The sequence below is a fragment of the Chelonus insularis genome, unplaced genomic scaffold (assembly GCF_013357705.1).
Source record: "Chelonus insularis isolate UGA/USDA-ARS -01 unplaced genomic scaffold, ASM1335770v1 contig_146_pilon, whole genome shotgun sequence".
NCBI classification, from domain to species: domain Eukaryota; kingdom Metazoa; phylum Arthropoda; class Insecta; order Hymenoptera; family Braconidae; genus Chelonus; species Chelonus insularis.
Window position 1 is genome coordinate 21,304 of NW_023276387.1, and position 1,062,008 is coordinate 1,083,311.

General features: G+C 31.2%; 86 protein-coding genes, 10 long non-coding RNA genes and 3 other non-coding genes across 199 annotated transcripts; 49 read left to right on the forward strand and 50 right to left on the reverse strand.

The window, feature by feature from the left end:
* The first annotated feature begins 17,136 nt into the window (after positions 1–17,136).
* On the forward strand, positions 17,137–19,999 carry LOC118075143 (protein escargot-like). The gene is made up of 2 exons (XM_035096827.1): positions 17,137–17,501; positions 17,612–19,999. The coding sequence occupies exons 1-2, from the start codon at positions 17,384–17,386 to the stop codon at positions 18,910–18,912; spliced, it is 1,419 nt and encodes a 472-aa protein (XP_034952718.1). The 5' UTR covers positions 17,137–17,383; the 3' UTR covers positions 18,913–19,999.
* Positions 20,000–29,916: 9,917 nt separating this feature from the next.
* On the reverse strand, positions 29,917–33,762 carry LOC118075145 (uncharacterized). 2 transcript variants are annotated; one of them, XR_004691275.1, is made up of 3 exons: positions 31,578–33,762; positions 30,622–31,048; positions 29,917–30,468 (listed from the first exon to the last, which is right to left on the reverse strand). It is a non-coding gene; the product is annotated as an uncharacterized lncRNA (long non-coding RNA). The 2 variants fall into 2 exon arrangements; XR_004691274.1 differs by having other exon boundaries at positions 30,608–31,048.
* A 434-nt stretch (positions 33,763–34,196) lies between these two features.
* On the reverse strand, positions 34,197–66,182 carry LOC118075147 (uncharacterized). The gene is made up of 3 exons (XR_004691276.1): positions 66,067–66,182; positions 49,368–49,593; positions 34,197–36,063 (listed from the first exon to the last, which is right to left on the reverse strand). It is a non-coding gene; the product is annotated as an uncharacterized lncRNA (long non-coding RNA).
* Positions 66,183–67,328: 1,146 nt separating this feature from the next.
* Positions 67,329–67,952, forward strand: LOC118075144 (serine protease inhibitor swm-1-like). 2 transcript variants are annotated; one of them, XM_035096828.1, is made up of 3 exons: positions 67,329–67,487; positions 67,552–67,691; positions 67,784–67,952. In XM_035096828.1, exons 1-3 carry the CDS (start codon positions 67,433–67,435, stop codon positions 67,880–67,882), a joined length of 294 nt encoding a protein of 97 aa, XP_034952719.1. In that variant the 5' UTR covers positions 67,329–67,432; the 3' UTR covers positions 67,883–67,952. The 2 variants fall into 2 exon arrangements, with proteins under 2 accessions (XP_034952719.1, XP_034952720.1); XM_035096829.1 differs by having other exon boundaries at positions 67,555–67,691.
* A 477-nt stretch (positions 67,953–68,429) lies between these two features.
* Positions 68,430–69,054, forward strand: LOC118063681 (serine protease inhibitor swm-1-like). Its single transcript, XM_035077785.1, has 3 exons — positions 68,430–68,564; positions 68,649–68,785; positions 68,864–69,054. The coding sequence occupies exons 1-3, from the start codon at positions 68,513–68,515 to the stop codon at positions 68,969–68,971; spliced, it is 297 nt and encodes a 98-aa protein (XP_034933676.1). The 5' UTR covers positions 68,430–68,512; the 3' UTR covers positions 68,972–69,054.
* Positions 69,055–69,532: 478 nt separating this feature from the next.
* Positions 69,533–70,116, forward strand: LOC118063708 (chymotrypsin inhibitor-like). The gene is made up of 2 exons (XM_035077832.1): positions 69,533–69,675; positions 69,778–70,116. The coding sequence occupies exons 1-2, from the start codon at positions 69,621–69,623 to the stop codon at positions 70,008–70,010; spliced, it is 288 nt and encodes a 95-aa protein (XP_034933723.1). The 5' UTR covers positions 69,533–69,620; the 3' UTR covers positions 70,011–70,116.
* Positions 70,117–70,709: 593 nt separating this feature from the next.
* Positions 70,710–72,871, forward strand: LOC118063694 (uncharacterized). The gene is made up of 7 exons (XM_035077797.1): positions 70,710–70,844; positions 70,959–71,098; positions 71,177–71,272; positions 71,716–71,938; positions 72,014–72,147; positions 72,320–72,538; positions 72,642–72,871. Exons 1-7 carry the CDS (start codon positions 70,790–70,792, stop codon positions 72,765–72,767), a joined length of 993 nt encoding a protein of 330 aa, XP_034933688.1. The 5' UTR covers positions 70,710–70,789; the 3' UTR covers positions 72,768–72,871.
* Positions 72,872–78,261: 5,390 nt separating this feature from the next.
* Positions 78,262–78,334, forward strand: TRNAA-AGC (transfer RNA alanine (anticodon AGC)). The gene has a single exon. It is a non-coding gene; the product is annotated as a tRNA-Ala (tRNA).
* A 33,773-nt stretch (positions 78,335–112,107) lies between these two features.
* LOC118063731 (uncharacterized) lies at positions 112,108–115,376 on the reverse strand. The gene is made up of 3 exons (XR_004689958.1): positions 114,253–115,376; positions 113,696–113,951; positions 112,108–112,245 (listed from the first exon to the last, which is right to left on the reverse strand). It is a non-coding gene; the product is annotated as an uncharacterized lncRNA (long non-coding RNA).
* A 4,797-nt stretch (positions 115,377–120,173) lies between these two features.
* On the reverse strand, positions 120,174–120,892 carry LOC118063730 (Cytochrome c oxidase subunit 7B). The gene is made up of 3 exons (XM_035077857.1): positions 120,694–120,892; positions 120,418–120,581; positions 120,174–120,338 (listed from the first exon to the last, which is right to left on the reverse strand). The coding sequence occupies exons 1-3, from the start codon at positions 120,737–120,739 to the stop codon at positions 120,258–120,260; spliced, it is 291 nt and encodes a 96-aa protein (XP_034933748.1). The 5' UTR covers positions 120,740–120,892; the 3' UTR covers positions 120,174–120,257.
* A 158-nt stretch (positions 120,893–121,050) lies between these two features.
* Positions 121,051–124,565, reverse strand: Clbn (Nuclear export mediator factor NEMF homolog Clbn). The gene is made up of 2 exons (XM_035077784.1): positions 124,415–124,565; positions 121,051–124,243 (listed from the first exon to the last, which is right to left on the reverse strand). The coding sequence occupies exons 1-2, from the start codon at positions 124,468–124,470 to the stop codon at positions 121,153–121,155; spliced, it is 3,147 nt and encodes a 1,048-aa protein (XP_034933675.1). The 5' UTR covers positions 124,471–124,565; the 3' UTR covers positions 121,051–121,152.
* Positions 124,566–124,809: 244 nt separating this feature from the next.
* On the reverse strand, positions 124,810–125,755 carry RpS16 (ribosomal protein S16). Its single transcript, XM_035077756.1, has 5 exons — positions 125,684–125,755; positions 125,558–125,602; positions 125,301–125,432; positions 125,100–125,214; positions 124,810–125,013 (listed from the first exon to the last, which is right to left on the reverse strand). The coding sequence occupies exons 1-5, from the start codon at positions 125,690–125,692 to the stop codon at positions 124,868–124,870; spliced, it is 447 nt and encodes a 148-aa protein (XP_034933647.1). The 5' UTR covers positions 125,693–125,755; the 3' UTR covers positions 124,810–124,867.
* Positions 125,756–125,952: 197 nt separating this feature from the next.
* On the forward strand, positions 125,953–128,338 carry Dbp73D (putative ATP-dependent RNA helicase Dbp73D). The gene is made up of 6 exons (XM_035077760.1): positions 125,953–126,016; positions 126,081–126,700; positions 126,775–126,987; positions 127,066–127,276; positions 127,349–127,798; positions 127,914–128,338. Exons 1-6 carry the CDS (start codon positions 125,994–125,996, stop codon positions 128,293–128,295), a joined length of 1,899 nt encoding a protein of 632 aa, XP_034933651.1. The 5' UTR covers positions 125,953–125,993; the 3' UTR covers positions 128,296–128,338.
* Positions 128,339–129,673: 1,335 nt separating this feature from the next.
* DIP-lambda (Dpr-interacting protein lambda) lies at positions 129,674–163,487 on the reverse strand. Its single transcript, XM_035077777.1, has 9 exons — positions 163,343–163,487; positions 134,981–135,067; positions 132,456–132,571; positions 132,192–132,377; positions 131,687–131,876; positions 131,429–131,560; positions 131,242–131,361; positions 130,795–130,968; positions 129,674–130,335 (listed from the first exon to the last, which is right to left on the reverse strand). Exons 2-9 carry the CDS (start codon positions 135,033–135,035, stop codon positions 129,995–129,997), a joined length of 1,314 nt encoding a protein of 437 aa, XP_034933668.1. The 5' UTR covers positions 135,036–135,067; positions 163,343–163,487; the 3' UTR covers positions 129,674–129,994.
* A 15,686-nt stretch (positions 163,488–179,173) lies between these two features.
* On the reverse strand, positions 179,174–181,195 carry LOC118063671 (uncharacterized). The gene has a single exon (XM_035077773.1). It carries the CDS (start codon positions 181,184–181,186, stop codon positions 179,174–179,176), a length of 2,013 nt encoding a protein of 670 aa, XP_034933664.1. The 5' UTR covers positions 181,187–181,195.
* Positions 181,196–181,413: 218 nt separating this feature from the next.
* MED20 (Mediator complex subunit 20) lies at positions 181,414–208,353 on the forward strand. The gene is made up of 5 exons (XM_035077770.1): positions 181,414–181,527; positions 181,735–181,877; positions 207,208–207,467; positions 207,914–208,024; positions 208,161–208,353. Exons 1-5 carry the CDS (start codon positions 181,514–181,516, stop codon positions 208,251–208,253), a joined length of 621 nt encoding a protein of 206 aa, XP_034933661.1. The 5' UTR covers positions 181,414–181,513; the 3' UTR covers positions 208,254–208,353.
* LOC118063668 (facilitated trehalose transporter Tret1-like) lies at positions 184,788–202,060 on the reverse strand. 2 transcript variants are annotated; one of them, XM_035077768.1, is made up of 8 exons: positions 201,930–202,060; positions 188,303–188,398; positions 187,740–187,870; positions 187,419–187,665; positions 187,064–187,348; positions 186,734–186,986; positions 186,316–186,653; positions 184,788–186,168 (listed from the first exon to the last, which is right to left on the reverse strand). In XM_035077768.1, exons 1-8 carry the CDS (start codon positions 201,951–201,953, stop codon positions 186,031–186,033), a joined length of 1,512 nt encoding a protein of 503 aa, XP_034933659.1. In that variant the 5' UTR covers positions 201,954–202,060; the 3' UTR covers positions 184,788–186,030. The 2 variants fall into 2 exon arrangements, with proteins under 2 accessions (XP_034933659.1, XP_034933660.1); XM_035077769.1 differs by lacking the exon at positions 201,930–202,060 and adding an exon at positions 193,951–194,360.
* A 442-nt stretch (positions 208,354–208,795) lies between the features above and the next one.
* Trmt112 (tRNA methyltransferase subunit 11-2) lies at positions 208,796–209,890 on the reverse strand. 2 transcript variants are annotated; one of them, XM_035077772.1, is made up of 4 exons: positions 209,669–209,890; positions 209,337–209,464; positions 209,142–209,243; positions 208,796–209,074 (listed from the first exon to the last, which is right to left on the reverse strand). In XM_035077772.1, the coding sequence occupies exons 2-4, from the start codon at positions 209,412–209,414 to the stop codon at positions 208,880–208,882; spliced, it is 375 nt and encodes a 124-aa protein (XP_034933663.1). In that variant the 5' UTR covers positions 209,415–209,464; positions 209,669–209,890; the 3' UTR covers positions 208,796–208,879. The 2 variants fall into 2 exon arrangements, with proteins under 2 accessions (XP_034933663.1, XP_034933662.1); XM_035077771.1 differs by having other exon boundaries at positions 209,337–209,470; positions 209,549–209,889.
* A 280-nt stretch (positions 209,891–210,170) lies between these two features.
* Positions 210,171–211,861, forward strand: LOC118075170 (retinol dehydrogenase 13-like). The gene is made up of 6 exons (XM_035096887.1): positions 210,171–210,438; positions 210,542–210,725; positions 210,799–210,907; positions 210,981–211,295; positions 211,377–211,584; positions 211,658–211,861. The coding sequence occupies exons 1-6, from the start codon at positions 210,359–210,361 to the stop codon at positions 211,758–211,760; spliced, it is 999 nt and encodes a 332-aa protein (XP_034952778.1). The 5' UTR covers positions 210,171–210,358; the 3' UTR covers positions 211,761–211,861.
* A 424-nt stretch (positions 211,862–212,285) lies between these two features.
* On the forward strand, positions 212,286–213,356 carry LOC118063667 (peptidyl-prolyl cis-trans isomerase FKBP4-like). The gene is made up of 2 exons (XM_035077766.1): positions 212,286–212,342; positions 212,416–213,356. The coding sequence occupies exon 2, from the start codon at positions 212,449–212,451 to the stop codon at positions 213,313–213,315; it is 867 nt and encodes a 288-aa protein (XP_034933657.1). The 5' UTR covers positions 212,286–212,342; positions 212,416–212,448; the 3' UTR covers positions 213,316–213,356.
* Positions 213,357–213,620: 264 nt separating this feature from the next.
* Positions 213,621–221,648, reverse strand: atl (atlastin GTPase). Of its 6 annotated transcripts, none has more exons than XR_004691272.1 (8): positions 218,510–218,752; positions 218,269–218,343; positions 216,972–217,237; positions 215,903–216,904; positions 215,547–215,761; positions 215,388–215,454; positions 214,773–215,209; positions 214,514–214,652 (listed from the first exon to the last, which is right to left on the reverse strand). XR_004691272.1 is itself a non-coding variant. In XM_035096823.1 (7 exons), the coding sequence occupies exons 1-7, from the start codon at positions 218,643–218,645 to the stop codon at positions 214,524–214,526; spliced, it is 1,890 nt and encodes a 629-aa protein (XP_034952714.1). In that variant the 5' UTR covers positions 218,646–218,748; the 3' UTR covers positions 213,621–214,523. The 6 variants fall into 6 exon arrangements, 4 of the variants coding, with proteins under 4 accessions (XP_034952714.1, XP_034952715.1, XP_034952716.1 ...); XR_004691273.1 differs by having other exon boundaries at positions 214,527–214,652; positions 214,800–215,209; XM_035096823.1 differs by lacking the exon at positions 214,773–215,209 and having other exon boundaries at positions 213,621–214,652; positions 218,510–218,748.
* LOC118075140 (uncharacterized) lies at positions 219,369–369,287 on the forward strand. Of its 10 annotated transcripts, none has more exons than XM_035096814.1 (22): positions 219,395–219,439; positions 222,843–223,049; positions 245,465–245,522; positions 253,501–253,605; positions 284,022–284,188; positions 289,598–289,660; positions 312,673–312,931; positions 323,279–323,416; positions 334,878–334,987; positions 337,796–337,914; positions 340,528–340,831; positions 346,769–347,044; positions 360,263–360,535; positions 361,926–362,040; positions 362,974–363,245; positions 363,312–363,593; positions 363,660–365,196; positions 365,270–365,373; positions 365,527–365,916; positions 366,024–366,107; positions 366,531–366,697; positions 368,368–369,287. In XM_035096814.1, the coding sequence occupies exons 5-22, from the start codon at positions 284,138–284,140 to the stop codon at positions 368,636–368,638; spliced, it is 4,815 nt and encodes a 1,604-aa protein (XP_034952705.1). In that variant the 5' UTR covers positions 219,395–219,439; positions 222,843–223,049; positions 245,465–245,522; positions 253,501–253,605; positions 284,022–284,137; the 3' UTR covers positions 368,639–369,287. The 10 variants fall into 10 exon arrangements, with proteins under 10 accessions (XP_034952706.1, XP_034952705.1, XP_034952704.1 ...); XM_035096813.1 differs by lacking the exon at positions 219,395–219,439 and adding an exon at positions 221,666–221,807; XM_035096812.1 differs by lacking the exon at positions 219,395–219,439 and adding an exon at positions 222,144–222,420.
* Positions 369,288–379,477: 10,190 nt separating this feature from the next.
* LOC118063729 (TBC1 domain family member 20) lies at positions 379,478–381,666 on the forward strand. The gene is made up of 6 exons (XM_035077855.1): positions 379,478–379,617; positions 379,686–380,264; positions 380,351–380,597; positions 380,666–380,869; positions 380,948–381,167; positions 381,234–381,666. Exons 2-6 carry the CDS (start codon positions 379,964–379,966, stop codon positions 381,537–381,539), a joined length of 1,278 nt encoding a protein of 425 aa, XP_034933746.1. The 5' UTR covers positions 379,478–379,617; positions 379,686–379,963; the 3' UTR covers positions 381,540–381,666.
* Positions 381,667–382,107: 441 nt separating this feature from the next.
* On the reverse strand, positions 382,108–398,249 carry LOC118075154 (uncharacterized). 2 transcript variants are annotated; one of them, XM_035096850.1, is made up of 5 exons: positions 398,137–398,249; positions 393,209–393,295; positions 387,261–389,065; positions 386,990–387,179; positions 382,108–384,037 (listed from the first exon to the last, which is right to left on the reverse strand). In XM_035096850.1, the coding sequence occupies exons 3-4, from the start codon at positions 388,994–388,996 to the stop codon at positions 386,993–386,995; spliced, it is 1,923 nt and encodes a 640-aa protein (XP_034952741.1). In that variant the 5' UTR covers positions 388,997–389,065; positions 393,209–393,295; positions 398,137–398,249; the 3' UTR covers positions 382,108–384,037; positions 386,990–386,992. The 2 variants fall into 2 exon arrangements, with proteins under 2 accessions (XP_034952741.1, XP_034952742.1); XM_035096851.1 differs by lacking the exon at positions 382,108–384,037 and adding an exon at positions 385,824–386,806.
* Positions 398,250–398,832: 583 nt separating this feature from the next.
* Positions 398,833–400,743, reverse strand: SerRS (Seryl-tRNA synthetase). The gene is made up of 3 exons (XM_035077811.1): positions 400,163–400,743; positions 399,325–400,085; positions 398,833–399,230 (listed from the first exon to the last, which is right to left on the reverse strand). The coding sequence occupies exons 1-3, from the start codon at positions 400,622–400,624 to the stop codon at positions 398,942–398,944; spliced, it is 1,512 nt and encodes a 503-aa protein (XP_034933702.1). The 5' UTR covers positions 400,625–400,743; the 3' UTR covers positions 398,833–398,941.
* A 210-nt stretch (positions 400,744–400,953) lies between these two features.
* LOC118063755 (uncharacterized) lies at positions 400,954–404,681 on the forward strand. Its single transcript, XM_035077910.1, has 13 exons — positions 400,954–401,023; positions 401,086–401,219; positions 401,289–401,451; positions 401,544–401,653; positions 401,707–401,994; positions 402,049–402,180; positions 402,243–402,477; positions 402,552–402,709; positions 402,780–402,907; positions 402,977–403,253; positions 403,310–403,889; positions 404,268–404,372; positions 404,437–404,681. Exons 1-13 carry the CDS (start codon positions 400,954–400,956, stop codon positions 404,679–404,681), a joined length of 2,625 nt encoding a protein of 874 aa, XP_034933801.1.
* Positions 404,682–405,444: 763 nt separating this feature from the next.
* LOC118063756 (acidic mammalian chitinase-like) lies at positions 405,445–407,095 on the reverse strand. The gene is made up of 4 exons (XM_035077911.1): positions 407,032–407,095; positions 406,310–406,968; positions 405,947–406,239; positions 405,445–405,880 (listed from the first exon to the last, which is right to left on the reverse strand). Exons 1-4 carry the CDS (start codon positions 407,093–407,095, stop codon positions 405,445–405,447), a joined length of 1,452 nt encoding a protein of 483 aa, XP_034933802.1.
* A 361-nt stretch (positions 407,096–407,456) lies between these two features.
* On the forward strand, positions 407,457–409,050 carry LOC118063757 (uncharacterized). Its single transcript, XM_035077912.1, has 3 exons — positions 407,457–407,460; positions 407,601–408,005; positions 408,065–409,050. Exons 1-3 carry the CDS (start codon positions 407,457–407,459, stop codon positions 408,820–408,822), a joined length of 1,167 nt encoding a protein of 388 aa, XP_034933803.1. The 3' UTR covers positions 408,823–409,050.
* Positions 409,051–410,256: 1,206 nt separating this feature from the next.
* LOC118063675 (zinc finger protein 430-like) lies at positions 410,257–414,389 on the forward strand. The gene is made up of 6 exons (XM_035077776.1): positions 410,257–410,653; positions 410,738–410,879; positions 411,170–411,325; positions 412,257–412,514; positions 412,601–412,770; positions 413,972–414,389. Exons 1-6 carry the CDS (start codon positions 410,432–410,434, stop codon positions 414,176–414,178), a joined length of 1,155 nt encoding a protein of 384 aa, XP_034933667.1. The 5' UTR covers positions 410,257–410,431; the 3' UTR covers positions 414,179–414,389.
* A 545-nt stretch (positions 414,390–414,934) lies between these two features.
* Positions 414,935–422,566, reverse strand: Dpp10 (Dipeptidyl peptidase 10). Its single transcript, XM_035077872.1, has 12 exons — positions 422,298–422,566; positions 420,775–420,936; positions 420,487–420,639; positions 419,565–419,692; positions 419,238–419,449; positions 418,841–419,108; positions 418,382–418,735; positions 417,992–418,305; positions 416,508–416,671; positions 416,292–416,434; positions 415,860–416,215; positions 414,935–415,388 (listed from the first exon to the last, which is right to left on the reverse strand). Exons 1-12 carry the CDS (start codon positions 422,328–422,330, stop codon positions 415,033–415,035), a joined length of 2,643 nt encoding a protein of 880 aa, XP_034933763.1. The 5' UTR covers positions 422,331–422,566; the 3' UTR covers positions 414,935–415,032.
* A 160-nt stretch (positions 422,567–422,726) lies between these two features.
* LOC118063737 (uncharacterized) lies at positions 422,727–424,303 on the reverse strand. Of its 2 annotated transcripts, none has more exons than XR_004689959.1 (3): positions 423,905–424,303; positions 423,602–423,805; positions 422,727–423,482 (listed from the first exon to the last, which is right to left on the reverse strand). It is a non-coding gene; the product is annotated as an uncharacterized lncRNA (long non-coding RNA). The 2 variants fall into 2 exon arrangements; XR_004689960.1 differs by having other exon boundaries at positions 423,901–424,303.
* A 2,201-nt stretch (positions 424,304–426,504) lies between these two features.
* On the forward strand, positions 426,505–467,356 carry tou (toutatis). 13 transcript variants are annotated; one of them, XM_035077862.1, is made up of 26 exons: positions 426,505–426,675; positions 428,953–429,174; positions 438,982–439,064; positions 446,377–446,433; positions 447,406–447,558; positions 451,927–452,160; positions 452,259–452,447; positions 452,537–452,723; positions 452,830–452,853; positions 452,992–453,253; positions 453,328–453,580; positions 453,809–454,194; positions 454,364–454,678; positions 454,759–455,036; positions 455,116–455,197; positions 456,409–456,861; positions 459,319–459,384; positions 459,827–459,871; positions 460,491–460,544; positions 461,478–463,996; positions 464,070–464,304; positions 464,400–464,521; positions 464,600–464,741; positions 464,809–464,945; positions 465,843–466,130; positions 466,671–467,356. In XM_035077862.1, exons 5-26 carry the CDS (start codon positions 447,414–447,416, stop codon positions 466,849–466,851), a joined length of 6,597 nt encoding a protein of 2,198 aa, XP_034933753.1. In that variant the 5' UTR covers positions 426,505–426,675; positions 428,953–429,174; positions 438,982–439,064; positions 446,377–446,433; positions 447,406–447,413; the 3' UTR covers positions 466,852–467,356. The 13 variants fall into 13 exon arrangements, with proteins under 13 accessions (XP_034933753.1, XP_034933752.1, XP_034933750.1 ...); XM_035077861.1 differs by having other exon boundaries at positions 452,259–452,441; positions 453,328–453,586; XM_035077859.1 differs by having other exon boundaries at positions 428,900–429,174; positions 453,328–453,586; positions 466,671–467,355.
* A 3,143-nt stretch (positions 467,357–470,499) lies between these two features.
* LOC118063734 (dnaJ homolog subfamily C member 17) lies at positions 470,500–472,109 on the reverse strand. The gene is made up of 5 exons (XM_035077873.1): positions 471,911–472,109; positions 471,673–471,801; positions 471,233–471,598; positions 470,989–471,139; positions 470,500–470,911 (listed from the first exon to the last, which is right to left on the reverse strand). Exons 1-5 carry the CDS (start codon positions 471,983–471,985, stop codon positions 470,526–470,528), a joined length of 1,107 nt encoding a protein of 368 aa, XP_034933764.1. The 5' UTR covers positions 471,986–472,109; the 3' UTR covers positions 470,500–470,525.
* Positions 472,054–473,060, forward strand: APC10 (anaphase-promoting complex subunit 10). Of its 3 annotated transcripts, none has more exons than XM_035077874.1 (3): positions 472,054–472,262; positions 472,380–472,635; positions 472,709–473,060. In XM_035077874.1, the coding sequence occupies exons 1-3, from the start codon at positions 472,250–472,252 to the stop codon at positions 472,998–473,000; spliced, it is 561 nt and encodes a 186-aa protein (XP_034933765.1). In that variant the 5' UTR covers positions 472,054–472,249; the 3' UTR covers positions 473,001–473,060. The 3 variants fall into 3 exon arrangements, with proteins under 3 accessions (XP_034933765.1, XP_034933766.1, XP_034933767.1); XM_035077875.1 differs by having other exon boundaries at positions 472,404–472,635; XM_035077876.1 differs by having other exon boundaries at positions 472,413–472,635.
* A 103-nt stretch (positions 473,061–473,163) lies between these two features.
* LOC118063673 (uncharacterized protein F58A4.6) lies at positions 473,164–474,431 on the forward strand. The gene is made up of 3 exons (XM_035077775.1): positions 473,164–473,819; positions 473,901–474,015; positions 474,104–474,431. The coding sequence occupies exons 1-3, from the start codon at positions 473,440–473,442 to the stop codon at positions 474,371–474,373; spliced, it is 765 nt and encodes a 254-aa protein (XP_034933666.1). The 5' UTR covers positions 473,164–473,439; the 3' UTR covers positions 474,374–474,431.
* A 142-nt stretch (positions 474,432–474,573) lies between these two features.
* LOC118063679 (bleomycin hydrolase) lies at positions 474,574–476,984 on the reverse strand. Its single transcript, XM_035077783.1, has 4 exons — positions 476,819–476,984; positions 475,924–476,234; positions 475,032–475,859; positions 474,574–474,957 (listed from the first exon to the last, which is right to left on the reverse strand). Exons 1-4 carry the CDS (start codon positions 476,826–476,828, stop codon positions 474,742–474,744), a joined length of 1,365 nt encoding a protein of 454 aa, XP_034933674.1. The 5' UTR covers positions 476,829–476,984; the 3' UTR covers positions 474,574–474,741.
* Positions 476,985–477,035: 51 nt separating this feature from the next.
* LOC118063678 (caspase-8) lies at positions 477,036–479,233 on the forward strand. Of its 3 annotated transcripts, none has more exons than XM_035077780.1 (6): positions 477,036–477,188; positions 477,396–477,995; positions 478,063–478,280; positions 478,321–478,531; positions 478,598–478,858; positions 478,939–479,233. In XM_035077780.1, the coding sequence occupies exons 2-6, from the start codon at positions 477,443–477,445 to the stop codon at positions 479,139–479,141; spliced, it is 1,446 nt and encodes a 481-aa protein (XP_034933671.1). In that variant the 5' UTR covers positions 477,036–477,188; positions 477,396–477,442; the 3' UTR covers positions 479,142–479,233. The 3 variants fall into 3 exon arrangements, with proteins under 3 accessions (XP_034933671.1, XP_034933673.1, XP_034933672.1); XM_035077782.1 differs by having other exon boundaries at positions 477,037–477,188; positions 478,342–478,531; XM_035077781.1 differs by lacking the exon at positions 477,036–477,188 and adding an exon at positions 477,268–477,314.
* Positions 479,234–479,485: 252 nt separating this feature from the next.
* LOC118075155 (nicalin) lies at positions 479,486–482,501 on the reverse strand. The gene is made up of 5 exons (XM_035096852.1): positions 482,055–482,501; positions 481,563–481,750; positions 481,152–481,496; positions 480,854–481,063; positions 479,486–480,670 (listed from the first exon to the last, which is right to left on the reverse strand). Exons 1-5 carry the CDS (start codon positions 482,227–482,229, stop codon positions 479,903–479,905), a joined length of 1,686 nt encoding a protein of 561 aa, XP_034952743.1. The 5' UTR covers positions 482,230–482,501; the 3' UTR covers positions 479,486–479,902.
* A 26-nt stretch (positions 482,502–482,527) lies between these two features.
* On the forward strand, positions 482,528–485,103 carry POLDIP2 (DNA polymerase delta interacting protein 2). Of its 2 annotated transcripts, XR_004691278.1 has the most exons (7): positions 482,528–482,960; positions 483,063–483,218; positions 483,284–483,380; positions 483,448–483,789; positions 483,851–484,056; positions 484,149–484,455; positions 484,554–485,103. XR_004691278.1 is itself a non-coding variant. In XM_035096855.1 (6 exons), exons 1-6 carry the CDS (start codon positions 482,866–482,868, stop codon positions 484,258–484,260), a joined length of 1,008 nt encoding a protein of 335 aa, XP_034952746.1. In that variant the 5' UTR covers positions 482,528–482,865; the 3' UTR covers positions 484,261–484,508. The 2 variants fall into 2 exon arrangements, 1 of the variants encoding a protein (XP_034952746.1); XM_035096855.1 differs by lacking the exon at positions 484,554–485,103 and having other exon boundaries at positions 484,149–484,508.
* A 122-nt stretch (positions 485,104–485,225) lies between these two features.
* LOC118075156 (acid phosphatase type 7) lies at positions 485,226–487,742 on the reverse strand. Of its 2 annotated transcripts, none has more exons than XM_035096854.1 (8): positions 487,516–487,742; positions 487,215–487,359; positions 486,919–487,113; positions 486,395–486,719; positions 486,142–486,324; positions 485,852–486,071; positions 485,582–485,776; positions 485,226–485,520 (listed from the first exon to the last, which is right to left on the reverse strand). In XM_035096854.1, the coding sequence occupies exons 2-8, from the start codon at positions 487,309–487,311 to the stop codon at positions 485,437–485,439; spliced, it is 1,299 nt and encodes a 432-aa protein (XP_034952745.1). In that variant the 5' UTR covers positions 487,312–487,359; positions 487,516–487,742; the 3' UTR covers positions 485,226–485,436. The 2 variants fall into 2 exon arrangements, with proteins under 2 accessions (XP_034952745.1, XP_034952744.1); XM_035096853.1 differs by having other exon boundaries at positions 487,556–487,741.
* Positions 487,743–487,831: 89 nt separating this feature from the next.
* sdt (stardust) lies at positions 487,832–505,135 on the forward strand. 5 transcript variants are annotated; one of them, XM_035096830.1, is made up of 18 exons: positions 487,832–487,956; positions 488,071–489,416; positions 489,878–489,990; positions 490,082–490,139; positions 491,949–492,009; positions 492,178–492,259; positions 492,384–492,475; positions 492,571–492,715; positions 492,822–493,009; positions 497,980–500,044; positions 500,315–500,512; positions 500,675–500,912; positions 501,131–501,685; positions 502,356–502,570; positions 502,692–502,894; positions 502,965–503,137; positions 503,223–503,387; positions 503,478–505,135. In XM_035096830.1, exons 2-18 carry the CDS (start codon positions 489,353–489,355, stop codon positions 503,966–503,968), a joined length of 5,106 nt encoding a protein of 1,701 aa, XP_034952721.1. In that variant the 5' UTR covers positions 487,832–487,956; positions 488,071–489,352; the 3' UTR covers positions 503,969–505,135. The 5 variants fall into 5 exon arrangements, with proteins under 5 accessions (XP_034952721.1, XP_034952723.1, XP_034952722.1 ...); XM_035096832.1 differs by having other exon boundaries at positions 497,980–499,504; XM_035096831.1 differs by having other exon boundaries at positions 491,952–492,009.
* Positions 505,136–505,425: 290 nt separating this feature from the next.
* LOC118075152 (cytochrome B5-like protein) lies at positions 505,426–507,998 on the reverse strand. Of its 2 annotated transcripts, XM_035096849.1 has the most exons (3): positions 507,596–507,998; positions 506,601–507,519; positions 505,426–506,171 (listed from the first exon to the last, which is right to left on the reverse strand). In XM_035096849.1, the coding sequence occupies exon 3, from the start codon at positions 506,135–506,137 to the stop codon at positions 505,652–505,654; it is 486 nt and encodes a 161-aa protein (XP_034952740.1). In that variant the 5' UTR covers positions 506,138–506,171; positions 506,601–507,519; positions 507,596–507,998; the 3' UTR covers positions 505,426–505,651. The 2 variants fall into 2 exon arrangements, with proteins under 2 accessions (XP_034952740.1, XP_034952737.1); XM_035096846.1 differs by lacking the exons at positions 506,601–507,519; positions 507,596–507,998 and adding an exon at positions 506,401–506,467.
* Positions 507,972–521,872, forward strand: jp (junctophilin). 9 transcript variants are annotated; one of them, XM_035096839.1, is made up of 13 exons: positions 507,972–508,331; positions 509,772–510,712; positions 510,930–511,329; positions 512,643–512,854; positions 514,572–514,864; positions 514,951–515,118; positions 515,191–516,282; positions 516,396–516,473; positions 516,751–516,980; positions 517,055–517,177; positions 517,296–517,554; positions 521,043–521,252; positions 521,667–521,872. In XM_035096839.1, the coding sequence occupies exons 3-13, from the start codon at positions 511,028–511,030 to the stop codon at positions 521,751–521,753; spliced, it is 3,054 nt and encodes a 1,017-aa protein (XP_034952730.1). In that variant the 5' UTR covers positions 507,972–508,331; positions 509,772–510,712; positions 510,930–511,027; the 3' UTR covers positions 521,754–521,872. The 9 variants fall into 9 exon arrangements, with proteins under 9 accessions (XP_034952730.1, XP_034952728.1, XP_034952729.1 ...); XM_035096837.1 differs by having other exon boundaries at positions 509,772–511,329; XM_035096838.1 differs by lacking the exon at positions 509,772–510,712.
* Positions 521,873–525,016: 3,144 nt separating this feature from the next.
* Positions 525,017–526,810, reverse strand: LOC118075153 (uncharacterized). The gene is made up of 3 exons (XR_004691277.1): positions 526,743–526,810; positions 526,469–526,563; positions 525,017–526,001 (listed from the first exon to the last, which is right to left on the reverse strand). It is a non-coding gene; the product is annotated as an uncharacterized lncRNA (long non-coding RNA).
* Positions 526,811–527,412: 602 nt separating this feature from the next.
* Positions 527,413–537,169, forward strand: LOC118075149 (RB1-inducible coiled-coil protein 1). The gene is made up of 8 exons (XM_035096836.1): positions 527,413–528,934; positions 530,340–530,548; positions 531,650–532,869; positions 533,012–533,229; positions 533,308–533,422; positions 534,818–535,564; positions 535,643–536,767; positions 536,851–537,169. The coding sequence occupies exons 1-8, from the start codon at positions 528,867–528,869 to the stop codon at positions 536,962–536,964; spliced, it is 3,816 nt and encodes a 1,271-aa protein (XP_034952727.1). The 5' UTR covers positions 527,413–528,866; the 3' UTR covers positions 536,965–537,169.
* A 4,581-nt stretch (positions 537,170–541,750) lies between these two features.
* LOC118063760 (meiotic recombination protein SPO11) lies at positions 541,751–571,032 on the forward strand. The gene is made up of 6 exons (XM_035077913.1): positions 541,751–541,767; positions 558,327–558,400; positions 569,584–569,639; positions 569,745–570,172; positions 570,258–570,627; positions 570,702–571,032. The coding sequence occupies exons 2-6, from the start codon at positions 558,341–558,343 to the stop codon at positions 571,030–571,032; spliced, it is 1,245 nt and encodes a 414-aa protein (XP_034933804.1). The 5' UTR covers positions 541,751–541,767; positions 558,327–558,340.
* On the reverse strand, positions 541,994–547,058 carry gcm (glial cells missing). Of its 3 annotated transcripts, XM_035077891.1 has the most exons (7): positions 546,592–547,058; positions 544,804–544,906; positions 543,991–544,221; positions 543,536–543,805; positions 543,354–543,450; positions 542,341–543,276; positions 541,994–542,283 (listed from the first exon to the last, which is right to left on the reverse strand). In XM_035077891.1, the coding sequence occupies exons 1-7, from the start codon at positions 546,600–546,602 to the stop codon at positions 542,186–542,188; spliced, it is 1,746 nt and encodes a 581-aa protein (XP_034933782.1). In that variant the 5' UTR covers positions 546,603–547,058; the 3' UTR covers positions 541,994–542,185. The 3 variants fall into 3 exon arrangements, with proteins under 3 accessions (XP_034933782.1, XP_034933781.1, XP_034933784.1); XM_035077890.1 differs by having other exon boundaries at positions 541,994–543,276; XM_035077893.1 differs by lacking the exons at positions 544,804–544,906; positions 546,592–547,058 and adding an exon at positions 544,292–544,420 and having other exon boundaries at positions 541,994–543,276.
* TRNAI-AAU (transfer RNA isoleucine (anticodon AAU)) lies at positions 555,837–555,910 on the forward strand. Its single transcript has one exon. It is a non-coding gene; the product is annotated as a tRNA-Ile (tRNA).
* Positions 571,033–572,298: 1,266 nt separating the features above from the next.
* LOC118063739 (NACHT domain- and WD repeat-containing protein 1) lies at positions 572,299–579,468 on the reverse strand. Its single transcript, XM_035077882.1, has 9 exons — positions 579,089–579,468; positions 577,773–577,852; positions 577,575–577,697; positions 577,287–577,429; positions 576,737–576,897; positions 574,755–576,671; positions 572,758–574,659; positions 572,408–572,677; positions 572,299–572,329 (listed from the first exon to the last, which is right to left on the reverse strand). Exons 1-9 carry the CDS (start codon positions 579,195–579,197, stop codon positions 572,316–572,318), a joined length of 4,719 nt encoding a protein of 1,572 aa, XP_034933773.1. The 5' UTR covers positions 579,198–579,468; the 3' UTR covers positions 572,299–572,315.
* Positions 579,469–587,672: 8,204 nt separating this feature from the next.
* Sec24AB (Protein transport protein Sec24AB) lies at positions 587,673–594,034 on the reverse strand. The gene is made up of 15 exons (XM_035077883.1): positions 593,870–594,034; positions 593,327–593,480; positions 592,192–593,177; positions 591,745–592,025; positions 591,395–591,497; positions 591,091–591,327; positions 590,779–591,010; positions 590,404–590,561; positions 590,099–590,324; positions 589,708–590,037; positions 589,512–589,622; positions 589,247–589,419; positions 588,834–589,169; positions 588,648–588,751; positions 587,673–588,542 (listed from the first exon to the last, which is right to left on the reverse strand). Exons 2-15 carry the CDS (start codon positions 593,466–593,468, stop codon positions 588,431–588,433), a joined length of 3,531 nt encoding a protein of 1,176 aa, XP_034933774.1. The 5' UTR covers positions 593,469–593,480; positions 593,870–594,034; the 3' UTR covers positions 587,673–588,430.
* A 3,105-nt stretch (positions 594,035–597,139) lies between these two features.
* On the reverse strand, positions 597,140–683,079 carry Sox102F (transcription factor Sox102F). 6 transcript variants are annotated; one of them, XM_035077889.1, is made up of 9 exons: positions 682,154–683,079; positions 667,142–667,235; positions 615,737–616,570; positions 613,436–613,655; positions 599,670–599,954; positions 599,223–599,595; positions 598,955–599,155; positions 598,693–598,893; positions 597,140–598,613 (listed from the first exon to the last, which is right to left on the reverse strand). In XM_035077889.1, exons 3-9 carry the CDS (start codon positions 616,561–616,563, stop codon positions 598,129–598,131), a joined length of 2,592 nt encoding a protein of 863 aa, XP_034933780.1. In that variant the 5' UTR covers positions 616,564–616,570; positions 667,142–667,235; positions 682,154–683,079; the 3' UTR covers positions 597,140–598,128. The 6 variants fall into 6 exon arrangements, with proteins under 6 accessions (XP_034933780.1, XP_034933777.1, XP_034933778.1 ...); XM_035077886.1 differs by lacking the exons at positions 667,142–667,235; positions 682,154–683,079 and adding an exon at positions 627,113–627,532 and having other exon boundaries at positions 613,436–613,652; XM_035077887.1 differs by lacking the exons at positions 667,142–667,235; positions 682,154–683,079 and adding an exon at positions 627,113–627,532 and having other exon boundaries at positions 598,955–599,140.
* A 47,200-nt stretch (positions 683,080–730,279) lies between these two features.
* On the reverse strand, positions 730,280–732,213 carry LOC118063761 (potassium/sodium hyperpolarization-activated cyclic nucleotide-gated channel 1-like). Its single transcript, XM_035077914.1, has 4 exons — positions 732,157–732,213; positions 731,817–732,049; positions 731,577–731,741; positions 730,280–731,497 (listed from the first exon to the last, which is right to left on the reverse strand). Exons 1-4 carry the CDS (start codon positions 732,211–732,213, stop codon positions 730,315–730,317), a joined length of 1,638 nt encoding a protein of 545 aa, XP_034933805.1. The 3' UTR covers positions 730,280–730,314.
* A 107-nt stretch (positions 732,214–732,320) lies between these two features.
* LOC118063705 (zinc finger protein 2-like) lies at positions 732,321–734,455 on the forward strand. The gene is made up of 3 exons (XM_035077828.1): positions 732,321–732,608; positions 732,780–733,010; positions 733,082–734,455. The coding sequence occupies exons 2-3, from the start codon at positions 732,780–732,782 to the stop codon at positions 733,976–733,978; spliced, it is 1,128 nt and encodes a 375-aa protein (XP_034933719.1). The 5' UTR covers positions 732,321–732,608; the 3' UTR covers positions 733,979–734,455.
* Positions 734,456–736,492: 2,037 nt separating this feature from the next.
* Positions 736,493–742,298, forward strand: LOC118063703 (monocarboxylate transporter 9-like). Its single transcript, XM_035077822.1, has 5 exons — positions 736,493–736,785; positions 739,426–739,745; positions 739,978–740,104; positions 740,240–740,419; positions 740,547–742,298. Exons 2-5 carry the CDS (start codon positions 739,532–739,534, stop codon positions 741,877–741,879), a joined length of 1,854 nt encoding a protein of 617 aa, XP_034933713.1. The 5' UTR covers positions 736,493–736,785; positions 739,426–739,531; the 3' UTR covers positions 741,880–742,298.
* Positions 742,299–742,926: 628 nt separating this feature from the next.
* Positions 742,927–746,779, reverse strand: RSG7 (Regulator of G-protein signaling 7). 4 transcript variants are annotated; one of them, XM_035077827.1, is made up of 13 exons: positions 746,273–746,779; positions 745,494–745,756; positions 745,235–745,382; positions 744,798–744,953; positions 744,497–744,720; positions 744,370–744,438; positions 744,206–744,303; positions 744,016–744,129; positions 743,829–743,954; positions 743,551–743,737; positions 743,301–743,393; positions 743,063–743,195; positions 742,927–742,989 (listed from the first exon to the last, which is right to left on the reverse strand). In XM_035077827.1, the coding sequence occupies exons 2-12, from the start codon at positions 745,725–745,727 to the stop codon at positions 743,127–743,129; spliced, it is 1,518 nt and encodes a 505-aa protein (XP_034933718.1). In that variant the 5' UTR covers positions 745,728–745,756; positions 746,273–746,779; the 3' UTR covers positions 742,927–742,989; positions 743,063–743,126. The 4 variants fall into 4 exon arrangements, with proteins under 4 accessions (XP_034933718.1, XP_034933715.1, XP_034933714.1 ...); XM_035077824.1 differs by having other exon boundaries at positions 744,206–744,438; positions 745,993–746,779; XM_035077823.1 differs by having other exon boundaries at positions 744,206–744,438; positions 746,273–746,778.
* An 822-nt stretch (positions 746,780–747,601) lies between these two features.
* LOC118063698 (protein phosphatase 1 regulatory subunit 37) lies at positions 747,602–752,807 on the reverse strand. The gene is made up of 5 exons (XM_035077812.1): positions 751,753–752,807; positions 751,297–751,394; positions 750,166–751,176; positions 748,053–749,716; positions 747,602–747,744 (listed from the first exon to the last, which is right to left on the reverse strand). The coding sequence occupies exons 1-4, from the start codon at positions 752,156–752,158 to the stop codon at positions 748,058–748,060; spliced, it is 3,174 nt and encodes a 1,057-aa protein (XP_034933703.1). The 5' UTR covers positions 752,159–752,807; the 3' UTR covers positions 747,602–747,744; positions 748,053–748,057.
* A 3,863-nt stretch (positions 752,808–756,670) lies between these two features.
* Positions 756,671–782,139, reverse strand: Nadsyn (NAD synthetase). Of its 4 annotated transcripts, none has more exons than XR_004689954.1 (10): positions 781,566–782,139; positions 776,767–776,994; positions 776,299–776,554; positions 775,783–776,216; positions 775,345–775,703; positions 774,963–775,267; positions 774,275–774,886; positions 773,880–773,967; positions 765,291–765,569; positions 756,671–756,868 (listed from the first exon to the last, which is right to left on the reverse strand). XR_004689954.1 is itself a non-coding variant. In XM_035077820.1 (10 exons), exons 3-10 carry the CDS (start codon positions 776,910–776,912, stop codon positions 773,728–773,730), a joined length of 2,226 nt encoding a protein of 741 aa, XP_034933711.1. In that variant the 5' UTR covers positions 776,913–776,994; positions 781,115–781,342; positions 781,566–782,139; the 3' UTR covers positions 773,713–773,727. The 4 variants fall into 4 exon arrangements, 3 of the variants coding, with proteins under 3 accessions (XP_034933711.1, XP_034933710.1, XP_034933712.1); XM_035077820.1 differs by lacking the exons at positions 756,671–756,868; positions 765,291–765,569 and adding exons at positions 773,713–773,753; positions 781,115–781,342; XM_035077819.1 differs by lacking the exons at positions 756,671–756,868; positions 765,291–765,569 and adding an exon at positions 773,713–773,753.
* ovo (transcriptional regulator ovo) lies at positions 766,689–772,489 on the forward strand. Of its 4 annotated transcripts, XM_035077815.1 has the most exons (7): positions 766,689–767,353; positions 768,160–769,863; positions 769,925–770,166; positions 770,449–770,583; positions 770,730–771,029; positions 771,445–771,603; positions 771,967–772,489. In XM_035077815.1, exons 1-7 carry the CDS (start codon positions 767,203–767,205, stop codon positions 771,973–771,975), a joined length of 2,700 nt encoding a protein of 899 aa, XP_034933706.1. In that variant the 5' UTR covers positions 766,689–767,202; the 3' UTR covers positions 771,976–772,489. The 4 variants fall into 4 exon arrangements, with proteins under 4 accessions (XP_034933706.1, XP_034933705.1, XP_034933709.1 ...); XM_035077814.1 differs by lacking the exon at positions 771,967–772,489 and having other exon boundaries at positions 771,445–771,725; XM_035077818.1 differs by lacking the exon at positions 771,967–772,489 and having other exon boundaries at positions 769,925–770,088; positions 771,445–771,725.
* Nna1 (Nna1 carboxypeptidase) lies at positions 777,016–781,464 on the forward strand. The gene is made up of 13 exons (XM_035077813.1): positions 777,016–777,278; positions 777,708–777,871; positions 777,958–778,110; positions 778,184–778,608; positions 778,672–778,780; positions 778,842–779,087; positions 779,198–779,530; positions 779,600–779,827; positions 779,905–779,996; positions 780,090–780,294; positions 780,358–780,617; positions 780,682–780,864; positions 780,933–781,464. The coding sequence occupies exons 1-13, from the start codon at positions 777,209–777,211 to the stop codon at positions 781,438–781,440; spliced, it is 2,976 nt and encodes a 991-aa protein (XP_034933704.1). The 5' UTR covers positions 777,016–777,208; the 3' UTR covers positions 781,441–781,464.
* Positions 782,140–785,743: 3,604 nt separating the features above from the next.
* On the reverse strand, positions 785,744–789,448 carry LOC118063762 (uncharacterized). The gene is made up of 12 exons (XM_035077915.1): positions 788,658–789,448; positions 788,491–788,584; positions 788,296–788,425; positions 788,125–788,217; positions 787,958–788,054; positions 787,771–787,882; positions 787,581–787,704; positions 787,328–787,500; positions 787,193–787,233; positions 786,995–787,121; positions 786,780–786,920; positions 785,744–786,719 (listed from the first exon to the last, which is right to left on the reverse strand). The coding sequence occupies exons 1-12, from the start codon at positions 788,776–788,778 to the stop codon at positions 785,744–785,746; spliced, it is 2,229 nt and encodes a 742-aa protein (XP_034933806.1). The 5' UTR covers positions 788,779–789,448.
* A 735-nt stretch (positions 789,449–790,183) lies between these two features.
* On the forward strand, positions 790,184–792,242 carry LOC118063715 (WD repeat-containing protein 61). The gene is made up of 8 exons (XM_035077842.1): positions 790,184–790,424; positions 790,538–790,650; positions 790,744–790,913; positions 790,983–791,221; positions 791,295–791,388; positions 791,469–791,562; positions 791,637–791,808; positions 792,125–792,242. Exons 1-8 carry the CDS (start codon positions 790,422–790,424, stop codon positions 792,215–792,217), a joined length of 978 nt encoding a protein of 325 aa, XP_034933733.1. The 5' UTR covers positions 790,184–790,421; the 3' UTR covers positions 792,218–792,242.
* Positions 792,243–793,181: 939 nt separating this feature from the next.
* On the reverse strand, positions 793,182–800,468 carry LOC118063711 (uncharacterized). 2 transcript variants are annotated; one of them, XM_035077836.1, is made up of 4 exons: positions 800,192–800,468; positions 799,620–799,805; positions 797,176–799,534; positions 793,182–797,118 (listed from the first exon to the last, which is right to left on the reverse strand). In XM_035077836.1, the coding sequence occupies exons 1-4, from the start codon at positions 800,240–800,242 to the stop codon at positions 793,469–793,471; spliced, it is 6,246 nt and encodes a 2,081-aa protein (XP_034933727.1). In that variant the 5' UTR covers positions 800,243–800,468; the 3' UTR covers positions 793,182–793,468. The 2 variants fall into 2 exon arrangements, with proteins under 2 accessions (XP_034933727.1, XP_034933726.1); XM_035077835.1 differs by having other exon boundaries at positions 793,185–799,534; positions 800,192–800,467.
* A 256-nt stretch (positions 800,469–800,724) lies between these two features.
* On the forward strand, positions 800,725–802,253 carry LOC118063713 (E3 ubiquitin-protein ligase TRAIP-like). Its single transcript, XM_035077840.1, has 6 exons — positions 800,725–800,920; positions 801,027–801,401; positions 801,475–801,576; positions 801,651–801,743; positions 801,812–802,043; positions 802,125–802,253. Exons 1-6 carry the CDS (start codon positions 800,808–800,810, stop codon positions 802,227–802,229), a joined length of 1,020 nt encoding a protein of 339 aa, XP_034933731.1. The 5' UTR covers positions 800,725–800,807; the 3' UTR covers positions 802,230–802,253.
* Positions 802,079–807,537, reverse strand: LOC118063712 (nose resistant to fluoxetine protein 6-like). 2 transcript variants are annotated; one of them, XM_035077837.1, is made up of 12 exons: positions 807,244–807,537; positions 806,985–807,167; positions 806,642–806,877; positions 806,359–806,570; positions 806,220–806,296; positions 805,940–806,139; positions 805,453–805,613; positions 804,943–805,111; positions 804,683–804,876; positions 804,258–804,387; positions 804,002–804,191; positions 802,079–803,935 (listed from the first exon to the last, which is right to left on the reverse strand). In XM_035077837.1, exons 1-12 carry the CDS (start codon positions 807,440–807,442, stop codon positions 802,389–802,391), a joined length of 3,498 nt encoding a protein of 1,165 aa, XP_034933728.1. In that variant the 5' UTR covers positions 807,443–807,537; the 3' UTR covers positions 802,079–802,388. The 2 variants fall into 2 exon arrangements, with proteins under 2 accessions (XP_034933728.1, XP_034933729.1); XM_035077838.1 differs by lacking the exon at positions 807,244–807,537 and having other exon boundaries at positions 806,642–806,890; positions 806,985–807,116.
* Positions 807,538–807,637: 100 nt separating this feature from the next.
* Positions 807,638–808,413, reverse strand: LOC118063716 (pheromone-processing carboxypeptidase KEX1-like). The gene has a single exon (XM_035077843.1). The coding sequence runs from the start codon at positions 808,389–808,391 to the stop codon at positions 807,657–807,659; it is 735 nt and encodes a 244-aa protein (XP_034933734.1). The 5' UTR covers positions 808,392–808,413; the 3' UTR covers positions 807,638–807,656.
* An 853-nt stretch (positions 808,414–809,266) lies between these two features.
* Positions 809,267–810,672, reverse strand: LOC118063714 (uncharacterized). The gene has a single exon (NM_001414617.1). The coding sequence runs from the start codon at positions 810,284–810,286 to the stop codon at positions 809,300–809,302; it is 987 nt and encodes a 328-aa protein (NP_001401546.1). The 5' UTR covers positions 810,287–810,672; the 3' UTR covers positions 809,267–809,299.
* Positions 810,673–810,957: 285 nt separating this feature from the next.
* Positions 810,958–816,415, reverse strand: LOC118063656 (putative metabolite transport protein HI_1104). Its single transcript, XM_035077753.1, has 10 exons — positions 816,214–816,415; positions 813,773–813,888; positions 813,529–813,652; positions 813,251–813,403; positions 813,069–813,179; positions 812,383–812,545; positions 812,064–812,268; positions 811,699–811,977; positions 811,426–811,623; positions 810,958–811,355 (listed from the first exon to the last, which is right to left on the reverse strand). The coding sequence occupies exons 2-10, from the start codon at positions 813,876–813,878 to the stop codon at positions 811,177–811,179; spliced, it is 1,518 nt and encodes a 505-aa protein (XP_034933644.1). The 5' UTR covers positions 813,879–813,888; positions 816,214–816,415; the 3' UTR covers positions 810,958–811,176.
* A 993-nt stretch (positions 816,416–817,408) lies between these two features.
* LOC118063663 (UNC93-like protein) lies at positions 817,409–821,288 on the forward strand. 3 transcript variants are annotated; one of them, XM_035077761.1, is made up of 7 exons: positions 817,409–817,615; positions 817,705–817,859; positions 817,943–818,248; positions 818,308–818,938; positions 819,069–819,593; positions 819,717–819,854; positions 819,945–821,288. In XM_035077761.1, exons 3-7 carry the CDS (start codon positions 818,060–818,062, stop codon positions 820,163–820,165), a joined length of 1,704 nt encoding a protein of 567 aa, XP_034933652.1. In that variant the 5' UTR covers positions 817,409–817,615; positions 817,705–817,859; positions 817,943–818,059; the 3' UTR covers positions 820,166–821,288. The 3 variants fall into 3 exon arrangements, with proteins under 3 accessions (XP_034933652.1, XP_034933653.1, XP_034933654.1); XM_035077762.1 differs by having other exon boundaries at positions 817,409–817,859; XM_035077763.1 differs by lacking the exon at positions 819,717–819,854.
* A 129-nt stretch (positions 821,289–821,417) lies between these two features.
* Positions 821,418–825,314, reverse strand: slgA (proline dehydrogenase slgA). 2 transcript variants are annotated; one of them, XM_035077834.1, is made up of 11 exons: positions 825,104–825,314; positions 823,739–823,947; positions 823,419–823,600; positions 823,284–823,348; positions 823,025–823,209; positions 822,774–822,948; positions 822,596–822,706; positions 822,325–822,456; positions 822,005–822,204; positions 821,836–821,924; positions 821,418–821,743 (listed from the first exon to the last, which is right to left on the reverse strand). In XM_035077834.1, exons 1-11 carry the CDS (start codon positions 825,113–825,115, stop codon positions 821,538–821,540), a joined length of 1,566 nt encoding a protein of 521 aa, XP_034933725.1. In that variant the 5' UTR covers positions 825,116–825,314; the 3' UTR covers positions 821,418–821,537. The 2 variants fall into 2 exon arrangements, with proteins under 2 accessions (XP_034933725.1, XP_034933724.1); XM_035077833.1 differs by lacking the exon at positions 825,104–825,314 and adding an exon at positions 824,625–825,063.
* A 375-nt stretch (positions 825,315–825,689) lies between these two features.
* On the reverse strand, positions 825,690–827,422 carry LOC118063672 (5'-deoxynucleotidase HDDC2). Its single transcript, XM_035077774.1, has 4 exons — positions 826,978–827,422; positions 826,590–826,714; positions 826,344–826,512; positions 825,690–826,040 (listed from the first exon to the last, which is right to left on the reverse strand). The coding sequence occupies exons 1-4, from the start codon at positions 827,026–827,028 to the stop codon at positions 825,798–825,800; spliced, it is 588 nt and encodes a 195-aa protein (XP_034933665.1). The 5' UTR covers positions 827,029–827,422; the 3' UTR covers positions 825,690–825,797.
* A 180-nt stretch (positions 827,423–827,602) lies between these two features.
* Positions 827,603–832,446, reverse strand: wgn (wengen). The gene is made up of 6 exons (XM_035077853.1): positions 832,276–832,446; positions 831,707–832,162; positions 830,566–831,018; positions 830,312–830,477; positions 828,996–829,124; positions 827,603–828,130 (listed from the first exon to the last, which is right to left on the reverse strand). The coding sequence occupies exons 3-6, from the start codon at positions 831,013–831,015 to the stop codon at positions 827,949–827,951; spliced, it is 927 nt and encodes a 308-aa protein (XP_034933744.1). The 5' UTR covers positions 831,016–831,018; positions 831,707–832,162; positions 832,276–832,446; the 3' UTR covers positions 827,603–827,948.
* A 669-nt stretch (positions 832,447–833,115) lies between these two features.
* Positions 833,116–834,686, forward strand: LOC118063728 (E3 ubiquitin-protein ligase TRAIP-like). The gene is made up of 5 exons (XM_035077854.1): positions 833,116–833,319; positions 833,431–833,802; positions 833,877–833,999; positions 834,087–834,179; positions 834,248–834,686. The coding sequence occupies exons 1-5, from the start codon at positions 833,207–833,209 to the stop codon at positions 834,384–834,386; spliced, it is 840 nt and encodes a 279-aa protein (XP_034933745.1). The 5' UTR covers positions 833,116–833,206; the 3' UTR covers positions 834,387–834,686.
* A 315-nt stretch (positions 834,687–835,001) lies between these two features.
* Positions 835,002–838,653, forward strand: LOC118063659 (putative ankyrin repeat protein RF_0381). The gene is made up of 2 exons (XM_035077757.1): positions 835,002–838,261; positions 838,524–838,653. The coding sequence occupies exon 1, from the start codon at positions 835,220–835,222 to the stop codon at positions 837,905–837,907; it is 2,688 nt and encodes an 895-aa protein (XP_034933648.1). The 5' UTR covers positions 835,002–835,219; the 3' UTR covers positions 837,908–838,261; positions 838,524–838,653.
* On the forward strand, positions 838,546–839,916 carry stas (Transmembrane protein stas). The gene is made up of 3 exons (XM_035077758.1): positions 838,546–838,676; positions 838,993–839,113; positions 839,246–839,916. Exons 1-3 carry the CDS (start codon positions 838,646–838,648, stop codon positions 839,880–839,882), a joined length of 789 nt encoding a protein of 262 aa, XP_034933649.1. The 5' UTR covers positions 838,546–838,645; the 3' UTR covers positions 839,883–839,916.
* A 137-nt stretch (positions 839,917–840,053) lies between these two features.
* On the forward strand, positions 840,054–842,291 carry LOC118063661 (transmembrane protein 272-like). Its single transcript, XM_035077759.1, has 4 exons — positions 840,054–840,844; positions 840,918–841,028; positions 841,103–841,366; positions 841,453–842,291. Exons 1-4 carry the CDS (start codon positions 840,637–840,639, stop codon positions 841,656–841,658), a joined length of 789 nt encoding a protein of 262 aa, XP_034933650.1. The 5' UTR covers positions 840,054–840,636; the 3' UTR covers positions 841,659–842,291.
* Positions 842,292–842,755: 464 nt separating this feature from the next.
* Positions 842,756–848,462, forward strand: Edem2 (ER degradation enhancer, mannosidase alpha-like 2). Its single transcript, XM_035077895.1, has 9 exons — positions 842,756–844,248; positions 845,145–845,302; positions 845,392–845,841; positions 846,103–846,264; positions 846,336–846,434; positions 846,508–846,825; positions 846,918–847,131; positions 847,225–847,337; positions 847,583–848,462. The coding sequence occupies exons 1-9, from the start codon at positions 843,351–843,353 to the stop codon at positions 848,267–848,269; spliced, it is 3,099 nt and encodes a 1,032-aa protein (XP_034933786.1). The 5' UTR covers positions 842,756–843,350; the 3' UTR covers positions 848,270–848,462.
* A 79-nt stretch (positions 848,463–848,541) lies between these two features.
* Positions 848,542–888,153, forward strand: LOC118063746 (uncharacterized). Of its 4 annotated transcripts, XM_035077896.1 has the most exons (8): positions 848,542–848,602; positions 849,192–849,373; positions 852,066–852,145; positions 854,080–854,082; positions 878,366–878,664; positions 885,656–885,762; positions 885,853–886,180; positions 886,539–888,153. In XM_035077896.1, the coding sequence occupies exons 5-8, from the start codon at positions 878,632–878,634 to the stop codon at positions 886,770–886,772; spliced, it is 702 nt and encodes a 233-aa protein (XP_034933787.1). In that variant the 5' UTR covers positions 848,542–848,602; positions 849,192–849,373; positions 852,066–852,145; positions 854,080–854,082; positions 878,366–878,631; the 3' UTR covers positions 886,773–888,153. The 4 variants fall into 4 exon arrangements, with proteins under 4 accessions (XP_034933787.1, XP_034933789.1, XP_034933788.1 ...); XM_035077898.1 differs by lacking the exons at positions 848,542–848,602; positions 849,192–849,373 and adding an exon at positions 850,018–850,037; XM_035077897.1 differs by lacking the exons at positions 848,542–848,602; positions 849,192–849,373; positions 852,066–852,145; positions 854,080–854,082 and adding an exon at positions 854,998–856,855.
* Positions 888,154–888,197: 44 nt separating this feature from the next.
* LOC118063763 (uncharacterized) lies at positions 888,198–889,236 on the reverse strand. Its single transcript, XM_035077917.1, has one exon. It carries the CDS (start codon positions 889,017–889,019, stop codon positions 888,198–888,200), a length of 822 nt encoding a protein of 273 aa, XP_034933808.1. The 5' UTR covers positions 889,020–889,236.
* Positions 889,237–890,117: 881 nt separating this feature from the next.
* LOC118063744 (uncharacterized) lies at positions 890,118–893,684 on the forward strand. Its single transcript, XM_035077894.1, has 2 exons — positions 890,118–890,267; positions 890,342–893,684. Exons 1-2 carry the CDS (start codon positions 890,199–890,201, stop codon positions 893,612–893,614), a joined length of 3,342 nt encoding a protein of 1,113 aa, XP_034933785.1. The 5' UTR covers positions 890,118–890,198; the 3' UTR covers positions 893,615–893,684.
* A 1,627-nt stretch (positions 893,685–895,311) lies between these two features.
* On the reverse strand, positions 895,312–897,989 carry LOC118075136 (3-hydroxyisobutyrate dehydrogenase, mitochondrial). Of its 2 annotated transcripts, none has more exons than XM_035096809.1 (9): positions 897,946–897,989; positions 897,274–897,476; positions 897,039–897,179; positions 896,900–896,979; positions 896,585–896,763; positions 896,133–896,254; positions 895,812–896,022; positions 895,604–895,730; positions 895,312–895,521 (listed from the first exon to the last, which is right to left on the reverse strand). In XM_035096809.1, exons 3-9 carry the CDS (start codon positions 897,097–897,099, stop codon positions 895,336–895,338), a joined length of 966 nt encoding a protein of 321 aa, XP_034952700.1. In that variant the 5' UTR covers positions 897,100–897,179; positions 897,274–897,476; positions 897,946–897,989; the 3' UTR covers positions 895,312–895,335. The 2 variants fall into 2 exon arrangements, with proteins under 2 accessions (XP_034952700.1, XP_034952699.1); XM_035096808.1 differs by having other exon boundaries at positions 897,888–897,988.
* A 138-nt stretch (positions 897,990–898,127) lies between these two features.
* Positions 898,128–902,899, forward strand: LOC118075135 (uncharacterized). Its single transcript, XM_035096807.1, has 12 exons — positions 898,128–898,392; positions 898,520–898,664; positions 899,234–899,416; positions 899,542–899,696; positions 899,998–900,094; positions 900,218–900,281; positions 900,355–900,595; positions 900,656–900,839; positions 900,941–901,031; positions 901,089–901,244; positions 901,311–901,394; positions 901,833–902,899. Exons 1-12 carry the CDS (start codon positions 898,128–898,130, stop codon positions 902,205–902,207), a joined length of 2,040 nt encoding a protein of 679 aa, XP_034952698.1. The 3' UTR covers positions 902,208–902,899.
* Positions 902,169–902,727, reverse strand: LOC118075138 (flexible cuticle protein 12-like). The gene is made up of 2 exons (XM_035096810.1): positions 902,638–902,727; positions 902,169–902,549 (listed from the first exon to the last, which is right to left on the reverse strand). The coding sequence occupies exons 1-2, from the start codon at positions 902,644–902,646 to the stop codon at positions 902,229–902,231; spliced, it is 330 nt and encodes a 109-aa protein (XP_034952701.1). The 5' UTR covers positions 902,647–902,727; the 3' UTR covers positions 902,169–902,228.
* A 2,605-nt stretch (positions 902,900–905,504) lies between the features above and the next one.
* Positions 905,505–906,478, forward strand: LOC118075139 (endocuticle structural protein SgAbd-6-like). The gene is made up of 2 exons (XM_035096811.1): positions 905,505–905,656; positions 906,037–906,478. The coding sequence occupies exons 1-2, from the start codon at positions 905,645–905,647 to the stop codon at positions 906,331–906,333; spliced, it is 309 nt and encodes a 102-aa protein (XP_034952702.1). The 5' UTR covers positions 905,505–905,644; the 3' UTR covers positions 906,334–906,478.
* A 344-nt stretch (positions 906,479–906,822) lies between these two features.
* LOC118075133 (anillin-like) lies at positions 906,823–911,834 on the reverse strand. Of its 4 annotated transcripts, none has more exons than XM_035096804.1 (10): positions 911,422–911,834; positions 911,189–911,315; positions 910,922–911,119; positions 910,662–910,840; positions 910,394–910,585; positions 909,560–910,022; positions 909,203–909,477; positions 907,360–909,118; positions 907,148–907,292; positions 906,823–907,067 (listed from the first exon to the last, which is right to left on the reverse strand). In XM_035096804.1, the coding sequence occupies exons 1-10, from the start codon at positions 911,437–911,439 to the stop codon at positions 906,959–906,961; spliced, it is 3,465 nt and encodes a 1,154-aa protein (XP_034952695.1). In that variant the 5' UTR covers positions 911,440–911,834; the 3' UTR covers positions 906,823–906,958. The 4 variants fall into 4 exon arrangements, with proteins under 4 accessions (XP_034952695.1, XP_034952697.1, XP_034952696.1 ...); XM_035096806.1 differs by having other exon boundaries at positions 909,560–909,720; positions 909,808–910,022; positions 910,922–911,315; XM_035096805.1 differs by having other exon boundaries at positions 909,560–909,953; positions 910,922–911,315.
* A 375-nt stretch (positions 911,835–912,209) lies between these two features.
* Positions 912,210–912,295, reverse strand: TRNAG-CCC (transfer RNA glycine (anticodon CCC)). Its single transcript is given in 2 exon segments — positions 912,210–912,244; positions 912,260–912,295. It is a non-coding gene; the product is annotated as a tRNA-Gly (tRNA).
* Positions 912,296–912,407: 112 nt separating this feature from the next.
* Positions 912,408–914,589, forward strand: LOC118063657 (uncharacterized). Its single transcript, XM_035077754.1, has 4 exons — positions 912,408–912,895; positions 912,977–913,414; positions 913,505–913,610; positions 913,670–914,589. Exons 1-4 carry the CDS (start codon positions 912,716–912,718, stop codon positions 914,095–914,097), a joined length of 1,152 nt encoding a protein of 383 aa, XP_034933645.1. The 5' UTR covers positions 912,408–912,715; the 3' UTR covers positions 914,098–914,589.
* Positions 914,590–914,656: 67 nt separating this feature from the next.
* ninaC (STKc_myosinIII_N_like and MYSc_Myo21 domain-containing protein ninaC) lies at positions 914,657–927,930 on the reverse strand. 12 transcript variants are annotated; one of them, XM_035077799.1, is made up of 23 exons: positions 927,821–927,930; positions 924,739–925,052; positions 924,098–924,279; positions 923,744–923,848; positions 920,455–920,846; positions 920,287–920,377; positions 920,093–920,188; positions 919,836–920,018; positions 919,570–919,758; positions 919,200–919,399; positions 918,800–919,137; positions 918,520–918,730; positions 918,299–918,440; positions 917,740–918,195; positions 917,382–917,671; positions 917,018–917,274; positions 916,884–916,961; positions 916,431–916,609; positions 916,165–916,376; positions 915,998–916,092; positions 915,602–915,926; positions 915,426–915,516; positions 914,657–915,267 (listed from the first exon to the last, which is right to left on the reverse strand). In XM_035077799.1, exons 2-23 carry the CDS (start codon positions 925,022–925,024, stop codon positions 914,785–914,787), a joined length of 4,881 nt encoding a protein of 1,626 aa, XP_034933690.1. In that variant the 5' UTR covers positions 925,025–925,052; positions 927,821–927,930; the 3' UTR covers positions 914,657–914,784. The 12 variants fall into 12 exon arrangements, with proteins under 12 accessions (XP_034933690.1, XP_034933691.1, XP_034933695.1 ...); XM_035077800.1 differs by lacking the exon at positions 927,821–927,930 and adding an exon at positions 926,562–926,627; XM_035077804.1 differs by lacking the exon at positions 927,821–927,930 and adding an exon at positions 925,999–926,475 and having other exon boundaries at positions 915,602–915,800.
* Positions 926,951–929,571, forward strand: LOC118063696 (uncharacterized). The gene is made up of 4 exons (XR_004689953.1): positions 926,951–927,759; positions 927,823–927,951; positions 928,319–928,377; positions 928,665–929,571. It is a non-coding gene; the product is annotated as an uncharacterized lncRNA (long non-coding RNA).
* Positions 929,572–929,956: 385 nt separating this feature from the next.
* On the reverse strand, positions 929,957–940,744 carry LOC118063687 (protein Wnt-10a-like). The gene is made up of 4 exons (XM_035077791.1): positions 940,581–940,744; positions 936,981–937,234; positions 933,115–933,398; positions 929,957–931,591 (listed from the first exon to the last, which is right to left on the reverse strand). Exons 1-4 carry the CDS (start codon positions 940,682–940,684, stop codon positions 931,046–931,048), a joined length of 1,188 nt encoding a protein of 395 aa, XP_034933682.1. The 5' UTR covers positions 940,685–940,744; the 3' UTR covers positions 929,957–931,045.
* LOC118063688 (uncharacterized) lies at positions 932,522–940,046 on the forward strand. Of its 5 annotated transcripts, none has more exons than XR_004689948.1 (10): positions 932,522–932,844; positions 932,980–933,049; positions 933,118–933,914; positions 934,046–934,353; positions 934,459–934,573; positions 934,988–936,020; positions 937,017–937,386; positions 937,465–937,696; positions 937,810–937,985; positions 938,055–938,425. It is a non-coding gene; the product is annotated as an uncharacterized lncRNA (long non-coding RNA). The 5 variants fall into 5 exon arrangements; XR_004689945.1 differs by having other exon boundaries at positions 934,988–935,173; positions 935,408–936,020; positions 937,017–937,696; XR_004689946.1 differs by lacking the exon at positions 938,055–938,425 and adding an exon at positions 939,872–940,046 and having other exon boundaries at positions 937,017–937,696.
* A 4,261-nt stretch (positions 940,745–945,005) lies between the features above and the next one.
* On the reverse strand, positions 945,006–947,730 carry LOC118063691 (uncharacterized). The gene is made up of 3 exons (XR_004689951.1): positions 947,308–947,730; positions 947,028–947,206; positions 945,006–946,960 (listed from the first exon to the last, which is right to left on the reverse strand). It is a non-coding gene; the product is annotated as an uncharacterized lncRNA (long non-coding RNA).
* LOC118063690 (uncharacterized) lies at positions 947,368–951,477 on the forward strand. 2 transcript variants are annotated; one of them, XR_004689949.1, is made up of 5 exons: positions 947,368–948,278; positions 948,407–948,572; positions 949,997–950,201; positions 950,392–950,910; positions 950,979–951,477. It is a non-coding gene; the product is annotated as an uncharacterized lncRNA (long non-coding RNA). The 2 variants fall into 2 exon arrangements; XR_004689950.1 differs by having other exon boundaries at positions 950,392–950,499.
* A 1,091-nt stretch (positions 951,478–952,568) lies between these two features.
* Positions 952,569–954,498, forward strand: LOC118063692 (uncharacterized). The gene is made up of 3 exons (XR_004689952.1): positions 952,569–952,859; positions 952,923–953,723; positions 954,241–954,498. It is a non-coding gene; the product is annotated as an uncharacterized lncRNA (long non-coding RNA).
* A 31,728-nt stretch (positions 954,499–986,226) lies between these two features.
* Positions 986,227–993,312, reverse strand: wg (wingless). Of its 2 annotated transcripts, none has more exons than XM_035077929.1 (4): positions 993,183–993,312; positions 992,310–992,572; positions 988,098–988,372; positions 986,227–987,706 (listed from the first exon to the last, which is right to left on the reverse strand). In XM_035077929.1, exons 1-4 carry the CDS (start codon positions 993,281–993,283, stop codon positions 987,152–987,154), a joined length of 1,194 nt encoding a protein of 397 aa, XP_034933820.1. In that variant the 5' UTR covers positions 993,284–993,312; the 3' UTR covers positions 986,227–987,151. The 2 variants fall into 2 exon arrangements, with proteins under 2 accessions (XP_034933820.1, XP_034933821.1); XM_035077930.1 differs by lacking the exon at positions 993,183–993,312 and adding an exon at positions 992,676–992,765.
* Positions 993,313–993,630: 318 nt separating this feature from the next.
* LOC118063770 (microtubule-associated protein futsch) lies at positions 993,631–1,021,638 on the forward strand. 4 transcript variants are annotated; one of them, XM_035077925.1, is made up of 13 exons: positions 993,631–993,761; positions 996,183–996,327; positions 999,120–999,226; positions 999,314–999,434; positions 999,941–1,000,095; positions 1,000,277–1,001,345; positions 1,001,455–1,001,492; positions 1,002,115–1,002,354; positions 1,003,245–1,003,343; positions 1,003,436–1,003,608; positions 1,004,306–1,004,463; positions 1,004,552–1,019,922; positions 1,020,041–1,021,638. In XM_035077925.1, exons 8-13 carry the CDS (start codon positions 1,002,117–1,002,119, stop codon positions 1,020,208–1,020,210), a joined length of 16,209 nt encoding a protein of 5,402 aa, XP_034933816.1. In that variant the 5' UTR covers positions 993,631–993,761; positions 996,183–996,327; positions 999,120–999,226; positions 999,314–999,434; positions 999,941–1,000,095; positions 1,000,277–1,001,345; positions 1,001,455–1,001,492; positions 1,002,115–1,002,116; the 3' UTR covers positions 1,020,211–1,021,638. The 4 variants fall into 4 exon arrangements, with proteins under 4 accessions (XP_034933816.1, XP_034933818.1, XP_034933817.1 ...); XM_035077927.1 differs by lacking the exons at positions 993,631–993,761; positions 1,001,455–1,001,492 and adding an exon at positions 995,121–995,279; XM_035077926.1 differs by lacking the exons at positions 993,631–993,761; positions 1,001,455–1,001,492 and adding an exon at positions 995,738–996,040.
* Positions 1,021,639–1,022,999: 1,361 nt separating this feature from the next.
* On the reverse strand, positions 1,023,000–1,026,690 carry CycB3 (cyclin B3). 2 transcript variants are annotated; one of them, XM_035077699.1, is made up of 8 exons: positions 1,026,518–1,026,690; positions 1,025,661–1,025,942; positions 1,025,199–1,025,522; positions 1,024,691–1,025,128; positions 1,024,463–1,024,618; positions 1,024,002–1,024,282; positions 1,023,813–1,023,912; positions 1,023,000–1,023,380 (listed from the first exon to the last, which is right to left on the reverse strand). In XM_035077699.1, the coding sequence occupies exons 2-7, from the start codon at positions 1,025,880–1,025,882 to the stop codon at positions 1,023,861–1,023,863; spliced, it is 1,473 nt and encodes a 490-aa protein (XP_034933590.1). In that variant the 5' UTR covers positions 1,025,883–1,025,942; positions 1,026,518–1,026,690; the 3' UTR covers positions 1,023,000–1,023,380; positions 1,023,813–1,023,860. The 2 variants fall into 2 exon arrangements, with proteins under 2 accessions (XP_034933590.1, XP_034933589.1); XM_035077698.1 differs by lacking the exon at positions 1,023,000–1,023,380 and having other exon boundaries at positions 1,023,529–1,023,912.
* A 468-nt stretch (positions 1,026,691–1,027,158) lies between these two features.
* On the forward strand, positions 1,027,159–1,034,921 carry Past1 (putative achaete scute target 1). The gene is made up of 15 exons (XM_035077918.1): positions 1,027,159–1,027,520; positions 1,027,678–1,027,704; positions 1,027,787–1,027,952; positions 1,028,019–1,028,114; positions 1,028,195–1,028,434; positions 1,028,501–1,028,683; positions 1,028,752–1,028,875; positions 1,029,163–1,029,386; positions 1,029,453–1,029,594; positions 1,030,214–1,030,412; positions 1,030,528–1,031,117; positions 1,032,652–1,033,146; positions 1,033,238–1,033,993; positions 1,034,379–1,034,549; positions 1,034,628–1,034,921. The coding sequence occupies exons 3-15, from the start codon at positions 1,027,791–1,027,793 to the stop codon at positions 1,034,843–1,034,845; spliced, it is 3,600 nt and encodes a 1,199-aa protein (XP_034933809.1). The 5' UTR covers positions 1,027,159–1,027,520; positions 1,027,678–1,027,704; positions 1,027,787–1,027,790; the 3' UTR covers positions 1,034,846–1,034,921.
* A 1,144-nt stretch (positions 1,034,922–1,036,065) lies between these two features.
* LOC118063626 (EARP-interacting protein homolog) lies at positions 1,036,066–1,038,105 on the reverse strand. The gene is made up of 6 exons (XM_035077723.1): positions 1,037,798–1,038,105; positions 1,037,248–1,037,473; positions 1,036,954–1,037,174; positions 1,036,688–1,036,869; positions 1,036,335–1,036,625; positions 1,036,066–1,036,272 (listed from the first exon to the last, which is right to left on the reverse strand). The coding sequence occupies exons 1-6, from the start codon at positions 1,037,837–1,037,839 to the stop codon at positions 1,036,110–1,036,112; spliced, it is 1,125 nt and encodes a 374-aa protein (XP_034933614.1). The 5' UTR covers positions 1,037,840–1,038,105; the 3' UTR covers positions 1,036,066–1,036,109.
* A 172-nt stretch (positions 1,038,106–1,038,277) lies between these two features.
* Positions 1,038,278–1,045,534, forward strand: LOC118063605 (uncharacterized). The gene is made up of 8 exons (XM_035077679.1): positions 1,038,278–1,038,613; positions 1,041,751–1,042,033; positions 1,042,758–1,043,006; positions 1,043,074–1,043,366; positions 1,043,484–1,043,788; positions 1,043,873–1,044,056; positions 1,044,282–1,044,460; positions 1,044,539–1,045,534. The coding sequence occupies exons 2-8, from the start codon at positions 1,041,880–1,041,882 to the stop codon at positions 1,044,993–1,044,995; spliced, it is 1,821 nt and encodes a 606-aa protein (XP_034933570.1). The 5' UTR covers positions 1,038,278–1,038,613; positions 1,041,751–1,041,879; the 3' UTR covers positions 1,044,996–1,045,534.
* Positions 1,045,535–1,062,008: the final 16,474 nt, after the last annotated feature.

Below are 1,062,008 nucleotides of genomic sequence, written 5' to 3' on the forward strand. Positions count from 1 at the left end.
GTGACGGATACGACTTATATCTTTTCGAGGGTATGCATTTAGGAGGAGGGACTGACGATATAAGTTATTATATTAGCATTGTGTGTAAAGTTTTCATGGTTAGTATTAACTATGAATATTCCTCCACCGACATGTGTGACTTGGATCCAGGTGTCAATTTATGCTTCAAATGTTTGATTATCAAACATGGATAATTGATGGGGATTTTAAATTTTAAAGGTCTAAGATTTCATAATTGAATCAATTTTTTGAGTTTTTTTTGTTTTGAAAAATGATATTTTATTCAGTCATGAAGCTGATTCTAAAGTTTATTTTTCGATCATGAATAATTTGAGATGTTAATAATGCTGAAGCTAAAGTAGCTTTGAAGTTTTGAAAATTATTGTTGGCGTAAAGTTCTTAATTCTTCAGATATTCTAAATTTTTCCTAGTTTTCAAATTACTGGGAAATTATTTAAATATTTAATTAACCTTCTATTTCAGCAGTCACATCATTACCTAGTCCAACTACCCATATAAAATGATTTTCAGCATGATTTTGAATCTTACAATCAGTTGATTATATCCCTAACAGTAACCACTCATCTCCGACTAGCTCTTCACATCAATTTTCATCGACCCATCTAGTGTCAACTTCCACCCCGTTTTCATATACCCGTTTGACCATGACGATATATCAAATCCAGCTTGCATCTTTCACCAGTGGCACGCGTACATTTCAAGTTCCGTGCAGGCATAGTCTATGAATTATAGTGGGGGTAAAGACACGCGCCCTTTCCTACTTGCGTTGCTGCTTTAGATCGCTTCTTTTCATTCCCAAGCACACATGTCTATACCCTCCCCCCCCTGTCTCCTGTCCCGTTCCACTTCTCTAAAATTCCCTTCCGATAGTTACAGCAACCCCTCAGTTGTTGTTGGTGACCGTTGAGATTTAAGAATGACTAGGGGTGCAGGGCCCGGTGATGTTGGTCTAAGCCAAGTAGATTTTTGTATCCTGCAGGGAAAGAAAAAAGCAAAGGACTGCTGTGTACTGTATACGTATTATTACTTTGCATAACGTTTTCGTTCAATTAAGTTGGTACATTTGTTGTTACACTTTTTTTTCTTTATGCATTAATTAGAGTATAGGCTTTTCATCGGTAAGAATTCTTTGAAAAGGTTGCAATATCAGCCTAAACTGTTTCACATCATCCTTCGGAAGACTAAGTATAAGTTGGTAGAATTTATTTTATCAATTAAATCAATTTTATTAAATAAATCTTTAGTGAAAGATACGCTGAATGTTGAAGTTTCGATGTTGTTACAGTTCCATCCTATTTTAATCTAGAACTAAATTTTTGATAATTAAAGTAGCTTATTACTATTCAAGATCACACCTTGGATGATGTTAAACACTGGTTTAGAAAGGTTTCAAGTATGTTAGTTTATCGGTAACAATTCAAACTCTAGAGCTGAAAAACTTAGGGCTTAATCTGATATCCAATGTAATGAATAATATTATTCTGACTAAAAAAAAATTTTCAGAATGACTTGACAAGATCTATGTTATACTTAAATTAGGCTTATGTAATGAAACCGAGATAATGAAGTTTGTTTGTCTACCTGCTGGTGGAACCAAGGAGAACCATTTGCTGTGGTTGATCCCCAACAGCTTGTTGACCAGTTTTACTTAATAACCGTATAGGTTTGCTGAAAATAAGGGTCTACAGCCGAGTAACCGGTCCAAGGTCTTAGACTTAATCTTTACCAGAATCAATTACATCTAAAAATAACCTACATCAGTTTCTTGATTTAATCATTAATTTATCAATTCAACACCTCTTAGTATTTTAGACAAATTCTTGCTTCCAAGTCTGATTAAAAATTCTTAGATGGTTCGCCAATGGGAAACCAAAGGCTAAAATCAGTGGACCATAGCTCATTATTTATTATGTAGGCTCTCCCTTAGTAAAGAACAAAAGCGCTAGGGGATAGATCTGCTTTAAATACAAGCATAACCTGAAGAATGCTTCTCGGATGTCTGGATCCGGTTGGTCACTTCCGGCACGCGTTAAGACACGTGTCTGAAAGCGTGTGGCATTAATCCCCCTTACTATAGGACTTGAGGAAGCTCATTTGAACAACGCCACCCTCTAACCCTCTTCAATGTATTTTCTTAACCAACAAAAACCATCTAATGGACTTGAGAGCTTCTGCATTATGCACGAAAAAGCCTGTCTTATTTGGTGCTGCCAATTAATAATTAGAGAGGTCATATTAAATAAATGTTTATTAAATGTTTTTTTTCCTAAAAGGTGTCATTACTATTGAGTAGCAGGAATAAAAAATACTTTAAGTTTGGAGTACATATTGTTAGGAGTTTGTTCATTATTTAAGATAGTTGGTTTGACTTTTAATTGTTATAACTTCAATGGAAATGATGAAAAATTGATAAATCAAAGTACATCTTTAAGCAAAGATTTTTTTCTTTTCAATGATATTCTTGGATTTAAATGTTTATCGCCTTAAAAAAAAAAAACATTTAAGTATCGCAGTAAATGGACCTTTTTTGGAAAAATACTGAAAATCGATACTTGATATTTATTAATTTTTTCCAAGCAATGGATAAAAGATTTATAAGAACATTAATGAATACAAAAGACTTTGAAGTTGAAAATGAACTTTAGTTTTTAAAAATTGAATAATTTTTTATTGAGATATGATTTTTTGAAAAACAAATAGACATTCAGAAAGATCATAATTTTTTATCATTAGTATTTAGATTAGATAAAGAGGATAATAAATTTTTTAATTTAGTTCTATTACACGTTTGTATCATATTGAATATGTTGAATAACCATAAACGGTAGTTAGTGAAAATATCTATGCAAATTTACTGTAGGGTTGCCAAACTAGAACACTTTTATAAGAGTAACAATCACGCAACTTTTCATCTCACTTATATACATGCATCTGCTCTGCATACACATCTGCAGACAGATGTGTACGTTTATGTACAGAGTAGACTTTGATGTCTGCTTCAGAAAATCGTCCAACTACATCCGCTCAACATCGAATCCGGAAATGAAATTCAAAGCACCCTCTTTCACCATCTTTCCCTTTTTGCCTTCTCGAGTAGACTTCTTTGCATGAATGTCATATCTTTTGGTATCTCTTTATGTCCCAACAATTGAAATTAAATGACTGCATGTGTTAGAATCGAATTTAGTGTACAATAAAAAAAATCATCATAATAAAAATTGACTACTTTAGAGACTCTAAAGACGTCAGCAACTGCAGCGGATGAAGTTACGGATTTTTTTTTTTTTTTGACCTTTTTTATATTTATCAAAGGCAACTCCTACTGAGATTTAATTCGTCTCAAGTGCAGTTCGTTGGAGTTGTGTGCTACACCCTCTTTTCGATGTAATGAATCAACATCTGGATGCAGGAAATCACGTCAAAGAATCCGATATCCGGCGAAAGTACGTTGAAGTTTTTAGTTAAGAAGGCGTTAAAGACAAACAATGAAAATTTCCAACGTTCTTTTAATAATTTTTTACCATCGATAGGATGTTACCAAATATCTTGCATTACAGTGTTTTGAAAACTACAAATCGTGAGCTTTATCATAAACATGGACGAATTAACGACGGTTAATTATTTTAACGGAGACCGCTAGTTGAATAAATGAAGAACAAATTATTTTAGATGAAAAAAAAGTTAATTTATTTATCATCAATTGAATGAAGGAAAATATTTATAAAAATTTTTATAGGCTTTAAAAAAACTATAAAAAAGAGATTAAAGTTATATAACAGTGAGGAAGCTAAGAAAAGATAGCTCAGCAAGCATCCAAGTGTGGTACGTGCCGTTTATACTAGAGAAAAGAAATAATAATCATCCCTCACATTTCCCTCTGTTCTTCACACATATATATCTTTACAACTCCAACACCCTAGTGTACACACATACACATAAGCCGTGAAAAAAGAGAAATGGGATAGGACTTTTCTGAGAAAGTAGGTCCAAAATCAATCTCTGAACAGGCAGATGCAAAATGATTGAATCAATGGCGCGATATGAGCTCCACCTGTCTACATAGAGGACCTCTTGCGTCTCAAAAACATTGTAAGGCACGGGACCTCGAAAGAATCATTTTGTATACAAGCGTCCCTTGATTTTTCGTGATTCTATTTTCTTACATAGAATGGAGTAGCATTAAGTTGGTTCAGGTTGAGAATTTAAGATACGCGTCACCTCGACTGTAAGTATGCTGCTTTTCGTGTGACAAAAGAAGTCCCTGCTTCTTTGTCGGCTCCTCCGACAGAGTTCTTTGTCAGGTTTTTCTATTCAGCTCTCGTCATTCATAAACAGAAGCCGGCCTAGACTTGCAGCAAGTGTGCAGGAACGCGCCTTACGTAAAAATCTTGCACAAGTGCACATATTTGAGAATGTGTGAGTTTTTAAATTGAAAAAATCCGTTTTATCCACAAAGAAATCATCTTCTTTAATGTCTACAACCTTTCAACAGATTTCTTTTACATTCAATTCTCTTTTTATCCAATGGATCTTCTCTTCAAGATCCAACTTTTGTAAATGGATTTTTTCTATTGATTTAAAATTAATTTTCAGTTAGAATTTGTCAGTACTCTGATTTCTAAATTATCGAATACTCCGATGAATCTAGAAATCATAACAATTTTTTGGTGATTACATTATATAGAGGAGAGAAAGAACAATCTGAAGGAGTATGATATGTCACAATTTCATTAACAAGAACTCAAGAAAAAAATTATAGAAAAATATGAAAGATCTAGAAGTGTGGTAGAAAGCTTGACTGTTTAATATATATTTAATAATGCATTAAGTTGCTAAAATCTGCAGCTGAGAAAAAGATGCATTTGATAACGATTTTTAGGTGCGATTCAACGGCTAAACTTGGTAAAAATCGATAGAATTATTTATTAAATTGGCAGGTGACAAAATAGAGATACTGTTGTGAGTATCTTGACGTAAATATTAGATTTTAAAATATCAGAGCACCTTGTGACATAAGTAAATATATAGAGCGTTGTGGGAAAGCAAATTATTTATTTTGAAGATATCCTAGAATTTTTCTGTATTAAAAACATTTAAGTATTGAAGTTAAAGATTTTTTCATGCCTTTTTTTTTAAAAAATATATATATTACTAATAAAAATCATCGAAATAAATTTTTTTTTTTTAATATTTACCAAGGCTTTCAATAATTTATTCTGGCTATAAATAGTTGATTCGACATTGTAGAAAAACTTAATACAGTGTATTTCACTCAGTAATTTATCTTTAATTATTAAAAAAATTATTTGTGGCTCAGAAGTTTGAATTATTAAGAAAAAGTTTTTTTTTTAAAGCAAATAATTTTTTCTGTTGATATATAAATGTTAAAGGAATTATCAGCATTGTATTATCGATGATATGTTGTACAAAAATACTACTGTCCCACGAAATGAATAAAGATGGCCTTTGTGAATAAATTCAATATCATAAATCGACCACGACAGAAAAAAGAGATGTTCTAAATCAACTGATTATTCTGAAAAAGAAAAAAAAATATAAATAAATAATTCCATCTCACTGAAATCCAATTTTTTAATTAATTTACATTGTTTTCAATCCTCAAGAACTTTACTAAATCATTAAATACGTAATAAAATCGTTGAGAAAAAGAAATGAAAGAAACAAGTATTCTAAAAAATCTATCCTAAAATGAAGCAAACATCTGCAGATAGTTTTAAATCAAAATTAAACAGCGGCAAATGAGCTTTGAACTATCGACTATGAGGCACGTGTGAAACCCTTGAAATTTCGGTTAATAGGTGCCAATTATCATATCTGCTTTTCAGAAACACTATTACGACGGATTATTGACGAAAGGTCAAAGGCTGTAGCCTGAGGCATCTTAGTAGATTTCTCTTTTTTTTCTCGGTTAACATAATTATTAAATTCGCTGATTGATTTACGCTTTTACCGATTTTATTTCCTTTTCAGTTTATTAATTTATGTAATGAGCATTGAAGTAAATCACTAGACCAATCAGTTGATGCTTCATTTATTATTGAAAGTAATTGCTGATCACCTGCTTTACAGCTGTCAGACCAGATTCATCATCATCTTTGATCAATTGATAAACTGATTAAATATTTGATGCCAATGCGTCATCAATTTAGGTTGATAAATATGTATTAAACACCTTCGGATACTCCAATATGTTTGGAAAAATTTATTTCGATATCTTTTAACAGCAAAATTAATTTAAATTTTTTCAAAATGTCATCTTGAGTGTAATGAAAATAATTTATTAGTAAGCATGAGATAAAGAAAAGCCAGGATATAGTTGATAAGAGGGAAATAAATCTACCGGAAGTTTCTTTTATTTTTTTTTTTACTTGAATGGTATCAAGGTATGTCTATGTTGTGCTTGAAGCTTGCAGCAGATGTTATCCAAGTATTCACCCGCTCAGAAAAACACATGCTTATTGCCATGTGGCCCAGCTATCACACCAACCAATGTTGTCTATCAACATGTTTAACATAGATCGTTCATTTTTAATTAGAATCTTTAATGAATTCTTCGCTGAGTCTTTTTTATCTCTAAACTGCAAATTGGATAGTGAAATAAAGTCATTATTAATCAACAAACAGAAATTATCAGTTACTGCATTTATTTGTAATTTTAGAAAAAAATTATCAATCAATAAAGTATTTTGTAATTTTATAAATCAAAATACAAATCAATTTATCAATTAATAATTTTGAATAATAATATATAAATAAAAATGGCAATGCTAATCTCTAAAATAAACAAAGGTTATTCGATAATTATTTTTGTAATGAGGTAGTAGTTCGGTAGTTCTATATTGTTATGAAATATTTTAATAACAAAACGTCATCAGCTTATACTTTATCGTTACTATTGTTTATAAGATGAAAAAAAAATTTCAAATAAGAAACTCCTACGTCGTTCAACGTCTACTAATCGATATTTACCTTGATATCGAAATCACTTCCGGTGATGTTTCGTATCTGAGAAAACATTGAAAAATAATAAACGATTCATTGTTTGTTCAGTCAAAAGTCCGACCTGTCGCATAGCAAAATTTTTGTTCAGTTCTTATCAAAGACATCATTTTTTTTTCTATCATCAGACATAACAAGTCTAAAATATTTATCACATCTTGGTCAAACTGTGAAGCATTTTCCTTGAGGTTATCACTATCATATGACTTTATCATTTATTTACGGATTAGTCAGTATTTTGAAAGCCAATAGTGATTAGAAAATCTCCTTATGGATGTCACGTTTTTGTTCTCTAGGAAATTTTTTAAGGAAAATAGCTGGGTATATTAAACAGATCCTACTTTATCTGTGGTAATCTTTTCTGAATATACTAACGTCACTCACAATGTGTTTATACGTGACTTTTAAACAATTTTTATCAGTAAATCTAACGAGATAAATAATTTTTAAACGAGCTCAAGAGAAAATTGGTGATGTGATTTAAGGACTTGTTTACCTTTGGAATTATTTTACTTCAGTTTTCCAACCGAGAAAAATTTTTAATTTATCCGCATTCTTAAAATTAAAATTCTATTCTTATCAGCACATACACTAAATTTAAATCAAAAAATCATTTGTTAATTTATCAGTAAATATTGAATAAAGAAAATAGTATGATAAATGTATTATTAAATTTATTTAAAAAATTAAAAAAAAATGAAGGATATCTAGGATTCAAAATAAACGGTACCACACTTGGTTGAATAGAAAATAATCGAGTTGGAGGCACATGAACGTATGAAAGCCAGCATATATGTTTCTAAGCATTCTAATACCAGGTATTCATCATCATCTTTACCTTTTATTAGCGAGAATTCACTAATATAACTCACATAACGAACACAATAATAATAACAATACACAGTATGTATATCATAGCTGCCACTGTGACGTAGGATAAAAGGTACGTGTGATTATGATCCTTACAGATAAATTATTTTTTATTTTACTCCACATAATGAGACTTAAATATCTACAATAATATTACTTGGAGTCACGGACAAACGATTCTTAATTGAACATTAGATGCTTCAGAAGATTATTCGATGCCGAATTCACCTCTTCTGAAAGTCTAGGACAATTAATTGTTAAAAACAAATTTATTTATCGAAAAAAAATTTTTTCAAGCTTAGTCGAGCTTAGAAGTCGATTTTAATTTATTGATTAATAATTAGGTAAAGAAAAAATTGATTAAAATTTTTAGATAAATGAAATATCATTGATTTCATTTTCCTGTTAGACTCCTTTTCTACATGTAGAGTTGAGTAATAGTGAAAAAAGAGGGGAAAACTCTTGAATAGGAATCATCGTGTGTGTCTCAAGCTGTAGCTTAAGCACGTCAACACTGTAGGTATCAGACTATCGAACAATCACGAAGAAACGATCACGCAGGACGTGAGAGAAGCAGAAAAAGTGGCATCTGCTTTCACGTGAGTGCTGCGGGGGTCAAGCCAGGTGCTGATTTTACTCATGAAACCGCTGTCTTGTTATATATGCCATTAAATCGATACTAATCGATCGAAAGGTGTCATTAACGAAGTTGAAACTTGTAAGCTACACTTGATGATCATACTTTTTTCACATCAATTTGATAACATTTGTAGTAATCACGTCTTTGAAAATTTAATTTCTCATTTTTCTTATGTCTAGATATTCTATTGATGTTTTTTTTTTCGTGGTAATGATGGTTCATTAGTGTAAGAGTGATGGAAGTCAATGAGTAGAATATTTTATATCTTATAAAGGTAAATAGAATACTTTAGTAGAGTTTTTGGCTTTTTTGAAAATAAAATAAATTTTCTCCATCCTTAAAATTCGATAAATCGTATATCCTATAAACGTCTTAATGCTTAGAAATGCGAAATCAAGTCAAGAATTTCAAAAATCCATTTTCTCACCCCTAAAATGGGGTAAAACTGTTACTGTGCATAAAAATTTTTTTAAAAATATTTTCAAATATTGAGGATGAAGAAAAAAGGTCCGAGATGAATTTTAAGTTTTCTATAATGTTAAGTGTTAATCGTATCATAAATAAAATCTAGTAGCAATAACAATTTCCAATCAATTTACGTTATCAAAACATGCTCATTAATTATCTTATCGAAATAATTAAAACTTATTCATTACCTCGTCTATTTAGTGCTCGAATTCCGTAATAATTATCTACAGGCAATTACCAAAAATACTTAAAAATGTACAATAATTTTTTTATTTCACCAACTAACCACCCAAACATAGTAAAAAAATTCGATAAAAAATATATTTAATAATCAGTCGAATGCGCGAGAAACTAAAATCTACCAGGGAAATCTAGTTAGTAATCAAACAAGATAGATGATTGGGTGTATATAGTACATAATACATCTAAATGATATATATATATCATATACTTATTGAACAAGAAACACATGTGGATTAAATCAATGCAAAAAAATTCGGTGAAATCCACTTGGTTATACAGAGCCGCAAGAATCAGTCATGCGTGATCGACTGGATCAATCGCGTGTATCTCGATCAATCGTCCAATCTATAAGTGCGACCGTACAATTATCGCCGCTATGTGTATTATAATATCTTTGCACGGCATTATGCCGCATGAGTGTATTAATATTTATATATATATATATATATATATATATATCTATATATATATACAAAGAGATCGCGATGACCGATTACACGGCGCCCGCAATCGCGGCCACACATTTGCTGATATATTATAAACGATCTACTCATACGTTGACTCATATCGGGGATTAGGTCATATACGTGTTAATGCATTTTAAAGACTTCCAGGACTGATTAAATTTTTTTGCTCACTGTCTCTCGAGCTTTTTAACCTCCGAAACCGAATAATTAATATTCTTTAAACATAAAAATCATATCATTATCGTTGATTCGTTATAATAAGATTATAACTTTTTTTTACAATAGTAAAATTAATAGAAACAATTTTTGACTTAATAACAATATTCTTGAATGAAAAGAAATCATTTTTTATTAAGGATATTTTTATTTAACAAAAGACCCACTATAAGAGAAGCATAATTTCAATTTGTGCCAATTCTCTTAGTAATATTAATTAATTATTTACAAAGAAAAATTTAATTATTCAATTAATAATATGAATCACCGATTGTATTTAAAAAATCATTTTTATTCGAATTATTTTATTTTTTATTGTCGATAATAAATAGAATTTTTCTGTTTATCTGTTTATTTATTAATGATAATTAATTATTTCTCTAGAAATTGATAATAATTATTGAATAATAAAACCATTTTTTGTAATGATCCTAAATGGCTGTTTAAAAACAAGTTTTGATCTAGAATGTGTGAAAAAGGTCTCCACCAGAAAGACAATAAGGTACTAATTATGTTTAATAATAATAAGCATTACAATAAAGGTTATAAGTTAAAAAGAAAAATCATATAGGATATAGATAGACAGATTAAAGCAATATCAAATGAGCTAAATTTCTAATATATAATTATACGTATGTCCATGTACCTATTTTTATAATCCAGGTATATTTATGTATGCGTTATAACATTGATGCATGTGTTTTTATGTTAACATTTAACATATATGAGAACAATTCAGAGGCTGTATGTAGATCGTGGGCGCTGCGGCGCGTGCTGGTGATTGCTACTCGCGATTCTCTAATCAAGTAATCATTTTCTTACACCGAGTACTATTAGGGTCACACTTTCTCCAACTACACAAGACAATGGTCCACTCATATAACTTTATACACATATTCAACTTATTCTACGTTACTATTAACTAACTGATTTATTCCAATTTTAACTTGTAAATAAATCAACCCAACCCATCAAGAACACTCTTATTTTTCATTCAATTTTTTTTTTTTTTTTTATAACCAAGATTTACACTTGAAGATTTTTATTTTATACACTTATTTAATCATACTGTTTTATTCTTTCTTTACTTTTAGAACTGGCCATTTCTTAAATATTTTATTTTGTCTATCTGATGTGTGAAAGAATCGTATTTTTTAATGGCATTGAATAATTGTTTGTTTTTTCGTTGGAGTAAAAAAAGTATATTCAATAAATAACCCTGATATGTAAACAAGATTAATTGATCTTACTTTCTCTACAATGCATTTCCCATTATCTACAGATCGTTAGCTCGTTAGTTCAATTTATTTCGTTAAGTCATCGAATTTTTTTTGAGTGTTTCAATACAACTCACCTGTTTGTACCATAAATATTCACGTCCAATTTCGGTGTGATTTTATCAGTTGATCATCTAGCGTAGGAATAACTTTTTTATTTCATGCATCAATATAATACACAATAAATAACATTTATTATTTAATATTTTCTGTAGCTGCCAATTCCATAGCTCGTAAATAATTTTAAATAAACAATAAATATTAAATAATTTAATTTAATGCAGTGCAATATAAGTTCAATTACTGTATAAATTACTAGAAGCTAAAAATATTTAAATAATATGAGCTTGAATAAGCGGTTAAACGACAATAGAAAATAAAGTTGGAGCTTTCACTTTATGGAGTAGGATGGAATTTCATTCTAGAGAAATTGTTTGGGGCACGAGCTATATGCGAATGGACATCAGCTGTTCTAGAATAGTATACAGAGGGATCCAGGTCTAATCTATAACGGTTATGTCGAGAGATAGAAATAAAAGGAATGTACCTACCACCATAGACCCTAGACGGGGGTATTTTTGGACTTGGGATCACCTGCTCTGATGGATCTAAGCATCCGACCCCCGATAGAGGTCTCATGACCTTATGTGGGGTGAAGGAAAATCATCCATGGACTGAACCGATCAGCCATATGTTTATTATTCCTAGAACATGAATATTTTTAATGTCGTAGCATTGTTTTGAGGTTGAGGAGTCGTAAGAGGGTTTAAGAGAGTTGGTGAAGATGAGAGGAAACTGGGTTGCGAGTGGATTTTTTTTTTCTGGAAGACTTCGCTTGGAACGAAGATCAAATAATTTTTTCTGATGTATTCTAGACCTTTTCAATAACAAAGAAATGTCATAAGTTTATCTGTAATGTTTTTTTTTAATGTCTTAAATGCTTTGGGAGCGTTATTAAATTTTTTTGAGTCCATTACATGTCATTGTTTTGTTCTCAACTGACTCTTCCTTCTAAAAAAAATTCTAAAATAATCTTTCAAGTATAAAAATTGATATATAAATAATTTTGGCCAAAATGGGACTTATAGATCGTATGAAAAGTAACAAGTTTGTGCAAGTAGAGAACAGGTATAACGGAATTGTGGTAGATTATGATAAAGATAAAATAATATTTTTCTCGGGTCGTTCACCTGCAAATTGGCGGGAAAACTGGAGTTTTGGGGGGTCGTTGGATTTGACTTAGGTTGAAGGGTGCATAAGCAAGGAAGGAGAATGAACGGAAAAGAACGACATAAAAAAAATAGAAAGAGGAAGAGGAGGGAAGTTGTCACCCTTCACAAAGATGAATATTTTGTAGTGTGTATACAATAAGACATCTGCTCATCTGCAGCTTCAATCTCTAGACAGATGATTGGATATTTTTTCTTCCTGCTTCTCGACTTCGATTCGTTATCAATAAAACCACATAAGAAATCTTGGAAAAAAATTTTTTTCAATAAAATAATTCTTGGAACAAACGAGCTTCCATTTACTTAAACTCCTGAAAAACAAAGTCTCAATTTTCTTGTTCTTTGAAAATTTTTTTCAGAGCTTTGGAAAATGATCAAAAAATTTTATTGGAGTGTTCCGAAAATGAGAGAATTAAAGCTTTAATCTGAGCCCCAATTCATTGATATTAAATAAATTCAAAAAAAATTACAGCATGCTGAAAATAATCTAAATTTTTAAAAATTTCTTCAAGATTTGTTAAAAAATAAAATTAGTTGACAAACATGAACTGTAATAAATATTCATGATTAATAACATGTATTTACATAGAAATATGATAATGTTATTAAAACAATAAAATGTATGAGTCAAGTGTTTATTAAAGAGATTCTTTCTGCGCCAACATCTCAGAAAAAACGATGATGAAATAATTGTATTAAGTGTCACTAAACAAGCAGACTACTAGACAATTGCTGATGCCTGCACTTAAATATAAAATTTCAAGTTTAAAATTCTGATGCTATTGTCAAGTTCTTTGACACTATCAGTGTTTCTCTACCTCACTAATACTCTCGGCATTGTCCTGAGCTTCATCATCTAGAAATTAAGAATGAATCATTGAAAAAATCACCAATTTTTATTTACTTTACTAAAATTCTTGTGTTACTTAGCTGGTAAAAATTTACTGTCAGATGGTGATGTCGAAAGAAAGAGAAGCCGGTAAATAAAAGAACTGGCAGCGAAAAGGGCGCAGATTATGTTAGTCACAAAGGAAACGAAATGAAGAAGTAAACAAAGATAAAGACGAAGATATGTTACGGTTAATATAACAGCCATGGATAGACTAGTCAGAAAGGATTCTTGTCCTTAAATGTGCCTGATTCAGAAGAGAAAGTAGGGATGAAAAGTAACAAAGAATTTATTTTTACCTGAAAAGAAAATGTTATTAATTATTTTTGCTGAGTAATGATGATGACTGAGAGGTTCGTATTTCGGAGCAGGAAGATGAGTAAATAGTATCGATAAAAGTGAAAAATAAAATTCAGTGATAGTCTCAAGTGGTAGATCAATATTAGGAAAATGTTATTTTAGGAGAGAAAAAATCATAGATAATTTTTTAAAGAGCATTGAATTTTTTTGAGAATCCCCGAGTGTTTAAATCTTTCTTTACCAAATCAAATTATTTTAGTTGAAAAAATATTGCAAGTAAGCTAGCAAAGAAAAGGCTAATTAAAAGTAATGTAATGGCGGTTTTTTCTAGGATAAGGAGGTCCAATAAATTAGTTTCGTATAAATTTATTATTAAACACTTTAAATTGATGAGAAGAATAAAATTAAAATTTTTAGAAGCGTAAAAAAATATTCGACAAACAGCATTAAAACGTTGACTTCCTGGAACATGAGGTCTAAAGTGCTAGAAATTATGGAGATATTTCAGTGTGTAATTATGAGATTACATACTATCGACAAGATTTATATATATAAAGAAATGGTTATATTGAGGTGTATGTATTTCAATGGCAACATTTTCGTCGTTGATCTTGAGACTCACCGGTAGTTGGCCCCATCGGAAGGAAGCTGGTTTATTTTTTGTGCTGCAATACATGGTGTGAGGTAGAAATAAGGGAGACATGAGCTAAAGAGAGGGAAAGGCCGTAGCCTCACCTTTCGAAACACCTGGCTATTACCGCTGGATATATTATACTACCATATGTGCCAAGCATAAGGTTTGGCCCCACTGGGACTAGTCATGGACCCATTTTTGGGGGCTCTTGATGCCTCTTCATCTGTATAAGCAGCCGAGCATGTGCGCCGACTCCTGTTTGATACTACGAGCGACGGAATGGGAGAGATGAAAAAGGAAAAATCGATGTAATGAAAGTGAAAAAAAAACTGTCTCTTTTTTAAAGAGTAAATTAGATACAATTATCCTTACAATGATAATGAACTATCTAACGTTAATTAGAAAAAATTGAAATGTTGTAATTTTGATTATATTTCTCAATTAAGTATTGTTTGAAAATTATCTTAGAAATTTTTTAAAATCTCTTAGATGCTAAAAAAAATATTTTAATATTCGAATCGACTTATCTCAGTGCAAAATGGTCGAATCAAGGTGCGTCTAGGCTTATTTTAAAGCTTGATTTATTTACTTGAATAAGAATATTTCATAATAATAATTCAATCATCCCTTGTTACGCGAAAAAAAATTAAGAGAGTGGACTTTTGATAAAATCATTGCACCTTTCTGCTACTTTCTAATTTGAAAAGAAAATGTTATGATGTTATCGTTTAAAAAGAATATTTAGTGATTGATTGGCCGTCTTACTACTTTCAAAATTCAGTAAATAAAACAATAAATTATTCAAATCTGTACTTCAAGTAATAAACCCCTCGGTGTAATTTACCAACAGACAAGTACAAACCTGTGCTCCCGGTTTTTCCAGTGCACATTCTCATATATTGGCTGTGAGGCGACTTTATACCAACAAAATTTCAGTCGTTTCTCACCCTCATTTTCTTCTTATTGAATTTTTTACCCTTTTGCACCTTGTTCACGAAAAGAATGTCAGTAATATCATAACAAAAAGACACCAGGCAAGTACCTTTATATTTTTAATACCAACTCTTCTTCTTTACGCACAAGTAAAGTATACTATTTCTCTCGTATTTTTTCTTATTCTTTATAATCTCCACGACGTTGTGGTACCAGAGTCCATTGTTTGAGATTTTTACCAGGTATCAAACGAGTCTAAGGGTTTATACCAGTTTTTAATGCATTATATAAGCGACAGGTAACCCTTTTAGATTTTATTTGTTGGCTTATATTTAACGGCAGGTCGTTGAAAATTTTGTTGATGAAGAGGCCGTGGTCCGTTGAATATATTTGCTACCTGCTGTAACACCTTGGGATTCCGTTATAAACAATTTATGATTTTTTATTTATCCTTTTCATAATTTTCAACGACATATAACATTGTTATCCAGAAATATTATAAATAAACTTTAATTTTCCAACATTTAATTATAAATTAAAAAAGATTCTTAAATAGTTTTTAATTCGAAGAAAAAGTAATATCTTCAATTGCAATTGTTAATTTATATTCCGCAAATAAAATGAATTGATTTATTAAAAGATAATTTTTGTATCTTCCGTTAACAAAGGGTATATGTGTCGTAATGCTTCTCCTCTTTATATACCGACCACACTCTGATTGGTTGTCCACCTAAATACGTCGATATCCATAACTTTTTCTATCTTCCATTTACCATAATGAATCACAATGTATACATTTCTGTCTAGTACACAGCACCGAGGACTCTTAAAGAGCCCCCTCTCTACAAACCACCTACCTTTTCATTAATGTGTTCTCCCACCCTACACCAGCCAGCTCAATTCACCCCTCTAGTATTACCGTCTGTGTAACGGTCATGTCGCGTGCCATGGCATCGCCCACGCGACGTGCTCAATATTCACACATACACACCATCGTGATATATACCCTCAAGCCTGTAAATGTTTATATTTATCATAAGATCTGCTTATTAAAGTTAAATTGACAATCGTGTTATTCAGATTTGTGCTTTCAACTTACGTAGCTTTATTGCAATCATGCGATGATAATGATGAGGATACATGACAAAAGATGGTCTTCCCAACGATTAAAATACTACCAAATGTTTACGATAATTAGATGAAAGTATCTAGAAATAAATCCACTTGGACTGAATTAAAAAATGGCGCGTAGAAATAGAAGATGTGTATAGATCGAAAATGTAATAATTCTATCAGAAAGATCGTCTTATGAGCGATTTAAACAAATGACTTGGGAAGGATTTACGGCAATTAGTACGTTAGAAACGAGCCTTCAAAGTTTCTAAAAAAACTTTCGCTGTTTAACAAATATTTTGGAACGGATATATATTTACACATGCACATATATCCTGGAGTTATATCTTGAACAAATCTACATTTACTAATACATATAAAAAGTGTGTCTACTCGAGTCGAAGAAACGAGTACGACAAGTATAGTGCACGGATTGTATCGCATCGGAACAAAGGGAGAGAGAAGAGAAAATCCAGCATCTGCTGATGGTCCAGACTCTGACGACGACACAAGCGGAACAATCATAAGACTCACATAAGAAACCAGGTAGAGAAGAGAAAGAAAGCGAAATATGTGTATTGAGGGAGGGGGATATAAACTTACTACGGGAAACAGATGTGAGGTTGACGATTGGTTGGCGGCCCGCGACAATGTCTCCCCCCATTGGCGAACAGTGCAAGGCCCATGGGCCTACATTGCCTGCATTGGTTATAGCGCACGTGCGATGAGCACCTGCACAGTAGAGGGGATAGGGGACGGTGCTTATTTAAGTCCCGACAGCTCCCCCATCTAGTCAATTTCTGGCCTGCAGCCGAGTCGTATACATCGCTCGGGCCTTTCTTCCTTGTCTCCTATTCATTCGCCGTGAGTGCGCTCAAGCAATCGTCACATTTCATCTATTAATGTTTTGTGTATTTAAGTGCCTGTGAATTCAATCACGATATTTCATCGAATTCTTTCTGTGAAGAGTGTTGTTGTTGATCTCCCCACACTTGGATTACCGGGAGACAACTCATTTTTGTACAACAATTGATATTTTTTTAATTTTTTGGACTCATTGAAAATGCTCGTTGACGAAATGCCTCGTAGTTTTGTCAAGAAGAATAATAGTTACAGTCATTGTCCGCTAAAAAAGCGGCCAGTGCATGTCTTGTATGAAGACTCTTCTGAATCTGTCAAAGGTAAGCATCTTTTATCTAGTTGAATGTTAAAAATAGTCAAAAAGTTGAGAGTTTGATGGTAATTATGAGTTGAGTAGTTATTTGAATCATTAATTTCTACTATATATAAGATGAAATCATTGATGTGGTGACTGATGACATCCCAGAGCCAGAAAACCTGAGTACCAAACCAGAAGACTTGAGCAGAACATCTGAGAAATATCGTTCAACAAAATCAATATCACGATCTCCATCACCAAGGACGATAAGACAACAATCAAGTTCTCCAGTTCGATTGATTCCAGTCCATCCGACACCACATCAACATTTATACCCATCAAAGCCAATCACTCCACCAGTAGGAATTGCTCCAATCCATCCAATCATCAAAAAAGAAAGGATTGAAGTCATCCAACACGACGGTGGTGCACCAGTTCATTTTCTTGCCAGCAAACCACCACTTGAATCATTAAATTTAAACACACCAGTTGAACCTGTGGCTCATTATGCCACACCAGCATGGGCAAGAGCAGCACCACTTTACCCACCACACTACTTACCGTATTCTCCGGCCTACAGATTCCAACATTCCAGTGAACTTTATCCATCATATCCCTTGCCATCATATCCACACTCATCGCCAGAACATGCATCAGTGTCATCACCACCTCCACCACCACCAACTTTGACTTGTTCAACGATTCAACGACCAATTGCCAGATCTTTTTGGGCCAACTCAAGTCCAGAGCATTGTACCTTATCTCCAACGTCTTCATTAGGATATGGACCTCTCAGATCACCACCTCCAGTTACCCCAGAAGATTTATCATCACCTGGAAGTGACAGTGGTCGATCGTCGGCAGGCAGTACATCAGCAGGATCCACTATTCTAATGAAAATAGAAACCAACACTTCAGTTATGAGCACCCCAACATCTTCCACATCATCTCCTTCAACGGCAACATCTCCAAGGTATTCATGCCCAGATTGTGGCAAGTCTTATTCAACATACAGTGGTCTTTCCAAACACCAACAGTTCCACTGTTCAGTTAACTCTGAAGGTCAGGCTAAAAAATCCTTCTCTTGTAAATATTGCGAAAAGATTTACGTCAGCCTTGGAGCTCTCAAGATGCATATTAGGACTCACACACTACCGTGCAAGTGTCATCTCTGTGGAAAAGCTTTCTCCAGACCTTGGCTTCTACAAGGCCACATTAGAACACACACGGGAGAGAAACCCTTCAGCTGTCAACATTGTAATCGAGCTTTCGCTGATCGATCTAATCTTCGTGCTCACTTGCAAACTCATAGTGATGTAAAGAAATATTCGTGCAGCTCCTGTAGCAAAACCTTCAGCAGAATGTCTCTGTTGACCAAACATCAAGAAGGTGGATGTCCTGGTATGGCTGTTTCTATGAGCTACAGTTGTTAGTGCAGCAGTTCATTATCATCGTGAGTGCCTTATTACCAGCTTCTCATAAGCAAGAAGAGACAACAGACTGTTTTTAAGTACAAAAATGCGCGTGTGTTGATTTTAATTGTGAAATATTTTTTCCTTTTTTAAAATCAAACCTTTGCTTGGTGGAATTTTCAAAGAATTGTGTGCTATTTTTTTTTCCGAGGAAAATTAGTTTTTCACATGTTTCGTACCTCTGTAGGAAGCTAGAAAAGTAAATTACTGATCTAATAATGGACCCAATGTCAAATCAGAAATAGTAGACTTGTTATGTTTCCTACGAGAGTATTTAATCTTATACTTGCGTACTATCAATTTTCCCTGCCTTATTTTTATTTTCTCAGTGTATTTTAATGTCAATCGGAAGGTGACGCTTGATGCGATCCCGTGAACTGTCGTGCCATTTAATGTATTCGTCAATTTTTTCACTTTTTTATCTTTTATATATTTATCGAAAAATTGTCATTCTTTCGCTAATTGTTTTTCTAACCGTAATTTATCTTTAATTGATAATATAATTTGTAAATATTTCCTTTAACGATAACTATTTAAGTATTAACAATAGTAAACACAGTTCAAAAACAGTCTGAAAGTTAAAATTATTTTAACTCTGATTTTCTAGAAATTAAAATCAAAAATCGATTGAAATGAAATTAGAAAGAACAGAATAAGTATTTGAATAAAATCAGGAATTTTCTATTCGTCCATTTGTATTTTTTTTTTTTTTTTACTGTTAATTAATAGATTTAATAAAAAAAAACCTAGTCATTGTAAAATATAGTAAAAATGCTAGCGTGTGTGGTGTGTTGTGTACGCGCGATTTAAAAGTATTTTAACTTTAAAGCAGACAATAATAACAAATATTATTGATAGGAAAAATGTTGAAAAAAACATGATAAAAATAAATGATTAATATATTATTTAATATGCGCGACTCAGGGCGAGTACCACTGTATGTGTATATTTTTGACTTCAATAATTATGTGAGGTATAATATATAAGATTTTGTATAGAAATTTTTTAATATTATTATGAACAAAAAATGGTATGATATAGAAATATATATGAAAATATTTTATATAAAAACAATAAATGATTTTAAATGAAACTAATTATTGATCTCCTTTTATTCATAAATCCTTAACAATATTACTTGTTATTGTTATCATTCCAAGTTGTTTAATTTAAAAATAAATAAATAATAATTTTATTATTATATATAAATTTAATAATTGAAAGATAAATCAGAATAATTTACCAAATCTTGAATTAATTGTGAAATATTATTTAAAAAGTATTAAAAGAAGGAAAAAAATGGTTGGTTTTCTATCAGGTGTAAAATCACATCGAGCCCTCAGTAGCATATTCAAGCGATAAAGAGCATCCGCCTCTCAACAACAGCTTGTTTGAGATGAGCCGTGACTGATCATCATGAGATACTTCGATCGCTGGTCACGTCAATGTGTTCTAAAAAGTTAAGTGCTTCAAGACACACCTTATTTATTATAATGATTATCATTTGCAAATATTGAATCGATTTCTGACGTAATAAAAAAAAAACTCCTCAATCATTTTCGTTAATCACTGCTATTGTACTACTTACTCTATTACACCTTTATCCAATCATCTCTATATTTATAATTTTTTTATTTTTTAGACAATTAAAGTATTGGAATAATCTTATAATGAAAAAATTCAGATTTTTTATTATAAATGAACTTGATCATAGACTCATATCAATTGAATAATTAAAGAACAAACTTAATAATTATTATTTACTTTGAGAAATGTTTCTTACTATTATTCAATGTTTAATAGTTGTTTATTACTCATTACTATTAACATTTATTTATTATTATTCATGAGATTAATGAAATTATTAGCAATGAATTAAATTAAAAGCAATTAATTCGATTAATTAATTACCATGAGTTAAAAATAAACACGATTTACTGCAGAATAGTTATTTTAATTTTCTTCTGTTGGAAAAAAAGAAGGAAAAAAATCTATATAAACTAAACAATTTCTATATTTAAATGTGTAGCAAGCAAGTGTTGAGTATAACTAATTGCAAAAAGACTCAGTCGTTGATTGAATGAACCTACCGGTCAGTCTATTCACTATAAACGACAGGTGGGTTTGTCGCTTCAACGACGACAATTTCATACAGCAGTTTATCTTGACTGAGACTCTCAATGCAATATTCTAGTCTTGGTGTAGTCTGGCAACGTAGTAAGTATGTACCCAAGGTAACAAGAGAAAAAGACAGAACACAAGTCTTTTTTCTTATATGAGCTATGGGCAAACCTTAAACACTCACTATCTCTCTCTAATGCTTTCATAAATGCAGAAACCAGGCGTGATCGAACAGGTGCGTTTTCTTCTATTCTTTATAAAAACCATATTCTTCTTGACATTTTTCTGAGTATACTAAGCACAAAGGTGACAAAGACTCCACAGTTTGCAATATAAAAATTCTTTAGTGAAAAATAATATACATCAAAATATACCGGAAGGAGCAAGAAGAATTCTCACAAAAACACGTTTTACAATTCTTGGATTTTTTTTCAGTTTTTTTGAGATTTAATGCATTAACTAACTGCACTTGTTGCCTTACATTTTATTCTCATCGTTTAATTGATAAAAACTGCCCTGAAAAATAACTTAACCTGATTTATTTCAAGTTCATTTTGAAGTTGACATTTCAAACTTTCATTCCAAAAAAATTAATTTTCAAAATAAAAAAAGGCTAGATAAATTTAATTATCTATTCATGATACTCCACAGCATAAGTTAAAAGCACGGACAAATAAATATTTCTAGCTTTTAAAAATAATTCTTATGAAAAAATTTAAAAAAAACGCCTCCTTAACCGATTTAATCTTAAATAATTCAGAGATTAAATGATATAAAAAATAAAGAAATTAACGTCAAGACAATATGATAATGAATCCGAGTGAAAGGATGAGTCTCAATGAATATGTTTATAATAATAAATGTTACACCTGAGTTCGTAGAAATATCGTCAATGCAATAAAGTGTAGGTGTCATTACAGACTTTGAGTGCGGTCTGGAGTAGACGACAATCGGTTAACGGCTGCCCAGTGAATATGTGAATATATATACTGGGTCTCAAGAAACTAACTCTTGCGGTTATTCGTATACCATCATCATCATCATCATCATCATCAGTATGTTGGTGGTCTTCGTCCCCAAGTGCATCTCTGCCACGCTCTACAGATCGTCGATCTCGATCTTGGCACGTTTGCACTTACGACTTGCAATTTAACGGCCAAGCCAATCATGTGACACTCGTCGACACTTCTGAATAACTATTTCAACTATTAAAACCAGTCACGGGCACGATAGGAGAACTTACTCTGTTGATCATCTTCCAGAGTCATTTCGAAAGGCTTTTAATGTGGTTTTATCCTTATTTTCTGATGGAAATTAATTTTTTTAATAGTTTCACCTGATTCCGTATTTTTAATAATGGCAAATAATTGGCTAAGAAATTAAAAGCTTTCAATTTTTAAGTTCGATCTCTCATCCTCTTCTTTTTAAAACCTAGAAATGCCGAATCAGATCGGAGCTTTAAAAAATTAATTTTTGTACCCTTAAAAAAGGATAAAATTCGTAAATAGCAAATTTTTTTATCTTTCAACCCTCATATCTCAGCAACCTTGGTTTCGTGACATTATCTGTCGATCATTCATGTTACTAGGAATACTTAATACATAAATCTCCTCTTAGCTAAAATGGAATTTTTTAAACCCCCTAAAAAATTAATATTAACATTATCAAATTAAGAAACTCTGTCTACGATGATTTTACAAAAGTTTTAAAGGAGCCTCGTTATTTTTCATTTATTCTGCACAAATATATTAACATCGTAGAATTTTTCAACCACCTGATATCCACATGTTACTACGTGAGTATATGTCAAACAGTGTGGGAAAATGATTCCAACACAAATGTCATTCTCGAAAAATCTGTATTTTGTTAAAGTAAAATTCTCGCTTTGATCTTTGGAGGTCAGCAGGTTTCTACAGATTTTTTTGTCTATTACCACCATCAAATACTTGCTAGAAAAAAATATCCCTGATGTTATCTATGATATCACACACGTAAGATCAACAACAATCGAGATCGCCAGTTGATTAAAATTCACTATCATCTTAATTGCTGTTTTAAAAAACTGCAACAAGCCCAGGTCTGCTACTGATGCGATTCTTGACAAGATCACTGCACTAAACAATCACCGTGACTCGTCTTTAATTATCAATCAGTTGGATCTCGAAAGCTAGGGTGCATGCTACACCATACTACTCTCCATAACACCAACTCTAGTCTATAAGAGGTTTGTCCAACATTTTTTTTTTATCTTTAGTAAAATAGTTGCTGAAAAAAGCTCTGGCTCTCCACAGAGGTGAAAAGAAGTGACAATGGCCCTCGAGGAGCATTTTAAAATTATTTGTAAATTATAAATGAAGGCATTTTAGTTTTCTCTCCTTAATACAACCTATGGTTGATCTATATTACGCGTCATACACAATTTAATGTCACAAAGTGAGAACCGAGATCACAGAAAGCGCACTTTACACGTACCTTACACGCTCGACACTCTAAGGACCACCTACACGCCTGAACACGCCACACCTCGGATAATAATGCGATGCGAATCAAAGCGGTGCTTTTGCTAATTCCCACCTGATGACCGGTTGTCATTTATAAGCAGAAACATTGCGAAAAAGTTTGTAAAAAAATGGATTCTGTATTCTTAAAACATTTTTTTTTTTCAATCTGATGGTCAGGATTGTGGTTTTAGAGCTTTGAAAAACTTCATGGCTTGATTTTAATCAACAACATAATTTTAAAGCTGTTCATTTGTATGAGAAATATTTTCCCATCCAAGTATTCACATTCTCACGCATTAGCACGTTCAAAAATACTCCATATGTCCAGCAGATTTTTTCTTGCATTTTTATCACACTTGTGTACTCGTCTTGCATATCGTAGGCCTTGAATTAGCAAGATTGCACATAAATCCCATCAATTCTGTACACTTCTGGCCAACATGTGGAGCTGCTGGTCACATCCTGCACCTTCAAAATTCCCTGGCTCTAGGTAGAAAGGTACACTACTACAATACAACATCATAAACTTTTGTTTTCTCACCAAATCTACTGGTACCGAATTCTAAATAATACTGAAGGTGTTTTCCACATGTTGACCTTTTCTGTATTAATCTTAAAATAATTTCAAGACGAAAATCAATGAATGATGATATTTCGGAATACGATAAAAATGTACAGAGAATGTATTGAAAGTGATATTATCATGCATAATTCAACGTATTGATAAGTAAAGTTGATATGAAAGCTTGCAAATTTCCCTAAAAGCATATCCAAAGTCATTATGAGAATCATTAACTCACACCGCACGAAAAGTAGGCATTTATTCCTGTATAAATGGCGATTTTTGCGCGCTGATAAATACATAGTCTGGCCAATTTAGATACTGAGTACAAGACTTACAGCTCTGTGCTGATTTAAGTACCCATAGGCACTAATGTCCTTGATATAAGTGCATTTTTTTCACGAAAGTCGTGTGTGTACTTATTTTTCTTTGATCCACTCACATTTTCCCCCTTTTTTTTTAACTAACTCTACGTGAGAGAAATAAATTTTATCTTTTACTTTTTACCTCAGAAAAAATCAATCAAAGCTATCACCAATTTATCAACATTTTCCGACATAACTTTTAGAAAATTATTCTTAGAATTTTTTCTGAAAATTTATCTTAAAGATGATATTTTGACCTTTAATTATATATTTTTTTAAAAATTTTGTCATCATTCCTCACAGAGATATGCTCGTTCGAAGTTAGCACTATCTTCTGAGCTTTGACAGCTCAATAACTCAGGTTTGTGTTGGTACAAAATTTTTTTTTTTTAAAAAACATACCTAGAGTTTTTGTAGTAATTTTGTTGTGCCATTTTAGGGTATTTGTAAATAGCAAAGGTAAAAAATAAAACGTTTCGGAGATGGAAGGATTTTTTGTAAGCGATTGAATGCAAAATTGTGCTGTTAAGGCGATGTGAGTAGTATCCAGAGATAACCCTCTCTTTTCAATGACAATACGTGTCGACGATTGGCCGATGACTGACGTTACGCGCCTGCGTGATCACCAGACGAAAGATTGCGCGCATTTAGGAAACGCCCAAATGTATGATTATTCTGCTAATTATGTGATTCCTCATGTCGTTATTCAAAACACGGAATCCCGAGATAATTTGTTGTCTGGGTTGGAGAAGAAATTGATAATAATTTAAGAAAGTCCTGAAAATAATCAGAAGGATTATTAATTGAAAAAAAAAAATTAATGAGGAAATGATGAGATGCTAGAAGAATGAGAAACTTGAATCGATGAATGAATCAGTTTGAAGCTGACCAAACTTTATAGGCAGCCTTTGAGAAGTCACAGAGATGCTGTGTGGTCCGGTCGTGACCGCGAACCTGTTATATCGAGCTAGATTGTATAAAGGCGAGGTGTTAGTTGTATGTCGAATTGTTGTTCAAGAAGTTTTTTAGAAATAAATTATTTATTTGCGATGAAATTTTTTTCACAGATATTCTTTGCATTGGTTTTATCATTAACTAAATGGATGACCTTTTTTTGGGAATATTTTACAAAACATTCAGTTAAAATCAAATAATCTTTCGAAACTGATTAAAAACGAGAGAAATTAAACTTTAAGATGCCCTTTGAGTTTTTAAAATCGATTCATAATTACAAGAGATATAATTTTTTAAAGATGTGAATTCTAATTGAATATTTTAATAAATTTTTAAAAATTCTCTCACCTTTATCATCGTATTTTTGAATTTTTTTAAGGCCACCAACACGTGATAACAAAATTTTATTATAGTGTTTTAAAAACGAGAGAATTAAAGCTATAAAATAAGCTATTTTTTACAAACATCAAATGATAATTATAAAAGATATGATTTTTTAAAGAAAAGAAAAGAGATTGAGGCTATCAGTGATGGAAAGAAATATTAAACTGCAGTTTTATCAACAATCAGCAATTCTTACTATTTTCTTTATGTAAGTAAGAGTGAGAGAATCTTTCCTACAAGAAAGTCAATATCAGTTAGTGACACATGTCGATGAAATCCGTGAGAAACTGGGTCTTACAGTGAAGTATCCCGAGGCATCGTGTAGGCGCAGCAGCACGACGCTATGGAATCGTGTTGATTTTGTATGCGCACTCTTGTTATAGGACAATGCCTGTGATTCTAGTGCATCTAACCATACTCATTCTTGCTACTAAAAATGTCAAAAAAAAATCAATTTTCAAGCTCAACAACACATTTCTTTTAATCGTAATGATTATTCGCTGCGCAATATATGACAGCGTACTGTGTATAAATATGAGAGTAAAGTACTAGAGTTACGTTGATAGTAAGGGAGTGGATTTCTTCCTTAGTACCCGAGGCACTGGCGATCTACATCGGTAGTGATCTACCGATCTCATCGGTATAAACTCGCACAGGTCGTGATCTGCCTTTAGGCAAAAGTGTGCAATCGTCCGGAAGAGAAATATAAAACGAGGTATGATCATTTAACATCGGAGATTATTATTACATTCTCTTCCTTCTACGTTATTTTCGTTCATTACATTACTCATTATTAATCATAATTATAATTATTATTCCCTCTTCCACTTTGTTTAAACAATCAAATATTTTTATTAATTTTTTTCACGATTAAGGAAATTATATTTTTTATCAATAACTAGAATAACTAGAGATATGGAATTTTAAAATTAAAAGTAAATATTGGCATTTTTTAAAAATTATTTTTCGTGTGTTTATCATTTTTTTTATTAACAAAAGAAAATTTATTAGACAATTCAGCAATAAATAGTGATGATTAATGACGTTTTAATAATTACTTGGCAACTTATTAGTCTGTAAGGAAATTTTATATCCAATCGTCACTGATATTATAAACGATTATTTCGTCTTGTTTTCATTTACATCATCCAGTGTTTTTGTATACGCCCGCGCATGCAAAAAAAAAAACAAATAAATAACTAAAATAAAAGTGATGCAAGGGAATTCAAGTACCGGTGGAACGACCCATGAGTATAAAAGATCGAAGAGGCGTCGAAGTTTGATCTCGCTCCAACGAAAAGAATCTCTCGGGCATTTAACTTGAGATTTTAAAACGTGATCCATCGATTTCAACGATTTTTATCGCTATCTTCTGCGAAAATTGTTTGACCGTGAATTTTTAAATTATATAGTTGAAAGGAACAAAATTGAAAATAAAAAGCTGTAAAATGAAGGAAGGGGTTAAAGGTGTCAATTATTCAATTTTAATTGAATAAAACATATTGGGGATGTTTTATGGCGGCTAATTTACAAGAATTTTTTTGATTTCTTTATTTATTAATAATTAAATATTTTGCCTGATGAGCGGTGAAAAAAAGGAATGAGAGGGATTGGAAAAAAAGGGAAGAGACTAAGAGAAAACAGAGTACAATAACGGTACTGGTTCTTAAACGCTACGTTATTCAGTCAAATGAAATCCTCGTGACCCTCTCAGGTCCCGTATTCTTCGCTTTATCCCTCTGTATAATTTTTCCCTTTCTTTTTAACTGTCTCTTATGTCTTGTTTCTTAAACTTTTTCTTTTTTCTCTCACTTTTTCTGTCTCTCATCTTTCACTTGCCTCATGGCATTACAATTGCTAATTTTTCACTGTGGTTGCAATGAGCTATTTCATTTTCGACCATCGTAAAAGCCAATTAATGACCTCGATGAATGACACTAAAGAAAATTTGTCTAATGAACAATTTTATTTCATGATACGCAAGCATTCTAAATTGAAAAATAGTTTTTTATTTATTTATTTTTTTTTTTAATTAATGATAAATAGTAAATAAATTTTTAACTAAAAAAGATTTGTTTTAAGTGTGCGTCGTCTGGCTGGCGTAATGCAGTTAAAGAAAGGGTTAATAAGACTTCATAAAAAAATATTTGAAGCAGTAAAAAATGAAGAATTCAATAAAAATTGACGATCACTCAAGCATATACCCGAAAATCAATAACTGAGAAAAATTAACACAAATCCCCAATTCCATAATTCATCCTCAGAAGCGTAGTCGTCGAGTTCGGAACATTCTGGCGTTGTTATAATATCAACATTATTACCACAGTCCAACCCTCGTACGGCTTGCGGCCACATTATGGGTGGCCACACTGTAATTTGGCAGCAATATAAAGCCGTTCGCGTCGCCTGAGCATGCGTGTAAGAGCATCGCGGGTGCGCATTTATACCGTCAGATATTTATGCGTGTGATTTTGCTGGTAAAGCACCTTCATAACAGCAATATAGTGTTCATCTTAAAACAGCAAATGCAAGTATTACCGTCTGAAAAATCCCTAAATTATACATAAGTAAACCACCTGATTTATGGTCGACGCTCTTCGTAATGATGATCATAATAATAACTAAATATTGTTATGGATCGGTTGTCTATACATTTTATTTATGTGCGCACATCTATTCTGTTAGGGAGAGGTGTCGTTAGACAGTCGTTTAGGTAATAAAAATTATTCGTAAAAGTACCAAGACTTTTATGGAGAAAGTTGCTTTGAGTCCCATCTAGTTGTAATTATTTCAGAATTTTTAAAAATTTATATCTCTATAAAAAATCGGCCGATTGAGTTGATGTATTGTTTATTTAAAAGCTCTGACTTTTTAGTTTTTAAAAAGCTCTAATAAAAGCTGATTATCATATGACTATGGTAGAGAAAATTATTTTATCTCTACTAAAACATCTGTGAAAAATTTTCAAAGCAAGGCCATCATTTCTTGATTTTGTAAGAGTTGCTCTTGAAGAAGAAGTGTAAAAAAAAGATTAAACTTGAGAATAATTCCGAAAAAGAATTAAAAAATCACCCAAGGGACGATTTAGCGGTAAATCATGTAGCCTTTTATGTTGTTGCCGACCAATGATATTTTCTCGAGTGCTGTCTTTTCTCTAGAGTGCAAGGAGTGAATGTATGCCGGACAAACTCATATGTGGACGAATGCGGATTGACGGGCCACCTTGTCGTTAAACGTCGCGTAACCGCATTACATGAGAGACTACGCGAGTCAAGGGTCTGGTTAATTTTTATTGGGCATAAATTTGCCAAAATATTCTTGGCCGACATGAATGGCCTGCAGTAACTCTGACTATTCGTTTGTTCATATTATTTTTTATCTTTTCATTTCAACATATTCAAATAATTCCCTTTTAAATATTTAACAAACGACAGATACATAAAAAAAAAATTGAAGTGCAAGAAAAAATGTAAATATCATTTAAAATGGGACATTATAATGTCTTGATTAAATTAAATATTTTTTTCATTATTTTTGCAAGCACAAAAAGGAAATTAAAAAAAGATTACGGCAGTTCTGTAGACAACTACCACCCGGTTGAGACACCGCGGTCTTATCTGCCGCAAGAATCAACGTGCAAGACTCGAGTATCGCCACGAGAAAACTGGAATCAAGTAATTTGAGAACACTCAGCTTTTGTCGTGTGCTTATTTGATCGTCTTATCTTGATATAACTGTCAATTTAAAAGCTTTTCCTGTTATTTATTTATTATTTTCAACTTTTTTAAATGTCTGCCACCGTCCAAATATTCGTTATCACTCTTCCTCGCCTTTTGAAAATTTTTATACACTGAAGGAAATTTATTGTTGCAGAAATATTTAATAATTGTTTATAATAAATACATTAAATAAAACCCATTATTAAGGTAGACTTTTTTAAATAATAAATAAATATATCAATCTCGATACACGTTGGTTAAAAAATAATGTAAATAAATTTAATAAAAGAAAAACAAGTCAAGAAGTGAATTTCAATTTTCATTTATTTTTCTCGTGAAAAAAATGAATTTCCTGCACATGTTTATTCAAACGTATTTATAAACACTAAATAATCTGAGATAAGACTGTTGAGTTCCAGTCAGATGAAGACGGTCGCGTAAAAATAAGTAAAGAAGGATATGACGTATAACACTAACGATGATGGTTGAGTTTAAAAAGTAAAGAGAGCCGGGTCCATGTTCAGTTAACGTTTTATCGGCGCCGATGGCGATAAAGTCCTTAAGGGGCGTCCCCTGCTCGTGTCGCTTATCGACGACGTAGGTCCCGACAGACGTATATCCCTCTACTCAGGCTTCTATGTACTTCATATTATGTATTCAAATATCTTAATAGCCGATGCACTTCATCGATCTCATATTTTTTCTTCCTCCTCTTACACCTCTTTTTATTTTGTTGCTATTTTAATCACTTCTTGCTTCTTTACTTTCCTCTTGCCACCTTCATTTTATATTACCACAGTTTGTTGTATTCGTATTTTTAAGTCATTTTACAAACAATTGGATATAATTTTATTGATAAAAAATAGGTATAATAGTGTATTAAATAAATAATGACCTCCCTTGAAGATTATCTGAAAAAGAAACGTAACTTAATAAGAAAAATAAATAACATAAAATGTTAGACTTAAATTTTTATGTAAAGATAGTAAGAATTAGCATGAAAACAAGCGTCTGGTGGACATATGGCTGGAAATTTACTTAAGAACTTACCGGGATTACAGTACCTGTTTATTATACCAGTTGACTAGTAGAGCCAATGTGTTACATATGGAACACACTTGGTCAAGTTCTGAGTCTGGTAATCGTCGTACCTGCACCTGCATTAATGAAGCCAAAATCTCCTAACAGCTCTCATCCTCTTGTTCAACTGTAAAATCATTTGCCACCAGGCACATCTTGGTCTTCCATAAACAACATTGCATCAGAAATAAATAATCCAAGTAATCAGTTTTGAAAATATTTTATTAGATTAACTTGCGATAGATAAGAACTGATTACGATGATGATTCAAGAGAAATTGATGGTATCTGAGAAGAAAGTTTACGTCACTTGATGATTTATCTACATCTGGTGTTATCAATTGTCACACGTACTAGCCATATGGACGTACAATAACTCTTGATGGTGAAGTTTATACTTGGGACACGTTTTCTGTAAGTTCAAGGAATTGTTGGGTACTTATCGTCGTTTTACATCATTTGCATTTTTCATGCATGCATTCAGAGGAGAGTGGAATTATTTAAACAATGGTTTTGTCATGTCAGCTAGTGGGAAAATTGGCTTTATCAACCTTTTTTTATTATGAAATCTAATAAACTTGATTTAAAACTACTTACGTGCTCTATAACAATAATAAAGAGCTTCTTACATATTAGAATGACTTAATTAAATTTACTATTGAATTATTTTCAGTCTTAGATTTATAGATTGAAGAATAATAAGTGGTTTATTGATTAAATGTAATCAATTCTAAAAGTCAATCTTCGATTTGAAGCTAAGCTGGTTTTCAACATTCTGAAGTAAAACATGACTGATTTGAAAGCTCGAATTCATTGAAAATCAAAGAAAAAAATATTTCTGTGACACTTTTTCAATTTTTTTCCTATTAAAAACCCCATTGAGTTGATATTAAAAGCATCTTGATAAATATCTTCCTGTTAAAAATTCTCTTCTTACTTACTTTGTCTCCATATTTTTTCATCGAAGTATCTTCTTTATACTCAATACACCCCTATAGCACCAAGCGATATAACGAATATATTCTGATGTCTCAAAAAAATCGATCATTCTTCCTGCTCCTATTCTCTAGCTTCTATTCAAAAATTCACTTGCAGTTCTGCTGTCAATCGATTGTCTAGTGTCTCTTAGGAGTTTCAAATAACGTCGATCAATACTTCCTAGTCATTGTGTTGAGGAAAGTGACATTGATATTTACCTGAGAATTTAAGAACGAGCTGAATGACCAGAGGAAAATCCCGACAGTATTTTGGGAAAGTTTGAAATGTTCGGTCAATTGTTGGTAGTTGTATGAGAACGAGAGGTCATTAAGGTTCAAGCGTTGGTCAGCAGAGTAATAAAGAACCTGTAATACCATACTATGCCACCAGCAACCCGCATTAGACTTGACATGGAAAAATTGGAAAACACTGTATTGAAAAAAGGATCATAGCATGATGTTCTATTTAGTTGGTCCTAAATAGCTTTTCAAAAGGTGAGAATCATTAAGATAACTACTTATACTGTTGGTCGTTGGGTTTAAATGGTCATGAATACCTTAGAATCAGTCTTTGACAATGAGTGTGGTTCATGGAAGATAATTAGCTGATTTATAATACTATCTTTCTCGATATAAATTTTTGATGGTTAACTAGTTTTACTTTTCATTACAGTAGTTTAGCTAGATGATCTAAATTCAACAAGATTATTAAATAACACATTTATCTTTACTATCTAGTTCTATTTAACAATATTTTACTCCTGTTGTAAGTAGGAAACTGTGTAACGTTTCTAGAACCCGACAATGAAACCATTTTTTCCTAAAAATTTCTGCCTTATCAAAGCAAAGTTTTTATTCTAGTCTCTAAGAACCAAGTCATCATTAATCAACATATAAAAAACTCGTAATAGTAATATTATTAAATGACTTTTAATAATATTTCAAAATATTTTATAGTTACAGAAATTATTTGAGTGAGTAAAACAAAAATTATTTGCATCAAGAAATTACCAATATCCCTAAACATTTGCCATTACCATGAAAAGACGTATACATTCGTTAGCTCAGAAAGAGTCTATTAGCTATTATTTTTCTATATTCGCCCTAAATGCATAATTCTTGTAGAAAGACTATGAATAGCTTTCGTCTGGTACCTGTAGGTCTTAGTAATTGACGAATATAACAAGAATAGTCCAGCATCTACACTTAGTTGTTGTTATATTCATGCTATACCTCACGATTCTCCAAGCGTTGAATATGCAAAAGCTATGGCAAAACCACTTGTTGGAATTTCCCCTAAGCTATCTTAAGGTCTGTAGTTGTATCGGGGTTGAAACTCTCAACTACCCCAATAAATGTTCCTCAACGTTTTCCCTTGGCCTCTTTGTTTAGTGAGACTACCATCAGGTTACTATAGTGCATTATATTATTGTGCTATGACTATAACAACATCCAGTTCTCACGGCAGCCCTCACGGGAAACAGACACAGCAATTATGTGTATAGATTGTACCCAAGTGTGGTATCGTGTGACCAAAGTCACATTCGAACTTGTTTCTATGTAGATAGAGAGGAGTGATGAAGTGAAATTTCACTTTCAGAGTCAATATTTGGAGTTTAAAGTAAAATATGAAAGATTTTGATCGCTTCTACTCTTCCATAAATTCTCCAAAAGATTTTAGCCATCATTTTCTCATGAACTCGAGCATCAATAAATATTTACCAATTTTTACAGTCTTCTGTGATATTTAATCAAATTAAAACAAGAGTCGAAAATACTTTTAAACACTTTTTCGTAAAGCTTTTTTTCTAAAAAAAAAAAACTTCAACCTTCGAAACAATTTTCCTTTCCAATACAAAGAAAAAAATATTTCAACATTATCTTTAATTCAGCTTTTTATCTCTCCTTTATTTCTAGAAATCATATTTCCTATATTATATTCGATCTGTAGTGGTTCTTATCTCACTACTCTGAATCTTCGATCGGAATCGATAATCCTTAGATCTCGAGTTCACGACCTGAATAATAACACAATATATATTTGTGTAATATAGTGAAGCAGTGCAGTGCAGTGGCCAGGAGATGAATATCTCAGATTCTACCTTTTCTTGCATTATGTTATCTACCGATATATACATTATATACTACATACTTTATAAGTATATATATATGTATTTAAATTTTTTCACTGGCTCAGTGTGCATGCGCTTGTTTCCAGAGGAATCCCTTGGGGTCAAATCAGATACGATGCATTGTAAGCCCCTCACTAAAATAATATATATGAGTATATTATTTAGTAAGAGCTGCACTGCTTGCATCAAATACTCATTCGGGAATACCTTTACTTCATTGAGCTCAGAAAATTTGACTTGATTGGACCATTTACGATTTATTTCTTCTGATGCTTCATACAAGCCAACTCCAAACTATCATTTTCTCTGCCTAATTAAATATACTTTTTTTTTGTAACATTAGGCCTTCTAATTTTTTGATTTTATCATACACATTAAAAATGAGTTGCTGGTACTTTTTTTTTTTTAATGAAGAGTTCTTTAAAATTGGAGATTAATAATTCAAGCTGTAGAACTTCTGGTGTAATTCTTCAATACTTTATCAATGAATATTTTATTGTTGATAGTAGTTGATAATTAAGGCTGTTCAGGGTTTCTATGACAGCTAAGTGAGCAACTTTTGAATTTAAAGGTATAGCACTGAGTCGATATTATGAAAAATGGTCAGAAAGATTTGATTATTTCACTGACAAACTCGTCGATAACGACACGACAAGCAACAAGTTTGGTGCATGTCCTTATAAACGTCATGGCGATATGCAGGATAAACCGGTGCTGTTATTCCAAGACACCCCATATTTTTACTTGTGCCCCCCTGGGCGCGTGATCGTGCGAGTTACGTCGCAGTGTACGCGATGCTTTCTGCGATTCATGACGCGAATGGCGCCGACCCCGCGCCCACGATTTATCGTCATACCACGAAACACTTTACCCCTTACCATCAAACATATTCTTTTCTTCTTTATATTATTCATGTTATTTTCTCTCCAAGTCCTACTCACGCATGTGTATATTGTATATTGTATAATTCGGTGACACGGGAATCGGATAAGTCTGACATATCTGCCGCCATGAGATCGATGGACGTCCTCGATTTCTTCGACCTGCTGGACCCTCCGAGAGATCATTGTGCAACAAGATATGTTCAATATCTTTCTTTTTACTTCACGAATGTATTCGTTTCTTTTCTTCAGTATTTTGCACAGCTTCACATTGCCCTGATTATTATATTAATTCCTTTTTTTAAATTCGTACAACATTATTGAATTTTTATCATTCATCAAGTTCTAGTGGTTAGTAACGTATCATTAGAATTTTTGAAGAAAATGGCCAAATTTCAATTTGACTTTAAATAAAATCAATGTTTAAAGTAATAAATAGTCTAATAACTAGTACTAGACATACCAATTGTCAGTAAGTAAGACTAATTTATCACCAACCTTGTTAAATTGAGAACAAAGTAAAGTTTGAGATCCAAGTCATTACCTGAAGCAAATTTTAGGTCGCTTAACTTGCATTAACATAATGAGCCCGAGTAAGCAAGGTTCAGCTACCTGTATGGCTCTTAGGAGTCAAAAGAGTCTAGTTGGCATATCTTAGTGTTAATTATGTTACGACTATTTATTTTTGGAAATTCTCAAGGAATTTGAATAGATTTACTGCCACTGTAATTACGCATTAAAGAATGCTTATTTACATTGTATTCAACAATTCAATTGCTACTTTTTCGATGAGTTTCAATAGAGTCTAGAGTATATATAATCTTCAGTCTATTTTTCTGAGAAGTTAAGGTGTTTATGGTGTACTTGTGTATTTCCAAAAAAAATTTATTTAGTCATTGATGTAAATTATGATGATAGCTTGACATGTCACTTTGGTAAGACGATAATTCAATTGTTTTTGTGTCAAGTCATTGGAAAGACAGTAAGTAATAAAGTACTGGTAAAAAATTGAATTGAGAAAAGAAAGTGTTGGTAAATAAATATTTAGCAAATGTGCAGTTCCTTTTGAAATAAACCAATGAAGTTGACGGATGTATTCGATGCATTTCAAACAGTATTTTGATGTTTAAATAATTTTCGTTGTGTTTATAATAACTGTTGAAACTAGGCTGTGAAGTGGACAGTCATTTCCTCTACACCACCTTACATTGCTGCACCCCTGTAATGCTGTTGCTTCCGGGTGAGTGTTAACATAGAATGAGTGCATGTAAGGATACACTTAAAGTGTTCTGTATAAAGTCTATTATAAATTGTACTGTAAAAACCCTAGGGGATAACTCGTGTGTGTTGGAATTAAGTATATCTTATCCAAATTCTCTCAGCCGTAACCCACACGTGATATGATTATGGTCAGTTCCGTAGCAGGTGATCTACTTCCTGAAAACAAAACAAAACTGAGTTTTGTGGTTATTATTAACCGTAGGGAAAATTGTTTTTTAATTATTTAAATATTTCTTTAACGAATTATATATGTTTTTCTAGAGCTTATGAACTCTATTCAGTTAAAATAATTTTTTATTCATAATTACATCCAGGAGTTAGACTTAATTTAGCTTGTTGTTACTTGGAATACTGTTTTTTTCTCATCGAAAATTTAATCTAGAAGTAATTATTGAGTCTAGAAAGAATTATTTGACTGGTTGATTATTTTTTGTATCAAATTTCCCTTATTGTTGTTGATGATATTATTGATTTAAAATATTTATTTCTGCCATCAATGACCCTATAGTTTCCAAAGTAAGATTAAAAAAAAATTATCTGTAACTTTCAGAAGCCCTCAATCAGCTAAAAACAATCCGATAATCACTCATAATTGTGAATCACTGATAACTGTGGATTTTGCGGTGTCCTATTGCGCCACTAATGATTACAAACTCCATCATCGCTGGTGCATCACCAATAATTTAATGAATTTTCTCTTATTTTGCAACTCTTGCTAATTCTACAGTGATATTTGCCTTAAATCCATCCACATTCGTCCCATGAATCATCACAAAAAAAATTTCAAGAAACTAAAAATGAAGTAGCTAGAGAGAAAGTGATTGTGATCGAAATAATCTAGTGTATTGGTAATATGAATAATTAATAAGCAAAAAGATATTTTTAATTCTCTAGCGAATTTCACAGGTCGATTCACCTCGACGTTAGCCTGCGGTTGTGTACGCTTAGAGCAAGTAATCACGAGAAGAGCAACAAGATGCTTACGTCAGTTCAATCGTGACGAGCTCCACCCTGCGTTACCGGGCACTCGATTTGTTCGTACTGCCATTATTACCCTATTAAATCTTGCATAACAGTAACAGTGAGCCAAGTAAATTATTACACGTTGCTATCAGATTAGAAAAAGGAAGGGTTAAATATACTGTCAAGGGAAATTTGCTTATGACGGTGATGAACTAGAGAGATGTGTGCTGATTAGTATGTTTTTAATAATACTTCAATATTGAGGTCACTCTTAATTACTTTTCAGCATAATTTTATTGATGGAAGTGAACGATATTGGCGTATTTAAGGTGTAACGATTTGTATACTTTTTTCCTAAATTCCTAAATAGTCATTGAATCATCCAGACATACGTACGTACGTACGAATTTCAATAATTCAAAAATTAATTCTATTACAATAAGTTTTTATTGGAAATTCAATAAAGTTTTATTGATAAAAAAAATGAAAATAATTTTTTTCTTGGCCAATAATTATCCAAATTAATCCACAAGATAGTGAGTGTGAACAAAGAGGTATTTTTCGAAAACCTGACGTTACAAATATATATTTTTTTATCTGTGCAATCACGTCTTAAAAAGGTGGTACTCGTTTTTACACCGTCACTCCATTCACAGGACAATTATCCAGGCAAAGCGTGGCGAAAGTTAGTGCCCAATAGGCGTCCCGAATCTAGTGACAGGTTTCATTGTTGTTGGACTCGTGTAACATCTTTTAAATGCGTCCAAACACACCAACTTTTCAGTGTCTTTTTTGTTGTGTTCATTGCGATGATTCGAGTTGCAAAGAATAAGAACGAGGCGTGTTATAGACCCCGCGGAAGAGTCGATACAAATCGATTATCTTTGGAGACTCAGTTTCGCTCGGTTGGATACTGAAAAGAAGACAATTCGTTCTTATATAGTTCCGTTGACCTCAACAACCGCATGTCTTTTGGCTTATGCTTGGCCTGCTTTTTTTTATTTCACCATTATTTCAAGTATCTACATCTCAATTTCATTCATTTATTGATTCTCTTGAAAATTATTTTGGAATATCAGTAAACATCCTGATATCATTTTCATGCTTACCTTTATTCTATAAAAAAAACTTGAAGAAAAATTATTATTGTCTTCTTGGGTTGTTTGATATGATGCAATTCTATTAGGTAAATAACAAAATCTGGCTGTTCTCAAGCTCAAAGAATTGTTTTTTTCTAAATAGAAGAATTCTCTTACATATTGAGTCGCGCGCGTGACACTCGGCGGTCCTACAGGACGAATAAGGAGGAAAAGGCGCCACACGACCTCGCGCAATGCCGACTGGTCAGGTAATTTGTTCAAGATGGGTCATTACTGGACAGCTCGTGAGCTCTTGCAAGCGTGCACGTTAAACTCTTTCTTTCTTCTTTATTCTTATATCTTGGACTCATCGTCTTGTGTTGTCGTGGCGCCGGGAGGGACGTCAAGAGAAAGCGCAAGGCCCGTTGACCTCACAATGAACCTTGGCTGTCAAAATAACCGCATGCTCCAGGGCTTTGGGAATTCTCCGAAAATATTTTTCAAACTATCCATGTATTTTATATATACACATAACGATTTTTATACATACACATTTATGCGTGTACCATATATCGCGCGACGTAAATCAAATTACCTTGAGCAGTTTTAATTAATTCGCTGTGATCCCGGAAATTCAATCAGCTTGCCATGTTCTACAGACTACGGTTTAATTAATCAATTTGCATCCAGACATTTTTCGACAGTGAAACAGTACGACTGTCTTATTTTTTATTTTTTCTTTTACTTTAATTATAATTTTTTTTTTTTTTACTTTTCCTTGCTAAATTCACCCACGCTAGACTCTTGGCGTATTCTCGTGACTTTTAAAAGTTTTCATTGAAAAAAAAAATTCAAGTGTTTAGTAATAAGAAATTTAAAGTATTTAGTTTTTAAACACTTGGATATTTAGTAATTTATTTTGGCAGTGTAGTCTTTAAATTAACATTCCTCATAACTAGTAATAAAAAACACATTGGCCCTAATTATGGTCACAACATTTATTCCGGGATCCATATTTCGGTCATAAATGTGCCACGATTAAAATAAATGAGCAAAAAGCAGCTCACTAGAAATTCTGTTTGCGACTTTAATAGTAAAATATACGAATAATTATTTTCGGATAATATAAAATTTGCAATCAAGTGGATTATTGAGAGGATATAAAATGATACCGTAGATTATCATCATTTCTTTTTATCACCTGGAGATATAATCAAAAAATAAATAGAGACTGAGATTTCGTGTCGTTGGATATATACTCGCGCTGTGTTTCGATGGGATCATCAGACGCCCACGCAAGCATGCAGAGCACTCGAGAGGATTACAGGTGCGGCAACCAGTATCTCCGGATACAAAACTCGCGTGCTTTTCAGCTCTTTTAGTCAAGTATATATATTTATTCGTAATGTTTATTTCGACCTCGTCCCTGATAAAAATTGTTTACAGATATTTTTGAAATCCGGTGCACAAATTAATTATACTTAACTGTAAGCATAATAAATATTTTCTACTTTTACTTTTATTAATTAAACATCAGTTTTGTTTATTTATATCTACCTATTAGCATTTCAGTTTTCAGTTTCGATTATTTTTGCTCTATTTTTTTTAATTATTCACATCGTAAACTCATCATTATGCTTGTAATTTATTTTTCCAATTTTAAATGTTCATGAATAAATGTATTCTTTTATTTATTCATAATTATTACTTACTACTAGTAAATATTCTTTAATTATTAAAATTTTGCTGAAAAAAATTTATTTGAATGCTGAAAAAAATAACTGATGAGCTTTGTTGAATAAATAAGTTATTTATTATTCAATGAAGTAATTGGGATTAAAATTAGGTGATTATTTAGATTTAATATATAAATTATTATAAAATTAAATTTTATTACGGGTTAAAAATCTAACATTGAATAAACCCACCCACCTGAAGCTCATTAGAGAGGCTGACATCATTATTTCTCACAATTTATGGACCGTTCTTATACAAATCTCCAGTGTATTTTTTTCTCTCGTGTACATTAAGCATTTTCTTATTCTATCACATCCACTTGTGGCTGTTATTCACCGCTAGTCAGGATTTTACGCGTTTCGTGAATATCGACATGCACGCGAAGCGAAACCACTTATTGCTAAAAAATATTGCAGCGTGTGAGATGCAGAAAACGACGTATATGTTAGCAGAGCAATTACTGCCTTATAAATTTAACCCTCTAACATCTTCCTTTAAGTAAATTATTGTTTAATTAACTCTATATATAATACAATTTTCACTTTGGATATAAATAAGCCACTGCTCTTTGCATAAATTAAAACCACATTTTTATTTTAATATCACTAATTTTTAAAAAATTATTATTATTATTTAAATAAAAAAACTTTTCGAGGCTTTTCTTCATGATAACTGTTTATGAATTTTTTTCAAGTCTTTGTTGTTGTTTCAAAAAACTTTTAGTGAAGAATTTAAGATGAGTAATTGCAAAATCTATAAGACATTGTTTTTTACTTTTCATTTTTATCATAAATTTGAGCATAATAATTTTTTAAACAAAATCGCAATGAAAAGTTTGACGAAATGCGTTACTCTAAATGCATGTATGAAGTAAATTTATTCATACCACATGAAAATTTTTTCGTGTACTACACATGTAGTAAATGTTGCGAAAAAAATAAGCAAAAAGTGAATATTTTTATCGTGAGTACATAATTTTATAAGCTTCTTTCGTTGTCTGTCTCCTTGCATGCCATTACTCGAGAGTAGGTGGGATAATGGCAGGCATAAATTAAAATTTCGTTTGCGATAGTATTTAAGTATATATACTTTTATGCATGCACATGTATATGCATGTCTATACAGCAAACAGGTGACTTACGACCTGGAATTAAGTAATTCGTGATAGATTACTCGAATGTAACACGAGTTTATTACACGCCAAAAGTCAATTTAAAACAAAAAAAAATCTATTATTAGCCGAAAAATGGCTCTGATTTACTTCATAAAGTAAAAAAACACACCTCAGGCGTTTAAAAATGTTGAAAAAGATATTATTAAATAAACAAAAGATTGATAAATAAATGAAAAATATGCTGACCTACCGATTGATTTTGAAATAAAATCCATGACAAAATGAAAAATTATTCAATATTTAAATGACAGTTTAATATATTTATATACATATTTATTTGTACATACATGTATAGGAATAAGTATATACAATTCGACGCGACGGTTTATGGAAATTTAGTATGGAACGAGTCCTCAATACACAATGATCTGATGGGTCGATTGATACAATCGGTCTATGTCAACCGGCACCTGTACAAGAGAGGGAAAAAAAGTAGTAAAGTTCAGTGGCCGCGAGCATCTTTAAAATATATGGAAAAATTGCTTGATTCCTGATAAGCTTAGGTCATACAAGAGGGTTACACATGAATTTTTATTTATTTTCTTGTTATGTTAATCGATCGATTTTAAATCCGAGACCGTTTGTTGTAGTGAATACATTTTTTTTTTCTAACTTATTTCTTTTGTTTGGGGTCTCATCATAATACTATTATTTACCTTTAAAAAAAAATTTAACTTACCACAATATTTTCCTTTTTAAATTAATAAAGTTTTTTGAGAAAAAATAATGCACCTATGAGGACATCAATTGATTAAGCAGTTTATAAATAATCGTTGAATGATTGAAAATGATTCAATTTTAATCATTTGGGATTGATTTTAAAGCTCTATTTTGAATATATACTGTTGAAAAAGTATTGCCACAACTCAAATTTTAAAAATAAAAATTTAAAAAGAAGGGGTAAAAATCAATAAAAATAATACCTTTACGGTTAACCTTAAAAAAATAAATTTTTTCGATAAAATTTAGGGATATCTTTCGAAAGCTCACATTTTGAGCTTTAAAATGCTTCTTTAAAAACCTAATTACGATTATTATTTACAAAGATATAATTTTTTAAAAAAAAAGCTTTACTTTTAATTGTTACCTATCAACTATAAAAATTCTATTACGTAAATAATTTTTTTTTTTATTATAACCGTTATATATTTTTTATATACAATAAAACATTTGTCGCTCTGAATAACTCAACGAAGTACGTGAAATCATTAATATAGTAATAATAGTAACAGTAATAAGTAATTCCCACAGATCGAAGCGTGTGAAAAGTACTGAAGAAACTGGATAGTCTACAAATATCTGTTTATTTATAATTATAATTATAGTGAAATAAAAATCCAAATAGCCAGTGATCTTTAGTAATTTAAAAAAATTGAAAATAAATTACATCAGCTAAAGTATGTATTAATAAATAGATTAATATGATTTAAATTATTTTCATTTAATTCTTATTAATTAATAATTAATATTTCATAAAATTCAATTATTTTATCTATCGCTCATTCATTACACGTTATATCACTATTATTACTAACTTAGTTTCAATTTATATTTTACTAAAAATTTATCAACAATAAAAAATTATTAAATAAGGTTGAATTAATGAATTTTAAAATAAATATTGGCTTGATTGTTGACAACGATCATTGTGAATTATAAACTTGTTAAACAGCAAGTGCGAGAATTTATTTCGTGTTAAATAATATATTTTTTCATAATTTTACACATGAATAATTCTGTGTGCATATAAAAGACGAGGCAGTCGAACGACGACGTCTTGGTGGATCTCGTTGTACATCCTCCTCGTCCTTCGACATCCCAGCGTGGATCGCGTGGTCGTCCAGTGGCATGGTCATGCAAATCCTTCGAGGTGTGCCGGCCAAGACGCGAATAAACCTGTCTTGCTGTCAGGCTTTCGAAAAAGTTAAAACCATGAGCGAGGGAGAGAGAAAGAGAGATAGAAAACTAAATCTCTGTCGCGTCTCTGATATTCTGGCTTCCCTTTTATATTTTACATTCATTCGTATGATATCCTTGTAGTTTGGTACACGCACCTTGGTGTTATTTTTAAAAAAATTAATCACCATTTACACCACTAGTCTCTTTATTAAATTCTATCTCTTTCCTTTCCTCTACGTTGGCAATGACAAGAAATCTCTAGAAGAATATTGTTTACGTTGAGGATGGTTCTGTATTTAATCAAGTTCAACGTGTGTTATAAAATTGAAAAATAACATCTGCCCTTATGCTAAGAGCGGAAATAGTGCGGGGCTGCACCAGCAGTTTCCGCTATCAAGTGTCAATTTACAAGTCTTTAGAGTTTAAATACACTTGCCTCTGAGTGCTCTGCATACTTTAAATATATTTCCTTCTCTGAATAAGGCTTTAATATTTCCTTTCGCATACCGAAATAAAGAAAAATAAATTCAGCCGTATTATCCAGCAATAAAAGCATAAATGATAAATATGTTCTGAATCAAAGCTTGTGTATTTGATCAAATGTCAACTTTAATCACAAGTATTAAGCATTATAAAATAAATTTGATTTTTTTTAGCAAGAGACGAAGGAGATATTGATCAAGCATCTAGTGACATGTCTAGAGCAGTAGAGGAAGTGCTTGAGAAACATTAAATCATGTTTCGAAGATAGTTAGATGCTATTACAGAGTCTAAGAGGCATAGTTGAAGATCAGAATGCATCAGTGCCGATAAGGATAATCGAACGTTGACAAAGGATCCTATCTGTAATCGGTTCGAAACGCACTGCATGCCGCATACCAAAACAACTGCATAAATGCATTCGCATACTTGGCTACCTGCTTCAGTTTGGTTCTTGGTGGGCTGATAAATATTGCTCCAGTCCTTTATCTCGTGTAAACAAGGTAGAGTTACAATTAAAAAATTCTTTCTGTTATAAATAACACTTGGTGATATTGAAACTCATCCTTTATTATTGTAATCAATTTTTTTCAGTCTTTCAGGTGATTATATTTATTGATAAACAGAGAAAGAAATTTCGTTCTTTGGAGATGCATCAAGGGTTTAGGAAGAAAAAATTTGTCGTGGTTAGAAATGTGCGGAACTTCATCATCTACACCTGGGAGACTCTTTTTACTATCAAGTGGAAGACTACCAAATGGAAATAAACTAAAAAATATCACAAGAAGTACAGTAAACAACTACATGTGTACTCTAATTTCATCCTCACGCGACTTGTCGTGTTCTGTATATTATTTTTCTTGCATCAAAAGTTAGTATAACATTCTAATTATTTGTTCATTAAATCTTTATTCAACTAGACTTAATAACAACAGTAATGTTCATAAAGAATACATTTTTTTTAGCAAAAAAAAGTTGGAGAACGATACTAAATGAATAATAATCAGTATGTCAAAGATCCTTCTATTATACCAAAGATACACACAGAGAAATATTTTCATGACACAAAATGCACTTGAGACTGATAAATGGTAAAGAGACGGAATGAGACAGAGATGCAGTAGAGATAAAATAATACGCCGATGGTTCTGTAATCAATTTTTCTCCAGGTGCAATGCAGGAGTCTCGTCAACTTCCTCTCCCATACTGTGCATTAACGACAGTGTCGATGAATTGGTCCCGAGCTGTATTTTATTGCTCGAAAGAACATCTAGACAGACATAAGTAAACATTTTATGTTAAATAAATTATTTATTTCAAATAATTAAACAGTTTAAAAATGAATAATTTTTCATTTTACTTTCATTATCATCATTATCAGCTAATTTCTAATACTATTTCATAAGTTTTATAGCTGCAGGATGTAGAATGTCTTGGAACAATGACCAAAAAAAAAGAAAGATCAAATTTTCCTAGTGACTGTACAAGTTAAATAATGATCTCATTTATTTTTAATCTAATTTTTGAGGGCAATGAGAAGCCTTACATATAAGATAGATCCAAAGCGACAATGTTACAGGGTTCGCTGGCCGATTACGTCTGGAATCATTCAGGTGGCTAGGTGAGTTGATGAAAGAGAGATAGATAGAGAGAAAGAGAGAGAGAGAGAGAGAAAGAGATCAACAAGCTGGGATGGGCCGCAGTCACGTGTATATAAGTGACGCAGTTTTACCTTAGAACCAAGTGTTCCATGTTGACAAGCTGGACAATCAACGTGCGGTACTGTGGCAGACGTACGGAACTGGATGTGGAAAAAGTTCACAAGCCACTAGACGTCAACCGTCATAACGTGTTTGCGTTTTACTCCATACTCATTCATTCAGGCCGCCCAACTTGAAATTTATTCCCGTCAGATCCTGCTAGAATATAGTGAACTAGCTGTTAGGTATTCTATGTCAATCAATTCGTATTTTATTAATATATCGACAGTATTGATAGAAAAATTACTGCACTTTTTTTTCAATAAATTGAAATTTAATAATTTTTATCCAACTAATGATAGGCAGTCGTTGTTAGAACGTTTTTTTTCATCATGATAGTACAGTGGGTATATTTATAAGTTAATTTTGCCAGCACGCGTAGGCTGTACATACATTAAGTGTCTTTTATTCCTATACAGATTTTAAATGAAGTTAATGACGTTGATGATCTTTGCGAAAAGCTCGAGAGATCAGTCTTTCTATACTATTTTGTCTGTAATGAAAAGGCACAATTATAAGTCTCGTCAGTTATAATTGTCCATTCAATGTGTTTTGTTGTCTACACATTATTTTTTTCCTGTTAAAATTGGATAAGTTATTTTATCCTTGTATGATCCATGAAAATGAAATAAAGATTGACGATTAATCACTCGGAAACTTAGGCGACACGTGTTCATATACATCTAGGATTAACTAAAGGACTGTGAATAGCACTACGAAAGTGGCACTTTCATTAGATTAATTATGACTTATTAACTCATGTCTTATCCATCAGATAAAAAAGATTTTTAACCAAGTTATGAGATGTAGATTGAAGATGTTAAAAAGAGTAAGTGTAACATTAAACTTATCTTAAGAATTTTGTTGCTCTGAATTGAAATCAAACTCCATCATGATTGTTCCTAATCTTCAGGTCTATTCAAATGAATCACAAAAAAAGGTTAACGTTTTTGAAAACTCACTGAAGGGACGTAAAAATGATAACCTGTTGAAACATAAATTGGTAAAAATTGATATTTGATTAGGTCAAGGCAACATGTCTAGACTCTAGACTCATAGTTAAGTACAGGTGAGTGAAAGAATGAACCTTCTATTCCAGTTTATTAGTAGGTATACACCACAGTTAAATCGATATACATATATATATATATATATATATATTTATATTAAAAACAACATGAAACTGGTCTGAGAAATGCTTGCATCATGATCATCCAGACACTCTCCTTGTAACTTGAAATCATATCGTCCTTTCCCTCCGGTGTGAAAAAGTATATACCGATGCGCATAACAAATCGATAATCTTCACCTTGGATCCTTATCCCGATTTTCCTCGCACTTTGCGCGTATTATTGAGTCATGTAATCGTATTATTCAATGCTAGAGGATCAGGGTATGTCTCTTCTGCACTCTAAATCTCATTATTTCGTACCAGTAGTGGACTATTGATTATCATTACCATCCTTATGGAAATTTTTTTACAGTTATTGACTTTAATTTCTTCCTCACCAAGTGAATGATCTTCATCATTACCCTGCATCTATTCATTTCCATTAATAAAATTATTTGTTAATACAAGAGCATAAAATAGTCAAAGTATCAAATTCTAAAAGTGCTTCTGACGAGCACTGGAGATATAATTTCTCGTAGGATATTTTTTTGAAAGGTATGTTTTCAAATGACGTTGTTAAGTGATGTAAAGTTGCTTTCAAATCGTCAGAATCAAGATTGAATAATATCCACAATTAATCTTAGGAGATCAATTGAAAAAGGTGGAAGTTAAAATAGTTAAAAGTCATCGAGAAGGCGAAGCAATGTGAGAGGAAAAAGTGTACTACTCTCTACTACACACTCGACATCGAGAAGCTATTTCAACTTATTAACTTTTTGATCATCTCATCACCAAAAAGGTTATTTCTTCCATCAATCTTCTTTACTATTATCTATCACACCACGTTACATTGTCTGCATATCAGTAAATAGTTAATGTGACGTCATATTTCTCGACAACCCGTTAGTAAATATTTTTTTTCATAAACGAATCATCCTGATGTTGACCCGGCAGCAAGATTTAGCACCTTATTTGCTTTTATTTCAACTTTTTGATCAATTTCTCGTGGTTCAGCTCCGACCCTTCCTTCATATCTCAGCCAGAGCGTGTCTTGTTTCTCAAGGATTTTAGCCGATGGCGACGTGACACTGTTATACCCGATGCGGTTGGAGAGGAGGAAATATACACGGTATCTGAATATGCTCAGTAATGTTGCCTCTGTTCCCTTACAGGAATCCATTACGCGTACCAGTCTACCACGAATAAATTTCCATAATATTTGGCAGGTTGACACGCCTCGCAAACGAATGCTGACCCTCTTGCTCTTTTATTTAGTCAGCTTTAATTTTTACTTCATTATCATCCTCTGTTAGATTAATATTATCATTATAATTATAATTACAGTGTCGAAAGTCTTGGATAAAAATGTTCGAGGGCTCATGAGAAACTTATTCATGGAGATAAATAAATTGGAATGCAGTCATTTATATTGTACATAAATTGCTAAAATGGGATGACTTTGGTGGGGTATCAATGGCTCAGTTGAAAAATGTTTAGGTTATCAAGCTCATCACTCTTTTAATGTCGAAGTTGAAGTCCTAAGTAAGATCAAATGCGGTGGGAAGTTTGTTATAATTTTTCTTGATGATTTAAACTCTTATCAATCAATTGATCAGTTACTTTATAGTATCATAGTGAGCTACAATGATTTTTCTCTAGCTATATTCTACAAAGTGTCATATCATCAATACAAAATAGAAAACAAATGAATGAAATAATCATTTCGATACGATAACATCTAATTTATCACCTTAATACAAGATGTCAGTCAGGTTATTCAAACACTTTATCTTATTCTTCTTCATTTCAACATAAAGACCTGTGGAGATCGAAATTTGGCTGACTTTGAAAGCTCATAGCTCATGGTCAAACATCATCTTGAAATTACCACTGGAATGTAATCATCATGAAAACAACATGTTTTTCTCTTTTTTAAGTTTATTTTTTTTTCTTAGCATGTTTGCTGATGAAATTCTTTTATTTTCGATTTGAAACTTTGGAATCGGTCGTTTTCTCATCTTCAAGATGCAGTCGTCTTTGTTGTATTTTTATCACTTCTAATATCCTTGCAATGTTACAAGTTATGACGTAGTTATCAGAAATTCTTATAGAGGAATAAAATTCTTGGTGAATGTATTTGTGGAGAATTAAAAGTAAAAATTATTCTTCGTGGTAAAATTGTGTAAATTATTTAAAAGAAACTTGTTGTTTTGCAAATACTAAAAATGACTGTTGAGCTATGTAATTATTTACTGGAATATATGCGTGCTAAAATCAGGTAAAACGCCTATGCTTCACTCATTATGATTCATTATTAGGTCTTTTGTGAACTGCAATCCGGTTCTGTTGTGAGCTACTCTGTCCCTTTTTCTGTAGCCGCTAGGCGCGGTCAGACACCTGTAGAGCGGGTGGGCAGCAACGAAAATTAAAGAATAAAAATGATGAAATAAAACGTCCTCTTATGGTCGTTGTTCGGTTTTTGCCTGAGTCGCGTCTGCAGTCTCTCTACTTGGAGTGCGGAGGTGGAGACGAAGATGTGCCGACGAGAGTTTCGGAGAATCAGCGAGAGAGAACCAGCCAAAGAGGACTGGAAACGGGCCCCAAGGGTCTATATACTTCTACACATAGTGTGGGTGAACACTCGCTGAGGTCAATCGAGTTCAACTTCAGACCACACTTTTGTCTCCAGTTATTTCTTTCGTCTATTTTTTCTCAATTATTTGAATATTTTTACATCAATCTGTCCTATATCTATTCTATTTTCATAAAATAATCTACCAACTAATTCCATAATTTATTTCTTCCTAGAAATAATGGAAGAGAAAACTGTTTTACCTCATCAAGTGATGTTGAACGATTTTCCTATCATAAAAAAGCTCTGTATCCTGGTAAAAAATGATCCAATTTTCATCACCCATAGCTCATTTTAAAGCTTAAGATCTCTACTTTAATGTCTTTATAGTAAAAAAAAAAATGTAATCTCTGCACCCTAAATAAATTAAATAATTTTTTTTTATTTTCATGATTTCAAAGTGAAGATTATGAGCTTTAAAATAAGTTATGATTAATGAAGATTCAATGATTTTTCACGGAGCTGCAATTTCTCAAAGATAAACTGGATAAAGAAACCTTCTCTACCGAAGAATCTTATTTTTAAGTTCATTTAAAACGATTTATCGACACTAATAAATAGGCAAAGAGTATAAGCAAACTATGAAAAAGTAAAAACAAATAAATAATTGACATTAATGACTCACCAGTTAGATGATGAGGCTCGTTAAATCCCAGTTGAAGAGCGCTAACTCTGGCCCAATTAGCATACAGCAGCGTAGATACATGGAGAATACACCTGCTACTGCTTCACTCAAGTCTCTGTTAAGCTGGCGTTAACCAACAGCAGGTGCTTCACCTGTTCTCTCTTCGCTCCAACGGATATGTATAACATATCGTCACCATATTATCCTATACCTTGATGTGCTTCATCTGGAATCAAATTATTTTGACTACTTGCAAGATCAATGAGTCCACCATTTCATGAATTCTTCAATCTTGTCAAAAAACAATTAAATTTAGCCTAAAGTCGCATTATTTATGTAGTATAAAAAATAATGCTGGTTAATTCGTTAAAGAGATATTATCGAGTACGAATTAGCCACAGGATACGGAATATGAAATTAGGTAAACCTTATATTCTTCTACACAAGATGTTAAGAGGCTCGAGGACGCGAATATAACGAGGGCACAAATCAAAAGAACAGGACTCTCTTCTTTCAAGTATATATGGAAGAGTAAGAGAGAGATTATTTGCCTCTTGGCGAATGGGACTTGCGCGTCCTTCGGTTGGTTAACTGGCCGACAACAAATTGGCATGGATTCTGTAGAGTATATATCGCCAAGAATTGATCGCCAGAGGCCGCTTAGCGATATATGTGCAACTTGAGAGCTGATTTCTGAACTGAAAAATCATTATATAAACGCGGATATGTGCGTCCTCAAGGTCATCCTTCTTTTTCATCCCACTTCTACTCCGTCTTCAACATCACCCATTTGTTTTATGATAGTATAATTCATTGGTTCAACACAGAATCCGTGTTTGAAGTGAGAGTTTTATTTTATTAAACCAAATTCTAGTGTGTCTGTTGGTGAAAGAGGGTGAGATCATTAAAAATATATCTCTCTAACGTTAATGTATCGTTATGTGGTCACCCTATATAAGGTCATTTGTCCAGCACAAAGATAGCGCAACAGCACCGGATTTGGTAGCTAGACTACTGATGGCGAACCGATTTCATTGCGCACCTGTGCACTGTCGTGGGAGAACACGAGACTGAGAAGGAGAATACTAATGCAGTAAAAGGGGTGAATGCGAGACGAAACGAGATTCATTCGCTTGGAGAGAAAATAATGTAAATGGTGTACTGCTGGCTGTTGTTGTTACAAAAATAATCTGGAAAAAATATTAATACCAACCAGCGACATATTTATTGTTCACATAAGAATACATAAGGTATTATAGTTGATGCTGTGAGTTATATACGTATATAGAGAGAATTGTTTCTATTCAATCGGCTTGGATTATACAACAGTACGCAAGTCATTCGGTGAGTAAGAATGTTGAATAAATTTTTAAAAATTTCGGAAATAGACAATGGAATGAAAATAAGGAACACTGTGATACTCATAGATATCAATGAGACACTGATGGAGTAATTTGCTCAATAAAATCATTTTTAAACCAACTTCTACTCCGATATTATTTTTCAATATAATATTTATAAAAAAAAAAATACTATATAAAGTTATTTTATATTTATCGAATATTATCATAGGAATGATCATTTAATTAATTAAAACGATTAACAATAACTTTCTGCAAAATTTTAAGAAAAACTCATAAAAATGATAATTAAATTATTTAAACAAAAAAAAAAAAAAGATGCGGTTTAATTAATGTTGCATAATAAACACATTCCACTCAGATTTGTTTCTCTAAAAAATAAAATATCAAATAAAATTAAAAATGAATTTAATAAAACATTATGTAATGAATATTTCAAGGATCAAAGATTTGATATGAATTAATTATTTACATTAAATAAAAATGTAAAATGGAATTTTTTTTGGTGTAAACAGTGATTTTGTTGAATGAGAAATAAAAGAAAAAAATCCTAAAATAGCCGATTGATCGATGGGTTACATTTTAAATGTCAGATGATTATTATTCGTATATCTACCGACATATATATAGATCCAAGCTAATTCTTACAACGATTTCTTAAATCGAATAGTGAGAGCACTTATGGCAAGTTGAGAAATTGCATGTTTCGCGGTGTGGGAGGCCAAACACGAGACAGGATGCCGCTGTGAATTCCTTCGATTATTCCTTTCGCTACCGTATATTCACTTGTGTGTGTGTGTGTGTGTGTGTGTGTGTGTGTTAGCATGTAATTCCTGTATTGTATACTTTTTAGAATGTGCATTTTAGAATTATCTAATATTGTAAATCTCGACTTAAGTCTTTGGACTTTTCTGGATAATTTTGGATTACAAAGAAAGAAAATTTTGAATAGTTAAAAAAATAACTGGCGTTTCATTCGCACATATGTAATGCAATAATTTTAGCTCGGTTATCTACAGGTTTCAAAGGTTAGAATGTCATTTTTTCGAATTTATACTGTACAAATGAAACCACGAGATATGACATTTTTATGCATATTTAATATTGTGATAATAAATAGGGCACAATAACAGCGGTAACTTTTAACATTCACGATAACGACTTGACTTAATTTATTGAATTTATTCACCGTTTTTTTACCTAATGGTGATTAAGTTTGTTGCTTTGTTTCACTAATTTCTCTCTCGATAATAATTAATCGAATCTTTTATCTCAAAAAAAAACTCAATAAAGAAAGAATTCATCTCTATAAAAAAAAAAAATCTTTATCTTAGATCTTTCATAATTGTTTCTAAAGATTTTGAAGCTTTAATTTTTGAAAATCTATAGCACTAGAGAACGAAAATGAAGTCGTCTACAAAATCCAATCGTTAGTACACTTGAATAAAATTTTTATTTTCATACAAATCGACAAGAAGCAAACTATAGATCTTCCTTTGTGTACCTTGGAACACATGCTTTTATAGGAAAGTATATATTGTAGCATACATCTTTTCATTTCTCGTGACGGTTACTCTATGTCGAACGATCCAGAGTAGCAACCCGCGACCGATCGGTTGCTTACGATACAACTAGCATTCGATCCAGAAACGAGCAATTATCGTGAGAGGCGAGGCGCCAAAGTCGTGAGTCAGTTGTTAAGTGATTCCGATAACCTCTCAATCGTCTTGCGAGACCTGAAATAACGACAACCAGGGATAGAGGACAAAGATGGAGACCAAAAGAATTGATTACGTTGATCGGTATGGACTTAAGAGACCGAGATAAAAATACAGCAAATTCCCTGATGCGCCGTGGAATAATTAACTAAAGATCTTCAGGTCTATGCCGTACTTTGCTTTCTTAATGGTTCCTCTTCCTTTCGGCGTTTCGTAGGACACGACTTACCGATCTTTACCTCAGTACCGGTCTCAAAAAATTTTTCAATTTATATTTCAAGTATTCTATTCTGATATTTAATTATTTATTGTAAATTAAATGTTTAAAATTCCTTTTTGAGAGAAAAAAATGACGCAAGTGTGTTGTATATATTATATTCAACGGATGTAATGATCAAGTACCGATAATATATAGATTTCTGATAAGAATCGACAGCACGCGTGTGCCTGACGTTTAAAAATTTCTTCCACCTACGACAAGTTTACATCCCACGTGTATATGTGCATATCTTTACATCCTCTGTCTGACAAAACATCAAGTACTGCTACACCATACAGTCTACCACACAAAACACACATCTTTAATTTTCTTCAATGCATCAAACACACTACGACATTTTTCACTTCTCGATGTGAATATTTTTTTTGTTTATTTTTATGAACCAAAGTAAAGATAAAAAATTACCAACGATTGTCATAGATTTCACTGGTATATCGATTTCTCCTTTCTGCAGTTTCAAAAGAATTTTTATCGAGGGAAAAATGTGTGATATCCAATAAGGTGTTGGTACTGTCAACGCCTGAACACGAAATGTAATTTGCAGAAAAAAAAATTATGACATACACATTGGATGTATAAAGCTCTGAAGAAAACGGGAATGACAATAAAGAGAGAAAAAAATATTTTGTTTTGCACGAGTGAATCCAGATGGTCATAAAAAATCGCCCGCAGCTCATAAAGTAGCGTTAGATTTTTATCTCGCACGAGCGCCGAACGTCTTGGCGCTTATATCCGACCAATGTTACATTATTTAAATACTCGCTGTGCAGTGGCTATGTACTAACACTGTATATACATAACTGATACTCGACCAAAAAATACCTGGCACTAAAATATTATTTTTTGTTTTTTAATAAATTTTCACTGTGCTCCGGAAATTATCTAAACTTCTAAATTCAACTGTCTGAATCTTATTTTTCTCTGTTTTAGAAAATAGGCATTATGTTTAGACTCAAATCACCAAAACTTTACTTACCCAGTGCATTATGATTATTATCTTAAGAAAGAAAAAATGAAATGAAATGTGTGTGCACCTTCTTACAAGAATAATATATAAAATAAAATAATTTATGTACTTAACGGCAAATGGTTTTTTCTTTTACACCTAAAGCTCCGCAAACTACCCAGGGATCGCGAAAGATCGATAAAAATACGAAATTCTTGCTCAATCTGATGAAAAGCTGACGTAGAGATTTATCGAGCCCGTTGTGGTGGTCAAGAGAATCTGCTTGCTCTCTCGCGACGACATAAAGTCAATTGAAATTCTCGTGGGGATCGAGGATCTAGCTCGTTCTTGGTTGCACGAGGTCAACGATGAAAAATACCAGTATATGTACTCGTGCTTTAACGTGATAATTTCGCATACCAACACCTGCCGGCCCTGGCTCTTTTGCATCTATATATCTATACATATATGCACTATTATAACGTCTAGGAGATGGAGAGAGTCTTGGCATGCTTTGCGGATTGTATCAGACATTATCGTACACAAGGTTCATTTATTCTGTGCTCCTTATATATAGATATATTTGTTCAAAGTTATATATATATATACATATATATGCATAAGCGTCTATACATCTATCATATCACATTATATTCTTAGAAAAATTTTGTTATCTCGCACTGCGATTAATTTCCTGTGTTATTTGTGTTACGTAAATTTTTTAAAATATTTTTTTAGACATAATATTGTTAAGATATTATTGAATTGAGATTAATTTTAATCATTACAACTTTTCAATCACTTCCCTTCGTGATGCAATCTTTCTTCATACATGAAAAAATCATTTAATTGATGTAGTGAATTTATTTATCGTTAAATAAAAGTTTTGAGAGCATTTGAGTTAATCGTAATACTGTATAAATAGTCAAGCATAATAATAATAATCGGGGCTAAGGCTAAAAAATCGGTGTATTCAGTCATATATAATAGAAAAATAGCAGGTAGATATCCAATTCCCATCAAATATAGAGTTAGAGATGTATGAATAGTCTTCACCTTACGCTTTCGATATACTTGGAGATGGAATATAATATAAAAAATTTAGAAAGGATCAATATAAAGGATACACATGCTATGCTCAAAAATAGCTTAATGTATGCAAAAAGCATGAAGATGTTCCGGGATCATATTTTTCCCAAGACACCTGAATATAAGTGATTTACCAACTAAGTAAGCTTCTCAAATTTCTTTTTGTGTACTTCCGCTATTTAATGTTCAGAAAAGAGGATCGTTCAATTTTTTTTTTTTTTTTAATGAAAAAATCAATTATTTGAAAAATTTCATAATAAAATATTTTTATAAAATTTTTTCTGGAAAAAAATGTTTGAATCTTTATAAACCATAGCTTATTTCAAAGTTTGCGATTCATAGTTTAATATACTTATATTCAGAAAAATTTAATCTTGACTCACTTTCTCTGAACAAAATTCTAAAGAGAGGTCTAGCTTTGTAGCTATCAACGAAAAATCAGACGACTCCGATATCTTTTGATTTTAATTTTTCTCATAGAAGTTTGGGTTTGATAAAATTTTTTAAACATCATAATATTAAGGTAGAGAACTCTACCTTTCCAAATGAGCTATAATTAATTAAGATTCGCAGATTTTTCACAAAGATACAACTTTATGAACCGAATCTCAATTTCTCAATCTCACGAATCAGTCTCTTGACAGAATATTTGAAGTAAAAATGAGCAATTTGACTAAATAAAAAATAAATATAAAGAGCAAAGCAGAAGAAAGACTCTTTCAAGATCACTAACATGAGATTAAACCCTAGCATTACCTCTTTATTACATCAGCATCGATTTGCCTGTAGTTAGCAGAATGTTAAAAAAAAATGATCAGTGTTTTGTTATTGCAATGAAATTTTATTACAATAGCTATGATGGTTATGCTATTTAGAACTGGTATACATACACAAGTAGAAAAGAGAGAATTGCTTTCACAGAACCTCGTGAGAACTAGAGAGACATTGTGGGCGCGGGAGAGATGGTGCTGCTGTCGTGTCAGGTTAAATGTATTATATGTATAGGCGCCACATGGTTCTAAAGGAAAGTTGTCTCGTGATCCTAATCGACTCGGAGGAAATCCTTGGAGCCGATTATTAACGATTATACCCAGCTAGTAATTATAAGATTGTGATCTTATGCTCTGGAATGTTTAGTACACTTGAATTATTTTCTTTGCGTGATTAAACCATTTGGATTGCTTAAATCAGACTCTTTTTTTTTTCCTCTTTACGACATTAAAATCATCCATTCATTATCGACAATTCATTAAAATCTTTTAAATAATGATAATAAAAACAATCATTAGCATAATTTTTTTGTGATAAAATTAAAAAGATATTTTCCATTTCCGTGGGAAGTGACATATCAAGAGTTGCACTTATTATATGTGAAAGTAAGAGAAGAAGACGAAGGCAACTGGATTAGTTACTTTCTGGCGTATAACAGGTCGACATCGACCCACGTTTCTTAGTTCATCTCAACGCCCCTCATGCGACGATTTCACCTTTCGATCTATTAGGGCTAGAATAGCAGATATACATGTGGCATATTACACGTGTGGGAATTTAATATATGAACTTGTATTCGGATTAGAATGTATGATTTTTATGGTAAAAATACCGATAGATAAAGCGGTATAGTTTATTCGTACTTTTTAAATTGCCGCAAGTGTGGTTTTATAGGCACGCAGGTGGTCTTAGGCATTATCTTTTGAATCACATTGACGGGCAATAAAACAATTTATAAAATTACGTTTTAATTCACTTGATCATGTTGCAAACACTTATTGGACTTTAGAAAAATTCAAAACATTTTTACTTTTATACCACTATATTTATTCCTTGCCATTAAAAATTTTTAAAATCGATTTAGTAATATCAGATGGTTCTTTATTTAGTTTTATTTGGCCTTTGCCGTGGTTTATGTACTTCTATTTAATTATGAGCAAAAAATACGTTTAACGTATGTGGATATTGGATGGATATTTAAATTTGTTCAGTAACCGCCGGAAGGTCTTGGGAAACTTTGAAAAGGGTGGCAGGTGTTATGATTCATGAGAGCGTCTCCATGGGAGTTCGGATGCTGAGAAACTTCTATTCGATGTAATGTAGAGTGGAAGGCAACGGGTCCATGTTAGGATGAAAGTGAGGGTTACTTGAGGAAATAATAAAATGATGGACCACACTAGAATTATTTTTATACTGGTCACTCTCTGACGGTGCATGGGAAAAATTACATTGCCGTTATGCTTTGGACTGAAACACCTGTTTATGCAATTCTTCTAAATAATTTTCTTTTTTTTTTTAATCTTTACCCATTAAGTCTAAAAAAATCGATCCTTTAATTAATGTAAAATATTTTTCATTTTTGAACCTCATTAGAAATAAATAAAAATTGAGTTCGGCCACATCGTTTGGTTTTTTCTCTCTTTTTGTTATAAATAATATAAAGTTGTTTATACTTTTCCAATTTTTCATAAATATTTTGATTTTCAAAATTGCACGAATATACGATTTATCATTATTCTTTGTTCATATTTGAAAACAATAGAAACAAAGTGAATGTAATTTATGATAATAATTAATCGCTTTTCTAAAATCCATAATTTACATCCTATTAATCACAATCTTCTTAACGTATTTAATTAATCTCGATCTTGAATTGTCGAATGGGAATACGATAAGTAGCATGATGACGATAGAAGTAGTTAATCCAAAAAATTAATTCTTTCATAGCACCAGGTGACGATCGTGCTTATAACACATCTTCCCAAGTACATTAATTCGTGGCAGCTCCTAGAATATGTACCTGTTACTTTTTTATTCTTTAGATTCTCTGTCTTCCCATCCTTCTTTTCATTTTGTAAATCCATCGTATGGGACACGATTTTACCGTGTAATTCTGTACACATAATAAAACAAACGTGACGATGACTAATAATCATTTCCGGCGGGACAGACAATAAAATATTTATTTATCGCGAAATGTATATTTTTTTCTCCCTATTTCAGGATATTTTTTTTGTTCAGATTAAATTGAAATGATGCTGAAAAATTGATGGAAATTTTTAGTAGCAACATCGTGATAAACAAATTATCAGGTTATATTCATCTAGACTTTCTCTTTTATTCAATCTAAGTCTTTGTATTGTAAAATGATTAACAATAAATGATAACTAATGACATTCAGAAGCTCAATTCAATATGCGCATTACGATTCAATCATAAAATAAATCAAATCACTCAAAGTATACTACCGATAATCATGTTTTCATGTGCCTAATCCTTCTCAGGACATTTATTGCACGTATTTAGATTTTTATTATTGTTAATAACACTCAATATTTACTATAATACATTATTTATTAATTTTTACGAGCTTTTTTATTGTTGAGCATTCAATTGCTTCCCATATATCGAACAGAAACCTTTTAAATTTTTTTCTCATTTATTTAAACCATAAAAAAATTTGATAAAATATTTTTACAGATGGAAATATTTTTTGTTAAAATTAAAAGTACAAATGATAGAGAAAAGTTTATCTTGATGTGAATGTTAATATAATGTGATGATAAATATATACTTAAAACGAACTTATATGTAATGACGGTAGTGTAAATTTGATGAGAATGTGATAAGATGAGGATATATATGCCAATGATAGTCTAAGAATCAGTAGCATATTGTGGAAAATTTGTTTCCGGGCAGGTACAGGACTCATGACCCCAGGCAGATGAGTTGCTGTCCCGGTCTGTAATCTCATCTAACAGAGACCACTGAATCGCTTGATAATCTCGACTTGGTACTCTGCTCAAAGCATCAGAATATATCAACTAGACTCCTATAAATCATGCTTTAATAAAATTACACCTGATTATTACAAGAAAATGATCTTTTTATATTTAACTCACTCTCTATTTCTTTCTTCTAATTATAATTTTTTGGAATTATTATTTATTTTCCGAGCTTTTATCAATTTAACATTCTTGATATTAATTAACTTCTAAGCATGATATTTCAATGAAAATAGTCATTACTATCAAGTGTAAATAAAATTTTCTAGTATAAATTGTTTAAAGTATATTTTAGAAATTATTTAATAAAAACCTCAAGAAAAATTTCCAGGTTACGAAATACTAGTAAGATGGTAACTTATTTAACAGTTAATTGTTTGTTTATAAAAAAATTAATTTGTTTGTTTATCGGCCGATGACAAAGAAAAATAGACTTGATTTATTTATTCAATAGTTGAGCTCGACAAAAGATTCTTATTTATATCTTCACGCATACATTATGTGCTCTATACACATTCTAGGATGTTCTGTCATTCATAAAATATGACAATATGTGTTATAAAAGTTTTTTCTTATGGTAAACATGCAATTGTGTTGCTTGAGTAACAGAAACCGAGATTTCGTCCAAGAACGTGATATGGAATCTATCATTAATTTAATAAGTTACAAGTGTTACATAATGCGAATAGAATTTTTTATCAGCCTATATTACCATAAAATTCAATAGAGTTTTTTTCTATTTAACAATTTCTACGTTTCAAAAGCTTTCTTTCATCTTTAAATGTTTAATAAAAAATATTTCAATTTATTTAAAGTCGTATGAAATTTTCAAATAATTATTCCTCGTGAAAGCAGTGTTTTTTAAAAGATGCTTCAATTTTGTAAATATGGATGGGAATTATTTTAAACAGTTGATAGAATATGAAAAATAAATATGGTCTGTCTTTGGTATGCATTTAACTATTAAAGAGTGAATGGGTGAAAAAAAAAAGAGAAGAATTCTTTTGAGTCTTTTGCCTAATTTAACGGGTATGTGCTATAGAAGAAATTTATTTCTTTACAGTTGATCAACATCAAAGATTGCAATGCCGCACCTGTAGGCATTGCAAAGAAATTTTTGAAACCTTGCATAAAAAAACTGGACGAATGACGTTTATTTATTGGTCTAGTTTATTGTTGATTGATACAGTCTCTGCCAAAACCCTTTCTCCAGCTAAACAAACTTCAATAAGACTAAGATATGGAGATATTTACATCAATAAAACTGATGAATATAAAGTCAAATTAATTGGGAAAGCTGATGATTAGAATTCCATTTGAAGGATAGGGTGATTCGGAGGATTGATATTACAATGAATTTCATTCGGAGATAATGGAAAAAAATTAAAGAAAACTGGTCAGAAATGAAATAAAGGATAAAAATAAGTGAAAAATATCAGTGAGGGTGATTGACCCGGAGAAATTTCTCAGGATTCAATGTAATAATATATTGTATGGGAAATTCGCGTAAAGGGGTACAAGTATAAGTGAGAAAACGCCGCATAAAGTATCGAGAATCCCATGGGCAGAGTCAGGATAATCTCATCCTTGCTCACGGCGTGGCAAGTATGGTAAATTCCTCTCTTAATACTAATAGTCGTTATTATTCTGACGCCTATGGACGAACGTTTGACCCGGCGAACGTATGCTGGGCGTTCACGACTTTTAGTCATATGTTTCTAAATTCTTACTCAAGACCATTCAATACTTGAAAAATTTTTAATTTAATTTTTTACGGTAATTTATCGAAAATTACCCAAGTACGTGAACCCCCAAAACGTTTCTTTACTTTTAGTTTTTTTTGGTTCATTTCAATTATTCAGAGCTTATTTTAAAACTTAACATACTAGTTTTCAGTCAAATTTTTTTGAAGACGATATTTATTTGCAAAATTCTAGAAAAAATTTAAAAATCCTTAAACAATTATTAAACCTAGAGGTCTAGGGTGGTTTCCCTCTGTTTTTATTCTTCTTTCAAACCAGTGAATATTGATAAAAAATTATTATTATGAGGACTAAAAAGTAGAGGTTTCCAGCTTTTAAAATAAGGCTAGAATGAGCAAAACTTGTTGGGTTCTTCTCGCGATATTAAACTTCTTAGTATGTTGATAAATAACAATAATTTCTCAAGGTAAAATAGAAATTACATAATAAAATAATACCAACTAAGGAACATAAAATAACTATGATCAAAAGTGATAAAAATGCACGTAACCGTTACAATTTTCACACAAAATAGAAAAATATTTTCCCGAATCGATAATATGATGTATTGGTTGAAAATAAGTATTACGAAACAAATTGGTTGATGATATCCTACTTACAGTATGACCGTAATTAGACGTTGCGCCGAGATAATAATAATCGGCGTGTATTTATATTTCCGAATATCAACAAGGCTTGGGACCCGTAAAACAATATAGCAGAGTTTAGGTTAAGTATTACGAAATCGAGTGGCTGATGATCGTTAGGAGGATATTTCGCAGGAAGATCGTTAAGCAGCTTGGGTCGATGTTAGTGAGGTGCATGGCGTATGCACAACCACTCAGGTGTGACGGAATGCATACTAACGGAGGGCATAGGCTAACGACTACTATGCTGCCTCTTGTAATTGTTCAAAAGGGAGATCTCTTACCGATCTTCTAACTATTTCAAACTTAAACATCGGGGGTTAATTTGCCTGCATAATACCTGTTGGTTCATTTAAACAATGCATAATAAATCTTTTTTAACTGTACCACAAGATTTTTTTTATTACTCCTGAACAGATCGTAATGCCCAAATATTTCATCAATTTTATAATGACCCATTGAAATTTTCAAGGTATTTAGTGGCCTTTGTTGTCAAACTGTTCTTTTTTTTCTTTTTTGACTCCATCAGTGTTGTGTAATGAGCTTTAACTTTTCTAGGAGTTTGTTTGTTAATAATATTTTATTTATTACAACAATAGAAAAAAATTTTTTTTTAATTGCTCGGTGATCATTACACTAAATTGATTATGAAATTCTATTACTTTGATTTAATTTCGAAAGTAGAGGGGAGACATTAGAGGTAATGGACTGATAATAACTGATGATTGACGTCAATAATCAAGCATTTAACTTGCAGAAAAATTTGACAATTTAAATATATTTATATGAGATAAACAATAATCAAAATTTCTTGTTACTTTCAAAAGCATAAATAGTCGAATTATTTTTGATTGACTGCTAGAGGCTATTTACTTAAATCTATGTCAATAACTGCAGTTTAAACTCTAAATTATGATGAAAACAAAGGCATGTAAAAGTCATACATTTCAAATAGCAATAACTCACGAGTACACATCGGAGGGAATCCCCTAGTCGTGGTTAGTCTTTTATGCAAAGTCAAGCCAATATGGCGGGCGTGTCTAAGATGATTGAACGACCGAGTAACATTGCAGCGACTTGACGGACCGACCTCGTATATTTTGTATTCATAGAATCACTTGGGAACCATAAACTTCATTGCATTCATGACTTCAACATCAACTACAGCCGCTAGGCTTACTTATATCTACAGTTCTCGCGATTCTGAGGTTCTTTGAGAATTTCCTTCTCCTTTGTAAACTTTCTTCAGTGTACTATTTAATCTTCACATACACAAGTGCAATGCTACCGATCGATTTACCCTCTAGTCACTAAATTCCAGAAAATCTGCTTTGATTATACTTTGTGTGCGAGTAATTACGTGCTTGTCTCATTACTTTATGCCACTCGTACCATTATCTTGCATTTGCTCCAACAATGTTGTTAAAGGGTTGCATACACTCAACATTTTTTACAAAATCCTCTTCTCAAGAGTTATTATTTATTTTTCTGATTTTACCTTCAATTTAACTATGATTATATTTGATAAATATCAATAAAATATTTTTATAAATAATTTTATGCGATTAAACAATTTTACGTTGTTTATAACAATAGCAATTTACTATAAACAATAATAATATTTAATAAATTTTTTATCATTTTCTCTATTTTTGATACTTTTTTTTTTAACAACAAATATTGATGATATTTCATCAATATTTATTTAAAATAATTTTTTGGAAAGTAATGATGAACAAAATAGGAAGAGAAGACAATGCAGAAAAGTGCAAAAGGATAAATCTGTGAGAAATGTTTGCGGTACACCAATTGCATATGGTGTTCAGTTGATCAGTTAATTATGTAGTGATACTGTAATTCCTAATTGGCGTATAAAAAATTTTATTGCTCCGCTATCTTCGTCTAAAAACCATATAAGGTTAGACAGAGGAACAGGTCGAAGATCTTAGTCTTCCGCCGAGTGACCGAATGCACTTTCCCATCGTGAGCTGTGCTGCCGGCACGGTTTTGCATCACGATGCCCACTTATCGTCGTTACTACGCTACGGTAACTAATACGTGTGCCGCGGCCGTTATATCTCTTCAAGTTGCATGGATTGGTTAACGTCAGTATAACGGCGGCTTTCCGATAACACGGATGATGGGGCACGACATCATTTGATATATCTCTCCTATATATATTTCCACTTTTATTTTACACAAGTGTAGTAACCGATGATGTATATATTTTCACGTAGACTGCCGTTAAACCGAATTACAAATTACTTAATAAAAGTCATCATTAACCCAATGGATCTTTATACACACTTTTAGTCTATCAAATCCATACTTCTCCTCACTTTATTTCTAATTTATTTTTTGAAATAACGATTTTTGGACTAAGCTGATTCGAGATCTAGATTTCAAAAACAATGATTGATCAATATAATTTACAGATCGCTGATAACGAGATATGCAGATTCAAGACACAGGCGTATTATTGATGTTCGTTGGCGTAAAATCTGGGCGTGCTGCGTACGAAACCATTATTGGTTTAAGTTACGTTGTGATTTGTATGAAATTCGATCATCAGCCCACGCTAGAAAACCTCCATTGCCATCCATACAATAGGCTCACTTTGTTCACCTTATTGATAACAGTCGCTTCTTATTTATCATTTTTCACTGCTACATCTTTATTAAGACTTGGAATGATTATATTCTGAACCGACAACTTGAACTTTTTCGATCTTCATTAAAGAAATTTAGATTCCCTCATCAATAATCCAGGTCGTAATTTAAATCTAGTCCTATTCTAGAGTCTTGAACCTGTTCTACTTAATTTCGAAAATGTCTTTCTTAGTGTGGCATCTCTACCATCTAGACCAGAGCCATAGTAATAGAAGGATAGCAGTAGAGTAATCAGTAATTGCACAATCTTTTTCTCATAAAATTCTCAAAGGAAACAATTTCATGAAAACTAAAGATAAAAAGTTTTCAAGAAGGAAACTTAAAATGAAAATAGCTTTGGCATAACTAAAACATAAAACAAATAGACATTACAAGCAACAAAGGTGATCATGATAAAGTAGATAGTAAATATTCGGAACAGACTGGAGTATTGTAAATGATTATATATATATATATATATAGATTGTTGAAGCTTACTAACCCTATAAACGGTGTAGTTTTATGTTGACAACTGGTCAAGAGATAGAGCCCCACACAAGACGTAGACGTGTGCGAGAAATACTGGCGTTCTTGTACTCTCAAAAGCCTATTGGACCACCTTGGTATCCATGATAAACAGTCACGCGATATTCTCACCTCGCTCTTTACCCTCTGACCTTCTTATGTCGAGCTTTTGTCCTTAATTGAATATCATCTTTTGTCCCATATTGACATCTCTATTATAATCATTTTTCATGGAGTTAAATTTTCAACTGAAACTTATTTGAGTGGAGAAAAATAACTCAAGATGGAAAACAATAAATAATAGATTTAAATATTATTGGACAAAAAGTAACAAACGTTGGGATATAAAGTGTAAATATAGATATATTGAAGGAGTTGAAGGAATATAAGGCAGAATAAGGTTTCTATATAATGTCGAGAATAATGTTAAAACTTTCTACTATCAAATAGATTTATAGGCACCCAACAAGTCGTTTACCTATTATCCTAGAAGATTAAGTACGTTATTTGTGGTTTTTTACGACAAATGTCTTGGGCTTTGTTAAAAGAAGCTTAGTTTTTTACTAGATATCATAGTAACTTGACAAAGTCTAGTGGATATGATTACGGAAATTGTTGAAAAAAAAATTATTTTTTTAGTCCAAGCGGAAAGGAACTATTTTCTTAAAGATACACTTATTGGAATATAGGTGTCTTTAATCTTCATAAATCTCAGCTCATCATGAAATTTGAGATCTCTACTTTAATATCCTAATGCTAAAAAAATTTCGTTAATTTTGAATTTCTTACAAAAAAAAATAAGGATAAAAGCAATTATATCTCCAAGTCCATCAATCACTGACTGTCTTTAAAAAATTTTTCTTCATAATTTCTGACTTTTAAGTAACTCTAAAATTATTATTTTATGATAATAAAAAGCTTTTTATATATCCTTGGCTATTTAAATCAAAAATAGATTATTTCCGTGACAGGATAATGTTTTACTCAAATGATATTATTTTCCTGTATCGACTTGCATATCTATTTAGCGAGTACAAGTGCTTAGCAATTATACATGAAACATTTAATACTAAATCGTAATAATCAGAACGAATTATCAACAGTAATGTAGTTCAATTAATTAATAATAATAATGTTGTCCAATGGGGCAAAAAGAATATCCATTTAAAAAGCCATGAGAAATGGGAATAATCATCAGCTCTGTATCATTCGTAACGTATCGGATGATGATCTTATGTAGGAGACGATCACGAATCGAGTGTAAGTGTTGTACGAGTGTACATATATTACCTATAGCTTGCACATATCTACAGTGTAAGATCGCCGGGTGCGGAAGTCTTGTGCGAAGGAGCAAGAGATAAGAGTCAGGACGATCGTCTTAGCTTAACAGGAGTGAATGTCCGTGACGGCTGGCTGGTTTATCCGGATCGTCGTGATACCTAATCGCCTGCTATAGGTGCTCGACCAACTCCGACAGGTGACTTATCGCAGCAATTCAAAATGGCGACGCCTGGTAGAAAGACATAAATTACATCCATTTCTACCAATCGATCCGCAGCATCCCAACTAGTGCGTGCTTGATAATCATCGGAATAATAAAGATTCGCGTTAATAAAAATTTTACAATCATCTCTGTGTATTACAAGCGCGATACTCGACCAGTTGCTATTATAATTGACACGAGGATTTTTTTTAAAAAATAATTTGTTGTCTTCGTTAGCTATTTCGAGTGAGCTTGAGATGTTTTACTTATCAATGATCTTGTTCAAATCGTAAAATGAATTTTTAAAATATTAATCATTGGAGTGACGTCACCTAACGTGAATGACCTTTTTAAAATAAATTTAAACACCAAAAACAAAATTACAGTGTCCAATAACGTATTTGCTTTGGTGACTCTCCCTTTTTTTAATTACTAATTGACTGCATACATATTTTACATTCCTAGATAACTTCAGTAAACTCACCATCGATGAACGTGTGCCGGCGCGTGTCACCTGTCCTCATTCACGGTTGACTAAGACTACAGCTTATGTCGTTGGACGTTTGCTCCATAAACCCTGCACCCTCCACGGAGATATGGGCGAGTAACCTCTAGTCAAGGGACCTGCTGGACAGATATGCTTTTTAATATAATAAGGAACAAGTTTTACACTAAAATTAACCCCTAAGACTTTTTAATTTATTGCCTTAATTAGACCAAAAATTGTTTTTCTAACATGTTTATCACTCTAATATTTTTTTAATGTTAGTGGAAATATTTAATAATTAAAAAAATAAATATTTAGATTAAAAAAATTCTCACTAATTTTTTTTCATGCTCTTGGTCATCTAGGACATCAACTACTCTCAAAAATTGCTTGAAATAATTCTCCAAAAATTCTTATAAAGCTACAACCTTCAAAATCATTTTTTTGAGACTTGTTTGGGGTCTGAAATAACATTCTGAATGTGAATTAATTATAAAAAGTAACCGTTTGAGGCCAAGAAAGCGTGCAAAGGAAGTTACTCAACAGCCCCTTCAGTCTTGGGGGTTGCAGGTGTAGAAGCTCCTCGCGAGCGGATTCATGGTCGCGTGATTACCGGAGGTAAGTCTTCAGGGGTCATAAGAGGAATCCAAGTGACTGTTATTTATACTGTTGGACTAAAATACCAAGCAAACATTTATTTGCAGACACTTATCCAAGTGAAGACACGTGCCTCAACCTTGAAACTTTTTTTCCATTCTGGGGTTATTATCAGAGACTTTGGACAGCTCGACAACATGTGCTATGGAGACACGCTCTGATGATTATCCAAAAGCCACCCTGCAAATATAAGGAAGTCCAGCGTATCTTGGTGGCTGCAGGTGATATGCTGGTGGTCGAAACAGGTGATACTTCTCCACTTGATCCGCTTGCACGTTATATCAAGCCCCCTGTAACTTGACAAAAAAATCTAGAGCATATGGAATAATAGTAGCTAATAATACTGTTGATAACAAAAAAAATGTAATTCGATTTTTGTTCCTTATTTTTTTAATCAGGAAATAACTTGGAGATTGTGCTAAAATTGCTAGTAATTTATTTTATTATTATTTCTTACTTTATGTAAATTAATGTTTGAGGAAAATGCAATATTTATTTTATTTTTAAATAAATAAATAAATATGAGATAACTGTATCTTATCAACAAAAAAAGTCTTGCATATAACTTGGCCTGTTATTGCAGTTGAAAGAAATTTTTTACTGATAGCTTGTATAAATATTCCCGAGACATAATATAAACTGATTAGAAATTTTCTGTTGCTTATAAAAGTTGAATTTATTTCTACAAATTTAGTTAAAACCCAAAATGAACTCTAAAATTATTACCATCTCCATCGCCATCACTGCTATTATCATGATAGGTAATTGAATAAATATTTTTTTTATCTTCCAATAATCATTGAATGTATTTTAAATTATTTTCAGTAGCTCTAAAACCAGTACACAGCCAAGGATGTGCTGATGTAGAGTGCACTGGAGGGCCATACGACAAATGTTTTGAATGTGGAAGTGCATGTCCACTGACTTGTGACAATCCTAGCATGGAAGGCAAAGCTTGTATCATGGTAATCCACCATATGACACCTTTATATAATTTTTTTTATTATTATTTTATATATATTATAAATAAATTTATGTTTATTATGTAATTATTTAGGTTTGCATGCAGAACGTGTGCCAGTGTACTCAGGGAACTGTTCGTGGACCAAATGGCAAATGTATTGATGCTTCTGAATGTCCTGCAAAAAGTAGTTGAAAAAAAATAAACCAATTTATTAAATTTATATATACTGATTTATTGAATAAATAAAATAATTTTCTCAACATTTGCATGTTTAAAACAATTATTTCCTTAATAAAAATGATATCAGACTACAGTCGATTAATATTTTGATATGTCTATATGATTTGTGAACATTATTCATTTGCTATTGAATTTTTATTGCAACAAAAATTATTCCAATAATTTAAATCTTTGTTCGATAATGAAAAAAGTCGGAAAAAAAATTAATTACTCAACATTTCTATTTACTTTGTATATTATCGCCATTTATTTCATTGTTTTATTTGCTTCGATCAAATAATGACTCTTTACCTTGACTTCAACGTAATCCCAAGCTAAACGTCAAGTGCACATAGTCAAACAGGCGATCAGGCACAATCAGCCACTCACCGGATTAATAAATAAAACTGTTTGAAAAAATAAAGTAACATTCAATGCAAACAGAAAACTCAGTTACACCAATACGAATTACGGAAACAATTCCATCAAGTCTAGATATAAATATGAGAGTAAAGATCATCTGCGACATTTCATATTGAGATATTTTATCTCTGCTTACTTTAAAGATCATTAAATTCAAAAAATTTAATTAATTTTATTAACATGTCTGACTCATGGAAAATGTTGCTCTTTGCTTCAGCAGTTGTTCTTCTATGTAAGACTAATTTCTAAGTAATTCAGTAAATCTATTATAAATCAATAGTAATTATTAGAATAATTTTATTGGATTCTTGTGTAGTGTCTTTGGAGCAAGTCAATGGTCAAGGCAACTGTCGTAATGTCTTTTGTCGTGGTGGTCTATATGATAGATGCTTCGAATGTGGAAGTTATTGTCCCCCAACTTGTGAAAACCCTAGACCTCAGATATGTCCTCAGGTAAATTTCATTCATTCAATTATTACTGTGAATGATTGATGTATTTGGTTTTTCATTGTTTTAAATTGTTGTATACAGGCTTGCATCTTAAACGTATGCCAATGCACTGGAGGAACCGTTCGTGGACCTAATGGAAGATGTATTTGGCCTTCACAGTGTCCTCGTCGTTCACTATATTCTAAATAAATTAATTTTAATTTTATTTAATTTATTAGGTAACTAGTGTTAGTAATTATTATTAACTTATTAAATAAAGATTAAACTTATCGACATTTTTATTTTCATCATTTCTATCCACATTCTGATCTTTTCTTTTTTTGGTTTTTGTAAATACCACTGAATTCTTTATTAATCGTTTATCGATCATTTATTTATTTTAAAAATTTATTCATTCATTTATTTTTTATAAAAAAAATTTTCTTATGCACAATCATCAATGATTGGATGATTAATTGTATACACCGATCAATGAATATGACAAAAATCAATTGTACTAATATTTATAAAAACAACAGACCAAAAAAATCTAAACAGAAATTTTTCTTAATAAAAGTATTAGATTATCTCTTGATACGAGAATTTGTAAATAAATTAGTTTTTAATTTGTTATACTCATTGAAATTCCTGCTGATATCGTTAATATTTTTTTTACGAAATAATGAGGTAAATAAATAAAAAAAAATTTCTCTGAGAAACAATAATTATTTATAATCGAAATTTTCATAAGAAGAGATGTAAGATAATAAATAAACGTTTTCATAATATCAACATTGGTCAATCATTTTCATTAGGTATAAATAAGAGTGAAATTTAATGAAATGCAGAGTCCGCCAGTATGAATACTAAAACTATTGTCATTTTGTTCGCTATTACTGTCGTCGTCTTGGCGTGTAAGTAAATAACCTACTTATCTATATTAGTCAACTATTACTTTTTTTTATCACAAATATTTTTTACTTCATGATCTAATTATCAATCAATGAATTTTCTAGTGACGATTGACCAAGCCGAAGCTCAACGTGGTAGATGTCGTAGACGTTGTAGTGGTGGACCCCAGGATAGATGTGTAGCCTGTGGAAGCCGTTGCCCACCTACCTGCCGTAATCCTAGACCTAGATGCCGTTCAGGATGTATACACAATGTCTGCCAATGTGCACCCGGATGGGTTCGTGCTCCCGGCGGCCGTTGCGTTCGTCCTAACCAATGTCCAAGATCTCGGGGTTAGATATTATCACCCATTAACTTGATGAATTATAAAAATTATTATTTATCCTATAACCTTCAATCGACTGATCGATAGATAAATAATAAAATAAATTATTTAAGTAGTCTATTGTCGTTCTTTCATTCTTAATGAAGTTCTACCCAACTTTTTTTACATCAAGATCATCGTCCGATGCTCTAATATCCATTTTCAATCAAATCCAGGTGTCAAAGATTTATCAACGTTTCTCTGACAGCATTGAAAGTTCTTAGATGTTGCAATTCTAAAGATAAGACATTTTGATGTTGTTATTTTCATAATTTCTTCCAACATCTAGTCTTTTTTAGAATTTTTTTGCAGCAAGAGTGACATTCAATCAATAAAAAAAAATATGTATATTTCACTGGATGATAAATTGAAGACATCAACTAATGAACGTTGGGAAATTTATTTTTATTATTATTTAATGAACAAATAAACAAAAAAATCTGAATAGAAAGTTTATAACTACTCTAATGGATCTTTTGATGGAAAATTATATTAAAAAAATTTTTTTAAAATTAATACTTTTCCCTCAAAATAAATAAAGACAAAGATTATCTTTGAGTAACAACAATTATTACAAAGAGCTTGTATTGTTTTGAATTCATTCATGCTTTTCCAGATGGAATCTGTTTTCATATTTTTATAAAAAGAGATTCGAGACAGTAAATAAACCTTTTCATAAAATCAACACTGGTCAGTCATTCTTATGAAGCAGTAACATGAGTGAAGCTGAATGAAGTGCAAAGTTTTCCATCATGAATGCTAAGACTATTGTCATTTTGTTCACTATCACTATCATCGTCTTAATGTGTCAGTAATTACATACGAATTGAATCAATTCACCATCACGTTTCTATTACAAATAATTTTCTCAATCCACTATTCTTGAAAATAATGTCAAATATCTAATTATTAATTTCCTAGTGACAATCAACGAAGCCGAAGCTCAACGTGGAGGCAGATGTCGTAGACGTTGTACTGGTGGTCCTCGTGACAGATGTGTAGCCTGTGGAACTCGTTGCCCAGCTACTTGCCGTCGTCCGAACCCTGGACCATGTACAAAAGTAAGTAGAGTATTTTGATTTGAAAGTAAAAATCTTTCTCTGGCTGATAATTAATTATTCGATGTTGATTCATTACAGGATTGTGTTATTAATGTCTGCCAATGTCAACGTGGATGGGTTCGTGCTCCCAATGGCCGTTGTGTTCGTCCTAATCAATGTCTAAAATCTCAGGGTTAAATATTAACAGCCATTAACTTGATGACCTATACAAATTAATATTCTAATTTGTTTATTATTACTATTTATGTCTCATAAAATCCTTCTTTACTATTTAAAGATCATTTTCGGAAACCGTAATCCTACTGGTATTTAATTTGTCACAAATCAGTATCAATATTTTCCTTTCAGTTGATGTTTGGTAGAAAAAAAAGTGTTGCAAGATAAGAAATGATATGGCATGTTAAAGATAAATAATTATGAGCTCATAAACAATTTTTTTTAATGAAGCTTAATGAAAAATATGATAAATTATGCTATTGTTTCATTTCTTCCAATCAAATAATGGCTTGTCACCTTGACTTAAACATAATCCTAAGTTAAATATCAAGTTTGCTCAATCGAATGAACGATAACAATCAACCACTCATCGGATTAATAATAAATAAACAAATTGAAAAAATAAAATGACATTTAGCATAACAGAAATTTCAGAAACAATAATACAAAACATGGGAATGTTGCTCATAACTTTTGTATATAAATGCAAGAATCAAGATTATCTCCAGGAATACAGATACTTCTTACTCTTTGATCGGTTTATAATCAACGTGCATAAGTGCATCGAAATGGATACCAATCCAAATAAAGTTTTATTCTTTGTATCAGTGGCTGTGTTATTGTGTAAGATAATTATCAATAAATGAAAGGTTATGAAAAAAAATCAACAGATGAGTAATAAATTATTTCTTTTTGTAGTCACCTTTGATCAAGCCTTTGGACAAGTTTGCAATCCACCTTGCAGAGGTGGCCCCAGTGATCTTTGTTTAAGTTGCGCTAGCTACTGTCCCAAGACCTGTGCTCAACCACAGGGTCCAGATGCTTGCATTGCGGTAAATATTTATTCAAAAATCTACTCCATCTTGCAATTTAATTTTCATGATTTTTAAAGACTCTTTATTAACTCTCATGAAATCATGATAACACCAAGCTGACCAGTTCTGATATAGGAAGTTAATCTTCAATTTTATTTTATAATAAAAACATCTACTTACTCTTTCGTAGGCCTGCAGAGTCAATGCATGCGAGTGTGCACCAGGTTATGTCCGAGCTCCCAATGGAATGTGTATTAGACAATGGCAGTGTCCAAGGAATGAAACTGTTCATGTTCAGCCCTTGCGATGCAACCGTATCTGCTCTGGTGGACCCCATGATGTTTGCAAGCCATGTGGAACTCGATGTCCTCCAACTTGCGAGAATCCTGGACCTCGTGTTTGCACAAAGGTACACATCAACCTTCAACAAATAAAATTTTTTTTTGTTATTAATTATCATCATTGCCTTCTTAAAAAATTTTTTTATTAACTTTAATTTTATTTTTTTCTAGGATTGCGCAATAAATGTTTGTGAATGTCAAGAAGGATTTGTTCGAGCACCAAATGGACAGTGCATTCGACCAGAATTTTGCCCAAACCGACGTCCACCTCTCTGCTATGCTCGTGCAAAAAAATAACTAGTTAATGAATAATTTATTTATTTATTATTTATTTATTCAGAAGGAGTATTTAATTGAACATAGATCATTTTTGTATATTGAATTTCAATAAAAAAAACTACTAAAAATATATTAAACATTTATTTCTGCTCCATTTAATTACTCTAATTAACTCTCAAACTTTTATCACGTTGTGACATGATTTACGCTCTTTATCATTCCTTGTCAATGATTATTTTTACACTTGACTTACTGTGAAAATAAAATATAGAAAATTATTTAAAAATTTTCAGCATGATCAGCTTTCCAACGAAAAATTTTTGAACGAAACAATAAATTTATTTTTTCAAGAAAATTAATTTAAAATGATTCCTTAAATTAGGAAATTTTATTTCTTCATTTCAAATTGAATAATAACGCTGTTATTGATCATGTTGATAATGATTTAAGGTAAAGAAGGTCTCAGGCCTGATTAGAATTCCAGATAAAGTAAGAAAAGAATCCTTAACTAGTATGCAGTTGAAGTAACTTATATGAAGGAAAAACAAAACGAAGAAAATAAATAAAATAGGAAAAGAGAGAGAGAGAGTTTTATCGTCACGGTGGTCATAATATACACGCGTGTGTGTCGGCACGCGCTTGGCAGGTGTTTTTATTAGTAGTTGTCAGTGCTCCGCACTGCTACCCGCACGATTTCAAAGATAAAATGTGACGTACTATAATTATTGTAGTGTAGGCTGTTTGCAACATATGCAATCAACGGATTTTTATTGTCAACGTATTTTTTTTTAACAATATATATATTTCACTGTTCAACAAGTATTAAGAAAAAATTGATTATATGTTTCTTTCAAATATTGATCGACCTTATCTGCAAGTGTGTATTTCATTCAGTATCAATAAAGAACACATTTTATTTGAATTACAGTTAAACCTTTTTTTTCAATTTCGTAAAAAAAATTAAATTTATATCCATCGATTTGTTCAATTCGGATTCGAGAGTTTTCAATCATAAAAAAAACATTAAAAATTATTGAAGACTTTCTTTCGTCATTCATTAGCATTATGTAGAGATTTTAAAGTCGATTCTGATGTTCATAGTTTTAGCTCTGACTGTTTTTAGCAACAGACATAGATATTAAATTATAGTAATTGCACAAACTAACGTCAAATGTTTACAATATTGTACTTAGATAGTCGCGTGGCTGACACACGTTAAACCCTGTATTATTTTCCACCCTGGGCCTCTGTCCCTCATTCTCTCGCCAAGCCGGAAGTTACACCAGTGATAAAACTCAGAAACTCTTCCCCACATGTTAATTAACCTTCATCATAACACCTGGTACTTATTTTCCACCGTTTATAAAGTTGTAAAAATTAATAATCGCTTTGAAAAACTTACTTCTTTTCATTTTTTTCGTGAAAATGCGAGGAAATAAATAATTATTAGGCTCAAAAAAAAAATTTATTCCCCTCAAGTATTACTTCATTTGCATGCATTTAATTATTTCCTCTAAAAATTACTAGTTTTTAAAAAATTAATAACACTTTTTTCCCGACAATAAAAAAAAAAAAATTATTTTTATAATTTTAATAATAACGTCTGAATATTATATAAAAAATTGTAGTATTTGAGAATAATTTTTTATTGTTGTGGCAGGCTAATAAAAATGTTGGGAATTAATCGGCGAAAAATAATCCATTAAAGAATGAAAAAAGTACAATTTAAAAGATTAATATCCACGTCATGTTACTTGTTTTCTTTATGCATTTATTTTTCATTTATTCTTTTTTGTCTTCTCATTAATCTTATTATAAATTAACGGAACTTTTAATACAATCATAATTAGAAATAATGGATAACCCGGGTGGCACGACTTTTCGTTTTATTAGCAGATGCATAAATTTAACATTGGAGGAGTGTTGTAGACACGATCAACGTACAAGAGATATTATTCTCCACTACACCACGCACAATCCGGTCGATCAACGGTATCAAGTTTTGGCAAAAGGCCTCTAAGGCCAGGATACCCACCATATTATATATAAGACCTTCGACCATTCATAATCATTAGCGCTATGGTTCTGTCGACCATCGTGACTTATTATGTCACTTATATCCATTCGTTACAACTTTTATATACACACATGTACCCCTACATCGATATAAAAAATGATAAAAATTTTTTAACGAACAATCAAAATCCTTTTTTTTTTTTTTGCCTTTAGTCCATTTTTTATACTCTGCCCTTCCGCACTCTCTCCTCTCTCGAAAGTTTCAGTGATTAATTTTTTTTTTTTTTTAATCCATTTTTTCTTTGCCCGAATTCCTCTCATGTCTAAACAAACCATTTTCGATCATTTTATAATTTATAAATGGTTTTAAATAATTCTATCATGTAAAATACAATTACTAAAGACTGATTAGATCATGAATATTTGGCTAAAGGTCGTTAAAAAAAAGAATAAAATCGAATGACCAAAAGAACTTGACCGGATTATTAGGTATTGAATGAAATGTATTTTTACACATTTAGTTGGTCATGTTATTAAGCTCTGGTTTTCTTCTGTGCTCTTTTATTTAATATGTACGTATATCCCTCATAGTGAACGAACACTTAAGACCAAGCCTCCGTCTGACAAACCACATGCTCGCAAGGGAAATTAGCATACGACTGGAAATCGAACCAAGTAAAACTCGCGACGATGTCTCCATCGTTCGTGAAATGGATACCCGTTGTATCGTGTTCTCTTTTTAGGATTGGTTTATATGCACACAGTCGAGAACTTACAACCGGACTATGTACCTCAATCGTACAAAGTACTCACCCATGTAGGTGCAGTTTACGTCAGAACATTAAAACATTCAAATTTTATTTTACTTTTACAAATCCACATGAACATTCTTCAACCATTTATTCAGACTATTTTTCAAGAACCAACATTCTTTTGCAAAATAAAATTGTTCGGTGATTTTTTTTTTATTGATCACATAAATGTAGTATTGCTTGATAAAATTACATGAGTTTCGATCAATTTTTGCTCTTATTTTAATTATTTTTATTCATTTGAGACCTTGAGTCCAACAAAAAGGATGTATCTAATTATTAAAAATAATATTTTTTATTTCAAAATGTTTTTTTTTGCAATAAAATGTTGGAATTCAGTGTCATAATTAATAAAAAGATGCTTAAGGTGATTCAACAGTGGTGAAACCTATTCAATCTATCTGACTCTTAAACCGTTTAATATAAATTAATTATTATATTTATTAATATGTAATGAATTCGTAGAATTGACTGTGTAAGATGTCTCCAATAAAAGATTTTAAATATTTTCGGCAAAAATAAAATGATAAAAATGTTCTAGGATAATTTCTCTAGTGGTAATTCTCATGTTTAGCAATAAATCGACAGAAGAAAAATTAATGAAGTTGAAGAGAAATTAAAACAAGCGCCCCTACTTCCGGTTTCGAGTAGGTCGAGTCACCGTTACGGGTATCCCCTTACAAAGTAGCAGGCGTACCAACGTTAAATTGTAGGCGTATAAAAATCCTAAAGACATATAAAAGTGAAGACTTGACGATTATAAACAATAAACCATCGTGGTTGAAGGATATACATAAGATAAATGAATTTATGACTTAAATAAAAGAGTAAAAAAGCCATAAAATAATGCGGCAATAATTTTGAAAAAATATTTTGTCGAGTAAATTATTTTTTATTAACAATAATATTGAACTTAAAAAATAAAATTCACTGACTTATAAACGGCTGAAGCGATAACACGTGATCCCTTGACCTCACTTAGCAATAACTCAGTCAAGAAGGAAAGAAAAAAAAAAACAGACACAAAAGTTAACACTTTTATCTATTTTTGCTTAGCCACTTTTTTCGCGAGTTTCAAACTCTTTGCCAAGACAACGTAATTCGACATCAATATATCGATAAGTTAGCGAGCACATGGCAAAAAGCGCGGGATAAATATAAGAGTAAGAAATAAGTATGTACATATGTTTTTCTCGTGTCTCATATACCTTTCCAACTTATTCGCGTACTCTCGTTACGCGTTTATGCCTCCCTCGTGTGCTAAATAAGTTGAGCCGTTTGAGAAATAGCTTACGAGAGGTAAACCAGCTACAAAAAGGGATGAAACTCAAGTATATTTATTATCCTTGTATATATAAATACAACCAATCAGATAACATCTTTAGAGCGATAATAAGGTGAAAGCATCATTATTTTATTTTACTTTGATTTCATAATCTCCAATCATTTAATATTTTTTTCCTCTCATTTCAAATCAACAAACTGTAGGAAATTTTTAGAAAAATTTACACTAAACAGCAATATTTATTACGTTTTTTTTTTCTTTGTGTCGTAGTGAATAATAATCGGTTTTAAATTAAATAAAATTGTAAACGTGAATTGATTCTCACGATATAATTAATTCCTATTGTATATAAATGATGTGGCACGTCGAGGATTATTGCAAAAGTAAATAATCAGTACAGCATCGTAAAGCGATAAGATCATTGCAATTGATACAATTCGAATCTGTCGATTCAAATTAATCGTGTGAGCAACATCACGATACTCTAATTACAAATGCTCTTGTTAATTGATTATTATTCTTTAAAAAATACCCAGCAATTGACTTTAATCCACCTTAATGTCTCAATAACACCTCATGAAGAATCCAAACAATGTAAAAATTCAACCGATTACTTCATTAATTAATTGATTGATTCATTCACCAACAATTAAAACTAAATATTGTGATAATTATTTTTTGACCTCAAACAAAATTGGAATCGATGATTAATAAAATTATTGAAATAATAATAAAATGAAATTTGATTTGATTAAGGCGCTAATATTGAAATCGATCTCTTGGTATGTACTTTTGGCTGTTGCACCCGCACTCTTGCAGTGTGCCAAACAGGTTTGACGAGTTGGTGGTAGAACTACTATAAGGCCACGTGCTGCAACGCATTACTTATAATTCCATCAGCATTTCTCTCTCGTTCATTCACTCTTTCTTTTTCTTCAACATCCTCATCATTTTTTATTTTATTTTTATTCTTTTTCTATTTCTATTTATACCCCAAAATAAATACACACCCTAACATTCCAGTATTATCTAATTTTATGTCCCTTTATTTATCACTTGCTATGTCATTTTTATAGTCCGTCACTTGGCTGACTTATGCAGACACTTTTGACACTATTACTGCAAATATATTGATTTTATGATCTACGAAATTGGCAGGATGAATGAACTCTCTAGCAGACTGTGGATAAATAAATAAAGTTTGAAGTAAAGCTAGATAATGGGGTAAATATTTTCGATGGTAGACTTGGCTTTGAATGAGGTCAATATCGGTGAGTGATTGAGCCATAAAAAAGTGAAAAAGTGGTGTCGGGTGTGCGGAGCAATCGACCACCGGACAATTTATGATTAAATTAAATCTGATCCATTTGGATTAAACCGGTTAAAACTATTCTATCAAGGGGGCGTAGCTCAGATGGTAGAGCGCTCGCTTAGCATGCGAGAGGTACCGGGATCGATACCCGGCGCCTCCAACCGATTTTTTGATCGGTATCCAAAAAAATGATCAAATTTTCTTTTCTGTACTTTTAATGATTGAAAATTATTTTTTAATTAAGTTTTTAAATGTTCTATCTAAATTATAGATTTTCTTTTATCAGTTAAACAATAACGATTTAATCGACAGGTCTAGAGACTTTGATTTTTTTTTTATTTGATCTAGAATTATTATCACTGGATGATTGGTAGAATTTTAATTCTGAACATGAAATGAAGAAGAAGAAACGTGGAATTTTAACTTTAAGATGTTGCATTTGAAAAGCCAAAAAATACTGCAACATGACACCAAGTGTGTCATAGACCATCGGATTTGCATTACAGACATAATAATGTGCATTTTTTTCTGCACGACACTGCACGAGGCGTCCTGTCTGAAAACCGACGCGGAGAAAACGGTTTTCGGGTGGATCTCGTCCTCGAAAGCAATAAAGTGGGACCCAAGAGTGATTTACGGCCGCGGATGAATCATGCACGCCCGTAAGAAAGCACAGGACAGCCATGTGTCGATGCCGGAGATTACGAAGATCCGTGCCTGATACGAAACTGCTCAGGCTTCCTGTGTAGGTGTATGTGGGTGCACAGAGAGCTCAGAGTCCAAGCGAAGGTGGATCAGGAGGCCGTTTGTTCGTTGCTTTCATATATATATATATATATATTTTATTTCAATTTTTATTTTATCCTTTTTTTTTATTTTCTTATATCTCTGTACTGTCTTCTCTGCTTATTTCTTCTTTATTCTTCATTTTATATTTTATTCTTTTATACCTTTCCTCATACGCTATGGCAACAACTGGAGAAAGCAGCGTGTAAGAAACGTGAAAGCAGCTTGATATTCTTAAGAGAAACAAAGACTACTTCTTTCCTTCCACAGTCTAATGATCTTCGATCGCAGACAACAATCGATCTACGTCATACTTACATATATTTCCATCTTTCGCAATTAGTTTAATATATTAAATGCACCGTAATATGCTTCAAAATAATTATAAATTTCGTATTTATTGTTTTAAAGTTCGTTAAACTATAGAATTTTTAATTTTTGCTTCAAAAAAATTAATAAATATATTTTACCAATTTTAAGATCATAAAGTCACCATGAAAACACTTTTAAAAAGTCCTGAGTAATTATCTTTTTGATGATAAATATTTAACGAAACTATGATGACCTAGGATATCTCAAAGAAATTTTTTAAAGGAAAACAATGTGTCTTGAAAGCCAACAATTGTCAGAATAAATTAACAGATTGAAATTTTCGATAAAAGTGATTTCAAACACGAAAAAAAATTCTAATGACTTTTGAATGCTACTGTTAAGTGTCAATTTAAATTTTTAATTTCATCAATTCTTTTCTAGTAATGTAAGGCTGATGATATTCCAAAGATGTTATGTGACGATAGGTTAAGTTGGACTTAACATTTTAGATTAATTCAGGTCCCTTTTTTGTCACGATTTTTTACCTTTCCTTCGATTATCCGGCTTTTGAACTATAAGAAACGAACGTATTTATAAAAGATGCCTCTAATCTACGATCGATATCATAGTTCATCCGGAATCACGAGCACCGTCTAATTGTTGGATTATAATTACAAATTTGTTCTAAAGTTCGCTATTAAAATGTAAGTTTATTAAATTTAAATAATTCGACATAAAAGGAATATCAACAGTGGATTTTATTTTGATTACGCCAATGAAGTGCACGTAGAAGCGAGAGAAAGAAAGAGTCAACAACATGCGGGGGAGAATCGTACACATGTGGGTCCTAAGCCCTCTTGGTATACCCGGAAGAAGTGGTAGTCCCCAACCGACTTGACTTTCAAGGACTCGACGTTAGGTGTCGCAGTATTGATAAATCGAAACATGTGGTTTTGACATCCTACCCCCCTTTTTTATTTTTTCATTGTATCAGACATCAACATCCTTATTTTATCATTTCCATTTTTTTTTAGTTGAATAATTTTTCAATCAACAACTAAAATTTTTTTTCGATTTTATATAAAAAATAAAGACTCTCAGCTTTAAAAAAAAAAATATCTGTCACGACATCTTATGTAAGATCAACGACATAAAAAATAATAATCTTGGGAGGTAGCGCATGCAAGCTGAATGATTTTATGATAGTCCGTATTATTTCACATATGATGGTGTTTGCGTTGGATTATTCGATTTGATGGAGCTATTCTTATAGTCATGTAAAACATATGAGACATGGATAAGGAGAAAACAGACGTAAAAGTTGGTATTAGTGTGTGACACATATAACGACATAACACCAAATGGCAACGAGAACGTAAACTGCTGCGGATTATTGTCGTTTTATGTTCTCGCGTTGTGGATATGCTTATATTGTCCAGCACTTGCCTCGAAGGTGGTCTTATCTAAAGTAGATGCTTAGAATCCTTTAAAAACCAAATATGCATAGTGTATCTTTTCTTTAAAATTATATAAATGTATTTATTACTAAACATTTTTATCTTACTTTTTCACTCACTTATTATTCACACTTTATATTATTGTACAACATGGATTTTATGCTTTTTAAAATTTTGCAAATACAAAATCAATGTCTGAACAATTACAGTTGATTTCAAAATTATTTCAATATCCTTATAAAAATATTCAATACATTTTTATCCATAAAAAATTGGTTGAAAATTTTTAAATTCCCATTAGAACGATCTTGTGATAGAGTCGATTTTTGAAATTCATAATTTTTTCATTTTCTTTACATTTTAAGAAAGCAGCGTATTTTAAAGCATATTAGAATAATTAAATTAAATTTAAGAAAATGTCAATTAATGAATACAAGCGCAATAGAGCGATAAAAAGATAAGAAAAAATATTGATTTTAATGATGGAATATTTAATATATGCATGTTATATCAGGAATGGGTTCGATAAAGATATAGCTTCTACCTTGAAAGGCAGCCGATGTGGTTTCGTGCAACGAGTCACTTCTTTGTATACCATAACCACTGATATACTGGGAGAATACTAGTCAGGTAATCCTAAGAGTGGCCCTGAGGTCGAGTCTTAAAAGCTACAGCACGAATTACCTACTCTAACACGTTTCATAATCTTCCGCCATAATCATCACTGATTAAAACGTAACAATTAACTTGCTACGTCAAACCTTTAATTAAAAATTAATTATAACTTCAAATTATCCGTTTTTAATAGCTAATTATTATCTTTAATTCATTATTATGTCAAAAAAAAGGTATTAATAGTACCGTTTTTTGTTTTTGCTCCTCAACGATATAAATGAGTTCTAAAATTATTTTTTCAGTGGTTAAGTTATTTTTTAGGCAGAGAAAAAAATTATTCTAAAGAAAATATTAATCATTTGCAACAATAAGTCTTAAAAAATATTTAAAGTGCAATTTTGAAGCAGAAAATAAAAAATAGTGAGTGTTTTCATTAGCTGGTATTCTTTTGGCGTTGGTAAATAGCTATGCAAAACATTGCTCTGGAGTACGAGATTTATAGACCCATTCCTACATGAAGGAGAGAAGTCTTGTTCGGTTATTTTATCAAGTCGCGTTTTAATCGTGCGCGAGTTCTACCGGTCGAGTCTTCATCCCGAGCACGCGCTCGAGGCAACTAGAGTGTTGGCATGAAGAAAATTTTTCACACCTTGTGATAGGCAGAGATTGCTTGAGGATAGCATAGTGTACTTATGCGTAGGCGTTAGTGCGTTTTAGATGTATGTATATGTTTCAGTTCACGACGCCACTAAAGTTGCATTCTCGCGTAATCTGGGACTCTTTTCTTATTGTAAAGAACATCATACATATATATACTTGCATACTCATGAACACTCCACACACGACTTGGTCATAGATTGCTGCATGCTTCAGGAGTCGCAAACGGCATTATCTCTTCCTGTACCAAGAATATCGTAATCAAAAACCAACAATCTATCAAATTTTATTTCTCGATAATAAACTGCTTTTATGGCTCTTTTTTCCTCATACCTGTTAATGTTATCTTACTGAGTATTCATTCGAAGCTTCAATTTCATTTACACACGATCTAAGGTTTTTAAATACTAGTTATTTAATGTCAAAGTCACTTATTTTGAAGACATGCTTAGTTAAGTTATTTTTTCTTGCTTTTATCTCGTCAATTTCATTGAATTATTCATCTTATACTTTATTTTTAATATTTCCTACGTTACAAGTAAAATAATAATAAATTCTTTTTTATTTTTAAAAATATTATAACTTGAAAAAATCAATTGTCATCGATAAAATCAATTTCTACCTTTTTAATTATGCTTCACACTTCCATAAATATCTATTGATGCAATAAAAAAATTATTTTTGAGCATAACCGCTTCAAAATACTAATTTTTATGTTAAAGAATATTATTTAAACTTCAAAAAATGATTAAAAATTATTTCTCATTCCAATATTGATGTTGTTATTAACCTTGCATGATATTTTCGCTATTAATCGAATAACTGATTAAAAATATGACCAACCCCGTCTCGCAAACGGCAATAAGTGATGCCGCACTTACGCGTTGGATACCTTATTACAGTGCTTCAACTTACGAGCGTGAGGGCCACCCACGGCGCCATCTTATCCGCAATCTCAACCTAAGAGATCCAAGTGTTACGAGTCGGTACTCATCTTCTTCTGAACGAGAATTGCTTCCAAGTCGTACCGTGGTCGTCACTTCTCAAGTTCCATATCCTGTTCCCAAACAACAAGTACTTCAGCCATATAACCCTTCTTATCCACGTATTGTTTTCCTACACAACCAATCATTATCATCTCCCCTCCTACTAAAAGCAACATTACACACTTTTATTTTTCATCATTGGGTTTTTTTTTTTCAAAATTAATTATAACATTACCACTTCAACCCAAGAATTCCATTTCATTACTTCTTTTTAAATTGTTCTTTTTTCATCCAAAAATATTCATTGATATCATTAGTATCAGCAAAAAGAAAAATAAAGGCCAAACTGTGAATAAAAATGACAAAACTTGAAAAAAAGTCTCGACGAATGTTCAATTCCTTTTATTTCAGCTACCTGTCTTGAGATGTTTTTTTTATTTGGGTTCACACATCTCATGTGTTAGGAGAAACACGAAAGTAAGAGTAAAAAAAGAGTTGAGAAGAAGAAAAAAAAAATTGTAAATGTGAATAAATAAGAAATAAGAAGGAGAAACCCTTTTGCTAGATTACTTGATAACACACTTCTGCTCATTCATCAGACATTTGATAGTTAATTCATAAATAAGAGACATAAATATTAGTATGAAAATCCCCATTCATTTATTTTTTAATCTTCTTCGATTTACTTTTTCAATTTAATTCTAAATAATTTTCTAAATTATTTATTTTATGAATAACAAATGAAAGAATTGACAAAAATAATGTGAGAATCAACATATTGAGATGGTCTAGATAATTCAATTTATAGTGAAAATCATTTCATTTGAATAAATAATCATTGAATTTAATCAAAAGACAAATCTAAATAAAAGACGACACTGGGAAGTTAAAAAAATATGTTCTGGGTGAAATCACTAAGAGTAATACCTGCAACTGACTTTTATTAATATCATGAAACCCATTTCATCAAACTTAGGGTGACTATTCAACAGTAAAATTAAATAAAATGGCACTAAATTTTATCGAGCGTATTTAATATCCATCATATTTATCTCTGATTACTTCCCTTGCCCCTCTTAAAATCAATAGAAAAATTAATCATCATTCAACAAATGCTTTTATTTGTATAAAAAATTCCAGATATACATCCCCTTTAACAAAAATCGCTCAATGAAAATAAATTCCTAAAAGTGTTATGTAAAAAGATCAGAAAGAAGAGTAAATAAATCGAAGAATTTCCGCCCAAAAAATATTTAGAATATTTCATTGTGTGTGTGTGTGTGTTTTTTTTAAATATTTTAATATTTTTCCATCAATCCAAAGCCTTGGAGATAATTTTATGGTTATCTAGTAAACAAGAATGGTGAATATTGGATTCAAAAAATGCACAAGCAACAGAACAAAGCACCTTGCATTGTAGACTTGTCAAAGCTGCTAACCCAAGGCGACACACAAGTACAATATGAATCTGAAGCTTACCAGAACCATAAGGTGTCTCATTCGATGGTTATCGTAACGAGATTACTGTAGGCGTTGAGCCATCGACAAATGTAGCCTGCTGAGTTTACAATAAAGATTTAAAAACAGATCTTTTCTATTAGACATTCAGCTGTCACTAAATGCTATTTTATTTCTTTTGAAATATTTTTTTTTAGCCTGGCAAAACAATTGAGCATCTCAAAAGTGTCACCAGCCGATAAATAATGTTTCTTTATCAAACTTTTCTAATCCTGTATCACTTGGACCATTACCAGCTTTTCCAAACCAACTCTAGATCGTATCCAACACCTTTCAAAGTGAAAGTAATGATTAAAAATATTTTCTATCCATGTAAATAATTATTTAATTAAATTAAAAGGTGCAGATGATGAGTCAAATAATGATGATAACATTAGGAGCAGCAATTGCTGGGGGCAAATGCAACAATTTTCAAAAAAATAACTAATAGCAAATTTGTTGTAAATAATGAATGCGAAAACAGGCAATAATTCCAACAGTTGTTGAATGAATATTTATAGCAGTTAGTATCTACTGGTACACATCACATGTGATATGCAATAAAAAAAAAGGCAAACCCGCAAAAAGGGAATAAGGAATGCGATGAGCATGCATCACATATCACCAGTAGGTACATGTATGTGGTGTATATATCGTATTGTAACGAGCTGTCGTGTTATTCCATCACATGTGTGGTAATATGCATGGCACGTGCTGAAGAGACACAGAGGGGTTCGCCTGCTGGTGGTGAGAGGGTAGATAACCATCTCGAGTCATCTGGCTTGGGCAGAACGGCATCATTAAAACGTCACGTATTATAGCAGCTATACAGGGATGGGGCTGATTCATTCATTTAACTAATTGGAGGTCAACATGAACACCAATGGACTTTGCCCAAATTGTTTTTCGCTTTATTCATCTTTTTACATTCTCTCGTTATCAGCTATTGGGAATCAGTGATTTTAAAATGGGAGTAAAATTAGAAAACATCTTTGAAGAATTCATCAGAAGTTTTAGGAAGGATTGGTTGTTATAGAAACCGAGTGTTGCTCTCTGATTGATTAAATCGAGGAAGTCTAGTTAAGCAGAAAAATGCTGGCAATTTGTTAAGCATCTAGCGGTGAAAAAAGCGAGATATAATTTAACGGTTAAAAGCCAGAAGCAAAGATAGAGAACGAAATGTGCACGAAGAAGTCGTAGAGAGGACATAATCACATTTCATGTGCTCTCATCAAGGTGAAACGTGTCCAGCAAATGTCGAAGCAGGAAGCCATTTTCCAAAATGGTTGACCTGGTGAATGCTGTGGTGCTGGACACACAACCTCCCACCGTGTGGCTGTAACGAGGGCAGCATCTTTGGCCTCCGTCCACTGGAATCGTTAATTCTCACGGGATTTCTTGTGGCTGACAATACGGAGAACGCAGGTGGACGTGAGATTGAAGATAAAAGAGTGAAGAGAGTAAGAGAAGAGGTACAGAGGCACGACCTCTTCTGGTTCGTGGTCCGAAGCGACTCGAAACGAGGAACAAACGAGAGCGCACCTTAACTGGAACCTCGACTGACCCTTAGTCTCTATCTCTTTTGCTTGAAAAGCAGCTCTTGCTTGCCCGTATGGTGGACCAGAGTAAAACACGTGCTCTTTTGCTTCTCGATGCTCTGGTCCAGAGTCCACAGTCCCTCGATCGTGGCATACGGGACGAGACATTCGAGAGACGAGAGATACAGCTTCTCGGAATAGCAATGGAGAAGTAGGGGGCGCACGGCTCGTTCTACACGCCCGGTAACACGAAGAATAATTTGTGGATCGAGACACGAGCAAGCCGTGCCATAAGATTAGAACGTTTACGAGACACGCGGACTCGAGTAGAAGTAGTTGATACTCGCCCTCTTTCAACCACTACTCACTATTTTTTCCTCGTGAGCATTCAAATAGCTAATTAAAGCTCCTTGAATACGTTTTATTCTCAAACTCACTTCATTTTTTGATCCATTAAATAAATGCTTTCAGTAAATCACTCAATGCCATCAAAATATAAAATATTTTTCGATTCTAAACCATATAATAAACTTTTTTGATTATCAAATTTATAAGGATTCAATAAATATTTAATCTGATTGAATACCAGTCCTAAAAACACCTGCATTGCCTCTGGTAACAACATGATCCAATCCTGCTCCTTAAACTTATTTCCCTCATTATTGTTCTCAACTCCTTTTTCTTCTCTTTTTCACGTGACTTCCACTGACCTCTTTAGACTCGAAACAAAATTTTATTCCTCACATTTCAAATTAATTTGTAATATTTTTTGTCTCTTTAATATCAATAGACTGTGAATTTCACATAAAGCACTTGCGAGATTTCGCGTACAATCCAAGAAGGAGCAACCGCACCCATGTCCACGATAGCCTGTTAAACCCACTCCGCCCTCAGTGAGATACAATCGGCACAACAGAGAGAAGTTGAAAGAAGATGCCAGTTATTTATATTTTACATGCTCTTATATATGCCTATCTTTAAGCCATATTTACTCGTTTCTTCTTTCTCTTTCATTGTCTTGTATCAATCACTCCTTCTTTCATACAAAGTCCCTCATATTGTTTTGCTTTTTTCCTCCTTCTCTTCTTTTCTTTTTCGCCTTTGTTTTATTTTGTTATTGTACTTTTATTTTATTTATCTCCTGTGCACTTATTGCTGGACTTCTGCTGGCTTTACACAGTAGTATCTTACTCTTCAAGCCCTTACTCTCTCCAATAAGAATTACGCTCCCAGCTTTTACTTGGGATCGATTGAGATAGTGGCGTGCAGGAAGTCGCTCTCAATTTATGACACAGAGTCTTATTGGGCACGTGTGGGTCGTACTTACTCTCGGTATAAAGTTGTACAGTAGTACTATTTTTTATAGCACTTGTCTAAAATTATTTATTCTTTTTTCTTTAGCATAATTGTTATCCTTAATGTAATAACAGGATTGAGACTTCATTTGAGATCAGAGTAACGGTTTAATTTCTGGTAATTGTGTTGTTATCCTTCAGCCGGTGAATCAAGTGCTAGAAGTTGTCCCACTCACTGTGCGAAATGTTTAGGAACGAAATACAACGGTTCAATGTAGTAAATAGAAAGAGCTCCTGTATTTGAAATTGCTTAAAAGTATGCAAATAAATTCGCATGTAAACATGTGGTATAATATTTTGAATTGTAATTTGTAGCACGACTCATGGATGCTACCAAGTCTATTTTCAACGCTATAGGTGTGCGAGATGTATCTTTCTTCTTCATATATTCTGACCTTCGTTCAGAGACTTACACACCATCGATATCGGCTGAATCGTGACACATCGTGGCGCCCAACGTTTTATTCAAGACTACACGGACGTGTGCCACCGACTGAGTCACGTTTGACTTACAATTAGACCTACACACACGCTTTAGAAATCATTTTTTTTTACAGTTGCATTATTTTTCATCGATTCACATTAATACTGGGACAATGCAATGAAGCTTTCATTGAGAATTTCAGTTGCGAAAAATTTCTTTCAATTACCCAAGCAGGTCTCTCTTAGCTAAAAGTAAGTAAAAGCACCTTGAAGAATCTTGATAATAAATTTATAATAATTAAGTAGCACATGAGGGACAAAAAATGATAACCACCAGCTGATGGGGTAAATATGATCCAAATAGCATAAAACGATAAACAAACTCGTAATTCTTTTGGTGGTTTGAAGAAGTTTTATAAATACTAGTCTTTCGTGGCGAACTGATGGTTTTTATCGCGGTTGACACGCCTATAAAGATCTCATGAAGCACTACTACTCCATCGGGAAGCAAGTGAGCGGGTAACCAGCCATATGTGGCTCATGTCGCGGCATCTTTGTCGGCGCAGCCGGTTCTTCATCATCTTTTGCTGCTATGATAGTTGAAGAAGGAATAAAGCATCTTAGAGAAATATATAAGGCGCGGAAAGAGGGGAGGGAGGGGGACGAGAATCTACAAATGGCATCAAAAGAATTGAAAAATCATTTCTGATACTCAAACATTGTCATTAAATAAGAATAATCATGAAAATAATGATTTTTCATTGAATTCAGTGGAGATGAATTTTTAGAATATGAATAAAAATGAATTTTAATATCAGACGATTATGAAATAAAAAAAATCATTTTTTTTGTAATTACAAAGAATAATTCAGGGGTTTTATGTTTTATAATTGATGATATAAAATCTGTATGCATGTATATATAAGATTCTCGTCACTCCGCCTACGATTAAATAAACCGGCTACGAATATATAAGTCTGCAACAAAGAATGAACATTTATTTTTCATCCACCTACGTGAATCGTAAAAATAGATTTGCAGGTGGCGACAAAGACATATTAAAGTTGAGTTATTTAAAAAATAATCTACACAATGTCAATATATTTCATCCATTACGATTCAGAAGATTTCAAATGAAGAACAATCAATCCATAAATTTCGAAAAAAAAATGGAAAATCATTTGGAAAAATTTTGGAATAAAAAAAACAGGATGATGGAAAATTAACCAATCGAACACAAATGAAATAATCGCAATAATAAAATAATAATAATAATAATGGCATTAAACAATACCGGCGGTAGCCAGTAGAAATATCAAAGACAAAAGGGTACATAGATCACATATAGTGAATCATCGTACAAAAGCATTCTCGAAATGAGAAAGAAAGAAAGAGAGTGGAAGAAAGAGCGAGAGATCAGTCGCAGGTTGGCTGATCGGTTGCAGTCCTCCTTCACGACAACTAGGCGCACTTTCAGGGTGGTCCCATAGTATATAATATGGCGGCAGTGCACACCGGACAAACGGCGACACGGACAGCGTGCTTCGCATCATGCCCAACGTCATAACTACGTAACAAATGGCTGACAGATTAGAATTAGAAACGACTGTATATGTATATGTTGTCATATACAATATACAGAGGCCCCGGCGTATTTCATATGAAACTGGATCTCGACGCAGTGGTGCCAATTCCACCCACACAGGTGCTCCTACCATATCAATAAGTCAATCTATAGATGCTCGACAATCCACCGAAAATCAACTCTGTCAATACCTGATTAGTACACTAAAAAAAATATTTTCTCATCTTTACTGACTTGAATAAATTTTCAAGAGTATAAAAAATAAAAGCTACCCTTAATTGATTAAGTAGAAAGAAGTTGTAGATTAACAGTAAGAAATAACTAAGCTACTAGAGTTTGATATAAGATAATAGTTACTGTCATTACGCGGTCAAATAATCATGTGCAAAGGCAGAGAAGCGTGAAATAATTTGTTGGTTCAAATATATTTTATCAAGCACCCATTGCCAATCAAAAGCTTCCTTCAACTCTTATTCTGATGAGTAACTTTCCGGCTCGTGCTCGCCCGTCCGGTTCGCTCAGACACTTATATGAGACCTATATAGTGATTGCGAGAACATAGTGATTGTCTGATGGATGGTTAATGCACGCAATGATGACGTGAATGTAGGCACATATGGGCAAGTCAGGAAACGAGAGCACTCGAGGATGTCAGAGCTTCAAAGTCCTCTTTTATTAATAGGACACAATATCGAGAGTCTGTCACGCCGTTGTGGTCATCGACTGCACCCAATCTTTTCTACTTTTCTTATCTTCCACGCTCATCACACACTATAGTTTTCTTTTGCTTCGTACGATAGAGAGCTTTTTATTTTTATTACCAGCAACCATTATGTTTCCCTATTCAACTTATTTTAAGTAGTAAGTAATTTTCTTCTTTCACTTCTATTCATTGTTGTCAACTTGCAAAAAAGAGACAGAAATTATAAAAAACAAAATGGCCAAAAATAATAAATGTCTGTCATTAATTTAAAATCATTAATCCATATACCCAGAAGTTTCACTTCATACTAAATCGGTATATTGACATAGTACGCTTTGTCAAATTACCATTGAGCAATGAGAAATCAGCTGAAAAATAGCATGAATTATGGGTACATAATTGTTTATACTCTCATAGAAATAAAAGAGCTTATTATATAAATCCATAGTGGACTATAATGGACTTTCATTTGTGCTACAGACTAACGCGTCCGAAACTTTCATTTACGGTATGTCTATGTACATAAATGTCCGTCACTATTTTTTTTTCTTTAAATAATCAATCAAAGAAAACTGAAAAAAAATTCTGTTCAACATTTCAACGAGGAATAATAAATTTATTACATTCTTGTTTATTTATTTTTCAAATTCATCTCATAATTAATATTAATTGCATTCTTAAGCTTCTGGCCACGTAAATTATTTTTATTAAATCATTTGATATATAAATTAGAGGGATTGGCAGCCGCGATCGACTGATGGCGTGACTACTGATCGTATAGGGAAGATCCTGCCAATGCAGGATGCGATGCGTACGCATCCTGACTGCCTGCTGATCTTCAACTGCTTTTTGTAGCCACAATGTTCGTTTACGGTGATATAATAATTTAATTTTATCCGTTACATCCTACAATTTACAGATGAATAAATAAAAAATACACCAAATAACAACAAAAAGAGTTACATGTCCTCTGGAATTATTTTATCATACCTTCTTTTTAGTGATTCCAATTAAAATTTTAATTAAATTAATTCCTCAAGTGTTTAATTTAGTGGTAGAGTTGGTGTTAAAATTTTCTGAGCAATAAATAATCCATTAAATGATTTATTAAATGAATTCAACAATTTGTTTATTTATGTTAATTTTTTCAGTTGTTTATTACTATTTCATGGTACTTTTGCTAATATATCTGTCACACGAGTTGATACAATGACTGTCTCTTTCACTCGACAGTGATGAGAAAATTACTCCAAGTCGAACCGCAACGCCGGATCTAAGGAGAATTGTTGGCTCTCGTGGATAGTGTTGACATAAATCGTGCGAGTCGCAACCACTTGTGCATACTTATCGTATATACAATCGTATGGATATATTATTTTATTCTTTTACTAGTGTATTTCAACTATTAACTACATTCAGACAAAATCAATACTTTTTTTTTTCAGTTAACAAATCAGAAAATACATTGTCCTGTGACATTTTTATGACATTTGATTTTAATTAATTCATTGCTCTCATTGTAATAATTTTCTAATTAACAATTGTTTAATTACTTATTTGAAAAAACACCATCAATAATAATAAATTATTGTATATAAATTAATAATGAATATTGTCAATTCATTAAAATGATTTAATTTTTTTTTCAAAATGTTCGGATGTAATTACGAAAAAATAATAAATAAAGTAGACGAATAATAAACCATAGACAGTAATTATAAAGTCTCAAAAGTAGTTAATTTCATACTTGTTAATAAAATTTTATGCTTGTAAATAGATTATTATTTTTTCCGGCAAATTTTTGCCAATCACATATTTAATCTACAGCACTTAAACATGGCTGGACGACACAGGATAAAACTGAAATCATGTCTTATCAATGACCTGAGATTACCGGGATATATGGAGTGCCTTTAATCTATTTGTACGTCTGTATATAAGTAAATACATATAGGGGTTTATGCAGTTGTAGGTATGGATACGTTTGCTCTAGAATATAAATCAAGGTAGGTGGCGTCATACGATGCAAACTGGAGAGCATATGCTGGCGAAAAAAGTCGATCCTTGATACTGTCGCACGTCTATATAGAAACAAGTTCCCTAGTTAAAGTTTTATTAAATAGAGACTGGGTTTCTTCGCTCTCGTCAGCTGATTTAGCACCTAGCTATGCTTACCTTCAGTATATAAGAATGATAAGACATAAAGAAAAGCTGCTCCACGCAATTCTATATACCAAACTCTATCTAAACGTTCGTATGATTGCACGACATATTGGAGAAAAAGAATTGCAATCGATAAGATTCTACAACGATTGCATATCTAATTTATCCAATTAAATTTTGTGATTATTACGCATTAGATGCGTCTCTTCCACGCTTCAATGAAATGCTTTTCAAAAATATCCCAAGTCTCCTAAGATAATCATACAAATGTTAAGCTTCATTTCTATATAATTATATTTCAGCTTTCAGAATTTATATTTTGAGAAATAAATTTTATTCCAGCATTCTAAAGACTTCATCTTATAAATGATAGACAATCTGGAAAAATTCAATTATTGGTTTCAAAGCTAACTTCAATGATTCAATATTAAAGAAAGACTCATTAAAGACCGATAAACTGATATCATAAAAGTAATGTTGAACTTATTTTAATTTGGTTAAAAATTTTTCCAAGTTGAGGTCCTGTTTTACATGAACCTTACTGGTGAATAAACCAATTTTTTACGATACTTGCAAACCCAGATACTTGACCAATTTATAGTAAAACACCAGCATCTCATCGAAAAATAAATAAAAACGCAGTTGAGCGTGCGCGAAGCTTTGGCAAACACGAGCCAGTGGTAAAAAAATAGCGCCATAAAAATGGCAACTTTATTAAGGAAATTTAGCTGGTGAATGTTTGTTCAGAACTTCCTGGAACGGTGAAACACATTATACGGTCGACATTTGCGAGTACTTTATCGATTCTTTACCGATTTATCTTTTCCCACCTTGAATTTCTCTTTCTTCTTCTTCTTCTTCTTCTTCTTCGTCCTCTTCTTACTTTATAGTTTGCTCCCCCGCGTGATCGCACGACTCGCGCGCATTTACTCTCTGCTCTGGTGCCGCTACGGTCCAACCTCATGAATATTCAATAGACAAGTTGTCCGCGAAACGCTCGCGGCTCTCTGCGTGACGTATATCCTTGTTGATCATAAGTGGGTTTGTTTCACTGATTGTTGTCGCATCGATAGAGGAAGATTTTTTTTTTTTTTTACATTTATATACGCATATCCTCATACAGTCATCTTCAAAAATTTATCTTTATACCAACAAAGTTCAACAGAATTTTTTTTTTTTTCATGAATTCGAGAATTAATTTCTTTCAATTCGCCAACGAGTTGAATTTTAGATTATTGAAATATCTTTTATCATCACAAATAATTTTTTTTTACCTCAAAAAAATGTTTGTGATTGTTAGAAAAAGGGTGGTGACGAATTTTTAGCAGAGCTTCTACTTAAAATGGAAGAAAAAAAAATTTCCAAAGCTGATATGAAGAGTCTGGACAAGTTCATTCTTTCAGGCATCTGTTGGACGATAATGACTGTTCAAAGACAATAATAATCTCACGTATCGATCGATCGCAAATTAATCAAGCGAAGTAGAGTATAATATGGACCGAAGAATCAGTTGGATTGAAAGAGTCTATAACTCGATAGTGTTGGAATGCATTTTATTAAACTGGACTGCAAATTATAAAAGCCAAAGTGCCATGAGATATCTTGCTGGTATGCAAATGCATGGGATTCTTCTGTTGAATATGCATCGAGACCCCACTGAGGGATTTCAATGCTTATGTGTAGTGTACCAATGGATACAGTACTACACAAAAATATCTCAATAATTTTTCACATCAATAAAACTCTCAAATTTTGATCAACAGGGGTGCTGCTGCTTTTCAAAGTTTATTTTCTCTTCTCCTAATATTTTTAAACAGAAATTTTCACAGTGCATCAACTATCGCCAGGACCTTAATAATATTCTGGAAATGATTTAAAAACACGGAAAGTATAATTAAACGGATTATCTTTTTCTGGTGGGGATAGTTAGCTAAAAAAAAAGCTTTATCTATTACAGAATATGTTGGTATATGTCTGCACCTTGAATAAGAGCAAAACGAGACTTGGCGCCGTGCAGTAATCTGTCTTCTAGTGTGTGATAAATCAATCCTCCCTGTAGACGTACAGGACACAATCAACGAGAGCCTCTCGCGCCATGTATCCGTCCGGACATGGTACATTCATAGTTCGTGCTCACGCACACCCGCACATTTTAGATTTATCTATAGATACTGGAGCTCGTTGAGAAAAGCTAACATTTGTGTGTTATATCCGGTATATATAAGCATATTTATGTACATATGCAGGCATATACTGTTTATAAATATATTTTACAAATACAGGTAAAGATAAACTCAAGTGAGAGCATTCTGTCACCCTACAACACTACTAGTTGACACTTGACTTATTGACTCTACGTACCACGAGGCATATACCACCATCTCACATATTTCTCAATCTTTCATAAATCTACCCCACTTTATTTCAAATGAATAATAAAAATTTTTAATTTATAACAACAACATTTTTTGAGGAGGAGAAATAAATTTTATTATTCATTAATTGATTGCTTATTTTGAGGTTGATAATAAGTTGGAAATACACATGCACAACACGAAAGGAAAAAGCTAAAATTATTTATGCAACAATAATGAGATTGCAGCAATTTAAGTGGAATATAATGGGATAGAAACTTTCATCAAGTAATTTACCAACTTTCGTGAGTTGGAAATTGTGAATTTGTGACTGAGTTTTAGCTGACAATTGATTGATTGGTCCACTTAAAAATGAGCTGATGCTTATGCAATCCTAGAATTAATTTATATTTACAATTAATGATATCCCTTTAATTCAAGAATTTTAAAACCAAAATAATCGTTATAATTAAAGCTAATTTCCTGTAGATAATATTCAGAGCGGATGTAAAGTGGTTCATTAATAACAAAGTCATGACGATTGTTTATTAATAATGTATGAATAAATAATTTCAACAAATTAATTGATGATTGAAAAAGAGAAATGAGTTGACTTCAATAATAATGATTGTTATTTCATAGCAACAGTTTGTAACTGAATTTCACTTTTTTTTTCATATTTTAATGTCGTACAATTTATTTCGCCACTATTTCATAGCGAATACTGTTGACATCGATAAATCAGCGCTTATCACATTCCTTCATCGGCATTAATCACTATAATGATCCTGGCGTCGAGCCACCATCTGAGACAAGGATCCAAATACTGCCAGAGGCACTTGGTGGCACGTACGTCTGACAATCTCATGGCCATAAGTATGTAGTGGCAATCACACACGACATACTCACGCCCCTAGGTCAACAGATTCATTATCAAGTTGTTACCTACTGTCTACTACCTTTCCAAAATAAATGCGTGCCTGATTCGTCAAATATTCACGTCTCGTTGCCTTTTTGCAATGGGACCTGTTGTAAAGTTATTATTATCTTTTTGATAAAAACTTTGGTAAAAATAATTCTGAAGTTTCTTCTCAACAATTATACTTTCCTCATCAATATTTAGCTAAGTCTACTCCAAGATCAACTCAACAGCTAGCAGTAGAGTAAAAAATCTTTTTTTTTCATGCACTATTTTCTTTCCAACTGTATCTGTGTTTATTCTATCGAATAGAATATATTAACCCACGCTATGCATCGTATGAGGTTCTACAGATACCTCGTATCATTATTTGAGACGGTAGCACACGAATGAATCTGACTTGGGAGATAAAAAAGTCGAGAATGAGGAAGAAAGGAAACAAGTATGGATGCAAGTACATATATATATATATATATATATATATACATATATGTATACAAGTCTTAGCACAGAGACATACAGAACGGGAATATAAGGCAGAAGAAAATTACTAAAGCAGTAGGAGAAGATTGCTTTGAGTAATAAACCTTTTTAGTCTCGATATTAGCAAGATTAGTCTAATGAAAAAATTCTACTCACAAATGAGATTTTTTTTCCTTCATTAAATCCATTTGCTTAATTTTGATTATATTTATCTAACAAATTACTCCTTTTTCCAATAAAAAAAAATAACCTTTTTTACCCTAGAATCTCCAAAAATATTGAGACATCATTTTTTTTTTTTAATTTAACGTCAAGTAATATTGTGCAAAAAATTTATTTAGTTTATTACGTAAGTATAGGGTGTTATATAGGTGATATAAAAGAGAAAGAACAAAAGAGAGAAGGTGAAATTAAAGAGGCGGACAAGTTACACTTAAGACTTAACTATAAGCGTTCGTCAGAGGGCGTTTTTGTATTACATCCTCTTAATATTCACGTCGCAGTGTGAAGCTTTAAGACTTAATTGATTATTCACTTTAAGCATGAATATAAACTTGACTCAATTCACTCTGAATATGCAATTGTTTGCAATTTTAAATTAATATTAAATTGATGAATATTCCAAGTGGGAAATTGATTAAAATTTATCATAATCAAGTTACTAAAATATTTTATGGCAATATATTTTTTTTCGGAGAATTATTAATTTTTTCAAATTGAATGCAATCTTTCGTTATGATCTACTTTAATTAGTCTTCATTAAGCAGCAGTTTAATTATAATCGAGATAATGAACGAAATTTTCAGTTTATTCTGATTGTTAAGTAAGTAAGGTCATTGTATGAAACAGAGTTGATTTGAAAGTTTTCTTGCTAAATAGCAATTTTTCTGTGGTATGGTTACTATTATTATTTATTACATCAAGATGACTTGGAGGCAAGTCAAAGAATACGATCAAGAATTATATGATGTTACGAGCCATCTAACTCTTAAGTTGTCGGGACCCCCTTTGGGATATTTATAATCACAAGTTTAATTGTTGTACGTAGATCAAACGAGTCTCGTAAATTTGCTAGAAATCCTAGAGCACCTACACGTTCAGAGTAAATGGGTATAAAATTTTTTCTAAAAAAAAACATGGCTATCAAAATGAGAAGAATTTGATTTTAGTAAGTAAAATTTTGAATATATTAGATTATGATCATCAAAAGAGCAAATTCGAGCACAAAAAATGAACTTAAAGACTTTAAAGTCTGATTTAAGGTAACATTTTAGTGTTTATCCGTTCTAAGTGTGTTTCTGTGTACCAAGCACACTAACTTTCTTGGATATAAGAAGTTATGGCTCGCGTCAATTGATCCTCGCCTTTTTGCCACTGTGTATTTGTCCACGAATGGCGAAAATCTCGCAACCTGTTGTACTGTGTTTGCTCAAGTCTTTCCTCTTTTTCGACATCAATGATATGTCTGATGGTGAAAATGCGCACACGGAATTCCGCACTTAACTCTGGAATGCAAAGTTGATGTTAAACTCTGCCACTTTTTTTTTCATTTTGATATTTTTTTAACGGAATTTTTTATATTTCCATTTTTAGGGTATTATATGAGATGTGGAGTAAACGAAAAAGGCCATCCATCTATTAAAATATATCTAATGAGCAAGATAAAAATTTTTTCTCGCTTCAATTAGTTGATAAAAGACTTGAAGCCTGAAGGTGTCCATGGAGTGATTTATTTAAAACCTGATGTGAGCGTCTTTTTAGAATCAATTCTTAGTAGATAAGTGGCAGGCATTAATCTAATACAATTACTGGAAATGACGGTAAATTTACGAGCTAAAGAAAATGCCATTGATATTATTGAGTGAAAAAATGGAAAGATAGATAATCGTGAAGACCCTTAGGCTAATTTCCAGATCGTATGAGTGCAGGATATGATTGGCTAAAGGAGGATAATGCAAGGTGTTGAGGCAGGTCCAAGGGAAGAGGATGGTCCCAGCTAATGACCGTGGCGTGGGTGCGAATTAAACGAGCCGCCGCCGCCGTAGCCACTACAAAACGATGCCGACCGGTTCGATATGACTCGAGAATATTTTATGATCCTTATCCTAGACTCCAGACACTCCAGAAAGTCTAGAGCATCACATGCTTCAATAATTTTATCATAATTTTTAATCAACATTTTTACCATCAATTATACTCCTCACACTCTTTATTTATTTAAATTTAATTTAATCATTACTATTGTTATTATTGGGGGGAAAAAACGAAGACTGTTGTAGCAACGTGATCTCAAGAATTGAAAAATTTAATAAAACAAAGCTCATTCACCCTAGGTGATATAATTTAAATAATTTATGGAATAGAATTGCGACAGTTGATCGATATCGCATAAAAAAGGTGTTGGCATCATTGATATTTATAATAAGACGAGAAAAAAGTAACTATCATCAATGTGGGTCAATCCTCTTATCGATGAAAGCTGCAAATGCGCAGGCGGAATTCGGATGTCCCGTTATAATTCCATCGAATTGAAATTGACTCTTACCACAACAACCGAATGTCTGGGTCATTCAAATAGGTGTTCATAAATCATACAGTCAAAATGTCATTGTGACATTGATATTATAACACGAGAAATTGAATTTTTGCATGTAAATTTATCCTAGTAACGGTTGTAACTTGCCCACTTTAAATATAAATTTGAGTTCACTTTAGCATTATTATAAACTAAGCTAACTAATGAATAAAAGATCAAAAGGAATATGAAAATCGCAAGGTGTCTTCTACTACTGCTTTAAGTGTCATCCTTTTCACACCTGCAGCCCAAAACTGGTATGTTCTTCTTCCTTCAACTCACAGTGTATCAGTGGAGCCTAATTGAGTGTCCTCACTCTGGGTGTCCAATGTTGTCCGGCGTTGTCGCCGCTACCTGAGGACGTAGGCGACTCGATATGAGTTACGGGTCCGTCGTATTACACGCTGAGTCCAAGACATCTACTTTGGTGGTCCAGTCAGTCCACTTGGAGTCATCATCAGCCATTTATATATCACCACTACGTCATCTCCACCCTACCATCGACCTTTCATAATCCTGATTAAAATAATCCTACTTCTAATCAATCCACTTCCCAAACACACACTCTTTTATGTCATATTATTTAGACTCGTGTTGAAATGAATCTCATCATCATCACCACAACCGTTAAACACCACCAGACAGCTTCTTGATAAAAAATCAACCAAAAAAATACCTCAAGTTATGGGCTAGAATTTTACGATGCACGAAGTTCGTGTTTACGTTGTTCAAGCTGTCATGGCGTTTACGATCATAGGAGATAGACCTTTGAGCCATTTTTGCGACAACTAAACGTCACTGTGAGCCATTGACGATGAGACTCCTGAGAGTTACAAAGCGCCAGCTGAGACATTCAACAGTCCAGTGTGTGTCTAGTCTCTACACTCCTCGTTATCCAAAGCCTCTCGAATTTATCGTCATGCTTACATGAACGGTAAACTTACAAAGCCATGGGGACTTAATGATCTCACATGATCCTTTATTGTCTACACACGCATGACCATCACAAACTGACCTCAGTTAACGTATTCAACATCTTTAATTCTTCCTATCAGCCCACATAGAAAAAAATCACCAATCAACTGGACTATTTTTGTTATCAATATAAGTTGAATTGATAGGTTAAAAAAAAGAGATAATTATATAAAATAGCACAGATTCCAAAGACATTAGAGCATTGACTGTTCCTTAAATGGTAAATCCTACACATGAGCTGTGGAAGGACAAGGCCGAGAGGGTGGCCAGGCAAGGTATACACAATGCCTACGTCCGTCAAGACTGGATCCTCTTAATTAACTCTCTCTGCTCTTCTGCATGTCCTCACCACTTGGTCTTATTCTATCTCTTATAGAATAAGTGACTTTTCTTCCTTCTTGCATTGGCAAGATGCTGCTCTCCATCACATGTTTCCTGTCTTTTAGCGGTCTACTGTCACCATTACACGTGTATCCATTTATATTTCATTTTTATTTTTATTCCCTTAAGACTAAAGGTATAATCAAATCAACAAGTAATATTGTACGGCATTAGAAAAATGTGCAGCAAGATATTTTATTAAGACTCTAAAGAGATATCGTATTATCAAAATAAACGGATAATGTGTATGATATACTACAGTGAATCGAAACCGCCAGTGCAAAGACGCGCTCGAGAGAAGCTAAAGGTGGGTCCCGAGAAGATTGCTATGCTAATTCTGTTAATGTCGCATGAGTTATATCTTCAAGATACATATGAGTTCTTTCCGTAGGTGCGGGCGAACCTTCTCATATGATGTAGGCGTATATACATGCACCAAGAAGTAGTTCAAAAATGTTGCAGATTAAAAAAAATCTTTTTCAACTAATTTTAAAAATATTTTTACTAATGAACAACCATTTAAATAATTTCAAATGCAAAAATAGTTGGTAAGAATTTAAATCTACGTAATTTATTGATTGTCATCAACAGGAAACTCTTGATTTATTATAAGCAAGTTTTTATTTTTTCTTCAATCGTGAAGTTATTGAGTACTTTCTTGGATTAATATTAAGAATAATGTTAAAGGGCCGCTTTTCAACGTCATCAACGTGATATGAGGCGTGTCTAATTACACAACTGGTGCTTGAATCCAATCAAATCACCTTCCTGTCTCACCGATAATATGTACCGATCACTATTATCACAATTGTCCCACCAGAATCACCGTACCCTTCCTGTCAATCTTGATTATAATCAACCATCTAATAAATTATCAACACTAATATTTATTATTACCATGAATTTCTTTTTATTTTCCTTTAATTAATCACTAATAAGACGATTCATAAACAAACAAAGGATCATACAGAATTTTTGAAGAAATAATTGGTATCTTCATCTATAAATCCTGACAATTACTCCATAACGAAGCATTTAAATTACCTCTTTTCAAATAATGAATTTTTTTGTTGTATTTTGAATCCACCGTGCTATAAAGCTTCCAAAGCCTTTACGAGGATCTTAAAGCAACATTAATAATATTTTTAATTTGGTTAATTTGTGATTTAATGTCAAAATGGCGGATCGAACATGCCGACATGCGTCGGTGGATATCGAATGAATATTTAATCCCAATGTATGCGCATGCATATAATATCTATCGGTTATCCGGTAGTCGTAGAAATAGAACCAGTTTATCTACCGCAAATCCATGATGCCGATGATACTATAAATTGTGGGATTCGTTGTAAAGCGGCTAATTATTATACAGGAGATTTGTATAACCTGTTTTTGAAGCAATGTGTACCAATATAACATCTACACCAATAACTAACAAGTATTTTATATTCAAAATTACTATCAATTCTTTTTTAATTATTATCTTCTCTCATCATTCCTGAATCGATATTCACACATTCATTTTCATATTTTAATTAGCATTAATTATTTATCAAACATATGGTTTAGTCTTTAATGATTTGTCTAAAAGCATCAATCATTGGTTTTTTCAAAAGCAATCTTTTAGTTTGGTTGATCATTTCCACAAAGTCTTGAAACAAAGTCAATAATTTTGAAAATTAAAAACAATGATTGCACCTTAGAGATGGAATTTTTAGCGACTGATTGCCAAAGGTTATATGATAATTAACTAACGAGTTGTAACTGATTATACAGAGACCCAACCAAGACCTCTGGTACATAATTTGGTAATTTTTTTTCCCCCTGAACATTCGGATGAATATTCCCCGGAGGTTCTGTCACGTAGGTCACTTGCTTTACAAACTAACCCATGAGCTGTAGGCGATCGGCGACGGCTCGTTAGCTACCGACGCACCAGGGCGCACAAGTTGCATGTACGCAAACTCGTCCGGGTCTTGTGGAGCATCGAAGGAAACCCTCTGGGTGGTAGGCACGCTCCAGTAGTGGCCAGTAGTTGAGTAACGTGTGCTTAATAAATTTATGTTGACTCCAGACCGATAAATTCGTTCCAGCGATTAATTAAAAAATTAATTAATCGCCGGTTAGGTCGACACTATTAATTGGAATACTAATTGACTACTAGCAATTATTTATTATTGTTGATGATTAGCTTTTATTTTTAAGGAAAAAATTAAAAGATATTTTATTTAGCAAATGGCTTTCGGAAATATACGAAAGACTATGTTATAAAAATGTTAAGAAAGCTGCCCTCCAGTATTTAATTTGTCGGAAAAGAATATTTGAATAGTAACTAAAAAATAATCTCTTTTATTTTCATTAGAGCCGGATGTGTTTCATTCATAATCCAGTTTTATATGCGAAGTAGAGTGAATGTAACTGCATATATACACATATATTTATAATATGCCTGGCCGTGAACTAAACATAAATGGACAGGAAGTCGTTTGAGGGTTCAATGCTTAAAATTGGATTAAGACTCAGTGTATTCGCTATTGTGTAGACAGGCCCAAAGAAAACTGTCTCATTCTTCTTCCTTTGATCGATTTCTACCTGTCTCGGTGAGCTATTTTGATAATTCTTCAAGCTTCGCATTCGATAAGAATTACATTCAAGACATTTCCTGACTACCTAATGTGTACCGTAGACTACATATAAATAAATAAGTAAACAAACTGAATAAATCAAGTTAGCTAGACTTAACCAGAGATTATTTAACTTCAAACATAATGTGGTAGTATTTTAGAAGATCATACGTAGGCATTTGGAGTAAAGAAAAATGCTATACCATATAAAGTCAAATTTCGATTTGAAAAGAGCAATATTTACCCTGTGAAGAATGAACCTTTACAAAAGGTTTCAAGATAATTTGTTAAGAAGTTCTAAGTAATTAATTAAAGGCAGTGGGTAATGGCATTGAGTGTATAAATGAGTTCATTAATTATCAAGGTATGAAAGGAGGATCATATGAATTGAAAATTGAGGCAGTTATATAATCAGCAAGTCGATAGGTGTATCGACGATTGAAGATATCGTATCCCTGAAAAGATATATAAAGTATTGATGAGTTAATCAAGTTGTCAACTAATTAAATATTAATCTTGATTTACTCTCAATGCATTTGGTTTGATTACCAAAAGGTCAAACTGGAACTACTCAGGACTAAGACTAAGATGAGTTTACTGCAGTCTAACGTGTCTTGGTTGATCAGTTATCGTCAACTAATTAACACGACCCGGTAATGAAACCCACGTATGAGTCGCATACAAGAACCCAAGCTTTTTTATTTTTATTTTATTTCATTCTCTTTCGCGTCTTGCCCGTCGTTACATCGTCTCTTCTCTTAACCATAATCACGATACCCTGATAGGTATACCACCGGCTGCTCCAAGAGAGGCTCGCGCGGCGCCTAATTAGCAGTTTGCATTTATCTCACTCTCTTTCACTTTTTTATTTCTCTGCCAACTTTAGGACATTCATTTTATACTTTTTCTAGGAATTTTTATCTTTTTCCTATTTTCTAACCATTTTCATTTACTTCTCACTTTCGTTGACACTACTTGTACATTTGAAATGAACATGATAAATTTTTTAACATCAAAATTTCTCCAGCTATGAGTCTTCAAGTGTAGTTAAAAGGAACAGTAATCATATTGTGTGGTGAATAAAAAGGTTTTGATTTTTCCCACTAAGGTGAATATATAAATGGTGCGGTAAACTGCAGTAGGCTGATTATTACTATGTAAAGTAGTAAAAAAGAAGGTGCATTTATACATGTAGAGAGACATTGAGTGTCTTGAAGGTGCAGGATATAAAGAAAGCGGCGATTTTAAAGCACGGCATTAACAGTACGTGGGAGACACGCCCACTGACAACCTGCCCTGGCTAGCCCTGTTAGCAATTAACATTCGAGCGAGAGTATAGAGCCAGTTGAACGTTAATTAACGAAACGAAACTTATTCTTGAGTGGAAGAAAAGCACCCGTGAGACGAAAGAGACTATTTGCGACGACGTGGCGGTACCTTTCGTCTTCTAATAGCACACACGATGTATACAAACTATCTCGTGAATCCGCAATGTCTTTCTTATTTTTATGCATAAATCGAAAATGGGCATCGCAACGATGAGGCTAAATAATTAATGAGAAGTCGAACACAAAGTTCACTCGAGAAAATGAATAATTGAGATGCCTTCCAACTACTGTATCTCCATGAAAAATAGTCTAATCTTGATAAATCAAATCGTATTTTAAAGTTTATAAACTTTTCTTTAATAATATATTATCAAAAATTTTTACCTCACTCTAGGGTAACCTGAAGAATTTTTTTTAAATCAAGCAAATTTTTTTTTTCAAAACTTTCTTTCAAGGGATCACATTTTAACTTGCTATTTAATTTTTATTACAAAATAGTAAGGGTTGAAATTTTTTTTCATGAAATAATTCTAAAATTAGGATCAAGAGCTAAAAAATGAGCTTTGAATGACCAAGATTTTATCATTTTTTACCAAGATATGACACTTTGAAAAATTACCATAATTTCGGATCAAAAAATGTAATTTTTTTATTGACTTACCCTTTCTGACGCAGCGATTTGTCGACAATACAGCACCATGCTCCAACTGTAGTCCAAGTGTCCAAAAAGTCCCAACTCCTTGTTCAGTCATCAACTTATTATTGGATGCACCACAGGAGTTCCGGAAAAAAATTAAGTGAAGCAGCAAGTTTCTGAAAGATTAAAAATAAAACTTGTTATATCGATGTATCAGATGCAATGATATTAAGCTATAAGATGATATAACTTATGGGATTATCATCGATTAAGACACGTGCCACCCACCATGTCATTTTAATTTCCTTTTTCACAAATATCGACAGGTGCCGATAATAAGTTGTTCTTCCATTACTGCCCAAAAAAAATTGATAGCAATAAATTTAACACCTAAAAAGTCTATTGATTATTTATTAAAAAAAAAATAACAAACACGAAAATTAAATAAAATCTTCGATTTTTTGACTAAGAGTTTGAATTGAACAAAAAGAACCAAAGTCTAGACCTGAGGAAGTTCTTTATAATAAAAATAATTTTTGATACCTATAAGAATCAAAAAAGACATCATTCCATTTTTCAAAGATGCTTCTGTTGAATTGAACTTTTAATGTCATTGTTAGATGATTATATCATAGACTTGATTGTGGACTTTGATGTCTCGGTGTTCCAGGAAACACACTAGCAGGTTCACAGAATGCTTGGTGTCTGCATGTGTATATATACGTCCAGTTGAATACGAGTAAATGACCTGCATTCACCAGAGTCGCCCACGAGTTTCATTGAGAGCTACTATAAGATCCCGGGTGGCCAATACCTTTTTACACTTTTTTATATAACGTACGTCAGTAAATAATACTTGAAGACCATTCAACTCTGCTTTTCATCTTCACCAAATTCACGACATTTCAACTTTTTACATTTTTGTTTTATTGCAGTTGCTTGATCCTGATATGCATTCAAACGACTAAAATGATTGGTTATTTTTAGAAAAATTATTCTAATAAGTATTTATATATATATATATATATATATATATATGTATATATATATATCAGTTTCATTTCTAACGATTAAAATAATTTTCTAAATTACTATTTAATTTTCTAAAATTCCTTTAAGATTTAAATACTGGTGATTTAAATGAACCCTGTTCAGGATATTATAATGAATTGATAAAAAAATTTTTTTAAAGACATAAATAATAGTGACTAAACGTTTTAGAAAAACCGAAATATTAAAAAAACTTCAAAATATAACAGGTGGACCATGAGGCCCTGATGCGGGTGCATCCCCTATTCATTTTAATTCGACGATCCCTCAGTGGTCCATTATTATTCAAAAAGCCCAACGAATCCACCAACCAGCAAGAAATAATTCTGATCTATAATGGTATTAATAAACATGTGAAGATCGTTAACGTTTTGAGTTAATTTATTTTTTCCTTCACAAGTTAATGCAAGTGATGGAACTACATTTGGAGGTTTTACTTCTCTTAAGGGGGGCTGTATCATAGCTAGCACACGCCATGTGCTAGTCGACACCCCAAATGATGAATCGTAAACATGTGGCCACGCGCGTTGGTCTCCAGAGACAAATGAATATTTGATAGACAAAAGAGCTTCAATAGCAGCTTGAGTTATCGTCAAGATGATATTTTACCGAAAAATTTATTTTTTAACTCGAAATTGAGTTAAAGCTTAACCATGGCATTCAGAAAAATGATAAAAATTCAATATTCGATGATACTTGTTTGAATGTTATAAAAGAAACTTTTTTTCGGTAATCAATGATGTCTTATAGTAGATCATATTCTGAATGATCTCAAATACTGATTTTGAATGGTTTTATAATAATTTCCAACAGAGTTGGATAAAATTTTATAGAAGAGAAAGCTAATAGTTCTCAAAGAATGCCAAGTCATCGTTATCAGTCATTCGAAATGTAAAACCTTATTTCCCTAATAATGACATAATACATGTAATTTCTAACTAAAATTACAGGTATCATAAATAAATGCGTATGATGATCATTACATAGACACATTATTATTCCCCACACCTCTGGTGTTTTGTTTCGTGACTGGTCGACAGTTGGAGTTACAAATGAGATTGCGGCATCTACAAAGTTTGGAAAGTGAGCCAAGTGTTATGTGGGTGCGTAGGATTATTTTTCTCTTAGGTTACCACATGGAGCAATTAAAAATTAGATGGTCGGGCCATTTTGTGCCACGCGTTCCCCAAGGATCATTGTACCATATGGCTGAAGGGATGCAGAGATCTCTAAATGCACCAGCTACGTATCGTTTTTTTCTCAATTAGATACACTTTCAAATAAAAATAAAGCAATTTGTTACACACTGACACAGGTTTTTGTTTCTCCACAATAAAATTATTCCAATACCTGCAGAATTATTTTCAAGCAAAAACTTTTTCAGGTTTGAGAACTTTCTGTCTCACTAACTCAATGATAAACCTCTAAATATTCTCCAACTCCTCCACACCGAATAGATATACTTCACAATGATCTCCAATTCTGCATTATTCTGTACCAATTCAAAGTTTGCTTCAAAAAAAATTTGTTTTCACAATAAAATCATTCCAATGCCTGCCAGATAATTTTTAAACAACACTTTTTGTTAAAAAATACAAGAAAAATTTATTATGCATGAAAATTATGAGTAAAAAAAATTATTCAAAGTTCGTCAGATCTCAAATGCATTCCAATGATTTCCTGTTTTCCAAAAAAATCTAAATTAACAAGAAAGTCCTAAAAAACCTTTTATTTCTTAAATCCATTTAACAATTTTTCTAAAAATTTTACTACGAATGAAGATCCATACGATAACATGATTATCTTTCAATGTTCTTATCCTCTTTGTCATCCTGTTCTTTATCCTTACGTCACACACTTACTTGATAAAGGGTGAAAAAAAAATTACTTGATTTTTTTCTAAAAAAATTCCACCAATAAAACCAATAGACAACAAAAAAAACTTATATCAAGCAACATGTATATGTATTATATAAATAGTAATCCATTGATGCGTCGTTTCATTTTCTTCAGTCATGTCTTATACTCTCAAGAGATTTCTTTGTGTGCTGAATAATACTAGAGCACTGCAGGACATCGTCTACCATTCACAGCTTTCCCACAGACTTTTTTGAATCCAGGAAACCTTTTTTTTCTGGTTATTATTCTCGTTGAATTATTTCTTTCACCTTGTCTCTCCTTTTTTCACCATTTAACCTGCTGCTTGCTTAGGTAAACAGTCATTTCTTTACTTTGCATGGGAATTTATTTTCACCTTATAAATTTGACTAAAGTGTCCACTGAACCAAATATAAACTGACAATAACGTCAAGATGACTGAGATTTGACAGTCTTCTTTCTTTGCTACTATTTTTTATGTTATTATTACAGTTTCAAAATAGATTTGGTTTTTTGTAGATACTCTTTAACAGATTTCCAAATACCTGCTTATATTTTATCACTGTTATTAACTCGGTCGTTTTTAAAATTAATTTTTCATGAGCTTAAGAATTTTACTGATTCTTCGAAATATTTAATTTTAGATAATTTTTAAAAGGCTGTAGTTTCGTTAAAAATTATCATATTTTAATAAAATAAAACACATGTTTAAGCATGTTATTCTAGTTGAATAATAGATATTTAGAAAATACTTTAAATCTGAAATTTACTAGGACAAAACTTTTTTATGCCAACTGGAACTTTTAGACCTTGGTATTAAATTGAAACTATTTCTTTTGATTATAAAAAATTTTTTTTTATAATCAAAAGAAATAGTTTGTAATAATCTTTTCCCTGGTTAGACCTAGAAATAGAGATAACAAGTTTTAATTGGAGCTGTTTTTAACAAAGATTTCATCATTTTTCACCAAGATATGAAGTTTTAAAGATTATCAAGAAATTTGCAATTAAAAAACAATTTAGTCTAGACACAACTTAATTTCGGAATACATAAAGATTTGATGAGCAACTTTCATCCAAAACCTCAAATTAAATAACCATAAAACTAACAAACCTGATAATTCCATTTGTCAGCTGATAAAATTACAGAGGAAACATAAGAATAGTAGTTAACGGAAGAGGGTTGGACTAGGTTTGATGACAATGAATACTAAGATACCTGTGCTACATAATGATCGAATGTATAACAAAATGACACTATACAAGTATTTAGTTTTGGCAGGTATATTTCCTTTCTTTTCTGCAGGTCTCCCATGAGCAGATCAATGAAAAGAATCCAACTGGGATTCTGTAGAAAAATGTAAGGTGGCATTGATGGACCTCTTTGGTATGAATAGAAGAATGGCATGCGGATGAACAAGTGTATTTGATAATAATAGTCCACAAAAATTTCTGGAATGTCAATAATTTCTTTAATTTGTTGTTTTTTGATCACTCAAATTATTCTAAGACTAATCTTGTGGTTTTTAAACACAATTTAATATTTACCTTTAACCAAAAAGAATCCAAAGCCTCTCGGAGAATAGAAAAACTTTATGAGTTTGATTAAACTAATTAAATCTTATTAACAAAAATTTTTATCTAAAAAATAAATAACTTCTTTTTAAAGATCATACTCTGAGTGATTTCGAAAGGTTTTACAGCTATTTTAAGCAAAGTTATAAACCCACAAAGACGCCAGTAAAAGTCGAATTAAAAGAAAAATGTATCAGTGACATAAAATACGAAATCGCCTTATAAAAAATCGATATATTATAAAATCCTTTGAATAAATTTCTCTGAAATATCATTTCAACATTCACCAATGATTTTCCAAAAATACATACGATTTTCTCCCACATTTATTGTCGACACGTTTGAAATGATCCTCTTTTTTTATATTGTCATTCACTTTAATTCTTTCAGAATTGTGAGTCTGTGAAGTTTCACCGCCCAAGCCGCGGTTTGTATGTCAACGCGACAAGTTTCGCTTCACGCGGATTCGGGTCCTTTGTTGACTGCCTATAGACACCAGAAGGCAGCAAAGATCTGTCTAACGACAAGAAAGACAGAGAAGAGTAAAAGAGACGAATTACCTTGAACACCTGACTTTGGATACATTTGCCGGCTTATTTCGATGTTTTTTAAATATTTTTTATTTAAGAAAAAAAAAAATCCAACAAATAGAAATTCATGTGCAAAATAAATTATTCCAGTAGCCAAAACTGATAAATAAAAATCCAATTGCGCAAAATAATATTGAAAAATCAAACACCGTTCTAAACTTAATTCCATCATTGAAATTCCACTTGTGGAGATGATCCAGAGAAATCTTTAAAGTCGTCAAAGTTTTTTCCATCATAACTGTATGTATATTTGGTTAAAAACTATTTTTCCACGGTTATTCAGCACAAAAGGCCTTAGCTGAGCAGCACAGGGACAATGGCATAATGACACCTGATACTTTGGCAAGCATATCCGAGAAACGCGTGACCCGGAAACCGACCCTTGACCATTTTTAGCCATTGTCCAAGCGGGAGGAGTACACAGCTGAGATCTAGATACATCACCATGCGCTTGCATCTGTGGTTGTTTCTATGTTGGTGACGACGCACACGGACATCAAGAAGATTAGAGAGACGATCCCCGTGTCGTTCCTCGGCCACATTGGACCCAACTTGCGGACACTCGAGAGGTCAACTTGCTTTGGGGCATCGTGTGCATCGTGCACTCAACTCTTTCTCGCTTTCTCTATCTCCGTTTCTTCTACCCGGAAACGACAACCTACCGCTACGTTCTCTATCTTTTTATGCACTCATTTTATTAGGTAGTAATTAAGTTTCATGTTAAAAATCAGTCGTGCATTTTTTTCATCAATACTTAATGAATTTATTTACTTCGAAAGAAATCTTTGGAAGTGTAGAAATAATTTTGGAGTAAACTTGACTTCAGAATAGGGCTGAAAAAGTTACTCACTCTGTTATCAGTGTCTACATGATTTCCAACTCTTTCTCCATCAACATTCAGCATCCAATATGATTTCCAAACTCTCTACAGCTAGTGGTTAGATTCTAAAATGATCTCCAACTTCATAACAATCAACATTGAAACTCCGAAATGATCTTTAATTTTTCATGAACCCCTGAAAAAAAATCAATAAATAGCTTCTGAAAATATAAAAATATTACAATAATTTTGAAATAAAATTTACTTCAATTCATGGTTTGGAAAAGATGGTTATTACAACTGAAAAATGACGAATTTATTAAAGAGAATGGCGAAATAATTCCCTAATCGCAGAAGGATTAAAAGAAGCTAAAAATGTATAAGTAAAAGATCCAGGTTGTCTTAATGGCATAAAAGCCAGATATATGGGTGTAATCGAAACACTTGGACAATGGCTTTATATTGTCGTCCAAGTTGATGGCTTCGTCTTGTGCATGTTCAGATTTCTATATAGTTACTCTTTATCGAATGAATGAGACTATTATTTGCTTCTTATTTATATACCTCAAGACCTGATATCCTTGTATGCTTATCATTTCTCTTTTCATTTTTAAACATTTGTTTTCTCATTCATTCAATTTTCTCTTTTTTATTTCCTTTATTTTTGACCATTAAATGAAAAATCCGAATATCATTTGTTATATATCCACAAACATGCACTTAAAACAATACAATCAATGGTGAAGATTAAATTGATTTATTGTTTGATTTTGGGCTACTGGTGAAAATAAAAATAAATGTAAAAAAGACAAAGAACACAAAGAAGAGAAAAATTTCGAAAGCGATAATAGAGATGATGGCTTTGAATGCGACTGAAAGTAGCAGTAAAAGGTTGTGTGTGGGTTATTGTTGTACAATGTTGGCCTTACGATACTCTCGTCGCCTTCATCCAATTCCGATAAATCTTTCCTCAGTCCTGTTTTCATGCTGGTGTATCCGAGCATGCTGACTAAATCTTGAGGATACAAAGCATTTTATAAAGTGGGTGGAAACTTTTATAAAGTCACCTTTGAAAGTAAGAAAAAAAAAAAAATAAAATAAATACACACGTTTTTGTTGATTTATTTTATAAGTTGAAGAAGATTTTCATTTTTGAGTTTGTGAAAAGATGATCAATTCACTTGATGCTTTTGATAATAAATTGTGCATAAAAAAATCTGAAGAAAAAGTAAGAGCGGAATAACATCAAATGAAGGTAGCTTAATGAACGACAAAGGGATGAAAATAAATAAATTATATCATTCTAGAAGAAATTGGGCAGGTTGCTGCTGTTTCTGTTGTGAATAAAGAGAACATGCTGACGATTTTCTCACGTTTAGGATGACAAGATGTTCTTTTGTATGTCGGAGAATTATGGTCAATGTGTGGTCGAAATTTTGAGTTGGGTGATAAGAATCTGAAAAATTCAGTCAAAGTTTGAATGATCATAATGAACTGATGATTTATCATAAATATTTTTAACAAAGTTTCGGTGTGTCTAGACTAAAAAGAAAAATTATTTAAAACAAACGGTATTTATTGACTTTAGAACCATTCTATTTATCAAAATAACCTTATCCAATGTTTCAAAATTTATTAAATAATATAATAGAATAATTCAAAACTCACCCACTCTGCCTTCAACGTCTAGACGATCTCTAACATCTCCAACTCTTTTACAATTTGCACTCAATCCTTGAAATGGTCTCCATTTCCTTTGCAATCAGAATCCAAGTACTTCGAATGGTCTCTAACTCTTCATTAGTCTATAGAAAAACAGAAAAACCTGAGGTTAAAATTTTTGAAGCCCCTTAATAATGTATGGTGGTTAATGAAAGCCAAGATTAATTACACTTTAGGTAGTCAAGTAGAGGGAATCAGTAATAACAGTGAGAAATGATAATGACTTTGCAAAGTCTGATGATTGGAATTATTTTGAAGGGCAATGTGGCGTGAGAAACCGGGAAGAAAGATTGTTTAATATAACGACCAAAGCAGAGAGTAGAGATCGGCACAGGTGGAGGTCCATCGATCGCGATCGTCATGATCGAGAAAGAGTCTACGGGACATCCAGAGAGAATATAACGGTTCAATGACATCTCTCTAGGATCTCTTAACATTAATGGTGTGACCTGCAGATTGACCGGACGATCGAGAATTCTAACTAATCGATCGATCTATACCCACGTTATGATTAGGTACTTTTCAAACTTTTACTATTGTCTTTATTACTATAATCTAAATCGTTTACAGACTGACAATAATAAATCGGAAGATTGTACGACAATTTCAAATAAATATCTATCGATTTCTTTGTCATGGTTATCACTAGTAATAAAAATTTTGAGAAAAGGGAAAGGGTAATGTATACTTTGTAACTGAGTGAGAATGTATTGTTGTTTGACATGACATCGGGATAGTCTTGCACCCTCTAAAGGCGTTTAAATCATCCGGTAACAACACTCGGTATCGTTCTCGGTGACGATCGATCGCTCGATTTCGCATAAGCAGGCCAAGCCCTCAATCGTGAGAAGTTGAAAGTAGTTAAATGTATCGACATAACAACAATTAAGCGATTGGTTCTTTCATGTGTACGACCGGAAAAGATCAGTAAAGATCATTTTAGATTAATTAATTGTCTGAAACACATCCGGTTATAATTACTGAAGTTAATGAAAGACTGATGTATCAAATTTATTATTAACTCTCAGTCTGAAAGGGTTAACAAGGAATAAATTAAAAAACAATTGGCAATTTTTTGCGATTTAAAAAAAATTGGTAGAAAGTAAAAATCTTTTGTTTAAATCAAGATAAGTGTTGATAAACGTGGGCGCACATCTATACACATATGTATATCGAAATGTACATATTATAGTCTCGAATGCACCGTGGCCTCTCGACCCGTACGTGTGGTCCAGCCGACAATTCAAAAATGTCCCCCAGGCGACTCTCGATCGAGGTGGAAACGTCGTCGCTTAATACTTATTGTTTGACAACCACCATACGTATACATAATGAACCAATAAAATGATGTTGACATAACACATCTATTAAATAAATGATTTTAAAAAATAAATAATCGATAAAATGGTGAAATTTCAATTTAACTGCATCATTTTTCATTCTCATGAGTTGATAAATAATTTTAATATGATTAAATTCCACCTTGATTGTAATATAATGTCTATAACCGATATAATGCTAAAATATGCTCACTTGAGATCTGCAGAATCAGGGAAGAAATCAATGCCGCGTGTCTGGTGTAATCGACATCGCATAATGTGCGAGTTCAGTAGGCGGTATCGTAAATCATGTAACCTAATTCAATAAAGCAAATGGGGCGCCTTCTTCATGGCGACAGCAACTACATACGACTCGAAGAAATCGTGAATGTATCCATAACTCAGACTCAGGGATATTTCAGTGATTTTTTTTTTTCAGCATTTCTTGCAAAAAAATCGGCAATTGATACCTGAAACATAACAAAAAATAAATACCCACAAATTAGGACAAATTTGATCGATAAAAATGAGAATTTTTTTAAAGATATTTACAGAAAAATATATTAAATATTAAATATAAATATAAATTATTATAATGGTAAGAATATTATAATAAAATTTATTTATAGTATAAATTGAAGAAGATACAAATGAAAGGTAAAAGTGGATATTAATGACAATGTTGAAAAAATAACCGTTGGTTGGTGATATTATCGAATATATAAGTAGAAAGGGGATTAAAAAAAAAGAAGCGAAAAAAGTTATATTTACTTATTTGTGGGTTTTTAGTGGTTGTATATCCAGTTAACGCAGCATCATCTCATCAGCTGGACGACAACTTCAAGGAGTACAAGACTACCGAATTACTGACAGCAAAATAACAGAGTGAACCACGTAAGCACGGGCCCGCTGTCGGCAACTGTTTTGTTTTACTTTTTTCTCTTTCATCTTCGCATCTCAACTTTACTTCTTGTTCCACTTCCGTGCATGCAAGTAAAGTGCGCCGGCTGCTTGGAAGCACGTCTTGATATGGACACACTCTTATCTCCGACACTTGAGTAGTTGTACGTGTTATTTTTTTTATTCTCAGTCTCCTCGTATTTTTTATACAGCATTCTCAGCATATGCATAAAAATAGACAAATAAACAAATAAAGTTGAAAAAAAAATAATACTGATTTATCGGGGATTGATAATTTAGCATGAATGATCTTTTTAGTTGTAGATAGTTAAAAAAAAATTTTAATTCTATAAAAGAATAGACTCATAGACATGTTAGTTATGCTCGGTTTAATTCGATCCACGATCACGCCCTTATATTTCTCGATCTACATTATTGTGCACTGACTCTCGATCATGTGCTATCAGTATCGATCTTACTCATCTTGTATCCACCAGTAAGACTCTCGATTTACCGTGGCTTAGGATCGACGCGAGAAATTCATCGATCGCGAGACTGGGAATCGATCGATGCCCAAGGGTGGACGATGTCGGGATCTGCTCCGTTAGACGTTACAATAATTACGATCAAATGTATTTTCTCCAATAAAGATGGATAAGAATCTGTGCCACGGGTCACATTTGACAATATCTATAATTACTATCGATACATTGGCCATTTTTACATATTATTATAATTCATCTGGAGCAGGATATTTTTTCGTACTTTATTGAAAGGTCACTTGACAATTTACGATGAAAAAAACTTTCGAGATATCTTGGCTAAACGACGCAGGTATCCAATAAGACCAGGTGGTCTTGCTTTTAACGCTGACTAAGTGCAACATGACAACCTGCCATATCTCGTTTAATTCTCCCACCGATTCAATGATCATATCCTCGACACTGGACTAATAAATGTTTACCCACCACGTTTGGGTCACATACTCAACACCTTCTAGTATAGAATGCGCCTGAAACAACTCTCTCGACACTTGAGAATGTGTACATCGCAAATTTCAATTGTTCTTTTTTCGTGCCAGGTCTGTAAATGTCATCCAGTTATAATAAACATCGACTTGTCAACACAAAACATATAAGTTTCCATTTTCTCTCAACCATCATAAAATTTAAGCCCGTATATTTATACTCGTTGGAACATGTTCCATTTTATGGCTAGTGTGTTTGGACATTTAAACATTTTTTACATCGTAAAAATGGTTCCGATCAAATATTCGAGCATGAAAAAAAATATGCTGGAGATAAAAAGTGAGGTTGAGGTGTCGACTACATGAGTGGTTAGAATACAGGTTACAGGACGTAGAAAGGAATCTTCGAGGTATATCTCGAGCTAAGAAATAACCTGATGGCGTGTGCTATCATTGAGACACCTACGCTTACTACACGACGATGCAGGTGTGTCCTTCCAGCATCATTTTTTGTCTGCAGTCCAACGAAATGGCGTTCAAAATGGTGTTCGCGTTACAAGAGACATTGCCCAACAACAACAATATCTACTGCACTTTCTTCAACTGTTTATGGAAACACGAGAACTGTGCGAATAGTCGCAATCAAAAGGATAAAATAAGAGAACGTAAATCTACTAATTCATAGTATGATCACACCTGCACGATCTCCATGTATTTTCACTGATATTATTTATCAAATCATTCTAAATTGGATCAAGTATCTTTTAGCTAACCCGCACCTGACTAAATTGCATCATATCAACCTAAATGCCAAAAAAAGTTGGTGATAAATAACTGATTATCATTAGAATTACAATCATTTCATCAACAACTATGGTGATGACGAAAATTATTTCTTAAAATTCAATCATTTTCTGCTAATTTAAGTACAGAAGGTCTAGCAACAGGTCATAGTCGTATGATATGAGACTTAGTGGCGCTTGAAACTCCAAAGCAAGCATCTTGTTTGCTGCACAGGTCTCTTAGAGTTATAGTTATCGCACGGCTGGAGCATAAAAATGAAGCGATACAGCACGTTGGTAGTGTGCGAGTGTTTGGACTGGTCCTGGAGCGTATATGGAGACTGCAATACACTCTATTGCGTGGTAGATAGGTAGGCAGACAGAGCAGCAGGAGACGCAGCCAGCCAGGTAGTCTTGGTATGTACCAGACTGGTTGTATTCGCGGACAGGGTCGTAGCCAGAAGTTGATCCACGGTTATGGCTCTGCCGCGCTCTTGTTCGTCCGATCTTCCACCGATAACGCACGCTCCAACGCTCCTGCCTATATCTTTCGACAAAACTCAAGACCTCGCAGTCGGAATTGTTTTTCGATGTTCCTCTGGTCTTGAGGACCGGTAAAAATCACACAGCCACGCGGTGAAATTCTTCGAGATTTTATTTCAGTCTCATGTGATTATAAAATGCTTCCTTTTTGCTTTTAACAAAGTTTCTCTCTTTATTCCATTTTATTTTATTATCACGCAATTAATCAATGCAATTTTAAGTTCCTTTTTTTTTTACTCATAGAAAATTTAATATTTAATTAAAAATGAACTATCTTAACCTCCTACTAGGCAAATCATCAACTGCTTATTTTTCTTGAGCACTAAATTGATAAGAATGTTTTAATTTATTATTGAGAAATGAAGAATCATAAACAGTAGCATAAAGAGAGTACATGTGGAGGTAAAAAAAAAAAATATTTTACGATGAAAAGCAGTCATTTGTCGAAAGAGCGTAAAATGAAGATCGAACGACGTCACGTCATAGGACACCTGGTGGGAAGTCAGGGGAATTGGTCGATCGAACACGAGGAATCTCGATCGGTCGTATATACACCCGTCAGCAATATGAGCTCGTTGCTCGTAAAGAGGCATCGGTGACAACCGCTATGACGTTAAATTTACGAGCCTCTCAGGTCGAACCAGGGGTCGAATCGTGAAACGTATAGTTATGGACTTTGTCTCTATTTTTTTTCTCTTAAAAAAAAAAAGAAATATCAAAATAGATAAATAAGCCTGATAATCAATAATCAAGTCATCAAATAAACATTTTTTCGATTACTATTCAGGCTTATAACTTGACAACTAATTCGCAAATAAAGTTAACTAACCAATGTTTGGAATGGCTAAAAGCATAATCGTCAAATTGTAAATGTGCTTCATTCATTTTAATGATAAAGAGTAAAAAGGAAATGAGAAAAAGAAAAAAAAAACATGAAAAACATTATGACGATATATATATGTTTGAAGTTAAGTAGCCTCGTCAGTGGTTTTGTAATCATAATTCGTGTCAAGAAGTAGGGCTTACCCCAGATTTATGTTCATTATATAGCTTGTAACTTGATCCACGTCGTGTGCCAACGAAGCAGAGTATTTTATCAACCTACGAGCAGTCCACCGGGATTTCCTTTCTGTAACACTCGCAAGGGACATTGTCACTGTGATTTTCGCGTAGGAAGGCTGGCGCAGCGACAGAGGCGCCATGGAGTCGCGACAATTGCCCCGTTGTTACACGCTCCTCATGGTATCTAACAATTCTTCCGACATTTTTTTATGCTCCAGCTTGCGAAATAAACCGCCATTATGATAATGAATTTTTTCAGCTGCCAAGAATTACTTCTAATGTTCTATTCTCCTACAAAACAATCTCATGCCAACATTGTTCATCCCCTTCTCTACTTCTAGCTTTTGAAGAATAAATTTACCCCTTGAAATTTATTGATCATTATATCAGTGTTGCGTCAATTTCAAAAATATTTTTAGTGTTGGCTGTATTTGCCAAAACATCACATAATCATGGACTCTTCGCGGTATAAATTAAGATTATATTTGAAAAAAAATAAAAAAAACTAAAGCAAAATAAAATAAATTCGATCGTGATCTCCATAGTCACATAATCAAGATCATTGTACTCTCCACCGGTACCTTATAGTCGTTCAGATCTATTTCCGGGTCACGTCATGGCAGGTTGACGGCATTACCATATATACAATACACCGAATGATCATTTACTATTGTTCCATTTTTGATAAAGATCTCAGTTAAATTCTCGTTTAGAAATTGATTGGTCAGTTTTGAGACTGATTTGCCTTTCATCAGAGATAAATCTACTAAACACCCAGTCCATATGATATAATATCTATTGAATAATTTATTTTATGAATTTAATCGGATAAATAAAAGCCATGGAATATTTTTTTTCTTAAACTTTAAATAAATTAATTTGTTATAAAATATGTTTTATTTGATTCAATCAAGATTTATTTGTTTACTAATAAATAATTTGAAAAATCAGGTTGATTTTTTTGAATCAATCATGATTTTACTTAATAATTTTTCAATTTTATTATTCGTTGTTTATTTCTTATTCAATTGATGAAATAGTTTTTTCATTGAAAAATTTGAGTACAAGAACATTCCTATTGTAATTATGATCAATACCTTTCAATTATTTGAGTCTAAAAAGTTTGTAATAACGACCTCTATCGATAACAACATAAACTGCTCTGTTTTATAATTTTACCAGCCTCAAAAGGTAATCTAACTGATTACCGACAAATTAAGTTACCATGTAATCTAAAAAATTATTTAATCTATATGGAAAAAAAAAATTAAAAATTCATAAATTAGTAAAAAATATTTAAATATTGATAAATATTGTGACAGAGTAATATGATAATAGAAAATTTTTAAAAAATGACATGCAATTACGTTGTATTGTGATTGATCATATTTCTTACCTTATTATTTGCTCAACATTTTTGTGAATTCAAATAAAATTATTTACGATGAAAATTATAAAGTTCAATATTAGGCAGATAATTATTTATATCATAACAATTTTATATTGATAGATTAAAAATAAATTGACGATTTTTTATAGCAATATTGACGCAAGACTGCTCGAAGTGACGTCATTGATAATATACCCGATAATTTAACTATTTTTAAATAAATTCTGTTTCATGCAATAATTGGATAAAACTGAAGTTATATTACTTACATAGAGCTGCAAAAAAATGGAATAGAAAGGAATATTTTCTGTACAAGAGGTCAGGAATCGTATATTAGCCATCTTGTTAATGTTTGGTGTCGGCATCCCAAAAGTATGTTTGCTTCTTTTCTTTAGTTTCAAAGAAACATGAATTCGTAAACAATATTCAATTAAAGATAATAAACATTAAGGAGAATCTAAGGTTTATCATCATTTTATATATCGTGTCTTGCTTTCGCAATTGTCTCACAAAATTTAACAAATTTCTGAATCATTACAATTACATCCACTCCATTCGGCGTCATCCTTCGGTATATACATATGCGCGCAGTTGCTGCGCATATGTATGTATGCGCATGCTCAGTGGTTAAAACGCCACCTGTCGACCACCGGGAATACTATTTTATATGGCGCTCATTTGAAATAGTAAAAGAAAATTTTATTAAAAAAAAATCTCCTATTCAAAGATAATAACTTTTATGTAGTTTAGATAAAAAATTTGTCAAATAGATATTAAGGCTAATATTTTACAGTCGAAAAATGACTGTTTATTGTCAATAAATGCACATTACATTTCAACGGTACTCAAAATTTTTTAAAATATGCGTGATGATTTTATGTATTTTCATTAAATACCGTTATTATCCACTATAAATTAACGAAATAATATTTTTAATAAAAAAAAAAAAATACAATAAAAACAAGTAAAAATTACTTACTAGATAATTTATTTCATTAAACAGCTTCTTCCGGTCAATTTTTGTTTATACAATCAGCAAAAATCTATATATTATTCATTCTTATGATTTTATTGATTAAGGTGAATTGCAGAACAAGACTAAACTTAAACTGATGATATTAAGAAAGATGGTTTATTTCTTGCTGTAGTCGTTGTATGGAATATCGATATTTGGTGGTGAACTATTCATGTACAATGCTCCACTCATGTTTCCCTATAATAATCAATTATTTTATTATATTTAAACAATGATTATTCTGCAATAGTCGCTTAAGTGAAATAATGAAACTTACAAAAGTAATGGTTCCAGCAAGAAGAGCAATACCAATAACAAGTGCAGCGTTGTATGTTTTTTGATTTCTATTGTATTGTTCTTGCCAAGACCCTTGTGGAACTGGTAACTCATCCATCGTTGGAAACTTAAAAGGGACCTGCTCCTTGTGATATCCTCGAGCACCTGAATGATTATTTTAACATTTCATGTCATTGATATCACATAAAAATTTACAACATCAATCAATGTAATAGTTATATAATATTGTCTTGAGTTATTTCAATGTTAAACTTACTTTTTTGTACGACACGAGCAACTGGCCTTATCAATCGTCCTAGCATGATTAGAAGCTTTCAATAATTATTGAAGAAAATCGTTTATTTCCCGATATCCTTCTTTATGTAAGAAAAATTTAATTTTTACACTCCGATACTCAAAAAAACGTGTTTAGGTTACCGTGTGTTTCAGACCAGAAAGATCAATCAAGTGTTTGCAGCAGACACCGTACGCGGCAGCACAAAAGATATTTTAAATAAATCTAATAAATTATATAATTATTATATTTTATATTTATTTAAATGAACGTTGTGATTTTTTATCTCTGAAATTTTCTTCAAAAATATTAATGAAAGAACAGCCACAAAAATGCAGTATTTTTTTATTTATTTTAAATATTTTTAACTCTCCATTACTTATTACATAATAATAATATTTACATCTTTATAACTTTATTTCAATAAGTAATGCTATTAATTTAAGATTTAGACTTGGTAGCCGCAGGAGTGGTAATCTTAACTTTGCCAGGTATATTTCGGGCTACAGTTTCTTCTTTCACAGCTTTCAATAAATCTTTTTCTCTCTGAGTAATTATTTTATCTCTCAAGAAGGCATCTAATGCTGTTTTTGCTGCTTTACCTCGTCTTCCAGTCCCTGGAGTCAACTTGACTTTAAATTTATAGTTTAAAACAGCATTGTAGGGTGCAACGACTGGCACTGCAAACAACAATTCGTCTTCTTCAACCGGTTTCCCTGTCAACTGATTTAACATATCAACTTCTGGTGCTGGTCCTGGATCTGCATCATCATCAATATTTTCAACATTATTCGACTGTCTCTGAGTATCATACTGGTTTGAAATATTACGATTTTTCTTTCGAGCTTGATTAGTATGATCAGTCTTCTTATTTTTCTTCATCTTTCTTGCTTCCCTTGCAGGATTAGGTTTCATCATTTCCATAATTATTTGCCTATCTTCCTCATCTTGATCTTTGTATTTATTCATCATTTTTTTTTGCTTAGTTTTCTGACGTCTTTTCGTTCTTTCCGAGTTCCCTTTTGATTCTTGAGTCTTGAGCTGTTCTTCGATTGTTACAGAAACCTTACCTTGATTGGGTTTCTTCTTCAAACTAGGCTTTAATATCACTGGTTGATCATCACCTAAATAAATTATTTCCTCATCTGATTGGTGAATTTTCAGAGAGCTTTTAGGATCAACAGAAAACTTCATTTGAGCTCCTGAAAGATCCAATTTTATTTGGGTATCAGGAAATTTCACTTGATCTCCTTCTTCATCTGAACTACTCTTAGAATCTTCTTTATTATCATTGATATCATCAACTTTTTCATTTTCTTCAATTGCTTCTAACTTTCCTTCATTATCAGAATTATCAGAATCATCTTCTGGAACTTTTAATTCTTCTTCATCAGCACTTTCTTCTTTAAAAACATAAAATTTATCTTCCTCGAGGGTTTTAATTTTCCTCTCACTTTGGTGTCGTTCGATAGAACTCTCTTCTAGTCTGAACAAAAATCCTAAACCCATAACAAGCTGACAAGGTGGCAAATAATTTTTTCTCCCTCGTATCATGAATGATCCAGTCGTCAAGTACTCTCCAGTTGGTGCAGTTTTAGATACCTGATCGTGATGAACCCAGTAAGCTCTAGCGACTACTTTAGCATCCCAAGCAATACTATAGGCAACAGCCATGGTTCCAGCTTCGCTGAGACTTTTTGGAGGAACCGGATTTCCAGATGGATTTTTCAACACCACTGAACTTGCACCAGTTAAATCTGCATGAACATATAAATCACCCGGTCTTAAATATCTCTTGACAATCAATTCATTTTGCTGTTGATCTCTACCACCAATCACTAAATAATTTTCAGAAGTAATAAACCAGTAAAATTTCTCGAACCAATAAACCTTTCTAGCTTTATTAATGCTATGAATAGCTTGAACTTCTTTTAATGTCTGTTTAGTTTTTTTCTCAGCATTTTTTAGGGCTTTTTCATGAGACTCGATTGTCTTCTGATGCTTTTTAGCAGCTGACCGCTTCATGTTATAATATTTCGTAGCATTAGCAAAAGCAGTTAATTCTAAATCAATATCTACAATCATTGGTTTAAGCCTACCATCATCTTTATCATCAAGAGGTTCTTCAGGCATAAATACGTTTTTTTTGCCTTTCTTAAATACATTTTTTTGTATCTGATTATGACTCTTCAATTTATTATCATCTTTTTTTTTCTCATCATCATTTTTCTTTTGATAACTTATGGAAAACTGTGGAACATCTCGAATATTTTTTTTTGCATTATCTTTCTTATCAGCAATCACATTATCCTGATTTTCTTCATTATTTTCATCAGATGAGCATTCACTTACACTCTCATAAGGATCAGTGAGATAAAGTGAGATGTGATTAGTCTCGAATTTTAATTTTTTAATCGCCAGAGCGATCGGATCATTTCTCATTTGAGCTTCTTTTATCAATTCTTCAATTTCTGGCCAAGGCATTTGAGCAGCCAAAGCACTTTGAACCACTAAAATTGCATTATCAACTAATGCTTGATTTCTCGAAATTAATTCAGCTTTCTTTTTATCTTCTTCTTGAACCTTTCCTAAACCGGCTAACCGTTGATCATGATCCTTTCTCACATTCTCTAACTTCTTCAATGCTTCTCTCTCTTGTGCTAAAGCTTTGAAATCTAACTTCTGTCCTTCCATTGTTGAAAAATATTCATCAACTGCTGCATCAAAGTTATCAAATTCTTTATAGTGTTGATTCTTACATTGCTCGAGTAATTCAGGATGAAAACCAATATTTACCATCATAAACTCGTCTTTACCATCTTGACTAGGTTTAGATTCTTTTTTCTGAAAAATATATCCTTTGGACGGTCCTTTTTTTGCATCTTCTAGTATCTGATCTGCTAATTGTAATGCTGACCATAATTTGTCCATGTCTTCTTTAACATTAAATGTTTTTTCAATCTTACAGTTACTTGGAAAGCCAGATTTTAGTAATACATGGTCGATTAATGCTGATCCAAATTCTAAAAGAGGATTGAGAAATTTTTTTAACGATTCTCCAGACTTGGCTTCTGCTAATCGAGATTCAATAACTTTTCTTGGTGGCATTGTTGTCGTGTGAACACGATCCACAGGATATTTCTCTCGCACAGCAAGTCGTATCTTGTCTCCTTCAGTATGTGGTCGTAAAATATTTAAGATTGTTAATTGATAATCTGTTAATATAATATTTCCTCGATCATAAACTTCAAGAATTACATGGTAAGCAGCTTCATCAGAGCCAAATTTAAGATCCACCACTCTATCAGTTCCTATTTGAGTTAAAGATTCTAGTCGCTTGTTCTTTAAATGTTTTCGCATTTTCATTGAAAAACCTGACGGTGCTGTGTTCTTTGGCCATTCAAATGCTGTCGTATGCATGCGGTTTCCTGATTCTAAAAGTAAAATACATTTTTCTTCACTTCTTTGAAAACGAATTAAATAAGTACGATGATCAATGTCGTAGACTTGATTCACTCGCATTCCGATAAGCCTGTAAAATGAATAATTTTTCTAATTATTTTAGCAAATTTGTAGATAAATTCATATAAAAGGGTTAAATATTTTTATAAAAATTAATTTTATACACTTAACCTCAATGATTTTTTCTAACCACAAAATTAACATCTAACAATAATAATTCATATTTTATTATTTTGATTACCTTTGAAGCCCTGCGATGGAGCAAACGAGATCATAAGTATCGAATCTTGTCTTCATTGTAAATAATATGTTTTACAGTATTTGTTCTTTTGTGAAAAATATGATAAATCAGATTGATTTGGTTCGTCAATGTTACATTACTTAACGTAGAATTTTAGGTTAGAATCATGAGAGTAAACATCTTGATCATTAATTGAGGTTATGTTGACACAGGAAAAAGATCATAAAAATTCATATGATTTTTCAATTAACTCTATTCATTTAAATATAAATAAATTGCATTATATAACAAATAAATTTTTTGTAAGAAATTATTTGATAAACCTTAAATGCAAAAATGAATTATTAACAAAAAACTAATCCTTGGGAATATTTTTTTAGTAAATAGACAGGTGGTAATTTCTTTTTTCTTTTATTATTACATCATTACGCTTACACGTAAAACAAATAGTAATTAACGATAAGATTTCTGGTATCGTGCTCGAGCACCTGGACCACCGAATTTCTTGGGTTCACATCTTCTAGGATCAGCGACAAGTAGTGTACGATCATATTGAATCAAAATGTCTTTAACTTCTTTCTTGCTAGCTTCATCAACATCTGCAATAAATAAAAAAAATTTATACTCTATACATTCCAATTATTTATCTGTTACAAAACTGATTTAGTTCATTTGTTGGACTTACATTTTTGGTAATACGCTACTAAAGCTTTAGAGATAGCTTGTCTGATAGCATAAATTTGAGCTACGTGACCACCACCATTCACTCTTACTCTAATGTCAACACCAGAAAATTTTTCCTTAAAGAGAAGAGAACAATTGATTTTAGTCTATTAAAATAAATTTTTTTTAATTAGTTTAATTGTAACCATTTATATTTGAATACCTTTCCCAATAAAAGAATGGGTTCTTGAAGTTTATATTGAAGAACTCGGGGTTCAATCAACTCCAAGGGTCGTCCATTTACTCGTAGAATTCCACGACCACGTTTACAATATGCAACAGCTGTTGCACTTTTCTATAACAAAGAAAAAAAAAATTAATTAATTATTAAATAAATGTCACAATAATTGTTGTCGACATTTTAAAGGTTAGAATGACGCTTATGATTACTGATCACAACTTGACTGTTTGTTTACTTACTTTGCGTCCAAAAACTTGGACTGAATGGATCGGTTCTTTCTGTTTCTGTAATTAAATATCATATTTGTCATTATTATTGAGTATTACTTCAAAAAAATAGCTATGAAATAAAAGAAATATTCTTACTTTCTGCATTGTCGCGAGCACGTCGTGAAAAGGAAATCTTGAAAGGTTAGAAAGCGGAAGTATGGTGGTCAAATGAAGAACTAAAAATCAAATGACTAAAAGGTTCAACGAGTAACGTAGTACATTTTCCATAACCTCTTCATTCTAACGTTTTCAAAAATTGTATAATAAACACGTGTGTTTGTTTATAATTTTATATTTGACGAATTACTAAAATTTTGTACATAAACTAATATGTATAAATTGATATGTTGATAATAAATTCTTTTTACAAAAACAAATATTAAAATTGTGAATAAACGAATTAAAAATGGATTTATTTGTCATCAACAGGTAAATACACGGATAATTTCTTTGCTTTTAATATAAAATTATTTTCATTTAATTACTTTAATAGGTATAATGATAAAAAAGAATCTGATAAGCCACACAATCATTTATCAGAATTATTACAAAAAATAGAAGAGAGAAAAAAATTGAGAGAGCAAGGTGCCTTGAGTGAGGGTAAAAATTTTCAAAATAGTGAAGAAAATAATTTATTATTTACCAAATCTCATAGAAAAAGTAGGAAAAGGAAAAAGGAAAAAATTAATGTTGATGATGGTGAACAAACTGATAATAAACCGGAGGACGTATCCATTAATAATACCAATGACGATGTAAATGCCGAAAAGATTTCTATGACAGAGAAATCGGAGAAGTCAATTAATAAACAGTTAGAAAACTTTATGGTACTTGGCTCCACAAATCTACAGAAGAAAAGGCAAGTCAAAAGAGTATTGCCAGTTTGGTTAGCACGCCCTCAAATTATTTCATCAGATGTGAGTAGTGGTCCAAAGCTGAAAGAACTTAAAGGATTGTTAGATGATCAGCTGATTCAACTGTTGAAAGCCAATGGAATAAATAAATTATTTCCAGTGCAGGAAAAATTAATAAATTGGATGCAGAAGTGTAGTGAAGATCGAATGAAGGGTTGGTGGGTTAGAGACACATGTGTTTCTGCACCTACTGGCAGTGGTAGATATAAAATATTTATTTTAACTTTATTACTGAGAATTAAGAGTTAATTTGAACATTTTTTCATTCCTTAGGTAAGACTTTGGCATATGTGTTGCCAATTATTCAATACTTGAAGAACCAATTGACTCGTGAAATTCGATGCCTGATTGTTGTACCAGTCCAGGAACTTGCAGCTCAGATTTACAAAGTTTTAACGACTTACTCGACACAAAGTAATCTTAAAATTGGCTTAATTTCCGGTGCTTCAACTCTGGAAATTGAACAGAAAAATTTAATTAAAACAAGTAATATTAAATGATTATTATTTTTTTCAATAGGAGATATAGTTACTCTTAAATTCATAGATAAATAAATATTTACAGCTGAAAGAGGACAATTTATCAGTCGTGTGGACATTTTAGTAGCAACACCAGGACGGTTGATAGATCATATAGAAAGAACAAATGGATTTTCATTACAGAGTCTTGAATTTTTAGTTATCGATGAGGCTGACCGGGCAACTGATTGGCTTAAATTTATTCCAGAGTATCATCACACTCCCCCTTACCTTACAATAAAAAATCTCAACTCGCAGTGAGTCCTACTAATGTAAAAGTATTTTATTATTAATGAAATTGAATAAAAAATATTTTTTAATTATTTTAGTCCAATTAAACCAGCACAAAAGCTACTATTCAGCGCAACTTTATCACAAGATCCTGAAAAATTGAGTCGTCTGAGTTTATTCAATCCAATTTTATTCACTTCAGTATCGGGAACAAATCAAACTGATGAAGATATAGACTTGGATAATCAAATGAATAAATTCATTGGCAAATATACTAGTCCTAATGAACTGATAGAACGTGCTTATGAATCACCTCCTGAATATAAACCGATTGTCTTATATGAATTGATTAAACAATATCAAAAACCGACGGACAAAATTTTGATATTCACCAATTCTGGTGAATCTGCTCACAGATTAGCAATACTTTTAGCAAGTTTTCTAGAACAATTACAAATTAATTTTAACGTTAGTGAATTATCAGCACAGTTGATACCAAAACAACGTGCTCAGATATTGGAAAAATTTCGAGCTGGAGAAAGTAGAATGTGAGTATATTTTTGATTGAATTCTAAGAACCTTAAAAAAATTTTTTTTTCATACAATTAAGATTATAATAAGATAAAGTAGAACGTAATGAAATAAAAAAATTATCTATTTCAGATTAGTAAGTTCGGATGCTCTAGCGCGAGGATTAGATATCCACGACATAAAACTTGTGGTGTCTTATGATCTCCCAAAGTCCGTAAAAGGGTACATTCATCGAGTAGGTCGTACTGGTCGTGCAGGAGTGTCTGGAACAGCAATCTCGATTCTGACTCCCAACCAAATAGTCCCTTTCAATAGAATGCTGAGCTCAGCTCATAAAGTTGTTCCAACAATCGAACATTTAGAATCGGTAGAATCAATAGCTGAGAAGATAAATTATCAAAGTCACTTGGATAAACTTAAACGTACAATTGAAAGTGAACAAACAAAAGAATTGGAAAAAATAAGGCTTGGAAAACGACGTAAATTAAACAACAACAAAAGTAATAATAAATAAAATTATAATTTTGTTAACATCGATAGTAACATTTTATTGTCTTGATTATTAATTATCTGTTCATTAACGATGTAAATTATTCATTAATAATAATAATAATAATAATTATTATTATTATTATTATTCTTATAATTATATTTTATCGATTTACAATTTCATTAATCCTTAATGTCTTATTGTTAATTTACTTAATAGTAGTTTTATTAATATTATTGCTGTTGCAAAAACTTTACATTCATCAAATCTTTGTTGTAGATATTAATATTTTTTTTTTAAACAGTTCAAATACACTGAAAATATGTAATTCCGTCTAAAAACAATTGAATTACATTTCGTTGCATTAAAAGACATTTTTTTAGATAACTAAACACGGAAAAAATACTTTGTTTTTGCAAAATCTAGAATTTAAACACAACTTTTTCATGATAAGTTTTGTTCAAGAAAATTATTTACATTTATATTACTATAGTTTCAGTTAATTTCTTTTAATTATCATTCGTTAAATATATACATGTATATTAACCGTGGTCCTATATCATGTCTCGTTGCCACATATATCGTCTTCTTTATAATTCAAATAAATTACCTACTACATTTTCTATCCAATGCCTTCGACGTAACAACAAATTTTATTATCATTAATATTATTAAAGTCCAATTTATTTCCACAGTATCAATTATTCATACTATGTCTATACATTTTTTACTTTTCTTTAAATTTACAGTTTTCATTTTCCAATGTCACCTTATGAATACCCACCTTATTCATTATTTATTGTCTCAATTCCTTAAATTAATATTTTCATTATTAATAACATTATCATTATTATCATCATCGTTTCTAAATAATTATCAAATGTATTTTGACTATAAGTTACTGCACAAGAATATTTTAAATAATTTCTAGGCATTTTAGCTTTATGATTAATTCATTTTGGAATATTAATAAATATAAATTAGTTGAATGATAATGTTTTCGATAATAATAATAATAATTGATTAGTTTATAGACTAAATACTATATAATAAAGCGTATAGTTTTTGAAATATTTACAATATTCTATTAAATATTCTCCTGATAATTAAATTATTAGTACATATTATGAAATAATCTCTCAATAATCTGTAACTAAATTCTCATAAAATATAGGAAGACAATTCGCGTTATTAAATCCTCTTATCATAAATGAGTAAACTTTCAAAAATATCCAAAATAATAAGTAAAAAGAGATTAATTATTTTAATAAATTTTTTTTTTTCAATTTCTCTTGAATAGAAAATATTTTTTTTTTTTTTAATTTTTGTACTCATTTTCTCAACGAGTTTTCTTTTTATCGAATTAAAAGTCATTCGTTACAAATATATGGAAGACGAAAAATTAGATTTTTTTATTTGCAATGATCTCAATTTTAATTATTTAATAAATGCTTTATAGTGATGATTGGCGATAAATTAATATAAAATTTTATGTAATCTGGATATCATTAACTAAATTTCTACACCCGCAGCAAAACCCGCATATGCCTATCATTATACGCCTCTTTAATTATATATGTAGAGCTTTATATCGATCCACTGAATTAGCCTGCAGTCATTAACGTTATTATTATTATTTAGTAAAATAATAATTATCAAAAGAATTATTTTTCAGTGGTTATTTACAATGAAATCAACAACAATTGGTGTTTAGGTGAATTAATCAATAGTTGATTAATAATATCGTTAATAAAAGAAGCAATGTAGTTTCAATTGATGCATTTATCCTTTCACTTCTACCAACAAGAACTACCCAAGGTGGTGAAATTGATGGTAAAACTAACGGTCTTTCTGTTTTGTGCCCTTCTTGTGTACTTCCTCCCATCATCTGCGTTGTAACGAGATCATTAGCGCCTTCCAGGTTATTGTTGAATTCCGTATAACCATCATGTGGTCGTCGATTAATTGTGTTTATTTTCTTTTTTCCGTAAATTTTTTTCCGAACTTTTGCATCTGTGTTCCTTGATATTGGGCCTGGTGTTGTCTCTGTTACCAATTCAAGTTCTGAAAAAATTTATCCAATTAATTGTGTGAATAAATAGCATGAAATAAAAAAATTTTTTATAAACAATTTTTTCATTCTACTGTTTATGAAAACTGATAAAAACTCTTCGAAATATATTAAACTTAGGATCTATTTTCATTACAATATCACTTTGCTGATGAAATACACGTGATAAATGAAACTTTGCTATAACTCGTTTGAAGCAGAGAATAAATGACTCTATCAGAATTTTATTTTAATAACTTTTTCAAGTATTCATAAGTTTAAATTGCATTAAAATGTGTGGTAAATACATATATATGTGGAGGTACTGATTTCAATGTGCTTTATCGTCTCCACACGTCTCTTGCTGACTTGCTCACCTGTTGCTGCACCTGAATGCTCACTCCGCGTAATCCCTATCCTCTATCTCTACTCTGCACTAATAGCCTCAAGGGGGCAGATTAATTCATCGTTACCTTGCAATCGTACTGCCGCTTCTGCTCGTCCAAGAGCATTCACCGCTGCGCACGCGTAACTTCCAAAGTCTTTTTTTTCTAGATTGTGTATCGTTAAATTCATCTGCCATGAGTAGCCATCAGGTAACGCAGATTCTGACATGGTGTATTTTCCATTATGCATTAATTTCTCTCCTGTAAATTTAATTAATTCATAAAATTTTATAAAAAAACAATTAGTAAAAATAAATATTTAGTTTCATTACAATAAATTCGTTTTTTAGACTTCTTAGGGATATCATGTCTTCAACTTCTCTCAAACAATGATTATCCCATAAATAAAAAATTTATTCAATAAAACTGGATCAATTAACCAAGCCAATTAAATAAATTCTCTCTAATGTACATTTATGCATTTAAAATGTAGTATTATCAATTTTCTTTATTTCCATTGAAGAATGCACTAACCTTTATTATTGTACCAGGTATTCATGGCTCGTGGCGATGCCTCCACAATGCATTCAAGAGTCACGTTTCGATTCACTGGAGCTCCAACTAATTGATTAGTTACTTTAATTACCGGAAGAACTACAGTAAAAAGCAAAATGTTATTTTTTTCACAAAATTCTTCATTTTTTATTATAATAAGACTTACAATGGACTTGAACAGAGTATCGTTTGCTAATAGTTGGTGGGACTCCATTGCTAGCAATACACAAATAATTCCCCATTTCTTGTCTCAAAACTCCAGTCAAATTGAGCGTTTCACCATCAAAGTTCTTTACAGCTACCAAGTGAAACCAAGTTGTTATTGAATATGTATTATTAAAATAAGATAATTCTTCAGTAATGAATGAAGTTGATGAATAAATAGCTAGTGAGAATGAAATTAATGAAATGGAATAAAACTTACAGATCTTCTCTCTTCCTTCTTCCCGCAGAGTAATGTTTCGTCCATCTTCTCGTCTCCAAGTAACTGTAGGTTGTGGAATGCCCGTAGCCACACACCGCAACTTGATATTCCCTCGTTCTTGGGTCACGTAACCGTCAGTTGACTCGTCATCCATTATGTCCGGTGGTATTTGCACTACCATGTATCCCATCTTAGTGACAGACACATGTAAATTACTTTACAGTATTTTGATAAATTATTGATTTAAGAAATTTAGTTAATTTTTTATTTTCGATTCTAAATAAATTATTGATACCATTATTAGCATGTGAATCATTGATTTTTTTTCCAGCTAAATTATTTTTGTTTTTAATTTTCACATCTCTACTAGTTTTTGTTTTAATTTTTTGCAAGTGTTAATGGATTTAATGGAAAAATACTCTTCAAAGGTCAAAAAAGTCTAAAAAAAAAAACATAAACCTTTTTTGAAGTAAGGCTGAATAAATCAACCTAAATGAGCTCTTACTTGACTTCGCATTGGATCAGTGTTGACTTGACACATATAAGTTCCTGAATCATTCTTTTGAACATTCGAAATGTGAAGCTTCCATGTATCATGTCCATTATGTGTCACAGAGAGACGAGGATTATGAGTGACCATATGGGTATGAATGGCAAGAATTGCTCTTGAATCAGATTTAATCCAGGCCACCTAGGAATTCAACATACAAATATACTAACGAATCAAGCATAATTTAATTTCTGTCAGCAAGTTATTTTTATTACTCACCCTGAAATTATGTAAATGATTGACAACACAAGTGAAAGAGACGTCTCTGCCTTGGGTTACTGTGTGGTTCTCCAATGGAGCTAAAAACACTGGTAGGATTTCTGGCGTGATTTGACCTGGAACCAATGACAAAATATTTTAAATCAATTTAACAGTGAATCTTTCAATATATCATTAATTAACAAAATGATGTTAAGTAATAATTAAAATTTATTTCATTGAAGGGTTAATAAATATTTGATGTTTCCAGCTTATTTCTAAAATAACACTGATAATAGCTTGGAAAATAATAGAAACGAGAATGGTCACACATTGTAATAAACGACCAACGTTCGGATATGAATTTTCTACAGTCGTCGATCCAGCATGTTAGGAAGGAATATTGAAGAAAGCTGCTGAGTGTTAAGATTGAACGCAGAATATAGCACTTGAAAAAATAATAAATCCATAGCTTGACCCTCGACACCATCAAGAAATAAGTCTTGATGTATTTCAACGTCGTAAATATTTTTGTCGACATTTTGACGGCTAAAAGAGAGTGTATAAGAGAGTAAAAAGAAGAGCGATAAGAGCCACAGACGGTAGATGAAGCCCTGCCAAATTAGAATTCCACGCGTGCTTCTGGCCACGCTATATAAAAGCTCCATGAAAATGACATTTCCCACTTGAATTACTATTACAAGTCAAGAATTTTCCTCATTTTTATTTTTCCCTCAGTCACGACTCTCATTTCATTAACTAAATAAATAAAATTTTAAATAAATCCGACAGATTTTAATTAATTACTCAATTAAAGCAACATTATTGATGCTCATGACTGATCATTTTACAGTTTCTCTACTTGCTTCGACTATTTTATTGATATTTATATTTTTTTACAGTATTTTTTATGTTTGTAAGTACTTTTACATTACAACATGACTTTTCATAGATCCTCAAGTTTCATTAATCAATCAATTAAATTTCGAAACGAATAACAAAATCAAATTCATTCAATGTAGTGCATTAATAATTTTAATAACTTCACAGCTACTGCTGATGCTAAATGAAGTATTCCACTTACTAAAATTTATTTAAATAATTATATTCAACAATAAATTGCCATAGATGGACAATTTAAAATCTCTTGATAATAATAATTATTATTATTCCAAGAATTATAATACAAAGGGTTATTTATAGTTTCTATCTGCAACTTGAAATAACTTTCATAGTAAAATTTACATTTTCTATTATGATTTCCTTACCTTATTATTTTTATTTTATTTTCTTTGTTCTTATTTCTAACTTCTTTTCGTTTTATATTCAATGCACTCGACGTTCACTCGGTAGACATTCCAGAAATTCCTTCAAGATTGGAACGTTTGTACGGGACAGGTAGCAGGAATGTATCCGTAGATCTCACAGTACCAGCGCCAGCCTTAACTTTCATTTCTGAATAAAACTACTCAGATTCCATTTCACTCTACATGAATTTTCATTTTTACTTCCACCGTGTACAGCGCATGTATTGAAATTTTATCAAAAAAAATAAAAAAAATTTCCATTTATACTCTAATAAAAATTCGTTTTCTTTGCTGTTACACTTGTGTCTGACCGTAACATACTTTACTCCATTTTATTTAATTTTTCCCCTCTACTTTACACTTCTATTTTTCGATTTAAAATAGAAGTGCATTAATCAGAAAAATATAACGTTAAAATATCAGTCATATGATGGTGGTTATGAAACATAGAGGAATGTCAGATCCTTGGGGTTTAAGTGAATAAATAAATTTTGAAAGGTGGATTACTTTTTATCTTAAAATTATACCAGGTGTAGATTTTACATGTTGAATGTATGAAGATGGAGCGTGTATAATAAAATGCTAGTGCATATGCAGTGCGCTATACTGCAGTTTTCTTCGGTAAACCGTCGCAGAGGATTGTCCCACAATAGCTGAACAGAAGTAATACATCGTCGGACCCAAAGGGTTTATACAATCCCACTTAAACCCACCATGATTTAGTTTGGTGCCTTTAACATCTAGCACTGTATCTCCTCTCTACTACATTGATGCTCTAGTGTACCAACGAATTAGTCGTAGAGCTCCGCAAACTGATAGTTGTCATTAAAAAAGACATTTGTATTTATGTGTTTATTTAATGATTCTGAATTCAAAGTAGGTATTTTTTCGCTTAATTTAACTTTGTTGAAGACTATCTAGGACTATACCAAGTACTGAAGGAATTCACGTTCTCTGAATAATTTTTTAAAAATTTAATTACTTAAAAAATAAAAATAATGAATTTTTTTGATAGGTTCTAGTAAACCGATTTGATCTTTACTGTAGCTTACGAGATCGGAAATAAAGTCTTCTAAACGATCCAATTACTGTTTTTCACAAGACAAAATTATTTATCCGAAAAAGAATGAAATGAATCCAATGTAAGATAAATAGCATCTGATTATGAGCTTTTTAATTAAATTCCGAGACAAAAAAAAGAATAAAGAGTTGAAAACATATTTTTTTAATGTTACTTACACAAGTAGAGCTGACAGAACATAACAAGGACAAAAAATAATTCCAATGCCGCCATGGGATTGGTCCTTTAATCGGATAATAAAAAACCTGAAAGTAGAAAAGCATAAATTTAATCAGACATGAAATTCAGTTATATAGAATATGAAATATTTTTCCTTTTACTGTCTATGAATTGACGATGGAAAATAGAATTTTGAGCTTATAGCCATCAATCGATATAGTATAGAAAGTGTTATGGTTTGAAACGTGCTCCAGTCACTGTTCAGTGATTTTCTTGTGGAGTCTACTTATTTTTATACATACATACATCGTTTACTTCTCCATCTTTCTATATATTCACTCACTTGGCTGGCATATACCATAGAACACCATAAGTCATAACTTTCGTAGCATGAATGTATGCATGAGATAGTAACTTTATGCTTTATGCATCGAACGTGGACTGATAAGAACATAGGAAGTCATGGTAGTTTTACAGAAGGTCTTCCTCTATGTATATCTACTTTCTACTCTATTCTCCTCTCTCTTTTCATTGTTACTAATATATACATGACTGGATATACTGTATATACTAATTTGTTTCATGCTTATATTATACACATTACTCTTCCCTGCTTTGATAACATTTATACGTTGTTAATTATCTTTCTAACACAGGATAAATGTTATTTGGCCTTAGGAAAAATACTTTTATTTGTGCTCAAGTAATTGTCATACATTTTAAAATTATTACAACTTTATTTTTAGCTTTTAATCTACAAAGTGAAATAATAATAAATTAGATTTTTTATGGTGGCGTAAGTAGTTACGGGTTGCGAATTAGAGAATGGTAAAACACTTCTCAACAATTATCACCGGCCTTTTACAGATTCTTCAACACTATTCAATAATAGAAATGGTGGTTTAGGTAGGTCATGAATGGTTTGAAAAATTGTCTTTAAGAGAGATCTAATTAGAAGAGACGGAAATAATAAGTAGAAAAGTAATCTTCTACAATATCGCACTAATAAATAGAAAATCCTTATTCAAATCCAGATCCATAACAATAAATTTTTTGTTTTTTTTTTTTTCGAAAACAAAAACCAACTTTCTATCAAGCAGTTTTTGTCATATTTAAAAAAATTTACAATTAATTGCTAAAATAAAAATTTATTCTCCATTAAATGGATAGTTTCCTTTTCTGGTTAAATATATTTAAAAAAAAAAAAAAAATAATAAAATGAAGTTAATAATAAATTTTTGTTTTACTGGTGTTATATTACGATTTATGTCATCCACAGATGCATATCATTATATATTGGTTAATATTAAAGGATATTAAAATAATTGGTAAAATGTCATAATAACTGTGAAATGAGTGCTCGAAATATTTTAATTAATCTAATAAAATGCAAATATTACATTTAACAGAAAAAAATCTTATCATCCCTTCAATACCAAAATAAATTCATTCTCACAACATTCATGCGGTTAATGTTATTGATGAATAATTAAACAAATAATGAAATATAGAGGTAAACTTCGGTGGGCATTTGATGACATTAAAGATATGATGATGGGTCAAAGGGAATCAAAAAGATGGTGTAGGATATCAAACAACTATGGCTCTATTATGTTTATTGAACTATATAATCTATATTAGCTAATGGCTGGTAGCTATTGACTATTCGTAATAACATGTACGTTAAATCGCGTCTGTATTTCCGCGTGTACATCGTTTCCTCAGGGGTCACTCAGTATTATCAATAATGATCAATTGATCGACCGTAGAGATTACGTGAGGACGTTAATAGAGTTCCGGGTTTTCTCTTGAGTTGATGGACATGCAAAATTTTACATGTGACAATGTAATTGGCAATTATCCAACGAGTAGATTCACACAATATTAATTAAAAATAACTTTATTTCTTTTTCTTCAACTAACAATTATTTTAATTCATTAGAAACTTTTTTTACTCTATTTTCAAGTTTATTTCTAAATTTAGAAGGATAAAATGAAGACTAGAGTATTTTTTAGATTTTTCGAAAAAGGTTTAATGGGTAGGGTACGATTAAAGTCATTGATTGTGAACTAAAATCACTTCTCTCGTTTGAACCTCTCAAAAGTTTTAAGGGTTGGAGAAATGAAGGTTTCACACGGAGCTTTTTTGGCGGTTTCTAAGTGAGCTGCAAGATACATTTATATTTTAGTTATGAAAAAAAATTATTGTGCCTTAATAATGGCAAACAATTGTATAAACTTGTGTAAAATCAAACATTCTTTATTCTTTTAAACGCCCAGATAGAAATACTAAAAAATGAATAATCATTTTTCTTTCTTTATAAAATACAAAACATCCAGGAGTTGAAATTAAAAACATCTTGTCAACTTATCCAAGAACACTAGTGAGATCATGATTTCTTTCCGTTCTTTGATTTTTCTTCGCTCGCACAAAGAGACATAGTCTGACTCTTTGACTGAGGTCGAGATTGGAATTAGTGCGATTAAGACAAGAGAATAGACGGACGGGTCAGGACAGGATCAACCTCAAAGTAACTGGCAAGTAGGACGGCAAACTGACGTAACTGTATATCTCTTTCTCCTTCTCTCTCTCTCTCTCTCTCTCTCTCTCTCTCTCTCTCTCTCTGGGCAACGTTGTTGGAGACGTATAGCAGGGTGTTAGGACTGGAGCGTGTTGCTTGGGATTACGGAAATACGAGGGACTAGAAACCCCTACGTAGCCGGTACTCACTGATGCTGAGTTACGTGCAACCCTATATCCCCTGTACTAGAGCGACCTATTGGTACTACTGGAGCTCATAAATATACCTACCGCCTGCCAAATGTTTTTACGACATTTAATACTACTTTCTTAGCGTCAATTATGTTTATCCAGTGATATACGATTATAATTTTCTATTAAGAAAAGACATTAATCTATATTGCGGAATTGGCTTTTTATGTTTACTATTATAATCATTTCACATTATTCATCCTGTTGTGTTTCGTTTAATAAACAGATTAAATTTTTTTTATCATGATTAGTTGCTCTAGAATTAATTAGTTAAAGCCATGAACTCCAAGTTGAAAGACTCTCTGGCTTTTTATTAGTTTTATTTATTGTCCATTGAAAATTAATATTGGTAGAGTTATTATAGAAATGATACATTAACAAAATGATATTTATTAACAACTAAATATATTTGAAATAATCCATTTTTTTTAATAATTAAGGTTTTCTTCAATCACAGGTGATGATAATATTGATCATGATTGCTTGCAAAAATTATATAACATATAGAATAATGAAAAAAAAAGAAAAAAATGAGCGTGAGAATAGACGGTTTTGACAATGAAACCACTTATTATGCAAAGACCATGCTAACTCGTGATATTCTCTGCATAATTATTGGTATATACGGTTCTCCAGGGATGTCTTATATATAGTAGGAAAAGTAGCATGACTGGAATAGCCGATGTATTTTCTCTTCATGTCTTTCTCCTCTTTTCAATCTCATCCAACTCAACATTTACCCGGCCATTCATCGACTTTTTTATTCTTTTTAACCGTCGTCTCAAACTCAATTTTTTTCTTTTCATTTTATTTTTTTATTCCTTTTATTATTCATCGTGTCAGTGCTGCAATAACGATACATACAGTAAAAATAGGGATACATATTAATCTAGAAAAGCCAGACTACATATTAATATCAGAAAACCAAGCTAAAGAGCTAAATCCACAGTGGACATAAGTCTAACAGGAATATTTTGATGAAATGTTTATGTACACTACCATGTCGTACGACATTTTATTTCAAGTTTCTGTACACTTTGATAATGAAAACATATTATATATGCTACAACTCACATAGGAAATAAGATACAAAGTCATAGCTTTTGACATGTGAGCTTTTTTTTTTTAACTAAATCAATATCATATTACTCAGCTTACATTTATTTTTCATCCCAACTATTCTTTTTTCCATCTAAAATAAAAATAAAAAAGGTCTAGGAACTCAAATTCCAAGAAATTCCCTCATGCCTGACTTAAATTTGACTAAACTACTGGAAAATGAATTTTTCCCCTAGAAAAAAAAAAAAAAATTGTGTTTCACTGAAATATAAATTATGGTACTCTAATTAAATAATTTGGGTTCTAGAAGTATTTATTTGGGTTCATAAAAATGATTTATGAAGCAAGTTTGATGGAAATATATTTTTTTAATTCAAAGAAAAAGATTTATTTCAATTTTAGAGATTTTTTTTAAAAAGGATTGGTTATCAATGACGATTAAATAGTATTTCTAAACTCAGATAAAAGAGAATAAAAAAAAAAATTATCTGGAAGAGTCCAATAAAAACCCTATCTCAGGATACTTTTAATTTTAGCATAAACCACGGTTGAAAGACGCTTTTTAGACAAGTATTTTTACCTTGTTTCCGAATACTGTTTACTTGGATTCACTTCCATTCTAAAATAATCTCTCTTGTCTGGAGACTTCCCAATAGCGTCCATTAACGCCAGTAAATGTCGTGGAAATTCGGTTATAAAAGTAGACTCCTCTTGCTAAACTATAAGGATCTCACGAATAAAGGGAAAATTTATTGGAGGAAGAAAAAATTCAGCAGAGATTAAATTCATTTGAATAAAAATTTACGTAATTTCATTTGCAACAATGTTAACCACGTCAATAAAAAATATTTACAATCACAAATAATCAACTTTTAGGATAAAAATAAAATTTTTTTAATTTTTTTTTTTTCAAAAATAATAGATCAATCGGTTTCGAATAAAAAAAAATTAAATTACAAAGAAACAAGGGTATTGTTTGATAGAAACGTATTATATTGTGTATTCGATTGATTGATTGTTGATTTCCCTCTTGTAATATTATTGAATATTTTTGCGTAAATTCTTTAAATTCCAGATGACAAATAAAACCAGTGATTCGTGAATGAATCGTTCATTTTAGTGTACGACATGGAATATTGTTATACCATATTCCAATTAAAAGAATAAGAAACAATCATCCGTTCATAATTCTTCTATTCATGTATTTAACTGTTAATTAAATTACAATAAATACATATATCCACAAACACTGGACGAAAAAACAGCATTGACTCTTCTGTATTTCATCGACAGCAAATATTCATTTCAATCATTTTATTTTATTTTAGGGTAAAAAAACAAATACCCTAGAAATGAAAATAATATTTTTTTGCCCTTATTTCATAATTTTCTCCTCAAATGGAGTTTTAATTTAAACGAAAAGCATCGAAGATCTAATTTTTCCATAAAACCTTGACTGCACTTAAGTAAAAATACAATTCACGTATTAACACGATAAAAATAATTATGCTAAAAAATTTCATAACATACTTGGGCACAACAAAATGAAAGTTAAAAGAGCAATTACTTTATAACAGAAAATCTGAAGCCTATTAATCAAAGAGCTTTTGGAGCGCGTTAAAATGCCAAGATAACCCCAATAGAAACTTTATTTTCTCACCATGTGCTACAGCAGGACCACCAAGACAGGCATGTAGTATGCAGAAGGGTAGTGCAAAATATATTGAAGCGTAAGAGTGAGAAAGAAGCCACTATACATGGGGGATATATTGTTGGGAGGACGGTAAACTCATTACCCTGTACGCCCGTCGTGGGTTTAAGCAGTCGACAGGCAGATTTGGATGAGAAACGGTAGAGGAAAGGGGTAAAAGTAGATTCAAGCACACCCTCCAATATCTTGAGAGAGTAAAAGTCAAGTCTAATGTAGCGCGAGTAAGCGTCACTGATCGTTTCTACTTGCTATAACTCTGAGCTAATTTCGACATTCTCTTTATTATTATATATACTGCTTGTCTAAAATTGCTTTATTTTAAATATGCTTTATACTTATTCAAAGCAATATAAAGGAGAGGATAGTTGGATTTTTAAACTTTTTGGAGTCCAATTAATCATTATTCTTCGAAAAAGTTGTAAATGATTTTTTTATTCTAGAAATTCTTATTAATGAGGTTTTTATATAGAGTATTATCCATTCTGATTATATATAAAAAATATTAAAAATCATTAAATATCATATTAAAGCTCTTTTTAACCTTTTTTCAGCATTTTAAATTTTTCTTTTTGCCGAAAAAAATCATTCCAAATTCCTTATAATTGTCAGGCCTTGGCATTGTTTATTCCTCTCAATCGCTGTGTACAAGCGGCTAAAAAGCCGCAAAAAGAGTCTAAAAAAAGGAATGAGTAATAAAAAGTGTACCGACAATATATAAAATAATAAAAACTAACGAGAATAGGAATTTATAGCAGGACGACTTATAGACTTGATGATGTTCTGATTGTTGAAATGAGAATAAGCAGAGCGTGAGCTTATGTATATGCACATTGTGCGATCGTGCACTCCACTCGAATGCCAGTTGTGTATTACGGAAACGGGGAAGATGGGAAGGGTACGACGTTACTTTCGCGCGTAATGCACAGAGGTGCATTACTGCATTCGCATCGCCTGCATTTCCATCTGCTTAGCAGCAAAATCCGCTTTATGTTACGAGGGATAGAGTGCTGGCATCGCCTAATGATTGCGAGCTAGAGAAAGAGAAGGAAAACGAGAGAGAGAGACGCCAAGCAAACTGAATGGGGTTGGAAAAGAGAGAATAGAGAGAGCGCGAGGTTTATCGCGACCGCGGCTCCCAGATTTCCGGCTCATCCCTCTATACTAGCAGCCAGATCCCGGAGAGTTTGAGCCGAGTGCTTGGATTCTCTAGTTCTATTCCTTTACAGTCCTCTCTCCTCCTATATACCGCTATTTTATAACATATAGAGTTGAGAGAAAAAAGAAAAAAGATTCAAAGAAAAGAAAAAGAAGAAACAGCCTCCATGAGTCAAGTATCACTCGACTTGATATGCTCCAGATGCTAAACTTATACATATTCTTTGCCTCGTATTATCTGCCATTTATGGAAGAGGAAGGAGCCATTTTTACTATTTTATCACTTTGTTATCGAGTTTAGTCGAATTTTCAATGCTTCGTCAATGAACTATTGTTCTTAGAAATTTCATCATCTTTCGAGTTAATGGGTCTAGATGTTTTCAACAACACACTTGCTGTTGGCTAATTTGTTTATTGATTATCTCGTTGAATCATTGATAATTATTTTAAAAAATTTTTTCCAAGCAAATAAATAATTCTGTAATATACCCATTAGAAACTTGTTCGGTACCAGAAGTAACAATTGCATCCATTATTAATCACAACTGATTTAAATGAAGGGAGAAATCGAACAAAACGTTCATGTAAGGTACTGAAGCCATTTTTGTAAGGAAAAAAAGGAAGAAAATGTCGACCAATAAAAATGTAAAAGCAGTAAATTCATTTCTAAAGTGTAGCAAAAAGTCAGAAGTATTGGGAATATAGTAGACTATTTCATTCTGCGGAAGAGCGATGGAAGAGTGCATGGATGGCGTTTCTATCACGACGATCTGAACTTGCATCAGGCATACGTAAGTTCGTATGTGACGGTAAATTGAATTTTCTCGGATTGAATGTGGTAGTAGGGTAGAGAGATACGTACATATACGTATATTGAGAATTTAAAACAGACAGAGAAGCGTCAGAGAATGAAAAGAAAAAGGGAATATAAGAGTAGAACGGAATTCTCGAGCGTTTGTGCGCGCTGGTCCGAATCCATGACGATCTTTCAATCTTTTCTTCTTTTTCTCTTTTCTCCTTAACACATTCTGATATCACTAAAACATATATATATATATATATATGTATATATCCTTTCTCATTCGATCTCTCCCCATGAATTTGGATTTTTGGAGATGCATAATTCAATTTTTACCATTTTACCTTGTTTGATGATTTATTGGCTCAGTTTCAAATTTAATTATTTTTGAATCGTTGACGTGGGCGATGCAGAAATAAAGGGTTTCAACAAAGGTTGTGATCAGGCTATTGTTCAGATATTTTTGCACAGGAATGTGCACTTTTTTTGTTTTATAAAAAGAAAAATGGCCAGTAACTTGATTTTTCTAGTTTTATTATTTCTTAATTATTTTTTCAAACAATCCCAAAAAACTTTTCAGTTGAAAGAAAATGTTTTTTAACTTTTAAAGAATTTTTTGAATATTTAGTTAATTTTTTTCTTCTATTCGAGTCCTTATTACAGTCCAAAATTACAATATTTAACTTTCTTTTGATTCTGTTTCATCTATAAAATCCCTCTTCCAACCCCTGACAGTCAATATTTTTTAATTCATTATTTTCTAGAATATATATATATATATAGATTTGTAACCAATTTGTTTGACATTGAAAAATAGCAAAAAGGCAGATTAAATAAAAGAAGTGGAATAATTGAGGCAAAATCTTTCGACCAATTTGTTTGGTTCAGGAATTAATTCAAACTCTTTAACCGCTTTTGAGAGTTTGACCGAACGCGGTACGTTAAAACTTTATCACGTGCAATCAGGGACTTGAAGCTGGAATAAGGGTGAGAGAATAGTATAGTTGAATATACGTTTACTATTGGAGTCACGTTCGAATTTCCGGGAATTCCTTTGTAACGAGTATTCGTGAGATCGCCACGAGCCCAAGCGAAACGTTTAATCGCTATAAACAATCAGCGAGTTCTATCGGTTTGTATATACTAAAAGCGGCAATGCAGTCGAGATCTGTTTTACAGTGTATATATCTACATATACAGTATCTCTCTTTCTGTGCTCCTTTAGTATTTTCATAGCACAAAGACTCTATTTATGTCTTTTGTAATCCGTTTCATATCGTTTTGATTAAATATTTCACCCTCGTTGCCTATACACTCTCAGTCTTCATAATTAACATTGACTAAATTCATTTTTATTTAATTTCCTGCTTCAATTAATTTTTCATCCTCCAAATATTTCTCTTTAAAACTTCAACAACACTTGAAAGTTTTTTATTTTCACCACGGCCTTAAAAGGTTTATTCCTAATTTCTCCAATCAATTTTTTTGGGTTGAAATTCGTTTTCATGTAATTCCCTTCTCCAATGATTTTTTTCCAAATGAGAAAAAAAACACACTCTGAAGCTTGGATAAAAACTTAAAAAAATTTTTCACCACTCAAAAAAGCTCATTTTGAATCTTTTCAATCAGTTTTTTTTTTTTTTTCGTTCATTCAACACATGACATTTTTACTACTTAAGGTGGAACGGATTGAGGTAAATTTTTTTATTAAAAAAGAAATAATTTATTTAAAAGAATATGAAATAAAATAAACATTGAAACTAAAACGAATGAAAGCTGAATAAACATATATTTTATTTTTTTTGTAATTTGAAACTAGCGAATATCCTTCAATTTAAGACTTTCCTATATACTTTACGTGTGTATACTAGCCAGAGGCAACTGGAACCTTCCCTTGTAGCTGGAAAATGCTAAACTACAATGCCCTGGAACGTCCGGTATGCTGTAGGAATTGCTCGAAATTGCCACAGTCTGTTCATGTCATTCCTCGTCTTTCAGAGCAATTCTCTCTCTCCCTTCTCTCTCTTCTTTGCTTTCCTCTCATTCTCTCAAGCTCAACTCTACAACGTTAAAGCTTCTGACGATCTGTGTACCGAAATTTAGATTGATTGGAAATTTAGACTTTGTCAGGTCCTGGTACTTGGATAGTTGATCTCTAAATTTAGACAATTATGTACGTAACGTCTTGACTTGAAATTAAATTAAGGTTAATAATTTATTAAATACTAAAGACTGAAATTGAATTATTCCATTTATGTTGACTGTGATAACAGTTACGAGTGTCTGCAAGTGGAAAAATATTAGCTAAATTTTTTAATTAATTTTATTCTTATTTTAATGAGAAAATTAAAAAATTAGAGAAATCTTTGAAGAGTTACTTGATAAAAGATCACCTGATTTTTATTTTAATTTTTAATTTAGATATCAATAAAGCTAGGCACTCATCAATGGTTTTTCTTATTTGAATACTTTCTCTTTGGAAATTTTTCGGTATCATTCATTGCAAAAAAGAAAATGAATCAAAGCCTTATCTAGATCTCAATGTATCTCAATCAACATACTTGACTTTATTCGCTCGTAACTTTTAGAAAAACGATCCGATTCTGATGATCCAAAGTCCACTGCATAGCTTGAAGGCTTTCCCTCAACACACATTAATAAATTTGAAAATAAATAACATTTCAATTGCATTCAATTTTATAATCGTATGATAAATAGCAGTCAAAAAGCATTTGAATCGAATAACATTTTAAAGAGAATACTTCTAGTTTGAAATTGTTTTCAAAACAATTACTGTAACTTTAATGGAAATAATCACATCGTTATTTCAATTTCAAATAATTTTAAAAGACGAGAAATTCTAAATAGAATTTAACAAGGGTCAAAGAGCTTACAACTTGATTTATTCAATTTATTTATTTATTTTTTGTATTCCACTGTCTTTTACTGTAAAAACTTATATGCACTCAATTTACCCACATTCTAAAATACTTTAGAAGCTACGTAGCTTGGAACAATTTTCAATTGCCAATTGTAGGTTTTTCAATATTCCACAAACATTTTCGACACAAAAACACGCAAAATACCGCAGTAATAAAAAAAAACTGTAATTAAATGAAGAGAAAAAAAATTGTTAATGCATTCGTTTCATAAATAACCGGTCGACTAACATTCGAGTTGCTGAAATCAGCATTTTGTTGATAATGAGAATGCATTCTGATATTTATATTTATATAAACTGGGTTTGTTCATTTTTTGTAGCGAAAGAAAAGTTTGAATATATTAGGTGAATTTTTTCAAATACAAATGTTTCAAAGTATGAAACAAAAAAATTTTTTTTAAGCATCGTTGAATATAATTCTCTTCTGGGAATCGGTTAAATAAAGAGAGAGAAAGGAAGGAATCATAAATAGTCGGATAAGTAATCATGATAATAAATAATGATAATACAATCGGCATTGAAAATCGTATTCAATAAATCAGGTGTCAACATGTCCGTACGTAAAAGCTCGGAAATGATTTCTATGATGGTTATAAATTTCATTGTCTATGTTTTCTTGTGATATTCGTGCACATGTGTTGGTGGTGATGATCCACTAAATAAAATGTTTTTGTTATGAAAATAAATAATATTTATCCTCATATACATTAGATATCAAAGTGCTCAGTTTAATTCACTCAATCTACTTACATTCATGATAAACTACTGCTTGACTGAAGAAGCTCTGTGGACTTTTTTTTGTCACAATTGACGCTGCTTAAATTTATTTTCATTCTTCTATTGCTCCATGTATATATTTTGATGATTATTTTTTACAGCTGCTTTTAATATTATGGAGCTTCATGTAATATATTTTGTTCGAAAAAAAAAATTTAAACAGTAATGAAAATTTCGAGCTTTTCTATCTAGAAAGTATTTTGATTCTTGTCATGTGTAAAAAAGAAAATTCAGGGAAAAATAGAAGGAAGTATTGAAGAAAAAAAGACGAATTCTTTCTTCTATAATATTGAATTTTTTTACCTTTTTTCATCTTGTTTTTAGAAATGTATAAGTCTAGTTTTGGGTGAGTTTCCAGGAGTTCCGAAGGCCGTGGGAATAGTTCGATAGAAGTATCAGACTGAAATAGAGTGACAAACTCGATGGAAAAGTTGGGCAAAGTCAATTGCTGCTTTAACAAGGTTGCATGCGACTTTGAAGAAAGCATGATGTGCTATATACATATATGCCTGTGCACTCATCTTAAACAATAGACCGTGTCGGTATACATGAGTTACACAGTGCATAAAATTTTTTATCTACAAAGTCACGAAATAAACGAATAAATGAAAAAATCATAAACTATGTTACTTTAAAAAGCAGAATAATCATTTTTATATGTAAAAACAAAAGACAAAAATTCCCAGAAAATCATTAAAAAAATTTTGTATGAAAATGGGAAACAGACTAGACCTCTTTAAGAGGAAGAAATAATTTTCCCGCGAATCATTCCAGCGTAAAAAACATGTCCATATATATGGGAGAGTTAAAAATAATTTTACATTCACTTACAAACATCTGCCCGTTGTTTTAATATTTTTCGAAAAACAAATGGATTCGGGCGGAACTTTAGTTGCAGCGTCTGCAGTGACTGTATAACGGTAATGGGTTTAGAGTGTCGCGGCATCCCGAGTCTCTCAGCTTGCAAAGAGTTGCTTGCACAAGTGCCCAAGTATGTATAAGTATAGTGGCATCTGAATGCTATAGAAGATGAGGAGATTATTCGAGAAAAATGGTCCATGTACCTGAATCCATCCACAAGCTAAGCGAGTATTTTATTCATTAAAAATACTTGGCAATTCATTGCAGCGTCTTTTAATCAATTTTCCAAATATATTCTTTGAATTCAAATTTATTTTATTCATTCACCATACAATTTATGCATTTCATTTAATAAAATAAAATTAAATATCATTGTTAATGATCAATATTATTGTAACCTTAATTTATTATTTGAAATTTTTTTTTTCTTGAATTTGATGACAAGGAATTGAAAAAGACAATCTAAACTTTAAATTAAGTTCAGAGTGACTACTGTATGCCGATTATTACAAAATCTAGAGAAAAAATTATAACAGGCAAATTTGAATGTTTATTTCGATCAAAAAATTATACTTTCCAGTCTTTAAAACTTTTTTTCCACAACAATAAAAAATGGAAAATTGTATTTTAGAAGGATGTATTTTAAAACTAGAGAAAGCGAGCTTCAAAATGCGCTCAAGTTCATTAAAATTTGATTATTTGCAGTCGAGTTACAACTCTTTTGACAACAAGTAAATTGTTCAGACTCTTGAGATATGTTTATTGTCATTTTTAATTGTAAAGAAAAATAAAAAATTAAAATATTTTGTGATTATTTGATAATAATAGAGATAAATCTTTTGAATGACAGAATGATCGTTATAATATTTATAACAATAAAGTTGTCAGTTGGTGGAATTGACCTTCTAGTAGCGCATCACAAATGATCCTCAAGTGGATGTTATGAGTTATCTCGAACGTCTAGTTCCTCGAAAGTTCGTCTTAATCCAAATGTCTCAAGACTCACTATTCCAGTCTTGTCTTTTCTCCTGAGTATTAATTCCCGGTTGTCTAATCCGGTCGAGCAAATCTGCTGCGCGCTGGAGGATTGGTTAGATTCGCCTGAGTAAATCGTCTCGCTTATCAAACTTCCGGACTCCCTTACACTCCGACTCGGAAAGCACCTAAATGTTTCTCCTTATAAACCAGTGAATGACGATACGACCAACTTGTGTCGTTGCATTTGCATCTCCAAGTAACCGGACTTGTAGCTACGGTGAACACGATGCTCAGAAAATCACTGTTTAGAAATTTTACTGTCATTCTATTTGCTTACGTAATTGTTCTTAAAGAGACTTTCTTCTTTTTTACACTGAAAAACAATTTAAGAAATTGTTTTCAGGGCTTTTGTTACAGAATTTTTTAAAATGATTTATTCCAGAAATTTTTAAAAGGATTCTTCAGATGAATTTTGCCCATTTTATTCAGAACTTTTTAGGGACTCTTTTGCCTTAAAAAGAGAATAATTATTTATATGTAAACATTAACATTGAAGAAATAAAAAAATCTTTATAATCTGTCAGAATCTCAAGATTTTTTCATTTTCTGCTCCTTATCCATATTTTTGCTTATTTTATTTTTTTTTATTATCACTGATTTATTAACGTTTCTCTGGTGTTTCTTGTTTCATTCATCCTCGGGTACATTTTATCTTATAAACTTGCGTGATTAAAACAGCCAGTGGCCATAGAAAGAGGTGAAAGATTTTCGTAGAAACGAAATGCAACATTTAAAGATGAAGAGGATGGCACAAGAGACAATGGTTCCAGTCGTGATTGTGAGCTTGCTCTTGCCGACTACCGTGAGCTTAAATCAGGCGAAGTGAATGGAGACTACTATAGTGAAACGTTGGGGTGTAGAATAGATGCCAGTGCATGCCTGGCACAGGATGCTCATTAGGCATTGCCTCAGGTCTTCCTGAATCTTGGCTCTTCGTATCTTTTCTTCGTGCTCTTTCCGTTTTCTCTCACCTCATTCCCTTCATTTTCATCTCAATTACAACAGTTTTTTCCATGCTATCCACATGTATTTTTCACTCCTTTTCTCTCTATCTGATATTATTTTTGTTTATATTCTAAAATTATTTTTAGATGAATTCATCAACAATATTGTACTGGAGATAGTTTTATGATAGAGAAAAATTATTTTTAAATTTGACGGCTTGAGATTTATTATTCATCAACAAATACTTTTTTACCTAACAATCGATATTAGTTACAATAGTTAATCATGACCTTTAGAAAAAATTCACTCGAAAGCAAACAAATCAATCAATAATTCTCTTAAATTTACCATTTTTTGAAAAATACATTTTTTAAAATATTAATTATATAATTAATTTAATTTAAACTTGGATTTTTTATTCAAATAAACATAAAAAATGATTTGAAACTGAAAGAAATAATTTCCAAATGAGTATTGGGAAAATGATCATATAAGGGTATCTGCGAAGCTTTTACAGACGAAACGAAAAGGAAATGCAGTTATAATCAAATTTGATTGATATTAAAGTTGAACTGGAAGTAATTATATATAGCAAGGATGAAATGTGAAAGGAAATGTTATATAATAGTATGTTATCTTGACTAAACTGAGTTTATGCTTGGAAACAGGAGATGATTTCAATGATTCTGTGAGAGACATTACCATTGGCTTTACTTTGAAAGCACGCGCTGGCTCAATTCTAGTGCAGGATAGAGAAGAGAAGACTCAAGGATTCTCTACTGATAGTATATATAGTATATAGAGCATTGTAAGTAGTGAATGCTGCCCGTACGAGACCAGACAGTGGTCCAATCATTCCAGCATTGTTGAGCCGAGTAAACGAAGCCATTTATAGAGCTATACATTACGGATTATCGAACAATAATTCTAAAGGACACTCTCTGACCTCACCAAGAGCAACGTTGAAACGTTTCATACAAACTTTGGGTTTTTTTTTCTATTCCTATTATGCCAATATTAGAACTAGCTTGGAAGAATATCAATCATTTATTGAAAAAAACTTTCAATTAACATTAAATACTTACACATAATTATTTTTAACTTGAAACTCTTAAAATTATTTATTCATTCTCCACTTTTTATTTCTTTCCAGAAAATCCTTATATTGTTATTATCACAAAGGAAAAAATTAAATTTTTCTAATTGATATAAATGATTGTTAATGAAAAATTATTTATGTAAGGATCAATTTGATAATTTTTTGAGAATTAAAGTTTGTTACTTGGAACTTATTCAACCACTGTGTTCATCATAAATTGATGAATGGCACTCTTCTCTCTTCGAAAAAAAATTGAATTAATTATCAGAAGAGAGAAGGAAAACAATTGGAATTTCTATGGGTACGAAACGTGTCAACTTCTCTGACACTTGTTGCCGTTATGATGATAAATTTCAAAGATTCATAACGATATGGTATATATACATGCGGTATTTCTTTTCCCTAGGCTTCGTAACCTTTTATATTTATGCTTAATATTTTAATAGAACATACAGATATTAAATGGGTTGGTTGAAAAAAATTCATTAATTACTATAAAATATTTTAAAAATGATTAATTGATTTTAAATGAATTATTTTTTCAAATAAAAATATTTCAATAATTGCAAAAAAATTTTTAACGAAATTTAAATGAAAATAAACTTTTTTTTATCTCTATAAATTAATTTAATAACAAATAATTCAAAAAACAGCTTACGAAATAAATTGTATAAATTTTAAATCAATTAAATTAATGATTTTGAATATTTAATGAAATATTAAATTGAGATAAAAATAATTTTATCCTGTAAATTACAGTCATCCTTTTTCTGGTGGTACAAACATATTTTTTTGCAAATGAAATTCAGCTTTTCCATCGATCTCAAAATTATTAAAAAAATATTCACCAAAGATTTGAAAGGCAGCAAAGTTATTTCAATAAAGTAAAGCAAATACGAAATGGTTATATAGAAAAAATTTGATGAATGATTAGTTAAAAAAAAAAAAAATGCGGATAACAAATTGACAAGAGTGAAAAGAGTCTTTCATTGATTCTCAAGGTATATTATTGATTGAAAATAAGGAAAAAACAATAAAGAAAGAAACCCATTTAGTAAGAAATACCAGTGTAGAAATTGGGGAACAATGAAGAAGAAGGTTTGGATGAAAGTGAGGAGAGAATTCGATTTGGGTGAAATTTTACGATACTCGAACAAGTCTCAAGAAATGCGTCGATCGTTTTATTGAAACTGGCGTTATTCGTTGGATATATGTAGGTGCAATAGGTAGGCCACTCCTTATTCCACCTCTTTCTTGCCTTAAACTCACCTTCTTCCCCTCTCTTATTCTCTACTTCCAGTGTTTGCTTTTCTATACGATATCTTTTCTATTTCGCTACGTTGGCACATATATTTGGCTTTCCTTTAAGACGTTTATCCAACTTTCAACTGACCCTATAGGTACCCTCCAGCATTCGGCTTATAACCTTGCACACCCTCTAAGTCTTTTACTATTTTATGAACTCAGCTTATTCTTGAGTTTTTCTCTGTCACATTAACTCTCTGATACACACGTACTAACTATGAACAGTTGTTTGCTTTTTTATTCTACTCGTAGATCTTTATGTTTTTTCATTAAAGTTAACTATAAATTGGTTGATAATTCAAAATTGTCTTTATCGTGTAATTATTGAAATTTTTATTTAAATAATTTTTCAAAACTTGTTATGATGCAAAATAATTTTGGTACAATATTTTTAGAGGATGATATTTTTTTCAATAATGATACTATACTTTTATAAATTCTACGAAAAAATCGATTTAATCGCAGCCCACTGACTTCACTATCTTTTTTCAAGCTTTAAGAAGAATTATTTCCCTCTAGAGTATCGTTATGTTCTTTGTTCTTCTCAATTGAAATTTATTTATTCATCATTTTATACCATAAAGTAATACAAAAAGTCTATAACTTTTCAGGAAATTTGTAAAAAAATAAAAATTGAAAAATCGCTAATTATAAAATGTATCCCTTATTATCCTAAAGCATTTTTAGCTTCAAAACACTCAAAAAGCTCCAAACAAACCATCTCAACGACAGCTGAAAAATTTCTAGAGCCCTAAAAAGTCAAAGCGAATAACGTAACAAGTTGATTTATTTTTTGTTGATATTTATTTAACAACAACAACAACAACATAAAACATGACTCGTAAAAGAAAAGATAAAAATATGTCTCTACTGGATAAATTTCTTTTCTTCTTCCTGCTTGGCGATTCCGTAAAGCATTTGTCGAGTGAACTGAATCCCATTGCATCGGCTAATCTCTTTCTCGTCTGCGTTCTCTCTTGTTATCGTGTTTCATACGAATTAAATCCTTCTGTTCTGTTGTATAATACTCATAATCTGACGAGGTTTAAAGCGGAAAAAATATCCTATTACTGTACGCGACTATACCATCGTCCGTGTTTTCTCCTCATGTATCACTATACTTAGTTGTCTTATGTACACATATATTTACTACTTCTTTCAATATACAGACCATACTTTATATATAAGAGAATAAAACACAAATTCACTTTGCGTGCCATGTTCCACACGAGTGGACAAAAATCTATCCCTCTCTTTGTGACACAGCATATTCTTACACTTACATGTATATCAATGTGTGAGTGTATCCCTTTCGATTGTTTCTTCCCTCTCATTTTTTACTTTCCGTAATTGTTTGCTTCCATTACGTAACCATAAAAAAACTATTCCCTCAGTAGTAGAGATTAGCTTTGGCGAAATATACTGAAATGTTAGCTTTTTCATCAATTGAGTCATTTTAAAAAATTTTTAGTTTTTCTAATAATTGATGGATTTTGATTTACAAGATGACATCTTTAAAGCTCAGAGTTTCTAGTTTTTGAATCTGTTATCAAAGAATTTTTTTTTTTTACTTATTCTTTTGAAAAATATAAAGAATACAAGAACTAGTACTGTCTAGAACTTTTATTGGTGGTTTAAAGCTCTTCAAGGATAGACCTTTTTTCTTCCAAATTATTTATGGATTGAATTTTAAAGTTCAATTATTGAATTTGAGAATGCTCTTTGTAAAATTAAATTTCGACTATTTTTATCGGAGTTATGAGCCAAGAAAGCTGCTAAAGGCTTGTCTGGCCTAAAATCAATAAAACTACTGAAATTTTCGAAGAAAAAACAAAAAAATTTTTGTTCCTTTAACGTTGCAATGGAAATTCACTCCTGAAATAGTCTCAAACTTTTTTCCAACTGAAGATCTAAAATTACTTGATTATTTTCAAGTGGTACTGTAAAACTTTCCATTTTTCTCTTTCTACGTTGATGCCTGCAGTGAGAAAAAGCAATTTTCCACATAATTTTTCTTGAAAAATCAAGCGTTTCCATTTCAATAGATCGTATATAGACACTTGATATTACCACAAGACGGAAGTCTATTTGGCTGTGTGCTCAGAACGTGCTCACTAACTCCCATATTATTCAGGTGCAAAAGCGGGAGGAATAAAACGTTAAAAGAGTACAGAAAAAAAAATACAAGTAAAGGAGTAAAAAGAATGAGAGTTGCTCTATTGATATACGTAACTGCCAAACCTATCATGTAAGTCATGGACGATCCGAAAAATAAATAATAATAATAATAATAATAATAATAATAATAATAATAAAAACAACAAAAAAAATGCTGCATGGCCACGATGTGTAACCACTATTCGAGCCTGCACAGAAACATTTAGAATTGAGTCACGTAGCCATCAGATTTATTGTTATGCCACACTGTAGAGATAGTTTTCCATATAGCTCGCCAGAGAGCTTGTTGATAACTGATCTATAATGGAATATAACAGAATCTTTCTGGTATTCTAGTGAACACTAGAAAAAATATATTGCAGATTCAATTATGATTTCTAGATTGCAAGAATTATATTGCAGGGTTTTTTTTTTCTTAGATTTCTTACTGATTTGGACATTAGTCTATCATCTAAAGTTTTAAAACTGCTAAAAAAAATTTCTTTAACAGCATTAAAATATTTTTAACAATAAATGATTTTTTATCACTCAAGTACATTTATTAGTCTAGACCGTAGACTAGATTTGACTAAATCTCTGAAAAAAAAATTGAAAACATGAGGAAATTAAATGAAGAAAAACTGCATTCGGTTAAGGCTAAATAAATAATTCTTCAATAGAAATGATACCCATTGAAACGGAAGCGATTGTGAGATGATGAAGAGACAGTGGAGTCTTTTGTAATGCAGACAATGCGATTGGGATGTTGGGCCATACATATTCGAATAGATCGCGTGGACATTCGATTCCATGCGATTCATGAGTCATGACCATAGCTCGCATGAAATACCTGCATGATCCATCTCTACTTCCCGGTATAAAATGTCCTAGAATTTCGATGCCATGAGCACTCATGAAAACACACACATTTTCGTTGCATTCTTGTTAAATTAAAAGCTTATAAAAGCAAAAGAAAAAATCATTATAATCCACCAACAGAGAGTTTTTCCACGTGCGGTTAGCATAAATAAACGTTATAGAGTCTCTCCATAGCGTGAGAAAAAACTTAATCGAAAGATTAAGTGCATTGTATAATAAAGAAAAAATAAAATGCGAAAAATTTCAAGCACGTCTTGTACAAACTATTGTATATAAGCATGGTCAATTTAAAAACAGCAATAATTATGAATGCATGAGAGTAAAAAAATTTTTTTCCCCATTCAAAAGGCGTTTGAATACTGGAGAATTTTAATTAATTTTAAATTAAAATATTTTTTATAAATAAAATGAAATGATTATAAAAAATAGCTTTTGACGAAATGTGTGCTCAAAAACATATCGATATAAATCAATTGATACTAATGAATTTAAATTGATTTATTTTTTATGCTTTTAAACTTTTTTTCATTGATATAATAATTTGATGATAATCTATTTTTAGTGTCAGCTAGTGTAGAAAAATTTTGAAAGATTATTTTAAATAGAGTTGAAACAATTAATCTTGAAAAAATGAAACAAAAGTCTGAAAAAAGTCAACTTGAAATATCCACTTTAGTAATGATATACATATGGCACAAAATATATCTATGTGAGTGATAAATTGACAAAAGTAGCCAACAACAGCGGCCGTGAACTGGCGTCAATGATGCTTCGTGGGGAAATGACCGAAAGCCGCGAACGAGGATGAGAGAGTAAGCGATAGTTTGGCAATAGAGACGACAGGAAGTGGAGAAATCGACCAAGGGGTACAGTAGAGGACATCTCGAGTCCCTTGCTCTCCACCACTTCTGCTGTATGGACATCCCTACTGGTCGAATATATGCATATTCAGGACTTGTTATAGCAGCGATATGGCGAGGCACAACGTGCCATGACGCGTTCCTCACCGGAGATACGAGGGGATAGCTAGTGACGGACTGCCGGACATCCGACCTGTTACCCCCTGTCTCTTTATCCCCCTTGTCTCTGCTCCGTTTAACTCTCTCTCATACCCTCCTCAGCACCATTGCATCCTACCACCCCTCAATAACGCGCCCCTATCCTACTTTTTCTTTCTACTTCTTGAATTTTCTCAGAATTTTTTATTATGAGTCCTTCGTCCTTTTATTTGTTTTTCGGTTCACGTTGAATGGATTTTGATAGTTTTCAGGAACTAAGGTGTCTCCGATTGAGGAAGGGAGCTTTTTCTGAGAATTATTTTATATTTTCGGGGACAAACAAACAAGGATGAGAACACGAAGAATATTTTAATGTTTGAAGAAAAAACGATGGCTTTTAATTCAACTCGTTACCTTTAGAATGTTAAGAAGAAATAATTTTAGTAACTATAAAGACATTAATGATCTTAACTGTTGAGAAAATATTTTTAAGTAGAAATATACAATTTGTTCAGCCTTTTGATAATAGTTATTATGATAAAGCTTTTTCTGTTCCATGTCATAAAAAGAAATAATTTTATCCCAACTGTCCATAAAGTTAATTCAATAATTTGTCGAACAAGTGTCTTATTGACGTGCGTGAAAATAAGTTTAGCTTGGGAAATTTGTTGTTCGCAGCTAAAAGGGAAGTGTGCAGTGAGTGGAGTGTAGACGAGTGAATGAACGAAAAATTGAAGGGAAAAATGAAAACAAAGTGTCGGTAAAAATAAAAGAGAAGAATATAATATACAAGAAAGTGCACATGAGGAGAGTAAATAGAAAAAAAAAGGAGAAAGAATATAAAGAGAGGCAAGTATGGATGGTATAAATGGTTGGTGGTATGCAGTCGGTGTTGGTTGAATTTCCACCAAATGATTCATTTTATTTCACGGCAGGATGGACACGTCGGTCACAGAACTACGTTTTCTAGAAGGGTGGGCAAACGTGAGCTACGTCAGATACAACTATTGCCTTTAGACATATTCTATCGTTCGTATTCGTACAAGAGAAACGAAAGTTTGATTTACTAATAAATTGTTTCCGTCCTCCGAAAGAAAATTTTTTCACAGGCAATTAATGTTACAAGGTAAATATATAAGGCTCATAATCGTTTTCACTTCAATATTTCATCATTTTATTCCGCCATTCTCTTACAAATGATTTCCATTAAATATGTTTCACTATACCTTCACTGAATAAAAATTAATCATTCACTTTCTACTTAAAATACGATTAATAAATTCATCACATACCTGATTCGGACATCTATTTAAAATTGTTTCAATTTATTTAATCTTGATTCCAACAGTTTTGACTAAAAATAATCACTTTGCCTTCATACAATTCTTATTATCCAGGTCAACGTGCTATTTCATAGGATAAAGCAATGATTATCTACCACTTGTACATAAATAATTGTTGATAAAAAAAATTTTAGTTGATACTGTGAGCTTATTTTCATGAAAATAATAAATCGACATAAAGTGGAGCGTAATTTTTGTATCGAAGGTTGGATTTTTGTTGTTGAGGGATTGGCTACCCTCGAGAATTTCACCCGAGTTCTTGATGGGAATCTCTTTAGACTCATTTGGAGACTGATCCTATCAAAAGTTTCCGTATGTTTATAATCCAGTAATCAATTAGGTTCTTAGTACAATTAAAAACTTGACTAGACGCCGTTAGTTTGGCCGTAGATCTAAGATAGGTTTTCTCTTGCTCTCCAAAGATTTATTTTCAGCTTCATATATATATATAAGTTTCAACTTGATTTTGCGGCTCATGAAGCATCGAATTTTCTCCCAACTATACTTGACTTTTATCCACCACGCTTATCCCCACCTTTTAGCTACTCTTTCTTGCAAACTCACTCTTTTATTCCCTTCCTCATCTAGTCACGAACCAGCGAGCTCGACCATGCCCAATTTATTTGCCCTCGACGACGGATTAAGTGGCCAAGGCTCTTCTATTTACCCCAGCATAATATATCCGAGCCTTTCTTTCTCCCTTTTACCACAACCAAAAATACTCTACACACTTTTTTTTTTCTTTATTTTAAATTTTCTGTACTTTACAGGCTTGTTTTACTTTTTTCTTCATTTTTTGTTTCTCTTTTTTTGATTCCATTCCTTTTTTTCCTCTGGACTTTTGAGTTAGACAATCTCTCAAGGATACTGCCTTTGGGCTTTCTAATCTCACCAGAAGATTCTAGAAAGAGCAATGCCAGTCAGTCTGAAATGTTACCTACTCTTTACGTTTACCTCATCAGAAGCCACTTTTCTCTCTTTCTCTCTTTTTTCCAGACTATATAGATGAACTTTTACAAAAGACTCTGAAGAATGAGAAGACCAAAGAGTTCAATTGTGTGTCCTACAGAAATTTTTTTCGGATTTTGGTATATAGAAGAAATTAAAATTCGAGGGAAAAATTAAACGATTGTTCGGGTTATGCTCTAGGGTCATGGTCTTTGACAGTAGATTGAAAAAATTTTACTCTTTTCGTTTTTTAAGGGAAAAAAAGGAATTATCTTCTTCATTCGACGCAAAAAAGAACCTAATAACTCGAAAAGATGAACAATTTTTGTAGAGTTATTATGTCCAGTTTAAACAATTATTTTTTATATGTAAGAACTATTATCACCATTACCAATTAGAAATACTTTTAGTTTTCTACATATATCTTGATTTATCTGTATAATAATCAAATCTATTCTCGACATTTTTTTAGGAATTTTTTTATCAAATTATTGATAACAAGAAAAAGTAGGGTGGAGTACTTGTGTACCATTGTCGAAAAATTCCGTAATACGTCACATACAATGAATAGCATTTTGGGAAAAGGATTGACAACAACTGACACATGGAAGTGTGAATAAATTGATATGATTTATGTTCACTTTATGTATCTCGACTTTTTACTCAGCTGATCAATTTCTCGATATCTGACATTTTCTACTCGCCGTAGGATGTTATCCGCCGGAAATCGTGTTGAAGACATAGGAAAACGGCAGAAAGCTACAGAGGATATAAGCTGCAGAAGAAAGAGGAGAGAATGATTTTCAATATCTGAATATAGAGATTCTTCTTGCGGTTTTATATTCACACTACACAGCCATGTGATATGTATAAACGCATGTACATTGATTTTATATACATAACTAAATACACATACATATTCTCTTAAATTTTCCTTCATCTTCTTCAGTTTATTCAATTTATTTTTAGTTTTTATAAACAAAAGAGAATTTATTAAGTTTATTTTTCCAAAATTTTTCAATTTTTATTAAATTTTTTTGTTTCAAATTAAATATTTCAATGATTTGTAAAAAAAATTTCATAATCAATCTGATGAATTGTGCAGATAATTGTGAAATAAATCACTCTGTATATTAAAGTGAAATTTTTTTGAAAAAAGCTCCCAACAGTTAAAATAAAATTAAAAAATTCAATATATTTGGTTATTTTATTATTGTCTATTGAAAAACATTATCTGGCTTTTTTTGAAATAATTTTTCTCGCACGCAGATGATAAAAAATCCCTTATCACAACTTGAGATGAGCTTGTACTACTAGTAACTAAAGGTAAATGAAACTGGCACGTAGAAAAGGAGAAAGAGAGGGAAACAGCGAGAGGGAGGAAGATAAAGTGGGTTGAAAAAGTTCACGATGGCTTTTATGTTAGATAGAAAAAAAGTAAAACGCCTTTACGCAAGTTGTCCAACTTGGATGTGTTTTTTTTTTTCATTAATTTTTTTCTCATTTCATTAAATTACTAATTTTTTCTCACTCCCTAATTGTTATTATTACAGCTTATTAGTTTAGACATGAAAATTATAAAATATTTCGATTATATTTTTTTTCAGCCCTCTCCAAGCTCTTCATGAAATTCATTTTACATTTAAGCTCGAAGAATTATTGAATTTTATTGATTATCCTGAATAGTGGAAATTATTTTTAAAATAAATAAATCTCAGGAATGAATTTGAGTAGAGAATTGTATGTATCTGATGTCTTAATAACTAATACTGTCTGATGTAGTTTTCGAGTCATTCACAAAGCTCATATGTACACCACTCAGGGTTTTTAATGACTTAAAACAATAGAAAGAGACCACTTTATGCGCTTTGGCTCAACACATTAACATCCCAATATAGCTATGCTTTAACAATAAGACCAAGGATTTTTTTATTCAAGCCCCCTCATAAGGAGAAAGGGGGTAAGAACAAAGACGAAAGAATTTTTAATCCTCCCTCCAATCCTTTTTTCTGAAAAAATTATTTAAAAAACAATTCACAATCAGTATTCTATACAACGAATTATTACTCATAATCCGTCTAAGGTAACACAATTTTATTTTAAATACCAAAAAATAAAATAATTATCAAATTTATTAATAGACTTAATTGAATTTTAAAATTCCAACGAACAAAATACTGCAGCATCAAAGAGAGTCGACAAATAGATATGGTATGAATAAAAATTTCATAGCGTAATTTAATCAGTTTTGTAGTATTTTAAAAATTGTGTGTACCTGATAAAGCTTTTTTTGTCGAATAGTGAAATTTTATGGCTCGAGTTTAAATCGTTACTATTTAATTTTTTAGTAAATTATGATGAGAAGTGAATCAATAACGGAATTTAAAAAAAAATTTTTTTAAGTTTTAAAACGGTCATATGAATTTGTTATCAATTAATTTTTACACAAAAAATTGAAAAAAAATATATTCCAAATTGATGGAGGTCTTCGATTGTTTTAAAATGTTAAAATTATTCAAGAATAGTAAAGTAAAAAATTGTTTCGCTCTAATTATTATAATATTTCGACTCGTTTATGTAACAGAACAAAGAAAAATGATTTTCACCATTCAGACGAATAAAATAAAAAATAATGATTATTTCGATAATTTTACATCATTGTCATAAATGTTTCTAAATGTTTTCCTGGTGAGCTGAGAGTAGAGCAAAAGCAAAGAAATGGAAACAAAAAGAAGATAATGATCAAAACATTAAAAGCCTTGCTACACGTCTGATCCATTACAACATTCATTTTCATCAACAATCAACTGCGTGGAAAACTGAGATATCGTTGAGTACTAAATGATAGAGATTTTATTATATTAAATTTTATTTCGTCATTTTTTTCTTTTATTGTCGTAAAAAATATTTAAACTGGAATGTAATTGATGAGAGTAGATTTCGTTTGCATGTTTTTATAAAAGCGTTTAAATGAAAAAGAAAAAGAATATTATAACTTTATTGACAATAAAAAATTTGATTCTAGTAGACCCATCATTCTACATATTTGGTAAAATACTAGTGTATCGAAATAGTGATGGTTTATACAAATAGCTATTTTTAATACTTGAGGATATATTTTTTTGATACATCTCTGAAAGGTGCGAATAACGTTTATATATAAATATATTTCCGAAAGTTGTGTGTAGATTTGTGTGAATATGTTGGTGCGAGAGACCATAAATTTTGGGTTGGCGCGTATTTTGGCTGAAAACCTATCGTAATAAATATAAGCAGCTCGCCCAGTGCGTATATACCAAAACCCTGCACGCACGTTTATCCTCTAATGCAGTGTACTACAGTCTACATATGGAACAATTTATAACGTATTTTCCGTGTCTCTGTTAAAATGCTTATTATCAAGTTCGTTGGAAGAGAAAAACTCTTTTTTTTTTTTTTAATTAATATTTTCAAGACCTTAAAATAAATAATAAAAAAAACTTGTCTCATTAATATATAAAAGCTCGTAACCATTTTCTGTCTTTCATTGTTTTGAGCAGATCATTGCGAATCTTAAAAACACCAATACATCTGATTACGTTAAACAAAAGTACCTGAATAAAATTATCAAGTGAAAAAGAGAGAAACGAAAGGAATATTTTCTAAATAGTTTAATCGACTTTTCTCAATGACATAATTGTTTATCTCTAGCATATCGCCAAACAAAATCGTTGGACCATTTTAAATGAAATTTCATAGCATGGACACGCGCATGGTGCCAGCAACACGACAAGAACCCACGTAACATCTGCCGCTCGCATCGAGTTTTTGCAATAAAGCTCCATTTCATTTCTCTCATTCCTCTTTCACTCTCTCACTTATGAATCGCTAAAAAATCTAATAGAAAAAAAAAAAATTCTCTGATAAAATATCTCGGAGTCCTGTAAATAATTTAATATTGAAACCAAAAATTACGATGTTCAAGCATTTAAAATTAATCCTTCAATAATACTCTTGATGTAATGCTCGTTATCAAAATAGATGATCACTTATTATTGTTAAAACCATTTTGTGTACTGACGACTAAATTAGTAAATCTTCAAGTCTATTTAACATTTAACAAATGTTTTCAATCGATGAATCGAGATGAGTTAACAATGTTGTTTCTTTGAAATAAATTTAGTTATAATTTTTATAAAGTTAAATAGGAAATATTTCAAAATGAAAAACACTACATGTAAATGTGTGATGATAACTAATTGAATTTTGGATTACTAATGAAAATGAGTAATGTCGACTTAAATGATATAATTAATTTTTTTCATAGAATGTTTATAAATAAAATTTGTTTTGATTAGAGTGTTGGAAATCAAGATTATCTGCCCTTTCAAAATGCTAATATCTACTTATTTTCTATCGTTATTATCTTATCTGGAATAAATTTTCAAACAAAGAAAAAAAAAAACATGTGGGGAAATTATTTTGTTCGAGACAGATTTTTCCAATAATTTTTCTTAGAGAATATTTGCATCAAAAATTTGCAAATTTTCTTCTCGGTTTAATTCAAGTTTACATTTATTTTCATCGACTTCCAAAAATATAAATACTTTGAATAACATGATTGAAAAATCTCGTATAATAAAAAAAGCAAAGATAATTGAATGAATTTTTCAAATTGTTAAAAACTCAAACTGTTAAACAGCTATGAAATTAATTATCAACAGAATAATGTACATAAAGTGATCATAAAATATTGAGTGAAAGAAAAATAAATAAACTTTACAAAAAAAATGATAAACTGAAAATACAATATTTTTTATGCATATTTAACACAGATTACGAGAATTTCTGTGTGACTAAATTTATTAATAAATTACACAAAGCTATAAATTTATTACATGAGTGCGATATCAGTAAGTGAATTTCGACTGATTTTAATAAAGAGTTAAACAAAAAAAGCCAAAGCTGTTATAAAATGAAACTCATGTCATTTTGGAGAATAATTGAATAAATTCAGAAAGATTAGTTTGAGATTATCAACAGGTCCACGTGCAACTTATGTATTCATTGGCAGTCTTCCAAGCAATCATATTATATATGTATGTAATATCATCTTAAGACACCTAATATCGAATAACATTCACGTCTGATATTTCTTGAAATTTTTCACTCTTAATCCTCAGTCCAATTTTTATCATCGTATTTCTCTTTAACCTCTTCCATTATTTCCCAAGTTAATTGGATCACGTGTATAGAGGTAGATCTTGCCAACATTGTCATAAGTCTCTCGCAAGAAAGAGAAAAATTTATCTGCTTAAAAAATATTAATAGAGAAAATTGCAAAAAACAGGGGTTGAATGTTAAAAAAAGAATGATGTTGACAAAACACTTGATTGCACAATTATTTTTTTTCACATCAACAGGTCCTTTAAGACCAAGTCAACAATGACACTGGCAGTCTTCCAAACACTTCTCATCTATCACTTATTTATTTTCTCCCACAAAAAACCTTAATTTGATCGAAAAGCTCAAACAACTCCAAGTTCTTTTTCAGATCCTAAAAAAGCAAAGATAAATCCGGGATAAAATCTTACCTGCACTATGATATCCGAAATCGAAAGAATGTTGAAGAAATAAGGCCAGGGTGTAAGACTTTTACACTTTCATGACGACAACAATGAAGCAAACGGATTTAAATGACTTGAAGAACACACAATCACGGTTTGAATCGTGAGGGTGTCGCGGTGCGACTGTAGCACCAGAGGGTTGCGATGGTCTGCTTACCCGCTCTGAAACTTGAATCTCCCTCTCTCTCTCTCTCTCTCTCTTTCTCTCTCTTACACTTTGGTGAATCCCCTCTCAAATGGCTTTCCCACTCTCGCAAATCTCCCCCTACTGTTCGTATAGAATATCTCGCGCTTCCCGCGAAAGCTCCAGCCCTCAAGTCCTCTTTCTCTCTCGCTGCTTTAAACCTAGACGCTATTGAGGATTGCGTGGAGGATGTACAGATGTAGATGTATATGGACTTACCATCACCACCACCACCATCACTTATGCACGATAAGTTGGTGCACTTGAAGCTTCTCAGTATGTACGCACCAGGATCTTCCTGCTTATGACGTATACCAGTTGAGACGTGCACTTGTCTTGCTGAGGATCACTTGTAAGATGACTGGAATCATTGATCGTCTTATCAACGCCCTACCAATAAATGGGTTCAGCTTTGATCTGTTGTTATTATTCCCTTTGGTGGATTCATTCAGCAGAGCTGTACAGAGAAATGAATTTGAAATTAGAGCTTTTTTGCTATGATTATGGTAAACAGACAAAATTGTTTTTGCTGAAAAATAGTTTGGATGCAGTTATGTAAAGAAATATTGTGTTCTTATAATGTGAATATTGATTGATTTAAAAAATTAAATTGCTTCAGAAAAATAATCACCAGTTTTTTTTCTTTGCGATTTTAATGAAAATAAAAATTATCAGTTTTAATAACGTTCAGAGAGGTTTTAAAGTTAAAAAAATTAGTATTTGTTGAATATACTTTATATTATTTATTAATTGAAGTAGGGATGAAATTAGAACTAATAAGTTATAAAGACGGTCAGATCCTTGAAAATTTTCAATCTGATAAGAACGTCGTCTCAACCATCGGCAACCGGTTTATTAACTATGTGCGAAACTATTCGAGGAAATAGCAAACTTATTGAGATGTTTGTGGGCCCTTGTATACTCTTCTTAAAGCTTCTGAAGAAGATTATATTGCATCAGAGAAACGAGTATTAGCTATAACTCGTGGTAAGATATATTTTGGATACCTTAGCTGTGTACTTCATTAGATCATTCTCTTATTTTATTTTATTAAAAAAGAGTGATTATGTAACCAAGTATGAAATTTTTTTAAAACCCCATCTGTGGTTATAAATAAAAAACAATTTTAGTAGTAAATTAAAATAAGTGTGGAGAGAAGAAATAAAATAAAAAGAATAATTTAATAATCGATACATCAACTTAAGCAACGATTGATAACCCAGAGTCATATATAACTCAAGCATGTGGTAACTTCAATCAACATGAAAAATTCTTATATGAAAGAGTTTCAATGTTCGTTTATTGTTGAAAAGCCAATGTCTCGTTTTCTTGAAGATTCTTTGCGTCAGGTATAACACAACCGATATTGCGAAATACCTTCTGACAATTTCCCGTCATTTTATCCAATAGCTGCTTAACTGGTTTCGCTGGCTTTACTACGTGCTGTCTGATATTTCCTTCGTTTTCTCTTCTTTAAATTTTCCTTCTGCGGACTCGCTCGACCGTGTTTATTGTTACGAAAAAGGACTTTGATAAATATATACCACAAAGAAGATCCCGTGGAAAATACTAGTCCAAGTATTTGTCTTTCTGTTAACAAAAAGCCAACAGCACTTTGACAAACTCTCATGTTTTCGTTTGCTAACTTTTCTCCACAAAATATACTAAAAGTGTATTACATATAAGCACTGACGGTGCATATGTTATTCATCAAACAAATTACCATCTAGGTCTCTAGAGACATTTTAGCTTTTAGAAGTCATTATTTTATTTATAACTATATGTTAATTATTGAATTTTTTATTTAACTAACAACTCACTGTATAAGTTAGCAAGCAAGCATTGATTTCTAACTTACTGATGCATAAATTAATTCAAAAAGTTTCTAGCTTTACAAAAAATCACAAAAAATTTAATATTTTATAGATTAAATTGATTGTTTTATTTATTTATTTATTTATTAACAAAAAACGAAATAAATTTTTCTTTTAGTGGATGGAAAATATTCCTGATTATAAACGAGAAAACTCTATTGTTACCACAGTAATAAAATATTTCACTAGGGAAATTTGGTATCCACGATTTTTTTTTTCAAGATGAAGTACAAGAAAAAAGGCAAAATGAAATAATAATAATAATACGAAGAACACAATAGAGTAGTATTATTAGAAAATTTTAAATGACGTTTCAAATAAAAGCTCAGTAGATCTCTTTTGCAGCTCAACCAGCCATAACATTTTATTGTCAACTGATTAGTTTTGATGTTCCGGGTGAGATCTAGTCAGTCTCATGGCAATGGCATTAGCTATATGAGAGCAGCTGGTTCAACGATTAATGGAAAACTTAATTATTGGCCGTAGATCGGGGGATTTGTGAGCGAAGTAGTGTACGCATTCAGCAGGACATAGGATCCTATGGCTCCACTCAACGAAGCTCAACGGCGAGGATCGCGCGGTCGCGCGTATAGTAATAGAGAATGACCAGCGCGGGATGTACTTGACGTATTGCTCGAGTGATCGGATATCGATTAGGCCAATGGCTGGGGCGTATACTCATACCACGATCGGTCATAACTTGCACTCGATGCCGTTGCGTTAATTACCAAGACGACTGACGAGAATTCATTGATGCACCATCAGTCAATGACAGTAGGTTCAATTATATTGCCTGTACAGATATAGACGATCTTTCATGAAAAATTGGCTAAAGAAGCTGCACCAATGATTGCTCTTGATTTGAAATAGAAATACTTTTACCTGATCAAAAAGGTCCATTTCAACTGCTACCACAGCAATCAAGAGTAATCTATGATTTGGTTTTTTTTTTTTTCTTTAATTCAGCTAATTTATTAAGAAAAAAGTCATTATATTCCAATCTAGGAACACACTGTACAAGTAATTAGTCTAGGAAACAATCCCAATGCTCGTTGAAAGCCTCTGAAAAATAAATTCATTAGAAATTTTGCTCAGAAAAAAAAATTCAATAAATTCGAGGAGCTTAAAAAAAAAAAAATATTCTCGAAACAATAAACCAAAAAAAAGTGTAAATAATATAAACAAAAAATGATGAAAGACATTTAAAAAGTAATACATATTTTTCTATTATTTGTTGAAATTTATCCTTGCAATTCCTCTCCTAAAATCGTATCGAGACGAGAAAATACCATGGCGTCAAACAACCTCTGGTATCGGTAGAAGAAAAATGCGTTTTGCTTTTGTCGTGAGGAGTCTGTCAAGCCTTTATTTCAGGCTGTTTCCGATTGTATGAATGGTGCTGAGAATTCTCTTTTCAGCTTTTCCTCCCTCTACATTTCACCCTGCTCATGACAAGAGAAAGATATAACTATATAATATCTGGGATCGTTCGACACGACTTGTTCTCTATCTTTGTTCAACTTTTACACAGTGAAATATACACTCCAATCGTACACATAACACAGCATAAATATGTCACATGATAGTTTTGTGTCTATCGTTTTTTTCTAGTTCAAATGATAAGCCATATCATTCTGAATCCCCCAAATCTCAATGTTTATTTTTATTAGCGAATTTCGCATCTTCATTGTGACGGTAATATTGCCGAAATATACGCAATATGGTTTTATTTATTACTGTGAAGAGGTGAGAGGGGTAAAGTGGATCCTTTCAAGAGCATACTTGGGAAAGAGTATATTGAGTGAAACGCATTGATTGATCTCTCATCGACTGAAACCCATCTGACCTCGAGATATCGTCAAACACTAATCGTTGCGAATTTTAAGTTTCAAGTTATTTTTTCTGAAATCAATATTATAAAAATTATTTCTGTTACGTTTGTATAGCATTAACTCTTTTTAACCAAAAATATTATACATTAGTATGATATAAAGATATCCATTTACTCTGAAAAGTATTTTCATTCACATATGAGGAAAAAAAAAGTTCAATAAAAGAGTCTAAAAGAAAATCCAAGGATTGTTAAAACGCAAGTTTGGAGTAAAAGACTCAAAAAATGTGTGAAGGAAATGAATCGACCTTCAAAGAATAGTGCTCACGCGAAGTGAAGAAAATAGTTTAGTTGAATATATATATATATATATATATATATATATATATATGTATATGTAAGAGTATTTGATGGTATTACAGTAACTGAATGAAGGGCAACACTGATTGGCCCCCAGCTGGAGCAGCAGTAAACGTGTGTACATATACCAGTCAACATATACTTATATACAACTATATAGACTACGATAGCATAGACTGAGAAAGGTAAAGGGAATAGAAATGAGAGAACCAACATTCCCTTTTCCCTCAATCCTGTTAGAGTTTAAGCCCGATTTAATGGGGTGGAAACGCTCGGCTCGATCTAGTTGTATTCAATTATCCCTCCCCCTTTCTATACTCACCAGACATTTCTCTTACTTACACACATTCCCCTTTTCCAACTGTATTAAATATCTAAACGTATATACCCTAATTACTATTAAATCAATCGATTAATTTTTATTAAGCTCTTTAATCTCCCTAAAGTCATCATAATATTAATTATCAGCCTCTGATTGAAGAAATAATTTTTAGCAAACACCACTGCTGACTCAGTTAAAAGCTCAAAGCTCCTTTGACACAAATAAATCCGATTAATCTTGTAATGATCAAGAAATAGCAACTTCTTATTGTTTGTATTACAGGACAGGATGGAAGAGAAATCTTAATTTGAAGGAAGCGCGTCTTTGACGAGGGAAACTTTAAGGATTTACCGTACAACTGCGAACCACTGGCCTTAAAGAAGTCTCGTTATTATTAGAGATATATCCGGAGAGCGAAAACTAACTTCCGGGCGAAAGCTTATAGTTTGACGCCAAGTGTAGTCTGCTACTGTGTGCAGAAGTACCGAATAAAGCGGGGGTACCCTCAACAGTTCGGTCTACGACCGGCCATCTGAACTCCAACTTCTCTCGAAATTCTCGGCGTTTATTTGCGACCTGCTGGAAGTCATTACGACTGTAAACGTATCGAGCTTTACTTCGTTATGGAGAAATTTATATGACTAATTTATGTACATTAGCTTGATCATAACTTACAAATAATTTTCGCTGCTTCATTTCTTTAGCTCTAAAGCTATAATGGTTTAAATAATTCAAAATATGATAAAAGTAATAAGAAAATGACTTGAAGAAAGTAGGTAAGTAAGATTAAGATCTATAGCTTTGATCAGTGATTATTTATGATGTACTTAATACCTGATTTCAAAATTTTATGCAAATTAATGTCTAATTCGATAATCCTCAACAGCTGCTACTGCATATTGATTTTCGTCAAGTACTTATGAAAGGATTGTGTAACTTGTGGATTAAATACCTGGTAATGGTAAAATATATTCCAAAATACTCATGCTTTTTTTGTTAATCTTTATAAAAGATTTAACACAAGAAAATGATGTAAAATATTTTAAGAAGCTTCAATAGAGTAAGAAAGAAGTTATAGGGTTTCAATGTGCATCAAGTCTTGTCAAAACAATGTGTTGATAATATTATGTATATATAAATTGCCCTACGGCGATACTTTGTGTAGACCATCGTGTTTCGAATACCAAACATATTTACTCTATATTCTCAAAATATTTTTCTTCTAAAAATGCATCCAGGTTTATCAGAGGTATGGTGCAGGTATTGAATAGCATCAAGTTCATTTCAAAAACTTACATACTCACATGGTTGAGAATTAAAAAAAGTTGGCATGTGGAAATGCAGAATTAATAAAAAATATTTCTTTTTCAGAGATTGCCAATGCTTTTATAACTTTCTATAACCACCGAGAAGCAAACATTTAGAAAATTCCAATAAATAAGGCCCTAAAAAGTTAATAAGGACAAACTTTTTATTAATAAGCTCTCAAGAAAACTAAAAGTTAGGTTTTTTAGGGTCCAACTCCATCAAAATGTATTGAACAATAAAAACAATTTTATCATACATAAATTCGAATTCAATTAGTGAAAATAATCGATGTCAGTAAATAAATTAACTCTAGCAAAACCAAAGAGAATTATAATAACAAATTGAGTTTCACAATTAGCCTTTCAAATAGAAAAATAGCCTGAAAGAAGCCATAGTTGACGCATTAGCTTAAAAATGCACTTCCAACTGGTACCTGATAAAGTGATTAATGATGAATAAAAATCGAAAAGACTGCCAATTGGTCCTCGGGAATAGTTAAATAATTCGAGTCGTAGCAATTAGATTTGTCAAGTGGCGATCGTTGTGCAAATTAGATTAATAGCAGAGGTGTTGAAGTGCAAGGTAGGAAATGTCAGTTCACGGGTAGCCATTGAAACTCGATTGAATTTAAATTCCTCTAATAGCTAAAGTATGAAAGAGTCATTGGCTCTTGATTCATAAAATTCGATTATTTCGTAGTTATATGAGTATCCCGTACCATCTCCAACATGTCCATCATCAGGATGAAGATTTAAAAGAGTATTAAAGCCTCTTTTAAAGCTTAATAGTAATAATGTTTTCTTTTCATCAACTCCATTATATTTAACTAAATAAATTCATTTTTATGCTGAGACTAATTTTTTCTATCATAAAAATATGACAATAAATAAATAAATAAATAATAATGATAAAGGAAGCCATAGAATTTTTATGTAAGTATATATGTATATATGTATATACAGATAGATAGATGAAAGTGGAAGTTAAATGAATTAAAGCTTGAATTGGCTTTATAGAGAGCTTAGACTTGAGGATTGTGATAACATGTGACATTATCTTGAATTCACGAGACACACAGGTAGTCTGTTTACTTAAGATAATGGTTGTAGGAGTGACTGGTAGTGAGTCAGACAGAAGGAAAAGCTAAGGAAGAAGTAAAAGAGGAGCAAGTAACGAAAATGGAAGATGTTTCACGAGGTAGTGTAGAATCAAAAATGGTTGAAAGGGTGAAAAGAGAATGATAAAGAGGGAATGAGAAAAGAGGAAAGAGAGATTCGGTAAAGGAAGAGTAGATGAGGAAGTAGAACGTTGGGTTAGGTAGAAATACCATCATGTGGAGTGAGAAACTCTCTCTAGAATCTAAGGGGAGTGAGATTCTCTCTTGGTGCTACAAGAACTTCATTTTCCGAACCATTACGCCCCGTCCCACTACACCATGCTGGAAAACCCCTTTTGCCCCTTAAATTAATTTATATCGAAATTTCAAATGACACTCATCGGGCCGTGCAATAAATAGAGAGCGTGCTACGCTCTTTCTACCTTAATCGTCGACTCATTGCAACCCCTTTACTTCACCATTCTACTCAACTTTCCTCAATATTTATACTTATTCCCACCACCAATGAATTTTAGCATTATATTCTTGACAAAATAGAATTCCCTACACTTTATAATAATTACACTGACTTCCTCTAAATGTAGACAGTATACTTCATTTCATTCTCTCCAAGATTCACAATCATTCATCTTGAAAATTGATTAAATTTTTTAAAAAAATTTCTTCCTGATTTATTGTGTAAAGAATAAATTTCTGATGACAATTACATTTTATCTCTCTTATCAAAGTTAAAAAAAAATTTAGAATCGTTTGCAAATATCTCTTTCAAGTCTTTCCAGGTAAAAAATTTATTTACTTTTATATAAATGAATTTTAATAATAGATATAAAAAGTGATTTACTTGTTCTAGATAACGAAGTACTGCAACACAATATCTCTTTGACAGGACTAAAGCCCTACTCAGCAACTATTGAATGTTTTACGAAAAAAAAGAGCAAGAATTGAAACTAACGGAATTAAAAGATATTGTTGGACAGGATTTTCGACAAATGCATTTCATGAAATAACTTTAGAAAATAGTTTTAAATATCACAAGGATAGAAATATTTTTTAGTTTAAAATCTAGACAATAATAACAACAATTACAACAAGACAATGTCAAATGTGTGGCGAGTGGAGGTAAAGAGGTGACGTGAACAACATTATGCGGTAACAATTAATGTATGTATAGTAAATGTGAGTGCTGTTTATAAAGTATGCAGAGGAATTGTTTTGTATCGTAAAGAAGGGGATGCCACCGCTTACCACACTAGAGACACGTGCTGCATTTAGCAGCTGCAGAAAAATCTTAAGGATTATTTTTACCAACATTCTAGAAAAATTCATCACTTTCTTCAGCTATATTTGATTGAAATGTTATTTAATTTTTTTCTACTGGAATATTATTAAATAAAAGATACAAGTTGGAAAATATTAAACTAAATAAAGACCACAAAAAACTGTGTGAAGCAGATTGTAATTGAGCGTACACTAAAATTCAATTAAACATTTTTACTCAAGTTATCGAGCTTGGAAAGTCATAGAAGAATAATTAAATAATACTTGAAGTATTAGCATGATGAGAGATATCAACAGCATACGATTTATTGATATGTCTCTTTAGCAAGCTGAGTAACAAGTTTGATAACGATTGAGAAGCGTAGAGAACATGAGAGGAGGCAAATAAGTCAGCATTTCAACAGATGGACGGATATTGTGATCCTCACAGTGCAAGAAGCATCATGCTTTGCTTCCACTGGCTGCAGTATACCAACGCTCGCGGTGTGATATTACATAGGCAGCAAGCAGAGAACAAGTAAAGCGAGAGAAAACTGGGGTAGGATTCTTCGAAGGTTCAGAGAGACATCCAAATAGGATCTCTATCCTCACTCAGAGTTAATTGCCTCGCCAATGTAGGATTACTGGCATGTGCATGCGGGACTTGAAAACAGCTTTACTTAGCTAAACTCTTGTTCTATGTACTACTTGTACTAGTGTCATACAAGTAATCATCACTGCATCATAACTTTATTTTGTTCCAGCATGGACACTCGATCACCTTTTTCCAACAATCTGGAATAAAAATTCACAAATGAGTTTTTGATACTGAGATTATTCTTAAAAGTTTACCATTATTGAAGGTACTCATATCAATTTAAAGCATTATCTAATTTTGCACACTCTGTTGTAATAATTTCTGCAACTTTTTTGGATTATATTGGGACTAAACTCAAAACTAGATTGCAAACTTTATTAGGTGTAGGTCACGGAATTGCTGGAAAATTACTTCTTCCTCGTTTCTCCAAGTCCTTAAAATTGTTGAAACTTGAACAGTCAAGAAGTTAAGTGAGTTTTCATAAATGGCTACCTAGTTTTTTTGCCCTTACTATGATATTTTGTTACAATAGTTTAACATTGCTTTCATTTTATGCTCTTTGCTGTGACAGAATATTGGCATTATTTTTTACTTTATTTTCAATTCAATCATTTTTCTTATCCATTAGTGTCCAACTTAGGCTTAAAAATATTTCCTTTTTATTTTATTTAAATATTAATAGTTTTTTTTTCTTATGTTCCATTTAAGAAAAAAATTAAATATTATAAAAAATAAATCATTATTTTTTAAAGTTTTAAAAAAATAGACCCAAGTTCTAGATGGTCTTTTTTTTTATTCGGCAACAGTTTGAATGATTGGAGTGCATTTTACCGCGCGATCTTCAAAGCAAAATAACTTCTAAAATGTCTATAAAATGTATATTACATCATAAAAAGCAAAACGAAATTTTTCCAGGTTTTTTTTTAACGACATTAAACTATAAAATTCCAAGGTGTAGGTGTCGTGTAGTTTCAATCGCATGGAGGTTGGTTTAAAAATTGTCTTTTGCCGGTAGGATGGGCATTCTGTAAATTGGATCTATCAGGGCGTTCCGATGGTACTATATCATGCTGGGCGCAGGAAACTCGTCGGCAAGCAGCGGCTTCATCTTTCAACGTCAACGTATACTCGAGAGTTAGTGTACACAACATAAGACTCCAGTCTACTATCATCTACACATATATGTATACTTATATTATTGCTGCTACTCAGGCACACAGTGGTTATATTCGTGTTGTTCGTACACATATACATTGTAGTAACAGAGAGAATCGTCATCGTTCGATAGCCAATCTGCTCTTTTTCCGGGCTTCTTGGCAATCGTCGACTGATTAGCCACACTGGTTGATTCAATTTGATAAATCGAGACATTCATCCTACTAGAAATTCTATTATAAGCTGCTTTTCACAATAATACAATCATGATAATTATTTTTTTTACTGTAGTTAATTATGTTTTTATTATTATTCAACAAATTGTTAGTTCATTGCTGTCATGATAAGAAAGATGATTGATGATTTAAAGAATTAATAATTTGGCGATTAAGATTGGAAATAATTAATTTTTTTTTTGAAAAATGAGCTCTTTCAATATCACAAGATAAAGTAGAATAACCCGAAAGAGCAATACGATAATCATATACTGATATGGTGGTTTCTGGATTATGCTAATGGTCATTTCTTGCTGATGCGGATATGTCACGAGTCCAATCCGAATGATACGGGAGTTAATGATCAGCTGGTGGATTCTCTCGTGTCATGGATCACATATACACATATGCATGAATGCGCTTATTCGGAAATCACAATTCGGTCTGAACAATAGTTTGCATCAGACATCACGACAGTGTCAGTGTTAGTTCTCTAGTGGACGATTATAGGAATTTGCTATGTCCACAGAGTAATGCGGCGAATGGCAATTGCTTGATGCTAACGCGTACACTACTTGACTTTAGGTATTCAGGATTGTTAGAAATGACAATATCCTTTCGATTGGAATTCTAAATATCTATAGCATCGATACTACGTTAGCCTTGAATTATACCCATTTCTAATATTTCTGAAACGTCTAAATCATTTGTGAGAAGGAAATTTTTTTGTAAAAATATGAATCATTTTTTTTACCATTGGAAATTTCTATTAGATGACATGAATTCAAAACAAATTTACACCCTTGAATTATTAATCAAAAATATTTTTTCAAAAGAGGTTTTAGAGTGAATTAATGACTTGAAAATGTTTTAATAAATTTTTAAACGGCAAAAAAACTTGATAAATACTTTGATACTATTTTTAAGTATTTTTAATATTTATCTATTTATTAAATTTTCTTCTCAAAACCCAGAGGACAAAAGAATGAAATTAGCGTCCGTTTTTCTCATCCTTAACCTTTTCATAAAATACTATAATACAACCTACATCTCTCTAGTAATTTTCCCTAACCAACTTTAATTGTAACCAGTTATATAACTTTACGATAAGTCAACATTGACAAAGCTCAGGACAGAATAAAAGAGCTCAGGTTGGCTCTCAAGTATATATTTATAGCAATTCCATGTTTTCATTTCTAAAGAAATTTTTTTAAAAATTCTACCAACTTAATTGTACCGAAATTGACATTCAGAAAAGTCACATCATCTTGATTAATAAAATGAAAATAAATAAATACAAAAATATCTGCTTGAGAATATTCAATTTTTAAATAAATATTCTTGCAGAGTAATTCAATATAAATATTTCAAACCGTATGTAATATTAAATTTCACTGGATTTGATTGAGAGAGAAAGAGAAAGCTGGAGAATTTCTCAGTGGCCTAGAGCATGAAGCATCGGACAAGTTTAATATTACTATCAGAATACAGTCAGTGGTAGCCTGAGGGACAAGTTGTGGTGACTATAGAGATGTGAGAACTCTTGCGACTTAACTTTTGTCTTTCTCTCTTTAAGTTGTATCCTTTTCTCGTGAGCAAGGAAAACTTGATTAAGTCACTACTTGGCATATCTATACTATCAAGCTTCGGAAGTATCTTTGTTTCTTTCACTCTCTAAATTCGTATATCCAACGTGAAGTGGAACTACATCTTGATGTCATGTTTACAAGACAAACCGAAATCCATCTTTGTCTATACAACTGTTCTGAAACTTCCAAGTGTGGTTTTGGGATACCTATTTAGTAATAAAAGTTTTATTTTTGTTTCAAGAACAATTACCTTATTTTAATTTTATCATTGAACAAATTTTAAAATTCAATATCTCTAATAAAAATAATTGAATTTTGATCTATTAAAGTGTATTTTAACGCTCATTATCTCAGCTTTGGAAATTTTTGGTTGAAACAATTTTTATAATCTTTCGTTATTGCGTTAAAATTAAAAATAGAAGAAGATGATTCTTCAATCTTCTAAAAGATCAACAGCACTTTCTGGCTTAAAAAAATTATTAACGCAGTATCTAAGGGATGTACTTTAATGTTCGTCTTTTTTTCGATAAAAAGCCCACCAGTCATTGGAATTTACGTTGAAAATTAGGTCTTAACCAGGCTAAACAAATAGCTATAAGATGATTCTGAGGGAAGTCTAGGAGTTTAGTTCTATATTACTTGATAAAATTAAAGATGAAGTTGGAAATATAATTAAATTAAATAACTTAAATGGTAAAGTTTAATAATAAAATTAGCGTTGACTTAACGTTGTTAATTACTCGATGATTTCGAGAGCAAGAACAATTTTAAAAGTCAGAAATATTAAAAAATATTTCAAAAAAAAAGTTAAAATGTTTTTGATATTTTTTCTATCGATCGTTGTTGAAAGATGATGTAATAGAAATAGTTTGTCAGGATGCAGAGAAAAGAGAGCAGTTGTGTTTACCGAACTAAGTGACACTAATTGAAAGTTCAACGGTGGCATATCGATTTCGTGAAACCGGAACTTACAACGTTGTTGTTTACTATATATATATAAGTAATTATAGAATTGCATGGGTTTCATTAATAATAAATGTGATACATACTTGATAAAGGAATCCTTAAAGCTTCTATTTGTCAATTTTCAATTGATTATGAGAAATAAATAAACATTTTGTTGGTATTATTTAACCAAATATAAGTCCAAGTGAGCCAGCGAATATTATAATACTTTAGTACTCCAGCAGCAGAAGATGTAGGCAAGCTCAATATGTCGTATAATTTTCAGAGAAAATGGTGTAGTGTTTATAAATTATAACTGTATACAGTTTACTGCGTTCAAAGTATCCACCTGAAAAATAGTTTGAATGATCTCGTAAAAAATTTTATTTAATATTGTAGTAATTAAATTTTTTTTTAGATATTTTGATTAGCTAGCATCGACTATTGAAAAAAAATTTTCAAACAAAAGAAACACATTAAATTAATTACTGTAATTTCTACTTATAAATTTATTCTTTATCTGCTTTCCTTCCTAATCTTTATCATTATAACCATAATGTCATGAGAAATGAATTAATTAATATTAGAAAAATCAATAACTATTAAGCATCGTCAATGCGGAATAACTAAGCACATTGCGAGAATACTGAACTAACGGTAATGAACACATCATATCAGCCGTCAATTTAATGAGCCATAGTCGATCAACATTGAAATATGTTTCCTTGAATTCTTACCATTAAATTATCATTTTTTTCATGGATATTGATACATCTTCACGGTGAATTTAATCGCTAAATGTCTTTCTGTAAATCAAGGAGACAAAATGCACATGAATGAAAAGAGAGAACATGAAAAGGATAGGCTACTTCTCGTCGCTATGATTATTGTAATGAACATACATCTACTACCCGTATCCCATGGATACGTTACGTGCAGTAGACATCCGATGATGCATAGTTGCTGTTGACATGTCAGCACGTCAGCTTCGCATGGTCCACTCGAGTTTACTCTAGACCCCATTATCTACAAGCCAGAAACCAATTTGGTACAATAATTACTATTATATAGAACTGTCATGATGTTAATAATGCATTTATTATATTATAAAAACTATTTTTACCTTTATTAGGATCCTTAATTATTTCTACCATCACTAATCAATTGTAAATTAAAGATTATTACAGTTGTGTTTGTTTTCATACATGAATTCGAAAATTCTTGTTTAAATAAAAATAAATATATAATTAAATATTGAAAAGATAAAACTTTCTATTTTTAGAAAATTAATTGAACCATTTTTTTAATCAGTTTTAGCAAAAAAAAAAATAATATTTTCACAAATGATGTCGGATGAAAACAGATTATCTGATATCAAATATTTGATTGTTTAATTTATAAATTCATAGTACGAAATGTAATTATTGTAATAACAATAAATTAGTGATCGAAGTAGGTAGAACAGAAAATTTCCAACGTAAAACTCTACATTGGATGCATTTTTTGATTATAATTAGAAAAAATATTACATGAACGCCAATGTAATAGAAAACAATTGTAATGAATTTTTTTAAAGCAACTATTTGATTAATTTATAGATATTAAACTATTGAATGATGTAAATAAAAAATATATTTTTATTGTTGAAAAAAAAAAATTTTTTTCGCATTTAAAACTTTACGATAAAAATAAAGATGCTTGAAAAAAAAAATTAAATGTAAATATGAAACGTTTAAGATCGAGAATTGTCGACAGATATCAAGTAAAATATGAATGGTTTTCGTAATGATAATAAAATAATAAATTGATGGATTATGATGCATATTCTGTATGCAAGTAACAATGAAATTTAATATAAATCTATGGCTGGTTAAGGCGATGATGTAAGATTTTATACATATATATTCAAAGTAGCGTTGAAATTTGAAAAAGCTTAAAAACACTGAAGAAAATAAATGTTAAGCTTTAGAAAACAATTCGAGTTGCAAAATCTCCATCCAGTTTTTTGGAATTTACTATATACTCCAGATACTCACTCAAGTATTTCGGCTTTATTCAAGTACGTAAGCTAGTGCATACTCTTCCAACATTGTGCGAGTGATACGCGTTGCTTTCGAGCCTGTAAAACTTGCCATTATTCTATATGGATCATCCACTTGATACATTCATGAAAAATCCGATAATGAACATATCACAAAGATATCCGAGTTTATAAAATCGATAAACCATCAAGTCTTAATTGATTCAATAATTCATTAGTATTTATTTTTTTCTCTCTATCACACTTTAATAAAAAAAAATATATCAATTCATTTAAGAATTATCTGCTTTTAATGCATTATTCAATCAAAGATTTCCAAAATGTCAACACGCAGTGAATGTTCCATAAAGGATCCAGTGTTTCCTTTTCAATAAAAAAAATGTATTGTTTTATTTCAAAAGACAGGTAATTTTATTGTTTAATTATATATTTAGTATTTATTTTAGTTATCTCTCACAATTGATACATTGGAAAATCAATGATTAATCGCACTGGCGAATGGTATTACAACAAATCTGCACTTGAAATTTATGGTATTTGTCGATAGCGAGATTCCTTGGAGGAAAACTTTTACTTATGCTCAATATACAGAAGTTATCACGGTCTCCTCTAGTAATAGAACAATAATGCTATTGTCTAAGGTTCTATAATAGATGCATGCTTGTGCTTCCGTCATGCCAATGCTTTTATTATTAGTTGGTCGAACGAAGCATAGCAATGCTGTGGATAGGAATATTTAAGTACTCTTTTGGTTCTACTTTTATATACTATGCACTCAATCCATAAATCCATACATAATCTTAAATGTACTTACAAATATAAAATATTTTCATTTAAACGTAGTTATATTATCACAATTTAACTTAATTTTGTATTAAGAAAAAAGTTACCACTTATTTACTTTCCAATGTAAATAAACTTTTCAGTTTAAAAAAATAAATTTTCATCAATTTCTCAATCTAATTAGCTTAATTAATAAATGTATTTATTTATTTATTTAACTTAAATCCATTGGAAATAAAACTCAATGTCAGTGAAATCTTTTATTTCTGCTACTAAATACTGTATATAAACTAAAATACTTGTGAGAATAACTAAAACGTATGAAATAATGATATTTTCTTTAATAATAGCTGCTATTAGTCCAATACCACTAAGCCAATATGCTCTTTTAACCTTATCTATCAATTTCATACGACACATGTGATCATGTTCGTACAATTCTATATCATTTTCAGTAAATAAATGAACTTTTTCAATCTCGTCTTGATTATTTTCATAATAATGAGTGATTACTTCATGAGCATCTTTCTCCTCATCATGAATAATTATAGAACCTTCAGAATTGTAGTCTAATGCTGCCAAATATTCATTAATATATCTCCAAGAGTGTAGAGATATCTCTCCAACTTCTTCCTGTGTCAATAGCATTTGCACGAATATTTCAAATTTAATGACCGGTTCAGTCATGTTTAGCTGTTTTTTTAATGTATGTTCACTTGAAATAATTAAATTTTCTAAATAACCTTCTGGATATTTTTTGTTCAGGTTCAATGGATCCACGAAAGTTAAAATCATGTCCATCATCATAGTTAATACCAGGGCCCAATCAAACATTGCGGTCAATGGATTTAAAAGGAAAGCTATTCTAGAAGCAAACTCAAAACAAACTTTGGTAACAAGTGATGTTGATATATGTTCTATTGTTCCTTTTATTACTTCACCAAAGATGCTTGTCATCAGTTTGGTTTCCATAAATTGAGCAAATAATTTTGGACCTAATTCTTTGGTCATGTAAATCTCGAGTTTTTTGAGCATTTTGGCAAGAGATTGAGTACCAATGAAAATAGCTAAATCTCTGTACATATTTGGATCGAGAAACATTTTTGCAAAGTTCATGAAGATTTTAAGGAATGGGTCTTTTGCAATAGAAGAATCTGTTGGAATTTTTGCTTGCCTTCGGGTTCGATGACTTTTTATATTCTTGGTGAGTTTTTCAGTTTTTATTTCATGCCATTCGCCTACAGAGACTAGTGGCTTTTTTAGTGAATCTTCAATCGTTTTTAATTCCTCAAGTTTTTTTTCTCTGTTTAGTGGATGTTTTGGAGTATCCTCAGCTAAATTCATTTCAGGATCTGGACATTTGAAACTTAAATTAATATCATTGTACCAATCTCTAAGCTTCATCTTCTTTTTGGGATCTAGGGTAGGCACAGTTGGGAGATCAGCTGTTGGGGGCAAGTCATTCCAATTTCCATTTATTTGAGCACGATGTGCTGCTTTACAAAGCTTGATAATATATTCACCAACAATAGCATTGCCAATTATTTCGTACCAAGGAGTAGAGCAATTTTTCTTAACGTCATCAAATTTGTCAAAGAATGAATCACAATAAATTTTATTATACTCATAATTTAATCCAGATGTTGTAAGTGAACTTGGAGCAATAGATCGATTGAACCCAGCTGGTAAGTCATTAACACGATGTTCGTAAATTGTTTCTGACCGGAAGTAAGGGAATTCCATCCACTTTAACAATGCGGGATTGATTATAGTGCATTGGTTATTAAAATACCGTAATGGAAAGGAATGAACGTCCTTATCATTAGGACCCGTTCTTTCTTTTAAGTGATAACATGCAGGTTGACAGTGGACGTCATAATGAATCCCTGCTCTCTGTTCTCCTACTTTTCCTCCGTCACCAACTCGATAGTTGGCTGCTTCTTGATTCACCTCACAAATTCCATCGTTCTTAGGTATTCCGGTAAATTGATTACATGAAAGTTTACCTTCACATAATTTTTTAGTGATTTTAGTTTCTACAAAAATTGCTCGTGGTTTAAATTTTTCTGGATAATTGTAGTCAGATTTTGGATTAGCTCTTGATACTTTGTACTCTAACCATGAAGTTATATGAGGGAATTTATTAAACATTTTTTTTATATAAAGCAGCTTTATTCTTTGATTTGCATATTGTTGAGCATTACGGAGATCTTCTGATGTCGGCCTTGCCATAACTAGTTATTAAAAACTTCAATAACTAATGAAAATTAGAAAAATTAATTTTTTTGATTTGAAAAAGTTGATAATACAGTTTTTATGGTAATGAGCGATAATAATTGTTGTTAATAAATTGTTTTCTGTTGGTAAAAATAGTATTTGTTTTATTGACATAAGATAAGGAAATTGGACTGGTAATTAATTTTATGACCACTAGAGGCGGGATCAATTATTTAGAACTGTCACAAATGAAAATGGCGTCGTAAATAACTTTTACTTTCAAAGCATCGGCACTGTGATATATTTAAGTGGTATTTTTTCTGTTTTGAACACAAAATAATTATGGGTGTTACAGTGTGAGTATTTTTTATTAGTCGAATTTTATTAATAATAGTTCAATTTTCACGTAAAACGTGTACTATCACCGATATATTTCTCCGACTCTGATCACAGATCCTCGAGGTTACCGTCTCACGTGTTGTTTACATTTTTTATTAATAATATTATTGATTTGTTTTAATGAAAAATAACTTATGATATTAAATAATTTATTTAATTAATAGATTACAGCAATTTCCAATGATGGAAAAACGAACAGGACCACAAACGATAGATTTTTTAACCAAACGAGTCTTAGCACTTGGAGCTGTGCAAGTTGGGCAATTTTTAGTTGACTGTGAAACATTTACATCTGTCCCTCAACTTGGTAAGTCTTAAAACAATTTATTATTAAGAGTAATATCATAATTGAAATATTAGTTAACAGAGAATAAAAAAATTAGTAAAAACTATGAAATATTATTTGTAAAGTCGTCTTTATTGAATTGATTTGATATAATGAAATTCTATTTTCAATATAACGAAGACGCTTATTTAATAGAATGTATATAAGTATATAGAATCTATAAACATTTAACATTTTGATTTTAATAATTATTATTCACATAAAACTATTATTTACATGAGATAATTCGACTATTTCTATGAAATGTTTGATACGAATATAAGCATCTTTAGAAAACATTCATCCAGTAATTTACACACTGACAATTAAATTATATTCTTTTAACATATCTTGGTGTTGAACCTATCATCTTACTTCTAAATCAGTGAATACTACTTTGTGCTAAAAATTAATAAAAATATGTCAATATTAGTTAAATACTTATTATTGTAATTGTCATTGAGTAATTTTTTATTTGGTGTTACTTTTTGTATACATTATTTGTTCCATTATTACATAACAATACAGATTTATCATCTTTATCTTTTCATTTGGACCAGTTTGTATAAAGATATACATTTATGTATTTAAAGCTACCAATATGTCGAATCAGCGAAATATTATCTCTTAATAAGTATCAATTTTTTTACTATAAAAAAGCTTTTAAAAAAATGAATAAAAAAATGCACTGTTTCTTTTTATTTAATTTAGTATCATTATTTTAGTATAGAAATGGAAAATTTATAATTGAAGCACAAGTAAGATCACTATTACATTGTACTCTACGCCTCATTACAAAAATATTAAAACTAACAAGCAATGCTACTATATGTATTTATATATATTTTTATACAATATGTATTTACGTAAATTTATTTATTATTCATTCATAAATTTTATTTGTGGAAAATACCTTTTTTTTTTGCAATTTCGTAATGATTACTCGTTCAGAATATTTTTTCGTGTCAGCTATGACCAGCATATCACATTTTAAACACCACATTATAGTATCTATTGTTATTACTTCTAGAACACTAGAGTGAATAAAACTCTTAAATAGAGGAATATAAAAAAATTACTAAATCATTTATTAGCTTTTTAAAAGATTGAATACTTGATCAATTATTAGAATGATTTCTTATTGAAAATATATTGATCAGTGTACAATGTAATTCGTTTCTTCTATTTGTTTTTTATAATGTAGATATAGTTTACATAAATTCTCTGAGTTCTTTTATCAAATTAAGTTTAAAAATATTGAAATACATTTGGTAGTAATATAATTCATCATTAATTTTACATTATTGTCCGAATATTATTTAAATTTATTGATCGCTTTTTCTTATCATCATTATTCTCTTTCTAAATTTACTTGTCAATTAATTGAAATTAAACAATTGAACTCTTCAAATTTTTTTCGTCAAGAAATAATTATTAGTAGTATTTAAATCAATTTTAATGATAATTATAAGTACTAGGCTCTCAGTGATTGTTTGTGATATGATCACAAAAATGACCTAGAAATATTAATTCAATACAATTTTTTTGTTATCAATTCTCAAAAGTGCGACTGTAGATTGATTTTGTTATATGACTAGTAATTAATATGTTAATTAAATTTGGATAAATTTGAAAAATCATTTACAATTTTTTTTTATTTCGAGTGGAAAATTTTTTTTAATTACATCTATTTATATTAACAGAATTAAATTAATTTTCTCTTTTTTCGAAACATTGGACATTTAATTTTAAAAGAAAATGTCTTTTATTACTCATCACTATATAGAAAAAAATTTAATCATGCTGATCATTGATCATCATTAAAGATCACAGATGTGAATATGTTTAGCTCTATATTTAATTTTTTTTCTTTTTTAATGTAAAAAAAAATAAAATAAAAACCTCAAATATTAAGTAACTGAAGAAAATCTTTAATAAAAAAAAGGAAATAATGTATACAATAAAATAAATTAATTAAATCTATAAATATAATTAAAAAATGATATTATTTCATTTGAATGTATAATGCAATGATTAATAAAATACAATAATGGCAGTATAATCCAATAATTCTTAAATGTTAGTTGTCATATTTTCATAAATCATCGTTTATAAAACTCGATTATTTTTTCTATCATCCGTTTAAAATTAATTTGTTTAGGTAAACATTTAATTACTTTCTAGTAGATGAATTTCAAGGATGATGTTATTATTATATTTAATATATTGAATCTAATTTATACGGAATACAATATGATAATTATTTATCCGAAATTTATGTTTAATTTATTTATCTATGCTATCATTATTTATATATACAATTCAATGATATTGTCTTCTGTTTGTTATTTAAGTTATGCGGCTCGCATTGGTGAGCAGTTAAATATTTTATATACATCATTTTTCAATAATTGTTGTTATTTTTTCACTATTGAGTCCCATACATTATGCTTTATCAATTTTTTTAAATATCATTTTCATTTAAAAATTGAAACAAATTAATTATTCTAGACTATTACTAAAAAATCGATAATCTAAAAATTTCAAAAGAAGAAAAATACACAATTAATTTTCATTTAAAAAATTAATTTTTAAAAGTGATATGAAATTTTTTTTTATAATCTAATACGATTATTAGTATTAATGATCTCCAAACATTTTTTTTGTTTAATATTGTCAATATATATTTTTTTTTAGTATTTCTTGAGGAAGGCACGATGCATGGAAGTTCTGCCTTTTTTATAAGAATAAACAATAATTATTTTCGAAATGAATAACATACCTCACACGGAAAACAGACTCTGTCAAATTTTGCTTAATAATTCTTTAATTTTTACAACGTGACCTCAATAGAAAAAAGTGAAGGATTTCTAAGCAAAATTTCACAGTATCTTTTTTCCATGGATTTATTTGTCATTCAATGTATATTATCAAAATAATGTGGACGTAATTACGATGATGAGCATTTCATTTTCTATTGCAAACGACCAGCGTTTACTATTTGAAATATGTTTAAATGATAAATACATTTTATTCTGAATGTCCACGATGATACCGATGATGATAATGACGACGATGATGATGATGAATCGACAAAATAAATATAATTTTTCATTATTAGATTGATAAGACATCACAAATAGCATGTTTTATAATAAATTAGTGCCACTGTATCCCTACCATAAATTCGATATTCTCGTTCATAGTGAACTTTACCGGGCACGTATTTTTCTCGTGGCATTTTACGATCTAATCTTGATAAACTAGTGTAAAGTTTCAAATAATTATCATTTCTATTCTCTATACCTTCCTCATAGCTTCTTATGTAACGCTCAAATATAGATTGTTGACTGACTAAATCACTTGGTAGATGAAAAGTTGTGTCTCTTTCTAAAATTCTATCAATTTCTGCATCAGTAAGGTCATGTAAACTCTTTGGATATTTTCTTGAACTATTAATAGTTTCGTTAAAGTCATCAAAAAATTGAATATCAGAATTCCTTATTTTACTTTTTCGTGGTAAGCTTAAATACATTCGATCAGGATCAAAATTGTACATCTCAAATGGTTCCAATTCATTCCATCTTCTAGGTCGCTTCCATCTTAGTAAATCTTGATTATTGTCATCTCTTGAACAGTCTAAAGATATAGTCGTATAAGGATTCAAGTGATCCCTTTTTTTTTCCAAGCGCTTTTCTGTTAAAACGTTTCCATTAATAAAATTATCAATATTCGATTCTTGTAGTTGACCGTAGTCTTGATTATGATAAGAGTAATCTAAATTATTTAAATAAATATCGTTAGAAATTTGTTCGACGACTCTCTTGGGATAATTATTGTCTATATTTTCAGTTCGTTGGAATAAAAAACGATGTGACTGAATAAAGTTACCAATATAACGGCTAATTCGGCCAGTCTTTTCTACAATAATACCGCAATAATTTACAATCGATTTGGCATTTTTTCTCGGTTGGAGAACATCAGACAGTTGATTGTATAGCGGTTGATGTGATTGGAAAACCTTTGGATCTGCATAAAGTACACGAGGATCGTGTTGATTGGGATAAGCTCCACTTGGTAGTGGTTTGTTAGCTTTTTCTAAATTCGATAACCCTCCAGTGAGGGATGCCTTGTACTACCGGGCTTGAGCATATTCCGGATTCATTTCGTCTAGTTGTTTTCCTTTTGTTTCCGGAACGCAACATACGACAAAACATAAGCCACAAATAGCTATCGCTGCATAAAACCAAAAAGCTCCATGAAGTCCTAGTAACTGGAAAAAAGAGGGAAAAGCTTGAGGTATTTAATCGTTGAGATTTAGTCGATTTTATCAAGGCTACTTTTACTGACAATTAGTCATTTCGAGTTTGACAAAAAGGAAATTTTAATTTAAAATGTTAAAAAGTATTAAAAAAATTACCTGCTGGAAGTCCATAAAAAGTTTTATGCCTAAGAAAGCGCAGAAGTAGCTAAAACTGGTGCTGATACTCGACCCAAGACCACGATACTCAAGTGGGAAGAGCTCACCAATCAATAGCCACGAAATTGGCGATATGCCGAGCGCAAGGGCAGTGGTGAACACTAACACACACAATAAGGGAATCCAGTCGTGTTGACCCATTGATGTTGGATCCTCAAATATGTTCTGTGACATGGAATTATAATACGCGTAACTTCCGAATCCTGCTAATGCTAAAGACATGAAGACTGTACTGGCTATCAGTAACGGAAGTCTGCCAACTATGTCGATAAGAAACCCTAATGGAATAATATTTTTGATTACTGATATCAAATTATTTCATTAGAATATTAAATGAATTATTGGTTGGTTATTATACCTGATAACAATGAAGCAAGAAGTTGAACGAATCCAATAGCTATTGTGGCTCCATGTGGACTTATACCACCCAGTGTTTGACGAAATACAATAACAGCATAGTACGTAAAAGCATTAGCACCAGAAAATCGTTGAAAAAACATTAGTCCACAAGTGATGGCTATGGGCTTATAGAGTCGAGGTGTGAGCATGCTATTACGAAATGACAATTCATATTGTTTAGCTCTAGACGCTAAAATGTTGGTCTTGATAACCTGAATAATAGATAAAAAAAAGAATTACATGAATTGAACATACTTTCAACATAGTCAGAAAAAAAAAAAATAAATACTTGAAGTTCTTGACGAACATCAACGTGAGATCCTCGCAACCATTTAAGACTTCCACTGGCTTCTTCATCTTTGCCATTGAGCACGAGATATGATGGAGTTTCAGGAATAAATAGTGTTCCCATAAATAACATGGTTGGAGCAATAGCCACCACCATTGCACTTTCTCTCCAGTTAAGATAAGAGCCAGTGATATAAGAAAGCAAAACACCAAGATGACCAACTGCTTTTAGTATTGCTGATAGACAACCTCTTATTCCTGGCATGGATATTTCAGAAATGTAAACCTGCGAGAATGAATGAAATCCATTGGATTATTGATGTATGCCTTATTGAATTGCCGATTGATAAACCTACCTGAGCAACCATAGTGATGACTGCACAGCACAAGCCTCCAATAAAGCTTGTTGTGAAAACAAGCTCTACACACGGGGCAATCCCTGTAAGAATCCAAACTGCTGCCAGAGGTAAAGACGTTAGCCTCAGAGCCAGTCTCCTACCTCTTCGCATAATCCAATCTCCGATCATGGCGCCAAAGCCTGCGCCTAACATTGCAAGAGAAGCCACCCACGAAGCTTCTTGCTTAGTTGCTGAGAACGCCCACCTGATGAGATAATTCAATACTTATTTACTATCATTGTTGTCTTTATATTTAGCTTTGAATTAAAGCAAACGTACCAAGTGTCATTTCCAGTTGATTGATAGAGGTGTGGTTGATTATCTAAGATTGAGTCCACCGCTGGTGATGTGTATCCCTTTGCCAAACCGCATGATAATGTTCCCATTGACAATGCTAATGTTGCCAGTACCTATTTTAAATAGTCAAATTAATTCAATGTATTAACAAAATTAAAATGTCTAGCTTTTCCAATAGGAGAGTGATGAAGAAAAGTTTAAATATGATTGAATTCGATAGGAATTTTGTGGCTATTCGACAAACATCTATTGGCACAAGAAGAGAGTAAGAGAAAGATAACAAAGAAGAAAGGGAGAAAGGCAAAACTAGGCCACTTGGAATTTTCAAACTATATTCACTAGGTCTTTGCCCTATTTCTTAGGATAATAGATTTCCATGATAGTTGATTAGAAATTATATTAAAAATATTTTTTTATAAAACATAAATATTTTTATATATGCTAAAATATAATTCAATTTTAGCTTTGAAAATTTTTAACTATTTTAAATTTAAAAAAACATAGAATTAAAATGGCTTTTATCCTTGACAAAATTATCTTATTACCTGTGACAGATGCTGAGGTCTTGTGGCAGTTGATGTCATATGTACAACTGATGCTCGTGGCATTTTGTATCCGTTTTCTTCCGGTATAGTTGTTACCTAAAACAAGACAAAAGAAACTTTAACGATGCTGCTATCAAGCTCTATAAATGTTAGCTGTCTTGGGTGGGATTTTCTCAAAAGTCGTTAGAACATCCCTTGTACACGATAACGAGTCAGTTCCGTCTTTATTCTGGGGTGGGTGTTAAATGTTATTCTCATTAATTATTGTCTCAAAATACATTACGACTATTTATTAAACTATTAACATCATTTTCTATCAATCTTTGTCCATATTTTCTACCATCATTCTGCCCATAAATATCTCTTTTATTTAATCCTTTTGAAATCTGTTTTTCCATCTCGAGTAAGTGAATGGAATTTTATGGATGTGAGTAATTACATTAGAGTTGTTACCAATTATCCATTAGTCAAGTGTTACAAATGCCGTGCATTGAAAGTAAAGAATACCTTTAATATCAGATGTATCTTAGGATGTCTACACCGAGGCAATGATTCTAGCTAGTAGATAATTCTATATTATTACATGTGAGTGTAGTATGATAAATAAAAAAATTTTTTATTAAATTATTTCAATTAAATATTTCTAGAAAAAAATGACAAAGTAATACTTTGGAAAATAAAAAATGAATTATTGAGAGAAAAAAATGTTATCTCTTGAATCTGCAATTAACTTATTTTTTTTTCCACATCTTTCTCACCATTCAATATTAAAGACCGTCTCGTTAATCGAATCTTTTTATTAAATCTCAAAATTTAGCACCTCTTTTAAGATAATGAGAATAGTTAAAGTTGATTTGATCAACAAAAAAATATGTTAGGTTTTATCTTGTTATTAAAAATGAAACATTATCCATAAATAAAATTTGTTTATTGGTAATTTAATATTGAATAATTACAAAATAGTTAACTTAAATTTAGGTCAAATAGCTATGAATATCCTGCATCCAGCTGTCGTCGTTGGTCATTTGCAGTTCCGGGTGAATTCAGTGATATTCTTCCGGTGATCTTCATCATATATGAGCATCTGCTATAATTTTATCTCTTTCCCATTCTATTTTACGCCAATCATGTCATATCGTATCATTTCATATCATCCTCACCAGTAAAGAATAGAGCAAACTTATACTCGAGACAATTACAAATTTTAGTGAAGTGTTATTGAACCTAACAAATTATTTCTATATTGTTCATAAAACTGTCAGTGTTTAACAATAAAATTGAATTGCACAAATCCCATTCCTATATCTTACTTTTGAACTAACTCTTAGGTATTATTTCTGTTTGTTAATGTTTTTCTTATCGATCAAAATTTCAAATACATGATAAATTATTTTTTTTTTCTTTCATAAAAATCAAGATATCTTTACTTTATTTGAATCAAACTTTATAGTTTAATAATCGTCATTAAAATATTTTTAACTCATTAGCTTGTATATAACAATCAAATTCCTATTTCATTTAAGAGATGCTGGCCAGTAATTTCAGTCTTTCTCCTTTACTCTGCTTTTCCTTATTGAATTTTACCTTCTCCCTCGTTTTCTCGTATTTTAGATTCAAATACAGAGATTAAGGCCATTGGAAAAGTTTCCTCAATAACCCCATCATGAATACCATTTGCTACTAATATAACTTTTTATGCTTGTGTCATATTTTTCTTTTCAGTTTTTACATTGTGATCACTTAACTTTCAGCATTGTTTTTTCTTTTGATTGATTCATTGAACTTGTTGCTTTGTTCGATATTTGATTGTTTATTTAATGGTTTCATTAATTCAGCTGATTTCATTTTCAGCATCTTAATGGAAATAATTTTCTAGCTATTTTTTATATAATATCGTTATCATTGCTAGATTTTGTTATTTCATTGTTTTTTTTATAATGTTTTTATTAAGATTATTCATCGGAATTGTTAACAAAATTTTTTAAATAGTTAGTTATTTTATTTTGCATTTGAAAAACTGTTGAATTTTTATGATTTTTTTCTTGCCTACTTCCTAATATAAGTGTAGATATCAATGACTGCAGAGCACTCAATTTACCACAGCATGAGACTGGTATATCATACTCGAGATCGTTTGAATGAGTGCTCAATGCTCAGCTAATTAATACTGTCTCTGGATCTCATCTACTGTCATTGCTATCAAGCACTTTTGTTATGAAAACTTGTCTAATGAAGACTTATTTAAAATCATTGTCAGACATTCGGGGAAGCCAAGTCTCTAGTCTATTTGTATCAATTTTCAGTTGACCCTCTCGAATATGCTCATCTCTTTATTTCAACTTGAAATCTAGATTTCTTCCTTTTAAAGGGCCTCTTGTCTAAAATTTCCTCAATATTATAGAGAAATGGGAAATTATTTGATATCTTGCTAGGATGTTTGTTGACATTTTTGTTATTAAATATGTCTCTTTAATTAATTAATGACCGATGATTTATTTTCTACATCGTTTGTTGCACACTCGTTGGGACATGATTCAAGAGGACCGACTGAGAGTGCATGCATGTAAATCTAAATATATATCCCTTGATGTGACCAAGTTAATCCAGTTGTAGCTCCGGTTGTTGCTCACAAACCCCGACATGACGATTTGACTTGGCTAAACAGCGTCCATTTATTTTTGTATTTCATTCCCGACGATGATGTAGAATAATGATTAGTTCAAGAATACCCATCAACGTCAACGCTGACAAATAAATACATTTTATCATTATTTTTACACTACTAATCTTCATTAAAAATTGCCAGATCTTTAGTACACATTTAATGTTTATCAAAATTATATTTACCTCAATTGTTATTATGGATATTGTAACATATGCTCGGTCATTATTCTGTAATACATATCTTGATGTTGATTTAAATTTTGTGAGAGGTGGAAAAAGACTTGGAACTTGCAAGTCAACTAAATTGAAATACCAATCTAATCATTGACCGATGTGATAAGCAAAATGTTTTTCATGTAAAATTATTGGGAACCACTGATGCCTAGATATTGAACGCATTCTATGCTGTGAATTGAAGGTGCAACCCTTTCATTAGTGTGCAGGCCACGCGCTCTATTATACACGACAAAACATCTGATTCTATTGTCAACCAGTGAACAATAACACGACCTCGTGTCATGTGTTCTATATTTTCAATTATTATTCTTTGTATCCGTGAAATTGGCAAATTGTGCGATACTTGTAATAATATTTACTATTTCGTTTACTATTTTTTTTGCTTATAAATATCTATTGCTGCAATTTAAACAATAGAATATTTTTTAGCTAAAAGGGTACAAAGGTCAAAATTATGCAGTAGTAAGATCATGTCATGTTTGCAATGCTAAAATAGAATAAATTAAATATATTTTCTTTAAATAATATTTTTAGATTATAATCCTTTATTTTCTTTCATTACACAGTCCTTTCTCTTAGCGACGAAAAATCCTTGACTTTCAATTTTATTATTCCAATTGCCCTTCTAATACTAATCGATACTAATAGCACAGCTATTACTTCAAGTATTTATTATTTGCTATTTTTATTATTGATAATTAGTTCACAAAAAAATATTTAATGAATCAAATTAATGAACTTGATTTTTTGAAGTATCGATAACGTATTATTTAAATAGGGAAAAATTTTTTTTTCCAATTTAAACAATACCAATTCTCATCGCACGTTAATTAAGGAAGGAGAATGAGTGAATAGAAAATTGTAATGAAATTTTTTTATCTACTGAATGTATAGAAATATATTGTTTCTCACACAGTGGAATAAAAAATGAACACTATTGTTGTTAATGTGGACTGACAAATTTATAAATATTACTGATTAAAGCATAGAATCAACATAGCGGAATTAGGAGTGGTGGAGTTGAATATGCAAAAATTTTTTCGTTGCATTGTTTGCATTTTGTTATTTTGAAAGAAGAGAAAGAATACAAAGAAATATGAAAAATATAAACATCTATATATGTCTGTATACATGAACATGTAGAAAATAAAAATATACATAACTAAAGCGGATATAACACACTGAATTATACTGACACGTGTGTAGCATATTTTATTCTTTTTTATGATAAAAGTTTAGATATTTTTTGCCAGCTAAAATGGCATTAAAATGTTCTGAAAAATTCATTAGATTTTTAATTATTTTTTAACATGCCACTGGTGAATAATAGAAGAAGAATAAATTATCATTATGAGCTCAAGTATTTCTTCAATTTTTCCCTTTTTATTATTCTGTATTACGAAAATGATTTGAGATTAAAAAGAAGTTTCGAACTAATGATAGTAAATAGATTAAAAAAAAATAATTGTATTGAATAGTTGTGGGAATATTAATTACTTTTGATAGAAAGAATATTTTACTGACTGATGATAATGGATTCAATTGAAATAGATGATTGAAAAAAATGAATGAATAAAATAGCCTGAAATACTCAAGATTCTCAGGTAATGAAGATTATTATTCTCTTTCTATCTTCATAATATCCTGTAATCAATCCCGTTAACTTCACTCTCTTTATTTCCGTGAGCCAACGATTATCAACAACCTGAAATGCTGCTGCGACATATTACATGTCGTATTATGGCATTTTTATATTATTTTATTATAATACTGATATATTATTACTGCTTGTTAATTCTATAGATAATTGTATATCATTTTTTTCTCTTGTACCTAAAACATTTCTTCAATCTTTGGAAAACTTGATTTAGTACAGGTAAGAAGAATAGTGTACGTGACTGGGTGACAGGTTCAACTGTTCGGCAAAGTTTTGCTTTAAGAGGGAAATAGTTAAGATTGGAGAGACAATGTTTTTTTTTTTTTTTTAATTTTGGGGAAAAAAGGGATTTTTACGATTCTTTAGGTTAAAAATTGTAATGTAATATAAGTTAAAAGGGGATGTAACTGTTAATAGGATTTTTAAAAAATGGCTTAGGATAATTTAAGGTGAAAAACGTGGAGAGTACAGAGTAATGGTGGATTAAAGAATTTTTCTTCTACATTACTTACTTGACAAGAAAAATTTCAATCTGATTTTCTAAGAAAAAAAGTTAATACCGTGGCTGTGGCCAATAATCTTGACATTTTAAAATTATTTATTATTTTGAACAAAAAAGGTTTTATTCGAAAAAATTTCACATATTTAAAAGACAATTGAAAAATTGTTCATTATTTATTTGAGACTTTTTTTTAAAAAGTTTATTCGAAATTATAATAATTTTAACGAGTTTAAATTTGCAAACAGTTTACTATTAAATTTATGAAAATTAATTTCAAAAACAAGAAAATTAAAATGACAATTTTTTCCCTACCATGCTTATCTTAAATAATGCATCTTCCGTAACAGTGTTTACTCTTGCGTTAATTAATTTTATATCCAATAGAAATCATTTATCGAAACGTCACCGATAAAATACTTTTACTCTATTTATTACTCCAATCCTCAGACTGATTAATTATTTATCGATAGATTCACATAATTATTATTAATTGTCCGTAAACTCAGGGCGTCATCATTTTTTATTCAAAATGAAAAACTCAAACTATCTAAACAAGAATAATAAATAAACAAAGTAATAAATACACACCTTTCAACTGTTTTTTTACTCCAACAGTAAAGTTTTCTCTTTAATTATCTTTCAGAAGTTTTTCTCTCATTTTCATATCACATTCACGCAATTTCATGATTTGTAAATAAACTATTAGAACACACAAATGTAAAGTTAAGATTGATGATAAATTTTAAGATGAATTTATTAATGAATCGTATTATAAATAAGTGACTTAGCAGAAGGCATTGTAATCAATTGTCTTGATTAATAAAAATAAAATAATAAATGACTCGACATTAAGGGAGGATATTAATCTCTTATTTAATATGTTCTCTTGTTCGTTTGTCACTTGAAATGTCACTGGAATAAAATGAAAATGATCTAAAACTCAAACAGTTGGCCTGCACTAACAACTACTACTTGAAATACTGTTGACCAATGCGCCTCTAAACTCAGACTGACTCTCTTTCTGACTTGTGAAGTGATCATGGGTCTATACATACTCAATATCATCCGTCTCTTTCGTTCTTTATTGCTTCTCTCTCTTTCTCTTTTACTATAATACCACTACTTACGAACGCACGTGGACTCTCATTATACGCACGCGCACGTATGTATGTCTCCTTTTTTTATTTTAAATTCTTTTTAAACGTTATTGGATGAGACTTGATGGAAAAAAAAATTTTTGCTTTTTTTTATTATTATTATTTTGTTTAATTGCCTATCACACGCATTCAAATCATGCTTTTTTTTTAGATGTATTCATTATTTTGTACTTTTAAAGTTAAGATAATTTCTACTTTTTATTTTTCAAAATTACTTTGCTTTGAAAAATTGTAGAGTTTTTTTTTTTTATAACTATTACTTTATTTTTATTTAAAGTACAAAAATTTTATTATTCAGTAAAAACGAGAATTTAAATACGAAAACTGCCTTAGACAATAAAAAATGTTTGAGAAAAGTTTAGAAAAAATATATTATTAAATAAAGGTAGATACAATGTGTTGGAAAATATTTGAAAAATAATTTATTTTTGTGATAATAATGATATTTAAATGTAACATCATGTATTTAAACTGATACATATTTTAGTAAACCATTCAAATGTTCATAATAATGAGCCTGTGCGTGACCACGTAATTTGCAGGTGTTATTATTGGAGTGTCCATCGCGATTATAGAAGATATGCATGAAAAATACAGCATAAAAACCCGTGCTATTACACACATATTATTATTAAATTAAAATTTAAATATTTCGTCACAATAAATATGAAGAAAAATAAAGTCAAACTTTTCTTTTTAAATCTCATTCAACTCTAGAGTGTTTAGTATGTAATAAATGTGTTCATGTATTTTTACACTGTATATACACGCATTTACATACTACTAAAAACAGTTCTCACGTACTAGTTATTGTAAGTGATGACTTTGATGATTGAAGAGTCTTAAAATATTTCTTAGATGACAGAAAAAAATTTTTTGCAGCTTGAAAGTAATTTATCGAAGAAATAAAGTATTATTTAAAGCCCTACTTTCTTATTATTTAATTATTTTTTGTTATTATCAATTTATAGTAGCATTTGTTGATAGAGAAATCGTCAATGATATAGATAGATATAAGTTGGTAAAAAGAAAAATAACTATTTAAGGATAGAAGTAGGAAATTTTAGTGAATGTTTTGTATCATATAGTAGTTTGAAGAAGGATTTGAGCCTTTCTCTTTGAGACCTTCGAATATTCTGAGAAATATTAATTATTGATTAGTTCAAATTTGTAGATTATGAATTCACATTCATATTATATATGATACGATTATCTTTATCGTTTTGGTAAGAAAAAAAATTAAATTTCACCTCTGGTTTCTTCAATACATTTATTAAGTATTTTATTATAAAATAAAAACATATTCGTAGAGAATTTTTCGATTTTCAAGTGTCACCTGCAAATGGCATGTAAGAAAGCTGTCAAGAGATTAAAGCTGAATTGAGGGAGAGAAAAGGATATTGAGTGTATACGTATTTATATATAGATATGTAGTAGATTATACGAGAGAGATATTTATTTATTTGAAAACTAATATTTTACATAAGCTTTCAAATAAACACGTGCTTCTGATCGTCCACACGTATGAGGTACGCAAATAAGAGATATGATTTTTGCTTTAATATATATATTCCCTATTTTTTTCTTTATTCTTTGTTCTCTAGTCAATGCTTTCATTAACTTCCACTTTTCGTGCCTCCGTGACGTTGATGTAGATCCAGTAATTTGCGGCTACTTCTTTTGGTATCTTCTGGGAGGTCTTGATCCGATGTAGACCAATCATTGTGATTTTGCATTCATTCTTTTTTTTCTTCATTTTTTTTTTGAGAGAAACCTAGATTTGAGGTATTTTTTGAGAATTTTTAAATTACTACCAAAAATTATGATGCAGATTTTGGAGTTTTATGTTTTTATTTTAATTTTAATTTTTTCGTTAAATAATCAGAGGATTTTTCATATTCTATAGTTCTGATGAGTAAACTCTGCTTTATACAAGTTAAATAGAGATTTTCAGAAAAATATTTGCTCTAATTATATAATGGAAAAGTAAACTGTTTTCAGTAACCGAAAAAAAATTATTTAACTACTAAATTTTTCCAGATTAGAAGCAACTGAAATGAAAATTATATAATTATTTTCAATTGAAATATTTCTTGTGTTGAAGCTATTTGGATATACTATGTGTTTACTATATTAAATATTTGTAATTTTGTTTTGTTTATTTTCAAGTAGTCTTAATCAACAAGTTCTTGCGATAACACTTGAAGTAATTATCTGTCTATTTTTTCATTCAAGTTGAATTCCATGAATTAGTACTGCCATTGACCTCAATAAATTTATTTTAAAGCTTCTATGCTACGATTTCGTCAGTTATGTTGCATTCCAACTAGATTATATTTATTATAATATGATTTTTGAACACCAATCATAAGTAATGTTAAAATTACTTATTAAAAAAAAAAAAATAAGAAAATTTTTTCTTCTGATATACTTCAATAAACTTTCAGTCAGGCAAGTTTATTGGTTGTAATTTTGAGGGTAATATCGAAGAACTTCGAGGGTGGCCTGAGTAACTGAGTCGGTTGGTCCATCAAGGGCTTATTACTGGCGCTTGGACTTATGTTCAAGAAGTAAAAAAAAAAGTGGAACTTCACCATTTGTCTCGACTCTTTTGTCAACACATATGTACATGTTACCCTTTTACTTCAATTCAAATTCAGTTAAAAATAATTTCATCAATAAAAAAAAGTTTCTACATTGAAGAAAAAAGTACCCATGAAACTTGTCGAAAATTGAGCACTTAGAATGTTCGAGTAAATATTTTTTTCGTATTTCGGAGTAATTTAAAAAAAAATAAAAAGTTGAATAATAAATAAATAATAAATGTTGAAAAAATACATTTAGATATTTTTTTCGTAGAAATATTGACGAGAAATAATGATCGTCTTCTTATTCCAATAAGAGTTGAAACTTAAAAGTAAAGAAAACCAAGACTCGGTGGAATTTTCCCGTAAATTTATTGCTGTCAGCTAAACAAATATCCAGCAAAAGTTCTCAGTTCGCAGTAAGACAATAAATCATTTGAAATTTCTCACAGTTTTACCGTTGCCCTTTTAACTTTTATATCAGATGAAAATATTTTTAAATACACTCTTGTGCGTGAATTTTATCATAAAAGAGAAGAAAAGTTACATTGTATCTAAGAACAGACTAAAATAAAGGGCAAAATTGGCATATGCCGGACATTGAAAAATCTTTTTACTCCAAAAAGATCATTTCAAATAATAATAAAAAAAATGGCAAAAAATGATAGTTTTTGAGAACAATTGAGTGATTTATTTAAATATTATCTCGAATATTAGTTTTAAACACACATATTTTCATTCTAAATCATAAATAATATCAGCGTAATTTAATAATTGTTCGCCTAAAGGTAATCGCAGCCTGCCGCTAAGTCTAGATTGGTCAATTTGTTTAAAAGACTGCTTCTATGTTAGCTTTCTTTTTTTTTACATAAAATTGCTCTCATCATGATTACAATAAAGAATTTTTTAATTTTGAATCATGAAATGTATAAATTTTTTTTGATAATTTTTATGCTAATTTTAATTTTATAAAAATAATTTATTGCAAAGAAAAGATTATTCTTTTGGTAACGTAGAACATTTACTATATTTAGATCAATGGAATTTAATACGATAAATATACAAATAATCATTACATATATCCATTTACAATATTTGATTATCAGCTCACGTCATTCATGTCTTATCTTCGTGCTTACGAACCAATAAGTTAAAGACAAATCTAGGATACATATATAGATATAACAGTTAAGATTTGCTTTATCGAGTAGCATTCCTATGATTAACATATATCTAATATTATCATTTTGTCACTGAAGTAATAGAATAATATAATAATGCAGTGTATCAAGTTGATACGTACGTAATGAGTGTGAAATTCAAATTAGTACGGGAGAGATTTTTTTTTCGACAAGAGAATTATTTTTGTCATTTATATATAATAATAATAATAATAATAATAATAATAATAATAATAATAATAATAATAATAATAATAATAATAATAATAATAATAATAATAATAATAATAATAATAATATAAATAAACTCTTTTCACTGTTTCATCTTTAGAAATATGATATTATTTGTAAAGATTATGAAGTATAATTGGTATTGTTTACTGTTTAATTTTAATAAAAGTCATAGAAAAACTGTTTTCTTTCTAACAATAGAATATAAAAAAAGAGTTTTTAGTTGAGTATAAAAAATTTTTAAGACTCTCAGATTGACTGATCACGAGGAGTTCTGGGTTATGACCAGTAAACTTAACCCTTACAAGTTAGTAGAACAATCCGTTTATACGTATTACAATTATAAATATGACATTGGGTCATGTTATACTATCCAACTCATTGATATACCATCAGTTAACATATTGGTACATATGTAAATGTAAGACTGGTATGATGAAAGCATAACTATTACTGACACATATTGAAATAATTGAAGTGTAAGTATTCATGTGAGTGCAATCAAGCTGTAAACCCCTCTTCGATGTACTCAGAAATTAAACTGTAGCTATACCATATCTATAATTAATTACCACATGTATAATCTCAGTGATTTAATTCGTGTGTGAATATTTTGCTGCTTTATCACATATTGACCTCATATTTAATTTTTTTAACTATTCTAGAAATCTATATGTCTCGGATTATGTTTTTGACCACACACATTGCACTCTCTTTCGTTGTATTTAAGATTAAAAAATCATTTTATTTATGTTTTTAATATAGATGTATTCAAATGTATTTTTCTTTTTGAATGGAATGAAAATAAATAATTTAAATGAAATTAAATCCACATTAACTGATTTAATAAAACATTTAAAGCCAAACCAAAAAAAAAATCTGTATTTTTAGACTAATTTCCTGAGCGAGTTAGAATTATCTGTAATTACATGAAATCACCTAAAATTCAACAGTAAACCTCTTTTTGTGAACACAAATATCAATCCATTTAACGAGTTATTGGAATTTGATGACTATATAGGAAATAATAATAACAATAATTGGTGGATAACGAAAACGTCGTGGCTTCGGGGCAAAATAGAATATAACGCTTTCTGCGTGAAAGCTTTTCCGCAGGCAACTCAACGCGAAAAATATTAGTTTGCGTATAACTGTATGCAGAGAGTCTAGAGAGAGAGAGAGAGAGAGAGAGAGAGAGAAAGAATATTCACAGGGGTTGCAGATGTACGTGAGTATATAGATGTATATATACTGGTGGGAGGTCGGTAACGAGTTTGTGAGCTGAGGAGAGGGTGCAATTCGCTGCCAAAACCTGCGACCCAGATACCGATCGACCCACAGACACACACAAGCCTCAATTGCTCGACAGTAAAGTCGGTATTCCCTCTCTTTTGATGGATCCTCCCGACTTGTCTCAACCGTGCTCTCTCTCACTTTCTTTCGACTCTTAGATGTAAGACTAGATGTACTTAGTCTATGTAAACCAATTATTATACTGATATCATCACTATTATTCTCTCTGGTTGTGATACTTTTTTTTTATTTACTCTAGAAATGTTGTTTTTATTTTTTTTTAATTTTTTACATAAATGTTTATTTTTGCTGTTTGAACAGTGCATTTAATTTTTTAAATATACAAAAAAAAATATGATGGAAACGAAAATTGCTGAAGAAATTATTTATTAGTCTGAGAGAAGTTCATTTATTCTTTTATTTTTTGTAATATATTAAATACAGCTGTAGTTAAATTTGGGTGAATAAACTGATAGTTTTGTAATAAAACGATGATAAAAGAACTGAATATAATTTTTGCAAAAAATAATTATTATTAATATTAAAAATAAAAGATTTAAATTATCTAAACACTTTAATTTACAGAGTTATAAGCAAGTGAATAATCAAGTTTTATAATATTTTATTATTTGTTTATTGGATATTTTAAATAAAATAAAAAATGTAAAAAATAATGATAAAGTATTTCAAAATAATTGTTAACAATCAAAATAATGCACCAAAAGTGCACTGCTTGCAATTCTTATTCTCTTTATTCTCCAGTGATTCTTCACGTAGGCGTTTACATGTGCTTATATATTCTTTCTCTTTGTATTTTTATGTTAAGAATAATGTAAGACGTAATGTTTGTCAGTGAACGACCGTCTATCTGGTTTACGACCAGTGTCATATACTAACTTTTGAGACATAAACATAGACATTTTTATTCATTATAATTTTCTTCAAAATTATGTCATCATAATTTTATTCTTTATTGGAAAAGAAAAAAATTAAATAATTAAGTAGTGTACATATGACATTGATGGAAAGTAGGAAAATAGATTTGAATCCATTTGGTCAGTCAATCATCGTTATTTAGATTTTATCTTGACGTAGAACAAAGAGATATAAAAAGATGAGGAAAAAATTGAAATGTCATATCTTCATGTGGTCATGCAATTTCATTTTCGCTTTAGCTTCTACTTTTATATATTTAAATGCATCATCTTAAAACCGATTTAGAAATGAGTTTGTCAGTTTTAAGATGACAGCACTGTGCATTAAAAGCGTTTAACTTATTTTAATAGCATATTACATTGTATATATACATATATATATATTTTATTTTTTAAAGGTAAATTTTGATGCGAGGTCTTTCACTGTTATTTTAAATATTTTCCAAAGACAATTGATAATATAAAAATGGTAAATATTTTTATTGTAATTGTGGTGACGAATAGTATTGGAGTGAATTAAGTCATTACATCTTTAATGGCAGTTTATGTCGTATTATAGGTAAAGACTACATCAAGATAAGTATAATCAGGCTTATCTATTATCGATGGCTTTATTAGTAAACCTCTCAAGTCGTTTTTCGATACTTTAAACAATGGTAAAAATATTATTAAATTTATAATTTTAAAATAATAAATTTTAAATTCACGCCCAAGTAAAGGGGTGGCTTTGATACTGAACAGAGAATTGAAATTTTTTCAGTAAAGATAAAGAAGAAAAAAAAAATTTTTCAGTTGAGTCAGTGGAAGTATTTCATAATACAATTATCGGTGTAAATTCATTTGCTGTGACAGCAGCATAATTTAAGACAGAAACTACCTTCAATATTTTCCTTTCATAAAGTAAGATCATTTTTTTCTTTCATATTTTTATGCCCACCGACTACTGAAAGAGTTAAAAGAATTCAAAAAGATGATTTAACGTGTGTACGTTCATAGTCATTTGTTGGAGCTCGGTCAAAGGAAATTGTAAGAGTAGACTAATAGAGGGATGTCGTAAAAGCTTTTGAGCTTTAAAAAAAATATTTTCAATAAAATAAAATTATTTCATTGTCAGCTAGAAATTATTAGTTAAATTAATTACTATATCATTTAAATATTTAATTGATTAATTAAAAAAATACTTACGTAGTATTTGTGATGTACAGACATTCTCTCTGATGTTTAAGATGATATTTTGTTATAAATATTTTTGCTCAATAAATAATTTTTATTATTGTCAATTATTTTTATTGAAATAATTTTTTCAAAAATTTATCTTTTTCATTTTCTTTTTTTTGAGTTTTTTTTTCAGTCTTCTTGATTGAAAATATTATTGTCAAGCACATTTTTATTTCGTATTTTTTATTTAATAGATTAATGTTTATTTTTATTCTTCGAATGTAATAAAAAAATCCCTGGATGAATTCGTTGAGCATTTTTTTATCTGTGAGTAAATAGATAGTAAAAAAAAAAATAAAAGATTTAGAGTAAATATGTTTACGTTTAATTGTACTATTTTAAACCGATTAACATTGCGATTGAGATCATAAAAAGTATTTAAAGAAATCTTACTCAACAATAATACTTAGTTGGGTGTGTATGTAAGCTATGTTAGTAGTTTATATACACTAGACAACTGCCAGTTTCCATTATCCTTTAAATTCTTCTCGATATCAAGGTCTACATTATTTTCATTGATTTAATATTATTGTCATCAGCTTCGTTTTCATTATTATTATCATCATCACCATCATCATCATCATCATCATCATCATGCACTAAGAAAAATTTCCTAGAAGAATAAAAAAAAACTCTTTTTTTTGAAAATTATCTGCCTAAATGAGAGATCATTTCATCGAAGTTGTCCATTAAAAAAATTTTTTTCATCGAAACTATTTACAATAAAAATAAATAAACGATTCCATCTTGAAAAGAAAAAAATTTTGAATCTCAAACTCTTCAATTAAAGCAATTTTTAATTACTGAAAGTAGAAGAAAAAATTGATAAACGAACGGTGAAAATTAGAGATAAAAATTTTCTATTTAGGTTTTTGAAGAATTAGAAAAACTTTTAATTATTCTAAAAATACTTTTGAATATATTTAGAAGATTAAAAATGTATTCTGAGAAGACAATAAATAAAAAAAAAAATGACAAGCTGGTAACAACTATCGTAATTGTTTATTTAAGCATAAGTCTAACGAGAAAATAGCGTCACTGTGAATTTACGATTTGTGATTCTATGCTTGTACTAACGCGTTACACGCATTATTATTCATATGTCTGACCGGTAAATCGCATGCTCACTTTCTTATTGCAGACATCCGTAGTGTCCCGAGGATATAAATAAGTATATATAGTTTCAAGCGTGGGTTAGAATAATGCAACGATTGTAATACCAAATTCCAGAATCACGGTGACAGTTTAACATCATTTAATTTAACACTAAATATCATCATTTTTTTAAAATAATCACATTACTTTGGCTCCTTTTGTTTTTTATCCCATTCACTTAGATTGTCATATTTTAAATAATTTGTTTATCGATAAATGAAATAATTATTTTACGTTAAAGATGTTGACTTTCAATAAGAGGTATTTTTTTTATTTAAAAATCCTCTTGTCTGCATCAATGACTATCAGTCGATCGTTTTTATGCAGTATCTGAGACCCATTCATTTGTAAAAATCGCAGCATTCATGAAATTAAATTTTGTTGCTATGAGACTTGATTATTCTATCGAGAGTTTGATCTTGAATGTAGACCATTTTTTCTGGATTTTTCACTCTTTCACTAAAACACTGTGTAATACTCAAAATGAACGATCTCTTTTTTTGTACCAAAATAAATCTCTAGTTATCCCTTAAAATTTATCCATTTATCGACTCTCTCAAAGAAAATAAAAAGAAATAAATTATTCCCAACTCCATTTTTGCTAACTTCTTTATCTTTTACACATTTTAAATTCAATCATTTTGGTGCGATAAAATAATGAAGCCAAATAAAAATAATAAATAAATAATGACTATTAAATAGGTTATTAATATTGTAGAAAGTACATGTAAAATAAAAAGGGAATAATTTGAAATGATAAAAGAAGGTTTATTTGATATGGCTTAAAAGTGCATGAAGAAAAAAAGAAAGTGCAATAATCTCGGGGGGGGGGACGTTGGGGTCTCCCGATATTTAGTTTAGACCCCACGTTGAATCGCGAGCAACTGATACGACCCCGTGTATATCTCCTCGATGCTCCCGTTGGCTGGTAAGTGCGCGACACCCTGCGCAAAACTACCCCTTGCATCGTTCATTCTACCCCTCTACTTAGTCTCCATCAGTGTATATATATATTTATGTGTTATACATATATATATATATGTATATATAGTGTACGTTATAGGTATCAGGAAAATACTGTTAGATACTCTGCTCTTTCTAATAATTTATTCTGATATTGAATTTTATTTTAATATTTTAATCTTGCTATTCATAATGAGAATAGTTATTTTTACCGCACAAATGACAATTATTATTATTTAATATTCTTGGACTCTAGTATTGAATTGTTTAATTTGTTACAAGGTCTACATTTTTCGTTTTTGCTACTTTTTCATAAAAGTAAAATATTTAATTTTGCTTTCAAATTTAATAAAAGCACTTGTAACAGAATTTATTTACAAATGTATTTAGTGAATAGATTGGTACGAAACCGACGAGTTACTTGCTTGTAAAATACATATATCCTAGATAAATCAGCATCCCTAAGTTCATTTTTGACCGGAGATTAAAAAAAAATACCTCAATGATTTTTTTTTGATTCAAACTATTTAAAAGCTTTTAATTTCTTAAGAAATATTTTGTTCAAAATAATAAATATTGTTAAGCCTTTTAAAGTAAATATAAAAAAGGTGAAGTGAATGTAAAAAATATGAAAGTGAAATGAGGAAAGTTTAAAATTTTAAATTTAAAAAATGGAAAATTAAAACAGTTAAAACTTGGCGACAACTTCGTCGACTAATGCTAAAGTATCTAAACTAGTTATTCAATTTAATTGAAGGGAAAAATTATTTCATAATAGCTATCTTAATTAAACTTATTAGTTATATTCTGTTACGATTTTTTCCAAACAATTTAAGAACTAAAAACAAAAATGTATAAAATTTTTTTTATTCAAACTTTTAATTCTTCGTCACTTCTTTAAGCCTCCATCAAATGGAAAAGTTAAAATAATTCTCAACAGTACATCAAAATTCATTAAAATTATCTCTAATTATATTTCCTACAATTTTATCTCCGCCTAGAAAATTATTCCATTTATTTTTCATTATTATTTCGCTCATATTCTTCGGTTGAACCTTTTCATATCTCTTTTCGCGATCGATAATTTATAAAGAGTTGAATAAAAGAAAAAAATTGTAACTAGTAGAGATTGTCTTTTCAAAAAAATATTTAAAATAAAATCAGTTGAATTAAACTGCTAGAGACTATTTATTACTGCCGTCAAATTATTTCTAAATAGCTGAGAAATAGTTAAGGTGAATATCGATTATTGGAAATAATAACGTCAATGCTCCAACGGGAAGAGGTTACAGGTCGTTCGTCAATAATTGCAGTTGTACCATCACTGATAGCATTGGAGAAAGTGCACAGGCGCTATTGCCTTTTAGCGAACAAAATTCCCTTTTTCTTACTAAAAACTTTCTTTTGTCAATTCCTTTTTTAATCTACTCTTTAACTTGAATAAACTTCTCATTCCTTTATTTCATTATTTTTTCTATAAAAAAATAAATAATTTCTTAACGGATTCAATCTAAAATAATAATAGGAGAAGAATAGAAAATTTTTTTTTTTATTTTTCATCAACTCTAGGAAAAACATAAAAACTCCATAAAAAATATTACTTAGTTTAAAAATCATACATAATTTATTAGAGTATATTTATGTTGTCATTTGATAAAATAAGTAGTATCCGTATTTATTAAAAGAAAAAATAAGTTACTGAAAAAAAAATAAATAGCTAAGGTCATTGAGTGTTTCTATAAATATAAATAAAGAGCAACTGAAATTCAGTGAATTCGCAGACGTAAAGAATTCGCGCGAGTGGAATAGAAAAATATGTTAGACGACAGGCATCTCGTCTCGTCGATGTTTCGTTGACTAGGCTGGAAGTAAGTATAAGGGAAACAAAATATTTCCAGCTGGCACGTTCGATAACCCCGTGCACACTGAGTTCATTGGATTTCGTGCCCTTGACCTCCTGTACTATACATAATCGTCATTACTTCTATTAAAAATTACTCAATCAATATTTGTTTACATTATTAGATTATATATCAAAATAATTTATTAAGAATTGTTTTGTTTTCTTTTATGATGTTGTATTTAATAATCAAAACCAAGATCAATGCATTATCAGATATTATGTTGGACGGTAATGTGATTAAAAAATATAAATCCATAACTTAAATGACGCACGAGACGTTTAATTCGATACGGAGTAAACTGGACATATCACTAGAAGCACGTATCTTCGTCACGTGTACGACTTGTTCGTGCAGATAAACGTATAATTGCTTTGTTGTAATGCGAAATGGTTGTATATTCGCTTGGTGTTTGCGTTTCAAGTGAGAAAAACATTGGATGCGACAGTGCAACACTAACATCCAAATCCATCCGGCCTTGATTCATTCAATGCAGCTGACAATGCACCATTTTATTGCCAACATACATGCATATATCTATACATCATTGTTCAGAAAATTTTAGAGATCATTTCAGTATATTCTCCAATTTTTTGCTCACTTTTACATGTTGACTATTTTTGTTTTTTCGGGAATAAAATATTTTTCGAGCGGAAATTAAAGTAAAACTAATAAAATTTATCCATTGGCAGCATCATTGTGATATTTTACTATGTAATTAATGGAAAATTATGTGAGTAATAAATAAAAAGCTTCGAGACTGAAATTATCGAACATAAAACTGTCGAAAGATGTCGGCTTTGGTTAATAATTAAGAAATTTGTCATTTGAGGTAAAAGAAAAGAGGCTCTGAAGGGTTTATTACATGATCCAAGTGATTAATAATTCATACATCTGATTCGCACGCGTGGCGATACCCTAATATTATAGATAGTCGGGTGCTCTTTCGCTATATGAATATTCAACATAATTCACACGCTATTTCAACATTTCTCTCTCCTTCTCTTTCACCTTTATACATACATATACACCTTTTTTTCTCACTTCTATATTCATTATAGATCCTCTCACTAAATAATCAACTTTTACATATGAATTTCATGTGATAAAATTTCCTGTATAGTAGAGATTTAAATTGAACAATTATTGAAGAGAAAGATTTTTTGATCATCTTTTTTATAAATATAATTTGATAGAATTTAATAAATATTTCATTTTCGTTTTAGGGGTCCAGCGAACAGTTCACGTACTCCATAATTCAGAACAACCAGCATCAGTATTTGCTATTCTGGAGTCGGGAACCAAAGTAGTACCTCTCATCGCTGATGGATTGTTTGATTTACTAATGCTGAAGATCGCTTCTATTTATACAAGTAAAAAACAAACGAAAATTGAATCGAAAGGTCCGAGATTTGAAATTGGAGATTTTTGTGTTAAACTTGGAAGTGTTACCATGAGCCAGAATTTCAAAGGAGTTCTTGTTGAGGTACATAATATTTTTTTGTGTTTCAACTAGAATACGAAAAATAACTTAATTTCCATTAAAAATATTCAGAAACAGTAGCTAATGATTGATACAACCTATGACGAAGCAATTAAATTTATTAATAGAAATATCGGAAAAAGAAATTATTTCTTCAATGAAATAAAATAAAGAGTTGAAAGAACACATTATAATGACTAAAAAAAAATTTTATAGTATTTTTCCATTTTATTCATGATTTATTATTAAAGCCATCGAAGTAATTTAAACTTTGATTATTGCAAATCTAATCCTACATAGAAATAAGGTTTAATGAAAATTTATAGCAATGACAAGAATAATACTTAAAGAATAATTGAAGAGATCGAACTGGAAAAACGAGTCCCTATAGTCTGATTTAGTTGGCTGAACATGGACAATATGTTGTAAAACTGATGCTTTCTTTCTAGGTCGAGTACAGACCTTGCGTAGTACCGGGAAGTGCCTGGGAACTCATGAGAGAATTTCTTCAGGGATTCTTGGGATCAGCAGTGTCGAACCAGCCTCCACAGTATTTACAGGTAAATCTTTAATTAATTTCATTAATGATAATTAATAAAAAAAATAAGCCTTACAAGTTTTTTATGTATCTATTATTGAAAACTTTATGTTATTTTCGACTTTATGGTATTGATTAATTATTTTTTTTTTTTGTAGAATCGGATGAATGATATTTATCAACCCCTAGACACCATTCAACAATATTTGGAACATTTTGGGCAATACAGGAAAGCTACTGGTGTTATATAGAATAGAATAAAAAATTATACAATAATAAATTGTTAAACAGATCTCATAATATAATTGTATATGTTGAATTGAATAAAGAAGTTATTGATTGATAAATAAAGTAATAAATTAGCACTTTAGAATAGCGTTGATAACAACAATAAAAAATTGTTTTTTCGAAATATTTTTGTTCTATAAATAAAGAAATAAATGGAAATATTGAAATAAAAATGAGAAAAATTAAATATTCAATGCAAAATAGAAATACGTAATATAAATGTGGATGATAGAAACCAGGATTAAAGATATGTTTTGGACAGTCAGATATTAAGTAATGATTTAATTTAAATGATAGTGATAATTCCAAGATTAAAAATGATTCTATAATCAAACCAGAAAGTTCTTTCTATCTAAAGATGTCTCGCAAATTACGATGCGCATGACTACGACCGTTATCGGAAGAATACTAATAAGTTATGAAAAATTAAATATATCTTTACAAATGATTCTTAAGTTTATAGGGTAAAAATATCTTTTATCAATATGAAATAATATCTCTTTAATTTTATAATAAATTATTTTTTTAATTGTTGCTAATCTCTATAATTTAAAATTATTGTTAATATACAGAATATTTATCCGCTTGACTACGCCTCATCTTCATTACACAGCATGTTTGGAATGCCATCGTTAATGGGAAACTTACGTCCTGATTCAGGACAAAGCAGATCTCCGCTCATCACTTCCACTTCTAATAAAACATGATGGACTTTTTTGAGAAATTCTTCATTATTTTCAAAATCTTGAATCAATGATTCTGGTAAATCATTTACATGTCCTATCTATAAAGAGAAGTGTTTATAAGAATTATTATATATATATATATAAGAAAAGAATGAATTGACTTACACTATCAGCAGCTTTCCATAAAGTATTCCAGTCTAATTTCGGAATAATACGAGCAATAAATTCAGAACTGAAATCAACTTGTGACACCTTTACGTCTTTGGCCTGGTAGAAATTACAAAATAAAAAAAAAGTTTTCAATCCAACGTCACGTGTAACCATGTATAAATAATCTTTACAATTAAATTCAATGCTTACCACAATTCCCAGAGGATATCCTACATTAACTCCTTTCAAACATTTAGACGTCAGCATATTATGGGTTAATAGTTTCATATTTAAACAATTTTAAGGAAATAAATACGAACACAAAATCCAAATATCACCTATTTCTATAAGAGAATAACAAGATAGAGGTTATTTTTAAATAAATGTGATAAAAACAATATTACATCAAATTTTTCACTTACAATAGTCAGGTAAAATTAATTAATAATGATTATCTTCTTGGAGTAGTTAATTTTTGTAAAAATACAGAAAATTATTGAAACTTTAAATCAATCAAACAAAATATCTTTACTTGTACATACTGTAGCATACGGAAGCCCAGTCGGCTCACCTCCCTCTTAATGGAATGTGATGCCGTATTGTGGCACCACTTTTAACACAGGGTGTCCGATCACTTATATCGAAGCTGAATATATATTATGTAGAAAAAAAAAATAAAAACAATCTGATACGGGAACTTATATTCGCAAATTAATAGTTTTTGCGAAAAAAATTATTAAAGTTTGGTGGATTAATTCGCGTTTTAATGAAAATTATCGCCATTATGTATCGTCACGCTACCTACAATTGTGAATATTATTCTTTTTCTTATTATGTTAATTCATGAATTAATCATAATGAATTAACATAATAAAAACAACTAAACGTTATAAAAACAGTTTCAATAGTAGGATGCATTGCACATTACCTAAATACATTTTTAAATAATAAAATTTTCAAAAGTTTAATTTTAAAATTCATTATGAATTTGAATTCCGGAAGAATAATTTTCACAGTTGTAGGTGGCGTAACGATACCTAATGGCGATTATTTCCATTGAAACGCGAATTAATCCACCAAACTTTAATAATTTTTTTCGCAAAAACTATTAATTTGCGAATATAAGTTCCCATATCAGATCGTTTTTATTTTTTTTTTTACATAATATATATTCGGTTTTGCTATAAGTGATCGGACACTCTGTACATGTGAAATAATACGGATTTTTAATAATGAGAAAAATAAAAATTCCAACATGGATTTTTCTCGGCAGTGTTACTTGTACAGGGATTGGAGCAGCTTTTATATTTAGGTAAACTCTTTCATCATTTAATTAATATTTTGTTACAATTCAATATCTTTTTATTGTTAAATTATTAAACTTATAATTAAATTATTTTATTAAATTCATTCAGAGATAAATTAGGAGGTGGATCAGCAAGAGGATGCGACAAGTATGATGGCAAAGAAAAGCTGGAAGGCAAAGTTGTTATAGTTACTGGTGCAAATTCAGGAATTGGCAAAGAAGTTGTTCGTGATTTAGCTGAGAGACAAGCTAAAGTGGTAATGGCATGTAGAGACTTAATAAGTTGTGAAGAGGTAAAACATAATTACGCTAAAATTAATTTTTTTCATTAATAATCATAATTGTAACATCATAATTATTGCTAAGGCTCGTATGAAAATAGTACTTGAAACTGAAAATAAATATATTTATTGCCGCAAATGTGATTTATCATCACAAGCAAGTATCAGAGAGTTTGTCAACAAATTCAAATCCGGTAAGATAAATTTATTTTTGATCAATTCTTAATAAACTTTTGCGCTTATTGCTACGATTGATCATTTTTGTAGAACATAAACGATTAGATATCTTAATCAACAATGCTGGAATAATGAGGTGCCCTCTAAATGTCACCAAAGATGGAATTGAAACACAATTAGGTGTCAATCATATGGGTCATTTTTTACTCACCAATCTCTTGTTAGATCGTTTGAAACAATCAGCGCCAGCTAGAGTAATAAATGTTTCTAGTGCTGCCCATAAATCTGGAAAAATAAAAGTTGACGATCTGAACAGCGTAAATAGTTATGATCCTGCTGATGCTTATGCACAAAGTAAACTTGCTAATATTCTGTTCACAAGAGAATTAGCCAAGCGACTCGAAGGTATGCATTAAAATCAATTTGACAATAATTCAGCCATGACGAAGTTTTAAATAAATTTAATTATAAATTGTAATACTTTAGGAACTGGAGTGACAGTCAATGCAGTGCATCCAGGCGTTGTTGACACACAAATAACTCGACACATGGCATTTTCTAAAAGTAAACTAGCAAAACCATTCGTTAAACCATTTTTATGGCTTTTGACTAAGACTCCTGTTCAAGGCGCTCAACCGATATTGAAGCTAGCTTTAGATCCATCTCTGGAGAAAGTTACTGGAGCTTATTTTAGGTAAAGTTGATGATTGATATTGAAACATTATATCATAAAATTCGTTTATTTAATTAATTTTTTTTTTTAATAGTGAGTTTTCACAAACTGACCCATCCGAAGAAGCACAAAATGACGTTTTAGCTAAATGGCTTTGGGTTACCAGTGAAAAGTGGACCAAGCTTGAAGTAGGTTAATCGACGACACTTTGATATTATCACTAGATAATTTTTAAGTTATAATTTAAATATTTTGTGTTATTTCAAGAATAGTTAATAAAAAATGTTTCTTAATTAAATGATTAAATTAATTTATTGATTTATCAATCTGATATAAATTTTAATATTTTATTTGTAAAAAATTCTTGAATAAATATTATTGAATTCATGTACAATTTCTTAGCTGCATTATTGTCCAATGCATTAACAGTAGAATATGATATTTTACAATCACTAAAATGAAATACTTTTTATTTATTTTTAGATTTCTTAATATTAATTAATTCATTTATTCCTTATTTACCTACAATATTTTCTTGATTTATGATCCAGATTTTATCAAACTACTGTATAAAAAGTTTTTTAAGCTCTTCATGTAGGATTTTTTATCAATAACCATATCCAGGGTAAGATAATCAGTTTTATGAAGATGACTTTAAAATGAAAAGTGTCTCAAATATTATGTATTTATATGAATAATTCGAATTGCGCGCCAAACTAGGTCGAAAATTTAACGCGACCAATGAAGGGAAGGAAGATTTTCACGAAGGTTGTACACTAGTAAGTAACATGAAAAAAAATTTTTAATGGATTTTTTGACTACAACGAATAATTATTGTTATATATTTTACAGCTTTATGTAACATAAAAGTGTTCTACTTCAATAATGAATACAAAATATATTTCTACAGATGAATTAGTAAAAAAACGTGTGATTACTCATGGAAGCGTCTCGAATAAACCAGTAGAAGGTTCAAGAGTTCATTTATTTATTGAAGATCTCGATATTTCAAACAAAATTGATCTTAATGAATTTCATAGTGAAATATTGAATGGCAAGTCAAATGTGATAATTACTGTCGATGAAATTCTCTCAGAGATTGACCGACAAATTGAGAGAGCTATCAAATGGATGGGAGAAAATGAAACAGCCATCATAAACATTACCCTACCAAGTTTACTTCCGAAAATAGAAGAATGTAATGAGTCGATTCAATTTAAAGCAACTGTAATTAAACATGAACCTTTTAAGCCGATTTGGGAATGGACACCTGAAGAAAAATATGAAAGAGCAGCTAAATACAAAGAAATGGCAGTCGAACTTGTTCGTCAAAATAGAATTAAAGATGCTTTTAATAGATTTAGTAAAGCAGTCAAGATTATCATTTCCTTGGAACCTATTGATGATTTAGAACTGAATAGTACTTTGTATACAAATCTTTACAAATTACGGACTAGTATTTATAATAATATGGCAATATGTCAATTAAAGTTCAACAATTATGATCATACAATTAATTTATGTACAAAGGTTCTAAATCGAGACAAAAATAATGTTAAAGCTATGTATCGACGTGGATGTGCATTTGGAGGCAATAAAAATGTAGAACAGGCAATGAAAGATTTCGAGAGAATAGTTCATATTGAACCAACTAATTTTGCAGCAAGAGAAAAATTGAAAATTTACAGTGAATTATGGTCTGAGGCTAAAAAACGTAGTGATGAATTACTTAAGAAAATGTTTCCCATATAATTTTGTATTAATTTAAAATAAAAACAAAATAATTAAAATAATGGCTTGCTTACTTTACTAATATGATTACTCTCAAGTAATTGAATTACAACTACTATAAATAGAAAAATACGTATTTATTGCTATATACTCATATTTAAAGATATATTACTTACACCACAATGTTTCAGTTTCTATCATATTTTTAAATATAATTTTACTTATTTTATTTGTGTTTAAAAGTTGTTTACAGAACTATATTAAATAGTTTTTTTATTTTTATTTTTATATCAATCAACAGTACGTACAATAAATTTCTAAATATCTCGAGGAAAAGAAATTATTTGTAAAGATTATTATAATATAATTTATAAATAATTTTCTAATGTACAAGAAGATTTTTTTAAAATATAATAATGGCATCTGATTTACGTCAAAATATTTGTACAATAATGAACAAAATTATCTTTTTTATATGCATTATTAATAATATCATTAAATAAACAATTATGATTCTTAAATATTTTCAATCTTTTTCCCAATTAGTACATAATTTCAGCCAATTTTAACAATATTTCTGATGGATTATGAGCTATTGGCAAGACTTTGAACATTGATAAAAATAATGATGACATAATATGAGTAATTGTAAATATTATTTATTGTAACAAAAAAAAATCTTGCGTATGTTATTGAATCTATTAATATTTTTGTATTATTTTCATTATTGCAATCAATTTAAGTATGAAGATTTAATGATAATGAAAATTATTAAATGAATTCTGTGTTTATTACACAATCGTCGTACTAAAATTTTTATAAGATTTAGTATTTATTTAAAATTTTTAAGTACGAAAAAGAACAAAGCCCTTCGCAAGTTTTTTTCACGAATAAAAATATTGCTCTCATAAATTTTAATTTAACTAAGTGTCTTCTTTTATTGAATAAGATTCAAGTTATGAATTGTGTTCATGGAATAATAAATATATGCTCTAACATTGCTATTTGTTTCTCAATAAACAATACTTAGAAGTGTAAGAAATATAACATATACGTATTGTTTTATGTATAAATCAACGATAAATGATTTTATTATTGAAAGATAACAGTAAAAGAGTGAGACATATTTATTAGCCTCAGAAAAATTTTACTAAAAAATTTTATCACAAAACTCACGATTAAAAAAGTTTTTTTGATTCATAACTTAAATTATTAATGTAAAAAATTTACTACGATGTTTTAATCTTTCCATTAACAGCATCCATTGTCAGTGTTGAGTTAGTTGCCATCTCTGCAGCTTGTGCGACTGCTGCTGACACTGATTGTTCCACAAATTGTTGATAGATTGGTTTCAAAATCTGTAGAAAAACAATGTTAATGAAATAATATTTTTCTAATAATCACTAAGAATAAAATTTTTAAAAAGAAATTTTATTCTTAGTGTCTCCAAATATTACTACTTTAGAAATAATTCTCACTATGAATTTTTGCTCGAGCTAACATACATTAAAATTAAAGAATCAAGCGATATTTCTTGAAAACTAATCCTTGCTTGCGTCATCAATCAGATCCATACCTTAATTGTGCTGTAAATCCTCAAGCACTCGAGATATTGGCGCAGGATTAAATAAAGTAAAAAAATAATAACAGTTCTAGATAATATTTGATCAAACTAAGGTTATTAAAAAGAAATATTGAATGGTAGAATAAAACAGAAATGATTTATAAAGTAAAATCAATCAAAATGTAATAAAATATTATGTAAAATTAGGAATAAAGAAGCGTGAGATCAGATGTAACCATGTTTATGAAAGTGAGTGTAAACGACAGTGTAAGTAGGAACGGCTGCAAGTGTGAGGAAAAATGACAGGACAAGATATCGAATTTTATGAATGAGATGAGCGCATAGCCAGGCCTGTTGGAATAAAGAAAAAATACGAGGTATTAGTCGAGCTCTTGATATCCTACAGGTATTAGATATTTATCTTATTGAGGAATTAATATTTCTTATGATTATTGAATTTTTGATTAAAATACTTTCGGAGTATGGCATTAGTGCTGGGCTTTATTCGATAAATATCATCGAAACTTACATTCTCCCAAATTTGAGTTGCTAAATTGTCTATTTGTACTCCAATTTCTCGAAATTCTCCTTTGTATCTGTTTTCAAATCACATATAATAATTTAAATTAATGAAAAAAAGTTTTAAAGGATAATTTTTTAGCTAAAAGAAATTAAAAAAATACTTCACCTAATGTATGCCCAGAAAGCCAGGGTAAGAAGTGCAGAACCCATGATGATATTACAAATATTAGCTAATGCATAAAGTCCTATAAGACCAAAGAGACCGGAAAAGAGATACGTCGTAACAGCAATGACGAAAAACACAGCTGGAGTTCGTGCAGCTTTAAAAATATTTTTGCTTTCATTGTGTGCTTTAAATTGGAGAAAACTCTCATTCATATCCTGTAAAGAAGAAAAAAAATCAATTTAGTTGGTGAAAAATACTTGGAAGTTAAAACAAAACATATGTCTAGAAAAATTGATTAAATAAATTTTTAGACTTTCAAGTTCTAAAAATAACAAGTACAAATAATAATCTAATACCTTAATGAGTCTTTCCATATAAACTTGACTGAATTCGTCACCTCCCATTTTGCGTTTGTTGGTAAATTGGTGTAGTGCTTTGTCAACACAACGTTGATGTTCAGACTCTAGATGTGCAGTTGCTAAAAATGGTTTACTACCACCACAAACACATTCCATCATTTGTAGATACAGATCTTTAGCTTCCGCCACAGCGGACAAGTTATTGGCTTCTGCTGTAGCCACCAACATACTTTTTGGCTCTGGCAATTCATCCCCTTTGTAAATTCTAATGTAACTTTTAAAATACTCCAATAAATCACGTGCTCGTACTGTTTGGCCGTTTATTTTCTTTGTGACTAAATTTTCCGGCGCAAGAAGTGCAGGAATAAGATCTTTCAACTGTTGTTTGAACTCTCTTTCAATTTCTGACAAGCGGCCATCAAATTTGGGATTTGTAGCAATCCTTAAACCAGGATGTGGCATCAGGAAACATGATATATCAGAGAAACATGAGGTAATATGTTTTCGTAGACTTTGAAGCTCTGGATGTTGTCTATCTGAAATTTCTAGCCTTCTTTTAAGAATTTTTCGACCACCGTCAGCACCATATGGTGCTTCGTAAGGATAACTCCAATCTCTTACGAGAAATTGAAGACGTTGGAAAGGTACAGATCCAGATTTTTCTAACGCCAATCGACCGTATTCAGTAAAAAGCTGTAAATGTTGCAGATCATCTTCTTGAATATTTTGAGAAAGATTGTAAATTTGAACGGATGACAGCATGGTGCTTAAAGCAAACACTGTAGCACAATCTCTGACAGTTGATTGGCTGTCAAAAGCTCCTTGTGTATCCATTAGAATAATGGCAACCTTTTCTCCATTTGGCAAAGTACAGGGAAATACTTTAGACCACATGAGGATTCCTGTTGTATCTCTTTCGGATCCACCTCGCCACGAAAAGCCACTTAATGGTTCATTTTCATCTCCCAACCATAAATCATTTTTTTCTTCTTTTAAATACTGCAAGTTAATAATCATTTTAAATATTGTTAATTCAATTTTTGATATTAATGAATTATTTACTCACCCTGGATGCCATATAACGCAAGAAAAAATCCAAAAGGAAACTTTTGCCTTTTCTAAAAGCACCAGCTACTGATACAACAACAACACTACGATCTTTGACATCATCTTGAAGTAGAATCTCAGCTAAAGCATCTTCATCTAATTCAAAAGTATGGTCTGGATGAGCAACCACCACTTGTACTGGTCGTCCAGCATCTTTATCATCCGTCTTGGTGCTCTCATTGGCCGTAGAGAGTTTTTCTATCCTCTCTTTCCTTGGGCCATTATCTAAATAAAACACAGTTTCATTAATAAATTTATTTTACAAGGTAAAGAAAAGTGATGGCCGTTTTTTCTTTATTTCTGGTTGATCTTTGATCTTTTTTTCACTTCATTGATAAAAAAATACACACAGACTTTGAGCAAGAAATTTTCTTGTAGAGAATGAAAAAAATCAAAGACAGAGAAAGAATAAAGGTAAAATAAATTCAGAGTAATAAGCGCACTAAATGCTCGAGACTACTTACTCGACAGGTAGCCAATTATGAACTAGTTCGAGTAATAAAACGGTCTTGCATCCAATCAAAATCTCACGTTTAAACGAACGCTTGTTCAAAGATTCTTTTAACGATTATGCATTGAATACGTATCCAGAACTTTGTTCGTTATATTATTGTTATTATTAATTTTATTATTAGTATTTATCAACTTTAATATTCATGTCAACTTGAATAAAATTGTCTAAAAGATATTTCTCGATGATTCATAATATTAAAAATTTTTTATAAAATTGATTATTAATAAATAGGATATACTATAGCGTAAAAAAGTGGCGTAAAATTAAATGTTTTCGTTTAGAAACATAGGTAATTACGAACGTCATCAGAGTCACGTCACCACGATTACGTGAAGTTTGATAAAAAGTCGTGATTCACATAAATGTATCTAAAATTGTATGAAAAAATAGTCAATTGAAATTTATTCATGTCTACATCAAGTGTACAGTCATGCTAAACACTTTGTTGTTTATTTTTTCTCTTATTTTGACTTGATAGTAAAAGTGAAAAGTTAAAGAAAAAAAATCAGGGAAGAAATTGTGGAAGAATGCCAGAAAAAATTGGGTTTATCGTGCCAAAAAGTTGATCACTAAATAAAAGAGAAAAAGAGAGAAACGGTAAAACACATGGTAAACTCATGTGAAAATCAACTTGACGATTTTTGAACTTTTATTACAATGAATTTGTATCTTAGCCAACCGATTTCATCAACTTTCATATTTTTTAGAGTTGGAATGAACAAGACACATAAAATTGTCTCACCGATTTTTTTAATCCGATTCTGGTCTGGTAAACGATTTACATTTTCATCTAGATACGTCGTTGGGGGATTTGTTGCTGAAAACAATACATTTATTAACATTTTTTAAATAAACTAACATCAATTGTCGAGAATAGTCTAGGATTACTTGTCTAAGGGGGATATTTTAGGCACAGACAGTGATAAAAATAAGTAGAAACGATGATTATGAAGCAAAGAAAAATGTAAAAAGTATAAACACACCACGTGCTACCATTCCAAAGCCATCAGGAAGTCTTCGTTTTTTTTTCTCCGGTGGCACTGATTGACTAATACGTTTTCCGCGATTGGGCTCACTTCCTGGACTAACATACTTAAGAACTTTCTGTCTGTCGTTCATTTTTTTTCAGAAAATATTCACGACTGTGGTTAAATTCTAACTTGATTACATTTGTACACAAGACTGAGGATATTTCGAGCTACCAAGTTGGACTATGAGACGAGTATTAAGAGCTGGGAGATGATGATCAGTGCTAGCAATGTAGAGGTGACTAGAGAATTGGCAGCGACCCTGCACACATTGGCCTTGCAAGTTGGTGAAATGACTTGTAGTAATATAACTAATTATTAATATTAATTCTCATGCGAATTTATCAAAGAATTTTATAATTTTTTATATCATTTTTTTTTGCTGACCAATGTTGAAATCACTAACTGAACTTTTTGTTGGTGAATTATTGAAAATTACGTTGAAATCTTGTTAAAATTATAATACAATAATAAGATTATAAATGATTTTGAACAACTGAGTTCAAGACAAAAACCAAAAGGATTATTACGTTGAAAATTAAATTATAATATGACGTTATAAACCATGGACCAGACTTTAAACCAGCAATAGAAGATTGAAAACTACTTCAGTATATACAGACACATTAGAGGAAAGGAAAGATTTTCCTTTCGAGTCTTCAGATATATAACAAGAACTTGCTTGAATTTAATTCTTGCAAGATAAGAGGAATAAAGATAGAGAGGACGAGAATAAGAGAAAGAGAGAGTTAAGACTGTCTACACTCACTACCATCAGTAACTGAACACATTTTCTTTTATAGTCGAGTCTAGACTGAAAGCAGGTATAAGGGAATGAATCTACTCAAGAAGAAATCATCGTGTCTTACTTGAAGCTTCTTCTAGGTAAGTTAACGTAAAGAATTCGAATTTAGGTTGTCAAAGATGGTAAAGCATTTCTAGTAAATTCTATGACTACACTAATCCTCTTCATACTCTTTGAATTTATAAGTAAATGTGAATATAGTTGCTTCTGTTAGATAATTGTTTTTTTATAATTTATGTAATAATCAAGGTTGATGCAATGGAATTTCATTAGTTATTAACTATAAATATATTCAAATACTATTTATTTGATTAGGTAGTATTGTAATTAAAGGTTTGCGATTGATTGGCTTGGTTTTCATTTTAATGAATAATGCGAGTTTAATTAGTGCGATGCAATGGTGCATAGAATGAATATGTACTCGATGATAAAGGATCAAAGTAGAATGTAACCATCATCGTTTTCATCTATTTTGTCTCTGTATTGTGTACTCAAAAGCATTTTTCTTCCTTTATATGTACAGAGATAGACGTGTTATAAAAGGACATTTTTTATGTCTGTCATTTTTGAAAATACATTCATTGAAGAATAAATTCCGTATTTTTAGTCAAATCAACTATAGTAATTATATGAATAGCAATTTTTTTTGTTGTGAATATTTTTAAAAAATTTTACTACAAAATTCTGTCTCAGACTGATGAATGAGAATTTGAAAAATGATATTAATTAAATATTTTCATTATTTATCACATTTATATGCCTAATTTTTTAGCAACTAAATAAATGTTAAAGATTAAAAGAAACTAGACATTTGAGAATTGCATATAATATTAAACATAAAGCAAAGCGAGAGTAGAATCATTTTTTTCTGTTGCGTACTTTTAAATGAACAGCAAATATTCTTCCTTTGATATGTTTTTAATTTAAAAGATTAAATTAGATCTTGTCGAGAAAGAGCGAAATGAAATGCCCGACTGCTTGCCTACATAGTTCGTCATTCCTGGTTAAGTTTTCCACACTGTCTCTCTCTTACTCTTCTATCTCTTCTTTTTTATGTCTGTGTCCAACCCTCAGTGTACTCCCTCACTATTGCTTCTACCCTTACTAATTACCAGCCTGGATAAATCGCCTGCCTAGTCCCACACCCATTTTCTCTGTCTCTTTTTCTTTTTTTACTCTCCAATTCTACATGACCAATTTTGTTTCCCTCGTTTCTTCCCACAGGCAAATTTGTGTCACTAAAAAGAATTGTATTACAATAACTATCTACCTACATAATTTCACGCATTTCCACCGATAGATACATTTTTATCATTCATTAGAATCTTAAATTAAATTCTTTTCCTAACTCATATTTTCTGACCAATTTACCACTAATTGAAGCATTTAATTATTCTTTTTGATGATGGAAAAATGTATTAATTAGTAAACATATTAAAACATTAGTTAATAGTAGATTAACTAATTATTTATATTATTCCATTTGAATATTCCGCTTTATTCTAGCTTCAATTTCTGCCATATGATAGCAGCACCAACTAGTCAATGTAAATTCGATTATTTAACAATAATTTGTAGAACTAATAAATTTATTGAATCAATTGTGTGTTGGTATGTTTTAATTCAGTTAGAATATACACAATTTCTAATCATTTCAATAACAAAAATGATTTTTTTTTTTGGCTAACAAAAGGTCAAAATAATAAATCAATTATAGACTTAAGATTACTTGGCATTTTTTTCTTCATCAATATGTATTTTATTAATGACAATCTGAAGAATGTCAAGGCTAAGGAACAGATGTCAACTCTATTGAAACTAATTTAGAGAGTGAACTTGAATAAATTAATTAATAATACCTGAAAAAGTTATTCAAATAATTTTATTTCAATTGTCAACTAGATGTTGAGACATGAAATAATAATAAGATATATATTTTACAAATAAACAATTTAGTTGATATATTACCTTGATTGCTAGGAAAATCACGAGTCATAATCGTTAATAAATTTGTTGATTAGTTAAAGATGACGACGAGACCACTAGATACAATGACACCTGGTTCTACAGATGGTACTTATATGTAACACCATATAATTGAGTGGTTAGACGATTTGAAAAATATATTTGACCGTTAATTTTTTTAATTTTTTAAAAATTATATAATTATAATGAAATTCGTATAACACGAGATCTATGAGTGCAAAAAAACAATAACACGCGTGAACTTGTGCGCATAAAAATCACAGTAGTAGTCACAGTGTTTATGTTGTCTGACGTTCGCCATTTTGAAAGCTGGAGTCGCGCATTTCCGTTCAAGTGGCGACATCACGCAGAGTTTGCGCGAAACACAGAATGTGACGTCATTCCGGATAATGGCAGCTAAGGGAGAAGCTGTGTCGCGTGCGTGGTCGGGAAAAACGTCCAAACTTCTGTCTTATTATAAGGGTATAGAATAAGAACATTAAATAATTTTTCCTTATTTTTAATTAAACATTTTAATCTATAAAGTACTAGAAATTCCTTTGGAAATAATGAAATATGTTGAATTAGAGTTACCAGCGTCCTTTCACTGACGTATTTTTATGATTTTGCATGCCATCGTGATTATTAACTAGTAATTAATTAATTATCTTAATTCAAATAGCATATATATTAAAATTTATTAAACAAATGACTGTTTGAGTATATTGTTAGTTTTTAACTCATAAAATTGGAAAAAATCATGATGAGAGTATAGAGTAGATTTCGCGCGTGGGGACTAGTTTCCCGGCGCGGACATATTTGTTATGAAATGCGTAGTTGGACCACAGCTTCCCTACAATGGAATGTGGATGCTGTGTGCAGTGGTTAATGTCGTGTGCAAATTTTTGATTGTTAATTTGATATTGCGAGTGATATATTAAGTAAACTAATGACATCATTAAGTTCACTATATAATTGATTTTTTTTTATGATGTTATCACACTTATTGGTTTATTTAGCCTCAAAAATACGCGCGAAATATTCCTACGCTAGAACAAGTAAACAAATGTCAGAAATAGAGAGTAGGACAACTAATGTGAGTGAAAAAAATAGATAGATATTTATTTATCAAATAATACAATATTTATTTTATTCTTCCAAAACACTTTAGTATTCTTTTTATAGTAACGAATTCGTTTTCTTTGCTGTCAATTATTTCAATTCAACGATAATGATTAAAAAGTATTAATATATTTGTAAAAAGCACGTGATTTTTATTGATGTTTTTATATGTACCTTCGTATTTTAAAGCAATAAAATGATTATTTACATTAAATATTTATTAATGATAATTTGTAAAAATACATAATTAACAATTGTAATCCAATAATGATTTTCAAGTAATCTGAGATTATTTTAATTAAATAAGTGATAAATATTGATGAATAAATAATTTTTTTGTGTTATAAATTGATTATCAAAACTATTTAATTAATAATTGATTATTATTTATTAAAGGGATGTTAGTGAGTGCCTGAGAAATAGTGATTGTGGTAGGAAAAAAATAAGTAAAAGGAGCACGTTGTTAAAGAGGAATTTAAAGGGCTAAACCGGTATTCATGTTACGGAAGGATATATCCAGACATTTAAATTTTTAAATGGCCCGACCATCTGAGTCTTGAAGATCGTGCTTCACGCACTGGTCATAGAGTACACGTGTATCAGGTATATTTTTTTATCTCTTTTTTCTCTTTTTTTATTAAGACTGCATAAATTCTTCTAGTATTTTATTTATTTATTTATTTTTAGGTAAAACACAATTTTTTATTGTTGCTGTTAATTAAATGACTTGTGGTAGATGGCATTCAGACGAAATAACTTATATATCGTCAACTACTATATCGTGTAATTCACAAATTTTGGCAAATCTACTTAGTATTCATGTCCTCGTAAATGTAAAATGTGCCATCGTGTCTGGGGGTCGTTTGCGGACATCGTGTGTTGTTACACGGTGTTTTGGTAATTACTATGACGTCAGAGGTTGAGACATGTCCGTGCCAAATGCTGTGTCTAATGTAGTAGTTTTGCCAAAGTATCAGCTGCGATATCAATTTGTTCATTGCATCGTCCAGTAGTCTCTGTCTCTTTCACTTGCTCTTTCCATCCAATTAAGCAGAAGAAAGTGTCAGTACAGAGCTATAATTATAACCATCATAATAATTCAATGAGTTTTACTTAGATATTTTTTTTTACCTTTTCATAATCACAGCATCGATTAGAATATTTTATTGTCGGTAATTAATGCTGAATTACAGGTCGATTATTAATTTAATAAATTAAATAAGTTATTATTTGGGAACATTAAATTTTATAAATGTCACAGAAAAGTAGTTTATTATTAAAAATAGTATTTTTTCATTTTTAATCTAAATATTTCGTTTCAGAAAAAAAATTTGCTCCAATTACATTACATAATTTATTACAAATCTCAGTGTTACTTTCAAACGACAAAATTTCGTTATTATTTTTAATACATATAAAAAAAGAATCTTACCCAAGCATATTCGGAAATAATCACTCTTAATTATATGATTTTTGCAAACATTTTTCAACGAGAATCCGTAAAAAGCAATGAAATTATAAATTCGAATTCAATTGAATCCAATGGTATATTGAATATTTTATTATTTCCAATGAGAATTGATGATTTTTATTGCATGTAATATTCTATCAATTAAAAATATCCCAATTAAAAAGCTAAATTAATATTTTTAAAATTTTCGATCACGAGATTTAAATGAAATTTCACTCCAATCTATTTGCAACGTAAAATCATTTATAAGAGCGGATTAAATTCATTAAATAATCCTCCATAAAAATATCCTTGACGATGAAAAAAATTACTTTTACTCATTAACAAAAAAAAAACATTAGTTCTCCAAACAACAATTGGTTAACTGTGCTCACGAATTCAGTTGATAATCGAATAAGAGAATCATGGAGAAATTGGGGAAGAAGTGCAAGGGGGATAGGTCGCGTTGGCATCGCGAATACATAAATCTACCGGTGACCGCAGAATGCTAACTATATTGTTCGTGCAAACGGTCAGATAGCGACGAAGCGTGAGTACAATTGCACGCGGGTGCTATAGGGCTATATAAACCTGTGGGGACACTCTCGGATGGTACATACATACTTACATACATGTGGCTACGTATATATATATGTAAAGATATGTAAAGGTATTTGTGATAGTAAACGTGAATGTTAACATGAGAGACCTCCACCCCTGTATGCGTATTCAGGTCAGTTATCGCTTCCTGGAGTTAGAATATATAATTGCTTTGGCGAATAGACCTACCACTAGACACAAATCGGAAATACAAATGCATGCCGAATACTCAAACGTCATCTGTAATCGATAAAAGATGCTCTGCTAGTAGTTATAATAAATGTCTTCTTTCTACTGTTAATTTTTTTCTTATTAATATTTGTTATTAGTAGAAAATTTTTGTTTATTAAAAAAATAGTATGTAGAAAGTAGTATTTTATCGTTAATCGTTCTAGTCATTCGGTACATAACCATTTATTGTTGTGTAGTTCAGAGTACGTAATGTAGCATGATGTAAATTTATGATACATATTTTGTAAACCATGGCACTCTGCCAAATTTTCATTCAATGACACACTGTATGACGTTATCCCACCACAAGGATTATTAGACATTTAATATAATTGGTAGCTACTCTGTCGTGACGTTAAAAATGAATGAAATCAATCGCTTCATATTCACATGTTGGTTTCATTATTTTCTCCAATAACTGTCGACTGAAATTTGTTCAATTACTTTGGTTATACTCGTTGTCGACAATCATTTACTCGTAAGCTATAAGATATTTTATCTCCAAATTTATTATTTTAATCATTATTTTATTGTTATAATTTACTGCTTATCAATTTTCCTAAATAGTAATTCGAAAGTTAAATCATCAAAATAACAAACTTAAAATATTTTTATGATGAATAAATTGATTTTTGTTTGTAGAGAAAAAATATTTCATCGATATTATCAAAAAGAAACAATATAGAGTTTGTAAGTGACAAACAATTAGAATTGTTTTCCAGGTGAATATGTCGATATTGAATTATTTATTGTAGATATTGGTTCTCAATGTTTTTCACATAGCTGGAAATGCCATATCGCCTACAATATTTAAATGAATATTAGTGAGTCTCTAGAGACTGAATTAATAACAATCGGTCCGTGCACGGAACAAAACCGCAGCCGTAAAATAGTGTATACCCAGAGGTATAACACAAACTAACGGAATCGAAGCAAAAGTGCCAATGAATTGTAATTCATCATTAGTTACATTTGTAATTACTAATTGTTCTTTATCTGAATGTAATTTCTTTTATTTCAAAACCATTTTTTCTTTGTATAAAAATTATTTTACTCTAAAAGGCAACAATATTAGATATAAAATTTTTTATTATCCTCTGTACGGAATTAAACGTAATGGACGAACCACAAGACACACATCTCACCGTGTTCTCGCATAATTTATATGTCTGATGACGAATTGGGATGGTTACATATTTACGGATTACACGAAAGAGAGATTTAGAGCATGACCAAGCGTTGAGAGGTGAATCCTCGTATATTTATAGTGAAGCAGGTGTTTCTCTCTTCCTCTTTCTATCTACTCCATCTCTTTCAACTCTCTCAACCTCGTGCTTTTGATGTGTACATGCATATATACGTAAATTGGAATATATACACACATCTATAGAGGGTGAATTGCAATAATGCCGAATAAGTTTATTATGTAGAATGCCACATTGTATTTAGATAAGCTGAAATTGCGCTTGTTCATATTTTCTCATGAAAATAATTATATTTGAAATATTATCGTCAAAGAAATTCTATCATTATCATTATGCTGACGTAGAGTATTGATTTGTTTTTAATTCGAAAAAAAATCTCTTATAATTATTATTGCTTCAACGACAAATTGAAAATATTTTCTTCGTCATTTTTTTTCTTTTCTGGAGTAAAATTTATTTAGAACATAATGATTAATAATCTTTCATTTATTTCATTAAAACTCGGGGATTATTCAAAAAAAATAAAACTGAGGATTTTTCATTGTATTTTTTCCTTTATTCTTTAGCTACTAATAACATGGTAATAATTATAATAATAAAATCTTCTTTGTCTATTTAATAAATGACAAACAAGCTCGATAGAAGAGCTTTCACCAATTCTATTATGAAAAACTCAATAAAGCAATTGAGAATGGTGGTCCAAAACAAGTATTCTGTATTTGAGAAACTCACCCTTTGTATAAACGTCTATATATTTAAAAAAAGGAACGTAAAACGTAATTCGATATGCGATAGGCAGACTAGTAGGATATTACGAGAAGAAGACGGATGTTGTTGAGAACGCCATATCGGAGGTAATCCTTAAAGATAATGGCGTGCAATATATTTTTTTCTTTTATTTTTGCACCGTATCATCTCTCAAGAACGTTATGTGCACACTTATGTACACACAACTGCTGCAGTGTTACTGTTATACTGTTGATACTCTAGCAATTCTCTTTCATATCGTCATTTATATCTATCGTGGTGATAAAAAAATTGCTTGAAAAAAATTTTTTTAATACTTAATAGTAAATATTACGAGCTAATTTTCCTTTTTAACAAAAACAAGTTAATTAAATTAAATTTAAATAAATAGTTGTTGGGGAAAATTAATATTTCACAATTTTAGAAATATTTTTTACATGAGTTATATCTGAGTATCGGTGAGAGTTTATGGGGAAAGTGGGTGATCGTAAAATGTGAATCGAAAAGGATTTTGTAATGATGAGAGAATAAGAACGAAGTAATAAAATCTGTACACCTCTATTTGATATAGGAAACGATTTTATGGAGGTACAAGCAGAAGCTTTCGGCTGCTGTATCGAGCATATATTTACCTTTTTTGATTTGTGTAAAAATAAATAAATGGAAGTGTTAGAGTAAATCGATACGTAAAGGGCAGGTAGATGATAGAGATAAAGAAACGTTAAGGTAAAAATAGTAAGGTATTTATTTTCTTAGCACTAGTTGATTTTTTATCTAAAATCGTTATTCAGGTTTATTAATAAAATCACAATAAATTACTTAATTAGAACAAAAAAAAAAGTAAAGCTGAATGTATCAAAGTTGGTAAAATGCCATTATTTTTATCGAGCATTCTTTGAATGACATATATTCTTAAGAGTTGAATATCAATGAAGTCTAAAATAAATTCCAAGAATCATAATGAAATTAAGTGGATTATAACTCATCTCCATTAATATCAAAATGATTTATAGTAGTGGATAAATTATAGAGTTGGCGCGAGATAAAAGTTGATGAAATATTCAAAAATACAAAGACTGACATTTGATCAACATCAGCAACGATAGTTGCAAATTTTTTTGTTTAAATGTTAGCAAAGATATGTAGATACTTGGACAATACTCCAAATGTCGTAGCCAAATTCTATACGTCTCATTTTGCGAGGTGACAGCAAAAAAAAAGATGCAAGATATTGAAGAATGTATAATGGATAGTAATAGCAAGGGTATATATTAATTTAGGGAAAAAAATAAAAAAGAAATGTTTTAACATGGTTGCAAACGATGAAACAACGACAAGGTTGAACTTTTACAACGTTAAAAGTGTCATTGAAGAGGAAAAGATAGCATAGACGAAGGTAAAATTCAAGGAAAGTGAATCCTTCCTTAAGACTCTGTATTTCCTCGTCTCATTCTCTTTGCCTTAGTACACTACGTAGACTAACACCCTTGCTAGGATTATGGAAGTTTCCTTGCCGGCTGAGTAAAGGCTTAAAGACTACCTACACGTTCTCCTATTCTCTTCTTAAACTTTACTTCTATAGAATGTGCAAGTTCACACTTGTGAGAGTTTCGCGAATTTATATTTCCAACTTATACATTCTTTCATTTGTTTTCCAACTCAAACAGTCGAAATAATATTCTACACGTTACCAACTTGACAATTAGTAGAAATTATTTTTGTTTTGCACTCAAAATATAAAATTTTTATTTATTAACAAGCTTATCAATGTTGTTTATTATATAAAATTGATCTATATGTGATTGAGTCAGTTCACAACTTCTTATGAATTATCGAGCTTGTGTCAAATAAAAAAAATTTACACCAAGATACTAAATCGAGAGAAGCTTTAATATTTTTATTTATTATTGGCAATAGTTAATCTCCATCGGTTGGAATATTGTTTTTAGAACAATAAAAGAAATATAAAGCAAAAATAAAGCTTAGATGTACCTTAGTGTGTGTTTCCGGTAGTTGTTTCTACAGGCTGTTGCTATTGTACAAAATACGTAGATGATATAAAATGTGATGAAGAAATTGTGAGGGAGAAAAAACAAAAGATAGAGAGTAAGTTAGCTTTCAGGTCAATCGTTGACTGTTAAACGAGGCATCGGGGTGCTTGGTGCATACAAAAAGGGCTCTCAATCTTGCTCTTTACCAACATATTCAACTAGCTCTCTACGTACTCATACTATTATTGCCCGCTTCTTCGTCATAGCATTTTATCCAACGGGGATTAATTTCCTCGAGGTTTATGTGCACCGCACGCCATGAAAAACAGCTCGTAGGATAATTCCACAATCCTAGTTACCTCCTGAAAACGAATTTTCCACCAAGAAAAATAACCCACGAGATTCACGCGAACCTTTTTCTCTCTCTCTTTTTTTTTCTATTTTTCTTTCTTTCTCGTCACCCTGCTCATTTTCTTCCCTTCTTGCTCCCTATCTACCTTTCTCAACCGTCCTCGGATTACCCCAAACCACCACATACTGCGGGTTACATTCACCAAGTCTCATCGAGGATTATTAGCTACTGAAAGCGACGCAGAAAAATCGTACCACATTGCTACGTGAATCTACAACAATTAATTGTACGAACCCAATCGATACTGATGCTTATTCAACTTTGCTCAATCCAATCCATTTTTTTCCGAATATCAAACTCGCTAATCTTACAATTACTTCAATATTTTCTGCTCAACGATACTTGACATTCTTATCGGGACATTGCTTTTTTAGAAGCTTTAGAAACTCTGGTAATTTTCATAGAAACATTTCGGATATTTTTTTGCTAATTTTTTTACTTACAGAAATTATTTAAAAGCTCTATACTTTAGAACTGTGTTGATGATTTGAGTAAATTAATCTTTCGGTTCTTCTCGAGATAGGACTTGACGAATTTTAGTTTTTTTTTCCAAGTCGATCTTTCTGTCACTATTGCGTTCATTCTTTGTTGGTCTGTGGCTTCTTCGTAATCGCCACACGTCCGGAACTTGTAAGCGTCCGAACAAACCATCCAATTTTGAAGCGTACAAGAGCTTGATCTTTTTTCCTTGTCTTCCTGGTCTATTTCTTCCAACTTTTCTTCTTCCGATTCCCCTTTTCTCTCCGCTTCGATTGACCTTCGACCACGTTGCTACAGAAAATTCACTCGTAGAAGTCCAGGGATGGAGGTAGGAAACAAAATTGACACTACAAAGAAAAATGGAATTGGTAGAAAAATTTTATTATTTTTATCATCATCCATAAAATGAAAACTTTTGGATTAAACATTCTCGTAACATGGGTCTCGGATGGTTTTCCATGAACTTTATCCACTCTCTTGTGTGATGTACTTGTGCAATAGGTATGGATGTTAAACTTGCTGATGTTTGCGTTGGCGCAGATGACATCGGGCAGGTGTGCGTAGGTAGTTTCAAGCAGGATCGATCTAAAACCCAAGAGTAGGATATGGTGGAACAGGAGCGAATACTGGAGTACCATCGAACGCAAAATTGTGTATAGACAATGTAGTTGAATGTGTATACTTCTTCAAATCCATATATCAGTTTGTATTTTTAACCAAATTCCATTTTTTTAATTATTTAAATACTTTTTTACTTGGTTCAAAATTATTTTCATTATTTAGGAAATTTTTTTCATGATTTAAAAAAATAATAAATGAAAGAAATTTTATTTAATAATAACTGTGGAATTCCCAAAATGTTTGGCATCAACTTTATTGTACATTTCAATAGAATTTTTTTTTTCTTAAAAATATATCATTAGCATCAAACCTTGCTTATTAAATTCCTGATAATCTTTAGAGCAATAAGAGTCTCATCGGATAAAGCTTAAAGTGGAGAAGGTGGATCCAGTTACCAGTGGCACGCTTTATCTATTCCGTTAGCCTGTTAAGTAGATAACAGGGATGGCGAGACACAAGTGGACAGGTATACATAGTGGGTATTCTTGCACACGTACCAGTTGCACACATAACAACCGCGTAGAACAATTCCATCTAGAGTTTACGGCTAACAAGCATCCTCGTATCGCTATACATATATATGTATATATATATATTTACCCGTACATTGCCGTTATCCGGAATTATTGTTGTGGCGGTTCAACACCCGTTTCCACTGATCGCGGACTATTTATCATAGTCCGCATTATCCCCTTCAAACTTTACTGGGTTCTCTGTACAAAATACTGATAATATCGCAACGGTCTCCCCTCGTGAGTCGGAAAAAATTGAGATTGGTACATGAGATTGGATTTAGCAGGATTCGAAATAAATAATTGGTTGATTATTATTTATAAAAATGGAATAATAGAAAAAATGATCGATAGGGATTTTTTCGATGATTTAATATGTTTTTTACTGGTTAAAAAAAAAATATTACTTCAAAGCTTTGTTTGGATTTTATTTAAATCTATGTTCAAAGTTAATAAATATAAACCAGTACCAGTATCTAAATCACTTGATTAACTCGAGGGTAAAAAAATTTTTCTCTCGTTTATCCAATAAACGCAGCTATTCCTCTAGCTTTAGTCGAAAATTAAGACATACTTACCCTCTCGTACGATTGATAATAATTTTAAACAAGATCGTATATAAGGCTATAGTGCTTGGAGTTAATCTTTGTTAGTGCAGACAAAATTTGGCAAGCAGGTGCACAGTTCGTGCTTGGCCAAAACGCCCTGTTCGACCCTCATCTTCTACCTCTATATGTCTTCTCTCGATCTTCGTGACTCTCCCTCTTATCCCTTGGCTAGTATCTTTAGTGTACCAACTCCACCGGGGACTAAAGTTTAATCCTGGTTGCGTAAAAACTTTAACTAGAACAGAGATAATATCACGTGTCGGTTTGTATGCAAGGGTAAAGCAAGATATAATAACACTGAAAAGTGGAACGAAGGGTGCGTTGAGGACTCTGATGCGTGAAATTGCTGCGATACTTGTTATAGTCTTTATGGAGAAAAAGTTGTAATATTATGTTGATGAAAAAAGAAAACCAGAAGGTAAAAAAAAATGTTTGAGAAAAAAAAGTAGCATAAATTTGAATGGCAATTCAAACCCTCGAGACGGCTATTTCTTTTCTTCGTAAACTCACCCCCTTGGCTACTCATCGCTTGCCCTCCTTTCCCTTCTTTACTCTCTACTCGATATCGTCGTACCGAACATCGGATACAGCTGTTTCGTTGCTCTCGAGAGGCGTCGGGTAGTTTATGTGCCAGCATTAACATAGAAATCCAAGCGAGAAGAGCCTGAATGAAATACAAATCTCCAACCAACTCTTCTATTAACAGTAATATTCACAAACGTTGAAAATATATTTTACTCATGACTTTTAGCTCTCTGCATATTATATAAGAGTATTAAAAGTCAAATAAAAAATTGTCAACATTGTCGGGATAAATTGAGAATAAATTTTTGTTTGTGTTTTTACAGGTGTCTTCACAAAATACGTGAATGTTTATTGATTTTTTTAAAAATATTTCTATTTGTTGTTAGTCATTATTGATATCTCCGAAATAACCTATTAAACAACAATCCTGGATTTAATATACTTTTTTATAAAAAATATTTTTTCAATATTAGTAAATAAAAAAATAATATTTATAATATTAATGAATAAAATCATTAAAAGCATTATTGGCATCAGAGAAATTTTTTTAACAGAAAAAAAAATGAAAATTAAAATATAGGATAATTAAAAACAACCCTTTGCTTAATTCAAAATGGTCCTATTGTACAATCATAGGCATTTGTATGAGTTTAGTGGACTACCGCCAGCATATATCCGATAAAATCAGCGATCTCCCACCACTCTGCTATATAAGTTAATGGTGAATATTCGTACCAAGAGAGAATGCGTTTAATCGAATCGTAAATCTATTTTTCCAATGTGGATCGGATATACCTAAAATTGCATGGAAATGCAGATTTTATCTCAACTCTGTTTCTTGTCATTTTAAAATTTTCCATTATGCAGTTTCTTTTTATGATCACCATCTAAACAAAAAAGACTGACTTGAAATAAAAAAAAACTAATTTTAATAATGACGACAATAATATCAATAATACTCATAATATGTTGTAAAATAGTTGAGAATAAAAAAAATAGATGTATTTAGTTTTTTATTAGGATTTTAAACTGAATGTTAAAGAGGTTTTTTCATCAGGCTCGTTAATGTTAAAGAAAGAAACACTTAACTGGCATCAAGTTTTCTCAAGAAACTCGCTACGATAAAGGACAAAGATAGTGTGAGGGTTAAAAATAAAAGTAAAGAGCCGTTTATCGTTCCCGTAATCTTCGGACCACGGTGTGCTCTTTCCAGTGTGGATTCGAGATTTCAACGAAAATTTATCAGAGGCCAGTTGTAGAGCAGGTACGATCTTTTAGGAAAGCCGAAAGATGTAGTGAAAATGTTGAACAGAGAATGGACAAGGTGAACAGGGCTACTCGATGCTATAAAAAAGAGATAGGGAATCAAAGAAAGCGTCTAAACTTTTCCTTCTCTAAATATTACACAAAGTTTCTTCCAATTCTGCTTTGATAGAAATAATGGTTGTACTTCCTGTTTTGCATATCGAATATCGAAGCTTTTTATTGTATTTATGACTTTGAAAATTTTAATTATTTCTTTCTTGGCTTATTAATTTTTTTCATGATTTCTATATTTATCTAAATTTAATTCTTGTATACTACGTCTTGACATTTCATTAAACTGTATTCCTCAATTTTATATCTCTCTCCACGGAAATTTTTTTAACCGTAAAAAAATTTGCTGATAACAATAATTAACAGTACGCACATTTAAATACAAAGTAAGACACGGTTTATTACCTGCCTCATGTAATTTCATTTAATTTTCTTAACAACCACGATTTTTCTTGTTTCTCGGGTTTGTAGCTTGAAAATAGTGTCACCTCTCAACATTTTTATCGTCTCAAGTCTTTCCTGTGTACGTTAACTAATGAGTTAAGTACACGTTCAATTACTTAGCGCAAATAAGACTTGAATTTTTAATTTCGTTCATTTATTTATTCATTTTATGTGTCATTCAAAAAATTTCGAGTTCTTTGTTGTTCATTTTTATGATATAAACGTTTTTTCGTCAACAAGTTGATGTAGAAAATTAATCTTAATAGACAAATGATTTTGTAAAAAATTAATAATTATACTTGGTAAATTTCCATCTCACAGTGTTGCTTATTTAAAAAAATTTGTCAAACGTCTCTATAAAATATGTTGAAACTCATTGGTCACATATTTCAGTGACGATATCCATTATGTCATGATAATTATACGAACACATTACCACTCTTTAATTACTGTTGCCTTTTATTAATACATTAATACATAATAGGTGATAGTAATATAGGTATAAAAAAAACTTACATGTTAGAGAGAAGTGATGAATAAGGGTGAATAGTGGTGGATATACATTCAAACGGTAGTAAGGTCCGCCCATCTCGTTTATGCTGTCCTGCAGTTCTGACTCAGCGAAGAATATCGAGTTTTTCTTTTTTATTCTCATTCCACTAAAGAATAATATTCAAAAGTAGATGATGTTGTTTGTTTCGGATATAAGTGACACATTCATACATCTTAAAGAATTTTTGAACGTACAGTAGTAAAGAAAAAAATCTAGCAGTTAAAAGTAAGGGAAAAAAGCTCCTTGGTACAATTCGGCAATAATGGGAATAAAACAAGTAATATTGAGTAAAAGAGTAAAACAATAAAAGTAGAGAGATGAAAGCCTTTTGAATACATTGTCGATAGTTTAAGAAATAAGACTCGTTGAGTAGTGTGAGAAAACAATCGGAGATGAAATAAAATGGTGGAATATTGTTGCAAACAACAAGAAAAGCTTGTAATACAGTAGTTGGAGAAATTGAGACAGAAAAAGGAACTGAGTTGACATTAATTGGATCGTCTTGACAATTTTCACTTATATACTAACAATAAATATTTTTCTTCATTCATTATACTATTTTATCTTAATTTTTTTTCAAACAATAGACTATTCTTTAATATTACTCATGTGTTTTTTAGCCTCTGTTCGTGTTAAAATTTTTTGCTGTAGAAAAACCAATAAATTAAATATTAGATGTTACGATTATTGCATTGTTATCTGTTGAAGCTGTTAATTAGTAATTAATCAAATATTAAAAAATTATTGATTATTGAAAAATCGTTCAATTATTGGAAAGTCTATCGATTAGTCATCAGACAATTGTTTATTACAAAAACAAGAGAGTAGATTTGTAGAAGAAAAGTTTTATTTTTGTGTTTAAGTGTAGTTTAGGTGGTGATTAAGAATCGGTTACCATCAACAAGAAAATAAAGGAAACGGAAATAGTAGGAAAAACATAGTAAGATTACGATTACTTTTACAACTAAAAGTACTACGAGAAACATCAAGTGACAGGAAAGAGTATGGAGTCTTGGAAAAGGAGACAAAGGATTGAGAAGATGTCTTAAAAGACGTCTTAAGGGGACGTAGAGTGGCGTGAAAATAACCTGCAAAAAAACCGACAATATCTTTTATGAAAGATAATGTCATAAGAAATACCGTTGAATTTTTTCTCATTTTTTTTATTTGTTAATTGTTAGCACAGACTGATGGATAACGAAAATTTGATGTGTGTCGGCTTTGAATAATAATTTCTTTAAAAGTTATTAATTTTCATAACACAAAGGATGTCAATTAGTGGTAGAGCATAAGTGCATTATTAAGACAATACAATAGTATTTATAAGGATATTTGAAATGACGTTTTTTCTTTCGGTTGTCTTCTTATTATTCAGGAACATCTCGTACACATGCTTAGGCCATAATACCACGTAGGATCGTGCACTCTGACTGTCGTCCCTTTATCTCCTGTCTGTCCGGCTGTCTGTTGCCTGCCGTGCTCGGCTTTTACCAACCGCTACTACTTATATGTCTGACAACCTGCTTAGTCATACCACTAACAAGTGATCCTGTTTAAGCTTAAATATTGGATCGAGAGCCATCTCTGATATACTGATAATGAATAAGTTCCTTAATAAATAGAAATAGCTCAAACGTGTTTAAAGCATTGATTGGGAAGCTTTTTATAAATAAAATTATGAAAAAAAGATGTTTAAAAACAACGTAGATTTGAAATAAAAAATGTTTTTTCAAACTTGAAATTACTTTTACTGTCTTTTGTCTCTGTTTAGTCTATCTTATTGTAAGATTGATTTTGTTGTTTTAATTGAATAAAAACAACAAGGATCTTTTTAATTGAAACATCGGTATATTGATACATCTTTTTATAAATAGATAAACGATATTAAGTCTAAATGAATGAAAGTTATAGCTGAAAGATGATCAAAAGTGAAATAAAAAAAAAAAGAAAAAAAACGTGTTCAGAATTTTGATAACCTGAAACGCGTATTTTTACGATAAAATACGAATCCAGTTGTATGCCAGGTATAAATCAATTTCCTGGTCGGAAGCAAGAGAACTGCACCAGACAGTGGAATAGAAGTCGACGAGTTTTCGCTACGTGGATATTTTTCTCAGAGTCAATTTCCTTTTTGATTTCAATTGCAGAGCTTCTGATATCTTTTGTTTAAACAAAAATAACGATGGTATAAAATCTTTTTAATTCTAGAATCAGTTAAACAGGCCTGAAAGTATTTTGTTAGAGTAAATTCCAAAATCTTACCCACCTTTCGAATCCATCACTAAAATTATATCATTATTATATAAACTTTTTCAAGCTTTTTTGATAATTAATAAATCCACTAATTAATAATTATTCTCATTCATCAAGAAAACATCAAGGAATTCTTGTTTAGCAATATGATGATAAAACAAACAGGAAATCCATCTCTTTCAAAAATTTCACACTGAATTGCAATTAATTAAACTCTTGGCAAACATTGATAGAACATTTTATTATGCTGGCTGTTGATTCAGGATAAAGTGATGGAAAGGGATGAGAAGAGAGGCGGGATCTTGTTGGTCATGTCATTGTCTCTCAGATCCGCTTGGTGCTAGGCATTGTCAGCCCTTCCATTGTCCGTACAAATCCCTTCTATCTCTTTCTCTTGTCCGTTAGTCCCTTTTCTAATGTATCCAAATCTATTTGGACACATATCAAGCTCATTCTGGTGATCGATTGATGAAATAGTAAGAGATTTATGTTAATTGGTATGAAATCTTTAGGGTTCATTTATTGAGAAAGTTGGCGAATTATAATTTCATGTGGTGTGATGGGATGTTGCGAGAGATGTATTTAACGTAAACATTGAACAGTATGCACTAGGCAATATCGCATACGCACTCAATGCTTGTAGCGTAAACCAGTTTGGTTTACGCGCTCATCGAATGCATGACAACACCCAAACGTACCAACGTATACATCATCATGGCGTTGAATCGCGTAGCGAAAGCATGTTCGGTAAATAGCTTTATGCATCACATCAGGTATCCTTGCTTCAATGACGGCTTCTCGAATGTAGAATTAGGGTAACGCATCGATGATCGGTGCTCCCATTTTATCATGATTGGTTTTCACTGAAAACAGCTTTATCTTGATTATCATTACATTAGAGTATTTAAATATTTCGACTTTTATTTATTTATTGATTCTTTTTCGTTGTCACTTGATAAATAAACACATTTTGAGATTGATAATATTATGAGATTATTTTTATTAAAAGTAAAATATTTGTACGGTTTTAGATGATTTGAAAAAACATCTATCGAAAAATGAAATATTATTGGACGATATTTTTTGATTGATGAGAAAATTTTTTTTCTCTACTATACTTAAAAGAATTTTATGTATATTTTTATTTAGATAAAAAATAGTGATAAAATTTTTCATTTAATAATTTGATTTATTTACTTATTATTATTGGAATGTGGTTTTTATTTGAAATAAAATTGAAAAATTTTTCAATAATAAAAGTTATTTACGGAAATATTCACATGCAAATAAATCCCTCACAAAAAGAGAGATATTATGAAACCTCATTTTTACAAATAGATATTACAACCTATTAAAATTTGCGAATTTATTGAAGTACGCTTTTATTGAAATAAATTGGCAAACATTAATATAGAGCGCTGGAGGCTTTAGTAATGTATCAGTAGTAAAATACATTTAGATTAAAATGAAAAGTTTAATTGAGAATCAAACTCAATCAGTACAAACTCCCAATCCATATTTCCACTAATTACAGAGTTATTTCACTCTGATCGAGAGTAGGATAAATTTTTTTGTATTATGTAAAGCACGGCGGAATGAGTGGGAAAATTTTCAAGTATGCACATGAAAAGATGATAGATAGGTAAAAAGTTAAATGATTGAAATATTTTCCTCCACTAATTACACATGACCTTTGCAAAATTTGCTGGTCTATGTCGACGGAAATCACTGGTTTGTGGTAATCTCGGTGGCAGATTAAAAGGTAAAAAGATCGACGAGAAATGATTTTCTCTCTGTGTTGGGGCAGAGAAAACGTGCACATGTCAGTGAAGAAGGAATCTACCGCGCGTGCACCGTGTTATTGGCACAATCAGTTGGTGGCACGTTACAACTTTCAGAATTGATTATAACTTAAGAAAATGGCTACTGAATTATTGCTGACGTCATACCGCGAATTATAATCGTTAACAAAATTATCACGAGGGAGAAGAAGATCGTTGTCATTTATCAAATTGATTCACTTTATCCTGATTTTGCCAATAACATTTTTTCTCTACCAAAATGCAATTTTTCAAATTATTCAAAAAATCTTATAGTTACCACTACATAAAATAAATACACCTTTTCTATATACAGTGAAAATAATCACATTTAGTACCGGTATTAACACTTGAGATCTTCGTGATATGATACTTGTAAAGAAATAAAAAAAATACCGAAGCCATTTCTAGTGATTGATGTAATGAGTTTTTCTATGTTAGTAATCAAGTAGTATTAGTAGTGGGGTAGTTTTAATTGTTATTAAATATTTTCATAACATAACGATCTAAATGTTCGAATATTTTTAACACGATTCGACACAGCATGAGGACAACATATTCTATTAGAAAAAACTTTCATCACCATGTCACCAGTCTATGTTAATTTTTGTCCGGAAATGAACTTTTTTATCTCTCACACTTATTAAAAGAGCTTATTGATGAATAAAAAACTAAAGTGTATTCCGGCATTTTTGAATGCACTTTGCTCCCTTGTTTTCGGTTATGGACAATTAACAAATTGACAAAAAGAATTTAATTCTATGAAAAAAATGTTCTCATATTAGAATGGTATTCGTTTTTGACGGTCGTCAACAAAAAAAATTTGAGTCGACAATATTAAATGGAAATATGTTTAAAAAAACTTGCTACTGTTTTTAAACAATTAAATTCTATACATTGTCTAAATTAGAATAATTTTAATAAATCATTGTAGAGATTCTAATTGGAAAGTTAAAGCAATAAATTGATAACTGATTCTAAGAGCATTGATAGATAATATTTAATAATTGGTAGTAGCAAATCAATGACAAATTTTTACGAGAATAATTTAAGGGAATCTAAGCAACTGTAGACAAAGACATTGTAGTCTACCCCAAACACATATTTACTTCAGCCATCTTTCCAAAGACATTTTAAAGTATATACTAGTACCCACTTTCCTTTCACTTCTCCTCCTTTCAAGACCATCTGCCATGGGTTTACGACGAGCTTTAGATTATACGTCGCAGATAACGTGCGTCTTTATATTCTGCGCTAAAGTAACTCCTGTGTCATCTTAGAACGCTGAAAGAAAATAACATGCTTTTCTCTCCTAACTATCAAACTAAATTAGATCGAAATTTTGCATTTCCACTGAAATAAATGCCTCCCTTTTTGAGGGATAGAATAGAACATCAGTCAAGTATGGAACATGGCTTGGAACTTCATGATTCTTCTATCACCATCATCCCTCTCACAAATATTGGATTAGCCTTTGTGTGATTCTGTCCGCTTATCGATAAAGTAACAAACTTTTTTGGCTATTTTTACAAACTTTTATGACCTGTTAAAGAGCTCGAGATATCTTAATTAAATTTTCAACAATGAAAATATTTTTGAAAATTATTTTCCTTTAAAAAAATTGTTTATCTTTTTTACGTTCAATAATTTCTTTTAAAGAATCAAAAAATTATATATTAGGAAATGAGAAAACAAAAAAGAGAATATTATTGAAATTAGAATGAGTAATAATTCATGACGACTGTTAAAAAAGTCAGTCGAACATGGTATAAAAGTGAGCGGGGGTGTGAAGGGTAAGTTATTTGAAAGACTCAGATAAAAGATGGACGAGGGATAAATGGAGGAGCAAGAGAAAAGGGCGAGAATATAAGAAACAGGGGGCGTGGAAGAAGGAAAAAAGAAAACTCTGAATTGTTGGGGTTTGGCCCACATCCAATTTCGACTTCAGTTCAGTCACGAGATCGTGATGTATAGAATCGGAAGTAAAGCTCTGGCAAGAGTTTGTGCTACGTCTTCTGGGTAACTTTGAAAGGGGACAGCTTGAAAATGTACATTTTTCCTAAATTTAAGTTTCCAAAATAGCTTGATTTTTTATCTTTTTATTTTTATCAAGTATTGAGATGACATTTAAACGTTGATTTCATTCTTATGAATTACCATTAGATGTTAGTGGATATATAGTACAAACATCATCAGAGATTATCTTCAAAAGACTGTGCGTCGCCAGACTAATTGGACTGTCCAATGTGGCGAATGTTGCGTGTTGCAAACACCCAGAGAACAATCGATAATTCGAGTCGCGTCAGAGAAACGTTCATTTGTCCCGTCATTCAATGCTTGTCCGCTCTTTTTTAAGCATTTCAATCTAGTCATATGTGAATTAATAAAAAACGACAGTTTAAATGGATTTTACTTTTTACGAATAAATGTTTGTTAACAACTGTATTTTATTTAACAACGTTTACAATTCAACCACATTGTCAAAAGAATATTTTTTTTTTGTTATTATGAAAAAAAAGTACCTAGACATTAACTGGGTTTGAACAAAAATTTATCATCATATTTAGTTGTAATATTCAAAAACAAAAGCATCAATATTTCCTTTACCCAATTTTGTTGGTAGGAAAAAAAACATACTGAATTATTCTCAAAGCAGTTATTTTTTTTTCTAAAGTTCCACGCCACCACTTCAATGTTCTTTACGTGTAAAAAATTTTTATGTTAAGAAATATCGCAAAAATAAATCCATTTTCACATATTTAACCCAAATAAACCCTTGATATTAAAATATTTTTTTCTTCTATGAGCTGTATAACTTATTAATTGAATTTAAATATTTTCTTAAAATGAATTTTAGTTATAATTAATATTCTCAATTCTTGCAAGAGAACAATTTGAACTGAAATCGATATGTAGGCCAATTCAGAAGGTTTTTTTTCGATCTCTAAATGTGATTTTTGAACAAATAGTTAAAAAAATGGATCAGTAAAAAATAAAGACATGCATGAAATAGACTTGAGACGCAATTTTAGTGAGCATGTATGTAATGCGAATTCCACGCGGTGGCATCGGTGTGCTAAAATTGAAAAATTACATGAGGTGTAACAAAATGGCGACAAGAACCTTGTGCCAATTTTCTATAGGCCGTCACGAATTTCCCGGAAAGTAGAGAGGAAAATCGACGGAAGAGGTTCATGTTGAGTGAGGGGAACTGAGAGGCACGGAAAAGCGTCTATTATTCACACCGCGTCGACTGAGCGACGGACACGTAATTGTGAATATTTTTGCCACATCTGCGCTGTCGCTCAAGACGATGGCTTAGGTCCAATTGTTCTCTGTCGTTTTCACTTACGATCCTATACCGAATACGTATCAGATTTATTCAATTGCTCTAACAATAACTATTATCGTCGAGAATATTTTGCAATTCCGACAATTATGTCACTGATTTTTCCGAATATTTCACGACTGACTGATCAGCATTATTCGTTGATTCAAGCGAAGATAAAAAATATAATGTCAGGGATAGAAAATGATCGCAATGTCTAAAACTATTCCTTCAATAAATAAATCATTTGCAATTATCCAATTTTGTTTTTTTAACAATCTGCAAATTATTTGCAAATTATTTTCTGAAATTTTTTCATTTTTTAATCAAATAAACTCCAAACTTTTTGTTGATCTTATGTACAAAAAAAGCAAAAGGAATTGTATTCTGGTAAGTGAAATACGAGAAAAGTGATTAAGTAGAGCAGACCTGATAAGGTCAAAGGCTTTTTTTCTTTTCGTAATATCTCAAGTGGTTAATTTTTTCCCGGTTCTATCCTATAATGTTCTTATCACCCAGACAACGTGGCATTCTTTAAGTACTGTGGAAAATATTATTTTTATTTCCTCAGCTAAGTAAGTGGCAGTCGGATAGACATTTGAAAATATTCGTACCCAAGTGTTCAAAGACGCACTCGCAATTTGCCTGCGAAAAATTCCCCTGTCACACTTAATGATAATTTTTCTTCCTTTTGTATGTAAGTTTTTATTATACCCAGAGTGGAAATAAGTATGTTATTGCTTTGTGAGAATTTTATTCACTTCAATTAAAGCTCATTGTTATTTTCTTCATGCAATTGATTTATCACACGACTTAAGGAAATAATTCGGAAAAAAGACTTTGAGAATGAGGGTATAAATTCTTGGAAAGTTTTTTTTTCTTTCTTTAAAACAAGATGCGATCGAAAGAAGTAAAGAAAGACCAAAGATTAGAAATGAGATTTACGCAAACGAAATTCTTGAAAAGGTCACAAGGCTCGCGGCACTTCAACATTTTCTCTTCTCAAAACGGGAAACTTTTAACGATAAATCCCTAGTCACAAAGTACCTCTTGACTTGCCTCTGCACGTTGTTTTTTTTCCTCCTCCAGACTCAAGAAAAAGAAATGGAGCACATCTTGAAAATGGGGTATTATGTTGAAAACGTACAGTCTGATATGCATTCTTCAAAACAATTTCATTGATGATCCACTTCATAATTCCTTATATTCTTTTAATTACTTCAATGAATAATTTATGTATATAAACCACCTAAACTCTTACATGTAGTACTCATCAGAAGATTGATTAATTATTTGAATAGAAATTTACAAAAATCCTCTTTCTTAAGGAATAATAAAATTTTATAAATTTAATTTTAATGAACTTTTTTTCGTGTGAATTTTTTATTTAGTGGAAGAAGAAATCGACCGTTTTTCGATACCGTCGACTTATCAGCTCGTTGAGCAATCGATTGGTGGAAAAAAAAAACTTTTGAGATTTTCTGAAGATTTATTTCTCTCTGATACCTTTCCATTTGTCCATTCATTCATCCGTGGATGCGTTAGTACATCCGTTCATTCGTGCGTTCACTTGTTCATTCGTTTGTACGCACAAGCGTTCATTATATCTTGTAACAACAAATATTTGATCAAACAATAACTTCTAATAGGGAGGTTTGTCTGTAAAAAATGTAACGCAAAGTAGAAAATGCGGTTGATAGTCAAACGAGGCTCTAGTTAGCTAGAAGCAGGTGTAGCGTAAGGTAGTGCACGTTTCAGGCGTTGTGGGAGTTGGCTATTTACTGTATCCACGTTCTGAAGTACAGCTGCACTGTGCGATGGGTTGGAGGTGGCGTAGGTTGAGGATAAAGTAGGTAGGTCGGGGTCAGACGTTGGATACAACTAACGGAGACAAACTGTGTGTTTGCCCCTTCATTACCCCCGAGTAAATACCGACCGGTTTTAATTACAACTCCTCCTTCTAGCTCTTACTACCTTATTCCAACGAGAAGTCTATGTCTCTTACTGCTTGTTATTTACTTGTACGCTTCTGCGAGCGATCTAACTTTCTTGCTAGCGGTTTAACGGCCAGTTCAACCAGATCTTATGCTTCTTCTTCTTCTTCACTGGCAATGCCAGCCAATCGATAATAAAAGTGCTGATGAGTTTGAGTTTCAAGAGAGATTCTTTTTTTTTTACGCTGCAATCAAATATTCTGAAATATTTTTTCTTTGCTCTGCTAATTCCTTCGTTTTCAACTAATTTGGAGTAATGGTTAAGCTTTTAGTTGAGTAATTTAATGACTGAACTGTTTCAGAATCTTTTTAGATATTAATTAAGTAAAATTGGGTAATAAGTTTCATAAAGTAAATAGTAAATAAAATTTCTTTGATTTTTATTGATTATGGATCACATAAATATGTTGAATTGAAAAAAGAAGTATTTTTATTACAAATACGTTGATGATTAGTTCTATTTGTAACTGAAGCGTTTACTGAATGTAGTCGAGACAAAATTAATTAATAGGGTAGTTTTTGATGAAAGAAATCAAGTTTACAGATTTACAAATGGGGAAAAATTAAATGGAGAGGGATTACACGAGATGCAAATGTAAATTACCGGAGGTCGGTGAATCCGGACGTATTTTTGAGGACACGAGGATGAGTTGAAATGTGGAGAAAGAGAAGCTGGAAACATAGTGGGCCGTGTCGACGCCGTACACCCTCTGCAGCAGACATGTATTATTCAGACTGACACTAGTGCAAGCCGAGAATTCGTCCGATAGATGCTGTGTAGGAATAAAGATAAATAGTAGATCTCTATAGAAAGTTAACAAAAAACTATCAACCACAAGCACACGTGAATTTTCTGAAATAAAAAATCATTAAAATAAATTCATTAATTAATTTATATTTAGTATAGTACTTATTATGAAGCTCAATTTTTATTTCGTTTTTTTTTTTTTTTAATTCGAACACGAGAGTTTTAAGAGGACAAATATTAAGCTCAACAATGTCACCTTTTGAACACAAACTCATCAATAAAAAACATGGAGTTTTATTTATCCAAACAAAGTAGAAATTTATTTTGTTTGATAGCTTATGTATTGACAACAAGCTCTCGTGAATTTATTGTTGGGCAATGCTTTTCATTTTGTACCAAATGGAGTTTCGCTGAAATGACATTTCGTGGAAATTCGCAAGGCTAGCGCACTACGACATTTATCGTCTACGAATTGAGAGACAGAATGATACGAGAAGCGAATTGCAATAGTGAAACGGCCGGTAAAACGACGCTCTGTGTGCTACCAACGTCACTTGAATTGCTTCGAGCGCTTTGTAGCGAAATTGGGAACGCACTTTGTTCGAATCTCGCTTTCTCTTCTCCTCACTTGCTTCATCCCAATGCTTTTACTCTAGAATCATCGAGAAATATAGAGGAACGATATAAACACCAATGCCTGAGGACATTCTATGACATTTCGAAAATCCGGACCATTTTTTACTGTCGCAACCATTTGATTATTTCGTCTGAGCATCTTACACTTTTTTGCCACGATATTTGTTATCTTTCAATTACTTTTATTCAATTATTACTGCTTGATGAATTTTTTTTATTAAAAGAAATAAATTCTAATTTATTTTATTAAAAAGTATGTTATTTTATTGGAGATAATTAAAAATTCGGCATGAAGAATGTCGTTAGAGGGTAATAAATTTACTAAAATTGCCACAATAATATTGTAATACTAGTGTTATATTTACAATAAAAACATATGATAAATATTTCTTAATTATTTTTTTTTTCTGCAATACTATGTACATAAATACGATTTGGTATATGTATACCTGTGACTTGGGTAAACATGATATGAGTGTACATAAATGTACTTGATCTTGATGTATTGCCTCACATATCCATCTTCTTTCTTCTCTGTTACAGGTGTTGCTGCTTTTCATGTAAATTGATCTTCCTATATCAGCTGCACCTCCACTATCCTGTAAGTTTCAATTTTTATAAATATTAAATGTGAATGGCTACTTCAACGACTATTCACCATTCTAAAATAATTTCTCTATCAAAATTCTAGAGATATTTTTGCCTAAACAATCAATCGATGACTAGTTTTCATCTTAAAAATTAATTTTTTGATAAATATTTAATAATTTTTTAATTTTAAATTAAAATAAGTGTTTTATTTGTTTGTCAAAAGATGAAAATTAATTTCAATCAATAAAATAGAAAATGATGTTTAAAAAATTGCTTAGAAATACTTTAAGAATAAATACAAGAAGAAAAATGAAAAAAGTTTGAGTCATTCAAACGAGAAAGTGATATTTCACTTCCAACGCACGCTGCTGGGTTTAAAATTCCATAATAGGGTTAGCTAAAGCTATGAATAAATTTAGCGCGCTAGTGGGATTACCACTACTGTAATAATAACATGTGAATCGAAGTCTAACCTTCATCAGCATCATCCTAATACCTATACATTCTATATACTATCCATACAGAATAGAAGTGCGGTCATTGAACCAGTGTTTTCATTCGATTATCGTTTCATGTAAAAAATCGAATAAACAATAGTACTGAATTTTTCTCTCATAAATAGAAAAAAAAAAGTCTTAAGGCGTAAAGAAGCATCAATTATTGTTCCTATTTCAATAAAGGGGAAAGATATTATTCATCAGCATTTTAATTCACAACATTTGAGTATTTAATTTAAGTTGAATATTGTAAGAAACGATCATTCAGTTATCCCTAGTAGAGATCAGCAGCTCAGACTGGTCTGAAACAAAAAAATGAGTGCACGAGACGTGACCCCGAAGAGACTTCATAAATCTTTCGTCAATATCATCACCAACACGTGCACAGGAACGCTTCCGTTCTTTCCATTTTTTCCATTTTCCATCTTTCGTTCTTTTTACTTAGTTTTTTTTCAACATCACCTGATTGTTACTTTTATTTCTTACAAGGAAAAAAATATTTTTTAAAAAAGTTTTTATAAATTTTATCAATATAATTTATATGTATGATAGCTAAATGTGCTTTAGTTGAATCACCAAAAAATAAAATGATTGCAAATCTTTGGTGCCAAGCTGTCGTAGCTTCATTCCTTTCGGAAAAACTATAATTTTTTGATTTTACTTCTGAGTAAAAATGACTACTTAAACTGTCCTTGAAGTCAGATAATTGAGAACTTGATTATTTCCATTCCCTTGTAACATTCAACTATACTTCATGGTCAGACAAATTTGTATTTAACTAGATTATTGCAGTAGATTCCTTCTACAGACGTTACTACTGTAAGTTAACCAGGAAGAAAAAGCGAGTATTTCAATATTCAGACCACGGTACTAGCTCGAGGCAAAACAATTTGGCGGAAGGAGTAGAGAACAGCATCGGTCTTTCTATTCGTGCAATTCGCGGCTTCTCAGTTGCCTCACCACAACAATCCACCGTAGATATAACAGGAAGATAAACTTACTGGCAAGTAGTCTGCTTCCATGGATATATTTATCATTTCTATGTAAAATATCTTTTTGCATTCACCGAAAAATTATTTCAACATGTTTTTGATCTTCGTAATGAGACTAAAAATACATTTAGAGTGTGGTTAATAATTGAGTGGAGTTATTTTCCAAATTTGTTGCTTTGAAAATACTCTGAAATCATTAAGAAGCTCTTTTTTAAATATTGGAAGAATATTCTGAAATTTTCATCTACCAAACAATTAATGTTTTATTTAAAATAAAATTTAACAAAAAAGAAAAAGGATAATTTTGGTCTTATGAATTTAATATAATGAAATATTGGATTGCTTTCTCTCAATTCTTTAGCTTCCAGTGTAGGCGTAATGACATAATCTGTAGATGCAGGGAAATTTTTTAAAAATTTTCTCGTTGGTGGCAGATGTTTAACATGAAATGGGATTGGTCGGCAGTTAAAATACTGATGATAATCTAGGCTAATGGGTCCATGTTGTGTCTACATCACATGGGACGGGTTGTGCGACATTGTACGACTGAAGCGCGAACTGTTAAATGGCTAACGACTTGTCCTGATCGTCTAGACGTTAACGAGAAATTTCGAAAGCACGCGACGGATATAGTGCACCACTGAAGACAGGTGAGAGTGATTTACTGAATTGAAATACCGTAAAGTTAAGTAAGTCCATGAATTCTAAAATTAAGTATAACGACAGGTGTTACAAATTAAGATGCTTTTCTTATTTTTATTCTGTCCAATTAATTGTCAGGTTTCAGCCAAATTCATCAACTCAAGATACATGTCTCTTACAAACACAGATGCATGGAGAGCTTTAAAGTTTTTCAAGTTTTTTTTTTTTTTTTACGTTACCAATGGTTGGTTTAGAGGATCAGAATCAAGATCTACATTGGGCGGTCATTCGTGCGATAGTATCGTGTAGCCAATCATTGAAGGATCCTCCCATTCAATGTTTAATCGTCTCAGCATTCGAAAATTCTCATGAACCAATACCTGTTCATTCAATTAAAAATCCTCAGCAGTTTTTTTAACAGTCCAAATTCTCTGCGGAGAATTTTAAACTCTACATCTTTGTTGTTTTTTCGTCATCTCCCCGTCTCTCTTCCGCATTAATAAAAACTTAAATAATATTTTTTTCCATCCACATTCACTTGGAAACCTTAAAATATTTACTGAAGCAAAAATTGTTAGTCATCAATAACGAAAAAAATAATTGATACAAATTTTTAAATCAAATGTACAAAAAAAAAAACAAAATACTAAAAAGCTAGTAGTTTGTGAAATAGTTTTACAATTCATTAATTGCTCCCTTAAAACATTAAATAACAAGTTGTTTCCACGGTTCAATGAGTCCCGTAAAAGAATCATTGTCGTTTACATCATTAATGTAAGTTTGATTGCATACTGTGGTTGGATAGACGACCACGGATGGTTAGAAGACGTGAAGCAGCAAATTCTGAGCTTCGGAAACGAAAGGATTTTCTCGCAGATGTTACTACGCTACAGATGAGGGGGTACTTTACATATTTAATTGCACCAACCCTGGTGTTTTATCCATCAGGGAACTGTCGTGCTTGCTCTTCTTTCTCCTCAGAGCCAAATGCCCAGTACTTATTCAAGCTTTTTCTCTATTTTTCCATTTTTTATTCGTTTTATTTCACCTTCCTCCTCTCACTTATCTTCTTTGCTCTTTTCTTCTACTCTGTTACTTTCTCCCAAATGGATTGCGACGTTTTATATTCTATAGATAATTAAGCACAGCGTCAGAGCAATAAAATTACTCCCTGTCGTCATGATCATTTTTTCCTTTAGGTTTTATGGTTTCTATAAACCTACGTCAGATGTTAATAATTCTTCAACTTTTATCTTACCAAGTATTCTTTTTTATTTTTAAAGTTGCATCGTAACTTATTTTTTTTAATCATTAAAATTGATATTAATTCAATGACTTATTGTTGATGATGTGATATGCTTTTTTTAAATGTACCTACTTAATTTAATTATTCATTTTTTTATCTCAATGATTCGTTAGGATTTGCAAAGTAAGCACAAAGTGTACACGAGTTACCGTAAACTCGTGTCACGGACTACTGGCTGTCCGTCAATCTGTACATCACGAGAGGAAGGATAAAAAGAATAAGGAAGACAGAACGCTATATGCTATGCTTACGTCAGCGAAACGACTGAATTTCCCTCGCGAATACGATGCTTGAGCAATATCTCGAAGAATCGATTTTCCGCGTGTTACAGAGTTTTCCCATCGGAAAATCATACTCAAGACAGTTTACTTCATTTTTCTTACAATGACTTTTCAAATTCATCTTTCTCTTGGACATGAATTTTTCTGTTAATTATTTACGATTAATACTATCGATTTAAATATATATTTTCACTTAAATTTCCTCTTGAAATTTTTAATAAAACACAGTCAATGTTTTGTTCAAGCGTTACAATGATTTTCATGAGGGAATAAATTTCAAGGACAAATTTTAAAGTAGTCATTGATTGTAAACAATTGGTGGCGTGAGCGAAATGGGTGTAAAGTATACAGAAGTCGGAATAAATCTAGTATGGGACTGGTAGAAAATATCAAATACCTCGTGTACTCGAGGGAAAATGAGGTCAAGTTGATTTTATCCTCGACTGGACGCTGGGAGGTTCACGCTAGCATCGAACGCGTTCGATGGACGTAATTTATGGCCGATACATTTTCATTGGTTCTCTACGCGAATTGCGAGAGAGTTCGGATCCCCCTTTTTCCATACCCCAACCCTCACTGAATATCGAGCAAAAGCGCGATAACGAAAGAGAGATGTCCAGGACTCGGGTCGGAATCGTGTCCGGAATTTCCATGACCCCATCGAATGTTTCTCCTCTCTCTCTCTCTCTCTCTCTCTCTCTCTCTATCGCTGTTTTACGGCCGCTGTTGCCGCTCGACAGAACTTGGACACTGTGAAATCCGAACAAAATATTTATTACTATTATCCATGTTTTATATGTTTGATAAAAAATATGCTTGCTATGGATTTTTAGTTACAATTATAAATTTAGTTGGCTAGACAAAGGTAAAATAAAAAAGAAGAAAATTACTATTACTTCAAACCGAACTTGTTGAAAGAAAGAGATAAAGATATTGATAGATGTTAAATTATATTCAAGAAGAAAAGTCTTGGAGATGATTGACTATCGATCGAGAGCTTTCCAGGATCTCATTAGATTGAGAAGCGTTACTCTGAAGACGAGCTTCATCCGTAAGTCGATTGCTCAAGCTTGCGATTGAGGCGTGTAATGAGTTTTCGTGTGAAAGCGAGAGCTACAGAAAAACCGAGTCATTATGGTTAAATAAGTATTGATACAAGACATTTTCATATTATTTCTAAAGTAGTTTTCAAATGTTATTACATGAGAAGAATGTCACAGTAAACCTTTTTCATATTTTTCAAATTATCTAAAAGCACATCATTAGGATTGGAGTGTTTGAGATGGAAAAATCTATTTATTTAACGATCAAAATGATCTGTAAAACAAATTTTCATTAATCATTATCGACTATTGGTAACATAGTGTTGATGATTCAGATTCATTAAATTCGAAGGTTGCTTAAGCATTTTAGTAATAATCAAAATATTTATATAGCTAAAAGTAATTTTAAGTGCACTCTTAGGTTAGCCTACTATGTAGATAAGGTATAGGCAAAAGTTCTCTCAAACGTCTTGGGTCTTCTTGGCAAGAGGCTGAGGATTAGCTTGGTAGAAACTAGCTCGTAGAAACGGACTGATCTGAGTATCTGTTCTCTCTTTCTCTGGCATTCTCTCTCGCCCTTCATCCAGTTAGCATGACCTGTAACGTGCAAACGGGGTATTTGGTGTTGAGATTACCGGAACTCAAAGTTTGATTGGCTGGGTTAAGGTATCAAGTTTTGGGAGAAGCTCTAGACAACTCGGTCTGATCCTAACGGCATGTATTGGACGGCTTCCACCAATGAGTTCCAACATTGTCCTTCACACCATCTTGACTTCTGATGAAATTACCTTCCAACGAGTGAACAAGTTTCTCGTCAACATCCGGATTTTCTACGAAATTTTGAGTAAAATATCCAAGTTTATTTTTATATCTTAATACAAAAGTACAATGGAAATTACGTAGTTATGATTTACGTATGACAAATCGTTCCAGTTTGAGTACGGAATAATCTCGTAAGTTTATTTATCCAACTATAGGTGGATGTCGAAAACATTCCTAGTGCCGGAAATACTATAAAGTGTACGATCTACAGCTCTCATGATCCGCACTGGGAGAATAACACAAACGCAGTCGTAACATTTTATCGTACTGTCGACATCCCCTGTGGAAAAGTCATGGCTGCAAATCAAGACGTAACTCTTTTAATTACTCGGCTCTACTATTACTCAACTGTGTTCTCTTAGATTCACTCACTACAGACTGATATTTATGTACTCTATAATTGCCTTTGTATCATTATTTCACTAATTTTCATTTATTCATCAAAATTTAAAAGTATCAATTTAATAAATGAATCATATTTTTTATGTAAATTATCCTAAAATAATATCATACTGAGAAAATAGTTGACATTCTAATGATAAAGATAACAGTTAAAAATGGTTAAATTCAATGAATAATAATTGAAATCCTTACAGAATTTTTTTAACAGCTGAATAATTAAAACTAATGTCTGGGGATATAGTAAAGAGAGTGGCTGGTGATATTGTGCTTTCGCGAATGCTTAATAAAACTGTCTGAGACCTAATTGGCGGTTCGCCAGTTACCAAGGTCGTGAGCACAATGGCTCACGCGTTGTTTGGTAAAAGATGCAAGGAAGGTCCAAGGTACACGTTTCGCCTGGAGCATACTCTTCGTCTCACCCTCATCACTCCATTCTCTGCGCATCCGCATTCGGCAACATACATATGCAAATTTATTCGTAGCACATCAGTATGTGTCCTGGTACAGGTCATACACGTATAACATGAGGATGTATGTAGGCAGTGGAATAGCTGGCAGACAGAGATAGAGATCAAGCGAGAGACGTACCTTTGGTCGTCGTGTGCTAGCCGCTAGCGGAGAGGGTCATAAATTAAATGATGTAAATGCTCTGTCCACCCGCCGTCTGAACCACCGAGACAACCCTCCGATCTCCATCCCTTCTATTTGACTAACTCCTAACCCTTTTCATTCCTCCCTCGACCCTCTCATACTCTTGTTTCTCTGCCTTCTCTTGCTCAAGCTTCCACTTGTCCCCTAAACGACCAGCCCTGCACCTAACTAATTATAATTATCTACGAACCGTGCACTAACTCACTGAAACCTTTCTCTTCTAAATAATGATAATAAAAAGCAGAAACACCTACATTTGGCTGAGATTTTTAACTGTTTAATAAAAGAGTCCTTACTTGATGATGATTTCTAAATGAATTTTGCTTTCATTTCGAAACTCAAATGATTGTAATCTCATTAAAAAGTTTTGCTTGTCGATAAATCAATTAGGATATATAACTTTGAGATATAAGAAAAGTATATGCGAGTTATTTCTCGCTCTATCAGTACCTCTGTATCTCTACTAAATCATAACAATATTTGGTAGTGTTGCTTGTGGTGTAATGTGAGATAATGAGGCCTCGTGAAAACAGCACACGCTCATATTAATAATTCAGAGAAGCAATCTCTGATAATTTTCATCATCATTCTGAATGCTAGCAAGTAAGCAATTAATTCGAAAATGTGGCTGGGAAAATAAATAATGTTGATGTTTAATTTGCTATTGGAAATTTGAATTCAATTTCCATTTATTTTACTCTGTTCGATGATCAATGAATTTTACAATTTACTTAAAATTTCTTTATCGACTATTTTATTCATAAATTTTATTTCAAAAACATTCATTACAATAAAATAATATAGGAAAATTAACATTGTTAAAAGGACTATCGTTGAGAATATTATTAATGATTTTCTGGATTTTATGACTGAATTTGAAATTCACTTTTCCCGGATTAAATATGTAAAATAAAAAAGCTATTTACTATAAGCGGATTTAGGATACGAAAAAAAAAACATAAAAGGCTTTCAAAATTACTGACAACATTATGTTAATATTCTTTTACTGATTATGAAATCTATCATTGATTATTCGTTACATTAATTTTTTAAATTTATTTATATTTTAAAAAAACATTCATAACCTGCTTGCTAATAATAAATTAATAATTCATTCATATTCACTACAGCAAATATTTATAAAAAATTGAAACTACGTTATTTTATTTAAATTTATTTTTTTATATCAGTCAAATAATTTAATCAGTTTCTGATATTCCTGGTAATTCTCATGAAAATTTTAAAACTCATCTGTTATGCTTTGGAATATATTTATAAATTGAATAAAATTATTTAAAAAAGAGAAGCAAATATGTCAATGGCTAATGGAGATGATTTTTTTTTAATTTCAGAACGTGATGCTGATGATGAAAAAAAGAAGAATACATTGGATATGAATTCAAAAAGAGGAATACAAAGTCCAGAACAACTGCTGGACTTACTACTAGATAGCATAGGTAAGTACATTTTTCACGTCTTCTAAACATTACTTCATTTATCATTGTTGATACACATAATTCATTTTCTATTCAACTAGTTACATCTGTCAACTGTTTCTTCCCCAAAACCTGTCTATGATTCTATTTTTTTTCACATTTCAAGTGTCTTTTTTCTTGTAGCTTATTTCATATACCAGAAATTCACTCCCTAGTCCTTGTCTTGTCCGCACGTACTTAGGTCATAGTCTTGAGGATAGACTTGTCTCCTTTAGTTATCTGTACGCTATGAGGGTCAAAGACATCTGTATCTTTGTGAGTAGGAAAAAGATCTTGAGTTGGCAAAGTGCTGTGAGGTAAGGTGACAGTTAAAGAAGGCAATAATATCACCTTTCTCAGCTTGACATACCTTTTAATAGTAAAGTTGGAAACAATCAGAAAAGTATCCTGAAATCATCAGATGATTCTAAATATTTTTAATAAACCAATCACACGTTATTCCTGCTATGATTATTTTTTGGAATATTCGATTACTTTTCAGCTCATTTTAATATTTTTATTTATAATTTCAATGTTCATTTCAAAATGTTGATTATTTTTTTCCTCTTAATAGTCATATTAATTATTTAGAATTAATCTTAACAATGGCACAATTGACTATGTAGCTAGCAATCATCACCAATTTAACTTCTACTTTACCTTTTGTTCATAATTGCTTGCACCAAGTTCTATTCTTCCTAATAGTAAGTCGATAGAACAGTTGGACTTACAACGGTTGGTAAAGTATCTAGTATATTTTGAATGTCAATGTGAAATTTAGTAGATTTATTGAAAAGCATGGAATGGGAAACAATTCAGAAGCACGTACTTGAGTCAATGGGTTTTCGATCGACTGCTGCAGGAAGATCCTAAGGCCATATTGGTGGAGAACATTGTGCGCACAGGACTTGAGTAAACTCGCCAACAATTCGTGGAAATACGCGGGATGCATTATCTAAGTCCTAAATACCAGTTAGCCGTATACGCAGAATACTCAAGTGGTTCGATGAGAGTTAGCCGTGTCTACTCTCTATCCAGAACGTGATGCACTTGCTGGGCTTTTTTTCTTCAATCCAAGATCACTAGCAGCTTTTTTTTTATCCTGTATATACATTCAGCCATTTCTTGGCTACACCACCACTTGGAACAATGACGTACAAATGTATTTCTCGTGATAGCTTACGAAACGTGGTTGAAAATGCCAGAAAAGCAGAAAAGAAATAAGAAAAAGAGAAAAATAAATCACCAAGTACACTTGAATGTACTGAAAATATTATTCCCTGATTTCTTGTTATTCTTGTTCTATCCCGGCAACACTTTTTGGGTTAGGTGGTGATTTGCAGGATTTAAAAAAAAAGTAGGTTCAATTGGACTTTTATTTTAAATACCAAATGATGTTGGACTTTTTCCTGATGTTGAAATGATTATTTTTTTTTTCGAATTTCATTTGAATACTCGAAACATTTTAACTTTCCAGTATGAAGTTATTGTAATGGGTCCGATTTTGCGAAACCCAAATTTTGAAAAATTTTTACGCTTCAAGGTTTCCAGAGTCGAATACAATAATTTTTGAGTGGACTTCTGTGTATTTATTATCTTGAGAACAAAAGATGATATCGACGTGGGACCAATTTTATTCGATGCATAATTACGCCACTTACAACTGATTAGGATTTCAGCAAAATCAGTTTAGCTATTTTTGATGTGAAATTAGTATTATGGACCTTTTGTGTCGCACTCAGACCATTGGAGAGCACTGATATTTAATTATTATTTATACGATTAGAAATTTTCATGTATATTGATTTTAATCATTAACATATTACTGAAATCATTCAGTTATTTTAGAAAATTTTTTAACTAAAATCATGTGATTAAAAAAAAAATTTTATCTTCAACTTCGTTCATTAAAAAAATTTTTTTTTTTTGTTAAGATATAAAATTTGGTCACTTTGAACTTAGGTGGAGTCTTTAAAGTAGATCAAATGAGGTAGATTAATTTACTGGTCTGCTGAAGAATGATAAAAAATATGAACCATCATCATGATTCTCTCCTCCAGTTATTCATATTTGCCTCAGGGAGCTTAAGAGAGGCAACTTTGTTCATAAATTTTGTTAGATCTTTTTTGTATCTTAAAACCCTTTTTGATGATTACTAAGCCTGGCTGGTGAAGCTATTGGATTGGTGGTAGTGTAGGGAAGTCGAGCAGGAAAAGTGGGAAAGAGATCTTTGTCCCGGGTTGAGCCAGTGATAATGCTGGGGACATTGACATTGTGTAAAGTATTGAGGCGATATGGATTTGAAGTTTGGAGTACAATAGGTTGATGGTTTATCGTGCTTTTATCATTTGAGTTGAAAACCAACACTTTGGCCGTTATCGAATAACCAAATACTTGGCACTGATTCGAGCTAAAAGTGAATAAATCTTTCGAGGATTGATAGATTCAAGTTATAAACATTAGTCTCTAATGTTTATTAGAAAGTTGGCTTGAATCAGTTTCTTGATTTGTATTGTTTATCATTGAAATCGGTCATTGTTCTATCACAGATGACTATCGCTTTAATCTGCTAAAAGGAAACAGAAGATACAGATGAGCGGGTCGACAGCGAGACGTAGAAAAATCGTAGTTTCTTTGCTCAAAATGTTGGTCTGGGTTCTTACTCTTTCTTTCAAAGTATAAGGGCATTTGCAGAGGCAAGCTCTGAGAGCAAGGCGGAGACACTTAAAGGATTTACGGGTCTAAGAACTCAGGAGCGAAAGCGCCACGAAACTAAGTGCGCGCCGTACGAAAAGAGAGCAAAGCTGAAGCTAAGAAAGAAGGAAAGAAAAAGGAAGAGAAAAAGGTTCATGGCTAGAAACATTAACCCGTCGGTTCTTGAATCCACCCACAGAATCCGTTAAACCATTGGTTTGTCGATCTGACCCGATTCCAGGCGAAATAAGTTGCTTTCTCGATTCTTAAAGACCTTTCCTGGGAAATAAAATGCTTAGATATTAAATAATTGGCCAGTGCACTGAAAAACGGATTTATTTTGTAGCTATTACCTCTTTTATCCTTTTTTCCAATGAAATATCATTATTTAAAAAATTCAAAGATTTATCTATTTACCGTAAATAATTTATTAGTTATTTTTCCAATTTAATTATACAGAATGTTGTTGATATTTTAAACTAATTATTCCTTCCGTAAGATATTTATGTAATTGTTATTACTCTAACATTATGCCATATAGTTTTGTCTTATACAAAAATTCATTAGATTCTTGCTAACAAGATGATAAAAAAATCAATTAAGACATAAATAATTCAACAAATAGTGTCTTCATTAATTATGTTAATAAAGTCAATTTGTGAAATACTTGTTCTTTGTATCGACGAGAAAATTTAATACTGCTTAACACGAAGAAGTTTTTATTAAACAGCTTTTGGTGTAGGGAAAAAACTCTCTCTGTGATAAAGAGAAAGAGAAAGTAAGGAAGGAAAAATAGGAAATAACCAAGTAATTTTATCTAAAAGTAATTTTGTACACACACGACAAAGTTAGTACAGGTGGAAGAGAGCCCTCTGTAGGTTCAGAAAGTCCACGAGCTTTCGTAGTGATTGTAATATAGGTCAACGTTTGTACAGCCGCTTTAAGCTGGATTTACTGAAGAGCTTTCACCGTGCAATGCCAACCGAAGCAAACTAGGACGGCAAATACATTTTTTACTTTCGTCTCTCTCTCTCTTTTTTCTTCCATTTTCTTCTTTCTTTTAACACACCAATACCTTCATAGACCACACCAATATTCATATACAAGCACACTTGAAATCCAGTATGTTTGTAATCATAACTTGATCTTCCAGTTCAATAATTGGAACCAAAAAACTCCCAAAGATCTAATATAAAAAATATTTAGTTGTTATGATATGATGAGAGAGAAAGATGATGCTTTTGAAAATGGCGTAACGTTGCTTTTAAGTAGATACGTCCGCTGGTAACTAGACTGTAAATCTCCTTGAGAGTCCCACAAAGTGCAAACTCCATTTCGAATACGTCCTATTTACTATCGATTCTAAAACTTTGTGATTCACATCCGATTCAACCAACTATTCTTAACTTTTATAGCCACCAATTACTCATTTTTTCCATTATTTATCTTTCCACTATTCATCGTAGTAGATTAATAATTAACACAAGTAATTAAAAATATTTTGCTACAGGATAAAACTTGGACTTGTTTTAATAAATTAAATTGAAAAGAATAATTTATGAAAATTTAAAAGATTCAAATGAAGCATAAAAGATTTTTTTGTACTATTGTTTAATAATTCAAAGGTTGAAAAAAAATGTATACAAGTCTTATCGACTTTTCTCTACTACCGAAAACCTATAAAAAGTGTGTATTGGTAGTGAAAAATGGTATTCCAGATTCGACTCGAAATTTACGTGTAACCTGCATAGAAAAATGTAGTATGCAACAACCTATGTGTGTTGAGAAAAGCCAGGACATGGTGGTGTCGTTGCCAAGCATGAATGATGCATGAGCGTTTTCTTTGGACTTGGAATAAAAGTACATCGTTGGTAAATCGTCACGCTCTTATATTTAAACGACACTCGAGAATATTTTTTTAAACAGTACACTAAAGGACTTAAATAATATAAATACTGTAAAATGAAGAAAAAAAACTCAATAAAATGTCTAAGTAAATAAAATACTTGTACGCATTTCTAGTACGAATAATGCTTTACTCATTCAACGAAACTTGCATGAAAATACTTTTACTAGCCTCGAGCAAAGCTCATGTACCAGCACATACGTCATAAAGCACTGAATTATTTTCCACGACTCTCGGCCAGAAATTTACCAGACCAACTTTCACACTGAATACGCTAGGATACGCTCAACATACAGAAACTCTCAGCTTATATACTCGACCATTATCCTTTTTTTCTTATGTTAAGGATCATCTTATATTTTGCTTCCTTTAATAATATCAATAACATTAGTGAATGCACCTTTATCAATAGAGAAAAAAATTGTTTCAAGCTCAATTTGATGAAATACCTAATCAAAGTGCTATTACTTATTGAGAAAAATAAATCCAATGTCCTAAATATTCGGAGATGTATTAATAAAGCAAGTTTTGAAGGTTTAAATTGTTTGCATTATCCAGATTTCCTGAAATATTAGGCGTTATATTAAATTCTGCAAAAGTATTAGAGGGAGAGAAACAAGCTGGAGAATTTAGATAAACTTTAACTTATTTTCGGGTATTTTTTGTTTATCGATAACTTGTGATAACTATTATTCTAGTGATAATTTTATATGCAACTCCATAGTGATCATTGATGCGTTACTTGCGTCACAATATTGAGGGTGTAATTTCCGATGGGCATCGATGCAGTTGATGGTGAATACTAAAATATTCTTGACATCATTCGTTGTGTACTCCAGCGAGTTTTCTGCCTCACGAAACGCTCGAATAACGTACGCATGAGCATTTCCATCACTTCCCTTGTTCTATTTATTTTACACTACACTCAGTGCGTCCATTTTCATTCTCTAATTTTAATCCTCTCCGTGTTTCTTCCTCTATTTTTGAATAAATGAATTCTTTTTCAATCAACTAATTAATTTTTCCATTTTTCACTGTTCATAAAAAAAAAATCAATCTCCTTTTGATCTGTATATATTTGACGGTGAAAAGCAAAGGAAACAGCCATAAAATAACATGTTTTTCGTTTTACCATTATCATTGTGGGCAAAAAAAGAAGAAGAATATTCTCGAGCCACAAAAATGATTTACTTTTCTCGAAACTTTGAAACAAAGTTGAAGTGGCTTCTAAATTTTGTGGCGGAGAGAAGCCATATTATACTTCTCGCACATCGCCTAAAGCAGTCCGGCTTCTCAAGTATTCTCGTCATTCTCATTCAAAGTCCGTTCTGAGCCCCGTAGCGCGAACAAACCAGGAAAATTTTTCGCGGTCCTATTTCCGACAAGAATTTACATCCAACATTTTCTCCCCTTCATTTTGTCAGGAGAAACTACTTCAATCGTATACATAAGCAATACTTTTCACTAGAAAGTACATTATTCCATGACAAATTGGCCATTTGCTTATATTTTTATTCTACATTTTATCATTTTTAATTTTTGACATGAAATTGAAATGGCGTTAAGTCTACTTGCGTTAACAAGAATTCGAGTTTTCGATAAGTTAACTATTTCAACAAATACTTGATAACTGCTAAAATTCTAATAAAATATACAACAAATTAAGGGTACTCTTTATGAGTAGAGCAATAACATCATTTCATACTTATTGTTAAATTTTAATTGCGCGACTATTGTAGCAAATTTCTATCGCAGCATTTCGCTCTTTCAACGTTAATAACGACAAGGTAACTGTAAGAAGATTTCTCGTTGTACCGTCACTGGGACAATTGGAAAGCAAGCGGCAGAACAACGAGAAGGAGGAGCATACCAGTCTTGGCTTCATGGAAAATAAGAAGAATGTCCAGACAGCATTTTGGAGATACTTGTACTCATTCCTTTACTACCAACAGTTGTTGGTAGAGACACTGCAAGCGAATATAATTGCCCGTTCCGGATTTTATGGCAACGCTTGAATCTTTCTTCCCTTTTATTCCTTCTATCTCTGTTCTTTCCTATTGCTCCTCCTCGACAATTCACTCTTCCTACCCTAAACTTTTTACAGAATGTCATTGTGCCTGGCCATTGTCCGCAGAACACGATCACAATGCCTGTTTCATTCAACGCTGGACTGGCTAAACTCATCGTAAAAGTCCTCTCGTGCAATATTACATATATAATAGATATTTAATCTGTCAAATCATTATATCGACTCGATAGTGAGGTAATTGAAGAACATTTATATCAGGGAGAACTGTGATCTACGAGAATGTACGTAATTATTTCTGGTTTCAAAAAGGAGTTTTTTTTTTTTAGTAGTGTTTATTCTTTATAAATTTTTCTTTAGTTAAAAAAAAAAAAATTTATTACAAATAAGCGGATTTTTACTACATTTATTTTTAATATTATACAAAACTATATAAAATGATAGAAAAAATTCAAAGCCATAAAGTATAAAATTTTAAACGCGGTCGAATGTAAATCCGATCATTTTTTGTGCCAACAAATCTATAAAAAAATAATAAAAATTTTAAAGTTTATTTGGGTAATCTTTGAAATTTTTACCGAATAGTGTTTTTCGGCTATTAATCGTGTAGATAATTTATATTTAAAGGATTTTTTTGAAAAAACTTAAAAGATATATTATGTGGTATATTAAAGTCATTAATGTTGAAAAAGTTTTAATCCCTGTTACAAGTTGGACTCTTTATTCGACTGTGAAAAATACTTTTAACGCTAAAGTGAGCTTGTTTAGTGAGAGAAAAGTATTTGATTGAGTCAATTGAATCTTTTCTTCCAATTAAAAATTGCTTGAGAGAATATTCTTGTTATTAAATAGAACAAAGAATGATTTTTGTTCATTGCAATCATTTTTTTTTACATTAATTTCACTTTACTCATTATAACTAATAAGAATAATAATAATAATCATCATAATAATGTTCCAGGGATTTAATTTAAATAATAGCTTTTATAATATATTAAAAAAAAAAAGAGATCGTTTTTGACAAAGTTATAATCTGACGAGAGTGAAAAAGTGAGTGAAAAATCATAGACAATGAAAAATAGAAAAAATAGAAGTAGGAATAGCTGTACAATTTACATTCCAATTAAAACATTTCTCTGGCGCCTCTTGGAAGCGTAATAAAATCTTGGAAACAGAACGTGGCCACATAATGAGTAATTTACATAAGCCGCTTCGATTCGAGTTTAATAACCGAGCTGTCGCGGCGTAAACAAACTTTTTAATATCCCTTGGGGCTGGAGAGTTTTCGTACACTACTGGGCGTTAGCTCTAACAATATACTATGTCAGTGATTTCGATAATTCCCTGAGAATCGTGAAGAAATTTTTATACTTCAAGTAGTCATCACTACCAATAGTCAGACATACAATAAATTACATCAAATCATTTAGAGTTCAAATCATTATCAATAACTTGAATGTAAAACTTACTTATATATAGAAAATATATTTTGAATATGCGTTAGATTTTAAAAAAATTCAGAGACGTCGGAGAAAAATGATTTTTTTTTTATTACTTACAATCCGTTGTAAATCTTGGGGGATCGAGAAAAGAAAAATTTTTATTGCATGACAGACATTTTACTGACGTACGGGACGAGATTTTTATTACGATATTTTCATATTATAAGAAGCTTTGAATTCTTTCAATAGATGGCTGGGCATAAAATGAATATGCAAGTTCAATTATTAATAAATATAGTAACGAGGAAATAAATTTTATTGAATTAAATACATTCATTGTATTTAAATGTTTATAAAGTAATACTCGATACTGACCTTACATTTCTCTTTCTTTCTTTGTTCTCCTCTGTCTCACTCGGGAAATTCAAAACCATCGTAAATCATACACCACAGGCCATTAGGACTCCCATAATTTGCCGATATCTCGAGGACCGCTAGCTTATTATATCCTGCATATATAATCCAGCGAAGTGGGCACATCCGCTTGAATCATGGAATGAAGACGAGAGAATAGGCAACAGAGGAGATTAGTACAATGGTACTGAGGGTGTTAAGCAGTCGTGTTTACTAATAACTATCTACTTTATATTAATTTGAAATATCTTATATTTTTCACTTCAAGAGAGTTATGTTAAAGAAATCATTTATATTATTAATTGAATCACTGAATAAATATTTTGAAATATTTATTTCTGTAGCGGAGAATACAAACTTGAAATAAATTCACTTCTATTTCATTTCCAAGTAAATTAAAAACGGTTATGAAATGAAATTAATTTATTAATGTTTCAGAATAATATTAAGCAATGGTTTGAAATAATTTTCAACTGATAATTTATTTTATGGTTGTTGACAAGTAATTTTAATAAAAATAATTACAAAATTTTTCCAACTTTTATTATTTCAATTAAAGCTTATTTTTTACAAATAAAACTTCTAACTAACGATTATTCCCTTTGTTCGTCTAGCAGTAGCGGAAATAAAATAATTTTAGTATACATTGGAAATGGAGATTATTTTACATGGTGTATTTCCAAAAGTAACGGAGGTAGCTGTGGTTATGAATACATACACAGTGATGTAAAGACTACAAATGTATAGCGAATTATAACATAGCAAGCGCGTAAATGCCGTGGGGCATTGAATAAATTTTGGCCGTGGGGGCGAAAGCATATTTTGGCTTAACGTAGTTCTGCATTGGACGAATGAAGAGAAAAGAGCGATGATATTGAAGAAAGAGGGAAAAAAGTGGATGGGGAGAAGGGTTCATAGAAGCTGCGATGGAAGTGCCGGATGAAGAGATAGGGGAGAAGAGATGGAAACACTGTTTACCGATGGAGAAATTAAACCAAAGCTTGTGTCAATATCGCTTCAGCTTTCGCTACCACACACTCCCACATGTTCTGCTTTTACACCCTGCTTCTACCCTCGTCCGAACAAAACTTTTTTTTTTCGTCCCAATGATTTTATAAATCACTCTGACACTCATCAGGTTTATTTATAATTAATTATCAATAAACCAACAAATTAATACTTTTATTCGATTTATTGTTCATTATTTTGATTTATTCACACGTACCGAGATGTAAATAGTGATTAAAATTATTTATTTCTCTTTGAGACATTTCTTTTTAACAACTAACTCATGAATTACACTCGGGAGTCTTGAACTCTTGTCTATCGCATTGAAAATTCATCAAATAATATGGATAATATTTTCGGATGGTTTATAATTAATTCGACATTGAAGTCGAATTAGTGTGATTAATGACAAACAAAATAAAAATGATAAAACTGCTTTTCTTATCATCCTTAATTGACAAATAATAATAGTCAATTAAATTAGTGTAACTTTGTCAGTTTTATCCTGTATATAAAAGTTGGAAAATGATTAATTAAACATAATTAAAACCTCAACTTTAACCACACTGTAATCCGGTTCAACAAATTTAATTTTAGCATCCACTTAGTTTACCACTCTAGTCGCTGAAAATGAACGTAGATCCCGAGAATTTCGTACCCTATTCGCGATTATTTGCTTTCGTGGACACTAGAATTACATGTTCACATGTTTGATATAATCACGAATAGAACAAAGACAGAGAAGATGAGACGGAGAATTGGGATGGAAAAATAGTCGGTGTTTTAGTGAATATCCGAACAATGCGCGTGGGTAAATCCCGAACAGTAAAGCATCCTCGATAGGGAGTTAGCAAAATCTCCATCCTTGTCTCTCTTTCGATTCTAATATTTTCTGTTTTCAGCTTAATGTCGGACAGTAAGCGCAGCCGCGAGTACGAAATCCCTCGGTTGAGAGCGTCGCGCTCTCGCAGGATTACCTATCGCAGCATCAGGTCTCAATAGTCGATCGTTATCCTATAATTCGTCTTCCAAAATCCTCTTTCACAATCTCATATTCCTCATGCGACATCATATTTTTAATCAGCCGTGTATTAGTTATAATCAGTGTCCACTTCATCAACTCGTGTTGTATTTTTCTCTCGACTACTTCATCTTATGTCGGAAGAATGATGAGTCTACCGTTAAGGAACGTCGCTAACGCATTCCAGACGTCCCTAATGACAAACAATATTTGTCTTCTCCCCACAGTCTTTGTCTACCCTCGATCCCTTTCTCTCCCTTTATATCGTGCTAATAAAAAGACCTAGTATATATCTTGAGCTATGCCTCAAACCCTTAACAACACCCTTATTTCATTTTATTCCCTTGATGTTTCAAATTATTTTATACATTCTATTGATGATTTTCATATTGATTTCAACCATTCATCGTATTATCGCTTGCTCATAAATAATTACTACTCATTGTGAAATTAAACAAGAAAATGTCACAGTTTTTTGAAATATGAAAAACTATAACTCAATCACTTGGGGCCAAGTACAAAAGTGCTTAGAAGAAGCTGCGTACGTCGAATACTGGTGTTCATATTGTGTAGTCGAATATAGCATCATGGTTGAGTCGATAACGCGCAACTCTAGCTCATACTTCTCTGGTTAACATCAGCTTCTACTTCTCATTCCGCGATAAACTTGCACTCTAAACACATCTGATCTACTCTCAACTCTTATACAACCCCTCGTATTTTCTCTTGTATAATTATTATACACTCTTTCTTCTCAATATTAATAGACGAAATGAAACAAGTGTGATAAAAGTGAAAGATAAAAGACTCAATCGATAATAAAAATAACGTCGTCGGTAAAAAAATTTGGTCGGTAAAAAATTTGTAAACACAAACAACAACAAAAAAATAATCGATAAAATAGGAAAAAATCGATGAAAAAAAAAACACGTCGGTGATTAACAGGTTGCCAGTACCGATGTTGGTGAAATCTGACCACATTGAGCGGCTCGTCTCAATATCTCAAGGCTGATGGCGCTTCCTCTTCCAGTTGTTGGCGAACGCCACGATGGCTTGGTGAACGCGTGCGCGTGGCCACCCTCTCATGTCTGTTTGCTTCTCCTTGTTCATTCGTTCGCGCGTTACAAACGGTGCATGCCACGGCCTTGACGCGCTTCAGGCGGCGTCGATCGCGTGGCCCTTACCTGAGGGATCTAACGCCCAACCCCGTCATCATCAGTGCTTTGTCTCGAAGATGACGTGCAGTGAATTGATGTATAGAATATATTCATAATTAATTTCTATTTTTTAGTTTTATTTATTTATTTATTTTGTTGATACTCGTTATTCATTTAAATACTTGTAGAATGTGAGTGTATTTTTAAATCTAAGGTGAAATTGAATTAAAATGGTTAAGACTACTTTACATACACCTGACTTGACGTTATACCTTCAAGAAAGTTTCCAACATTTCTTTTATTTCAACTTTGCAACAACGAGTGTTGTTTATTATCAGTTTGTCGATTATTCCAATTGTGTGATTTTAGTTGATTCATGATCAAATTAATTGAAAAAACAATCATAGTTATTGACAAATACATGTATATATATATATATATACATAAATAAATATGTATATATATATATATATATATATATATATATATATATATATATATATGGATATTAATATTTATATCAATAATGAATAATCGTTATTATAATGAACGATTAAAACATTTTTCATGTTTAAATAAAAGTTTAAAAATTGATACATCGAACGGAAGAAAAGAAAGTGTTGTTGAAAAACTGATCTCTAGTCGTGATTTAATAATATGTTTCACAAACTTAGGTCATTAAAAAAACGGATATAAAGTGCGAATGTGTGCTCATATTTCATCGTAACTCAAATAATATTAAGTAACGGATAATAAATGAATTATATGAATAAATTGTTGATATAATCAATAGTTGATGCTAGAATTGTTTTCAAGATAAATGTGAATGTTAATAAACGTGAATAAAAAATGTGTGAATTTAACATATCAAAATTATTAAACGTGTGATATCGTGCCATTGATTGAATTAATTATTATTTTATTAAACTTGATATCCTCCGAATAAATAAGTTATTATTTGGAAAGCGACGTGTGAGCCTAAGCTTAGAAAAATTAGTGCGCCACGGGAGAATGAAGAGATCCTCTTCTTTCTTCATTTTAAGGTAAGCATTTGATACTTTTTTTCTTCATTTTTATTAGTGTCATCTGCTAACTCGTCAACTTTTCTTTATCCTTAACTTTCTTTTCAGTGCGATTACGTTGCCAAGAAAATCTCGTCGTCTTTGCTAAACAAAAAAAATTAAAAAAAAAATCTTATAACGACTCCAACGAGTTTATCTCGTTAACGAAACAACTCGACAAAGATGAAGAGATGTTCGATTTTCTTCTCCTTTTGTCTCTTCCGTGCATTACATTTTTATACAATTTTTTATTGTTATTTTACATTTATTTTATTTCGTATAATTTTTTGTTTTTTTTTTTTTATTATTCATTATTTCTTTTTTTCTTTTTTTTCGTCGTCTCGTATAGCGAATGAAGAACTCATTACTTTTTTCTTGATACCGGTATAGAGCACACCCGCAGCTGCGAAAGCGAGTTAACTTCGTAAAGGAAAATCGCGCGCACGTTACCATCGCACGTAATTACTTGGCATATACATATTTATCATAGCTTGTGTGTATATTCTTGATACAGTAATGGGTCGGTGTTACACAAACTCCTATTACGATCATCATACCTCTAGCTATGTGAACTCATTTTTATGCTTCCAATGATAATATTCTCTAAATCTCTTTATCGTTTATCTCTCCATGATAAACTTAATTTGAATGACCACTAAATATACATTACTTTTACCAGTACAAACAGTACGACAAAGAATAATAATTATCATTAATAAAAATTTTTTACAAGTTACAAAGCAGTAAATAATATGAGAAAAACTGAAGAATTTTACAAACAAAGAATCCGAAAATTATTGTAATTATTTTTATAATGTAATTTATTGAATAAAAATGATTCCGATTGATTTTCGATAACGAGATACAATGAAACACTTTTTTGTATTCCATAATTTAATGTTAAAACAGTAAAGAGCTTTCCAGAAAATAAAAAAGTCATTTTTAACATTTTATTTAGTGTGAAAAAGCAAAAAAATGATTAATGTAAGCAACGCAAATGATATATATATATAAATATAAAATATATACATGAGATATATAAATATAGGAGTAGCCTGAAGCCATTTCACGTACCGCGGGGTGTGTACTTCGTTAGAGAACTTATTTATTCGGGCGGTCGTTGCATATTCCGTGCGAGTACGCGGAGCGAGTATTCAGACGTGATTGAGAGAACGGAAACGATCGTCTGGGATGAAACGAGAAAGAGAGAAAAAGCAAAAGAAAACTACTCTACTACTACATTGGACGACAGATGTCTTTCCAATAAAACTTTTCGTCAATATTAACGAGACTACGTTGAGTCAAATGAAAAAGAGCATAGCTCTGACTATTCTTAGTTGTACGAAATAAATGTAAAGTTTAACTTTTAACTTAATATCTAACTTTTGTCATATTCACTATTTTATTTCCTATATTTTTTCATTGTATTTTGATCATTATTATTAATAGGATTACGTTCAGTACAATGGTATCATTATTTGTGAAAAATCAAAAATATCTATTTAATGACTTTTATTATTTATTAAATTTTGTTGTTTAAAGAAAGTTTATTAATAGCCATAAAATTTCCTTCTTATTATGGAAAGTAATTCTTAATTCAATAAACTATCGAATATTTAATGCATTTTATTGATAAATTATATAATCAGACTGATATTTCAACAATTTTTCATTTCTCCCCTGGCAAACAAGCATATTACATCGAATAGCGCTCGAATCTGTCGATAGATCAAAGCGAGATAAATCTCCCTTAGGCAATTCGTGCTTATAATTTACATCACGGTCCATCGAGACCTTTGAACCATTCAGCTCATACCCAATGCCTTGGGTCTTATTCAATCGATACATCTTTCGTGTTTTATTAAAATCTATTTTAGTATTTTATTTCTTCATTAACTCACAACTCATCAAATCATTCACTCGAACTTAACTATTTCAATAAAATTCTGTCTGATATTTTATCAGAAGAAATTATTTTTTGCCTGTTTTTTTTTTATTAATATTCAATATCGATAGAAGTAAACATGAAATTTGTTTTTATAAATTTCACAACAAAAATTGACGAATGGAGTCTCTCATGTTATGTTGATGTTAACCGTATAGACCTGAATAAAAATAAAACATTGAAAAGTTTTCTGAACAACCTGAAAAGTTGATGTTGACGAAACAAACAAGTAAGTTTAGATAATTTTTGTTGGTGATAGCTCATATACTCACCCAACTACCGGTTCTGTATATCGTTATTATATACTTGGATGTTGATAGATGCTTGATATTGAAACAAGAACATGCTGATCATCATAGCTATGCTTTCAACAAAAAAGCTCGCATATCGTTCAAGTTGATCGATTTCTTCTGTTTACTTTTCCAGTCTCGAGACCCCCTTCAACCAGTTGAGGTGTTGAATGTGACATTTTTTTTGTAAAGGGTAGTGTATATAGAGTGCAAATAATTGATCTCACCCTTCCCTTATAGTTAAAAAATCTTGCCGATAAAATTTTAGATTCATTTGTTCTAAAATTCATTTAAGCCATTTATGGTGTGTTATTTAATTTATCGTCAGAGAAAAGAATAAATAAAAGTATTTGTTTTATTAAAATTTAATTACTCTGTGGTCCTGTTATTAGTAAAAACTATTGGATCTCATGTACTCATCATCAGATAAAAACCAAACATATCTTTTTATAAAATATATTAAATATTAAAAGGAACAAAGTATTATTGGATTTTTTTTCCTTCGAGCTATAGTTTATACGAAAGCTCTTTAGACAGAAAGTTTTTTAACTAACAGCTTCAACTCTGAAACAAATCTTTGCATAATAATATTTAGTAGTTAAAATCATCATTCAAATGCTCTAGTAGAGAGATGTCGGCAATTTGGGTTCAGTGATAGCTGACAATTGTGATGCTGACCTCAAACGCCAACGACACTCAGTCTTCGGTGATCCACAATTGTTGCTGGCTCGACTGTTCTCGTTTCGAACCTCTTTCAAATTATCTGAAAGACTAACGAGTCTGCTTTACTCTTTATTTCATTACGTGAATACTCAAATACGATCATTTAAGTGATTACTCTGTTGAAAGTTGAGAATTTCATTACAAAAAAAAAAAAAATTTTTTTTCATCGTTCAAAAAAAGGAAAAAAAAAAAACTCCAATATGATGATAAAAAAAATATCGAAAACTATTTATTTAATTTTCAATTTCTTTTTGGATTTTATAATAAAAAAAACCTGTTGTGATAACGAGGCAAAGGAAATTCAACACATAATCTCCTATGGGTGTGTACATAGGGAGGAATAATACGAAGAGGAATGGTAAAAGCATAAGCTTAAAGCCTCCAGGGCGAGTATAAGTGAGATAGGATGTTGGACGAGAGGCTTGTAAAGCCTCCAGCGGTAATGCAAACTCTTGCCTACCTGTTCCGATTCCATTCGCAGGTAAAACCAAATTGAATGACTACCAATACTATATATACATATATTTATAGGATATTGTAGATACATAGCCACATATATACCAGAATAGAGTGCATCGATGGAAATGTTCTTCTCTTCCCCTCATGTCCCTTTCGCATCTCCGCAGTTGCATTGAACAAGTTTTATGTTTCATCGATATGACATTGATATTTCCAACGGCGTAATATTCAATGTTGTATCGAGATTCCGGAATCATTAGATAATTTTTTATAAACTTTTCTTTTTTAAAATTATCATTTATTTATTGGTCATATTGCTCTGATTCTTTTTTTATTTCTTCAAAACTGTCCAATATTTCAATCAATTTAAAATTAATTTATTTCACACAGGTGTCAAAAAAAAAATTAATTTTAACATTAAAAAAACAACAATGCTAGTTTAAAAATAATTTCATTCTTAATGATAATCATACAGATATTTTATTCGCACCACAGAGCCTTCATACTGATGTCTCCGTATGATGCCAGTGTGATTATGATTCAGACCGAATTTATTCTTGATGGATAATACAACTAAACAAATCATCACCCAATTGTACAAATCTCGTCGTAAATAATTACGATAATGGTTCAGATTCAATGATTGAAATTTCTTATTTTTATTCATCTAAAGTAGTATCTGGACTAGTTGAGATGGTCGCTTTGAAATCCAAGAGTAAACTGAAAGGAGCGCTATTTCTTAGAAAAGCTCTTTTACTATAAACCCAAGAGCCAGAGAGAGGTCGATCTTCCAGTCGATGTAGCACGACAAGAGACAAAGAAGTAGGAAGGGGAAAAAAGGAAGGAAAATGATGGTTTTTTTTTCCTTTCACCCTTGACCCAACGGGCTAAGAGATTTAGGTCTCGTTAGTTGAAATGGTTTTTTTTCTCTTCTTCCTCTCCTTTACAGTCGTAGTCCCCTTCATTCGCTCTGTCGCCCTTTTAATCTTGTGCCTTTCCGATCTTTACGCAATTACATCTCTAGATATTATGAAAAAAATCATTAAACACTCTCTTATTTCAATATTTATCGAGTAAATTGAATGTTTGAATAAAAAGAAGCTTTAGATGTATTGTGTTACTTAATAGAACATTTACATCGTCTTTTTACGTCTAATGTGTCACCTTATGTTGCTTGCACGTGGCAAACGGGCATAAAAGACTGAGTGGAGGTCGTCGGAAAAGGTGACAGTTGAGATGAGAGGAGTGTAAAGAGGCCGTGGAGTGTTTCACAAGTACAAGAGAGGATGAGAGAGGTAAAGTGAGGTATAACTCGTTGACGAGATTATAATCAGGGAGCGGGGATTAAAGCTAGAGCTGCTACAACGATACGCCTGAGACTGTATACTACTGGCTATAGATTCTACCTAAAATAGAAGAAGAAGAAGATGAAACTGAGAATAAAGGGAATTAAAAGAAGATGTTAGATCTTCTAATAGTGTCAACCCATCAGCCTTTGAGACCCTGAGCTTCCAAACATCCTTTTGTTAATATTCATTAACGGGCTGACTAGAAATAGACTTCTTCTCCTTTTACGAATTATCATCATTACTTGTTGAAAATATGATTATGATAATGAACTTTTATCATTCAATTTCTTTATTTTATTCCACTACTTTAACTATCTGTTAGGTATTTTAATAATAATGCTGATAATTTTTATGTTAATTGGAGTTATTGAAACAGATAAATTATTATACATTTGAAACACATAAGAAGATAAAAATTAAATTCGGAAATGAAATAGATTGAATTGAAAAAAAACAGGAATAAATAATGCAGCTATTATCCAAGAGAATTGTCAACGATAGTATTCCTAACCTTCACCCACTTATTTGCTCTTTATCAACTACAGTAACTTGTATTAATGCAAATATTCCCTTACTCTAAGGAAGACGATTACTTATTAATCATCTCCATACTTAATATTTAATTGTTGCTGTCCATGGCACTTACTAACTGATTCTATATTAGTAAAAGGTAGTTCTTAGTAGCTTGAGGCTACTTTATTTATTCAATTGTACACGAGTAAACTTTAAGGGAGTAAATTAGAGACACTGGTAAAAAATTGATTGCACTATTCTAGAATTGCTGGGATGCTGTCGCAAACATGCGTAAGCTTTGCATGTGCACAAGCACTACCTCGTAATTACAGAAACGTTCCGCTTCCGCGGTTACCACTATCTAATGTGTATTCTCCACTCCTTCTTCCACCCCACAAGCACTTGCACCTGGTGCTGCTGCTAGAGTATATCGAATTCACTTGCTGCTGGTAGTTTATCTTCTAGATAAATTATAACTCTTCTGTTACTCTCACCCTCACCAACTTATCCTACTTTTCTATATCTATATCTTTGTCGCTGTGTCGTTTCTATTGATATTTTTTTTATGTCAAAATAAAATAAGATGAGGTGAGTTAATCAATTTCAAACACACACGCGAATGACTCTTTGGGTTTTTAGTACTATTTTTTTTGCTGATTTTATTCATTAAAAAATTTCACTCAAAAAATAATCAGTTGATGAGTTGGGGTAAAAAGATATATTTAATAGAGAAAAAATTCTGTCGAGTAGGTTTCGCGTTAGATATAATTAATAAATGAATTTACTCAACATCAAGACAGAACATGCAACAGAAATACGTCTCTGGAATAGTACAATGCAGATGCAGAGATAGAACGAGGGTAAACGGTATGTGCACTATCGTGCCAGTTTCGTACGCAGAACGCAAACGTGCACTCAACGCAATTAACGTCGCGAGGTTAATTAATGGCAACTACTCACAAGGCGAAGAGAAAGCAGAGAGAACAAACGTTGGGATTGGAACCTGAGGAACGGATTTTGTAGAGTTGCTTTGTCTCACTATGAAAACAAGGTGAATCTAACGACCCGAGGATTTTATATTTATTTAAGTGATGTAATATAAAAAGACTTGTTTTCAAAAGGAAAATAAAATTTCTCCTTTCTGTTTAAATTGTTCTCTTATATGATTGACATTTAATAATAATTTACTTTTGACTATTTATCAAATAAAAAACATTACTTTTTTTATTTAATTCTCTTTTTTTCCCTTGATCATTAGGTCTAAAAATCAACGCAACAGTCTTGAAGTAATCATTTGTTCAAGTTGATCAGGTTGATAGTTTTATAATCATTGAGAGAATTGTAATGAAAAATGAAATAAATTGAATGAATCTAAACGATTTTCACCCCGTCATCATCAGATATATCGGCTAGTTCAACTGACGTATTTGATTGGTATGCCAGACCGACAGCGTTTGACTAATTAGAGAATGATCCGGCTGGTTGAATCGCCTGTGGTGGATTAGAGAAAGCCTTTGTTTCCCACCGACAAATTATAAGGCTGCCAACGTGGACGTACGGCCCCATGAATGAGGGTGCAACTGAGCGATCGGTAGGCGGGATGCTATGCTGGTACTGCATCAGGATGCAGAGTTGAGAGATGGTGAACAAAGTGGGATGTAACCACGCTACGACCGCGACTGAAATTAACGACAATTGGCGCGATTGAAACGTACTGTAAGCACAGACCTCGACGTTGATTTCCATTTATCGAACACTATTCTACATTGACACGTCTCTCGACTTGTACATTTTTTCTCAAAAATAGTTATCGGCCGATCAGATCGTCAAAAAAATAACCAAAACATTTTTCTGAATTTTCTAATCAACATTGGAGAACTTTCGCAATATTCTGATCATCAAAAAAAAAAAGAATTCTCACCAAAAAAAATTCTGATTAAAGTAAATTAGAGAATTGGAAATTGATTGATCTATTTGAATGTAAGGATAAAAATGGATAAGCAAGCTGAGAAATTTTTGAGTCTTCTCATGTAATAGGTCTACTTACACTTCTTTTTGTAGCACTCAAATATTTATTTTCATATTTTCATGAGTAAATTTATGTAGCTAAATTTTTTTCCGTGACTCTTACCGTATATGAGAGCCAGTAGGTGGTATACGGATAAAGTTTCCTGTCTCAAGAACTTTGTAAATTTGTTAAATTGCCAATTTACCTTAGAAACTGGTACGAGCTCTTTCCGTGCAAGCACTGCACCACCTCACATCACTACTCTTACTTCATTCTCGACTTGTAAGATTTTCTCATACTCTTCTCTTTCTCTCTATTTCTTCCTCTTGGTTCGCTTTTACTTCTAAATGTCCTGGACTTGCTTCAGAGCTTTGTCTTTTATCGGCAAATCCAAGGACTTTTAATCTTCATTTCCGTCCAATTACAGGTCGTGGAATTAATTATGAAATAGATTTGAGTAAGCTGCTTTTGGTCTTCGTTGTCTCTTCATCCCCTTCTCACTATTCTTTTTATCTTATTCTCGATAAAGTTTTGAAATTCATCACACTTTTTTTTTTCATTCTGACATGTCTCAATGTATCTTGCACCTCTACTTGCACACCTACAGCACCAAAATGACTTGAAATTTCATTAAATCTAGAAACTTTTTTATTAAATTTCGGCAAAGTTAGAGGAGCGATAAAATGTAAGTGAATTTTGATGACATAGTGTCACAGTGGGCAGCCACAGAAAATTTAGTTGTCCGGCTTTTATGCATCACGATCATGAAATTGAAATGGACCAGGTGATGTGGTGAGACAAAGAGAAAAATGGAGAATGAGAGAAAGATCTCTCGTTAGTAGATATCCATCAGATCATAGTCGAGTGGCCTAGTAAATTTGCAAATAGATACTGTTGCCATCAACCACACTAGAACACAGCTAACATATGAGTTGTTCGAGCGAAACGATTAGACCACGAGCTATTAATTGTAAATGTTTATTGATTACTTAAATTTGTCTTCTCAGAAATAAACATAATAGATATTATTATTATTATTATTATACGTCTAGAAGGAGAAAGTAATTGAAAAGTGTAAAGATGATTTTGAGAACATTTAAAGCTATTGCCACAAGGATTGACCGATAATTGATTTAGGCCAATAGTTAACTTTGTGAATTTATCGAACAGCCGATAATTTTAATTATAGGTCTTTGTAGTTACAACACTCAAGTCTTAACAAACTTATTTGTCTAAAAATACATTTTCTGAATAATTTCAAACTCAAGTTTCATTTTTAATTGATTTTATTTTTTACCAATATATCTAGCATAAATAATTTAATTAGAAAAACATTGAACAGAGTTTTAGACATTCGAGCATGAGATAAATCAAACATATAAATATACGTGAAACTAATACGCAGCATGAACAATTGTAAAGCAAGAGGCAGACAATAAAATACTCGCAAGCTCGAGGGATAGCCGGCAGTAATAGTCAAGTTACGGGCATTGTGTAAAGTTTCCTTGCACACTGGGGACTTTGTTGGTGGTTGTGATGCAAAAGGGAATGAGGGTAACACGAATTTTAGTGGTAGCTTCATACAGAAAGGGTGGAGAAGGGAATCAGTAGCCATGGCAGGTGAGAAATAGTCGATAGAGCAATAAAAGCAATACGAAGGCTACGTAGAGGTGGATGATGAAAACAGTAACGACGTCGGGGGCAGGCAAAGGGAACGTTTTAGATCCCAAAGGACCAAAAGCAGAGGTTGGGTGGTTACCAGAGAGGAAGAGAAAAGGGTTGGAAACGCGACCGGAAACGGAAGCTCCTGCAGGCGCCACCGGAAGTGACCTCGTAATTCTCGTTCCTCTTTTCGTCCATCCAACCATCAACGCTCTGAATTATAGGGACCGGCCTGTAAACCTTTTGTCCCTGCTTTTCCTGTCGACAATTCAAGTCCGCCATTTCTGTCTTCTTTTACCTTTAACGCTTAACTTTTTGCTCTTTCTATCTATACGACGTGAAACTAGAAATTTTAAACCCTTTCTCGCTTTAGCTCTGCTCCACCAAAAGCTTTGTTCTATCTTCTCTGTCCTTCTATTTCCACCAGCAACATCAACGAATTCTATTCACTTTGTTTTAATTAGTTTTACACAACAACTAAATCATCCACCATCTCTATTGACTTTTTACACTATTCATTTCATATTTATGAAATTTTTTTTGAGTACAAAGCTGACTTTTTTTTTCTCTTTATTGATTAATAATTTAATTTATTCAATAAGAAAGACCAGGTAATTTTTTTCTTGACAATTTTAAACATTCAATAAGTTCAAGCTGTCTTGATAATTTTTCTACTTTCGTCAATTAAAATCCATTATAATTTATATCGAAAAATTCATTCATTAGGTATAAGTTTTTTAAATCTTCTTTGCTTTCAATAATTAAAAGACAAGTTATTTACTAGAGTCCATCCATTTGAGTATCGAAGAAAAGTAATAATAACTTAATCTTCATGAAATAAATCTTATCACAAAGACTCTCTTTTATGATTCTAAATGATTGGATTGAAGATTTTTTTATTTTAAAATCTTGAAGAAAAATCTTAAAAAAAAAAAAATCAGTAATAAACCTCGACCGATTAAATGGTAATTATAATTAAAAGAGAAAAAGTCATTACTGGAGAATTATTCAGTGGAAAATGAGTCGGTAAATGCATTAATTAACAAAACTTTGAAGAATAAATAAATATCACGAGTTTACTAATTATACATTTAAATCCATTGATATTTTATTAATCTCATAATTTATCATAATGTTATTACATTTTTTCATTATGGTATTTTTCCATCTCCTCCTACTCTTGGACGAATGATCAGTTTAATAAATCAACAAACATGTCATATCCGTTGGGATACAGACAAAATGTACAATTCATCTATACATTTATGTCGACATAGAGGAAATTTTTTTGTATATACATACAACTATCTATGATACATATAAATATATATATATATATAGGTACTAGATTTAAATATATAAATAAAATGAAGAGGTAGGAAACTGAATTTGAATGCATTTAAAACCATCGATCGTTGGAATTGTGCGTGGAATTACGTTAATTGGACGTTGTCGATTGGTACACGAGACAGTTTTCTATATTGCTACTATATTACAGCAACCAGACACGCGTTTATTTTTATTGTATCAGGTTCCTAGTCACTTTCAATGCTTTTTTTCTTCTAAAAGCACTGCAATCAAATAAATAAATGCCAATAACATGTGTTTGATTCAAATAATTTCAGTTCTTCTATCATTAATTATTTGTCATTTCTATTTGTATCATTAATTTCACTTTATTTTGATGTTTATCTTTTCTACTAATTAATGATTAAAAAGAATTTATCTACATTGTAATAAAAGTAAAAAGGATTTCAAAGTAATTAGGAGAAAACCCGGAGCTTAATTTTCCAGAAATCGTTGGAATCTATTTGATGATGCTAGAGGAAAATCTCACGCATGAAAGTATGATTAATGTTGTACCAAGTGCAGCTCTAAATAGACTGATATAGAAATGAAACTGGACATGTAAGCCAAGCTAGGATATATTAACTCATCGTGGAAATCACGTACATGAGCAATCGTGTGTTTACACGCATAGAGTATGGGTCTAGTTCATCTCGAATCCTCTCTCGAGACTGCAGAATATGCTGGAGATGTTGGCTAATATGTGCCATAGAGATATGTATGGAAATGGGTATATATTGTTGCGAGAAGACACTGAAGTACGATTAATTTACGTGTACATGAAATCGATTGGCATCTAGGGAAATCTCAGTTTCAAATGCTTCATATGATTTATGGGGTTTCCATAATCACAATAAAATATGATAATGACATTTGAAAAAACGATAATCATTAAAAAAATAAATAGAAACATAATTAGCTGGTCAACTTTAGTGTACTAGAAATACCGATGGATTTCTAAAATTTTGAAAAGTTAGCGAGTTAGTTTGTGGTTGATAATGGATAGAAGAAATGGGAAGGTGAGTTTGGGTAACAAGGAAGAGGTAAGAAGAACGCCTGAGGGAAGTTATAGAAATAGAGGAGAACACCTTGGAGAAAAGACGAAAGTTTTGTTGGGTATCTTTTTCCTTTCTTTTACTTGAATTTTGCTTCCTCTTCTTGAGACCGCGAACGACGATTCTGGGTCTGACAGGAGCCGACTTTTAATTTTAATCATCGACCGGGGAATTATGAAAGTTTTCATTTGCTCGCGGACGATTTCAATTAAGAATTTGCCCTGGTTGCTCCTTTGGGAGAATAACGATTGGTCCGTGGTCATGAAGAGGTCAGGGAAAAAGTAGAGTGAAAAGAAATGGTCTAGAGAGTAAAGTAGATGTAGTAGGTGTTGGTAAATGAAAAATAAGACACTAGAAATGGAAAAAAAAAAGAAGAATAAGCATGGGTAAGATTTTTTCAATTAGCTACTCTTCTTCATTGTCTCTAGAGATTTTTGCAAAAAATTACAGCTTTTCATATCCTTTTTACCCTTTTGACCTCGACTGGTGATTCTATTGATTCTACTAAAAAGTGATCCAAATATACCGACCATCGACTGCTTGGTTCTTATTCTAGTGTGAATATTGCAAAAAATTGAAAAATGAAAAAAAAGCTCGTCACGGACGTAACGCTTGGTTGGATTCTCATGCGCGTCAGAAAGTTGGAAGCGTAAAGTTTGGTTCTCGTCAACGACTCCGACGAAGCGTGTAAAGTTTCCGCTGGATAACCGTTGACGTTCCACGCGGCTGAGGGAGTGGCGTCAGGTGCAACTGGAAACGAGAAATCGTCGGAGCGACGAACGATTCCGTGGTTCAAATCTCTCGTGCACCAACAAGCTGTCTCGTACCCACATCAATGATATCTATACCATCATATTCTATTTTGAGTGCTACTTGGGTCGTTAAAAATAGCCGCGATATAAAAATATCACTACTTTTAGGATAAGATTAATGACCGTGTGATGCAACCTCCTTCAATCGTCTTTTTTTTTGTTTTACTTTAAATAGAAAATAACTGTTTTTGAAGAAATGATGGGACTAACTGAGACATTTTAAATCTATTTTCAACTTTCTTTTCACACACCGCACTAATAGACTTACTCAATCTTCTCCAAAAAAAATTAAAAAATGTATTGATTTTTAAAAATAATTTATTCCAATAAGAAAAAAAAGAGAATTTTCTGGAGGCATAAAAAAATATTAGTGGCTAAAGATTGAAAGAAACAAAAAATAAATATTGAGCAGTAAAATAGTAATAGAAATGTCAGTGGAAGAACAAAGGACAAAGTTGGTAGGAAAATGTTTGCAACTCCGAACACTGTTCACTGATTGCATTTAATTACATGTGACCAACACCTATAGAGGTAGGACTGTTGGTAGCAGTTGGGGAATATTCAACTAACAGCTTCCTCTAGATATTTGTAGTAAAAGCTTCGTTGGTGTTGCAACAATTCAGTCAATATGATTGCAATATACATACAACGAGTGTGCTTTTGCTATAGGCAATCGTTGCAATAATAAAGGGCATGAAATACTATTTCAATTAATACATCTGATTCTGTCCTTCACCGATGCTAATCAAATTATCATCGATAACTCCTCATTTTAATTCGTTTGTGAATCAAGAAAAAATTTCTCCACAACAAGTTTCTCGTAATAGAAAAGCCAAGGGATCAATTCCATGATGTTATACGTTGTATTTTCTCAAATTGCTCCAGCAATGTATTTATATGGAATCCTAGATATGTTCAACGATGCGTATGGTTTTGCTATTCTACATTACTTCCATTTTATCATTGAACTTTGTCAACGTGCTTGGGAATTTATGTTATTCATGCGTTAGAATACAGATGGTAGGAAATTCACGCATTGATTTATGAGAAGTAAGGGTACTTGATGAATACTAATTAATAGTTTAATTTTTTTCCTTTCATCATCTAACAATGTACTCAATCTTAAAATACATTTTACAATCCCTGAAAATTCTTAGGGTTTAAATATTTTATTTATTTCCAATGAATAAATATCTTATACAATTAAAAAACAATGTTTTGATACAATTTGTATATAATTTTAATTATAGAATAAACTCGTGAAATATTTTGCTTCTAATGTATAAGATTCATTTGAGGCACTTGATGATTATTTTTTTTTTTCGAAGAAAAGAATACAAATAAAGTTTTTTGGAAGCAAATGAAAAATATCCAGTCAGCTGATAGTTGGAAATAAATTGTCCGACATTAGAGAGCAGTGATCGAGGCTATAATATACCTGGTAGATAAGTTACTACTTGGGACAGGCATTAATTTGGCTGAGTTGCCACAAGAGATGCTTGTGTGGCTGTAGACTTGCGACGTAGGATTTCTCCCAAGTGGCTACCAGAATCACCGTTAACGTATAGACGTCGTCTTCAGACCAATCGATTCTCCTCAGGAATATTGTCACAACTAATGATTGCCTTAAACTTATACCCAGAAATCTTTTAAAAAGTAATGGAAATTTTTTAATTAATTTTTTTTACATTTACATAACTTAAAACCTCAAAATATTAAAAATATGAAAACAACATTATCCAAATATATGTAAAAGCATTTATAATAATTAAATACTTTTCTGTCACTCTGTTTTGTCAGAACATGTAATCTTTTAAACTCTCTTGGATATTTATACAATGACGTGTTGTCAAGAGTATTCTGTTGGCCCCTGCATATACACACTTGTGCACAAATTCCATAGAAGGATATACACGAGGGTCGTAAATGGAATTAAAATCCAACAAGAACCAAGGGCCGATTAAAATGACGCCAGTACGAATGACACGTGATGGAGAGGAGGAAGAGACTTGACTTTGCGTGACTGAGAGAAACACTGAAGGGGTGCTGTTCTTTTTGGGATTTAAAAAAATCAATTTTCTTTATTCGTAATTCAAAAATCCATATCTCCACTATAACCAAGAAAAGCATAAGTATCTTCTTCATGATAAAAAATATTTGAGCTTTTTTTTATTATCAATTGGTGAGGGAAAAAAAAAATTTTCAAAAATACCTGTAGCTTCGTAAAAAATAGTATCATATCATCAACTAAGATTGTTGGATCGCCTTTAGCAACCTAAATATAAATCATGTAGGCAGGACAAGAAGAATAAAGACTATGAGGGGGTAGAGCAAACAGTAAAGTACTCTCTGAAAGATACATGCATTCATTAAAGTTTTCTGGGTCGTCATTTTCAAAAGGTGCTTTCTTAAACAATAAACACTATTGTTAAGAATAACTGTGGTGAAAATTTATTCATCATCTTTAGTAACATTCCATCTTCTAAAAAACAGAAGTAAATCAATTTTTATAATATGAAAATCAATATCTCATTCGTAAAAATAGGCGACAATGAAATGCTCATTAACAATAAGTTATTAAAAGACAAAACTGTATAAATGGAATAGCAAAATGACACTGAAGCACTGAAATGTAAGTTTAGATTAATTATTTAATAAAATTACGTTGGCAAAGAACAGTAAGTTGACGTAGTTATTACTTAATATAAATGAAGATAGTAGAAGCTTTTAGTATTAATTGCAATGAAATAAAAATGAATATTTATTGAAATTTCGTTGTTTTGTTGTTCATTGAGGTTTATTTACGTTTTATTCAAATGTTTAGTGTTTTACATCGACATTTAGACGCCATTGTAGACATCCAGAAATAGATTCTCGTCTTTCTCGTTTCTTTCTTTTACATCTGCCGTCATTCCAACGTTAGACTGTGTGCTATACAACCACTATACGAGAGGTGGTGGTACAGCAGACCAAAGAGGGTACCACAGGTGGTGGGTGTCTCAACGCCAAGCGACACTGTGACACGACAAATAACTACCACATCACACGCGGTCCGTACCAGACGCAGCCTCTTTTTCTTTTTAGTCTTTTTATTTTGTCAATGAGCGAGTGTTAATTTTTTTGTGGGGAAGTGTGTTGTCATCATGCGTCAGTTGATCTCCAAGTGATATTTGTATTTTAATATTTCACCCTCTGTCATTAACTGATTATTCATTGTTTAAATGATTAAAATCCTATCAAGTGGAGTGTCTGAGCAGCAAATCTACTAAAGTGATGTGCTGATGACAAGTGGAGAATGTGTTTAGCAGTGAGAGATCGGATGATAGTAGAGAAGTGAATAAAAATATCAAGTTTATTAATTAAAAGCATACTTCTTTTTGAATATAATTTTTTTGTTCATGTTGAAATAACTGTAGATCTGTGTAATTTTTATATCAAAACATGTAGCGAGGTGATAATGCGCAAAGGAAATGAATGTAAAAGCTGGGTTGTTTTATCTTTGAGACAGACGGCAGCACAAATATATCCAACAGCGGGGGAGGAAAGATGAAACGTAAGGAAGAATGTATACATATATAAATATACATTGGCTGCTATATAAATACATGATAGACGTTTTGAACATATACGTACAATAATGTGTAGTTGAAAAAGCATCTTGAAGATTTCTGGGATAATATTATCGTCTAGAGATGCTAGAACACATCGTGATAGCAGTAAAATATTTGAAATTAATTGACGACTCTAGAACGTTGAATAACATCATTAGTAACATGATAAAAAAATTAAATGGTGATGATAAATGGCAGAATGAGTGTATAGAAGTTGAGTGCATTTTTCTCACGATGGGAAACAATCTTTCCGGGAAATGACATTGAAGCTAAGAATGGCCTACCATTTTTCAGTCTCTTTTTCTTCATGAACCCTCTCTAAATTTCTTCCGGTATCGGAGTCTTCTCGAGAGATTCATTTCCGGGGTATACGTACCCGCCGGCTGTGCTTTTCTTCTTCTTTTTCTTCTTCATTTTTTCTCGAGTCGTTGCTCACAGCCTTGGCGTTTTAATATTCGCTAGAGGAATCACCACCCTCACTAGATTCGACAATATTGTGCCGTGGCGCGAGATACGACACTTCCATTGCTTTCACCAAAAACCTACTCTCCATAAATTCAAAAGAATCTCTAAATCATTTTTATAAATATATCAACTCCACAACTTTCATCCAATATGAAATTTCTATTTGCTTCCCGGTCGTTCAATGAAAATGCAATGGTTAAAATATTCCTCAACAATACAATTATTAAGATCAGAAAATCTCAATATTGTATATTTCTATACTTTATAGTTATTTTTTTCTGTTCCATTTTAATTTATCTTATGTGGCATGAAAAAAGAGAAAGATTGAAAATTCTTAAAATCAGATCAAAGTTGTATTGGTTGTTGTATCCAATTGTCGTTCAAATCATTCTAACTTTAAAATAAAAATTGATAGAGTCCCAAAATCATCGAAACAATTCAATATAAGGACAAACAACAATTATTTATCAGAGTAATCTTAGGTTAAATTTATCAAAAGCACAATAAACCAAACAAAGCACCAATGAGAGCAATAATTAGAGCAACAATGCAAAAAACAAAAGACAATACTGGAGAAATAAGAAGATGATTGTATGAAATGAAAGAGAGAGAGAAAGAAGGAATAAATGGGAAGTGGTGACTACTCCTAGGGGTATTTATACAGAAGCTGGAGTGTCGCCAAAAAGCTCGAAGAGACCCTATCTATCGTGGAAACATCGTACAGCTCTTCTTTCTCTCTCCTGGCACCAAACGAACGCGTAAGAGTACTTGACACCACATACACCTCCAGAGATGGTATATCCCCATTGGCTCTTGACAGCACATTCTCTCTAGTATTGGTCTTGATAGTCTTCTGAACCAGGATATCTCTTCAACTCATACACCAAGACATCGAGGTTTATTTGTCAAGCACTCTGAATCCCGGCAGAGGCCAAAATTGAAGAGCCTGCGGGTAATGGCCACGGTCACGGTGTCTCGCGTTCGACCACTCTGGTCACCTTCATCCCCTGCGGGTTCACCACGTGGACACCGACCCATCAGGACGTTACTAGACCGAGAATTCGTAGAATGCACTGAGTAGTGGTAAATTGCCAAATGAGCTTGACGCCAAGATGTAGGAATGTAAATTTGTGTTCTCTATTGCAGACAACCTTCAACTAAGCATTCAACTATTTTATCTTGTTTTCGCATCATTTTTCTTGAAGGCTATTTTTCTAGCGGCATATTTATGTAAGACAATGAAAGCGTCTATGATAAATATCAATTCTAAAAATAAATACTCTTTCATTTATTTTTATTACATTATTAGATTATATTTTGCCTTTTTTCTTAACTTTCTGGAAATTGATCAATTGATTTTAATTTAAATATTATTTGACATCAAATAATGATCCGTGTTCTACAATTTTGTTTTCTTTTTTTTGTTTCAGAAAAAAGTTGACTCATGTCAGAATGAATAAAAGTAATTTTATGATCACAAAGAAAAGGAGGTTATTGACAAAATGATCAACTACCAGCTTGGACCTGTCTCTCTGAATTTCGTTTGATGTTGAAACACTTTCAGCTGGTTACAGATGCGTTACGACATGCTTACACTGTGAGTCATCACTGAAAACATGTAGACTTATTGCGTAATTCAATATTAAGTTGAAAATTTTTATTTTTTTCTTCTTTTTGTAAAAATTTTTTTCTTATTTTTTTATCAATCTTTTTATATTAACAATTATAATATTAAAAATTTCATTTCATTTTTATCACTCAGTTATTAAGTTAAATATGAATCTAATGAGACTCGATTGAGGACGTTGAGCTTCTCATGTCTTTAAACACTCGGTTGATTCATTAATCTTGCGACTCAATAGATGAATGAATTTTCATATTCGTGCCAACGTTTGGATAGGTAGGAAAAGGAGTAAAGGGAAGAGTGTAGTAAAAAAAAGATGACGATGATAAAAAAAAAAACAAGTGTCAGAAAAGAATATAAAGAAAATTCTTCTGTGACCTCTGAGTTTCTCTTTCACTGCTATCTGAACCTCAGGCCCATTAATAATGTCGGAATACCGTTCTAAAATTTCTACGACGAAGATGAATTACGTTACCTCTTTCTCTTACTTTACGTTTTAATTCGCATTCTCTTGACTCTTGTGAGAGAGCTTTTATCTAACATTTTTCTTTTTCATTTCTCGTTTTTACTTCTTGTACGTCTACTCTTTTATTTCTTCTTTATAAGCTTACTATTTTCACTGTACCTACTCTCTCATTCTTTCATTCTATCTTCATTTTTTCATCTGCATCAACAAAAAATGTGGCATCTCAAAGAATTTGTCAAGTGACATTAAAACTATTTTTAAAAAACGTGGAGTCTAGTCGAAAGAATTTTTCTCTCCAAACATTAGATAATTATTATCTATACAATTTTTGTATTTTTATTGTAATTTCATCATTTATCCCAAAGTTTAACAGGACAACAAAAACATCAAATAATGATTTAGATACAGAATTTTTTTATTTTTTAAAATAAACAATGTAATTAAAAAATGATAAAATTAAAATATAATGAAAAATTCAATCTTCAAGTGATTAATTTGAATTTAATTTTACGTAATACTTAATAAAAATAAAGTGAAACAATTTTTTAAATCGAAACCAGACATGGTAAGTCATTGTGCATCGTGAATTATATAGCAGCAAGATTCGAAAAGCTCAGACTACTCACGTTTCACCACGACAATAGATAATCAATCACTCAATAGTTCTCTTATTCTGTTTCAACGCTCGTGACCAATTCTCGTTGCTCAGCTGACTACTGTACTGATGAATCACAATCAAATGAAATTTTCTCTTAATAAAAAACGGAATATATTGGATAAACAAAAATATCAAAAAACAAGTATAGGAGATAAAAGAAACAATAGTATAGGAGATAATTGATAAACGTTTATTAATTAACAATGAATCAACGAGTAACACTGGAACAATTATCAATTCGTCCCGTTAATTTTTATTTTCAATGATACTAAAATATTCATTCCTCTACTGAAAGAAGAGAAGATATATTATTAATCGTAATTCTTTACCTTCACCAATTTATGAACGTGTGATGAAAAAAAATAAATTAAAACCAATTAATTATTATAATTTGACAGTAATATTTTATTAAAAAAATACTTGGAGTAATCTAGAGTTGGAAATAATTAATAATGATTAAAAATGAAAGGATATTAATTAATGGAATAAGAGAATTGTAATAAACTAAAGACATAAATCCTATTTATTTAGAATAATCCTATTTGATATATCAGTCGTTAATTAGATTCACAGCTTTGGCCGACAACGAAATTCATTACTTGTCACCCAGAAGACAATGAGACCCGTCCAAGTTTCGCGTATTCTCCACTGAGCAGAGTGTTATTAACGTCTCGTCTCAGCTCCTCAGTTTTCATCATGAGCTTTCCAAGCCACATCTTGAAATTCCATATCTAGACTTTTCTCTCTTCTTTCAATCTTAATGAATAAATACCCAATTCCAATAGTTTCATGAATATTGTATTATTATTTTAAATTGTAAATGACTCATTTATAAAATTTTAGCTGTCAGAATATTTTTTCTTTTCCTCAACACATAAGTATCAGTATTGAAGCCTATCAACATTATAAAACTATTTTATGATGTTGAAAAACAGCTAAATGTTGTACTGAGTGCTTTTGTAGCAAAAAGAATAAATTAAAAGTATTTTTATCCATCATCTAAATCCATTTTAGACTTGTATAACTACACAGCTACACTCGTTTTCGACTCCAAGTTTGACACGAAAATTTATTCATGTATAACCGATTTGGCAACAGTTCAACGCAAAACCTTTGCCCATTCTATCTATTTATTTCTTCTTTCTTTTTCTCTCTCTCTCTCTCTTAGTCCAAGTTGTCCCTGAAGATTTCTTCCTATTCTTACTGATGGTACTAGTGCATCTGCCGTTTTTATTCTCTCAACTTTTGGCTTTTAGATGTTTTTTTTATTTTCTTAATGCTCATATTTCTCTACTCTTTTCATAACAATTATCTTCAATCAAAAGTTCATTTTTTTATAAGAATCAAATTTAGAGCTGTAAATGATCATGTTTATGCATCGGTATATTATCATTGCCTTAGATCCTTAAATTAGAATTTCAATTATTAAAAAGTCAGTAATCTATAAACAGAACAGATAAATACAGTTAAATTCATAACAACAAGTTAAAACAAAGATAAAGAATGAAAGTTAGACTGGTCTAGTGGTTGAATGTAGTCTAGTGGTTTCTACAACTACCAAGTGATCGATATTTCCTCTAGTGGTTTCCCTTCCTCGCTGGTCCAGTTTGGCTGAGAGAATATATAGCTTGTAACCAAGCTCACGGTGAATCTTACGATAGAAAGCTTTCGTAGGTGGAGCTTGTGACTCGTTTCATCCTCTTTGTGATGTAGATCATCACCACGGACTGAAAACTTTCGACCGTGGCTTTACGTTAACGACGCCAAGTTGTCCTCGAGGAAATCCGTTGAAACTTGAAATCAATATTCACAGACGAACAATGGAAATAGCGCGAAAACAAAGTGGAGAAAACGTAGCACATTTTGTTTCCTCCTTCAGAAGTTACTTTGACATTCAAATTCATTGAATCCTCACTATACACTACTTTCCTCTTCTGTTCTCAGTCAAATAAAAATGTAAAATGTTTTCCAAATATTTATTCACGGAAATTTGCTTGTTTATTGCTTTTTAGTTGCACCGAGTCAATAAAAGCTGAGGTATTTTCAATTAAACTTTACATATTCAAGAATTTCTTTTTTTCTTGCAAGCCTATAGTTGGCTTTAAATACTTTTTTTTCAGTAAATAATAAAATCCAGTTAGTTTGAATGCTGTGATGAATTATATTCATAATATTAAAAATGAATTTTGTGGAATTCAATCTCAGAAATGTATTTTCCCTTGGAAGAGATACTTGGGCGAAAAAAAAATTTAACTAAAGATAGAAAGAATTTTTTTACATTCCACGACATAATTAAAAATTTTGTATGCATTTTTTAAGAAATAATATTTAAAAGGAGAGTTTAAAACGTTTGCTCATTCATAAAAGTTCAATAATTTAGCTGGGTAAAGTCTAAATCTTTTTCTCTTTCTCTCTTTCTTTGAGTGTCATTAAAAAATCAAAAAAATATATTTTTCAATTGGAATATTTCCTACATCAAAATCAGAGATCAATTCATTAAATACCCCTCAGAATTAAATGCATGAAGCACACATAAGAGTGGATAGAAATTTCTATAAAACTTTACATATCCAAAGGGGGAAAAAGAGATAGAGAAATCTATGAGCCGGTTTTACTCATATCACAAATTCAAGCACAAATTGCTGGCAAGGTGATGTCGAATGAATGCGAAACGCTAGTCTTGGTTCGTTGGAATACCAAGTACACACAGTGAACCTAGAGAGCTGAAGAGGAGAAATGCGATAGAGGGTGCGGGTGGTGAGGGAAAAGGGACGGGACAAAGTAGAGACGGCGATTTAGCCGCGGGCGTACAACGTAACGCGAATTATGACTCTCACGTAATTTACGACCGAGATAGATACGCTCTTCGTCCCTCGTGGGATATATACGAATACGTGCGATATAGTCGGCAGAGATGTGTTCTATAACAGCCATGTTACTACACAGCAACAACGGAAAAACTTGAGATCGAGTGAGCTGTTGCTACAAACTCAGTCTCTGATCAAGTCACGTTTATGTGATTTGTATCAATCGTGACTTTAGCAACGACTCACGCTTACTTTCTTGTACATTCGTGCCATTATTACAGTGTTTAGTTAACTATCACCCCTTTGTCGTTACACTTCCAATTGTTGCTTTGTCTGTTATATTTCATTTCTATTGTAACATTTGTTAGTTTTCATTGAAAAATATCCATTATACTAATATTTTTGAGTTTAAAAAAAATTATACTCGTTAATAAAATGTATATGTAGCATACGTGTTGATTTTTCTAGTGAATACTTAATAATTTTTGTCATCATGCTCACAAATTAGTCCCCTGAGGCGAATTAAACTCAATTCCTATTTGATGATCAGAATCCAATTTTAAACGTTAACTTTTCGCCAATCCAGTCATTTATTAATAATATTTTCATGCTCTGTTCGTTATCGTAATTAAGATCAATTTAAAATTAACAAAAATAAAATGTAAAAAATTAGTGTGATTCTTTTGACAACTCAGGCCTTTAATTATTATTATTATCATCCAAATAAATTCAAAGATACTTTTTATCAGTTTAAAAAATTAAACATTAATAATGAATTGAGAGATCTTCTATTAAACTCAAGTAGCACATGTTCGATTTCCAGTATGTACATCTGTATAGTCTGAAATAATTAATGATTTAATTTGACGAAGCTGCTCAGAGGTTGATCCCATAAGAACATTTAGCTCATACAATTTTAATGAACAGAATCAGACAATAAAAAAAATCAACATGACATGAATTCTCTATTTTACTATCATACGCTGCAATACTGAAACTTGGAAATTAAAGGAAATGAACGGTTATTGCTTTTATGATCAGTTTGAATGATATCCAATTAATGATTACCGTTTTAGCTGATATGATTACGCTTCAACTTTTTAATTCTTTACATTCCATTCTCAGGAATTGGAATAATTTTATTAATGGGTGTACATCACTACACAAATAATTAAATCTTTTCTTCTAAAAGATTCATTTACAACAATTATCATTAGATAAGAATGACATTTATGTTTAATTAATTAGTGTATTTTGTTACCAACTGAATAAAAGATTTAAAAATATTAAAAAATGTATGAGAATATTTGCAAATATGTTCGTTCTTTATAGGAAAAGCTATTTTAATATATTATTATTATTACAAATAAAAATAGTTGTCTTAAATAATAATATTTGCAATTTATTTTTGCAAAGAAGTGACTAAAAAAAATAATGTTTTTTTTTTTCAGAGTGACAGCGGGCTAATGGACACAGATCCTGGTCGACTTGGCAGTATGACAGCCATTAATTCAGTGAGTACAAAAAAGTTAACTATTTAGTACATAACTATTTAATAAATTCAAAAAATTGAGTAATTTAAAAGTCATTTAGATCATCGTAACTTTAGTAAAAAAATGAAAATATCTAGGACTCAAATATCTCTTCCTACCCAATGTGGTTTTAATCTAATGAATTAGTTGGGTAATTTTTTTGCCTCCCCCCCCCTCATCTCTAGTGAGTGTTCATCATGTAATGTGTAACTCGATGGTCGTGTCATGAAATACGACTTCATACGCATTGCAAACTGCGCGGAGAGAATTTTTTCACTAAATGCAAGTGCAAAAATGACAAATTTCTATCAAATAGAAATATTTTTATTCCTAAATTTCAAAACGTGGTCTTGTCATTTTTGCACTTACATTCAGTGAAAAAATTCTTTTCGTGTGTCCTCAGCACAATTCTCGCATTTAACGTTTATTTATCGTCAATTCCCACATATTATTTGCTCTCTTTCACTCATTTTTTCGTTATCTGTAATCTTTAAAGTTCTGTTTTATCATCACATGTGCGCCAGCAGTTCCTTTTTTGTTTTTTTTCTGACGGTCGGAGAATTCTTTAAAATATTTACTGGAAAATTATCCAATTGTCAGTCGGAGCTGGAATAAATGAATGAATGTACGAAACGACCAGAAAAAAATTTCCGTTCAAGTGTGATGGAGAAATACATGACAATTAACGTTTGTAAAAATACATGGAATCTATAACGATTGAATTGAATTAATAACGAGTAAATATTTGCTCAGTGAATACATTATTAAATGTGAAGATTTAGTTGAATAATTAGTAAAAAATTTCTTGTCGAGAATAATACTGATTTTGCATATTTTCCAAGAATTACTTATACCCTGGTTTATTTTTTATTCATTTAATTATCAAAGTATTCAACCCCCACGAATCTACGTGTATAAAAATTCAAAACAATTGAATAGATTGCAAATATTTGAAAAGTACATTTTTATAGACATTATTAAATGCTAAAAATATGAATAAAAAAATTAATATATTTTTTAATGCTCAATTATTCCATTTTACGTAATTGTTAAATTCTTATTTGGACACATGATTAAAAGAAGTCCATTAAAAATATTTATTATCAATTAACAATCAACAATTATTGAAATACTTGTGATGAAATTAAATTTATTTATCAAACATTTAAAAGTACACAATATTGATTAAAAAATATCTAAATATACGAAAAAATGTATGATGAGGTGGCAGAGACGACATAAGTCACGGTTTATATTTACAAACGTTTGAGAATTAGAGATGGTTAAAGTTAAAGGAATCGTGGCTACGTCGAGACGTAGAGGAAGTGAAGACGACGAAAGTCGAGACTAAAAGTGCCGAAGAGAACTGATTTAAATAAAGCCTGCGTATGTGGGTCAGTCAGTGGTAGAGCAGTGTTACGCAAGCTCATGCAAGAGAGATGATACTACTTGTAAAACTTGCATCGTTTTTTCTTCACCACTTTTTTCTCACTTCTTTTACTCTATTTTTCATTTTATATGACTTTCGACCTCTTATCGACTAAACTACATTATCGCAATAATTATCATAAAACACTTTAAAGTAATTCCTCGATAATATTCTTTTTATCATAATTCCAGAAATTCCTTGATGATTTCGTTCTAGATTTCTATTTCTCAAGTGTAAATAACAAAAAAGGCAGCTGCGGTTAACTAAATGTTTCAAGAAAGTAAATATTGAACTTGAGAGGATCAAAGTTTGGAGGTAAATGAATCAGTTATGATTGCATTAGAGAGTTGAGGAGAACGGAAAAGAAATTTTACATTATCGACTTTTTTTTTAATGTTTCGTTCTTATAACACATTATTATATGAGGGCGAGTAAATGTAAACTCGTTAAATATTTCAAGCCCCAGCTCGTGCAACATCGAGTTTCACGATGCGTCTCCACGCTCTCTGGCTTCCGTTTAAAGATTTCCCTTTTTCAAGAGGTTTCTTGCAGCTTTATGAGGTGTCGAGGGGTAGTTGCTTGCTCGTAAATTCACTTGAGAATACGACCAGAGCGTCAATGTAATGGACTTGTAAATTATCTAAACACAATAAAAAATATTGTTTGCTTCTTATTACCAACAGAAGTGTGGAAATACTTTTCACGTAATCAGATTGTGTTTGTTTATTCGTCAGCTTATCTTGGACGATAAGAAAAAATTTCATTATCGTACTAATGTAACAGGAAAAGAGTTTTTAGACTACATGTAAAATTTTTTTTTTTGCGATAATTTTAATAAAGTTGTTACAACTTTATCTGTGAATAATATATTCACACACGTACTCCAATGACAGCTTGAGTCGCACCGTGAAATTCCAATTGAAACCAGTTGGTATATCAAAAGTAGTAAACTTTACTTACGTTAGGAGAATCGAACGATATTTTTGTCAAATTAGTAAAGGAATAAGTAAACAAATAAAAATGGGAATTATATCAAATGAAAAAGTGGCTAGGAAGTATCGAAATTCGATTTTAAAGGTTTTCTTGCATAGTTAATGGCTTTGTTTTGCAAATGAATTCCCAAAGTCGAAAGCTCTGGGATTAATGGAGCTTTTGCACGAATAGAACGACAAAGTCTCACTAAAACTTTTAGAACGCCTTAAGCTTTACCATTTAAAGCTATTTCAACACATTTTTTTTTTTTGAATTTCAACTCTTTATTCCAAACCGGTCTTATTCTTTTCATCTTAACGCGCGTCTTTAGCAAAAAGTTTTGTCTTAATTCTTAAATTATTCAAAGGATCTCGGACACAATAAAGTGAATCTCGTAATTCGATCATCACTTTTGAGTTCCTTATTATCTACTTTTTCATTCCATCTTGTCTTTCTGTTTCTCTTCATTTTTTTTCCATTAAACTTTCATTCTTTTTACCTTTTGCAGTCGAATGTTAATTTTTCTCTTACTCTGTCTCTTCAATTATCAACTCTCAAAATTTGTCTAAATTTATTTTTCGTTTTGTTTTTTTTTTTCTCGAATAAAATAATTAGTCCATTGTACAATATAATTTGTGTAAAATATTGATAAGATTTTACATTGAAAATCTCATAGATTACTTAGTAAATAAATAAATTTATCTGCACGTATGTAGATCAAAATTTCACATTTTATGTTTTTATATTTAAAGGAAAAAAAAATTCAAGCGACATAAAATTACTAGAGAAAATGCATATTAATCCAAAGTAAAGTTTTCTGAATCTATCTAATAATTTTTCTTTTTCTCTAATATCCATTTTGGAGCAGTATCCATTAAGCCGTTATTGAGTTATGAAAAAAGGGTGAAGAGAAAAGAGGAGATTTGAAAAAAAAAAAAAATACTATTATGTAGATCATTTAAATTCAATTTTTTATTCAAACTTATTTAAACATTAAAATTGTGAAAAAAGGGCCATTTTTAAGACGACTTTACATTAATTTCATTTATCATGGCATAATTCTTTACGATGATAATTAAAAATCAGGAGGAAAAAGAGAATATACAGATAAAAGCAAATTATTATTTTTTTTATATTTAAAAATGAAAAAAACAAAAAAGCATTCTCATGATAAAGTCTTGAAAAAGTAATAGAATATTGACTAGAAATATAAAAATGTAAGTATCTCGACATTGATAAATAAAATTTATACAACAATAATAGATAATAAATCCTTTAATGGAGCTTACTAAGAGCTATAAAACGCGAAAAGGTAAAAGGAAAAGACAATAAATGAGTGAGGGGCTCATAGTGAAAGGGAGATATGCAAACGGTAGTAAAGTCGAATGCTGAAGTTGCTGAATATGGCCTCATTCGATGAGTAAATGATTATTTCATGTCCAAAGAAACTACTGAATAGTTGATGAATGTGAACAAAAAAAAATAGCATCCAATGTTTATTAACAAATTAAAATGACAGATGCCTTGGCATAGATTTACATTTTACTATGCAACTGTTTTATCTTCTTTCACGCTTTTTGTCGTTTTACGTCGACATTGATAATTTATAGACATAAGAAATATATTTTTGGACGATTGAAGATGGCCTTGCACTGTCAATTCGATTACGTAATTTGAACACTTCTCTCTCGTATTCTTAGAAAAACTGTTAAAAATTTTTCATTACCTACTCAGCAATTGTCATCATAAAATAACTTTCTAAAAATGATTGATTTTTTGGTCATACTTATGATGATGATCCAAAGCAATAAAATATCTACCAGAAGTAGAATGGACCAAGATTTATTTAACATGTGTCAAATGTAGTGCGCTGGAAGTTCTAAACTATAAAAAGTCTTTCTTTAGTTGTCTTTAAACTATTTGGCATACCATTGCCCCAATTCCGTTCCAAATCTTAGATGCAAGTTTTTTCTTTTATTCTATTTGGTCTTTTGTCGCTTCGATTCAGGATCTGGGACGAGGTTTTATCGAAGAAATAGTGGATTACTTGAGTTGAAAATAGTATGGATAGAGTAGCTGAAAGATAAAAGGAACAGAATAGGAAAGATCTACTGGATAGTGATCGCAATTCTCTTTCTTTTGGGTCAGATGAATAATGTTCAACTTCATACTTTTGATAAGAGCGACAAACTTAACTGATTCTTCATACTCATTAATTGGGGTTTTTTTATTCTTATTGTCACGGATGTTGTTCAATAAGAATTCAATGGAGAATCATTTGAATTTTTGTCATTATATGAATTGACGATTATTTTAAAGTTAAATTAATTTTATTTCGCTTGTTTATTTATTGTTTTTTCAGTTACAACCACTCGAACATGAAAAACGTAATTTTATTATCTACCTCTTATCAAAATAAAAACAGAAATAGTTTCAAAAATTTATTTCTACTCCATTAATTCGCACTTTTCCCGCAGTTCGAATGTGTCCCGTTTGCGATATCCATCGAATCCAAAGGCCGTATCCGAGAGAGGATGACTCTACAGCTTTGTTACCCCTCTTTCTCCATTGCTCGTCGGTTCACCACCCTATGTTCCGAGTTAACGATCATTTCGTTCTTCTCTCTTTTTTTCTACCCACTCAGTTTCCTTTTTGCTCGTTTTTGCTCTCTATTTCGTTTCTGTTTTTTTTTTTTTCCAACGAGCTGTAACCTGAGCCCTTTTACAGAGCCTCGTAAAAACTGCCAGTATAAAGCAGCCCCTTCTGCTCTTGATTTTTTTATCGACGATCGCTGATTTTCACGTTTCACTTGTGATGTTGAGGTTTAAAATAATACTATAAATTTCTTCATTAAACCTTTGATACGTTGTTTTATACAAATTTTGGTAAAAACTTTATCGATTTTTAACAAAGTTTTTAATGAATCATTTTTAACATAATAAACATCAACTAATTACCAATGAATAGTAATTTGGAATATTTTTTATTGATAATAAATTAATGAATCAACAATTTTAATTAAAGCAAGCCGAAAATATATTAATAAGACGAAAGTAATTATTTATTGAAAATCTAAAAATAATTCCCTAACATTTCCAATGTCTTTAGCTGTCGAAAAATATTTTTCTCTTTTTCATTTTTTTTATTTTACTAATACATCACTTCCGAACGTTTTAAATATAATTCCCCCAAAGCTGCAGCTTAGACAGGTCGTAAGCTAATGGGTGTTTTCATTTCCAATAAACAAATTGTCACCTATTACATCATTAAACACCCCAACCATAAATTGCTTAATAATTATAGATAGAATATCTTACTAATTACAGGCTACCGGTATAACATTTAACTTATTTCTATAATTTATTTCATTTCAACTGTTTTTTTTTCCTTCTTTTCATAACAATTTTTTTTTATTTTCTACTATTTCGTAATATCCACTCTTTTTCTGCTGTTTACGACACGTCTGAATTTCCAACGTTTTCCATCAGACAGCTTGCAAACGTGACATGTAAACCACACTATAAAGTGTCGATTTCACATAAGAGAATATTTTATTAAAAAATTGAGAAAAATTTGTAATTGATGAGACATTGATTAAATAAATTCAATTAACTTAATGAATTAAATTTATTTGACACATTCAGATTATAATAATTCATTGAAGCTTTATATTTGAATGAAAGCTCAAGGCTAAAAAAAAAAACGAACATATTAAACGAAAAATTAATGTAATTAAAAGAGAGAAAAATATGATGACATAGTTAAGTAGGTGAGGAGTAGTCGAAACAGTTAAAAAAAGTATCAACGAAACTAAATGATCGATTTCTGTGGTCGATTAACTATAGCAGTACAAACTAAAGAGTGAGTAAAGTTAATTAGGATGAACGAGGTGGACGAGAGAAAGAGTATTATTGAGAATAAAAAAAATCGATGATCACCTGGTGGTCGAGATTGATTTCCTAGCGAGTCTGGTGGTAGCATTGCGGCCAATGGTCTTGGTGGAGTCGTTACGAAGCGAGAGAGATAGCTTTTTTCTGCATAGGGCTTTATTCCCGTTGGGAGACAAATGGAGGTTGAAGGTAGAACTAACGGGTATGGAGAGAAGGTGAGACGAAGAAGAGGGAAAAATGAGAAGAAAAGGGGTGGGTAACTCGCCTCGGTGGATTCTCGAGTCGGTATCGGTTTAATATAAAACGATTTTACGAGCCCGAATGAAAAGGCCATTAGTCGCTGTCGATGGAACTGCTGCAGGCGAAGAGAGAAAAAGAGAGGGAGGAAAGGAAAAATGAAAGACGATGAATAAAGAAAAGGACGAATACTTTAGGGATTTATTTCACACGAGTGAACACGAGATGAGTGGTTTGATCGACGTCGGTTCGTACTATTGCGAAATATATGGAATTGATATCTTGATACAAATTTGATTATATTGATTGAGAAGAAGCTTGCAATACGGAAAGATATTGCTCGAAATCAACCCAAGATAAAAAAATTTATCCATTAATTAATTTATTTATACTTGAAAATTAATTTAAATAAAATCCACGATTTCATCTTTTTTTTAAACAGATCTAAAAAAAAAAATGAAAATTTAAAGTTAATCAATATCTATATATTGTCTGCATTGTATTAAAAAAGAACACGTTTGCAATTTTATTTTAATGTAGATATTTCCAACTCCATTGGTCTTTTTTATTTCTCCATATTTTCCATATTTTTTCATTTGAGTTTCCATAATGATTTTTTATGACAAAATTTTCCAATATTTTAAGACCATTATGCGCATTCCGAGTAGCATATTCCATTAATAAAAATTTATTTAAATTTAATAGTATAAAAAAAAATAATGATTCGTTGAGATAAATCGTAGATAGACGATGGTTTGAGGTCAGGCCATCTATATGTTGAAGTTGAAATTTAAATTTAAATTTGGAAACCGTCGAAAAATGCGACTGAGGTCGTGGCACGAGCGGCAACCGTGACATAGCGGACAAACCGTTGCCGTAGAAAATCATAAAGTATGCAAAATCCAAATGCAAATGGTTCCCACAGTATGCATGAAAATGGGGAAAACGTATGAAATATTGGATATGAAATATGCGAAGCACCAAAACGAACGCTTGCACTATACCTGCAAGCACTATTTGTATTTTTACCTCTTTCCGACTATTTATTATTTATTTACATTATTTATTATAGCATAATATACACTAACAGCTACAAAATAAAAAAAAGCCATGTTTTCTGCTTTTTTTTCCATATATGTATATATATATATATAATTAACATCATTAGTAAAGAGCAAAGAATTATTTCAAAAAATTCTTCATCACCACTAAAAAAGTTTGTTGAAAAAAAAAAATTTATTCTGCTACAAATTAATCATCTTTTCTTTATAGTTCAAAAATTTATTCTATTAATTAAAATAATCAACCTTAAATTCAATTTATTGAAATCACTCATTTTTTTTCACATAAAATTTGTTGTTAAATGCCATGAAATATTTTTAATGAATATTCTAATATTAAGTATTAAAAAATGAACAATAATTATGAAAAAATACTTGTAAAAAATCAATTGAATAATTAATGAAGTATTAATTAATTATTTCCCCCGGGTGACTTGTTTGTGCACAATTATGCGACGTGTTGGAGGATACGAATCGATGCGAGCGCGTGTGCACGTCATTCTCACAATAGAAAGCATTGTTAGCGAAATTCCGAACACACGGTGACGACCGGACGAGCGGAACGAGGGTGACTTATCTCATCAGACTATCGTGCGCAACCGTGCGTCTCTAATACCGAATTAGAAACGTTCGTTCCAAGAGATTTAGAAAGAGAATAGAGAGAAGGTTATGATGATGATGATGATGATGATGAAGAAAAAGAAGATGGAGAGCAGCAGTAACATCCAAGCAGACCAATCAGTCTTTTTACTAAATCGACTTAAATCATTTTAATGTGTAAAGAAGATTTTGCAATTAATTTATGATTGAGAGAACCATTGGATAGTTTATTAGAATGAAAAAAAATATTAAAAATCATTTTATGATTGTTGGATGTAATAAATAACCTTTTAATCGAATCAGTCTATCGTTCAAAAAAATTCTAGCATTTTTTCATCAATCAGATGATATCATCATAATGATATAAAAAAATGATAATTTATCAAATATTAATAACAAAATAGATTATTGAAAAGAAATTTTTTTTAATGCATTTGCAATAAGCGGAACTCAATTTAAGTGCAATTTTCAAATAAAAGTAAATTAATTTCCTTCTTATTAATTTTATCAATAAAAAAAAAAATTCTGATCAAAGAAATGTCACTAATTTTTTTTATCCATCAACACAGAAATAAGCGATAAAAAGTACTAGAGATGGATAAACAAACTTTTCAATTCAAATTGAAATATTTGAACTGCAGAAGGCAGTAAAAAAAGTTGATATTGTCGTGTCTTAATTAAAGATAGCGATTGTAAAAATAAAGAAATAAAATGTGAGTGTCGTGTAAAAGTTTCTCAACATCGTCGCTCCTTTGATTTCCTTACACTTTCAAGCTTCCAGATCGTCCCTTTATTCTCTGCCAAAGTAAATAGAGCGTATTTCTTCTGGAGATGACAGGAAATTCAATAATCCTGGCAACGAGAAGAGGCTACAGCTACTGCAACAGCAGTACAACCTCCTTTTACTCTTATCGTTCAGACGCTTGAGTTGAAAACGTCCAACACTAGTCTATATAGCGAAGAAGCTTCTTTACGGTAATAAAACAAAATACATTGAAATAGAAATCGTGACAAAAAGTAAAGTTTTAGTCCCTCTTGAATATAGACTTTTGAAAGACTATTTTACATGCAAAACGAGAACATTGGACATTTGCGTATTCCCTGAAGAATCTACGTACCAACACAGAGGGTACTTTTCAACACCACAAAATGTACATCCTCTTGACTATAGTAAAAATCTCATACATCTAAAATTATTCCCCCGATCCTCTTGACTTTCAGCTACGACACTTTTCTCTCCTCCCTTCTTCTTCTCTAGTTTCCTTTTTTGTCTATTTCCTTTCGTCTCTTGGCACTCTATCTTTCTGGATGGCATAAAAAATCGAGTGCTTTTCACATCAGTCACAGCATTACGTACATATATGTGGCTCCCGATACATATCAAATATCTTTTTCGGTATTTGTTGGATTGGAATTACGAGAAATCCTCTGGGATTCACTACATCCGGTTTCTCTCTTAAGAATTAATTTCTCTTCAGTCAAGATATTTATTTTTCAGTCAATCAATAGAGTGATACCCAACTATTGTATCAACTTTGAAATATATGACTCTGATTAAGATATATATAAATTTATTATTTGTTATTAATATTATTTTAATTTAAAGATTAATATCTTTCCTACTTCTCTGCAACACAATTACGTATTTTATTTTACGAATTTTTTCCCAACTGTCCGTACCTCTGGGGTCCACGTCCCGCAGTGGCTATTCGTCAAACATCACACCAATACGATTTCTCCAAGTCGATTCATCTTGTTCGTATGGCGAAAGATCGATTCTCTCACAAAATATCCCATTTTTTTATTCTCACTACCGGAACACTATTTTTCTTTCAGTCTTAGCTTTTCTCTTTTACCCAACTTAGAAAAATATCCCGTGCTTCAACACTGACGCTTGCATTTTCCTACTGAATTTCAACGAATATCTTTCGTGAAATTTATTATTCACATTACGACAAAGTATAAATTGACTGGAGGTCGCTTATCAGGTTATTCCTTGATTATTGTACCCAAAATTTTCAAGTCAAAATAATTAATTAATCATTTTTCAATGATGAAATAAATATCTGAATGAGGATAGTGTACCTTTCTTCGACTAGATCACTTCAATAAAGAGAAGCATGCTTTCGTGGTGAATAATGACCAATAACAAGCAAAGGATTCTCTAGATTCCCGGAAATTAAATTCACATCAGTGATCCCTTTCTTCTCATCCCCTTTAACTCTACATGAGTATCACCCGCTACAATATTCGATCGTCTGGATAACAGGAATTTAGCTTCAGCTTACAGTTGAATGGATTACTTGTCATTAATATAGAAATTCCGCGACAAATTTATTCCGTTTGGCAATTCAGCAGCTGACAGCAGACACATCAACATGGACATATCACAAGCACTACTTTTGATTCCACCCACGTGTCAGCTGTCTCTCACATCAAAAACCTTTTCAGTTATTATTTTATTCAATCTTTTCTTTGGCATCGCCAAGTACACCAAAAAAATTAGTAGAGAAAAATAAATTCATACTAAAGGGAGGAGAGCAGAATAAGAATGACAATAAATAAATGTTGATTAGAAAAAAATTTGTTTTGGAATATTATTCCCTTTGCCAATTATACTTTGCTGGATACACTGGCCAACGAATTTTTGCCAAATATTGAATCATATTCAATAAATCTTCCACAATTGGAAGCAATAAAAATTATTTCGCATTTTAAATGATAATTGTTGATAATATGTTTGAAGGTAAACCAAAAATCAGCCACGCAAACTGTGTGATTTTTGGTAAAAAATAATCAAATGAAGGATCTGTCAACCCTACTCTCAGGGCAGCCATTAACTGAATGATGTATCCAGAGGGTTGGATTGAGATAGGAAAGCAAGTTTGGAATCTACACGAATTGATGAAAGTTGTCGGCACAAGAAGTAATGGAATGAGCCTGTGAGCAAGCGAAGGGACTTTCTGATAAGCCATCAGTTTAAAGTTACCAACCTGAAGTAGTCCAAGAAATTCGCGAATTCAGTTGGCAAGTAAAGATCCATAGAGAGCAAAGGGGAAGATGAGAAAGCTGGCAGTGTAGTAAGAGTCAGAGACAAGTTGGTGGATGCATATCACACTGAGAATCCAACAGAACTCGACGGAAACTCACCCCAAGCATACACGCTTCAAATAAATTCCTTTTACGTGTCCTGAATCCGCGACGTTTGGCCCGCGGCTGGATGATTTAACTAGTTCAGAGAGTAAAGGGGTAAAAGAAAAAAAATTTAACCATCTTTTTTCACTTATTCCTTTTTCTCTTTCTTCGCTAGCCCTTGCTACATCATGCTTCCTTACTTTCGATGCAGTTTAGCCAGCCAAGTCTCAGCAATAAGTTGAAGGCGATGGAAAGCATGCTAGATCGTTTCTCCAACTTCCAAATGCTCTACGAATCGCTGATCTCTACGCCGCAGTGAACATGCACCTAGTGCTATGCCAGGAATACCAACATCCTCTACATGTTGACCTGAAACTTGATGATTTTACTTCAAGTCTATTTCGATAGTAAATACTCTATCGTATAGATTAAATGACGAATCAATATTATCTAAAATTCATACCTTTTCTAATCAACATCTGCATATCAAGCTCTAAATTGGAGAGATGTTTAGATGGAAAATAGAAAAAGCTAGATATTCCTTGAAGTGAGATTTATTTGAGAAGGAATTTTTTAAGTCTAGTTTGATGTTTTTATCAATATGTGGAGAAATAGTAACATACTTTATATCATGAATTGATAATTGAAAATTACTTGGAGATATTTTTAGAATTATTTTAAATACACTAGAGTATATATCTACCTTAAATCTTGATATCCAGAGGCTTTTGCATAGAAATAAAAAATGAGGTCTTGCAAAGTCTAGCCAATAATTTTCATGGGACTCCAAAAGGATTTGCGATGCCACGAGTTGGAAAATGTGCGGTGCATGGGCTTTTCAGAAGTTCATGGAAACGGTCTATACGACTATACGATAGTAGAGACGAAATGTAATGGGAGAAAGGCTAGAGAGATTCTTACAGTTCGTTGATTTCTCGGCGGAGTCACCGTTACGCTTCGCAAGCCAAACCTCAAGTATTCCAGAAGTCTTCTGGACAAGACGGAAACTGGAGAAAATAAAAATCGACTAAAATACTTGAGCCAAATAAAACAATAAAATAAAATACAAAATACAAAAGAAAATTCTACAACTAAGTAAGAATAAGTTGTATTTATTTTTGACAATTCGAATTGGAACGGAACTAGAATTGATTCTTTCGAGTGATCACTTTTACGGCTTTTATTTTAGTTGTATCACGAGAAATATTTACTTGGACAGGAAGATTTTTTTTTTCTAATTTAGTCGTATCAAACAATAGAATAGTCGACGTCAGGACACGTAAGGAGCTTTTGTTTCAGCAAACTTACCACGTGCACTCAGTGCTTTTTGTCAAATCGCGCGAAAAGATAAAGTCTGCTACGTTGCTTGAATAGTGACGAGTATATACACCATACAGATATACACAAAAGATCCATTCTTATTTTTATTTTACTTCTTTTTAATTTCTTTTTCCACAATCTTTCCTTTCATATTTATACCAACCTACACTTTAATATAAAAGAGGTCATGAATGTCTCGAGATTCAAGTTTATTATTTTTTTACGGCCTACATTCTACTTTTATAAGGTGATGTACGTGATTCGCTTTGTCCTGAATTTCCGACGTGACTCGGAGTGCTAGTATATTCCAAAATAGTACAAACAGTTTGTTATCTATATGGCTTTTTCAATAAATTGACTCACAAAAGAGAAATTAAATATTTTTATGATGGTTTATTTTTCTTTAGATTGAGTATAGAATAGATATCGTTATGAGAAGCATTTTAACACTTTACTACATCATAAAATAAAATTGGAATAAGAAGAAAAGAGGAAAATACAGATCTCAAAGTTCGGCCAGATTAGATAGCTTCACTTCTATTCATTATTTCCAGTGAGAATATTTTCAATAAATTTTCTTAATAGAGAAAAATACCCCAAATATTCCATCATTATAAATTTTTGTTTTTTGATATTTGGTGGATTTGTTGACACTCCAATCATCTGAGCATGAGATTGAAAGTATGAAATAAGTTAGGAAGAAAAATACAAAGTGTGTACCTTGGGTGAACAAAAATATATAGGCTAGAAAACGTGATTCAAGAATCACTATAAATGGTAATGGAGATCGTTCTGTTCTATTCTTCCCTCCTCATTTTCACAGCAGACAGACAGAAGCCGAATAAATGGAAAATTCCCATTCGAAAAATAGCAACAAAAAAGAGAGAAATTTGTGGAAAGAAAGATTGCTTGAATGTAATATTTCTTTCAATGTAAATAAAAATCTAGACGTTAAAATTTGTATCTATTTTCTATCCTTTATATCACTCTTTTGCATTCTCTTCCAATCTTCAATATATATACTTTTTGTCAGTCGAATGAGTTGAATTTTGCGTCAAACGATTTGCAAGTCTTCTCCTCGCTTTGCTCCCTCTCTAGTTTTGCAACATACCTTGAAACTTATCCTTTCATTCTCCACGTCATCTTGACGATGGCGCATCAAGAAATTCTACAAGACATTTCCTTCATGTACATATGTACTTATATACTTATATACATACGAGTTTGATGCAACGTGAAATATTTTGGATTCTGTCAAGAGTAGTAACATAAGAAATGCACTTTTATGAAACTTAAAGCCGAATTTTATGTGAACGTTTTTTTTTTTATTTTTAGTGTAGATGTATCGAAAAAATATGAAAACGAATGACACACTTGAATTTATGAGAGGTATCGATTTTTTACATAAAATAGTTAAAACTGATTTTGTATAAATACAAATCATGTATCAGAGCTGAGTTTCACTGTGATACGGATAACTAGGTTTTTAGATTGCTGCGGTTTGAAAAAATGAGAATGAGAAAAAAAAATAAAATACAAAGATAAACGTTGTAAGATGATTTCATATAATAGTTAGAAATGGAATAGAATTATAAAAATTATGATAAATAAAATAAAAAATAATAATCTCTATCAATATAATAAAGTTCAGAGCAATCAGAAGTAAGACAAATATTATTTAAAATATATACATTTTTTGTTGAAATAATTCTTTCAAATAATTGTGGGATTGTTTTTAACCCATTTGAGGCACAACGTCCTAAATCTAAGCACCTGTCCATCAAGATTATCACAATATTAAACTTGAAAAATTCTATTGAACTGACTAATTATGCCTGACTAGATCATTATATATAATTAAAGTATTTTGTTGTGAAATTTTTTACGCTTCAAATTGCCAATAGTTACATTGAATACATGCACATGGACATAGAAATTAACTATCTTTAAACAAAAGTTTGAGTCACGACTACTTAGTGTATATTGCTAAAGTCATTAACATTCCGAAGTAAAGTTAGAAAAAAGGAAAAAGAGAAGAGGGAAAAAAAAGGAATGAGTTTGAACTACTGAAAAGAAAGTATATGCGTTCGATGTGGGCTCTTCAGAGCAACTGCTGGCTCGGCAAAACCTTCGAAAAGAGAAGCGAATAAGCTCAGACAGGGAAAAGAAAAGATGAAAAAAAAATATGAAAAAAAATGAGTAAGAGTTAAGGGAAATAAAAGAGGCAAAAAGAAAAGGAAAAATAGTTTGAGATTCTTCATCGAGGTAGATAATGCTTGTAACTTGTATCTGACTGTGGGCGGACATACAAGGGGTGTAACATCGTCCTATTCTATTCCCTCCTCTCGATTTATACTTAGTGTTCCGTACGAATAACCAGCTTTTGTTTGGCACACTGCGAGTGCCGGAAAACAAAAAGTCGAAAAACAAACGAAATAAAAAAATATTGTATTGTTTATTTTACAAGATGGTGGACTGTTTATATTTCAAAGAAATAAAGTTCGGTTCAAATTTTAAAAAAAATATTGATATTAACTTGAGACATTGCCTCTCATCAATGAAAAATTTACAATTTCCTGAATGAGCTCTTGAATGAAGGAGTGAAGGAATAGGAAAAGACATCGCATAACATGTTTTTGACAACGTAATAATAATACAATAAAAAATATTTCATCACTACTCAACAAAAAATATAGTAGCAATCCAATTTAGTTAACTTTGTGTCTCATATTTTATTTTTTATCATTATTCTCGTTTTTATTGTTTGTTATTTGTAAATAATCCAACAGCATAAATGCAATACCAAATATTTATTTTGACTGTATTTTTTTCACATCATCTCGAATTTTATTGTAATTTTTGTTATTCCAAAAATTACTCGCGGTGACATTGGATGAGTCATGTCACATTTATTTATGCAATATTTGTTATCAGTTGGCGAGATTCACGTGAGCTGGGCATACCTGGCAACATTTCTGATTGTTTGCCACGCCAGCTATTAAATCGCGTGCATCCGAGCGATAATCGTGGTCGTTTTGTCTGCATTGCATTATCAGATATTTTATCTTCCCCCTATAAACCACCTCACTTTTATGTGTTGGAAAAATTCGTGATTTTTATTATCAAGCTTCAGAAAATTGTTAAGAAGCGATTTATAATTACTCAAAGGGTATTGGCGCGCTGCACGTGCTTAACATCGTATTATATACGTGAATCAAAAAAAAAAAAATATTTTATTTTTAAATTAAAAATCTCTTCCGCCATTACTTCTAACAACTAATCAACACCCGAAGAAAACAATAACGGATATGACGACATTATGACGATAACCGGCCATGGCTTTTCCACGAGAGGATTTTTTCATTAACTATAGGACTAGAGAACTTTCTGTGATTGAAAAAAGTCTTTTTAGTAACAAATAAAAACTGAATATCTGATATTTACAATGATATTATATGTTGTTTCATGTAAACTTGCATATAATATCTTTCTAAATCTAATGCTCTTATCACTATTGTCTCTTGGGTTCAAAATAGTTCGAAGTAGTCATCATGTTCCATAATGCCGTCCACTAACGTCAGTAATTTAGCAGTGGCGTTAAATATTCCCAAGTGAATACGTTCTTGGTATGACTGATGCACAAGTGTGACTAATGTAAACTCCCTTCGGAGGGTTTCCCAATAGTTGAGATTCTACGTGACCTCAAATTTCCTCGAGCCTTCTGCTCATTAGCTAATGTGATTGCGAAATAATAACATCACTTATATTATTATAAAGGAAACAATAAAATAAATCTTGAATAAAATGTTTTTAATAATAAATTTATTAACTGAATATTGATCTTGAAATGAAAATATAATAATCTGTATTCGATGATGAAATGCCGAAAGTGGAATTTAATTTGTAATCTAAGCATAGAAAGTATTGTTGACAGTAGTAAAATTGGTAAATGGATTTAGCAGGTCATAGGCGGAAGGGGGAAGGATAGTATAAACGAAAGGAGAGAGGAGTGAAAAAGGGAGAGAAAGATTAGGGTTGAAAAGAGGCTCGTGGACTCGAGTGGCAAATATTAGTACGAAAACTGGCGCTGCGAGAGCTTGCAGAGTTGTGCGACGAAAGCTGCTTAAGCGGTCTCTCCTCTTTCTCCTTTTCATCTCGTACCATTTCTCCCAACCAACCCAACACCCATATACACACGCATACATACATACACTTATACCAACCCCTCAAACATAATTCCACTACGACCAAGTTGGAAGCGTACCTTGCGACGGTTTAAGCTCCAAACGGATCTGCGGGTGTGCTAGCGACCTTGGCCAGTGGAGGATTCGAGGGAGAAAAGTAGCAGAGACCGAGAATTTGTGGCCACGAGGGTAGATGGCTGGTTTGTAAGCACTTATGTACGTAATGTTCATTAGTGTGCATGTGTCAGACTTAATATATAGGTGGCCAGTTTACATATACATAGAGAAAGTCCAAAAGACCAAATCCTGATTGTATATAGTGTCGTCCATTCAAGTGCAAACTCATCCTGACGAAACTAAACGACGATTCCGACGAAATGCCAAGTAATTACCAACTAGCAGGAAGTGAAAAGTGTGTAGTCGACAGCACTACCTCGCGTTTGCTCGAAAACATTTTTATTTAATAGCTTTTAAGCACAATTCAAAAGCTTCTTGATGACTTATTCTATTCTCTGAAAATTCGATAAAATTTCCGAAAAATTAACGTACCTCGAAAATAATTGTATTTAGATGGATCCAAATGCATTCAAAAGATCATTTTCAAATGATGATAAATACAATTATGAATACTAGTCATTTTAAAGAACTTTTTTCTCAATTCAAAGCTTTTTTAATGTTTTTTAATGAATTATGATAGACATTCTCAGTATCACTCGGTTCAAAAAGTACCGCATCTGGCAGTTTTTCTACACTTCAACAACGAAACTTTCTTGGGCTTTTTCTCACGAGTCCTTCCGGTGCTTTTATAGTATATCCAACAGCATGTTTATTCAGAAGCCTCACGTACAAAAGATATTCCGTACAGAGGTTACGTGACGGTAAGGTCCGCCTTGGGAGGATGGTGTTGCAGCAGGCACCAACCATCGTTGGATAAAACGTTGGGAGGTACTGGTTGGCTGCTTCTCTAGCCTCTACTGCTTCCTACTGCTTTACGGAAGACGGAAGTAAGAAGGAAATGAAAAAGTTATGTTTCGTCACGGCCGTCACCGCCTGGCATTTTCATTTTTCGCATCGTGCTAAAGTGTGTGAGTGAGACACTTGTCTCAAAAATAAGCTGCCATGAGAGAAAGTAAGATAGAAATAGAATACGACAATAAATTCATCGTCGTGGCACTTGTGTTCAACTCGGCAATTTTCGCGTACCTCAAGAGAACATTGTTGGCAACGTAATACGAATTTTTATTACCATGTCCAACCGAAGAAATGTGACTACGCCAATTGGAAAAATTTTTATTTCTTTCGTGGACTGTTTTTCGTCATTATATTAATTTATTCTACTCAATAATCAATAAATAATAACACTAGTAGTTTTCTCATTTTATTACTACGGTTTGAGTATCTTTTGGTTGATTTATCCCTTACTACTTTTCTACCCTGGTGGAAGAAAAAAAAAATTCCTCGGGGGTTACCCAAAGCAAATTCAGCCTCACTTTTCTGTCTCTGGATATGTCGTATTTTCTAAAAATGTTTATCTGAAAAGTTTGTCGAGCTTTTTTTCCGTCAAATTCACCGTTAGCCTATCAGAGTGAAACCATTTCTTCAGACGTTTCAGTAGTAACCTGTAGTCCCCGAGGGAATTTTATTCTTCCCGTCCTGTATTCATAAAAATGGACATTTTTTTTTAAGACTTTTGAAAGATCGGTTGTCGAACCCAACGATTTGCTATCAAGTAATCTGATGAAATTATGTACCCGTACAATTTACAATATAATATCGTTTTTGCAAATAAAAAAAATTTTCAAACTTTTCAAGTGAAATTTACATTGCTTCTAGTTTGCTCTAATATCGTTCGGTATTCTCAATGTTGTCCAAATTTATCTGATGAAAATCTATCACTAGAACTTATGAATATTCAATTCAGAATAATTTGTAAAATTTCATCGTATTTATTTTACGGGTGTTTTAAGGAAAACAAATGTTTATAACCGTACAAGAACTAAAATGGCCACTTTTACTTGAAAATATTTCAAGGCGAAAGGAAAAATCTAACAACATTAAATGAACGTGTGCGCTGCCACTACGATGCTGTACAGACACGAGCAAAAAATAGATAGAGAAAAATAGATAGAGAAAAATAGATAAGAAAAAAAAAATTCTTAACAATATTTATTTATCATATCTTGATGCTCGAAAAAAATTTAATAATTTAATTTGAAAAAATCAAAATATTGCCAACTCAATTTCTTGAGATTCTTTTGGATATAAACTTTTTCTGACTTTTATGAGATCGCCGTGACATCTGAAAAATCATTGTAAACATTCATTGTTTAATTGATGTATTGATGAAAGTAGAACAGAGTTTTATTTTTTCAATTAATTAAAGAACAAAAAAGAAAAGCAAGAGAAAAACTACAACAAAGGATAGTAAAAAAAAAAAATTGATGAAAGGTGAACTCTGCGTGAGAGTTGTCTTGAAATATCGACAGCATTGCATTGTTGAACGAGCGTTGCGCATATTATTCTTGAAAGCCTGCGAGTCATTAAAGCGAATGTTTCGGAATAACGAAATAGCCTCGAACCCTCGTACAAAACGGACGAGCCGTAACACCAATGCCACAAGCGAACCATAAATTTTCAACGAGACACAACACATGAAAGAGTAAAAAAAAATGGAAAATAAAAGAAAAATAACTAGTAGAGTAAACAAAGAACACAATTGAGGACATATTTGCATTTTGGGTACCTGTCATTTACACACTTCGATTGCCAAATTTTATCTTAAAAAATAGTCGCTTGTGAAAATGACCAATGGGAATGGCTTTTGTTTGCTTTTTTATCTTCAATGTTTTGCAGAAAAAAAAAATGCTCCAATTTACAAAGTCAATTTGAAGCATCCTGACGACATTACTAATCTTTTTTACTTTTGTATCTAAACTGTCCTGATTAAAGGATATCAAAATCTATTTTAAGTAGCCTCGAAATTAAAAAATTATGAATTTAAAAAATACTTTAAACATTGTAAATAGATTTCTAGCAGAAAGTTTTTCAAATAATATAAGTAAATAGGTAAAAATATTGATTCCTAATTAACGTAATGAATAAAATATTTGTGAAGAAATAAATATTCATTTTATTTATTGATTGACTATTAACCATCAAAAAAATAGTGTTTTGGATAAAGTAAACAATTTAAAGTTATACGACAGTGTGACATAACTTAAAAGCATTTCTTCCGTATTTCCGGTTGTTTGTCGTTTCGAAAACTAAAGTTCCACGCCACTATAGATAATTTTTGGCGCCACATTGAGTGTTGGCATGAGTTACTCGTATTTTATACTAGTCGACTTTTCTCCACCGGATATTTTTGTCAACAAGATGATCGTAAAACAAGATGATATGTTTCAAAAGCTGCTGCACTCGAGTGTCATAATAAAAGGTACCAACATAAAACTCAAGGGACAAAAAATGAAGCTCTTTATTGATAATCAATATATCAATATAAACATGAATTGAGCAAATAAGTAATGCATTCTCTTGAAATCTCCCCTTTCATAAAAATAAGAAACTTGGTAATACTTTTCATCTTGGGTTACACTGTGTTTATAGCATCCTCTGGGAGATCTAGATCTCTCAGACTCCAAACAGTATTTGACTCTCTGTATGTCACGTTCGTAAATCGATCGCTCTACTTACGACGTTTACTTCAAGTCAACCCACGTCTCTTGCATCTAACAAAATTACTCTAAGAATTTCAACTCATAAAAAACGAGACATAAATGTCCAAATGAAAATGGACCTTTTTATTTTGTCCAAAAAACAACGAATAAATAACAGATGATCGTATCAGCAACTCATCAATCACAATTTTATTTTCATTGTCACAACCCTTGCAGGAAGTAAGACAGGTTTATTCTTGATTCAACATTAGATCAAGTTTCACCAAATTGTCCTAGAACAGGACAAGGAATAAACCCAAAAAAATTAAATAACTGTTTTGAAGTTTACATTTAATATTTAATTATAGTAAATTTAATTTTAAATCAACAAAATACATTTTTCAATTAATTCATATAAAAAACACTAGACTTCTTTGAAGTACGTTTTTATTCGTTTCGACTACTGTATGCTATTACAAAAAATATTTTACGTGAGAATTTGTCCAGTCTAAAATGTTAATAATTAATAACGAAAACAGCTTTCACCACAGGAGAGCAAGAATTAATCATCAATCATTTTTGTAAACGATAAAATTTGATAAAGACCAAAACTTTGTTGGAAAAGTTCTCATGTACTTTTTTATCCAGCTTTTTCTATTTATTTATTATTAGACATTTAAATATCATAGAAAGAGAAAAATTCTCAAAAAAATAGATCTTGGCGAAAGGCTCAAAAGAAGCAATTTGTGATCTGAGAAAGAATAAATTATGTTATATCAGTCTGCATTCATTTAAATATCTCGTGTATGCTTATATAATATAGTATATTTGCTTTTGTGTACTAGAGAGATGATATTAAGTTACATTAATGCATATCTAATGGGATAATAATCAATTTTAGTGGATATTTTTTATTACAACTCTTCAATTACAAATGAATATTTTTTAGGCAAATGGAGACTATCTAACAGTTGACTATCCATAAAGACGTATTTTTAATAAGGAAAAGAAATAATAATAAAGAAATAGGACGAGTTTTGTAAGAGCGGATGGTATGAAAGGATAAAACAAACGAAAGCCGCACCCTTGTCAGCTGCAAAATTCGCTCAAAATCTCACGGGGTTTGGCCCTCGGACTTGGCAGTTCGCACTGGGGTTGGATTAAATTCTCCAACGCATCCCCTTCCATCCCTCCTATAGTCTCTTCAATGATTCTTTCTTTCTCTCTTCATCAAAAGCTCACTCTCTGTATATTATTTCCTGTCTACTTTAATCCACCATCTTTCTTTACACGAAAAAATAATTTCAAACATTCATAAGACTGTAAAAAAAAAAGAAAATGAAAAAAAAAAGTAGAAAGAGAAATGATTGAAAAAGCTTTACATCATATTATTGTTTCAAATGCCATTCACGAGATGAATTGCGGTCACATAAATTGCACTATACGCATTTTGTCTTGTTCTCTCTCTTGCATCCGAACAACTCTTCATGCAATGCCAATATATACACGTCTATCGGTTGGCACATCGTTGTGGTCCGAACGAGTTTTTCAAACGTGGTCTTTCACCGTCAAGCCACTTGGAAATATTGTTTCAGGGACGTCCAATCAGTTTGAAAGCTCACTTAAATACATATTTCTACTTATGTAAATTTTGTTCGATATTCAAACTATATTTGAATATATCAATATACTTTGATGTTAGTTTTAAAATAAAATGTCTAAATATTATCAGTCATAACCATCATCAACCCTTATACTAGTCATAAAAATCGGTATTATTACTCTGAAAAAAAAAGAGTAAGTAATAAACAATGTTGAGCTATAGAGCAGTATTGAATTCTCTTTTAAATCTGGAACGAATAAACATATTGAATGAAATTTACTTTTATCCAACATGTAGTGAAACGACAATTGAGTGTGGTTGTGCCATGTTTAAAGAGCCATACGAAAATGACCATTAAAATAAATGACTCTCATTGCAGCAGCATAGACTACGTTACCTCTACTCCTCTGCCTCCTCTAGTGCCTCTCCCTCAGCTTGTAAATACGCGACGAGGAAATATTCAGCTGGACGAATCAATTTACGTAAATAATAGCCCAGTACGCGTGTTTGTATTACCGCTCCAAATACATCGTCCAAACATCCAACATGTCGCTCGGACACATATATCATTGCATTACTATCCATATTAAGCAAACATGTTCGTTACTATATTAATAAATATCTTAGTTAAAATACCGGTAAGCTAAACTTAATAAATAAGTTTTATTTATTTTATTTCTGTGAAAATGAACATTTTTTCGATTGTTATTTTAACGATGCCATTCCGTTTGTGTAGATACTAAGGAATATGGAATTTAATTAAATATCTTAAAAATAAATTGAAATAATTAAAACAAAAATTTTTCTCTTAAAATAATAAAAAAATTCAAAATAATAATAAATAATATGAATGATGATGGAAAGGATTAATTCAATAACATTGGGCATTTTTAAATGTTAACTTCAGGGTCCGGTCGGCGAAGTAGGAGGTGTAAGGCTGCCTCTGCAGTCGTTGCATGGATACGGATCTGTGTTCATGTATTCTGCATCAACGAGTCCCGGTGGTGCAAGTGGACAGAGTAGCGGAGGCGGAGGTCAAGTAACCCTCCGCCTCCGCGAACCTGAAGATATACCTGAGGAGGTGCTTGCACGTCTAGAAGACACAGCCACGCTTTCGATTTCCCTTCAAGGTGATGCTGTGCTTAGACTTGGTTCAGCTGAAACTGGTGAGTCTACTCATTATTTTCACCAATAAATAATATCATCGGTATGTTGAAAGAAATAAAAGAGAGGGTCTTAGAGCGATCCCTTAAACGATTCGGAATAATCTAGAGCTTGGAAATGGTGAGATGTTTTGTCGCGAGATAAAAAGACTTTTGGGATAAACCCAAGAAGTATAAAGGAGAAGAGGGCACTCCCGAATCAAAATGTCTTGTCGATGAGAGAAGGGGAGGGAGAAAGTAAATCAGAATCAACCAAGTGAATTCTTCCGGACGATTTATCGAGTCGTAGGAAAATCTGTTTATCTAGTGGCTTGTATGACGTAATAACAATAAATAACGCATTTTCATCAGTTTATCAAGTATAACACCCATATTTTTGAAATAATTATAATTATTTAGAGATTGAGGAAAATATAAAATTAAAGATCTGTTATTTTATCTGATTAGCCAATTAAATAACTAATTTGATAAAGATTAAAGCCGTAATTGATTCCAAACTTCTTTGAAAGTATAATTTTATTGAAACATTTATTTGTCATATTTTCAATCAGATTTTTTGTTTAAATATTCTTTGATATAATTTTCAAACTAAATCGCGTAAACGAAAACAATAGAGAAAAAAAGAAGAAAAATATTTTAGTAGACGAACAAAATGTTCATTGTTCAAAGGCTATGCGTAAATTCATAAAATTGAAATCTGTCAAACACGTTCATGTATTAAATTTTATACATTCAAATTCACTCACAGGAAATTTTTGAATAACCATCAAAATTTTCCAATTATAAAAGGGATCAGAATATACTAGAATAGTAGAGCCCAACATTGTTAGTATTCAAAAAAGCCGCAACAACAGAGAGAGGAAAGATAGTAACTTGATGCAAATTATCCCTCGGTATGGCTTTTCCAAGTGAATGTGTTGAAAAAGAGAGGTAGGAGGTAAATAGGGTGGTTTTCCATTCTTTCCCCATCATTTTAACTTCCAAATGATACGGGCTTTGTTAAATTTCCGATGTAAATACATCAATATATATATATATATATATATATATATATATATATATATATATATATATATATACATATACATAGATATAAATATATGAATACGCACATTCCTTTAAATAAAACTATGAGGGTTCAAATATGCTTTGAGGCAAAAACATCTGATAACCAAAAAAAATATACGGGTTAGAACATAAATTGATTAAGTAGCTATAAAAAATTCATTAAATATTATGTAATATTCAATAACATATTCCAAATTATCTCACTCTTATCCTTTTCAAATTCTTCTCTCATTTTTTTTCATCTGAAAAAATTTTCTTTTATAAATATCAACGACGGAAAGCTTTTATTCTCATTACAAATTTTTTTTATAATCAATTCTATTTAAAAATAAATCTTTTGAAAAGTAAACCATATATTATAATCAAGCTCGAGCTTTTGATCTTTTAAGCATCATCTAGGAAAAAAAAAATTTTCTGTGAATTTAATTGAAGCTCAGTGTCATTAAAAATCCAAAATGACTTGAAAGCACAAGATAATAACAATTTTATGCTCAAATATAGAGATATCAGAGTATTTTTCAGTGAAAAAGCGTAACCACAACATGTAGATTTTTACCTAAAAGTACTTTAGACAAAAAAATAGCTAGAAATGGATATAAAAAAAAAAAACAAAGACAAACAAAATCTCACGTAAGGTAACTCACAAACATATACACGACTACATCAAAAACAGTATATTCGAAACTTATCGTGGTAAGTTTGCTCGGAGAGCAATTCTCGTTATAAGTTGGACGCTCATGGGCGTGCTTAAAGCTGAAAAAGAGAGCGGAAAAACTTAAACTGTTCAAAAAGGCAAGAAATGGAAGTAGAAAGGGCATAAAATCTTAGCATTTCTATTGTGAAGAAAACAATTGTAGTCTCTCGATTTACAGTTGAAGATTTTTTCTATAAATATTAAAAGAGTTAAACTCCTACAATATGTAATTAACTAGTATTTTTGTTACATTATAACAACATTAGATCTCAATCCAAGAAAAGGAAAGAAGTTAATGAAGAGAAAAAATTTTATCGCAAAGATATTTAGCTCAAGGTATGAAATATATAAGAAATTAGCAATGATAAATCGATGAGAAAAATAATAGGTAAGATGATTAGAAATTTTTCCAAGTTAACAATCTTCTCAAGAGAAATCGAATACACGTACGACAGGTTGAAGCATTCGTTCGGTTTACGATGGATCTCGGCTGTGAAATCTTCCCCATTATCCTGGCGTCACGTATTTAAGACTCAGTTAAGGGACACGTAGAGGGGTAGTACGTGCACAAGTTCCCTAGGAGCATCAGAAAAAAAGTACGAACGTGAATTGAAGTCACGAGACTTGGTATGTTATAGTAGACTACAAGTCGAGATAAAGGAAAAGAAAAGCTCGAGAAGGAAAAAATCTCAAGCTTTTCTGCGTTCTGTCTGCTTCGTTAAAGCCGATTCAATTTTGACTCGAATCCCCCCATACTAGTCTCTAGAATCAAGTATATTATATGTTTTAACCTCTTGGAAGGAACTAAAGAACAAGGAAATTACACTTTTAAGATCTATATCTGGATCTTCAAATTCAAAAATCTAATTAATCCATCACTTATGGATAATAGCACAAAAAATCATCTAATTATTAGATTTTTAAATTTTTTCACATCGTCACTCACAACTATGAATAAATTAATAATTGGCTTTAGGTTCACATGAATTTAAAAAAAATCTTACATCTAGATAGAATCACTTTATTTTCAATTTTAAATAAATATTTATAAAAAATGTTTTGTTGAAGTTGATGAACAAAAGATGCTCATTTGTTCAAAACTCGTATCCAAAAGTACAATATTGTAGCACTGGTTTCAATAAATACAGTAATTCTAAATTGAATAATTTGTGGAGTTCATAAAAGCTTTGAAATCGTTGGAGGTTAGAGGAAAACCTCTGGATATCAATGAAATTCGAATATATAGGTCGTGGTGGTGAATTAACGTTGATTATATGTGCATAGACACTTACACACCTAGAGAGATACATATAATAAAATAAAGCGAAAGTGGGAGTGTGGTAGAAAGGCTGTAGGTCGGGAAATAATTAACGAAATGCATCGTTGGCCCAAGCGTTTGCCATAAATCCTCGTGTTTTCCGAACAGTCGTCGTGGCTGGCTCAGTAGGGGTATCCACGCGGGGGTTGAATTCATAATAGTGGCTCTGGTGGTGTGTGTAAGCGATGAAATGGGCAGGGGTGTTTGGTTACACTCTCGGGGGCCACCGAGTGCAAGAGTAAGAGAGAAGAATGAATAAACGTGAGACACATGAACGCGTTTGCACAATCGCTCTCAAACCTCCATCGCGTAGAAATTATTGTGATACTCCAGGAAGGAGTGTGCGGGGTGTGCGGCTTTGGTGCTACCGGCCACAGACGAAAGTACGTAAATTATGAATGCCGTTTGACTTTATGCCAACTACATCCCAACACACCCCTTTCACCCTTTAAACCACCTCTTCGCTGATCTAAACAGAAAATAAATTCTACTTCTATCTATTATTCCTCTTCTTTTCTATTTTATTCCCTCTTTAATTCACTTCGTATATTATTGTGCATTATTTTATCACAATAACATCATCAGGATATTCAATATCGAGTTATTTATTCTTTCACTTCTATTGAATAATTGCTTTCTTTCGTTCAAGATAAATTGGCTCAACTTTCTTCTATCATAAATTTCTAAAATAATAAAGGAATGCTAAACTACTTGCCATCAGCAGTATCATAACCTTCGATATATTTAAATTAATTAACAAAAAATACTATAACATTTTTTATCATCAATTAATCCGATTCCATCAACGGCTGACCACCATCACCAGCAATGACTACTCTTACGGTTATCCATCTATTTTTCAAAGACAAAAGACATTATTGTAGACCAGATTACGAAATTCCTCTTGAAAAGATCAAAGTATTCCTTCCTTAGCCCGTTGCATCTCCATACACTTTATCGTCCAGTCCAAGAGCTTGAAAAAAAATACTCCTTTGAAGGTTGGATGATAAAGGAGTCTCGCTTGACCCAGAGCTTACGATGATAGTAAACTAAGCAAAGCACTCTTAGTACCTTCTCTTCTACCCTTTATCTTCTCTATCTTGAGTTCACTGATGTCAAGAAAATTGCCATCCCACGATTCAGGATTACTATTCTCCATACTAATATAATGATAACCTGGAAGTGAATATAAGCTTGCACATCTCACCTGTTTTGTTGTTGGGTTAATGTAACCCATGGATATATTCACTTTAGTATATATCATTATCACTTTTATTCTGAATATAGTAGGCTATCTATGTCAGAGGCATCATGTATAGAAGCCTGGAATAGAATTTACCAGTTAAATTACAAAATCTATTTAACGTGATTCTCTTTAGAGTAATAAGGTTGTAAGTAAATATTTAATTTTTAAACAAAGCAATCAATCATTTTTCGAAGAAAAAAAAAATACACAAGTATAGTAAATAAAATTAAACTGTATTTTAAAGGTAATTAATTAAAGAATCAATATGACAAAGACAATTTATCAATCAAATAAAATAGATATTCTAACCAATTATTACTGAACAAGCAAATATAACCGTTAAATATTGGAATAGGACTTGGATCTAAATTTCGCAAGTTCATCATATACTCTAGTATCCAATATTGACTTGACACAAGATTAAGAACTAATACTTTCTAGCAAATTCAACTTCCAATAGTTGTTTCGACATTAAAATTCATTTGTAGATTATTCAAAATATTAATTAGTTTTTTTAGCTTGGAATCTTAATGATATAAAAACTGTGCCAGTGAATTTCGATAAAAGTTGATTTCGTATGTGCTGAAATGAATCCAATAGTTATAAGATGGACTATTCAGTAATCAGGTAACATAACCATTGGTACGTGACAACCACTCTTGTTCACAATCGATTGATGGTCAGTCACTAGATTTTCGATGCAGCGCTCCAAAATTTGATGTAAATAATCTATTGTATTACTATTTTAAACGCTCTATCGAAAGCCTCTTTCATTGATTAATCAAAAAAATTTATTAATTATTGTACAAATCAATATCTTATAAATAGCTAATTATACTAAGCTTATTATTATAATTATAGAGAGTGTTTATTCTTTTGTTTATTTATTAATTTTCTAACGATAAAGTATAAAATATCTTAACTAACAAAGCATAGTTGACATTATAAAAATAATAATTAGATTTCTTTTGCTTGAAAATAATTAATTAAATGAATAAATTTTAATGATAAAATTCAGCTGCATTATTTGCTGGTGATTGAAATTATTCATTACCATTAAATATAATTAGTTGAATGGCGATAAATGCGATTAAAGTGCAATTAAAGTAACAAACCTATAAGTTGGTTAGTTAGTTACTCGGCCCCTTCCTCGTTTTGTTACTGGAAGTTTCGCTGCAACTAAGCCGATTGCCAGTAGTTGCTATCGTTCTCGAGAAGCTTGAGAGTATATAGAAACAGTCGATTCTGGTGTAGATGCTAGTGGAGCTAAAGAGAATCAGTGAGACTGCAAGAACACCAGTATAGAAATAGAACAGACTACTAGAGGATCACTTGCTACCAAAGTTACTCGGATTGGTAATGCACTTGGACTTCTCAAATATGCCCAGATAATCCAATGAAACTTTTTATAGAATTTTCAATGACTTCTTTCCAAAAATTTATCTAAACTTTTTTCTATTAAATTGCCAACTTGGTAATCCATTGCTGTTATGTATAATGACAATAATGATAACAACAGCAACAATAATAACGATACAAGAAAAAACTTGATGGTATAAAGGACTTGTTCAAGGATGGAATTGCCATAGAACATTGGTGCAACGTCAGACAGAAGTACTTTCAGATAAGTTTAATCCACAAATAACGAGCTGTCGTAACTCTCAACCCTTCTCGGGGATTTTCTTCTAAAAACATCCTGCTTTCTCTTGAAAATTCTATTGTACCAGTTCGATTGTGCACAACAACTCCATATCATACAAATAAAAGGATCAATTAAAATACACTACTTTACTTCAAGATAATTGATCATCATCTCTACCAATTTTTTACTTTATTTATCTCATTTATCAACTTTGGTATAAGTTTTGAAATAATCAGTAATATTATGCCTGCTTAAATAGTGCTATGATTTATCAATAAATATTCTTAGTAACTCTAAAATATAATTTTATCAATGTGATACTCAAACAATATTTCAGAAAATCTTTAAAATATTTTCGAAATATACATAAAGGAGACAAGTTTTTAAAATAGATGATCTAAGCAAATAAAAAAATGATAAGGGATAAATCGAATGGAAGGGACAGAAGTGGAGAACAACGTATGTCTAGAGACAAACTAACCAAAACACACGCACGGTTGGTTTACCATCGATATGTCAACATGTCGGAAGCGTCACGAATCGAATGCATTTTACGGTTGCGTGACTACGAAAATTGGCTCGGGATTTGCCATAGAAATATGGTGTACCCAGGAAGGACACGAAAAATTCATATATATATATACACCAGAGTGTCTGCAAAGACTTTGAACACACACACGTACTAGAAATATAGATATAAATATATGTATTTATATACATACATAAATGTGCCAGAGGCAACTAGAGACCAGCAAGAAACACTCAAGTATCACACACAAGTCAATTTTTCTCGCATAGCAACGATCTAGAGCACAAGCCTAAAGTGATGTCAGCCATGTTTTCCAATTTCTATTAATTGATTGTTAAATTTTATCTTAAACTCAAAAGGAAAGTAAAAATGTTTGATTAAAGAAAAAAAAAAAATAACAAGTAAACTATAAAATGATATTTGAAGTGAAAATGAAAGTAACTCTAAAAAGTAAGACTCTGCAGCTAATCAAGTTTATAACCATCAACTAAGATCAAAAGAATTTTCCTAAAAGTTAACCCCATATTCCTCCTTCATTCAACTGTAGCTCGAGCTGACGATATGCAAATTATACGACGTTCTTGTATCTTTGCTATCGTAGTTTGCCGCGAGTGGTATTATGAAACTTAAGCCATAGAGCACAAGTGTCGCGTTACGAGTCCAACCTCACCCTCAATCCTCTTTGTCTCTCCTCTTTCATTCGTGTTCATGTCCATGGACCAATAACCCCACTACCTTTATCTTCTTGTGTCTTTATACTTCTCTTACAACTTGAAAATGTCTCTGAGAACCTGATGCTGTATCATCTCATTTCGTTTTAAATAAAAATCACACTTATATTGTTGAGATAAAAAGGTATTAAAGCTATTCAAGATGAGATTAATGAAATTCATTGGATATACTAACACTGCGTCGCACATTGTGTATACCAAGATAGGCTTGGTTATCAATTGTCGGGTCTTTTAATAATTGTACGCTTATAATTAATGTAGCCTAATTAAGTTGATGCAGTTCACAAACTGAGATCGTACGTGCAGTAGATTAGCACATTTGTGTTTTTATCTTTACGCCACGACCAAATTCAACACTAATGTTCTTCAAATGAATTCCTTACGAAAATTATCATGTTAACAAAATAATAATGTTTTATAAAATAATTTTACCTATTTCAGTTAAAATAGTTTTTTTTATCTTAGCTAATAAGGAAGATGTTAAATAAAAAATTAAAATGATTGTTAAAATATATGTATATAATAATTTTTCATCAACTTCACCACTAAATGCATCGTTCATTTACGCAAAGAAATACCGCTGTTTTATTCCCTATTATTTTTTTCCCCTTTTAAATTTTATCTCCATAGCACGTAAAGCAGCACCGCCTACCTCTTTTGCTTACCCAGCGGCAGCGTCGGCTTTTAATCAACCCTCGGTACCACGGTAATTGCTTAATACTATGGCGAGCTTTGTTCACCAAGAGCATCGTCAACGGGAGCGTCAGGGGGCTAATTCGAATTTAAAATTCCGGCACTTTTGCTCAATGCCATCGTCACCAACGTCCGCATATATCTACATATATATATATATATATATCCTCTACAATCATGTCTATCCTAACGTGCCGCCCATCACTACTGTTTTATTCATGCACTCTGCAATTTCCAGAGTTGCATGTGGATTATATTTCTGGTCCTATTATTCTCTTTTGTCATCATCCTGATACTCTTCGTTTTCTTAATCAAAGCATTGTTAATAATTGTTCTAATAACCATGATAAACATTTTGCAGAGAGTGCAGTTGTTGAAATAATTTTTTTTACAAGAATTAAATTATAAATTGGTCGAGAATGATTCATTAAAAATCATTTTTTGTCTTTTGATAAATAAATAAACAAAGTAGTATTGTAGTTTAATTATTCAGTCATTAAATTATTTTATTAAAAGGAAATTGTTGATTAAATAATATATCACTTTATTGAATAAATACTATTATATTTTAAAGACTTTGATACGTAAAGATATATTGAAATTGGAGATTTACAATATCGGATCTATTACAATAACTTTCATCCGGAAAGTTTAAATTTAGTTGAATTTTTTTTATTGATTTATTGTCTATGAAAAATCTTAAAAAAGGGCAGAAGAATTAAGAAAGATGAAAAAGTAAAATACCTGCGTGTTTGAATGGTGATAAGGCAGACGATATTCTCTAGTCAGCAATCGATATCAATTTAACTACCCTTCTATCCCTAGGTCCCCAAAGGGTGTGCGTCGGCTCTTCTGCCCATTTCCACCCCTTTTTCCTCATTCAATGTCCCCCTTAGGTACCAAACTCTCTCAACATCGTTGACCTATTCGAAACTCATCCATATACATTGGGAAAATTAATATCTCGAGCTTCATCGGGTTCGTTGCGCATTGAATAAACTAAGTGTAAAAAACGTGATGGTGCTGGTGATGTCTTGCTCTATATCTGATGTTCCTTTTACGTCCATTGGTCGTACTACTAGATTTTTATTTTTATTTAATTTTTTGCTCTTTTTATTCATTCATTTCTTCTTCAACACCAAGGAACTCGCTAAAATATATTCATAAAATTTCGTGAAATTCAGATAAGTGAATTCATTATTCAGATGTATTTATATTGTTATCTAGATTAAAAAAAAAAAAAGGTAGATTACAAATAAAAAAAAAATTATAATCTTTGTAACCTACGAATCATCGATGATTGAAATAAATAAATAACAAAAAAAAAAAAAAAAAAACAAATAATAATATTTAAATGAAATCAATCCCTAAACAAACAACCCTTGAATCTAATTCTGCTAGCTTCATGAGGTTTTTCTATTTAAAAAAATTTACAAATCATAAAAACATTTATTCTACTTTTTCGAGTTCTGCATTCAGGATTTGACTTTCAATAAAATAGACGAAATGGATATCACAATTAATAGGTAGTTTTTCAAGAATGAGGTATATAGCTCTTTCCTGATCAATATGACAATAAAACTGACAGTCTGGATCCATAAATTTATGTTGACTGATTAGATTTATAGGGCATTGGATATTTCCCTGACTACTGTAGTGGATATTTACACATCCAATGTGTAGCGGATGCGGACGAGCATTGAGTACCCATCAACTCCAAAGGCAGATGCATAATTCCAGAATATATCAATCGAGAGACTTGGATTTGAATCCTGCAGTGTCTAGCGTAAAGCAGAGCATTCAAATGGCCGATCATTACATATTCATGTCAACTCCACCCACTTAACTAGCGAGCTACTATAAACGATGCTGTGATTGCTGTCTATGCTGCAAACAGTCACAATTTTACATAAAAATTCATTCGCTGTAAAAATCTATCAAAGGTTCAATGAGTTAAGTCAACTTTATTCGTGTGTTTTCATGACAAAAGCTTTTTTATTTTCCGATGAACCAAAAAATTATCGTTTAACATAAAAATAATTGATTAATTAATATTTTCCAATGATCTAGAAGGCTGAAAAAAATTTTCTACAAGTTGACATTACCCTAGTAGATTGAATAAAAATGATAAAAAATATCAAATAATCGATAGTTGAGGAATTTACTTCATAAACCCTAAATTCTAAATTGCAATGTCCCTCGAATTTTAACGATCGATTTGCATTAAACTCTCGTTTATGTGTGGTCCAAGTACGATAACGAAAACGCCAAAAGGATGAAGCTTTGAAAATGGGCCGTTCAATAAAATTTATTGTGTTTTCAGTAAAAAAACTTTACCTTAAAAAGTACAAGATATACATATATTTATTTATCAATACGCTGGTCTTTAAATATATGACAGTAGTCTTATGGTGTTTGTCAACTTACAGGAAATAGCAATTTGGAATTGTTCGACAGTGAGAGTGGCCCGGACCTCACACTATCACCTCAGACATTTACGTCAACAGCGGAAGCCTTTATAAATGACAATAGCGACAGCCTTGGGGTTCCTGGTGACAACGACATGGGTAAGTCTTGCTATTTTTTTTTGTTTTCAACTAATCTTAGATCTTTTCTTTTCTATATGTCTTACTTTTTTGATCTTTTAACATCCAAGACTTTGATGAAAAGTCACTAAAGCTATTGATACATTCAAGAATGAACATTTTCTTTATTAATAAGAAAAATTTCATCAAATATTTAAAACTGATTGGCTGATGTTGTTAGTAGAGGTCAGAATGGACAAGAGTTTGAGCTTCAATTCGTGTACGTCAGTTATTTTACTTGATTTGGAAACCGTCGTTGTTTAATGTTGAAATAGCTAGCCAAGAGATCACTGTTCATGTCAACAAAAAAAGATACATTTTGTCCAATTCGAATACTGTACAAAACTTGCTGTCACTTTTTTCACTAAATCTTATCTAATATTACTTTTAGTCACGCCAACTTCTAGAATTCACTAGAATTGTTTTCCGATTTTCTCAATCTTTCCTAAATCTCTTCAATCTTTTCAATGCTTATAATCTATCACTGAATCTTGTGGACGATTTTTCAACTGCATTTAACCTAGTTTAAGTCAACAGAACTGAATGAAAAATAATCATAAAAATTTTTGAAACTGGTTGTAAAAATAAAAACATTTGTAACAGTTGAAAGTTTATTATTGAAGTAACTCTCCTACACAATCCTCATTTTTTTCCAATTTTATATAAAAAAAATAGATTTTTCTAACTTATTAGGATGTTTAAATCCTTTTTAAAGAATTTTATTCAGGGTAAATGTTGAAAAAAATTTCTCAGGTTGTTTTATTCATCAGCTCTAAAACTACGAAATTCTGTGATTGGTCATTCATCAAGACATTCATAGGAAACTTTGGATGACGAGAAAAACAGAATTCGATGGCAATTAGTTAAATTGATCTTGGTCTGACTAAAGAGAGATTTGATTCTAAAGATGAACAGACATGGTGGTCTAATCTACTAGTCCATAGACGAGGGAAAGAAAAAGCTTTTGGCCGGCGGGTGAATCCTTTAGAGAACATGTGGAAGCCATAGGTGAATTCATATTGCGCACGAGTCGACATTCGTCTGATGTTCGTCAGTGGCTCTCGTTGATGCTTACTGGTATGGTTACGAAGCGGTACTTGGTGAGGGATGTAAAGAGGGGAAGGGGGAAGATTCAACAAAATCGTATTACTAGTGCATTGTGGGAGTTGAATAGCCCGCATTAGAAGCAACGAGCTTCAACCATCATTCTATTCTGTTGCTTCTCTAGACTCTTTTACTCTTTTCCATTTTACTTTCTATCAAATTCTGTCCCTTTTACCACTCCGTTTACTAGTCATAGGTGAATTTCTTATGTATTTCGTAACCTTTTTTCCTTTTAATTTTATCAAGCTAAGTACTAGCATCTCTCAAAATGCCATTTAATTTAAAAGCGAAAGTTGACAAGTATCATTTGATTCATTTTCATGTATCTTCTAGAAGCTTGAAACTTGACTACAGGTAACCAAGGGTGACAATAGTACACTTCAACTTCGAGTAATTGCTTTAGCTCAAGAATGCAATATCATTTTGTCCTTACACCAATGGAATTTTTTTTATTCTGATTCTCTCTTATACTGCTAACAGTAGATCAGTAGCTTCGTCTACGTCTTCACTAACAATCTGTTTTCCTTGAGATGAAGATAAAATGAAGAAAAATCAAAGAGAAACGTGATCATCAAAGGCTTCTCCGTCAGCCTTTAGTTTCATCTAAAAATGTGTTCATTCATGAACTTTATTGAAAATTAATTTTTCTTAAATTAAAAATCAACTAAACAAATGGTTGTTCTCTTGACTAGTTTATTTAAAGAATTCAGCACAATTATGACATTATACAAAACTTTTTATGATTAATTAAATGATCGAAAAGTCACTTGAAACTCGATTGAGTCATAAAAGAGTGGGATTAATGCTGGCGTAATAGTAAATTTTCTCTAGGGAGCTCTTTTGGTAGTATTATGTAGGTGGGACTATACGACATTGAGTCGTATGTGAAGTACGTATAATCGGTTAGTGCAAATGTTAGCCATAGAAATTTAATCCACGAATGAGACAGTGTAACGGAAATAACGCTCACCGATTAGAACTACTCCATGAGTGGAAACAGTCGAGTGAGAATAGCCAAATAAAAATGTTGGAATGTAGCAATTTTCCTACAAACTTCTCACACCTTGTAACGGCTTTAAACTCGTCTACAGACACTCTTTTCCATCTCTATTTGCACACCTCTATACTTTAACGCCAATCTAATAAAAAATTAGATCTCTTTATTCAACGTTGTTATTAAATTGAAATACGTTTTTAATTTTTAAAAAGACTGTGTATCTCTGTTTAGATCTCAAAAAATTTAAATAATAACCCTAAATGTTCTTATGGACATGATTGAAATGAAAAAAAAAAGTGTAGCACATTTTTTACAACTTGGGACCTTTGACAGAGTATATCAGAATTTGATTTCTGCCGAAACAGTATCTCCGAATGCATAGCATGATAACGAACGTGTATCCTCAACGGCGATTCGAATTCAAGTGGAGTGATACGATGAAGCTGAATGGAAGTTATCGATGGCACGTGATGATGAGTTCGCAACAGCGTCTATCTGTATGTCGATCACGCGATCGCGTTTCAGCGATTCCCTTTGGTGCTCTTATTACAATCGATGCACCGTGTCGTGACTTCCTCTCTAGAGTCAGTTCCGTTCGTGCTAGTAATAGAGCACCAATGTGTCGATTCATACCTCGTACTGCATCCACTCTCCCCACATCATCACTACGATCATTTACTATCAAACAATGCCATTATTACATTCATAAACGACTTCTTCCCTTCAACAAAGTTCCATTGCATTTAATAATCCTGTCATCAACCACCCAGATAATTACTCAGGACTAATTATTTATGTTATTGACTACTTCTAGCATCATAAATTACGCTTCGTTAATTAATGAAGATTAATATTTTGTGATTGTTGGTTTAACACAAAACAGAATTTTTAGAAATTACATTCTTTTTAATCAATATTGATAAATAATCTATTAATTTATTTTTTGTTTTAAAATCTTTTTAGAATTATTATTTACTACCACCATCATCAACATTCAGCTGTTTCATTTTTATTTTACATAACAATTAAACATGCGAATAATATGTCGAAAAAAAAACAAAAACTCGACAAATTCATGACGGTGAAACTAGCGATTGTATTGGACTTTTCTTTTCTCTCCCGTCCCCTGTCAGGAGTGACAATTTATTTTCATCTTTCCCTTACGTAAGACGCACCTGGATAAAAATACTCGACATTCTTATTTGAGATTTATAACAATGTATAGTTTTACTGTGTCATAAAGTTGCCCTTAACCTGCCTATAAATTAAAAAGTCTTGAGAATTGCAATTATTTGATGGAAAAAGTTTAATAAAAAAATTTAAATTTAGTAAAATAAATGTACTTAAGAGAGTGGGGCCTTTTTATGGAAAGTAATGCATTCTTTGGACACCTGAACGTATTTAAAAAAATTTTTTTCATGTTAGAATAACACTAGAGAGTTTAAAAAAAACATTCCAAGTGAATTACACATTTTTATAAGCTTTCAAACAAACTGTTTGTAGACTGAAATTACAAAAAAAAAAAAAAATCAACATTTATAAATTTGACATGAAAACTATTTATTTTTTCTCTTGTGAATAAAAATTACATACATTCAACAGCAGAAATTGTTTTGCCTTTAATTAATTTATAATTAAATTGCTGTATCTGATAATATGATAAAATAGACTAACAAAAAGAGTAAAAAAAATTAATATTTTGTTATTATTGTTGCTGTTATTATTATTATAACGGATTTATGTATATTTGGTTCAAGTACTCGAATGCTTATTGTTTGTGTAAAAAAACTATATAATTCCCTTTCTCGGTGTTTCCTGGTCAGCAATAGCGAATGAGTGGTTGAAAGGAGAGAGCGAAAAGCTGCTAGAAGAGAACAGAGCAGTGGAGCATTCGCTTTCATCTGTTGCCTCAAAGTCGCATTCACTTTTTATTTGCTCGACTCATCATGCCAACCTCCATGAAAAGCTCGAGAACAAGAAAAAAATTGTGTACAGAAAATTTATCCGTTTCTATGTCAGTACAGCAATGGCTTTTGCTCCTCTTTTATCATTAATTAAATTTGGCTCTTTTTTATTTGCTGCATCTCCTGCTCAACCTTGATTAATCTTCATTTTTATAATTTATTTCTCTTCAGTCATTTTTATCAACAATCATTTTATTTCGAATATCACTAATAATGTTAAAATGAGACGAAAGAATTAATGATGAGAGAAATATATTTGTAATCTTTGGAAGAAATAAATATAAGAAGAAGAGTATCTTTATTATTTTGTCTTGAATAAGATGAAATCAAGTGGGCTGAAAAAGGTGGAAAGAAAGTTTCATGTTATTTCTTGGTTGGAAGACACTCCATATATCAATGACATTTGCACGAACGGCTGACCCAACGATGGACTACTCAACTTGAGAAAAACTATTTCTATACTGTCGGTCTCTCATGTCAAGTGTTGGCTTTCACCTTTGATATTTCTTTCCTCCTATTCAACATATTTTAAATATTTATTTTCTTATCAATATATTTTTTCCTTCTCTTTGAATGAATTATTTTAAAAAATTTTTGACATTTTTCATAACTAGCTCCAGAGGTTGGATTTTACATTTATTAATTTCTACTTGTAAAAGATATTTTGTTGTAAAATAATTTTGTTTCTCTGAATAATAAACATTTTTTTACATTAAAAAAAAAAGAAAAAAATTTTTCTTTATTCCGATTTTTTAAAATTTTTTAACATCAAGTGACCCTTATACAAACTTAGCTTCTTTTGATGCTATTTTAGTCATTTATTTACCACCACAATACACAGTCATCTATCCTCTGAATGCAACCCTTACAACAAAATTTCAAGGACTCTCGATGTGGGGTCGATCTATTTAACATTTTTTATCAATGTATTTCCTCAACACCACATTTATCTATTTTTTGAATTTATAATACAACTATAAATGAAATTATTGAATAGAAAAAAAATAAGAAAAAATATGTATGACTTAAAAGATGTATATTCTCTAACGGAAATGGTATCTCTTGTGGTTAAAATCGCTTGAAAGTATCTCGTAAATTTATCGGCAGGCTTAGAGAAAGATAGTCGTAAAAAAAGGTATAAGAATACAAACAGCGAGAAAAGGAAAAAAGGATAATCGAAGAATATACAAAAAATGGTAGCCTCGGTTCAGAGCAATTTATAATATTTATCGGTTATCTTCGATAATGGAATTTCGTTGGTGGCTGCGTATGCACCAAATACCTTAAGGCCTAAATCCTGTACAGCAGCATGACATATGACTGTTTGATGTAACTATACTCTCAAGCAAAGCTGCTTGGAAAAATTAAAAGACGATCCTGTGTTGGTAAATATTTTTTCAAGTTTTAGTTTTTACTCTGTCGTCATTTTCAATATTATGACTCGATATATTTGATCCAGAGATTGTTCTTGGTTGATATAAAATTCGTAGTAAAAATTCTTAAAAAAACTTGATTTAATTTAACGGTGTTAGAATTGATAAAAAGTCTTTATAATAATTTTTCAATAACTAGAAAAAAAGATATTTTTCTGGTAAATGAGTAGAAGCAGGAAGGGATTTAGAAGCGAAATTCTCGATAACCCAAGTTATTAAGTCATAAAGCGAGGAGTTAGTGTAGAGTTAGGGGCTGGAGGCTGCATCCACTTCTCCATTATCGCGAATTTACATGGCGGAATGGAGGATGAAAGGGGTTGAAGGTGGTGAGATGGCCCATCGACCGTAGAAGGCTCTTCCTCTTGGGATCTTTTCTCATCTCTCTAGGTCGTCGTTGTCGTCGTCTCTTTAGTCTTCTGTACTATTCCCCGAGATGCTGGCAATAAAGCCATGAGTCATAACGCATAATAGTTTAATTAAGAAGTTGTCGCGCGGTTTGACATCCGCGAGTAAGATAGACTTTTACGTTATGACTTCCGACATCGAAGAAATCAATTTGCCACGACGTAAAATACTCAATCACATAGAAAAGAAGGACTCAGTCATGGAGTAAAAGCTATGGTACTTGTCCTTATATTTTATTTTTATATATAAAAAGGGTAAAAAAGTGAGTATTAAAGAAAAAAGTTGATCGAACGTTGAAAAATTGAAAAAATCTCTCGATCACATCCGACTTTAGAGTAAAGCGCAAGTGAAATGACGTTTGAGAAGACGGAATTGAAATCCATTTATTTTAATACATGAAAATAATTTTTTATCGATTCACTCTGGATGCATTCTATACGTTTGAGAATGAATTTCTTTTGTTATATGTTTCTAAAATGGAAATGATGAGAATGAATGGCTTTCAAGTAAATAAATGGTGTTAAATAAAATTATACCCTACGCGATTTGCCAATAGGAAAATGTAAAATTTTTCAACTACTATTAAATACCCAGTCAGTCAGAATTAAAACCTCGAGGTTTACTACACCATAAAAAAAGTTGATCGGACCGTAATCAATCGGATTTTTTACAGTGTCCGATCTCAAACGCGTGTTCAACGATGCATCTTTTAATCCAATTCATTGGCAAAGAATAGCCGCTAGATACAAATTATCGCACTAAAAAAATTTCAACAAAAATAATTATACACTAATGAAGGAAAAAATATGCAAATAATTATCATTTCATGTTCTCAGTTACATCAGTGTAATAAATGAACACAGATTAATGGGGGGGGGGAGAGAGAACTAATTAATTAATTTCCAGATAAAATGCAGCCTGGATTTACATGAAAGTATTTCCCGTGCACCAGATAAAAATAGAGAAGAAAAAAAATGATTATAAATGTAGGATATATTTATTATTTTTAGCTTTGATATATAATTTTACGATGAAAATGTTCCAACTTTTATTATGCAAGTGAAAATATGTTGATTTTTTGTTCAATTTGTAAAAAATTTATCTAAAAGTAGAAGGAATAAATTAATTGCTAATAATACATAAAATTAAAATTTTCATCAAATGAAAAAACATCAAGTCTTGCCTCACAATATATTTTATTTTTTATTGAAAATATTTTTTACAGAATTTCAGAAAATTTAAAAAACAACCCGGAAAGATGAAATTCTACCTCTATATCCTCCAAGAGATTTTGAATTTAAGAAACATCATATTTTCTTGTTGTCTTTGCTTAATTTATTTATTATGTCATCCGTTAAATCTTTAATATCATCACAGATCAATACATTATCATATACATAAACAAGTATATTTATAGAACCATTTTATCTTAACGCATTTACGAGCAGCGTCAGGATATTGAGCACCAGTTTTACAATATGGACCATATTTTAGTCTTGGAATATTTCGACATCGTTTCGCTTACAATATTCATGAAAAAAAGCGACAGTGGTAGTAAGGAAGTAAAAAAAAAATATTAATACGTTTTGCAGGCCGCTTATGTCGATTTGCGCGTTCGGGTAAACTTCAGAGCTCTTATCGCATCAGTGCGAACGTGCCGGCGCATTATAGAAAGTTAGAATGTGTATAGGATGGCAAGACTGTGGCCATCAAAGCGAGAAGAAGCAATCGATACTCGATAACTCTTCTTGCTAGAATAGGTCGTCGGTGATCCACGAACAACGTAACACAATATCATACACCAAAAGAGAAGTCAGAGATCGAATTAAGAGACTTTACTTTCTTTACTCACAATCTTCCAACTACTACTGTTTGTGTATAATATGGATCAACTGTCATGCGATCAAAAGAAATCACTTCCTGGGCCACATCTCACTGTGTATACACACCAATAAACCTCAATATACCAATGTACATCTTCAATTGTTATATCTTCTATATGAGATTTTTGCTTCATTGGTTTTAGCCTTTCTTAGTTTTATTTGCTGTCTATCAGAAAAGGCTTCTCTAATCCTACAATCGAAATTATTTCATTCGTTATGGGAGAGTAAGAAATATTTTCATTATTTTTATTAATAAATTACTACCATTATTTTACTACAGTCTTATTAAATAATGATAATCTATTTAATAAATAATTGATTTATTAAAATACCAGAATGAATTTTCAAAAATGTAGAAAATGTGATGTAGAAAAGTTGACAATTTTCTTTATGTCAAATTTATTAGAAATCTCTAAAAGAAAATATTGCATGAAATTTTACGAGTTTCGTTTATTTAGAATTTATTGTAAAGATATTCTCATTTTAAATAAGATATCGAATTGAAATAAAAATAAAATGAAAATTTCTTGATTTTGTTTTTCAATCACTTGAAAAAACAATATTTCTCCTTCAATTCGATCTTTTCCAGTATTTTTCTTTACTTTTCTCTTTCTCTCTTTCTCGTTCTATGTAACTCGTTGGATTTTATAGATGGATTACAGAAGTTTACGTTCAACCAAGCTCAGGAGATAGGATTTTTATGGTATCTTTTTTTCTTCGTTTTCTCCTTACAGTTAGTACATTCGATTTACTTTGGCAGCTACCAACTCCTTAAGACACACAATTCAGTTGAATGAAAGTGTCCATTGCTATTTGCTTGAATATTTCTATTATCAAAACCACATAAATTAATCATTCAGTGTTCCTATTTCTTTTTTTCTTCCCTCTTTTCAAGGGACTTTGATGGCGAACTTGAGCAGAGTCTGCGTACCTAAAGTTTCAAGGCTTGGATTAACAAGTTTGTCCCGCAACCGAAATAGTTGCGAGATTTCACAATGATATAACGCCTCTATGTTAGGTAAGGAGCAAAGAGAGAGAAGAGTAATGTCGTGCCTCTCGATCGCGATAAGTTTAACTTCTTACCCTCTTCCGCTTCTCTCCTCTTGCTCTAATCTCTCGTACTTTCTTCAACCCTCCCATTTTGCACGTAGCACACTTTGGTCGATCCGATTGTCTATTATTCCCGTTCACAGAGATGCGAATGGCTAAACTAACTTGACGATGTTCTCAAACTACGTTCCAATGCAATTCACTCAAATTGCTCGTCGTCATCGACATGCAATATATAGTTATAATATCATATATAAGCTCAAAACCATCACTGGCATTTTTAAATTCATATTCTTTAGAATTGGTGTTAAACAACTGTTAAAAATTTATTTTTCTTTGTTCATGTTTTCTTAAAAATAATAAAATGGGGGATTATCCAAAGACTTCAGTTTTGAAAAAATTAACATAAATAAATTGTTAGAAATTGGAAAAAAATATAATTAAATTAATACTTGATATAAATCCAGAGAATAGATGAAACCACAATAGTTTACTTAGTTTTCCTATTTATGAACAGTTTCTCAAAAGTGTAACATTAGTCTTATTGGTAAAAAGTTGAATTCTAGTTTGAAATTAAATTCAACTCTGATGTAAACTAAAGCTGAAAAAAAATTGTGATGAGTGTAAAAAGATACATCGGCTCACTCAGAAAGTTTACGACTCTCGAAAGTCATTACTACCCCCCGCAGCACATCTTATTCTCCTTGAAAATACCCATGAGGGTGTTGAACGATCGATATCTTGACTCGTCTCGATTTTAACGGTAAAAAAATTTTTATCCCCCTCAATTTTTCTTACGACATAAGCTGGAAATAACTTGTGTTTCATCTTACGTTCTATAGTTATATGTATAAATAAATAAATATTATATACTACAAATAATATTATTATTATTATGATAGTATAGAAAGTAACTCAAGTTCAATGTAACAGAAATTATGATATTGCTTTTATGGTTCAAGGATTACTTGAACGATTAGAACAATTTCCAACTAAATTAGAAGCGTTTTTTTTTGCTACGTTAAAACTGAAAAAATTCATTTATATCGCAATTATTACTTTCTTCTTCGTCATGTGGTAGTTAATAAAATGCTTACCAAATGAATCACTTAAATCTGCTGAATTATATATAGAGTTAAATAATCTCTAAAAGACACTATTTTCTCACAACGCCAAGCTTAAAGTACACCACAATAATTTTTATTAAAAAAATACATTTAACGAATTATTGAGTGAATAGTTTAAAATGCTATTAGAATTTATCATTAATAAATGATTTTAATTATGTATGAACTCATCATTCAACAAAGTTTAATCCTTTGAAAGTTTCAAATAAAATGAAAGTTTAGATAATTTTTTTTTTATAAAAATACACTAGATGGTTAATAAAAATTTTACAACATCGATCCTACTGATTTTGTGGACAGTGTTAAAGTGAGAAAGTACATCGGTCATTTTTTTTCTTTTTTATTGACAAAAAATATTTTGTTCTTTAATATAAACTTTACGTGAGCTATTTTCCATTATCGTAAAATTTATGTTGCCAATTTCCAAGTTTTACGATTTTATGTAGGTATATAACGAATATATTTCAAGTGTTTGAGAGAATGTATCGATGACAAAGGGATTTTTCAATAAATTACAAAATAATAAAAAAATAAATTGTTAATAATAAAATGAATGATAGCATAAAAGAATGAAATATTAAAGTGGAATTTAATATGTTTTAGTCCTTCATTATATTCAATAACATTCTATGCAAAAATTTCATTTAATTCTCGCAAATTCAGAATAATTACAAAGCATGCAAGGAATTCATTGAATAATTTTCCAAATAATTTCAACCATGCTTGCTTTGATTTTCAATGTAATCATTCCTTTCAAATACCAGTACTAATTTATATTGCATATTTTTTTAAATTCTCTTCCTAATTTATTGTTTATAAATTAAATAAAACAAATCACTAGTAGTTAATGTCAATAAATAAAAATATAAAATAAAAATTCACTAAAGAATATGAATGAAAATACCAATCCAAGAGAAAAGTATGACTGAATGAGTCGCAGGTGTTGCACGACTGTGACTACGATTTACTGAGGCAAAGACAAACGATAGTAAAAGAAAACGCAAAAACTCAGTAGGAGAAAGAGAAAGAAACTAAAAAAAAAATAATAATAAAATTTATTTTCCAACTTATCACTTAGAACATTTTGTTACGGGATTAAACTTCCTATCCGACACTACGATTATTTCAGTATTTTCCTCTCAAAAGTTCCCAGTGGAGCTAAAATCTCTGCACCGTTCATTCATCCATGGATTTCTACTCTTCATGAGTCGTTAAATTGACGTCAGAGTCGATCGACCATTAGAAAGTCCCTCGACAGAGATGTAAAGAAAAACACTAGACCAAACGATCAATCTTCTGTACGTCAATACCCTCGGCCTACTCGTTTTCGTATCAGCTTAACGCAATTTACAAAAATAAAAAAGGAAATGGAAAAACCTAATAATAATCACGTTAAAAGCGTACGCTATTAAACTGTATCCATTTTACCAAGCTAAATATCGATATGAAAATAAACTTATTTTTTAATTCAAAATTTCAGGCAGCAGCGAAGAATCCAGAACAGGTCCAGGAGATCCAGGGAAGCTTGGAGTAAAGAAACCACGTCCTAAACCTTCATCCCCAAACCGCCAAGGACCTCAACAATGTCAGGTAATTAGAGTCAGCTATGAAACTTGATAAATTTAAAAGGCTTGTTATTCAAAACTTTGTACACAAAAGGTTGAATGATGATCGAGGATATGAACGATAAAGAGAATGACCTATTTCGTAGTGCACATATACATGTAAACAAGCCAAGTACGTCAAGTATACTCTGGCATGGAACACATTCCAGTAACTGCATACGTTTCCAAGTGAGACGAGAGCAGCTTTTATCGACTGTATGCTACTGGACATCAGTGCAATTAACGATGCTGATAAAATAGAATTTCCAACGTTTAGCTCGAGGGGAAGCTTTTTCTACGTTCAAAGTGCTATTTTTATTTTTGTTATTGCTAGTGCTGTTTTATGCTGAAAACGTTTAGCCATTAGGATTTTATTCTTTACTTCTCATTCAGAGTTGATGAATTCCATCAATATATATGAGTGTCATTTTTCACTAGTAAATTCATTAAACTATCGATCCAGAGCTTTCCTTGGACCATCATGAACTCTCCAACCATCAGTGTACCACAAACCGATAACACGTGGTTTGGTTGAAGATTGTTGAATATTCAGGTGGTCCTTGAATGTAACGTCCTAATATCTAGGAGGAGCTTGAGTTCTTGGTAATGTTAAACTGCTGTCTTGGTCATGGTTGATCGTGGCTCTCTAGTATCTCACTTAATCCTTGAGCTATAGCTTGTCTATCTTGAATCACTTCTGAACATGGAAGGAAGCAGGTTCCTTGTCTGGCCATAATTAAATGACGTGATGCACGACTAGTTGACGAGTAACGACCATGTATCAAGTTAGAAATAAATTGAACTCTAGGGCAAGACCACAAACTTGAGCAACAGCTCATCATGCTTTATTGTGATACGCATTTTATATCATGCTCATAATCAGAATCATGTTGTTATCAAAGCGATTGATAGAACTGCAATCACATTGAATATTCCCTTTTATAACAATGATTACACTGTAAATCGATTACTATAGATGAAGCTTTGATTCGAATCAAGCCTTTTGTCAACACGCTACGACTTGTAGAGAATATACCTTCTCCTATCTGTGCATCTCATCTCTGATAGCGTTCCAGCTCTAAGCATTGGCACAACCAACAGCTCGTTAAGTTAATTAATTGACCTGGCACGTCTATTTTGCTCATTGTACGTTCAATCGAATAGTTGTTGTTGCCTCGTTTTACTAATAAACATAAAGAGGCTAAGCTGAGATTCAATTTTATCAAAAATTCAATACTGAATGAATAACTAAACTTTAAATTAAATGATAACCATTTACTTTTAATTAAAAAAACAAAATCATTATCTTGATAACAAATTTTTACAACTACTCAGCAGGTTATGTTTTAGCTATCCATTTATTCATCCACTATCTGATAGCATCCATAGGTCATGTTAGTGAACAGCTCATTAAGTTAATTAACTAACCAAGCAACACTATTCAGTTAGGGTAGACAACTTGTAGTTAAAATTTTCTGTCTGATGGAGGTATGGACACTGACGTTAGTTCAAGTACCAAAAATACCACCATAAAGTCGTAGTGAGATAACAATAAATGAATAATAGTATTCTGTTAACGAAACATCGATACGAATAAGGAACTCACGTAGAGTTGGTGTACTTTGGCAAGGGCTTAGTCTTGTCTAGAGTTTGAAGTCGAAAGAGGGGATAGAGTAATGATGTTTGTTTAGCTCTCGAGTAGGGGATGAAGCTTCATCCAAGAGGATGAGATCGACGAGACGTAGGATGGGATGGGAATCGCAAAAGGACTCAGTAGAACCGGCTTTTGGTACCAAAACCGTGACGACTGAGATAGTAGTGGAGAATGTTGCTTACTCATCTTCTATGTCGTAAATTGAAACCCCTGTGCGTCGACGTTCGTACATCTGGAGCTCCTTACGAGTTAAGCTACGCAAATTAGATTTTCTGCTTAGAAGAGACGATGGTGGATGGAGAAGATGCTCGACGTCCCACGTGCACTGTAACACCCACGTCTGTCTGTTGCGTTGAATTTCTCAGGCTTCCCACTTTGACTATTTCAACTCCAGTCGTCATCCTCATGTCGTACCTCTTGGTTTGCATTTCTACCCAAGACGTCATCAGTTGAGGAAGCTTATGGAGACACTCACGGAAACACCAGCTTGAAAAGATAATAATAAAAATGCAGTTTATAAAAAATCAACTAATTACAAATTTTTTCCGGATAAAAATTCAAGCCAAGAGAAAGAGAGGTGTATCGTAAAAATAGTAAGAAAAAAGAGCAGAGTTGATAGAAGCATGGTCATACAGTGAGAAAGTTCATACGACTTAATCTCACACCCTTCATGTCTAGTGGGTTGAGGATAAGAGAGCTGAGGGAAATCGAAATTAATTTCCAATACACCTGCGTCGTTCTGGTGGATGGGAAAATGCAGGCGCGCGATTCCAAGCTCCATTATCGGAAAAGTCTTTCCACTTTTTCACGTTTCTCATGACCATTTCCATTTCCAACGTCGTCCGCACGTCACTGCACTCGAAATCGAAATCGATTTTGTTCAATGTCGCTCAACCGAGATTCGTGTGCTTATTCGCACCAATCGTTTACACCTTTGGACTTGCAAGAAAACTGTCATTTTCCCACTAAGATACTTTACATATCAATCATTATTCCGTCAATGACTTCCTATGTTTCATTCGTTCTGTATTTTAGTTTCATTTAAACGTATTTACATAATTTATTTTTGACTAATCAATAGACCAAACTAAATTCATAAAAAAGTATTTTTTATTATTTTAAGATTTGTTTATATTCCAGGTGTGTGGTAAAGTGTTTAACAACGCCTCAGCATTGACAAAGCACAAATTGACACACAGTGACGAGAGAAAGTATGTTTGTACGATGTGTGGAAAGGCATTCAAGCGGCAGGATCACTTGTAAGTAATTCAAATGACTCTATTATATTTATAAAGATAATTCAAACTTCACAATAATGAAAACGTGCGTCTTACTAATATAATAATTCGACATCTTGATTTTTGAAATTTATCCAACTTTAAAATAGTCATTTACTAAACTTTCCTCAGAAACAGATTCAACTGATACTTTTTGTTTTCATGCATTTGCTTCTTTCATATTAATTTCTGATTTTTTATTTGTTTTTGAATGAGTCTGCAGTAAAGTCAGTTGAGCGTGAGATGACGATTGAGGAAGTAGAGAGATAGTGAAAGAGAAAACAAAAATGCAAGAGAGGAAACAGCAGGTGGCAAATTCAGGAAAGCGTGCTCGGACAGAGAATTCAATTCTTTCAGCCAACGAGAAAAGGAAATAAAAACAAAATCGATAAAAGAGAAGGTTTCTGGCGCACTCTCAAGCTCTGTAGCTCAACCAGACGCAATGTATTTTTCTTCAAAGACGAATCTCTAAATCCTCCTCCTACCAGCCTATGTTTTTTTTTCTGTTCTATCTCTTTTATTTCTTTTCCTTTTTTTGGTCATCGAACACAGTACTTCGCCTCTAGAATTCCGGTTCATCCTTTGCTTGGACAGCATTTTTGCTATTTTATCCTTTTTCTTGATTCTTTTCTAAAGATCTATGTTTAGCTCTTTCTGTCTTGAGAGAACAAGAAAAGGAATCTAGAAAACATGAAAAATTTTTCATTATGTTCTGGCTCTAATCAAATATTTTGAAAATTCTTTAAACGATTTATCTTTAAATGGTATTTTGCTTTTGAATATTCACAAAATAGGCTACTTCAAATGATATGTTATGTTACAATTACATCAACAGTCAAACCTATTATTATTGAGTTATTATAAGACTCTAGTTGCAACAAAGTTAAAATTTATTCGCCTTGGAAGAAATAATCTATCTACTCTTAAATTTTAAGAGTAAAATATTTCAATGAAATTGAAAAAAAAATCATAATAATCATATAAATTTAATAAAAAAAATTCTCATTTACTTTAATTCATTTCTTTTTAACTTGTTCTCTAGTCTCTTCACAGCTGGATGACCATTGCAAACGTAATTCGCAAAAGAGGTTCATGTTCTTCTTATAGTCTACATAGCAATGTTAAAAAGTTAAGCAAATTAGCTTTTACAAATTAAAGCTATTTCCATAGAAACAGGAGAAAGGGATTAGTAGAGGGTTGAGACTTTATGGAGATATAGGAGAAGGGTGATTTTAGGGGAAGCCCATTGCTATCGGTAAAGACTATAAAACTACTAAAAAACCTTTTTACTCTTCCAGTCTTTTCTTTCTATTGCCTATACGAATCTGCCAATGTTGTTGAAATTTACTGGAAAGCAATATTCTACTGAGGTACGTGAGGGTGGATTTTCCGTTCACGGAATCTCCACCATTTTAATGACAGAATCAAGAAAAGGGGATCCATAAAGAAATCGAGTTTTTGGCCGATGCCTTCTGCTATTGTTCATTTCTGAAACTTATTAAATTTTTGAATAATTACATAAATTAATTCCTTTAATTATATTTATTCGTTTTCAATAATTACTTTCATAATTACAATAAAAAAAATAATACTAAACTACTTTACTTCAAATTAAAATTAAAATAATTTATAAATAATGAAGAAACGATTTTTGATTCGATTTTTGTTGAATTTCAATATTGTTTTAACTAAGAAATTATTTTTTTAAGAATATTTCTGAAATTTTGATAATAATCTTGATGAAATCCGATATGAAGCAAATTATATTGCTAATAGTATAAAAAGCTTTTATGGATAAAGTCTAAAGATCACAGTGTAATTTTATCAATAGTTGCAGTGATCTTGTCTTGATCCGGAAGTGGTTGAGGAAATTATCAGACTACTATAATTAGAGACAATGTCGTCGTTTCATCCCCAGTTTAATCCAAGAGAGCGATTTTACGAGGGCATGATTTCGTCGCAGATTCCTAGGGAATTAATGCAATTATAACCAAGTTACTGTCGCTTCTTCTAAAGTGAATGGGGAAGCGAAGAGGAGGTGAAAGGGGAGCGAGAGGGGACATCAAGAGACAAGCCAAGTAAAGTTGGCCCTGGGCAGGCGTGAAATTGCTCTGCCTACTTGTTGCTCCCTTCAGTGAATGACCCTATTTCCACGCATGAATCCTTGTCTTAATAAAAAAATAGGAAAGAATCAAAAATGTGGCAGATAGCTTTGATTATACTTTTTTCTTGGTAACACTTTTTTTGTCTCTAGTGATCTCTACACCTTAAAAGCACATTCACTTGTTGTCGACCCTAAGATAACAAAATTCTCACTCTCCTGCAATTTCTCTTCAGTAAAAAGCTCTACTCTAAAACCCTTAGATATTGCTTCCAGAGATATTGCAACGGTGCAACTACCTCAGCTTTTTTTCTCATAGATCCTCAGTGCTGATAGATATACAGTATTATTTCTTCACTATTTAGACAATTATATTTATTATTCAGTTTAGTTAAGATTAATTTATTAAAAATCTCAAATAACTTCTCAATCAACTTGAAAATTCACAATTGCTTTAAAATTAGTGATGATGTGTATGCTAATTTTTTTTGTAGGAATGGCCACATGTTAACGCATAGAAACAAAAAACCATTTGAATGCAAAGCAGAGGGATGTGGAAAGTCATACTGTGATGCACGAAGTTTGCGTAGACATACAGAAAATCATCACGCTGGTAGTAAAGTAAATGAGAGCGTGAGTCCAAGCAGTCCAACAACAGGACCGCATACACCCAACACCCCAGGCAGTAACCCAAGCACGCCAAGTACACCCGGAGCACAAGCCACACAAAACGGTCATGGACATACGGCCCTCAAGCAACTTCTCGCCACAGAACCCGCACAAACTCAACTGCACAAGGTGAGCTTTTACTGACTAAAACTTTATCAGCACTTCAAGTAAATCCTTGAAATTATTTCATTAATTTTTACTTATCATTGACTTCATCGACAATCATCACCCTTTCTTATTGAAAGGAGAAAAAAAAAATGAAACTCAAATTGAAAAATAGTGATGTTGAGTTGAGTTTAAAATACATTTTACTTCATGTAAATGTGTTGTACAAGCTTCGCGCCATGGATTATTGGAATAAACTACGCTAGCGAATGAATTCTACACAATCATTGTAGCATTCGCTTCCCTTCTATAAACTAAATTCTACGCAAATTGGTATATCCCAGCCACTTAGCCAGCATGGAAAATGGTTTGTAATGCAAACAAACACCACCGAGTTTACTAGTGTACCTGTATACTGCACCCTTCATTCTCTACAACGATATTCTATGTATATGTTACATTCTGAAGCTTTACTATTAGTAATTTACACGAATTCGAGTAAATACATACAGAGAATGAGTGCATAGATAGCTAATTTTCACTGTTATATCCTGTATGAGATCCACCCGATTCATGTATAGTCCATTATTAATCTCTCAACTTTAGATTATTATTATTATTTATTTATTACTTTTTTTTAGGAAATATTTTTGTTTAAAATAGCAATCTTTTAAATAAGTAAGCCATTACATTGACAAAAAATTCATAAAAAATTAATGTAAAAAATTTTTATAAAAGATAAGAAAGTGAATTACAATAAGATTTATTTGAAAAAGAAATTTCTTGTAAAAATAATGAAAGGTTTTTTGATAATTGATTTATTTATAGACTCCATTAAAAACCCTATTTTTCATAGTCTAAATATCATTATTTTACTCGCTTTTCTACGAATTTTTATTTTTACATAATTTTTCATCAAATTTACTCTTATTATTAAAAATGTAGATAAAATCCTTTAAAAGTTTTAAAGTTTAATTTCCAACTCAAAATGAAAACAGACTTTTTGCAAATCCTCAAGACTATTCGAATCCTCCATTATCTTTTCTACTCGTCTAATAAATTCATTTGATAGTCCTAACTTTTGATATTAACAAGATTAATATGGCATTGGAAATTGGTAAAATAAGTGAGATATGAAAGACATCGAGATAAGTACGGATTGGCAAAGATTGTAATATTTGATATGATATGAGGTTATTAATGATGTGATGAAGGATATTATAGAATTTTTCCATCTGGAAAAAAGCTTATATAAGAGCTAGATGCAATAAAAGTATGATCTTAGATTAGTTTGAAATCGACGACCAAATGCCCGTACGATTAACCCTCTAGTTCTCAAACTTTTTTTCCTCTACTTTGGTTTTCACATTTTATCCCTTCGAACACTTACCTCTCTACCTCACTGTCTATATTCTTCCTTCCATCACTTTTTTTTATCATCCTCACCAGAGATCACGTGTGCATTTTACTCTTGCTCGCGCGCTAAGGACCTCTGAAACTTATATTGAATCACGATAAATCTCTCCAAGCCATTCCAATATAAATTCCAGCACAAAATCAATTTTTATAAACTCTTAAATAAAAAACCCCTTCTTTAGGGTCTTTAATATATCAAGAGTTAAAAGAAGAAAAATATAATTTTTTTTCACTATCGAATAGCTTATTATAATTAGTATAAATATCTTAATGACCTAGCAGATATTTTAAAGATGAAGGGGGAACGTAAATTTAAGAATTAGAACTGAACCAACTGACTTTGCGCTAATTTGAAAAGTTTGTCCGCGTAAGCGTTAAATTAAAACTTTGCACTACCCTTGGAAACTCAGCATCAGAAAAATAAATTAATCACACCAACTTTTTCCTTCATTTCTTTGCTTCTTTCTAGACTTTCTCACGCTTACTTCCCTAATGACACCACACGAATTGACCACAGAATAAAAACTGACTTCAAGACAATTCCAGAGCCAGAAAAACAAATCCAAATATAAAGATTTAGTATAATAGTAATTCAATAATATCAGATATATTTATATTCTCAGAATGCTCAAAAACAATCAAACTTACAACTGATAAGGAAGTAAAAAAAAGTCATTGGTTACAATTGGGATGTACTGTTAACAAAATGAAATAAAATAAAGTCGTTAATCATTGAAGTATAAACTGGACGGATCGTTGAATGTGTGTTGGGCTATAAATGTTGATAAATGTGTTTATATGACATGAGAATAGAAAGCCATGGCGTTTAGGAAAGTCTATATGAGATGAAACGAGAGACATAATCTAACGTAAACGATTGGATGTTGGAATACGACAACAACGTAGTGCCTAGCACTCGATTCAACGCGTTCATTTGATATACAGCTAATTAGAGATCTGAATCTGAATGTGCTGGGTGTGCAATAGAGCTGCGACCTCACCAACCGACTGCAAGAGCATCCAGTACACTCAGTGAAAATCGGGGAATAGGATATAGAATGGTAGTAGAATAGAAGGTAGTAACGCGATAGGCTGCAGTCACACTAGGCATATATAAAATGGACACGGCAACTACTGGGTAGAGAATCGTATGAGAGATGGCATCGCTCGTTCGATCGCATAAAATACACCCGTCGTATGGGACACTCGCTAAGCCAATGCTGGGTCGTTCGAGCCTCGTTTCGCATTGTGTGTGCTATGGCCTCTAAAAAGTGCATTCGACCGTGTCTACGTTCACATTAACGATTTATCGATTTTCTGCTCATACTCGAATATAAATTCCATTGGCTTTGCTGAATATTTTCCCTAACAATAAAACGGCTTTTTCTACGCACAAATGAGTGTTTCAATTTTTATTAAATAAACTGGTCAACAAAACACTGCTATTTTACATCAACGGAACATTATTATTTTTATTTCCCGAATTTTTTTCATTTTTTTCTCTCTTTACCACAAGATTATTGATTTTCATCATTAAATATAATTTAGCATTATAGACATCGAGTAACTGTTGATTATTATCTCTAATATCACCATTTTTCACTTTTATCCGAGCTTATTTCATTTAAAAATCCATCATCAATAATATTAATGAAAATATTCACCATAAAAAGATCCATTCGACAATGATTCACAAGGTTGAAATCAATAATAATTTATCTCTTTAATTTTTTTAAATATGAAAAATAAATAAAGCATTGAAATTTATTTAATAAAAAATTTTCCACATTGCTTTATAATACTCTGAATTTTTTTATTTTCCTGTATATCCCATTGTTTGAATTTACCTCAACTTCCTCCATTGCTATGAATGGTAATGACGAGGATAATATGAATTGGGGATTCGCTTGTCTCTACACATTGCATTTAGTCATATATTCAAGTAGAATTTCTTCATGTTTCAAAGCGCTAATAAAGCCTCGCCCAAGGCTATTCCAATGGCGCAGTAGATGAGAGTTAGTTATGAGAATAACTTGGTGGTGGTCGAGAGACAAGTTTCTATAAGGGTTTATAGGTATATTGTGCTTGAACAACAATGTAACCATTTACCAGATTATGATTAATTATTATTGAAACAAATAAAAATGACAAAGAAATAAACAAGGCATTTATAACTCAATGTTTTATTATTTCCATATAAAAAAAAACCCATTTTTAAAATTTTTAACTTTTATAATTTTGTTCGAGCGGATAAGTAATAATTTTTATGTATTATCGATAGTTGTTAATGGGTTCCACAAGCAAGAATTCGCTCTTACTTCACACGGAAATATTTTATTGAAAAATCAAAAAATGACAAGTAGAAGAGTATCTCGCATTGATGTTTTCAATTAAAAAATTAAAGATTCTTGTATTTTGATTTCAAAGATATCGTTTTGTATATATAGATGCCTAAAAGTACAAAATCCAGTTAAACATCCAAAAAATTGATTTTAATTTTAATTAATCAATAAACAAAAAAAATTAGATTTAAAATTTTTATATGTCTCTAAAAAAATTATAGTGTATAAAATATAATTGTAATGGTTTAATAAACCTAAAAGTGAATTTTATAAAAATTAAGATAATCAATACAAACAAGAAGACCTTCTATAAACAAAAATTAAATTAATTAAGTTAGTTTGTGAAGAAAAAAAGTTGAATAAAGGAACGTAGGTGGTAAACTTCTTACCCCAGCTCTAATTCTTAGTCTCAGTCTTCATGGTTGTAAGGAAGGAGCCGTACTCTCATACTTTTAATTCGCTTAGGCGCGACTCTTGAAGCTCTTAGAACAAGCCAACGTAGAGCTTATTAGAATGAGGCCAGGTGTCGAGATCTCGACTTTTTTCCCTTATCCTTCTTCATTTTTTTCTTCTTTTTATTTCTTTCACATATTTTCTTGTGGCGTCAATTTTCATTTGAAACTTTTCCTCCCTTTTACTCTCTTTCTCTTTCTTCAGTTTTCCTTCCTCTCTATCCTCCTTTATCTCTTTATTCTCCTACTCGATAAGAAGCTTCCCCGATGGTACGTTTCACAATAACTTTTTCAACCTTCTCTCTTTCCTCTGACGCCAATTTTTATTTTCACTTTGCTTCCAATTCTCGTCTATTTTCACTCGACGCCTACTTGTTCATTGCAGTTGGCTTTTCACTTATACTACAAGAAGAAAATACGTTTTTCCATTCACAAAAATACAACTCGAGTGCTTTTGACATTCACATTTCTCGAGAGTAAAAAAGATAAGAGGCAAAAATGAAGAGGAAAGAAAAAACGAATGATGAGAAAACAAAATTTTCATTTTTTTAAACTTTTTTTATGAAAAAATTTTTAATTTAATTTTTAAACTTGACTCAAGTATCACATTTAGAAGTAAAAAAGTATGAGTAAGAATAAATAATTATCATATGAGAATAATAAAAAGAAAACATGACATAAAGTGTGTAAATAAGTAGTAAGATTGTGCATTTGTCAGACCTAATGACAGACGAGCTTAGGAGGCTGAAAATTGATCAGACAGATGACAACGTTTGAAACATGACTTTGAGGTATTCCTTTTCCGTTCTCATGTTCAACTGGAACTATCTAAATTGCCCAAATTAGACTACAAGGCGTAGAGCTGAAATAGAATAATTTCAACTGACGCTATTGCATTGTCTGATCGTACAACATAGTTTCCTTAATTGTAATATCGAACCAACCACTATATTCTCACGATATATCCATTTGTTAATTGACTCAATCATCATTATCATCCATCTTTGTATAAATTAACATCATAAGTATCTTTATTTTCATCACTCTGCTATAAATCATCAAATAAAAATTAATTTTATGATTTTAAAATTTTGGTAAATGAAGAAAGCCATAATTTAATTCTAGTAAATGATAAAACTAATAAAAAAAAAGAAAAACAAAATTTCTCTCCCAAAATGAGTTTTAATTAGACGTCTATTCAGCTCATAAAATTATTCTAACGTATTCAGAATTTCATATAATGAACCTTATACAATATAAAAAAATTTTATAAAGCATATTATCAACTTTTCATTTGAATAAAAATTCATAAATGGTGTAATTCGATATTTCACCCATGAATTACAAACAAGGCATTTCTAAAATAATAATAAAACTCAATAATATTATGTTATCATCATTGTTGTTTCGACAATCATTATCATTATTTGAAATTTAAAAAAAAAACTACTCAAAACATGATAATTTAATTAATTAATCATATTTTTATTTGAGTTTACAGTTTATTTACGAAAATAATTAATTTAATTCAAATGAATGTGATTATTACATCAAGTTTACATTAGTCTTTTGTATAAAATGAATGAATATATAATCACAGTGATTTCATAAACCAACATTTTCATTATAAATTCAATGAATGATGCAAACAGTGATGAATATTATATGTAACAATTAAAGTGTATTTCTTTTAATAAAAATAACAATTTCATATTTTACAAATTTTCATAATAAATATTCTTTTTCTTTAGAATTCAACATCAAGTAACGATGGATTAACAAAGCAACAGATTGAGTTAATCCAACAAATAATGCAGCAAACTCAACAGCAGCAACAGCAGTCTTCGAATTCACAACCGTCGATGACTAATTCACCATCCACGGCTGTAACGCAAATTTCCAAGAGTGGAAAACCAACAGCCAAGTCTACGACATCCCCCAGCAACGGCTCGACCACAGGAAATGGAGCTGGGAATAGTAATAATACCAGTTCTAGTCCCAAGCCAAAGGTCTGGAGTCAAGGCCAAGTAAGTTATTGATTTATTTTTATCTTTAAAAAAGATATGATTTTTAAAAGTCTATCTTTTGTTAAAAAATAAATTTATTATCTTCAATATAATGGGCTTATTGTATACATCCCATGCTTGTAATTATTTTTTTTTTTTTTATTCCAATGAAATTAATAACAATGAAAATCAAACAGAATAATTTTAGAGAATAAACAATAGAGTTGGAACTGAATTGAGTTGCGAAAGGGTTGGGAAAAAATTAATTTTTCAATAAAATTGAAAAAAAAAAATTTTTAAAACATTTTTCAATAGAGGATAACTTTTTGGACTTTTGAAGGATAGAAAGTTTCGAGGGATTAAAAATTAAAAGAGCTCCAATGACGTGGCTTATTTATTATCATTGTCAACTAGTTTGGTTTTAGCTACTAATGAAAAAAATTATGGAGAAAAAGAAACTTGTGATATAGTTATCCCTTAGAGATTCTGGCCCAAAGATAGCGAGTAGCCATACATATTAATGGGATTTATTGATCGCCATAATCTCACTTTTTCAAGAAATCTAAATCCTCTCTTCACAAATTTAATTGGTAGTCTAATAATGATTGTTGCGAGTTATTTAAATCCACAATTAAACAAATACAAAATAATACAATTTTTACAACACAAGTATCCTTTAGAAAGGATACTCAAAATGCTAATTTAAAAGATGAATTTTTTATCAATTTATTTAGCCAGAAAAAAACTAAATTAAGCAAAAACAGTAAGAATGTTTACATTCTGCTTCTTTTAATGCTAAAAATATACAAAAAATAGTAGAGTTTATTAATGAGAAAATTAATAAACTATATGATCGGCTCTGATGGAAGGTAAAGTTTGTATAAAAGAGAGAATGGATCTGAGACTCGTATTATGATGCCAAGTTCTCATACATATTAATGAGAAATCGATCGATTTTACCTCCGCGGCCGTTTGCCTGCTTCTTACTCTGTTTAGGCACATTGAAGTATCGACACATAAGCTCTTCGTGTGGGCCTCCGGTGGTTATTATGTCATTAGTTTAATGAAGTTAGAGGATGAACGAGCGCTACTCAAATATAGATCTTGATTTTATCACCATTTTCCTCTTATATTATACCAATTTTTCATTGTTCAAAAGCTGAATGTTAAACGAATTCACTTAAATCAATTCTCCACATCTTCCACTTTTTTTAAAAAGTTTTCTGACTTTAACTTTCTCATTTAGAAATCACTCTTGGTGCTAGTTGATTTAAAATCATTTAAATAAATTCTACGGGTTTCTGTAGATGAATTTGTGGTCATATGTTGGTACGGTAATATCAGGAGATTGTGAAAAAAAAATTTCTTCCCCAATAGTACCTACAAAGTGATGTATTCGATTAATACTAATAATTTTTGGAGAGGTTTATACATGTTTGAAATGAATAGAAGTGATAGAGAGTTTGAGCTAAACAATAATTTATACAAATCTCAAATAATGATTTCAAGTTTGAAATATTCTTTTAAACTTTCAACCTCAATGAAGATATGTTATTATGGTGCTGTCATCATTATGCTACGTACAACATTTTTAGAATTCATTTACCAGGCTGCTAGAGGTAATAAAAAAATATATCGATGAATGATTCTCAAAGTAGTGAATAAATAACAATAAACCTATTTGAAATTCAACGTTATGATGAAAGCGTTAGTTTACTCGTGCAGTTTACATGCGAATATATTGAAAATGGTTATACTGATATATTAACTCATAAATCAAACATGTCAAGTCAATTTTTAGAATTAATGGAATAAGTCACTTGAATCAGAAGAGTGAGAAACAAAACTGAAATCAAATAAATACCAAAAAGATATCGGTGATGATCATAAAAATATTATCTTTTCTTAGGATAATTACAATTAAGAATATACAAAGCAAGTAAAGGAAGTGAGAGAGATTGAAAATGAAAGCCTTTAAGCTATATATGACTTAACATTTCATGTCTAAGCTTTCATTAACCTTGATTAGTTTTCCTCGAATGCTGAATATTCAATTTTTATTTCTTCAGCTTTTTTTCTTAGTTTTATTAATTGAATTAATAGCTTTATATTCTTTCTTTCTATCAAACTTTTCATTTTTTCCTCTTCTGTGTAACTTTTTTTTTTTGTTCTATCAGGGATTTACTTAAGTCTTCCGTCGGTTTTTAGGCTAAAAATTATTTTTCAAACTTTTCTCTACGTCTTGTGATTGTTCAAAAAATACTGTAACGAAGATAATTAGAGTTTTATGTAATATTTTAATTCATTTTTTTTTTTTACTTTCTCGAACAGTATCCTTAACTTTTTATCAGAAAACATTGATTCTGACGTTTGAATGCAATTATTTACTCATTAGTCTTTCATAATTAGGACTTTTATAATTAGAAAAGATCAGCATATTAATTAGGAGGATAAAAAAAATATTTTCCAAGAGTATTAAATAAATTGATAAATGTAACAATAATGTCAGATATATAGAAACAAGAGTTCGTAACAGTTGACATTGGAAAGGGAGATGGAAACGACAGGATTGTGAGTATTCTCTTGGTGTTACCGGCAACGGAAATGGGCCGTCGTATTACGTTTTGTACGGTAATAGCTGAGGCAACAGATGTGAACGCTTGTAGTTTTGCGATGAAACTATCGGGTCATATACGAGACTCTACTACAGTAGGTATACTTTAGATGATATCACGTAAATTTATAGCAAATAAAAATAAAAAACGTTATTCACCTGGATTATGGTTACGAACAATTCCTTAAAAAAAACGTACATTTCTAAAGAATTTCGTTAATAAATAAATCAATAAATAATTAATGTAATGAAATTATTAATCATCATATAACAGTGAATATTAAAAAAATGAAAAAAGATAATTTTAATAATAATACATTTAAAATCTTTAATCTAATGGATAAAATAAAAATGGGGTCGTGTAACTAGTTATTTAATATATGAAATAAAAAAAAATTACATTCAGAATTTTCCAAAGCTTCTTTAGCTATTTTTCCAAAAGGGATTAATTCCAAAGGACCCCCTTTAAAGTATTCGCAGGGGTTCTAGTGAACTGGTTTTGGTGATACTTCTAACGCTAGGTGCAACTCACAACGTATCTTCTCACAGTAAACCTGTCTAACAAGTGATTCACTGCTTAGAATACAAGACAGACCCCCTAGTAAGTAAGACCCCCAGCGAATCATCTGACTCTCATCCAATGATAATTTTTAAGCTAGAATTTCCAGGAAGTATTTGCGTCATTCGAACCAATCCTAAGTCTTTCTCTACAATAGATACGTTACGGAAGCTAAAGCGGAACAACTGAAACCAACAGCTGCGTATTTTTATTCTCAAGTTTTTTTTGTGTTCATTAATTTATTTGCATACTCTAGTATTTTCTCTTCCTCTTCCTACTTCTTCGTTTGCTGTTGGATATTTTTTAAGACTTTTTTAAAGGGACCTGCGCACTTCTTGGTGTTTTTGTTGTATGAATTTCAAGAAGGAGTGAATGCTAATTTACTAGGTTCCAAAAACCGTTAAAATATTAATTGTTCAAACAGCGACATTTAAATGCAAAATTAAATATTTTTTTTTTTGTGAAATTAAACTTTTTTTCTAGTGAAAAAAAAAATACTTTTCCACTATTTATTTACTTTAATGTTCGTTATTTTTATTTGAAAAACGACGAAAAAAAGATCGAAATTCTCCTGCACAGTCGTGGTACAAGAATAGATTGTCCACACAAGACGTAATTGGAAAATACTTGGCGAGCTTGATGCCATGTTGCGGTTGAATCTAGCGACGGTCTTTCATCCCTACTCCCAACATTTAATTCTCATGTTTCTCCTGTAGTACATAGTTTTAACTATTGTAAGAATTTTCATCATAATCCATTCTCTTCACAACCCATTTACCCAAATCGATTTTCTTTTAAAATAGCTTTTTAATCTAGTTTTCTGTGTCATATTATCTAATTTTATAATATAAAAGCTTAAAATAAACTCTATGATTAAATTTAAATTTACCGATATCAAGTCAAACATCCAAAAATTACACCAAATATCATCATCATATCATTAATCACAATCTCTCTTTTTAGAAAATAATTTGAACAATATTAATTAATTTTTCTAGAAATTAATAATAAGTCAATAAAAAACGTAATATCTTCAACATTTGAAGTGTTCTATCCTTCATCTTTCTACTAGTTAAAGAGACTTATCTGTCAATTAGCTCCATCCTACGTATCCAATGTACTTTGATCAACAAGAGTTGTTGCTGGCAATAGTATTGACTTTCAAGAGTATTCTCCAACGTAACGCTGTCAGTCGTCAGGTTCCGCCTCCAACAGCTTAGATACTATTAACCTTAAAGAGTATTTTTGTCTTCTCCATCATCATTGTAAACTTTTAACTATCCACTTGACGTTAACTTCATTTTTATCTCAATATTATATTTTACACTGTGTTGAATTTTAGTTAAAATCAACGATATACATTTTCTCTGGTACTATTTCTCTTTGCCCTCAGGATTATCCATTTTTCATGGAACAGATATTCAGATGGTAACAAGAACTAAAGGGAAAACACGAAACTTCAGAGTACCAGAAAACTAGTGCACAATCGGATCATCGCACTTTTCCCCTGCGGTTTAATATGACCGCAACCGATTCGCTAACAATCGATGTGGGTAGTGAGAGAAAAAAGGAGAGAATGTTCACCAACATGTATAGAGCTTGGGGAATTCAATTAGTTGGCGCATGACAAAAAATATGACATAAAGCTTCGAGAGCTAGTGACACGCGGTCGTAAGACTTGATATACGTCGACGTGACCAGCATCAAAAAATCTTACACTCCTCTTTCAGCACTTTATTTCTTTTTTCCAAGTTCTAACCCTTTACTAAAGGTGGGTATTTTCAGATATTGGAATTTTTCTTTTATCAAATTCGAGACTTTTAAAATATTCTCAAGGGAACCAGTATTAAATCCACTACAAAAATCTTCAATGCTTTTGTCTATTGCGGAAGTGACTTAACTTAACTAGGGGATGATGTCCAACCCCCTTCCCTTGGAGAACATCTTTTTCGACCTCCCATGACTTGACCAGTCTGTTGGTCATCTTGGTGGGGGTTTGAGTATTACCACCAGACACTTGAAACTCTGTAAAGTTTGATCTAATATAGTTGTACCACGATTTTCAACTTGTGCAATACGATATTTTGGTGCTGTCATCAATTAGTGTGATCACCATTGATAAACAATAAAAAAAATATAGCTAGCGAAAATCATAAATAATTTTTTGCATGGGCATGGAATAAAAAAATGCTCTTAATGTATTTGTGAAGCACTTTATCGCGTTAATCAAGTAGTTCTAAAATAATAGCAACGTTGTATTTCGCCACCAGAGAGTATTATCGTTTATCCGATTCCCGCATGAAATTAACGACAAACGTTTTATACTGGTCCACCGCGGCATTTAATTCGTTTTGTACGCTTATATCATATAATCGTTACAAATTATTTGCCTTTTATTCTCTTCACTTAGTGTATGTGTGTACGTATGTGGGTTGTTTACTAAAAATATTTCCAACTTTTCAGATTTTATACTAAAAAATGACTTGTAATTATGGTTAGCCAATGAACGATTTTTTTTTGCATTTTTTACTCAACTTTCATCATTTTTTTCTTCTTTTCACTAAAGTAATTTACTACGAACCGCGAAAGTCGCGTCAGCTGCACCGGAAAGCTTCTATGACATCACCTCTATTCCAGATTTCAATCGTCTTTTCAACTAGTCGATAACTCGATCTTAAAAAAATTATTAGCAGCTACGTCTGACATTAAGTGATGACGAAAAAAAAAAATCTCAATAAGTTGAATAACTCTCGAGGTATATTTTCTTTTTATTAGTCATTTCCTAGGGCAAATCAATGCAACTTCATCAGCATTGGATGCTTGATATGCTTGCTCATTCATTCATCAGACTTCAGAATTGAGATAGTATTAGTTTTCAAGTATCATGGATGATTACAATTGTGCTTGGTATTATCAACAATATCATCATCAGCATTCTTATCAGCAATTTGATCATCAACAGTTTAATCAACAACAAAACCACCATTTTTATGGCAATCAAATTTATCAAAACCATCAGTCGGATCTCTGGCGATTATCATTGCAGGTAATTGAGCTTGTTGTTTTTTTTTTTTTATAATAAATGAATGATCAACTAAATATATTAATCTAAGAACTTTGTTGATTAAGGGCAAAGCAAACTTGGTTTAAAGTACAAATAAACTTTAAACCCAATAGTTGATTATTTTAGTCATAAGATCGATGATAATATTTCTTGAATTTCATGACGACATTCGAACAGTTTTGTTTGATATCGCCTCTAGCAGCGCGCCATGAAATTCGAACGTACTAAGTCTTATCAAACAGCGAGAGATAACACTGTAGTTACTCTGTTTGGACAAAGGCAATTAGTTTCTCGTGTATCTGACTCTCGAGATAGATGTACCTCTCTTGGGAATTTAGAATTCTCTGAGTAACTGACGTATAGCTGGTAGACGTGCTCTCTTAGTAATTTTCAACTTTCAATCATGTCTTATATGTACATACGCATATACATGTACTTATATAATATATAAATTTATACAACCACATCAACTCTTAACATAAAACTTTTGCTTTGGTATACCCAAGTTTAAATTCCAATAAAATCATTAAGCTGCATCAAAGAGAGAACTTAGTCTGCATGAAGATGTGAAATGGATTAATTATACCATCACGTATATACTTAATAACTAAAGTTAATAACTCATAAATTATATTCTTCTTGAAAGTGCAGTTAAATGTATTTAAAACAATAACTCTGCTAATGTTTCCAATTATTTTTGATATGTTGATTTCTGATTCAAATAAAAAATACTACATTCAGAGTAACTAAATGAAATTTAAAAAATTTGTGATTAAACAGCCAATAGAATATCAAAAAAAAAATCTACAGGATTTCTGATATGTGAAGAAAAGGTTAAAAGCACATAAAATAAAAGCAAAATAATTATAGCCGTAAAAAAGAAATATTTGAAGAGAAAACTTATTGTTTTATGTTTAATTACTAATAGAGAAGCTCAGCGAAGCACAAGTGAGATAGACATGCATGCATCCATGAAAGTACGAGCTTATCGGAAATTCATAGCGACGGCAGAAAGAGAGAGAGAGAGAGAGAGAAAGTTGTTGGCGGAAACTACTAATAACGGCCGGAGGTCCAGTATACACGCTTGAACTGACGCTCACGTCGTTGCACACGTGTTTGCCCATATTGTACTGGGTAATTAGACATGTCATCAACTTTATGTTTTCATATAAAACGCCAACAACTTTATCTTAAAGCTAATACTTGATAACCATTCAGCTTCATATTAAGCCAATGCATCAACAATTACTTGATGATGATTATTCTTTTCAAGTACATTTTCATACACTTTTAATCATTTAAAAGTGCTCTATTAGGGAAATTTTCATCAATAATTATTACTCTACACTAGAGAAAATACCTTGATTTTTCAAGTAATTTTTAAAAATTTCTATTATAATGGACGGAAATCAGAGGATGAGTGGAAAAATAATTTCTCAGCGGGTCATATTGTTGTCGAATGAGAGAAGTAGGAGGAGAGGAAATGATGTCGACGTTAGCTCAGTCGACACATAAATTTCGCGAGCACATGGTGCTCGAGCTTATGAACAATAACCCGACGTACAGGCCCCTGCCGTTAGGCGGCCGACTACTCAGTAATTACAGCGTCCCATAAACATTTGGTTCACAGCTCAATCTCGTCGAAGAGCAGTAGAGCGAGGTACAGAAAGGGTTTATGGCTCCTAACGGCTGGCAAAAGGTTTCGAGGGTGGATAAAATGTCTCTAGCACGTGTCCAAGCCAGACTTTGGCATATATCGAAGCAGTAGTTTAGTAACAAGCAAAAAGTACATGGGAGTAAACTATTTTTTTATTTTATTATTGCTATGATTGTTATTACATAAAATAGGGGATCAGGTGGTCAGTGTGGTAGATAATGTCATAGACAATATGAAAAGCTCTGCTGTTGATGGCCTTTTTTTTTTAACAAGTTCACAAATCACAAATTATTGAAAAAGATTAGAAAAATTTGAGTATTAAAATGGAAATTTCAACCGTTTTCATTCTCGAGATTAATGTTATAAACTTTTTTTTACAAAATGAAAAATTTCTTTTGATTCCAAAAGTATACTAGCTAATTTCGAAGAATTCTCCACCCACTCTGAATAGAATAAATTAGATACATATATTTAAATATCATTTACCAGTTGTAAATATGAAATTTGGTAGGGTTCAAAGCTCGTCAATATGCGGACGCTATTAATTATTATCGACCGACACACGCGTACAGCAATTTCCGTTTGTCGTTCGTCACTCGTTGCCATCAGTATCCGGCACGACGTGATACGTTTATCGCAACAAGCCGCACGAGATTTGCGTCGTTATATTGTCGTCCCGGGAGTCCTAAATGTCCGTCAGCCTAAAGAGAAGCTTGACCTGACGACGATGTCTATGTAATTTGTAGTGGCGGATTATAATGGAACAAAAGATTACATTCTTTTTCTATATATATATATATATATATATATATATATATTCAACCAAATTAAACACGAAAATTACTGTGAGAACATTTTTACAAGTCATTAAAAATAAATAACCGACAAAATGAAGTGCAAATCCTGAAATCTAGAATCTAATGCTCTAAATGTACCATCTGGGGATAATGTTCCCATTACATTTCACACTTTGCAGCTCTCTGAAAATACTCAGTAACATTTAATGTTTCTCTGAGAAGAGACTTTAAAGAGAAACGCTAAGGTGCAGTAGAAAGCACTGAGAAATAATACATTTCTTTACTTTCTTTTTTCCCCCTGTTTTCTAAAAATAAAGGTGAAAAAAGGAATGATTATGTTGAGGTGATAAATCAGGTATCAAATTTTGAGTGAATTGAAAACTGTATACTGAAAAATAATTAAAATAAAAAGTACAATCGTTCAAAATTTTAGAAAGAATTCAAGAAAGTTTACATTGGTACGTTGAAAAGCTAAGAAAATATCACGGCTTAATATTCTTTCCTTAATATATTACTAACGATTTAACAGTGGGGGTACAAAAATATATGATACTGTTGATCTTATATTAATAAAAAATAAAAATGGAATAAATATTACTTGAAAATAAATAAATAAGAAAAAGCTCAACATTAAAAAACTTTAACAGGATATAACAAGAAAAAACCGAATTAAGTAGAGTATTTTTCAAAACTCCTTGTCTCTTTTTTTTTTGCTCCCTGAATGACGCAAAGAAAAGCTACTATTTTTATTCGTTGTGTGCATGAATGCTTTATTTAATCTAATGTTGAAGAACAACTCAGTCGTACATTTTCTTATCGCTCGCCTCGGGATATTTTCTTCTATCTCGTAATTTTTTTTTTGTCAATGAACAAGAGAATGAAGTAAAAAAAATCTAGTACATCATAAAGGCGGAAAAGTTTTGATATTATAAAATAAAACTTGAAAGTTGAATATATTTAGTATCAAATTAATTCCTAGATTATTTGTTACTGCAAATGATACTCGAACTCAATGCAATTTTTTTTCAATTTTAAATTTCTTTATTTATTTTTTCTACCCACTTTTAAACTCGATTACTTTTAAGTTTATTTTTAGTTCTCTAGAGTAATTAAACGTAAGGGATAACGATTTGAAATTTGCAATTTACTTCGAGTTTTTACGTAGCTTATAATCGTCAATAAATGAAGCATGGTAAAATGAAAATATCATTTTCTCAGTAGTAAAGGTCGATTTGAGTTAGCCGTTAAGTATATTTTATAATCAATAAATCTTTTTATATTTCTCCATATTTATTTAAATAATTAATTCACCCTTAATTCTATATATAATCTCAAGAACTTGTTGACATATTTTTTTAAGTTTAAATTAGTTGAAAAAAAAAAAATGAAAGAAATGTATTTGAAATTTTTATTTCTACCTAAATGTTGATATTCAATTAGAAAAGAATTTGTATTGTATTTAAATTGAAAGGATCGTAATAAATGAATAGATGAACAAGAAGGAGAAAGAGAGAGAGAGAGAGAAAGCGAAAATTGACAACTACGAGTCCTTAATTCGTATCAAAGCAATTCAGTCTCCAACGAGCATCATGGCAAGCAAGTCGAGTGAACGACTCGAAGACAATGCAATTATTCGCAATTACTATGTTCGTCCACGATCCCTAGGGAATTATCCCATTCTATTTCCATTACTAGTACCCGCATGACTGTGTACTCCATCAGTCGATACACGAGACTCCACTTGCAAGACATTATTTTCACACATTCTAGACATTAATGATTATTCGATTACATTCCTAAATTTATGTTTATATTCGATTTTATAATTAATTATTACAATTTTTATCTCTTTGTACTGATAAATATTCAGCAATAATAAATAATGTATTTAATATTCAGCTAACGTTATAAATAGAATTAAAAGAATATTTTCTTCATTTTGTTAATTAAAAAAAAAACTATTAAATAATTTTTCAATCAACTTAAACATCTTGATGTTAACATTGTATTTACAATTAATCATTGTATTTACAAAAGAAAAAAAATCGTTTTTTTTACTACAAAAAGGAAATTATTAAATAATTTTCTCGTAGCTTCTGTTCTCATCTTGATGATTTGTATATTTTTTTTATTTAATTTTTTCTTTACATTTTATTCTCTGGAATGAGAGGAGCAGCGTAAAAAATGAGAAAAAAATTCTCGTTTCCTCTAGGCTAAAGAACGGACTATACGTCCTTCGCTTCGCGAGACTGGAACGGGTACTGGCTAATGTAACAAAGGAAAACCATCGGCGGGGGTGGCGAGCGACGAAACGTAATTACGAGGCTGCCTCATCCCCAGTCTGTTGTACGGCATACCCGTGACCGTTCAAAGAACATGAAGCGGCAATAGAGATAGAGAAAACTCGAGCTGTTCGTGTTCCGGACCGGTCTGGGGGTGTTTTAAGCTCTTTCCGGAACGTTTTATGACAGTTACAATCCTCTACCAAAGTATCATCGTTCTTTTCGATGACAAAATAATGATGACATTAAGAGTATTCTATCTGAGTTCGTCAAAACACTTTCTATCAATGTAAATAAATATTTTCCAACCTATAAAAAATTTTCAATTCAATATTCATAACTGTACGTCTATTAAAAGTGAATTTTCATTTGGTCTTTAATTTTAAAGTTTGTTTTAAAAATCAATAAACAAGTTACATCCAAAGAGCAAATGTTTCTCGACTTAAAAAGGTATCCTTGTAGGATCTATTGTGTCTAAATTGTCTTTGAATTTCATTGCTTTGATTATTCATTGTTACGCTTCAATTTATCAGGGAGTCAAGTTAATTGTACAGTATCAAAGATAATGAACAGAACATCAAAGTATTCAGTAAAACTATTGTAATATTCTTTAATAAGCAACATTTTAATGTAAGTATCAGGTTTTTTTTTTGGTAAAATAAAAAAATTCAAGTTTGCAAAGACCTTAAATTGAGTGCAATAAAAGAGAGTATTAACCGGCAATTGCTGAAGAAAATCTAAAGTATAGGTGAAGTACGAGTGGTCTCTGATAGTGGAGAAAGAGAGAAAGAGACCATATAGTGGTAGAGTTGCACGTAGGAGGGATAAGTTATTGCTCGACTGTGGCACGGTCGCAGGTGCAGGAAATCATCTTTTGCTTTCTCTCTCCCTCTTACGAGTATTTCCCTGCTTTACGAGCAAAATCCCAAAAGCAAACGATTCGTAGTGCTGTGACTACTTTTCAAGCAAACAAAAAAAGTCACTCTATTGATCATACAGTATTTAAGCATCTAAATAGTTTTTCATTTCTGTTGATAATCTAAAATAAAATCTACTACATATTTAGATTTATACTCGTTAACTTGTTTTACTTTAATTTAAAATAAATAAATTGTTCTCGATTAATTTTGAAATCAACACAAGGTAAAAAAGTTGATAACACAATAAATAATGATAAGAACGATAGTAAGAATTTTCTCATCTGTCTCTAGTAATCAAGTTAGTTGATGTCTAGGCACAAAGTTCTCGATCCAATGGGGAAATCCACTAGGAGATATTCTCCACAAAATGGATAGCGAGAACAAGAAACTCAGTAGTAATGCAAGCATCTCGAAAACCTCGACTTATTCCCCATCTCAGTTGCTTTCACTGGTCCAAAGTTATTTGCTCGACCGTGGCAGAGTTACGGCCTTTTACCACCTGCCAACCGGACTCTGCCGTTATTATTCTCGTCGTCTCAGTGGAATTGTCGAGTGCAAAATTACGGTGGTTCGCTTTAGTTATCCAAATTAGACTGGAGATGTTAGTGAGAACACGATCTACGATACAAGCCAACTCCGACAGGTGCTTCAGCCACAACTTAACCTCCTGAGAATATCCTCCACAAATTCAGTGATATGAAAATCAACTGAGTATCAGCATAAGTATTCATATTTATCAGCAATAGTTTTATATTATATTGGATAATTTTTTAATTGATTATTGAAAAATGAGTAATTAAAAAAAACTTGACTAATTTTTAACTGAATGAAGAAGATAAATGATTGAGGAAAGAGCTTAAGTCTTGAAAATTACAGTGAATTTTCGATTAGTTAGTAGTTCTGTCAGATAGAGTTGCGTACAATGCCGTGACTACGTGTCGTAGAATATAAAGGGACTGGTAGAGGTATGAGAAAGACTTTAGAACTCTGTGCAGAAACACCAAAGGACGACAGAATTCCGCGTTCTACATTGCCATATTATTATCGCTCCTTCCTTACTCAGAGTTTCAAGGGGTAATTTCTCGGAATGCTAAGACCGATGTTGAGTAAGAACGACGTAGATAGGCCCTAGAGGGACGACAGGAGAAGAGAGAATGTACTTAAGTTCTCTTTGACAAGATGAAGCCTTGAAGCGACTACGAATACTCTAGACTCGAGTGTTTCTTATTAGGAGTCTCTCCTTCTGTACCTTTAACTTTCGTATTATATCTCTCCACTCATTCTTTATCCTTATTTTGAACTAAAGAAATATATTTTAGTAATGAACCTCTTGATATTCATTTTAGCAACAACAACAACAACAACAGCAACAGCAACAACAAAATCAAAATTCACATGGGCAGTCACAATTACAGCAAGTCAATTCACCAGGAAGTGCAAATGCTGCTGCTGGAAAATCTAGTCCATCACCATCAAACTCGGCATCACCTGGTGTTACAACTCCTAATAAACCAGTTACTGAATCTAAACTCGTTGAATGCAGTCTATGTCGACGTCAATTTAAGAACATCCCAGCTCTCAATGGCCATATGAGACTTCATGGTGGATATTTTAAGAAGGTATCATTTTTTGTAGATATTTTGATCAATTATTTTATTGATAAAAGAAGAATTTGTTTAATAAGTAATTTAAAGTTGATACCTGCCAAAACTAAATTTATAAATTAAAAGAAATATAAAGTGCAGAATTTTTTAAAATGAAATAATGATTGCTAATTAAAACACTTTAACGAAGGTTTTTCGACCATCACATTCTTTATAAAAATCGGTTAAAAAGTCTGTAGTATAAAAGTTTTTCTTTCATTTGATCCTGATGCTGGGAAGGAGGTTGGTAAAGACTAGAAGTTTGTAGAAGAGTAAAAGGGGGCAGAGGAACTAAAATACGAAAGAAGTAAGATGAGTCAAAGAAGATAAAGGCAGAAGAATAGATAGAGATTGAAACTGAGGAGTGTGGAGTTGGCTAGGTTTGCTGTAGTATCCAAAGAAAATGACAGGAGTAAGAGCGTTACGAGATAGAAAGATAAGGCGATGATCGAATCGAAATGAACCTATTAACAAGTTCTTTTATTTCGGCTTGCTAGAACCAATTTCTAAACGTATATCTATATCTGTATAACAAATAGAAAGTGAAAAAAAAAAATTAAAGATAAAAGACTGAAAAGACTTCGAGCAGACATTATCCCAAGTTTTCTATTATACCGATTGAATCTGATCATCAACAGTTTTTTTTTGCATCTATATACACATGTTGTTTTGCATTTAGCTAACAATGAAAACATCTTATTGACGGTCAAGTTACTAGTTTTCATTTTATGATCATTTTATCAAGTGCAAGATCAATCAAAAAAATTTTTTTTTTTCAATATGGTGTATTTAGCACAGATTAATTAGATAAATAAAGGAAGCAACTTCAGTAAAGATAGTTTGATTATATTGACAAGTACAGTGGGATTTGTAATCATCAATTTTGTTCATTAGTTTGCCGTGTCTCATTTAATATTCATGAATGACTGTGAATTAGTATTATGCCAAAAGACTTGTATTATGAATATAATGAATTCAATTACTCAGATGTGTAAGAACATAAATCGATAAAACTTTCGTCCTCCATCTACTTAAGTAGCTTCTAAATCTCGAGATGAAGGCTCTGGAAATTCCATCAAACATAATCGAATGGCAGTTCAATTAGCCTCGTTCTCTGATTAGAGCTAAAGTGCGTGTCAACCTCTGTCCAGTATCAATTTACGAGCAAGGCTTCTAATCTGGCGTGACTATCGTGAGTCATTCTCTTCATAGTCCTTTGGATACTACGTCTGTGATCAATCGATCTTCAAATTCTGGCATATTCTCTCTATACTTATCATATTGTCATCATTTAAATAATTGGATAATTCTTCGAACTCTAGATAATTATAAGCAAATATAATTGAACTAATTTATTACTTTGTAGGATGGAGAAAATAAGAAGAATGAAAAAAAAGAAACGCCTGGACCACCGCTTCAAACAGCTTCTGTTAATGTACGAGCTCTCATTGAAGAGAAAATCATCCAAAAAAGAACTACAGGTATATTTCATTTTTTCTTGTGATTTGTTAACGTAACAAGACCTTTAATTAATTTAAAGTTGAAAAAATTGCTTATGAATAAATAAAGATTATTGAAATCCAAAAAGTACTTTTCAAACAAGTTAACACAAATATTGACGTTTCACTTTAACTATCGAAAGATCGAATGTGACTCATTCATAAAAGCAATTTTACCAGTTTGCCACAATCGATGATTGCCAATTTGTAAAAATCTCTTGTAGCACAACGATCTCTCGCACTTGATTCAACTTTTATCTGTATTCATATGAAGTAATAAAATCAATAGTCGAGTGTGCAATAGAATCGGTTTTGTACTTTGATAAATTAATTATTGAAAAAATTATAAAATACATCTATTATTAAATAATTATAAAACAATTAATTTTACTTTCGATTGAGAGCAGAAAGATAATTTTGAATTATTGTCGTATGTTTGTTTAATTTTAAAATAATCAAAATGGTAAAAAGTTAAAAAATTATCATGCTAACTTTCATCTTTAACGTACTTCTATAACTTTTTGTATTTTTATCTCTTCATCATCTGCTCCTTCGTGCTATTAACGAAACGAAAACAAAAGCATCCGAACGAGTCATAATAAAGACTGACTGAGTTCATAAAATTCACTGTTCGATGAAGAGTAAGAGAGATAGAAATTGGAACAGAGGTAGAGAATAACGAGAAAAGAGTATCTTTTGTTCAAATCCATCAAGTTGTTCCATCTCATTGGCTCTTTACTCTTTATGCTTACTCCAATGGTCGATTTTGCGTTATCTTGATCATGCAAGAAGACAAATTACCATGACAAATTAATGAAAATAGTTTTTTTTTTGGTAATTTTCTCATAAACAATTAAAAACTAATTTAAAAAATAGTGTAATTGATTTTTAATTAATTTTTTTTCAAATTCTTAGCAACAGAAGCTAACACTGCTCTATCACGAACTCACCCTACTGTATTTACAAGTCAAGCAGCTGATATTTCGACTCATGTTATTGGAAAAAGCAACTTCGCAGTTCCAGCACCACCTCCTCTAGTGACTGGTGATAAAATCCGACGACTATCTGATAGTGAACACTTTAGACAACCAAACATCACAGTAGGAAATCATGCCAATGTACAAAAGCAGCTCCAAGAAGCACAAACACAAGCACAAGCTCAAGCTCTTGCTGATATGATTTTGAAGGTACATTTTAGTTTTTATTTTCTTTAAAGAAAATAATAAGTTTATAACAAAATTTATTGCTTCTAGAGTACAACTAAGATGACGGTTAAAAGAGCAACTTCAGATCCCGGTCAAAGGGTTCAGCTAACTTACCAATCTAGTCTCCAAACATCAAGCAACCAGCAGTCACAACAACCAAATCAAGCTCAATCGCAACCTCAGCAAGCAGTGACTGAAAGCTTCGCTATGACCAATTACTCCGAAGACGGAGGATATTTTAGTCCAAGTTTACAAGACGAAGTATTTCAACAAGTTACTGCGGTTCCAGACTCAGTGCTGTTACAAGCTAGTCAATTAGACTCCATTCAGGTAAGAAAATATTTCTGTTACTTACTTAAAATTTATTTAAAGTGTAATTAATCATGTTATTTGTAGTTTCAAGCATCAAGTTTACTCCAGGAGCAATCATCAGACCAAATGCAAGATATAACACTAGAAGATCGATTTACCAATCAACATACAGTTAATCCTGATCTTCAAGCGTTAGTGAATTCACCTTTACCCGATTCTTTAGCTGAATTTAGCACGTACGGAGCTCCATATACCGAAAGTCCTCATACTTTACCTACACAATCACCTTTACCATCTCCATTAACTCGGCACGACAGTCCAAGCTTTACTTATCCAACTCCGCCATCTAGTCAAGAAGGACTTTTATCAGGAACTTTACCACTCTTGAGTCCTCAAGATGATTCAGATACCGTGAGACCAGTATCTTCACCTCTCTCAGCAGCGTTTTACACTACCACATTGTCATCAGCTGCTGCCGTTGAAGAAGCTTTAAATGCGGTTCTTCCTGAACAAAATCAAAATGATGCTGATTTATATGGCTCTGGATCACCTAATCCAAATTCTCCACTCCCAAGTCCTTTATCAGCAACACCAGCCCCGTCACCACTCTCATCACTTCCACCTTCTTCGGTTTCATCACCCGGACCAGTTACATTCTCTTCATCTGGATTTCCTGTATCTCCACATCATGCACTTCAGAATCAAATGATGCCAAATTCTGAGGATCCATTACTGTCTTCAAGCCCTAAAGATTTTGGTGTTGGTCGTAGAAAATTTGAATTTCAATCTTACAAATTGATTACCAATCAAAATCTTGTGGATTTTGGACTAGGTAATGGAAGCCTAGCTAGTATTGTAGTTGATAATAATGGTGAATATAAGCTAATTCAAACAGCGGGATTACAAAAAACAAATGTTTTAGTTCAAGCAAGTTCTTTGAGTCCAACATTGACTTTTAGAAAAGAAATACGTCTGACTACACCAAAAATCGAGCCTAGAATTAATTCCAACAATATTACGTCAAACCAAGGACTTAACTTAGTCCAAAACCAATCATACCAATCAAATAGTCAACTCCAGCAGCTCATAAACCCAGCAAGATTCATGATACATACGACCCAAGGATCAAAAAATACGTTGAAACATAAAGTTCCAGTTAATTCAGTTAATTCTCTACCAATTCCGATCGAGCAGATAAAGGAGGAGCTTCTAGACGATGATATATTTCTCAGTCCTGGCAATGTTCCAACTAGTAGTCCCTTGAGACAAAGTAGAAAAAGACCGAGAATAGATGGCAACTGCCATTCGTATCCTTCACGACTGAGACGTGCCTGTGATCGTCACTGGGACAGTAGTTATACTCCACCGCCAATTTTAGACCCGTCACGACTTGGGTCTGGACTTTACGCAAGGCTGCCTCCCTACGAGCGAGATTCTGAGCTCAGCTCTGATGAATCACAGAGTAACCATCAAGATGGCCCTCCACCAAGAATTAATATTGGTACAAAATATCAAGCTGTAATACCACCCCTAGGTTGTGAAGAGAAACGGCACAGTGGTCGAGAAACTGATCATTTACTCTGGGATCCTGGTATCTCTAAAAGCTTAACTGACAATGCACGTAAGTATTTAATAGATTAATTGATCTAATAGTTATTTTCTTCATTAATGATTCATTCAACTATTTGTTACAGTGGAGATGTATCTACAGTTTGCTTGTTGTGCCAGTGTTCCTGGTGGTGGTAGAAACAAAGAGTATGCACTCCATCTTTTACACATGTGTAGAGGAAATATTCATGTGAGTTAAATTTATTAATTAATTTATATAATAAAAAAAATAAATTTAATTGTAACATTTAATTTGAATAATTTTTTTTTTTGTTAAATCAAATTATGTCTCAGTAATTTATATAAATTAATTTTAAAATCTTTCTTTGTTTGGACATAAAAGGAGGCAATGATAAAGCTCATGAGACCAACTCCGACACTGCCACCACAGCATCCACTCTTGAGCTACGAGTGCCGTGAGTCTGACCGCTGGACAACCCAAGAAATGGAAGCATTCTACCAAGGTTTACTTGAATACCACAAAGACTTTACTGGCATTGCTCGTGATATATGTACAAAAACAGTGAAGCAGTGCACACAATTTTATTACTTCTGGAAGAAAGTGTGTCCTGATGAGTACAAGAATGTTCGAGCACGTCATGGTAAACCAAAAATCAAGCTAGAGAACAAAATTTACAAGGATACTAAAGACACTAGGGAGCTCAGAGATGCTATTGCTTCAGTTACAGAAATGGATTTCAGTGAAGAGAACTCTATATTGCATCGAACCCTTGTGAGTTTTAATTACTGTTCAGTGTTATTATTTCTAAAGCCACTAAATTTATTATTATTATTATTATTTGAAAAAACTTTGATATTAATAATGATATTTTACGAAAGTTACAGACAAATGAAAGAGAATCATCTGCAACACTGACAACCAGTGAAGGGGAATTAAGGCTTTTTGCCTACGACTGCCCTGATGTAAGTCTTACTGCTTAGCAAAAGATAAATTAATCTAAAAATTAAGCAATGAAAACCCAAAATTTTTAAATAATTTAGATTGAAAGACACTGACTTATTAATTTTAAAAACAATATTAATAATAATTCATAAATAAATACTAAAACAACTCTCACAAAAATATAACAAATTACACGTATTGTAATTATTGAACTATGTACATGTGAACGTTTAAATGTCGCATGTCGTTACGCTATGTCTCTTTCCGTTTTCCTTATGCTTACAATGATTATTATTCCCAGAGCAATAATATAAACCACCAAAGTCATTACTACTATTTATCATCACCATCACAACCATTACTACCTTGAATTTGTATCCTATTGTTGTTAGTTTTGTGTTTGTGTTGTTTATTTTGGCTTTGTGTTTTCTTTGTGTTATCAGAGCTTTAGCGGAAGTGTAACAGTAACGATGGCCGGAAGCACCCATACCGGCGTATCCGGCAATACCGGCCACGCCACAGTCAACACCAACTCACAAACTCACATTAGTTCTGAGCAACAACTACCCGTGTCCACCCCACTTCACTACCCCTGCAAGATTTGCGGGAAGTAAGTCTTATTTCTAATTCTAAATTGCAGTCCATATGCCATTTGCGCATTCCGACCAGAGTTGCCAGATTATTTCATCTGTGATCTTTCACTCGTTCATAGTTATTATATAATTCCTTATCAAGATGTTTTATTACATCTACTATTACCGAATCACGGAAAAAATTTTCCAGTAACTTCCGTTTAAATTAACTGACATTTCTTTTAAATAAACACCATTTTCTTTTCTTTTTTTTCTTTTTGGAATGTTTGTTGTTAATTAATCAGTTTACTTTTATAAATACAAAGAAAATAAAAAATTACGAAAATTTGTTCCGTGTAAAATATTAAAATCAGTTTGTTTTAATTAAAATTTTTAATGAAACTATTGTTCATCATTGAATTTACAATTTCTTATTTACTACTAACCTAATAAATTGATTGAGAGATTTTACTGCCGCTAAAGGAATAATATTAATGAATAAAACTAAAACAATTCTATATACTTATAATTCTGGCAACCCTGAAAGCTAATCGAAATCGTTGGTGGGTCTTTTTATTCAAATTTCGAGTCACGCATGAAATAAGAAGTAGAGTCAATTCAATCGATAATTATTTGAGGTATTGAAAAATCAATAAAATATATTAATGAATAACAATTCTATTTTTATATATATAAATATAGATACATTTATATATATATATATATATATATATATATCTAGGAACAATGTGATAATATTAAAATAAATGCATTAAAGTTGAGTAGTGATTAAAATTATTAAAGTATACAGCGCTGATAAGCTTGAACATCATCATTCATATATTATATCTCATTAAGTATTTTTTGCGTAAATATTTTCTTAATGCTTCCATTAGTTAGGATTATTTGAATAAATTGGATTATATTATTTATTATAACATTATTACTCTGAATTATAATTATTGATATTTATCTTCATAAGATAAAAATATCGATCATTTTTCATTCATCAAATTTTGAACTTATTCACTGTTGTCCTCTAACATTCCTACGTTTATTCTTCTGCACTCAATGAAAAATACCTGCTTGTTTTCGTCATGACTTAATCATCATTTTTAACAAATCATCAACGAAAATATTATTTTTCGCATGAACTAATAGTTTAAAATAGACATAAACGATGATAATTACGATATTAATATAACGAAAAATTTGATTTTTATTAATCTGTGTAATCATTATACATTGGTGCATTCCGATCATAATAATTGTTTGCATGGAAAATTCTAACACAATATTTCGTAAATTTATATTGGGAAAAAATTTATATTCATCATTTGATTTAATCATACAGAAAAATAATTTTTTCATTATTAATTAATTTTTTGCCATTAAATAAACTTTGATTAATCATATAAAGGCTTTCATTTTTCTACTTAAAATTTTTTCTCAGTGTGTTGACTTTTCTTCACTCCAAAATTAATATTAAAATAAGTTAAAATTCATTTCTAGATGTATTTTTTCATTCAAATATATATCTCTTAAATATCTATTAAATATTTTTATAATTTTTGAATGTTCTCTATTTTTGTTCTTTTAACTACAATAAACATTCAATAATTACCCTCTAAATCTATTATTAAAAATATATGAAAAATAGAAAATATTAAAATAAACTTTCTAAAAATTATATCATGCTTTTGCCCAGAATTTTCAACAAAGTGAAAAGCCGAAGTGCTCACATGAAATCTCATCGGCCAATAGCCTTACCCGACTCAACGGAATCTAAAAAGCTCCCAGGTCAACATCACCAACAACATCAGCAGCCGCAACAAACTCAAAAACAAAATCGAATACAGCAAAATTTAACACAAATAACAGTGGATTATCAGCAAAAAGGACTGTCTAATAGCAATGAAACAAGTAATTTAAGTGCTAATCATTTATGGCACAATCCTACAAGATTGCGACCACCATAGACTAGACAAATTCATCATGCACTCAAGGTATCACCACCTTTTATCATAGCACCAATGTCTCTTATGCTTCAATGTACAAATAAATGTACAATTGATTTGTTAATCGTCGTTACTTAATTACATTTGACGACTACAAAACCAATAACCGAATAACTATGAATTGACATTCCTCAAGTTAAATCTATTGATGAAGATTATTGGCCTAAAATCTCATTTAAGAGTGCAACTCAAGTTTCCCTTGGTGGTCTAAATGATTTAAATATTTCATAAATGAATCAATGAATTCATTTACTATTATTAAATAAAATTATTTACTAAATAATATTAAAAATAAAATATTTATAATAAATGATTGTAGATATCTGAACAATAATAATAATGATGACGACGATAATAATTATAGATGTAAACTTTCAAATGCTCGGTTCAAATAACTCTGTATAAGAGTTATTGCATAGAAAACAAAGAAATAATGATAAAATAAATTTAGTAAAGAAATAAAAATATTTCCAATAATTTTGATAATTAAATGTGATGTGAAATGTTATTCATAAAGTTTCCAACGTGTATAATATTATACTTTATTATTGTTATTATTGTTATTATTATTGTTTTTTTTTTTTTTTGCTATTCTTTGATCTTCCTTCAATAAATGCCAATATTAAAATAACAAAACGAAAAATCGATAAAATTAAATTTATGAAAAATAAATTTCGTTTATAACGTATTTAAAATGTTCGAATAACAGCAAAATATAAATTTTAGCCAACAAAAATATAAGCTGCATTTCAAATGGATAAAATATATTTTATTGATAATTTTAATATTCTGCTAATAAATAAATTTATTAAAAAAATTAATTATTAATCAAATGAATAAATTATTGAAACTAATTAATTATTAAGTTTCTAGTAAGAATGCTTTTTACTTGATTTATCTATTAATTTTATAAATAAAAAAAACTATACTTAAATGAAATTTCAAATATATTCAATCAAAATATATTTAAATTTGTAAAAAATTTGTGAAAATAATCTTAGGATTGTATTGTATGTAGGTGATGTAGATAAACGACGAAATTACATAAATTATTGTATAAATCGTGAATGCCTGCCTGCATGTAAATTTGACTATGAAGTCAATATAGACAATGAAATAGACTAATTATTCAATGGACTATGAATAGATTAGTTACAAAAAATAGATAATCAATTTCTACATTCAATATTTAGGTTTGTTTTTTCGTAATTCCACATGACGAGACTATGGTATTGAATACAAATTATTATTTCAATGACAAAGATTAATTAAAATCTTCTTTTATTCAATTTATTTATTATTTATTTATAAATAGTAGTAAATAAATTCGTTAAAAAATCATGTCTTCACATAAAATTAATATTAAATTTTTAGAGAAATTTTATAATAAATTTTGTATAATTATTTGAAAAAAATGCCAATAATAGAGGTAACAATTCGATAGTTAAATTATTAATGTTTTCGTTCATTTTAACTTTTTCTTTATTCGAGGATTTTTTTTTATCCATCGATAAATGAAATTCATAAATTATAAATAAACTAATAAATTATAAAATTATAAATTTCATCTTTTTAAATAATTGTAAAGAATAAGCATGTCTTTCATAAGCCGCTTATTTAAATGGAAGTATGAAATTAAGACTTAATATTTATCTTCCATCTTAATCGATTTAATATTTATAATTGATCTCAAACCCTAAAAATTCTAGTGCCAATTTTTCTAACATATACATATGTATATATTATACATAGATTCTTCATCTAAATTATTTTTACGTCTCAGTACTTTACTCGATCAATAAATTATCTCAAACTTTAAACTAATCCGGCCACTATTTAAAAAACAATCTCTTAAAATGTTATTGAAAAACCGGGTATCTAAAAAAAATTTTAAAACTTTTAAACAAATAACAGCCTCCAGCTTTTATATAAAAATAAAAAATGTAACATAAGTTTGTTTAAAGGATTAGAAATGATTGTAGGTATTTTTAGATCATATTTCTTTCAAATTTTAGTGAAAATATTAACTCTAGTTCTAATTGAATCTAAAACTACATGATAAATAATTTACTGTATATTTCAATACAAAAGAAAATCCGTTTATTTTTGAATTTTTTACTTATTACGTCTGATCCTTTGAACAATTTTGAAATAAACATAACAAATTGTGATAGTTATTTTAATGATACAAAAAAGAATTTTACGTTCTTATCTTTATTTTTGTGGCGTAATTTTGATAGAAATAATTATTAAATCAAGATCAATACAGAAGAAAGAATATTTATCAAAATTTGTTGATTGCAAAGAGAAGCCTTACCGAATTTAATATCTGGCAAATGAACAAAATTAGCAGACATATCATTTTATGACAATACTCTATTGTTACAGAAACAAAGTTTCTACTAATTGATATAATTTTATTTAATATACATAACTAGACAAAAGTAAGTAATTCAAAGCCAATAATTAATAATTAATAATCGAATCATAAGGAAAAAATTGGCGTAGTTAAATATTTAAAACGGTGCTAATAAAGACATTTGTGTTTTTATCTTAAAAATAGTAATATTCACATTTTGGATTGATTGTTACGATGATCAAAAAAAAAATTATATATAATCGAATAGCTGGGGGCTGATTATATAAAAAGAATAAAGAGAAAAAAAAGGACTAATGATAATAATGATAGTAATAAGTATGAGATTAAAATATGTATCAAATTGCGATTTTACAAAGCAATGAAAATAGTAAACGAAGATTTGTATGGATTGTACAAACAAATCCCTCCACGTCACTCAAAACGTTATGATATATATGAAAAAGCAAGAATATATATGTAACAAATATGTGATGTAATTAAATGGTATGTGGTATATGATATTATGTATTGTACATATGAGGACCCGTACCAATTAATGAATTGTACCGATATTTTATGGGGATCTTTTTTTTCTGTTTGTCTGTCTGAAATTTGTTTCTTTGCAATTGAATTTATATCATTTAATTTAGTAAACTACTTTATTTTGTAAATAATATTTTTAGAATAAAATAATTTATCCAAAAATAGGGCAATTATAAAGATGATTAATCGCACAATCGGTGAAAGCAGGAATATCCCTACACTTACAACATTACACGCACATGCTTTATGCCCATTTCTGCATTAACTGTCAAGCGATACACATTTTTATTTTAGAGTAATTTTTCAATTTTAGATAAAAATAATATCGGTGCAACTCGATAAAAGCAGTGTAGCGTGGTTAATACACCTGAGGAAAGTGCTCAAAATACTGTATTAAAATGAGAAAAAATACTATCGAAAAGGTTTTACCAGGAAAAAAATGATTCCTAACGAACGGAAAAAAACAAAGATAAAAAAAATTTACTGAATTATCTTAATATTGTAATCTATTGTCCTTATTCTTATTATGATACTCCAACACGTATCTCTACAAGCCAATATGTTTCTATAATTCTTCTATTGAATTGAATGTTACTAAATTAAACAATTAATATCAACATCTACTATTGATATGTCAACCCTGTTATATATTATTAGTAGAATTTCGAATTAGTAACGAAAACATGACTGGCTATAGAATATTTCATCATTGTTAATTGATATTTTAATTCTTAAAACTTATTCCTAATCAATCTTTACATTCCTTTTAAAGAAAATTAATATATTTGATTGGATAACTAGTTACAGAAATACATACATAAATTTGTATATCCAAGAAGTAATTAAAGGGCTAAAATAGATAATAAGATAAAAATAATTGCGATAGCAAGGCAGTTATAAAATCTGAAATTTTTTTTACTATCTGCTCAACTAGTTTTTTAAAAAAAAAATAATTTTGCTCAAAACTTATAAATACATATTTTAAAAAAAAAACATACATTTTTACTTATCTTTATGTCATCTCTCAAAGGCTCAAAAACATCTTAAGCAATATATTAAAGCGTATCGATCAAATAATCACTAATTCATCAATTCGTCAATCACTTCTGTAGCCGGTCTCAATTCGTTTTTAATGTACCTACTACCTATATTGTGCATCACATTTTGACGCTCAAATAACCCAAAAAATGGGTTTAGTAATTATCTAAACAAATTCATCATTACCTATTTAATAAATAAATTAATTTATGTACTTATTTATTTAGTTATTGCTATAATTATGCAACGAGCGATGAGTGTAATGCTACTGAATAGGTTCAGTGTATGTCTAAAAAAATGCAATGTAATTTTAAGTTGCTAAAAATTAAACCAACTGCAAAAATCACCTTTGTATATACCAAAGCTCATTTCTCAATAGCAATTATAGAAATGACAATATTTATTCGGCCTATTTTCACTAAAAATCAAAAATAAAAAATGTACTTAAAAAACGAGAATATTATCTTACATAAAATCACTCATTTTACCTGAGTGACTGAAAAATAAGTTGAATTAACATAAAACAAGCAATTGTTCTTTTTCAAAGAGGCTTAAATGTGGCAACGAGTATCAGTATTATATCTACAAAGCGTTAATTATTTATTTCAAAAATAAATATCTTGATCCCATAGGAAAATAATTATTTTTGAATAATTATTGATCTTACAATATAAATAATTTAAACATAATAAAAATAAATTACATTTTTAAGATTTTTCGTACCATTTTTACAGACTATTTCTGCATTGATTGCAAGAAAAAATTCAATTTTATCTTTATATTTTATAAAAAAAAAACAACAATTTTTCAATGGGTATCAATTTATTGTGTGTGCATAGATGTATTGTCTTATTATTAATTAATTATAAATAGCGATATATGAATATATGAATACCATTATTAAAAAAAATAATAACTAATTATATATGTACACAAAATATATTATATAGTATTCAGATTCTTGTAAATATGTATTTGATGTTCTGAATAACTGTGAATATTATTGATAAAAATTGAACTCAATGAATGATTGTCTTTAAAAAATCTGCTAAAAATGTATTTAGATACATATTCATTCGAATTTCAAAAAATACTTAAAACTATTACCTGGGACACTATTTCAAACACATTTATGAGTGTATTTAAAACAAAAAAACAAAGATCTTAGTATCGATAATAAATATTATAAAATGTAGTCGTACAAAATGTCGTCCTCGCCGTCATTTTGTTCTAAAAGATCATTCACATACCTAATTGATTCATTCGCATAATTGTAACATGTCATTTGTTAAAAAAATCAGTTTCCGTGGACCTCCATTATAGGTTCATAATTTCCCTTTACTCAAGCAGTCAGATAAAGAGAAATTTATCAAATGCCAACCAAAGAATGAGCATAATTGATGCAAAGGATAACAAGCCAATATATAATGCAAATGTTAAACAATAAACATTTAAATGTTAACAATAAATGACGAAGATTAAATAGGAAACAAATAAATGACATAAACATGACCGTCGTTCAGAGATACATTATATAAGAAAAGAAGGATAGATAAATAAAAAAACACGTAATTTATATTAAAAATTGAAATATAAACATTGAATATAAAAATTATTATCATTATATAATAACACATAAACCAAAACGTATAGGATAAATGTAATAATCATATGACTATTTTCTTCTATGAATATAGAATGAGTGATTGGTGAGCACCATTCTCAATTTTCAGGACCGTTATGATTGTTAGACGGTTTTACACTTATCTGCATCTTTTTCTACTCAACTAAAATAATAACAATAATATACCAGAGTAAATAAATTGATAACTTGATGACAGAATCCAAAAATCCGTCATTTAATTTAAAAAAAAAGATCATGGCGTGTTCTTTGATCTTTATTACAAATGTGTATCAAAATGAAAAAAAAATGAACAAATGAATATTGTATATAAAGCTAAGTGCCTTGTTACCTGGTAAATTCTTTATTTATTGATTTAGAGTTTAGATGACAGAGATAATAAGTAAACAAAAAAAAAAGAGACAAAATCTGCTCGTTGTATTTTTGTTAAATTTTTTATCTCCCTGTGCCAAAGAATTGATTTGTTATTTCTTCATATGCCTACACTTGTTATTATTACAATTATGCGTTTTTTCCAAATATATTCTATACCTTTATGATCTATTCAATAATTACACAATACTTTTCATTTAGAAAAATCCAAAAAATTGTGACCAATGTATTCTTAAAAAATTAATTATCATTATTATTCAAATGTTACAATTGTTTACCAAAGTTGTGTCAGTTTAATAGTTTTTTCATAGTATTTTAAAACAAAATATGTTTCAAATGTAATCATTATCTATCTCTGCAAGGAATTGATGTAAATATGTAGGGAAAATATTGAAATAGTGAAAAAATCAATTTCATTTCATTTAAATAAGTCCATTTATTCACTTGAATCTTTGTCGTTGTGGATTTAATTATTATTCCTTGAATTATCATTACTACTACTATTTATTAATCGTCATACAAAGAATATAATATTACTAACAGCATAGAAAAATTATTATTAGATGTTACTGTTGTTATTATTATTATTATGTTATTTCACTTTGACTAAGATTTAAAATTAAACTTCACAAATTTTATACTTATTGAAAGAAATACTTTCAATAGATATATATAATTATTTTTTGACATTCATTTAGTGACAAATACTTTACGCACAATTAAAATTTATAATTAAAAAAAAAGTAATAATATGTGCTCATTTTTATATTTTAATAAGAGAAAAAGAGAGAGAAAATATGATAATTATGAAATTTTAGCTTCATTCAGTATCAAAAAAAACCTTGGTGACTTTATAGCCATTAATCGCAAACGTGTAGTATGCAATAATAATAAATATATAAAGTGCGTAGATTGCGTAAGCTGTATACTTATTAATTAATTACTCATGGTTACAATAATTAAACAGACAATTTAGATTAGTTATATGTCATCTAATTGACATTATGATATAATCAATCAATTTAAATAATCATAGATTTGAAAATAATTTTTTATAATAAAAACCACTTTGTAAATTTACTATGATTATCTTTCATCAATTCTCATTAGATATTTTCGATAAATCTAAAATGAATTAAAATTAAATGTCAAATTATGTTTTCCGAAATAATTGAGTTTGAATAAATTTAGTCTATTAATGAGATCAAACTAGTTCATTGAGAATGGAATAAAAAGTGTTGAAAATCAAAATTAATGTGCACATGACAATGTTGATAAATTCAAGATAAATATTTCATAAACTCTGGAAAAAGATTATTAAATAAATTTGAAATTGAGTAAATTTATTATTATATTAAATACGAAATCAAATATAAATTTCTTATTTATGACGTAACACATTCATTATTATTATTATATTAAAAAAAAAAAAACGTAAATCAATAAAATGTGGCTGCAGCTCTGAATCAAAATGACGCTATAGGAGAGAATATATACGAGAGCACTTTGATGCTGTATATAATTAACGTAATTTAAGTGGTTTTAATCCACAACGATTATTTGTAATCTTCTTTTAATAGGAAATAAATAACCAATATAATTATTATTATCCTAATAATATTGATAATATAGAATATATAATGATAATTATCTCCATATTAATAATAATGATAATTATTAAATCGAATAAAATAATTATATTGCAATAAATAAATAAACGATCTCAATGGGACTGGAAAAATATTTTCTTAATATTTCTTATGCTGCTTATTCAACTTTCATTTTCAATATTATTCCTGTTAAAGGTATAAACATTTCATGTGAATAATATAAATTATTCGTTAATGATTTCGTAGTATAATGAAAGCTCATTATTGTATATAAAGAAATTCTTACTAATGAAAAAAGCAGTTTATTACTTGGAAAATGAAAATATTTAAAAATATGTATTAACAAAATAAAAAAAAAAATAAACCATTCTGTATATATCAATGCTAGTAATTCGATGTTAATTGTTCAGTGTTATGCTAAAAAAATACAAATATATACACTGCGCTGTCAAATCTTCGCACTTTAATCAGCAAATGAAAATTATTTTAAAGTATTTATTAAAATCGAATCAATGTCGAGCCCTTATTTGTAAATTAATATTTAAATTAACAACAAAAAAATTTTACAAAAATATTTATAAAAATTATAGCAAAATATATACAAATATTAATATTAATATATTCATAAACTTAATTCAAAAAAGTGATTTTTTTGTCTCTCTTTCTCACTGAATTACTACTCAATTTATTATGAAACTTTCTTAAATTCTTTAGTCATTAGTTTCCTTGATAGATTCATAGAGAAGCTTAACAGGCTCAAACATATCATAATCATCAATTTTATTTTTTTCCCTCAATTTACAAATCAATAATTATCGATATAAAGAATCGTTTAAATAATTTCTTAATTCATTTTATCAGACAAAAAATAAGGATAATAATAATAATAACAATAGTAGTGATAATAATAGGAAAAATAATTGAAAATGTCAATATATATTCAACAGAATATCTTCTATTTCTAGAAGGATTATTTTTATGAGCCTTCGATAAGTAAAATATTGGCATACACAATCGTTGTCACTGTCCAAGCGCTTTTTATAATAAGTATAAATGTATATTAAATAGACTATTTACCATCTACTAGAATGCAAAAAAGTGTAGTTAAAAAAAATAACAACAATTAAAATTGTTGAATGGAAAATAAATAATTATATAAAAAACACAAAATCGATAAGTCCATTAGACATCAAAAGTAATATCAAAAAAAGGAAGATGATATAATAATGAATGTTACAAAAAATTTTAATAATCTAGCAAAGATATATTAACAATAATGATAATGAAAAATTATTTAAATAAATAATAACAAAACCGATCCTAAGAGTAAAATAAAAAAGAAAGAGACATTGTGGTCAGAAGGGGCAAAAAAATAAAAATCGAGCCAATAATTGAATTAATCATTTGTGGAAAAATTGATTAATGACTCTTTTAAAAATCGAAAAAATGTATTTCTTAATATTAGTGAGAATCTTTGTACTTTGGAGCTTAGTCAATGCATCATCCGTGACATATTTAGTAAAGAGTAAAAAAAAACTATGATTTATAATTCATTAATGATTGATGACAATTATGTACAATAGTACAAGATGAAGGAAATGGGATAAATCCATTTGTATGATACAATATTTATTATAAATTTTAATAAATAACAAATATATAGGAATTATATGAATCATAAGATTATGCAAGTAAACCAAAACAAAAGAAACAATGTTATTGTGTAAGATGAATAAAATGATAATTAATTAGCATTCTTGTGCGCTGCCCTAATTAACCCTAGCCATCATCTAAATCCTATACTTGAATATTCCTATAAAAAAGAGAGAGAGAAAAAAGGCAAATGTAAAAATATCTTTAAGTCAAAAAAAAAAATATCATGTAATTAACAGCGATTAATAATTAATATAATGAATAAAGATAACTAGTATATACATATATATATATTATGTATATATATGTAACCAACAAGTGATTGATTGTGAGTCATTTAAATAATTGTTATATGTATTTTCTATATAATATTACGATAAACTAATCAATTATATATAAATATAAAAATTAATTACATGATGATGTTAAGCTACTATTAATAATTGTAAGTGTAGTATACTATTTTGTAGAGTAGGTAGGCAAGAAACTTATAAAAACGATGGTGAAAAATCATTTTAATATAAAGACAATGTTATATTTTTTTTTGTTTTAAATACTTGCTTTCATGAATTGTAATAAACAAGGAAAATTATTCAATCATTTCTTAAGGTAACAAAAATCTGTTCATGAACGATATCAAATTCAAAATTATCATCATTTGAACAATTATAATTAACTTGTTTTAATATTTAAACAACTTAAAACTGTTAACGATAAAACCATTCGTGAGTTATTACAAAAATAAAAAGAATACAATGATGAAAAGTATTTTCTCACTCTCTTACTTTACTCACACATATATAGGTATACATACATACACACATACACACGAATAAAATGTGACTGTTTAACGCTTCATCATGCTATCAATTGCAACAGAAAATAATAAAATAGATAAATCAATAAATTATAAGAAAACGAATACTAATGTATGTAAAAAAAATATTTATGTATCTATACGTGTATTTATATTCATACGTGCGTAAATAAATGAGCGTGAATGTGTAAGTATCAATATTCGTATGGATAAATATTTAAATAAAATATATTATACATAAAAATCACTGTATAATTGTAACGAAAATTGTTTTTCAAACGATGTGGTATTTTTATTGTAGATATTATTGCATAACAAATAAATGAGTTATTGTAAAGAGTTGAGTAACTTTTTCTTTTAAATTGAAAAAAAAAAAAATTGCAAGCGCAGTTTAGTATTGAAGAAAAGACCATAACACAAACGAAAGTCTCTTTTTTACTTAAACTAGAAATTTGTGTAAAAATATGAAAAGTTTATACTGGTTTAATTTAAACGTAAGTTTCTTATTTTGAAACTATTAATTTAAAAAACAAGACAAAAAATCTTCTTCATAGTTGTGATCAAAATTAAATTGAAATGTTTACTTGACTGAATTAAGTATGTTACTGCCACCTTCCGACGATTTTAGTAACTATTCACTCAGTTACTGTGATCTCACTAGAGTTGAGTTTCTGTACTACTCTCTTTCTCTGATTAAATGTATAGTATGTATGTAGATATACTATACATTAGTAAACATGTATATATATATGTGTATGTATGCTAACATACAATTGATGTAAATGTCATAATCAGATGTTTTTAGTAATTGAAAAATGATTTATTAATTATCAAATGTAACAATACGTTCTGATTTTCACCTTTGTACATACTTGCCATTCATGCATCATATATTAAGTGCTGAAGGTAAATACATTTATTTTTTATATAATTTAATTTTTTTCAATATTTTAATTGTATTATCACTATTTCAGAAGGAGTATGAAAATAATTTTCAAATCAATTGAACAATGACATAATAAAACGATAAAATGTGTTTACTCTAAATTGATGTCACTTTGCAATTAGAATTCATGAATCAAATAGTGTAATGTTTATATAAAAAATTGAGTGATTTCCAATTTGTGATGTTATTTCAGAAATAGTTACATTAAGTTTTAAGACAAAATGTTGAAAATAGAAAAAAAATCAAGAACAATTATATTTTTTTATCTGTATTGAAAAATCTTCAACATTATAAATTGATATAGCAATGGACGTTTCAAAGTCGAAAACAAATAATTGTCCACCTGTTCCTCTGCCTGATTCATGTTCTGCATGGAATGATGATAAAGAACCCAATATAACAAATAATACCGATATATATTTATTTGATGGATTCAATGATAATAAATATCAAGAGAATCCTTTTTTTGTTGATGATTTAAATAATATAAACACTTTAACAGATTCAGATAAGGTTAAAATAAAAATTATCAGTGAAAGTTTTCATAATAAGCTCACATATGGTGAATTAAAACGCCTTGGTATTAGTAATTTAGGATTTGTAACTGGTAAAAATGAAATTTTGAAATAAAACATATTATCCGTATTTGTCATGTTCAACCGAAATTATGAGATTAATAATCATAAATTATAGATGATATAAGGAGATTATTGTGGCCAAAAATATTAAAAATAAGAGATATTGAACTAATTGAGAGAAATGAAGAATTGAAAATGATTAATTCAAAAATACCACATAACATTTATCAGCAAATATTGAATGATGTTAGCCGTAGTGGAAGTCATTTAATGCCTAATGCAAGTGAAGCAGAAATAATAAAATTTCATGATGAACTGACGAAAATGATTTGTTGGGTTCTTGTGAGACATCCAAATTTAAAGTAAATTTTGTTAGCATTTAGATACTGAATGTTTATTATAATAAACGATAAAAAATGTTTTTTTTCAGTTATTATCAAGGGTACAATGATGTTGCTGCAACTGTATTGATAGTCATGGGTTTAAAATCTGGTTTGTACATTCTAGAAAAAATATCTCTAGAATTTTTAGAGAGATTCATGGAAAAAACTATGGAAAAAGTCAATCAAGAATTATTTTATATCTTCGCTCTACTGGAACGAGTACATCCAACTTTATTAGAACATTTAGAAAAGTAAAAATTACAAATAGTTACTATTGAAATAATATCTTCTTTTTTTTTAAAAAAAAATAACAATAATCTTATTTATAGTGTAGAGTTATTTCCACATTTTGCATTAGCAGAGTATACCACATGGTATGCACATAAATATTCGGAAAATCGTAAGCTATTGCATCGATTGTTCGATTTTTTTCTTGGTTCACCACCTTTAATGCCTTTATATGTCAGTACTGTAATTGTAGCTCACAGAGCGACAGAAATATTTAATACAACACCTGATATGGGTCATACACATAAAGTGTTGTGTACAGTATGTATTGAATTCTTTTAATTTATTAAATTAAAGAAATAATTATTATATAATAATTCATTTTAGTTACCTCTTGATTTACCGATTGAAGATTTGCTATCAAATGCAACTAAGTTGTATAACAATTATCCTCCAGAATCAATTGGCAAAGATGTTTATGAATATGATCGCAAGAGGCATAAAAAAGAACAAGAATGGAAATTAAAAGCTATTGCAAGCAGAAAAGAAAGAGAAAAACAATGTCAACTTAAAGTAGCTGTACCACGTCATAGATTAGCGTATCATTTAAAAAGTTATCGAACAATTACAGTTGTAACGATTCTAGCAATCGGACTTTATGCTTTTATAAAAACAGGCTCAGGATTAAACTGACATTAGGATAGTGTAATTCAATTCAAAATTTTGTAATATAATTATCTGATAGATTTTTTTTATTCATCAATTCCACCACATATATATTTCTACATAATAATATACTTTAATAATTCTTCAATTTAATTTGTCCCTTTATTAGTAATTTCGTAAAAATGTATATATCTTTTTTTTTTACTTATTCAATAAACAATTAAAAGAATGAAAAAAATTTATCATTCCCACTAAAAAAAATTTGATAAATATTAAATGGATAAAGAATATAAATATTTTTAAAGTTCGAATATTTTATCGGTCGTATGATAATAAGTTTATATATTATATAAAACAGTCATTTAAATGATGACAAGAAATCAAATAAATTGTAATTTTATAAAGTTCAATGTATTTTTAGGTTGGTATATATATCTAGGATAAAAACATAGTTAAAATTCATTGATTTGATTTCTCGAGAATTAAGAAATTTTACGTAAAATGTTGTTTTATTTCAAAATCATTTATTGTAACACTTTTCAGCATACACATTGTGCTAATCTATGTAAGCAATACAAATATAATTTCAGTAAAATTATAAAGTAGATAATTGTTTATTAAAATCACAAAATTCTTGTTCATTTCAGTAATAATAATATTTACTTTTACTCCATAAATCGTTAAAAATATTGACAATCATTCAGTTTTGAAGGCACAACGATCCTCAACCCTTACGTTTAAACATTTTGCTACGAAAATAATAATAACAAATAATAAATAAAATATTAAATTTCGTGATAATCAATGAAAAGTGAAATATTGAAAATAAGTATTTTAAATAAAAAAAGAAAAAAAAAGGAAAACGATAGTTCAGTAATATTCTCGTAGCAAATAATATGTTTTTTTTGTTAAGAACAACAATGTACGAAATATCAAACTTACATTACTCAAACGCCAATTCGATTATATCGTACAAGGTTCCATCGTAAAGGGGACCGAGTGTCTTCCTTACATTGAAACATTAATTAAGTATTATAAGATGTTTTCATTGTATTTTATAAAATATAACATAACTTATCAATATTAATTGTATTAACCTAATATCAAAGGTAAAATATGTTATGACATTCATAGTAAGACATAAAAATCAATATTTCATTCATATTATTATTATTATTGCTATAATATTTCCTTTTTTTCTATTAAGAGCACTTGATTAGGTTTAATTTAATTATCGATATAATGTCATGTTTTAATAATTTCTAATTGATTTATCACTTAACTGACCATAAAAACATAATAAGTCATAATTTTTAAAAATGATCAACTTAGTAATAACAAAGAAATTAATTGAAAAAACATGAAGAAATAGTCTACTATTTATTATATGAATCCATAACTTAATCATGTTCTTTTACTCAATAATCACAAAAAAAGACTACGGCCTAGAAACCGGAATGGCCATTCGTGAAGAATACATTGAAATCAATAAGTTTTTGTTTTGTTTCAACAATTAAAAAAAAAAGTAATATACAATAAATATTTAAGGCAACCTGATAATCAGCCTTCTTTCTCTCCTCTATCGGTAAATCTGAGCGAAAAGAAAGCTGATAACATTTTTTTTTCTTTTAATAACAATACATTATAGTTCTATTTATTCATTTGGATGTAATATAATTCTTGGCCCACTGTATTTGTTTTTATTGATAATCACAATTAATTTCATAATAATAATAATAATAATAATAATAATAATAATAACATTAATTTATTGGCCTAATAATATGTCATCTCTTATTTATTTACTTATCGAGTAAATTTGATTATTTTTTTTATCTATATTTGCCGCAAGATAATGTAAAAGGAAGAATGGAATTTACGTAAAAAAAATTGAATTAAATATAATTTCGTATTTACCGTTAGTTTAAAAAAAATATATATAAAAAAAGTTATTGTGACATTCATTGAATCAACTGTAATATACTCTGAGATACTTGATTACATCGAATAACATAAATCTAACATACTACAAGTCTTATAATATAAAGAGTATGACTTAAATACAACCGAAAGAAAATTAATAAAATTGGTCATTATTATGGCATTCTGGTTGCTCAAGTAATTTTAGCTACCAGCTAAAAAAAATTCAATCATTGTTAAAAAAAAATTGATTCTAGCATAGTTTTTTTACCTTGCTTAAATATATCTGATGTTAAAGAGCATTCAATTAAATAATAATTAAATTGATATGATTGATCCGTTAAAAGTTTAAATGGCTTTTATGGACAAGTAGGTATAATAAATAATAACGACATAAGTAATGAAAATGAAAAAAAAAAAAATAATAATAACCATCATTATTATTACCATCATAAATGAATGTTTAAATGAATAGTGAGGTTTTGTTTTAGCTTATCTATCTTGCTAAGCTTTACGGTGAATTTTGATTAATTGTAGATGACAGAGATCCAATGATATTTTATTTAGACTGCTCTTTGTCGTCATTATCCCTTCGTCGGCCGAATCTGTAATAAAAAAATATTTTAAAATACAAATATTTTTTATATTATTTTATCTTAAAATAATACTTATTTTTCAATGAAATTAAAATGATTCATATGTTAAATTTGTTAAACATAAATTTTATATAAATAATTATTATTAGTTTAAGATCAAATTGAAAGAAACTTTTATTCTTTGAAAGGTAAGGATATTAATTTAAAGATGTGTCAAGATGAAAATAACGTAATTAGGAAGTATAATGTGATTGAAAATTGTTGACAACAAATAGGAAGCGACGAAGATTTAAATGTGGGTAGAAATCGAGTAGTTTGAAGATGTTAGAAACGTTATTGGTATCTGAAAGTTCAACCAAACCACAAGTTGAGGAACAAAGCAACCCACACGTATGTTTTTACCATCATCTTCATACCCATATGTGTTAAGGGCAACTCTAGACTTGGGACAATAGTTGTCTTTAATTCATCCTTCTTTAAAGCGACACCAAGTTGTATATCTCATCACACACCCACTAATTGATTTTGTTTAACAGATGTTGGGGGTTAAAAAAATGAGCATTACAAATTTTAAAAATAATACTTGAAAATACTAAATTTTTTTTTTATTAAAATATCAAAAATAACAAATGTAAAAAATTATTTTATACTCCTTCATTGCCATTAACTATAGAATTTTTTATACCAAGTGTTTCCACGCTTAAACAGCGTGAAATGTACAAAATTCTTTTTGAAGGGCTTGGCTGAAGCGGATGTATAGCAGAATATAAAGCCTGAAGGTTTATCGTCTTGGCGAATAAGAGAAGAAAAGAAAAAGGGCCACTGACCTTAGTACTAAAAAGACCCGAAAGTGCTTCGTTTTTTTATCGTTTATTTTCTCTTTTTCTCTATCTTTCGTGATGCTAAAAGTTCTGCAGTTTTCGTTTTAGTAATGAACCTATTGTTGAATTAAATTTATACATATAAATAGAAGAAAAAAAATTTAATTTTAAATACATAAATTTTTTCAAACACATAAGATAATCATTCATCTTCTTTTACGATAGCATTCACCAACATGTTAACTTTTCTTTTTGTTCTCTTCATTAAGTGTCACACGTTTCGATCAAATGAAACACGTGACATCCTCTCACGTGGGTGTTTTATTCCGTTATGTCTCGAGAATAATCATGTCTAGCTTAGTAAACATATCATATCATGATTTCTTTAAATTTATATGCTATAATAATATTAAAACGAACACAATAATATTACTTTTATACAAAAAAAAATAAATATATATTATTTGATTTGTTGATAATTTATTTATTATTTGTCTCATCAAATGTATCTTAACTTTCCTTTCATTCTTTTTAAAAAAAAAAGTAATTTCGGTTTTTTCTTTAATGAGAATTTAGGATAAATTGAATGAACAGAGGAATAAAATACGAAGAGGAAAAAGAGGATAGAGAGTTGCAATAAGTCGATGCTTTAGGGTCGTTGCACGCGTCGATCGATCCTTCCGCCAAAGCGTTACACGTATGCGATTTCCCCGCTGGCGTTCCTCCCGCTGGATAAACGTCGGCTAATGAGTACAGGAAAACCAAGTATCGGTGCACGTTCTTGGTCTTCTCCTGGTCCGAGAGACGTTTATATACAAGTATTATATACATAGAGAACACCTCGACTGAGAACATTAGAATGTACACTCACGTTATATGTAGAAACTTAAAAACAGAGTGAAAAGAATAATAAAAAGAAAAAGAAACAAATCAGAAGTAGAGTGTAAAAAATTGAATAGAAAAATATGAGAATATCAAGTGGAAAATAGACTAAATTATTTATTGTAATCTTGCTTGAAGAATTGCTACAATGTGCTTTGTATTTCTTTCGTATGTCGTCTTTTAAATTTCATGCATTCATAAATTAATGATACAATAATACCTCTCTATAACATATTAGCTTGGAAAAAATTATTATTATCACCTACATGCCGAAACTTTTTTTTTAATTGTTCTTTTTCTCTTGAAAAGTTCAAATTTCGATTTAGTAGAAAACTTATTGTATAAATATGATTTTGAAATGATTATTCATCAATTTAAAATGGTCTATAATATAATTAAATATCAAAGTCTCTTTACTTTAATAATATAAATGTATATTGTATGTATATAAAAATACATGAATATACCTTCCGGGTGAGGTTGTAATATCAGACAACAATAAATCGATTGAAGTGCATGGTAAAAGGTCTCTGCTTTCTTAACTTTTTAACATTTCTCGCTTTCATTGGGCGTATACAACTTTCACATTTGATTGCTTTTTTTGTATTTTAACGTTATAAATATATTTATTATGATATGAAATTTCAAAATTATCATTCATTTAATCGTAATCTAAATGAAATGAAAAGAAAAGAATAACTTTAAGAATCAAAACTTGTAAAGAATACAGATGTTTTAGCTATTCTTTTATAAACGACGGCATGGTAATTGCATGTTTTATTTCCCATAAGAAATTGTTACGCACTTCTCCAATCATCATTGTAACACGAGGTATATAAGATGCATAGCTTATTGTCGCAGACCTGGTAGCCGACAACTACTCGTTAGTTGCCCAAGAGTATCTTTTTATACGGGGTCTTTCTAGCCTTCCCTTGTGCTGTCTCTTTTTCTTATACTTTAATACTCAACACTCTCTCGACCAACCAGTCTTCAATATACGTGCGTAACTATTCTACCGACAAAACCTTGTGGCTTGTAGTCACGTCGTTGATGTCACTGATGCAGTTTCCTTAAACTATTTTGCATCATCTACATTAATATTTTACCATCTTCTACTTTTTAGACTTAATAGTATATTAAAAACTATTGTTTAAGAAACTTTTTTTTTATTGTTAATATAAATTATGGAATAATGAAGTACAATAGCAATGATAATATTCAATTCTAATTTAAGCAAGATAAAAACAATTGTACTTACGAGTTAGAGGTAGAGCGTGCCGACGCGTCGGGGTGCTACTACAGTAACTGCTAATCTGGGTCCACATTTGGTAGATGTAAGTGGAGTTACTACTACAGGAGGAGGAGTTTCTGGACGCATAGTAACATTATTGCTGTGTAACTCCCATACCAGATTTGTTAGAGATCGTGGCCTGCTTAAGCGTCGCGATCTAATAATAAAATAAGTTAAAATACAAATGGCAACACAAAGTTCATAAAGATCCTATAATTAATATTAACAGTATAATAACCTTTTTTCTGGGAGTTTTACGCCTGTACCAGAATCGCCAGAGGTTCTACCACCAGAATGACTGGAATCAAGTGTTCCATCAAGTTCCATTGCCTGTTGAAGATTGGTGAGACTTTTGTAACGTATATTAAAAAGTGGCGATCCACCTTTAAAGCCTGGACAGGTCTCTTTCAATGGAGATGCACTCTTTTGTCTCATTAGCGGACGACCACGTTGTGTGCCACTATTTTTTACGTATAATTTAGCTAATGGTGATTTTTCAATTTTGAGAGGTGCTTCTTTAACTGCACGTCGAGTACGTTTTTCTGCTTGAATTTTTTTAGTTGGAATTGTTTCAATAGGCGGTGGTTCTGGTTTATTATCTAAAAGTGGAACTATTGCTATTGTCACTGGAGTTTGTGGAGGACTCGAATTTTGATTATTTATATTATCATTGTTATTATTATTGTTAATATTAGTTGCAGTTGTTGTTGTTGTAGTTATAATTGGGCTTTCATACGGTGATCTTATGCTCTTGGGTAATGGTGCGAAGCCTCTAACATAATCATAAATTTGATCTATTTCATCATAATCTTCTGTATATGACGGTGGCACACGATTTTCATCTTTACATCCATTATGATTATTTTGATGATGATAATTATGATGATAGTGCTGTTGTTGCTGTTGTTGTTGTTGTTGTTGTTGTTGATGATGATGATGACGATAATAATTAGCACTGTCTGAACTTATTGATCTTCGTAAAAATCCAGCATTTCGATTTTGTCGGTTTTGTTTATTTTCTCCTAAACGATTATCAAGAACATGAGCTCTATCAGCAACTTCAGCTACAACTTTTGATGCTCGATCTACTAATCTTGTTAATTCTGGCATTAATTTTAATACATCTTCGTTTCTTGCTTTAACAAGTTTCAATGGAGCAGCTAAGGGAAGTGACACTGCAGCTGCTTCTCGTTGTAATGGGAGAGCAAAAACGTGTTCTTCTTCAAATGTTGACAATAATCGTAATTCTGGTAAAAATTGTGATGGAGATTTGAGGCCTCTTGGTGGTTGTCCATGAACCAAACGAACTGTTAATGGCAATCTTTTACTTAATAATGCTTTTGCCGTATGTACTCCACTTATATTGTCTTCTCTGGCTAAAGCACTAAAACGTCCTCTTTGTTCCATACTTAGTAATATACTTTCACCTTGATTATCTACACATCGTAAGAGTCTACCACGACCTGGGATAGTCACTTCTCCAGCTGTTACAATTGTTTCACCTGCTGTCAAAGTTCGACTTCCCTCTGGTATGATGTTTCCCGATTCTTCCATTTTACAGGCAATACCTCGAATTGTTTCACGTACCAATGCACCTTCTTCCGGACATTTTCTAGATAACTCATTGACTGATTCAATTCCTCTAACTGCTCTACCTTCTTCACTTAGTATCTCAAAATATCCAGCATAAGAATCTGGAATTGCAATACGTGGACCAACTCCAACAAGTCTTCTGCCTTCTTTGATCTTAACTGCTTGAGCAATAATTTTTCGTCTTTTTCCTGCTGAAACTAATAATGCTATACTTTGCAAACTCGGCGCTGGTAATGTTGGAACTCCTAATCCACCATATTGGCCTTTAGTAATTTTTATTACCACAGGCAGTCGATGTTTGTTAACGAATTCTCGTAGATAAGTTGCTTCATCCGCCCACCGAGCTGCAGCGACGACTATTTGTCCATCTGTTGCGGCCATTCTTTTTCAGTTATTCTGATTCTTCTTCATACTCCAACGATATGGCAATTTACGTCCTCTAGACCCCATCTGAAAATTTAATTAATTTTTTAATCAATAATAATAATAGTTATTATTATTATTTTTATTTTATTTTAATATATATATATACATAGTTGGATAATTCTTTAACGTACGAAAGCACGGGGATCGACACTTTGCTTAGCAGTATGTGTTGAGTTTGGGTACCAATTAAGGACCGGTTTCTAGGATTTTTCAACATAAAGACTAGTTTCCTTCGCACTTATGCATAATGTTTACTCGCTAACTCTTTCTCTTTTTTTTTCTTTTTCATGCTCACTTAAAGCTGTGTAAACTCCACCAAGCTGGAAGTTAACACATTAATTGCTCTAGGTCAATCTTGTCGACTGAATCTATTTTACGAATCAGAAAAAAATTAATACATTTATAATGATATTTGTAAAAATAATTCTTTCATAAAGTTAACAATTGTAAATTGGTGAGTGAAAGTTTTGTAGAATTTAAAGAGATGAATAAATCTCATATCTTGCGCCATTTCAAGAGATCCTGTCATGTGTAGGCAGTCATGATGATAATATCGTCATTGATCATGAGATTTACGAGTGTCGATAAGTCTAGTTTGTTGGATAAAACAACGACCAGTGGCTATAAACGATTAGAGATAATAGACAGTACTGATAATAACTTTACTTTGATTGTTTATTTTTTCTCTACAAATTCTTTTGATTTTAATTTAAAATAACCCTATGTACAGCTTGATGCGATTAAGCGACTGATACTTCAAGGGACTAGCAATATTAATATTAAATTGAATTATAATGATAGTATTTGCCCAAGGGAGCTTTCCTTTTAACTTGTAAACGAATCTCCTGTCATATTTTTTTAAATTTATATTTTTCCACATAAATAATATAATTTTTATTTAAAATTAAATGTGTTTACTACAATTAGTTATTTACTCATAATATAATCATTTTTTGTTATTACCACATTCATTCGATTAGTTTTATCATGTATACACTATAAAGAGTTTGCATAACAAAGTCGTAGTTTAGTATATATATATATATATGGCTGTGGTGCAATTATTAATTACATACGTCAAATTGGGAACTCGTTAACATGTTCAAAACTCGACTCTACATCATTTGAATACATGTTTTTAGTGATACTCTACGCATCAATTTTACTCTATGGAATGGCTATGCAATATGCCACTTACATAAATATCATTACTCCAATATTTGAATTGGTTTCATTAAAATATTATTATAATTTTTTTAATAAAATTATCATATAGATAATTACTAAGTTAATACTGGTAATATAAAGAAAATTTTAAAAAGCAAGGATAGATATCAACATTTAAGGAAACATATTCTATGAGTGAAAGGTAATAAAATAAGTCCAAGTTGAAGGTTGAATGAAATAGTTGAAAGATTATGATAGTATAAAAATCATAGATGTTTTTATTGCTTAAAAAAGTGAAAATTTTTGTTTTATAATAAGTTTGAATAGTAGAAGAGCATTAGTGAAAGAAAGAAAGACCTTGGCACTTGGTCTGACATGCGTATATTATTCGCAATGTTGGTTAGCGCACACTACCCATGGATAATCGATTCGATCGTAAAATATACATCTTAGAATTTCCCTTCACTTCATAAATTTAGTGTTTTGATTTTTTTAAATTAAACTTTTCAAAAGATATTTTAGTAAAGTAAAAATTTTAAATTACTATAATATATATATTTACGTTGTTGTTAACTTATGTCTTTATTGGAAAGAATGTCAATAAAAATTTAGCCTTCAATATTTATAGACATTATTTATAATTTGGACTGCAATAGTAAGGATATTTAGTTTAAAACAGTCATTTTATTTTTAAATCAATTGACTTTGCAATTATACTAATTCAATAATTATATAACATAATTTTTTCTTCATCTCACAATATGCTTTTAGTGTATTATCACAATACCAGTTTGAAGATTTTTATCTTAAAGAAATAAACGTTCTTTTTATTGTGTTGATATAAAAATGCAAAATTCACATTTATGAACTTGTACGCTTAATAATGACATAGAAAAATTTGTAATGTGCGTTATTTTAATTTATATGGATTTGTGGTGAATTCAAAAAAAAGCAAAAATAAACATGGGTATCGTGACTTGTTGAGCTTTGCGAACATGATCTTTTACATTCTTTGATGTCTTCTACAATTAATTGTCGCATAAAGACCTCACAGTTATAACGGCTCATCATATAATGAGACACGCGCGTTGTAAATCTATGATTGCGTAAATCTAAAAAACATACCTTAATTTATTATTATATTATTTTAATTTTTTTTAATCGATAATCGATATTGTTTGTATTATTAAATAAAAAATTAAACGTCTAGTATTGTATATATATTATTTATTTTTTATTCATTTATATGTCATGGAGCAACGGTAATAACAATCCGTAAATTTTTGCTAATAATCTCACATCTTCTTTCCATTTCATATATGTACATGCTATATACATATTTCTCTATTTTTATAATATTATTATTATTATCGTTCGTTAGTGTTTTTTTGACAGTTTTTGAGTTATTTAATGTTATGATAGATTAGCATACTAACATGATAGAATATATTAAATTTTCTTAAGGTCATGTTCACACAAAACATCCACAAACAAGTTATTAATCTACTTACTCTAATTAATATAAATAAATGAGTTTACACATAAAATTCTATCTTTATACAGAATTGCGTAGAATAGTTGATGTATGATAATAAATTGAATACAAAATTGTAGTAATGTTCCGACTGTGTTTGAAAAAAAATTTTTTATAAATGCATATAAATAATAAATTATATCATTACCAATAATAATGTTAAATATTTACAGTACCTTTATTTATATAAAGTTTAAATGATTGGATATAGGAAGTGTAACGGAACTACTTAATGTCGCTGAATCAAGAATGAATGACTTGCCAATTAATCTCACTCTTAGATGCTTTCATTATTAATATGAATTTCGTTTTCACCCAATGTGAAGCTTTTGCAAATTGTGAGTAGATAATTTATCAATTAATAAATAATTTTAGAGATTGTATAATGACGAATTTATTGAAATTAAATATTATTATGCTAGTTATATTATTTTATTATACGTTTTGGAATTTTTTATATATTTTTACAGTTATTTATTTCAATTTTTTTCCTATCCAGTGATGTTAATATATTGTTGGTATTAAAAAAAAAAATTGAAAAAGAAACTGAAATTAGTTTTCAGTTAGTTTATTTGAAAATATTTGTTAAAAGTGGAGGAAGGTGAATAAAAGAGTTGAGTTTGAAAAGTAGAAGAGATGTTGAGGATGCAGCCAATGAAGCAACTCTCACATGCTCGGTCACCTTCGGTAAGCTTCGTTTATTTCGACCTTGAACAAACCCTGTATGGTCTATGCCACTGACACGGACCAAGGACGCACCCGGTACCATCATCATCCACACATCTACTGTTGTATCCCGAAACGCGGTCGTAGAACTTTAGTTAAAAAGTATTTATTAATGTTAATTTTTTCTATACTGATAATATTTCAGTTTGCAAAATATTATTATAAATAAATACATATCTCTTTTGACGGTATTGACAATTTTTGTAGAAATATTTATTATTTGATATTGAAGAGATTAGAAAATCAAGTCAATGTTATTATTTAAGAAACATATTCAATTTATTGTTTATTTAATTATCGAAAAATTTAAGATTTACTGGATCAAGTGTTGAAAAATTATATCAAACTAAGAAATGTATTGTAGTAAGATATATGGGAAAAAATGAAAAAATTTAAATTCAGTAGTTAACTTGCAAATATGTATACTTAATACATTACAAACTTTTCTTTATTTATATCCTTCTTGCGCCCCCGCCATCAGGAGCATAAATCGCACGAGAAACGGTCGTTAACTGCAAAACTGTACGTGCCCTCGAGTCTACAAGACTTTTCTTGTATTTCTTTTCTTATATATATGTATATTTTTTTCATTATATATATTAAATAGGTAAGATTTATAATAAGTTTATGGACAATTACAGAATTGATAATATAGAATAATATTGTCAATAGGTATGTCTATTATGTTTGTTATTATTTTTCAATATTTTTTTGTTTAATAAAAAATAGATGTGACTTACGTTTGATTCTATTGTAATTTGGAGCGTGCAAGTGTACTCGCTCAAAATATTTTCAAACCCTTACACGTGTGATGACATCTTTGAGACCTAAGCAAAAAAGAAAATAGTATGTATATATTGTACATCGTATATATAATTTAAAGTGACAATGAAAGTAGATAATTGATGAAAAGCATTCAAGTAGATACATATGTAAAATAATTCAAATTTAGTCTAAAAGATAATCTTACTTTCGTCATAGCTTACGAAGCACAATACCGGTTTCAACTTTAGTTTTTTTTTTTTTTTTTATTCTTTAATTTTAATTTGCCCTTTACTTTAAAATGAATACTATAGTCAATTTCCATATACATGCAATTGAAAACATAAAATATATTCGAAAAAAGAAATATGTTGAAAAACATCACACTACAAATTTAGTTTCCATAATACTTTGTAATGTTTTAAATTGCTTAATTCTTTTGAAACGTCAATGCCCTGTGACATGTGAAGGTAGAAAATTGCGTTAAATTTTTATTATTTTTTTCCGCATTTTTTTCCTCTTCTGTATTCTATTCTTTTTCTTCTAAACAATGTATTTTACATCATTACTATTATTTCATAAAATTTTTCTGCATTTTTCTTTCCGTTTTCCGGGTTCTTTTTCCTATTATTTGCTTTTTTTTTTTTTCCTTTATACAAGTAAATCAATGTATAGTTTCGGCCCATACATTTGTAATAATTAAAACAAAAAAAACGTTTTTAAAATAAATTATGAGAATTATTTTGAAATAACTATAAATACATAATTAGTATGTTAAACATTGTTGAATCATTATAACGGTGCATTCGGTTACATCTTTCTTGACCTTTCAATCGTTTGAAACAGTCTAGAATTATTGAAGGTAAATAGATAAATGATAAAAAGTAGAGAAATAAAGTTAAAAATCGACGTTAATTTGAACATTAAATCAATAACTTAAAATTATGGTGCAACATTTTTTAAATATGAAATTGTTTGATAACTTGTGGTCGACAGTTTATCTAACGGTAGCCCATAAATATTATATGGTTTATTTTCTATTATTAAATTATTTTTTGCACAAACTTTTATTATAATTTTCTATAAAACATGAATCATAATTGATACTAAAATTACTGAAATTATTTTGTTTTTATAATAATTTTAACTAACATAGACTTGTGTTATTCATTTTAATGGATAAAGGTCATATGTTGAAGAGGAGTTGAAGTGAAAGATCAGCTAAAGGAAGAGGCGGTACGTATGGCAATTAGCGCATTATTTTTATGTTCAGACGGTAGGCGCCATCGGCGTGAAGATCAAGACGATAACTTAAAACGCTTCGCCACGCGGTAAAGGAAGTTGAACAATTAAAGCCACGGTCGTATCGCTTAACAATTCGCGGTTAAGGTCACTATTATAGAAGATATTTCTCCAAATTAAATAATATTTTTTACAACACAATAACTTGACAATTGTATCTAAGTAAAGATGATAATAATGATTCAATTTATAATTTTATGACAAGAATTTCTTATATGCAATATATATATAAATAAAAATGTAAAATAAGAAAAAAGGGAGATTGATGCAAATATCAAGGAGCAAGTAGTATTAACATTTAAATGTCAATAGTTGGCTGTTTAAATGAACAACACAATCGTTTACGCGAGGTTGTGCTTTATTATTTTCTTTTCTTTTCTCCTATATTGTCTTTAGTTGTCATGCTTATTTTCCCTCTTATCCTGACCAGTTTCACTTTTGTACGAACAACGAACATGGCTTGAAGGGATGACTATATTTATTACATTATTTTACGCTCGGTAGCGCACGCTAGAATCACTTGCTTCGTGTAACAAGCTACTGCGAATGTTTTTACTTAATCATCATTACATGTGAATTTTTTATTTATTATTTATTCACAAAAATTAATTGAAAATAATAATGAGAATCAAGTAAATGGTTGTTTATAAAAATAATTTAAACGACAAATTATTTGTAATATGTTTATATGTAGGGAACACTGTTGATATGAGAATTTCAGTACGACGGTGAGAGAGACTCATGTCGTAGGGTGGAGGAAAAGAGTATAATGGTGGACTTTGAATTGACCCTTGCGGTACTCCCACTATTCTAAAACGACGACGTGTATGTATATGTACGTTTCTTAGTTGCACAGGATTCACAACGCTTCTCTATATAGTTAACTCTTTTGCCCTGACCGCGTTGGGGTCATATTCTCATCGAGAACCTGATGCTTATTCTCTTGCAAATGTGTTGTATATACAATATATAATAGTTTTATCATCTTTTATTTTTACTTGTAATTAAGGAAAAAAGATCGTATATATATATATCATATATATGAAAATTTACGTAAACAATTTGAGGTTTTTCTTATTTAGGTATAAATAAATGTATGCATGTAAAACTGAAAGTAAGAGATGAGAAAACTTGGAATTTATCTTGAGTTGTAACTGGGATCGCAGAAACTATTGCCATAAGTGGGCTGAATACAACTGAATCTGGATTAGGCGTTGTTTCATTATGTATTTTTGATTTACTGTATGTGTTTCTTTTTATCATAGCATTTTGAAAATATATTTTAGTAATATTAGTATTTTGATAATTTAATCACATCAAGTTTATTTATAATAAAGTTCGTTGCGTGACTTAACATCTCGTTGATATTTATCCGTAATTAATCAACATATAAGTGCACAGAATATAATTTCTATCAATTAACAAGCAATTACTACAGCGATTTTAAGGAGTTTCTTAGATACGTATATTATAAAAATTAAATAGGTTTTATTTTATGATGTACTTATCAAGAGAATAGAATATTTATGTAATTGTTAATTTGATATTAATTAAAAAAACTTTAAATATTATTAGACATTGTCATATATGATAAAATGTGGATATTGAGGGTCGTCAAGGTGTGGCAAAGGGTGCGTCGTAGCTTTAATCAACTCGATAGGGAGCTTTTACTATTCCATTTCCTTATGCGCTCACCCTGGGGGATCTAGGTGTGGCATGAACTACTGTGAAAGTATATTTTGATGTATATTAAATATGTAAAAAAAAATTGAGTAACGTATTTTTAATGAAATAATTTAACGGATAAGTGAAAATATATAAATCGTTGTAAAGGATGACACTTTAACAAGGGACACTTGTATAGTCAGGTCATGAACCCTTGAGTCATGGTATTTGAAGCAACTTGCATACCAAACGTTCTGACATGTTCTATCCTTTACACGCTAACTGTTCTTTCTCTCTTTTGCTATCCTTATTTGACTTATTATGCTTATAAGTAAGACAATATAGAAAGTTTCTGTCATAACGATAATACATTAGATCATTCGTAAATTAAAAGTATCATTTTAAATTTAATGATGATAAAGTAACATTAAAAAATGGAATAAATATAACAATTAAGTGTGAGATAGATTAATGCGAATACAAGTGGCAATTAGTTTATCGATGAATCGATGAATGTCTATGAAACCCTTTTAACACGCTCTAGAGTATGTTGATATAAAGTGTGTTATCATGAATTGTAGTAAGATAAATGTTTGAATATGAGTTGTATATTTTTTTAGCAAAATGATTATTTATTTGGGATTATTTGAATTGAAAATGTGTTTATAAATGTGGAGAGCTAAAAATGTTGTTTTATTTAAAAATGTTTATGATTATTATAACAGTACAATGTAGATATGTACACATATTGAGTAATACTACCGCCTCTGTTATGGCTTTCACCGTCGCCCACACAACTTTAAATTTTATTTTACTAAGCTAATAACCAAAGTGATTATAATTTTATGTGATTGTTCAATACAACGCAACTATTGTTAAAGAATTAAAAGGGAGAGAAACAGAATGGGGATATTTGAAAAAAGTACAACTGTCGTTTTAAAAAAATCGTAGTGAAAGTATCGAAAAAATAGTATACTGAGAATGTCAATAAAGAATATTGATAAAATTTCAATTTTAATCATAATAATTATAATAAAAATAAAACGATAACTATTAGTGAAGGTCAAATGTTTTACATTTTAGAGCAACGACCGTGAATAGTTGCGTTCCCGTAGTAATTCTTTCACTACCATTCGTGTGCAATGAACGTATATGAAGTCACAGACCCTGCAGCTTATTATTTGACCTTGAATAGCGACAATAAATATGTAAAAAAGTTATTTTGGATAGCTGGTACGGATGAATTAAATATCATATAAGTAGAATTTAGTAGGGAAATTTTCGAGATAGAAAATTGTGTAATAAAAGAATGGAAGGACGATAAAATGATATCGGGACATGTATATATAAGTGAGTAAAAAAAATTATACAGTGATATTGGAAATTGTAGTGTATAAATCTATAGATATATATAGTACATTTCTGGTTGTGTGTCGACCTTAGCATACCGCAATGATAAAAAAGCAGACACCAGTGGCTTTTTTCTAGAATGGCGGTCAGTCAATTCTTGTGAAACCAGTGCTTCACTGCTTACAGGTCCTGTTTGTACAACTATGACGATGTGACCAATCACATAGCGTCGTCACGTGCTTAAATATACAACTTGAACAAGTGGCGTCCTCTCTTCCGAAGAAAAGAGATAATAATTATACTGTGGATTTGGTACATACCAAATGACTAATAAAAATTCCATCAAAGATGTAAAAGATATTTAAAGAGAACAAATCACTTAGATGATATAAATATGAATGCAATGTATAACAATAAAAACACAAAAAAACATTCACTGGTAGATAAGCGATAAATATTAAGTAATAGACATATCCATAAATAAATATATGTATATATATATGTATATATATACACAATATTTAAAGTAGCGTAAGAAAAAACTAAATGTAAAGCACTCGGTTTGAAAAAATCTAATCTTTGTGCATACCTTATTTATAATGGGAAAGGCCTACGAGTATGGCCATATCCCAAGATAGACGTTTAAGGAACTTGGACGACGGGTCGCGTAGAACTGAGTTAATGTAGCTTGTGTGTTGAGAGACAGCGTTGTGAGAGAAGATAGTGATGTAGACGGTGTCGCTAACAGTTTGACTTCCTGGGAAGTAAGTACTGAACTGCCCAATAGGTATTACAGAAGTATTATCATCCGATATATTATCATTATGTTTAGTATCTTCTGAGCATACGAAAAAGTATAGTAAAATTGAAAGGCTCCTCTTTCTTGCTATTTTTTTTTTTATTACTGAAACATCAAAAAAAAACTGTAATAATATAAAGAATAACCCAGTAATTATGCAATTCATGCAACTGATCAAATATTATACATAACAACAATTCACTGCTAAATCGCTCTTTTAAAATTTTTTTTTATTTATTGTACTTCAGTAAGTCGTGCGCACAGGTCTTTACTTTTTTTTAAATCTATAATTCAAGTATTAATTTTTAAAAATTTTATTTTATTATTTTTATTTATTTAATTAATTGATTAACTAAGAAAATTTCTATTACTCAAATTTTAATTAAATAAATAAACTCTGCTTACTTATGATAAATCGAAAGAAGAAGGTTGACAGTAAAACTAACAAATCACCATTATAATATTTATAACAGCATCAATTGTTTAATTTATATTAAATTTTTTTATTATCTGTAAATAAAAAGCATTATCAAAGCTGCTTTATAAATATGAGTAAGCTAAATGCATACAATAGCTTTGTATTAAATAATAAAAATTAATTATTTTCAGTTTCGATAATCTGGGAATTTTTCGCAAGCGCATATGCTTTTTGTTTTTTTTGCTTTTTCATTTCACTCTCAACAATAGGTGGAGGTTTAACAAATGGAATATGACGTTGGAACTCTGGTGGCATAAGTGAAGAAATGGCTTCTGGGATATTGATACCAGTTTCTGTTTGATTTACTTCTAAAATTGCACATATAACACGAGTTGTTGCACACATGGTTGCATTTAACATATGCACATAATCCACAGCTGCGTTCATTTTCTTTGTTTGCCCATATCTAGAAACAATAAAATTATTTTACATTTATTGAACAAATTTTTATTTCTTAATGAATTACTTAATAAATCTTCTTTTTTTAATATTTGATTTACCTTACTAATAAACGTCTGGCCTGATAATCCAGGCAGTTACTACATGAAACAAGTTCTCTAAAAGCTCCTGATCCAGGGAACCAAGCTTCAAGGTCTAATTTTTTAGCAGCAGCATGATTCAAAGCACCTGATACAATATTTACAATTCGATAAGGAATATTCAACTCTTGGTAAAATTCTTCAGCATTCTTGATCATCTCTTCCATCATTTCCCAGGATTTATTATCATGTGGCGATGTTAAACAAAATTGTTCAACTTTTTCAAATTGATGTACTCGAAAAATACCACGGGTATCTCTACCATGTGAACCTACTTCTTGTCGGAAACATGTTGAAAGTCCAGCGTACTTAATTGGCAATGAAGCTTCAGGAATCCATTCATTACGATGAAAAGCAGCAATCGGTTGTTCTGAAGTTGCAATTAAATATTTTTCATCAGATTCTTTATCATCCTTGTCAGCTCCTTTGCCAATTACTTTATACAACTCTTCATCAAATTGTGCCAGCTGTGCTACTTCCTGCATAGCATCTTTTTTCATGAAAAACGGAGTGTACAGAGGTTGATAGTTTTTTTTAAATAATTTCCTAAGTGCAAATTGAATCAATGCATGCTCCAAAAACACTGCAGCACCTTTCAAAAAATATCCACGTCCTCCTGCGACAGCTATTCCTCGTTCTCCATCCATTCCGTCAATCATATGAATTAAATCTACATGAGAATATTGTTTTCGTTGTGTACAATCGCCAAATGTTCTTTCCACCTAAAAAATATATTTAAAATAATAAAAAATTTCATATTATTAAATAACTCAATTACTAGACAATAAATATAAATTACCTTATTTTCTTCTTCATCATTGCTGACAGGAACAGAAGGATCCAAATGGTTTCCAACTTCTCTCAAAGCCGAGTTTCTTTCAGCTTCGGTTTTAATTAATTCTTGATTATTCTTTTCTATTTCATCATCAATAAGTGCACGGATTTTTTTTATTTGTGTTACTGTCAATGCTTTGAGGCTATCTGAGGTGACGCCATCCAAATTGTTTGCTACATCATCCGGTATAACATCACTATCACCAACTGGTTCCTTTTTTTTCATTTTCTCACCAATCTCTTTACTACATAAATTTTTTAATTTATTTAAATTGTCCGCACGATGCCTCAACTGACGCCAATATTTATCTTTTTCAATGACTACTGTTACAAGCCCAACATCTTTAAATCTTTTTCGTTGATTTTCTATTATTTTTTCTGGATTAAAACCTTTATCATCACGGAATAAATCTAAATCTAACACCATTTTCACAATTATTTTTATTTACTTATCAATAAATAATAATTTATCACTTATTTTTGGAGCGACAATTCGTCTGCACACGTGGAGTGATGCCTTTAGAATGAAAATTGGGGAGTGGATGCTATAGTGACGCGAACTCAGTCGGTAATAACAGCGATTTATGGTTCTTACCGAAGGTAATCAATTCTAGTGGTTAAATTACCAACTGATAATAATTGTTGAGTTTTTTGAAAAATGTAGAAAACAATTGAAAATTATTTATAATGATTCAGGTTAAAAATTAAGTTCATATAGTTTTTTTTTAGTCAATTAAATAATAAATAATTAGAAGCATGATGTTAAAACGACAAGAACTGTTCAGTACCATTATTACTTTAATTCAGATATTTATAACATCAACATGTAAGACAACAAAACAATTAAATTAATTAAATAGATGATTTTGACTATTTTAAAATTTTCAGCCAATGTTACGAAGCAAATGGACTCATCGAATTGCAAATTAACAATAATCGGAAGTGATTATGAGGGATCAATGTCAGTAACCTCATCAGGTATTCGATGTCAAGCTTGGTCTGCAGAAAATCCAGTACACGAGGTAACAATACTTGGAAAAAAAAAATTATTAAACAGGCTATATTTGTTGGTATCATGCATCTCTTTGCAGGTTGATCGATGGATTAGCCATCGACATTTTCCTGAAGGAAATAAGTTTGTTGCAAAAAATTATTGTCGCAACCCAAGTGATGATCCTAGAGGTCCTTGGTGTTATACGATTGATCCAAACATAATCAATGAAGATTGCAGTATCCCTTTGTGTGATTTTGGTGGTAATATTTTCTGACTATTTTATTGAATACGTAAATAACTAACTGGTCTATTTCATTAAATGTTTCTAATAAACAATTATTTAACTATCTAGAGTGTCGAATAACTGGACCTGGTTCAGAATACAGTGGTGATACAAAAATTAGTTCAACTAAAAAAGAATGCAAATATTGGGATCAAAAGCATCATCTGGATCATGAAAAAGTGACTAGAATATTATTAAATAAATGACAAAGAATGATATAAAGTATTTTTAGGAAGATAAAATATTTCCTGATAAAAACTTTCCTGAAAATTCACGCATGATGGCTGAGAATCAGTGTCGCAATCCTGATGGAGATCCAGGTGGTCCCTGGTGCTATGTTGACAGTGAAAATATTGAAACTGTTCATAAAGAGTATTGTGATATTCCTTTCTGCGATGATAGAGACTGCCTAGTTTACACTAGAGAATTTGACGATTACTCTATTATCACAAAAATGAATTATACAGTTGGAAATATCACGGTTTGGTTGAAATTTTGGAATCCAGCTGATCAACAAAAGGCAAGGAACTCCAACAAAGAAATTTATTGAAAATAAATTAGTTTGTTTCAACAGACTGGAGCAAGGATATTATTCAGCCACCTTCCAATTCCCTCATTAGGAAAAAATATTGCTGATGAGTGGAAAGCAGGAACTGAAATTTTTATCTCGAATATCTACAGCGGAATGGTTTATCCTGAGTTTGATGTAAGAAAGCAATTTTTCCCTTAAAAAAATGATTTTTCCTGATGTTTATATTTTAAATATAGGTAGAGACAAATTTCGAAGTGACTCCACACATACTGTCTGGAAAGAAATGGTCTGGATTCATCGTGAGTTGGAGCTATGGCTTAATATCTGTATACGCATTGGGGTCAACGAAGCCTCTATTTATTCAAGAATATGCTGTTAAAAATTCAACCACAGACCTCTACCCAGATGGGTTTTTGTATTACGGCATCACCGGTGGTGGATTACTTTGGAACATGGACTCTTGTCAAGAAGGTAACTGTTTCCCACGTTCAATAATTAATCATTTATTAAATGAAGATTTGAAAAATATTTATAATTTTCTAAAGCTTGTGAAGTTCACACAACATTCGGAGAAAAATATCAGAGAGTATGGCCAATAAGACAAATCTATTCTGAATACACCATTGAAGTATTCGTACGTGTATTTTCTGAGTTTTTAATACAATTGTACACCAGTCCTGCTGTTGAATATCCCTGCATCACAGTAAATAATTAATTTCACTCTAATGCAGCACTGAACCATTTTAAATGAACTAAAATAATTTATTTGATAGATTAAAATTGCATTTACTAATAGAGTATTAGTGATTCATGAAGATATTGATCATTCAATAGTTTATATATCCGAAACATTCAATAGAGACTTGCTTGATTATTGGGAGTGGAGAAACTTTATATTCATGTACATATGAATTTCAGTGATGCCATTTTCAATTAAATCATTAAAATTATTTTTGAAATGTTGTTCTAGCTTTTCACCATCAACTCTACACATTCTGATAGATCATAATTCTATAATACGCCAAGTATTGTACCTAGAGCACCATCTCCTTGCTTATAAGTGGCGCTGGTTTAGCATCAGCAGTATAGGCATTGCACACTGGACTTTGTACTGTGCTCCTGAAGCAGCAGATGCAGTAGAAGAGCCTACACCACCCAACTGTCTGACTACTAAAGCTGATGAATATTCAGGATCACAATGGTTTGCCAAAACTTTAAGTCCTTGTATTCCGTGGACCTCAAAATACGTAAGTGTTCGACTTAAAATCCAACATAAAAGAAAAGCTATATTTTTTTTCTCCAGATTCCAGAAAATGAAAGACAAGATATCTTGTTTCCTGAAAAATCAGTGCTGAATGCGACTAATAAATGCAGAAATCCTACCAATAATCCTAATGGTCCTTATTGCTACATAACATTCTTCCCAGCTGCAACTGACAAGTTCTATAGACAAGATTGCACAATTAGAAAATGTCGATCTGCTGATTGCCGAATGGCAGGGACTGCTAATGATTACACTGGAACACTAGCCGTAACACATTCTGGACGTGAGTGTGCTCCATGGCTAAGTGATTATGATTCTGAACAATTAGAGAAACAAAAGAAAAGCAGAGAACTACATTCAGAATTATCAAAGGCTGATAAAAAATCAGCAATTAAAATTAATGAGATAAGAAGAAATTTGGAAAAAAAGGATACAATAAAGCCCATTCATCCTGTTAATCCTGAATATTTTAATGACACTCTTTATCCGGAACGAAATGCAAAAGATGCTAGTAATTATTGCCGTGATCCGTCGCAGTCTGCTGCTGGAACGTGGTGTTACACTACTGATCCTTTAGTACCACAGGATTTATGTGATGTTAAGGATTGTGATATGGCAGGTAATTTATTTTTTGCCAGCTTTTTTTTTTTTTTTAGTTATGAAAGCTTGCAGTTGGTATTGAATTTCTTGCTGCAAAATGTTGTAAGTCAGGAAAAAAAAAAATTTTTAGACATACAAGCTTAAGATCAGAAGACTTTTTTCTTAACATTAAAAGACTTTAGAAGATTATTCTAATTATAAAAATTGAACTAGAATAATTGCAATCCTTAGACCAAGATTTTTGATATTTAACCAAAAAAAATTATTCCAGAGGAGTGTATTAATTTTATTAATGGATCTGATGATGGAAGACGAATGTTTATTTTACCACAGCATCGAATGACAGGTCTACTTATTAACGTTAAAATTTGGGTACCTAATAAACCTGATTACATAGCGATTATTTTGACTGCTGATGATGGATTGAACTCTGCTTATAAGCTCGTCATTGGAGCTAATAAAAATAATGAGACTATACTTTACTACAGATCAGAAGTTGGAGGTATTATTCTGCTAAACTAAATGTTAAAGAAATTAGATGACTGATGATAAATATTTTTTCAAAGATTTTGAAGTGGTGAATCGAAAAACAATGCCTCATATTCTATTCATTGGAAAGTGGAGTAACTTCCTGATTAAAATTCCTCGTGGAAAAGTCCAGGTTTATCATGAAGGAGCTACCAGTCCATTCTTTGATTGGACACATCCAGAGCCTGTTAAATCTTTCCTGCCAATTTATTATTATTTCTGTACTGAGCAAAATATTATGGCAGTTACCTTTGATTGTGTCCTAAGTACATTATTTAGATAATTAATAATTTTTTTAGTTGATAATTAAAATTAGCTATCAATGATATAACTCGTCTAGAGTGTCACGTAGAAATAACTACGACAAACCAACGCTCTAGAATACTTCCAGTCTCAATTGGGAATGAAATTCGCCACACAGACGATCGAGTACTCAGCTTTATGCTAAGAGCAGATGGAGTCGTAGAAATTTTGTTCTTTTTATTCCCAGAAGAATTAGAGTAATTTTTCAATGAAAACATTCTAAATGGAATAATTATTAATTAATTGTTCATAAAAGAATATTTTTATTCTTACAGACACTATGCTTTGAGAATCAATGAAGACAACACTAGGATTTCTTTGTTAAAAATAGTCAATTCAATTCCATCAACACTTTATCAACAGAAAGTACCTGTGAACAAGCTGCTTAATGGAAATAATTGGACAAACATAACAATAATGTGAGAGAGTTTAATTTATGATTTTATTAATCATAAAGTTTAATTTATTTTCTTTTGTCGTAAATTTCTATTAGATGGATGAATCATACGATTATAGTTTTATGGAATGACACAAAGGTATTTCATCACGAGCATACACATCCTCTATTATTCTATTTTTTCTCTGTGATTGTTGGGAATAAAACTAAGGCTATATGGACTGCTAATTGCTTACCACCTGGTAAAATAATTTTATATTTAAATTCTTCGTTACATAATTTTTTTTCTTTACTCAATTTTTTTTTTTCCTAACAATAAAAATTATAATTCATAATTTTTCCACTTCTATTTCCAATCGCACCTTTGATAAGTTGGATTGAAACAAAGACCTGCAGGACAGGCTCCTGGAATTTTTCTAAAGCCTCCAATACCATCATGATCACAAACAAAAAATCCACAATTACTTGGATTAATAATAAATTGACCAACAAAGGTACATTCTCCATTTCCTGATGAACGATCTGACTCTTTTAGAGTCTCAGGAAGATCCTCGACAAAACTAGTCGTAGTTGGTGTACTTGTAGTGAATTTATTTTGCTTTTTTTTCCAAACTCGAAGATTAGAATTTTTAGAAATTTCACTACCTAAAACGGAGTTTAAAGCTTTTAATATTGGATATTTTTCACCACAAATACCCTTGAAATCATCGGTTTCGATACTCCAGATCATGGCTCCACCTAAACGTTCTTGTTTAATGAACTCAGCTTTGGCTTTAATGGCACTGTGAATAAATACTTATAAAATATCACAAAAAAACTGAAAACGAACAACCTTACAGATCACTTACGGAATATCATCGAATGAAACCCACTGGTTGCCTTTGACCGCATAAGGCACGCCTCTTTCATTGTCCTGATAAATTTTCCAACCCCCTGCTTTGAATATCTCACAGATTTCATTATACCCAAGTATTCCAGGTTCTCGTGTATAAGGACCAGCTGTTCCTTTCACATTCGATGGAGCACCTACACCTTTATTACGAGGATTTGAAAGTGTAAAGCTCTTTCCATATGTTGGGATACCCAAAATGAGCTTTTCTCTCGGAGCTCCATTTTTTACCCAATAATTTACTGAAGCTTCCTACATTTTTTGAAAAAAATAATTTATTAAGATCATTATAAGCTACGGTTTTGGAATTACCTCCACTTACAATATTTAATTTTAACTCATTCCCAGAGTCACTCGATGAAGCGAAAAGAGGTGCATTCATTCCAGTGTGACCATCCCAGTAGCCATGAAAATCATACTCCATGAGATTAATGAAATCAAAGTATTGACTCATCCCTATTATGTCATAAGACTGTGATACTGAAGACTCTGGTGCTGCTACAGCAGTACTAAGAATGTAACCATGTGGAGCAAATGCTTTTTTTAAAGCAGCAGCTAGCTTCACAAAATTTTTCACATCTGCTTTAACTCCACCTCGTTGAGCGGGATATTCCCAATCGATATCTAATCCATCAAACTGATATTGTTCGAGAAATTTAACTGCATTCTTAGCAAAAGCTTCTCGTTGGGCTTGATTACTTGCCATTTTAGAGAATGGAACCGATCCAGCGTTCCATCCACCAACAGCAATCATAATTTTAAGGGATGGATTTTTTTTTCGAAGGCTAACAAATTTTCCAAAACCGTCTAGATTCCTTGGGAGATCACTCCAGGAGTCTAGGATTTTGATGTCATTGCCTTCAACGCCAACGAATGAATAAATTAAATGAGTGCAAAGAGTTGGATCAATTCCGTTAATATCGAATTGTCCATTCCCTGGACGATAAACTGACCAGGAACCGAAATAGCAAATGATTTTTTCTAAAAAAAAATTAATAAATAATGATTTATTGGATCAACAATAAACTGAATGATTTTTCTTACTTGAAGACGCATCAGCGATGGTGGAAACTAAGCTGATCGCAACACACAAAGTTATCAACCGCATATTTTATGTCAGTTGATAATATTGTAATACTTTAAAAATAATTACTGTAACACCTACTCTTTCGAAAACTAACTGTATTTGAATAAATTTTGTTGAGTTATTATATAGCTATGCTTATCGAAGAAATAATCCAAACAAAAAATTTGTAATGCGTACAACAATAAAAGTGATTGTATGTCTATGTTTATAGATCAATAATTCAAATTGTTACGAAATAAAAACGAATTTTCGTTAGTTTTAGACGTTAATACCTTCAATTTATCATAACTTAGTTGTATTTATTTCTAGAAATGTCAACATTTATACTCTATTGATATCTTCGGTAATATATCAATTTTAAATTAATATCCAATTGAGAAATATGAGTTTGAATAAATAAACAATTATAATAAAAAATACTTAACTCACGAATAATATCATATCAATATAAGATTCATAAGAAAATGAACATTAAATTTTTTCTGCCATGTAATACACATTTTTTACTCTGGTAAAATAATTGCAGATATTGATGGAGACCCAGAGGATGGAGAATGGTCTGAATGGGGTCCATGGACTTGTGGTGCAAGTTGTAATGGAGGAGTGGGTTCAAGAAAACGTGTTTGCAATAATCCTGAGCCAAATATAAAAGGTGAACCGTGTTTGGGTCCAAGTATAATGACAGGAAGATGTAACACGATAGCTTGTGGTGATATAACAGAAGATACAGTTTCTTTGATAAGACGAAGAAAGAGAACTAATTTCACAGCAATAGTGGTCAGAGAAAATCAACCTACACTTATAGTACCTGATGCTGATGTTGTAGCGCGAATTGGCGAAGAATCACCCAACTCTGATATTCAATGGTCACACGATGGAATTATTATCAAAGAGAAAGATGATCGAGTTTTTATTCAAAACTATACAATTGGTAAATATTTTTTTTTTTTTTAATTGTAACTCTTGATGATAAGAAATTTTTTCTTCTAGAAATAAAACAGACCAGAGTCCAGGACTCAGGAATCTATGCTATCAGTGTTCGTAGAGTTGATGGAACTCATCTAATTCTCAAAGTGATCAGTCTGGCTGTTCAACCCAGCCAAACAAAACTAACAATTCGTGAGACCATGCCAATGACCATCATCTGCCGATGTGTGATTTTAGGATACGTTTATAAAAATTTAAAAATTACCTGGTTAATTAATAAGAAGACTTACAAAAATTATGGAATATCAGTACCAATAACTGTAAATGTTGATACTGTTCTTGCTATTAATCAATCTCATAATGGACTCTGGGAGTGTCAAGTGAAAGAGGATGATTTAAGATTCATCTGGACGACTAACGCTATTCTAGTGAACGTCATTAGTGCACCTAATTGGCGCACATATCTTATGGAAGATGAATTTACAAAGCTATTTTTCGGTTGGATGCCAAATGAAACTTTTGTTGCTGTTTCAGTAGTTCTGATGTTTATTATCATAATATCTACCATTTCTCTCAGTCTTTATTATTACCTCAAATTCCAAGATCGTTTAAAAGGTGGCATGTCTGCTTACTTAAAGCAAAAAAAATTAAACAAAAAAATTGCAAAACCAGAAACAACACAGTGGCAAAATAATTTACGCCAACTGATTAGACGATTTTCACCTTCACTTAAATTAAATGGTAAGATAAAAAAGAAAAAAACTAAAGCAGAAGAAGAAGTGGAGCTATTAGTATTTGATAACGCTGACGAGAATACGTAAATATAAAGCCGGAAGAGATCGTGTGGTATCTAAGTAGAAAACTAGTTATTGCTTTATTTATTTGTTCAATTTTCTACAAGAATGATGTACTATCTATTAAAAAATCCAGTTAAAAGGACATTCGTGTTGGAGTAAACTAGTTTTGTCAGTAGTATTACTCTAATGATTAAATTTTTATGTCGATGTTATGAATCAAATAATAATTAATTCAGTGAATTTTTCTTTCAAGTACTTCATTAATAGTTGAAATATTAATAGTAGAAATCTGGAATGAAATCATTTGTAAAACTCATCAGAGTGAATTATAGCTTCTTGTAATGTTCTTGATGATCTTTCAATATCTAAACATTTTTAACTCAACACCCAAAGCTTCTGATTTTCGACAGTTTTTCAAGAATGTAATGGAGATGGTTTCAGCAGTGAAGAATCTCTTGGTTGAGAATATCGAGTAGTCGGATGCACGCGAACGATAGGCGTGAGGACACCGCGAACGTGAGAAGTAAGACGAAGGAAAGTAAGGTGTGTATGCGTAAATTGAGCACGTAGAGAGTAGATGAAATGAGAGCCCTGAAGGAATATAAAGCACATATACATATATATCTCCAAGATATAACGTGTTGAAGCGAAGAAGGAAAAGAATCTCGGCTCGTATCGAGCTTGTCTAAAGCAAGCTGCCAGTCGATCGTTTCGGGAGCAAAGAGAAGATGCAGAGGACGTTGGAGATAAAGAAGCTGTGATGGAAGTGAGCATGGAAAGAAGTGAGAGGTCCAGGACTAAGACAGGTGCCGAGCATCGCCCACGTGGTTCTTCTTAAGAGGCCGGTATATAGATGGGAGAGACGGGGTTCTTGAGAGCAAACAGGACAACCACAACCTGCGGACGACGGCCGGCTTCCTTGTGCCTGACCGAACGTATTCCTGAGATAGTGAAGGTAATATATCCACTTGGTGGGAGAATACATGAGATCCAATGCAATAGGTGGAGTTTGAGGAGGGGCTGGACTACCCATTCGGTAGCAAATGCTGCTAACCCGTCGCAAGGTCAAGATCAGTCGGTTAATCCTATCCAGTGAGCTAAAGACCTTGCACTTTACTGCCACGAGATATTGTGCGTGTGTTCTCTGCAGTTACTAGCCAAATTACTGATTTTAATGAGTTATTGTTTTAAGTTTATTTGTGATTTTTGTTCAATTCAATATTCTTTACATTCACTTCCTATCATTTATTTAATTTATTCAACTGTTAACTGTTTATTAACAAGCTTTTTGGTAAATCAACTTACTTGTTTAGTTTTTAAATGAATAAAAATACTTTTTTCTAATTAATCTCGTCATCATACTTGATACTTCAATGCAGTAGTGTTATGTAACTTGAAATAAATTAGCAATGAATTTTTCATTTTTAATTAAATGTTTTTTTGTTAAAAAATTCAACTGACATTTATCAAAGATATAACTTCAATTTCTAATTTTCATTTTTATCTCTATCAGAGTAATTAAAAAAATTAATAAACAGAAAATTAAATTTTTAAAACTTTTGGATAAATAACCATATAAAAATAAAATAACCTCAGATGGTCTAGAGCAGTGTATGGACCAGAAAATATAACTATGGAAACCTGCGTTCTGATACCAAAAGAATTCTCATTAGCACTAGCTACAGATCGTGGCACTTGTTCTGGTCTATTTCCAAATGACTCGCGATCCCTCGCTGATGTCCGAATTTCTGTGTGGTCCAATGTTTTTATTCCTTCCGGAACTCTTATTTATCCCTTTCAAGGGTCCATTAGGTTTGACAAAATCGATCTCTACTCACTTCTTGACGACAATGATGTAAGTAATTAGAACTAATTTGTAACATTAAAAGAATTACTAATTTTCTTGGTGATAACTGATAAATGGATTACTTTTGTTTAGATAAGACGTGAGTATGGGTGCTACGATGAAGTATCTTTCTCCAACTACAATTTAAACAAACGTCAATGTAATTGGATTCGATTTCTACGCATTGTTCAAACCTACAATGACCAAGTCAATCTTATTGGCACCAAAGTTAAAGGTAAAAAGATGAATTAATTACAATTAAATATCAAGTATTTTACATTAACTAATAACATTCTCATTCAATGAAACATTGAATATTATTATCACTGAGCTGTCCATTGATTTTATAACTCATAAAATTGGGTAAGAATGTTTTCAACATCTAGGTCTAGATGATAGCAATAAGAACATGATGATCGTTTAGTTGAATATATTGATATAAAAGTGCCACTGGAAATGAAATCATTATTTTAAATGTATCTTTTAAAATGCACATTCATTCATATAAAACGCATGTTTTATCAGGTGATCCCATATTTGAAGTTATTAAAGACGTTGAACCGGACTCAGAGCTGGTTGCTTGGTTCTTGCCAGGTTCGCATGAAGACCTCGTCCTCATATCGCGTGATGTCTGCTCGCGTTCTGCAATCTACAGGTGCACCATCGACTCGATTCTTGCTGGTGAGTATTACTTGTTTGATCTGCATATTTAAATGCAGTAGCTATTGATTCCCATTCAAATGAATGGAGAAATATTCTGCACCATAAGATTGCCATTTCATTAATTGGTTAAATTTATCTTCAATTAAGATAAATAGTTAAGCCGACTTCCTATCCTGCTTTACTTGCTTGCGAGATTTCTGGTCTTTTTTTTTATACTGAGACTTTGAAAGCTTGAAAAAAGAAGGCAAGAGTGCAACTAAAGACCTTCTAGCTTACCATCATCCATTGTACTGTCGTTTATTCTGACGACAGGGATACACATTTGAATCACAAGCGGCAAACTCTTGTGATCTGACCGACAAAAAAATTCTCAAGTGTATTTGCATTTCAGATTTGTAGACAGTCTTATCTTTTTCATTTTTTTTCTACTTTCATTCTTTATTCGCCCCTATTGCCGCGATGCTACTCAGACACGGAGAAATAAAAAAGGAGTCTAGTTAGCGATTGTAACCCTCAAAATAAACCTATCGAATTCAATTCTTATCTGAATTATCCTGAACAAGCCAATAAATGAAATGAAAAATCGCTTCAGCAATCAATTTCGCTCACAATAAGAACCTTTTTTTGCTCTCCTCCACTGGGAATAGGTACATTTTCTTTCATTCAAGAGTTTATAGCTGTTTTATATCAATCTCCTTTTCAACATTCTGCTAAATTTCTTGCTATGGTTGTATTTGTAAAAAAAATTGATGAATTTTAATTACCCAGGGGTCATTTTGGAGCTATAATTCTTTACTTTCTTGACTCTATGTTAAAAAAATTCCATCAGGGATTGAAAATACGTTTTTTAAAATTTTTCTATGGTTTTTCTTGACCAAGATGTAAGTTGACGAAGTAAAAAAACTTATACAATTTTTTTTAACTAAAAGATATTTTTTTCTGTGTTAAGACTCACCCTTGGATCTATCAAAGACTCTTATTTCTCAACAATCAAGCCAAATAACCTCATCATACTACGAGTTGGACGAATACGAATCAACATCAGAAGAATTTTCATCATCAAATCTGTCCTTGACAAGTGATCACCTGGATTGTAGTATTCTGACAACAATCAAAAGAGGAGAACGTGTTCTCTTACCTTGCAAAGTCTGTGGCAAATCATTCGATAGACCGTCTCTACTGAAACGTCACATGAGAACTCATACAGGTAATTTATCTATCTACATTTTTTCGACAGTCATTGAATGAATTTTTTAAATGATTTTACTGAAAAATAACCTGTTGGAATTCCAGGAGAAAAACCACATGTTTGCATGGTCTGCAACAAAGGCTTCTCAACTTCAAGTTCTCTCAATACCCACAAGCGAATACACAGCGGGGAAAAACCTCATCAGTGTCTTGTGTGTGGCAAAAAATTCACAGCTTCATCGAACCTTTATTATCATCGAATGACTCATATTAAGGTAAGAATAAAAAAATATCACTCAACACTTTCTTCTTTTTTTCAATTTAATCATGGACCAATTTAAGAATTATTTGAAACAAATTCTTGGAGTAAATTCTCTGGAATATTCTTTAGAAACAAGAAATATCTTCGTTGCTTACATCTTAATTATTCAAACGGATGAAAAAAAATGGAAACAGGAGTAGAAAAAAATTATGTACCAATTAGAGAATGTTCCTTTTATCAATGAACAATGAAATATGATGTTTCTGATGCCCACTAGACCTGTCACTATTTTTTGTCTATATTTTTTTCAACAAAAAAGCTTATCGGCTCCGTTATTTCCTTTTCATTTGCTCACAGAAAGGAATAAACTTACACATTTTGATGGTGAGTAATGTTACTTAGTCCTAGATCTATCATCCTATCTCAGCAAAGCACGAAGACTTCCGTTATGCGTAAATCCAGAAGACAATTAAATATGTCTCATAACCACAAGATTGTAAATGAATGCATCCATACCGCGACATTTTTTTTTATCAGAACGGAAACTTCATGAGTTTCTCTCTAATCCCCCGAAGTAATGATATCTCAAGGAGCCATATAGGTTCCACTGCCATCAGCTACTGTAATTGGCCCATTACTTGCTACCGCTTGGAATGCAATCCAATTAGAGAGACAGAGAGCGTATGTACCCTTAGGCTGTTTCACATTTTACTTACACTATAGTAAGTTTTACTGCACTACAGCTTCTTCCTGCGTGTGACTTGAACCCCACTACCTTATCCAGCTCCAGCACTCAAGTATTTCATCTCATTAATTATCAACTTTGTTTTTAAAGTGGGAGAAAAAACTATCGAACGTTGATTACACCGGATAACAGTGAAATTGGCTTGAAGTTATTTTTTATTCAGTAAATTAAAAAAAGCTTTCAAGCAAATTAATGTTGAAGAACATTTTACCTGAAATCTGGAATTTTTTTGAAGAAAAAAAATCTTCTTTGATTCTTCTAATGAAAATAATTGATACTTAAAAATACATTTATTACAATAATGATGTGAATGGAATTATTTAAGAACTCAATTTTATCTTTCAAATATGAAATGTCGGACCAAAAACGAATAGTTCCACTTTTGAGTGAATTGTTGATATATTTTAAAAATATTCTGATAGCTAACGATTATCAACTAATTAATAAGCATATTTATTTTTTTTTTTAGGAAAAACCACATAAATGTTCTCAATGCTCTAAATCATTTCCAACACCAGGTGATCTGAAAAGCCACATGTACGTTCACAACGGGCTATGGCCTTTCAGATGTCATGTTTGTAATCGGGGCTTTAGCAAACCAACTAATCTTAAAAATCACATGCTTCTTCATCTCGGTAGATGCTCCAATAAGAAATTCATCAAGTCTGATGTATAAACACAATAATATCTTTGAATTATAATAGATTATTAGACCTTTTTATAATAAGTAAAATAAGTGAAATAGATGATAGTAAAATTGATGTGCCAGATATTAAACAGTTCTAATTTTTATCTATAATATTTTTATCATTAAAGTTCATTTTTTCATTCAATTAACACTTTGGGTACATTTTTTTTTACTGGTTATAATTTATATTTTATTTTAAATGGAAGACGTCTAATTAAAAATACTAAAATTTATAGAAAAAAAAATATTTCAATTATTAAATTTAATTTGCACTCAAAGTGTTGAATCAAAAAATATTTGAAAGTGATAGACATTAAATTTAATCACATTTTCTGCATTATTACTTAAAAGTTACATCTTGATATTTTATTGTTATTATTGTTATTAAATAACACGTTCATTTGTTATTTTATTATCGTAATTTTGAAAAATGTAAAACTTAATTTTATTTTTTATGTTACTTATTAAGTTTGTTCATTTACGATTAAGTATAGAATAAATTTATCTGATAAAATTCCGTTTCAATGTAATGTAAATATTTATCATGAATATAAACAGAACACAATTTGGATATTTTTGTTTGTATTATTTGGTGATATTCTAATGATTCTCTAAGAATTGATAGAAAAAAAAATAGGATAAAAAAATGAAACATTTAAAATGTATCTCATTTTCATCCTCACCATTTTTGTTTAACATAATTAATTTAATTTTTCATAATATAATTGATTTAATTAATTATCATTAGGATTGGAATGAAATTTATTTGTAATCAGGAGTTGGAATATTCTACATAACCATTGATATTCTAAAAATCATTTCTAAATGATAACGAAATGATATTAAATATCAGCACCACCACTTCCTAACCCAGCCTTAGAATCAACAGGTATTTGTTTGAGAAAACAATCATCAAAGAATTGTGCTATCGACAGATATAAATGGCCAGTTACTCCATTTAAACTATGTCCAACATCAGGATAAACCTGTTGACGATATACTATTCCTTTCTTTGAAAGATGATGCGCTAGTGTCATTGATTGTTTAAATTGCACAAGATCATCAGCAGTTCCATGGATCAAGTAATACATTTTGTCTCGTAGAAATTCTATTTTGTTGGATACATCAGATTCCAAATATCCTTTGTAATTAGACGTTACGTTTGGTAATCCCATATATCTTTCAGCGAATACTGAATCTAAAATTGGAAATACGAGCAACAGATGATTCACAATAAACTCTTATCTTAGACTATATTTCAAAAACCAAAAAAATAACAAAGCAAATCAAAAGATTGAAAATCAGCAAAATAAAATTCTAGACACCAACTAAGAGAATTCAACGAATAAACATCAATAAAGCAAACTAAAAAACCAAAAATCCTTTAAGCTAACCAGAAAAAAAAATTTCAAGTGACGAAAAATTATAAATTCCTACAAATGGAAATATTAAGTGGTAATGCTAAGTTTATTTATCCTACAGGACCTTTATCGTTTCTCTATCAATTTTAATTAATCAATATTAAATAGGTTATTCGCATCATGTTTTTCCCCATTCATCGCAAAATTTTATTAGGGAAATTTTTGGAATTTAATAAATAGGCATACTTTTAAAATAAAAACAAATTAGCATGCAGGATAATGTTAAATTAATATTGATAAAGACTCACCATATAACTTCCATGAAACGATCGGAGCCACGCTAACACCACACTGAAAGACGTCTTGTCCAGGATCTGCTAGTGCTAGAGCAGCGACGAAACCACCATAGCTCCAACCCCAAATAGCCACGCGTCGTTTGTCAACGAAGTGCAGTGAATCACGTAAATACTCTGTCACCTCCAGCTGATCAGCAACTTCAACTGTACCAAGCCTGTAGTACACCTCGTATAGCATTTTGTATCCTTGTCCTCCACTTCCTCTTCCGTCAATTTGTGCCACGATAACATTCTTTCGGCTTGCTAGGTAGGTGTTCCAGTCGATTTTAAATTCGTCTGTTACTAACTGAGTTCCTGGACTTCCATATCTGCAGAAGATTCATAATATTGATTATGTATTTCTATTGAATCATTTTATAGATAATTTACAAAGAAAAATCTTACACTTGAACCACCATTGAATAACGCGTTATTTCATCTTCTCTCAATCCGGGTGGTAAATAAAGTCGAACTTGAGCATTATAACCTCCACTTATTTGTACTGGGAATGTTTTTATTTGTGGTAATGCTATTTTTGATAGCCTTTCCTGTAGAATAAATTTTAAAATAAAAGTAATGAAGAATTATTATATATTAAAGATGTAAATGATTAATAATTACCTTTAATGCCGTGTTGTTTTGAAGAAGCCTTATGAATCGTGGCTTTGGAGTTTCTGTTTTATACAAAGACACTGTTGGAACACCAGGACCTAAGCACTCTAGAATGAAGTAGTCCAATCCCGGAGAAAATATTGCATTGTGATATGAACACGTTTCAACCACAGCTGAAATATTTTTTTATACTCAATATTACTGTAATAAACACGTTTAGCTTGTAAAATATCTATTGTTAAATTGTTTTGATGATTCATCATATCATGAAATTTGAAAGTTTTCAGTTAAAAATTTCTACAAGTCTAGAAAAGTGATGCTATTCAATAGAGTGCGTTAATAATTACGAAAAAGAATTCATTTTTTAGAAATAGTCTTGTTTTTAATCATTGGTTGATTGACTGCATGCATTGAAGTCATAGTCCAGCTGATTTTATGATCAGAAAAATGGCCAAAACATGACAATGACCACAGACAAATATTTGAACATGAAAACTCTATTAGAGACATTTTTATATATAAAAAAAAGCTCACAACATATTTAACATTCAAATAAAGTGTAAATGCACATAAATGAAGGAGTGTTTCAGTGCAGTTTGTTTCCTAAAAATATTAAATTATTTTTTATCCCCACCTATATTTTTTCATTTTAATTTTATGAATAAATCACAATGATTGTTAACATTAATTCCAAAGACTTTAGAATCCCGATGTACATCAAAATAATATGTATATTACAATCACACATATACACAGTGTTTTTAGCAAATTGTTTCTCCATTAATTATATCACCTGACTAACTAACAAAACAGATATTTTATTCTGTCTCTACCTGAATAATAATCGGGATCGATGGTGCAGAAGATGATAATGAATCACAATTACTGTAATAATGAGGTTCTCTGGGTTCAGAAATGCCACAAGCCACGGAGATCAAGTAAAGCTCGATGATGTTCCAACAAATGTCCAGCTGTCAAGAAATCTTTTCTTTACAATAAACAAATGTAACCCATTGCTAAATTTTTCTTTCCTCATTTACATTTTGAAGAGTTCATTAAATTTATTTCTTTTTGTTATCTAACAGCTCAAAATTATTTTTTCAAGTCATTATGGTTGGTGTAAATCAAACTGATTCTTCAAAGTAATACTGTTTAAATACAAGATCATTCTACTTTCAGAAAGGAAAAAATTTTTTAAATCCTTTAACGTTTTTTTAAAGATAATATTTTATTCCAAAAGGAAAATCTTTTACGATTAAAATCCTAATTAAAAAATTTTTTCCAAAAATTGTTAGTGTGTGTGCATGTGTGAGAGAATATATCGATATTTTTAATCAATAAAAAGTGCTTTTCAATCAAAAGTGAGCTAGAGATCATTACCAATAGTGTGTGATAGACAAAACAATAGCCAGAAATCTAAGAGTTTAATTTTATATTCTATTCTAAAGGAAGATTGATAACTCATTGAAAAATCAGTTAATTTTTTTACTCACGTTTATTAATTTTCTTGGACTTTTTGGAACTTTTACTTTCGACAGAAGTCTCTTCAGTTGATTTTTCATCTTCGTCTTCCTCAGCAGTATCCACTTTCTCACTCCAATCGGTGTCCAACCAGCCAGAAACTCCCGATAATCCCAATTGAAATTCACTCTCGGTCTCAATCAATGATGAATGATTTTCTGGCGTTGAAGCAACGCAAGTGATGCAAAAAGCTGGATGTAATGATGATCCAATTTCCGGGAGGACGGAGCTTACTCTATATAAATGGCGCTGAGCTGGCTTTAATGAAGGAATTCCTAGAAAATATCTTTAAAAACAATTTAAATAGAAGACAAAAAATAGAAGAAAAAATGGCATATCAGATAGAAATAAAAAAAACTTACATAATATTGCTAACTTGGTCCCATGCAAGAATTTTAACGACTTCACGTCGACCATGAGTCAGTGGTAATACTTGCTTTTTAGCAACATTGACCCAAACAATATGTTTGAAAAAGCCAGCCGGACCATCCCTTACAGGGGCTATCGTGATATAACTACTGCTATTTAATGAAAAGAAAGGGGGATCTGATACAATATCAACCCAACCACGACTTTCACTAATTCTCTGAGTTTCCTGGCAATGCCATAATGGACTTTTGCACACTGTGATGACTGATAGATTTTGAGCACGCGTCAGCCAAGTTATCGTCACTTCCGTTAATGAAACCCAAGAAACAGTGGTGAAATAGTGTTCCCTATAATCAATTATTCCATCAGTTATTCGCAAAACCATTGACTGTTTTAACTGTTAGAGATATAGAGCTCCTGAATGTGTGTAGACATTGATAAAATTTACTTACACATGTTCTATAACAAGTGGAGGTTTAACTGCTTTAACAGAAATATCCTTAGGATCAGCTAAATCTGCGACAAAAAGCTTTACTTGAGGATTTGGTGTGCCAGGCCGTGGGTATCTAAGTGATGAGGATTCTGAGTAAAGCTTCTGATTCTCTTCTCCAAACCATGGAATGTGGGCTTCTTCTACTAGGGAATCGTTGAATGTTGCATATAACATCATGTGGCCATCTTTTGACATCCAGAGAGCACTTGGGCTTTGGAGAATTTCCTCTGGAAATTGAAAAATTAATTTTATAAAAATAAAATTTTAATATTATAAAATTCTCAATGACGTCATGTTTGCAGGGAAACAATAAAAAAGCTATTAAAATTACATCGACTGGTATAAAAAAATATCACCTTCATAAAGCCAGTCGGGAAAACCATTGGATACTATGCCCGGTACTGCAGTGTCAGTCACGCGATATTCGAGGCTGGATGTTGGACTAGTTTTGTAGTAAATATCATAATCCTGAATCATGACGAGGCCATGACCTCGTGGAGTCCATTGTGCGTATAGCAGATAAGGGTGAACATATTTCTCTGGATTCGGGGTCAGAGGTATTATTTCTCTACATTAAAAAAAAAACAATCAATAAATAAATTTAAAAAAGATAACAATTAATTGAATAACAAATTTATCTGATACTTTGTTATAATTATTTACCATAATTTATCAGTACTCACCGTGTGTTAACGTCATAAATAATGTATTGCGCAAGAGAGGTGAACCTAAATAGCTTCTCGACATTCTGGGACAGCAGAAGATATCGATGATCGGGTGAGAGAGAAAATGTCTCGGGATTCAGACGCCTCTGGAAAGTTTAATCAATCAATGAAGGATTTTTTGCTTAGAATAATTTGATGAGCTAAATGAGCGATGATAGACAATCTTTTTTTATTTGACCATCGATTTTTTTTTTAGTGATTAGGGTGAGTTGATTGATGACTAAATCTATGAAGCGAACAATTTTTAACTTCCTATTTGGAAATTATGGTACTGGAATTTCTAAAATTTGAAATTTTAAAATATTGGTTCAATCAGTTAAGATTTCAGTTGATACGCAAAAATAAATTACTGAAAAAAAGAAACTATGAAGAAAATTAAGAAAGAAGAGCAACGGCGAGTTTTTGTTCTTTTAGTTGGCGATAAGTTTAAGAGGACCCTCTAGCACAAATAAATTTTTTAGATAAAATCCAAGGTAAGCGTTTAGAAGACTCTTTCATACCCTACAAGATGTTTTTAAAATGAATGTTATACGGCCATTTTTAACAGAGTAATCGTTTTTCAAAGAAAAAGTGCCGTTTTCAACTTCGAACCTCAATAACTCTTGAGAAAAAAATCGTATAGTAATGAGTCAAAGGTCATTAAAAAATTGAACATGTTTTTCGCAAATTGCTTACTCTAGATTTCAATTCCAAAAATATTCTAAACATTTTTTTTCTGTTTTTAAAGTCATTAAAAAAATTTCTCTTGTATTCTGATGACTTGGCCTAAATCTTTTTCGTATGTCTTTTATTTTTTAATTATAAAAATACATAATTATGATGAAAACTTTTTGCAAATATAACTGAAGGTGTTTTAAGAAATAATTAAGGAGTGACTTACAAAAGTTTCATTTGGCATAAGACTCTGAGCTGTTGCATTCGGATCAAGAGCATCGAGGAGTGAAATACCACCCCAAGAATCGAGGAAGCATATGTGTCGGTTGCTTACCCAAGTTCCATTGAATGGAGATGGTGTTAATTCACCAGTTAATATCTGATAACAAGTATAAGATGATTAATTAGAATCGCATTTGTACGTTCAAATTAAACAGGAAAATGGTTTAATATCCACAAAAATCATTGTAATTAATTGTATTACTAATAAGCGTTGATAAAAATTTCAACTTACTTCTGACAAACGTAGTCGCGTCCCCCGGACCCGTGGACCTTCATCAGGTGGTGTTAAAAGTGCTACTGATGTCACTATCAACGCCAGGACAGCGATAATAACGAGGAGGGCAATTAGTATTCCTCGCCAGTTCCTTTGGTTTGGATTTGTCGACACCAACTCCTACAAAATAATTATTCAACATTATCTCATGAATAAACAATCATTCCCAAGTATTTTACAACATGAATTTTATCTTCTTTTAAAAGAAGAAACATCAATTTGATTGATGCAGAGCTTTTTTTATTTATTTTCTGTGAAGCAATGAAGAGCGAAATTTTTTTTAATGAGAGCTTAGCAAACTAGAGAACTTAAGTTGTCTAATAAGCCCTAGTTCATAAAAATTGGAGCATTTTTTTGACAGAAATGCAGTCATTTTAATAATTACAAAAGTTCTATTTAAAGAATTGTTCAAAAAAAATGAAATATTTTTTTTCCAACGCATTTTCTAGCTGTAAAAAGTAATTAAAAAAGTTTTGATAGAGTGTTTAGTATCAAGAAGTATCAAGGTTTTGAATGCTTTTCAGTCCATTGAAACCTGACTATTTTTCACCAAAATGCAGTCATTTAAAAAACCTTTTAATTCTAAAAAAAAAATTTCTCCTATTTCTTGCTACAAAAATTTATTTGTTTTCCTTTCTTGTCATAATGTTGACATAAAATACTATTATTTACTGTAATCCTCATTTCATGACAAAATCAATAGAAATAAATGCTCTAATCTCGTCAATCACCTGTTTATAATAATCATCGATATTTGAAAACAGAATTGATTTGACGTTAAAAAAATATTACAGTATCATAGATATTAATAAACGTGTTTGAAATAGAATGACGACCTTCCATCACCCTTCATTTGATCTCCAAGCATCAAACAAACGCTATCCATTGACGATAACCGAAGATAAATGATATTAAAATGAAGCAAGTTTATTTATTTCTTACTCAATTTATTCTGAAATAAAAATAAAACCTTTAAATTTTTTTTCTCGTTTGCTTTTCAGCAGAATCAAGAGCATACTTTAAATGAAAGTTCAATTAAACGTATAAGCCTTGGTATAATTAAAGAAAAAAAAATAGAAAAAATATTTTTTGAGGTCTGTATTCTTTGAGGGCTTGAGCCACTGTAGTGGCATTCATTCCTCGGAGCTACTCTCACATGAAATCGATAGAGAAAGAACCAGTGGGGTGCAATATACATCCAACCTTGTTGCTCTACTCATTCCCGCGCTCCAATGCTTATTCATTCTTAAAGTGGAAAATATTTTTTATCATTTTATCAAATATGTCACATCATTAAAGAACACTAACAAAATTATTCTGAACAAATAAAAATAATCCATCATTATAAATAATTATTTTTATCCATTAAAACCCATCAAATGCTGAAATAATAGAAAATATAATTTCAATGTTTAAATAAATTGTTGGGATGATAAAAGTGGGAAATAATTAAATTATTTATAATAAATAAAAATATTTACCTCATCATCATACATATTGTCGTGATCAGCCATCACAAATAAAGATTAAAATTCAAAAAATATTTAAATATTTCTCAAAATAAATTCACAATTATTATTAAATATCATTTATAACTTTAATATTTATCAAACAAGTAAAATAGTGTATTTGAATAATGAAAATATTATTTAATCGAGAGAAGCTCCGTTTGCTCTCCACGGAATTTTGGTACTGAAACTCAAAGATCTAGTGATGCTGTGGAGTCTGCGCGAAATTAAACTTGCGCAGAATTATAGAACTCTAGGACATGCTGAGGATGACTGATATTAGCAGAACAATATCGCATTTATTGTAGGTATTCTCTAGAGGAATGTGTCGATATGTAGGGCTTTAGTATGCTTGTGAATCAGCACACGGAAAGGGGATATTATTAAATAAAAAAAGTATACTAATGTAAATCGGTAGTATTTTATGGAAGACAATGCGTGACATAACAGATTACATCTTGGATAAATGCGACACTATGCGACATTTTTATAAATACAACCATTTGTCAAGTTTGAAGAAAAATGCATTGATATCGCATGTTGAACTCTTATCATAATTTTTTTATAACAATATTTAAATTAAAAATGTACAAGCTTCATATGACTTTTGTCTTCTGATGTAATCACAGAAATTCAGATATAATGAAAATTTGAAAAATCTTCTTAAGTTCTCTTTTTTCATTTCTTTTCCTTTCATTTTCTTCACAAATTTCACAGGATGGAGTACCAATAGAATATTCCATAGCCAAAGGAAAGTATTTTTTCAAAATACTCCATGTAGCACTTTTATTCTATTTCCAGTTCTACGAACTTCAAAATCATTATAATCTTGATGTGAATCTTTAAGTTCCATATTTTCTACAACAAGTCTAGGCCAATATTTTATCAAAGCAGCACCAACGATATAACAATTTACTGTACAATCTCTCGCCCGTCTCATTATTTTTGTAACTTCTTTTCGATTTTTGTCTAGTTCTGACTCAAATTTAAATATCTTACATCGTTTTTTTAACACAAATTTCGCATAATGAATTATTGTCGAGTCTTGGACCACCGTTATATTTTGTAAAAAGTAATTCAGCAGCTGTAGCTGGTATGCACTTTGTGCGTGCATTTTCTTCTGGATCTTCCATCATTTTTCATTTGTATATAATTTGCCTGTAAGAAATCATAAAAAGTTAATTTAGTTTAGTTAAGTTAATTTAATTATAAAAAGTTCTCATAAAATAATTATTAATATTTAAATATAATATACATATAAAATTGTAAAACATTACCTCATATCTTCATTATGAAACCAAACTTGAATTAAACTATTAATATATCAAGTAGCACCCAAATTTTTCAGGCCTACATATTGAATTGGATCTCTAAGTTCTGAAAGAGAACTGTCAAGAGAAGCCACTTTGATTGGCTGTGATTTTAAATATTTTTCTTCGCCTAAGCCAACCAAACATTTTGGATTATAACTGTAATTCCTCCTGAAATTATTTCGAAAAAGAATTAATCATAATCAATACATATACGTTTATTCTAGTTTATAGAAACATTGTTTATTTAAAATACATTTACTTACTTACAATGTTTTCATATATTTAAATTCACTCTATATTAAAATTCTAAGTGTTCTCTTTCAATACTTTCCGGTAAAATTGTTTCAACCCAAAACCATGCATCTTTATCAGCAACATCAGCACTTTTTAAATGTAAACGATTTAGAATTTTCTAACCTTTAGCAACAAAATAATATTCGCAATAACATCAACTTCACTGATAGTATTTCATATTAAACTTAAAGTTTAATTTGATTAAAAATCAAATAAAAATCTGATGTTTATTGAGGTTAGAATTTAACTGAGAGAGAACACATTTGATTTCTTTTGACAAAGTAAATTTTTGTATAACTTCAACAATTTCAAAGAAATAATAATAAACTAATAACAAATTAAATAAAAACGATTTCAAAGAAAATAATCACAGTACACTTATAAGTACACTCTCTTACGAGTTTCTCTTCTCTGATTGTTCAGGAGCGCTGCCGCACGGGCTTTTCATCAACTCTGCTCCGTCGGCAATCTTTTCTGTCTGTTGATAACTATTACCGACCCACGTCGGTAAATCATCAATCGTTAAAAAAGAAAATATGATTATCGATAAAAATTTAATTTAATTTTTTTGCCTGATTAACATATCATGGTATTATTTAATTGATTCAATTAAATTAAAATAATATTCATTTTGCAAAAAAATTGGTTAATAGTTTTATTGGTACCTATTAATTAATTGATATCATGATAGTAATTAGTGATTAATTAAGTAAATGTTATAACATTCAAGCATGTAAGTGGATTGAAAAAAATGATAAAAATTTGTTATTCGAATTGATCATTGGAGAATATTAGTATCGATTTTAATACACACAAGCGATAAAACGTGGATCCTTGAGCGAAAATTAAAGCGCAAATAAAACAGAAAATAAATTCGAAAACCAGTTCTAACTCTCTCATTTTGCCTTTTCTTTTCATTTCAAACTGCTAGCAATATATTATAAACATTGTACAATATACAATAATACCGTTAGTGTATTTTTTATTCATTCAAGTAAGTTTTCAAACCCTTCTGAATGATAAATTTATCACCCTCGAAATAATGATTTAATGTATTTGCTGAAAATAAGAAATGCTTGACTAATAATAATAATGATATGAAGTCGCGGAAACAGGGAGGAATGATTTATATACACAGATGCACTTGAATATACTGCTTAACTATTTCCTCTTGCAATTAATTATTCTACAGGTAACTGAGGTGAATTTCAAACAAATTGATTTTTTATCAAGCCGATCCAAAAGAATGTTATCATTTATATTAATGAAAAGTGGATAATTAAATGATGGAAATGAATGTAAAAAATATGACTGCATAATCGAAAGAACCGTTTAGTGATTTTGTTACACATACTGTTGGGTTTGAAAGAGGCAAAGGTTTCTCATTTGCACGGATAGAGAAGAAGTGAAGAAAGAAAAAGGATGAGTAGGTAAGAAGTAAAGCAAGAAAAATAAAGAAAGCCAAGTTCAGGCATGCGCGAACGTAAGAAAGAGACTAGTGATGAGAAAAGAGACGAGTTATTCGACAACGTAGTCTAACCAGTACAGAAACGGCAAGGACAGAAGAGGAAAATAAAAAAAGATAAGAAGGGAGACAGGAATGAGCTCAAGAGAAAAAGAGTTTTATTTGTGACGCGGAGGCGATCACAAGTAGCGGAGGGAATGAGAGGAAAAAAAACGAACGTCTCGCTTCGAGTTTAAGATGGAATTGCGCGAGGATATATCGTATGAATTGTACGCACTCATGTCACTCATACAGCTCAAATGTAAACCTGTGACAGCAGCTGTATGACAATGACTTTCCGGGATTCTTTCCCCTCTTTCATGTACACGTTTTTATGTATAAATTATGTCTTACCACTTTAGTCAACTTTGAAAATATTTTATTCAACTCCTGGACTACGTAAATTGTCTCATCATCAGCTGACAACACCACTCTGATAAACCATTTGATTGCTACAACTTTAGATAAAGAATTTTATCTGAAAATAAATCACATGAATTATCTACTCAAAGCTTCAAATAATTTCATCAGCATCCCTGAGAGTTCAAAGACTTTTTAAATATTTTTCAAAACATTCCTTACCTTCATTCATTCACGGTAATGACGTCCGACATCTAGGAGATTGTTGATGATCAAAGAGGGATGACAATAATTGCTGCTTCTTAGAACAAGTGTACTTTGAAGTTATTGGAACTTTATAGGTTACAATAGGATAAAATCACGTGATGAGCATAAAACATTAGGGAAACGGGAGATAATTGATAGTCGATATGATATCAAAGATAATGAGGCATATAATAAAAGATTTAATTTAAAATAAGCGGTAATGCTTGCGGAGAAGTGCAAGGTCGAGGCGAAAGCGAAATCGGCGGACACCCGTTAGGTAGGCCAGGTGGTACGTCGGTGTAAATATCCATTATAACGCTCGTCTGATCGTTTAGAATGTTTCGATGTAGTGGTGATGGTAGAATCGTAAGCGATCGGGGAAGGAGTGATGGTTGGTGGTGATTCAGTTTTTAGGTGGCGCTGTGGTCGGTGGTGCGCGCGACGGTCATTCTGCCATCGGCTCTCGGCGTGTACGGATGTTGTACGTCAGTTTAAACCGGTTTAAATAATTAATTAATCAACTATAACAATTATTTTGAGTCTATTAGTGTGTAATTGAATAAGTGTTGTGTTTAGTGATATAAATATAGCTGAATAATCAACTAAATAGCAGCCAAATAATCACTTATAAATGGTAGACAGTAAAATAACGTCAAGCTGCGCTGAGGTTACTCCATTCGGATGAAAAAGCATACCTGCGCGTCTCTCTCTCTCACTCGAAATGCAAGACATAGATAGCGTGGTGGAAGGAGTTTGGAATTAAGATTTTAAGAAAAAGGGCTAATGTGTCGATCAATCATACTGTCTTGAAAGTTATGTGTCCAAGAAAATGAAACAATGACGTGTCGTTTATCGGTTAGGTAAGCCGAAGCCCGCTGAGTTGTAAAGATAGAGAATAAGATCAACTTTCGTGAGATTTGTCATGTATGTGTGGGTGAATGTGAACGCAGAGTGCACAGTTTTGCGAGCGTAAACGTCCGACGTTTACCGTTAACGACCTGAATCGTCCTGAATGCCTTTTATTCTTAAAGGACGTGCTATCTTTTCCTTCGAAAAGTCTTTTCATGTTTCAATGCTGCTTCAAAAAAAAAACAGCATCAACAATGCTTATATCATTTTTTGTTTATCATCATTCATTACTCTACGCTTCATTAACTACCAAATTATTTGATTGTTTCATTTTTTTTTCTGTGACAATTGTCTAGAGAATCGTTGAATTTATGTTGGGGTGAAGAAATGGAGGCTGATGAGTGGGAGGCCAACCCTATTATATTCAATTGATGACCCAAATGGCTCAGAGACTAGTGTGATGTAGTAATTAGAAAATTTTGGAAATGATTTTATAATAATCAATGACTTGATTAATCGAATGAGCTCAAGAGAGCTCTCGGGTGCGCTCGTACGTGACTGGTTCACGAAGCAACGGTTTCTTTGTCGGAGAAGCCATAGCTAGGCATGTTTTTTTTTTTCGCCGCTGGCAAGGATCGATCGAGATCTCTCTCTTGCTTTCAACCGTCTTAAACGTATAGTGGTCTTGCGAAATCTTTCCTACAACACACTGATTATATCTACTATGAGTAATCACACCAGGCGACAGATATGGGAATAAGAGACTGCGTTTTATTTACTCCTTTATGATAATAAAATCATTGATTTGATATTAATATCATTAATATGCACTCATTTGCTTCAGATTCAGATAATAATCTATCTATCACTAAGAACAATTTAATTTTTTTAATGGATTGTTTTGGTTGGGACTGATGATGAGGTCATTGAAAAGATGACTTTCGTGGATTTAAATCAACTTTGGAATTTGAAATAATTTTTTGTGGTAATTTTATTGAGTTACATCATTGATACCACATTTATTGTAACAGGAAATAAATTAGTTTTGAGAAATTTAAAGCATTATTGATCCAGGGAAAGTATCTATCATTTTATGTTAGGAGTCTCTTGATTCTCTGAAAGTCAATAATTTTTTATCAGTGATAAATTGTTACAAAGAAATTAAAGGTAATCTAAATTTTAGATCCAAAAGGAGGGTTTATTGTACTTGAAACCAATTTCAGCTGTCAGATTATTTGAAAATGATTTTTTCAAGACATCTAAAATTATTTCCCACCTTTATTCTTATTTATAAACCAATTATAAATTTTTCCAATAATCCCTTCTAAAAATAAATAATCAAAATGCAGCTTAAAATCAATTATTATCAATTAAATTATTCCATTCTAAGAATTTATTTATATCTCTATTTTTTTTAAAAAACAATTCTTATCCATGTCAACCATCAGTCCGACCAACAGCTCAATCTATTTCTATAAAAATTAAAAAATTACTGTGTCGAAAAAAAAATGTTGCAAATTCCAAAAAAAAAAAAAGTAGTAAATAAACAGTAAAATTTATCAGTGTTTAACACTTGAATTGTTTCATGGCGTAAAACACTCGGATAGCAGGGTTTACTTAAACGTCAATAGATATCGATTGTCCGTAGCTTCGTGAGTTGGTTCGAAAAATACGGAGAGTTGCGTTTTGAGCTTAGGAGAGGGAGGGAGGAAGGGTCTCGAAATGGCTCGTCGGAGTGTCGCAGTCGCCCTGGTTCTTTCTCTAGCTATCTCTGTCATTCTCAAAGAGGGTGAGGGGGGACGAAAAGGGTCTCCAATGTCGAGGAACGAGGCGGCATGCTCCCGAAATAATCGTCGTGCGTATCGATCGTAACCATCGTAACCATGCCGAGTATAAATTTCGCTCTCACGGCACGAGCAAAGGAGCGGCGCTGCTTGATGTGTTTATTCTTTCTATTTATTGTGTTATTATTAATAATATTAATATCCTAATAATTTTCTATTAATTAGTCAGCTTAGTGACTGAGAGATAGAATTCTAATGCCAGGTATTTTATTGAACAGGTGAAGGAAATAGTGGAGATTTTCTTTAGACTAAAACAGAGATTATTTATTGGAGTTAATATGAGTGAATTATTGACAAGTGTAAACTCATTATTTTATTCATTGTAGTGCTGTGAATATTTTTGAAAATATTATTAATTTAATTGAAAAGCTGATTAAAAGTGCTGTGAGAAAAAACAAAGGTCCTAGTGATTTAACAGCAACATTTATCATAACTTGAAGGTAAATATGAATAAAAATGAAAAATATTTGTTGTTGAAAATAAATATATGTAGTGTGATTGTGTCGATTATGATGTTGAGATGATGGAAAAATAATTCTCGAAAGCATCGCCGGCTCTCCGATATTATGAAGGAAATTCCATCAGAATTTCAAATGGCCGCGAGAAAGCGATGAATGGAGTTTATAAAAGTATATGTTTATATTCGTATATAACTAGTGCTTATATATAAATATTTTTATGAGAATTTATTCTTTTCATTGATTCGCAACCTGTGGCTTGAATCAACCTAATCATAAAAATATTACTAACATAAATATAAATCTAATACCATCTGTTATTAAATCACTTGATGATTATATATTAACGATAAAAATGACTCTCGCTTATCACCTTATCGTTAAACTTATTATTATCACCGATATAACAGATGATTGTGTGTTTATTAAAGAGACACAGCTTAAATAAAGATATTATTTACTTTATTAAAGAGAAATTTTAAAATTTCTTCAACATCTCATTTTTTATTTAAAAATATTTATCTTTTTTAACAGAACAAATTTTTCCAATTAAATTATTGAACAATTATTATGTTATTTGAATTATTAAATATTAATAATTAATTATTGTTATTATTGTTGTTTGTTAATTGTTTATTGTATAAATTACTTGTAAACGTTTTTTTATTAACAAAACTAGTTGAATGGAAATTTTCGGAGAGAGTTAACAGATGTAATAAGCTCTCGAAACGATGGTAAACTCAATTTGAACACAACAGAAATAAATATGTTTGAAACTTTAGTTGTTTTAGTATTTAAATATATGCATTTTACAAGTTGCTACTTCCGTTTCTACTCCCTACTCATATTCGGGCCGGATTTGATATTCAAACAATATAATTCTCTTCGTGATTTGCTTGAAAAAACTAGTAAGTAATTATGAAAAAGGTGAATGAGAATAACTTATTATTCATGATTCATAACAAATCATGAATATTCAACTGCCCACTAATATTCTAGTACAAATTATTTCTGGACAAACGAATTAAATAAAAGTGCATTTCCGTCAGACGTCTTTTCATATTTTTTTTTTCTTTTTAAATCAAAATAATTTTTTTTTTTTTTTGGTTGAAATAAATTGATAGATAAATTATTGTATTTGCTAATCAGTAACAGCTTGTAATTCATTCTAATTCTATTCACTTTGTGACGATTGTGTAGCCGACGTTAAATTAAAATAGTCATTTACACTTGTAGTAATAAACGACATTGTCAATGGGTAATGTAATTTGTATTGATTCTTAGCGACTTGGAATGGTTGATTAATTACCCAAAATCCACGTGCTTATTGAATAATGACACGACATCGTAAAAAAAATATTGATTCATGGCAAGGTAATTAAATTTATCAATTTATTGAGTGATTCTATTGGAATAAAAATGATGAATATTTTTTTGAACAGATAATAGAGTATTTTATTGAATGATCACGGAGAATTATTTCATTAATAATAAAAAAAAAAATTAAACATTGTTGTAATAAATATTCACAAGGGTTATTGAAAGGTTGAAATGATTTATCAATGATTGGTAAAAATTTTAAACAGTATTTAAAGTGATGGAATATTTTTTAACAATTAAATTAATTTATTTGAAAGATTTAATCAAATATTTTATTTAAATTTGAGGCTTGAAAAATTAAATCAGTAGTTTAGATGAATACGACAAATTTCTTAGTGGAGAGAATAAAAATACCATATATTTTATTTATCAATATTTTGAATGCACATCGGTATAAAGATCGATAACATAATTTCATTTGTTATTAAAATCGAAAAGAAAACGAATAATAATTTGCATTTTATAAATATTAGAATATTGAAAAAAAAAATAATTACAATTTTTTATTTACGAAATCAGACCCATTATAGTAACTTCTCACTGAAAAAAAAAACAAAAAAATAGGTTTTTAAATAAAAACATTATTTCTATTCTAAAATAATGATGCTTTGGTTGATCTCAAGCAAGACATTACCGTTATCTCTTCCAACAATACTCTAAAAGTTGATTTTAATCACAAATTACCTGTCACGATAGCTCTACCTCCATGTAATCTAGATGCTAGTGCACAATTTCCAATTAGTAACGACCAGTGACATGTTTCTGGCGCAGATCAACAGTGGAATTCGCGGTTTCGGCAGTTGAGGTTGTAACTGCAGATATATTTGGAGAGAAAGAGAGCAAGGGCTTGAGGGGAATGCGGGTCGAAAAGAGAGTATAGATGGGCAAGAAGAGTGAAGCTTTACGTTTGGTATAGCAGTGAAAGAGGGGCAGGGGGAGGAGGTAGGTAGGTAGGTAGGAGGAGAAGGAGGAGGAAGAGGACGCGGTTCGCGCTCGGGGGTGCGGCAACCCTGGGATGGAACCGAGTGTTTTACCGTCACATTTGAGAGAGGACTTTAGCGTTGGGAGGTAAGCTCGCCGGATGGTCGAGTGGTAGGGAGAGTGAGAGGGATATATAACCGACACGTTTCTCTCTGGCTGTGGTGTATGCCACCCTGCTTGTCTCTCTTGCTTGTTCTCTCATTTCAACTCACTTCAGTCGCGTCTTTCTCACCCACCATCAGTCCTATTACTATCTCCATTGCTCTCAAGCCTCTTCTCTCTTTCTGCTCGTGGCCTCTTTCAGCTCGCTCGTTCAATACTCCGTGTGAGAGAACACAAGAGAGGAGAAAGAGGAGGCTGACGCTAACGTTGCTCAGGTCCAATGCGATGAGTCAACCGTTCGGGGAAAAGGGACATTTCTAGTACTTATTTTACATTTCTCGTTATCATTCGTCGAGTGTACCATAGAAGATCAACGACATCTTACCATTTTACTCATTGTTATTTTGATGCAATTATTAACATTCAATTAAATGAAAATCAATTCCTAGCTCAAGAAATTTCTCATGACTTTGGATTCAATTTTTATCTTTTTATTCTCAAGTTATGATGATTATAAAACGGTTATGTTTGGTCTAAAGCACCAGTGTATTCTAGTAAAAATTTTTTTCCTCATGGAAAATTCAAAATTAATTAAGAAACATAAAAAAATATATTTAAAAATCTTTAGTCGTTTATATTTCATCTCAATCCAGTCTATATCATAAACAGAATGCCCAAGTTACCTTTTTAATTAACCTTTTTGACTAAATTAAATTTATAAATCATCTTTAAATTTTTTTCTCTACGTTAACTTATCAAATTACTTCTTTCAAATACAAATAGAGTCTAAGAAAAATTTTCCTATCCTTCAGAAGTTTTAGAAAGTTTAAAACATAATAACAATAAATCCGTAGAAAATTTGGATGCTTTCAACTACAAGTAAATTTCCAATTGATTTTGATCTTCAACTCTGAAATGAAGCAAAACGCCTGCATTCTCTTCTTCGTATCCGAGCGAAGAGGAACAGAGTCGTTAAAGAGCCGAAATACCTGAGGAACGAGTTGAAAAAAAGTAAGAGACGAATCAACAGAGATGAAGAAACCAAGTGCATCTTCTTCTTTATTCAATCTCTTCCATTGCCAACGTAAGAAAAAGAGACAGAGATTACAACGGCGCCGAAATTTTATCCGAAACTACACGCGAAAGCTTTTTCATCGTTTCTTAACTCTCTCATTTATTTCCTTTTTTCTGTCTCTCTTTTTGATCGTTTATTTTTCTCCACTCTCCTTTGTTGCATCGTAGAGTTTGGTTTTATGAGTGAAACTCCCTCCTTTGAGGATCTCCATACCAACAGCTTTAATTATTCCATCTACCATGGTGTGTTGTTGACAATAATGTACATTTTTTTATCATTTATTTTTCTTCCCTTCACTTTATGTTGTTGTTAATTAATTGAGTCATACTCTTACGAAGAAGAATGATGCGAAAAACATGATACTTTTAACAATAGTGTATAATGAAATGATGCATTTTATTGGGGAATAATGGAACTAGAAAAATCCGGAAAAATGTTGTAATCGGATTTTAAAGGTTGTTGAAGCAGTTAGAAAAACGTATATTCGGTAATACTTTCATTTCGTTTGTTCGGGAATGCGCATAATTCAAATTAATCGTTTATGCGCATATAAATCGATTGATTGGTAAACTGTAATATCGAAAAATCCACATGGTATTCCATTTGTAGGTTAGAATGATGAACAATAATGTTTGAGATTAATAAAAATTTTAAAAAGTGAGGTAACCAAAATTTTTCATAGATTTCAAGAAACAAATTAATTCCTATGAATTATATTCAAATTTGAGTCCTTGAGAAGATATAAAATAAAATGTGCGGCTTCAGGCAGACAAAGTAATGTTGAATTAAAAATGCCTTGTTAACATAATATAAAAATTTTTCATGAACCTTATTTTTAATTTCACCAAGACCGGACTATTTTTCTATATTCTTGCTCTATTTTAATTTATATATCAATAAATAATAATAATATCCATAAATCAAATTGGTTTGTGTTTTGATGATTAAATTAAATTCCGTGATGTATTGATGGTTAAATAGGGTTCAAAAAATTGATTAAATGATGGGTCTGATGAAGAAAACAGTGGAGAATCATTGAAAACTAGAGCGAAAATTCTAGAAAAAAAAATTAGTAGAAATAGTTGCATAAAAAATAAATCATTACCATAACACATCCATTTAATAAACTTTACGTAATTAAATAAGAACAATCTCTGGTGACGTATTCATTGGAATTATTACATCATTTAATTAGATCATCGACGATTATACCATTTTTCATTTTACTCCAATTATCACTCATCATTCAAATAAAAAAAATAAATATCAATCAAAAACAAAGTAGGTCTTGAAGCATAAATTTTAAAAATTTGTTCAAAGAAACTCATAACAATGTAAGTTTATATATATATATAAATATATATATAATTGTTGTTATTGAATTTCAAATGTGAGTGTATTAACACCACGCACTCGACTTTCCTAAGCCTAGAAAGTTGTACTGACTTGAGAAGTGCTACGAATCCCAACGAGAGATTATTTTAAGACACACCATCTAGTGTATTTAGTGTCAGTTTTAACACAATAATAAATCGTTTAGGAAAAACAATTATTAGAAATGAAATGAATTCATCAGATTAATATTCCATTTATCTAATGGATATACGAACAATTTAAATGATTTAGTGGGATTCAAGTTATGTGATATTGATGGTGAATTAACTCGTCATCAGTGAAAGTATCAGAAATCAGAGAATTATTCCAAAGCAAATACCTACTGCCGACAGCTATTGAATCAATTAATACTTTTTTATTACATTCGTATTGACATTAAATCATGAATATTTTACGTCTATTTGTGATAGATCGAAACGTATTATTATTTGTCACGGACTCAAATAAAGGATGATAAATATTTATTCACACAGAAATATTTTTTCGTTATTTTTATTTTTGCTTTTTCGAGACTAAATCACGATAAAAATCGTTTCGGTAACTGTGTTTTGTGTTTTCAAATATCAAAAAGGGATTAGAGTTATGGTAAATTTCAGTGGGATTTAAATAAAATTAATTGTTGTAACAAAATAAAGTTTTTTTGTTTCTCTTTGAAATCATTGATGGTTATTTGGTACTGTAATTACCTGAAAAAATATGGGATTTCGATGATCCAAAGCTTTTTTCAAAGCTAAGAATTTCTAGTTCAATAACCTTAAACTAAAGAATTTTTTTTTTCCTTGACAATAGCAAAAAAAATGTGTTGCTCTAAAAACTGAATTTATTTAATTTTTTCGAAAGAGCAGTATTTACAAATAAATTAATTACAACATAAAAAATTTTTTTTTAGTTAAAACTAATGATAGCATTAAAAAGCTGACATTCTGAGCTTCAAAAAAGTATCTAAAAATTTTGTTGTGGAATGATTTTTTCATGAGGTATGAATTTTTAAATATACCGTGGATTTTTAATTCTCCACACAGTTTAATAATTTAATAATTTGATAGAAAAAATAAATAACCGAAATAAAATATAGTATAAAAAAAATTTGTCATTCGTAAACAAACATCAAAGTACTATTTCGAATTTCAAAAAAAAAAGTTTTAATCCATGAATACAATGACAGAAGATTCCATGGCATTATAAAAGGGCGACATGATTCATGATTGCAAACGATGATTCAACGACAGTGACATGACTACATTTCCCCTTCCCATGACTTGGTACGTTTGTCTACCATTCAAGGAATTTTCTCTCACCATCAAACACACAACTCTAATTCTTCTAATGTATTCCACCCAATCACAGCCTATTTATTACCTCGCCTATTGTCTTCAAAAATTTATGAATCCACTTGATAAACAGAATCATAAAAATTGTAAAACATGATAAATTATTTATCCAGAGAACATTTGATTTACTCAAATAAAATAATAATATAACGTAAATAAAAAAATAAATATAATCTCTTCCAGTGCACAAGTAAAGGTAGACTTGGAATAGCGTTTCGTTTATCGAGCGTTTCTTCCTCTCTCATTTCACACTGTATTACTATACCTACTGTTTCTTCATGTGTTGGCTCATGGCCTGAAATAAATCGTCACTATGTGCTCCAACATCTTAAGGTGAAAATTAATTTTTTTTACTTGGCTTTTAAAAAATAATTTACCACGACATCCTGCTGATTCCTATCAAATATCCACCAACAATAAATAATAAACAAACAATAAAATAATTATTAAAAGTTTAAAAAAATTAATAAAATGGTCATTTTTGGATAAATGGATAAATAATAATGTTAGACAGATAAGGAACACAGGTAGCAACATTGTTTAATTATTATATGACTTGAATCGAACAATATCTGATGATAATTATCAGGAATATGAGTATGAACGAGGTCAAGTCTGACCTGTTGACCTCTCGCGTGAGTAATTTCTATCCTCCTTATAATCTCCATTTTTATTCCGCGAAAAATTTCCCCGAGCAAGACCTGACACTTATCAATACCTGTTTGATGTCAGCAAAAAAGAATCAATCTTTTAACTAAAATAAATTCGGTGATAATCAAAGTTCTTTAAGGATGATTGGCTCATAAAATACAGCATAAAGTGACCGAGTAGTGTCCAATTATAGTGTAATTGTTGAAAACAATAAAACTCGAAATAATTATCAATTTTAAAAACAAACAGTCTTGAATACTCAGCAACGAAGATATTTTCCAAGCATTCGTGGTGGGTCATTCGGTTATTTATGGACTCGGTACGGGGTTTAAGCGACGGGGTTGGTCCAAGAGAGAACAGAAGAGTGAGTAAGAGAATGCGAGAGAGATGGAAAAAGTAAAGAGAGGGCCGACGAACGACCGCAGAGGCAAGCGAACGTCATAGAGAGTAAAAGATAGATAGCGTGAGTTGCGCGTGAGCGAGACCGACAGAGTGAGACAGTTGGACTGATAGAGAGGACGAGAGCGTCAGTTGAGAGGGTTGGCCAAGCTTGTACCCGCGTGTGTAGTGAAGTCTATAAAGGAGTGCTTTATTGATCTCAGTTTGAACGCGCACTAGGATACCAATATAGCTGGGGCTTCTATAACCGTTAGGTTAGTCAGTGAATGCAGAGAGACCTATCAGACGTTATTCCATTTAGTTTGCATTCATCTACTGCCTATGAGCTTTTATTTCTAAAGATGTTTAGAGTTCAACCCATCTCAACTTTGCTAATCATTCCAACATACATCATTATCCAGTCTTGATGGTTCAACCAACTTGCAGATGACTTTCTTCTCAGTTGGACCCTTGGGATTGTTTCAATATCAGATCAGGCCCATCTGTTAATCTTGGTAGTCCTTACTAGGGTTATTATCGTCAAGGAACATTGTTGTTATGTAAAACAGATTTCCCCCGAGATAGGGTCCTTTCGAAATTTGGGATTTCCTTCAAGTTAGGGTTGGTTTGGCATGAGTTTCACATTTGGAATCGATAACATGTTTTGGTAATTCAAATGAAATGTTGGGGGGAATAAACAGTGGAGAAGAATAATCATATTTTCGTAGATAAATCAAGAACGGTTTCATGAAATTGGCTGATTAATAAATGAGATTCTCCAACCATTATGGAGTGAAAATGAAAGCATAGTTTTTGAATCCAAATCATTTTCAACACTCGATTAAATCAACTTCTCATTACACACACGTTGATTTATTGATGATTTTCTAAAGATAAGTAGGATATTAAGATGTTTTAAATATGATTGTAGATGAGGTCAGGAGGCATTGTTTTCAGGTTTTGCTTGAAATTCTGCAAGGAAAAAGACAGCAGCCTTAGTTACAGCGACGTTGCCACACGTGATATAAAACGCGCCAATGAAAAAGTTGCGTTCTATCCTGTATACACACTCGTCTGCACGCACGAAGGCTGCGAAAACGAGGCTGTGCCAGTGTATATACGATCGGACAAAAGATAATCGCAGCAGAGCTGTCGTGTCGTTCGTCGTCGTTCTTTTTCCCCCTACCCTTTTACAGCAAAATAGAAAAGAGGGGAGTAAAATCGTAAGGGTCGGTAGAAAAGAGATGGAGAAAAAAAGGGAGAATTTTCCACCCACCAAAGAGATGGCTTGAGAGTTGGCTACGAGCACGCGCTTACTCGTTCACACACATATATATACACTGTTCAACTGCACTTTGTCCCTCTTTTTTTTTGTTTTATTTTCTCTTTTAAAAATCCTTGCACAATGGCAGAAACACATCAAAAACCATCATTTGTTTTCTTTATTGATTTTACATTAATTCATTGGACAAATTGGACAAACATTAGGGCTGATTTAAAATAAAACTGGACGTCGTCATTTTGTATTATATTAAAAGTAATACCAATATTGACCCAAGTATAAAACAGACGATTTCATCATTTTTACTGACATCTGTTACTCATGGAATACAATCTTATTTTTTCGTTCATTATTATTTATTACTTTCTTTCTTTACCAAAACCTCTTTTATGAATACTCCTGTCTCCAGTTTTTTTTGGAACAATTTGTTGTATAATTATTTTTTTTTTTTTTTTTCGAGTTGTTAATTAATTGAATAACACTTGGGTATTGGAAGACCTTCAGCTTTGAAAACAATTGATTATTATCATGGATGTGATTATTTATTTAATAGCTGGAGGGTTATTTATTCCATATCAGAGCCTCATGTCTTTCCAGTATTAAGTGCGTAAATAAAGTCAAGAACAATATGACGGTTATAGAAACGGTCACGCTATGATTACTGCAGATCGAGCGTGTGAGAATGTTAGTGGCATTAAGTATAATGAAAAGAATTACGTCTACGAAGCAATAATGGCCATATTTTTTTGTAATTTTTTTTATCTTCAACAACTTAAAATGCTAATTTTATTCTCATTACGCGCGACAAATATACTCCTTTTGTCAAAAAAAATATTTCAAAGTAATTGACACCATTAGTCGTGAAAAAAATATTGCAGTTTTGGAATTAAAGTTTTAAAGTGTTTAATAATTAAACACCCAAGTGTTTATTATGTTAAATACCATTAACAAACTATTAATAACCAAACAAATTGATAAACTGCAAAAAGCGTTTAAAATTTGTCTACAAAAATGCTATAGTTGGTTTATGGCGTTTAACATTGTAAACACTTTGAGCATTGAGTTTTGAAACACTGTGATTTGCAGTGGATTCAATTCATTTATTTGCTAAAATATAAATCTAAAATTATTATCATCATTTGTCAAATATCAATCTATTAAATTTTCTTCATAAAACATGTAATTAAAAAGACTTTTTTCTGTTTACTTTTCAGCTCAGTAATATTTACAAAAACAGTGTAAAAATGAAGAGACATCAGTGTATCAATCTCCGACATGATTAATTCAACGAAACTATGTAAGTATATTATATATATTTATTGTGTTAATGTATAGAAATAATGTTGATTTTGTATATTTTATTTCATTACTTTCTTTATCTCTTCATGCATCGAGGTAATTAAGTAAAGCACAAGTATCATTTCAACGGTATATACGTTCTCTTTGTCTCCTTTTAAAATTCACGCCTCGTGCGTGCACAGCGTCCTCGACAACGCGACCGGAATGCATCTGTGCTACACGTTAGTCGATTCTTGAGTCGAGTGAACGAGTGAGAAGAAATATAAGAAAGGACAAAAAAAACATATCAACTCCAAATAAGAAGATAAATAAAAATCAAGAAGCAGAAGTAAGAGAGTAAAAAATATAATACTTTAGTTCCAATAAATCGATGTTAATATGGCAAGATAATCCATCCTTTTTGACAAAATCGATAAATTATTACCGATTATCAACAAATTGTTAAATAAATCGTGCCTTCGACCCACAGAGATATTTTTTTTTCCAAGTTATGTCGTGTTGAGTGAATTTCTAAAGTCTCAAAGTTTCTCTGATCTTTAAAAGGCTGTAACTTGGTGAAAAATCGGTCAATTTGGGCCCGTCAAGGCCCATTTGAAAACTCTTTTATTCTATTTCGTGACCCCGTTCCGAGAAAAATTCCATCATTTTTAGTTTCTGTGTAAAAAAATGAGAAGAAGGAAAGCGTCTTGTTGGGTAAAGAAAAATATTGTGTCAAACTTTCAAACCTTATAAGCTTAATAAAAAATTATCTAAAGCTCATTTATAAGTTCGAAATATGTTAAGCAAATCTTTTATTATGGGTATTAGTAGAAAAAAAAATTTTTTTCAAATTGTAATGGCTGTCTTTTAGGATGATTTATTAGGAAAAAAGACTAATTGAGAATTCTTTCGATGCACTAGAATAGAAAACCTTTGATGATAAGAGATGAAAGATGCAGATAATTTGAATTGAAAAGGAATAAGAAAAAGAACGAGAAATCGATTCTTTTCGAGGCTAAAGCAATACAAGTTTCGTGACCGGCTCTACTCAAAGAATCCAGTCGGGCAATTTCCTGAGGCTCGTTCTCGCTCCTTTCATTTTGACGTTACGGACAGTGAAAATAAAAGAGGTGGAGATAAAGAAGAAAAATAAAATAAACTAAAAAATGATGGGAGAATCTATATTACAGTAGATGCTATTAAAACGATAGATTTATCATTAACAGGACAGTAGTATTTGCCGTATTATTTCATCAAATCACATTTCACTTTATCATCAAAATTACGCAGTTAAAGTCCATTTTTATTTCTTTTTATTTTATTTTATGGATTTAGTGGCACGTTATCAACGGTACAACTTCACTGCTGATATTTTTTTTTCTTTTAACAGCAGATGATTTAATTCTTTTAACAATCCTGCTCTCAAAAAATAAATCAGTTAATATTCATTGCTTTGGAGTAATAATAATAGCATTTATATATAATCAGTAAATATATACTGATATTTGCTGATTTATTTTTAGAAAGTGTTGTGAGACATTAAATAATGAAAAATGCGTTTTTAAAATTGAGCTCAGTTTTTGAAAATATTAATCATTCAATAACTCGAATATATTTCGAGTATCTTTTTTACTCGACTTGTTTTACAGTCTTTTTGTTATAAAAAGAAAAACAGCCAGACCGAATTTGTTCAAACTCTTCTCAGATCTTTTTCATTGTAGTATCTTTCAAATAAAATTAGTTTGGAGCCAATATCTCCAATGGTTTTTGAAATATCGAAGATGGAAAAAAAACTTGACATACCTAAGTACATTTTTACGTACGTACAAATATTTTTAAACTGAACTAAATACTTTCTTTTCACTGAATAATATTTTTCATGCTCAAACAATGTATTTAATTCTAACGAAAGTCAACGAAATCCAAAGTTCACTGTTACAAATCGAGAGAATATAAAAAGAGAGATTTAATGGTTCTTTAAACTTCTTTAATTTTTTTAACCTCACCTGCTTTAAAGGTTATTGGGAGATTATGCTAGTCTTTTTTTCTACCTAGGGATGGCTTAATTTGATCAGCGAGACCAATCTAAAGATGGTCTAGCGATAAGGAAACCTATCACATTGGCAGCTGAGTAATTGAACAAGTTCAGGAATAGAATTAGAATCTTTCGGAAATGGCATCGTTGTTTTATGATTGACTGAAGGAAAACTCAAAGCATCCGGTTACTGTGGCTCGTTTCTCATCAGCATGGAATCCTCTTTAAATCACACGGTGCTCGCATTCGCGTCGGCTCTTTGGTGACGTTGATGTGTCTGTCTTTATCTCGTTAGTGTCTCACTCTGTCGGTTCGCGATGGCGTCGTTGCGATGAGGGGATGGTAGTAATGCACAGAGAGAAAAGGATAGCATCCGAAGAAAGAGAGAAACGAGAATTGAGCACGCACACGTTTACAAGAAGAGCGGCAGTTGCTGGGAACAAACTGTATATAGCTAAAGCAGACAAGAAAACGAGAGAGGAACATCACAGGAAAGCTGGTGGGGCAATCAGAGATACTTTTGGAGGGTTGAGACAACGTCCAAGGGCTATGAAAAATCACCAAAATCCTTCACGGCCATTCTATTCATTGCCCAATTCAAGCATCCTGGGGTTCAACCAAGTTTTAAATATACTTTTGAGCATAACCAATCATTCGTTGGATTTGAAGCATTTTTCTAGCTGGGAATGAGGGTAAACAATCAGCGAATTAGCACTGATTTAGAATGTGATGAAATTTAGGTAAAGATGCTTGGAGTAGATTGGCTGGTAATGCTGGTAAATAGAGAAAAAGGTTTGGAGATGATACTATTAAATAGGTAAACGATGTTGAAGAGAGAGGGGAGTGAAGATAAATTTGCAACAAAAGTATAAGAAGCAATGACGAAAAGCAGTTGGGCGTTGCGGACGTGTATACGTCCAACGATGACCGGCAGTGTTGAGGGGAGCAAGGGGGATCAGAAGGGTCTTGGGTAAAGAGGGAGCTAGCAAAGAGAGAGGACGCATGCGAGGACGGTAACGAGTAGGCGGCAAAGCCAAGAGAATCAAGAGAGAAGTAAAGTAAGAGCGAGTTGGCTGAGCTGGAAATAAAGAGTGAGATAGAATGAGGCAAAAGTAAGCGGGGTGAGATGGTGTGAGACCGATGGAAGCCTGGCACGAAGACCAGCGGGAGGAGGAAGCCAAGTCAGCCAGAAGCGACATCAGAAAACGTTTCTTCCGTCATTCGTGCATTATCAAAAGCTAAAAGATGCTTACAATGAGTGTTTGGTGATGATAATCATCATCTAGTGTGTGTGGTGCACGTGCTCAAGTGACGTAAAATCCACGTGGTTGTAGACTATTTATAAATAAATTGAAAAAAAAACTTTCTATAGACTTTTATCAAGTGTGTGTACTCTTCATCTGCACGTGGATGTCCCACGTGGAGTGTAAGAGAGGTCAAAGAACGAAAGATACTGATGGTTGCGTTAATTTCTAACAATTCAATGTGATGCATTCAAGTGTATAACGTAGTAGGTATAAGCTGGCTGTTGCCTTTGAAACCAAGTCTGTTGCCATCTACCCAAAGAGACGAAACTCGTCCGGCCGGTAGCTCTCTCGTCCTCATATGTTCCACCACCCATCTCTTTTCTTTTCAAACTTGTATGCGTGCCACGACATTGCGTGCCTCCGCGTGCGTCCGCATCGATTCGCCAGCGAAAATTGCCTCCTCTTCTCGCCATACTTGTCTTGCCCGCAAAGAGTTGGACGTCATTAGAGTGTGTTGCCTCTAAAAAGTGTATTTGTTTTGTTGGGAAATCAACACTGAACCGTTTACTTTTTGCCATTCTGCATTAGTATTACATACCATCATACATTTTGGCTTTTAATCTCATTTTTTCCAAGCTTTCATCAAGAGTCTTGATGATCCAAGCTGGTCTGACTATCATCAGTGCTAGGAAGATGTTATGAATCATCATGGAACTGATGCTCCACCCTTTGTCATCAACTTGATATTTAATGTGTTGGAGATGTTGAAGGTATCCAGAATGACTTGAGCAACAACAATTTGTCCTGCAATTATCCAAGTACATTGCCAAGAGATACACCAGTTTTCAAGCAGAGCACAATTAGAAAACAGGTGTTTGCACTGCTGTTCAGTAATCAATCAATTCCAATCGTCATTTCAAATAAAAAAAAATCTCGCAACAACGTCACTCAGACTCTGATAATCGTGAGAATGAGAACACTAGAATGTCTAGTTCATCCATAAAGAAGCTTTAGCTTAGCTGGTTACGTTCTATTCTCTTTCTCTCTGGTTGTGGAGTTACTTGGTACTACTCTCTTATCTTTGTGGTTTTCTATATCCGCTCACCATCCCACTCTAAAACGACTCGTCATTCGACAACGGAAACAAGAAATCCTATTTCTTTTTCCATTCTTTAACAACGTTACACTCTACTCTCCGACGTGGTACGGAAGATTCGTTACGGCTTTGTGATCACCTACAATTTCTAACCCCATGGTTTTACCATCGTAGCACCTTTATTTACTGGGAATGAGTATTTGAGTAACTGCTTCAACTATACTTAAACTATTTGAGTAATCATTCGTGTCGTACTTTAATATGTAATTACTTAAAAACTGTTTTTAATTTTTTATAACTGTCATTTTGAAATAAAATATCATCAAAGTAGTCATTCATTTAATTTATAACTTCTTTCTATTTTTAAAAAATTGCTGAAAAAAATTAATTAACTCATTAACCATTTTTTTTCCCCTGTTGATTCTCCATTATCAAGCTTAACAGGAATAAAATATCAAACAATTTTCATCGTTATCTTTTTTCCAGAAACTTTAAACACAATTTTAAAGCTGATGTGCTAGATTAAGCTGAAAAAAATTCTCTTTAAAAAGAAATCGACAATGAAACTCAAAAGAATCATGTAAATGCAATAATATTGAAAGAAGCTTAGACCTGAGCAACGTGTCGAGCCAGCTACTAAATAAATCAGAACACACTGACGATCGATGTTCACATACTTAAGCAACTCTACTACGAATGCTTAGGAAGCGAAAATATGCTCATGGTAACATCCGTTTTGGTTAACCACAAATCTTGTACCTAAATAATACTTTCAAAGCTTATAGTTATTATTACAGCCTCATTTTCGTGTACATAAGATAATTGTTTGTGATAGAATAAAGGAACTGAAATAATTGATAGCTACATGAGGTAATACATAATTGATATTAAGAACTTCATTCACAAAAAGCTATCAGAACTTATTCTTTGTCATTCTCTAAACTTCCAAATCATTTCTGTTTCGATTTACCTCATTTATTCATCCATAATTATTTTTTAAATCCAATAAATAAGTTTTCCAAGGCTTTTAGAAATTTATTTTGACCAGAACTGGTCGAAGTTAATCATCTATATAAGATTCAGTCTTGATCAATCAAAAAAAAAAAAAAAAACTTTCCTTAGTAAACCAATTGGTGGTCTTCCAACATCACCAGACTTGGTGTTCATCATCACCCAAGTAAGATCCAACTGTTCTAGATGAATACCAAAATTATTTTTTATCAAAAATAGGTAGGATTGGTACTGGTTCACTGACCAAGTAGAGCTAAACTTCAATTAATAAAAGAAAAATTGCTTTTAAGGCATTAAAAATATTTATAACTGTTTTGGTGATCATTCATGACCTAAGAGGATTAACTTTCAATCAATAGTTGAGAACAAACATAACTCTACTGATTCATGTTTCCTGCTCAAGTCTATTTTGTTGAGGAGTCATATTTCGGAGTAACGTTCCGGTCATCATAATGAATTTATCTGTAATCTAGGCTAGAAGCCAGATATTTTCTCCACATCTAGAGTCGTTCCTATCGAGAGAACAGAGAGAGGAATGTCTAAAGGCTTGTCTTGAAGTTGGCAGAGCATCGTAATGTCTTGTTGGCACGTCGATAGCAAGTTACGGGTCGATGCGGGTCAGTCGTTTACCTGGAACAGGTATGCCTTCTTACTCTCATGCCATCTGCAGCCATTCCTGCACTTTCGAACGCCATATCATCAGTCTTACTTCTCCACTGTATATCTCTTGGGCAAATCCACTATTCCAAAGTGTATTAACATTCACGAAAGGTGGATACGCCTTGGGTCTTTGTTAAAGATCATCGAGAATTACATGATGGCTTCCCTGGTACGAATAACAGCTTGTCCAGGTGGCAGTCAAGAATAAAAAAAAACAGACGGGTAGCGACACGCGATTTATGCCTAGGAAGTAAGACCCTTGTGTTGAAACAAATCGTTATATGCTGTAAAAAAATCTTTAAAAAATACTTGCTGTTGGTTTGTGAGGTTGTTGATGGAGTAATTGGCCAATGAGATCTAGTAAAGTCATGGAAAAAAATTGTTTCAACAGCCAACTTATTTTTCAAAGCACTCTAAACAACTTGTAATAAATAATTTTATCTTGAAAATTATTAACTTCCCATTAACAAGTTATTGTAATGGGGTCGATTTGTGAAATTCGTATTTTTGTCACCTCTTTACGTTGTGAGACATTAGAAAGCATATTAGAAGGTGTCAAGATCTGAGAGAAGTTTTAATAAATTCGGTCCAGCTGTTTTATTTTTTTATAACAAATTATTTAAAAATCAATCAATTAATTTCAATTAAAAAATAAATATAATCAAATAAATAAGTTGGAATATTAATTCAATTATATTTCAGTAAAAAAAAAATATGATTAAAGAGTAAAGAATGATTATATTTGTTAATTATTGATAATATCTTTAGCAGAAGTATATTAAAGTAAATAAAATGTCACACAATAAGATAATATAATATTCTCTTTAGTGGACATTAATTTTCTTCTTTTCTATACAATAAACGACCACCTTTCTCTCTCTCCCTTGCTTTGTAGTTTACAATAACTCAACTCAGGACGTTGGTGAAAGACAGCCTGGTGGAATAAAATGAGAATCGCATATTTATGAATGAATACCAGTTACTATAATAATACTATTAGCAATTGTGCCTTTGGATATTGACACACTCTATAAAATATACTACTTTATATTATTCGTAGTTATTTTATTTTATAAGTCAATATGATAAAACATTTATGCATAATTTATTCAATTTGTTTCATGTGCTTGAAAATTGATTGCAATAATTGGTTTATCGTGATGTTACTTTTCATCATCTTTATTATTATTTTATTACGAACTCTGTTAATCAATTACCAGTATTTTTATTTTTTATTATTAGAAAAAAAAAAATGATTACTAAAATATGTTGTTTGTTACAGGAAAATGGGCTTCTGTGGTGATGATATCCACTATGAGTTAAGGCCTTGTAATTAATTGTAAGTATTTTTTCCAAATTAATTAATTAATGTTAAATAAAAAGTACTGTTAATAATTCCAACTGTATAATACAATTAAAAGAGGCTTTAATTTGATTAAAGACTATCATTGCTGTATAAAATTGCATAAATAAAATGATTATTTGAAAAAAAATATTGAAATGTATTTAAATAAATTAATTAAAAAAAAAAAAAAAGTAATAAAAAGAATACAAATGGTTAGTATTTTTCATGTATCTTTAAGCAGTGAAAGTATTTATAATAGTGACGTAGACGTTCAATATCAAACATTACAATGATGTATAGTTATAAAACAGCTGAGGTAGTAAAGCTGGGGCAAGTTCTAGTCAGCTGATTGAGGCATTGGAGTAGTTCATAATAAAGAAGAGATGATATTTATTCAAAAAATATCTTCAACTTTAAAAGAATAAAATATTCATCTGTTAATTAAAGTAACATTTTTTCTTACAACTTCAAAGATTAAAGACATTTTTAAATTTATTTCTCAAGAGCTAAGCTGATAAATAAAAAACAAGCTTCTAACGATGTTCATTCAATTGAAGATTTTTTTCGAAAGTCATGAGACTTCAAAAGTAAAGAGTGTTTTTTATTTGAAAGTTAATATAATAAATCGGTCAGTAAAAATCTGACTTAACAAAAAAGATGAAATCATTTTTTTCTTGGTTTAAAAGGTATTTAAAAATAAAGCATCTAGGTTTTTCTAATGTTATGTTGGAAAATGAATCAAACTAAAGCTAGCATCAAGTAATAAAATTATTTAAATGATAATAATTATTGACATTAACTAATTGAGCACTTGAATGCACCAAGATTGATACATTCCTTGTGCTCCCAAAGATCTTTTCCTAACCAACCAACAGGTATCCAAGCTAACAATGAACCCCTCACTATCATTAAACTCTAAAATCACCTAATATTCCTGTAACTAAAATTTTGATTGAACATTTCAAGAAACTGGCATGGAGAAGGAGAACTCCGCGTCAAGCGGAGGTGGAGGTGGCGATACAACAGCAAATGCAACAGGGACGGGGGCCACTTCCGCCTCTGACAAACTTCAGGCAGACCAAGCGAATCCACTGCTCGATCCCAGCGCCCTCTTTAGCGGTAAGTATTATTCAAAATAATTCTATTTATTTCTACCACCAATATTTCCCATATTTATTCCTGCACTTTAGCTCTTATCTCCAACGCCATCAACTGATTTTCCTGTGATCACTATCTAAAAACATAACGGCTCTTTGGTTGGCTGTTAACATACGAGTTTTCGAGGTTACTATACAGCTCACGAATAGTCAGAAACGACTATTTCTATCCTTCTTTATGATCCCACTAGCTCTCTCTTTTCGTCGGTTCTGTATATTTATTGATTGCCACCTCAGTTCGTCGTCCCTCACTATGGTTGCAGCATTTCCCCTCGTCTCCGCTCGTCACCAACCCCCCCAACTTTGTGTTCTATCTCTCATCTCTTCTATGTTACCGCCATCGTGTCTCACTGTTGCAAACCATTGCCCATTCTCTCGAGAACACCCAAATACCAATTTTTCTTTTATGCTTTTTCCATCGATATTCAACTCTACCATCATCTCAGATTTATTTCCATATATCCAACGAATAACTTTGATCATTTTTATTTGGGAAAAAAGGTTTTAATTAAAATTTACAGATATGAGATTTATGACTAGTTAAAAAAAAATATCATTACTGCTCTTGAAGGGAGAAAGATTGGTGATGATGGAGATGAAAGTATTTCAAGCTTTGTTTATGCTATTTTAGTTGACCAACTTGATGGGTGTTGGTACCAAAATGGGTCATAATCTAGGTCTATTTAATGAGTTAAATCAACAATATTAGTTGGGACAGAAAAGTTCCTAGGGCACATTGAAATTATTTATTAGCAAGAAAAAGGTCAAGACCTAAGTTTAGCCAACTTGAGTATTATGTTTTCCAACATTAGATATTTATTTTGTTCATCAAAAAGAAAACCATTCATTAACTTTGGTGCCTCAAGTCAATTGGAATTAATTGGTTAGAAGAAATATCAAATAATTATAATAGTATGATCATATTCTCCAGCTACTTTTTTCCTACCTAGCAAAGTGTTGTTTGAAGATGGCCATTTTTGGAGATTAATTGAGTAATTAAATGGTCAGAGAAGCTTTAGGATTTTTCCTTGATGATAATTATAGTATTTCAGTAAGCTGGTGCAAGCCAAGAGGCTTCTGCAGCATAATCCTTTGATGCTTATCGATTCTCTAGGGCTCAAAATCAGGCTAAAATCGAACTTGAGATATTGGAGTATGAATGGAGAGTTGTTATTTGAAAGAGAGTTAAAGTGTTGAAATTTTAAAACAACATAAAAACCGGTTATTTCAAGTAAAACTGTGCTATTAAATATTGATGGCAACAGAAGGTGTTATCATAAAAATATTGTGTTGGTTATAATATTTAATGATATTATGATGAACTAAATTCGACGTTAGATGGTGATAAAAGAGAACCCTTAAGGGTGCCTTTGTATTCATGATGTCTTCATACTCTATCGTAGTTACCTAGAGTACATGAATAAAATAATATATGAATATTTTTATCTATTCAAATTATTTTTTTATTCTAGAACTTTTTTTCTTTTAAATGAATCAGTTGGGATTATTCTATTCGATGAAAAATAAAATTTATTTCATAATAATACTTTAAGATTTTTTTTTTACTTTCACTGTTTCAAATTGTATTTAATATAACTACAGGTATGAATACTTTTATTATTTTTAATTATTAAACAAAGGATTCAGACCCTTTTAAAATAAAATTTATATTTTTTATTAAACATAAATATTAGCTTTCTGCATATTGTTGTATTTGTCTTGTATTAATAATTTATTTTTTTAGAAACAGTGAAATAAAATTTGATTTCTTGTTAACTAATTCAAATAAAGTAAAAAAAAATAATTTCAATCGAAATACCTTAAAAATAAAATAATGTAAAAGAAAAAAAATTATGACTTGGCTTCAAACCAGGAGTGTTTTAATTATTGATGCAGCATCACGAATTTTTGGGTTATTATAAATCTGTTTCTTCTGATCTGGACTCTTTATGAGTATAGGGGGGAGTAGATATATATTTCAATCGGATCCCATAACAATATTGCCGAATAAATTTTATTCCCTGAAAAATCCGTCAGAAGGTCCGTGAGAAGAAGTTCTTATCTAGAAATTTTTTCATCTTCTAGCACGCAACATTTTACCACTTACGCCACCACAACAATTAATAGCTCATCAAAATCTTAAATATTTAAATTACTTAGGTTGCAGTTTGAAGACATAAAAAAATTTTTATGTCGGAATATTTCCAATACAATTCCATTTCCAAAGTCATACTCTTCACCCACCCCTCAAACTCATGCACGGTCGATACTCTAGTTTTTCTTTTCTTGTCGAGAGAGATTGGAAGCTGTAGAGAATAGAGAGCGAACCGATGCTTCAGAATCGCGAACAAATCACTAGACAAGTCAGACTGCAGGGGGAAGGGTGATGTTGGGAGAGGGTAAAAAAGGGGTACACTGTCCTCAGTGTGCTCTGTTACGTGAGGGGTTTGCGAGAGCTTGGGAAATGGCGCAGAGAGACAAAATACATGCCAGAAGGATGTCTGACAAAAACGAGAATATTCATTTCATACCACTTGCAATTAGAGAATTAAATCAATAAAAGCACTGCATGTATTTGTTTGCTGCTCCAGAAAACCTCCAAGTATTTTTCAAATTAAAAAACCAACAACAACAATAATTCACTGAAATATTATTTATTTAAAAAATCCCATTTCAATCAACTAATTAATATCTTTTTCTCTTCAATAAAGCCTAGAAGTCAATCTGTATTAATTTTTTAATTACTTTTCATAATTAAATTATGATTAATTAATTAACTTTCAATTGAAAAGTAGCAGTAAATGATGTAATTATTGATGGAAAAAAGTAATTAAATAATCTTTTTATTTAATAATGCAATTAATTTAATTAATTTATGAATGACTTGATGGACGAAAGGATTAAATAATAGAAATAAAGACAAGAAAATGACATCGACAAATGCACAGAAGAGGGGAACGATGTCGTCATTACGTCATCATGTAGGGGAGAAAATGTGCGTGCTTGTCTCAGTAGGTACACGATATAGTACATGATACTTCAGTTACACTAGGGTATCAAGTCTATTGAATTATGACCCGGGGTGAGCGGTATAAATAAATCATTGTTACAACCACATCAGAAATAGTTGTTCTATCAATTATTTAGTAAATTTGGTCAATTGCTGATGGTTTTATTCAACATTCTCAGTCCTTAAGTCATTAACTAAATTACTAATTCGCAAATAAACCTAGGATATAAACTTATCTAATTTTTGGTAATGGTACGGTTGTATCTTAACACTCTTATATTCTATCATTCTCATTGACTATCTTATCGGGTAATTAAGAGGTTCGATTTCTGGTTTAACCAAGTTGCTTTTTTTTTTTAAATTTTTTTATTAGAAATTAAATAATAGCGGGTTCATCATTATGACATCCCATAAAATTCTAGTATTTAATAAACAATCATTGACTTATATTTATCTAAACAATTGAAATTTTAAATAAAAGCTGGAGATTTAAAGAATAAAATAGCGAAGAAAATAATTGACTTGATGAATCAATGAAGAAAATAGAATGATTGGAAAAAAAAAATCTTTGGAAATTATTGAAATAAAAAAGGCGGCGAATAAAGACAATGTGCGTAGAGTAAGTAACAAATGTGTGGAATGAAAAACACGTTCCAAGTTCAAGGTTCGACGGCCGGTATAAATTAAAGCGGCGCCCGACAATCTCATTGCCACGGCCTTGACCAAGGCCACTACTCGTTGGAAATCAACGGTATAATATACAATTATGCGCTACTGATACCACTGATATTATTATATTTATTTGATCATCTCGATTAATTTAATTCATTCATTGCTGTTAAATAATACACATAATCATCATCATTTTTAGATCATTATCAATTATCATCATTTTCTTCACACTTCCTAGCTATAATTTTATCATCATAATCACAAATAGATAATTTTCATTAGTATAAGCTAGCGAAAAATAAATATCGCTTTTTGAATGTTATTATTAGCTTGTTTAGGTATTAATAAAAATATAATCAAATGCATTAAAAATCTCTTTCTGATGTTATCTCTTCATAGAGCAGCGACCGATAAATGTTATGTGCAAAGTAGATTCCTTTCGTTTTTATTATCATTATCAACTTCAGGAGCAATGACCGACAACTTGATATATTTAATTATCTAGTTTCTTTAAATTTATGGTCTCAAGGTCATTTTTAATTTCCTTCCTTTTTTTTTGACTTCAATTATTTTATTAACAATGATAAAATAATTTTTTTTTCATATCAAAAAATAAATAATAAAATTAAATGTTGATGGATATTTTAGCATATTGGCCACGACCTGACAGCGAAACATCACCACTGTTTGGTGGAATGCCTGGCGGTTATGGACTGGGTGCACATCATTTGCCTTCAGCATATGCAATTCTGGGTCGTGGAGGAGCAGGACCAGGCTTTGGAGGCCACACAGCGGCGTCAGCACCACCACCACCACCACCCCCATACTCTCATGCAAGTCTGGGTACCCTGAGTGTTGCCGCCAGTCAAGCGGCAAGTTTAGGTAAAATTAATTTGTACAACAACCACAAGTTGATCGAGTTATTTCAATTAATTATATCATACACGCTAATTACTTCCATTATTACATCATTATTGTAGGAATTAATCCAGCGAGTGCTGCTTGGTGGACTATGGCCTCACATTTAGCTGCTCAAGATTATTTAGCAAGATTGCAAGGTGCTGCTGCTGGTTTGCCAGGCTTTCCACCAACTGCTGAAAGTCTTTTACCACCATATCCTGCCTCATTACTTAATCCACCGTCCTTGTCATCACACAAATCTAGTAAGTGTAAGTATCAATCAAGAGAACTTGTCTATTTAATTTGTTTTCAACTATTTTGATTGTAGATTAATGATCTTTTTAAATGGAAATTACAGCTAAGTCAAGCAAGAGTCATAAAACAACTTCTAGTAATAGTAGCAGTAGTAGCACTAGTAATACAATGACAACGAGTCATACACGTAACTTGCCGGTAAGCCAACCGACCATCACAACTTCTCATCATAGCACTACAACGCCATCAACGAGCTCTAGTGCGCCAACAACTCAAACAAACGTCGTTAGGTAATTTATTCTTTAGTTTACTTGAATTTTCTAAAAATAAATGTTTCATTAAACAATACTTATATGACATGGAACTAAAATATCATTTCATTTTCAATGCTAACAGTAGTCCACCAGCGAAAGAAGCCAGGTAAAACTGATCAATAAATCCATTATTAATATTTACACAACTTAAACTCATGTCTATAATTAAATCCCATCAAATTTTATCCATAAATAATTCAAAAGAATTTTTAAAAGCTAGAATACTTATGATGAACATCAACAGCTCTGATTTTAGTGACCCAAGCAGCATTCTGGGTGGCGTTCGACTACCTCCAGACACGGAAATAATTAAGTACACCTCAAGTATAGTAGGACCGAAAATTCCAGGCACAACGAATCGTGGACGCAAAAAGACGATATCCCTAGATTCACCAAGTGTAAGTGTTCACCCACCGAATGTCCAGGCACTTAGTACTCATCAAACAAGCACCACAACATCATCATCACTGGTCGTAGAATCACGAAAATACAATCGAACATCAGTGGTAAGTATTGCTGATAATAAAAAACATTTTTTTAAATGCAGTGATCTCATCTTAAATTTATTTTGATATTCTAGAGTGAATCAAATGAATATAGAGATCCAGTTGATCGTGTCGAAGTAATCAAACTGCCAGCGCATTCTACTAATGGATCAGTAGCCGCAACACCACCTTTGTACACTACGAGCAATATTAGTAATTCAAATGATGCCGATGCACCCCTAAATCTATCACTGAAACCAGCATCGACAAGTAATAGTTCACCAATATCTAGTAGTCAACCTCTAAGTCAGTTGAGTAATCTCAGTCAATCACTTCTGGCTTCTGATCGTACGTGTAAGTCATTTAATTCTTGATTGCCAATAAGAAGGTATTTTTGTTGCTAATCAACAAAGCTCTATCACATCCAAACCAACACCAGAATTACAAAAAAATGTTTAAAAATTTTCTGAAGGGAATGTGAATATTTTAGTGCTCAAAACCACCTTCTTAATGCAAAAAAAAAAAAGTAGCTAAAAAAACCATGTAATGAACAAATAATGATAAATCCAATTATAGCACGAAGGAAACCCGGTCCAAAGCCACGTCGAGTACCACAAAATTCAGCATTAACACCAGCATCATCAAGTCCATCGTTAGCGCAAATTTTCAATGCAGCAGACTCACCACAACGACCTAGCAGTGGAAGTGAAGAGAGTGAGACAACACCTACGATTCATCATAAGGATGGAAGGCCAAGAAATCTAGGTCGCGGTGTATCTAAACCTAAGAAAAATACAGTCGCATCGTTATTAGCACAGAGTCGAGCTCTGGGTATCAAACCAACACCTACGTTGGATCCAAACATTCCACTCTCACATCAAGTATCACTTTTGAGATCTAATATCCTTGCTGCGCAACTGCATTCAGCGTCAATGCTACCACAAACTGATGATAAAAATCACGTAAGTTGGTATATTGATTTTAAAATATTTATATTTGATTTTCAAATTTATTTTATTCACTGCTTAAAGTTTTATTCATTTAGATTAATCAATCAATTTCTTTACAATTCTTTGAATTTTATTTTCCTTTCTTTATGATTTAAACTCAAAAAATCGCTTTCCAATCTAGCGTTCTTTGCAGGAAAAAATGAAAAACAAATTACTAGAGGCATCAGGTGAGGAGAGCAATATGGATGTGACGAGTGAAAGTGGAAGTAATACAGATGTAGTAACAGACACTGATGATGATAATGCTGATGGTACCCCTAGTGCTAAAAGAAGAAAATTAAACCCAAGTGACAAAGATCTACAAGTGCCGCTGGACTGTGGTTGGAAAAGGGAGACTGTAATCAAAGGTTTAGGGAAAACAGGGGTGATTAAGGGTGATGTATTGTATCACAGTCCTTGTGGTAAAACATTCAGGAACAGTCCAGATTTACATAAGGTGATTACTCCACTATTTTTCTCATAGCAACTATTTTATTTATCTAACTTGAGGTAATTAAAATTGTAAATATTTTTTAGTTTCTTGAGCAACAAAATCCACCACTCTTGACATCAGCAAACTTTTCATTTTCCTCACGACCTCTGGTTGGAGAGTTTCTCCAGCCAACGATGGGGTTGGCTGAAGCAGAGTTCGTTCGATTAGGGGCTCAAGAGGTGGCACGAAGGTTGGAAGAATTGAGGGCAGCAGGTGGATTTCGAGACATACGACCTACAAACAATCAGTATGAGAGGGATAAGTTAGCGTATGCTAAAAAGCTTGCTAAAGAAGAAGCTCAACGTCACAGAGAACAGGCCAGGTAAATCAATGTTTCTAAACACCTGAAATATTGAACAAAATATCATGAATTAATTGGATATTTTTTCTTTGATATTTAGGTTGATCAAAGAACAAGAAAAGTCTGAGAGGCAAGAGGCAGTTCGTCGAGAACGTGAGATTCGTAATCAACAATTGTTGGAGGTGAGTAATTGATTAGAAAAGGTGATTGTAACCAAACAAATATACCGGTGTTTTTGTCTTTGATCTTGTTGTTACAATCACATAACGAATTATCTTCTACTTGGGATACCTTTTCCATAATTGTATTATGTTCACCTGTTGTAAGTGTCGCATGTTGTTTCTCTGTGTGTCACATATTCATAATATACAATTCATAGTTTTATATTATTGCAGTATGTTTGTACATAAATTAGTTAGTTCTCATTATTAATTCATCACTGATAGTTAACAATCTATTATTAGTTATCAAACGAATCTAATCTCACTAAACCACCAAACAGTTCACCAGTTCACTAGAATCCTACTTGATACAACATTTGTTTTTTATTGAAAATTAATTTGCTAAAAGACAACATCACAAACACAGTAATCAATTAAAGACTGATTTATTTCTGATATTTAATTATTTGTTGCAACACTTAAACTCTTAGAATACTTTTTTTAATTAAAATTAAACAAAACAAAAAAAAACACTCAACACTCAGCAATAAAAGACGCTAGCGATAGTGACAGGAGAGCCCAGCATGATTTTATTTACCTTTTTTATTTCAATGTTCATAGTTTTAACATTTTTTTAGCCTTTTACTCTTGTAACAATCCAGAGAATAGAGCGTTGTCGTGAGACAGAGACGTGTGTTGCGATGCATCTCGCTTATATATCTAGAGAAAACCTCGGCAACTCGACTGTGCTAAGGATAAATTATTTCTCCCCTACCCCTTTTCTCATGCCGGATATGTCAGAAGCTTTTATAGAAACTTCTAGTTTAATGGACAAATGGTTTACTATTAATATTTCATCATTCTATTTTCATAATTACGTTCTTCATTAATTTTTCAAAGTCTAACCTAAAATCATCATCATCTAGCTAGAATATTGAAACAAATTATTATTTCAAAATAGACTAAATAAATACAACTGGTTGATAGTTATTAATAAAAATATTTGTAACCCATTTGTCCAATAAGGCAATAAGTTTAATTCACCCCAACATATCCCACTACAATAAACCAAACATAATTAGTATTAATAAACAAAAATCATAATTGCAAAATTTCTCGCAACAGTAGATATTTTCAATAGTAATAATAATAAAAATAATCGTAATAATATTAAGTGAGGGGAAAATATTGAGGCAAAAAACAATTGGAACGAAAAAAAAACATTCGTGCAGGGTCGGAAGAGGCTTGCGTTCACAATCAAGCAGAAGATGAAAATAATTCAAGAGATAGAACGAGGCAAGAGCAAAAGTGATGTCGCACGGGAATTGGGTCTAGCAAGCAGCACAGTAGCAACTATTTGGAAGAACCGTGTTAGCATCGCTGAGAGTTGGAGAAATCGTGACATGTTGCAATCAGATGGTGATTCGGATCTTCAAATAGGAAAAAAGACTAGTATGATAATAAATTCACAATCGCCACTACCACCAAGTCTAGCACCACCAAGTGGACCATTGGCGATGTCAACGCCATCAATAACTACCTCATCATCACTAATAGCTCTATCAACGTGTTCAACAACACCATCATCAACATGTAGTTCAGTACCTACATCACCTGCTATGATCATACCTCAACCTCAGGACACCGGCCAGCAGGCCCAAATGCAAAATCAGGAACTGCTGGAGGTAAGGACCGTTTTACCCTCAAGTTATTCCTCAAATTCAAGCGATTATCCACGTATTAAAGCTGTGTTAATCAATAAAGCTGTTGACTTAGCAAAATAAATAATGAAGAGAAATTAGTGCTAGACCTTTTTTTATTAGGATTTTTTCATGATCGCCTTGGATTGTTCATTACACATGGCTTTAGATCAACTAGTCACGTAGAATTTATATATATATATATATTACATGTAAAAACAAAAGGTTACCAACACACTGAGTAAATAATGTTTCTTTCGCTTGAAATATTTTAGTTTATTTCGTTTTATCAAGGTAGCCACTTCATCGAGCTCCAACTTCCAAATGTTGGAATGAGCATGGACTTTTTCTCTTGTTCAATAATTTTTTTTCAAATTCATCTGTTTATTAATCATAACATCAGGTTCTAATTGAAGAGGTTTAATTATTTATTCTAAAACAAAAATTGGTGGAAATTTTTCCAAGCAGTTGGAGATGTTGAACTTCTTTTCATTCAATTCATAGTAATTCAATATTAATCCAATTTATTTCTGCAATTATTTTTTGATACTAAAGAATGGAAAAATTAATAATTGAGCTTTATTGAAGCATCATAAAAAATTTGATAAATATTTTTTGATGAAAAGACTACCTTGACCAAACTGATATTTAATTCTACACAAAGCACAAAATAGACGAGAAAAACACAAAAAAAAATAATTTACACAATTAAACAAACTAGAATGGGGATGTCGATATGTTGTCGTGCAGCTCGAATTCATGAATTTTTTTTTATAAATAAAAACCAGGATGGAAAAAGCAAATAATCAATGAGCAGAAAAAGCCCAGGAAATATACAGAAACGAAGCAAAAAAAAAGAATAGGAAGTAGAAAAAAAAATTCCCAAGCATTAATAATAATAATAAAAAAAAAAAAGAATGAAGAGAAAAATTATACTGAAATTATTTCTACTGCAAAAATTTCAAAAGAAATATTGATAAAAATGATCTGCCGCAATACTTGCCTTTTGCCTACAGCTTCTCCTGTCACTATGTATAACAGCTAGCTAAATAATCAAAGATTATCCAGCATGCTTTGATACCAGAGTATCATGTCTTACAGGAACTTGAAAAAAATTGATTTTTAAGTATTTTTTTATTCTATCTTCATCTTAAATATAAGTGTACTTTTTCCAATAATTTATGTAAAAATTCTAGGGTTTATATTGTACTGATGGCTATCAATGATTTTTCCTGCTAAATTTATCGGTTTCTCTTTATTTCATTGGATTCATTTGACTGATGAAAAAATATTTCTTGATAAAAATAATATCAATTCTCATTGATTGCTTTAATAAATTGTGTAAATGATTCAAGAAATATGCATATATATAACTTTATTGCTTGGCTACTCTGCATGTATTCTCTCTCTCGCTGTATTCCAAATTTATTTGTCATTTTCACTTTCTACATTTCGTCATTTCATGTCTGCTCATATCAAAATGCCATTATTATTATTATTATATCATTGAAATTAATGCTCTTTTTGGTATTTTTCAAAAATGTTTTCCATTCTTCAATATATTCATCTATTTTTCGTTTATTTATTTTCATGCTGAAGTACATTATTGATGCTTATTACTAATCAACTACATTCTATAAACGCCATTTTTATTATTATTAAATTACTTTCTTCAATTGTAATTTAAAAAAAATTGATTTTATTGAATTTTGAACAGTTTAATGATTTAATTATTATTATTTTTTTTTAATAAATAAATGAATAAGTGTTTGACAGTACCCTAGCTGATCTGACACTAAGAGTCTGCTCTAATGAAGGGGCTGAAATCCCTGAGGAATATTTTCTGTTGATTAAATGACTGTAGAAAATTTTTGTTTATTAAAAAATTGATGAGAGTAGAGTCTAATGTGTACTATAGTGTTGAGAATGATTGATAAGAGTTGTAAAAATAAAGGAATTTGAGGTGGTAAATATTGACATTATCAGGATCGAACCGCACGAATCTTGACTTTCGACTTCTCTCATTCGTGCGCTTGCAGCTTAATTTCACTGAGCACACAGCACATTAAGAGTGATGGAAGAAAAAAATTAAAATAACAAGGATATGTGAACCGAGCAACATAAATGCATTAACTAAATGATTTATGGTTAAATTAATTCAAAGTCCATTTTTTAACTTGAAAAAATAAATTAAATTTTTAAATAATATGAAATTCAATTAAAATGAATAAGTAATAAACCAATATCATTTTTATACTCGGTGGTTTACACTCGTCCTGTGTCATTTTTCACTCTCAACTATAATATATTTATCAATTATTTAATTTTTATTTATCAAGTTGATCACGTAGAGCGTATTTTTTACTCGATATTCATGTTTATTTTTGAATAAATCAATTTTTTTTTATACGAGCTCGTGTAATTTTTGGGAATATTTTGTAGGCAAGGAAAAAACGCCAGGAAGAGGTAGAAAAAATACGTATGGAAGAACAACAACGAAAGCAACAGGTAAAAATTATTTATTTATTCAATTTCATTCGTTTGATTTCCCTTTTTTATTCGCCATTTCATTTTATTAATTTTCATTCAACTTTTATTATTTTTTTTTTTTACTTCCATTCTCAATAGTTCTTAATGGATTTCACACCTCTGTTATTTGTTTTTTCCTATTTTTATCAATGAAAGTATTGTTATAAAATGTCAAAAAGATGACTTTAATTTGTTTATTGATCAACAAATGTTAATAAAAATAAAAAGCTATGAATTACACTTTTCTTTAGAAATAAATTGTTTTTCAATAAATTAAATATTAAAGATAAAATTTAAAAAAGATTTTTATGAAAAAATAATTAAATAATTGAATTTTTAATTTCATTTTCTAATTTATTTTTGTAGAAATTAATTTTTTTTTGCAAAGTTTATTTTAATTTGAATATTCATTACTCCATAGGAGCGTGAATTGAAGCGACAGCAAGCAGTAATGCTCAAGGAACAGGTGAGGATTTAATACTCATGTTTTTCAGTGTAGAATGTAGAGTGTGATGTAGATTAGATAGATGTGCATTTCATTGCTTCTGTCACTTATTAATAGAAAAATATTTCATCAAAAAAAAACTGTTTTAATTTTTTTCTTTTTTTTAAATGATAAATTTTCTAAACAGTTTTTTCCAGATTTTCTTTTAGAATTTTTTCAGTATTTAATAATGAAGCAAAATTATTTGATAAAAAAAATAATTAATATTATTTCAAATCTTCTACTTTTCTAAGAATGAAATGTGGTGTTTTAATGTCTCTTCTAAATGTTTTTTTCTTCTTTCTTCAAACTTATTATCTATCTTTATAATCTCAAATTTAAATTTATGCATACAAAAAAATTCAACTCAGAATAAGTGTTGACAATTGCCTTATATGGAGTCTTTTTTCTATCAATTTCAATTATTTAATTAATTTTAAATAAAAAATCAACAACAATAATTTTTTTTAAAATTTGAAATCAAAGTAATGAAGGAAAAGTAATTAAAGTATCTAAGTGAATAAAAAAAAAATACAAATTAAAATTTATTATATGAGAAATGTAAAGCACTGGTAGAGATTGGATGTGTTTTGTGCTGCAGATGTACATGCAGGAGCTGAGCAAGCAGCGCGAGATGCTCTACACCGTCGAGTTGGTATGTTTCATACCCAATTCCAATTAAAATATCAAAGTTCCAATCCAAGATAAAAAATTTAAAAAAAAGACCAAATAACAAAATTTATTTTTTTTAATTCATTAATAAAAATAAAACAAACAAATAATAACTGAGGTTTTATTCAAACATGCTAATTAATCGATGCTAACATTATTGCTTCAATCAATTTTTCAACACATACACATCATCAACATGCACAATAGTTTATTTCATTATTGCCTACTAAAGAATAATTGTTTCATGTATTTATTGGCATTCTTTTATTTTTACTATCGCGCATTCATGTTTTCAACTGTTTGGAATTTTTTCTGACTCTTAGAAGAGCCTTGAACATGAATTTAAAATTATTCTAACTATTTTATCAACTAAATAATTGTTTTGCAATTTTTTTAATATCCTGGATCATTATATTTATCTTTAAAGAATAAATTTTCATTAAAGTCTGATAAAATAACTTCAATAAAAATAAATATTAACAATTTAGTTGAATAATATAAGATTTAATTAATTTTCTAATAATTCTAAGCCTTTGTTGTTTATTTAAAAAATAATTATTTATTGATTAATTTCAATATCTAGTGTTGATAAGAAATTTTAAAAAAATAAATTAATTTTCTGGTTTTGGTGTATTAAATTAAATTAATAATCTCTAATTTTCAAGACTCTTTAATCAACCATCTCTTCTTTTGGTGTTGGTTTTCCTATTGACAATGGTTAAAACTTAATTTCTTTGCACGGTGTTATCTTCCAATGTGTTATTATTGTTTGCTACCAAATTTACTCTACCCTACCAATGACATTACTTTAATCACAAAATTACTAACAAAAAAAAATAAACTCATCATCACCAAAAAAAAACAAGTCCTTAGAAAAAAGTAACCCAATTTAATACTAAAAATAATAAATCTTCAGGAACGAGAAAGAAGACGTCAACACATGGCCTTAATTCGAGCACTGGAGACACGAAGAAGAATGGAAGAGCGTGAGAAAAAGCGACTGGAAGCAAGAGCTGAGCGGATAGCAACGAAAGAAAAGCGTGCAGAGCAAAGAAAAATGGAGATGGAGTTGGTTGAACAGATAAGGAAGCCAGTAGAAGATATGGAATTGACTGACCATCGACCATTACCAGAATTAAAACGAGTACCAGGTCTAAAACTATCAGGAGAAGCTTTTGCTGAAATAGTAATGGTGTTTGAGTTTCTTCATAACTTTGGAGAAACCCTAGGTTTTGATATGGAATCACTGCCAAGTTTGAGAAGTCTCCAAATGGCACTGCTAAATGATGAAGAAGCTGAAGAAGAGATGCTTTCAGTGATGACTCATTTGCTAGTTTGTGCTATCGAGGATCCAGGAATCCCTCAACCAGCACGTCACACCACAGGTCTTGGTCAAAGTTTACGCCAAGCTGACATAACTCATGCCAACATCAGCGAAATTCTAAGGATCTATTTATATGCAAATGCAACAGGTGAAGTCAAAGCTCTGACTGGTGTTTGCCTAGAAAGAGAACGTGACAAAAAATTTGCTGATCATCATCAGAATGGTGGTGATTATCCATCAACACCATCAGGAAAGAATGCACAATTTTATGAACACCTTCACAATAATGAAACATGGAAAATGTCCGAACGACTTCGTGACAAGCCATTCTTAGCGTTAAATCCAACACATAAAGCTCAAATGCTTGGATTTTTATGCAACGAACTTTTACAAAACAAGGCTGTGATAAAGCAGATTGAAGGAAGCTTGGAAACAGTCGCACAATTGAAGAAAGAACGATTTGTTTTAGATACGAAGATTAGAAAACTACGACAATTGCATAGTAGGAAAGTGAGGATGGAAGCAGTAGGTGTGGTTGTTAATAAAACTGGTGATGCGATAACGATTGAGAAGAAGGAAACAGATGAAGAAGGTAATAATACGACAACAGCATCAACAGTAGCAACACCAACACCAGAGGACAATCATCATGAGGATGAAGTGGAGGACATGTCGGAGAATGAGAGTGAAGGAACCCAACCAGAGGAGGAGGAAGATAAAAATTTATCTGGCGAAGAATTGGGGAAAAAATTGGATAAATTGTTGAAACAATCGGAAGAACAGTTACAGAAATTAAATAGCTCGTCTAAGCAACTTCGAGCACATGTGTTTGGACAGGACAGGTATTGGAGAAGGTATTGGGAGCTTCCATGTGCTGGTGGGATATTTGTTGAAGCGATGGAGAGTGCAGAGCCGGAAATTTTGTCTCTTCAAGCGGAATTGGATGAAAAATGGAAAGACAGAGAGGTGAAGGCAGATCCAAAAGACGAAGAAAAAATGGAAATTGATGAAAGTAACAAAGAAAACGGTAATGATGTCGATGGTAAAAAAGAAAAAGAGACAAAGACTGAAGAAAACATGGAAGAGTCATCAGAAAAGGTCGACGAAGTTAAAGAAGAGCCTATTGAAGCTAAGCCTGACGATGAGAAAATTACAACAGAGGTGGAATTGAATTCGAAGGATGAAGAACTTAAAAAAGAAGTGAAGGAAGTCAAGAAAGAGCCTGAAGAAAGCCAAGAAATAAAAACAACTAAGCAGATGGAAGATAAAATTGTTGAAACAATGCCTAATGGAGATAAGTTTAATCATGTTAACAACTTGCCAAATGGTAAAGACCATGGAAACTTCATTTCCATGGGCAATGGTGAGATGCCATGGTTTTCAATTCTCCCGCGAGAAACTTGTGATACACCAGGACCAAGTTCGAAACAAATATTCGGTGTCGCTGAACCAACAGAACTGAAAATTCCCATCTTCCCTCCACCAGCAAGTCCCAGTTACGACAGATGTGATTCTCCAGCTCCATTAGTTCTCACCCAAGATGAAGCAGCGCAGTTGGAGTACCTAAAAGTCCATGGATTACCTCAACCAGGGGAAGCCAAGCCAGTGACTGAGGACTTACGCTACGGTTGGTGGAGAATCACAGATGTAGATACATTTCAAGAACTCTTGGAACATCTTCATTCACGAGGAGTAAGAGAAAAAGAACTGAAACGAACTACTTGGGCAACTATGGAATCATTCCTAGCTGTAACTGGGAAAATTCATGTAGATCCAGGTAATCTTACAGCAACAGACCTTCATTTGGAAGGAGAAGAAGAAGTTCCAATACCTAGACCTGATGATCCTAATGAATGGAGTGAGCAAGTGGCATTGAGAGTTGATGCTCAATTATTAGAACAAGTGGAGGCACTGGAGGATAAAGTGGCTAACGCAAGCATGCAAGTTAAAGGGTGGAAACTACCACCTAGAGCTGGTACAGAAGAAGCTGAAGAAATTGAAAAACTTAATGAAATGGAAAAAATCAGCGCTGTTGAGCAAGCTAGACAAAGATTGTTGTCGCTTGAGGCTGCGATTGAACGGCGATATTTGAAGCCACCTTTAGGAATTTGGTAAGTTGAAAATAAAAATAAATTTCTCACTGTAATTTAGTTAGATAAAATTTTAATTTAATTCATTTTTCAGCACTGGAGATCCTAACTTGGCTGCTCTGAAAGCAGAACAAGCAGCAGCAGCTGCCAACGCAAATTCCAATTCATCTGATAATTCCACACCACATCAACCCCCGGAAGAAACTACCCCTAGAGGTTTAAATAACTGGCGAGAAGCAACAGCACGTGCTCATACGTCTGCACAGCTTGCTATGGCTCTTTACATGCTTGAAGCTAGCATCGCTTGGGATAAAAGTATTATGAAAGCTGTAAGTTGATGTTTTTGATAGTTACCTAGCATTTTCCTAAGATAAAACATCCATTTTGCTGCTTCTTGTCATTACATAGCAATTCATCTTTTCAGAACTGCCAGTTTTGTCACAGTGGCGATAATGAAGACCAGTTATTACTCTGCGATGGTTGTGACCGGGGATATCACACTTACTGTTTCCGTCCAAAAATGGAAAATATTCCAGATGGCGATTGGTAAGAATTTTTTTTCTTAATAAATTATAAAAACAATTTCCTATCAAATTCAACAAATTAACTGATGAATTATTCCAGGTATTGCCATGAGTGTATGAACAAAGCAACTGGTGAACGAAATTGTTTAGTTTGCGGCAAAAGAACTGGAAAAAATCTTGTACTTTGTGAACTCTGTCCTAGAGCTTATCACACTGATTGCCATAATCCCGCAATGCCGAAGGTATTAATATAATTAATATAAATAAAATATAAAATAAAATATTAAATATAATATATGGTACTTTTAGATGCCAAGAGGGAAATGGTATTGCTCAAATTGTCACAGTAAGCAACCAAAGAAGAGAAATAGCAATCGAAGGAGTCACACCAAAGGAGGAGGCAACAACACCCGAGACAGTGAAAGTTCAGATCATCCTCCCGCTAGGTGATTAACGTTAAAAAAAACAAGCGTATCAGCTCGTTAATTAACATTGTTTTATAACAACCGAAAAAAAGCACACAAAACGTCTTAAATAATATCGATTTAATTGGATCAAAAGTATAAGAGCCGTAAAAAAATAATAATAAACAAAATGGCAATTAGATAATAACTAAAAATTATTATAATAATCATAATAAATAATGATTGATAAAAAAAAAAATAAAAGTTACTAATAATAAATAATTAAATAATAAATAAGTATTTAACGAGCACAATTGATAAGCAAAAGCGAAATTTAAATAAACGAATTTTTTGAATTGAAAATTATAAAAAATAAACTGTCAAACACACTTCTACACCTATTGTATACTACTATTGTTCGTCAATTCTACTACTCCAAAGTGATAATTACTTTGATGGCCATCGAGAAAAAGTGTTTATTTACTTCAACAACAGAAAATATTTAATGATTCAAGCGCTACATTCCACAAGATGCTCAAAAGTCGCCAGTTAACGAATAAACAAAATGAATCTCTTAACTTGTTAATCACTTATTGATGATCTGAAAATTATTTAAACTTATTATTTAATGTTTTTTATAAAATTGTCTTTTTTTAATATTTATTTTTGATTTATTCTTTTCTATTTTGAGTCATTAATCGAGAAAAAGAAAACCATTTTATCAATTAATGACTCACTTATTTATTTATTTTTTTTTTATACGAAATGAATAAAAAAAATATATTATAATGTACTGTGGAAATAGTTAATGGCGTTTAGGGTAATAAAATTGGGTATAAAAGTGGACGAGGGTCTCAGAGCTTTTATAAAAGCCGGTACATTCCTTGCCAAGCGCAAGACTTGTGCAATAACTGTTGTCTGTATTGTTTTGCGCCGTAGTCCAACGCCTTCAACGGCATCAAACACGCACGTAGAGGATGTCAGTTCATCGGAACCACCAACGCCAACTCCTTCACCACGTAAGGACACCGGTAACAACAGGAATCTAACTAAGAAGCAACAACGTGAGCTTGCACCTTGCAAATTATTACTAGAACAATTGGAGCAACAGGATGAGGCTTGGCCATTTTTACTGCCTGTCAACACCAAACAATTTCCCACTTATAAAAAAATCATCAAAACTCCAATGGACTTAAGTACTATTAAGAAAAAACTACAAGACACTATGTAAGTTTATACTAAATTCCATTCGCGATTAACATTATTAATTATATGCTTTTCATCACCTTTTTATTCATTTAAATAATATCTTATTTTGTCTTATTTACCATTCATGTTAAACACATTTATTTTATTTTTAATTAATATCTACTGATTGTTTAAAAAAATATTTATCTTATAATAAATAACAATAAACAATAAATTCAAAATTAATTTGTGCTTTAAAATTAATATTAGAATACTTTGTGATTAGAATAAGCAAATTTTGTTAATAATAAGTCATTTAAGAAAAATATTAATGTTTGTATTTAATTTAATTATTGCATCAAAGCTTCATTTACTCAATAATTTAATAAATAACATGAGAATGATTAGAAAAGAAAAATTATTAAATATTTCAGCTAAGTTTTAAATTAAATTAAAGGCTTTGTATTTTTAGGGTGATAAAATAAAAGGTGATGAAAAGTAGAAGATAATAATAACAATAACACCGCAAAACAACAATATTGCCAATTTCCATAATTAATTTAGCAAAAAAAATTTTAGATACAAATCGCGTGACGAATTTTGCGCAGACGTTAGACAAATGTTTATTAATTGTGAAGTCTTCAACGAGGATGATAGTCCAGTAGGAAAAGCAGGCCATGGAATGCGTACATTCTTTGAGACAAGATGGATGGAGATCACAGGTGCACCGCCACCATCACATCCACAAACGCACAGCTGAGGAACGGGGCGATCGCGCAATACTTGTAACAGTTTTGCGCATTTTTATTATTAATTAATTATCATCCATCATCATCAAGAAAAAATAAATCAACTAAAATACAATTCAAGCAAAAAACAAACCAACAATAGGGATATGTTTGACTAGAAAATAAATAAACAATACGTCTGAAAGAATTCATTTTTCCAATGTAAAAATTTTACAAATTTCTGTTAAACAAAGCCACGTTTTAGTGGCTACAACATGTAAATGGACTGAGAGTGTAATAATCATATGACGAAATTTGCTGGAATGAAAAATAAAATGCCAAATGATCACTGAGTAGATCATAAAAACAATCTGTATTGTATAATAATGAAATAATCATTCATTAAAACATGAAAAATGGTGTTTGTACTTATAGAACAAAATATGAATTATTTGTAAGCCTTTGTTTAAATAAATATATTAATTTAAATTAAACTATGAAACAAAATAATTGGTAAATATTTTACATAAATTTCGAGTTATAATGTAAATATGATAATTAAATGAGTATGTTAATAATAATGATTTTGAATAGCGTGAACAATAATTATTAATGTTCAATAAGATACGTATCGATTAATTCAACTCATTTTATCGATTGATTTGATATACATTGTAATTTAATATTAATTACCATTTAAGAAATTATTTAAATAATTTTACAGACAATTTTATTATGTCATTCCTTTTTCATTTTAAATTAATTTTTTATTGTATTCAAATTGTATTCCAGAACTAAAAAAAAATCTAAAATTTCAGTATTGAGTATGTCTGAGTAATTATTATAATCATTATTTTATTGATAATAAACGTAATTATTTTATGCTTTTAAGTTACGAACGAATAAATTACTTTTGATGAATTATTTAATTTTTATGATCTCAAAAATTCAATAGTTCTAATAATTTATAATTTTATCTTGGTAATAAATTCTAATAATCAAGATTACATTCTCGAAATTTTTAATTATTATTTCGTTTCATTTTATTAATAAAATGCTTCTCCGTCTATAATGTTTGTCCATTTTTATTAATAAAAAAAATACCTTCGAAGAGCGACATAAACATTAAATAAACTACTGACTGATAATATTTTATGAATGTGTTCATAGTTTATTAATTAAGTCCAACAATGACCGAATTTGCGCCAAATGTTTAAAAAAAAAAACGTGAATGATATTAATTTTATTAGCGAAATAAAAATAATTTCTGTTTGAATGCGATAAAAAAATAAAACAAACAATTGTTTATTTGTATAAAAGTATTAAATTATAAAAAAAAAATTAGCGGAAAATTAGTTGATTTAAAGACAAAATAAAAATCTGTATATTAATTATGATTAATGGATATAATTTATAAAATATATAGTTGCAAAATATATTCATACGCAATTATTGAAATATTATATTGATATAAATTATTAGTAACGATTAATAATTGATCAATAACGCAGATAGACGTGATATTATAAACAATAATAAACAATTTCGGAAGCGTATAAATTGTGGAGTAATTAAATTAATATGCGTAACAATAAATGAAGGATATATATGTATAAATATTGATTTTAAATAAATATCAGGGCAAGCAGGTCGTTTGCAGGGTGCTTTATATAAGATGATTAGAATAAAACTGATATAACAACAAATGAATTTATAAATTATAATATGATGGAGTATTGTAATTCGTGAAGGAATAAATTCATTCTTTTTCTCAATGTATATTCATTAATCAATTTTTGTTTCCAATAAAAAGCAAATTAAATCGTATTTATTGAAACATCTTGATACATGAATTAATTAATAAAAAAAATTTGTAAATAAAAGTTTATATATTGAGTAAAAGGCTTGAAAATAAATAAACTTCACCTGAATAATTTAAATAAAAATGTAAATAAATTGAAATAATTTTGTAAATTACTGTTCAACTTAAAAGAGTAAAAATAGGAACAATAATAATAATTGTATTGAAAATGGAAAAAAAAATCTTCTAAATATTAGTAAAAGTTAAAGACGCTTTTTATACGAGTTTTTAGTTGTTAAAGCCGAAAATCTATACCAGCAAAGAATTAACTAAACAAAATAATTCTAATCATTTGATGAAAGAGTAACTATCAGCAAATAAGAATAAAATGAAAGAGATGATGAAATTAAATTGAAAAAAAAAACCTAGCAACGATAAGATTAAAGAGATCATATAGTTAACATAAAATAAAGAAGTATCTGTCTATAGTATATAAATGTGAGCTTACGATTTAGTTTTAGACTCACGACGATGATTAAATAAACTTAATGAATTAATTAATGTACAGTAAATAATTATTAAAATGTAAACGAAGCGTGTAAACAATATAAATATTAATAATATCTATAAAGACAATATTTCTTATTTCTTTTCTTTGTTAGATATTTTTTTACAACCCAATTAATTAAACAATAGGCTAAAAATTAATTATTGTTTATTGTTAAACTGTTGACCCTATCTTCTAATAAATCTGCTAATCCATTTGAAGAAAAAATATTATCTATGGTTAAATAGACGCTGTTCTACTGCGCAGTTAAATACATAAATAAACTGTATGGTAAAATTAGCCGAAAATAAATCATAAAAAGCTCCTGTATTTGTTTTAACTTAAAGATCAGTGAATAAAGTCATAATATAATACTGAAATAAACAAAAATAATAATAGAACACTTACAATAAGCCCTCAATAAAAAGACGCGCCAAAAACGCCGGTAATCCGCCATTTTGGAAAAACTGGAGCGTCGGAATAAAAAAATTTCTTTTCACTTTTAATTCACTCTAAACACCATAACAACACTTTATAAGCCTAAAAAATGATTAAATATCACTCATTACACATAATGAATAAATAAATTCCCTGGAATTCACTTTATAATACACAAAAATATTTTAACTCCAAAATACACTTTTCACGATATTAATACTATTACGTTGCATAAAAAACACTTTAACATATTTCTGATTACTTCATTATTAATAATATACGTCATACTATCATCATTATCTAATAATTAATTAATTTTAATAAAGTACACATCTAAGCGTCTACTCTGTTCGGCAGTCGGAGTCAAACTGAGCTGCTGAAATTGAAATCCCACTGATATTGTAACCCCACTCCTGCGCAGTAAAATGCGCTGTAGGAAATATTTAACCTAATCGTCACAATTATTAGAAAATTATATTTTTTACATATAAACAATTAAAATTTTGCTTTTCGATACTGATTAAATTTAAATTCATATGTTTAACTAAAAAAATCTGCTTTTTTCGGTAAGTAAATACCAACGCCATCATTTTAATGCCGGTAGTTTGCCGTATGCGGAAAATGCAAACACCTTGCACGTGTTGATTGTGTGTGTATGTGTATATTACAGGTACCTGTGCAACAGCTAGTGTTACATATGCGATTTTATTAGTATCTGGTTCCTAGAAGTGAATAAAAGAAAGTTGATGCATCATACCCTTGTCTATTGATAAGAGAGAAATTAGAAAGATAATATAACAAAATAAAAGGATATCTAAATATACAAAGAGGCCAGATTTTATGAAATTAAAATACTTAATCTTTATTTTTAAATATAAATATAATCATAAAGCTATACAATATTTTTCGATTGCTCATTATCAACTTTTCTCTTGTTTTAGCTCATCTTCATTATCTTCTTTTATCATCTGTTCTATTAGTTTTCTCCTTTCCTCTTCTCTTTTCAAATCATTAGAAAACCTACTTCCTACATTGGTGAATTGACTCGCATTCATATTAGGAGCTGATGAAAAACTTGGAAATGATTTTTCTGCTTTGTTTTGTGAATTTGCTGATGGAAATAAATTCTTGGTTGAACACTGGCTTGAATAAGATCCATTTGCGCTACTATTCTTCATCTGTTGATCTGCTAATTTTCTTCTTTCTTCTTCTTTTTTGATGTTACTAAATACTAAATTTTCCATCTCCTCTAATTTATTTGTATATACTTTAGGAACTGATGAAGAACTTGGAAATGTCTTAGTAGCTATAATAGAAATTTAAATATTTAAAACTTGTGATATGTTTGAATGTTATTTTTGTTGATTAATACTTATTACTTACAATCATTCTGCCGTAAACTTTGTAAGGTTAAAGGGTTCTTATATAATCCTCTTTCAATTTTACATGCTGAAATAGCATCTGATACGTTTCTGTAATTCACCATTGCTCGGCCTTTTTTCTTTGACATTACTAGATCTTCAATAGGTCCATGCTAGAGAAAAATACAATTGTTCAAGATAAAATAACGAGTTCTAATTTTTAAAATTAATCTCTACATGCTGCAGGATAAAACTAATGAACATACCTTGGATAAAATTCGGTAGAGATTATCATAATTATATCCACCATTTTCTAGGTCATCTTTTGCTGCTTTCCACTTGATATGAACCATGGTATCATTTGGCCCACTTCTCTGACTTTGATTTTTGTTAATTTGTTCATAAATTTTTTTAAACTTTTCTCTAGCTATTTCTGCTTCTTCTTCAACTAGTCTAGCTCCCTCCCTTTTGAGTTTCTTGATTTCAGCTTCCAGTTTCTGTTCATCACTACATTTTGTGGAGGCTGCTTCTCGTGCTTCTAAATCTTCTATCAATTTTCGTCGTTTGGAATCTAGCTGTGCTTTTCTAACTTTAGCTTGTAGGCGACCATTTAGAACTTTATCATAGGCTGCCTAAAAAGTGATAGCACTAAAATAATAAAGAATGATGAAGTTGTTAGAGTAAAAATGTAACTTTTTATACATACCCTTGAAGATTCATCAGTCAATATTTCTAGGGCTCGTTTCAATTCACGAAAAAGATCAGCTGCTCTAGGGTTATCTGGATTTTTATCAGGATGACAGGATAGTGCTTTCTTACGATAAGCAGTTTCAATCTGAAAACATTGATTATTAAATATTATTGTTGAGAATAAAAATGTTTCTGACAGATATTTTGAAGGTTAGAAATCTATAAACAAAGATAAAATATTACAAAATAAATACCTCTTTGACTGAAGCTGTTGATACTGTACCAATTAACTCATATAAGTCTAAATTCATCATAATATCATCGTCCATTGTTATTTTTATTTAATTTCACGTCAATAATAAGAAAAATTGAACTCTTGCTGTAACGTTGTGTTTACTATCGTCTACCAATACGGTATGACAAGTAACGCCGCATAGTGGAAACTTTCAACATGTGACATGAACATTTATTTTGGAGTGGAAACATAAACATTTCTCTTCGGATTAATTTCATCTCAACGTTTATTTTTTAGTCAATTGTTACAACTTTTTAACCTTCATTATTAATCAAGGATATTTGTAAATGCATAAAATATGCAAACTAAAGGTATCATAATTATTTCCATCATCCAGGATGTGTTATCATTCATATTTATTCTTTTATCTTGTCTATCATCCTTCTACCTCTATTCTATTGAATTTAATCTGTAATAATTATTCTAAGCTGGAGAAATTGATCCTGTAATAGAAGAATTAGTAGGTCGAGTTCGTGAGGTTGGAAATCATGCAATTTGGAGTTTATCAAGCTGCAAACCTGGATTCGGTGTTGATCAGCTACGAGACAACATAACAGAAACTTATTGGCAATCTGATGGTCAACTTCCTCACCTCGTTAACATCCAGTTTAGAAGGAAGACAACCATCAGAGACATTTGTATATACACTGATTATAAATTAGACGAAAGCTACACACCTAGTCGGTAATTATTACTAGCTCAATATCTGAATTATTAAAATTGTTTATGCTGCTATGTGTTTTGTTTTTATTTAAAGCATAAGTATAAGATCAGGAACGAATTTCAATGATCTCCAAGAAATAGAAGTTATGGATTTAAATGAACCAAGTGGATGGGTGGTGATTCCTATTAAAGACATTAACGAACGTCCTGTGAGAACCTTCATGATACAAATTGCAGTGATAAGTAATCATCAAAATGGTCGAGATACTCATATGAGACAAATTAAAGTACACAGTCCTGCCCAAGACATTCTAGGTCCTCCAACGCTTCATCTGCCTGGAAATTTTTTGACCAATGAATTTCAACGTTATGCTACTATTAGATAAGTTCATAAACTATGTGATGTTCTCTAGGATTACTTGAAAATAAATTTTATATATTTTCTATAAAATAAATTATTTCACTGATATATTGTTTAGTTTAATATTTTTTTATTCAATAAATAATTCCATGAAGATTTAGGATGTGTTTTGAGTTGAGAATTTGAGAGAGGTCGCAACAGTCTGAACTGTTTAAATCAACTCTTAGGTTAGATGATAAGTTTTCAAGTTCTTGGTACGTTTTATCAATAAACAATCAACAAAGTTTTGTTTAAACAAACAATTTTAACTGATGTACTTATGAGAATATTCATAAACAAAATAATTACGTAATTGTATGGATTAATTAAGTGTTTTTTATAACTGACATTAATCAATGCTCCAAAAGAATTGACAGAATTTTTTGTGTTAAAATTAATAATAAATATTATCATATCTAATTGAAATGGATATTAGATTAGTTATACATCATCGTAAATCAATTTATGATGATTTAATAGTCAATCATGAGTACGTAGCAGATTTTAAAACAATAAATAAATATAAGATGATTGATAATGGAAATAAAGATCAAGTAGACATTAATAAGAAGTTTAAACTCAAAATCACTCCAGTTTTTATAAATAAACGAGGATTTAATGGATACTTAGCTTCAGCTTATGTATTTTTATTGAAAACATCAGATGTTTATCGTCAATCTGCTATTAAGTTATTGAAATATTTGATATTAAGTCGAATGGAGAATGATGTTGGTCGAGATTCTGATGCTTTTGTGATTTTCATCAACCTGATAATGCCTAAGAAACAATTCTTAGATTATAAATGGTAATAAAATTATTATTTAGATTGATAATTTGCATAAATACCTAATTATTAGTTAAGAAAATTAATTAAATATCTTTGAAGGAATAGAATTATCACAGTGTTGGCATTGGAAAGAAGAGAATTAAATTATGCCATGTCTTGGTTGTCAACTCTTGGTGGTGCATTTTCAGCAATGGGGGAACAATTTGATTCTTGTGTAAGACTGCATAATTATACAGGTTTATGTTCTCCTTGGTTTGCATAAATAAATTCATTAATTTATATTTTTAATTTATTTTCTACAGGCTAAAGTAGCTGGAAAGATTTCTATGCATCAATTTAAGCTAGCATTACGTTTAAATGACCCACTACTCATAGCTCGTTGCCGATTGTATGCATGCCTGAGTTTGATTCAACAGAATAAATTAAAATTACCTAGAACTGAAATCCCAAGAATATATGAATTCGCAAAATTAAACGAAGATAAACAGCTTAAGAGGATGTGCCAGGGAGTTTGGGCAAAGTTCAAATACAGTTACTATCTAGAAAAAAAGAAGAAAAAAAATAAAAAATAATTTTGTATTGATGAACAATTATTGTAAATAGATTATTTAAAAATACATTTGTTCAATTTCTAAATAATATAATAGGTTTTGAATAAAATTATTTATACAAAAACATCGATCGTTATTGATAACAAAAAGAACCCTGAATTTTTTTATTAGTTTTGACAAATAAAAAATACTTATTTAAAAAAATAAGGAACAAATAAAAATTATTGTAAAAAAATTTATTATGTATTATTTTGATATTATATCGATATTATTTCAATGCTTGATAAGATAATTATCAATTATTCATAAAACTAAAATCTAAAATTTATAATTGAGTAGTAAAATACCATAATATTGTATGTTATTATAAATTTCCATCAATTAAATGATTATTGAGCCAAAGTTCCCATTGGATCCCAAGCAGGAAGAACTCTTGGCTCTTGTTCAAATACTGCAAGTACTTCAGGTGGTACAAATTTCTTATCTACAACTATTTCAAACACAAACTCGTTAAACCATTCTGCAGTCATCACGTTGTATCCTTTATCTCCACGTTCTTCACCCCAGGAATTTTCCACACGAAGTTTTGTGACCTTTCCTTTGTTCTAAACGAAAAAAATGCCAATTTAACCAATGCTAAGTCATCAATATTACTTTAAAAAGTTACTTAATTCCTTACATCCAAAGAAACTCCAGTGAAAACCATAGCATGAGTCATAGAAGACTCTCCATAGATCAATCTATCTGCTTTGGAGAGTCCTAGTTGAGCATCAACTCCAAACATCGACATAATATCATGTGCTTTGAGGCTGAAAAATCCAGGTTTTGAAGCAAATCGTTTAACGACTTCACACCCAAACCAAACAGCTTCTTGCTGGTGTATGCTTTTAGCAGTGAGTTCAAGCAACACTTCAGCTGGTTGATTATTGTAAAGGGTTTGTCGTCCACCAACAACATTGCCCAGACAATCAACAGTGTAGAGATGTCCAAATGGATGTGTAGGTCTTGGATCAGTCACCAAACAAACCTTATCATCAACATTGAAGTATGGCTTTACATGATTTTTGTAGAAATCTAATCCAGTGATTGGTCCGATGCTTTTGTGATTTTTCGCTTTATCATAGTACTCCCAAGTGATTGTTTCTGATGGAATTCCTACACAGATACCAACGATTCGGTAGACTACAGTCATCTGCTCAATTATTCTCTTCTCAATGGCTTCATTAGACGCTCCATCATCAACAAGGCTTCTTAATTCTCTTGAAAATTCCCTCAACTTGCTGGTGAGAAGTGAATTCATTCGAGAGGTTGATTCGGTGGTCCAGGACTCTGGGAAACATGCCTTTGGAACTAAACCATATCGGTTTATTAGATTGCAAATCATATCCCATTGGCCGCCATCACAGGTGGGGTCATGGAGGAGGAATGATACCAATCGGTCTTCTACTTTTTCTCCTTGCTTGGCTGTTTTAACGATATTATGAAGAAAATAATTGCAACGTTCAATCTGTAATAATAAATCATTACTCAATTTAATTCATTCAACAGTTAAATATAAAATTAAACATTACCTTATCCCAGAAAAATAAATAAGGCTGACTGAACTCAAACTCTTCCAAGTTAAAATGTTTAATAAATGGAATCCTGATGACATTCAATGTTGCAAAAATCCAACATCTTCCAGAATTCTTTTGATTTGTCATCGGCTTTGCTTCCATGACTTTATATTGGAATACATGATTTGTTTCTTCAAAATTCGATCTAGACATGCAGCATTCCAGTGGATCATTCTTGGTACACACGTTTTGAGCTAGTAAATTTTTCTCTTCTTGGTGAAATTTCTTGCGAAAATCGCTCAGAATTTCAGGAGTCAATTCCCCAGCTATTTAATGGAAAATTAGTTCATTCAATTAATTATTAAATCCATCAGATTAAATTATTATCATTGATGATGTTGATGAATGACAGAGGGCTAATAGTTGCCAAATAAAAACGTCGCCATCTTGTTCGGTGGCGTTTGTATATCGACAAATTTTGGAGCTCCTTTATAAAATCATGTAAATAATCAATGTATTCAAAAAAATAAATGGCATGACAACAATGAATTCATTTGAAATAGATTTCACTTTAAAATTACATTTTGCTATCAATAAAGTTTACTACAATTAAAAATAAATAGTTTTTTAAATTAAATGATTATTATTTTTAAACGATTCTATCAAGATGACGTGTCAATGATAAGAAAAAATATTGCCTATCAATACGTCATATTAAAAAATAATTACTAAAACATTTAAGTAATCTAATTATTTACTTAAACAAGTATCTTACAGAATTATTCATTAATTAGTTTGATTAATTTTTATTGAAATAAAAATAATTTTTTTTTTGTTTGGGATGCAAAATATTAAAAATGTTTGATAATTTTAATAGATTCTGTTTTTAATAAAGCCAAAAAATACTTACGGGCTGCCATGTTGCCAAAATTGATAGCAGAAACTGGATTTAGATAAATTTAAATAATAAAATTATCAAAATCTTCACGATTAAGATATTTTGCAGAATATATAATATGATATATTTTTACCAGTTTCAGCTTTACTCCAGCTTGTTCGTGTTTTCATACATTTTTATATGAATACTAAAAGCAAAGTATAGTTTGGAGCATCGATATGTTAGGAATTTCAGTTTAGTTAAAAGACACGTAGGATCTACTTTATCCAATCACTTAGTTGTGCTGACAGTTGTGTAATGAACGTATGCACAAATATTTTTATTCCATTTCTTTTAAACAATAATGTTTAACATTTCTCGTACATAAAAATTATTTTTCCAGGTAAATTTAAAACTAAAATTTCTACAGCTTTACTAATTATCTTTCACTAAAACAATTCATTATTTTCAGAAATCATAACAAAAGAATGATGATTATTTCATTATTGAAAAACAATCAACAATTACTGTTAATACACAATTGTTATTTTATTATTAGCTGTATTCACTTATAATAAACAAGTTTTGATTTATTCTTCATTGATTTCAGAACAAATTTGCAACAATACTTGAACATTTGAACAATACTTCTCCGCAATGGCTCAATTAGCAACTGATGCAGTACCATCAAAGCTCCTACCCATATCTAATCAAACTTCGTCCCCGGAAGAGTTAAACAAAAAAATTCTTCGACTGATAGAGCATGAATTAGATATTGAAGAAAAATTTTCTATCCTATTCCTCATGTTAGACGACTTTTATTGCTTTAATGACCTTATGGCCATTTATCTCCAGAATGGCCACAGTGACATAATTATTCAGCACCTTAAAAAAATTTCCAACTGGAAAGATAAGTTTATTGAAGCATTGTGTATAATTAATAATCAAAAAATCATCACTAGTCTAGGACTATTAATGAAGGATTTGGAACTAATTCATTATCCTTTTTCATCACGAATAGTGTCTAAGATTAATGTTGGAGCTAAGATTTTATATAAATGCTTTGAGTCTCTTGGTGTTAAAGACCAAGCGTTGTTATTGAATGCAATTTATAAAAACATTGAAAAAGATGAGAGGCTGAAGAATGTGGAAATACTTGAACTCCATGCTTTATATTGGATTTCAGTGGGATACATCACAATCAAACCAAGTAAGTTTGTCAATTAACTAAAATTATCGACTTATTATTTAAAGACCTTTTGTTGATTTAATTTCAGACGAAGGTGATATGAGGCAACTTTTAAAATGTTTGAAATCGTTGGGGCATTATGAAAAGATATATTACTGTGATATAGACTGGTATTGTTCTAAGCTATTTAAACAAATAAAGATTGAAAGTACTGATAGTAAAAATAATCTTGAGCAGCACGTAATTATTAAGAAAGGATTGTGTTTAATCATTAATGAAATGGATTTTCGTTTATTTGATACTGAGGTAAATTTGAAGGAGTTATTAATAACTACATTGATTCTAGAAGAGTTTGATTTGTTTCCAGTATGAAAATAGAAAAGGAAGTGAAAAGGATGAAGAGAATTTAGTTCATACGTTTCATGGATTAAATTTTGAAGTCCATCGTTTTAAGGATTTAGAGGCAGAACAAATTATTACAAAAATTAAAGATTTTGCCTCAAAGAATGATGTTTATGATTGTTTTGCTGTTTGCATCCTAAGTCATGGTCTTCTCGGTTTGTAAACGACTTTTTGATGATCAAAAATGATATTAAATCGTTTAATTAATATAATAATTGCAGGGAAAATAGTGACTATTGATAATGCAACTATTTTAATTGATGATATTGATAAAATAATGTGCACTAAGGAAATGAAAAATACTCTAAAACTCTTGATCATTCAAGCTTGTCAAGGCGACACTTATGGTGTTCATACGGATACTGATAATCATTTAACAACTGATGGGGTATCGTATAACTATAATTTAGCTTTTTATAAAGAGTATTATTGTTTCTCTTCTACGATCAAAGATCATGTGTCTTATCGTCATAAGGAAGAAGGTACTTGCAGAATTATTATTCTTTATTAAATAAAATATTTTTAATACCTAAGTAACTCCTTTTTTTTATTAATTATTTAGGCTCATGGTTTATAACAGACTTGTGTAATGTCTTGAAAGAAAACAAAAAAAGCATTATTTCTATTGAGGATTGGAAAAGGGAAGTTATTAAACGAGTGCAGAAGAGAAGAGGGAAATTATCTGATAATAATTGTGCTCAGTTGCCAGAAGCGACTGATCGATTGACAAAAAAGTTCTGTTTTCCTCCATTCAAAGATTTTTAATTAATATTGGACTATTGTTGAATTTAAATCATAAACTTTAATAAGAGTATTTTTATAGAAAAGAAGTTAATGACAGAGAGATTTTTACTTATTTTCCATGATGATAATTAAGATAAAAAAAGCTACTTTATGTACTTTTTATAAATTTTTATAAATATTCTAAGCGAATAAAAAAATGTTGATTGTTTTTAAATAAATTATTTATTTTCAATTAATTATTGCTTCAACTCTATTATCCCACAAAAACAATTCAAAAAATTCATCATTACTTATAGAATATTTTTAACTCTTCCATTTCATTTAATCACTATTTTAATATTCATTTTCCTTCATATATATATATATATAGATTTGTTTATTTTTTTTTTTTTTTATTACTAACCGAATGATATTGATCCTTTCAGGAATAATTTCGAAAATACGGAAGCCATTTTACAAATCAGTCCTTCAAATTCATCGATAGTTTTTACTCATGCAATTATTCACCACTAAATCATTCATTTTATTTGTTTATTAATTTCACTTTCATTATTTAATCACTTTTCCGATATTCAAAAATGATAGTTCAATGAAAATAATTGATCACTATATTAAACTAAACACGATATTGGCAATTTTAAATATATTTTACTCAAATGGAAGCTGATTAAATTTGATAAAAAATTCGTAGAAAAAAAAAAATGATTCTAATTTCAAAAAATCAGACCTTTGGCAGTTTTGTGCCTCCTTTCAAACTGATACATCACTAAATAAAAATAAAATTATGCCGCTTTGTTCTTTACTGTCATCCGGGTCAGAAGGGAATAAACACTAGGGAATTTTAGAACTGCAAAATAAACCGCGGCTAAGTACAAAATAATAGCAACTGTAAGAAACAAGTCAAAAATAGCGGGTTTAACACTATAAACATTCATAACAATTTTTGTAATATCGTAAAAAACAAATTCGGGATCACGTTTATCAGCAGCATAATAAGAAACCTTGACATCAGATAAATAACGCGTCATGGCTTCCTGAAGGGAACTAATTAAAGGATTTTGTTTATCAGCTAAAAGAGGGACGGCTCTTGGTTGAGACGTTAAGTATTTCATCCACATTTCTAAAGATGTTTTTGATATTTCAATCGTAGATGAGAGTATTTCAGTTGAATTGACGTTGTATAAACGTCTTGCTAAAGCTTCAGCAACGATTTGTGTATGTAAATGGAGCCTGTTAATCTGATTATTATCCATAAGATCAAGAAGAGAATTCCTCCGAGCATCTTCATGACTCTTTAAGCTCGATAATGTTGTTGCTGGCAGCCTTCTAATGCTATATCGTTCATGTTCCCAAGCCAAAAGTTCTTCCGCTAAATTTATTTTCTTATGAATACCTTCTACTTTAACACCACTATTCATTGATTCTGCCACTGAGAAAAGTTCTCTGTAAAGCTGATAACCAAAAGAGTTCTCCTTTGGTGGCTTCGATACGTGAAGATGTAGGTTATCAGACGCTGATACGGCTTCCAAACAGATAACGTAAGAAGCATACTATAAAAAAAGTTATTTTATGTCTTTGTATAGTGTTGATAAATACAGTTTATTTATGTTAGTATTTTTTTATCAATTTATTCCTTTCAACCCAAGCTTTTTATCACGATTGAGAAAAGTTAACTAATGAAAAATATCAGCGTCATCACAAATACGATCAATGAAATTATAATTGATATTTACCTGAATCATTGAACTTTCTGTTCCATCAAATTGATCCTCGAGCCATTTTTTACTGCCAAAGTAATTCAACTTGCCACCACCACTGAGTACGAATATGATATTGTACTGAGGACGAGACTTAGGCATGGAATACAGAGCAGAAAAAATCCGGGCGAGTTCTAAAAGCATCGATACGCCTGAGGCGTTGCTTTCTGCGCCAGAAGATAACTCCTAGATAATAAAAAAAAATTTCATGTTGACTTCACATCTTTAAAAAAAATTAATATCATGTATTTTTTAAATAACATTGATACAGTACTGTTGCTACACTGCTGCTGTCGTAATGAGCAACCAATGCAATGGTTGGTAATTTTTCCTCTGCGCCATATCCAACTAATTTCCCATACAACGTTGCTACTTTGGCATCACTCCTTGGGTTAGGCTGCCCTGTTCCTACAATCACTTGGTAACCACTCGCTGAAATAGCGCTAATCACAGACTGCAGCTCGGCAGCTCCAGAAGTCTTTTCGCCTTTGTCATCTCCAGAGAATCCGACTTCCAAGTCATTGATTATTGCTTCGAGGTTTTGATCCCAGGTAGAAAAATAGACTGGAATGGAGATTTCACCACTTGTCATCATCGATATTTCTGTAGAGATAATTTGCTAAAAAAAAAGAAAACAATCGTCAGCACTCTAGATAACTATTTTTTGGAAATAATAAGTGCTTACATCTTCTTCATCAGCAGTTAAATTATGCATATTTTTTGGCAACATGACAATTAGAGCACCAGCCTTGCCCTTAATTGAGTAGAACAAATCAGAAGTGAGATCCGTGAGACGTGTAATAATGCAATGTCTTGACGTACGCCAATTACTTAATGCTCTTGCTTCTAGTAAAATTGAAGCACTTCTGCAACCTGTGAATTATTTTAAATAATTATAAAAAAAAAATGTTACTTCATATAAAATAAATTTGATCTTCATTTAAATATAAATAAATAAATAAATTCGATACAATTAATTTTTAATACATTGATCCATGGGCCATCCATCCATCCATCTATGAGAGATTTCAAAAAAATAATTACACGAAAAGATCCCTCAACTCCTAACTAATTATTTTTTGGCTTATGGATGGCCTATGAATCACATGAATGTATATTGTTTCATGTTTCATAAACGATTCATCGATAATTTCATTTTCATTCATGTTTCAATTACCATGAGCAATGCCATGTAAATCATACTGATGCATACGATAAACTGGTAACTCGTGTGAAGCGGTGACGGGGTTAACAGGCGAAACAACGATAAATATTGGCAAAATAATTAATAAATAATATGGCAAATAACTACGACACAGTTCAGCAAAACTATCACATTGTTCTAACCACATTTTTCTTTGTCTATCACACACACGAGATTAACTAAATTATGACTTAGATTTCACTATTTCACTACTGCTGTTATCATCGGCACAATTGTATTGTTGATCATTAATATTTTATATGGTTTTACGGTTAATTTGTTCGTTAAATTTGTGATTATTTTAATTAAATTTATTCATCATTTTTCAGATGTGAAAAGTAAAAAACTTGAAGACTATAGAAAATCTTTATGATTATTATTGAGAATTCCGGCTTCCATCTTTAGCCTCAGGATTAGACTCGTCATGCCGCCTGGCGACGACTGAGCACAACTCAAAACTCCCTTACCGCCACATACTGTCTTATCAAATCGCGAGTACTCTTCTCTTGGTTCAACTATACTTTTAAATTCTGCTGTTCTAACCTAAAATAATAATTTTACGAATTGCATATCGGCGTTTTTGCTTTATAAAAAAAGAAAATAAATTTATGTATTGAAATATTATCACTTTCAACAATTTCTGTTTATCTAAATATCTATAGAAAGTTAGTAGAGATTGACAGTTGTAATTATTTGATCATGTGAAATATCTATATAACACTATTTCAGTCGCTGTTTTTTTAAAGAATAATTATAACAAACTGACACTCATAAATTATTGAGTATGAATTTTATGCAAATATTCCGAGGTTGTAGTGATAAATATTTGTTGAAATTAACAAATCAATTATTAAACATTCAAAATGCAAAATACATAAGGTATTACGTTGTTACAACGTCTTCAAACGTATTTAATTTTAGAAATAAACAAATATATTCAGTTCAATTCACTTAGGTTTGATCATTCTCTTGTTGCTTCAGACTAGCAGAAGTAGGGAAATTAGAGAAACCAAAGCTCCAAGGAAAATATGAAACAGGACAGTTGATATTGCATCGAGTTTTTGGCTATCGAGGGGTTATTTTGTTTCCTTGGCTCGCGAGAGTTTTCGACCGTGATTTACCGAATAAAAGAAACGGGTAAGTGTCAGTATTAATTCATTATCATTTTTATGTTTAATCTAAATAAAATAAATTAATCTTAGCCATGAAGAAAACTTCACCAGTGTTGGAAAAGAAGTTAAAGGAAAGACACATACATTCTATCAGGTGTTGATTGATCAACGTGATTGTCCTTTTATTGTAAGTCAAATACTGCTTGCTTCTTAATAGTAATATTTAATAAATATTATATCACTCGACTTTACAGAGAGCACAAACAGAAGCCGTTACCTTCCTAGGAAATAATGAAAGTAGTCGAAGCCTGTATGCAATACCTGGTCTTGATTACGTAGCACACGAAGACATCCTTCCATATTCAACAAACGACAAATCTGCTTTGCAGCATGAACTATTTGACAAATTTCTGACATTCAATCCCAGTAGAGATCCACCTTTTGTAGCTCAAGAGACCCTCCGAGCTTGGCAAGAAAAAAACCATCCTTGGCTAGAGTTGTCAGATGTTCACAAAGAAACAACGGAAAATATTCGTGTGACAGTGATTCCGTTCTACATGGGATGCAGGGAGACTCAAACTACATCAGTTTATTGGGTAAATAACTATACTAATTTACGAGTCTGTTTAACACTTTATTGCTTGACTATTTTTCCAGTGGCGTTACTGTATTAGACTAGAAAATTTAGGTGACCTTAGTGTTCAATTACGTGAACGACATTGGAGAATATTCAGTCTGTCTGGAACACTAGAGACAGTCCGGGGACGTGGAGTTGTTGGTCAAGAGCCAGTATTGTCAAAAACTTTACCAGCTTTTCAGTATAGTAGTCATGTTAGTCTCCAAGCACCAAGTGGACACATGTGGTAAATGGACAAGATTTTATGTTACTTTAATACTTAATATATTAGTACTCAATGCACTTTATGAACTCTTTAAATAATCTGCTACCTCCCAGGGGTACATTCAGGATGGAACGTGAGGATGGTTATACATTCGATTGTCGCATACCTCCATTTTCTTTGGAATCAAAAGTAGGTGAATCTTCAGCAACCGACACCGAAAACTGACCCTAGTTATCGCTTCGGATATTCTAAGATAACGACGACGAGAATATATATGTTGACATGGAGAAATGAACTTGCATTAGAAAAAGATAGTTTTTCTGATGATTCAGTTATTATTCAAGTGTATATATGCAATATCGATTAAGTCATGTAGAGCTTTTGTAAATTAATATCATTCAGTAATTTAGTGAATCCTATGTAAGTAATCGCATTGTTTATTGTACAAACATTAATAAAAAATTTCTAGTGGATTTACTGCTACTTTAATTGTGTAAATATATTCACTTGGATTGTAGGATAATTCTTAGTAGCATAAAATAATACTGAGGAAGACAATAAGATATCACAAACTGAGCCATCCGAAAAAGCACAAAATAATAATAACAATTGGTTCCAGCCAATTGAATTCAGTGAGTTGCAGTGGTAAAGCACGTGGCAATAAACGAGAATTCTTCTTTGATAAAGTTTTTCCACTAACTGCTACCCAAGCAGATATTTTTGAAGAGTTGTCTCTACTTGTTCAATCAGCCTTGGAAGGTGACAATGTTTGTGACTTTGCCTACGGTCAAACTGGTTCTGGTAAAACGTACATATACGATGGAAGGTTGTGATGATCCTGAGTTGGAAGGTATGATACCTAGAACTGTCCGACATATCTTCGTCCAAATGAAAGAATTTGAGCTCCTAAGATGGGAGTATAAAATTGAAGCAAGCTTTCTTGAAATCTATAACGAGCACATTGTGGATCTTTTGGATAGTCAGCAGAAAATACGAGATCAATATGGTTGACTCTAGAAGGACTGGTCTGTATGTTACCAATTTACAAATTGAAGAGATACATAGTCCAGAGGCGTTGCACTCATTTACAATCAATCATTTCTTCTCTAAAGTTTTGATAATATTTTATAAAATAACTACATTTATTTTGATCATAAATAAATTTGTATAATCATTATCATTATTATTACCATGCTTATTATTATGCAATTATATAATTATTATTATCACTGGGTTTTTATCGACATCAAATCCATTGAAAGATATGTGAAGATCCATTAAAAGAAGTTAATTAAATAATCGAATTCTTTACTCTTCGAAGCCCACTAATTATTCATAATTGTTTTTTCGATTACTTAATTAATTCTTGAAATAATTTATTTGATTGCTTATTTGTTTCTCTTAAATTTCAGCATACTTCGGCCAAATATCATCTTTTATCAACCAAATCTCATCCAAAATTGCGCCTTTCTTGTCATCAGAGACCTGAAAATGATTTTAAATATTTATTAAACACATTTCCGATGAAAAAAAATATATATCTTACTTGTTCTATGTATAAATGGGTCTTATTGAAGACTTTCATACGAGTGTAGCCATAATCAGAGTTTCGGTAAGCCGACCAACTTGGTCGATCTGGTATAAACTGTTCTCTACCTTCTTTGCAACCAGCTGATCCAGTTACTATGTGTATAGGTGCTCTATAATTTTCATAAGGCTTTTCATAACTACCATTATAGACCTGTAATATTAATTTAATTATTATCATTCAAAATAATTGATTTAATTTAATATTTTAGTTGTAATTATTATTTACCTTGAAATCATACATTGGCCACATTCGCTCATAACTGTGCTCATGGGCCCATATCTCCACATCTACTTTGAACTTGTAAAATAAGTCCTCTAACCCGAACCAGTTAAAGAAGGGCAGACCAACTCTTACTAACGATTCATGATTTGTGCAGTCGTCGGCGTTTTTATTACTACAATACATTGGTCGGTGTCCGTACGTAACAATCCAAGGTCTTTTAGCTCTAAAAGAGAATAGTAATCAAATTTTAATGATTAAAAGCTACAGTAAATTATTATTAAATCGAATCATACCTATTCTCAGGCTTATTAGCTTCCTCTAAATCAGCTTCGAGCCAATCGTATTGCTTGATCAATTGTTTCATGCCATAATTCATGAAGTAATAAGCTTCAGTTTCAATAGCTATGAAGTGAACAGGTCCCATATTAAAGCTGTACCATAATCCCTCTGAGTTTCCTGGCATAGAAAATCTTGCTCTAAAATAAAAAGATACTTTAGTGATCTAACTTTCGTTAATTAATTTTTTTCAGAAGAGTAATAAAGTACCTGTAATTACTGAAATTATATTTTTCTTCATGATTTCCTGGAACTGTCATGTAGGGTAAATAAGCAGCAATGGATTCAATCTGCCGCATGAATTGATCTCCCACTCGTGCATTATCAGTATTCATATCATAAGCAAAATCTCCAACATGGATAGCAGCATCATAGAGCCCTTTCTGCGCCTCTTCCTGAAGTCTAGCCAAACTTTGAGCATTCTCGTTGCCCATATCACCGAAAATAACGATTTGAGGCTTCCAGGTCTCTGACTCCGGAGGAATAGTCACGTAGAAGAGATTAGACCACCCATGCCTACTTCCACAATGATAAACTGAAACATTAATGATATGGAAATGAACTTGCTTACTCCATTATCTTGTTTGTTAGTTATTTATGAATATTTATTACAGTAATTAATGCTTCTCGAATGCTATGACAAGCAGTTTGATAGTTTTGTTTATTATTTAGCGATGTTAATGAAGAGGCTTCAATATTTTTTTCTTTTCAAATTTAACTAAAGATATATTTACCATACTTTTGACCTGGAGTAAGATCTTTTAAATACACTCGATGAATGTATTGATGTCTCTTCTCATTTCCACCATCAATAAATTTCGTTCGAGTTCCTTTGGCTTTTAAAATCAAACCTCTGATTCCGTATTCCACTATCGATTCTCCAGGGTCGTCTACTGTGCTCCAAGTTACCACAATATCATGAGTGCTTTCTAAAAAATTAAATTAACAATTAATTTATGAAAATAACCAAGAGAATAGATGTTATTTATGATGCTAAAAAAAAATAAAATCTTCCTTGTAGTGTTCTTACCTCCAAATGCTAGATGAACAGCTTCAGGTTGATGCTCTATCACTTGAGCATTGGAGCAAAGGTAGAAGACTAGTGTGAAGAAGATAATAGCAAGCATTATTGACCTTTAGTAATTTTATTAAACAGTTTTTAATAAACGGCAATCCTGTAACAAAAAGAATTTATAAATTCTTGGTAATTTCTTGATGAATATGCTAGAGATAGAAGAAAGTTTATTGTTAATATACTATCACAAGTATAAGGAAACATATTTTGAAAATGAATTATGTTGTTGATGAGTCGAACAAAAGGATTTACTAACTAATATTTATGTCAACAATAGTTATAGCTCATTTTCTTACGATGCAGAACAATGCAATGTTGTGATGATTGATGATAACCTGATTGCTACAATGATTCACCACAATATCTGAGCTACTGACAGTAGTCAGAACATACTAAAATACGAATCGTTATCAAGGAATGTAAAAACTCTTTGTTGACCAATCAAATATAACATAAATTCAAGGTTATTTTGTTTTTTGTTGAAATAGCAACGATCATCAAGCTAGAAAATTGATGTATCGACACGTGATATGATATCTCTCGAAGTAATTCGATCTATCGAAGTTTATACAATTTTTCACAGCAATTCAGGTTGTTTATCATCAAACCTGGACTGATTTGACAGGGAAAAAAATTTTGATGTAAATGTAATCTTCAGTGGGAATCAAAGATGAGTGAATAAGTGAAGAATTGAGATGTAAGTGAATAAAAAACTGGAGATTAATTTGAAAATAAAGAAGCGCGTGAGTGCGCACATGCAAAAGTGTATTTCATAAATGCGCAAACTCAAATTTATCTTATTTCTCCGCAGATTTATTTCCTGATAACAGTTCCAGTACCAGCCGTGGTGCCTTCCGGTTCGCAATTAAAGTCTAAATGTGTTTACGATTATTTCTACGAGCAAAAGCTAACACCAAGAGGAAATATAAAAAAAACATAACAATAAAATAGGAAAGAGTTCTCATTATAAATCAATAATAACACCATTGAGTAACTAAACGTTCAACTATTCCAATAATGATATGTTTTAAGGCTAAGGAAGTCCATCTTTTCTCATCAAATAACTCCATCAAGTCTATCTATCCTTTTCTCCATAACTTTATGGTTGACTTGCGCCAAGAGCAGGACCAGCACAGGATGTAAATGATGACAATTGCCAGTAATAACAGTTGTATTGGATTTGATCATATGGTGTGAGGGCTAATTACGGTTTTGCATCATCGCAAATATAATTATGGTGGTGTTGGTGATCAATAAAATGCGTTCGAGGACTTTCTGCGAGAGTGCAAGAAAAAAAAGAGCCTTTTTACGCGGGCGGCTAATAAAAGTAAACAATTGTGCGTCGTCGTGAAGGCGCGCGCAGGGTTGCCCAATTGTCTACTATGGTCGTTATGGCGCTCACAGGTCAGTGAGACGAAATTTAGTGTTCCAGAAAGCCTCTCTGGAGGCTCCAGTAACACCTCCGGGTGGCAAATATATCAAAGTTGACATGAAAACAAATAATGAATGAAAAATTGACTGTAAAGTCCTGATAATGTTACACTTGATTTACAAAACTTTTTATTGGTTTATTTATTTTTTTATTAATAAATAAGTGGTGAAAAGAATGGGATAAATTGAACTAGATATGTGTCAGGACTTTGAGGAGGATGATTTGGATGTAATTAGAATAATCAACGTCTTCCAGCAGGACGTCTGGCAATATTCCATTGATCCTTGGAATCAATGCTGGGATATTGGAATTTTTATTTATAAAAATGGTGAAAAATATTGTTACTAATGTGTGGACATGGTTAAAGAGATTTGTAGTGAATGATTATTTAAAAAAAAAGACTTGAAAGAAAATGATAATAATTTTAGGAGTGATTTCAAAAATCATTAAGGATTATTGATGAAATTTTTATGATATATATTTCAATGAATTATTACTTAAATATGAATAAATAAATTTTTATTTATTTAAACAATCGATATTTGTGTGAAGATCATTCAAGTGGAGTATGAAAAAACGCAATAAAAAATAAAATATTACAATAAATATACGCGAAGAAAAAAAATTTTTTAAATCAAAATATTAATAATATTGATAAAAAATGGTGGATCTAGGGGGATATATTATTATTCTCATGAACGATAATGGCAAGATAAAGTTGTATGGTATGTATTTTTTAATTGACCACTTGTTCAATTATTCAAGTAATTTTTTTCTTCACCAATAATATTTTTTTTTCTTTCTGTTTAATTAATCAATATGTTGATTGTTTATAAATATTCGTGATAGGTATAAATATTCTTTCTAATCCTTTTAATTTTTTTATTCCATTTTTTTTTATTAAATGAGCGAGAGAATATAGGTCGGAATGCATTAATAATACATGACGTAACATAGGATTTATCACGCAAGAGTTAGCGCATGTGAAAATTGCATCCCTGAACTGATTCATTATCCCAACTATTTTAAACAAATTATTTACATTATCAGCAACAATTAACTAATATTTTTACAACTTAGGATACATCAGAGAATATTTATCAAAAGTCAGGAGCCTATTTTTAGTTGTTTAAACGTTGGAAAATGATTTAATTTTTGGTTTCTTTTTTTTTTCAAATAAATTCAGGATCATCTGCTGACAATGCCGATTATCCAGAAGTTGGAGATGAGATACTGGAAGTCAATGGACGTACGTTGGAGAATGCAACTGATTCTGAAGTCAGCCAACACATTCATCAGGTTCCTTTTTAATTTCCATTATCTTAGGATTTTTTTAAAAATACTCCAAGTCTCTAGATGTCATGAAATTAATTTTTTTTCATTACTCTAGTGCATTAAATCTGGAACCATAAGTCTCCAAGTGACACGTAGGAGTGGAAACAAGATGAGTAAGTGCGGAGAAAAATTTTCAAGCCCATGAAATCCTTGATTACCATCATTTCCTAGTGATAAAAAAATTGATAGTATTATTTAATGGCTTCGAAAGGATAAAACTTGAATAAAAGTCATCAAAAGTTATCCACATCACTAGTTTAAATTCCGCTGCCAAGATATTCGTTCATTTCCGTAGTCGATCGTTTATCACCGTTTGGGTTCCGATCATTTCCGAAAACAGTCGGAAGCATTCGTGACGTCTCGGGTAGGTAAATAGCTCACGAGGTTTTAGGTGAGTAGGAAGAGTTGACGAGTAGGAGAAGGTGGTTAGAAAAGGAGAAAAAAATGAAAAAATTCGTGTTCAAGACAAAGAAAACATGTTGGCGAGTAGATTGTACGGCGGGAATGCAGCCTTCGAATGTATAACGTGAACGTTATACACTTTCTGTTCCGTCAGTTGCGAATAAACTATGTATTCCAGTATTTGTGACAATTTTTTGTTTGTTTAAATAAAAATTGAATAAAAAGCTAATATTTATCGTGTTTCTAACGCCATCGGGGGATTGATAGGGATATTATTAACTTCTTAAGGTATCTTTTGGTCTTTAATTATCATCAATTTGTTTTGTTTGATAGTATTTTAATGTTAATAGGCGTTTTTTATCATCACATATGTATAATACGAGACTGTATGTGGCTGTGTAATTATTATTCACATTCCGTGACTGATGTAAAGACTAATTCTACGCTTCCTAATCTTCAGGAGTAACCATACCGGTTTAGTTCATTTTTAATCGTTGGGTTGAGTTTATTTATTCTTTAATTATTTGATTGTTGCTTTTTTTCAACTTCTTTTACGTCATTTATTGTTGAACAATCAACAAACAAAAATTCATTCTTTAAAATCTAACCTAATTCTTCCAATCAGTTTAAATATTTAATTGTTCATCAATTTCTTCTATAATAAAATCATTCTTTGTTGATGAATGATTATTCTTTATGTGTTAATGAAGAGGTTAAAACATCTTACAAATTTTTAAAAAGTTGTTTTCGATATAAAAATATAATAAACAATAAATGATTTCACTTTCAACCTATTTTTGGAATAATTTTTCTTTTTAATTAATTCAAGTTGGCAAAAAAGTGATGTGAAGTCTAATTAAGTTGAAGTAAAGTGGAAACATTTTTTTATATTTTCAAAAAATAATGCCTAAGATTATAGTTGTAATTGTTTTTATAAATTATTTTATCAGTAAAAATTGATGATATTGACCGAAAAATTATAAGACATAGGCTGTACAGTTATAAAACAGGTTTGTTAAACCAGGCATGGAGGGATACTCTCTCTGACTCATTGTCACGTTGGTTACCGTTGGAATACTCATCACAAACTTTTATTATTAATCACGCTGATCACCTAATTTGTTTAAATAACCTAGATCTTATGAAAGAAATGAAATCAATTTCTGATTAGAATAATAGAGATGCTTTGATTCAAAATTTTAATCTTTATCAATAATAAGCATGAATAGATTTTTGAAAAGTTAACTTCAAATAAAAGGAATTTCTTTTTTAATTAAAAAAACTAATTGAGGGTTAGGAAGAGTTTGTTGAAAGAAAAAATTTGGTTAATTCTAGTAAGATGTCTTCAAGTTCAACCTTCTAGTTACTAACATAGTTATTAAAAGCAAGCTAAAACCTTCTTGATAACTTAAAGAAAAAAATTCGTCATTAAAAAATGTCTCTGTTGGATTAATTACAAGTATAAATAAGTTTATTTAAATAATTGACTTGTTCTTAATCACTCTTTTGCCTGTCGGCAGAAGAATTGGACGGGCCAAATGCAGATAGAATACGAGATGCTTGGGTCATAGCTCTTGAGAGGTAACCTTTTTCATTTAAATAAAAGAAAAGAGAATAGATTAATAATTACAATAACTTATTGAAATATCAGTAGTGAAACTAGAAAAAAGAATTATCAAAGAATAGAGCACGAAAGAGAACGGTGAAATAAAATATACTTGACCGCTTTTTTCCATTATTGCTGTTTAGAGGAGCAAGGGAGAGACTTCAAAAACTGCCGGCACTCAAGAAAATACAACCGAGGGATATTCAAGCTATTTTACATCAACAGGCAAGAGAACATTTTTTTTAGCACGAGCTTTTGTACTTTTTCAAGCTTTCTTTCCACTTTTATTGAAATGTCACTCGAATTATTAGCCTAAATATTTGATAAACACTGCAATATTGTTTTGCAGATCAATGAAAGTTCTCTAGCATCCACGAGCAAGTCTGAAACACCAAAGAAAGACATTACCAATGGCCATATTACCGTCACTCTTGATAGTAGGTCAGTCTATGAGTATTTTTGGAGTCACAGAAATTTATTTCCTCCCAGGAAAAATTTTTATTGTTAGATTAATGACTGATGGTTCTGTTGAACAGTCCTCAAGCAAATCGGAACAATCTCCCTCCAAAGTTGAGCAATGGAACCGTCCCAAAGGGGGTAGCAATCGAGGAAACGGATGTGAAAGACCGGAAAGTAGTTAACGAGAAGCAACGTAATCATCTTGAAGAACAAAAATTACTGGTAACTTATTTATAATTGACCAGCTTTACCAATTTATCATCCTCAAAGTTATAATGATGATAATTTAACTTTGAAGATAGATCTTGATCTGGAAATTTTTTTCTAGCATCCAAGTCAGAATAACAGACTGAATGAGAGACGTACCAGCAGTCCATTTCAAAATGGTCGAACGGAGGTGCTGATTGGAGAGCCTGAGGGAGGTCCAAGATCACCACGAGGTTCAACATCGTCAGCTGTTAACGAGAACTTTCTCAGCGCTCCACGAGAAGTCGACAATCCGGAACCAATTTGCAGGTCAGTTGCTTCTTGTAAACCTATCCCTAGTTGACTTTTATATTATTTTAACTCCACTATAAATTTTTTACAACCTCTACAAGTATTTTCAATTAATATTAATGATTGTTAGAAGATGTTAAAAATTAGCTAGAGGCATTTCAGTAAACCCCAACACATGCATGAGCGATAGAACATTTAAAAGATAGGCTGTTTACTCATGGTTGTTATTCATGGAACGAAGCTTTCAAGATTCTTTTGTTGATCCACTGGATAGCAAAAAAGAGAATAAATCTCGATTAAGCTACCAATTTCATGAATACTAGGATTTTGGAATTTCCTAGGATGCTACGTTGACCAGAAAATTCAGAATACTGATGAATGCTCAGGTTTTAGGGGTAAATCATGACAATGGTGTTCAACTTGGAAATGGGAAAGATGCTTGGAAGTGTGAGTAATGTGTTTGTAGCTCTCTCAGTAACTGTTAGGGTAGGTTTAAGATGCTTTCAAGGTGTAGAAGTAGGGAACTTCTTCAGTAACTTTCCACTTCACCATCAGAAAAGGTTCCACCTGCATCGTGAGTAAATACTAAAGAGGTCCCGGCATACATAAAATACACCTGACAACCGGAAAGACCCAAATGTCGACCCTCATCAGCCAGGCAACGTCCCCTCTACTCACGTTCAAAAGCAAACTCATACCCTCCAACCTGCTACGTAATTCCCTTGTATTATTTTCCCTACTTTGAGGGTCTGACGCGTGTGACTCACTTCATGTTTCACAGTGTGCGTATATGCTTGGGGTTATTCCCCCACGTATTTTCGGAAGTATGAATCGAAAGTAAAACGTGGATTTATTTTATTTAACTTGGAGCTTGGAATGTTGCTTCAGATTTTGGGTTTAAGAGAGATAGGAAAAATATCGTGATTTTTATGTTAGTTTTTAACTTATCTGATAATAAAAACTATGCTACTGTTCGACATTTATCAACATAAAAATTAGTATTGAATTTTAATTTTTTAAATATTCATGACTTGTTCACCTAAAATGAATACGTTGAGAAAAATATTTTTCTGGAAACTAGACAATTTTTCGTGTTGATAATATTGAAAATTAGTTATCGAACAGTAAAACATCAATATTTAATCGATAACTGATAAGAAAGTGTGATAAGAATATCGATATCACACGCCAGTAGCGATAAATGACATTCCAAGCTCTACATTTGAGCTATTTATACCTTAATTATAGGTCAACATGAAGGAAAATGTATGAAAATAATTTTTCTCATGAAAAATATCACGAAAAAAAAATATCCTAAACGGTTTGTTGGCTTTTGTCCTTCTCACTTAAACCTACCCATAATTCTACCAAAGTACTCTAGGAATTCAACTAGCATTCCACAATTTTTTCTTCAAATTACTCTTCACGTCTTTTACCTTCTCCACTGCAGTTCCATTCATTCTTAAAAAAATTAACAAAACCCCTAATAAATTATCTCAGCACCAAAAATATTCCATTCATCAACTAGATCTAAGTATCCCAGGTTCTGATCTCCAATGACTCTGGCTTGAAAATGGACTTTCTTGAGCTCGAAATCATGTAGCATAGCATTTGATGTAAACAGAGCTGGGGATTGAAGAAAAAAAAACATCAAAAAGTGTCTCATAACAGCAGAATCAAGTTCAGACACTTGAACCTCGTGTATATTTCCCATGACCATGAGACAGAAAGAGAGACTTGAATGCTTGAAAGCGAGATCCTTTTAAGCAAACTCAAGTTCCAGCTTCAGTTAATGGCGCCACCATGGTGTGCTTCATATCAGGAATCATACCCAGGCAAAATACACCATCACAAATTCTTCGCATCCACCTTCAAACACACACTTAAGTATCTCCAATGTCTACAGAATTGCCTACGTTGCATACGTAAATGCACAATGCAGTTACATGGGATTAGTTTTATCACACAGGCGTACCCAAGGAGTGCAGGTATACAGGAGAGAGCTCATGGCAGTGGTAGAGTGGCTTGTAGTAGTGCCAACATGATGGTAGTGGTAGTAAGAGGGGCAGAGAGGGGGATATTCTCATCCGGGAAGTCGTGGCTGAGGGGATTGGTGAACGGAGAAGCCAACAAACTCAGTTCAAAGCTGCCTGAGCGTCGATTCAGACTTCATTTAATGCTCGAAAGGCATTTTCACTAACTCGGATTAATAATCATCAATGATTTAATCAAAATTCTCTTCTTCAGTTTCACGCCATTTTGGTCCACACCTCAACATCCTGACAAATATGCTTTTTGGTGAATAATTGTATTGTTTTCGTGTCTTTTCGTCAGTGTTGGAAACAGGTTGTTTGGAATGCGATGACGTAATTGAGGTAATTACAGTGATTAGTGTTTTTTTGATCAATAATCGATGCTTATTGATCAGCTAGTTGAGAAATTGGTGAAAATCTTTGGTGAAAAGTGTCAAGTGCTGATGATTTCAGTGATTTCGCTGCTAAAGAAGATTAACGGAGTTGGAAATATCTGACGCTGTCGAAGAATTGCCCACTTCTGTGTGTACAGTCTCGCCGGTTTAAAACCGGTACGGACGTTTCCGAAGGAGGTATATATGTATACAGCGTATCACAATCTGACAAAGGAGAAAAAGACACCAACAGCAGAAGAAGAATCGTAAAAAGGCTCAGCAAAAAATTTTGTTTTTTTATCTTTTGGTGCTTTTAAAAAAGGTGGCTAAATGGCAGTTCAATGTCAAGTGAAAACAATTCAGTGGGAAATTCGAATAATGCATTTTTGAAGAATTGCTAAGAGTTTAAGGGCTATCGAAGTCAACGTTGAATGGGGTTTTTTTAATGTAAAGTGGTAAATATCAAGTGATAATAGGTACTCAGGAAACAAAATGGAAGTACTTGGGGACGTTAAAAAGTGGAGAAGCGATTAAGATTCTCGTCTCGTGCTTTAAGAGACGCGACTGCACCCATATAAGAGGCGCCCACGTACGAAGGACAGATTATAAACGAACACGCCATGAGGATCCTCAAAACGTTGCAATGGTACGTGTAGGATTATCATTGTCTTCGTCTTTTTTCTGGTACTTTACCCCATTGCCTTGAATATTGTTCACCTCCATTATTCATATGCTCTGGCATTTAGAGATAATCCACTTCTTCACGACACTTTATTTATCAGAATTATGAACATTCTGGATTCTTCTGCTTCGTCAAAATGAAAAATAGCTTTTAGCTACCTTTTTATCATCAACTTTAGCTTTTATCATTTCTCACTGAAATAAATATTATTGTCTTTATTAAATAACATGTACTTTACATTCAATTCTTGATAGTCTTGGCTATCTGAGTGGTTTCATCAACATTCAGGATAGAGTGATGATGATCGCCAGTCTGCAGCGTAGATTAGAATTTCCACTTTAAATCGTAGAAAATAATGGAAATAAATGTTTATAAATAGAATAATAACAAGAAGGTATGATGCAGTTTTCTCTTTTCCTCGTTCATTATCGAAATCAACAAAATAGGGAACACGTTTTGTGCTCGGCTGAGTCAACAAAGACGATTTCTAAACATTAAATACTCATTACGCGTCGTTTCGTCGAATTTTATTGGCAATTAAAATATTTTCAAATGTCAGAAATTCTTCTGACACTTTAATCTTATCATTGAATCATCATTAATTACTTCAATATCTACTTCAAACATTCTTTTTTGCAACACAATCATTTTAATTCAGACTTTTACTGCAAAAGTTGATGTAAAATATGAAATGGACTCAAATATCGCAGCAGATGTGTTGATTATCAGACCCTGGGGAATTTTGGGAACAATCAAAGTCATGATTCATTAATAATTTGTACGATAAATTAGAGAAATACAAAGTTGAGAGTGGCAGTTAAATTAAAACAAGAGAGAGAATGCAAGTCATCTGATCAAACGGTTGTGGTGCGTAACGGCATTGATGGTAGGAGCATGGGTATTATTGCTCATTGCCATTGTCCTTTCAGGTCTTTTGTTAATTCTTTATTCAGTAAAACACAAATGTCGTATCCATACATTTATCTTCATATCGTAAATAGACACGCCGCGAACTAAATAAAACACAAAAGCTATTCAATTCGTTCTAACATTCCGTTGACGTTATGTTTAATGGAATGTCCAACGTTCAAATTTTCTAGTGGATTGAGCGATTACTGATGTCGTTTTGGAGTTTCACCGGATTTATGCTGACTATTGGAATAAAATACAATCGTTTAAACTTTATTTATTGCTAAACTCTGCTGTTCATAATTTTTTTTGTTGGTCAGGTCTTTCAGGTATTTGTTGATGCTCCAAAAAGAAAGGTTAATCTATATATATAGCTGTGGTTTCTTAAAAAATCATTGAAATTCGATGATTCTGGTCGCATTTGAAAGTTGTTTTTTTATTCTTCAATCATGACTAGCTGAAAAATTTTTATTGGACTTCAAATGGGTTGAATCAAATTCAGTAAAGAGAAAGGTGTTATAAATGAAGGTTTTTTTCTGTGAAATTAATAAATTTTAGTCTTGAAAATTTTTTTTTGTTTTTAAACTTTTAGTATATCACTTGAAAGCTTATTATTCTCTCTTGAAAACGGGGTTTTTAAAATCTCTACGATTTTTTTTTGGCGAGTTATGTGCTATCAAAGCACAAAGCTCGCTTTGGACCCCAAGCATGCATTACCTCGAAAGTAATAATCGTGGGATGGTTATTAAAAAAAGCATTTTAAGCTGAATTAGTCTCTCGAGAGTGCTTTTTGCACTCTTATTATTTACTCAAATGATGTATGAATAAATCTTTGAAGTTCTATATCAGTATTTTATTCATCTCTAGCACAAAAAGTGTTAAAAGTTGATGTCTTTCAACACTTTTGATACTAAATTATTTCAAATAGAATGTTTCTATATTAAAATGATGATTAACAGTTACTAATGTTACTTTAAATGAATGTTCTAGGTCTAGAAGGCGCAGCGGAAGTGGCGTGGCGGATATTCACCTGCAGCAATCACAGCTGCAGGAGAACAATAACGGAGAATCCCGAGAATTCAAGGATTCGCGAGAGTCCGTGGTTCCGAATGAAATGTGGGTGCCGGGGGTGACCCCGGGTCACCATCGGGAGCTTCCTGTGGACGTACCCGATACTCTGCTTCAGCAGGCATACGCCAATAAGGTAATAAATGACTCGTCCAGTCACCGTTACGAGACTGCACGTCGCAATCGTAGTGCTAGTCACCTCGATTTATCACCACCGCTATCCGAATATCGCCAATTATCCTTAAACATTAAAAACGAGTCATCTAACTTAAAATCACGTGCTTACGATCACGAAAAACACGATTCCATAACCCGAACAGCAGCCATTAAACAGCAGCATCCGAAAGTTGATCGCGATGATAAATTAACAAAATTAACAAGAATAATCGAAATCACGGTGCAAAATAATAACAAAGTTGATGAGAATGATCTAGAGAAGCAACAGATACAGACTAAAGAGCTACTTGGTGAGAGCTCCGATGACGAGGTGGACTCAAGCTCACCAGAAGTCAAAGAGTCCAATGTTGATGTTGAGGATGATTATCCATTTGCCAAGGAAGACTATCCAACCATGTTGAAGACATGTAGTGATGATTCAGCGAGTCCTAGAAGTTCATCAGGAAGGTCTGACAGCACTACAGCTTTAGATGCCAGTCTGATAATGCCTGGTAAGGAATCTCCATTATATGATGCGACAAGAATTGATTTGGGATCTCCATGTCGTCCTATGCCAGATATCAGTCCTTTATTCGGTGTCACTCGTGAGACAACATCTTTTGACAACCCTGCTTATGGTCTAGATCTACATGATCTCCATCAAGGTTTGTTGATTCGATCAGATGAAATTCAAGATCTCCGGCTTATTGGAGATGTAGGAAAAAACAGCCGTAAAAATACTCGGTCTCATGATTCTCTGACGATATCACCAGCTTCTCCGTGGTCTGAGGAACCTCACCATGTGATTCGAGTTGGAAAACCGGAGAATGTTAATAAGTCAGCGAAGAAAAAGGAAGCTGGAAAAAATCGAGATCTTGAAGTTGATTTAATTGGCGCTAAGTCAACAGATGATCTTTTAGCTGCTGATCTCACGACTTATGTGTCCCGAACGACGAGATCAAGCAAGAAAAAGAGGAAAAATCAACAAACATCAAGTGGATATTCAACTCTACGAAGTGATTCATCTGATCTTCATTCGAACCGATCATTCCTCGTTGTCGGTAGCAATCACTCATACAGAGAAGTAGCTGTTGATTGTCCACCTGACTTTGTTCCGGTAACTAAAAGTCATCCTATTTATCCACCACCGAATAAAAATGATAAACGTACGCCAGTTGAAACTGACTATGTTGGACATAAAGAGGAACGAAAGGAAACAATAAAAGTAATCAATGAAGACGATGCTAAGAATGGCATCGATAATGCTCCTGATAATTGTGGAACCTTAAAGGTAAGGTCTAAAGTCAAGAGTCTGCTTCAGCACTCGGGAAAATCGCTTTCAAACACCAGTCCTATCTCTAGTATCATTTCTAACTCTCTTAGCCCTCTAAGTCCTAAAAAACTAAACCGCACAATTTTTTCACGCTCATCATTGCCTTATGTCCTTCAGAAAGACTATAAGATGTCTGAACCATGCATTGGCTTATCTTTCCAAAGAATCTATAGCTTTCGAGATGAAACCAATCAGAATTCGAAAAACTTATTGAAAGCTTTCGATGATGATAATAATAATAGTGATGATGATGATAATGAGTATGAAAAGGATATTATTTATCTTGATAACAAAGAGAACTCTGCACTCTATCATGCTTATGAATCAATATCTCCTTCTACTTCCTATACCTCTTCCTTTAACTCATGTTCATTGAGGAGCCACAATTCAGCACAAGATACCACTGCTTCTTTAACGCTTAATCACCAACACACTACTGACAACACTCGGGATCTTGTTGATAATCACAGTAATGGACTTGAAGGAGACGACTGTCAGGTAACGAATTGGTAGAATTTTTATTTTTTATCTTTGCATCAAAAGCTATCCTCTAAACAATACATTTATCATAAATGAATACTAGTTTCAATAAAAACGCATGAATAGTCTTTTTCTCTATCTCGCAAGCCTTATTCTGGGTTTCTCAGGTCAATTTCTTTCGAGAATGCAGTCAACTGTTGATGATAATCATGATAAAATGATCTTTGGGGTAACAGATTTTTCTCTGGCATGTTGATGGTTAAATTAATGTCAGACTTTTTTTTCCAGGGCAATCTGAATGGCATCAAGCCAGCAATACCACCAAGAGATCAAAAACGTGCTCCCGCGAGACCTCCCAAAGATAACGTCCGGCTTTCAGCGAGAAATAATAACGTTGAGCTCAATGACAATACTAATACGACAATCGAATCTCAAGTGGTTCAACAGCCAACACCTCAGCAGCTTAACTCTATCAAAAAGTACCAGGTTAGTTTATTTTTATTCCTATTATAATTAATCACTGTTGATTGAAAAAAAAATCTCTGGAACTCAGTGGTATGTAAAAATGGGCGTAAATCAACAAAAATAACATATGTGATAAATTTTGTGATGCAATAGAGAGATTGTAATTATCATGGTTGATTGTAGGAGCAGTTAAGGCAGAGGAAGGATCATGAAGAGAGACAAGAGTATCTTAATCAATCATTAAGAGGCTCACGGAAACTTCATGCTCTTGAAAGCCATGCGATAAATCTTTCGGGCCAAGAAAATCCTGCATACTCTCAAGATGAAGCTACTCCTACGCCTCCAACGAGTAAAAAAGGTCAGACGGCGTCGGGACAGGCGTCGCCACGAAAAGAAGAAGAGACGCCAGTTAAAGTTCTTTGTAAGTATAAGATTAAACAAAAATTTTCAATTATTTTTGGAAATATTTTTTCCTTGAGATTAGCTCTTTAGACTCATGTACAACGGCTATGAGATTGTAAATAACACTTATTAAATATTCATAAGCAACTTCCTTTATTTTTTCTCTCTATGCTATTCAGTGAATTCACATGACTATAATTACCCGAAGCACATTAATAAAACCTCTGATTTTTACAGCTTATGGCGATGTCGTAGCGACTCTGGAAAGACTTCAACTACAATTGAAAAATCTAACTGGTGCCTTGGGAATAAGTGGACCAGGTGTCGAAGCAGAATTGGAAGCGGTTCGGACTCTTTTATTGCAGCGACGGTTTGCCACAGCTCTTACCACGTACAATTTAGTCAAGACCAAGCTGCGGTCAGGAAAATTACCAAAACATTATGATGATGATGCGTCGAATTTAGCTCGAGATTGTGTGGAGGTGCTTGAGGATTGGCAGAGGACGAATGTTAAATCAGGAGAGACTTTGGCCATGGTTGAGGAGCTAACTGGAATATTAACGAGTTATGAAGTAGAAGGTCTTTTGCTTGCCCATGACTCCATTATTTCGTACGTTGATGGCATACAGAGGAAAGAAGGACCTTCATCATCATCGCCAAGTGAATCTCCAAGTCTAAGCTCTAGTTTTCGAGATTCTAAGAATACTGATAATATCAAAATCATTAGAATTGAAAAGACTAATGAACCACTTGGTGCTACAGTTAGAAATGAAGGCGATGCGGTCATAATTGGTAAGATTTTTGTGCTAAAAATAATTCTGAGCTTTGACAGTAAGAAAATTAGAAGCTGCAAGTTCTGTTTACAACTTTAATGCTATATATTTTTTGAAGGAGTAATTTTAGAAGAAAAGTTGTGGAAACTTTTTTTGTAAAAAATTCAATTCGCTCAAAAAAAGGTCCTGTTACTTTTCTTCGTATCTCGAATAGTTTCCGAGTTATTGAAGACAATGTGAGATTAGAGATATCTCTTAAAAGTTCTCTAACATTACAAGCGTATATTTTTGAAGAGATTAATGTTAGTTGAATACTTGTAAGAATCTTTTTTCTTTTAAAGTATTCGATTTTACATTAAAAAAAATAATCTCAATCAGTTATTCATTCAATAATATATAAAATTAGTAGTCTTTCTCGTAAGTTAGTAAACTTTGAAGACATATATATTCTAGAGGAGTAATTTTAGAAGGAAAGTTATAGGAACTTTTTTTGTAGAGTATTAAATTTCCTAAAAAAAAATTTCTATAACTTTTCATCATATCCTGTATAGTTTTCAAGTTATTTAAATTTAAAGTAATATTATACATCAAAAATCTAGTTTTCTAGGATTATTCCTTGATGCTCAATATTCTACATCATTTCTATACCTTGTCCTTCCACTAATTTATCTTGTTACTTTTTTTTCAAGGCCGAGTAGTGCGTGGCGGTGCTGCAGAAAAGTCGGGACTATTTAACGAAGGCGACGAAGTCCTTGAAGTCAATGGCGTAGAAATGCGAGGAAAGAGTGTCAATGAGGTCTGTGACATTCTGGCTGGAATGCAGGGCAGTTTAACATTTTTAGTTCTACCTGCATCATCTAATAACCGTGGAAACAACGAAACGAGGCGTGAAGAAAACAATCAGGTAAATTTTCCATCACTTTTCTGGTAAATAAATTCATTCGGACAAAAATAAAAAAAAATTGAAATACATTTTTTCTCCAACAACTAAATAAATAGATGATAAAAGAAATATTTTCTTATAGATTCATCATGTTAGAGCACACTTTGATTATGATCCTGAAGAAGATCCTTACATTCCATGTCGAGAGCTGGGAATAAGCTTCCAGAAGGGTGACGTTCTACACGTAATATCGCAAGACGATTCAAATTGGTGGCAGGCTTATAGAGAAGGAGAAGAGGACCAAACTCTTGCTGGTTTGATTCCTAGCAAAGCCTTTCAGCATCAGTAAGTCTCAAAGGAATCATAAAATAGTCTCAAACAAACTGATGATTAATCAATTAAATTAATTTTCTAGACGAGAATCAATGAAACAAACAATCACTGGAAGCAAATCATCATTAAGAGGATCAAAGAAATCGAGTACGTTATTGTGCACGCGCAAGAACCCGAAGAAGAAAAAGAAGAGAAGTAAATTTGGACCGAATTTAAATGAAGACTATCCTCATTATTCTACAACGACAATTGATGGTAATCCACCGACAAATCCCTTCATATAATCATTTTCCTAGAATTGCTTGAGCTTCGTTGACTAATTTTTTTTTTATTTCAATAGATTATGATAGCGAGGAAGTGCTCACCTACGAAGAAGTAGCACTCTATTATCCTCGAGCAAGTCATAAACGGCCCATTGTTCTCATTGGCCCTCCGAACATTGGAAGGCATGAGCTACGGCAGCGGCTGATGCAGGACAGCGAACGATTTGCTGCTGCTATTCCTCGTAAGTTATCATGATAGTAACTATTAAAGCACTTTGAATATTTATAAAAAAAAATTAATACTTGAATTAATCATTCAATGAAATTTTCAGACACCAGTAGACCTAGAAAAGGGTCTGAAGTTGACGGTCAAGACTATCACTTTATATCGCGCTCGCAATTTGAATCAGACATTTTGTGTCGCAAGTTTGTAGAGCATGGCGAGTACGAGAAGGCTTATTACGGTACATCAATAGAAGCAATACGTACAGTTGTAAATTCGGGTAAAATATGTGTATTAAACCTACACCCTCAAAGCTTAAAAATCCTTCGAAGCTCAGATCTGAAGCCCTACGTTGTTTTCGTGGCACCACCAAGCCTAGAGAAGCTGCGACAGAGGAGGATAAAAAGCAACGAAAGCTTTAAAGAAGAGGAGCTTAAAGATATAATCGAGAAGGCACGTGAGATGGAGGATAAATACGGACACTTGTTCGACATGATCATAATAAATAATGACACCGATCGTGCTTATAATCAATTGTTAACAGAAATAAATTCATTAGAAAGAGAACCACAGTGGGTTCCAATATCATGGATTCAGTGATATACAATTAATGATAATGATAACAATTATTCGGATGATTTAAATGAATTTATCGAAACCAAAATGGATAAAAATGATAAATACAACAACTAAATGATATTAATTAATAAAAATAAATTCGTTAATCTTTAATTACTGATTTATAAGCGATTATAAAGCAACTACAGAACTATGCCAGTGTTAATTTTTTTGTTTATCTTTATTTTTTCATATTCTTATGTTGGAAAATTTTATCGTAAATAATCAAAGAAATTTTTAATATTGTTCTAAAGACAATTTACGTGCCAATAAATGGGTTTATTGACCTGCTAAGTACGTATGTGAGTGTAGAAAATGATTGAAAAAATAATGAAATTCTAGAAATTCACTTTAGTGAGTAAATGTATTCATTTTAGCGATCGATTAATCACTCAATTAGTTCGATCAACAAGCTAAAGGATTTTTTTTTGTATAAATTTTGAAATTTATTATTGTATTCATTGATAAATAAATTATATTAATGATAGATTAATAAGTAATTATCAAATAGTATTTGATGGATGTGTAGGAACAAAAATTTTCAATAATTATTCATTTAATTATAATTGTTATTAAAGTATTTTTTCATGTTTTATTATAATGGAAAAATATGTTCCTTGTTTAATCAGCTGATTAAATTATTGTAAAATTAAATAATACCTGAATTTGTTAATTGTAAATAATTGTGCAATTTTAAAGAGTATTAAAAAATAAGAAAATGAATATGAGATTAAATCTTTCATATTTCTACTAATTTTCTGCTTACTGATTAATCGTATAGTTATTTTTTAATACTAATTCAGTATCAGTTAATCATCATCACTGTTAATTTTCATCATTACTATGTAAATAGTAATAACAACTACTTCATTATTATTATTATTATTAATTATGATATTAAAAAAAAAATTATTGGTATTTCGTACATCTCACCATAGACTTTATAATTGCAATCGTATATCAAACAGTGTCTTAACTAATCACGATTCATAGATATTAAGAGAAAAAAAAAATTAGTCAAATGATGTAATAAAGTTTTTATCAAATTAACACCCACATACGTATTTCAGTGATTACAGTGTTTTCATACACACTTATATTTTATCGGATGATAATAAATAATATCTCGAAATGCCAAATAATAAATTAATAAAGATGTTAAATAATAAATGAACTTCGAATTTATTCATTATTTATTTATTTAAATCATTTCAACCCAAGTGAATTCTAATGAAACACTGTTGTTGTTTCGTTTGTTAATTTATTCTAGATAAATGAATAGTAATAAATATAAGCTAATCATTGCATCTAGTAGAGAAGGAAATTTCTGACCTCAAATCCTGGATAGGAAGTGTTTTCTCACAGCCGGAAGTGTATTAAAAAAATCATAAATTATCAGATGAAGTAGATGGAGGAGATTAATAATGTAAATCATATTATTTGTTTTATTTATTTATTTATTTATTTATTTATTAAATCATAAATAATACTCCAGTACAATTATTCTCTTTTATTGGCAGTAGTTGATGTGTGATGATTCTCAATATCTCTAGTGAAAATGCTATCTAGCTAATTTAACTGCAAAAATTATTTTTTTACAAGTGCAATTATTATTTATGTATTTAAACGACTAAATAAATTTTTTTTATTGTATAATAAATTCCTTTAGAGGTTAATCAACATCTTGATACCGCCGTCTCTACGGAAAAGCCTTTCTTGAGTTGGCAGTTCTCCAATAAGATAATTATTCAAGATCTCAAATGCCATTCTTGAGTGTCCAGTTCCGATGAAAGCTATTGTTGCATCTCGACCTGCATACTCGCCTATGATATCCACTCCACCAGGATGACTCTTGATAAATTCCGTACAGTCATAAACGTAATCATTAATTGCAATCCAACAGTCGGTAATACTATCATGCAGTGCTAATTCTCCTAATGAAATGATTGATAATATCTTTCTCTTATCAGTGTTATTAATACTGTCATTGTTATCAATTTTTTTTCTGTTATTATCACTGTTATTGTTCCAGTTGTCACCCAGTTTTTCATTTTTTGAGATTCTTCTTTTTGATGTTGATACCAAATTTGCGTCACTCACTTTTAAATCTTGCAACTCAAGCGCCAAGAATCCTAGGTTCAAGAGGTCCATTTTTTCTTCTTGAACTGCTAATTTTGATGCTTTTCTGGAAAATAAAATATTTGATTATTATTTCTAAATCTACTTTGCTTCTTTACTCGATAATCCAAGACTTCCAATGATAATTTTCGATAAAAACAATTTTTTCTGATGCTAATATTGTTTTCAAATCACTTAGAGCACTTTTAGCTTTGATTCGAAGCTTCAACAGCTAAAAATTAAAGCTTTTCTAACTCTTAAGATACATGCTATTGATAAATAAAATAAAAATATACTCGAAAGTCCGAATTTCTCTGGGTATTCTTTCCAAAGACATTGCAGAGCTTCACCACACGTGAAAACTTATGGGTAACTAATTCCCATTGAGTCAAGAGACTCGTTCTGGACGTTGCAACTGTGATGACTTTAATTTCATTACCGCATGAAATTCAAAACCTTCGGTTTTTTAATACCATTGGAGATTATTACAACTTACCTGTCTGTTTATTCTAGCTGAAACTTTCAAGTTGATTTAATAAATATCTCTTTATCCTCTGATTGATTTATTCGAAAAAAAATCTTTTCCTCTTCTATTTCCTGTTCCGATGTTTATTTATTTATTTACGAAAAAAATATATCACAAAAATGTAATATAAATGAAGCAATTAATTAATTGATTCAAAACTTCCTCAATTATATAATTTACGAGCTGGATCTTCGAATAAGTAAAATGTTAAATCGTCTATGGCTATCGACAGACTACTCAGGGTCTTGACCTTAACTTGTGCTTTTATATGAAGAAAAACGACATCTTGTACATTATATGACTTATTTCATCATTAATCTGTTGATTGAAATTCCCTGCTGCAATGAGTATCGTCAATTACGTTATCGTTAATTTACGTCTTTTGGTCACGAAAAAATGATGAAAATATTTTTGTTATTATCCAATCATTGTAAGAAAAAAAAACTATCACAATATTTTCGTTGATTCTTTTGTTGATTTCTAAATTTATTGCTCCGAAACTTCAGACGATATTTTTCTTTTGTAGGAGCAAATGGGATCGCTTAAGGTTTATCTTTCAGATGGGATCACTTTTGTTTCTGATGAAAAAGCTTATTTTATCTTTTTCTTTGTGTTATGTTTAATACTGTTCATTTTTTTTAACATTTTATAAAATATTTGATCTCTTGGGGTAAAGATGGAGGTGAAGGATTGTCATCAAACAATATCGCTCGCCGTTAAAAAATTCTGTCTAATGATTAGTTAACCAACTACAATCCTTCAATGCCAGTTAAGTAATTTATGCTTTATCATCGCTAGTATGTTAATAACAACTGGTCGAAAGAAGGTTTACAGCGAGCGTTTGAGATCGACAAAAATGCGATCCCCAACATTGTTATGAACAAGAAGCCTGGAAAAGAATCACTCACTTATTTTTTATTCGAATAAAAACAAAACAAATAAAAGTAACCCTTCGAAAAACTCACCCCTCAATCCATATCGATTTTTCCCTATGGAGACTGATCTCTATGAAAATATAAACATCATCATAAACAAGATCGTTCTTTAGGCGACTCCAAAAATTGGAATTAACCCTCTTTAGTTTAATTCTTTCTTCGAGAAACAATCATTGAAACTCGTGCAGGAGCATGTTGATTAGCAGACGACCTTAGTGAATAAATTTCTAAAAAAAAATATTCTGCTCTAGAAAGATTAGAGATAGAAATTTATTGATTGTATCGAATAAATAGAAATGTTGATATGATGATGCAAGCAACTGGTAGCAATAAATCCAAGAGCGCATGTGTTGTAGGCGGAAAGGGAACTAGAGTGCAATGGCGGCGCCACTGAAAGCTGCGCCGGCGAGTAACAATCAGTAGTCGCAATCATGCCACCACCTTGACAATTGGGTACTCTTTCTTCGGGTCCGACCTCATCCGAGTACCTATTTAAATAACCAACAAATAACACATACTCGATCATTGAATATATACCAAAACTAACCACTAACTTCTGCCACACTAAGCTACGAATAAAAAAACGATATTCAATTACTGAATTAATCAACGATTCTATTACCATTTATTTATTTATTGCCACAGTGAATTTATTACCGTAATTTATTATTTCATTAAATAACGTTAAGTTTTACAAGTTGACAACGACTCTTAAGAAGCTGCCAATGTACCATCCAATGGATTTTTCTACAACCAAATAACGACGGTATTGAATATTTAAGACAAAACATTCTTTTTTTTTTATTGGAAGTATTTTTGTTGTTGTTGTTTTTTTTGTTTCTTATTTTGGATTTTTCACCAAAGTGTTTTCTCCCTGTTTTAGCTCTCTTGTGTTCTCTCTTTCTCTCCTAATGTTGTGACGTATTAAAATATCTGGTTGCTCGCGACGTGGAATTTTGTCGTGACCGAATTTCCGTCGTTGCCTCTTTAACACACGCCTGTGAATGTGGATCAACGTCGTCCGGTGTGTGTTTTCTTAAGAAACAAAATTTTTCCCTGTCAAAAATAACTATAGTTTGTTGATTGACTTGATGAGAATTACTTTTTCGTAAGACACTTTTTTTTTATTCCATGACAGCTCTTGAAACTTTTATTACTCTGCAACTAAAAGTCCTGGAACCTTTTGTAATGTAACTATTACAAGTGCAAGACTCAAGCTATTGTTTATCTAGCAGAAAAAATTTTATTGTTCTAAAAATGAGAAAGGTATCTGAATGAAAGCTTTCCATAAAACATCTACAAAGTCGTTAAAAAAATTTTGTTCAAAGGAGTAAATATTTTTTTAGCAAGTTATCATGAATCCTATACCAAAGTTGACACCTTAAGCTTTAATTTGACAGATAATAAATTTATTAACGACGTTTCTAACCCGAAGCTACAGCTCGCCAAAGTAGAACTGAAGTGTTCACTATTAAAACCTTAATATTTTAGCAAGTTTTCACAGAAAATTTTGTCAGAACCAGTGTTTGGAATCTTTCAGAGTATGTTCTTGCAAGTCCATCAATCATACCACCACCAGCAGACTACCTTCATCATGAAAAATGGCTTTAAAAATTCACCAGCTACCTCTGATGACTCTGAATATTTTCAAATTGCCAAGGATTGGATCCAATTCCAGGGTTAATGATAACTGGATTTAAAAAAATGACAATCACATATGATAGTAATCCTTGATAATATTCCCATCATCTTTTTCTATTTATAAATGGGTTCAAACCCGGTCCACATTGACGAATGTGTGGTTTCGTAGCTCATCGTAATTTCTCGTCATCTTCCTACCTCTCAGCCACTCTTTCTCTCTCTCTTTTTCTCTTTTAGACTCTTTTACTAGTTTTCTCATTAGTCGCGTGGAACAATTCGCTACCCCATGATAAAAATAGAAGCCCTAGCCGAGCTAAACTCACTTGACTGACTAGAGATGCTTCAAGTGATCTGAAGTGATGGCGGAATCCCTTTTTTAATAACTCACATTCCCATCTAACATAAAAATAACCATTTTACCTCAATACTGCCTTTTTAATAGCACTTTGACAACAATTAATAGCACGGTGATAGTTGATTAAAGCTAGACAAAGTGGTGGTATAATTATCTATTTATTTCATTATTTATTTATTTATTTATTTTTTAATATTTTTTTTGATGCAGAGAAAGAGTCGATCGTGGGGGGCACATTCCGAGCAGATCACGGATGCTTATAGAAGCCGTTGCGTAACGTTAGACGGTGGTGAAGTAGTATCGCAGCCCCAGGGCAACAGTAACGTTAACGGTCGTGCACGCGCACGCGTTCTCTTAACCTCACATGCCGCTTTAAGATCATATAAACAATCCACAACGACTGTCTCTTATGATAAAACTGTGCTATATTGCAGTCTGTGAAACATAGATTACCAAAAACAAGTGTTTTATTCATGAAAAATAAAAAAATAACAGTGATAAATGAGATAATTAAATTTTAGAAATTTAAGTTTCCCGCCAATGACACGATTGGCTGATTTGAATAATTATAACGTGAGCTGCTGATTGGTGCAAGTAATTAAGTGAAATAAAAAATGTAGAAGTTGGGAAAAAATTTATTATTATTGTTAAGATAATGAATTATAATAATATGATGATAAATAATTAGTGTAAATAAGTGAAATAATAATAAATAATTGTGACTAAATTTTTTGTGGATTAAAACATGTAAGATTAACTCTCTGCTAGTTGCTCTCGACGGTATGTCTATTTTTAAAAGACGTTCGAAAGTAGATCGTCGGAGTTTGTGTGCGCGAAATAACGATTATCAATTGCAAATTACAAAAAAAAGCCTGAAAAATGTTGAAATAAATTTGGATTTAAATAATTGGATAAATAAAATAAAGTTAGTCCTATAAGTGTTTGAGGATAGGGAAGAGAGAATCATTGGGATCGCCCGCAGTTGTATGTTACGAAAAAAGTTTTCTAGTGTCTTAAGAGGGCGAAGGCCGGTTATTTCCGAACGTCGAAAGCTCAAGGGAGCAAAAGAGAGAAGAGAAAAAGAGTGAGAGAGAGCGAGAGAAGAGCTTGTGGCCGATTTATACAAGCCACGTCGTCAGATAGGAATGGAGGTTGTCAAGAAATTGCCAAACATATTGATAAATTATTAATGCATTCAAATTGCCAGGCAATAAGCTTTGAAAGCTTGGAAAATAAAAAAAAAAGCTTCCATAGAACCTGATTTTAACCTACATTTAGTTTATTTTTTAGTCTTTTAACTATCTGTTAGCTTTAGTTGTTGAGTATTCGAGTATGTAAGTGGCCAAAAATAAGTAAACTGTGTGTCAGGAAGCTCGTGAAAGCGTCATAATCATCAGCAAGAAAAAGAGACAACGATGATGGAACGACGTAAGACAGGAGTGAGTCAGCCAACAGCTTGGTGACAAATGAACACAATGCAACAACAAACCCAATCAGGTCCTAGCCAACCAAACGGTGTAGCAGGTGGGGTTCAAATGCCACCAAGTGGACCCCAAGTAAGTCCAGCTTCCGGTACTGCTGCCGGTGCCAATCGAGCGCAGGTCAATGGCGGAAGGTTTGATTTTGATGACGGTGGGACTTATTGTGGAGGTTGGGAGGATGGCAAAGCTCATGGTCATGGCGTCTGCACTGGACCCAAAGGTCAAGGGGCCTACTCTGGCAGTTGGCATTATGGTTTTGAAGTCTCCGGTGTCTACACTTGGCCCAGGTGAGTTTTATCATTTTTATTTCACCAATTTTTGTTATCAGAATATTTTTCTTTTCTCCATTTTTTTTTAGAATTCATCATGAGTGAATTACATTTTTATTCAATTAAACTAACCCAATGCGCTTCCTGGAAGAGGATAAAGCTCTGAGGAAATAGATTGTACACGAGAATCAGGTCGAGGGTTCAAGAACAGTGAGTCTAGGTCATCCTGACCTCGACCTGAAAGCTCATTCCATCGTTAAGCTATCCCGTTCCATGCTTAATATAATTTATTAGAATAATAAAAAAATTCAAATACTTGAAAAATAAAATTAACGATTTATAGGCAAATAAACATGAATTATAGGAGTGATGTTTTAGGTAAATAAAATCAATTTATGGTTTCAGTTATTATTTGGAATTATTAATCAACTGATTGGGGTTTATTTTCATGGAGAATTGATGATGAGAGATTGAAATGAAGGAGAAATAATAAATTTGAGAGAACTGAATAAATAAAAGGATATAAAATGGGCAAAAGGATGAACATGTCAGAAAATTGGGTAATCACTGACATCTCTATCGACGACCGTGGCATGAATAGATGGGTTTTCAACAGAATTTCAATTCCTGACCTTCAAAAACTCAGAATTATTTCGTATCAAATAGGCCAAGGTCTTTTCTTTGTATCTTCTCTTCCTCTGTATCTACATCATTTTGCTAGTGTTTTATGGGTTCTTTGATATTCTGTTATAAATGTTCTCGAATTATCCAGAGAAATAGAAATATTGGACAAAAAGCTCTTTCATTTGTTGAAAAAATGGCTTCACTCCAAATATCGATATTAGATTATTTTTTATCTAAACTTTTTATATTCATATCTCAGTAGGAAATCATTTTATGGGAGAAGTTAGAGAAATCTTTTATATTGAGAAAATAATGCTAGGAAGCTTTTATCAACTTTGGCAGTGTCTCAAGTTGATTTGAAAAAAGCTGGGAAATTTTTTTTCTTTTATAGAAGTCATAGAGTAACAATAAAGACTTTCATGACTGATATCTCAGCAACTAATCGAGTTACGATAAAAGTTGAAGACTTATTTCATAGAAAATTCAATTCTCTACTATAAAGGTTCAATAATTTTTTATCATACTTTTAACAGTTTCCAGATATTTTAAAAAAAGAACATCCATTCTGCATTTTTTTTTTGTTGTTCATCAATATCAATGTTTTGTTAATTTATTTTTTCAAGTATAGAACTTTTTTTTATACCTTTGAAAGGCTTTGTAATATTTTAATAAAGGTAAAGAAAATCATAAAGAATAATTTTTTCCAGTGGATCAGCTTACGAAGGCCAGTGGCAGAATGGAAAACGCCATGGGTTGGGTATGGAAACTCGAGGACGTTGGATTTATCGTGGGGAATGGACTCAGGGATTCAAAGGGCGTTATGGTGTACGACAATCAACGACATCGACAGCGAGATACGAGGGAACATGGGCTAGTGGTTTACAAGATGGATATGGTTCAGAAACCTATGCTGACAGTGGTAAGAAATCAATAAATAAATAAACACCAAGTCTACAATCTACACCATTAACATTCTTCCTTTTATTTTAATTATTTACAGCTTTGGAATTAATTATTTCGAATCAATAACATAACAAAGACTTCCCCCCTACGAATTAACAAACAAAAAAAAGTGGAATAAAATACGAGAGAATGTACTTGGAGATAGAGTTAGTCATGAGCTATGAAAAGTAATTCATCAGGGTTAATTTTAGAAACTTGAACGAAAATGTACAATTATTTTTAACAAGTGCACTTGTATTGTTCACGATGCCAATCTTTATTTTTACAAACAAATATTTTATTAGTCTATAAAAATTATATCGGTCGAGTTGGGGAATTACTAAAAGCACTTTAAACAGTAGCTTCAATGTAGCAGATAAGTTTTATTGCATTTCATTCTGCTCCATTGCTGCTCAGAAGCTTTATTTAGATACGTACAAGTCTCGAAGTGCCTTTTTTCAATGTTACTAACAACCAGAATCTACTTGATCGACATTTTAGATCACATTCCAATTATTGGACTGCTAATTAAAATGCTTTGAAGTCCCCATGGAAAGATTAAACAGGAATTCATCAATAAAGAAGTCCATTCCTTCTTTCAATTTTATTTAAACTCTTAACAGTACTGGCTTTGATTGATAGCTGAATTTGTTGCTGAAAGATATAAAAACTTAAATGTGAAAAGAGTTGACCTTGACCTCGGTCCTAAGGGGAAAGTCGAGAGATTGAATCAATGAGACGGATAAGAAGGTAGACGCGTCCATGAAAGGGATGATAGGTAGTAAAAATTAGACTTAACCGTCAAATTGGTGTCAATGATGGACTTTTAGATGAGAATTGATGAGTTTCATTTAATTAATTAACCTATGTCCTTATAAGCTAGTAAATAAACTGAGTCATTTAGCATAAAATTTATTGGAAAATGATAAGATTTCCCGGGCGATAGCCTCGTGGCTCTTGGAAGCTGTTACCGAAATACACTAGTACCACTAATTTACGCCAACACTTATTCACTAAACGCCAGTACAGTTAACCATCAGGCAATACGTAGATTGCTATTTCAGGCGGTCGAGCCGCCTTGCCACGTAGAGAACACCAGTATTGTAACAATAACTACGATCATCCCTTGCTTCTTATCATGTTCATTAATTAAATTATAGGCTGAAGATGCATTAATCACAAAGGAAGCTAGGTATAGAGTGCTTCTGGGATGCTAAAAAAAAATATAAAAAGCTTTTTTCAAACATTTGATGGAAAATAAATAAATAAAAGACCATTAATGTTTTGAAAATTATTTTAAAAATTGGAATATTGTCAATATTTATTGCTCAGAATACTTGGAAAGAGTTCATGAATGTTCAAGTATTTGAAAAAAAGCTTCTTTGATTTGCTAACATTGATATAAATTTTTTTTTTTCAACTTAATAAATTTAATTAAAATGAATTATTGAAGAAATTGTATCATTGACCGTTGAACTTTCAATGTTTTATTATAATTGATGACGAAGACTTCGCGTAAAATTACGAAAATTCATGTTTGACTTTGCCAAAAGTATGTTGATGCCAACTGTAAGACACATCCATCAAACACACCTGTAGAATTAGAGCTTTTTTAATTTAAAAAGTAGAAAAGAAAACAACCAAAAAGACTGCTTTTTTCTTAAAGAAAATAAAAAAAAAAAAAATTCTTGCAGGAACTTATCAAGGCCAGTGGGTGAGAGGTATGAGACATGGATATGGTGTGAGAACAAGTGCACCATTTGGGCTTGCAAGTCACTATAAACCATCAAAACAAATCCGAGCTTCCTTAACTTCACTTCGAAGTACTGACGGTGCCCCAACAGCACCAACACCAGAACCAACTGATCGAAGAGATCGACGAGTGGATGATAGTCGAGGAGGGTTTGTGCTAAAGGCTCGGAGTGATGATCCACCAGCGAGAAGAAAAAGTCTGACAGAGAAGTCATTGAAGAAGGGAATTTTATCGGTAAAACGTCAATAGTTCATCATAATTAAAGCTTCGTATTTAAAAAAAAAAATAATAAACTATTTATTAATTAATTTTTTTTATAGGGACTAAAAATTAGAAAGCAAAGAAGTACTGGTGATTTAGAAAAAAGAGGTACAGTTGGTAGTATTAGAAGTAATGCAAGTTCAGCATCATGGATGTCAACAGAAAGCTCTCAGAGTCAAGCATCAGCATCTGTTCATACTGACAGCAACGCATCATTTGTAATTGAGGTAAGTCCAACTTCTACTTAAACTTTCTGAAATATTTAGTTCACACTAACTGAGATGTTTCATTTGATTCAGGATGAGCAAATGGACGCATCTGTGACGGAAACGTATCTAGGGGAATGGAAGAACGATAAGAGAACTGGTTTTGGAGTGTCTGAAAGGAGTGATGGATTAAAATACGAAGGAGAATGGTTCAATAATCGCAAGTATGGCTATGGAGTAACGACATTTCGAGATGGCACAAAAGAGGAAGGAAAATATAAAAATAACGTTTTAATAACAAGCCAGAAAAAAAAGCATTTGTTTTTAATTCGTTCCGCAAAATTCCGAGAAAGGATAGAAGCTGCAGTGAGTGCAGCACAACGATCGAGTAAAATGGCACTGCAAAAGTTGGACATTGCTATTTCACGAACAGCAACAGCTCGAGGGAAAGCAGAACTAGCGGACATAGCAGCAGAGCATGCAAGACAAGATTCAGAATTGGCTCAACAAACTGCTAAACAATTTGCCCCGGATTTCCGGCAACCTGGTCTTGAGAGGCTCCGAAATCGAGAGATTCCCAGATACGTTCCACCACCTCAGGATACGCCACCAGTCAAAAGTATTCTTCAAAAGACTCATAATCCACCAAACGCTGAGCCTCCAGCACCAGCTGTGTCTATAGACTCATCTCCAACAATCACGACGGCTGGAATGTCTCCTCAATCGATAAGTCAGTCAGTAAATCAATCGATACGAAGAGCAAGCATGAAAGCGATGAATCAAGTGCCAGTTAATGCTAATCAAGTGACTAATCCTATGGGAATGATGAATAATCCAATTCCTAATCAAAATCTGGTTCAAAACATCGTTCCCAATAATATTCAGGGTCCATATAGTGGTGGTGGTGGTGGCTATGGTGTCAGTGGTGGTGTTGCTGGTGGTATTATTAGCGGAGGTGGTATTGCTGGTGGTGTTGGTGTTGGTGGTAGTGATAATGTTGGTGTTGGTGGACAATATTTAACTGGTTCCAGTAGTAATCCATACAGTCAAGGCCAATTTGGACAGTACCAAGGACAAATGGGTAATCAAAACCAAGGAAACATGGAGATGATCCAATCTGGATATAGTCCAAATCATCCTGGATACCATCAGTATCAACAGTTTCCACAATCTTCTAGTCAACAGGTTAAGATCTATTGGCTTGTTGGATTATCACGTTTTGCTTAACTTCAATCTCTTTCTTTCTCTCCATCACGCGGCCCTGCTCAGGATAGCCATCTTCTTTTCTTTATTTCTAGATTATGTATCAACACCCGGGTATGCTCGACCCAATGAGTACAGCCCCTATCAATCAATTCCCGCCGCAAGCTTATGGTGTAAGCAATCCGATTCTCCGGATGGTTTGCATTTGTTTGGAAAAATGATTATTAAACTCACCCCTTTTAATTCTCAATTTTTTTTGCATGAAACACCTTTGATTATTAAGGTAGTCCTTTTATAAAACATAATTTTAATATTCCTTAAATCATATCTAGACATTTTTAACTCGTTCATGATCGTTAAGAAATGACCCTCTTCTTCGTTGCATCCAAGGACTACCTTAATTTCTGTCTTGTGTTGATGTTAATAAGAGTTTTTGTTTGAACTGCACAGGCAATGCCTATGTACAATCCTCCCGGAGTATATAATCAACCTCCACAACAGTCTATGGCTGCTCAATCGCAGCAGCAACAAATGCAACAACAACAGCAATCAAATCAACAATACCAGGAGTTAAATGACGCACGACGACAATCGATGAGTAATTTAAGAAGAAATAGTCGAGTTTTGAGTCCACAGGACCGACCTGGTGCATCTGTGATTGGCCAAACATTGAATGACAGGTAATTTCATGCTACTATTGGATTTATCTCACGTTCCTCTGTTGATTTTATCAATGAATATTTTTTTTTTGTAGATTGGACCATTATAAAAGGCCACCGAGCCGGGACAGTTCTGTGGACCGATATAGACCAAATAGGCTAATTGGATCAAGGCAACCATCAGTGGACAAGAGTATTACATCACAAGATGGAGACAAGTTAGTTTTTTTTTATTTCAATTGAAACCTTTCTTTTTCCAATTTTCGTTATCAGCATAGAATTATCAAAGTACCTCGAAACATTTTCATACTCAATCTTCCTTTCGTTCTACTCTAGAACCGGAAGAAGTGGAAGCTTGATACGATCAGGAACTCCACTAAATGGATCAGCGATAGGAAGTGGTACAGCCACACCGACGTACAACACTCCACAATCTTCGAATCAATTCGAAGGTACATTTAGAAGTCGTGGATTGAGTCAAGAGGTGATACCTAGCGCTGTTCAACCAAAAAGAACCGAAAGTTTGTATGTAACACCTGGAAGAAGTTCAATGGTGTCTGGTGCTGGTGGTGGTGGTGGTGGCGCTGGAACAAAAGTGAGTATTTTTATTCAAATTTTATTCTTTTAATTAAAACCTTTTTCCACTTGGTGGTATTTTTTTTGTTGTGTGTTTTGTGCATGCAAATCCAGGACACAAGATGGACGGTCCCCGCCTTCATCGCAACACCTAAGGCCCCCTCTACCTTATGAGTATTTTATTTTAATTTATGTAAACGTCATGAGGGCTTTTTACTAGATTGCGTCGAAGACATTTGACACTTATATTATCAATTATATGAAAGATTATTTTATCTAACGAAAAACAATTTTGCATTTTGTTTATCAATAAGATATGGACGAATTATAAGTAATTTAACCACAAACTAATGTTCGATTTACGTAAACTTAAGCTGATAATTGTAACTATATGAAGATGAAAAACTAATTTATTATGCATTTATTGTAAAAAATGATTAATTGATGGATAAACTATTTTTTAAATTTATATTCAACGATGATAAATCGGTTTGGAACCAAATGAAAGCACAAATATTACTTTTGTTTTATAAATGCTATCTCAATTATTTAATTTTTTGACTAATTATCTTAATTACAAATTCTAAGAGTGAATAATGCTCGAACGAAAACAATGAAAATCCGTCTAAAGAAAATGATAAGAAGAGATGATAACTGGATGCCCTCCATTTTTTCTTAACATGAAAAATAACAAACTAAAGCCTAAATATTTAATGTTAATAATAAAATATGAATATATATTTATGATAGCAATTGTTACACAAACTACTTAACTTTATCTTTATGAAGAAAATTTATTGGAAGTAAAAATAAATTGTTGCTTGATTTTTAAAAATAAAAAAGTGCAGTGTTGAATGAAGTGGAAAAAATATTGTGGAGGCGGGGACCGTTTTTTTTTCTCTCTTTTTATTTTCAATTTCTTTTTTGTTTTAAAGTTGATTATTATTTTTTAACATATTGATATTTTTTAATTAACATCAAACAACCTTTTTTTTTTATCAACCTACTTAATATATATTTTTGTTTAAATAAATCTAAAGGTCATTTTGTTTGGTATAAAAAAAAATCGGTTCTCACTTCTCTACAATTTCTTTCCATTATAAAAATATTATTTTTCTAATGCATGCTCTTAAATAAAAATTGTCACATATAAATGAATATATATTCTCTTAATAACACAAAGAAAGGAAATAAAAAATTAATGTCTGTATATAAAATAATTTTGTGCGTACTGATTGGTAAAAATATTGAAGATTAAAATTCGAACATTAGACAAATTAAATACTTTAAGTAAAAAGAATAAATATATTTTACAAAACTCACCGGAACTGATGCACACATCTAAAGCAAAAAAATAGTAATAATGACCCAAGTTAACATCCTCAGTACCTGTGATAAAATTGTAATTATAAATTAACTGTGTGTGGAAAATTACAACTAATTCATTAATTTCTTTACTGTCTCAGTAACTAAAAGAATGGCTTAACTCGCACTGTAATTATTTTCAAGCGTTGATAAACTGTTGATGATTTTAAATAAACATTAGATATAATAAATTTAGCAGTGCGATTGGGGCAGTTTTGTTTTAAATAACAAATAGATGTATATTTATTGCTTGAAATATTGATGTAAATTAATGTAAAGGTAAATTTTAATTATTATTTTTGTTAATTTAGTATTTCATCATTTTGAAAACACAGATCTACTAAATGAATGTTTACAAAAAAATTGTTTGTTTATAAAACAACTTTGTTTTCATGTTTTTATTATTGATGAAATTAATTTAAGTCTTTTAAGTTTAAGAAAATCACTAGATGCATTTATTTATTTATTTTCAATGCTGTCAATTATTTTATAATTACTTCAACAATGAAACTATCTGATAAAAATGATGACATTTTTATAATTTATGTGATTCCAAGCCTTGATAAATTATTTGCAAGGATTCTAGTCATTTGTAGACCTGTGTAATAATTAATTATTGACACTAAATATTTTTTTTAATAAAAAGAAACATTGTTTTCCATAAATTTGCCTTGAGGAAGGAATGCAAGTACCAAAAGAGTGCCAAAAAGTATAATAAAGTGATGAAAATAATGTAAATGAGAATAATATTTTTGAAAATCTTTTGTTCTTGCACAAATTTATTTTTCGCGAAATAAAATGGAAAATAAAATTTTTAGCAGATTAAAAAAATGTATTTCTATATATGTTTATTATGACTACTACTTCAATAGATATGTATATATTTAACTATCGAATGAATAATTTAACCGAACGTTTGGGTTAGCTATTTCGATGTGGACAAATATTTTAAGTGGGGAGCATCGTCTTTAAAGGTTGTCCTCAGAATTGAGCGCTATTTTTGACCTACGAGGCAAAACTGTTCAGTCTGTGATCTCTCGCTTCATCATTAACAGTGGTTTTATCTTAACTTTAACAAATTTACGTAATTTTATTTAAAACAAACATTTTTTTTACTACTTTTCAAAAATCAACCAAACTTTAAGCATTTTTAATAGAAAAAAAATTATTATCACTTTTTTAATTTAATATATAATTATTGTTTAATTAAATGGCAAATTTTTAGCAAGTGAAAATAAACAATAGCTTAAAAAAATATATATATATATAATTAAACTAAGATAAATAATTCATCAAATTAAAAAAAAAATGTTAAATAATTTTTTTTCAGTTTTATTTCACTGCTCGACTTTTTGCATTAAATTAATTTTATCTAGTATTTTATTATGTTAATAAAGCTTCTTAAAAATAAACAATAAATTTATTAGCTGAATTAATCAATGATGATCACGAGTTTAATTAATAAATAATAGCGGGATAAAGAAGCAAAAATGTTGTGAGCATTTCGAAAATAAAACAAATTAGAAAATTAACAAAAGAATTTACCGGTGCATCAGAGTATTCATTTCAAGGCCACGAGAAACTAGAGCAAGGTTAAAAATGTTCTGGTCAGAGCCAGATGAAGAAGAAGAAGCACTTCTATGCAGTCCAGCTCTGATGGCTAGAAGAGCATCAGAGTCATGGATTGTAGCACCTCCTGTTGAGGTATTCAATTAACAAATTTATTAATCAATCATCGATAATGACTATTCATTACATTGATCAACCATTTATGATATTACTCCAACAATGCTGATGATGCTGACCAGGAAACTTTCCACCATTCAAACCCCAAAAAAAATATCCTAAAATGGTGGGAAGTTTGATAATAATAAAAGCTTCAACATCATCTAGGAAATGGCAATTTTTGAAAAGGTTCCATGACTATCTTATCTCGCACCATTCAGTATAAATGATCACACACCATCCTTAACCATCAATGATTAAAAAGAGTCATACTAATATTTCAGAGAATTAAATTACTAATGAATGAATAAAAGTTGAATGTCTCTAGGTAATGATCCTCACATTGCTTCTAATTTGGCTGAAACCATTTGTAGATGATTAATCTCACAGTCATTATGATTGTTGATGTGCTTTAAGGCAATCCCAGTACCACTGATGCCGTTGCAAAGAAAGAAATCACTGCCGGACGTTGCCCAGCCCATCCAACTGACGGCGACGATGCCGTTGTCGAGGGAGGAGGTCAGCGTGCTAAGCAGTATGAGGAGAGAGGAGATACGAAGACAGATTGATGAAAGTGAAAGACTCAGGGCCAATCCCCTTCTATATCTAGTCAGTCCCCAGGTCAAAGTGAGTCTTGCTTTCAATTATTATTTTTTTTTTCATTTTATTTTTTAATGTTACCATCCATTTCCTAGTTTAGTAGACACTAGTCGCTCATTTATTCAATAACTATGCGAGATACGATTAAAAGTCATTGAACTTTTTTTGTAGAGCTTTTTATTTCCTACAAAAAAGGTCCTGGTGATAGTCTTTGAATTTTGAGCCCTTTCAAAGATATCGACTATTGTTAGATAAAAAAAGGGAAAATTTTCTATCAAAAAATGATTTTTTTCCTTTCTCTAGTCTTCAAGGCTTACAACAATTAATTTAAAAAATTCATAATAGATGGGAGTACACTTTAAAGGTTCCATTCTAATTAACTGATATTGAGTAAAATATTATTATCGATTTATACCATAAATAAATGCTATTTTGTTGCAGGACTGGTTCGCACGACAGCAGCTAGTGATTTTAGTGCTTTTTATCAACATATCCTTGGCCCTGATGTTTATAAAATTGTTAACGTAGCAGCCGGTTAATTGTTGGATGCTATTTGCAATTAGCGAATTGTTGCGCTTGTAAATTATTTATATTTTTGTTGTAAAGAAGAGAAGTGAAAGAATAAAAAAGTAAAATGATAAGACAAAGAGAGTAAAATTTTTAAACAATAAATAATACAAAAAATCATTTTTAATAAATTACCATAAATATAAATGATTGTGAATCAAAACTCTTCTATTGATGAATCGATTTAATCGATTGAAAATTGTCTATTGACTTGTTTATTGACCTTGTAATAATATATTCAATTTTACATGTAAATAATGTCATCTAAATCTTCTATGAAGTATCGTGTGCCTTCTATGCCTTCCAAGCCTATACGTATTATACCTTTTCCGCATTATTATTATAATTATTATTATCATCATTACTATTATAGGTAATGTAAGATTTAAGCCAATAAAAAAATTGTATTTGTTGTAAACAAATTGTATTCACATTTGGATACTGATGGAGATTTACAATTTGGTAAAATTTTCTATGTGACTTTGAAGACTTGTAACTTGAGAAATTCTTGATGTAATTAGGTTGAAAACCAGTATTTGAAATCACCAATAGTATAATTTATTTGATAATAAAAATTGTTGAGTACAAAAAAATTTATTTCGTACAGAAAAGATTGATTGAAGAAATTTATGATGATTGAGTTTAGAGGGAGATGATGTTGTTGGTGATTTCAAGCACTTTTTCAAAGGTATCTCTAATAATTGTTGAGTTATGAGGGTGAAAAGGAGTTAAATAAATAAAGAAATGGAAGGAAGATTTTAAGAAACGAAGACTCTCGAGTAGATAGAAATAAATAATGAATAAAAAAAAAAATACAAAATGTATAAAATATTGATAATCATATAAATGAATCAATGAATAATAATAAAATTGTAGAGAAGAAAATTTTTTATTATAATTTTGTAAATTTGGTAATTGTAATTGACTATTACTAGAAATTCATAGAAAATACTGACATAATTATTTTTATGTCATTAATACTATTATTAAATTTTCTATTGATAGAACAATCAATAGCACAAACTATTTGTAATAATAATTATCATAATTATTATTAAAAAAAAAGGTAACAATAATAATTAATCAATTTCAAATCATCATTTTTTCATATCAACAACTGTTTAATTTTTATATCCAATTGCTAGTAAACTTTGACAAGAATTATTTTATTTAATTTTAAAATTAATTCCTTAAATACTTTTTTCTAACTCATCATCATTGTTATTGTTATTAAGATAATAATTATAATTATTATTTTGTGATGATCACATCGAAGTGATCACAGCAAAGGAAACTCTGTTAATTATGATAACAAACGATGAATAAAAAGATCGTGTAAAAAAATAAAGAATAAATAAATCGATGAAATAAAGTGTTTATCATCAGTGATAAATAAATAAACAGATCTTTGTTAAAAAATCCTGATAACTGGATTTAAATCACGAATAGAAAATAATTGAAAGGTGGATTCCAATGATCCAATGATTTTTTGTTTATAAAATGGAAAAATTAAAAAAATATCTAGTTAATAAATAAAGAAAAAAACTTATCTGAAATTGAGAAAGAAAATAGTTAATCATTGAAACAATGATAAAACTTTAATTTTATATTAACAATCATAATCATGATCAAATAAATTTTATGACTGTAATAATTGATCGAATGATTATTTTTTAATAAATCTGAATTAATTATTACCTGTTGTTAATTTTGAACAAAACTACGATATTGTTAATATTAATATGTAAACATCTTGAAAAATAATAATATAAAATACTGTTACTACTCTTATAATTATATTGTTAATTTATGCAGAACATACAAAAAAATTTCTATTATATTAAATTATTCCGTTAGCTATTGCAAAATGTTTTATTGTTATTCATTAGTTCCCGAATATAATATTTATAATAAAACGATAAAAACAGCTGAAAAGTACTTTCTATTACTGTTAATAATTATTATAAGCATTCAAGTGCTCCCAATTATTTATTTTTATTGTTTCAATACAACTGTGAGTTCAGGAGAATAAAAAAAAAGAATTATTAATATTAATCAATTATCAAAGAGAAAACAATCAATAAAAGACATTATTTTTCTCTAATAAAATATTACACTTTTTTTAACAAATTGTCATCGTTGTAGACAACAAATCCTAGTGTTATTCTTGATGATATTCATTCAATCACTTGCGGTATTTATAAATGATCGATAATTGTTGGAAATTTACCATCACGAACCCTAACATGTTCGATATCATTCAACATTTTATCAAAAGTGTATAATAACTTCACATTGACTTCAATAATTCATGAATATTTTTAAATATAGTATATTTAGTAATAAATAAACAATTGATAATTTTTTTTCTATCAATGAAGTATCAAATGAAGTAATTGTCTCAACATAAAGCTCAGGAATAATTTCTAAAATAAAACGCTTACATCAGTGACTAAATGGCAACTGCAGTTTCTTGATGATTAGCATATTAATAACAGAAAGCAAAGAAAACAAAGTCAATAATAATAGCACAATCCTGTTGATGAAGATAATCAATATACGTGGGAAGTAACTAATTAGCTCGAAATAATCTGCTCCGTTCATTCTCGCAATTTTCCATTGTCTATATACATATTCTTGTCCACATATTCACACATGTATCTATTTATTATACACACTTTTATTTATATTCCCAACATTTAAATACTCTACATTATCTTCTATACCTTTTTTATCGACAGTTGCACATGCACGTGCGTGTGGTGACCTCGTATTGTCCATGCAATTCCCTCGTGTTTCATTTCATACCACTTATAGGACACATATCAACATCACCAACACACACACACACACATGCTTACATATTATTGCTAATGCGTATGTATGCATTGATGGATAATAGGGAATGCATTTTATATTGACGCTCACAATACTACTAGTAACTTTCTCGTCTTGAGGACATTAGAATTTTGAGTTTAAATAATTAGAAAAATGATGTAATTGTTTATTTAAAACGCACTTTTTTTCGAGTTACGTAAAAATATTAGCACGACCTTTTAACAAATAATTGTTTTTTTTTTTTAACTCCATAATTGTGGAGGAGTTTTCAATATAAAATTATTTATAAAATTCTAATGATAAAAGTTGATTTAATTTGTTGTTTGAAAAATTGGTGTTAAAAATTGAATTAATTGTGTGACAAATGGAGCCACTCCAATTCAAATGTTAATGAATTATTTTTCTAACTAACTTTGGAACTACAATTAATGTTTTCAATGTTATTCTTTTAATCTATATCACAAAATCTTCCAAGATGACTCATACACAATAAAAAACTTTTTTTTATAAATAATAACATCAATGAGCTAACTATAAGGCTTATATATTAAGTAATATTTTTTCTTTCTTCCACATAATGAATACTGTAACTTATTTTTCTTCTAGAAGTTTATTGTCCTCGAAAAAAGTCCCATGAATTTCATCATCATCTCAAAGTTTATTAAAAATCGAAGAAAATAAATCTCATATATTCATAGAGACTGTGAAAAAAATACTGAGTAACTTTTAACAAAGAACAAAACATCCATTCCTACTCTCATATGAAATTGATTATTGGTAAACGCATTAAATTGAATAAAGAAACGTGTTTGAAACGTGCTACAACACGAACATATGCTTAAGTCATGACTTAGAAAGAGAAGGAACGAAATTAGTATGAGTTTTTAACCTATCTCTATGTGTATACCACAACATTTCATCAATGTATTTATCGTTTTCTACTATACAGTAAAATCAAGCCCACTAATCTGTACGACGTAGTATATTAAATGGATGTATGTAGTAGTGGTATCCCTACACAGTAGCTACGAGACCTTCATCTTACCTCCTTTTTCTCTGGCAAGAGCTATCAAGAATAGAAAAAGAACAAGTTCAAACGTGTAAAACTACTCATCTATTTCTACGTTTTTCATTTTTTGTATCATGACGTAGATTTTTGTCACTTATAATACATTTAGGACCTTGAAAATATCTTTCGAATGCTTCTCAAAGCCCTTTTACGAAATTTTTTCATTTCTTGCGTGAGAAATGACCATTCTTATTTAATTATGCTCTTATATGCTTAATGTGAATCAATATTTTTATTAACATTAATTATTCCATTAATTGAAATTAATTTTCCAGTCATCAAAAGTCGAAAATAAACATCTCCTGTGGGTTAAAAAAATAAAAATTAATTAATTGTCAATAAAAGAAAGAAAAATGGTTAATAATTTTTGTCAACAAATTAAATAGAGTACTTGTTTATGACTTCTGTCTATTGATCAATAACGGATGATTTTTCGTATACACAAATTTGTTTACAAAGAAAATATTGTTTCATAATTCGATGAAATAGATCTATTGTTCTAAAAAAAATATAAAATAGCCATTTTTCGTTTATAAATTAAATAATACGCAGATGATTAATTTGCGTTCCTCCACGTGCAGAAAATCAAGGTCAAATGTTGGTTAAATTTGATGTAATTTTATCGAGCGATTAAAGCTCGGAATAATTTTTCACGTTTTTATTATTTTAAATTGAAAGAAAAGTTAATAAGCTAGTGGCATGGATAATCATCCTTCATTTGTATACTATTCATTAAATCAATTCTAAAAATGGATTAATTCATAATTACCATTATGTGAATAGTATTTTTTATTCACTCATTTCTCCAATTTATTTTGAGAAGTTTTCCGCGTAAATATATCTCAAATTTTCTGATGTAATCTTCTGATTTTTGTACATAATAATAATAATAGATAGACACAGTAGTATGAAGAAGAGAGGTTCATATGTATATGTATGTGTACACATAAAACAACAAACCATTAGATTTTAGCCATAAAATATATATCCCTTTCAGAAGATTCGAAATGTAACAATAAATAAAACTGTATACATATAAATACCTCTGTTAATCAATCCCTCACATCAATCAACAACAAAAAAAATGGGAAAGCGTCATTTGGGATTTCATTTTGTCACGAAAATCGAATTTGTTTTCCGAGATATTCCACACGGAAGACTTAGAGTGGTAGGCAATGAGCCAAGAGTTTAGTGTTCTCACCACTTCAAAATAATGGCAGCACTTATATTACGCTTCAACTTGCAATTTTGAAGTAATTACATTTTCATGAGTAATTAAAAAATGGCCCAACGTCGAGCTCTTTTACGAAATTGCAGTTATAGACGGATGTCTACTGAACAAAAAGAGAAACTTAAAATAGAAATTGGTCTAGCCATTTTAGAGATATCATCGATCAAAAATTCACTCGTACACTCTATTTACATTCACACATAAATATGTTTTCTTTTAAAGATTATGTAGAATAATCTAGTATGTTCGAAGGATAATTATGAGATAAATAAATCGGTTTAATGAGAGATGTTGAAGCTTTTAAAGGGGTAGAGCGATAGGTTAGGTTTATTAGCAGAAATGAAATAAAAAAGAAGTAAATAAAATAATTTTAGTCAAAAGAAATAAATCATGGTGGCCTACTGCGCACAATTGTCGCGCATAAAGTGGAGTATCTAAGATGGTTGATACTCTTAGTGCAGATGGCTTGGTCATGTATTGGGTTTAGGTCTGTAAATTGAAGCGTTTCCACGCGCAGTAAACAGCTGGCGTTGCAATGCGTCAGAGGTAACACAAAATGTCGTGTGAATGGTTGTGTTAGTTGTTCGTCGTCTTAGAATAAGTGTGAAAATAAAAGACGTCAGAAAAATCTAGCAAACATTAAATGAACAAATATAAAAGTTTAAAAACTGAAAATTAATAATAATATACTAAAATCACACGTCACTAAGATAATTAATCGATAATATTTCAATTAAATTCAAGTGTTTTGTGTGAACTGAAAGATTTTCTTTGTTCCTTCCAACAAGACTTTCTTGCGCATTCATTTTTCTTCACTCGCGCAGGCTTTGTTCTCCCTTTTAATACACCGTTAGACGAATAACAAAGTCTAAAATAATTTTTTTCACTTTTTTATCACACTTTAAAACAAGTTATAATTTGCCTGAAGTCGACTTAAATCCAAAACCGTCGATTAAGAAACTGGTTTTACATATAAATAAATAAAAAGTAAATCAATGTGACCTGTTTAAATACACACTTCATGAGTGACTGCTTTGTTTTGACTGAGCAGCTGATCGTTTTTGACATTTAATTTGTGTTCAAAGGACATTTTTCCACAATTTAGTTAATCTGAATATCAACGACTATTCAAATACAGAAAAAAGATTGTAAATTGACCAAGTCATAACAAGAAAACAAGATTAAAAAAAGTTATTCAAGATAAATATAAAGGTTTTGAAAAATACCGAAATTATTTTTGATATAAAAATAAACCATTTTTCCACTAATATTTAATTATTTAAAACCAAAATAAATAAAGTAACTATCAAAGATCTCGTGTTATTTATTTTAACGTTTGTAAAGAAATCGATAGACATAAAAATAACGCAATTGAAAAGCTTTTAAAACTATTAAATTAATTATCGAAAACATTTTGTTGCCATAAAAACGATAATTAAATTAACTTGAGGATCTCTATAACGACTGAAGTGTTGAAAAATCACTGAAAATAAATAATCTGAAGCCATTTTTTTTATACACTGGAAATTGATCTGAATGTGTGTGAGATTAATTATCGATTCAATTAAATGTGATTTGTTGTCAGTAACAAGTTTGAATATCAACGAACAGCTCTACTGATCTCTATGAGGCACAGGTCAACGGGGGCCGTCCTCGCGGAAAGTGAGAAACGTGGGGTACGGCCCCAACTAAGCTGACTACTGGAATTATCAAGGGACAAATAGTCTCGAAGATACAGAAGCTAAAAAAAAAATCAATTGTACTGAAACATTATTTGGGTAACTGGCCAAAAGTAAATTAACCTAAACATCAGGAAACAATCAAGAAAGTTGATTAAAAAAATTTATCTGATAACTACGGATGCCTGATTGCAGTTCACGACTCAAAGTCAATTTTGGTATTAATTGAAGCCTAATTATAATCAGGAAATTCGAAAATGCTTTACATATTTCATGTTGACACGGGTGCTACTCTAACATTCGACATCAAACTCGCTCTCCAAAGGTAATTGTCATTTTTGTTTTGAAAAAGAAAATGCATTTCTAACAATTAAATTAATGATTTCAAAGTTATTTCAGGATTTAAGGGCAATTTAAGTTAGAAACTAGAGTTTGCCAAACTTTAGACGCTAACACTTGTTGGTGGGATGATTGAAAAAAGTTTTGTAACCAGAGTTTGATAAGCCTAGAGGTATAATCTCTCTAGAAAAAATATTAGTGTTTAGTTTAAACCTTAATATCAAGGTTAAAAAAATTCTAGTCTCTAAATAACAATAAACAAAGAATCTAATAGAAATAATATATTTAATTGTTATTAAAAAATTCAAAAATTTATGTTACTAATGGATTGGATAAAATGAACAGTTGTTTCTTAAGAGGTCATCTTTTTAGCAATTACAAACACTGGTTACAGAGCTTCCTACGGTTATTAGTTCACGAGTTATGATTGATCAAAGTAGTCTATGTTTATCTTCAGCAAAATAGATAAGTCAGTAAAACAGAAAAAAATGTTAGATAAAATTCAAAATGAGTAAATTACAGTATTAAGTATATACTTGAAGCTATAATTTAATTTAATATTTTTAGAATTAACTTCTTAGTGAATTTGTAATAATTAACCTTACAATGAATATCAGAATGATGATGAAATGATTCTAATGATGGTTGGACCAAAAAAAAAATGACGTATCAAAGTTGGCTACTGGCTAGTAATTCATCGTTGATGTAACTCAAAAAGAGAGACAGATAGAGACAACAAGTGTGCAGAATGTAGAATGTAGATGGACGTTGGCTCGTGTCAAATGTGTACTAGCCAAGTTAGACAGCTTGTTGCAAGCGGAAATTCATTTTTATACTGCAACGAGTCTTAAACAGAAGTTGCTAACAATAACTTCGCCTTCTGCGATGTTTAAAACACTCTTCTATTTCCTCTATTAATCTAAAACGCAACAATCCAAAAATACCTGCACGAACAAGGCAAAAAAAAGCTGATTACCATCAATATCATATCAAGAAGTTGATGATTAAATTTCTAATAATCTCAATATACTGGAGAATTAGCAATTCACCTTTGATCTTATCAACTAATCTCTCATACAGTCAATTGCATATAGGTCTGATTTAGTATTATGGTTGCATCTCAATGAAAAGCGGGTCGCACACCCAACAGAGACCCCATTCCCACTCCTTCTTGGTTCTTAGCTAAATTAACTTGCCTCTCTCTTCCATCTAAAACACATTAGGCGAGAAATAGACCGCGAATGACTAAAATCTACAGCAGTATTATCTCCAACCTCCTTATTAAATTTCTGTTGAAAAAATAACTAGTATTCTAGTATAATGAGGGTGATATTCCTGTTAACAACTCTAACCTGATCACCTGTTGACTGATAATACTTTTGATATTTCAGTGTTGCTGAATTGAAGGAAGCGATTGAACGAGAATGTGGAGTTTTAGCTGCTCATCAAGTGTTGCTGATGAGCGGTGGCGAGAGTTTAGAACCTCATGCACGCGTCTGTTCATATTCTGCTGGTACAGATACAAATCCTATTTATTTATTTAGCAAAGCTGCCATCGAGAGCCAAATACCACCTATACCACACACAGATTACAGTACAGGTAATGATTAAATATTATTTAAAGTCATTTATAAAATAATCTTATCATCACCAAAGCTCAATAACCTGGAAAAATATTATCACTAGATCTTCTGGAACCAATATTGAAAGTTACCAAGAATAAAAAAAATTAATTTTAAATTTAATTAAAAACAATTTAATGAAGAATCAGTTTAATTACTTGTTTTTATTGATAAAAATGGTATAAAAAATTTTTTATGGCAAAAACTAATGCTTTTACTTACAAGATCACACTAGAACGATTTCAAACACAGGTCTTGAAGCCTTTTATAATCATCTGTTTGTAGGTTATAAACATTTTAAATGATAAGATGACGTTTGCAAAAAATAGCACAGCTCCTGGATAGTGAATAAGAGATAGAGAATCATACAATGTGTTGACGATACCAGACTGTTGGACGCCAATTGTACGACAATTTCTTGAGACTTGGGAGTTAATCGCGTTGAGCGCGTGAATCGAGGCCGTTCTGACTGCATTGCGTAACCTTAGTATCGACAAAGAGTCGTTTTAAAAGAGTTAAGAAGGAAAAGACTTTGTCCCTTGTGATATATTCTAGCTCAATACTATTAGAATCATGTAATCTGTTGATGATTTGCATGATTATTGTCTCTTGTCTATCTGAGACTCTTGATAAAAGGGTCGAGAAAAAGGCTGATAAAAAAAGTAAATAAGTGCACGTTTTTTTCTTTTTTTTCGATAGAAAAAATGTGTTAATTATATTAAGATCGAGGGTAGAGTGCATAAGTCATTTGTATTGATTGCACTAAGCCCCATTATTCATCAATAATGCGACAATTAATGCGACCCACACTGCAAATTCGGTCAACGTTATATCGTTTATTATTATCATGTCATTTGAATGGATTATTAACTTTCTATACTTGATGTAACGTGTGATGTAGTTATAATTATTATTAAAAGTCGTTACCGAATCAATTTCTAAATGATGTAGCTGATCAATGTTATATTTACACATGTGACTTTTTATTTTTAATTATTATTTTTATTTTGTTTTGATTGATTAAAATACTTTTCTAATATTTTAAATTTGTTTTAAATTTTAATTTTGAATGGTTTCAGATGTTGATCTCGTTGACCAAATTAATGCTTCTCTGGCAATGCCAGCAACTTACTCAACCCTAGTATCCCGTGCGCAATTGGCTCAACAATGTTATGTCATAGCACGAGATCAGACGCGAACATGTGAACATCTAGTCCATGATCAGCATCTCCAGCAACAAGGATGGGCAGCAGTTGTAGCGAACCTTGAAGATATAACCCAAATGTTTCAATCAAAAGCTGATTTACTTCAGCAGAGCTTTGCACAATATCTTACAGAGCGTGAACAACATATGCAGCTTCTTAACACCTTTAATTCTGATTTAGAAAATTTATCAAAGATTCCAATTTTACCAGCATTACGTGCTCAAGCTGAAGGTTTATTAAGTCCGGAAGATCAGACGTCAGAATCGGAATGCAGTGATGAAGTAATGAGCCTGCTACGTTGGATTTCTGCTAAAGATAATCAGAGTAGTTTGGAGCAGGTTGCTGAACAATGTTCAAGAGGGTTGGAGCAATTTGATGAACGTATGATGGAAGCGTTAAAGAATGAAGTCAATGCTGCCATTGATGCATCAAATAAGCCAGAAATGAAGGAAATAAAAGGGTTGGGTGAACGGTTATTTGCTTTGGAGCAGTTAATGGCACAAACAAAAAGGCTGGTTCAAGAGCAGGGAGAATTGGCACAAGGCTTCCATCAAAATCAAACTCGAGCGAATAATTTAGGAGATGCAAGTGTACTTCCAGATCTTTGTGCATCACATAGGAGGCAATTGGCAGTGATGATGGAGAATCACAGCCAGCTGAGGGATATTAGAAGAAGGTGTACTAGAGCAAAGGAAGAATTGTCGGAAAATATTTACCATAGGTTAAAGTGGATTATGTATGTAGAGAATAAAATGATGGAAGTTGATGGGAAATTAGTGATGTATCATGAAAATTTGAAACGATTGCGAAGACATTTGGAAGTACTTCAACAAATTCATTTAGCACCACAGATGTACATCAGTGCTGTGGCAGAAGTTGTGAGAAGACGAACATTTTCGCAAGCTTTTTTGGTTTGGGCTAGTAATTTAGCATGTCAGTTGTTGACAGTTTATAATGAAGAGATTGCCAAACGTCGGGAATTTCAAAATAAATTTGACGGACATTTTTTAAATACTTTGTTTCCTGGCTTGGAAGATATCCCACCCCCGTTTGCGACACAGGCACCGACAGTTTTTGATGGAGAACTGCCTAAGGTAATTTATACATTTTTTTATTTCAATAGAAAATTAAACACTAAATTAATGGTATGTTTGAAATGCATTTAAAATAGCTATCTTTATAAGCGATAGAAACAATGATTAGAAAATGAAAGTTGCGTTTTACTTTTTTTTCTAGTTGACTGCGGAAGACATGGAATCCCTCAAAGTTCAATTACCTGATCTTGCCGATTCGATTTCTACGCTAGATTTAAGTAGCATCACGCAATTTTTCTTATCCAAAAGTTTGACTGAAGGCAGCACAGATGATAATAAAAATAAAGAAAGCAGCACCATGATGCCTGTTGATGTTTCAACTAAAGAACAAAGTGATCAAGTTGCAATGACTAGTGATAGGTAAAAAAATTATTTAATTATTTTCAATAATAATTAATTAATGTAATTATAATATTTTAATGAAATATTGAATTTTAGGATTGGTTTTGAGTCAGAAACGGACACGGACGAGTTTGAAAAAATCTCCCAAGGTGTGAGTGACTCCAAGCACAACCTATTCGAGCAGAGACAGAAGACGAAAAAGCAATTGGAGGTTGGTTGCTCAAGATGCGTGTCTCCCACATCCTCAACATCAACAAACATATCTTCCATAACATCTAGAGTTGATTTAAACCGTTCCTCCTCATCTAGTGAACCAGCCACAAGTTCCTTTCATTTTCCTAGCTTATTAACAACTGAAAAACCGCCATTATCATCATTAGCAGCACCAATATCCTTAAGTCCTTTAACGGAGTGCGCTGAAAATAATGAACCCCTAATTCATTTTTGCACCGATTTACCAACCTTTACGGCTCAAAATGATTTATCTCAAGACGAACCACATTCCTCGATATCTCCTAATCAATCCTTATCCTTACCAAAGTCTTCCGTACTGTGCGACGGCCTCCTTCATCAACAGCAAAGCAGCGTCGCAAGTCGACATCCTGATAGTGGTGGATCCAGTCCTTTTGCTGATCCAAGCAACGCTGATTTCATGGGTACCGAGTTTTACATTGATGAATCACTACCCAGCAGCCTCAGCGAACATCCGAATGATGCTCATACTGCTATAGTTTCTCTTCTTCAGGTACTGGACGAATTACAGCTCACAACAAATCTTTATTCGTAGCCGTAAACGTTCCATTACCTTTTTTTTTATATCTCTTTCTCTTTTTATCAACCAGTTTGTACCATTTACACACTTCTTTGCTCTAGAATTGGTCAAAAGTTTACCGTTCTTATTATTTTATATATAAATGCATCCAACTTTGTTAGTTAATTTTTTTTTTAGTACAGTAATAATTTTTAAATTAATGTTACTTTTGACCATTTCTCGTATTTAAACCTCTACATATGTTCGTAATACTCTTTTTTTCATTTTATATAGTAAGAATAATATTTTTATTTATATATTTTCTAGTTCACATCTATATTTTGGATTATTTTCCAGGATAGCTGATGCCGTCGCACTTATTTCCTTATTTACATGCTCCTTATTTCCTTTTATTTCCTTTTGACAACCAAATAATCTTAAAAAAAATCATCGCCTCGCTAGATAAATACTAAGTTCGGTTTTTAAACTTGAACTAACACTGATAATATTCATTAAAATCTCACAGATTTAGCAACAGATAATTTTTTAATCTTCAATTATCACAAAATTGCACGTTTTTTAATACTTGTAATCGTTTGAATGTTTTTTTTTTAATCTTTTGTGTAATTGATGTTATTTGGAGCTTGCAAGATTAATAAGATAAAGTAATTAATACGAAATAATTATTCAAAATCTTTCATGCAGTTGTATGACAAAAAAAAAATTTAATCCAATTGAATCACTAAAATAATCATAACAATTATTACCAATCATTCAAAAAAAAGCATATAAACGCAGTTTGAAATGCACAAAAAAAATTTTTAAAAGTTATATTTACTGATGATTATATTGCAGGAAAACCTGGGAAATACTCGAAATGAAGTGGAAAGACTCCGAAATATAATAAGAGCATTAAAAGTGGCGATGAACGAAGCAGTATCAGCATTTAGGCAGGAATTATCATTACTTAGAGAACGAGTGAATGATGACAAAGGCAGTATAATAAATATGAGTGAAAGAATATGTCAAGTGACAGTGTTGCATTCTCAAGAATGTGAAAGAATTTTACGAGAACGTGAACAAGAACTGACAGTAGATCATGAGTTGGAACTTGCGGATGCTAAGAAGCTCATTCGTTCTAAAGATGATGAGATATTGAACCTTAAGCAGACAATATTAGAGAAAGACTCGGAAGGAGAGCAAGAGAGAATGATGAGTACGAGGTTGATGAGACAAAAGTGGGAAAATGACCAGGAAGAATTGAGAAACATGCAAACTAAATTCCAAAGTGAGTTGGAGAAGGCTCTAGATCAAGCAAGAATTGATAAAGAAAATGCGGTCAAGCAAGCACGGGATGCTGGTCTAGCGGAAATCAATGCTTTAAATAATACTTTGGAGCAGTACAAAGTAAATATCCAGGAGTTGGAAGAAACTTTGGCAACCACCAGAGCAGAACAGCAAAAATTGGTCAAAGAAGCTACGGATAAACTGCAGATGGAATTCAAGACGGAATTGGAGACTATAAGAAGTCGATTCAAGCTTATGGCAGCTTCCTCGGTAATGGAAAGAAGCCCTAGTGACTCCAGTCTAGAAAAAATAGAGGTAAGAATCAAAAGAATATTCTTCTAAAAGACTTTTTCCATTTCAATAGCGATTAACATTTTTTTCTTTTAACTTTAGCGTCCAGATGTGATCGAATTAGCAAGTCATGAAGCCATTTTGGCTCAAACAAAAAAGAATATGGAAGCTGAAAAGGCAGAAGCAATCCGTAAAGCAATAGAAAAGGAAACGGAAAAATTCGAAATGAAACTTCAGTATGGTTTATCACTGGCAACAAAGCAAATGGATGCTCAACTTGAATCGCAACGTCTTCGTGAGTCATCTCTAGTGGAAGAGTGTCGTCAATATCAAGATATGATTCGCAGAGTGACGGATGACGAATGTAGAACACGACAGCAATTATCCGAGAAATTAGAAAAAGTTGAAGAAGAGAAAAGACGATTAGAGTTACTAATGATTGCCGAACGGAAACAACGAGACACTCAAATTCACGATTTAGAAGCAGAAAAAAGTAAATTGAGGCAAGAGCTGAATGATGAGAGAATGAAGATGAGTCAAAGTGGTGGCTCTGGAACTTTAGTAGATACTCTTAAAATGCTTTTATCTGGCGGCAAAGATGATATAGAAGTTTCAGAATCGAAGAAAGTGAGATTGGAGTCAGCTGGAGATGCTGAAAGTCTTTTAAGACGTCTAGAGATGTTAGAAGGTGATAATAATCGTCTCAGTACAGAGTTAAGACTCATTCGAGAAAATAAAGAAACAATTGAGGCTCGTGTAGAAGCACTAGAAGCTGATAAAGTTCGTTTGGAGATCGAATTAGTTAAGGAAAGGTCTAGAAGAGGTTTTGGTGCCAGTGAAAGTGGTATTGCTGTCTCTATTGAATCGCGGGATAAAGATATGAATGCGTCGGTTGCTTTGGTATCAGATTCCAACCAAGAAGCTGGCAATCCGGAACACAGTCGTCAAGATTCTGTTAGATATAGAGAGAAATTGATGAAGAGCACCAATAGTATGTTCCAACAGCTTTCTGTCAGTCTTTATTCTTGCAATCCTGGAGATAGTGTTATCGTTCTTTGGGATACGGTTCATAGCAGCTACATTATTCTTCAGGAGTCAAGAACTATGTATTTCTTACATTCTGACTGCATTGATAGTCTTGATCTTCGGCTTGGATCTGATGGCCTGCCTAAACAGATTTATGTCTTTGGAGAAGTTGTTGATAAACAGTATTGTCACGCCAAAAGGGTAATTATTCTTTTTCAATGCATAAAAATAATTTTTATAATTGAGCAATGAATGCAATTAATTGATGGGAATTTTTATTACAGTCGGAAAATCGTTACCACGTGCCTCAAGGTACTAAATTTTATCGAGTAAGAGTGAAACCAGCGCAACGAGATTTGGATTTAATAGCATCGACGTCAGACAAAAGTCTACAGTGAAAATAAGAAGTAAATATAAATTTTAAGTTGATAACAAATCTAAAAAAATCGATAATTCTGCTGTGATCGATTGAAAACCTGTGTCGTAGTTGTCCTGTACACCGTTTAAAAGATCTCCATAATGATAATATGAATTAATAATTATCATTAACTATACCTAATAATTTTTTTGCAATAAATAACATTAAAAAGGAAAAAAAAAAAATCTAAAATAATAAATTAAAAGATAAATTATGTCTTGTAACAATTAGTTTTTATGAATTATTTAATAAGTTACTCAATTTTCATAGATTAAAAAAATACAAAAAAAAAAATAAATTCATTTTACAAATATAATTAATCATAATTAAAAGATAAAAGCAACAAAAAAAATGAAAACGAAAAATGATAAAATTTTAAATGATAAGCTAGCATTATTGTGATATTTTAGATGTGGTTAGCTGTGACTGAGTGATAATTAACGATAAAAAATTACAAAAAAAACTGTATTAAAACAAAAAAAATAAATAAATTATTGTGTAAATAAAAATAAGAAAGAAAAGCAAAAAGTTTTTTCGTAAGCAAACCAAATCAAGCAAGATAAAAAAAATATATACAAGATAAAAACAAAACCTACATAATTAAATTGAATTAAACAAAGTGATATGAGTGTTTAGTGAATTATTAATTATAATTAATCATCATTAAGCACGCGAATAACATAGATAAATTACAAAGACCAATTGTTAAGGGTCAAAGACACTTTAATTTACCCTGAAATCAGTGATTCGCTAGATTTAACAACCGTTTATCAGCATTAAACATTACAAACCATAAATATTCATGATTTATTACGAAAAAAATTAATTGTTAAAAATAGGTTTAACGACCAATTGTAAAAAAGTTATCGTAATATAATTGATTTACTTTTATTGTTCGTCATCAATTGTAACAATCACTAATCGTAATTATCATTAGCATTATTCAAGCGTAGACAATTAATTATTCAGCGTTAACAAACTCGAATTCATTCATTGTTTATTTATCACTTATTATAATATCACTACAAATCAGTTATTATAATAATTAATCATCAATATTATTATTATTATTATTATCATTGTCGATTATCATAATGATTAGCATTACTGCACCGTGATGATATGGAATATAAAATAGTATGGTGAATTTCACTAAAAAACAATTACAAACTATTGTTATTAACTGTATGAGTACTATTAATAATGATAATTAATTAAACAATAAATGTTAAAAAGAAAATTACACAAATAATAATGATAATGAAAATTAGAAGTAATGAATAATTATTAATATTAATAGATATTCACACTAATGTTTGCAAAAAAAGGCGTGCAATATAATTAACAGCCTTAATGTATAAATTTCATAGGAGCTAACAACTAAAAAAAAATAAGGACCATTTCGCTGATTTTCATTTAAGATATTTCTTTAAATTTAATGACGTTAATTAAAATTATAGTAATTATTAACGATAATATAATGAAAAGAAGAAAAAAAATTTATCGTTTACAAGTAAATCAATTAATTCACAAAAAAATAAAAGATCTCGTAGAACAAAATATGTGTGAATGAGTGATGAGAATTCAATATTAATAGTTACACGAAAGTACACAAATAAAATGAATTATAAAAAACTGTGACATTTTAATCATAATTAATATGTAAATAACTAATTAAGAGATTAATAAGGAAAATTTAAGATATTAATTTAAACATTAACAGAGGAGTAAATTAGTTGACTAAAGTGATAAGGAAAAAATAGAATAAATCAACATTTGGATGAATTTTTTTAAATAATTAACTTTTAACAAGAAAAAAAAAAATTTTGTAGAACTTCTATTGTTACTGATGCTAATGATGAATTGGCATCAGTTTCATAAGTATATCTTTAATGATACGATTGAACAATTTAAAAAAAAAAAAAACATAATTAACGATAATCAGTGATTAATATTACCTTTCCTATAATGGATTTAATATTAATAATATTATTGATATATAGATGTATATATAGGCACATTTAGTAGAAATTATAACAAAAAAACCAAATAGCTGTGATCGTTAGTTCTTATATATATAAAAAAATTGAAAAAAAAAAAAAAATTAAAATATTCACTTATACTATTATTATAATTATTATGACTATCATCATTTAGTTGTTTAAGTACGTAAGTAATAAATGATCAAGTTCTGATATAAAACTGTTCACTTTTTTCACTGCACATAATGTGTTATTCATTTTTTTGCACTAAGAAAACTATTTTGTAGCCAATCAAATATTGTCAAGTTAAGTACATTAAAATGTATTTATCTCCGGCGCTTATGATAAGTATTGTGAATTTTTATAGCATGAAAAAATAATGATTGTCATCATTATTTTTAATTATTAATAAATCATGTTTGGCCAGAAGATTGATTGTGCTTATAGCCGAATTGGATAAAGAGTTTTGCATCTTAAACGTACCTTTAAGAAATTAAATGTGGTGTACGTTGAAGTTTTGAAACTCTTCGTCCGGTTCGGCTACACTCCAGGTTTAATCTATATACTACTTTCTAGCGTATGTGCCAAAATAACTTTATATTACCTCCAATTCTACTCTTTGAGGGTTTCGAGTATGTACCTTGCGATTTACTTTCCTCACAAAGAAAAAATTGTAAAAGGTGTTGCGCGAGTCCGACAGAAGATTTGTATAAATATTATAAAAAAATGGACTACCTAAAAAAACTGAACGATTTTCCTCACGCCCATTTAGTAAGTGTTTTGTATCTTTTTATTAATTTGTAACAAGTGATTATAGTCAAAACGTTGGAAGAGTAAAATTTCAAGTCATACGGAAAATTATTTATTTCAAGTTATTATGTTTTTTATACTTATCCTATATCATTTCAAGTTATTTTAAGCTGTTATTTATCAAAAATTATCATACAGGCAATTATTTTATACGGGAAATTAATTATTATAAGTTGTGAACCAGCTCAGAAATAATTTGTGGGCATGTGCCAAAATGATTTCCCTCCAATTCTATGCTTTTAGTGTTTCGACTATATAATAATTGTCTACTTCGACAATGAATACTCATGTAGAATATTTAATAATTTTCATTCTAATTTTTTTAGGACCCAAAAATGAAATTCGAGTTCAATGCTGTGGCTTATCATTACCTGATCTAATATATACGAGACGAATCAGATGCTGAGAAGGCAATCCTGGAAAAAAATATTTCACCCAATATGATTGATAACATGTTAGATTATGTGTATGGTTATCAAACAACCATAGACAAACACAAAGAAGACCTTAATAACTTCAAAAATACGTCAAAAATAAAACTCTTAATTAATTCCTTTTATAATATGAAATGAAAAAAAGGTTAAATAATTAATAATGCACTTTTTAAAATTAAATAATTATAAAATACATATTACTGAAAATCAATAAATAATTTCTAATACAATATGGACTTTACATTTTACTTTTACAGAAAAAAAATTGTTACTACTTTTTAAAGTGCATCTTAATAAATATAAAGTTGGTCTATAGAGAATTTTTATCTTACAAGATATTTTTTAATAATAATCAAAAGTGATTCACATAACAATATATGTATATTATTTATCTAATTATAGTCAATACGGATATCAAATAATTTTTATGGACTAAAAGTATTTTTGATGCTGCACAAAAAATTTTTTTATTTTAAAAAATACATTTTTATAATAAGATGATAAAATTTAATATATAAAAACATTTTATTTACCAACATTTTTTTATAAATGCTTTAAACTAACCTTTGAAGAAAGAAAATTAAATTTCCATCTCCAAAATACCGCGCTTTCTAATTTAATTTTTAGTTCTTATAAATTGGCGTTGGCATCGTTTCTTTTTCCGTTGGATAATTTAATTTACATTTATAAATATTATGTAGTTTAGAACAATACATAGTAAAAAAAGTTATGACATAGAATATATTGAATACAAATAATATGGAATAACACAATCTTTTTTTCAAATGTATTATATGTATAAAAAAATATCTCTTAAGTTATGCTTGGGTGTTTTCTGACCCTTTGAAAAACTTTTTGTTTAAATTCAAACAAAATCTAGTATTATTTACATTTCATTTTGATCATATGATGTATAAATGGCTCAGTTTGCACACATTGCCGATTGGTACCTGTTTCGGCTTTGATTCACGATAGTTCTTGGAAAAGATAAATATTTTACCGTTAATAATTATTATTATTCTCAACAAACATGATGAAAATAAAATTAAAGTCTTAATTAAGAATATTAGATAATAAGTTCAATAAATCAATCATTAATTTTAAAAATATCTCGGTTTAAAAATTTATTGTATGTACGCTTTGTTAAAAATGACTCTGTCTACTGTGACATATTTATCTGCTCCAAAAGGCAGCTAAAATTCGTAATATCTTTTTAAAAGTGACTTTTAATATTTATGTGTCAATAATTCAGTGTATTTTTAGTTAAGTGCAGTGAAAAAATCTTTGTTAATTTAAAAATAACAAAATACGCAATTGATAAATTCTGGGAATTTTGTGCGTTGCGCAGAAGCTCTAGTGGGGCGACCAAAATGCGTACAGCTCGCGCAGCACGTTTAGCTGGTGTCATGGCGTCTGTTATTTAAATTTAGTTATCATGTGAAGTGATTGTTAATTATTGTGAGTTATCAGTGTATTAGTGAAGTACTGAACAGTAGTGAGTATTATTTAAATTCTACGAGTGTTTTTTAAACAGCGTTGGAAGAGTTTTTAGCACAGGTACGTCCTTAAAAATGATTAAGTATTTATTTCTTTATTTATTCGATAAATTAATATAAATAAGACATCAAATTATCTTAAATCCAGTCTTTAATCGAGTTAATCTTAAACATTAACGACACAATGATCATCAAATTAATATTATTTAAGCTCGTTTTATTAAAAGAAAATTCAAAAATCATTCGAAATATTTATGATTCAATAATACTATAATTTGGTCTGAATGTTCAAAGATGACATACATATACAATTTATCGACTCGAATTATCCTTACAAATAACAAAAAATAAAATCAGTAATAACAAATCTGTTATTAATTACAATAATTGTCCTATTTATCAATATAATACAATTACAATTAATTACAATAGCTTAAAATATTTATCAATAAAAGTCGAGTCTTTTAATTAAATTAAATTTAATGATGAGAAATAAAAGCAGAATTATTTTGATCACAATTTGAAATAAGTCCATTATTGTTAGCATTAGTTTCATCAGGATTGCACAGCATCCCTACTAAAGTATAATCCACATAAGTTGGAAGATCTAAATCATTGACATCTCCATAATTACCTTGATTCCCAAATGAAGGTAAATGAGATAATCTTGAATCAACAACTTCACAGGTATAGTAACATTTATCATTGGTATAGAAATAAGGTTCTGAACTGATGTGGTGCATCACAGGTTCTTGAGATTGCTCTGAATATATTCGATTAGAAAAACCTGAATGTTTATTAGGAATTTCATAATTGATTCGATCATCAGGGCTTTGACGATGAATAGAATTTTTTGATATCGTTGGATCCAATGTCGATGGATATTCATCATAATTGATGTATGTTGGTGGATTTTGAAGAGTTGGGCTTTGACTAGGGAGACTGGATTCATTGACAGCATTCAGTTTCATACTTGGTGTTTTGTGATAGTGATTCACATCATATCTAGAGCAGTTTAGGTCATTTTCGATGCACTTTTGAGAATCAAATGCTGGAAACTGCAACCGATTGTCATGATTCCAATAAGTTTGATCAGCAGTCTTTGATAAGTGGATTTGGTTCTCGTCTTGGTGTTGAGATGTACTCTGATGACTGCTACTTGAATCATCACTCAGCAACTGATGCCAGTAAGCATCTTGTGATTGTTTTGTCTCGTATTTGATCATTCCAGAACCAAGATCTAGTAGTGTTGATGGAGATCGAGCAATATCTTGGGAGTTGGTTGAAAAATCTGGTCTAATTGGTTGGTCTAGTTGGAAAATTTCTTCTGGTTGGAATAAATCTGTAGTAAATGATGGAAAATTGTCCGGATAAGAAGCTTCCTGAGGTACTTGTGTTGGTAAACAATAACCTGTAGTCTCTTGATTATTACACAAAGTGTCCTGGTACCAGAATGATTGCTCAGGTGGTGTTGGTTGCTGATGATACTGGGATTGATGTTGGTGAGGGGGTTGGTAGGTTGTTTGAAGACCACAGACACACTCGAATGGCAGACAGGTGCAAGTATAACCTGAAATTAAACTCATCTCATTAAAAACTCCTTTTTTTAATTTTTAAAATTTACTTAAAGAGTGCACTGGTGCTTACTTTTATCTGATATCAATGGTGGTGGCTGCGCACTCTTTTGCGGTGGTATTTCTAGTGGTTCAGAATTCGGTCTCTTGGTTCCTCTGAGTGACATCAACTATAATCATGATTTTTTAATTTAATAAATCGTTTTCAAAAGCTTTCAATTATTTTATTATTGAGCTTTCGTGCCGGATTTTTACCTTTGTTCCTAGAGCAGCATCTCTAGCAAGTAATACCGCTAGACCTCGAACTCTTCTGCCAGCACCGGCACTTCGTCGAGCTTCTGAGGTTGATTTAGCTTCAGGTTTTGGGTGATCATGTTGTCCTTTCGCTTGGAAAAATATTGCATCGTCTGTATGTCGCCAAAAATGTGTCACTGGATAGCCACAATGTCCTCGACATGATAAAATCTCCAGTCGTCCTGGACATGTTCTGTTTGGACAGGGTTTTCCTTGTTGCTTTTTCCGAGCCTGTCATTAAATTATCAACTTGAGTAATAAGCTATTGTAAATATTTTCACAATACACACAGTTCAATGACAACTATTTATATAAACTAAACCTCATTCAGGATCATCTAATTTGTTTACTCATTGCCTTATTCCATAATCCTGAATGATTAGTATTTATTTACTTTTAATAAAATTCACTATTACCTTATCGCAAATGGCCGGACGTAAATGAACCCTTCCTCCACCTGGCAGAACACAGTGTTGAGAGCATATTAACACTCCTAAGCAAGACTTCTTCAAAATACTGACGTTATGGTTATTGGTATTCCTCATGGCCCATCCTGAAGCATGTTTACGTGCTTCTTCACAATTTGGTGCATAAACTTTCCTCACATGTCCATCAGCCCATTCAGACCACGTGTCATAATCCACTATCTGCAATTTAAATATCGACATTTAGCTTTATGATTGAATTTTAAATATTTAAATTGTACTAGAAGTTCACTTTTGCTTTTTCCTTCATTTTGCACAGTCACCTCGACAACTCACAAATGACTGAACGGATTCTTTACATGACTACTTGACCAACACTGACCAAAAGGTTCCTACCCCAGTCTCGTGCCTACCAAAATTCCCACCATATGACTGAGATTTTAGTAATTGAATTATGACTGGTTGGTGGATTTTCCAATCGAAGTGGGGTTTAATTATTTACTTTGTGTAGGTGGTCAACAGGTAGGATAGAATTACAATGACACTTAAGCCAAACAATAATAAGTACTGCCTACAATTGGATTACATATTAAACTAGCACTAAATATAACTTTCAGGGGTGTCAGTAAGGTTGTTGAGGGTAATTCCAAGGGTCTGTAAATTCCCCAAGGGCCTAGTAGCAGGTATGTTGACTTGGTAATACTAATATTAGGCTTGGCAGGTTGGCTTATTCTCTGTTGTCTAATAACCAGATGTTTGAGTATTGTTTCTAATTATTTAACCAATAATCCTTGTCTCACTTACCCGTGGCACATTCGAGTCGTTGATGTCCCATTCCTGGTGGGGATGATGTTGCTGTTGATTGCTTGCAACACTCGCTGACATTGTCGGCGATCCAACTCGACTCCTAGAATGTTGATAAACATTTCGTTAGCTTTATTCAATTTAATGTCTATATAGCAATAATGGATGCTAGATAAGTAGATACCAACACTTGGTCATAGTGATAAACATTTGAAAGGTGAAAGAAAATAATTAGCTAGGATTGTTGATGATTTTTAAATGCTAGGTTGATGATAAGCTGCGTTGTTGGGAGTGTGAATATAGAAAGAGTAATCAAAGTTTAATTTAAGATTGCGCAATAGATGTTAAGAAGAGTTGACACAGAGATAAAATCCCAATTTATGGGGCACACCGAGTGTTGTGTGTCTTCAGAGATACTTATGGGAAACCGTGGGTGGCCTTTGACAATCGTCTCTTTGCTCATACTTTTCTCAGAAAATTTCAATAAATTCATTAATTAACCATACATTGTCTCCATTATTTTAATCATTAGCTTTTTTTTTCTGCACTCCATCAGACCAACGTTCAGCTGTTAATGATTTAAGATGCATCAAAGGATCATTTTTGGGAATCCAATTATTTAATTGATCAAACAAAAATAATTCCAGCTGGTAATGATGCTAGACTGATTGATTTCCTAGATTTTGTTTTCAGCAAATTACTAGAGTTTAATTTAATGTCAATGATCATGATTATCTGATTAAGTTGAAAACTTGAGTCATTTATTAATTCAAGACCGGTTTTATTTTTATTACAGACGTTTATATTGCACTCGATCGTCTTTTATTAAATATATTTACTAGTATTTTCCTTCTCGGAAGTTTCCGGATTAGGTTGTTACATCGAGGTCAATATATTACACAGGAAATAGTCATTAATTATCCAATAACTTTGGTATTAATCAAATTAATGTTAATAAGACTCAAAAATTTTTATTTCAAGTTTTTTATTTTTTTTAACTCTAGAATAATTTCATAGAACCTAAAATAGTTTAAATAAAATTATTTGTTTGGAATTAACGACATCTGCTTGGGGTTAATTTGATTAATTTGATTAATTCCATGAATTCAAAGTAGAAGACTCATAATTTTTATTTTTATTTATGAGAAATAAAATTATTAAAATTTTTCTGATGAAGTTTGATGCATTCTTTTCAACTAAGACAATTATTTTAATTATTTATAATAAGTGGGACACAATTGGATAGAAAAAATAATCATAAATTTGTGGATAAATTGATAGAATTGTTGGAGTAAATTTGTAAAATATTTTCTTAAGACAAAAAAAGAAATGATTCAAGCGAAGGCGAAGTGAATGATTGCCCGGATCGGTGATAAAGTCATCGCCTTTGGCTTGGCCGTAAGATGATACATCGGGCGGTGATGTTGAATCGAGATTGCGGGGTTAAGACACGTGTATTCACATGCATACCTATCCAACAATATATTTATATTTATCACTCTAAGTAACAATATTTTCACACTTGCAATTTTTTTTTATCCTTTAACAAATCAGCAACAATTTTAATTAAATATTTCATCGTTCTTATTTTCTTTTTGACAATAGATTTAGTTGTTAGGTCATCACTAAAAGTCACCTAGACCAGTTGGAGATGTTGATGATGCTTCTAGGTCTAGGATAATTTTTTCCTTTATAAAAAAAATTGCAGGATGTTTGTTTGAAAGATAAACATTTGTTTTGTTGTTGGATTGTTTATTTATTTTGTTTTAAAAATATTTTGATACTTACAATACCACCATAGTTGTTGATCAATCACCACTTTTGTTACTTATTCAATCAATCAGCACTTTCTGATTAATTTGTTAAGTTATTAAGTAAAATTAATTCAATTGTTTCTAATGTAGATAATATTGGTTTATTACACAATTCACACTAAGTCACTTAAACACTACTTGATGATAGTCAATTTCAATTTGTTTATTTATTTAGAATAAATATATTTGAATTTTTGTTGACTTTTAATATTAAACCAATAGTGAGCCAAGTCTTCACAGTAAATGAAATTATAACTTTTCTTGCAACTATTTGACAATCATAATTGTAATTGTCTTTATTAAAAAAAAAAAATTAAGTGTTAAATTAATTTTTTAGACACTACTTTAGAATTATTTATAAGGTGGAGATTTGAGTGATGAAAGTCTTGTTCACTCCACTGTTAGACCAAGGATTAACACCTGGACGCGCGTGCGTGTCGATCGAAGTCGAATCAAGGACTGAAATGATGACGGTGATGATGTTGAAGAGCAGGGAGAATGGGATAGCACGTTGCACCAACTCTATCCAGTTTATTCTAAAAGGGGAGCCTTAACAATGATTACTCCGCCCAAAGGCGGGTCATATGTGGCCAATCCCCAGCAATAGGCGTGGTTGTGATTATTTGTGAGGGTGTTTAATCCTTGGAAATACTAAAAATTACTTCTTTCAATGTTAGTTATCGATTGTTACAGAGGTTTTAAATTTTTGTTTTTTAAAAATGATTGCTTAATTGTTGATTTTATTCAACAATGAATCAGGATGAATTCAAGAGGTTGTTTTAGGGGGTGAAACCTATCAAAAAGCTTTTGAAACCAGTGTTTGGAATTGTTCGGAGTATGATCTTTCTCATAGAACCATTGATTTTAAAGAAAAAAATTTATTTCACTGGAAAAAAATTTTTTTTAATTAAAGCAAGTCATCCAGGCAAGGCTTTTGGTGCATTGGGTGGTTTCAACCCTCAGAAATGAGTAAGAAAACATCCTAATGGGTTCAAAATCCAGTGTTTGAGATCGTTCAGAGTATGATCTTTAACATCCAAGTCCTAGATTTGATGAAAAAAATTTTTTTCTATCCAAAAAAAGCTCTTAAAGCTCAGTCAATCATTTAGGAATTAATTCACCAAAAGTTGGTTTATTTTAATGGTTTAAATAATTAAATATTAGTTTAAATAAATTTTTTATGAATAAATAAGTGATGCTATCATAAAGATCATACTCTGGGCGTTTGCAAGCTCTAGCTATAAAGCTCCAAGTTCACAAAATATTGTCTATAAATATGGGATTAGAATAGTTGGATAAATTTTTCTAGTTATCAACATGTTTCCTACCGTTTAGTTATTTTTTTTTTATTTATGTATATATGTACGTTTACGAGTATTTCCTTGGTCACCCCCACCCTCATGAGCACCTACCCGCATTCAAGACAACGACCCGTTACGCCTCGATCGAATGTGAACCCGCGATGCAAACACAACCGACGCGGTAAACTCGTCGTCATTCGACTGCCTACTTTTTTCTGTTTCATTCCACGAGAATTCACGAAAATTCACCCACCCATTACAAATAATTGCCTTTAGAAAGAAAAAGAATCTTCCTAATATAAAAGTACTCGTCATTAGGACAAACTTGACAATAGTTTTTAAACTTTTGCAATTTTTTTTTAGGTTTATAAAATAATTAAAATTAGACTAAAACAATACAGTTTTTTAATCACATAAAGTTATTTATAACAAAATTACAATAACTTCCTAATAGCAAGTCAATAATAGCTGAAAAAATTCTGTGCTGGTTAATTTTTTTTTATTGTTATTGAAGATTGCTAGAGAAAATAAAGGATTTATCTGATGTCTTTATTAAAGTTGAATAATTAAAGAAATTAAATTCCTTTGCTAGGAGTGTCCAGTGGTGTCGTTATAATTCTAACGTCATTTCCTAGCACGTGGTACAGGTGTTAAAGTAAATTATGCAGAACATAAAATGTAATGCTTTATGTTTCTATAAAAAAGGAGTGATAATTGTCATTTTTTACGGTTTAAGTAGGCTTAAAACTGTTGAGAATATTTTTAAAAGGACTGATCAAATCAAAAGCTTCAGAATAAAATAAAAATAATTTTTTATTTAAAAACAAAAAAATTTTTTTTATCTCAAAAGAAGGTTCAAAATAATCTCAAAGTAATTTTTGTGAGTAAATAAACACTAGAGGTAGATGTAAAGTATGATATAATTGCGAATAAAGAGAGTTAAATGTCGTAAAATCTAACTCAGCGTATAATATGGTAGTTGAGGAGCGTACATAGTGAGAGAGGGAGTACGAGTTAGAGGCTGTTTAAACACAAGAATGAAGGGGTGGGCAATCAGGAGTGTTTGCCGCTCTACGAGTGAGCGAGCGCGGATCAAAGGATAATGGGGTGGGCTGATAGTCCTGATTTGATTGTTGCCGCAGCTATTGTCCGGAAACTGCAGCAGCAGCTTCCATTGTGCTCTTCTTCGCCTCGTTTTAACTCGTCCTCCCATGACACATACCATCACACAGTGCAGATCATATATCAGTCAAATGTATGCTCATCAGATATATAAATATTACGCACTGAGGTTCATTACTATTTCAAGTATTTATTTATTTTTTACAAAGCAAAACAAATTATATTTCACATCAAACAAATAACAAATTCTCTGTAAATAAAAATATTTACAATTATTTATTTTTTATTCTGGGCTTAACTTAAAATCTTTACCTTACTTTAGTAGCAGTAAAAGGCATTAAAAATAATACTCAATAAATTAATTAACGTTTAAAAAATTTTTTCATTTAATTTTTGATAAATTAAAGATTATTTTAAAGATAAAAATCAAACCTAAAGCTTTAATTCGCGGTCACTGAATCATCTTTATACGGGCCTAAACTCCTAATAAGGAAACACGAAAAAGGGAATAGGTGTACTTAAAAAAGGAATAAAAAAAAATTACACAATAAAATGTCAAGAAAAAATGTGTTTTTTTTTTATTGTCAATAGGTTTAGCTTATGAGGATTAAATGCTCCCCTATATGTAGAGATCCTTATTCGATTTCCAAGTGAGACACGAAAAAAAATGACTTCACACGAGATAGAAAAGAAAAAATGATTTTTCAAATATTTATTATCACATCTTTGGTGGATCTTGGAAGGGTTTTAGGAGTCTTGTATGATCTTTCAGGATCAATTGAGGTCAATTTAAATGTCTACCCCTATTATACTGTAGCAGTAATTGGGGGACAATAGAGTGAAAGGTTGAAAAATTAAAGAAAGGATATATTTATAATAATCATAACAATAATAACAAATAAATATTATTAATAATAATTATCTTAACATTAATCTTTATTTTAAAATTTAATTTTATCAATTATTATTAGATATAATAATATTAATATTGTTATTGTTATTAATTATTATCCTGATTTTTCAAACTATTGGCGCGTAATAGCTATTGAAAATAATCAATTACTATTCACAACTGTATAAAGAGCCATTCGAATGATTGAACAGCGAAAGATAATGTCACATTCAGACTCGTTTCTGTCATATTTCTGATAATAATTTGTAGAAAGAAATTTTACGTCCATTGTTTTATTTTTAAATGAAAAACAATTCTATTAATAGCCAACAGATAAAATATCCAATCTTTAACAATATTTTAATTTCATTATTATTATTAATTTATTTCAGTTCATTTGTTTATGAAATTTTTTTTTTGTTCAGGTAATCATTTTGAGTTATTACCATTGCAGTAGTTTCCAAGGGGTGAATTTTTTTTTAAAAAATCGAAATTTATATCACTTACGCGTGTCATTTCGACATCCTCGAGGATCTTCTCTGCAGGGTGTCTTTATTATGATTGAAAAGATAAATGATTTAATACGACAATGACTCTTTTATCAGTCCCATTTCATACATTAAAAACCGGAAATTAATTTTTTTTGATGAAAAAAAAATTAATTGTTAATTAATAATTTTTTTTATGATAGTGGGAGATGGGGTTTGTTGGAAAATGTTAAGAGTATGAAGCAGGAATAGATTTTAGTCGGTTTTATAAGTTTAAAGGATTAGATGAATGTGTGTATAAAAGGATTAAAGGATAAAATTTTTGACGTAGGGGGTTAGCTGGTACAGTGCCAGGACCAAGAGAAAAGTTAGCATCAGTCCCAATGCCTTTATGGGCTAGGGTGACACCCTATATGTTTGAACACATTTGTTGATAACCCTGTAATGCTCAAACTATCAAATTACATGTTTCACATGTCCTACAAATCAGTATCTCTCAAATTAAGACGTACCTTTTACTAATTCCCATATGATGATATTTGCAAGCATATAACTCGACTTGAAATCATCAAAAATGACTTCAAAACTAGTGTTTGAAATCGCCCAGAGTATGATCTTTATGATAGCATCACTTATTTATTTATAAAAAATTTATTTAAATTAATATTTAATTATTTAAACCACTAAAATAAACCAACTTTTGGTGAATTAATTCCTAAATGATTGACTGAGCTTTAAGAGCTTTTTTTGGGTAGAAAAAAATTTTTTTCATCAAATCTAGAAATTGGATGTTAAAGATCATACTCTGAACGATCTCAAACACTGGTTTTTGAACCCATTAGGCTGTTTTCTTACTCATTTCTGAGGGTTGAAACCACCCAATGCACCAAAAGCCTTGCCTGGATGACTTGCTTTAATTAAAAAAATTTTTTTCCGGTGAAATAAATTTTTTTCTTTAAAATCAATGATTCTATGAGAAAGATCATACTCCGAGCAATTCCAAACACTGGTTATAAAAGGGTTTGGTGTAATTAGTTTGTACGTAATAATGAGTTAAAGTATCGTGGGAAGTAGGTATTGATGTATGTAATAAGTATCTCCAAACTTTGTGGTATCGAAGACACTTTTCCAAAGCACTCATGGGAAAATAATGGATTAATCGATGTCACATATATGTGGGCGGTTTGACGTCCCAATAAGACACATAATGTGACCGATCAGCTTACTATAACGATACTTGTTTTATTGTGTATTATTTTCGACAATTCTTCACGCATTATACGATTTATCTTTATACCTTGGGGTTCACACGGAGTCAATGCGACAAGTATCTATTGAAAAACAAAATTATTATCTATTTACCTTTCTATTGTGAACACGAATATTAATAAAAATCGTCTTCTAGGTCTAATAAATTATCTTAAGTAGAATAAAATAGATCAAAACTACCAAGAAAGTATTAAAGAGCACAGTTTATTTTAGTTTTTGTCAATAAAAAAATTTAATTTTCATAATTATTAGAACATTTAGATGGTTGAAGAATAATACTTTTTTGCCTCTAAATCAAATCCTATAGCAGCTGAATGAGTGGAAAACATCCCCCATATGTTAAACTCTCATCTAGAGTTACTCTAACGTTCAATAACTTGCAGAGAGTGATCATATAATAATGGATTTTTATTGGAATGTATGTTTGGATGTCGATCATCCTGACGGGACAATAACAATCAACATGTCCTGATGAATATCCTGGGTATCAATTTAAACCTGGTTCTATTTTAGAGTTCTACTAGAGAAGAAATTGCATTCCTGTATCTCCTTTGAAACCCATCCTTAAAGAAAAACAATGAACAAATTTTTCACCAATAAATTGTTCGACAGGGTTTAGAGTAAGCTAAAAGGGTTAGTTTTAAATGCGTGTACGTTTGAAAGCGTGACAGTAAACAAGGAATATGCTTAGAGCATTTAGAGAGAGAGGTCAAAGTCTAATGTGTTATCTTAGTATCAGCGTTTAACGACGTGATGCGTGACCGTGATGGCCACCTGGTGGTTGTGTAGTACCACGTGTCTGGGTCACGTGTCTGCATGAAAAATTCCCCAATTGTCATTTGAGCTACGTGCCAGTGCAGATAAATTACTCATTCTATTTTTAGTTACTGCAATCTTTAGCTGAAATCAACTACCAATTTAACGTGGGATGGTTTGAATACAGAGAGTTTTGATAGAAGGAACTTTCTTTTGCAATAATAAAACCATCTGATGGTCAAAGCTAGCCGAACCATCATCAGACCTATTTTCCAGGTTCCAAGATAATTCCTAAACTAAACTTTAAGAGCTTTTTCAAAGCAGAAATGAATTTTTATCATCAAAATCAAGACTAGGATGTTAAAGATCACACTCTTAGCTATTCCAAACACTGACTTTGGAGACATCTAGCTTGATTTTTCTGTTATTTAAAAAATATTTTAGTAACAATCACTGAGATTTCACTTTTCTCAATTGATTAAGGAATTTTTCCCATGAATCTGAAGCTATAAGTGGCTATGGGAGTGAGGTTTGTTGTTTGGCAAAAAGTATGGGGGTACGTTTATAGTTGGAGACCCCATGTGGAGCCAAGCAATATGCTACACGTCCACTAGAGTTCTATAAACAGCTCCCATGTACTTGAAAAAGTACATTCTAATTCCAATGTGATTTTTTTTTCGTAAATTGGCATCAATTAAAAGTATTCTAGTATATTCTCTAAATGATGTTATTCAGTAAAAATTATTTCAACTACTTTGACATTGTTAAATATTTTTTATTGATCATAGAAAGGTTCCATTGATGATGGATCCAGTGATAAAATTAATTAAACCATTTAGCAATCAGTAAGATCAAATTAACAAAGTGTAGAATCTTGGAATAATCTAGGGAGTCTACACACAGTGTTCATGCAAATGTCACGTTAATATACACACGACATAACGTAAAGTGCCTTTGTAATATGTCCTTTGTGTGGCCACTCTGAAGTTAGAGACAATACTGCACTGAATTGAGGACTTGAAGGGCTGTGTTTATGACGTCGACTGATAAACAGATCTCGTCATTTGGCCAACTTGACTCTGTGCTTCTGAATCATCTTCAATAAAAACCTTCTAAAAGCCAAAAAGTCTCCAAATTTATCATCATCTCCATTTCTTTCATTTAATTAAGTTGACTTGCGATTGATATTCCTTCAAAGTCTTCAATAAATGTGGGAGATATTTTTTTTTAGGATTCTAAAGTTCTTGGTATCTTCCCACACCAATCAGCAAGACTCTACAACACCCCTCCATGATGATCAACAGGGAGCTCTATCTTCCCTTTTACTAGGGTGTCCACTGTTAAAAGCCCTTTTAATTCTACTCAATAGTGTGTTTAGAGACGACATTGGAAGAATTAAAGATACCTAGAAGGCTTTGATGCTCTGCTGGACACTAGATGTTTCCAAATAAATCCACATGCACTGAAAATATTCCATGGATCTGCTTTGGCACTCTAGACATTTAATTGGTTATGATGATGATCTTTGGCGTCTAACCATCAAATTTCATGTAGGAATATTTTTGGAGCAATGAAAGCCACAAATTGGAACAAAACGTCTGTCCAATGATATAAAACGGTGATAAATAATGCAGTAACAGGAATAAATGAGTGTCGGTATGAGGATGAAAAGTAGTAAGGATGAATCAGAAATTTGCATGGATAATTGGAGCGATTACGGTGATATGTGAGTTCATGCAACTGGTGTTATTAAACCCCCCTGACTTGCTGCTGCCCCTACATGATCATATAAACACATGCTCATCATCAGTTCGATTGTGTAGCATTTTAACGAATAAATAAATTAATACAGGAATATTTCTTTTTGTGATGATGAATTTTTGATAAGGATGATATGGGTGTTTAAAATGATAGAAAGAATTAGACTGATTAGATGGAGAATAAATTTTATTAAAATAAGAGAAGTAATTTTTTTTTTGATCGGGTGTTGAATGTTTTAAGTGGGGTATAAATTGGGTGAAGTTATTTGACAGCAGATGGGGGTGAATGGGACAATATGGCTGTCAATTAAATGCAATATCATGATTAATTTATGAGATAGAAACTATCAAATGGTTTGCAAAAGGGTGGATTTGAATATTGATTGGAATTTTATTTATTTTTTGCTGTATTTAGGAAAATTAATGTGAGAATTTGGTAAAATTATTGCCTGTTTAAAAATGGGTCTGTGTTAGAAATTGTTATTAAAATAACAATAAAGTTATTTATAACAATATTTTATTGATATTTATATATATATAACTTCCTAATGGCAAGTTAATAATTATAAAGAATATTTGTTGAAATTTAATGGATTAAATAAATAAAGCAATTCTTTGAAAAATGATGAATATCTAAAGCTAAGAATAATAAAGATTGAATGAAAAACACCTGAAAGTACCACACACATCGTAAGTAATTTAAGACTCTAGACATGCCAGTGTACAAAAGAATCTCGTAGCCCTTTTCAAGTCTTACTTGCTGCTCCATACTTCAGATCATCTTTCTATTGATGCAATTTTCGTCGCTTTAGGCCCTTTTGAATTTAAGTTCCTGTGATGTTAGACATTTTTTCACGCCAATTTGTTGATAACAATATTACAAATTATTTGTTCATCCTAAAAAATGATGTTGAATGAGAGAGAAAAAAATGTTTAATGGTTAATTGTAATAAATAATGAAACATAAAACAATGAGATATAGATAGAAAAATCATTAGAAAACATTAATCGATGTCTCAGTGGCTGGTTTATGAGAGCAGGTGAACTACAGTTTACAACGATAATGTCTGAAACAAATACATGACGATTATAACATACGGGTTGATTATCTTCATGGACTTTCCACAGTATTACTATTATTGTTGTTATTATTATTGTCATTTTTATCTTAAAAACCTACTATTTTACCAATACTCATTAAATTATATCTTGTTATTATCGTTTGTCACGTGCCACGATATTTGTAGATCCAAACAAAAATATTCTCTTCATTATAAAATATATTATCTTTTTTTATTTAATTGCATCAATAATTTTTTATATAGCACAGTATGTAAATGTTAATGAATATCCAAAAAAAAAAAAATTATGATAATTTGTAAAAACTCAGAACTTAGCTTTTATCGAATTTGTACAAGATGTAGAACGACTGCGCATCTCCTACGCGCAGCTTACTTTTCTAATGAAAAAAATCATTCCTAAATTATTTTTTTTTGGAGTAAATAGTTTTTAGAGTAAACAAGAGAGATTAAAAACTTAAATTTTGAATAAAATATGGTAATATGTGAAATAAAAGCATTCAGATGCACAGTAGTTTAAATACCAGATCAACATGTTAGGTTTTCAACACTGGCCCATTAGCTCAGTTGGTTAGAGCGTCGTGCTAATAACGCGAAGGTCGCGGGTTCGATCCCCTCATGGGCCATTTCTTTTGATTTTTTGAATCACTTTTTTTTTTTTTTTTTCTAAAAATTTATTGTTAAAAGCCATTCTTATTGATTAAAAAAAATTTTGAAGTAAAACTTTTTATGGAACACCACACTGGTTTTGAGATTGAGTGTCAGCTCGTCGAGCTAACAGAATCACAAACGCCTGGTACAGAAATAAAATTTTTAATACTTACTTACAATAATTTATATATAAATTATTACTAAATATTATAAACAAAATTATTGACTAATAATTAATTTGCATTCTAAATATCTAGAATAGTTGCCATAAACTGTTATAAAATAATTTGTGCATTTAAAACATTTCTACTGATATGACCTTTTTATTAAAATATAATTTATGATATATCTAGTAGAGAATATTTTAAATTTTCTTCTATTTATAAACTGGCACGTGCTCCGAAATTAATTGAAAACTTGATTCATGATTTTTAATCGTCGCAATATGCTTGAAAATAAATTCGATTCGGTTCATTGTGTATAGTCATCATCAATAGTTGGTCCAGTTGAATTTGGACTACACTTAACTTCATTAATAGTGGAGAGGATTGCGTTCCACATGGGATCAAAATGACTACCTAATGACTAGACCTGATGACATAAAAATGATTAGTTACGATTGGATTCATCAGCAAAAAAAGTTGATTCCATTTAATAAAAATCAATTACTATCAGTCACGTCAATAATTTTGATACAAAAATAAATATATTATTTATATTACTCAGCCGGTAATAAAAAATGTAAATGATCTGACATGTTAGTTGCATTTAATGCATTTGGGAGAGTGATTAAAAAAAATTAAAATGTCAGAGTTGATGATGGATGAAAAGAGAGAAGAAAGTGAAGGGCAGGAGGCGGTGGAGAGATTGCCACGTGACCCTTGAACACGTGGTATTTAATGTTTATATGATTATAATAGATTAAAAGTATTCTTACGTCTGTTGATTTGCAATTTATTTGTAATAAATATTTTAATAAATTTGAGTAAGAAGATAAGAACAAGAGTGATTTTAAAGTATAAAGTAGTTGATTGATAAGAAAAAAATAAATTGATAAATAAAGATAGTTTTAAATAGCCAATGATTCTTATTTCAAAATTCATTCACGCTTTTGAATCACTTGTAAAAATTTTATCAATCAACATGATCGATTTTATGCGACCTTGATAACCAGTTTAATCTGGTAGTGGAAGATTATCAGCAGGAGCATTTTAAATGAGTTATATTTAGATTGATTTATTTAAATTCCATCGTTTATGCAAAATAAAATTTTTCTAGGGACGAAACTTCTTAGGGACAATAATTAATAAAATTATTTTAATGGAAAAAATTTTTTGGAGCAATAATGAAACAATTTTATTCATAAAAAAAAACTAGATAACAATTTTAAAATCCCTAGAATTTATTGTTAAAATAATAAAGTATAAATAAATAATTAAACAGACTGATATTTAAACTAAAGACAACAGATTCTGATTACGGGACATCTTGTTCCTGTCTTGTCGGTATTTAGCGGGTATTGAGTTACACACAATAAAGCGTTATTGTGGGGTATCCGTTTACTATGGTTAGAGGGTACAAACGTGCGCGTGCCAAAAATGAAAAAACCGCAAAACGGCGTGGTCCTATTGTCCGCTCTATCCCTACTCACTCACATAGTCATCATCACATAGAACCATGTCTGACACAAGTTCTAACAAAGCCCTTGTATTTACTGGGCAGCGCATCCCAGTCTCTATATAAAATAATATAATGTATGAGCTCGTCACGCCGACGCTTCTTCTTCTGTCCTATAAATAAGTTCGATTGCTCTTTTGCTCGCTGTTATTTCTATTCATCATCCATTACCTTCATCATGTTTCTAAACGACATATTAGTATTAAATCATTTTTTGAATTCTAAATCATTGTCTCTCTGTTGGAACATTATTTTTAATATAAATATGAGTTTATTTAATTAATTTATTTATTATGCTTGGGCTGAGTGTAGAGTTTTATGTAATAAATGTACTGGACATTAACGTTGTCTCTTTAAAACATCTGTCGTGTCGGTAAACCACGAGAATTTCATAAATAATTTACAGTTAAGATCGAAATCATTTGTATAAAGTACTCAGAAGTTTTGTATATTAATGATTTACTTGAATTATTAACGTAAACATTAATATTCATTGTGTAATTAAACCTATGATTGAAATTTTGCGAACGTCATCTTACTACTTTAAATGCTCACATCTTGCTGGCTATTATGAATAAATCCTTATTGGTCAGCAGTTTAAAAAATAAAACAACTTTTATCTAAAAAACCAAGATAATTTATGCAATAAGAATTGAATAATATTTTTCTTCATTCATTAATAAATATTTATAATAAATTTTTTGATTGTTTCAGTGTAAAAGTAAGTGATGGAAAAGCACTGGTTGATGCTGAAGAAGCCGCAAGCTGCAGGTGTGAGTCCCAGTGAGGTAAGTCTAGTCTCCTTGTATCTTTCGCATTTGGGCCTTGTGTATGCCTTGTGTGATTATGTTGTGCATGTGAAACACGCTGTCGTGCTTGGACACTATGCGGGCTCATTAACGGCACGAGCCAAGGCGCGTGCGCGAGTAAACTTCTTTATCATTATCTATTGACTATACAACACACAAATAAAAATATGTCCGATAAAAACTCTACTGGTTATCTCTCGAAAACTCTGTACATTTCAATCACTCGCTTTCCCTTGTAACGATTTATTTCATTATTACGGTATTCGGTTTTCATGCTAAAGAGAGATTTCGTCATGATGTTGGGGGAAGAAGAGCAAAGAGGGGCACAAAAGGTGACTGAAATGATAAAAGGAGGTTACACAGGGGAGAGGACAGAGTATGTAGATTTTAATGCTTTCTATTTAAGAACCATTCTACTCGTTTAGCAGACATTCATCGGTTTCACACCCCCTAGGGTGATGGGCCCTTGACCCTTCTAGATGTCTAGATTGTGAATTTATTTACTTCCTAGAATATTTATTTTTTATTTTCATTATGAACAATATTTTCTCTCTTGTTGGTCATTAATTAAATGGAGCAGTAAAATGTTTGATTGATTTTTGATAATTGTTCTAATTGATCCAACACATTATTTAAAATTGTAGTTTGGAAAAAAAATTAATTGCTAGGATTATTTATATATTTATTAATAGATAGATAAATTTTTAACTGATTCATAATTAGTTAGAAAGAGATGAATAAAAAAATTTATATCGACTTGAATTATTCGGATTAAATGTCGTGTTCAATGCCATTAAAATCCCACTTAAACTGGTGCCTTCATTTAGCCAAATGGTGCGATATATCGAGACTAATTTCGTCATTAAGGACCCCTGCGAAAAAAAAATTTAATACCGTGACCGAAGACACGTGATTACAACTGACGCGTTTATGCAGTATCTGTCATTGATATTTTTGGCGACGATTAAAAATAATGAATCATTTTAGAAAAAAATCTTTAAAAAATTTTCTAGTCATTCCTAGTCAACTATTCCATTGGCGCCACGTGCTAGGATTATTTATTAATCATTATTTATGTATAATCCACACAAAAAAAAAAATTTGAAAGCGTAAAATAACTCTAAAAATAAATAAATAATTAAAGAAAAGGTGAGACAAATAAATCTAAAAGAAAAGGTGTTTTAAATGTTATCGTTTAAGATCGTAGGAGGTCTGGTGGAAGAGTCAGAATGACCTCTCAAAAACCCATAAGCTTCCGAGAGTCAAGGAATCGAACGAGAAAAAAAGTTTTAAGAATCAAGCATTTATTTTTGTTTTTCATGGAGCTAGGGTGTGAGGTATTGTTACTGGTATTAGAGAGGTACATTAATATTACAATATCAAGGAATGTCATCTTGTTAGTTGGGACAAGAGTGTGCATCTCTCTTGTCGATTGGATCGATAAAAATATCAACATCTGCATCAGTTTCTTACTAGGTGGTAGTGCCGATCGAACCATTAAATTAGACAAAGTCTTTTTTAAATGACAATAAAGCTTAGAGTGTGGCGCTTTTTACCTCGTTTGTTCTTAGAAGTAGCTTATTTGAATCCCATAAAATTGGAAAAAAACAAATTATTTAAAAGGTTTGATTTTTTTTTGTCTATCGAAGATCCCCTCATGCCTATCTATGGGTCGAAAGGCTAGGTCTAAGAAGAAGAACGTAGGCTATGATCGAATAAACTTAGGTATCCGAGCGAAAAGAAACATGAAAGTCTTATCAATAGTACTGATTGAAGGACTAGCAGAAATTGGGATTTTGAATAAAACAACAACATTGAAGGCAACAAGGACGAAGATAGAATAGGAGTATTGGAGCTGGCTTATAGAAATAACTGCTGTCTGGTCACTCATCTTACAGGCATGACAGCAATCACAATTGTGATTTAAATGGACTTTCTAGAAGTACCTGAAATATATAAAAAATCAGTAGATAGATATAATAGACAAGTTTGGTCTAGACGGAGAAAAGGAACAAATTGTAAAATATAAAAAATAACTTAAGAACTACTATTAATGAAGCATAGTCCTGGTTACAAGTTTTCGATTACATGTTGAATTTGTTGGTAAAATAATAATAATATATTAAATAGAAATAAGTTTGATATTGGAAAGAGTCTGATTTATATTAGAATCTCGTGGAATCGAGACATTTTTTGGTGGTCGACTTACTAAATACTTTTTGAAAACGATTCCCTGTTGGCCATCAAAAGGAATTGGTTATTTTTTCTTCGATGATGATTATTATTATTATTATTTCCACACAATTGTCAAGTCGGTCAACTTGATTTTCGAGAAATATCGATAGTCACTCTTATAACATGAAAAAAAAATGAAAAAATAAAATATAATAAATAAGAAAAAAATGAGTCATACACAATGTCAAACGACAGGTTCAGTATGACAATAAAAAAATCCTAGAGTGGGGAAAATAGATGAATAAGGACGAGAGAAAAAAACTGATCTTTACAATTGTAAAAAATTCACACGATCTTTTGGAGATTTTTTTTTCTTTTCTTATTCTTAAGCACCTGACTTTATTTCTATTTATTAATATTATTTATTTACGTAATTTTTTTTTATTTAAAAAAAGAAATGATTTTGAAAATCAAATTGAAAGGATTATAAATTAAATGTCGAACTTGATTGGAGTAAAGGTAATATATGATGAAATTTTCAGACTTGTAATTATAAGATGCCAGGTGAGAGTCTAGAAAAGAATAAAAATCATGAAGCACAGACACGCGCATAAAATATTATCGATCTCACTTGTACTACTACGCCAGCCTCTTAGAAGTCGTTTTTTTTTTTTGTTTTATTTTCCTCAGCATGTGTCGTGTGGTCTCTAGGAAAAATGTCGCAGCTGCAGATAACCATCATTTGCTACTCATATTGACGGTTACTAATAAAATTAATTTTTCTTACCAACTATTACCTGAATTATTATTAGTTTTTTCTTCTGCTATTACTATTATATTTATTCTGATGACTGCAATCTGAGGTATGCAGCCAGCCATCGCCCGAAGGCCTTCAGCCTCGTAAATTACAAAATATTTTGTGTATTATGTATTAATAAGTAATAACAAAAAAAAAAAAAATAAGTAAATAAAAAATTTAGAGTAGAAAGGAAGGAGTAGTGAGAATTGCAATATGCACTATGCCTTGGTATTACTATTATTTACTTCATTATTTTCAATTTTCAAGTTTAACCAAAAATTTGATATTTTAAATTTTTTTTAAAACAATAATTTTTATTTTAATTTTAAAAAGTTTGGAAAATATTTTATATCAAAACGTACACTGACTGATTCCGATTTTATTGAATAATGTGTCATCGATCACGATCATGCTTGAAAATTTTCGTCCTTTTATTCCTTTGTCCTAGAATCTTTCGCTTGATCAAGTGCAGTGATACTTATTCCATCGAAATGTTGAAAAGAGTTGACAGAATCAATGATCGATCGTATAAATAAATTTTTTTTTAATAATAATCAACATTGAACTCCAAGTCGGTGACCTCTAAGCTGATATTTAATGTAAAGATATCAATATTCTTATTCAAGAAAATTATTCACGTGTATTTTTTAACTTCTTTGTTGAATTCAATTGAAAGGCATAAACGAAAATAAAATAAAAATGATTTTTATTCAATTGAAGAGCGTTTATTTAAATTTGGGTAGTAGCGATATAGATTAATGTGAGATGACCAAAATCCTGAGAAATAAAAATATCAATATACAATTTTTTTTTTCGTTTAAACAGTGAAAGATCGTTTTTGTGTATATAATCGTAGGTGATTGATCACTAATTTTGTACCTGGCGAGATTCAAACGTAGATCAACTTGATGCATCTCAAGAGTATAAAATAAAGCAAAAAAAAATCATGGGTAGAAAAGATTGAAACGATGAAAAGAAATTGGAATAAAAGAAAATTTTTTCAATTGTGATATGAAGAGATCAGGAAAAAGAAGTGACAATAATATCTTATGATACTTTTTTAACTTCTGGAGTTACTACAAATTCAAGTGATTATAATGTTAAACACAATAATCGAATTACTTAAATTTACATTTGTTATAAACAATTGAAAATGTTTTAATTGATCGAGTAATCATTACTATGAATGTATTCGATAAATATCGATGAAATATTGTTATAAATAACTTTATGTGATTAAACAATTGTATATTGTTTATAAAAATTTATTGATTTTATTGATTTGCAAAAATTATCAATGATTTATTTTGAGATAATATTTAATGCATGGAAAAGAATATATTGATTAAACTTTCTGTAATTGATTTCCTGTTACTAATGAATTTTCAATCATGATCAGTGTATATACTTTTGCGAAACGAGACTTCATAAGTAATTATCATCATTTGATAAATTTGTTATACTTGTAAGTAAGCGTGGGCTTGTCGAGGACATCAAGAACAAGATCATGAGACTTGTTTATAAACCATTTTAAATAAATTTATTTAAAAAAATTTGTATGAATACTGACGTTGGTAGAAGAATAATTATCCATAATATATTGACAATATTTATACTTACTTTTCGATTATTTTAATATATTTTTATAGAATTTTAATAAAGTTGTTACAATAAATTGTCAATTCATCTTAAAAACGATCTTTTATCAATTTCAAAAATAAATTAATTATTTTTTTCTATAACTGGATAATGTCTTTAAAAGGAAATATTCTTGTTGAGAATATATATCGTATATATCCTTGTAAGTTTAACATTATAAGAAAAGAAATTTCCTTTTAAGGACGTGGAATTTTTTTGAGTGAAAGATTAATGTCAAGTGTCAAACATCAAGTCAATAGAGATGAAAAATATTGAGATGTTTTCAAGTAGGAATAAATACCTTGTCCATCAGAGTCTATCAATTGGTCAACTAGAGTACACTACACCATCATTTATATCTCTTAAATGACAATGACACAAGTCTTAAGCAATAAATCCTGGAAAATTTCAATTTAAGTGACAAAAAAAAAAAATTCAATAAATAAAAAGGACATAAAAAATGTTTAATTATGACATCTCATGAGAATATTTTTTGTGCTATTGAAATCGGTAGAAAATAAATAATATTTTTAATAGAACAATTATTTGAATAAATAAAGTTTGAATGAGATGTATTTTTAGGTGATAAAAAAAAGTAATTAGTAAGTATTTATAAAAATAATTAAAAGGATTAAGTATTCTGCAATCCAGGATTCAATCGAAAAGAACCGGTATCACCAGACCGATTTTAGAGACTTTATGCGACCGGATACATCTTTTACACAGTAGTGATTTTATTCTGATAACACTTTGATCCAACCGACCTTCGTAACTTCCGTTATTAATACTTTCAAGTGATATAGATCATCATATATTTACCGATCTCCTTATCTGGCATACGTTTCGGATTTTTTAGAAGGTTATACTGAATATAGAGCACTTGGTACACTTAAGAAAAAGTCATTAAAAAAATTTCAACGATTATTTTATGGAAAAAGATAATTTTATTCAGTCATTTTTCGGTATGAAATGAGCTGTTAATGTTTGGTCATCAAATTGAATGTTTGATGAATATAAATCGGTTGGTAATCGGGTTAAAAATGGTGTAGAGATTTTAAAAAATATTTTAGAATAATTTTTTTTCACTCATCATGTTGGATTTTTTAAAATTAATTTTTTAAAATAATTGTAGTTTTAAAAAAAAGATAATTAAAGTTTAAAAAAAATATATTTATTATAAATTGACTTTAATTAAACTGATTTCATTTTTATCGATCACTATTCTTGTTGAATCGATTTTTTTCCATGTACCTTTGCAAAAAAGAAACAATAAAAAGTAAGCCAAGGTCCAGAATGTGAAGCCAATTTCCTGTAATCACAGTAATTAGATGAAAATGTGTTGTTGATTATAAATAAGATACAAAATCGATTGGGAAAAAATATTAAACATAAATAAAAATTAAAATAAATCAATAGAAAATATATATTTATACTGAAATTAGCATAAATAATTTGAAGTTTATGGAAATGATTATTGTACTGGTTTTTTCACCTGAATGAGTTTTACTTACTTTCGCTCCTTTTTCATCTCATCATCATCTCCTTCTTCTTGAAGCAAAAACCATTCTTTTTGCTCCTTTTTACTTCAACGTCCTCGCTCCTCGTAAATCGTGAACGTGTGATTTACGATTTTCTTCTCTCGTTCGTTTTCTCTTTGGTTTCCTTCCGCCATCGCGTGTACACACAAGATATATATACAAATTGTTATTACTTTGAAAAATATTTGCTTGCTACATCACCTACTTAACGATCTCCAGATAAGACGATTGATTTTGATAATAATTCCCTTAAAAAAAATATCTAAATAAATTCGTTAAAAATTAACTTCATTTATTCATTTTTTGTTTAAATAATAAATTTAACACGAAATTTGTTATTCAAATAATTTTTTACACCCAGAAAAAAAATTAATAATAATATTTACCCTGCAGGGACAAAGTATAATTTACTCTAATTAAGTTTAAAGTTAATTTAAAAAAAATGAAAATAAAATTCTAGTAATTTAGTGAGTCTTTTGCATTCTTTCTTATCTCAATGACTTCATACTCTAACATTGACACCGCGACTTAAGCTAAGGATTAACAGTGAGGGATGAAGAGCTATCGTTCGAGGTCTAAGGATCATCGTTAAGCTCGATAAGAACCAGACTTAATGTTGATGAAGCTCGATGACCTTGATAAATCGAAATTACCATTTACCATTAAAAAAAAAAAAAAATTTTTTTACACTTCAATATCACCAAAGAACAATTTTCTATTCCTTCTTTTCTCTTTTCTTAAGAAAAAAAATATTTTTTTTAATAAACAAATTTTTTTTTTGTGATTTAAAGAAGTAACTGCATTGAAAAAACATATTGGCTAAAAGTTATGATAATAATAAGTAGATTTGAATGAGGGAGACATTATTATCCCGTTCCCGTTATGACACACTCATATCAAGTAGCGAATCTTGAGAGTTGAAGCTCTCCTGCTGTGCATTTGTGAACTTTCTATTCAACTAGGGTTTACTACAGACTAAAGATACTTGAAAGCTATTGTTAAATGCCGCACTTACTCTCTTTCTCTCTCTCTCTGTAGCTCCCAAATACTATCATTTATAATTTTTATAAAATATTGTAAAGTAATAACTCGAGGTTGAAATGCTTCTTTTATTTCAGCTTAATCCATTTGTTACTTATTTTTTTAAATCTATTTAAGAAATTTACACACTTTAGAGCCTTTATTAATTTTTTCCTCAAAGTAATAATTATTTATTTAAAATATAAAGCTGTAAAAAAATAGTTGTTGATGTTAAAGATGTCGTAGATTTGATAAGGATTGATTGTTATCCATTAAAATTAGAGCACTCAACACCCTCGCCAAAGATGCTTGTATGAAGATTGTTATTTCACAGCTCGCCAATTGGTCAGGTTCATCTTAGCGAGATAATTCCTTCACCGATAACTAGTATAGCTTCCTCAGTGGACTTACTCCACCCAGGGGCGATAAATTACAAGGATCGAGTAGTGGCCACGTCTGGCGTCCTTGCTGTCGATACTTATCATCTATATACTACTCTACTTTACTTTTATCCTTTCATGTTCCTTCTCAAACATACATCCAATCTTAGTTTTCTTCTTTGCCCCCCACCATCACCACCACCATATAACTTTTTATCAATTCGTTAAAATTTTTCATGCACCTCCGAGTGCATTAGAAAAATTTAAAATGAGTTTATTAGTCTTTACAAGTCTTAAGAATAATTTGAAGTAATTAAAATCTGTAAGCTGAGCCCTTTCAAGTCCTAGCATATTGAAGCTATGTGTGAAGTAATAATTTAAAATACATATAGGAGTATTTCTCGCGTCTCTTTTGCATTTAAGACACCCCAAGGATCTGTAACATAAAGGAAAAGGGGATAGTATTACATTGTGCAACAAGTATACATTTAAAAAACAGTCTTAAGAATACTCGAGGCTTCAAATAGCCCGTATATAAGCGTATTTAAGCGAGTGAATCTCATCCATACACAAACTATACTGTGTATCGTTCAAGATCCATCAAATTTTCTATATGTGAGGATCAAAAAAATTTCTTATGTCGGTTATGGGGTTATTTAAAGTATTTTATACGGATTAATATGGACAAATTTATTGTGGGATATTTTATAGAAGAAATGAAAAATGACATTTGTCGAGGAATATTTTTTTTATTCATTCCCGGATTTGGAAATATTAGTTTTATTATGCCAATAAGCTTAATACCTTTTTACCCGTATTTGCTAAATTTTTCCACTTGCTCGGATAAATTCAATTCAGATTTTTTTTTCAATGAATTTAATGAAATATGAACTGGAGATATTTGACACTACGATTAGGTAATTTTTTTTTACAAAATTATTATACATTCATGTGAATTATCATTTTTAAATTTACCATGAATAGATATTGCTTTGAAGAATAAAAAAAATCTTAGAGCATTTCAATTTTTAATAGCTTTAATTATTTGTTTATTAATTTAATTTTTATTAACTCCATTTTTATTAGCTTCAGGCTCTAAAATTATTTATAAATAAATTTTTTATTTATCTCAAATTATAAAATAATTATTTGTTTTTTCAAAGTTAGTACTTTCTATTCAAAAAAAAGTATATTTATCATTTGTTTATAAAAAAAAAATGAGATCACTCTTAACTTGAACAGAATTGATCCAATCTCCAATGCACTGCAACAAAAGATCAAGATAATATCAAAATCGCTCAAACAGTAGGTGACCAAAGACGTTATACTAAATTTCCTCACAATTAGTCAAGCAGTATAATAACTTAAAGATCAATGAAATAAATAAAAAAAATTCTCCTGGAGATTTTGAATGATTTTTAGCTATGAAACATGTATTGCTTATCTATGCCGTTTTGGTGAAAACAATCTCATAGGAACTGAACTTTCGATAATAGTGGCATTTATCGAGTGTGCTTGAGAAACACCGCAATTTTTCGAGGGTTTCATTGTATTTATTGTAGCAACCGCTGTGTTCACACACTTGAAGAGCTTACATGCACATTTATGTCAGGATTTGAAATAGGATGGCCACTCGACTCTTTCAGCCTCTCGACTGCGGGATTGTGAGACTTGGGAAAATATTTTTTCTTGTAAAAACGTTACATAAGATTGATAACTCACTTTAAATAGTCACAAAAAATTTTTTCATCTAAAAAATAAAGTCAAATTAAGTTAAACAATGAAATCATTTTTTTAAGACATTTATTAATAAAAAACAATTGTCATTGTTTATTGTAATTTTTTTTTTGCTTGCCTAGAGACATTCTTATTGTTCCGTTAGTCGAATTGAATGAAAAGGATGAGTGTAGGTCAGTTAGACCAGCCTGACTGGTTCAATCAGGATACGAGTTGTAATAATTGAACCGTAACCAAAAACCTGTTGATAAACGTGGCTATTTTTTCGCTCGAGGAATTTTTTTTTCATTAAACTCGGTGTTCTATTGCAAAGATCACACTTTTGGCGATTCTAAACACTGGTCATAAAGCCATTTCCAATCATTACTTTTCTCTGCAAAAATTTCTGAAGATGAGTCTTCATACCCCAGACTTGCTTATATCAACATCACAGTCAATTGAAAGCTCTTTTGTCACAGCAACTTGGAATTTTTTATCCACCAAGTGAATAGTGATATCTCAGACTACAATTTGATTGTAAGCAACCTATCAAACTCGTGAAAAAGAACCTTTTTTAAACTGGTTTTAAAATAATAACCTGAAAGTAAGAATAAGAGAGTACATAAATTATCTCTATAAGTAATATCATCATGTCTAAAATAAAAAAATGGTCCAAACCGGATTAAAGATGATTATACTCCACAATTACATACACGCCATGACATGAAATCCATTGGAAGTCTCATTATTTATTTACCAAAGTCGTGATATTAAATTCAACCGTCATCTTTATACCTTATTATGCACTCAATATTTATTAAATTATATATCGCATAAAGTTATAAAATAAAATGGGTTTGTTTAAATCAATGTCACTCTAAGCTGTTGGATTTTATTATGACTTTATTTGTCGCCAAGTGTTGACCATAGGCAACGGAAGTGATTCAATGGAAAAAGATAACAGGCTTTATAGAAGTTGGAGCATTATATTATTTTTTTTTTAAACAAAAATACGTTAGTTAATGCTTTTACATGCAGCTGCAACTTGGATATTTTTCTAGCAGGTACAACCGCGAATTTTTTCAAATTCTTCATTACCAACTGCGGCAGATGGACTTTAAGGACGAGTTTCTTAACGCTCAACGTCGCATGCTTCGTTTCCTTTACGTTGTCTCATTAAACTACAAACTAAAAGAGACCTTCAGTCTGTCACTGATAAAAATGTTTTACATTTACTAGTAATTTCATGATCAATTATCAAGAATCTACTCTACACATCAATGAGAAAAAAACTAGAAGCCTGCATCAAGTAAATGTAGGTTCAAATTCAGCCAATGATTATTTGATGATGATAAAATGAAGCAAAAGTCAAGCAAGTTTAATAGACTCCTAGTCCAAGTCTAGTTACTCAGCTGATTCTAAAATGTGTAAATAATTGACTTAAAATTAAGCCTCTTCATTTACCCTAGATGACATTCAGAAAGCTATTGATGAACCTAGCTAGGGGATTCATTGGATTATGTAACAGTTATAACTCTGAATAGTGGGTGTGATTTAGTATCCTAGGATTTCCATATTCGACCATGAAAATGTTATTGAAAGGGTTTAGATGATTTGATATTCATTGGTTGCTTTTATGTATAAATTGAAAAACCCAGTTCCCTTTTGTGTCAAATGGGATAGATGTTAAGTGAATGGATGACAGAGGCATCAGTCAAGCGTTGGAGCTTTACAAATTGCAGCTTGGCACGTGATTTCTGCCAGGTGTTGCTTACTTTCTCTGAACAAAATTATTTATTTATTAATATTATTACTGGTAGACTATTTTTAACCAATAAGATTTATTTACAAACTTTTAATTATGATGGGAAAGTAATGACAAATATTTTTTTACAGACTTCAAATAAGATAAAACGAGTGGAAGTACCAGTTGTTAATAGATCCGAGCTTAGGTGAATGTTTGAATAAATAGATTATTATTAATTATTACTTCAAATAGTTTTTTTTTTACTTTTTATTAATATTTTATTTTCATGATTGTTCTTAAAAAAATAAAGAAATCAGTTGATAAAAAATATTGAAAAGACTGTTCTGGATATAATCCAGCAAATCAATCAGAATAAAATTCCTGAGATTTCATATTTAAATAAATCAGTCCTAGAAATGAATGATATTTACATGAGTGAAGACGATTCAGACAAAGAAAATGATAATAATTGCAATGAAGTGGAGTTAATAAAAAGTAAGAAAGAAAATCGTCAAATAAGTTTTGCTCTGGAAAGAGGAAGAACAAAGATGGTTCGACTGATGATAGTTTTATCCAAAGCCTACAAGCTTTTGTTAACAAATAAAACCCAAACAAAACGATCTTTATTCTATGAATTGAAAGCTGGTGATGCTAAGGAATTATTCATCAATGAGTTGGTTGTAGATCGAATTATTTCTGATGCTGCTAATTTATTTAGTTGTGCTACTTGGGATTTAGGTGACTATGTTTCTTAAGGAAAATAATTTTTTTATTTTGTCTTAACATTAAAAATAACTCTTGCATTCTTCTTATCGATATTCAGGCTTCGTAGCAACAGCAAAAGGTCTAATTTTTGGTGATCTTCAACTTCAGTTCGAAAATGGTTGCAAAATAGATTGCTCTCGAAGCAATGAGACTCTAGTTCCACCAATAAGTTGTGCTAACAATGGTCAAATAGTTGCCATTGAATCTACAGCTGAAGCTATTGTCGTCGTCGAGAAGGAGGCCATCTTCCACAGATTGCTAACAGAGAGTGGTTTAAAAAATTTGTCCATCATTTTGATCACTGGCAAAGGGTATCCTGACAGAGCTACTAGAATTTTTTTGAAGCTTCTAGAGCAACACCTTAAGCTGCCTGTTTTTATTCTAGTCGATGGTGATCCTCATGGCTTTGAAATCATGTGTTCCTATAAGTAAGTTCATCTAGAGTCGTAGAAAAAATTTATCTGCTGTAAAAATGTGTATTTTAATGAATGATGATTTCTAGGTATGGATCTAAAAATGTGTTGTGGGAAAGAGGTGACTTAATTTGCCCCCAGATTGAGTGGATTGGAGTGTATCCATCTGAAATGGTGAATATGTGTCTGCCCATGATTCCTTTGAGTAATAATGATCAGAATAAATTGAAGAGTTTGGGTAAAAGAGGGTATCTTTCAGCTCAAGAACGTAAAGAGCTGGAGATCATGATGATGGGGAAGACAGAAATCGAAGCTTTGGCTTGTATTAGTCCATCTTTTCTGACGTTGTCTTATATTCCAACAAAAATTAATAATTATAAAATTCGTCATCATAAAACTGTTAACAAAAAAGCTAACTAATTGTAATGGACATAGACATGTTGATTTAAAAAATATATGTTTTTATTAACAAATAATATTAAATATTTGAGAATTTTGTAATTATTGATGTTATTGAGAAGAAATAAACCAAGAATAAGGCTATTAACCATCCAGTCTTTCATACCTAGCTTGCTGGATACAGTCTGTTGTTCCTTCTAGATCAATAAAAGGTGGTATTTTTCGATAAGTACCAAGACAAATAATACTACTATCTGATCGTCTTCTCTCAAGCTTTTTTTGTTTTCTTTGAGAATTAAAACATGTCATTGATAATGAATTAGTTAATGTTTTCGACCTTGTGGCATAAGGATGATTAGAACGTCTAGACAAAATAAAAGACTCATCTCTATTTATTTAATAACAAGATAATTATATTTTGTCTAACCTTGAATTATTTATTTCACTAGAAGATTTTAATTTTTCCTTGCTGTTTGATTGCCGGCAAAAATCATTGGATTTTCTTTTTTTTCTTTTTCGTTGGTGTTTTGCCATTTTCAATGTAATATCAAGTTTACATTCAGGTGAAAACAATTATTTCAATCGATGTACCATTTTCTTGAAAAAAACAAATCATAAATTAATATTTATCTTGAATATGCACTCTATTGTTTTGGAAAAATTGACAACAGAACTTTATCATGCCGACAGAAGTATGTTTACATTTTATCGACGGTCGATAAATATGTCGACTACGTTGGTAACTTTACCATCAGAATTTGTTAACTGCAGGCGATAAAATAAATGATTATCGACGAATCGTGATTATCATGAGGGGACTATTTGAATTGGAAAAAATGTATAGAAGAAAAAAAATAGATTTTCAATATTTTTTATTGCTTAATAAATAATATGATTGGTATGAAATGTTAAATAGTGGATGGATTGTCAGTAATGATTTATTAAAAATAATTAAAAAACAATAATAATAACAAGAGTACAGTTTAAAAAATTAGGTAACAGGCGTTGTCTTCAAAGATCCAGTTAACAACATTAATAATTGATAGATCATTTTTCTTCAATAATTTTATAAATAAAAATAATCATTTTTTTCCATAATATTATTGCATTTCTATTGTGATATGAATATATTTGTCATAATTTAAAGGTTTTCAGTCAAAAATATACGGGAAGAGATAATTTACCCTTTCTTTTTCACTCACTTCAATCATAATTATTATCATTATTATTCATTTTTATTATTTCTTTGACTTATTTAATCCTAAAACATCCATTGTTTTTTTTTTGACTTTCGGTAATTTCTTTTAGCCTGGTAAATCTGAAATTTATCATAATGAATTAATTTTTTATTGTCTGTAATAGCATCAAAGCTGTAATTTATAATCGGATTATTCACCTTCTTCCTCTTCGGAATCGGATATATGAGTTCCCTGAAGAGAACTTTGTTTAGAGAGAGTTCTACCAAGCCCTCGAGGTCTTGATGGAGGTGATTGTTTATTCCAAAGAGCTTCAAGCTGGTCGAAATGTTGCGATTGCGCAAGTGCTGCTTGTTCTCGATCGAGACCTGACTGTGAACCAGTTAGTCCAGCTTTGCTAATCTCTTCCATTGAAGCACTAACACTAAAACGACGCTTAAGCCTTTCTTCAACAGTAGCTACCATAATACCTGAATTACAAGTTTGCAGAAATTATTTTACCATTATAAAAAAAAAATTTCTACATTAAATATTAAAATGAAAATTATACCTGACGTTAAATGTCCATACTTTCGTTGCCAAGTGTAAGTATCAAGAGAAACTTCTTTTTTCAGAAGTCTTCTAGCAGGTCGTTTGGGTCCAGGTGGTCGTAAATCTCTAGGAGCAACATAAGCTGGTAGTTTAACATATTGAGCTGGAGTATTGTGTAGACATAGAATAGGTAATCGATTGTGTTCTAAGAGATGTAGAGCTATTCTCGAACAATCAGTAGACATTTCCAAGTTAATGACCGGAACATGGAGAATTATTGAGCTCAAAGCAATTCCCTTCTTTGTATCCCAAACAAAAAGACTTTTATCTTCACTTCCTGATACAGCTAAAGTACCATCCCCTGAGACTCGTACACAAGTGATGTAGCTCAAATGACCAGTGAGCGTATGTAGATCGTCGCCGGTATTGATATCCCAGACAATGAGATTAGCATCCATAGATCCGGAAACAACGATACGATGGTCTTGAACAGCGACAGCAACACAAGTGACTGTACCAGTATGACCAACAAGTACTTGTGAAAGTTTTCCACCAGCCAATTGCCACACTTTGAGACTCATATCTCGGAATCCAGTGATAAGAGATTGAGAATCTGGAGTTACAACTAGACAAGTGATGTCTTGAGAGTGTTGGATTTGATGAATTTCTTCTGGACCTGCTCCCAAGCCAACAATCTTCACTAGATTATCGCCAGAACCGCAGATAGCATATCTCATATCTGATGTAACAGCAAAACATTTTCCAGGGCCACAAACAGATTGAATAAGCGTGCCAGTATCAGCTGCCCATACTCTAATAGCACCACTGTGGTCAGAGCTGATAACTCGTCGACCATCCAGCATAGCAATGACAGAAGTCACTGGAGCTTGATGTCGAAATGTTGCTACGACGAGTCCAAGAGTTAGACCCCACACCCGAACAGTTTTATCTTCAGAGCCAGACGCCGCAAAGAGACCAGAAGCTGAGAATGCCACACATGTTACACTAGCGATATGGCCTTCGAGTGTCAGCATCAATTCATGAGTATTCAGCTGCCATAAATTGACAAGTGAATCAATACCACCAGTCACTGCTGTTGCACCATCTCGAGAAATATCTAAACAAGTTATTGGTGCTGTATGAGGCTGAATTGTCTCATGTTTCCCTGACTTTGGAGACCTTGGAGATTCCTCGCCACGAAAACTCCAAAAGGTGACGCGATTGCCGCCAGCGGTGATAAGAAAATCATCTTTTTCTATAACTTTAACACAAGTAATGTCCACGGAATAATTAGTGGAAAGAGCTCTCATTAGTTTGCCACTGTGCATATCTAAAATAGAAACTCGGCCATCAGTGCCACCAGCCACAGCTCTTCTGCAATCCTTAGCTATCGATAAGCTTTTAACTGGGCCTTGATGACCACGAAGATTATGAATTTCAGTCCCAGTTGCTAGAGATCTCAGGTACAGTTTATCGTCTTCACAGACAGCTAAAAGAAATACGGAGTCTACGGAAACATCAAGAATTGCGACGGGAGAAGGTAGAGAAATAGTATTGAGCAATTGGAAGTTTTCTAAGGACCAAAGACAAACAGTGGAGTCAGCTGATCCTGAAATTAACACATCACCAGCTGAGTCCACTTTAACTGTAGTAACAGGACCACGATGGTGGTCTACTTTCATGAGAACTTGGCCATTTAAAAGACTTGTGGCAATAATTCGAGAGTCTTCACCACCACTAACGATCACTGAATTATTTAGAGCAGGTGTTACAGTTAAAACTGGAGCAATGTGTTCACATATCCGACGTTTTAACGACAATTCTTTCATATCCCAGACGATGATTGATGTATCTTCAGATCCAGTTAGCAGATACTGTGATTGCTGAGTGACAGCCAGACAGGAAATTGGATTAGAGTGTCCTGTAGGAAATAATTTAATTTATATTCATATATTGGATATCGCAAATAGTTGATAATTCAATTATCCTAGAAGTTTGACAAACAAAGTTATTTACCTTTGAACGTGTGAACTAGTTGGCCAGACATCACGTGCCACAGTTGGGCATCTCCTTGTGCTGGAATAACGATGACATGTTGGCCGGAGGGTGCAGGTTCCACTAGCTTGACACCTTGCGGACAATGAAGTGTTTTTATTTGTAATGGTAGCGGTGATTGAAGCCATCCATTCAACGGCACCAACAATGGAGCAGCATATCCATCACACCAAGCCATTGCCGCGGTAATCATGTTACTGACAAGGTCACCACCATCTTCAACAACAGGTCGTAACCAAGATATCAATTGTGCTCCTAATTGAAGTGGATCTCTTGTCAGAGCGTCGCTAGAGTTTCGAATGGTATAGTAAACTAATTCGAGATCTCGTTCAAGTAGATATCTCCTTGCATGTTCTAAAACACATCGGAGATAACTGACTGATATCATTTGCACGGCAGCCAAAAGAAAATCAAAAGCACAGACAGCTAATTTTTTAAGCTTTTTCACATCTCCAGCTCGTAGTAAATGAAGCCAAGCTTCTTCAACATGTCGGAGAGTGTAAGTGACATCTTGAGACTGTGGAGCACTTTGAAAAGGTGTTTCTTTATTAGGTGGTGTGCCAGGCTCTTCCGGAGACTTCTCTTCACTCTCTTCACATTCCTCTGGAAAGAACAGCGTTGCTATTTCTGAATGACATGGTCTAGAAACGTACTGCGTTGGTAGATACCGTTTTCTAGCGACTTCTTGAGTTGTCCAACGCCAGGAAAATAGCAGTCTACCACTCATCACTCGAACTCGAAGTAAGACAGCAAAGTTCCGACGCACTAGACACCAAGTAGCGAAATTAAATTGTCCAGCTGATAGCTCTAGAGGTTCATCATCTCCCGTTGGCATAATTAATTCTAGAACCTCAGTTTCTGATAGTCCATATTCTGTGCATGCTAAAAAACATCCTAGCCTATTCGCTGCTTTAGAGCCAACCATTTTCTCCAATTTATCCAGCTCTGACTCAATATCTAGCACTAAATTTCTGCTCGGTGATATTTCAATTAACACATCTGGATGTTTGAATCTCTCTTTCTGGATCGTAGTCATTTTTAATGAGTCTACAGGAACGGTCGTGGTGAAGATAAAAAAAATACCGGGAGGAAGTTGAAGTGGTAGCCATGACAATGCGACACAGATATCAGACTCGAGAGGATGTAACCGATGAAGATCGTCTATTAACACGATTAATTGATGTTGATTACTATCTTCTATCATCCGTAATATTTCACTAAACCAATTATTTAAGTACAGAGGGTGAAACGATGCATCTCTAGGTAAATTTCCGTCATTACTTCCGGTGAGAAAGCCAATATGTTGACAGAGAACTCGAAGAAGCTCTAGACTGTAGGCCGATCTAGGCGTTGCGGTGCATAATCGTACTACTTTCATTGTTGGTCCCAGCCATTCATCAACCTTCTGATAGACTGTTGCTAAAATTGACGACTTTCCACTGCATTTACCACCGTGTATGAAAATAGGCCCATGTTTTTGGTTCTTCCCAGCTATCAGAAGTTTCTTCACCCTCATCACTACCTCATCGTCTTCCTCTGCTGGATGGACTTCCCTTAGAAGAGACAACTGCGCCAAACTCTCAGCATAAATCTCTTGTACCATTTTTTTCCGACTCTTTATCTCAGGAGCTGCTTCAACAGACTCATTAACTAGAATTTGCAGTCGGTCTAAAACTTGTCGGCGAAGTTTAGCAAGATAATCATCATAACTATCACTAGCTTCATCTGTTTTATTGACTGCTGTCACTTTTATTATATTATCCTTCTCCAGGGAGCTTTCTAATTTGTTTATCAATCTCTGACATTCAGGAGATACTTCGGAAGGATCTGCAGCCTGTCGAATTATAGTCACGATACCTTTGCCTTCCTTATCAAGATCTAGAAACAATTTTAAACCTCGATAAAATATTTTATTCATCTTCTTTTTTGGAGGTTTTACTCACTTAATGCGTAATCCAGCTGACGTTCTGCTGAGCTCTTGAGCACATCTTCCAGATCTGCGTTGGTAGGATCATCTGATAATGCTGACTGAGCAGTAGTTTTCAAGATATCTCGAAGAAAACCATCTTGATTTACTTGCCAGTTTTCTTGGGATGATTCCTCACTTAAAGTATCATTTAATTAAATTTCCAAATAGTTGAAAAAAAATTTAATCAGCTCCAATAAGTAATTAATAATCAATGATTAATCCGTAAAATCTATATGTTAGCCTTGAAATTTTATTGAGCCAAAAGTTTTACTAAAAGATTTAAAAAATAAGTTTCCTCATAAAATAAACTTTTTAAAAGATATGATCGTTTAAAGTCAAACTCCAACAATAAATCTTTAGATATTGTTCTCAGAAAGCTGACTTTTATATTTCCTGAACCTACCACGAATACTAGAACATTTAAAAATAGTACCAGCTTCTTAAAGCAAAATAATGACGGAAGAAAAAAAGGTTAATAAGTTGGAGATATAAAATTTAAATATTTCCTGTAATTGATCTCTTACCTGTTGGCCTTTAGAATATAATAATGGTCTTTATGCTGATAATAATCACTGAGTGATGACGAGTGAGTTAGAAGAGTATGAAAAATGTCCTCTTTTAATTGAGTTGGAACCCATCCAGTATTGTAATCCATTCCAACAAGAAGCTGTAAAAGTTAGAGATATTACGAGAGTGTCATGAGCATCATGGAGTTGAGAGTAAAGAGAAATAAAAAAAAAAGGAAGATAAAAGATAAGAATAATAATTGAACGGATAATATTATATGGTTTTAATGTTCGTAATCCGCTTACGAGAAAAAAGCATCCTCTTGAGTGTCGGTGGGAAGCATTTATTTCCTCTAGAAATAATTCAGCTAAGTGGGGATCAGAGTCTGGATTTCGGCTTGTACCATACTGCATGTCTACTAATAATACCTGATAAAAATCACTGCTGTTAAAATTTGTTATTGTTTATGAGAAAAATTGTTTAAATAATTCATCGGAGATTACTTCAATTCCCATATCATCATAGATTGATTGCAACTCGGGTCCGATTGATTCCAGCAATAGCTTCCGTTCTTCAGGAAACTCTAGAAAAAAACAATCAGCTATATGATGTGTCTTTGAACGTTCAATAAAAGAAATTTTAAAAAGAGAAACTGGCATTCTAGTCACCGGAAATCAATCAATAGATTCATAGTAATGTTGAAGAATTTTTTTTTAAGGCTAGACCATGAAGGACTATCATCATTTTTAACGAATAAATTATTGATAAATTAATGGAATTAGAAAGTGGTTTGAATTCTCCCCTTAAAACGAGAGTTTTAAAAATACCTTCAATTTACCAAGCAGAACCCTGATGAACTAAATCAAACTTTTAATCCTCAGTTTTTTTACCTCTCTATAAAATCATTGTCCAACAATAGATCCTCTCAGCTTTAAAAAAAACCCCCAACTCCATTATCCACAACTGTACCATGTAGCCCTTTGTCAGCAAATCAATATAAATCAACGAAACGACCATGAATTTCTCAACTATCATATTCGAAACTAATTTCTGATTAATGTTATTTATCCTGAGGGTTAATTTAGCTGTGGATAATGAGTGTATTCAAATCATGTCGAAAATAACTTGGATATTAACATTAATGAGTCTTGGCTACAATGGACTAATTTTAATGAAACGTCTGTTTGACCTTAATTATTAAATGTAAATCACAATTTAAAAAAAGCTGGAAATAACATCCCTCAATATTGAAGGTTGAAATAATTATTTATATTCGCACCATCCGCCAATGCCTTTCTAAAGAATTGCATTTGGGTCAGTGATTTTGAAATTCAATTGGCGAGCAGCATAATTTCATTATTTAATTGATTGTTTGGCTCTCCACCAATAATATTTTTCAAGTGCTTCCGTGCTTCGTGGTTTCACCAATTAATTAAAAAAAAAAACCAAACAAACACATTTTATTGATGCTAATATTTTTTTAGCAAAGTGACATACTTTTATAAATATTCCATCACATCAGCACGAAATTTATTCAAAAAAAATCCTTCATCTAAATATGCACAGTCCACTTTTCATACTTCTTAATGAAAAACCTAGAAAAAATTCTTCAAAGTATCTATTTCATAATAAAATTAACAAGGGCCATGAGAATAAATTAATAATGCTAATTCTAAACTAAAAACATACTCAACCTTTTCGCCCAACACTTCAGAGTTCATGACTATAATCTATCTTAATTACTTAAAAAAACAAGGGTAAAAATATTCTCCCATCACTTTATTGAATTTATTGCATAATAAGATGTAAGTACACTCACCATCACGTTCACCAGCGATGAATATCTTGATAAGTCGTGGTGCTGGCAGGTGGGCAGGAGGAGGTCCTCCCTTAACAACTCCAGCAATTAATTCCACTTCGAGATTCATTTTAAAATTTTTCTTTACTCTAATAATTCATCAACTATTCCCCTTATGTCGTTGTCTATTAAATAATTTTCTATTATATGTATAAATTTATTGGCTTTTTATTTTACTTTCGTAGATGCTTTTCTAATACTGACTTTAGTTGATTGATTTCATTTGGACACAGCGGATTAATTAACAATTTTTCAACAACAATTAAATATGTATATATATATCGAAATGTTTTTTCTTTAATTTTATTTCAATAGTAAATTAAAAAACATTTACGCTCCGCCTTTTTTTTTATTTGCTTATAATTAACAACAAATAGTTGACATATATTTTCTGAGATATTTATTAATTAATAAATTTTATTATTAATTTATATTAAATATTTTTATGTTGAAATTGGTTATTCTAATAAATTCAATTATTGGTTCAATTTTATCTCAACACTTATTACACTTAATTAAATGGTTAATATTTATTTCTAATTAGGTAACTTGGTAAGATTGTCTTCGCTATTTTTATTTATTGTATTTATTATTATTTTTAATCATCAATAAATCAATTAATTATTCCAGCTGATTTTTTTTCGTTAGAATTCTAGTATTTTAATTATTTTTCCTCCTTTTCCAAATGATTTATCTCCAACATTTTTAACTTTCTTGCATTTTAATGAATTCTTTAACTTCGTATTTTATTTAACTTATTTATTATTAAACTAACGAATGGAAATTCATTTTTAATTTCACTTAGTTGGAGTTTGTAAATTATGATGATTATTTTGCCGATTGATTTTGGAATGGTAAATGGTAGTAATTGTAATACTGATAATCAATGGATTCGCTTGGAGAATAATAATACTTGATTTAATGATAATCTCATTTCCAAAGTGCTTGAATTAATTGTTTAATTTATTCAACGAGCCTTGACGTAGCAGTTGCTACGTCAGGCCCATCTTCTAGTTTGATCTCCATCGATTTTCTGCAAAAGAAAAGAAAAATTTCCATTAAAAAATAAATATTGATTATTATTGAAAATGGTATCATGCAGCGAAAGAAGAGTCGATTTCAAATTAATCAGATGTTTATTTCCTAGAGAAAATCAATCCTTGAAGCTCGTCCAAGTAATTTAGAAAATGTACTAATACTATATACTTAGTCGATAGAATTGACCACGAGAGGTGGTAAGGACACGAAACTCTACTTTATATTAGATTAGCTCATAATGATATTTTCCAGAAGACGTCACAGTGGCGACTTGAGTCTAAGAGACTCCGAGGACAGTTGATGTCCTTGATAATCACTTTAACGACTTAATTTATTATACTTTCAAAGAATACGTGGTGCATGAACATATCTCATGATCAAAGTTCCTATATGACCACTATTTTACTCCGTCAACCAGTTTTAATTGTTTTAAAGTTCAAATCTTCTTCTCAATGCTCCAACTTCATCTTTCTTTCTAATAAAAAAAAAAAAAAAATAATTAATAAAAATTGCCTGAATAAATTCAGTTAATGTTTTTTATTTTACAATAATGTCAAAGACACTCGTTGATGGAAGTTTGATTGACACTTCAAGTGTGATGATGACGATAAAATTCACACTCTAGAGCTTTTTCTTCTTTATTTGCTGACAAATACAAACAATAAAAAATTTCCTAGACTCTAGATGTTGGAAGGTTCAGCTTTAAGAGGTCAAAATAGTTGAAAGACCTCCAAAGTCATCAACTAATTACATTCTATTCTTTCGAACAGTTGTAAAAATTTATTTGACTTGGAAAAAGTATTGTTTTGCTATTTTATAATAAATTATTCCATACCAAGCATGTCTAGAATATTTCAAACCAAAATTATGCTTTAGTAGACATAAAAGTTACTTTATTAAATAAGAAAAGCATATCTAAATAGTAGAAAAATTTTCTTTGTGTCTATTCAATAAATTTTCAACAAAGATATGAAGTGAAATGTATTCATTTTAAGCAAGTACTAAAAAAAATGTACGATATATTTCAAAGTAATTCAAAATCCAGTTTGATTGGATGAAACTTTCTGATAAAACTTTCAAGCTGTTCCTTCCAATGTCGTCAGTGTGTTTGACTGAAAGATATAACATACTTTTCAACTTATTTTATGTAACATGACGATTCAACTCAATAAATTGATCCTTACTCTCTAGAAATTGTATAAAAATTATTTACTCGCTGCTAACTTATTGATCATATTGGATTTTCAGTTCTCTTCCATTACTTCAAAATAATACCAATATTTACTAGTGGTTTCCAGTGACCAATTTGTTTTAATTACAAAAACAGCATCTGCTGAAAAAGCCCATTTTTTTACTAGTGGAAAGAAATATTTAATTAAAGAGATTAAATGTAAATTCATATAGATTACGAAGGACGAATAAAAAATGGTTGAAGGAATTTCAACAAAACCACTTACTCCTGATTAAAAATATCCTCTATTCTTTTTTTCCATACAATACTTATTTTCTTGTGTCATATTTCCAGTGATATGACAATCCCCATGTATTTGGATAACCCATTTTCCATTCTTTAAGCATCACCTTATCGATCCACACACACATTGTCAACGAATCTCCAAAAAAGGGAAATAAAGAAAAATCAGTACATCTTTATTAAAGCTTTTGAAATAAATTCTTTCCATCAATATTAACTTTTTTAACTCCATAGAACATCTCTTCTGCTTTAATTGCGTTTTTTAATTTTTAATCTACGACTTTTTTTTCACCATGTTATTCATCATCAAAGTTAAAGCAGCCCTTTCAACTTCCCATACCTATAACTTCTGCAGTAATTATTGTTGAAACTTCAATAGCCAGTGTTTGAAATCGTTCAAAGTATGATCTTTCTTGTGTACTTTTCACTTACACCTTTCGAAAACTTTCAATCTTAGAAATTTTTTAATCTTCCAGAACAAGTATTTTCAATTAAATCAACATCTTGCTAAAAATAAAAACTTTTACTGATATTAAAGATTAATAATCGAAATGAAATATCATCCGTATCGCAATCATATACTTTACAATGACGCCATCAACGAACTGTAACACTTTTGTTGACATTTTTTACACACATGAAAATGTGTGAAGCATTCTAGCACATACTGTAGTGTTTATTAACGACATGACACATAAAATGAATGTTTTTGATTATTGTTGAAAAGAATATTGTAATAAAGTATCACAATTTTAGTTGATAAAAGACCTAAGTATGTTCTTTGATGAACAATGTTTTGTTTCAATGCTTTTACAATATATTTTTGTGGTAGCTGTAATTTTAATAAAAATACCAATGTGTTTATTTTTTAGGTCACCCTTTTCTCGATTTTCTTGCACTAGCTGTGAACCTCATTGTGATAAAAAATGTACCAGTTATCAATATGTATTGAAAATATTGAACAAACAGTTTCAACAATCTTGGAATATTTTATTTTCAACTGCTACATAATTCATCGTGTCGTGAATAATTAAATATTTGAAGATATTTAATATTTATTATTCATTCATATTATATTTTTAAATAACAAAAGCTTCTTGCATTATAAATTTAAACATTTCTAAACTCGTTAAGCTCCCATTTGTCTTGAAGATTGCATTAGAAGCAACTTTCTATATTACATTTATGCACATGTAAGACAAAAGGGTGAAGAGAAATTGAGAGAGTGAGTAAAGTGAAGCTTTTATCAATATAAAAGCACTAGCCTTGTTATTCGTACTCTCGTACTCATAAAACCTATGTACTTAATATTTCATCATTCCATTATCGTTTTTATTATCAATATTTTAATCTTGTTTATTATTTGAATAAGAAATTATTTATTTGCTTTTTAAGTCCTTTTTTAATTAAATTTTTTCTCTATCATATACTAAAGGATCACAGCTTAAAAGCTTATCGATTATGAATTGTGAATAAATTCCATCAACAAATATCATTTCAAGTGGGTATTAGTGGTTTTTATATTTTATTTGTGACTCAATCAAATAATTGAACAATTTTTAGAAATAATTTATATCAAACATAAAAGTGTATTGAAATTTCTAGAGTATTGTTTAAAGTAATTTTAAATTGAATAAGAATTTTTTTTTTAATGTCAAGATGTTTTTTTTTTTTTTGGAGTTAAAAAAAGATGATGTTCTGGATCAAAATGATATGATGAATATACTAATGTTCTTGCATGTTAACTAGAGCTTAAAGCAAAATATGGTATGGAATTGATAGCAGTTAATGAATTGATTAATTAATGCAGTAAAACGTTTATATTTCTACTGTCAAAAGCAATCCAGAATTATTGATAATGAAAGATCAATGAGCAACAATAATGGCTTTTGAGTTAAACGGCTGCTGTACTATCGATTTATCCAATACATATTGAACGTACATGTGCCTTAGGTAAACTTATCTCGACAGTTGATCAATATTCTGTTAATTCCTGTGTCTCTACGGATTAAATTAATTCCTGATTCACGATCAATAAACTTCTCAACTTCATTAATGCATTTATCTTTACTCCAAAAAAACTTTTAAATGCTTTTAGTTTACAAAGAAAAACAATCTTAAAAGCCTCTGATCACTAATCATTCAAAAAATCAATCTTGAAATTTTGAATTTTTGCGCGAAAATTAATTTTCCCGCCAAAAATTTAAATTTCATTTTTCAAATTACCTGAATTTCAATGAGTTTAGTTGAAAAACGATCGAATAGAGAAGAATTGAGTGTATTTTAACAATAAAAATAATTATTCGGTTACAGATGCAAATGTTAAATGAGGATTAATGTGGCTAAATAAGGATTATAATTAGAGGAATCACACTTGAATAATTGTGCGCAAAGGTTGATTAAAACAGGAGGCGCAGCCGGGTCAAAAGTTCACCGACTAACCTGCTCCGGAGGCTGAGCTGAATATTCGATCGTCGCCAGCGGACATTCCGGCCAGACAAAGTAAGCTTTGCATGTATTAAAGTAACCAAATGTCTCTTTTTATTTTACTTACACTCAAGCGTATACATGGATATCAATATTATTCAAATTTCATAACTATTTTCGCGCTTTATCTTTCCCACGCTCTAGAGAATAAAGCATAATACTGTTGGATACATGATATGTTTAAGTAGTATAAGTCAATCATCCGGCAGACGAAACGTACTGTAACGAGTTCAATAATTTTTCTTCAGTGAAGAAATAATGAGAAGGAATGTAATAGGGTAATAAATAAAAGTTTTAATTAGAAATTTGTGGAAAGAAAAGTCAGGGGTTGTTGTTGAAAAGGGGTGAAATTTTATGTAATTAAAATGTTTTCATGTTAGATTATTTTTATTTATTTCATTTAAAATTTTTATTTAGCTTGGATAATTTTTTTTGTTGGTAATATAAAATATAGAATATTTTAAGCATATTTAGGTTTGATAAAAAAAGAATTTTTTATCTCTTTTATGTTGGGAAAGATATATCTTGGTATTTTAATTTAAAAATCGTGCATCTCTGAAAACGACTAGATTTATCAAAAAAAGATGTTGAGATCTTTTTGCAAAGAATTTAATTCTCTATCTCGAAATCTTATACATATTTAACGCATTTTACACAGTTTAAGAGTTATTTCAAGCAATGAAATATCTCTTGAATATTTATCACGACAAACTCGAAATTTAATATAAAATCATTCAATCAAGAAATTTTTTAATTTTTTCTTTTTTATTAATAAACAAATTTAATCAATTTTTTAGTTAAATAATAAACATTTCTAATGATAAAAAAGGCAATATAAAAATGTAATAATGGAGCAACAAATGTAAATTTTAACAACAGATTACATTTAAACCCCTATGACGTTTGACAAGTTAAACTCTGAGATTTAACTGTAAGAACATTTTCTAAGGGAATTAAATGCCCCTGCGAAGTTTCATTTATTGATAATCTCATAAAAAAATTCCACCAGAACAATGGTATTTAATTCTTCATTTTAATTAAATGACAAAAAAGAAAGGGGGAATGTTGCTTATTGGCTAGAGAATAAAAGCAAAAATATCATTTTAAAAAGACCCCTAAGATATATACATTTATTCATATATGGATGTCTATATGGGCAAGTTAAATACTGGGATTGAACCACACCCACGCAACAGGGGGAAGACCATAAGAAATTTTACCCTTAAGTTGAAGGTCACAATATTAGTCAAGGGTCAGAGCGAAAAATTTTGGAGTGAAGGTTGGAAAGAAAAATAAAGCAATGGAGGGGGGAGAAAGGTGATAAGAAAAATGTTGGGTATGAAAAAGAAATAAGGGAGATAATTGGTGGAGAGAAATAAAAAAAAAGAGACAGCAAACAGAGTGGAAGATAAAGACTGAAGAACAGGCAAAAAATCGTTAGAAATAGGAGATAACAAGGGAAAAGTTAGATAAATATCGACGATAGGAAAAAGATTCTTGCCCTTTTGCTATTAATTTTATAAATTTTTTATACTGTGATAGAAAGAAAGAAAAAAAAATGTTTGGAGAAATGATTTTTTTTTTCTTTCAATTAAAAAATTATTCTTTTATTTATTTTATTTTTAAGAACAAAAGAAATTCATCTTCAACTTTTAATGAATATAAAAAAAAGAATTTATTATTTATAATATTTTTTGAACAATAAAAAATGGCTTCACCAATGCTATTAATTAATTAATTAATGATTGAATAAATAAAGTGATGAATTGGGGATGAAAATAACAAAGGAGAAAAAAAATAAACAAAGGAATTATAATAGATACTTTCCCTTATACTAGAAAGAAATGTGTACTTATGACTAATAAATTTTAATAAACACTCATAAAAGGAGGAGAAAAGCTAAAGAGAAATAGAAAAGGTTCAATAAGATTCAGGAGATAATTAATCATTTTTTCCTGTCTACGGTGTCATATAGATTTACTATATTGTACAAGTATTATATCATCTCTCTTGACAGCCTTACGTGTGAAGGTACATATATATTGTTATTCTTCTTCAAACATATATCTCTTGGACTTTATTTATTGTGGTGCGTATTGATGTTATTAAAAAATCATCAATCACACCACTTTTCCCCATTATTTACCGAATTTTTTCATCATTTTTTGGACAACTAAAAAATTTTATTTGATTTTTTTTTATGTTAACTAATATTTTATTAATAATTAAAAATAGTAGAATCATTTATTTAGATAAAAAAAAATCTTTTATGATGATGGTAAAAACAGTAGTAATAATATTTCATATCTACATCAATCCTGACAATAATAATAGAGTCATTTTCTGCTCAGTTAAGTAATCACTTAGATAAAAAATCTAATAATCAATTTTTACTTCAATCCCATACTTCCTTATTTAATAAAACATTTAATAAATATTTTAAAAATTCATTTCCCTGATTTTATGAAATAAAATCATCATTCATTTATTACTGTTAATTTGTTTGAATAATTAGAGGTGAACTTAAGAATGAAAAATAAAAGTCTATTTAAATTTTATTTGTTGAGAATTAATTGAAGTGTAAAAGTAACAAGTATTGCTTATTATTAGAGTAGTAATAGTTAAATAAATATAAATAAAAGTAATTGTTGAGACGAGATAAAAGGTACTTACTTCGAGAGAGATGGTGAGTCTAAGTGGATGGATGAACAAACTTCTTGTACAACCTCTTCTTATGGCGTTTCTCAAGCTACTGACAACAAAATCAAACCGCGTCTCTATTTTCACGCATGCGTTTCACTTTATAGGGACAATTTTTTTGCCCTATTTATTTGCCGTTGCATTTATTGTTAATGTTATCGACATACCAAGGTAAGAAATACCGACAAAAAGTTTGAAGAAAAAATAACTCTTTTCTTATAGAGATTCAGTCAAAAAAAAACATTTCTCTTCGATGGAATATTTTTTTTGTAAATAATGAGAAACAATAGAGAAATTTTTTTATTGTTAAGTTTTATTCTCGAATTGATGCAAAAATTTTTTTAAAGCATTTGAAAGCTATCAGTTGGTTATCGATTTTAAATTTTAATATTACTTTTATTGCTTATCACTTGTGTTAAATGACCGTAGGAAGTTTGATAACCAGTATTTGAAATTGTTAAAAGTATGTTCTTTTGGATGCATTCACACATTATTTAGTTGAATAACTTTCAATAGGTCTTCATTAACGTAAACAATATGATAAAATATTTTTTAATGATCTTTTTTTTTAATTTAAAATCAAATTCACACTATCGTGTTGACTCAATCATTAAATTCAAACTAGAAAAAGCTAAAAATACATTTTGATATTCAATCGAATTTTTAATATATGATAAAAAAAATTTTCTAAATTAACTTCAGAAGTCACAATGACCAATAAAAAACTCATATCATAAATATTTTTAAAGTGATTTATTGAGTTAACAATAATTTATGATAAATTGACTAATGAAAGTATGAATTAAAACATAATAATAGCAATTAATTAAAAATGAAAATTCACAATTAAAGTGATAACATGAATTATTTACTGAAAATTATCATTTCTCTCACTTAACTCATACACTATGAATACATACATACACATATCATCGTATAACATACACGTATGTCTTTGATAAACACTCCCAAGCATTCATTATGGCATATTTTAATCGCTAATTTACTTTACTCCCTAATAAACCCTAATAAATCATCAAGATAATTTAAAACAACCACTCAAAAAAATAGAAGCTAAAAATAATAATTAATATCAATCAATAATAATCAATGATGACGATAACTAAAATAATAAAAATTAAATTTAATTATCATAAATGAATAATAACAATGAACTACTACCATTATTATCATCATTATTATTCAATTAAATATAAACACAATAACTACAGTTGCAACGATTTGGTCAGCTTTTTTTTAAATATACATAAATGTTTTTTTTAAATTATTTATTTATCAATTTATATTTTATTAATTCATTTTAATTCCTTAATATGCGCCCATTGTTTCTACTAATAATTAACCATTAGTGTTTAGTAATTTATCTTTCTTTATAATATTCTCCAAATCACCAGGTTTTTATTCATTCCTTGATGATTTTATCATATTTTTCTCGATTCAATAATTTTTTTTATCACTCACGCATATTTATTGTTTTTTTTTTTTAATTTCAATAGTTCAAAGACTCTCAATTATTTTTATTATTGTTCATATTTGTTTATTTATTTATATATAATATTATTTGTTATATTCATATTTTACTACTACTTTACTTGCGTTTTTAGATGTTGTAAAAATTCGAAGTAACTTAATGCAGCTTCCGTTCTGTCTTCAATGAGACGCTCGATAAATAGGCTCCTGCAGGGTTTATCTTCCCTATAAAAAATAATTCAACAATTAATATATTTGCATTTAACTTATCAATGCTCATAATGTTCTGAAAACATTCTTCCTTTATTTATTTTCATTAAATTAAGTTACCTTATTATTTGTAGAGTAGCATAATACGGTTTCTCTTCTTGCAGCATAAACAAAAACATTCGTAGTCTTTCACTTTCTGGCGTGTTGAGTTCCGGTAGTTCGTACTATGATTAAATAGTCAATTAATTAGAAAATAAATAAATAAATTAACTGAGTAATTTTTTAAAATAAATAATAAATAATTACCATCTCTTCGGGTATCGCGGAATAAGAAGGAACACCAAGAACATTGTTACAAAACATCGGATCAATATTTTTCCCGATATAAATGAATATCCTATCACCAGCATCCATCAAAAATGCACCTCTGAAATCAAGCTTTTCCGCCGACAAATGTAATCTTGGTGGTTGCGGACATAATCTGCCTTCAATTTCCTTTACGTTCTGATCATCTAGCGCATGGATTGGATATAAGTCCGGATATATTGTTAACATTAATTGAGATAATGGTAGTGTTTTCATTTGACACATTGTGTATACGCGATCGTCCAGTCGTGTACTAGTGCCAGATCGAAAGGCCACCTGAGATAAAAAAAAATATTGACAAGTGATAACAATGCTGAATAATCTTTGATAAAATCATCATCATTTAGACTTACATTTTTCAATAAGGCTACAATATATAGAGGCAATAATTTTAGATTGACTGGTGCCATTAATCCACTATCCATGGCGGATTGCGCTAATTTATATGCTGAGAGAGCATCAATTGCTACATTAATTAACGCATCCCTTGCGTCGGACAGTGATGATTGCTGTGATCTGTCAACAGCTTAATACAAGATAAATAACAATTAGTACACTTTGTTTGATGGAGAATAAGTTAATCAAGAAATCAATAAATAATAAATCATCATTCTTTACCCATTTTAGAAACTAGTCCAATGATTGCTTGCTGATCAGCAGAAAATAGAATGTCAGTTAAACTACCAGAAACTGGTAAACAGAGCGTATGAACTCTGATACGTCTTTCACCTGTTAAAAAAATTATTTAGTCAGGTTCTATCGTATTAATGCAAAAAACAGTACTTATTGATGAATAAAAAATTTGGATCATCACCTTTACTCGAAGTGTAGAGCAAAGCAGCTTGGAAACAAACACTCTGTATATCAGATAAATTTTCCTCAATAGCTACTTGCATTCCAAAGCCAGCATCCGGATTGATATTAGGCAAACTCAATAAATCGGTTGATCTGACGAAGAAATTACCGTGGAATGTATGAATACTTAATCCACGCGTGCACCTTATTCTCATCACAGCTTCGAAGCCAATCTTTCGTGTTAAATAACGTCGTAAGATTCTTTCTAGTGTTTCTTTGTGGGTAGGTTTATTGATGCGGAAGAGAGGCAAATGATGTATACAGCCACCAGAGAATTTGCATATCCCAGCTGAAATAAAATAAAAAATTATTGATGTTGATCAAAACAGTCATGGAGATTAAATACTTACAAATAGTTGCTAAATCGCAGTATTGACTATTCAACAGAAACAAATCAACTGCAATTTGTTGACCACTACAGTCCAGCGCTAAACGTTTGTAGAAATCAGTCGCTGGATTTAAATGTGGAACATCTTTACTAGCACGAGTGTTGGGATCTTCTCGGGGCTGAAGAGCTCCTGGACCTACATTTGGCAAACATGTTTGGAATACCGTTATTCTTCCACCTGTAGCGGTCTGTAAAAAAATAATTTATGGTAATTAATTCACTCAGTACCTTCCCTAGGACTTGCTAAAAAATTTAAAATTGACTTACCATCACTTTATATGCAGCTTGTAATCCTGCTCCGAGAGCATTACAAGTGTCATGAGTTCCACTGAATTTTGAAGGCAATTGCCCTAATAAATCTCTCACTAATTCTTCTCTTTCTTTTAAATTAACAATCAAGTTATCTGGGCATGGTAAAAATACATCTGGGAAATTAAAAATAAAAAATTATTAATAAACTCCATCTTTCCAAAGAAGAAATTAAAAATGAAGATTACTTAAACAAATGGTGATCAAAAATCAGATCTCTAACCTTATTTATAATAAAGAAATAAATAATGTAAAAATAAACCGTGAATTAAGAAAGTGATTTAAAAATAATATCGTAATATTTATGAATAAATAAACAAAAGATTTATTTACCATCAACATCGAGCATAATAAGCTCGTGCGGTTGAGAAACGTTATCAGGCATACTGAAAAAGTGTACAGCTGAATCAATAGCCAGGAAACCCACTTGTGTTCTACTATCTCCAGGCAATTTAGACAATTCTTCGGATATTGTATTACAAACAATATTTAGATATCCGCTTTCAACAGCAAGTCTTGAGACATCCAGAATGAATAAATAAACAGCTGGTTGTGGCGGACGGAGCTGATCAATATATTTTTATTAATAACAATTCCAAATCATTTTTTTTGATGTTCTTAAATAATTCACTGTATTTAATTTACCATGTATTCGCTTGGAGCTATGAACTCTATGGTGCTGGTTTTGACCTCGGGTCGTCGCGTCGGATCTCCATAGGACTTGGTGACGGGATCGAATTGAAATTCATCCGGAAGTTCATTAACGCGGTAGCATAAATTACATTTCCATCGTTTGGAGTCGACAAAGTAGACGAAAGGATTTATATAAGTACGACACGCGCGACAACGTACTATTGTGCTACACTGAATCAGTGGTAAATGCTGAGAACAAAGAGTAAATAATTAATTTTAATTTATTTACTAATTTTTTTGTTATCATACTACTTACATTTAAATCTTTGAATGGATGTATTAAAATTCCCAATGGTAATCTTGACTTCTGTAAGAGCGAATTTGACTCAGGAACCTTCGTTAGAGTACACCGAAAGATGCTGCAATAAATAATTTAAAGAATAATTGACAGAAAAAAATTAAATTAAATTAATAAAATTGATTGAATGATTGAGTTTGTTGATAAGATTAGTTAGTGATGGAATTTGTTGATTAAGAAAGACAGTGCATTAATGAGCATTTGTATAAAGAATTTAAAATACTAAAAAAGTTGGGAAATTTATATGATTAGAAAGAATTATTTTTAGATATTTTTGATTATTTTTAAAGCATAAATATTTAACTTACTCAGGACTACAGTTAATAGTATCTAAAAACTCTTGTTGCAATTTTATTTTCGGTGGTTCCACTTTCTCCGCAGGTAAAACATTTCTACATTGCAACAAGTCCACTGACTGATGACCCCACAGGTCGTTAAATCCACTTTTAGTCACACTTAAATTCCCCATCTGAGTATTTAATTGATTCATATCATTGGGATAATGGCCTGGGTATCTTCGTGGCATATTATCCAATGGTACATTTGACATTTGACCCATAAAAGGTGGTCTACTATCATACGAGTTTTGCTAAAAAAAAAAAAAACCATCAAGAACAAAAATCCATTTAAATTAAACTAAAAAAAAATCAAAAGGTTGTACAATAATTGGAAAATTAATTACAATCCTTTTGAAGTAGTAAAAAAAAGATGTTTTCAAAGCATAAAGTGTAAAAAGATTGATGAAAAAAAATTACCATTTGTTGTCCGGGTAATGGAGGTGGTCCAGCAGGCATTCTAGGTATTCCAGAATTAACGCCCGCGTCTTTGATGCCACCAGGAATGCCTGGAGCTGTGAGATTAGATGGCATTGGTGGATGAGAAGGATTTGGTGGCATTCCATCATACGCTGGATACCTATTTCGTGGAGGCAAGCTCTGGTTGGTATAAATATTCTGATTTGATCCAGGTTGATACGTATTCGATCCTAAATTCTGATTGATTTGACTTCCATATGGGGGTTGGTTGTTTGAACTTTGTGGTGGCAGTGGTGGACGTAAAACTTGAGCATTAGTTGGATTTTCATACAAATTAGCATCTCTAGCTAGAGGTTGATTAGTTTGTTGATTCAATAATTGATGTTGTTGGCTTTGTGGTTGATTTGTCTGCTGATTTTGTTGATTCAAATTGTTATTGAAAAGACTCTGAGAACTGGAATTCATCATTGGAATGCTAGGATACATCATTGGATTTTTATTCTGCTGATTACTCATTGGTGACTGTTGGTTATCTTGATTAGTCCTTTGATTTGCAGTGGAATATGGAAGCACATTTGGAGAATTGATTGGGAATTGATTCGAACTACTTGAAATTTGAGTCGATAGTCCTGGAGCTCCACCAGGCTTCGTCTGTCCAGAAGTATTCTGATCATTTGTTGGCGAATTTAGCACTGAATTATTTATTTCTGTTGGAGGTTTGGGTCCAGGTGGATAAGTAACTCCCCCAGGTGGTTTTTGGAGTACATTAGGTGGATTCAATACACTATGCGTTGAATCCGGAGACATATAAGGCCTTGGAGCCATTGGTGGTTGCTGGAGAATTGGCGAGTTGTTTGATGGTATTTGTTGGCCATTTATTGGTGGCATTAGTGGTCTGCGTGGCTGCGGGCGATATTGGTTTGGAAAGTATTGCGTTGGTGATGGATCCCTAGATGTTTCTCGTGATGATTGGGATGATGGAGTGCCTTAAAAGTAAGATTAGTTTTTAAAATAATTCTTTAACTTGTGATGTTCAGTGTTAATATGAGTTTGCATAGCTTAGGTTGGGTTAATTTGTATATAAAAACTATCTTATCTAACGTTGAAGGAGTAATTAACGAAAATTATTACTAACCAGTTGAATTATAATGTTGACTGCCATTTTGATTATGCTGAACTGAAGATGATTGACCGTTAATTATTGATAGTGACCCACTTTTTAATGGGTTACCAGCATTTATATGTTGTTGTTGTTGATAACTACTGGGTTGTGACATTTTTAAAATGCTCTAGATTACAAGAGAAATTTTTCAAGTCAGTATTCATCAATAATTAATCATCTTTTTAGAGTAAACTATTTTTCTAGTGGATTATTAGCATGAAATTTGTTGAAATATTTATTAAATTATTGACTGGTTGTATATTAATTGATAATTTATTGTAATGAAGTTGAAAGTAACCCAAAAATTTGGTAGAATGTATTCATGGTTTTCAATCAAATGATAGGAAGGTTAAGATGTCAGTAGTAAGACAGCAGACGGAGTGATGAAAAAGTGAGTATGAAAAAGCAAAAATTACTAAGTAAAAATATATAAATTTTTTGGGATATTATTATATATATGTATATACTATTATTGGATTAGGAGTAGTTGCGTGCACTTGAACTAAATAATCACACCTTGTTCTTCGAGTTTATACACGAAGTCTTCTACTCACTGATGTTACGTTTTAATGAACATAAATTTAAACATTGCTCTTTCAATAAGTGAAAAAAAAATTTTTTTACTTTATTGTACAGAATTATCTGGCAACTATAATCTGTAAAACAGTACGAAACATTACGTGGCAGCTTTGCGATTGTCACGCCACTTATTTTGACATACAGTAAATCGCATTGTCAACAAAGTAGATTTTTATTTGTTTGACTGTTAATTTATCTACGAAGAAATGGTAAATAGAGGAAGCATTTTTATCGACTGAAAATATTTTTTGTATAAAATTCCAATTGAATTATTTTTCAGTGCAATAAAATAAAATATAAAACGGGTCTGGGCGCATCTAATATAGCATATAATATCATTTAATCCTAAATAAATATCAATGAATTTACTCTTACAATTTTCATTTAGATGTATAGCTTCTAGTTCAGGTTTAAATCATTTTTAAATATTTATTAATAAATTTTAAAACAAACAATCTCCTAGAAGAATAATCTAAAGGTATTTATGCTAGGTGTTGGAGATCTGCTAAGGAGGCAACTAAAAGATAAAAGTCTAGGATTTAATTAAATAAATTTTCTTCATCTAACTAATAGCGTAAATTTGTCTGAATCTCTAAAAATAGTAATTTTCTCCAACTATTTCATTGTTAAATAAATTTTTCCTTCCCCCTAAATACATCACTTCATTTTTTATTACAAATCCAAAAAATCCATTGGTGATAGCACATTATTCAAATTAAAAAAAAAATGAATGGTTCTTCTTTATTTATATAGAGGTTTATTTATGTATAATAATGATTACGATTGGAAAATACAAACAACAAAGAATCCCTAACTTTTAAATTATATTATAATAAATATAATAATGATACATTCATGTTTATAGTCGCGCTGTTTCTTTTAATAAGATACAGCACATTGAACTTCACTATCCACATTAGAAAAGTCATCTTAAAAATCATTTCAATCACAATATTATTACTGTATAAAAAATGCAACAACGAAACTTTCCAAATAATTATTTATATAAAAAAAAAAGAATTAAATAAAAAATTAATATAAAATTAAATTTGATTAATTCAGTCGAGAAAATAAGAATACAAGTATCCCTTATTCACAGCCGAATTATTATTATTATTACGATTATAATTATAAATAGTATTAATTATTAATAATAGTTATTGATTAAGTAGAAAAATAGATAAGTAATTTATAAAAAACAGCCGAAAGTGAAAGACAAAAATAATAAGACGTGGGAAAAAAGTAGTATTGAAGACAATAAAAAAACCAAATTAAGATATTATTTATTTAATCAATAATTAATAATAATTAAAAAAAAATGCAGTGATTGAAATTCTTAATTATGACTTTTCTAATTTTTAGGAGATTTACATTATTTTTACGACCCACTGTGATGATTAATTTTATTTCAAAATGCATTACTGTAGATAATTTTCTTCAATTTTTGTTTTCATTTGTTAAATTTTATTCCTGATTGTTTATAAGCTTTATTAAATTTATTCAACATCAGAGTCATCGTAAAAATGATTGCAGATTAATTTTAAAATGGCATCACTTGCATACACAATGTTCATTATTTGACACACATGACCAAGCTTTCTTTCTCTTGATGAATTAAAATCAATTCTCACACATACTTCCACTGACCCAATGTATTGCATGACTATTTACACTGCTCATACATACAAAGATGTGTGAATTTAATTCATTTATTTTAATAATTAATATTAATTTTACTTCTTTTTTTTCAACTCTACAACTAACTCTGAATGTCAGAAAAGCATTATCAGTTTCTATCTCATCATTTATTATCATTATTTATTATTTATTTATAATAATCATATAATTTATATATATTTTTTTATTTATTTATATTTATAGATTTTTATATATATATTTATATATAACGGTACGTTACCGATCGCACCCCTCAGTTATCATTTATTTTCATTTATTTTATAATAATATATATTTATTTATATATATGTAACAACAACGTACATCTAGAAATGTGTTGAAGTGAATGGAATATTTTAATTGGATCTCAGTTTTTGCTTTACATTGCTTTTTAAAAAAATTGGTTTCATATTTAGTTGATGCAATTATTATAATGTTAATTTATTCCATATTTTTTAAAGATATTTAACAAAAAAAAAATCCGGCTCATTATTTGACTTTAATTTTAACCAATTTTTCGAAATTGCATTATAATGATAAATATCATTTAAAATCCAATTACTTTTGAATTATTTTTCTTATCAATTAATTTATTTTCTCAAATACACGTTAATATTCAGCAGTAATATTTGATTTACAATGCGCTATTATTACATTCTTTTTTTGCATTAGTTGTTTCCATTAATCCATACATCTTATTTATTTTGTCAAGCCTGCACTAATTAATGTGAAAATGTTCTATCAAATTTTTTTTTGCCATAAAAAAAACATTAATTATAATTTTAACCATAACTACAATAAAAATAATTACAATAATAACCATAATTAGATAAAAAAACAGTTTTGTCATGTGCACTTGATTAATTGCAATATGGCACATTAATAATCATTTTGTGTTTCTGCAGACAAAAAAAAAAATAGTAATCAATGTCTATTAAACGAAAAAGATTTTTCTCTTTTTAAACTGGCACATACAACCTTCTTTTTTATTACTGTTAAATCTTAACATTTAAAATAACAAAAGTAATAATAACATAATAATATTATTATCAATAATAGTACTTTTTAATATTAATAATGAATTAATAATAATTAATGAGTGAAATGAATGGAACAAAAAAAAATTTTAATCATCATTAATACTAATAATAATTAATAACATGAGTACTTCTTTTTTTCATTAATAATCTACTTTTCGATTAATTACACGTACGATTATGTACGTCCATCACAAGTAATATAATTACACTGTACAATACAATAATCGTATTATGATAATTAATAATTAATTAATAATATTAATAATTATTATCAGCCACTAGAAAATAAGAGGACTGATATATGTTGTGAATAAGATTACGTTGAATCTATCTTCATTATATACATAAAATAAATATCAACATTAAGCTATCATCATCCCAAATATCCCTAAATAGCTGAGACTTTACATTATTTAATTAATTAGTAATCTTTTTATTAATATTCTTTTTTATTCTTCGCCCTCATATCATTCTTCTTCTTTATTTCATGGTTCTTTACCATTGTTTTTTTTTTTCTTAAATATTGAATTTCATTCAATATTTTTTTTTATTTATAAAGTCAAAGCCACTCTTGGATTTTTATCAGGATACTGGCTCTCTTTATAAAATTATATATTAGGTACGTTATTTATTTATCCATTAGTTTTTTTTTTATAAATTGCACTGACTATTAATATAATTAACAAAAAGGTGAAAAAGGAGATGTAAAAATGTCCTTAGGTTTTTTTTTTTTTAGATTATTTGTTTTTTTTTCACTTTTGCGATTTATACGCGAGCCAATGTGGCCTATTTGGCACATATTAGTATTATATATCACATTCTCCAAACGTCCTCGTCCACCTGTTGTTCATTTTCTTCTTCTTCATACGCATCTCAAACTTTTTTCTCTATTTTTGATCATCATCCTCTTTGAAATGAACTTTCTGTATGGTACTGTCGCGCTCTGCATTGTTGATGCACCAATTATCGAATGATAATGATATGAGATTCAATAAATAAATGATAATAAAAATACTATAAGTACTAAGTATCCATCGTTGCTTTTTTCTTCATCATTTTCTTCTATTTATTAAGTCATACCCTTCATGTCATGCTATCGACATTGATAGAACGGATAATTTACTTATCTTCCAGCATTCTGTTTTTGGTCAGGGTAAATAAATGGTTAATGAAGAAAAAAGTATTCATTTGTGTATGACTTAAACAGTCTTACAAAATATTTTGACACTGGTCAACCTCTTTGACATTATTATGGCGACCTCAGTTGATTTCTTTGATATCCAGAAGTCTTTTATTGATTTTTTTTTTGATTATCGTCACAGTTGAAACCATCAGAGAGTGGGTCAGCTCATCATTCTGGTGCTAACATATCAGCTGATGGCACAGACTTCTGATCAGCAGTTATTAGCATTACCAAAAGAGTTCTCGAGTTAGTTTAGATGCTCCGGGTTGCCAGAGTGGCTGACCCGGAGCTACTGTTCAATCTTCATCGTGATGTCGAGGACTGGCATCATATCCACTTATGGATCCAGAGTTGTCAGGCGAGAAGTTCATCATGTCTGTGGGGGAAAGACTGTCTTGAGGATAGTAAAATGAGGAATGATCCTGACTGGGTCCTGCAGCACCATTCAATAGTGTCGCCGGTGGAGATACTGACGGACGGGCACTTGGACCAGGTCCAGCTGGATGATGCTGAGATCCCATTTCCGCACTCACTGGCGATAAAAAGCCCATTTCTGGTCCACCTTCACGACACCACAATTGACGCATCTCTTGTCTACGCTGACGCATCAGTGACTTATATTCAGAAATTCGCATCTTCTTGCCATCCACAATACAAGTACGTTTCGGACGTGGCCGATACCTGTAGTCCGGATGCTTTTCCATGTGTAATTTCGACAGTCGGGATTGTTCCTCGTAGTACGGTTGCTTTTCCGAATTAGACATACTTTTCCATCGTGCTCCTAAAAATATTTTAATCCATTAAAATACTTGATTCAATATTTTGTTTGGATTGTTTGTTTAAAAAACAATCAAACTTACCTAATATTTTTGATATGTTTGAGTTGTGCATGTCTGGACAGGCTTTTAAAATTTTTCTACGCTCGTCCTTTGCCCATACCATGAACGCATTCATCGGCCTTTTGATATGTGGTTTATTTTCTCCTTCTCTTTTCTGTTGCCGTACCATTTTCGCTTTTTCCGTTATGTCATCTGGAACTTTATACGCTTGATCACGCCACACTATAAAAAAATCATCATTGATATCTCTAAAAAAACTTGAAAAATTATTTTAAAAACTTACAATGAGAGGAGGATAAAAAGTCTTGATCTTCTTGGGGTTCTTGTTTGATTGGTCTTTGATTCTGCGGCGAAGGTGCTATGGCACCGGGATTAGGAGGTAAACTGTAGATACCATGCATGGCAAAATGTTTCTCAACAGCAGCAACAGCTGACGCAGCTACAGAGCCTCCAGGAGCACCAGCTTCATCTGGAACCACCACTTCTTACTCAGTTATTCACATCACTTAACTCTGATGCTTGTCTAGTCATCATGATTAATAATTACTTACTTGGAGATGATAGAGAACTTAGGTGAGGTGGTAGTCCAGCGTAGGGAAGGGTTGGCAAGTAATTCCGTGGCAAAGGAAGACCAGGGGGAAAGAGTTTAGGTGCTGTAGCAGCTAGAGGTTGCTCTTGTCCACTACCACTACTCCCAGCAACTCCAGTCGAGTGAGACTCGTGTCTCGGTGATGAGGAAGCTGGAGTTTCCGATGAAGACTTGGGTTTACTCAGATTTAACGGTGCATCTGGATCCTGAAGAGGTGGAGCTGTTGGAGCCACAGCTGATGATACTGGGGTGGGCAATGATTCTTTTTGATCCATCACCGATACCTGGCCTAGATGTGTTGAGGTCCAATTATTGTCTCGATGACTGCTGATCATCTATCAAAAGAAAACAAAGCATAAAATAAACTTTATCAACTATTTCAGATAGAATAGAGCATAATTGTACGTACATTAGCAATGGAATTGATATGCTTATTGCCAGTAGTGGAAGTAGAAGTTGGAGGCGGCATAGCTGATGAAGCCGGAAGCCCACGTAGTTGCTCGAGAAATGGCAAGAACATTAGAGATTGTGTACTTGGCATGCTTAACTGGCCCTTTGTTATCTGTGCCTGTAGCTCTTGGATGTTGTTGTGATGCTGAATCATGTGCTCCTGCTGGCGTTTCAAGTGTTCCGTTTGTAACCGCTGCATCTCCATCTGCTTCTGTGAGTCCACTGCCATGTGACTTGAGTACGACTGCAATCAATAAACAAGTGATTCATTAACTACAGTTTCAATTGAGTTTAAAATACAATACTTATAATTTAATATTACTTCTAATATTGAATACCACAACCATCATGATATTCTAAATGTTTTCCAGCATTCAGAGTTTCAATTGAAGAGATTCAAAAAAATATTAAAAATTTTTTATAAGGTTTTTTTTCGCGAAATAAACATTTTTATTATACATAACTCGTAAGGATCGCAACAATTTGACTGTGCTAAACATGATTGCACTCCCCTGCGGGGCCTCTGGCTGTGATCCAGATATGCATGAAGTTTAAAGTCTATTTTAGACGATAAGGAAGACGTTTATTCATCCAGGCCGGTGTACCGCCCGGGGACGTCATATTAGATGCAGTGGCATACAGTATATGTGCGTGCATTATTAACTCAAGGTTTGCCATCATCGACTTGGAGTGAGGGTCTCTCAATTCTACTGTAGCTGTGGGTCATTAGAAAATATTTGATAGCAATTTTTTTCATATTCTTCACCAAGGTCTGATCATTTAACTGGTTAAATCAAAACCACCAGCAAGTCTAGCATCAATTAGACTCCTTCCCAATATGTCTAATATGATTTCTCTGATTGTATCATTTGCTGAGGAGATAATTCCAATGACATATCTGTCAAGTATATCAATTTAATGACACTTGTGTACGTATGTGTGTCATACTGAATGATATCCTTCGGGTTTGGCAAAGTAAATGAGCGGAGGGCAAAGAGAGAGAGTAAAGTCGATGAAGCTGAGATTCATTATTCATTCGCGGGGTCTCAGTTATGCCGATGATACGTATCCATGACAGCTATACCGCCCACAGTGGCTAAATATAAACAGGCGGGGTGCCAGCAAGTTCCATTCACATTTACGTACACACAGTGGGGCACCGTCTTACCCGCGATATGATGATGATGCGCTGCTACTGCTGTGGCTTCTGTTTCTGATGCTTGTGCTGTAGGGACATAAGAATATGACCGTTCTGAATATGCATCCGCGCATTCACGCCAACTGCATCTACTAAATTTAGCTGTGTAATTACTGAAACTTACCTATCCCCCATGACTGCAAATTTATCGCTGAGTGATTTGTCGTTGCCGAGGTCAATCGCCACTGTCGTTATTTCATTTATTTTTCCCCCATTGTTTTGCTTTTTCGTTGGTGACTGACTCACATAGACCTTCCTAAGGTTCCTTCAAGTCAAATAATATCAAGAAGAAGCTTTCTTTCTCATCAAAACATTCTTGTTGGTCCCAAAAATAGGTAGACTTTCTTTTCAACCATCATAGCTAGGTTGTTGTAGAGAATCAATATCAGCAAGGATGAGTAAAAATAGTCAATAAAATCCATCATGTCAATATCTATGACACTAAATAGTATCAGTTTGTCAGAAAGCAACCAATGGCAGTCATTGGCATAAAGTGAACCGACATGAAGAAATACATAATCATAGATCAGAGACTCGGCAGTTGTCTATATGTATATAACCGAAGATGTTCTCAGAGATATTCCCGGATATCTTTATCGGCCAATGTTTATTATCTATACGCTGTCTCTCAATCTTTTGATATTCTCTTCTATTGGTGTGTAAACAAATTGCAAATAACTCATACACATACATAGCTAGCATTGCCTCTGATGATTTCGTGAAAATATACCATATCAACAGTCATATTAAATTTATTATAATCTATATTTTTTAATGACTATCCTCAATTATTTCTTTATTCCACAATATTTGTCTTGTTCTCTTTATTCTTTGGTTATACTCACTTTGTAACAGTTTTTATTGGCATCATCATTACTACAAAGCTTACTTTGTTTCAATTTCCTTGATAAGGGTCTCATCATGTCTTATAAATGATTATTATTATTGATTCCATTCCAACTGAAGTATTTAACTGGTTTTAAAGCTTTTCATTTTATTTATTAAAATTAAATAACTAAAAATATTCAGCCAATGTTGTTTGGAAAAATCGAAACAAAATAATCTAATCCAATATAACCTCTCTATTGGAAGATTCAAGTATTGGTAGCCATGACAGTAGAGATGGTGGGGGAAAATGGGTATAGTGAGGTTATTTATTGTTTGAAAAGTATTGTTAGAAGGAGGTTAGTGTATTTTATGACGCAACAAAAAGCTGTTAATTAATTTGAAAAGAAAAGATGTTTAGTGATTTATTAATAAGTCAAAGGCTCACATGTGGGATAAAGAGCACGATTGTATTTTTTATGAATGCAAAATTATTGATTGACATGATGTTTTTTTATGTCTTTGAGAGAAAAATTTAGTCGGATGAGCTGCTCACACGTCAAGCTATAATTCATTGAACTGACAAAAGACGTTTATCCGATTAAAGTGCATCAAACCCACTCCGAACAGAGAAGCGGATATATTTGATAGTGACTTGACTAAGAAAGAGAGGAAAAGAGAAACCTGGGATTGGACTAAGGAAAAATAAAAGAGAAATAAGCCGACGCACACACGGAGTCAGCCGTCAGAAGGATTATTGTCTTCAGGTTCTTATCTACAGCAGCGTCCTCCTTGCTCACTATAGAATCACATACGGAGGTTATTCCCAAGAGACCAGAGGGACGACGACGTTGACGTGTTTCAAAGCTTTAGATCTTCTATTTCTTCTTCTATCATGCGATCGTCCTATGTGTCACCTCGAGCAAAAATTCGTAGGGCGAAATTTTGCTGTCATGCTCTCTTTACTCTTACTCTTCAACTATCTCGTTGTCTTGTCTCATCTACCACCACCACCATCACCAAGTCTTATTGACAACCGTGCGATATACTTTGACGTGAAGATTGTGAAGTAATGAAACAGACATTTTAATTGTAGACTTCGTTATATCAAGTGGTGAGTTGTGAAATTTTTTATTATAAAATTTTTTCTATCATTTTATCTCATTAGGAGATGATTTAAAATTATCTAAGATAAGGTAAATAAATTAAAAAATATTTACAATAATAAGAAAATTTTTTTTAGGTAAGTAATGAAAGTTAAATATGTATGATTTAATTTGATGTCTCAAGAAGTCGACTTATTATTTTTCAAAAGCTCATAAAATGATCGAAAAAGCTTTTGAAAGTAATCTTGGAGTTAAAATTACGAGTTATCTAGTGGAAGAATAAAATTCAATCAAACAATAACACCCGTTAATTTAATTCAAATGACTCTGACAAGTGTAATTACCAGCGACGAGAAATAAAATAACGAGGTAATGAGAAAAAAATTAGACACCACAACACAAAGGAAGAAAGTAAAGAGCGGAAGTGATATCAATTGTACGTTAAGCTTGCAATGAGAAATAATGAAAAAATAATAATTATAATAATAATGACAGCAGTTGAGTAGGTGAGTCTCTGATGTAGTTGTAGAGTAAGAGAGAACCTGAGACGAGAGATGAGGCCTCATTCTCAGTATAATTTGCTTACAATTAAAATAACGCGGCACCCTGCGGCCCATCCACTACGTATCCATCCATCTCGGCGGCTAGAAAGTGATTAATTCTTAACAAGGCGAGGTTTGCCTCGGGTGCTTGAACGACCACAATGATGTTGGTTAGTAAGAGAACCATGGAGAAAGTAGGAAGGAGAATGAAAGAAAAAAAGTTACAATACCTTCCTACTCTTGGTTCTCCAACACACTATCAACTTCCCTTAAAGTATGTCCTACCCGTCCCTTGCAAGAAACAAGAGGCCACAAAAAGGAGGGGAAGAGGAGGCACAATCACTGTTTTACTCCAACCCTACGCCTCGATCTCCAGACTTTAATTAATTTTGTATATGTCGCACGCGCCGTATAAAAATAAAGTCACCGAGCACAACAAGAGAAGAAATGAAAGAGATAGAAAGTTACCAGAGTGCTCAGACTCACTCTCCTCTAACGTACAAAACGGATCTCTTTGCATAGACGTTGTGGGTACACTTCAACTCGGAATAATGCACACCATGCACGTGACGAATATAACAAACCCTTCTTTTTTTTGAAGGGATGATTATTTTATTTATATTTATTGGGAAAAAAATTGTGGTTTATTTTTTACGAGCAGTTTTTACCCCACTATTAGGTAGTTCTTATTGATAAATTCATCTATTAATTATTGATCTCCAATAATATTTTGTAGTATATTTCTGCTGAAAAAATCGTCCTGTACAAGTTGGAAAGTTACCAATTATTTTTATTTATTTTTTTAAAATTTCAATTACACCTTCAAGTAATTACATAAAATATTAAAATTTTAAATTCTAACTAAATTAAAAAATCTTCAATAACACTCGCAAATAAATAAGTTAAATAATCAGACACCTTTGTAATGAATTTTAAAATAAATATGGGATGATTTTGCCAGCTTTAATCAAAAACTTTATTACTTTTAGTAAATAATTTTTTTTTTTTATAATTAAAATTGATGGCAGATAAAAATTTGTTTTAAAAATTACAGTGAAAAGAAATTTAAAAAAAGAGGATATTTAAATTTATTATCAATTTTAGCAGACTGGTGATTTTTTTTTTCAATAAAAATAAGTAATCTTATCTTGAAGATCACTCTCTGGGCGATTCGAAACACTGGTCTCAAAAGCTTTTCCGACAATTCTCCATCATCTTATAATAATTCAAGCAGGTAGCTAATTTTAAAGCGGAATAAATCAAAAGGAGAATTAATTGGTTAAATAAACAGCGACTGACATAATTTTTTACCTTTTCTTTGTATGCATGTAATGGTATTTAATGAAATGCATATACGGTTATATGTATCCTGTTTGAGTCGGAATGATAAAGATTGGCGTATATTTGCGGAGAATAAAATAAAATGGAATGTGAAGCCGGTTGTGGTCTTTTAAGCTTGGGAGACATGGAAAGTATAAAAATAATAATAATTATTGCATTGAGAGCGGCGCAATCGATCTTGGCGTGTAGTCGAGTGACTTTATCAGCTTGATCATCTCAAATACTCTTGGGAATTAAATGGAATACTGATGGCACATTGAAGTTGCAAGCGGGTTATACTTATTATAACTTGGGACATATAAACGTGAATACTAGAAGGAGAGAATCCGTAAGTGTAGTAAAGAAGAATTCCAGCACGAAGATGTGAATGAGTCGGGCAGCTGCTACATTCCTACGTAGCTGTGCTGTCACTAACATTTTCTTACCCTTTTCTTTATACCCTTGTCGGCTTCATTGCCATATCAGTGGGACTTGTGGGAAACTTATTACTGATTTTTGCTTTTATTTAGACATTTTTATTTGCATTTTTAACCTCTATAAATGTTGCTTCAAGTTTGTTTATTGCTATGCAGTATCGAGAATGGACCAATATGAACAACAAAAAGCTCGAGAAATATTTTTAAGACGTTTAATTGATGCTTGACCGTTTCTTCTTTTTTTTTTAACATTAACTGAATAGTATTCAAGTGGAGCATGCTTTTAGAGATTAATTAATGATATAAAATAGCATAAAATATTTTATAAGGGGTAAAAACTACCCTTGTAACAGAATAAATTAAGGATAAAAAAAATTACCCTAAATAAATTTTATTTCATACTTTAAGTGTAATTGTCTAATTAAATTAGGTAGTTTTGATTGCCTTAAAAAATTTTTTACCCTGTATCCCAAATTCGTGTCAATTTTCCTATCAATCGTGTCTGTCTCATCTTTTCGTAACTCTTCCCTTCCCTCGTCTCTTTTACAGTCTGAATTAAAGTAAAAAATATTTATTTTCATTTCCCCTAGACAAATGATCTAGAGCTCCAATTTGGCGTTTTTACCCAACGATTAGATGCTTAATAAAATATTTATTTAAAGGGACTGTACTTTAAATAGCTCCAAAAGCTGGCTGGTAAAATATTTATGTTGATTAGTCGACAAGTTATGGGCGTTTAAAGTAGTCAGGTAATTTGTGCCATAATTTGATTTTTTTTCAAATAAATTGGTGAGGGTCAGGGTCGTCGCGAAAAGATGGATATCTCGACATTTATAAATTCTTCTCACGCACGACATTGCGCGCGTGCCATTGACTCCAAGTCACGTACGTTCGATCTATCAATTTGTCAGAGTCGTTTTCACTCGAGGCTTTTTCGGGATACGAGTGATAAAATGAAATAGCAAAATTAACGTTAACTCCATTATTGTCATTTATATGTTGGAACAATTTTCATGTAAATAAATCATGTAATATGCAGTGAATTAAATGCACTTGAAGATGTAATTAAAACATTTCTCGAAGAAATGTATAATAAGTTAGAACTCGAGTTACTTCCGCTGACGGAACACTTTGGGGGTTAAAATGAAGATTAAATGACGATATTTTTTTTTTATTTGCTTTACTACACAAGTGTTTGTAAGCATTTATGCGACTGTGATGGCCGAGAACCACTTGGCATGTACATTTTTTTTTATAACGATAAGTATCCCAGCTTTTGCCACTTTATTTCAGTTTACGACTGCTTTTTTCTTGGAATTCATAAAAACCTATTTTAATCACTCTTCTCATTAACATATTTAAACCTACTATTGTTTTAAATAACCGTCTTTTTATCGATTAGTCATTAAAAAATTTCTTAGAATTGTTTGTCATAGTCTAGAAGTCAAGATCTTGACACCCAACTAGATCATGTTATTTATTTTTATTAATTGCTTGAGTTACAATTTTTCTATCATCATAAAAATAATTGCATCTTGTAGATCACTTTTTGAGCGATTTCAAACACTGGTCATGAAAGCTTTTGTGAAGATTTTTCACTTAGTTATGAATTTTTTAAGATGACCCATCAAGCAATGAAGAATCAGGTCTTCAAAGAAATGATTAAAAAATAAATAATCTGATGAAAAATATTGATGATCTCAATGTAATTGTTGGCTTATTTAATACAATTCAAGCATCTTCTCATCCCCATTGAGTCTTTATTTGTGTTAAAATTCAAAATCCAAGTCTAGTTTGTGTATCTCTTGATGCGATCAAAGAATAATCCCTGTCATTACTACGAATATGCGACAACCACATCGCGTCGGCTGTTTACCGTTTGATCGTCGTGCATCCAAGCGTTTAGAAACAACCTTCAGCTACAGAGTATATAAATGAATGCAGGGAAATGTAGTCAAAGGGAGCAAGAGAATCATGTTCTCTCACCAACAGGATGAGCAACAGAAGTTACTAATACATAAAATGTCAACGGTTAACGGATTAACATATAGGGAGTATTTCATCTTGGAAATCTCTGCCTCTTATCACCCTCCTTTTGACTTCCTTAGAAATAACATCAACTACTATTCTCCCTTCTCTGCTTGACTTCATTTCCTACTTCTGGCTTCAAGGTCTCCACTTGTTATCCAGCACCACATTCATCTTTCATCATTCTCATACTTCTGATGAGGTTTATTTCATTATATCCAGGTGATTTCGATGCTAACAATCCATCAGGTCAATGCTCATCACCAATTCAGAGTGAGATGGCCACGATGATAGGTTGATAAAAAGTAGAAACTGGTGAAAATGATGCATAAGCATCAGTAATATTGACTGATTGACTATAAATATTGCCATTAGTTAACCAGTTTCTTTGACAGTGTAACTCGTATCACAAATAAAAAAAGAATGTTAAAAAATTGGCAAAGAAATGTAGATTGAAAGGCTGGAAATATTAATAAACGGATGTTGATAGTGGTTTTGCATTGACAAAACGAGCGAGTATGTGTTTCATTTGTGGAAAATAACGACAAAGAGAGTGAGAAAGAGAGGCTGATGTTGTCGAAGGGGGGTTGGTGTATGGAGCAAGTCACAAAGTAGCATTCTATTGACAGAAAGCGGATGGATACACAGTAGGAAACACAGCAGTATTATATAGAAACGAGGTAGAGAGATGAAGGCTACTGATGAGAGGGGGTGTGAGTGAGGACTCGAGCACTGATTATACTTGGTGATCATATCGTTCGCATATTGACAAACAGCGTAGAGAATAATCGCCGTCCCCATTTCTATTGCAGAAAGCCACCCTCTCATCCTACCTTCATCATTCGGCTACTATTTCTGTTAGTTGCGCCCTCTGTGGAAACGATCATCCGACATGTTGTATATACTGGTGGGTGCATCGGCAATGTCACCACCCACTACCAGCCCACAATACACCGCTAATTCCCATAAAGCACTGGCCACCGATACGCAAATGGACAAACAGGCTGGTGCATACAAACAGTGGTACAGTTGAGAGAGCACCAGATCCGCCTCAAAACCCGATCCCTCCTTCACTGTCTCTCTTTCATTACTCCATCCCCCGGATCCATCATTACCACTGTTAAATCCTCGGAAATCTGCCAGCCTTTGCGCCATACACTACAACACCCGACCGATAAATCTATAATATACCACTAATAACAACGAGCTTCGATCAATTTTCAATTATATTTGGCCATCCGCCCGAATATAACCCGGACCCATTACAAACTCCATCCTTTTGTGTTTCTGGATTTTATATCACTTTGATCTATTATGAATATATGGTTTGTGCTGAAGAATTAATTTTCCAGATTCAGAAATAGTTTTTATTTCTATACTATCATTCTGCTATTTTGGTGATAGCGGTTTTGGTTGAAATAAATATTTTTTAAGCAATGAAAAAAATTTTTTAGATAAAAAAAAATAATTAATACTTCAAGAGGAGACTTTAAGCTTTAAAATGAACTCAAAATAATTGCTATATGACCATTTTTGACTGAATTATAAATTTTTGAAGTTAGAAACTGATTATCAATGCTAAAAGAAAGAGTGATGATGCATTCCTGATTACTAAAAATATAAAAATCGATAATTTAAAATTTTTTCACTTAGATGATAAATTAGTTTGGTAGTCAGAGAAGCTCTCTAGAGTATTTTAAAATTTTTTTCATTAAATTTTCAGTGAAAACAATTTTTTTGAAATTTAAATAGTGATGTGCTATTTCGATGCTATTATCAATCATTTCGATTCTAGTTTATTTATTTATTTTCATCGTGACAGTAAATATTTAAATATTTAAAATAAGTATTCCATCACCAAAATATTCCTTTTTAAATTTACTTTAGTATCAATCAAGATTTGTGCTCGAATAAAATAGGTCCTGGATGACCCTGGTATCATTATTTCTCCTGAGCCTGAGTTTATATTCTCATCAGCACTATATCAAGCAAGATGTCTCCAAAATTAAATGGACCATGTTCAGATCTCCAGAATAAGACCGAATTTAAGTTGCCACTGTAGTTGTTAAAAAATTCAAAGAACTTTGAAAATTCATTCCAAGTCACCAACTGATCTCAATAGTGTCCATTTTCTCCAATAATATCCCCAAAGTCTATAAATGTTGAAAAGTATCACGGAGATAAAGCAGAAGCAGAGAAGAAGAAAAAAGCTTTCGTAATAACTCGGTCTCGATACACCTGCGCTGCAGCATCGTATAACAGGTGGAAAGAGAAACGACAGAGAAGGACAGGAGAAGTTGTGTGAGGGAAGAGGTGGAGGACAAGGAGGGCACCCCCCACTATAGTCAGCTTCAGCGGCTAACTCGAGCTCGAACATTACTACTATACGCCCTCTCGGCGCTGCCAGTGAGAAGGAGAATGTCGAGACCGCCCTCTCCTTTCCACCCACTCTTATTCTCTCGGTAGTTTTTTTCTTTTATTTATTTATTTTCTTCCTCTTTCAAACTCCCCCGTACCTTTCATCTTCTCTCGTCCACCACACTCTCCCTTGCTCTTTATTTTCTTCTTCCGTCTTCTTCGGCGTCTACAGACCACTTCCGGTGGCGCTTCAGGTTCAGACTCCTTCAATTCACTGTCTTTCATTTTTTATTTTTTTCTTTTCTTTTTACTTTCATGCTTTCTTCTATATTTTTATCCTCCTCTGTTATTTTCTCGCCGTATTTCGCTCTGCTGATTTATCGCTGAGGAAAAGACACACAGGAAATTCACCTCCAACGGATTATGGTTTATTCTTGTGGTCCCGATGAAATGGCCGACGACATTAGAGAACATCATCTTTTTTCTTTTTTTTTATCTATTTATTTAAGTAAATAATATCTTATCTTAAAGCTGAAGAAAATTTATTTTCAAATAATTAAAAATTATTGAAAGTTATTAGAAAATAAAGTAAATTTTATTTAGCAACATTTTCTACAAATATTTGAGTTAGAATTACTCTAAAAAAATAATATTTTTAAATCAAGAATAATTTTAGTATTAATTATAATTACACTGATTTTTTATCACTGTAATATACACTCCATACTTTATTATTACTCTACAGAAATGAATCAGTAAATATTCACTGATTATCAGTGTCAATCAAATCACTGAATAAATCAGGAATTTAATTGATACTGAAAACATGATGATTTATTTTTAAAGAGTAAGAAAAAAATTATTCTTGACAGAAAAAAATATTTTTCCAGTAATACTATACCATTATGATACTTTCTTAAAATGAATCAGTGAAAATCACTTGATTTTTTCAAAAGTGAAAAAATTTTTTAAAACAAGATAATAAATAATTATAAGAAAAAAATATTAGAGTGATGTATCGATAAGAAAAATAGTGTATATTTGGGACAAAATATATGTCACATTATGCAGAGACAAACTGTCTCTGAAATAATAATCGTAGTTGATCGTATAATGCCGGTGAGATAACACATAACTTGACAACGACATAACGAACGTCTTTAACAGACCTACTGTGCGTTGGACTGATTACTAAATATATAACACGAAGATTTATTTCTCTGTCAATGTAATACTCTACTTTTATATACAAAATACATTTATCTGTCCTATGTGTCTGTCTATAATAGCTTCTCTGTAATACAACTATTATACCTTTCTCTTCAGAATATCTATTTTTTTGTCGACATTCGTTAATTGAGAAAAATTATCTTCTCATGCACTTGTTTCGTAATGAAATATCCTAGTGGCTACTACACTCATATGTGCGTGTTTTACTTGTTGTAATCTCGTACTAGCCAGGTACAATGCGGATCTATTATGTGATTTCTGTCTCTATTACTCGGGGAATTACAGTATTGATCAAAAATTTTTATCTACCAACTTTTACATTTATTGACTCTAATTTATTACACATTTCAATAAATCTCTTTGTAAATAATAAACTTACATTTATTTTACCATTATTTAATCTTCAATCAATCATTACATGTCATTTTAAAGCTAATTAAAATATTTTTGAATACTCAACAAACAATAATTTTTTAATTACTTGAAGATTTTCACTAAATAATATTTGAAGATGCTTAAAAAATTTTTTTATGATTAAAATAATTTTTTTTGTTGTCAAAATATTCTGAAAAAATTAGTTATTGTGAATTAGTGATTTTAAAGTATGCTAAAAAAACTTTTTTATTGTTAAAATAGTTTTAAAAATATTTTTATCAATCCAATGATATTTTTATGATACAGACACGAGTCTAAGAAATTGAAAAAAAAAATATTTTTAAAGCACTAATATTAATTAGTTTCGATGAGTAATATTAAGGAGTAATTTTTGAAGTAATATTTAATCATTTTTTCATTGGAAAAAATTATAAAAAAAAATTTTTTTTTAGACAAATAGAGAGAAAAATAATTTTGCCATAGACTGTAGGTATAGAGTTGGAGATAAAGATCCAGGTGCTTCGTGCTAAGCGAAAGTACACCTCTCAGAATCATACAGAACTGTAATAAATGTTTATTTAGTAAGACCAAGTCCTCCTAACACTAGTAGTTTTAAAGAACTGACGACAAGAAAATAATCATAATCAATCAGCAAAAAAAGAGAGAGAATCGACATTTCAACATCAATGCTTTTGTTATGAATTTTTGAATTTTTACAGCGATAAAAAAATGACGAGAGAGATAAGACATGTGAATGATTTGAATAAAAAAGAATGTAATAATATTGATAATCGTCAAGATGATAGAATGAGATGAGGAAAACGAGGAAATGAGAATTGTGATGAGTGGTTGCAACAAAGAAAGAGAGTTAAGGTCGTGCGTCCTGCAACCACAAAAATGCGTACGCGCGTGCAGATAATGTTGGGGCTTGAGAGAGTATGACCGTTATTACGTTGCCGATATGCCGCTAGAGTGCAAGAGAATACAATTCCGCGAATGTGTTTATGCAAACATCATGAAATGCATCTAAATATTATACAAATGCATGCCAACATGTCATTCTTTTTTGCTTCATTATTTTTTTTTTTTCTTTCAATCAACAATTAATACCAGTGACTTATTCAGTTCAACTTATTGTTATTTATTTATTAACTTGTCATTATGAAATTTTTGCCATACAATTAATTTTTAAAATTCATAATTTAGTCATTTCTCCACGTTTTTCACATTTTTTTTCATTCATTAGTTTATTTATTGAAAGCATTGCAGTTTATTATTATTATTAATAATAATAACAATAAAGTAATAAATAAATATTCTTCTAAAGGCAAGGATAGTTTATTTGACTTTGAATAAGATGCGAATGTCACTAAGACAAAAATTGGAGACCCTAGAAAAAGTAGAAGGCAGGACATCCTTAATGTATGTAACCACTACATTAAAATACATGTAGGCTCCAACTATTTATATTCTAGCATTATGAAATGTTTCAAGTCTACCGTAATCCCCGTAATATTTCGAGGTTTGTTGAACATGAGAGCTTATGCACTTTTCTACATTCGCCCTCTCATTTCTACGCTACAATTGTCCACTTGATATTCCACGACTCTCTGAAGCTGTGCAGTCTACCGATATCGTTGAATGTTCGTCCAAAAAAAAAACCTTATAAAAATTTGCCTTTTCATGTCGTTTTTTCGCCCAATTCAATTGACATCAGATAATATTTAAATTTCGATATTTTTGGAAACCCTGGTCACCATTAGTTTTCATCAACTGATCGTTCATTTTGTAAAATGAATTAATAATTTTTTTTCAATCCAACCAATTCATTATTTATTATTTTTTATATCGTTAAAATACTTTGCTGAATAGACTGAGCAATAATATTACATAATACAACAGAAAAAAAATTATTAAAATTGTTTTTTTTGCTTCATATAGTGATTAATTCAATTCCTATAAGCTAGGATGCTTCATTTGTTTCTTTAAAAATGATTTAAGACAAGAAATAAATTTTTTATCATAAAACCAATAATCTTATGTTAAAGATCATCTTCTTGGCGATCTCAAACGCTGGTTCTAAAAGCATTTTGGACCATTTTAAGCTGAGAAACATCAGCTCAAAGTTCCAACCATGATTTTCTCCTAACCTAATATTTAAATGATCATATTTATTAATAATATGATTAAAAATCTTTCGACAACTAGTGTTTGAGGTCCTCCTGAGTATAAATAACAGGATGCCATCATTGATTGATCTCTCAACCCACCGAGACTCCATGAAAAAAAATAAAAGAAAGACTCACCTTACTGGGGTCCTGTTGTTGCAGCAATTGTTCCCTCAGGAATTGTAGTTGAAGGATCATCTCAGATAGCTTGCGGTCCTTTTCGGCGAAGGTTTCCGCAATAAGGACCCGACGAAGGGCCGCAGCACCGTCCTGATGACCTTCCGTGGTTGGTATTCTTCCGTTATTGCCGCCAGGTGGCGAGGGAGCCAGACTATTAGAGACACTGCTGTTATTGCTGCTGGAAATTGGACAACATGAGACCATTAGAGTTGTTGGATGAATTCGTTTTCGGTGTTTTAGCCAATGGGATAAAGCTATCTGAGAGAACCCGTTGCGCTTGATAGTTAAGTGAATGGGGAAAAGTAGAGAGAGAGGTGAAGCGTCCGAAAAGGGCAAGAGAGGAAAGAGGGATGATGATGATGGTGGAAACGCGACCAGGCAAGTTGGTGAATAATAAATAGGGTCGCGGTCGCGCAATCTCAGCGGAGCGAGTGTGTTTGCACCGGTGATGGGTCCCGGGATACTCTCACACCCTCCTTTCACCCTCTCTCTTCATGCTTTAAAATACATTAGCTGTCTTGCTCTCATGCTTCTCAACCTATCCTACGTTATCTTCGTCTTCTCGTTCTTCTTTTATATACCTTTAAAAATACCAAGGCACGAATAAGTGATACGACCGCTATTGTACCCTCTGCTCAGAATGATGTGGATACCAAGTGACCTCGCTTCTTCTCCCTCTTTGATGCATATTCCAAATTGTCTTCATATTCTCCTCACTCATCATCATCAGCTTCTTTTATTATCTTTCACTGGGTAAAAGAAAACCACGAAATATTCTTCTTCGCGAATTTTTTTTTTTACTTTGAATTTGTTTTTATTAATAAATTTATTTTATAAAATGGCAGATTGATATTTTGACAACCTAATAAAATTAATTAATTAATAAAAAGGTGTTTTAGGATATTAATAAATCTAATTAATGATTAAAAAATTTCATTGCAATGTAAATAAATTTTTTTTTGAGAAAACAAAAAATTAAAAATCCTATAATAATAATATTCCAATTAAATATAATATTAAAAGAGAGTTTAATTAAAATAACCGTTAAATAACATAATTATTAAGCTCAATTGAATGCTCTATAGTGAAACAAGTCTTTTATATTTTAGAATAATGGTAAAATTAATATTTTACTGGCGATTTAATAAAGAATATAACGTGTTATTCGTGTGTACGTTGATGAAAGCCCATAACTGTATGTATAACCATAAAGAGAGTGAAGCTTCTTTAGTCTCGATATAATATCAATGGTAGCGGAGGCGAGTTCTATTCGCGCCCAGTGACCCCGGTTGAGCCCTGTACCAACATACAAAAGCCTCATTCTGTCATTATTACTGCACGTTCAAGATCCAAGGGCTTATTTCTTACAACGCTAAGGCAATGTAGCAGCGAGGCCTCTCATCACTTTGTATCCGTCGAGCTTCTTCTTCTTTATTCGTCTTCATTTTTCATTTTATATAGTGCATATATACCTATATTATTCCCCCCTCCCTATACCTCCCTACTTGCCTTACACTTATATTCATTACATTTTTCCTTTATATTCTACACATGGAATATGCTTTTCTCTGAATCAATGCCAAAGTATGCTCGATAACGGACTACTGCAAGAGCTTCTAGGCTATTTTTTTTCATCAACTATCATTGCTCATATGTGCTCATTAGATTCAATGCATTTATCTTCTTTATTTTCCAGTGAGAAGTTATTGTAAAAGGATAGCTGAAATCATCTCGACCAAGTTTCGTAAGGACCATATCAATGATTGTCTAAAAATTAAGTCTCTGAGTTCACAAAGAAAAAAAAAATATTAACTAGAATGAAATTAAATCCAACTGCCCTTCTTTAATCATCAAATGATCAAGACCAAAAGGAGCCTCCACTTCTATTTTGAATCTTCAAAGTATCTAGTGATGAAGATAATGAATCTAATGAGTGCATTATGAGCACTAAAAGCATTATATATAAATATCGAAAATATGTCGCCACGGACAGGTAAGAATCGGTATTATTAGCTCATGTTCCCCACTTAACTCTTAACAGAGAGAATAAACGCGACGGTGAAATAAATTGAACAATTTCCAGAATTTGTATCCCAAAACAGTGCTTTTATCTTGGCTGAAATGTATGAAAAATTGTTGGCTCTGTTGCAGACTCTGGCACACACGCTTCTAATAAATCGTTACATACAAAGTATCTTAGTGACAATATCATCATTATTAACCTAACGCACGCAATTATCAACTGTAGATAAAACTGACCTATGGGTATTGTGACTGGTGGGGGTGGTGGAGGATGGTGGTGTCCTTCTGCCAGTGTTGTTATCGTCCTGTAGAGACAATGATCCGCTATTTATTTTACATGTAAGCCTTTTGAGAACGTCGTCCATTGATCTTTTTCCGGTGACGCCGGTGGTGTTGCCGTTGGTGGCGCTGGTGTTGCTAGTGTTGTTGTTGTTGTGCGTGACACTGTTATTGTTGTTGTTATTATTATGCAGCAGATGATGATGCTGATGATGATGATGATGGGGGTAAAATTGGTCGTTAAGTAGAGTTGGTGGAGAACCGCACTCGGATGAGCTAGCAGGTTCCAAGCTTGAACTTGACAGGGCAGTGTTTGTATGATGATGATGGCTAGGGTGTTGGTAATGATGGTGTTGGTATGGTTGATTAGTGCCGTCCTGATGACTGCTAAGGTACAGAAGCCTTTGTCTTTTGGCAGCAGGTGGTGAGTTTGGTGATGGTGATGGTGAGTCTTGGAATTCAGGTTCACTAGTTGTTCCAGTTGGTGATGAACAACCTGATGACTCACACTCCCTTTGATGATGATGAGGATAACCACAGTCTTCTTGTAAATGATCTGAATCTTCACCAGTTTCAGCTTTGTTCATTAATCCGACCACTTCGTTAGCTTCTTCACCACCACCACCTCCACCTCCTTCAGCCCCACCAACTCCAGATGCTGCCACTTCACCTAAACCCGTCTTTGACGTTGTTTCTTCCTCCTGTTCCTCACCACCCGCCACTGTTCCCGCACCGCCCCCGCCCTCCGATAGCTTCGTTGGTGGCGACTTCCTCTTAGAGGACATCCTTAGTCTGCAACACAAGCGCAACCACACACAGCTCAATTTAGTGTTTTTTTTTCTGTTTGGGGGCTTTTCTAACTAATTCGATTAAATATTTTTGTTCAATATACAGTGTAATTTCCGTCGCTTTGGGAAAAATATTATTTACTCATTGTTTTTATCACTTAGGATTTTTGCTAAAATTTCCTAACAACTTTTAAACCATAAAATCCAAATAAAAAAATATTTAAATAATTATTAGTGATAAATAATGTCTAGAGTCGAAGAAATGATGTATTGAATAATGTTGATGATTTTTAGGATGTTAAAAAATTTTTTTAAACAAAAAAAAAATAAGTTTGGCATAGAGTATATTTAGTAGAGTGTTGATAATAATCGTTGAACTTGCAAAATGTCCATATAGAAGATGAATAAAAAAAAAATGTGAGAGAATCAATAAATCAATAGCTGGTCGAGGCAATCTTCCGTAGGAAATTGGGTTGCTTGTTACACCTTATTGCTGAGGAGTCTGATGATGGTCACTCCTTTAAGTATCTCACCAACACTCCTACTTTCACACAGACTCGATCAAGGTCCAAAGTATCTCAGGCACACGATTAATTAAGTCCAAGAGCCTTAAAACCTATTATCAAATCCTTCAATTTCCGTATCGAAATAGTCCGAATATATATTTCGTGCAATTAACAGTTTAATTATTTCTACTACGAATGTCTAGGATTTATTCACTATATCATTACACTAGAGTCTTTGTTTTTTAACCCTACTGATTTTCAATCGATTTCATTTAATAATATTACAATAATTATTATTCTTCAATAAATTATTATCATTACAATTTTCATTTATTATTATTACTTTTAAAATATTTTTAGCTAAAAAAATATTTTCTAGTAATAATAACAAAAATTTAGGGATTTTTTTTCTATTTTTCAACAATTATTATCATTGTTACTATTAATTATTATAAAGTTAGAATTTTTTTTTGTTAAAAATACCTAAACTCTACTGTAATAACAACAAACATCTAGGGATATTTTTTTTTTTTTTTTCAAAAAAATTCTCCTATTTTTCTCAGATCATATCATCTTCTATATAAAATTTCTTAATCTCTAATCGCAAGCAAAAAAAAAGAATAAAATAAATAAACTCATGAAAAAAAAAAAAACCAACATTTTTTCGACCCTGCAAGAAAAGTAGATTCCCCCGATCAGAATTAAATGTATTTATCACTCATTAATATTATTGTAGTAATATTATTACAAGTGAGTTACATAAGAAAAGGCGCAGTAACCCGAGTTATCTTGTCCGACGAACGATTGATTGTCATTTCGCAATGGAGATGGAAGAAATGATGTGTAAGTCAACGAAAAGAGTGAGAGAGTAAAAGGTTGACTTGTCATTTAATTCCGTTAAGAGTTGTCTCTCGCGTATATACACGTATATATCATCTTTACTCCATTATTATCTGCTTATCGCAATGCACAGGTCATCAGGTCAAATCAAAACGAGAAATAAGAAGATTTATCAATGTAAATAAATAGTCAAAATTACAATACTTCCAGTCGAATATTATTTCGATATATACCTTTATTGGATTAACTTGACAAAACTATTTTTAATCGCTCCTATTGTGTTTACGTTTATTCCTTTGTCTCATTCTACGTCTTAAATACATTCTTAACACTCTCCTAATACCATACACTAACTAAAAATAAATTTAAGAATGCTTTTGCTAATTTATCAAAGCCATTCAAAAATTTATCCTGATAATTTTAATATAACAATTGATTTATTTTTATCCAGGTCGACTGCAGTGACTTCTGCGGAGTGAGAAATGATGAGAAACCTGTTTGATTGCAGTCTACAAGGTGTCTGAAGGTAGGAACATTGATAAAAAAATATTCAAGTCCTTTGGAAAAATTTTTAAATAATTTTTTTTGGACCAGTTAGTCCCAGAAAGTGAATTTAATTTTATGTCTATTGTTTAAATATTTAAATATTTATTAATCGCTGAAAAAATGGTCGAAAGACTTCACATGAGAGTGTTTGAAATCGGTCAGAGTGTAATCTATCATAATAAAATATCAAACCTTGCAAAAAGAAATCCCTGGTATCCACCAAAAAAACGGGCCCAAAGATATCCATGACTGATTTTATCATGCAAACACAAAAAGAAAGCTTTAAAAAAAAATTTTTTTCACTTATAAATTGAACCGGTAATTATTTTTAGTGGTAGCAGTTAATATTTTATAACACCTAGTTACACATTGAATGATATTATAAGGCCCAATTCGATAAAATTAATCATTAATCTTGACACAACTGCTAATTGGTCAATATCTCATCCACTACATTGTATATTCATTAAGTAACACGAGGGGGATGGTAATCACATAAATGTTTAAAAATATTATAACACACAAAGCTTGAACACACTTTCATCAACAATTCATCGCACCGATGAATTAACTAACGAGATGTCTTTTCATTTTACGATTTTATGACAATTATTTTCATGAACGAGTAACACTTTGTCAAGCGAATAATAGACTTGCAGAGCGTGTCAATGGTCTCTCATCTAGACCGAGACTGTCAAAAGGAAAAGTAGAAAAGGAGCGTTTAAGTATCAGAGTGAGAAAGAGTGAATATTTGACTCTAAGAGAGGGCAGCGGGGGAGGGAGGTGGTGAGACAAAAACGGCTACAGAGAATGAAATATTTTTAACAGACTTCCAGATGCCAGTTGGGGAGTAGACCTCGTAACCCAAGTCATTTAGAGGAAAGACAAACATAGAGCAAACAAAGAGGAAGTCAGTACTGTCCATATTTCCCTTTGATTTCAATCAAAATTGACTGGAATTTTTTTTTCGAAATAATCCTTGACTTTTTTGCTCAAATGTATTTCGGAAAACCCTGAAGAATTCAGAGAGCCATCATTTGGCAACTTATTAAGCTAGAAGGCTTTTATTGTAGTGTTTAGAATCGCTCAGAATCTGATCTTTAAGATGGTAATACTGGTTATTTGATAAAAAATTTTTTTCATCAAGTTTTAGAGCTTTAAATGGTGGAATCAAATTTTTTGAATTTATCAATATCAGCTATTCTTGTTTGGAACCTATTTAGGCCATTAAAAATTTTTTTTCGTTCAAACTGATGATACCATCGTTTAAATCAGATTCCGGACGATTCCAAACCGTCCTTCCGGACCTCTTTACGACAATTTGTCACAGAGTTATAGATTTTTAAAAATATCTAGATACCATGGAAAAAAATTAGAACGAAAGATTAATAAAATGCATTCTTAGGTGATAAATAATTTTTTTTTAAGTCGATGGTAAAAAAAAAAATATTCGAAGATTAACCACGCGTTAGTCAGCTTCAACATTGTCGTATTGTCAGTTGCAACGGCATCCATATAACCGTTGAAAAGTCACGATAAAAGTCTCTCAACGAGTGTGACGCCGACTAATCTCCATTCATTCGCCGGCTATTCATTGACGAGACCGAACAACGGAGTGTTGTTGAGAAAACGAACGATATCTCTACTGGTTGGTCTCTCTTTCTCACATCGTAATGCTCTCATTCTCATCCAAAGATAGTCTTCCTCACCGAAACATGCAAAAAATCCCTACCGGATTCTTTTACTGATTTATTTCCTAATAAAAAACAAAACCACTTCTAATAATCAATTCTCCGTTCTTTTAATAATAAAACACAATTTTTTAAGTCTAAAAAAAATCTTTATAACCATTTTATTGAACAATAGATTGATTTTTAATAAATAGTATTATTAAAGAGGTCTCAAAAAGGGCTTAAATAATTTTTTAGGCTTTAAGGAGGGTCAAAAGTATGCATTTTAATTTTTTTTTGGTAATTAATATACTATTGACCTAATTAATAAACTTACTAATATTGATAACAATGAATTATAGTAATAGAAACCAATTGAGTGCCACTGAGAGCAGCACATATTTGAATTTTTGCCATCAAATTTTTCGAGAGAAATACGTCTGTAGCTTATCGAAAAAGGTCGAACATCCTCTGTTACACATTCACTTGTGATAAATTTAGTATCACTAGCCATTAATATCCATTGAAAGAAAATAAAAAAAAAGAAATAATACGAAAAGAATGATTATAACTAAATTTATAAAGCTATTATTATTTCATTTCAGTGAATGTGATACTTGAAAAGAATAGTCTAAATCTAAATCGTCAACAACACAAGTGTTATGATTATCATGATTATTATTATCGCTGTTATCGTTGCTTTGTCCTGTGTGGATTATTCTTATTGCGACTATACATGTGCCTTTCGTCTAAATGTGACGTCATTGTGTGAAACAATAACACCATTATTCTCAACGAATAAACAAAAAATTCTCTTCAAACACACGTGATTCAGTTTCGAGAAAATAAATCGTTATAGAAATTCTATCAAGATGTTTAAGTATTTCAAATATTTTTAACACAATTATTATTTTAATTTAATATCATTTACAATTATTTAATAATAAAATTTATTCTTAAAGATAAATAAAAAAATCATTTTATCGAGTATATATTTAAACATTTATAACCGTCAAAGTTTTAGAGCAAAAAGGGTTGTGTTGGAGTGTTTGAAATCGCCCAGAGTATGATCTTGATAATGGTACTCTTAAAAATCAATAAAAAAAACTTTTTCAATTATTTTCATCACTTTAAAACTAGATGATAATTTTTTTAGATTAGTGATTGTTTTTTTTTTTTTTTAGGTTGTTTATTAAAAAAAAAAATGTTATAAATAAATTGATGAGCTGAGATGAATGATAGTGAAGTGGAGAATTATTTGAAATGTATTATTAAAAGAATGTTCTCAAAGTAATTTCCTGAATAAAGCTCAGTGACTGAAAGCTACACGATATAATTGAAATAGTTCTTTTGAATGATTGAAATATTTTTTTCTTTTATTTTACTGAGATCTCAAGTGACGGAAGTCGTGCCGGCGCTTGCTGATGTGTCGCCCCTTAGTCGTGTGTTCTTGGGCGTGCTACTTGAGTCCGAACAGATGCCGCACCCGACCCCAAAAAACCACATTCCCATTGTGTGCTACTAATAGAAAGTCACGAAGCTGAATAACTTACATGTATAACTGATGCTGAGATCTCAAGGAAACAAGTAGAAACTAGTGCTACATACGTGTACACACAGTTCAATAAGAGCTTCAACAAAGACAACTGTTCCTAACTACATATATTTTTTTGATTTTTTTAGTCTTGGATCTATTTCTCATCTTGCTAGGGTTATTATTCAACATCTAGGATTTTCCAACTCCAAAAACAAATTCTCAACATTTTTTTACGGCTTTTTGGGTAAGATATTTTTGAAGATCATATTTTTGGCGATCTCTAGCATTACAATACTACCCTTTTTGATCCATTAGTTCGAAAGCTAGAATTTTTTTAAGTGTTGAACTCGTTTTGGAGCTCAAATTAAAAAAGTTAAGAAATCATTTTTTAGTAAAGCTTTGAAGGCTCATAACTGTGGTATTAGTTGATGAATAGTGGTTCGAAACCAGTGTTTTGAATTGCCCAGAGTGTGATTTTGATGCCTATGATACTTAAACCAGCAGAAAAAATTTATTTAAGCCACCATTAGCAGTTGAATGCAGTGATAAATATTTCGATTTACGCTGAAATGATTCTCTAAATAATCGGAAATGAATCATTAAGAAGTGCATGAAAAAATTTTTTTACACCTTTTAAGGTAAGATATTTTTAAAGATCAGACTTTTGGTGATCTTTAGCACTGCAACCCAACCCTTTTTGACCCATTAGTTCGAAAGTTAGAATTTTTTTAAGTGTTAAACTCGTTTTGGAGCTCAAATTAAAAAAGCTGAAAATTCCTTTTAGGCTAAACTTAAAAAGCTCATAATTTTGGAATTTGTTGATGAATATGGAAGTATAACCATTGTTTGGAATTGCTCAGAGTATGATCTTCATGTCCATGATACTAAAATCATCAAGAAAAATTTATCTAAGCCACCATAGTCAATTAAATACAGTAGTAAATTCAGTTTTTCTTGAAAAATCAAAATTTATCGCAAGAATAATAAAATCTTGAGTAGTTAAAAAATTTCTTACTCAAAGTATAAAGCTAAAAATCGTTAGTATTCTGAGTTGATGTTAAAATATGCTCTACATAATGGAACCACAGTGGCTTCTTATTCTTTTGAAGCTCTTTTCTGGTGCGTGAGGCGGTGGATCTCTTGTTTATGTATGAGCTGATAAAAAGACCACACCCACATTGACAATTCTGCAGACATGAAATTGGAAAAATGAAGTTGACTGAAGAGATATAGGCAGTAAATAAAAAAAAATAATAATATCATCAAGTTGTAGTGGAATAAATTGATCAAGTGGTGTGTGAGAAACAGAATTTTACAAATGTGTTCAACTACCACCTGCTGTTGTGACGATATTGCAATTGGTTACGTTATGGCGGCAAAAGTACTTGGGATATTGGTGCTAACGAGCAAATCGATTAATAAGAGGGCGCTGAGATTAATTCCCACCGCGGGAAATCGCGCCGCCGGGATTAATCATTGACTCAGTTATCAAGCGATGCCGTACCACTGAACTTGGTCCTCTTCATCTATATAACTACATTGCAGCAACTGATACATGATCGGAAACATGCGAAATCGTGACCAAAGTCGATATATCTCGCGATGATATGCCATTAAAGAATAAGGAAAATACAGTCGAAGACAAAAGTACTCCAAGATGTTGAGGACTGAAGCAGTTGAGTTTAGATATTTATTTCTTCGGTGTTTAGGGCTCGAAAAGGTTCATGTTGGAGTGTTTTAGATCGCCTGAAAGGTCATCTACATGATGAAACCACCCATTTTTATGCAAAAAATTTTTTAATCCTTAATTTTGAAGTTTAAATCACAGTAACCAAATTTTTGATTCAACTATGTTCTGATACACTAGTGTATTCAACCAGTTATTATTCAGCGTCAAAAAATCAGAAAGTCATTGTATTGGAGTGTTAAAAATCGCCAAGAGTATGATCTTTTTCCCCGACCCACTAATTTCTTCATAAAAAATTTTCCCGATCATTAAACCGAAGTTGAAATAAAAACTCTCACGATCGGAACCAAGTAATTCTGCATTTCTCACTTAGAATAATTCCCATGGTTTCAAAAAAAAAAAAAAAAATCTTCATCAAACTCGAAGCCTTCAGACTCGTCTCAAGGTCTTGCCGATAACATAAATGACAAGTTTGCAAAAAAAAAAAAAATAATCACATATCGAGCGAGATTTAATGGTATGCGTAGTGATGAGTGAGAGCACGTTGGAAAGAGCAAAACGAAAAAATGAACGAATGATGATCTTGGTGCATTAACAGCTTGGTTCGTGATGTATGAGGGCAGTTACGCACTGGTCCCTTATATACAAACATGCACATTTCGCGTGATATCGCGTGAGTGCAAAAGCAGAAAGCTCTTGGGCGCACGTGGGTGCCTGAGTTGAGTGCGTGTGCGTTGTGTTATATGTGAGCCAAAAAGGAGACAAAAAAGGCACCACACCAGTTCCACTAAACTGGCTGGAAAGCCATCACATGCATATCACACACGTGGGTAGGGAGAAACATTATAACGCGTTCCAGATGGTGTAGACTAGGCTTTGTTCTAAATTTCTTCAGAACTATACCCAGATTTCTAGTTTACTCAAAGTTAATAGTTCAAACGATGGACTGACTTAAGATGATTATTTACGGGGGTTGGAATAGCTTCACATGGGTGTGGGTATGGATAGGAATATAATGTAGATCTTCAAGATGATGAAGAGAAGAGGTTGGAGGTGGAATATATGCTACTTGACACTAAACACATGGCCCCACTTCTTCTTAAACGCTACAACACTCGACCAGAAGGCCCTCGTCTTCTTTACCTCTCTCCGTTTCTTTTCTTCTCTTTAACTATATTATACCGAGTGAGGCCACGAGAAATTCCAAGACACATGTGCGATTCTCCGGATGTGATTGTGCTCCAGGGCCACGTGCTTCTGTCTTCAGCACACTAGCCGATCCATAAATTATCTAGTTTTTATTGTTTTTTTTTTGTTTTGTAGAAATTTATCCTACAAATGCACTTGGATTTTATTAGTTCCTGTTTTCAGTACGAGGCTTAGATGTTTAGAATAATATTAGCTGGGATACAATTGTTGGAGACTTTGCTGTAGGGTTGTGGTCTTTATGGTGGTATAAATTAGCATGCAGTTGGAGGAAATGTGTTCAAAATCTGTGCTTCAGATCGCCAAAAGGGTGAGCTTTATGGTGGAACTACTAGAATTGGGGAAAAAAAATTCCTTGGATTTTTTTCAGTCACTTAAAGTAGTGGCACATGGTGGGAATTTTTGAATATTAGATAGCTAGATTTAAACGTCATTTAAAGGGTTTAAAAAATTTTTTTCATCCAAAACTTGAATACCATCTTGTAGATCACACTCTCAGCAATTTAAAACACTGGTCAAAAAGTGTTTTTGAATGATTTGTTGATGAAATAAAAATTGTTAAAAACATGCTGACATCCAGTAGCTATGATAAAGTAGAGGAAAGTTGATGATGGAACTTTTCACACAATTAATAATAAAAATTAATTATTTCAGCTTGATTTAGTAAATGATCTTTGATGTATTGATGACAAAAGATCACCAGAAAGATATTAAAACTTTGAAGTGTCTAGAAAAAGGAATGTTAAAACCTAAAAACCACTTTGACATGACATGACTAAAAGAGTTTATCATCAATTGTTAAAAATATTCAATCGACTTTTGAATTGTGATGCACGATATGATTGAAATCATTGACATGAATAAATCAAAACTGATTTATAACCTGGATCTAATTATGCATGTGTAACGATGATGCACTTGAACGTATTTCTTTTATAATAATTCAAATAAAACCGTCAATGTATCTCGAACATTCTTTCTTTAATCAATTAATCTATTCAAATTGATCCATAATAAGAGTATATAAAATTCATGAATATCCATTATTAGTATTATTACATACACCTGACATACTACATTATCATTTATCCAATCAATTAATGATTTAATCAAGCGAAAAATTATGTCTGGTGTCTCTGAACTAGATTTTACACAATTTGACACAATTGTTACTTGAATAGTGGGTCAAGTTATCACTAAAACAATCCGTCGGTGATGAGCACAAATAAAAGATTCATCATCAATAGAAATATGTAATTATTTTTCAGCATGATTTATTTTTTTATTCTGTAAGAGTTTGGAAACGTTGCGTCATGAATTTACAAAACATGTGGCACAGTTATCAATCTCCACAACGCACTTTGTAGTCTAACAAAACGATTTATACATCAACCAAGTACTCATTGAATTTTACGACTCGTTTCCACAGATTGTTTGAAACCGTCCACCACAACTGCAAAACACCCAACACACCATCAAGACAAATACAAACATCAAGGAATATATATATATATTGTATAAGTGATGATTAGAAACTCTAAAAGAATTCTGGACATGAGGATTTCTGAGAGAGAACCCAGGGTAAGTCTCCACAAGTCATTATTCTTTTTTACGAGCTCAAAACTATTTTAAAACAAGACTCAACTCACCAAAGTCCAACCGTTTACTTTTAATCCAAGTGATTTTATTCAGGAAGAAATGATTTTTATCACTCCCAAAGGTGTCTTGAGATAAATTACATTTTTTCCAACCATCCTAGATGCTTTCTGGTCATTCCAACTTGATCATTAAGTGTTCATTACTCTCAAATAAATTAGCAAATTACCAGTTTCTCATCCCAAAAAAAAACTTTCATGCTTCTTTAGCTAAAAAAATTGGAGACATCTAGACCTTTACAGTGATTTTCATTCAAACTTTGAGGCTTTTAAAAATTTTTTCAACACATCAGACCATTCCCATCATCAAGATCATACTCTGAGAAATCTCAAACACTGATATATTTTATTAATAACTTGCTCCAAAGTTGAAAGACATTATTGTAAAGCATCTAAATCCAGCTGATAAAAAAGTTAGACGATGTTGAAGAATGAAATAAAAATTCTGAAGTTAAAAAACAATGTGCCCAAAGATAAGTTGACAGCGAAGGTCACGAAGACAACAGCAGGAATAATCTGACAGTGAAATCTCTTACTTTCCTTGAGGGTAATCCAAGGACGAAGGACAAAAGCAAGTGGATGACAATAGGTAACATGATAGGTCTAAGCATCATCTCAGATGTTGGAGATCTAAGGGTTGATGTGGTTGGGGGGGGTCTGTCAGGACGATTAGTGTATGTGAGAATGTACGAAAAGAAACAGAGCCCAAGAAAACGAGTGTGAGCAAGAGAGAGAAAGGGTCACTGGGTCAAATGTGTGTTATTGCTTCCTCTTTCGCGGGAGTTTTCTCATAAATCTCAGCAAAACACATGGCTCTAATTGATAGACTCGTTGATATCCCCACATTTGTTTGTCACAAAAGAATGTTAAAAAGCTGAGCTTTCAGGTTAAATACTCACCTGCCGATCGTACTCATATCATCCTGGCGGTGTTGATGTGCTTTATTATACCAGAATCACTCAACAACCTACACTTCACAAAAGCCGCACTCTTTTTGCCTCAGTGGGGACTACTGAGACCCGCCTACAGGCTGGGCCTCACTTCATACCTGCTGTCACTCTCAATTAAAAGCCCAAGTTGATCTTAAAACTGAGCTTGCACTCAAGTGTGGCAGCCAAAAGCTACCAAAAACACTAACTCTCAAGGACTCTGCTAGCAAAATGATCTCACTTTTGATTGTTATTGACTCCCACACCAATTAGGGCCCTATTAAATATTACTTTTGGGCCTTATGAGCTTTATTTAAATGCCTCCCGGTGGCCCCTCGAGCCCGAGATACGTTTACAATAGGAATAATCACCGCGTTCGAGCGTCGGCTGACTGACTGAAGCTTCTTGGGACGTTGTAGTTTCGGCGGGTGCCTTCAGCTCGCCGGCGCACAACTCTAACGCACCCCCGCCCTCTTCTTCTTCATCTTCTTCCGACTGTTCAATGTTTCTCTCTATTTCTCACTCGCTCTTTCTCCCACACTTCCGTCATATTCCCACTCCTTGGTGCCAATCCACCACCACTAACATCATCACTCTCACTCTCTTGGATACTCGCACCATCTCACTCACACACATCAGCGCCCGCGCGGCATCGTCCACATCAGTAGCCACTATGCCACGCCCTATTCGTGCCACCAAGTGCCGCCTTCTTTCTCCTACACCCACGCTCTGTTAAAAGGCCCCTACCCCCTGCCGGACAATATAGACCTTTCCTTCCTCTCGCTTCATTTTCTTTTTCTCTTTTGCGCTACTGTGCATCCACGTAATCACTCCTTTCATTTAATCAAACAAAAATATACTATTATTTCTCAATAAGACCTTCATTTGACCTTCAATAAATTTTTTTGATTGAATTCGTTTTTTTTTCGGTGCCAAGTGTCGGCAAAGTAGGAATTGGAATATTTTTTTGAATTTTTTGATGAAAATTTCAACAAATCTATGCGGAATTATTTGCGCATTGTGTATTGTCTATAGACGCAGAGCAGTGTCGCAACCCCTGACGTTTTCTGCGTCGCTCCAATGAGACACTTGAGGGTGGGAGGTGGAAGCAAAGTGACGGACCAATAACGTGCAAGAAACACCCGCACAAATCACAATGCTCATTGTTATCGCGAATTGTCCGCCCACACCCCCTATTTTCTCCACTGCTGCTTCCTTACTGCCTGGTTAAATTCTGCAGCTATAAATGGGGGCGTTTCAGTCACCTGCGCATTCAGACGTTACTCACCCAAGACACAACCCAAAAAATAACTCACAACATTCAATGACGATGATTAATGTTTATAAATATTTGATGATAATAATAGACTTTAGTTGATTGCAGAGATGATTATCATCATTACAAACAAGGGAATTAGTGTGTCTACCATCCAAGATGACCCTCTGTGTTTGAGGAAACTAACAAGCATCGTGAAGCAAACAAATTACTTTTGTTTCGATTGCTATGGGGAGATTAGAATTATTTTGAGGGTGAAGTAATTACCCAATACCCATTGTATTGGTAGGTTCGGAATCGCCAATCGGGTGAGCTACAAGATAGGACTATTGGTTGATCAAAAAAAAATTGACTTCCAGTCGAAAACTATGTTTGAATCATTTCCATGAGTTGGATCCAATGTAATACGACGATAAAGATGGAGCTTTTGGTATGAAAAAATTTTTTTAAGTTGAAACTATGAATTTTATCAAAAAGTTCACCCTTTGGGCAATGAATTAGACTTGTTGTAGAAGTAATTCCAGCATTCCGTTGTCAAATTACAGCCCGTGAAAAGTAGAAAGATGAAAAGCCAGTAGTGAAAATAGCGCGTGTGGGGGATTTGATGTGAATGATGATGATCGCATGTGTCGTTGGCAGTGTCTAGTGTAGTTTGACGTCAGTCACCTCATTTCCTCTCTCCAGTAGCCAGGAGGTTTACTTGGAAGTATGTCCAAGTAAATAAGTCCGAGTATAGAGAATTCTATTCGGTCGGTGGACTATTGAGGGAGAGGAGACGAAGAAGATGAAGAGATCCGGAGGGTGGGATGTCGACTAAAACGAATTCTCTCTTGCATCGCGTGTCTCTGGACCAACACAACGACATCACCGACACGCCTCGCTTCCCCGTCTGTTTCCTTCCTCAGCGTGTAAGCCATCGAGAATGGCGTCGGTGCGCATCCCTTTCATGTCTTCCGCAAACCTTTCTCCCTGCTCCGCACCGTGACCCCGGCAAACTCGCGCGTCTTTCGCGCAGTCGACTTGTGTCGACCTGGAACCTCACTCTCTTCGTCTCTCTAGTCACTCCACGATCCCTGTTATATCCTTTCTTTTCCTATTTCCACCGCTTTTCCGTCGTTCTTTTATCGAAATATCTTTTTATTGTTGTCTGTCTACTAAACCGACTCTTTTTTACATCTCCAGGTTATTATCTTGATTACTCTTGTATCAAATCAACTCACCAAAACGATTAAAACATCAGAAAAATTTTTTTTCCTCCATTGAAACATCAGCAAAGATGATGCTGGAAGACCTGTATCAATGTCGCGACAATTAATGGCGATTTTCCGGCAGAAAAAAATTTTTCTCGATAAAACCAACGGTACCATGTGAAAGATCATACTCAGGGCGATTAAAAATACTCCTATACTTCCTTAATAGGGCTGTTTTAACTTCTAAAAAAAATTGTTAAATGATACATCATCAACGTATCATCATTGGTGTCAGATGACTCCCTACAGGAGTTGACAGTTAATGTCAGTTTTCCGGTATAAAAAAATTTTTTTCAAGCCAACCAAGGGTCTCATGTTAAAGATCACACTCTGAGCATTTCCAAACACCCCAATACTTCTTTAATACCATGTTTTAAAGCCTCGAAAAAAATTGGTTAATTATGAAAAAAAGCAACATGTCACTGGTGCTGATAATGAATGCAAAAAAATGACCAAACTAATGGAAGTAAAAAAGAATTATTTGATAAACGATAATGGCATATAGTAATCGTGTAGTAATGCAGGATGATGCAGTTGTTCCAGAGAGACGATATTTATTTATAGTGTACAATTTGTCCGATCTTTTCTTACTTACGAGGTCGTGTTAAAGGCCTTGAAGACAAGCCATCATGCGACGACGACCAAGTTGGCAGTTTCGACCACATGTTAATTTACAGAATCGTTAAAAATGACGATATATAAATCATTTATTATAAAAATAATCAAAGAAGAAAATTCGAGAAGATAAAATAATCAACAAAGAATGATGAAAAAAAAAAAATCAATAAATATTTATTAATGAAGAGACAAAAAAGATGAATCAATATAATCAATTCAAAAATAATTATTGTCAACAAGAAAAACTTTATGGCTTAATTAATGAGATTATCATCGCCAATATAATATGTTTATTGCTATTGTTTTGTTCATTTATTTACTCAGCAATGTATGACAAAAAAAAGCAGCAAAGAAGTTGAGAGCAGGAAATGTTGGATAAAATTCCATCGCCATTATTCCGACTATTTATGACGATAATAATATGTTGCGGCAATTCATTAGCATATTAAGCGATGCAGAGTATTATTAACAATTTTTTTCATGTCCTTTTTGCCCTGAAACTGTTTTGTTTTCATCAAGTACACGAGATGTGCATATGCTACGAAGGCCATTGGCAGTTTTTTTTTTACTGAGCTTTCGAATGTATGAAATCTACAATAAATTTGTAGCTGACTTGAAGAAGAAAAAAAATCCCTAGGCGAAATTAATCTAGTTTTTTTTTCCTTAAGTTGTGTCGTGTTAATGTTTAAGTGAAACAAGTCAGCACTACGGTCGCCGTGCGCTAAACGTGTGCCAGAAAGTCGCTTCATTCATTCGTTAAAATGATACACATCTGAGAGATGGGTTTTTTAAAAGAAAAAAAGAAGAGATGCATAAGGAAATGCATGGTAATGAGTTGAAATATTAAATTTCATTTAAATACTTGGGATAAATTAAATTTTGCTTCAAGTTTTTTTTTTTTTGAGGTTGCTTCGTTTAACTGGTCATTTCTGGGGATAATTTAGCGATAATTATCGTTTATACCAGTGTTTAAAATCGTCCCGAGGATGATCTTTTAGTCTATAAGGTTGAATCCATGAAAAAAAAATTTTTTCTTTGGAAAAAATTGATTTAAAGTCACTTACTGAAATTCCCTAATGAATATTAATTTTTTTGATGATTATTCAATTGTTTGAACATATTTTTTCTTAGAAAAAATTTTTTTAGGGGTGGCATTTTAAAGATCATACTCAGGACGATCGAAAACACTCCTTTGTAAAGCTTTTCTGATATTTATTAGAGCTTTAAAGCTCGATAAACTATTGAACATGATTTTTTCGAAATTTTTACTCGTAATAATGCATGTCTTTAAACTCTTTTTTTTTTCCTAGAAAAAATTTTTTTAGGGATGATTTAAGAATGACATATGAAAGATCATATTCAGAGCAATCTGAAGTACTTCCTTGTAATGCTTTTATGACTATCAGAAGAACTTTTAAATCCCTTTAAATTATTGAACACCAATTTTTCAGTATCCGCTAATGACAATATCAATCTTTATTCAAATAAAAAAAAATCTTAAAAGCAATAAATAACGTCTTTAGAAATGAATTTAATGTAGTTTAACCCACGGAATATTCTATTCATACAAAGACTACTTATTTTTTTTGTTCGAAACCGGGGGAATATTGTGATGTTGGTACTCGAAGACATGAGGAACGCGTGTGGCAGCTATTCCGGTCGCATCCGCAGTGAGAGAAGTTAGAAGACAAGAACAATGAGTATGTTGTGTGTGTAGGTGACTGTGGAAGAACAAAAACACGGTCTTGATGTAGGTGGAAGTGAGACAAGCAAAGATTAATGTTGGCGGCAGCGTTCCTCTATTCCTTATGGCAGCAGTGGCGGACGTGTGTGATGGCGTCAGGATGTTTTGGTTGTTTCTGTTGGGGAAACGACGATGTCGTTGGACCAACAACATGGTGGGGAAGATAATAAGAATACGAGAATCCACGAACATGTGAAGAAAGCAACAGAAGAAGAAGAAGAAGAAGAAGAAAACTACGGAGGTTGCTTATGAATGAACATTGGCGCGCAAGCATTTCCGGCCATCTCTCTTCCTCTTTTCTCCTCCGTTCGTCGTCGTATTTCTCATAATGCTCATCTTGTCCATCGCGTCCTCTCTCGTTTCTCATGAATGAGTCGCCAGTTGGGCCGAGAGAAGCAGAAAATGAGAGCCGACGATTTAGGCACAAGAGCCAACGGCCCAGGACCAATTTAGACCCGTGTTGGCTTGTCGACGTAACTCTTTCTTTTACTTTCTTCTTTTTTTTTCTTTTCTTTATACTCCTCTTCCTCTTTCTCTTGCCGTATCCTGCTTTGCTTATTTAAACCAGGCTGCGTTATTTTATTATTGAAATATCGCCATCATATGGAACGTTGAAAGAATTGTTTTAGGTCTTCTCCGGATCGAGATAATTGTAACTCAGGGGTTAATGGGTTTAGAAGCATTTCTTACTCGAAAGAAAGTTGCTTTATTGCCAGAAAAGATTCACGCTTCGTTAAAAATTGGATTTAGAGACGCTGTGATTTTTTCTTGCTTAGTTAAAGCTTTTTGGGTCTTTTCAAAACTTCTAAAAAATTCTACTAGGGTCATTTTTTGATCAAAAAGAGTTTTGAACCAGTGTTTAACATCGCTCAGAGGATAATCTACAAAATAGAATTGGTCATTTATGCTAAAAAAATTTTTAAAAGCTCTTAAATTCAACGGAAAGAAAGGAACAAATTTTTCAAAACCAAGAAATCGTCAGTATCATTTCAATCAATCTTACTAAATATTTTTTATTGTTTAAAAAAATATTTGCTAATTGTAAGAAAGAGTATTGGTATGTAAGAGTATAATAAAAATGCTTTTATCTTATTTATTAGTTGGAGAATGTAGGAAACAATTAAATTGTATCTAAGGATAAAAGTAAAAATGCAAAGTTATTAGTGAAGTAAAGTATGAAAAAAGCATAAATATATAATACTGATTATTTTTTGACCATTAATATATCATGTCTCGAGATAAGCAATGAGTAGAGCAATTATCTATAGCTCGACAAAGTTCACTACTTTCCCACCTGGAGTAGGAATAATAAACGTAAAGTCATTTGCAGAGGTGCAATTTAGATTCTTACAATAAAAGTGTTGGAAAAAAAAGGAAGAAAGGCCATGTATATATTTGTCGGTGTGATATAGTGGATAGAGAGAAGAAAGGAAATGGTAGAGTGTGGGTCTTTGGAGAGACAATACGAGCCAATGTCTCGCTCGATTTCACTCGTTATTCCCTACACACTACGTCCATAAAATGTTTGCACCGTAATTCACACCCACGCAATGCTGGTTAACCGAGTGCAACCAAGTCAAACCACAACGCGTTGAATTACCTGCGACACCCTCCTATTATATGCCCCAATGCCACGTGTGCCTTCTAATTGTAGTAAGCAACGCCATCATTTCGACACCTGTCAACCCCTCATTATATTATTATCCTTTTCAACGACTCTTTATCTATTCATTTGTCTATTTATGACTAATATTCAAACACATATGCTTTTTTCTCATCTATTTAAACACTCTTTTCATTTTTTTTTTTTTAGTTTTCATTCATTCGTTTATTCAATTTGTTTAAATGATTTTTTTTAATGATGATACTAGAAAGTAATTGATCATCACTGGCTTTTACTGATTCATTTTAAATGAGTATTCTTTTTTCAATTTTTGTAGAAAAATGAACTAATGAAATATATTTTTTTAATGAATTCAAATAAAGCTGATGATTTTTTGATTTTAGAATATTTGTTTCTTCCGTTCTATTAAATCTTGGAGCTTGTAGAAATTTTTTTAGCATAAGTAACTAGTTCTATCATCTAGATCACACCCTGAATTAACTTAAACACTGATTGTAAGCTATTTTTCATCAAAAAAAAACCCCTTTTATGATTTTTGAAAGCTTTAATGTTAAATAATAATAATATTTTTTTCTGTAATTGTTTGAATGGCTTTGACACACATTTATACCTTTATCTCAATGTCACTAATGAATCACTAAAACCTATATAAAACTTCAAAATTCAATTGTGTCGTCATTAGAATTCATCCTGAGTAACTTGAAGAAGCTACTATTGCTTGACATTCATTGGAGATCCAAGTCTTAAAGTTTATTTAAATTTTATTGCAAAAAATTTAGAACTGTAGAGTGACAATAATTCATTTCTAACTAGTGTTGATAAACTGTTTTGTGATAAGGGAATTTTCTATCTGCTGAATAGTTTCTTGAATCGAAGATGGGTTGGTCAAAGGAAGCAATAAAAAAAATGGAAGCCAAATTCGATGAGTTTGTGGTAAGGTGATATGGACTCTAGTGCAAGCGATATAATATCTTGTAAGAGTAATTAAAAATTATGAAATAAATTTTTAAGGAAAAGATCCAGAAGGGTTTATTGAATTGGAAGGTCAGAGATGGGACAATCAAGTTTGATGATAATCTAAAAGAAGAAGAATACTGGGAGCTATGCTTCAACAATGAATACCAAAAAGATATTCATGTAGATGACAAAGATCCATGCCTGTTGGCGAATATTCATGCCTATATGTACTATGTTACGGGTAGAAAGATGCTAGGAAATGATAAATATCCTGACACATTCCACTACTTGAAACTTCTTTGAGGAAAGATTTGCCATCACAATTGATAATTATAGTGTATTAATTTTTTTTATGAAATAAATAAACAAATAAGTGAGACAGATATAAGTTGGTGAATGTTATAATTCCAGAACGTGAGTAGATAATTTTTTAACTTCCCATTAGGAAGTTATTTCTCAATAGTGCTAATTGAATTGTTTTGTGATAAGGACAAATATTAGTGCTGAATAATTCTTTTAGTTCAATATTTGAAAATGAGTTGAACAGAAAAAGAAATTTAGTTTTGCGGAGAAAATTTATAAATGTTATAATCCCAGAAAATAAACGAAAAATGTCTTTTATTTAAAATGATTTATTCCATGGTATACTATAGTGCTGTTAATTCAATTTAGTTGGTTTTCGTAATTGTTCTTTCATTATTAAGTATTAATGACGTTAGTTATTTAATCAACAAACTAGGTTGTTGCATTATCAAATTTTTTATAGATAATTTGAAGTAAAAAATATTACTCTGTAAGCTATGGTTTTTTAATAGCTTTGACACATATTTATATTTTAATCTTAATGAAAAATAAATTAAATATATCATCAACTTCCTATTAATAAATATCAATAGTGACATTAATAGATTACCAAAACGTATGTAAGACTACAACGTGCAAATACTATTTTTGTATTTTTTGTTTTTGCATAGATATATGTTACTCCGTGAATTTAGTGATGAAAAAGAAGTCGAATATGGTCCAGCTTAACTTTAGCGAATTTAGTTGATTACAATTACTAGTTTCTTAATATTTTTCTTGTTGATTTATTTATTAATAACGATCATGTTATATTGTTAATTATTTTGTTGGTAATGTCTATACCCCCATCACCACTACGTCTATCTAATAATCTAGATACTCTAGTTCCTAAAAAAAAATCCTAGGGAATTTTGATCATCATAGAAGAGCACAAAAAATCGATAAATGTCCTCAGAGAGATAAAACAATTAGAAGTAATAGCATTCCAGTGCATTGAAGCAGTAGGTTTCAATCTCTTGACTAGATGAGTTAATCGGTACGGAAGCACAATAAACAGCGAATAATAAACGAATGCTGTCGGTTCGTTTACCATAATAATGCCTTCTCCAGCCTGAAGGCAGAATCGCGCGGCATCCAAAGCCACCGGAACGGATAGAGTGCTATAAATATTCGAGCCTCCTCTTTCTCCAACTCCACTCTCTCTCTCTCTATCGCTCAAGTGCTTGACTCTTTCTAACTCAGTCTCACTTTCTCCGCAATCCCATCATCCGATCGTCATCATCAACACACCAAAGTAAAGCCCACGACTGATGTTTCGTTAGACTCCCCCACACCTCCAACTCATCCTCCTCCTGTCGTTTCTTTTCGTCCAAGTCGTTGTCGTCCCTCGCGGTTATTTCCGAGAGCAAATCTCGAGAACGTCGCGGATATTATTGTCGTATGCGTGACTTGATATGCACTCGCACTCACCATTTCCGCTACACTTGCGTTTACTTCAACCGCCGCTTTGGCTAACAGTTACATCAGTGTGTAGGTGTAGTCATTTATTATCAAAATAACATTTAGATTATTTTCTTATCTTTCCACTTGCACCACAACTCAGCTGCGATTACTCATTGCTTTAAGATGGAGGTGTTGGTTTAAAATCAGTTGTATTTAGAAACTCATTAGAGTTAGAAGCTGTCGAAACTTACATTTGGAATCGCCAATCGGGTGACCTATTAGATAAAACAACTATCTAATGTAAAAAAAAATCCCCTCTAAAGAAAATTCACTTTCAAAGTGGCTTTTAAATTGATTTATTACAGTATAGTCTTGGTGCATTTTAAAATAAGGTTAATAAAAAATCTTATTCGCCTGCACATTTCATTTTATATCTTTTCAGGGATGCAAAATTTGAATATACTTTATAGGAACTAATTTATTCTCTAGAATCTAAGGAAAATTTTCGTTACCTCACTTTTTTAAAATTCGACCTAGTTTTCGAGATATTTGATCTTAAACATCATCGCTCATCATTCTAACGTACAATTGATATTAGAGTTCATCAATCAATCGACTTATATACGCACAAACAATTAAAATTGTACCTGAACTGGACTATGATCTTCCTTAAAGCCTACAGTCAATCAAATTATTAAGACAAGACCTCTTTAAGGCTTTCTTTGATCATAAAGTATGCTTCTGCACGTACGATTGTCTTTACAATTTTTTTCTGACGATCTGGTTGATGGAAAAGGGCTCCAAACCACATCAAAAAATCCGTCAAAATGTAATTAAAACACTGAAATTGTTTTTGAAGTGATAAAAAATTTCTCAAGGCTAAAATTATTGTTTTTTAACCGGCAACAAATATTCTGCAGTTGATCCTTTTTTGTTGATGATCGAAATCAGCTTTTTTTTTTGACAGTAAAATTTTTTTATCAAACAATGAATGATCTTATTGCAAAGATTACACTTAGGTCTACTCCAAACCCTCCAATAGATCATTTTTTGAACGATAAATCATAAAGTTATGAGCAATTGAACTCCGCACACAATAATTTACACAATCTCTGATCAGGTTTTTTCTGTTACAGGCGCAGCAAAAGTGCTAGGAATTGTGCGAAGATATTGTGAGTAATCCGATACACAAGCAAAGTCGTCGCACGTGAGGTCGAGAAGATCAGCGGGTCGAGTATAAATCGAGAGAGTGCCGTCCTTGAACTCGGTCCACAAGCCTCCGCAAACGCGTACTCTTCATCACACATTCACGTTCGTACGAACGTAAGTATATCGGCCCATCGGCTTTATATTTAACCCAACCGTGCCAAAAGCTTAACACTACGAGTGTCATGAGTATTTAAGGAATCCTTTTTATTACCCGATCATTCTCATTCATTTGTTTGGATTATTTTTAAGAAATTGTAACAATCTTGTTGACTATGCATTTTTAGTGGTCAATAGCTCAGATTCTGAAGTTTCCAAAACATCCCTCTTTCTTTCAATGTCCAGAAATGCGTAATCGAGTCAAACATCTAAAAAATTTATTTTTTCTCGCCTAAAATGGGGTAAAATTATAACATGTCCTAATTGGAGCATAAATTATGCTCCAATCATGATACAGGATTTTCGACGGTGTTTTTAGATCCGGGGGGTGTCGACTTTCTCCCTTTCGTCCAGATCTTTCATATGAGCCCTCGATCAACCTCGTAACATTATTAGCATAGAAGTTATATTCCAATCATTTTAGTTTCAATAAATACCTTTCGTGCCATATCTTTACTAAAGTCTGTTTCTTTTTAATCAAAACAACATGTTTATGATCCATTCGAATCAACGTAAACCCATTATCTCGTCTTATTTACATCCAAGATTGTTCTAGAAAAGTGTTTTCAACGTCAATCATATGTCTGGAAGCTTTGCCAACATACAGAAACCATTTAAAAATCGTTTACCCACAACGTCTGAAAAGTTTAAATCAAAGTCTCGGATTGAATGTTATCATCGACGCTGTCACGGGAAATCGAAATCGATAGCTTTGTGCTGAGATTGCCAAGTAAAAAGACTCTCTGACGAAGACAGCAATGGCCTTGGATGACTGTGGAAAACATGAGGCAAGGGATGCGGGACAACTTTTTTGTCAAGCTTCAAACTCCTCTTCTATTTTTTCTCCATCTACACTTATTTATTCGATGCTGTAAGGGAAGAAACATTTAAGCTGACTCCACCCTCGACCCTTTCATTCCCCTCTCACTTTTATGGAAATTACTCTGGAGAAGGACGATAGATGACATAAGCAAGCCCAAGATAATTCACTTTACTTGATAAAAACGTTGTATCAATGCTCTGTTAATGCGTTCAATCATTAATCATTTTCCTCGAGAATTTTTAACATCTTTTCTCACGTCTATTACCAGGGATTACAATGATATGAAAAGCAGGATAAGTCATCGAAGAGTTGTGAGCTAAAGTACATAATTATCATTTTTTATTTCACTTAAAAATTTTATTACAATGAAAATGTTGTGATGAATGTTAGGAATTATTTTTCATGGCGTTCTAATTATTTCACACACTTACACACATCATTTACTTAATAATAAATAAATTAATTAATTATTAAGATTAAAATATCAATTATATTTAATTGTTTATAGAAATTGATTGCTTTTATTTACTAATAAGTTGTATTGTGATTATTTAATTAGAAAAAAAAGTATTGTTGAATGATTTTTAAAAAGAAGAGATGTACATCTAGAATTTTGAGGAAATTGATTATAACTGGTATTTACCAACATTTCAATTTGGTATAAATAATTACTGGTATTTCAAGATCACTTGAATGAGTATAAATAGAGAGAAGAGAAAAGAGAGTCATTCTTTTTTGTATAATTCTGACGTATATTTTAATATTATTTCCCTCTCGATTGCTCGAGCCTTGACATGGCCTACCTGGACGAATATATGAAAGGAATATCATGCTTTTCTTCTTCATCTATATATCACTCTTATATAAATTTATGTGAATACCATCAGAAGAGGATACTGACGAGCTGGACCACTTGGCAATCATATAAGTGGCCTACCCAATATGGCTTTTGCTCGTTTGCTCGTTGCACATAAAAACCAAAATTTGCTAGAGAAAATTGATGATTATACAAATTTGTGGTCTCCAATCTCTCTGTGTATATTTAAACGACTTTCAATTATTTGTGATACCATCAATGCAAGTCTTTTCATTATTTTATGAAAAAAAAAAAAATTATTGTTGATAAACATCAGAAATGGGAGAAAAAAATCCAAGTTGCTCTTCAATTTTATAAATTTTTTAATACACTTTCGGTTGTCAAAATATAACTCTATTGTAGTGTTATAGATCGAAAATTTTCTTCTCTATAAGATGGAATCACTCCCATATTTTCAGCATCAATACTTTGCTCACAATTTATTTTTGAATTAAACTCTAAGTAGCAGAAAAAAGCTCCAACATGTTGGTAGGATCCATGATTATTTTTGGTATCAAAAAATGACTCTAAATCGCAGAAAAGAGCTGAATGTAAGTTTTATTATTATTTTATGAAAAACAAATTATAGTTGATAAGCATCATACATAAAAAATAAACAAAAAGAAAAATTAATTAAACAAAAATAGCTTTAAATAAAAATTCATCTCATTCGCAGAGAGACAAAAAAACTAATAATGTTTGGACAAAAGTTGGTTGTAGTCAGTTGGAAGTGAGTAAAAGGGGTAAAGTCGATGGAAAGAGAGTAAGAGGATGAGAAAGAGTGAAAGAGAAAAAGGAGGAAGAGAAGGAATAGGAGGAAAAAGGGAGCCAGGATGTGGCTCAACTCGTTCAGGCCATTCATGTCTGGATGAAAAGGCCGAACAGACGTCGTGAAAAGAGAAGGAAAATTATTATTATGATTATTATTATTAACGTTTCTATAGGAATGATTTTCCCTTTTCCTCCTGTCTTCGACTTTCGGCAGATAAAGGTATCCCGTCAAGAGAATTTCATTCGACTTCCCATCCTCATCCACTCTTTCTATACCTATTTTATTCGCCAGTCCAATTGTCTGATAAATAAAATCATCCAGGTTATAAATGTTAAGCATCACGAGAAGTCCTGGATATCAGGATAAAAATTGATGGAAAGATCCAGTGGTTCAATATTACCTTTTGCTTCAAGTCAAGAGTTGATAACATTAGAGAACCAAACTTGGTCCAACTGCTGTTCAAGAGAAGTCATAACTCCTTCAATACCCAGTCCACGTGTTAGCTGACCTTGTTGGGCGATTCCAACTCCTTTAGACCCTTATTCTAGTCTATTGAGAACACGTGGTCATTAGCATTAAGGAAAAGGGTGACTAGTTTTGTTCCAAAGCCATCATCAGCTAATTTTTGTCTCTACCAAATCACAGTGTTCTTTAGATCCTGTTTTCTCCTGACAAATAATTTTTTATAGAAAAACTGATGATTCCATATGAAAGATCATCTTTTTGGCGATCTAAAACTCTCTCTGTTGATGCTTTTTTGATAATTAGTTCTCGAGTTATGAATTTTTAATGACAATAACAGATATAACTGTTTCCAAGATGATGATCATTCCTTCACTTACTTTGGAATTTTTTTAAAGCACTTTCCGTCATCCAAAAGACCTTCAAAAGCATCATTTGGAATCGCCAAGAAGCTGATCTTCAACATGCAAGTGTTAGTTTTTAAATAAAAAATTTTCCTCAATCACAAATCGAGTTTGAAAAACATTAAAAGCATTTTCTCTAGCATCAATCATCTAGGATAATTATCATTTTCACTTTTGCTTTTTGTGTTATTTTAATTATTGAATAAAATGTTCAGTAATTAGTGGAAGAATCTTGAGCAAAGTGAGGAGCAATAAAAAAAAAATAAGGAGTGTTCACCGTTTAATAATTAATATAATAAACATGCTGATTTGGTTTCTTTCTTCATCTTGAATAGTGTAACTAATCTACGATGCTCCGTTTTAATTTCCGGACTTTCTCCTCTCTTCAGAGAGCTGAAGAAAACATTTACCTGCCCTACACCAGTGAGCAATGATCGTTTCGAAATGAGTGTAATCCTATAAAACGTTGATTAACCCGTTAAGTCGATCCCCATCAGGAAGTGTACGAGAAGAGTCTGCCTAACGAAGCTGTGTGTTATAGCTCTGATCCTACCTATACCTACATCACCAGCATTAATGTCTGTGTATGCAACACTACTATCTTATGATGCTCGTAAATTATTTACACCGGATATTTTTATTCCATTTTATAATAAATATTACGGGCTTTATAATTATCTGGAAATTAGTAGCCTTCACTTTGAGCAACGATCAAGATTAATGTTTGGAAAAAAATCCTATGAACTCTGCTGAATGAATATATGAGAATAAAATGTATACATGGTTATTTTTTATTGTGTAAATTTTTTTATATCGAAAAAATTACAACACAGTGATAGCTTTTTTTTGATAATCTGTAAAAAGTTGGCTTCAATGGAGCTATTATTTATTATTGATGAACATTGTTTGATGTTAATTGATTTTTTTTTCTGGATTTAATAAAGCTCGTGGTTATTTATTAACTGACAATAGATATGAGGTAAATATTCATGTGGAATAAAAGATTGAAATTTATTCATGGTAATAGGATGATCATCCAGAAGTTTTTTAGTTGGAGATTAAAATTGTAATTATTTTTATAAAAATGCATAGTTGATTTTTCTGCATTATTCTATTAAAAGCACAGAGCTAACTAGTTTATTCTATCACAATTATTCCTAGTTTGGTCAATAAAATTTTAATCCCATGAGCTAACTCTTGGTTGATGACCAGGACCATGGACACCATGTGTTGAAGATCTAGGTTTTATGATTGGAAAGGAAGCACTGAATCCAATGGCATTCATCTGCTTTGATGGATAATGGTTAAAGTTAAGATGAAGAACAAATCATGAAGCTAGATGTCATCAAGATGTTGAATTTTTAATTATCATGAAAGAAATGAAAGCAATAAAAGCAGTCCAACAAAGTGATTGAAAATAGCTTCATCATAACCAAGAGAATGATTGAAAAGCAAGCAACGCTTTGACCTGGTACTTGAGGAGTAAAAATTTATCCTGAACTCTTCAGTTAGCTGATGGCCTGATGGACTCTAGAGAGTAATAGACGATAAACTAATTGGGAAATAAAGAAGTTAATGAAGGAGAGAGGGCCATGAGTTTGGTCGTTGAGCATGAAATATTCAAGGGAGATCAATCGTGTTGAGAGTGGGAAGGTTATAGGGAGGGTGTAGGGTCGCGTGGCCAATATACACGTACACTCATCTACATTGACGCTCACCAAGAGCCCCATAGCTTCTGGTAGTGTAGGGTCCGCGCGAGTTTAAGTAAAGCGTATATGAGCTTCGCTTAACCCCTTGAGTTTGTGGCTGAGCATAAAGTAGTTATGTTTGTCCTTTGAGTTGATGGGGGGACACAACTAGTAAATGTCCTCTCTCGATCCTTCGAGACTCGAGCTAGCTAATGGCTCCAGCAGTTGGAGATTCATAGACTCTACAACTTTGGCATATGACTTGGAATCCCAGTGGAGTCTCTTAGATGATCCTGATCATTTTTTTCTTCCAATGTTGATGCTCAGACATGCTGATATCAATCAATCACATCATTGATTAGCATCAAAATATTTAATTAAATTCAAAAAAGCTACTTCTTGATGATGGAGGAAGATAGCTGGGTTAGGGTTTTATTCAAAAATTAATTGTGGGCAAAGTATTGATGATAGAAATATGGAAGTGGTTTTATCTTATAGAGAGGGAAATTTCTTATCTAAAACACTATAAGAACACTATAATGAAAGTTGAGGTAAAGTTGGAGACCAAAATAAAAAGAAGTAAAATAATTGATACACACAAACAATCATGAGCACCATCAGCAGTAAAGCTGCTTTGATGATTCAGCAGCCGACTCAAATCATCAACAATGATCAGCAGACCAGTTCCAGGATAAAAATGATTAAATCACAGGAAATAGAATTAAGGAAAGTCAATTATCCTAGTGGATCCATCAAGCAGGACTTAAAACATTAATTCTAGAATAGTTTATTGCTGTAGTATGGTCTGGAAGCTTTGGTCACTTTTCAATAATTGCATCTGTAGGGCTTGGATTTTAGATGAAGCACAAAGTTTGAGTGATATGTGAATAGATAGATACATTTATATGTAGCATGATTCGAATTATATTCCGTCTCGCGTCGCAGACTATAATCAATAGACTAGTAGACGGTTGCTACGGGCAATGCAGAGCGAACCGGTGCACCTGGTAATTATAATTACTGAGCAAATACATATAGTATACAACATAGTGCTTTGGTGTGTCGATATCGAGGACGAATCCTGGGAAGAACAGTGAGCACAGAGCGGAAAGGGAAATAAACGTGGAAGCTGTGCATTATATGCGTGGTATTCTCTCATTGGTAGATGGCGCGCAGTCGATATCCTATATTCAATGCAATATCATTCTCTCTTCTGCTATCAGTACACGCGATCTCGCCGAATCATATCCATTTCTATTGGCTTTTGTTTTCATTTTTTCTCATTCTCTTCCTCTGCTTCCAATCTTCTCTCTACCATTTATGTATTGGTTACGAGTTGAATTATTGTACCATTCACTTTTATTGCCTATAATTAATTAACTGATCATTATCTCGGGATCTTCATTATTTTATATCATTAAAAATCCTCTTTTATTCTATACTTTGGGTGCATAAATTATCCTACTTCTTTTCATTTTGGTCTCCAACTTTACCTCCACTTTTATAAATTTTTTAATACACTTTCGGTTGTCAAAATATAACTCTATTGTAGTGTTTTAAATCGGAAATTTCCTTCTCTATAAGATGGAATCACTTCCATATTTTTAGCATCAATACTTTGCTCACAATTAATTTTTGAATTAAACCCTAAATAGCAGAAAAAAGCTCCAACATGTTGATCAAGATCTATGGTTGTAAAAATTATTTAATTTAATTTATTGACCGTTTTATGATGAAAGAACATACTGAAAGGCTCTGAAGAATCAATTAAAACTATCAAAACAATTTTTCAGTTGATTAAAATGTCTGTAATAAGTATTTCAATTGCGTAAAAGCCAAGAAACTCAACTTGCACTTGATTATCTTAAGCCAATGAGGAAACCACAATTTTTTTCATCGAGCATGCGATCGACAGGGATATATCTATGTATAAAAGAGGCTAGCGGACTAAATAACATCCCCTTTCTCATTAACTTTTTATTCGGAAAGCAGCAGCAGCAGCACTGAAAGTTGCACGTTTGTCGATAAGGAGCTCGTCCGGCTTACTTTTACGTCTTGACATCTCTCGCGTTTTCTTATATACTCTCGACTTTTTTCTTCTTCCGATGGAGGGTGAAAAAAAAGAGCCAACAAGAGTAAGACAAGAAAATGAGCACAGAAGAAGTGCTTAGTGGAGAGAAGAAAAAGAGTGGATAAAAGAGAGAACGTTTCTTGTGACGAGGAAACAAATGCGCGAGATCAAAGTAGCCTTAGGGGCTCATTGGATGGAGTTGATTATTTTTATGACATGATATAGCAACGGGGCTGGCCAGGAGATGAGATACCTCATCCCTTAACAAGTAACGAGAGTCTTTGCTACTGTCGAATCCTCTTTCTACTCCCGCTGACACTGTCACTTATAACATCTCGTGACCGGAATATTCTTCAAGTATTTTATCATACTTCTGAGCTATTATTCTTTGTGATTAAATCTCTAAGGCATTCAAATTATCCCTTACTTCTTTTTTTAACAGGAAATTTCTTTTATTCAAGCATTTATTAATATTGTAAGAAGCTAATCAACTTGAGATCTCTCTTTTCTGAATGAGTGTTTTTAAAAAAAATTTTTCCCGGCAAAATAAATTTTTTAGAGCCTAAAGAATGATTGTATGAGTTAGATCAGCTCATTAGCTATCTCTAACACTGGTCATTGAAGCTATTTGAAGCTTTTATTGAGCTTAAAAAAATTCCAAAGTGTGACGATCTAGAAATTGCATCATTTATTTTAGATTTAAGCTTTTTTCCAGACAAAATAAATTCTTCTAGTCGAAATAAATTTTTTAGAGTAATAAGAGTATTCTTATCTGAAAGATCAACTCATTGGCTCTCTTAAACACTGGTTATCAAAGCTATTTGAGCTTTTCGATGACCTCAAAAAAATAGTGAAAAAAAGTTCAAAGAAATCAATATTATTTTTCTAACAATAACATTGTTTATTTTTATTTAGAAATTTTTTGACGATCACTAAGGTTTCCAAACTAGATCGGAGTATGAGATTGATCATTGACAACTGGAAAAAAAGCTAACAAATCAAACCGGACATCAGTGGTAAATTCTATACTTTGAATAGATTCCATCGATGCTCGTTGATTCAATTCTCTTTTTTTTCCACCACTGCAATTGGGATAACGACGTGAGTATGAGCATCAGGCAATTGTCGAAAGATCCCATGGTGTACACGCGCCCTGGAGAAGTACTCTCTTGATATGAAGGGATGGCTAACTCATGCCACTCGACTGCTGAATACGTGAGAATTTTATTTCTAACATACAGGTGAAGTGTGTGGGTGTGTTGGAAGCTGCTTTTACTCTATTCAAAGTAGTGGCCTTTCCCTTGTAAAGAAATATATACAGGATTAGCACAAAGAATGCCTGGGCTTTGTAGGATTGAAGAATAAAAATAAGGTTGAATCGAATAGCGAGGAGAATGAGAGTGCTGATATTATTTCAAGCTGTTGTATGAAATAATTAAACAAACCTTCAGATCATCGACTATCATTGTAAATACTTCATACTTTTATCAATTAGTATTCATTCATGTAATTTGCCTTTCAATTATTTAGCTTCTTTATTATTAAAAAAAATTTTTAATGCGAAATAAATTATTGCAATTTCTAGATCATCACACTTCAAAATTTTTTTAAACTCAAAAAAGCTTTCATGACTGGTGTTTGAGATCGCCAATGAGTTGATCTTTCACAGAAAATTATTTTTGAAGTTTTAAAAAATTTTTTTCCGCGTTAAATTTAATTTCAAAGATACTCAAGGTCAAGAAAAGCTCGTTTTGAACAATGAAAGTATCATGAATAATAAATAAACATTTTTTTTAGTTCAAAATGATAATTTCTATGAAATAACTCATTCATTAGCAACTGGAAACACGCCCAATACAAGGCACTACGATGATTCCTCCAGTAATTACAGCTATACAGTGTAATAAGACGGTAATATCAGGCTTGATTACAATCTATATTCGAGTTTTCTCCGATAAAAAAATTTTTTTAAGTGATAATAAATTATAATAATTTCATTTCTATCAACAGTAACACTATAATCAAGTACTACATTAGATTAAACGCAAGATTAATTGACCATTAATCACCGGAGCGATCAAGTTTGAGACTAAACACGGGGGTGGCAACACACCAGAGAACTTTACCAACAACAAAACATCTTTTGCACAGCCCCTCAAAGATTTCTCTCGTCCGAGGGTGGCAGTAAAAGCGGTTGCATTGTATATATTTATTGTAACCTTCCGCAAGAGTCACGATGATGGCTCGTGAATGGAAAATGAACCTGACAAGTTGGACCTGAAGTGAAGGAGAGAGAGTGATAATACGTAACAAGACAAGGAGGTTGGTGGGAATGAAAGGAGTCTAAGTGAGATGGTGGTGAAGAGAAAGGAAAAAGAGGAAGAGAAGGAGATGGTGAATATAATGAACGAATAGACGAAATCAATCATCCCTCGACTCATTAGCTACACTATGCCTCGTTCGTCTCTTTCATTCTCTTAATACCATGCCAAGAGAGACTTCATGCTCGCTTTTCCGTCTTCCGTCTTGACACTTCGATCATGCTTAGATGAAGGCCTTTTATTGTTTGTTTTTGGAGTTCATTCCATCAACATCAACGTGGAATAGTGATGGTTATTTTTGTTCATGGTATTGATTAATTATTAATATATTTATTAATACTTTGAAATATAATCAGTCTTGGATGTCTCTTTCTTTCTATTAAACTTTGTGTGCATAAATTATTCTACTTCTTTTCATCTTGGTCTCCAACTTTACCTCCACTTTTATAAATTTTTTAATACACTTTCGGTTGTCAAAATATAACTCTATTGTAGTGTTTTGGATCGGAAATTTCCTTCTCTATAAGATGGAATCACTTCCATATTTTTAGCATCAATACTTTGCTCACAATTAATTTTTGAATTAAACCCTAAATAGCAGAAAAAAGCTCCAACATGTTGATCAAGATCTATGGTTGTAAAAATTATTTAATTTAATTTATTGAACATTTTATGATGAAAAGACATGTTGAAAGGCTCTAAAGAATCAATTAAAACTATCTAAACAATTCTTCAATTAATTGTATTGATTTATTATTTAAATATTTATTAATACTTAGAAATAAAATCAGTCTTAAACGTCAGCAATTTTTTTTTGCTATCGATTTTATTTTTTTTTTTGAGAGGGTTATTGATTTTTTATGAATAAATGACTGTGACGATTATCAACAACACTATTTGACTGATCTAAAACACCCCTTCTCAATGATTTTACAATAATCCTACCCCCTAGAGCAACTAATCAAAGTTATCACAAAAAAAATTCCAGCAGATTGTCAAACAAACCACGTTATCACTCGTGAAAAGCTGCTAGTCATTTTTTATCTAATACTTTAATCAGCTTTGCATTGAAAGGCATCAAAGCGGGTCGAAGGGGATGATAGATTACGCAAAATTAAAAAATATTTTGAAAAAAAGAGCGAAAGAAAGAAAAATGAATAATCAAATGAACGTCAACTGATGGATTCTCTATCGTCCACTATAAGTATTCCCGAATGTGGGATGAACACAAGCCGACAAGAGACCTCGTGAGGGGGCGAAGAGAGGTCGAGTATCGTGTGTCGCGTTGCGGCTCGGGATAGGGGTGGCATACAACTATAGTTAGGGTTGGCAGGGTCGGAATGACGAAACGAGAGAGCATGGGGATTAGAGCGAGCAATCAAAGGGAATAATTCAACAGGCGACCCACATTGTTCCCGAAGCTACTACACATACCTGGACCTCTCCCATGGGGTTATAGCTGACGCAGTGTGTTGTAAAACATCATGTTTTCATTCGCCTATTTTATATCCTGTTTATACTGATGGAAAGCTCTACTTGAAACTGGTTTAAACGAATTTTGCCTGCTCAGGTATTTATTTGTCTTGTTTTTCAACCAATTCTGATGCCAATTTCATTAAAAGGTCATTTTGGGGAATGTATTGGTGGTTAACAACGCATCCATGTGACTGTTGTTGAATAAATAGAAAAAATGTAAGGGGGTAAATTAATTGAAATTTCATTTTATTATTGTTTATACACTGATAAAAGATTTTTTTGGTGATAACTTTGATGAATTATTCTAGGGGGTAGGTTTATTGTAAAATCATTGATAAGGGGTGTTTTAGATTGGCCAGAAGGTGCTCTTGATGATGATCAAAGTTATTTATTTTTAAAAAATCAATAACACCTTAAAAAAAATCAAAATTCATAGCAAAGAGAAAGTTGCTATTTTCTTAGATGTTGCTTGCTCAATAAAATCCTTTTTTTTTGAATAAAAAAAATTTTTCAGGGGAAAAAAAATGATTCTGTGTTCAAGATCACCCGATTGGCGATTTTAAACTCTATAATACTAACGATTTCGAACAAATCCAACCGCCAATATCATCATAACAAATGATGTCATTAAACTTTTTGTCTCTTAAATCAACCACACATGAATGACTAGTGTGTTCATAAATAAACAAAATAAAAAAAGATTTCTTGGCACATTCGCTCCCGAGTTTTAACCCATTTGACGATAATAGTCTCGAGATTCAGTGGGGTGTGCAATTATATAAATAAAGAGCATGAAGTGAAAGAATTGCAGGTCGACAGTGGCATCTGAATGGCGTTGAGGTTTTTCTTAATTGGAAAAATTAACGTCATATAAGGTAGAGGTCTTATATTGTAATTATTGTTAAAAACTAATTAGTGGCCATGTCTTTTGTGACGATGATGAACGGACGGACGGAGTATAAAAGAATGAAGACGTTTGCAGTCTTTTGTATAAACGAATGCACAAATGTGGCGCCCGATTAACACGAAGAAAAATAAAAGCTATTGAGTGAATTTATATATATATATATATATATAGACATGTATAACGTATAAAATATTTTTTCTTCTCTTTTCTTCTCTTCTTTATGCTTCTGTTCTGCTTCCTCACCCTTGAAGCTCGCGCCTTGCAAACAAAAATAGCCTGCAATGAGAAAAGGAACCTTACAGTTTCCTTTCACCGCTTTCATAAAAATTTCCTGAAAACTAATTTTCTTCGCGGCAGTAAACGGGGCAAAGGGGGATTCTACGTATATGAGAGGAAAGCCTTTCTCTCAACCTACACCTCCATTTCTCTCTCCTCTTCTTCCTCATCATTTTCTTCTTTCTTCCACCACCCAACCACCCACATGCTTTATTCTCTCTCACTTGGATCGCCTGTCTCTCACTTACACGTCTTATTCGCCACTTCATTCCCACTATGACACTTTTATACGAGGTGCTAATCTCTCAGACAAGCCCTCCCTGTACCCCTAGACACCCCTACTTTGAATTATATTATAATGTCGTGTATTTACGAACATGGGGGAACGCGACCTACTCTAACCAATTTTTTTTTTTTGCTTTGATAAATCCATTCACTGTTGGTGAATTTTATCGGGAGATCTTTTAGGGGGGTGGGATGATGGTGTCGGGGTTAAGGGGAATTAATTTCTTACGCTGGGATTTAATTTTTTTGGAATTTTTTTAATAGAAATGAGTTTTGAGTGTTGAAGATTATAAATATTATTGAAATCTATAGATGTATTGAAAAAAAATTTATTACACCCTCAAACTCGCCAAAATATAAATAAGTCACGTATTTAAGGAGTTTGCCAGGTATTTTGACGATTTTAAGGGTGAAAAAATTTTTTTTTAAGATTTTCATAAAGCTGTATGTGTAGCTTAGATTTTAAAGTTTCTAAAACGTCCCTAAAAACGATTATTGGACCATCCGTTCATGAGTTATAAGGGTTTAAAGTCAAGGGGATAATGATTTGTAATGTGTATCCAGTTTTACCCCTTTTGCCATTTTTTGGGGTTGAAAAATAAAAGTTCTCCAATTTTCAAGTTTGACCACTCATTCTCTTCCTCTCGATGTCTAGAAATACGAAATCAGGTCAAAAATAGACTAAATTAATTTTTTTCTTTCCAAACTAAAAAAAACTTCTAAAACAGATCCTGCAAAAATCTATCCCCTAACTGTAACCTCCATAATTCACTCAAGGGCTGCTCGAATTAAAGTTGATACTTTATTTCGATCCCAACTGAGTCGATGGCATTCTCTTCATAAAACTATAAAAAATCTGCAAATAATTTGCAAAATAATGAAAAAACAAACACAACGAGTATTTCTTTTGCAAAAGAAATAAACAACCACGACAACTTCATTTAATCATACCTCAAAAATGTTGTAAAATAATATTAATTATGAAGCACAAATATATATTGGTGATAGAGAATGATACCTGTGAGTCTCCAACAAACCGGAATTTAATTGCAACGAGAAGGAGAATGAGCTAATACCTATATACTGCAATTCACCAGCACAGAACAAGCAGTGAAGCAATCATTGTGGTCAACAACGTCATCTTTCTCTTTTCATCTTATTACAAATGTCGCATATCATCGTCATGCAGTAATATATACATGGTCCACTTAGTATTGTCCATAATAACAACCGTAATTGCCATCGGCGTAGCATCTAACGGAACGACCCAAGCTTCTCCTTAAGCCGTCAATCGTGTCTAGCAGCGAATACCGCCCAAGCCAATTACACGAAGGCTTATTACACATCAGGACACGCCAGGATACCCAACAGCTAGAATAAAATATTATGTTTAAAGAGAGAGATATGGGAGTGTAATGTAGAAGCTTGAATCTAAGACACTAGAGGTATCAAGGAAATGGTCTTTTACAATCTTAACTAATCCAACACTTTATTCTAACTTGATTCCATCTGATTCAAGTTCAAGTTCTGAGTTAAAGAATCACCCAACAGTGATTTTTCATCCATGACTTGGAACATGTGCTACCATACCTAATGAGTTGATGGAGCAGCACTGCATTTGTTTAAATGCTGAATATTTTCTATCAACAAACTTTTCCATGAGCTAGAAATGATCCTGGATTGATTAACACTCCTTTTAATTGAAGACAGAATAAATGAATCAACAAAAGGGTTCGAAAGTGAATCAATGATTGTTTCTGGAAGATTAGACCCTAGAATGATACCATTCCTAGATGTTGATCACAAAAAGAGCCTTTCAAGTATCTGATTTTAGTCGATTTCCCATAAATGATGTCTCTACTAAGAATGCTGAAAAGAGTTAGAGGCAATGGTGAGGGGGTAATATCTTGGTAAGCTCCGTCTTTTATGACAGGACTAGAGCGCCTCTCAAGGATATTGGTAATCTTGGTACTGGGAGTAATATTGGCGGCGCAGTGATCTCTCACCCTGAAGAAAGAGCAGACGAAGGGGGGAGAGTGGTGATAGGGTGAAGTGAGGGGTTGCCCATACCACTACTGTTCCTTCATACCCCAAACCAACTAACATGAACTCCTACACCAACACTCACGCCATCTCTGTAGTTTCTGGCGGCTCACGGGGTCGAAGTCACCCTTCTTCTCCTTGCCGACAACCACCCACCAACACCACCCTCTTCCTTCGTCCGGGCAGCCGTATTGACGCGGCTTTGCAGCTACATTCCAGGTAAGAACATACAACTATATGTTCTGTCAGCTTCCACTACTCCTTTCTTTATATTTACAGTGCTTGGTGAAAATAACTTGGGCATTATTGATGGAGTTGGATGCTTTTAGATTCATCTTTAGATTTTTAAATACTTCTTCAACAATACTGGACTTTTTAATTGTTCATTTCATGAAGTAATTATCATTTTTATGACGATCCCATTCTAGCCATTGATAGAAGCTCATTTAAAATTGATGTCAAACATTTTCAAAACCTCTAGACTAATCTCAACCAATGCTGCAAAAGCTTAGAACTCTAGTTTCCCAAGGAAAGAGGAAGCTAATATGAGAAAAATGAAACTGTTGTTAGCAAGTCAAGCATTAAAGTATTCTCTAGGTTGGTGATGATGAGTTTGAGTTCGTGTGGGTTATGAAGTCTATATTGTGAAGACTCTTTGTCCATCACAAAGCTTTAATCCACAAGCATATCTGGCAATGTCAACATAGTGTTGTCATAGCTTTCATCAAAGTTGAATATAGGTCCTATCTATCTCCATGTATCATTGTTAAAGCATCAGAGAAGTAATCCAAAGCAGCACCCCAGTTTGAATAATCATCATTGTACAAAGTATTGTATCGTTGGTAACTCCCAAAGGCCCTGAAGCGATTTACAAGTAGAGAGTTGGGTAACACTTGCATAAAAACGAGTATTTATTCAAGATGCCACCTAATCTGCAAGAATGACACTTTTTTTTTATTCTTTAATCTCAGATATCACTCATCGATCGGCAAATGAGTCTTTCAGCACATTGGACTCACTTTGATATGTAAGATTAGTCGTGCAATATGAGACCTACGTGTTGACGATTCCTCATACTTCAAGTCAACCATCAAAAATATCTAGAAAATTATCCCAACTAAATTGGTTGTTACCAGTTATTGGCCAATCAAAAAAAATATCCTATGATGTCTGTATGTCTTTCACTGACAATGTAATTACCTTGGTCAGAAAGCGAGAGGCCATTGGGGGATTATGTTGGTGAGAGCCAGCTTATTTTGACATTCTTATCATCTAGAATCTAAGCACAGTAATCCCTTAGATGGCGTTGCTAATCTGCCCCTCTTTTTTATGCCAACCCTAGTCTAATCTACTATTAATTGCCACGACAAAAGAAAGCTTCTAGAATTGGATCCAATGATTATTATTCATCATTTCAATTTTTTTATGCTTCACCAGCACCTGGATCATTCAGAGTTACATTAAAAAAAGCTAAAAAAAGATTATTTGAAGGGAATAAAAATATTTTTCAACCAGTTTTACACCAAGCAAATGTGTTAACTGATTTAGCAATGATTTTGAAGCAATTTCATTATTATAAAACTAATTAATATCAAAATAAGATTTAATAATGTTTATTCGGTGATAAAAGTGATAAAAATGAAAGCTGGAAAGGCAGGATTTATCAGTTAAATGAATAAATTTTTGCCCAGCAAGTTTTCTGATGGTCTTCATTAACCTGGCAAGACACTTTTAATTATTTTTCACGATGTCAGTCTTTGATAGAGACCGGTTAAGTGAGAAGGGCGTGACGAGTAGTCGGCAGTGGAATTTCTACTCGACGAAGCACAACATTTACGTTTATATACGAACAATTTCAACAATTTGTCCGCTTTGAAAAGCCGTAGAGCTCAAGTACAAGTATCCACATCTCCAAACATACGTTGATGCTCCAGACTCATCTAGCATATCAGTAGCAGTGTATTTGATGCTGTTGCTGAAGCATTGGTACACTCACTCTCATTGCAATAGTCTGTCTCTATGTCGTTTGCACTGAAATTAACGGTGCGCATCCGCGCAAGCGGCGTAGCGCTTTTAACGATTCCCCATGTCGTTTAATTTAATTTGACGATTGCTCGTTAAAGCCCACGGAGACGGGTATTAAATCTCGCACCTAGAAACTTGTGTTCTCTCTTATCATATACTTTGTAATGTTGCTTTGCACAACTTACTCTAGCACATTAATGCAAATATTACAGATCTCTAGCACTAGAAAATTCTGTTGCTGCATAATGTTTCATCAATTTTTATCACGTACACCCGTGATGTCGTTGGAGATGCTGCTATTATTGGTCAATTGGTGATGATGCTATTATATAAGCTGTCATTATTCTTTACTTGGCATTGTTAGAATAATCATAGCTCATTTTTGACTTGACCATTTTTTTTAACTCTACATTAAGTAAATTTTGGGGTAAAAAATCCAAAGTAACTTTAGGTATTCATTGCAAAATTGTCGATGATTGCTTCGGTGTTATTGCAGAAAAAAAAATCCAACTTCCGGTGTTTGTGATACTAAGAAAAATGATTTTTGTGTATGTATCTGTATGTTGCTAATTCAGAAATAAATATAAGGGGGAGCGATGAGAAATGAGACAAAAAAAAATAATCAAAGGATTAGAAAGAAAAGAAGTTAAAAAGTGAACGAAGATTCCGAAGACTTGTTTTCATCTTACTAGTATAAGAACTGAGATGTTGGCGTTATATTTCAGACAATAATCATCTAGACACGTGTAGACCATACGTACTCGCAGAAAGGCATCAAGGATAGACACAACAGAAAGAGAACTTTGTGCTTTATTGTATACATATATCTATGTGTCATTGAGTCTCATGTTCTGGTTTATGTTGGAGATAATACATTCGACACAATCATGTTTTATTAACGACCATAAAAATTTTAATTAATTTTTTACAATAGAGCTTTTTGTTATTATTTGTTTTTTTATATCGCTTTTGATTTAATTAACTCTAGAAGAATGATTGAATTTTTTTTTGTAATAAATTTCAAAATGAAATGTGAGGAAGAATTAATGATAAATAATTAGAGCTTTCTTGAGTCTCCAATGGAATCAATTGGTAAGAAAATGTACTTGAAAGATTAGCTCGTGAAAAAAAATGTTTACTTTGTATAGCGCATGTTAAAGCAGATTAAATGAAATAAAAATAGAATAACATATAACGACTATTAGTGAAGATTGAAGAAGGATCGTTCGGTAGGTAATTCAACTGGCAAGACGACTGAAAGACCAAAGAAAAACCTCTTGGAGAACAGTAGAGACAAAAAAAAGGTAGAGCAGTAGCATATAAGACTCGTTGAACTGAAGAAGAGTACGAGAGAAAAGAAGTAGGGGGAGAGAGTTGGGAGGTGAGGTGGTGTGGAGTAAGGGCGCAAGAAGGCAACGAATAAATACTTGGAGATGTAATCGCTGAAGGAAACAAGCGGCGGAATTGTTCGGAGAATAATTGAAAGCGCCGCTTGAGCTTCTCATTCCCATTCTCGGGCCTTGCGGTGCTCTCTTAGGCTATTGGCGCTGCTGTAGCACAACTGAGCGGCGAATGGGACAGAAACCCATCGGTAGCCAGCAAACTGTTGCCGTTGAAAGCAGTTTTACTGATCCGATCGCGAGCCAGTGATCGGCTGTGGATCCTAATGTATGCGTAATGCCGCTCCCGACTAACCAGAAGCCTCTCTCTTTCTCCTCATTAACGCCCAAACTAAGAATATAGACCTCACGCTTTGTCTTGTCCAGTTGCTTTGTCAGTCCCCAGGACTACAATAAAATGATCTTCGATTCCCTTTGATACCAGTCAATTTATGACTCGATGCTTTCAAGTAATTGCCACAAACATTCTTCGTGGGACTTTTATCATTTATTGGGAGACTTTGGTGATGAAAACATCTTGCTCTTTGACATTTTTTGTTTCTCGTATCTGAGGTCCGATATCTCAGGACTTTAAGAATTTAGAACAAAAAAAAGATAAGGCCCAAAAGTTCTAGATTTAAAATGTCTACGAAAATAACTTGTGATTATTTTATCTTTTGCATTTTTTTTATCTGCTTTTTATTTATTTATTCATTATAATTATTGCTGTATATATCTATTAGGCCCAATGTTTTGGAGTTTAAACATTTAAGGCCTAAAGTTATAGAATTTTTGGGCCTCTACAACTTTGTAAAATTTTTTTTTTCAATATTTTGAATAACTTTATAAACATGTAGTTCCAAAAAAAAGCACTCTTTTCTCAGTAATTTAATTGTTATACTTAGAAACGATGAACGATGTATTTTAAATTGTTTCTCTTTTTTATTTGGCATTGGAAAAAATTCATTTATGTGAATTAAATCAATAGAATTATATTAATACAATCAAAGAATATTTGTAGAAGGTATCTGACCCTCGAACAAGTGGCAAAAAAATTCGTATAATTTAAGTTTTGACCGTAAATGGGCTCTCAATAATACAGGAAGCGAAGGAATGATGGTAAGGTGGATATTGGAAAGCGATAGCTCAGTTCTATGTTCTATACTGAATAAATAATAGAACAATATTTTTAAAACGCCTATAATTCGCGAGCTAGAGCAGGAAAGAGTAGAAAACCAAGATACTTTACCCCCAAAGACGAGTATTTATCGGCCCGTAGAGTATAGCCACACCACAAGAAAAGAAGAGTGATCATTTATGTGGGGCTTTCTCGAGTGAAAAGACTGAGAAAAAGAGAGATAAAAAGGGCTCATAGTTTGACTTTTTTACTCTACAATCGTCTTGTGGGTCTTGGAATTATTGCGGCCATTTATCGGTGCTGCTTACTGTTTTAGTAATGACGTCCGTCTTGCGCACGTGCACTTTTATGTTGTCTTTCTCACTATTTTCTCTGTCTTACTTGCTATCACTAGCGCCACCATCCAAGTCCATTTCTACTGCATGCTGGAATAAAATCCATAGGGGAGGGTAAAAGCCCGAATCGGGCACAACCGGTCACGTGCCTCGAGTTATGTCCGTGGTTTAAAAGAAAAACGAGTTTTAACTAACCACCCTGAACCACAGGACAATCTTGAAGTCATACTTGAACACTTGGCGGGGCTTTGAGGGTGAAAACTATTTTTTCTTGACATTAAATCCAGAGATTTAATACTTGAATTAATTATTTGTGTCATTCACATGCTGTCAACTGGGTTAAAATTTTTTTTTTCGATCATGCCATTTCTCTGAAGTGGTTTCATCAACATTAGTGATCAGCAAGAACTGGTCCGTGATGCTTTAGAAGCTTTGAAAATTTTTTGGAGCAAAATTATTGATCTTAGGTGCTGGAATAGATATTGGTCATTAACAAGAAATGATTCATGATGATCTAGGAGTCCCGAAAAAAATTTTTTGAGCAATACTATGATTTCTAAATGTTTTCATCAATATTAATGATCAACCAGAACTGGTCCATGATGTTCTCAGAGGTCCAAAAAATTTTTCCTATTAAACTTAATGGTCTTAGATGTTTCAATAAATGTCAGTGATCATCAAAAATAGATCATTATGACCCAAAAGTCAAATAAAAATTTTATGCTTCATTATTTGCTGTAATAAACCAATGCTAAGTCAACTGAGCAGAAACAGAAGCTCAACAACAGCTAGAAACGATGAATAAAAATATCGCAATGAAATTCTAATATTCAATTTCAAGTCGTAAATGAAATCTGATATAATAGAAAATGTTATTGTACGTATCGTCTTGTTGTGATTCTGTTAATTTGTTGGAATCTTTACGATTCCGATTACCTATAAACTTATCTGGCTTTCTATTCCATTGGTATGTATAAAGGCGGACGACCGGCTACTTTCTCGATCCCACATTGGATTGTGTGAAAGCAGGACGCACTTCTTGCCGCTTGGTTGCTTGACTCAATGGTTGTTATGTGTCTGGTGCTGTTCAAGTCATCTCCCTTGGTATTGTGCATCCAGTTGTGTGTCTCGATAGCCGATGAGAAGTCGCGGACGATCGAAAGGGGGCAAAAAGTGGCCAAGAAGAGGAAGGAAGCCGCTGTCGTTGGTCAGCCAGTGGCATGGAAGCACACAAGTACTTGTGATCATGGGAAAAGGAACGAGGGGAGACGTAAAAATAACACAAAAAAAAAAATGATAGAAAAAAAAACTCACGACGATCCAACGCACAATTTATTGCTGAGATAGCGACACTGTGCATATCTCCTTCCGTGTACTACCTGCTTGTACGATTCTGCTACCAACTCACTTGTAATACGCCTCTCACACAATATCAATATCAATATAAATTGCTTTTAATTTTATTTCTACCAGACAAAGTCCAGTGAAGTTAACATTTTCCCTTCTTTTCTTCTTTTGCTGATATCTCGGAAACTAACAGAGATACGGGTTTTTTTGTTACTATGTTATTTGTGGAGAATACTCTCAACTACATCCTAGCTATCTGATCTTATTTTTTACATTAATTTATGCATTAAATATTTTTTTTTTCAAATTGCTTATCCAAGCAGTTTTTTTCATTCTTTGGATCATCATACCTCTGTCTATTCTTAGTCACATCTTCGTTGTTTATTGACCAAAAACGTTCAATAGGATGCATTTGGAATCGCCAAAAGGGTGAACAACAAAACTACATCATCCATTTTTGGGTAAAAAATTTTTTTTATTGCCATTTGAAGTTACTGAAGATCAAAAACTAATTTCATCAACAATGGAACGTCATTAGAAAATGCCTAAAAGTCTCAATTTGCCCCAAAAAAATTTTTTCCTTTCCTAACTTGATGCTCATGCCTTGGAGATGATGCTAATGATGATCTCCAATGCCCAAGAAATCGAATTTGATAATAAAATCAGGAGATATTAAAATTAAAAGCAAGAAATTAGGATTAAATGGAGCCTATTGGTGTTAAGAAGCATCACAAACCAACAAAAAATAATTCCTCTATTAAAAAATGTTAAAGTCAAGATGTGTTAACCTTGAAAGGGTCTAGCATGTATCTACAAAGTACAAAGCGGAGAATCCCGACAAAGATTTGAAGCATTGGTGAGAGAGACTTTGTAGTTGAATTCGTTAGTGAAAAAAATAGCCTTTGAAATGCCAGCTCAACATTGAATAGAATTAAATGATTTTTTCAAACGAAAATCTCTGTTGAAATGCAAACCAGGCATTTCCGTACATACTTGAGAGCACGTCCTTCGACATGAAGAATAACGCGAAGAGCGAGAAAAAAAGTTGAAGATAGATAAAGCAGCAATGAGAGATAAAAAGAGTAAGAAAGACAAGGGGGACAAACACATGTTGCACACTCGGTCCACGCATGGTAGTCAGTGCGTATAGTAGGGTCCACCAAGAGACGTAACGTAAGACTAACAACACAATGGAGGCAACAGCTGCATGATAGATGGTCCCGACCAACTTGAACGAGCGTTCAATTCTTTCTCTCATTCTCGCTCGGTCTCACTCTCAAGACTTCTTTGCTGCTTTCCGTCGTCAAGTTCTGCCTTTACCCAAGCGCGAACCGGTCGTTATCGTTGCATTTACTTGTGAAATACAACCAAAAAGGCTCATTCCCAAGTACCAACTACTTACAGTGTCCCATCGTACAGGTACATTTATAGAGATGCTCGAAATGTTGATCATGTCTTTGGTGAGTTATATCTAGCAAACTAACCAGCGAAAAACCTTCTCCTAGGAGTGTTTGGAATCGGCAAGAAGACGATCTTGAAGAGCAAACTATTAGTTTTGCAGAAAAAAATTTTTTTCAAATCCATTTAGGCTTTTAAATATCAAGTAGATCATCAGCTGCTAGATGTCAAAAAGCTCTAAACCTTCTTGCTCTGTTCAACTGATCATATCTAACAATCTAGTAATGCAAAGTTGGCTCATAAGGTGCATTTGGAATCGCCAAGAGTATGATTAACAATCCCATTTACCTCATTTGTCCGAAAAAAATTTATTTACTACCACTTTTGACTTTCAAAGCTGCGGAACTCCTTTTGCATCTAGACAGTCCAATGGAACTCGATTAAATGCATGAGGAATTATTTTATTTTTCCAAAAATAATTATTGCTTATAAGAGATCATATTTTTAGCGATCTCAAACTCTTCCATTTAAAGGTCGATGATTAGATCAGTGTTTATCAGCGATCAGCTGAGAAATAAGACAGAATTAAACCTAACATTGTATAAATAATATAGAAACAAAATGAAAAAACTTATAATCCCTTTGAATTCTCGTAATATCTGATTGCTTACAAGCAACAAGACTTTTTCTATGTACCAATAAGAGGCATCAAAAGATGCCGAGAGTCAGTCCCACGTCCTTGCGCCTATTGTTGTCCATTTATAAGTACGAATCTGAACTGTAATCGAGCCATTGTGCTGCAATATATCAACTACTTGAATATTAACATTGTAAAGTCTCGAGATCGTTCATATATGAGCCAACAAGAGATTTTACATGTGGATGGTATTTATAAATTCCACAGAGATATTTTTCACTTGACTAATTAATCTCTGGTGAAAGTTACTCTCATCTTCGTCCTCATTTTATACCAATCAATATCCTGGCTAACGCTGGAACATTTTTTTTTTTAATGTTTTGTGTTGAAAAGAATTAAAAAAAATATATGGTTTAGATTCAATTATTTAATCATTCAATTGGCAAATGCAAATAATTCGATAAATCAACGCCACTCCATTACATCATAATGTGTGTCACGTATTGTATAATCTCTTTAAAAAATTGTTCAAGGCCGTCAGCGAATTAAGAGCATTTCATTGACTACGATTATCGTTGGAATACAATTGAATTATTAATTTGTTTATCGAACAATTATATTCATGCGTAGCCGTAATTTTTAGCCCAATTGTTATTTTTATTTAATTCAATTGTGTGAAGGTCTTTACACAACAAAGTAATAAGATATTAATTTTAAAATTAATGATTGAATCAAAATGAAATTAAATGCGAAATTAAAAAAAAATGATTTATGCATTTAAATAAAACACTTCGATCTGCATTGTATTTGACAACAATCTGAAATGTTCTGCATTAAAACATTTTGGTGATAAATAATCAATGAGTATTGCCTGACAAAAAAGCTCTAAACCGACGAAAATTTGTCGGATATGCAATGAAGAAGCAAAATAACACTAGGGTGGCCACGTTATTCATAATATATGACGTCCGGGCGACATAAAATTCTCCAATTGCAAAATTGATGTGGCTTATGTTACGCTTCCTCAACATCCCTTTTGCTGCGTAAGTTGTGTCTCGCGGGTATGCTCTCCTCGTTTTACTGTAAAGCAACTCTTCATATTGTACAGGGAGACGTAATTCATTTTTTACCGGACGCAGATCAATTATTTATAAATTGCTGCTCCCTCGAGGTCATATTGGCAATACTTGAAGAAAAAAAAATAGTATTAGGGTCTCCAATACCTTCCTATCACCCTTGTTTGTCGTCTAACAATGACTCGAGTGCGTAAAAAAATAATTACATTCAACCGACAGTTATAAAACTAAGAGAGATAAAAAGAGGAAGTAGTGCAAGCAGCAATAAGCAGGAGTCATTTTCTACATAAAATTAGCATTAAATTGTAGGCTTTTGGTTAAACACACACTTTAAGTATTCACGAGTTGTAAAGCTGCTAAAACGCCTACTCTTTGCGCCACCAACTGTTTCATAACTCTGAGAAAATCCTATGCAATTACGCGTCCATTCGTCCATAAAGTGTTCGTTCTTTTTATTTTGGTTATTTTTCGGTATCAGTACTATATTATTGATAAATTCATTAATTTGATATTTGTTGACATTTTGTTGATATATACACTTAAAACAAGCTTTAGAACTCGCTCCTGGATTAGCTTATCTATAATTAAATTCATGTTGTGTTACAATTCATTTTTTCTCATTAACAAAAAATCATTATAAATTATTAAACGATTTTTTTTCATTATTGTTTTTTTATTCAAGCTGTGGGAGAAGATGAGGTAAGACAGTGATTGTACTAAAACTGATGATACGATGTCACTGCAAATGTTCTAAGTTTTTTTTTTCATGAAGTTTTATCTAATTTTGAACTTTTATATTAACTGCAAAAAATAAAATATTGTGAATATTAGTCTAATTGTGTCAATATAAATTGAATGTTGTTAGTATTAATTAATTCACATTATTTATACTTGGGATACAACTCATATTTATGAAAAATTCCAAGTCCCTATCTTACCCCACCATTCCCTATAGAGTTCATTATTTATCCACAAAATGGGTTTAAAAAATTTCAAAAGGCTTAATACACTAATGGAAATGATTGTCAAACATCTAATGATAATTTCATTTAACCTCAAAAATATTGTAATGAAAATGAAAAATAAATAATAATAAAAAAGTCCGTTATAAAAAATGAATTTAGAAATTTAAAGATCATTTGAAATTAATCAGAAAACTCTCTCCAACAAATGATGAATACAAACACCAATCTCGTCATCATTTACTTCTGTCCACTTAAAAGCCACAATAATTAAGATAAATCACATTTACTCGTCTCCCATAACAGTCTTAATTAATAACAATTTAAAATGAATAAATAAATAAATAAGTCTCTCGCTCCCCACCATCTCCACTTGATTTAGTTGATACAAAGTGTCTACTTCTCGTATATTCTATCTAGATATATATCAAGTCGACGTGTATGATTATACATTAGGTTGTCGTGGCGCATCGTAAGTAGGAAGAGATATAGATACGATCGAGTGGCGTCGAATGTACACGTTTCTCCCTTCTTACCTTCCCTATGTTCTCCCCACTATCGTCTACATGCCAGAGAGCATCCCAGCAGCAACATAAGCATAGACTCGTTTGATGCTCAGATCGTCATGGTAAGGGCCACGCGCTTTGACTGCTCCCCAGAGAACAAAATCTCTCTGTTTCATGTCCCTTTTGGACCCAAACAGCAGTCTTCCCCCCCTTCATTTTTATTTCTATCCTACTCCGTCTCTCTCTCTCTCCCTTGTCACCCTTCAGCCCACCCTCGTCGATTCTCCCGCATTCACCACACACCAGTCCTGTTTGCAAATCGGTCAAAGCAACATAACTTTTTTAAAAAGACCTTCCGCCTTTTAATTAGTTTCTCCCCTAAATTAGTCAGACCATTCCATGATGATTTTTTTTCTCTACTTATGTTGATCGATTGTTGTTATCTTTGAGGAGGGAAATCACTTTTAGTTGGGTTGGTTTGATAACAAAATGAATTTTAATGATGGAGTTTAAAGGTGTAAAAAAAATAGTACCAAATATTGCATTACAATTCGGGAAAGCCTTTTGTGTTGTTTTTATCGAATAAAAAGAGAATTATTGATGACAGTCTTTTTTAAAATGAATTATAGTTTATTTCAATTAGGTTCAATAAAACCATAAATAGGATTAAATGAGGCCTTAAGTAGGTCTTATTTTAACCATTTGAATGACTGTAGGTTTTAAGAAGAATTCAAGTACAGTCCCGGTGAAACTTTAATTGCAAAACTCATTAAATTATTTGGAGCACGAAATTCTCAATATTTATTTACAATAATTTTATTTTATTTAATTTTAATTATTGTTGAATTTATTGAGTGAAGTTTTTTTTTTTGGTTATGATTCAATGCGAGGTAGTGAAAAAAATAGTAAAAAGCATTTGTTGATTTAAATAATGAATAATAATGAAACAAACGTAATTAGGATAAGTAATAAAATTTTTTTCGTCACAGTAACTGATTATTTTCACGTATAAATAAATAAAGAAAGTAAAAGATAAGATCGGATAATAATACACGGGACAGTGCACCGTCGTTCTTTGAGAGAAATTAGGAATACAAACAGACGCCAGGCACTGGAGATAAGAGATAAAAGGGAAGACTAATACGACTCACTTCAGAAGATAAAGTTTGTAAAGCATTTGGCTTTCACGCAAACATCATTTTAATCCACGGTCTCACGAAGAGTCGGTCCGGAAATCGGACCGAGGGGTGGTGGAGGGCAGTCAGCTTCACTCAGCCGAGTAATCAGAGAGACATTATTTCTCTTTGAGCACGTTCGCGTTTTAATGCAAAAGAGAATGTAGACGTGGGCATCACCAGCCCTATACGCAGAGACATACATTTTAAATCCACCGACCCCTGCACCATCAAAATTTACATTTTTTTCAGTTCGTCTTATTTAGCTGTTTTTTTTCCTTTCCTTCTCGACTCAATATTTTTTGCTATGTTTCGACTCAAAAGCTTATCATTTAGTGGAAAATTATGTCTAGTTATTTTTTCAAAAATGAGCTTTGAAGCTCAATAAATTAATTTTTATTCTTCTATTAATTTTAAATACTGTGGTGAAAATATAAAAATAAATTCAGCAAAGCAAGCTTGTTATTGTATTAAAGATAAATATCTGAATTTATTTTATTTAAAATTGTTTTGTATTTTTTTTTCACAATAATTAAAGATAATTTTTAATTATCAAAAAAATAAAATAATGAATAAAAAAAAAAGAAAGATTGAATATATAACATTAAAAATTTAAACACATAAAAAATAATTACATCAAAAGAAATTTGGTAATAATCTGAAAATTCACAGTGTAGTAATATTTAAATAATCTCTTATATGCTTTTTAAAATTTAGAAAAAGGAAATAATCTGTTGATAATTGATACTATCACAAGTATATAAAAAAAAACTGATGATGTTTATTGGACTTTTGTATTCCCCAACAAATAATTAATAAAATTGATGTAGTGTAGGTGTATTAAATATAGCGACAAAATAACGAGTCGAAATTTTTTCATGCGGAAATACAGATTTCGAAAGGCTGTATAGGTACGAAACAAGACGAAAGTCGTGTATATACTCGTCGTTTTAACGATGATTAGTGTATGTATCTGTATCTCTTTGCTCTCTCACTGGCCGGATGTCGTATAATGGCGCGTTCACCGACAAAAGCGTACGTTTCTTCTTCAGCAACATTTTCACCTCCCTTTCTCTATTTTCCCTGGTCTTTTTTCCCTTGTGTACTCTTCTCTGATGCTCTGTGCTTTCTGTGTGTATCTGTATATTCTATGCACCAGCGAGAGAACATACGTTAAGTCTGCTAAGTTTATACGCTCACGCGGATGACACCCAGAGATTCTCTCGCGTAGTTTTATTATTGCGCTGTTGCCGCCTATATTCTCATCCTCTTGATAAAGGATTCTCGTTACAAAGCCACGACCCCTTTGTACTCATGCTGTATAACTCGGCATGGAAAAACCCGTATTTCTCTTTCTCTCTCACAAACTATACTTTCTAGTTTGCTCTTCAAGATTAATGGTGAGTTCACGCGTGCATATTCGTGTTGAGTATTTCAAAGAAAAGAAGAATGCAGATAATGTTTCTGCTATGAAACACATGCATTGAGTTATTTTATCATATTTCAAGTGATGAATAATTAATACTGAAATCGGTCAATTTTTAAACTATTCAAGCTTTTTGTTTAATCATTGTTTAAACAATGAAAAAAATTTTTTATCGATAAAATAATACTACCATGTTAAAGATGGTACTTTTAGCGATTCCAAACACTGGTTTTGAAAGTCTTTTGAATAATTATAACGCCAGAAAAAAATTCTAAAATAACACCAAAAATGATTTAAAATTTAACAATTAAGTAAATTAATTAAATCATTGTTTAAACAATAAATAAATTTTTATATCGATAAATGATTACTACCAAGTTTACGATGACATTCAAAACGATGTCAACCACTGGTTTCGAATGCCGTAAGAATGATGAATAGCCCAGGAAAAAAAAAGTTTAAAATAACACTGGTGATGCCTGTAAATACGTTATCTCCCCTCTGGACAACAATAGCTTATCATCTGAAGCTACGACACCTATCACCATCGATACTGCTTCTATTTACCTAAGCATACATGACTCTGATGTCCAAATAGAGCATTCGAGTCAGAAGATTCATGAATCATTGGATTTGATGAGAGTGTGCTGGAGAAGAAGATTTGATAATTCTCAAATCAACATTTATTACAATAATGGTGAGTTATTCTGGATCGGTTAGCGTGTGTATCGCAATTGGTTAAGTAGAGAAGGAATGAGTATGGGGAAAGAGACAAGGTTGGCTGGGGCTTTGACTTTTCACGGTGCCAACCCGCGCACACATTGCATGGGAAAATAAATCTTGTGGACACTCACCAGGAGGGAGACTGGACACTGGACGCTGTCACCGGACACGAGTTGCCACGACTGCAACAGATCGCGTGCGTGAAAGAGAGGACGGCTATCAATGGCTGCATTATACAACAACACATTCTCGTGTTAGTGTATGGTCAATACTAGCATTGCTAACTTGTCTCTCTTGGTAAAGGTATATATAAACCGATAAACGTACACATCACAGAGTACTATAGAGAGTATAACGAGCGACTGGAATGTCCTGTAGTCAAGTATGTGTGTTGGAGCTTGGTAAAATCGGACGTGTGAGAGTCCTTCTTGAGTTTTAAGCTTGTCTTTTAGACTTTTAGCGTGTGTGCGAGCAGGTGAGCCCCATGTCCAGGCCACGAGATCTACACTCATACTCTCTTTTCACTTTATACCTCCTCTCAGACTCTCAGCCACGTCTTTTGCCGATTAGATATCGCGCCCCTCTGCCTCTCTACGACCTCAGCAAACACCGGATTCCCCCGTGCATTCGATTATCGTCTCCACCGGAACTCCCTTCGACTCTAGTCTCACGCTGTGCGTCTTTTTACCTATTTTTTTCGGTTCTTTTTTTTGTTCCCTTTTCATATCATCATTCGCTTCTAATCATTTTTATTTTCAACAGTAAGCTTTTTATTTGTTGCTTTTCGATTAATCCGAAATGAAATCCACTGATATATTGAACGAATATTTAACTAGGTATTTTTTTTTTTTTGGTTTATTGTGCTAGGGAATTTTTAATTTTTTGTTTGTTGGTAGTGGTTTACTTACGGAGATGATATCTCTCGCCAAATAATTGTCCTTACGGCCGGGCTGGTTCCACCCACCGTCGCGGGATATCCGTAGTCATTGGGAAGTTCTTCCTCTAACTAGATTAGTATATAGTTCACTTCCGGTCGTCATTAATAATTTGGAAACTCACTAAAACATTGAAATAAACTCGAAAAAATTTAAGAAAAAATTTAACTTGAGGTTTTCACTAAAAAGTCACTAGAATACAAACTTAAAACATTGCTGACAACTTTATACAACTACAAATCCCTAGATTAAAATAAAAAATTAATCCATATACCATTTCTTCTATGCCATGATGTGAAATAATATTTCTTTAAAAATAAAAAAAAATCCTAGATAATGTACGATAAAATTTATTACCGAAATAATTTTTTTAAAATTTAAATAACCCTAATAAACTTATCCAAACAATTTATTACCAATTTTAAATAATAAATAACCCTAGATTATAAAAAATAGGTGATTGTTTTTCATTCAAAAAAATATTACTCCAATTATATGAAGAGAATGTCATCAAATCAATTAGAAAAAAATTAATAACCAACCTAAAGGCCGTAAAACCCTAGATTACAATGAATTTAGGTGTAATAATATACGAGGGCATTGCTCGAGAGCGGGAAAAAGAAAAGCGAATAAAAAAAAGAGAGAAGAGATGCTGTAACTGTCGGAAGCTGCAGGTGGTCTGATCTATAAATAGGCAGATCTCCTTCGATCTCGGCTAGTATTCACGCAAGCAACACGGGTTGAAGATAGCCTGAGGTAACAGTGAGATGCAAGAGGAGCTTCAGTAGCACTAATGCAGTAAAGAAAGAGAGAGAGATTGGCTGGCTGGCAATGGCATGAAACACTTGAGATTACATTTGTATTAATACTCAACGCATAAAAGAAGAATTTTTTCGGATGCTAAATAAATAAATGAGACGACGGAGGATGAGGTCCAATCGGTCAGGTAGGAGTTGAGGTGGGTGAGCCGGTTAGTTGGAGAGTTGGAGAGTATCACGGCAGGAGCTTGGTTAGGTTGTCTGGTCTACTCTCCTCTCTGTGGCAGGATGCTGGAAAGTCCGAGTGGTGGCGGCAGCATGGTCAGGTGGCTCGCAAGGACGCGAGAGGCCATTCACCCGTTGCTCGGTTCACTTTGCTACTAATACGCCCCTCCCTTTATTGCGCGCCTCTTTTCCTCTTCCTCATCTATACACCGAGTAAGACGGAGAATAAGCCTTTCTCTTTTAGTTCTATCTCTATCTTAAATCAAATACAGTATTAGTCAAAAACAACCATATCACTTCTCCTTCTTATTTTTTTTTTCTTTTCTATTATTTATCCCGCTGAGACATTCTTTTACATTAATCAACAAACCCACATGAAATACGTTCCAATGATGCTAGTGATTTCTTTTTTATTGTTTGAATAATTAGCTAACTATACTGCTTAAATTTATTGAATCTTTTTTTTTTTATTGTTTGAATAATTGATCAACTCTATGCTTTGTTAAATTGTTTGAATATTTTTTTCTTTTTCTCGTTTGAATGAAATAAAATTTTTCTTGTAATTGTACAACATAATAAGTTTAATCATGCTTCTGTATGTGAGTAACATATAGAGTTGTGGTGTTTTGTGAGTTACACAATTGTTTTCTTTCCAAGTAAAGTTGACGACGTTATTAGCTTTCTTTCTGGCGTAATACAGCAGCCTGTCAGTGCCAGGAAATAAGAACAAGTTTTCCAAAGTAAAATCATACTTTGTTAGTATGCGACACACAATATTCTAGTACTACGTCGATTAGTTTCCGGGGTTGTTTCGCGATTCGATATCGGCGTAGGGTGGTAGAGAGAAAAGCCTGAAGAACGTTGAAAGAATTAGAGGGGAAGCGTGGAGAAGGGAGCAAAAGTCGATTGAACATAAATTGAATGATTGGGGCGCGTCTGTAGGGTGCTTGATTGTTCATTCAAACAACAATCGTAATTGCGTTACACCGACTACTACCTAAAGCCTAAAAGAAAGCTTGAGTAAGGCCAGTAGAATGTCTGCAGGACACATGAACAGTCGATTGCTACCACCAACTTGAGCACCTTATGACTCGTCTCTTCTCTCGTGAAACACTTGACGTGTACCTACTGTTCATCGTAACGTTGTTAGTGCATCGTATACTCATTGATAACACGTGTGTGAGCACTGTCAACCACTTACTATTATTTTTTTTTCTTTAATTAATATACCGGTCATTACTTTGCTGATTATTCTCAATGACTTATTGTTGCCTGTTCAACATTCAGCATCTTCAGTTCCTTCTCCTTTTTTATTTATTTTTTTTTCTCTTGTTGCTCAATGTCTTCTGCTCACAGCATCACGGAAAATAAATATTTTAATCCAAAAAAAAATTAAATCCTTGAATTAATATTTTTTTTATTAGAATATTTTGAGAAATAAATGCTAGTTTTTTGGTTAAAAATCAATCAATCTTTAAAAATTCATATCTTTAAGAAAAATTGCAATAAAAATCTGGTTTCAGGCTCAAAATATTCTTCAAAGTCTTCTCTATAACATCCAATACTTACGAAAAATTTATCTATCGAGGAAATATTTTTTATTAGCCTCAAAAAGCCAAGTTTAATAACTCTCATTTTATGGAAATAAAAAAGATCTTCGAAATTCAATTAAATGTCAAAAAATGAGTATAAAAACCTGATTATGGGTTCAAAATCACTATCAAGTTATTGCCTACATCTCAATAAAGACGTATCTCTTGAAGAAATATTTTTTTATCGACCCAATTACGATCACCAGCTGTGAATCTGTTCAAAACACTGAGTAAACAACAATATTATTGATTACATAATACTTCAGGCATTGAAAAAAAAAAAACTATGACATATTAATCTTGGATAATTTCCGTGTGTGCAGGTTAAGTGTCACTGAAGTAAAGAATAAAAGAAGAGAAAAAAGAGAGGAGGAGGGGGAGGTGACGAGGGAGAAGAAGAAACTAATGATTTGCTTAGTTAATATTTGTTCAGCTACATGTTCCTTTCAAGTCGCTTCCTAAATTAAGGTTGACGCATTGTCACCGCCTTTTTTTGTGATTAACATAATAATGCAAACACAATGACAACGCTAAACCATCGGTGGACTTTGTTTGACCAGGTGAAAAATTTACCAAGTAAGTCTATGCCACCATATTATTATTATTATTTTTTTATATACACTATTTGAGTTTAAGGACATACATGCGTCATCATCTTATGTTCTGACAGATATATATACATATATGCATGTATTTTGGTGAAGTAACATCTTCTTTTATCCTCTCTCACAATAGTTTTCTAATGCAATTAGTACGTAACTGCGAAATTACGCAAGTGACGGTTTAACTCTTCAAGATCTTTGGACCTCATGCGGATGCTGGGAATTTTTAAAAATTCAAAAAAAAAAAAAAAAGAAAAAATTATCCAATGGGGGTTGGATAATATTTTGTTACCATCACAAGTGAAATAATGGGTTTTTTGAAAAATTTAAATTATCATCCAATCATGCTCCCAATATATTAGAGTATTAATAAAAAAAAATCTTTTGGATAATCACTGTCTTGAAGTTAATATTTCATTATCACTAAAGACTTTGGATGATTAATTACTTGAAAAAAAAGTCAGCATTCTGGAGCAGAAATAAAAAAATAATTTGATAGAGTACAAAAATACGTATAGTCTTTATTTAGATGAAAAGATAGTGTTAAAGTGCAGAGCAAAGACGAGCTGTGAATATTAACTATAGGAGGAAGTATTGGGTGAATTGAATTATTTGAAGCTGCATACAAGAACAGACGGCTTTTATGAATCAAGAAGGCGACTCTTACAATAGTGGCTTTGTGAGGAGGGACACGAGGATAGTAGTAAAAGATATATAATATACGTAATGTTAGCTACTGGGCGGCCCCTACCAACATATGAATGTGCTAATAATGCAGGCAAATTTGTTTCGAGGAGGTCATTAATTAAATTGTATGCAATATTATAAGGCTTTAGCCTACTCATTTTCTTATTCATTTTCATCTCTTTTAATACACTTTTACTATTCGCCTGGCCATAATTAAAAATTACCACCAAAGAGATGTTACTTCTTTTTTTACAAAACGCTTTTCACTCTGGTGGACACAAATGCAACTTTCGGAGACAACTCACAGCTCGATGCTCTGAATATAATATCACATATATCTATTCATACAGGGAATATATTATGTACACCTACAAGTGTACAGTCCTGTCCAAAATTACTTCAATGTCTTATTAATCATCAGCTGTAATCTATTTTGAATAGAACCTCATTAATTTGTTTAATTAAAAAGCTTCTCTTTGGAGATATTAATTGAAAATCCGGTAGAGGGAAGCACTGTGTCCGGATTGTATTTTTCATTTGTGTATTTAAATCGGTTTGAAGTTGGTTATTTCTGTTGAAATGATATGGAAATAGTCATTTCGCAGACAAAAAGGTGTAGGATTATTTTTGACTAATACTGTATATTATTCTATAGAAAACACAAGCGGCCTCGGTAATTCAAAGGGTCTATTCAAAAGGCATCTATAGATGTAGCCGACAGTGTGTGGTGTATTGCATTTGCCTTCACTCGAGCGCGTCTAACAACCAATAAAAATTCGAGAGTATGACATATTCTCTCTATTTATTTTTTTTTCTCGTCTTCTCTTTCTCTCTTTTACACAAATTTTTCTCTCTTTTCTTGTTTAGCATTTTTTGAATTTTTTTTTCGTCTTTTCTCTTTCAAGATAATCAGAGTCCAAAGGTGAGAGACTGAATACACCGCCCCATAAGTTAGCCCCATTTTTCATTATCGACTTCAGACACAGAACTCAATCGTCAGAGTGATTGTCATTTTCCGGCTCACATCCGGATTTTTTTCTCATTTCAATTAAGAATCTCATTTGGGATTCATGTGATTATATTTCAGAGAGATAATTTTACTTCTTAACATTTTTTTCTGGGGATTTTAATTTATTAATACCTATGTAATTTTTTTTTTTAATAACAATGATGATAGTTTATTATTAATTAGCAATAATACTTAATTAATAAAACATAATATTATCTGATCTTATACGGAAATCTTGTGTACCCAAAATAGATCTGAGAGATGAATATAATGAATCCAAAAGATATTTAGAATATATTCAGATATAAAAAAAAACCCCTGCGCTATATTTTTTATTATTACGATATCTTGTGGACATTAATTATTAATAATTAATTATAGTTATTAACTATTAATTATTAATTATAATATAAATGATCATTAATTAACATTGAATATAGAAATATTATCTGATGCAACGGATAAGAATTTTGTTTTTATTAAAATTGCATTTTAATGTAAAATAAAGTTGATAATACGGTAAAAATATTCCTGATGATTAAGGTATCATTACACATTATTTATTCGTGGAATTTAAAAAAACAACATACCCCTATAATTTAGATGAAAATGATGCTACCCAAGTGCACCATTCAATGAGCTTATAATTGACGGTAGATAAAAATTTTCTCCGTGAAAACTCCTCCCGCGCTTAAAGCTGAGAATACAAATTTAATTTTTTTCTTCGTTTTGTTGTTATTGTTCTTATGATATGTGTGTATATAAATATATAGATACATATATAAGACAATAATTATTCAATGACAAAAACATACACGTAGTAGTGTGCAATCAGTCTATGTCAGTCGGCGCGTCGACCGTAGGTTGTAATTTAAAACGACTTACTTTAATGACCAACGATGCACCTATATATATGAATGGATGTAAGTGTCAGGTACACATACACTTTCTTACTCAACATTTTTGGTTGTTCTCATGTGCTTCGAGTATTCTCACTCACATCCCAGCCCCAGTAATAAGCACTTTCAGTTTACTTATAAAATTGACCCTTTTTTTCTTTCGCTCAAATTTTTTTGCTCATGGGGATTTAATTTATTACGAGTAAAAAAATTTTTTTTTTATTTATAAAATAATTAATGTTACATATATTGTAACTCGAACTATCTTACAACAAATGTTAAACAATGAAAGGGCATTAAAAAAATTAGTTTCAAAACTGTTCGTAATTTAAAAGCATATAAAAAATTTAAATATATGTACGTACGTACATATGTCTGGTCGTTTTTGGTATCTCGAGAACCACTGAAGTTATCGACTAAAGACTAATTTCATTTGAAAGATAATACAATGAAGAAGAATTTCTCCATGTAATAATATTGAGAAAAAAAATTCAGAGTAGTAAAAAAGCTCGAAGACGATGAATAAATAATGAGAGATGATATATATCAGACGTTAATTCGATTTACTAGAGCTTTTGCATAACTCTAATCACTTGAAATGGGTGAGAAGTACCTGATGGAAGATTAAGGTCATAAGTAACCCTCGAAACAAGGATTCTCCCCTTGCTTATATAAAGCTCCGGTGGCATCATTGTAAATTAATTACCTGGAAATGAGAAATCTCCGGTCGACTCTTTTCTCTCCTTACGACCGGGTATTGAGCCCAATGGAAAGTAAAAACTGTCCTTTGATCCGACAACTGGACCCTCTTTTATTCTCATGACAACCCCCCTTTAGACTCTTGGCAATATTTTTATTTTCAACCCTGCTTTTATTTCAGTCACATTACCTCAATCACTAAAATTCATCTGACAATTAACTGCACATCAACACGAACCATAATTATTATGATGATTAATTAATTACAATTAAATATATACAGTATATATCATAATATATATTTATAATTTAATTGTAATTATAAATATATTTATATTATAGTTAAATATTGTTATTATAATTTAACATATTGTTAAATAATTTTAATGCATTTAAATATTCAAAATGAACGATTACATATTTAAAACATTAGATAACATCAATCTAAAATTGCAACTACGATCATAAATGAAAAAAATAAATAAATATTACTAAACTAAATAAATTAGCATATTTTAATTCAATATTTAATTTTATTTCTTACAAACAACTTTTACAAATAAACAAACTTTCTCTTAAAATCCTCCCAATAGAAATAGAAAAAAAAATCCCTAACAAAACAAATATTTCAAACATATTACAAAAAAATCCGTTATTTTTTTCATGAAAATAAAAAAAATTCTTTTCTCTTCAGTGAGAGAACGAAACACTGAGCCTCTCTGTTGGGTGAAGAGGCAAATCAATGGCCGAGAGTTAATAAAACGTGTAAAGAGAAAAGAGCTAGTATGCTAATCATTCATACGTGCCAACAGAATGATAAGCTTGAATAACGTTGAGTTATGTAGTATTTCAAATGTTCAAATGTATCCAATATTATATTTATCTATCATGTATATATGTATATATGCTTGGCTTAAATCTGCTACAAAGATCAGGAATTAATCTCCTGGATATACAACTAAATAAATAATAATCAATTGATAGTTATTTTTTGTTCCTTTCGTTGTATTTAAAATGAAGGAAATGTACGACATGCTAAGGAACATTTTTTTTTTGTTTAAATATTTTTTGTTTACTCCATTTGTGTATTTACATCTATGGAAGTCATTTCCTTATACTCAAGTGTATTTGTATGCAGATTTACTCAAGATCTTGAGCAGCCAGGGTTGGCTTCTACTTATATTTAACGACGAGAACAATGCATCCTACCATCATACGATTCAAGCATTGGCATTAATGTTTTTATCGCTTCATCCCTCTTTTTATCCTCCTGACCGCATTCGGGATACAATAATTGGCCGAAATCGTGCTCTGGAATCTTGTCGATTTGAAACACTTGGTGTTGAGGATTCATTATTTTTAGTCATTGAATTTTTTTGAGTATTTTTCCTTACATTGGATTGCAATATTTACAGTCTTTTCATTAATTATTTAAACAATTATTATCTACCTACACTATTTAATTATTAATAATTAAAAAAATGACAAAATTACGAATTTCAATAAATGGAAATTGTTTATTAGTATTTATAGAAGCAGGAATATTTTTAAAAAATATTGAGAAATGTTTATTAAACAAATTAATTGTGAGAATAATAATATTGATAGTCTTGAAGGTATTTAACTCTTTAATACGACCATTATTTCAACGTCTACAAGCCATGAATTTTTTCTAAAGTTCCCCCAAGCACAATGATATATATAAATGGCAAAGTACACCTCGCGTTGAAATGACAACTGACGACTGGTTTTTAGCCGCAATTAGGCCACAAATTTTCTTCGACATTTTTTAGTAATGGTGTATAAGTATACACGTACGTATATAGAATAAGAATAACAAGTGAAAGAAGAGTGAGAGAAAGAGGCAAGGAAGACTACAACACACCAAAAGACACTGCAGGAGGGAAATAAAAGATGGAATGAACGAAGAAGCGACTTGACTTGTCCAGCAGCCTCTTTATTTACTTTATTAAGGCTCCGCTAACGGTATCGGCCTCACGTCTACACATCTTGCTCTCTTACATCCTCATCCTCTCATGTTCCATCCATTTCTACATAAACTACTCTATACATTCTTTATATTATCATCATCACACTGGCCACCATATATCTGGATACTATTTATGATTTTTTTATTTTCCCACATTTACAGCTATTTCGAATAAATTTCAGCTTTATCCCACCGAATTTTTATCGATATTTTCCATTATACTCTCATGGTTTTCATCTTTAAGTCTTACGCTTCGGTATCTATCATTGCTTCTCAATAGTGAAAATCAACTCACTTATTTTTTCCTCTTCATCAAAACACCTCTACTGTCTTCATTTAATTATTTTTAATGACAAAATGTCTTAAGACGAAAAGAAATGACAAAATTACGAATTTTAAAAATCGACCTCATTACAAATAACTTCCTAATAAAAAGTTCAAAAAATATATATTATTTTAAATTTATTTAGGGAATTTCTTTCACTATAGACCTTTTTTCTGACTAATTTATTAGAAAAATACCCTGGGAAAATTGTTTTTACTTAAAAAATATTGTAAAGGAAATGTCAAATAAGCAAACAAGAAAAATATCTGAGTAATGTAAGATATTTTAACAATCCTAAACAATAAAATAAAAATTTAATTTAATTAGATGTTATTCAAAAAGATTGAGTAACAATAAATTCCAACATTTATATTCACTAGATATTTTCCAAAGTTTTCATCATTCTTAAAAAATTTATCAACCATTTTCACACTTTCTAAATAAACATATCTCTCAGTCTAAGATCATAAACTCAATAATTTATGAATCATAAAAATTGAAATCATTGTCTACCCAATTTTTCTTTGTCTAAAAAAAGAATTCTTTTAATCAACAAATGAATTTCCATTTCATCTTTAGTGGATTTACAAAACTCATTCTAATATTCAATCTCACCTTTCTAAATACACTCTCAACTGCATCAAAGTCATTAAAGATAAACAATCAAATCATTAAAACGAGATAATTTAGAAATAAATTTTATCAGTTAATTAATGAAATGAAAAATTAATTTCTAGTATTTAAACAACTTCATTATTTCAACATTAATTAAATGACCAAAAAAAGACTTTCAATTAAAATGTAATCATGACAAATTGAAATTTAAATAAATTTTTCTTTTAATAATGAACGTTTTGGAAATAAGATATTTTAATTAGTCTTCAATTAATAATAACATCAAACATTTTATTTATTTAATGCAACCTTTTTAAAAAAAAAAAAAAAAATAAAGAATGTTCATTTTTAATTATGTACTTAATTATAATCATCCAATGACTTTATTTAAATATATTTGATAGTCTTATCAATCAGTTGAAAGTATGTTAATTAATATACCACTAATAATTTTTATTTAATTTTAATTAAAATTTTCATAAATTAACCTTTTTACACTAGATAAAAGGGAATGAAAGAAAAGTCTTACTATTGAATATTAATGATATTGGTAATAATTTCCAAGAATGTGGAGAAATCATTTTTTTTTTTTTTATTTCTCTCTCGTCTTTTCTTTGAGACAATAAAGATATTAACATTTGAAAATACGATTAATTTCTCTTTACAAAATTTCATCATGACTTTATGACCTAAATATTCCCGTTATTTGCTCTCATCTCATCCACCTCATCGTATGCATTACCTCAATATAATTTTCTCTTGCATTCTTGTTCGTATGATAATAAAAAAGAATTTTTAAAAAAACAACAAGCGATAAAAGAACAAATAATAAAACGTCAAAATGTATGAGATGGAAAAAATGACCGGACAGAATCATTGGGTTGTAAAAAAAAAAAAAAAGAAAAAATAGAGAATGAGTAGAAAATTGTGAGAAAATGAGATAATTTTTGGAGAATAAAATTATTTGGAATGTAAAATATCTAACAATAGATAAAAAACACTAGATAATTTACATTCTAAATTTTAAACATTTTTAAAATTGTATGGACATGATTATCAAGACTGATTGTTGAAGTATTTATTTATTTAATTATTATTTCCATTGTTATTGATGATTATTCATTATTTAAAATAACCTATCACAATTAAAAGTTTAAATCCTAGTACTACTTGATTTAATTAGTAATTCACTTATCATCATTGACCCTCAATTAATCTCCTTAACCTAAAAAAAAAATCACTGAACACCAAAAAGACTCCTCACTTCCATTGATCAATCAAATAAACCAAAAGATCTCCAACAAATAAAGATAACATGAATCCTAATGTAATGAGCAAGCAGATAACTAAACAATAAAAGCTACAAAGATCCGTAAAGCCAAGCAGAATAACCTTCCTATCAAAAAAAAAACTAACCTCTTATAAACACATCTTGCATTTTATCCCCATACACTGAAAATCACTAAAAAGCATAGAACCAAAGCCACAAACGAGCACGAGAGAGAGAACAATTGATTAGAGGTAGTAATAATTTATTACCTGGCTATATAGATAGGATATATATACACATTTGTCGTAAAGAAATCTTTACACATAAACGTCAAGCCATTACTTATTTCGAGGTGATTACGATACTTCTTTGATTAGGGCCGCTTAGCTTATTATAATGGCCGAGAATTTCGAGAGATCGACGACCGAGAGGCCCCCGGAATAATACGTAAATTCCATCGGGATTTTCTTTTTTCTCTTGAAGCCACCAGCATTCATCTCGCTGAAGAAAAGGAAACCTTTCGAAATCCGAGATAATTTATGCGCGTCGGGCCCTTCGTTACGATAAGAGAGAAGTCAGGGTCCAGGACAAACACTCGAGTGAGAAAAAAAAATCCCATTCGACAGCCCACGAGATTAAATCACTTTTTATTGCTCAATTAGGGACAATAGGGTTCCACTTGTTGTTTGGGCCTTAAAATATTAAATGGGCCTTATGCCTAGGAATGCGTCATATTATTCCGGACCTTGGTGACAGTTTGACCGTGGTCCAGAGTCTAACTTGAAACCGCTTTCTATCGTCCCCCTCTCCACTCTTGAGTCCCTAAACAGGCCCACCGCAGATTTACGCGTGCGCTCACCTGCTCATCCATTCTGGGCATTGGCCCACTTGCACCCCCTGCTACTTGTTCCAGCTGCTTTACGTACTTGTCTTATTCCACCGACCAGACTTAACTGTCAACCTTTTCGACATTTCTCACTAATTCTTTTACACTTTCTTCTCCTTTACGTATGTTTTTTTGTTTTACTCTTTTTTTGAGAGATTGGTAGACTGTCAGGTGATGGGAATACTGATTAATATTGGGATCAAGTTTATATATATTTTTTGAAATTTTATTTCTTAATCGTGTCAATTAAGAGAACTTTTTAACCTCGTTGGGAGAATTTATATGATTTTCTTTCGGTGTCAGATAAATAATTGTCATCAGATGACATTTCACTTGGTTATTTTTTTATTTTTAATATGATATTCTAGTGTTTAAATAGTTATTAAGATTCTTTAGATGGCATTTTTTTTGAATAAATAAAAATTTTGAAAGTATTTTATTGATTCTGTTTAAAACAGAATTGATTAAATAATCGACATGGATTTAAAAAATTCTTCTGAGCTAACGGTTCAGTCAAATAGTGTTTGAAACCATCTCTTTGAATTGCCAAGAGTGTGATCTTTTCAATGGTAACATTACTTTTGACCATAAAAAATTTTTTTACTCTCAAAAATCCCTTTTTTTAATCAACAGACAAATAGTAAAAATTGCTCCAAAAGCTAAGTTTATTATAACTTCATAAAACCCCTTGAAAAAATTATAAATAATTTTTTTTATTGTAAAAACAATGGTTTTATAAGAAAGATCATACTTGGAACGATTCAAAACACTACAATAGAATCAATTTTAACCAATTCCTACCTCAGATATGAGTCACAAAAAGAAGTTGTTCAACAAATAAATCAAAACAATTTAAAAAGTATTTCTTTCAAAAAAAAATTCTCTTACTTAAAAATCCATTTATTTAAAAAGATTAATTCAGTAAATAATAAAAAAAAAACTCTATTACGAAACAGGTGGGTCACGGGTTTCCTCTCAATCTCATTTTATTCAGCATCTACTTCGATCACAATAAGAATCGTCTATTCTCATTGTGGACCATAATCCTTATCCTCCTCAGCATGGAAAATGCGTGGCAGGCCTAATGGATTTCTTTGTTAGGGCAACTTGTCTTATAAGCAGCACACTACGCACCATGTAGTATAGACACCACTACTATACGATAGATAATACAAAGTCGAAAAGAATGGACTCTGAAGATAGCCCCAAGCTGTTTTGCACCACACATAGTTGACTTTGGAGCGCGGCCCCTTTTAACTCTTTGCGACACTTTAATGTAAAAAAAAAAACAAAACCAACTATTCAAAGGACACTTTTACTTGTTCATTGTCCAGTTTACAATCATATTCAAACGAAGATAAAAAAAAAATGAACAAAACAATTAAATTTTTAAAGGTTGATTTATCGACAACTCAATTGGTTGGTTCAATTGGGCAAAAAATTCAAACTGTATGAGATGAATAAATGATTTGGAAGAAAATGTATAAAATGTAGATGACGCTGTTGGGTTGCAATAAAGAATAAAAGGAGATACAAAGAGTGGAAAAGACGGGAGGGCCGTGGGCCTAATTAGTCAGGGATATATCTGGAATCTCATGAGGCGAGTTTTGTAGGCCTCCTTCAGTTTTATGTACGCAGGCGGATTTCTCGATGCGGGATTAGCATACAAATCGATTTAAACTCGAGATAAATAGCCACTCAAAGGCTTCTCACGTGGAGCCGACTTGGAGCATTATCTTGTCCACTGTTGAGATTAACGCTTAATGCTTTATATTTTACTGACCATCGAGGACTCCTGTGGTACTGACATATTCACGTACCGATACTTTTATATAAATATCATTCTAATTCTGCTCCCAATCACCGTTTTAACCCTACCACTTTCTATCAAGTTATTTCTTTCGAGAAGCTTCCAAGGGGCAAGTTTAAATGTCGATGAGATTATTTCATTCGCATTTTCGACGAGTGGAAATTTTTTTTTTAGAAAACTAGTGGCTTCTTGAGTTTCATCAGACTCTGAACGATTCCAAACACTACGATACCATCAATTTTGAATGATTTTTCAATGATTTATGCAGCTTCAAACACTAGAACTCATTGATGATCAAAAGAATCCTACGCATGGTTTTAAAAAAATTCCTCTGAGCTAACGGTCAGGTGTAGAACCTTTCGAAACCAACTCTAGAAATCGCTAAGAGTATGATCTTTCTGATAGGAATATTTTTAACATCATAAAAAAATTCTTTGTAGTGGAAAAAATCATTTATTTACTGATATGTTGATGATTAGCATTTATTCTGATGTACTGCTAGATGATGGATCTTTTATTGAAAAAAAAATATAGAAGAGATTTTTTTAAAACAAAAATAATAATCACATCTTCAAGATCATACTCTGGACGATTAAAAACACTCCTATTCAACGGTCTTATGATAAATTGTTTAAAAGTTATGAGCATTCAAAGACGACAACAGACTGTTGAGCTTTTTGACCAATAGCGTATAGTAATTTAAACAAATTTTTTAATTGGATGTGCATACTAGTGACATTGTTGAGATGATGAGAACAAAAATAAACGAGTAGTTACAGTTGTAAATAAAGGAAGCAAAGAAAATTTAGTAGAACTTGAAGATGAGATACATTCCTTCTTCAAAGAGATGTTGAAGAAGACATGAAGAACAAGAAGTAGAAGAAGGAAATGAGAGCAGTTGGAGTTTGCGCACCGTTGAATCCGAGTTTTAAAACAGTGAGAGTTGCTGAAGGGGTTGCTCTCCTTTGTGATACAGTGCGGAAAGTAACCCTTGATGTTTATGTCTATCCAAATGATATTTTTTTTTCATGTTTGTCATAATAATGATCATTAACAAAGCAAAGTTGTTATTTTTGCTAAGGCCAATAATTCTATCAACATCAAGGCTCTTAGAACAATTATTATTCATCAATTAATTGGTCTAAAATCTTCCCAACTCAATGCTAACGTCATCTAAAGTATCATCTTAGATTAAAAATTTTTTTTTTGGCTTCAAAACAGCAACACATCATCAAAGTGCTCTTTGAAAATGTCTAGATGAATAAATAAATGAATTTTTGAGCATTAGAAAATTTTTTAACATTCAAAAAAAAGTCTTCATTAAAAAGATCATATTTTTGGCAATTTCAAACACTGGTTGTGAGTCCAAAAACTGCAACAACTTCACTGACAATCACTTAAATCAACTTCAATCAACATCTTGATGATTTGAAACCTTCTTTTTTTGAAAATATCATCCAGTTAAGGATGAAGGGAAATGTATGATCGAAGATAATCGAAGCGTGTTGTCTGAATATGAGCATTAGTGTCTGACGACAGAAGGTATCCTTAAAAGGCTTAAAGTGTAGATTCTAGAGCGCAGTGTATGAAGAAAACGCGGGAAAAAGGAGTAACTCACCGTCAGTTCTGCGTATTGTCACCCATTTATGTAAACCGTATTATCATCAGTCACTCACCACTAGTTGTCATCAATATCACTTGACCAAATTAGTCAACAAGAATATAATAAAGCACTGAAAGTATTCCAAACTCTATTAAAACACACAAGTATCAATAAAATAAAAAAAAAATATTCACAATAATTCACTGTTTTCACGTGTGATGATGAAAAATGGCATGAAAATGGTCACAATTGGTTGGAATTAGCACACTTGGATGAAGATGGGATGGAGGGGAAGTGTATAAAAGTAGAAGGAGAGAGAAGGCGGTGTCAAAAGGTGGTATCTTTTGATAGCCAGGTAGGGAGGTTGTCACTATTAGCAATATGCAAAGACAAAAGAACAAGACAATGATGATGCACTTGTTACAAACACACTTGGTTGGTTACTTAAAAGTATAATGAGTATCACTGAAGCCTCTATATGAAACACTGGGGCCACTACTCGACCTTCCTCGACCATTTGATTCGGTTAGAGAGTGGTGGGCAGCGTTCATTGTGCCACAACCTGTCTTGGATCATTCTCCTTGGATCCTTTTGGGGTGGGGATGTCTCTCAAATCTGTGTGTGTTTATGTATCCTACCTAAGAAGAGACACGCGACGACTGCTAGCCCCTTTTAGAGTGTCTGATGGTGTACTTTGTTCCAGAACAATTAACCCCAAAGTAATGGATCCAATTAGGCAACGTCCTGGCCTCCTTGCAACCCTTGGACTGGTGATCGATTAGTCCACGGTCCAGTTGAGATGACACCAGGCCAAAGTAACTTTAGATCAATCCAACTAATTCCTGAACAATGTGTCTGCTGGCCAGAATCAACTTGTTATTGAGCCACACTCTCACTGGATGACAATGATAATGATATAACAATAGCCCGTGCGTTCTCTGCTGGTTCGGATCTTACACTGAAGACCCGGCAACACACACACGTGTGCGTGGCTCCTCTCGGCCGGCTGGGCCCCGGCAGGTAGAGAGAAAAGCCACATAGTGGGCCGCAAGAGTGAAGAGAGGTGGAGGATAAAACACATGGAGAGGGGAAAAGCAGACACACTCTCGCATGTAACAGCGGACACATGAACCAACCAAGCGGACCAACGACATCTCATGTGCACACAAATATACTTACACACACCATCGTCATCATCATCATCATCATATTGAGTGGCTAACATGCTAGAGTGAGATACTTGATTCTGAACAGAGTTAGAGAATGAAAGGCTCAGGTGAAAACGACCGAGAGAGAATGATAACACACGACAGACAAAGCCCACTTCACCTGCACCTGGACGATCCTTTCCAACTTGGTGTGTTGTTGCTCGTGTGCTGGTTATGATTGTTATTGTAAGCAGCATCTGACTACGTTGACCTATTCTACACATCAATCTGTCAATCGATCATTTTTGTTCATTCATTGATGATGTTGGATGGATTCTTCTTGCTTCAAGATCATAAGAAATTGGTCTTCTAGGGTTTTATCAACTTACTGGGTGTCTCTGTCAATTTACGCTCTGTCATCTGTTTCTTATCTTTCAATCATATCATCCAGTTCCCCTTTTACTTCTTTGTTCTTCTGATTTTTTATCTAAACCTTTTTTTATCCATCTTCTTCTCCTTCTTCTTCGTTGATGCACAATCTTCTTGGACGTCATTGTAATTTTTTTGTCAACCAAATCCCCTAGAATTTATTGAAACCATCATTCAGCTAAATCAATGTCTAGCATTTATTTCTAGATCTTTGAAAAAAATCTTTGCTGATAGAAATCAATGATTAGATGTTGGAGATGAACTTATTTTCAACAAGACCTCCAATGAGTTTGATTTAAAAATAGCATTTAAGAAGCCAAAAAGTGTAATGACTTGTAATGAAATGATGACTTTAGCAACTGGAAAAAATTGATGACTCTGGAGATTAACATGGAGAATATTAGCATTTTTATCGATGGCAATAAGAAGTGTAGTAATTGAAAAAATGACAGTGAGTATGTAAATGAAGGAAGTTCACTGGCTAGGATCATAAGTCATTGGTGGTATCATGTACGCAGACATGGTCAATCGAACAAGCTTGACTGGCGCGGCGACACGACGACGAGAGGCTGGCAGAGAGAGCCTGGGATGAGATAAGAGTGAATACAGAACCTCAACGACTATTGCAACTAAGAAAAGAGTGAAGGAAGAAGACAGTGGTTGCTAACGTCGAGAATAATCCTGGGATACATCGTTATATACGCAGGAGAGTGGTTGGATAATATAAGCAAAGGAATCTCTAGGTGTTGTGTAGCAAGTGTAGACGGGTGAGTGTCCGGTTAGGTGTCGTCTAAAAAGCCGCGGGCATCGACCGTAGCTTTGCACCTTAAGTGTCTCATGTCAAAGCATTTGATAATTTGATCAACAGTCCCCTCTTTCATTACTTATATTGATTGACCCATTGTCCTCACCATCCTCTACTTTACCAGAACCCTCATGACCTCCATCACTGATTAGATCTTTAACGTGATCTTACGAGCTAGCTTGTTTTTTTTTTCTTCTCATGTTTGACTTCAGGTTACGTGGTAGCCCTCACGATTGACGATCTACCTGTGACTGAATGTGTACGTTACGCTCTCGACCGTATCTGTGGTAGGCGGGGCCCCCATTCTATTTCAGCTTCTCATTCATAACTTTGTTTTTAATAGCTGGTGTACTCCAATATTCTCAAGGTACTGCTTATTCATTATTTTCGTTTATTCATTTATTTTTTTTTCAATGAAAATAAATTGTTTCTTCTGATTTCTTGCTATTCTTAAGTCTTTTAGAATTTATTAGTAAGGAGATAATTGGAATTGCGTTAAATAAAAATACTCAAAATTTACAAAAACAGACCAAGTTGGGCCTAATGAGTCTAAAATGAATCTTATAAAATTATAAATAGGTCTAATAAGACTAAAAATAAAATTCAAAACATTACTTAATGGTTAAAATAATATTTAGACTGAATGAAGGTATGAAGGATAATAAACTTGGATGATGCAGATTCGTCATGGGATGGTATCGATCGATTCATCAATTTCACAGTTCGTTAACGATTGGCGTGTGATTTTTATAAGTGATAGAGGCTGGTTTGAGGATCGTCCGAGGTCTTCGGTACCGACATTCGATTAATAGATATCGACAGGAACGATCGGTCATTCGTGGCCATGGAAAACATGTACTCAGGGCATATAGGGGAAGTCTGGGGATGCGGAGGAAGAAAGAGAAACAAGAGAAGTTGTCGTGGGAATCACTTGAAACTCACTCAATTGCTTTGCTGTCTTGATATGTGTACAAGACAAAGAGGAATAAAGTAGACAGACTGCGAGCCAGTTTTCGCATCACTTGCTGGAGGATACAGTAAGAGGGAGATACCAGGAGGGGCACAACAAACTCATACAGACTTCGTTCTCTCCCTCCCTCCCCCCGCTTCTTCACCACTTGCTGGAACGTCTTAGGAGTCTGAAACAGGTATTCCTCCCATTGAAATAAGCCAACGTCGCGATATGAAATATATCCCCTTGTACAACTTGATAATCCGTGGTTACCATAAATCCAGAGTGATTATCCAAGGCTCTATTTATAGGCCTGACATCGCCAGCGAGATTCTCTCGCCCACCTTTCTCTCTCTCTCTCTCTCTCTTCCTTTCTTTCTTTCTTTTTTCCTTTTACTTTACTTTTTCTACCACCCCTTTTTTATGTCCTTTTAGACACCCATTTCATGTGTTATACTATATTTTCTGACGTGACTTTATTAGGCTACTGATCGAATTCATCATGTTGAAATGCTTCAGCTGGAGACTCTAGATGTGAAGAATGTTTTATTTGAGATAAAAAAAATTTCTAGAGACTTGGAAAGAATTATTCCTATTAATTTATTTATTGTTGAACCATTTTTTTTTTTAACAATCATTGATTGAAATGGGCCTGATGAGACTAATTAATTTTTATTCATTCATTTATTGATAAACGATTTTTTTTGTAATTTAATTGAATTAGTTTTGGAATAATGTGGATAAAAAAGATGTTTCCAACACCATTGGAGTAGGGATTATAGTAAGAACAAAATTCCTGAAGACTTGAATAAAATTAACAATGGAAAAGAGACCTAGATATTCGTTGACAAGACGAGGAAAAAATTCTTGACGATCATTCTTTCAAGTTTCATTGTTAAATATAAATAAAGCAGACATTTGAGAGAAGCTTATCAAGGTAGAAAGTTAAAAAACAAACTTTAAAAATAAAATATTAGGGATTTAAAACTCAAGAATGAACAGTTACTTCTCAACTGACAGTGTTTGACAGCTCACTAGAAAGATAAAACTTATCTTCAGGTGACTATCAAAGCCTCTCAAACGTATGACCATCAGCATCCTCATTAATTTTCTAGACCTGCTTGCATGCAAACTCGACTGGAATTCCAATTTGTAAATGAAGCTGTCGATAAGTGATCGTGAACGATTACTGTCTTGTTATTTTGTCAATTTTCCTCCTAATTACTATTTTCTGTATCCTGCTAACATTTCATATCATCTACATTTTGTACAATATTTACATAAAACTAAAGAATAAAATAAAAAAATTCTCATCAACATTATTACCATGAAAATACTTTAAAATAATTTAAATAATCATTTTCTATAATTTAGTAGTATTATTCAAGGTTAATAAAAATATTTTGAGAAGTAAAAAATGGTGATGGAGATGATCTCCAACAACTCTTTGTCCACGAAACGATAAAAAAAGTATGATCAATGTCTGAAAAAAGGAAGCATAAAGAGGATGATTCTGTGGTGCAGACACGTCGAGGTACGTATGTAAGACATAGTAGAGAGGGAGTGTTGGGTGTTTCGCGAACAAATGGGTGAGCGCGACTGGGTTGAAACGTAAGAGAGCTGAAGGAGCATTGTTCTGTCCCTTTGGCTTGGTGATCCTCCTAAGCGGCATTTCGTTTCGTACACTGGTACCTCCACATTTCATACCCCGTGGCAGGCCACAGCATCTCAGTGTAGCATACCTCAAGCCTGTATACTCGCCGATCTACCGGTACCTCAAAAGAACCGACCGATTCTCAGGTGTGCGTCATTGTTAACCCACCACAACCTCCTCCCTCTTTTTGCAGCATACACGCAAATAAACCTCAATCTCTCATCTATATATCTAGATAAATACTGTTAAATCATATTTTAGATGCTTTATTTGCTTTTATTGTTGACGGCATTGGAGATCATCTAGTTCCTTTGATCTTCTAGAGCTTATTTCTAAAGTAATAATGGATGGAATTTAACTTTATTAGAGTGTTTGAAATTGCTAAAAAGATGATCTTTCTACTAGTAATGGTAGTTTTGAAGTTAAAAAATTTTTTCTTTATGAAATTTACAAAAAAAACGATGGAAATAAATAATTAGCTATGCCATAACACTTTTTCTAGCATCAATTTTTTAATCCAACTCATTTTTAAGCTGTTCAAAATTTTTTTATTGCATCAATAATAATTCCATTTTCAAGATTATACTCTGAACAATTTCAAACACTGGTATTTAATCATTTTTCTAGGTTTCTATTAAAAAAAAAAAATACTTCTAAATCATTAAACCCAAGAAAAACGTTTAAAACCAAGACTCTAGACTTCTTGCTGTGATCTCAGTGTTTATAAGAGCACTCAGTGTACCAATTTAATGCTATTGTAATGCCAACAAGTGTTGGGTCACCTTCCATAACTCTGTTGCAATGTAATGCCACGTGTAAAGCGAGCACTCATAACGCCCCACGAACCTGTTGAGATATAGCCCAGGTAGTGTTTCAATTGCTTGGCTTCGTCAATGATACCCAGTTGCTCCGGCCCCAAGATGCGCTTTGATATCAACTTTAAACGCGATAATGCTCGTAAATACAGTCGTGATCAAAATTATCGCATTGGCGCAAGTGTAATCGAAATGGTTGAGTGGGTTTGCGAGAAGCGAAAGGTGGTTTGATGATGGTTAAGATTTAATGGTGTTGAATTAGTTAATTTACGATTTGGTTATTTATTTATAGGGGTTTTTAGATTCTTAAATTACTTCCTAATTGTTTAAAAAATTCCTAGAATTTTTTTGTTGATCAAGAAAAGATTTAAAAAATTTTTTAAACTGATTTACTTCAGTAAAATCATCCATGCTGTGAATATAAATGATTTTTTTGAGGAAAATTTTAGTATTGTGTAAAAATGAACGATTCCATGATGAAGATTATCCTCTTGGCGATCTCCAACACTGGTTATTGAAGCCAAAAAAAAAATTTCCACACCCTGAAAAAAATTCTAAAAGCTTGAAGGATCTAATTGAATTAATAAATGAATATACGTAACAACGACTATAATATGAGAGCAATACAGGTGCCATAGTGATGTTGCTCAATCATTAATTAATTACATTTAATCGTAATAAATAGCGCGAGTGCCTACAGGCAAAATGGCAACTTTTTTCATCATCAATATGATCGGCAGCGATTTTAATTAGCAATTCAGACGGCGCACAAATCAAGACATTACTCGAGCAATTAGAAAACTGTGGCGCGGTAAATTTCTTTGATTTATTCGTAAGAAGGATATGTAAGATACATTTTAAGTCAATGCCAATTTTGTTGAGTGTCTCTTTTCCTCTCCCTAGTAATTAAAAGGAACCTCCTGTAAGCTGTTGGTTAAATTTAGATGAGGATTTAGCATAACATTGAGTTAATTAGTCGAATGGAATCTAAGGTACGCCTATTGCTCAGCAGGATCGAAAGACGAAAGAGGTAAAAGAAGCAACTGCTTGGTTGGATATGTGCGTCGTCCGAGAAAGTCCCGACGACATCTACTTGGCGCCAGACTCCTTGTTCTGCAACTGTTTGTGATGCATGCAGATACACCAATACACTCAACACCATCTGAATCGCATTCTCTCCCAACGATCCATCCACTACTCTAAGGTAAGGACAATATTTTCTTTCACTATCTGCACTCTATACAGTATTAGTCAAAAATAAAAATTATTCAACAATTGACCAGTTTTCATTTCTAGTGAAAATGGCAAACACTCTCGCATGCATTCAAGGAGTAATTTTTTTTTAAGCTATTTACCATTAAACAAACATTTTTTATCTAAAAAATTCACACAGTTGGATGGAATAAGTTTGAGAATAGAAATAGGGCTAATAATTACGACTGCACATGTGCAGAGGCATAGTAATGCACGCAATTGATTTGTGCGTATGTGCAGTGATAATTATTAACCCTATTTCTATTCTCATTGTTTATCTATTAAATTTTTTGAAGGTTTTAAAAGGTTATTAAATTTATTTTTACCTTATGCTGATCATTTTCTTTTTACTTAATGAATTTGAATTATTAAAAGAAGTTTGGATTGATTTTACTGAAGAAATTTGAACGTACTTACCAAGATCATCTTCCGGGCGATCCAAAATACTGGTTTTGAATAACTTTTGGCCAGCTGTTTATCTCATGAGCGGCTTCTGAAATAGTCAGAATAATTTTAGCAACGACTGTATGTATAATCGTGAGAACGGTTTCGAGACTATCGAATATGATGTTCATAAAATGGACTATTGGACTCATTTACTTTATATATATAACTCGGGTGCATATATGCACACATTAATGGCAATAAGACAATATCTGAGGTAAAAAAGAGTTAAACTTTCACTTGTGTAGACGAGTGAAATTCTCATGAAAACACTTGAGAGTAATATAAGTGTGTCGAGAGACATTGAAGACATGTCTGAGGGTATAATAACGTCGAGATGTTTATTGGTTTTGTATCGGGTGTGTGTAATGCATTAATTTCTTTACCCCTTAACTGAAGAACCGGTCGATGCCATTGTACCGTTAATAACATTTTATTACGTTCAAGAGTCATCTCTTGTTTTCATAATAATGTACCTATGTCTCATGCATTTACAATAGTAAAAAATTTTCCTCACTAAAAAAAAATTTCATCTCGATAGAATGAACAGTATATACTCTGGAGCTATAAATCAATCGGAACAAGCTTGAGGGCCAAGAAAAGGTTTTAAGAACACGCGCGACTCGGAAGTCAAGTGCGTCCAATCGTTAATCATGCGGCTTTTTTTACACGAGAAAGAAATTCGCCCACTCAAAGTGCTTATTTATTGTCTGAAAATGTCACACGTCTATTGTCGGCTATCAAATTGGTTGAAAAAAATTATTGGCTATTTTATCATTCATTATATATTTTTTTTCAACTAATTTTTCGAATTATTATCAGTATAGACTGTGTTATTTCAAGTTTCAAAGTAATGATTTTTTAGAAATAAGGTTTAATTGAATAAAAAAAATTTTTATTTTACTCAAATAAAAGGTTCGTCTAAGAAAAATAAATTTTCAACCTTATTCCGCATTTCTGGACATCGAAAGGAAGAAAATGAGTGGTCAAACTTGAAAATCAAACGACTTTTATTTTTCAACCTCAAAAAATGGCAAGTGGTACCCCTTTCCATTTTTTTCAGCCAAAAAATAAAGGTACTCCGATTTTGATGATCGAGGGCTCATTCTCTTCGTCTTGATGCGTAAAAATACAGAATTGGAATGCAATCTGAAAAAATTCACTTTTATACCCTTAAAAACTGGTACAACTAAATACAAATTAAAAATCATCATCCCCTTGACTCTGGACCTCTATAGCTCTTGAACAAACGGTCCAATGACGTTTTTTAGGGACGTTTTGGAAACTTCAGAATCTGAGCTATCGACCGATATCCATAGATTTATTGAAAAAATTTATTTCACCCTTAAAATAACCGAAATATAAAAAAGAACGTTTTTTTTATGGAAATTTCCAAGTATTTTGGCGATTTTAAGGGAGAAAAAAATTTTTCAAACGTTTTTCATGGTTATCTATCTTTAGCTTAGATTCTAAACTTTATAAATACCTCCCAACAATTATTGTCGGATGATTCCTTCAAGAATTATAGAGGCCCAAAATCGGAGTAAAGGTCAAAAAATTACCCTCTTTTCAACTTCGGGCCTTTATAACTCTTGTATAAACACTTTATCTTTCGTTTTCCTCCATAATTATTTCTCATCAATGGATCCTACTTATTCAACTAAAATTAACTGTTTTCTATTGCTGATAATTGTTTAAAGTAAGTTAAAGGTTTCAAGAACTTGAAAAAAAATTGCCCAAGGTAGAAAAATAAAAAAAAAAGTATCAAGATGGCCGAGAAAGAAAGAAAAATATCGAAGAATGATGAGAGAATGTTAAAAAGGGCCTGCAATTGGAATGTTTCATTAGGAAATGGATGAAACAGTAGAGATACACAAGGATTGCAAAGAAGAGAGGCGGTTTCGTTTGCGGAGTCGCGAAAGAGAGGGAGAGAAAAGAGAAGCAAAGCGAAAATGTACTCTCGGGGGCTTTGAAGCTCTCCCGATGACTCGAACTGATAATCCATTAGTAGAATCCGTCTACTTAGAGTATAACATCTATTTGAATGCAAATCAATAGGGAATGGGGAAAGGACGGTGGCCAGTAATTGGTCTGGCTTTATTGGTGCTCTCAGTGTCTCAAAGAGCATCTCTTCGGTCATCTCTCCCGTCCTCGATATGCTTCTCTTCACTACTCTACGCTTTTCTAACGTCTACCCATCCTCTCAAAAACTTGCACTCTTCAGGTACATCAATTATAGTTAATAAATTATCCATGTTACATAACCAGTGCTTTCAATAACTTTTTATGTAATTATATTAATTTCTCTTTTTTTTAATTTATTTAAAAATGATAGAGCTCGCTTGTTAAGTGTTTAGAGTTTGTTTATTGATTTTTTATTAACTAAATGCTCCGATCTGGTTGGATTATTTTATATCAATTTCGTGCTTCGTAACTGAAAATAAAATTAATCTTTTTTTCTCTACAAACGTCGTTACAATTAATTTTATTTTTTTTTACTGAATGGATTTTTAAAATTGTAAAAATAGTCTTTAATTTTAAATAACACCGGTCTGAAAAATCTCATTACATAATTTATTTTTGCTACATAAAATATTATTCTTTATATTGATTGTAAAATTACTAATTAGCCTATTAAGGTCCATAGCATAGCTAAAAAATAAGATTTGTGATCTTTAAAAAATATAATTCAGCAAAAATAATTCATAGAGTTGAGGGAAAAATTTTGTTCTGCAAATCTCTGTAATTTTTATTAATAAAATTAACTCAACTTTAAATATTACAAAAAATGAAATTAATAAATTAACCATAACTTTATAATAATTTCAAAGCATTGATAAATCACTAGAAATGAATTTATATTTTGAAAAACATTTCAAACTTCTCGACAGCCAATTTTCAATCAATTTATCAATAGTAATAATAATTATCGTAAATACACGCTATAAAATTTGTTTATTCAATTAAATAAACTATAAATTAATTTACTAAAAAAAAAAAAAAATTTTATTAAAAAAGGTTAATATTAAACGAAGTAGCATAAAATGTAAATGAAAAAAAAATATTTACCCAACGACATGTTTATGACAATTACAAGTCTCTGTAAAAGGAAATAGTGAACGATAACTCTTGCTATTATTCTATCTACGCTAGTAATAATCCAAAAATTATCTTCTGCAATGTTAGCATAGGTTTTACGCGTAGTAATATTTCCACTACTGCTTCCTTCTCATACATAAGTAGATGCTTATACTGCTATGAACAACACATAAAGTTAAACGCACTGCAGGAGTTCGTGACAGAGGACTTGAGAGTGTGGTATAGCGATCGGAAAGCGAGTGTACGAGTCCTCTGAGCATGTCACGGTGATCGTTCAAATCAAATTTATTCGCCAAGACATGAATGATTATTTGGCTAAAATAAAAAATGGCCACGCGATCGTTGGACCGCCGAAGCAAGCCTGAGAATTTATGTAGGCGGTGAAAAAGGGTGAGATTGCTTTATGACGACGTTATTTGCACTAACTCATGAACATAGTACATAATAAAGAGCTAGCGGGGGTCAAGCCACAATAATCTTTGGTTTTAACTTGAATAATTCAAAAATATTCTTGACAATTCTGCTGAATTATCTGACCGCCACTTTGACAGCTCATAAAGTTACTAACAATTGTCGCAATCTCTTTTTATACCAGTGTTTTTAATTCGTCAGAATCTCACCTTTAAGATGGTTGCCATACTTTTTTGATTAAAAAATTATTTATCCTTCAAAAAAATTCTTAAACACATCCCTCTGCCTTCAATCATTCTTTCATTATCATGTTCCAACTTCTTGAGCTTTAAATTCATTTTTCGGTACTTGAAAAATTTTTTAAACAAAAATAAAGTATTTCATCTTAAAGATCGTACTTTGGACGATTAAAATCACTGGTACACAAAGCGTTTTGACCGGAAACATAATGAGAAAATAATGGTCAAAGTTTTTAGGAAAATAAGCATCGAAAAACGACAATTGACGTAATTTAGATAAAAGTATAAGAAAGTATTTTGTGAAAGGAGTGAAAGGGGAGAGAAGAGGGATGTGGTCAGGGGCGGAAGTTAGTACACACTAGTGGGCAAGCGGCCAGGGGCTTTAGGAGGTGGAGGTGCGCGGTTTGTGTTGGGTTCCGGGCTAAACTACACAACCTCGGGTGGGTATAAGTCGCGGGCTATTATCGAGCTATATGCTGAGAGCTCTCCGCTTTCATCCGCTAATGGGCAGCTCTCCACCCGTCTGCTCCTTTACTGCGTCATTAATACAAGTTGCATATGTCGAGAACCGGTGCGCTACAATAATTTACATGAATGGAATTGAAAATTTTCTACTTGCCAGAGGAACGAGAGAGTGAGAGGAATGAGAGAGAAATGTTGAAGGAAAAAAAAAAAGAAAACTGCCTGAGAAAAATCTTTAGCCGTTTTATATCAGTAATTACATGACAGATTTTTTCGCTTTTATTCTGCTCTTTTACCCTCATTCCCTTTGATGATATTCTTCTTTGAGCAGTGTATTTTTCCAAATACCATTTTTCTTTACGCTTGGCTTATTTATTAACCATTATTCTTAGTTCTATGACCTTTGATTTTTATCAATAATTCCGTTGAATAAATATTCACAACAGATAAAAAACCAAACAGGCCTTAGAGAGGTTTTTATCACATTTAAAATAAAAAATAAACCTAATATGCACTTAAAACAGGCTCAATCGAGGCCTATCATTTTCTGGTAAATTGTTCTGAAATATATTTGGGCCTAAATTAAATATATTTTTGGTTAAAAAAATATTTTTAGACCTACAAAACATTTCAGGCCTCGAACAGACCTCTTTAGGTACTTCTATCAATTAATTTTCCATTATTAGCAACTATAAATGATAATACGTGCATAATTTTGTATCAAAATGAATACTTGAGCACCTGCTGATCAAGTTACATGACAGAAAAAAATTATTAACCGTTAAAAAAAGGTAGACCTTGTGAAGGTCATGTCAGTTGATAATTAAAGAACCTTAGCAGGCCTAAAGGCAAAATAGTTATTGTGATAGAATTGAATTGGATACTGATAATTGTTATGGTGTATACAGTACATTGACTCTCTAGAGAGAATTCTTGTATTCTCAATGCTCATTTTGTAAAGATCGGTTACATCCTTATATTCTCTCGTGTATAAGAGGAAAACCATTATCTTATAGCACACTGCGTGAAGCGATTATGATTTATGATAGGCACGAACGGTCGAATACATTCGTAGCTTGCGCGTTATACTCGACAGAAACCGTAAATTAGATTTAACTTAAACACAGGGAAATTTTCATCGAGGAACTTTCATAAATAACATGCGTGCAGACCAGCAAATCGTACGTAGAGTATGCGATTTATTGCGGGTACGCGCGACTCTAGTATCTCCCTTGATAGTCTGTCTTGATTGCGTCTACAAAGCCAAGAGAGACTACGCAAGTTTCTTCTCTAAATATTTAAATGAGCATTGATACTTTATTCTACAGTAATCCAACCTGTTGGCGAAAATATTCCGACTATAGTAACGTTAAATTCCTAAGAGAATGATAAAGCAGCTGGTAATCAATGGTCTACAGTTAATGTTTACTCATGTTTTATTAATCATAATGTCAACTTCCTTTTAATACTAATTAACAGCCTACAGAAAATTTAATTAAACTGATTATTTTTTTTTCATTATGATTTAATGGTGAATTTATCTTTGACTAGAGAACAATCTTGCTGGTATTTCCAGTCATTCTTTACTTGCTAAGTGTTTTAATCATTTGAGTTAATCAACTGATGCTTCTAAATGTTATTTAATATTCAATTAATTATGAAAATAAATTTTTAATTATTTTTTAAAAAATAATACGATAGAATAAGAAGAAATAATAATAAATTATTAAATGACTGAACACATTTTACCCATCTAGAGCTGTGTGTTAATGTGCATTAATCTTCAATTAATCGTCTTAACGTTGTCATAAAGAGTAACGTCCCTTCAAAGGGCTTAACAATTTATTTTAGCCGAAGATTGCAACAGCAAAAATATGAGTCAGGTGGTTATGGATAAAGGTCGCGAATGAGAAGAAAAAGATAGCAAAAAGTAGCCCCAATGTTATAATACATCACGCGCGCATCGCAGACAATACTCTAGGATTACTCCACAATGGTCGATGATTTACTTCTGCTCTCATTACCCAGCTTTGTCGTGGACCCGACCCGCGTCGACGCTATCATTAGAAAAGTAATGGAGGCGTCTGGCGACCTTCTACTCTCATATTATCTTGAATCGACAAGACGGTGGAATACGAAGGGCGAAAGACAAATTAGAAAGAATCAACAGCTTTATAGAACGACGATAAGAAAACTCTATTATCTCACACCTTTCTTTTATAGCTGACATAGATTTAATCATTCTTGTTTCATTTCATTAGCAATTATTGGTGTTCAAAAAAGACCACTGTATATACTAAATCCATTGTTATTTTAGTATTCATAAATACCATATCAATTGTTTTTCCCAACTCTCAATTTTTTAATCAAACATGATTACATAAATATTTACGACAAACAAAAATATTGCAAAATAAAAATCTCTTGCCTGTTTAAATAGAATTATAATCCTCTTCTCCCTTACGACAGGATCAATTAAGGGATTGGCGTCCAAGTGTGTGACCCAGAAAGGGTTATTTACCACACGAGAATGTTGCAAAACAATTAAAATATCTTTCTCCCCCTTGATGTAGATGGAGTGGACGATGATCGATGTGCCAATAAATTATGCAACATCCCCTTAGTAGTAATGTGCATGTATAGTGACTGTATGAGACTCCTTTTTGGTGCTCTCAGAGCTATTCCGACACTAGAGAACCCTCGCTTTTGCTTTCCCGCATATCCATCTCCACCCTCGACGACCCTCAATGCCATTTCCGATACACCACGCGCCGTGACATTCATTGCTACGTATCGGCGCGAGTCAGACCCTCACGACCCTTCAAGCCATTTAATTTGGATCCGGGTTATTAATTATTAATTGCCCTCTGTCTCATTATATCTCTATCACGCCTGGCGCCTCTGTTTCTCGTCAAATCTATCCGTAATATATTTATAGATAGGCATGATACTCATTTATGTCGAGAAATCTGTGATAAGATTATTCAAAGAATGAAGATTGGAGAAGGACAGGTTACAGTAAATTATCAATTGAAAAAAATAAAAATAAATAATTCAGACTACTCATTATAATAATTAGCGCTTATTAGTAGCAGTTATATGATTCTAAATAATACCATGATGAAAATTAAATGTGATTAAAGTCATGAAGAAGCAATTATTGATCCTGACATATTAAAATAAAGTAGAAAATCAATACTATCATAATAATATTACATGTGTCTTTTCTGGAAAGTCCAGTGATCTGAAGCGTGGAGGCAGTAAGTAAATTTTTTCAGGCTTCTCTTTGAATAGGGGAAGCTTTTTCCCGTAGTTGTGGATAAGAAGAGCCATTGAGGGTATTGTGGAACGGCGTCGGAAGAAGTAAAGAGGGTGGAACCTTTTCCGTTTGTGTTGGCATTGAGGACCTACTCTAGACAAATAGCCGGTTGTCGGAAAACTCTATTCTTCCTGACGGTCTATAGGGAACACACACGATCCGATTTATCGCCTCGTATTTACTTCACCATCATCCGGTCATAAATAATCCAAATTATCGATGCTTAGTGAAAAATTTGTAAAAAAGATAAAAATGCTAATTTAGTGGTAGCTTGAATAGTTGTAGGAAACAAGAAATGGTACGACATTTCCTTAGCATCCTTATTTAGAGTAAGGTGGAGGTAAAGAGACGCTAGAGAAGTGTCACAAGCTCGCGTAAGTTATTGCCTCAGGCAGCAGTGAATATAAATCCAAGCCGAGCGTATTGTTTTCCAGATCAGGAGAAAATATATGTACCCTGGTAACCATTGCCGGCATTGCTTTTATGTAGACTCTAGAGTGAGAGTTAGACGATGTGTTCTATACCAATGGCCAACAAACTGCTTTCAAGATTGTACTACACTTCTCATAAAATATTCACATTTATTTACTGCCTCACTCTAGCTTTTATTCATGAAATAGCACATTCTGATCATCAAACCTTCCATTTCTATCAAAACCTGATGATTAATCTCCTTCCAACCATTCATCATCATTGATCAACACCTTCAACCAACTTCTTGCCCAATAATCCAACCATTAAAACATCTCCAGCTCATCTTGAAGCAGAAAATCATCATCAACCTTGATGAAATTGATCATGGTCCTTTTAAAATGTTTAAATTCACTTTCCAGTGCTGGAAAATTTTTTTTCTTAAAAGCTAATGTTTCCATTGCATAGACTACTTTCTTGGTGATCTCAAACCCTCCAATACAACCACTTTACCATAATTGGTTTGACTGAAAAATAATCACGCAACTCTGACACTTTACAACAGTCAGTCACCTGCAGCCGGCAATTGTTGAATATTAGCTTGAAGAAAATCTTATTTCATGTTTATTATTATTATTATTATTATTATTATTATTATTATTATTATTTACCATCATCGAAGAAGCAACAAAAAGGAGCTTTTAGTACGATACAAAGAGGCCTCCTCACTCTTGAATGGAAGTAGCAAGACGAATGGTTATAAAACAGGAACTGCTTCTTTGTCAAGAGACGAGAGAGAGGAAGAAAAAAACGAGAGCCACTTGAAAGAGCATTGTCCTTTATCTATCGATTTGATCGTATATTTTATTCAGATTACACTGCCCACAAAAGGCAAATTTTTATCTTTTTTTACTTTGATTTCAAGGGTCTTTCTAATTAGGCAACTTTTCTCAGGAGGGTGTGCATGTGTGTGTATCTATGTGTAAGCAATTGGCAAAGAAGTAAAAATAAAAAGTAGGAAGGACAAAAATAGGATAATTTCCCATTGAGAATTGAGATTGTTTATGATGGGTAATCAGGCAACATCAAACGATGAGTCTCCATGATCAAGTCGAATTGTTTACTTAAGAATTGGTAGTAACTTGTCGACTTTGGTGTATGTATCTGTGTGTGGTCCACCCTTGTGTTCTATCTTTGTCACAACAATAATGTTAATTTAAGCTTTTTCAAGCCCCCCTTTCGGACCTCTTTCGACAATTTACCAGAGCACACAAAAAGAGTTGACAACTTGAAAGGGAAATCGAGTCTATTGACACAGGAGACTCTGTTAAAGTAGGGAAGCATCAGAAAACATTGGACTCTATGTCTCATGTGAATCCCACCCTCAACAAAAACGTATACATGATTATTAGACTCTGAACTCATCAGTAATTTTTCTGGGTATTTTGTCTATCATCAGATCAATCACATTCACGCTCTAGACATATGAAGAGGGATTTTGTTTTTATTCTACAACCCTAGTTTGAAGGCTTCTTTATTATGTTTCAATCTGCCAACAACCTTCAGCAAATTATTCCTTTTTTTTTTTATTTATTTGGTCAAGTAATCCTGCCTAATTTATCAACATCATGGTCTTCATCATCAGAAGCATCGGAAATAATTTTTAAAGATGATTGTTTAGCTAATGATGTTGATGACATTTAGATATTGGAGGTGACTACAGTCTTTAATGATATGTTGATCTTCCAGACAAAATGATAAATTTAAATTCCAATTAATAAAACTATTAACTGTAATGAAGTGAAGAATACCAAACACTAATAGTCTTGATTGAGTAAAAATAAATGGATGTAAAATCAGAGTAAGAAGAGAAGGAGGATGTGGGATCGATGAAAAGGTCCTGTGAGAGACCCTTGAAAGCCTTCTCGTCTTTTACCCTGTCTCACCCTCGAGTAACACCTTCGCAATCTACGCTCGCAGAATACCAAAAACGATCGACAGTAGAACTCAATCTCTCCTAATGGTCTTGCGCCGCGAAATACCAGAGTGAGAGGTGGAGAGACTTGTTGTATTTGCCAGTAATGAATGCAGGATAGCCGTTGTAACGTGTAAAGACACAAAAGGGGGCTTAGAAAGCGTTGAACAAAAGGTACATTGGGAGGACAAGGGAATGAAGATTGCCCGGAGTAGTAACACGTCCTACATCTTTATATAAATTATTGTTATTACTTTTATTATTATCAATCAATTCTGTCTACCAACAATACCTAACTTTGATTAAGGTAATCATTGTTTAAAAATACCTTGATAATCAAGGAGCCTGGCTGACTTTTTCTCTAGGTTATAGATGATTTATTTAGCATCATTTAAAATCAGAAATAAATTTATTTCAAGCTTCAATATTTTTTTTTTTTTATTTTTAAAGACTGTACTGATGCTAAACAAATAGCAAGATCTCCAATAATTCTTCTTTTTACCATATCTTTTGAAGAAATGGTTGGATTTTGATTTTTCATAGCTCATTTTCTAGCTTACAGTCTGTAGTTTTCAAAACACTGGTAAAAATTGTTTTAACTATTTTTTTAGTATGAGAAAAAAATTCATGAATGCAACATGACATTGTGACTGGTCTGAATGTTAGGTTTGATGATAAAAAATAAGGAAAATAGTTAGCATTAGAATGAGTTGGATTAAAAAAAATTCTTTTGGTAAGTTAAAAATAATTCACCCACTCATAATAAGCACCGAAAGCCCTCTAGATAATTTTACTTTCGACTGTATTAAGCAATTCATCCATCCCAACCTTTCCTACCTCTTAGTATTGTTTAAATACAATTTTGTCGTTTACTAATTAATGCGTCTGACATCAAAGAAGATATTTATTGGTTCATGTGATACTAAAGAGACGGTAACGAGAAGAGGTAACTCTCTTTCTCTATCTAAAGCCTGAACACAGGGACTCTAAGGATACTAAGAACCACCCACTTATCCTTCTCTTTCACCCTTCTAACGCTCTTGCTTTTACTCACCCATCATCCCTTTTCTCACTCCCCACCTCTTTTTCTCATGCTCTCTCAATGTTTCCAGTACACCCACAGACTCATCAGCTAACTTTGTTCTCGAGTTGCAGGACTCCTGGACTTGAAATCACAGCTAGTTAGACTTTAGTTTTGTCAAACAAATTCAAATACTAATGCAAAAGACGTTTACTCGTTTATTTCCCTTTTATTCTTTTAACGGACTAGCTCTTTTATTACTAAGGATCATATTTTTGGCGTAAATTAATTCATCATGATCCTTACAATAATAACCAGACCAATTGTTGATCAACAACAAGTTGGTTTCTGATGAGATTGGTTGACATCTAGACCATGGATGATTTAGGATATTTTGAATTAATTCTAGAAGATGTTAATAATGGTCTAAATGTCAATGAACCAATGAAACGATGAGTTAAACTATTAACAAAGTATTGATGGTAAATAAAAAAGCATCTAAGCAGTTGATTGAACGCTAATGACACACAGCGCCAAGTGAAAGCTAAAGTAATAAAGCGAATAAAAATGAATGAAAACTAGACAAGGTTTTGATACATCTTATTGACATGTAGTGGTGGTTATAGCAGTCACCACGAACGCTGATTGCAAACATCCCACGTCTATTTATATAGCTTAACCCAAGCGAAACACAGACGGTATATCCCTCTAAAGGATTACGCCTATACAAAACGATGGCTGGAGGATGTTACAGGACAAGTTGCACCGCATTCATTTGTATCTGTCATGGGGTTTAAGAGGGAGAGATACTGGAAATCAATCAAAAGCAGCTTCGTACGCAAATTTACGAATTTATTCTTTCATCGTATACTTCCCCCTCCCCTCAAACTCTCCTAAGCTTTGCAGGATAGAGAAATACAACTTGGATTTTACTTTGCACTGGGTAAATCCCAGAATCGATTATCAAGTTTCCAGCGCTTAAATTTACTTGTGTCAACACTGATATTAATTACTAAAATCGTTGCAAGTTTCCTAAATTGCTAGAAGGCTAATTCTTATTCCAACTATGACTGAAACAAACTTTGCTTGGGATAACGAGCATATTGGCGCGTTTACATATGAAACATTGGTGATCAACAACTTGAACATGTCTTCGTCATCCAGGAGAGAGTAATCTAGACCTTTTCTACCAGCTGGAATATTTAGTCAGACGAGGAGACGAGAACAAACGCCTCTAAGGCTTTCTATTAAACCAACATCTTTGATGTGAGCTACACTGAAGCACTTTGGTACCAAGCTTTCGCCTCCATTTTCCTCCTTTCCTCTTGTATTACACCATTCTCCTCTGCTACATAGTCTCTCTTATCATCATCATCTTCCATCCTTCGCCAAGCATCTATTCAAATCTTCATATATGCTAGCATTTCAAATTTAGATTTTGTTGGGTTTGATCAAAATTAATAATCTTGTGTTCAAACATCTCAAAAATTAGGTCGAATTTTAAAAAAGTGAAGCGACTAAAATTTTCCTTAAATTCTAGAGAACAAATCAGTTTTTATGAAGTATATTCAAATTCTGAGTCCCTGAGAAGATTTAAAATGAAATGTGCGGCTTCAGGCCAGCAAAAGTTAATTTTTTCAGAAAAAACTCTATGACGAATGATGTTTTTAAAATCAGCGCATTTTTTTTTTATCGAAAATACCCTATTTCAAACGATGTAATGAATTTTGCAATGAAAATTGCACCAGAACTAAACTTTAACCCTCCTTAAGGCCTACAGTCAATCAAACTGTTAAAATAAGGCCTACTTCAGGCCTTATATGGCCTTGGTTATGGTTCTAAATACAATATAATACATCCATTACATAGAAAATAATTTATTTCAAACAGTGTAATGAGATTTTTTATGAAAATAGCACCAATACTGGACTACTAGACATCTAGAGTTCATGATGAATTAGTACTTTAGACCACCGGTTATCATGTTGATTTTTAGCATCAATTTTTTATTATTCTTCTTTTAAGTAATTGCGGTTGTGAAGAATTTCGAGAATTTACACGTATAAACATAAGAATAACGTATATGCTTCCACAGCAAGTCATTGTGGTCAGTATGATGGGCTTTGTGGCTTGAAGCAGTTATCCCAACAGAGGATTATTAGATGAGAAGCTTCTTCTAGATTCTTATATGTCTTATTTTATATTTCTCATCCACTTGTTGGACTAGATTTTCATTTAAATTATTTTGAAAATTTATTTTAATAAGTAACAATATCATTCTGCTAAAAATTCTTATCAACTAATTATCTCTTGATTTTTCTTAAATTCAAAGACAGAGTTGAAATAAAAGCATCATAAAAATAAACTAAAAATTGTTGAACAGAACATCTTGGAATACTAGACTGTTTGTTATAAATTCACTTTACTCAGTCTCTGTTCATGAATTTTACTACCTCAGTGTGAAAATGTATGGACCAGATCCTTCAGCAATCATTTTAATCAGAATATACACTGTTTTCTCTTGATTTAAAAAAAAAAAAAAACAATTTATATTTGATCTCAGTTGTTTTTACATTTAAAATCATTACAAAAATAATATACATCAAGTAAACAATCAGTTTTCTTTTTTAATCAACAAATAATTTGTTTCAAAAATTTTTTTTGAAGTTGCAATAAATGAAGTTAAATCGCGGAATTGTTATGCTAAAATTACCAGATGGCTCTGTTGGCCAAGTGCACTTCAAAGCCAAGTAGAGGAAGTCGTAATTTGTGAGATTGTAAGCTGATGAGTGGTTATATTTTTCTTTCATTTGTTTTTTTTTTCAATAGCACGAGCTTTGTATTTAATTATAGAAATTAATTAATCGAGTTCATTCAATTATAGACAGAAAATTAATTAAATTTTTTTTTTTTTTTTTAGATTAACTTAAGGCTTATCTTCAATCATAATTTACTGTAATTTAACAACAAATTGATTGTTATTAATTTTGCATCCCAGGAGATATCGTATTTTAAAAAGAATTAGATAAATCAATATTGCATGTTTTGAATCAATTATTTTAATATTTGCTGTTGAAGAAATAAGGGAGATTGGGGCAAAATGGAAATTTCAGGTTACTTATTATTGATCCTCATCATCAAATAATTGAGCAAATTAGTCTATAAAATCAAGTCGTTCATATAGAGATTAAACACAAATGTTACTTTTTGAGTTGGATTGATTTTGATTATTTTTTCTCAAATATCCCTTTCTGCCCCAATCTCTCCCAAGTTAGGAAAAAATTTTTTTAAATGTAGAAGATTATTAAGCAGGTTTTGAAGATACTTCACCTCAATTTTTATCAAAAAATTCAAAAAATTGATGGAGTTATAAATTTTTTAAAACCAACATCTTTTGGAAGTCTCCATGGTCCTGGTTGATCTTAAAAAATTCATAACTTCACTAATTCTTGGAATTTATTGATAAAAATTGGCATAAAGTATCTTCAATATCTATTTAACAATATCCCATAGTTAAAAAAAAGTTTCTACAATTTTTTCCCCTAGAAAAAAATTCCTAAATTCAAAGCCTTAATTTCACTTTAATCTATCAGCAATTAATCATGGATTTTTCTTCCTGTCCACCATGTATCCTTAATTACTAATTGTCTCTAGCTAAATAGCAGTTCTCAGAAGTGAACAAAAAAGAATTTAAATAAGAAAGTTTTCCTAGTTGACTGAAATATGATGATAGAAAGCATAAAATGTGTATAATAGATATAAATTTAATAACAGAGTATAGAGAAAAAGATATTGACAAAACTATCAATTAAAGTAATTAACTAATAATTTCTTATATAGCCAAAAATGGTATAAGAATAAAGTTTTATAATCGTTACCCTTTTGTGTATGTGTGTATGTTGACTGCGGTAAAATAGAATTGCAGACAGGAAGCACAAAATAGGTAATCGATAAGAGCAAGCTGCCAAATATGATGGTGCGTCCGGTGACATCTCGGTCGAAGCAGCATCAGCAGCAGCCGCAATACCAAGGAGAAAACGTTGGATCGATGAAAGGTAAGGAGTAGAATATAAGCTGGTAGTGAACGCCAATCCGGGTACGTTGGCTTCTCATTTAATAATTTAATCGAACAGGCAGCATTCCAATTAACCGCTCACTCAATTTCATAGCATGTATACGGACATAAGATACAAGTCTCGTTTATTGCGGGCGCACGCACGACCATAAAATCGACTTGTTCAAATAGGTGATGCAGAATAAAAAAAAAATATATTTCGCAGGTAATAAAGCAAACACAGTGGAGGTATAGTTGCATTACAGTATGAGCCACAGGACGTAAATACGAGTTTGTGGCGGTTTGGTGCATCCTTTCTAGAAGCTAAAGCACACATATCACGACTTGTTTTCATGTACTCTCATACGCACTTATGTATCTCCCTCTAGTGTACACGCAAGCAAGCCCACAAGAACGATCACCGTATGCGCGTGACGCTGGAAAAACAACTTTACATCGTGCTACGGTTACACGATCCCAGAAAACACAACAAGACCACTAAGGGATTACTTTAACAATTATCTCTAATAGCTTGCAATACTATAAATTGCAATTGGTGCATTAACTTCATAGGAAATATCTAAGATATACCGATTTATGGTCGTTGTTTAATATTTTATATTTAGATTATTACCTTTATTTTTAGTTTAATATTAAAATTAACATTTTTTTACGTTAATAAACAATAGTAATTATTGTTTCCGAGTGATAAAAATTTTAATACTGAGATAGGGTTTGAAATTATGGCTGGTAGACCATTATTATGATTAACTTTTTCCTAAACACACTAGCTTTGATAATTAATCGTTAATTATTCAATAAATTAATTGTTTAGAATCAGGTAGAATAGATGGAAGTATGAACAGAAAAAAATATTAGAAATATTAATCTGTAGAGTCAGCAATTAGAATCAATTATTATTATGATTATTGTGAAAATAAAAATAAGGACAATCTTGACGAAGCAAATGAATAATGGTAATATCCATCCCCAACAAAAAAAATGTATGCACACATCTCTTTAACGTAGATTGAATTCATCAGATATTTAACTGGATGTCAAATGTCACATGATTTACAACTCGACCAAGTGAGTTTATATGATGATATTATAGTTCAATGTATAAAAGAATAAGGCGTGCGGGTGTATCAAGTGAGATGTGTCGACTTGATAACACTTGTCTGCGTACCTTGTGACAAATGGTACCTTTCAACACTATCCGTTGATGCAACTTCATTTCACGACGACTTTTTTTTTTTATTTATAAAAATAATGAACAAATCATTTCACTTTTTTTTTCTTCAATCGAATAAATTAATTATTGCTGTTTAATCAACAACTGACAAAAAAAAATGGTTTTGTTTTTGACTTTATGATTATGAAAATGTAATTAGAAACAAACGAGCACTGGTAAATACATATATATATATATATTGTTGTCTGTCGTACGATAAACACATCTCTCATATAGTCCTCGGTAGGATCGTTAGTCGTTGTGCTTCATCATCATCGTTCCTCTCTACACGAAAAGACGCATAATATAATGTTACCACACAAATTCTCCGACATCGTTGACTTGTTCATGCTTTAGAAATCCGTTATGTTTGTCTCTCAACCCTTCCCTTCTATATTCCACCATTATTATTTTTTTTTTATTTGCATACAAAACAACCACTAGGGAGTCATATTGTTTAAATTCCGCAAGAATATCGATTTTTTTTACTCATCTTCTTTCAGAAAACATAAAAATGATCCTTGTTGCGAATTTATTTGCTTAAATTTTATTTTTTTTAATGCCGGGGAGGAAAGTGTGCTGTTTCTAGAAATGTTAAAGTTGTGAAGAAGAAATCAATTAAGTATTCATCTTTTTTTTGATTGGATTATTGAATACTTTGTAGTCTCATGTGACATGTCTGTAACAAACAATCAATAATCCGCCAACACCAATTTTTTTAATGAAAATGTGGCTTTTTAGTTGGGAAGTAAAGAATAAAATGTGAACAGAGAAATGGTTAAAGTTAGATAGGAATAATTTCCAAGCTAGTGAGACAGGACAAAATGAAACACTTGAAGGAGACAAGGCAGAATGTCCAACGTCCCTGGGCATATAGAACAAGTGGTCGCTTGATTCTCACTTGATTGTTCCATTCTACAAGAGTAGCAGTCGCTTCTATACTCCATCCCCCTACATCATTCTCACCACTTCTACATCGTACACAAACATATCCATCACACGTATAAATCATCTCTAAATTGTCACAATTAATTCATCATTTAAAATCCTATTATTTCTTTTTAAAATTACTTCATTATTTTAATTATTAGTTATTTACCAAAAAATTATATTGAATAATTATTTGAAAAAAATTTTTTCAACACTAAAGTAAAGGTAATAATTATTTTAAAAATAAAAGTATCTTTAAGTAGACCTTTTTAGCTTTAAAATAAGCTCTGGTTGATCAACATTGAACCATTTTTCTCCAAAATACTGGTCTTTAAATCACCACTAAAACTTTCTCTTCAAAAATAAATTAAATTATTTTTAAAAAAATAATTTAAATCATGAATAAAATTAATTATTTACTTCAAGACTATAAAGTACTTGAAAATATTGTCAATTATTATGATTAAAAAAGGAAGAAAGGAATATTTAGCAAGAGAAAAGAAATTTTTAGTGGTTTATTTGACTGCTTTATTCTCACACCTGAGTCATATTACAATTAAGAATTAAAAAATGCAGTGTAATAATAATTATTAGCTCACTATAGTGCTCGATCGCATGTTGATAATAGCGCAAAAAATTCACGTTCACCATAAAATTACAATAAATTCTCTTTACAAAATATATCGAGTTGCATGAGCTGCAAAATTACGAAATGATGGTCTCACACGGAAGGATATGTAAGAGAAGGGAGTAGTTGACCATACACATCTCTCTGGTGGTGTAGTGATCATGGTGTGTATGATGAGGAAGTAAGTAACGTCTTGAAAAGGGGTGGAATAAAGCCGGACGCTTATTGTTCTCTTTTGTAACAGACAATACGTGCAATCACCGAGCAATGTTCTCTTGTTTTCATTGTTTCGTCTTTTCTCCCTTTAGCTGCTATACACCTCGTATCTCGTATGTACACTACAATATTATTAACTTGACGGAGACACTTTTTTCCAGACTACAACAGAGAGACTTATCCCTTTCTTTTTGTTTGCCAAATTATTCTGGAATACTTGAACTCATTTTCATCAACTAAATCATTTGTTCCTCGTATGTAAATTTTATTCTATATCTTGGGATAATTTTTACCTCGAAATTATTTTGATTCTGGACCATGTGGTCCTCTACCTATTTCAACTTCCTCTAACGGCATCAAATAATATTTATGCCAATTCTTTTGAATTACTCCCAATATAATCATTAATTTTTGACGTGCATTCTAATTGGATGAGAATCTTAATAATAAAATAATTTTTCAATTTAAAATATCAATTAATATTTTTTTGAGCTTTAGAAAAATTATTCATCCCTAAAAGCTTGCTATTAAAAAATATCTGATGAAAATAGACTTAAATATGTGACTGCCATATAGAACAAGACACGAACAACGACGCAAAATGGGGTGAAATCCGTGTAGAGGGTGAGTACTAACTAAAGAGAGAGAAAGAGAGAGAGAGAGGGTACTCATATGGTAGGTAATGTAATTAGGTTGTCTGGAACACTCATGTCACGTCAGTAAGGTTGATGCAAGGCGTTCTGAGGACATAATGCCTTGAATTCAGGTTGACGTGGCTTTCGTCTTAGCTTCGCTATACACTTGATATATATAAATCACCCTCTCGCTGCCAAGTATCACCTTTTCTTAGTGAAAATAACGTGCCTTGTAACAACTTCCTAAACCTTAGGTACTAGGTCATAATGTTGATAATTATGCCAAGTAATATTACGAGAGGAAGGAAGTTTATTAAGTTGACAAGTTGAAATTGCACAAAAATTAAACACATTATATTTTTTTACTCAGCTACTTTTCTCTCTAAAGTTTCTCTCTGTACTTCTCTTTCTCCATTTTATCCTGTTTTGCTTCATCATCATGAAGCAAGACCGTTACTGAAGGCTGGTATGCCCACTTATGAGAAACGAGTAAATGGAAGCCTGTCTTCTATCTCTTTTTCTTTCTTTTCGTATCCTGTATCCGTGTATCGTAATCACGAGATCCCTCAAAGCAAGGTCCTTGCCATATTATTTGTATGCGGTTTAAAAATATACAAAAGCTCTTTTTTCCAGTTTTATTTATACTTTTGTACCATTATCGTTATTTTTAAATTATCATTTATTGTTGTTTGTTTTCTTTATACATTTTTCATCATATTTACACTTCTATTAACTCATTTCTGGCATTTTGTTTCCAACGAAAAAATTATTATTACACTTTTCTATTCAATTGTTAGCACTCACAAAAATAGATTGATTTTAAAAACTCATATCTTCGTCAAAAATGGTTGAATTACAATAATTAAAAGCTCATTTTGAAGCTTTCTTTGTGCTCTTTAAGATAGGTATCATAAAAAAAATTCCACACCCCTGAATTACGGGGTAAAAAATAGAAAAACGAAAGGGTAAAAAAGGCCCTAATTATTCCTTGAGCTTTAAAAGCTTTTTTAGCTGAGAAGAAATTTTTTTTTACTTAAATTAAAATTTTCATTGGAAAGCTCACCCTTTTTTCTAACAAATGACTATAAATAAAACTCACTTACGATTATTTGTCGCAGAGTTATGAGCCAAAGAAAAAGTCAACTCTTTTTTTGAAAAAAAGTTTCAAATTATTTAAAAAGTATTCTTGAAGAATAAAAATAATAGATAATTTTTCCATCATTATTAAAGAAGATACACTTAATTATGATAAAATAACGGAATAAAAGCAAATCAGACTGACATTAATACGAATCCATAACCATAAAATAGTCAACCATGTTAATATCATATTTTATCTAACTACTTCAACAAACAGGCAAATTTGTGGTTAATCCTAGCGGAAAAGTATAAGCGTTATAAACTTAGTTATTTAATTTGTAATAAATATTCATTATTGTAAAAACTAATAGACTTCGACCTAGAATGGAATTTTCTTCTTCATCCCAACAACAACAGTAAAATAAAAAAAGACCAACCAAAAAGAAGAATAATAATAAAATGAAATAAAAAAAAATATGAAGAAACGATTAGTAATAATAATAAAGTGTATGAAACTCGTGTTTTCTAATAGACACCATTTGAATGTTCCCCTTCCTTCACTCTCTCAGTTATAATGAGAATAAATGTCAATGTTTTATAGTTCAACATAGCTGAACATAAAATAACGATGATACCTAACATAAAGAGTCCAATGACCTATTTTGATTTTTACATTTATTTTAATGATATTGTGAAATATACACAAGAGTATCTTCTTTTCTGTAAAGTAACTAAAGATTCAAAAGAGTAAAGAAGAAGAAGAAGAAGAAGAAGAAGAGTAGCTGTAGGAATTGAAGAAGAGTGAAAAGAAATGCATGCAGAGTATTTAAGAGTATATAGTAGTAGCACAAGAAATCGACTGCTACCATTCTTGAATCAAGCACAGAACAACCGCATCCCCGACAACTTGATTAATGGCCTTAATTAAGTCATTTAATTGCTTTTATTTTTATTTCTTATGTGTGTATTGTAACCAAGGTAAGGCATCATGTCACTGCATTCTCTTTACTTTGTTTCAAGTCATTCATCAATTTTTTCACTCAATTTCCGGTTGATTTTAGCAATTAATCCTTTATGTAACATTTCCGGTTGATTTGGCATTTTTGAATTTAATTAATTTTGTGTTAAAAAATACTGGTCAGTTATTTAAATACACTTTTAATCATTATGGTATAGAGTTATTCATCTTAAAGTAGTATTTTTATGAATAAAATATTTTTTACTTAATCTAGTAGTTCTAAAGAGCTTTTTTAATGAGTTAAATCTTTTATAAGTACTTTTGAAAAGCTTCTTTTTTTTATCTAGTATATTTAATTTAATATCGTATTTTTATGAATTGTAATTTAAAACTTGTTTATTTATTTTTTTCTTTAAAATTCAAATAATTATTTCATCTGTCTTTTATGCTCATAATAGTTGATTTTTTTTTTATTCACACCTCAACTATTAATTTTTTTTATCAATGTAAAAATGTATTTCCACCAATCTAGGATGAATTAAAAAAATAAATAATCCCTAAAGCAATTGAAAATAAAAGTCAAATAACTTTATCAAATAAAATCTCGACTTCCTTCACTAACTCTTCATCTATTTGTCAGGAACCAATTGTGTTTACTAAACGAAATTATAGGTAGAAACGTATGTAATACCAGCTACGGATATTGTTTCGCGAAACATCAAATTCCGGAGGGCTGACGCATTTACCCCACAATAATGTAAATTGTCGCGAAACATTGGCACATATAAGGGTGGTTGGCAGACATCTCGACACATATATATATATATATATATACATAGATGATGAATGTGTATTCATATATAGAGAAATCAATAAGAGCAAGAAAGCACCAATAACAGGGACACGAATGGCAAGGAGTAGAATAGATGTCACAAAATTATTGTCGTTTGTTCGCAATCTATTCTCTATGATTCTCAGTTCTATTTCTCTCTCTTAGACGACAGCAAGTTAGTCCGCTGGCTTTACAAACTTCCTCCCTTATCCCAACACTACATAGTCGACCTACCAACCGTGGAAATACAATTATCACGTCGAATACCACCATCTAGCTGATGCGGTTCCCCTGCCATCTCACTCTCTCGCCCTTTGACTCTACTACTAGTAACGACGCTTGATTGTATAAACTCTCTGAAGGATATTACCTTAAATAAACAATATTAAATCGGCAAATAGGATTTACGTCGAATGCTGGTGTGTCCCAAAGGAGCATCGACATTCGTCTATACCATATTCATCACTATCTTGACATATTTTTTTTTTGCGCTAAGTCTCTAATTTTATACCAAGAAAAATATTAATTATTTAAGGGGTAAAATTTTTTTACTTTATACAACTGAACTTTTAAATAGTCGTAATGGAATATTTTGTGTACAGAAAAAATAATTTACTCTGCAATTAAATTGATTTGGACATGAGGTAAAATTTTACCCCGTAAGATACTATAATTTACTAGAATTTTTTTATTTATTTATATCTTTATAAGATACTCAAAAATATTTTTTGTATTCAGACACTATATTTTACTCCCTTGATACCAAATGCACTATTTAATAAAATCTTAAACAATTGATGGAACCAGTATTTATCAAGTGTATCAGCAATGCCCATAAAAGGCACTAATTTCCTATTAATTCCCCTAATACTCTACTTCCAATGCTAAATTATTGTTAAATTCGGGTAATTTAGTATCTTCATTATAATTAGTAACCGATAAATAAGATAAATGGATACAAGGCGAATTGACGGGACACGTGCACAGCGGTTGCTTCTGGGGGTATATAAAAGGAAGACAAAATATATATTTTTTATTCATTTATCGTCTCTTTATTCGGAAGCTCGCATACCGGTGGTTGGCATTGAATGCAGTATAAGGCGTGTATATGGGCGTACACCACAATATACACATACGCGAGTCAATTTGTTGGTGCATACATGGGGATCTTAGGGTATTATATACCTCTTATGCGTTACCTATACAACTTGATGTACATGCATGCCGTCAAGCAATCGCGCTTAATCGCAATATTCAGGCGAGTAAACGCACGCCACCTTTACCAATCTCAACACAACACCGTTGAATTTTATATACATACAAGTCAAGGCGTTATACTAAGACTCGTCGTATATGCTGTACAACGTGCTCTCGGACTTTGGAGCTCGTGCGTTATAATCTCGATATCCCATATATTCATGTACAAGACATGCCTCCCATTTTAAATATAGCATCGTGTAATTCATAATAAATGACTTATAAATGTAATGGACTTTTTGTTAAAAACTTACCAACATGTATAATCGGTATAAATTCTTATACTTAATACGAATCAAGTACAACACACATGTGAGAAGAAACCTTTTTTATGCGATTCATTCAAGCTGACTTCCAACTTAATATTTTACTATCTAACAACAAACAGCCGATTAAAAATCCATTTCTATTTTTTCTGGGCTTTATTGTTTTTATTTCATTAATTTTTATTGTCTAAGAATGACTGTGTTGCTTAAAAAATAATCAGGAACACTGAAAATCCAAGTGTTTAGAAACTAAACACTTGAATTGTCTATAATATTAAACTCCATAAAAAAATTATAAATTTTCACACGCTTTGAAGTGTGTTAGAAATAACTACGAAAGTCTAGAGTGTGTAAATAGCAATTTAACATTGAACAAAATTAAGATGTGTTATTTTAACACACTTTTGATTAGTAGTGTGAAGAATTAAAACTTATCTTGCGCGTTGAAAGAATGTATATTTAAATTTTTAGATTAATTCAATTCATCAAAATTATTTCTGTGAAATTAATCCACAGGTGTAATTACCATACTATTGTTATTTTTTTTTCAACAACCGATTAAATCACTAGAAAAAATAACCAATATGGTGACGACCATCTAACCTATAAACTTTAATGCATAAGAAATTTTCTATTCTATTTTTATGGGAATGATGAGATAAATTAATTAATTTTAATTAAATATTATTCGTGGTCATTTTTCTATTTTAACTGGAAGATGATGTTTATAAAGAGCTAAAGAACTGATTTTACATTGTGGTTAAAAATCCCTTGAAAATGATAATGGTGATGATGAAAAGAGAGACTACTCATAGGGGAAGGTGGAAGCTGGTAGAAAGACGAAGGTTGCCACTTGGTTGCGTGTCGAGTCTTAATGAATGCAAACCACGATCCAGAGGTAGGCCTCAGACCTTCTACCTGTTGTTTTCCAGTTCAGATAGCCTATAATTTTTATTGTCACGGGAGAAATAGCGGACTGATGGAGGCACGGCTTATCTTAGCTTCTCGTTTTGTTCAACTTTAGCTTCATGCTTTTCTTCTCATTCTCTTTTTTCTTGATCATCTATCGTTGCCTTTTTTTTTACACATTTATTTCGGTCATTTCGATTCTTTTAATAAATGATCTTCAATTTTTTAATTATAATAAAAATATTAATATTAATTGGCATTAATAATAATTAATTTCAACAACAATTAAATCCAAAATATTTTTTTTGCTCTTTTTTATCTTTATCAACGTTTTTTGGCAAAACTATGAGAGATAGGAGTAAAAATATCATGAGCTTTTTTGTGTAAAATTGAAAAACTTTTAACTTTTGTCTTAACTTTTTTTTCGTATCTTGCATAATTTTTGATATAATTAAATAAAAAAGGAATTATTTACTTAAGGATATTTATCTTATCAGAAATAAATTAATGAATTCTATGAGATAAATTATGATTGAAATCATTTCTAGCAAAAGTTGTTTAGCTGAGATTTAACTGAAGGACTAATCGGCAAACATTTACGTATTGGTCCGAGAACTGGAGATACCTATAGGCGACAACCTAGCAATGAACTTTGTTTGCTTTTCCTTGACCATTTCTACCTATGTAACATGTCCCTAGTAAATCCTTGCCACCTATCAAGTAATCACTTGTACACATCTTCCTCAATTAGCAGAAAACACTTCAAGACCCAACACAAATATCCAAATAAATCATCATTTTTCATTTATCATCTTACATAATTTATCAAGATGCTGGACAGAGGGGTATATATTTTTTTTATTCAACTTATTTTTCGCCAAATGACTCACAGGAAGTCATTACTATTGTCGTAGACTCAGACTTCTATTGTTCCAATATTCATTAAGCAACTCATTCATTCAATCTACCAAGGCATTGTCTTAGTATCGAACGACTTTTTCACCCTCATCTAATAAATATATTCTTAAAAAAAATCATTACATTGTAAAATAATTATATGTCTCCACCTATATCTTAAAGTTTCGTAAATATTATAGCAATGATTGTTTAAAAAATCAAATCTCTCAATTATAAGCGATTAATATTGAGAGATATTTGAGATTTTTTTTTCCTCTTTTATTTGATTAATAAAAATCTTTGCTGTCATTTTAAAGAAACTTAATTATTTTAAAAATCATTTTTCGAGTTATTATTTATCAATATAAATATTCATTTGCATTTGAAATAATATTAAAGAAACTTGTTATTGTCAAAACAGCATGAAATAAGGAATGAAGTATTTATTTTTAATATGGTTATTAGTTTTACTTGTGCCTAGTAATCTAACAAGTAAAAGAGAGGCAACTTTCCCTACCTGTCGAAGGCTCCAAAGCCGTCAAGTAAAATCGAGTTCTGCATTCAATCGCGCAAATCGCAACGAACCAAACGTAATATCTTTACTTCAGAAACTAAGATTGCCTTTGATTTTTCTTACAACTCTGTTATACAACTGAACTCGAGGAAAACTTGTCGAGAAAGATGTTAAAAAATGTCGTACAAAAAAATATATCATTTTATTGGTACTTTGTATATATAATAATGTAGGTCATAACTAGGGTATTTCCGTTCGACAAATTTTTCTCATTTTTTTTTTTTTTTCATTTCTTTGTCATTAAAAAAATAATAATTCCAATCACTTTGTGATAATTATTCAGTTCAATTATTTTCAATTATTATTTGAAAGGGCAAACCTGTTATTAAATCTAGTAACTTTTTTTTTTTTTTTACAAAAACAATCCGCAGAAATGTGTTAATTTCAACACTCCTCTATAAAATAAAAATATATGTGTATATATTTGCGGTAAATTCTATATATTTTGAGTATATTTTCTTTCCATTCTGACTGATTAATTTAAAAAAAATTTAATTAAAATATTTTAATGCATATTTAATAAGTGTTGGGCAAAATTTTTTTTTATAATATTTTTGGATATAATTACGGAATACATGGAAAATTTTATTCCGGAATAATTGATTGTAAAATAGAATTTAATCGAAAATAAGAAATTTTATATTGGAAAATAATATAAAATTTAAAATTATAAATTAATCACAAATGGATAATCGAAATGCGAAAACTTTCAATTGCACATATGATCGGTATTTTTATCACAATTATTTCAAATAAAATACTTATTATTATTATTTATTCACTTCAAAAAATAACGTTATTTATAATAAAAAAAATTCTAGTTATTTTTAGATCGACGGTTATATTTATTCAACATCAATACCATAATTATTACTTCATTATTTATTCAATAAAAATTTTTTTTTCATCTATGAATAATAAATAAACATTTTAAAAACCATAAAAAAGCTATTGTTAATTTTTTCTGCCGATAATTAACTCATTGGTATTCAAAGAAAAATAAAGTTAGTAAAAAAAGTACTTGAATGAAATTATAAATGTACAACAGAAGAGAATAGCGCGGAAAATGATGAGATAGAGGGGGATATTAAGTGAAAATGGTGAAAAGAAAGAGCAAAAATATTGAAACTAAGGAATAAATAAAATTAAAAAAAAATAAAAAAATGAAATGTAATAAAAATATGGTAGGGGCCTCGGAGCGTTAAATAAAGTAAAAGTTTAATGGTGCACATCCGTTGTTTCGATAGATATCTTAATGCGACCGGATTTTCAAGTCTCACAAAGATAAGTTCTTAGATGAGAGTGAGCTCACGCAAAGCCATTGAACTTATTCTCTCTTTTGGCAACTGGTGATTTGCATTGTATTGCCTACAGAGACATCTACAATGGCTCAAGACATCTAGTGGCTTTAAATCAAACTTAAAACAAGGTAGAAAACACAAGTGATAAAAAACTTAATAGATAGCTGCTATGATGAGTTGACTGGCACTTCTATATATTATGATTCCACCACCATCACCTCCTTCGCAGTCTGTCTGGGCGGTCGGTCGAGTTCTCTGCATAGAATCATCCGTCCTGAGGGAGAGATGAATAATTTCAAGACTGGCACGCAATTACGTGCGTGTACGTCTTGCGTACCAAGTAGCTCTGGACCCAATGCAGCTCTTTACCCTTCCAGCATCTTGTCTGGACATTATCTGGGGCCCGGTACGAGCACACACACACATACATACACATGATGTGCGGTAGTTGTGTATTAAACAGAGATCAGGACCAATGCAGAAGAGAAAGACAACCAGCGCCACCCGGTGGGCAATTTGCTGCACATCTCCTTATTTTTCTCTACATCCTCGCTTTGAGTGTCATTTATATTTCACACCGGCCAATTATTCTCTGACGCCCTCGGCCCGGTAAATACAGCCAGGGAAAATGATGAATTTGGCGCTATTTATTTGGTTTCGGTACTTTAATGGTTGATGGCTTAAAAATGCCTTGAATTATTACCTTATCAAATGGTTAAGAAATTTTTGTCTTGAAGAATTATGCTGAAGATTAAATCTTTTCAACTTAAAGCTGCTTGTGGAATAACATTTATGCTTTATTTTGATTGAATATGCTACAGTGAACCAAATAAAAAATGGTTCAGTCATCATTTGAACCAATTTTGTAAATAATTCATTCAAAATGGTAAAATAACCGTTTGTAGGAAAAATGACCGAATATATAATTATTGAGTATTTTAAATGGTAATTTATTAATTTTCTCTACCAATTTTTTAAAGAGGGAAGTAAACTCAACCAATTGTCAATAAAGAAAAAGCCTGATGACATAAACATAACCTAACTTTTTGAAGTAAAATCACTTTAATTTTTCATTAAAAAAAAAAACTCTTCCAGATATTTATTAAAGTAGAAAGTTATTTTTTAAAGCAGATACTCTGCAAGCACTTAATTCGATTGTATAAACGTAAAACAAATGTTAGATATATGAAAAGTGGTTACCTGTATTACTCATAAAAAGATTCCGTATCAAATCAGCAAGATAAGCACAACGATGAGAAAAAAAAAGTATCAAATTTTTAATATTTCTAACAAACGTTACTTAGAAGCACTTATCAACAGTCTGTATCATCACCAGTGTCACAATTGTTCTGCGTCATATCCTGGCCTCGATAAGTACCTATATACTCAGTCCCTATCAGTAAATAGCAGCAGTCATATCAGATCAATTAAATTTGACTCCCCTTCATCGGATATATCATCTCAAGTTAAATTCATCGTTGTAATTTATTTTCATAACGCAAACATACAACAAAGAAGTCATTTTACCGTTAAACTTTCCATTAATTCCAGCGCGTCACGCTAGAGGTCGCGATTTTTATTACGACAGAAGATAGGAAAAGAAGAAAAAATAAATGGTTAAGTGTTGAGATGAGTATGGGAAAGTGATTTTTTATCAGTTAACAATAAGTGTAGGACAAATACCTTGTTTGGTTCTGCAATCTCATGGTGAATCGTATAAAAAGGACAGTGGTCGTTGAATGTCATCAACTGCAGGTTGAATGGTACAACTATACGACTATGATACGTTTCTCCAACTCCCCTCCGCCAATGGTTTCCATTCACGTGCGCGCCCCAGTCATTCACTTGACGTGCTTGACACCTGCTCACTAGTCATGCATAATGACATTAAATCGTTATACTTATTTATAATTTATCATATATATTTTTATTTGCATTGATTTTCAACCAATACTACTATATGTATTTAATATTACTTTATAAAACAAAGTTATAAAATAATGATATTTAATTATAGACTAGTACCGGTTAAATTATTATCAATCATGTTTATTATATAATTATTTTTAGAAACCCGAATGTTGTTAATGCTCTAATAAACGCATGTATTAAGTACTTTTTACTACAACTATTCAAATAATATTCTTCTACAGAGAAAAATGGACCTGAGTGCACATTTATTGAAATCTATGATTTTTTTATCTTTTAATTTTTTTATTTACAGCGAATTGTTATTGTTATAAACAATTATTTAAACACAGGAAGTTATTGACAACAACATTTTATTGATATTTATCAAATATAGTCATAGTCATTGTCATGATCATTCAATAAATTAAAACCATTTTTAATTGTTTATAACTAATTAGAATTCTTTTTCATTGTATTATTTTTCAAATGAAATTAGTCTGGAGTCGATATCTTCCGTGGTTCTTGAGATATCGAAAATAAAAAAAACTAGACATACGTACGTACAATTGTACGTACGTAAATATATTTTGGAACCTTCTAATATACTTTCAAATGTCTCAAAACGTAAAGAAATGACAAAATTACGAATTTCAACAAATCGATGTAACAAAAAATCTTGAAATTTTTTTTTATAAATAATTTTAATCATTTTTGAAGTATTCAATTTTTTGTTAAATCAAGTGCTTACATGTCAAACAGATGAATAATTATATTTTGTTTATCATGCTAATCAATCTATGCTCATAATGAATTAATAATGTATTCAACCATTGTAAAACTTGTTTCTCAAATGTTTAATGAATTATAAATTAGTTTATGTCAGACATAGTGCAAAATAAGACAGTACAATTTTACTATTATTATTTCCATTTGGTAAAAGTCTAGTTATTATTCTGGTACATATTGTTTCCTGACCATTATTTATTCATTAATTTGCATAAATTCGAAAGTTAACATTTGTATAGATTTTTCTAGAGAATGATAAAGCAATTATTCTTTTGCAACAATAAAATATGTTTAAGTATATTTAATCATATACCAATGTTGATGATAATAACGGAGTAAACTTTTACATAATTGTTGTTAAATAAAAAAAAAAAATTGCCACCGAAAGTTGTTAACGTACTTATAATGTATGTTTGAATATGTATAGATGTTTAAATCGCTACTTGTCTCAATGCGTCAATTATCCTAGCACGTAATAAATTTTTCAAGTATTTATTATAGAATAAATATTTGACGTTTATTATTCAATAAACCATTTCTAGTGTTTAACGCCTTTGTAACACTATTTTTGGAATTTAATTAAAAAGTATACATCATTAAGGTATAAACAATACCTAAACCTAAAAATTCACTAGAAAAAATATCTCTACGTTAAAAAAATGTCCCTAGATGGTAAAATTTTATCTTCTTTTTATTGTCAAATAATAAATATAGGAAAATCGATTTCAATTATTGATAATCTGTTTACATGTATCTAGAAGGATGAAAAATTTTGGCTACACATTAAAATAATTATTACTATAAAATATCTCTAAACTTTAAATATTGTGCTTTAATTAAATTGAATTTTTCCCCATAATTAATTTCTTATTGGATTTTTTTCATCAATTTTTTTTACAATAGTAAGCTTAGGGGAAAAACCTAATTTTCCTTAGAAAAATAAATAAATAAATAAAAAAGGTAATTGTTGAATAAATGAGTTTGCGTAAAGATAAAAATGTATGACAACATTACAACGAGCAAAGTGGAAGAATAATAATCTGGCGAAGAAGAGACTGATGGTAATAAGAAAAGTTAAAGAGAATAAGAGAGAGGGAGAGTTAAAAAAAGAAGAAAGAGTGTGTGGCTGGTTCAAAATTACAAGCTATACAGTGTTCCAAAGCAACCATCCAAGATAATACCTGTTCGCCCTGGAGCTATAATGAATATGTAAGACAGATTGTAGGCTAAGACGGAGCCTCTGTAGCTACTGGAGAACGATACGGTTGTCCATACGCCAAGATTATCATTGGCTGTAATGCCACTGTATCAAGAAGAGATCCAGAACACAACTCATTATTACAGTATTAGTCAAAAATAATCGTAAAAAGGATACACTTTACTCTACTCACTTTCAATACACTTCTTACTCTACTATCTATTTATCACTAAATCTTACCTAATAACCCTAGATTTTATCTTATAAATATATTTACTTATTTTTATATTAAACATTTTATTTTATTTTAACATTAAAATTGATTTTATTATGAAAAATAAAAATTTTTTTTTGTCAATTTAAAGAAATGAATGAATTAATAAACATGATTATGAAATCACTAATTGAATAAATAAATGTTGTGAAATGTATGGAAAATAATAATAAAAAAAAAATGTCATAAAAATTATAAGGAATTACTATGTCATAAACATATTTAGTAAATGGTAAGAGAGTTGGGATTATATTTTTATTGATTCGATTGAGAAAGAAATAAAAAATGAAAAAAATTATAGGAAAATTCATAGCTTGTTTAATTAAATGTTTTCTATATTTATAGTAATAAATGTTAATTAATAAATACCTGAGTTTTAAAGAGAGAAGAATCAACTTGTTTCCGAGCCAATAAGACCTACTGATATCATCCAGTGTCCACAAAAAAAATTCCATAAGGATCTGAAACAGAAAATAAAATTATGAATCACTGTCCAACTTCAGTTTGTTTATTTAAAAATTAGACTCATAGAAACTGGGGGAATTAAAATTTTTAAAATACTCTAGTGTTATAGATGAGGTTGTGACCAATTCCAGACACTGCAATACAATTGATTTTAAAGAATAATAAGTGTCTGTAAAAATTTAATAAAAGTTTAGAATTAAAAAAAATTTTGCTAAACACAACATTTTGTGATTTTCAATTTTTTCCTTTCCCTAAAATATTTCCTAGAATTTTTTTTATCCCTAGAATATTCTCCAGAATGGTTTTTTCTTAAAGAATTCCCTAGAATTAAAAAAAATGGTAATAAATAGTAATATTAATCGACTTGATACTTCTTATTAAAAAGGAGATACAGTTGAAGAATTTTGCAATGGACTGTATTCATTACGTGTTCAATTAAAAATTATCAATTTCAGATCATCATTTGCAGGGTTTCTGAGACATGGGGTATTTAATAGGAAGGCTAGAGGAGCGTGTTGTATAGCGTACAATTTCATGTGACAAAATGAAATATATCTCGGTAATGTTCAAAGCTACAATTGGTAGAGGTACACTTGATTTGAGGTGGATAGAGGGGGGGAGTTAAGCGAGAGGATCCGATAAGAAGAATGAAGAGACGCATATAAGAGGAGAGCCAAGATGGTAGGAATGCCGTCGGACGAGCGGCCCGAGGCAAGCTGCTGCTCACTTTGTTTGTGTGTCCGGCTAAGCCATAAGCACAAGATCGTCTACGTATTCCATTATATTAACACGTGTGAGTGTATATCTTTTTCGTTGTCTCTCTCTTACTACCTTACCAACTATTAACCTTACACTCTTTTACGCGGTGGATTTCATCGAGCCACTGCGAATTATCTCTTTGGTATCTTCCTATCCCGAGCTCTCGAAGATTTATCTCGACAATAAGGTACATTTGAACGGAAGGAAGCGTTGAATCTATATGCAAGACTATTATCATTTAAAAATTTTAATTTACTCATTAACTCATCCCGCCATTGGCTTTCTTATTCTTTCAACAACCACCACACTGCATTTAATCTTACTCCCTTGACTATTATTTTCATCTACGAGCCTTTATTCTTACAGCTTTTATTTATGACTGAGAAATTACTTGCAGTTGAGTTGCTTTTTAGATAATGTCTCTAGTTACTTTTTTCTCTTTTTTTTGTTTCACGTGTTGTTGTTGTTTTTGTACTTGAGATTATTTTATTCATTGTTTATTACACTTTGCTTGTTACTTTATTTTTGTGTAATTAATGAACCGATAAGTTCAGAGAATGGACCAATAAATACTAGGGATTTTTTTTGTCTGTATGTTAACAGCACTGATATTAACATTTTTCACTATAATTTCCATTAAATTTATATTTTTTATGTTGATTAATAATTAATTTACTGATTATCCAACATGAAATGAAATTAAACTTGACGAAAAAAAAAACCCTAGATTCTAGTAACTTAATTATCTTTTTTTTAACTATTTATTTTTGATAGATCTTGAAAATAAATGAGAAATAATTAATTTAAAATCGGCTCAAGTATATGATTAATTCCTAAATTTCATAACAAGACCAAAAATGTTTTATTCATAACACTAATAAGGGAAAACAAATTTCTACTCACTAGAATTATTAATACAAAATCAATAATAAAGTTAAAAAAAAAGAAAATAAATTGAAGCAACATACCAGTCTTATCATGAGATTAATTATTAAAGGATTAACACAAAGTTATAATTATCGGCATAAAATATTAATCATTTTTGTTGGTGGAAAAATACCATTGGTGTCAATTTCATAGTAAAATAATCAGTATTTTTGTCAACTATCAAGCACATATGAGAGTATTTGGAGTAATCTAGAATTTCTATCGGTACTTGATGGGTGATTAAAATTCTTGATGCTCAACTACCGGCACATTTATCAGCTTTATACGCTCCAGTAGTTTTATCAACACACGAGAATTTGCATTATCAATTAGATAGTGTTACTCTGATGTTGGCATTAAGTATTATTTTTTTTTTCTAGTGACATTTTTGATGTTTGGCTTCACTGATGACAAGAGATTGAATGAGATGGAGCGTAATGGATGATTTTTAAGTGAGAAAAATGGAGAGGAATAACCCCAAACCGGGTGTAAGCTTGGTGCAGGACACGTATAGGAATGGAGCGGTTGCTTGCCGCCGACGGGGTCGCTGACTCGAACGGTCGCCGATCCGTCAGTCGATTACTCCGGGGATCTTACGTGAACATGGAAACAGGTTCTTGGAATCCGGTTCTTGATTTTACATACGACTCTAATCAACGCGGTTAGATTGCTGCATCGTTCGCTTCACCTCTCTTTACTCCCAACGAATTGTTCTCCAATCCTGTACTTTCTTTTACAACTATTCTATTATCCTATAGGTCTTGGGGATTTTTTTTTACACACTTGCCAACCATTCTATACAGTTTTAATCACTTAATTGATCACATTTGTTTATTAGCTTACCATAATTGCTTTCAAATAAATCATTAATTTTCTCTAATTGAAAAAAATTCCCATATCTAGGAATATTTTTTCTAGGAAATTTCATCTAGTAATGTTTTGTTAATAATTCATTAACGATTTTATCTACAGGTATAAATATGATTGGAAAACTAAGAAGAAAAGAAACTATGACATCTAGGGACATTTTCTTAATTTAGGGAATTTTGTCTAGTGATTTTTCTGAGTAAATTAATAGGATCCTATGTGATGTATTACTTGAAAAAAAAAATATGATAAAAGTTAGACATCTATGATTATTTTTAAGGCTAGGGATTTTTATTTAGTGACTTTTTAAAATAAATGAATAATTGACTACTAGAATTTGTTCTAAAAAAACTAGCTTATTGATAAATTTCCATAAATTATTATTATTATTATAATCAACAAGTAGTTTCAAGCATGAAGATGGATGATATAAACACATCGGAACCGATGATGAAATTGATAAATAAGTAAATAGAAAAAAACTAAAATAAGTATATGAAGGGGGATGTATGAAGCGATAGATATGTACATGTTTTGTGGGTATTAGTACAACGCATAGGGATAGGGATTGCATGAGAGAGGTACATACATCTCAACGTGGTTTATCGAGGATCCAGCACGTAAAAGGTATTGTGGTCGCTGCATAATATTAACATTAGTGGTGATTAGTGGGCTGCTGGGTCTCCTGCTCGCCAATAGCTTCGAGCAAGCTCTGTACTCTCTTCTACACGCGAGTTTCCATTAACAAGACTTGCCTCTAAGCCTTCAAGTCATCTCTCGGACTTTGTCATTTTTTTCTCAACCATTTTTACCTCACATACTCAACTATTTTATCATTATTCTGAATTTAAATTGTTTTAAGATCAACTTGCGCTTTTACTTTATATTTTTTTCTTACAAAAATAAACATCATAATATTTTATTACTTCAATATTAATTTCTTCAATTACAAAATAATTCTTTAAAAAAATTAATTTCTTATAAATTTCGATCTAGGGATTTTTTTATTATAGATTTTTAGTGGTTTTTTTCATTTAGGGAATTTTTTAATTCAACCATTTTTACAATTGATATTTTATCGTAAGATTTTTTAATGCAAATTTTAGTGACCTTTTAATCTAGGGATTTTTTTCCAATGATCTGATGAATAAGGAGGGTTTAAAATGGTAAGGTGGTTACAATATAAGTTGGAAAGCAGAACAGGTGCTCGAAATTGTGTGGAAAATGTTGCTCTACAAGATGAGCAAGGAAATAAATAAAGAAATAATACATAAGAATGGTTAAAAAATTTTTGAAATTATAAATACAAGTCCTTTACATGTTCCAACTTGTTAAGGCCACACATACGTCCTCTCCTCTCTCTTTCCCACTCTCCGATAACAACACGACGTCGACTTGTTTATGCGCTCGCAACATCCACTTGCCCCTGTGGCAGCCAACTAAATCACACCCCGTGGATTTTATATTAAAACAAATAATTAATTCACATGTCCAACACACCGGGTGGTCACCTTTCTACCTTTAAGTCTGCAATTTCTGTATTATATCCCCATTATATACTCCAATAATAATTGTCTTTTTAAATATTTTACAATAAACATTCACCCTAATGGTAACTCATTAACTAGAGAAAATTCTTTAACTTTACAAAAGACCATTTGAGACTATTCCACAGGCAATTAATTTTACGCAACAAATGAGAAAGTTAGGAAGCTCCTAACTCGCCAACAAGAGAAAGTTTAGTCATTTATAATCATCATTCTCTTGTTTATTTTTGGCACTAAACATTTCTTATTCTTTTTTTGCATTAGAAAATCAATCATTAGACTTGCATTGTTATTGAATTCATTTATTATCATTTAGTTGTATTTATGGATAACCTTTAAAGACATTTATTATCATTTCTCAATTTCCCTAATGTACTGAAGAAAGAAGTTTCGGTACATCAAAGTTATAAATACATTAGATTCAATCTCGAAATTTCAATGTTCAAATGTTTATGAGTCAAGTCAATTAATATTATAATATTAATTGACTTGACTCATAAACTGTCTGCACTAGTTTGCACTAGTCTTGTTACAATTTCACAAAAACTGTGTAGTTTTTCTATCTGTAATGGGCATGCTGCAGATATGGTGCAAATGAACGTACATTTCATAGTCCTAGTGCAAGCGTATATTAAACCTTAAAGAATATAATTTTTCAGTACATATGTAGTACAGGCGTGGTGCAGAAAATAATTGTGGCTACAGATCCCTGCAAATCTATTGCAGATCTAAAAATTTCTAGTATTCAAGGAATCTCAGCAAAAGATCGTTTTTGTTTCAAGATGTTCTAGACAACCTTGGTCATCGGGAAAATCTTCACTTCCCAATATTGGGTCCCCCACACGATAATATATGTAGACATGTATAGCTGCCAACAGTTCACAATCTTTGTCGTCTTTTCCTTCTTTTACTTTTTTGTATTCTCTTTTGAAGCGAGAAAACCAGTAATCGTTTTCCCGCTCAGGAAAAGGACCAAATTCTACATCTTCCTCTTCGCGGTTCTGATTCCATAAATTGCATTTGAAGTCCCAACTCAACGAACGATCATTAAACTTACACTGTAAAATTTATATTATTATTTTTAGTTTTATTCATAATATATCAAAAAATATCTATATCGTTTCGACTTCATCCCCTATCTTATATAGTCACAATAATCTTACCATAAACTCTTCGAATTTTTGATGCATTTCTTTTATTTCTTCTGGTTTATAATTTTTATAATATTGTTCATCATCTGGAATCTTAACTGTTAAATGATGCTTGGGGTAATAAATTTCCATTGGGGAAAGCATGTCTGAGAGGTTATAACCAATGTGGTAATCGTTATATTGTAATATATCTTTTTCCGTAACATAATATATATAAATATATATATTTTTCAACAGTGTGCCGTTAAAGTCAAATAACGCCCATGGTTCCGGGCATTCACCGTAAAAACGCTTTATCCAGTACTTTTCTTCCCTTAATTCATCACTAAACGTTATCGTCCTTTCGTTCCAGTCCCACCTCAACGATCTGTTATTGAACTTATCCTGTGAAAATGTTTTTTTATCATTTCACGTGTCATTTAAAATATATTAGAAAAATAATTATATTGTTTGGACTATATCGCCACCTTACCACAAACTCTTTGAATTTTGCCTCCATTTGATTTATTTCTTCCTCTGACCATTCCATCTTTAAATGATGAACTAAAAAAATGATTCAGCACATTAAATTTTTTAAATAAAATTCAAATAAACTTTTAGACTTACATTTTCAATCGTAGCTAAAGAATAGTAGATTTAAGTTCAACAAAATAAATTATACTGATAATATTATTAAAACTTCATCGTCTTATATACGTTTTGGTGATTCTCATTGATGTCATTATTGATATCGATTAATTGAAAATTTATGATACACTTAATTTATATGTCATTAAGATTGAGATATAAATGTGTATCAAAGCTATTGGAAAAAAATTACAGCTTACAATTTAATGTTTTTTATTTTAAATTATCTAGACATTAATTGATAATGCAACAACCTAGTTTGTTGATTCACTAATTAACGTCATCATTACTTAACAATAAAATAACAATTACAAAAATACTATTGAACTAATGTAAATGTTAATGTTCAAAAATGTTACTGTTTATTTAAATGCTGTTGATAATTAATTTTTCTTTTTTAGTATGTTTCAGAATTTTACGACATTGATTAAATATAATAAAGATTAGTTATTACAAAATATGTATCACTAAAATATATTGTTTGAAAAACAGGTTCAATTCCTGATAACTTTTCTAAAAAAAATTTATCGATATAATAAAATATTCGTTAATTAATTAAAATATTTTTACATATTAACATGAACATCCATCAATCAATTTACACTATTATTTACAAACAAAAGATAACAAAAAAAAGGTAACATGAGAAAGGAAATAACTGATATCAAACAGTATAGTATTTATTGTAATAATTATTATAATAACTTAGATTGAATCTAAAAATTGTCATGATTACATATGAACTAATATGATCTAATATTTTATTATTTGGATTCTTGTACATCTTTTGCATTAATATAGATAATTATTTCTTCAAGATGTTCTAGACAACCTTGGTCATCGGGAAAATCTTCACTTCCCAATATTGGGTCCCCCATACGATAATGCATGTAGACATGTATAGCTACCACCTGTTCACAATTTTTGTCGTCTTTTCCTTCTTTTACTTTTTTGTATTCTTCTTGAAAGCGCAAAACCCAGTATTGCTCTTCTACTGGCCCTACTGAAAATTCATCATTGTCATATCCGGCGCTCTTCAATAATGAATACCACCGGCTTAATGAAAAATCCCAATTCAACGAACAGTCATTAAACTTACACTGTAAAATTTTATAGTAAGTTTTACAAGTAAATTCACAGTAAAATCTACACTGCAAATCAAAATGCATTCTTGTTACACATCTAAACGTGTTAAATATGATGTTAAAAGTATTTTAAAAAAAATTATAAACACTTGGAAATAAAGGGAAGCCAAAAATGATTATTTTATCATCAAAAATATCTCCAACGTGACTGGTATTATTCATCATTAACCATCACCTGAGACTTTATTTAATCCATAATAACCCTCAATCGATAAAAAATTCCCCCCTGAAAAAAACATCTACCATTTAATCATCCAGAAAAAACCATTTAAAAATCGTTTATTCAAAGCGAGGTCTTGCATTATAAATAATGAAATCACGATAACATTGACCAAAAAAATAATAAATTAATCACCAAAGTAAATTGAATTAAACTGTTATACATATAAAGTAACAAAAAAAAATTGATCATTTAGTTAGCTAAAGAGAAAAACAATTTAGGAGATAAAAAAAAAAAGCTTAGCAGACAGAAGGCGATGTGAGTTTATTAATTAAAAGTGTCGTGAGTTGTGCAAATCATGCATCGACGATAGTGGTATGCATTTAAACTATGCATCAGTAGCGATGAATGCTTTAACGCTGTAGAGATAATCGTGTACGCCCAGGGTGAGTTATAACGTTTACAAGATGAATTGCAGAAACTGCTCCTTTGATGGCTGGAGGGATTCGCGCGCTCGTTAGTCCATTCGTGCAATCGTTTCTCTGTGAAAATGCATATAATTTTGGGTTAATATAGCAACAAACAAAAAAACAAAAAAATTAAAATACCAAAATAATAAAAATGAATATAAGAAAATAATAGTAAGGCAATAATAATAAAAATACAAATGCTTACACGCACAACAATTCCCCAAGCGATAAACGACGATTTGAGTCAGACACACAATGACGTTTAATGTTGCGTGACGAGAGATGATGGTACGCGTGGTGATGCGTCACGGGTGTCACCCGTAGGGCAATACTGATACTCCCATAGACATGAGTATATAGCTAACCACAATAGGAGTAAAGTGCCGCATCATTGCACCCTACATCATTAACAAGCCTTGTTGACACTTGTGTCATGTATTTTATAACGACTAAAATAGATAAATAGTTATCAAATTCTTTCAATTAAATCAAATATAGGTACTTACTAAATCTTTCATCTTCTATGATTGATTGCTTTCATTTTTACTATCCAAACTTTCAGCTAAGATATTAAAAAATCACTAGATGTGATCTAGGGAATTTTTTTAAATTGGCCAAAATTTTAAAAAACACTATTTCAAGATTTTTAAAAATCACTAAAAAATCTGGGGATATTTTTACTTCAATAAAAATAATTAAACAATCAGTAATTATTCAGATGTCGATATAAAAAAAATTAAAGTCAGAATGATAGAATAGGAAATGACAGGGAGAATAGTGGATAAAGATAACTGAGTGGGAGGAAGAAGAGTAAAAAGGGTGAGAGAGGGTTGAGAGGGTGGAAGGAAGAGAGTACCAGTAAAGAGTGAGACGGTAAACCGGTAGCCCGCAGAGTATCGACCGGTTTCTTGAGAGTCGTACATGAAAGAGTAAAAGAGAAGAACATAAGTATTGAGAGAGATGAAAATAGATCGGGGTTGCCGACAGTCTGCTGCTCTTTTCTTATATAATCCAATCAATGTGTCTATTAACTATCATTAAATTTATTCCATTTATTTATTTGCTAGTAGTGTGTTGGACTAGATAAATAAACGAGTGTAACTAATGGAGATGTTGGGAAAGAGAATGATTACTGGTATATATGTAAAATGTAATCATTTTCAACGACATTTGTCGGCAAAATTCCATGGGGTGTGGCCATGTAGTAAACATAGCTATAGTCACCCAAGAGTGGTGTTCACGTTGTATTGCTGATTTGCGGAGTGCAGACTGTGAGGCTAATAACAATAGGTCGTTGAAAGAGAGTAGGGAGTGAGTAGAGAGGGAGTAGTGATGTTGAAGCTACCAAGCAGGCGCATCGCCAGCCCATTACAATGTCCAGCCCTCTCATTGTCATCCCAGACGTTCATGCGCACTAAACGTATTGTTTTCACTCCTTTCAACCTACCACCAACCAGGTAAAACTTGTTAATCATTGTACTTACATCAATCAACAGCACTGGCGCCATCAATTCATCTCATCATACAGCTCATCTCTTGATAGTCTTGATGGTTCCACTTGATAGTTCATCATTCAGATCAACATTAGATTGGCTGAAACAGTAGCTGATTGCCTCCAAGACATCCCCAATCTGATAATCAAAATTCCTCATCAACATGCAGCGACATCTAGATGATGTATCAACGTGCATCAATGATCTTAGTCTTCTCATGTCTCTCAATCGCAATATTTTTAATTCTCTCCCATAGCATAGGGTATGGATAAATAGTCCTCATAAAATCACTTCTTTCTAATCGATATAATTCACAAGTCTCCACTGCTATTGCTGTTGCGACCCTGACCTCAGGCATCACCAAAGCAATCTCACCAAAATATGCACCATCTTCCAAGTGACAAATTTCCTTTCCTGAGTCTGTATAAATAGCTACTGTACCAGTTGCTATAAAATACATACAATCTCCTGGTTCTTTAGCTCTCACGATCACATCATTTGTCAAAAATACCTCAGACTTTAATTGACCAACAATTCGGGTCAACAATGATACTGGTAAGTTATGAAAAATCTCAACATGCTCCACCAATTTCCGGCACAAATGCATACGAATTTCTTGACGCATCTGTGCTGATAGAGTATTAAGTATCTCAGACTCTCTGAAAAATTTATGCTGATATTTAAATTCATAATAAGTCAAGAACCGTTGTTGGACAACTCTTGGTAACTGTTTATGTCTCATATATTGCTTTAGTTGAGCAATAATAGCTTGATACTTGAGTTTCGAACTATTGTCAGCTTTAAAAAGCCGCATGGCTTGACTAACGATGTAACATGACACCAACACACAAACAGCTTGCATTGCAACCGCAGTGTATTGATCTTCATCAAAGACTGTCTCAGAAACGCCTGATCTTGTTAAAATTGTAATCGTGCGAACGAGGCAATGCCAGTAGCAAATATCATCCTTTTGTTTCCACAAGTTATTAGTATTAATCCATGACAATTCACTAGGTTGTTTTATTGTTGATAATGATGCTGATGCTATTGGTACTATCCAGGAGATGCATGCCAACCAGTGGAGGATGATCATCAATAATGGAATGAAACTGATCATGCCAAAGTATCCTCTGGGTAACTCATACATTTCAGCTATTCTGATGATGTAAGAGTGAGTTGATGGTAGTCGGAATATATGGACAAGGCTTGCCACCTCGCGAGCTACTATCCAATCGTTCCAAGCACGTAGAAAGAATAGATCTGTTGGTAGTGAACCAATAACATCAGGGATAAATGTATCATGTAGGATATAATTACGGGAAATTTTTTTTCTATTCATTTCTACGGTTCCTCTAGATTTGTTAAAATATCTGTAAAACAAAAAATATTTATTCCATCAGACTGCTGAGTATCAGGATGATGATATCATTGAAAAATTAATGACATTACCCTGTCATAAAGTTTAGAATAATGTCAATGAAGCATATTAGAAGTAATATATTCTTTGTTATTGTCCAGTATCTAAGGGTCCTGGTGATGTCGAAAGCAGCTTGATAAGGGACATAGAGTAGGCTTGTTATTGACATGATGAAAATAAAAAAGTCCCACCAACGTCTGTGGATTTAAATTGAATAAATAAAAATAATGATGGGAATTTTTTAGAGAAATGTTTTTAAAAAAAATGCTTACCTAAAGACGCTGAAAGGGTGTATAACCTCAGTGTCATGCAGCAAATGTCGTTTTTTTTCATAAACAATAGCACTACGATTTTTTAAATAACCCAAAGCACGAGGATTGTACATAGATGCCATAAAAAATCGTCGTGAAATCCGTAAAAATTGTTCCCATCGTGTTTTACAAGGGAAACTATAAATTTTCTCGACATTTAAATCCAACTCGCACTCGTGATCCATCAATCTTAACTGCAATAAACAGAAAAAATAAATGAATAATGTTATTTTCAAAAAAAATGTAAACAACGAAATTTACTTTATCTTATGTATGCAAGCAAGGCAGTGGTGAAGTCTACTTTACCATTACCGTCGGTAATATTGCCGATATGTCGGTATATTGGATAAATAGTCATCTTGATTATCAACAAAATTATAACGCATGCGTAGATGTTATTTATGCGCCAAGAAGATGCGCAAAGAATTATATCTTGTATTTTTTTTATCTTACGATCTTTTTCTCTTTCTCCTTCTCTCTTTTTTCGTATGAGATTGTTGACACTTTTCCACCCATTCATTCACTTAAGTAATGGAGATATCATTTTGTAAATCTCAAAATATTTTACGTATTTACATTTAATTATTTTAAAATAATTAACAACATAATATTACTTAATATTAAGTATTAACTAAACAAAAGTATCGTTCAAGATAACCAATGTACGACAATGTGATAAGTAACCTATAATATTTGGCATCGAACAGTCACACAAAGTGAGAGCTGTGGAGTTAAAAAAATTCGTAAAACAATGTAAGTATCATTATAACATTATAATCATCAATAATAATAGTTTTATAATAACCTATATTAATTTTAATAACAAATATTTATCATTAAAATCATATAAAAATTATTTTGAGTTATTTTTCCTTTTTTTTTGTTCGTTTTCATTTTTTTTGTTCTTATTATTTTTTTCCACAGATGTTTAGTCTTATACCTATTAAACAAGAATATTCCGGTGTAGAAGAAGAGAATACAGGACCAAATGGTTTACAGAGTCATCCGGAATATCCATTATTTACACATCAGGACGTGGAGTACATGTATCGACAATTGCCCCAATTCTGGAATCAATCACAGCTACAATCAGCATCCAATTCAGCTGATTCATCAAAAAATAGTCCTCAAGTTCATCAAAACGTATCACAAACAGTAAGAATAAATAAATTATTATAAAATAATTGACAAAAATATTATTGTTACCTTAAATAAAATGATTTTAGCATCCAGAAAGGCCTGTAACAAGTACCAGTTTCATGCAGGAAGGTGTATTTCACGGTCAAAATGACGGAAAGTCACGTGATAGTCAATGTTTACCAGAAAATTCCCAATTGATGTTAAATCCAATGATTCAGCAGCAACAGGTTGCTCTGAATCATTCCTTTCCACTGATCAGGACACCAGTGGTACCAGTGAAGCAAACAGGTCCTGGTAGGCCACCAAAAACATCAGAATCATCACCAGTGAAGAAGCTCAAGTGTCAATGTGAAATTTGCTTCAAAGAGTTCGGCCACAAAAGTAATTTGTTCATTCACATGCGAACACACAATGGCGAAAGACCATACAAGTGTAGTCAGTGTGATAAATGTTTCACACATAGCGGCAATTTGGCAATACATATGCGCACACATAGCGGTGAACGTCCTTATGCCTGTCAGATATGTGGAAAAATGTTTAGCCATAGTGGTAATTTGTCAACACACTTACGTACTCATTCCGGTGTTAAACCTTATAAATGCAACATTTGTGGTAAAGAATTCCGACATAGCGGAAATTTATCTATACATGAGCGAATTCATTCTGGTATAAAGCCATTTCAGTGTAAAGTTTGTGGCAAAGAATTTTATCATAGTGGTAACTTGACAACCCATATGAAAAAACATCCATTATCTGGTAATAATGTTGAAGAATCAATTGAAGTTGATCAACAACAAATTTTAGAACAAAGAATTGATATTGGTGATGATCCTATCAGATTGGATACTAGTGTTGGCTCAAGCCCATCTTGTCCAACTATCCAAGTCACCAATCCACCATCAATGTCTTCATCATCATCAGACTCAGTTCAAGATGAACGTGATGATGGTAAATCATGCTCGTTTGTGCCGCCAACGAGTTAGAATTTTCATTAAATCTTGATGATTTACCTAATAAAAGAAAAAAAAACAAGGAAAAGCTGTGAATACTAGAGATTATAAAGATGGAACACTTCATTACGCTGAATAATATAAAATGTTTAAAAAAAAAAGGGTATATTGAAAAAAAAATAGATGTGTATGGGAAATAGAATCTCTTATTGAAGACAAAAAAATATGAATAAAAACCGTACTTAAGTAATATTGATTAAGATGAAAATAAATGAATATTACTGAAAACTTATTTTAATTATATATTGTTAGCTGATATTATTGCTAAGGTGGTTGTCAAATGAATTGTCACAAAACTTTTTTTATTATTATCCCTTTCACTTTTAAAGAATAATGACAATGATAAATTGTATATTAAGAGTATCTTTTTTGTTAAAAAAAAAAATGAATATAAAAATGTGAAGATCAATTTTTGCCTCAATTTATGTGCAACTAATAAATCTTTATACTTAGAAGTTGTGTTTTCACTTAGAACTTTCTCACAAATAAACTAAAAATCATCTTCAATGATTAAAGATGATTAATTTATAACCATTATTATTTTTCCATCAAATATCTAGTGTTTTTTAACAATAGATAAAAATAAATTCTAAATATTTATCTCAATAATTTTTCTATTTCTCTATATACAAAAAAAATCTATTTAACACGATTTAATTAATCATTGAAGAATGAAATATTTTTTTAATTAATAAAAAATGTCTCTAGCATATTAAATACCTTTGAGTATCTACCAAAATCGGTGCTAAGCATCATTTCAATTGAATCTCAAAAACTTCTATAATTTTAATTTATATTGCAAATAATATGCAAGACAAAATTTTTTAATTTTGTTCATCTTCTAATTCTTCAATGATTAGTAAAAATTCAGTTGTCTGTTGCTAATTATTTCTAAAAAATTATTTTATTAAAATAAATAAAAAGTACAGTTCTAATAATAACTCTCGAAAAAAGGAGTATTTCTAAAAAGCAATTTAAATTTGAAAAAAAGACAATTCTAACAATTGTACGGTCTGTGTTTATTATTAGAAAACACTGTACATTGACGTATAATTTCCTCGGCTGCAAATAGGTCTACCAGTGAGTGCCTGAATGATTACAGAGTACAGGTGGTAACAAGAAATGCAGGTAACACACCTATAACCAGTAAGCTGATGCACTCATCATTGAGTCTGCTCACACATTTCTCCCATGACCGAAGAAGAAGAAGAACACGAAGAAGAATAAGAAGAAGGAGCTTGTATGAGCTATTTTCATCCAACCAGTTTGCTCTTATCCTCAGCAAAAAAATAGTCACAAATAGAAATGGCGCCGCCGGAAGAAAGAGATGAAAATAAAGTGATAAATCAAATAGATACCATTTTTATGGTTTAAAAAAAATTTAAACAATTTACAAATAATGCAACTAAGTGATATATATTATTTATTTAAAAAAAAAAAAAACTGCAAAAAAATTAATTTTTAATTAAAAATGAAATGTGATTACCTAAAAATACTTGAAAGGTTGTGATCCTCTTCTGCAACTTGTATTGCGTGATATATCTTATAATACCTTTTCTTTTTCCATTTCTTCTTCTTCTTCGTATTCTTTTTCATCTGACTCCATAATCTACTACCAAGAGCCAAGCATAAAGGCTAACGTACGCTAAAGAAAAACCGTTTTATTGTACTTAAAAAAATCGTTTATTTCTTGGCATGCTTGGAAACATTTAAATTATTGGCATATTATCAGCAACTAAATTATCATTTATTTAAATTTTTCATCAGCAACTTTACATTATCATTTATTTTTTGTTTTAAATTAAATTAAAAAATTTTTTGTGCATCTCTAAATTAGGAAATAATATCTTTGATGTTTCTGAATGTTTTAGCATAAAAAAATAATTGACATTAAAATTTTTTAGAAAACTATATCAAGTTACTGATGAAGTAAATTACCAGTTATTTTACTAACAATTTCTATTCACTAAAAAAAAAAAAAAAATTAAAGGGGGGAGAAAAAAGCAGAAATCCTAGATGTATTTATAGCACAGAGCAATTTATTTTTAACAAAATAAAAAATCAACTGGAGAAAATAGACACTATAAATGACCGTAATATTAGCGTAGTAAAATAACCGGTTAAAAGGTGGCAATTTAACCATAATTTTTTTCACCTTAAAATGTTTTTTTAATTTTTTCTCTCCCCCCCCTCTCTCCCCCATTTATGATACTTATTTCATTAAATAGAGAGTTAAATTTAGAATACATATATTTCACATAGGTATTGGCTACCATTGACCTCAAAAAAAAAAATATATATATATATATATAACGCGTTGAAAAATAAGAGCACAAAGAGAAAAGATGAAGAATAAAAAATGATAAATAAAAGATAAAGAGTACTAGAATGTAAAGAAGAAAAAGATGATGAGGTGAGGGAGGAGAAGGAGATGATGGTGGTGGTGGAGGAGGAGGAGGAGGTGGAGTAGGAGAAGTATAAGAGCGAGGAAGTAAGAACGAGACCAAATAAGTATAGTTGAGAGAGGTAAGCAGACGAAGAGGACGTAGGGTACAAGATGGAACAAGTTCTGACCCTCAGGAGGAGTTGAGAGTCTCGTCGTTGACCAGGCCCCAAGTATTTGCCAGTGGTCTTTACTCTCCTCGACCGACTCCCAGTTGTGATCGTTTCTGGATCCGTCTGCCTACCAACACCAACATCCAACCATCAGGACTCTAAAGGACCACTTGATCCTTTTACATATATTTTTTTACGTCCACTTCTTGTTTCATTCTCTGCAGGTCAGTATATAAATACACTTGTCTATGACTTTCTCTATTTTATTCTTGCATAAGTTGTTTATCTGTTAGACGTTCAGAGATATTTTTTATTATTATTATTATTATTTATTAACAAAAAAAAAAAAAAATAACAAAAATTGAAGAATTTATTTTTGTTTTATTTAATTTTTTTTTGTGTTTTATGTTGATGTCAATGCATTTGATTAATTTTCCTGCTAAATTGTCTTTTATTCTAATCTTTACATAATCATAATACGAAATTGGATAATATCCCGGAAGCTCTGACTTGTAATTGTCAATTTGTTTATAACTCATAAATCTTAGACGAATTTATTTTTCTTCCAAGTTTTTTTTTTTTTCTAACCTTAGAAATTTAGATTTAAATATCAATTTTCAATGTAACAAAGGAAAATCCTTTGCAATTAAAATATTTTAATTTATTGAAATTAATAGAACAATAATATTTAAACAATTTTTAAAATTACTACTATGCTCATTACTTAGTTAGTAAACAATTATTTATAAAACAATAAATTCTTAAAAGCAATTTCTTGCTATGTTTTATTGCAAAATAAAATCTAAACTATTTGTTGAATTTAATCCAAACAATTTTTTATAGCTAAAGAATGTTGTGGAAAAAAAATTATAAAATCCTAGTGACATTATTGAATGTCAAATTTTGATTAAAAAAATTATTACAAACTAAAGTAATAATTTCTTCCTCTAGAAAAAAGAGTTGGGCAATAAAAATAATCAACTTTTTTTTCACCACCATTAATCCTAGTCATTATAAAGGATAGTATTAAATAATTAAATGAGCAACGAAAAGGAAAAAAAAAAATTAAATTGATGGAAAATGTTTGAAATCAAGGACGTTTTTCCTTGTGAAAGCCAATAGAGTCTATCAACATACTACTACCATACCAAGAAGGCAATGGCTAATATACTTGTGTCTAATAAGGACGGTTGTTTTATACACTTATATGTATATATATCTATGAATATATTTATCTTAGAATAAATCTTTATAATAAAAGGTATATAACTTATAATTATCACGTAAAGAGACTTTACTGTCTTACTGACGACTATGAAAAAATGACAATTATGAAGGTGACGATGATTTCATTGTAAATATTATTATAACACATTTATAAGTCTATTAATATAACGTTATATTTCATAGTTATTTTATCACGATTGCTTATTATTTATGCTATATTGACATTGAAAGCCGTTAGGATTTTATAAACAATTACTTTTGTAATTGTTTCAAAGCTTAAAATAAATCAAAACAAGCTTTTAATTATTTTAAAGTGCTCAACATTTAATATTTAATGTTTATAAACTAAAAAAAAAAAATTATTGAGCTATAGTTAATGAATAATTTGAATAAATTATTATTTGAGAAAGATTAAAAAAAATAAAAAACAATTAAAAGTAACCATGTAAAAAAATACTTCTTTGAAATCAAAAAAAGAAACAATGGTATTAATTATATTTAATTAATAAGTTCCTTCTCTGATCAACTATTCGTGATGATAATTTTTTTATAATAATTCTATAATTAATCAAAATTACAAACAAATTCTAGAAAAATCTTATTCCACAATTTAAGAACATTTTAAAAACGGAATAGTCTTTGTATTGAAGTGTTTCAAATAAATGTTGGAATATTTTTATTCTAAAAAATTGAAAAAAAGAAAATAGTTAAATACTAAGTGTTAATAATGATCAACAAAAAAAATATTAAGCAATTTTAATTCCCGAATAATTGATTAAGTATTTAATAATTTTAATACTCAAATTACGAATTACAAAAGTAAATTTGTATACAAATTTAAATTATCAATTACTTGGGCATTCAATCATTTGGGGAAAAAATTTTTTTAATTATTAATTAATTAGTAATTTCATAAGAATAAAATAGAGATTTTTTTTTTTTTTTTTGATAATTTCACAACATAATCACACAAGTAATAGAATAATGTTGGAATATGTGTATCAATGATTTAATTTATGTTTTAATGATAAATTATGTGTTTCAAAGTTCACAAATATATTCTGATGATTAAACATAATTCCCATCAACACCAACATTTTAAAAACAAAACAGTCTTTACACTAAAATATTTAGAATAAAAGTAAAAATATTTTCATTTAAATTTTCATTCAAGAATATTAAAAAAAAAAAAAAATAGTTGTTAATTGATGAGTGTTAATAAACACTATTGGTACCATGAGTATTAGTAAGTATTAATTATTTATTCAAACGTGCTAATAACATTCTGACTCTAAAAAAAAATTTAAAAAAAAAAATCAACCAAGAGTAGAGCAATCTAAATTGAAGCGTAATTCAATCACTCAAACTCTCAAGACCTTCCTCCAGGTATTTAATGATTATAATACTATGAAAAGATAAAATATTTGAATAAACCTCACGCATGTATACGCAATATATTCTTCCGTGTGTTTTTATCGTATCAATAATTACCAGTGAGGCGCCAGAGTATTTTGTAGACTGTAAAAAATATTACAACAGTTACGTTATAAGTATTTGAATAAGAAACATTAAAAAGAGTTAACATTTTAATAAAGTATGTCTTTTTTATGATTAAAAGTTTATTTTAATCCTTCCAGGAGTCTAAAAAAAGCCACAACAACACGTGAAGGGGAGTCCAAGTTAAGTAGTGAAGATAAAAGAAGAAATTGTGAAGAAATAAAAAGACATAAAGATTGGAAAAGAATGACCGCGAAAGTAAGAAAAACAAAACTGGTTCCACCGGACGGTGGATGGGGATGGGTCGTCCTCATCTCTGCCCTTGTAGTCAACTTCCTTATCCCTGGTACAGTCAAGTCCTTTGGAGTCCTCTTTGTTGAATTTCTTCAAGTATTTAAAGCATCACCAACTGCTGCTTCATGGATGCCAGCACTTTGTTATTTTCTCTATAGTTCTCTAGGTATAATATTACACTTACTTTTTTTTTTTGTTTATCAATTATTTATCATACACTTTATGTAATACTTGTCTTCAATTGATAATTCATGCAAAAAAGCAACCTTTCATTGGAATCACTTCGCAGAATTACTCTTAGTCATCTCTTTTGTTTTTTTATCCAACCAATTAATTATGAAAAATACTTTGTCATACTTTTTTTTCTTCTTTTTAAAATGATAATTAATTTTTTACAGGTCCTTTATCGAGTGTGTTATCCATTAAATGGTCATACAAAACAGTTACATTAATTGGGGGTGCTTTTGCAGCATCAGGAATGATGCTGAGTTGTTTTGCAACATCAGTATCCTATTTATATGTCAGGTAGGATTATTTTAAAAATATCACTTTTAATTTAATTGTTTTTTGTCTTAAGTCTTCCTGCTGTTGAATTCAAATTGATCATTATTTTAATTTAAAGGTTTTACTTTCTTCATTGATGAATTATTTTCATTACAGTTATGGATTAATGGTAGGTATAGGAGCTGGATTGACTTTTCCCCCAACTATCTACATCGTCACAGCATATTTTGAACGACTCCGAGGTTTTGCTAATGGCCTCTGTATATCTGGTAGCGCAATTGGTACTATTGTTTTACCTCCATTTCTTCAATATCTACTCAACCACTTTGGTCATAGGTAAAGAAAAAAAAATACTAAATTCACACCATTATAATAACTCCCTAATGGCAAATTAATAAAAAGATTAATCATTCCAATTTTTCATTCATCAATAATACATTCATTTCTTGTTTCATACTTACAGAGGAGCAGTACTCATCATGGGAGCAATAACACTAAATACACTAGTGTGTGGACTGCTTTATCATCCGGTGAGTGAACATATGAAAGAAGTGGTTATAGAAGGAATTGACAATGAAGCGTTGACATTAGATGAGACTCCAGGAGATGAAAAAGCTCTAGATAATAAAGAGAAAAATGAGAAAAATTTATCTAATGAAGCTGATGATGAAAAAGATGTTGATTTTAATCAGAAGAATGAGGATCATCTTTCAGAGTTGTCAAAGTATCTGGAGAAGACATTAAATCAACCAACTCTAAATATTATTGATGAGAAATGTGAAATAAATGAAGAGAAATCAGAAAATTCACCAAAAGTTGATGAAAATAATGATAAAGCTGAAATAGTAGCTGAACAAATAACAATAAATAATAAAATAATTCATGAAAATATTGTGGAGAAAAGAGAGAAGAGTTTAAAAAATACTGAAGATGATCCAGAAGCTGGTAGATCAACAGTCAGTAGAACTAACTCAAGAAAAAGTGTAAAAAATTTCCATCTATCACGACAGCATTCAATAGTATCAGACATGGGTCCAATAGCATTGAGTCCTAGGATGAATGTTCCAGGAGTATTTCGTCGATTATTTAAAACTCCAAAAAAGTCGAAAAAGAAGATCAGCAAATCAGAGTCAAGGGATGAAAAATTTACTCGAGAGAATTCAACCACCAGCGAGGATTCAACCAAAAAATTTTTTGATTTAAGCGTATTAAAAGATCCAATTTACCTGGTGATCTTGATCTCCAACTCGACATCAGCAATCAGCAACACCAACTTCATGATCCTGCTTCCTTCTTACGCCATAGCTGAAGGCTTTGATAAAAACATGTCAGCTCTATTGCTATCAATAGTATCAGCACTTGATTTGGTAGGCAGAATTGGTGGTGCTTCACTATCAGACATTGATTTTATACCAAAGTATTATTATTTCGTTTGTGGTCTTGGATTAAGTGGTATTGCTTTAGCACTACTACCAATGGCATCAAGCTACTTAATGCTTTCATTCTTCTGTGCATTATTTGGATTAGCATCAGGAATGTACATCGGTATCACAACAGTTATCTTGGCTGATATGCTAGGCACTGAGAAACTTAGTTCTTCATATGGGATATCATTATTTGTCAATGGTGTACTTCAGTTGGTTGGTCCACCAGCATGTGGTGCCATTTTTGAATCAGTTGGTTCGTATAAACCAATTTTCTTTGCTTTTGGTATCATCTTGATCCTCGGTACTGCCTTGTGGGCTGCTGTGCCGCTCATCAATCGAAACAGAAAGAATGTTGATGTGGATGCTTGATGTTAATTTGATTAACTTTGATAATTATTCTAAAGTTTAAATGAAATTATCAGAAATTCTTTTTTACTACTTACTTGATTAGTTAAATTTTATTTTCATCATTAGTCCAGTCAACAAACTTGATATTAAACATTTATTCATCTTCATTATCCATTAATTGTTTCTAAATAATCCTAGGAATATTTCAATCATGCTGAATAATCCTGATTTATTGACTTTGATGACTGGACTATACATAGTATGTTTATAATACCTCGAATTTAGTCGATAGTAGCGCATTTTGATCATTCCATTTTTATTTTTTAATGCCCTAATTAGCACCTTAATGTAAATAATTAATCATAATATCACATTAGACATGAAATTTAGTTCTAATTTAATATCATACCTGAACAAAAACAAAAAAATTATTCCATTTGTTATAATACATTTTTATATCTAAAAAATATTTACATAAGTTAATCAAACTTATTATTTGGCATTGATATAAATTCTCATTAATTTTTTCATAATAATATCAATAATAATAATAAAAATAATTAATCTAGTCATAATTTATAAGTTAAAAAATGTACAAAACAAAGAATTTAAATCAAAGATATTAAATTTTTCATTTTTTTTTTTTTAAAACAAATAATAATAATCAAAAATGCTCAAAAAGATTTTTTTTGTTTTTCATTGCATATTAATTACTAATAATGAATTATTTAATTCAATTATTATTATTTTTTTTTTAATTACATTGAATTCATCTACGGCATTTACAAGAGACTCAAATAAGTTTTTATTATTATTATTCATTTTTATAATCTAGTATTTTTGAATGTATAACTATTATAAATACCTGACATTTAATTAATTAAATTAAGCTAATTAATTATAATTATCCATACAATTGCTCAATTCCTAGTTTTATATATACAATAATAACAATGATAATGTCAATGAGTAATTACAATTAATGATAATAATTATAATCAATAATCATTTAAATAACCGATTAATTTTGTCTATGAATTAATCATTCAATAATTAATCAGTTTAATCATTGTGAATAAATCCCACAATTATTGGATTCATGAAATCAATTGGAAATCATATCAATTCCACCTGGAAAAATATTTTATATTGTTTTAATTTAGATTTAAATGTAAACGATTAAAAACACATTTCCTTTTCTTACAATTAATTGAAGTAAATTGTTTTTTCTTTATTTCCATCACTTCAATCCCACATCTTTTGACATCCTAGAGTCCTGTGGGGTCTCTACGACTACCACCAAATGACACAATGCTTCTTAAACCTTTGACTGATGTCTAAAATTTAAAAATAAATCGAAGAATCTTCATTATTGATATATAAATCTGCATCAAGTTTATTAAAAAAAAAAAATTATGTTGGATAAATTGTGTGATATTTACTTTCTTCTTTGATCCATTTAAAAAGTCCTTGTACATTTCAGAACGCAGATATCGAGAGTAACTATCACTTTTCATCAAATGATAGACGTGTGCCTAAAAGAATATCAGACTTTTTATTAATGAAAAAAAAAACAATTAAAGAATGATAAAGACGAGGTTGGAAGAATTAAATAAATGAATTTCATTTAGTCCAGTCAATAGAGCCTTAACTTTACCAATATTCAATTTTATTCCAAGACCTTCAACTTACAGCAGCAACATCAAAAGACCAACGATCGGATTTTTCTAAATTTTTTTTAGTGATCTCATACGAACGAGAATCAACATTGATAGGACAGCTAGCATCAGGCCCAAGGAATTCATTCCAAATATCATTAACACCAATTTTAACATCTTTCTGTGGTAATGTCTTCAAGTTCTGTACTGCATCCCAGAACCTAAAACAATTAAAAATTATTTAATCCATCAATCAATAAACCCTAGAGTCTCCAAGACCCAAAGAATCATCAAAGTAAATCAAGAACTAACTTGAGATTCTCTCCACTGAATTCTTTATCCAAAAATTTAACAAACTGATCTCGACCAATAGGATCTTGCAGGAGTTCTTTCAAACTGAAAGCCCATCTCTTAACTCTCCTCACAGATATTTCTTTGCTAAAAAAAATCAATACCATCAGTTAGGAAGAAAGAAGGTCCAATCATAATAAATTCTTACGCCAATTTATCTTGCTCCCATAACTCAGGGCTATCAGAGATCCAAGGATTACTGAATTCTGGTTGAGTAAAAAGTGGATCATACTCGATATACTGTTCAAAGTATCCAATGAGTCTAATTAAAAATAAATGATAAATTAAACGTATCTTTTTGAGTTGTTCATAAGTGTGTGATCAATCAAATAACTTACGCTTCAGCAACTTTGGACAGTTTGATGTTTCTTCTATCAAGTCTCTGCTGTAGTAAATCAATTTCCTTTCGTAGTGCCTCAATGGATGGATTCGTATCCTGTACATTAGTATGTGTGGGTGATATTCTTCCACAATCAACACCAATTTGAAGATGTTTACTTGCCTTAACATTTGATTTATTGTTTCTGCATGCCTTCTTTATGTCCAGTTCTGTTGTGTTAACACATCCAGGCTATAAAAAATTAATTAATATAACTTTTATAATTATTTTTGTTGATAATAATAATCACCATTGGTCTGTGTACATCCCAAAAAGCTCGCTCTTGACTATCAAGAATCTTCCTTTCCAATTTGTCTCGTTTTTTATCAACCTTACTCTGTGCTTCAGCTTGCATAAAAATAAATTCCCATTTTCTTGAAAACATCTTCTGGAGTCTTGCTAGATTTTCAGCCTCATAATCCGCCAATTCCAGTCGTGTTTTATTTTGCATCGTTCGTTTACATAAGTAAACAGCTATAAATAAATAATAATAATAAATTTATTTATCCTAGATTCGTTTTTTTTATTTTATTTATTTTTTTATTCTTTACCATAATCAGTATTTTCTGGTTCCCAGCAATTCGATGGCCAGAAATAGGGTGTTTGGAATCGATAAAATGTATTATCATTTTTTACAGTAAGGCAGTGATCATCAATTGGAAATAAATAGCCATGGGAAGCCATCAGGTGTGCCATTCTCAGTGATTCTATATAATATATTGTATATTAGTTTTTTTTTGTTATGTTATTATTTACACTAGGGTCCTACTGAATTTTATTTGAACTTTGAATGAAACATCAACATTTTGAATAGTTCAAAATAAATTATAATAGCTAGAGATGATTGTAAAGAATTGGTCTTGAATAAAAAAAAATAGAGCATCATGATTGATCATTATTTAGACATCTTAAATAATAATTTATAATTATAAACAAATAATTATTTCCATCAGCATCCTTTAATAATAAATCATTAAAACATAATCACCTTGCTCATCAATTTCCATATTTTTCATAATCCATGCAATTAAATCAGTACCAGTAAAAACCGACGGAATTTTAGTCATAAATGTCTTGACAGTTTTAACAGGAACACCATCATTTTCATCCAACATTTTTTCTATTATCGTTTCCATCTAAAAAAAGATAACATTAAAAATAAATTCTATTGTTAAAAGTAGGATTAAAGTAGCTCTTAGAATAATAAAGTTTAATGAAATTATAAATAAATGATATTTAATAATGACCTTTTTATAAACAAGATAATTAGGACTATCCTCAGTACAACTGGCATTTATTTTAGTCTTTGATGATGTTTCATTAGTTGATGATACTTTAACTTTCGTCATTGTTTTATCTTCTTTCGTTTGTAGACTATTTTTATCATCATTCTTATCATCTCCATTAGCTTTTTTCAAGCTTACTTCACCATCAACTGATTTCCGCCTACTGGCTGATTTTTCCGAGCTCATAGTGACCATATCGCTAAGAGAGTTGGATCATTGCCCTTCTAAATCATTCAGAAAACATAAAACAAAAAAATCTTTAAATCTTTTTTCAACAATAAACAACATCCCCTAGATGTCATAAATAAAGAATTATTTTAAATCAATATTTTTATTTTTGTTTTAATAATTTATTGATTAATTAATCAATTGTATTCAATTAATGCATCAAAGTGTTTAACTTTTGAAAAACGATCGTTATAAAATTGAGTAAGAAAAGGGTATGATAAGTATTGATTACCAGACTTTTCTCCTCTTTCCTCTTATTCACTCACTCCTCTTTATTGTCTTCCGTCTTCTCTTTTATATATCAACATCAATTCATGTTTATAAACACACTCATACATCAATAATTGACCACAATTATTTATCGGAAATGAGTAATAAACATTTTAAAAATATTTATTATCATCAACGGATATGAATAAAGTTATTCTTAGTAATGGCAAAATATTTTACATTATTTATCATGTAAATCAATTTTATGTGGTTTCAGAAAATTCAAAAGTGACAATGTTTACCATCAATTCATTGTTGACATTAACCCTCAAGTATTTGAATATTACTCACTTTCACTTCACACTTGTTTACAATATTTTTTTTTCTTTCACTCTATTTATAAACAATACAAAATAAATATTATCCTTGGTTACTTTTTTTTTCTTTTTATTATTATCGGCCAGGATCTCTGACATGTAAACTGAACGTGCGCATCACGACTGACTGAAGGCTACTGATTTCAATCAAATGCGACTGCGTACAAATTTTATTATAAATTAAAAATCAAAAGAACAATTTTTAAATGTTAACAATAAAATAAAAGCACTATTTTCAATAATAAAATAAATAATTAGAAATAAAAAAAATATTTTAAAAAGAATAAGATTAAAATTTCTGTGTTGATCTTCTATGCCGACAGTCGGCAAGCCAGTTTTATTGGCGGGCAAATTAATTCTACGATTTAAAAAAAATTATTTAATATAAAAAAATAATATGAATGAATATAAATGACATTAAATTTTATCAGCTGAATCAAATATTTATTTATTCATAAAGCATATTATTAATAGTTAGATTATATTTAAAATTAAGTAATAATAGATTTTTTTTTTTAGTGACAATGTTAATAATAATAATAAGAAAAAAAACTATTATTATTATTGTTACGATTGTTTGTTTGTTTTGTTTTTTTATTTGTATATTTAATGTATATTTAATATTTACACCATTGTTCATTCATTCATATATTATTTATAACATTTTTCAAATCAACAATCAACACACTTATTTATGAATTTTACGCCAATAACAATTTTTTTTAAATTTCTTCTTTCATCTTACACACTTACTAAAAATTTACCTTTTTTTTTAAACTTTTTCTTTTGTCTTTTTTCAAAATTCAGTCATGCTTATGTACATAAAAAGATCTATGATTATTATTATTATTATTATTATTTTCCATTTATTTTTACAATATTTTTATTTTTTTAATTTCTATTAAACTTCGTAGATAGTACTATAGGATGCCGGGAATGAGATCGTAAAAATAAAATATTTATACATTTGTATATATATATATATAATATGTATCTCTTTTTATACAATAAAATTTTTTTTTTCTTTATATCATAATTAATTTAGAAAAAAAGAAGAAAATAGATTTAAAATATGAATTAAAAATTTTGTATAACTAAAAATAAATTTTCAAATTTCCTACAATAAAAATTCCAAAAAGTACGATTAATTCCATCATCAATTCATTCTTAGCTTTGCTATCAATAAATCATTATTATCATTTACTATTTATTATATATATTGTTTATCTATTTATTTATTTGTATTTAAATTCGCCATTTAGCGTATCGTTGATATTTTGGTTCGAGTTGACTTTTGACATCTTCAAAATCATCATCTGTCGACTCGTATAATTTTTTACGTTGTTTATCATCCTTATTTTCTTCACTGCTGATCATCGTTGCTTCATCATTAGACACTAAAAAATGCCAATGAATCAATAAACAGCCAATTTATTTAAAAAATTAATATTTAAATAAATTTAAAGAAGCAACAACAAGAATAAATATTAATCAGATGATTGACTTAAAATGGAGATTTTAACACCAATGGGTATCACACAGAGGCATAGGATAATTAATAGAGTAAATTTGTTTTGATATCAAGATAATTTTCTGCTTTTACAAATAAACCAAAAAGGAATAGAAAGGATTGGTTGACATAATTAGAGGGTTCAATCAATGCCTATAATATTGATAAAAGCAGAAAATAATCTTAGATACTCACCTGAACTAACTTCCTTCGACACTTTGATAAATTAATTGGTCAACATTAGTCTTATTATCATCTAAAGTTGGAATGTTTAAAGCTATTCTTAATTCCTTTAAACATCCTTGATCCTCCTGTGTCTCAGGGACTTTATTACAAACTGGTGAACACTCAGATTCAATACCCGAGTCAACACTGCCTTGAAAATGTTCTTTCGGTCGATTGGAATCATTATAATGATCATCAGAAGTGGAAATATTTGATTCTTCAATGCCTGAGTCTTGACTATTACGATGATTAATTGATCTATCGATAAATAAATTCATTTGAGATCGTGGATTAACTTCATGATGATCATCAATACTCGATGCTTCTGATATACTTTCATAAATAATTGGAATATTAACATCTTTATCATCATCTAATAAATTATTTACATCACACGTTAAATTACTATGATGAGTATCATTATTAAAATTAGGATAATTAATACTGCTCTTCGTGTTGCTATCACAAATTGATTGGACATGATTAAACGTCCTTGGTAACATTAAACATTCTTTTTTATCATTATCTACAAAGGGTTCATCTATAGCAGCAGGTACGTACGATTGTTTCACTGGTAAATTACAATGAGCATTATTAAATGCTTCATCCATCTCTTTATCATTTTTTTTACACTTTGCATCATGACTAATAACATCAAGAGCACGTGATTCACGTAGATACCTTTGAAATTTATCACCTAATGCCATCATACTATTAACACTTTCATGAAATGGATTTTTAGCTGAGGAAGTATCAAATGCCGAAGTAAATATACCACCAGGATTATGAAATAGTCCAAGTAATCTATCAAGACTTGATGTATGTTTAAGTGTATCTGGTTCATCAACTATTTTTGGTGATTGAATAGACGCTGTTGTTGTTGTTGGTGCTTTAATAGTTGTCGTTGATAATAATGTAACATTATTTGTACCAATATCTTTGATTAAATCATCACAACTGAAATCACCATCAGCACTTGACTCACTGTCGATCCTTAAGTCTTCTGGTTCCGCCCGAAAAACGCTATCAGAATCATCAGAATCAACAACTTCAGGTACATCCACTTTTAATTCAGGCAAGTTGATTGGTTGTGACGTTGTTGTTGTTGTTGTTGTTGTTGTTGTTGGTGGTGGTGGTGGTGGTACAGGGTTAGGAACAACTGTGACGCGGAAGCGCGAACCATCTCCAGGGAAGAATGATGGAGATGGTAATGATGGTGGTGTAATAGGTGAGGATGATGCTGACGAGTTAGTGGAACTTAGGGAGGCTTCGGACACTCGTGAAACGACGAAACGACCTCGCGAGGGACTGGGAATTGGGCTGGCCACGGGCGAGGGAATCGGGCTCGGAGCCGGAGAACGAAGACGTCCTCCGCTGGTACGTTTTGGTACACTGCCTGGCATCATCATCGTTCTCCCGGTGACCTCGCTCGCGGTCGCCATTAGAGGAGGAGAACGTGGCAGTGTCTGACAAGTCAGCGAGATCTTACGGGAGCTCACGCTGGACAATCGACTTCGATGCTCTGAACTGCTTAACTCTTCAGTACTTTCATCTGTTGACAGTGTCTCTTCATTCCTCAAACAGTAACTTCGAATCTCCTGAATCAGCTCGGCGTATTGTTCTATCAATGGCGGCTGTAAAATTATTTTTTCCATTAATAAAATCATCTTTTAAAGCTTTCAGTAAATATTTTATTCGTAGGGGAATACATTAGAGTTTAAATTTAAATTTTAATTGACAACATTTATAACAATAGCAATTTGTGATAAACAAAAAAATTAAAGATGTCAAAATTATGGATTTCAATTAATGAAAAATGTATCCAGACTACTGTTCATAATTTTAAACTCTAATGGAGATGAATAACATCTAGATAAAAAATAGATTCTACAAATAGTGTCTCAATAATTAAATCAAATACTAAATGACTGATAATTAAAGAATAGTCTAATTAACCGTACTTGACCTTTCTCTAGTTCCGAATGGCACTTAAAATACAACAAAATATCAATAAGAATAAAGAATCAAAAAGTATCAACAACAACAAAAAAAAAACCATTGACAAATAAAATAATCTACTCACCGATTTACTCCAAGCTTTATCATCCAAATCAATTCTTGTGATACTAGAATTCTTTTTAAGAGCAATAGACAAGAACGTCAAGCCGGTTAATTGAAGATTATTATCACGTAGATCAATTCTCTGAAGAGTATCATTTTTCTCAATAACTTCAGCAAGTGCAAGTATTCCTTTTTGCATCAAACCTGTCGCCTGTACTCCCAACTGTAATAAACTATTATTCTTCTTCAAAGCATCTTTACAAACTTCCAGAAATTCATCACCCATCAAATTCTGTCCAATGTTCAATGTCTCCAAGCTTTTAGAGATTGCCAACAGTTCAGCAAAACGACCAGATGATTCCTTAGTGATGTGATTATTCCACAGGATCAATATACTTAAACCCTGACTACCATGAGCTTCTTTTGATTGTGTCACCAAGCCATCAAGTATATCTCTAACTCCATGATCTTGTAAATTATTATTACTAACATCCAGCAGCTGTAGATGATGATTAGCTCTTAATAAAGCTCCTAATTGAACAGCATCAGGATTACCAAGTCCATTATCAGCTAAATATAACTCCTTTAATCCAGTATTATGCTTTAAAGCAGAAATTAGAATAATAAAGGCTCGACCAGCAAGCCCACAATTCTCCAACTTTAAGACATGAAGATGGGTAACCAATTGCAGAGGTCTTTTAAGTATATTCATGTGCTGTTGTGTTAAAACAATATCTCTAGCTTCAAGTTGTTCAAGACATTGAGTTTTTTTAATCATTTGTGAGCAAGCTTGCCATCCTCTCTCACCAATATTACAATTACTCGAGATATTAAGATGCGTCACTGACTCATAATATTCAAACATATCAAACAATGTTTCTGCACTTTCATCATCTAATGATGCTGATTCCAAATCGATTTTTTTAAATTGCAGTCGTTTTAAAACCTCCTCCAGTGGTTCACAAAAATTTCTACTCAGTTGTTCATTTTTTAACGTCAACTCCTCACATCTTTCATTGATTAACTCTAATTTCTACATCAAAGAAAAAAAAAATTAATTAATCCCATTTAGAAAAAAATAGAGAAATAGTGTTGGATTTGTTTCAATTAATAAGATTATTAAATAAATTTATAACTTTAACTGATTAATTACCTCTAATTGAGCGATTACTGAGTCCAATGGATGAGTATGATGCCGATCACATGACTCTTTGTACGCCAAAATTAAATTCTCAATGCTTACATCTTGTGCTATAATTTTAAAATAAATTATTTAATATAATTATTAAAGTATTAATCATAATATCATCATCATTAATTCATTAATAAATGTAACTAATTAATAAATATATATAATTATTTATTATGAATCTAGTAATCTAATTAATGATTTTTTTTGTTGAGTTTGTTTGCAAGTGATTACATCACAAATAATACCTTAATGTGTTGTATTTAAAATTAGGATGATGTGATTGTGAAATTCAAAGTCTTTTCCAATGACTCAATACGATAGAAAATTTTATTTCTATTTATAAATTAATTAATAATGACTTTTTTCGGTTATTTATTTATTTATTAATAATAAATTTATTTTTAAAACTTGAATTACCTTGTTCCCATGGATTAGCTGGCTCTAAATAACCAGTAACTAAATCCTTATCATTTGGTGGAAAACTTACACTTCTTGGTGGCCATTTCTTCTCAACTGGCCTCAATTTATCATCATCAGTAACTAAAATATCTTCTGTTGATGATGATTTAATATTTTTATCATCAATATTTAATTTTTCAACATTAATTACACATTCCGACGTTACTATGTTGTCTTTTGGTGTTTCAATATTACTTATCAATGACAAATCTTCACTTTTCGATGCTTCTAAACCTACTTCTTGTGTTGATTCTAATGGCAATGATTCTGATAAAGCAGTTGATGATGATGGTGTGGATGATGATGATGATTGAAACAAAAGTTGATCGCAATCTCTATCTATGATGTTAAAACTTTCGTTCATCTTTTCCTTGAACGTATATTTATAAATATAATATTAACTTGAATGAAATTCAACTTATAACAGAGTTATAGATGTTCTTTTTTTTTTTATTTTATTTTTACTTTAACAATTATATTTATATTTATTGTTATTTAATATTGTCCACCACCACCTCCACCACCTCTTCTTCCACCTCGTCTTTTTATCAATATACTTTATTTGTTCCACCTTTGTTGAATTTTGTTGAAAAAAAATAGAAATAGAAAAATAAAAATAATAATAACAATAATAATAAAATAATATCATCAACAATGGTGTGTTCAATTTATCAATAATATTAGCATTTCATTGATTTACACTTCACACACGACAACAACTCACAGCAGTGTCAAATAATATTATATGACGAATCTGCGAGTTTGTTGTTTGTAGATAATTAATAGCACCCATTTAAACTATCACTGTCTATTCTTTCATAGCGGCCATCATTGTTGCCGTCTACATTATCTATAATTTATACATGAAACATATATTGTGCGACTATAGTTCAATTATTTTGTTCCGTTTTTTTATTTCGCTAACTTTGCCGGGAAAATATTGTTCCGGTTCTTACAACTTCCCTCGAAAACGTGACTTTAGCTAAATAATTCGATTATTCATTCAACCGCCATATTGAAGTGCATACTTTTGGCGGCACACGCAATCTTGCAATTTTTAGAAGCATTTATAATTTATAAAATTCTTTCATATCTTTTATATTTTTATTAAAATAAAGAACAAATTTAATTTTACTTTAAAATTCAGAAAAATTAAATAAACAATTTTTGTAAATTTTTATTGGCTATCCATACAGAAGTTGACATTATTATCGACTGTCGACGTTATCGACAGTTAGTAAAATAATTATTGATTTCTAATTATCGATCGAGTGTTTTTAAATTTGAAAAAATTTTAATGTTTAAAATTTTTTAATTGAATAATAATTGTTTATTATTTATTTATAAGAAAAAATAATTTTAATCACCGTACAGTAAATTAAGAAAAAAAGGCAACTCTTTGTAAATAGTCAATAAAAAAATTTCTTATAGATTTAAAAGTTGAACTTGCAAGGTTTTTTTTTAAAAAAATATTATTAAATAGATTATTACATTATTTTGTTTAAATAATCATTGTTTAAAACAAGAAAAAATATTTTTTATTTAATAAAAAAAGAAGATTCACTCAATCGTATTGGAGTCGATGAAGAAAATTTTTTTTCCCTATATCTTTGAATAAAATAAATAATAAAAGAAAAACCATCAAGAGTTCATCTGACGATTATTATAAATATAAGTTTTTGTTCTTCGAACAATCACAGCCCTCTAATTTACTAAGAATTGTCATTCGACGAAAGTAATAAAAAGAAGTAAGTGAAAAAAAAGGTATAAAGGCAGGTAAAATAGATAAAGAGTGAGACTAGAAACATAAGAATAGTAGAGAAAAATACAGTAGAGGTCGATTACAACGAGACAGTTGTGCGGCAATGGTTGGTGTAAGGGCCAACGGAGGTGGTGTGGACCGTTAGTTGGCCCCGCAACACTGGCGGGAGCGTTGTCCGGACATCGTGCTTGCCTGCCAGTTCGGACTATTATTTCTCCGCACCCCACAAACCCCCTTCCCTTTTTCTTACACCATCATCCACCAATACATTCTCTACTTCACTCTTTTTCATCATCCTATATGCCACCCGACCATATTACTATACACACTGCACACAAATCTTTTCGTGTGTACACGCCACCTGCTGCTATTACTTTATTATTCCCCAAACTATGTAACCATTAACCTTGACTTTGTTTTTCTTTGATCATCATCCGAATACACTTTTTTTCGTCTATCATTTCAACATTTCATTGCTCACTAAACTCATTTTTTCCTCTCAACTAAATAAATTAAATAATAAAAGATAATTTTTTTAACATTTCTATTAAATAAAAATTTTTCCCCACTTCTTTTATAAATAAAAAAATTTTTCAAATATTTTTAAAGTCAATTTAGTTATAGAACCTTTCTTTTGTTTCTTAGGATATACTTTAAATGGCATTACCATTATCTAAGTAAACTAAATTTAAAGATGTGACTTTTGTTTTCATCTGTAAATCACTCAAATAAAATATTTAACAGTACTACATTTAAATAATTTATGTATTTCTATTACTAAATCTTTAAAAGTTACCTATTAGAAATTCCATCACCACCATTTTCTACTGCTCTAATTTTCGTCCTTCAAACGTCTTCCGTTTTAAAATCCTTAGACTCTGACATCACATTCAAACCATTCATAAACATAAAATAGGACCTTAAAAAAAAGAAAGGATATGCTTCTCTTTTGTAACTGCATATTTTAACTTACATTCAGGTAAAACTATTTTAACGTTATTTTTCGGTAATATTGAATCCCTAATTTGAAATATTACGCTTATCCTAATGTTAACAAGATGTTGTGACCTCATTTACTTTTCTACTGAATTGTCAACATTTGATTTACAGTTTAAAGGTATTATTGAAATTAATATTTAGAGCACAATCTTGACCTAGAAGGTTTCTAGAGAAATTTAAGTTACTTTTGTTAAACAAAGGATAAAACAGTGTTAAAATTGGGCAGTTGACTTTTTATTCTTTTCTTTCCTTTGTGACTCAGAGGTCACAAGGATAATCTTTATGATGAGTAACAATATTATGGTAGGTTTTACCCAATATGTCATGTACCATAAATTTCGCACGGTAATAATGACGGTAATACTGACCGGATTAATATTAAAATTATTTATTTACCTTGTATATATTTTTAGTAACAATTTTTGTATAAAAAAATATTATTTTTGCAATTTTATGTAAATATATTTGATGATAAAACAATTTATGAAGCAATTTAGATGTTAAAAAATCGATAAATTATGATTTTATCATTAAAGTTAGATTTTAATGATGACATAAAAAATATCTAACATTTATATTTGCTAAAAACACTAGTAATTTATCAACCGCAATATTCTAACATAAATTAAAAGCGTAAATATCTCTATTTATATAAAATAGTCACTAGAAATTCACAAAATCATTTGAAATGTCTTCGAAGTATTTGATTTATCATCTCGTATATTATTATTTTTTAATGCGAATTCAAATGAGAAGATTGACAAGCCAAGAAAGCGAGAAAAGAAAAGACAAACACTAGACTAAAGAGAAATAAAAAAAATTCCCTAGCAAAATATATAAATTTCAAGTAACATTTTAAAATAAATCATCAACACAACAAAATATGTTACACATAAATAAGTGAAACAAATGAAATAATTGTCAATTTTATTGACTTTTCTTTATATGTAATCGATGTTCTATCTCATGCGTATAATTTACGATAACGAAAGTAGGATCACACAATTTTCACTCTCTGTGTTTTCGATTATGTAAGCGAGCTTCAACGCGCGTATAGCTCGGGTTTACGGTTAATAAAACAGTTACGTTTGCCTACTTATAAAGTCTATCTCACTGGTTACGTCGTGCGACGGAACACTGTACTCTCGCAATTCTCCTTCTAACGTTTGTAAATATAAAATGTACATACTTACATATCTAAAGACTTTTTTATCCATTCCACAATCGCATTTCGGGAAATTTATGTTCCAGTCCCAATAAATACATTCGAATTTTTATACAACAGAAAAACCACTTCACACTCCAATAAAAACAACTTTTAATTATTTTCATTGATAAATTCATTTTTTTTTCACTTCCTTGATTTTTTAATGTTTAACAACAAATCTAGGGCGTTATAAAATTTGTTAAATTCAAGCTCACATTGCAGGGTAATATTACGGACTTTTTTAAGGAGAAAAAATTTTTTTTTCTTTAAATTTCAAGTTCTCAGGATTAGTTGACTAACTGTAATGAGATAATTAGTGAGGTTTAGATATCGAAAGGTGTAAGAAAAAAAAGGTGTTCAGTTAATTGTAAAGAAATGATAGGAAATGACACAGTAAGATATCAATAATTCATTGATAACCATAAGAAAAATTAAAATCAAAGAATCGAAATAAAAAAAAAAATGGTTCTCTTCTAAACCAAAGTTTAATGCTCTTTTTAAAGTTCATTGGCATTGAATTTAGGCTCTACTGCTTTGTAACTACATCATCATAATCATCATCATCATCATCATGGTGATGTTGAGTCATTAAAACCGGTTGATAATAAAAAAAAAAGTTTATCCAATTTAATCAATTTACCATAAAAAAGCATGAATATATTTTTTTTTACCTTCGTTCGATTAAAATTGAGAGAAAATAAATTCAACGAAAGAAAAAAAAAACAGGTCACTCATGCTTGGTATTCCGACATTGAGAGATACCAAAATGGCTGCCATAGGTACTATATATGACCTTGTCGACGTTGTGCGATTGTGTAAGGATAATCCAACGTATCTGTTTCTACTCTACCAACTTATACCACACACACTTATTTTTATCTCTTTCTTTCTCATTTCTCTTCTCCTTTTTGTCCCGTCTTACATCTATACTCCACCACCTCACCTTACCCAATATACATCCTTCTTCTTCTCACTCTTTCTCTACCATATAAACGCATACGAGAAAAGGTGAATGTCCTCACTTCGAATCTTGTCCTCCTTCTTTTCTCTACACTCACAAACTTGTCCATCCTCTTTCCTTTAGGTTGAAAATTCACTCTTGTACTCTAAAATCATTATCAAGTCATACTAATAAAAAAACAAATTCACGTCTCATCACACATTTATTCATAAAAATTCGAATAAATATTTTCTCAGCATCACTCATCACCTAAAACACTCCCCTGAACACTCAAATATTTCTTATTCTCAAAGTTTAAATTAATTACAATAATTAAAGAATTTTTATTAAATAAAAAACAATTATTTTTTGTAAATTATCGTCATTTTACCAATTGTCAAATGAATTAGTTAGAAAAGCACCCAATAAATGACGACGAGATAACGGTGAATCTTGTAAAAATAAAAATTAATTATAATGCAGGTAATTTGACGGCAACATTAAAGAATAATTGTTATATCACTGGAAAAAGTAAAAATGTTAGTTTTATTATATTTCTTTAAATCATAAAACAATTAAATCGTTAGCAATCCACTTGATTAAACCAATTGATAATCTAAATAATTCTTCAACTAGTAAAATGACGGTAATTTACAAGAAATATCATAAAAATACTATTTTTCCAATTATTAATAGCGGATATCCTTAAGAAAATGCAATTGAATCAATGAAACCAAAAAGTTATCAACCGGATAGCATAAATATGTAACAATTTTATGTAATTTTATGATTATTAGTTTCGATAGATAAAGAGTAAAGAAAGATAGAGACATTGAATTGATAGTATGAGTGTAAGAAAGGTGTATAGATATACATTTATAACACTTATAACAGACCTATGAGGACTAAGAAATAGAAAAGTAGGAGGGGGGCAAAGCAATGTAATACAGTGGGAAGAGGTTGAGCTAGAAGAGAGTAGAGTGAGGGCCACTGTCACTGCCACGGTTGTTGTATGGTGTATGAGGTAATATCAGATTCCATCTCACAAGAGCGCAACTACACTTCTAACAGTCTTCCGTAATTTTCCATCACTCATACTCATTATCTTTATCAATAGAATTGTCAAAAAAAATTCATCATCTCTTTATTTATTACTTTTTTTTTTTTGATCCTTCATCAGTTTTATTCATTTCAATTGCATAGAAACACCAATGAAGTGGTCGCGGATGCGTAAAAAAGTATGACCATTATATAGGTATATCCTCGAGCGTTCAAGGACGCTTTTATCCGGTGTAAGACTCGAAGCCGCTGTGAGAGGGTTCACTCGTTCTTTTGGAATGTGAAATAATGCTTCTTCGAGTGATGGTAGTAGTAGTTGTTGTTATAATCGTATGGAATTCTCACGAGTCTTAAAGCATCAGAGCTACGAAACTTTAAATTTTCCACTATCTATCATCAGTAATTTGTTTTAAAAAATTCATTTCCAAGGGATATCCCTAAGAAAGTCATTACTTTTAAAAAACCCCATCTTATCAGAACCCTTGAGCATTAATTTACAAAGTTACGTTGATTTATTCTATCTAAACATCAAACTTTTGACGGTTGGAAAATTATCAGGAAATTTATTCAACATTTAACAGCAGTATTTTTGAACTCTATTATATGATAGAAAGATTCTCACATTTATTATTTTTTTAACATTAAATCTTAAATAATTTCATCATCTCGAGATATCGAAAACGAAAAAAACAACCAGACATCCATTTTTAAACCTTCTAACATGCTTTTCAATGTCTTAAAAAGTCAAAACAAAATAACCCATTTAAATAATCAACCCCATTACAATAACGTCCTAATGGCAAGTTAAAAAACAAAAAGGAATAAAATTAAAACTCCAAAATCGTTTAAATTCCTCAAAGACTCCAAATTTTCCGAAATAAAAAGTCAATAAAATTACTTATTGTCCCAACGTCTAAATTATAGTTAGGAATCATCAAGAAATAAATTCCCGGAAACAATATATATATATATATATATATATATTTATATTCATCATTTTTCCAGGATCTCCATAACCAAAGTAACGTCGTAGTAACGTTTTACTAGGCATCTAAAGCAACTTAAGTAAAACGAAACGATGCGAAGCGAAGCGTACCGAGGCGAAGGAAGCAAACGAATGAACGCCAGAGAGTATAGTAGATATATAAGAATGTTAGGTCATTGACTGCCTGTGGCCGGCGATCTGCGAGTATCCAAGGACACCAGCTCGAAGACTCGCGGTCGCTGTTTTCACTCTACTCTATACCCCTATATACATCCCATCTCTATATAAACCAATACACATCTCCAATATAATTCATTATCGATTGATAAAAATAATCAACTTGAAAAATAAATAGATTTTCAAATTCCTAGATGTTATAAAAATAGGGCATTTTATTGTACTTTTAAAGAAAATCAAGTTTGGTGAGATGGAATAGAGTGGAAAGATTCAAGGGGTCTCACCTGTCGAGGTCTCCCACGCTCGTAAGGCCCAATGGGTCCGGTGATGAGGGGCCCCAATAGAACCCCTCGCTGGGTCTGTTCGACCTACGGAAAAATGGGATCATCTTTTCTTTACTATTTCCTATCCTTTTTTCTTTTTTTTTTTTTTAACCTTCTTCACTTATATATAACGTATTTATTGAATATAAAGATATATTTAAGGCCCCTATCGAATTTCCATTTTTAAAAGCGGATATCCTTCAATCTCTCACGATCATCATCATCAGAAACATCTGGATTAGTTTTCTCCAGTGTTTGCATTGTTATCAATTCTTTTTTATTGTGCAAAAAAAAAAAATTCTTTCTTACTAGTAAATATTTTGCCATTTTTTTCTATTCATTTTATGAAATGTAATAAATTTTATTTCGACTGATGATTTATGGGAAATTAATTTGACAAGTAAAAATAGTTAAACATTTTTACAAGCTTTAGGAAAATTCCATGAGTAAGAGAAAAAGTCATAAAATTTATTTCTTTAAGCCTTTCATCGTGATTTTTACCATGTTTTTTTTTTTCCTAACCCCTTTTTTATGATTACTAAAAATATAAAAAGGGTTTTTTTTCCAGGTAAAAAAATGTTTTAAAAGATATTTAATAATTTATATATTTTTCTAGAAATTGCTACCAGAATAAGAAAAATCATTTTTTCTTTGAAAAAAAATTTTTAATTTTATTAGTTTTTTTTTTCCTCGAAAGAGAAACTTTTTCTTTTTATAAAAGAATTTTTTTACCTCAACAAAAAAAAAACATAACAACGACTTTATAGTGTTATTTGTGATAACAATAGAACCACCAACAGGTACCTGAATAAATAAAATAATTCTACATTTATTTGAAATGTAAAAATCCAGTGTGATCTAATTTAGTGAAAAATTTAAGCCAAGGATGATTATGTATACATAACTTGTACTTGTAGCCTATAATGCACTCGGGGCACGAGGTACCGCAAGCTCCAGAGACACAACTTTGTTCACTTTTGCTGCTCGTAACGGTAGATCCGTCAAGAGTATAAGCGAGTCAACACACAAGTCTTCTTTCTGCTTTTACCCCCCTCAATGTTGCTCTTCTCTCTTCTTCAAGACTCTCGATGTTGTCTGATGTGTGTGATCACATGACACATTTGGCCTTTAAATTCTTACACGTAATTCTTACCACAATAGGTGACTTTGGTGTTAGAAAATCCACCTGACAATCATATTAATCAAAAAGTCATCCAAAAAAAAACATAATTCCCCTATTCTTTCTCTCCCCTTAGGGGCTCAAATCACAGTCATTTATTATACCTGCGTTCAATTCATCGGTTTATTGTTGGTGAAGGATTATTCTATGTAACTAATCACTTGATGATGATTGAGGAAAAATTTACAATTATATATTTTAGTTATTATTCGATTAAAAATATTTGGGGTTCAGTATTTTCATCAATTATTTCCAACAATTATTAAATAATGAGTATTAATACTCTCCTAGGGATTTTTATCATTTTTCAAATGAATTGAATATTATTTATATTTAACAGGTGGTTTGAAATGTATTAAGGGTAATTTAAATTCAATACCTAATGTAGTTACATCAGAACTAATTTCAAAAAACATTGATGCCATTTTTTCTAGGGTTTTTTTTTTATTTTCTGGTCACTAAATATTTTTAAGTTGCAAAAATTTATTTAATCTTTCTTGAAATTATTAAAAAATCTAGTATTTGTCCTGTCTAGTTTTAAAAAAAATTTACTAAATCAGTGCTACCAATTATTTTAAGGTTTTTTTTTAAATTTTCAGTCACTAGACATTTTTACACGAAATAATTTTAAAATTATTTAATCAAGATTATTCTAAGAAAATTATTTTTCCCTAGTTAATCGTCTTGAAATCAGTGCTACTATGTCTTCTAAAATTGTCTAGGGTTTTTTTCCGTTTTTCAGCAATTATACTCCATTTCCACTGCAACCATTAATCTACACTTTAATAAAAACATTCAAAAACCCTACATTATAATTATTTATCTCTAAAATCAACTAAAGCATTGTCATCCAATCTAGGGGAAATGATATGTAACCATCACGAAATAAATGAATGACTGTTCTTCCAATTATCAATGGCATTTATGTTAATTAAATTCAGGTACCACAGACAGGTATAGTAATTGTATAATTAATGGCATCTTTTAATGTACGATGGTACAAAAAGATAATCACAAATATGATAGACAAAAATAAACAAATATGGTCTCTTAAAGTCAGGTTTTTGGAGTCTGATATTATTAAGTGAGTTGAAGGAAGGGGCATAGAGGCATAGGATAGGTATGTCATATAAAACGTAGCCACGTAGACCCTTACTATGTTGGTATGGTGCTTGAGGATCGAGTGGGTTCATTGGACGCCAGCGGCCGCCAATTTACCGTTACGTCTTCTCAGAGCGAAAATTTACCGCGCTGGGAGTAGAATATACATAAGAAGAAGTAGAAGAAGAAGAAGAAGAAGAAGGTTTCAAGAGAGAAGGTATGGTGGAGATGATGTTGAGATATTTTACGTCACATATTTATGGCTAGACTATGAAGGAGATTAAAAATAAAAAATGACCTTAAGACACATCAGGGGATTTTAAATACTTTTGATTAGGGATTAAAAATTACTTATGTGTGTCGTGTACCCTGACAATGTCAATTTAACGTTACGGTCAGTGCGCATGTGCAACTTAAAGTCACGGTAAACAGGTTTGACGGAACAAAACTATGCTTCTAAAATAAGTATGCATCATAAATATGTACTTTTCATTCTTTAGCCGTATATCCCTTTTGTTCAACAAAACGTGTGAATTCTTTAAACTTTGTTTAAAGAATATATATATATATATATATAAAAATGTATATAACCATGACGAATTGATGACGTAAACTCACTGGCAAATATTTTTTCTCATATAACGGAATCTCTGAGAAAGTAAATATTAGTTCAATTACTTGTGTGTATATATTTATTTATTTTGCCATTTATTTTTTATTTTGTGCTTTTCTTTCTTTTCTATTACTTTATTTGTAATCAGGTGAATTTTAGAAGTTTAAAGAACATTTTCAACCTGACATACTAAATATTATTAGTGATAAATATAACTCTTCATGCCGGTACCCGCTTTATTTTATTTTTTTTTGTCTATTTCGTGGTTTATTTTTATTAATCTTGCAATTTTTATGGAGAAATGGGTCATTTTTGTCACGTTCACATGTCATGAATATTTTTCAAATATTTTTAGCAGTATAGTAGGATAATATAAAATGTTTTATTTATAATATATTTTATTGATGGTTCATAATATATTTAAATAATGTAAAAAAAATAATTCAATGCTCATAACATATTTTAACAATATAAAATTAAATATATATTGCTCAAAAAATATTTAAATAATATTTTTAAGATTTATTGATGTTAAAAAATGTTTAAACAATCAGCCTTCATGATTATTTATTATTAATTAAATAAAAAAATTATTATTCTAATGATTTAAATCATCACTGAATAAAGAATCCTTCATTAGATAAAAAAAAATAATTCCCAACAAATGACAAGCAATAAAATTCCCTTCAAAAGATGACAAACAATTGCTAACCACCGTCATTACCACAAAACATAAAGAATTTTGTGCATAAAAATCGTTAAATAGTTTAAATGATAATAAATGCAGGTACCCGTTTTATATATGAGCATAAATAATATCTTTTTACTATGTCGAGGAAAAATGCGAGGTGGTAAAAAAAAAGAAAAAAAAGAACGAACGAATTAAATATGAATATAATAATATAAAATAGAATAAAATCAGATAAGAATCGTGTAAGAATACACTTAGTTGTTCCCACTGTCAAGTTCACATAATGCTAGATAATTGAGAATATATTTGAAAGTAAGTAAGAAAAATTCTCAGGTAAATTGCGCAATGATTAGTGAGTCTATGGAACATGGGCATGAAAGAACTGAGCCGTAATAAAGCTACACACATATACACAGAAAATACATATAAATGATTGTCGGTGGCGGCGGCGGAACCTGGTGCGTCCGCAACAGTGGCAGTGAACTCATTCTTTCTCTCTTACACACATTTGTTGTTTTTTTCTTTTTTTTTTTTATTTTCATTTAACGTTTTTATATATGTATGTATCTCTATATTAGTATGAGCCATGTTGTGTTGTACTGTTCACCGTAAAAGGAAACAGACACACACGGTATCATCATCACCAGAATGACGAAGGAAATAGTGTAGCGGACTTGATGGTAGCAAGGTAACGACGTAATACTTGAGGAAAAAATATCCTAGTTGGAGAATTAATGTTTTTAAATAACAGGTGAAAATATCATCCATATACAATGCATTCAGTTACATCCAACTATTAAGAATTATTTTTATCATTAAGATTAATGATTAATAACAATTTATTAGCAACAATTAATTAATTAATTAATTACTAATCATTATTAAAACAATCCTGAATTTAATAAATATTAAAAAAAAATTTTTTTGCAATTATTTTTTCAATACTTCCTTGTAAAAAAAAAATTTCCAATTCATTTTCCCCATATTTTATTAATTAATAATTTTTTTTAATGCATTTCCTTAATATTTAACTTTACAATAAGCACGTTTTTCTAATATTCAATTTATCAATGATTTTTAATTAATTAATAATATATTTAAAAAAAAAACTATTCCTTAAATTCATTATGACATTATTTTTTCAATTGCAAACACTTCTGAACCTTTTTATTAATTTATTTTTCCATCACATTCCCTTAAAAAAAAAATTCCTTAATGCATTCCAATTAACATTTTTTTCCCCAACTTCATTTAAATGTCTTCCCTAAAAGATTTAATCGTCAATATTTCTCCACTAATTGATAATTGAAACAATGCAGTGATTTATTTAAATTAAATCCACGAACTTCCCTATTCTTTTATTTATTCAAACTAAATAACCGTAAAGAAAAGCCTAAATAATTACACTGGAAGTAATCGATCGACACATCCAACAATTAAAACTCACTCAAGTACCTGTATTACGTCAAATTACGTACCGCTAATACTAAAGCTGATTATTTTTATTCTAATTAACTGTTTTTACCGTATAAAAAAAAAGAAAATTAGTTTAAATATTATTCTCTGCACAAAGTAAAATAAAAAAGGAAAAAGCTATATAATTAAATTTTCTACACAACGAAATAAAAATACCATACAGCGCACATTTAAAATTAAAAATAAAGAGAAATAAAAAAAGGATCGCGAAAATGCATGATAACTATTATTATTCCGACCATATAAGATACCTTAAGTGTATAAAAAATAATAATTTTCATTTAAATTGTTAATAAGAAAAATCCAACATTAAATACTAAGTTACATAATAGTCACGTTCTTGGCCTTGACATTGTATCTTGATTACTATATGTAAGATTGTTGCACAATTTATAAGAGAAATCACTGATCTATATCCGCAAATCAAAACCGTTTTTTCCCCTAAACGGGAAAAAATCCCTAGACAATGAAATAAAAATTTCCTACAACTAAAAATTACTAAAATTGTTGCAAAATTTATGAGAAAATTCACTAAACTATATTTACAAATTAAATTCATTTTTTCCCTAGATAAATAAAAATCCCTAGATAATAAAAAAAATTCCCTAGATCTAAAAATAATTAAAATATCATCAAATATGACTCTTTATGATCAAAGTATTATTACTCGAGTTATATAAGCCACGACATAATCGTTATGTGAGTGAAATTGTGGGTCTATAAGACGAGTAAAATAGACAAGAGCTAGAATGAGGTGGAGAGGTGTGTGGAGGGAATCAGGAGAAACAAATAGAAGAGAAAGTTCTCTTTGGACCACTTTTTTGTTAGAATTAATATTATCTGAATGATTTTAAAACAAGTTGAAGAAAAATTCCAGACCCAGTTGGGTGAGTTTTGAAAAAATATTCAATCAATGACAGCATAGTCAGGTATTATATCAATAAATAATATATAATAATGCATAGATTCCTTTTCTTTCTTACCTATTCTTTCACTTGAGAAACACCGAGAATATATTAAATGTAACATTTAGATAGCTGTTGACCTTGCAGAAGTTAATAAAGAGGAAATGTAAAAGTATGCGGAAGCAAGAAAAATTGTGTGACAGTGACTTTGTGCAGTAAAATTGTCGTAATTCTCACATATAATACTCTCGTGTGTTCAAGTATTGCTGTTGCTAGCGTTCATGTCTCTCTCACTTGTTACACTAGTTACCACTTTTTCTTCGTCGTTGTTTCATTTTATCTCTCGTCATTAATAATCTAAAAAAATATATGTATATACATTTATTATTATCTATTCTAAACGATTTTATTCTTTGTTATTAAAAATAAGTTGCAACCACAATTGTTATATATTTTACAATCATTTAAATCTCTTTTAATATCTAACTTAATAACTTCTAAAATTAACTGTTAATTTATTAATAAATTTTTTTTTACATTTCAATGGACTAATTATTAATTATATTTATTATTTAAACGTAAGAGTTATTTATTTGATAAACAAATTATATTTTCTTTATTAATCGATCAATTAATGCAATCGATAGTTCATCATTTAATTAAATAATTTTTTCTAATAAAGAAAAAAATAAAAATTGAATTTAAAAAAAATTTGGTTGTATTTATAAATCGATTAATCGATCGATTATTGCAAGCAATATTTTTTTATTTAAATAAATCATTTTTTTCTAGTAAAAAAAAAAAAATGATAAAAATGATTTATTTATTTTTAAGAGCCTTACAAAAAAATTATAAAGTCGATATATCGATGAATAAAATCGAATAATCGATTAAAAGTAATGAAGAAAAAAAAATCCAAAGTCGAGATATTTATCGTGAAGATTAAAAAAAAAATATCTCGATTTAAAAGTCCACATTGGAATGTGGAAAAAATCTGGTTACATCAAAAGGATATTTAGGTTAAAAAAAAAAAAAAAGCCAGTTAATATATCGAGGGATGTAAAAGATAGTGTACGGTGTTTTTTAAAATATAAAACTCGAGCTTAGAGGGTCCGTTTTACGAGGACTTAATGCATGAGACACGAATGCAGCGCTAGCTGAGAACGGTAGAACCGCTTCAAGTGCGTCAAGGGGCAACCATTGCTCTCGAGACAGACACATTGTGGGATCGAGGAACGAATGAGGAGGTGGAGGTGTAAGAGGGTGTATATGAAGATAGTGGGGAGAATGAGAATCGGTATTATGGAGCCAAGGTAGCTGGGTGAGACGGAAGGAGAAGTATTTTATACCGGGGCCAGCAGGTACAGGTAAATACCTGTATTAATGGTGGGGGTAAATGACGACTGCTCACGGTCGGGGCCCAGGGTCCCGTCCGACATCTCGACTCAAGCCCCAGTTGCTCGCGAGAGACTCTACCGAACTCATCAACACGACAACGGCACACGAGAACCACACCTTTTTTTTTTTTTCATCCGTATTACAATTCTTTATAAAACCGCTCTCTCAGTTGATAACTGTAAATCGGCGCGAGTATAACTATTTTATCTACGTACAGTGGCGACTTGACATCTGTCAAGGACAAACGTGATTTATGTCACTTGATTTTTTATTTAATGTTTACCCGATTTTTATTAAGTTCAAGGTCAAAAATATCGCGAGGTGAATTTTATTCATTTAACAATAATTCTTATAACGACTTATTGTTATATTTAACTAGAGTATTTCATCATTGTGAGTTTTATTCAGTTATTTTTAATAATAATAATCATCATCAACATCAACGACTATTTAAAGTGAAGGATACTAACTTAGTATCCTGATTAATAATATTTGTGGTATGAAAAAACCTCCAAGAGTATCTTCTAAAGACAATCAATATTAATTTAATAAATAAAGTGAACCGGCAAAAGAACATTAAATTGACTAAAAAATGCCGAAAATATTTTTAATCAAGAATCGACTGCACCAGCAGCAATTAAGACTACTTGAAGCTCAACATCTCAGTAAATCACCACCACCAAGTGGAAAGGATAGTCCACTAAGTTCGGAACCACTTAGTTTGATTGTTAATAAGCATCAATGTAAGTATTAAACTAGGTTTTTTTTTTATTTTTGTCCATCATATCGGTTATGAACGAAAAAAAGGATGAAACCACTTGACAACAGGTGCCGACACCTGCCAGGATCACTCATGTGTTATATTATTCTCATTCTGAATGATATCCTACCTTTTATTCTCCAAGTATCCGGTTATGAACTAATAGAATAACGTGTTTAAATTATTCAGAAAGATCCTCCTTTGATAATCAAGAAATTGACCGTCATATTACCGTAATGAGTTTACTGTTAAAAATCAGCTGGATTCCATGATAAAATAGTTGATGATAATATTAAAATACAGTTGCGTATAGTTGAATTTATATGATGCATTCCATCGCATCTTAAAATGGACGCTTGAAGCGCCGCTATACGGGTTTTGTTTCCTTGCTAAAGTTAACGATACCCCCGCGCTACTACTGTATGTACTGACTACTGAACGAGTTTCCCCTACCATCCAAAGACACATCAAGAATATTGTGAACGCGGTTGATATAATACGGTACCACGATCACCGAATACCAAGTCCATGATTGCCTATGCCGTGCACGCGCATTCCAGAATCTCAGGGCCAGTTAAAATCATCGTGATTAGAATTGTCGAAACGTTCATGTTCTATTTTACAATTATTCTCGTGTCTAAATCATCTTAATTCATGTTTTAATCAACTCATTACCCTTATTTTAGTAGAAAACGATTACCCACTTGATATATCGAATACTAAAAAAAAAATCGATTTCAATCGATTGATCGATTATCAACGAAGAGTATTTTTTTTGATTTATTTTAGATCGCGATAAAACTGATGATGATCGAGCAACAACGCCTGAATCATTACGTAGTAATTCACCGGCAAATTCACCACCTCCACAATGGCAGCCATCAACAACACCAACGAAGACAACACCAAGACGTTTTATATCAAGTATTCTAGGTGGTGATGTGCCTTACGGTAGCAGGAGTCATGTGTTAACTCGTGCAGAACGTAAAGAATACGGTAGTCCACTCGTAGTACCTTCTGAGAAATCATTCCCACATAAAGCAGAAAAGCTAGAACTACCAAGGCCATCAACACCACCAGCAACACCTAGAGTTGAACCACCAACAAGAGTATCAGTTATTCAACGAGTTCCACCACAAACACAACCACCACGTCAAGAGCATACGAAAATTGAGATACCATGTTTAAGTGAACCTGAACAGGATCAACCAATAGACTACGCAGTTCCAAAGAAGAAAGAAGAAATTGATGATGAACAATCTAGAGAAGGTGCTAAAGCTTCTAGAACAATGGGAAATTCAATAGCAAGACCATTACTAGCTATGAGACTATCAGGACCACAAACAGTGAATGCAGCAGCAGGACATGGACGATCGACGAGTTCTGGTGGTAGTGGATCTAGTTCTGGTGGATCAAATGCAAGTTCTGGAAGCACTGGTGGTGGTGGATCATATTCAAGTTCAAGTTCAGGTGGTGGTGACGGTGGTGGTTCATTAGGTGGTGGTGGTGGTGGTGGTGGAAATGGTGACGGTGGTATGAATCCTGGTGGAAATGGAGGTAGAGGTCATTATGGTCCAAGTTCACCACCGTCTGGTTCATTACCACCATTTTATGAGTCACTCAAAGGTGGAAATAATCTGGCCAATTTTGTTAATCAGTACTCTGGTACACAGAATAATGGTTACCTTACACCAACCCCATCAGTTGGTATGGAATGCGATACTGGCCAACAAGAAGTCTCCCAACACAACCAATACAATGCTCAAGAAGGCAAGCAATATTCCTTACTACAAAATGCCTGTGCCTCTTACGGATTAGTACTTAAGGAAGAAGAAGAAGAGGAAGATCTAGCAGACTATAAAATTCAACCGAATGATCTTTTATCTGGCCAATATGGTGCTTACGATGTCACCGATTCTGGTATGATGGTTGATATGGTTACAGGGGCTGTTGTAGATCCACTTCAATTCACAGCCACATTGACATTCAGTTCACCATCAGATCATACTGCCCTTCTAGAAAGTCTAAGCGATGCTGCTGACCTTTTCCTACCACGGCTTCCAACTGACGACGGTGGCAATGACCTTCTAGAAGATTCACTACACTCACCAGCATCAGCTGGCAGTGGTATTGGTCAAGATGGTCAAATGACAACTCCTGTTGAACCAAGTGTTGATCCATTCCCAGAACACAGTATGGCATTGACACGTGGATTTGATACATCACGACATTATACCACCAATCAACAATTCTCCATCTCCAAAATGTCAACCATCCCCTACTCCGATGAATCTAGCTATCAATCGCTTGCCAAAGAACGACCTGAATTAGCACTACATATAAATCAGAATCAACATCAATCAGAACCTCAACTCCAACAGCTTCAAATTCAAGTCCAAATGCAACAACACCAGCAACAATCATCAACTTCTCCTCATCATCAGCACCACCATCAAGGCCTTCTAAGTCCTGGATTAAGTTTCTCTGGTAGTGGTGAGTATTTTAACCTCAGCGTCAATTAAATGATCAACACTTGGGCAACTTTTGATGGTAGAAATGTCATTTCTAGGGTTAGATCTCGACACTGGAAGCAGTACTGCTGGAAGTTTACCAAGTCCCGGTGCTACTAATTGTTCTGTTGATGCAGTATCAACCAGTACATCACCACCATGCGGTCTAATGGAACATGCACCAAGCCCCGCTGGAGTTACAGCTACTGTGAGTGCCACCACTGCTATCAGTGCTATCACTGCTGATCCTCCCCTAACACAACGACCTGGCGTTCTTCAACAGAGGGTAAGCAACCCAAATTGATGTAGGCAAAAGCATATTCTTTACTATCAAACATCTCTCTTTCTCTACTTCATTTAAAACTCCAATGAAAAATTTCTATCATGAATAATTAATTATTTACTGATCTTGATGATTATTGGAATTCCATCAATCTTTTGATTAAAAAAAAAAAAAAATGTCAATTATGCAATGCCAATCAACTTGAGTAGCTTAATCTCTCCAACGTATCCCAAAAGAAAAACCACTTGATAATGGTGAACTAAAAAAATTATTTCTTCTGTTCAGTTGGGTCTTCCGGGTGATTGTCAGTTAGAATTCGTGAATGGAGGACATGGAATAAAGAATCCGTTGGCCATTGAAGGACAACGACAGGCATCAAATCGGGACGAAGAGAGAGCCAATCGACAACCTTCTAGTAAGGTATACACAAAAAGCAACCTTTTTTTTTTCATCATCATCATCATTATCATCATCACCACCACCACCACCATCATCATTAAATAAAGAAAATTTTTTTCCTTTTTTTTCCATCATGATTAATCTTATGTTCAATTGTTTTATTTAAGGATGATGATCCTAATCGATTTACCTGCCGAGTATGTAGCAAAAACTTCAGTTTACAACGGCTACTTAATCGTCATATGAAGTGTCACAGTGATGTCAAGCGTTACTTGTGTACGTTCTGTGGAAAGGGTTTTAATGATACATTTGACCTTAAACGACACACGAGAACACATACAGGAGTTAGGCCGTACAAGTGCAATCTCTGTGAAAAAAGTTTTACTCAAAGGTGCTCACTAGAGAGCCATTGTCTCAAGGTTCATGGCGTTCAACATCAGTACGCTTACAAAGAACGAAGGACTAAGGTAAAATAATCTCAGATAATTCTGCTGCTTTAATAAAAACACAAAAAAAAAAAAACTAAAAGAATTATTTTCCTACAATTTTAAAGGTCCTTGAGCTAAAATATTATTTTGTATGACCCACTAAAATTGCCAATGACTTTCCATTATGACAAAAAATAATTTATTTAATTAATTAATTATTGATATATTATTATTATAAAAATTAATTATTAAGAAGTTATTATAATGGAATTCATTATTGAAATTCGTAATTTGGTCATTCCTTTACGTTTTTAAACATTTGAAAGCATATTAGAAAGTTTAAAAATATATGTACGTACGTACAAAATTACGCTCAGACCCGTTTGTTGTAAAATAATTGATTTATTAATGTTAATAATTAATTGAAACTTACTAATATTAATTTTCTTTCTAGGTTTATGTTTGTGAGGAATGTGGACATACAACACAAGAGCCAGAGGTTCATTATCTTCACCTAAAGGATAAACATCCTTACAGTCCTGCACTCCTAAAATTCTACGACAAACGACACTTCAAATTCACCAACAGTAATTTTGCAAATATGCTCTTACAGGTGCGCACTTAAAAAACATAAAAAAAAAAAAATAAATTCATAAATAAACTAAATAAAAAATAAAGAGAAAATAATTAATTTTATATTATTAATTAATTAGACTGTCAACTCACAAGTGCCTTATAAATAAAGGACATTGAATAAATTAAAATTAAATAAATAATTATTAAATAACAATTAAATCAACAAAATATCAACAATTTGTTGATTTTTATTATTATTATTATTATTATTTTTGTTTATTTTAAAACCATAAAATAAATTGTTGACAGTATTTTTTTTAATAAGAATTAAATATTTTATCTGTTAAATAGTTAAACTGATTATGATTAATGAAATAATTGAAATAAAAAATATTTGTAGGAAGGATAAAGAATATTTTTTAGATAAAAAAAAAAACGATGCGTTTACACTGATGGGGATCGTCGGTGAAGGGATATAGAAATGAATATCAACTGGTAATTAATTAATAAATAAACAAATTATATTTATTAATAAACAATTAAGGTATCCTTAGGCATATTAATTATGCCATCATCATTATTTATAGGATCCTTGAATTATTTAAATAATAAAACCAAGTCTTGTTTTTTTGCATTAAAAAAAAATTTTTTCGACTCTAAATTTAAATTTAAATTGTTGATAAAAATTTTTTTTTAATAAAAAAAAAAAACCAACAAGTTCAATGTAATCATTGAAAATATATCCTGCGAAGGACTAATTAATATCTAGACGCTATATGCGTTAGGGTAACCTGTGATATATGGGAAATGGGTTGTCAATATGTTTTTTTTTTTTTCTTTCCACAAATGGTTGATTAATGGATAAATAAATTAAACAAAACCACGTAAGAATGATCGAGAGATAAAAATTAATTTGTGTATTAAATAATGAACACAAATTTTTAATAATTTTTAATCTCACGACAATGTTTTCTATGGAATAAAATAAATATATATATATAAATATAAATAAATATATATGTTATATATACATAAATTGTAATTAATAAAATAATTAAATTGACAGTATAAATGACACTTTAAAAGAGAAAAAAAAACAAACGGGGGTTCGTGCAATTTTTTTTTAATTTTGTTTTTTTCTATTTTTTTCATAAAACGTATAAATATTGAATAAGGTGACAGGATAATTGATAAACAATTAAATCCACAATTAATTAATTTAAATTAATTCATGGATTAATGCACCTTTGGGAATCATCATTACCTATTTTTAGAAATAATTATAATTATAAACCTAGCTATTTGTTTAATAACAATCAAGTATTTTTATAAATAATTAAATAGTTTAAAAGAAAACAATAATAAGGAGAATAATAAAATAAATAAATTCATTAATGAGTCAGTTGTGGTGCTGAAAAGAGAGATAGAATATTTTTACCCGATATTTTTCGAACTGACAAAATAAAAGAAATGTAAATAAACAATTTGGTAAATCCATGAAATATTATTAATTATAAATAAATAAAAAAAATGGAAAAAAAAAATTTTATAAAAAAAAAAAATTATGTAAATCATGACAAAAGACTTGGTGTCTTATCAGTAATTGATGCTGTTTTCTCAAAAGACTGTAAATAATTTTTTTTATTATTATTATTATTAATTATAATTATTTACTTTTTAATAAATTAATGATAATTTTTTAATTATATTCGCACAATACTTATCAATATTTTATATTGCTTTTGATTGTATTTTCAATTTTTAATTATTATTTTTATTCATTAATGATCATTGTAACTATCAATTATAAATATTATTATTATTATATGATTATTAAGTTAATATTAATTAATTAATATCTATAAACAACGTGAAATATTATTTCCATTCTTACATGGCATGAAAATACTCAATTGAATGGTACAAGTGAAAGCACTCCAATATCCATTTTTAAAAAATGTAATTACTATGTTTTAAATAATTATCTGAAATTTTGTTCTTTAATATTAAAATAAAACTTCTTATTCATTTTAAATGTTTAAAAAAAATTGAGGAATGTTAAACAAATCATTTAAGATGAAGAAAAAATATTATTTTGAAACTTTTATATTTTATTTGTTGTAGAAAATACTTTTTTATATTATATATATAATAAATAAACCTAAACAAACAAAGTAGAATCTAAATCTGAAAGAATAAAAAAAGAGTATGAACATCTTTATAATAAAACAATAGAACAATTCTATTATTTTTCTTATGATAAATAAAAATAATTAATTAAATAAAATGACTGTAATTTATTAAATTACTCACTAGTTTGTAAATTACAGTGCTTAATAGGCACTAAAGTAGCATCTTTCCTTTTTTCACTGGTATTTTCTAATATACTCATCTGATACACCTGAAAGAATTATTTTTTTTTTTTAAATAAATTAATGTTAAATAATGTCATAGTTTATTTATTTTGTTTCATCTATTATTATCATTTTTTTTCATCCAACAAATAAGTGTATGTTTTCAGTTAATTAATCTTTAATGTCATTATCACTATTAATATTGTAATAATTATTATATAATATTGCTATTATAATTGAATATATAAATAAAAAATAAATTTAAAAATTTTAAATAAATGTCTAAATATATTCTTCTCTCCCTAAATCATTTAAATATTTATTTATTTATTTATTATCAATAATATTAATAACCTGCTCATCAATGGCATCAAACTGCCACTTCCAAGTATGATTGTACAAAAATGGCCTCAAATCAAACCTATTATCCTCCGGTGAATAGGATTCAACATGACAAGATGGTGTAAGAATGGTCATCTTATGTCGATTAATAGCATAGCATCGATAAAAATGTTTGACCTTATCAGCAACTTCCTTGGGAGTTGAATTGGACCACAAAGGTACTAATTTACAGAACATGGAGAAAGGTCCAGCACAATGGATCTTCCTAAGTTTCCCATAAGTTGAAAGTTCTTTATAAGTCATTCCCATATCAACTTCATCCAACTGTGCTAGCTGGCCATCTTGAAGAGGTTCCAATTCAGCAGTAGCTGGAGCTTTGATAATCTTATCCAAAGCTGTTATATTATATTTAACTCTAAAATAAGCAATAAAATTCTTCAAATCATCTTTAGATATTCCACCAATAGGATTGATATCAGCACTGCTGCAATCATATTTTGTAAAATAGCCTCTTAAAGCTTCATCAACGTTGCTGGATCCAAGAACTAGGAGGCCACCAGGACGATTTCGAACCCAGAGCATCAATTGGGCGAAGAAGTAGGATAATACCATGCGCAAACGTGCCTAGAAGAGGTCCAAAATTAGCATAAAGCATCAAGAAATATATATTCCATCATTTAAAATGAAAAAAAAATATTACCTGGATGTTTTGAAGAGCTAGATTCTCCCTTGGTGATCCTCCATGAACTCTAAACTTGGGTGTTAATTTAGTTACTTGCTGAAAGATACCTAAAATAGCTGATACCGCAGTATCCAGCACAATATTCCGATGATAAGAGCCTATTTGACTAGCCAGTTCAGTAGCCCTAGCTTTAGTTTCAACTGATGAATTTTCAGTTCCCATGTAACAGGTAACCAAAAGTGTATTACACAGTTGCTTTGGATCCTTAGGAATATACTCATAATCTCCAACAATTTTTTGAACATCTAAAAGCACTTGACGATCTGAAAAATAATTTTAAATTCCACTTTAGATCGAAAGATAGTTTATATAACATCTTGAAGGTTGGAATAACACTTACCTCCTTGTTCAACAGCATCAACAATCATATTACACATGGAATAGACAAGGCAAGCAGTAGATGATGAATCAATACCACCACTTAACGGTAAAAAAAATCCACCTTGGCATGATCTCCTCAGATAATCCCACATCCAACAAGCAGGTCCCATCGCTATCTCTTCCTCAGGTGTATGAAGTTGTGTTTTTCTTTCATTACTTTCACCATACTCATTCTCAAAAGGATTTAAATCCGTAGGATAATCAGTTAATTGAAAGCTCATACTCTCTGATGACAAAGCAAAATCAACTTTAACTCGAGGATATGGTTCTGACTTGGCTGCTGAATGTGTTCTACATCTTATTATATTTCTATACACTCTAAAAAATATAAATAATTTATTTAGCTAGCAATAAATCAAATGTTTTTTTAAATTTTAATAATCTAAGCACAGCATACCTGATGTCTTCTAGATCAAATGTAGCAACATTAACTTCAACAGCTTCAAGGGAAAATTGCTTTCCTTGGGTGATAATATCACCATTCATTGATATACTTGATGATCCATTGAAGTACATTCTTCCTCCATCACAACCACGTAAATTACTGTACATGTAGCAACCACCACATTTGGCAGATGCCATTTTACAACGATCACTTATTTCATGTGCCTTACGAACAGCAAACACTGATGCACTACTGTTAGAAATAATCTCAACACCATCAAGTGACAGATTTATGTGATTACTTGCTGGATGCCAAAGCTCTTCACATATTTCAAAACCAATACAAGTCTCTAGAGTATTAATCACAGCATCACCAATTGGTACAACATTTTGTCCAGTTATCTGAGTTATAAATCTTGGCAGACAGAATTCTTCAACTACTTTTTCCTGTTTAATTTATCATAAAAAAATAAATAAATAAATGAAATGTTATTTATCAAATATTCTAAAAGACTTTGATAATAAATACCTTAGACCATGGTGAAAACCATCTGCTCTCTCTATAGAGAGTTGTATCACACATTCGCATTTTTGGTCGTATCAATAATATTTGACTGTTGAGAAAAATAACTCGGCAATTGTATGTAATATTTTTGTGCATAACTGGCATACCAACATCAACAATAATATTACGACAAATAGTTGAATCAAGTAGTCTTGCTAAAACTTGCCAGCTATGGAATGTGGTATCACTTTCATAAAAATGATCTTCACAGCCATATCCACTGGAATATTTTTAAAATTATTATTTAAATCAGAAGAGCAATAAAGTTGGACTAAGAACTTATTAGTCCAGTCCTGGTGCAATCAGTTATGGTTTTTTCCATGTTATTTCCATGTTACGCAATCAAAATTGCACCAGAATTAGACTATATACATTCCTAATAAATATTTAAAAATGTTTTCCAATAAATAAAATAAAAAAAAAATGTTTTACCTTATTTCTAACTCAGGTCCACTCCTAAAAGTAGCTCCAGCTTTTTTAGCTTTATCAATACTCTCCAATATTCTTCCTAAATTCCCTTCAAAGTCCATTGCCCATTGATTCAACGTACAGACAGCGACTTTAACAATTCTCCCCATCTTGGCAATCCTTTGGTGACCCTGATACTCGAATAAACAAGGCCTCTTTTATACCAATATCCTTCAATTTTCCAATAGTAATCTATAGTCATCAAAAATGATTATTAGTAATAAATGTACCTGCTTGCCTATTTTATAGCCAAACTGACTAACTTGATTGATCAATAATATACAACTACTACTTATTCAAACATCAATCAACAAAAGACTTCTTCTCCAAAGGCTTTGTTATATTTATTAGTAATTTTAATTGTTATTTAAATAAATATAACAAATGAATAAACCATGGAAATAAAATGGATTTATTTATTAACAGTCGTGTTAAAGAAATGCAAGCAGTGTTATTTCCAATCCAACCAATTCCAGGTAATTTATTATTCCTTTTTTATTTTCAATATCAATAATTAAATTAAATAATTTTCTTTCAATTTTTGTAAATTAATTAATTTTAAAAAATGAATTATTTTATTACCAAACTAACATTTAATGTCAACTAAAAAGTGTAAATGAATTTTATTAAAATAGAATTGTGAAGTAAAATAATAATAAATAAAAATAAAATAATATTTGGGTTTATGATGAATGCTTAACCATCAAGACTAGTCCATTGTATCCTGATTGATGAAGGGAAAATAATGCAAGAATTACTTGAGTCCAAGAACACCGATAATACTGGTGAATACATCTAAAATACCAATTACTTTTTTCAATTCCATACTTTACATTATTTTTAATTCCACAATTATGAAAAAATTGAAGAAGAAAATTGGAATAATGATGTTTTATAACTTCCAGGAGGTTCAATAACAACACAATGTCTTCAAGATCGCCTGGGATTTACTCGTAAGGATATAGAATCAGTGTTACCGATAGCATCAAGTGTATTTAAATATCGTGAAGTGGAGATTCAATTAACGGACATTGTAGCACAAGAGCCAAGATGGCCCACCGAGTGTAAAGTTATTATAACTAAATTAATTAATTAATGAATAGAGCCTTAACATTCAATTAAATGAAATGACTTAATTAAGATACTTAATTCCAGGTGATTCAAGAAAGAGTCCGCCATATAGACTACAACCCACCAAACCCAGAGCCTTATTATTCTCCAACTGGCCGTGAACCAAAACCTAAACCAGTCAGTGAAGAACTTGGAACAGTTGTGTTCAATTATTGTCCAACAAGTGTCACCAACTATGTAAGCAAACTCATCATCATGATCAGAAAGAAACCAACATGAATGTTAGATCAAAAATAACAATTTATTTTAGTTCAGCAGATCGTGTATTGGAGGTACATCAGTCCTAACAGACTCCAACACTTTATCCTACTTTCTAGAACAATCAACTGAACCACCAGAGCCTCAAATAATTCATAACAACACTGACTTGCACTTCGAATCACGATTTGAATCAGGGAACCTAGGTAAAGTTATCAAAATTACTGATACCTATTATCAGCTACATCTGAGGAAAGATTTGTACACTCAAAGACACATGCAATGGTTTTATTTTCGAATATCAAACACTAGGAGTCGAATAATGTACAGGTTATCAATAGTGAATTTATGTAAAGAAGATAGTCTTTATAATGAAGGTCTTAAACCACTGCTATACTCCAATAAAGATGCTGATATGAATTCAGTTGGTTGGAGACGATGTGGGGAGAATATTAGCTACTACAAGAATGATTCATCGTAAGTAAAAATGAAGAATAAAATTTTTGATAACTTTAAAAAAATATTTGCTGATGATTTTAGTGATGAAGAGAAGGAGAAGCATACTCTAACTTTCAACATCACCTTTCCTCATGACCAGGACACAGTTTACCTAGCTCACTGCTATCCCTACACCTACAGTGATCTACAGGTTTCCAATTATTTAGTCTAAATCGTCAAATTAAATTGATGACATGTTTTTATTTATTTAGGAATATCTAGTGAAACTATCAAGTGATCCAGTGAAAACAAAATTCACTAAACTACGTCTACTTTGTCGCACCCTGGCTGGTAATTCAGTTCATTATTTGACAATAACAGCACCTAATTGCACTGATGACTCTAGAAAGAAGAAAGGTATTGTGATAACAGCTAGAGTTCATCCTGGTGAAACACCTTCTAGCTGGATGATGAAAGGAATCATTGATTTTTTGACTGGGGAATCAAGTCAAGCTCGAGTAAGTATGATGCTGATGTTGGTGATGGTCTAGAAGTTTTAGATCGAGTCTTGATGTTCTAAACCCTTTTTAAAAAATAGCTAATAAATTTTTTATTAATCATTAATTAGGAGTTAAGAGAGAGATTCATTTTCAAATTAGTACCAATGCTAAACCCAGATGGTGTTATTGTTGGCAACAATAGATGTTCACTATCTGGAAAGGATTTAAATCGTCAATATCGTACAGTAATGCGTGAAAGTTACCCTTCTGTTTGGCACACTAAACTCATGATACGCCGATTAATGGAAGAATGTGGTATTGCCATGTACTGTGACCTTCATGCACATTCAAGGAAACATAATATTTTTATTTACGGCTGTGAAAATAAACGTACTTCATGCTATGGAAAATTAGCTGAACAAATATTTCCATTAATGTTACACAAAAATGCTGCCGACAAAGTAAATCAATATAATTATCAAGATGATAATTTGTTTATGTTAATTTAAATAACATCATTTTGTTTGCAGTTTTCATTTGAAAATTGTAAATTTTATATTGAAAAAGGAAAAGAGGGAACGAGTCGAGTAGTTGTTTGGCTAATGGGTATCCAGAATAGCTACACCATGGAGGCATCAATGGGTGGTTCAAAGTTAGGTTCAAGAAGTGGAACACATTTTTCAGCTCAAGATTATGAACAAATTGGCAAGGCTTTCTGTGAAACATTGATTGATTTTTCTGATGATGATCCAATCAAGGTAGGTTTTTTTTTTAATTATCATCTTAATCAGAATCTAATGATCTAGATGATGGGAATGATTTTATTATTTTATAGGAAAAATTACGAAATAAAATATTATTGAGATTAATCAAAGAAGGATCGAGTGCTGATGAACCAACTAATATAAATCTAACAGACTACTCAAGGTATACTAGACTAGAACTAAAATTGTATAATATAAAAATTAATCAATTCAATGAGAAGTTAATAAATTGATTTATTTTTTGTAAAAATCCTAGTGATGAAGGAGATTATTCAGAGTCATCAACAGAAGAAGAAAAACAAAAGAATAAAAATTTTGAATTCATTGATGATCAGTCACAATTTTTAAACGTTCCTCCACCATCTCCAGAGTTCTCTAAAGCTCAAAATGTCAGTAATATTAAAAAACTAAGATCAAAAGCTATGATTAGAGAAGCTTATCGAATTAAACGAAAGTATTTGGTAAGATTTGATATTATTATTTATACCCTGAGAAATTATTTTATTAAATAACAATATTAATAGAATCGTCGAGCAATGGATTTACCATCAACAGATCCAGGAAGTGACATGTGTTGTGATTTAACCGACTCAGCGGATGAGTTAAACCAAAACATTCAACTAAAGGAAATAAGTGGTGGAGTTGAAAAAGAAGAGAACAAAAAGAGTTATAGAATAGAATCACTACCGGTACTCAAACCACAAACTTTGCCATTTGGTGAAGATCTGACAGCTAAATCACCCAGTAAAAATTCATCAAGACAACGAAATGCTCCACCCATTAGGTTGGTACCTTTGCTATTAGTTTATTATGAATTAATATTTAAAAAAAAAAAAATTATTCTGCAGATTTATGAGACATTTATCACCAGTCATACCAAGAAGTCAAGAAACTCAAATGAAACTTATTAGTCTGAAGCAACAGATTTGGTCAACTGGAGTCCTAATAGATGGTGATGATAATGATGATGAAGAGTCAAACTATCCAGAGCTAGCATTAATTGATCATCGAAAAAATGAATCATTGCTCAAGTAAGTCATTCTCCATTATTTAATATCAATTATTTTCAAAAAAAAAAAAATCAACCCAACTATTCCAGACTGTGTTCGAAGAAATTAAAAGCACTAGAATACACTAGCAAATTGGAGATACGTAAGCTGAAGAAGACTAATCCTAAGAAATCAGTGAAGATTAATTCTGAAATAGAAGATGTGAAAAAATCAGCAAGAAAAAAACGTACGAATATAAAGAAGGATAAATTAACAACAAATATTAACTCACCAGAGAATATGATAACGATAAATCATGGTAATACTGAAGAATTAAATTCACTAAAATTATTTGGTGTATTAAAGCTACCAAAAGCTCAACCAAAGCCCAAAGATTCACGTAAGAAATTTCGTAAGAGTGGATTAGTGGCTAGTGCTGCTGTCCATGTGTCCAAGTTGAAGAAACAAAGCCTATCAGATAATTTTAATGAGAGTTCGAGTGGTGATGAGACTCAGATAGCTATGAAAAATAAAATAAATAAACAAAAACGAAATTTAAGTGGCAGACGTAAATTAAATGCATTTAGTGCTAATATATTGTTGAATAATAGTAAATAATTAGGATAAATAATTATGCAAAATAACACTGCCTTTTATTATGAATTAAAAAATTAGATATAATTTTAAATGTTCATTCAATTGATTGATGATTGAATTTAATTATGTTAATTGTTTTTACATACCTAAATATGTTTTATTAAATAATAATTAAGTAATTAATAGATTACTTAAATGATTTTGTTGTTAATCAAGATGATTATTAATAAATTTATATGTTAGATAATTATTCTTTAGTATTCATTTGTCCAATTGTTTATTATTTTGTGAATTGTGTTGATTTGTTTTAATGTGTTGTTTATTGCGTTGCCGGTTTACATTCCTTTAATATAACCTCACCACCATTGTTATCCATGAAATTGATTGCATAGAAAAGAAATAAAATGTCATATATTACCAGTAAAAAATAAAAATATTTATAATAGTTTGAAGGATTATTTTTTGTAATTATTATAACACTCTTATATAATTATAACAAGTAATATTTTGTTGAGAAAATTGCGAAATAAAAACAAAAATAAAAAGACGGTTTACACACGTCATTTGGGTATGTAAATGAAATTATTGACAATAGGGGGCAGTGTATGGGTTACCGACCGATCTTTGTTATCGACCGGAATTTATTTTTTTTACCGATAATAGGAAACAACCCACACTGCTAAAATTCGGAATAAAATTTTTTATAATTTATTGCAAATTATAAATAATTATTACTCAATTTTAGTTATTAATAGCCTATAATAAAGCAAGTCATATATTAAATTAAATAGTGCAAAAATTAGTCCACTAATAATACGATATTAGTTTGAAAAAAGAGATAATAAATGTTTAAGATTAAAAATTAAAATTGTTTTTTTTTTGGTAATTAAAAAATTCAAAGAAGAATAAAAATGCAACCGAGATGATTATTGTAGAAATTAGGAATAACAAAGAAAAAATTGTCAACCCTTCGATTAAAAATAAGATGGATAGAAAAAAGAAGAAGAATCAACAATATTCCAATGATAAGCAACACAAAGTAACGAACAATAAGACTATTTCAACTAGATTAAATAATTAATTATCTGGTAAAAATAAATAATTGTGTTTGATGATGATAATGGCTGAAAAAATTAATAAATATTTTAAAATAAATATCAAGTAATGTATAGTGGCTTAATGGGATTAACTTATAAACTAATTGATAATAATCCAATCCCAACATGCCAGAAAAATAATGTTCAAGATTGGATAACCATCAATCTCCTCTTCGGCTGATGCCATGATGACCTGTATCAATGCTTCAATATCCCTGACATGTATATGACCAATACAAGCAACTTGATCACAAGCCTGAAGAACACTTATTCTTTCAGGTCATGATACAAGGAGGATATTCAAGCCTCTCTAAGTCCAGTTGATGCGAAAAATTATTTTCTTAGCTAAAATAAAAGCAGAAGGCTTTTATTTCTTGGACTCAATCATTCTACATCCAAGAATGATCCTAACAACTTAAAAAAGACATTTACAGAGGTTCTTGAAAATTATCAGGCTCTCCAGGAAAATTATTCAGGCATTACTTCATCATGTTTACATCCACCTGAACTCTCTTCCTGGTATCTACCTAAACCCATCAGCTGGAGCCTGTCCCTACCTACTTAGAATAATCTCATTCACACCAGAAGATTCTACGTTACTTGGACAACTTCGCGGCCTACTTAACACCTATATCTGGGAAACGGAAAATAGCAAAAAGAAAATCAATTATTTCAACCGAGGTACCCGGGTACCAAACGATCATAACACACTCAAAAGAATAAACAATCATCCATATGCACATCAATCATCAACAACCTAGGATTGTTGATAGCTCATGATGCTGATGGAGATCATGATTCCCTTGGAGTCTTTTGAATCTGTGTTACAAGACTCGCCAGGAAGATCATGGTCTCAAATTATTTGTGTTGAAAATGATCCCACGATGATGCTGAAATTCCTAACAAAAAGGGACTACCCGGGCTAAATGACTCTAGTCTAATGACTCTAATTGTTGGGCAATAAGTTACCATATAATTGCGTGTGAAAAATGATGAAGTGATGAAAAGAACATTGATTTAAGTATTTAAATGAATGAAATTTTTATTTATTTTTAAGATAATTTTAGTAACTTATTGCGGGATTGACTCTAATTTTATCAACAGTGCATGCATGATACATAAAAAATTAAAACTGCCCTAGAAAAACCTGAAAACCCTTGGTGAGATATTCATTTAATCAACTAATCTTAATTTGTTGCTAAAAAATTCATAATTGTTGATTAAATTTATAACTCGTACCATCATCGATCCTCTTCCAGAGCAGGAGCTAATTGTTTAATCATTAAAAAAAAATTAAATTAATTTTAAAATAATTTTTAATTTATTGGTGCAATTTTTTGTAATCTATTAAACCATTAGTTTAGTTAAAATGAATGAATTAAATTAAAAAATTTTAATTGGCAATGAAAGCTCTGAAGAAGATAAAGGGAGCTAAAAAAACATCCAATGATGTCCCAAGCATTAACTAATTAATCATTTGTTTATAATTAATTGATTAATGGTCACTGTACATTACTTGAATGACCTTGGTAGCTAAAAAATACGACCGCATATCCTCGCGTCGTTTCGGACCTTTCGTCCCGACGTCATGAGGACCGGAAGGAAATTATTTTCTCACTCACCGATCTCCAGCGACGGAAGAAAAATCAGGAATTGGCTGACGAGAGTCGTGCGACGGATGAATCAGCCTTGGAGATGCTCTGATGATGATAGACTGCATCCATTGATCCAGTGATGGATGACAAAGTGCTCCAATGATGAGAAAGTAATTAGTCCAGCTGTAGAATAATTTTTTTTTTAATCCATCATTATGTTCAATAAAATAACGGAAGCTTTGTAAATTTATTTTTATTAATTATTGATTTTTTTTATTGTTGAATAAATTAAATTAAAAAAAAATTTCTTAATATTTTATATTTATGGGATTTCTCAATTCTTAGAATTTCGCATAAAAAAAAACTTTAAAATCCTTTATTTAGTTAAATTAAATTGAAAAATTATATAACTCAATTCTTGAAGGAGATATATTTTGAATATCTAACATAGAATGTTTCTCTTTAAGAAAAAAGAAAATTTTAAGCGCTTGTTTGTGCAAAATTCCAAGTATTGAAATACACTGTTGATTTCTAAGAATTCGCAAGGCTAGAGACTAAGTTATTAGACAACGAAGGTGATTCGTCGGTTGATCGGCGTCTCAGGGACGCGTGGACTTGTGACCAATCAGAGAAGCGGAATAATTAATAAGCGTGATTCTTATTGGCTGATTATTACCGCGTTCGCCTTGTGACGTCGTAATATTTAATTTCATGGAACTCGGTTTATTAATTTTAAAAAAGTGTAATTAATATAAAATTTAGATTAATATATAAAAAATAATCAATATTTACCGATAATTATCCATGACGCCATTACGTCGCCTCGCCATTATTCCGCAATGCTCCATTTTTTAATCCCAAAATTGGCACAAACACACTTCACAGCTTGACGTAAACACTTTATTTACACATTTTCACTATTTTACTCATTAATTTATTGCTTCATAATCACTTTTATCACATAAAAACCACTTAAAATATATTTAACCCATTCTCACTTTATTTTCGAATAAAAAACTTAACAAGCACACCTAATCACTCATAAAATGCTTAATTATTTATTAAAAATGAATAAAAGCCACTCACAATTAATTATTCACTTGATTATTAAATATATTCACACGTACTCTAATAAACATCCGAACACTTCGAGACTCCGCACTGCACTGAACATTCCCGGCAATTTTGTTCTACTCTTTTACCACGCCCTCTCTCCTGCGCAAAGAAAATGCGCATTAGTAACAATGCTCCAAAATAACAAACATTAATTTGAGAGCTAATTAATTGTTTAAAAAACAGTCAATTATGCTTCTTTATAACTAAGTGGTGTTCAAATTTGAATAATTATGATTCATCCCAGTAAATTAACAGTAACGCCAGCCATTTCGCGTCGATAGATTGCCTCCTGTTGGAAATGTAAGCAATTCTACCTGTTTATGTCACACTATACCATGTACTGACCTACCTCATTGTTTTCAAGTGATGATATTATTCAATTTAATTTTTAAACGTAAACAAAAAAATTATGCAATAATAAATAAATAATAAAAAAGAACAAAATGTATAAGCATTGACTCTGATTTATTTATTAATCTAACTTTAAACATTTTAAATAATTATTACATTTATAATCTAGTCATCTACATGTTTTTTAATTAATCCACCTATAAAATTATAAATATTGTGAACCACATCACCGACAATAGTTTTCAAAGTTTTCGGTCGCTGTACAATCACATCATCAGTACCATCTGTATTTCTTTTAACTACTATCACTGTCACAGGATCAGTTGAATGAATTTTTCTCATAGTTTTAGATATTTTTTTTATCAAATTATCATCTCTTATCAGAGTTGTAGGCTTGGTAGTGGTCATATCTCCAGTAGAAACAGTCGTAAAAGTTATGCTTGTGGTAACATCATCAGGAATAGCTGTAGAAGTAATTTCAGTCGCAGGATCAACAGGTGTAGAGGAAGTAACAGTGATATTGGTAGTAGCAGCTACAGTAGTAGTTTCTTCAATTGTTGTAGCTTCTGTAGAAGTGAAAGGAATTTTTGAAGTACCTCCACAATTATTTCCTGTTTTAGTAGTATCAGGAGCAGCAGTAGAAGCTTCTAAAGTCGTAAATGCCTCAGTTGTTGTTTCTACAGTGGTTGAAGCACTTGTTGGAGTACCTCCACAATTATTTCCTGTTTTAGTAGTATCAGGAGCAGCAGTAGAAGCTTCTAAAGTCGTAACTGCCTCAGTTGTTGTTTCTACAGTGGTTGAAGCACTTGTTGAAGTACCTCCACAATTATTTCCCGTTGTAGTAGCATCAGGAGCAGCAGTCGAAGCTTCTAAAGTCGTGACTGTCTCAGTTGTTGTTTCTACAGTGGTTGAAGCACTTGTTGGAGTACCTCCACAATTATTTCCCGTTGTAGTAGCATCAGGAGCAGCAGTAGAAGCTTCTGAAGTCGTAACTGCCTCAGTTGTTGTTTCTACAGTGGTTGAAGCACTTGTTGGAGTACCTCCACATTTAGTTATTAATTCAGTAGTTGTTGAAGCTCCTTCAGGCTTTTCAAAGACTCTCGGAAGGTTCCACATACATCTAGTATAATTCTCTCTTTCCCTACAAAAAATCCAACCATTAATCTTCCAATCAACCTTTATTCCTTCAACAAATGCCTACCTGATATGAGTAGAGATCCCATGAACTGCATGAGTGGACCAGTTCAATCCTCGCTGATGTAAATCTTGATGACTCTCAATCCTACTCATGATTCCTCCATAGCTAAATGGAGCCCACTCATATATATATTCACTGCCAAGGCTGTAATGTCATAAAAAATTACAACCAACATCGAAACTTTCATTTCTTATTAACTAAAACACCTGATAACTTACATGTGTCCTATTTCCTGTGCTGCTAGGAAGTAGTTCCCTCGGAAATGAGGATGACGAACAACTCCTGGGATCGGAGGATAAAGATCATCATCTACATTTTCACAGGTTCCACTGGCAAAAGATGTACCTGCATTAAATAAATTAATCAATCATTATTCTGATCAATAATCATTCCTTAAATAGCAAAGAAATATTTACCATAGTGTTCACAAACCCCATCAGCATCACAAAGTGGAAGACTGTAGGAAAAAATAATGATGATAATTAATCACTGAGTATTTAAGCTTGATTTAAAGTAATTAGGTCATCAGAAAGATCAAAATAGAAACCTACCCAGTCATTCCCATGACCATGTCATAATCTTTGGTGAGAAAGATGTCATTATACTTCCGGAAATGTCTGATTAAATGATCAAGAATTGGAACATAGCTGAGACATTCGTTGGAGTAGTACTCTTCTTCTATCTTACAGCTTGTCTTTTCAAAGTATGGTGATGATTTGGAATCCTAGAAAGGATAAGCTATCATTAGATAAATAAATTATCTTTTATATTATTTATTTTACAATTCAAAGGTCTAGAACTCACCTTTGGGATGACAATACCTGCGATGTTTAATTGAATACTTGGTGATGCGAACTGAGAGAACAGCATATCAACAGCATTGTAATAAACAATCATCTCTTTTATCACATCTCTAGCGGTTTTATTCCTAAAACAACACCATATATTTTTTTTATCAACATTTATTTATTATTTATGGCTTTTGGATACTCACTCGACTGACTTCCAATCCAAAGCTACCAAGATCTCTGGTATAATCTGCCTTCTTGTTGAATTTAAATTCATTGGCAGTTGGTTTGGAGTAGAATAATTATATTTTTTAACTTCTGCAACAAATAAATAGATAGAATAATTAGCTAATCATTAAAAAAAAAATTTTCAAGTGTAAAAATAGGTCTTACTTTCTGAAAAGCTTGCTGGAGATGGAAACGTGACATCAAGGAGGACATATAGATTCTCAAAGACATGCTGGATGACAGAATCTCCAATGAATCCTTCCTACAGACCAAGTCAAGCTGTTAGGATATTTATCATCAGCTAAACATTAAATAGTTGTATTAATAATTACCCATGTCCAATGAGTTTTATTTCCAAAAGCTACCAATGCCACTTTTTCTTGATAATTTTGGAACATTGCAAAATCAGGGAAGCCTTCAGGAACCTGTAAGTTTTATTAAATCATCAACAATAGTCTAGCAGTATTGAATATAATCAAGATAAAAAATAGAATAGTACATACTTGGTCAATGGTTGATTTTTGATAGCTGATGTCTCCAAAGCCTGTGTAAGTATTCTGTCCATACCAAACAGCTGTGGATTTGTCTGCTAGGATTTTACTGCGCTTGATGGTCACTGATGATCTTTCACCACTAAAACAAAATGTTAATAAAATTGATCTTGGTTCAGGACTACTTATAGTATCCTAGATAATTACCTTATCAGCTTAACTATTTCCAACATCATTTCGTCATCTTGGAAAGGATTGTTTCCTTTAACCAGATTCAATCGCACATCATCAAAGCCATCAACTGGAATGTATTTAGCAATGATTTAGAATTATTTTATAAATAAACTGAAACATTATAATTAATTAATACTCACCACTAAGTTCATTGATGTCTAGAAATGTGGACCAAATGCGATCTTCAGCTATTGGTAATGCTTTTAGTCCAACAAAAATAACAGAAAATGTTAGATAGATGAATAAAATATTGCTGATCATCTTGATGTGTTGTTTGATAGAAAAAAGGTTCTCGAATGAGGTTGAAATGCTCTGAACTTTTTATATCTCTTTCATTTCACCATCATCATTATCAGTTTCTAGCATTTTCAGACGTATTATCTGTTTGATTTACTTCAGTTCTAGGTCTCGAATAATCCCTTCTTTCACAATTGTCAGAAAATGAATCTTAATATTATTTTAAATTTAAATTAGAAATAATTTTACATTAATTAGTTACAAAAATTGTCATTATTTTTTCATGAAATAATAAATTAATTATAAAAGACAATAAATTGTAGGATAATTGATCATTAATTATTAATAAAAGGTTTATATACAAATAAAATCAAGGTTTATTAACGTAATTAGGTCAGTTGATCAATCTTGTGTTGACATAAGCTGAAATGGGATGTGTTGTTTAATTTTTTATACCTTGATGGCTTCATTACTTTCTTATTTCTTATCAATTCTTGTTAAAAAGAATTATAGAATAAAAACGATAACTCAAACTGTAATGATTACAATGTCAACAATAGTTTCCAAGGTTGCTGAGGATGAAAATTAATTTAATAATCGTATTTTTATTTAATAAAAAATAGAAAATCATTTTTTTTTAATGTTGAGCATTGTACAGACCAACCTGATGTTCTCTTTACATAATTAATGAATGTATGCTTCTTAAATTTTTGGTTTAATGATACGAGGTCTCTTCAACACTTTCTCTTTCATTTGATTTTCATTTTCTGATTCACTGTTTTCTGAAGCTTCTGTTGATTCCATTTTATTATTGACATCAGAATTATTTTCAGATGTTTGCCGATCAACATCTCCAGCATCTCTTTGGGGATCTTTTTCAGTCTCTAAATTATTTGTCACCAAATTCAATGTTTCACAGTCAAGCAGAGATTTATCAGCTTTCGTAGAATCATTTAAAGCAAACAGAACGATATTATTTTCATTAGATATTATTTGACTCTCTGACTCCAATGACACTTTAGTACTAACAACAGTTTTAGGTGATGGAATTAAAGATGCTTTGGGTATTGAATGTAAAATCTGTGTTTGAAATCTTGATGGATCTTCCTGACGACGCTGTTTGATGAATGTTTGTGCATGTACATACATATAATATAAGATTAGATTAGGACGTCGTTAAGGAGATATGCAAGGATTGGAAGTTAGCTGGAAAAATGATGAATCATATAAGTTATCCTTTATAAATTTATTATTTCCATATCATAAAAACTACAGTTTTGTTTATTTATTTAGAAATATGAATAAATATTAATGATTACGAATAAGGAGGGGAAAGATATGATTTGAAATAAACATTTAATAATCAACAATACATTTCTTTACGCAGAAATCAATTAATGTATTTAATAGTGTGGTGTCGGGTAGGTAGAAATTGGCAAGATGGTAATAGAATATGGTGTACATATTCATGTTGTTTCTTACAATTGTAGTTGTTGTTGATTAATTCCGTGCAGATATACATGCGAATAATATATAGATATATATGTATATTATTCAGAAGAAAGTGAATAATAAACTGCAACTCCAATAATCACAAGTCTTTTTTCAATGTATTGAGTGTATTACACATATTATCATTATAAATTTATTGTTCCGGTACATTTAAAATGGTAAGTAGCATTCATAACCTATTTTAATTCAATTTTCAGTAAACAGTAATGCATTTATTTCTACATTTGAATCAATCTTTGTGTATTTAGCTAAATTAATGTAACATTTCCAGTACTCTTTGATTCACAAAACTGAAAATGCCCATGAAGACAGCATCTGGACATGTGCATGGGGTCGTCCAAAGAAAAAAACATCGGAGCAAAATAATGACAATGAAGATTCAATGTAAGGAATTAAATCAAAACAATAATAAATCAATTAAGATGATAATAATCGATGTGTTGATAGAATTAATAATAATTATTCTAATTTTTCTAGGGACTCAATGAAATCTAACAGTGAGGAAATAAGTGAATACATAGTGACCGGTTCAGTTGATGACTACGTGAAGGTTTGGGAACAAAAGGAAGGAAGTTTGAAATTAAAACACAAGCTGTCAGGTCATTCACTTGGTGTTGTATCAGTTGCTATCAATTCTGATGGTACAAGTAAGTACTTCGGTATCTTTCGTTCATTGATTTATTGGAGACAATGATTGAAAAATAAATAATGTCCAGAATGTGCATCCAGTTCATTGGATTCAAGCTTGAGACTGTGGGATTTAGAGTCAGGAGAAAAGATATCTACCATTGAAGTAGGCCCAGTAGATATCTGGACAGTGGTATTCTCTCCTGATGATGAATTTATTGTGTCAGGAAGTCATGCTGGTAAAATTCATATGTATAGAACAGAAAGTTGTAAACAAGAACAAACGTTGGATACTAGAGCAGGAAAATTTACCCTGAGTGTTGCCTATGTAAATTGAATAATTAATTAATAATACAGATATTTCAAGTTTAAATAAACTAATTGGTTGTTAATTGTTCTAGAGTCCTAATGGAAAATATATCGCCAGTGGAGCTATTGATGGTATCATCAACATATTTGATGTAGCTTATGGAAAAGTATTACGTACTCTAGAAGGTTAAAAATATCATTACAATAAAAGCCATGAATTTTTGAAGATCAAATCAATAATAATAAATATTTTTTTGGTTTTATAGGACATGCTATGCCTATCCGATCTCTCTGCTTCTCACCAGACTCACAATTACTCTTGACTGCATCAGATGATGGTCACATGAAGCTTTATGACGTGTAAGAATAATATAAATTAATACTGTAGATGATTGTTTTTTATCTTTATTAGCAAACAATTTTTTATTGTACAGAAAAGATGCTAACGTTGTTGGAACACTGTCTGGACATGCATCTTGGGTTCTTGGGGTGGCATTTGGTCCAGATGGTCAGAAATTTGCTTCCAGTAGCTCCGATCATACAGTAAAAATATGGGAACTTGCCCAAAGACAGTGTTTACATACTTTTAATGAGCATAGTGATCAAGTAAGTTAGGAATAAAAAACAAATATTAGGCTGGTGCATAAATCTTTGCAAAAGGTGGAGATTTTTAAAGTCATAAAAACTTCTACTATTTTTTTTTCATAAATCTGTCATGAAACGAAACATTTTAAGAAGAGAATCATGAAGATTCATTGATATTTCGATTTTTAATGCTCAAAAAACCAAGTGACAGTATCTTCAAACAATGACTTTTGCGACACCCTAATATTTGCTCCGACATTTCTCCTACCTGGCTAAAAAATATTGACCAATAAAATTATTTGTATTTTGTCAGTTGTAATGAGATGTTTGCTTTTAGGTTTGGGCAGTCAAGTATCATCCTGAAAAGAATAACTTAGTTGTATCAGTTTCAGAAGATAAGTCAATCAATTTATACGAACATCCACAGTAATAAAACATTTATCATAAATACAAAACAAAAAGGTAATAAGTCAATCATTGTTCCTTTAAATTATTATTTTTGTATTCGATTTTATAAACTAAATATTACTTTTGTACATCACCACAAAAGTTGACATTCTTTTCTTAAACTATATGAATGTGATGATAAATAAATAATCATGGTTTATTAATTTAAAAAATCTTTTGATATATTTCAATGATGATTATTAACCACTGAAGACTACTGAAATGATAATAAATATGAATGGTATACAAACTATTGGCTTTTAAATATTTTATTTAATAATTTAAAAGTATACTTTATAAAAATGTAGCATTCATTAGCTAAAGTAATTCCAAACAATTTACAAATAGAAATTTTTCCATTTATCTATACATAAATCAAAGAATAATTAATCATTTTTATTACTAAAAAAGATTTTGTTTTACTTGGAGATATAAAATAAAAAATGATTGATATTTTTATTTAAAATATATTATTTATTGTTAATAAGCTTTTATATGAAGAGTAAAAGGTAAGTATTATTTTTTTTTTATTATTATGAATAAAATACTCAAGGGGAGTATTTTTAATTTTTACTCACATGTAAATGATTAGTCTCTTTTCAAAACGAAATACGCCGAGAATAGATTTGTTATTCTAAAACTCTACTTGAATGCATTGCGCCAATCACGAAATAAATAAAATAAAGAATGAATTTTATTTATTACTTTTCTAATTTTTTTTAACTGTAATTAATCAAGCTATGGATAAAAAATATTTCTTAACTATTTAGATTGTTTATTTATAAAAAAGAAAAAATTAATAAAATAAAACATGCATTTAAAAATATTTCTGAATAATTATATTAATTATTTACAATATAAAATAAATAAAAACAAGCTATTTTTTTCCTCAATGTATTGTTTTATACAACGGTCGTTGTTTTAAATATTATTTACATGTAGAAATCCCTTTATTAAATGCATTTACTCAATTTAAATAAATTACAATATAAGAATAAGCTTTAAGTATGAATTATTTATCATTTTTTTGTTTGTTCTAATTATTTCTTACTTTTTTTTTAAGCAAAAAAAAAAAAATTCAATAAAATATCAATGTTGATTTATCATTTTATTTTCTCAAAAAAATTAAATAAGATAAGTTATTTAATGATAAATTAGTAACAAAGAATAATACTTAATCGTATTAAGTATAATTAAATTAATAAAAATTATGGTAATGTCTTAAAAATGATTTTTATGCGGTCATTACTTGATGTGAAGCAGTAATATCACCACTTTCATTGGTTTTTATAGCATTCGGTGTTGATAGCTTTGATCTTGAAGAATAATTAATAGTTGGTATTTGAATATTATCAGTATTACCTGGAGAATCAACACTAATAAAAGACCCAAGTCGAGAGATACGTTTTATTTGATTATTCTGTGATGTTTCTGTATGATCTTTCCTCATCACCACTGTTCTATTATCAAACTTTTCATTGACTTTGGAGCTAGAACATCTAACTGGTATCTTACATGGAACATCACCTGTACTTGAACCAGTCAAGTCACAAGAATCTTGATCTATTCCTTGACAATCAGCATCAACATCAGTTGTTATACCATTGAATGTTGAACTACGGAATAGTCGTGTTGGTGAATGACTCACTGTTTTAGTTCCACTAGATAATTCAGCTGCTCCAGTATCACTTTGTTCTGACTTACACTTCTGAAATCGTTTATTCCTATTTTCATCAACCTTCTTCCACAACGTTGCGACTTTACTCGTCGTCTCCTTGGTCAATTTTTTAGTTAATTCAGAGCTTGATGCTACAATGCTTGAATTACTATTAGACCTTTGTCCAAGATTGATTGGTTTCTTCGGTATTTTAGTATTAGTATTGATGTTGCTTGATAATATTTTACTTTCTGTACCAGAATATCTTTTATTCACTACTGTGCTAGGTCCTTTAGGACTTGCTATTCGTTCAGCACTAACACATTTAGTTAATTTCGACTGCTGAGGTCCAGTTTTAGCAGCAATTTTTGATTTAGTTGATGAAATTTTTGTCATCGATCCACGCACAGGTTTAGCTATCTTTGATTTACTTGGTGATGCTGGAACAACACTCGGTACATTCTCCATTTCCGGCTCGTCTTTGGTAAAAGTATTTTGCCTTTCCAGAGGCTTTGGCACTTGAGTGCTTTGATGTCCAGATGATCCATTGTCCGCAGAGCTATTTAAATTTTTAGCCGATTTGTTAGCAAGACTTGTTGATGATTTTCTTTGTGGAATTGAACTTCTTTTATTCACTGTCATATTCTTGACCGTCGATGATATTTTCTGAGTGACTCCAGACTTTGTTTGATAATCATTCATCACATTTTGTTTGAGTGTTGATGCTCTAGTATTTCGAACCATCGGCGAGACACTTGTACGTCCACCAGAGATGTTTATATGAGCAGATGTAGCAGGTGTTGATGATACTTTTTTATTTGGATTTGAATACAAAGCCTTTCTACGTCCTCTGATAGCCTTAGGACTATTTGATGGTGATTTTTCTTCACAATTATCCTCACCAGCTTCTTGAATTTTTGGTTTAATGATACGAGGTCTCTTCAATACTTTCTCTTTAATTTGATTTTCATTTTCTGATTCACTGTTTTCTGAAGCTTCTGTTGATTCCATTTTATTATTGACATCAGAATTATTTTCAGATGTTTGCCGATCAACATCTCCAGCATCTCTTTGGGGATCTTTTTCAGTCTCTAAATTATTTGTCACCAAATTCAATGTTTCACAGTCAAGCAGAGATTTATCAGCTTTCGTAGAATCATTTAAAGCAAACAGAACGATATTATTTTCATTAGATATTATTTGACTCTCTGACTCCAATGACACTTTAGTACTAACAACGGTTTTAGGTGATGGAATTAAAGATGCTTTGGGTATTGAATGTAAAATCTGTGTTTGAAATCTTGATGGATCTTCCTGACGACGTTGTTTTGGAGTTAATTTAGTACGATTTATTTGCGTTTCAAATTTATCTTTCTTCGCACCATCATTTCCTTCTTTTTTAATCAACTTTGCTGCTATTGTATAAGTCCTGTACCTCTCTTTAGCCAGTTGTCTTCGTTGTTTTGGAGTTACTTGTTGCTTTTTGGGAATCTTCTTCGGTGTTGACTCTGCTGAACTGCTGTACTCTGTTGATATCGGTGTAGCAGCATCATCAGTATCATTATCATTGACATCCTGGTCCGTTGTATTTTTATCAACATTTGTTTCATCTATTTGAAGTTGATTATCAATACAAAGAGTATCACTGTATAGGGTTTCAGTATTGGCATCCATTGTAGTATCATCTATTTCACTAATCACATTAAATAACGAGGGTGGATTTATGTTTTCAAGGTATTCATTGTGACTATTGTTGGAAGAGCCTAGATGTTTGCTAGGAGTTTTATTAACGTCATGAATCAATGAACTTCCAGAGTTGGGATTTTTACTATCTGCTATCTCAGATACAATACTTGCAACACTTAACATACTGTTCTCCATATCTCCATTGTCTAGAATTTCATCCATCATTGAAGGTGGCTTGACATTCTCCAGCTGTGAAACATTACCAATACTAGTGTCGTTTAATAAATTTTCTAGACTTCCTGTATGTACATACTCCTTGACTAGTGATCGTTTAGCAGCGATACTCACTGGAAGAGACTTTTTTCTGCCATGGTTATCAAAAATCCTAGATTTCAACAATGTTGGAGGAAGAGACGTTGAATTGCGTTGATCATCGCCATTTTCTGTCCCCACAAAACTCATGGTCAATGATAGAATGCTGTTCATTAGTGATGGAGGTTTAATATCATCAAGATCTTGAGTGTTCTGATTAACATTAAACTCATTAGTCATTGCTTCAGCTACTTTGAGAGCCTCTGCTTCAATTATTTCAGCAGCTGCTGTATTAGACTCTTCCATAATTGTGTCTTTATTGATATTAGAAAAAACTTCAACCATTTCTTCTTGGGTATCACTCTTAAATGACGCTATTAATGGTACACTCATGCTGATTGTTGGAAACGATGAATCATTTGGAGAATCTTCATTCCATGAATCACTGTGAAGACTTTGCTTCATTGTTATTGATTCTTTTTCACGCATTGCTTCAGTCTGTTGAACTAGAGTTGCTGTTAAACGGTCTAGTGATGCTATCATTGCATCTGGATCACGCTGGCGTCTATATTTTTCTGTCTGATTATCAGCTTCTTCGGTATTATTTACTGGATTTTCTGGTTTAATACATAACTCTAGTAAAACTTGCTCTGATTTATCAACAGAATTAAACGATTCTGTACTCACAGGTTGGGATAGGATTCCTTGACTAGATTTTAATTTATCTTCAACATTATCATCAACAATATTCATCGTTATTTTATTTACAGATGGTGGTTTAGTTGATGTTAAATCATTCTGATTTTTTGAATTTTTATTCTCATCATCCATTGACTCTAAATGATAACAATTATCATTATTTTCTTCATGCAAATTATCATCATCAGAAATATTTCTTCTAAATGATTGCATATGTCGATTATTTTGCATACCAATATGAATACAAGCTGCTAATAAGTCTTCATCATCATCATCACCATCACTAGCTATTGATTCAGTCAGGCTTTCTAATTCTATTATACCATTTTGTTTCTTTATTACTTTCTGTTCAATTGAATACGGTTCATTGATTATTTTCGTCTCACTATTGATCGCTAAGTTAATATTAGTTATATTGGAGTCAATATTAATTGATGATTTCAGATTATCTGGTTTTTTTATATTCAAAGAATCAAGTTGATTTTGAGCTAACTTCTTATAACTCTCCAGCACTTTTTTATTGGATTTACCTTTCAAAAAATATTGAATATCATCATTGGATTTATTTTTATTTAGCTCTAATTTACCTTGTTTCATTTTATCATACTGCAGGTCTGACTGTGATGTTGCACGAGATGGATTCAATGAAGTATCATGTGGTGTACCTTCAGTGTAATAAGTTTTTACAGTATCTTCTATGGGTTGTTCATTTTCTAATAAATATTCCAGTCTTGGTTTTTCATCTTCATCCAAATTGCGTTCAGCATAGCGTAAACTATAATTAGTTGGCTCATCAAGATCAGTCTCAGCATAATTACCAAAAGGATCACTTTCCAGCTTGTGATTTGATGCATGTAAGAAACGTGATTTATCTAACAATTTTGTAGATTCATTAAAAACAATTGAATCAGTTGATGATCGTGCTGATGAATTTTTATAATTAGTTAATTTATGTCCAAATGTTTCGTAATCATTAGAATTTTTATTAGCTATTGATTCGGTTGATTCTGCTAGTGATAATTTATCTTTAACTGATGATTGTAATAAAGAACAAGATGATTTTTGATCATCAGCAATTGCCCATGATATCGTTGAAGTGATAGATTTCATGTTGCGATCATTGACATCAATTTCCATGAGCTGTAACTGCTCAGGTATGACATTTTTATAATGAAGAGCATATCGTTTTTCTGTTTGACTCGATACCCCGTATGCATTGAAACTAACAGCAGAATGTAATGATAAAGATTGTTGTTTAGATTGTAATTCATTTGGTGTAAGCTCATTAGATGCGTATCTATTGACTCGTTCGAATATCGTATCTGAATGAGTGCTGGTGACTGAACGCATCGATTCCTTGCTTTCACTTCGAGATACTCCATTTGTTTTTGGTAAAACTTCCTGGTTATTATGATTCTGATAAGTTTTTCTTTGAAGTGTAAGATCTTCATAATTGGAATCAATTTTAAATGAGAATTTATCTTCCTTATTAGTTGGAGATGTACTAGGTTCAATGTTATCACATGTTTCCGACAGATTTTGATCAATTTCTTGCTCCAGTGCACGCTGACGTCGTACCGCAAGTGAAGGTAGAGTTGGTAAGCCCAAACATCTTGCAGTTGAATCCAAATGTACCAAGTTACTACCATATGGCCGAGCATTAAGGAGGTTTTTCAATGCTGCTGATGAACCCATTGATATCATTTTATGTTTTGAATGTACTAGACTTCGTAGCATTGGTACGGCTCCAAGATCCCAGAGGAGACGTTGATCATGTGGACAACGAGCTGATAAATTCCAAAGAGTACCACAAGCATTACTAACAACAGTTAAACTTGGTGATCTTAATTGTCTCAGAAGAACTTGCAAACAACCACGTTCCCTTACAATAGCACGATAGTCTTCTCTCAAAGCAATGTGACTTGATACATTCCTAAGAATTCCTCCAGCATTTTCTACAATCGACAAGGTCTTAGATGGAGCTTTATAACTTAGCATATCAACGAGAAATGCTAGTGCTCCTTCAACAGCACAAATATCAACTTTATTAGTGCTACAGTGTGCTGATAAATTCCATAAAGCTGATAGAATTGACTTGAGTGTTGATTCCTTTCTACCTTCCATTGCTGCTCTCATCAAAGCCGTCACCGCACCAACTTCCCTAAGAGTCTGCTTGCTACTACTATCAGCACGCCATGATAAATTACGCAACACACTAGCTGTAACTTGACGTAAATCATCACTCGAACTTCTCAATTGTGATACCAAGGCTTTCATGAATTCACGAAAAGAACAGAGCAGTGCTTTATTATTCCCATCGCCAAATGTTAGATTAGTCAATGCCATTCCAGCGTATCTACGTAAAGTTATACAACTCTGATCATCAGAATCACTCCCGTGTACCGCGTGATCCATTTCAATAAGCTCTGTTACAGCATGTAGTCCACCAAGTTGGCACATGGCATGTCGATGTGCTTCATCAAAAGATAGTTTCATCAAAGCTGCTATGGTAGGACCAGGATGTCTTTCAAGATCATCTAAAGGCCGTTCTGATTTCAATGATATCCGTAACATCTGACAATAATCTCTTATCTGTTCTAGCAGTCTCAACACCCGTGCTTCACGTCTTCCTATTTTTTCATCACTTCTTGCATGAACTACATTATGTAAAGCACGTGTTGCACGCTCTCGTGTCTCAGGGTTTTGTCCATTTGCATGAATTAATTGAATTAATAGTGGTAGACAACCAGATTGTCGCATTATTAAACAACTGTCGATTGAATTGCTCATTGCTAAGAGAGTTGCACTCATATCTTCCCGTCCATCTGTACTTCCTAGCATTCCTAGAAGACTATAGACAACATCCACTTTAGCTCCTAGACGTCGTTGGCCATGTCTACCATCTAGACATCCATTTTCTCCATAGTTCACTATACTTGCCATTTCCTTTAATTAAATAACAATTGCTTAGATCACCATGGCAAAATTAATATTCATTTTTTAAATATAATTAAGTGCTTTTATTACTTACATTGTAACTTGTCGATGAATTTTGTTGATCAGGATAATTAATTTGTTGACCAGTCCATGTATCACGTTTTACTGGCCACGTACTGTGCTGTGAAATCAAATTTTTGTAGGCTTCTGATGATTTATTGTGCTCATTCTCCTCGTTATTATCATTTTCAACGCAATATCTATTGGTCCTAGCATAATGCTGAAAGATAATTCAAGATATTTAAAATTATATTGATCATAGTTCAATGATGATGATCAAGAAATAAATATTATCTCCAACAAATTAAGCTGGATGATTTTGAATTTCTCGTGATAATAAAACAGTTGATTTTAAATAAAGAAAAAAGGTCGAGAGTAAGAAAATCAATACATGAGATTGGACGTCGTTTCACAGCTACTGAATGGTATGCGCAAAAACACTTTTTTTCGCATTCAACTACTCATCTAGTCTCTCAACAAAAATTCTTCATATTTGTAACTAATAATTATAATAATGTTTTTAAGAATCAGATAATAATGTAGCTGTCATTGAAGATGATTGCTGATAAAAGTTGATTTATTTATTCATAAATGACTAAGACATACCCCAGGATTTAGTGAATTACATTTAGCTTGACTTGTTTTAATTGGCTCCATAACATAATATTTAAATAGTTTTAAAATGATATTTTTAATATTATTTTTGACACATTGTATTATTGATATACGTTCATGAATCACCCTTGTTAAATATGATTAACTATTAAAAATGTGTAATGCGACATGATGCGACACTACACACAACAGCTCGATAGTAAAACTGCAGTGAACTGAACAGAACTGATACGATATATGTAGTAGAGAGATTGGCGTTGGAGAGAAAGTCGCTTCTCTAGCCAGGGGCGGACATTTTCGTCATCATCAACTAGAAGCACTGGGCCCCCTAATCTTTAGATTTCTATCAGCACACAACAGTACCGGAAATAAATGCTGTGTGATTTTCTATAGGAGGGTATAGGGAAATCGCATGTATAACCTTCAAAAAATTAAACAGCATTCATGTCCGGTACTGTACATACATATATAATTACATTTGTATTAAATTGTACTAGTCACGTGATATTCACATATTTGTATAGTATGTTTCAATGTACATTACGTTATATTCAAATTGGAAGTTAAATTTTTGATTATTTTTGACCATTGAAATTACAAAAATAACATGAATGGTCAATGTTCCATTTGCTGTGCAATTTTTCAATCTTCTGACGAATTATGTTCACCCCTTTGTGGACATGTGTTTCATTTTTCGTGTCTTTTTCAGTGGCTTGAAAGGTATTGTTTATGTTTTATTATATCTAACCTATGGCAACATTGAACAAAATATTATTTATTTCCTTGTATAAAAAAGGTGTTGTTAATAATTAAATATTTATTTTAGATCAAAAACATGTCCACAGTGCCGGCAAAAAACCAACTGCAGCCAAGTACATCGTCTTTATATCCAAACTGGCAAGAATTTAACCCAAAGTGAAGATTCAGCAGTACTTCAAGAAAGGCTGGATAACCTGGAGTTTAAGATGAAATTGAAGGAGACTGATCTTAATCATTATAAAAATGAATCACAGAAATTGAAAAAACAAGCTGTAGAATTGAGAAAAGAGGTACATAAATTAGAATCTGAAATAAATTTAAGAAAAAATCATATAGCAGCACTACAAGAGCAGAATAAATATCTAAAAGATATTAGTGTTGAGAATGAAACATTAAAAAATGATAACTCACGGCTTAAGAAACAATTAAAAGACATAGAAGAGTGAGTATATTAATTTGTTGAATGATTATTTCCTTATGAAAGAATTTTTTACATGTTTATGTTTTTATTTTAGTGTAAAAAATATTTTAACAGCAAGCAACGATGAAGTTAACGAAATGATTGACTCAACAAATGATCGTCGCAAATTAGGGGTATACATCAGTGTTCTTAAACGGTAAAATATTTATTTAAAAATAGAATATCGTTTAATATTTATATCTTATCTTTATACTTATCAATTTATTTCAGTGAATTGACATTGGCTAATTCAATACGAAAAGAGTATCGTGATAAAATAAAACAATTAAAGAGTCAATTAAATAAGTATGAAACAGAAAAAGTGTAAGTATTATGATGACAATAAATTAATAATAATGATAATAAAATTAATTTATGATATTTAATTACAGAGCTGGTTTAATAGAGCAAGAAAATCCAAATAAACATAAAGAAATTGAAATCCCAATAGTGAATCTTGATGATCCAATTGAATTGAATGAAAATACCTCTTCAACTCATTTGAAGGTTCACAATCTTCGTGATAAAGAAAAAAGAAAATTAACTGTACAGCAAAATTCATCAGTTAATCTTCCAGAGAATTCTATTCTAGCAAAGAAACGTCGTCTCCTTCGTGAACCATTGGTAATATTTTTTTTAAATCAATTTTCTTTTTCTTCTTTTATGTTTAATCATGATGATTTTAATTAATTTAATTGATTACAGACAAGTAAATTAACAAATACGGAATCCTCCTACAAAGCCAATGGTCTCGGAGGCTTTTCAAAAATTGAGCACTTTCCAATAGCTACAGGTAAAGTTAAAAAATAATCAGAAACTTCCAAAGATTTTTTATAAAAAATTCTACGACTTCGAATTAGATATACTAATTTAAAACAAACATTAGAAAAGACATTTTTTTGTTTGTAATCATTAATATTTATATCATTTTTTTTCTAATTAATAAAAATTTAAAATTATTTCCTTAAATTATACCGAATCTTGAGTATTGTCTTCTTCAAGCTTTTCTTTTTCAACGCAGTCATCATTTTGTACCTCTGCCTCAGGACTTTGTACATTATCATCAATCATCAGATCTTCATCATCTAGTGATATTGTTTGTTGTTTCACTGGTTTTAATCTACCTTGATTATCATCCTTCTTCGTGACATCAACATCTTCAATAATAAGTTGAATATTTGATTCAATAGGACTAGGTAATTTCTGATCAACTTGATTCTGCATTTCTTCAACTTTAACTTCTTTAATAGCAAAAGCTGAAGGTCCATCTTCTTCAGACTTTGATTTCTGCATTTGCCAGGCTTTTTTAAAAGGATGTTCCTGTTCTTGTTCAACTAATTTAGGTCTCTCTGGAAGAAGATATTCTGGATCTTCCTCACTTGGTTGACTTTTAACTATTGATTCTCGTTTGAATAATTTCCCGGGAATAGTAGAAATATTATCATTGCTAATACTATCATTATTATTAAATTGATTTCGATTTTCTACATTAGAAATACTTGATGTTTTATCTTGAATGATTTCTTTATTATAATCAGCATCAGTTCGACTGTAAAAATCATCATCAGTTTCCTGAGATGATCCTAGAAGTGCCCGTGGTCCACGGCTCACAGTCCAAGCATCCATCACTCTACTACCAGTTGGACCTTTCAATAAAGCTATCTTTCCTTCTGCTGATGATCTTCTAATTAAATCTGGCTCATCAGTATCAGACTTGTCTTGCTCCGATGTCATCTTCTCAACGAATCTCCTTCGTCTGATTCTCAATTCTTGTTCCCAATCTTCCTCATCTGAGACTCTAGGTCTCTCTATTGGCCTCCTTGGGCTTCTTTTTCGATGCAACGGTTCGTCTTCACTTTCTGACGATATAAAATTAACTGGAACCTTCCTGAGATTCCTTGGAGATACATCAGATGAACCGAACATTCGAGGTTCAGATATCCGTGAATATAACTGATCTCTTTTATCACCAAGACTTGGTGTTGTTTCTCTAATTCTAGATCCTAAATGAGTATCTAGCATCCTAGGAGTGCTTTTACTTCGTCGTTTCTCTCGATTCATCATTGAATTATGATAATCCTCCGTCATTTGTTCCCATTTTTTAACCTTCTCGTAAGTATTAAGCTCTGCATCCAAGTCATCATTGCTTTCAAACTTTTCGTAATACCTTGGGTTCCAACTCTGCTCATTATCTATTTCAGAACCTTTAGAATGATCTTTTGAATGTTTAGAATCCGTCTCATCAGCTGTTGATGTTTTGATGACCTTCGTTGACTCCATTAAAACATTTTTAACTTCTTGAATTGGAATATCAAAGAATAGAGTTAAAATAATTGATATAACAATGACTGTTAGTGCTTCATAAGGATCAATAATTTTATAAACTTGAAATTCAGTTGAGTAACGAGTTGATGCAGCATTATAAAAGAACACTGCAAACTGAGTTAGATAAACTGAATAGGAGATTCTGCTGAATACAACGAGCCAATAGTTGGACAAGCATCGATTAATAGTACCTAAAATGATTATAAATTTTTTTAATTGGTTTGTTGATGGAATAATTCTATTTTCATTTTAATTACCTCCATAGCCAGTGAAACAGGCAAATATTAACCAACAAAGTGCCAAAGCCCAGGCAACTGGACCAATAACAGCATAGTGTGCAGCATCTTCTGCATTATAAACATAATTGCGAGATGATGCATTCCAAGGCCAGAATAAAGCCCATGTGAATAATAAAATTGTTATAATCCAAGCTATTGCTATAAATATCTGTAAAAACATTCCATTCAATTATTTAACTTGTCATTAGATTAATTACAATGTTTTTATACTTACTTTATAGATATTTAATTTCTTCCCAGTATGATGTAAAAGTACTCCAAGTCCAATGCCAAATAAATAAGGTGTCACTCGATGAATTGATACTGCATAAGTGAGATTGGCAGTTTTATAAAGATGTTTTATTCTTGAAATAATTAAACATTTATTTATTCTTTATTGTATTGAAAAAATAAAAGTTTTTGTCACATCAGTGCGGAAAATTGAAGTTTTTCTTCCTGTCTCGGTGAACGAAAGTGACGTTTTTTTTCTAACCCCAAAATAGAAACTTCAACTTTCCGCATTGATTCTGACAAAAAAAAAGGATACACAGGTTGGAAAAGAAGTGAATTATCACAGACCATGTGTTTTTCTACACGGTATGAAAAGACTCACTTTTCTCCCACGGTGCGTAATATGCTAATTATTTATCAGACACTTACGAAATCCCATGGAATATTACTAATGACAAGTAATTATTGATGGTAGCAAAATAACGAAGAGTTGCTGATACTTGGAGTAGAAAAAATATCAAAATTATTCCAATGATTGGTTTATTTTGTAGAAAAAATACTAAAACTGGTGCCAATAGTGAAAGCTGCATGTCAATAGCTAGATGATGAGTATGTGTAGCACACTGTAAATATTAAACAATAATTATTTTATTTCAAGAATGCTTTTAAAGTAAATATTATTTTCATACCATTTCCTCAAAGGGAAAAAAATTTTGAATGTATAATAAATTAGTCCATGCATTGTTTTTACACAAATCAGCATTCGTTTTCATAATACTGTTCCATTGTGGACCGGAGCCAAAGTGTTCCATAATAAATGCATACCAAAATATTATGATCAGTAATGCAGGTGTGAGACTGAAATACAGAGTCATTTAATATTGAATTTAATTTCATAACTTGAAGTAAAAGACCCAGTACTTGATAACTATACTCTAACGTAGCTAGATAAATGATAACATCATCAAAAAAAATTTTATTAACAGTTTTATATTTATTTATATATTAATTTAGATGCTGATATTTAATCAAGTAATGACAATTCACTTAAAAATATTTATTAAACTGACAAGAAAATTTTAATGAAGGGTTTTATACATTATTATATCATGACTTAATGTTGATCAGCATCTAGACCTTGACTAAGTATAGGATCTCTTACTTTACAACTGTTTAAATAAAATAATAATAATCATTACCGTATATATCTTGCTATTAATCGACAAAACCATCTAATTTCACCATTTTTAGCATACTCTTTGGCCATGCTATGAGAAATAAGAACTCCACTGATTAGAAGAAAGGAATCAGTATAGACTACAGCAACTCTTAGAACTGATGTGACTGGATGATTAGCTAACTAAAATTAAAAAAAAAATATTATTTACAATATCTTGGAGTCAGGTTTTTTTTTCGTTATTTTTATGACCGAATGAATAGAGGCTATTTTGTAGCAAATGATCTTTCAAACATTCTACATTTCCTCATTATTTCAAAAACGTTAATTGTTGATGGGTAACGTGCGATTCAAACAAATTCGTCTTACAAATGTGCATTGTTGCTAATATCTATTATTAGACGGTGTCTATGAATTTCAGTAAAGTCATCGAGTAATCGACTAATGAAAAGTTCTTCATGTAGACACACCAATTTTTTAAATCATCATTGAAGTTTGAATAAACTTACCTCAGTAAGGGCTTCCCTATTAGTGTAAGGAAGTCCAGTAATCGAAATGATCTTATGACCAACATAAAGTATAATAGTTGCAATAGATCTTATTCCATGGATACATGTTATCTCATCTGAATCAACATCAACTGGTTTGAAAAGAGCTTTAGTTGTTTTCTTCAATGAGAATGACATGATAATTCTCTCGGAATAATTCTCTAGAATATTATTCAATATTTGATGAACATCAATGATTCATTAGTTTTGGTGTTGGTTAATCAAAATGAATTCTACTTACGTTTGTCTTTATTTGTTATGATAAAATCTCGAAATGTTGCAACGATAACCAGACAAACAATCATAGCATAAAAATACCTAGATGAATATTATTATTTAAATTAATATAAATTTATTATTGATAGATGTTAATTACTTACAAAACTCCAATAGTCTCCTTGGAATAATTTTGAACTTTATGTTTAACATAACAATTAGATTCATTGACGTTGATCGTAAATTTCAATCCACTGATATTACCTAGATGACTTAGCGAATTCTCCATGGTATTTTTTGCATCAACTTCAGTGCAGGCAGCAGGAATACAAAGTCCCCAGTTGACTGTTGTAAATTTAGGTATAAAATGACCTGGCTAAACACATTATTTATTTAACAATTAAATAATTAAATAATAATTAATGTTGAATAAAAATATAGACTTACATCATTCATAGTTCCTTTAACAAAGCCACGACTCTGCATCAAGTTGAGAGGAATTTTCATGTTTGTTTCTAAACTTTGGATATCTATATTTACTAAACAATATTTTCCCTGTATCTTCAAGGTGCTATCTGGCATTTTAACGTGAGCAATAACGCCAAGACACTCATCAAAGTCACCCAATTGATTAATATTTCCTCTCAATAAGCCAGATGGTATTTTACCACTTGAATCCAACACTGAAATTGAAAACTAAAGAGATTTTGTCTGACTTTGAATATTTTTATCATTCCAAAAGATATTTTGAATTTCTTTTGTTTAGATTTTATCTATAAATATAACTTACTTTGTAATGCCCATAATTTATAACCACGTAATTGTCGTAGAAATATTTTCCCATGCTGTTGACAGATAGTGTTCTCCACTGCTGTAAAGTTTGGTACGAAATTTGGCAGTTGAAGTATTTCATCATTGAACTCACTTAGGGATACTGATGGTGTTGCTTTCTTTTTTACTGCTTTTTTATTCTCTAAAGTAATCATCAACATTGCTATCAATATTTATTTATTGTTTTGATTTATTAAAAATGTATAGCTGGTACTTACTTGAATTAGACTTGGACTTTTCTTTAGTCTCTTTACCACTCGTTTTCTTCATTTCGTTAGGTTCTTTCTTCTTAACAACTTTCTGTTGATCGGTCGTTATCTTCTTCGCTTTTGTATTCGTTTTTATTTCCTCCTTTACTGGTTCCTTTTGAACCTGCTTAACAATTCTAGGTTCTTCTAATTTTTTAGCTTTTACCATTTTATCATTTTCCACCTTTTTCTCCACTTTCTGGGAAATATTTGCTTGAGATTTTTCTTCTATCAATTTTTTCTTGTCTTTGTCTGCTAGGTGGACCTTTTCGAACTTTCGTAATATTTTCTTCTCTTTAACTTCCTTCTCATCAACAGGGTCATCTTGTTCAACAATTTTCACAGGTGTTGGATTGATGATAGGCTTCTTCAATTTGCTATCATCAGCTGGCTTTCTTTTTTTTTTTGTCTAATTCTAGTTTGGGTGATGGTAGTTGACTCTCTTTATCTGGTTTATCAGCTAATTCTTGGCTCATGTCTTTTTTATCTTCTGAATCATCATCATCATTTTCTATGATGATATCTTGCTCATCTGATTCTTCATCATCATCAACATCAGTTTGGATTTCTTTACTTTTAATTTTACTGTTGCTTCCATCATCTTCATCATCTTCATCATCATCATCATCATCATCATCATCATCATCATCATCACCACAATCATCATCATCATCTTCATCATCATCATCTTCATTATCATCATTATCATCGTCTTCATCATTTTTATCATCATCATTAACACCATTAATTAGTACTTTAGCTGTTGTCAAAATTTTATTCCTCTTCAACAGATTAACTTCACTTTTCCAATCCCTTTTATGATCTTTAATCCTATCATCATCGTAATATTTTTCAGCTTTTATCTTATCAGCAATCTTTATTCCAACACCAAACCTTTCACGATTAGCATCACCGCGTTTTTTTGACAGGGTCAAGATACCCTGGCCATCATCAATCGAACACCTGCCTCCAATTTTATCAGCACTAGTACAATCTCGACTTTCGACAGTCCCAACTTGACTGACATCACGAATTCGAAATCCATAACTGACACATAAAAAAATAATTAAAACACCAGGAAGTAAATAAAGAGATTTGCCCATCAGGGCGATTGCCATTTTGAAGATTTACATTGAATTAATTGAGAATTTTAGAGAAATAATTAATATTTTAGATGATTTTTTTTTTTTTTAATAAATAAAATATCCCTAAAACCAGAAAAAAAATACTCGTTATTAGTCAGTTCTCTTTTTGAAAAGAAAAAGTATAATCACTCTTAAAAGCACATACAATTACGAGACAACGTATGGGTCGCTACTGAAAAGCATCTTACCCTGCCGCTAAATTAAACCATGTGGCATCATCCCAACAGCTACGAGTTTTATTTAGCATCAACATTTCTACAATCCTCTCACGTTTCTCATCTATCGTTCATTCGGATTTTTTTTAGAATTTTAAATATTTTTAAATAGTAAAAATATCCTTTTACACCTAAAAAAAAAAATGTTACAACTCTTTTAACTTAACTGTTTCTCAACATAATCAATTAGTCCAGTAGCATTAATTTTAAGCTCTAAAATAAAAAATTGTTGTAGTGATTAATGACTAGAGTAAAATAATTATTACTATTTTTTATCGAGTGTCAAGGTAATTTTGTTGCTTAAAAATCATCTTAAAAAATTGAAAAATAGAATAAAAACCTTTATTAAAGAAACTGAAGTTTATTCCATGTCAGGTGGTCGATCAAATTGTTTATAATAATTTTTAACCATCAAAGTAAAATTTGACGAAAAAAAGCTCTAGGAATTTTCTTCTATATAATTAAATAGCAGTATTACTTTTCCAAAATGCAAACTTTCTAATATATTTATTTAAATAAATGCAATAAGTAAGTCAAAGAACAGGATCATATTTTTTCTAGCTATACCATGGATCCAATAGTCATCTTGATGATGTCTGCGATAGATTTGGCGTGGGTTTTGATAAGTTAAGCAATAAAAAATTTCATCAAACAATCCCATACTAATTATTCTGATACATTTTCATCATACAAATGCTCTAAATCATCTTTCTTCTTTTCATTTTGTTCTTTAAATTTTTTCCAAACCTCCTGATGTTCCAGAAAGTCATCAGGATCCATCATCAATGTCAGATTGAACGAGCGAATGGTTTTCAATCCAAGAGTAACATTAGGTCTCTTTTGATTAATTCTGATATACAATTCATAAAATGTCTTATTAATAGTATCATTTTTACAAGACAGAAGAATTATATTCGACTCATCACGAGTTATTGATTTAGGATCTTCAAGATAATCCAAGTTAAACTTCAATTCTCGACTTAGAATAATATTTTTCAACTTAGGATACAACAGATCATACAGTGGTTTAATTTTCATCACAGTTATCACGTGACTTTGACACTTTGTATTGATGGTAATTGGAGTATCTTGAGAAATCATCTCTAGATGTTTTAATTGCAATTTAAATAATTCAGTAGAACGTAAATTGGTCAATAGAGTCAATATAGATGCAATAATAGTATCAATAACTCGACGTGATTCAATCTTTCGTGGTTCCACTGTTGTAAAATTAGCTACATATTTAATAATTGTTGTCAACATCTGTTTGATTCCATGATGCAGATCCAGACGATCATCAATAACTGTCTTACGATTCTTACGTGGAAATCCTAGCTTACTAGCACTAGTACTTAGTGCTGGATTTATTCTCTTCATTGTTGAATAAATACTGTTGATATAGGCATTTGATAATTCTTTATCTGGTCGACCGGATTTCTTCAACAAGTGCAGTGCCTCTGATACTGTTTTATCTGTCAATGATAGTGGATCAATGTTAAGTTGCCTTAGCTTGGCAAAGTGAGTTGTTTGGGTTTCAATAGTCATGTCACGATATGAAGGCACCTTGACTGGTTTAACTTGGTAGGTTTTTGATAACTCATCTCGGTAATTAAATGGTCTATATTCAGAATCAAATCCTTCCACAACTGTCATAATGTTTTTTTTTAATTTTTATCGATTTAATATCATACCACTAATTATAGTTAATTAATTTTTTTTTTCTGCATTTAATAGTTATTTAGCACTGATGAATTATCTCGTTGATGAACTCATTGCTCATTTTCACACAATTTGTATCTATACAGTGCCATGGTGCGTGTTAGGAATGGCTTTTCAATTATGCACTTGTTGATTTTATACTCTGTGTAGAGGTATGAATCTTCAGTTAGTAAACAGAGGATTAAAATGTATATAAATGTCGTCATTATGACTAAACTTGTTGCTGCATCGAACATTTTCTAATAATTGAGTAATCGGTTGATCAAAATATCTGGATGATATTACGTCAGATGAACAAGATAATATTTGTACGTCTAATAAAAATGATGAGAGAGAGAGAAATTAATGATATGCTTAGGCTTCTATATTACTCAGTTGTGCAATAAAAATATTTAAATTTATTGAGAAACTTCATTTTTATTGATTTATTTTATTACATTCTGAAAGGTATTTACATGAAAAAATATTTAACTGGTTGATATATAAATTAAAATTGTAATAAATAATTTATTTAAATAATAAATGATTTAAAAAATAAAATGCATTCCTTTATTATTTAAAATTTTACTAAATAATTTAAGATATTATTTTATTTATAGCACACAGATGGATACATTTTATTTTGTTTATTGTTTTTTTTTTTTATAAATTAAGGTGAAAAAACAAGAGAGTGATTTTCTGGATGTCTTCTTAATAATTTATGACATCACATTTCTTAAATAATATTTTATTTATTTTCTAAATTATTATATATAAAAATTTCCCGTAGAAAATCATGTGTTTGTACTATTTTGAATAGAATAAAAATGATTACACCTAATTACTTACAGCCTTGATTGATCATATAAACTATCACGTTTTGCTGGAACTCTTGGAAGTTCTAGTGTTACTTGGCCATTATCGTCAGTAAATGTTTTATTATCATGACCATCATTATTTTCTTTAGTATTATTCTTTAATGGTTCATTGATAAATAACATGGCTAATAAAAACATAAATGAACCTAAAAAAAATATATAAAAAAATTATCACTGTTTTATTAAATAAAAACTTTTAGCTTAAAATTATCTTACTAATTCCATAAAATCCAGCATAATAAATATAGAGACTCTCTCTAAACCCAATGACTTTTCTTGTTGGTTCAACTAAAATTGGTAAATTACCACCAATATTGTTCATAACAAATAAAAATACTCCAATAGTCGTTGATCTCATGCTTAACGGAACTATTTCTACCATGACAGCAAAGACAATTCCAAACCACATTTCAGCTGAAAGAGAATAATTATTTAAGACATTTTTGAAAAATTCATTAAAATGATAAAAGTATAAATTAATTATCTTACCAAAAAAGTATGATATTCCTAAAGTAATCATAGCCCAAAGAGGATTAAAATACACAGATCCAAATGAAAAAGGCGTAGCTACCAATTGACTAATAGCAAGAACAGCAACACGTGATCTTATTCCTAATTTCGCCACGAACTTATCACTAATTATACCACCAGCAACCACTCCAATACTTCCTACGACAATTGTAACAGCAAAAAGCCACCATCCTAGATCATAATCTGGGAAATAATCTCTATAGTATAAATCACAGTTATATGCAAAACACATTCCACCTGAAACAACAAATAAAAAAGATCATCATACTTTAGCACAATGTTACATGACTCTTTAATAAATAATAAATGACATTAAATCTTACCGCAATGCCTTATACTAGCAGCTAAACACAACAAAATGACTCTAGGCTGGAATAAAACTTTCCACGTGGATGGTTTTGTTTCATTACTAGCATTCATTGTTTCTTCTCCAATAGATTTTCTTTCAGGTTCAACTAGGGTAAATGCTGTTAAAACAGTTATTATCAATCCAATAATCCCAGCACCATAATAACAGACTCTCCATCCCTTGAAAATCATTTTAAAATGACAAAATTGTTAAATTGACTATGAAGAATTATATAGAAAAATTTTTAACGGATAAATCTTTCGATTCATTATCAAATATTATTGAATACTTACCAAGTCCCATGCATTTAACTGAGTTATGTAACGACCAACTGGAAATGCTATACCATATCCACCATAAATGCCCCAATTAAAAATCGACATCACCAATCCACGTTGATCTTCTTCAAATAAATCAGACATAAGACCTGTTGCCAGTGGATTACAACCTGCTTCTCTGTCAATTTATAAATAATAACTATTAAATGCATTATTATTACAATCTAACAACACTTAACATTTAAATGTAATCTATTATATAATATAAAATAATTACATTTTGACATTGATCATAAGATAGTAGCTAAATGATTGATATTGTCTAACTAATCTAACTAATTTTTTAAAATAAATATTGATATAAATTAGTTATATTTATATACAATATATGATAATTATTGACTTTTTATATTGTTTATACTCATCTAATTAATGACTATTATTTTATTATAGTTCTTAGAATAAAATAATTGATGGGCAATTATGTATGACTAGACTTAACAATTTAACGATGCAATACATCATTGAATTTATCGTAGAACATTACTCAACACGTCACACAGTGTCTTAATTACTTATCAGTATTTCAATCATTTTGCTACTTGAATAAGTCTGCTAATTATGTATCACATAAAATTTCTATTTCATTTATTTATTTATCCTTTCCATAATTATATTTGAATAAATGATCTCCAACTTACCCAGCAGCTAGGATCATACGAAGAACAACCAGTTGCCAGTATTCTTTAACTGAACCCATTAAAATAATTGCTATGCTAAATATTAATGTGCATACCGTTAACATTCTCACTCTGAAAAAAAATAATTAAAATAATAAATTAAATGTTGGAATAAAATTAATTATATTATATAGTTAACTTACCGATGATATTTATCAGCAGCAATACCTAGTATGACTCCGACTACAGTGAACACTGCGATAAAACTTGGACCAGCTAGTATTTGATAATCCAATCCCAGTCCATTATAATTCCATTCACAGTATTTTGTTCCATTCAGTTCTAATGATAAACAACTAATCAAAACTATTAGGTAATTAATGGTTTTAAAGGACAGAGATGTTGATTAAATAAATCATTGAACCATTAAGATAACAATAGCGACAATGATCAATGGTCTTGAGAGATTGTTTGAACTTACTGAGTAGAATTAATTGCACTTTCACATGATTCTGGTAGCTCATATGACATGTATTCTGTTGAATTCAACTGACAAGAAATATCACCATAATGCAAGTCAATGGCAGTTGCTTTACTTGTTACACCTAAAATGATATTTTAAATATTAATTATATTTAATCAATTGTGTTATTAACTTCTCATGAGGAAGTTATTGTAATTCGTAATTTTATCAAATTTTTTAAATTGCTAATTATTCAACTCACCTATTAGATAATGTCCTAATTCACCTACTATGTAACCAATTGACAAAATAGCTAGTACATAAGGTTTATAAAGAAGCTTCAACTTCTCAGTTATATTGGCAAACATAATGATTTACCTGTAAATTATTACAACAATTATTTATTTATTTCCAATTTTGTTCCTATTATAGAAATATCCATCTCTAATCTTAATCATATGTACTAGAGTGCTCGGTAATTACTTATAAAAGAAATTTCTTAGCTTTTTATAGAACATTATCAGATCTAAAATAATAGGCCTTTTTAAAAAGACATTAATTCGAATTTAAATCATTCTTCCATGACTTTTATTTCCACTGGATATATCTTTCTATGTCTTTATGGTAGACTAATTCTATTGTTTACATTGTTTAATTAACAATAATAACACAGTATTAAAAATATCTATGTAATCTTTAAAAAAAAATTCAAATAAATTAAACAAAAATACTATCAATTAATTTTACACTTGAATAATATACTGAAAGGAAAACAACTATTTTTTTCTTCGTAGAAATGATTTGACTTGAGTACAAATACTTCCTACATTTTTTAGAAATATCAATTCAACTAATTAAGATTCATTTTTTTTTTTGTACATAATTAATAAAAATATCATCAATAAAATTATTATATAAAACAATACAAAGATAATAAGATTGAAAGAAGAAAAAAATAATTTAACAATTAATAATTCGCACAATCATTCAATATTATTATAAATATAATGATCTGATGATTGTTTTAATATTATTCCCAAGGCTATATTAAGAAGACTAATACAATAAAGGTAGTGATACAACTTATTTCCTTTCACTTTTAATGCATTCACCAGAACATTAGTTCATATTCTTAAATTAATAAACAGCTCTACATTACAAATATATTTGGAAATATTCACATATTATTCACATTCATAACTCAGTTACAGAGAGTCTACCATATTCTCTTTTAAAATAACACTCAACATTTTTTCTTCCTATCCCTTTGATATTATTTCAATTTTATTGTTCATTAATTAACAATAAAAATTTTTAAATTATTAAAAGTAATTAAACTAATAATAACATCTTGGAATCACATAAAATGATATTACTCTTGATATCATATAATTATTCTTATATGTAAATTATCGAATGCTAATCAAATGTTACGTGATATTTCATAAATATTGATAGTTTTAAACATACATATACGTATTTGTTAATAATTGAATTTCTAATCATTCTTTAAATTCATTCAAATCAGAGTAATCATAAAAAAATAAATTAAATAAGAAGGAAATAAATCTCATCTGAAGATTCATCAACATTTGAATACAATCTTGGCATTATTTTTTGTCTTATAGAATGCTTTGATTCATTATTACAATCAATGATCAAGTTTATTATTAATAAGATACTTAGATTTTATGAAAAATTAAAAGATGAATGCGATTGAAAAAAAATTTAAGTATGTTTAGTACATCCATATAAATCTTAAGATATGTCATACGTAGACTGCCTTGAGCTAAAATCATTGAAATGGAACTTAAATTATTATAGTAATATTAATTTATTATTATAATTATTATTAAGGTACGAATTATATTTTTTTCTTCTTTTTTTTTCTTAAACTTATTATTATGTATCTTCTTCTTGTCACGACGCATTATATAATTAAATTGTCAAGTTATTTAATGATGAACTCGTCGAATAATCATTTCCCTTCATTCACATTGCACTTATGAACTTGGATACTTTGTAACAATAATTATTTAAAATAAAAAAATATTCAATGACAATCTTCAATAAATTTTAAATGTCATTCTATTTACTTATAGGTTAATTTAAAAAAATGTGTTTTAAAAATATTTTTAGTATTAACTGCCATTATTATGGTTAGGTATTTGTTAAATTATCCTGGATAGTTACCAGGAAGTGTGTAAAAAAATATCAGGAAATAATAATTATATAAAAAGTAAATATGATCGTAATGAAGGTTATAATATCATTTGAAGAATTTATATTAACATTATATTGCAATTAATTAATTAATTGCTAATTATCCAAGGTTTTTTGGAGCTTTTTATCAGCTGAATTTCATTGGTAATTGAAGAATTAATAGAAGTGAATCATTTATTTTGTAAATTGATATTAATTTTATCATTAAAATCACCAACTTAACCAATAAATTAATTTATTTAAAAGAATTTACATAAATTTATTTTTTATTGTGACAAGAAGTGTTGTCTAAATTAGATCATAAAATCGATTGTCTAACAACTTGAAAGATGCGAAATTAATTCGATACCAATCGATATATCGAATTTTTTGACAACACTCAATTGAATATGCCTCCCCTGATTGTTATCACTCGAATCATCTTCAAATGAGATCAGTTATTGATATTAAAAAAAAGAATAACTAAAATAAATTACTCACAAGGTAGTTGTGTTTAGCCAATAAAAAAAACCGTCAACTATTTTTTAATATAAAAATTAGAGGTTCAAAATTTTGAAATTAAAACATCCAGATTAGATGAAATTTTTCCGACTGTTGAGGGATGGAAATGAACAGAATGGGTTTCATATTCAGAAACAAGTATTATTTATAAGAAAACTTCAAGGTTCAGTACTTTCTATTTGTGCACCACTAAGTTGAATAGAGTGGGAGGTAAATCAAGGAGTACTTAAACAATGTGGTTGAAGTTCTGGAAATGTAGATACGACCTTTCGACTTTCAAGGCTACTCTACACGTGATGATATTATTTGTATTACTCTTTGTGAACTTCCGGCTTTAAATGCGGAAACTTTTGCTTTATTTTGATAATTTTTTTTAGGGAATCCTTCTATTTTAATATAACCAAATTACTATTGTGATTTCATTACTCTACACTGAGATAAAAAATTTTCGCTATACAAAAAGATATTCATTTTTTTAGAATAGAATATTTAATGGATTTCCATTCATAAACATTTTTTTAACTTTCTAGTTATTTTTTTATAACTATTTTTTTTTATAACAAAAAGACTGTAAAATAAGTTGAGTAAAAAAGACTCAAAAGATTTTCTCAGTGTAGTTATCAACATAACGAAATATTAAAACAAGTCAAGATTATTCATTAATTATTTTTAATAATACAAAAGAAAGTATTAATTATTTAATTATCTATCATAATACATCATTCCTTTCTAAAGCTTTCTAAATGTCTAAACCTGATGACTTTATCAAACCTTTAATATTCTTCGCTCGATTAGATTATCTTGTCTAATATCTAAATCATCCCAAAAATAATTAACTCAAATTTTCAACATTTTCCTCATTTCAAAACTAATTAAATAGGATTCTATTAAAACACAATAATTTCTATTTTTATCAAGTCGTATTATCGAAAAATAATTTACAACATTAGTCAGAAAATGAATGGATTATTTATTTTTTGGAATTACTGCAATATTTATGAATAAAGAAAATATTTTTTAAATTATTTAAATGCCAGGTATTTATAAAAATGTAATAAATATTTCAAACAAAATATATCATCCACTTGTTGTGAATATTATTATTATTATTCATAACAATATCCCGGATAATACATTTTTATTCAAATCTATTCTACGCACTCTCTGTAGCTATCGACCAGTTGATAACTATGACAGAAGTTGCTCCTTTCGTCTTCTTCTACATCAAATGTGTATTTGAATTACATTGGCTCAATAATCAAGTGAATATTGCTCATCAACATCAAGCAAACTTAAATAATACTAAACTAGATGAATAATTGCTTGCTGTTATCCAGTAATTAATTAAGAAGACATTTTATCAAAACCTATCTTAAGTCAGGTACGTATCATTGTTGTCATCCCAGTGAGATGAATAATCAGTGTTATTTTTGGACTATTTTCCAACGTAATAATCTAATCATTTTTAAGAATCTCCAGGGAGCTAGGATTTTCTATCCCTCATAGAGGTTTTTCATCTACCCAATTTCCTACATTGCCAGGTTGAAGATGACAGTTGGTTTATTTGTGTCTAATTTTTTACAATAATCTTATAACACTTGTGACTCCAAAAAATCTATTATGTGGTTTGTATTCAAGTGCTAGTAGTTTTAAAGTGTTTGTGAATTTTTTTAATAGTATAAATTTGACCAATGTCTTACTTGTACAGATTATCAAGCTACCAAGTGTCAATTATAGAGGTAAACATCGAAAAAAATTCAAAGTCCCTGTATTAATAATGGATCCTCAGTTGAATAATTAAGTGTCAAAAAAATCCAAAACCATCATGGGATCATTGCCAAATTTACATGAATTATCAAAAGGGAGACTCGACAGTTCGTTGTATCGACCTACACCAACAAGTAATATCACCCAAACAAAATTGCCTCCTCATCCAACACCGTTGGCACAGACCAACAGACGTGTTAGAAGCACTACCCATCATCATGCACTGTGGGATGACACCATGCTAGAGGTTGGTGATATTATTATGGTGTATTAAATATTGAATTAATGTTATTTAACATTCAACAGCACATGATGACATATTCACCAATCTCTTGTCAATCAGCAAGAGCATCAACATTGTCATGTCGTCGAAGAGAATCAATGACATCCTCAGCTGGGACATCATCAGTTAGGAAATTGATAGCAGCAGTCAGAGCTACACCATCAGGGCCAAGACTACCAAAGAAAGTTATTGCTAAACATTGTGCAGTGCTTTTTTTCGGTCACATGATCATCTCTGCAGTAATACTGCCCATCATGCCACTTCAGGCCGGATTTGGAGCCTTCAATCCAAGCCTAGGGCCACTTTTATTAACACTTTTATATGCCGTAGCTACTTTAACTTCTTGCTTTTCTCCAATGATCATTCAGAAATTTGGAATTAATCTTGTTATTAGTTTAAGTCATTTAATCACCACTATCTTTATCAGCACACATTTATTCCCTAAATGGTATATTTTATTACCAAGTTATGCATTGCTTGGCATCACCATCAGTCCAAGTTTTGTAGCTAGGATATTACATATTGATATCTGTGCTGCTAATCTCAGTATTATCAGTCCTGATTCAGAAGATTCGGATGAAAGTAGACGTGAATGTCTGCTGAGGAGACTTAACAGGGCTATGAAACTTGCTGAAGATCTTGGCTTGGCAATTGGTAAGTCCAAAATGATTTATGACCATGGCAATATTTACGTCAAGGCCAAGGTTAGGCACATGAGATTATTGTCTTCCTGATAAAACTACCAGTTACCATATATAGCTTGATGTTGATAATAATTTTTCAGGTTGTTTAATAGCAACGTTAATTATCACAATCATCAATCCAGTGCCACTAAGTCCAATTGAAAGTGATGTACAGTATACTTGTGGTGCTAAATATTGTCCTCAAGAGACCTTTTTATACAATGAAACATTATTTATGCCTTCAATCACTAGTGAAACGACTAAATTACTACTAAGTGTCTTATTGGGACTTTGTTTGCTAGCTTTTGGAATTTCATGCACATTCTTGGACTCAAGAATTAAAAAATCACAAACACTTGGTGATGGATCACGGAAAATAGCTCATTTAAAATCAATTAAAGCAAGCTTCCAGGATCCAAAACTTCAATTAGCTGCACCATTGACACTATTTATCGGTCTGGAGCAGGGGTTTATTTTCTGTGATTTTACTGAAGCTTTTGTTGGGTGTGCACTTGGTAATGCTGGCACTATCACCACGTGCTTCCTTAGCTTTGCATTATTACAGGCATTGGCTGGGGTCACATTATCAATGCTTATCAGACACATCCGACGTTATCTAGTTGTTGGTAAATATTCAAACTATTTTTATTATCAAAATAAAAACATAAAAAATTGAAATCCGTAATTTTGTCATCTTTTAGTTTTTTCTACTAATTACAATAACTTCTCAATAAAATATTTTATTTCAGCTGTGGGTTTTGCATTTCATGCTTGTTTACTTCTAACTCTAATCACCTGGAAGCCAGCTATTGATGATCCAGCATTGTTCAATGTCATTTCTGCTGCCTGGGGTGTCTGTAATGCCATCTGGGAAGCTCTCATTCTAAGTAATAGCTTATTTTAAACCACAATAATTAATTAAGTAATCAATTAATCAGTATAAATATTACATATTAATATAAATAATAATTTTTCAGCATTATTGCTGGGCTTATATCCTTGTACTTGGCAAGGACCACTGTCAACATCAATATTCTGGAAATGTCTTGGAATATTTCTTGCCCTTGGACTCCACGGACTCGTGTGTACACGATTCCGAGTATTTGGTCTCGCTGGAATGCTTGTATTATCAGCAATCCCATACGCTTGGCTTGAAATACGCTTATCAAAACGTGTCAAGTGTTTAGCACCTTTGTGATTTGAACATTCCAATGAAAAATGGTGTAAAGGATATTATAAAGTAAAAAAAGAATGAGTGAGATATGTTCCATCTAGCTTAATATGACAAAGACTACCGCATTCTTCTTTTCATCACCATTCTACTACTAAAAGAAATGTTCATAATGTTATCACACATTCAGCGAGCATTCATAACTGTGAAACGTCATTCAATAATTTTTAATCATCAAGAGAAAGGATTATTGAAGCTAGATGGAACAAGTTATTATGTTAATACAAATAAATATATAAGTCAAAAAGTAAGTAGTAATAGATAACTTTCTTTTATATATTTTATATATAAATATTAAATAAGATTCTAAATAATATAACTATCTTTCTTCCAATAATGTTAATTCATTTTTAAAGTAAGCAGTTATTTAAAAATTTCATACTACTCAAAGCTTTTACCACTGCCCAGTCTCTGTAACCGTTGTCTTGTTGAAATAAAATATTTCTAATAATTCAATTAATATCATAAAATAAAATAATATTAACTCCTGACAGACAAACAGGATGAAAAGTACCCACCCCAAATTCGTTTCGACTCCAATGTTATTTTTATCTATCTCAATTTAAATTAATCACTTCAATAATATATCTGTCTGATGCAGAATTGTTTGAACTTCAATTTGAAAGAAAAACATTTTTTTTTTAGCTACATTAAAGTCGAGATATTAGAATTTATATGGTACTAGGTACTTTTTACCCTCATTACCTAGAGAGGAAGTCTGTTAAGGATTTATGATCCAGGAAAAAAATGATCAGGACCAATCAGATTTGTATATTGGTTGGATCTAATTAGATTTGATGGATTAGATCTGCATAGATTTGATGAGAATATATTTTATCTGATCATTTTGTTGATCAAATCTGACCAGATTTAATCAGATTTTCTTAGATCTAAATATTGGCTAGATCCAATTAGATCTGATCATTTTTTCCGAGAATAGTTACTTATATTAAAAACTCAAAAAAAATTGTATAAATGTATAAAAGTCCAATTTTTTTTTATTACACTCAATACTTCAACAATTAAAAAAATGTATCAGCACATATCAATATACACTAGAGCAACAGAAAAAAGAATAAGAATAATAATATTATTGGAATTGATATTTAAAAATACAATATGTAAATTTAAAAAAAGAAAAAATGAAGAAATAAATAAATATTATATTTTAGAAACATGAAAATTATTTTAAAAATAATAATAACGTTATAATGATAAATTCACAAACACATTTTAATTTTAATTTGATTTAATTTTAGTTATTTAAATATGTTAATATAAATAGTTTATTGTCTCATTGCCACTGATTTGTAAATATTTTTATTTTTCTTACAGAAATTTATACAGGGGTATAATTGCCTTTTGGCCGATAAAACAATTGACCTGTTTTTAATCGCCTTAGTATTTCTGTCATCAACAATTTCTTTTCTTTTTTCACTTTTTTAAGAATTCCACTATTTTCATGAGCACGTCGTGATAAATAAGGTAAAACTTCTTTCACTGGACCATAAGGTATGTATTTATATACAGAGTAACCCGATTGACCTACAATGTAATGAAAATAAAAATAACACATTATAAATAATAGCAGTGTAAAGAAACTTTTATCAAGTGATAGAATTTTTTATCATTTTTACCTAACGGAAATGTCACATGGTCACACATTCCAAGTAATTGTCCAAAACATATCACTTTATCTTCTGGAGAAATACCGATTTCTTTCATTCTAAAAAATAATTAAAATATATAAATACTTGAAAATGAGTTTCTATTCAAAATAATTGTTATCTTAAAATTTTTAATTACTTTTTAATAGCAAATCGAACGGTATCTTCATTATGAGATGCCACCATGATAGCCAGTTTTTTCGGGTCTTCACCACGGTCTTTATACTGCTTCATTTTCTTCAAGCATTCCATGAAAGTGCGATGATAAGATTCAGTAGTAGCTTCATATGTTGGATTTGTTGGGTCTGGATAACCCATAGCTGCTGCTCTAGCTCGTTCCTTGATGAAATAATCATAATTATTATTATTATCTTCCCATTAGGAAGTTATTATAATGGAGTTGATTATTGAAATTCGTAAATTCAATAATTAACTATTTTAATTTATTTTTATATAAACCTGTTCTATGTAAGCTCCCCGAACGATTTTAGCACCAAAGTAAAAATTTTGCCGTTCAGCCTGCTCGAGATCAGATTTGACTTCATCAAAGGTATCCTTGAGATAAGTCTGGTAGGTGTTGAACACGACAGCCTAAGACAAAATATACACCACACGTTCATCATCTTCATTTTTCAGAGCTCTTCTTCACGAGATTATTTTTTATTTTATCATACTCTGCAATGATATAGTTAATAATAGTACAACAACATATTTAAATAAGCTCAAGTACCTTGTGTGTATTGTATTTTCGCATCATTTCTAATGTTAATCGTGATATCGCCGGTTGAAAGTATGTCTGTTCAGCATCTATCATTATACGTACACTCAATTTTTCAGCAATCTATAATTAAAATTCAATCATTGTTATAAATAACATTTATTTTAATTAATTCACCACTTTCACCTACCGTTGCAATGTTATTCAATCTTCTAATCATATTGCGAAACATTTCTTCTTCTTTACGTGTCAATTGCGTCATTAATCTAACCATTTTTCCCGTACGAATGTCCGGAACTTGAAATGTCTCACTTAATTCATAGTTTTCATCAATTATTCCACTCCATGGAAACAAATGGATTACTCTATTTAGAAGTTTAATATTTTATTAAATAAAATTTGAATAAAAAAAATAATTGTTCTATTGAATAAATCATTTACCCTTCTTTATCCGATTGAATTTTTTCTAAAAATTTCTTTACTGGTATGGCATCTTTAATTTGAACTTTTTCTAATTTCTTTTTTAAATCATCTGGTGATGTATGATGAGCTAGAACAGCCCCTTCACCACCAACGACATCAGTCATATATTGACGTGCTCGCATAATTACTTCTGATAGTTGAAGCTAAAATGATACGTTAATTTATTTTACCTTATTTAAGAATTTAATTATTTCTTTATTACTTTAATAATACTCACTAATAATTGTGGTCGTCCAAGAGCGGTTAATTTAATGGCAATAATACCCATACCATTTGAAGCTTCTGTAAAATTATTTCAAACAAATTAAATATTTTATTCTTTATATGTATTTAAATGTTTATTATTCATTACCTGAAACGGCTTCAATACATTTTATAAATATATCCATATTCCGTTCACACGAAGCCTCATTTAAGTAAAAATATGTCCTTGCTGATGACACCTTGTATCGACGATCAGCAAATGATTTTTCCACGTGATATTTCTTAATTGTGCCTTCCTTCCTTTCATCTCCAGCTTCAGAAATTGAAGCTCTAAATTCAAAAATTTTGATTACTTTGAATAAATATATTATTTTAATTTATTTAATAAAGAGAGAATAGATGGACACTGCCTTACTGCCTTACTGAAATGATAAATAAATTAAATTCTCCAACTTTATTAATACTCACTGCACTTCACGTCTTTCTGCTTCCTCCTGTGATATATCTTCTTCAACAGAATAATCAAGAATTGGTTTAACACCAAATTGTCGTAATCTATCTAAAGTCGGTCTAATACTAACTTCATCCTCTCCAGCAACAAAGTGTCCATAAAATGTTGACTTCATTAAATAGGTAAATATTTTCTCACCAAGGATATTTTGGGCCACCTTCATCAACTATATAAAAAAAAAAAATTATTTATCATTTAACGTAATCATTTATTACTTAATAATAAATCTCTTTCTCGGAAGTGTCAATAAAAAGTGAAAAAAAAAGCAAACTGATGACAATTCTAGAATAAAGATACCATTGTATCTGAATGCATACAAGATACTCTTATCAGTTTATCTATTTATGTTAACCTTGTCGTTACAAAACAATTATCTCAATAAAACTCGACCTTGACTGATAAAAATGTAAACAAAAGAGTTTTTATTTACCATAATATTTTGACTGCACATGTTATTTTTTTTTCTTTCATTGTAATTATCATAATTAAAAGATGAACAAAGCTAGCATCGATGCAAATGATCAATTAATTCCATAAATATAATTTAAATGTTTTACTAATTAATATTGCCACGTTATTCACTCTATTAGCATAAAAAGATTGACTTAATTACCTTGATTATATCAGATTAATTAATATTATTACAAAAACCAAAAATAAATTATCATTGAATTCTTGAAAGTGATATTATGATATCGAATTATCAGCTCATATTTCAGTCATAAATTACACTTTTATGATTGTTATTATTGACTCAAGTCTTATCGGACTTTTTACATATGCAGTTAATCCACGACATCATTGAATTTCTGAGAAATAATGTAATACTGATATAATAATTACCTTTAGGTTATTTTCAACAATATAATTGATAGAACAAAATTGAAAACAAATATATGCACGTAATAATTCTTTCATAGTTTTGCTTTTGAATGCTGCCACAGGATCATTAAATGTTAAATCCAACGGATCGATTTGTCTGCCCTGTACCGTTTTGGTATTATTGGTCGGTGTCATAGTCACCGTTGTTGATGATTCTTCATTCAATATTTTACTTGATTGTGATGCTGATCTTGATATATTATTAAAACCACTTGTTGTATTGACATAATTACTTTTAATATTTTGATGCTTATGACACTTTTTGACTAAACTATGACGTGTTATTAATCTTAAAAACGCCATTATTTACTTAATAATAATATATTATTGAAATATTTAATTATAAAATTATTTAATATGGCTTCTTTTTTTTATTCAAAAAATATAATGGCAATATTTGAGTTTATTTTAGTGATAAATAGTTAAAGAGTTTTATTTACTTTGAGAGACATGCGGTCGAACTATAAATTGAAACTAACGATGTTGTACAGGGTGAGTCGGTACTTATTCCCCCAGTTGAGTTACTTCAGGTGTTAAAAAAAAAAGTTCGTATATTGATATATAAATAGCGTATGTATGTGAGGGGATATTTTTGTATATGTAACAAGATGAATTACATAATTATGTAATTTTCATAAAGATGAAATTAAAATATTGCAAAATGGTACATTTTTGCATTAAATTTATCGTTATTAGTGACTATCGCGACATCTATAGAACTATCAAAAATATTTAAATTGTAGTGAAGTTAACTGCAGTAGCCATCTTTGATATTTAAATAGATTTCCGGAATTTAAAAAATTTTATTTAAATTTAAGTGAGGTTAAATACTCACTGAACTTTAATAGTAATCAACGTGATAATTAAACAGAAATAATTTATTACAATTAATCAATGCAATTAATTTGATAAAACAATTATCCTAATGTGAGTAAGAATATTTTAATAACTATTTATTGATTATTAATATACTAATATTCAATGATTTTTATAAAAACTTACATATTTACTTAAATATTTTACTGTTAACTTTTTATTGAAATAATTAATAATTTGTTTATCAAATACTTCAACTCTTTGTCTATTATTTTTATATATTAATTTATATTTAAAAAAAATATATTTTACAATAAACTACGAGTCTTTATTTTCTGAACACTTTTGATTGAGAATCTCATTTTGTCTCCGTTGAAGAACTTCAGCAGCCATTTGTTGAATAAAAGGATGATTTATTTTATCAGTTGTATTTGAAAAAAATTCTTCAAGTTCCCCAGGAATTTTGTCACGCCTCTCATATTCATAAGCTTGAGCAATCAAATCAAAACGGTCGAGGTCTTTCACATACTTTGCTTCTGGTGATTCTTGCAATTCGTATTCCTGTCAATTCCAAATACATTATTATATATAATAAAAACAAGGAAATATTTTAGCTGATAATTTTTTTTTAACATGTCAAGCATAACATAAATTATTAACTTTCTGAGTAGCTGATGGAATCTGCATGTAAACTAAAGAAAAGAATAGGCAGAAAAATATGACGGCTATACTTAATGTATTGCTTACAGACTTGAAGCAAGACAAGCAATTTCTTGCTGGACTCTTGTCCAGACTATCTTGGTCATCAACGCTATTGCCATTTATGGCCCATAAAATAATCATCTTTTGTATTACAAAACTTACTCTGAACAAATCCAGCAGTTCAGGCCCTTTGTTCCCCAGCAACTGGCATATATTCACCATGGCGTTATCTTCTAATTTATGTTTCTCTTCAACTGAAACACCACAATGAGGAGTAATATCTCCAACAATGCATTCAGCCAAGTCATGTATGAGAGCCATTTGCATTATCCTAGAAGAGAAAAAAATGTATAATTTCTTAGAAAGAAAATTTATTTAATAATAAAGAAGTATTGTCAAGTGCCTTACTTGGTTCGATTCAAATTTTCTGTCGAATCAACAAGAAATGAAAACATGGCCATTCGAAACATATGAGACGCCACAGTTTCTGGTTCGGAAATACCCTTCAAAACCCATCCAGTCCGTTTCAAGTGCTACAATAAAGTATTTTTATATTGTTTTTTTTATTTGTAAATAGTCTATTAATAAATTCCCTTCGGTTGAACAATATATCTGTGAAAGCATTGACCTAAATAAAACTTTCTAAATATTTTCTATGGCCATATTGTAATATAATAGATTTATAAATACTTTGTTAACAAATCTGAGTTTAAATAAATCAATGACTTTATTTTTATCAGTTTTTATTCGTAATTTGGGAAACTAGAAAATATGTAATAAAACAAAGTGTACTTACTTTCAAACGGCCAACTAATTCTACAAATTCTTGAAGTTTTTTGAAATCCATTTTTTGAGTATATATTTATCGAGTTAATAATGATTAAATTATTTATTTATTTATTAAAATATTATATTGATATGTCATTGACATGAATGTCAACAAAGATATAACCTCAAATTATTGATAGCTTTAAAAAAGTATCAACTTTTTAGGTTAAAAATCATTAATTTAAATTCACTAAACTTTGCATGAATACGAGAGTTATGTTAGATTGTATTTGTAATAAATAATTAATTAGTTAATAATAATCAAGTTCAAGCTCACGAGTGTTAATATTTAACAGTATCTTCTTCGAGTTCCGGAATGAGAATAAATACACAAGTTGATACCGCGTCCCTACTCTTCGGGTGTAGTTACTACAACAACCGTAAGTGTCGCACAAATTAATTGATCAATTGGATTTCCTACTGTATCGACAGACCTAAAGTAAGATTACTACTTTAACCTTTTTTCAAAATTCAAAATAATAAATTTTATCTCGAATAAATATTCGATAAAATAAAATATTTATTTACAAATAATAAAATACTTATGAAAATGTACAAATATTAAAATTTATTATTAATAAAAAAAATTAATATTTTTACTTAAATGACTTAATAATTTATTTTGAATATTAAATATAGGGGAGACTACGATTTCTGTAGCACCGTAATTTTTTTTTAAAACAAAATTTGTGTGGTAGATTGTTAACCGAGGGACCAAAGTATGATATTATCAACCACTTAAGTAAGGATAGAAAAGATCACTTTTTCTTTGCCTAAAAACAGGAAGCAAACTCGAACTTCCGTGGTGATGAGAAAAAATTTTTGTCTTATTTTGGGTTGTTTCAGTAAAATTCATTGTCATTTTACGGCAACAGGGAAACCGTAGTTCATGTTTTAAATACGTATAAAAATGTAAATAATATACAATTTTATATCGACTTAACCAGGATTTGTAATAGATGTAGAAGAGAGTGATTTATGAGTAAGAATACTCTCAATATTACGATGAATCCGTGCTATCTGTCCACGCTTATTTTTACTTGATGTTTCTCCCTCTTCGATATACAAGTTTCCCCCTGTTTCCGGCCATCCGGCCACCACCGGAGTCTCTCGTTTCCGGTCTGTAGACAAAGAATAGAATGAGTTAGTAAGTGAGTGGTGTCAATCGCTATTATTTATATAATTTCCTACATCTCCACTCCTACTAATAACATTAACTTAACATCATAATTAACATTTAATATTATAATCTCCAAACAATTGACCAGCTTAAAATTGAGACTTTAAAATTGTTAAATTGATAAATTGTTTTAAAAATAAATATCATTCAATCAATGTTAATATTTTTTTATAGAATTGCGAGTGCATATTTATTCTTATCAACGCAGTAGGATCAATGACGAATGAACAGAGAAATGACATAATCAGAATTAAAGTGGAGAAAGAGACAGAATAAAATTATTACACACATTATAAATCATAATATATAGTATAGAACAAAAGAGAGGCCAACTAGTTACTTGAACGAACATACATTTGTCATTAATTCGTATCACGAATCACGCGTAACCGTTTCTTCTCTTTCTCGAGGGCGTTCATTCAACACTCAACTGTTATTATTGGCCTCATATACACTCTCATAAATATCGTATAAGTCATAACATTCTTGCATTATTAACATTCCTTTTCTATATCCATCAACTTTAAATAATAAATTTTTATTGAGTTGTCATTATTGTAAAACAATCCTCATTGTTATTATCGTTAGTGCTTGTCGTTTTTATTATTCATTACTTGTCTGGCTGTAGCTGAATGAAACTAATTAGTAACTAGTTATTTTACTTTACGACATATTTCAGAACACTACTTTAGATTTTTTAAATTTTCACAATTTTGACACTCGATAAACAATGGTAATAATTTTTTTCGAGTGATAAAATTTTACATAAGTTATTCAGTGATTAATGAATCAATTATTTATATTACCTAATAATTTTTCCAAATAATGGCACCTCATTTCAGGATCTCCAGGATTTATTGGCGCTCCTGACGTTAATTCAGCTAATTCTGCTTTCACCATTAGATTTAATCGTGCCGAAATCTCCTCCAAGCCTGCTGTAATTTTAAAAAAAATGTGTTAATTTATTTATTTATTGAATAATTATCATAAATGAATAAATATAATATTTAATAAAATTAATTTATTTATATTTCATTGCGAATTTAATTTAAGTTTAATAATAAAAAATTATATTGATAGAATATTTAATTAACAAAAAGTATCACGTCGCATTTACACACGCAATTTACGATGAAATTTTATTCGTGCCAACGTTCTTTGGCATATTCACATTTTGCCATTTGCCGATTTATTCCCACGACAATACCGATCTACGTGATGTGATTTTTTGCATCATTTCACCTTTTGCATAAATAATTACATATCAACTTATTTTCATTAATGTTTACATTTAATTATTAAATTTTAAATTATTTTAAAAATCACATTACTTACTAGAGTTATAAAAAAAAAAAATATTAATTAAAAAAAGTTTATGATGAAATTAATGAAAAATATTCTTAATCAAAAGTGTTACACGAATTGTCAATATTCCAAACACAAACATCGACACACCTATCTCCGAATTCTTGATGATAAAATAAAATCAACATAATACTTTGTAATTATCAAATAAAATATCTATTTTCTTTCTGTTTTATTTTTTCTTTTTTTTCCTTTCAACTACAAAGACGCATCCGGATGCGGTAGGTCGAGTCAAGGTAACAAAAAATCCGTGATCTGGTGTTCAATGAAGATATTACTATCGTGAATCTTAATTTTAAAAAAAAATTATTTCTGATTTAATTTATTCTTTTTTTTCTTCATAGTAAAATAATAGTTTAGTTAATATGCAATCGTTTACTTACAAGTGATATTAAATTTTAATCCATACCATCATTATTAATATTTTTAAGTCAAATGAATTAATAATTAGTCAGTAAAAAAAAAACATCTCCCATAAGAAATGCATTGCTTCCATTCTGACTAGTAATGTCCCTTTCTCGCGCATGGTACTACCTATAGCGCTGTTTTACTTTGATGGATGGGAACAGAAAAATACGTAAAAAAAAATAGAAAAAACCGGAATCTTATTCCCACTTTTGAAGAATATTTTCCAGTTTTAAAATTAAAAATTGCTTTCATTACTAAAAAGTTGCTTGCAAAAAGAGTAAACGATTGCACATTGACTTGACTATCATATTAATGAAAAATATGAATTAATTAATTATTTATGCATTACCTGGTTCGAAATTTCTCTTCATTCGCCTCCATTGACGAACATACACCAACGCAGAACAGCCAGCGACCAAAAAAAAAACAATGCAGGCACACACAGCCAAAATTAAGGCTGTGGTTTGCCAGTCCCATTGTGAATATACGCTTTCATCCATAAAAGTGTCAGATATCTGAACATAAATACATAAAAATTCACTCAAACTCACTATTATTTATCATTCCAATGAAATTAAATAATAAAAAAAAAAAGAGATTTACCAAAATTGCTTTTTTAGCTACTATTTCTTCCTCTTCTTGATCACTTTCTTTCTGCTCTTCTTCAGCAGTCTGATTCTCGACCTTCAAATTGTTCTCTTGCTGTTTACTAGGCTCAGGATAATTTTCTACATCCGAAAACGACCAGAGCATTTTAGATTTACCCACATTGATTTGTTGATTCACATGGGTTTTGTTTTTTCCATCAAATGACCAATCAACTTCTAGTGTTGATGATGGACCACAAATGGCATCTTTGTTGCTAAGACAAGGATTTATGGTGAATTGTGGAGCACATTTAGTACATGTCACACATGTAGATTTGTCAGTCGACCAAAATTCCACACCAGGCTGACATATTGGAAACGATCCTGTCGATTTTGATAGATCCAATAACAAGACTCCTACTGCTAGGCTTGTTGTCAAAAGTCTGGACAGGAATGCCTTCAGCATCACCTTGGAAAGAAGATAAAAAAATATTAGCATGATATTATTTACAAACTAAACTAAAATAATCAAGGAATAATATTGTCAAAAGCATTGTTTGCAAAACTATTTAATTATAAATAAAAAAGAAATAAATGGCGATTTTAACTTAACCAATCAAAATTAATTATTTAATTAAAAATGGAAAAGAAGGGATGTTGATACTATTGATGTAATCCCAATTATTTTCTATTTTTAAATAAAATAATAATTCATTAATTATTTTAAATAATCATGCAAACAATCTTTCACTCTATTCTAGCTACTGCTTTAGGTGTCTAGATGTTTTGGATGTCTTTTTAATAATTAATGACATCACAACACTATATTTTTATTAATAAAATATTATTATAAAAGTGTGACCTTGATCGCAATGCATTGTTAATGAGATTTAAACAAAATGCATTGGTTGGCGTCTGTTACATCCGGTTTACCGGCTTATAATTGCAACTGTAGTTATAAATTGTAATTCATCAACCTCATACACACACTTTATCTTATTTATTAAATTACATTAACGATTATTAATCAATTAATTAAAATAAACTTATACAATAATTCCATCAAGTAGTTACATAATAACCAAATCTTGACATTTTTATTTATTTATTTATTTTTTTTTAATTTATTATTTTAATATCTTTTTATGAGTACTTACGATGTCGTCACAAATAAAGTCATAATTATGGCGTAATTATATGGATCAAAGAGTCAAATAAATTATTAAAAATAATTGTCACAATATAAAACACTATTTAAACACTTAAAAAAATAAATTAACAATTTTTAGTAAACACAAAATAGCACACAAATAACATTCTTCATACTTTTGAATATTATTTTAAAATTTATTGACACGAAATAACTGTATAATAATTTAATTATGCTATTATATTACTTGCATTTCGAATAGACTAGTAGAAAATAGTAATTTTAAGAAATAAAATACACTTGTTGGGTGTAAAAATTGAAGAAAAAACCGGCGTTACTTAAATAGAAATGAAATTGATGTTTCTCCACACACAGTTGGTGTAGCTGATTGTGAGAGAGTAGTTCGACTGGTTCTATCTAATTTCCGCCTACACGACTAACGGCCAAGAGAGAGAGAGGAGACCTGAAAGAAGAGAACACACTAGCTAGTAAATGCCAACAGTACTCTTAAGTGGGAGAAGCGACGAAAAGGAAATAAGCAGAAAAAGAGAATGTAAATAAAATTTTCGAACTCACCAAGCATTGGAACCTCCAGACGGTCAGTATGAATTGTTGGAAATATTATTTCGGCAACAACAATTGTTTTTAAGAGGTTAGAAATATGATTGTCAAATTTATTTATTCAAAGATGTCTTTGTTTCTTTTCAGAGTAAGATAATTAATATTAGTAATTTTTTTCGGAAAATTCCGGATGTTTAGGACAGGAAATCTCGAAGTATTTTCAGACTGAAGTATAAATCGGAGCATCTGGAGTTGGTCTATCGTTAGTTGATGATTTCTAGTTAGTTGATATTTTTTACTTTGCTACTTTGTTTTTTATGCTTCTTTTCCTTTTTGTTGATGTCAAAAAGCACTTGAGTGTGCTCGAGGTGTCAGAGTGTCAGAATTGAACATAATTCATATGTAATTTTTTTAATTAAACTGAGGTTAGAGATCAAATTAAGATGAATAAAATCGTTTATTTACAAGCTACTCTCCATTGGATCTGTAATAATATCAATTAATATCTTGAATGCTATTTTTTTAAATAAATTCTCTGTAATCCGATTTTATATTTATTAAAAATGCACTTTAAAAAATGGTGACAATTTTTTTTCTAAAAAAATAAAATTCAAAGTCTATATTGTATTAAAAATTGTTTATTTATTTTTATTAATATATATTTCATAATTATTTAATGTTTAAAATGTATTATTAGTTATTTAATCTTTTTTTCATTTCATGTAATAAGAGAAATTGATTCAAATATTTTTGCATTTGAATTGGGCGCCATTTTATGAAGGACATCTATCAGCAAAAAATAAAATTATTACCACTCGACACTACAGTTTAATGTGTGTGTTTACGTCTGTGAATAGTATGTTTAATGTGTGTGGGCTACGCGTTGGTAGTAAATTATATTAATTTTATTTATTTGTAATATTTGTTTATTTATTATTTTGCGAAAATGAATCATCAGTGTTCGATATGTTGTGAAATATTTAAGTCTTCCAATGAATTATGTTCACCCCTTTGTGGACATGTATTCCATTTTCATTGTCTTTCACAGTGGCTTGAAAGGTATTGTTTATGTTTTGTTATTTCTAACTTAAAAAATGGCATCATTGAACAAAATATTATTTATTTCCTTGTATAAAAATGGTGTTGTTAATTATTAAATATTAATTTCAGATCAGAAACATGTCCACAGTGCCGGCAAAAAACAAACTACAGCGAAGTCCATCGGCTTTATTTTCACAATAGTATAAATTGCGAAAGTGACAATTTAGCGACACTTCAAGAAAAGCTTGATAGCTTAGAGTTAGAAATAAAATTAAAGGACACTCGTCTTAATCGTCATAAAAATGAATTACAGACATTGAAAAAAAAAAACGAAGAATTGTCTAAAGAACTAAATGACTTAGAATCCAAAATGAATCAGAAAAAAAGTCATATGAAAGCATTACGAAATGAAAATATATTTTTAAAAAATATGAGTATTGGAAATGAAATGATGAAATTGGATCTCTTACGGATTCAAAAACAACTACAAAATGCAGACGAGTAAGTATATTAGTTTGTAAAATAATTATTTATTCATTTAAACAATATTTTACATGTGTATGTTTTGATTTCAGTTCACAACAATATAAAGAACTATTAGAAGTGAAAAATAAATGTTTAAAAGATGTTACTGCTGAAAATGAAACATTGAAAAATGATAATTTTCGGCTTGAAGAGTACCTGAAAGATAAAGAAGAGTAAGTATTGTAGTCTGCGTAGTAACAATTCATTTTAATATTTTCTAATATCCATACCTTATTATTATACTTATCAATTCATTTCAGTGAATTGGCATGGGCTAATTCAAGACTAAACAAGAATCGTGATAAAATAAAAAAATTGAAACATAAACTGAAGAAGTATAAATCAAAAGAAGTGTAAGTATTATGATGACAATGAATTAATAATAATGATGATGAAATTAATTCATGATATTTAATTACAGAGGTAGTTCAAATGAACAAGACAATTCAAATGAAGATAATGATACTGAAACTCCAAACGAAAATCATGATGATACCACTGAATCAAATGAAAATGCCGCCGCACCTTGTTTGAAAGTATACAATCTTCGTGACAGATAAAAAACCAAATGATAATTTTAACACCTTTAGAAATAATATTTTTTTTAATTAATTTTCTCTCTCTTTTTTTTTGAAGAATAATCATGTTAATTTGAGATAATTAAATTGTTAAATAATGAACTCTTTTATGTAGCTAATGATCTCGGAAGCTTTTCATAGATTGAAAACTTCCTAATAAGTATAAGCAAAGTTAGAAAATATTATGAGCTTCCAAAAATTTTATACAAACAACTCTACTACCTCGAACTAGGTTAACTAATCTAGTAGAAATATTTATTAAAACATTGATATTTTTTAATAATTCATATTTATATCATTTTTTTAAATTAATAAACATTAAAAATTATATTACATCCTGAGCATTGTCTTCTTTAAGCTTTTTTTTTCAACACAGTCATCATTTTGTGTTTCTTCAAATGGAAAAAATATTTATTTCATTTACCACTCTTTATCAATAAAATTCCATTGAAAATGAAGTTCTTATATATATAGTTTTAAAAACATTTGCGGTACGCTTCATTTCAAATAACTTCTCGGCAGTTAATATATATATATATATATATATATATATATAGATATATGATATGATGTACATAGTCCACACAGAGAGAAGTCTTCTCTCTGTGTTAATTATTCTGGCGAATTGTTTTGTTTGGTGATTTTTTCGTAGTCCATTCTCTATTATTTTTTTTAGTAGATGTTCATTAGACACTGATTCAAGGAAATATTGTTCTACGATTGAATATTTCATCAAGAACATCACAATAAAATTATTACAATAATAACCAAATCGACATTAGTTTTCAGTTCTAACCTCTGATAACTCCTGTTCTATGATGGAAAGGATTGCATTGGATAGACTTTATTTATCCCGCTTGTCAGATGTTGATTCAGAAGTCATTCTTATAACAGCAACAAACAGAGTATCCGCGATTGAACAAATCATTCCAGTGAAGCTTGAGCACCCTAATCATTTTGGCTTTTTACAATTTCATTATAAAGGTCCAGGATTCTGTAATGTTTTTTCTCTCAGTTCAGTTAAAGTTAGTGGATTATTGTTAATACAATCAAATACTGAAGATCATGAAGTCTTTCTGAAAGATGTACAAAATAACATAACTGAAGGTGACTGGAATATCATCCACATCGATACAAAAAATGAAAGTGATTGTCATTACTTATTTGAAAAATCCATAGAGGATAACTGTACAGTTATTTTTGCCATGAAGTTGATGATTGTTGATGCGAATGACTCCTCGCGACAACTTGTTCTTTATCTAAATAAAGTTGATTGCCTACTCCTATGTCGGGCAATAAAAGAGAAAGATATGAAAATGATTAAAATGTATCTTAACTTCAACTTGGACATCAATGCAAGAAATGAAGCAAGTGAGACACCTCTTCATGTTGCTGTTGATTTAGGAATGTCTGATGTCGTGGATCTTCTTATCAGTAATGGTGCAGATGTTAATGCTTCCAACGAACACCGTCGAGTACCACTTCACAGTGCAGTTATAAATGCTAATTCAACAATATTTGACATTCTTATTAAAAATCAGGCAAAACTAAACGAGAAAGATGATGAAGCTCGAACTCCACTTCATTATGCTGTAGATACTGGAAATATGGAATTTGTAAATATTCTTCTGAAAAGAGGTGCTAATTGTAACCTTAAAGATTCCTGTAAGAATGCGCCACTTCATTTGGCAGTTGAGCAAAATAATTTAGATATGATTAAAGCATTTCTTAATTTCAACTTGGACATCAATGCAAGAAATAACGCAGGTGAGACACCTCTTCATGTTTCCGTTAAATCTAGAAAAAAGAATATCGTAGATCTTCTTATCAGTAATGGTGCAGATGTTAATGCTTCCAACAAACAGCGTCAAGTACCACTTCACAGTGCCGTTAAAGAATATAATTTAAAAATATTGGACACTCTGCTTAAAAATCAGGTGAACTTTGATAAACAAGATAGAGAAGGTCAGACTCCACTTCATCTTGCTGTTGGTGCTGAAAATTTAGATGCTGTTGATATGTTTTTGAAAAAGGGTGTTAATTATAAACTTATAGATGCGTGGGATCGCACACCACTTCATTTGGCAGCTGAAAGAATGCATTTAGATATGATTAAAGTTTTTCTTGATAATAATGTTGATCCTAATATTGTAAATTCATGTAATCAAACTCCACTTCATGTAATTGATCAGTTAATTCACATAAAAACTTATGGATACAGAAGATTTGGGAATCGTTCACTAGGAGACGGCCCTAGAAATACAGAATTTTATTTACCATTTATTATTACTCTGTTAGAAAAAGGAGCAGATCTTAATTTTCAAGATAAAGGAGGTAATACTCCTTACAATAATGCTGTGAAGAATGGACGAAGAATACTTGCAAAAGCTTTTCAAGAATGTGAGTGCATTAACGGTGTTATCGCTGTTAAAAACAAAGCTCAATCAGGGAAATTTACTTTACACGTAACATTAGAGACATCTAATGTTGAAATGAAGATTATTCAGTGTATTGTGAAAGCTACTAGTGACATTGATGCTAAAGATGAACGTGGAAGAACAGCTCTTCATATTGCAACGATCAACCATTTAGATAGTTCAACGGTTCATCATTCTCACAAATTCTTATATACCGAACGTATAGAATATCTTTTACGTAATAAAGCTAATATCAATGCAGTCGACAATGATATGAGCACTCCACTTCACCATGCTTGTAGGAACAAGAATGTACATGTTGTTGAGTACTTGATAGAAAAAGGAGCTGATCCTAGGATAAGAGATAAAGATGGTAAAACTGTACTTCACTATGCATGCATGATGGATTGGCGCTACTCACAGTCATCCTCTCACAGGAGGAAAGATGTTCAAAGTAAAATTATCTCCATTCTTGTTAAAAATGGTGTATCTGTTAATTGGGATGATAAATTTGGTAAAACACCTCTACATTATGTTGTTGAAGAAAATGATGATACATCCTTTTATCTTTATCAACTACTTCTACAGAACGGTGCTGATATTAATATTGAGGATAATGATCGTGATACAGCATTTGATAAATTATTGAAACAACATTCTCTATCTAAATCTAAAAAAGTAGCACCATTCATACATCATGTGATCAAAATGAAAGTTATGGAGAAGTGGGTTCTTAAAAAAACTTTAGATAAAATTTATGAAGAGAAAAATAAAATCTTTTTGAAACAAGTAAAGAATTACGAGGATAATTGTAACATAGAGATTAATGCTATGAAAAAACAAAAAATTGGTCAGAGTGATATAACTTTCTACGATTTTCTGAAGACAAGTCCAGATGATACAGCAAATTATGCTCAGAATCAAAATATAGTGGAAGCTATAGAATCAAATCAATTGAAAAAAAGGTTTCCTATTTATAATGAATTTTTAAAATGTCATTTGCGTGAAATTCAACAATGGGATAAATCATCTGATCAAACTCAAGAGTCATTAAATACTTTTAAAAAGAAAAAACTGAAACTGTAGTTAAAAATTAAGTTCAATTATACTAAAAATAATATTTTATATTTTTTTAAACGATTCACTTCTGAAGAAGGTAATTGAGAAGGTAAATAATACTAGATTCTGTTCGAATTCGAACAAAAAGTTCCTCAAAGGGTCAGAAAACACCCAAGCATAACTCAAGAAATCTTTTTTTTTTTTATATTTATAAATAATTTTTTTTACTATGTATTGTTATAAACTACATAATATTTATAAATAAAAATGCAATTATCCAACGGAGAAAGAAACGATGCCAACGCTTATTTATAAGAACTAAAAATTAAATTAGAAAGCGCGGTATTTTAGAGATGGACAATTAATTGTCTTTTTTTAAAGGTTAGTTTAAAGCATTTATAAAAAAATGTTGGTAAATAAAATGTTTTTATATATCAAATTTTATCATCTAATTATAAAAAATGTATTTTCTAAAATAAAAAAATGTTTATTACAGCATCAAAAATACTTCTAGTCTATAAAAATTATTAGATATCCATACTGACTATTAATAGATAAATAATATACATATATTGGAATGTGAATCACTATTGATTATCATTAAAAAAATTTTGATTTTGTAATGAAACTATTATCTACACAGACAGTGAAGGACGATAGTAAGCATTCAGCATTTCTTCCATCAAGAGTACTTATCGGAGTACCGTGGATCGTCAGTTAGCCAAAAATTATTTTAAAGGTTATTTAAACAAGATTTCTCTTAAAATGAGTACTAAATTAAAAAAGGGAACTTCAGGTATGATAAACTATTATTTTATTTATTTTATTACGCTTTTATACTCTCTATGTCGTCATCATTGTTTTCATATTTTGGAGTTATTGAAAATTCTAACCTCAAACTCATCCATCAGCAAATATTAAATCAATCATAATTTCCTTTGTTTTTATTTTTTAAATGAATAAATTAATATTCTGGTAAATTTTTTGCTCCAAAAACATATAAACAATGTGATCTTGATGACAATATATGTGTTGACGTGGACCAATCAACAATCCACACATTTAAAAGTTAATGATTATCATTAATTTATGATTTATTTATGTTTTTTTAGGTTATGCTGATTCAACACAAGATATTTCAACAAGAAGATCACTTTTAACAGTCGTATTAATTTTTCTAACCTCACTTGCAGCTTTGTGTTATGTTTATGCCAATTTCCCAGATCTAGATGAGTAAGTTTTTATTTTTATTTATCAAAATTTAATCTATTTTATGAATATTTAATAGCACTTAATCTTTATTGAAGCTAAAACATCAATTTTATCAGACTAAAATCATTTTTAAAAAAACATTTGACTTTTTAGGAGTGAAAAGAAGTATATAAAATTACCATTACACATTGAAGATGCTCAGAATCTTGGAAGGGTCCTAGAACGATATAAACAACTGTACTACCTCGAAGTCTTAACTGGTTTATTTATTACATATATATTTCTTCAAACATTTGCAATACCAGGATCAATATTTTTATCAATCCTATCAGGATTTTTATTTTCATTTCCACTAGCTTTATTATTAGTATGTACTTGTAGTGCTATTGGTGCATCACTTTGTTATTTATTATCATCACTATTAGGTAGGAAACTTTTATTTAAATATTTCCCAGACCGAGCAAATCAATGGTCTCTAACCATTGAAAAGCATAAAAATAATTTACTAAATTATATCATATTTTTAAGAATAACACCATTTTTACCTAATTGGTTTATCAACTTAGCTAGTCCTGTTATTGGTGTTCCAATGATTCCTTTTATTGTTGGTACATTTATTGGTGTTGCACCACCATCATTCGTAGCTATTCAAGCAGGACAAACTTTAAATAAATTGACATCATCTAGTGATGCTTGGTCATGGACAAGTATTATTATATTATTCATATTTGCTTTACTATCTCTAGTACCTGTTTTATTTAAAAAGAGCTTTAGACAAAAGTTTGATTGATTTATTCAATTAATAAACACTTCCAAAGAAATTATTTATTATGACTATTATTCATTTATTAAGGAGGTAGTTGCACAACTGATAGCATAGGCTAGGGAAAATCTACATTAAAATACAAAGAATGATAATAATATTTGATATTAAATAAAACTTAATAATTTGAATTTAATAAAAAAAATTTGACTTTTAATTATTATCTATCAATTTCAAAAATTTTATTGATTGTAATCTTTACATTTGGTGAATGCAACAACCTCCTTCAATTTAGCTTTATTAATAATTATCTGATTGGATTGAATTTCCCGCGTCATCAAACAGTATTATGGCGATCATCAATATGGAGACCGTCCGTTTACGCCAAAAGCGAGAATAAATTGTTAATAAACAATAACAATCTGTGATTTTTTACAATCAATAGTGACCAATAATATTTTTATTACCTCTAAAATAATAATAAATAATAAAAAAAAGCGTTACATTAATTTAAATGTGTATAATCCGAGCATATTTTCATTATTTTTTTTTTCCAACGGGGGTGTGACTACTTAGTTTTCCACTAACTGTTTAATTTATTATAAAATTAATCACATTAAATAAAAAAAAAAAAAATAAATTAATCATAATAAACATCTAACAATTATTTCAATTGAGTGTGATACTATTTAAACTGTTGGCAACAGTTTATTTTATTATTAATTCCAATAATTGAAGTGTATTTGCTGATATCGATGATTGGAATAAGAATTTAATAAATATGGCTCAACAAGAATTGCCACGAGACGTGAGGAGTGATAGTAATAATATTATTAATAATACCAATATTCCATCAATTATTGTTCCAAACATAACCTGTCCTCCACCACCGCCGTATCCCACCATCAATCTTCCTCCGGGTCATCCGGCTAGCATTATCAATGATCGAGGAGCACCACCATCCTACGAAGAAGTGATAGATCGAAATGGTAAGGTCATAATTGCAATAAAGCTTTAAATACCATTTATAACCTTAAAAAAAAATTATTTTGTTTTATTCAGCACCACCACCATCATATGAATCCTTATTCGGACGAATGATCGAAGCACAAAAGATTTGTAAAGGAGTTGTTGATTTTGTATTAAACATAGTAGTTCTTCTTCTCGGCACCAGTGAGTTATAAAATAATAATTTAGATGGATTTAATTATGTGATTTGTAATGAATAAAATAATCATTAATTCCAGTTGGATGTACGATTATTTTTGGAGTCACAATAGCTGTGCCTTTAAGCATGATGATTATCGGTGGAATGTATTTATATGACTGTCCTCAAGGCGAATATATTCCAGTGTATCTATTAGTAGCTGGTGGTTTTGCAATATTTAAACAATTGCTTTATTTATCGGCAAGAGTTCGTCAATGGCCAGATGATAGAGATGAAGAGAGAATTCGACAATCACCAACGTTGACTTTAATTAATTGCTTTATGCTAGGCTGGTTTATTATTGGTAAGTATCCATTCAATCAATCTGAACTGTTTTATTTTAATTTAATAATCGGATGCTTTTCATTTTAAATTAAATATTTATTTTAGGTTCAATGTGGGTTTATAAAGAATACGAACCAAATTATGATCCATCCCTGGGCAAATACTGTAATAAAACTTTATATTTATTTGCATTCTGGCTGATAACACTAGTCTACATATTTTTGGGAATTCTGACTGTTGGCTTGTGTTGCATTTCTGTTATCACTATTACTTTTCAAAGCAGACCATTGGATCGTTTGATGTCTATATGAAAAAGGGATCGTTAATTTTGGTACAAGAATTTTTAGATCATCAAAAATAAGTAATACAGTCTATAAAAGCGAAATAAAATACATAATAATGACAGTTAATTAAATAAACACTGAGTGTGCCATCAAAAGAAAAAAAAAATGAAAGAATGATAGAAGACATTGGAAAGAATGATTATCGGCTGTGTAATTTTTCTTTTGTGCCAAGAAAGACAATGAATGAATTTTAGTATTAATTAAGAAAGTTGAAACATAAATCGTACTATCAATGTGTTCCTAAGTGAAAGGCAGGTCAAAAAAATTGGTATTGTAAATGATGTATTTTAATTAGAAGACATGGAATAGATTAATTATTAATTAAATTTCTTTATAAATAAAAAGATAATTATTGTTTCTTATAATTTGATTATCATTAAAAGTTATTATTGAATACAATAATTAATTCTAATTAACATAAACAATTGACAAGAGCAAAAAAAAAAATAGAAAATAATAGCAATGAATCTATCTGTATTATATCCATTTTTTATATTCCAACTACTTTTAAAATTATTTACATAAATAATAATTATGTTATTGTAATCAATAACAATATTAATTTTTTTTTTAAATATATTATTGATACAATTATTGTATATAACATAACAGACCATGATATTAGATGAATAAGTGATTAGTATAAATAATTATTAAAATAATTGATTATTGATTATCGATGTGATCATAAGCGTACAATAATTATTGCATTTAATTATATATTTGTCTTTTCGGATAAACTAAAATTATTGTATATAAATATTATTACTACGAATTATTTTAACGTCTATGATAAGAATAACAGATATAATAATCGTCATTATTATTATGATTGCAGTTATTTTTAATAAAAATTTATTAAAAGAAATTTGTAAACAATGAAAATATATATAATAAATTTAATATGAAAAAATGTTTATTTGTTAAAAAAACATTATTAATATTGATACCTATTTTTTTAATAATTCGAATTTTCGCGCGTACTGTCATTGCGAGGTATCGAATGCGATTTATCGAATTAACTCTCTCGAATCTATTCGATATATCGCAACAGACTGTCATGTCCGTTTTTATCAAAAAAAAATTGTGTGCAATTTTGCGATCAGTGAAAATAATGAATAGAAAACGGTAAAGTATTACGAACAAATAATTAAAAATTAACCTATTATTACTTCTCACGCAAAAGAAGAATAAAAATCGTATAAATGTGTAATATTAATTTATTACTAAACATCAAACTTACCGCGAAAGTCTGATATTAAATTTTTAATAGTGAGTTATCACGATTTTGAATAATAATTATTTACACGTATGTGACAACAAAGTAGATATACTGTCGTTTAGTTCACTTGTATGACAGTGGCCACATCATCTTTAACTTTGTCCTTGATAAGAAAAAAACAACATTATGTTACGGCAATACAACCTGTGAAGCCGACTTGGAAAAATGAAAAAAGCACAAAAAAAAGACATAAAAGGTTAGAAATATATATTGATGAAATAATTTTACAGAAAAATCATCAAAGTTAACCTTAAAAATTTTTTTTATCAACATAATAAAATAATTAAGCATAAAATAGTGGAGTAATAGTTGTAAATAATGTTGAAAAAATCTTGACAAAAGTGTAATTAAATATTTTTATAAGAAAATCAGCAAAAATGGCAGACAATTTGATGTTTAAATTACTAGTAACAATTATTGGAACAACGATAATAATATTATCAATCACAAGTGTGAGTCAATGTTCATCTGGAGATGAATCTTTCGAGTATATGAGTAAAACAGAACGAGCTGAATTGAAAGAAGAAGCAAGAGACATGTTTTATCATGCTTACAACGCTTACATGGACAATGCATATCCAGCTGATGAATTAATGCCGTTGAGTTGTAAAGGAAGATATCGAGGATCAGAGGCAGACCGTGGAGACATTGATTCTGTGCTTGGTAATTTCTCTCTAACCCTTGTAGACACCTTGGACACACTAGTGGTCCTTGGAGACCTAGGAGAATTTGAGAATGCTGTTAAATTAGTCGTCAGAGATGTCTCTTTCGACACAGATGTGATTGTTAGCCTGTTTGAGACCAACATCCGTATGTTGGGTGGACTCCTGAGTGGACATATACTCTCAGAATATCTTCAGGCACGTGCAGACATCATGTCTTGGTACCGTGGAGAACTCCTGACTCTTGCTAAGGATCTTGGTTTTAGATTTCTACCAGCTTTCAACACCAGCACTGGCATCCCTTATGGCAGGATTAATTTAAAGTACGGAATGAAAGGTGTCCCTCAAGAGATGTGCAGAGAAACCTGCACCGCTTGTGCTGGAAGTATGATATTGGAGATGGCTGCATTGTCTAGGCTAACTGGAGAGATGATTTTTGAAGAGAAAGCACAGAAAGCTATGGATGCTTTATGGAAAATTCGACATCGGGGAACTGATCTGATGGGATCTGTGCTGAATGTACACTCTGGAGATTGGGTGAGAAGAGACTCTGGTGTTGGTGCTGGTATTGATTCTTACTATGAGTATTGTTTGAAAGCCTACATTTTATTAGGTAAATATTTATTATTGATGGTATTTTTAGTCTATAAGTTTATTTTATTGATTTATTTTATTTTAGACAGTGACAAATACTTGATAATATTATTTTAATCAAGGTTAAATATGTTACAGATTGTATAGACCAGTGAAAAATTTATAACTCTATAATTAATGGCAAACATGACATTATTAATTGATTGTTTTAAATAGTTTATTTTCATTCTTGTTCTTTGTAACATTTTATCTAACTTTAAACATCATTGCTATTCATTTCTTTTTCATTTAAATACATCAAGGTATCAAATTAATTGCATTAATTGATTGTAATAAATTATTTTTGTTTAACTATCATATTGATTATTATAAAAAATTATTTACAATGTAGTAAATACAGCTTTTATTTAATTTTCATTAAAAAATCATGATGTTTATCGAAAGACTTTTGTTACTCAATTATTTAAAGGCATTCTAACAGATAAAATTGATAAGTTCATGCCAGTAATATCTAGAGAATGATAAATAAATAATTTTCTTTCGTTGTATTTTAAAATGAAAAGTTTTACTCAACACTAGAACATTTTAAATAAAATTACAGATTATTTTAAATTACTTTGCAAACGATTTAATTATTTTAATTATTATTTATTCATTCGGCAGTAAATCAATTTAGTTATTAACATTTTTAAATTATTTTTAATACTTGATAACAAATTATTCAATCATCTGATTTTTAACATTACTTTTACTGAATTTAAATTTTATTTTAAATTATTTAACAATTATTGTTTATTTAGCATTCTCAACTATGTTGTCGATGTTTCTTATTGTTGAATTTTTTTATTTTTAAATATTGTTAAAATTCATTAAATGTCATTTTTAAAATTAAAATATTGTTATTTATGTTTTTAGGCGATGAAAAATATCTAGGAAGATTCAACAAACATTACCAAGCGATAATGAAGTATGTGAGTCAAGGTCCAATGTTGTTAGATGTTCACATGCACCGACCAAACACTAATTCCAAAAATTTTATGGATGCCTTATTAGCATTTTGGCCAGGACTTCAAGTAAAACCATAATCTTTAATATTATTTTAATTGAAAAAATAGTTATTAGTATGATATTTTTAATGAAACAAAGTAAATTGTGTTAATAGGTACTGAAAGGTGACATAAAACCAGCAGTAGAAACTCATGAGATGTTGTACCAAGTGATGCAACGCCATAATTTCATACCAGAAGCATTTACGACTGACTTCCAAGTTCACTGGGGCCATCATCCATTGCGTCCGGAATTTTTAGAATCAACGTATTTCCTATATCGAGCTACTGGTGATCATTATTACTTAGGTGTAGGAAAGAAGGTGCTGAAGAGTCTTCAAACGTATGCTCGAGTGCCTTGTGGTTATGCAGCTGTATCTGATGTGCGGACTAATAAGCACGATGATACCATGGATTCATTTGTATTATCAGAAACATTTAAATATTTATTCTTACTATTTGCTGAGCCAAATGATCTAGTGTTAGATCTAGATGAATTTATTTTTACAACTGAGGGACACCTGTTGCCTTTAACGTTAGGTGCTATGAGGATAAATGCTTCCTTGGTAAGTTCAATTATTAAAATTGTTAAATCAGGATTTTTCAGCATTCCCTTAAATTTCAGGAAATATTTCTGGGGTTGTTAAAAATAATTAGTATCAATTAAATTTATACTAAAACCCTGGGCAATGGATAATTGTAAAAAATTAGATTTATTATCTAAGCCATGCTGAAAAATCCTGATTTCACAAACTTTGATGACTCTCCTATCTTTTTATTAAAATTAAATTATTTATTATGGCATAATGGTATTTTTTATTCATTAGGAAGCTGATTTAGATGCAATAGAGGTCGATGAGTTAGATCGAACCTGCCCAAATAGTCTACATTTATTCCCAGCGTCTGTTCGTCAGCCTCTTAGGAACATGGTGGAAGATGTTTGTCCTAGGAGATCGTTGAAACGAAGATTAAGTGCTTCCCAATTTCAAGTAAGCCAATTTAATAATCACCCTAACATAGAATTCAATATAATTATTTATTTATTTTATTTTTCTTGTAGGCAAATAATATAGAACACATTAAATTACTCAGCAACATGGGAATTGTAGTTTTAACAATGGCTGATGGACGAATGCAACTTCTTCATACATTTTCAAACGTAATCAATTTATTTCAATCATCAAAAAATATTTTATAAAAATATTAACTAATCATTATTGACTCTTATTCAGGCCAAGTCAATGGAAGATGCTCAAGAAGGATTGATGTTCATGCAGGACATGGTGGAATTAAATAAAAAACAATCATTAGAGTCAGAAAAACGTCGAGTAGCTATCAAGTTTTCTAAATCAAAGACTGAGTCTGATAAAGAAGTCGTTTTGATCGGTGGTCCAGCTGAATTTGGATTACAATTAAAAGGATTATTTAAAGTCATTGGTAAACCTGTGTTAGCAGAACCCTTGAAGGCTTGTGATGAGCTCAAGAATGCACACGAAATTGAAGGAAATATTGCTATTGTCTGGCGTGGTGATTGCATGTTTGTTGATAAGGTAAAATCGATCAACCAATTTTTTATTCACGTTAGTGTTTAACATTATTATTTTTTTCTGTTTATTAATGATGCATAATTTTTAATTTTCAGGCTAGAACAATACAAAAAGCTGGTGCCATTGGAGGAATAGTGATGGATTCAGTGATAGGCTCTAGTATAAAAACATCTCCAATGTTTGGAATGGCTGGTGATGGAGTCAGTGTTGATGATATTAAAATCCCATTAGTTTTTCTCTTCAATCTTGAAGCTGGCGAATTACTCCAAGGAATGGCGGCGAAAGATGGTGCAATTGTTGTCACGATGGGTACTTTTCTTTCATTATTTAAATTATATAGAATTTATTTATAAATAATATTAATAATTAAATAAAATTAAATTAAATTAAATTTTATTGTAGAAGAATATGTGAATGTTGAAACGAAAGCTAATGATTCAGAAGACTACTCATCTGTATTTGAGAGACTTAAGGAGTCTGTTCAACAATTTCTTGCACGACCAGCTACTTCAACAGTGAGTATCATTGATAATCACTACTTGAAAAAATTGTGAGTATTATTAAATTACCATAATCATGTCAATCTATGTTTCTGTTTGAAAATAATCGTCATAAAATCAAAGTCAATATTATTTAGGGTCAAGGTTATTTAAAGGACAATAATGTTAATACATGATTATTAATTTAATTATCTGACTTTTCAATGAAAATAATAATAATTTCAAGATATAATAATAATAATTTTTTTTGTTAATTTTAGGAATCAAAAATGGTGAGCCCCGAACCACCGAAAACAGTTCAAAATGAAGCAGAGCAAGATACAGTAATCGATGTTGGATATTTACGTGCTATTATTCCAAAACAACAAACCCAATCTCCGTTGGTAAAATTAATAACAAATCTTCCAATCATTCCACCATATAAATTCACTGTAACATCAGAGCCAGAAATGATTGATACAGGAGGATTTTCATTCTGGTGGCAATCGTACAGAGAAACATTTATCACACGAATTTTATTTCTAACACAAAGACCACCGAATGTGATAATATCTCTTGATAGAATTAAAAATATCCACGATTGGCTACTGGATTGGGATTACATTGATAAAGATAAGCAATCAAATAAACAACTGGACAACGTGGAATTGATAACGTGGTTTTTAAATGAATTAAGAGATGCTGTACCAGATGATAAATTACCAAAATTATATTACACAAAAGAAGCTAATTATAAATATTCCCAAACCCTTAGGCAAAATGGTCATCGGGGAATTCTGATGGCAATTGACGATGAATTCCTACTGGAGGAAAATCATTTAAATCTGCTGATGGATTCAATAAAGAGAGTTAAACATCGACAAGACGGTGATGTAAATAATGATAACAATGATAGCCGCGAAAAGTCCGATGTTAAGAAGGATGATAAGAAGGGAAATAATAGGTAGAATAAATCAATGAAATAAAAAAGATTATGTGGGAATAAAAAAATACAAAAATCTGTTGAACGGATTTGAATATTGATGATGAAATTAATTATAAAGATGATTATAATGAAGTAAAATGTGATGTGAATGATTAAGATAAGAAGAAAAGAAGTGATAAAAACAGTTAAATAAATGTACGAGAATGAAAAAAAAATCTAAATGTTGTAAATTATGGAGAATTTATACATTTATTATTAAATTTAAAAATTGGGGTAATTTAAAAGAAAAAATGAAAAATATATCAGAAGAAATGAATGTTGAGAGAGGAAGGAAAAATGAATTACAATGATAAATGTAAGTAATAACAGTAATTTTGAATTAATTAATGATTTATAAATATTATGATGAACGCTACAAAAAATTTTTTTATATCAATTATAAATAAATAAAATAATGAATTTTTTGATGTGTAAAATAAAAAGAGTAAATTCAGGAATTAACGTGTGAATAATTGATATATACATTTTAAATAATTCGTAGTTTATTTGTTTTATAAACAAATAACTGTAAATAATAAATGTAAATGTTAATAGTAGTATACTATTGTTTATAATTATAATAATAAATCTTTATTGGATCAGGTTATTTTATGATAATAAAATCAAATGAATTCAATATTTTATTATTATTAATTTTATCTATTTTTAATGATATAAATAATTATTAGCTTATAAACAATAAAAGTCATCATTTACAATTAATATTTTTAAAAAAATTGTTTTTCAAATTCCCGCGCTCATATCACATTGATAATAGACTCATCTTTATTACCGACTGTAAATCATTGATTATCAATAATTGATAGTTTGAGAAGAATTTTATGTTACCGACAGTAGATTCATATTTACCAGCAAACAAAATGGCGATTGTTGTATTATTGTAGATGGCGTGACACATCACAAAGACGCGACGCCGAACTCAGTGCGCATTTAGTCTTCGGAGCACGTTCAGTTCGGGTGAAAAAAAAAAAGACTTCCAAGTCGTAGAAGCTGCAGAGATGGAAGAAATGGAGAAAAAAAAGTGTGAGAATTTCGGGGAGCAGAAGATGAATGATATAGCAGAAATGTAGGTAATTTAAAGCATGCATAAAAAATATGTATAAGTATACTGTCGGGGCATAACAGTGGCATTGAAAGACATGATTTTTAGGCGTAAGCTTCGATGACATTGTAAACACTTGGTAGGATGTTTCAATAATTACTTGACAAACCGGCTCTCATAGTTTGTCTAAACTAAATAAATATGTGTTATGTGTACAGTATATTATTTACATTATAATAGGTGATACAGGGCTCTGGGAATTATTTCTAACATTCTTTGATATAATTATTTTGATTTCGATGTTTCTAAATGATTTTTCGGTGCTTCTTTAAGTATCATTCAGAGTCAAGTAATGATATAAAGATGGATTTAAGTGTGGATTAGCAAAAATTGATATGAGTGTGAGACAAGTATATAATTTTCGTTGAGGTAAATTAATATTTAATTCCTGTGTACTTATGCAGGAATGTCAAATATCCACCTGTCTCGTTTTCTTAATTGCACAATCGAAGGATTCTTCATTTGATGAGGACACGTATGTGAAAGATGAAAGAACCAAAGTCAAGTCAAGTGGTCCTCGATCATAAATTCAAGCTTAAACATAAGAGTTTGAGTATACAAGACAGTTTTCACGCTTCTTAATGAATTTTTCTATCACCAAAATGAGAAAAAAATCTCCTGTGAACAAGTAATATTATTTTTAATTAATAAAATTAAAATTTTGAATAGTCGCTAGGAAATATTTTTTTTTGAAATTGATATGGTTATGTTTCCGTAAAATAATTTTTATTGAAAAAATACGTTTTTTAAGCAAAATTTCATTAAATTTAATAAAAGTACTTTATTTAAATTCTTTTTTATGATTAAATGCACATTTTTTTGTATAAAATTTTTTTTTTTAATGCAATTCTATTAAAACAAAAAGAAAATACAACAATCACTTATTAAAATTTTTTTTTAGGTTTTAATTAACCTCCAAAAAATTGTTAACCGTCATTTATCATTATTTTTACTTGACAAATTGGCTGAGTGGTTTTTTTTTATCACTTTGAAATTGAGAGCAAAAAAAGTCTTATATGCAAGGTTATGTTTCAGTTTTTTTTTTTTTTTCATTAAGAAGATTGATTAAGTCAGTTAAGATTTTTGAATGTTTTTTTTTTTTTTTACATGAGCACAAATCTTTTGAAAAATTAATACTCTTTACCTTCATGACGTTTTTACATAATTTATAATTACTTTATAATTGACAATTTTCATGTTCTCATGTTACGTATGAAATTTCTGATGTTGAGTTCGTATTACCTTTGATTTTTTTTTTTTTTATTTAATAAAACAAAAAACGTTCACTTAATACCTTCATTTAATATGAAAAATCCTTCGTTGCATGAATAAAATATTCCAAGCGACTATTTATCTTCATTTTTTCCATCTTTTATTTGATTTTTTCATTTAGTCAACTTGTTTAGTATTCTAAAAATGTCATGTGAAACTTACTCCGACTCTGGAATGATTTTTCGGACATTTCTGAGTGGAGATTTGACGATGATAAGATTCTTACATTACCTACGCAGTTTCTTTTATCACAATATAAATTTCATTGTTGCCACTATTACCATAATAACTTGGGAAAAAATTCTTTTCTTCCTTAGAAAGTTCTAGAGTATAAGGAATATTTTTTTTACTCAATCAAAGTGATGAGTTGTGCATATTTAGTTGTGATTTAATAATTTTATCAAAAAACAGTTATTATTAGGCTGTAAAAAGTGAAGTTAAGTAATGAAAAGAAATGTTTAAGTTATAGATTGATTGTTGGTACGTGTGATATTGTAAGTGAACAAGTAAAAGAGAGAGAGAGTCGGTAAAAGGTTTTAGAATGTGTAAGATTTCGATTTAATTCTCTTGTAATGCGATTTAAGTTGAGATTTATCACTTTCCAAGGGTAAATGTTGGCGCCAAGTCATTCTTTGGCCCCCTTTCCTCTCACTTTATGCCTCTTTCTTTCGTTGTACTTCAATAATCCTTTACAAATAATAACTCTTAAAAATTAATGTAGAAATCTGTGATCTAGATTTTTTTGAAGTAAAAATGCTGAGAAAAAAAAAATTATAATTTTTGTTAGTGATTATAGAAAAGTAATTAATTTGAAATCATTATGAATAAAGAAACAAAAAAAAAATTCAAGGTTAAGGTCTGAAGAGCTTATGCGCATGCTCAATCAAAATTGATGGTTTAAAAATGTATTTACGCATGCGTAGTAGATATTTTACTATTTTAAATACCACAAAGTATGTGCAATAAGGGCAAATAGAGAGAAATAAGTCTCTTACTGAATATTTCTATGATAAAAAAAATTCGATGTGATATCTTTTGGAATTTAATATTAATGTCTTTTTGACAAATAAAATAAAATCTCTTAAGACAGGTAGTTTTAATATCACAACTCGTTTTATATAATGTGCTTTTAGTCAAAGTTAATGATGACTAAATAGAGATGTATTAAATATATAAATTTTATCATGATGAATAACCAAATAAATATAAGATTTTAATTAATAAATCAAGATTACCAATTGATGGTAACACGAAATAATATTCACAGCAATAGATTTATTACGTTAATAAAAATACGTTTTTTGTTATTGTTATTACTTATATTTACCATTACTACTTCTAATATAAATCGTTTAATAATACATTATTTTCTTGACATTTGTAGGTTTTGGGTAAAAAACATCACTTTTCATCACTCCCCAGGATTCAAGTCAACACCATAACAGCAGCAGTCAACAGAACCAGGTAAATTGATTTAAAACATTTGACTTGAGGTTTTAAAAGATTCATAAGAAATTGAAAAAGAGATCTAAACACATCTTTTTGAGATGTGAAATCTCTAAAAGTCGAAAAGACAACCGTTATTACACGTCTATTAGTTGGACCTCCTGCGGTTTTTCTAAGAGCCTAGATCCTTTTCATGTCTATTTTTTGCGTCCATTATCATATTTTATGTACCTCTTCATCTTTCTTAAGGTTAAAAAAAATAACTAATTGACTAGAAAATAATTTTTTTTAAATCATTCCGTATTAACAGGCTTTGTGGAAGAGATGAGAAGATGATGGAGTCATAAAGTGTACATAAAATGGTGTCAACTTAAGTTGGTGAAAATCGTACAGATTAAGATAAATTATATCATTTTATAAATATTCAACTCTTTTAAAAGTATAATATTAACTGAAGTAACATAGTGAATGATTAATAAATTTGTGTTGAATAATATCTGATGGAAATTAATGTTAAAATGGCGTATCGATTGTGGTGACAATAGTGAGTTAAACGTTTTTATAATGCTGATCACCTGCCATTAATTGTGAATTTTTTGAACATCCAGTATGTGTGGTATCTATTGGTAATCATATTGAACAATGGACATTCTTCACGTCCAGACAAAACAAAATCCATTGCGTGACAACTTTTAAACGCCGGCGCCAGTCTCAGATATGCACTCTACTCTTGTCTTTTACTTGTGTCACACTTGAAGAATAGGAAAAAAAAAATATTTCGAGCGAAAGTCAGTTTAGAATGTTTTCTGTCACTTCTTTCGTGATATTAATCATGGCATAAGCTCTCGGGACCTACGATGGATTATTGTGGGAATAATAATTTATATGAGTGGCCATTTTTTTACATGTTTATGGATCATGATGTCATAAATTATACGAAAGACTAAACCATTCAAAAAATTCGCTGATAAAAGAATCATTTTCATTATTTAAATGACAAAAAGTTTATTTTAATCAAAAAAAAAATGTCTTCTCATTTATTTTGTAATTAATTAATGAATTTATTTATATTCAAACAAATCAAGTTTATAAATATTAATTTACAAAATTTTATTAGACATGCGCAATACATTTTAATTAATGTTAAATTTGGCTAAGCATGCATAGTAAATTTTTATTGAATATGAATGCGTTTGAAAATGTGCAGAAATTTTTTTACAGCAATTAAAATTCATTTACACATACGCAGAAAGATTTATTGATAGTTTTCAAAATTGTAATGCATCTTAAAAAAATTTTTTTTTAGTTTTATTAGAAGTTTTATGTACTGAAAAAGGGCATTAATGTTTGTCTAACATAATTATGTGGTTATAAGCTTTTTTTTCAGTGTATTGATAATAAAGGTTTTGATGAGAAAAATTCTTCTTTTAATCTTCTTTGCATTCTATTCATATTCACATCATAAAAAGATTTGCAATAATCGATTAGCATACTCTCGACAAATTCCAATTACATAGATACTCTTTCCGGGCGTGGGGGCGTGTATTTTCACGCTACAAGCTGTTGGTGTGTCGACTTGATGGTTTTAAACTTTAAATATTGAAGAAAAAAAGTGTAAAAGAAAGTCAAAAAAAGCGAGAAAGAAAGTAAAGAGAAGAGAGAGAGAGAGAGAGAGAGAGAGAGAAAAAGCTAAGAGATCGAAAGTCTCAGCTTGTTTGTAGACCTGTTTAATTTTGGGACTACGTGCTCGTTTTATCGTTATGGTCTTCGTCGGCTCCATCAAAAGAACTTGAATATTTGCTGAGATATTATCAACGAAGAACAAGCAAATCACAAATATGTTAAAATTCAATACTAATTAATATTTTTCAAAATTTTTTTTTAAATATTTTTTCCCATTAAATGACTTTTTTTCACAACAATTGACATTTTTCTTTTTTTTTTTGTTTCAGATGGTGAGTGTATTTGTGGATAAATATTAATTTAATTACACCTTTTGTTTCGGGATGTCTTGATTGGAGATTAAATTCCCTAGAATATCAAGACATTTGAGACCGCCATGACGGATTTAATTTGCATTTGCACGCAAGTTTAATATTCTATTGAATTACTTTTATTTCTGGGTGTTTTTATGTGCTCACGAGACAGTCGAGTACTTTGTGATAATTAATAAATTCTGGCGCCATCGTCGCGTGTTCGAATTCATTGTTTAGGTCGTTTTATATGTTATTACTTGGAATTCTGAGCTTTGATTAATTTTTTTGAATCAATTTAGGAGCTTTTTTTATTTTGTTTTTCAATTTTTTTATTCTTCGAATAAATAAATATAAATACAGAATTAATTATTATATTGTTGAAGTAAATTTTTTTTTGTTAAGTTTAGAACAATTTTTTTTTATTAAAAAAAATACTAGTGAAATTATTTGAATGATATAGAATAACAAATTGATATTTTATTTATAAAATTAGTAAATACAATATGACACTGTATGAATGCAGTGTCATGTACTGAGTGGTTATTTTCTAAATATAAAGTGTCTTGAATTGTTATGATTGCTTTGAAAACAGAAAAAAATATGTATATATCTTCATCTATATGTAGATTGACAAACGACAGAATTTGTTAGCAACGCTTTAGTAATTCGTTAATATTTAGTTTACGACTGAGACTAGTGCACATCAAACGTCATATTTATTTCTTTTAAATTAATCCTATCATTTTTGATAAATTTTTTCTTTCAAAATAACTTCACTATTTATTACAATATTTTACAATATTTATTATAATCATTGAGTTAACGAATTTTTGATTAGACTTCTATTTATTACATGAATTATTAAAAGAATCAAAATATTGAGTGATAAAAAATATTAGAAAAAAATGAAACATACAAATGAATTTGAAGTGAATGAAAAATTGAACCGTGGAATGTAAGAAATGCAATAACACAATTAATTGGTTATTATCCTACAGTAAATAATACCCTCAACATTTTTTTTTATTAAAAGTGATTGCTTGAAATGAAATAGTGCACAATGTTGAATGATTACTAAAAAAAAAAAAAGATTAAAAAAAACCCTAGATTCTAAAAAATACTCAAAAAATGCAACAAAATAAAAAAAAATCCCTAGAAAAGAATTAATCACACTAAGAAAAAAATATAATAAAAAAATTTATTCATTCAGCAGTGAAGAAAGCGATTTGAAAAAAGGGTAAAAATCACTAGATTCTCAAAATCAAAAAAAAAAATAATAAATCACACTAAAAAAGAATGCAATAAAAAATTTATTTATCAGCATATTTATCCAATAATGATATTTCCTCAGCTAAAAATATCTTAATAGCAGCAATTACCCACGAAATTAGTTTGTACACGCAAAGATAGATTATGTATCAACTACGTGAGCTTAGTAAATATATATTCCAGAAATTCAAGATAGTTCGCATGGCTTAAGATTGGCCTGACGTATATCTTTGCGTCATGAGTGTGTATCGGCAGTGGGGAGTCAGGGGGTCGGGAGGGAGGAGGAAGATGATTTCAAAGCCAGGACACGCCAGGTGCATTTCAACCAGTCTTCAGGACTCATCCTGACTCTTTAGACGCTTCTAGGATATCCGGAATTCACGGATCCTCAATACTCACCCTCTTGACCCTCAATATATCACACACCTATATCTACACATGTACATACATTTGTAAGAGTCAAGCCGTCGATCTACATGTGTGTACCCCTCTCCTTGTGTGTGTGATAAAATATAAATTCCAAGATTTAGATAAAACAAAAAAAATTAATATCCCTGTGATCTAGATCATCATTGGCATTATCTTATTGAAAGGAGGATTAAAAAGATAGAGAAGTGAAATGATGTATTTTTGGTGGAAGTATCAGTCAGTGAAGCAACGCCAACAGCTCACACTCTTTTTCTTACGTTGTTCTGAAGCGCTCAATCTTCTCGGGCCTCACGGTGTCTTGCGTGGCCATGCGTCGCTCACTGCGGTCCGCACCATCTCACGAACGCCACTCGAGCGCTTACAAATCCGTCATTTACATTATTTCAACAAATTTAACAATTATTATCCATAAATAACATAATTGTTAAAAAAAAAAAAACAAAAAAATTCCCTAGATTTATTCAAAATAATATCTAGTGTTTTTTTGCATTTTTCTCTAGTTTCTTTTTGGGGTAATTGTGAAGTGATGGTGATTAGTGATTTTTGAGTGTTAAGTTTCAGTGATCAGTGATTGAATAGAGGAATTTAGTTTTAGGATAAAAAAATGGGGAAATTTTGATTTGAAAAAATTTTTATTTTAAGGTTAAAATTTTTTTTTTTTTTTTTATAAAAACGTGTGTGTCTCGAGCTGCCGGAGGGAATTAAGGGCGAGAAACAGGGCTGAATGTGTTATGCACTCAAATTATATGGGTCTTAAAGCTTGTTGTGATGCAGAAGCGGCTGTGGCTATCGAGAAAATCACAGTTTACACGTTCACGTCTTTTTAAATTATTGTTAGTTCTTGATGGAATAATATAATTGTGAATACAAAAACCGACATCACCGTTATCATTGATATTTACGTACAGTAACAAGTGGGGTAAAAAAAAATTTATAATTTGGCAAAGGGAAAAAATAACATTTTGAGAAAAGAAAAGATGGGAAATTGTTGGAATGAAAAAATGGAGGAAAAATAATAGTGAATTATTAAGTTGGATTATAATTTAATCTATAGGTAAGTTTATAGACTGTAATTAATTAATATTCACACAACTACATAGTATAAGTATTTTCTAGCACGCTCTGATAATCATTATAGCTCTCACACCTCCCTCTTGTAACTTGCGGAAAATTTTCCGTCATTTTATTGGTCAAAATCAATTGAAAGGCGTGAGAACGAAAGTTTAAAGTGAATGTAATGATGAAATCAACCAATCAATTGTCGTTAAATAGTTAAATGATCTTTCCTAGAGCCAATAATCATTTTTTTTTATCAAGCTGGTAATTGTTAGTAAATAAAGAGAATGTTTGATAATGGTTATTGATAATTAGCTTGTTTTATGTTATGTTTAATTATTTTATTACTAGTTAAGAGTTGTTTAAAAAGATAACGTTAATTTATTAGTACCAACACAATTTTTCATTCCAATTCTACCCTAGAATTACTTGAAATAATTTTTTTTAACAAAAATTTCGATTAGAAATTGATTCTATAGGGATTTTTAATTTTCATTATTGGCATTTTCTTTTAATATTTCCGATTAAAAATATTTTAGGTTGTAAAGAGTAAATTGATAGGAGAAAATTATATTACTATTTAATATAATTTTAAATAAAAACAAAAATCCCTAGTTTTTAAAAATAATTTAATTTTTTGATGTTGTCAAATATGACCTTGACCTAAATATAGTAATTTTTATTTTATCTCTAATAAAAATACCGTAAATCTATTCAAATAGATTTGGTAGTTTTATAGCAAACATTCTTGTTGATCTGAAAAACACATGTCTCTTGTTTGCATTCATCATAAGCTAGTTAATATTTAATCACTCCAATAAAACACTTTTCCACAAAATAATGCAAATTTTGTTATATTATTTTCTATTAAATTTAATGTGATCTAGGGATATTTTCATTGTGAAAAATTTCACTTATCTTTTCCTTCTTCGTACTAAGATGGTCGATTTTATGTAATTAACAGAAAGTTAGGGAAATAATCGTTATTCAATATGTACAGAACAATTATTAAGAAAATACTCCATACTTTTTCTATAATCAATAAAGACTCTCTTTAACAAAACGAGTATTTTCTATTTAGAAAGCACCGATACAAATGTTTCTATCGGTGTTTTTAATCTAGTGAGAAAAATCGTTTAGTTGAAAAAATCCCTAGGGATACTAATGCCAACTTGAAAAAATTTTTATTGTGTTTTTTTATGTTATTGTTATAAAATATTCATCATTAATTAAAATATTAATAAACACGTCAAATTAATTAATTCAATGTTTAACGAGCGCCTTCTAGTTATACCGAATAAAACTATTTTTCTCACTAGATCAAAATAAGACACTTTTTCAAAAAACTCATTCGAAATCGAGCCAAATCTTTAATCATGTAATTAAAAAGATATACCACAACAATGTTTCTGTTAATGACTTTAATTACTTTGTACCAAAAATCTCATTTCTAATGAATTTCTAATGTCTTAAGCAAAGAAATTGTATTAAAAATCAATCAATGAAAAATTATTAAAATGTAAGATTCAAAGGTTACAATGATACCTCGTTAGTTGCCAACTATATATACTCTTTTTTCTCATCGTTTCAAGTCAGTTGTTTAAAAAGTGTTCATTTGTTATTTTTAAACTTTATAATTGAGAGTTTTGTATATTTAGTTCCAAAGTTGACAGTGACTGTAATTTAATTTTCTATCAAACCAGAATAGCGGTAGAATGGATAGTGACACTGAACGAAGAAATTAGAAGTACGTATAATTAGATATCAAATATGTATATATATATATATTTACTATGATACCCGGTATTGTGCGTAATACAGCATTTGTTCAAATAAATGAGATAATGGACAGGTGGAGATTATAATAACGACTGTGTGAGGTTAATGATAGGTTTGGAATTATCTTAAAAATGTACTTACTCGATATGATTATTTATTCTAATTTATATGTTTTTGTAATTTATTTTTTCTTTCAATGACTTCAGTTTTTATTCAGGTTTTGATGTATCGATTTTTAGTCATTTATCGATTTAAATTTAATTTTAATCACAATATTCATTCATAAATAGTGTACATTATTTATTTCACCTGAAATTAAGTAATTTCATTGCACAGAATATTTTTGTTAAAAGCCTAGGGTTTTTCAAATTTTTTCTAGGTATTATTGATGTTTATCTAGTAATTTTTTTGTTATTTTGTTGGTAATTGTGGTAAATAAGTGATAAAATTCTGTAGTCATCGAATAATAACTCTTCACGATGATGAATTATTCATTTAAGTTATGCTGGTACAATATTTAGTAATAATCTCTAAAAAGTTACAATAGTTACCAACTTTCAATAAAAATCACTCTTTTTTTAGTGAAAAAAAAAAAAAAATTCCTAGACAAAAAAATTTTTTTTCCAAATTTTTGTTGTCATATTTTTAATTATTATTTGTTTTTGAATATTCATAAGGCTACTGTAGTGACTGAATTTCAATTAAAAACGTGTGCTCGAAAAAAAATAATTGAATTGATAAAAAAAAAAAAAGTGGAAGGTAAAGAAAAAAAAATTACTTTTAATTTTCTCATTATAAATTTCACAAGTAGTAGTTAGATTTTATTTATTACCCGATATTAAACTTATTACTCAAGTCATGGCAATTGCAAAAATACAATAATAAATTCACCAGATTGCCATTTGTGCAAAGAGATAGAAAAAGAGAGGGATGAGATCGTAAATCGTGGTCTCACCGTTTCGAATCGGTAACGCCCCTTTAACGCAGGGTTTCAACTTCACTTTAATACACATCAATATATACATAGATATCTATGTACATATATATATGTTGATACATCGATATACATTGAGTTTAAAATTTTTTTTTTTTTTTCAAGTTGATAACATCGTAACGATTTCCAATCGGCTTAAGCAAACATTGCGTAGCTTGACTTTAATAACCATGATTTCATCTTATAACATTCATTTATCAGATATTATTCTTATTTTTAGTATAATATAAATAACCTATTGAATTACGTGAACGATACTACAATAGAAATGAACTATGAATCATATTGAAATTGAGCAGTAATGTATGACGATATAATAAGAGGTCGATTAACTACATCGTTATGTATACCTTGAACGTGCTTCTAAATGCATTCTAAATGTTAGATTTAACGAAATAAATGTTTTTCGCAATTTAGACAATCTAGGGATTTTTTTTGTTTGTTTTGGGGATTTTATTTTTTTCAAAATGCATTCAAATCTTTGAATTTGCAATAATATTTTTTTGTTTAACTTCAGACACACTAGGGATTTTTTTTTATTAATACAAAATTATTGATGTTAACTAGGGATTTTTTTTTGAGCAACTTAACAATAATGTTATTTAATTTAAATACTTATAGAATATCCTCTACATAATTTATTTAGAGGAATACCATTTTATGTCACTTAATCATGCTAGGGAATTTTCTTAATAACATAAAGATAATATCAAATGCATCTTTAGTAATTTTTATCAAAAAAAAAATATCTCTATATTTAAGCATACTAGGGTATTTTTAATAAAACTCAGTGATTACATTGGTTTGTTTAGACAATTTTAATAACTGACACAGGAAATTCTCAGCATTATTATTTTTCTCTCTAGACGCTCATATAAAAATCATCGCAACTGTGAATGAAATTTCCCAAAACCCTTCTCTAGTGAATGGTTATAGACTCTGAGGATAAAAGACGTGTATTTCCGCCTGTTTAGATTAAATAAGTTACCCCAAGTATCGCGTTAGTATTTAAACAGATCACGGGATCGAAGTGTAAATGATTGTTCGTCTATAAAAGTTACTGTGATAAAAATTTTTGATTATGTGCAATTATTACATGTAGGTAGTTGGTTATATGTGGTTTACAGTTAGGTCAAGTCTATTTATATCGGAACTTTATATTAGTAGTTTCTACGACCTTTTGATCGTGTGTCTTTTGATTTTTAGATACATATTGATAGTCTTGACGTCTCGGAAGATAAATAAACTTTCGATTCCAGGTGGTTTTTTGTTTTTTATTATTTTTAACTTATTTCAGTAAATTCTTGGTAATATACTAGGGTTATTTCACCCAGATAGTTTTTTTTTAATAAACAATTTTGGTTCAACAAAAATCTAACTATGAAGTAACAAATCACTTTCTGGTGTTTTTAACGAAATAAACAATGTTATAGAGACTTTTATTATTACGTAAAAAAATTATCTAGTACTTTTTTTTTTCTTACTAGATTGTCTAGATTTTTATTTCTTTAAAAAAACACCAGCTTATTGGATGTTAAAATGAAATAAGGAACAAATTGCAAAAATTCCCTAGAAGGTAGTTTCTAAAAATTCTCTAGGGTCATTGTTCAATTAACGTCAATTATATTCAACCAAAAATCCCCATAAATATCCTTAAATTTTTTTCAAACTGTGACTAATAATAATCGTCAGACAAATACTTTCGTGAATACTAAGAAAATACAATTAGGTAAGTCAGTGAGATACGTGAGAATTGGTGCGAAACTTGGATAATTAGACAGACGTGTCTCTCGAGTTTTAATTGAAGACACGCGTGTTTTAATCATTCCGAAAAGTATGAATAAAATAAAAAGAATAAAAAAAAGAGAGTAAGTGAGCTACTAAGTAAATAAGGGAGTAAATAAAAATAAAAGATAAAAAGGAAAAGGATAAAATGATGCATGGAAAGACAGAGACTGAATGAGAGAGAGATGAAGAATAGAGGGAAGGAAGAGATCGAAACCAGACATACATCTGAAATGCATCAGAAGCAAGACGAGAAAAAAATAATGGAATTTTAGTTAAAAAGTTAAACTTAGGGATGGGTAAAAATACATTTGTACAGCATATCTTAATTACGAATTAATTAATAATTTTTTCCTTCAAACAACTGAATTAATTATTCAAATTATTTCTGATAGAAACTTGAATTATTTTAGTTACTTTACAAGACACCATTTTTACCCCGAAAGTAAACGAATTACTCAAGGGTATAGACGATACTGAATTAAAGCATCTGAGGCCACCTACACAATTACTATTCCCCCATAAGTCACAATTGGACATCAGAGCTTAAGGCTATGTGCCTTACCGCATTATCTTCTTATTTTATTCGCATTGTCTATAATTTTCGAGTTCTGGTCGAAGCTTGAGACTGTGAATAATGGCAAAATCATCCAACTAGTTGCCTTAGGCAACATCTAAGCCGGACATTTTGCACCTGCCGAATTTTTTTCCACTTAAAAATCCCCTCTTTGTGTTATTACCCATTTTTTTTTTTATTTTGTTATTGAAAAATTTCACTGGAATAAAATATTTAAACTCACAGTCATTTATCATTCGTTAACTAAGACTCTAGATCTGGATCTTAATCTCATGTGAAAAAATTTTAGAACGTGTAAAAATGTAGTTTGGAAGGATTTTTAGGCAGGGGGAAAAAAATTACACAAAGAGGAAAAAAATTATTTTTTAATGATAATGAGATTGAAAAAATGTTTTTGTTGAACAAAAAAAAAAAAAAGGTTTCATTGGGTAGAAATAAAATTAATTATTTGGAATAAATTACAGGATGTTTACATTTGTAAATAATTATCAGTTAATTATCAGTTGTTTTTTTTATCAATAATATAGTCAGTGAGGAAAGGAAAAATGCAATAAAAAGTATGCAAAATGTGATTTTTTTAATGAAAAATGTGGAAAAAATTCAAACGATTATCTATCTGTTTCCTTTTGTCATTTTCTTATTCCCATAAACCGGTCTCGTGTACCTACTGCTCTGGGCAGCAAAATTGCTTTGAGATGCAAATTCTCATGGATATGTGGTGTCTAAGTTACCTCAAGATATGCCGCAACATCATGTTTTCTTACCTCTAGGCCTATTTTTTTTTCTTTTCTCTTCATTTTATATATTTCAAAAATTATTTCAAGTATTTGGAATTAATAATGAATTGAAACACTCGTTACAACAAGGATAATAAACAGGAAAAAATTTTTGTAGCTTTATTTCACTCTTGACTTCTACATGGATTTTATTTTCAAGGTTCATAAATTGCATTTTTTTAGTATAAAAAAAATTTTTCACGTTTCTCATTAAATCTTAAAAGTAATTCAATCATTCATTTTTGAAGTCATCATTTTTTCTTATCAATAGAGGTTAATAAATTAATTTAAACTATGAGTCATACTCTAGAACATATTAATTATAGTGATGTCTTGATTAAAAGATATAATAAATAATTGTTTATGATAGGCTTATTGGAATGAAAGTGATGGAGAAATTTTTATTTTCAAATTCATAAAGTTAGGGTAATGAAGCTTGAAATGATCACATTACCGCACGCCGTGCGGTAATATTGTCACAAGAGTTTTTACATAAAAATAACATGATTGAAAATATTTTTTCTGTAATAAAATTAATCTTGCACTCCTGTCACGATATTCTATTACTGTTTAATTAATTAAAATACACCAAAAAGCGATTAACTTTTTATTTATCACAGACACTAAGATTAGAATTTTTATATTTTCCATCCATCAAATTTAAAATAAAAACAAACGTTTAACTCAAAGAATAACATTAGAATAATAACGTATTTTCATAAAACATAATTAAAATTATTTACCTATTATTGTTGAGAGGGTATAGTATACACCGACTGCTAATTGAGAGTAAAAAAAAACCGTCAGAAAAAAATAATAAAAGCCCAAGCACAGTGAGAATAAGAAAAGACAAAAACAAACGATACTTATAACGAAAAAGAAGAGTAAAAAAAAATGAACATCAAAATGGAGTTAAATAAAAGAGGAACAACAGCAAAAAGACGAAAGGATTGGTGTGCAGGAAAAGGGTCTCAGCGCCTCCGTGTGCCAAGATAAACCGGCTTGATAAATAGACTCGGATACGGCAGGCAACACGCAGTTTGTAACGGATAAATAAATTTATTTGTTCCTTAGCAGTTTATACCTCCTCCTCCTCCTCCTCCTTCTTCTTCTTCTTATATAGTTTTATATACTGTATCGAAGACTTGTCTTGCATCATCGGAAATGTTTCGGTTATTGAACTTTAAACATTACCGCATTGATACAATAAACATCTTATACAAATATAAATAAATGTATAATACATGGTAAATATATACAATTTTATTATCATTCAAGTAATATGTATGGTATTTAATTAATGCTAATTAATTATTACGTTAAATGTTATTATATATTATATTGAGTTTGATAAAAAGAGTAAAGAATTACCAGACATCGAGAAAATCTTATCAGCCAAAATGACTCGTAAATTCCTTATGATTGCTATTACATATTTTAAAAGCTTTTCGGGTTCTCACATCTTCTTCCTGCCTGACTACTTTTTTATCGCGCTATTTTCGGCTCGTTATTTTATTGCAATAGCAGTCATTTGATTCTATTTATTATTACTTCATACTTTGATCGAAAATTTTATTTTCTAAAGCTTTTTTTTTAAAAAAAAAAAAAATATTATGTCACACAAAATTAGGGGTGCGCATGCTCACTAATCAATTCGCTTCACTTGTTATAATTATTACAATAAGAAGTATAAAAAATCATGCATAAAATATATATGGCCAATTTCCCCCGTATGATTGTACATAATTTGTTCCCTAGGCCTAGTGTATTCCCCCGCCTTACACTCATTGGTCCTTATGACTTGTAAATTTTGGTAGTGGGGAGAGAAGAAATTGCGTCATTGGTGGTAGGCTTGATACAGTAATAGAAGTGTTGTGGTATTGGGTGTTATGCTACACAGGGGTTCTATTGTATTCAAAATTAGGGTTCCAGCCCCAAAAATTAAATACAGATAATCTCTTGACAGTAAGACCTTCGTTTTGGTTAGGAAATGAACCTCTCTATTGCCAGACTTTGACATGGTGACTATAGAAATAAAGGTGGTGGGGAAAGATTGAATAGTCTTATTATAATTATTTATATAAAAAAAGAAATACAAAAGTTCAAACGTCCTTTCTTTATTAGCACAATGAGTCAGTTAACTTACGACAGTAAGGATTTCATTGTTACTTTCGTTGGACAAATAAAATGGAGCTCTAATGTTGCATTCTATCTTTTTAGTATCTCTTAGGATGCTCTTGAATATTCTTTCAAAAATTTCAGTCATGTTAGACAGCCTTTGTTTAGAAGCTTTATTAACCGAATTAAAATTAGCTTGTATAAATCATGATAACTGAATTTCGAAAAGCAACATGACAAGAAGTTGATCTGAATTCAATTAAATTCCTTTCGGATTATATTGACGTTAATACGCTTCGATTGAGACCTCAACGATGTCAATATTATTTTTTTTTGTATAAGATTTCGTTCAAGAAAAATGGATCATATAAAACTTACTTACTTTTATTTCGTTTAAAAAAATGGCAGCAACCTTGAAATATTGAGAAACATTTTGTTTGGCTTCTGAACATGAAGAAGTGCATAATCATTTATTCTTATTCAATGTTTACTAATTATTTACGATACTAAATAATGAATTTAAAATTTATTATCATCAACATGAGTAATTTTTAATGATTATTTTATCGATTTATTTTTTTTCAAGATAAAAAAATAAGCGTATTATTTAAATTGTGTTGTACATTGTTAAATGAAAACAATAGATTCAATCAATTGTTTTTTTATCTTCATTATTGTGTTACCTGATGGAACATTATTATTTAATCAAAACTAATCACGTAAACATCATAAAAACAATTAAAGACTCATTTCTTTTAAATATCAATTTATTATTCAGAACACACTTCATTATAACTTATCTAAATTATCTAATAGAAATAATTGCTTTAATTAAAGATGCAAATTTACCTTGGAATAAATGTTTTTTATGTTAGGTATTGTTCTTAAATTCAAACAACAAAATTTTCGAACAAAATCATTAACATTTCAATGAAAAGTCTAATTATAATTTAATTGAATTTTTATTGTTCTTCTTTTCTTGCGTTATTATCAGATATTTTGACACAAATATTAAGCTGGTAAGAATATTTCTTTATTTATTTTAATGAATGTGTCAGATTAATAAGGTTGTATCACGTGTCAAGAATCATGAAGAAACAGAAAAAAAAAGTAATTAGTAGAGCGTAAAAGAAGTACGCAAAATTATGTTGTAAAAGTTAAAGACATTGTTTCGGGAATTATAAAGAAAACGTGAGATCGCCAACAGTTGCAAGTGCTGCTCGGCCATTTATTTCCGCTTGAGTTGGTGCTCCTTGAGGCGTGTCCGGTGGCAGTACGCCGCGTTCTCGGGGTCCTCAGGTTCATAAATCACGTGTTTAAATGCTTAAGATTGCCACAAATGTGGCTCTCTCGTTAGCTAATAAAACCCCCCAAGGTGAAAAAATTAATTTTTTATTTCTTTTACTCTGGATAAATAATTTTTTAATAAAAAATTTTAAAAAATCCAATTTGTGCTGTGTTTTAAGAAGTGTTGACAATAAAGAAAAGGTAAATTTAATTTAATTATTAAGAATTGAAATAGAATATAATTAAATATTAATTTTTCATTAAAAAAATTTTTAGACCTTAGTCCCAATAAGGCCTTATTTGTAAAGTTTTCAATAATTGTAAGGCCCAGTTTGGGTTTTATTAAATATTGATTAAAATGTTTATTAATAATAAAATTCTGTTTAAATGATTTTTGTAGAAAAAGAAAGATTTAAAAATACCAATTTGTCGTGGTGATTTTTTTCTTACTTTTGGTTTAAGGTTTTTTCTTGATTTCCTTATTCTTTTTTTTTGTTATCAAAAAAAAAAGTGTGATATCAGACGTGGATCATCATAGTATGATAGTTGAAGCGTGAAAGACGTGTTTTGACTGAAAAATAAATCTTATCAAGCGGCATCTAAACGTGTCTCCTGTCTTCGTTGATGTAAATAATACTTAAGACACAGGTTTTGTAATATATTTAAAGTGTTTGCCGGCATCAATTGATCCAATAGAAATATTTTTGATACTTAAAATAATCGTTTTATATATCCGGTCTTCATTCAAGATTCAAACTTGAATAAGAGAAAAAAAATCTTCATCGATTTACAAATTTTTTCAATAAAAATTTAAAATATGACATATATTCTTAATTCTATTATAAAAATAATTTTTTTCTAACTCATCTAACGAATTTAATTGGTTAATAAATATTTCTTATAGAAAACTTATATTGAGATAATTATTATCACTTGGGTATTTAATGATTTTCATAATTTTTTTTAATTATTAAAAAAAGAAATAATTTGAAAATTATTCTTTTTTCATTGATCTTGATCGAAGCCCATTACGATAATAGTCGTGATAATTATACCCACATGATGCTATAAATACATATGTTATGCTTTCAAAAGAAAAAATGACGACCATGCAAGCTAATCGAGCGTATGACACGTATGCTAAACACGTCATTGGTCTCCATCATTTGCAAAACGTTTGAAAAGACCAGAAATTGAGATATTATGTCTAGACTTTTTAAGTCCTTTGTGTGTAAATGAAGCCTACATTTATTGTTTCCGGCTCGATCAAAAATAACTACTCTAGTCATTGATTTGGAAAAAATGTAGAATATTATAGAAATTCCAATACCACACATTGTTTCACAACTACTTTATCTTTTGGAATTTTTTCACACCACTTCCGATCACTTAAAGCACCTTCTACTTGTTTGTTTAGAATCGGAAAAAAGTCATCTTTCAAATGATCAACAGTGTGCATAATTTAAATAAATGGTTTCTGCGCATATAAGTCGATAAATTGGTGAACGGCTATATCGATAAACCCACATGACAATCAATTGTAGGTTAGAATGATGAACGATGATGTTTGAGATCGAATATCTCAAAAACGAGGCCGAAATTTAAAAAAGTGAGGTGACCAAAATTTTCCTTAGATTTCAGAGAATAAATTAGTTCCTATGAAGTATATTCGAATTTTGAGTTACTGAGAAGATATAACCTATTTCTAGTGACGACCGATTACAATAAATTTCGTTAAGAAACGTAGAAAATCCCCTATTCCAAGTGATGTAATGACATTCTTTATCAATCCTATTTTGAATTGTACCAAGACTAGACCAATTAATTTAATCGCCATAAATTTTTAAACTCAGCCATCAGAAATTCAAAAAACATGATTATATTTCTCTTTTTTGTTGTCCTGATGAAGAATGAAGATATGGATTGCTAAAAGCTTCTGATAAATAATAGATACGTTGGAATAATGTGATTAACAATGAAATAAAATAATATTACGACAAGTTCATTAACACTGAGATAATTAAGAAGTTTTTGAAGTAATACATTATCCTGCTTTTACCACCTGGTTTTGTAGATAAAAGCGAGACAAAGTAATCAGATACTTAAATTATGAGAAACGTAGCGAGACGCAGGAGTTTTTTTTATTTAACTGAGAAAGGCTCAAGTAAACTCTAGAATAGACAGACATTACTTGGACGTTTACACAACTCATTAACGTGGTATTACTTGAAGGCTAAGTCGAGTTTTACTGAAGAGTGCTGGACGAGTTTGTGTAAAAATAAATATAAATAAATGAAATACAGTAAATTTTTTTTTTATTATTTTTATTTTCAATCAATAGTGTTTTATATATAAATATTTGAATTGATTCTATACGCAATGAATGGCGCCAAGAAAACATTAACGTGTTTTCTTTGCGACTATTGAGTCGTCTGTAAAAAATGATAGTTATTAATTATTCGTGCGTGGTAATAAATAAGTATAAGCAGTATGTTTATTTATTAGGAGATAAAAGAGTAAGACGCAAGGCTTAATAGAATATTTTATACAAATTTCATTTGAATTAATATAAACAACTGAGGTAATATAATCGTTACATTTCATCTCAATACTTTTCGTGTTGTAGTTTTTTCAACATTGCGACCGAGATATACATGATAAGGTATGTTAATGTATGTATCACAAATTATATTCATTTATCAAATGGTATCTGTGTACTTAGAGACTGTACTTGCTACTCTAATGTGGAGATGTAAAATGATACTAATGAGAAATCATAAAACAAGTTATTGGTACATATGGCTAATTTTTGCTTTCGAATCATACAAATGTCTGTGTTTTAATTATTTTTATGGTCTCATGGCATTTATGATTTTTATTGAATTTATCTCCAATTTATATCTCTTGGACATAAAAAATATTTTTGAGAAAAATTAATTAGTGGATTGTAAGAAAAATTAAGTAAAAGTTACCCTGGAAGATAAAAATTTTCACGTGGTCCCAGAGTATATTTTACTATTCTTATATGCGCAGAAACTATTAATTTTAATTATGCGCATCTCCGTTGATCAATTGGTACACTGTATAAAATTGTACCAGGACTAGACTATGATCCTCCTTAAAGCCTTATTTAACCATAAAACATGGTTTACACTTCTGATAGCTTTCACAATTTTTTCCCAACGATCTAGTGGACGAAAAAGGCTTACCAGCCACATCTAGAAATCCGTCAGAATGTGATTAACATACTGAAACTATTTTCGAAATGATTAAAAAATTTTCAAGCTTCGAAATATCTCTTTTCAATGAACAACGAACAAACTAAACAAAGAATTATGACTACGCATACGCACAGATCCTTTTTTTCTATTATGGTGCTTCTGCGCATGCGTAGTCCTAATTCTTAGCCCTTATTCCTTATTCTATCGAATTTTGTAAAAACCATTTCCTACAGCAATATTTTTTTTTTTAGTGTTGATATTAAAATCTTTAATTAATAGAAGACCTTACCATTACTCCTCTTTTTTCATTTACAAGTCATATTTTCTTATTAGGTGCTTGGTCAGACAAAACAAATGACACCTCATGACGTGATCATTATTGTAAATCAGTTGCTTAATCCATTGAATCAAGAATGAGGGAACTGAACTGTGTTCAAGTCATAAACAAAAATTGCTCTGATAATTAATGTGTGTAGATCGAAAGTAACGGTAATACAACATCTATTATTGAATAACAAATCGATATAATACTCGAGACTATACTTGTCACGCGTCACTGAAGCCAGCGCATTCATACACCTTTAGAACACCGAGCAATGTATTTTACGCGTGGCTTATCGCTCCGTGACAGTCATGATAAATCAATGCTACAAATGAGAAAATGTAGTCAAACGTAAAGATTTATTCTATTCATTGTCCAAAGACACTTTGTGTGCTCGTTACTACCAACTAATCGTATAAAGCCGCATGACACTTCGAAAATCCGTACGGTTATTTTAATTAAAAATATATTTATCATTTGTCATCTCAATTATTCCTTTTTTCGATTCAATTATTATTCAAACTCAATTAAATGTTTATCAATCACAAAAAAAAAAATTGTGTCTCATTTGATTTAATAAATATTTCATTTGAAGCGAAATGCAGTTATTTTTAGTGAGTTTCAAAAGCAGTGACATTTCTTTAATATCTCGATGGAAAAATAGGTGATTAGTTCCAACAGTCTAGTGTTATCAGTAGTGAGTGTAAAAAAAAAAAATTAACATTTATTGGAGTAAGTATGTAAAAGAATTTAATCGGAAATATGAAAACACAATATTGCACTCAATTAAGCTCCATTAATTCATTTAATTCACATTAAATAATTATTTCCAATGATAATTAGTTGATATTTACATTCAAACTAGTCCCATTTATCTACTGTTTCATTCATGTGATAGACAACTTTCGTTGGATCATAATATGTGCATTTCTATATTTTTTTTTTTGCAGTCGGGTTTATTCGACACTCATTCTGATAAGATTAGCTAAAATATTTTCGGAGAATTAATTGATAAAAATTCGGACTCTTTTATTTCGAATGGCTTGGGAGTCACAGTTAAAGAATAAGGCAAGAGAGGGTGGTAAAGGAAGGGCTATATCAAATTTTGAGGTTATTTATGATGAGGTAATAATTCAAAATAATTTTAAATAGGTTTAATACACCAGTGAGCGAACGGTTAAGGTTATTCATCATTTCATTGGTCACTAAAAAGTACATTAATAACTAATTTATGAATAAAACTAAAGTTTTCTATGGACAAAGATACATGGGATACGAAAACAATTATTGGGACAATGAGGGATATTTTTTTTATTATTTTCTTTATTGTTTATTATTGAGTACTTTTAAACCACCTGGGAAAAAATTTTTGTATGTGATTAAAAATAATGGATAGAGGTCACTGTGGGTCAATGTCGAATTTTGCGTGGGTGGAGGTAAATTGAAAAGGCATGAAAATAGGTTAGGTTAGGTTTATTCATAAAAAAGACATTTCTTTATTAAAAAAATCTATTATAAATACAGATCTTCGGATACACATTTATAAAGGAATAGATATATTGAAACAACTAAGTTTTGGTATATTATAGTCAGGAGCTAAAAAAATGCAACTCTGTTATTATTATTATTTTGCTTAATAATAGTCATAATCACTGTCTGCTAAGTTGTCTGTCCAAAGATTTGGCAACACTGTCAGAAACATTTTGTCGACGATCCAAGTCCTGAGATGTTCCTGAAAAAAAATTCATCAATTCGTAACATCCTGTTAGATATTTAAAAAGAGTAACTGTCACGATGGTGATAAAAGAAAAAATATCCATTTTTATCTTTTATTCCTCGTTGAATAATCAGGGAGAATATGAAATTCGTTCCTTCCGTCTACCAAATTCGAAACGTCACATTTCGATTCGTCGAGGGTAGTCAAGTATGAATATAATATTAAATGAAGCCCTTCATAACATTGTCACTGAGAGAATTATGCTGAAGCTGATCATCTTTCTGTAGACTGTAGCTTAGTAAAATGGTATGATGAAGAGAAAAGAATGCATCCAGTGAGAAAAGGTGGATATAAAATAAAATAAGTTAAAATTTGCACAGGATGTTAATGCCTCAAGGGGCGCGAAAGAAAGCTTAACATGTAAGAACTTGACAGCAGTCTGACAGTGATGATTATTGTCTTGCATATCTCATTTTATTATGAAAAATATTTTTTTCATCTTTTAATCAAAAATCTTGACATCAGATTTAAGATTCTTTTGGGCATCGAATCGTGATAGTATTTATGTTCCTTTAATAAATATGTTTATTACCGCCTTCAGTTGGTTAATTTTTAAATGAAGTAAATACATAAAAGAAACTTATGGTTTGTAAATATTACAAATATCCATATGCGTAGGTTTATACTACTTTTCAGGATAGTTTTGTCTTTGAAGCACAGTAATTCTTGATGATAAAATGAAGTAATCATTGTCAACAGCTACTACTATTTTGGAACCTTCTCATCAAGAAATACATAGAAAAAAAATTTTCTACCCTCAAATGTGCCAAAATATGTCCATCGCTAAATTATTTAAAAAAAGAAAAAAATGATTCTTTTGATAATCCCGAGTCTGATAATTTCCAAGAAATTTTTGGTACTTCATCATCAACAAAATATGACCATTGCGGTTCGTGGGAGTAAGGTTTTGTGGTATGAAATCTGTAGTGTGATAGAATTCTTCAAGATAATAAAAAAGGTGTCAGACTCATAACCCACTGTCTGCCACTAAACGAATGACTTCTGTAAAAGTTTATGGTATTTATGTCATAAACTTTATGAGATTCACAGGCCTACCCACAAGCTAACTTGATCTATAGCCAAGCGATTCTTTGATTTGCCGCTCGATTAAAATATAAATTTGCCACTGGGTCTCGAGCACGCGATCACGAACACAATACCACCAGGCATCGTAGACCAAACTTACCACCTACCTTTTTTAGGATAAATAAAATTTTTAAACACTTCTTTTCGATGAAATGACTATCATGAATGCTTCCAGTGTCAACAATAAGTCTTATTTGCATTTCTTATCAGCAATGTCAGCAAAAATAGTTTAACGAAAGTCGTTTTATCTAGAAGTGTAAAATGAATAATTTAAAGAAATGCTATTATTAGAGTGATTTCAAGAATAACCTTCACGTGAGGAGTAAATCAGTTGAAATACAATGAAAGAATGGCTTCTTTTTTTGGTGTGATGTTGAGTCTATAGAACGAAACATTTTGTACTAAAGGGAGTTCCGCTGTAATAATAAAAAAACTTGTGATTTTATGGACCTCAAGGAATTCTTTGATGTTTTGACTAGAGTTTGAGCACAAAGAATTTGGTAAGTTGGAAAATTTTTCCTAGGGATAAATTCATTTTAGCTGATTCGTATTAGTGAGATTTGAGTGTAAAACATTGTAAAAAGAAGTAAAGAATTCACATCCTGGACAAACCAATTGTTTCATCATCCTCAATAAGACAATATCAAATGTCTATCGGCACATAAACAAGTGTCATTCATTGTTCAATCAATCGCCTTGTACCCGTGTCAAGAGTATAACAATATATTTACATAAATCACATTTTTCCTTTTGCTTTGTCAATGGCTTCCAGTTAAATGTTTTGTCGACGCCTCCATATTCTGTCTTCAATATATTGTAAATCGTACTTACTTTTCTTTTGTGTTTTCTTTTGTGCAACTATTTTAATTACGGTGATAAATCAATCTACTTCTTCAATTATCTGACAATTCTTTAGCTCATTAATCGACATAAAAATAGTTTTCTTTCATTGTTTTGATAGAATATTACACAAAATCACTTGGAAATGAATCGTATTTATTTGTTCAAATGATTTATCTGAAATTTATCGCATGGTATTTTGTTTCAGTGCAAGTATTAATATACCTTGTCCAGAAGTTGATTTTAATTTCAGTACTCGTAATAAATAAAAAGTTAATAGCTTTCTGGCGTAATTTGATTAATCAGATAGTCACAGAGCATCGCGACAGGAATGCAAAATTAATTTCATAATAGAAAAAACATTTTCAATCATGTCATTTCTACGGAAAAACTTTCGTGACAATATTACCTCACGGCGTGCGGTAATGTGATCATTTCAAGCTTCATTACTCTAACCAAAGATAAAAAATTATTCCATTATTAATATTCTCATGCAATTAATCCTAAAAAAAAATTTGAAACAAATACATATAGATGTAAATGTTAAGATGGCGCCCTTCCTCGAATAACCTCTAAAAGAAAAAGTGTTTTTATTTCAAACAAATTTATTGAAACATTGAAAATAATCTCTGTAATAGTCTTAATGTTGATAAGTTGAATTAAATCGATCTCCATAAGATTTCGAAATTTTTTTTGAGGTCTTATCTGCAACTTTGATTTGATTTCAAACAAGCAATAAAAAGAGTAACATACGCTGATTGCTAATGCCAATCAGATATTATGGATTATAGCGGAAATCCGTATTTATGCAGATTTAAAGTCACTGGTTGCACAGATATATGGACGGTGACATTCAGATTGTGATCTCATTGCAATCCGCAGTATGTCAGACATACCGTGAAACGTTGAATACAAATTTTCTCATTAATTTTCAAGAAAAGATATCGGTCTCATGGTTATTACGATTATCACGACATAGGCATCGCACATGCGAGACCAATCGAATGCTTTTTGCACTCGATAGCTAAAAAGGGATGATAGTCAATAAGTGTCAAAGCCATTATGAGAAATGCAAATGAGTGCTAAGCTGTCGTATATCAACTGTAAAACTATTTGTCAGAATATACTACTTGTGTCTAACAAACATTAATCGTGCAATCAGATCATGCTGTCGTTCTATCATTTGTCAAAGGAAATTGCTTTGAAGACTAGAGGTAAATACAACTACTGCAACTGTTTATCGCCATTTTTTTGATGTTTTATGCTATCTAGTTGCCACTGATTTATTTTATTCGATAATTATTTTAAGAAACAAAAATCTATTATCTAATTAATGTTCAAATTTACCGTTTAACTCAACAGAGTATACCAATTACTCCCATATTTCAAATTACAGCCATTTTTTGTTCATCATAAACACTAAAAAACGCATTTGGTGTGTGTGACAAATTTTTGCTTAACGATAAGTCGCGAATGAATTAAGCTATCGACTTCAATCAACCGACATTCTATACGTATTAATATCAAGTTAATGTGAAAAAAATTTCATTAAAATCGGTCCAGCCGTTTTCGAGTTATTCTAAAAAAAACTGATATCAATTATTGTCAAAAATTTCTTATTTATAATGAGAAATTACAGGTCGCGCCCTCTAGACCATACTAATTGTTATTCATAAATATAACATCATTCTAATTTTAACGATGTACATCTCTATTAACCACTGTAACATGCAAAGAGTGTTACCAAATAAATTGGGCCTGATAGGGCCAAAAAACTTCGTCAGAAATATTTTTAATGGGTCCACTTTTATCTCCACCCTATTTCATTTATTAAATTGATCAATAATTCCTGGACTAAAGTAACTTCGAAGTCAAAATATATTTAGTTATTTATTCATAAAAGATTTAATTGAAATTTCTGTTAATTTGTTGAAAAGATTTATTGCAAAGTATGCAAATATGATGAAATTAAGATAGAGTTTAAGATGGTGAGTTAAAAGAAGGAGAAAAAATAGAAGTGATTTAATTAATGAAACCTCGTCTTCAGTTCACGATCTCCAGTCATGTAAGGTCGAAACGACAACGGTGGTCCTTATGTTGTAAGATGTAGCATGTATATTGATAGTCCAGGTAAAACCGGCTCATTCATGGTCTTGTTGAATGAGTTTCAAATAAAACCAAATTTATTTTTCAATTTCTAAAGAATTACACACCAAAATAAAATAAAATTCATTAATGATTTATTTTTCTAGAGCTTCAGTATATTTTGATGTTTTTACATAGTGTTTGTTTAACACTGTAGCAGATAAATCACTTAATTTAAGTTGTTACATTTTTTACCCTCACAATCTAATTAATCTCATAAATTAAAGTGAGAGATTACTTGGCTTTGATGTATCGAGTGAGTTATGTGGAAACTGAGAGATGTTAAGTGTGGTTAAGTTTGCTTGTTGAGACCAATTGTTGAAACTCTGTCGACTGACATTGTGGTCGAGTAAATCATCAAACCACAGAAAAAAATAAAGATACAAAGTGAGAAAAAAGTATTGTAATAATATCTTTTGGAGACAGAGCTAAACCACAAGATGTGTTATGAGATTATAAAAATCTTAAGAATAGAAAAAATTGTTTTTTCTGTATTATTCCTTTGTCAACACCCTTAGGAACGTCTTTAATATATAAAGCTAATATTATAGAGCTGTACATTCGTTTACGCATGCGCAATAGATCATTTTTAGTTAAACTTTTGATTGCGCATGCGAAATAAACTTTTTTTAGCTTAACATAGGTTTGCGCATGTGCAAACGAAAAAATAATGAAAACATTTAAATAGTAAAATTTTGAAGTAAAATATAAATGGAATATAATTTAATGTAAATCTAAAAGATGGATAGAAGTGAAAGAGCATGTTGGATCCAACTCTCAGCTTACCTACTGGAATAAAATTACACGATACAGTTGGTCTAAATTACATGTGGTCCTTCCAATTATCCTATTAGAAAATAATATTATAAAGTGAAAGTTATGGCAACAACAATATTACACTAACGCCATTTTATCCATGTCAAGATGTAAACGCCCACGACGTCGGTGTAAAGCAGAACTAACAGGGTTAAAGTAAATCGTAAATGCTTGAAACATGGTAATCATCAATGACTTATGTACCAGCTAGAGCTTCTGAACGCCTACGTAATACTGACCACGTTATATCTGCTACGTCGTCCGAGTCATAAAATAATTTTTATCCTTTCTTATTACGTACTTATTATGAATTATTGCTCTTTACAGTTCTAATTGCAGCTGTAACCAATTATTCTTGTCATACAAATGCTAAGTTTATTCATCAAATTTTTTTCACAGCATTCAATCTTTAATTGTGAATTTATTGATTTCTTTCTAAGCTTTAACGAAGTCTTTAAAATTATTTCATCTGATTCTTATCGAATTTTTAACTACGTAAAACTCAAATATTATTCCCAGTCGCTTGTTAAAGTCTCATACATGAAGTCAACACATTTTTTTTTCTTATTCCATTGAGGCTGTGTAGATTAAGCTGTAAAATTTGATGTCTCATTATAGTTAACTACTATGATTTATACCTTTCAGAACATAGCACAATAAATGTGACAATAAATCACCAATTAACTACAACAAAAAAAATTTTAGTATCTCTAAATCTTTTGCGCATGCGCCAACTACTTACCTGTCTAACATGCGCCGAGGCTCTGGATCCCAGGTATACTGCACAAGACCCTTTGCTGCTTAGCATTACCCCCACTCTTTCTCTTTGCAATAAACTGCCGCAAAGTGATGTATTTGATTCATTATTAACGAAATTTTATATTTTAAATTTTGATAATATGTTAAAATCATATAATCGATGACATGGTAGTCGATTGTCGTACAATCGATTTTTAAATCGATCGATTAATCAAAAAATACGAGATTTGAGAAAGTTTATTTTTTTTCTATAATTATATAAATACGATTAATGAAATAAACCGAAATCGATAGATAAATATCGATTATTTGATAAATCGATTTTTTCTCCAATTTACTTACCCCATCGATTTAACTAGTTTAATTCATGCTAAAAAATTTTATAGTCATTTTTTGTGGAAGAACTAGAATAGTTTATTTATAGAAATATAAAAAAATAAATTAAAATTCCTAGATTATCAGTGAATTGCTTTACAATGTAAGATTGATAATAAATAAATAATTTCTCAAGTAGACTGATTATCTCATCGCGATTATATCAGATAATATAATTATAATTATTTTTTAATCGAATCAATGTATTGATAAATTAATTAAAAATGATTTCACTGATAATTAATGATAAAATCTTACCTAAGAATGTTAAGTACTGATTAAATCCATGTTTAAGTTGTAAAAAGAAGGTAAATTTTTTTTTATAAAATTATCATTTTTTTTATGTACAAGGAAAATTGAAGTTGGTGTGGATGAAAGTGTATGAATAATAGGCTGAATAGTAGGTAGATAAAAATAGTGGAGAGAGGCGTGTAGCTTTAAGTGAGAGGCGTTTTACATGGACCAATCGATGATTTCATTGAAATTATCAACGAGTTATGAATAATCTCATAGGCACAGTCTACCAACTTATACCGATGTATAATTAACATAAAGAGGATTGGATAATGTCCGTAAAACTATTTATTGAGTATTTAGAATTTCATCAAACTCTTTTCCTACACATTTTCTACTAATTTACATTATTTATGTAAATAAGAATTTTTTCAATTATATTTCATTAAAACATTCAAAGAAAAATAATTAGATTACTTAAAAGTATTCTAAAATATTTTTATTTCCAAATTTGACCTAAAAATTGATTATTCAGTAATGTTGAGATTTTTTCACTAGTGTAAATTCAGTAATGTTGAGATTTTTTCACTAGTGTGTAAAAAAAAAAAATGTTACAGATTGCACCAGCCATGCCAGGTAAAGTAGACTCTGGATCACGAGAAGAGGTAGCGGAGTCAACGCAATTGTATTTAGAAGATCGTGGGAACAGGTGTTTTAATATTATCCTTACTTCCTTATACCCACATTTGCCGAGAGTGTGATTAAGGATCAAGGGTGCAGTGCGGTAATTGAAGGGGAAATACCTGAGTTGAGATCGACAAGTGAACGCGATCCAACTGGAGAATTAAATTCTACGGCCTGATTGCTGGCCCGGCCAGCTACTATGCGAATTGAAGCTTTTTGCGCCCTCATCGCGGTGAGTTTTTACCACATATTATCTTTTTTACTCCATTTTGAAACATTTAGATAATTTAATTATCGACCGAGTTTATCAAATTTAATTTTTTTATGGAAGGCTTTATTTATATCTTGTTCATATATACATATATCCCAAAAGCTCTTTTTGCACTTGAAATTGATTTTTTTTTACCCCGAAAGCCTTTATCTACATCTGATAAAATAAAATAATTTTACCCCAAAAGCATCACCTCAGATCCCCAGAATATTTTTACTCCGAAATTTTTTTTCCTCGAAAGCTTAAATTTGAATTTTGTAATGAATGATTTTTTTACTCCAGAAGCTTTTTTTTACGTTAAATTAGCTATTTTACCCCACAAGTTGTACAATATCAATTGATACCTCAAAAGCTCTGCTATTCCTCAAAAAATTTTTACTCCGAAAGCTCTACCTTTTCGAGAAAAAACAAGAAAAGCTTCTATATTATTCATCGGTGGTATTTCAGTACCTATATGTTGGTATAAATTTAATATCAAATTAATAAGAATTATTTTTGATTATAATATTTATAAGAATAAATCAATTTGTTTTAATAGGCAAAAATAAATAAATAAAATTCCCATGATTATAACTACTATGCTCTTTAAAACGATTATCCAATCTGACAAAAATACTTTATGAGTACAGCGATTAGCATATTAAATATAAAGACTGCTTAGAGTCAATCGATGGAGGCAAAGAAAAAAAAAGAAAGGGTACGATTTGATATTTAACAAGAGAATATATGTACATATAATAAATAGATAGTTAGCCCTGGATCGTTTTACCTCGTTCCCAAGTTGCTATTATTAAATTATACACATAATCGAGATGGATGTGATCATTATCATTCATCAATATCGTCAGGTATATATACCTTCTTGTTAAACGTCGTCACGTAATTTTATGTAGATAACACTGGTATGCGGAGAAGATACTTTACGATAAGTGTGACTTGTCGTCAACTTTGCTCGAGTAGAATCAATTGCTTCCGTTCAATCTTATACTCTGTTTCAATGCTGATTATTTCTGGTTTTTAAAACTTTTTTTTCTTTTCCCTCAATTAGCATTATGGTTTTTTTTTCAACTGAACAGATTTATCAAGAATATTTAACATCTTTAATTGACATTATGAGGTTAAATCATCATCTTTTTTCAATTGTTTTTTAATTTATGCCTTTTTTTTCAATATTAGACTTCGTGACGCACACTGCGCATGTCAGTTCAAAAATATTTTTATCTCACTATTTTAACCTCAAAAATAAGATATAGAGGTACTTCTGGCAAAATTATGTCGGAAAAATATTCAAACTATGAGAGGATGCATAGATAATTTTGATTTAGGAATGTAGTACTTTTCTCCCTTAGTGCTGAAAATTCATTTTTTCTCCCTAGGGATGAAATATGCTATTAAAAAGTAATTTTTCGATAAAATGAATAAATTTTCTCAACTTTACTATTACCTTTCATTTATAATAAATTCAATGTAAGGCTTATTTCTCCAACAATCACGGTATTTCAATTTTTCTAAAGTATTTTCTAAAGAATTCCTAGTAAAAGCCACTCCTGTTGATATTAAGAAGGCTTTAGATTGACATAAAAGTTTATTTAGCATTCAATGTCTATGAATAAAATGAAATATTATGATAAAGTAAATGCAGAAAAAAAAAGATGACTGGAGACACTCAGTGGCGCCACGGTGTAAAGAGAATGTGACAATTAAAATAGTCTTACAACTCGTGAAAGTAGTAAGAATTTTGAGAAGCGTAACGAATCAAGTCTGGCATCTGGATATGAGGTTTTATCTAATTAGGATCTATATCTGAGAATTTATTTTGATATTAAGACAGTACCGTTTTATATCACAGGAAACGTGTTTGTGTTTATTCGAGTGAATCAAAAAAAAAAAGATTGCTTTTTTATTTTGAGAAATAAAATTCCTTGAAAAATGAATGCAATGAAATGAGAGGAAATAAAAAATTCTACATTTCTGAAACGTAACAGTAGATTTAAATAAACGAAAAAAAAAAAGAAACATTTTGAGGTGACTAAGTAAATGTTTGTACACGTCAATCATAATATGCGACAAGCAATCCGCTGTCTAAACAGCCTGCGGTTGTAATTTGTGTGCTACTTGGTAACACTATAATTGTCTGACCATGACTATGAGGATCTTTCATCGCTTGTTTTTGTTCTTCAACTAATATAACTACTCGATACATTCCATTACTTTTTTTTTTTTATATAAATGTAAATAAGGCTAAACATGAAACTTTATCATGATCATCATAGACATTAAATGTGACATGAAAGAGTTATATGGAGAATGGCTAAGTAAATATTATCAGTGCAATAAGTTACTAGGAAGCAATAATAATGAAAAAAAAAATTTTTATTTTTAGATTGAAACTGTTAAGAATAGTTGAAAATTATTTCTGACTTTATGAGTGCTATTTTCAATGAATGTGCACTAAAATAATAAATTCATGTATTTATTGATATACTTTAATAATATTTTTTTGATAATAAATTAGATCCATTATGTTTTTACTGCTTCATTGGAATATGTTATTTAGGGATAGTAAAGTTTATTTAATGCATGCTTTCTAAGGAAGAGATCACAAAGTAGTCTTGTGCAAATTATGTTTTAAACAATTTTATTATGATTTCTTTTCTTCATTAACATATGAATTTTAATATTTTGGAAATATCATAACAGAGAACTAATACAACATAACTATAAATTACATTATTAATAAATTTCGTTCTCTCGAAAGCTGTTTTTTATTTCCTCCATAAGTCTTCTCGATTTCCAATTTCTCCTCTAACTCTGCTACTTATACTTCCTCTCATCTCTTCCTTCCTTTCCGAATTTGATTCTTTCATATGTATTTCAATTGATTTAAAATGGAAGAAAGTAGTTGTTGTTGCAATTGTGTACACTTATCGAGAGTCTATTGAGCTTTTTAAAAATTTATTTTCGTAAAAGTTTCAATAGGTAACATCGCTTTTTGATTTTACAATTCCGTAAGACTTTTGACAGGAAAAAACGTTTTGTGATTTTACAATTACGAGGTTTGTTTTTCGGTTTTAGCATCTTTTTTGCATGAACAATTTCGATACAAAAACATATCGACGCAATGACTAGACCTATTGCAAGAAAAACAAAACCAAATGTCAAATGATTTACTGATAAAGGATCAAATCCATCATAATATTGAACTTTAGATGATTTACTAATCGTCAATTGAATTCGAAAATCCAATCTTCGTGGAAGTAATGGTGCAAACCCAAGATCGACATACCAAATATAAAATTTGTATATACGCTCATGAATTGGCATTACGTTTGCAGACTTGTCTTGGAAGTATTCAGTGATAATATGTTTTTTACTTAAGTGTAAATTTTTATTGTTCCATACTACTTTTAATGCCGTATAGTGATCGCTTAAACAAACAGCTGAAGAATCATTGTGCAGGATATAATTTGCGCAATTGTATGTACTATTAATCAATACGCGATTTGCTTTGCGTGACAGAACGTCTTCTGGGTAAAAAATGGTATTTGGATCCACATTCTGTAAATCCTCCCAGGATTCAACATGTTTTTTTTAATTCAGGTTTGGTCAAGAACTTGGCCAGATTGCCATTGAAGGTAGCTTGAATCACTAAGAAATAAATGAGAATAATCCCGAAAAAGCATCTCATTGGGAGACTGTGCATCCGTGTGTAGAGACCCTGACCAATGAGCAGCCGAATTATCTCAAATAATATAAAGGCAGGTCTCTTTCCTTCCGAATGCCAGATGACTATGAAGACTAGTGTGAGTACAAACAGTGTAAACAGTAATGTCCAAATGCCATAGAAATTACAAATCTTCTCAATAGGCGATTGGTAGCCCCAGTTATATGTTATTATTTTTCGTTCACTCCATGCTATAGGATATGTATAATGAGCAGTATTTAAGTAAGTATTGTGCATTCTTGTTTCTGACACTATAAGCTCTGGTTTATGTCTTTCAATCAGTTCATTCAAGTATCCTAAAGTCGTATTTTTCGTGGGTGGAAGATTGAGTAAAATCATTGATTTATTTAAAAAATTCGCAAGAGGGTCAATCATAATGAATGTCCAATATTCCAAAAAATTTCTATAATTTGAGCGTATAGTAGTGTAGTTATAATAGTTTCCGATAGGGATTTTTTCTTTCATATGCACTCCAATTGTAACGTTGTATCTGTCTAGGAATTTTGTTCGATCGAAATACAAATTTTTGCAAATCTCTTCTGAAAAAATTCGGCATATTAAAACAAAGTATAATACTTAATTACAAAAGATTGGAAAACATTTGAACTTACCTTCTTCATAGAATCTTCCATAAATCCGCAGACTGTTTCCTTTGTAATGTTCCTCTTTTATCAGCTTCCATTTGTCTGGTATGCGATAAGTTAAATTATTGTATGTATAGATCTGGGTTTTATTGTTATTATCCAGACACAGAAAATACGCTGAACGAAAAAACACCATTGATACTAGCATCAACACTGGTCCAACTAATTTGCAACCATTTGAAGACGGATTTACGATAAAAAATGCCACAGATCTGTTAATTACATCGTTTTTCATAAAGTATATCAGAAATTCAAGATCGAGTTCTTGTAAACTCATAATATACACAACGGCTTCAGTTTTTGATATGGTAAACAGTTGTTTGTGTTTTACAAAATCAGATACATCATGTAATCGTACTGGTATAGGAGAGTGTGTGTAGATATTTGACAGCCATTTTAGATGAATGCTGAATGCGGTATTCATAAAAATTGTTATTTTTTCGTGATTATTCTTACATGATGTTAAAATCTGCATCTATAACATACATAGTAGATGTTCATGGTATAGAAAGTTTGATGAAATATTTCTTTCCAGTATCACTTACTTTCGAAACTTAAATTCGTCAACTTTCAAAAAAGTCAAAAAAATTACTGAGAATAAGTGATCCAAGTCATTCTTAGATTTAAAAAACACTCTGTACTTACCAAATTATTGAAAACATACGAATCAGGCGAAATTTGTTGGCGAAAATCAGTCACTGAAGATGCCAAAATGAATGAAGAAAACATGTAGAAGAACTGTAGAATCTTCATGATTAAAAATCATTTAAAACACTTTTTAATAAGAGAAAATGTTTTTAACTGATGTATCAATCCGAAATAACAAGTTTTATGACATCGATACGTACTTGTACGGTGATTAGAGTAAACTATGGGGTAACTTCACCGGGTGCATCGTTAATGACGGAAGGATAAATAAACTGATAAAGTCAAATTTTTGTTTATTTTATAAAAAGTTGATTTTCATTGTTGGTAAAAGACTCATCACATCAATAACTAACGCTTTTATTTAATATCGACCTTTAGTAGATTCGAACTGGGTACCTTCAGTGCCCGGTTTATTTTTGTAAATTTTTAATAAAATAAAAGTACAGTATAATAAATACAATCGATCACTGCCAAAGAATATTTGAATAAAATATTGCAACAACAGCATCACAATTACATTGATGACAGTTAAATATTAAAAGTTTTTTTCTTAAAAATTTTTTGAGAAACATTTCAATAAAAACATGAATGATGTGAAAAGTAAAATATTCTAATCAAAATCATTTATTACCAAAGTTATATTTACTTGAAGCCATACTGTTTTCTGTCTCATAAATATACGATGGTTATAATTAACTTTATTACAGTTGAAAAATTTCTTTATTTGAAATGTGCATTTTATGCTAGAAATCTAGACTATAAAACCCTGATTTATCAGCTTAGAATTTCTATGCATTTACATATATGACAAGGGTGGAATGACATTTAATAACCTTTTGCGTAAAGATCACACGCGTAATAAACCAGGGTGTTAGTCACGCTACACTCATGCTTGCTATGATGTTTTATAGTAATAGTTTATATGCTCTTTCGTTTCGCTTTTCTTACGTATATTTTATACTTCAATTAATTCTACTTATCTTATTTTTTTTCATTCTTCACACACTTTTTGCACTACACTTTTAATATTTTGCACAAATTGTAACAATTATGAATTTATAATTCATTCTCAACATTAATTTGCTTTTAAATAATCGTGATATCAACATTGACATTGAGTATAGGAAAATCTTATGTATAACCTTCAAAAAATTGAACGTCATTAAGAGCTAAGAATGAGGACTACGCATGCGCAGGAGCATCACAATGCAAAAGAATTGATTTGTGCGCATGCGCAGTCCTAATACTTAGCTCTCATTCTTTCTTCTATCCAATTGTGTGGAGGCCTTAAATATCGAAGTTGCATAAAATTCATTGCCTAGACTTTTCTAAATATTTCTTTTTATCTGTATTAACCGTAATATAACCGTTAGAACTTTCATGGGCCATTAAGCGACGTTAAGGACCTATTCAAGCACTATAATCAATTAAAAAGTAATTAAACCCATTAATGCTAGAGCATTGATCTGAACCATCAGAAGGTAAATAGCCCATAACGCAGTAAAATAGATTGTAAGTATCTGATTAGGCATCAACACTAGAGAAAAATTTAGGCTTCTAAGAATTTTATAGACTGGACACTCGTTTATTGAGAGAGAAATAGATCTAACTGCATTATAGTCACATAATTCGTATTTTTGTACAAATGTTATTATATGTCTAATCTCTCTAACAGAGTCAAGATGATTTTAACAACCAGCTTATTTATGTTCATCAATTTGAACTGAGATCTTTAAATGATAATGCGTAGAGCAAATTCAAATAGAGATTTATTAAGTAGATCTTTAATAAACAGTAGTAAATGTGATTTAGGAATTGACAATATTTCATGTTTAGCAGAATTTGATTTTTAATAAAAGTCAAATTCATGTAAAATAATATTTGTTCAAACTAACTCTTTATTTAAATTTATTATTAAATATATCTTTCATTCCAGGTGGTTTGGCTAACCGCATTTCTGTGGCAACCGTTTGCAAGTGCCAACAACGTCACAATCAATCGCATTCATCGAGAGATTCAACGTGAACCGGCTTTATCCAACGGGTAATTCTTCATTCTTTACTATAAAAATATATCTACATCAGATATTGATCAATTTAATTGAATAAAAAAATTTATTTCAATTTTTTGTAGATCATTCATGCTAGAAGAGCACAAACAATCGTATTACAAAGATATCCAAGAGATGTTACGTCGTGAGGGAGGTGAAAGTGGAAATCCCGTGGACTGCTGTCCATCTACAGTGGAAGTTATTCAACCTACAGGCGGTAGAAATCGTCAAGGCTTGTACGTTGAGCTCTACCGAGATGCTGAAAACATTCAGAGTTTTTATGAGATATCTTGTAATGATACTGTGGAGAATAAACCTTGCAGGTTTATTGATAGAAAACTTGCTAATCAATCAAGATGTGTTCAAAAATACTCATACTCTTATGCACTCATCAGGGATGCAAAGTTTGCGGTAAATATTTTACTCAAATTTCTTATTAGATTCAACACAAAACTTTTACGAGCAAATAAAGGAGAAAATAATGCAGTTTAAAAAAAATTTCAACTACTTCCAGTTGATCAGAAATTGTTTGTGAATTCTGAATACGATAAAAAGAGAGTTAGTAAATGTTTAAAGATTGATTCAATCGATAATAGTAGTAAGTAGTATCGAAAAAAAGAATTTAATTTATCGACTGTCGATAATCCTGACATTTGCCATTAAAACTGATTTATCGACTCAGATAATAAGGCATTTTTAATGATCGATAATAATAGTACCTACTTTATCATACAATAAACAGTGTGACAAAGCTCAATATTTTTTTTAGGATTCAGAAACATATTTCGAACATCACAGACATCGTCACAAAAACCATCACCATTTTCCAACTCTCGGTGCCGATTCACCTTGGAAACTTGACTTTATTCGTGTAAGAAGTGGATGTAGCTGTGAGGTGTCACCAAAATTGAAGAAAAAAAAGAAACCGTCAGCAATAAAATTGAAAAAATCAAAAACTTATACACGTTACCAACGATCGGTAAGAGAGAATGTTCGAAATTGAAATGCTGATTTTGAACTTAAATATAAACGGAATGAAAGATGATAGTTAATGAATAAATTAATTATAAAAATAAAATGAATCATAAACAATTGAGAAAATATATATTATATATAAATAACAAATGAATATGGTAATATAAAGATGGTATTATTAATAATAATAATATGGAGTAATTAATTTTTATAAAGAGCTTTTATAATTACTAGTAAAATCATGCTAATCATTAATTATTAATCATCCTACGTCATATTTATTATTGTTATTATTAACCATAACAATCCATAACTATCGACAGGTTGAGAATAATTCTTTGTTACCGATAGATGCTGATAGTAAATTATCTGCGGCCAGTTTTTAGATATGGATATGTAAATATTAATTGGAGTAAAGTAATTTAAATATTGATATTACTATAAATTAACTGAGTAATAATAAGAAGGAGTTAATTAATTATATATTAATTTAATAGTCAACAAAAATAATAATATTACATTAATAAGTACTGACTCAAGTAATCATTACATCAATAAGTAAAGTTATTAATTAAATATTAATTAAATGGAAATACAATTTATTTTCATGCTTAAGAGTGCCTTTTAATCATTATATATTATATATTCTATTTAATTGAATTATTTTTTTAATCAATCAATTATGATAACTGTATGTATATTAATTAAGAAATTAATCGTGGACTGACTAGAAAAAGTACAAGATTTTTTTTTCAATCACAAACCTGATCATGACAATTTTTTAAATTTTTTTTATTGAAATTAATTTATAATTAATGGCATTCGTTATTATACATTTCTCTTGATCAACTTCAAGTGTTGAAATAAACACGGATAATTACATCTTTTCAATTAAAGCTTCCTATTATTTTTTAAATCATTACAATTAAAATGGAATTTAAGTAAAAAAAAAACTAGATTTGAAAAAGTGAAATTATCTGAGTTTAATTAGACACGAAATCAGCTACGTATGGATAACAATTAACATGGTTTTTTTAAATACCGTCCCATATGTTAATATTAAGTTTTTTTATTGCGTGTTTATGTATAAATAATTTATCTATTGATACTGCCATGTAAACAATGTAAATAAATGTTTTTATTTAGTCTTATTTCTCTTCTGTACGCTACACTACACAGCCATCAGACTTTCAAGACCTTTACACCGTAGGATAGAATAAAAGTAGGGCTGACAATTACGGGTGCGCATGCGCACGAATGTCATAGAAAGAAAATCGATTTTTGCGCATGCGTAGCCCGAACAATTAGCCCTGTTTATATTCTTTTTTCACCCTATTATGTAAAAACTTTTAGTGTATTCGATTTTTACTCGAAAAAATAAAATCATTTGATAAAATTTGTACCGTAAATGATAAAAATAATTTTTTGGTAATTTTACTAGTAAGAATTGTACTTAATTACGATGATTATTTGAATTAATATTATTACAATGTTTAAAGAAATCTTGGAATACCAAAAAATCATGCACCGTAGGGCAAACATCAAGAAATAAATAACTTCTGTTTTTATGTACATATTTGTAAAAATCAAAACTCAGTTTTATATCTCGAAATACTTCTTGTATTGGTATCTGGATGATGCGAGGTACTCCTGGACCAAGTAATTGTTGCAAGTAACGACAAAAGAGGTACAAAGTGAGGTGATCATTTAGAAAACTGTGAAAACTTCTTTCACATTCCACCTCAACTTTAGGTCTAACAAAGGTATTTACATCATTATTAAATTCATTATTGATATTTTTTAATTTATAATATTTTCCATCAACATCAACAGTCAGCCTGTGAAGACTTACTTCATCAAACCAAGGTAATTTCACTAGTCTTTTATAAAAATTCTTGAATGATTCGTTAGAATACGGTGGGTTTTTGTTCTCAAAATCATTAATAAATTCTTCAATATTTTTTACATACAGACCACACATGTCGAAGAGTAGTACTCTTAAGACTGATGCTATTTCAGCTTTTTTGTAGTAGAAAGTTGATTGGTCCTTTCGACTGCGGTACAGGAACCATTTTCGATTGTGAGGCAGACCAAATGAAACAGCCTCCGAGCAATTTGGAGTCTCTGCAATGTGATAGTAAGTACTTGGTTTCCTATCGAATTTAACCACTCGTATTGGCTTGGTCAAGTCAACATCATCCTCATCTTGATCATTGATAAGTTCATAAAATATTTTCCGGTAATTATTTCCAAGTATCGAATGAATGAAATTCATGATATGTTTTATTATTAATCTTTTTCTACTACTTATAGTAATGTTAAAATATTGTTTTTACTTAATTGACAGGTGGAATAAAAATAGTTTGCAAGTTGAAGATATCTTTTCTTTATCAAAAGAGTCAAGGTTATCGTGGTCCATTAAAACATTGAGAGCTCAAAGGCAATCAGTATGATGTTTTTCAATCAAACTATTAATCACTTTTATGTCCTATTAAAACTAATAACGTCATAGAAACAGTCAAAATAAATTATAGAAAGGTTTCGAGACATTTGGAAGTCGACTGAATATTTTTCTACAAAACAGGGTTTTGATTTGTATCTTTTAGATTATTTTGATCTTTATCTATGATGTGGATTGCTGACAATCAATTAATTGACTGTTGAACATAAAAGTTTATACTTGAAGATCATTATGCTCATCATTTTGAGATAAAGGCAACAGATCAGTCATCTGTAAAGATCTGAAATGAAGATAAAAATATTCTAATCAATAGATTCTTTCTAGATAAAATTATATCTAAGTAGATATCAAGTAAAATGAATTTATATCTTCTTTTATCTAGACTTTTCAAAAAGAATTACATCTAATTAGATATCAATTAGGATTAAATGAGATATTTTTTTATCTCATTTTATCTAGAAAGATTATATTGTATCTAGATGTCTTGTAATTTAAATCTGTAGATACTGCAGATGCATCTGTAGTTCTTGAGTACGATCATTGCAAGATTCTGTAATGTCTTTGAAGAATGTTGTCTATTTTCAAGTTTCTATTTCGTAAAAAAAATAATAAAAAACAGTAGGTGTCTAATTTTATAATTCTTGAAGTGATTTTTAACTCGATTTAGATTAAAATTAATCCTAATACTCCAATCAGAATGTGGCAATAGCTATTTTATTAATTTAATGTTTCTAACAATTAGTGTACGACAAGGTATCTACGATATTGAACAATCACATCATCCATGGAAAGCTATTAATTATTTATTAATCTCCGTTAGCTCGTTATAGTTTACGATTCCCTATCATAACACGTATTTCGATTCTATTTAAGAGTTAACTCATACAACATATAAAATCTTGTTTATGGCACCAGCCGTCAGGATTGAATATAAATTTACAGTAATGTTCATATTGAGAAGTTTCTAGCCAACATAACTATTCAAAATAAAATATGTTTACTGTGTTTATTAAATGTATTTTACCTTCTTTTCTACTTCTCATCAGTTTCAATCATGCTGAAGTGAGTAATAAATTATTTTTTACCGCCATTTTTTTTTTGCTCACAATTAATAACCTCAAAATCGTCTTCTCAAGGTCATCAATTATGGGATTTATTACAACAGTGTGCCACCACAACGGAACTTAGTGCAAGACAATGTCAAAATTGTAACCGAAACACTGACGATTTTGGACTCAAAAGCAGTTGGTAACACAAGTTTTTCATTCCAAGATGGCATCGAGTATCTCTTGATATACGGAGCACTACTTCGGAATGAAATAACGAACAATTTTGGTCAACTGATTTACAATCATTATCAAGAGTTGAGTGTTTCTGAAATTGAAGCACTGCAGAAAATACATTTGCAAATTTTAGAACGAAAGTATAACATATTTAACCTTCTTCCAGAGATTTTTAAACATGGCGACCTCAGTCCTGCATCAATCTGTAGATACATGCAGTCTCATATTTTCATGTGTTTGAAAAAATATTCAGTTATTTGTATGAACATAGCAATTGGAAGTAATGATTTTCATGATAACATATCGAATACGACAGGTTTTGGTATTGCTCGGAAGATACATCAGTCTTTGAGAGGATCTAGATCGAATTCCAACCGATTTTCGGCAACTATGGTGATGAAGTATCTAAAGATAGACGAGATTAAAGCGACATCTGGATTATTTTTAGGTCTATTGCTGAATGTTCAGTATGACAATCTAGATCATAACATTCAGACGGCTGAGAGACATGTTTTGCAGGACTTGTTCCTTCAATTTACTAGTGAAGTAAAGAGAGATCCTAAGAAGGGCTTCAAAAAATACGATTCTGTGAATTTATTGGTGAAGAGTAATTTGTTAGCTTATGTATCAGAAGCAGCCCAGGGTTACGCGAATTACCTGAGTCAACATATATACACCAAACCGACAGAAGTTGATGAGAAAATTGAATTACTTGCTTTTGTTTATGGAAATAAATCAATCAACCTCAAATATCTGTTTGAACTGGTTTTGCCGAATGATACTTTAGATGCTGATGTCATTGACGCTCGGGATTATTTGAGGGGCCAAATGGAGGAGCAGAATATTTTGAGAGACTTCTTGAAAGTTAATAAATACCAGCAGACATCTCCGGACCAGTTGTTGCTGGACATCCTGATGCAGATTCAAGAGTTAGATTTCATGACTGACATAGCTAGCGCTTTATACACCCATGCTCTTTTTTGGCATCACAGTCATTCGGTTGACAATCTAGGACAACTACTGGAACTGTTCAATGCTTTCAATAATTTACGTGTCATTCCAGCTTATAACAAATTCATGGAGACTATAAACCAAGTCAAGGATCATTTAAAAGACTCTTTGAACACTGACATTGACATCCGATGCACTAGACCACGGATTTGCTTGAAAATGGGTCTGAAAACCCTAGCTCATTGTGATAGCATTGATAACACTACTGTAGGATTGATACAACAGTTTCTGAATAACTATAAAAACGGTTGTGATGCTAATCTTGAAATCGGATCATTGGAAAGTACTACGCCGATTGGTTTGATTGAAGAAAAATCATCAACATTAGCATCAGCAGCAGCAGAATCATCAACATTGGCAACATCATCAGTTACATCAACCTTAGAATTATCAGCAACGTCACCATTAGCATCATCAAGATCAACATTGGTGTCAGTGATATCAACATTAGCTACATCAACATCAGAATCATTAACTACAGGAATGATCATTGAATCTTCTGGAACTCAAAACAATTCTAGTTTTCCGAAAGAAATGAACTTAGTGACCCAGGAGAATGTCAATAACACCCAAGAAAGTGCTGCCCTAGGTAAAAAAGACTCTTCTATCGAGCAGATTAATTTAACTTCATCAGAAAATGGGAACCTCACGCAGCCAGAGAAACTTAAATCATCCGAGAGCGAGAAGACTAACAACGCTACTCTGAATAATGACAATTCGGCTAAAGACCAAGAAGATTCATCATGCGAAAGCGGAGAAGAATGCGGAGATGATGATACTCAAGCTATTGGAGATCAGCAAACGTCTACAATTGCACCGAAAAATGATCCATCAGTGCCAGGAGATCAAAAAAAAGACGACAATGACAGTGGTAATGAAGATGAGGGAGCAGCTGGCACCAGTTCTGACAGTGTTTCCTGTAAGTTAAAGGGATGTTACGAGCAAACCGATAGCAGTGCTGATGAATCAGCTGCTTCATCAAGCAGCCATGCGCCGAAAGTTGACGAAACCACGCCATCAAGTGACACGACAACCAGCATTTCAGTGGAATATTATCCAACTCATCAACCCTCTACTACCACAACATCAACAACACTGAGATCTAAGAAGCGAAGGAAGATCATCTGTCATCATTGGAATCGCCATCAGCGTCAGAAAGTTAACAAATCAACAGCAGTAACTGAAGTAGTGACTGACAAAAAGCTCAAAAGCCATCAGAAAGGTGTCAATGCTAACAATGAGCAACCTTTTGTGATGAAAGATGCAGAAGCTAGCTCATCAGAAGCCAAACTATCAATGATTGATGATGATGCATTGTCTCAGGAGTCTTTGGAGAAGGTTTATTACCAGAATTCGGAATATGATGATGAAAATAACGAAGAGTTGAACGAAAATGATAGTTTAGGTTCCAAAGCTTCCAGCAAAGAGGTGAAAAACCGTCTCCTAGATATAAATACGCCGAAGTTTTTCAATTTTGAGATAAAACGTGATGAGACAGTTTCCGAATATAACACGCAGAAGAAAAGAGATATCCATTCAGATGAATCCCTAGATGAGGATGTTGAGGATCGCGTGTTGGATTGGAACTCGCCCAAGTTCTTCAACTTTGAGATAAAGAGAGATGAAACTGTCATTGGTGATATGCATAATAACATGGAGATGTCAGTGGATTCCCATGATGTAGCCAATACGAATAACAATGGCCGACCAAGAAGACATGCTTGCAATCAGACTGCTAATGCATCGTTGAAGAAGAATAGATCTGTGGATGAATCTGATGTTGCATCAAATGCTGATGTTAAAAATCGTTTGTTGGATTGGAATGCACAGAAGTTCTTTAATTTTGAGATCAAGAGAGATGAAAGCGTGACGACTAATCATTCACGGGCTAGAAGAGATGTTGATAAAGCTGTCAACATGACATCTCCTGCTGTTGAAAGAACAACTGAATCCCTTTTGTCAACTAAACACGAGAATTCTTCTGTGATAAATGATGATTCTGAAGCCGTGAAAAATAATAGTAATAACTCAAGTGATGTAGGAATTGGAAAATATTTGGGAGGTTCAGGTTTAGCAAAATTGTTTAATTTAGATGTAAAGCGCAAAGAAATGTAATTGTTTAACTGATAATAATTATAATGTATGATGCTAATGTTAATAAAAGAATAGAAAATTATATAAATAACTAGAATTATTCATTGTGTAGATAAATGAAAATTTAGAAACCCAAGTTTAAGTAGAAAAGTAGAAGAAATATATAAATTTAAGTTCAGTATTTCGGTTTAATCGCAAAAAATATTGAAATCATAATTTATGCTTGAATCATAAAATGATGGATGTCATTGGGAAGATCTCGATGAGACGATTCCAAAACAGTAGGTATTGACTTAGGTTGGTTAGAGAAATCTCGAGATATTTAAGGAAAACTGCGATACATAAAAAATATGCATAACTTCTATGCTAATGATGCTAGGGGGTTGATCGAGGGCTCATATGAAAGATCTGGACCTAAGTAAAAAATTTGATCCCCCCTATAGGATATCCCCGTCAAAAATGCCGTATCTCTCATAGTTTCCGAGTTATGAGCGTTTAAAGGTTTTTCTATGTTTCGCTGTAGCATAACTTTAATTTCTGCTAATAACTCGAGATCTATGAGACCTACATAGACTATGAGCATATCAATGGATTCGTGAGAACGAGAGCTTTTCATTGCACTAGTCAAAATCATAATTGGAGCATAATTTATGCTGAAATAAGGGCATGTTCCAATTTTACTCCAGTTTAGGAGTGAAACAATTAATTTCTTGAATGTTTGACCCTAAATTCCACATTTCTAGGTGTCGAGAGGAAGGTAATGAGTGGTCGAACTCGAACATCGGACGACTTTTATTTTTCAACCCCTTCGTATACTTTTTTGCCGAAAATAAAAGTGCTCCGATTTTGATGATCAAGGGTTCGTTTTATTCGTTTTGAAGAGTGAAAATACGGAATTGGGACACAGCTTGAGAAAATTCACTTAAACACCCTTAAAAACGGGTAAAACTAGATAAAAACTGAAAAGAATCATCCCCCTGACTTTAGACCGTTATAACTCTTAAACAAACAGTCCAATAATGTTTTTTAGGGAAGTTTTAGAAACCTCAAAATCTCAGCTATCAACCGATATCCATGGATTTGTTAAAAAAAATTTTTTTCCAAGAAATTAATTGTTTTACTCCTAAACTGGAGTAAAATTGGAACATGCCCTTATTTCAGCATAAATTATGCTCCAATTATGATTTTGATTAGTGCAATGAAAAGCTCTCGTTCTCACGAATCCATTGATATGCTCATAGTCTATGTAGGTCTCATAGATCTCGAGTTATTAGCAGAAATTAAAGTTATGCTACAGCGAAACATAGAAAAACCTTTAAACGCTCATAACTCGGAAACTATGAGAGATACGGCATTTTTGACGGGGATATCCTATAGGGGGGATCAAATTTTTTACTTAGGTCCAGATCTTTCATATGAGCCCTCGATCAACCCCCTAGCATCATTAGCATAGAAGTTATGCATATTTTTTATGTATCGCAGTTTTCCTTAAATATCTCGAGATTTCTCCAACCAACCTAAGTCAATACCTACTGTTTTGGAATCGTCTCATCGAGATCTTCCCAATGACATCCATCATTTTATGATTCAAGCATAAATTATGATTTCAATATTTTTTGCGATTAAACCGAAATACTGAACTTAAATTTATATATTTCTTCTACTTTTCTACTTAAACTTGGGTTTCTAAATTTTAGAATTCAATATCAACACTATAATTTTGCTTAATCAAACATCTTTATTTACACTTTACAATTTTTTAAATATTGATAAATTATGCTAAAATCACGATTTGCATGGCCATGTGTCATGAGCATTCTATAAACTTGATGTGCCAAAGATCCCAAAGGTATTGGAGTGGAAGATCTAGTAGCAGCAGCCTGTGCTAAACCAAGATCTTTAGTCATCAAGTGAGTTAAAAACCCTCCCTGAAAAAAATAAAAAAACCAAAAATCATTTTGTCTTCTTCAATCATCTAGACTGATCAATATCTATAAAAAAATAATCTACCTCATAGTTGTTTGAACTTGGCACAGTATCAATGATACCTGGAACCGGAGGATAAACTTCAGAGGACCAACATCTTCCTGTGCTTGTATTTAAGATGCTGGTCATCACTTTAGGATCCAAACCAAGTCTAAAAAAATGAAAATAACATAGTAATAAATATCAGTGTATCATCTGAGATGACAAGATTCACTTCAAACAACATCCAAACCTGTCAGCCAAATTAACAACTTCTGATACCCCAATCATGCTGATTGCCAACAGCATATTATTACATAACTTAGCTACTTGGCCCATCCCAACATCTCCACAATGAACAATTCTTGTTCCCATTGCTTCTAAAATGGGTTTAGCACGGTCATATTGTTCCTTCTCACCACCGACCATGAACGTCAAGGTTCCATCACGAGCTCCAACAACACCTGAGGATCAATGAGCTATTGAATTATTATATCATCAATAAATACTCATGCTTCTACATGTTCATGATATTATTTAACAAAAGAACATGATAGAAATACAAATGACAAACCTCCTGAAACTGGACCATCAATAAATTTAGCTCCTTTCTTCGTAGCTTCTTGATGAACCTTTTGGGATACTGAGGGATCAATGGTACTGCTATCAACGAACAGAGTATTTTTTTCTGCTGTACTGAAATGTATAAAATTGTGTAAGTATATAAATCTATCTAATGTATTGTTTGATGACAGGGGATTGAAAGTTCCCCCTTCTTTCCTTTCGCCGCACAGTTCTATTCAAACTAATGCACCAGTCTGACCATTTTTTTTATTGACTATATATGTGTCGTATTAAAGTTCAATTAAATCATACTTTTACTTAAACATTCCAATTACAAACTGACCAATTTTATCCCATTCATTAAAATCAAAAGACATTGGATGAGGAAATGAAATTCCTCTTCAAGAATTCCAACACCTTTCTCCATCTTTTCGACCACTTTCTTCTCCACATTAGACTCACCTCAATAATCCATCATTCCCTGTATAGGATTCCCAAACATGATCATTAGTAGGCAGCATGGTGATGACCATCTGAGAGTTTTTTGACAACTCAGCAGCACTTGAAGCTTCTTTAGCACCAGCTTCAACCAAGTTAGTCAAAGCTGACCTATTGACATCATACACAACTATTTTGTGGCCCTGTTTAATTAATTAACATTTATTTATTCCAAGTTTCTGTTCCAAACATATGGGATTTATTATTAGGTCTCCAATGCCATCAACACTCTTACTGGAATAAATTAAAAAATTATTAATAATAAATGAAATTACTTACCTTTTTAATGAGATTATTGGCCATATAGTTGCCCATGTTGCCTAATCCAACGAATCCAATGCTAGAAAAGTGTCGTTTCCCTAAAATTAGAAATGTTAGATACTTCGGAGATTCGATTTATCTAAAAGAAGAAACTTACCTTGGGAGAGAGATGATTTTTTTAATAAATTCAATCCAACAGTAAATAAATTCAACGCCATTTTTTTGGAATCAAGACTTTAAGTCAAAGTATCAACGTCTACAATAGAATTTAGCTTCCTCTCATACACGTGGCGTTGACCTGGATGAATATTTATTAGAAACATGGTCATTAATATTGATGATGTTGAGTCTTCTGCTAGATTTAATAATAAAATTAAAGAATTGTTACTTACCTAGTTGTGTAATGGTGATGTCTTGATGGAAGTGGATCCTATAAATTTGCAAATACAACTGAATTGAATAATTATAATCGCATGTTTAAAATGTAGTAATCAGCTTGGATGATAAGATAACACAGATGTCAATGAATCTAGCTCAGTTGAGTAAGACACAATCGACTGCACAACTTTAGTAGATAGAACATCATTTCTGCTATCTGAAAAATAAAACCAGCTTGTTGGGAAGATGAAAAAATATTGTCAATTTTAAATGTCACGCTGTTAAATTGATTTCAATAAATTTTAGTATTTAAATAACATTTAATGACAATAATATTTACTATTAATTTAAATAGCTTTCATAAAAAAATATTATAATGTTTTTATTAGATTATAAATGATGTAAAAAAATATGTAAACATGGAATAATATAAATAAATTATTTAATAAAAAAAAAATAGCCTGGGAATATTTTGAGATAATTTTTTTCTATCAATTTCAGTGAAACATGGAAAATTTTTTTTTCAATTGTTTAGAACAAATTGCTATTGTTATAAACATTATAAAAGACCTTCAAAGATCTTGAATAAAAATGAATTTCGAATAAAATTTTAAAAGTCTTTACTCACCTGTCTCATACCAATCTATGTCTGATAGTAAGCTAAACATTTAAAAATTGATTGTCACCTCTAATTGTTGTTGTTTGATACCATTGTGTTCCTGAGAGAGCTCTAACGAGTTGACTGTCATAATTCATCATGCTTGTGAAGACATTAACGGTGTATATCCTTTTTTTTTCAACTTATCAAGTTATTTAATCATTTTATACTTCCATATTCCATTTTATCCACTGGCACGTACCAGTTTTTATGACTGCTATCATTCTATTCGTTGTCAAGTATCAAAACATTGGTGTTCACTTCAACCTAAAAGTCTTACCTGATTTATTGAGAATGTTTTACTGGTTCAAGTGGTGGATTTTTGGTGATATTTTATGTCATTGTTGGACCCTAGCTCATGTTGATAATATTATTAACAATTTATCAAACCGTTCGTGGATTTTAGACAATGATTTCAAAACTCTTGTTGATGTGTCTTATCCTTTCTCTCGATGTTGTAATATTTACATTGATGGTATTTTTTTTTGAATATTTTTTTTTTATTAAATTATCCTTAACCTAAAAATGTTGACTTAAATTTCTTCCATTAACATCTCCGTATAATGAGGTTCTTTAATTACATAATTAAAAATTCCTTTCAGGTGACGACAGAGGAGTGCAAGTGTTATTCAATCAATTTAGAGAATCATATCCCTTCGATTATTACGTACGACGTCGTCAGTACGAGTGTCAAGGATACTTTTTAGTATCAACTTCAGCTGAAAGAATTATTAAAGCCATGAAAAAGTATTTATGATATTTTTAATGTTAAATTACAGTAGAGTCTATGTATTTTTAGTTAAAATAAAAAAGCTAATTAGGAGATAGTTTACTTTTCCTCTCAAGGTGTGAAATGTACCATTTTCTATTCATTACATGCCGCAGTTTATTAAATTATATGGCTTTTTTTCATTAAAAATTAAATAACTTTAAAAGTATTAATTGCAAAAAATCCAAACTGGCTTTTAGAAATCTCTAAAAAGCTATAAAAAAAAACCTTCGTGTCGCCATTTTGCTCCAGTCTCCCTTACATTGACTCAACTGTAATTCCAGTGTTGTCAAAAAAATCGATATATCGATTGTTGTCTACCTCTTGAAAATTGCAGACAATCAATGACAATCGATTATTGTGATTCAATGTTGACAATACACTAACTAGCTTTTGTATTTCCAACTAAAAAATAATCCCCCCCTCCAGCGTCATCATAATGATTAATGTCTCCTACCTCTAGCAAAAGAATAACTTCTTAGTTGGGATTACAATACTTTCATCAATGAAAGTATTTATTCAGTATTCATTAAATATTGATTTATAGAGTTCCAACGAAAATTTCTACAACAGAGTTATTAATTATTATCAATAATTACATAAATGAATCTTCACCGCTTTTAAATGTCAAATTATTTAAATATTCTGATGTAAATGTGGTTGCTAAATCAGGAAAATGGTCATTATCGGGAAATTTTTTGTATCCAAGAGAATTCAGAAGTGTAATCAAGTAAATAAATTATTTATTAATAAAAATCATGAATTAGTAATTAATATTTAAAGAATGATAAAATAAAGTTCAAGGGCTAACCTTTCTGAACTAAATAATAATTATTCATTTTAAATTGTCTACAGATATGATGATATGAAACACGACAGCGGAATAGTTAATTTACAAGGACGACAGTTGCAAATAGCTACTGTTTACATTCCGCCTCACTCTTATTTATCAACAACTCAGAAAAAAATTGAGAAAGGACTTAAACGGGAATTTTTCACTCCTAAAAACAGTAAATAATCCAATGGATATTTTTTTTTAATTACAATATGTTTTTAAAGTGAGATTTTTTATAGGATTCTGCACTTGTTTTGAAATTGAGAGTAAACTTGTCCTTTTCTAAATTAATAATTAAACAATTATTATTTATTAATCATAATTATTACTAAATATTATTAACAATATTATTATTATATGTTTTTACCTTCTTGATGGTTAATTTTTGATTGACGCATGGTTTTTTTTTCTATGATGAAGTAAAATATTATTTAAAATGAAATATAATGATTGAAATAATTACCTGAATGTAATAGAACGTGAATTTGATGGCGTGGAGGTCAAGCTGTTCTTGGTGATAGCTGAAAGACTTAATTTCACTTGGCTAATACGTAAACCTAAAGATCGTCGTAGGTAAGTAATTTTAATTATTATTATTATCAACATTATTGGTTAATAACAAACTGACTTCCTGCATTGGAATGTCTTAGATGCTTAGCTGAAACACCTTGATAGTTTATTCATCACTTTTTTTAGATATGGAAGGCCAAACGGCACGACTTGGAGTGGTGGAATGATTGATCAAATCCTACAAAATGAGGTAAATAATTTTAATGTTTATTAAGAAGAAAATATCAAAATAAGTTTTATTTATTCATATTCTATTATTCCAGGTGGACGTAGCTTTTGGTGGGATATGGTTAAAGCATGATGTTTATCAATATGTAAATCTAACACAACCTTGGTATCAGCTATTCATTCACTTTTTGGTCCCACGACCTAAACCTCGTCAGAGTTTTTGGGCCTTAACTCGACCATTGTCTCCAACAGTTTGGCTGGTATTAATCCTGGTGATAATTATCCAAAGCCTGAATGTTTACACAAAGGCTTGGATTAATCCAGATGTTCCATCAAGTATGTCATGATATTTCCCCCAAAGGCATTGCTGGAATTAACGATCTGATTTTTCAAAAGGATTTAAAGATTATCCATTGACTCTTATGGAATTAACTGGTCGTCTAATTGGCATTTGGGCACCATCTAAAATTGAAGGATTAAAAATACAATTACATCTGTGGCACATAGCTGGTCTTCTTTTAGTCACTGCCTACTCCAGTAGCTTAGCAGCTAGATTAACGACTCCTGATTATGAGCAAAGGTTAATTAATCACCTTTACTACTTTATTCTAATTAAATATATTTAAACCAGCTGAATAGTCTTATATCTTTTTTAATATAAATATTTTTTGCTTCACAAAGGATCGACACTGTTCATCAGTTCATAGAAAACAACCTTACTTGGGGCAGAGAAGGAACAATGCCGAATTTTGATGACTATTTTGATCTAAAGGTAAGTGAGAAATGAAATAAAATAATAGCAAGATTGATAGATTAATTAATTATCTAGGATCCTGATGCAGGACAACTTCCTGGTAGGTTTGAGCTACATAATTCCTCTGATGAAATTCACAATAAGATACTTGAAGGCAATTATGCAATCGTTGGCACAATCGTTGAATCAATCTTCTTTCCCGAAAATGATATCTGTGGTGAAGATCTTGCTGTAAGTAAAAAAAATAATCTTAGGAAATGTAAATTTAATTAAAATAATTAACCTTCTCATTTTTAGAATTATAGAGTAATGAAAGATAGCATCGGTGATTATTATCTGTCATTTGCAGTACAGCCATGGCTTTTAAAGTCCTTTGACAAAGTATATTTTTATTTTATTGTTTAATTTATAAGCTGATGGTACTTATTGGGTTGGTGCTCATGGATTTATCATTTTTATAGAAGATTTAAATGATAAAATAAAATAAATAAAGACTAGTGTAGAACGGCACAGAATAAATGAAAAACATGAAAAATAAATGATTAGTCGATCGTAACAAATCTTAGAGTATAGGACATGTTGTCGATGCTAAGCCAAAGCATTATTGCTACGCTCATAGAGTTGGAGATGTTGAGTAGTTGAATTAGAAAGTGTAGGAAAAAAACAGCAGATGTATAATTGGACAATCCTCAGACTACTACAAAAAATATCATCTTGTTTTGAATCAATACACTGTTAAGCAATTGATAATTACATCAGCACCAACCCAATGGTTATTGAATAACAAAAATAATAATTTTTGAATGTAATATATTTAAGGTAATTCTATGGATACGAGAGACTGGACTAGCGATGTACCATCTCAACAACGTCATTCACCGCAGAACAAGTATTAATCTACGAGAAGTTTTAATAGAACATGATGTTGAAGCTAATGAAGCTACCGCTTTAATTATGACTCCCCTTGGAGCTGGTTTTACAATGCTTATTATAGGTCATTTAGTAGCTCTAGTAATGTTTTACGTTGAACTTAGGTCTATTAATCAGAAAACAGTACCTAGTGGATCAACTCCATCATCAAGATCTGCTAGATCAGTAAAATCTACGAAAAGTAGCACAATAGTAAATGAAAAGACGGAAATAAATACCAATAAATTAGGAGATAATTTTTTATTGAAAAATAAGAAGACTTAGAAAGCAGTTGGAGTGAGTAAATTAGGCTGGAAGATGATCTCCAACTGGGTGGAATCCATTTTCATCAGCAGTATAGGTGACTTTGTAGCTCTGGTTGGTTACTGGATCAACGTAACTGAAGCTACCGCTAACTACATAATAAGCTTGACTTTCAACACCAGCTGCACTTCGAAGTTGGGCAGATTGTTCGACTGATTGTCCATCATTTAATTGGTAACTGTAACTGTAATCACCAACTCCAATGTTGTCATGAACTTTTTCCTGGACAACTTGGACTTGTTGTTGCTGCTGTTGAGCTGGAGCAGCTAGGGATACAGCCACGAGGGCAGCAAGAACGATGAACTAGACATAATAAAAATAATTATTATTAATAATTACATCTAAAATATTTTTTATACAATAATTAATACACAATAATTGATTCACGCACCATTTTCATGATGATAGATGTTTTGTTAAAAGCCTGAGTCAATCAGATCGAACAACTGTGTCTTGAATGATCAATTTTGCGGGTTTTTATACCATTTAAGTTCCCTAAAAACTTGATTGATATCAACTCCCACTCAAAATTTCTTCTACAGTGTTAAATAGGTAGAAGATATCCCACCTACTAGAACTTGACACTTTTTCTTTTTTTTTTTGACGACATCGATGTCCGCTTTTGTGTTGCCCAAAATGCTGGAGATGGGTTTTACAAGAATATCATCAGTTTCTCCAAAAGCTGAATAAATTAAATCTTTTATTAAATTATGTAAGACGTGAATCTTATTCAGTAGTTGTCCAAGAAAACCTTAGAAAGAAATGTTAAAAATTCATTTTTTGTCAAAGCCAGCTAGACTATCAAATAAATAGCAAGAATTAGCATAATTATGTAGTAAACAATCTATTTTCTATCCATTCTTACGGAAGATAGAAAAAAAAAAAGAATCTGATGAAGAGAACGGGTCCTGAATATCTTGAATGAAGTGGTCTTAGCTAAGAAAGCAAGTAAATTACGTAACAAGTTAGTATCCTAGTAACTCGTAAATATTTTAATAATTTGCATCGGTTGAAAGATTTTTTTCTCTTCCAATCATTGAAATTGTTAACAAAAATAAAATTATTGAGGTTTAAATAATTTATTCTAAATCGTAATTAACTGTATTTTCAAAGGCTAGATCAAGTGATTAATTAGTAATGATTGTCATTAATTATGAAATTAAAAAAAAAAAAAAGATATATAAAGATCTATCTTAACAGCTTTATTTATTAGTTATCCAAGAAAAATCTGGACGGTGTTGCGTAAGAGATACCAGTGTGATGCACATGGTTAAATGTCACCACTGAAGAGTTCCTTCGGCGTTTTACAACGTTGTGTCTCATCATCATGCTTCTTAGCCGTGCTTCGGGTTACGGATTTGCCCTTTTCTCTATCCGCCAGGACAACCCTGTAGTGCAATCCCAAATAGATCTTTACTTTACATATCTTTTATACCATCTCAACGATTGATTACAACAAAAATAGCATTTTAGCATCCAACATCATCCTACACATCTTCTTCTTTAGCTATTATTTTTATTACATTTTAATTAAGAGTTATCAATAAGTATCGTAACGAACATAAAATAATATAACATATAAAAATCTTATTCTATTTTCTAAAACTGAATCAGTGAAAATAACTTTAAATTAATGACTATTTTTACTGATCTTCAGTGCCAATTCAATCATTAAATTATTCAGTGATTGAATTAGAACTGATAATCAATGAATATTCACTGATTAGTTTAAGAGACTAGGTACACTAAGAAAAAAATTAAAATAGGAATTTAGAATAGTCGTGATAGAATATTTGATCGTCCAACAACCTTTTCATTGCATCTGAATGATTTTAGATAGAATTGTCTAGAGTGTTGGTTTGTTATCATTTTTTGATTGGATCCAATGTGTTTGTTACTTTGAAGCAAAGTCTCTTCTAACATCAAAGAGAATTAGATGGATTGAGTGGATCAATTAATTGAATGAATAATTATTTATTAAAACCCATGGTGTCTGGAAGAAAGAGAATTATCTCAAATAATCAATCAAACATCATTTGTATTTAGACTTATCATAGTATCGAACCAAATGACAAGATACCTTTTCCAACCAAAATATCATTCAATCAAATCAAATATTTTATTGCCAACATTCGACATGATTTTTATTGATCAAATTTTTCGAGCAAATGATGTATGATTATTAATTAATCATTCAGCCATTTGAATCATTAAATTATTAATTACTTCATTAATTTGTAATTCGAGTATTAATAAATTTTTTCTCAGTATATAAACCATATTTCAATTTTAAAGAATAAAATAAACTTCACCAAGAGCTTAGATTAGTCGTTAAAAAAGAAAAAGTAGAAGTTGAAGGCAAAAAAAAAAAAAGAAAAAATTAGCATGTAAATTTTTTATCAATCTAATTTCCGGAGTTAACTAACTCTAGGTACTAGTCTATTCTAAACCCAAGAATTACGCTATTCCTTGCGTAATAATCTTAAAGAGGCGGTAGCGCATCTCCAAATGGCAAGGTCATCACCAAAGAATTGCGTCACTAACTTTCCTCGTGAATAACACTTACTAGTATAATGCTCCACAGGCTGGAGATATAATGGCTAAAGATGTTAAAGAAAAAGTATTAGACGAAATGTCACCGTCTCCGCAAGGACGTTACTTCATACTTGATATTTTTTCACAATTTAATGTTTTTTTTTTTTGTTAAAATATTCATCATCTTCATTATATACCTACTATATATATATATATAAATATTTTTCTTATAAATAATTTAGAAATTTTACATTAATAAATTTTAATTTGATGTTTTTTCAATGACGATTTCATCATCGGTATCATCATCTTCCTCTACATATTATCCATGCTTATTCTATAATATTAGATTTGAACTTTCTAAGGCACGTTCTTTAGGTATATGTACATCAGCATTGATACTCTTTCCCGGGTCAAAGGTGACAGCAAATTCTTCTTTAACATCATCACAATATTTTCTTTTTCTTCATCAATAAAACATATTATAGTTTTTTTATTTATCCATCTTTTTCAATTTATCTATTTTTATATATCCCCCATGGCATCATCAATCATCAATTCACTTGTTAATTTGTTGAAAAATTATCCAATTGATTGAAGAATCAACGCTTGATGCTGTGACTTCTAAGATTCTTGGTGGAGGTAGGAGGATTCACCCAGAGAAGTGCAGCTCTTCTGGGAAGGGGGAATGTTAGACAATTTAGCGGCTATATAAAGGTCCAGGTAGACAAACTTTTACTGTGTATCGTTAGTCAATCTTTGCTCAAGAAGGTTCTAATAAAAATTTTGTCTTCCTCAACATTCAAAGTGTTTGAGTCTTTTTTATTTGTTGTTTAAAACCGGATAAAAAAAAATTAATTAAAATGCAGAAAGCGGTGGGTTTTTTATCATCATCATCATCTTTTTTTTTCGATTTAAATTAATTTTTTCATTGATTTTTTGTTTTATTGCCCAAAATAACGGTTGTGTCCCTCAAAATGTATTATATAACAGTGAAAGTGAAGATGATTTCGGTTTCATTTTGAATCTATATAGTTTGGAAGAACCTGGTCCATGATGGACCTTTTTTAAAAAATGTGTAAACTGGCTTAGTTTAATCATCATCACAAGAATTACTGATAATTCAAGTTTTTAGACTTATACATGTTCCAATTAACACCTTCGTATCTTCATAGATTAATAAAATCCTTTAGCAGGCTGTCCTTGCTTTGGTTTCTTCTAATAAATTTTTTTTTTTTTCTGTTGACAATTGTAGATAGTAATCCTGTTGGTCTTGGCCGTAGCAATGGTAGCAGCACGTCCTCAACAAGAAGTGACAATAGTTAATCAAGAGGAACATAATAATATTGGAATTGGTGGTTACCGTTTCTCATATGAACAAAGTGATGGCCAAAAGCGCGAAGAGACCGCTGAATTCTTAAACGAAGGTACTGAGAATGAAATAATGAAGGTCGTTGGAAGCTTTAGTTTCGTTGGTGCTGATGGAAAAACATACCGAGTTGATTATACTGCTGATGAAAATGGATTCCAACCAAAAGTATCTCTTGCATAATAATTTAAGCTAAAAATGGATAAAATATTAAGTCACACAATTTAAAAATAATATTGTTTTTTTTTTTTTACATTCTCTTAAACTTTTGTTAAATTTTCCTTTTTTTATTTAATAAAGACATGTTCTGAGCAATAATTATCAGAAATTTACCTGACTATGAATTTTCTTTAACACACTCATGGCTGAAAAAAGATCTTTCAAGGAAACTTATCTTGTTTAGGAGTTAAATAAATTATAACAAAAGTCATTTGTTAATGTTGTAAAATCATTATTAAAATATTATTCAATTGATTAAACGTATTTTGTTAATAAAAAAATACCATTAGTATAAAATGTTAGATATATTCACACTAAAAGCATCATATTATCTTTTGCTATATCTATAATACTATTAAAATTGATATAAATTTATATTTCATTATTTTATCTATTCAAATAAAAAAACATAAAAATTTATCTTCTTATGTCTAACCAAAAATTTAAGTCTAATATTAATTTTAATATTGTTATAATTATTAAAAATATTAAATCATGATGAATATACCTATAAGTCTATATCAGCAAATATATATTTTTATATAATTAATCTTTAATAAAAAAAATTAATGATAAAGTTACGGTAATATTAATAACCAGGTGTACCTCCTCCCCAAGCGCGAATTAAATTTAGAGTTTTATTGAGCTTAGAACACCATTCTAATCTCTCTTCTTTTGTATCTGCTGATAAAAGATGCCTGGAATAATTAAATTGATTAATAAGCATTGATTAATCACAACATAAAAAAAAATAATGAAGGAATGTTGCTTTAATTACTTGATTGTTGTCAGTGGTCCATTCTTGATAACAATCATACTCTCTTCATCACCAGGTTGTGTTGGTCTAACAGTTTCCAACAAAAAGGTGTTGGGTCGAGCGCAAATATCACGTGAAACTAATCCAACATTGTTCGTAACAACTCCTACAAAGAGAAAAGAGGTAGATGATTGCGAAAAAAAAAAAGAAACAAGATTTGTTTAAATAATCACCTTGTAATTCAATACTTCCAATGGGAGTCTTCTTGCGTTCATCATCAGGATACTTCCAGTATGACAGAGTATCTCCTTTGAGCAAGCACCAACGTCTATGCCAAGCTCCAAAGCCCGAGACATCTTCAAACATGGTTAAAAACCCACGATGTTCAACGGCGATTGATAATTCACAAGACACATGCATCTGCAGATGACCTTCGAGTGAAGAATTACGAGGGACTTTGTTTAAAGTAAACTGCTGACGATTGACTTCTCTCAAGCTGAAAACTACATAACCACTTAAAGCAAAGGCAGGTGAACGAACAGCACCAGGTCCAGCTGGAGACTGAACAGAAGGCATGATGAGTTTTTCTTGTTTCTGTAACTTCTTAGGTGTCTTACCACCTGCCTTTTTACTCGATGCGCCACTTCCGTTATGCCCAATGTTGGTATGAATATGATATTTGATCTCATGAGGCAGAATTTCAGCTCGAGTTTCAAGGGAATAGACTTCAATGGTGATTTTAAAGTCAGAATAAAGATTATCGAGTTTCAAAGTTGATGGGAATCGACAACAAGAGTCTCCAAGTTCAGCTTGGACCACTGGTGTAGCAATAATAACATCTAGATGACGAATTAAGCATAGGAAATGCAAGCACATGTCTCTATTTCCATGGTAATCTTTCTTCAGAGGTAATGTAAGTGCTGAGATAGTCAGAGATCCACTCTCTTGCACTATTGATTCACCTGGGACTGCTGGTCGTAGAGTTCCTTCGATTTTGAGTCTCTGAATTTCATTTAGAGCAGCTTGACGACGATGAGTGGCAATCAGAAGTAACCTTTCACCTTCAACTTGTTCCCTAGAACCACTGAACTCAACCGTAGCAGTGCATAAATTTAAAGCTTGACTAGCTTGACCAATGATAGTCTGCTGTTTGCATACTTCATCCATCAATCTTTTAATTTTATCACCAACAAGTGATGCTTCTTGGGAAATACCATGTGCTTGTGGTTCAATCTCCCTTGATTCATCCATCGCAAGTTTGCTGACCTGTTTCACAGGTGTCTTATTAGGAGTGGACTGTTGACGACGATAGGAACTTAAACTGTACATCAGCGGAACATGATTATCACCTTCGACAATGTATGGTTGATTTTTGATTGAAGATCGAGAGGTAACTTTGATGGGAGAACGGAAGCCAGCGGAATATTTGAAGCTTGAAGAAGCTGTTGAAGGACTAGCAGCTTCTCGATTGAGCTTTGGAGGTGTTGGTCCATGTGATTCTTGATTAGCAAGACATTCATCTAAATACTCATCCATCTCATCTAACACTGATATATCTGACGTAGAACTCTCAGCATCAGATTCAATCTGTCTTTTATTAGCAATTGTCTGTCGAGTTACTACTTTCAGAATGCTTGTTTCAAAGCTGGTATTGCCTTCTTCTTGAGTGTAATCATCAGTATCAAAGTCGGAGTCTGATTTATCAGATCCTTCCTCTAGTGTCACTGTATCTGGCTCGGTTGAAGCTATGGTGAACTCACCATCAGTTGTATCAGTGTCAGTTGATTCAGTTAGCCCTGACAGATCAGGGTAAAGGTGTTCAGCCTTGGATAGTGATACTTTAAAACGTTTCACTTCACTCACAGCTTGTTTAGATTGATGCTGAGATTGGGAAGGTGATCTGATGACTTGTCTCTTGGCTGACACTTTTTCTTCTTGCTTCTTTGGAGTCGTTGAACCTTGAGGCAGTGGTGGAGGTACTGGAATATGATCCTAAACAAAAAAAATTGGCTTTAAAAATTTTATTCTGATAAAAAAAAATATTTTATCATTAAAAAAAGTGCTTATTTATATTACCGAAGCTGGAGTAGGTTTCACTGGACACACTGGTGAATTTTTAGGTGAACCATTGGCGGTATTTTCACTATTTTTTCTTGGCCGAATGCAAGATTCAGCAGCCACCTGGACACTTTCTTTATTTTTATTAAAACGCGAACGCAACATTGTTAGCTCTTTCTGCCTCTCGGTTTGAGTATCACGTAGAATATCATTCTCCAACTCCTGTTTAGGTAATCCTTTTTCAAATAATTCTTTGCTCTTCATCACTGATTTATTCAATGAATCATTTTTACCTTTATTTAATCAATAAAAAAAAAATAAAACATTAGTTTATTATTAAGAGAATAAATTGTTGAATTATTTTAATTTAATTACCACTTTGATTAAAAGACTTTGATGGCTCTTGCAATTTATTCGTAGGTACAGACAACGTCAATGGTGCTTTTGGTATCAACGCCTCACCCTTGTTCCTCTCAAATAAAGCCATCCTCTCCGACAACGACATCTCCGCGGGATCCTTAGCCTTGGTAGCTACACTTTTGGATTCAAATAACGAAGCTTTGCTAAGAACTGAACCTGGAGAAGTTATAATATTTTTGGAAGAACCTGAGTAACCCCCAAACCTGTTTCCTGATCGATTTCCACTGCTACTACTGGTGTTTGAATTTCTATCCCCCTTATCTGGCGTCTTTGACAGCAATTTTGGTATATCAACTCGCTTTTCTACTCCTACACTCTTCTCCGGTGTCTTCTCTGGGGTCTTGGGTTCCTGAGAACAAGCCTTAAAATCATACACGAGCCTAGAATTGCTTTTCGTGCGCGTAAAGCCTTGCGATTCCTGGAAAATAGTTTTTTTATCGCAAAGACAATTTATTGGTCCATTTTACCACATTCTTTTTCATTATAAATAAATATTTATCCTTCAACCCATAATCATAAAATTCCTTAAGTTCAATCATCTCTAAAAGTTTCAGTACCCTAATAGCCAGCTCTGACGTAAGCATTTTCGTCAGACTCATATACATCTGCTTTACCACCTGCTTACGTTGAATTTTCTACGAAAATCTTAGGTCTGTTTTCTTTTCAAAAACGGCAAAGACATACATAAATAATTAACGTAGTCCAAGTATCTGAATCTTACATTGATTTGGCTATAAGGGTATGAACTTATTTTAATTTAAAATAATAAATATTTATGAAAATAATCACCAGATTAGTAATAATCTTTTTATCCCATTTAAAATTCCTTGTCAAGTTGCTATCAGAATTTTTCCCACTATTGCCATTACTTTTCCAACGACTGTATCCACTGGTGCTGGGTTGACATTCTGCACTAACACCTTTCACTTTGTCGTTTATCTGGGCCTGGATTTTTTCAGCTTTGCTTTCATCTTTCTTTACCTTATTTAAAATAAAATAAATAATGGATAAATAAAATATCCCAACATAAAAATTAATAATTGAAGCTGAAAAATACCAATTGAGGATGTGATAAATCATCTTCCCAGTTATTAATAGTTGAAGCAAGCGCGGCTAAACGATCTAATCTAGCTCCATGACGTTTGGTGCTCTTGTATTCGTCAATTGACGACTCTTCAGCACTGAATGTCTCCTCAGTTCTATGAATTGGGGAGCTCAGCTCGCGGCTTTCATCATCTGTAGCACATCAACATTGATAATAATCATTTTTAAATCAACATTGAATTTTATTTATTAATAAATAGAACTGATAACCACCTGAATACAATTTTCCTAGTCTCTCTAATTTAGATTTAACACTCGACATCATCTGGGACCCGTTTTCTTTATTTGTTACTTCTTCCGAACATTTTTTACTTTTCTCTGGAGTTCCTGGGGCCTTGAATGAAGATTCTGTTGTTATATTGAATGATTCTTGTGTGGAATTAGTTGTGGTATTTAAGCTTGAAGAAAGCTCTGGAAAGGGATTAAAAGATTTAGCATTTTTTATTGAACTTGGAGGATTTATTTTATAAGAATACTGACGAGAAGCTTGTAAAACAATCGCATTGGCGTCTTTCAGAGGACTTCTCCGTGGTCGTATCTCATGGCCAGCATTAGATAATTGCGTATCTAATTTTTCCCGTCTTGCTTTCGCACGTTCTAGCATTCTCTGGGCCCAAAATAACGATTCATTGTAAATAAAATAATAAGAAAAAATTATTCAAAGTTAAAATTGAATCGAAACACTGATAAAAATGATTGGAAACACTTTTTACCTTAGTAAATGGATCCATTGCGAAATTTATTTAATTTTTTTTGATAATTAAATAATAAATTTTCCTGATAAATTAACTATCAAGTCACTTAAAATTAATATTAACACAAATGTGACCACTAAATGATTGAAAATTGTACAAATGCAACCGTCAAGATAACATTCATCCACCGTTATGACCGTTAAATTCAAACTTTTGCCAAATAAAGTTCATGGATTGATATTATTCTAGCCTATTGTACACTTTTGAGGTTATTCACTATTTTCATTACTAATATTCGATCATTAACTGCACTTTTAATGGGTTTTACAATTAAAATTGTATTTAATTAATTTATTTCAGTGTTTAAAAACGTCAGTAAACTTTTTTTGAATACACAAACAAGCGTCGGTCGCGTCGGTCTCTGGATAGCAACGAACATGTGGCTGTTGTACTGCAGTCACGGAAAGATGGCGGTGCTGCCATAACGCTAGCGCCAAATTAAATTATTTATTTTCGACGACATTTTATCTTTACAAACTGAAATGAATTTTTTAATGTTATTTAATGTGTATATTAATGCTTTAAAAATTTTTTATTCAACAATAAATTTATTTTTTATAGTGTAAATAATGAGAAAAATTATTAAATAAATTGTAGGTTAAGTTAAGTATGGGTTAAAAGAATAATTAAAGGGGAAAAAATGTATTTAAGAAAATTTTACAGAAAAGTGAGTGTTATAAGAGGAAAAAAAATTATTAGAAAGATTTTAATTTTATTTACATAAAAATGTGTATGAAAAAAAAATCTGCGGACATCGGGAATCGAACCCGAGTCGCAAGAATGGGAGTCGCAAGAATGGGAATCTTGCATGATACCACTACACCATGTCCGCAATTTATAAAAAATCAAAAAAAATTCTGAATATAAATTTCTTATTACTTTTTGCATATTTTTCTAATAAAAGAAATAAATTTTTATTATTTTACACTTTATAATTATCAGCTAACATTTTTTCTTCATCTTAACCTAAATTAATTACACAAATTCTAATTCTTGAAATCCATTCAAAATTTAAATTACCCGCTACATAATACGAGCACTCTGTTTCCACTTTTGACCGCAAAACAAGGGTGACACTGCGGTCAATACATAAAAAATTAATTGAAATTGTTTAAATAATAATCATAATGTATTATTATTGTCAAAACAAGAGATTATTCAAACTAAATTACATAAGTTTTGTGGACAAATATTAATTAAACACTTATTAATCAACTAATGTATTAAATCGAGAATAACAACAAAATTCATAATGTCAAGTCAAATATGTTTGAAGTGGAATAGTTTTCTAAATAACATTGTGAAAAGTTTTGAGAATCTTTGGGAAGAAGACAGTTTAGTTGATGTAACATTAGCAAGTGATGGAAAATGTTTGACTGCACATAAAATAATTCTATCAGCAAGTAGTCCATTCTTCAAGAAAATTTTCGAGGTTAGTAAACACATTCATCAAAATACATCACCTTCTATCACGCAATTTACGTTTGAATAATAAAGATATTCGTTTCTCTAGACAAATCCTTGTCAACATCCAGTGATAATTCTCCAAGATGTGCATTTCAGTGAATTAGAAGCATTATTAATATTTATATACAAAGGAGAAGTCAACATAGAACAAGATCAACTACCAATCCTACTAAAAGCAGCTGAAACTCTTCAGATTCGAGGTCTATCCGGTGGAGAAATTTCAGCAAATAAATCTTTTAAAAGACTAGTCGATTGGGAATTGAACAGCAGTGACCAGACGACCAATAATTCTGAAGAGTCACCGAAGAAAAAGTACAAAAACTCACGAGGACAAAATAACAATTCAATATTTGAAAAAACAACTGCTAAGAAATCGAGGTTTTCAAACTCAACTGGGGTTTTTAATCATGATAAAGCTAACAGAGATAGTAACTTACTATCAGATAGCATTGCTCATTCTGTTTATCCTCAGTTAGAAATGAAAGTAAGTAACCTAAAATCATCAATAAATATTCAAACAACCTAATACTCTTCTTTTATTCCCAATAGTGCTTATATTTAATTAATCTTCCAGATAGAACCACTGGAGTCGATAGCAGATGAATTGCAGAAACAAATAGAAGATGATGTTGATCAGCTGGAGAATAGATTTAACACAAGCCAATCCAATCACTCGCAATGTAAGTTGATTAATTATTTAATTAAGAATAATTTGTTACAAGTTATTAAAACACAACAGGTCTCGAGAATACTTCTACTCAAGATGTCCCTGGAATACCTGATAATATTCCTGGAAAATTTAAAACACTAAAACCACTACTCTATGCCTATCAACGATTACCATATGCTGATTTACTTCCTAGTCCAGATGTTATATCAACATGGGCATCATCTAGACCCATGGATCATCTAGCTTGTGACCTTATGAAAATACTTTTCACCCCTGAAGAAAGAATCCTTTGCAATGTTAATGGTAAAATGGGCAAACAACAGTTTGATAGTGATAAAATACATTTGATAAGAGAAGTTTTGTTACATTTTAGTAATATTAGTCCGAATAGTATTCAATGGGAAGAGACATGGAAAAATTGTGTTACTAAAATAGATACTAGTAATAGGGGATTTAAGAGATATTTATTTCAGAGAAAGGCAATTAATACCCACTGACTATTACCCTTTATGTTTAGGAGTAGGAATAAAAATGAATGCAGTAGCACTTCATGGTGTTTCAAAGAAACCTTTAAATAATTTATTTATTGACTGGCAATGATTATCATGCTGACCAGCATGCTAATTGTCAACATAAGATAGACATGGTGTAAAATTTATTCTAGCCACGTATGAGCTTTTGATTAATTTTAAAATCAACAACATAAATGTATAGAATCTTTCTGCGATATTATTTGTGATGTATTATGGTTAGCCTTGGTAAGATGTTAAAGTCAAAAGGCATAAGATTAATTATTTCTTTGATAGAAGTACGTATCTGGATGTATGTATGTATATATTATCAACAAATTATCTCATAATGTTACTCAATATTGTATAATTCAAATATTTCAATGCTTTAAATTATTTTTAAGGCCAATTGTTAGACACAAAGACCTTTTATTTCATGACAAAATTATTTTTTATGGTTTAACAAGTCTAGAAATGTTAGAGAAGTAAAGTATGATATAAATAATACCAAAAGATAATTAGTTATATTTTTTATTCTTATATCAATTTGGTTATTTATTTAAGCGTTTTGCCGAATAAATACAGATTATTATTAATATGATGAAATAATAATATTTGAAGTCAGATTTATCAATGAAAATATTTGAAAAAAATTTCAACTCATCTTTCTGTATTTTATAGATCAGCGCAATATCCTTCGATAATTAATCCTGGAGCAAGTTGTACAATAGAACGACCATCAGGTTTCTGTTCTAGAACTTTAGCTTCATACTGATTGGGTCTCAAGCTGGTGTTGTCATTAATATTATTATTGATGTTGTTAGCTTTGTTTGTTGATGGTTTGCTTTCTCCACCCCAAGCACCATCCTGGGCAGATGTGCTAGCCCAACTTGGTTCCTCTCGACCATACTTCTCAGACATCCTCACCATTTCATTTGGACTCCATTCAGGTGATTCAACTCGACTGTTACTTCGATAGATGGTCACGGCATCTGGATCATCAGATGACTTGTAAGCTGTTTCTCGTTCACCGGGATATGGAGATGTTGGTCGTTGATAGCGGGGTTGTCTTCTGGGTGGTGATGTTGGTATGTGACTGTCGTAAACTGGATTCCTTCTCATGGAGTCACGTTGGTGAGGAGTTTTCCTTAGCATTGCCTAGTGAAGAAGGAATAGTTGGAATCAATAAGTTAGATTTAGTTCCAGCATAAATCGATCTTGGTAAGTATTTTTGGGTTTAGGATTAGGGTAGTAAGCAGGAGTAGTAGTAGCTCCACAGGATGTAAATGAACCCATAAAATCAATTTTGACATTACTTGGAAATTAAATGGTGGCTCATCATCCGAATCATCATTGTTATTAACATTTCTCCGGCCCATTGCTTGAAGCTCACGAATAGGATTAGATCTAGAATTATTTAACAGTTTATTATTTGTTGATCATTACATTAATGATAAGAAAATATTTAGCTTGATGTTTCAGTGGTTATTACCGCACATTGATAGAATTTCGATTTCGATCTTCATTCATCCAATTGTCTTGTTTCCTTTTGTCATTATCATTCCACGTTTTCTTTTGATTAATCGGAATAGGCGGCGGTGGCATCTTTTTATGAGCACTATAGGAATTCGTAACACCTGGTGACTTATATGATGTATTTCCCGACGTGAATTTTCTCGTTTGCGGTATCTCTGCTGGAGGTAATTTTACAGGTATATTTGGATCTCTTGTAAACGGAGTATTGATGATATTTTGACCGGTATTCATGTTATGACGAGGTGATCGGTTAGGTGAAAATGTTGTTTGAATCTCAACATCTTTAATGCAATTTAAAATATTATTAAAATAATTTTCATGATCAATTATAATATTATTCTTTACTTCAAACCTTTTTTATTTGGTTGAGTTGCCCATGGTACTGTTTGTCGCCGCAGTGGTGCATCCCATGACTCGTGTTCTTCATCAGAAACAGAACATATAGACCTGATTGTGATAATTAATTTCTTAGATGTATCAAAAATAAAATAAAATAAAGAAATAAATGAAAATTATTACCCTGTGCCTCTTCGACCTTTTAAAGGATCATTCATGTAGCTTGTATCAAAAAAAGGAAACTCATTGTATAAATCAAATGGCAGCTTGTGAACTTGTCTTGGACGATTATCAAGATATAGATTCTTATTGGCATTAGGATCTATTTTATCTAGCGGTGCTCGTTGAGTGTTCTCTTGGAGATTGGCGAAGCAGGTTTGATTATACAGATGAACCTAAAATGAGGCTAGGTTAATAAGTCTTCCCTTGTTCAAGAAATTAATACAAACCTGTTGGCAAAATTGAACCAGATCTTGATACCGAGCTGCACGATACTGCAACAGAACCTGGAATATGCTCTTTGATTTCCATTTAGAGCTGTAATATTCTATAAATTGCTTGGTGTTTTCATCAAATTCACCTTTCAACACTGGACCCATCTCTTTCCTAACAGCATGGCCCCTGAAAGCTATTTAGAAATTATTATTACAAAATAAACACTTGATTCCTCATGCTGGTAATGGAAAGGTACAAGTGTGGATGCTAAATAAGTTATACTAATCTTTTATAGGATTTCATTGGTTCATGATATCTCTATAGTGTCATAATAAATAAACTAATGAAAACCCGTATTATATACATGCATATATTTTTGAAAATAAAATCAGAGTCTAACACTCTAGTATTTCTTATTCTGATAATAAAAATAACATTGATTTATTTTGGCTATTCCAGTGAATTACTTTTTTGAATTTTCAATGCTGCATCCTCTTCTGACATTGTCACAGAATCAGATTTCTTGACTTGTGTTGATTTCTTAGCTGAAATGAAATAGATTGAGTAAATATGAACTATTTTTACTTTATTTTGTACTTACCATTTTCCTTCTTCTTCTGATTGACTTTGTTGAGCTTTTTGCGTGCTAAAAATGCTCGAAGCATGCATTGAATTTTGACTATTTTTCTTACTTGAGTTTCATATAATCTTGATAAATATTCTTCGTTATAATACTTGAGAAATACTTTGGTTTTTCCAATTATCCAGCCTTCCATTTTTAATCTAACTAATAGGAGTCGGCAGTTATCTTTGGTCATCTCTACGTTCTCATCAAAATCAAAAGCTAAGAATTTATATCTGTAAATAGATAAATATTTAATTATAATAATTTAAAAGTAGTTAATCCAATGAGTGATTCATTTATCGATTGGATTATTGCTGATAATCAGTGCCAATTTATCAACCTTCTAAGAAATTCTTGGAATGGAATTCTATGTGGAAATCCTTTCTGTCTAATTTTTGCTGTATCCAAAACAGCTAGTGCTCGGATCTGTTGCCTCACAAGTTCCCGATAAAATCCTCGAGGTTTTCCTTCTAGATCAGCTCGAATACATCTCACAAAGTGCGTGCCACCGTTGCTGCTTCCCACTGATAAATTTTTCAATATCTCCAGACTAACTGAACGAAAGGTTGCTGCACATGTTCGCATCTTTCTCGACTGAGAAAACTGTCCTCTTGATGATGTGTTGTATCTCTAAGGTCAACATTAAAGTAAAGATCAAGAACTTATCATTATCATAAGAAAATAAAATTAAAGCATACCCGAATCTTGGAAGCTTCTTGCTGTGCCTTTCCTCCTACCCGTTTCTTTACTTGTGGACCCTTTGGTTGATCGCTGACTGTGGTAAGATTGCCAGACTTTGTTAATTGACCAGTGAATATCTGTTTGATGATCTCGAGAGTTGATGTCCTCATTGTATTTATCATTTCAGGTGGCACAAAGTCTCGATTCTTTTCAACAATGTCTGTCGCATCATAGGATATTTTTCCAGTGTAATGAGCAACACTGAATTCATGATGGCTGATAGCTTTGACATATAATCCCTTAGACTTGTCTTTCATTTTTTCTAGGATGTACTGAGTGTCTTGTGATTCACGAGAGGCATAATCTAGCACTTGGAACAGTCCATAGTTCTTTCCCATCAATCGTTCAATCACTTCTCGATTGTCATAATAATGGAAATATTCGATAGGAATTTCCTCTTCTTCTTGCTCTTGCTGTTGAACACATTATTATTAATTAATTAATTGATTAATGGATGATATTTTTTATGATAATGGATAGAGTACTGGTACTTCTACCCCACTTATAGTAACTTACCATCTCCCAACCAAAGACTCGTTGATTATAATAACACTGTAGCTGTTCATTCATTGTGTTCACAATCAACTGTTCCAGTCTGTTGTTAGAAAAGCATTCAAAGCCAAAGAGATCTAGGAGGTCTATCACAAATTTATCACCACTGGAAAGAAAAATATCATCAATAACAATCCATTAATCATGCAAAATAAATGAAATACTTTTAAAAATTATTTTCATACAAAAGAGTTCGAGTCATCGACAGCTTTTCATTCACACTGTTGATGATCCAGTCAACAAGTCTATTATACACTGTACTTGATAAAATATCCCGAGCTAAATTAGCCTCCTCACATGTGTGCTTACATCGTACAACACTACCTTTCTTTATCATACAATAATTAGTCAAAGACCAGATGAATTTTTTTTGATCCAGACCCAAGAGGTTTGCCACTAGAAGCAGACCAATTATTTCTCATTAAATAAATCCTTCATCATATCACAGAATTAAAAGGTAACTACCTGTATTAGCAGCATCAACATTCCTAATTTCAGCTTCACTATTACTGCCTTCAATGAACCTCACTTCACCAAGAATCAAAATAGCTGACAGTATCGTCCATATTTTCTTGGTACACTCTTCCATCTCCATGAGCTTCAACACTTCATTGATCTCATCAAACTTGAGACAATTTCCCTGAGGATTGTGTCGAACTTCACAGGAAGCCTTGCCATAGTTAGGCTCACATATTCTTAGATATCGCATCCGTCTTCCAGATGGAAGGCTGTACTCTTGAAGCTTTTCTTTAGCATCCAGAGCATCATATAGATAATAAAAGATATGGAAGTTGGATTGACTCCTTTTGGGAATGATAATAATTATAATTATTATCTTTAGAATTGAATAACTTTGCTTACTTACCTGTCGAACAATGAAACCCGCCATTTTTCTAGCTGATAGATCCAGAATATAGCACCGGAAGCCTTGCCAGTGGATCCAAAGGTCGTTTGGAGTTGGAACACACATCTGGTGGAATTGGGATTGAGTGGTGTTGCTGCATGGGTGAGTGCTTGAATCAAATCCATTGCTTTTGCTAGTCTGATACCTATGTCTTTGGTGCTCTACATCAAAGGTATTGATCAGGATTGATTATTTCAAGCTCGGTCAACATATTGGGGTAGAGTTCCGATTCGGGGACACCTCCGAATATATATTTTTCACAAATAACTATCGTGGACTACTTTTGGAGATGCTTCCTAATCGGAACTATGTTTAAGTGTTGCTTTCTTACCTTGCCAAGATACATCAGGTGTTTGATGACATTCATCATATTGGATGTTTTGCCAGATTTACTTTCACCTGAAAAAATAATGTGCTGAGCCTCTTCGTTGTGAAGCACATCTTGGTAAGCTTTGTCAGCCACTGAATAAATATGTGGAGCATTGTCTGATCTAGATTTGAAGTTGTATTTTTCATGATACTGAAAAGAAAATAAGTCAATTGATTAATATAGTAATCTAAATGCTATTGTAGGAGGCTTCTTAGCATGCTTCTTACACTGAGTCCATAGATATCTTGGATCTCGTTGGGATTTAAAATGATCAGAACATCTCCAACGAATGCATGGAAATCACCCTGACGAATGCGCTCGTTGAGCTCATCTAGAATGGTGTCTTCAGTTAGGACTTCTAGGGCAGCTAAGTCTTCTGTTAGCATCCTCTCTGCTTCTCTCTTGTCTGTCTAAGTTTGGTGATCAGAATTAGAGAGATTGAAAATGGATGTGTGAATGGAAGGTATTAGTTGTTGATACTTACTTTGACGAAGCCATTGCGAACCATACATTCAGGGTATTTTGACTTGGGAGCCTTTTCTCGAGCATTTTGCGCCAACGTCTTTAACTCTTGAGTTAACTGTGCGAAAATGAATTATTGGTTTAATGAATTATTTTTGTTTATCTTAGACTTTTGAGATGTTTTCTTAATGGAATAGCATCATTTATCATACTTACAACATAATCATTGCTCGGAAGTTCCTGGAGAAAAGGATGCTCTAATATTTCCGCCATCACTGGTCTATTTTCTGGATTCTTCTCTAGACATCTATATAAAAAAATCATCAACAATCATTCCATCATTCCAAACACACATTTTTTGAATCAAACAATCATATTGCCTACTCATTGATAAAGTCAATGAAGTTATCCGACCAGTTAGCAGGTCTATAAAGACTTGGTGGTGGATTTCGTACGATCTGGAAGAGAGCTCTAGTCGCATGCATACTTTCAAAAGGTGCCTTCCCTTCAGCCAGTTCAATAGCTGTGATCCCAATAGACCAAACATCAGCTCGAGTGTCATATCCTCCTTCAGGATCATCACTCTTACTCATCACCACCTCTGGAGCCATCCACGAAGGTGATCCAATGCAAGTCTTGCATTTCGATGTTGGAGACTTCAGTTGTTTAGCAAGACCAAAGTCAGTCAATTTAACCTCGCCAGAGCTTGTTATCAAGATATTAGAACCCTTTACATCTCGATGAATAACATTATTTTCATGCAGGTGGATCAAAGCCTGCAACAGAATAGTTCTGGTGATAAATAAAAGAATTGTCAGACAAGCATTATTCCTATGGAGTTAAGAGTTATACCTAGGTGTAACATTGCTTGCAAGAGCGAATAATATTACCGAGGTGGAACGATAACTTTCATGCTCATTCAAGTACCTGTGTGCCAACCCATTCAGATGATTTATTGACAAACGGCCACAATTGTAAATACCATACACTGCTGGCTTGTGTGAAAATAAAAGAATTCATTGTCTGTAATTGCTTGGGTATTGATGGAAATATTTCCTTTCTTCTACTTTTTAAATATTTTGAAATTACTAGGCCTATCAGATTTTATCATTACTAGGAACTGTTAACATCAACTAAGTTAATTGATTTTCATTTAAATAAATACGAAAAAGTGTACATTTTTCAAACTGGTTTGGCTTCATTCTCTAGTGGAAGAAGAATATGCTAACATTTATCGAATTGGGTATTTTCATTTTGACCATCATGGCTTCAAGTCAGGGCCTGATGACTTTAAATGAATTAGTGAATCATGATATCATCAGGAAGCAGTCAAAAATGAACGAACTATTGGCAAGTAAATCAATACATTTCTTTTTTTTTTTTAATTTAAATATTAAAACACCTTTTTTCAGGCTCATTTAATTACTTCTTGCTATCAAGACTTTTATCCAGTGGTCGTCTATGATAACCATGATTACAATCTCGTAAAAGTTCTCCAGACTTCCAAACTGGTATCCCTAGTTTCATACAATCCTCTGGAAATTTTTCACTGGGGTCACCATCACCATCAACTAGTTAATGCACACTATTCAGAAAAAGCTAACTTTATTTTCATTTCAAATGAATCAATTGAATCATTTCTAGAAGTCTTACCAACACTTCAGCACACATCTTGGTGGAATCACATGGCTGTTTTTATAATCATTGATCAATCATTTAATGGTTGTAAAAAAAGGAGGAAACTCTTGAGAATATTATGGTATAATGATATATTAACATCATTCTACTTGTGCTATGATGAGGATGGAAGGTTGATGATATTTACGTTTAATCCTTTTACCAATCGTGCACCAGTACCTTGGAAGCTTGCTGGTATGGTAGAAAATAGGAAGTATCATCCGTGGACACTTTATCATCGTATTTATCACAATCAAGGTAAGTAATGAAGCTAATTTTTTGGAATTGAGGTTCTAGATCTATGATCAAATACCTTCAGCTAATACCATATCATCTAGAGTGTAGCGAAGGTGAAGTTGTCTTCCATAGTTAATTTTCAAAAAAAAAATCCATAGGTTCAAAAATTTGTGAAAATTTTGATTTTGACCGGACAAGATATTTTGATGGCTACAATAAATCAAAAGCACTGATCTGCATCTCTGAGGAGAAATTATGGTCAACATCAGAAAATTTTACCAAAGCTAGAATAATTAGACAACACACTTACATCACTAATTTAATGAAGAATATATTGAATCTTGATTTCACCATAATACATCACTTTATTAATCTATCAAACATAGAAGTAGGAAGCGATTACAGAGACACCATTGCTGCTGATCTATTCATCTGTCCAGCTCCAATGTGGGAACTTGAGACCCGAGTATTTCACTTTCATCCTGTCGTTGAACTGGAAGCTGTCATCGTATCACGTTTCCCAGGAATGAAAACCCCACTAGAAACCATCGCTGATTTCTACGGATTTTTAATGATCTCAATGACAATAGTAATCCTGTTTATAACCTACTGTGTCATTATTGTCTCTCAGAATCACCAGAATTATTCCTTTGCTTTCTTTGAAGTCCTTCGATTGCTAAGGAACACAGGAATAGTCAGCAACATATCCACATTGCATTTGCGAATTTTTTTCATGATAATATTCTTCTATTTTCTCGTGCTCCATGCGACATTCAGTGGCCATCTATCGGCATTTTTAACTCAAAGTAAAATAAAATCATTCCCCCAAACTCTAGATGACTTTAAAAGCTCTTCCATCAAGAAAATTTTCATTCCTTATACTATAAAAATTGATCACTTGGATCAAAAGGTTAAGAAAAAGATTGTAACAACACATGACATTAATTGTGAAATTTTATTCAACGTAAGCACTTTCAATTATGCTTGTATCACATTCAAACCAATTATAATCAACTATCTGATGAGGAAGCAATTAGTAATATCTAGGAATTATGTTATTCGTGATCACTTTAGCTACTCTTCACGTCATACATGGCCACTCAATCAACGTATTAATAAATTCATTATGAGACTTGAACAGTCTAAAATAATTTCTCATAGACTTGATAGTTATATGAAGTCTGTTCTAGATAATATAATACGAATGGTATCAAAAAGATCCACCAAATATCGGCCAATTAAATTTAATGATTTATTATTTGCATTTGATTTTTTACTCTTCGGGCTTTCTATAGCAACGATATCTTTTTTTATTGAGATCATGAAGCACTAGTAATCCCAAATGTGCTTCTTTTTAAAGCTAGGCCAACCAAGCTTTCAATTAAGACCAGAATCAAGGTAAAGCATGTATTTTTCATCAGTGTATCCACTGATTTTGGTATCAAAATAAAGGTCATTTCATATAGAATGTCATTAATGAAATGTAACTAATCATATTTTGAACAAAAAGTCTTCATCACTTAACCTCTCGTGTTTGATGCACTTTATGATAAAGGAAAAATGAAATAAAAAAATAATTGATGATAATACACACACACAAACACACTGTTAATAGCAATAATGCAGCGAGTTAATTCCTGAGAATCATGTCTACAAATGACTGTATGTATTCATTATAAAACAAACGCAAATAAAAAAAAAAAATGTTGAGGTAATGAATGTTCTTATTCTTTATATACAACTCTAAATAATCCTTTACCTTTATAACTTCTCTGAGAATGTAGCTAATGTGTTCCTCTCGCATTGTTTTCTCGGATGCTGCAAGTCCCCTGACGAGGTCCATGACCGGTCCACCAGAGCAGAGCTAACAAATAAAGAGAGAACATACAGTTATGTCGAGTGAAGATAGAAATGCCAGCATAATTGCGGAAATAATTTAGTCTCACTGCCAGTGGAATTAAAATTGAATTGTGGTCGACCCCATGTTTTTCCCCTATTTTTAATTTAAGGCTCAAAATGTTATTCGTTTGTGGTTTTACCGTATATGTATTAATGCATTCATTCTTTTATTTCATTTTATTCCTTTCATGAAATAATTAGCAATCATACTCACCTCCATTGCAATCCATAATTGATCAGGTACAGTCTTCTTTCCAGATCTTTTCCTGTATATTCCATTGAAGTCTGGAATATTCGGGTGTCCTCCATGATCTCGAAAAATTCTGTACTCTTCTACGATGAATTCTTGGGTCTCAGATGTCAGTGGTTGTATCTTGACAGCTACTGGTCTGCTTCCTACAAGAAAAAAATAAACATCAATTATATTTCTAATACTTTTCATGAGGTAAAAAAAATTCGGTTTCTTTTCTGATGAGTTGACAATTGTCATGCTAGGTAGATTGGATAGAGCTGGACGAGACTCTTCCGATCTATGGGTCTTATTGACATCGAAAGCCAGTGTTTGGAAATCATCTCATCCTGCTCTATCCACTGGACTCTCCATCATCATGATCGATTTAATAGAACAGAAGTTACAGAGACCAACACACCTCAACATAAAATACCTAAATCAGACATGAAGTTAAATAAAAGAATCTCTAAATTTTTGTTATGATAATTGTATAATTAAATTAGATTCAGGTATTATTTTCAAAGACAAGCTTTATTTAGGCTTCATTGATGTCGTAACACTATTTTCTACGTTTCAGTTAAAATAAAAAATTAATGTACTATAAAAGGAAAGAATGAACCTACCAGATTGGGTATCAACAGCAGCATACACTACTCCACAAACTCCAGAACCAATGACTTCATTCAAAACATATCTCTTTCCTGGATCCTGGATGCTATCAAGTCGTTGAAGAGTATTCTCTGGATATTTAGAAGAACTTTGCTGACCACGACCATCACGAATACTCGAATTGCTTGATCTTGGAGGTCGACGGTCTCTACCTTCTGATTGATAAGAAGCCTTGCTATATGATTGTTGATAATCATAGTCATCATCTTCAAAGCTACCTCGTTGATACCCATAGTCCATCTTGGAGACCACTGGATTGAATTCTGGACTGAAAGAAGAAATGGTTTTGAGAATAAAATGAATTTAAACTGATGAATTTTTGAATAATAAATAATAAAGAAACTTGTTTATTGAACAAATGTATAAACTTTAAGCTGAACAGAAAGTAAGATCAAAATAACATAGTGGATGAATGTTTTTCTTACACCACATTCACATATAGTCAATGCTGAGTTTTCTCGCTTCTCTGGCTCTCGATTACAACCAGCAAAAAGTTGCATTACATAGAATACATGCAGTGCCGACAAATCGATAAATTATACAAAATGTAAAACAAAAACAGTGAAAAAAGGATGAAGAAACAAGTGATGAAAATAAATGAATTAAAGAACGATTACAAATCTCTACATCGAATAAATTTACAGTTAAGTAATAAAAAGTGGTAAACAAAGAATAAAGTGTTGGATATTTTTTGCTGATAAAATATTTATTATACAAAGGTAAGTTAGAATTATGTATATAGATTTTACACACGTAAACTGGATCGAATTTAAGCTGGTAAGTATTTTGTTGTTTTGCAATATGTGGGAAGAAAAATAAGGTAGGTATTTGATAATAAAAATGACCAATTAGAGGCCTTAGATAATGAGTAAAATGTCGGTGGAGATGGAAGGCTTCAATTGCTATTTTATGGATATTTATCGAATATAATCATAGAAATGATCATTCAATATTAAAACTATCTAGTTTACGTGTGTAAAATCTTTACACATAATTCTGACTCACCCTGTACTTCAGATTTCTATTTTTCATGAAGAAGAAAAAATAAGAAATTTTTTTTTCCTCTGCATTTGAAGCCATTGATTTCTTTTTTTTTTTTTATTCATCTTTGAAATACGTTTTGTAACAAAGTAGTAATTAACTATTACTGACGGTCGGATGACTACTTTGAAAAGATGCAATTAATACTGAGTGCTCTATGCAGAGGATCATACCTTTGATTTACGTATGAGAAAATGAAGATTCTTCAGTTTGAAAAGTCATCCTCTCTTCTTTGTTATATCAATAACTCTTAAATGAATCTTCATCATGCCTTTAACGTTTTTTACTCCTTTATCTTATATTAAGAGACTTATGATTTGCAAATGAGTATATAATATAAGCCAATCATTGCAAGCTAATTATTTTATGAAATTACTCAAGGATTACCAATTAAGGGCCAAGGGTTTTTTTTTTTCTCCCTCTCATGATTTATAGACAATTCAGATATTTTTATATAACATGGCAGATGCACAAAAAATAAGTGTCAGTAAATCAAAAAATTTCCTTTAAAAATTATTTTAATAGTAATTTAATGCAAATAAAATAATTATGAGCTCATGTTTCACTCAACGTTTACTATAACCACTAGAATAGTTTCAAATTAATTTAAATATATTTATAATCCATTTTATTGTCTAGCTTTTCATGGAATTGCATTATTTAAACTGATATACTTTATTTTAATTAGTTTAATTTATTTAACTAAAGTTATTTATTGTAAATTTTGGTTTGGTACCGTAAGATATAGCGAAATCGTATGCATAACCTTCAAAAAATTGCACAGTATTAATATCAAGTACAGTCGAAACACTGACAAAGGAAAATTGGAGGTTATACATGGAAATTACTTTGGCGCATGCGCACAAATTATTTCTTTGTATAACCTCCAATTTCTACTCTTTCAGTGTTCGACTATACTGTGTATTAGTGTGTGTGTGCATTGTAAACCAAAAGTATGTTAAAATAACACGTTATAAGTGTGCTTAATGCTAAACTCCATTACAAACTATAGATTTTCACACACTCTAAACACACTTTAACTGTTTTATTACTGAATACTTCAATTTTAGCAGATGTCACTACTTGTTTATTATTTTTTGCCGCCATTTTTGTTAATAAAAATGATTGAATGTTTAGTGATTGTTGAGGTGTTGTATTTAAAAATAATTAAATAAAGTCTGAAAGAATGTATTGATTTTAAAAGATGAATATTAATTATCACAATTGATTAGTAATAATGAGCAATATGTTGTCTATATACGACAGTTGTGAAGGACTTGATATTGGGAATTCGGTGGGAAGTCACAGAGTGTTATTCGTACAAGATTGGAATGCAGGATGGCCTTACTGTTGAAAAAAGATTCCAAAGGGGTAATGTAGATGCTCTAACCGGTTCCCAATTGCACGGTCTCAAAGACTGGCACCTCGTAAATTTTCTCAAGTATTTCTTTTCTTTATACTTCCTCATTTTGTATTTATTTATTTTAAATGAAAAAAATTTCAATGCAAACAAAGAAAACACTTATAATCATTCATCACATTGCTGGTTGCAATTTCGTGGTATTGAATCAAATTGATGTTGGGATACATTTTATTTTGAAAACATTATGTGAACAAGTTTTTTGTTTTGTTTTCAAAAACATTTACAGTTAACACATTTTTATGAATAAGTTTAAAAACTCTAGTGTCTTTTAAAATCCTTGGAAAATTAAACATCTAGAGCGGCATCATTGTGAGTCTTCTTCGAACCTCATGCAACATTTACTTTACCAGTATATGCACGCGTCAAAGCCACTAATGAACTTTTTTTACTGATCGTTATTGGAAACTATGCTTTTTATTCTTCAGACTCACATAATATTTATGAAGATGTTCTCTGATGATTAAATAATTTTTTACTTACTCAAACATCGATGAAATTTACTCCAACAAGGGTGAGTGTTGAAATTATTCTAATTTTGAATTATAACTAATTTTTTGCTTTTCATTACTTACAGGTAATGACACTAGGATAGGAGGATCCTTTGGAGAAATTCAGCAACACCAAATATATGTCTACGAAGAGGCACTGGAGACTGAGGGGTAGCTAAAATACTTGGTTCTAGTTTGAATGACTTAGTGGTTCGGTAAGTGGAACACTTGGCTTCATAGATCCAATAAGGTCAACCTAATTAACAGACTTAACTTGCGAGCCTGTTAGGTTTATTGATTTTTATTTAATACTACTTTTTTCAATACTTGATAGTTGCAATGAATAAAAGAAAATCAATCAATCATTTTTTGAAGACACTTCTTTTACTTATGGTAATTTATTCTATCAATTATTCAATAAAAATGCACATTTAAAGGTGAATTGACATAATTGTATCCAAATCAGTTGATCAATTAGCGAATCATTGATTAATTAAATTAATTAAATGAAAACTTGAATATAAATTTAATTGATTTCCTGTCTTACTTAAATTTTCATTGACAATTAATTTTTTTTTACAGGTAGAGGCTTTCTCTTCATTGATATCTAATTTATCAACATCAACTGTGTTGAGTAACAGGTAATTTTGGTCATCTTGAAAAAAATATTCCTAGATGGAGCCAACGTTCGATATTTTTTATTGATAAGTACTTATTGAATCATTTGTATTTAGATTCATTTTTATCGAAATAATTTTTGCTGACCTAGTCCTGGTCCAATATTGGACCCAGCTGATGCTAGATTTAGTATTGAACCTAGACTGGATCAGTCTTGCTTCCAACATCATTCATGTTAAGAATCATTTTGATAGAAATAATTTTTAAATTGAGAGATTATGGTGTACTGAGTCATGTTTTCTTTTTCTAGTGTATGAGGGAAAAACCTTAAGCTTCTAAGCAAGTTATTTCTTTCATCATTATAGAATGAGCACTGCATCAATACGTGCTTATCAGTTTCTTCATCTGGATTACAATCAAATTAAGACAACACTTTTTTTTTATTTACTGGAATCTGTCTTATTTAATAATTATTTAGTAATGATAGATGTTGTCATGTCTGTTGAATGTATCTTAAAGAATAATTCGAGTAAATATTTGACATGATGAATGGAATATTGAAGAAGGTGATGGATCTAGCAGATTCGCGACAGCGTGAAATCCTGAGTAGCCAAGTCTATTCACTTAGACTGATAGTTCTCATTTCTTTTGAGGATCCCAGGTGCCGGGAAACGACTGTCGAAATCTATCAGAGGTTGTATCACCTGCACGTAAGCCACTTGCAGTGCTCAATTACACGCTAGAATGATGACGAAAAAAAAGAAGGGACAGGAAAAATGAAAGAAACCCATTTTACTGATCTACAGACTTTAGTGGGATACATTTTTAAGTATGGGTATCATTTGCTCAGACCTTTTTACTTCTTACATCTCAACACTTGTTGCTTTCAGGCATACATCCGGAACACACACTGAATATTACAAAGATAAAGAGACTTGTTCAAACATATTCATGTTACTCTTACTGAAATTTTTAATTTTTTATTATCATCTTGGGAATGTCAATTAATTCTCGACACTAAAAAATGATATTTATCTTTCATTTTGTGTATTTAAATGGAATTTTTACAATTAATAGTGTATAATACAAGTAAAAGCTTAGAGCATTTGAGTAAATAGACCTATTGATGGATAAATTTATTTTGTAATGTTTATGTATATAAAGCAAGTCGAGGAACATATTGTTATCCACATGAGAATTTTTTTTATCCATAATATATCCAGGAGATAAATTAAATAGATTGAAAATAAATTCAGAATATATCCAGATATACAAAAATATATCCGGGATATTAACCGAATATATCTTACACAAATATCTATATTATCATATATATATATATATATATATATATATATATATATATATATATATATCCATCAAAAAATTTTAAATTTGAAAAAAAAGGAATTTTTTGTTCCGTAATTAAACTCATTAATAAAAAAAAAACTAGAGAATAATACTAACAGTAAAAAAAACAAGCAGAGGTCCACTTGACTATTTTTTAAAATTGTTAGTATCATTTTCTAGTTTTTTTTTTGATGATTTTGATGACAAAAAAAAATATTACAATACAAAGAAAATAAATTGCATGAGCTGATTAATAAATATGTGATGAAAATATATTTTATTCCATTCTATAAACGAAAATAGAATGAATAAAAAAAAAAATACTAATTAATTTCCATTTACAATAATTTATCCATCTACTAGTATATTTACTCAACCTGTTAACAAAACAATTTCCAAAAGCCAAATTTTTATTCCAAACAATAAAATGCGCATTTACTTATTAAAAATTTCATTACAATTGTTGTATAGTCTAATTTCCATCATCGATTTCCCTAATAATACTGCAGCATTATTATCATTACAGTAAGGAAATGAATTAAAAATTATTTAATATAATTAAAAACGATAATAATTAATTAAATATTAAATAAGTGTTGATCACAAATAAATTACTTAAAATATATATATTAAAATTCCTTAATATTTTAAATCAACGCTTCAAGCGTCCCTAAAGTTATAATACTAGTTACAATTAATACTATTGTTCAAGTGTGTCTTTGACATACAACTTAATTATTACATTATTATTTATTATATATAATTAAACGAGACCTCGGCAGTGGAGTTTATGTTTTAACATTTGCTTTAAAGATAACTTATTTTATTCCTCTAACATTAATTACCAATAACCTTGTCTATTAATTACAATTACATAAATTAATTTAAATAAAAAAAAAATCAAAGCTATCAAAAAAATCAGTCTACTTCCAAATAGATATTGCATTGATGAAATAAATATGAAGACCAACATTTGGATTATGATTGGAAGAAATAAGTTTCAAGCTCATTGAATAATTTGATGAGTAAAAAAAAATAGTTGAGGTTGATAATTAATTGTAAATTAACATAAAATTAATTCAATACTTATTTAATTATTGTGAATATTATTTAAGCTCCTAGAGATCTACTTCAATGTACCAACATCTAGACCATGGTCTTCCAAGTGGATTCAATCCACCAACTTTGACCAATAAATAATTTCAATAAAAACCTTTCAACCTTTTTCTTTTCGTTTTTTACACAAATTTCTTAATTACTAGTACCATTTATCAACAAACAATTCAGCCAATTAATACGAAAGTGTCAAAGAATGGATGAGCTAGAGTCCAAGAGTTGATTTCATTTGCAAACAGTAATCCATTCTTCAATAGTACAGTTTTGACACTGAACAAAACAACACCAATGAAATTTACACCGACATCTTTCAGTTCTACGTTGTTTGATGATATTGTAGCCTCGTCCGCAACATAAAGAAGCACATCCATCACCACCAGGACTGGTCCTGTTGCATCTACGACCAGTAGTACCCGGAATGTCTTGATAAGGATCACGTTCACAAAAGTTAGGTGATTTTTGATAGTAGAATAGTTGTTTTGCTAAGTCACGAGGTTTTCTTTTTCGTCCAATGTTGTTGCCATCACGACCAGGACGATTTTTCCTCTGCTTCTCTTTATCTATTCGACGTCTGCGTGACCCTCGTAATCTTGAGAGTGGTGTAACGTTACCTAAATTACTCTGAGCCACGAGAACTGCATTTCGAAAACGATCCTTGAGGGTTTTGCCGACGATCCGAAACTCTGGGACTACTTTCCAGCAGGTTTTTAACTCACATGAGCCAGACATTCCATGGCATTTGCATCGAACTTGAATATTATTCTCCACTGCCTGTAAAATAGATTAATTATTATTAACGATATTTTTCTTTCCAGTGGTGATGAATTTGTGATAGACCTCCTAGATCTCTTTGGCTTCGAATGCTTTTCTAACAACAGACTGGAACAGCTGATTGTGAATACAATGAATGAACAGCTACAGTGTTATTATAATCAACGAGTCTTTGATTGGGAGATGGTAAGTCACTGCAAGTGGAGTAGAAGTACCAGTAGAAGAGCAGTTGAACTGAAAAGGTAGCAGTGAAAATAAATAGAAGAAAGTGCACGCATGACTGATCGACTTCAGTGATGACCAGGACGTCCAGAAGAAGAACAGTCAGTCATCGATAGATGGACGGATATTTTTGATAATGGAACTGGAGAAAACTGATTCAGAAGCAGACGACATTGAGTGTATTCATCAACCAATACATCCACTGTGAAGTGGAACCTAGATGTTGATTCATCTTCAAACGATAATTATATTTAGATGACCAACAACTCTAATGACCCATTGACACCTTGTGAACAACTCACACACTGCTATTGCTGTTTTACTTTAAATTTCCTCCACCCAAATGCCAGTTGTCTTCGTGAACAAATATCCCGTTATTGTTTTAAATTTTTTATGAAAATATTACGCTGTTCCTCAATTGGAGAATTTGCTTCAACAGCTGAATGAAATTTTTCTTAAAAGTCAAACCGATCAGAAATGAATCATTGTCCTGGAATGAGTTAAATTTCATAATGGACCATTAAATGACATAGCAGAATGCGAGGATTTGATGTGATATAATGAGGTACGGTTTCTGCAAACATCCGAAAATGAGTCTGGGTTGCAAAAAAATGTAGACTAGATGTGAGGGGGGGTTTTTAGGTTGGTAACATTGAGCTCTTGCGTAGTTAAAGCAGAAAGGCCATACTCAGGCTGGATAATTAAGTATCTAAATTGGTTTTAAATCAAATCAACCTTGAAAAATCGAGGTAATTGACAAAAAGCAGCGAGTCTAAAGTATTGTACAAACAGAAAGTACAGGTGACTCTCTTGTGGACAAAGAGGGAGGAAGAATGAAGCTGTCGTGAGATGCAGAAAAGAAGGCGAGACCGAGAAGGATTGTAAGAATGAGAGGTCGAGAGAAGGGTTACCTTTAGACAAAGAGGTGTCGCGTACAAAACAGTTAATGAGTCTACGGCTGGGTGGTCCGGCCCGGGGCTTCGTCTTAATAACGTCGAGGCGAGAGTGAACATGGAGGTTGTGCAGAGGATGTGAGGAGAGCACTCAGTTTTTTTTTCTTTCAACATTTTTTTCTACTTTTTTATTTTTAACGTTTTTCAAATTTTTATGTTTTATTAAAAGTTGCAAATTAAGCTTGAAACTGAGCATTTATTTTTTACTTTAAGGTTAAGAGTTTTGAGGTTATATCGTGATCACTTATTGGCATTGGATTATGAGAACTTTTTATCGATGAAGGTTAGTGGTTATAATGAAATCTAGAGATAGAAAAAAAAATAAAAATATATAATGATATACATTACCAGACGTCCAGCTTGATTGTTGTGCAAATTAACGGTCGACTGAATATCACCAGCCTTTTCTCTTGAATCTAGAAATTGCCTCGAGAATTCCATCCCGTATTCTAGATTATGAGAACAACCTCCCCATTTCCAGTGTGCTCCGCGTGCTTTTGCTGGTGGTTTACCCTTGTAACTAGACGGATCGCAACCGCAGGAAATCAAACGACCCATGCTGCAGGATTTTGCAATACTGTGTGCTACACCAGCAGCTGATATCGCATAGGCAAAAGCCGTTTCTCTGTAACCTGGAACAAAGAAGACGCAATTTCATTACACAAATTTTACACTTGGGTGATTGACGATGTTGCACATGATAACACTAGAGTCTCCTGGAATCTTTCATTTTTCAACTGGAAAAAATATCTCTTTCTTTCAACTCTGTCTGCTTATTTTTTTTTTTCATAACGAAGTTATTGTAATGGAATCGATTTTTAAAATTCGAATCAGGGACAATTTTTACTGATTTTCAGTGTTAGTTCAACTGCTGATTCATTCAGTAATTAGACAGGCACCGATAATCAGTGATTATTTAGTGCTAATCTAATTATTGATTCAATCAATGGTTGGATTAGCACTGAAAATCAGTAAAAATTGTCTGTGATTCGCAATTATTTTCACTGATTCAAAATATTGTTAATAAATGAGACCAATATCAACAAAATACTGTTGTAAATGACTATACATTAATTTTAACAATGGGATATTGTTTATAACAATTGCAATTTGTTATATGGAGAACTGTTTAATGGAAAGTTTGTCATGTGAGTACACAGTCTACCTATAATCATTGTTTATTTAAATTAATTTTAAGCTTAAAGATGAATTTAAAACATCATTTATTCATCATCATAATCACTGTTAAAAAACCAATAAGCTCTATTCCTGTCCCTAGAGTACATCCCTTTTGGCTTTTAACAACATGAATTTCGAGACAATAATATTATGTATTAATGTACGTGAAGCTCATGTGTTTTTATCATCTCTGAGAAAGCGAAAAAAAAAGTAAATACGGTTCATGCGTTTCTCGAGAGCCTATACTGGGTTCCTTCAACTCCGTCTCCTCCACGTCGTCGGCGTACTTGTTGTCGTCCGAGGAGAGAAGTAGAGAGCGGATTCAAGATCTACTGAGAGACGTATAGCTCCCACTGGAGGATTTATTACGACTTCTCTAACATCCTGCTCACCCATCCAGCGGTTGCAGTGAGTATCTGCATTATAAAACAGTTGCTGCCAATATCCGTATAAAGTAAAAACCTGGACTGTTGTTAGTATTTTCTCTTCTCTTATTTTTTTTTTCTTTTACAGTACCACCCGTCCTACCACTTGGAGTAGTCAACACTGATGATGCAAAACTTGATGCTTTTGGGAGTCAATCAGGCATTTTAATTGGCCAAGTGTCATCATGAAGCATGATCAATAGGTAAGTAACATCCATTTTTGATATCACTATCATCTAGAACAGTTTAGCAATATAGCTTTCCATGATAAAATCTCCAAGCATTTGATAGAACATATTATTAGATCTGATAGTATCTGATTCTATCAAAGCATATCTAATTCAATAATTTCCTTATGTTTAACATCCATCACGTATACAAAGAGCTCTAATTAGATCAAGCTTGTCTAGGATATCAGATCAAATTCATCTAACTGAGACCTAAACTCTAGACTAATCAGCATGTTGATCTCCATCCTGCTGATTGGTCTGCAATGCAATATAGAAAGTTCAAAGCCATTTTTTGCTAACCAACATTGATTTTTATGTCGAATAAATACTCATATGATGATACTGAAGTTTCTTTGAATTCAATATGATCAAAATTCTCTTCCGCAGGACTGCTTCAGTTTAATCCTATTTGAAGTATTACTAAGTGTTCCAGGGAATCAGAGATCAGGATATTGATTAAAGACTATGAGATGGTGTTGATTCAGAGAAGAATTTAGTTTGAAAAGAGAATCATTTTCTAGCTTTATTCGATCAAGCTAATTATTGAATTAATTTTCTAGGAAAACATAAAGGGTAAGTGATTTTAAATTAAGGTTTTGGAGTAAAAGAATGCAATGTTGATAACCTGGTCTTAGTTACCAGTGATGGCAGTCTCAAAATTAATTAACCCTAACAGTAAGTTGATGAAACATTTTTCTGTGTTTTGAAAAGACTAGAATAATTTGTTAAAAAAATGATGATAATAAAAATATATATTTATATATATATTACTGCAGAAAACAGATGATTGATTTACGTATTTTCTAGATGTCATTATCTTGGCAAAGCGTAAAAAATCGTGGTGGAAACTTCTGAGAATCCCTAGTACTGTGAGGCGTCGAAAATCTTTAGAATAGTGACTAAATCTAGCGTATCAAATCCTCACGGTTCTCTCGCACCAAAGTGTGTTTCTGTAGGCATGCCATGGAAGAAGCCAGCCAATGGTTAAATTGACTGTACCTACATCTAATGAAAGCCTAAGGTAAAGGTTGACCGCACACGTCGTGATGCGCTTGATCCAACTCAACGTTTGCCTGACTCTTTATCCCACTGGATAAGGAATAACATTTTATCTATTAGAAGATACATGTTACCCAAAACTTCTTCAGATCCATGATATTGAGTAACCAATCATCCTAATAGAAAGTTAACTACTGATCATAGAATACCTGCACCCAATAGTCTTGGGACATTTTAGGAATTTAAAATATGCTCGAGGAAATTATTTAAATGGGCTAAATTACTACCGAAGAATTAATCTCGAGAGTTGATTCATTGGAATCGTTTGACCATTTTTCAGAAGAAATTCGATGAATACTTGATTAGCTTGGGGGACTTTTTTTTAAATCCAGAGGAAAGTAAGGAAATAAGACCATATCAGGTAATTGTGCCTTTGCTGTTTTTTGTTTTAGAGTAAATATACAATTATTTTTGGCATCATTTAGAACAAATAAAATATTTATAGGTTAAAATGTCAGAATGACACCATTTCCTCACAGCGTGCAGTAATGTGATCATTCCCAGCTTTATTATTCTAACCTTTTAATCAAATATTGAGCTTCTCACACAATTTGCTCGAAAAAATGATTCAGAATAAATATTAATAGGTTTAAATGTTAAGATATCAATATGGTTCAATTGGATCAGCTGCCAAAAATCTTCAACAAAATTAAAACAACATAAATAGCGTTAATGACAGCAGCATCATAGTAAGCATCAAGTGATGATGAAGAAGCCCATGATAAAAGTAAGATGAAAAAAAAGAGATCCGCGGTACGTAATCTCGGCTTGCAGATAATCAGACTTGACGTATATCATGCTTACTATAACAGAGGCTGTGACTCTTAAGAGATTCAGGTCAGGTGCGCAGTCCGTCGCGCGAACTCAACACACTCGTCCAACGCGGCACTAGTCGCGTCGCTTTTCATCTCTCACAATATATGTTTCTCTTTCGGCGCACGTACGTCCTGACGGGACAACAATGAATTTATACTCAAGACTCGCGATACGCTCAACGCTTACCTCCTTTTTCTCTTCCACAATGTTTCTCTTTCTCTCTTTCACTCGTTTTCTCATCTCTTGTTATGGAACTGGGTCAGGTATCCAACGAGGGACATTCTCAAATGATCCCACGACGTCGTGCGTAGACTACGCTTGATTTAAGAGGACATTTCACGTGCATTCCACGACAGGGTATATTTTTTGCAGAGTGCGAGTAAGATTGAAAAAGAAGTTTGCGATACATCAAGTGTGTGTTGCGAAAATTATCTTGGATTTATTCTAATCTGTCTTGTATGCCAATCAAAATCTCTATTTTAAATAGAAAATATTCAATACTGACCTCGTTGAAGTAAAACACTGTTCTTTTGTGTTCTAGTACTTGTTGATAGTGATGAACAATTCCACCTGTGCCATGCAAATTGATGTTGACATTCAGTTATCGCCATCTGGAGACCTTTGATTGCCGCTGCTGTCACGTCTGGATTTGCATAGCAAAGATCTCTTTGCTCCTTCGTCAACCCTGGGATTCCATTGCAGACAATTATATTACCACTTGACCAGTCATCCACTGAATTACTCATCAACCCCATCGCTCTAAAATGAATGAAAAAAATTCAACATGTAAATGAAGTTCATTGATCAAATAGCATCACCAGCACCAATAAATATCACATGGTAATGAAGGAAGATTGATCACAGTGGAGATTGTTGGAGAAAATGCTATTAATAAACATCACTAATTAAAAGTAATCTAAGCAACCTATCGTCATAATTAAATAACAACACACTCAGCAGTCTTGGATAATCTATTCACATCGATCTAGACTCTACATCATTTTTCTCTTATTTCTCGTGGCCAAATATTTATGCACCATACAAATTGGCCATAAAAACAAGACCCTAAAAGTAAGGAACGTGTTGCACCCGCGTGTGAATGTGCAAATTCTTCGGGGACCTGTGTGACTTTGGGAGAGAGAGAGGCTTTGGAATCAGCTGAAAGACAGAAAGGTACCAGGAGGAAGATAGAGGATCCTATTTGGTGGATCCTGCAAGAAGGTAAGAGAAATGAGAAAATGAAATAGCATGAATAAAATGTGATAAAATATCAAGGAGATTAAAATCCTCAATAATTTTTTAATTTGTGTTCTTTTTGTTTTTTATTTTTTTAGGTTTCAAGTTATTGAGCGTTCCCATTACTTCTACAACACCGGTGCTGGTATCTTATGCACTATTGATGATCTAATGAAAGTGAATTGATGATTCAAAGGCGATAGACAAATTGCTACATAAATGTGAATACGCTCTAGAGTGTTTTGTGCTGCTAAATTATCAACAACTTGACCAGGTGAGGAAAGAATTTATTTATTTTTTGTTTTTTTAATTGATTAATTTAAATCAAGTGTTCTTTTCTTAGCAACGAATCAGATCATTGAAGATCTATCATCTCCAAAAAAAGAAACAAAATGTTGAATATTAATCAGATACCATGGGTCTTAATAAATAATTATTCACTTAATTAATTTTTCAACTCAATCGATCTACGTATTTAAAGTGAAGTAAGAAATGATTATTAATAAATGAAAGTATAGAAAAAATAAATATAGAATAAGGAAATAAGCAGACAAGTTTTCGTTTCCATCAGCTACCATATGTTCAATTTACACTTAGAGTCTGTTTTCCAATCAAAAACATCCAGAGATATTGGGTTCAAAAGGTGCCAACATTTAACGAACTTGTTCAAATATATCTTTAATACTATTTAACTTTAGTTTTACGATCACTCAACTTTTACAGCTGTTATTAAATTAATCTTAGTTACAGAAATAAGAATTATTTACAAGTCCTATCTTTTATTAGATGACTCTCTGCAAACTGACTTCTATTTTTTTATTTTATTTTTTATTTTAAATCCAACACTTATCTTTATTTATCAATGGATTAAAGATTGTTAGAAGAATAAAAATGTTATCAGTAATCTAGCTAATTTAACATGCAGTTTATAGCAGTAGTTGTATATATATATATCTGTATTTACGACAACTGAATTTGTCGATAAAATCAAGAAAATTACAGATAATTAACGAGTTGGTAGAAATGAAAGGCATGTTATTGGTGTGTTCAAAGGATTGACCCTTTTCGTAACCCTAAAAGCAAATCGCTACGACTATTCATTGAAATTATCGTACTCTGGCACTCACCCTTTTGTGCACTTGTGTATACTCTCTTTAACCAAGGGGGAAACCTAGAAGATACTAACGAACTAGAAAATCCATCCATGTTAGTTGGAATTTAGCGAGAAAAAAAACGAAAGGATAAATTAGGCCATAATTTTATCAATTGAATAGCACTTGGTAGCTTCAACTTCATCAAAGTCCAGGTGGAAAAAAAAATTCTAGGTCCATCAATGAATGCAGATGACTGTTTTCCAATAATTCCTAAATGAAAACATGAACATTTTGACCTGGGAATTGATGATTTAATTCAACACAAAACATTTTCAATATCTTTCATCATCATCCAACAAAAGAAAAAGGTAACAGAAGGTGTAAATGAAATACCAATCGACGTTCTATCACGACTCTGTTTCTTATCCCATCATTTTTTCCATCAAACGTATGACAATAATTATGTTGTAGTGAAGCATTCCACTCAGAGTACATCCAATACCCACGTGTCGTTTAATTGAACGTTCTTTTAGTTAGTGACATCAATCGACTTTTAAGTATATTGAGCTGTCAAGCGTGATGTGAATGGTTCCAGAGACACAACACATTGCAGCTGCTGCTGCTGGCGATGTCGTTGAAGATCATGGACTCTATTCACAAATAGTACCCAAAAATGATCACCGCGAAATCTCCATGAAGTTCACCCAGTCAATTTCAAGGTACTACTTCTAGCTCTAGACCAATACCTAGGTCACAATTCATTCAATTCCATCAGTGAGTAGACCTAAAGATCATGGAAGGTTGATATTCACTTTTTCCTCTGCTACCTTCTATTGATAGATTTTCTTTGCTGGTTCTGTACAGGATCGAAAGAAAGGCAAGACGTTACTGCTGGCCTTCTGGCCCATAAATTCCCGAATGCCACAATTTGATACGCTTCTAGCTCTCTGGCTCCTGGCTAGCTTTCACTACCTTTAAATGAATTGTAATTTCCTGTCGTTATTATTATCCGTTTGTCAATTTTACAGTTTAATGTTTTTATAATCTTCACAAATTCTTCTTTCAGATAAAAATGAAACTGGAAATGGATCATCTATTGGTAGAGTAGAAGCTTTATTATGATGACAGGAAGTGACAATTCATGATGATATACTTTCTTCAGTCATTTTATATTGATTGCTATGGATTAGCACTAAATAACTGGATCTCTGGATAACTGCATCTTCATCAACATCAATCATTTCTTGGTAATATGGTATTTATAAACTTTTCAACATCTAATGACATAACTTAGCTTATGAGATAATGTATACTGTTCTAAAGCTGTAATAACACTTGAAATGTATCATTCACTGGTGGTCTGTCGATGCATGAAGAAAAATGAGTTAATAGTAATGGTGAGTCATCGATTGCTCTAAAAAGTGTGTCAGAAAAAGAAGTTGATGATTTAGAAGAATTGCTTGATATCAGGAATCTTTTACCGTTGGAAAATTAAAAGTTGGGTATGTTGTTGAATGTTTGCTGGCAAACCTAACAAGTTCTATATCTAATAAATATCGATAAAATATTTTTATAAATAATTTTATATGATTAAACAATTGTATATTGTTTATAGCAATAACAATTTATTGCTCTATTATTTTATAATACACAGTGATTCACTATCATGATGTTGATTGACTTAAAACCATCACCAACATCTAGAGACTAGAATTTAAAAAAAAAAACAAATCCATGCAAATTAAAATAAATAGTAATAATTAAAAAAAACTTACCTTCGTTGTTCAACAAACAGCAGCATAAAAAAGAGTGTGATCACAAGAGAGTTATAATTCACGAAAGGATTTCCTAACGGGACGTGTGTCCGATTTGAAGGCATTCTGTCATCGCCTTGCTTTGACTCCACTTGGTGTTGTTGAATGTCGTCACTTATCCACTTTAACTACCAACCCCTTAACTAAAGAATTCACGTCTCTAGCAATACATATAATATACGTTGGCAGTGTTTCTTATTTTTCTTCCACCTAGTCACTCTCTTACTTTTCTCGTCGGCGGTCTCTCTGATCACCAGTGCGGCACGCGTCGAGGACTATTCGCCCTCGGGCACCGGCGCTTCTGCTTTGACGTTCGTCAACGTTCGAGAGATGAGTGAAAGACCCTGGTGCAATCTGCTGGATGCATCCACCGCCTTCACAAGGGTTTTGAACATGTAACCCCCAAGCGATTGTCAGATAAGGCTAAAAAAGGCGACCAACAACTGCCTTGTTATTATTCCCGCATTTTATCAATCCAGTTATTATTTTCATTTTCAGTCATTATTCTGATAGTTTAGCACTTTAATATCAATCACAATCAACCATTTTTCTACACTTCTTCATTTTAAAAAAATTAAATCATCATTCGAACTTGAAATCACTTGGATCAATTCAGTATATCAGAATAAAAAAAAAAAGTAGCTTCACATTTCGACTTCTGGGTGGCTAGAAAATGATGTCCGTAGCATCCACTGACAGTAGAATAATGTAACATGAGGCCCTGAGGGTGACTGATTTTTCTCTGGGGTGTTTTTGAGCAGGTAAAAAGGGCGGAGATCAACGGGGTTGGTATCCTCCGCCTCCTTTTTTTTTTCTCTCCACCTCCTTTTTTGTCACTGGTTTCTCTTTTTTTATTTCCGGTGTATCCTACACGTAGTTCAAACTATCAAATAGAATAAAATAAAACTGGAATGACGATGTGGCTCTTCCTTCGCCCCCACCGTCTTCTCTTTCCTCACCTTCTTCTCATCATCCACCTCTTTCGTCTCTTTGCCTCCACCTCCTTCTTTATCTTTGTTGCATTTAGTCCCTTTTCCAAACTTTCCGGACTCCTCATTCCCTTTTGCTACTGCTCGGCCTAATTTTAAAAGCAATTGTTACGTGGTCTTAATCAAAACAAAGGATAGAATGATGGGATCCAGTTATCAATGTTGATGGTGTTGATGTTATCACTTGTTTCGATTGTTGATTTATTGACAATTATTAGTTTTATCACAATTATGAGCAGACACCAGTGATTGTGAACATGTTCAACAGCAAGGTGAGACGAATCTGATTCACTTCGGACACAACTCGAGCTGTCAGCCAGATCTTTCTATGATGGACCTCGGTGCGCAATGCGCACATTGAGTAAGCCTCCTCGTTCTCCCATAGGAGAGAAAAGAGACAGGGAGTGGAGAGTGACGGAGAACCAACTCCCCCACCAGTGTTAGCCAGCATTACCACTACCATCACCGTCATCACCGCGACCACTGATAGCCAAGCCTCCACCACCATATTCCACCAACATTATCTTCTATGGCTTTTGGGAGGGTAAGAATACTCTTTAAGGACTTTGATATCTACATTGTTCTTACTTTTGTCTAAGGGTTGTTATGATATTTGATATGATATTGCTCAAATTTCATAGTTTTGTTAAAAAAAAACAAGTTGGAGAAAAGATGTTGATTTTTTGCTAGAATGTGTTTGATATTTGGTCAATCATATCTTGGTGAAAAATGAGTTTAAAAATCTGATCTTGGGCTCAAAATGTTCTCTAAATTATCTTCTAGAACCCTAAATATTTAAAAAAAATTATCTACCAATAAAAGATTTCTTATAGATCAAAATATCAAAAAAAGACATGTAGGTTTTGTTGCTAGGAGTGGTCTAGTCTATAAAAATTCATATCTTGGTGAAAAATGGGTTTAAAAATCTGATTTTGGTCTCAAAATGTTCTTCAAACTGTCCTCTATGACACTCAATGCCTAGAAAAAATTAATCTCTAGATAAAATATTTTTTTCAAATCAAAATATGAAAACAGGATATATAGGTTTTCTTGCTAGAGATTATTTAATCTTTGATCATTCATATCTTAACGAAAAATGTGTCTAAAAACCTGGTCTTGGGCTCAAAATATTCTCTAAACTATCCTCTACAACCCCAAACACCTTAAAAAAATTATATACGAATAAAATATCTTTCATCAACCTCAATACACCAAGGACGATAACTCCCATTTCATGCAAAGCCTTAAAAAAAATTTCCCAATCAAATTTTCCTTTAAAAAAAAATCTACACACATCTGTACTCTCTTCCACTTCTTAGAATTTTTCTTACACAATTTTTCAATTCCTTTGGAATTTTTTTACTCATTTATCTCCTTTTTTCCAAGTAGAATAGATCAACGTTGCTCAGACAATAAACATCCTCTCATTGTTAATGTTAGGACATAAATAAAAATGCTGAGGGGTGGATAAAAGTATTTAGAATGATGATTTTTAACGACCAAATCATTCCTTTGTAACTCTAATAATTATTTTTGACTCCATTGACAAAAAGCCAATAAAATCTCATCATTTATTTGATTAATTTATAACAATCATTTCTTCAGAGAAGGGGAAAATAAATATTTATTGGTTTAAAAATGCTTGTTGTTATCGAAAGGGGATGCAAGTGCACCCCTTGAATGCGCATAGGAGAAGAAGATTCAATGTATCACGTGACTTGGTCCAGTAGGAGGAGCAATCCCCGCTCTAGAGATTCCAAAGTGATTGAGCTTCATCTGAGCAACATTGTTACCTTCATCTACAATTATTACATTTTTATTTATACAAATAAACAAATGAACATTACATATTAACCGATACTAGAGTTGAAAAGAGATATTTTTTTACCTCCAGATTACCATTGGTATGTAATTAGTCTAATGATGACATTAATGGAGATAAATTTGGTAATAAATCAGCCCAAGAAGATAAGATGAATGATGAATAAAATATTTTTTTTACTCTTATTCTGCAATGATTGAATCAATATGCCTAATTAGCAATTAGCTTGGTATATATCTACGTGTGTGTTTTAAATACAAAACTTGTCCCTACTGCCGAGTGCCACGTGATTGTATGAAGATCAAACGACAATGCCGAACCATCCCCATTGCATTTTGTTCATGTATATGTATTTTGATATGTACATACTAAATAGACACATGTAATACACACTGAGAGATTACGAGAATGTTCTAATTGAATAATTCTTTTATTCATTGGATTTATTTTCGTGCAATTATTCGTATCTCAATTAAGATTCTAGGTTAAAATGTCAGGAAAAATTTAGAGGTAAAATATAGTTTCCAGTTGAAATAAGTGGGTAGTAAGATGGCAAAATTTAAATTGAAGGTAAGTGTATTTAATTTGATTAATTACACAGGAAAAATTTTGGGGTAAAAATTGTTTCAAATTATGGGGAAAAATTTACCCGTTAGTAAAGTGATAGAGGGAAACAATGACTATGATAGTTTTTACTTTGATGTAAAGTTATTTTTTGACTCTACACAAGGACCAATTTTACCCTTTTTATGTGGTAATATTTACCCTTATTATAAAGTAATTTTTTTTAACCGTACGTGGGGTTAAAATTCTTTCATAACAATAGTAAATATACCTACATAATAAGGGGAAAAATGTACCCTGGAAAAATGCAATTTTTGCACTTAAATGGCATAAAAAAATTACTTTACTTCAAAGTTAGAAATCCATAACCGTCATTGCATAAATAAATTATTAAATAAAATAAATAAAAAAAATATTTATTATTATTATTTTACAAAATGTTTTTTTAATATTAAGACGTCATAGTAGAGGTTTAATGAATGTTAAATAAAATAATTAGCTTGATTTTGAAAATAGAGAAATTATTTATTAAAATAAATACTTTCTCTTTATTTAAAGAACTGTAAATATCTTGTGATATTGGTTATATTCATTCCATCATTTCGTACATAACTTAATTCTGTGAATCCACGTCACATACTAGAATTTTAACGATCTTTGAACAGTAGATAAGATATCTTAAGTTTTACAAAAAACGACGCGTTTCTCAATAAGTAAATTAGTGATCATTTGAAGGAGTGACGGAACAAAAACCGTTATTTCTACTTTTTAACATTGAAAAATCGAATTTCAGACATTCTTACTCAATTTATTACTTATTTACAAAGCATTTAATGGCTTAACAAATTATATACATGGTATTAGTCTTAAAATTATTTTTAAATCAAAAAGAATCATTAGAAATAATTAAAATATTAACAATAATAATTTTAAAACTATTCAATAATTTAAAATAAAATTTAATACTTGAATTATCATTTTTTTTTTTTTTTAGCTGTTCAATATTAAATTGATAAATAATATTCAGAATGAAATTGTTACATTGGATTTGAAAATACAATTTAAATGATTATTTACAGATATCTAAATATAGATGTATGGTATTGGATAAAAGTCCAGACATGAGGTGGTATCATAGACCAGGACCAAGCCTGGAGGCTCTGGTGGCTTAAATGCAAGAACACGAAAAACTCATAACAATTAAGATATACGCAACGATCATGGTAATCAGCAGCATCCATTTGGTTAAACATCCATGTATAGTAATTAGGTAGTTGAAAGTTAATTGAAAGCAATCGCTACGTTCAATTCGGAGCTCAACTATCATTTATATGATATCTTGATATTTACACATGAATATTTATATCATGTACTTTGGTCTTGGGCCCCACGCAATCTCCAGTATCCCATTTTCGTTACCTCCAAAAAATTTGTCGTGTGTCTGACAAGCAGGAAATCATTTATTTGGTTAACATTAATGTGTGCAAACTTGTGATTCATTTTAAAATTATACTTTCCTCATTTTCTTCAGCTTATTTAGTCAATAAATTATGATAATATTATTTTTATATCATTTTTAAAAAAAATATTTGATTTGATTGAATGATATTTTGATTGGAAAAGGTATCTTGTCACTTGGTTCAATACTAAGTCTAAATACAAATGATGTTTAATTATTTGAGATAATAATTATTCATTAAATAAATTGTTTAGCTTAATCATTCTAGTTCACAGTAAATTTTTTTCTCAGTGTATTATTGGAAGGTAGTGATCAAAGTATTTCTACTTGCAATATTAATTGCCATAAATTAGTCTAGACAAGACTTGCGACACAAGCATACCAACTTGATCCACATATTTGAAACAACAATTTAGGCTCCGGTAATTATTTCGCTACTTTCCTCGAAATTTCATCAACCTTATGTAGAAAAAAAAATGGCAGAATAAGAATGCCGATATTACTACGTAGTAGCTTGCGGTAATTCAAACGATTTCATGGCAGCCGAGCAAAATGTAGTCAGAGAGTTTGAAAGTTATGAGAACGTCGTGGTTGAACATGGGATGAAACTTCAATTCTCGTATGTCGAAGGGTAACAAAGCATCTATGTTACGCCAGGAATGCCTTAATAATGCATTCCTGATGAGAGACTCTTTTCTAATCTCTCAGTACCCACTTTGTTCCATGTGGATTCAAATAAACTACCTCATTATATGTTTCAACAAATTCTTATCATACTTTTTGACATATTGTTTCATTATTTATTATTAACATTTTATCAGAAGTAACTAATTGCTGCTGATTAATTTGATAGCAGCAAATATATTGAAAAATAAAGCAAAGTCTCCAATGAATAAACAGCCTAATATTTTCAATGAAAATTAAAAAAAAATCATTTCACAGCAGTGTTTATTATAACAGTTTTATTTGATGCGGATTTGAAATATCCGTCCATCTATCGACGACTGACTGTTCTTCTTCTGGACGTCCTGGTCATCACTGAAGTCGATCAGTCATGCGTGCACTTTCTTCTATTTATTTTCACTGCTACCTTTTCAGTTCAACTGCTCTTCAACGTGAGGTAGAAGTACTACTGGTACTTCTACCTCACTTGCAGAGGCTTACCATCTCCCAATCAAAGACTCGTTGATTATAATAACACTGTAGCTGTTCATTCATTGTATTCACAATCAACTGTTCCAGTCTGTTGGTAGAAAAGCATTCTAAGCCAAAGAGATCTAGGAGGTTTATCACAAATTTATCACCACTGAACAGAAAAATATCATCAATAAAGTTCTGGAGATCTATTGCTGTGCTCCTGGTTCATCTTTATCATCATCACTGCCAAGATGTGATCCAGCTTGTCTCCGATCACTCTTCTTCTTGGAATCATAGCTCGTATGAGAGTGACAGCACCGAGTTATTTACTTGTGGTAATGGCTAACGACGAAATCATGTTAAGCAGCTTCTAGAAAGTGTATGTATACCGATTACCTTACATATTATTGCTGTATTTTACTTAGCCTGTTATTTACGTTTATTGTTGATATTTTTTTACGCCAACCCATGTGTGGAACAACCACTTTATTCATTTACATAAATCAAGTTGTGAAAATTCCATGAAAAATAATTGATTCTTTTTTTCTCTGTTAATATTCCATTGAATTAACATAAAATGTCCATTATTGGATTGTTTATCGCTTTTACTATCAATCTGGAAAATATTTACATCGAAATCGAATGGTGAGTACACTGATTATAGTCTTGCTAATTAATCAACATTACTTTTTTATTTATTCAGTGTTTTTTACTTACCTTTTTTTTTTAAATTAATATTCATTTCTTAAGGTTTGTAATTTAATAGTTCTCTGAATTTCCAAGAGGAAATGAAGTACGAAATGAGTTCATTTAGGAAATCATGGATCTTCAAATATTAGAGAACGATCCGTCAAATATTTGAAATTGTCAGGTGATGCTCAGTGTCTGGCGCCATGTGACGCTTTTAATTTATTCAAAACACTGTCCTCTAAGTAGCTTCATTCAAGATCACTTTTTTCTATTTTTTTTTTCTTTCTAAGTGACTGCTCTCGAAAATAAAAAGAAAAACTCAACTATTTGTTTTGTAACTTTAAATTAAAATAATTTATTTCATTTCAATTTTTATTTATTTTCAACAATATAATTTATTTAATTAATTAATCAGAAAACATAATTGGGACTGCATAAAACCAAATTCTACCACAGGCAGCCATATTGAAATAAATTGAGCTAAATTTTTTGGCGGGAATGTTAGTCTCGAATAGGTTAGGTTTGTGTTTAAATAAATAAATGGATAAAAAAAAATTGTTAACTGGAAAAAAAAATTCCAAAAAGAATCGGAGAATTGGCCTATTATAATATTCATCCCTTCACTTGCATAACGGTTGTCATTATCGTATCATTACAAGTACAAGAGACTGGTAGTTGGTCACACTGGTATTTGGTGATTCAATTGTTGAATTGTGTGAATCTCAATAAGGCTAGTTGTGTATAAATATGCTTTTAATTATAATAAAAGGAAAGGTGAAATTCATCATACGGGTCTTTGATATATTTTTAAAACCCATTCTGAGATTTTTGTAATATATAATGTACCCTATCATTACCTATTATATTACACAGTAGGATAAAGAGCTTTAAAAAAGCATACAGATGTCGCAGACACGCCTATTTCTTTCACAAATAAAAGGGTTTAGAAACTAATCAAAGGAAATGGTGAATAATTGGGTTATCGTCCAATGTCCCACGTAAGTGTACATAACCTATAATTGTCTAATAAATTTCAATATTTTTAATATTCATTAATTTTTATTGTTTAACCAAAATAAATTTATTATAAAGTATTTAATTACTAACGAGTGAATAATTTTTTCAGATTTTATTACAGTCACCTTCAGAATTCATTTATTTTTATTTTATAATATAAATAGAGAGAAGTTTTGGAAAAAACTGAGCAGTAATGTCTGACTATTCTGAGATGAAAAAAAAGGCAGAAACTAGTTAGGAGTAATTCGTTGGAATCTCTGATGATCTCAGTCCAGGTAACACACAGAGACTAATTGCAAATTAATTACTGAAACGCCCGATTTCAGCGTCTACTGAGAAAGGCGATGGTACAAATGAGCATTTACGATGTAATCTACCTTCATATTTAGACCTCATTTAATTGGTATTTGAGATTGATTGGCCTTAATTAAGAGAATGATGAACAAAACATTTATTGTTTCCATAAATAATCATTATTTGTGGTTGAAATCATGACAATTGAATTTTGAGAAAGAAAAGTCATAATAATAATAATTTATTTTCTATTTATAATTTTTTCACTGTGAATAAGAATGATTGTTTTTCAATCAATTCAAATATTTTATTTCCCAATAGTCAACTCTTTTTTTTATTGATTCAAATATTTACAATAATATTGAAGTTACAGCTTTTATAAATCTTCTTTTTCCTTTGAAACTTATTCGACATAAATCTGTGAAAAAAACTAGCTTTTTCTTACCTATTCTTTCTTAAGTTGTTAAAATAAACTACTAGTTGACTAAAAGTTGACGAGCTTAAAATTTTTAAACAACCTACCAATGTCTCAATAATCGCATTAATATTTTCTACCAATTTTTCAGTTAAGCTCCATTTTTCTTGTTGATTTTCATCATTATAGTCACCAGTTATATCCTTCCCAGTAACCCTTTTGTGTCTCAAATTGGGGATTAAATAGTCGTCTTTTGTTACTTATAATTTTCAGGAAAAAAAACAGATGAAATATTGTTTCCAATCCTTTGAATTAAAAAAAAAAAAAAAGAAATAGAAAATTTTTGTATTGCTCTATTTCTTGTGATTGCACGATAATCTGATTTTATAAAAATTTTTCGCCAACGGGTTATCAAAGTGTGCATTCAGAGATTCAAAATGCTTATTCTAAAATTTTTTTATGATCGTTTTTTATTGAGATATAATTTTTCGAAAAACAATAAATAATTTAATAAATTTTCATTTATTTTTGTAGTTTCAACTTTTACATATATTTTTTATAAAAAATAAATAATAATAATGACAATAATATACAATAATAATAATGTTTAACAATAATAATAATAAATAATGTATAAATAATATTGATAATCCTTTTTAATATATATTTAATAAATAATAATAATTCTTTTTAAACAAATAATGAAAATATATTATTATGTTTATTATTCTATCATTTGTATTGTTTATTTTATTTTATTATGTGTTGTTATTATTATTATTATTCTAATTATTATTATTATTTATTCTTTTCATTATTTATATTTTATTCTACGCATTCATTTATTTATATTATTATTTCAAATCAAGAGAAAATTAATTATTAAAATTAAAATGATGTCTCTCATAATTCAGATATAAATGACAAGTTGTTATTAAATTGACAAAGTAAAAATACATGAATCATAATAATTTTTACTATTCATTTCAGAATTTTTACAATTATAAAAATTTTTTCAACGTAGTAAATAAAAAAAAATGTATCAGGAGATCAAAAACTACCGCAAGTAATAATAAAAATTATTACATTAAATTGTGAGGAAGAAACATCAAAAATATGAAGACAAATATATCATGGCATTTTGAGTAAAATTTGTAAAGAGGATTATTTTATTTTGAAGAAGAAAAAAAAAATAGTAAGTAGCTTGTACCAATTACGAATGCTCAATTAAACATGCTGTCAGTGAAATAGATACTTCAATAATAAAAATAAATATTTTTCTGACAGCAGCAATTATTTAAAATAAATCCAATTAAAGGGTAATTTTTTAAATTAATTTTTTTAAATTGTTATTCAGAAATAATCAAATTATTTATCTTTTTTAGGGTTTATAAATATTCTAAAAGGACTTGAACCCAAAGACATCTAATCAAACAATAAGACCATCTCTGTCTCCTAAGAGGATGCTCATCACTCTTATTTTACTTATTATAGTAAGTCTTTAAACTGTTCAAATACACAAGCTCTGACTTGCCTACAGTTTCCACGGAAGTGAAAAGTCTTTGGGATTATTCGTGTTTGCGTTTGGATTATACTCAAGTGTGTGTTAGATTGAGAGGCAAGCTGAGATGACGAGTTGGCTGTTCCCACGTGCCTCATCTAGAGAGTTTGCTTTATGCTGTCCCTGTTAAAATTCTTTGAGTCCCCAACACATAACTTTTTTTTCCCCTGTGGATACTGAAATAATAGTTTAATATTTTTTTGTCTTACATTTCCTCTTCATATTTCATTTATTTCTTCTTTATTTTCTATTGTAATGATGTTTAAAGTTGTTGATAAGACTCTTTTTTATGACCAATGATTCACACTTAGAAATCTCGCAAGTTTTATTGCATGTTTGTCTGGTACGTATATATATATAGATTTTTTTCACCTTATATTTTTATCTCTATGGAATAAATATTTATTTCAGGTGGTCATTTGATGGGAAATAACTCAACTCTAATTTTTTCTTCAAGAAAAAGGATGATTAAAAAATCTAAATGACCCTGAATGATAAATATATATATATCGAGTAAAACCAAATGGGCCTTAAAGTGATCCAAAACATGGCTAAAATGTAAAAAGGCCCAATTAATACACATAATTTAAGCACAAAAATATTTTTTAAGTTCATATGAAAGGCTCAATTGTAAATTAAAAATATTTTTGATGCATAATTGGAGTCTAAATTATTTTTAGGCTTACAATGGACCCAATTTATGTAAAAATTATTTCTTCGACCCCTCGTATATCTAATTTAAGTCCCAAAATATTTTTTAAGGCCATATTAGACTGAATACTTTCATTTTTTAATCAATCGAAACCCATATATATCTAGAATATTGCGTATGTGCAATTAAGGATTGAATGGAGTCCGCTATGGGCCTTAAAATATTTTTGGTCCTTAAAAAAGTTTTGAAATTAAATTAGACCATTCAACAGAAGAGAAGATTTTTTTCTTTATTCAAATCTGCACAATAAAATAAAATCAAGTAGACTCTCATTGTGAAAAATGTATAATAACATTAGACATAAATGGCTAATAGGTGGCATTTGAGAGCTAATGTTGCAGATGTTTGAAGTGCATTCGAGGGGTAATCTATTCATTGAAACAGATGAATGAAAAAAAAAATATTCATATGGTGAGTGGTTGTAAAACGGATCAATGGAATTATCCGGTCGATTACAAATAATTCCGTTTTAGGTTATGTCGGCGAGTGATCTTAAGGCTTAGACGATAATTCTACTTTTCGAGAAAAAAAAAAAACTTGAAAGAAGCAAAAAAAAAGGAAAACAGCGATTATCGATGTAATGCATCCTGTAACGAAAATAATCGACAAAGAGTTTATGTTTTCTTTTATTTTCTCAACGGACTTTCTACCTCATCATCGATCGCATTAAAGCCATAACACATGACTGGAAGAGAATGGATAGAAATTACTTGAAAAAGTCGAGGAAAATTTTTTGAAGAAAGAGTTTATTTCTGTACAAAAGAATGTTGCATATATTTATTTGAATAAACAGATCTTTTAGGTTAGTATGTTTTAGTTTGATTAAATAATATTTTTCAATCTACTTTTTAGTTTACATCAGAAGTGAGTGTTAATTAATTAATTAATTCTGTCATGGATGATGTTGAAACTATTAAATGAAAATAAAATTATCAATTAATAAAATAATTTATAATTTTATTAATTTTATGAATTATTTTTTATTATTTATTATTAAAATATTAATTAACTAAATTACATGTAGCTAACGAGTGACTCAGATCAGTATTCCTGTAGATGATGTATTACACTCTGGATGCTAGTTTTTGTAAACAACAAAGCAGTTGTCTAAATACTGTTTGAAGTTCTTCATGAATCATGGCATGATGTAATGATTGTGCAACACTTACCACTACTTTTGAACTATCTATTTAATCTTTCTTGAAAAAAAAAAGAAAATCACCAGCAAATAATTCTTCATCAATCCACCAAATATTATTCTAACAATCATCAATAACATATACCTTTTTTATCTGCAGAAAAAGAAGTCCATTTATCCATGAATGTTGATCACCTTTGGCTCCAAATATAAAAATCAGGATAAACATCGTGTCTAGATACACTTCCATGTAGGATCCAACCAACAACACATGTCTCCCTAGAGTTGATCACTCCAACATAGTCCAAGAAACAACTTGCTGAGGATAATCCAATCCTGTATGACTTCCTGTTCAATCCAACCTTTACAAAAGCATAAAAACAATGGATTAAATTTTTTATTTATGTTTTAAAATAAGTGGATATAGTTGATGCATCATAGGGTATGTTTATGACAGCAAGAGGTTCAATCATGTCCACTTATTTGTTCTATTGTCATCCCACAGATAGTTATCAGTGGGAAGGAAGTTGGCTTGTATATATGACAAGCAGTTGTAATAATTATAGTGCTAATATAGTTGTAAAGGTGGTAAGAGGTAGAGGATGATGAGGCAGGAGAACAAGAGCCTAAGGAAATAAAAAGTCATTCAACATTAAGAAATGTAAGGTGAAAAAATATCCAACAAATAATTGGAACACATTTAGGTGGTACTCTTTTTTTTTTCTTACCTTCTTTGAGTTTGGTGTCTACATGCTTAAACAAGTCTTAATATACATGACAACATCATAAGCATGTTAAGGTTAATTTTCTCCAACGTGGTAGGTATTTTAATTAGTCATTTTCCCGTTTGGGAAATCGGCCAGCTGAAAGCGGAAGCAGATAGGCAAGAAGAAAGACCAAGTCCATGATAATCAATGCTTCTCGGCTTACTGAAACTCTCTTTCCTCTGGAGGTCTGTATCATCATCTTCTGAGTTGGTATGTCGGCATCGTGTGAAGTCCAGTCGAGAGACTATTATATCCCCTTTGGCTACTTTCGGGCTATATATACCATCAACTCACCCAACAAGCCAACATATTGGTTTCCTTCTCTAACTTACTGCTATCCACCTGGACAATCTATTCGTCTTTATTTGATGTATAGTACTTACGGTATTGGACTAAGATACCCACCTTTCATCCTCTGGGTAAGACTCGGTGCGTGCTGGATCGCAAGACCAAGGTGTTGGGGCTCATATTAAGGAGGCGGATACGTTGGCGAAGAAGCTCCAAATCATGACGTCATGGACCGCACACGTTGCGATCAGGTGAGCTGAATACAAAATGGATTGTTAATTACCACCACGCCCCATCTTACAGTTTATCGCACTCTCTACAGCTATTATTTTTTTACACCCCATGTATATAAGAATTTTCTGCCTGCGATTTGGAGAAAAGACTTTTGTGTCAAAGGTTTCGTGATTGAGCAATCAAAATTCGATTGACTCTTTTATTCGAAATTGGATCTTTCTGGAATACGATTTCTTCAAAAAAAAAGTGCGGTAATTTTACACTCATAAAGGGTAAAAAAATTATTTCATAATAGTGGTAAATATTGCTACATAAGAAGAGTAAAATTTATACCGAAATGGTGTAATTTTTTACCCTTCTCTATGATAAAAATTACTCTGCTCTGAAATAATTAATCTAGTACAGTTGTCGTGTTCTCTAGTTAATTCATTGCAGGGTAAATATTTCAAGCCATTTTATTGGTAAATTTTTTACCCCAAAATTCTCTTTATGTAGTTTAAATTAAACAATCTAAAATTTCTGAATTTTTTGTAGGATAATATTTAAAAGGAGGGATCTTTCGTCTATGGATATCAAAAAAAAGGATGTAAATACTTGTCACCTCGGAGGAAAAAAATTTATGTATGATATGAGGAAAATTGGTCATATATATTTCATAAATGATGCCATATGTTACCAAGGCATGGCCAGTTCTTAATGAAATAATTACATCGATTAGTATCTTCAAGAATGGGTCCTTTGGGTAAAACTATTATTGATGATAATCAATATAATATTTTGAGGATAATGGCATAAAATGGGTACATCAGTTTTCAAGGATAATTAAGTAAGTATAGTGTGATCAGTAACGGTACAACACCTTGAGGATGAAAAAAATGTTGGTCCTCATTCTTTTAAATGTGTCTCAAACCCATCAAAAGAAGATCCCAAGGCTCTACTCGTCGGCGTTATAATTTGAGGCGGTTTCAGGGAGGTCCTGGTGCGGCCCGAGAATCCCGCCGCGACGGGTTCAATGAAGTCATCAGCTAACTGCAGACCCGCCACTCTGTTATTATGCCAGAGGTACCGCGCCACCATTGCAACCACCCATCTTTGCGTCGCACCTTCCCATCTTGCTGCGGTTGCTTTTACTTCTTCGTTTATATCACTGCCTGGTGGTTTTTTGGCTTGGTGATTTCCCCCAAAGCATCTCAACACTCTCTTCTCGATGAACTTTGATTAGAATATATGCTCTAGAGTCTTGATATTATTTTATTATATTCTTTAATTGGTTTAGATAAAATTAGACCACCAGATTTCTTGAAAAAAAAATCATCATCATTATCAAAGTCTCAGCATAATCTCTTAGTGAAATGAAAAATAAAAGATTTATTTCTTATGGTCTATTATCTAAATTAGTGTGCTATAAAGTAACTCATTACGAAATTTGGGGTCTATTAGGCATCAATAAAGTAATAGGCTATATATTATCATTACCATCATCCAGGTGGCCTAGTATTATCAGGCATCTTAAATGTACGTCTTGAAATAATCAATCATCGATCAAAATAATTAGTCTAAAATCATTTATTTTCATTTAGCTTTTTTGGAAGAATAATAACCTTATAGCTAGACTTGATCATCTATAATTGGAGAAATAAAATAACAAAAATATTTGTCGACATTTTAAAAGCATGAAATTAGTTGAAAAAATATTATGGGTCCAGGTGTTGGTGAATTTAACCAGCAACATGTTGATGATGAAATAATGTTAAGGAACATGATAACTGTCAATGCATGATGATGATGATGACTTTAGATTGACAATGAAATAATTATTCCTAGCTATTAAATGGTTTAAAAGATAAGAAAAAAAAGCAACGAAATATGTAACCTGTTTGTCAACATGACTTTTGTTATTTGTTTAGTAGGTAAGTCTAGAACATTCACCAGTTAAAAACCACTTAGAACACATTTTTATGTGATAAAAAAATGATGTAAAAATGTAAATTCGTGACTTGCTCCACATCAACATACTCTGGAGATTTCTCGTACAGTCTAACTGATACGACAATCGATCCCTATACCTCTCTCGATCGTGCTAGTCTGATTCGAAATAAAATTTCATGACATGACGTGAGTCGTTATATTAAATCCATATTGCAAATACTTTGTGTTTTACTTTTAACTCACGATAACTTAACATTATATCATGTTAGCAAGATTCACTTGGAGTACATTTATGTCTTCTTTTCTTGACTTTTGTTTCTAAGATAATATGAACTTAAAACTCAAACTTCCTTCATAAAACAATATATATTAACTCACTATATGGAATATAGAAAGCAGCTTGTTCTTAAGAATATCATGAACCGTGTCTTCAGAGTCACTCAACTATAACAAATGTTAAACGACGTTGTGTTATGGCTTGTCAAGCTGTATCATAAAAAGGTAAAGATAAAGGCGGTTTATTTTACAATTTTATAATTATGTAATATAACGGATTAGATTTATAGCTTAAATTGTTCTATTGTATAATCGAATGAGGAAAAAAGTTTAAACTTTTTTCTGTGTCCCCCCTTTTAATAAAAAAACACTAAATATATTTTGTTTCACACACTGATAAATTAATCAACGTTTTTTTTCCTTCATTTCATGTCCTAAAAGGTAGAAGTAATCCTTTGGATCAACATCAATGTTTCCCACGGGTGATTTTCCGAAGTCCAGAGGTCAACATTTTGAAGCGATGATTATAATGATTCCATCGTTTTTTCTCGCACTTTCATACGATCATTTTAAAGTTAGTGTTGACCCCCTAATTTAGCGTAGCCCGAGGACCTCTTTGCCTTAGTTGCCAAGGTGTGTGGCTATATTCAAACCTTTCACTTTAGCTTCCTCGTTCTCACTACTTTGCCATCTCTAAACGCCATTTATACGTTTCACTTGGACATGGGTCGCCGGCGTGAATTGTGAATTCCTGAGAACCTGCTCCAGCAGAGGAGCATGTTGGAGGATGGAAATTGGTGAGACTGACTTCGAGGGAAGGAAATAAATGAGGTAACATTTTCATCGTAGTGATAACTATGATTGCCAAAGAGAGGGTTCATGAGCTTTGGATTCATTCATTTATTCCATCATCTCATGAATCATTAATGTTAGATAGAAAAGTCTAGAAAAATTTTAAGACACTTCTAGACTTTGACTTGGCATTAGAAAAAATTCTGGATAAATTCTTAGAATTATGATAAACTTAAAGGCTAATCTCTTCAAAAAAATTCTGCAGTCCTGTAAAGAATTTCTAGACATCTTTACAATTTAGAACACTTCTAGATTTTTATTCATATTGAAAAAAAATTCTAGAGTATCACTGCAATATTACCTCTGAAGTATCCTCAACACTATCCATTATTACTAATGTTTTAATTCCACAAAAAAAAGAAACAATAAAACATCTGCAACAAAAAAGCCTTTTTTTCTTATATCTTCAAGGTCCAATGAATTCACAGAGGTTCTAAATTACCACCCTCTGTTTGATATTGATGATCTTGCATTTCTTACACTACCCTACAGCTCGAAGTCGTCCTGAAGTCACACCAAAAGTATGCACAAATTAAAAGAGTGAAAGAAAATTTTGCATAGCTGTAGAGTAGAAAAAAAAAATAAATAAATAAATAAACAAAAATCGAAACATAAGCAAAGAAAAAAAAAAGGGGAGATGAGATGGAAGCAAACGATCTTGGTATGGACTCGTGGCCTAACAAAGACATGGAATGGCCAGTAATTTATGGGTGAAACTAATTACCAGGGAATGCAGCTTCTCTGACTCCTTTTCTGTGGGTTTCTTTGCTTCTTTCATTCCATCTAGCCTGTGCCTAATCTCTACCACCTTTGCTATCTCGTCATTCTTTTAGTCAGCTTCTTTCCATCGTGCTTCAACTTCCACAATTAATTTAATATGTCTGATGCCAGATTCATTCTCGATAAGCCAATAATACCAAGTCATCATTTATTGTTTGAGTCTATTCATTTGAGTTGAAGACTTTTTTTCAATGAATATATATATACTCCAACAACAATAAAAAATAATTTATTTTTTATTAACAATATTTATTCTATTAGAAATAACATTTGCTAGGGAATATTTACTATTTGTAGCATTGCTCAGTGAATAATCATAAGTCATGACTCTGAAATGAATTTTCAAGATTATTACTGACTTAATTAGTAAATGGGCTTGAAATAACTAATTTACTAATTCAATTTTAAAGAGTAAAATTATTCAGTCTAAAAATACATATGTCAAGCAATGTGTAATGATTTGCTTTTAAATAATATTTTTTTATTTTTTAATATTTGAGTTTGAAAAGGTTGAGAGTTAAAGGATCAAAAGATGAAAATGAAATTTAGAAAATGCTCACTGAATGATTGACAAATTAACACTAATATTTCAGACGAATGAATAAAATATGTTTCATTGAAATTAAAATAACTTTGTCACATTCATTGTATTTCTCTATTATAACTGCTAACTAATTTATTCTATTGATCATTCTTTGAAATATATAAATTAGTCATGCAATGATTATAGTATTATTACTATATTCCTCAATTGGTGGATACTATTTGTCACCTTTCAATTGTGAATAGAGTTCAGATTAATTAGAAACACTTCTCACTAAATATTACCATAATATCATTTTTTTTAGCTTGTGGTAAAATAGATTATTTTTTATTTAATGTAAATTTACTTGTGTCAGATAATTTTTTTGTTTTGTTTGTGATATTATGTGCACACTAAAAAATATGTTTAGGTTTAGATTACCTTGGGGTTTTGGCTCATCACTATGGCAGCAGAAAGCATTTGAAAGATAAAATGACTAGAGACATTTTAATTATTATATTTTATTATGAGGAATAATTTTTTTGGTATAAAAAAAAGCTCTTTCCAGCTGAATCAGTGACAATTACAGTAAATATTTACTGGTTTTTTTTTTTTAAGAGTAAACTGGCTGAATCAGTAATCAGATTAGCACTGAAAAGCAGTGTATATTCACTGATTTGCAAGAATTTTCACTGATATGAAAATTCTAATTCAAGGGATGTCGGATCTAAATTGACTATTACTACTTTTAACAATTTTATATTTATTAAAAGTAAAATTACATAGCAATAAATAAATAATTATTAATTAATTAATGTATGATAGAGATTAGATAGTCTTGAATTGTATTGAGTTCAAAATGAAATTTATTGAATGAAAAGCTTAGTAAAAGGTAGAAATAAAAAATGAAAAGTAGATGTTTTTCAAGTGTAAAATGATACTTGGCAATAAGAAAGCAAATAAAATGTAAACTTGTAATGTATTGAATAGGTCATTGATCTAAAATCGATATCAAAGTTCAACTTGAGTACAAATGTAGAAGGAACGATCTGTTATACAATGGCGGTATGAGAACGTAGCCACAGGATTCTAAGTTGGACGGCGCTGTAGGTCTTGAGACCTGTTTCTTGGTACCCCTGGGAAGAATCGAAAGGGGCACAGAATCCCGCTGCTAAATGAGCTGTAATACGGACTCCCGCTGGTCTTCTCGTTTCTTCTTTTCATCTTCATTCTATCTCTCTTACTTCTTTCATCGGGGTCACTTCACAGTGCTACTCGAAATCTCAGCTGTTGAGTGTCGTGTCTCGTGTCGAACAGCTATTAAATTCTCTTACAATTCAATTCTGTTGATTCATTATTTATTGACCATATCATTCCTTGAATAATTTATTGTTATTGATGACTGCAATTCTTATACTTACATATTGCCGATTTATTATTTCATCGCTATTTTACAATGTTGCATGTTTAATCAAAATATTGCAATAATTATATTAATTATCGAAAGAAAAAAATTTTATCCTATTTTAGGGTGAATTTTTATTCATTTTTATGCAGTGTACTACGATTATTTAACACTCTTTTCAACTTAATCAGAATGAATCCAACTATTCAGTAAATCAGTGAATTGTCCAGTAATTTTAATAGCAAAAAAAAAAAAAATGATGGAAAGAAATAATTGAAATTTCTTTTAATATTTATTTTTATTTTTAGGGATGAAAAGTATTTTGATTAAATATTATTAAATATTTTATTCAATCCAAAATAAATATAAAAAATAATTTCATCAATTGGATTATTCAGAAAAGTAGTCAAGAAGTCTTGGAGATGTGAATGTGTGATGAGGCGTACACGTGACAGCAATAAAATTGGTAAGATTTAAACAAACACATGTCATCTACATTGCACATACTCCGTTGGCGCGTACTTTACCTAGACACTGTATAGGTGCTATTCAAGGGCTTTCATAAACAATCGCTGGTGTTACTTGATGAGTATCACTCGGATTCTGACGGGTGGCCTTGTTTTAAAATATTCCATTTTATTACCCGCACGTGGTTAACATTGAAATCAATATTAACACTAACCAAAACCCTCTGACAGCTTTTCTCTTTTCTTGGTATTTAACCATTTTTTAATCCCCTTCATCTTAAGATGTAATAATTATTACATTTAATCATTGCTAATTTTGATGAAATAAATGAAAGATGTGGAATGGATGATTGGTAGGTTGATATACCAAGTGCAAGTCAGTTTGGTCATCAGCTTGAAAGCAATGGATTTATTTAAGACAGAAAAATATGTTGGAAGATAACGCTAGATGATGATGATGATGGTGATGGTGAAATACCTGCTATTGAAGCAAACCCAAATCCACTGATATATTTATCAAACAATACCACACATCTTATCTGACAGTGAAACAACGTTAAGAGAAGTAACCACGAAAATGCTGTGTTCAAATCGTAAACAAATATTTGAGTCCAGCTGAAATTTAAAAGAGCTAGGTCTTGTGCCTACTCCGGGACGTGACATTTATTGGACGACTGCTCAACCAGAAGTGAAGAATAAACGTGAGGTATAAAATTAAACATCCTTTGAATGAAAGAATTTTCATTCATTTTAAAGATGGAAATAAGACAAAAATGATTTTTTTTAATTATTAAAATAGTCGTGATAGAATATTTGATCGTCCAACAAGCTTTTCATTGCATCTGAATGATTTTAGATAGAATTGTCTAGAGTGTTGGTTTGTTATCATTTTTTGATTGGATCCAATGTGTTTATTACTTTGAAGCAAAGTCTTTTCTAACATCAAAGAGAATTAGATGGATTGAGTGGAACAATTAATTGAATGAATAATTATTTATTAAGACCCATGGTGTCTGGAAGAAAGAGAATTATCTCAAATAATCAATCAAACATCATTTGTACTTAGACTTATCATAGTATTGAACCAAATGACAAGATACCTTTTCCAACCAAAATATCATTCAATCAAATCAAATATTTTATTGCCAATATTCAACATTTTTTTCTATTGATTAAATTCTTTCATGCAATTAAATTTTTTTCTCAGTGAGAAAATGATGTATGATTATTAATTAGTAATTCAGTTTATTCTCCAATTTATCCATTACAGAATTAATTAATAATTTTGCACAATAATATGATAAAAAAAAAAATATTCGTATTTACTTCTGATACAGACTCATTAAATTTTCACAATGCATTAAAAATAAATAATTAATTAAAAAAAATAATATAAATTTTTATTCTTAAATTTTTTTCAATGCAGTTAAAATGAAAACTTTCTAATTCCCCTGGACAATATTTTATCATCTGAATTTCATAAATATAAAAATATGCATGGGGGTTTTTGGTGAGCATATCAGTAAAAAACTTCCAAGTTGGATGAAATTTAGGGTATTGGTTGACATTGTTGAGTTTTTTGCATGATTTTATCTCTTTTTATCAAAGTGCAAGTGATTTTGATAAAAGACAGAATGAGCATAGAGTGTAGTAAGAAAGCAAGAAAGAGAACGGGCAAAAGAAGGAGAGAAATAATGAGAAAGACGAGCAGCATCAGCAGCAGCAGCAGCAGCAGCAGCATCAGCAGTAAAGGAGTTAAAGAAGTGAGCGAGGACGGACAATGGTCTCGCTCTGGCATCACCGTAAATCTCGTCCAGTGCGTATAATTTGTAAAGCGACAGGGACTTGGTCTGCTGTCCCTCTCCCTACTCGAAACCAAGACTCTTCTTCGTTCGGCTTCTAAGGATCAACAATTCTCAGCGTAAGAGAGGGAAGAAAAGATCAGGTCAAGAATCATTGTGACCAGTTAGCCCTCTCTTAAGTGTCATTTTTTGTCTCCCAAATTCATCCTTTTCAACGATACACATTATTTTTTGATTAAACACATAATTGAAGATTCACTCAAAAATTCCACTCACTCTCTCATCCATGTCCCAAAACTATATCACCATTTACGAATTATTACACCCAACAAGTTACTAAAAAATTCCCCAAACAATCTTTTTCTACGCTTAAATTAACACTTATGTCACATTTGAAAGGTCTTCATAACAACCTCTTTTCCCACTTTTATCCACACACTAAATTAACGGTCCCTTCATTATACAAATTTACCCTTTTTACTCTTTCAAACAAATCAGTGAATATTCAGTACTAATCCTACCATCAAGTCAATCAATGATTGAATTAGCACTGCTTATCAGTGCTAATTTAATCAATAGTTGAATTGACACTGCTTCGCAATGATTTCTACTGATAATCAGTGCTAATTCGATCATTAATTGAATCAATGATTGGATTAGCACTGAATATCAGTGAAAAAAATCACTGGATTTGTTGAAGAAAGAACAGATGCTTGGAATTTGATTAAAAACTACTTGGATATTTTATGGCTACATAATTTTTGATCAATAATTATTTAAGACCCAATTGCAGCCTTGTAATTAGGTCAAAATTGTCTCATAAAACATTGCAAATTCAGTATACGTATGGGTATACACTTGACGTGTTAGCCAATGAGCGTTAGTGGGCAGTCCATTGGCACTTTTGCACTGGTTGATGTTGAATGTTTTTCCCCCCTACTACTACTTGTTCATAAAATTTTATTTTTTGTTCATCACTCAAGTTATTTTCTTCATCATCTTCACTTCATCATATTGAAAAATATTGGAAAATAATTATTCACCAATAAATGAAAGGTGGAGATGGAAAAAAAAGGATACATCAACATCTTGGGATGTTGGCAAACATCAGAATTTCTCAGCCCTCAGCAGGGTCTCAGGGAATGTCGCGTACATTGTGAAAGCAAGAGAAAAAAAGGAAAAAGAAATATTAGAGTTTCTTGTGTGTCGATTTCAGTTGTTTTGCTTGTCTATGCTGTTTTGGAATATCTGAAGAATTTCGTGGACTCTTCTTTCTCTCTTTCTCATTTCGTATCATCCACTTTTCCTTCTTCGTATTTTTTTTTCCTCTATTTTTTCTTATTACTTTAGCCCTTCTTCTTTTGGAACTTCAAGTCCCCGTGCGAATCGACTGAAAGTGCTCGAGACGCGCTCGTCACTGTCTATCTGAGCAGACAGCGTGGAGTAGCCTTCGAGCAAAGTGAGTGCGTCTAATGAGGCAATAAATAAGTCGACTGCCCTAACCGGCCTCTCCACGCTTTTCGTTTCTCGATGAGGTGTCCATTCTCTTCTTACTTTTCCCTTCTTTTTCACTACCCTCACCATGTGACTACTTTTTTTGCTACAATCTTTCCCTTCTATTGTCATCATACATTTATGAATTCTTCCCTGACCTATCTGCATTGCCAGGTACTCTGGTCACTTATTAAAATAGTCTGCCTAGTTATACGCCAATTACTCGTAATAATTGCAGGTAACATAAATTACTGGGAGGTAATTATTTAAGGCTCTAGAGCTAACAGATGAATAGATGGACTCCAAAGGACTGGGGATCGAACCAGGATCTTTTGTATACACTAAGAAAAATGTTGAATATTGGTAGTAAAATATTTGATTTGATTGAATGATATTTTGGTTGGAAAAGGTATCTTGTCATTTGGTTCAATACTATGATAAGTCTAAATACCAATGATGTTTGATTGATTATTTGAGATAGTTCTCTTTCTTCCAGACACCATGGGTCTTAATAAATAATTATTCATTCAATTAATTGTTCCACTCAATCCATCTAATTCTCTTTGATGTTAGAAAAGACTTTGCTTCAAAGTAATAAACACATTGGATCCAATCAAAAAATGATAACAAACCAACACTCTAGACAATTCTATCTAAAATCATTCAGATCTTGAACTCGTATAAAATCTTCTATCAATCATACCTGCACTGGAACAAATAGGCTGGAATTTTGCAATTTTACCTCACTAATGTTGAAAAAAAAAACAAATCCAATTGTATAATATATTAAAAGTTGCTACTTACTTTGATGAGATTCATGTTTGTGCTTATTTTCCAGTTGAAGAGCTTCCAATAGATCCTCCTAAAAAAAATGTAATAAATTCTCTTCCAATTCCGTGGACTATCAAAAGTCAGGCTGCATCAAAGGATTATCTGGAAACATTCAACTGAAAGAGTCTGCAATGAAAAAAAAACGAATTATTCTTATTTATTTGAAACGATTGGATTGAAAATGAATTGAAAATGAAAGAATAAAACAATGAAAATGTATATCGTAATAATGTGGCAAGTAAACAATTTTCTCAATAACATTCTGACATGGATTTACTGCTCAAGTCAAGTAGATTCTATTGTATCCTTAATTTCTTACAACTACTCTCATATGTCGTATAAGAAGACAAGTCAGCAAGTTCTCCACAATTCTCTTTTCTCTTTTCCTTTGATTTCTCTTGTGTGTAGACATGGATACTCGATCGTGACTAAGTCAGATTCTTTGTGGAAGAGACAATTTCCCCTCGTTTTCTGTCCTCATGTTTCAACATCATTCTTTCTCTCTTTTTTCCTTTTTTTTATCCACAAAGACAACGGACGTATTGCTGAGTGAAATGTCGTCGCGTAGTCTCATCAATGTCGATACGTGCCGGTGAAGGAGACACTTGTATCTATTTAGACCGGCAAACGTCGATCATGGATGTACATTGCTTCAGGCTAAACTGAACAAACTCAGCTATAGCATGATATACACTAATAAAAATGTGTCTGCCAGTATCAAGACAGCGAAATCACGATGTTATCAATGCCTATTTACTTCTCTGCTTTCCAACATCCAACGATTCTTCGCTGAACAAATCGGCCAATCGATTTTATACTAACGTTCATGAACTAAATGAATCAACTATCATTAACCAAGTCTTGGTAATAAAAAATAACACATACACATGGTTTTTGAATGGAATCAATGGTACAGATTATGTGCACGAGGAATAATTATTGAACAAAGTCATTCTTGGGCAGTAATAAGTGGTACAAATTAGACATTGGATGAGAATGATTAAATGATGAATGTTGGTGCATTCGAAAAGATGTTTTCTTTTGAAAGAATATGTAGGAAAGGCTTTTGCAATAACATGCAATAGTTGGAATGATTTAAATCATCTTGAGATTGTGTGCACTTGAGATGAAGGTGGCAATTATCTAGGAAGCTTCCTAGCTTTTCAGCTTCTGAGGTGAACCTAACTTTCTAGATGATCCTTCATTAAGCTTCTTTTTCGTAATTTTGACATGAGAACCTGACTTGATAAATAAAATAATAATGCTGGTACAACATGATGTGAACAAAGACAGGATTGGACCAGAATGGATCCAGAATGATAACAGGATGGTGGAAGAAACATTATGATCCTGCTCATTCTGGCAATCATTCATCATGGTTTTGGTAACAAATCAGGTGATCTCCATGGAAACATGTCATCAGCTTAGACGGTTATCCTGCTAACCATCATAATAGCTAAATTAAATATATTGTCAAATAATTGTATGTCTGTATCTAGATGATGATTGATAACGCTTGACCAATCTGTTGATGTTGGTTTACGACTAAAACTAGAGTACATCAGATGTCTTCCTCAATTATAAAATAATCATAAATTCTTATTAATTAACAATTAAAACACTTACCTCTAGATTAAAAAAATAAAAGTTCCTGGCTTTACCACTTCCTAGTTAGCCTGAAAAAAAGAAATAAAATTAAAAATTGGACTGACGAAGAATGTTTATTAATTAATAATTGAAATACTTACGTTTAGGATAAAAATGGAGAAAAAATGTATTGAATAATAAACAAATGTTAATTTTTTTTATGAGCAAACACTGTATTGAAGTGAATGCAAGATACAGAATGTTAAGATGAAAAGAAAAAAGGAAAGAGAAAGGAATAGTACGGTTGAGAAAAGAGAATCGAGACAAGTTATACGAAGCAGATCCAGTCTGGCAGACTTTCCGAGAAAACTCGACGACCAACGACATAACAGTCGCGTTCCCTCGCGAGTTACGTGACGAGTCGTGTATTATGCTTAGCGGCAAACTTAGAGAAAGGTGAAGAGACCACAAGAGTCAAGAAAATACCGAGGAAGAAGAAAATAAATTAAAGAGAGCAAAGCGGGGATATATACAAGTAAGGCAACGGAAAAAAATAAAAAATTTCAAAAAGTTTTGCAAATATCTTACAAAGTTCTTTGAGCTCATCTCACTTGATATATTTTTTTTATCCAAAGAATACATAAACTTTTATGTTCAAGAGCACAAACAATTTTTCTTTTTATGAATTAAACACAAGCAATGCTCTCTCCTTCTCAGAGTTTGTATATTAAAATTCATCATATGATTTTGTCAATATGAGTACACTATCAGTTTCTAAAAATATCCATTCTTTTGAAATCGTCTTTTCTTATTTCTTTTTTTTCTTTTTGTTACTCTCCTCCATCATACACTTATGACACACGTTTATATATTGTTTCTTCTTTTTTGTTTTAGGTACAAAAAATGTTGATTGTAAACCTTCAGTTCCAAAATAAAACTGATGAAACCCATCAGTAGCATTGGCGCACGCGGTAGCAACCTCTCGCATTAGTTAACGCCAGCTTTTCTTCAAGAGGACAAACACTTAGCATATGCCCGTTAACTAGCTCACCTGACTGTCTTATTATCGCGCGTGTCTATACGGAAATATGACGAGACAAAGAGCTAAGTGTTAAGAAATAAGTAATTGAGTAATTTTTGTTTTTTTTTTTAAATAAAAAGATTGATAAAAATTTCATTTTCATTCAAAATTATTTTCTTCTATAAATATAATTATAATTTTTAAATTCCGTCTTCATAAAATACTTTTATCATTTTACAACTTTTTCAGTGACTATTCACTGATTTTCAATGCCAATCTAACCATTAATTCATTCAGTGATTAAATTAGCACTGATAATTAGTGAAAATCATTATGAATCAGTGCCAATCTGATTACTGATTTATTCAGTGATATAATTAGCACTGATAATCAGTGAATATATGACTTTTTGTCTTGGATAAGTGAATTATATTAATTAGCAATGAATGTTAAAAAAAAATTAAAAGAAAAAATACAAATTAGAGATGATTCTAACGATTCAGGCAATTCAATGAATCAAAGAGTCATTCAGTCAATTAATTTTTTTTTTAATCACACAGTAGTAATATATACACACATGGACATTAGAGTATACATTTAAATATCTCATGAGAAAGAGTAATCAATGTATCAGAGTCACATTATCTTTCGTTAAATTTGGGAAAAAAATTCCTTTTCTGAAACTTGTCGTCATTTTTTTCCCTCATATCTATAGAGTCTATACGAGAGACTTCTATTCTTACATTGAAACAAGTATTGTGATTAAGCTACCGATGACGACGCCTATCTTAATTCTCAATTGACGTTTATTTATCTGGCGACATTTAATTTTTATGGATGCGATCAGACGATAAGCTCAGGTAGTTCCCGTTGTGTGGTCTTTAGAGAAACATGCATGCGGAAATTGGAGAATTTATTTTTATTTTAAAATGTGAGATTTTCAATAAACTAATTAGTACAGTATTGATTAAGAATGCTACTTATTTTATCTATTTAAAGATTTTTTACACTGTTTGAGTATGAACGAAATTTATTCATTACTCTTTATATTTATGATGTATTATATTATTAATTAATTATTTATTAACACATGTTTGATTGAAAAAATTTTATTACATAGTCCCATGTATGACCACACGTTCTAATAATTAATTAAAAGAGTATATATTAACTAATTTATTTATATTTCATTTTTTAATTGACTCTTGCCTTGATCATACATCTTTTATTTATCTTTGATAAACATTTTTATTAATTTTAATAAACATTTAATTTTCATTTCACCCAAGTTCTAATGCTAAAGTTATTTAATATTTGAACAAGTAAAAATTTTCTCAGGTTTAATTTTTCTTACTTACCTCTAAAAAAAATAAATGTTAAAATAAATAAATCACAAAAAAAAACAGTTTTAAAATTTTCATGGCTTGAGTCACTGATGAATCAATTCTCACATCACTAAGTAATTTAACTGTAGACCAATGTGATATAAATTCATGATAATTAACCATTCAATTAAGAGTTTTTATAAAAATAATTATTCTTATTTAATAAAACGTTCAACTCGAAGATGAAACATTTGATAAATCAAACCTTGAATAGATTAAAATCATCAGTCATCTGAAAAAAAAATAATAATAATCGAAAGAATAAATGATGTTTCGTAAGTTATTTTTCAGTTAATACACCTTGACCTTACCTTGTGTATACTTGAGATCCACAAGCTTGAGTGATATTTGAGAACTTTGTACCATTCTTCATATAAAAAAATGACGTCAGGTTTGATCATTTTTGCTGCCATCAAAGTGTTCACCTATAGTTTATTATGAACAAAAAATAAATGACCAAAAGTGATATAACATTAATTAAATTGGACAAAAATGTGTGAAAAATAGTTACCCTAGTGGTTTTAAATTATTGTTGGAAAACAAAATGAAATTAGTCACAACATCATCACCAGCAACTTAAGATGACTCAGATGTAGCAGGTCTGTGTAATTATCGTGATCTTTGGAAGCTTAATGAGGATCCCACAATAGAGGCTAGGGGTCAAGGCCGTTCGAGGTCAGACAATAAAAAATTTTTCAAATCTGTTTTTGGAATTTTTATTTCCAACTGTTTTTTATTCGCTAAATGCTATTTTTCTCTCGTCATTTATTCCTACATGAAAAAATTAATGAATTAATTAATAATTAATGATAAAAATAATTCATGCAGAAGGTCCTATGTTAGGTGTACCTAATCAGGTGCCAAAAACCAGGTCCCAAGTGCCATCAGTATACCGCTAATAATATTTTGTACAACCCTAGGTAATAGTACAAGATCTGTCAAGAGATACAGAACATTTATATGCCGCCTGTCAACACTTGCTTCTTTTTGTTAGCTCTTAATAAATAGAAAGTTACCAAGAAAGATCATGTAATGCAGTTACAACAATAATGACATCTTTATAATTCAAACAAACAAAGGGAAAAAAAATGATGATTAATTTATTTAATCTTAAAATAATATATATTTTTTTATAGGACTATTAAAAAGCAAATCGATCTTGGTATAGATACAGTGTAGATGGAGGTTATAATCTCCAAGTCTCAAGGTATCATTTTGGATACAATCAAGAGACAAGATCACTAAATATTAATTCTGACCTGCTTGTAGAACCGTCAAGTCACTGAGTATCAGTTCTGGATGATTGAACGCAACAACTAAATCAAAAATAGCGTCTACTAATATATCAAAATGCGGTTGAAAGATGCTGACCTGATCACGTCCTTTTAGTAGCTTGATACATTGGCCCTGTCTTCTACTGGTTATTGGTAGCTATGTTCTCTTAATTGAAGCTATTTTCTATTAAGAATAACTACTCAGTCGTTTTCTAATTAAAATTTTATTTTCATTACATTAAAAAAAAATTAAAAAACTTTTTTCAAATCTTCCTGCAACTTTAAAGCTCAATAACTCGACCGGAAATGCATGGATCCACAATATCCAGCACTCAAACGAATGATACAAATGTCCTCTTTCAGATCCATATGACAAAAAAATTAAATCAGCTTTATATATAATATTAATCATTGATATTATGGGTGAGCATGTGTCCCTGTAATTATTAGCCTTATCCCTATTTTTATTGCATTCAATGATATCATTAGGATGGGACAGTAAACTTCTATCTGTTGTGTTAAATAAACAAAACCAATTGAAAAGTAATAAGTCAATTGCATCTATCAACATAGTATCAAAGCGATTACTCGGAAATAATTTCGCGAGAGTCATCACTGTCTTAAGAGATGAAAAGAATGTCTTTGAAGTCCATTGGAGTTGGGAAACTGTCACCAGGGTCAAGACGTGGGTGTCAGCAACGAAGATAAATGTTCCAAGTTGATGTTCGGATTACGACTAGAGGCAATGTTCGATTGTGTGGGCATTGACTGTACAAAAAAGAAAGGGAATAAAAAAAAAGACAATTGGATGAGGCGAAATGTCGAATCTAAAGAAGGCTACTGTTGGTTGTGGAAGAGAATACAAACGTCGGCAAGCGGGTGAAAGAGGTGAAGATCGATTCTTCAGATCGATCGTATTGGCGATCTATTAGACATCTTAGGAATCACCGAGTTACGTTTGCAAGTGCAGAAGCGTTGACAGCCATCTACTGTAATAAATTCTACAGCACGAAACAAATCACTGAACTGAGTATGTGCACTTTACGATACGATACCATCTACGTTTCATGTTGTGCCAACATTTACCTATACGTTAAGTACATATAGCTTACAATGGCTTAAGCATAACTGCAATTACGTAGTTTTACATAATCCGTTAAGCTCGATTAATCACTCAGTGATTTACGACAATAATCATTAACGTTAATTCATGTTCACATCTTGTCTTGACAACCTCTATATTAGCTATTAAACTATCGCTAATAAATATCATAACATCACATTTAAATTACTGACATTTTCTCTCTAAGGAAACTTGTGCCATTTTTTTGCCCATTCTTAGAGATAGAAAGTCTATTGATGCCTTGATAGAAATACTTTTCATGTCAACCTTTTTCCTTCATTTTAAATTTTCAGTATCTCATTATTCCAAAAATTTCTGAACTTGTATTACTTTTCAATTTATATTTTTTACTCCTTAATTAAAATTTTTCTAGAAATCCACATTGCTATTCAAAAATATTCTTGCCCATCAATGGTCTGAATGTTAGGTAAATTAAGCATGCTTACTATTAATGTTTTATTACTTCCTAATTATTTGATAATAATTTAAAGTAATACATGATAGATGATAGAATATATACAGCATGCAATTTTGAAATAAAAAAAATATTTAACTTACGTCGATGTTGCTGAAGACTCCAAAATATTTGTGATTATTAAATCTGATGAGTTGGAAATATAAAATAACTGGCAATGCATGAAATTTTTTTCAAGTGTTAAATGTAACGAGAATGGTGAGAATAAATGTTGCAGAACGTGAAAACGAGATTCTTGGAATGAGAAAATACTCCCTGCATGAGAACGAGGGTATAAAAGACGGGGTAGAGAAACAAGAAAAGATGCAGAAGGCAGAATTCGAAGAGGAGACAGACGCATCGAATAAATCTCGACGAATACTCGTAAATAACGCGAAGAATATTCAATGAGAGGGAGGTAGAAAGAAAGATAAGTTTCCAATAAATACTTATCCAAGACGCTTGAATGCTCGACAAAAATTGTTGTATGTCCAATTACGGGAATTTGCCTTTTCGCGCCTCCATTGGTCAGTTGTCAACAACAGCTCAAGTATTTATTCTTTTTTTTCTTCATCTCTACTCATTTGATAAGAGATCCTTTCTTATCTTCTTTCATTTCATTTAATGCCTTTTATTTTATCAAATGTATTCCAAGGATTATTGCGTTGTCAAAAAAGTCAGCAAGAATTGACAACAGCTAACAATTTAGTGTCTCTTATGTTGCATTGTATCAGCAGCAGCAGACTACTACCGAATACTCTTCCAGTAACTTCTCTGCATACAACGTTGGCCAGATTTGTTAGAATTTTCTTGATTCCAATTGACGTTTGAATACTCTTACATGGTATGTCGACAGGTTGGCCAGAGAGAGAGTAATAAAGCTAAAAGAAGAAGTCGGACAACAATGAAGATTTCGAGAAAAAATACAACTAAAATATCAACACATATTTTTTACTTCTTTTATGTTTTATGTATTAAAGCAGTAAAATGTTCCAGCTTTATAGAATATTTTGATGATTTTAAGGGTGAAATAAATTTTTTTCAACAAATCCATGGATATCGGCTGATAGCTGAGATTTTGAGGTTTCTAAAACGTCCCTAAAAATATTATTTGGATTGTTTGTTTAAGAGTTATAACGGTCTAAAGTCAGGGGGATGATTCTTTTCAGTTTTTATCTAGTTTTACCCGTTTTTAAGGGTGTTTAAGTGAATTTTCTCAAGCTGTGTCCCCATTCCGTATTTTCACTCCTCAAAACGAATAAAACGAACCCTTGATCATCAAAATCGAAGCACTTTTATTTTCGGCAAAAAAGTATACAAAGGGGTTGAAAAATAAAAGTCGTCCGATGTTCGAGTTCGACCACTCATTACCTTCCTCTCGACACCTAGAAATGTGGAATTTAGGGTCAAACATTCAAGAAATTAATTGTTTTACTCCTAAACTGGAGTAAAATTGGAACATGCCCTTATTTCAGCATAAATTATGCTCCAATTATGATTTTGACTAGTGCAATGAAAAGCTCTCGTTCTCACGAATCCATTGATATGCTCATGGTTTATGTAGGCCTCATAGATCTCGAGTTATAAGCAGAAATTAAAGTTATGCTACAGCGAAACATAGAAAAACCTTTAAACGCTCATAACTCGAAAACTATGAGAGATACGGCATTTTTGACGGGGATATCCTATAGGGGGGATCAAATTTTTTACTCAGGTCCAGATCTTTCATATGAGCCCTCGATCAACCCCCTAGCATCATTAGCATAGAAGTTATGCATATTTTTATGTATTACAGTTTTTCGTAAATATCTCGAGATTTCTCCAACCAACCTAAGTCAATAGCTACTGTTTTGGAATCGTCTCATCGAGATCTTCCCAACGACATCCATCATTTTATGATTCAAACATAAATTATGATTTCAACATTTTTCGCAGTCAAACTGAACTCCAAACAAAAATGCCTGAATTATAACCACAGAGAGTAAAATAAATTTTTTTTTATATAATATATAAACATCGATATATACTTCTGATTCTGAATCTATTAATTTCAAATTTTCAACAATTTATTCTTATAATCATTGAACGGGTATTTTTATTTGATTTAATTTCTTTTTTTTACTCGGGACATTTTTTGCATTGTAAAGGCTAAAAAATGGTACAGAATGAGATAAAGAAAAATAATAAAGTAAAGCGAAAAACGCGTAAGTTAACTTGAACAGATAATGCCACGGAATGTTGATAATTGGCCAGGCACATGAGGCAAGGTCTTTTTCGTCCTCATACAATCATAGCAAGCTGAGCTTGCACATCTGGAAATGCCGGACTTCGTAAGTACCGCGAGATCATCGGCTTGCAATCCTTCGTGTCTAATTGATCCAAAGTGATTTATATCTTCTGGCATGCTCAGCTCTCTCGGGCCTCGTCCCTATAGCTAAAGACCTCGCGCCGTCACATTCTTTCGCCTCAAATGTACTTTAGAAGAATAGCAGACAAATACAAAAAGACGTAAAAAAATGTAATTGTAAAAAAAAATCACGATAGTGAGATGTGAAATTTATCCGATCAAGAGCTCTTGATTGAAGTGATTTAACTGCAATATAAAGGATAAATAAATTTTTTAGTCCTCCAAAAGTCCTATTGGATTATTTAGAAGACTCAATCGTTGATAACTCTAGTCCTTGATAATGTTGCTGATGATTACCAGATTTTATCCAGATTCATCAACCCATTTTTATTCATTTATTCAGTTTAATTAGATTTGGAGCCATCTAGTCACTTGGAAGATCATCTGGACTAAGTCTAGGTCAGACCTGCAGCATATCTCCAACAAAAAGATCAAGATCCTGCTGGATATGTATGTCATCGTGCATGCATCTGAACAAGTTTGCACTGAATATATTCTACGGCACGGCAAAATTGCAAAAGAGCTATCACACGGTATGATCGAATACACATGAGCAGTCCCACATATTAAAAACATTTGTATTCTTTCCAAGTTTATACCAATTTAACAGTGAGATCATTAAATCCTCAGTATTGGTCAAAAATAACTTGGCTAATTTTTTCCTCAACTTGAATGATCATTGCCCAAGTGTAGAACATGTTGGTGAGCACAAAAGATTCATCAGAGTATTCCAAGCAATGTTGGATACCCTAGATGATGATTGGATGCGTGATAGCACTGATAAAACGTAGAAATGGGTACACAGGTTTGATGGAAGAAAAAGTAAAGAGGAATAAGAGGTGAAAGGAAGATAAAAATATGTAGCGTGTGTTGAGAAGAAGGGGGTTGGTGCGTTAAGTCTGGTTTTCCATGGTTCCCATGGATTCCAAGACCGGGTATCTTTGGTGCAGATCGACGAGCGGACGAACCGACGGACCGTGGCTGCCACCGCCCGCGTATCTCCTGATGCATCGCCTCACCTTTCAGTGCGTATTTAAACGATACGATAGTTTTATACGAGCGATCTGATATCGAGTTCGAGAGAACCCATCGAGTCTCTCCAGTACCGCCGCTTCTATATCTTTCTGCTTGCCCGTGGGTCCCCTTTAACATGACGGAAGCATCGAGGGCCCCCTTGAGCACACGGTCTCTGAATCATTTACGTGACTTCTCGTCTTCTTTTTCCTTCGTTTCTTTTTTTTTCTTCTCTTTACATTTTATCTTCTTTTCTTTCTTTCTTTTTTTTACTTATCATTCTTTTACTTGCACTGCGCGCACTTGCTTGCCATGTTGCTGATAAGCTTCGATAAACTTGATCAACTAAATTTCCGACATTAGCGTCAGATTTTTGATTGATATGTTCACCTGTTGAGTTGACACGCACTCGATAGTCAAGCAAACAAAAAAAAACCACCTATTAAGTTATCAAGTGATTTTATTAATGGTAATTAATTTCATCGGTAGATGATTTCTTCTTTTTTTCTTCCATCTGTTTCAAGTGAAAGAGAGAAAAGCAAGTTTATATGATGCGTGCGGCATGTTTTAACTTTTTAAATCGAAAACGATTATGTGAAATAGATTTATTCCCAAAATTCCTTGATGATGATATCAAGTGTATAATGCGTCATAAGAATACGGAATATCAGAGTCGTTCAGAGTCTTGGGAGTAGTCTGGGTCCCACAATAATACGGTCACACAGGCCACTGGATGCCGCCTGGTGAGTCTTCGCGTGGTATGTATTGGGTTTCACCTGTCACGTTTCCACTCCATCATTAGCCGAACAATGCCAGAAGAGTTTTAACCCTTGAAAATGCCAGATTACTCCTCCTTTTAACCCATTACCATTTTAACCACCACCTTCAGTTGCTTCCTCAATATTATAACCCATCCGGTTTTTGCAAATTCATAAATCTTTTTTTTAATTATTTTTTTCTATCACATTCTTCTCTTAAAAATAATTCTAAATTAATAACTAATAAAAAAAAAGCTTCATCCAATTCTTTTCAATAAAACAAAAGGAAAGATAGAGCTAATAATTACGTTATCTATGTATCATCCAATTGTTGCTCGGAATTATCATGAATAAATAATAAAATAGTCTCCAACTAAAGTGGAAGAAGCTTTATTTAATTAATTATTAACATAACTTATTAATCTTGAGCTAAATTAAAAATATTTTTAACCTTAATTTTTATTATAAACATATTCTTTTAGACAATATCCAACTTTCTGTACCGCACGCGCGTATTTATGATGGCCACGCGAAATTCCTCGCTCATCGTAAAACAATTTTATGGAAGATGTAGACAAGAATTTTTTATAACCCCCTATTCTCACAGAGAAAACGAAAGAAAGAGAGAGAGAGAGAGATAGACCAAGATAAAAAAAAAATACAAAGTTAAAAACTCGAAGGTAATGTTGTGTTTTATAACGTGAAATAAAGATTTTATTTCCTTTATCATTCTTTTTTTTTCCCTCCCAACCGTAAAGTAATTAACTTACTTAGATCTTAATGAATGTACCCAGCGATAGGAATGTCGTATTTAAACATATAAAAATATTTTTTGAAAATGTGTTAATTTATTACTTCCTTTTACAGTTATTTATTTAGATTAAAAATTATTTTTACAACATTTCTCCACTCCAAAGATTGATCATTCCAATCTCCTAGAGTCGTCAACTGATTTTTTTTAATAAACACCACCTTTCTCTCTTCACCTCCACCACCACCACCACCAATCATCACACTGCCACAGTAATTTTTATTAACACAATTATTTCCATGTCTTCTAGGCACACACAGCAATATGGCTTTTATTATGGCCAAGGGAGAGATGGGAGCTTGGGAGAGTTGAAAAAAATAGAGGAACGATGAGAATGAAAAATAAAAAGAAAAGATTCAAGGATGTAGCCGGGCTAATAGAGCGGTCTTCTTCGATTCTCACTCAAAGGCGATGAACGCACACGAAAGATTCAGAAGCATAGATGTGACAAGAGAAAGGAAAGCAGCATATTAGGCTAGTGAAGAGTGAGAAAGAGGGAGGGAGAGAGTGATGTGGGTAAAGAATGGACTGAGGTGCAATTAACCCCACCGACACGAGCCAGGGGGCACGATTAGTTCGTAAGTAAGAGATTGGTCTGCACTAACGTCTGTTGGGTGGTCCCGTCTTAGGTAATTTGGGGCTGTTGATGCTTGTTCGTGGCCGGAAGAAAATGGCCCCTGAAATTTAACCATTACACATCATGTGTTGTTTCATTATGACATGGATTTGTGGAATACGTGGAACATTTGTTACAACATCACTGATAGTTGTGTTGGATGTGATAAAAGATTTTAATCAATCTAAAGATTATTGATATGATGACGGTTATTTAACCGTCATTTTTGAATTTTTTTTGTTGGAACCTGTTCTTTGGAGTAAGATAAAAAAAATAATTGAATAAAACAGTTGGAAGTAATCTGATAAGGAAATTTACTTGATTTTGCTTTTAAAAGAAAGGATTTGGAGCAATTCTAGGAGATGAGAAGTCTGTAAATGACTCAATTAGAAGATCTTATCGTTATGACTGTGTTAAGAAATTTTGTTATGTGGAGCAGTGTTTTATTTAATCAATTAAATATTTGATTTGATTGAATGATATTTTGGTTGGAAAAGGTATCTTGTCACTTGGTTCAATACTATGATAAGTCTAAATACAAATGATGTTTGATTATTTGAGATAATTCTCTTTCTTCCAGACACCATGGGTCTTAATAAATAATTATTCATTCAATTAATTGTTCCACTCAATCCATCTAATTCTCTTTGATGTTAGAAGAGACTTTGCTTCAAAGTAATAAACACATTGGATCCAATCAAAAAATGATAACAAACCAACACTCTAGACAATTCTATCTAAAATCATTCAGGTTGTTGGACGATCAAATATTCTATCACGACTATTCTAAATTTCCATTTTAATTATTGGAAATCAATCATTCTTCTTTACAGTCAATTTTTATCTCAGTGTACCTATTCTCTTAAACGAATCAGTGAATATTCACTGATTATCAGTGCTAATTTAATCACTAATTAAATCAATGATTGGATTGGCACTAAAGAATAATTAATAATCACTTATTCGCACTGATTTTTATTGCTAAATCAATCATTGAATCAATTAATGATTAGATTAGCACTGAATGCTAATGAATATCAAATAAAAAAATTATAAGAATTCATAAATAATTTTTGAATTAACCTGATTCTTATTTTTCATTAAATTTAATTTATTACTCCACTTAAAATGTCAAGTAACAATGACACATATTTTTAAAAAATTTTTCAAAATAAATAAATCAAATATTTTTATAGCTACATTTTCTCAAGTTCAGACTTCTCATTGTTCTGCATTACAGCACACGGTTCAGCAATACAATTAATCACGGTTATATTTGTAGTCTCGTTGTCGTGGCACGCCTCGCCAAAGTATTGAGGTTTCCTCAAGTATTATTTTGCGTTAAATTGTTCTCCGAAAGAAAACAACTCTAATTGTTTACCATGAGAAAGTTTCAGGGTGGTCAAAAAGACTTTAACTGTCTTATTATTTTCTTATCTAATGCTGCACTCTAATGAATTTTATTTAACTAATTTAACTGTGTGATATACAAACTCATTTATTTTACATTTAAATTCCTCCAAATCCCACCTAATTATTAGGATAAGAAATTCCTTTCATTTCCAACCAAATTATCAGGCAAGAAAAAAATCTCAGAATTATTATTGAAGTATTTGGTGTTCAATAAATCTTGATGGTTTTGAAATTTAAATAAGACAGATTTGTTGGAGACAATTAAATTGTCAAAAAGAAAAGAAAGGTTATCAGTAGAATGACGATAATGAAAATTAAATAAGGCTTTATACATGCTAAATAATGTGATGAAAGGTGGGTTCTTAAAAAGATTACATACGGAAGCGTCTTATGTATAAAACGATATGCATAAAATACATGAAATGAAGACATCCAAGAGGGTCATTGTAGCTTCCTTACCACCAAAAGATAGCTTCAGGATGTCTCTCATTATCATCGGTATTAAATAAATGATCTCATAAAATCCCACAAACTACCAATATGTTGAAGATTTTATTAGGGTCTCCATGAGAGATCTTGGAAATGTGGTCGTGTCTTAATTAAATAAATATCCATCTAAAGATTATACTGATTACTGTCAGTACGTATGAGTAGATCACTTTCTCATTCTTTTTAATTTATTTTTTATAGGAATAATAGACGTTGTTGGATCCACCAAGACTAGGAGTCAATGAGTTGATGGCAATTGATGTCAATCAGACAAAGGAATAAAAGAAATCTGCATTCTTGGATTAAAATATGCTAATTTTAAGATTGTAAAAGTGAATCAGTGAATATTTACTGATTTTCAGTGCTAATTTAATTATTAAAACAATCAACAATTGGATTAGCACTGAATAATTATTGATTCAAAGTGATTTTCACTTATTATCAGTACTAATCTAATCAGTAAATGAATCAATGATTGGATTGGCACTGATTCGCAATGATTTTTTACTGATTTCATTTAAAAGAGTATAATCGTGGTACACTGCACAAAAATGGTAAAATTTATCTTGACTTACCTTACAGTGACAGTCAATGATACTAAAAATTGATTTCCAACCACAGTCATATTTTTCAAGACTTCAAATGACAGTCAGATTTATTGGCAACATCACTAATTACATGTTGAAAGGGAAATGTGGTGGTTAAAATAAAAATGAGTATTGATGATTGGATCCAACTGAAGCTAAAAGTCAATGAGTCCATTTACAACATTTCAAAAGTAAATTTTTATTAATAAAAATACTAAAGTCTCTGTTAACATGCTGCTTGTTTGTGCACGCGGACGTACATAAATACGCATGTGTAGTTTAAAGTATTGCCTACATTTTGGAGCAAGACGTCACACGAGTCGTGAGGTTGAAACATGCTAAGGTTGGCCACCAACGACCACACACTGACAACGATAGCGGCGCGGCGGTCATCACAGCGGGAAGTCCCATTTTCAGAGACCCCAGAATATCAGGCATTATTAAAACTACATATATACCGGCGAAAACAAAACAGCGAGTTATGACCCGTTGTGGCTGTGAATTAAAAAAGAGCGACGACAGAAATAAAGAGCACTGGGGATTATCAAAAGAGAGAAAGAGAAAATTTTTGCAGTCATTACATGTTGGATGCGCGAGCAAGGCAATATTCCGTGGCTTGAATTCAAAAGTAAAATAGGTGAAGAGAACCGATTCAAAGCTTATGTCTTGTTCATGGTATGCACGATGGATTTATAAGGTAGTTTAAGACTTTTGCGAGTGGGTAATTAAATTGTCTCTCTTGCAGAAACTGATACAAACTTTGCACAAGTCGTGTGCTAGGACTTTGCCATTTTTTTTACATCACAAGACAGAAATATTAATAAACGTGCACTCAAGTAAGTCGCTAATGAAATACTTGCATTTATATTATACCATTTTTAATCGTTCATTATCATTAACATTTAAGACACTTGTCATTAAAATTATTACGTTAGTCATTCATTAAAATTTAATTTAACTTTTTTTCTAATTTAACTTTTATTGGATTATTCAATCGGCTAATCGTTGATTTATTTATTGCGAAATAATATTTAATTAGCACAATTATTGATAATTTGTTTTTTAATGTTAATTTTTATTGATCAATTTTATCATCATTATCAATCACTGGTTAGATATCACTGATTAATTGAAGTTTATTATGGAAACATTAATCAATTGATGAAATAAGTACAAGATTAATTACACTAGTGTGGTAATCGATATAAAAAAAAATTCAAATCAATCAAATTAAAGAAAAAATTTATTTTTAATAAAATTAATTTTTTTTCAATTATTAAAATTAAAATGTAGAATTGTAATAGAACATTTCATTATTTAACAACGTTTTCAGTGACAATTCACTGATTTTCAGTGATAATCCAATCATTGATTTATAATATGATTAAATTAATATTGATAATCAGTAGAAATAATTATAAATCAATGAATATTCATTTACTTTCAGTGCTAGTCCGATCATTGATTCATTCAGTGGTAAAATTACCACTGAAAATCAGTGAATATTCTGTTGATCTTGATTGAGTGTAATATATCGATAGAAGTCACTGAAGATCTATGAAGATCGAAGCAAATGTCCGCAGTAGTTAAAATTATTTAAGAGTCAGTGTAAATTAATTATTGATATTAGAAATGAAATTATTATTATTTTCCTATTAAATAATTATTTACAAAACATTTCGGAGCATGCAATCATTTATATGAGCATCACTTAAACCTTCGAGTTTTAATTATTATAATAAAATTTGTTAACAATTTTTAGAGCAGAAATTTTATAAATATAAATATTTTCCTGATGTATAGCTGCTAGGAATTTTATGAATTTGTTGATGGTTAAAAAAATGTTAGGTCTGCTAAAATAAATAATAAATAAATAAAATACTGCATTGATATTAACAATTTCTTTTACTCAGTATACTACACTTTATTTTTTTCTTCAATTAATTCTTTCTTTTTTTGACTCTCATAACTTGCAATTCTGCAACATACATTATGATGACTCTTCACCATTGAGCTAAGTGCTAATTCATGCAGCTAAATAACGGCTTACTTAGCATCCAACGGTGATCAGGAAGATCAGCTAACTCTTGTTTGATGTTAAGTGCAATTTTTTTCTAATTTATTATTGATGTAATGTTAAATTAATAAATTTATTAACATCTCGAATTCTTGGTTGCAAATGGATTCTTCAATATTTTTTCGACTTCCAGTGATCCTTTTTCTGAAAGAGTCCAATGTCCTCGTGGGAGGTACCACGATACGCAATATGCCGTGAGTAAATTCTATGTTTCGTGACTTGGTATATCTGCTCTATGTCTCATCGTGAACTAAATGCAGGTATCCATATTCCAGGCTACGTGGGTGGACGTGGGTGGACAGCTAACATAAACAAAGACAACAGGACAAGTGCAGGGTATAAAAAATTTAACTATTTTGCAAACGTGTTAATTTTCATCACAACTATATATTTTTATTATCATCATGATTTTATGGCTCTTAATAAATAATTATCAGTGAATATTCACTGATTATCACTGCTAATTCAATCACTTAATGGATCAATGATTGAGTTGACACTGATTCGCACTCCTTTTTGCTGCTTATCAGTGCTAATTTAATCACTTAATAAATTAATAATTGGATTAACACTAAAAATCAGTGAATAGTCACTGAAAAAATTGTTAGACGATAAAATATTCCACGACGACCATTAAAAATCTCGATTCAATGTCAATCAATCATCGAATAGTCACTGATTAGCAGTAATGTTCACTGATTCATCATAAGAGAGCAAAAACCAATGAAGTTTAAATAATTATCCGTTGTTCTCTGTTCATTTGAGAGTAATTAAAAATTTTTAAACAAAGAAATATGAGTTTTAATGAAATAACGCCTGGTCTGCTGTAGTCTCAATCACAAACCACCATAATATTCAAGTGATAAACAAAAACCATCACAAAAATGAATATAAGAGAGAGAGGGAGTTGATGGGAGAGGTTGAGTAGAATATGCCGAAGCTTGAGGGTCTCATGTAGACCCACCGCCGTGTTCCGCGAGATACGTAATTACCAAGCAAGGCCGCACTGAGAGAGGCGTCAAAATCACTCCCATCTTCCTTTAACGTCGACCATTATCAAAATTGATATTTTATTGTGGCTCGACGCCGTGCACCATAATCTTAGGGTTATTGAGTTATTTTCTGATAATTACGAATCAATAACGATAATTCAACGCTCACATTACGAGTCAACTACGAGCTTGCCTCCTCCCTCTCACTCCTCTACACCTTTCTCTATCTACCAACCGGTGCATCGTGTGCTTCGCTGCTTGTTCAAGACCCCGGAACAGCGGGTGGCCTCATGTACCCTCGCGTACTATCTTCTCTTTTTGCTTCTTTACGTTTGCCCTTTAACACGATTTCGCTTTATCGTACGTCCACTGTTGATCGTGACGAGAATTTTCATTTAAAGCTATAAAATGATGAAATTAACATTTCTGAATTGAGCTGAATGGTCAATTCTCAACATCAAACACAATGAATTTATATTTAATTATTATGTTAAAGTTTTTTTTTTAAATACACACTGCCATATTGTACATTCAATTGAATCATTATCCCGTGTCACAATTAAACGTCAGTGAAATGAATAAGAATCGGAGGCGTGAATAAAGCTTTTGAAATTGTCGAACCGTAAAACAGTCTCAGCTCGTAAACTATCGTCCTTTACGATGTAACGCACAAGAAAAGGCTGCCTCGTCATCATCGATGTGTGTAAACACAAATCGTATATCACCTGTTCATGCAGAAGATTCTAGCACATAAAATCTATTTTTGCATTCTCTCATTTAGCACGAAAATACCTCATTAGTTTCACCATCATATGACTACATACATCCACTATCAAATATTACTTTGATTAATGAAATGTTTTTGGTTAAATAGTTGCAATATTTCTTTATTCTATAGATACTTGAAGAGCAACTTGTGGAATTTAATTATTTACATATTGATCCCAATATTATTAGCTACATAATTTTGGTGTATTAAATAAACAATAGACAGCCAAGAAGGCTGATTGAGCTTCCACTCAATGGTGGTAGGTGCGTGAAGTAAAGAAGCCATTTCTATGGCCTGTCTTCAAGACCTCTAGTTTAATAATTAATATCATTTTTTAGATCTACTTTGATTCACTTAAATCTAAAAGAACCGAAGAAAATTCACTTAAATCACATATTTTATTACCAACATTGAACATTTTTTTTAACCGCTGATATAAATTTTTTTCATGTAATTTATTGCCATTTTAATACGAAGTTAATTATTAATAAATTAATTAATGAAATAGTTAAAACACTGGGTGTTGAATGATTTATGACAAAATTTTACCAGTCATATTTTATTCAACGGCAACATTCCTTAAGGTGGATCTCCGTGACATCTTAGGTTATAATTATGTTGTCATATAGTGGTAATTAAGGTTATACCTGAGGTAAATGCACCTGTCGTGTATTAGAGTGATAAGTACAAGAATAATGCATTGGCATTTGTTTAGTGATGAATAAGCTTATTTTAGAAAAAAAGTGTGATATAGTTACAGATTACTAGATAAAAATCAAACACCTGTGGCATTATTTCAAAGGAAGACATCAAAAGCTTCCTTAATTTTGTGTACACTCATAGATAATAACATATAATTATCATCTTAAAGGGTGGAAAATATTGTTTTTCTTTCCCACGTACATTTCTGTTTATTAAAACTTTCAACTTCTTTATTCTTATCTTTCTTTTCTAAGAATGCAAAATGGTTTTCAAAAATTTTATTTACTTTTTCACATCCTTCTAATGTTTGTCAACATAACCTTAAATATTATGATGCTTCTGCGCATGCGTTGTCCAAATTCTTTATTCCTTATTCCATTCAAGACCACAAAATAATTGTGAGGTTAGTCCTCCATGTTGATATATAAAAGGTCAGAAAATTGGAATGAACCAATAGAAATGTGTATTTTATTTTGATAATTTTGTATCAAGGAGGCCTTACGGAGGTTTGTATTAAAGATGACGACAGTGCTCTTAATTACCCTGGAGATCATCCAGAATGCAATCAGAGTTAGACATAAAAAGCGAGAGATAGATTAAAAAGCTCTTATGTTACGGTTATCTGGAATTTTTTGTTCAAAAAGTTGAACAAGACAAAACGAAAAAGTTGAGGGGGAAAAAAGTATTAAGTGGCTCGCATGCAATTAGGTTAATGGCATTCCGATTGGTCACATTTTCAACATAGATTAGTGAACGAGAATGAGAAAGGAATTTAAACCAGGCCGCGACAAGAAGAGCAGAGTGAAAAAAAATAAACAGATGAGTACAGTAAAATGGCGTCGGAACACAGTAGAACAAGGCTCCAGGGCAAGTCCTTTGCGTTCCCACAGTTTCTGAGTGTGGATTCCGTGGAGTTCTGGGACGACTGACGACCTTACAGAGAAGATGAGAGACGAAGAGGACGGAAGCAAGGCGGAATCTTATAACACGCCAAAACACCGATAATTCGACAGTGTGGTCCCGCCCGTCTGCCGATATTCGTTCCCACGAAGTTCTTGGTTTGTGACCAAGTAGAAGGTTCTCTTGTTAAAGATTCCTACCATTCCAGTGTGGGCTTTTCGAAAGACTCAGTACTCACTCTCTCTTCGGGATGGAAAGGCGGTCTTTCTACCTTCAATCGCAAAAAACAATAAATTACTTGATTTACACCTTAAAACTTTTTACAGCGAATTATTTTCACGTTAGTCTCGAGCTTGACAGCATCACTGCACCAAGCTTTTGCTCTTGTTCCACCTCAACCTCACTTCAGAATGGATTATTTCATCATTTATCCAAAACTATGCTGTTTGTTGGATCAAAAACCTAACCTCACTTTTCTTCTTCTTCGTCTTCTGCTGGGGTAAATATTTATTTAATTTTTTTCAACACATCCAGAGAGTTTCAACGTTCAGCAAGACCAAGAATCTTGGCCAGCCTTCGACTTCTCACGGCGGCCACTTTGATCTCCATTCAATGATGCTGCCGACCCTTTTGCAAACTTATATCCTAAACAGTTTTTCACCCTTTGTGAGATCATTCCATTATCTTTAAGAAAACTGTTATTATGTCTTACTCTCAAACATTTTTTTCTCCATCAACATTACATCTTTTTTACCAACCTCCTGATGCTGGCTTGGATCAATAAAGACCTCTATAAAAATCAGTTATGTTGGTTAACATGCTCTTGGATATTAATTCTAAAGTATTTGTTCTTCAAATAAGACCAAAAAAATGTCCATTAATGGGCATGAGTTACTTAGAAGGTGGAATGTTTGTTGGTATTGGTCTCCAAACTCCTTATCATAGGAATGATCATCAGTACACTAGGGTATTGAAGATGGTTGAAGTATAAATGTATATTGGTATAAGATAACTGCAACAAAGGAAACCTAAACTACATTTCCCATCCTCGTTTTTATCCTCGACAGACATTCCATTGGAATTCTTCAACCTTATCATCAAGTATACCACTTCAGTGCCATTACCATCATTAAGCAAGTAGAAGAAAATTATTCGAGATATTATTAAAATAATTAGAAGATAAGACATTTATTTGAAAGCTTTTTTAGTCGAAAATACATGAATATTTCGAGAATGTTCTTTTTTGAATTAAAAAAATTAAATAAATGTAATGATTATAATTGTTGATGATGAGTGGAATGAAATAATTATTTTAACAACATGTTCAATTAAACTAAAATATGTTCTTTATTACAGTTTTTTTTTCGAGTTTACACTCTTTTGTATAATTATATTTATACATAAAAATATTGAGGAATGTATTTTTAAGCAAAAGCTTCAATTTACATACAATGATTATTTAATTATTTTAAAAATAATTAAATCTCTGTGTTAATTTATTTGAGACAATTCTTAAAATTTGGCATCGAAAAATATAATTTTTTTTTAAAAAAGTGTCTTCTTATTTTATTTATTAATCGTATAACATTGTTGATTCTCTGAAAGTGGAATATATCCACATGTCAGGATTAAAAAAAAATAATTATTATTATTTTATAATAAATATTTACAGGTCGGAGTGTTTGATTATTTTACATTATTTATGATAATTATTTAGAATTGGGGCTTCAGAGTTTAAAAAATAAATAAATGACTCGACGACTTGTGCAGGACGATTTAAAAAAAAAAAATTTATTGCAAGGACCGGGAATCGAACCCGAGACCTTCCAGTTATTATTTGCTAATCGGCTAGATATTTCGCCGATTGAATTATCTCAAACTTGTGTGAATACTTAAATTATTAATCGTTCCTGTACTCGTCTTTTCGTAGTTCTTCTTACTCTACTTTTTCTTTTAGGGCCCATAGTAAAGTATAGAATACTCAAACAAATTATCTGAAGCCCCAAATCTGCGCTTTTACCTCACTTATAACTAAACATACAATACGATAAGCTCAAGACAAAATTTATTATACCTATTTATTATTTACAAAGTTAATTTATTCATGTAAATAAACAATAAAATCATAATCACATTATGTTGATGTTTTTTTTCCCTAACTAAAAAGTATAATAATAAAAAAAAAATTAATAAATAAGTTTATAAAAAAAAAAAAGAAAAAAAAATTACAAGTGTGTACAAGTATTATTAGATGTAATTATTTGATAATCGTGTCTTTGAGTTAGTTATTTACAAGTAATATCATATTTATTACATAAAATAGTATGAATTAAAATAATTTACAGTGTTGGTACAACAAAAAAGAAGTAACCAAACTGTTATTTTCTTTTTCTAAAGAGAAAAAAAAATTTTTTTTATAATTTAATTGATAATTAATTTGAGTTAATTGATTTTTTTTCTTTATAACGACTTATAATAAAACCATAACTGTACGTTAATACTTTCAGTCTTTAATATTACAGCCCATGAATCGGCCATCAATAAATAATAATAAAACCTTGAATTAATACTGGGAGTGCATGCGGGGAGATGATGAATTTCCCATGACATTTATCGGCATAATTTATACAATATCTCAATCAAATCTTTCACCAGGAAAGAAGATGGAGATAAAAATGATAAAAAAAAAAAAATGGCCACCACATTTCTATAAACAAGTGTGTATCGTTTTCTTTGTCCTACACAATTGACACTTGACTTCACAGCACCAATGGAATGTACAAGCACATCTCTCTACAACTATTACTTCCTGTGTTTTATATCCTCGACCACAGCACATTAAATCACACCCATCAACTCCAATGCTAGTATCATTGCATTGTCGACCATGAGTACCTAGGATACCTAATTTTGGATTTTTCTCACAGAAGGGTGGTGATGCTTCCAAGTAGACTAGGTCTTTGAGACCAGGTGGTTTGTGTTCAGGATTATAAGGTTTGAGTTGAAAGTTATAACGTTGTCGTCGACCAAGACCTTGACGTGGACCGTGTACTGAGTTGCTTGCAGAGTTGCTGATGATTGCATTTCCACCTCGAATACGATCGGAATTGCTTACCATAACTCTAGACGCACCATCGAACCGATCCTTCAGGTTATCTCCGACGATTCGGAAGTTTGGAAGACGCATCCAGCATGTTTTCACTGTGCATGATCCAGACATCCCGTGACATTTACATTCTTGACGCATTTCTGATGATACATGCTGTAACATAGCATTAAATAATAAATTTTAATTTAAATTGACTTTTGAATAGTCGTAATGGAATATTTTATCATTTTTTCAGTGATTATTCACTGATTTTTAATGTCAATCCAATTATTACTTCATTAAGTGATTAAATCAGCACTGTTAATCAGCAACATATCGTTCAATTAAATTTAATATTTTATTTGCCATTATTCAACATTGTTTTTGAATCATTTAAATGAATTTTCTCCATGTACCGAAATTTTCTTCTTAATGTAGTGAAATTTATTCAGTGTGCCAAAGTATATTCATAAACAATTCCTGTCAATAAATATAACCTCAAAAGTATAAGATAATCCCCTAATCAATCTTAATCATTTACCAAAAATATGTATCAATAACTTACCGCTCTACCAGCTTCATTATTGTGCAGATTCATCTTCTCCCTGAGGTTTCGTCCTCGTTCACCACTGTCAACAAATTCCCTTGAGAATTTAAATCCATATCCAATATTGTCCGAACATCCTCCCCACTCCCAGTCACGAATCACAGAAGGAGATCGAGATTGATGGGTATAATCACAGGAGCACGATTGTATGCTTCCTTCACTGCAAGCTCTAGCAATACTGTGGGTTACAGCGGCACTGGTAATGGCGTAAATGAATGCGGTCTCTCGGCAACCTGCGGTTAGAAAAATACAAATCCATAAAGAGATCAGTTGATCGGTGGCTTTATGATGACTGTGCATCTCTTATGGCGGAACAAACGATGTTAAATTAATCGAATTTTCAAGATCGAATGCTGTAAAAATAACCTAATCAAACCGATGTTTTTGCGACGCCATCAATTACAGTAGTGACAGTAGCGACGGCCAGCTGAACTAATTGCCAATAAATAGCTCAAGGTCACAAAGCGCCATTTAAATAGAAAGTAGTGACACCTAGACAATTATTGCGTCTTTCTTTTCATTCTGATGGTCCATTGGTAAGAATAAAACTCGAGAAAGTAAGTTGTAAATACAGAAAAAAAAAGTTTATTCCTTCAGCAACAGGTGTAAGTAAAGAATGATCTTAACCTCTATACCTTTTTGACCCAACCGACGGCATCCCGACCTTATCTGCATAAGGAGCAGGTGCTGACCGGCGTCTTTGCAACTCAGCGAGCGGTAAAGATATCACGAAAGAGTCCCTTGGCTTGCTACTCTCTTCGAGATCCTTAAAGACACGCCGCAAACAGGTTTCGTATACCGGCCAGCCCACCCAATCGTCCTTTTCGCGCGTTCCTCACACGAGCCCATTTTTTCCTTTCAATTATTTTATTATCCCACTAGTGTGCTATTCCTCTAAATGATCTATTTATTGACAATCATCCAATATCTTTTGTAAATACTTATCCTCTTTATCTATTTTCAGGTTAGGTAGAGGGATGAACAAATGGAGACAACATGGAACACACACACAGGTACCGTTTACGTAATTATCTAAAGCAAGATCTCCAAGGTGTAACATAATTGTTTCTATTGAGTGTTAATTTTAGGAATATAATAGACTTGAGGAGTTTGGGTAAGTTATTTCTCTTAACACCGTAATAATAAGCAGGTAGACAAGTTAATCTGAATAGATTTATTTAGTTTTAAAATATATTCATAATCGTGAAGCTTCTGATGTCGAAAATCTGTTCCACTCGTAAGATGGTGAATTGAATGCGACCTGGGAGTCCATAGTAATCATGCGTATCTAATATTCACAACAAAGGTTTTAATCCGTTACGAATTTTTTTTTTCTTCATAGGGACCATAACCTTGGAACATCCGTCCATGGAGACCATGCAGTAGTCACTCTAGTGGTCCATGGACTCTTATCGCTTTGGATTCTTGAGGAAAAGTCAAACTAACCTGTTGCTAATAGCTAGAGAAAGGTGGAATTGTTCAGAAAAATGTCAAAAGTCCTTTGGTATTTGATGATGAAAGAACAGGAACGAAGCAACATTTTTTTAGAATTGTCTGGCAAGCTTTGGGAACATTAGGAAATATTCCAGGTGGTAAATTAGTGTTTATTAGATATTAAAATGATGATATATATTGTGAGAAAGTAAAACATCATTTGATAATGAACTTTTATTAGATATGAATGATGAGAAAAAATGATTTGCTTGGAGATTGAATGAAATGATGACGGAACACAAACCAAACAAGATGTAAAAATCAGAGGAAAGGAGTATACACTTGAATCTCGGCTCACGTTTTCGCAAGAAACCGTGACGTGCCGTCGACACATGTAGCCCATCATAGGTAACGATTTACGGCGACATCACGCCAGTGCAAGAAGCTGTCTTGGACCATATAAGAAGCACTTGATACCCCGTACCATGGAGACAGGTATTGATTGAATTTATTCTATAAATGGCCGATTATATATTGAGTAGAAGTTGAACAAAATTATTCAGAGCACGCGAATAAAATGCATACACCATCCTTTCTCTTTAGGGTTCATCAACTTAATGAAGACGTGATTAGAAATATCAACATTCAGGAGATATAAATATACTTTCATCAGAGTTTATTTATAAAATTCCAACTGTTTATGCAAGAAGAATATGATCAATCATTTTTTGTTCATTTATTTTAATCAATTAATAATAATAAAATGATGGTGGCTGACATGGTGTTCAAGGTGTGGGAAGGATTTTAAAATGAAGAGGTCCAGGCTGAAAAGGTGAGTGGTTGTGGTAAACGTTGCGGTAGGTGGCTTGCGGCGGCAAAATGATTACAGATTGCGAAAGAACTCACTACCAAGCAATAATATCAAGTACAAACACCCCAAAAAAGACTTTAGATTATCATTTTTACTTTGAAAAAAATATATCTGAATAACTACAGATAGATATTAATATTTCATCATTTAATCCTAGAAAACAGGTTGATAACCGAAGCTAATAATTATTAATTGTTTCCTAAATTTAAATAATAAAGGTGAATGATCGTTTAGTGCATGTTTATTATGATACCCTATTCAATTTCAGCATGTTAAAATACATCAAATACCGGTAATATACTAGAGATATTCATCTCCAGTCGTTGTTCCAACCAAGTACACAAGAACTGCATCCTCAAAAAATCACTAAAATGAATAGAAAAAAAATCGTGATTAATGTCTGGAACATGTTTCAGTTTTAAAACCTGTTTTCTAGAATATTTTGCTCCAATATATATTTTATTTTCTAAATTTCATTATATTGCAGATATAATTTTTTCTACAACATCTGGTTGAGTAATTCATCATGAAGCAACTCCAGGGGAAACATGAGATACTGATCAGGCCAGTTAATAATTATCTACACTAGCAATGGATCCATTTTGATGACAAATTTATTTTAAAAAATATTATCAAACAATTGGATTAAAAGAAGAAGTGATATTTAAAGTGAACGTATGGATTTTTTTTCAGTGTACTGTTCACTGATTTTTAGAGTTAATTCAATCATTAATTCATTGTAAAAAGAAGCCTGAGAATAAGCTCAGGGTGATCTAATACGAACACGAGATGTAAATGAGCCATGTGATGAGAGTGAGTGTAGGGAGGAAAGGCAAAGAAGCCGATATACAAGAGTATAAAAGTGTGTATAGAGAAACGAGATCCATTATCAGGTTGCAAAACACACATCCGACGATGATGTACTCCCAGGCACGTGCCATGTGGCACCCATGAAAAACTACAGTTTCATTCTTTATAAAGTTTCTTTTATAATATCCTGTCCTTATCCATTATCTCTCACCAATTTATCTCTTTTTTATATATCCTATTTCATCTTCATAAATTTATTTATGTTTTTAGGCTGCTTTTTATCGTGAGTGACTTGATGAATTCCTAAATACACACTTGACAGATTTTTTAAACCTATTCACAACTTCTTTCTCTTTCTCTCTAACAGTTTGAAGTACTCTTTAACACCTTGGTGATGTTTTTTCTCCCTTCATCAAATTGAAAGTGATAAAGGCAAATGATGGTCTAATTTGGTGACCTGGCCTGTCAATTGATCACAAACAAAGCACCCAAATGTCTTTATTAGGAGACAAGTTGATGGATTTGTCATCACCCAAGCCACACTTTTGTCTAGAAGATGAATAAATCATACCACCAGGAAGGAAGGAGTATTTTTTATTCTCTTGCTTGACTTGGTGAGTGTATATAACTGTGTAAAATAAGAAGCAATGAAGAAGATTACACCCTACTGTGAGGGTTGTTCGTGCTACGGATGCTACAATGGATCATCGTAAAGTCGTTTATGGTTAAACTCGAAATAGAGTGGCGTGACTATGACGAAACAGGCAAAGCTGACAGGTAAGATCATCTCTATTCATATTGAAAATGAAGAAAAAAAAAAAATGAATGAACTAAATTATTAGACTTATTTTTCCACTCAAGTCTATTTCTATCTCTCTTCAGTATTTTCTACTCATAATGATGAGGTTCATTCAAAGACACCATAAAAATGCTAGAATTTTTTTCCGTCTATTGATCTAAAAAATTGTCTTATTCACAGGATGTGAATGAGTGAAGGAAAAAAAAAAGAAGAACTCAACTCTCTCTCTAGATGAAAATGAAAAAACAAATCTTACCTCGATCAACGATTTTTCCAAACAAATTTTTTCCTCGTAAGAAATTCTTTGTTGAACAATTCCACCGACGGTTTCTGAACTGATGTTGACACTCCATAATGGCTTGGTTAGCACCCCTGGCAACAGCCATCAGTACACCAGGATTTTCACGTGCCAGACGTCTTTGTTTTCGTCGTAGTGTTGCATAAACAGCTGGATCCATGTGTAATGATGCTGGTGACATTGGTAACAAATTGTTGGGCTCTCCAGCTTTGGCAATGCCCCTGTGATGATATAAATAAAATAAACCAAATGAATAATGAATTATTAAATAAAATAATCGTGGGAAAGAGTAAGTATACATATGTGGATGTTGGAGATCCAAACCTTTTAATTATTATTGATGTGGCTTCATAATGATTTGATTATTTATTCAAGCCTGTCCAAAAGCGGAGGCACACTTTGCCTTGGTATATATTGTATGAGACAGTTGATACGTGAGAAGATATTGTGAAGAATTTAATCATCGGTATAGAAGAAAAGAAGAAGGATCCAAAGTGGATTAATTCGAAAAGCGAAACTGGTTCAAGGAATGCCTTTTGGACAAGGCACACGACTTTAATGTTATACCGTGTATTTAAACTTCAAATGAAACAAAAAAGTAAGACATTGTGATTTATGTTAATCGTAGCTCGTAAACAATTTAGCCATAAAAGAGCTTCCTGCATTGTTATTTTTGGGAGCTCGTTTTTTTTTCTCTAGAAATTGTCTTTCACTTTCAGGAGAACATTCTTGAGAGATAAACAACTGAATTATTTAAATCAGATACCTAGCAATAAAGTCAACTACTGGGATTATGATAACATGTTGGAATTTTAAAGAAAGATTACTCACCACCACATGGATCCTCTTCCACGATTTTTATTTCTACTTATTTCTGCTAATGTTGGAGGTATTGCTATAGCAATAGCACCAAATATCAACCACAACTTCATGATTAGTTCTTTTATATTCAACCAATAACAGTTCAAGTTTGGATAGATAGACTTCTAGATGTTTCTTTGATGAAACTTTTTATTCACTGGTCACTAATATCACACCACTATCAACAATGTCATATCACCATTTCACGATTAAAATAAAGTCTAGATGGTTGGTAATAATGATTAAGAATAATTAGTCACTGAATTGCCAAGGAGAGTCTATCAAAAGTCCAGATTGATTCATATTTACACTTAGGTTCTGCTGCTGCACAGGATAAGCAAAAAGTGTCTAAAGTATTTGGATACTTCAGCAAGACTGACGGGTGGACTGGATGTTAAAGTTAGGTCTTACCCAAAAGCACCCCTCCTTTTTGGAAGGCCGGGTTGATGAATTGGGATAGCGTTGCCCTAAAGCCGGCCCCAGGTGATGACAAGTTCAATACAATAGGCAACAGGGGTTGATAATGATGAATGGTAACAGCAATAGGTGGTAAGTATTAACAAACTTTGATAGTCTAAAGTATATCGCGTATTAACAGATCAAAGTAATTTGAAATAATGAGTTGGATCAAGTGTGTTTGATGCTACTAGGAAAGAACCAATGAACTCTTCGACGGACAAGTATAGGCTTTGGCTAGCGACTGCACGCGTTTCTTCACGGAAGAGTCGATCTTTGGTGAGCCCCATCCCTCCACTAGTGCAACCACCAGAATGACTCCTCTGGGAACGATTAAATTTCGCTCCGCCTCCACGGTCAGCCTCTCGAAATCTCCCTCCTCTACATAAGCATCTTAGGTTTGCTGCTCGTTCACAAGTATGCTCTTTTTGTCCTGCTTTCATAATTTTTTCTCTCATCGATTCTTTGACATCATTCCTAGAGAGGAGGGGAGGCATTCTGGGGTGAGCCTTTTATAATTTTTCGGATTAAACTGTGACTCCGGTATTTCTTTGAATAAACTGACGCCGGATATGAGTTTCACGGCAATGATCTCTAGCTCATGGTCTGGATGAAGAAGCAGCTATTTATTTTCAGATACGATTAGTCATTCAATTTTGAATATTTGATCTTGATCTAGATCTTTGATGTTGGGGATCATTTTCAGTTGAGTTGACCGGTTTTAAACACACGTGGTAGGTAAGGATGATGGAGGCGTGGAGATGTTTAAGCTCCGCCTGCTCTGAAACTCATACCCGCCCTACAGATCATTTCAAGATTCTTTCACAGCATCTTAAAGAACTTATCTACTCTCTTTCTCTTGCTAATTTCACTCATCTCCAACGTTACACTGACTTGTATCATCTTTGTTCCTTCCGTGTTGCTCTACCATTGCACTCATCTTCATCATTGCACTTGGATTATTCAACTCCAACCTCCTAAAAGTGACTGATCAAATGACCTGGTCTGCTTTCCATCATCATCAGCATCATCAATGAAACATTAAAATTCTTTTATCATCATCAAATGGAATAATTAATGTGTGTTGAGGAATTCAGTTAATAGCTAATTCTCTTGGTCTTAATTTATTAACGATTAAAACTGGAAATAAATTAACAGGATTTAGCACCTGGATTGCTGTTGTTGTTGATGATGTTTTTTTTCTTCTTCTTCTTCCCATCGGTATGATTTCCTTGATTCCATGTAGTACCACCACACACTGAATATATTCCATACCAAACTATCAAATGAGACCACCTTGAAGATGACGGCTGGTGATTCTAGTACCTCAGGTATTCAACATTTTCTTATGCCCTCGATCCATTTAGGCGTTAGTGATGGGCGTGGCGGCAAAAGTTAGAGAGACCACCGTCCTAAAGTATTAAAAGACGAAGATGAAAGTAATAACCACATCACAAGTTAGAGTGGAAGACTTGGAAGATAGCATTGTCATCATCATCGTCTTTCACCAAGTTTGTCTCTCGACGACCACAGAGAGTGCGACTTTATTCAGATCTTCTGGGTTTTCATGATGATACATATGCTAGGGTGGTCTCCACTGATGGAACCGAGGTAAAAAAGAACCGCTGAGTCGCAACTTCATTTACACCTATTCAACATCCTCGACATAACTTGTAGATTTACGAGCTACCTCATTTTGTCTACCCTCTTTTGTATTTTTATCTAATATCTTTTTTACTTTCCTGTTTTCCTTTCACACAACACACCATCATCTGTTCATTCTTTCCGTACTCTAGTATTTCATATTTAAAGGTTAAATTCCATTTTATTTTCACTATTAATTGTTTCAAAATAGACTTTTAAGTGTAAAAAATTCTTTAGATGGGAGATAATAATTTAAAAGAAATTGTTGAGCAGTAATAAATGTATACAAAATTGTGTTTTCGGAATTGGATCACAATATCGATTGTCTGACAACTTTATTGATGCGTAATTGATTCGATTAAAATCGATATATCGATTGTTTACACTTTTATTACATAGATTAACTTCAGGTTGGACTATGGAGACCTCCAATTGACTCAAATTTTTTTTGTCACACTGTGCATTTTTTATTTATTGTTTTAACGTAATAAGTGTGTAAAAATATTCAAAATATTGGTACACACATCGGAAAACAAAGACTAATAGTGTCGGTGCAGTAATAATAGTGTAATAGATAATTGTTGTAATAAAAGTGAGGTTAACAATTGAACTCAATGGCATAAATTAATCAAAATATTATGTAAACAAACTGATCAATAGTTTTATAATTTTGTAAAAAGTCGAGATAAGAATAATTATTATTATTTATTTAAAAATTTAATCTTAATGTAGGTTATGTTTATATATTACATTGATAATCGTTATAGAATATTTTTCAATTAAAAATAATTATCTATGATGCGTAACAATGAAAATTATTGAACAAAACAAATCAACATTAATTATAATCAAACAAATTATATTTTTTAGCGTGAATCTACATTGTGGGGATTAACTGATCTCAGAGTTTAATTAAAAATTTTACGGACCTCATTTCTTCAAACTCTTCGCCCCACACGCTGTTCTGGAAAATCAATGGCAAAACGGCTGCAGACACCGGAAGATCTTCAACGCGGTAGGTATGATGGGACGTTTATAAAATTTGTTACGGTTTTAAGGGGGGAAAGAAAAGGTAGTATCTGTCAACAGGAATGAGAATAAGAATGGAAAAAAAAGAAAGGAAAAAAGAAAGATTTTTACATCTACATACCTTTTTACCTTCCACTGAATTTTTTAGTGTTGTCAGATATTAAATATCTTTATTCTCAAATAAAGAAAAAATATTATTATTAAATAACTTGAAGGCAAATATCATGAACAAAAAAGACAAATAATGTCAATGCAAATTATTTTGAAAGAGAAAAAAAACAATATTGCAGAAGATAAAATAAAGTTTTCTAGAGTTCACTATGTCAATCAACATCATTTAATATGGATTAAAGGTGATGCTCATTTACTACCAGAACAGTATGATTGAGTGAGTATAATAGTCACAAAGGATTCAAGTCAAGTCTGACAATGAATCACTAAGCTTCTTTTTCTCACTGTCAACAAAACAATAATGTCTACAATATATACCATGAATTGTTAGACATTCATTATTTTCCTCTGTAAAATTTAGTTTTCTATGCACTTGGATTGGATTATGTTGAATAATCTTAAGACACCAAGAAACGTGATTATTCTTGAATATCCTTAAAAAAAATATTTATTTACTACAAAATAATGCTTTGTAATCTTGGTATGTCATCTATTCACTGCCAAGATTATTAATAAACACATAAATACTAATAAATAATTTTTTTAATAACAATTTAAATAATTTTTGCAATTTTTTAAACTTTAAATGTTGTATTAAATAAATATTTTAATTTTAAAAATTCCTGCATTATCACGTATTAGTAATACACGTATATACGACGGTTGATAAAGTAGGTTCGTGTTGATATATGGTATCAGTCGATAAAATAAATTGCTATTGTCGATAAAACAGAGATTAATGTGTAATTTAAATTCGAAATAGAAATTTGTGATTACTTACAGGTTTTTTCTAGTGGAGTTTAAATCTATTTTGAACCTTAATTTGTTATTTACTATAAATAAAATATTTAATCTACATAATCTTCTTCTTTAGTATGACTCTGCTTCATATTAAATTGCAGAATAACTATCAGATCAGTTAAAGTAACATCTAGCACCTGAAATAAAAAATATTTGTTATTAGTGTAAAAATTTATCTCGTGCAATTATAAGTAAAATAGTTAATATACTTACGGATAATATTAGAGAAGAATCCAAGTTAAAAATTCCATAAGCCATGAAACTTATTTTTCTTTCAATCAACTCGATAGCAAATATTCTAAGCTGCATTTAAATAAAAAAATATAAATAGTTAATCATTTAATTGAAGGAAAAAATTATTTTATTAGAGTTAATTTTGTTACCTCGGATATCATTTCATGATCATTAATATAATATATCAACAATTCTTGAGTCATCCTGCCAGTGTCGCTCATCTATTGGTTCAAGAATTATAAAAATAAGTCAAAAGAGAATATTGATCATAATTTAATAAAAATAAATAATTACCGTTTTTTGAAATTTAGTAACAGATAATGACAATGCTGTCATTGGAGAGAAGGTAATAATAATATCAATAATACCTCCAATATTTACCAACACTGACCATTCTTTTTGACTAACAAAAGCTTCTCCAACAGCTACAGCGCAGACATAAAAGAAAGAAATTCGTAAAAAGGCTAAAACAATTAATATAATAAGAGAATAATTCTTTTCCACTTCCTGGCCACACTGATAAAGCAATGTATAAGTTCTCCTTAGAGCAATAAAGTAGATAAATTTACAATTATCATAAGGCAACCGCAACATCATCTGGGATTCTCTTGAAAAATCCTTGTCAACCATAAACAAAAATCTGTTATGCAAACTTTTGAATTTATTCTCCATAATGTTGATTATCACTGCATATTCCATGACGAAGAATGATATAGGAACCATCAGGACTTTCACCACAGTGTTCATGATACCCCAAGTCCAATGAATAGCCTGGATGATAAAGGTGGTGCTCCACATGATGGCGAGAAGAAGGAACAGGATAAAACTGTTGGTCTGATTTCCTCTGGAGACTGAATCCAAGCCTAGCAGGGACAAGTTGATGTCAACAGTTGCTAGATCATTGGCTATGTCAACTATCACTTTCTGCTTGACTATCACTGTCAGCCAGATCAAACAGACAGTCAGGAATGTTAGAACATTCATCACTATTTCTGATATAGAATCAAATTCACTTTCATAGTAGACTAGAAAGGTCGAGAAGTATATCACCACCAGTGAGAAAGTAATGATTGAACCAAACAGCAGGAAGATGTTGTAAAAAAAGGCACAATGTGATCTATGAAACTCTAGCAGCTTATCTTTGATAGGCATTGGAGTATTTGGATGGGTAACTTTGATATAAAATGGTGCAAGTCCCATCAGCTTCAAGATGAATAGCACAATTTTTGATAGAATCATGATACACAGGTATTTTTGATGAATAAACTAGCTAGGTGGCAAGTTGTCAAGCTAATGACAGCAGTCTCTCAACAGTTTAATTACAGAATGGTTGATTAATTGGAATAATGAGCATTTATTTGCGCTGATGGTTGAGCTATGGATAATTGTGGAGCATTGCTGACTTGATGAGGGAAATTTGATAAGAGTTGATGAGTAAGACTGATAATTTTATGAAGACACTATCAGTTAATATCATCATGAATGACAATAACAACCTATTATTCTAGTTTATTATTTTATTTATAGATAAATTAATCAATTGGTTTATTAATTAGCTTATTCTTTTGACAGCTGGAGATAATCCTGGTGCTGGTTGGAGATAGTGGAGTATCCAAAGCCTAATGCAGCTGATAAAAATATAGCATGCCTATTCATCCTGCCAGTTGGATTTGTCTGAAGTAAGTAAAAAAAAATAAAAAGTAATTTGTATCAGACTGGCGCAATCGGTAAAAAATGTCTATACCAAGGATTCTATGTTTTCGCAGCCAGCAGTAGTTGCCGGTCAATACTAACGTCGCAGATAACATTGGTGGGGGTAAACAGGAAGTGCTATGCCGCCGAGACATCTACATATATGTTTTAAAAGTCATCATACCTTTTGCTGCGGTAAAATTTAATGAGTATCAACTACTTGTTTACTGATCAATACTCATTTATCCACTAATCAGCTGTAATAACTTATTTTAGATCATTATTGTCTATAAGTAGACCAAGACTAGGTGTTCAAGGAGAATATACAGTAGGGTCCAAGTATTATCAACCACTTGGAATAGTTAGACTTGTATATTTTTAACTGGATAATATTTTAACCTGAATAATAATCATCAATAAGTAATGAGAATGATAGTTAGCTAAGGAATAATAAGAAGTTTAATATTTTTTATTCAGCTATTGTCCAATCCAAATAAGTAAAAGGTTGGACAAAAGTCAATAAACTTCCTCTTCTATAGAATTAATGCCACAATTAATTATATAATTTAGATTGACAATTTTAGGTTATTTTATCATTTAAAATCCATACTTTTACTATCAATAGTGACAAAAATATAATCTCCTAGTGTTGCTAAGAGGAAAAAATTTAATTTATAAATTAATTCACGTCAAATTTACAGCAAATGACATCAAACTTATTATTGGATTTATAACATGGCAAAAAAAAAATTTTTTTGAGTATGGCAACACTGCGTAATGTCAGTTGTCCCCACAATAATTGAACCTGTGTATCGATGACTTTTTTTTGTTGCCAAATAAGGGGTAAAACAAGTAGGTAAGTGAGCTAATATTCCAATGTTTCAATAGAAAATAACTGATTATTTTTTTTTTTTACTAAATTGTTGCTGAAAAGAATTGTTAACTGGGGTTCTTTGCCACCTTCTCGATTATAAATAAAATAATTTTCCATATTAAAATGCAACAATTAAGATGTATTTCATCATTTTATTTTTCAGATACTTTCTGCTGCTGCTAATAGGACATAAATTTGAAGTAAAGCCTAGCCTTAACAAATTAAATTAAAAAGCCTTCATTGTTATACAAACAAAACATTTATCCTTCTTGAAAAAACACTGGTTACTGCTCCAATACCAAGCCTAAGTCTCTAGATAATTTTAAACAGCATAAAAGCCGTGTTATAAACTAATATAAGATTTCGTTGGATGTTCCGTTATACAATCCAAGTTACATCACCAGACGGAATGCCTTATATGTTATTGATATCCTTCATATATGCTGCTGATGAAATGTAATCTTTATTCCAAAAGCATACAACATACAATGGGCACATGTCATTAAGCACGTGGAGATTTAGGACATTAAGAAGCGGTCGACGGCCGGTGCTAAAGTATCAATATCCAAACTAGCGGGTTTTGATGATATACCTATACTGATGAACGTCACTTGAATTGTACGATTTTGGATTAAACAAGACACACTAGATAGATCGAAGACAGAACAATTCGGTATCTTGACACGCGTCAACCAATGAAATGTCGTTGGAGACCTGGAGTGGGAGAGCCGTTGAGGATAATGTCACTGCGTCGCTAAGTTGGTCTTGGAAGGGGAACTCCCTGCGTGAAACCAGCGCAAGGGCTTCATCGCACCCGGTCAGAGAGCCGGCAGCCCTCACTGTGAGCTGCTGCCAGGGCTTCCTCGAAGTTCTACGTCGAACGTTAATTAAATATCTGAATAAATTTTTACAGGCTATATCATATATATAGATATATATATATATATATATTGTGGCATTAGTTTTTCTCTATATATTTTATTAGTGATATTGCTTCTCATCAAGTACATTCTAGACTATTGTGAATCCAGTGGATTAATTAAATATTATAAAAGCTTTAAAACTCCAATTTATCATCGACACCACACTTTATCTACCAATTAAACCATTTGCTGCTGCTCTTCTTTCTGGTCAACTCAATTTTTTTTATCTTTTTTTTCCTTTTTTGTTCATTGGATGTAGTGGATCTTCTTCATCAACTTGCTGATATCTTCAACTCATCATCGTGTCAAGTAAGTGTTTAAAATCATTTATATATTTATTTTTTATTTGATAAATTACTTTCAAAATTAATTTATGGTTTTATTAAATGAGTTTATATTTTGTTTTTTTCTTTTTTAGATTGATTAGACAGTAGATAGTATCAGAAATAAATCAAGGTATTTTTAGATGTAAATTAGGAAAATAGTGTGTATAATATTTTTTTATCAAGGAAAAACGACCGGATGAATCTGGGAGGGGTTGTTACTAAGGGCTACGTTGCCGCAACCAAGATAGAAATGGGGATGACTCACATACTGAAATTTTAATTTGTTTTGACATAAAAAAAGAAAGAAAGCCCTCTTGATAAATCAAAAAATCAATTTCAATTATCAAATTGAATATTTAACAATCAAATCATCAATATTAACAAGTTTCCATCACCATTGACTGCAGTGAAAAGTTCTAGATTGTTAGCCGGCAAATCAATATTTCATCTTTTCAATTTGGCTTATATATTTCAAAACCCTCCAGCTTCTAGACCAACCATCTTTCTGGATTATCAAATAATTAACCAACCAACAAACAAAAAAGGTGATGCAATTAATCCAGAAAATTTGCCCAACAAAAAAAAAGAACCTTTTCATCATCAACTTCTTTTTCACGCAATCGCTAACAGAAATTCGTTGAATCATTGCGGATTCTGCGCAATAAAAATCGCCGGGTCGCTATCGAATACTTAGGAGAATCCAATAAGAGTACATCCAACTTAAAAGCATCTTTTATTTCAAATTTACTCAGCGATGGGTACGATGGATCCAAAGGACAAAGCGAATGATCAAGAAGACAAGTCAGCTGGTGCTAATCAACCGGCAGACAGCATGGCTACCGGCATAACACCAACTAGTACAGCATCAGTGACGACTGGATTACAACAGCATCCTCCACCCTCACCTCTCAGTGGATGTTATCTACTAATCGTGCTTCCTGAACCTCATACCGCACAACATAAAGAACTCATCCTCAATCGACTTGCCAAAGGTACCAACAATCTTTTATTATTTCCGTCAAATTACCGTCCATGAAAATATACTCAAAATATATAGAATTTGCCGCAAATATATACACATATATTCTCTTCAAAGAATCAGTGAATATTCACGGATTTCCAGTGATAATCAAATCAATAATTTCATTGTCACTGATTTTCAGTAATTTTTACTGATTCAGTTTTTTTATTCTTTTATCATCAGAGCTGATGGCTGAATTTAGTGAATGATTTTGCTAAAAATACTAGAGATTCTGTGAGAGCTACAGTGATAAAAAGATTGTTAAAGGGGAGAGTTTTCTGACAGCAAGTGTATAAAGATAGGGCTAAATTTATCATGGCATTCGGCCGTTCCCCTCATCTCATACTTTGTACGTGCATTTACTTTTTTTCTAAAACGTTATTTCGCTCTTCCCAATTCAAGAATGTCAGTCGTTGTTATTCTGTTCTTGAACCTGGCCTTGAGTCATCAAAGTTTCACTTTTATGTATCAGAAATATTAATTTTTATGATTAGAAATGTGTCGTGAAATTAATTTTAAACTCAACTGATGATTAATTGGATGAATTATTTATTTAAATAAATTATGTTAATTGTTAGTTGGTTATTAAATTCGAAAGTATAATTATTTGAATTTTTAATGCCCTGAGACGAGTTAATCAGTAAAAATAATTATAGAGATTGCGCTGTTTTACTAAGGGCGGTCCCGGTGACGTCATAGTCACCGCACCCCCATCACGTGGTCCTTGTGGGCCGAATCGATCGCTTCACATTCTCTTTAGAAGCTCTATATTGAAATAAATACTATGTAATTAATATATTTATATTATTGTTTCAATTTAAATTGATTTAACTCATTTGATATGTGTTGATGATGTTTTAGGATTTCTATCATGGGATAAAGATAGTTGTCATGTTGATTTAGAAAAAGAATTACATGCTTTGGTTGCTCAATCACCAGAAGGAGAAGAAGCTAGAAATGGTATTTTAATTATTTTTATCCATTGTGGTTTTAAAAAATTTATTTGACCTTTTTTTTTTTAAATATTTTAAATGATGATTTTTTTTTTAAAGGCGAACGACTGATTCAATATGCAACGGAAAATCTTGTTACTGAGATATTAATACATCCTCAAACTAATACTCTTCTGCAATGTATGCGAAATCTTCTCGCCAGCTTCACAAAGCACCGTCACATTATTCATGCTGGGTACACATTCCAAGAAAATGGTTCATGGGTATTGCAGGTACGTCATTCATAATTATTTTCAGCGATGGAATAATAGTATGTTATATTAAAAATGGTTTTAAAAATTTATAAATCGATTTTGACGTCGAATAGGTGGTATTTTATCCAAGAAGTTGAACAAGAATGATTGTTTTTAATCATTAATATCAAATATTTTATTGTCTAACAAGTTTCTCAGTGATTATTCACTGATTTTCAGTGCTAATCAAGTCATTTAATTATTCAGTGATTAAATAAGCACTGATAATTAGTGAATATTCACTGATTCGTTTAAAAGAATAGGTACACTAAGAAAAAAATTAAAATAGGAATTTAGAATAGTCGTGATAGAATATTTGATCGTCCAACAACCTTTTCATTGCATCTGAATGATTTTAGATAGAATTGTCTAGAGTGTTGGTTTGTTATCATTTTTTGATTGGATCCAATGTGTTTAATACTTTGAAGCAAAGTCTTTTCTAACATCAAAGAGAATTAGATGGATTGAGTGGAACAATTAATTGAATGAATAATTATTTATTAAGACCCATGGTGTCTGGAAGAAAGAGAATTATCTCAAATAATCAATCAAACATCATTGGTATTTAGACTTATCATAGTATTGAACCAAATGACAAGATACCTTTTCCAACCAAAATATCATTCAATCAAATCAAATATTTTATTGCCATTATTCAACATTTTTTTTTTGTCAGGATGGAACCTTCAGCTTAGCTGACTTTGTGGATGCGTTAAGTGAGCATGACGTGCAACGAGTGCTTCGAGCTTACGAGAATACTGTTACTGTAGATATCAATTGTGCAGGGATAGGCGAATGGTCTACGAATCGTCTTACAAAAGAACCTTGCACAAGGTACTTTAATTATTTCCAACAAACATTCTTGAATATAATTAACATCTTCTAGCAATGAAATAATTTTTTTTATTTATTTATTCAATAGAGCTTGCCGAGTTCGATTGAATCCTGATGATGTTTTGACATCAGGAATACCAGCAATTACAAATTTTATAAATTACATCGAGCAATATTTAGTGGCACAAACACTAGACCAGTTAATGCAACCATCTGATGTGGTAGGCAATATTCGATTCAGTCATCCGACGCTCTATGTCTTCCCTGGAGGTCAAGGTGACGCTGCACTTTTTGGTATAAATGGCTTCAATATGCTAGTGGATGGAGGCTTTGCCAGAAAGTCATGTTTTTGGGACTTCACAAGACATCTAGACCGACTTGACGCTGTTTTATTTACTCGATTGAATAACAGTAATGTTGGTGGTATGACTAGTGTCTTGCGTAAGAAAAAAGAAATGCATGTCTATCCACAAATAGGACATTTTTTCTGTAATTTAATCGAACGCAAGCATTCTAATTCACCAGACGGCGATAAAGACCTTGACCCTTTGATTATAAGCCTAACTGATCTTGGTCAAGAGATGATGGTGAATTTGAAACACATTAACTTACGTCCACATCCCTGCTATCGAGACAACGAACCGATAAATCTTTATCACAAAGTAGGTCACGGTACTCTAGATATGTATGTACTGAGCCCATCTAAAGACAGCCGAGAAGTACGAGAATTTCTTGCTAAATGGAATGCCAGTGATCTGAAGCTATTCTCTGGTTCCCAAAAAAAAGACTTAAATAATCTAGTGTTTCCAATACAAAATATGGTATCAATATGTGCACTTCTAGTTTGGCAACCTGCCAATCCTGAAGACACAATCACGAGAATTCTCTTCCCAGGAAGTACACCACAACATAAGATCTTCGAAGGCGTCGACCGATTGAAACACCTTGAATTTTTAAAACATCCAACATGTACATCTAAAAGTATATCACCAACAGCATCGTTGATTACGTTGAAAGAGAAATCAACTAAGCTAAAAATAAGCCAAACTGACAAGGAAACTAAACGTGCTGATGTTAAGAAACCAAGTCGTGATGAAGCTGATGTAAAGAGTGCCAAGACTCAGCCTGTGAAAATAAAGAAAACGAGTGCCTTGGAGAATAAAAAGATTGATGAAATAAAGGATTATCCAAAGACAATTATTGAGACGAAAGAGTCCAAGAAAGTTGATAAAGAAATAAAGAAAGAAGTTAAAAAGGAGGTAATTAAAGATAAAGAACCTGAAACTAAGAAAGCTGAAGTTAAGCCTAAGGAAAATAAGATGGTTGTTAGCGAGCCAAAGATTAAGATGAAGAAGAAGGAAAAGGAAGTTAAAGATGTTAAGGAAGCTAAGGCAGCACCAAAAATGAAGAAGATTGAAGTCAAGGTGGAAGATAAGAAAGCAAAAGCACCAATACCAAAGAAACCAGAAGTATCGAAAGCACCAATTCCTAAAGCATCTAGCAAACCTGCCACCAAGCCATCACTACCTCCTCCTAAAAGTGCTAAGGAAGCTAATAATCGTAAAGTTCTAGAGCAGAAGAATAAAGAGAAAATGAGCGCTAAGCCAAAACCAACACCACCACCACCACCAACTACAGCAGAGAAAAAACCAGTAGTTCGTCGTCCAAAACCAATATCTAGTCCAAGCAAAGCTCGATTGACAGGAAGTCCTATCAAGTCGGTCAAAAGCACTCCAACATCATCCATAAAATCTGAGAAAGATGATATTGTAAGGAAAATAAAAGCAGAAAAAGGAACGGCTGATTCATCAACAGTATCAACTCCTTCAGCGATTGAAGTTGATTCAACGAAATTTATCGATAAGTGTCTGACAGAAAGATCCGAAGATATGTCACTTGATTCTATTGAAAGTAAAGTCCTTGCTGATTTAAAAGAAGAACGTCAAGTTGTCGAAGAAATTGAAGCTGTCCTACAAAAAGCTGAACGAATCAATGATGCAAGAAAAGTTCAATTAGAGGAGGAAGATGAGACGGTTGATAAAAAAGAAGAAGATATGACTGAAGATGATGTGACAGCAGAAATAGATGAGATACCTCGTAAATCAACGTCAAGAAAACCTAGCCAAGAACTTACTGAAGATGATGAATATTTAATTATTGAAAAAGAAGAGCCTTATACTGAAGATTCAGTACACAGTGGTGAAGCTGAACACAAACATTTCTTGGATACTGTGCAATCAGAGAAAGTTCAAAAGTTGCCAGTTGAAGAGAAAGAAAAGGATGAGACTGTTGATGCTAAAAAGGCATTAGCAGAGGAGGAGGAAGAGGAAGAAGAAGTTGAGGGGGAAATTGAAGAAGAAGATGAAGAAGAGGAGGAAGGTGATGGTGAGGAAGAGGAAGAGCATGAAGATGAGTATGATGAGAGAGAAGATATTGAAGAAGTGGAGGAGGAAGAGGAAGAAGAGAGTGAAGAGAAAGAAGTTGCTGTAGAGAAGGGTATCATTGAAGAGCAAGAAAAAGTTGACGTTCCTGAAAAGAAGCTTCAAGAAGTCATTGAAGATGATAAAAAAGTAGAAGCTAAAGATCAAGTAGCTATTGCTGAATATAAAGAACAACTTGATGAAGAGGTGAAGGAAATTATTACTTCAGCGACAGAGATTGTACAGAAAGTTGATGATAAAGATGACTCTGGTAAAAAGGATAGTGAAGATGTCACGAAAGAAGGCTTAAGTTTAAGTCCAGAAAAATTAGATTCTTCTGAAAAGAAGACTACTGATACTGATATTAAACCTGAAGTTGAAAAGGAACATGTTCAAGAAAAATTAGAAGAATCTCAAGAGCGAATTTCTACTATTGAATCTGGTGCTACAACCACAGCACCAACACTGCCTGAAGATGAACGAATTCCAGTTGAGGCGATCAAACCAATTCCTATTGAAGGAATAAAGCCACTTATTAGTGAAGAGGTTAAGAAGATTGAAAAGGTTGTTGAACCAAAAGTTATGCCATTACCTCCAGCTGAAATTAGCGAAACGAAGCCAACTGCTAAACCATTCACAGTTCGACAAACAATTCTTCCAAGAGATATTGTCAAGACTCCTGATGAGGTTGCTGATCTGCCTGTTCATGAGGAAGTTGATCCAAATCTTTATAAAGTTGATGATTTCGAGAAAGACAAAGAAGGGAAAGTTGCTGAACCTAAAGAACCACCACCACCACCTCCAGCTGCTAAAGAGCAGAAAGGTGTGTTTGGCTTTTTCGGCAAAGTTGCTGATAAATTAGAAAAAGGAATTGATAAATTAGCTCGCAAGGCTCGAAGAGATTCTGAAAAAGATATTGATGAGAAATCATCGAAATCTATATCACCGAAATCCAAGTCTGGATCACCAAAAGAGAGTGTTGAACAGCTTGCAGCTGAATTAAAAGAGAAGATACCCGAGAAAGATGTTGAGATGAAGAAACCTTTAGATAAACCTACAGAGCTTCCAATTGATAATAAAATAAAAGTAGAAACAGATATTAAAGAGGAAGAAGTGAAGAAAATTGATGAGAAACCTCAAATGCCAAAAGCAGGTGAAATCAGTGAAGATGATGTTGGAGAAGTTGAAGCCTTGTTGGAAGAAGCTTCAAAGAAATTTAAAACTGTCAAAGACAGTTTAAGAGATTCATTGGAATCACTTGAGGATCAAATGGCTGAAGAAGAATTAAAACTAGCAAAAATTGTTGCTGAAGATGAGATAAAAGAGAAGTTACATGAAGTTGTTGAGAAATTAGAAGAAATGAAACCACAACTTGAAGAAGAACCAATTGATAAAGAACCAGAAAAAGTCAAATTCATAATTCCTAAAGATGAAGAAGGTGAAGAAGAAGATGAAGATGACAAGAATGTCTTTGATCATATGGAGATCACTAAAAATGTTAAAGAAGCTGTCAAAGATGTTGGTGAAGTCCTCGCAGGAACAGCTGGTATTAGAATTGATGAAAAACCAAAAGATGTAATTGAAATTGTAAAAAAGGTTGCTGAGGTTCTTAAAGAAGATGATTTTTTATCAGAGAAAGTTTTGTTCAAGGAAGAAGTAGATGCTAAAGTTCCTGAAACTAAAGAAGAACAAAAAGCATCTGCTCCAGAGAAGAAAGATTCACCGAAAGAGACTGTTGTGGAAGAGAAATTATCTGCAACAGAAGCAAGTCCAGAAGAAAAAGCTGCAGAAAAGAAAGAAACTGTGCCAGAAATGATTCCGTCAAGAAAAGAATCATTACTTGAAGCAGTAGTTGATCAGATAGAACCAGTAGTATCATCGATCGCTGAAAAAATAGATGCAGAAGTGAAAGAAGCAGTGGAAAAAATACCTTCTGCTATCAAAGAGACATTGACAGCTGCTGTTCCTGATGACAAAGATGCTAAACCATCGATTCCTGAGAAAACAGAATCAATCACAGAATTATCTCTGGATAAGCAAAAATCACCAGAGCAAAAAGAGCCAATCGTTGAAGCAATTTTGAAGAAAGAATCACCGAAAGTTGAATTGAAAGAAACACCAGAGGATAAAAAATCAGTTGAAGAAGATATAAAAGAATCGATTTCAAGTAGAAAAGAGTCTTTGGTTGAAGTCACATCAGATAAAAAGCCATCAGTTGGAGTTCTAGATCTGAAAGATTTAGCTGCAGAGGTGATTGCTGACAAGAAAGAATCTCCAGTCATATGTCATGAAGAGCCATGTGTCAAGACAGTAATTGATAAAGGACCTGTGACTACTCCCAAAAAAGATGCTGACGAAGCTGATGCTAAAGCCATTTGTGCTGAATTGATGAAAGATGATTTATCACCAATTAGCAGAAAGAAACGAAGCTTGGGTGACATTGATGATGGTAAAAAGGATGTTTTGGAAGCTGGAATAGAAGAAGTCTGTACGAAAATTGATGTACATAAAGATGATAAAACAATTGATGAAGATATTGTGACATCAGAAATAACATTTGATCATAAAACATCACCTGCTGTTGCTGAAGTTGTTATGGTAACACCTGATTCAATGCCACCATCACCAAAATTCCCTGTTCACATACCTCAGGAGAAAGAGACTGCCGATAAAGAAGAAAGTGATGATTTAAGTAAAATCAAAGTTGATGTGCCTAAAAATATTGAAGATATCGTTAATAAAAATGAGAATATTTATAAAATAATCGAAGAAATAATATTGATTAAAAAGATAAAAATTACTGTTGAAATTTTGGAATTTATTATTATAACAAAGAGAATTCCTAGACGAGAACTTGTTCACATTATTGATCAAATAATTGTTGAAAAAAAACTAGCACCTGAAACTGTTGTTGATGACGTTGATTTATTATCAACTGATCAAGATGAAAAAGAAGAAGAAGAAGAAGAAGTTGATGAAGAAGAAATTGATGAAAGTAAGAAGATTGATGTTGAAGATTATATTCACAAAAATTATATTGAAAAGAATATTAAAATAACGTGGCCAATTCTAGAAGAATTAGCAGCCAAGAAAACACTTCCAGTTCGTATGATGATAGAAATCATTGAAGAGATAATAATAATCAAGAAGATACCAAGATCTAAATTGCTCGACATCAGTGAGGAGAATTTGAATAAAATAATCCACGAAGAGAAAGAGAAGATGGATAAATCAATTATTGACAAGGAAGATGAGAAAGTAAAATTACAGCTTGAAAATGAGCTTAATGATGAATTCATAGTGAAGGGAAAGAAAATAAATGCTGATGTTATTGAGAATCTGTCGAAAAATCAACGAGTCTCTAGACGAATAATTATAGAAATAATTGAAGAAATAATAATAAAAAAGAAATTACAAAAATCATCAGTCGTAGATGTTCCACTGGATGTCTGGAATGCTTTGAAAGCAGAAGATGAGCCAGATGAGGAGGAAGAAGAAGGAAAAAGTGTTGAAGAAGATAAATTAGTTGAAGGTTTTATTGATGTACCTTCAAAGGATTCGCTGATGAAAATGCAGTTAGAAGAGCAAGAGAAAGATGCAGGCAAAGGTGAAATTGATGATTTTGAAGCAGTTGAGCAGGAATATAAGCTTGATTCCAGTCAAGTTGAGGAAGCGATTGAAGATGATATGCATGATGTCGTTGAGGCTGATGAGAAGATGACTGATGTAATTAAAGTCCAAAAGTCTGAGACAATTTCGAAGGTTGTTTCTGAAGATAAAAAATTGAAACCAGATGAAAAAGATGAAGTCTCAACTGTTAAGCGTATGGTGGTGACAGCGACGAGTGAAGATGGAGGTGAAGAAACGGAAATTTGTCCAACAGGTTCTATAACATTCAGCAAGACAATTACTCCTGATGATTCATTGAAAGGTTCACCGGTGAAGACAACTCCTGATAAGGATTCTCTCATCTCACCAATTAGCAGTCCTGAAAAAGACAGTATTTCTGATAAGACAAAGGCTAAAGATGGTAAAGTTACGCCAGATAGTCTGGAGAAGTCTTTAGATGGAAAAGTGATTGTGGAGGAGGCTAAATCTGTCAGTGTATTGCCAACAGTGGAAGATAAAAAAGAACTTGATGAAGCTAAAGAGTTGAAAGAAGAAAAAACTGCAGAAGTTCAAGACAAAAAGGAAGAATTACCAGTTAAAGTTGAAACTAAAGTTGATGAAGCTCATAAAGAAGATGTTAAAGTACCAAGTCCTCAAGCAGAAAAGCAAGAAAAAATTTCTCCAATTGAGAAAGAAGATGTTAAGGATAAGGCTGATGAAAAAGCTGAGGAAAGTCCTGATGATAAGACATCGATTTCACCTATGCCATCATCTCCTAGCAGGAAGGAAAGTCTAGTATCAGCTAAAATTGATGAAGCTATTGAAAAAATTGATCAACTTACCACAGAGAGTGTAAAGGAATCTGATGCTAAAGCACCAGCTGTTTCATTACCAGTTTCTATGGAAGAGAAATCACTTGAAAAAGTAGCAACTGATGTGAAAGAAATGAAAAAAGATGAGAAGGAAGAGAAAATTGAGGATATTAAGACCGCCATGTCACCTGTAGAGACGTCATTGACTCGAAAAGAAAGTTCAGTAATTGAAAAAGAGGATAAAGATGAGAAGGCTGGAGAAAGTATTGATACTGAAAAAGGAGATGAAAAACATCCTACTACTCTACCAATTCGAAAAGAAAGTTTGATTAAAGAAACGGATGACAAAAAAGATGGTTCAGTTGTTGATAAAGATGAGAAAGCTGATAGTGATAAATCGTCAATTTCTCCTGCTCCATTGTCACCGATTAGAAAAGACAGTGTAATTACTGACAAAGCTGATGAAAAAGGAAGCCCTGGTAAAGGTGATAAATTGTCAACATCACCGAAAGATACAACTCCAGATGATAAGAAAGGGTCAACTGCACATGAAGATGAAAAAGCTGAAAGTATTAAATCATCATCTCCAGCGGCAATGTCACCATCAAGGAAAGAAAGTCTAGCTATAGATAAAGTTGATGAAAAAGCTGATAGTATTAAATCATCAACGTCTCCTGCTCCATCATCTCCAACGAGGAAAGAGAGCTTGATTATTGAGAAGGTTGATGAAAAGGCTGATGGTGTAAAATCATCAACGTCACCAGCACCAACATCACCAGTAAGAAAAGAAAGTTCAGTCATTGATAAAGATGAGAAGGTTGACAGTGTGAAATCATCATCACCTGCTGCACTTTCGCCAGTGAGAAAAGAAAGTTTAATTACAGAGAAAGCTGATGATAAGGCTGAAAGCGTTAAATCATCAGCATCTCCAGTTTCAACTTCACCAACAAAGAAAGAGGGTTCAGTTGTTGATAAAGATGAGAGTGTCAAATCGTCAATCTCACCTATTTCGTTGTCTCCTACAAGAAGAGAGAGTTTGGTGACTGAAAAAGCTGATAGCGTTAAATCAGCAACATCTCCTGCTCCATCATCTCCAACGAGGGAAGAGAGCTTGATTATTGAGAAGGTTGATGAAAAGGCTGATAGTGTAAAATCATCAACGTCACCAGCACCAACATCACCGGTAAAAAAAGAAAGTCCAGTTCTTGATAAAGATGAAAAAGCTGAGAGCATAAAATCCACGACGTCACCTGCTCCATCGTCACCTACGAGGAAAGAAAGCTTGGCGATTGATAAAGGTGATGAAAAAGCTGAAAGCATTAAATCATCAACATCTCCAGTAGCTTTGTCGCCTACAAGGAAAGAAAGTCTAACTCTTGATCAGGCAAGTGAGAAGGCTGATAGTATAAAATCATCTACATCTCCAGCACCAACATCTCCTATTAGAAAAGAAAGCTTGATTCCCGAAAAAGCTGATGAGAAGGCTGAAAGTGTTAAATCATCTACGTCTCCAGCTCCTTTATCGCCAATTAGAAAAGAAAGTCTGGTTGCTGACAAAAAAGAAAAAGCTGAGAGCATAAAATCAACTTCACCAGCTCCATCATCACCGACACGAAAAGAAAGCTTAGCCATCGATAAAATTGATGAGAAGGCTGATAGTATTAAATCATCTACGTCTCCTGCACCAACATCTCCTATTAGAAAAGAAAGCTTGATTCCCGAAAAAGCTGATGAGAAGGCTGAAAGTGTTAAATCATCTACGTCTCCAGCTCCTTTATCGCCAATTAGAAAAGAAAGTCTGGTTGCTGACAAAAAAGAAAAAGCTGAGAGCATAAAATCAACTTCACCAGCTCCATCATCACCGACACGAAAAGAAAGCTTAGCCATCGATAAAATTGATGAGAAGGCTGATAGTATTAAATCATCTACGTCTCCTGCACCAACATCTCCTATTAGAAAAGAAAGCTTGATCCCTGAAAAAGCTGATGAGAAAGCTGAAAGCGTTAAATCATCAACGTCACCAGCACCTACATCGCCTGTAAGAGAAGAGAGTTCTGCTGTTGATAAGGACGAAAAAGCTGAGAGCATAAAATCAGGCTCACCAGCTGCACTATCTCCAGTGAAGAAAGAAAGCTTGATTACTGATAAAGCTGATGAAAAGATCGAGAGTATAAAAACATCAGCATCACCTGCTTCAGTTTCACCAACGAGGAAAGAGAGTTTGGTCACTGACAAAGCCGATTCTGTACAATTATCAACATCTCCTGCGTCTATATCACCTGTTGGAAAAGAAAGCTCAATTGTTGATGAAAAAGCTGACAGTGTAAAATCATCAACGTCACCAGCTGTACTATCTCCAGTTAGGAAAGAAAGCTCAGTTGTAGATAAAGATGAAAAAGCAGAAAGCATAAAATCAACATCTCCAGCACCAACATCACCAATCAGAAAAGAGAGCTTAGCTGTTGATGAAAAGGCTGACAGTGTAAAATCATCGACTTCTCCAGCACCCACATCACCAATCAGAAAAGAGAGTTTAATTGTTGATGAAAAGGCTGACAGTATAAAATCATCGATTTCTCCAGCACCAACATCACCTGTAAGAAAAGAGAGTTTAATTGTTGATGAAAAGGCTGACAGTATAAAATCAGCAACATCACCTGCTCCATCGTCACCGACGAGAAAAGAGAGTCTAGCTATTGATAAAGCTGATGAAAAAGCTGACAGTATTAAATCATCAACATCTCCAGCACCAACATCACCAATCAGAAAAGAAAGTCTGGTTGCTGACAAAGAAGAAAAAGCTGAGAGCATAAAATCTACAACATCTCCAACATTGTTGTCACCAACAAGAGAAGACAGCCTTGCTGCTTCAAAATTGGAAGAACCTGTAAAATCTCCTGGTGAAGTAGAAAAAGTCGTGCCTACCAAGCCTCCAGCTACTGCCACTTCTCCAGAAATGACATTACCAATCCGCAAAGAAAGTACTCCAGATCTCAAAGAAGTTACCGCTGAAGTGAAGTCTGTGACAGCAGACGCTCCATTATCTGCTAGGAAAGAGAGCCTGGTAACTGATAAAGAAGACAAAGCTGAAAGTATACAATCTTCAATTCTACCTACTGCCATTACTCCGAGTGATCCCGACACTGTGGGACAATTAGATGAAATAAAAAGTACAAAATCACCTTCATCAATACCATCACCAAGTCGAAAAGAAAGCTTGATTGTTGACAAGGAAGATAAGGCCGACAGCATTAAATTTATTTCTCCAATTGATGTATCACCTGATCATAAAAAGCGTCCAGAAGAAGATGCCAAAGCTGAAAGCGTTAAATCTTCTGTATCTCCATCAGCTACGACACCAAGTAGAAAAGAAAGTTTGGTTACTTCACAAGAAGTTACGACAGAAAGCTTAAAAACCTCGACTTCACCAACTGCCGTTATTCCAGGTCCAAAAGAAGGTCATGTTGATCATAAAGAAGCAACTGAAAGTACTACCATATCCTCATTACCAGCATTATCTAGTCGCAAGGAGAGTTTGGTGATTGAAAAGGATGACAACGTCAAATCATCAACGTCACCAGATACGTCATTAAGTCCAAAAGAAGTTGTTGATGAGAAAGATGATAAATTTGAAGATGCTAAATCTTCAATATCACCAGTATCAACATCCAGGAAGGATAGTCTAGTTATTGAGAAAAAAGACAAAGCTGAGAGTGTTAAATCATCGATATCACCAGCTCCATCGTCACCAGAAAGGAAAGAAAGTCTTACTATTGAAAAAGCTGAAAGTGTAAAGTCTACGACATCACCAGCACCGATGTCACCTACGAGAAAAGAGAGTCTAGCTATTGATAAAGCTGATGAAAAAGCTGACAGTATTAAATCATCAACATCTCCAGCACCAACATCACCTGTAGGAAAAGAAAGTTCAGTTATTGATAAGGATGAGAAGGCTGAAGGCATTAAATCAACATCACCTGCTCCATCATCACCAATCAGAAAAGAGAGCTTAGCTGTTGATGAAAAGGCTGATAGTGTAAAATCATCGACTTCTCCAGCACCCACATCACCAATCAGAAAAGAGAGTTTAATTGTTGATGAAAAGGCTGACAGTATAAAATCATCGACTTCTCCAGCACCAACATCACCTGTAAGAAAAGAGAGTTTAATTGTTGATAAGGATGAGAAGGCTGAGAGTATAAAATCCACAACATCACCCACTCCATCGTCACCTACGAGGAAAGAAAGCTTAGCTGTTGAAGAAAAGGCTGATAGCATTAAATCATCTACGTCTCCTGCACCTACATCTCCTATTCGAAAAGAAAGCTTGATTCCTGAAAAAGCTGATGAGAAAGCTGAAAGTGTTAAATCATCTACGTCTCCAGCTCCTTTATCGCCAATTAGAAAAGAAAGTCTGGTTGCTGACAAAGAAGAAAAAGCTGAGAGCATAAAATCCACAACGTCACCTGCTCCATCGTCACCTACGAGGAAAGAAAGCTTGGCGATTGATAAAGGTGATGAAAAAGCTGAAAGCATTAAATCATCAACATCTCCAGTAGCTTTGTCGCCTACTAGGAAAGAAAGTTTGGTGACTGATAAAGCGGATAGCATCAAGTCATCGACCTCACCTGCTCCGTCATCACCTATGAGAAAAGATAGTTTGGTTATTGAAAAAGTTGAAGACAAAGCTGACAGTGTTAAATCGTCGTCACCTGCAGCATTATCGCCAATAAGGAAAGAAAGTTTGGTCACAGACAAAGCTGATGAAAAGGCTGAAAGTATTAAATCATCAACGTCTCCTGCTCCATCATCTCCAACAAGGAAAGAGAGTTTGGTAGCTGATAAAGCTGATAGCGTTAAATCAGCAACATCTCCTGCTCCCTTATCACCGGTAAAAAAAGAAAGTCCAGTTCTTGATAAAGATGAAAAAGCTGAGAGCATAAAATCCACGACGTCACCTGCTCTATCATCACCGACGAGGAAAGAGAGTCTAACTCTCGATAAGGCTAGTGAAAAAGCTGATAGCGTAAAATCATCTACGTCTCCAGCACCAACATCTCCTATTAGAAAAGACAGTTTAATTGCTGACAAAGAAGAAAAAGCTGAGAGCATAAAATCCACAACATCACCTGCTCCATTATCTCCAATTAGGAAGCAAAGTCTGATCATTGAGAAAGCTGGTGAAAAAGCTGAAAGCATGAAACCATCAGCATCTCCAATTACTACTTCGCCAACGAGAATAGAAAGTTTAAGTACAGATAAAGATGAAAAGGCTGAGAGTGTCAAATCGTCTGTATCTCCAGCACCTTCATCAACAATAAGAAAAGAAAGTTTGACCATCGAAAAATTGGAGGAGAAAGCCGACAGTGTTAAATCATCAACTTCACCTGCTCCATTATCACCAACAAGAAAAGAAAGTATTATTACTGATAAAGCTGAAAGCGTTAAATCATCAACCTCACCAGCACCTACATCTCCTGTACGAAAAGATAGTCTAACTATTGAAAAATTAGATGAAAAAGCTGACAGCATAAAATCATCATCACCTGCTGCTCTATCACCAGTCCGTAAGGCGAATTTAGCTGCTGACAAAGCTGATGAAAAGGCTGAAAGTATCAAGTCATCAACTTCTCCAACGCCAATGTCTCCAACACGAAAAGAAAGTTCTGTCTCGCAAATCGAACTTCCCTCTTCAACCACCAAAGACGTTCAATTGAAGTCTCCAGAATCTACACCTTCACCTAAACCATCTTCACCAAAAGACACCTCTGCTCCGACAGACAAAGAAATCAAGCCTGAAGCCCCAAAAGATACTAGTCCAGGTCCAAAGTCTCCAGTTCAGAAAAAAGAAGATTCACCAATTGAAGACAAAGATAAATCTCCAGCTGAAAAATCAATTGACTCAAAAGGAGCTGAGGTAACCGATCATCATGATGTTAAATCGCCAGCTCTTCCAACCACTTCACCATCATCAACATCAGAAACTGATGTTAGAAAAGAATCATTCTCAAAATCACTTGAAAAATCCAAAGACATGGCTTCTACTGAATCACTTGTAGGTTCAAAGAGAGAAGACAGTTTGGATGAAGATGAAGACCTGGGTCCAATCAAGGAAATCCCACCAAAGGACCGATCTCGTTCCCAAAGTCTCTATGAAACTGGTGAGAAGACACCACTAGGTAGATCCAGATCAGCTAGTCTATACGAAGAAAAAGATGAGCTGGCTACAATGAAGCAAGACATCCATGACATTCAAGAACACCTTGCTAAATATGAGGTAGATCATGAACTAAAGGGAGTTCAATTGACTAAATTAAAAGCAGACATTGAAGAATACATCATCGACCGATTGGAGAGAATCAAAATAACTAATGTCAATCTATTTGAAGACATCGTAATTTTCTTCCAGATTCCAAAGCACATTGCTTTGGAAATAATTGAAGAGATCTGCAAGGAGAGACATATTGATATAAATCAGGTTTTATATCAGAGTGAAGAGGAGGAACTAAAGTCTAGTCATGCTGAATCAAAAGATAATTTATTGGCCAATTTATCATCGGTAAAAAGAGTGAACATCGAGAACCACATCACTGAACACTACATCAAACCAAAAGCTAAAATGACTTCGGAGATGATTGAGATGTTGGCTAAGTCCGAAGGTGTCCAGAGTGATATTATTTATGCGATAATCGAATGTCTGATTACAGAACGTAAATTAGCCAGAGAGGCGTTGATAGAAGAAGACAAAGAGGAAGATGATGGTCAGCATGAAGTTGATGAACCAGTTCTAATTTCTGAAAAGAAGAGAATGGAGGTTGAATCTTATGTTGTAGACAAATACTTGAACCGACGAGTGATGATTACATCTCATGATCTCAATGAAATGATGAAGGTAACGTCAGTACCGCGATACATTCTGCTGGAGATCATTGAAGAAATAATTAAGAGGATGAAGCTACCAAGATCATCAATCTACGATGAGGAGATTTATTCTGAAATCGAGTATAAGGAGCGCACTTTAGGTCACATGTCTGGTAAATCAACTCCTGATGGTAAATCATCAGGATATTCAACTCCAGAAGTTCGGTCATATGATGCTAAACATGAAAGCCAGTTTCACAAAGCATTCCTTGATGGAATAACTGAAATTCGGACGACTCATATTACCACACTTTCTGGTAAATCAACTCCAGACATCGGTGCTGGGTCTGATTCTTCTCAAGATCTAAAAGCAGAAGTCAAGTCTACAATAATCCAAGAACAGTCTGAGCCTATAATCATCAAGCATACTATTGTTCGTGAAGTAGAAGAGGAGGAAGAAGAGTCATCAGGGCCATCAACAACTTCTGTGAAACAAGTGATTGTCAAGGAAGGTTCCCCAGAATACGAAACTGTGATTAAGACAACTGTAGTGAAACGAGAGATCATTGAGGAAGATGATCAGCCAAAAGAAGACGTGAAACATGATACCAAAGAGATAAAAGATAAAATTCCAACGCATAAGGAACATTTAGAGATGTTGATGTCAGGTGAGAAATCTGGAAGATCAACTCCAGATAAGAAGGAAGGATCAGAAGGTCGTTCAAGTACAGCAACTCCTGAAGGATTCCGTTCTGGTGAAGTCATTAAGACAACTATCACCACAACACGTACGATGTCACATGATGGAGAGATTATTACTACAACGAAAGAAGTCACTGAGACAACGAATGAACGAGGTGAAACGGTGGTGTTGGAAGAGAAGATGGATGTTAAAGTGGCTGATCGTGGTCCATTGACGAGTGAATCAACATTAGAACCAACTAAATCATCAGAATCTCTTAAAACTCATGGTCCAAGTGATGATGAACCTTTGAATATTGATGATGAAGCTGTTGGTTTCTCCGCTGAAGACATGAGCAGTAGTTTCTATGGCCAATTACCATCAGTTCCACCAACACGAAGTGATGTACCATCACTCAGTGGTGCTTCTGATGATTTTACATTCAAGAAAGCATCATCGGAGAAGTTTGCCGACATGGGTGACTATGATGTTGATCGTGTGCTAAGAGATTATCAACCACCCAAGAAGGATGATGATTCACATAGTGATGCTGGTAGCACTTCTTCTAAAGATCCAATCAAAGATTGGGGTACACCAATGAAATTACCTCCACCTGAACGGCCTGATAGATTTAATCTACGAACCGGGGCATTAATTCACACTGTTGATATATCTCCAGACTCTCTTGACTTTGATATTATTCATGATTGGGGTGAGCCAATGAGATTACCCTCTCCAGCACCTGTTATCGATGAATCTAACAAAGTCGTACCATCAACTCCAAAGAAAGAAGTTAGACAACCTAAAAAAGTAATATCTGAGAATGTTAAAAATAAAAAACGCTCTGAAAGTCCTGGAAAAACTGATAAAAAATCTAAAGACTCTAAAAAGAAAATTCAACCAGTTTATGTTGACCTAACCTATGTACCTCATCATGGAAATTCGTATTACGCATCCCTGGAATTTTTCAAACGTGTTCGTGCTAGATACTATGTCTTCAGTGGTACAGAACCAAGTCGTGATGTCTATGATGCGTTACTCAATGCTAAGAAGACTTGGGAAAATAAAGATTTAGGTTAGTATTTTTTGGGGTGCTGTATCAGCACATTATATTCTATTTATTCCATTTTCATCATCAGAATAATTAATACCTTTTTTCACAGCATTATTTAAATAATAATTAATCATTTCAGAAGTGACAATGATCCCAACCTATGACACGGATACCTTGGGCTACTGGGTAGCAGATAACGAAGAAGCCCTGGCAATCAACCGTATTGATCTCTCTCCATCAGCCTCTCGTTGTACAATTAATCTCCAAGATCACGAAACAAGCTGTAGCGCTTACCGGCTTGAATTTTAGGCCAACACTTCAGCATGTTCAGCCATTCTAGTCGAATTCTGAGTCAACTTTTATCAAAAAAAAAATCAATCCATTATTAATATTCATTTCATCTCTTTATTTATTCCATCATCTGCAATATTATTAAACAAAAATAACTCAAGTAACACAAGGAAACGTCCTGATTTTTAAATAGAATAACTAATTAATTAATTAATCAATTATCAATTCACTACGTGAAACGGATTGAATATTAAAAATTTTTTTACATAATGCTGCTGTAGTAATTATTTTATTTATTATTGGGCTATGTGAGTAAATTTGTGATTCGGATGTGATGATATCCTTTCTAAGAAGGATCATTATTATGGAAGACAAATTATTATTATTATAATTATTAAGTCATCCTAATACGCTTTATTTTATGTAATTGATAAATATTGTAGTTTTAAAATTTTTTAATATTTATAATAGAAATTTTATGTATTGTTTAAATATTATTTTTTAATAATTACTATTATTTTGTTGCATCTTTTGCTATTTGATCCAACGATCAAGAATATTTAAATATTAAATTAACACATCATTCTTATCGGTCACTTGCTGCTTCTTTAAACATTTATTTAATTAATTATTAATTAAAGAAAAATAATTTGTGATTTATTATTTAAATGTTTTTAAAGTGAAATTTTTTATGGGCTTAAGATTTTAGCTACTGGATTGATTGACCTACTAGGGTAAAATAACCGTCAGACACAGAAAACAATTTATTATTAATTATTAATGATAATTATTACTAAATATTATTAACAATTAATTTGCATTCTATAAAAAGTTTCACTTTAAATACCGTTATTTTTTGATTGACGCTTTTTTTTTTTTTTTTTAAATATATTAGAATTGAGGAAGCTAATAAAAAATATATTGATATGCTGATAAAAATTTAAACATTGATTAAAATTAAGTGTGCTTCAAAAAATGCCATTCAGCTAAAAAATAAACGATAAAATGTTTAAATTTATATATTAAAAAAAAAAAAAAACCATACACAATCTTTATAAAAAAAAATATTAGCATCTCACTGTTGAGTCCACTGTTTTCTTTTTTCATAAAGGAAAATTAAAAAAAATAAATAAAATTAACAGACAACCCGTCCGTTTTACTTCGCTTTTATCAACATAAATAAACAAATGATTCAATGGCAAAAAAAAAGTAATTCACATTTCAAGTTAATAAATATATCTATAATGAATTTATTAAATAAAAATAAAAAAAAAATACAGCGTTACTACAACTGGAAGCAATTCAATTTTTTATACTTTACTTTCATCAGTACTAGTTATAAAATAATTAAAACAATGGTCAAATAGTTATAAACATTAATTAAATAAAATGAAGAGGCTCAGGAGAATGCCGACGTGATATCGAAAATATAAAAAAAAAAAAAAACTGTAATGAAATGGTGATAATGGCAACAATAATATGATAATAATACAATTATATTTAACATCAGCAATCAAATAAAAATGCTAACGATTTTAATAATGATGATAATTTATTGTAGATTTTATTTTTAAAATTAAAAAGGCATTATTTATCTATCAATAAATAATTATTTAATGATTTTTAAAAATTAAAAATAATACTTAAAACTAATCCAATATTTGCTTATTTAATAATTATAATAAATAATTAATTATTAACTGCAATAAAATTATCATTATAGTTAATAAATTGTTATTGTTTAACGAAAGTAATGACGAATGCTTATTGGAATGCACAAAGACAAAAAGATTAATGTACTGTGACGCTAATTAATTAATGCTTGTTTAAACAAAAAAGAGAATGAAATAAATAATGACCAGCTATTGTAGGTAGGATGTTACAATTAAATATTAACAATTAAACATTGGGAATAATATTAATACTAATAATAACACTAATAATAATAAAAAAAAAAAAAATAATAACAATTGATGATATGAGGAGATTAACTCTTAGGAACGAGCTTTCATGAAAAACAAACAAACAACTATCGAATAAAAAAATGGTATTTACATTATTACACAACATTAGGTCTAAGATAGAAAACTGATAATAGGATATATGTGAAATGTAATTGAATTAAAAATGTACCAAAGTGACTTTTAGAGAGGCATTTCATTCTGATTCATAAATTTTTCAATATTAATATTTATTTATTTTTTCTTTTTGTGCTCCTCGATTATTTAACAATAAAATAAATTAAATAATTAAAACCTTACATAATGGTGTCTTTGATGTAAATAAAAATTTAAAGATAGAAAATATTATCATATCTTTTTGTTTTTATTTAATTTTTTTCTTTTTTTGTTTATTAAATTTATTACAAATAATAAATTATTACATTACATTTATTTAATGTGATAATTTTCTGTCTTGAAATTTTTAATAATCAAAAATAAACACCGTTGATTAAAAATAAATAAAAAATAATTAATCTACATCTTAGAAATCATTTTTTGATTGGCATTAAGAACAGAAAAAAAATTTTTTAAAAATTGATAAATGGTGCTATAGATTATTATTACTATTATTACTCCCGTATTAATAAATTATTATTATAGACAACAACAAAGTGTTATGCTACATAATAAAATGAAACAAATTATGACACAAATATATTATTACACCTACTTAAAAAAAAAACATTCAATTAATTAATTAATTAATTTTCCTATAAAAGAAAAAAATTAATAATAATTATTCAAAGAATCAACAAAATTTTTTTTTTTTGAAAGTCAGCATTTCTATATTTTATTTATAAATTTAACAAAAAGACCGCAGTGCTATTGTTAATATTATAAATTTTCTAATATTTACAGAGATATTGATTTTTTTGAAAAAAAATATTCCCAAGTAATAGCAAGTTTATTTACACTCATTTGCTTATTTTTTTTAAAAAAATATTAAAGACGGTAAATTTACCGTAATTTTAATCGATAAATAATTTTTCAATATAAAATAGATTTCCATATCGAGAAATCGTGTTTATAATTTCGGTTCATTTACCATCTTCAACAGCTACCTGGTAAATTTAAAGAGTCCACAAGCCTCATACTGACATCAACACTATTCCTTTCCAAAAAAAAAGCAAGTTGTACTTCCTAATGAATGCCATTATTTTTTTGTTGTTGTTGTTGATAATTTTTCTATTTTTAATGAGGTAAAAAGTACAGGTAAGTCAAACTAATTAATTACAATTTACTAAATATTCATAAGATATATAAATATGAGTCAGTAAATATTGACACCACAGATTGATTAATTATAATAATAATAAGTATAAAAATATCTTACAAAATACTGTAGTGGATCATTCAATTTTACTATCTAAAATTAATTTTCTTAAAGTAGACATTTCCGGTCCACTTGTTAATTTTAAAAAATGCCTTTATCGAAACGATTGTCTATGAATCATTAAGTCAATATTCTCTCTATTCTCATAATAAGCTTTTTTTGTTTTTTTGTAAAAAATGTTTGTATAAATATATCAGAAAAAAAATAGCAGTTTATAAAAATTGTTTCAATGCAAATTGTCGATCACTTTTTTTTCTAATGCTTTGAAATATTAAATTAAATACCGTAAGTCGTTTTTTTTTTCTTATTCACTTGGTCTAGAAGTTGTATGACTATATATCAAGTCTTCTCTTGAGCGGTATTTTAGCTACTTCAAAAAATATTCTGAAAGAAAAAAAGTAAATTCATGATTAAAATATTGTAATTAATGAAATAAAAATTATAATTAATGTAATAAAATAAAAATAACTTACTTGTGACTGTATTTATGTCGGACAGTTGCTAACTCATCTTTAGGTTTTCTATGAAGACCATTATTAAGTACGAATACAATATCTCTAATGTCATCTATTTGATATCCTGTATAATATTCCAATTCTGTCGACCATCCACCAAGATCTTTCATCATTAAAGCAAGGACTAATGCCGCTACTGCTATTTTACTATCACTAAATTGAACAGTTTCGTAGTCCATTAACGAATACTCTAAGATGTATCGAGCTAGAGTTAAAGTAGGCATTGATACTTTGATACACTGAAACCAAAAAAAAAAAGCCTTTTAATTTTTTATTTATTGTTATTTTTATTGTTATTTTGTAATGATAGGTCGTTCGTGCTGTTTGCTTATTTAAAAACGGTAGAAAAAATTAATGAGTCTTGTTTGGATTAATTATTAATATATTTTTAATCAATAGTTTAATAAATGAGTACTTACTCTAGCGTATCGTCGAAGAAAGCGATACGAAAGAGGAATTCCTAAGTCAAAGTCGATCGTCTTCAATATACTCATCTCCATTCTCATTAATTCTCGTTGAGAATAAGCTCCATCACAGATATACAAGAAGTCTTCAACTAAAGGTGGAATTCGTTCCTAGAATAAATGTAAATAATATTAAAAATTAACATTAAAAGAAAAATGGTTAAAATAAAATTTGAAACTTACATCAAATTTACTAGCAATAAATAAACTAGCAGCTCCTAGAAGTTGCAATATCTCTTTCATCACATTTATTTTAGATAAATATAAGTCAACTAGTTTAACAGCTAAATACAAGGTTTCATGGTTTAATTCAAATGACTCTTGAACTTCGACCATCCAATCCACCAGCAGCGATCGCATCCACGCTGAAATATGTGTCTGGTTCTCCATGTAATCATCAATAACGAATTGAGATTCACGACTTTTCAGGTACTCAAATATCTCAGAAGCATACTGCGACACTTGATATGGATCCCGCCAGTTTTCAATATCAAAATCTGACTCCATTCCTTCTGGCAACTCTCGATATGGTGGATCATCTAAATGTAAACTTTTAGGAATCACTTCCTTGGGTTTTTGGTCGGCATTTTTTTTCGGTACGACTTCATCTTTTTCAGCAGCCTAAAGATAAAAGTTATCATCAGATCGTTTCTTATAATTAATTACTCGATAGCTAGGTTAAATTACTTACCTTCTCAACTGTGGCTGAGGATTTCTTAGCACTTCCTCCTGAAACATCTTCCAAAGCACTGACATATAGAGAACTGTCATCAGATTTTTCTGCTGCCTCACTTTTCTTCAGCTCAACGACCTTTTCAACAAGAGGTTTCTTGATCTCTGGCTTCTTTTTTACCACTGACTTTGTCGTTAGCTTAGACTTGAGATTAGATACAATATTTGTCGATTGCTTCGTCGTTACCGGCTTGTCATTAGCTTTGACTGGTTGAGCTTGTTTGATTTGAACCTTCTTGACAATCTTCTTCGATTGGGCAATCCCTTGAGTTTTAGCAATAGCCTGGGAATAAATTGATAAAATAATTAATAATAATTAAAAATTATTTTGGAAGGGAAATAATTTGATAAATAGGTTAGAATAATTCTTACATTGGGGATAGAAAATTATATTAATTAAATAAATAATTTGTTTGCTCACATTAGTAATATTTTCTAAAGCTGATCTCTTGATTGTCTTATTTTTAAGCGGTGATGCCTCAGCTTTTCGTTTTGTTCTCAGATCCTTGGATACACTTGGCTTTGAATTATTGTTGATATTATTGGTATCCGTCGCTTGTTGATTCCTCGTTGTAACTCCAGATCTCAATGCCACAGTACTGATTGTCTTATTTTGACTACTTGTTACCTTTGGTAAAGGCATCTTGAGATCAGCTAATCAAGTCTTTTTTTTAAAAAAATAGGTTATTTTTTTAAATTTAACCTAAAATTAAAAGACAATAAATATTAATTATCATTCTTCTGTCATAAAAAAAAAAAATTAATAATTAATTTTAATATTGATATGAAATAATTAAATACTTGTAGAATTTATTGAGTAAGAAGATGCTCTAAAAAATGGATGAAAAAAAGAAATAAAATGAAAGAAAGAAAACTTTCTTTTGGATAAATATAATAAATTTAAGTATTAGTATCTTTAAGTGGGTTGTAAATACCGAGCACCTGGTCGACAAAATGAGATATTAGGAAAAATGAAACGAGAGATGTTCGATACATCATGGCCATTGGGTTGTTGAGAAGTCGTAGAAAACGCGGGAATGGAGAAAAAGTCTCTAAAAATGTTTTTTTAGCACAAATATAACCATCAAAAAGCATAATTAGATTTATTTAAAGCATTAGGGAATATAATTTATTAATAATGACCTCTGAATAACGTTATTTGCTCTTAAAAGTGCGAGATGGAAGACGAGAGAAGTGGCTGTTGCGGAGTAAGGTTAATATGGTGACGGTTTGGAGCATTTTATGACAATTCAAGATGGTAGAGAATAGTATAATTACCTGATTGATGATCAGAAGGATTAGTTGCTAATGAAGTTGGAGTTCTATTAAACTTTTAATGATTATAGATAATTAATTTTATTCACAAAATACTTTCATGACGGATCAAGAGGCATACGCCAAGCACAGCTGAGCTGAAGTTGACGCTTTTTCGAAAATATTTCAGTTACGGTGAAGGAGAGATGTGATTGGTCGACACACTGAGCTATAGTTGTTGCTGATAAAGTTCCAGCACAGCCCGATAGGCGGCGCTAGAGGTTTTGTCTACATTCAAAAAGAGAAACTGTTGATGGAGTGATAGAAAATATCAATCTTCAACATAAAACATTATAATATCTTTGCTAAAAATAACTCTGCCTATATCATTCCTATCACTTTTGTCATTTTTCTCTTTATCTGAAGTCTGATGTTGATAGTTATAAATTAACGAAGACTCGTCACTTGAGTCTTTTCTTTTACCATTTTCTCCCCTTCCTGAGCCAGACTCTTTTATTGATGTCTCAAATACTTGGTCTTTAATAGAATTAAAAGAATTAGTGGGAGAAAGAAGGTTTTGCAATGACACCTGTTTTCTCCCACTAATTCTTCTTCACTCAAACATTCATTAGATTAGAAATACTACCAGAGTCGATAAGACAGACAATACGCTTCCCAAGATGGAGATATGTAATTTACATTCCTTGTGTTGATTTTAAAAAAATCCCCTCGAGCAGGGTTCTTCATTCCACAATGCTACTGGATACTTGGTTCTAATTATTAGTAAACTTATCTTGATAGTCAGGTTATTGAACCCAAATAACCTCAACGCCAGTAGCTAAATCAACACCTTTTTCTAAATTCCATGTCTGCTGTCTCGTTCAAGTTTATTTTGATCAGCTGACTGTGCTATAATTAACGTTGACAAGCATCCAATGTTTGGGTTAAACAAATAAATATCAATGATTTTGCGAAAATTAACTAGTTAGCGAAATTCATCTGCTTGATATAGACCTCTATCAATGATGTAATTACAATTATACTTTATATTTCATCAATTATCTTTTCATTTCACATTATATGTCTTATTTTATGTCAACATAACATTTAAATCATCAAAGTAATTACTTTTACTGTGCTATAATAATTAAATTAATAACAAAATTCATTTTTTTATCAATCAGCTGAATCAATTCGTCATTCTTCTACCAGTAAGTACCACTTTTTTCCTCATTCATATCATTGTTACGATTATTACATTGATTTATTAATTATCTGAATGTTAAATTGCAGAATAATGAATTCTACAAATAGTTTTTGGGCACAAAATTGTCGATCAGGACGTCGAAGAGACTTTTCAATAGTTATTGTCCTTGGAGTGCTGATAGGTTCAGCTTTGCTGGCTTATACTGCTTTTGGACCTAAAAAAGACAATCGAACTATCAGACAAGTTGCCATTGTAATTACCAATTATCAACAATGATCATTAATAATGAATTGTTAATTAATAATCAGTCATTTTTAGATATTCCGTCATGGTGATAAAACACCTAGCAAGTCTTATGCAACTGATCCTTACCAGAATTACAGTTGGGAAGATGGCTGGGATGCTTTGACGAAGGTAAAAGAAAGGTTAAATAATAAAATGAAGTTGAAGGAGGTGAATGTTAGGTGATGATTAAATTGTGATTGTTTAATTAGGAGGGCATGCTTCAGTTGTATCACCTAGGAGAATGGATCAGACAAGAGTATGGAGAAGTGATTGGAAGAAAGTATCAGTCTTCCAAGATATTTATCCAAAGTAGCTATGCTGATCGTTGTATCATGTCTGCTCAATCTTTGCTAGCAGCATTATTTCCACCAGCAGCTGAAGAAATGTTTTTAAATAACCTACCATGGCGACCTGTACCTGTTCATTCCATTCCCAGAGAGATGGATAAAGTAATCAATCAAAAAACTTTGATGATAATTTTTTTTTTTAATCAAGTGTTATTGATTCTGTTCCAGTTGATCACTGTCAAATATCATTGCACAAAATTAGAGTATGCTTTGAAAGAAGCTTATGTTAATGAGTCAAGGGTGTCAGATAAATCGCTGGCGAATTATTATGCTGAGCTTTCTTATCACACTGGTCAGAAAATAGCAACAATTACTGATGTTGAGTTTTTGTATAGCACTTTGATGATTGAAGTAAGTACATGGATGTGTTGGAGATAATTAATTGATTAAACTGATTGTTATAAATAATTAATCCTCAGGAAAAGAAAGGATTAGTGCTTCCAGAATGGACTAAAAAATTTTATAACGAACAAATGAAAGAAATAGCTATGAAGAGTTTGGCTATTTTTACTAGTAATACTCTCCAACGACGGCTTAGAGGAGGTAATTATTATTCATAGTCTAGAGTCAATTCCCTAAATGGCTAGAATATCAGAGAAATGGTTCTTAAGATTGCTAGAAATAATTTGAATCATCAACAAGAGTGCTCCAATGCTAGCTAAGGTTACAAAACAGTACTAACGGTCGAAAAATGTTAAAAATCAGCTTTTTTTTTCATAAAACTTAGCAATATAAAATTTAATAATTGAATAATATATCAATGCAACTAGCTTGAGATAAAAATATTCATCAAGATGAGCTGATTAATTACATATTAACATCAATCATAGGTCCATTGCTAAAAGAGATCACTGATAACATGATGTTGGCTCGTAATGGACAGACCAAGAAGCAAATGTACTTATACGCTGCTCATGACATCACAATAGTAAACGTTCTCCGAGCCATTGGTTTCACTGAAGAATTATTCCTACCAGACTATGGAGCTGCGCTCATTTTTGAACTGGTCCTGGCTGAGGACGTAACTGAAAATGATACCGAATTGGACGTCAAAGTAAGTAAAAAATTCACAAAAATCATCAACAATTTTATCAACATTTAAATTTGAATTTTCTCCCAGCTTAAATACTTAAACAACACTGAGATGGTCGAAGCTCATCCACTTGAGATTCCAGGATGCAAAGAGCCTTGTAAATTTTTAGACTTACTAAGTGTTTGGAGAGAAGTACTACCTGTTAATTGGGATTCAGAGTGTGTTACGTAATCCTAGGGTATCATTAGTCCATTAAAAAATGGATAGAAAAAAAAGTAATAATGATTGCAACGATTACTCTTAACATAGTACAAGTAGAAATGAGAGTTAAAAAATTTAACCTTCGATCATCGTCCAACATTCAGCTAGTGAATTAAATGAAGAATCTTTTAAAAAACATTCCTATTATTAAATAATAATAATATATATATTTTTATATAATCAATTTACTGTAAATAACTGGCGTTTAAATAATAATATATTTTATAACAGTTATATATACAGTTCTATGTACTTATAAATATATTTCCTGGCCAGATTTTGTCAATTTTTTAAGATATTTAAAAGCATATTAGGTTTAAAAATAAATATCAGTCCGTACGTACATTTTTACGTACGTATGTCCGGTTTTTTTAATCGAAAATCGTAATTCTATTATATCTTTATGTTTTGAGACATTAAAAAGCAAAGTTATAACTGATTACTTTAGAAAACTTCTCATTTGTCACCCAATATTTATTTGATTGATGTCCACAGCAAACTTCAGAACTTTGATAAATATTATGCTAACTTTTGATACTCATATTGTTGGTTAAATAATTATTTAATATTTTTTGATACTAAAAAAGCTATTGTTTATCTATTTAGAGATAATAAAATGAGTAGTAGAAATCCATATAAATGTAATTATCACAAAAAACGTCGTGATTTTCGTTTAATATCTGAAATACGACGATGGATTATTGACTTTTGGTATAATTTTATCAAACGTTTGAAGAATGTTTTATCAGAACGACGATTATCAAGAATACAATCTCTACATACTAAGTAAATACTTGCAATAAGATTCCTAATAAATGATGATATTGATTCATTCATCATTTTTAGAATGCTTCTTTATTTATTATTAATCAATAAATCATCATCTGGCTTTCTTTACCAGGTCAATTACCAATATTTCTACTCATCTTGATGCTGAGAAGATCAATCATGTCTTGGCAGTACCAAGAGTGAAGTCACCGAAGTCAAAAAGAGCTAAGAAGCATAGAAGAAAAGTGGAGAAAAAAAGCAGAGAAGAAATATTTGAAGAATTATCTGATGATTATTTAGCACTCTATAGAAAGAAATCTTCAAGTCATTTGATTCCTAGGCAAACAGAGTCTGCAATGATTGATAGGAAGCGATCATCATGCAGCACGAGGTCTAGAAGAGCATCAAGACATTCGCAAATAAACATTATGGTCCAAGAAGTGACTCAGAAATATGTTGGAGATGGGTTTATTGATGATCTTAACTGGCTTCCTAGATTATTTGGCTGTGTTTTGCCATCAAGATCAACATCTAGGATGAGCTTACATAAAATTGAGGATAGTCAAGGCAATAATGATGACATTGACACCAAGAATCAGCTAGAGAAAGTCAAAACAACACACCAAAAGCATTCTAAAATCCCTCGTTATCAATTCCAACATCCTACTGTGATGAAACCCAAGCCTAAAATTCCTTATTCCAAACATCACCGGAACTGTATCAGTAATAATTAGATATTGTATTAGCAGTTTTGACATTAAATACAGCTGTTTAAATTACTAGAGTGTGGTATACCTATTAGGCAATTGGAATACTTTTTTTTTGAATAGATAATATTGTTAGTGATAAGTGTAACAGAGATCTTGCACATTTACAAACCCTCAAGTTCATATTAATTCACATGTTTCCGTTGGTCCATGAATACAAAACTAGAAATTGAGGACAAATGATTGTGACTATCTATCATTGGATTAAATAACCAGTTAATCTACATATCGATGCTGGCAGCTGTATTTTATTTAAATCATGCTAAATGTTATTATTAACCTATAAACTATTATTTAAAATACTCCAATTAAACAATTAAATATCATTCTTCTTATTTTCAACAACAAATTTAAACGTTGAATTTTTTATTAAAATTAATGTGTCGATACATTTTTTTTTTTAATCGCAGAAATAAATTGGAGAAAAGTAAAACCAAAGGTGTGTAAGATTAAAAGGTTATAATTCTTGAGATATGATAAAGATATTAAATAATTTGATAAAATAGTTGACTTTGCAGTCCAAAAGAGAATAAAATCACCCATCAAGACAAAAAGCAATGAATTTAAAAAAAAAAAATTTTTTTTAGGTTAATGTAGTGAAGAGAATGTCTATAAACGGATTTATTTACAACAATGACATTATTAATGATGTCTTGATTTATTTATAATGATTATTTAATAATATTCAGCAGTAAAATTTACACATTTAATATTACTGGGTTCTCCAAGTTGTGACATACGTTCCTATTTCCCCTGACTTGTTGACTCATTCACGGAAAAGTGGACTACCACATCCACAATCATTATTATGTATATGTAACCTATACATCTCTCTCATGACTGCGTATTGCACAGAATACAACGAACAATTGTGAACAGTACTAACAGTAGATTGTCTCGTTTAGTATCGTGGCTTATCAAGGTCTCCAGAAATCCGCCTTTTACAGTACTTGGATATCTATGCTCCATGAACGTTGACTTAAATACCTAGTTTTTTTATTGTCCAGTAACTGTGAGTAATTTTAATATTTTATTCAACTATTCCTATCTAAACTCCTACAAAAGAGGTTAATTTTGGCAATTTTCATTCATCTGAATGCCTTTAAATAAAAAAATAATCATTTTTGTAACAAATAATGTCATTTTATTGGATTAATTTCTGCTAAGAAGTCCCTTCTGGTCATTCAATAGCACAAAAAATTTTTGATGAGGTTAAGGTTCAACGGATACTCTCATCAAGCTGCTCCGAGTTGTCAGTTCCATGTGACGTGGCCCCAATCTATCGAATTGTATCATAAATGTCTGTAATATATAATCAATTATAAAAAAAGAAGGTTTTTCATTTTTATTTCTAACCATTAAAGTTCAACTTAACCTTTTTTTTTTGTTTTATTTAATAAGAATCCAATTTTTTATGCATTAACGTCATCATCTAGCTATTATTCCAAGCTAATTAACTAGAAACTAACATGACAATTATTTGATTCCAGGAATAAATAAAAATAACCCCAAAATGTTTAGTTGGTTGACTCGAGAAGGTGGAGATAAGCAGGACATCTTTGATAATGTGACTCAAGGACTGAATCAGATATATAAGACAAAATTATTACCATTAGAACAACACTACCAATTTTATGACTTTCACTCGCCACAGTTGGATGACCCCGATTTCGATGCTAAACCAATGATTCTGTTGGTTGGTCAATATTCCACTGGAAAAACCACATTTATCAAGTATCTGTTGGAACGAGATTTTCCAGGGATACGAATTGGTCCGGAACCGACGACAGATCGATTCATAGCGGTGATGTACGGTCAGAAGGAAGGAGTGATACCGGGAAATGCTCTAGTAGTTGATCCAAGTAAACAATTTAGGCCTTTGGCAAAATTCGGCAATGCTTTTCTCAACAGACTACAGTGTTCGACCCTTCCTTCGCCAGTGTTGAAAGGCATTTCAATAGTGGATACTCCAGGAATATTATCAGGTAATGGTATTGGAGATGATGATGTATTCAATGCTGGATACTTTGAAAAAAATATTTATCAGAGTTTAACTGAGGAATAATTTTTTTCCAGGTGAAAAACAACGAGTGGATCGTGGTTATGATTTCACAGGAGTTCTAGAATGGTTTGCTGAGAGAGTTGATAGGATTATCTTATTATTTGATGCTCACAAGTTGGATATTTCTGATGAATTTCGACGATCAATTGAAGCTCTACGTGGACATGATGATAAAATACGTATTGTCCTGAACAAAGCAGACATGATTGATCATCAGCAGTTGATGAGAGTCTACGGTGCTCTGATGTGGTCATTAGGAAAGGTTTTACAAACTCCTGAAGTAGCTAGAGTTTATATTGGTTCTTTTTGGGATCAACCACTACGTTATGATGTAAATCGACGACTGTTTGAAGCTGAAGAACAAGATCTTTTTAAAGACATGCAATCACTGCCTAAAAATGCTACTTTAAGGAAACTTAATGATTTAATTAAACGTGCACGTCTTGCTAAGGTTCATGCTTACATTATTAGTGCATTGAAAAAAGACATGCCGAATGTTTTCGGTAAAGATGCAAAGAAAAAAGAGTTAATTAAAAATTTAGGACAAATTTATGATCAAATTCAACGTGAACATCAAATTTCACCGGGAGATTTTCCAGATTTAAAAAAAATGCAAGAAAAATTAGCTCATCATGACTTCTCGAAATTTAATCCTCTTAAACCTAGGTTGTTAGAAGTCGTGGATAAAATGCTTGCTGAAGATATTGCTAAACTCATGGCGATGATTCCTCATGAAGAAATATCTTCCACCACCGAACCTTTGATAAAAGGTAACAAATATATTTTCAATCACACTTTTAAAAATTTTTTAGCATCATTGTCCAGTCAATATAGAAGGTTTCACTCCAATTTTGAGCAAATTTTCAGTCCAATGGACAATTTTTAATTTTTTAACAAGCATTTATCTAAGTGAGACAGAGCTATAGGCAGCGCCGTGCATTAGATAAAGACACTAGTTGAAATGAAAGCAGTGGTGTTTTTTATGGGAGTGGACTGAAGCCTTCTATATTGACTGGACTAATAAAGTAGACTTTACTCCCTGCTCATAAGCAGTCCCACTTTTTCCCCCATGAATAAAATGTTCCACTCTACTTCCTTGATGCAAGATGTACCATGCAACTGGACAATTAAAATTAAATTGATTATGACTTGTAGGAGGAGCGTTCGAAGGTGTTGAGGATCAAATCAGTCCCTTCGGATACAAGAGAGGCGAAGGTGTGGATGCTGGTGCTGGAGAACCTGAATGGATTGTTAATAAAGAAAGATATAAATATGATTCAGTCTTTGAATCATTGGGTCCTACAGACGGAAAGATCACTGGTTCAGGTAAGTCTATCATAATAATAATTAAATTAATTGATCAATGAATTTTTAATTAATTATTTTAATTTACTTTTAATTTAGCTGCTAGATCAGAGATGATTAAGTCTAAATTACCAAACAGCGTACTAGGAAAAATTTGGAAACTCGCTGATGTTGATAATGATGGACAATTAGATGCTGAAGAGTTCGCTTTGGCAATGCATCTAATAAATGTCAAACTTGATGGCTATGATTTACCAACGAGATTACCCGAACATTTAGTTCCTCCATCTAAACGATCATGGGAGTCACAAAATTAGGACAATTTATTCGTATTTAATTAATGAATTCATTAAAAGAACTTTATCTCTTTCTACGCAAAAAAAAAAAAAAAAATATTTTTACTCTTTAAAGCAATATAGTTTTCTTCTTTATATTGAAAGTTATATAATTAATTTATTATTTATTTGTTAAACAACACGTACTAAGAATTATAATAACGAAAAAAAAATGTTATTATCAAGTGATTACATTCATCGTACTTTTTTTTTGTTGCTTCAGATCATCTTTGTTAGTAAAATAAATGATAGCATATTTTTATGAGGCATTTAATTATGAGGTCAATAATTGTGTTGAAGCATTATAAAAAAAATTAAAAAAAAAAAGAAAAAAAAGAGTCTATGTGTAAATAAATATTTTAAATAATATAAAAGCTTTAAATAAATCCATTTTTTCACTTTCTGACTTTTGCAAATAAAAAAAAAAACGCACAATAAATATTCAACACTTATACTTAATTAGTTTTTATTATTCATTCAATAAATTGATGTAATAAAAATGTTTGTATATACTTTGGAAACATTTTCTATGACTAAGAAAAAAGAAAAACTCATGTCGATAGATAAAAATGACCAATGATATTTTTTGTGTAATGATTTATTATAAAAATATTTAATATAGATGGAAGTATTGTTAAACAATAGATAATTGGATAAGAATTTGTATTGGTATTTATATTAGACAAACAAACAAATTTGCTACATTGTACGAAAGGAATTGATTCAAGTTCTGCAATCACTGGAAGCAATAGTGAAGATGGAACTTGTTTATATATTTAATCTAATGATAAATTAAGAAATTATCTAAAGCAAAAATGATTAATTATTTAAGAAAAGCAAAAATTTATAAAGGAATGATGCTAGAAAAAAACCGAAAGACTTGTTTTTATAAATATGTTCTTTCAATTTTAAAATTATGTAAAGGAATTATTATTGATATATTAAAGACTGTATTATATGTATTCTGATTGTACACAAAAATATATTAATTCCAAAAATTGTCTAGTAACATTACTGATTAGTTAATTCATTAATTAAGGAGTAGAATTAATTGTAAAGGTACATTTCTCATCAGAAAAGTCTACTTTTCCTCCCTAGGGCTGATTTTTCGTCATACCTGTGTGGAAAGTTCAACCCCTCTCAATAGAAAAATGAACTTTCCGCACGGGTATCATCTGGAGAAAATAAGCCAACGATTTTTATTCATTCTCCAGAATTTATTTAAATTAATTTAATAATAATATATTTATAAAAGAATCTTATATTTATATTTCCTCGGCACTTTATTGATGACCAGTCGACCGTCATAGCTTAATGACGCAAATGTCCAAGGGTCTGCTGAAGACCATTCAACAGCATAAACACTATCTTCATGCTCTTCATATTTCCCAATCACTCCATCTTCTAATCTGAAAGAAATATTTTTTTATCAAACAATTAATTCATTTAATTGATAAGTAATTGTTCTTACTTGGTTCCATTAATTGATTGGTTCAATGAATTATCATCATCGTGACTGATTGGACCAAAAGGTTCAGAGGAGACTGAAGGAATACTGCATAAAATAACTCTCGAATCACTGCTTGACGTTAACACCAACTGGTCATGGAATTTATTAACCTTTATATTCCAAACCCAATGCGAGTGTTCCATTCTAGCCATTATTGGTTCAGCTGGAGATCTGATGTCCCAGAATTTCATGTATCCATCATCTCCACATGTTGACAAGATGTATTGTTTATTTACATTGAAGTCTAGGTCTCTAGAAGATGATTCCATCAATAAAAATTAGTTTATGTAGGACTTAAGGTTTATCTAAAATACCTGACTATTTGGCAGTGAGCAGGGATGATAGTCCAAGCTTCCTTAGAAGGTGTTCTAAGATCCCATCCTCTTACATTATTATCATTTAGAGTAACGAATTGATTACATCCGTTATGAGGGTTCCATTTGCCAGTCGTGAAACGTGGCTGGCTTTTACTAGTCAGTGTTCCAATGGTGGAAGGCTGGAATAATCGTTGGATTCATCTGGGAGCTTATGTTTAGATGAATAAAATAAATAGCTTTAAGTATAAAGCATTTTTCCCTACCTGAGGACTTGGTCCCTCCAAGTTCCATAAAACAAAATGATTATCAACAACCGCAACAGCTCTAATACTTTCTGTTGGATGATAAACAATGGTCCTTAAATCAGCTCCATGGATCGTGGTATCAATATCTGATACCTTCTCCATGCTTTCTACTTCATTAGTGTATTCTCCAAGCTCCGGGAGCTTCCAGAGCGCTCCTCTCATCACACACAACCCCTGGTCTAGTTATTAGCAAAGCTAAATGATGAATTGTTTATAGAACTGGGAAATAAACTAAGTAAAATTATTTCTTACTGTCCATTGTATTGTAAGATGTGATGAACTTATCAGGATCTGTTGGAGATGCTTGCAATGACCACACTTCTCCAACATCATGATGGTAAACTTGGGTTTTAAGAGTATTTGTTTCATCATTCAACTCTAGTAAGTGTATCTGATTGCTGGCGAACTTTAGTGATTGGGTTCCGACTAGAAATCTTACGATATCTGTTTCCGCGTTTTGTGCTGATAGTGCTCGGGCCTAAAACAGGAGATTCAGAACTATAGAGTGTTGGAAAAAAATATTCAATGATCCAACATTTATTTAAAAACCTTTACTCATATCAATAAAATACTTTCAACCATTAATTTGAGCAATCAATTTTTTGTTTTCAGTTTAAAAAATATTTTATTAATTTAAAAAGAGTTAAAATAGGTGAACCAATGGGTAGACATCATTCAGAAGATGGATAAGGTGTTAAAAGCAAGGTCTACTTAATAAAAAAAAATTAATACCATTCTTTCTTAAATGAAACACCTAATGAGTAAATGTTTTTGTCAATGCACAAAAATACTGAGTACTAACTTGAAACTCTAGGCCATAAATAACAGGATTATCACGATCCATTTCAACCAAAGTGTAAAAATAATTTTCAATTAATTAAAATAAAATATTCTAAACTCCTCCATATGATTGATTAATCATTAAATGCTGATAGAAGTAAAAACTCCAAACATTCATAAACATAACCTTAACGCAGTTCAGAATAATATTGTAAACAATGACTCATATTACGATGTTATGATAAAATAATATTACAAAATAACTGTTTTGTCATCTAAATGATATCTGAGTAATTATTTAAATTATTTAACTCCCATAAAAGGAGTAAAGCTAGAAAACAGTGAAGGAAAAAGACATAACACACAAATGTATATAAATATGAATCGAAAGTGCTGCGACCTTGAAGAAGTCAAGTGAACTAGACTAATTCCCTCCACCACGTCGACTGGATCCTGGCGGGGAACATCAGAGCTCGTCTCGTAGGGTCACCACCAAATAAATTATATACTCCAGTATCAGAGTCTGAGCAACACAACGTTGATATTATTTACCTTCCATCGTGTCTTTTTCATTTATATTTTCTGTTACATTAAACATCAACTCATTCCAACCAATTAATCCTAATGTGTGTTATGATAAATCTGTTTTAATTGATCATCTTATTGTTGGAACAAATGATAATCGGAGTAATGTACAAGTGTGTTCACTGAATAATATAAAAAAAAAAAAGCACGTTCCAGTGAGTGTATGACGTTGTTGTAAAGTTTGTGCACCTGTACACCTTTTTTTTGTTATTCATGGATTATACTGACATGACTAGACCTTAGTACATCACTTGTAAGTATCATAAATAGTTTCCATATTGCTTTGCAATTACATTTTAATCATAATAAGTAAGTAATAGATTTTATTTAAGGTTATTTATTTCATTGACATTTGATGTAAGAACTTTGATGTCTTGATGTTCAATAGAATTTCGTGGTGTTTCAGGTATCTAGTGAGATATTAAATATTTCAATTAAAACCTAACTTACTTCAAGATGATTGAATGAATTTTATTGGAACATGGAGCGATATGTAACACATTTTTATTGAAAAATCATTTTTTACCCCAAGGAATCTTCAAAACAATTCCAATTAATTTATCCTCGGTTGAATTTATTTCATATATATTCGATCAATAACCTTTTTGTACACCCTACATCGTCACGCTCTTCGGATAAGTGCGTGCATGTATAAGCAAAAAAAAGCCTTGACATGTTACATATATTTGAAAATAATGAGTCTTGATAATGTTCTGTTAAGTACTTTTTTTATTTTCATCTATTTTTTTTTCTTTGTATGCTTTTTATGTTATCATTAAGTAGCTTTCTCTCTTTCCACAGATTCACTAGGTGGTTTTTGTGATTGTTTACTATCACTGTAATGTGATAGACTATAATAATAATTTATTGCTTGAGGATTGGTTTCAATTGGTTTTGGTGTGTGACTGTCGTGAGAACTTTGGTGTTTATATTTTCATATAAATAGACGGAAAAATGTCAATTGGGTAAATAAGTATTTAATTTATTAAATAAACTAATAATGGTAATGTTTTATTTTAGGATAATAATATTAATAAATTAATATTTTAATTTATTCAAGTCAAAGACATAAACATTAAAGTTCTCCATTTTGGCGAATGTTAATGCAAATGTTAATAAATAAAAAACGTACAGCTTAGGACTAACCCATGGACTATTTAGCTTTGCAGTTAAATGATAATTATTATTTCTATAAATTAATAAAAATAGACGGACTTAACAATGAATAATTTTTTTTATTAGCTAGATATTTATGATATTGATTGAAGCACAAAGTAAAGTGAGATGCTTTTGTTATGAGCTGCTATTTAAAAATTTTCATTTAATTGTTACAATGCCAGTGTCCTTTTATAGACAGACAGGTTGTGGGCAAAAACAGTTGTATAGCCATTAGAAACTCAATGACAGTGTAGGATCCATGCAAGCGTAAAGTGAAAATATTCTATTGTCCAACTTTGTAACAATAATCATTCAAATATTTTAAATACATCCGTGTTACTTATCGTGTTTATTATATTTTAGTCAAAACAGATTAGATACTATTTTAGTTCTTTTTAACTTGACTCATTTAACTGCAGATTCATTATCTTGCTAATTATCATCTATACAAAGAATTAATTTATTTTTATTAATAATAATTAGCTGATCATTGTTTAAATACTTTTTCCATTATCTAATAATTCTTTTTTATAATCAATTTCTAATTTTATTTTTCTTTAAACAGTAAAATAACAAAGCCTTTCTTCCTCTCTATTTTCTGTTGCAACTTCCGTCAATAGATTTCTAGCTGATGTATTTTATGTTTATCTTATTGACAAATCCGTAAAAAAATGTTGTAATTAATTTTTTTTTGTTCTTTCCACACCTGTCGAACCATAAAAATTTAATATACCTTTATACATATTTAATACCGTTACGTTCGATATAATCATGTAGAAAAAAAAAATGCACTCATAAAGTGCATACCCAACTGACGATCACCCTCAGATAATTTCCTATCTCCCTTCACAAGTGTATCTAATATATATATATATATACATAGGAAGTATAGAAAGCTTTGTCTCCACGTTCTTCATGCACCATGAAGCGAATTCAATGTCAAACTATTCAATATACTTGATAGGAAATTTACAGGAAAGAAGAAATACTGGTGAAATAAAAATAAATCATGTGTTATATCGATTTCAATTAAATTGATTAAATAATTTATTATATATGTGTTATTTTACATTAAATTTTAAGAAATACTCATTTTTTGGTGGATAAGTATTTTAAGAGGGCAAAATGGACCCTCCAAAGATACTTTACTTAAAAAAACAGTTTGAAGGTTATTCATACTCCATACAAATGGAAAGAATAGAATAACAAATAAATCTATATTGATTTGTTTGTCGAGATTTGATTTAATTGAAACTATTTATGGGTATGATAATTGATGAAAAAGTATGCAACTGGCTGATGGTAAATGATTAAATGACTGAATTGAAATTTATTTCATTTTTATTGATATAAATTAGAGATTTTAAATTTGATATTATATATTATTAAAATCATCATACCATGTCACGTACACAATAATACTTACCGTGACTTCCTGCAGTAAATAGTTATTATCTCTTTCGTCATTCAAATATTGTTCTACATTTAACTTAACACCAACTTGGTGATAAAAAAAAAAATAATATGGAGACCTCCACTGTGATCTAGACTCAAGGAATTTTGATATTTTAACTTTCGTTTATTTTTGTTACAACTTTTTTTTTATTCAATAATGGATATTCATTAAATTTCTATCTTTATATAACAATGAACCATCAGAGCTGTAGATTTCTAAACAGAACTTAATGAAAGCATATTTTTATTTGAACAGAAAATCAATCATAAAAATATAGCAGACTGGTGCAGGAATGAAAGTTTTATCTTTTAATTTATTTCAAGGTTTCTTGCAATAATTGTATCATTCATAACATGAGTGAGGAACAAAGCTTGGAGATACACGTGTTTTATCGATGAAGCTTTGATGGTCTAGAGAAATGTATGATATTGATATAAATAGATTTTATTAAACCACATAGGAACGAAAGAAAGAAATAAAATGAGGACGTGTAATATAAGTCAATTAATGCGTACAGTGTACACTAAATTATAAAAAGTAAACTAGACACCTTGCAGTACTTTTTTTGTAATGAATAAACGGTAACTATAGAGAATCAAATGACTTGAATGGAAATCCCGTTCGACAATCAACCTCCCTACTACTTTATTCATTTTCTTTACCAACGCACTATTAAAAGTCCCATTGAGTTCGTGCTCTTATATGGCAACAAATAAAGATAATATACTTATATTTTGTTTCGTCACGTTTTAAATAAAAATATTTTATTGTTGTAGAAACGACACAGCTGACTTAAAAATGAGGGTGAAACGTGGCCGAAACAAATCAACTATCGAAAGGTTTTTGATGATGAGTTGGCTGCAGAGTATTTAGAGGAATAAGACTTGGTATTTGAAGGTACAGAAATGATGACTGCGATGGCAAGATTACCTAGTAAACCAACGACTTCTACAACTCAACAGAATCAACAGTTGTGGGGTTATTGGAACATGCAAACAAGACAACCACCACTACCAACCTATGTCCGTCAACAGCATTGTCAGACTGTCGACCATACGGGTATTATTAATATTATTATACAGTCCCTATTTTCTTTTTTAATATTAAATAAGATTTTTTGTCATTTCAGTGATTGGGATGGTAATTTTTTCAAACTTAACCTCACCTTTTTTTATATATCAATCGAGAGAATTATTTAAAAATTTTACACATTATTTATGAACTGTTAAATATTTTTTATAAGATACTTTTTAAGATATTTAGTATTGGAAATGGTAAAACAATGCTAGAGTAAGGTTAAAATAAAAAATAGTGCATTATATTATATAAAATCTATTTAGATTGAATTAGATCTCAAAATTAGGTTGATTAGATTTAGATAAATAATAATTGATCTGATCACATCTACGAATCAGACGTGATTAAATAAAATAAGATCATATCAAATCTGTACAGACCCAAATAGATTTAATAATCTGGCCTGATCTAATAATTAAAATAATTAGATCAAATGACATCTTATCAGATATAGTTAGATTCAGTCAATATACAGATCTAATGAATAATAGATCTATTTAGATTCGTTAGACTAACTACTGCATATTAATTTATACAATAAAATTCATTTAGATCTTTTCATATAAAATTAGATCTATCCTATAGAGATCTGGTTAGATGTTTTTTTTAAGATCTATCGACTGTTAGCATGAATATTTATCTAGATAACCTGATATCTTTCATTATCTTGAAATAATTTTATTAAACAAAAAAATATATTTTCCAGGCAAAAGAAAAAGTGCCGTTGAATTACTCCAAGAGACCAAAGCATTCTACGTAAAAAGTGAAATAGTGCTTGACCGAAAGCAGGAATTAAAGAACAGTGGGCATCTTCAAGTGGCACCATCGACAGCACCTGGTGCTCCCCCACGGCTTTTAAGGAAGTGCGGGAATCCTGTGAGCTGTAATACCCAAGGATCATCACAGCTGTCTTTAACACCTGGTCCTTGCTGTTGGACTAATTGCCAAGATAGACGTAAGTTTATTGAAATTATTTTTAATTGTTATAATAAATAATATTATTATTATTAAATAAATTATAGAAGATACAGTAAGTCCTCAACGTACACTGCCACCCACTCTACCACCAAAAAGTCCTCGATTAGTATCAGTACCTCAACGACGTACGATATCCGGACCACCTAGTGGTACCGGTAGTGATCAGCTACAGACGAAATTAAGAAGGCTACTCAATACAGACAGTAAAGAGAATGTATTCTTTCCTGATACTCCTCCAGCTCTTACTCCTACAAGTGGCCGAGATGATAAGTTCAAATACTCAACCGGAAGTCCATCAGGATGTAGAGATGATAATGTTGATGGAAGAATAACTAGGGTAAATTTTACACCACTTATCTACTCTAGTATAATATTTCATGTAAATGAATATATATCATTTAAAAAAAAAAAAAACAATGAATAAATAGACTGATTAATTTAATAATATTTTTAGCACTCAAATACACCGGATGTTCACTTCAAATTTGGCCGAAGTAATTCCAATTCTCACTCGTCAAGTAAAAGCAACAGGAAGTCAAATATTTCGCCGCCCACTGAGAATACTATTTGTCATAAATCATTACCAGACTTACACACTAGTATAAGACGTCGATCCTCTTTATCTCCTCGCACTTCGACAAAGTCCTCGAAAGCACTAGCCTCAGGCCATTACCATTCAAGTACCAATTGTCCTGATTGTGAAAGTAGTTCTGATTATTCAGAACATAGTTTCAAACGTGATTCAATTGGTTATCGTAGGTAAGATTAATAGAATCTAATAGCTACCAATTGAAATATCATGAACAATTATTGCTTAATAAATTATTTAATCAACAATTCTAGCTCTAGACATATTAGAAGATCATTTGGATCTGGTGGTGGTGATGCTAGTAGTGTATTATCATCTGGAGAACGCACACAAAAATCATCGGGATCTAGTAAACTTAGTCATGGAGCTACTGCTAGAGATTCTGGAGGCTCCTCTGGACATTGTACTCATCGGAGTGAACCTCCTCCTCGAATACAGGTAGGAATAATTTATCAAAGGTTCTTTTTAGTTCTGAAACTAAATTATAATCATGACATTAAAATATTTATTTAATAATAAAATTTTAATTTGATGAAGTTTTCATTTTAATTAACATTGTCTTTTGAGGTTATATTCAAATCAAATCTGATCTGATCAGATCTGAAAGTGTTTTTTATGGGTCATTTACTTATTCTAATTCATTACTCACTTGAAATCATCTAGGATTGCTGGAGTCACGTGCGTCGTGATAGCGGAGCGTCAACTCAACATTCCAATGAACGAGATAGATCACGGAAGGAAAGCTACACTGGTGGTAATCAATCGATTGTACCTAGAAACATTAGCCCTGGGTCAGAAAGCAGTGATAACCCTGGTGATTACAGTCCGACTGGTAATTCGAGGTAAATACATTTTATTTTCCATGATATCACAATTATTAGCAATGGTTGAATGAGTCTTTAATGAATGAATGATTCTAGATTTTCTGATGGATGGAAAGAAGGTCGTGGAAGACCAATTCTTCGCTCAAAGTCAGACATAAGTGATCGTTACTGGAGAAATGATAATGGTCGATCAGTGAAGCAACCTCGTCCACCAAGATCAGTAACAGAATTGGAAGATTTCTTTGATAAGCTAGGACTGGATTCAGATAATTATGAGATGATTGCTTTACCAACATCAAACACATCATCACCAGTCTTTTTCGATAGTGTCAGCTCAGTGGATTCAGCACTAGGCCTTCATCCTTGGTCCGGGAATAATAATAATCAACAGTCGAGTAATGGAACAGGACCACGGTGGCAAGGGAATAATTGTACTGTTAGCAATGAAGAGACTAGTCATCGTGTAAGCGAACCACCTAGTATTGTTGAAAAAAATGCTAGGATTATTAAATGGTTGTGTCAGTGTCGGAAGGTGCAGTTTGGTTACAGTTAAACCAGTAATGAAAGTTTGTTGAACTTATTTCCTTTATTAAATTAGCACAATAATTAAATATCTTACAGTACCTTCGACAAAATAAGCTATTATCTTATTATAACTTTTATCTTATCGTTAATTGAAATGCTAATTAACTGTTAAGTTTTGCATTTATTAATTCAATTCAATTATTTATTCATTTTTTATTCATTAAGGATCAATTCATTGACGCGCCCTCTTTTTTAGAATTGTTTATTTATAAAAACAAGTGTGCCATTATTAAAGTAATAAGTCATTAGATAATTGTCTATGTGTAAAGATCAGTTGTAAAAAAAATAAGTACAGTAGAGTCTCCATAATTTGGTCTCCTACAAACAAAAAAAAAAGGGTGGAGAAAACGAACGTTTTCTGCACTACGAAACCAAGTATGTTATTCACTCTTACGATTTGCAGTGTAGAAATAAGAATAGTGTTCTGTAAAATGGTAATTCTTCGAATTCAGAGCCTCAAGTCGTTCATGTTATAGAGACTCTACTGTAATTATGTTGACTAGCTTATCAAAAAGACAATACCCAGAAAAAAATGATCAGATCTACTTAAGCTTGATCTAACCTAGTTAGATTTGCACAGCTATGATTTGATCAAGCCTAATCTAATAATAAAAATAATTAGATTAACTAAGATCTTTTCACATCTAATCTATCAGATCTAGCTAGATCTGGCCAATGTACAGATCTAATCATTTTTTCTCGGGCATACCTTATTTCAAGGTCATTGAAAAAGATAAAGCTTTTTTATGTAATTAAAAAAATTTATCTAAAGCTACTAGACACTTATTTTCAAGCAAGAGTCTCATTTTCAGACTGTCAGTGCTTTTTAGAATTTAATTCCTTTTATTTTGAGACTTATTTTATGATATTGCATTTGGACAAGAGTGTTGGAAAGATATGGTAAATCAATGTTGATCAATTTTAGTCTTTATTAATGATCTAAATAATTAAAAGGACTTTTATCTTAGCAATGGTGATGATCAAAGCCTTGGATATTGATGAAATCAATTACTGCTATTGATAAATAATATGTTGAATAAAGTATTTTACATTTTTTTTTCCTTTTTTATTATTATAATAATGGTAAAATAAATTTTTGACGATGTTGCAGACTTGTAAAAAGTTTTATTCATGTAATTGAAATGTTGAAGAGTAATTTTATAATTGTTTTTGATATGTACATTATTATGTTTGTGGAAAATGATAACGAAAATTGCAATTTTAATGTAATTTATGTATGAAATTTTATTTTTTTTTGAACTATTTGTTATGGTAATTTTGATTAGTCTTTTATTAGACAATCATTTGTTGAATTAAAAAAAAAAATATTAATAATAATAAATAAATAAAATAATCCATCGTGTTAATCTTTCAAGATGAGATTCTAAAATAAATGAGATAAATTTCAACGATTCTAAAACCAAAATACTTTTACTAATATATATTCTATATCAGATGAAGTTAATATTTTATTATCTGTACATTAATATATATTTATTTAAATATTTTACATGAAATTCCAAAAAAAAAAAAAATTATTATATTTATATTGTCATTGTCATTATAATACATAAAAATTTTATTGTATTAAAATATTTTTCAGTTACTTTTAATTAATGGAGAGAATTCTTTTCTTAGTTATTAATTAAATAAATTCAATAATTGAATTAATTAATTCAATTAAAAAAAAAAAAAAATAATAATAGGTACACCATTTGGCGATTATTAAAATAAAAATATATTTATTATCAATTGTTTATTACAATGCTTTGTTTATTAATTAAATATATTTATATAAATTCCAAATTTTCTTGTTAAACAAAAATATTTTTTTAAATTATTTGTTTTATAATTAATACATTGTACTATACTATAATTACAACAAAAGAAAAAAATTATCTCCATCTTTATATTATTGTATAAATAAATTTATTTTGTTATAAAACCTAAAGTTAATTTTATATCTCAAGGATAAATATAAAAATTATCCCTAATTATTTATAAAAATGTTTTTGTATCATTTTTGTTGATAATTGTCACTCAAATGCAATAAGATTTTAATTAAAAAAATAACTCAACAATTTTACAGCATCAATAATAATATTAATAATAATAATAATAAAACTGTCATTTATATATAAATATCATTAATAAATGAATGACTTCAGGACAACGAAAAAAAAAAAGAGCAGTGAATAGAATTGAGTTGATAAGAAATGAATTGAAAGAAAAAAAAAATAATAAAAGCATAATTGAGAAGTGTATAAAATATTTTGGATGATTTTTGTATGATAAACTGTAGGTCTTTGTTGATTAAGATATGTTGGAACTTATCAACTGTGTACTGGAATTAATTCACTAAAAAATGCATGAATAAAGGAGCATCATAAATCAATCAATTAAAAGTTAAAAAAAAAAAAAAAAAAATATTAACAATTATTATAATAATAAATTTTAAACTATAATTAAATAATATTCACAATTATAATTAAAATATAATAAGGTTCATTTTAAAATAGTAATGTACGATGCAATTTTTTCAAGTTAAAAAATAATTGTATATTATATTTATTCAATAAGCATCATATGATTCTGTCATGCTCATTAAGATTCACTTTGAAACAAGAATTTAATAAAATAAATAGTAATAATGATAACTAGTGAGATAATGTAATGAAGAAAATAATCAATCAATTTATGTTAATTAAAAATTGAATAAATTGATTGAATAAGAGTGATAGGAATTAATTTCAGTAATAGAGTAGAAGAAGGAATCAAAGAATTGATTATAAAATAATAATTCAAATTTTTTGATGTTAATTAAATGTATATTTTAGATCAACTTCTAGATGTGTATGATAGACCAGAAGCAAAATGTTCTCATGTTATTAATTCATTTTTATTCGAGACTTTTGGAGATAGTATTTCTATAATTACTCTAATTGAACAACAAGTAATAATACTGATGGAATTAATATTCAATAGAATCAACAAAGTTATCTTCATAATTATAAATAAACTCATTTATTAACAAATAAAATGTCTTGGGTTTATTAACTTACCCTTAGAAGATCATTGTAGAGGGGTCGATTACTGTAATTCAGAATTTCATGGTATCTTCATATTTTGAATGTGTGTACGTACGTACATTTGTCCGTACGTATGTCTGGATTTTTTTCATCCACGAAATCTCGAGAATGAATGAAGATATTGACTTTGTATGAATTTTATTCGAAAGATAATGTAATGAAGAAGATCCGAGAGAAATTTTAACTAATTCGGTCGAGCCCTTTTTTTTATAACAAAAAAACTATAAAATAAATAGAGTGATGGAGAATTGGAAATACATTCTGGCTATTGGATGATCAATATTAATATGTGATCGGGTCAATATCAACAGAGTATTGTTGTACACAACTACACATGACTCTTGACAACTCCATATTGTTTATAACAATTTAAATGAGTTATGAACATTAAAAAATAGTTGCCACTGATGAAGTGATGATTGCTGCTGATAGATTGGATCTATATTAACTAAATACTCTTGTCAATGACCACACATGACTCTCAGCTATTTCATATTGTTTATAACAATAGCAATTTGTTGTAAACAATTAAAAAAAGTTTCCAGCTACTGAATGAACATTATTGATGATGAATCGGATCAACATTGACGAAATATTGTTGGTAATGACTGCATATAATTTCAGACAATCAGACATTGTTATTAACAATTGCTATTTGTTATAAACAATGGAAAAAAAATATTTTTCACATTTCATTGGAGTTGATAGAGGAAAACTTTGATGGAAAATTCGTTGTCTAGACATAAAATATTCGTATAACTTTTTTTTTTGTTAAAAATAATTCCTGATTAATAATAAATTGCCAAGATAATAAAAAGAAGGTCGTTAAATTTGTCATAAAATGCATTATTCTTTCAATTTCCTCGTAACGTTTTAAACTCAGTTGATTATCGATCGCTTTATTTGCGATAAAATCCCTCGAAGCATTCTACCAATTCAGTGCTTTGAGTATTGAAGAGTAAAGATTGAAAACGAGTAGTAGTAAAGTCGACGTATGGTCAGCCTTGGTCTATTTACATAACGACAAGTCTATTTACTTTAGCAAGACAACTCCAACTGAGTGTATGATGAATAACGGAAATTAAAGAAACAACATTTTCCAATGTATATTTCATTTAATCATTGACATAAAATGTCTATGTTATTGTAAGTAACTTCATGACTTTTAGATACATACATAGATATTTTCTGTCTCTTTGGAGAGATAAACTTGCTTTATACCGTCACGTAGTATCTAGTATTACGTGCAGCTTAATGTTAAGCTACAGAAAAAGATATATAAGTGATTCGAGTTACAATCTCAATAATAAAATCAGTAGAAAGTTTGAATGATGTTGGTGGAGATGGTTGGAGATGTGCTCTTCTTCTTCTTCTTCTTCAATATAAATGACATACAAGTAGTTTGTTTGGAAAAATTATATTAAAAAATATTGTTGGAGAGATAGATTTCTTGGAGAGATATACCAAAGGGAAGAAAAATTCCTAATCAAACTTTTCAGTGAGAAACTCTGATGAAACTTATTCAATTCTGTTGGCCTCTTCAATAAGAAGAGTAAAGCAGAGGAAAACATTGAGTCGATCAAGTACAACTGGGAATACTCTCTCTATCTCTCTTTCTCTCTCATTTCTACCTTAATTCATCTTTTATTTAATTAAATCGAGTCCCAACAGCTTCCCCTCATCATAACTCTCTCACTCCTTGGTACACTAGAGTACTGGGAAACATTCTTGACTGAGGTATTACTGTGAGAAAGGACTTTCCTTATTCTTTTGCTGATATTGACAGCCAGCAAATAAGATTAATTAGATCAAAGGTCGTAGAGCTTGATAAATAATTATCCAAGTGGAAAATTTATTGGCCCAGACTATAATTTTAAATGTGATAAAGGTCAGGTGTTGATAGATTTGTCAAAATTAGAGGTTTCTTTTTTATTCCTTTAAGTAATTTGTTCTTCAAAACTATTATATTTTAACATCAAATCATTCTTCGCTTTTTAAATCGATAAAAGCTTTTAACTAAAATTATTTGTTTATAAATAGTTAAATTGAAGATCTAGAAAGTAATGAAAAGTACTTTTCTGATTGATAAACAATTGATTATTTTAAATATTGGAATATTAATTAATCAATTAAACAATTTTTTTATCAATAAAAAAGTTAAAGGTACAACATGTAGAGAGACTTTATTACCTCATCAATATAAAAACACTTATCTTATGATTTTTATCCCTCTAAAATACTTACTTGCTAAACAAAAAAAAAAATTAAATTACTTACCTCATCATTTTTGACGTTGATTAACATATTACAGCCTCAATTAAATCAGAAGTAGACACCTCAAGAGATTTCCTTGTAAATATTTCACCACCAATCCAGTATCTTCATTACCTATGCTGAAATATTAAAATACAAATATTAGATAATTTTAATGATCAATATTAAAGAAGCTATAAAAAATATTTAAAGATATATTCCAAATACTTACCATGCATGTCATTAAGGGATCATTAGTTTATTGTCAATCATTTGTTACTGAACCCTAAAAGACGGCTGCTCTTTAAACCGATTATCGATTACCAGAGAATCTTTTGATAACAATAATGGTCCAAAAAAAAAAAAAAAATCCTTGAAAAGATTTTACACGTAAATGCCTAAATATCTAAAGCTCTTTTGCCTTTTAAAAGCATCATTATAAGATCGACCCTCGGTCTTTCCAATTTCCTTTACCTCAATAATTCTGTTAGGGGGACCAAAGTGTAGATTCTAACATCATTAATTTTTGATTAATCGATACTGTTACAAATCACGTGGACACTAACAGCCCACCTGTACTCTGAAGGAGGGTTGATACTTGTCAAGCCTTCTCTTCACCTCTTCTCCATGGATTTAATATTTAATCCAAGCTTCATATTATAATCTAGGACATCTAATGACAATTTATGTTGATGATAAAAAACATCAAATGTCACCTTCAACTTCTTTCCAACTTGACATTGCTTAAAACTTCTTGCTGATGTTTATATGATCCTAGAGCAATTTCAGTTGTGGTATACGAAGAGATTGGAGGGTTTATAGTTCTCTTGATACTTTCAGCAGACGCCCATGGCAACAGGTTGCCTAGCAACAACGGTATGCGTATTGTATCTTCCAGGATGATGCTCATCGTTTTGGTATGGTGTGTAGCTAGCACCAACGTTACCATTCTCTCCTCACCTCCACCTCATCCCCACTTTTCCTTTGCTACTCTACCAACCTACACACATATATATCAACGTTTATTCACGCGTATTTATGACTACATGCATATTTCGTTACTCTATTCTCTCATACTCACATGTTCTCGCTCGTGTTTGCTCTTGATTTATATTCATTCGATATTTATTCAAAACTTAGTGAACCAAGGGCATTTGTAGCCAGCTACTACTGCTTGTCCAATACTACTTTTCATTCAGATAATTCGAGGCTTCCCCTTTTTTTTCTGGTATAAAATATATATTTATCAAACAGATCAGCAAAAAAATACATCATTTATTTCTTCCAACTTTTATCAATGTTATTATTATTATTGTTACTGAGATTGTTGGAGACTTTTTATCAGAATCTTATCTACTTTAATCATATCAACTGGTATTTTTAAATACCCTAATTCTTCAAATACATTGTAAAATATATATATCGAAAAATAGCTGATGCTGATATCAATGTTGAATAAATCACAGAATTTCTTTCTCATAATATTTATCAGCATTCTGACTGGGTATAGGGAATATTTATATTCAAAGTATAGTGGAATAAAAAATGGATTCATAAATGAAATAAATGCATCCGATAGAGGTGGAGTATCATTGGAAAAATGATACTAAATGGTAAAAAGCTGATTATTATTAGGATGCAGAAAGTAATTAATTAACTTTTTTTTTTTTTAATTCTTTTATGGATGAAAAAGAAATCGAAGGTTTATTAAAGAGCTTTTAGTTCTGGGATTTCAATTTCAAGATAGAAATGAAAATTTGTATTTGATCGAGATTATTTTTTAATTTTCTACGAAACTTGAAATAGTCTAGTACTATCAGTTGATTAATTGATTATTGAATTGACCTCTAGGTTAGCGTGAAGAAAAGTGCACATTTTTACTTATTTAATATCAAAGTAATAGAAATAAATTTTAGAGGATTCGTTTATTGGTTGTTATTTGATGTTAGGTATCATTTCAAACTGTCCTTGAACTCGCTCAGTTGACCATCATCATCATCATCATCATCATAGCTTCGTGAAAATGCTGACAATAAAAAAGCTCCAATTTTTTTTTTTTTTCGATTGTACTTATTGAACTTGTTTAACAGTTGACGTTTAATTCTCTTCAAGTAATCTAGCTGACTAATTAGAACTATGAAATTTTACTGGTATACTCGAATTGAAGATACGGTTGACCCAAATTAATTGCATTCAATGTGACGTTGTCTGTACTTGTGTCGAGTTTAATGAACAGTCCATATATTACAATCATGAGTTTGAAAAATTTTATTTCAATTTCAAGTTGATGGTCAGAGAGATATTTTTAAAAGATTGGCGTGTTTTTTTTTTTCTTTTAATAATGAAATTGACATGGGTTATTTTTTTCAGATGTGTTTTAATCCAATTAATCAAATTGATTTAAAGTAATGTTTTTTTACAATGTTTTGATGATAATTGTAACCATTATTGAGTAAAAATAATTGATTATACAATTCTATGGTGTAGAGAAATATAATTGACCTAGGGAGACAAGTATGACATTTCCACCCGGCTTTACCCTCTTTTAAGGGTGTCAAAGTGAATTTTTCCGGGCCGGGCCCCGATTCCGCATTTCTATGCATCAAGACGAAGAGAATGAGCCCTCAATCATTAAAATCGGAATACTTTTATTTTTTGGCCGAAAAAAATGGAAAGGGGTACCACTTGCCATTTTTTGGGGGTGAAAAATCGAAGTAGTCCGATTTTCAAGTTTGACCACTCATTCTCTTCGTCTTGATGCGTACAAATGCGGAATCGAGGCACCGCCCGGAAAAACTCACTTTAACACCCTCAAAAAGGGGTAGAACTAGATACAAATTACGAATCATCATCCCCTTGACTTTAAACCCTTATAACTCATGAACGGACGGTCCAATATCTGTTTTTAGGGACGTTTTAGAAACTTTAGAATCGAAGCTATAGATTCATATCTACAAAATAAGTGTAAAAAATTTCTTTCACCCTTAAAATTGCTAAAATATAAAAAAAGTCACATTTTTTTGGGAGTTTGCCAATTATTTTCGCCATTTTGAAGGTGAATTAAATTTTTTAAACGTTTTTAATGGATATATATCTTTAGCTTAGATTCTGAAGTTTCTAAATATCTCTTAAAAATTACTATTAGATGAATTGTTCAAGAGTTATAGAGGTCCAAAGTTTAAGAGTAGATGATTTTTTGACTGTCATTCAGGTCATAGAGGTCCAAATTTTTTACACTTATTTTGTAGATATGAATCTGTAGCTTAGATTCTAAAGTTTCTAAAGCGTCCCTAAAAACAGATATTGGACCGTCCGTTCATGAGTTATAAGGGTTTAAAGTCAAGGGGATGATGATTCGTAATTTGTATCCAGTTCTACCCCTTTTTGAGGGTGTTAAAGTGAGTTTTTCCGAGCGGTGCCTGAATTCCGCATTTATACGCATCAAGACGAAGAGAATGAGTGGTCAATCATTAAAATCGGACTACTTCGATTTTTCACCCCCAAAAAATGGCAAGTGGTACCCCTTTCCATTTTTTTAGGCCAAAAAATAAAAGTACTCCGATTTTAATGATTGAGGGCTCATTCTCTTCGTCTTGATGCGTAGAAATGCGGAATCGGGGCCCGGCCCGAAAAAATTCACTTTGACACCCCTAAAAAGGGGTAAAACTGAGTGCATACAAAAAATTATCATCCCTCTGACTTTAAACCTCTATAACTCTTGAACGGACGGTCGAATAGCGATTTTTAAAGGTGTTTTAGAAACCTCAAAATCTAAGCTACATAGTAGGATTCACAGATTTCAGAGAAAAAATTTTTTCACCCTTCAAATCGCCAAAATATCAGTGAAATTACATTTTTTAGAAGAGTTTACCACGTATTTTGGCGATTTTGAGGGTGAAAAAATTTTTTCCATATTTTCCATACATCTCAACGTAAAGTTTCGATTCTAAACTTTTCAAACACCTCCTAAACATTACCAATGGAGCCTAATTAATGCTAGAATCGAAGTAAACTAAAATTCTAAAATTTATTCTCAAAATTCTGCTGGCTGACATGATTATTTTTTTATTATTTTAATACAATAACAAAAAGAAGAATGTTAATTTACATAAAAGAAGGTAAGTAAAGAGAAATAAAAAAGCTAACGATACTTAAATAGAGTTTACAATTTGTATCATATATTTTACCCCAAGAGTGTGCAGGTGGCTAGGTTGTCTACTTAACTTGAAAAAAATTTATTCCTTTCCGTTTTCTTAAGTCTTTGATTTAAAGATTCCCCGGAATTAATTTTATATTTATTTAAAATTATTATCAAAGCCAGATAATTAATTAATTCACCCGAAATCAAATACATTCCTAGTGGAAAAATAAATATCCCTAGCATAAATTATACCTCATAGAGAATTCATTGTCAAGATTAGTCTTCTTTTTCTTCAAAATATCACCAACTTCTTTCACCATTCTTGGCCTCCTTTTCCCTCCTCAAAGTCCTCAATTCCCTCGTGTATATTTCCAAGCACACTTTTTCTCCAGTTCGAGATCGTCCATTGGACCTTTGGAAACTTTCCTGAAAGAGGAAAGAATTGATGCTCGAGTGCTACCATCAGAGCTAGAGTCGTTAAATCCTGCTGTACTACCACTGTAGTTGCTTCATACTTGAAGGATTTTTCAGTACAGAAGTACTGAAAATTGCCAGTTCAAAGCATGTATTTGTTAAAAAAAAAAGAAGAAAAAAGACCCTAGAGTATCTGAAGAAGAGAACAGGAGGGGTTGAAATAAAAATGATCGATTTGCAAAAATTCTTTGTGCATTGATGAACAAATGCCGACGGTAGCTGACCCTAAGTGGGTTCTTGAGCTTTACATTGATGGAGGGGAACTTCTTGTAGCATTATCGATCACAGTCTCTTTATTGTATACACTTTAATATATATATATATATAAAAAGATGTTGGTGAATAATGTCAAGTAATTGGAAAATTGAATAACGTATGTCACTTTATTTCATAATTACTTCACTCCCACGAAGAAAAATAGTAAGAATAGTATGAATTATAGTCATTTTGAAAGGATTGTTGATATTATTAAACTAGGGAAGAAAAGTAAATTTTATTGCACGGGTCGATAATTCCTATTTTTACTCACTAGTCATATAATAATTCTAAGATTTTTTTTTCATGATTTTTTCCATAGAATCGAATAGTAATATGATCTTAAAGAGTTAATCAACTTTTATCTTTCGGAATTTTTTCCTTTCACCACCACCATCATTCAAGATATTCTTCTCCCCCTTCCCCCGGGTTTTATTGAATTAAAGACAAAAGCGTGACTAAAGCTTTATTGGTTGAGATATCAAAGGGCATTGTACCGTGAAACGCTTTTTAGTGCGCGTAACACAACGAGATTGCTTGTAGAACTTTAACACCAGGAATCAACGTTCAGAATTAGCATCCAAATTAATCGATTAAATTTCCACACAGACACGACGACGACGACGACGACATTGTCACTATCGGTATTATATAAGTATTTACAGGTCGCTTGTGATATTAGCTCCTTCCTGTATCCGTCCTGAATACCGGTATTACACTGCACATTATCTGTAAACAACAATAAACCATAATTAGTCGAGTAATGTCTAATGTGCTAATGAGGAATAATTATTGCAATCATTTTTGTTTCATTTTATTACTTATTGTTGATGGGTGAAATTCGAGTGCTATGGATGAACAGTCTGATGAAAATTAAGTTGAAAGAAAGTAACAGAAAAGTATGAGTTGAAATTATTTTCAGCACTGAAATTAAATTATAATTATGAATTATGATATTAAAATATTTATTCAGTAATAAGATGAAACTTTTGATAAAATTTTTGTTCTAATTAATATTGCCTTTAAGGTCAGATCTCATTGGATCTATGAACAGGTCTATACAAGTCTGGATAGATTTAATTTAATTGTACTCGAAAGATTTATATTTAGATCAAATCTAATGTGAGTAGATCTCGGCTTATTAGAAAAAAATCGACTCATAATAAAGATCTGATCAGATCTAATCAGATTTTGGTATAGACTTGATCTAGTTAGATTTAAATTGAATCAGATCTAATGAGATCTAGCTAATATAGAGATTCAATGAAATTGATTAAATCTAGGCAGCTCTAATGATCAAAATAATTAAATCAACCAAGATCTTATCAGATCTGTGCACATTTTATTTATCAGATCTAGTTAGATTTAATCAACATACAGATCTAGTTATATCTAATTATTCTCTCCCCTGCTGAATGAGAAAAAAAATTATTTTCAGACAAAAAAAAGTATTCGCGTCATATTTTTTCAACTTTGCTACATCACTTATATTCCCTTTGTTTCATTCTCCATTTTCCCACACTATTCCTCCACTATAATCTCACCACTCATTCACTGTTAATTGTTGATAGTTTTATCAGTTATGTTAAAATAAATCAAAGCCTCTTCCACCCTAGTTTTCTTCTAGGCAATTTTATCTTTATTCAGCAGATAATATCCTACCTTTTAGTGTTGGTTTCCATCATCATCACTGTCTGCTCCATCATCATCACAAAGCTGTGTTAACTGCGTTGAAAATGCAACACCAAAGACTAGAGAATCTCTAGCAAGAACCAAGGCACGTTTCTTCGTCCCCAACACTACGGTAATCTGACCAACCTTGGTCCACTGCAGCTTTCAACTCCAGCAAAGGCTTTTGATCATTTCAATATGATTAATATTTAAACTTGCATCAATTTTAGTAATTATACCAAGAGCGATACAATACCATTTGTTCCAAAACAGACATCATCAATGCTGAGTGATGATTGGTAATTAATAATAGCTAATATTAGTAAGTGTATTGACATATCTCCAATGTCATCAACATATCACACTGTTCAATATCGATAATAGTGCCAAGATGTTGGATTAATTCAAAGTAGAATAAACAAAAAACAACCATGGTTTCTTAAAGTAAACTCTTCTTCAACAGAGATTATGTCAATTCGATTCAAATGAATAAATAAAGGTCGGTATGGAGGATGATATTCTTTTAAAATTCACCAAGCGTAAGAGAGAAGACGTCTTTAAACGTTCAAGCACGTAGAAGTTGGAGAGTAGGTCCAAGAAAAAAAAAACGATGGTCTTTTAAATTCACTCATGAGTGTAAAAGCCCTTTCCCCGGAATTCACGATTGCCATGGCCACGATTTATTCAAGACTTCTATACCATAAATTTTAAGCGCAATATTCTCATTTAACGTCGAACACTCTAGTGTTGGTGGTGGTGGTGGTGGTGGTGCTTGAGAATCAAGGATATAAAGTTATCTTAGCTGAAATTCTAAATTAAAACATAGCAAATGTATGAAATTGCACCTGCTGAAAATCAACTCTTTGCTAAATTAACATCATCATTAATTATCCTAGCATATCATCCAGCTGTGTAGGGTAAAATGGGCCTAGATGACTTGAAGAACCTTTTGATGATAGTGCGAATAGAAAGGAAGGCAAAAAATTCTTAACATCAAGGATGCGTATGAGACAATGAGGATAACGTTAGAACATGCCAATGCGCAGGGGCGTTGGCGCTCATGACAGACTGTACGTTAAGAGTATCCTAGTGATGAGGGTGCGCGGGAGAAGTATCCAAGGGTGGAAAAACCGTACTATTTCTCTCCCAGTCGCTTACTCCGCGTCTTTGTAACCACACCGTCGAGTAACACTATCAATTGATTTCCGTTTTTTTTTGTTTATCAACAAAAAAAAAAAATATAAATAAACAACTTTTTAATAAATTTTTTTTCTCTAATTTTTTTATTTACATCAAATGTCTAGACTTTTTTTCTATTTTAATCAAACATTTCGGCTTTTTGGTTTGATTCAATAAGTATTTATGTTCCGGCAATTTTTAGCAGTGTTATCGTGAAGCTTTTTTATTGTTCACCAAACTAGTGATACCTGCATTTAAATCTCTGGTCATCAGTACCAAACACTAATTTGTAAGTAAACATTTTTTTTTATCAGCATTGTTTGTTGTTTCATCTTGATAATTATGATCCAACTTTCTATCTCTTCCTTTCCACTACTATCAACCAGTTGGATGTTAAAAATTCATCAAACATTTTGATTGGTTCCATCAACAATAAAAATAGATATTTAGTTTAAATAACTTTTCCAGTTGATTTGGCTTTTACAAAAACTATATTCTAATATTCTTTTATTGGCAACATAAAGTGTCATCAAATGTCCAATGCATGTAGCACAATTTTATCAATAAAAATTCTGGGAGATCTAGATGTTGATGTTGGTGGAATATTTTCCAGTTATTCTAGTGCTTGGAATGCTATATTTGAATACACAATAGGTTTATAATATTTTTGTTGGATTCTAAAGCAAAAAACTAGCCATCTATTTGCCTGAGGAAATTTGAAAATAGCCCAATGCACACGGCTTAGGACACACTACGATATAGAGGATGGTTGAGAGCACATATTTAGCATAGTGTTCATCATCCAGACTCAACTGGAGCTTCCATCCGGCGATAAATACTCTTTTGTTAACGATCTAGAGTAAGAGAGAAAGAAATGTAAAGCAAAGTAGGCAAGAGAGAAAGTTGTAGGATATGCGAGCCATCCATTTGCTAATTGGCTAGCTTCACTATACCCGTAAAATCGGATAATGTAAAGTGAGTTTCCTAACTCGCTCATTGTATCCATCTCTGTCTCTAACTCATTTGTTACTCTGAGGGTGTAACACCATCAGAGAAGAAGGAGAACAAGAAGCCAACATAACTTTGAAAGTACCTTAGGATCCTTAAATACATTTAATACAAGGTTATTTAAGTTTCAATGTGTTCTGGTGGAGGGTGAGAGTGGTTCATTGGCGGTCCAAGTCTTTGGATCAAGCTTTGAAATGTTGGATCAGTGGTGTACCAGTCTTGCTTCCTGCTGGAGCACATTGAAAATGAATTAGGAACCTTGAGGCAAGGAATGGAGCTTATCAGAAGTTCTACCATGAAGGAGAATGATTTTTTTTTTTAATTATTAAAATGGAGATTTTGAATACTTGTAATGGAATAATTTAACGTCTAGCAATCTTTTCAGTGATTTTTCACTGATTTTTAGTGCATTTTTTTTATTGATTATATCAAAAACTTCGGATCTAATTATAGTGATGTCTAGTCTGCTTTAGTCTCAGTCATACATTAAATCTGACCAAACAAGTCAAGCATTGCTAGCAACAAATACAGTCGACATTGAAATATTTTACCATTTTATAACCCAGTCCCCAGCAGAAAGCAAGATTAGCATATCAAGCTTGATGCTGGACCAGGACTGAGTCCCCATTGTTTTCTCCTAGAGCTGATGCTATCCCAACAACATTGTATTCTTTCCTGAAATTTATTCCATTAGCAGCAAACAAAAAATTTAAATCCACCGATTTTGTCTGTTGTCATAAACATCAACGACCAGCTCGAAAAATAGGTAGCTTTTATGTCAAGAAAGAATAAACGAGGTGGTAACTTTTCAGATTGTAAGCACAGATAGACCTGTAGATAGGATGTGACTTTATGATCAGCCCAGACAATTGGGGGAAAAAAGAACTATGAGAATTAATAGTCGTTAAAAAATCTAACCCATCATACTGACTATTAAAACTTATGATAACTCTATTAGTTGATTATTGAAAAAGTTTCAACGCCTCGGACAAACTCAACGATGAGAAACTGGCTGCTATTCAAGACAACGTCGTCTATTCAATTCAACTATTCCTTCAGTACCTTTTTCTATCTCTAATTGAGAGTACTTTTCTCTCCAATTAAATTTTAAGTGATTTCTTTTTTTTCTCTCAATATTTGCTAACCGCAAGTAACCTCTGACCTTGTTGTGTTGGGGATCAAGAAAATAAAGAATAAAAACCACAGTATCCAAGAGAGCAGCAATCTTTATCCACATAGAAAGTGAGCTTGGATTTTACGATGCGGAAGAATCATGAAAGCGACCAAAATTGGTTGAGGGAAATTGACGACCGAGTCTAGGCAAAGCTCCACAGTAAGTATACTGGTCAAATCTAAAGAGAATGATAGAAGCTCTACATGAAAAAAATTGTGGTGTAAAAATTATTCCAAAATATGGAATAAAATTTACCCTACAGTAGAATGACCATAAGACACAATGATTGTGATAGATTTTTTACTTAAAATTAGTATAAGTGTAATTTTTTATACTCCGTTAGGGTAAAAAATACTTTACTTTACGTGTAAAAATAGTCAAATTTACACTGAAATGGTGCTATTCACCGTTATTAATAATTAATAATTTTTACCCCATACTGTAATTTTTACACTCGTGTCGGGTAAAAAATTATCCTACTGTAAAGTAAAAAATTTTTTACCGTCATTATTTTCCACAGTTACTCTACTATAAGAGGGGTAAATTTTTCCCCATATTGTAGAATTATTTTTACCCCAATATTATCTTTGTATAGCTGTACTGATCTACTAAAAATATTTTTAAAAAATCTTTGAATATGCATTATTTAAAAATACTCCACTTTCATTTCATTCCGAGGTAAAAGAAAAAAAAATATTCGTTGAATGAGGAATGGGATGGCAAAAAGAAGAAAACTTTAAGAAAATATTGGTTTGGAATGATGTGAGAGAGACAGAGAGAGGGTAAAATAGCTCTCAAGGTATGTATGAATTATTAAAATGTTGAAGATAAAAAAAGAGAATAATATGAGAGAAGAAAAAGAACTGAAGATGATTATCTAACATCAGACGATGCAAGAAGATCAAAAATCGTTTTAAAGATTCAGCAAATTTCTAGCAGTGACAGCTCAATCGATGATCGATGAGGATGGTTGAATGATGTTATGAAAAAGTCTTCACTTTGATGGATACTAGATAGAAAGGGAAAAAAGCTCGATATTCCGTTTCGAAAGTGTGGCTCTGAATGGTGAGATTTGGTTGAGCTTTTGTCAGGAAAGATACGTTTGGGAGGCATGCGACAGGTTTTGGCAAGACGCCACAAGCTATGGGCAATGTGTATTCAACGCGATAGCACAGAACCACTTGGGATAGAAAGTAGTTATATCCAGTTGGAGCATTATTATCAGCCTCCCACTTTATGCACCTTCAACTATCAACCAAAAAAACTCGAGACTTTTTTCTCGTACTAATCGTTGGTATTAAATTTTATTCACCAGATTTTCTCGTCTCTATTTTATTTATGTGTTAAAAAAATTCAAGAAATATTCCTCTTTGCTTTTTGTTCTGTGATAACTAAGTAGTGAGAGATGGTTGATAATATTTTCCTACATTACTTGGAGAAAAAGGTTGATGTTGGAAGATCAAAAGAAGTCATCTTGCTAACTCACAATAATTGCATTTCCGTACAAATAATACTCGACAGACCAATTTTCGATAAATGGGAAGTCTCTTGTCAGAAAGAGGAAGTTGAAACTCAAGAACAATTGTACTGCCGCAGGGGACCATCAATAGACTACACAACCTAGTCTAGAAGTAAATGGGAACTCTCTTCAGCAGATACAACATATCACATTTGACGAAGTTCCAGTTTTTTTTTCTTCTTCTTCTTCTTCCAAGTGAGTTTCATCAATGTCACATG

Coding starts and splice junctions, on each gene's coding strand:
- LOC118075143 (XM_035096827.1), top strand. CDS start 17,384: ATGCTCGTTGACGAAATGCCTCGTAGTTTTGTCAAGAAGAATAATAGT. Junction 17,502..17,611: donor CTCTTCTGAATCTGTCAAAG/GTAAGCATCTTT, acceptor ACTATATATAAG/ATGAAATCATTGATGTGGTG.
- LOC118075144 (XM_035096828.1), top strand. CDS start 67,433: ATGAACTCTAAAATTATTACCATCTCCATCGCCATCACTGCTATTATC. Junction 67,488..67,551: donor CACTGCTATTATCATGATAG/GTAATTGAATAA, acceptor AATTATTTTCAG/TAGCTCTAAAACCAGTACAC. Junction 67,692..67,783: donor AAGGCAAAGCTTGTATCATG/GTAATCCACCAT, acceptor GTAATTATTTAG/GTTTGCATGCAGAACGTGTG.
- LOC118063681 (XM_035077785.1), top strand. CDS start 68,513: ATGTCTGACTCATGGAAAATGTTGCTCTTTGCTTCAGCAGTTGTTCTT. Junction 68,565..68,648: donor TTCAGCAGTTGTTCTTCTAT/GTAAGACTAATT, acceptor ATTCTTGTGTAG/TGTCTTTGGAGCAAGTCAAT. Junction 68,786..68,863: donor GACCTCAGATATGTCCTCAG/GTAAATTTCATT, acceptor TGTTGTATACAG/GCTTGCATCTTAAACGTATG.
- LOC118063708 (XM_035077832.1), top strand. CDS start 69,621: ATGAATACTAAAACTATTGTCATTTTGTTCGCTATTACTGTCGTCGTC. Junction 69,676..69,777: donor TACTGTCGTCGTCTTGGCGT/GTAAGTAAATAA, acceptor TGAATTTTCTAG/TGACGATTGACCAAGCCGAA.
- LOC118063694 (XM_035077797.1), top strand. CDS start 70,790: ATGAATGCTAAGACTATTGTCATTTTGTTCACTATCACTATCATCGTC. Junction 71,099..71,176: donor ACCCTGGACCATGTACAAAA/GTAAGTAGAGTA, acceptor GATTCATTACAG/GATTGTGTTATTAATGTCTG. Junction 71,939..72,013: donor ATCAGTGGCTGTGTTATTGT/GTAAGATAATTA, acceptor TTCTTTTTGTAG/TCACCTTTGATCAAGCCTTT.
- LOC118063730 (XM_035077857.1), bottom strand. CDS start 120,739: ATGCTAGGACGATTGATAAGGCCAGTTGCTCGTGTCGTACAAAAAA. Junction 120,582..120,693: donor TGCTCGTGTCGTACAAAAAA/GTAAGTTTAACA, acceptor ATAATCATTCAG/GTGCTCGAGGATATCACAAG. Junction 120,339..120,417: donor TTGCTGGAACCATTACTTTT/GTAAGTTTCATT, acceptor TGATTATTATAG/GGAAACATGAGTGGAGCATT.
- Clbn (XM_035077784.1), bottom strand. CDS start 124,470: ATGAAGACAAGATTCGATACTTATGATCTCGTTTGCTCCATCGCAGGG. Junction 124,244..124,414: donor TCCATCGCAGGGCTTCAAAG/GTAATCAAAATA, acceptor TTCATTTTACAG/GCTTATCGGAATGCGAGTGA.
- RpS16 (XM_035077756.1), bottom strand. Junction 125,433..125,557: donor TCCAAGTTTTTGGACGCAAA/GTAAGTAAACAA, acceptor TCTTTGTTATAG/AAAAGTGCAACAGCTGTTGC. Junction 125,215..125,300: donor CCATTCTTTTATTGGGAAAG/GTATTCAAATAT, acceptor CTTCTCTTTAAG/GAAAAATTTTCTGGTGTTGA.
- Dbp73D (XM_035077760.1), top strand. CDS start 125,994: ATGGATTTATTTGTCATCAACAG. Junction 126,017..126,080: donor GATTTATTTGTCATCAACAG/GTAAATACACGG, acceptor TTACTTTAATAG/GTATAATGATAAAAAAGAAT. Junction 126,988..127,065: donor GAAAAATTTAATTAAAACAA/GTAATATTAAAT, acceptor AAATATTTACAG/CTGAAAGAGGACAATTTATC.
- DIP-lambda (XM_035077777.1), bottom strand. CDS start 135,035: ATGGCGGCATTGGAATTATTTTTTGTCCTTGTTATGTTCTGTCAGCTC. Junction 132,572..134,980: donor GTTCTGTCAGCTCTACTTGT/GTAAGTAACATT, acceptor CATTGGTTCCAG/GTCAAATCACGCCAGAAATC. Junction 131,877..132,191: donor CTGATCCAATGCGAAGTCAA/GTAAGAGCTCAT, acceptor TCTGTCACTAAG/ATGGGATACATGGTAGTGCA.
- LOC118063671 (XM_035077773.1), bottom strand. CDS start 181,186: ATGGCAAGGCCGACATCAGAAGATCTCCGTAATGCTCAACAATATGCA.
- MED20 (XM_035077770.1), top strand. Junction 181,878..207,207: donor TACATCTGTCCCTCAACTTG/GTAAGTCTTAAA, acceptor TTTTCGTTTTAG/GGGTCCAGCGAACAGTTCAC. Junction 208,025..208,160: donor AGCCTCCACAGTATTTACAG/GTAAATCTTTAA, acceptor TTTTTTTTGTAG/AATCGGATGAATGATATTTA.
- LOC118063668 (XM_035077768.1), bottom strand. CDS start 201,953: ATGTCTGTACATCACAAATACTAC. Junction 187,349..187,418: donor TCATCACTATGGTTGCTCAG/GTAGGTTTATCA, acceptor TCATTCTCGCAG/GTTTACATTTCTGAAATATC. Junction 186,169..186,315: donor TTTTTATGGACTTCCAGCAG/GTAATTTTTTTA, acceptor TCTTTTTTCCAG/TTACTAGGACTTCATGGAGC.
- Trmt112 (XM_035077772.1), bottom strand. CDS start 209,414: ATGAAACTATTAACCCATAATATGCTGACGTCTAAATGTTTGAAAGGA. Junction 209,244..209,336: donor GATATCCTCTGGGAATTGTG/GTAAGCATTGAA, acceptor AATTTCTACCAG/GCCAAAGACGTAAAGGTGTC. Junction 209,075..209,141: donor TATGGAAAGCTGCTGATAGT/GTAAGTCAATTC, acceptor TTCTCTTTATAG/ATAGGACATGTAAATGATTT.
- LOC118075170 (XM_035096887.1), top strand. CDS start 210,359: ATGAGAAAAATAAAAATTCCAACATGGATTTTTCTCGGCAGTGTTACT. Junction 210,726..210,798: donor ACTTAATAAGTTGTGAAGAG/GTAAAACATAAT, acceptor ATTATTGCTAAG/GCTCGTATGAAAATAGTACT. Junction 211,296..211,376: donor ATTAGCCAAGCGACTCGAAG/GTATGCATTAAA, acceptor GTAATACTTTAG/GAACTGGAGTGACAGTCAAT.
- LOC118063667 (XM_035077766.1), top strand. CDS start 212,449: ATGAATACAAAATATATTTCTACAGATGAATTAGTAAAAAAACGTGTG.
- atl (XM_035096823.1), bottom strand. CDS start 218,645: ATGAACGACAGACAGAAAGTTCTTAAGTATGTTAGTCCAGGAAGTGAG. Junction 218,344..218,509: donor CTTTGGAATGGTAGCACGTG/GTGTGTTTATAC, acceptor TATTGTTTTCAG/CAACAAATCCCCCAACGACG. Junction 215,455..215,546: donor GCTTTCTGGGCATACATTAG/GTGAAGTATTTT, acceptor ATTTGAAAACAG/ATACAAAGGAGAATTTCGAG.
- LOC118075140 (XM_035096815.1), top strand. CDS start 284,138: ATGTTGAAACACTTTCAGCTGGTTACAGATGCGTTACGACATGCTTAC. Junction 334,988..337,795: donor AAGGACCTCAACAATGTCAG/GTAATTAGAGTC, acceptor TTTATATTCCAG/GTGTGTGGTAAAGTGTTTAA. Junction 366,698..368,367: donor CCCTGCAAGATTTGCGGGAA/GTAAGTCTTATT, acceptor GCTTTTGCCCAG/AATTTTCAACAAAGTGAAAA.
- LOC118063729 (XM_035077855.1), top strand. CDS start 379,964: ATGGACGTTTCAAAGTCGAAAACAAATAATTGTCCACCTGTTCCTCTG. Junction 380,598..380,665: donor GTGAGACATCCAAATTTAAA/GTAAATTTTGTT, acceptor GTTTTTTTTCAG/TTATTATCAAGGGTACAATG. Junction 381,168..381,233: donor CACATAAAGTGTTGTGTACA/GTATGTATTGAA, acceptor AATTCATTTTAG/TTACCTCTTGATTTACCGAT.
- LOC118075154 (XM_035096850.1), bottom strand. CDS start 388,996: ATGGCCGCAACAGATGGACAAATAGTCGTCGCTGCAGCTCGGTGGGCG. Junction 387,180..387,260: donor GTAAAACTCCCAGAAAAAAG/GTTATTATACTG, acceptor TTTTATTATTAG/ATCGCGACGCTTAAGCAGGC.
- SerRS (XM_035077811.1), bottom strand. CDS start 400,624: ATGGTGTTAGATTTAGATTTATTCCGTGATGATAAAGGTTTTAATCCA. Junction 400,086..400,162: donor ATGATGAAGAAGAAAATAAG/GTAATTTATATT, acceptor TATATTTTTTAG/GTGGAAAGAACATTTGGCGA. Junction 399,231..399,324: donor GCCAGACGTTTATTAGTAAG/GTAAATCAAATA, acceptor TATTGTTTCTAG/ATATGGGCAAACAAAGAAAA.
- LOC118063755 (XM_035077910.1), top strand. CDS start 400,954: ATGATGTTAAAACGACAAGAACTGTTCAGTACCATTATTACTTTAATT. Junction 402,710..402,779: donor TTGAATATCCCTGCATCACA/GTAAATAATTAA, acceptor TTTATTTGATAG/ATTAAAATTGCATTTACTAA. Junction 404,373..404,436: donor CTACAGATCAGAAGTTGGAG/GTATTATTCTGC, acceptor ATTTTTTCAAAG/ATTTTGAAGTGGTGAATCGA.
- LOC118063756 (XM_035077911.1), bottom strand. CDS start 407,095: ATGCGGTTGATAACTTTGTGTGTTGCGATCAGCTTAGTTTCCACCATC. Junction 406,969..407,031: donor CATCGCTGATGCGTCTTCAA/GTAAGAAAAATC, acceptor ATTTTTTTTTAG/AAAAAATCATTTGCTATTTC. Junction 406,240..406,309: donor ATGAGTTAAAATTAAATATT/GTAAGTGGAGGT, acceptor CAAAAAATGTAG/GAAGCTTCAGTAAATTATTG.
- LOC118063757 (XM_035077912.1), top strand. Junction 408,006..408,064: donor TATTCAAAACTATACAATTG/GTAAATATTTTT, acceptor TTTTTCTTCTAG/AAATAAAACAGACCAGAGTC.
- LOC118063675 (XM_035077776.1), top strand. CDS start 410,432: ATGGAAACCTGCGTTCTGATACCAAAAGAATTCTCATTAGCACTAGCT. Junction 410,654..410,737: donor CACTTCTTGACGACAATGAT/GTAAGTAATTAG, acceptor ACTTTTGTTTAG/ATAAGACGTGAGTATGGGTG. Junction 410,880..411,169: donor TATTGGCACCAAAGTTAAAG/GTAAAAAGATGA, acceptor ATGTTTTATCAG/GTGATCCCATATTTGAAGTT.
- Dpp10 (XM_035077872.1), bottom strand. CDS start 422,330: ATGGCTGATCACGACAATATGTATGATGATGAG. Junction 419,450..419,564: donor ATTTATGACGTTAACACACG/GTGAGTACTGAT, acceptor TTTTTAATGTAG/AGAAATAATACCTCTGACCC. Junction 419,109..419,237: donor TCCCGACTGGCTTTATGAAG/GTGATATTTTTT, acceptor TTCAATTTCCAG/AGGAAATTCTCCAAAGCCCA.
- tou (XM_035077859.1), top strand. CDS start 447,414: ATGGAGAAGGAGAACTCCGCGTCAAGCGGAGGTGGAGGTGGCGATACA. Junction 456,862..459,318: donor AAAATCAGGAACTGCTGGAG/GTAAGGACCGTT, acceptor AATATTTTGTAG/GCAAGGAAAAAACGCCAGGA. Junction 464,742..464,808: donor ATAATCCCGCAATGCCGAAG/GTATTAATATAA, acceptor TGGTACTTTTAG/ATGCCAAGAGGGAAATGGTA.
- LOC118063734 (XM_035077873.1), bottom strand. CDS start 471,985: ATGGACGATGATATTATGATGAATTTAGACTTATATGAGTTAATTGGT. Junction 471,599..471,672: donor TGACTGATGAATCTTCAAGG/GTATGTATAAAA, acceptor ATCACTTTTTAG/GCAGCCTATGATAAAGTTCT. Junction 471,140..471,232: donor TCTACCGAATTTTATCCAAG/GTATGTTCATTA, acceptor ATTTTTCTCTAG/CATGGACCTATTGAAGATCT.
- APC10 (XM_035077874.1), top strand. Junction 472,636..472,708: donor GAAAGCTACACACCTAGTCG/GTAATTATTACT, acceptor TTTTATTTAAAG/CATAAGTATAAGATCAGGAA.
- LOC118063673 (XM_035077775.1), top strand. CDS start 473,440: ATGGATATTAGATTAGTTATACATCATCGTAAATCAATTTATGATGAT. Junction 473,820..473,900: donor CAATTCTTAGATTATAAATG/GTAATAAAATTA, acceptor ATATCTTTGAAG/GAATAGAATTATCACAGTGT. Junction 474,016..474,103: donor GGGAACAATTTGATTCTTGT/GTAAGACTGCAT, acceptor TATTTTCTACAG/GCTAAAGTAGCTGGAAAGAT.
- LOC118063679 (XM_035077783.1), bottom strand. Junction 475,860..475,923: donor ATTTATTTTTCTGGGATAAG/GTAATGTTTAAT, acceptor TTATTATTACAG/ATTGAACGTTGCAATTATTT. Junction 474,958..475,031: donor TCACTGGAGTTTCTTTGGAT/GTAAGGAATTAA, acceptor TTTTTCGTTTAG/AACAAAGGAAAGGTCACAAA.
- LOC118063678 (XM_035077780.1), top strand. CDS start 477,443: ATGGCTCAATTAGCAACTGATGCAGTACCATCAAAGCTCCTACCCATA. Junction 477,996..478,062: donor ATACATCACAATCAAACCAA/GTAAGTTTGTCA, acceptor ATTTAATTTCAG/ACGAAGGTGATATGAGGCAA. Junction 478,281..478,320: donor TTCGTTTATTTGATACTGAG/GTAAATTTGAAG, acceptor CATTGATTCTAG/AAGAGTTTGATTTGTTTCCA.
- LOC118075155 (XM_035096852.1), bottom strand. CDS start 482,229: ATGTGGTTAGAACAATGTGATAGTTTTGCTGAACTGTGTCGTAGTTAT. Junction 481,497..481,562: donor TAACTGCTGATGAAGAAGAT/GTAAGCACTTAT, acceptor CTTTTTTTTTAG/CAAATTATCTCTACAGAAAT. Junction 481,064..481,151: donor ACAGCAGCAGTGTAGCAACA/GTACTGTATCAA, acceptor TTTATTATCTAG/GAGTTATCTTCTGGCGCAGA.
- POLDIP2 (XM_035096855.1), top strand. CDS start 482,866: ATGAATTTTATGCAAATATTCCGAGGTTGTAGTGATAAATATTTGTTG. Junction 482,961..483,062: donor CAAAATGCAAAATACATAAG/GTATTACGTTGT, acceptor TTGTTGCTTCAG/ACTAGCAGAAGTAGGGAAAT. Junction 484,057..484,148: donor GCACCAAGTGGACACATGTG/GTAAATGGACAA, acceptor GCTACCTCCCAG/GGGTACATTCAGGATGGAAC.
- LOC118075156 (XM_035096854.1), bottom strand. CDS start 487,311: ATGCTTGCTATTATCTTCTTCACACTAGTCTTCTACCTTTGCTCCAAT. Junction 486,325..486,394: donor TATAATTTCAGTAATTACAG/GTACTTTATTAC, acceptor TTTTTATTTTAG/AGCAAGATTTTCTATGCCAG. Junction 486,072..486,141: donor GCTAATAAGCCTGAGAATAG/GTATGATTCGAT, acceptor ATTCTCTTTTAG/AGCTAAAAGACCTTGGATTG.
- sdt (XM_035096830.1), top strand. CDS start 489,353: ATGGTGGATCTAGGGGGATATATTATTATTCTCATGAACGATAATGGC. Junction 502,895..502,964: donor AGCAAAGCCTTTCAGCATCA/GTAAGTCTCAAA, acceptor TTAATTTTCTAG/ACGAGAATCAATGAAACAAA. Junction 503,138..503,222: donor TTCTACAACGACAATTGATG/GTAATCCACCGA, acceptor TTATTTCAATAG/ATTATGATAGCGAGGAAGTG.
- LOC118075152 (XM_035096846.1), bottom strand. CDS start 506,441: ATGTCTTTGGAAAGAATACCCAGAGAAATTCGGACTTTCGA. Junction 506,172..506,400: donor AGAGAAATTCGGACTTTCGA/GTATATTTTTAT, acceptor TTTATTTTCCAG/AAAAGCATCAAAATTAGCAG.
- jp (XM_035096837.1), top strand. CDS start 511,028: ATGAACACAATGCAACAACAAACCCAATCAGGTCCTAGCCAACCAAAC. Junction 514,865..514,950: donor TGAAGAAGGGAATTTTATCG/GTAAAACGTCAA, acceptor TTTTTTTTATAG/GGACTAAAAATTAGAAAGCA. Junction 517,178..517,295: donor ACATCACAAGATGGAGACAA/GTTAGTTTTTTT, acceptor GTTCTACTCTAG/AACCGGAAGAAGTGGAAGCT.
- LOC118075149 (XM_035096836.1), top strand. CDS start 528,867: ATGCTTTACATATTTCATGTTGACACGGGTGCTACTCTAACATTCGAC. Junction 528,935..530,339: donor ATCAAACTCGCTCTCCAAAG/GTAATTGTCATT, acceptor TTGATATTTCAG/TGTTGCTGAATTGAAGGAAG. Junction 533,230..533,307: donor GTTGCAATGACTAGTGATAG/GTAAAAAAATTA, acceptor ATTGAATTTTAG/GATTGGTTTTGAGTCAGAAA.
- gcm (XM_035077890.1), bottom strand. Junction 544,222..544,803: donor ACGACTCGAATGTGCCACGG/GTAAGTGAGACA, acceptor TTTAAATTGCAG/ATAGTGGATTATGACACGTG. Junction 543,277..543,353: donor ACCATTGATATCAGATAAAA/GTAAGCACCAGT, acceptor GTTTAATTTCAG/GTTATACTTGCACCTGTCTG.
- LOC118063760 (XM_035077913.1), top strand. CDS start 558,341: ATGGAAAAGCACTGGTTGATGCTGAAGAAGCCGCAAGCTGCAGGTGTG. Junction 558,401..569,583: donor CAGGTGTGAGTCCCAGTGAG/GTAAGTCTAGTC, acceptor ATTTTTTTACAG/ACTTCAAATAAGATAAAACG. Junction 570,628..570,701: donor GAAATCATGTGTTCCTATAA/GTAAGTTCATCT, acceptor GATGATTTCTAG/GTATGGATCTAAAAATGTGT.
- LOC118063739 (XM_035077882.1), bottom strand. CDS start 579,197: ATGAATCTCGAAGTGGAATTAATTGCTGGAGTTGTTAAGGGAGGACCT. Junction 577,430..577,574: donor CAAGAGGATGCTTTTTTCTC/GTAAGCGGATTA, acceptor TAACTTTTACAG/CTTCTTGTTGGAATGGATTA. Junction 574,660..574,754: donor ACTAGTTCACACGTTCAAAG/GTAAATAACTTT, acceptor TATTTCCTACAG/GACACTCTAATCCAATTTCC.
- Sec24AB (XM_035077883.1), bottom strand. CDS start 593,468: ATGTCACAACCCAGTAGTTATCAACAACAACAACATATAAATGCTGGT. Junction 592,026..592,191: donor CATTACCCGGACAACAAATG/GTAATTTTTTTT, acceptor TTTTTTTTTTAG/CAAAACTCGTATGATAGTAG. Junction 591,498..591,744: donor ACTATTAACTGTAGTCCTGA/GTAAGTTAAATA, acceptor TATTTATTGCAG/CATCTTTCGGTGTACTCTAA.
- Sox102F (XM_035077884.1), bottom strand. Junction 613,656..615,736: donor ACCAGTCACAATACCCATAG/GTCAGTTTTATC, acceptor TCCAATTTCCAG/CAGCAATAACAGCAGTGTCT. Junction 599,156..599,222: donor AAGTTCTCTATCATCTCCAA/GTAAGTAATTAT, acceptor TAACTGAGTAAG/AAGTGGTGGTTCCAGATGAA.
- LOC118063761 (XM_035077914.1), bottom strand. CDS start 732,213: ATGACTATTTATCCAATATACCGACATATCGGCAATATTACCGACGGT. Junction 732,050..732,156: donor TTACCGACGGTAATGGTAAA/GTAGACTTCACC, acceptor TGTTTATTGCAG/TTAAGATTGATGGATCACGA. Junction 731,742..731,816: donor CACCCTTTCAGCGTCTTTAG/GTAAGCATTTTT, acceptor TTAAATCCACAG/ACGTTGGTGGGACTTTTTTA.
- LOC118063705 (XM_035077828.1), top strand. CDS start 732,780: ATGTTTAGTCTTATACCTATTAAACAAGAATATTCCGGTGTAGAAGAA. Junction 733,011..733,081: donor ATCAAAACGTATCACAAACA/GTAAGAATAAAT, acceptor AAATGATTTTAG/CATCCAGAAAGGCCTGTAAC.
- LOC118063703 (XM_035077822.1), top strand. CDS start 739,532: ATGACCGCGAAAGTAAGAAAAACAAAACTGGTTCCACCGGACGGTGGA. Junction 739,746..739,977: donor TTTTCTCTATAGTTCTCTAG/GTATAATATTAC, acceptor AATTTTTTACAG/GTCCTTTATCGAGTGTGTTA. Junction 740,105..740,239: donor GTATCCTATTTATATGTCAG/GTAGGATTATTT, acceptor TTTTCATTACAG/TTATGGATTAATGGTAGGTA.
- RSG7 (XM_035077824.1), bottom strand. CDS start 745,727: ATGGTCACTATGAGCTCGGAAAAATCAGCCAGTAGGCGGAAATCAGTT. Junction 744,130..744,205: donor CTGTCCAAAGTTGCTGAAGC/GTAAGTTATTTG, acceptor ATTTTTAATTAG/ACTCATTGGATACTTTGAAC. Junction 743,394..743,550: donor GGTCTTTTGATGTTGCTGCT/GTAAGTTGAAGG, acceptor ATATTCTTTTAG/GCACACGTCTATCATTTGAT.
- LOC118063698 (XM_035077812.1), bottom strand. CDS start 752,158: ATGAACGAAAGTTTTAACATCATAGATAGAGATTGCGATCAACTTTTG. Junction 751,395..751,752: donor AGCTAATCCATGGGAACAAG/GTAATTCAAGTT, acceptor TTAAAATTATAG/CACAAGATGTAAGCATTGAG. Junction 749,717..750,165: donor ATAAAGCTTGGAGTAAATCG/GTGAGTAGATTA, acceptor ATAATTTTACAG/CCGCCATTGATAGAACAATA.
- ovo (XM_035077814.1), top strand. CDS start 767,203: ATGCCGAAAATATTTTTAATCAAGAATCGACTGCACCAGCAGCAATTA. Junction 770,167..770,448: donor CTGGCGTTCTTCAACAGAGG/GTAAGCAACCCA, acceptor TCTTCTGTTCAG/TTGGGTCTTCCGGGTGATTG. Junction 771,030..771,444: donor ACAAAGAACGAAGGACTAAG/GTAAAATAATCT, acceptor TTTTCTTTCTAG/GTTTATGTTTGTGAGGAATG.
- Nadsyn (XM_035077819.1), bottom strand. CDS start 776,912: ATGGGGAGAATTGTTAAAGTCGCTGTCTGTACGTTGAATCAATGGGCA. Junction 776,555..776,766: donor GGACCTGAGTTAGAAATAAG/GTAAAACATTTT, acceptor AAAATATTCCAG/TGGATATGGCTGTGAAGATC. Junction 776,217..776,298: donor GGTTTTCACCATGGTCTAAG/GTATTTATTATC, acceptor TAAATTAAACAG/GAAAAAGTAGTTGAAGAATT.
- Nna1 (XM_035077813.1), top strand. CDS start 777,209: ATGGATTTATTTATTAACAGTCGTGTTAAAGAAATGCAAGCAGTGTTA. Junction 777,872..777,957: donor GATGGCCCACCGAGTGTAAA/GTTATTATAACT, acceptor ACTTAATTCCAG/GTGATTCAAGAAAGAGTCCG. Junction 779,828..779,904: donor CTGATGATGATCCAATCAAG/GTAGGTTTTTTT, acceptor ATTATTTTATAG/GAAAAATTACGAAATAAAAT.
- LOC118063762 (XM_035077915.1), bottom strand. CDS start 788,778: ATGATCAGCAATATTTTATTCATCTATCTAACATTTTCTGTTATTTTT. Junction 787,501..787,580: donor CAGGTATTGTCATCCCAAAG/GTGAGTTCTAGA, acceptor TATCCTTTCTAG/GATTCCAAATCATCACCATA. Junction 787,234..787,327: donor ATGGTCATGGGAATGACTGG/GTAGGTTTCTAT, acceptor TTTTTCCTACAG/TCTTCCACTTTGTGATGCTG.
- LOC118063715 (XM_035077842.1), top strand. Junction 791,222..791,294: donor TTACCCTGAGTGTTGCCTAT/GTAAATTGAATA, acceptor TAATTGTTCTAG/AGTCCTAATGGAAAATATAT. Junction 791,563..791,636: donor CACATGAAGCTTTATGACGT/GTAAGAATAATA, acceptor TTTATTGTACAG/AAAAGATGCTAACGTTGTTG.
- LOC118063711 (XM_035077835.1), bottom strand. CDS start 800,242: ATGGAGCCAATTAAAACAAGTCAAGCTAAATGTAATTCACTAAATCCT. Junction 799,806..800,191: donor GTAATTCACTAAATCCTGGG/GTATGTCTTAGT, acceptor ATTATCTTTCAG/CATTATGCTAGGACCAATAG. Junction 799,535..799,619: donor ATTCATCGACAAGTTACAAT/GTAAGTAATAAA, acceptor ATTTAATTAAAG/GAAATGGCAAGTATAGTGAA.
- LOC118063713 (XM_035077840.1), top strand. CDS start 800,808: ATGAATGGTCAATGTTCCATTTGCTGTGCAATTTTTCAATCTTCTGAC. Junction 801,744..801,811: donor AAGTATGAAACAGAAAAAGT/GTAAGTATTATG, acceptor ATTTAATTACAG/AGCTGGTTTAATAGAGCAAG. Junction 802,044..802,124: donor GTCTCCTTCGTGAACCATTG/GTAATATTTTTT, acceptor AATTGATTACAG/ACAAGTAAATTAACAAATAC.
- LOC118063712 (XM_035077837.1), bottom strand. CDS start 807,442: ATGGTAAAAGCTAAAAAATTAGAAGAACCTAGAATTGTTAAGCAGGTT. Junction 806,297..806,358: donor AAGGAGACTATTGGAGTTTT/GTAAGTAATTAA, acceptor ATATTCATCTAG/GTATTTTTATGCTATGATTG. Junction 804,877..804,942: donor TTTTTCCCTTTGAGGAAATG/GTATGAAAATAA, acceptor TAATATTTACAG/TGTGCTACACATACTCATCA.
- LOC118063716 (XM_035077843.1), bottom strand. CDS start 808,391: ATGGCAATCGCCCTGATGGGCAAATCTCTTTATTTACTTCCTGGTGTT.
- LOC118063714 (NM_001414617.1), bottom strand. CDS start 810,286: ATGACAGTTGTGGAAGGATTTGATTCTGAATATAGACCATTTAATTAC.
- LOC118063656 (XM_035077753.1), bottom strand. CDS start 813,878: ATGTTTGCCAATATAACTGAGAAGTTGAAGCTTCTTTATAAACCTTAT. Junction 813,404..813,528: donor AGTGCAATTAATTCTACTCA/GTAAGTTCAAAC, acceptor AGTTTTGATTAG/TTGTTTATCATTAGAACTGA. Junction 813,180..813,250: donor GCTGCTGATAAATATCATCG/GTAAGTTAACTA, acceptor ATTTTTTTTCAG/AGTGAGAATGTTAACGGTAT.
- LOC118063663 (XM_035077762.1), top strand. CDS start 818,060: ATGGGATCATTGCCAAATTTACATGAATTATCAAAAGGGAGACTCGAC. Junction 819,594..819,716: donor CCGACGTTATCTAGTTGTTG/GTAAATATTCAA, acceptor ATTTTATTTCAG/CTGTGGGTTTTGCATTTCAT. Junction 819,855..819,944: donor CTGGGAAGCTCTCATTCTAA/GTAATAGCTTAT, acceptor ATAATTTTTCAG/CATTATTGCTGGGCTTATAT.
- slgA (XM_035077833.1), bottom strand. CDS start 824,966: ATGGCGTTTTTAAGATTAATAACACGTCATAGTTTAGTCAAAAAGTGT. Junction 823,948..824,624: donor TTGTTGAAAATAACCTAAAG/GTAATTATTATA, acceptor TTTTTTATATAG/TTGATGAAGGTGGCCCAAAA. Junction 821,925..822,004: donor GTTCGATTTGCTATTAAAAA/GTAATTAAAAAT, acceptor ATTATTTTTTAG/AATGAAAGAAATCGGTATTT.
- LOC118063672 (XM_035077774.1), bottom strand. CDS start 827,028: ATGGATTTCAAAAAACTTCAAGAATTTGTAGAATTAGTTGGCCGTTTG. Junction 826,513..826,589: donor GAAAATTTGAATCGAACCAA/GTAAGGCACTTG, acceptor TTTCTCTTCTAG/GATAATGCAAATGGCTCTCA. Junction 826,041..826,343: donor AACTGCTGGATTTGTTCAGA/GTAAGTTTTGTA, acceptor TGGAATTGACAG/GAATACGAATTGCAAGAATC.
- wgn (XM_035077853.1), bottom strand. CDS start 831,015: ATGCTGAAGGCATTCCTGTCCAGACTTTTGACAACAAGCCTAGCAGTA. Junction 830,478..830,565: donor TAGCTAAAAAAGCAATTTTG/GTAAATCTCTTT, acceptor ATTTATGTTCAG/ATATCTGACACTTTTATGGA. Junction 829,125..830,311: donor GAAGAGAAATTTCGAACCAG/GTAATGCATAAA, acceptor TTAAAATTACAG/CAGGCTTGGAGGAGATTTCG.
- LOC118063728 (XM_035077854.1), top strand. CDS start 833,207: ATGAATCATCAGTGTTCGATATGTTGTGAAATATTTAAGTCTTCCAAT. Junction 834,000..834,086: donor TACCTGAAAGATAAAGAAGA/GTAAGTATTGTA, acceptor AATTCATTTCAG/TGAATTGGCATGGGCTAATT. Junction 834,180..834,247: donor AAGTATAAATCAAAAGAAGT/GTAAGTATTATG, acceptor ATTTAATTACAG/AGGTAGTTCAAATGAACAAG.
- LOC118063659 (XM_035077757.1), top strand. CDS start 835,220: ATGATGGAAAGGATTGCATTGGATAGACTTTATTTATCCCGCTTGTCA.
- stas (XM_035077758.1), top strand. CDS start 838,646: ATGAGTACTAAATTAAAAAAGGGAACTTCAG. Junction 838,677..838,992: donor ATTAAAAAAGGGAACTTCAG/GTATGATAAACT, acceptor ATGTTTTTTTAG/GTTATGCTGATTCAACACAA. Junction 839,114..839,245: donor AATTTCCCAGATCTAGATGA/GTAAGTTTTTAT, acceptor TTGACTTTTTAG/GAGTGAAAAGAAGTATATAA.
- LOC118063661 (XM_035077759.1), top strand. CDS start 840,637: ATGGCTCAACAAGAATTGCCACGAGACGTGAGGAGTGATAGTAATAAT. Junction 840,845..840,917: donor AGAAGTGATAGATCGAAATG/GTAAGGTCATAA, acceptor TGTTTTATTCAG/CACCACCACCATCATATGAA. Junction 841,029..841,102: donor AGTTCTTCTTCTCGGCACCA/GTGAGTTATAAA, acceptor CATTAATTCCAG/TTGGATGTACGATTATTTTT.
- Edem2 (XM_035077895.1), top strand. CDS start 843,351: ATGGCAGACAATTTGATGTTTAAATTACTAGTAACAATTATTGGAACA. Junction 844,249..845,144: donor GAAAGCCTACATTTTATTAG/GTAAATATTTAT, acceptor TTATGTTTTTAG/GCGATGAAAAATATCTAGGA. Junction 847,132..847,224: donor TGCAATTGTTGTCACGATGG/GTACTTTTCTTT, acceptor ATTTTATTGTAG/AAGAATATGTGAATGTTGAA.
- LOC118063746 (XM_035077896.1), top strand. CDS start 878,632: ATGCGAATTGAAGCTTTTTGCGCCCTCATCGCG. Junction 878,665..885,655: donor CTTTTTGCGCCCTCATCGCG/GTGAGTTTTTAC, acceptor CTTTCATTCCAG/GTGGTTTGGCTAACCGCATT. Junction 886,181..886,538: donor TCAGGGATGCAAAGTTTGCG/GTAAATATTTTA, acceptor TATTTTTTTTAG/GATTCAGAAACATATTTCGA.
- LOC118063763 (XM_035077917.1), bottom strand. CDS start 889,019: ATGAATTTCATTCATTCGATACTTGGAAATAATTACCGGAAAATATTT.
- LOC118063744 (XM_035077894.1), top strand. CDS start 890,199: ATGTTTACTGTGTTTATTAAATGTATTTTACCTTCTTTTCTACTTCTC. Junction 890,268..890,341: donor TCAGTTTCAATCATGCTGAA/GTGAGTAATAAA, acceptor CGTCTTCTCAAG/GTCATCAATTATGGGATTTA.
- LOC118075136 (XM_035096809.1), bottom strand. CDS start 897,099: ATGGCGTTGAATTTATTTACTGTTGGATTGAATTTATTAAAAAAATCA. Junction 896,764..896,899: donor CCAATAATCTCATTAAAAAG/GTAAGTAATTTC, acceptor TTAATTAAACAG/GGCCACAAAATAGTTGTGTA. Junction 896,023..896,132: donor TGATGGTCCAGTTTCAGGAG/GTTTGTCATTTG, acceptor ATTGATCCTCAG/GTGTTGTTGGAGCTCGTGAT.
- LOC118075135 (XM_035096807.1), top strand. CDS start 898,128: ATGACTGCTATCATTCTATTCGTTGTCAAGTATCAAAACATTGGTGTT. Junction 898,393..898,519: donor TTGTAATATTTACATTGATG/GTATTTTTTTTT, acceptor AATTCCTTTCAG/GTGACGACAGAGGAGTGCAA. Junction 900,596..900,655: donor TAATCCAGATGTTCCATCAA/GTATGTCATGAT, acceptor ATTTTTCAAAAG/GATTTAAAGATTATCCATTG.
- LOC118075133 (XM_035096803.1), bottom strand. Junction 910,023..910,393: donor AAAAGATTATTACTAATCTG/GTGATTATTTTC, acceptor ACTATTTTCCAG/GAATCGCAAGGCTTTACGCG. Junction 909,119..909,202: donor TGAAACCTACTCCAGCTTCG/GTAATATAAATA, acceptor TTTTTTGTTTAG/GATCATATTCCAGTACCTCC.
- LOC118063657 (XM_035077754.1), top strand. CDS start 912,716: ATGTCAAGTCAAATATGTTTGAAGTGGAATAGTTTTCTAAATAACATT. Junction 913,415..913,504: donor ATCCTCAGTTAGAAATGAAA/GTAAGTAACCTA, acceptor TTAATCTTCCAG/ATAGAACCACTGGAGTCGAT. Junction 913,611..913,669: donor CCAATCCAATCACTCGCAAT/GTAAGTTGATTA, acceptor AAAACACAACAG/GTCTCGAGAATACTTCTACT.
- ninaC (XM_035077799.1), bottom strand. CDS start 925,024: ATGGACTATGGGTATCAACGAGGTAGCTTTGAAGATGATGACTATGAT. Junction 920,019..920,092: donor TTCGCAATGGCTTCGTCAAA/GTAAGTATCAAC, acceptor CACCAAACTTAG/ACAGACAAGAGAGAAGCAGA. Junction 918,441..918,519: donor TCGATGACTCGAACTCTTTT/GTATGAAAATAA, acceptor TTTTCTTTCCAG/TGGTGATAAATTTGTGATAG.
- LOC118063687 (XM_035077791.1), bottom strand. CDS start 940,684: ATGCCTTCAAATCGGACACACGTCCCGTTAGGAAATCCTTTCGTGAAT. Junction 937,235..940,580: donor CTGTTTGTTGAACAACGAAG/GTAAGTTTTTTT, acceptor CATTCATTTTAG/AGCGATGGGGTTGATGAGTA. Junction 933,399..936,980: donor CAGTGTTTTACTTCAACGAG/GTCAGTATTGAA, acceptor TCTTTGTTCCAG/GTTACAGAGAAACGGCTTTT.
- wg (XM_035077929.1), bottom strand. CDS start 993,283: ATGAAGTTGTGGTTGATATTTGGTGCTATTGCTATAGCAATACCTCCA. Junction 988,373..992,309: donor TGGAAAAATCGTTGATCGAG/GTAAGATTTGTT, acceptor TTCTAACCGCAG/GTTGCCGAGAGACCGCATTC. Junction 987,707..988,097: donor ATAATGAAGCTGGTAGAGCG/GTAAGTTATTGA, acceptor GCTATGTTACAG/CATGTATCATCAGAAATGCG.
- LOC118063770 (XM_035077925.1), top strand. CDS start 1,002,117: ATGGGTACGATGGATCCAAAGGACAAAGCGAATGATCAAGAAGACAAG. Junction 1,004,464..1,004,551: donor ACAAAAGAACCTTGCACAAG/GTACTTTAATTA, acceptor TTTATTCAATAG/AGCTTGCCGAGTTCGATTGA. Junction 1,019,923..1,020,040: donor TTGGGAAAATAAAGATTTAG/GTTAGTATTTTT, acceptor TAATCATTTCAG/AAGTGACAATGATCCCAACC.
- CycB3 (XM_035077699.1), bottom strand. CDS start 1,025,882: ATGCCTTTACCAAAGGTAACAAGTAGTCAAAATAAGACAATCAGTACT. Junction 1,025,523..1,025,660: donor CTTTAGAAAATATTACTAAT/GTGAGCAAACAA, acceptor ATTTATTCCCAG/GCTATTGCTAAAACTCAAGG. Junction 1,024,283..1,024,462: donor TTCTTCGACGATACGCTAGA/GTAAGTACTCAT, acceptor TTTTGGTTTCAG/TGTATCAAAGTATCAATGCC.
- Past1 (XM_035077918.1), top strand. CDS start 1,027,791: ATGAATTCTACAAATAGTTTTTGGGCACAAAATTGTCGATCAGGACGT. Junction 1,027,953..1,028,018: donor CTATCAGACAAGTTGCCATT/GTAATTACCAAT, acceptor AGTCATTTTTAG/ATATTCCGTCATGGTGATAA. Junction 1,028,435..1,028,500: donor TTCCCAGAGAGATGGATAAA/GTAATCAATCAA, acceptor ATTCTGTTCCAG/TTGATCACTGTCAAATATCA.
- LOC118063626 (XM_035077723.1), bottom strand. CDS start 1,037,839: ATGGATCGTGATAATCCTGTTATTTATGGCCTAGAGTTTCAA. Junction 1,037,474..1,037,797: donor TTTATGGCCTAGAGTTTCAA/GTTAGTACTCAG, acceptor CTCCTGTTTTAG/GCCCGAGCACTATCAGCACA. Junction 1,036,870..1,036,953: donor TGGAGGGACCAAGTCCTCAG/GTAGGGAAAAAT, acceptor CGATTATTCCAG/CCTTCCACCATTGGAACACT.
- LOC118063605 (XM_035077679.1), top strand. CDS start 1,041,880: ATGATGACTGCGATGGCAAGATTACCTAGTAAACCAACGACTTCTACA. Junction 1,043,789..1,043,872: donor GATTCAATTGGTTATCGTAG/GTAAGATTAATA, acceptor CAACAATTCTAG/CTCTAGACATATTAGAAGAT. Junction 1,044,461..1,044,538: donor AGTCCGACTGGTAATTCGAG/GTAAATACATTT, acceptor GAATGATTCTAG/ATTTTCTGATGGATGGAAAG.